The sequence below is a fragment of the Cygnus atratus genome, chromosome 7, assembly GCF_013377495.2.
Source record: "Cygnus atratus isolate AKBS03 ecotype Queensland, Australia chromosome 7, CAtr_DNAZoo_HiC_assembly, whole genome shotgun sequence".
In the NCBI taxonomy this organism is placed as follows: domain Eukaryota; kingdom Metazoa; phylum Chordata; class Aves; order Anseriformes; family Anatidae; genus Cygnus; species Cygnus atratus.
The window spans coordinates 12,600,782-13,751,087 of NC_066368.1; the positions used below are offsets into that span (position 1 = coordinate 12,600,782).

General features: G+C 44.9%; 25 protein-coding genes across 50 annotated transcripts in view; 12 read left to right on the forward strand and 13 right to left on the reverse strand.

The window, feature by feature from the left end:
* Positions 1-53,661: 53,661 nt before the first annotated feature.
* On the reverse strand, positions 53,662-111,539 carry CFAP58 (cilia and flagella associated protein 58). Its single transcript, XM_035547671.1, has 19 exons — positions 111,499-111,539; positions 109,745-109,932; positions 107,874-108,155; positions 103,138-103,286; positions 101,171-101,327; positions 98,894-99,088; positions 96,038-96,175; positions 93,643-93,802; positions 91,890-91,972; positions 90,530-90,721; positions 87,417-87,578; positions 84,746-84,892; positions 81,233-81,373; positions 80,633-80,856; positions 78,490-78,601; positions 76,042-76,146; positions 59,779-59,898; positions 58,124-58,257; positions 53,662-53,853 (listed from the first exon to the last, which is right to left on the reverse strand). Exons 1-19 carry the CDS (start codon positions 111,530-111,532, stop codon positions 53,733-53,735), a joined length of 2,844 nt encoding a protein of 947 aa, XP_035403564.1. The 5' UTR covers positions 111,533-111,539; the 3' UTR covers positions 53,662-53,732.
* Positions 111,540-116,668: 5,129 nt separating this feature from the next.
* ITPRIP (inositol 1,4,5-trisphosphate receptor interacting protein) lies at positions 116,669-139,882 on the forward strand. 5 transcript variants are annotated; one of them, XR_007708544.1, is made up of 4 exons: positions 116,711-116,810; positions 121,111-121,217; positions 122,498-122,753; positions 124,569-124,792. XR_007708544.1 is itself a non-coding variant. In XM_035547673.2 (4 exons), the coding sequence occupies exon 4, from the start codon at positions 133,848-133,850 to the stop codon at positions 135,495-135,497; it is 1,650 nt and encodes a 549-aa protein (XP_035403566.1). In that variant the 5' UTR covers positions 116,711-116,810; positions 121,111-121,217; positions 122,498-122,753; positions 133,835-133,847; the 3' UTR covers positions 135,498-139,876. The 5 variants fall into 5 exon arrangements, 3 of the variants coding, with proteins under 3 accessions (XP_035403565.1, XP_035403566.1, XP_050567838.1); XM_035547673.2 differs by lacking the exon at positions 124,569-124,792 and adding an exon at positions 133,835-139,876; XM_035547672.2 differs by lacking the exons at positions 122,498-122,753; positions 124,569-124,792 and adding an exon at positions 133,835-139,882 and having other exon boundaries at positions 116,669-116,810.
* Positions 139,883-144,567: 4,685 nt separating this feature from the next.
* GSTO1 (glutathione S-transferase omega 1) lies at positions 144,568-153,064 on the reverse strand. The gene is made up of 6 exons (XM_035547675.2): positions 152,915-153,064; positions 152,717-152,825; positions 150,956-151,178; positions 149,582-149,683; positions 147,329-147,435; positions 144,568-145,102 (listed from the first exon to the last, which is right to left on the reverse strand). Exons 1-6 carry the CDS (start codon positions 152,946-152,948, stop codon positions 144,949-144,951), a joined length of 729 nt encoding a protein of 242 aa, XP_035403568.1. The 5' UTR covers positions 152,949-153,064; the 3' UTR covers positions 144,568-144,948.
* A 2,135-nt stretch (positions 153,065-155,199) lies between these two features.
* CFAP43 (cilia and flagella associated protein 43) lies at positions 155,200-200,554 on the forward strand. The gene is made up of 39 exons (XM_035547546.2): positions 155,200-155,273; positions 157,944-158,197; positions 159,003-159,099; positions 161,184-161,351; positions 162,945-163,095; positions 165,661-165,811; positions 167,628-167,690; positions 168,843-168,922; positions 169,636-169,767; positions 170,847-170,963; positions 172,014-172,094; positions 172,821-172,969; positions 174,002-174,105; positions 175,249-175,389; positions 176,662-176,831; positions 177,176-177,328; positions 177,759-177,889; positions 178,692-178,857; positions 179,402-179,512; positions 181,153-181,230; positions 182,613-182,738; positions 183,156-183,260; positions 183,969-184,085; positions 184,909-185,118; positions 186,756-186,962; positions 187,736-187,825; positions 188,612-188,689; positions 189,460-189,585; positions 190,494-190,613; positions 190,695-190,802; positions 192,345-192,431; positions 192,730-192,818; positions 193,208-193,415; positions 194,187-194,299; positions 195,093-195,249; positions 196,055-196,219; positions 197,800-197,880; positions 198,884-199,037; positions 199,569-200,554. Exons 1-39 carry the CDS (start codon positions 155,200-155,202, stop codon positions 199,724-199,726), a joined length of 5,070 nt encoding a protein of 1,689 aa, XP_035403439.1. The 3' UTR covers positions 199,727-200,554.
* A 142-nt stretch (positions 200,555-200,696) lies between these two features.
* SFR1 (SWI5 dependent homologous recombination repair protein 1) lies at positions 200,697-205,037 on the reverse strand. Of its 2 annotated transcripts, none has more exons than XM_035547677.2 (5): positions 204,971-205,037; positions 204,318-204,434; positions 203,088-203,200; positions 201,608-201,988; positions 200,697-201,391 (listed from the first exon to the last, which is right to left on the reverse strand). In XM_035547677.2, exons 3-5 carry the CDS (start codon positions 203,181-203,183, stop codon positions 201,200-201,202), a joined length of 669 nt encoding a protein of 222 aa, XP_035403570.1. In that variant the 5' UTR covers positions 203,184-203,200; positions 204,318-204,434; positions 204,971-205,037; the 3' UTR covers positions 200,697-201,199. The 2 variants fall into 2 exon arrangements, with proteins under 2 accessions (XP_035403570.1, XP_035403569.1); XM_035547676.2 differs by lacking the exon at positions 204,971-205,037 and adding an exon at positions 204,754-204,968.
* Positions 205,038-230,146: 25,109 nt separating this feature from the next.
* On the forward strand, positions 230,147-265,592 carry COL17A1 (collagen type XVII alpha 1 chain). Its single transcript, XM_035547750.1, has 56 exons — positions 230,147-230,201; positions 230,932-230,976; positions 231,724-231,822; positions 233,830-233,964; positions 234,334-234,381; positions 235,340-235,375; positions 237,010-237,057; positions 237,448-237,591; positions 238,593-238,752; positions 239,503-239,573; positions 239,686-239,757; positions 240,125-240,190; positions 241,470-241,634; positions 242,169-242,258; positions 242,398-242,442; positions 243,065-243,214; positions 243,873-244,088; positions 244,676-244,714; positions 245,143-245,169; positions 245,645-245,671; positions 246,137-246,199; positions 246,373-246,477; positions 246,984-247,046; positions 247,715-247,750; positions 247,893-247,946; positions 248,323-248,358; positions 248,557-248,592; positions 248,986-249,048; positions 249,403-249,438; positions 249,817-249,888; positions 250,249-250,275; positions 250,953-250,988; positions 251,562-251,597; positions 251,817-251,897; positions 252,778-252,813; positions 253,537-253,617; positions 254,397-254,450; positions 254,572-254,613; positions 255,437-255,496; positions 255,656-255,715; positions 256,229-256,255; positions 256,342-256,383; positions 256,542-256,598; positions 256,951-256,998; positions 257,429-257,542; positions 257,800-257,955; positions 258,552-258,635; positions 259,648-259,776; positions 260,531-260,620; positions 261,183-261,287; positions 261,535-261,687; positions 262,513-262,932; positions 263,125-263,265; positions 263,844-263,906; positions 264,108-264,179; positions 264,400-265,592. Exons 1-56 carry the CDS (start codon positions 230,147-230,149, stop codon positions 264,447-264,449), a joined length of 4,566 nt encoding a protein of 1,521 aa, XP_035403643.1. The 3' UTR covers positions 264,450-265,592.
* Positions 265,593-265,899: 307 nt separating this feature from the next.
* SLK (STE20 like kinase) lies at positions 265,900-314,572 on the reverse strand. Of its 2 annotated transcripts, none has more exons than XM_035547902.2 (18): positions 314,134-314,572; positions 293,940-294,104; positions 291,594-291,642; positions 290,627-290,776; positions 289,151-289,223; positions 288,722-288,916; positions 287,953-288,034; positions 286,819-286,947; positions 283,516-284,925; positions 282,037-282,167; positions 281,609-281,732; positions 281,222-281,401; positions 275,733-275,862; positions 275,363-275,487; positions 274,608-274,796; positions 273,000-273,125; positions 271,282-271,395; positions 265,900-270,857 (listed from the first exon to the last, which is right to left on the reverse strand). In XM_035547902.2, exons 1-18 carry the CDS (start codon positions 314,281-314,283, stop codon positions 270,711-270,713), a joined length of 3,669 nt encoding a protein of 1,222 aa, XP_035403795.1. In that variant the 5' UTR covers positions 314,284-314,572; the 3' UTR covers positions 265,900-270,710. The 2 variants fall into 2 exon arrangements, with proteins under 2 accessions (XP_035403795.1, XP_035403794.1); XM_035547901.2 differs by having other exon boundaries at positions 283,516-284,928; positions 314,134-314,571.
* A 269-nt stretch (positions 314,573-314,841) lies between these two features.
* Positions 314,842-357,230, forward strand: STN1 (STN1 subunit of CST complex). 3 transcript variants are annotated; one of them, XM_035547903.2, is made up of 11 exons: positions 314,842-314,922; positions 319,768-319,840; positions 330,419-330,558; positions 335,038-335,133; positions 339,518-339,589; positions 341,238-341,399; positions 342,558-342,669; positions 343,427-343,586; positions 350,659-350,781; positions 351,371-351,443; positions 355,547-357,230. In XM_035547903.2, exons 3-11 carry the CDS (start codon positions 330,426-330,428, stop codon positions 355,702-355,704), a joined length of 1,089 nt encoding a protein of 362 aa, XP_035403796.1. In that variant the 5' UTR covers positions 314,842-314,922; positions 319,768-319,840; positions 330,419-330,425; the 3' UTR covers positions 355,705-357,230. The 3 variants fall into 3 exon arrangements, with proteins under 3 accessions (XP_035403796.1, XP_035403798.1, XP_035403797.1); XM_035547905.2 differs by lacking the exon at positions 319,768-319,840 and having other exon boundaries at positions 314,895-314,922; XM_035547904.2 differs by lacking the exons at positions 314,842-314,922; positions 319,768-319,840 and adding an exon at positions 321,947-322,015.
* An 11,273-nt stretch (positions 357,231-368,503) lies between these two features.
* Positions 368,504-621,076, forward strand: SH3PXD2A (SH3 and PX domains 2A). 5 transcript variants are annotated; one of them, XM_035547572.2, is made up of 14 exons: positions 368,504-368,683; positions 408,728-408,808; positions 437,545-437,620; positions 466,897-466,973; positions 474,890-474,981; positions 521,953-521,981; positions 545,839-545,970; positions 581,627-581,740; positions 586,289-586,372; positions 597,636-597,753; positions 603,192-603,526; positions 604,406-604,455; positions 606,949-607,068; positions 607,200-621,076. In XM_035547572.2, the coding sequence occupies exons 1-14, from the start codon at positions 368,612-368,614 to the stop codon at positions 609,093-609,095; spliced, it is 3,276 nt and encodes a 1,091-aa protein (XP_035403465.1). In that variant the 5' UTR covers positions 368,504-368,611; the 3' UTR covers positions 609,096-621,076. The 5 variants fall into 5 exon arrangements, with proteins under 5 accessions (XP_035403465.1, XP_035403468.1, XP_035403470.1 ...); XM_035547575.2 differs by lacking the exon at positions 368,504-368,683 and adding an exon at positions 387,891-388,029; XM_035547577.2 differs by lacking the exons at positions 368,504-368,683; positions 408,728-408,808; positions 437,545-437,620; ... (1 more) ...; positions 474,890-474,981; positions 521,953-521,981 and adding an exon at positions 541,512-541,996.
* A 4,144-nt stretch (positions 621,077-625,220) lies between these two features.
* On the reverse strand, positions 625,221-708,665 carry NEURL1 (neuralized E3 ubiquitin protein ligase 1). The gene is made up of 6 exons (XM_035547772.2): positions 708,517-708,665; positions 684,668-684,909; positions 680,463-680,784; positions 640,966-641,646; positions 627,190-627,336; positions 625,221-625,861 (listed from the first exon to the last, which is right to left on the reverse strand). Exons 1-6 carry the CDS (start codon positions 708,548-708,550, stop codon positions 625,620-625,622), a joined length of 1,668 nt encoding a protein of 555 aa, XP_035403665.2. The 5' UTR covers positions 708,551-708,665; the 3' UTR covers positions 625,221-625,619.
* An 82,468-nt stretch (positions 708,666-791,133) lies between these two features.
* Positions 791,134-793,652, forward strand: CALHM3 (calcium homeostasis modulator 3). The gene is made up of 3 exons (XM_035547547.1): positions 791,134-791,420; positions 792,197-792,452; positions 793,206-793,652. Exons 1-3 carry the CDS (start codon positions 791,134-791,136, stop codon positions 793,650-793,652), a joined length of 990 nt encoding a protein of 329 aa, XP_035403440.1.
* A 5,297-nt stretch (positions 793,653-798,949) lies between these two features.
* CALHM1 (calcium homeostasis modulator 1) lies at positions 798,950-800,925 on the forward strand. The gene is made up of 2 exons (XM_035547894.2): positions 798,950-799,498; positions 800,442-800,925. Exons 1-2 carry the CDS (start codon positions 798,950-798,952, stop codon positions 800,919-800,921), a joined length of 1,029 nt encoding a protein of 342 aa, XP_035403787.1. The 3' UTR covers positions 800,922-800,925.
* A 5,525-nt stretch (positions 800,926-806,450) lies between these two features.
* On the forward strand, positions 806,451-807,508 carry CALHM2 (calcium homeostasis modulator family member 2). The gene is made up of 2 exons (XM_035547896.2): positions 806,451-807,001; positions 807,081-807,508. The coding sequence occupies exons 1-2, from the start codon at positions 806,459-806,461 to the stop codon at positions 807,495-807,497; spliced, it is 960 nt and encodes a 319-aa protein (XP_035403789.1). The 5' UTR covers positions 806,451-806,458; the 3' UTR covers positions 807,498-807,508.
* Positions 807,509-811,048: 3,540 nt separating this feature from the next.
* PDCD11 (programmed cell death 11) lies at positions 811,049-836,018 on the reverse strand. The gene is made up of 36 exons (XM_035547892.2): positions 835,856-836,018; positions 834,648-834,765; positions 833,933-834,064; positions 833,589-833,756; positions 832,543-832,704; positions 831,763-831,886; positions 831,212-831,393; positions 830,562-830,669; positions 829,861-830,067; positions 829,423-829,547; positions 828,761-828,821; positions 828,234-828,380; positions 827,854-828,105; positions 827,422-827,565; positions 826,589-826,789; positions 825,834-826,004; positions 825,235-825,454; positions 823,737-823,889; positions 822,584-822,699; positions 821,556-822,076; positions 821,011-821,073; positions 820,443-820,539; positions 819,841-819,930; positions 819,417-819,519; positions 818,724-818,901; positions 817,911-817,967; positions 817,195-817,317; positions 816,792-816,914; positions 816,391-816,583; positions 815,858-815,980; positions 815,387-815,533; positions 814,028-814,278; positions 813,214-813,382; positions 812,794-812,947; positions 812,091-812,256; positions 811,049-811,473 (listed from the first exon to the last, which is right to left on the reverse strand). The coding sequence occupies exons 2-36, from the start codon at positions 834,753-834,755 to the stop codon at positions 811,302-811,304; spliced, it is 5,511 nt and encodes a 1,836-aa protein (XP_035403785.1). The 5' UTR covers positions 834,756-834,765; positions 835,856-836,018; the 3' UTR covers positions 811,049-811,301.
* ATP5MK (ATP synthase membrane subunit k) lies at positions 835,952-839,013 on the forward strand. Of its 2 annotated transcripts, none has more exons than XM_035547900.2 (4): positions 835,952-836,088; positions 837,745-837,842; positions 837,935-838,030; positions 838,932-839,013. In XM_035547900.2, exons 2-3 carry the CDS (start codon positions 837,756-837,758, stop codon positions 838,025-838,027), a joined length of 180 nt encoding a protein of 59 aa, XP_035403793.1. In that variant the 5' UTR covers positions 835,952-836,088; positions 837,745-837,755; the 3' UTR covers positions 838,028-838,030; positions 838,932-839,013. The 2 variants fall into 2 exon arrangements, with proteins under 2 accessions (XP_035403793.1, XP_035403790.1); XM_035547897.2 differs by having other exon boundaries at positions 836,012-836,107.
* Positions 839,014-840,539: 1,526 nt separating this feature from the next.
* On the reverse strand, positions 840,540-851,387 carry TAF5 (TATA-box binding protein associated factor 5). The gene is made up of 11 exons (XM_035547893.2): positions 850,845-851,387; positions 849,367-849,607; positions 847,952-848,267; positions 847,118-847,281; positions 846,518-846,653; positions 845,832-845,952; positions 844,732-844,861; positions 843,846-844,010; positions 843,255-843,432; positions 842,930-843,107; positions 840,540-842,417 (listed from the first exon to the last, which is right to left on the reverse strand). The coding sequence occupies exons 1-11, from the start codon at positions 851,368-851,370 to the stop codon at positions 842,200-842,202; spliced, it is 2,373 nt and encodes a 790-aa protein (XP_035403786.1). The 5' UTR covers positions 851,371-851,387; the 3' UTR covers positions 840,540-842,199.
* Positions 851,388-851,618: 231 nt separating this feature from the next.
* PCGF6 (polycomb group ring finger 6) lies at positions 851,619-875,154 on the forward strand. 2 transcript variants are annotated; one of them, XR_007708563.1, is made up of 11 exons: positions 851,619-851,933; positions 852,759-852,858; positions 853,416-853,512; positions 854,103-854,158; positions 855,206-855,265; positions 855,860-855,968; positions 860,279-860,306; positions 863,606-863,704; positions 866,854-866,940; positions 870,796-870,979; positions 874,443-875,154. XR_007708563.1 is itself a non-coding variant. In XM_035547818.2 (10 exons), exons 1-10 carry the CDS (start codon positions 851,643-851,645, stop codon positions 870,850-870,852), a joined length of 984 nt encoding a protein of 327 aa, XP_035403711.1. In that variant the 5' UTR covers positions 851,619-851,642; the 3' UTR covers positions 870,853-872,447. The 2 variants fall into 2 exon arrangements, 1 of the variants encoding a protein (XP_035403711.1); XM_035547818.2 differs by lacking the exon at positions 874,443-875,154 and having other exon boundaries at positions 870,796-872,447.
* A 3,527-nt stretch (positions 875,155-878,681) lies between these two features.
* INA (internexin neuronal intermediate filament protein alpha) lies at positions 878,682-883,519 on the reverse strand. Its single transcript, XM_035547548.2, has 3 exons — positions 882,648-883,519; positions 880,552-880,676; positions 878,682-879,967 (listed from the first exon to the last, which is right to left on the reverse strand). The coding sequence occupies exons 1-3, from the start codon at positions 883,464-883,466 to the stop codon at positions 879,694-879,696; spliced, it is 1,218 nt and encodes a 405-aa protein (XP_035403441.2). The 5' UTR covers positions 883,467-883,519; the 3' UTR covers positions 878,682-879,693.
* Positions 883,520-888,779: 5,260 nt separating this feature from the next.
* On the forward strand, positions 888,780-947,470 carry NT5C2 (5'-nucleotidase, cytosolic II). Of its 3 annotated transcripts, XM_050711798.1 has the most exons (19): positions 888,838-888,895; positions 899,391-899,482; positions 907,303-907,423; positions 918,559-918,632; positions 934,022-934,139; positions 935,508-935,603; positions 936,701-936,792; positions 936,970-937,027; positions 938,381-938,474; positions 939,456-939,509; positions 940,686-940,769; positions 941,410-941,451; positions 942,379-942,486; positions 942,816-942,882; positions 943,536-943,706; positions 944,519-944,570; positions 944,819-944,879; positions 945,417-945,593; positions 945,799-947,470. In XM_050711798.1, the coding sequence occupies exons 3-19, from the start codon at positions 907,323-907,325 to the stop codon at positions 946,048-946,050; spliced, it is 1,701 nt and encodes a 566-aa protein (XP_050567755.1). In that variant the 5' UTR covers positions 888,838-888,895; positions 899,391-899,482; positions 907,303-907,322; the 3' UTR covers positions 946,051-947,470. The 3 variants fall into 3 exon arrangements, with proteins under 3 accessions (XP_035403474.1, XP_050567755.1, XP_035403476.1); XM_035547581.2 differs by lacking the exon at positions 899,391-899,482 and having other exon boundaries at positions 888,780-888,895; XM_035547583.2 differs by lacking the exons at positions 888,838-888,895; positions 899,391-899,482; positions 907,303-907,423 and adding an exon at positions 917,060-918,441.
* A 7,995-nt stretch (positions 947,471-955,465) lies between these two features.
* CNNM2 (cyclin and CBS domain divalent metal cation transport mediator 2) lies at positions 955,466-1,068,875 on the reverse strand. Its single transcript, XM_035547588.2, is given in 11 exon segments — positions 955,466-956,535; positions 958,587-958,771; positions 962,534-962,599; positions 965,096-965,189; positions 968,582-968,751; positions 970,846-970,983; positions 976,361-976,504; positions 1,067,226-1,068,440; positions 1,068,476-1,068,698; positions 1,068,700-1,068,860; positions 1,068,863-1,068,875. Coding segments are annotated over 11 exon segments (2,619 nt in total). The 3' UTR covers positions 955,466-956,325.
* Positions 1,068,876-1,071,137: 2,262 nt separating this feature from the next.
* Positions 1,071,138-1,075,225, reverse strand: AS3MT (arsenite methyltransferase). The gene is given in 13 exon segments (XM_035547748.2): positions 1,071,138-1,071,320; positions 1,071,322-1,071,363; positions 1,072,114-1,072,248; positions 1,072,644-1,072,769; positions 1,072,771-1,072,787; positions 1,072,886-1,073,017; positions 1,073,100-1,073,181; positions 1,073,349-1,073,418; positions 1,073,670-1,073,806; positions 1,073,885-1,074,035; positions 1,074,133-1,074,260; positions 1,074,742-1,074,812; positions 1,075,156-1,075,225. Coding segments are annotated over 13 exon segments (1,149 nt in total). The 5' UTR covers positions 1,075,157-1,075,225; the 3' UTR covers positions 1,071,138-1,071,263.
* A 1,338-nt stretch (positions 1,075,226-1,076,563) lies between these two features.
* BORCS7 (BLOC-1 related complex subunit 7) lies at positions 1,076,564-1,078,871 on the reverse strand. The gene is made up of 5 exons (XM_035547885.2): positions 1,078,671-1,078,871; positions 1,078,235-1,078,297; positions 1,078,006-1,078,049; positions 1,077,537-1,077,557; positions 1,076,564-1,077,128 (listed from the first exon to the last, which is right to left on the reverse strand). The coding sequence occupies exons 1-5, from the start codon at positions 1,078,809-1,078,811 to the stop codon at positions 1,077,077-1,077,079; spliced, it is 321 nt and encodes a 106-aa protein (XP_035403778.1). The 5' UTR covers positions 1,078,812-1,078,871; the 3' UTR covers positions 1,076,564-1,077,076.
* Positions 1,078,872-1,079,791: 920 nt separating this feature from the next.
* On the forward strand, positions 1,079,792-1,082,299 carry LOC118248702 (steroid 17-alpha-hydroxylase/17,20 lyase). The gene is made up of 8 exons (XM_035547888.1): positions 1,079,792-1,080,103; positions 1,080,204-1,080,342; positions 1,080,549-1,080,778; positions 1,080,913-1,080,999; positions 1,081,076-1,081,285; positions 1,081,488-1,081,657; positions 1,081,728-1,081,831; positions 1,082,031-1,082,299. The coding sequence occupies exons 1-8, from the start codon at positions 1,079,792-1,079,794 to the stop codon at positions 1,082,297-1,082,299; spliced, it is 1,521 nt and encodes a 506-aa protein (XP_035403781.1).
* A 3,944-nt stretch (positions 1,082,300-1,086,243) lies between these two features.
* WBP1L (WW domain binding protein 1 like) lies at positions 1,086,244-1,143,620 on the reverse strand. 10 transcript variants are annotated; one of them, XM_050711897.1, is made up of 6 exons: positions 1,139,546-1,140,012; positions 1,139,192-1,139,368; positions 1,135,140-1,135,199; positions 1,100,538-1,100,640; positions 1,089,875-1,090,036; positions 1,086,244-1,088,551 (listed from the first exon to the last, which is right to left on the reverse strand). In XM_050711897.1, exons 2-6 carry the CDS (start codon positions 1,139,201-1,139,203, stop codon positions 1,087,812-1,087,814), a joined length of 1,077 nt encoding a protein of 358 aa, XP_050567854.1. In that variant the 5' UTR covers positions 1,139,204-1,139,368; positions 1,139,546-1,140,012; the 3' UTR covers positions 1,086,244-1,087,811. The 10 variants fall into 10 exon arrangements, with proteins under 10 accessions (XP_050567854.1, XP_050567852.1, XP_035403638.1 ...); XM_050711895.1 differs by lacking the exons at positions 1,139,192-1,139,368; positions 1,139,546-1,140,012 and adding an exon at positions 1,143,493-1,143,620; XM_035547745.2 differs by lacking the exon at positions 1,135,140-1,135,199 and having other exon boundaries at positions 1,139,546-1,140,010.
* A 2,420-nt stretch (positions 1,143,621-1,146,040) lies between these two features.
* Positions 1,146,041-1,150,306, reverse strand: part of SFXN2 (sideroflexin 2) — a 4,386-nt gene continuing 120 nt past the window's right edge. The window contains exons 2-12 of the mRNA XM_035547733.2: positions 1,149,285-1,149,457; positions 1,148,907-1,149,077; positions 1,148,686-1,148,784; positions 1,148,444-1,148,519; positions 1,148,171-1,148,256; positions 1,147,729-1,147,789; positions 1,147,570-1,147,636; positions 1,147,371-1,147,420; positions 1,147,250-1,147,299; positions 1,146,955-1,147,002; positions 1,146,041-1,146,791 (exon numbers count right to left, since the gene is read on the reverse strand). Of these exons, the coding sequence (XP_035403626.1) occupies positions 1,146,692-1,146,791; positions 1,146,955-1,147,002; positions 1,147,250-1,147,299; positions 1,147,371-1,147,420; positions 1,147,570-1,147,636; positions 1,147,729-1,147,789; positions 1,148,171-1,148,256; positions 1,148,444-1,148,519; positions 1,148,686-1,148,784; positions 1,148,907-1,149,077; positions 1,149,285-1,149,445 (969 nt within the window). The 5' untranslated portion in view covers positions 1,149,446-1,149,457 and the 3' untranslated portion in view covers positions 1,146,041-1,146,691. The remainder of the gene's footprint in view (positions 1,146,792-1,146,954; positions 1,147,003-1,147,249; positions 1,147,300-1,147,370; positions 1,147,421-1,147,569; positions 1,147,637-1,147,728; positions 1,147,790-1,148,170; positions 1,148,257-1,148,443; positions 1,148,520-1,148,685; positions 1,148,785-1,148,906; positions 1,149,078-1,149,284; positions 1,149,458-1,150,306) is intronic.

The following is a 1,150,306-nucleotide window of genomic DNA, read 5'->3' on the forward strand; positions in this document are numbered from 1 at the left end:
TTGTAAGGAGCTCCATGGAAGCAGAGACTTTTGAAGCCACTGAGACTTGCACTTTCTCAGAGCTTTCCTTGTAATGCAAATCTCACTCTGCTGCAATGTGAAGACGAGCAATCTCCTCTGGCAGCTGGAGCTTTGGGCCTCTGTCAAGTAGCTCTTGATACAGACCTCTTCTGTCCTGTTTGTGCCTCTCTGGAGGTCAGACAGTGAAGGGCCATCCCTGTGAAATGCTGTGTTAGCAAACAGCAGAATGCAAGCACGATGCATTACGTGATCTGCAACTGGTTCCTCAGTCCCCAGCAGAACTATTTGCAGACATGTTCCTTAAGCAAGGCACTGAGTTAGATTGATCTAATACTTTGGAGCTCTCTGCCTGCTTTCCTCATGTAATTTTGTTTTGTTTTTAAGTGAGCCTAGTGTGGACTGACAAGAAGTCATTTCAGTCCTCCAAGAACTTTCATCTTCACCTGTGATCTTTTGCTTACTGCCAGCTCCGAGATTACCAAGGTGAGACTGGAAGGGAAAACAGTTTTAAGGCAAATTAATTATAGCGACTAGAGGCTGAGCTCATATAAGGCTTGCCTGACTGATCCTACAGCTGGATAGATAAAGAAATGACGACTAAAATAATACGGGATTTTTTCCAGTCAAGACAGTGAGCAGAAGAGACCTGAAGACCGTAAAGTGGTGTATGACCAAATCAACAAGATACACTCTGGAAACTAGGCGAGCTGGCTGTGGCACAAAGCTACGTGAGAGAAGACCAAGATGAAACCTTCTCTTCCTCCCACCCTTCATAGTCTGGAGTATACAGGAGGCTGGATGTTTAAAGCCTGGTCCTGCTCTTACTGTTGACGCAAGTATTACTTGGTCTACAAAACAGAGTGTTACCCACAGAAAGCAGAGCCTGCCCCCGTCAATTTCTGGAGTCCTGTTGTTGGCACTTCTGCACTTATAACACTCATTAGTGCCCTGACGTTTGTCTGTCAGCTGTTTGCACTGCCATTCAGAATGCCTGTGGCTACCAAACATTCTTGAAACTGTTCATTCTTGAAACAGGAAGGACATCAGCCTCTTTCTATGCTCTGATTTTGTGATTTTATTCACACCTTCCCCAAAGTCATTCTGAAGTGCATTCTTCTGAGGACAGAGTCCATGCATTACTGAGTGCACACAGGTAACACCAAAACTTGCCCATCCTCTCTTCACTGCCCAGCCAAGTCCTTTAAAAAAAGACAAGGATAAATCAAACTGTATGATTTTCTTAAAAGGAAATCTTTAAGCATGAAGTCTTCTCCATATATATTTCAGAACTGTGCAAAGCCCTTCTCCATAAAGAGACTCAGCAAGCAAATCAATATCACTTTTCCAGTATAATCAAATCTACCAGGAAGAAAGTACTAGCTGCAAGAAAAGATCAAGCTGCCATTAGAAATATAATGAGTTAACCCAGTTACTTTTTAAGATACCTATGAACTTTCATCTCAACCTGTGTAATTAAAAAATAGCATTCAATATCTCTTCAAATCACTTTAAAATTAAGACTCAATAAATCAGTCAAAATAAAATTTAGGCATAAGATCAACAGTTTAATGTCAGTAACATGTCTTCTGTAGTTGTCAACTGATTAACATCTCAATGTACAAAGTTCCAGCAACATGTCTCTTACTACTATCTTCGGCATGGAAAAGATCCAAATAATCCAGTATTTTCCCATCTCAAGATTCAGTATGAAATGAGAGGTAATTAAAGAACTGCAGAAGATGCACCCAGAAAGAGATCTTGTTTAATTTATTTCTATACTCTCAGGAATGCCCACTTTGATCTAAACCAGTCCTAACAGATCTTATTTTGTTTTAAAGGTGTTAAAAATCACGTTCTCAAATGGCTTAGAAATAGATCTTTCGAAGCTCTTCAAACTGATTAGTTAGATCAGAGCCCTTTAAAGAATGAGCCCTCCTTTAAGATTTTCTACATTTTGTACTTCCAATGAAGACTGGTATCTTGAAATAAGAGCTTTCCTCACAGCTAAAAGCCAAAATTTATTGCATTCACTTCTTCACCTTGGAGAATTTCTTTGCTCCACCCTTTTTCTTTTCATACAGAATCACAGAACGGCTGAGGTTGGAAGCGACCTCTGGAGATCATCCAGTCCAACCCCTCTGCCAAGCAGGGTCACCTACAGCACGTTGCACAGGATTACATCCAGGCAAGTTTTGGATATCTCCAGAATAGGAAACAGCACAGCCTCGCTGGGCAACCTGTTCCAGTGCTCTGTCACCCTCACAGGAACAAAATGCCGGAACCTCCTGTACTTCAGTTTGGGCCCATTGCTCTTGTCCTGTCACTGGGCACCACTAAAGAGAGCCCAGCCCCATTCTCCTGACATGGTCCCTTCAGATATTTGTGCACATTGATAAGATCCCCTCTCAATCCTCTCTTCTCCAGGCTAAACAGGCCCAGCTCTCTCAGCCTCTTCTTGTATGACAGATGATCACCTTTGTAGCCCACCTCTGGACTCGGCGCAGTAGCTCCATGTCATGTCCCTCTTGTCCTGGGGAGCCCAGACCTGAACACAGTACTCCAGGTGAGGCCTCACCAGGGCTGAGCAGAGTGGGAGGACAACCTATCTCAACCTGCTGGCAACACTCTTCCTAATGCACGCCAGGAGACCATTGGCCTTCTTGGCCACCAGGGCACACTGCTGGCTCATGGTTAACCTGCTGTCCACCAGGACCCCCAGGTCCTTCTCCACAGAGCTGCTCTCCAGCAGGGCAGCCCCCAGCCGGTACTGGTGCTTGGGGTTATTCCGCCATAGGTGCAGGATCTTGCTTTTGCCTTTGTTGAATAGCTTCAAAGGTTCATAAAGACTCAGAGGTCTGGAAGTTTCATATGAAGGGTGTTAAAGGGAATTATTCCTCTGTTCATTGCAAATATTTCTTCTTGTTTCTTTAACAAAGTTCACTGAGAAACTTCCCTTGTACTATCCCTACCTTTGCCAGATAAACAGAGACATCTGACACTGAATAAATGCCTAAGAGCAGCAACAGACAGGAAAGTAGCAGACTGCTGATTCTCACTGCAGTGCTGTACAAACAAAGTGAACAATGCTATTTTGTACCATCCCAGAACACAACCTTTAATTTGTAAAGTTATTTGGTGCACTACAGCCTTGTTTCTATTCTTCTTACTCTCTGGGAACCAAATGGCTTCTTCCATACTGTAGACTAGCATGGGGGAAAATTAATTTAGCTGCTTTTGAGTAAGACCATGCATTCTCTGCCCTAACTGGGCACAGTTCAAACAGTTACAAAAGGTTTCACAATAAAGCTTTCTTCTATTAAATTCTCCCTGGTCCCGGTAAATTCATCACTCAGATTTCCTCCTTTTATTTTTCTTCATAACAAAAATGAGAAGCAGGAGGAACCCAGACTAAAATTTTGAGGATGGGTCTCTAATCAAACACTACTGTGCCGCATCTCTGAAGGCCTCCAGAATTTAGGACCTGGCACCCTGAGGACAAGGAATGACTACGAACAACCTCATGTTTTGCATACTACAGTTTCCCAGGCAGCCTACTGAGAAGAAAATGATTTTCATTTCCCTTTCTTTTCTGCACTTTAAGGTTTGCCCCTGACGGAGTATGTTGTGCTTCTAACTATGTTGGTATGTACTTTAATCAAATCACATAAGCTAAGCAGAGTCAGAACTAGAGCAGGGCAGATTTTTTTTACTCAAACCCTGTATTTCATCAAGAAATTGTCAATACATCAAAACAAAAACTTTTTTTTTTTCTTTTCAGAAGAAAGCTACCTTGACAAGGCAGAGATTTCATGTCAGTGTCTAGAGTGCATGGAACCTGAAAGACCTCGTAACTTACAACTGGAGGAAAATGTGGGAAATCAATGCTGAAATCTCTTCTGCATCTGATTCAGACCTGTCCTCTTTCTTGCTGGTGCATAGTTCAACTACCAGCCTGTGGAATTAGCACAGGGATTGCTGCATTCTTCTTACAAATAAAAGTCCAAGAAGCAGAGAGATTGAAATAATATCCTTGCAAGTGGATCATATACTGGGGAAACGATCTGAAATCCTTGTGGCAGATGAAGCCTTTGACCTGGAGCCTTGCAGTCTCTGGTCGCACAGACTGCCCATTACACACACCTAACCAGGTTATACTGGTCATTGTGATATAGAAAAGGGCCACAAAAAAGCTCCCAAAGCAGAAACAAAATTCAAATTGATAGAAATGTGGTGGTATGGGGCAACTGTCTAACCAACTCCAACCAGAAACTATCCACCAACTTCAATCTGAGCTGCTTCTAACACCGCTGGAGAGTCTGAAGGAATTTTAATGGCTTCTAAACCAGCTATTTGGTAGGAGAAATGAATTCCACTGGAGACACTGCCCTTTGATTGAGAGCTGAAAGTCAAGGTCATTAATCCTGATAATCAAAAAACAGCACTGCACTGATTGAAAGAAGCAGGGCGTAAGCCTTCCTCTCCCAAACAGGTTTTAGCCCTCCGAACTACATCTCACTTAAGTTTCCTCCTTAGTTTGACTTGTTATTTCATAGCCTTCATTCCCAGAGTTAATCAATGCGATGGAGTCACTCACTGCTCAGCTGCTGCCATAGTCAACATTCTGATTTATGTTAGAGCATGTTGGGTTCGGGTGTATTTCTGCAAAAGATGTTTTCAAACACAACACAGGTTCTCAATCAGAAGTTTTTTAATAGAAAAAATAATGAATTTTTGGTGGAAATATTTTTAATGCAAAGCAGAGAAACAGTAAAATGAAAAACACTGTTTTAGAACAACTGCTTGTGAAAACCAAAAACTTCTATGAAATTCAGCCCTTCTCAGGTTGCATTTTAATGTCTGATTTTTCACTGGCTCTAGTTAGTACATCCATCTGCAAAAAACTGTAGGATTATTTGAGAAGAAAAGCTTATGCATATGAAATCATTTTTATGTACATACTTATTAAGAGGCAAATTCTAAAGCCACTGCCAGCACACATCAATGTTATTTCTTCCAAAGCACAAATTAACTTAATGTTAAGAAAGATCTTTGCTGTTCTATGATCATGAATCACTTTGTGTGTTCAAACTTTAGAAATACATATATACTTCACTTGAAGTGTTATATTTTAGACTTAATTGTAAGCTTCAAAATTCAAAAAAGCTGCTTTAGGAAGAAATGGGTGAATTGATTTGGAAAATATAAGCATCACTACCCACCCTTGTTAGCTGCCATGGTATGTGAAATTAGAGATTTTCCGAAAAAGCATTTAAAGCCACCCATTAAAGAGAAACAAAACAGGCTGCAGCAAAACTTCTGCTCTTTTTCTCATTAACCACGGAACACCCTTTCCGAACTGTTTTCAGCAGCAGGAGACATCTAAAGGCTGAGTAACGTACTGCAAGCAAACTTGTAATTCCATTAAACAGCCCACTCCTTGAACAAAAAGCAATAAACATGCTTCAGATTATTAGGCACAGACTTACATCACTAAACCCGTTGAAGCTTGAAAGCACTGAGGACAATATGTTTCTACCAATGTTCTTTGATTTGAAAATTCCTCAATTATGGAAACAAAACAGATTTTAGTTCCCTGTGTCTATTTATTTCTTTCATTCCTACTTCTGCCAAATCTAGAAACATTGACGTATCTAGAGGGAATTTTTAGAGATTCAGTAATTATGAAAATACAAGAAGCTCATACAGGCATCTAAGTTAGGACACATCTGAACTACTGTAAATGTCCATGGAAACATTTATGTCACAGAAAACGTGAGATTACCCAGCAGTTTGGACTGCAATGAAAATAGATTGAAGTGAATTGCATTATTTTCCTTTTGACCTAGCAGTCAGGGACTGCTACCGTAGCTCAGCTGATGCACAGTGACTTAGCACAGTCACCTGAGCGAGCATTGTACCTCACAGCCACATCCCAGGTGGTGGAAACCAGCACCTTGGAGCAATCTTCACATCATCAGCACTGCGCTGGCACAGGGCAGCCAAAAATGCAGCCTCCATCCTGCAGACATGAATCTGAACTCCAGTCCTGCAAACGTGCCTGGGCTGCTGACTTCAGCTCCCTGGGCAGAGGGAGTGCCATGTAGCTCAGCAGCAGCTCCCCTTTCAGCTCCCTCTGTGCAAGCACAGCCCGTGTGAAATAACTGAAGTTAAACCACCATCAATCCCCAAGCTACATGGATCTCACCGCGGTCCATAAAGCAACCAATACTGGGCCTAGGAGCTAAATGCTGTCTCCCAGTTCAGATAGTCACCATGCTGCCAAATAACCAACTTTTTACTAAAATAAACAATTTACATAGCACTCTTCCCTGCAAGGAGACAGAAGGTGAACAACATCCCTTCACTCTTCTGGCTTTCACTGCTGGATAATTATTCATTTGCAGTTTATCAGCTAATTATACATGTGTCTTGGCATTTGAAGACATAGGATTGTACTTTATTTAACGGCTAGTAATTACACAGGCCTCCTCTGATCCCTGTGCTCTAGCAGGAAGGCTTTTCTGTTTTCATCCTCATGCTGTCAACTCCAGAGGTTAAAGATCCCTGGATGGCGGGTTGTTATCTTGTTGCACACAGAGGCAGGCTTATACTTCACGTGATGATCCAGAGCTCCCTAGTAATTCTCTGTTAATACTACAAATTAGTTCCTTCAGAGCTGAATGCTGACCTCAGTTTGCTCAGAATGCGTGTGAAAGCAGCTTTTGTTTTCAAGTTTAGGTTAAAAATTACCAGGTGTGCAAAAGGCAACATGAAAACCAATTCACCGTTAATTCCTCCCTGGGAACAAGCCCGTGCATACGCCTTGAGTCCGACATCTACACAACCTGCTGCTGTGGTTCTCAGCACCACCAGGATGGGGTGGGACAGGGAGCAAGGCTCAGAATATGGCAGTGTGGGAGACATACAGATTTGGCAAGGTTCAAAGAATCTCCACTTGGCACAGATGGTTGAATAGCACAGCTGGAGGGAATGAAACTTCAAGCAAAAAAGGCTTCCAGAGAGAGGAAATATTGACAGCAGTTACAGTTGAGGAAAAGAGGTTTTGAATTTGTTGCAATCAGTGTTTGCAAAGGAAGCCTAAGCCTTACGATTACGTTCGGATAGTTGAGTAATGAGACTTAACCGTGACCCATATCATCACGGGGAAGAATGCTCAGAAAAGATGAAGTGGATCAGCAAAGAGTGTGGCGGCATCACACAAATTAAGGTGCTTTAAATTCCCAAATGGACATCATTGTTCTGGAAGTTTTTCAAGCCCTGCCACTCATTCCTCTAATCTAAGGCCGCTTTATTTCTGAATGAGGGCATGAGTTTATGCAGCTAATTTATTCCTCTCGTTGATACCAGTACTTCCCCTGAGTTTATTTCTGTAGACAAGCTCTGTCCCAGTTACTTATTACTGAAGAACCTTTAAAGTTTCCAGCCTCAGAACACTGCAAAGAGGTATTTACATACCCCTTTGACAAGCGGTGACTTCACAGACTGTGGTATCCAAATCAAACACTGGCATCTCTAACCCCTCTTCGCAGTTATGCCGCTGAACACCTCTGAACATCTGCTCTGATTTTGGTAATGGATTAACTCCAGAGCAGAGCAGAAACTTGAACCTACCACTCTTAGCCCAGCTGGTAGTCAAACCATTGCACGTTACCCACTCAAGACCTGCACTAGCTGGGTCAATCAACCTGCACGAATAGCAAATGATCTGCTAAATTTCTTACACTGGGAAGTGTCTCTTTCCCACCTGAGGCTAACAATCTTTTAGAGACCATCCTAAGTCAGCATCACTGCAGCAGCATCAAATGTCAGGAGTTAAGACTCACTACATAAGAATTCAAAGAAAATCACAAGAGTAGCTTTCAAAAGTAATGGAATCAAAAATAAATAGGTAATGCACCCCAACCTTTTTATTACTCTGACTTTTGAAGCTATTAAAGTTGCTAATTTCAAGCTTATCTGTGCATCTATGATTTTTTTTCTAAATGAAATAAAAGCCAAAACACTTGTATAACCAGCCCATTCTGGGCGCATTATGACTTGCCATTAGATAGTAAGAAACAGTAGCACAGGACCTATGGAAGAGGTTTCTTCTTGTAATTGTCCAAAATGAACAAAACACTGAATTAAATGTTCTGCTGTTGTAAAGACACTGTAATAAACAACACTGGAATAACATGTGTTTATGGCTTCACTTTGTGATTAAGATTATGAAATATGCAAAATGTTTAAATACCTAGTATTTATATATTTATTACAAACAGGGCAGCTCTATAAATTGTTATTTGTAGCAGAGAACGGAAAAAACATTTTTCCCCTCTTTTTCTGACAAATGACTTACAAGCTGAAGCAACTCTAGAGAGAAAACAGAAAGAAAAGGAAACTCAGAGTATGAAACTTTCAGACCTGAGTCTGAACTGCACTGTGAATCCCTTCCCATCATTAGACACTTTTTAAGGATGCAGCTCACTGAAAAATGAAGTACAACACTTCATTCTGTCCTAACAAAGGGGAATAGGAGGATCCGGGGCCACATTTAAGCACATAATCTCACCTTTCTAATATATTTTCAACTCATTAATAAAGTGTGCATCATGCCATCCTTTGCCAGTGGTCCAGGATAATGACTTATTGTTATTAACAAAGAAGGGAGCTGCAGTTGTTTCTGCTCTAGTGGTAAAAATGCCAGATGTTACACGAACGCTCTTGTGTCCTGCGCACGTAAACGCTTAGCTAACAGGTCACGTGTTGGTGAGACCAGGCTCTCCTCATATGAGACCAGACAAGCATGCATATAAACTTCCCTCGGGAAAGAGAGTGACTCCATTTCCTTAAAAAGCCAGGAGAATCCCGACCGTAGAGAGGCTGTGAGGCAGAGACAAATGAGAAGTGACGAAGTCTGGTGGTTCCCAGAGTTATCTGACCAGGTAGCCCTGCTCTGAAAAAAAAAACAAGCAGTAAGAGAGGCCTCAAACTGCATGGTAAATACATTCCTTGACACAGCATGTTGAGAATGCATGGGAAAAAAACGTGTTCAAAGCAAGGCTATAATAGGACAGCAACAGTTTACTACCTTTTATACTGGTTCATAATAATGAGTAGAGATGTTTCACAGTTGCTCAAAGCTCACTGTGATGACAAAAGCAATTTCTGGAATAAATTACAAGGGATCCTGTTCTGTTTTCACTTTAGGGTCATAAATTTAGGGCCTTCCCATACTTAAAACAGCATTAACAGAATCAAGTCCAAATAGAAAATACATAGGGAAAGCTATATATACATATCCAAAGGAATAACAACACAGAAAAAGGGAAGATATACTACACTTCATGGCAGCAGTGCTTGTTGGAAGCTCAGAAACGGGAGAAAAGACAGTCCCTGTTCCAGGTCCCTTACTCTAGAAAAAGAGGGGAGGGAGGGATGGATCCAGAGAAACAAGAGGATGAGTCTTTTTAATTAAATAGCAGAATTATCAACTATCGTGGAGGAACTTGAAACAATACAACAGGACGTTAACTAAGTTCTTTGTAATAATAACAAATCTTTGATTTGAAAGGTGAATAAAATTAGAAGAACTAGGTGCACACTTTAGATTTCATTCCGAGAAGGTGGAATTGATAAGAACTGAAAGGTGGATGTGATCATGAGACACTAAAGGAAGGGTGAGGAGAGCAAGAGAAGAACAATAGACTTCAAAAAAAGGAAAAAATTACACAGCAGTCTTCAGCACATTCAGAACCATGAGGCATGGTCTGTTGGGAAGATAATCTAAGGCCAAGAGGAACGCAAGAGATCTGGTAGTGCTGGAAGAAACTGCATCGAAAGCACAATAGCAGTCCATCTCAATGCAGAGGAAAGACAGTGAACATAGGTTAAAAACAATATGGTTACACTAGGAACACTTTAAAGGCTGAACAATCAAAAAAGAAGTTGTATAGGAATTGTGAACAAGGACAGGCAGCTACGAAACAATATAAAGGACTAGCATAAGCACACAGGGATAAATCAGAAGGCTAAGCCCTAAACTGAATTACAACTAACGGGGACATAAAGGCAACAAAAGAGAGCTCTATAAATACATTAAAAGTAAGAGGACACTAAAGGAAAACATAAGCCCATCAGTTAATGGAGAAGAACAAATCTGATGATGCTGAGGATGCAATATTATCTCTGCCACAGCCTCCAGGAACAAAAAGGTTAGTTGTGACCCAATACTTAACACAAGTAATTCTAATAAGGAAATGAGAGAGCTGGCCAGAATGGGGAACAAGTCAAAGTCTGTTCAGAAGAGATAGGGCTTGCTTGCCCTGAGATATAAAACGCAATAAATTCAGGCGTGAATTTACCCGTGTCCCTGCAGCAGCCAGCACCCACTTTAAACGTAATGGGTGTCTGTACCCGCAGAGCAAGTGGGCAAGGGGTGTTGTGCTGTTCCAGAAGCTGGCTCGTTGCTGACGTTGATAAGGAGGAGCTGGTGACAGGTCCAGGACATTGCTAGAGACAAGAGAAGGCATATGTTCACATGTCAACACTCTTAAGGAAGATTTTCTTCACAAGTCTTTGAATCTTTCTTCAGCTGAGAAATCTGCAAAGGGCCCAGTTTAGAGCCGCAGAGCTACCAGGTCTGTGCAGAGGGGCAATGCCACCTTTGTTCTGACATATTCCACAGAGGCTGGCCAGGAAAAAAATACAAGCAAGAGTTTCTATGGTCAAAAATCCCATCCTCTTAATGGAATGGGATGTGTTACCCAAGAATTTCCCTTGTCCGGTCAAGGTAAGGGCAACCTCCTCAGCTCCAAGACTCAGTCATCTCCCCGCTGGCTGGCCAGGATGTGTTCCTGCCACCTTCCGTATGTCGCAGACCAGATGCAGTGTCTGCTCCCAGACTTCACATTAGAACTGTCCCCTATTAATAACACGTTCTTCTCTCTGTGACACAAAGTGACTCCACAGCACTTTCTGGTAAGGGAAATTATAGTCTGGCATCTGTTCTTTTCACTGCCAGAACCAGATTGCTCATCTTATTATATCTTACAAAATTGCTCAAGACCTGCAAGGAGAAAATTGATTTTCAATATGGCATTTTTTTGTTTTAATAGACACACTTAAGATCGTGAAAAGCACCATGCCAGGTCCAAACACATCACAGCTCTTTTTTTTTTTTTTTTTTTTTTTGGTCAGGACCAGCTATTGTAAGGGCATTGGGAAAAAACTGAGGAGCTTCAAATCAGAGTATCCCAGCACTGGTGGATACCAAGATCTTGTTTAGGAAGCTCTGTACTGTACTGTCCCTTTTCAGCTCAGCTGCAAACGAGTCTACAACTTAACCCTGGGTGGCGAGTCAGCACAGCAGAGAATACCCTCATACCACAAAAAGAGGAAGGCATTTTGTGCCCATTCCCTTCTGCTCCGATCTCTCCATTTACAGACGGACTAACCCACAAAGCCAGGATTTCCAACTGAGCCAACATGGTACCAGAGACACTAAAGAACAGGCTTCACACTTTTTTTTTTTTTTTTTAAACTCGGCACAGTGGCACAGGTTCAAAAGAAGAAGCACCCTGCCAGCTAGGATTGATATTCCTGTTCACTCTCACCCATGTTAAGGGGTGGTAGGACCGTGGAGCCAGGAAGAGAAATGTATATCTGCATTCAACAGTGCTCTCTGCTAAACAGAAGTTACGTTAAATCAATAGAGAAGATCACTCCTGACCTTTCTCTTGCTGCCAAGATGTGGCAGCAAGATAGAGATGACAACCACCTGCTGGGTTATACATAACTTTCCTAAGCCTCTCACTATGAATTGGCAACAGAAATAAGACTGTAAGAGTAAGGATGCATGGAAAATGGCATTTCCTTGAAGGTGATGTGGTTTCTACAAAAAGTTCATGGACCAAGTAGTCGTCTCCATTCCTAGAAGTCCCTTGAATTTCTTCACAGGGAAGTCCAGCTGTTGTTCTGCCAATTGGAAGGCAGAGAATAGGTAAATTTCACCAGACTTTATTAACAAATAGCCATTATCCATACGGTAATCATACTATTCATCTGCATTTCATGCATCACTACCCCTTTAGCACAAACTCACGTAGCTTGAAGACACCTCCTATATCTGGAAATCCCCCAGAAGCCATTTCCAGGAGGCAGCACCTGCACACAGACCTGGGAGCCACAGACAAGCTCAGAAGAGCCCAGCTCCAGGGTACAATGGTCAGCCTTCAGCCACTGGTGAGAACACCAAAATACAACAGCCAGGAGAAAGAAAGTGATCTGCTTTCTGAGTCGAACCATCTCATTCCTCTTGGGCTTACACCTCTGATTTCATCTCTTTGTGTGTCCCCTTTCCCACTCAGACACCCCTTGCACAGATCTTTGCAGACTCCCAAAGGGAGAGAAAGAAATCTAATAATGAGATTCCTAATAATGAGATTCTAAGACAAACTACTAACCACAAAGATGATATATTCACATCGCTGGGGAATGGGCTGCAATAAATCTGCCCAGAGAGACCCTTTCTGCTACCTCCCTGCACCCCCCAGTTCAGCAGGTACATTCAGATAGGATAAGCCCATGATTAAAAATATTGCATCCTAGTTGTTGTGCAGCAGCTGAGCATAGAAACGTTTCCTCCCTGTGCCGGAGCATCACAACAGCAGCACAGAGGATGCTTTCACCTCCAAGGGCAGCGGGGAGGAAGAGCTGGAATAACCTCAGTAAAGCAGGTGGGTCAGGGCGAGAAGCACTTTAGCCTGCGGAGATGCAGTCTCTATTTAACAGGCACATTGTGCAGCTTAGCTAGTTAATGTTACTGTGCCGGTTTGATGCATAAATCATGCATTAGCACTTTTGTTCTCTGTCCGCAGGGCACACACAACCAACCAACATGGTGCAGAATTTGCTTTGGCTCAATAGCAGAGCTGCTTTTCTAAGGGCATTCATTAAGTGGAAGTGGCCAAGGAAAACAGACGCAGCACCATGGATATTTCTCTTCCGATTGCCAATGAATATCTGTTGAAAGCCTTTCTATTTTTTTCTCAGTTTTAGCAGCTGGAGAAAGGATGGCATGGAAACACAATAGTTGGTGTTCAGAACCTTTCTGGATTTATTAAAGTAGCTTTTTTCACACCTCACCAGGAAGATCCCCATACCTTCTTCCCAATCTCAAGTTCCCTCCCAGTTACATGAAGATATAACTGGTACTCCTGACCACAGCCAAGTCAATGTACCATTCCCCTCCAAGCAGCTCTGGTCCATTTTTTGTTTCCAGCAGATCTTGTTGTGTTATTTTTCTAATCTTCTAACATCTGGTATTAACAGACCACTCATTCACCTGTCTCATCTCCCTCCATCACTGGACTTCGCTGGCTAAAAACCCCAACTACTGCCTCCCTCTGACATCTCCAGACCCTTCACATGCTCAGTCTTTACATGTGCAACCACATCCCTTCCCACATACGCATAAATTCTCAGTCTCGCACTGAACAAGCCAGGGACGCAGTCTGCAGAAATCCCTTCTCAGCATGAAGTTTGTGCTCTGTGTGCCAATGGTCTTAAGGATAGCCTGAAATATAAGACAGAAGATCAGTGGTCCCGCTTCACTGTGTTGTCCTTCTGGGAATTTTACAGCCAGGTAATACCAAACAGAGCACATAAGCACTGAAATATCGAAAGGTAAAACATAAGGGGAGCCACAGGAGCTGCCACGTCAAGTGCCATTTGCCAAGGTTGTGCTGTCCAAGCTAGAAGCAGCAAATGCAACCTGCTAAGAAGCTCCAAGGTAACAGATACCTTTAAGTAGTTTGAGAAGTCACTGAAAGTAAGGTAAGAAATGCAAGACATGGGCTGAATTCAGACACACAGAAGATAGTGAGACCATTCCCAACCAAGGATGAGCCTAAGTAACCCCCCAAGGCTAAAGGGACTAACGATGCTCAGCAGTTGAGAGGAACCAGGTCTGAAGACTCTGAAAAGAAATCACGAAACCTCTACTAAATAAAGAAGCTTTCACTGAAAAGCCCTGGGAACCCCATCATTTAAACCTGAAAATAAATAAATAAATAAAATAAAATTGAAGAGTGATTGAAATTGTTTTTAAAAAGTCACACTCCGATTGCAGGAGGGCAACCTGGAACCTGTCTGTGAGTCTGAATTAGGACAAATCATGCATATTTTATTTCCTCCTTCAAATGCAAATGCATGTCTAATGTATTTAAAGTTTCATCTATTGCCAGGTTGCTTTGCCAGCAGATATACAAAGGGAAAAGGATGACAAGAAAACTACAGCAAGACAGTTTTTTCGGCACTTGAGGCCTTGGGTATAGCAGCACAGTAGATGTAGCAGTGATCCACACATCCTAAATGGTACAGAAAGAAGGGAAGGGAAGGGGAAACAGTCAAGGCAAATAGTAAGAAAAAAGGATGCCCTTCGTCATTATGGGGATGAGGTGAGATAGGTGTGAGAGCCAGCTGCGTTTCTGTCTTGCTGTGGTTACCTCCAACCACCTCGATGTTCTTTCAGTGCAGGGCAGGTTCTGGTCTCTTGAGCATCTTGAAGTTTTCTCCAATGACAGTGTGTGTTTTCCAGGCACCAAGAATAGCAAAAGACAAGCATCGTGACCCTCCTCTTTCCCTGATCATGCCCTTTGTTCCTTCATGGGACATTTGGGAAGCGAGATATCACCAGAAACTCAGAAAATGGAAAGTATGGGGGGACAGGAGAAGGGTGATTGCAAAGCTTTGTCTATTTTGCCTCACCAGATAACCCAAAGCAACAAGATCTGATGTGAGAACAATCTCTGTGCCAATTTGTGCCTTGAAGAAGCCCTGAGGAACATGCAGAAAGTAGTTCAGCACAACCCAGCTAATAGACGTGGAAACGACACCAAATTATGATAGCTTTGTAGGAATAGCTTGCTTTGGGGCAGGTGTCACAAGAATATCCTACCAGGCAGAAACAGAAGCAACTCAAGGCATTACAAGGAAAGCAGAAAACGAATTTCAGTTTGGGACCCTCTAAGCCCCACAACTATTCTATCTTCTAAAGCACCAAAGCTTTTTCATGGACAAGAGGTCTGGAAGAAGACCGGGTCACTGAAAGTAAGCATTTCCAGTAAGACTACTCCTTTAGCCTAGTCTTCTACCTAATAATTAGAAGCTGCTGCTCACAGAACAGTGAGCATGAGAGATGGAAGGAAACCAAAGGACCAACTAGGTCATTAATCCCTCAAGTTGACAGATTAGTCCTTGGAGCATATTTCTTACTGCTTCATCCAGTTTACTTTTTAAACAATCCCCGCAATGGAGAGTCTATCCAGCGTCTATCTTTCCCTTGAGGAAATTACCCACAGCTTGTTAAAGATCTCTCACCAGGACAATTTCAATTCTTTCCAGCCTACAGCTTCCCCTTTTCTTAATTTTATGCTATTGCTCTCAGCATCCTTTTGTGGCCTGCTTTGTAGGCCATTCCCCAGCACGCATTCCACAAGTGCACATGAGAGTCCTTCCTTTTCCTCTATCCACGTAAACCATATTCAGCATTTTCATCCTTTCTAAATGCATCTTCTTCCAGCCCCTTACATTTAGTGAAAAGTGGTAGCTTCTTTGGGGCACCTTCTCCCTGAACTTCTCTCCCACTTGTCTCAGTGTTTTGCCACCCTGCTGTACTTGAAAAGCTCGGACTGGCACACTGATCTGCCGAAAGCTAGAGGACAGAAAGATACAGCAGACCGTGGAATGATATCAGTTGCACCATACTTTCCGTATGGAAGACATTCATTTCTTCTCTGGTGAAGCAAAGGGATGGGAGATTTTCTAGCTGTTTGCTCCTCTGTAAGAGCTGTCCTCTGACTGCACCTTTACAAGCCAGCTACCTGCCTGGTGCAAGGATCAGGCTGACCTCTGGTATAGAGAGGAAAGACAGGCATGAGCACAGAAAAAACACTTCCCATACAATTTTCTAGGCAAACATATTCTATATTGACACAATTACTACACCCAGCCACAGCAGAGGTTTGGATCCCAAAGCACTGCTCCTGTCTAGGTCAAGTCTCAATTTCTCCATGAGCTGAAATGGAGGGGAGCTGCAGCAAGCACTTGTGGGACAGCCGACTGCTGTCAGGGCCTGGGCTGCCGCCTGCCAGGTGCCAAAAAACACAGCCAAAGACTGTCTGCACAATGGAGGGAAGCAATGGAGACAGAGCACCTTCCAATCTGGGGCTGGAAAGAAGAAAGGGACCGAGGATAGGAGAGGGACAGCACATCACAGAGCCCTGGAACTGTGAACAGTTCTTAAAAATATATATATTTATATATATATATATATATATATATTTATATATACATATAGTAATTGGGACATATAGATCTATTTCTTGGCAGGGCATCTAAAGGAGCTGATAACTGAATGGATTGAAGCCGCTGCCTTTAATTACAGGCAGAGGAATGCCAGACAACACAGCACAGCCCTGGACGTCCCCAGGCAGAGGCTCCTAAGGGAGCCAGCTCTACTCAAGGCAATTGCTTGCTGACTTGCCTGACTAGAAACACTGAGAAAACATGCTACGAATGACTCCAGACTCACTGAAGCCAGAAGCCTGTGCAGATTTATACCAGATGAAGGTCTGTCCAGGGCAGCACAATTGCACAGCTCATTCCCCACAGCCCCACTGGCTTCAGAGGGACTGGCATGCACTGGTAAGCATGTCTGGGCAAGGAGGAGCAGGGCTTGTGCTGCTGTGTAATGCACTGCAGGCCAGTTTGTTCAGCTGGAGGTAAAAAGAAAACAGGCAGAAGCATATTTCATGCAACTGGAGAGCCAGAGACTACTAAAAGAGGCAGGAGTCCAGATGTGGCCCAGTCTCAGGTGGTGACTGGGCTTTCCAGAGGGTACAGAACAGCTGCCTCCTCTTAGCTGAACAGATCATGAGCTACAGAGATCTGCTCCTGAGTATACCATCTCCATCTCTTCCTCCAATGGATGGAAGAAACATCATTAATACACTTTTACACCACACCATCTTAATCTCTCTCAACTTTCAACCGCTCTGAGCTACAACCACACACCTTGAAGAGCTGAGCTTTTTGCATGCATGATAAACTCAACTTTGAACTGATTACTGGAATATCCAAGCTGTTAATGTAATGACTGCCAGCTGAAGCCACACTCTCTTCACAGCTTAATCTTCACTTACAATGTCAGAATTCATTTGTTCTTTCCCACTGCACTCCCTGTTCCCAATTGTGCATTCCCTAAGCCCTCTCACATACCCCTCTTCCCACCTCCGCTGAGCACACTGCTTACAGGGTTTCTGGAGATGGATCGTTTAAGGGAGAACTTATTTGTTTCAAGCAATAAACCAAAGCAAGCAAAAGGAACAACTCAATTACTGTTTACTTGAGGACAAAACTAGAGCATCTCAGATACCTTTGTGTGTAGCAGAATACGAATTTCCTATTTAATTCCTCTTCACTTCCTCTTCTGGATTCCTAAGCCATAGTAAGCAGCAATCAGCTCCCCACTCTGCCAGAGGCAATTGCATTTTAGGAGTAAGCTGTCCCAACAAAAGTTTAAGTAGAAAGAATAAACATCAAGATGCAGCTAACACCGCTGTGTGCCCAGCAAGGGGGATGAAGCTCTTTCCCGTCTCATCACTGCCTGTGGTTTCAAGCAACACCTGGGCTTACCTGAGCCATGAGCCCAGCATCCAAGAAATCCCCATACCTCCGCTGTGCCGGACAAGCCCTTCCTCCAAGCTGCTTCCAGCTCTTTTCATTCTCAACCCAACCAGGAGGCAGAGGGAAGAGAAACTCGGAGCTCTCAGCCCAGAAGCATATCCACATTGCTAGACCCTTGCTCCTCCTCTACGGGTCTTTTCCATTGCAGCTGTTCCCACCATCTCCTGAGGGCCGGGGAAGCCAGGGCAGACAGCTGTGGCCTTTCTGCAGAAAAGGGCATTTGCTGCTTGCTTGCCAGCTGAGGGACGATGCCTGGCCCCCTGAGGAAGGCAGATATCATCTCCTCTGCATGGCATTTGCACAGCGCTTTGGAGCACAGCTATGTAAATGTAAGACAATTGGGGGATATACCTCAAGTCCTATAAACCCATCCAAAGCCAAGAGGGTAATGTCAGTTCACACCACCCAAGTAGCTAGCTCTGTGTAATTAACAGCTGGAGATCGAGCCCAGAGCCTGTAAGCAGTAAGGTCAGGGTTACTCAGGGCTATGGCCAGCACTTCAGCAGAAGACCGCAGTTTTGCTGAAAAACAGAATTCTCTCAGAAGAAAAGAAAATTAAATCCAGTTGAAGGTATCATCTGACACTGCATTTTTCATTGCAATGGCTGTGAGCTTATCCAGCCCACTGAACTGCGTGTACACTCTTTGCAGGTGGGTCAGAAAAAGCCTAAGGCACAGAGCAGCAAGTGCAGCAGAGGTCAGACAGCACTATAGCGCGGGCACTGGGGCCAGCAGAAGCTGTGAGCACATGTGGGGCTGAGGATACAGCTTGGCAAAGTGGACTTTTCTGCTTTGCCTCCACTGAAGCCATAAGAACACTGACACTAAAATCCTCACCTCAGTTCAGTCCCAGTTAAAACCCTTGGCAATTGTGATTTACCCAGCCCTCATGTGCAATATGTGGCTAGAAAAACTCCGAGTCCTGAATTCCAGCTATTGTATCTGCTTATGCTATTGCCTGACAGATCAAAGAGCTTCTTTCACACATTTCCTCTTATGCAACGTGATCCACCGGCCTAAGACATCTTCCTTTATTAATAAATACTGCAACAATACCCCAAGAGTCACAAGTAAAAAGTGCTGGTGCTCCACAGGGCAATGCATATGAAATACTCCGGTACTTTTGTCCAGGGCTTTCCACACAGCTCCCTGCTTAATGAGTCCATCACCAGGTTTAATGACCTGCCAGAGCTTTAGAAACACTCTGCCCTCCTCATCAATGATTCACAGGCAGCCTTAAAACTGTGCACAGATTAAAGAGCCCGCTGCTCCCCCATCTCGCTTCAAACCCAAGCGGTTTTAAATATTTCATCTTGCCACAGAGCCCTTCTGTACACATCCCAAAGGCACTCTGAGGAGCTCTCGCTGGGAGTTTGGCTTTACCTGACAGAGGGCCTGCTGGCACCACAAGAAAGCTGTCACTGCCAGGCCTGCCCGCGTCCTTTATTTACATTCTTTAATGAGTTCTGTCTGACCCCAGCTGACAGGAACAAGGATTGGGGTCTCTGAGGTGGTTGGTGACCTCTACAGAAAAGCAGATGGAAGCCCTGACTGCAGGAACAGAACTAAAAACACCCAACCCACAGTCACTGGGCCGAGCAGCAGCCTTCCTTCAGCAACTAGGGAGTCACGGCCCTCTTTTCCTGTCAGCTTCAGTGGGATTTGGAGGGGACAATGAATGCAGAAACACTGGCAGGGCCCTGCATTTACCAAGTGAGCATGTGGAGGACAACCTCCCTGTGCTGGGACACACAGAACACCTCACAGCTCTTGCTGCGGAGCCTCTCTGACGTGAGAGCTCACAGTCCAGGCAGCAGCAGGCTTCCCTGCCCACAAAAAGCAAGTCTGTGCCCTGTGACTCAGTCTGTGTGAACTCATTTTGGTCACCAGGGAAGGAGAGCAAAGCAGCAGTAGAGGGATGAAGACCTAGAGCCACTCCTCAGCTTTGTTACCAACAGCAGGATGCTGCTGAGCAGTCTGAGCCACCACTTCACCACCTCCCAGAGAGGAAACCTGTCAGCACATCTCACCAGCCAAGGCATCTTGGGATTTACAGATCCCCTATATGTTATGAGCTATTAACTTTACTAGCCATATTTACATGATAACACAGCGCACAGGGTTTTATTATAGATCCAAATTCTCCACAGTTGCTTCGGGCAGACTCCTACAGCTGTTTTGATCAGTAAATCATCTATGCCTTTTTTTTTCTTTTTTTTTTTTTTTTAAGTTAGTCCACGAGCTCCGAAAACAGAAAGAACAAACTCAGGGAAACAGACATGCAGAGAGATAAATACAGAGGTACAGAGACACACAGTTTCCTCTGTAACTGCTTCAGCTGCCCTGCATTGCTGCCCTCCTTTCAGTGTCTCTCACCTACAGGCCTTGGAAGAGGCAGGGAGCAGGTTGCAGCCACCTCAACACTTGTGACTGGATCTTTGCTTCCCTTTAAAGGGGCATCATTTTGATTTCACTGTCTGTAGGAAGCGGCAGCCAGCCTGCGTTTTCCCAGCCTTTTACATAGGGAATTGAGTAAAATTCCACAGTGGCAGTGATGGAAATCTATGGAAAACATGAGGAACAAGCCCCTGTCCTTATAACTGGGGTATGGGACAACCTTACCCCATGTTGTCCATCCACCCCGACCATTGGGAACAACCTCAATTTCCATGCCCATTCAACTCCAGCAGTGTTTGGAAAAGAGACATCCATCACAAGGGGTCAAACCAGGACCACAAAGGTTGAGGAAAGGCATTAAACCACAGTGACTTTTTTCCTGGTTGCGTGAGACCCAGCAGCACTGAGCCATAAGGTCTATCTGCTCATCCCAACCAAGCAGTTCATCTTCTCTGCTTTCAGCTAAATAGTGATGGGAACAGGAGAGATCTCAAAAACTTTCTGGTTTTCACACACCTGAATATTAATGAGGGACTTAAAACTTGAGAGCCAAAACTCCCCAGTCCCCATCCCAGTCTGTCTCCCCTGGTTTCTGGATCCACAGCAGAGCAGCCTCTGCCAGCTGGGTGGTCCACAGCTGTCATCCACCCTCAGACTCCACATGCCTGTGGTCATCCACAGCATAAGTAAGGTTCCTCAGCAGATCACCCTGGGACCCTCTGGAGAATTTCTGATCTTTGAATTTTCTTTAAACCAACCTAAACATTTAGGGCCTTCATGGTGGAGAGCAGCCTGTGCCTGCACTGCTCCCTTTACAGCACCCACCCATGGTCAGCACTGCAGGCGAGGGATCAGACGATCCCCGTACAGCATCGGGGACAGTACAGCTGGCAGCACTTAGTCATTGAGAAAACACTTGGTTACTGTGGGGGTAACCCACTGTAGGTGATCCTGCTTGGCAGGGAGGTTGGACTAGATGATTGCCAGAGGTCCCTTCCAGCTTCAACCATTCTGTGACGTCCTGTCATTTCCTTCCCCACATTTCTTCTCACATCCCATAATTGGAAATGAGGCCAAAAATCCCCAACAGGTGAAGGGGGTCACATCAATCCACAATAGATATGGCCAATTTTTTTTTTGTTTTGTTGATGTACTCAGAAAATGAAGCCTTGCCATCCCCCCTTGTGTTTCAGTCTTTTTGAGACGAGGAAAGAGGGATGAGCTTTATGGCATGCAAAGGGTAGCCCCACCTGAGAGAAGAGATGGAGATCCCTTTACTTAGTGCAAAACCAAACAAAAGTGAGCAATAAAGCACCTCAGAAAGTGAGCAGGTAAGCATCTGCTTTTATCTTCAGTCAATACCTTTTCAGCATGGCTGATCTCTGAAATCTGATTTTGTGTTGTACTACTGCAAATCCATGTCCCCTGGGAAGCTTGCATACCTCTTGCTGAGCATTAGCTCTCACTTCATTTGTCCACACAATCTCCACACAGTTGTCCTCCTGACATCCAAGCAAGCTTAAACAAAAACATAATCTCTCCATAAAGCACATCACTATACTCGAATAGCTGTTGCTCCCAGGTGTCCTATTCCATGAAATCCATCACCAGAGCACTTTGCCTTCTTCAGTGAAGGGAGAGTGTTCACAGAAGAAAGCTCTGTAAGACATCACAGGCTAACCTTTAGTGGGGCTCAGCACCCCTCTCTCTGGTTCACTCCTGTCTTTTAGGGGGGACAGGGCCATGGCACATGTCCTCGGCCAAAGCTGCTGCACCAGCCATGAAAGCATTCAATGAACACCCTCACTGCACAACAAAACTATTACACTATGGTGTGGGGAGAAAAAAAAAAAAAAGGTTTTGGTTAAAGGGCTGTGACTTGAACAACTGGACCTTTGTTGGATAAAAGAATGAGATAATGGGGTAATAAAGCATCCATTTCTATAATGTCAATTCACTTCCTCTTTCTTTCATATCTGTTCCTGTCTACTGATTCAAGAAAAGTGAACTGATCAATGCAATTCAGCTGCTGTTCAAGCCTGCATCTAGAAAACATAGCATTTCCCCATTTTCCTCCGTTTGTTTCAACAGTCTTACTAAGATTTGTGCAGGATGAATGACCACATTTCCGTATCACCTCCAGCCACTGCAGTTAACATGTCCAATAACCACATCCCTGCAATTTAACCACAGCAACAAAGTGTCACACCAAAGGAAACGATGCAGGTGCTGAGGCTGTTTCCAAACTGCCTTGCACTTAACTGGGTCCAGTACAGTTCGGCCACAGAGCCACCACCACCAAAATCCTCCCCAGGGGCTCTCACTAGGGCAAGGGTGCTAAGATCTGGGTACCACAGTAAGCTACCAATGGTGTCAGGGCTCCTAAAGCAAAGATATGTCGGGTACCCCACCCTGCTATTAAAAACCTTATGCACTAGGACAGTTTAAATCATACGAAAATCACACTTGAGAAATTTAGCGATTTTAAAGTTTTATTGGGGTTCAGTTTAAGACAACTACACTGACTTTATATAACCTGGAATAAAGTTGTTTAAAAAAAAAAAACACAAGGGAATGAGAATGCAATTACTTTAGTTAATTACACTGAGGAGTTAAAGTTAGTGGAACCAAACCCAAGCTGGTGTGAATCATTGTAGCTCCACTGGAGGGAACAGTTGCATTATTTACTCCAGATGAAAATCTGCTTCAGTAAGTTGAACAGAACAGGAAAAGGCTATAAACAGAATCAGACTTACAAAACAACAAAACACAATTTTCTCTCTCTAAAGTAAATTTCTCTCCCACATTGGATTTCAAATCTGGGGTCCATGTCCTATCTGCCATATCCTGGGAGCTCTGTTTTCTGAGCAAGGAGCATGCTGCAGACATCTTAGTGTGCTGCAAGATGTTATACGGATGAGGCAATGCTATCAGGCAGAGGTTATCTCTGACATTAAATCAGCTGAGATGTAGGGCAGGGGAAACAGACAAGCTTCTGAGCACATTAGCCCTTATCACACCACCCCACCTAGCTCAGACCATTAAAGCCACCAGCTTGGCTGCTACAACAGAGCTGACAGAACTGCAAAATGAGGATGAGCATTTTGACTTTACGGTGCCCTGTAATGTCAACAATTCATGTTGACTTGAAGTGGTGACCCACAACATTCAGCATTCGTCCCAGAGACTAGGTGATGCAGAGCTCCCCTGCAGCCTCCATTCCCCACAACAAGGGCAGGCTTTACACATTAGGGCATTTAATTAATCTTCTATTTCTCTCATGTCACAAGACTCAACTTCTGCTTCCCTGCCACAGGAGTCTGATTCGCAGTGCTGGGCTCTTCAGTTATGGCTGTTGACCTGATCTGCATATTAATCCAATAACTCTTTGCAATTAAACGAGAAGAGGAAAAAACAAAAAGAGAAAGAAAAGATGAAGCCCTCTGCAGATGTTGTCCTCACATATGGTCCCCCATATGGTTGTGTCACTGCTGTTTCATTTTATAAGATCTCTCTCTTCAGACAGTAACTCCAGCCCCTTCCATACTGCAATCAAGAGATTGATTAAGAAGCAGGTAACACGGCAGGCCACTTTGTCATTGCTGATAAAAGTGCTGAACAGCCTCTGCTAAATTGCAGCTATCAATCTCGCAGGCTGTACACGGGTACATTAGTTATTTCTTCCATTCCCCACAGAGACAGATGTTTCCCGTTTTCTTGACATAAGCTGTGTGGATCACTTGCCCATCTGGCTTCTCTACATTGTTCTAATGGTATCTTTCCCTCAGATGTCATCTTTCAATTTCTAATAGCCTCCATGGGGAGGCAATAATATTACTTCGCATTTCTAAAGGATAAGCCTCTAATCCATTGAAATTTGTTAATTCACCCTGAAATTACTGTATTATGTTGGGACGTACTACGAGCCCAGATTTACAGGGTGTGTGTAAGGCCAGGACTCTGGTAGCAATGATGTGACCTGCTGAACATCACAGTGATGACTGGTAACAAAGTAGACACAAAAGCAGAGATTTTAAATTCAGATTGCCCTTGTTCTCAGCTCTGTGTAGATTCCTCATCCAGACTAGCTGATGCCAGTGAGTCTCCTCTTTTATGATCAGAGCCTGTCCCAGGCTAACAAAGCCTCTTTCACAGAGGCATGAGATGAGAGGACAGATTGTGAAGAAAATTCATGTAATAATGCTGTAAACTGTTTTATGGAGACAAAGGGAACACTTAGCGTTAATTTTTAATGCAACAAGCAAAAAGTAAATCCACCTTCTGCTGCCACAGTGGATGTAAACCCAAGTTTAAAAATAAGTAACAGTCCAGACAATTTCAGTCCTTAATTTACAGCTAAGTTAATAAGTCAGAGAAACAAAACAACGTGGCTTGCTTATGAGGTGCATAGGGTATTCCTGGCCAGGCTTCGGGCTGCAAGACACGTGGGTCCCTATAACACACTTCGATTCCCAACTTCGTGTGGGAATCTTCAATTCCCACCTTTCTTGTGCTAAGTCTCTTTTCTGAGTCTTTGCTTACTAATTACAATATCACCAACACCCTGTTGATTATATTTGCATTTCCTCATCATTAGTGGAACCAAGTGAAACCATGCCCTGTCCAGTCCCTATTTCTTTCTGAGAAAGCCCAACACCTGCAGTGCCTGATCTCGTGCAAGTCCCGGGATCAATGTTTTACATGGCCACACATCTTATCATTTACACTACCTCATCCAGTCAGTAAGGTCTGCCTGATTTAATGTTGCTTTACACCAGTATGTAAGAAAAAGGAGAGAGAGCAGTACAGGACCTGCTTGTTTAGAAAAGATACAGTCCACTTGCACAAAATGATGTGGTTCAGCTACATTCAGGCCCAAGGAAGATGCTGTTGCTTTACAACCACGTAGGATGCCAGCAGGAGAGAGGCAGCAGCACCATGTGATGAAGGTAGGAGCCACAACCACACCAGCAGGGCCACCAGGAGCAGCTTGCCAGACTTCATGAGATCCGACAAGTTCCCTGCAGACACAAAGAACTGCAAGATTCCTGCAGGGACAAAGCCCCTCAGCATGAATTTTATCAACCAAAACTGGAGCCCTCTGACTAGGAGGTTAAAAGAAAAGGAGCTGGTTAAGTGGATTTCCATTTCCAGCTGGTCCATGATCCTTAAGGGGAAGACAGCCATAGATGTGATATTAGAGCAATCCTACAAACAATCTCTCCTAAGCATTGGTTTCTCCAGGCAGAGGAACGGGCAGTTTGAAATAGCAGTTCCTTTTTTTATGACTCACTTCCATGCCATTATACCAATAAGATTCTGTCTCTCCAGGGTGTTTTTCTCCAGTGATTAAAGCTGTGAGCCTTCGACCTTGTGCCTTATCAACACTACACAACACACACTATAACCACCTAGAAACTTGCTGCCTTTCATCCCTTATTGCTTAATAAACTTGCCAGCAGACCTACTGCAACAGAATAATGAAGCTAAACGATTGCATTCAGCTCAGTAAATCTGGGAGCAGAGCCTGTTAAAAATAAATAAAATTAAATTAAAAAAAAACTAATTGCAGAAATGTGGAGCGTTATGAAGAGATCCTGTCAGTTCAGCCAGAGTTCACAAACCATTCGCTCTCGTTATTCAGCTGCGAGGAGCAGCAATGCAAGAAGAGGTGAGGGTAGGGAGACGCACACACCTAGCAGAGGAACGAGGAGGTGTTGGGACAGATCCACACACAGTCTGCACCTTAGGGAGCTGCTGCAGGAGCTGCAGTCAGCACGGCCTTTGGCATGAGGTGCTCAGGAGGAGAAGAGAGTGCTCAGAACCAGGTGCTTTGGCACAGCAACGTGGAGAAGGCAGCCCAGCACCTGGCTCCAGCCACAACAAGCCAGCTCCTGAAGTTTCAAATGTGGTAAAATTGCAGCCAGCTGACATTAATAACCTGCAGTTTATGACGTGTTAGTGCTGTAATTTTCTGGGTACTTGCTCCATGAAGCACAAGACAGGTCCTCCTCCAAGAATGGGCATGGGCAGGCCATAACACTAGGGCACGCGGTATGCATCTCATCTGGGGGAACATCCCATGCTCCGCTATACTGAGCGGTCATATGCTGGCTATTCAGGCCCAGATGCCTTGTCAAGGTGCCTAAGATGGAGAAATACGGCCCTCAGGTCACAGGCAGGATGAGCAGCTCCCCATTGCCTATGTTGAGCACATTTCCACCTCTGGGCACCTTGTTTGGATGGTACAGGCAGGCCCGCAGAACATGCGGCCTGCAAAATCACACACACACATCCCACAGGGCCCATGGCACTGCCGGCCACATGCTGGTCAGGCTGAGACTGGTCGGATGCAAGCCTAAAGTCCACAGGAGTACGTTCAGTCAGAAAAAGGTAGAAAGAAAGCAGGAGCTATGCTTACTCCCATACTGACTCCCTCCAACAGCAAGGAGCTCATTAGGCCCATGCTGGGTAATCCCAGGGTGGCCCACTGGTTACCAGCACATATTCCTCTTCTCATCCTTCCTTGGGCAACAGCATCACCCCATAAGGCCCCTTATTGCTTAATTTCTGCATCTGCAAAGGGATTTCAGGGTGGAAAGCACCAACTCCACTATTCATGGAAGGTTCCTCCTGACCAGATGACTTGTCAGGACCACAGTGAAGCACAAATGCTTGACCCCACTTGTTCATGAAAGTCTAGTGACAGCTCCAGAGGGTTGAGCCACCCCATCAAGAAGATGAGTGGTCTGCAGGATCCAGAACCATCACAGGTCCAGTGGTTCCCACCACCACAACCCTGAGGTACTTTTTCCAGCTACCGAGTCTCTTGTAACTGAAGCTAGAGCTGCATCTGGCTGCCTGGAGGAAATTCCTGCTGCAGGTGTAAGCTGCTGGTGGGCCTTTCCACCGAGCTGTGCAATACATCTCCCGGATAGACGGGGAACGAGGAAAGGGAGTCGCATCACCACAGTGCACTTCACAGTAAGCGCTACAATTTATAACACATAAATACTGTATACATACACTGCAGAGTTTTGGAGACAACATTATCATCTCAAAGGGTAGGTAGGAGGCGGGAATAACAGCTTGTAACAACTGTAGCTGAGACAGCTGCTTTGTTTGCTGTATATAATGCTGTTTGGGGAGGCAAAATAGCTGTACCAGCAGTGCCTCTGCCTCTGCTAGCATACACTGCAGCTCCACGTGAGGCTGCTGCTAAGTAATTAGGTTAAAAGAAGACACAAACATGTAAACAATCTTGTGGAGGCTTTCTGGGAGAAGTTTCAAGAAAAAAATCATTCATAAATCCAAGTGCATCCGTTCCCTGGAAACCAGAGGTGTTGTCCTCATGCTGGGCTTTTGCACGGAATGTGACACAGACTATCCAACCTGATCAATGTAGCTGCAAACCTGTGGAGAGGATTAACCTCTTGTAATGCTAGCTGTCACAGCTAATAGCCATCACAAAAGTCAGGCCTAGCCCTCCTTCCTCTCCTCCTCCCTTTCCCCAACCTGATCATCAGCCACGCGGTTCCACTCCCACCCCTTGTCCTTGTACCAGACCCTGCACAGAACCCATTCAGCTCGCTAATCTGACAAAGTGATTCCTTTCCCCATATTGGGGAAAAAAAAAAAAAGAAAAAAACAGGCCAAGTTTATTCTTCTGCCAGATAAGTGAGTTGAATCATCCCAGAAGGAGCTGACTAGCAAAACTGAAATCCAAGCTGACTACAGCTGCCCCAGTGAATACAAGCAAAGGGAACAGAAACTTTCAGGATCAGGAAGACATTGGATCAGCTCACCTGCATTTCTGAACTGCACCCTCCATTAATCATGGAGCATCTCCTGTTAGACTGCCTTGGGTCAGATGAATAGCTAATTTCTCCTCTGTAGCCCACAGGATACAAGGAATGGTATTTTCACTGGTCTAGTTTGTTCTGGTTCCTGGATAGTGTGACTCTACTGGACAGGAGGGGAAAAAAAAAAAAAAAAAAAAAGCTTTTTCTCATTTGTGCTTGGAGTTTGCCCTGAGGACGTTTGGCAGGATGCAGCTTTGACATCTGTAATGGTAGCAGCATGGGAAAGGACTGCCATGGTGATCTTGTTTTAATGAGTGGAATCACACTGGACTTGCACTGCCTTAAAGGAACCATCACCTGGCCCAGGCTTTCAGCAGATAAATAGATGTATGCAGCATTTGCCAAAGCTTTTGCAAACCAGCTCCAGCTGGAATGGGACGCAGTCCGTATTATAGGGCTATTGCACAGATACCACACCCGGTTCTGGAAATGTCTGAGACACCAACCACCAGGAACAAGGAGGTGAGGAGAGCAGATCTTTATTTGCTCACCCTAACCTTGCACAGGCATTTGCTGCTGGTGACAGGGCAGCGTTGCCACAGATCTCTGCTCTGACCCACCAGGACCATCTTCGTGCTCTCTAGCCAGACACGCTGCAGCCACAGCCCAACAGCAGCCAAAAGCCTCTTTCTTGATTCCTCCTCTTCTGCTTAGGAGCTCTCAGAGCAAAGAAGGCTTTGCTTTTCCCTTTCAGGATGGCAGACCAAGAGTCTTCCACATTGATGGTGTGTCTGAGCAGCAAAAGAATTGCCATGGTGACAGCCTCACTCGAGGTCTTGGGGGAAAACAGCGGGACCCATGGATCCAAACTCAAAAGCTCACTTGTGTATCAGACAGCCTTAACTGGAGATAAGTCAATATCAGAAGGAAAAGAGACTGCTTTTCCCACCATCCAAAATTCCAAAAGGGACAGACGGGAAACCAAAGATCGCATCACGGCTTTGAGGAAGATGAGCATAATTACTCTCATTAAAAGGCTTGGGAAAACCACTGGCCATCTGAACAGACAGCTGCAATCCAGTGAACTTTTGCCTTGAGGGCAAAGTCTGATTATTCATTTACACGTGCAATCTCCCTCAAGCAGTTTGGTTTGCACCTTATTTTTTTTTCCAGCTAGACAGCCATGAGGTTATGAAGGCCCCACGTGCCTCCCGGCATCTTTGCTCCCAGCAGCACTGGAGGAGGATTCAGGACAAGCTGAAGGCAGAGCTCAGCCTGGCGCACGCAGCTTATATGCACCAGCCTCCAGCCCACAGGTGTGCGTGGCAGGGCACCACAACAGCCCCGCACATGTTGGTGACAGTGTTTAAGGTACAGACACTGGGAAAGGCAGCCATGTCCTGGCTGCCCCTTTGTGCAGTGCTTCCCTCTCAACAGGGATATATAAAGAGGTATTATGAAGTTCCCAGCCACGGGACACCCTTATTTTTAGCGGTAACTCCCGTTGCAATGCACTTGGCCTGCAAAAGAGCCAAATGTACCCATGCTCCAGCAGCACAGCACTGCCAAAGCTCCTCAGCATCAAGTATCCCAGAAGCAAAGCTTTTCCAGTGACTCCACTGTTGAAAAGCCCATGTGCTTGGGGGCAATACAAAATGCTGGAGTGAGCAGTAGCCATAATCCAGGGCCTCGAATAATGCTCCCTGCCAGGCACAGGCAGCCTGTCCCCATGCCACTGTGGATCTACAGATGTGGCTGGCATTGCCCTGCGCGGCAGTGAGCTGAGCTCAGAAAGCGTTATGCAAGCTCCTACGTTTGCACTGGGACAGAAACCCCCTCCACCACCAGAATGCAAACTGCTTTGGTCAGTCAGAGCCCTTGGAAAGCAGCTGGGAAGGCAACAGGAAACCCCTGCACTCCCTTCTAGGGTGGGCTGTCCCGCCAGACTCCTTTCCCAGGCTTCTTCCAGCACAAGGTGATGAAAAACAGCATCACCCCCTCTCGTTTCGTTGGGCAGCTGAGCAGTCTGAACATGCAGAAGAGCAAGGGAAGACCCTTCCCTGGTGCCACCTGCCTGACCTGTCACAGTGAGGATACAAACAGCAGTCACTTGGAGACCTGCTTGGCCCCCACCGAGACAGCAGCAGCATAACAGCGCACGAGCTCCGAGAGAGCACTTCTGCTAGTGTAAATCCTCCTGCTTCCCGGGAAACCGACGTATTTACAGCCCCAATTTGAACTGCTGCGAGCACCATCTCACCAGAAACGTATCTGTGTTATTATCATTGCACCGCATGGGTAATTGCTATACAAATATTTGCCTTGCCCACATTCATCACCAGGCTGCTGCTGCCTCAGGGTGAACTTGCTCAAAATCTGATGTGTTCTCCCAGCACCGGCAGTCTTAAAGGGAATGTGCCTGTTTCCCACACTGAAAAGCTCTGCACCCTGATCCAAACTCCCAGTGAAGTCCTGCATGAAATCCAGAGCAAGAGGGACCCTTGGCTTCAGAAGAAGGTGTGCAGGGCAAGAAGAAATCCAGATTTCCTGGGCTCTTTTTGGACCAAGATGCAAGGCTTCGTTTACCTTTCCTCTCGTCAGCTTATTGTGATTTGTTTAGATTTATCACTAGCCTTTCCTACTCCACTCTCTTGCTCTTTTTTAATTAGAACATTGAGGCCTCGTTTTCCAGTACTGCGCGGATCCCTATAGAAGCTTTTAAGTCTCTGACTTCAAATGGCAAGCAGTTTACTATAGTTAATTATGGTAATTTTTGCTTAGTAGTAGCTTCCCTCTGAAGAATCAAGACTATTTGGAAAAAGCCCCAGCCTTGGGCATGAATTTCTAAGAACATTTTTTTTTTTTTTTTGCTATTTATCATTTTACAAAGCTAAGTAGCAGCAGAAACTTAAAACCCAGAGGGAAAAAATGACAAAAAGAAAAAGCTTTCATGTACGACGTGACGTCGTAAAGCCCCTGATCGGCCATCAGACACCAGTGCAGTGGAGTGTCTGGGTTGCAGTGGCTGGGTCTCCTACAACAGCCCCTTTCCTGCTACACCATCCCGCAGATCTAGAGACCAGCAGGATCACAGAACAACAGGATGCTACTCCCAAGCACTTCTATAGGAAGAATGCAGAAATGGGGCTTTCAAAATGCCCTGAGCAAGCAGACCCTGCCTCTTCACATGAATTAAGCCATGGACAAGACCATGACACACATTAAGAAAAGCAGGCCTGTGCCAACTTGCACATCCCCTCTTGGTTACTCCCTTACTGGTGAAACAAAAAAAAATCCAAATAAATCTCCCCCACAGCCCGTGCTTTGTGCCCAGCCCCTCAGCAGCAGCACTCTTGCATGTGGCCACACTACCCAAAATTTCAACCCAAGCTGGTTTCCCAGTATTAACCAAACTGATTATTTTTGTGAGTAGCCCCTGTTGTGTTCAATTTCCAGAAGGATGGAGTAGATCTATGACAAGAGGCAAGCTTCTTGCACATGAGGCACAAGCATCCTCCAAAACCAGCAGGCCAGGTGGTGAGGAGTTAAGACTTACTTTCCCAATGTCTGAGCAAACCGTCACCCTGCTGCCTGCACCCCGAATGCTCAGCCTTGCCCAAGTTAAGTAACTTGTCTTTTTCCCCTCACTTCTACTGTTCTAAATCAATGTTATTAACCTCTGTTTCCCAGACTTCCCCTCCAGGTTTCCAAAGGAAAAAAAAAGCCCTTATTTGGAGAGAATAAGGGGAATTTTCTCCCGGAAAGGAGAGAAAAAATTGGGAAAATTGACAGTTTGCCTTTGATTTCCATAGCTATAAAGTCCTCCCAGATAATCTGAGGGCTTTAATATATAGATTCTCTCTTTTACAGAGGGTTTGAAAATTTGACACTTTTATCAATTACAGAAATATGTCATCTTCCAGTCTGCTTTGCTACTGTGGAGTTTGTTTCATCTTCAGGCTCTCCTTTTAGGCAATTTAGTGATTCATCTGGGAATCTAGAAAGCATTTGGAGCAGTTTAAGTCAAACTTTCAAATATTTATCACGAGGTGGGTTTGAGGTAGGCACGAGAATGTAAAATACAAGTTCAAAGCCTCCTGCATTCTTCATCTCAGAGCTAGAGGAAAGGGAGGAGAAAGCAAGTCTGTATTAACTAATTTAATCAAATGCAGACATCTAAGCAATCACTATGGTCCTTTCCAGAAGTTCTCATTCTCTGGATGCTGTAGCTATTTGCCAAGTGGTTTGAACAGCTTAATTGTTCTTTAGCGTAAAAGAAAGTAATTGATTTTTGAAGTTATACTAACCAGGACATTACACAGCATTGAGAAAAGTCACCCACATTTTCCAGAACATCTTTTTAAATACAGTTTGCCTCTTTCAGCAAAGAAAATCTGGGTCTCTGCCTACTTTCAAACAATGAAATTCTGGATGTCAGCAAGCTTCTTCACCTGCAAATGAGACTTGTTTTAAGTTCAGATATAGTTGGTGCATTAGATGAAACTGATCCCGCACAAGAAAACTTAAATGACCCTCATGACCCTTCCCAGCCCTATTTCATATTATCCCAGTGTAAACACTGGTCTTGTTTCTCCTACAAGCACCCCCTGTTTGAATGCTACAGTTGCTCTAGAGAGCTGCCAAGCAGCCCATGAGAATGCAGTATTTAGTACCCACAGACCCATCAAAGCCCTTCAGCACACACGTGGCTTCACACCCTCAGGTCACAGGAAGCCGTGTACCACCTTGGGCATGCACGCCACTCCCTAGAGGCTATGAGACAATGGATGGGCTGGTGTGCTTCGGGGGGCTGGGGCACTGAAGAAAAAAGGAGCAGTGGAAGAGATGCCCACAGGGATAACACCAAAGAGCTCCATTTCCCAGGCCATGAATATCCAGTGCATGAGCTAAGACCTTCTTTACCTCCTGCAGTCATGGGCTGTGCCATCTCCCTGATGACTAGAGAGAGCAGCCAGGCCCTCTAAAAAACACAAGGGCAATTCCTGCAGCAAGGAGGTGGAGGCAAAATATTCATTTCTCCCCACCAGACTGCAAACCCTTTTCACTGCCAGGAGCATTGTCCAAGAATGGCATATCCGGGATCCCTTACGCCTCAGAGACCGCTCTGCTTTTCCCATGTCAAGTCTGCCAACCCCGTGACTGCAGGTTTATGGAGTTTTTTTGGAGTTTTACCTGTCCCCCCACTCTCCCCTTTCCCCTTCAAAAATCACAAGGATGAACAGTGATCAAACCCACAGGAAAAGATGACTCCTCGCTGCATGGCTACCGCAGTGTATGGGGGAGTGGTGGGAAAGCCTCTGAGAGCTTTGAGAAGCCAACAGGGCTCAGCAGTCCAGATCCGCTCTTTTCTGCGCATTGGGACACGTAGAGGCTAATCCCTGCTGCACCACTTCTCTTGTCACAGTACAAATCTTCCTCTTCAGGACTAGATTAGAGAAGGTAAAAGCGAATCATGATAATACCTAGCTCTTAAATAGTGCTTTTTAGCCATAGATCAAGGCAACTTACACAGAATAGCTCAAAGAGAGTTATAGCAAGGTCCAGGATTGTGCTAATAGTCAATGGAGAAACCTCAAAGCACTGCGTAGAGATACTTATGCTATGGGGTCAGCATTCACACCAGGTGGTTTCAGTTCCTTTTCCCAGTTTTCTTTTCCCAAATTCAGCCACATGCACTCAGGAGCAGCTGGTGCGACATCAGAGGGAAAGTCTCCTCGCAGTCCTCCCCACAACCACCTATGGCTTCAATAACCAACGCACAAAAGATGACTGAGCTGGCACTTGCTGCTGGGCTGGCATCAAAAAGCCCTGCTCTCTCATTAGCCGGGCCTCTCCCCCATGCCACCACCAAAGCAGGGCAAAAATAGCACGTTAAAGAGACGCAGAACTTTCTTCTCACAGATCAACCCAGATTAAAAGGACTGCCTCGTGTCCCACGTGGCTGAGACAACACGTTGGGAACTCCTGCCCTGGCTTTTCTGCATCTGTTCAGCAGTGCCATTACACTCTTGCTAGCCAAAATCTGCCCCTTCGGACCACAAAGACTTTCCATGCATCCCAGCACAACACTCACTGTGGCTAGGGACATAAAAATATGCAGGGGAAAACTGCTGCATGGATAGTAAATCAGCAGCTTGGTTGTGTGTATTTTCCTGTCCCCGTGCCCAACAGTTCCACAAGGCCTTGGCAATGGACGTCCAAACTTTCTGGTTTGCATCCAGGTGAAGTCATTTGTCCACAGAGCAAGAACCCTCCACAGAAATTCAAAAAAGGGTTGAACACCTGAAAGAGTGAACTATGTACTTTGGCTTCCCTAATTTTGTTCAGGATTGGGCTCCCCGTCGCACCCCTGGGAAGCAAGCTGTAATAGCTTTGTGTTTATGGCCAGAGCTGAGCGACTGCTGCACACACACCGACCCCAAGGGTACCTCTGTCAATCTACCTGCTGCCGTGCCCTCCCTCAGCTCATTAAGAACCAGAGTTCAGAGGAGTTTCCAGCTGCCAAGAAATCAGTTGTGGTGTTTGCAGGAGGTGGGGAGGGGAAAGATACAGGTGCTCTCTGCAGGTTGATGCGCTGATTAAAGAGGTTCCCACCCCGTGGCTGCCACCTGCCAGCACACAGGGAGCTGCACAGTTTTCCTTAGTCCAGTTCATGGAAAAAATGACCTGAGGATTGGCAAATGCATTTTGTGCCTCTGCTTGCTCAGGCTAGTAGATTTTCCATGAAGGCTATTAGCTCAGGTGGGTCCCCCCCATCGGCAGGGCTGGTGGGGGCAGCCACGACACTCCAGTGGGGAGATGGGGAGGGCAGCATTACTCAAAACTGTAGATTTAAAGGAAGGCATTTCCCTGTCCAAAGCACTCTCTGGACAGGGAACTTTTCAACCTAGGTGGAGCATTGACTGCAACAAAATCCTGACCCAGGTGCATAATTCCCTCCATCACATTCATGCCAGCACTAGCACTGGTGGTACCGAGCCCCCCCATAGCCACGTCCCCTTGCAGACTTAGGCCATCAGGTTGCATTCCCAGCCCTTACACTGCCAATTTTATCTGAGGACACCTCTTGTGTGGCCTGGTGCCATACCCAAGGTCCCAGATACAGCCTGAGGACAGGACTCCCGTACCCTGCCATGCTGTCCTCCCTGCTCTGGTCAGCAGCAGGGCTTTCCCTTTGGGAACGCTGGCTCTGCACCACCCCACTGCACCCAGAGACACCCCCTGCAACGGCCAGGCAGCACAGCAGCCAGTGCCCACTCTCCTCTGAGCTGCCTGCAAGGATGTCCCCACTCCTCCTCAGTTCCTCTTCTGCCACAGCACCACCTGGCCACCAGATTGGGTCCACCTGCAAAAGCTCGGCATTATCATTTCAGGTTTGGTTGGTTTGCCCCAGAAACCCAGAAGGATGCTGTAGGACAGCAGCTGTCTTGGTGTCACACTGCAGCCCTGACCCCAAGTGTGCTGCAAGAGCCTATCAACACCTGTCAAACGACTTGACCTCTCCACATCTCATTTAGCAACCTGCCAAATGAGGCTAATGCTGTTTTGCTAGGTTGCGGTGACAATTAGTGATCCTAATGCACTTGAGAGTTTCTAGACACTTGTTATATGCACACACATAGGCAAAACCTGGCTATTTCTGTCCATGCCAGCCCTGTGAAGAAGCACATCAAGAAGTCTCCAGCAACAGGCAGGTGGTCAGCAAGCAGAGAAGTCTCACAATACCTGAGGACAGGGCAGAGCCCCCCGCCTCACAGGCACGTGGCCCTGGTTTGGAAGCACCCTGCCCGCCCCTCCCCAGCCAGGGACCGTCCAGCCCCCAAGCCACAGCTTCCTCCATCAAGGCAGCGAGGTGATGCTCCTGCATAGAAAGAACTAACCAGAAGCGTTGTGCAGCAGCACATTCCCTCTGATGTGTGTATCAAAATAATTATAGCAGGTGGATGCAAAATGGGCTCTGGGTAAATGGGCTTCCTACTTTGTTTGGTTTTGGCCAGAATGATTGCCTATGAAGGAAAACGGAGAGCTTTAGGCGGTTATTATTGTTAAAGACAGTTTGCAGAGAGGAAAAAAAGTCTCATTTGAATAACAAAACAATTTTTTTGATGTTGTTGTTGTTTATGAGCTATTTAAGCCCTGGGGTAGGTAAAAACGGGGAAAATAAGAGGAATTTATCTGTCAAACATTTTAAAACGGATACTACCCATGATAAAAATCTTATTTTGAGTTTGAGCAATGAGTAGCACACCACACACTTTCTAGGAAGGAAATTAAAATAAAAAGGATTTCATGAGCCATGAGAAGTGTTGTAAAAATCAGCTTATATATTTTTAAAATAAACACAAGTAATACTTCATCCCCCTTTAAGCACCCAAGCCTTTTAGTTTATTCAGCCAAACTCACCACCATCACGGTTGGAAAGGCTTGGAAAACAAGGAGCCATTTAGCTTCTCCCCTTCAAGTCGCAGGGAGCAGCGCTCCCAGTGCGGAGGATGAAGCACAAGATGCCCCTGACCCCACATTCCTCATCCTCCCTCACCCACTGAGGTTGTGGAGTGGGGCTGTGGTGGAGACAGGGACCCCGCAGCCCATCAGCGCCACGAAGAGCCACGACCTGCTGCTACAAGGCGGAGAGGGTCACAGAAAAAGGACACAGCATGGAGCAGCCGTGGACACACAAAACGGTTTTGACACGTGCCCCGTTTCCCCCTTTGGCTCCCTATAAAATATTCACAGTTTAATAGCCCAGCGTTCACTGCAGGGAACAAGCTGGGCACCCAAAGGTCACGGGTGTCGGACCTGAGCAGCTCCAGTACTAAACCCACTTCTTGTAACCAAGCAAGGAAGGGACCAGAGCTGTCTGCATGGCTTGTTTGTGCGGCCAGCCATGGAATTCAACAGTAAAGAAGTAGAGGCAAAAAATCCACAGATATTGTGGTATTTACATGGAAACGTGCACGCATGAGGCCTTCAGATTTCAGAAGTTTGTCACTTTTAGAAAAAAACATCCCTCCTACACTCCAGGGAATTAGCCTTGCTTGCTTTTGCTTTTTCTTTTTTAAGCCTAACAAAAAAGATAGACTTATTGCAGACTTTTCACAGGATATGTTCACAACATTTAAATTACAAAAACCAATCATTCTTGACAGGCATCATTGACATATTTTGATTTAAAAATTAAAAAGGTTCATTCTTTATATAGAAAGAGAAAAACATTTCAGGTAATTGCTTTGCAAGTGGTGACTTGTTATAAATGGATCAGCATTTTCTTCTAAATAAACACCCAAAGACATTCTTCATTAGCTCTAAATTCATTACTACAAAGCCACCTGCACTCTGTGGTGACACATGAAGTCACCCCTGCTGGCAAGTGCTGGAGCTTTGCAAAAGCCACGAGTGGGAAGGAGGAGGAAAGGATTCACCCCCCTGCTTGCCCGGGGACCAGCCGCAGCCCCCACCTAAACCTGGGGAGGTCTCTGTCAGTCCCTTGCCCCGTAACCCCTCCAAGCCAGCTCCATCCCCACATCCTCACCTCCTGTGCTCATCACAGCTCATTTCTCCCATTCTTCCACCGCTGTCTGCTTGTCTTGGCTTGATCCACCATCAGCCTGGGAATTCCTTATTGCCCAGGATCACCAGAGTCTTCCTTTGAAGGATTTTCCAGCCTCGGCGAGCACAAGCTTTCCACAACACACCATCATTGCTTCTCACGCATGGGTATTCATTTCAGCTGTGGGGGGAAAAAAAAAGGTATTTGCCACAGAATAGGCAGACATTCAATTTTTCCAAAAGTGAACAGAAGATCCCAAGGAAGCAAACAAAAAATAAAATCATTTTGTTTCCATGTTCAGAAGTTGCGATATTTCGAGATTTTCTTGAGTCTTCGCCTCCTTTCCTTATACCCTATCCTAATTTCTGTATCCTGAAAAAGAGGAAAGGAGGTGGAGAAAGAGGAGGGAAACAGACCTAAAAATTTTAAGAATTCAGGATGTTGGAATTGTCACAGTTGCAACACAATTTTGTCATTTAAATAGAAACAAACTGTCTTCATTAAAAAAAAGCAGCAGAAGAAATGGAAGTGGTGGAAATGAGAGCTGCACCATGAAAGTTTCCCTTCTCTGCTTCTGGATGGGGTTCGGGATTTCTCCCTCGTGCCTTCGGTCAGTTTTGACCTGCTGAACGCAGGGGAGGCACAAACCCAGGGGCAACAGATTAATTTTGGCACTCCTTGCCCCTAATAGCATGCACATCCTGTGCCCAGGGACACATTTTGGGTCCAAGGATGAGCTCCCAGAGGCAGCAGGGACATGCAGTGCTGCCAGGACAAGGAGCACAGCAGCAAGCTCTGCACCCATGTGGTTTAAAAGCCATGGAAAGTCAGGGCTCACGTGTCTTGCTGTTTTATATAAAGGATCCTGAACTATTATTAAATAAGAGAGGAAGTAAGATAGGGGCAAAAAAAGGTGTCCAGGCTCCAGCTATCAGGTCAGACTTGCGCATCCTGAGCATTTCCTTGCCAGAAAGGAAAAAAACAGGATAGCACCTGGGGCACGGGCTGGAGAGCTGTCTGTGTTCCCATTTCTCCTGACAACCTGCTGAGGGACTCTCTTAGGCTGTTAGCCTTTGTGACTGGGATCTGCACACCCACACTGCCTGCGGGTCAGTCTGTCCCCCTCCTTTCCTTGTATCCTCCTCCATGACTTTTGAAACCTGGCAGCCAATTCTGAACAAAACCGATGAAGGACGTGTGCTGCCTTTACCAGAGCCGGGCTGCCTTTGTGGGGTCCGCCTCACAGCTGCAGATCCAAGCCCAAGGAATGAGGAAAGTGCTAAGTTTCTTTCCTGGGAGCCCTCTCCATCCCTTGAGCCTGCGTGCCCTTTGTCAGGCCACGCTGCTGCACACGACAGGCAGCTGCTGCCACCGTAGGAGTGCCACCACGAGAATTAAACAAACTCCGTCTAGAAGCCGCGCCACACGCTCCACCTCATTACCCGAGAGGATTCTCAGCATCAAATCCTCTTGTTTTTACCAGCTCTGCTACTTGTGAAGCACTGGAAGCATAAAGCAATCAGGAAAAGCGAATGTTTTGCAGATCAGACGCTGCTCATCACAGCACATTACAGCTCCTAAATTATTAACAGTAAAAAATGAGGTGTCCCAGAGCTGCTCGCTTCTGGGTAGGGAGAGTAGGAGGGGGGGTAAGAAGAAAGGATTGTGCTATTACAGGTTATTTTTATCTGACATTTCTATGCTTCTGTCATTAACTAATTGATGACACAGCCTGTTTAATATTATGTCTGCTTGGGTATTTATAGCTCACCAATTACTGTAGTATCTAGGTGCTACTAACAAGCTCTTCTCAGATGAATTTGGTTGCTCACAGACAAATCTTTTGGTGCAAGTAAGCGCAACTCCCTTGCAGTCAGCAGTCCGGAGTTTTATACTGGCCGAGGATTCACTGGAAGCACTTCATCACACGTGGTGAGGCCGGGTCCCAGCTCACCCATCTGGGGATGCAGCAACACGAGCAACAAGGCACCAACAGGCACCTCGCGGCAGCAGCCACCCTGAACACCTCTGACGTTTCTCCTGTGCTTGCTGTCATATCTTAGATCTCTTTGTAGGTGAGTTCACAGCACCCAGCAGCTACAACGCAAGCTGAATGAAGTCTTGCCCCTTGGCACGGACATTTAGACGATTTCAGGCGATGTTGCTCGAAGAGAGGAGCTGCAGTACCCCCAGGCAGCTACCCTCAGCCGCAGGAGGGACCCCGGGCAGCCCCTTGCTGGTGCCAGAGGCCTGCTCCCGGGGGGCCTTCCAGAAGCCTCCCAAGCGCACGAGCAGCAGTGTTTCACCACAGGAGCAGGGCAATTTCCTGCTAATTCTAAACATCGATGCGCGTGCATTTCGTTCCTGCCTTTACTGAGCAAACCTGAGAAGTAATGAAACCTGGGGAGAACATTTGAACTTTTATTGTGCAGGGTAAATGCTCTATAACATTAACAAATCAAAAGGCATTACTTCCTGAATAGCAAAATGCCAGGCCATTTAGATTAGCCATGCTCAGATTCCTGCTGAGATCAGTGTGTAATTGTCCACCAGCAAGGAATAATCTCTCAAAATTAGTGCTTGTCGCCAGGCTCCAGACTGCCTGCAGCAGCACTTAACAGGGCTTACAGCCCAAATGCATTGAAATCTGCTTTTGACCCCGAATCAAAGAGCCGGCTTTCTGGTGGCATTCTCCTTGTAGCTGCCCTCTGCCTCCTTTTTAATCCCTCCTTCACAAGCAGATTTAGTTTGGCCTCAAGGAGCAGCTTTGTTTTATGGACTGGCACATTACAGGGTGGCTGCCCATGGCCCACCTCTTCCTCCCTCCATGAGACCCACCGGGGCTCCAGCAGCTGCTGTTATCCCCACTCACATCGCGTTAGGACAGATCCTGTACAGGAGACAAGTCATGAAACAGGGCTGAGGCTCAGCCAGCACTGCAGGGGACCTGCCGTGCCTCTCCCACCACCGAGCCACCTTCTCAAGGCACCCAGATCAGTGTCTGGTGTGGCCAGAGCATGCCCCGTCGCATGGGAACAGCCCAGCACCAGGGCTTTACTGCCTGCCCCAGCTCCTCTTCTGTTCCCGGCCAGGAATTGTGCCATCCAAAAGTACCTCTCATGGGAAGTTTTATGGACAGAAGTATAGGTATTTGCAGAGTTTCAGTTTCAAATTTTAGCATATTCTGCTAAAGAACATTTACTGAGAAAGTTCCCAGCCAGCCGTAAGACTTCATTCAAACTTTGAACGCTCTTCTTTGTTCATAAAGACCGCCTGGAAAAGTTTGTGCCTCCAAGATCACATTCTTCATTGGCAGAGGGGGAAGACAATAGCCTTAATTTTAAAGGGAAAAGCTGCAGAAACATCAATGGCAAAGATTAGGTGGGCTGGGGAGAACAGCAGCACAATTAACCTCTGTCTGCACCCAAATGCTTTCTGCAGGCTCTTCCAGCTAAACCAGTAATGAAGCACCACAGTTGGGTGGCTCGGCGAAGGAATACTCATCGCTGCAGAGGTTTTGTCCTTCCTCAGATGCCAGCTCACCACGCTGGGGCAGGACCTCCTCCCCCAGAGCTGCCCACACCTGCAGGTTGCTCAGATACATGCTCCATTTTTGGTGGCTGCCATTTCACTTTCAGCTTCCCTGGTCTCTGCAAGCACACAGGCATTTGGGGACCGTCCAGAAGCTTACAAGTCCCACACAGGATAAGCGCTTCATCAGTCACAGGGAAGCGTTCTGCTTCCTTCAGTGGCTTGGGCAGCTGCAGAGGGAAACAGGCAAGTGGCTCTGCCTTCCCTCCGCACTCCTAGCTCAGAAACATCAGGCACAAGAGATCAAAACAATGGTCCAAACAGCTGAATAACCTCTCCCAGACATATTTAGGTGGAGAAAATCAGAGTAAAGAGCAAGCTCCTGTAGAAGCCATGAAATCATTTGCCTCAGCATTTCAGCCACAATCTTGTCAACACCTCCCCTACAACGCACACAAAAGAATAAAGTTTTGGGGCTAAGCATGGTGCCAGTCAGCTCAGAGCACATCCGCTTGGCTCAGAAGCTATTCCCCATTGCTGCCTGACAGAACAGGGAAAAGCAGCCCCTGTGCAGAGCTGAGCAGCTATTTTTCTTTCCCAGCACATCACCTTCCTCAGCCGTTCCTTTCTTGCAAGGCTCGCGGCACCCAGGCTCCCCGTGATGAGTCCTGTCCTACCTTGAACACCAAAAGCTCTGCAGAGGTGCCTACCTGTGAGGGGTTGAGTAAGACCCTTGAGCTGGAGGGGGCATTTGGAAGAGCTGGGCAGTGCTGTGCTAATGCACCTTGGTGTCACTTGGAGGACGAAAGAGAACTTCCCCATGGGCTGCCCCCCCAATTTACCCAAGCCCCTGGGGATTTGGGCAGACCAACAGGGGACATGGGACACGTTACCCACCCCTCATGCCCCTAACTGCATTGTTCCCTGCTCTCTGACCAGCACCCTCCTGCTCTGGGGCTCTGCAGAGCTGCATGGGCACCAACACTGAGCCTCCAGCTCTGCCTACAGCCCCCCTGCCCCACATCTCACACAGCCCAGACAAGTCAACTCAGCTACCAGAGTCCAGCTCTGGAGGTCAGCCCCATCCCTGGGGGGAAGCTGGGCATCTCCATGCAGCCTGCACAGTCTGGAGGTGAGAGCAGGGCCAGAGAGCACCCTGCTCCTCAGAGCTTTCCAGACCACAAGTGTTTGATGTAAGCTTCAAACACACCATCAGCACACCCGCCACCCTGCCTGCATTTCATCCACCTGCAGGAAGAAAAAGTCTTGTCTTAAGAGAGGCTTCCAGCAGCCTCACAAGTAACAGCTTCAGGCTCATCTCCTTCACCATCTCCCCAGCCAGACCACAAGGGCACAGGCAGCACTCCTGCTTGCTGTAACGCATCTCCAGCCCCTTCTCCTCCTCACCACTCCCCCTGCCCTCTTGTTTTCCCCTCCTCCATCTCTCACCGTCTCTTTTCCTCCCCTTAAAACTTTCCTTGTGGCAGCTTCAGCACAGCTGCCTGTATTCTGCCGTACAGCACAGACAGATGAGCCTGAAAGCGAGGACCTGGGTCCTGCTCCAGAAGGGAGGACTGAAGCCGGCCTTCCCTCCTGCACAGGCTGACAGCCACGCTGCCCTCCTGAGCTGCCTCAGCACATGAGAGCAAGGAAGTCGTGTTACTGACTAAAAGCCGGCCAGTGTTTATTATTAGCACAAATGATAACTGCTGCAGGCCACACTGATCTCCCCCCACGTCAGATGTCAACGATGGTGCAGCAGCTCCAAGCATCCCCGGGGGTGGTGGCACTCGGACACGTGGCAGCAAGCGTGGCACAAGCCCAGGGCCTGTCCCTGCTCAGTGACCCCACGTCCTCTGAGCATCACCCAGCAGGAAGGCACCCCCACAGCGGCAGCAACGTTTCTGTCCTTCAGAATAAGGGCACATGGCCAATGGCGCAGGAGAGGAGCACAGCAAAAAGCTTTATCTCACCTCATACCCGAGCATTGCCTTCGACCAGCTCCTCCTGTATCCTCAGACCCAGCCAGGCTTCAAGTCCTTCGGACCTGTGCTCTGGCTGGCAGCAAGAAGGGGCATAAAGCACCACGCACCCAGGCTGCAGAGCACAACTAGCCTCACCATCCTGTCTTTTAAATACGTGCTGCGCATACTCTACCCATACGTCCATCACCAACGCGATGATTAGCTTTTAAGCATTTGCCATTTTCTGCAGTTCTCCAAAATAAATCAGGCTGCAGTATCAACATCAGATCATAAGGGAAGATCGTTTTATATAGTAAAGCAGTGCTTTAAAATTGCTTATGGCTGCTGTATTAACAAAATAATAAAAAAAAATCTACCCACAGTTCCAAAACAGTAATGAGTTTGCCTTTAAAAATGAATTAGATATTAAATAAAAAATATATCCCCAAAGGGGATAATTGTAAAAAAAAGTAACAAAATAAAATAAAATTAGGGATGGAGGGAAACATAACCACAGTTGTATAAGCCAGAGCAGCTTCCCTACCCTGCACACGCAGCAGTGCTGAGGAGCAGCACAGCCCTGCTGTTTGTCTTGCATTCATCACACCACTTCTGGTTAAGATGGAAGCAGTGACATTCAGAGCAAGTGCTGCACCCCAGCCCCCGCAGGCAGAGCCCTGCCAGGGCTAACACAGCACAGTCACGGACACCTCAAAGAGCAGGCAGGGGTCCTGGCTGCTTTGAAGTGCCCCAGGGGCCACCCCGTGAGGGAAGAGCCCGCCTGGGCTCCGAGCAAGGCAGCTCTCATTTGAGAGCATTTTGGACTTACACCACCTTGTTGCACTTACTCCTCTAACTATCCAAAATAATGCTGTTTGTTTCAAGGATCAGCTTTGCTGTTAGCACCCATCCCATAACATTGGGTTACGCATAGGGCCACTCCTGAATGAAACATGGACAGAGGACACCCTAAGAGGGGATTGCAGCATTTGTGTATCAGTAACAAAGACAAGTGGTGTGAGAAGGCCAGCTCGCTCCTACCTGCGGAGGCCTCCAAAGAGATGAATCCCTTTCTACCCCTGCCCCACAATGGGGCCACAGATCCAGGAGGATGCTCCGGCACCCAAAGCCCAGCTGCCCACAAAGCCCCTACATGGCACCAGAGGCCTGCTGGCACAGCAAAGAAGCCTGGACACAACCACAAAGGGCTTCACGGGATGAAGGTATCTAACTCCCACTGAAATCCTTCATGTCACAGTGAGAGAAGCACATTGCTATTGCAGCATTTGGAGGAAGAGTTTCTGAAGTTCCCAGGAAGGAGACTTGAGAGATTTGAGCCAAAGGAAGATGTTAAGATTATGCAAATGTTCCTCCTGGGCCTCCCAGGAGTCTCTGGCTTTGCATCCCAAATTCTTTCTACTCCTCATTAGTCCCTCTCTATCCCCTGCTCACCAAGCAAACTAAAATGTCATCGCAGTGTTGAAAGCAAGTACATATCACACAGGAAACAAGTTTGCTCCCTTTTGCTCACTCTGTTCCAGAGAAGACTGACAGCACCTGTCCTTCTCATTTGTTATTTTAATTTCCCTGATTGACACCAGCTGGATTCAGGGATTGGTTGCTCTCCATCATTGCTTTGCACATACTCCCTCCACCTGGAAATGCATAGGGCCATAAGAAACCTCCCCTCCAAAACCACCCACAGACCTCTCCCACTTGGTAATCAAAATGGTGTGGAAAGACCTTAAATCCACCATGGTGGCATGTACCCAGCCCTCAGCTGGGCTTACAGCTCTGGGAGTCAAGCAGCTGCTGATCACCACTGTTGAACTTGGCTCTGGGAGCAGTTCCCCTGCTTGTACTTCTGGGGTCGCTGCATCTCTACCATTTAGGTTTCTTCCCTCTCTGCCTTTGTGGATTTTGTTAAAAAGAAATATACTCTTATCAAGTCCTAATATTTGCTCAGACTCCCAGCCCTTCACGCTTCCCATGCTCCTGAATGGGGTCTTTAGTCTGTCCTCACTCTAAAAAGCTCAATAGAAGTTACAGAGGAGTCATACTCCATCCATCTCTGGAAACAGTCTTTGTGCTCATATTATTTGCCAGTGACACTCCATCACCACAATTACCGCTGTTATTTTATCTCTCTCTGCCCATGATGCTGACTAGGGAGCAGCAGACAGTGCTGGTGTTTAAGCTGAGCAAGTCACTTAAAAACATTTATACCCCTGGATTGTAATGTACAGCATGAATCCAGCCATCTATCATACACTGAGTAGATGCAAATACTCACCACGCTATCAGGCAAAGCAATCACAAGAAAACACAGTGATTTGAGCTGCAGCTGCCTGCAAACCTTTGACAAGTGTATTAGATGAAAAGATTCAAAAAAAAAAAAAAAATGATGAGGCATCTCACCTAGATGTGGCCTTTGCTGCACTGAATCCACAGAGAAAGCAGACATGAAAAACTTGTTGGTAGGTTTGCAGCTGTGCTTGTAAGATCTGAATCCAGGCAGAAATGGCCTGAGGCTCTGCATTCAAACCGGGTTTGATTTGTGAGCAAGTCAAAGAGGAAAAGCACCTGAGGCCAGGACACTTGGTACAGGACCCAACTCAGGTGCTGGCTGTGAAGCACCTCTCAGCTCTGCACCCCAAGGCAGGGAGGCCTTTCCCTGTGGCTGAAGGTCCAGGAGATGGTCAAAGAATGGGAGAGGCTGGGATCCCTGTGCAGGGATCCCACAGAGCTTAAACATATGTTTGAGTGACCCTGCCACAGGCTGGGAAGAAGTCACCTTGTGCTTCCTGAGATACACTACAGGCCCCTCTCCTGAGCAGGGTTTCGGGGCCTGCGCAGTGGTGCTGGCTCCCTTCCTTGTCTGGCTTTAGAAGGTTCCAGAGCTTTAGAGGCCTCCATGGCTGGAGCCACATGTGCTCTCTAACACCCAAAGGATCGCTCAGCCAAAGGACAGTGGGTGCACAGGTTTCCCCAGGTACCCTGAAGATCAGATAAAACTCAGAGTTTTGAAGATGCACCAGGCCTGATGGGACATTAGGAAAGTCTCCGACCCGTGACTGAACACATTGCCCTGCAGGGCTGCTCAAGTGCTTGGCAGTAGCCCGGTGGACAATTTGGTGGCAGTGGGATGCCGTGGTCCTAGACAACAGCCATCTTCTGAGCTGGTAGTGAGGAGCAGACCATTAACCTGACAGCTCCCTTCTCCTCCAGCCCCAGGGCAAGCCCATCACTAGAGTAGGGAAGTTGCAGCCATGACCTGGAAGCCTGGCATGGCGGCACACCTCTGCCTTTCTCTGCCTCACACATGGTTCAGGAAGGAGAGGGACAAAGATACTGCACACTCACCTTAGGGACACCATTTCAGCCCCTCAGCCACCCTTCCCCATGCTCCATACTTCCCCATGCTCCATTACTTTCATAGGTAATTCAGTCACACCCCACCATGTGCTCAACAAACCTGTCCTCTTCAGAGGAGCGGAGAGGGGCACCCCCCATGCCAGCAGCCCAGGCATGGGACACGGGGTGGCCATGTGGAAATGGAGCTGCCACAGCAATGAAATAAGTGGGTAAAGAAAGCAAGGTCTCAGGTTCAAAACTTGGTCAAAGTCCAGCAGAAATCCACAAGCTGCCAGCAAAGGAAACAGGCAGGGAGATGTGCCGGGCAGCATGTGGCTTCAGTAGCATGCTGCCAGCTTGCAATAAAGCAGATAGGGGAAGAAAAAATCCCTCAGCCTGAAGTAAATTATAAGATGCATCCTCCAGGAGCACAAGGTGAAGCTCTTGATCAGACAAGTGATGCTGGCATGTAATTTCCCTTGATAACACCTGATCTGAATTTTAGTGCTTGTGAAGGGTGTGTGACTGACAGCTCTGAAACCGCAGGCAGCTGGAGCACAGCGCCTGGCCCCAGGCATGAGCATCCCAAATCAGCTCTGCACTGTGGGGACAGGCCACAGGCCCGGGTGGGAGCGCAGAGCTCAGCCCCTGCTGTCCCCAGGCCTCATGCCAGAGGCAGGCACACAGGGGCAGCTGGTGCCTTATGGGGACGGTCACCTTCCCCCTCAGAGAGGGACAGAAGTCAGGCATGCCACCAAAAATACGAGATCTCCTCAGGGGTTACAAGATACAGCATCTTGTCCACAGACCCTGGCATTTTAACCAGCAACCCTGGATCACAAGGGTGGAGTGGGAGCTGTGGAGATGAATAAGTGTTCAAACACTGCCTCACTACCACCAAAATAACCTCTCAGACAACCATCTGCCCTTGGTGCCTGATCAGGATCCACCAGGGGGTCTGCACAGGTAGGCCAACCAGAAACCCCACCACAAGAGCCTCCAGACTCCCATAAGACAGAAACGCCCCATCTGTGAGGACAACCCCAACGTATCCATCCAGAGCATCAGACTGCTTGCCTGTATGACTGACCAGAGGACAGCAATTGGCACGGGAATGGTTTGTTTGCCATCAAGGTTCAATATTAATGCTAAAGGTTCAAGAAAAAAAGAATAAAATCAGACTTAGATCCAGTGAGTACACATCAGATTAAAAGCAAAGGAGGAATTGCACCTGATTAGATGCAAATGGAAATACACTAAATCCTCAGCTAATGTACTCAAGCAGAGATATGTTGACTTGTGTAACTGAAGTTCACTTAATTGCTCACTCCTTGCAGTTAATATGCATGGCTCTAACATGTCCGCTGCTCTGCATACCAATTAAGACACCCATTTCTGCAACAAGAACAACAGGATCCACTCCAAAACCAAACTAAAACAGAGGTTGCTTTAAGCAATTTGGAAGATAACTTTGGCAAGAAAAACTTACTGTTGAAACTGTTCCAAATTCATGACCGGTGCAAGCACCGGGACTTAGCAAATAGCTCACAACTAAGCAAATAAAGCATCGCAGAGCTAATAAAGAATGCTGGTCTGAGACGTTTCAGGTCTTCCTGTCTTCTTCCTCTACAGCTTCCAAATCAGCAAGGGACCTGGTAATTTCTAGAAGACTTTTGTACACTCAGCTAAAATAAAACTCCAGTGATGAGTTTTCCTAACCTGCCAGGAGGGAATACATCCTAATAACACAGAAATCACAAGGGATGAGGCAGCTCAAACAGAGACTCAGAAATGATAAAGTGTATTGCCTGGCCAGCCCCAGCTACGGCTACTCACCCTTTGTGTAAGGGGGCTACAAGGGGGCACAGGTTTGCAGAGTGAAAAAAGCAGTTCTGAGGATGCTCACAGAGTTGCAAGCTACTACCCTTCAGGATAAATGTGGGAATTGAATGTGTGTTTGCTCCTAGCCTGCCCTGATTGCAAGGCAGAGCAGGTCTGTTTAAACTGCTGCTTCGGGCACCTTTTCATTTATTGCGACAAAGGTGGTTTAAGCAAATGTGTTTTACCCTGCAATTGGGGCCAGCTAGGAACGTGCCTGTGGTCAGTTCCTGCTGCTCAGCTGCCACAGGAGAACTTCTGGCATCATCGCTTTTGATCACAAAAGTGTCAGAGTGGTCCCAGAAAGTTGTGGTTTCCCATGGCAGCTGGGCACAGCACTTGGAAAAAAATATAGATTTTTAAAAAGTTAAATAAACCACGCATTTTTCCTCCAGAAATGTTCTGTACTCAAGATAAAGTTTCAGGGTGTTTCTGAGGAGGCAAGATAGCAAATGTTGACCACTTTTTTTTTTTTTTTTAAAGGTGAGAAATTAGATGTAGGTTAATTGCCTACATTTCAGTGCCAATACCAAATACGTCTCTCCCCTACTATTTTTGTAGTTATCACCCTGCAGCCCACAGATCTCAGTGAGGCTGAGCTATCCGAATGTTTTGCCACTACACTAAAATGCCCTGTTTCTACAGGCACACTCAGAAAATTAAGAGGGAGTAACAAAAGTTGCAAACACATACTTAACTTGAAGTGCATTCAAACCCCATGTAGAGATTCTCATTTCAGATTAAAATGGCTTTAAATTACTGCTACTTAGTCTTCTGCCAAGAAAAAGCCCTGAAAAATGGTCCTTGCTGTGAAGAACTGGGAAGTTTAAATAGTCAAGGCTGACTGAAAACACAATTGCTGCATCCACCTCACACCTGGGCAGATTAAAGTGCCCACCAAAAGAAAGGGAGGCTCCTGGCCACCCTGGAGGTGAGCACAGATCTGCCAAGATCCAGCTTGCAGAACTGTGAGCCTTTAAAACCACTCTTTCCCCTTCTTTTCTCTCTGGATGTTAGGCAAGCTGATGATCTCACAAATACCTGTATTTGTGAAATCCCATTAGCCCAGCACCTCTCTCAGCTCCCACCACCCCAACACCTCTAATCCCGTATACAGGAGATAGCCACAGGCAGCTCTCCAGCCTCAGCCACGTACAGCACAGCCTGCAGATCCTGCCCTGAGCCTTCACACCCACACATGCCGTGGGCACAGCTTCACCTTTTTTGGGAAGAGAAGCTCCTCAAGCAAGCCTATGGGATTGTATCGGGACAGCATTCTGCATGCTGAACAGCAGGAGGAGCCAGGCTGATCTGCATGGGGCTGCTTAAAAAGCAGACAAGTGGAGAAGAGAACGAGCATCAGGATCAAAGCTACTGCTTTTAGAAACAAACTAAAAATACACTCTGCTAGTGGGGATAGCACAACAGCTGAACCACCTGCTAGGGAAATAATACTCACCCGCTGAAGTGCCTAAATACAAACACACATGATTTAGAGACTTAAATTTGGATAAAGATAGTTGGGATGAGCCAGCTTTCAAGAAGCACCTGTAATGTTTTCAAAAGGAGTGGCAGATACTGGTTTTGCTGCCCAAATTCTTTTTTTGATTCTCCTACAAACTTTACCCTCTCATAACTTTATCCAGGGGATAAGGAGTAAATCCAGGACCTACATCTCTCTCCTCTTTCCTGCAGCTTACTTGAGGCACAACAGCATCACTTCAACATGAAGATATGAAACAGCAGCCTGAGACGAAGGCACGATGGACTCAAGACAGTTACTGCCAACCCACCTGCAGACAGGGCTCCAGGACACGCAGCCGAGCAGCTCTGTGGTGGCTCCTCAGTTGCAGCAGCCAGGAGGGCAGGCCTGTCCCCTTCCTTGCCTGGGCTCTCAGAACCTGGCGCCCCCCTTCCTGCGCAGCCCGCTCCCCTCCATCTTGCAGCAGCAGCTCATGCTTCTAGAGTACTTAGAAGATAGCACTAAAGCTGTTTTTCTGTCCTGCTGCTGGGTGCACCAGGAAAGCGGCAGGGCTGGGCTCATTAAATGGAGCCCCTAGGTCCTGGTGAGGCTGGTCAGGGCCATTAAGGCCAATTAGTGCCCCAGGGCCTGGCACCTGCTGCTCCACTCACGGCAAACCCTCCGCCCTGCCGTGTTGGTAAAAGCTCCTGTCTGCAGGTGCCAAGTCCTTACCTTCTCCTAGCCTGCCCTAGATCTGGAGTTTGTGGCTCTCAACGTGATGGAGCTGAGCTGTGACCTGTTTTTCACCACTGTTCGCTCAAGGGCTTCCCAGACTTATTGCAGCAGGACTTGTTAGTGGGTGTGTAGCGTGTGCTCTCGCTGCTCTCAGTCCACAACGTGAGGGTAAAGGAAGGCTTCGTGTGCTGTCAGACCTAACAGGCGATCCCAGAAGGGTTGTGAGAACCTTTGAATGGATGGGTCAGTGTACAGCGTATTGTTTTTTGTTGTGCTTAAACAATATGCTGAAAACAGACCTGCTAGACAAGATCAGCACTTAAGTAACATGGGAAGTTACTTAAAATATTGTCTACGTATTGCAAGAGCTCCGCAGATGAATACATAACTTTGCTTACTCAGGATAGATTTACTGTGAAAGCTACTACAGCTTCAATCCAAACCAATTAAAGTCAAGAAAGATTTCTTTTAACTTTACTACGGATCATAGCCCTTTCTCTTCATCTTTTCACATATCTTTGCAGGAACATGAAGTTAAAGATATCCTTGCTACTTCTAGGCTTACATCTTGCCATCTAGATGGGAATTCAATTAATATCATTCTGTAACACAACTTTGAGAAGCACTTCAGAGCTGCTGCTCACAATGCAGAAGTGACTGAATAAATGATACTCTCATTAACACTCTGCCTTTCCCTGCTGTGCAAGCCACATCCTTGAACGCTAAAATCACCGCCGCATCAGCTGGGTTCACAGGCATCCAGAGAGACTTTTCAGGCTCCTGACTTTTATAGACCAGGGGGGTGGATTTGGTGTGCTTTAATCCCTTCTATTACATGAACTCAGAAATATTTTCGACTCTCTGGCACTATAAATCAAGCTGGCTGCAGTTATTCTATTCCTGATTATGCTGAAAGTTACTGGCATTAATTTGATGTCTTAATGTTCTTGCCTTTTTTTTCCCCAAACTAACATGTGAATTTAGTTTCCCTGTAGTAAGTAAACAATGCAATACAAGTGGAGATAGTAGCCAATGCATTCAAATCTGGATGCCTGAAACTGTGGATGTACACAAGAAAAGCTCCCCTACTTTGCAGGTGATATTTCCTGCACTCACTTCTTAGCTCTCCAGGTGGGAAGACGACGTTGCGTAAGAAAAGTACATTTCTTTTCAATCCTCTTTGGTGGTTTTTTGCTTTTGTGTTTGTTTGTTTCTTTGTTTTTAATCTAGAAGATTAAGCACTTTTTCTTATGAAAAATTATTAGTGTTAATTCTTACAAATTAACTTAAATCTATACGTTAATATATCTATATCTTATATCTATAAATTAATTCACCTTTGCAAGTCAGTAGACAAACAATATTCCTCCCATTTTAGAGACTGGAGAACTCAGATCAAGACCCAGTTGGGGATGGAGTGTCTGTCTTACTGTAAAAACAGATCAACCAATGCAACACAAGTTACTATTAAATACATCTAAAGATGGAAAAGAACCTGTTTTATTACTGTACTCACAAAAATTAGTGAACGTATTCCATCTGCTTGGCTCCCCTTCCTTTGTTCTGACCACTGTTAACCACCGTGACAGCTCGTCTTCTAAACCCTGACACCAAACAGAGGGAAAGATGTGCACAGCTGTGAGTTACCTCTGGATAAGTTAGGGGTATGCTGCACATCTCAGTGCGACAAATCGGTTGCTTCTCTGCAGTGTGATGGTGTTCTCAGAGGGTAACTGTCTCTCTCTTATTCACGTGAATTAATTAATGTGAATTTACTGATTTATTTCAGTACAAATTACTCCCCAGTATCAGTAAGCATAGTGGAGTCCAGCTCTAGGCTGAATACCCAGGACCTTAACAAATACTGACTTTTAAAAGCTTCAGTAAAACCTCCTTGGGATCCCATCAAACTCAAGCACCCATGTCAGTTATTCTCAATTATCCTAACTTTATAGTTAGGACATGTCAGGTACCCAAAAGACACGATTCAGACAGCATGACTGCCCTAAAATGATAACTTTCAAATAATGCACTTGACAGGGAAAAAGCAATAATAGTTATTCTGGGAACAAAAGAAAAATACAATGGATCTGATGACTAAGTGTTCTGGTCCCCTGTGTAAAAGGAAAGTAGATCCCTGTCGTATTTAACTTGATTCCTTTGAATTAAACACTTCCATTAAAAGTTTCCCACAGTAGCTTTAATATTTAATTATGTATTCCACCAAAGGAAAGAACAAAATCTTTGCAAAGGGTTTTTTGTGCATGTGAAATATTTATCAGCGTATCTCTTTGGACAAGTATTTTTATCCCCCAGGCTGAGAAAGAGCTTCCATGTACAAACCAGTTTCAAAACATTTTATTTTACAACTTGAAAGTTTTCTATACTTCAGCACCTCATGCCGTGACTTTGTTATTTCACTTGTTAATGAATGGTAATTAAATCTCTTTTGGCTGAAAAGGTTGGAGGGCTCCTGCTGTATTACAAAAACAATTTCTGAAAGTTACAAAAATGCCCAAGTGTCTAGAAATTAAAGAGTAAAGTTTGCCATGTTTTGAGTCCAAGTTTAACTCACTAGGAAGGATTTATGTGGGAGAACAGCATGTCCCAGTCAGTGTGCATAGTCTCCCCAGCCGAACAGACATAATTATGTCACTGCGTCTATCAGAGTAAACAGAATCTCAGTCTTAATAATGCACATTGCAGCCACAAGCTTCCTTGATCTTACAAACAACTGTAGCAAACACTGAATAAACCAAATTATATACTACCTGCACAAAGAACTGCTACATGTGTACATCTAAGTAAAGAGTTGATAATTTTGCATTTGCTCAGTAGGGCTTGGAACATCAGCTTATTAATTTTTCCTTTCTGTTTTCTCATTTCTTTCAGGTGCTTTGACTCAGAGGATAAATGAAGTGACTGCTTACAACAGAGGTAGATAAAGGGGAAACAGCTCTACATATTAAGGCATTTTGTGGTGTTACTGTGCTTAATAAAGAGATACAGTGTTGAAAAAAAAATCAGCATGGTCTCCACTATTCACTTCCACCAGTAGAGATTCTGATGGCACCACATATGGCATATTTGGTCCACCGTTTCTAAACCAAAAGTAGGATAATTATAGCATAAAATGCCTTCTTCTGAAAGCAATAAAGTGATTTCAGAATGAAAGTTGATTCTGAATTTCTTTCTCAATTCTAGTTTGTCAAACAGCCCGGCACAGAGTTTAGCAAGAAACCGGGGAAGGGAATGGGGTAAGTCCATTGCTAAGCTGTGACTCGGGGAAGGGGTCTGCTGAGAGCAAAGCCCCCTCCAGTGAAGCGAGGAACATCAGGTTTGCGGCGTGGAAACTCAGATTCCATGTCAGCCAAGGATCGTTCCTTCTCCCTTGAAATAAAAACAAAGAAAAGGAGAATACATTTTTCATTCTGCTGCCCAGTGATGTTTACAAACGAAGGAAATCTGTGTCCTCCAAAGTTTCTTTGATGCAATCGTGTATCAAGAGATCATTAAAAATTTGTTGATTAAAGCCCGTTAGGCTAAACCGACATGACTAGGTGTCTGTTTGGATCTAATTACAAGACTACTGATGATTTTTGGAATTATTTAAAATCAGAACTAAATGAGCTTAGTGCCACTCCCCAAAATGGTCAGAGCACCTCATTAGAGCAAGTTTGTACATGAGCTCCGTGACTTCAGATTTCTAATCATCAACCCATTCTAGCAAGTATACAATTGTTTTCAAACAAACAGCTGCATTAATCAAAGACTTAACGTGGAGATACTTTTTCTTTGTTGAATTTTAATGAATGAATAGTGTTATCTGTCTTTCTGTTTTAACAAAGTTCTAGTGATAACTACCCTGCCTGTGACATTTGCAGAAAAATTAACACTATGCTGTGGGCGCCCCATGGCCCCAGGAAGTTGCTCTTTCGGAGGATCCAGGAAGGCTTGAATTTGTTGGCCTTAAGAGGAGGGAACAAGGGTTAGCTGGTTCTTCTCTAATGAGGTTTGCGAGGTAAGCACAGCAGAACAAATACAAAGGACAGTATTTCAAGCTCACTGTGATACACCTGGAGGTTTCAGAAACAGGTCCAAAGATATTTAAAATTAACAGAGTGGAGCTTTGTGATGTAGGAGTATATCACAACAGTAGACGTCTCAAGGCTTTACAAAGAAGGCCAGTACCATTACTTTTATTTTACAGTCACCGAGACTGAGACAAAAATGTGAGTGCAACCAGGCTTTTACAAAGTCTATCCTTGTCACATTAGCACCCTTACTCAGTCCCCATTGAGGGAGAAAAAAAACACTCCCTGGAATTAATACTTTTCTCTGTCTCTAAAAATTACTGTCTGTGCAGGGAGAGGAGGAAATTCAGAGAAACCCTGTAGGAGGACTAGTTATGCCTCTTTTTCCAAATTTAACTCATATGGAGGTGGGAGAATAGGCAAAAGATGGCTCAGATGAACATAGCCATGAAAACCATTTGTACGTGTTTTTAATTATATCAATACAGCACTAATGGGCATGCCAGCTGACAGCACTACGAGCTAACATGCTACATTTAGATGGCTCGTCCTATCTCACTATTGAACTTCCAACTTTGGTGAGAGAAAATTATCCAGAGTCTAGGCTCATTCTGACTTCATTGCTCCCATGGAGACACCCAACAGATGTGCTCATCAGAATGGAAAATTCTGTTCAGCAGAACACTGTGATATGTTATGTAGAACTAACGTGCAAGTAGCCATGTGAAAAAGCTCCCAGATACTACTGACATTCTTCAGAGCAGTTATTTACATAGGTAGGATTTCAGGACGAGGTCTCTGGTGCGGCTTTAAGCTTCATCTTTTCTCACCAATCCTTACAAAGATCAAACTGGAACCCTAGTGCTAGAAGCAATTAGAAAAATTAACGAAGCAGAAAGGGTACAAGAAGCAGAAGGAGAAAATGGAAAGGGTGAGGAAAAGAAAGCCTAAGACATCTAGAAAAGATAACATTTGAAATCCAAAAGAATAAAAAGATTTCAAATTTACAACCAAAGTCTGAAACAACGGTTTTTCAGCTTGAACACAGAACAAAGCTAAATTCCTATTGTCACTCATTATATTCCTTTAGCATCCCATGGAAAGCTGCATTAATTCAATATCAAGACTTTAAATCAAAAACCAGAACTGTCTTGTGCAAATCAATAAAAGCTTTAGATGATACCTTTGTATGAGGTTATCTGAGAGTATTAATTCTCTTTCATACCAGTGTAGTCAATAATTCTGCTAATGCTATCGTCCCAACAGGATCCTCTTTTTATTAGCAAAAGCAGACACATTTATTTCAGACATGATGTTAACATTAGCCAGCGTGATGGAGATCAAGTCAGTGGTTTTGTCTCAGCTGGGATTCAGAGCAACCTGAAATTGTAAGAATCAACTGCCCCTGACTCTTTGACTAGCATCTACACGCCCAGCTGTGCCTGTACAGCTCAGTCTGAGGCAGGAATGATGTGCAATGGCTGCATGTCAGGGTCAAAGGACTCCTTGGGGAAGGGTCTGGCTGCAGAACAAGCTCTCTCTATTGCAGAAAGCAAAAGACATGTCATGCACAATTGGCAGTTTGGCGAAGGAAGGCAGCACAACAAGGTTGTTTCCTCTGTACTGCTGTCGGGCAATGCAAAGAGGAGTCTCGAGATGACAGAACCACGGCTGATATGCCCATTTATGCCTTGGGGTGCACACTATCTTTCAAAGCAGGTTGTGGCCCAACAGTTTTCTTCTGGGGAACAAAACAATGAGGGCAGAGGAGAGCACAGACCCGGCACCTAGCGACCTCTCAGCTGCCACAGGCACAAGAAAAGTGCGAGTCAGGCCTGGCAGCACAGAGCTGGTAGCTTCTGAGCCTCGGGTGGGAGCAGTGAGATGCAGCTGTCCTGCAGAAGCACCACCAACAGCATGTGAATGTACTTCCTAAACACAGATGTTAGAGAGACACCGTGCTCATAGGACTACAGCCATGTCCACAGGAGACACAACCTGACAAACTGCACTAACAGCAGATATTGCTATCCTGAACCTATAAACACTGTAAAGAATATGGCATTAATGGACCTACATCACAACTTTCCATTCACTGTGTACAATTAACAGGCCGAGGTTCAGTCACCACCACCTCGCACAATGTTTTTGTTTTCCTTAGAACAGTTATGTCCCTAACAAGCTGTTTTTTCAATCGTTATGACAGGAATTAATTCCAGGTACGATGTAACAACAAAACATGGGTGAATTTCTTCTCATCTGGTGAACAAAAAGAATCATGATGTCAGGGTCCAAAATGGAAACATTAAAACTATTGTGAGGAGGATACTTAGCTGCTGGAAATGGATTATCAGGCATTATGGTAGCCTCACATATTGATCCTAAAGCTCCAGGAAGGCCATTAGCACTGCACAATTGTTGCTAATTCCAAACATGAAGATAACATTATGCAATTTGCAGGGGGATAAAAGTCACTGTTTATCACTGGCTATTTCGCTAATTCAGTCATTGAAACTGTTTGCTGCCTGAAATATGATTAAGAAAGAAATAGATACTGTCAGCTTTGAATATATTCAGCAACACAGAGAATTGTTGGCTTTGGTGTGCTAGGAAGGAACAGGATGGGAAAGAAAGGGATGGAAAGACAAAAGGCATACACAGAAAAACTTGGTAACATCATGTCATCTGATTGCAGAAATCTAAGAAACTTCTTTTTAAGAGGAAAAGTCCCATAACTCCATTTTCATAAGTGACTAATAGTTTTGGTGTCCCAGGCTGGAGATTCATTATCAGAATAGCCTCATCTCCCAGCCTCTGCAAATTAGGTCACTTTAATAGGCCACAAAATGGGCGACTAAGATCCTAGTCATTTTCTTTTAATCAAGAGAAGCGGCTGAATGCTCAGTTGCAGACTGATACTGGCAGGGAGGTACCATCAAGCTGCTACTGGTTAAGAAGAGACAACTACCTACGAGAAAGTTCTTAGGCTCTCCCCTCAAAAGGGTAAGACATCTCATAAACCCATGCTCTGATCATTGCTCACTTTCCTCCATCTGCATGTAGGAAGGAAATGAAGTGGATGGGGAATGCTCTTCTCTACAACCATTGGCAATGATATCTGCTGCCAGAAGGAGATAGTCATCAGGCACAACTGCCACATTTTGGAAACAACAATGACATTGTTTTTACACCAGGATTATTTAATTGCCACCTGAAGAAAGGTCGTCCTCCATATAAGATGCTATTTCATTTAATTTGTAACTCATAAAGCACACTGAGGTCCTCATAATGTTTGAGGATGTCTCATTAGATGTGAGAGACCAGATAGCAATCTGTGTCTTCTGGGCACCTCCTCATTGGCATGAATAATTTAACTGGACTGGAGAACACATCAGCAGTATCACTGCTGGATGTTCTTTACCTGGCCTCAGATCATGGTAAATCTAGACCAGACTGAAGTAATATGAAGGAAAACATCAGGAAAGTTAGGCAACAAAACTATACATCATCTCAGTCAAATTTGGATGTGTTCTGATCAAAAGGGTAAAACAGTTGTTTTTTTTTTTTAAAAAAAAAAGTAGGTTTATGCAGAAAGTTGTATAGACAAAACTGTTATTCTCCCATACTTGGCCTGTTGTTCCTTGCGTTTCTGAGCCAGATATTTCTTTTTCACGTTCAGAAGCTCGTTGGCAAGCCTTTCAATTTCATATTTGTATTCTTGGCTCTGTGACTCATACATATTCAATTCTGAGGACAAAACCTAACAAACAAAAGACAAAAAAAGCAGAAAAAGGAGATGTCAGTTTTACTTAAACATAAATTAGTGCTTTTATAAGCACTTTTGTCTTTCACATTTGACCACGTAGGACATCACCATTTTCTACCACATTTCCATTTTCCATCGTGTTTCACTCAATCACCTCTGCCCACCTAAGGACGGTTTACAAAATTAAGGCTATGCAATTTAACTACAATAAAACATGTAAAATATGCCCCAGGCATTATGGGAATTATATTAATACATACGTTAGCTCTTAATGTTCTGGGACACAGATCTAGGTGAAAACCCAAAATGAAGGGCTTAAAAAAATATACTAACATAGGAGTTTATCTAGTAATAATGGGCTTTATTCATAGGGATCCACTTTGTTACATGAAGTAATTAAATCCACAAGAGCAAAGTAGCACCAGGCAGTGCAAATATGAATAAAATGCTGCTTGCATTTGAATCAGTAAACTTTAAAGAAAGTAGGAGTACACATAGTATGTTTTTCTTCTTTAAGATGGAGAAAAACTTGACCTGGCACCACAAAATGACAAGCACACCAGTACACTACAGCGTACTATGCCTGAAATAAACAGTAGCAATTGAATGCATTATGGACAAACGGTAACCGTATGGAAAACTTCAAATCACATTCAGTTTAGCTAAACTTTGGCTTCTATTTTACATCTTCTACATTGTTTTTCTTCTCCATGGAAAGCTAAGATTTGCATAACAGCCTCTTTGTTTCCTCAGGGCCCATCTGCTCCTGCATTTTTTTCCTCGTGGTTAGTATAGACATGATTATGATGCAGTGAACAGGAGATGATGACTGCAACAGAGAAAGGAGCTGTAGAAGCAGATGAACTCCTGGGGAGACTGATCATTCATGCAGGCAAGAACAAGGGAAGATCAACTCGTGCTATCAAAGAATCACTTTTTAATATCATGCTTTCAAAGTTTTCCTCAAGATTCCTTCTGAATCAGGAAATTTTCACTTTTAGTGGCAAGGGGTTAAGACAGGTTACTTTGGCCATCACTATAAAGTTTGCAAGTCTGATATATATGTACGCATTCCAAGAGAAATAACAATAATTTAAGACTGGATTCTCAATATGTTCCCACTATCTCGTTAAAAAGAAAATGAAATGGTTTTGCTTATTAAAGACTTCAACAGTTTAAGAAAAGGGATGGAGAATAGCTTAATGGAAAACTGACGGTGTCACAGAATGTCTGCACACAAGAAGCATTTACAGCATTATGCTGTGCACACATTCTAATAAGACTTTTCTTCTGTTATAATAAAATAAACAAATGTAATGTGGCAAAAAGATATTCTACTGCTATTGCTTCTCCCTTGGGGAGATGCAGAATTAGCTTTCTTTTCCTAATCTAATATACGAAGGCATGAACATTGATCATTGAAAATCTTCCTGAAGCCTAGGTCTCCAGAATCACTAGTGAAGTCGTTCTGCAAGCCTGGCAGCCCCTCAGCCAGAGAAAGAGGACATTTCTTACTTTCAGCTGTTTAGTCTTCTCTCGAAGAGTATGCCGGTAGAGCTGCAACTGTTCTGCGGCTTCAGGTCCAGGCTGACGGGCCAAGACATGCTTCAGTTCCACATATAGTTTTTCCTTTTCCTACAAAAAGACAGTTGTATAAGAACTTTCCCTTCTACTATAGCAGCAGCACAACCTGCAATGAAATCAACCTCACTGAAAAATGCAACTATATCAAGAAGATATTTGCAGAAACAAATCTGCCTGTGTGTCAGTCTTTCCTTGCTAGCCATAAGGTATTTAAAGTTGTTGTGATAGCAGTGGGAGAGCTCATTAAGAGAAACATCCAGCTAGTTCAAACAACGAATGAAATACTCTTAAACACTGTCATCAGTGAGCACGCTTTACCACAGAGAACATAAAACAGGCTCTGGAAAAGTATCCAGGGGTGGGGAATTAATTACTAGTAACTGTGCTTATTCCAATTTTTCTTCTTATGAGCCACATTGCCTTACATTAAGGATCATAGCTTCATCCAACAGGAAGTGTTTAGCTACAAAAACCTCAAGCAAGGATGGTACAAAAGAAATAACTTCTAGACAAAATCCTGCAAAGCACATATACATACACACAATACATGTATATATATATATATACACACATATATTCATATATATATAAACCTTAACTGAGGGGACCCTGGGATAGGGAAGGAAAAGATGAATAGGAATAACTATGACTACCACAACTACCACCAAGTAATTTTTCTTTGCCTTGTGTCTTCTTCATGTTGGATGAGAAAACTTGTTGGAACGGGATATAACCGTGCCTGAATGGAAACCACACTGTCGACACACTTGCAGCTTTCTGTACTGAAAGGCTGCTTTGAACTGGGTTTTGAGGTTATACTTTTTTCCAGACTGAGGAATAAAGCACTGAAAAAGCCACCCACGTAGCTTTGCAGATTTCAATATTTTTAGTATCTACCGTGTCAGACTAAGATTGTTATTATTTAAGATTATTTAGCAAGATCCGATCATTGTCTGGTACCTGGAGAGCTGAAGTGAAAAGGAGGGGTATTTGACTGGAAGTTGGTCTAGCAGACAAAAGATTTAACAGAAGATGACAAAAATGCCATGTTGGAGGTAGGCTATGTAGTTATTTATACTGGCTTTGACAAAACCCCTTTTTGCTGGCATTTTATAAGTACTGACTGCAACTATTACCACAGATTTCTTCTGTTGGTGTGGGGAATTAAGCCATATCATCACATAGAATAGCTACATTTGACTTTGCTCAGTGAACATATAAAATTCTGGGTATCCCGCATTCAGGAGCATAAGGTGTCCGGAGTTTTCAGACCTTTGCACCTTCTGAAAACCATGCACTAACAGACCTAAAAATGAAAGGACTTCAAATCATAATTTAGTTTTGCAAACATTGCCCTTCAATTCTGCATGTGACTGAGGAAGAGCTCCTTATAAATGAAGTTGTTCACAGCTCATCTCTGGAAAAATCAAAACCTCCTGACCTCCTGAGACTCAGACTGGAGTTTGCATAGTGGCAAAAATTAAATTGGGAATTCACTCTCAGTGGAGAGTAATTGTGTCACTGCAAGTGGCTGCCACTACTACCTCTTCTTCCTCTGGACACAAGATTTTACTGCAAGTTAAAAGCAGCAGCAAAAGAAAAATCTGCCTTGTCAAATCTGGCCAGTCAGTATTAACATTCCACCCCTGAATGTATCACAGATTTGTATTTTGGAACAGTGTAATGGTAATTTGGATAAATATGGAGCAGTTGATGGATTGAAGGTCTTATGTGCAATTGTTTTCCAATTTATTTCTCTCCTAACCCTCTACAAGGGCCAACCAAGCTCTTCAAACATTGTGCAATGGTGTGTATAATAACCCCATTTAGAGACAAAGTGTGCAATTCTATTATAAGGAGAATCTATCTTATGCAACAGAGACTCGTTAGCTTTCCGATGTATATTGTCTCCATAATCCAACAGAGGCAGAACCAGCTGTCTCATAACGCATATCCTGTCCTTCCTTGCTAAGAACTGTCCATCTCTTTTACATCTAGTCAATTAATTTGCTACTGTGTCAGAAGCACCATATGTCAGCCAAACATTGAAAGAAAATCCTAGGTGCTTCCTTTCCTCATCAGCAAAAGTTTGTATGCACGGGTTGGCATTTCCATACTTTGTCATTTTATCCCAGGATGCAGACAAAAATCAATTAATTTCAATTAATTTTAAAATGGTAACCACCAGAGTATATCCGCGTACAAAGTATCAGTTACAAAGTATGTGTGATACTACCACCCGAATGTATTCCTCAAAGCAGGTACTTTTATCTCCACATGTACGAAAGCAGAATGCCCACAGAAAAGAAAAAGCACAAAATAATTTAAAATTTTGGCTTCAATAATATTCTAGCTATATTGGAAAGACAGACAATCTGTGCATTTTGTGTTACATGCAGATAGCTTAAAAATACCCAAATATCAGGTATAGCATAGGATATGTAGAAAGACCTGCAGGGTTGTCCAGTGTAAGTGGGATGTATTCAAAAAAGCTTTCAGTTATAGTGTGCGAATTAATACCCCCAGAAGATATCAGTTATAGTGTGTGAATTAATACTCCCAGAAGATAGATCTATGTTGCTTTTTGGAAACAAAAAAAATGCGCGTGTGTTCCTTAAAGTCTCGGAGAGAGCCCAATGGTTCTCTCCAAGAAAACCGTAAGTCAGCAGTGAAGATGAGTGGGGTGGCAGTAATGCAGTAATTCAAAAACAAGACCACATTTTGTCTAAAGTTGAAGTCAGTAACCTCCATTTATTTCTGTTGGTGGCTATGCAAATGAAGCTGGAGCAAAAGCTACCTGAAATCCTGCACTCATTATGCAGAAATAAATCAATCCATTACAGTTTGTGTAAGATACACTTCTTTGGATTGTCCCAGACTGCCTCCCCTCAAGTTCCCCTCCGTCCTCACACCAGGCTGCACCAACAACATACATCATGCCAGGGTTCCATGTTCTTGAGATGAAAAGTACTTAAGGTCACAAACACACTCTGAGGTGAAGGAAGATCCACCAGATCTTTCCGTAACCCCAGATTCGTGCTTTTCATCCTTCACTGGAAAAAGCAATGTACATTTTGTTAAATGAGATTTAAGCCAACACCAAAGCTCTTTATGTGATCCTTCCTATGGCAAAATTCCCATTGAATTGAGCAGGTGCTTGGCTGTTGGACTGAGCCCTTAATTTCAACCAGCTTCACTGGTTTATGACACAAACAACACCAAGCCTATGGTGCAGAGATGAGGGCACATTCATTTTGTGTATGTAGGGCACACAGGGAGTCTCAGATTAAGGGTTACAGTCAAATTTCAGGCATTCCAAAGAGAATTTCAGCACCTCTGTGAATACCTGCTGAATAAGTTGTGTAAATAAAACTCCACATTATTTTTAGAACAGCCTTTTCTGTCTCAGATTTGTTTTCCAGGGGAGCTCTGAGGAGCCCCCAGATCTGCCTTTAGGCTAGGCCATGACAATATGTTTCTGCATCTCTAAGTCTCCAAAACAGTAATTCTTGGGGGGGAGGCAGAGCTGCTGCTTTCCCCTAAATTTAACTAGTTGCTGTGTCAGCCAGAATGCACAGTTCTCCTGGCCTGCTTTCCCTACAGAGGATTGAGAAAAAGTAGTATTCTTCTGCAGGAGACTGGCTGGTGTTTGGCAAATTTCAATTGATTCTTCGGGACTGTGGTCACAAACTGGTTCAGTCTGCAGCCGGAAGAATCACTTTTGCAAGCACAATCCTGCTTCAAAAGCAGCTATTTCTGCTGACCAGCACAGCCCAGTGCTGTTCCATGCCACAGGGACCGTCAGCCCCATCAGACATTCCCGAAGTGACATCGAGGCATTTCACTGCTTCAACAAGGAGTGGGAAGCACTCAGCAATACTGGGATAGACCGATGCACCAGGTATTAGCTCTAAAAAAAAATGAGACTCCATTTTATGTCATTTTCTCCCTCAGCAAGACACTAGGAAACTCCTGAAATGACCCTTCTTGTTAGTTAGCCCAGGGTATCATTCTGAACCACAGACGATGGATGACCCTACGTTTAATGAAGACGTATTCACAGCAGAAATAGGTCACAAAGCCCCAGCTTTCTCATTTTCACCAGCTTGTCTTCCCAAGCAGATAATTCAACAAATTCATCTGGCATGCTGCACACCAACAGCCTTCTCCACCGGGCCCATAAAAATCATATTACTCATCAAAAGCTTTCTATCACACAAATTATTTAAAAAATAAAAAATAAACAAAACCACAAAAGTCCCAAATCCTTTGCATCACAGTAAATTTCATTTGTGTTAGCTCCTGTCTCCAGTACCTAAAGCCTGGCAGCCTTCAGCTAAAGAAGAAAATAAATAAAATAGCAAGATAAAGATGCAGAGCAAAAATGTGCAGTTTTGTGTATGGTGGCAACCTACCTAAAATCTTTCTTTTAACTAGTAAGGTGGAGAAAGCAACACAGCAACTGTGTAAGCACACTACAGTTCCTCACAGCTTTGCTGAGGAAAACAGGTCAGTCATCGCGCTGGGGGGGGGTTGTTTATTGGCATTACAACCACAACAGCAGAGCTGTGCTCAGCTCCAGAGCCATTTTGTTTAGGACACCATGAAGCAGCAGAGGACCCTTAAGGGGCTGTGATCCCTATCCAGAAGTGTTAAACAGACCCCTGGACTCTGGATTAAATACACCGATAAACACACACATCCAGTCATAGTTATTTTATCTTTATAAGCTGCATACTTATTTGTGTGTATGCATGTAACTAATACAGTAGCTGTTGGCTCAGGACATCTACAATGAAGAGTTTTATGAGGCGTAGAACAAATTAGCATATGGTAACCTTCACTAATTTTGTAACAACAGGAGAAAGTTGCCTCCAGCGCTGGGAGAAATGTGCAGTAAAAACTTTCTCAATAAACACTTTTCAAAAGCTCCTGCTCTTTCTTGTCTATTCCGCATCCATCAGCAAACACCTCTGCATGCAAGCAGTTCCCCAGAAGAGCATGTGTTTTCATCATCTACACTCTCCTTTAACTGTCCAATGTGAGGGTTTTATCGAGTAAATTAATTCGGGTTTGGAACAGGACAATGAAGTCCCTTCACAGAGCAGCAACGCTAATACTGTATGGGGTGCTTGGGGTTTTCTTGTTAAAGTGCTGCCACCAAAGGAAAGGCTGGGATCATTTCCCTGCCTTTGGTGAAATTTGCGCCGCACTAGACGGAGTTAAATTAAACCTGTCTGAGATGACTTATCCCTCCAGTTGATAATAATGCTTCTCGAGAGCAAATCTGTTTCCTTTGGCACAGGAACTGTGCCAAACTGACTGGCATTTTCAAAACAACTTAATGAGAGAGAAAAAATACCTTGGAGCATCTTTTTAGGTCTTCACCCCTGACTCTTTTTTTTTTTTTTTTTTATGACAATAAGAGCTGAATGCTACATTATTACCATTTTCCAGGAACAACTAAGTACAAACATTTCCAGCTAAAGTGCAATTGCAACTTATTATTATTTTTATTGTTATTGCTAGGTACTGGTACTATTGCATCTCTCCTAGGAAGTGTGTGGGAAAGCAGGTTTCTTTGTTTTTTTCCAGTGGACAAACAAATATGTTATATATCCTCCTCTCCTTTCAAGACTTCTGAACTCTGACACGCAAGGATAATAAGCTTTCAGAAGGAGAAAATGGTATGGATGCCTCTTGCAGAAATAATAGCAGCAATTCCCTTTTTACTATTGGCCTTACAACAGAGTTTATAAAATCATTAATCAGAGTAGCTCATTTAAACTCAGCGTTTATCCTTTACACTGCAGAAGATGATCAATTAATTATCTGCTCTTCTTCTGTATGTGTGCACAGGAACACACATGCACTTGTACACACACAAAAGGAGAGCGACGTGGTGAGCTGTTCCTCGAGGCCGAGAATTACTGGTGACACAGCACGGATTGATGTGAATTTTCCAGCAACATCCCCAGTGCCTGCAGCTTAACAGATGGGCTGAAGAGAGCACTAAACAAACCTTTGCTTCACATTCTAGTAGAGGTTTGTCTTAAAGTGTCCTGAGGGAGATTCAGAGGTTGATATAAATCTTATCAACAAGGAATCTAAATATTCTAAATGAATATTTTGCTACAAGGCAAACGGAAATATTTTACTGGCTAATAATTATTACATACAGAGCCAAAAGAGCCTCTTCTGCCAATGTATACCATCTGACTTAAAAACTCTGTATTTTAATGTCAGTGTAACAACATGTATTTTAACAACTCAATAGCCAATTTGATTTTAAAAATAACAGGCTTATCAAAAAAGAATTATCAAGGCTGTGCTGCTAATGATTAGCTGCTCCTGCAGGTGGAGGGTTGGGAAGGGGATTCCCAGCAGACCCAGCTCCTGCTCTCACTTCTGACTGATCTGACAAATGACCTCAAAGGGTGATCAGAGAAACTGACGACCTGCTTCTGCAAATACCTATCTGTAAGTTAGGCACCTACATCTCTTTAATCGCCTGCTTGACTTAGATCCTTAGACTTCCCTGAAAGACGAGAGCACTTAGCTTCAAGTCCTTTGGTGTTCTAGAACTGCTGCCTCCGAGCAGCTGCCTCAAAGTCAAGCCACACTTAAACCTACAAATACCCGCCTAACAAGGCAGCAAAGCCTACATACATCTTTCTGACAGGATAGCAGTGGCTCCCTACATATGCCAAGGACCTCAGGGAAGAAAGATTGGTCTCCTGTTACCCTTTGGAACCTATTAAGAGATAACAGTACATCTAAGAAATACACATGGCAATTCTGAAATCATGAATGTTTTAATATATGGCTTCCTTCAGTCTCACTGTAATTAGAGCTGACCACTTGTATACTTTGAAGAGATCTTTTTCAGCTCCCCATCTGTTATTAAAATTCAGAGAAACAGGACTAATGGAGGGTGAAAGACAGAGAGAATCCTAATGTTCATGTAAAGACAACTGCTGTGCCAATGTATGCCATCCCCTGTTTAAGGTTATAGCTAAGACAGGCATAGGAAGACTTGAGCTCGGAGTCCAGAGGATGTGGATCAGCTGGCAGAGTGAAGCAGCCCAGCTGGCAGAGAGTCTCCCTGTGCATGGGTCGTGAATGGAGAAACAGAGTTCTTTCTATACCCATGTCCCCATCTCTCCCCTGTTAAGCTACTTTTAAAAAAAATAATAATTTTTTTTAAGTGACTCTGCCTGCCTGCTGCTACTTGCCCCCAAACCGCCTTAGTGCTGCTGCATCATCCAGCTAATTTTCCCAACACTACCATTCACACTCCTGAAAGAATGAAAATAAGTGATCTGAAATAAATTAATAAAACCTTGTCTGTCCCTGTTGAGTGTCTTCTTTGTGTGCGTGTGTGTGTGAATATCATACAAAATAATAATCCATCACTGAATGGGATGCTGCATATTGTCCATATCCTGCTGCCGAGGGAGGCGCAGAACACACTTGCCTCAATGGAAGAACGCCTGCCAAAGGGCACATCTGAAAAATTAAGATTTGCAGCTGGCTCTGGGCCACAATATATAATATGGACTTGCGAATGTATTGCTGCACTGCTGTTGCACTCTTCTAGTATTTTTACTTGTTTGGCAGATTCTGGATGACTAACAGTATCGGCTTGCTAACAGCACTGCTAACTCCGTGCATAGCAATGTATTCAGTCAGCACAGCGAGTCATTTACTTTCCCTTAACAAGATAACTGTTTGATTAATACACTTTACCCTGAGGTGCACAGCAGATTTATTTCCTTCCCAGATACACGCTGAATACAGGAATGTGGAGTAAACAAGTTTGTTTTCAGTTATTTGTCATTTACTGGAACAATTCCTGAACTTTTTACTCAAGATTTACTCTAGTGAACTATTATTGAAGCTAATGGCAATTCTGTCTGAGTCAGAACTTTAGGAATAGATCATTTTACAAATTTGTTTGATGACACAGGATGTCCATGCTTCGGATTTCTAGGTGCAAACCAAATGCAAGATATTTGAAGAAAATAATTTTGTGATCACTGTTTTTGCTTTTCTGATGCAGATTACAGATAATAGCAATGTTTTCTACCTCATGGTGTTCACATGGCCTCCTCATTTCATTATCTGAATGCTGTTCAAAATTTAATGTACCATGAGAGCAGCTAAAATGGCACAGATACCCAGAAGTTATTATTTTGACCCCTTTTCTTCTAATTTCTCAATTAAATTTGCACCTTGTTTCTGTCCAAAACCCTTTATCATGGGAAATCTGTTTTGTTTGTGAGGGCAATGCTGTGCCACACAGATTCAATAAGAGTTAAACTCTTCCACTAAGGTAATTCTTCACCAAAATTGTCTTGTTTGAGTGCTAAGAAATCTGCTTGCTTCCCATTTCCAGTGCCAGATACACTTGCACTAGCAGATTTATTGGAAAAATGTTTTCTTACTGGACAGAGCAGCTGATTATCTTCACCTGATGCTGTTAAACTGATTATCACCTTTGCTGCCTTGTTTTCAAAAGTCCTCTTTAAACAACAGACCCTAAACAACAATAACAAAAAATTTCCCTGGGAAGACTTTATTCTCTTCCATTTGAATTGCAACGTATGTAGGAGGAGGGAAAGAATGTAAATGTCAGTATGTTTTGAAGACCAGTTTGTCATGCTGTAAGTTTGTATAGCATAGAACATCTTCTAATTCTAGATGGACTGAGATTAGAAGGGCTAAAATAAACTAATGTGCCAAGGACTATATTCAAAATATTCAGAAATAGAAATCGACTGCCTTCTGAGGAGAGCTAACACAAGAACTGAATACCCCTCAAATCCCTTTTTCATTCTTAAGACTCACACAAAACTGTCAGGTAGATATGCAGACCCTTAAGAGACTTTCACACAGGTGACCCTGTTATCTGTCCTGTTTACAAAATGTGATTATTTATTACATCATTACAGGATTGCATATGAACCCAGGTATGTTGCACAGAGAATTAACACAGTGATCCTACAATTTGCTCAGTGTGAATGGTTCACAGAACCCTGCTGGATACACAATCAGCATCTAGGGCAAACGAGAAAGCAAATAAATAAATAAATGGAAAAAGAGTACCAGTGGCAAAGTAAAAAGCACTAAACAAATTCTAGTTGTATAGAAAAATCACCATCAGAATCACTGAAAGACACTTAATCCTCCAAGATAACACCAACACTAAAATATGAAATATTTCCCCCTACAGGCAAAGTTAAAATCCCCAGTCAAAACTCTAGTTCATCAATAAATGTTTCAAGTACAACAAAAGGAAAATAAAAGGATGGCACAAGGAAAGAACACGAAAATGTAGTCCTGAAGAGCGACTCGACACACGAAGTACCTCCACGTGTCATCTCACACTGCCTTGGTCACTCCGCTTCAAACCAGATTCAAGGCACTGGACTGAAGTTAATTTGAAGGCGCTAACACTGTAGACTGTTGTGCTCAAAATATTGTACTAATAATTAGATATTTGTTGCTGGTCACTAGCTAGAACAGGGTTATAGCCAGAGTTCATGAGAATACTTTATTTTTCATTTGAAAAAAGAACAGATTCTCTTCAGAGTCCAGTTTCTAAATCAAGGCCTTTGACACCCCAGTGTTTAATTCCTACTTGTTAGTGCACAGCGCTGCAGACGTAATTTATTTTTTTCTCTTTGATTCATACCCAGCTGAAAGCCAAAAAGTAAATCTTGGGCCAGAATCCATGCTGTATTTCTCATTTCTACATTCCAGTATAAGTCCCTTGAAATTCTGGCCACCAACTGAAAATGGAATTGTACAATTAAAAGCTACATTCAACGAGGTACTACACTCCCCTCTTCCTTAAGATACATAATGCCCCTTAGATTTTTTTTTTTTAAATAAGGAAAGGACACTTTTTAAATGTTAGGGACTATCTGATCATTGGTTAAAAGTTTTGCCAGCTTACTTTTCTCAGTTAGCGGTGTGACTTCTTTGTGCTGACGTGGCTATGCCAGCTGCTAGCCATGCAATTAGATGCAACTGCACTAGCAAGAAAGTCTTCTGTGATTTGAGAGTTGGTAAAAGCTAAATCAGAAATGTTAACTTTTTTTTTTTTTGACAGTAGGAATGGTATTTCTAAGCATAGAAAGGGTCTAAAGCTCAATATACTTAATATTTTAATTGAGGGCTGAGAGAACTGCTAGCTTCAGCCTCAAGATAGGGTGTTAATCCTGTGCTTCCAGAGGAATTCAAATCCTCCAGGAAATAGAAAAGAGCCAAGTCCTAGTAAAATACAAAAAGCCAAAAAGAAAATTTCCCTTGTCATTTTTACATGGAAAAATCCCTTCAAAAGGCTGACTTTATATACGAATGATAAAGGAGCAGTAAAGAAAGGATTGTGTTTTGGCACTGGATTTTGCAGTTCACCTGTAAGTTCCAGTGCATACAAAGCACTCTCCTAAACTACCTCCACTAAAATCTCTCTAAAGGAATGATGACAGAGAAACAGTAATGGGCAGGTCAAAAGAGACTCTTTGGGATTCTACAGTCGTTAGTTTCCTGAAGTGGATTGCAGTTATTTTTAAGAAAATAGACATTTCTGCCCAAAAAATCCTCAGCTCAGACAATATACCCCACATGTAACATATGGGTAGGTTATGTTCTCAAATCCAAGCAGAATCTCTACTCAGCACCAAAAGTATATAAACACCAATTTTGAGAGGGGAAAGTAAATCTCAGCCATTTTGAAGATGTACAGATAATACCTAAAATAAAACTGAACTGGGCCTTCAGAACACCAAAATAAAGGCAGGTAATAGGAGTGTATTTTCCCATTTTCCCTAGCAGGCTGTCTGATGAGAAAATCTCTTACTCAGCATTTGAGCACACTTTGCTGCGTTACACGCTGTATAAAGAAAGCTACACGAAGCACTAGGAGTCCAATGAAGAACCTAGCAGAAGCGTGCTTTATGAAACTGCCAAGCTAGGGAAAGAAATGATTTTCAAGAGGACTTCTTTTTTTTTTTTTCAAGAGGGTTTTGTGAGCTGGGCTGAGAAAAAAATGATCTAAGATTGAAAAAACAGTATTTTATATAATAAATGGGCAGGAAAGTTTTTTATGACAAATACATGGAAGCAAATCCTAGAGCTTCTCCTTTAGCTGGAAGAAAACTTCTTTGACTCCAGCAGGTGCCAGCCTGCGTAAACTTACATGGCACCACACTGTCCTAACACATATTTCTTTATGACACTACAGTACCAGCTCTGAGAAAAGATGGTTATGTATCTCTTCAGACACTATAGCAACAAGCACCTCAAATTGGATACAACAGGTCTACTACCAAGTTAGCACAAATGAAATAAAACATCTGCCTATTTTGAGTGTTTAGCTAGCTATTGTTACTACCGAGTTGAGTCACGTCTTTAATATATTCATTCACACACCACTACAAGCACAGAAATTATTTTATTCCCGTTTTATTTTACTTGAGGTGAGGCATGCAAAAGCTCAGTAACCTGCCCAAGGTCACAGAGAATATCTCTGTGCTCTCTCTTCCCTGTATGTTACAATACCTGAAATGAAACTCTGCTGATTTATACTGGAGACAGTGGTGCCCCCTCTGCACCTCCCACTCTGTGTCAGTGGGACCATCAGCTCTTTGGAGGCTTTGGAACTTGGCTAAAATTTTGGCTCAGTACAAGGGCATGTGGGTGTTATCTGGCTGTAATCTGAGTCAGATATATGAGCTAATCATGCCTTTTGCCCTTGCACTCTTTGAAACTATGATCTCAAGATGCTAATGGCCTGGAAGCATCACATCCTAACTATTCAGTCCTGATCCCTGATTGTTGACAACTTAAGACAACTTAAAATGACAATGATTAACATATATATATAAGAACAATACTGTCAGTACTACAGGCTTTAATGAAACACAGGTGGCAGGATTTTATATGTATCACTAGAGTGTGTACAGCCATCTTCTTTCCCTCCTTGCCTTTGTCTCCCTCCTCCCTCCACAAATAATATTGGTTGCACATCTCTCTTACATTTATGACCAATCTTCTGAGATGACTGACAACTGAGGTAGCTGACATATAATGCGAATCTTCCCACTGTTATCCATTCTGAGACATGCAGCTGAATAAAATTCCACTCAGTCAGACATAAAATCAAATTAGAGGAGTTCACTCTGAAGAGAAAGAACTAAATGTGAAACAAATAAAGCAATGCATAATTCACTTGCAATGGGATCATTTTCTAAAACCACATAAATCATAATCATAGCGAGGTAATATGGATACACTGTGTACATTGTGTGTTTACCACACATCACTGTTCATTATGCAGCTGTGCTTCAGTCACATAGGGGACTTACCCCACATATAATGTGGGCGAGTATCTTTTTTGTTTGTTTGTGTGTGTGTGTGTTCAGCATTTGTCAACAGAGCCCTTCTGTTTATTAATAATTATACCTTATGGCTACACAGCACATTTTGCTCATACCACACGCGTTCGCAAAGACCTTCACCCATCACTGAAATCCCTGGGTTAACACGCAACATATTTCTCCACGAAGCACTGCAATATTATTCATTGGTTTAGAAAAGAATCAAAAAATGCTGTACCTTTTAACTGCACAAATTCAGGTGGAAGGTAATGACTCAAACATGGAAGCTGGCTAACCCTGAAGTAGTGTTTCCGATGTTTGGCAAAAATGCCGCTGGATATTTATTGGCTGTAAGTATTTAAGACCTCAGTTTTGGATCTGATTTTTAAGACAGCATTTTTCATCTGCACAGCAGCTCACAGCTGTGATAATACCCTGAGATAAAGGAGAAAGTATAACCAACTGCTTTGCATCTACTCTGCAAAGTCTCAGGATGTCCACCCTTATTTGATGTATAAGAGCTGATAAGTTAAAAGCTAATTAAATTAATAATTTCTAAAACATGGGATATATTTCTACACTTTTATTAAAGTGTTCAACTTGGAAAAGTCATTCTAAAATAAACATTTATCGTGCTGCATATTCAATCTCTCTCAGTAAATGTCTGATGAAAGGTTAAGAAAGATATTTTTTATGGGATTTTAGAGTCAAGCTGGCTTCTTCCTGGACTAGAGTACTGTCAGCAATCAAAATTTCCTGACTGAAATGCAGAAAATCATTCTTTTAATCACATAGTATGGATTGTAGCATGATTTTACAGCTACATCATTTTAAAAAGAACTAGCAGGTGAGAAATATTGAAAAAGCTAACTAAAAAGGATATGATCAAATACATATCAGGAGCAGGTAAGATAAGTAGATATTTTTTCTACATGATTCCATATACTGTGAACCTTCCTTAACAAAAATTTCCATTCTTATTTCCAGCTCATCCTAAAAGATTGTTCGCTGTATAAACCTGCTTTTATTTATGAAAAAAAAAAAAGGAACAGTCAGAAGACAGAGGTATAGTGCATACAATACAAATGGAATTATTTTTTCTTATACAAACATCATGGCTCTGCATGAGGATGCAGCAAGGTGAATACCCCACAAATCAAACTGCAAGTTGCTGGCACTGGGCTCAGCCATTTGCAGACGTGGTTATTTCTAGATTCCAAAGGTGTCTTTAACATTCAATATCCAATCCACACAGCTTTTTCCACACCGTTTTATTACTACACTTTGATGTAAGAGAATTTAAGTTTCATAATATGCACATGCAGAAATCAAAGACAGAGACGCTCACAAGCTTCACCTACAACAAATATCCTATTTGCCGGCATGATGGCTGCACACACCTCAACACTGTTAGAGATAGCAAACAGGAGATTGAGATCATTTTAAAGCAGATACACGTAATGGCTATGCCCTTGTACAGGGCAAAATGTGGATGAGGATGACTGGGAGAGAGGAGGTATGACTTACGCAAGCAAAGACAACCTCTTAAGTCTGTATCCCTAAGCTCCTACAGTCTCTGACTCTGAATACAGGGAGGAGTATATTAACTAGGAACAGGTCAAGCCTTCAGCAATTCTTCCACTGCTGCACGTAAGAAGAGACTGAACTGAACTGAGCTGACTACCTGGAAAGACTAATAATAGAAATTCTATTTCATTTTGATGCAAAGATTTGGCCCACAACCATTACAGTTCCAGTGCTGTGGTCATTAGATTATGTCACTTGTATATAGGAAAAGCAGTTCAAAGAGTAATAAAATGACTTGTCTGAGGTTATCCAGCCACTTATCAGAAGAAGCTCAGGCAGTACACCCAACTTCAGAGCCCTGCACTACGGACCTATTAAGTAGGACATACAGCCCTTTGAGGAAATTTGCTGGGGAATGTCCTCCATCTCTGGTTACCTCTCCTCATCCACTCCCTGCTATGAAGGATCTCTATTTCAGTCTTAGTGTTTGATTCAAAAACACTGTGGCAAACCAGAAAAGAACTAAGAAATGTTTATGGTGAACACCCAATCATAACTTGGAGCATGGTATTTTTGGCCTTTTCTTTGCCATCAGTCTCATGGAAGCAGACTATTTCAGCATTCTTGCACAGGAAATTGATGCCTGAATTAAGGACACAAAGGATCTCATTAACAATTCTAGATGTGATACTTAAATATCATATAGCCAAACTCTGACTTAAATCTAGGAAAATAATAAAAAGCAGAGTTGCTGTAGAAGGGACCGCTGCATAGATGGAAAGATTTTGCCAGTGGCTGCTATAGTAACATAGGCTCAAATGCCTATTACTTCAAACATTTTCTTGGGCAGACAACTTAGTAACTCCATACCTCAGTTTTTTACTTTTAACCAGGGATAATAGCTAAATGGGAGCACACTAAGGATAAGGCAGGATAAGCAACAGAGTACATAAAAATCTCACAGAAAGATTTGAGTTTGTGTATGGGTACAGAACAGCAAATTTGAAGCTATTTTTGCTCCATTTTGTTTAAGCTAACAAACTATCTTATGACACCATTTCAGCACTAGATAATAAAGATTACATTTTTCAAGCAAAGGCATAACAATACACCATACATTACCTTAAAATGAAATTGCAGATCTATTTTTCCTACAAAACAATGGAAAAAGAGGGAGGCCAAACCCTGTCTTGATAACATCTGCTGAGCTTCTTCTCAAGACAGAAGGACCTTCAGGTTACATTCTACTAGCCAGTGAGTGATGCCCAATATAGGCATCAAGGCTGTTAGGGTATTTAAAACCAAGATGTTCAAGTCATACGTACAGCTGGCAAAATATAGCTATGCCTAAAGCTGCCAGACAGGAGACAAATTTCCCAGCCTGACATCTACAGTTGAAGCCCAAAGACAGTCCTTTTTTATTATATTTGATTACGTTTTGGCAAGTTCCACACAAAGTCAAACATGGCCCAGAGAAGAACATACCTAAATATGTTCTCTTCCAGAGAAGAGCAATGAAGCTGGAAAAGGGACTAGAAAACAAGGCATATGAGGAGTGGCTGATGCAACCGGGGTTGTTTAGTCTGGAGAAGAGGAGGCTGAGGGGAGACCTTATTGCTCTCTACAACTACCTGAAAGAAGGTTGCAGTGAGGTTGGTGTTGGTCTCTTTTCTCAGGTGACAAGTGATGGAATGCGAGGAAATGGCCTCAAGTTGTGTCAGGGGAGGTTTAGGTTGTTAGAGTTGCCATCCCTGGAGATACTTAAGAGACATGTGGATGTGGCACGTAGGGACATGTTTTAGCGGAGGACTTAGTAGTGTTACTCAATAGTTGGACTTGATAATCCTATTGGTCTTTTTCCAATCTAAATGATTCTATGATTCTAAACCACACAAACTGCAGGATTCCTTCTGCTAAACAAACTTCCTTCACACGTCCTGGTCATAACAGACATGGTTAAAAGGACAAAAAAGCTTTTCAGAAAAACATAACACTGACTTGAAGACTAATGTATGACATGAATAAACTAAAGCAAACCTTTAATTTTATTTTCCAGCATTATCCAGGTATCAGTAACCAGAACATAAAAACTAACTAATCAGATGCTATTTCTTCTCTTTCAGTGAGTCAGTGCTGCCATCTAAAGATATTTAAGGGGCATGCAAAAGAAATTCAAAGCCATGCATATAAGTAACATTCTGGAAACACATCTGAGCAGGCAGATAATGCAGGCTAAGTAAATATGTTAACGAGATACAACAATCTATGTATGTTGCAGTACCTGCAGGAGCAATTCCTTCTCTATCACTTCGCCCGTCTTGCTGATAAGCTGCTTCTGTAGCCTCTGTATTTTCTGGATCAGCTCATAGGTACTTGGGTCACTGGCCTAGATGAGAGCAAAGCAGTATCAAAAATTATACATTATAACAAGTTAGTGTTTCTCTCTTGAAAATGAAAACCCCAATATTTAAGTGTCCAAAAGTGACAAATATAAAATGAGTTGCAGAGGGGAATGAGGGACTGTATTTTTTGTTTTTAAGGGCATGTATTCAAGGAGTCCTGAACCTGGAGTCTCTGCCTCTTGAAAACCTCATGTTTAACAGCATTAACCTCATGAATCCTTCTAAAAACATCCAACATACATAGGAGTCCTTCAAAACTTAACACCCAAAACAATGGATTGGCAGAACCATGTAGCAGGGAAGAAAGAGGTTAGTTTAGGTTTTTAGCAGAAGCTGAAACTGACCCCTAAAATAAATAGAGCAGTGCAAATACTTTCCACTGTTTTAAAAACTTCAAAGTGGGATTTTAGGAGAAGGAGACTTTTCTATTGAACAAAAGAAAAAATAACTGCAATATAGTCTTTTGAAACAGGGTGAAAAGTTAAGAAGAATAAATTATGGGGGTATATTGACAAACTACTATGAGGCTTTAAGGCGTCCGCATTTGTGGCATCTCATTCTTCAATGGAATTAAGCGCTTAAAAAGATGACAGATTGTAGCCAGTACACTGCTGTCTTCTGTCTACATAGCCTGTAAAGACACCGAGCAAGCATACGTCTCTCTATCCTTCTTCCATTTTCATTCTTTTGTCACAGATTGCATCTGGAGGAACCTCTAAGGAGAAAACAATTCTGTGGGGAGCAGCTAGCAAAGCTTACTTTTCCATCTCCCTCTATTTTCTTATTGGATCCTTTACTGTCTATTGAAGAGCAAATTCTGACTGAAGCTTTTCCCCACTTGGGGGATCCACAACACATCTCTCCCACATGGTCCTTCCTTTTTCATGTGGTTTCCCTGGTGGACCATAATGATTAAACACGCTATAGTAAAAGCTCCAATAATTATCCACTCTCTGCATCTTTGCTTGAATTTATAAGGACCTTGATATCTCATGACTCTTTATCCTTTGTCGGATTTTATCTAAATTGACTAATCAATTCAAGTGTAACTGGGACACACACAGGTATGCATGGAGCACTCACAACCCCACATTTCCTGAGAAACCAGGCTAAAAAGCAGCTCAGTCTCCACGGCCCACTCAGTCCTTGATTCTTCTATAGCGCTGACCAAGCATGGTGCCAATTTGTGACAATTGTAGTGATGTGAGGGTGTTTGTTTATTACGAATTGAACCAAAACCCCATCAGGATTATTTCATATGGACTTGGCCATCTGGTGGCCTTTCTGTGTTCCAAATATAAACCAGTGACCTAGAATGGGAAGACGTCATTTCCCATTATCAGTTTCTTCATACATTCTTTCTTCCACCACCAGATGTTTCCACTGGCCTGACTTTCCTTTATTATATGGAGCTACTAGACACTGTACCTAGATGTCTTTAACATCCTGCATTTTGTCTCCCTTCTATGTGAAAAGCTAATCACACTGTTCGGTTTTAAGCTCAGCATGGAAAGAACAGAAATTAACTATTACACTAGTAAGCACAGCCAAAATATTCAGCTCTGTTTCTGTAGGGACTAGCATGTTACCACTCATTATTAGAGCAGCTAAGCAACCCAGGCTGGCATCAGATCAGAGATCCATGCAACAGAGAAATCTCAGCTGGCTCTGACTTACTTTGAAAATATGAAGTAACGCCAACTGATGTTCATATATTTGGTCTATGCTTGACAGATTTATTATATTTCCCCTTCATTTGGCAGGTTCAAACAGTGTGAAAATTTAGATTTGCTGTTTACATAACAGCTGACCTGACATTACCCAGAATGGCTATCTTTGAAACCCCACCACTGTTTATGTGGAGACCTTTTCCTTTTTTCACAGACATGATTTACCTTCTGACTTCATGTCTGTCTGTTCCCAGTCCACCTGTTCTATGATCCTTTCTAATCCTGCCTTTCTACCCACATAAATCTACCTAACTGGTGAGAGTAGGATTATACCTTTCCCCTATCATCCTCTTTCACTTCATCCATGTTAAGGAATCATCTCCTTGTAAATTCACCTTATGCATTCTTATTCCCTTTAGCGTTTTACTGGCTCTTTACAAATCCCTCTGCAATTTTTCATTGAGAAAACAACACAAAAATAACACTGATTGCATTGTGCAAGGAAACCATTCAGCAGTTAACTGTTCCATTGGTACTATGGAAATTTCAGTCTGCCTGCCCTTCCACATAATTTGCATAACAGTAAAGTAAATAGGCTTTGTGCTGTGTCACTGATTTGGAAATACGGGTTTTGGGAACTTGATGCTGAGACATCACCTCTAATTTTCTCCATCTGTGAACATTCAAGGGATTCTCCAGTTCTTCTTCCAGAACTTTGCACCGAGTTTGTTCTCTTAATAGCTCCTTCCGCATGTGATGAACCTCCTGTCTTAAGATCAGAATAAAACAAACAAACAAAAAAATCACACCAAGACCCAAACAATGTGCCTAAGGTATTAATATGAACATTAACAAACCGTTCTTCCATGCACTACAGACTGGCAAAGTGACTCTTGTGATTAACACCAATAACATCATAGAGGTGGTCCCATAGGATAACACAGGTAGACCACTTCATTCATGTTAGTAAGAATGACTCAAAAAAGGGACTTTTCATCAGTTCCTGGGAAATCTAGTTCACAGCCTACTGGATCTCATTGCCCAATTTTTTTCGTGTACATTAAGGCTAGAATGGCAGTTAATTCATAATTCATCTAGAGTAACCTACAAATCACAGTTATGGTGTCATACCCAGTTACCTCTGTACTAAATCTGACAGCTGGTATTTGAAAGACGGTTTTAAAACTACATGGCTCACACAATCCAATAAATAAAGCATAATGTATGGCCTAACTATGATGGACACTGTTCTTTAGAGAACCCAAGTTTGATTTCTTTCTCTTTCTACCTCTCATCAAGGGAATCCAGAGGTGATTTGCTGCTGAATATAAAATTAATTGAGCACTCCAAAGATGCTTTAACAACTAAGGTCCCCATGCTGGGGTCAGGGAGCGAAGGAGCAGGAAAACCAAGGCACATTCTGCAAGGGACCAACCCTTATGACTTTGGTGGGTGTATCCTGTGATTTCCTCAAGGAGGAAGGGAATGGAGGATCACCATGTGCCTACTCCTTCACTGAGTATTTCCCTGCCAACATCAGTGCTGAACGTAGCTCAATAGACAGAAAAAGACCTTTTTTTTAAACTGTGGGGTTGGACAAGGTTATTGAAAAGGAAAAAAAAAAATCTCCAATTGGCAAATCAAGGAAGCTAATTAGCGGCACAAGTGATAAATGGACTCTTTCAACAGGCAGTTTTCATGATAACTTTGGACTTCATTAAAATATGTGATTGATCCACCTCTCCATCCAAGAACTGATCCAACCATCACAGCATGCATTGCACTATACTTCAATACCCTTACGGAGTTTCAATACAGTAATAGGCTTTCAGCTGAACGCATTTGGGCAGCAAATTCAAATCCTATCCCTGTCTGCAGAAAGTCAATGAAAACTGCAGTTGTTAGTGTTTTGTGCTCACTTCTTTTTTTTATCTTACACCAAATCAAACTGGCATAATTAAACTGGAGTCAATGGGACTAACCACAGACTGAAGTTAATTTGCTCCAGTAAAAGCCATGGAGTTATACTGATATAGTTAAGCTAAAGATCTCACCCAAAACTGTGATAGCTACATAGAATAGTATAATGGTTATCTGCTGAAAACATAGCTGTCTCTCCTTACAAACCATGACCAATTCTATAGAAAAATCATAATAGTTTCCTGACAGCAAAGAATACACCTCAAGTTTGGGAGGGTTAAAAAAGGAAGGGAAGCATTAAGCCAGAGTAGGGGGAGATAAATCAGACTGGGGCTATTAAACTTCTGTTTTAAAGAAACACAACCTTCAATGAAAATTTAACTAAATCTTTCTCTCAGAGCAAGTCTACATATAAATCTGGAAGGAAAGAGCTCTGAAAATGTGTAGGGGTTTGTTATAAATATGTCAAGTGTTCCCCATCCACTGTGGATTGCCTAATAAAAAGCAGTTCCACTAATTTGGGCTCTAGGTACCACTAAGTAGCTCACTGAACTATGAACACCTTTTCTGCTGCTGTCTGTCAAGTTTATTCTGTAGGCAGTAATTCACAATACAAGGTGAAATGTGGAAGCTATTTCAACTTTGGGAAAGACGTCTGTTTTCCTCCTTTCCTCCATCTTATGCTTTAATTTTCTTCATCACTGATTATTTGGTTTGACCTCAAACACAGTGGATTAAATTCACAAAGCAACTAATCCCGTTCTCCAAGGTATAACGTTTGTTGAAACAAATCTTTACCATACATAAAAGAAATTTTCTGTCTCGAACACAGAATCATGAATGCAGTCGCTATGGAAACGTATTCAACCAGTTTTTCTACCTGAGCTCCTCCACATTAGCCACACTTTTGCCAAGTATTCCTTTCTCACGCCGAAGTTTTTTGATCTCCAGCTTGAGAAGCCGGATGTCTTCCATTCTCTGTCGGTATTGGGCCTCACCCTTGTTTAAGATGGACTGCTGGATTTTGATCTTCTCATAGAGCAGAGCCACCTCATCATTGCGCCGAACAAGCTGGGACCCTAGGATATCTCTCTCGTTGATAACCTAAGGACTCAGAGCAAAGCAATAATCTCAATTAAAGTTCCTCAGTACAATCCTAAAGCATTGTGACTACATTTTCATCAGCGAAAATCACTTGCATTAAGAGGTTTCACTGTTATTAGTGAAAAAAACAATAGCAAAGCCTAGTAGCTTCTGCTATAAGGGTTCAGACTCCTGAATAATGTAAACTACAATGTATTAATGTAGTATGATGTAAACTACACTCATTTCTGTATCTTAACATTTTTATTTCAGTGGCACTATAAAGCTTTAGTAATACCACTTTTACAGTAGCTGAGGATCTTGATCTTAAAAATGCATTGGACAACTACAGGAACAGAATAAAGTGTGTTTGAAAAGCCAAATGCGAGATTCCTACCCGCTCATATTCCTTCCTCTGCTTCAGCCTCTCAGCATCAGCCTCAGCAATAATTTTTAGGAGTTTTCTCTCTTCTGCCTCCTGATTTTCTATAAAGTGCTTGGTCTCCAGAGCCTGGTTTTTCATCTTAAGAAGTTCAGCCTGGTGGAGTCAAAGAATATAGGTAAACTGTGCTTAGTAACAACTTTCCATTATATACCTGAGATTAAGAGTTAGTATTTGAATAGAATCTCATACATTCATTTCATTTCCTGAGAGGTACATATTTTGTTAGTTTTTGAGAATAAATCACCGAGACAAGCAAGCATGAAGACCTGTAAAGAAAAGCTGTAAACAGTATTTTAATATTGTTATACACAACAGATATTTAGAAGGATTTTTATCTATAATAATGGTTCAAGTTGTAATTCAGAGGAACTTCATTTAATTGTTGCTTTTTGTGGTGTTTTTTTTTTTTAATAGGTAATATTTGGAGATTTTTTTTCCAACTGAATTGTTATTCAGTTATGAAAACCTAGGAAGACATAAGTTCAAAACAAGGCTGGGAAATAAGAAAGGATAGCTCACCCTGCTAGAAAGGGCAACTATCTACATTATCTAATACAAATCAGCATCTACTTGGGACAGGCTTCAGACTGGAATAACAGAACTGGTGCAGAAGATGGCAATCGGGCATGGAAAAGCAAAATTAAAGAGCCTTAGCATTTTTTAGTGGAAGTGTAGATGAGAAATACTGGGAAGAAGAAGGGCTCCCCAAAGCAAAAGAGAAGTAATGCATTTTTACGGTGGCTGTGTACTAACATAAATACTGGAAATTAACCAATATCCTACTATAATGAACTCTGTAATTCGAGACATGTACGTAGAGAAAAAGTAATAAGGTCTTCTTGGATTATTAGAAATTTCTAGGATTACTAGGCAATTACATATACCAAAGTTGGAACCAGCTGACTACAGACCCTTTTCACAGATATGAAAACTTTCAAGCCTTCACTAAAAGACCTTGCAAAAGCTCTGACCCTCATAATGATGACGTTCAAGCTGCCTGTTCAGAAAGAACATCATTGAACATTGAAAGAATGCGACTGTGATGAAGGCTGCACCTGCAAAAACATTGATTTAAGACAGAAACAACAGTTCCATCGTCATAACAAAACAGCTTGTTCAATTCTTATTTTCTTTAATAAAATTCTCATTTTCCCATATGTGCAACACTCACATCTCTCTTACTTAGTGTTGGATGTTCATCAGAATCCATCAACCGAACAAAAATGCAAGCCACTTCATATTGAAATGCAAACAAGAGTGTGCAAAAGCTGTCTACAAATGTAAAACTGCTCATGCATTTCACATTGCTAGATAATATTTTTTTAATATATCAACGTTCTATGTTCTCCTTATGTCACAAAAAATATGAGTTGTAAACAAGGAGTGGCAGTAGATGTTAGCAGCAAACAATTCATATAAACAAATCTCCTCACTGGAATGCACAAAGCTAAAATAAATCTGAACTACCTTGCACAGTAAAGAACATAAATACTTTAAGCCACACACAGGCCCCACAAACTAATAGGACTTTCACTGAGATTAAATATGCTGAAGACTACAGTATCAGGGTCTGTGCACATTAGTTAAAGGAAAAAGAAATGAATAAATACAGTACAAGCAGAAAAAGTGTCAGGTCTGAAACTGCTGTAAATGAGCACAGCTCATTTGAGGTTGGTTCAGAGAGTCTGCAAAAAATGAAGAACAGTCAGCAAGAAAGATGAATTTATATGGGACCTGTGCCAACATCTCAAACCAAATTCAAACTAAATTCCTGTTTAGGTTCTGAAACACTACAGTAAGTGAACAGGTTTTTGTATTTGTTCTAGAGGTGGGAGGAAAATACAGATTTTAGAAAAGGTGTAACTGGGGCTGGACAAAGAATGCTGAAAAAAATAATAATAATAATAACTGTAATTAAAAAGTTTCACGTTCAGATTTCTAGAAAATTATTAAAAAAAAGACAAGCGTGATCATGTAAAAACTATACATAAGCGTCCACCAGCTCAAACCTGGAGGGCCATACTTCCTACAGCTTTCAGATACATATTTGTCAACACTTGTATGTTTTGCCAAAACAGTCTGATCTGCAAGCCTGTAGGAATGCCAACTGAAACCAAAAGATGGCATTGTACAGGCTTTGAGGGAGCTTGGATCAGGTGTCCCACGTTTCATTTACCATGATTACACATTTTTAAGACCTCTATGACAGCTGAGCTAAGCATAAGTCCAATGTCTGTATAATTTTGTTTCTGTGAATCTCACTACTCCATGCTTTAGTGCATTCTTTAAACTGATTTCTGGGGAACAGCTTGCTTCCTTCACATCAGTACAAACAGGACAAATTGAAGCTGGCTTGCTACACAAATAATTGGGTTCTTTTGTGCCTGTGTCAGTCAGAGCCCTCTTTGAATTCTCCTATGCATCAGTATTCAGCAGAGACATGCAGGTAGAAGACCACAATGCCCTGAAGCTATTCACTAATGTGATGTCAGCCCATAGACTTGCTAGTGAATAATTGAGTGGGTAAACCATGTAGCAATTGTGTTTGTCACATGGACAGCAGACAATTCTGAGGTGATGAGACAGAACTGGCGACTAGTTAAAGCAGAAAGCTGAACATAGAAAATGAGATACTATTTGACTTCTCCATCACTGATAGAACAACTCTGAGACAGATCAGGTACAAGAACATAAATTCATCACTTTTTTACAAAGTTCTATTGGCATCTTGTCATAAATATAATGTGCTGAGAGGGTCTGAAAACCTAAGGAATCATTGTAGCACAGCAATAAACTGCCAAAAGAAAACATTGTGGAAAGCGGTGGAGGACAGCTGAGTTTTGGGGGGTGTTGTTTGTTTGCGGTTTTTGTTTTATTACTGCTTAGTGAAGAGAAATATAAGTTACTGTGGACACTAACTCCTTAAATATTTTGAGAGAGCAGCAAATTGTAGTGCAATACCACCACAAATTTAATAGCATATCTAAGAATGGGCTGCAGCCAGGGCTGAGAAGTATCAGAGCTTCAAGCTCAGGAATGTGAAGTGTAATATAATGGGGTCCACACATAAAAATAGCAGGGAGAAAATAGTTTAAAGAAAGGAAAACTTGAATTATAAGGGTCCACTTTTAATAAGTTTACTACAATCAGGCTATCTCCAAAATCCACATTTCTGCAACAAAAATGGAACTTTTTAGTAAAAACATATAGTCACCAAGTGATGTAAGGCTTCCAACAGGCATTCCAGGACCTTTCTAACTATAGTTACTAGCAGAAATGAAATTTGTCAGGTACATGGAATATTTGTATAACTGATACCTCTAAATGGTGCCAAGATCTTGTGCTTCAACTGCAGAATTTTTTTAGTATACAGCAAGACAACTGCCACAGACCAGGAACATGATGCAGTCTCTGAAATCACGGGAGCCATCCTTTGTAATAAGGTTTATGTGTAAGGGTTCTTACCTTCAATGTTTCTTTCTCCCTCTCTGTTTGCTGATGTTCTTGATGAGCTTTCACAAGAGCTGCTTCTTTGTCTGTGATCTCCTCTTTCAGCTGATCCACCTGATGTGTTACGGTTTTTAGTCTATTCTTCATTTCTGCTATCTCATTCTATAAGTACAGAAAGTGTGATCACAAAAAGGGATCAAAAAATAGTAAGTTTCTGCTTGGGTGTTCAGCCTATTTCAGTTTTGAGAAATGTAACCACAATGTTTGAGAGATGTGCTGTACATACCACTAGACATTACTTTTTAATGTGATAGAACAAAAGTTTCATTATATGACAATTTTTTTTTTGTTTATGCTACCATGACATTGCTGTAAAAAGGTCCTTAAAAGGCATGTTGATAACAACAATGATCACTAATGACTCTAAGAAGCCATTTCATTTGAAGTGCTGGACACACAATAAGAACTAGCACTCAATCCAAATTAATAACAAGATTCTGATTCTATCCATCTTTTTTCATGCTTCTAGCAGTGTTTTTCAGTAAGGTTGTGTATAGTTGTGTATAAATGTTTGGGAAAAAGCTGGTTTTATGCAAAGGAATATAGCCATGAGTAGGATACCTGTATGTCTTTAAGGGAGTACAGCAAATGCTTATCTCCATTTTGCTCTTTTGCTAGCTTATACATAGGTGCAAGGAGAAAACAGTGTGCTCAGAAATACGAAAGCCACTGGTATGGGAATATTTAGCATATATTTAGGCTCAAGACACAGAGCAGTAATCCTGGAAGCACTGCAGAGAGGTCAGGGCACTGTATTTCTACTCCCAACACAAAGGTGACTGCCTGTGCAACACAAAGAAACTGTTTCACTGACTGCAGTGATGGCACATGCTGTGACACCAATGGAAGCTAGCAAATTCAATCCATGGACAGACATGCTCTTCTGGATCCAGCAAAAGCAGCTTTAAAAGCTGTTAGTCCTCTGATGGAGACTACTACCTCCCAGAGAAGACATCACAAGCTTTCATGTGAATAAATTCTGTTTCAGTATAAAATCATTTTAAGCTTAGGTTTTCTTTCAGCACCGTCCACCATCGGTGTGGATTTACTTGCTAAATGAGTGACATTGTCTTTCCTAAAATGCTTAATGTAGTTAAGTAAGGTCTTGAATCAAAGCAGTCTTCAAAAACAGTACTGAGAAAGTACCGATTCCTAGTCTGACAGACCTCAAAAACAAAATCCATAGCCTTTAGTTTCATCTAAACAAGCTTGTGCAAATTTGTTTTACTTCAAAAGCAACAATTTAGCATAGTTTTTAATACCATCACCAGCCTTTTTCCTTTCATGGCTAGATGGCCTGTTGCTGAACTACGAATGGCTGTTTTTTCACTGCCACACATAATATTGCCTTGGCCAAAAGATCTTTTGGGCTCAGCCATCTTCTCACACAAGACTTGCTAAAAAAGTTTGATGGTGAGCCAAGTAACCTATCAAAGTCTAAATAACAGCCTCTAACAACTGGAACCATGAACAGCATTACGTATGCCACCATATAAACATTCAAACCCTGAAGAAATTGTTGAGTTCACTGCTTCATTTTGTAACCAAGCATGTAGTTGCCAGTTCTTTATAAGTAAGAGAATCTATGCTGTGTATTAAATAATAATAATAATAAATAATTTTAAAAAAATAATAGCGTTGCATTTTTTCACTCTTATTTCTTCTGAGGAATTGTTTGGGAGCAGCAAGAACCCCAGCACCACTACCCCTGACGAAGCAGACAGAGGACAAGCAAAGCGTTCTACCCATTTGACAAAATAGCTCATTCCTAATCAAATCAAGCATACAGTAGGATAGGAACTTGGACAGTTTATTCCCACCTGCTTCTCAAGCAAAACATCTACCTATGCAAAGCAGAGCATAAATTTGTAATCTACTATACGTGTTTATGGTATAAAATCCTGAAATAACCCAATGCTGTAAATCACAGCTATCCAAGGTCCCAATTGCTGCCAACTGCAATAGGATTTGTGTAGTATTTTAAATCTTTACATCAGAATAACAGGGTATTCTTAAGTGATCTGTTCTCTTCCTCTAGTATCTTAGTGAGATCCCCAAGGCAAAGATAAGAATGGAAAGAATCATTATCTGAGGAAAATGACACTCCCTGAAAGAAACAAGTGAGGTGGAAGCATTTAGTTCTGTCAGAACATTCCCCTCCAGGTGAGAAAGTGTTCCCTCTGCTTTCAAAATCACAACATATACTAACGTGCATATGCATACAGGGTGAAGGAGGCAATCTTATTCCCATTATACCCTATTTTTCATACACACAGACAACTCCTAAAGGGATAGAATCAAGTGCAGCCAAGAGGGAAAGGAAGAAGTTTCTTCTCTGATAGAGTTGTATGAATCCATAGCTCCATTACACCTTGGTTTTATGCATGGCTTTAAGCTGGGGTATTGCCATGTAATGACCATGAATTCCTATTGTCAGTCCAAATACATATGGTCCAGATAAACTCTCAGGAACCAAAAACACTGATTTACCCAAAACACAGAGGAATTTAGAAACCACTTCTGCAAGTGACCACTTAAAGAAGTGAACTTTCCTTTGAACAAATTAAAATTAGATCAGAGAATAAAACAAAGAAGGAAACACAAAGAAAAAAAAGTATTCTTATACCTTAGCTTCAACCAGATTTTTACTGTATAGGTTCCTCTCTGTTCTCACAGTTTCACAGAGGTTTTGTTGCTGCTTTAGTTTAATCTCAGACTCTGCTATTTTCTTCTCATAGTCACAGATCTGAATTTCCCGTATTTCAATATCCTTCAGGTGCTGGAGGACCTGGAGCAGAAAGAAGGAAATGAACACAATTAAGCCATCATCACAAGATTATTAGGATGGGGTTTGTCATTTTTATCTACAGTGACAACTTTAAAAATCTGTGATAAGAAGTTGTAGCTAAAATCACTTCGGTCCAACTCCAAGTTTAACCTTTCTAGATTGCTTATGTGGAAGAACAATTTATTTCAGTCTGATACCGAGTTGGTTGTTTTTTTTTTTTTTTTCAAGACTAAAACTTACAGATATGTACATCTGTTAACCTACTGAAAATATTGCCACTGAGCTGGTTCAATAAAATCAGCATAAGCAGCTTTCACTGAGAATAGGCTTAGGTTGTTTATAAAGCAAGGCTAGATTTTGTACATAGTTTTAGATGTAATCTGTACAATAAAATGGATAAAAACACATAATTTTCCAAGAAGGTCTGCATATACTCCACCAGTGTGAAATCCAGTTAGCTTCTAAGAATTCAACTTTTTTTAAAATGAGCACCTGATCACAAACTATTGATCACAAACTTGATCTAAGTAAGCAGGTAATCACCATTATCTTCTTTTCATGAATGGGGAGACATAATTATTCCCTAAAAAGAATGGAGTAGTGTAGACTATAAACTGTAGAGAGAAGATGATCACATACAGTTTCAATAAATGAAAATACAAAATTTTACAGACACCTTCATTAAACAGTTACCACCATAACAATATATAAGAATTACTACATTAAAGAAAAAATATATAGATAGTTTCTAATCATTATGATGGGCTTCCCAAGATATATATACTTTTTTTTTTTTTCAGAGTAAGAATCTTCCTTCTGCTGTACAAAGTTGAAAGCCAAGGAGCACAAACAAGTATCATTCAAATGGAATCCAGTATTTGTAGTGTTGGGTAAAAAGGAGACAAAAGAAATAAAAAGGAAACTGAGGAGTGAACGTCAGGAACAACATTTTTCAAGTTCATTGCCTGAAGGAGAGAAGAATGCCACACTTAAATCCAGGAAAAAGATCAAAAGATTAAACAAAAAGCTGAGGAATCACATGGACAAAATCCAGGAGAGAAGTCCATTATAACTTCATTTCATAGCCAGTTCTCCAGACTCTTGTTTTTGAAAGTAGCAGTTTGAGCTATGATTTACGTTCATATGTCAAAGCAGAAGAATATAAAAATGTTTACATCAGATAGTCAATAACTGCAAAGTTTGCAGTCGGCAAAGCTGTCCCTTGCTTAGCAGTAAAGCCTTGTGAGGTCCAACTATGGGGCAGGAGCTTAATTAATTGATTATTCTATCAGATACCTCCAAACAACTCTGGAGATAGGGGATAGCTAAATATAGAAAATTTTATTACAGCTGCAGAAATACAATTCTAGCACATTTGAAGCTGACTGCAGAGGTTCCCAGGAACTGCTTACAGTGCAATACAAAAACACAGTCCCAGTTTATAACCTACTCCTGCCTTTTCCTTTCCTGTTAAAACAACCTGCCAATAGTAATAGCAGGGAGAAGAAATCAATAAGTGCAGTTTGCACTATGGTGATCACAGGCTGGAGCAAGACTCAAAAGTAGGTCACTGCATTTGTAAATCTTTTACCTGGTTTTGATGCAATGTAAGTGCAATAAGCTCGTGGACTAAGTTTTTCAACTTCATGCTCATAGACTAGATGCTGACTCTGCTTTTTCAGGAATGATTAAACTCAAATAATTCTCCCTTATAAATACAGAAAAGATACATGCAATGTTTCCCAACAGAGCAGCCCTGTGAGAGACCAAGCATCCTCAAGTATAATTGAGCTGTTAGCACACTACACCTCTCGTGTCTGGTAAAGAGGGTCCAAAGCTAGGCAGAAAGTATTAGATATTCAGTTTTCTTCTGTACCCTCTCACTTTTTCACCTGTATACTTAACTATCAGTTGCTGTTGGTTACCTGCTTAGCTCAATGAACCTACTCAAGAACTCAGTAGCGGTGCCATCCTTACTTGTTTGCCTTGTTCTTAACTCACAGCTATACTGTTAGATATTCACTACAAGGAAAAGATGCAAACTGTGACTTTGCAACAAAGACAAATCTCACTTCTGCAGAATATTATTCCTAGGAAATGACAAATGGCAATCCAGACAAATGAGCATGTATCACTCAAAACACTATTTAAAAGTCCCTGGTCACACTTAGTTGTAAAGGATAATTTTAAGGTGAGAAGATAGCAAATAACTTGTGAGTTGAAACAGCTTGAAAGCTAATCCCAGTAAATCAATGAGCTTCTTCAAGGGCCCTTCAATGTGATCTTCAGCAATTAATGGAACATGTTACAACCATGTTCCTGAATATACCTTCAGAAATAAAGCCATACATAATAATGGACACCAGACAGCACAACTTTTATGCCGTGTTTCTCTGCAGCTATTCCTGGAAAATCTCTGTTTTGTAGATGAGATTGAACACCTTCCAATGTTTTACTCATACGAGGACTAATCCTTCAAAATGCTGGGTCTCTTACAAAGATGTCAAGCACTGTCAGCTCTCACTGGCCTCAACAGAATTTGAGGATACCAGTGGTAGGCAAAATAAGGTCCTTTGCAGATAAAATAGAACAATCGAAGAGTAATTTCCAGCTGCATACAAGAGCTGCAATTGTGGGACTCAGGTGTAAGTCAGAGGCTGGGGTTCAAACTCCTGCCTTGGTTTCATTTCCCAGATGATCGATGAACAAGAGCAATACACAGCTATAATCCAAGTTTCTCACTGAATAAACAGCCATGGCTGAAGTTCCCTCAGAGAGACCTGAAACACAATAGTGGGCAATAGGCACTGACAAAAAGAAATCTTTGTAAACTGCCTGAAGATTATGGATCTGTTTCCTCCCATTGGCATGTAAAGAAATGTAGATATATAATCTTCAAAGTTTCGAGAGTAAGAGAGCAAAGAACCACTTGCACAAAAAGCTGTTCCTACCTTCTGTTTGAGCTCACTGACTTCATTGATGAAATTATCTCTGTCCTTCTCCAACTGGTAAATAATCTTCCTTTGTTTCTGAGCTTCATTTTTATAATTTTGGATTTCTTCTTCTAAATTTCTCTTGGACTGTTCATGGAGCTTCACCAAATTTATCTGCTTCTGAGTGGCATTAGCAGCCTTGATCACCTTCTGAGGGCAAAAACAAAATGACTCGAGCTGTAAAAGGCAACACTGCCATCACTATGGCAAAAATATCCCATTATCTAACTGGTTTATGGACTTGCTAATGTTATTATCCCTTATCTAATTTGCTCAGTAGAAATACTTGAGCCACATATCTGATTTAAAAATAAAAAATAAAAAATTCTAACAGAGCTGCTAAATAGTGCTTTTTCTTATTTGAAGTTAAAACACTAATGTCTGCACTAAAAAAAAAATGGATAGGACTGTTTACAAATTGTATAATTAACAACTGGAAAAACCGTACCAGCTTCAAGGCATTTAGATTGTAAAGCATATCAGTAGCATTTAAAATAAGTAATAAACACAAATACCCTTATTTCTCTTTTTCTGAACAGCAAGTTCAAATTGAATTAACCAAGCTTGGTTTCAAATTATGCATAGGGATTAAACAGAAAACACCAAGATCTCATCTGTACAAAATCAGCCTTATAGTCCCCTTTTAAAATTTCTTTCCCTGCTTCAAAACAAATGTTTGGTATCTGCAAAATCTGTGCCTCTTGAGTCAAGACACAGGACAGTGAATAGATACCAAGAAAAGCACCTCAGCTAAAGCCATCTTTTAGCATTGAATTTACTAGATTACACTTCAGGAATGCCCATAAACGCGAGATGCTGTCTTGCAGTACAAGAACCATGGGCTGATGGAAAATGATCAGCAAGAGAAATGGGCTGAAAAACCAAGGATTAGTATTAACACAGTCTTCCAAGCTGCTACATGGTGCGTCAAAATTTTGGTTTGTTCTTCTACTATCACAGACTTCATTTGTCTATGTTAATATTAAACTTCATATGCTACAGAGTCTAAAAGCACAGATGTAATCAACTCTTCAGATATCAAATAACAGGTTTGCAAGGTGAAAGCATATAGCATTTTTTTTAACTCCCTGACAGTTTATATTTTAAAGCTTAGAAATATTTAATGTGTTTATGGGTACTAGCACTATTTCAATGCACAGAAAAGAAGCAGCATAAGCACCTGCTTAAGGAAATCTGAATGTTTGACTCAACATTATTTATTCTATGACATTTCTGTTTCTCTGTGAGGGTTTAAACTACAGACATTTCATTCTCAAGCCATGAGGTTTGTTTATCAGTATTACCAATGCAAGCTCACCTTATTTAGCATATCCCTTTCCCTCACAAGCTCATTTATAGCTTTCTTGTCAATCTCTGCCTGTTTTTTGGCAGCCTCCAACTCTAGAGAAAAGGAGGAAAGAGTATAAATCCTGGATTCAGACTGAACAGATGTTAAAAATGCAGAAACAACTTAGTGGACTTACTAAACATTACATGAACAGTTCAATTAGCTGTGACCATGTTTTGCAACCTCAGGTATCAGCTAAGGATGTTAATACTTATTTCAGTACTTAGAAGAACTCAGGCACAGTAATTAATGGTATAAGGACTCATTATACTTGTGTGCTCAAACCAAGATATCACAAAGAAGTTGAACTTTCAGAAATCATGGAGCACAGTGAAAATCAAATGCTTTTAGGGAGCTTCAAAGTGAGCAAATTGAAGCACTTTCAAATACCGGGGCATTCAGTCTCACTCTAATCCCTTTATGTGAAATCCAGTTCTCCTTTAAAGCAGTGAGATTCTATTGCCTTCAGTGGAGTTAAAACTACTTGCCATGGGTCAAGATCAACATGTGTGTATACTATTAAAAAGTTATTAACCACTCCATATCTGTTTGCATTTTATTTTAAGAAGTATTATATACAGCTACGCTAACACCGCAGCTCAGGAAATGAAGTACATTGGAGTGCTAAAATGCGTCCAGTATTGCAAGAACACGTTATTAGCAGCCATTCTCAGTCATTCCAGTATGGATCTAATTTATTTTTTTTTTTAAGTTCCCCTCTCCTTTCCAGTACAAAGCACGGCCTCAAGCAGTACAAGCAAAATGTTTGTGGGAAAGCTCTTCCACCCTTGCAGAGACACATGGAAAACAGACATGATTTTCCATAAATACAATCATACAGAGGAATTCGTATCTTATACATTCGATCTCTTCAGGACATAAGATAGAAACAAGGGAGAGTAGGGAGAGACCTTTATGGTAGTATGTATTAACTTGAACTAGATGAGGTGTCTAGTAAAGGGTTTTTTTGCCCAAAAAAAGGTGAGGTCTTATTGCCTCAAATGTTTTGACAACTTCATAACATTACTTTACCCAAAAAAATCTTCATAAAATTTTTTTTTTACTGAAAATCACTTTGAAAATGTGTCTATTTTTATTTCAAAACACATTTTACTTTGTAATTGATTTGCATTAAAAAAAAAAAAATCTGTTACCGTACCCAAGGAATTTTCTTCCAAAATTTCCATTTGACAAAAATGTTGAAAAGTTTTTTCTTAAAATATTCCAGATCTGCTAGCAAGTTGTTATCAGTACCTGTACAGCTTTAGTATACCCGCTGAACAACTGAATCCATGAAGTACCAGAACTAAGTTTATCAGCTCACTTACACATATTCATTTGCATGATGAATAGTTCAGCAGATTCAAAGCAATTAGGAAAAAAGTGTCCTAGCCATGTCTAGTTTCAGTATGGTCTGAGATCGTTTCTCTCACAGGTTAGAGCAGGAGCAATACATGTACATTGGGGACAACACTCTGTGTGACATGGCACAAACTTGCACACCACAAAGTTTGGTTATGTCCTTTTTATTTTCACCCCACCTATTCTACACTGTGAAAAATCTGGAACCCTAAAAGGTTTTAGAAAAGGCTGCAGTACATTCCACTGTTATTTGTACAGTAACATACCAAGCACTAAAGAGAGTGATCCTGAAAGGAAGATGTACCCTGAATGAACAAACCACGAATAAGAAGACAGATCCATTCATTAGTTAGCCACCTACCTTTCTCTAGTCCAGATATTTCACTTTTTAGGGTCTCTCTCTCATGTCCTGCATCAACTTTTTGTTCCTCTGCAACACGCAGCTTACCCTGTAGAACATCTCTTAATTTGTTCAGCTTTGAAATTTCAAGGCGCATTTGATTCACTTCCTCCTCTTTGGCCTATAAAACAGCAACAAGGAAGGGGAAGAGAAAGTGTCCACAGAAAGAAAATAGTTCTGTATTTAGTATATATTTATTCCATGAAATTCAGTGCCCTGGTAAGCAAAGGTATAAGTGTTATGGATCACCTAACAGCAGATGATTAGCTAATTGAACTATATGAAAAATAATTTAAACAAAGGTAGGGCAACGAAGATGATAATCAAACCTTATGCTTTAGGGCTGAAGACGATCAATAAAGAATCTCCAGCTGCAGACCTCATAGAGCACTACACAATTAGTCCTGCAGATTAAACATGGGCAGCTGTGGTCTCCTTTGAAGTATTAGGGACAGTGACTGTGATGAGAATGATATCTGCAGTGTGTGGTTCAATGGCGTGTCCCTAACAGCACGTATCTGTTATCCCCATCCCTTTTATATTCCATGGCTTTAAAGGAAAAACACAATGCAGAGTTCATCTCATTTTCTGTACAATCAGAAGAGAAAATAATCAATCAAAACACTGCATGAAAATTAAGGAACCAGTTACCTGGAACAGCAACCCATTATCACAACAGAAAATTGTTTCTTTTCTTTTAAGAACTAAATATTACTTCCCCATATAATTTCAGTAGCACTGTTAGGTTTTACAGCCATCACAGACTAGTGCTCCATTTAGAGCATCAGATATTGGTCTGTAAGATGATGAATCTTGGTAGGTGAGTATCCCCTGGGAGGATATGAATCTCCTCAGTTCTTCCTGACAACAACCTTCAAAAGTTTAGGAATACTTTCACAGTTCAGCTCGCCCAACACCATGCTAGAGGCTCTCAGTACACTGCAGGATTAAACTGCTAGCACAGTGCCTACAAAAAGAGCATCTTAGATCACAACTGGGGTTCTTAGAAGCTTTAACAACTAGCTTAATTACTAACTGTGCAGGATGCAGGATCTCCTTTTTTTTTTTTTTTCCCCAGAAGCTTGTGTGCATGAGTTTACAAGTTCCATCAACTTTTCCAGAAGTCAGAATTTGATGATAGAATCAAAGTCCTCTTTTTGACATTCTAGAGCCACAAACATGAATCACATTTGAGTTTTGTAAAGTCTTAAACAACGATGCCATTGCTAGAAGTAACGATACAACCAAATAACCTGGGAGACACGGCACTTTGTTTCTTAAATGGGTAAGAAAAATGTCCTCCAGTCTTCCCAGCAAAATACAACAGAAAACAAGCTCCTACCACACAAATCAGGAACTTCTGCATTAGATTAGTTATGAACTGAGCTTTTAATCTGTCACTGGTTAGCTTTTATCAGTCTGACTAACGGTTCCCAGTTAAAAAAAAAAAAAAAATCCCTATTGGCAAATATTCTTGTCAGGTGAATTGGCTAGCCATGACTAAGCCTTGATAAGATAATGATTTTCTACCTGAATCTTCTGATATGTTCAGTGTTTTAACCTCAAAAATGATACAAAAAGCAAGATATGGTAAACAAAGGAATGACATCTAAAACTTATACATAAAACTTACACCCTTTATCACAAATGCTCTCAACATAGCTCAAAAATCATATGCAGGAATCATCTAATCCTTCCCCTACTGAAACTCACCAGCCTCTGAGTGGTATAAAAGAACTGTTTAACAATGTAAAGTCAGGCAAGAAAACAACTTAGATCAGAAAGAAAACACTGTCTTGGTTACTTATATTTCACTTTCCCAATGATTCCCATTGACCCAGTGATTCTGGAGGGCAAGAGGGGGCGGGGGGATTTTAGTGTAGCAAGCAGCTCCCTTCAGTGAAGCTCTCCAGGAAACCATTGTTAAAATTTATTACCATTTATTAATGGGTTTTGACAACATTCAGATTATGTCAATCACTGTAAGAAAGAAAGTCACTGCTCTCACGTGAAGATCTCACGATTTAAAGAATACCTTATGCTTGTGAAAAGTACCAAGTGTCCTTTATGAACCCACTGAGTTGACCTTTTGGTTTGTGCGTTGTACGAAAATGGGTCTCCTCCAGCCAGCTAGGTGTTATGCTTTCAGGTGATACAGTTGCAGACCACTCCACCAGCCACCACAGAAAAAACAGCATCAAGCAACAGATTCTATTCCTATGCATTCCTCAGATTTCCCCCAAAACTACCTGTAGGGAACCATCAGTACAAGAACTGAGATCGCCCCTGTCCCAGGTGGTATGACTACAATCAGAGTGACATGTCAGACTGGATGGATACACCTTCTGGTACTTACTTTCAGTTCTGTTGTCTTCTGATGTACATCCTTCATCACATTTTCAAACATCGTATTATGGTGCATACTCTCTTGAACGAGCTGACTATATTTCATCTGAATTTGCTCAAGTTCCTTACCAGCTCTTTCACTCAAGATCTGTTAGATCAAGGAACAATCCTATTAGTTCCTTTTTAATCTGATTACAACATCCTGCAAATCCATGAAGACAGAACCTTCCACCTCCCCGGGAAATAAAAGCTGCTGCAGATTGTTCTCTGATTAAACCCACTCTTCATTGCTGATGAAATTACTAATGTGAAATATGACAAATGTTCATACTGACTAGGGGAAATGATAATTTCTAATGAATAACACAGCCAGTGTCTTTTTTTTTTTTTTTTTCCCCGTGAGCTTAGCAGGTCTCTCTCGCAAGTGGTAGATAAATATTTTAATTCTTATTAGGCATTTGGCAAGCATCACGTAACACAACCACTTGCTACATATAATTACTGAAAATCAGTATGAGATTCAAATGACTTCAATCAGCAGAGGGCAGGGGAACTCTGTTTCTTAGCGAGCTAATCCTACATTAGTATGCCAATAACACTCCTCTGGGTACATGGCTTGCTGAGACCAGGACACAAACATTTTCTTCACTAATTTGTCTTCAGTCATAAGCACAGAACAGCAGTTTCACAGACTGCATGGGAACACACACTTCAATACTGGAACTGCTGGTGGTTTCTTCTGCTTGATGAGACTTCCTCTAACAACCATTACTCCATAAGCGAGCAAAGAATGATCACCATATTTTTCACTTCAAGCAGTAATGTGTAATAAACTGATGAAGTCAATATGCACGATGCTGTTAGAAAAATTAAAGGAAGAGAAGCAGAATCTCCCTCTTCCAATTGCATGCTGAAGCACAGAATGTAAAAACAAGGAATATTCCTTCTTTCTTGTGTTGTGAATGTCAGGATTATACTGTGGTTCTGGGTATTCTTTATTGCAACTTCGGCATGGGTAGGATGAAGCCTACAGTTGCTGTAACGAACCAACTTCCCTGTTGTGTAAGCAATAATAGATTAGAAATTTGAGCGGAGTAAGAGCAGGCATCACAGGCAACTACAATTCAGTTGATTAGCAATAACCCCATCACATTGTAATAGCGGAGTCACCTTCCCTCGCAGATCTCTACTCTAACTCTTAGACAGTTGAATAGCTTATGTTTTGGACAGACATTTTGTGAAAGACAATGCAGTGCCTTCACAGACAACTCAAAGCCACCACAGGCAACGAAAACAGGGCAGTAGCCTGGTTAATTACCCTTGGCATTGTACTTTATGTAAGCTATTGATTTCCAAGATAATTTGGACAACTGAATGCCCCCAAAATAGGCACTTAGAAAGCTTGAAAGGGACTATGGAAAAGAGGAGGAAGAATACAACAGAACTAGGAATTGCAGATATCCTATTTAAAAACAATGTGATTGTCTTGGTAGATCATGGAGCTGCCCTCAAAAGCTACCTCATATTCAGCGACATTCATAGAATCATAGAATCACTTAGGTTGGAAAAGACCCTTAAGATCATTAAGTCCAACCATCTTCCTGACCTACCAAGTCCACCACTAAAACATGTCCTCTACTGCCACCTCCACAGGTCCCTTAAATACCTCCAGGGATTGTGACTCTACTGCTTTCCTGGGTAGCTTGTTCCAATGCTTGATCACCCTCTCCATGAAAAATTATTCCTAACATCCAATCTAAACCTCCCCTGGCACGACTTCAGAATGTTTCCTTGCATCCTATCGCTTGTCACCTGAGAAAAGAGACAGACACCCTCCTTGCTGCAGCCTCCTTTATGGTAGTCATAGAAAGCAACAAGATCCCCCTCAGTCTCCTTTTCTCCAGACTAAATAACCCCAGCTTCCTCAGCTGTTACATATTACACTTGTTTTCAACTTCCTTCATCAGCTTTGTTGCTCTTCTCTGCACACACTTGAGCAACTCAATATACTTCTTGTAGGGAGGAGAAGTTCAGAAAAATAATCAAGTGTTCTCTTTATCTATTTATGTGAAGTATTTTACTAAGAGTCTATGTTGGGGAAAAAAAAAAAAAGTTCACAAATCTCTACCCTCACCAATTCAGGGACCCGAAGGGAAGATAAAGCCATAAAAGTCATAAATTTACAAGATACACACAACTCCCAAGGAAGTTTCCCTTGAGGTAGGGCTGTTTTACAGTGATGAGATCTCTCCTGCCATTTACTGAAATTGCTTCTCTGAAAGTTTCTCAAAGTCAGGGGAAATGGACTGAAAACCTGAGAATTCAAACACTTGCAGAACACTATGTTAGGACATTTCCAGATAACGTTTTTGGAAACAGAACGGGTAAAATCAATCAAAAAGGTTTATGAAGACAGTTCTCTGCCCTTTGACAGAAACACTTTCACAAGCTTGAGAGGTAGATAAAAATTATTGTGATGGAGAAGAAAAAAACGGATCAGACATAAAATCATTTTACCAATGCCACTATAGTGAATCTGGCAATATACGAAAGAAGTCCAACTTGGAAACTTTTGGTTCATCCATGCTCTTCACAGACTTTGTCTCATTTGCTGTCATCTTTTCAGGATGATCTCTAAGTATACCATTGCAATCCACTACTAATTCCTGTGAGGAATTTTATCTGAAATCTGTCAGATGGCTTTCAATGGTTACTTATTAGTATATATATATGCATATATACATAAATCTTTTTAAATATTGACTTAAAATAATCTCCTTCCCTCTCCATGAAATTTCATCAATTTTCATATTTTGGAATGTGACCCTAATATTAGACATGATGAAAAGTGTGCCATGTATCCTACCTTCTGCTCTTTTAGATGCCGTTCCGTTTTTGCTTGTTCCTCTTTGTTCCTGTGTATAACTTGCTGTAAATTCTTGATCTCAGATTGCTTGTTATCCATTTCAGCTTGAAGATTTTTCAACTCCTTCTCCATTTTTTCCTTCTTTCGAGCTTCTCGTGACGCCTCATTCTGACGCATCTGGATTTCTTGCTGAAGCTGTAATAATTGAGAAGACGAAAGTTTAAAGTTCTGCTGCCTTTTATTTAGGAAAGTGAGGCCTTTCACCTCTTACTCTACTATGTTTGATTTTGAAAACAATGACTTCTATACTACTGTACCCACTACTACACAGAATCTTCTCAGAAGTAAGTACTTTACCTAGTGGCTGAACTAAAAATCTGATATGAGGGAACCTATTTATTGATGACAAGGATTTGTTAAACACCAGTCAGTTCATTCAAGCAGAAGGGTCTGATAGAATTCAGACACAAAGCATTCCTCTGGAGACGCAGCAGCAAACGTATTTTCTGTTGTAAGTTATTTGTAAAGTGGTACTTTCTGAATTCAGGGTTAAAACTAATTTAGACTTGATGTTATATTGCAAGGATTTTTATTTTTATTTTTCTACTTCGCCAGCAGAAACATGTATTACATTGATAATAAAGGAAAGAGAGATATCAGAGCAGTGTTCATTTTCACAAGTGCTCTCAGTCTTTCTGCTCTCAAAGTTCCTCTGCAAGAACTTTGAAAGAGGAACCTTCCCTCATATTTGATAGACTTTTCTGTGACTTGTGCTCTCTCCCTCCCCAGAAATGTGATGGAGCAGAATCAGCAGAGAAAATCCACAGGGGGCTGATCCACAAGGAAATATCCAGTTCAGACAGGGACCAGCAATTTAAAGATGCTTTTCGTTTACAGAATCCTCTCCCTCTCAGCCTACAGATGAAAAGTTGCCAGAACTGCCAGGGCCTTCAGCAGGATCTTCAAAAAACATTGTCATTTAAGCAGTCTGAAGTGCAGAATTTCATACTGAGAGAATGGGAGGTGGTTCCATGAGCTGTAACAATCCTGTAAATTTAAAGGCTGATGAAGTAGGTATCAGAAGATTAAGGTTGGCAAGATTCAGCAAGCATTGATGGGAGTTTCACTCCTCTCTTTTTTCTCCCACAGCCACAATGCTGTCAGAAAAGCCAAGACTTACATTTTCTCGTACTACACTCCCAACTAAGTGCTTTAGAAACAGAAACTAGTACTGTGTATGGAACATGGGCTGATCAACCCTTTCCTATTTGGGATTAATAAAAAAAAAAACGCAAGCTAACTGCTGCTTCCATGTCATCTCTTTTCGTGTTCTTTTCTGCATTTCCCCTCTCTTGGTGTCTTGGTCCAGCTCCTATTTATGTTCTTCTGTATATTCTTCTATTCTTCATTATTGCATTTTTATATTTTGATGTATCAGAGTTTTGTATCCCATCTTCCATCCTTCTCTGCTTTCTCTCCATTTACTGGGTATCCTATTGATCCTCAGTCTTCTGTATCTTCAGCTGCTATATGCATTGAAAGGAAGCTATACATATTGCTCAGTTAAGAGACATGTCTACTCAGAATGTCGGAAAAACGGAGAGCCTAACTTAGCGAGAAAACAATTAGGGCAAAGCAGAGGTGAAATATGACTGTTCTGTACAGAAACTGGTGAAGTGAAACATCATTTAAGCTCAAAAACAGTAGGTAGAAATCACTGTAACAAAGAAAATAGGAAGTCTCTAAACATTAGAAAAGTGGGATTCTGAAAAAGCTTCCCAGAGGCAGTATGGGAGAAAATAGCCTAATTAGCTTTAAGTCAGAATTTTATGCATTCTTAAAAACGATCATATGGCATGATATGACAACCACTGTCAACAGCAAGGGATGTAGGTCCTCCACTCAAGCTCTATGTTCTAAGTGGTCTTTTGGAGGCACGTGGATTTACAATGCAGGAAAGAAAAAACAACAACAACAACAACAACGAAAAGTATCTCCAGTATGAAAGACAACTATGACTTGGGCAGAGGCACCCTGGTTCCATTCAGGGTATTGGGAAGCTGTGGAAGCAGCTGGTACGTGACAATACGCTTTACAAAGGATGTAGCCAAGAAATAGAGAAAAAACATAAAAATAATTCACAGTACGCTTATTTTCTGAGCACTCCTGAAAAGGTTTGAGTTGTGGAAGAACAGGTAGTAGCATACTAGTCAATTGCAGAAGCGGGGAATGGTTCAGGACAAAGCCTAAAATCACCACCCTGTGAGCTGTACAGACCTGCATTACAGCTTGTTCTGCCTCGTTTTTTGCCCTCTCTGTATCCTGCTGCTGCTCTGTGGCTTGAGTTAGATTTTGGCGTAACGTCACGACCTCTGACAAGAGTTGGTCTCGCTCCTTTGTTATCTCTTCTTTAAGTTTTAGCAAATCTCTGATACTGGAAGCAAGGAAACAATAGTCAAACAGTATCACAAGCCCTTTCTGTTCTTCCTCCTATGCCAGAGCAGGATCCTTCCTGTGAAACAGGAGTTTAAAAGCCATTTTGTTTCATTTTAAACTCCTCTTGGATTAAGGGTATTTTGGTCAATCAAATTATATGCTTTACCTACTGCGATCATTAGAGTCGGTGTCAATAAACCACTCTTTCTTCTTATATCCCAGTCCTCATGGGACTGAAGAAACTTTCAGTTGCTCAAAGAGGTAATGGAACAAAATTTCTTCCTCCTGCCCACTGCAAAATCATGTAGGGACCAAAACTCTGTTACATTATCACAACAAGTCTCTGCAACTTACCTGACTGGGCACCTAACAGGGTTATGTCTTGCAGTCACCTAATGTAAGAATAAAACAGAATGCCTCTTTGGACACATCTACAATCTGAAAGAAAGTCCAAACATTGCAATGTGGGTTCAAGCTCAACTTTAAAAAACAACCTGATTGTTCTAAAAGAGTTGGAAACACCCTACAGGGCTGGAAACCTGCAGAGGAGTTGTCTACTCCTATGGCCCTATCACTGGACAGGGTGAGCATGGAACTGGAGATCAATACAAAAGGAACTTTAAGAAGAAATCATGGAGTGCCTGAGCAGCTGGAAACTGCAGGACTGAGGTCTTGGCACAGTCACAGCTCCTGGCCCTTCCAGGAAAATGCAAAAAGGAGCCACAGAGTTGCCTTTAGAGAGACATATTTTAGTGGAAGGCTGAATGACAAAGCCTTCAAATGAAAGGAAATCTGTTACACAGCAACAGAATATTTTAGGGCCAAAATGTGAAAGAGTGAATTTCTCATGCATCCAGATGCTTTACGTGCTGGCACATTTCTTGGAAGGGAAAATCTGAATATACTAAAGGCCTTGCTCACAGACACAAATCTTGTTTGTGTAACCTGGATACACAGTGCATGCAGAGATGAGTATGCCCCATGCATACCCAAAACACACAATATAAATACCTTTACACGGTGTGAATTTTTCAGTCCAGAACCAGCAAGACCGACCATCAGCAATCTCAATAGAAAGTGCACAGGTCTTAGGGGTCAATATACTTTATCTCACCTTTGAGTTTATAGTTCACCTTACAGCACAAGCACAACCTGACAACCTGACTATAAACAGTATTTTTTGGAGGGTATTTAAAATCAGCAGGTCCTCGGGATCATTCGTATTTGTACATCACAGCAGCTGGCGGCTCCACCTTAGACTAGGTCACTCTATACTAGTGGCTGCATAGTTCAATTAAAATAAAATAAATAAATAAATAAATAAAAACTAAATGATTCTATGATTTTGCACATAAATATAAAATACAAACAAGAATACAGACCGTGATAATGCCTTATAACAAAACTGGGAACAGAAAGAAGTGGAGTCTCCTCCTTCCTTGTCTTATGTACTGGACCCTGCTGCCAAGATATGTAAAATTGTTGACAGAATCCTATTCTCAAAGACACAGCACGTTGAAATGCTAGTCAGATAAAACAGTAGGACCGTTACTGAGAAAGTGCATACTATTTAATTTTATTTGATCTCTCAGCTTAATCCAATATTAAATGAACTCTCTCAGAACCTGATTCTGTACTTGTTCGCTGCATAAACACATGGACATATAAATGTGTGCTCATGAGAAAAGTAAAATGGAGAAAAGACCTGTCTCCGATTTCCAGTACCCTTGCACTGTGCAAATGGTTAAACAAGGTATAGAATGACAGAAATTCAGATCAGGCTTTCCCCCTTTCTCTGGAAAACTTACTTGTAGTCCTGACCCAAGGACGGACCAGATTCCCGCTCCGCCAAGTTAGTCAGGCGCGCAATTTCCTCTTGCAGTGAACGAATTGTTTCCTTTGCTTTCTGTTCCTTTTCATAGGCTGCATCCACCATTTTCCAGGCCTTTTCAATCTCCTATGAACAAAATGGAAAACACTTACAGAAATTAAATTGGGTTGAAAATGAACAACAAATTAAAAATTAATTGCCTTGCATTTTTGTTAATTAAGAAAGTAGATTTTCATGTCTTTTCATGGTCAGATTCACAGCAGTTTTCTTCACCAGTTGTCTTTCCATTTGAATGAGGGCATAACAAGTATTTTGAGCCATTCAGACAATGATGTCAATTCACACTCAACAACTCTAACTTATTTTCTCTAACACATAGACCTAAATATTATCAAATCTCACTCTATGAGATTTTGGTCATGTAAGTCCCACTAACATCTAAACATTTACTGAAGCTGCAGTGCCTACAGACGTCCCATATACTCAAACAGTTCACTTGTCTCTAAAAATCTTATTAGCTGTTGCAACAAAGAATATCCAAATTACTATTTTTCAGTGAAGGAAAAAAAATGTTACTCTGGCCTTTGCTCCCTCTTTGTATATTTGCATCTGTGAGGACCTAGTGCATTTTGGTTTTAACTACATATTTAGACAAGCTACAAAAAAAAATTAAAAATCAAAAATACCTCCACAATGAACAATATCAGATAATTTAATAATTAATAATTTAATTTATATCAAATTGTTTACAGCAGTTCTTTATTTGAATTAACATCTCTGGATCTAAAAATAAATCTATTTAATATTAAATTCAAAATGATGACAAGCTATGTTATGGTATATGGTTAATACATTTATTGAGCTCTTTTAAATCAAATAAATGCAGCGCTAACCTGTTTACTGCCTAAATTAAAAGCTCAGAGTCATTGAGCTAACAGAAGTAACAGGCTACCAGAATGTGCTGAAAAGCTAACAGAATATAACATTTGTGGCCTCTTCAAGCTGGAGGGGGAATACATTTTCATTTTATTCATTCAGTTAGTTCAGCAGACACATTTGAGGAACCAGAGCAACCAGCTGGAGCTCAAAGACCAGGAACGTTTGCTCTCCCTCTTCCCCCCACCTCCAGCATATTAATAGTGGGCTTTACTTCTTTTGAAATTCTGACAGAGATTATAAGCAACTACTACAAAGAACAGGGTACAATTCTCTACCTGCAAACAGTATTTTCATTACTTAATAAATTACTTAGTTCAAAATTCAGTTTGAAAAATATGCGTTTCACTTATGTATCAAGAATATTTAAAACAGCTCTAAATACTGTAGTGAATTTTTGTTTTATACATTTTGGGTTCTAATTTCCATTCAAATGCAGCAATGATCACACAAAGTATTAAATATCATACAGTAAATAAGATTTTTTTCATTCATTATTCTCTTACATAAAAATGTTGTAATAAGAAATTTAAATAAATGCATGCTATGCTGAAATAATGGTATAAAGACATAGTGTATCATCTTGGCTGGCAAAAAAGCATAAAATATAGCTGTAAATACACATTTCAGATTTGCTAACCTGTAAGAAGCAACCAATCTTTCTCTAGGAGAAACGCAAATTGAACATAAGATTAAAGCTGATTATTTAAATCAAAGCTTCCTGATGGCTGATTAGACTGTGATTAAAATTGGTGAATTAAATCATTATGATTGGGGCTTGGGGGGATAGAATTGGTGAATAATATCAATATGTCCTGTGAGAGGTCTTACTGGCTTCAGTGAGTCCTCAGGCCCATAATTGTACTTTGGTCTGGTAAGTACTCACAAAAATGATCCCCTGAAGTCCGTGAGGTCATTCAGATAAGCAGTGATTGCAGATAACCATAAGCTGAGCTTCTTGAACTACATCTCGCTTTTGATGTGTGTCAAAACAATTTTTATCAGTAGGGTTAGCACGCATGGATGATGGCCTCATTAACAGGCAAAAAATCTAAATAAAACATTGTTTCAGACTTCAGTGTCAGCAAAAGTGGGCTTCATTGCGATGGCTTTCTTGGTTGTTTCTTTTACTTTGAGTAAAGATTCAATAGACAGGTTCCTTTAAATTCAAAAGTAAAGAGGAGGAAATTTCTGAAGGTGGATGCCTTAATTGTAAAAATAATCACATAATTACTCAGTGGAGAAAGGAACTGAAAGAATGCAGAGCGTGTCGTGTACCCAGGGAGTAATTGCAGTACATAGGTAGGTACATGCATTGCAGTTTGTTGTATAATTAACGATGGAAGTATACTGGATGTTTGCATTTAAAATCATTCCAAAAAATTTTGGAGAAGTACTCTCGAAAATGTGAAGCAGAATTCATAAAATGTGACTGCTTTACTTTTTTTTTTTTTTCATTAAATAGCCCCAAAGATCACATCGGTTTTGCTGCAAAGAGACTGAGAATTAATGAAATACTTTATTAGTATACTGGATTGATTCCCCTGGAAATTGAAAACTTGGTAACTACAAATTCCCGTTCTAGTGTTCTTCCAGTGCAGCTGTATGGATCAGTTTCCCTATCAATGAAAAAGAGAGTTGTATTCCCCTAGTGTTCAGCTTGGCCCTTAGTTCCCCTGACATGACTGTAAACAGCAGACTATTATGTCCAGTTCATTAAAACCACAAAACAGAGCACTGAAGTGCCATCAGACAGTAACAGCTATTGATTACTATTGACTTGGGTCCTACCAGCAATTGATTTGCACGGTTAACCCCTGCCCCTATACAAATACTACTGATAACAACCAGGCTTCACAAGGAGAAAAATATTGCCTCTGCAGCTCAGTTGAAACTTTATTTGTATATGAACCAATGACCCAGAAAAGGAAGGCTGTAAACCTGTTACCCAGATGACCTATCAAGTCACCAGGATTTAGGACCTTAATTTGAAGCAAATATACTGTTTTTCTAGGAACAGCCCCACTGGGATTGTTTAATTTAGCATTGAAGAACATCATATTTGCTATTTGAGCCCTTGAACCTTCCTCAACATTTGCCTTAGGCACCTGTGAACCAAGTTTTTTGAATGTTAGTAAAACTGTAGTCTTCTCTTCAGAAAGGAGAATAACATGAAACATGAAGGGTGTACCAATCAAACCCCCAACACATGACGTGAACATCTTAAATAACAGCCAACTAATTCTTGAACATTTAATGGAAAGACTAATTCCCCCAGCCAAACTGAAAAGTATCAGTGCTGTTTACTTGGCCCACAGCACACAACTGGAATTTAAATGTCACAGGTTGTGTACTGCACATTGCTTCTAATAGGATCGTATTGTCAAGCAGCTTTTTCACTACAAAATCTCTTAGCTGCTTCAATAGTAGGTGATATTGTTAAGCCATACCTCACCTTAGCTTCAATTCAGCTGCTGATGTTGGAAAGGCTCTTATTTTTTCTACTCCTGCACTCCTCAGTTTTATGACATTACTAAGATGATGTTGCCTCAGCTTGGGAACGTCCTGAAGGATTGCCTCTGCTACTGTTCACACTCAGAGTATAGCCATGTAATAGCAGAAAGAAAATGCCAAGGATCATTGTGGTTCCTGACAGCCACCTACCAGGGTTTTTGATTAGTGGCAGTGAAAATCAACACGATTTTATATGTGGTTTTCCACCTTCCTGAGGATGCTTTGAGCAGTACCATGGGTTGGCAAGCTGCAGCCATAGGGTGACAGCACTGCTAGTTATATTTATTCTGAGTTTATTTTCTTTGGAATTCTATGGACAAGAAACTTCATGTTAAAGAACATCAATTTCTGCAGTGCCCATAGAACAATTCCTATTGTTACACTGAATTTATTTTACTGGAACAAAGTAAGTCTATAGCGTGAAAAGTGTAAATCACTATTTTGAAGCATTTAAGAAAAATTGTAGCCTCTTCTACCCTCAGAAATTAACACTTTATTGGAAGGCATGTAGGTTTCTCAACTAAATGCTAAATTAAAGCCTAGCTGGGTAGTACAACCTAAGCATTTAAACCATAAGGAGGAAAAAAGTTCGAAGTACCATCTTCTGATGATTTGTCAGGTTTAGGTTCATGGTAGTAAAACCTCAGTATAAGGCTAAAAGCATTGATTATTCTTTAGCAAGTCAAGCACTTTGACAGAATTCAAATCAATAACGACAAAGAACACACCAGAGTAAATTGATGAAGTAACACTGAAATGCTATATAGGATTCCTTTTCAAAAACACCGTAAAACATTTATTTAAGTGAGCTGATGACACTTCCCTGGTCTACAATCCATATTTCAGCATGTAAGTAGATTTTTCATGGTCTGGCAATAATTAACATCCAAGCAGCAATTCAAAAATATTAATGAATTTAGTCTCAAAAATCGTGCAAGCTGGAAATGCAGATATGCTATTTTACAGATATCGGAAAGCTTAAATGTAAACTATCATTTAGTACTTCAGAACTGATGGAATTGGCTTAGTTTTATCCCTGTGCAAATAAATACACAATTTGACTGGGAGGAGTAACAATACCAGGGTAAGGAAACAAAGCAGTCGGTAGCAAAGCAAAGGTTAAGGAACTGGAGATGCCAGCTCTATGCTTAGTTCTCCAGCTAGATCTCTACATAAAATAAAGTGTTCTTGCAGATAGCTTTCTTATTACCATGTTTTTCATTAACTATATCCTATCATATTTAATTCTATTCAAAACTTTACCGTCTTCATTGATGATATAGTTTCCCGATCATCCTTAGTGAGCTTCGTAAGTGCAGCTACTTTGGATGAATTCACCACAAGCTCAGCGTTCAGCTCCCTGCATTTTTCCATGAGACGCTTCTCATTTTCATGGGACTTCTTCAAAACAGCATGGAGCTTTTCATATTCTATCTGGAATTTTTCCAGAGTTTTATCTCCCTTAAGTAGATTGATGACTTCTTGGAAGTCTTTTTCCAGTGCTTCAAATGCACTTTCTTCTAGATACAGTTTGGCAGACTTTTCCTGAATAAAATTAGATAGATAATCAATTAACAGGAGGAATTAAACATCTCACTTATGACCCCCAAATATAAAAAAAGCAATATACTGGGTATGTAACAGCTCCTAAGATGCCATGACAAAATAATCCTTAATAACCGTAGTCTTACTACGGTATGATATGCACATTTCAGGCTATTCTTCAAATTGATTTCTCCTGATTTTGTGCTTTAACAGTCAGAGCTCCTGCAATTGAGTACCACAACTATTTTAATGATAGGTCTAGAAAATATCGTGACAGTGTTTAAATAATACATCAGCTATTGGTCAGTATATATCAGCATATAAGCCAGTATTTTAGCCTTAATTCTTCTCAGTTCTCTACTCTGTAAAGTCTGATTAGTTTACTCTTTGCATGCAAATAGTGCCAGCAAATCAATTCCAGATAAGCATGTGTGAAAGCATCAGTAATGGCAATGCAAGCAAATCCATCCCCTGCAGAAAGTGCTTCTGTTAAACCTTTCACAGTGGAAATACACGATTTAGCTCAGTTCTGAAGCCAAATTTTGCCAGCTCAGGTTATGGACACCAAATTCCACTAATGTTTTTCAAAACTGCTTAAAATAATTTCCATTATAATGGAATGCAAACACACCAAAGGGAGGTGTACGGCCACTTCTCAATAGTTTGAACTGCTAAGACACAAGACAAATCAGCCCACAGGATGCTTTGTTCTGTCAGATGCGTCACTTCCATTACTCAAGTCCGTTCACAGCTAACTGGAACATCTCTGTGCTGCCATCTGAAGCCTAGGTGTATCCCTAAAATTGCATCTCGGAGGGAGGCTGACGTGGGTAGGAGCACAGGTCTTCCGCCAGCATCTAGAGGCAGTGAGACCGCGCGGCTCCCCGAGGTGCAGCACCCTCACAGACATGCCCTGTTCTCTCTGCCCTCGAAACCAATGGAATCAAAAATGGTTCGGGTCCCTGCTCACCACCTGAACACAAACAGCTTTGACAGAATCTTTAAAAAAAGAGAATCTTTAAAAACAAAAATCTGAGAGAAAAGATTTCAGTTGGTTTTGAGAGTATGCACATTTACACCACCAGGAAAAGAAATTAAAAGCATAAAACTAGCCTCTTACAACATGAACACAAGCTCACACTATGTAATATACTGAGGACAGGGGCACCAGCTCCAAATCCTCCTTGCCAAGGCTCCAATTTCATTATTTTTTTTATATCTGTGTCAGAAACTTCAATGAAAAAACAACAAAGGGAAGTGAAATGTTAAAAACTGCATTGTCGTTAGTGCAGAAGGGCATTCGGTGTGGAAGAGAGAAAGCCTTGGTGCTTCAGTTTTGATCTCATTACGTTTGTGATCATACAGAGAGCTAAAAGAGCAATAACAACATATGAAATACATACATAGCAGGTATTCCTACAGTCTGTGTTACTACTCCCTGCATATAAATAACTTAACAACCGACCCAACTGAACTCTGTTCTCAAAAGCACCTCGACACTTCAACAGGTGTAGGAGCGCAGACAGAGGCGGTGGGGCCGCCATTACGCCGCGGCACCGCACACCGGGCGGGCAATGGCGGGGGCTCACCTCAGCCATGGTGCCGGCGGGGCGGGAGGCGCCGGGACGGGGATCAGGGCCGGGATCGGAGCCGGGGCCGGCCCCGGTGGTGCCGAGGCGGCCGTGCCGTCTCCTAGGAACGGCGGCGGGCGGGTCTGCGCTGTGCCGCCATGGAGATGGCGGGGCTGGAAGGAGGGATTCGCCCCCCGCCGGGTGCCCTGCACAGAATCACAGAATATATCCCAAGTTGGAAGGGACCCACAAGGATCATCGAGTCCAGCTCCTAATAGATCTAATAAAGGACATCATCTAGCCCGACAGAGCCTGATTGTATTCAAAGACCCTAACAGCTGTAACAGACTAGCCATTTTATTTCAGGGGTATCCAAACGATCAACAGGGCCAACTTGCTGTGGGGAAAGGGAGCCTCGAAGAAAGTGCCAAGCACCCTGTTCAATCACATCAGCTCCTTCTTCACAGATACAGCTCAGAGACCGCAGGCTGCTCAGGGAAGCCTGTCGAGGGGCTGTGCCACAGCCCGGGCACCCTGGTCCTGCGGCCCCGGGGGTCTCAGCCAGAGCTGCACCACGGCCTCTGAGCTAAGAGGTTGATCCTTAGCCCACAGCATGGATCACAGAATCATTGAATCATTTAGGTTGGGAAAGACCTCTAAGATTGTCAAGCTCAACCATTAGTCTAGCACTAGATGGGTCAGCAAGATGCAGCTGCTCGGCAGGACAAGTCAAATCAAGGGACGGAGGGAGTAAGGCAGGGTCCTGTGAAAGGAATTAAGTGGGATTTGGGGGGTTTGGGGGCGCTCAGCCATGCTGGGGTGCTTCACTCAGGTTGTGCTGCTCTCCCACTTGGCATCTGCCCGAGGGTCGAGGCCTTGTCCCCAGCAGGAAAGCTGGCAGGCAGGCACAGGTCGCTGCTGCTAAAATTATGTTTTTCCTTTATGTTCATGTGTAAGCAGCAGCGCTGCCCCAGCTGCACCTTTTGGGAGAAGTTATCTTGTCATCTGTGAGCAGACAGCAAGGTGTGAGCAAATCGCCGAGGCCAGCCACACAGCAGCAGGGACTTGGATCATGGGCACAGGGTGGTCCCCTGGAAATAGAGGGGTGGCTCACCGAGCCCCAGGTATGGGCGCACCTGACACCATAGAGGAGCAATCACATCCACAAAAAGCTCTGCACATTCAGAGGGACAGCCCGACTTCGGTCTTTTCATTGCATCTGACTAATCACACTGCTTAGTCTGCTTGTGTGCATTAATGATTTTGTACAAAAGCAGGGTATAGAACGAGGGAACCCCAGACAACGGCTCTGCACTTTAAGAGCTGCACTGAAGTATCAGCTACTGCTGTTTGCTCCACTACTAGCTAACCCTTGAAATAGAAGGTTTACCTCAATGGGGTCACAAATTGGTTCATCTGATAGGGTTTTAGTGCAGAGAATATAATGTTCCATGTGTACGCTCCCCAGCAGAATGGACATGGTGTATGACCTTAAAGTTCCACTTGAAACTAATAATGACAATGGAAAATTTTGCCTGGTTTAATGAAGCCTGAATTGTAGCACTTCATTTTACTGATTACGTGGCAAAATAGGTAATTTCAAAGGGAAGCTTTGAAATGGTCTAATTTTACCATTAGAGCTGGAGAGTAAGACACATTTTATAATATATTCTGTATAAGTATGACTTAATTAAAAAATATCCTGCACACTGAAACATAGTTTCAGTCATTTCAAAGCACACTTCTAATAAATATTAAAAAAAAAAAAGTACCTTTTCTAGGTTTTGCACTCTTTTTTTTCTTCATTTTCCTTTGTACTGATGCTTCCTAATAGAAGTACCATAGAAATTATAATGATAAATTGCTTGATTCTAGAATTTCATATTGTCAAGAAAATAAATTTTTTAGACCTTTAATCAACAAAACAGCTGTACCTGTAAAGAAACAGCATAAGATGAGATTTTTCCTTCATCAGCAAAATCCTGCTGAAGGGAGAGAAGAGATTAAAAAGGGGCAATTATACCTTTAGGGTGACTACACCTTTAACACTGTGTACCCACAATGTTTGTACTTGAGAGTAACAGCAGTAACGTGCCCAAAAATTATATCCATATATTGAGGCATCCCCGTGGTCTTCTGTTTTTCAAACTCATGGTGATTTGTGCCCTGTGAGACCTTCCAATGGTAACTACATAGGCTTCGCTACAAGTTTCTGACCATTGAAAGAACTTCCTATAACTTGGGACCATGTGCTTAAAATTCCCTGTGCTTTATATTCCGATGAATATGAAATGGAGGTAATCACAGCTGCCATCCTGCAATGTGCTGTGACTGCCTTGGCTATAAATGATGTAGTCATGTAGTAAAGTGAACCTCTAGACAAGATGGGGCTCTTGAAGTGGGATGACTTTTTACCTCTCCCTTTTAAGCCAAGCCTACATAAGAACCTTTCTGCTAGTGAGAGCAAAAAAAAACTCTCTCAGCCGCAGAAGAAAAAAATCCAGTTTCTAAATATAGTTTCATTAACAGCAGGGACAAGCTGGATCCAGGAAGTTTCAATTCATTGAAAAGATTGTTACTTAGTTCCCTAAATATCTGACTTTGTTCAGGAGACATCAATATTTTATGGTTTATAAGCAGAATCACCTGTTTCACCAGCTGCATAAAAGAGCAATTCACATCAGTGGCATGTATGTGTTTGTGTGGGTGCAGAAAGGGTTACTAGAGAAGAAATACTGATTTATTTGAGGTCAGAACCCTCGGACAGTTAATTTAATACATGTTTTAAACCATAGTGGCATGAAAATGATAAGCAATCACTTGCTGAGTGTAAAGATTGATGGGTTACTGCAGAGATATAAATAGAGTAAAATATCATCATAACATCACCCAGGAGAACGCACGCAATTTGGGGCAGGGACCATGACAGCACACGTCTTCTGGGAAGTATAAAACGAACCTTTTGGACACTGGAAGGCAACGATAAGAAGAAGTAATAAGGGAAAACCTGCCGGTGGGGGGTTGAAATGTTTCCTTTTACACCATGCTGTAGTAAGGCAGAACATCAGTAGGTGGCACTGCACTACCACGGTGCTTTGATAAACTGCCCCTAACAACAGCTCTTTTCAGCCCTGTCAACCTTTTCTGCTTTCGAAACGTGTTACAAATGTTAATTAATACATGGAGACATAATGGTGGGGTGAACATGTATTCATGGATGAGGTCCAATATTTGCATACGGCTTTTCTTTTTACTCAGATGATGGGAATCAGTGGGAAATCACTAAGGAAAGCAAAATTTGTCTAACCATTTGCTAAACTAAAATACTGCTTTTTACATATGTTAGAAATATTAAAAATGTTATATAAATATTATTTCTCCACGTGCAAGTGTTGTAAGTCCCCCAGCAATGTGGAAATCCATTGCAATCTCATGGTCTCCAACACCAGTGACACTGCAGACACTATCAGTGGGCTGACGGTCTGGGACGTGCCCTAAAATCCATTTTGACTTCTGAGTTAAATCAGTTTTGCAGTATTAAAAGGAATAAGAATGTGCTAAATCATACTGTGACTTCTCCAGTCACAAGGAAATGCTATAAAGTCCTTAATCCAGCTGATACTTTTACTATATTCTTTTTGAAAGTACTTTCCTTCTGTTATTTTAAAACTAAATGATAATGCTGTAATGTGAACACTTGTTCCGAAAAATTGGATTGAGTCTTTCTATGTTGTCCATAAAGATCATGCAACAGATCTCAAATAGCAGCAGCCTTTGATCATGTTTGGCACTGGAGTTGAGCCAAGGATCTCAAGAGGAAGAAACACACCATATCTCATTACCATTTTCGTGAAAAGTCAAATCATGGAAGTGTTTTGATTAATAGAAACACCCTAATAAAGAGCTTGGTTAGCTCTGAGACAGATGTTAAAGCTGACAAGCTGCCTTTGTATAATGTACAATTACATGCTATACATAAAAAATAAAATGGATGAAAATTATGGGAAGTAATTGAAATTAGGTCGATAATCCTAGAACCAAGCTGAATTTGCCATTCCCCAGCATGGTTTGAAACCACAAAACAGTTTCATGTCACAGCTTTTGTTCCCAATTCTTCAACAAGGATTACAATGGTCTGTGACACTTGTTTGAAAAGTTTTCTCTTCTGCCTTTCTCTGAGCCAAGCCCAGGGATCCTCCCAGTGCCCTGGAGGAAAGCAATGCTCTGCTGATCCCATCACCTTCGCTGCCCACTGTGGGCTCTTAGCACCACCAGGATTATGGTTTATGTTACCAATCTGAGCTACAGCTTTAGAGTGACATGGGGGGGATTCTTGCTCCTACATATTCAGAGGAACAGTCTGGTAGAAGTGACCCTCTCCCACTGCCCAGCATCATTAATCCTTAGTGAGGCTATGAAGGAAAGCCTACAAATACATAAGCACACTCAGCCCTACACATGGCTCAGGTTTCTTCAGTGGGTGCTTTCCATTACCAGCTTGCCAGTCCTGATCCATGACTGTCTTCCCAACCATGAACATTTGCTTGTATGTAAAAATGAGTTTTGGATATATCTAGGTTCATAATGTGCTCATTAGCAGAAACAACTTCCCCCCATGCTTTCCAACAGCCTTTCCGTTCCACCAGCAGAATCCATTCCATAATTTCTGATTCCTTTCCCTCATTCATATTTTATTATTAAGCATTTTAAATTTCAAGCACCAAATCCTTTTCTAGCTTTAAATTTGTCTGGCATCTTTCACTGCTCAACACTTGTGTCCACTGGGAGGAAAAGGCTATTGAAAAAAATATCCCTCCCCTCATAATACCTAAGGAAGGCTATGGAAGTCACAGAGAATAAAGATGTTTATAAGGTCAGGTGTAAGGGAGTAGGTGAGGACACTGTGTGGTGAGCTGTGAGCAAGTGACCCTGTCTGCCTGGACTTTTCCTTGAATCTGTCCGGGTGCTCCTGGTTGGCAGCCCATTGTCCTCTGTTCCCTGCAAAGGTGAAGCTGGACTGTACTAAAACCTGTTTCACTGCTGCCTACCCGTGGCCTATCATATCCCTATTCTCTCTTTTCAGATCTTGCAAGATTTTTATTTTTAATTTACTGCTTGTATTTGTTTAAGGAAATATTGTTAGTTTTGTAATAAACTAGAAATACTAATGGAAAGAACAAAATAATCCCTCAATCTTCTAACATGTCTGAAAGCAACTGAGGAAGTTACCTGTAGCTTAACTCAGCCCAAACCTTGCTCTTGTTCTACTCCTGTGGATAGGATCTTAGAGTCCACTTTAGAAATAATATTATTATACCTAATTTCTGCTGCAGTAGCATCCATGTGACAGAGCCACAGGCTATGTCCCAGTGTGCTGCGGTACTGTTACTCCACTGCTCACAGCTTTGGGTCCTGCCCAACATCTGAGTAATGTTAGCAGAGTTTGGCTCATTATCAAATAAATTACTACCTTTAGCAAGATAATGATCTTAAGTCTTCTGCAGTGCAGCAATATTCAAACAATGAATCACGTACCGGAGTTGTCAGGATATGTGTTTCTAGCTTTCTCTCCTCTTTCAAACTGCTGAGCTGCATCAAAAGATATATATATATAAATCAAATGAACGTGTCTCGGTTTGACTTTTCCATTTATATGTATTGTGTTGGTATCATAATTTTATACCATCTTGGGGGCACAAAAAGTGGATCCTGAATGGTACGGTGGATATGAAATATCATCTGTTGGGATGTGAGCCTTCCTTTCTAAAAAATTGTCTGACTTTTCCCCTGTTGCATTGCTCATTTACCTGTATCCCAGGAAGATTTAGCAGGTGAATGGGAATCACAGGCTCTCTAACCTATAGTGATTTGTCTTGTTCAATGGATATATATATACATGTATAGCCAGAATCAGTAATTACTGCCTTGTCAGGCTTTCTGCAGGTGATATTTAATGGATATTTTCCTTTGGTTTAGGTGACGGATACCTGTGATCTTGGAGAAGGATCTGTTTTCACTCCTGCCGGTGCTGCAAAGTTCCCAGGGGAAACGAATAATGCTCCGAGACAGGCCGAGTCCTGCAGCGCGGCGCGGGGAGATTCCAGCGCTGCTCTTGTTGAGATGGTTTTCTTAGATTGTGGCATAATGGGAAAGGAATGTACTAACACCCAGGTTGCCGGTAAACCTGAATAAACTCGATTCAAACACTAAGGAAATAATACCCATACCACACTTTTACGAACACAACCCTTTAAATAACATCAAAACTGTTCCTGATCTCGGTGAGCACTTCAGGAAATTCGAAGAGCGGGCTGCCATGCCAGCCCCACTTGGCACTCCCAACCAGTCGTGCAGAGCTGTGCCCCCATGTTTGCCCGGTGATATTTTGCTATTTTTGATCCTGAGAAGCCTTAGCAGTGCGGGTCCCGCCGCACGCAGCGCATTTACCACCCGAGCCTCGGAAAGCAAAGCCCGTGCGACTTGCCAAGGCGGCGTTAGCGGAGGGTTGCGATGCTGAGGAGGAGGAAGGGTTCAGCGAAGGGCTGGGGCCCCAAACCAGGCAGATGTCACCGTGCTGCTGCTCAAAGCCGGTTCCTTGAGCATCTCGGTGGAAGCGCTGGCTGTGGAGCCAACTTTCCCCTGCCCGATCTGTAAGGAGCCATTTCACCGTGCCGTGAGGCCGCTGCCGGAGCCCCCCCTTCCCGTGCCCCCGGCGGGGTTTAGCGGGGGGCTGGCAGCCCCCTGCCGCCCCCACGGCTCCCCGGCTCGACCCCCAGGAGGTCAGCAAGCATCCGAGGAGCAAAATGGGCGCCTCTCCTCTCCGTCCCCGCTGCAAAACCGTCCGGGAAGCTCACGGGGGAGCCGGCGGCGAGCTGGGGCTGCAAACCGCGGCGTGCCGGCCCCTGGGGCTGGCGGGGGTGGTTTGAAGGAGGGGAGGGAGGGAAAGAAAAAAAAAAAAAAAAGGCAAAAGCAAAAGCAAAAGCAAGCAAAACCCCGCTCCGGACAGGCTGGGCGGGCCCTCCTGCAGCTCACCGAGCCGCCTGCGGGACACGGCGGGGTCGGCCCGGCCCGGCCGCGGAGCCCGGTGAGTGCCGGGGCCCGGAGGGAAGCCAGGGGGTCGGGGGGGGGGGGGGGGAAAGGACGGGCTGCCGGGGGGACACGGGCTGTCTGGCCGGGTATCGCCGGTGGTTTGGGGGAGAAAAGGTGCGGGAGGAGGCGGGCGGCTCGGCCCCGGGGGCTGAGGTGCCGGAAGGGCCGAGTGCCCCCAGCTCGCAGCCTCCCTCCCCGGCAGCCCGGGCCGGAGCAGGGGGCAGCCGGGCACGGGGCGCGGAGCCCGGCAGGGTCGGGCCGTGGGAGCGGGGCCCCCGTGTCCGCCTCAGGGGGTTGGTGCCGGTGGGAAATGGCCGGAGTAGGGGGTCTGTGCGCTGCTGGGCTTCGCTGCCTGGAAGGGGTAACGTGGTTTGGGCGCGGCCTGTTGCAAAACTCTTTGCTTTCTTCTCTGATACCGCATCCCGCTAACGAGCACAAAGAGAGGGAGCCGGGCTCGTGGCTGAGCCGCTGTGCTCGGCTGCGTGTGCCTGGTTTGTAGCTCCGATTGGAGAGAGACAGGGCTGGGTTGCTGGGAGTCCTGGGCTGTAAGACTGACACGAAGAGCCAGAGCTCTGGTGGCCTTTCCATCTTCAACTCAGAGCGAAGTCAGGGAGCAGTCTCCAAGTGAAGCAGCTCTCTTGGGAACTGCCGTGCTAAAGTCCTCCAGGAGGACCAGAGGTGTTGTTATTGGGGTCTGCTACGTGGCCAGGCAAGGTAAGCACCAGCAGTGTCCCTAAGAGAACGTTACTAACAGAAAACATTACTACTGGTGCAGTTTTACTGAGTGCCAGCAGCCTAAACCATGCCCAGGGTCCTGGTGTGGGCTGCCAAGCAAGGCGCCGAGGTGCCGGGCAGGCAGCGCTGGGGTTGGTTTGCTGAGGATCCCAACGCTCTTTTCAGCTCTGACTGAAGTTATGCTGCTTACCTTCACAGACATCTTTTTTTAAACCCTACTGCTCCCAGTTTTCCTTAATGTACTTGAAAGGGGTTTTTCAGTCATTAAGGAAAAGCAGAGCCTGGAAATTAGGAATGGAAACTTAAAGCCTTCTCTTCGGCCTTGTTTTCAGCACAATAGGCACTTCACGCTGCTTGTATGGGAAATACACATATTAAGTGTGATGGCCACTGAAGTGGAAAGAGGTGAATCAATTTGCCAAAGGTCAGAGAGCCGATGTCAGAACTGGTGAAGCCCAGAGGGCTTCTTGGCTCCCTGCTGCTAGATGACATTTTGTTTTTTGCATGACCAGGGCGCACAGAAACCAGTGATCGGTGTGTGCAAGGGAGAGCCGGGTACCTGCGCACACCCGGGGAGCTGTACCTGTTTGTCAGAAGCCCAGCGGCGACCCCTCCCCACCTAACTGTCTTCCTCTCTTTGTTGCTTGGGCACTGCGGTATTTCAAGCACAGCCTTTTATCCCCCCGCTCCGTACAAGCCAGACTGAACAGCCCAGGTCAGGGACTGGAGGATTTTGCACTTCATGAGTGATTGTCCCAGGCCAAGTGACGGCTGGGGCCACCAGAGCTGCGTGTCACGCTCCCATTTCGCGTGTTGTTGGTTCCCTCCCTGACAAGAAGGGCTCCTGCGTGCCTCTGCAGCCCCTGAGGTATGCCTGTGCTTGCAGCCCTCCTTACGTGGCAGTGAGCAACAGAGAGAGGAAACCTGACCCACAGAAATGCGACGCTGGTGTTCAGTGTGCTGATCTAACTAATTTCTGAGTTTGTTTTTTATGCAAAAACCGCATGGCTTTCATAAGGACAATCTTAGTCTGGTGTTAGCAACCGGTTGCTTGCTGATTGTTGATTCAATATCTTGGGGCTTGCCTGCAAATAAATTCATGCAAATAAAGTGATATCAGAAAGCACACTTACTGGGTTACATTGTGGCTTTTTTTCTTCCTTTTTTTTTTTTTTTTTAAAACTTAGTTCCCTGAGTGCAATGAGTACATCAGCAAAAGGGGTGGTTTATTTTCTGTTTCTTTGCTCTCTCTTTACACATCTGCATCTCACCTAAAACAAATTTACTCCTGGCAAAATCAAGCTAAATTCAGCCTCTGTCAACAAGGTGAGTGTTAAGAAGCAGCTCTTCTGGGATACACTGATAGACTGTGTGAACCCCGTAAGGAGTCTGCCCAAGTCTCCCTGCTGTTCTGTGCTGTCCTATCCTTAACTCCTTGCTCTGCAGAATTGCAATTAAAATCCAGAGTAATGGTTCAGTGGAGAAAGGAGCTGGGAAAAAAAAAAAAAAAAAAGCTCCTGGCTTGTTCCCTCAGATCCCCTTTAAAATAGGCTGTTGGGTGGGCCAGCTCTTTCTCTCCCAAGTGTTCTTATAATCCACTTATGCTGATAAAAAGCAGCTTTGCTGCCAGGCAGCGTACTTTCCATCCCGACATGTAATTGCTGGGTGGTGGAGGGAGGCAGAGACTCTGGCTGTCAGGCTGGAGGGAGGGAGGGAGCCAGGCCAGGGTGCGTGCTGGGCAGCATCGCCGTGTGCCCAGACGTGGAGCCCAGGATTCAGGCTCAGCTGCGTGAGCAAAACCTTCTTCCTGCTCACCCCTCAGCACGGGGAGCAGGAAGGGAGGCAGGTAGCCAAGATCTGGGCAAGCGGAGGGATGGAGAGCCAGCCCAGGGGTGCAGCTGCGGCAAGGCTCTTTTTTTAGCTTGTTTTGGTTTCCACACGTGTGGGCCATGCGAGGTTGGCTGAGCCGCCTTGATTCTCTGCTGAACGCGAGCCCGCCTCGGGGCTGGGCTCTTCTGGCCAGGGATTCAGCAAAACAAACAGGTTTTACCGCCGCGTCCTGAAGGCCAGATGAGCTGCTGAGCTTCGCTGGAGCAGGGGCATTTGGGATCTCTGATGTGGAGAGGAAGCTCTCGTGTAGGGCTAACCCAGAGCAAACACTGTGGAGTGAGCACGAGGAGGTCTGTGCCAGCGCGTGAGCATGCAGAGTGGGCAGAGCCACTACTGAGGGACCTTCTTGTGACCTACACCTCAGTCAGAGTTTCTCCAACATCCGTAAGCGTATAGTAGAGGGAGATCCTGACTGCAGTTTTATGACTTAATATTTTTTTAAGAAGTGAGAACGTGCAGGTCCCTTAGCAGCAGTTCCCTGCTCTTCTCCCTGTCTGGCAGCGCAGCGCTCCTCGCTCTCTTCCTCCAGCAGAAGCTCCTGCTGTACCTTGCTGGCCTCGAGCCACCACGGGAGCAGACTTTGCAGGCCCTGAGGGCTAGCAAACATCCACTGGGATATTAGAGCACGGATCCTGCCCTTCTGGGGTTGGAGAGCCTGGCTGCTGTGCTGGCACAATGTGCTGCTGCCGGTAGCGTTGTGCTGGTGGTGCAGAGGCACTGGGACGTCAGGGCTCAATCTGGTTGTCCAATTTGGCCCCAGAGTTGAAGAGGGAATTAGAGAAGTGAGACTACACACGGTCTGCTCAGAGCAGGTAGGTGGGAGGAGGGAGGGTTGATCAACCCCATCCCCAACAGCTGCCGACGTGAAGCAATTCAGGAGAGCAAGGGCGCATCGACTTTACACCGGGCCCTCAAAGGACCCAGCTCCAAAGCTCATCTCAGCCCGGGGAAGGGCTGCTGCAGCTTTCGTCAGGCTTTGGATCAAGGCAGTCAGAGGGTTTGAAGTGGCTGGGAGGGAGGGGGCTGCTGGGTGGCCCTGTGCCTGCTCGTCGCACCGCTCGACTGCTTCTGCTCAGAGGGCTTTGCTTTGTTTCCTGTTTCATCTGAAATTTCATAACCTCTCTCTCCTTCTAAAATATGGTAGTTTATCTTGCGGTTCTGCGTTTCACATCTTCCTGCGTGCTCTCAGACTTGTTTCCTGCCTCTTCTCCTGCGTTTTCTGTTTCTCACATTAGATCTCAAAGCCCAGCTCCCCTAGCAAGTCTTTCCACCTCGCAAGCTGCTTACAGCAGCTAGTGCCTCTTCTGAGACAAACCAATCCCAGGCAAAACCGTCCCAGCCCATACGCAGCTGCTAATTTGACCCTAATCCGTTTGAAAAGGAGAGGGCTGGTGGGTGAGGATGGAGTCGAGGAGGGAAGTCCTGGCTTGCTGGTATGTCAGGACCCACGGCGCGATTCACATCCTTCCTTGTGGGAGCAGCAGAGGTTTAACTCTTCCCTGATCACTTCAAAGCTGATTATTTCAGGTCTCTTGGGCTTCTGTGATCACTGTGCTAGGTAAGGAGGGGGGGAGTTAATCTCTATTTTAATCAATGCCTAATTTAGATAACTGCATTATGGCCCCATCTTCTGCCTGAACTTCCTCATTCATTCTCGTTGTGTTTTGCAGACTTCCTGGTTGTGCTTCAGTGGTGGGTGACTGCAGGGAGTCTGCTCAGCACCGCGGCGATGGGAGTAATGTGAAGTCTAATGAGCACCTGCAAAGCTGTATAGCAGGTAAGTGCTCCAGGGGACATTCTTCCTTCCAGTTTTGGCGTGATTTAATCTTGATCGGCTCTCGCCAGGAGATCTTTAGCCTTGCAGGAGAAGCGCTGGAAGGGAAGTGGTGTGGCTCATGTTTTAGTAACCGGTGCTGTTTCCAGCAGCGAGGGTCAGACAGCGCTTGCAAAGACTACCTGATCTAGCAATAATGAGAAGATTTAATTGGGAAATGTCTTCAGTTTGGAAGTTCAGTATTAAAAGCCTCTTGCTTCCAGCATTCAGTCTAAAATTGCCCTCATCTGGCTGCTTGGTACCTTGGGGTCTAGTCAGAGGGGAAGGCAGATGGGAACCAGAAGGTCCAAGCTTGGCTGACAGCAGCTACTGCCGCATTTGCTGCCATGCAGGAGAACTTGCTGGAGTTCCCTTACCAAGATCCATGGAGCGTTAAATCCCCCTTCTTCCAGCTCTCAGCGGGGAGGCAAAGGCCTGGAAGTGCCTGGACAGCCTCCTGATGATCAGGGGTGATGGCAGAGGCTGCTGAATCGATGTGAAACAGCAGCTTTTACAAGCCAGCGATGTGGAGATTTTAATTGTCCAGATGATGTTTGTATGAGAATCCCTGAGAAACCTGGGGAAACTGTGCGTGTGTGGCTGCAGACAGTGGTGGGAAAGGAAGCAATGTGGCTGGTGGCAGAGGCAGCTGCCAGAGCAGCAATCCTGGCTGCCGCCGTGTCCTGCTGCAGCTCCGAGTACCTGTTCCTTCATGTAGTCCATGTGACTTTACCTTCTTCCTTATTTCTTCTGGAGCTGTGTCTGCGTCGGGTGGTGTCTGTCCCCTTTTTCCCATCCAGGTTCAGATGGCCGCTCTGCTCCGGCAGAGCTCAGCTCGCAGCATTCCCTGGCATGCTCTTCCACCAGCCTGGATCAAAGCTGTGAGAGCTGGCCCGCTGCCATCGCCTGTGTGTAAATGAGGATCTCTCTCTTTTTCCTTTCCCCCCACCACCTTTCATTATTATTCCTCTTCCAGAGGCAGGTTTTTCTGGCTGATCCAGCACATTATTTATATCAGAGATGTTTGCCTCAAGGCAGAGATGCTTTTTCAGCATTTACAAGGCAAACATCTGATGCACCCCACTGCCATGCATGTGGCTTGGAAAAACCGAGTGTGGTATTGGCAAGGACGAGGGCTGTTGAGGCCAAATGTTGCAGAATTTAAGTGCTGTTAGGCACAGTCTGATTCATATGGTTACTTCAGTTGCCTGGCGAAAGAAAATGTACTGTTCCTTCGCTTTCAGAACCAGGGGGAAGAGCACGCAGAGAAGGTTGTTGCACCTGAGCAGAGAAGCGGTGCGTTTAGCTCCGAGGTGTCAGCTGAGCCACCTCCGTGCCTGCATCTTTCTCTGGGTTCCCCAAGGGTCGGTGGGTGCCGTCAGTTGAACAGATGCAGTTTGAAGCCAAGAAAATCAAATAAGAACGACGAAATTCAGCTCGAGTGCCTTGCTTTCAGTTCTGAATCGCAGAGGATTTGGTGATGCTGGAGAGCACCTGATGGTGAGTGGGAGCAAAAGGTTCCCGCGCTGCCTGCAGGGGGGAAGTGTCTCCCTAAGACGAGATAGCATCTGTGTGAGCCAGAATCCCAGTGGGGCTTACATCTTCCTTTGCAGAAAGTACACACAGTGATAAGGGGAAATTCCTACAGGTCAGGGTAGTTAAGCACTAGTCTAGACTGTCTTGTGATGCAGAGATGGAGATTTGCTGGAAGCTTTTCAGAGCAAAGCAGGGATCTGCCAGAAACCATCCAGGCAGCGTAGGCTCTGCATGTAGGCAGGAGAAACTGTATTGCTCTTCCAGGGCTCTTGTATGCCTATTTATAAGCTCTGGGAGAATATTAATATATAATAGAGGTGGAGCTTAGGAGATGTTCTCAAGCCTAAACCGTGACACTTAATGTTCACAGTACTGGCTTGTGTTTGTGTGTGTATCTGGATCCAAGGTGGTTACCCCTAAATCATTTACCCCTGAATGTTCAGGTACCTGACTGCCACTGGTTTCAGATAAGAGTCTGATTTCTACATTTCTTGATTTTCTGTCGTACGGCCACTTCTAAGCTGCAGATGGCAATCCATTGGTGATAAACAGAGAAGACCTTTATCTTTTTCTCCCAGGCTAGGAGGGGCAAGGATGAGATAGGGCTCTGTATTTTGGGCGGCTGGAATCAACCAGCTGGCTCTCCCCTGCTGTACCACGCGGTGACATGAGTTACCTGGCACTTCAGGTGACTTTTGACACAGAGCTCTGCTGCAGTCCTACCTCGAGAGCTAGCTATGCCCAGTCTAATTATCAAGGCCATGCTCCTCTGCAGCCAAAGACAAAAGACGGTCAGAAGGTGCTTGGCTGACATCCATCCCAGCTCCTCGTTGAGTCGAGGCTGCTTCATGCTGTTGGAATGAGTGCGGGTTGTGATCCCAAGCTCTCAAAGAGTTACAGGAGGAAATGCCAGCCGAGAGGGACGTGCCTGCGCTGTAAGTCGCCCACAGCACGTGTTTTAGCTCAGCCTTGCAGTTGTTGCCGGTCCTGGATGCTTTCAGTCTTCCACGCAGAGCTGGGAGCTCTTTTCTCCCAAGCTAAGCTCCTTGACTGCTGCTGCAGAGGGGATTTCTGTGCCACGAGCAGGGGCCCCACAACCATGACTCACAGTTCCCATTACGTCCTAACGCAGCCTGTAAGTGTGCAGAGCCTGCCCCTTGGCTTTCAAACAAAGCCTTCCTTTGTGGTGCTTATGTTATAAAGGAAGCAAGCGTTTGGGTTCACCCCACACATCCCAAATAAGAACCACGTGTCTTCACAGCCCTCACATGCATGTTTGGGACTTTTGCTACAGCACTGCAAGTTGCATCACTCTTATCCCATTAAACACTTACAGAGTTTTGCTTCCCAGCAGTCAGTTTACAAACAATTCAGGGAAAGGAAGAGCGTAAAGATCTCTTCTTTTGTTGGTGAGCAGAGGGGGCTGAGCAAAGAGCACATGAAAATGATTACGGCCGGGTGCGTGGAGCAATAGGCTGCCCTCTGAGTCACTCGCTTGGGTGAAAATGGCCCCGAGCTGGTGACCACTGAAGGATGAGCATCATGGAAATACTGCACAGAAGTGGGACAGTTTGTTTTCTTGTATGGCTTGGCTTCTCTCTTCTGGTTTTTATTAATCCAAGCTAGTTTTGAGAAGCAGGGATAGCCAGCAGTGCTCTGCAGCCAACATATTTGTGTGTGTGCGTGTCTCTTGGCAGCTCATGGGTTTATGAGGAGTGAGCCAAGAACGGGCTTACTGCTTCCCAAAGCATTTGTGTTGTTTCTCCTGTTCACTTCTAGAGCCACTACGCAGTGAAGTAAGAGGGCCTGACCCTTCCTGCCCATGTTGGTGTGCAATGCAGACTGCCCCTGCTGCGAGCAGGGAGTGTCCTAGTGAAAGCAGAGGAAGGCGTTGTGAGAGCAGTGAGTTTTCTTGTGAGAACAGAGGAAGTGTTGCAGTAAAAGCACTCTTTGTTGCTCTCTTCTCCTTCCACGCCCTCCACCCAGCCCTTCAGGGGCTTCCACGGTCTGGTGTTTTTGCCGTATTTAAGGAACTATATTGTATTTTATTAAAAAGCTGGGATTTTAGGCCATGGAATAAAGCATTGCTTTTCATTTCTGTGGTGACGTTTTTGCTACAACAGCCAGCTTTTAAATGCTGTTCCTCCCCAACTGTTTGAATACAAGCAGCTGTAACCAGTTATCAAAACAATGCTCCAATATCACACAGACCACCAGTCTCGCCCAGTGCTTCTGAGCCCTGTCTAAGCAGATATTTGGGGGCCTGCAGGGCTCCTGACATGGCTGCGTTACTTTGTCACTGAGTCAAGACTGGGATGGAGTGGGAGATCTCAGACCACGCAAATTTCCAGCCCACAATGACAATTTTTTTGCTGTTTTTGGTTCAGCTTCTCCATGTGGAAGTGTCTGGCAATTCAAGGCATGTGCTTTCTACCGTCTGTAATATATAAAAGCTCCTTGTTACGTGACTGACACGGGACCTCATATTGTCACATGTAAACCACAATCATTCTGCAAGTCACATCTGAGCTGTGCCAGTATCTACGTGTGCTCTTCTTGGATGAGCTGGAATGGTGTATCCCTGCTGGGAAATCAACTTTCTAGTAATGTTTCCTCCAACCCCTATCATACTGAAGCATCCGTATCAACGTACATACAACATACAGTGACGTTGGGTGCGTAGGGATGCAGGGAATATGCTTAAGGGTGAGGAGAGTCAGAGTAACTGCTGGCTGATTTAACACTGGTTTGATTTTCTTCACCTTGTTGAGAATTAACTGGGAAAAGAAGGGCAGGTGTGAACAAAGATCTTGGCAATTTATCCCTTTTTGTGTTCGCACCACCCTTCCACGAGGTGACTGTCCTGTCCGGACCGATGTGCGACTGAGGGTGACAGCCAGAGCCCCTGGGATGATCCCATTGGGGTCCCATCGTGAGCTCCAGGTGGAGGCCAGACAGCACGTGTGCGGTGACATCGCTCCTCACAGTGTCGTTGACATTGCAGCCTTTCAGTAAAGCAGAGGGGGGTTGTTGTCATTTGTGTCCATCTGTGCTGATGAAAGATTGTGCAAGGGAAGTACCTGGCTCCCATCGCGCTTGGTTTGAGGGGGAGGGAGCTGGCGAGGTTGGTAAGCCAACTTTTGTTTTTTTTTTAGTCTTGGCGTGTTTTTTCTTTTCCTAAAAACATAAAAGTTTGGTCTACTCCAATTGTTCTCCTCTCAATTAACAGATAAAATTTATTCAGCTTAAAAAGCCAAGCTGTTCCTGGCCAGGATCCTACCACAACAGCCCAGTACGTGGGTGGGAGCCACATACACACTTCCTACCTTTCTCCTCCTGCATCCCTCACAGCCAGCAGCATGTTACAATTTGTAATATACCCTTCCTGGCCATACTGGGGGGAACCCGAGGCACTGCACAGGCTGCCACGTGCTGCTTACTGGCAAGAGCTGAGCTGGCTTGCACAGTTAAAAAGCAAAGAGACATTCAGGCAACAGGCAGGATGCTGAGAAACATCCTCCTCATGCTGTTTTATCTCCTGGTCTCCATGGGTATCCCATCTTGTGTCCAGCCTTACACAGACAGTGAGCGCTTTGAGGGCACGACGTGGCTCTGTGTTTATTTAGCAGCTTTTACAGGTGTCCTTTATGGTGGCTGCCAGCTCCTCGTGGCAGGAGGAGAGGGCCAGAGTTACGTTCTTTCTGTGCATACAGGTATGGCATGCCAATGAAATGGTGACTCAGAAATACCCAGCAAAATCCCCCACTCACTGATGAAACTGAAAATCTAGCAAGTCCCATATCTCTGCAGGTTTTGGGAAAGAGCACTAGTAGGTAAATAACTCCGTATGTGCCAGAAAGACAGCTCTTTGTACTATCCAGGTTTTGGGGACGGAGGAAGAGGAGCCATGGGATATTGTGGCAACCTCTCACAAATGCATCTGTGTGCAGAGAAAGATGAAGCAGGAGGGGAGGGGAGAGCCTCTAAATATTTTGAGTGCTTCTGCAAGAAGAAAAGAAATGGTCTGTCCTATTTCTACTCACTGGAAAGTTAGGGACTGCATCAAGGAAGAGTTAATGAAGCATGAGGAAAAGCTTCCTGATGGCAAAGACAGTGAATGACTGGAAGACACCAGAACGAATTCCCATCCTCTCTAGGGCAAGTTGGGCACTCCTCTGCTTAGAGTGGTGCTGGCAGAATCGGAGCTCACCCGGAGCTTCGTGGGCCCTTCCTGAGGAGCCCACGACGTACAGCTCCTGCGGGACCTGGGCTGCACGGCAGCAGCTGCCTCCAGAGCGATGTCGGCGCCACTCACGTGCTTGTCCAGCCGAGTCCACCCGCCGGTGGGAAGGGAGGGCTCCCCAGCCCCGTACACAGGATGAGCATCAGCATTTCCTTGGAAATAGCTGACCTGGTGTCCCGGGAGGAAGGTAGTGCTTCCAAAAGCCCGCAGTAGGCCTGCTGGGCAGGATGTCCGACTGGGGCTGGGCGACTGACCCTGCTGGCACTGCAGCAGGCGCGGGACGGGAGGTTCACGGGAGTTACGAAGGGCTGACGTGTTCTCAAACGGCAAAACAAAGGCCAGCGGGCACGTGGCCTCTCCGACTGCTGTCCTGCAGCCCGGCAGCTAATCTGGGGTGGGGCTTCCTAAGCCTGGTTTGGTTTTTAAACATGGTTGTGGTACCAGCCTTACCGTCCAGGCCTCCGCACCTCGTGTATTCGGTCCTTCCCACTCGTGGCTTTGGTAGAGAGGCGAAGACAGAGCCGGATCCCAGCAGTCCCTGCTGAACCAACCGTGACAGTAACTCATGAGTGTCCTGTGCGCTGCCCATGGGCTTAATCCACAGGGGGTGAAACAACTCCGCAAGTTGGTGCTGCTCAGACTCTGCATCCCTTTTCGTGGTTCCCATTTTTTCTGGCTGGGCTGCGTGTGCTGCTGCAGGCTGCGTGCTGAGGAGAAGGGAAAGCAGGGGCCTCTCCCCGTGCCCTGTGCAGAGGCAGCGCCTGCTGGGTGCTGCCAGGGCAATGCATAGGAGCTGGTGGTGGAGAAGGAAGTGCGGGATACTCCGTACACATCTGGGGACATTTTCTCATTGCAACAGTGAGGTCTGGGTGGTGGAAACCAGCTGCGGATCCTCATCTGAGCCCCTGGGCTCCTGCTGTCTGTGCCAGGAGACATCCCCAGGTGAAAACCAGACGTGGTCATACATGCTAGCACATATGCTGCCAGCTGGAAAGAGCAGACTGGTGCAATAAACCCCCGGTCACCTTGGGGCCTGTCCCAGTACGTGGGCTGTGTGTTTGCCTCAGCTACAAGGGCCCTGCAGCCTCCCCCAGGGTCCAGCGCCTCGGCAGCCCCACCTGGCTGACTCCTGTGAACCTGGAAACTCCTGTCTGGAGATGTAGTGCTTGGGTGCAGTTTCTCCTCTGCTGGCAGCATCCGTCCCACCGCGACACCGGGTAACCCGCAGGCCTCCCAGTTCTGGCCTGGGAGGAAACCTCACTCGATCCTGGGCTGAAATTCTTCACCGAAATAGTACTCGGACCCTGCCCAACCCAGAAAACGCTTCTTCAGTAAAAATAGTCTCAAGAACCAGACAGGTTTGACTGAAGTCTTGCCAATGCCAATTCCTCAATTCCTGTGGAAGCCCAGGTCCAAACAGGAGAGCACAGTATTGACCTGAAGGCAGCCAAGCGATGAGGGCAGCAGCTTCAGGGGCTGGGAAGGAGACCAAAACTTAAATTACTGCCAGCCCCTCCTGAATTTGGAGGAGAGCCTTCAACAGAAGTTTTTGTCATCCCAAGTAAGTGATCAGACTACAAGGGTATAGATGTGTGCTCTGTTGAATGCGTGCATGTAAAATTAAAATCTGCTTTTTTTCTTGTTCTTAGTGTAAACCAGGCAAAATTTGAACAAATGTCCAGCAGCTAATAGCAGAGACCACACTGATGCTTTTTTTTTTTGTATTGCCCTCTCTACCAGTAACCTTGTCTTTTTCCATGAGAATCTATCCAGCACGTCTATTTCTGAAGCTTTATATGTAAACTCAAAGGAAAACCGCCCTCCCTATCCACCCAGCAAAGGCCTTTTGATTGCTCTGTAAACGTTGATGAGATCTTAGAAAACCAGCAGTGTCAGTGGTGTGAGGTTGACTAATTAAAGTGCATCTTTTCAAGTTTTTGCCAGGAACAATAATACTGACATGCACCTTTACAGTTCCCATTTCTCTTCTTCTTCATGTATATGCTTCTTACAGTTCAGAGCTTGAAGTCCCCAGTAGGAGGAAACGTAATTTCTCTCTGCTGCAGCCAGGTATGTACCTGCAGAAGCAGCAGTATTTGCAAACTGGAGAAGGACGTAGTGGGTCAGTATCAGTAAGGGCTTTCAGCAAATTTAAAAGCTGGAATAAATTTTATATTGAAGGTGTTCGTCGTTGTCTTGACTAGGTCTTCATAAATGCAGCATAAGCGTTTTCAGGCCAAAAGGCAACTTGTTTTCTGTTGCAGCAGGAGGAGGAATCGGGGGGCTCCCAGAAGCCCAGCGATGAGGGCATACGGCTGGGCTGGGCCTGACACCCCCGGGTTTGGGATTTGCATCTTCCCAGCAAGAAAGTCCAAGTGCAGGTCAGTGGCTGTTCTGGACGATTCATCTCTCTAGTAAAACAGGCTGCAGAGTCCTTTACAGACCTCAGGGACCTTCTCAAAAATTATATTTGTTCCCCTGAAAGTTCTGGTTTCGAAAACTTGGCAGCTTTCAATGAAAAAAGCTCCCAACCAGCTGTAGTTACTATCATCTCTTCAAATCCCCGCTTTTCTTGCAGCCTACCAAAGTGAAACACAATGTGGCAGTCACCTATGCGCCGCTTTTTTGTCAGCCAAATCGCAGGAAGTAATCAAGCACGTCGTTAATGACGTCTCAGCGCATTTCAGTGCATTACTGGACCACAGTCAGTCCCTTGACTTGGGTTTTTCTAATTTAAGAATCAAAGCTTCAGCTCGCTCTGTCTGGGTTACTGCTGAACACCAGCCAGAGCGGGCTTTGCTTCCCATGGTTCAGAATTTAAGAGGTGGGGGGAAGGAGGAGAAATAGAGCGGTATGAGAATCTCCTGGGGAGGGAAAGGGGCCATTAATGAAAGGGAAATATTCTCCTGTGTCTTCAGAGAAGATGGAGGGTCATCGGGCTCAGGGCACGTGCAGGCTGCAAGTTTCATCTTTCTTTCCTTTGCCCAGACCGAGCAGGAAGCGGCGGGGCCTGAAGCTGCTGCTGCAGTTACTGCAGAGGTGCAGGCATGGGGAGGGCTGCTCTGCAGAGCTCAGCGCCACTTGTTCAGCTTACGGGGCTGGCACACGGCTGGGGCTGCCCACACGTGGCAAAGGAAAAGTCTTCCTATGGCAGTTTTGTGGCAAGCCTCTCCGGGCATAGTCACCCTGGTGTGTTTATGAAAGCAATCTGTGACACCAACCCATGTTGCATGATCGCAGTGTTGTCTTTTCCCTTCCCCTCTCAGGGCTCCCCTCAGCATTCAGGGTTTGCTATGGGGCCGGTCAGGATCCTGTAGCAGGGAGGCTGCTTCAGGCTTGAAAGGATGGGTGTAACTTGCCTGGGAGCTGAGCATGGAGGGCTGCAGGTGCTCCTGGGGAAGCCTTTGAACATACAACCTGCTGTAGGATGCCACTGATGGTTGTTTCTAATTGGGCAGCAGAGTTATCAGCTGCTTTTATCTCCCCAAGCTGGAGCAGGGACGGTGCCTGCCCCCTCACTTCTCAGGCCTGTTCGGAGCCATCGTAACCGTACCATCTGCAAAGCGCCCAGTCCCTGAAGCAGTGAGTGCCACAGGAAAGTCCAGGAGGAAACCAATTCCTCTGGTGTGGAGGCAGGTTTGAACAGCCAGCACCCACCGCTGCTTGGTGGTGACCTGGCACCGAGCTTGGCACAGCCATCTTCATCAGGATGGCGGGGCCATGTACCGCTCACCCCGGCCCTCCTCCTGCCCACGCTGCTTCATTCTCCACCTTGCACACAGGAGGGCAAGAGGCTCTTCAAAATAGGGCGAGATGAAAGCTTATTGCCACGTCTGGGCATTGTCCGTGCTTTGAATGGAAAAAAAAAAAAGAAACTGGCAGGGCCAGAAAAGGCTGAAGATTGCTTTGGGAATTTGCTGCTTAAAACCTCATGAATACACAGATATATATATATTTTTTAAGATTGAAAAGTCACTAAATGTGATGATGTGTAGATGAAACAATAGTGTTTCTTTTTGTTAGTCTCCAGCTGGGAAACATTTGGACTCCCTCCCTCCTCCCCACACCAAAGCTGTCTCAGCCAGAGCAAGCATAAATATTTTTATCAGGCTTAAATGGCTTGGGCTGAAGTTGAAAGCGAGTGGAGAGAGCAGCCTTTGTTACGGGGAGGGCCGGACCGCCCTAGCAGGCAGTGCTACTGGTTTCACCTGTATTATTTGGTCTTTCCATGTTAGCCAGGAGAGCTGTCTCTGATGAGATGTGGGAACGCTCTGCCCCTTCCACCCTTGCAGCTGACCTCGCTCACTGAGCATCAGCGACCTTCAGGGCTTCGTGTGTGCCTTCATTTTCTGCTGGGAATAGCTACAGCAGTGAAAGGGCAGTTTTGACCAGAACTTCCTCTGTTAAGGCTGAAAACAGACGCGCCTCTTGCAAATCCATGCTACCTGAAGATGTTCTCACTTCCAGTTTTCATCCTGAGTTTTCATTCCAGTTTTTCATCCTTTTCATCTCTTCCAGAGGTCGATGCCTGGGCAGCTTGCTGGGGGAAAAGGAGGCGTACACGCTCCCTACCCTACTCCTGCTAAACCAGGGGGGATATCCTGGACTGTCAGTGCAAATGAGAATGAATTCAGCTGAATCAGTGGTGGCGTGGGGATTGCTGGCCTGCCCCCGTCTGCTGGCAGAGCCATGGGGCAGGCAGCCTTTGGAAGCGGAACAGCCACAGGCCTTGGGGCATGGGATATCCTTGAAGGGTACATGAAGGTCCTACGGCAGCTGGCTTCTTTCAGGGCCCAGCAGGGCACAGGAGCGATGTTGTCCTGGTCAGGACTGCAGCAGGACACCCCTGGCCTCTGGCCATGTTATTTTTAAGCTTGGAAAGCGCCCGCAGCCTGAAGGAGCACAGCACGAAGCAACGGAAATCACCAGCGCTTCCTGCCCTGCCCCGGCATGCTGATAAAAGCCCTTTGCAATGAAGAGTGACCCCAGGTTATTTTTCAAGTGTGGCCAGGCACGGAGCTCACAGAGTAACTGGAATGCCCAGCTTTGGGCATTAATTCTGCTTTAATTCATTACTCAATGAATTAAAGAGTTAATGTGAATGCAGAAGGGACAAGAAAGGCCAGCAAACCATCTCCAGAGCACTGTGTGTGTGTGTAAGGGCGAGCATCTGTGCGTGTACACGGGCTCTAAAGAAAGGATTGTTAGTGAATGTTACGCAGGGAGGGGCGCTCAGCATTATCCTGAGCACCGTGTGAATTTTGTTGCTGCTTGGACAATGCATCGCAGGCCTGTTCCCTCCCCTTGTTATTCCAGTCCCAGCCCTCTTATAAGCACAGACAGACGCGTGCCCGAGGATCCAGTTCCCGTGTGCAGTGCTTGCGGCGAGGGAACCCAGGTTCCTGCCACCAAACCCAGCACTCTGTCATGCACCAGTGGTAACACGGCCCGCTGGAATAGGTCTGTCCTTGTTGCATGCTCTGTGAGGACAGGAACGAGACCACCAGAGATTTCTCCTCCTTGCCCAGGTGCTGGGGCAGCAGCACGGCTGTGGCACCGACACGCTGGGTTCGGCCAGGAAGCTGCTGTGGCAGGGGTGGGAAGCGGCAGCCCTCGGCTCCCCGTGTGCTCACGGTGCCTCGGTGAAAGAAACGGCCTCATCCCCGCAGCAGGATGGATTGGTTTGTCAGGAAGGAGATAGCTGTTCCCGGTCTGATCGATGAGGTCTTTTATCGACACACTTTGTAACAGAAACCTCTCTCTCTCAAAGTCTCTCTTCAGGCATTAAAGGGCTTGCATTAAGATGCAGGAAGAAGAAACATCCCTGCTTTTCTGTCCTGTCCGTTTGGTCTCCCCGTGGTAGGACTGAGGGGCGATGGTGCTAGGAGAGGGACTGGTGACCTTGTCACATCTCAGCAGTAACAGCCTCGGGTTATCCTGTCCTGAGCAGGCGCCTGGGACATTGATAGATGCAAGCCCTCGAGGAACCAAAGTGCCACCAGTGTAGAAACAGCCCTGGCCCGAGCCTGAGCACCCTCTGATCCAGACCTCCAGGAGGCTTCATCAGGGCCAGGTGGATGTCCTGGCAATGGGACCGTGTCCCAGCAAGCTGGGAGTTGAATTCTTGTGTAGTGAGCCCCCAGGCCCGGAAAGCTTTTTGAAGTGTGAGGGCCGAGCAGCAGAGGCAGCAACCACGCGAGGCAGCTCCAAAGCACCACAGCAGTCTGGGCCATGCCAGGGGAACGTGGAAGGGGTGACATCAGGGACTGCGGCTGGCACACAGCTGCCTGCACTGAAGACTGCTCTGGTCCAAGCCGGCTGCGGCCAGGATAGCCCTGCCTCTGCCACTGCCACATCTGCCTTACTGCACCTCCAGCCTTATGTTGGGGCAAGTGGTGGTCATCTCCAGCCTTCTCTTTTTATGCCTGGTGAGGTCCCGCCTGCTTCTCTTCCTGTCTGCCCTGTGAACTTTAAAGGAGGGAAGAAGGACGTGCCCTCCCTCACTGCCCCGCAGAACCGCGGTGGGATGAGGGTAGCACACGCTTTCACAGTTCTGTCCTTCGAAGCTAATTCAATGAAAGATCCTTTCATCCTCACCATCCACAGATAAAGTTTTATAAAGTCTCTTTGGGAAGCTTAGTTGGTAACTTGTAGAAACAGGCATTGGCTTAGGAACTCAAGCAGCTTTTTCAGTGTAAGAAAATATGCCAAAGCTTTTATTCAAGCGGGGATTGTTTTGATTTTTCTTCTTGAGGGAATATACTCTGAATCATGGCTCACTCTGCCTTTCTTTCTCTTTCAGGGAAGGAACTGCCATGCCCGTGGGAATCTTCCGAGTGTGCCTAGTGGTGATTACAGCTATCATCAACCGCCCGTTCCTCTTCCCTAAAGAGAATGGCAGTGTCCCTGAGAACACGGAAGAAATCATCCAGAAGATGAAGGAGCGGGAGGAGAACCTTCGGCTGCAGAAGCTGCGCTTGGAGCAGGAAATCGCAGGCCAGGAAGCTGCACAGCAGGCCCTGGAAAAGGCTGCAAAGGTAGTGGAGGAAATCAAAGAGGAAAAGGTCCCGTGGGATATGTGGACAGCTCTCTCCATGGTCATCTTCCTGCTGATCGAGCTCTGGAGGCAGGATTTCCAGGAGGGGAACTGGCAGGACACAGGAGCAGAAGAGGATGACATGGCTGTCCTGGGGAAAGCGTTTAAGGGGGTGGCCTTCCCCGACAAGGCCACCTTGGCCAGCTTCTACGAGAAGCGAATCCTGGGCACCACCGGCGACATGGCCAGGATGCGGGAGATGGTGGAGGGCTTTGCAGATGACCTGCTGGAGGCCTTGAGGAGCGTTTGTAACCGGGACGCTGACATGGAAGTGGAGGACTGCATGGGTGTGGGGAGCATGTACGAGAACTGGAGAGTGCGGAAACCTTTCGTCTGCGACCTGATAGTGCCTTTTGCACCCCCAGAGCCGTATTGTTTCCGGTCCCAGATCTGGTGCTCTGGAGACTCTTTTCCCCCAGATGAACAAGGTTATGGCACTATCAAGGTATGCAGGGCAGATGAGGATGTGACAGGTTGCATCTGCGACAAGACTAAACTAGGGGAAGATATGCTGTGCCTTCTCCATAGCCAAGGCAATACTTCCAGGCCCAGCAGCGAGATGGAAGACCTCCTGTGCTTCAAAAATACTCAGTATCTTGATGCTGACCAAGTCATGAAGTGGTTCCAGATCGCAGTCACCAAGGCCTGGAACAGAATCTCCCACAAGTATGAATTTGACCTGTCTTTTAGCCTCTTGGACTCCCCAGGAGCCCTGAAGATAAAATTCAGGTCAGGGAAATCAGTCGCCTTCAACCTCACTCCTGTGGTGCAGTATGAGAACTCGGACGTTTACTTCATCTCCCATTTCCCTCGCAATGAGCTGGTAGCAGAGCTCCCCTCCAGCACTCGCTGGTTCCTCACCTTCGCAGTGTACGAGAGGAGGTTCATCCAGCTGATCTCCAAAACGCTGCCGGCCGGTGCCTGCCACGTCAGCTGCCTCCAGATCCTCTCCTTCCTGCACGGGAAGCAGTGCAGCCTCACAGGCCCAAGCGGGCTCACCAACTACCACCTGAAGACAGTGATGCTGCATCTGCTGCAGGCGCGTCCCAGTCAGGACTGGGCCCCAGAGAAGCTGGAGGCCCGTCTCCAGGACATGCTGAAATTCCTGGAGAAATGTTTGCACGAAAAGAAGCTCTACCACTTCTTTGTTGGCAATGAGAAGGTACCAGCAGAGCTGGGCTTCCCCATCACATTCCAGAGGGCCGAGCCTCTCAACCTTTTCCGTCCCTTTGTGCTGCACAGGGACGTTTACAGAAAGACAGTTGACACGTTCCACGAGATGCTCAGGAACACGTCTGCACTGATAAATGAGTACACGGTGCACATTCCCCTTGCACACACCAATGGGATCCATAAGGAAGCCATTTAACCAAAGCCAGCAGGAAAACACTTGTTCCTCTAAGCACAAGTCCAGAGGGCAGCTTTTCAAAGCCTCCTGGAGACAACTGACTTTGCCAGTGCAGCTTGTTGTCTGCAGCTGAGCCTGTCCTGGTCGTGGTTTCTGCAGGAAGGGAGAAGGGATGGGGGGAGAATAGGGAGAAACTGGAAGGCATGGTAGAAAAGTAAGTTTCTGCTCCACTGGTGTGCTGGCTGGGTTTTACGCAGCTAAGGATATATTTTTATATTGTGCCTCAGTCACACTACAGCGGTGGTGAGCAACAAATATGACTAATTTATTCACATGCCTGCAATGCAATGGTGGTGGTGGCCAAATACTTCATTTCCTTTGGAAGGGGAAGATAAGAAAAGGGTGGAGGTGTCAAAGACAGGATCCTGGGGCTGCAGGAGCCTGTCTGCTTGCAGGCAGCAGGAGCTCTGTGACCAATGGGAAGTGCAACGTGAGACTCAGTGTTAGTGGGAGAACAAGGCGTCACTGCTGAGGTCACACACAATTCTGGATTGGATGTAGAAATCTCTAAATCCAGCACTGCTCTTTAATTGAAGGGGAACTGCAGTTTTTTAAAAAGGCATTTTGATAGGGCTTGCAGCACTAGTTTAAATGGCTTGTCCTCTCCATCACAAACACTCCTGGACACGACATGTTTATTCTCAGTGGGAAGAATGTAGCAGAGCAGGCAGCAGGACCTGTGTCTTGAGACCATTTCATTTGTGTCTTCCATTTTCTTCATGGTAACACAGCTAGTGGGTTTTCTTCTTAGCCATTTTCCATGGATAAATGACCAGGAACCTTTTTTACATTAGTTAAGAGAGAAATGCTGTTACTGGGTTCTGGCTTTTTGGTTTATTTGTTTGCTCTCCTTATCTCCAGGCAGCAAGTCTGAGAACCAGTAAAGAGAGAAATGACTGCTGCAGGTTTTGCTTTTAATAAAGAGGAAACTCCTCAAAATTACTCTGTAATGAGCCCAATCTCAGGAGCTGGGTACCAGGAGGAAACGATCGCCCTCCAAATGAGAGTGCAGCTTTCCCAGCGTGGTTTTAATGAGCGCAGGATGGCTCCAAGTTAGGAGGAGGGATGCAAGAGGTGCACACACAGCAGAGATTGGCAGTGCAATCTCTGCAGCTGCTTACATGTGTCTTCTTATCCCTTCTGTGCCAGGTAAAAGCTACCTGGTTGACTCCTTATAGGGCCTCCTCGATCCTTCTTAAGACTGCTGCTTTGATGGGGTTTACTCTTGGGAACTGCAGCTAGCAAACCATCATTTTCTGATGGTAGTACGATGGGGAAGTGTCAGCTTCTGCAGGCTTTCAAGCCAGGGGAGAATCTGGAGGCTTGTGTTGAAAGAAACAAAGCAGAAATGGAGGTGCCTGAACTCCTTCAGGAAGCAAGGTGGTATTGCTGTGGCAGTGGGCTGCCAAGCCCCCGTGTGGTGGCCTTGCTGGAGGAAAGGCCTCAGCAGCTCCTCAACCTCCTTCGTGTGCTTCATGCAGGATCCAAGCTAGGGTCTTAGTGCAGATCTGCCTTGTTCAGGTCTCTGGGGCCCAACCTGCAGTGCTAAGGGGCCTTCCCTGCTGTGTTCTTACATCAGGATTTCCTGCCATGTTCCTACACTAAGGCTTTTCTGAATCCTGTTTACAAGAGGAGAGTTGTCCTGGGTAGCGAGGCCCATCAGGGGTGACAACACCATGTGTCATGGCCCCACGCGTTCCTTTTCGTCAGTCCCCTCTATCACATGCATCAGACAGAAGATTTAACCTCGTATCACTACTAGGGACAGTGTACGGCACACGGCTTCTTATCCAGCCTGCTGATAAATCCCAAAGACACGTCCTCTCCTGCCTTCTCCTTGTATGAACCATTTCACCAGCTCCTTCATGTCTGCTCACGTCTGTCCCCTCACCATTGAGGGACATTTCTGCACCAAGACAGAAAAAGCTGCAGCTCCAATTCCACTCCTGGTTCCCCACTGGTGAGGACAGGGAGCTCGTTGCCCAAATTGCTTTCCCCTTGGCTTTTACCGTCACAGCTGTGGGGTGCTTAAGTAATAAGTCTGAGCAGAAAATAAGGGGCAGGAATCAAAACAGGAGAGAAGAGGCTGGTAGCTACTGCCGGTAGGAAAGTCTTGGCTCATCTGTGCCTGGGAGACTGCCGGGGCTGGCACGGCATCAGGACAGGACTAATTGCTAACGCTAACGAGCTGTAAGCCCCTGGCTTTCATGAGCATAACCAAGCAAGCCTTCCCTAGTGGGAAAGAGTGCAGGAGCAATCGTAGGGGACACAACAAACAGGTAGTGACAGGCAGAGGTGCAGGGAGGGTGGGTGAACACTGGACGCTACGTTGGAAGCGTCAGCAGTTGTTTGCAAACCCAAGCAATTCGCTGCTTCTACCTGCTCAGGTTCTCTGTGCCATGCCAGCAGCAGATCCCGCTCTGCACGGGCTGCCTGCAGGCAGGTCATACCGAAGCAGTTGTGGTCTGAGCTGCTTCTAAATGTGTCCCTAGCCCAACCAGAGAGAAATGAAAAATTCTCTGCTGCTTCCTGTCAGGCATCTAAATTTAGCCTGTCCAAAGAACAGAAACAAATTTGTGACCCAGGTCTCTCAGGAAATGACACACGGGGTTGAAAAATAACTTTTATATAAGGTTGAGCAGGGGGAGGATGAGAAGAAAAGGCTGTTTAACAGAATAATCTAACTTCTCTCTTAAAATGGCAGAGTAAAGCTGCGTAACACCAGTCCTACAGTCATGTAAACAGGCCTAAACTTGCCTTTACACACCTCAGTGCACGGCTGCTTAGGCTCAAAGGGAACCTAAACTGATAAGTGCGTCGAATCTTTTGTTCTTCATTTTCTGTATTTGTGTGCACATTTGCTTTTAAACCCAGACTCACCCCAACGTGTTCCCATGGGGTTTAGTTGAACCCAAGCCGGAGCTGAGCCAAGGTATTTATGGATTTGCCTTCCCTGAAAGCAAATTGCTCAGCATAATTTGCCTACATGCATGCCATATGCTCATTTTACCCCGAGCACCTTTTACAAGATTTGGTCTGTGCATTCAGGCTATGAGCAAACCCACTCATACCTGTCCGGGGGCTGAAGTGTTAATCAGCTGTGCCTCAGGACAGAGGTCTCCTTTGTAGGCCTTCCACCAATACATGTACCAGAGGTATTTATGCTTATTCCACCCGGGGTGATGTGGGTACCCAGCAGTGCTGTGGCTGAGAGCTGCCACGTGAAGAATATCGTGCTCTGGCCTGCCTCGTCTCTCCTGTGTTAAATCTGCCCACCAGGTACTGTCCCTTTCAGTAAAATGCCACGCTCACGTTTCATTAAAATGTTTATATGGCAGGTCAGCTCCATCAGCTGTCTGCCAGTAGAAGTGTCCTCAGACTTTTTAGTGCCCCCATGTTTAGTGCTGCCTTGATTGACATCTTGCCGGGCATCCATGGGAAGCAGCTTGACACGAGTAACAAATGCACATCTCTGGTAATGCCCACAAGAGATCCTAAGGAAAGGTAAACTGCTCGTCCCAGCCCCCTTTTGGTGCTGCTCTTGCTATTTGCTAACCAGGAGAATTACCCAGCTGAATTCCTAGTGCCTTCTGATGGTTTCCAGCCACTCCCTCCACCCTCAACTTGTAGTTTTAATACTTTATTATAGGTTTTGTCAAAGCAGTGGAATTAGTGGTGGTGATAACACCCACTGATCTGCGACATAGCCTCAGGAACTATTCACCTTTAGGAAATGCCTTGGTCTAAGTTATTATTGCTGTTCAGGAGCTGAATGTCTTCTAAGGGGAGCTGCTGGGAGTTCACTCTTTACTATGTGCCAACCACAGAATACAGCTTCTCTCTCTGGGTTGCTCTGTATACAGGTCTTACAGGGCTATAAAGATGGATTTCAGTGAAAACAAAACAAAACAAAACAAACAACCTTATCTATCATTCAAGCAGGAGGATTTGGTGTTTGTTCACAATACTTTTTTAATGCCAAGCCTTTGCAACATTTTCTCAGTGGTGAAGAAATAAGAATACACCTTTAACAGCTTAGCTGCTGGTCATCGAGGGGTTAGTTCTTCTCATAGGATTTTATGTGATAAATAGCTTTATTTATTACCTGTCTTTTTTTAGGATTTTTTTCTGGGGGGTAATATGTTAGTTCAGAAGTAAAACTGTAACATGAAGAGCTGTCTTGGCAGTGAGCTGCAACGGGGAATAACATCAAAACCCTCCAAAGTAAGCTCTTCCTTGATTCACGATGCTGTACTCAAACTGCTGCTTTTATAGCAGGACACTGTTGAATTTGTATAGATCTTCTCATGCAGCTTTATTTATAATAAAGTCTTGTACAAAATCTAAAGAAGTGCAGTCTGTTTTATTTCTAGCTTCCCAAGAAATGTTTCTGAGGCAGCAGAAGGATGGAGCTGGAATATGCCTGGTGCAATCCTAGCACATTAAGCCCAATAGCAAGACTCCCTGCAATGTTCTAATTGCAGGTAGAAGTTGTTCCAGAGTAGGATGTAATGTGAACGAGGAAGCCATAAATATTGGTGGTAGATGCTGACCTTACTGGTTGAACCAAAAAGCTCCCGAATTTCCAGCTCAGCTAGAGGAATTCTCTGTACCAGTCAGTTTGCAGAGGTGCTGCCTTTAAGGCACTGAGTTTCTAAATAACTATAAATCTGGCTGAAACTAGACCGTATCCAAAGCACTAGAGAAAAAATGATCAGCGACTTCTGTCTTGAAGGTGGGTGTCACAGCCTTACTGATCTGCTCTGAGGTAGAAGTGTAGAAGGTGCAGAGGTGAAACGTTTAAATACGGCCCTTGCTGTTTAGGCATTTGGGAGCTTGTGAAAATGTCAAATTGACACTGGTTTTAAAAATTGTGCACAGAATTACGATTAAAACCCCAGTGGTGTTTTTAAGAGTGTCTTAGGTGCTTTGCAGGAGAAGGGGCAGATTTCAGATGCAAAGCAATCTAAAATTCACCAATAGGCCCACAGCCGTTAACAGTCTCAACTCAACAAAGACTTAACCACACATACGGAGCCAAGATTAAATTTGTGTATTGTGCTCCTTTGCAGCAGTGCCACGACATTCCAAATGCCGTTGGATTTCTCAGCTGGCACCTTTCTGCAGACAGTAACAGTCAGGATAAAGCGTCACGACACAGGCCCAGCAGGCAGAGTGAGGCAGAAGCAGTACCAGCAAACCGCGCTGTTCACAGCCTGCCTCATCCCTAGGGGCATCAAGGGAGAAATCCATTACATCACTCCTGCCCTTCAGTACTGCCTAGTCCTGTGCTGGGAACCAAACAGCACGGAGGGATTTCCCCAGTCCTCAGGATGGCACTTAGCTTGCTAACATGTTCCAGGTCTCCTCCCTGCCAGTTCGCACCAGGCAGGGCAGGGCAGGCCAGGGCAGCCCCGGGACGGTTCTTGTGCCTGTGAGCACAAGCGATGCACAGCAGCCCTGCCTGGCTGCCACCACGCAGGCACTCCCATGGGCAGAGGTGTTCTGCGCTGTCAGCACCATGCTCCTGACGGTTCAACTCGCCGTCAGGGCTGTGGGTGGGTTATTCTATCACCTCCCTGATACGAAGCTGCTGTAGGCAAAGCCAGAGAAAAGCAAGGCTTGTCCACATGCAGGTTTCTACCCACACTGTCTCCTGCCAGAGCCACACCTGACACGGCTCTGAAGGTGAAAAGTTTGATCCAGAGCATGGACACACAAGCACAACGCAGCCAATGTCCATAAAGCACACAAAAATGAACCGAGAGTCACCTTCTGGGTTTGAAGGCATGGGTTATATAATCTGAGTCGTCTTCCCACAAGGAGAACCGTTTGACTAATCTTCCTGCCTTAGCTATTGTGAGCAGAGATAACCTCTACTTCCAAGCTTAAACAGACATGGAAAAAGGCTGTGTGATGAACGCAGAGGAAAAACCTGCCACACTCCAACTTGTGGCCTGGCCCAGCGCGCGTTCCTGTTGAGAGCTGCCGTCTGATGATTAAGTGACAGGAGAAAAGGCACAAAGGCATCCTTTGGGAAAATAGAAACATACAGAGCTGCATGAAGAACAGCGTTAAGCCATATCATCTCGCTGTTGGTTTCCATTGTTTCTTCAGGTGGTCTGAAGTAGGTAACTTTTTAATCCTTTATTCCCAGCTGTCGTATGCCTTTGCTGCGTGACCACGTAGGTGACTCATGCACATGGCTTGCAGCTTACAGGAAACACGGTCGCCTCCCTATGCAGCTTGAGGCTGTTCAGTGCCCCTTTCTCAGCTCCATTTCCCCTGGAGAGATGGCTTTTTCCACCAGCTTTGCCAAGACTGGTGCTTCTAAGGCATAAACCTGTAGCACATGCTGCCTCAGACCATGGCCTGGGCATCATCAGATGGCTATGATCAGCACAGAGAAGGTTCCGTACATCAGTCCCTTAATGCAAGCTGCATTTTAGCATCCTCCTAGACTCACATACAGCATTACTGCACACTGCTAAACAACATGTACGTTCCACCCCAGGCACAGCTGCATCTCACTGGTGAATTTTATAATCTTAGCAAATCAGCAAAATTTGCTTTAGGAGGGAAAAATCCTAACATCACATGGCATTAATGATTTACTCAGCTAAATAAAAAAAAACTGCTACCTCTGTTGGCTTGGGACTGGCAGTAAAGGAGACTGCTTCCACTATATTACAGAAATTAGGGATAGTTTAGTAAAGCAACATCTGTTCTCATGAGTACAAAGAGACTGCATTTTCATCAACCCTTCCCAAGTGAAACAGATGTCCAAGGAACTGAGGGGTGAAATAATCAGGCTAACAGAGAAAGGAGAGAGGATAAGAAACAGCCAGTTCTCAAATCTTAACAACACAGAGGAACGTTACAGATGCCATGACACTGGAAAACTGGGGAGAGCTGGCCCAGGAAATGTACCTATGTGCCATCACATGCTTAACACATGCCCTCACATACAGCCAGGCACTCCTGATGAGCATGACAGACAGCTCTTACATGAAGCATGGCAAGAAATCGAGATTTACTTTCCCTTTTTCTGTCCTTTTTTTGCCTGGTCCTGTACTTTTTTTTTTTTAACCTGTGTTGTACACATTTGGTGGCACAACAACAGGGAATGACGAAAAATCACCGTGGTTTTGGAAAAGAAAAGCATCAACCACCACCTTCAAAGGCAAACTGTGGAGCAGAAGGTGAGCAAATAAATTCCGTTCCATACAATCTGCTCCACAGAAGATTTTAAGGGCAGATCTGATCAAAGGGCAGAGCTACTAATCCGCTTGATCCTTGTTTATTGACTTCATCATCCTCCTCTGTTCACCAGAACTGAGAGTATGTATTTTCTTCTTGGCCTCTTTGAACTAATATGCTGTATCCTTTACACCCATCCACAGCGAAGGGAGAGAGCCAGTCCACTCCACATTAACTTCTCCTTTCCTTTTAAGGCTGAGCCCAAGTGTTGCATATTCATTACCACATCAAAAACAGTTTGCCTGAGGTCTGTCTGGGTGTGCAGTAATGGGTTCAGGACCCCAGCTGTCTGCCTGAGGATTTAGAGCACTGATATTTAATAGTAAATTATAAGGCAGAATATTTCATTTTACATTTTCTTGCTGAAGTAGCATATTTATAATGGCACACTGTAGAGCCACGAAACAAAGATGGGGAGAGCACAACTTTTCTGTTCACACAATACAGTCTCCTGGTTACTGTGGTCTGGACTCTGCCACTTGAATTTTTGGATGCCAGTCTCTGTTCTTAACCCATTGTTGGATCGTCCTTAAGTCACATCTCCCACTATCTCCCAGTAGTACAGCGGAACAAACTGCAATATATTCCTAGCATGTTTATGGAAGCCAATTTCCAGCCCGCTTTACTAACAGCTTTGACAACCAGAGTAACTAATCAAACCAAAATGCTCTAGTTAGTCATTCTTGGAATTTTGCTGCTGAGATCCTGCTGACACCATTTCAAGGATTGTGGCACAAGCTCAAACCCTTCTTTCATGTACTGAAACAGCCTAGATCTACGTTCTGACACCTTGCAGCTATATGATTCCTCTGGGTTCTCCAATAACAATCTAGTAAACATATGCAGCATCAGATCTGGACTGCGAAACTTTTAAAAGAACATCAGCATTCTGGAAGGAAACAGCAGAGTAATTAGTTTTTCCTCTAAGTAGTGCCAGATGTGTTTAAAAGTCACAGATAAATATGAGTGCAAAACCTGCATAGTTTGAATTAAAACTAGTAAGAGCATAAACAATCCCCTCCAATAGCTGCAGGCTCACAGATTGCCAGGCTCTGTAAGCTGACAGGAAGCATATTTATCAGAGGAGCTCCTGCTAACTCTTTTTACTCACCAAATCCATCATTCATTCCTGCTTTCCTACTTGAAGTTACACAAGCATGCACCTCCTCAGAGTTCCTATGTTGGGGCACTACATACTAAAACAAAGAAAACTTCAATTTTCCTCCAGAAAAGCTCCAAGGCACTTAGAGCCTCAGCTTCCAGGAAAACGGTGAACCACCACCTTCTGCTGTGCTACCTTCCCTCGCTGCAATGAGAGAAATAGGTAGGAACAGTTTCGTTCATCTCATGACAACTGCCTCAGCACCACTGGAATGGCAGCCCTGTGCTTGAACCTGAATAAACCGCTTTGCCTTATTCTTAATGCATGAGTATTTCCTTGAATTCTGGCCAGATTGGGTTGTTAGTGGCCTTTAGAGAAAGACATACTCAGCTGAGCAACATCAGAGTGGGTCATGGTTCTTTTAGTCACCTGTGTTGATGGGGGAAGAGTGATAAATTTCTTTCCTGTGACTACTTTTTATTCAAATAATTTTGTCTCCACACTCAAAGTGCTTTTTCTGCTCTATTAGAACCTAAGATAGTTTCAAAAGGTGTCCAGGTGCAAAGCTATTTCCACATTATCTGTTTATCTTTGACAGTGCCTCACTCCCCTCCACACCACCAGTCCAGTGACTAAGAGATGCCTATAAAGAAGAAAAAATAACCGTGCTTAAAGAAAACATCTTTTGCTTTTATTTTCAAGACATTAGTATTACAATTTTCAAAGCAAGTAATAGGTCAGTTCAGGGACTGACCAACAGCAATGCCTGCGAAGAGGCCAGAGACGACAGATGGTCACCCCTGAGTAAAGGCACCACTTTCCTTTATGCAATCAATACCCATGGTCAGCAATGACTTCCTGCCTCCTGCCTAAAACCAGAGCATCCTCTCCTGAGCAGGAAGGAGGAGAGTACACAGCCATCTCAATCTCTTCAGCACAGATTGATCCCCCTATTAGCAAAGGGAAGAGCCCACACCACATTACACCAGATCCTCAGAGCGCACACTGAAAAGAAGACGACACTTCAGCGAGCTCGTGCCCACTGACACCTCAGAGCCCATAATCACACGCCTCCAGGCTGTTCTTCAAGTAGAGCTGGAGGAAGTTTTTGAATGTCTGCGTGTCAGTCATCGTAGCCTGGACAGCAGGGTCCTCCTTCATGGCCTCCATCCAGCGTTGGAGCTTTGGAGCGTGGCTCAAGGTGCTATGGGAAAAGGAAAGAGTCTGAATAACGCCAGTGGGACATCAGGAGGGCATCAAGGACGCAAAACAGCTTTAGAGGTTCTGTTTAACAGCTTGTTTTGCTTTCTCTCTCTCAGTGTAACATTTGGCTCAGAGCAGGTGACAGAAATACGTATCAAATTGTAGAAGAGAGACTGGCATCTAGAAAGTAAGAGTTCTTACAGAGCACGTGCACTCTGCAAAGCTGAGCTAAACAAACAAAAAAAAGAACACTTATTGTGCAAGACATCAGCATGTTTCTGCTTGCGTTATTCCTGCTGCAAAAGAGACTTTACTCTTATTTCTCATCTGCTCCGAGTTGAAAGTAGAGGCTTGTGCACCACTGCCTCCCTCTGGAGCACTTTGTTAGTAGCGATTCTTTAACAGATTGTGTGCAGCAGTTGAGTCCTTCTCCACAGCTCACAAATCCCTTCTTTCACAAACCAACGTAAGCTCTGCAGCTTCTACTAGCCTACAACCCAGCAGCTCAAAACGCAGACTGTCTATTGAGGAAACCGAGCATTCAACTAACCAACAAAATCCACAGATCCACCCTGATACACCCTTGAGAAAAAAACTGTGTGGCAAATTGAAAGCTTAAGTGTCCATTGTTCTTTTCATTCTCTTCTGGCACACTACCTAGAGTACTTTGCATTCCAGTTTCCAAATCCCAAGGTTTGTTAAAGCATAAATTCTCTAGGTAGCTCCTAACCTTTACCCAGGAAGCATCTTTTCTTCACATACGGTGGCTGAGCTCCTCAATCACTCAAGTACCTCGATATTTCTAGGCCTACAGTTGTGTGTTGTTTGTAATATTTCCCCTTCCCATCAAGGGCCACACAGGAGACAAAGCATGTCAGCAGTCCATCGGTGAAGTCCTCATCTTACAGTGCCAGAAGTCTCAATTCATGCAGGATTCCCTGCATCTTCCTCGTTCTTCAAGAATACTTTAGGCAACAGGGTGCCTCTAACTGTACCACACTCATTGTCCTGGTTTGGGCTGGGATAGAGCTAATTTTCTTCCTAGTAGCTGGTATGGTGCTGTGTTTTGGATTGAGGACGACAATAACGCTGATAACACACCAATGGTTTACCCTAAGCACTGCTCAGCAACAACTGAGTCTTTACAACTTCTCTTACCACCCTGCCAGCGAGGAGGCTGGGGGTGTGCCAGGAGCTGGGAGGGGACACAGCTCGGACAGTTGGCCCAGACTGGCCAAAAGGATGTCCCATACCTTATGGCATCATGCTCAGCAATAACACCGCAGGGAGCTGGCCGGGGGGCTGCTGCTGCTCAGGGAGTGGCTGCACACTGGTCAGCAGGTGGTTAGCAATTGTGTCGTGTCGTATATTTCTTGTTACTTTTTTGTTGTTCTTTCCTTTATTTTTTTCCCCTCCCTCTTCTCTCATTAAACAGTCCTGATCTCAGCCCATGAGTTCTTGCACTTTTCATTTTTCTCTGCCATCCCACTGTAAGGGGCGGATGAGTTAGCAGACGGCTGTGTGGTGTTTAGCTGTCTGCCAGGTTAAACCACAACATTCATCTTCCCATTTTAGCACCCACATCCTCATACAAGCTGACTCTTCAGCCCTGTGTTAAACCAGCTATAAATCAGTTCTCCTTTGACACCATTTCCTTATGTTAACCCAATACCATGGTAACTGGAGCTGTTTAAGGATGTGCCAGACCAAGACATTTATGTATAAAAAAAATCCATTACAACAGGGACAGATGACCTACAGCAAGGCAAGATATGATTTACCTACCTCAAAACAAAATGAGCCTCCTTTATCAGCCCAGAACTTCCAAAGAGGATCAGAAGATTTAATCCCAAGCTTGAGGTTTTAGACCAAGAAATCTGAACCTAGGTGTCCATACCTCTAACCCCTTCAAATAAGGGCCATTTTCATCTGTTATGTGGGAACGGAGAGAAAATCCTGCATTTTGACTGCTACTTCTGGATCTGCCAAAGTTATTTGTTAGGAAAACAAATCTGATGAAAGGTCTGTTCAAAGCCTTTCGTTTGTTTTACAGAAGATTCCTTAACAACACATCTCTGCTTTAGGATGCTTTCCCTCACCCCAAAACTGTAACAATGCACTCACTCTCTTCAGCAGCCCCTAAGTGGCCCATTGCTGCAGCATGTATGTAAAGAATACTTATGCTGATGCACTTCAGTACATGCTAAAAGCCAGGCAAAGTACTCACTCATTCAGCTCAAATGCTTCTAGGCGTTCAAACCAGGGCCAGATCATGTAGTCAATCATGGAGACCGAGTCCCCACCGTAGAACGTAGTGTTGCGTTTGGACAGAATCTGTGAGGGGCAAGAGAGGACAATTACCCTCAGAGGGAAAATTACCACATCAGGACCCTGCAGTAACAAAAAGCCCAGCTCATAGTGGAATGCAGGCATGCTGAAAGAATCAGACGGGAAATAACGCAGATAGAGCACATTTCTCCTACACACGCAATATCTGGGGAGTCAGAGCTGGTCAGTAACACAGTTGTGATATCAAGTTTAACTATTTCATACACTGTCAGTCCAGCTCTTCTCCAGTGCTGGTTCAAAAACTGCCATAAGTTATTAATCACTAGGGATTTGCAACTTGTGTGTAAATAAAAAGGAATTTAGATCTTAGAATCTATCAGTTAGTGATTTGTTATCTGTAAAAAAGCAATAATGGCAGAGACTAATCAACAATGCATACACACTTCTAGAGCAAAGAAGTCAGCCAAATGTAATATCCAGATAAAGTAGAACATGGTTTTGGCAGAGACTCTCTTCCCATGACACTTGAGGGCAGTTGGTGTCAGGACAGCCTTTCTGACATCACATGTGGAACTGGATTTGATTCCAGGTGCAGAGGAACAGGAAGTATGACATTCACATACACCAGAAAGAGACCCCCACAGCTCAACACAAAAAAACAGAGCCACAAGGAATGCATGAGCCTTTGCAGGAAGTTGTTGAAACATGTCAGAAGTCTAAGTGTAACAACTGCCACGGTGATCCAAGCTCAGTACACTTTAGCAAACTTCCAGATCTTGGTCTCTTCTTTTAGGAGTCTGCCCCCACTGTTCCCAGACACTTTGGCATTTTTAAGATCGAACTCCAATGGAACTTACACCGTGCCTGTCAGCCCCCATGATCTAGAGAGCTTTAGAACAGTCCTTCAGGAAACATCTCATGCTGTTTGAATTACCAGAAGTCTGGTAGAAAATAACCTGACAGTTGTGTTATCTGTAGGTTCCACAGTCCCAGGGACAGGAACACAGCTCCCTCTACTGGATAGCAGCAAACTACATACAGCAACGTTTGCAAACACTTCCCTCTTGAATTTATCTTGCAATGGGCTGAGTGACATTTGCATGGCTTTGTCCCTTCATCCCATCCTTAGCCAACCTTTTGCTGCAAAATCCTTCAGAGTACAGTAAAATAGAGACACCGAAAGAGCAGCAAGTATTTCACGGCATTAATAAAGCAGGAAGAAGGTTAATTCTTCCTTAAGGTTTAGTAGATTTGTATTTCACTTCCCCGAAATACTTGAATTCTTGGGGGAAGCTAAGTGGGGAAGCAGCAGCACTGCTCCAGCGTCAGCCTGATCAGACAGGCGAGACTACCCTGAGAACAATTTTAGTTCAGCAATTCAAGGGGGCAAGGAAACAGAAAGCACGAGACTGTTAGGAGAATTAGGTCAAAAGCTATTGGAAGCTTTGCACAGGAAGCAAAACATGCTGGGGGAGGATTGCTTCTTACCTAAGCCAAACAAGCATTAGTTGTGGCTGCTAAAAATGCAGAAGGAATGGGTTTGTGAGAAAGACAAGTCTGGCAGCTGTTCAGGCTAGCCAAGAACCCCTGCTGACACTGAATTAGGATTGTGAAGCTCCTCGTACAGCAAAGCCACCTGGCACTTCCTGGAGCTCTGCTGCAGATGCGCTACACAGCTGAAGCAGAACACAGCCCACAGCTGGATTTCTGGAAGGGACAGATTACACTCTGCTCCCTCAGCCCACTTGTCCCCTGCCACCAGAAGATAAGCAGGCAGAACAAAGATGAACTTTTAAAGGAAGAAGATTCAGTTTCATCACCAGCATATCTTCAGCAGAGCTACAGCACAGATGCTTTTCAGCAGCCAGAACTCCTCAGCCTTTGCTGCTAGAACATGCTGCAAGGCCTCCTTACGTTTAAAGCAGAACAAAGACATCTAAGTGGTCAGCTACAACTCAAAAGTCTCCCCATATGCAACACAGATTTCATCATACAGATGAATTTCAGTATAGCTACTTGGAATTTGTTCTAATGGTGCTGGGCTGGGGGGTGTAAATTGAAAGACCATTCATTGCTATAGCTACCAACCGAACAAGAAGAGATCTAGCTCCAAATACCAAAGCATGGGGGGAGGGATGTAAGGGGAAACTACGTAACTGCCAACTTGCTCACTACTGTGAAATGCTCTTACCTCTTCAAGTTTGCCTAACTTTTCAGTAACCTCTGCTTTCTGAGCTGTGGTATCCTGTCCATCCTTGAGAGCCGCAGCATACTTGAAAAATATAGGTGTTATCTGTACAAATGAAAGGAGAAAGATTTTAGTATCACTATTACAATACAAGCAAGTCACTCAGAGCTTAGGACATTAAGTTAGATGTTAAGATGTTTTTAAAAAGTTAAAGTCCATTAACAAAAATCTCTTACACTTCACAAAAGGTAAAGGCTTAAAGGAAGACAAAATACAAATACTAACAGATTTTAGTCCTGTAGTGACAGAACAACGAAAAGAGGAGCATGTTTCTAGCTTGCATGTACTATGAACAAAGTGGCAAGGTATGAACTGATATTCTTTTCCCAGGTACACACTCCTGAAAACCAAATGCAGCCCAAGACATGCAGGCTTCTAGAGACCTGTACATTTTTTAATTCGGCAATTGCCAGATAAGTTGGTATACAGTACAGAAAGTTGTCCAGCAGTTAAGCTTAACTATATTTTTAGAAGTTCATATCCAAGCATTTTTCTAAGATCTTGTCATTCATACAACCAACATTCACAACCCAATTCATTTCTTGCAAGATGGTTCCCTGTAACTCCTTCACAACAGGCCTTTCTGAATAGAAATAATGAGAAACATTCTTCCCCTGCCCTTTTATCCCCCTTCTTTGTACACATCTTTTTTTCTTTGCATCTTGTATTCCTTCCTCTTCTCTATTGCTTTATATCCAAAACTTCTTTCACTTCCTAGATCCTCCAAAGCTTGCACTATCTACATTTAGGGTACAGAGAGGTTATCTGCAGCCAGCCACAGCACCCGCCTCCACCCCGTACTGAGAGCCGGAACCAGGGTGCTTATAGAGGTCCAGTGTCTCTGGCCACCTGCAATCTCTTGGCCTTAGTTGTAGGCTCTCTCAGGCACTCTTCACATTCCACATTCATACAGTGTGTCCTATAGCAATGCTCAGATTAAAATACAGCAATTGTCACTGCCTATGTCTCAAGCATTCAGCTAGTTTGGCCTCTATTATAGGCCTCTACTCTATATATATATATATATTAATTATAGGATGCTCAAAATCCTGCGTCTGTCATACACACTTTAACTAGCTTAGCTGTCTTCCTGTATCCATGCCTTCACATTAACACTGGAAGCAATTCAGATGCACAGTCATTTGCATAAACTAATAGCAAGAGACTCAAAATTTCTCAGGTTAAATTTAAATGCCATTTATTTGGCTTTCCTATACATGAGACCCCTCAAGAGATGAGAGCAGCATTAGTAATACATCTGGAGATTTGGAAGCTCTAGTAAAGCAAGGAACACAATCTACCCTGATCACACACTACCTTTGAGAAGCGTTCCAGGAGCATCTTCTGAAAGGCTCGCTCATATGGGTCCGAAGGCATTAGCTTCTTCCCTGGAAATGCTTCATCCAAGTAGTCACAAGTGATCGGGGACTCATAGATAAGATGGCCTTTGCGGGTCTCCAGAACAGGAACCAGCCCATAGGGGTTCTTCTCAAAGAACCAGTCAGGTTTGTTCTTCAGATTGATGTTAATTACTTCATAGCTAAAAGAGTAAAGGAAACAAAACCCAAGCATGTTCAGCCCCACTGCAGTCTACTCCATACCATGGTGAAATGCAGTCAACAGCTACAGTAGTTGAGAGGCTGAATCCTCGTTCTCCTGCCCTCCTCGGTCTTCCTTGAAATCCTTTCCAGGACTAACCATTTGACACTCAGAAATACTGCCAGGGAGCACTTCCCTTCACCAGAGAAAACCAGAGCTGACTTACAATGATTTGTTTATTAACTTAATAAGACACACAAACAAACGGTCTGTGAGCACAGAGCAGCAAGCCTTCTAGTCATGCTAAAAACTAAGGTCATGCTTGGCATATAGCACACTTACCACATGTAAGTTCAGAACATTCCGAGAAGGAAGCACTTAATTGTATTTAAGCCACACTGCAATTAAGAGCTGCAGCAGAACTTTAATCTGACTTTGCACAAAAGTGCAAGTCTTCCCTGCCTGTGATAAGCCTTCTACCTTACATAGAAAAGGAATGCAAAGCAAAGGCAAAATAGATATTCATGAAAAAAAAGATGCAGGAAATTTGTCTATTAACAAAGCATAAGTTACGTTCAAGCATGACCCCCAGAAAACCCATACAAGGTTTGCTAAATGCTGCTGAACCTTCAAACAACCAAGAGTTACCAGAAGGTAGCAATAAAAACCCTCCAAACCACTACACTAAAACACACCTCCCAGCCCTCATATCAGTCCAAAGACACTAAATAAAGACAGAATTACACTGACATAGACATTTTAATGCATCTACTTTTATTTTGGGGGGGGGGGGGTTGGGGAAGAGACACATACACCACCAACACACACCACCTTGGCATCAGAGGAGAACTGAGGGGTTAGCAGTTGCTATGCTCCCAGTCCAGCGCTGGTTATTGAACTTGGGACAGTCTTGGGACTTGCTGGGGACCAGCAGGTGAAGAACCCCATTACTCTGATGCTGTGAGCTGAGGGAAGCATTACTCAGCATTTGGAAACATGTAAATGACTTAGCTATCTTGAAATACGAAAACACAACAGTTACTGGCTTCTATAAAACTTATTACAACACAAGAATAAGAGTACTTTATAAGATGGTACTTTTCCTTCGTTAAAAATGTCATTTGCTTACTCCTACGTTTCACTAAGTGGCAGCATAAAGGAACACTGAAGACTTGTATCTCCTTGAATTTTTGCTGCATCTTACACCAAAAACAAACAAACATACACCAAAGCTCTCCTTACACTTACTCAGAGCAGGTTTAAGTGCTATTACTGCAAACTTTTAGGAACAAAACAAATCAACTTCCGGGTTTGTTTGCTTGTTTTCCTTCGGATTTACTTTAGGCCTTCACATTACTGACCTCACACCCAGCGTAAGTACCTCCCACTTCAGAACAGCCTCTCCCTCCCCACCACGCATACATTCACACCAAGAAACGCAAGCTTTATCACAAAACCACCCCCCTTTTCCCTCAGTTACCGCGGGGATATTCAGCCAGGAGTTATTGAGGGCACCCAGGTAGGACGGGGGAGCCTTACCTGATGCCCTTGGCTCTAAGGACGAGGCGAGTCCGCTGGGCGAAGGGGCAGAAGCGCATACTGTACAGCCGGATCAGCCCCTCGGGCACCGCTCCGGGGGCCGTGCTGCCTGAGGAGGAGAGAAGCAGCCCCACCGTTACACCACCGCTCGTCCCCCTCCGGTGGTCACAGCCCCGGCCCCCCGAGGCCGCCGCTTACCCTTGCCCAGGCTCCGGGAGTGCTCGCCCGCCATGCTGAGCGCTCAGCGCCGCCCGGAAACTGAGGGCTGCCTCGCGGGGCGGATCCTGCCTCAGTTCGCTGCCCTCGCCCCCTTTTTATTCTGACTGAATGCTGATTTGTAATCTCTGGCCGCCAATCGCCTGTGGAAATGGAAAATTGCAGCGGTGGGAAGGGCACGGGTATTTCACTCAGCCCTCACGCCCTCCTGCTCCTCAGGGGCCTCCTGCAGGTGCATTGCATATCGCCCTTCAAACCGAATCCCAGACTACCTTGAAAATAATGAGGGTTTCTTTCTCCTGTAGCCATAATACTTCATGATGGAAACCTAAGGGAAGGGGACAGATCGCCTAGCCGATGAGGGGGTATGCTGAAGGCTAGGTTTAATTTGTTACCTTGCAAATGCAAAAAGGATTCGTGCTTGCTTCTGCAAGGATGAACAGTGGTGGCATCAGCACACACAGAGCACACAACAGAATCATAGAGAAGATCCCCCCATTTAGTTGAGGTGAGGGCACCAGGGGCTTCCCCATACCAGCTTTCCTTGGGGGTACAATAGTGGAAATAAAGGAGCTTTCCACTACACATATTTCAGTGTCCAAGTTGACCTGTGGTCCCAACCATGAAATGTCCCTTCCAGGGCTCCCCACATTTCCACCCAGCCTTCAAGTCAGAGCTCTAAGTTGCATGGAAACGGTGCGTTTGTGGGCACATGTCCTGGCTATGGACATGTCTCCGCCAAACCTGTCAGTGCTAATAGAGATCTGGAGCTTTCTGAGGGTCACCAGGGGACCCATGCTTATACAATGGGGGAAGTTTTGCCTGCTGTTGACTTTTAGTTTGGTTTTGTCACTGTAGCTGGGCCTCAGGCATCCTGTCACAAAGACCAGAATTTTTCTGGGGAGATCCTTCCTGCTGGCAAACACTGAGATGGCCACCAGTAAAGTCACCACAAACCTGACACCATAATGCACTCAAATACAACATGAATTTTTGTCAAGTCATTAATTACATAATCAAACAGCAATAAGCAGTTTAACAGTAGAAGGGAGTGGTAATTCATTGCACAAGCCTGCCATGAAACAAACAGAACAAACAGGGGCAAACAGAACCCGTACGTAAGACATTCTTTCCAACAAGATAATTCGTCCCACCCTTAGAAGAACTGTGTCAGAGGACATTCCTTTTTCTGCTGACAGCCTACTGTTAGGACAGTTTCAGCAAAATCTGGGTGAAAAAAAAAATTGAAGTTTATTTTAGTGGTTAAGACCGTGGGCAGTCTGCTACCTCAGAACCCAGAGACAGGCACACACAAACCCAAGGTACAGTTGCAACGTTACAGACCTGCGTGCTTCAATAGCCCCTCAGGGACACAACAGAGCCAGTGCCTGAGAACAGCAAGATCTTCTTACCACAGGGGAAAAAAATTCCTCATCGTGTTTTGGTTTTGTGCAGCATGGATCACAGACAGTGACAAGAAGCATGGTACAGGCTCATGTGGCAGTCAGTAGTGCTGTGAGTGGGTAGCACTGTATAGGAGCTGCACGCTGCTATAGTATGGAGAGGTAAGGACTACAGTGAGAAACTGTGAGCAACACCCCTTTAAGGATGAGAAGAATGAGGTATTACTGTTAGTTCTGCTTTTAAAGTACTTGGGGATTCTTACTGTGCTAATGCCAAAAGCCATGTATGTGCAAACCCTATAATCACTAAGGTTAGAACAGACTTCCGAAGTGATCTGGTCCAACCACCCCCCTACCGCCAATGTCACCCACTAAACCATGCCCCTAAGCACCACGTCCAGCCTTTCCTTGAACCCCCCCAGGGACGGTGACTCCACCACCTCCCTGTGCAACCCGTCCCAGTGCTGACTCCCCCCAGAAGCAGCACCGCAGCCGTACTCCCTCCTCTCCCCAGGGGCCACCTTCTCTTCAGCTGCCTCTGAGGCTTCGCCCCAAGAACTGCCTGGGGTGCAGGGCCTCCAGAATAAAGAAACAGGGTGACAGAGGACAGGCGCGGCCGCACCCCTAAGGAAAAGCCCAAACACCACTGAAACAGGAGGAAAACACAAACACGACCCCCGGGCAGGCTCCGCACTGCCCACCTAACAGCAGCAGCAAGCCCCTCACCCTGCAGGCCCTTTAACTACCAAGCCTGGTGGCCCAGGCAGCCGCCTGCTTTAATCCTGCGGGCAGCCCGCCTCAGCTAACCGCGGCGGCCCTTCTGGTCGCTAGGAGACGGCGTCCCGGGCCGGCGGGGCGGGCGGCATGGCGGCGGGCGAGGAGCGGGCCCCGGGGCACGGCCGCGGCCCCTCGCCCCAGGAGGCGGCGCTGGACGTGAGGTGGGGGCGGCCGAGCCAACCCCCTGCGGGCCCTTGCACGCCCTGCGGGCCGTGCCCCTGCCCCGTGCCCTCTCCCCTCAAGGCGTGACTTGGCTACGGCTTGTTCTTACTTATATTTTTCTTATTTTTCTTAATTTTCTTATTACCTGGCCTCGTGAGCCCCTGCAGTTTGGTGCTGATCGTGGCTGCGTCCCTCTCCTGTTTTACCCTGACCGCCCCAGCCTCTGGGATTTACTTGGTTGTTCGTACCTCTTGCACCCCACTATCATCTCCTGCTATGGCTCTTAATTTTCCTGGAATTTTAAGTCCTGCCTTTCTCTCTCACCATCTTGACCTTGGCTGAGCGTTTCACAGCAGTTTAGACTGTTTAGATATTTTTTCCATGTAATGGAAGAGGTGCTTAAGCTTTCTAATCCAATGCAAGTATTTTAGCTGTTTCATCAACCCCCATGGCTTGTATGGGACAGCTCCCCAGCTAGAGGTGCACAACTCTTTAGTGGACAGAAATCTACTTACTATTTTATTAACTTATTAAAAGGAGATTCAGGCATCAACCTGAAACATTCTCATACTTGCAGAGTAAAAAAAAAGGCACCATCCAAAGCATGTCACTGCTATGCAGAGTGGGTCCCTTGTGTAAACTGGTTTTACGTGGAAGAGCCGTGACCCAGTTTTTTTGCTTTGTGGAAAAAAAAATAGCATTATTAAATGAAAGCATTATGCAATGCAATGGAGAAAAAAAAAGTGCCCTTTTAAATGTTGAAGCACAGTCCATTTCCATAAAACAGAAACGTTTAAAGTTTGCCGTTATGCATTTTAGGTTAGTGTTAGCAGAATTGGTATGTATATCGATATTAGAAGAAAGTGACATTATTTTGCAGTGGGAAGGGGGAATACTATGTTCTGTGTCTTCAGAAAACACAGAACCTTGACAAAACTAACGGTTACATATAAAGCTCTGTTTTGAATGAACTATGAACAAGCATTTTTCAATGACAAAATACACCCTGAATGCTCAGTAACTCCGAGTACTTTGTTCCATTTACGTTTCACCAGCCAGCAAAGTTTGTCACTGAAGTGCTTCTGACACTCTGTGTTTATACGGAGCTGGAGACAAAGCATGGAGAACGTGTGGGGGAGCCACGGCTAGTTCCGTGACCCACAAGTACTGCATCGGTCATAGCTGATGTCAGATCAGTCTGAATCCTTTTCCTTGTAAACCCTTATCGATTGCATAAGGATACATTGTGCAGTCAGCCCATTAATTTATCCCTGCACACACATTTTCTAGAATCTTTTTGCAGAGGTAAAACAAAAGTTGAAACTACTTCATTTCCACGGACTCAGATCTAGTGCTGGAGAGAAGCATCGAGCTGGTCCTGTGACCATGTTTGTAAAGGTCTGCTTGTGTGCCATGGCAGGTCGTATGGTTAGCGCTCATGTGAAAGGGCTGGAAAAGCACTCATCAGCTGACATGTCTGGGCTCTGTTCCCATGACAGTCACTTGATTTGCAAAAATGCATGGTCAGTGCATGCTCACTCCTCTCTGGCTGTGCTTATTCATCTGGTGTGTAGCAGAAGAGGCTGAGTAGAAACTGCTGAGAAAGGATGACAATATTTATTGCTGGGCATAAATACCTTAAGACTAATCATTAAAGAATGTCCCTAATTATGTCAGCCCTGAGGCTATAATATAATTTAATAGAGTACAGAAGATCAGCAGTTGAACTGATCTTAAGACAAGTTCATGAAAGAAGTATAAACATGCTGCTTGCAATTGTTGAGGGCAAAGATCTCTTCCAGCCCACTGCTATGTGGGAGAGGATAAAAGACGGAAAGGGCTTGAATAGAAACTAGAAGGGGCAGTGCTGATGGTAGTGTTGGACACAGGGTGCTGGTACGCTGCCAAAATGGTGTTACCACGGTACTGCCAGGCTCAGCTGCGGCTCAGATATCTTCACTTAGTGGTAAATGCAAGTCGCTTTGATAAGGGGGTGCTGATGTTGGTCCACGCCCTTTCTCCAAGATAAAAACCATCTGCAGGTGGTTATGGTTTTGTTGGTATGTTGCAAGTTCTAAAGGTGACTGAGCTTCACTAATTTATTTCAGTCCCTGAAGTTTTACTGCGTTGAAATACTGGTGTCTTTAAAGCAGAACAGTCCCTTTAGTTAACTCCATACAAAGACAAGACAAGCTGTGCCTTTTTCTTTTTCCTTGCTATTTTACAGCAACCAGATGAACTATGAAGCTTTACAAAAGGTTAAGTAAACGTAATCGAGTCCCTAGTATGGATCGTACTTGTGTAATTATTTCAGAATTAAGGTGTACTCTTTTACTATGACCTATGAGTATGAAAACAAAGCCTGTGAACCGGCTAACTTTATTGTTAATGAAAAGTGAAATATAAGCATCTCTCCAAGTTCTTGTGTCAGTCCTTTGTGCTCCATCATGGTAAGATTACCCCTGTGTTTTTGGAAACATTGATCTAGCGATTCATGGTACTAGAGGCTGAAATTCTTGTGTTTTTGCAAGTTTGGTATGAGGATGAATCTAACAAATCCGAAGCATCAGACCAGCATACGTTTAAGCTGTTACACTCCCCTTTTCACAGTATTTTGAGAAATGTGTGTCTGTGAGTATTGTTTTAACACAGAGTTGTTCTTTCTTAAGTTGGGTTCAGGGATTCTCGAAAAAGAACTTTGGCTTTATCAACAATCAGACCGTCTGCTACCCTTGTGGCAATTACATCCTCTTCCTGGACATTAAAACAAAGAAGACGACAGCGCTGCAGTGTCCGACCGGCCAGGTGGGAGCCTTCGCAGTGAACGCGAGCAGCGAAGTGCTGGCCTTTTCAGACCGGAAGCTGAATCCCCTCATATATATCTACAGCTTTCCAGAACTGAACAAACTGACAGAATTAAAAGGTACCGGTGTGGTAATGTTCCCTGTTGCTATTTCATTAAAACGATCTTTTAAGCAGCCAGTTTCTGAAGGGTGGTTGGTTTTGGTTTTTTTTGAAACACTAGAGAAACGGTGTGACAGGAAACGTTCTAACGACAAGAATCGCCAAAAGGATCATAAAGAACTTGCCACTGCACTACTTTCAGTGAGACTCAAGCTAGAGAGGAATAGGACAATATAAAATTTCCCTGTTAGAAAGGGAAAACAAATGGAATGAAATGGAATTCATTATAGGAAAATATAGTCTGAATAACAAAGCAAGATCATAGTGCAGTAGGTTCCCAAGCAGACTGCTGAGATGGTTTGATGCTGAGACATCTGAGATGTGAGAGGAATTAGGGATCTTTTAGTTCAAGTTTAGAGGCTATGATCTAACAGATATTTCCCCTGTTCCATGATATTTCTCTCTTTAGTTAAGTTGCTTACCCTATCTATGTTTCAGTTTCTTTGCACTTTAAGTAAGGACCATAACAGTTCCTTACCTCATGTAGATGAAGGAAACTGACTGCAAAGGATTGCAGGGCACCTGGGGAAAAAAACACTACAAATTTGAAGTATTAGTGAAACAAATTTAAAAAAAAAAAAGTCCAAACAGTGATACTTAGGGAACATTTTTATGATCAAATTAAAACAATTTGGTGTGAAGCAAAGGAATCACAGCGTCTTTGAAGAGTGGATATAAAGAAACTGACAAGAGCACTTTGTTTGTCATAGTATACAGCAAAGTCTGGGCAATTAGAGTTCACGTTCTTTGTTTTTACGTTTTAGGTAATGTTCAGTTGGACTACACTGTACTTGCGTTTAGCTTCACAGGCCCTTATCTAGCCAGTTACTCTTCAATCCCAGAATTTGTTCTTTCAGTATGGTAAGAGTGAAAAAAAATCTTTAATACCATTTGCATTTAATTAATATTTTTGTATGTGTGCTATTTTAGCATAAACTAATTAACAAATGTGAAAGATAAACTGGTTGCCTTCATCTTTCTTTTTTTTTTTCCGATGGATCATTGTCTGCAAACCTTCTGTGCCAAATTTGCTGTGTTTTTTTTTTTTTTTGCACTAGTCAGAAAGACTGTTACTTTGCCATAGCTATCTTCTAGCTTGTTCAAAATTTTGTTTTCAGTAGTCCTCTTAATTACTTGTGCTTGATCTTAGTTCTGTCTTATAGGTGCGCTCAGTGATTACACTACTATGTGTCACTGGGTTAGATCATCGCTTTAATCGCTGCAGTGAAAGAAATATTATGTGATACGGTGGAGATGCAGAAAGTCAAAATACGTTCTGTAAAAATAAAATTCTGCTCTTGCCTGCATGGCAAAAATTGTAGGAATATACTGTATACTTTCAATGTAATGATGACCTTTATATTTCTTTTACAATGATTAGAGAAGAGTCAGAAAGAGTTCACATACTTATCACTCACAGAAATAATATGCATGGTCTGATATATTTGACGCATGCCCTTAAACAAAAATCCACTGCCTTGAAAGACTATTCTAGGTTATCCGTAAAATGGAAACATCTAGAAATATTTAAATGCTTTAGAATAGTGACACTTTCCAAGGCTGAACAATGGAAACCTATTTGAATCTGCACAAATTCAACTGTCAGCATGTAATTATCATTAGAACAACCCTTGATTCCAGTCAGAAAGAGCTGAATAACAAAACAGAACTACCTTACAATATTAAACTTAGAATTTATAATAACTCGAACAGAGGTAGGTGAATTTACTGTAAGATCAGGATCTTCCTTTTTGCAGTTAAGATTATAATGTGCATTCATTGTAGAAATTTGTAGAAATTTTAAGCACGTAGTTTAGAATAAAAGGTGTAAGAGATGTTTTGAAAGTTAACTCAGCCTCAGAACACAGAAAGCCTATGGATAACTAAAAGCTGCCTTTTGTGTGTGTTATTTTATCCCCAGATCTTTATTCCTTTCTGTTTGAAGGAGAGGCTCAATTTCAGATTCCTGTTTTAGATACACATACCATAGTGTTTCAGATCTTAATAAATTATCTGCTCTAAGATTATTGGCACTGTTAGGTATGAGATGAGAATACTGACATCTTTAGAGAGAGACATCTACGCTGGTACCTTTTAAAGTCAGAATTGCGGCTTATAGCTTTCTGTCATGTTAATGAGAGTTAGTGCTTATGTGTGAATACTTCTCATTTTTTTCACACGCTATCAATATTACATCATTGTCTTGCATCCTGATCAGTTCCTGAGAAGAAATTTCTTACAAGCCAGAACAACACAATTAAATTAAATCCATTTACAGCACTGTATGCATTTTAGTTTTCTTCATCTCAGCAGTAATGACAAATATGAGAGCTATAAACATTATTTAGATTGTCAGATATATTGCCAATGAAATTAAGAAACAGCTATAACCATTTTTTCAAATTATGTTAATCAGTTTTCAGACAGCACCTAAAATGCAAATGCAGTCAAGAATTAATCTGGACAACAGAGAAATATGTGATTTAGAGTATGAGACTATACAATAGGTTACACCAGAAAAATGTATTCATATGTTATGTACAGCTGTACGTAACAGCCCCTCACAAATTCTGTGCTGTTTTCTGCCCAAATTAGTTAAAGCAGCTGTAGCGTGTGCCTGCATTCACAGCGCAATTACTGTACGACCCAAGGAATTCATTGATAATCAAGGGCTGACTGAGTTTTCTCTCTTTCCGAGTTCTCAAAATTATGTTACTATTCATTCTTTTTGTAGCAGTACTAATTGTATGCGTGGCTAATTAACCACATCCTTTTCAGTCTCAGAACCCGTCTTGTTTGACAGCATAGTTTTTAGTCAGTGGCAAAGTATTTGTTTTCCAGTTGTGATCTTGAATGTCAGTTAGAATCACATCCACATATTTGGCTTAAATGTTTTTGATGACTTCAGTGGATTTTATTTTTTTTTTTTACTCTCCTTAATGAAGGAACTGGCAAGAAAATATCCTCCTGTGCAGTGAGTCCCAGCCAGCCATACCAGTGACCTCGTTAAGTTTTAATCCCATGAATTGGCAACAACTGTGTTCTGTTAATGAGAGCTCTGTTACTGTCTGGCATATTGAAAGGAATTATGATGAGCATCACCTTAAGCGAAAGTAAGTAGAACACCTTTCAAGTTAAAAAAAAAAAAACAAAAAACAAAACAAACAAAAAAAAACTAGAAGTATATTTTAATGACTAAGACTAGCAACCTACATCTGTTTGCAAAGAATTTAATCCAATTCAGTTTGCCTAGCAATTACAATCAGTGATTGTTAAATCGCAACCAGTTTGATTCTAGCTAGTTAATCAAGTGAATTGAATTCATGCTTTCATTTCTTAGCACTCTCATATCCCAGTCATGCACACCATTGAAGCTAATACTAATTGGCATTTTTGGTAGCTGTCTCTATCAAAAGTTACCCAATTGTATTAATATAGTGACTGGACTGCTTTCCTGTTCCTGCAAGTGGTTATTCTGAGCACTGAGTGGGAACGTGCATTGCTTTTGTGGCTATGAGACTGCTGGGTATGGATCAATTTGCTTCCTAGTAAGCATTGTTAAACAATATGTAGTTACAATCACTAATTGGACCAAAAGCAGTATCATGTTTCTGTGTGATATCCAGCTTCTGTGGTCAATTTACAGATGTAGAGGGGATGGCTCTGATAATGCAATTCACTGAGCACAGCAAACCTTGAATTTATTTATGCTAGAAACTTTTTTTGAGACTGGTATAAGAATAGGTGGACTAGCATGCATTGTTCAAGACAGAGATCTTCAAGTATAATATACATGCTGTTGCAGTGGCAGCTATTCTACAATCCCCAACAGCGTATTTCATCTCATTAACTATGAATATAACCAGTCTATTACCCCTGACATGGTTATAGTAGTAGAAGTATAGATGACGCCTTAATCTGAGACCTGGAAGTTGAAGGTGTATTGCCTTTTGCAAACATACTTACATATCCTTTTTTTTTTTTCTTTCACTTTTCATTCCATTCAGTGGGCATTAAACCTCCACTGAGAATTATTTATTTTACATAACATTTTATATATATATATATATATATATAATTATATATAGCATAGTTTGTAAACTATAGAATCTAGAATTCCCGCATTATAACAGCCACTTATACACTGATTATCAACTTGTTAACTTTCTCCAAATAAGCATTAAGCTTGAATCCTCACAGCATGTACATACAAGTTAGGTGTGTGGCATTAATAACCCTGGTTAATGAGGAAACAGAAGGATAGAATAGTTGTTTGTCCAAAGTGACAAGAAAAGGCAATGAGCTAGAATGTGGTAGTCCACTTCAGCCAGTTAGGAACATCCCTCCTTTGTAGATAAATTACTATTACTTTTCAGTGAAACAGTACATGCCATGTAGAATGATTCTCTATAGCAATGTTGTAGGAATTGTTCAAGGCCAGGTTAGATGAGGCTTTGAGCAACCTGATCTAGTGGGAGGCGTCCCTGCCCATGGCAGGGGGATTGGAATTAGATGATCTTTAAGGTCCCTTCCAGACCAAACCATTCTATGATTCTATGAACAGTTTTCCATTATTGTTGCCAAAGTAAAGCCCATTAGCTGAATTGGCGTCTCCACATTTTGAAAACATGCTTCCCAGTTTTGTATCAGCATTTACTATTTGTGGTATTCCTTTTCCTCAGACAGTGTCTCTTGCTTTTTCACAGCCCTGTGAAACTCCCTCATGGACAAGGGTCTCTGAATCTTCATGAAGATTTGTTTTTCCCAGATTCTGGTAACGAAGATCCCTACCATGGCCCTGTTATGCCAGTTTCAGCCATTGCCGGATTGGTAGGAGATGAAGCAGAAACATTCATGGTAGCTACTAATTTTATGTTATTATGCACTGGGGGGAATTGCAAACGTGTCTTGTAAGTTAAAGCACTCCCTTCCCAGCCTCCCAACATGAAACATACGGCTTTGGAAAATCAGTTCCTGCACAAGTTGATCTGGATACGCTTGATGTAGAAGATGCTTCTTTGAAATACTGTTTTGTTCAGATTCTTATGTTGAAAAGTATCTAATGCAGCAACTTTCAGTGAGATTGAAATTACCGAGCTTGCAGAGTTCTTCAGATATCCAGACATCTTCAGACTGCAGTTGCTGTAATGAACCAACCTGTACAAAGTATTTAGTGCTGTAACTACCATTCCTCACTGACTATAAATTGACAGGCTGCTGCTGCAGATGTTTAAATAAATGGTTGCTATCACTGATGATTTGTATTCTATTACAAATGTACATGAGCAGTTGACTGACTCTGGACTAAAATCTGCGTGTCAACATTTGTTCATACATTGGAGTTATTTTCCTCTCTAACATTATGGTTTTTTATTTGTTTCCTTTTAATTAATAAGACAATGTGGTGCTCCTGGGGTGGTTAATGAGGTGCTTTCAGCTTAATGCAGTGAAAACAGTATCATAGCCTGATGAAGCTCTCTTAATCCCCACAGAATTCAATAGAAGGATATGTTTTCTTTATCGCTAAGTCCAAGTCAGCTGAGGTCAATGTTTTGTTGATATAAGCATCAAAATCGGAGAACCATTTATTTAGACTAATAAGTAGAGGGGTCAACCTGTAGTCCGTGGTTCCTTGGAGGCAGTAGCCCACTCCTAAGGAATGTGTGATAGGCCAGTAAGAAAAGCAAGCCTGCTGCAAGCGCACTTCTTTGCTTGTTAGGTGTCCACGCTCTAGAACCAGGTACTGAGGCCAGGTATGTACCAGAGTGTAACCACAACGGGGCAGCAGAGTGAAAGGAATCGTAACATCCTAAGGCTATCGATCCTTTTTTTCTTGCATGGTATTGATTTAGTTTTGTTTCAATATTTCTTATAGCTGGGACTTAAGTTTTGTAAATTCTTTGCAATTAACAGCCCATTTGACTCCACTTCATCACCAGTACCAATTTTATTCCATTGACTTTTTATATAACTTTTAATGATAAGGATCCATCCTGGATTTTTTTTTTCTCTGCAGATCTGCTATTCAAAAGGGACAGAAGTTTAAAAAAAAGACTGCATTATTATTATGCATCATTGTACCAATGCACAGTTCAAGAAGCAACCTCATTTTGGATTTACATAATCTCATCCTAAGATTAGCATATTTTATCTAGTTTGTGTAAAGGCAGTAATGACAAAGGAACATTACAAAAGTTGTCTTTACAGAGGAAGCTTCTGATTCACAGTAGTTCATTTGCAACCTTGCCAAAGATTTGTGCTGTTCAAGCCTTGTAGAATCAAGGAAAATGCCTATATTAAATGTTTTTCTGGTGATACAAAGTCCCAACCTGCTATAGATTTAGTAGTTTGTCCTATTTGATTTATAAAGTAGTAAAGTAGTTCTGCTCACATACATTGTTCTTTGAATCTTTTAAATGTTCTCACAAGGTTTTCTCATGTGTTTTTACATTTCTTCACTGAAGCCTCTTCAATCTGGTTCTTTCTATTCTTGGTATTTATATAACCCCCATTACTGTTGTATCTGAGCAGGTCACAGTGTTTAATAATATTTGGTGGAGAGGTACTGTTCTTCCTGTTTTATGGATGACAGATTTATGAGATTTGTTTTATAGAGATGAAATTCAAGGCACATGGGAGGTCTATGGCTGGGATATTTCTAGAACTAATTTATAAATGACAGAAAGTTTGACAGAGCTGTTTTTTTCAGAACAATTTGGTTATATGATAAGAGAAGCTATTCAAACAAAGTGCATTTTAATGCTAACATGTATGCAAGACCACATGATGAAGAAAAAAAATAATTTATGTCTACAAAGTAGAAGACTGTTCTGAAAAGCAGTTTGAAAAACATTTATCAGGGTGATGTCATAGGGGGTAACTATTTCACTTCTGGATCCCAGTGCTATTCTGGTGTAAAAATCCCACGATCTGGGAGCTCATTGTGTTGAATTTTATCATAATTTTATCATTAAAAATTGGGAAATGAAATGGTTATGGTGGGTCAAGATCTTTGTGAGAGTAGGGAAGATTCCAGAGGGATTTCCAAGGTAGAAGACAAAAATGTTGGAGAATAAATCCAGGAAATATATATATATATATATATATATACACATATATATATATATACACACACACACACACACACATATATATATACACATACACACATCATTTTTAATGAAAATATAATACATTGTTTACACAGGCTTCTGGGGAGAGATGCGAGTTCTCCACCTCTGTCTCCAGAGATAGGCTTTTCTGAAAGTGGTTCTTGGTTCCCAAATTCCTAGCCTCGGTGAAAGGATGACTGAATATAATACAATCAGATGAGATAATGATTTTTTTATTGGCCTTAAAATGTATGTAACTATACAGATATTTGCCAGTTGCTAATTTAACTTGTTTATTTTTGTGCTGAAGCCTAGAACTGCTGTTAAGCCTTCAGTGCATCCTACTGCCCACTGCTGGACTGCAACCTCTGACATTTACATGGGCTGTAAAGAAGGATATATTTTGAAAATTGATGCCAAGACACTCAGTGCTTGTGTTCTTCAACAAAAACCTCTACCAGGTAAGAAACAGCTCTGTTGTGTGTTTTATTCGTGTAAGGAGGAAGGCAGGTAGGACAATGAAAGCTTTTTTTTGCTTTCTTTTCTTCTGTTGTGTAACTTACAGAAGATGCAAAGCTATATAGTAGAGCCATATGAAAACTGTTGTTCTTTTATTAGTATGGTAAACATTTTAGAATGTCTGTTGAACTTCTAAGTGGGTTTCTTTAGCACCCTTTAAAAAGCATTCATTTTTCTAAGGCAAGAAAAAGAAAAAGCTCTAGCTACATGAAAACTGTTAGATAAAATGAAAACAGATCCAGGAACCTTTATCTTATTAAAGCCCTAGAAGATTAACATAAAACTATTACTATACCAGCTATACACAGTCCATTTAATGCTGGTTAAATACCAATAATTTATTTGATTTTGCATGAAATATTGGGTTGCCGTCATTTGGAATGTTAGATAATGATAGAACAGATCTTTGAAGACTCAGGTTTAGCATGGTATCAATTAACAACAAAACTGAATTGAATACAACGTTGCTTAATATAATTCCTTAAGGTCAGCTGTTACATAATCAATTTTCTAATGAAAACAAGTCTGTAAAGACTATCAGGCTTTATTGCAGAAAGTATGAAGCACAGAGAGTGAGCAGAAGATGCCTCTGGCTTAAAACAAAGCAATCTGCATTTAAGTTGTTCTAGAATGCTCAGCACGTGTCCCTCAGATTGATTGCAACCTACTAAGGTAATTTGTCTCCCCCATATATATTCCAGTCTGTCTTTTCTCATGGAGACCTCTGGCATGCTGGTGAATGAAGTTTTCTGGCAACAGCAGCACATTCCATGCCTCCTTTTTTTCTGGGAACCCTGAGGTCTCACCCCTGCTCCCCACCTTGTGCTACCCATCTATGCCCATTCTGAGGGCTTCTAAGCTGGAGGACAGTTAGAGGTGGGCAGCATAAACTGTTCTGGCAACGGCAACCTGTACCCTGTCATCCTTTGCAGGGATGGAAGGTGTCAGTCCTAGTGCACACATGAAGTTCACTAGTTCAGCGAACTGGTGGTAAGATGAGTAGTGCAACATGCTTCTCCCCAGCACTAGAAGAGGGTAATACGTTGTTGTAAACCAGTATAGAACTGTTTCACTAATGAAGACTGAGTTAGAGTTAATGGACAGGCTGACGATAATCTTGATTTCTTCTTTTGCTGTTTAAAGTATTATTTTTCAAGCTGCAGCAAGCATCCTTGACTTTCCCAAAGTACTGTATCTCTGTTCAGTTTTGATAGTTAACACAACAATGGAAGGCTGCTCCTTAAAAAAATAAAAAATCCAGCTGTGTTCCTCTGCTTCTGAAATTATCAGATTTGTAAGCTTAGCAAATCAAGAACTGGAACAAGAAAAGCTGAGGTGTGACTAGAAGCGTTTTTGCCTGTTCAGTAGAAAGAAACAAAAATGTTTGCCATCTGGGCTTTTACTTGGCCTGTATATTCTTCTTTGAGTCTTGTCCTAAAGCTGTAGCAGAATTGTCGCTAATCATATTGTATTGAAGCTTCTACTTAATTTAAAATAATTAAATTTAAATCTGTCTTTATTTAGTAGAATACTCAAGTGCCTGTCCAACCTTAAGCATGTGCTGTATTTCCACTTCCTTTTACAGCTGTCAGCTGAACTACAGAAAGATTGTGCCTGCCCAGTTACGTAATGATGGATATTGGGAAAGAACGTAGATTTTTGATTCATTATACTGAACTCAGTCCTTTTTGCAGTAGACTGCCTTTTAGTGCAACACTGACATATAAACAAGGTTGATATTATTTTTCTTTTGTGCAGAATACATGCGTAAAGTATCGGACGTGGTGGCATATGTTCGTAGAGAAGTATGGAAAAAAAAAGGTAATTCCATGTTCAAATCAAGCTAATAGATCTTAGGCAACACCAGTGACAGCTAAGAGTGGTAATACGTGAGTATAGTTGGAAGCCACTGGTTAGAACTCAGATCACGCTGGCCTCTGTAAGACAGATTGATGTCAATCTTTTTCACCTGTACCTAATAAATAACTACTCTAGGTTTTGTGCTGATAGAAAGTCAAATGAATAGCCTCAAGAGAAACAGCAGAAGTGAAATAATATCTGTTAATTCTAATTTAAATCGGAATAAGTGATGTTAGAGTAGGTTCTCTTCTGCTTAGGTTTAGTAACTTTTTTTTAGAACTGCAGTGACTTGTAATTTAGTTAAGTTAGGATTTAGGGGTTGTTTCGAACACTTTGTTTTGGGTTCCAGAGTGCAAAAAAGATATTCACTTCATGGAGGAATTTCAGCACAAGGCCACAAAGATTATTGCAGTTTGAGTACTTGACATAGAAAGATGGGCTGGGCAGAGAGAACCATTTGTTTAGCCTGAATGAAAAGAGGTATCTTACTATTGCTTTAGCTACCTAATGAAAGGTAACAGAGAGGATTGAACCAGACAGGCAAAGGATATAGTTTGCATCAGCAGAAATTCTGGGTAAATAATAAGAAAAAAAATTATAGTGAAGACACTGGGACAGGTTGCCCAAAGAAGCTATGGAATTTTTATCCTTGGCGATATTCAGAGTGGGTATCAGCTGTATATGACCCTGATATAATTCTGCACAACGTGATCCAAGTTTGAAGCTGGGTCTAAATTTGAGTTGGCTCTTCGCTGAGCAGGAAGGAGGGTGGATCAGAGGATTTCTAGGGTCCCTTCCAACCTATATGGCTGTATGATTCTGTTATTGACAAACTTAGTATATTGGTCTTTGTAGCTATTTAGCAGCATTTACACAATCAAACTATTTCTCAGATCAGTTTCTAGTTCATCAGACCACAGCAGTATTGTCACTTCAAATTATGTATACCAGCCTTCTCCTGTATTACCAAAGCAAAAAGTCCAAAGAATATGTCATAGAATCATAGCCCGTAGATCTTCTTGCTCTCAAATAGTAAATTCTCCCAGATTTGAAGTTGAGACACATGTTGAAATAAATTATATTTGATATTTTATGTCGGTCTTGTGCTCTCAGGTGGCAAACCAAGGAATCTGCAAAGAACAGTTGTATTTGCCATGGCATTTTGTAACGAGGGACTGTACACAGCTGGAAGCGTAAGGCATCATTCATGGTCTTAACTTATTCATGTTGCGTGAAAATCAAAGAATATTTAAATTGAATACATTTGTAGAGTTCACTACAAAGACAGGAGCTAGGAAAAAAAAAAGGAGGGTTGCAGAGCTGTAACAGTCCTCTGGCATTGTGTATATTTTCCTTGTTAAGACTTGGGACAAGAAATTGGAAGGGCGCAGGGTGGGAAGAGATTCCATTTTTGTAGTAAAAGAAGTGACAAAAGAGGATAATACTATTTTTAACAGAAGACAGGGAGCATTCTAGAGGAACAGAAAAGAAAGATGAACTTGAAACATGAAAGTAGAGAAGATGGCCAAGAGAATTGCAAAGTTGTTTTGTACAAAATCTGCCTCATTGTTTAACCCAAGTGCATGATGGTAAACTACTGGTTAAGAGTGGCACAAATTACGACACTTTTTAAATATATATATATATAAAATCTTAAATATTAACCGATGAGTCTGTTGTTATCAAACGTACTGTTACTAAGGAACACCTTCATTTTTCAGTAGATTTATTATTCAAGGTAAGAGTCCTCTAGATGTAGACAGAGTAAGGGCATATCAGACTGTTAGTTATGGCATAAAGGTAAAAACTGTTACTTTAGAGGTTTTCAGAAGTTCTTGCTGGTAAGTTTGGCAGAGTGGGCTAGGATGAATGACCTAGACCTGATGATTTGTACTTTTCTGCACAGGAGGGCGTTTTATTCTTTTATCACATCAGAGGTCTTCAGTATGAGATGAAAATCTGCACTGACATCGTAGAACCTATATCCAGCCTCCTGTTCTCTCCTGATTACACAATACTTCTGCTTATTACTGATCAGGTATAGCATTTGAGATAATAGCATCATGTAATGAGATGTTCCTGTGATCCTATATGTGCATGCCGATGCTGCTAATGTGAAATGTCCATAATGTAATTCCGTAAGTCAACAGATGTATACCAGCAATGAACTTAGTCCATGTGGTGTTTTTAACGCAAGATAAGAAACTTGTAGTGAAGCACAGAGAAATCATCTTCTACAGATGGTTGATTATAAAGAATAGTTGTTTCCTAATTTCCCAACAAAAACACCTGTTTGTGTGGAATATGGATTCAGGGTCTCCAGTGTGTCCAGGCCATGCGGGACCTACCGTGCATGAGCTCTAGACTTAATGTATGCCTGTCCAGTAAGGAAAGTGTAACTTGGGTACATCAGACCTACTGTGGCTATGTAGTAGAGTTATTCTGCACATTCATGTTGAATTTGTCCAGCAATCCAGTCCAAGATTCTTCTTTGGCCAGCTTGATGTCCAGATATCTTATGCAAGAGGGCCAAATCCTCAAATTACAGCCTTTTTTCCAGACCTTTGATCATTTAAATTGGCATTCCTAACGTTCTTCGGGGTGGAGGGGAGGTTTCAATGGCAATGCCGTGGTAACTTTGGTCACACTCTGTCTGATTTAATTCTTCTTTTGTAAAATGAGTAGAGCGCTTCTAAGTTATTTCTCAATATTAGTTATGAATTGCTTCTAAGAGGCCCTGAGATCTTTAGATAAAAGCATCTCTTAAAGCATGTTGTTTATGATTTGCATTTTGTGCTGTTTTAGTATATTTATTGATTCTTGGAGTAAGATGAAATAGGATGTTTTTAAATTATTTTATTGAAGTAATTTTGAGAAGACAAAAAATGTGACTAGCTGGATCACTATCAAGTGAACTAACCTGATCTTCAGCTAGTATTGGTTAATATAATCTGCTAAATTCAGCTGAACTCTACTGGGCACTTTCATTTTAGTATCAAATAAAAACCTTTAACGAGTGAAGCTCAGAAAAATGGGTATTTTTTTGCTGAAGTATTTGAAAGCTTTTAATGAAAAGTTTGATAGCCCAGTGATGGATTATTTCTTTTTATTTGTCAGGGGACAATCTATACTTACAAACCTGCCCGCAGTGGAGAAGCTGTCAAACTCCTGGATGCAAGCAGCAGTTGTTTTCTGGCGGCTGATTTTCTTCCTCCAGAGAACAAGTACTGTGTGGTATGAAATGATGTTCTCTTTATATATAATAGTGGCTTTTTTTCAGGTAACTGATATGTTGCGAGGGCACAAAACCAACAGTCTTACTGGGACTCATGATGTTTGTTACGGTAATGTAACTACTCATTAAAGGATGTAAATGGCATTAATTCAGGTATGGCCTACAAAAAGGTCAGAACTTGCTTTAGAATACATGGTGGATAATTCACAGATGGCTAAAATGTCATACTGGTTTTGCTGTTGATTTGTATGACTCACAAGTGTTCATGAACATAATTGTACAGAAGGTGAATAAAGTTCAGAGAATAGATATTGGAACAAGGAGTTCCTACTGATATTTGCAGCCCTCAGCACAAATTGGAAGAGAGATGCCTCTGTCATGGGTCCAGGGAGAAAGAAGGCCTTACTCATGGATCTGTCCATTCTGAGAAACTCCTTGCTTTTGTTCAATGTCTTTGACCTCCTACAAGACATATTTTAGCCAGCAAGTCTGATTTGTCCCCAGGCCATGAATTCTTCAAGTAGGAACCTTGGGATCTTAATTAACTTTGCTGAATCTGTTTCTTTGTTCTTAGCATGGGAATGATAAATTTTACTTCAGAATAAGTAACACGAGGGTTGATTGGTCTCTAGCCATACTTTACTGTGGGATTATAAAATTGTCTGAGTATAAGAAAATGAAGCAAAATTATAATATGCGCCGTTCTTCATGTGAGAAAGCAAAGACCTCTCCTTAAGCACTTTCTTTTGCACAGAAAATTCTAAGCAGTATTTTTATTGTTGGACAAATGCTAATATTGATCAAGCTTATGTTTTACCCTTGTCTCATCTTGTTTAAAGACCATTCTTGTAGTTGCAGCAATTCACAAAAAATATTAAACATTTTCTTTCACCTTGCACTTACAGCAAAAGCGAGATCATTCCAAGCAAAACTAGGAACCCTTGATCTGATACGCTCAGTTGACTTTCTATTCCGTAGAATAGCTATTAGCTACTTCCAGACTATTCGGTTATTCCACCTTCATCTGACTATGTTTTTCTTTGTTCAAGTCTGTAACAATTTCAGGTGAAGTACAAGTTTGGCTCCTGGAAGATGGGACTTCTCTTAGCAAGAGAAACCTTAATATTGAGGTACACGTAACTGGGAGTTTACGTAGTGACTGATACTTAAAATCTTCATCTTTAATATTTTTCAATTCATAACATAATATTTGATAAAATTGGATCAGACAGTTTTGAGGAAAGCTAAGTAGTGTCTTTAAAGAACAAATGAAAGACTTTTAAAAAGACTCTCTTTTGGAATGATTCCTTGACCTAATCACAAATTTAACTCAGAAAGCAAAGTAGGCATTTCATCCTAATGTCCTAGTGATATGTCTTTAAGCATATATTTGTTTAAAAAAATGTATCTAAATCTGTATGATATTACTTTATTGAATTTGTATTTTTAATGAGTATCAGAACTGACAGGAAATGTTTCAAGTGTATAAAAACTGAAAGCCTTGACTGATCTGAAAAACAAGTTTTTGGAATTGAGTTGATAAAGTATTTCCAACTGTTAATGCTTTGTTGTGATTTGAGATGCATTCAAGTCGTGAAAAATCCTGTCTTTTTTTCCAGAGCAACAGAGAATTATCTTTTGATGGGTAGATATGGAGCATAAGAAAAAATGCTTATGATGTCTATTAAAATCCTTTATTTGTAAAAAAGAAAATAGATTTTTAGATAGATCACTTTGGTTTTCTTCTCTGAATTTTAGGGACTTGTAAATGGTAAAAGAAATTGCATACTAACATATAGCATAATGTCATATAAAATGATATGGAGCTGTTGAGTATCTTTTTATTTCTTAACTAGGCAACTGCTATGGCTTGCTGTCCTTCCTCAAACAGTGTTGCTGTAGGGACCAAAAGTGGTCAAATATATTTCATTGATGTTACTGATGTTGAAGCTCCACGGGTTGTTCACAGAATTTTTCTTTCCAAATTTCCAGTACTGTCTTTGCAGTAAGTATGCAGTAACAGGGGCAGGAATAGTATTGATTTGTTGCTTGAATAATGCAGGTAGTTAAACAAAAAAAATGAAGTTTTTATTCTAAAAATGTCAAAGTAAAGTATTTTAACTTTCAGTTTTTTTTCCAATCTTTTTTTTTTTTCCTGTATTGCTTGCAAGAGTAGTACCAGGATTTAGATGAGAAAAATATAAGGTTGTATTATTATGAAAGATTAATGGAACACTAAGGATACTGATGTATAGGATCCTTCTTGACAGATCACCATATGCAGTAATTATGTGCAATTCCATGTATCTGAACTTAGAGAGCTATTTTTCACTGAATATAAATTCAAGGTTTTATGAAGCTAAATTTAAGCCTTTGGGCCATCCCTTCTTATATGGTGGATGTTTTTGTTACAGTTATTAACACTTCATTTGCTAATACTGCTAGAATTTACCAATCCTTCTATAAATAGCTTTTGTGATCCAAAAGGCTTACTTTTTTATTTTTCAATAATAAAAAAATGGAGAGTATTTTACTTCTATCTTAAAAATAAATGGATTTTGAACTGCTAAACATTAATGTAAATCTGCCTGTTACCTGGAGAGTCAGATGGGATCTCTTTTCATAATTACCTAAGATAAAACATTAAAAATAGATATGGAAAGGAACTTATTCAAAGTGAAATCAATGCAAAGACATGCCTATTCAAAAAATATAAAAATATGCTTAGTAGTTTTATTTAAAATAATTTAACTTCAAAGGAAGCTGTTAAAATAGATTGCTATGGTATGACATCAACTCTAGATTGCCAACCCACTCAGTTAGAAATTGCACTTATAGCACTAGGATTTGTATCAGGCTCTGAGACTGTAAACCTAGAAGCTGAAATCTCAGTTGCATTTGTGCAACTCAAGGTAGTCAGCAGAGTTATGAGAGTGAAACTGTGAATAAAATTTGACCTTTTTATTGACTGCACTGAATGGTTTTTAGAATTTAACATTCAAAATCTGTATTTTACTTGGATTTTTATTTTACCTAGTTATGACCAGAGTGGCCAGTTCCTCATCACTAGAGCTACAGAAGAACATATCTTTATTCTAGATGCCCGGCCTTCAAAATTATTCCAGGTTCTTGGATATATAGGTAATATTTGTAACAACATAAATTATGTCATGTTTTCACTATTTGTTATATTTTATATATACTTTTTAAAGTATATTACTTAGTCATTAGACTAAGTCACCCTTCTTCGTTCTATGTAGGTTTTAGGAGGACTAACCGTAAAAATATTTTTCCCATCCATTTCCCAAACAAAATCGTGTCCTGAACAATCTCATCCCCCCATAATTTTAGTTTGCAAATGCACAAATATGACTTTTCTGCCAGGGCATGTATAAGTCCCAGGGAAGAGACTGGATCAGTTGACCAATTGATCAAAACTCCAGCACAAAAGTAATAGTGGTGGCAAAGAACTTAATATCTCCATGGCCCGCCATATGAGGACTTACACTAATGATCTATAGGTCATGACACTTGAATGCAATCTCCTGTTAAATGCCCACCCCAGACATCTTTAATAAGGGTACTGATGGAATTGTCAGGTTTGGTGATTTTTACTGAAGAGTAAAAAATGATGGAATTTTAAGTCACAAAAAAATTGTTCTAAAATATGTAAATCTGCTTGTAGTCTCAATTCCAATAATGTTATAATTCTGTGCATATAGATTGTCATCTTTATATATAAAGTCTAAGTATTTTAAGTACATACATATATAAAGTATAAGTATTAAGTATAAAGGACATTATTTTATCATTTTAATAGGTTTGACTTCCAGGATAATACTTGGATAGTTGATATGTTAAGCCATATACAGAATTACATTTCCTTAGATAATCTTCAGAATTTGCCTGATCATGTTCTCTTTGTCGGGCTGACTTCTTAGAACAGGGCCTTTCTGTGCTTTATCTGGTGGTTATCAGCAGACTGTCTCAGAATTGCTAAAATTCAAGCTAGGTGTCAACTCAGATTTGAATGTTTAATATAACAAAAACACTGTTGGTGCTCAGCATTCTCAGTGCCCATTGCCTGAAGCTGAATTTGTGTGGATTCAACACTTACGGAGTCAGGTTGTGGCTTGTCTGACACTTTAATGCAAATTCAAAATAGTATAGTTGCGCTGAGATGTGTTCTGAACTGAGATCTCCATTTTGTTTCACATAGTATCGTAGTAAAAATGTTACCATAAATCACTAAGAATTTACATTGGTGTTCCTTATCTGCTTTAGTGTTGGCAGATGAAGTGCTGGGTCTCTCTGTAGTTTCTGACTTCAAGAACAACTTTGTTGAAGTAATGGTGGTACTTAATGTAGCAGAGGTCCAGCGAGCAAGGCTGGAAATCTTCTGTCTATCTTCAGCACTCACAGAAGGTAAGAATTGAAATACATACTTCATAAAGTTTTCCTAAAACAAGAACATATTTTTGCCATTCCTTACACAAAATACTAATAATCTTCTTTCTTCATCTCATCTGGACATTTTCCTTGGATACTATTTCTCATATGGCTGCCTGTAGACTTAAAGTCAGCTGAATCATTTCAGCAGAAATATTGTGATACTGTGAAACCCAAGGAAGGAAAAAGAGAAGTAATTCACATGCAGAGTCACAAAGGCTAATTGCAACTGATGTCCTCACCATACAGCCAGTGCAGGACAGACTTGGTTGTGAGTGACACCTGCACTTCCAGTTTTATGTCTCTTCCAGCCAAGAATTTCCAGTCAAGCAATACAGTTTGAGGTTTCAGTGGTATCTTCTGTATGTCACATTACAGAAAAATCATAGAATGGTTCAAGTTGGAAGGGACCTTAAAGATCATCTGGTTCTAACCCCCCAAAAGGTAGCTTATGTTCATTATTAACATCATTCTATTTTTGTATCATTTTACATTATATGCAAATGGTGACTAGCAAAGCCTTTTTTTGGAGAAAAATAAAACTAAGTAAACCAAGTGTCAGATTTGCTTGTTATTTACATATATTTTTTAAAAGGCCTTACAATTTACAAACTTTCTAAAAAGTAATTTTCAATTAAGTTAGTATTTTCTCTAAATATCCAGTAATGTTGGATTACTTTTTGCCCAGTTATAGACAATTAAGTTGAAGCTTGATTTTGAAAGATGCTGAGGATCTAGAGTTCTTGCATAAGTCTTAATTTCAAGTGTCTCTTCTTGAATGCTCAAATTAAACAACCAAAATGAATAAAATGCCCTTTTGAAGATGTGAACATAAGTGCTTTAACCAATACCACCCAGGCTGTGTATACTTCATGGCAGAGATATGAAAACATGATCTAGATGAAAGCAATGATGACATGATCCTCCATGCAAACTAATTAGCACTCCTCGTATAATACCCAAGAAAGTGGGGTACATTAGACAAATTTTCACATGACTCTGGCTATACTGCTTCTAGTACTTATTTAGAGCTAGTAGAGGTCTTTCTGTTTCACTGCAGTGTTGCTATATTGGCACAACCACAGAGTTAGTGTTAGAGCTATGAATCTTAACTCCCATGCTCCTCCTTTAAAACTCAGATCATGCTCACTCTTTGAGATTGTTTGGTTTTAATAACTGATAGGTGGAGCACCTACATTAGTGGTGGTGATTTCTCTTCTTACCTATTTCTTTTTTCATTTTTTTTAGATAATGAAAAGTTTGTTAGTGAACAAGGAATGCTAAATGCTAGTGCCATTAAAAGGGAGCAATATGATCTGGATTACCCTTTGAGCTCGGCGGTCAGACTGAAGGATAACACAGTGTACGGCTACTGTACCTGTGCACCTTTCATCTGTAAATACAATCTCTCTGAACAGGTAATTCCCTGAAGCTGTTTTATTTTGGGTGGTAGTGAAGTACCAGCCAACATTTCTGTAGATAAGTGAATACAGAAGGATATTTTCTAAAAAAAAATCCTCTCTGCACTAAAAATATCTACTCCATCCCCAAATGTCAATTTTCAGTATACTACTACTGCTCAGAAACATGGCAAAAGAAATCTCCTTGTTCTTTTACAGAGATAAGCTAAATACTGGTTCTTAAAACTCATGTAGCTTGTGGGCATGTGATTGACAACCTACAAATTTATTGTTAGTCTCCTTAAAATAGTATAGATATTTCCATCAACTCAATTGCTGCTAACATTTTGTTTGGTTGGCAGAATATTTTGGAAGATCCACCAGTATTGTTATCAGAAAAGAGGACTCCTAGCAACCAGTTTGGATCAGGATTCCTCTGCTTATCACCCAACAGCCGATGGCTGGCATCAGCAGCAAAGGATGGTGTTTTGTTCATCTATCATACTTCTACTATGGTAGGTAGGCATTCAGGCACAGGCTTTGTTTGGTTTACACCAGAAAGAGCTGTAAGAGCTACTTTATTTCACTGTAAGCTTTTATTCGCTTAAATATAAGGTGTTCCAGAAAATTTCTTGTTAAATGTGAATTGACATAGCATTATACAGTACAATTCTTTTTATAATGAATGTGAATGTGATCACATTATACTACTTACTTTCTTTTCCAGTAAATCTTTGGGTAGATAATTTTACTTCTCTATCTCCTACAAAATCTGTGTACTAGAAAATTGCTCCTATCTGTAGTCAAAAACTATGAACTCTAGTCTTTTATATTCTTTATATCGATATTTTGGATAGATCTTTATCTAAAAATAAAGCGGCATAATTTACAGACATCGTCTGTTAGAAAAATATATTTGCTGAACTGTTTCTGTGACTTTTCTAGGAAATACTTGCTCAAAAGCATTGCCACTCATATCAAGGAGGGGGAATCAGATCCGCAGTATTTTCACTGGATGGCAAATTCATCCTCGTTAATGGCGAAACTGATGGTGCCCTGGTGTGTCTGAAATGGAAGTATGTGTAAAGTGGCAGAACAATATTGATGGTGTCACTTTTTGGATCCTGACAGACTAATTTTTGCATCTACTTGTGATTCTAGACTTTCTCTTGATTAGTCTCAAAGTAAGGAGGAGAATTTGATGCAGCTGGGCCATAAAATCACTCCTTTCATCTGTTGAGGTGGTCTCCCTAGCTCATGAAAAGCTTCCCACCAGCCTTGTAGGGAATGAATTGTACTTTGGGTGTGGTTACAGATCAAGATCAGAGTATCTTCTGAGAAGTATTACAGATAATGGGCTTCTTGCTACTTACAAATAAACCACCTGAGATGGACTCTTTGGGTTTATGTGAGTAGGGATTTGAGATATCTGTCAAGATACTATTTCAACTCAGTGAGTAGGAGACATCACAGTTTTTCATGGGAATTTAACTGTGGCTGTAGAGAGCTATTAGATACAAAGAGTAAGAGACACTTGAAACTACAACTTTTCTGTGATATAACAAATGTTCAGGTTGATGCAGAGATTAATATCTCTTCAGAGCAATATTTATAATCTGGGTAATCCATCTTTCAGAATTTCTAATTCTGTGTAAACTTCATTTAATTCTATATATATTCATATCTAGATATATTCAAACAATATGTTCTAGATATATTCAAACAATATGTTCTAGATATATTCAAACAATATTGAATCATATGTAAAATACTGAATAGGCATGTTTAAAAAACTTAATAGAAATGTTATAGAGAATATTTAAAACTTCAATTTTTATAATACACAAAAAATGCATCAGTGTCCTTTCTATTTACTAGGAAAATAAAGGACATTGAAGTTAAGGAAGCTGCTTTTCATTGGCAATCTCTTCTTACTATACTGAACAAGTCTATTTCAAATGAAAATGCTGTGTTAAAATGTATGGCAGAATGGCAGTTCGATCCAGAATCCACATCAGAATCACTTCGAGAAAAGAAATCTAAGGTATTTTCTTTCTTCTTGTGGGGAAAAAAAAGTGATCATTATCCTAAGATTATAGATAAGAGCTGTCTTCAGAAAAAAAATCCTTTTGTGAAAGTAGAAGAATACCCCTCATATGTTGACTACAGTAATTATTCATTTGTGGAATAGCATTATCAAGGAAATTGAATAGTTTATGGGAAGATGACATATCTTTGATTTTTACTTTTTTTTTCTCTCCTCATATGAAGTTATGTCATTCGCAGTTTGATGTTACTGATAAATATTGTGAGTTACTAGTTATATGTTTTTCTGTCGAAATCAAGCAAAGCAGTGATTACAGAGGTTAGTACACTCATCCCATTACAGTCAAAAGTCTTTGCATAACAGCAAAGCTTCGCTGGATCAAACCTGGGGAATCATTAGGGAATAAAAATATTTTAACACTCTCTGGAATTTGGTGGTGGTAATATTGCCCCTAATATGAGTCCATCTTTAACATTTTATTTCGGGTTCTTTTTCATTCCCTCTAAATACTCAAGATTAATGCTTACGTCCTTACCTTCAGGAGGCACCAGTTCAATCGTCTAATGTAGAGGTGACAGAAGATGAAAACTTCACCAGTTTGCCTTCTGACAGTACCAGTGAAATGACCTGGATAGGTCAAAAAATAAAGAAGGTATTTTTGTAGAATAAGTACAAACCAAGGCCAAAGTTCTCAAGAGTCAATAGTCATTAGAGGTGTCAAATTTTATACTGTAAATGAATGAGGTTTTAAGGCATTGTGATGTAGGCTTTTAGAAATGCTAGGTCAAAGTTTTAAATACGACAGGGCAGGAACCTAGCACAACAGGAGCTGTAAAGACCAAAGGAGCACTTCTACACAAGGAATAAACTCAGTAAATTTGCCAGACAAGCTGGCTTCCTGCAGAAACTTAGGAAGACATTTTTCTACTAAATGTGTCAAAAAGTTGCACAGAAGATCAGTACAAGAAACAAGGCAGGTGCTTTCTTCTTCTCAAGGGCCACAGTTAACAAACTACAGCAGTGTTAAATTGATAGTCAACCATATGACATTAATTGCAAAAAAAAACCAACAAACACTTATTGGGGTTTATTTCAGTTTAAGGTCGAGGTGAGTATGTTATGCAACCATATAAATGTGTATAAAAATGCATAAAATATCTAACAGCCCATGGAGAGGGGACTTAGTGCTTTGAGAGCCTGTTATGGTTGGTATAGTGTTTTTTTGTTTTTTGTTTTTTTTTTACCAGAAATGTAAATGTATAGATTCTAGTGAGTTCTTTTTGACATGAGCCAGAGCACTGTATTTTGTCCAGCTTTTGGGGTTGAATGATGGCAAAATAATTGTCTTTTACAAAGTACCATTGCTTTCTGTATCTCAGAAAGTATCTAAGGAATGACCTTCCAAATTACGATACAGTTTCACAAGTAAAGGGAGTGAATCTAAGACAAACTTCCAACAGAAGTGTGGAATCTTTTCCATCCCTCTCCCAGACATATACTCCTGTTTCTTCTTTCATACCAGCACTCATGCTTTGACTGTCTGCATTGGGATTTTTTTTGGCAAATCCATGTGACTGTGCATCCACGTAACTGCCATGTGAATATTAGTGTCATCTTAGGTACAGGTGATAAAAGAGAAGGTCGAAGTGTAGCAATGTGGTTCCAGGTTGAGTTAAACTGCTTATTAACATTTTAAGAGATTTGCATCTGACTTTTAGAGGATGGAGTCCATGCAATGTCAGAATCATACTCCCTTTCCATGCAATCAATAGCTATCATCTTACCTGAAGCTGTAAGCTTATTTTAGAAAGAAGATTCCAGAGGTGGAGAGCAATTGTAAATTTTTACAGCTAGGCTGTAGCAGCAAAGAATAGTATTTCACTCTTTGAAAATCAGTAACAGATTTACTTCATTTTTTAAATATCCCACCAAAAATGCTTAGTGCCAATGAAAAATCTAAGGAAATATATGACACCTAACAAATCCTGTGAGTATGCTTTACCCAGTTCAATGTGTCTGAAATTCATTTCACTTTTGCTTGCTTTTTTCTTTAATATTTTATTTCTTTTAAGCTCTATTGATGTGCAACCAGTTTACAATGTAACCTGGTTGTACAGTTTTTTCTCTTGAACAATTCTGAGAATCATCCTTCTGAATTAGCATTATGTCTGTTTCAGTTATTTTCCTTCGGTGTTTTGTTTTCTGTACACATAATGTTCCTTTGGATTATTTCAGTCTTTTTTCTCTTCCTGTCTATTTTTGTCTTTCAACAATATATTTGTTGTATGTCAGGTCATTAGAGAAGAGACTGAGAGGTTTGCTGACCAGAAGAAAGAACTTCAAAAGGGAATTAAGAAGCTGCGTAAAACTGTGAGTTTCTTTCAAGAATAATGGCTTGACTTGCCAGCTTTTTTTTTTTTTTTTTAGAGGCATTTCCTTTATAGCTACTAGCTCTAGAGCGCTTTTAGAGTTTTGTCATAAACTCTGGGCAGACGGGTAATAAAGAGACATGTTTCTTCAGGTGCTATACTCTGAACTTGTCAAGAACTACTGTCTGGTTCTGTTTCTTTTGTTCCAAAGAAATATTTTGTACCAACTTTATTCCTTGACCAATCCATCTCCTCAGCAGGAAAGTTTTTGCCTAGAATCCTCCTATTACAGAAATTACTGTCCTCTCTTCTTCCTTGTGTTTCCTTCCATAAAAATTGTTGTCTGCAAGAAGCAGTCATGTAGAGCAGGTTGCCCAGGACCATGTCCAGACGTTTTGAATATCTCCAAGGATGGAGACTCCATGACCTCTCTTGGCAACCTGTTCCAGTGCTCAGTCACCCTCATAGTAAAATAAATAAATAAATAAAATTCAGTCCAGAACTTCCTGAGTTTCAGTTCACACCCATTGCCTTGTGTTGTCACTGAGTCCTACAGAAAAGAGCCTGGCTCTGTCATATTTGCACCCTGTTTTCAGGTATTTATATACACTGATGAGATCTACCCCTTCCACATGCCCCTTGAGACTTCTTTTCTCTAGATTCTATGATTGTACAATCCCAGGTCTCAGTTTTTCAACATGAGAGAAATGCTTCAGTCCCTTAATCATCTTCTTAGGCTTTTGTTGGACTATCTCCAGTATGTCTGTATCTCACTTGTACTGGGAGTCCCAGAACAAGACACTGGTACTCCAAATGTGGCCCCACCAGTGCTGAGCAGAGATGAAGTATCACCTCAGCCTGCCAGCAGCACTCCTTTTATTGCAGCCCAGTGTATACTGTTAGCCTTCTTTGCTGCAAGGGCGCATTGTTGGTTCATGTTCAGCTTCGTCTCCGCCAGGACCCTGAGGTGCTTTTCTGGAAAGTTGCTTAGCACCCAGCATGTACTGGTGCATGAAGTTGTTCTTCCCCTGGTGCAGGATTTTGCACTTCCCTTTGTTGAACTGTATGGAGATAGATAACTTAATAAAAGTGATAACAATGTCAGTGCTCAGAACCTGAGAGTAAAGAATTGTTTATTACAGATTCTTAGAAAGTATACAGAACTTCGTATAATACATCCCAATCAACTTTAAGAGAAAGATTAAATACGTTCATGTAGTACTCTGTCACTAGCTGCGTGCAGCCCATTCTACCCAATACCATGAAACAGTTAAAAGTGAAGGCAATTAAAATCATTTTATCTGGTATCGAATTCTACGGTGTTGAAAGTAGCATCTTATCCATTCACATTCGATTAATTTTTGTTTCTCAATTAAAAATAAGATTCAGGAAATGCTGCATGAAAATGAACAGGTGCCAGACATTGAGAAACTGGAGCAACAGGAGTTCAACCTGGATACAGAAGAACAGGAAAGAGTGCAAGCAGAGGCTGAACAAGAAGTGGCCAGGGTATGACAGAATGGCGGTGGGGGGATGTTTTAAAATTGGCAGTGAAAATGAAAAAGAATGATTGAAGAGCAAAGAGGATGGTCTCAAAATCGCTGTTCACTGCTGAGTAGCAGGAAAAAAAATTTAAATCACTCTTTGAAGGAGGTGAAACGGTTTATGCAGATACTGCTAATTGGAATATGAATTATGCCAGAAACTGTAACTCCGACAGTATGCTGAAGTTCTGTGATTCTTTTTCTCTCATATAAAATGATTCCTTTCAATATCATGTGATACAGGGTTTTGGAGAAGGTAGCTCTGAAAGTACAATGTAATTAAATATTAGTAATTCTTTTAATCTGTTAGTTTTATTTCAGTAAATCAATAGAAACTGCCTGTTGTGCACTTCATCTTATTTTATTTTATGTACCTTGAAAGGTGAGGGAAAAGATTGAGATGGAGACTTTAGCCAACTGCTACTTGCAGAATGTCATCAAACATGAGTGCTGGGACTCCATGTCTGTAAAAGGGCGTACAGTTAAGGTAACCTCTGCTTTCTACCACATTTTCTCCAGTAGTTTTTTGATTCCTTTAGGTACAGGGACAAAATAAATAGATGTATAACACATTTCTGATTTACATATAATATGGGAAAGGGCTTACTTCTTCCCAGGGCTCATGCAATTTTTTCATTTTGTTCATTTTCTCTGACCCTGGCTAATTTTACCTTCTAAGCTGAGTAAGAGTGCTGATAAGCAAATATGCAACTCCTTAATTCCTTGATCTCAGAGAATATCCTTATGCATTTTTCCTAAAGTAGTGGTAAATATTATTCTTCTCTGTGCCATCAGTATGACTTCTACTTTACAAAAGATAAAGGCCAAATTTAACATTGATTTTGCCTATATCAAAGAGAGGGACATTAGTCTAACTGGTGCTACTGGATTATCTCAAGGGTGGTGAAAGACCAAGTCTTTTTACAAAAATCTAGTTCTGGTAGAATTCCCTGGACAAAGAGGCTATATCCACAGATTGTTAAAAGGAAGTAAGAAAAAAAATATTAAATCAACCATTTTCACTACCAAAAAGGCAAGTGCTTTTTGTCTTATTTTTTACTATATTGCTATATTATTTGCTCCTCAATTTTATTCTGGATTTTAAGTCACTGTAACTGTTTAACATTCACGTATAGAACAAATTAATTGATAAATGCTTTATGAAGACCTTTTTACTGTTTTTGTTTATGAGCAGTGTTTCCATATAGCTTGTGAAGTGAAGAATTATCCTCTGAAAGAACTTAATGAACAAGAGTTGGCAACTTTGGAGAAAGTTCTCCAATTAAGGAAGATTGAGGCAGCTGATCCTAAGGTACAATCTCTTTGAAGTAATGCAGAAAGGCATTTTAGATCAGGATGTTCTGAATAGGCATCTTAATCCTTCTTTACACAGATACATTTCTGAGCTCAGTTTTCTTGCTGTAGAAATTGTCCAAATAAAAATAAAAAGATAAGCAAAGATGAAATGTGTTTTTACTCAGAACAAATATATCAGTATTACAGAATCACAGAATAGCTGAGGTTGAAAGAACCCTCTGGAAGTCTAGTCCAACCCTCCTGCTCAAAGCAGGGTCAGCTACAGCAGTTTTCTCAGGGCCATATCCATTTAGATTTGGAATATTTCCATGGATGGGTTTCTGTAACCTCTATTGGCACCTTGTTCCAGTATTTGACAACCCTCGCTTTAGAAGTGTTTTCTTATGTTTAAATTGGGTTTTCTGTATTTCGATGTATACACATTTCCTCTCATCCTATCACTGGATACCACTGAGAAGAGTCTGGCTCTGTTGTTTTAACTCCCCACCATCACGTTTTTATACATATCAATAAGATTCCCCCCAAGTCTTCTCTTGTTGAGGCTAAACAATCCTAGATCTCTCAGCTTCTCCTCATATTTTAGAAGCTTCATATTTTTAAGTGTATTAGTAGCTCTTCGCTGAATTTGCTCCAGCATGTCTTTGTGCTGGGGAACCCAAAACTGGACCCAATGTTCCAGATATGATCATGTGTTGACTTGTATTATTTTTATTGCTGGGCAAGACTTAATTGCTGAATAGAACCTCTAGTACTTTTTCATGCATGTGCCACTGGACTGTTTACAAAATTAATACAGTTATCATGTTTATGATATTCAGGTTCAGAAAAAAAATCTTGAGACTGAGTCTGAGACTGTATTATCCACAGAAGAAGGAGAGAAAGTGGAGGAAGTAACGGCTGGTGATAGCCCATCTTGCTGCCTGGTTGGAAGTCTGAGTTCTCAGTATGGTGGAGACACGTCTGTGCTTTACCACCAATTGGACTTGCACACTAGGGAGCAGAAAGTCAATCAAATAGTATTACTGAAGGTGACTACTTCTTAAATTTGTATTACTGCAGTGACACTGTCATGTCTGTTGGTTCTCACAGCAGTCACAGCCACTGTTAGCTTCTGGGCAGACTTCCACTGCACAATGGAGAGTTGCACAGGTCTCTGAGCTACTGCACTGAAAGCTGATAAATGCACATGGTGTTGTAGAACACCACGTGGTCTTGCCAGCTGAAGTCTGTAAGAAAAACATCTATATGAAGATGGATACGCAATTTGAGGATGTTTTTATTTGCCCACTTGTGCTTTAGTTTAAGAGTTTGTATAGACAAAACTAGTTTGCGCATTTCAGCTTGCCCAGTGAAAACATGACCTCTTTCCCTATTATTTGCTGCTGAATGAAAGACAGGCTGGATACCCATACCATTTCCTTTCTTTCCAATCTCACCATCCCTTCATTTAGAGCCATCAGGATTTCTGTTATTTATTATTCAGTACTATCAAACTCTCTTACTTCTCGTACCCTAGCCAGTGTATTAATAAACATGATACAAAAAAGGCTTCCTGTGAAGATGATCTACAAAGGTAGGTAGAAGTGGTTAAATTACTATCAAGCATTGCCTCTTTAGAGCTCTTTAAGGCTGTGTATGGTAGCAGAGATAAATGACTATGCATTGTAATACATGAAATCTAGTAAATGTATTGGTGTTTTAAGTAGATGGGGAAGAAATACAAGGAACACCTTTAAATGCAAGCTTGAATGTAACAAGATCTTTCTGCTGCATGGCTTTAAGGATGCATATTGTCTCTCTCACTGTAGAGGCACTTAGATTTCTTGGCCCAGGCAGTGAGCTTGGTCAGAGCTAGATGGCTAGCTAGACATTGAGAACAGCCTTTTTTCTCCCGGCAATATTGTACCTTGTCTGTCATCCTGCTGTGTTACATCCTACCTTATTACTATATTAGAAATCAATGAAATAATCATGGACAGAAATATTTATTGTAATATAAATCATAAACATCTAAGCAACTCAAAATATGAAGCTTAATGGTAGAACTGAAATTCTTTTCACCTTTTTTTTTTTTTTTTTTTTAGTAAAGTGATGCAGTAGGAGAGACGTAGTTTTCTCTCTTAATATTGTACTTTTCTTTGTTGAGAACAATTATTTAGGCTAAAAAGGAAGAATGTATCCACTAGGGATATATGCTTTTTAAAATCATTTACTTTACATGCCAGACAGAAAATCACCTCAGAGCATATCAGAATCGCAGGCTACATCACTTAAAAATCAGGAAAGTATGTCCTTAACATTACCCTCCTGCACTTGTGTTTTACAGTCTCTACAATCACAGGTCATGTGTTTTTTAATTTGAAGCGCCTTCTTCCTTCAGCCAAAGACTGCAAAAAATAGCAAGTATAAGTAGCCTAATTTTTAATCTAGCTTTGGTAACAGTATGTTTCTTTCAGAATCTTCGCCAAATGGAGAAAGAAAAAAGGTAATTTGCCCACTTAACAAACCTTGAACTCTGCCCTTCTAACAGAGGGGTTTACCAGTTTCTCTGCCTGTCACACATACAAATACACACAACTATGATTCCAAAGAATTGAGGAGTAGTATATGATTATTGATGGATGGGACCTGTGGAGCATTGCTGTTTCCTTTTTTGGTATTTCAGGACATCATTTACAAAGTGAAAACTGCTTTTAATAAGGAATTTGACATAGTTGCACGACAAAAGGAGCAGGAGATAGCAAGAGTGAAAGAAAGAAACCTGAGGATCCAAGAAATCTTGGCTCAACTTGACCTCCAAGCAGAAGTGTGGGAGCCAGGTCTTACAGATGATGAGATACCAGAGCAAGTACTCACTGTTCAGGATTCAGAGGTGTGTGAAAAAGAAATCTTTCTCTTCCACCCACACAAATACAGTTCTCTAATTCTTCTCATTTCTAGCCATTGTGTCAGTATTGAAAAGCCTTAAAACAGGTGTGTCTGTGTACGTAAAATTATCTGTCTGGCTCTTTTGCTTCCCTTCATTTTTTTAGGTAGAAAACTCTTAATAAGTCTCTCTGAAATGAACAAAATACTGTTAAAACGTTTTTATTTGTCCATAAATTACGTTGAATTTACCCCTGTTCCTGATAAGATTCAAAACAGGCTTGCAGGGAATCACTTCAATAGGTGAGGATTTCTCTGTGTTTTTTTTTTCAGTTTCTGAGCACCAGAAACTAAGAATCTAGGCACTTAGGCATAATTAGTACTGTACTTCTAAATCAAATTGATAATATATAAACACTGTACTTTTGATAAAAAATATTAATTTATTTCACCTGCTCTTTAAGTCAGTCTTTTCCCTCTTCTGACTTCTCTCCCACCAGTCTTCTGTCAGAACCCAAAGACATGCTCAAACTACGACTAACATCAGCAAAAAGGATGGTAGTGCATATTTTAGCATTTTTTTTTTCAATATAGTTTTTGGAGCTGTTCTAAAGAACAATTTTTTTTTCTTGAGGTATATCACCATAGAGCAGAGATTAAAAAATAAATAAATTAATTAAAAAAAATTTGTATTACTCCATCTTTCCACATTTTCTTAATCCATGTGTGATCATGTTTGGAGAAACAAATTCTGATAAGAACCTGATTTCCTTCTTTCAGATTAAAGTTGAAAAATACTTGACTCCACAAGAGAGAGAGAAAGCAGAAATGCTGGCTAAGCTTGGAATGGAAAGACGCCTTGCTGCTCTGGTACTTAAAGTAGTATATTTTTTACTGAACAGGCCATTGTTCCTGATCTGGCTATTTAGTTAATACTGCACTAGAATATTCCAGTAAAGTAGTATGGGAGAATAAATGTAAAAATGCTAAGTAATGACAAAGTGTGCCTTTTCCCTCTTATTATCATTTACACTTAGATCTATACAGAGCAGCTGAGGGGGAGAAAAGATTTGGTGTTACACTCCTAGTTATTAAAAATTTGCTTTGTAGCAATTTAAAACACGATATTGGGAGATTGGGGACTACATACATCTGTAAATATATGCTACTGCTCAGTCAAGAGCTTTGGGCTTGATACAAGCTTGTTCGTTGAGTTTCTCTGACCTCTGCTCTTCAGGGATCGGACTAGATCACAGTGCTTTTCTCTGGCTTTTAAATATGTCTGTGAAAAGCCTAAAATAGTTCTGGCCCCAAAAGAGATGCACAGTAAGACATTCAACTTGCATCCATTAGACATACAACTTCATTCATCCTAGCCTGCAAACTGGTCAGGTGTAGTCTATGTACTGTTTCCAAAACTGCCAAAATTGCAGTTTTAGTAAGTTATTTGGTATATGACCATCTGTCTATCATGGAAAAAAAAAAATCTTAGACCTTTAGTGTATCTCACAAGCATCACCAAAAAGCATTAATCTACTAGTGACACAGTAGAATCCTATTGGTGATCTAGAGGTGAACTGCCCTATTACCATTCCCAAAACTTCCAGCTACTACACTTTCTTTTGCATCCTAAAATATTATTTTTGTCATTCCCAGGACAATGAAAGACTACGTGCTCTTAATGACATGATGGGTGGAGTGCTAGAAATCCAAAAGGAAGACATATTAAAAATTGTAAGCTGTGTTTCTGCTTTATCATTTAGGTAGCTTGTTGGTTTTTTATGGAAACGTGAATTGCAATTAGCAAATATTTCCAATCTAAGTAATAAAAGAAGATCACAGAATTGTAGAATTGCATTATGCCTAGTTAAATTCCTTAAAAGATCATATAGTAGACTCAAGACTACAAGATTCTAGTGCCTGCATATGAATTTTCCATCAACACCTGTTCCTATCCCAAAGTCCCTATTCTACAGGAACATAATGCCAGTATAATGACTGTTTTATGGGGGAAAGGGTCTATTGCCCATTGCTGTGATCTTACAGAGAAATAGTGTGTTTCATTTAACTCAGCAAATAAAGTTGTTACGGTAACAGAGGAAGAAAACAATGTGAGTGTCACAGAGAAGGGATAAGGCAGACCAAACTCCCTCTCTGGGATTGATCTGTTTCAGAAAACGAGAACTCCACTTATTCTGTAGCAGAAAATATTACATGTCTTGTACTGACAATAGTATGTTTGAGTACAACGTACTCGTATTTTACAAGATCCAGTAGAAAATTTTGCAATCAAGTGGAAGAGGACAGGACCATATATATATACCAAAACTACTGGTACAAGCAACAGGCCACAGAAATAGAACGTGTATGTTACTTAGACTTAAGGCTTGTACCTTACCTATCACTAATACCTTTCATTAAATTTGATACATATTGTAGTTTATTAGTATTCTGATGGAGACTTAAAATTGCTTTTGAAGCATGTTTGTCTTTAATACTTGCAGGATATTCCTCCACCTCCTTTTATATCCAAGCCTGAACATGAATGGAATGATCAAGAAATGAAAATATTCAGAGAATATGAGGAAAAAGTGAAGGAGCTGAATGAAGAAAAGGAAAAGCATAGAAGGGTAAATTAAAATGAGAAAAGGAGTGACTTTGTTCACAGTGCTCATGACCGAAGCTTTCTAATTTTTCTCAGGATCTACTTCTAAAATGAATACCAACAAACAGAACAAATGAAGAACAAATGAAGAATGAAGATCATGCAGCATATTACATAAGTTGTAGCTTAGGCAGTAAAAAAGGCGGTCTGTACTCCTAACAATTAGTATATGCCAAAACTTGTGATATCTGACAAAAAGTAACTTTCATTCCAAAATAGACCAGTGTTCCTGGAACACTTTTTTCAGATTTCATTCCCAGAGTAGCTGATGTCATACACAAATAATACAATGTCATTTATCCTTCAAAGTGGTATCTGGACAACATAACTTCATAGTCTGGCAGCATTATCCTTCGAAAAATGTAACTTCTGGGACCTTTTGGCTGAGGGATTTTTCTTCTACAAAATCATCGTTAATGCCTTTCAAATACAGTACTTAGTTGATGATGGAAATGAATAGCTTCAGCCCCTGGAACAACCCACAATACTGTTAGGGTGGATTCAAAGAAATGTGAATCATGTCTTCTGTTTTGCCACAGTCGTGCAAATACTGTCTTCCAGAATGTAGCTGTTGTTTTAATTACGCAAAATGTGGAATCTTAGAATTTCTAAAACAGCTGTTCAGAATCATTAACAGGAATACAAACTAGTCTTTTGATAAAAGTGCATAAATAACTTAGACACCTTAGTTGCAAGAAAAGGGAGGAAAAATGCAGGACAGGACTATAAAAATTTAAGGGAAAAAAAAAAGAAAAGCTTTTTGTTGGGGAGATACAGTTCCATACTGTGAATTCTCCAGCATTCTTCAGTATACTGTATCAGAATTTTTTCTGCTGTGTATGTCTGCTCCTCTCTTGTCTTTCCCTTCCCCAGGCACTGGAAAATGAATGGAAGAAACTTGAAGCTTCCATACAGGAAACAACACACAATTTTGATGAGACTGTATGCAAGCTCTTTGAAAGAAAAGTGAATTTAGAGATGGTCATCTATCAGGTATGGCAGAGAACATGAATTGTTCATCTCTCCCTCTGTGCAGAAGGAATGTTAACAATTCTTATTACAATCTTTTCACAGGAAGAACTCAAAATAGTCAATCTTATTTATTCTTTACTGTTGGATGAAGAGATGGACACTAGAGAAGCTGGACTTCAGCATTTCTTTATGAAGAAGCAGAAAGAGAATGTAAATTATTTTAAATGCTGTTCTTAGGAAAAAATGTAGTATTTGAAGTATAGTTTCTAGTGAAAATTGCTCTTTCCAAATCAGCATTTTGCTGTAAATGATTTTTTGACAGTTTACATGGCCATTGACTTTTTCTTGAGGTGTACAGAAGATGTACATTATAAATACGCCTACATATAAACACATGCTTTTGAGTAGAAACTCATCTTGGTTCATCTGGAATTCTTTGGTAAAGCTCCATATATTGAGAAGGCATACAGCTATTTGTTATATACTTTTTTTTTTTTTGAGTATCTAGTATCAATCTGACAGAACCAATAATGACGCTATTTGTGACAGGAAGACGCACAAAAGAACATGTAATGCCATCACATTTTCACTGGGATGTCTAATGTAGTCCAGCGCCACACTGACTTGTGTTTGGCGGTCCAAAGCACAGGCAGAGGTAGCATGTGAGCATCTGCCTGTGGAAGCTGAACGTAATACAATGTGGTTATACACTTATCAACAAATTTAATCTCCTGAAGAGTTTGCCAGTCCCTGCCATACCATGTACAAGTCAACAAAAAGACTGGAGAGCACAAGTAGTAGATCTGTATTTCAATACAAGTGCTTACTGCCAACAGTAATAGTTGTGTCTGACAGTTCTGTTTCCTGTGTCCTGCCAACACCTGTCTCATTCAGGTGATCTAAGTGGTAGTCTGCAGGTTGATTCTGGCTCACGGTACAATATTATTCCATTTGCCCACTTTGTGTAGGTGTTCCTGAGTCCACAGAGAAGGCATTAGTGCCTCCCCATGTCAGACTTCCCACTCAACCTGTAGAGATCTGTTTGGAGCTGCGAGCAGCTGTTTGTATGTGAGCTTCATGGAGAGGTTCCAAAGTAGGCATCGAGCCCGTATCATTGAGGAGGCTGAACTAGTTTTAAAGTTATCTGAGGCCAAGTGTATACCAAGTTACATTTTTCAAGATGCATGTTATTTTTTAAAATTTTCTAAATATTTCCATTGGTATATCTTTCGGTCCACGCAAACTGTCAAATACAACAAGGCAGTCTCCCCAGCAAAGTACAAACATTTAACAGCCTTGATAAAACAGATAAGCTTCATATCCTGACATGTGGCAGGCTAACAGGGAAATTGTATTCTACAGTCAGGAACCTTTCGCAGAACAGCATTTGAGAATCTGTGACTGATATGACGTGATGAAATGGAAGGAAAAGGAAATTTCTATGCAAGTAAAAACAAGTATCAACACAGATCCTCACCTTCAAAATTTAAAAAGAAGACTTAGAAGTATTTGTATAATTTCTTACACAAATTTCTTACTTTCTTAAGCAGTGGAATACTTGAATTTCATACCTGCTCACCTCTAAGCTGCATGTACAAGTAAACCACTGAAGAAGGCTCTGTATTCTTAGAAATGGCTCATAAGGTTTTCTCTAGAACTGAGAAGGTGTCAGCTTCATCAGTGTATATGAATAGCCATTCAGTGCTTCTTCTGGTTGAGTTTCATTCTTGAAATCCTCTGGTTTTGCTACAGGTCAACATTACAAGAACAATCCAGACTACAAAAAGGAAAATTGAGTTTTACAGTGATGCATATGAAAACGCAATTGCTGAAGATGAGGTGAGACTCTAGTGAAACACAAGCAGATTCAGGAATAAAAAAGTTAATGCTGTGTCTTGGTAATAAGAACATACTTCATTTTAAGCATGGGATGAGTTCTGCTCAATTTGCTGAGTGCTGAAGTTAGGTAGTGAAAGAGAGTATATGCAAATAAAAAATTACAAAATGGTCCAGATTTCCTCAATGCTTGTGAGAGCTTGGAAAAGCACAATATTTTGCACTGTTAAGATATGGGTAAGTTGCTGCTTTCTTAAAAATAACATTGTAATGACAAGGAAGCTTTCTGTTTCTGTCCTAGAATCTGGAATGTGGTTTTAGGACGGACTTTGCTGACGTTCCTGCCGATCTTCTTGATGAACTTTTCCAACTTTACAAATGTCGACCAAGGTAAGGTCGCCCTGATTAGAATTGTTTAAATACTAGTATCACCTATGTTTCAAGAATTAGATTGCTATTTCTTTCAATAATCCAAATTATTTTGGTAATCAGTAGACTGCCTGCTTTTATTGGTTGGTTAACAATATTTAATTTCCTATCATATAAACAATTGTTATTTTGAATACTAACATTTCCTTATCTACTCTACAAAATCTATTTTAAATGCAATCTACATAATCATCAGTTCTCAAAAACATATTCTTATTTTGTGTAAGACATTGTCTTTTTTGCTCTTCAAGAGATTGAGAGTATGAAATATTCATAGTTATATGTGTGAGCTTCTTTTATGTAATACAAAATAAAAAGGAAATACTGCATGTACTGTGTATGTACACTAGGACCCCAATGAGAAAAATGCTCCCTGACTCCGCTAACCCATATGGGGATTGTTCAGCCTCAAGTGAAGATTACAAAGATATACTCACCTGTTTAATGGAAGCCATGGATGAGCTGGATAAGCCTGAGCACATGCCTGATGGTTTAGACCCATCTATATGGGAACAGTTTTGTCAAGCAAGACGAAATAAAATGGAGAGTGAGCAGCTGGTATGTAAATCCTTTACTTTTCTACTAAGCTTCTCAATATTTTCAGGTCTTAAAACTTCTGTGGAGTTCAATGTAGGGTTAGACTGGTAGTGAAGTGACAATGCAGCATACGTAAGCTGCATCTGAGCTGATAAATTACCTCTGGCCACCTTCAATTCAGAATAACAGAAATGTCAAGAAGAAAAACCAGCTCTAGTTCTCCTTCAGAGCAAACATTACCATATTAGTGTGGAAGGATTTGATCAAGATAATTATAACCTTGATATAGTTTCTTAAAAAAAAAAAATAAAAAATCACTTCTCTCTATTAAGAAAGCCTATTAAAATATTTGATTTTCATCATCTGTTGGAGTCTTTCTCTCCCATTAGCATGCTACATCTGCACCAATGTATAACCATTTTCTTCTACAACACCAAGAGCAATTCTTAACAGAGGGTATTGCTGGAAAGCTCTAGTGAACTATCTGCTTATTTTAAAAGCATGAAGGTGGAAATCTGAAGTTTCCAGAGACATAGGTACATTTGACCAAGACAAAAGAAAATATGATTTCCCTCAATGTCAATAAATCATGCATAAATGAATAAATGATCTATTGAGCTGAATGTAAAAATTGTAACCTCTGTCATGTGCTCTACTAGGACTCCCAAAATATCAGGCAGCATATTTATATTTACACACACGTCTTCTTAAGATATTATGCTCTCTTCTTGCTTGTCCTGACATGCTTACGAAGTTGGAAAAGTTCAGAATGCCATGATGTTGCTTGTTTAGGTAAAGTGGAAGGCCCTAAAGCTGGCGGAGATGCAGTCGTTTCTCCAGAGAAGAATGGATGACGATCAGAAGATTAAGTCAGACATAGAATACATTTCCCAAGAACTCATTTGGTAATTTTGTCTCTTTTCCTATCTTCAGCTCCATATTAATAATCCACCATCACAGAACCAGAAGTCACATACAGAATTACACAGCTGTGTTCTCCAACAGTCTGTTATCTAGAATTCATCTAAAAGAGCTATGATATTTCAGAGGTGAGGTGTGATTGCAGCATGTGTGAGCAGGCCCAAATCAGTCTTAACCTAGTATTTTAAGTAACAACATGAGTAAAGATGGCACGGTCTTCAATGCAAACTCACTGCCCCAAAAGCTGTTTCTTACAGTGAATGCCAAAAAGCCTTCAATCATAGCTGTACTAGCTGGGTCAGTTAACTTCTGCTCATGTAGGCCTGAGGAAGCTACAGTGATCACTGCTGATTGCAGTTTGCAGCTCAGTCACGCGACACCTGACTTCACTGAGCTGTTTTCATTTTTTTCATGTACATGACATAATTTTCACATTCATTGGAATTCAGGAGCAAACCCCAAGAAAACTTAAATTAAAAAACTAGGTAGGAGTCTCCTTCACTTCCTTTTCAATTGTTGTTGAGGCTTTTGTTTGGTGAAGACATTTTCTTTCAGAACATCTGCTAGAGTTTGTTAAACTGAATCTAGTGGTTGACAACTTTATGTATGGAAATAAGTTGCCAACTCTGTAGTCATTTTTGGAGCAAACAGACGACAGGCTGTCAAAGAGTAAGCCCTACATGAACTTATCAGTAATAAATATTTTGAGAATCACGGGGGGATTTATATAATTAAGCTGAAATCACTGAGCATTGTTTTTGTTTTCTGCCATTTTAGGCTGCAGGAGGAGAAGATAAAATTTCAATTGGATTTGACTTTCCAGTTTTTGTTAAAACAAGGACAGGTGGAATTGGAAAGTACTGAGATCCCAGATTACACTGATGCCATTATCATTAATAGGAGTGTTGTTGAAGAACTGAATTGCAGTATCATGGTAACTTACAAGGAAATTTAAGTTTTTTAAATAAATATATTGGCCTTCAGGGACTCTTTTTTCTCTAGTTTGGTATCTAGTTTCAATTCATTACTACACAACAGGAGGCTCACTTGTAAACTAAAAGCTGTTAAGAATTCTGTAATGTCCCTTATTATGACATAGAAATTGCAATGCAGACTGCTTTCTTGATGTTTGATGAATACAGTTCAGATCAATGAAATGACAACAGTTTTTAGACATGCCATCACTTACAAACATGCTGTAAATAGAAAATCCTAATATCCTGGGTGCCAGTCCTAGAATTCTCTCAAGGCAAACATATAGTCATGTTGAACAGTAGCTTACATTAAGGTTTAACAAACTGATAGACCTTTTTATGTAAGGTGAAATTGATTATCATACTTTAGGCATTCTAGCTGTAAATTTGCTTTTTACTGCTAACACACAAAGCCTTCAGCAACAACTGCAAAATACCTTATACAGAGCAAGCTTGTATTTTGTAGAGATAAGATGCCTTAGCCTTCTTATAAAAGATAGGAAGATGTAGAGAGAGAGGTTAGTTGTAATTTTCTTCATCTCCTTCTATGATCCAAGACTGTGGCACAGAGCATAAAAGGGAACAAAATTCCACAAAAGATAACCATCTTGGGCAAAGTCTGGAAAGAGTCTGCAGTACGGCACATTTTCCTTACTAATATTATAACTTTGGAAGCTTGCCCATGTTGTTGCAAATAATTATTCCATAATCCACAGAGTGTGTTAATTAAGATTAATCTCTTGATTAATCTGTTTTTTTTTTCAGGCTCAAGGAGAAAAAAAAATTGCTAGCATGGTGGAGCGTAAAGACTTCTCTAGAGGGATATTTCTGTTGGAATGGGAACATAAGAAAATGAGAATGCAAATAGAAGATCTGAAACAGAAGGCTCGGGATATTGCAATGCTACCAATTTCAAAAGATCGCCAGCTAGTGAGTTACTTTCTCTAATTTATACTTTATACCACAGAGAATTTTGCTGCCTCTTCTTCTGCGATTGTTCATACATCTTAACTCTCTTACCACTACACAGAAACCTGATTCCTAACATGTCAACAGTTCAGCTTCCAAAGAGAAGTTTTGCTCTTGAGATTGATCAGTGATGAAATTCCGTTTTAAACAAAGGCAAAGTTATCCCTGACTAGTTCCCAAGTGCACCCACCTGGTGTCTCACAGAAATACTGTAACTTTTGCTCAGTATTCAGAGACAGAGTTCCTACAGGAGCCTTGCTGAGCCCCAGTGCCATTTGTTGGCCTTGGTACCAGCAGAAGAATGACAGGTAATTGTTTGCTATGTCTGGCACGCAAGAGACAGCAGCTGGGCAGACCAGTCAGCACCTACATAGCTTTGAAAAAATGCATTTGGCAGGCCAGAAAACAGCAAAAGGTTGTGGGAGAGAGACGGGGATGCCACTGGGAGAAGGGAGGAGAAGTAAGAGAGGTTGTAGAGGAAGTGTGAGGGTATGCAGGATCAGATGTAAAGCTGGTTTCGCGGTGATGAGGTAGGGGAAATAAAGGTTCAAAGTAACGGATGTTGGAGGACAGGGAAGCTGGAGATATTGCAGTGGGGAGAGCTATAACGGGAAAATAAAGAATATTGGAGAGTGGGTAAAGATATTGCAATTCAATCAAAAGATTAGAAGAAAACCCAAACATCTGTTCTGCTTAGGCTTCATTAGTTCTGTCTGTCCAAACTTCTTGTTCATTTCTGAATCACAGCCAGGGGACTTCTGTAATTAACATCAACAAAATAGCTTTCTGAAGAGGTGATGTGACAATACACTGAAAAGTTCTTGCAACAAATTTATCACCAGGGTGTCACTGTTAATGCCAAACTTCATTTAAAGAGATGCACTGCTTGTGAGTTAGACTTGTCCTTGCCCATAGCAATGGCATTTTTGAGTAGAAATGTGGGGCTAGTAGGAAGGGCAACAGAGACCATGACAGGAGCAGAAAGAAAGATGGCTCAGAGAAACACACGGGGGCCAGGACCTGGAAATGACTGGAATGAGGGCTGTTCGTAGAAAAAGCGAATGAAAGCAATTTGGTGCTGTACGCAAGGAGCCTCCTGGGTATTTTCTGTTTCTCTTCTTTTAACTGGAGACAAACCACAGAACTTTTCCCTGTCAGTTTGGTGGAATGTTTTTTCAGAAAGATAAATGTTATATCCACAGAAACCTGTCTTCTACACACCTTTGGCCTCCACCTGTGCTAGCTTTGACTACCTTATAAGTAAAAGTATATCTTTTTATTTTTTTTGACAACCTCACAACAAATTCGTATGGTCTTTGTTTCCATCAAAACGTACAATGCTTTTTAACGGCTGCATGGTCTATTGTATGACAAGACTATCTTTAAAATGTACATTTATGATCACTAGTAAGGTTTTCCACTGTGCCGAATTCTGGTTTTTTTTTGAGTTTCATGTATCATGAGTGTCTTTACAGAAGTGTGGAATTGTTGAGAACAAAAAAGGCTTAACAACCTCATTTCCTTCTGTTTTCAATGCTCAGTTCCTAACCATGCTGAACTATGACAGTCACATTGCCCACCGCATTTCAGTGATGAAGCAGACTCTTGATGTCATGGATAAGGTAATTATTCCTAAGTGAACCACCACATTTGAGAGATGTCGTTAGTTTAAATGCAACCCCTCTCCTTCATTAGCAAAAGGTGTTTGTAAGGAGTAACAGCATCCCATGTAGGCATACCACCTCTTCAGCTAACTCAAGGACTGTTAAAGCACAGCCACAACAGCACACACAGATGAATGTATATATATATATATATATACACCTATGTATTTATTCATCTGACTTTGAACAGTTTTTTCAAGTTGCCTAGAGCTGTTTCTCTGTAGGAGTACCAGTCTGTTCATAATATCACTACCCTCCTATATTCAAAATAACACAGACACAACAATCCGATTTGCTGGCTCCCTTACCTATTTCAACATTTAAATTATGATTATCCTCGTCTGTAAAGGATTCCACTGGATTTTCTCCAGGTTACTGTAGCTGACATCAGCTTCCATTTTCTCTGTGTTCCTTTTCAATCTTCAGTATTTACCCTGGCCCTTTACAGCCCTTCAAGACAGCATCAGCACAACAGCCTATCTTCCACAGTGCCTGGCAGCCAAGGAAGTATTTTCAATGCACTGGTTCCACTGACTTCCTTTCCCTGCTTAGCCTTTCAAGTTCTGTATTTAATCTCTCTCTCTCCTTGACCCATACCTATATGTTCCTTGTCTGCTACTTGTGTTAGAACTCCATAAAGCATACTTGTTGTGGTTTAGCCCGGCTGGCAGCTAAACACCACGCAGCCGTTCGCTCACTCTCCCCCATCCCAGAGAGTGATCCTAATCCAAAACATAGCACCCTACCAGCTACTAGGAGGAAAATTAACTCTGTCCTAACTGAAACCAGGACAATACTGGACTGCAATCTGTGAAAGACGTTATACAAAATAAAGCAAGAAAATCAAAGCACATGAAAATGAACTGAGCTACAACGCAGTTTTGAAGATTGTAGGCTTCCATCAAAAGTTTGTCTTTTGTATTATTTCATGTGTTTGCTTTATTCTTTTGGAAACGGACAGCTGCACAAGAAAAATACGAAGAATCGTCAGAAAAGAATTAGAGAGCTGGCGAAGTGCATCGCTTTAAAAGAGCAAGCAAACTATGAGCTCAGCCTTCTGCTAAAGGAAATGCTTGTGTCTGTTTCAGAAAGGAGGCATATCTCTCGGGCAGCTGGTGAGTCACAGTAACGCGCTTTAAGTCACAAGCAAAGAACATTCAGAAAACAACTCCCAAGCTAGACAGTCCTATTGTCCATCAGCATCAACTAAGGGACAAGAAATTCCTATCTATTACACTACGTGCACAATTAGCTTTTCTACCACAACTTATTTAATGCTATTTACATACGATCATACCTAGAGATTGGTGCTTCTGTAGCCAAAGTTAATTGACTTTCCATACAGTCAAGTGAACAGGGCACCAAGAAGCTGAGAAGGGTATGCATTATAAGGAAAACTGTATAGTTCTTTTCACTAGTAAAATGGTTTTAAAACATTGGGTGTGCAACCAGTGCCTTTTTTGATTTTTTTTTTTTTTTTTTGCTTTATTCACTACTCTAAAGACTCTTAAAGCTAACTATGAGCCTTTTCTTAAAATGCTTGCCTATTTTATACAGAACATGGAATAACTCTGGAGCAGGTCCAGTATAAAGACTATGCATCCACTATATGTACAGGGTGACCCTTAACATTTTGTTTTATGCAGACATACAGCGTATTTCTGAAAGGAATGCAAAGCAGCGTTACCGAGAGATTTTGAAGCAGAAAAACCTGCGGGATCTCATAAAGGAACAGGAAAAACAGTTTGGAATTCTTCAGGCAGAAGCTGAAAGACTGAGATCAAGAACATTCCCTATTCTTTAAAAATCCCAGTCCTGGTAGACGTATAAGAAACTGCTCTTGTCTAAGACCCAGAGTTTGGACATACACCTTTTCTCCCTGAACTCTCAACACTTTCTTCTGTAATTTCTTTTAAAATAATACCAGTCGGAAAGATGCACGTTTATCTGTTTCATACATTTTATACCTAGTATTATCTACAATCTATTTCGGTTCACGTGATATATTTCTGCTGTTTTGGTTATATAAACATATAGTTCATTACAGAAAATAAATGGAAGATGTAATTGTGGAATGCATTTCCTTAGTGTGCAATATGCAACTGGAGGACATTTTGAAATGAAGTACTGCAAGAAAGATGTGATTTTACATCTACTAATTGTTTATCTCTTCCATGCTTTTTCTTCCACTTCCATAAATTCACATAAAATCTGAACTTACCCCTTTCTAAGAACATTAATTAACTTTGATACCTTAGGTCTCAGGGAAAAGAAGTACCCTTATCAGGAAGACCCATCATCATTTCTCAGTAAGCTAGAGAGGCAAAAAGGAACAGTTTCTTAATCCTCAAACTGTGATCAGTAATAAAGGTCACTCTTCAGTAAGTCTCAGCAGGCAGCAACATTCAGTATTCTTAAGAGCAAGAATTCTTGTGACTCCAAACTTAAGTCTAATGAGACCTATCAGTGTTACAATGAACTATTTGATCTGTGACTTTCTTTCCGCTTGAGGTATATAAGAAATTACTCCTTATTAAGGAAAATGGGAAAAATAGTATACATACTAAACAGTTAAGGTACGGCCAATGACAACTGTGATTGCATATAAAAAATTATTCGCAGCAGGGAGCATTGTAGAACAGGTAGAGATTTACATATTGTTACACTAGATAAGTGATGATTTTAAGGAGAATAAAAGCTTAAGAGTCATACCAATATGCCCACAGAAGTGAGAAAATATGCAATTTCAAATTAAAATAATTATAGAAAAACAGTTTGAAGAGACAACGTTTATTGGAGGATAAATGAAATGCTGTTTTATTCAGCGTTACTGCAGAAAGGTAAGCAATGTTGTCGTTGGAAGCACTTCATTAGACAAGGGAGCGCTTTTCTTATACAAAGGAAAAAAAAAAACACTGCAGCTTTCACATAATGTAGTACGGCAGACAGATGTCAATTCCAATTTTCTTGCCTTCCCTTCTACTACCACTGGCTGTGGCTGAAGGGTTAGGAGGAACAGTTCCCCTGAAGGCAAGTGTTTTGACCAGCATCTGCAAACGACTGTGTTTTCCAGAAGTCAGCATGAGTTCAATCTTTTCCCTGAAGTAATGCCTTGTACAGTGCCTGCCGTATCTATGTACACTTTCACCAGTAGCTCATGAGAAAACCTCCTGGCAAAACAAAGTTCACTGTCTGATCGTCACTTCTAAGGTTATCAGGATTTATTCAGTCTTTTCTGCTTATGCATGTGTATAATTGAAAGCTTTGCACCAGTTGATTAGGTGTCTACAAAATCTTCTTCTGTTCTGCTGTAGTGCAGTAACTGGTCTTCTAATCCAAAAGAATCTATCAGTTGACTGAGACTTGCTTTCTTGCCATCTGCAGAAAAAGCTGACTGTAGCTCATAGAGCATCAGCTGGGTACTGCTTCTCCATTTCACTATCAAAGCCTGCAGTTCAGACAGGTTGTTCTGAAATTGGGACAAAAAAAGACATCTCAGCAAATGACAAATCAGTTTCATACTCTGCAACAATCTACTTTTATAATATGCTTAGAACTGAGATAATACACAAATACCACACAAACCAAATGGTTCAGTATTGTAACTTAAATCAGTAAATGAAGATTTGACTCCATTTCACTTCAAAGGGCGATTTAGAAGAGCTTTTTCAGAGGTTCTCCTCACCTTAGATCGGTACATCTTGACCAGTTTTAGTCTTCGAAGCAGTTCTTCCTTCTCTTGCACTTGCTTCACCAGCCTTACTTTTTCTTCCAGGGACTGTTGCGGACTAAGATCAGCCCTAACCCCGTTATCTCCTGATTCACAGAGATTGTTCTCCTGTGAGGGACTTTTGAAACATGCATGCCCAGTGCAGTTGCCTTCCAGGCTTTCAGAACCATCTTGTAACCTGGAACAATCCACACTTTTTTTTGGCAGATGCTCTCTGTCAACATCAGCACAGTCTTTTTCTTCACTGTCTATTTTGAGCCGCTTTGCCACTGTAAAATTAGTATTAAATGAACGTCTTGTTTTCCTTAATCGTTCCCTTAGAGTTGCACTCATTGGCTGAAGAAAATGAAGAACAGCAGAAGAAAGATCACAAAAATCTCATCTTTGATCAAATTTCAAAGAACCAAAACCGAACTCCATGCAGAATATGTCATATACGTAAAGATAATTGTAAAACCAGACTTCTGAATTGTCACTGTAACATTGGTAAACTTAAAGTTAACAAGTTAATTCCTTCCTTTCAGGTGTGTTTGCATACATGGGTGCAATTTACTGGAAAACGTACCTCTATGTTGCCTAGGACCAAATCCCCTTACTAAGGGAAAGCTACTCATCTAGTCTTTGTGCAGAAGACATGGCATTATATCAGCTTTGCTGATTTTATTTCATCTAGTTTGATTTCTCCTCTTTTTACTGGAGATTTGTTGTTGTTGCTGCTGCATCCCACCACACATACTTTCTGTATTAGCACTAGTATAAAACATCTGTTTTCTACTTCAAAGTATCTGAAATGATCTAATTTCAACTTGTTCATGTTTTGAGGTCCTTCACTAATGAACATCTAAAAAGTGTTTTTTTCTTCAAAATAAGGTAACAAATATTTTTATAATATGTGTCTAACATTTTTACCTGTGGGAAAATACTAAAATATGGGCGAGAAGGATTAGTTAAGGAACATTTACAACCTAGCTTTATCCAGCATAGATCCAGTTTTTAGTAACACGCACTATGGTGAGTGTGACAGCATCACAGTACGCATACTAGGAGAAACACCAAAAAGAGTCTGGCATTATGGAGAATATCCCAACTGCAATCAGAGTGTACTATATTCAACTGCAAGTAGAAGTCATGGAAAGACATTTTGCCTATAAAGGAACCCAGAAAACTACAACTTGAGAAAACTAAATAGTATTGAAATTTACTAGTATAGGATTTTTGGTAGACTGCAAATACTGAATACATCACCTTATTCACAGCAAACATATGCATATTCAGAGCAAAGCATGCCAAGAACACTCCTTACACCCCTTACCTGCACAATCTTGTAGCTGTAGGTATAAGCTACCTTATCTTTTGCCTTCCAACTACTTGATGATTTCATAAGCATTTTTCTTACTATGAAGAATTACATTATTGGAAAAACAAGTTTTTATACCTGCTTCCCTGAACCAGTCCCCTGGGGAGCTGCTGTGCCAGAGTCCTTTGGAGTACCGCACAAAGATGTCAATTTATCAGATGCTGGTTCCTCCATCTTGGGATGGATATTTTCTGTTAAAAGACAAAATGAATTACATGTAGTACCATTTTTACCTGATTATGAGTCACATGGTTGCAGAAATAAGTAAAAAACTCTAAGAAGAAATATTAGAGCTTATTTTCTAATTGTTAAGTTCATCAAGACGTGCTAAAGTTACACAATGGTTTTATACACAAAGTAGCATCTTGCTTTATGAATACCTTTTCTTCAAGGTGACAAATGGCACTAGTAACTGGTATAAAGGATCAGGCTATGAGTTTTGCATATTATTTTTCCCTCAGTCATAAAAATCTATGGTATTTGTTCTTTGAAATGAAAAATCCTACAAAAAAAATCTAGGTGTTCTCCATTATTATGTTGTGGTTTTTTTTCCTCCTCCTACTGCTATCTGTAGCAGTATCGTCTTTTTTCAATTGTTACACAGGATCAAGACAACTTATGAAGCACTTTGACATATTATAGTATGCCTGTATATCCAAAGTCACATCCTGCAACACCAAACTCATCAAAAAAAGCTCACTCCAAACAAAATATTTTCTTAATCTGAATGGCCCATACTGCTTGTTTAACTTGAAGTCCTTACAAAGCCAGGTTGTGAAGAACCAGTCCTTTTGTTTAACTGTACCCCAAGTAGCGATAAAAGGATTGCTGGGAGCCACAAGATTTTTATTGTCCATCTGTATAAACAATTAATCTTTTTTATAAAGAAAATAATTGCGTACCCAGGTCTGTGAAAATAATCTACTGTTTCATTTGATCCTTCTGGGGATGCTGCTTGAAAAAGTTAATTACTCATACAAGTGGACTTTTAGATTACAAGTATGCATTCCCAATTTGCTCAGAAAAGCAACTTAATTAAAATGATAAATCATACCACTCAGCATGTATCAACTTTAAATTGATTTGGCAATGTCTGACTTAGTTTAGCACTTGCGAACCACCTGCTAATGACCAAAATGCAGCTGGAAAATCGTCAGCTACGCCCTCTGTTTACCTAAAACTTGCCACTGGGAATTTCAAAACACAGGTCTCTTAAAAATAAAATCCTACAAACAAGACACTGGGCAACGCAGGACTGGCACAAGGCGCTTCCTCTTCCAAGATGAAACATGCCAAAGCTTTACTAACCCAGCAACTCTGCTCTTCCTGGCTCTGTACCAAGGACACCTCCGTTATCTCCTCATCTTCATTTGTCTTGTCAAGTCAGTGCTCCCTCCACTTGTTCCAAATTCAACCTATGGCATTCTATTAGGGGAGGAAAAAAAAGAGAGACACAATTACTAAAGAAAGTCAAATTAATTGGATTTTTTAAACAATCTGTACATTAAAAAGGAAACCCACAGAACCTGTGATATTACTACCGTTTCTTAATCCAAGCAAGACTACAAAACGCAATATCATGCCTATACAGTACTGAGCTTGTCATAAATTTGGCTCTCTTACTACCAAGAAGCAAAATAATTTTGAGCCTAAGGGATAGCTCCAGCAGACTTGTTCAACTCTTTCAAAAACGAAACCAAACCCACAAAACCTGTGGCTTTACATCCCAACGCAGATCACTTGCCTTCAAGCAACCACGAGCACAGCGAAGGCTTTTTCGCAACACTTCACTAACACCGTTATTTAAACACGTTCCTTAAACTTTTTAATAGGACGTTAGCCCACAGGCACACTCTTAAAGCCCTTCCCCGGCACCCCAGAACCCTTTGCCGGACCCGGAGGGACCCGTCCCCAGCAGCACCCCCAAACCGTGCGGGGCCGAGCCCCTCACGGCCCCTCACCGCCTCAGGGTGCCCCGCTCCCCGGGCCGCGGGCGGCGCCTGCGCGCGGGCAGTGAGGGCGGGCAGCGCTGCGCCTGCGCGCTGGGAAAGCGCTGTGGGGTTGCGGGGCGTGCGGGCGGGCGAGTTGTCGGCCTTAATGTGCTCGGCGGGGGTGGGCTTGTGCAGTGATCCCCACACCGCCACCACGCTATGTGGGCGTTGCGTGTGCTTCTGTTGCGGTTGGGCTAGGCTGCCGTGTTCCTAAGGCCAGCGTGGGCACGCTGCTTTCTGGCACAGATGGTGCTCAAGGCTGGGCGCCATCTTGTTGTGTGCCTGCCCGCCTCAGGGAGAGGGGCTCTGGCTGCGCCATGGGGCGCTCGGCGCCATGAGGGGTCGGTGGGGCAAGCCCAGGCCTTTTGGCAGTGCCAAGGGAACCATGACGCTGCCTCACGCGGTGATCACCTCAGGTGCTGTCCCCTCACCGAAAGGGGAGAGCTGTGCCTGATATAGGGGTGTGGGAAGTGCAAATTGAACCATACTGCCTGAGTTGTACAGGAAGGAGAAGTGAAAATGAAGAAACTTGACTGGAAAAGCGGGCAGGTAGATGGTGAAAATGGCAACGAGCAGCCCCAGCGGTAGTGGCCGTCATGCGGTTCGGTGCCAGACTAGATCGCCCTGACGTACAGGTGCTTCTGAAGCAAGTGTAACTTTCCTGTCCTCAGCAAAGATCTCTCCCATGCTGCAGACCTCATTCCCCCAAATGGACTTTCACATTTCTCAAAACCGATCCATGTAAAATGTTTTTCCAATATAACTGTGTAAGGACTGAGCAAATGTTTGGAAGTGGCCATAACAGCAACAGCTCCTGCAAGTATCAGTGGTTCCTTCAGCACTGGCCACAACTGAGCTGCTCCATGCTGCCTTCACACAGCTCTGCTGGTCACTGCACATGGAGAATATACACTTGCAGTCTCCATGTATCATTCATGTAATTTACAAAGCAGAACTGCATGAGTATGGTGCTTGATTCCTCCTTACAACTGTGGATGAGGATGCTGAATTTTCTTTTTGTTTCCTGTAACTTCTCATCTTACTGAAACAAGATAACTGAGAGGTGAGTAAGCACAGAGCATGGTCAATGTTAGCAGTTGCTGTGCTTCTAACCATAAGTATACATAGATTCACTCAAATTCACTGTTTCAAATAGAATCTCAGTGATGACAGCAACCTTTTTCTCTCGTAACATCAACAATAAAAGATATAAAAGCATTCACAGCCCATCTGTAAGAAGTCAGTTTTGGAAATCAGAAATCTGGGCCTTTAGATTATTCTTGGTACAGGAATATTATCTGTGTGTGAAACTGCATATTTGCTAAACTTTATTTCTAAATATTTGAAAATATGCATTTAGCAAATGTGGGAAGTTAAATTATGTGACAAAATTGTATATTTTGTATATGTATCAGTTATAAACATCTAGCAAAAAACACGCCCAATATCTCTACTGTACTTGAGGCAGTTCTGAAGCATTTTTAAGCCCCAATGTGATCTAGACCATTTTTTTAAATACCTGCAGTTAATTTTATGTCACTTTTTTTTTTTTTTTAAGTATCTAAAAAATGGACAATTGCTAATAGAACTTCTGCTGCAAATTCATCAGGTGGGTTGGATTTCAAATGCACTGGAGCTTTGAGACAACATGTCTCTGGGTTCACAACATGTTTCCTTCTGTCTCAAGGCTGGTCCCGTTTTTAAATTACTCATGCTCTGTTGTACAGACACGCTAACAGTTGTGTTGCACAAGAACAACAGAAAGCTTGAGATTTTAGATCATTTGCCAGCTAAGATTCCAGTAAGGTTTTACAAGAACACAACATGAAAAAGTCATCCTGTGCATTATCGTTGCTGCCTTATTAGAGTAACGCCCATGTGCCCCACCCCAGGTGAGGATTCCAGCCAGCCTGAGACTGTGAATGTAGAAAGACGGTTCCACATGGAGGGTTTGGGTGTTTGATGGACTGCACAACAAGGGGAGAAAAGGAAATTTTATCATTAGTGTTCACTGATGGGCAGTCACTCTAAGAGGTCCTGTTTCAGGTTGTTATTAAGTGCTCAGCCATTTGCTAAGCTTACCTAGGGATTCACTGGGTGTTTACACGTGTGAGTAGTCCTGCAATTTACATAACTTGTCCAAAATGTGGCAGGAGGCCCCTGACCAAGGTGGGAACTGGAGAGTAATCTCAGTCACTACCCAGTGACTTCCAGTACTTCTACTGCAGAAACCCAGTAGTGTTTGATATCGCTGTCAACTTAAAGATAGCAAACAGGAGTCAGACTAACACCTTCCTCTCAAAAAGTGTGCCTCTGTTTCCCTTGAAGAAAAAGAGATTGTCCATATGTATTGTGCATATGACTGTCCGTATTCATGCTGGTATGTGTATAGCATGATGTAGAGCGTTTTGTGTGCTTTTCAGTTAAGCTCACCAATGTGTGCACACAGTTAAGCATTATAATGACTATTGTTGGATTATCTTTTATTCCTTTTGTGATCAGAGTAATTTGAGTTAAGCAAAATGAAAGAAAAAAAATATTATAAGAAATGGTGCACTTGGTAATAAAATTGTTGAGATCTGTTTGCTGAACATACTGCTTCCCTGCAGAGAAACTTGTTTCCCTAAAAAACAAGCAGGAAAATATTCTTCCTTCTTTTATTTTCTTTGCTGTTCCTATGGTGATGTTTTAGCGATTGGATTTTTTTCGGTTTTACACCAGGTGAATGGCAGACAATTTCCCTGCACACGTGAAAGATGCTCTCTATGGAAGGTCTCTTTCATTAATCTCATGTTGCCAGACGAGCACTCAGGCTTCGACATCTGCATCGACAGGACAAGAACATGTTGTATTCCCCCATGGCATTATCTCTTGTGGCAAATCCAGAGAGTAGAGTAGTAAAGTAGTAAAGACTCTGTAAAAGTAAAGACTCAGTAAAGACTCTGGGTTTAGAGGCTCCCGTTTGGCCTTGTAAAGTGCCAGGGGCATCACAAAACGTCCATTTAATGGCTTGCTGGGCACCAGAGCTGTGCCTTTTCTCCTTAAACATCACCAGTGGGTAACTGAGATGTTAGTCAACACACCAAGTCTTGAGGCACATATACATTGCCCCCTCTTCTCATTTTTTGGAAATCTGTTGATCTTGTTTAAAGGCAAATGGTGTATCCTGACGCATGAAGTTCGCTGCACTGTCTGCATGTTTTCTCTTGCTGGAGGCAGGAGGGTGGAGTGTTTTTATGTGCCCAACCACTAACTGCTGCAAACATTTTTAAATCCTTACCCATTTCAGCATGGGCCTAGGGCTGTGTTTTCCCTGGCTGCAATTCACTCCTCAGAAAAATGTTCAGACTTGTTTATAGCCATGTAAATGTATCAAAGGAAGGGCTGCATAGGCCAGATTCCCAGAGTAAAACCAGTTTGGACTACAAAAAAACTTGACCTTGGGATACAGATTCTGCTCTTATAATGGTGCAAATGTCCACTAATTACGCTGAAGTTGCTAGGACGACATCAGCGTAAAGCTAAACCAAAAGCAAAATTCTGTCTTTTCTGCTCTGCGCCTGGGGCTTCCTTGGGCTCCACCATATTTTTTGCTTCAGTTTTCAAAGTACCTGTGTTGAAAAGAAAAACTGACACAATTTCTTGTAGCTGAGCGGTACTGCAATTTGCCATTACAAAAGGTAATGTAAAAGCCAGCTGAGATGAACTTCCTAGTTCTTGCTGCTGCTTGCGAGAACAACCGAGTGGGTGAGGCGCAGTGCTAATGAAAGGGAACAACCTAAGAATGTCTTTTATTTTTGTGTCTGCATGTGGGATTTTCTGTGGCATAGTCATGCCAAAAATTACAGTGTTTGAAGTCTTTATGAGACTAGCAGGCAGAGAAGGGAAACAATAAACAGACCTTCAGTGTTTTTGTCTTTGGTGGGGAAGTGATTGATCATTATTTTAAGAGATTTCAAGGCTTTTAAATCTAAGCCCTTGCCCGAACTAGTACTTGTTACAGCTTTTGTCATGTGTGATGGTCTGAGCATATTTTTGTGCTCAAGGTATTTGGGAGATTTTGTTTTTTCGTAAGGAACATGCAGCTCTCTGCCCTGTAATGCTTACTCGAAGTAGATGTTAAATTGGGCTTGCTTTACATCCTCATTTCAAATGTCTGTGTCAATTTTTAAAATCAGGTTAGAAGGGAGAAGTTCTTTGAGAAATTGTGTGTGAAATCTGGCTTAGTCTTGGTGTCTTAACTTCCCTGGTCTTCGAGTATCGTAACAGAGGCTCTTGCACCTCCTCAGCTGTTAGTGGGGACAAGCAGACTCCTTGGTGGTTGGCAGAGCACAGTCTTCTCTGAGGGAGAACAGACAGCATCCCTCAGCTAAGCAGAATCATCAGGAGCTTTGCTGAGGCAAAAAGCCCAAATTCAGAAACTGGTAATGTCTCTCTCTTCCTGTAATAGCCATCGCTGCAGAAGTTCGACTGACTGGATGTGTTTGCATGACACAGGTTGTAGGGGAGTTTGAAGAGTTGTTTTGGTTCCTCTCATCCTTATACAAAAGTCAATTTCTTGCTGTGTCCAGGTAACTCATAGGTTGATCACATTTGTCTGTGCTTCTGGCTGCTAAAGCTGAAAGCGTGGACGTGGTTTATCTGCAAGTGTAGCTGGAGCAAGTTTGAGGGCTGGCACCACAGTCTGTAGGCCTTGGGGCGACCCAGTGGATCAGACTGGGTACCAGGCAAGTCCTGCAGCGAGCAGGTAATCACAGACACAGACACGCACCTTGCGTTCTTCCTGGACTCCTGGGGTCTCGCTGCTGCTCTGAATGTAGACCTAAGTGAGTCTTGTCCCTCATCACTTCAGCAACATCTCTTGTTATTGGTTTTGGTTTAAAACAAACAAAAAAAGCCATCCTGCTGAGCCCACCCCCTGCTTCCTAAACTGCAGCATCAGCAGGCAGGATGTAGAAGTACACTCCCTCCCTGTTATTAAGAAACAAATTAACTCATTAACCTGAGGCTACAGAAAGCCTTGTAAAGTAAAAAAATTAGAGGTCTTTTCCTAAGAATGAAATATGAATGTGGTGTTCTGAGAATTTTCCCTCTCTGGATACTGGTGACAAGGAGGTGCCACATAAAGATCTGAGAGTTCAGCGTGGCAGTGCTGTCAGACGTTTGCCTACACTTCTATTGCAAACCAGGCTCAGAATTCAAAATACTCGTGTGAGAGCTGGCTCAAAGAGCTTTTCTGTTTTCCTGGTCATGCAGTTAGTAACTTACATGGTAATTTAAATGTGCTCATTGTTGTGAGAGGTGGGCTATGTCTGTATAATACTTTTGCAAACAAAATCACACGTCTAAGCACAGCTACCTTAGAAAAAAATCCACCGACAGTAGTGAATAGGCATGAAATACTCGCTTTTAATATAAAGGTTGAAGCAAATTCTTTGAAAGCCAAAAGATTCAAAGTATTTACAGATCATGGGAACTAAATAAGCCCTTGTTTAATCAACCCTCCCTTCAAAACACTCAGCTATAGGGAAGGCACCAAGAATGCTGCTGTCACATCTCTGTCAGCAAGGGATACACGCACTGAGGCTTTTTGACTTCCCGTACTGTCCTGAGTAAAATGTGCTGTTTGTGCCTGTTACAGCTCATCTCAAGGTGGATAAACCAGTGTTTGTGAGCTGTAGTGGTTCTGTTCTAATTATTTCCAGAGTAATTTCAGGGCAAAATTCCTGATCCTGTTCATATCTGAAATAACAGCATGTGGAACCCCTTTCTTCACATAGGCATGCAGAAGGACCTTTACTAACGGGTAATAGACATTGTACCATTTTCATACAGCCTCGATGGGCTTAGAAGAACATTTGTCCTAAATGGAGTCCCGTAATGTTGATCTGATACTAAGAAAATTAAGAAAATTCTTTGGTGAGCCAAGTTAGAAATTGCTACCCACTTTAACTGGGGACATTTCCGCATCAGTTGACCATGTAGCTGCGAGGCTGTGTCCTGGCATCAGTGACCTTCATCCCACGTATCAGTGGTCATGTAAAAAGGGCACTTCTTTGTCACCCTCTTGGACAGTCACGCCGTAAGATAGCACTCCTGCAACTGGAAATCTCCTGATGTATTCACAGCTGAAAGGAGAGTTACTCTGGTTTTGATGTTTTCAAGTTTAGTGCATTTTCCTTGAGTTAATTACAAGCATTTTCTTGGGTAACATATGCCAGAATAAGCTATTTCATCATTGTTAAGTGCTTGGTGGTAACTCAACAAATGGGTATGCATTGACAAGTTTTCTCTTGAAAGACTCCACAGGAGTGAGATCAGCAGATAGATCACCCTGGAGTTTTAACTATCATGTACCCTGCCTCTTCTTGAGTCTGTAAATCCCGGTGTGATTAACCTTAAAACTGCCCGCAGTGATGTCTAGATAGAAAATCCTTTGTGCCATCCCTCATTTTTCTAAGATCATGCGCATGTATAGCTGCACCCTACGTAATCATGTGTGAAACACGGGTACAAAGAATAATCAAGAATATCATTCTGCACCATGCAGTTTGTTTTCTTCTGTGACAACTTTTTTGCATTTCAGAAATAAATTCTGGGTCAGATTTATTTTTTTATTTTATTTTTTTTTTGCCTTAAAGCAGGATTCTCACGTTCTAAAAGCCTACCTTACTTCAGCGTTTTGGCCTGTCAAGGCCATTAGTAGAATGAACGCAACTGAAATCTAAGATTTCCTTTCCATTTATGCCCCACAGATGCAGCCATGTTTGAAGCGATGCTGTAGATGATTAAACTGTGGCTTAATGGTCATCATCTCTGGCAGAGGAATCCCAAGAGATGGCCCCCAATTCCAGAAGATTTTGAATGAAGAGATTGGTATGTGTTAAATCAAAGCATCTTTAGAACATATTTCAAAATTAAATGTTGACTGTGTTTTCCCACTGATGTTTTAAAACTGCAGGTCTTAAGTAAAGCAGTAAACAGTGCGCTGAAAGGACATTGTTAGAATATTCTTTCTAACTCTTTAAAATACTGTTTTCAGTTATCCATAACAGTTCCTTGAATACTTAGTGCAGAAATATTCTGTGAATATTTCAGATACACACAGTACTCAACAAATAATGAATTTGTATTTGAACATGTGCTTGTTTATTGATTAGTTGTTTATACGTTGAGCGTTATACATCCTAATATTTTACTGTACACTTCTATTGCTTCTAAATGCTGTTTTGTTTTTCACCAGTCAGTTATTGTTCAGTTGTCCACAGTGCCCAGTGCATTTGTTTTAGGAAAAGCAGGATTCCACAGACACTGCAAATAACTCCAGTAAAATAAAGAATAAAAGTAGGAGCATGTAATTCTAATAACTCATTTAACACCAACTCAACCATAGTTCACCGCCCTGCCTCATGTAGCTGACTGCTCTTGACTCTTTCTGGCAATTGCTGAGTCTCTGTTTCCATTGCATCTCTTCCATTTGGTCTCTGTCCTCCTAAGGCTTCCTTATATAATATTTCATGTGCATGTGTTGGCTTGTTGATTTCTTTGTTTTGTTTGATTGCATATTCTTGGCATGCATTAGCTTCTACAGATGCTTTTCTCTCTTCCATATTTTGTATACTGAGATGGAGGGGATCAAACCTTGTATTGATGAGGTTGGGGATATGTCAGTAGGTATTGGACATGGCTGTTTATTAGCAAAAACCATTTCTTCTAGGAATATTAAGAACACCAGTTTCCAATGCACACTTTTCACGCATGCACTACTAAGTAAATACCTACTGAAACGAAGTTCAACACTGCCTGCTGGTCACGTATATCAACTTCACTAATTTGGCACTGGTTGTCATCTTCCAGCAAAATATAGTAGTTTTACCTGCAGTTACAGGTTTAAAGATATCTGCAAAACTGCTAAATTGTTATTATCAAAACAGTAATTAACAGAAGTGTCATGGAATTAAGCTAGGCCAGCATGTGTTTGACAGCCTTGGGCGATGTTGGGAATGAAGTCCCCAGCTCAGCACCATACGTAAATACGCGTGTAGCTTTAAGCATGTGGGTGGTCCCCATGAAGGGTAGTGGTGGTTCACCGCGGTCAAAGGACTGGGAAGCCTGAGAAAAAGCTGTGGGAACAGGGAAAGCTGAGTCTGATGTTGAAATCCCTAATGGCATATACGACAACGGTGTTCAAATACATAAAAGTGGTAGTGACAAAAAAGGAGGTAAGTTACACTGAGAATGTAGAAGAGAAAGGGATCCTCAGCTGAAGCAAGAGTTACTTGTTTTGGAACTCCCAAGATATTTTCCAACAGCAAGCACAGTGAGATGTGCACCTGATTGGCTCCGAAATCTCTGGACAATTTTGGTGTCTTTTAAAGAAAAATCTGTTGAGAATAGGTAAGTGGAGCTGGGTCTTGGAACACGGAGATGGATAAGATATCTACTTGATAGCTTTTTCAGCCGTATTTTTCTACAGTTCTACAATTTCATGTGCTTCAATTTACACACATACATCAAAATGAATATATAAAGACTCTCGCAGTGTTCGCCCTTACAGGCTTAGGCAAATACTATTCAGTCAGAAGGGGGAGCAGTGGAACGGAGTTCTCACTGGGCTCCCTGCAAGTACCTACCTAATCTTTACAAGAGAAACTGGATTCAGTGAGCTCAGTGGACTGAACTCCAGCCATACACACACTTGTTAGTGACGGTTCATCACATCAAATCACCACCTATACTGTGCTTGATCCACAATTTTTATCTTCCCCTCATACCTAACACAAGGATTTTCTTAGTACAGCTTTGAATTTTTGAGAGGGGAGAAATATTTTATTCTGAAATCTATGCTGAAAACTAAAACCATCGGAGTTACTGAAGTTACATTATTTGCTGAGGTTACAAAACCTTCAGCTGACAACTTTAATCATGGATGTTAACAAAGTGGGAGTCAAAGCACAGTTCTTTTGAAGGCACTAGGTAAGCAAGGCGGTCACCATAACATGCATCTGGCAACCTGCGGTAACAGTACATTTTCTCAGAAAGATCCATCCCAGCAGGAACATCTGAAATCCATAAAATACAGAGTGAGATGAGCCCAGAGCACCTTGATTTTGATAAGGGAAGGCTGCATGTTATCACGTCTCACAAGCTGAACTTTGGACAGGAGCAAATTAATGGAAATCTGAATCACTTTGAAATGAAAAGGCTGAATAATAACAAATTTCCAGGCAGTGATCATCTTGCTGACAAGAAGTGACACACAAGAGCCCTGGCTTTTGGGAAAGGCAGTACCTGTGTGCTTTGGGTCAGAAAAGGGATTTTTCAAGCAGAGACATGAAAATAGAGATGGGCATAGCCAGAAGGTTCAGAGCCAAATCAGAAAATGTGCCAGAAAGTGGAAGTAGAGTTTACATAAATAGCTTGGCCCTAAGTTTTCAGTGTTCACTCACAACTCTCTTAGTCAGAACTTTTTCAGAAATCGTCTGCTAGCCTGAAGTCAGTGTTCAAGCCCTGGTACAAGCAATGCACTACAAATAAAAGCTTCCTTTTCCCTCAGGGTTTTCCCCTGCCAGCTGAGCTGCTAGAGTGCAGTGTACTGGCCATCATGCTGCCGTTTCTCCTTTTGCTTATGATTAAATACCTTCCTGGCACTGGAGGAAGGCTGGTTTGCAAAATGAGATCCTCCTGCAGGCAGCGTTATGTGAAAGAGTGATAGAACCACTGTGTGGCCATTACTGAGGAGAGCAAGAAACGAAAGCGTAACTCTGAGTTTAGAAGCCAGATTATATAAAGAGGCTTTCCTCTGCTTCTGCTCTTTATCTTCTCTGTGTATTCCTTGTTTACATCCTTGCTGTTTTAGTCATTGTGACTGAAGTTGTAATAATGTGTACAAAAATGGTGAGCTTTTCCAGGAGAAGCCCCATTGTGCAAGGCAGTGTGATCCCAGCCAACTTAGGGTCATCTTTCCCTTGCAACCATCAGGAGAACTATATGAAAGAAGTCCACAGTTAAAAATGAAGAAGAGTTCTTGTCTAGCTCCAGAGCCTTAGGAGCCCTGCAGAAAATAAAACCTTCCCAATCAACTCTGGCACATTGGCGAGCTGCCGTACGGTTGTCCTCTTGACGTTATCATTTCAGTCGTACCAGTGAGTTACAGACCAGTTACACGAGCTGCGTTAGGTGCAGCAACTGGGACATCTGGGTTCTAACTGCATCAACTGCAAGAGGGTCAGGCATGGCAGAGCTACGTGATTTCTGCAGGTGATACTGTCAGTACTGCTACAGCTATGCCAATAACCGTGGGTAGATGTACCACAGGCTGTATTGTACCATTGTGTTCTTTTGAAGCAGAAATAAATAAGGTGGAAGGACCGCAGACCAGCACTGATCTGTTCTGTTATCTGCTGAGCCCTAAATCTTCTCTTTGTTTATCCTTCAACAAACAGATTTTGGTTGGAATTAGCATATCACCTGCGGTTGTGTATGGCAAAGGTGTGTCTGGCTGGAGATTTGCTTGCAGAAGCATGATCTCTAATGAGAGGTGGGAGGCTTGGAGAGGTGTGGGGGAATGGGAGCATACAGAAAATAACCCCGGATGGTGCTGGATATTGCTTTTAACCCACATAAGAAGAAAGCTACAAACCGAAAAGTGTTCTAGATTAAAGAGCAGTGAGGGATCATAAAACAGATTGAAAAACATTTGTTAATGAGCTGCCAGCTATGAATTTCAACTTCTACAATATAGTTCAAATATTTACTCTCATTCTAGCTATTGATAAATGGGGTGACTAACTACTCTGTAGCCTCAGCCATGGTTTCCAGCTTTTACTTCTTTTTATAATTAACACAGAGGCAAGACAAAAAAGGAATGGGTGGAGACTGGCTGATTTTAACCCTAATATCTGTTTTTCAAGTGGTTTCTGAAGAGAAACATCGAGAAGTGTTGTGCCTGTTGAATACTGTGGGTCTGATCTGTAGTTCTGCTTCTGTGGGACCATTTGTATGATCAGGAGTTCTGTGCCAGGCTGTCAGCTATGGATGTGAAACTTGATCTGAAGTGCTAGCCTATAAAAATGGAAGGAAATCCACAAATGCTGTAATTACGTAACAAGATACAGGTTAAAAGGCACTGTGAGATAGATAATGATAAAAATTAATATATATATATATCTTTTTATAATTTTTATTTAAGCACAAAAATATAAAATAAAAATATAAAATGTAAAGTATACTATATATTATTTATACTAACATGTAAAAATATATAAAATCTAAACATAAAATCCTTAAATCCCATAAAATATAAAAATCTTTACGTAACAACAGAAGCTGAGAAAGATAGGCCTTGTACCTCGTGGCCAAGATCTTAAGGAAAATTCTCAGTGTGGCAGGAGGTTGGATCAGTTTCAGTGTGGGCCAGCTTTCCCACAAACAGAGCGGGGACCAGCATTGTCACAGGGATCACCACCACAGAGCAGGCAGCACTCCGCAGTTTCCTGTCTCCAAACCCATGCAGTGACCAGGCTGAACAAAGGGACTACAATGCTCCTTGCAAAGCTAGAAAGACGGAAGGGTGTCTTTTTGAAAGCAATCAATTCACCTTAAAAGTCAGAAGAAAAATATGTTCTAGAGGAAGACACCTATAACATCATCTATGGGAAGAGCTGTTAGGAGACTGACTCACCTGCAGTTCCGCTGAGCACTGTGACTCCTTTAGTGGTTGTTCCTGAGGGGTTCTCGTGGAATCAAGGACTGCTAAACATATAGAGGTCTCTTATTTTTCAAGGTGCAATGAAAAAAGTATTTTTCTTACCTTCTCACATATACTCCCTGACTCCTTGCCACAAGCCCCGTGTGCAGTATAGACTATAGTAGCTTTGGATGGGTTCTTAGGCTTTCATAGCCTTTTTACTCACTTTAAAAAGTAGTTTAGAACTGGTACATCAGTCTTTTATTCCAGGTCCAGCTTTTTATTGGTGCTGTAAACTGCGTATGTCTTATCAGCAGTCATCTGGTTCTTCATTTTATCAGTATGTCTTGAGCCGAAGCAATCACAGAGTAACAGAATGGTTCGGGCTGGAAGGGACCTTAAAGATCACGCAGTTCCCATCCCCTGCCATGTGCAGGGACACCTCCCACCAGACCAGGTTACCCAAAGCCCCATCCAGCCTGGCTGTGAACACTTCCAGGGATGGGGCATCCACAGCTTCTCTGGCAACCTTTTCCACTGATTTACCACCCTCATAGTGAAGAATTTCTTCCCAATATCTAATCTAAATCTACCCTCTTTTAGTTTAAAACTTACTCCTAGTCCTATCACTCCACTCCCTGACAAAGAGTCCCTCCCCAGCTTTCCTGCAGGCTCTCTTTAGGTACTGGAAGGCTGCTCTGAGGTCTCCCTGGAGCCTTCTCTTCCCTAGACTGAACAACCCCAGCTCCCTCAGCCTGTCTTCATAGGAGAGGTGCTCCAGCCCTCTGATCGTCCTTGTGGTCCTCCTCTGGACTTGCTCTAACAGGTCCGTGTCCTTTTTGTGCTGGGGGCCATAGCTGAACACAGTGCTCCAGGTGGGGTCTCACAAGAGTGGAGAGGAGAAAAGTGATGGAGACGTAATTTCCATAACACAGAAGAATGTTTCCAAAGAGGAGGCAGCCCTGAAGAAGTGTTACTGGCTCTGCATGGGACTACCTCATTCTTTACTTCAGTCATTTTTACAGTGGCAGACAGAAGGGTCTCCAACGTCAGTACTGAAAACATGTATGAAGCTTCCAGCTGCCACGGGAGGTGTGTTCCAGAGACTGATTTGACCAAAAGGCTCATGTCCCGTCTTGTGTTCCCAGTCCTGCAGGAGAAGATCTGCAGTCTTCCAGCCATGTGTATTGGATAATAATATTTTATGCCTCTGGAATGTATCTGCTAATAAAGGAGTGCCATTTAAATCAGGGCTTTGCAAGCCTGTACATGGCAGGTGAGGCTGCGTGCCCCAGGAAAAGCAGGTGCAGTAAGACAGAATCGAGCCTTTCTGAGGACCAGCGTGGCAAATCAATAGAAGCAGCAACAGGAATAAAATCAGTTTCACATGACTCCGTGCCTCAGGCAGTTGTAGCAAGTGGGATGATGTTGCCCTTTGTTCTGAAAAAAGATCTATAGTTGCTCCATTATAATATATGGTGTTAATCCAGATCTTAACAAATGCAGCAGAAACAAGCACAATCCAGCCCTATGCTAAGGGAAACCTGTCTCTTACTCATTCAAAACTCATTTGCAATAGTCTGATAAACGTGTGTTTGGAAGTTAGCTGATTTGTGGTTGGGAAGCACCCAGAACAAGAAGCTGATTAAGGCAGAAGTATGGAATCTCTTCTGATCGATGGCAATAAACGTAGCTCACAAGGTGTTCCCTCAGAAGGAGTGCCTCAGCAGCCCATCCAGGACTTATCATTCTGTTTACTTTGGCAGTGAAAAGAGCACCACCCTGAAATGCTTGAGAGCCTAGTCACAGGCAGTACCTTCCTAGCGACGAAGAGGAAGGAGCATGTTGCTGGAGTACTTAACAGAGATCACCTCTGGGACAGAAATCTTGAAGAGCTTTTTTAGTCTTCCATTCAAAGCCTGAGTCAGGACATTTGCTGAATGGCCTCAGTCTTCATTGTGGGTGGGCTCTAGGGGGACAGTCAGAACAGGACAGACTATCTGAGCGGAGGATTAGAGACAATAATGTGGAAATCTCAGCTTTAAGTCACTATAAAGGTGATTCAGAGAAAGGACTTGCACCAGATTTTACATGTTCCAAGTGAATGTATTCACCACTGGGCTGCCCTTCTCTTGCTTCTCCATAGAACATGTAATGCCTTGATTTCAGTTTGACACAGATTTAGGCCAAGGGGAGGCTCTGACCCCTTCAATATTAGTCATCTGTGTTAATTAGCAAATCTTCTGTCATGACTAGACAGACAGGAGCACATCTACGAGCTCAGCATGCAGCAGAACTAGAATTCATGTGCATTTTCCAGCTCGTCTTTATTTTTCATCATCCTCCCATGTCTCCTCCAACGTTTGTGCCTCGGGTAACATTTAACTTCCCTCATTTTTGATACTAGAAAAAATGCACTCAGGAAATAACAGCACAGCAGTGGCCAGCACAGCTCCCTTATATATTGCTGTAGTAGTGCTGGACGGTATCTGTTATCTGAGTTGGTCCCCAGAGACTTCCAACATTCTTCTATGTAAGACAAGTTATTACTCTTGAATCTTAGCTACGTAAACCTAGCAGAACTGAGTGAAAAACCGAGTCTCAGGATTGTACATGACATGTGGGTTTTTAAATGTTTTTATTTCCATGTTAAAGCAGTGAAAATAGACATATAAAAGCTTCGTGCTCTCACCTCCCTCTTATTGTAAAGAATGATCCCAGAAAAATATTCATGGGGAAAAATACCCAACTGTTACCACCAATCACGTCTGAAAAATCCATTGTCTTGTACTTATCATAGCTGGTTTTAGTTATATCTGCCTCATTTAGCAATGATTTTCTTCAAGTTCTGCCTAGAACCAGACTACAGTTTGAGAAAGTTAGCAGATAGTTTACAAAAGGGGTTTATTTAAACAAACATTTTTGGAAGAAGTTCATGGTTTTCTTGATTTGATATTAGTGTGAGGGATTTTCATTTTAAGTGATTAAAAGATATTTTGAAAAGTTGTCTAAAAAGTTTTGATATTTTCTTTGTTAAAAACCATTTACTTTGGGAAAAATTATATGCCCAGTAATTCTCCTTGCTGCCCTGGGGAAAAAAAAAAAAGAAAGAAACAAAAATCTGCACACAGAATCTGCAGTAATGGTGCTGGAGTACAAAACTGGGTTCAGCCCTGTTGTATTTAACATCCTTTTGTTTTCTAATTTAATCTTACTAAAAAGGCAGTTTCATGATCAACATACACATGGGCACAGGCAGGCAGACACACACAGACACGGTGCAGGGACTGTAAAAGAGTCTGCCGTGTGCAAACGTAAAAACTGAAAAGCTTAAAAACTTGTATTGGCTTTTCTTTTATGTGTGGTTTGTTTGTTTGGCTGTTGTTTTTGTTTCATTTGGTTGGGGTTTTTATGTTTTTTGTGTTCCCTAAAGTGACAGACTGGCATGCCACATAAATGGGGCACAGTAAAAAACTATGTTAATAAAATAGGCTGAATTTAAATCATCATTTACTTTCTATCCTGGCTCCAAAATTACTAGGTACTTTCCATGTGCTAGGAATCCTGCAGAAGTATATTTGCAGAAGTATCCTTGCCTAGTATACCTGACAAGCTGTATGTTTTGTGGTTTTGACATGTTTTCTCTGTTCTGGTGCAAGAGTTTTCAGGCTTTTTCAACTCGCAGACTTCTAAAGATTTCCAGAGGAAGGCTTGTGTGACAACAGAACAGATGATAAGGAAATCTACTCTTGGAAACAGAGTTAGATCTTGAAAATATTTCAAAATGGACATTAGGAAAAACTTTACCATGAGTGTGGTCAAACACTGGAACAGTGATGCCCCGTGCCTGTCAGTGTTCAGGAGGCATTTAGGTAATGCCCTTAATGACACGCTTTGACCTGTGGTTAGCCCTGAAGTGGTCAGGCACTTGGACTTGAACTTTGTAGGTCTGTTCCAGCTTAACTTTTGGTTTCCCTTCCCTTCCCTTCCCTTCAGCCACCCTCCCATGTGTTTCCCATCCTGCTAATGAGAATCTCTCCCACCAAGCTGGAGGTGAGTTGTTGCAAGCTGTAGTTGAGCCTGCCTGAGATTTTCCACCAGGACTTTTTGCCAATGGGGGTTTTAAATCTTCTGTCAAGAGGGCAGCTGGAAATCATGCTTATTCACCAGTACTCAACGCTTTTTGAGGAAGATCTCTAAGATAAGTGTCTCAAGCTTTTGTCCTATGTGCATTGTTACCATGCATATTCTTTCCATGTTGCTTTTTGTGATGGTGCTTAAACTTGCAGGCTTTGGACTGGCAGCTGGAAGAAGTGGTTGAACTGTTTGTTTGAAATACCGATTGCTTGAAATTTTGGCCACGGGTATGGCTGGTGAGCAATTCACAAATCAAATCTTGTTTTTCTGGGGGCTGCCAGGTTTCTTTGCATGTTGCCGGTTCTTTGTAAACACTTCGCTTTGTCTTTTCTCCTCTATTTGTATTGGCAGCACCACAGCCAGGTCATCTGGCATTGGTTTTGTCCCTTTGCTGCCTGGCTGGCTGAAACATTTGACATGCAGGGTTAGCAAATAATGTAATGCATTTCCCAAGGAAGAGTTTTGGACCAATTGGCACCAGTGCTGAAACCAGTGCTAAAGTTTGTGGGTGAGCTTGCAAGTAGTCAGAAGTTTTCTGAAAGTTAAGGGATAGGAAATTATTTGATCCTGTGAATTGGACTTTACAGTCTCTTAAAGAAAATACTCAAGGACTGGTTTCCTGTGTCTTTGACCAAGCACATTGGGCAGTGGGCTGACCGTGAGTACCTAGCAGCATCAAACAAGAGGCTCAGTGCAGCTCATGGCTCTGCCGCTGTCTGCAGCATGTGCTGGGGGCAACTCTTACCTGGAGGACAAAGTGAGAGGGATTATTCATCATTGCAGCACTGAGAAGGAGAGGAGTCTCATGGATGAAAGTTACTTAGTTAAACTCCCAGTGACACCCCTCAGAGTGATCAGGTCCTTCTGCTTCACGGCTCTGTTCCCTGGCAGATGCTGCGGTTTGCTGCCCAGCTGCGGTAGCTCCCTGATTGCCTCGGGTGAGGCAGAGCAGGAGACACAGAGGTGACAGCAGGTCACATTTGCAAACAAGTCTGTTGACATCCCAGCCTGGGTGCCATCTGAGATAAGTCTGACGTGTGTGGTAACTCCTGGTTCTGGCAGCCCGTCCCTGCTGTACAGCCCATCCTGTACCAAGATGTAAAACGTGCCCGAGCATCGACGCACACAGAAGGCTGCACGGAGGACAGGGAGACCTTAAGAGGCCAGGAGTGTGTTTTGTTTGGACCTGTCTGTCACCAAAACCTGCAGCATCAGGAGCAGTCCCAGATGCACAGGACGATGCGTATGCCCATTGTTGGCCATGAGGCCGTGCTCCAGCCTAGTACCCAGGGGGCTGCTGTGGTGCAGAGCACCCAGGTGGAGTTACAGCCCTCCTGTCCTGCCTGCGGGCTTGGCTCTGGGCAGAGGGAGATGGCTGCCGGTGAGTCCCACTCCTCCTGTCCACAGGGCAATAGGAAAAGCAGCAAGACCAAGTCTTCAGCCACCTCCCGTTCTCCATCCCCCACCAGAACAACCCAGTCCCTCCTTTCTGGACCAGTACAGTTCAGTTTATCCTGTACTGTTAAGGATCAATGTTTTATAAATCCAGAAGGAAAGGGGAAAGATGGTCCTTAGCTGTACAGCTTTTATATTAATGAGTACAAACAGGCAAGATGTTTTCTCTTGATCACTGAGCTCTCTTGGAACCTGGGAGATTGTGTTAGCAATGGTTGTTGGTTTTTTTTTTTTTTGCATCCTGACATTATTCATCTCCCAGCACCCCAAAGAAATGATCAGATCCCCCCAAGGCTGTTATTCATGCCCGAGGTTACTCACGATGAGTTTCTGAAGGGATGTGCAAGCTGTGGGCTCGGGGCGTTGAGTCAAGGCGTGACTCAGGAAGCTCTGGTTGGTTCAGAGCTGTCTGGCCCAGCGCGCAAAACCCAGGCACAGAGGGAACTGCAGTTGCTACCCAGAAATAGGCGTTATTTCTTCTTCCCTATGTGAAACAGCTTTGTGTGGGCCTGCAATATTCCACCCATATTCATGGCTGATTCACTAGCCGTGTAATTTACGTGTCAATTGACAGCCCAATACGCACCTTATCCTGTGCTGCCCAGATCCCTCTGAGGTTGGAGATAACAAGCCGTCATCACTTGGCTGTTTCTAAACCACGAACGTACCTTAAGCTGCTAGCAGACAGCCATGGCGGGGTTCAGCTTTGAGGCTTTTTATCTTTGGGCTCAGCTTGCAGAAGGCAAAGTGATTCAAATTTGCCGTAGCACAGCCCACTTCCAGGTGCGGTGAATGCACAGTGTGGAGTTCTCCCTCATCTTCCCAGCCTTTGCAGTGTCAGCATCAGCTGCTGTAAGCTTTTGGAGCATCTTCATGGGTCTTTGCTCAAGTCAGTTCTCAGCAAGGGCTTTATAATTCGGCAGTCATCTCCAGATTAGCTCACAGGGCTTCATACTGCCAGTGTTCTAATTTGTCAATTGGTTTAGTTTCATTATAGAAGCAATTCTGCTAAAAAGTCAGATTCCTGGTTATTGTCTCTGTGCTTTGCCTATACCAAGAGTATCTGGAAAAATTGTGGATTCCACCACCCACTGTGCAAGGGGAGCCCTCTGGGAGTGGGGGACTTTCACAGTGGTTCTTGGGTCGGACTTTTGCAGCCTCTCACAGGAACATGCAAGTTCCTGGAGGGGAAAACAAGGCACTGTAATTTAGTGTAGTTAGCAGATTGCTCCAGAGAAAGTAGAGCCATTCGTGATCTGATCTCTGTAGGTGCAAGACTGAGGCACAGATTGAACTCTCAAAGCCTGAGTGACTTCTTGTAGTGCTGCTAACACAGCCAGCAGCAAATTCTGCCTCTGGGAGAACATTGCCAGGTATGCCCAGCAGCAGCGTGACTCCACATCCTCAGATTTCTACCATCTACAAGCTAAATCAAGCAGGACAGATGAGGAAATGGGAGGATGGTGATTGTGATCTCCAAGAGGAGCTCCAGCTGCCTCCCCAGCTCTACGCACCACTCCACACGCTGCCACTGTCACTGCAGAAGTGACAGCTGGCAGCTTGGCCTGAAGATAGGTCTGCTGCGTTTTGTTGCAGTGAGCCAGGTAGCCGCAGCACCTCACTTTCAGTGGCTCTGAATACCTGAGGCAATTGCTGGCCAGTACAAGGTGAGGCTGCTCAGGACCTCTCTAAATTATGTCCTTGACGTTGACACATGCACATTAGGAACCTCAGTGAACTTGAATGTGCTTCACTGGGCAGATTTTACCAGCATCCTCACTTCATTTTCTGCTACATTTCCACTTTTAAATGCAGAGTCAGTGTGCTCAAGATGTGATTTATTTCCAGTTTCCTTTTAAGGCACCTCTATGCCTTCCCCCCAACCCCTTTTTTTTTTCTTTCCAGTAAGAAATTGGCAAAATGACTCATAAAGAGCAGTTCCACAAACACTTTGTTGTCAAGAAACATTAAACCAATATCTTTGTCATTGACCACACTGCATGGGTTAAAATACTGTAATTTTCTTATTTTATCAAAATTGCTCTGACTACTTCTTTTGTTTATGCATGTATAAGGAAACCTGTAGGACAAAGGTAAAAGAGGGAGAGAATTCCTCCAGTGCTGAGGGCGTTACCTTAGAATTTGAGGTCCCACCTCTTGCTCCAGCAAAGTGTGTGTGCCATTCCAGTGAGCCCCTCTCATTCCTGTGGGTCTTACAGACCTACAGTCTACTGCATTCAGTCCTTTCCTTGAACTGCTTCTGTCTGTGAGCAGCCAGGATATGCCTGAAACACAGATCTCTGGCGCTGGAAGCAGATGTAAAACGAGATCGCTGAACTGCAGGGTGGAAGTGGAGTTGATGATAGGAGGGACAGTAATGCAATGTTTTGAAGAGCATGAAGGGTCATAAGCCAAAGCCGCTTCTGTCCTTTCTGTCAAGTCACAAGCCAAAGCAGTCCCAGGCTGGTAAGGTCCCTGACCAAGCTCTACACATCTTAATGGCTTAATTAGCACATGTGGCTGGATTAGACAACCGAATATCCTTTGATTAGTGTACAGAAAGCAGAATTTCCTCTGCGCTTCATATCTGCCTAAATATAAATATAAATACAAGTTCTGGGATTTAAGAGATGCTTTGATGAATTCTGAAGATGTTTTGACACCCGGTAAGAAACCCAGGGCCAAGCCTTTGTGTAGTGCTGTATACCAGCTGTGTCTCCCAACACCTTTGGAAATTTCCAGTTTGAGCAGAGTATGATCTTGGCTGTACACAGCTACAGTTTCTCGAAAGGTCTGTGCAAAAATAGATACGAAGCCTCAAGTTCTCTCCCTTGCAGCAGTATGAGTCTGACAAAGTCTGTGTAGGGTAAGAGAAGCCTTGGTGAATTCTGAAAATGTACAAAGAAACACAGAGCACCAAATGACACTGCTGTGTTCAGGAGGAGATAAAATCTTCACACGAGGCATAGGTAAGCTGTGAAAATCTTTGCTGTACGACACTGGGCATACTAAAATGTTGTACAGATTCAAAAAACTAATTGGACAAATTAATGGAAAAAACACTATCATGGAACGATTGCAAAATTTCTGCCTTTGACTGAAGAAGTCTCCAGCGAACAGCAGGAGCATATCTGCAAGTGCTCGACTCATTCACCCAGTCCTCCCATCGCTGTTGATATGGGCTATGGTGGGACACAGTTGTGAGCTGGATGGAGTTTTTCTTCAACCCACCGTGGCTGCTCTCTGCTTCGGTTCCTATTCAGTGGGAAGTCTGCAGGTGGTAGACATGGAAGAAATCTTGTTCCTTACTCAGTTTGGTGTGTGTCATTTGATTACGGTATTTATTGATAATGCTGGCTCCTGAATAAAGCATAAATATCCGTGGGGTCTGCAAGCAGTTCAGGGCACTGACTTGAGCTGTTTTCAGCCTGTTTGTACCAGCTGGAAGTTCGCTCCAGTGTATGCAAAAAGCGAAATAAGATTCGGTCGCAGCCAGCTTTGCAGAGACGTCGGCAGGTGCTGCGTAATAACGTTCTGCAAGAAAATGCCAAAACAGGTGAGATTCATGTGTTAAAATACTCAGATCATGTATCAGAAAGCCGTGCCGTGACAGTTCATTTCCCCTGACATAAGCCTTCATGTCTTTGTCTGTCTGGGATCTAAACAGTTAATCTACCTGAGAAAATAGGTAGGGACATTCTTGCTTTCAGTGAAGTTTGACTCCTGGAGGCAGATTTTTTTTTCCAGTGAGTTCAGATAATTGGAAGGGTAGGGTGAGGCAGGAAACCACGACACGCCTTTGTCAGGACTTGTTTAGGAGCAAGGGATAGAAAAGCCCAAGAAGGGCAAGAGTAAAACAGGTTAAATAAAGAAGAGGTGAACATTTCTGGGTGATCACTCCGATTCCACACACCTCTGGAGGCACACAATATAAGGTGTAGGTGGCAAATTTTATAGGAAACGGTTGGGGAGAAAAACAGACTTTCAGTTCAGTAACAAAAGCATACCAGGTAAGTTACATTATTTTAAAAAGAAAGAAAAATATCCTGTATTTTCTGTCTTCCAGATTCCTTGCAGAATGCTGTGTTCTCAGACAAAATAGAGGAGGTGTTATGTTTCTTCTGTGGGGGAATACGGTGTAAAATTAGAATTGTATAAGAGCTGGGTCTTCTGGGGTTGTGTTTGTCACTGAATATAGCTCTTTTAAAAAGAGTATTAAGTGCAAGGAGTATATCTTGTGGGAGATAAGAAATGCGAAGCCAAGTTCAAAGTACATTTTTAATACGTTTTGTGAAACCACCGTGCAAATAGATAAAGGTAACTGAGTGCTCTCCATTGCGTAAGGGCATCAGTGTGGTGAAATGTGGATCATCTGCTGGCTGTTTTTAAATCCAAGAGAATCTGAAATGTGCTGGAAGAATAATGACTGTAAATTTAAGCTTCAGGTGGTGGTTGCGGGCTGTAATATAAAGGAATAAGTCCTGAAAATGCCAGGAAATACTTTGGAGTGAAAGTCCGTTTTGCCACAGACGAGCTTTGCTTTGTCTCAGGCAGGTTTATTTATCAGCAGTGAGTCACTGATTACAGATTTTGGGCCACATTTTGTCATAGAAGGTTACAAGGCCCTGTAAAGTGTTTCTGAAGCTTCATCACAATAAGCCAGGGAAGTCTGATTTCAGAAGTGCTTTTAATCCTTTCTGCAGCTGGTCTAGCAGCTTGAACACAGTGACGTGAGGTAAAAGACCTGCCTTCTTTTCCTGTCTTTGGACTGACTTGTGAGGCTTTGGGGCTGTTACTTGTCCTACAGCACATCCACGCTTTGGTCGTGTGTCTAACCTGCTTCCCTGGCATTAGCATCGTTTGAGGGAATCTACTGAGTGAGCAGACGTGGAGACTTGATTTTGTTGATTCGGTCCTGACTATGTTGCTGTTGGTTGAGTAACTGGAAGTGAAAGAAGTAGCTTTAAAGCAGAATGAGAAGGTCAAGTTCCTAGACATGGGACATGGGATGAGGGAGAGCTAAAGGGACATTCTTTTTAACCGGTTCTGTTAGCCCTAGGATAGCAGCACCTGCAATGCACCCGTAGAGGCATTTGGTGTGATGGCAGTCAGGGCATTTGCTTCTAAAGCTGTCAGTGACATGGTTTGGAGGCATCTACCGAGTCTCAGGGTATTTGTGATCAAAGGGTTCCTCTGACATTAAAAAATTTTAATCTCAGCACCTGCTGGTGCCTTTTTCTCCTAAAGGAGTGTCTCCCAGCACGAGCCCTATTAATAGAGGGAGGGGAGTGCTGAAGGGATGTGCTGTGAGAGTAACAGCAGTCAGACAGGAAAAGTGGAAGGCCGTTATGGGGAACAAAAGGATCTGAAACGTATCTGCTTTTATTTTTCCACCAAAATAAGTCTTCATGGCTATAAAATAGTTTTTCCCTTCCCATTTGAAAGGTGCCTGTAGTAATCTTTGTTTCCATTGCACACCACTAATACCTAGCTTCTAAAATAATACGGGGAGTTTGAACCTCCCATCCCAGGCTGCCTTAGCATCCTCACCAGTGTGCTGCGCTGCAGTCAGCTGGAGCAGCAGCGTTGGGCTTACGTGGAAAGCACATATCTAAACAGATCCCTCCTGGTTCCTTGTGCAAATTCCCTGGTTTTGGGAGTGCCATGAGCACGTTTCAGCCCCAAGCTTGTGTTAAACCAACCGTCGTGTTGCCCTGTCTTATGCTGCCTGCACTGTTTGAGAGCGATCCCACATCGCAAGCTCCTGCTTGTCGCTCCGAGATAATTGCACGTGACTCCTCCGATACAACAGCGCCGCTGCTTTACTTCAGACATTGCCCACAGCTACAGCTTCGTGAATCCAGTTAGGAGGAGCTGGTGAAGCGAGTCAGTCCTGGCAGATAGTGGGAGTCAAGCTCGGTCAGCCTGTAGGAGCCTGGGCTGGCTTTCGCATTCACGTGGAAAAGACACACGCAAGATCAAAATTCTGATTGGTATCAGAGCAAGATACCTTTTCTCAAGGAAAGGCGAGGACACAGCAGATGTGTTCGCTCAGGGGTGGCACTGGCCTCCTCCAGCATCCATAGCCAGTGCAGCTTCCCAGTGGCAGAAAGGAATGGAGTTCTGCAGCTACAAGGCAGGAGGGAAGCGGTTTCCAAATGTAAGGCTGTAGTGCTGGCATCCCTACAGCAGCTTTCAGCATCTGCTTTTGGGGGTAGAAGCTGTAGAGGTGCTTCCCCTGTTCATGCGATCAGGGGTAGCAGACATTGCCTTTCCTTGGAGGGAATGGCCAAGAAGCTTCCCTTGCAGGGACCGGCATCCTGCTGGGGGCAGAGCTCTACTAACGCTCGGAGCTCCAGTTCTGTGTATGCCTAGGAATCAGCCCCCCGGCTAGTCCCTTGGAAATCCCCAGTATTTGCAAACACTGCAGGGGTTGGGTAGTGTCCTCCTGCCAAGGCTGTGTTAAGGACCTGGATGTGGCTTCAGGAGCCCCATTTGGGCAAGCTCCTGGGCTGAGGTGCTGGGGTTGAGAGCTGTGGGCACCCCGAGTGTTCTCTGCAAAGTTCAGCTGAGTCGGTGATAGGAGGCTTGAGCTAAAGGGGCTTGACTGATAGCATGCCTTCTGAGCTCAGATTGTTCCTCTCCAGCTCTGGGAATAGCGGGAGCTGCTCAAAGGCAGATCTGAATCCGAGCTTCAGATATTCCTCCATGTTCGCTGCTTCCTGCCTCGTGTCATTGTCTGTGCCTGGGTGGGAAGCATAACATCAAAGGTGGTCCTTGGTAGATGCTTTGCAGGAGGGTACGGTGGAATCATGAGGACCAAACCCAAGTGGCAGCTGAACTGGGGGGGCTTGGGTTCTGCCTCAAGCTGGACTCTGGAAACTTGGAAAGAATTTTGCCCAAAGCATTTTTAGACTCAGCCTGTTCAGTGTATAGTTTTCTGTACAGTTGGGCCTTCAGCTTTAAGGAGTCATCAAATGCAGAGGAGAGTTTTTGCCTATTATCACCTTCTGCGTGAATTAAAATCTCTTCCTTCCCAGCATTTGCAGCTGCATAACATGAAATATTATCTTAGCGAGACTAGGAGTGAGCAACTATATATTGTCTTCTGACAGGAGTGTTTTCTCTTTGAGCTGATGTTTCATTTTCACAACCATAATGTTTCTTTCTGGTATTTCTGCCTTGGCAGACACTCATACCTGTGCCAGAGCTAGTAATTGTGACTAGGGAGGGATCCAAGTCATGAGGAAGAATACACACAGCATTCACAGCAGTGATTTCAGTGCCGTGTAGACTGACCTGACCTGGCCTGAAATTAGCCCTGATTACACAGCCACAGACAGGGGCCTGTAAGGCAAGGTAAACCTCTTCCTACCTTAAGCTCCTTGCTGCTGAAAACAGCCGTTGTAAAGGCACCTCTGGTGTTTTTCTGCTTCCCTGAAGTCAGTGCTAGGACTTGAGCATGAATGTATCCCGAGAATGCCCAGTATTACCATCACAGTGCAACAATATTTCTGCTAGGCTTTTCTGGTAGCCCTGGCATGATGTGGGTAGCAAATGGAGGTAGATCTCCTGCATTTGTCTGCATTTCTGTTCCTGTATTGCTGAATCCTGCACAGAGCAGATGTGTGGGAGTGATGTTTGGATCCCGTGGGTTCGATCAGACCTTTATAGAGGCACAGTCTGGTGCACACAGGTGGCTCTGGAAATGGACTTTAAACTTTTTGGCATGGATGGCTTCCAGGCAGTCCAGTCCCCTGCTGAAGACAGAAGACTTGTGGGACTTGTGGGGATTTGTTGCCATCTTCTGCTATTCACAAAACTCTAAGTACAGTCTTTATGCTTTCCCTGCAGGTGGCAATGGTATGGATTCTGTAACGAAGAAAACGAGGCAAGATGGATCAGAAGTTACAGAAAGACGTAAGGAGAACGTATTTTATTTTCTTGTTACAAGATTAAATTGCACACCAAAGATCCCACAAACAGATTTCCAGTTTTGTAAAGGGTTCAATGCTGACCAGATATCCAGACCTAAGTCTGCACCTGTCCTTGGCATCTCTGCCAAAGTCAGAAAAAAAGAATAGAATGGGTCAAGGTCAGACTTTTAGAGACGTTTAGCATGACCTGATTGTTTAAACAGAAATGATTGCCCTGTGGTAACATTTCTAACCAGTAGTGCAAACATTTTGATTCTCCTTGTGCCTCTGAGACCGTTGCTCTGCATGGTCTAGAAAATGTTCTTTAGTTGTATTTTTTTGGCTGTATGTAAAACAGGATGTTTGCTGCTGGTGTTGTGGGAGTTAGCTAGTAGGAAGCTAGTGAGGGGTCCGACCTTGGGCTTCACAGTTAGAGCAACTGCTGTGTGGTTCAGTAGTGCCCTGAAATAATACTACTTCCATGGCCCAAGGGACTTGTAAAGAAAAAAGTCTTTCATGGCATTGATGCACTTAGTGTAACGTGACAAAAGTGTGCAAACACACAGCCTGCAGCATCCAGGCAATGTGGTCTTAAGGGACTTTGCTTTAAATGAACCAATGTTCTTGAATAAGTCATGCTTTTCCATGGAAATGAAGTAGAACATTGATCTTGTCTGACTAGATTAACATGCAATAACTTCTGCATAATAATAATAATAATTTTCTGTCCTCAGTTATTACAGAGACAGTAACGACAAGGCTGACTTCCTTACCACCCAGTAAGTAATTGTGATCCACTGCATTACTTCTGCTCAGTGACTGCTGCCCCTCCATGCTATCTGGCTGCATTACTTTCATAAATCCCTGGGTGCAACGGGTCTTGGTGCAGAAAGACTAACACCTGAAGAGAAGCTGTTTTCAGAAATGCCCCTCCCAGAACGGTGCTTAGGGGAGAGAAGGAGCAGTATGTGGGGAACCATCGGGCTATTGTCAGAAACAAAGTTCCACAGTCCACCAGACTCTTCAAGGGCATAGGCCCAGATATAATCTGCAGTGGGGCCTGTTTCTTGGGGACAAGAGACAAAAGTGATGGGTCTGCTGCCTCCATCTTACCCAGTCGACAATAGTGGGTGAATCCCTTCGGGTAGTATCAGATGTCACGGGTGATTTCTGTCTCTGTGCAGCAAGGAGGGAAGAATCCTCCGTGCTCTTTATACCACTGTGTTGTCGACTATCTTGCTGAGTTGGAAAGGGATTGGACTGTCTCATTTATGATGAGGGTTAACAGAAGCAACCCCCAGCCCATGTCCAAAACAAAACTTGACTACAAACCTGCTGACTCTGCAGCATGAATGCTTATCTGCCCTGCCAAGGCACATCTCTGCAGTTGTGATATCTTGCCAGACACAAAGCTGTCCTTGTAAAGTGTGAGGACAGCTTTGGGTACCTCCTGCCTTGTCTTGCAGTATCCTTGCTCTTGTCTTTTACCCTGAGAGAATGTCTCATTTTGTGCTCTTCTCTTCCAGAAGGAGGGAGCAGCAGTGGGCTCAAAACATCATCCCACACTGGAGGGAGCGGAGTGGAAAAGAGGTCTTACGCTCACGGCAGCAGCTATGTGACTTCAAGTAAGGAGTAAAGACATTGGAAATTGAAAGCAAAGGCAGCAGAAATGGGCAGAGGAGAGATTCAGGGCAGGGAGGTAGATTGAGGCAGAGGTGAGGAAAACAGAGTTTCTGAAAGTAGAAATGACAAATACTCAAAGCAAAGGTATTCTTTCCCTAAAGCTGGTTGTGAGGATGGGTGAGTAAATGGCAAAACTCCCATTTTCCACAGGGAAAACGATTTCAGGTTACTTTTCTTTAACTTTGGAAAAACTCTTTTTCTTTCAGGAGAACAATAACAAAAAATGTCATTCCTACTGTCCTTAAGTATTTGGAAATCAGATTTCTCTTCTTTCAGGATTTCCAAATCACAATCTTTCTGAGCATTTTTCTTCAAAAGACAGTTTTGATTAATCTGTTTGTTAATCTCGCAAAGGATCGATTACTATTAAAGATTTTCATAGAACATATTTTCTTGTGTATGTATCCATGGCTTTAGCACTTTGAATGGTCTGCCGTATTTCTGGTTGTGTTAAATCAGTATGTCCTGTCTACTCCGTAAAAACAGGGTTGTTCTCTAGCAACCTTCTTTGCTGAGCTTTTTGACTGTCATAGTGAAGGTTTTTGGAAAATGAACTTCCTGGCCAAGTTTCTGGCACGCCCTTCTCTCTGTCCCCAACGGGACAGATTGGATAACTATCCTGACTGAAAACATTCTCCATGCTCCAGAAGAGCTGACAAGTCTAAGGGAGGGAAGTGGGGTATGGAAGCTCAAAGGGTGAATGAGCCATTTCCAGTAGATCTAACAGACACTCAGCCTCTTACCAGTTAAAGGCCAGAGTTCGGAATCCCTTTGCCTCAGGACAGATGTGAAGTAACTCCAGTAAAGATATCAATCATTGTCTAGACTGGCACCAGTCTAACTGAGAACTGAACCCATTCCTGAAAGCTCTTCACTTAAATGACTCTGTGGGATTTCCATCTTACTTGTTCTTTCTTTCCAGTGTGTAGAAGAATGGAAAAGAATTTGAATTTCTGAGATAATGAGCCCTTCAAGATTTACAAAGCATTTTCTAATCTTTGCTTTCCCATTCTGCTTGCAGAATGCCTCCAGCAGAGGCCCACTTGTCACTGTAGTTCTTTCTGCTGAATTAAGTGGAAAAGTCACAGAACAAAACAGGTCCATGTAGAGGGGAAAATGAACTAGAAAATACTTTGAGAACACAAGGGTGTGCTCTTTTTTACAGTGATGGGTAAACAACGTCCAGTCTGATCCTGCTGATCAGCATGCATATGTTGCGCTTTGTCACAGGGCTCCCCTTGTGCTGCACTCTGATCATACTCCAGCAGTAGATTTCAAACAAGAGTCTGGTCCCTTCACAAACCAAATGTTCATTATGGCTGCTCAGTTCTTTTTCCACGGCACTGATGTGAATTAGGAAGGGAAATTCTCTCCTCTGTCTAAATATAACACTAATAACCTCCAGGCTGCCTTGGGCCTGACTCACACCTCTATCACTTCTCCAGGAAATGGACTGAGTAAAGCATGACTAAGTGAGAATGTGGCTGCTTGCTTTGGAAAGGAAGTGCGCTCATGTCTGCTTTCCCTCAGCTCATGAGTTGCATCCTTCAGTGCTAGGAGTTTTGTTCAACCATCTCCCAGTTTTTGTGTCGTATAACACTGGAGTTTACAAGTGTATCTGTATTCAAACCAAAACCCAGCCCCATCCAAAGCCAGATGTCTTCCTGCTCAGCGGAAATGGCTAATTCACCTTCTTAGGCCAAATGCTGCAGTCATGGAGATCGTTGACAAGAGTCATTTTAAAACCAGAAAGACAAATTCCTCTCTGCAGTGAATGTTGAGGACAGTCAGAGTTAGATCTAAATGTGGTTCTTGCCCATCTCTAGTTGTGAGATACCGATGCAAATCTGTCCAGCTCCGAAGACAGGAACATAAAGCACTCAGGACATGTAGAGTGTACACCCAGGGCATATATTCCATTTGCTGAGGGCATTTTGTTTTGTGTATAGGTGGAAGTGGTAGACTGAATTCATCATCGTCATCTGGCTACAGACAAGCACAGTCTCCCAGCTCAACTCTCACCAAGTCACCTGGTTCAACGTTTGAAAGAAAAACATATGTCAGCCGCCATGCAACGTATGAAGGTATCACAGAACATGCCATAGAAAGGAGCCAGTGGGTAGTGCGCTCTGAGGTCAATTGGGACTGCCAGCATATTAATGCATGATTATCCTAATTAGCACAAGAATCCCATTGTGGCTTTGCTAGGAAATAAGCCACCAGGGACACATTTGAATGGCGGGGTCATATTTATAGTAATATTCATTCCTAAGAAGAGTTGTGGCATATTTTTGTTGAAAGACATTAGCAGCTCTTTCACGTAATCCTGAATAGCTCTTTTTGAATGAAATGTTTATTACCCAGTGGGATTAGACCGGTACCAGGAAGACATATTTGGAAAGCGCTTAATGGTCTTCTAAAAAGTATTAATGACATCTTTTTATTCTTTGCAGGGAGCTCCAGTGCTAACTCTTCTCCAGAGTTCCCCAGAAAAGAATTCGGTATGTTCTTTCAGAACTGTCCCTCTGAGTATTATGGCAAGGTCATGTGAGTTGGTGACTACAATGGCTTTTCACACATTAATGTGTCTTGCTCTGCCAGTGCTGCCACTATACTGGGCAGCCAGTGCAGTTCCTGATTTCAAAGAAGTTATTAGAGATTTACATCAATGCAGCAGACAGCAGGGTCAGCCATCAGTATCTCTAGCTGATACTGATTCCACAACAGAGGCTGCATACTTTATACCTACTGTACCTACTGCCTTCAGCTGCTCTTCTAACAGTCCCCGTATGGCATAGGACATGGACAGGAGAACAGACATAGGGCACTTTGTGACATTTGCTGTCCCATAGCTAGGGGAATAACTCCAAGCAAGAAAGTGTAGCCCCTTAAGATTTTGAGCCACTGCTGGATTTCCTCTTCTACTAGCTCTTTTCTAGACTTCAACGTGTTTATGTGACGTAATTGGAAAGATGACTTGGATCTCAAGTGGTATATTTATACTGAATGTTGTCAGCAGGTATGAGCTTGCCCCGTTCAAATTCTGACAGGCCTATTATGTTCAGAGCAGACAGAGAAACGATGCGATCAAGTTGTCTTTCTGGCTCAGGGAAGAGACAGGGTTTCACAGCATCCAGCCTTGGTTGATGGCATAAACAGGGCTATTATCCTCCTATTGGCCTGTAGAAATAGGAGATCATCATCTGTGAACAACATTTATGTGTACAAACAGAAACAGCAGGTGGTCCAGAAATGCTAAGGTGCTATACACTCTTTGAGATGCCTCATGGTCTAAAGGGGGCCTGGCAGAAACTGAGGATTCAATGCCCCCAGCTGTGCCTCAAGTAAAGAAGGTTGCTGCCTGAATTTCAGCACTCTGAGCAGGGTTCATGTATTCATTTTCAGAGGTGTTGTAAGCAGTAAGACCTAATATTGTTTTTCTCTTGTTGGTGTTCACAGCATCTGCTTCCACACGAGGGAGAAGCCAAAGTCGAGGTGAGTGATACTGCTCTTTTAGAAGCCTCCTTTTTTTACTCTTTTTAGTATAATTAAGGGTGTGTTAAACGGACCTATTCCTTAGCTAGAATCAAAGCAGTTTAAGTCTAGAGTCAGATAAGGTATGTGGATTTATACCACTACAGATGTGAACCATTTTATCTGTAAGCAATTGCTTAAAGGCTCAGTGTAAAAATGGACTCCCGTGAAGGTCATGGTGGTTAGGACTTTATCAGAATGGAGGGTCTGCTTGGCGACCTCGACATCTGGGGGTATAGGACATAGTTTTCCATCTTCACTGTTTACTACCATAAACTCAGTCCATCCATGCTCTGTGACCTCCCTCTGACAATTTTACAGTGTTGTATTTATGTTTCTCCTCCTGAGATCTATGTAACAAACCGTAAGGCCATTCCCTGAAATGGTCTCATGCTGGTGGTAAGGAGATGTTGAAGAAATTATGGACTTGTTGTGGTGTGTTTAGCAAGCTTACTGTAAAACTGCATCGTTTAAATCATTCAGCTCTTCTAATAATTTATTAACAGTGTTGGGGAAAGCAGGATTATATCACTGTGTAAGCATTTAATATATGTTCCCTGTTGCTTGAGGAGGAAACTATAATGTCATTTTATCCAAGTTAATTTTAGCAGTGGATATAAATCAACGTATGCTCTTGCATACCCCTCTTGGAGAATGTCACAGTTACCAATTATTCTACCTCAGATCTTCACAGTCTCCTCTAGCACGCTACATACCTCCCAGCAGAACTAGGCCGTACATAATAAAGCAGAGAATCAGCTGCAGTTTCTCATACTACTTCAGAAAATTGCCCCAGTCTATCGGCTTCTCCACCTGAATGCCAAAGTCAGTGTTTCTTTTCTAGTGCACGCATTTTCAGATTTCATCTTGAGGAGCATGTTTCACATGTCCTAGCTGGTCAACTTGCTTGTGGGTAGCAAGCTTAAAGGCTTGCCCCACCAAATCAGATTCATTCTCTTGTGCTGGACAGTAAAAGTCAGTAATAAAATGGAGTACCTCGTGAGAATGTTGGCTTAATAAATGTCTGCTTGTGACCTGATAGTTTTAACTCAATGTAGTTTTTGTCAAGTTGGGGGTTACATTCAAAGAGCCAAAACAAAAGGCAGCAGATTGCAAGAGCCTAAGTCCTACAGCCTATTATATAGATGGCAGTGTGAATTTTACTCAGTAAGTAGTAGGGAACTTGTGTATTTAGTTAGCCTTAAAATCCTGAGGCTTCTTTTGGCTCTGTAGGTTTTTGCCCAGTAGAATAATAGTAATTGTGATGAGTTGGAATATCAGTGTGATTGAGGACTGTATAATCAGGCCTTCCATTTGATTGGCACTGACAATTTGATTGATTTCAATAGAGGCCCTCAAGGAGCAAAATACTGCTCTCTGGAATTAAAAGTAGCAAAATTTGACCCCAAAACAAAAAGTCACTCAAACCAATTTACAACAAACTCCCATAAGCCATGAGTTCTGCTTAGATCAAGTAGCAAGGTAACACAGACATCAGGAAATAAGGAATTCACTTCAGCCTAAAAATTCATTTCCAGCTCAGGGCATAAATACATCTCACTCCATATTCATGATCTGCTTTTTTCCCTTCCCAGAGAGTGAAATACGAGTCCGGCTTCAGAGTGCCTCTCCCTCCGGCAGATGTAAGTGCCATGGCTTATGCTCCAGGGGGAACAGGTATAACAGAGAGAGTGTTGCTGCTCTAGGTATGTCTGCAGTGTCTCTAGGATCCAGTCTTCATGATGACGGATAGCAGCATGTCATCCCATTTTCATGCTGTAAGAATTTTCATTTATCTCCCCTTTCTGAACAAGGAAGCATGCTGTGGGTTAGATGGTGGTCTTACAAGGGTAGAGTTGTACTTAGACCCTGAAATGAGGCCCTTGAAACTTTAAGTCAGTGGCACCCCCAGAAAAGTACAACTTCATAGACTCTCACAGGTAAATTCCACTAAATGGTTTAGCCTGGGCAGGATTACAGATCAATGAAACAATGGCTTTTGGATAAGTCTGTATGCTTCTTTTCCCTGCCAGGGACAGAGTTGGATGATGTAAAACGTTTGCTGAAAGGAAGTCGATCAGCCAGCTGCAGCCCTACTCGATCTCCATCAAGTACTCTCCCGATACCGAAAAAAGCTGTGGTGGAAACAAAGATGGTTACGGAGAGCTCTCAGTCAGGTACACGGCAGAGAACGGTTAGCAATGCTGGAGCCTTCCAAACAATTTTTTCCATGAAAATACCCAGTATACCCAGTTGCTAAGAACATTAGAGTAAGAATACATGGTCTCTGTCCCTGGTGGTGCTGGCAATAAAGAGAAAGGGGCAGAATGCCAAAGGACTGTCCAGATATTGCCCTACTATGAGCCATCCTGGGTGGCTTTCTGGTGACCTGTCTAACTTCCATAAAGTTAAGCCAGTTCCTGCTGACACCAGCTTTAATTCGGATGTGCTGCTGGCAGAGACGAGCTCTAAATAAACATCTCTTACAGCAGCATGATCTCTTGTCTCTGAGCAAGATGAAGATAGCACTGAAGACAACATTTGAATCAGTGTTTGTTTTATTGGCCATACCACCAGTTCAGAGATCAGTAGAATTTGATAATGATAGAAATACTATTTGAAATGTTATAACTAGCTTTTGTTATTCATAAGCCCCAATGCAGTGCTTGAGGCAGTGGTATTCACATTCACTCCACTGTTCTCCACCAGTATATAGGAACAAGGAATGTCTTTTTTCTTTCTGCTGGCTCAAATCCTGTCTCAAACTGGGAATTTTAGTCCAGTGCACTAGTGAACCAGAGCCACACATGTGGGAAGCAAAAAACATAGGTTTCATGCTCCAGGATGATTTATTAATAGGAACATGGAACGAAGTACATTAAGTGTTTTATTGTGGTATCACAGCATCTATAAATAATAAAATCTCCTCAAAGCATTTTGTGAATGGTCATGCTACCAGGTCAGTCTTTATTCCATTGTTTAAAATTCAGGTGGGCTGTAATCCGCTGGCATTTGAGATCAGTTATACCATCTTAACCTGGAGTCGCTGCATGGACTCCACTACGTTAACTGAAATCTAAGGCAGATTAATTTGTCTGCCACATAAACCTGCAGTGCATGCTAAGTCACAAGCCTGGTCCTGTTGAAAACCATTACTGTTGTGTGGTTTTTTTTACAGTGTCGGGAACATATGATACAACCATACTGAATACTGCCCTCCCTTCATACACTTGGTCCTCAACTCTGCCTGCTGGGTCTTCCCTTGGTGGATACCACAACAGCATGGCCCAGAGCTCATCCTTGATCAATGCTATGTCTCACTCTACAGGATCAGGTACGTTCCCGGGACTGCCCAGGCTGGCAGGACAGAACTCCATACTGAAGCCGGGTCAACAGTAGCACTCTTTCTGCAGAGAGAGAACTTAAATGATGGAAGAATCAATGTGGCAGAAGATAGGCTTACATTTTCTCTTCTTTTCTGTAACTTTGCGCTCTCTGCTTCCACACTGACTGTATTTGAAAGTTCTTGTTTGTGGGGATCAATTGTCCTGACTGCCTGATCTGTCTTTGAACTTTCATGATAGCTTTGTTATTGACTTAAATGAGGCTCACATTCTCTATCAAAACTAGTTTTGGACTCTAGTGAACTTCGGATGATTCTGGCCCACTGTAAGAACACCTGGTTCTAATCCTTCAGTCCTCTTACACTAAAGATGTAATCAATAAATCTTGGCTGCGATTATACCTTGTAAGACCTGCCTCTGAGTACCAGGGATGCTGTCATTTCCCAGATGCAGAGAAAGAGTGCAGGAAGCTTCATGATAGCGTACTACTAAAAGCTTTGCTTTCTCACATTATCTCATGATTGCAACTTGTCTGATATGGGATTTTCTCCCCTTTGTGAGTTCTGTAAAAGCATGGTTTGGTGTCACAATTTTCAAGTTTTTTCTTCTGTGCAATTACTGTGTATTTTCACTAACTGCATTTTCAAGTGACCCTTACTCTTAAGTTCTGTAGCTATGCCACTGTCTTGGTGCTGGACTTCTGATTCCATAGAAGTAATAAAATTTGATTTCCTCTTTTTGCAGTTTTGGTGTTCCAAATAACCTGGCTCCCACCAATCATACTCTGAACACAGGCCTGAGCACTTCCTCAACAGGTCAGATTTTTCTGTTCTTCCATTCAGACTTTCACAGCATAACTGTCCTGGCAGACACGTACAATGAACTGCGCTGCAGGACTCCTATAACTCCTATAATTTTTCTTTGCAGTGTTTGGAGTTCAAAACAACCTGTCACCAAACTCTTCAACCCTGACCCAGAATGCCTCTGCAGCCTCCACAGGTCAGCAACAATTTAAGCCTAGAGAAAATATGGGAGTCACTGGTTTGCGCTCCCTTCTCCCACCTTTTCTGCAGTGACCAGAATGTTCATACTGACAGACGTTCCTTCATTGCCCTCTGCTGGTGTTGAGCAGGGTGGTGTGAGGAGATATCGAGGAACATTTATTCTCCTTTGCCTATGCAGGAATGGCTCCCAGTCCCTATGTAAGCACTAGAAACTTGCTTACTAGGGAAGCCCTTGCTCATATGAGTTTTCCTCAGTGCCCTAAGTGAGAAAAGATTCCTGAGATGGTGTGTGGCCAAAGGCTGGTATATGTAGGTACTTTGTTGTCCTCCATCTCTTTCATTCTGGGATTTCTTCATTGCAGCATATGGGATGAAGAACACTTCTCAGAGCAACACCATGGCTAGTACTGGTGTGTCTGCCTCAGCAGGTGAGTGTACCATTTACAGTTGTTTAGGCATGCCTTTGTACAAGCATGTCAGGATAGCAGTGAGAGATTCAGCCGGCTGTGTGGTACTAACATCTGACTACGCAGGAGCGTGACTTGTCACTAGCCAAACCCCTCACCAGTGCCTTTCTGAAAAGAAGGCAAATGAGCCAGGAGCTCAGAATGAGAAACTCAGCTGGCCTGATTGAGATCTCCCCCACTTTGTGATTAACTTGGATAATTTTATTGCAGCTATTTCTGCTCAACAGGCAAGTAACCGGATAGATCACTCAGGTGACATTGTGCTTCATATGAAGCCAAAACATTTTCAAGGCTACAGTTAACCATCATTTTTCAGTAGTATCAGCCTTGACCATTCAAAAATCAAGGATTTGATGACCAGATTGTTATTTGATTAATGAGAGAAGCTGAGGTCTATCTACTGGCCTTTGGTCTCTGAATGGTTGGGATTCAACTTTTCAAGCTTATTATCTGTAACTACAACAGCTATGAATGAGACTTATTTTTTGTTTAAGGGAAGTCAAGTTTCTTTTTGTAATCCATGTACTCTCAAAGGCAAGCCTTAAAAATAGGTGGAAATACAACAGAAGTTATGATAATATTTCTAATGTAGGTTTACTCCAGCTTCGTGCTAGAGTGATGGTATTAATAGTACCAGGCTGTGTATCTTAATTTTCAATGTTGTGTCAATTTCTCTGCAAGCTCAGGTTTGTATACCATTCCAGTTATATTTGATGCTGCCTAATGGCAGAAGCGTGACTACATCAACATTTCTGAGCCTTGTTTGGCCTGAGCCCAATCTCAGTAAGCCACAGTTCAAAGCCTCATAAGCATGCATGGCTCCCAAGGGTATGGAGTGCTTTGTGTTTTACAGTCTCTCTGCTTATCCGCTTAAGATGTGCTGGCTCTGATGAACCTTGGATGTCTCTCTGAGTTTCTATGATTCCGTAGTAGGTGTGTTTGAGAAATGAGATGGTCATTGAGCAAATCATTTTTATATGTGATTGAATTCTATATGCTCTCCGTTTCCTGTAGAAGCTGTTCCCCTGCTAGTGAGATATCCAAAGACACCTCTAATAAAGCTTAACAAAGCACAGCTCTCCTCTTAGCTTCAAGTGATAGATGTGTCTCTTGCTGGCTTGTAACAGTGCCAACCCCAATCACAACAGGACTCCCTGTTCTCATGAACAAAAGTGTTGTAGTTATGGCTCTTTGGCCATTCTCATCTCCTCATCTTTCCCATCCTTCACCAATATTCCAGGGGGAACCGTTTTGAGCTCCCAGGGGGATGACATTCTGCGCAAAGATTGCAAGTTCCTGCTGCTGGAGAAAGACAATGCCCCAGCAAAGAAGGAGATGGAGCTCTTGATCATGACAAAGGATAGTGGCAAAGTCTTTAGTGCCTCGAACACCGGGCTTAATGGAGGTAACTTCTCTTCCTTGGGATGTGTGGGTATGCTGAGGGTAGGGAAATGGAGAGTGATCATAAGGGGAAGGTGAAGCAGAAGCATCTCCACAGGGCACATTCTGGAGATGGTAAATTTTGACAGAGCTTCAGTGAGAACAGTGTGGCTTGGGAATGTATAAGAACAGTCCTACACATGCAGCCAGATCAACTCTGCCAGTGTAGGGTCTTCTCTACCTGTGGAGTTCAGAGTTCAGGACATAGGCCTGACTCAAACCCCTGCAACCCAGCCATGAAGCTTGGGCAGGCATCTAGCCTTTAACCATGCCAGCAGCGTTTAGGTCTAGCCTGTGCATTTAAAGCTCCAGAGCATGCCTTGTGACATTTCACAGAGCTCAGGAGCCTCAAAAACAGAAACTAGATCTGCAGCTGGCTTAAACTAACAGAACTGTTGTGGCTTCCTAGTGAAAAACATGCCTTTTGCCTTTGGAAAAAAAAATAGGCTTGGTTGAACTCCTGTTGTAATGTTTTCAATTACATTTGGTTCCTGTTCAGGATCCTTTGCAGAAGACACATTGAAGAAAGAGAAGCAAGGATTTTCTTCTTCTTACGCTACAGATACAGGCTTCAAATCAGATGCAAATGGTAAGAGTTTGCCCCTATGGCAATGCAAGAGAACTACCTCCTTCTGCCTCCATTACTACCTTCCCCCTGCAAGCCCATGCTCCAAGTTTGATCATGCATGGGAAGACTGTTAAATCTTCTTTTACTGTTGTTACAACAGGAGGACTGAAATCAGTACCAACAAGGGACAAAGCAACATATGCGGGTAAGTGTTGCTATTCAGACTTTGACTGGAGGGAGCACCAAAGCAAAACATATGAAAAAGCAGTCATCGTTGAGTGAGGTGAATGATCTCTGTGTGATGGCATCAGAGGGAGGGCATGTTCAGAAGGCTGCTCTGTCTGTAATGATCAGAAAAAGTGACAGAGAAACTGATACCTGTTATTTTATTGTGGATGAATGGGCAGTTGTGGCACTTTTTTGCTGCTGGAGAAAATTGGCTAGCTGACAGTACAGCTGCATCCTCCTACCAGGGCAGATTTGTGGGGAGGAGAAGGATCAGACCATGCTGGCTATTGCTGGCTATTATTTACAGCTCAAAACTGTAGAACAAATTGACGCCAGAGCAGTCACACTTTTTAAGCATGAAAAAATTCAAAAAGCACTTATTTCAAAAAGCACTGACTGTTATGTCCTGTTGGAATTCCCATTGGGAATGCTGTCCACAGCTTCCACAGGGACTAGAGTAACACCCAACGCATGCAGAGTGAGATGTAAATCTGTGGCCCTTTGTATAATGGATCTGACCTTGGTGTCTTTATTCAAGAGGTTCTTGACTCTGGAGTCAAGGAGCTGTTCACTGTGAGAGTGCCCCTTCCCTCTTTCAGAAATACGAAATGGTGATGCAGGGGGTGCAATTGGATCAGCACCATCTTGGTGTCCCTGTGGTTCCTGCTGTAGCTGGTGGAAATGGCTCCTCGGTTTGCTTCTGGCCTGGTTGCTTCTCCTGGGGTTACTCTTTGGACTCATTGCTCTGGGTAAGAAATGAACACAAGAGCTGGCTGGGTCACAGATCTCCATGTGTAGTTAACACTGGGACTGAACAGAAATCCACCTCTGTGTATCCCTGTCCCTGAGAAAGATTACAGCCATGGTGAGGAGGAGAGAAAGGGAAGCTGCAGAGGTAAGGTCCCCCTTCTGCTTACAGGAGAGAGTTTATATGGATGAATAAAATGTTGAATGGAACAGAAGGAGTAACAGAGGGTTTAGGCTGGCAAAGAGGCCAAGCAAACTGTAACTCACTACTAGAGGTGCCAAGCCAGAGAGCTGAGGAGGAGCGTGTTCAGTGCTCAAAATTGTGACTGCCACCAACATATTACAAATGGACAGAAAGAATAGATATGGAATATAAACTGTCAGTGAGGGTTTATATAGTCTTGGGGTGAGGAGAGTGGGAAAACTTCTGAGGTCTGAGGTCTTTCTTCTCCTCTGAGACTAGCAGATTCCAAAGCTGTCATTTAAACTCCAGATTTCCCTGCTAGGAAAAAAAATAAATAAAAAAGATGCAAAGAATAATCCTGCAAAATTCAGTGTCCATAGCTCTCTGTCACAGTGTTGCCTTGTCACTGCTATTAGAAGTCCCTGGTATAGAACCTCCATCTACATGTTCCCAAGCATTTTACTTTAACCTTCCAGCGGAAGAAGTGAGAAAGCTGAAATCTCGTGTGGACGACCTGGAAAAAATCAATCACAGTTTCCTGGCAGTTAACCAAGGGAGTCCAAACATAGCAAAAGACATTTCAAGAGTAGACTATCTTCAGGGTGTGGCACCCTCTTCAACCTTCCCTCTTGAAAATGAAGAATCAGTTTGGTTGATGGTGAAGAGCAGACTGAACAAGGAAATAGAACGAGGTGAGCAGAGTAAACATCTGTCATGCTGCATGAGACCAGATTATTTAAAGGGGAGTAGGAGAGTTTGGCTTCCTAAGGACCTAAAGACCAGGGCTTCTGGAGTGCAGTGCAGTCTCTCAAATACAGAGTCCTCACCTGTCCTCACAGAGCTTTGCTGGAGCACAGAATGCTGCCAACTGACAGAGGTGGTGCATCCTTCAAAGCTAGCAGGGAGGGGAGAAGAAAGGAAGCTGTAGCAAGTGAGATTTCCATTTTGAAAGAACTGCACAGAAAAAAATGAACCCACAGCTTATTTCTCATGCTACTTTTGGTAGCGAGGGAAAGATTATTTACTTCTCTTTCAATGGAAATGGGCTAAGAGAGGAGCTTGCATTTTCGCAGCTTCAGAGGTTTCATGTAACTCTTAGCAGTTCAAGGGTTTGCGAAGGCAAATTTGTTGAGGAAACTCTACTCCCAAAGCCATATCGTGTTTGATAGTCTGTGCTACCTGCAGCCTCAAAATCTAATTAGAAGGATCTTTGTATGTGAAGCGAGTAGCTATTTTGTTGTGTAATACAGTCTAACAGCACGTTTGCTTCCTGTTGCAGGCTACTTCCGAGGGGAGAGAGGAGAACCTGGTATGAAAGGTATAGCCATATAGTCCTTCTGTTCCCCTGTCCCAGTCCTTGGTTCTGGCAATGCTCAAGGTTGGAGTGGATGTTGTCACAAGAGGCAGTTGGCAGTGAGAAAGGTTGATGCTGGTTTATACTTATACAAAAAGAGCATGAAGCTGGTTTGCCACTTAAACTGTGAAGGGCCTGGTCCCATGCAGAATTAATACAAGAGGCCCAATCACCCAACACATTGTGTGAATGTGAAAGGCCAGATCCTGTATTTTGCTAGTGAGATGGGTCTGGTCCTGCACTGTCCAGGGCTGAATTGTCCATGTTCATCTAAAATTTGTTCATATGTTATTAAAGGCTAAAAAGCAACTAGAAAAACAAAATACATGAGTGATCACTGGAAATTATCTCCAGGATCTCTCCTGATTTTATTTGTCTTCTCTTTCTCTCAGGTGACATGGGAATGCAAGGTCCTAAAGGTGAGTCTGGAGTTATCTGCTGTTTCAGGTTTTTCGACAGCCTTCCATTGGGCCTAGGTAGCATATGAATTTTTATTGCCCCAGAAGTCAGATAGAGAAGCTGATGCACCCTGTGGTTTAGATGTTGTTGTGACAGTCTTTGCTCTTCCTGGCAAAGGCAATTTTAGAGGTCACAGTAGGAGAGAGAACAATTGTTATTTTGAATCTTGGATCTTTTTTCACCTGGATGAAAATTATTCCTGAGGTAAAACTATACCTGGTTTAATCACAAAGTGCTTCAGAGGTTTTCGTGTAGTGTGAACAATTCAATCCATTGCATAAATACAAGGGGCCCAGCATGGCATTGCTGGAGAAGGTAGAACTTATAAACATGCTAGGAACATAAACTCCTTTTTAGGAGGGGGTGAGGATCAGTCAATGTAAAAAACAGGGAAGATGTTTTCCTCACTGACTGTCTATTTCTTTCTCCCTGCAGGAGATCGAGGACTTCCTGGTGTCCCAGGTGAGCAGTAGTACAATTCCCCTTTGAGGGAGGACATTTAGTGACATTACTGTTGACATCACTGTTGACAAGAACAAATTTTGCACTGCAAATCTTGCTCAAGGTGCAGATGGACTAAGTCACTTGATTAATACCTTGATGCTGAGCTACAGAGATTTGGTTATGAGCAAGGCCTCAGCCTGACTTTCCTTTATTTGAACGTTACTAAGTTGGGGGTGTGAAGATCCCAGACTACTTTTGAAAGAGTCCCACAGCTACATGAGTACTTGGCCTGACTTCCTTGTGTTCTTTTATTTGTTGTGCTCTTCTAAAGACATACCTGTTCAAGTACCCAACTTGCAAATAATAAATCCTTTAGCCCAGCTGCTGAATCCCTCCAGGTTCCCAGGTTCCACTAATTTGCATGTTATTCATTCATGGTACACAGACAAGGACTCTGAACGTTTGCTGTGTTTTTCTTTCCAGGCATTCCTGGTCCAATTGGGCACCAAGGGCCAGAAGGACCGAAAGGACAGAAAGGGAGCATGGGTAAGCATCTTCAGCAGTGCTGCAAGTCTCTCACAGCTGTTTGGCACTTGACAAGGGAATACAGACATAGCTTGGTGTGATCATTGCCTTCCCCCATGGAGGCAGACATGGATCTTTCTTGCCCAAGGCTTGTGTAAGGACAGCTTTTCTAACAAGGGATTTGTCTCCTGTAGGTGATCCTGGTATGGAGGGTCCCATGGGACAAAGAGGTCGAGAAGGGTTACCAGGACCTCGAGGAGAGCCTGGACCACCTGGATTTGGAGAAAAAGGAGACAGAGGTAGGAACTAGGTCTCTTGTTCTTGGATAAAGTTGAGATAGACAAAAGCTGGAGTTTGGTCCTGATTTATCAGACACCTCAGGAATAGGATTTGATTTGATTATTCAAATCCGAATTGCATTTTAGATGTTCCCAACACAGACAGATCTGACCTAAGGGGTTTTTGTGCCAAGCTTACAAAGGACAAACAAGTATTTTTGTTTTGCCAGATTTCACAGTCAAGTTTAAGTCTGGCAGAAGCAAAAGCTCTTAGCATCAAGGTTATCTTCCCTGCTATCCAACTCACCTAAGCTGGGGGATTATTCTCTTTCTCATCCTAAAGCTCAGTGAGATGGGATTTTTTTCTTGGACAATGCATGCTTATTTGTGTGTTTTGAACTGACAAGCAGATTACCTAGCAGATTATTCATGACACTTGCCAGAGAAAATAATAATGGAAAATGGGGAACGGGAAAATGGGATCACAATTGTATTCTACATTATCTATTTATGCTCTTTTTCTGCAGGTGCTGTTGGTGAGCCAGGTCCTCCAGGGCCACCTGGTCCCCCAGGTTCTGCTGGCCTTAAAGGTAAATATGGACAGAGAGAACCTGGCAGACTGTCTAGGTGCACTGTGAGGAGAAAATGAACACTTCAGCCTTCCTGTTTCACTTATATTGCACTTCATTAATCAGAAAAATAAATTGGCAGTCCTCATTTTAGCTAAAATTTAGTTTGGTAGGTACATATAACCTTTAGAGCAATAAATTCTTGGGGATTTTTAGTGAGAGTGGGGATCAGCAGAGAGATTTCAAAAAACGTCAATCTTTAATATATGTTATGTTTCTATCTGTTTTTTCTCTGCTTTCAGATATGATAGGATAAATTCCATACCCCTAACAGGTTGTTAATAGAGTTACAGCTCTACAGTTCATGTAACGGGGATCCGAATTGCTCTATAAAGAATTGAATCCTACCTGGAGCACAGATCCCAACATCTCAGCCAAGATGGAAGGCTTTAGTCCCTTTACCTTACCTTAGGGAAAACCGCTTCCTCTATGTTACAAGAACTAAGTTGTGTAGATTCAATGTCCTGATTTTCAAGATGCTGGTGATGCCATCTCTTCTTGGGGCTGGGGAGATTCTGATCTCTTAAACATCTGTTAGGTTGTGGATGCTGTTGGTCAAACTCAAAGATATTTTGTTCATTTTCTGATTGTGGTGATTCTGAAAGAACATTTGTGTTCCTTATTCACAGGTCTGACGGGTTCTCCAGGACCCCAAGGCCCTCCAGGTGAGTGCTGCCTTCCTTTGCTATGGTGCCTTATAGACTAGAGGGAAAAAAAAAAAAGTGACAACTTCTCACAGGTTGTCTTCCTTAGTGGTGTTTGGTCGTAAGCGGGACAAATTAACTCCCTCATCTCATTTTTCTGCAGGTCCTCCTGGCCTACAAGGATTTAGAGGAGAAGCAGGTCTCCCAGGTGCTAAAGGTAAACTTCTCTTCCCCTGTGCAGTTAGAGCAGCACTAGCTGATGTTCCTTTTCCAGCACTGCTCTGAGAAACACACTTGATCTGAGCATAGAGTGTTGAGGTGCTAGGGGCAGAGAAAAGCATAAGAGGGGGGAAAGAGGAGGAGGAACTAGACTCAGTGATTACAAGAAAATACTGAGAAATAGATGAGAGAGATAATAGAGAAATCTGGATGAGGAAACATAGATGGAGCTGTATTGAAGGAAAGGAAGTTCTGGTTTGAGTTTCTCTGATATTGGAGTTTCTGTGTTTCCTCTATGACTTTCTTTGGTGTATGAAATTCCTTTCCTGTCTGATTTGTTATTGCTATTGTTCAATCATCCATTTATCTTTCAGGTGAGAAAGGAGCTGCTGGAGCACCTGGACCCAAAGGTATGTCGATCAATTAAATATCTTTTATGGATATTTTATTTAGGCTCCTTCGGATATGAATACTGTCCATGGGAATTAACCCTACCCTTCTTTGGCTTGCTCCTTTGTGCTTTTGTCAGAAAGCAGACTGTCTTTCTCTGCTGAAAAGATTTCACAATGAAACAGTCTCACAGAATCCTTTCCTTTTTTGTACTGCAGGTGACCAGGGTGAGAAAGGTTCTCGTGGAATGACAGGTCAGTGGATTGTCTTCCTGAAGTAGCAGCCTGTCTAATATACATATGCATTATTTGAATTTTCAAATAGCAGATAGCCCAGTCAATCCTAGTTAGCTTTCTGAAAAAAGTTGCTGGTTATAGGAGTTCTATTTTATGCACCCAAGTTCTAACTAAATAGTTCCCATCCCTGGTAGGAATCTTTGTATTTGTCTTTTGGGGAAATTCTCCCTCATGTGCCCTGTATTCATTTCCCTTGAGCCCTTTCGATGCCCAGAAACAGCCATGAATCATGAGGTCTGAACATCCTGTCAATGCTGGTTTTCAGTTGCAAAGCACCAAATATTGCTAATGGTCATAACTTGCATCTTCACCAAGATCTGTTTGATTCATTTTCATGTCATCTCATTACAGGTGAACAAGGCTCAAGAGGTATACCTGGTCCTCCAGGAGAGCCAGGGGCCAAAGGACCACCAGGTGAGTAACAGAAAAAGCTATGTTTATATGTTGGACGATGTCATTTCCACCTTGAGTCTGTTTTTATGAGCACAGACAAGGGACCAACTTGTGAACGGAATTGTATTGGTTTTGATCACAGGTCTTTTCTCTAGATAGCTAAAATCAGTCTGTACACTCAGAAAAGTTGTCCTACACTTTAGTTTCAAGTGAACTTTTTCTGGATCTTCAGTAACTGCAGCCAAGGTTTTATTCAGATGCAATAAGAAGAAAAGCCACTTCCTAGTGTTTAGGGCTGTGCTCCGCTTAGTAAGAAGACTGGGCAACTGTGGTACTATTTTACCAGTCCCTGAGAGTCTGTTTATTTTTGGACAGGACAAGCTGGCCGTGATGGGAAGCCAGGTGAAAAAGGTAAGAGATTCCTCTGAGGTAGAAGAGCAGGTACTTTCTGATTTTTCAGGCAGTTGATTTGTAAAAAGGGTAGGAGAAGATGGCAGCTGATTCATGTCCCGGGACATGCCTCACTATCCCAGGAAAACTGTAGAGTCAACCTTGTAAGCATGGAACTGAGACATATAATGGAGCCAGCTTGTAAATTTGTGACTGAATTGTTCTCACTGCAATTCTTTTCTGTCATGGGGGCTCACCTCCCAGACCCTGATGCTGAAATTGGCCACTTGGCTATGAAGGTACAATAGATGAGATGGCTGGTGGCCAAGCTTGAATGGATTGGATTGGTAGATTATAAATCAGTGAGATATGGGTTGGTAACGGTGATTATATCCCCAGGTGAACCAGGTCTTATGGGAATGCCAGGAGCCCGAGGCCCTCCAGGACCTTCTGGAGATGCAGGAGAGCCAGGTAAAAGCATACAGAGAACAAAAATACATTTTTTCTTGGTCAGGAACACGTCTTTGTCAATAATTTCCAGTCTTATTTTGACGTTAAGACTGGCAGAGGATCTCTGTAAAGTAAGACAGTGAAAAAAGGAAAACACAAAGGGAATTTAGGCCCTTTGTGATCTCAGGATTGCACACACTGCAGGCCAGAACAGCAGTGCCAACATTCAGTTTACTTACCAGGTGCTAAGCCAACTTGCACCACTTGTGGGCTGTGTGCTATAATTTTAAGCAAACGTAATCTTTTTTTTCCTTGTCTATCCTTCCCCCGCCCAAAATTTGTTTAGATATCTTAGAATTTTTGCCCCTTTTTTTCCCCCAGGTCTCACAGGACCCCAAGGACCTCCAGGTAGGTTTTTTCACCATGTTTAAGTTGATCAATGACACACTTTGATACGGGCAAAAACCCTTTGTAATTATCCCTCTGTACAACTCAGGGCTCCCAAAGTGATATTCCAAGGTTTCTTCTTCTTCCTTGGCTTTTGAGACAGACTTTGTGGTTGGTGCATAAGTTTTGAGGAATGCAGAGCCTTGGAGTGTTTGAGAGTTTGCCTCTGCCCAGAACATAATTTGCAACAAAGAACGTGTTTCAGTTCCCTATGTATCACTGAAAAATCCTTCTAATCAGCAGCAGAAACAGAGGGGAGAGGTGGAAACAGAGGATGTGATGTTCTGCAGGCAGAAGTGGTTTGGGGGGCAAGTCACCAGGGCATTTAGCCAGGAGCCTCCGAACAGGGAGCAGTACCTGGGAGAAGTTACAGGCATATCTCGTGAGCAGTGCCATCGTTCAGAGAGCAGTGGGAGAAGGGAGGCCCAAGGACACTACCAGCTCAATCCGCCATGAAACCCTCCACCTGCTGTCAGGGACCTTGTGAAGTAGGCATAACCTGCTTATAAATGCTGAAAGCCAGGTTCTTGAGTAGGAAGTTCCTTTTATAAATCTACAAGTGAAACACTCGGGTACCTGAATAAAACAGAATAATATTTGTGCTACCTATTTAAAATTGTTTGTCTACCTTATATCAGGACTTCCAGGGAACCCCGGCAGACCAGGGACTAAAGGTGAGTTCTGTTTCTTCCCTGATACTCTTTTTCTCTCTAAGTGCTTCATTTGAAGGAGGATTATCTGCTCTGCTGACCAGTCCCTGAATCAACAGTGGCATCTAGTGGCTTTAGGAAAGGAAGTTTTGTGGAACAGTTGGTAGCCGAAGCCTCCCTGAGCACACATGAATGGCAGGGCACCCACTAAGGCACTCAGCATAGCTAGTTCTCCAGCTGAGAAAACCTTAGCAAACCTGGTTCTGCCCTCAACATGTGAGTGTGATGTCTGGTGACTGCAGTGGAATCTGTGCACCTTCCTCAGATAATTCAAGGCCTGTTGTCTATTCTGGCAGATGTGGTGCTTGGAAAGATCGGAGAGAACCTGGGTTATCTCTGGATTATATCTGTGGATTAGCTGGGCTCTGTTGCTTCCTCCAGAGCACTCCAGTGCTATGATTTCTCACGCAAGAGATCAAGGGCAAAGAGATCAGGAATCACATGTTTAAAAAGACAAATAAGACAATGTCATTGATACAGTGACAGATCTTTCCAAAAAAAAAAAAAAGTTTAACTTTTGTCTCTTTGTTTTCTTAGGGGAACCTGGAGCTCCAGGCAAAGTCATCAGTGCTGGTACGTAGTGCTGTGAGAGTTTCAAGCGCTTCTGCTTTTGGAAGATTTTTTCTGTATTTGTTACGCATTCTAAACTCATCTTGACCGTGTACCAGACCTGTACTGGGGACTCCCAGTGTTGCTATAGATGGTCAAATCATTCCTTAAGGTTAGATTTGTTGCACGTTTGCTGCATGTGTGTGTTATGTATGTGTACAAGTGTATGTGTTTGTTTTTCAGAGGGTTCATCGACTGTTGCTCTCCCAGGACCCCCTGGCCCACCTGGCCCACCTGGCCCCACTGGACCCCCCGGTGTTCCAGGTGAGGAAGCTGCTCCTCTGCAGTGTTTTTTGCAGGCAGCTTGCATTCATTGCTGTGTATCTAGTTCTTAATTTAACATTTCATGTTTATTGTCCCTGCCAGGCGGCCCCATCTGTGAGGCAGGATTGCTCAGGCAGTTTAGATACACATGGTCCTCACCCTTCCCTGCAGAAAGACCAAGATCTCAGGCAGCATTAGGGAGGCAATGGCCCTAAAGAAAGGAGAAATGGGATACAATCACAATGATGCAGGACAGAAGGAAGGGCTGGGAAAACGAAGAAACTGGGAAGACTATTGTTATCTCTTGATGAGTACAAACTAGAGACAGGCCAAATTCAGCAACTCAAATCAAGCTCTTTTGCCTCTCAGTAAAGCATGCGTGTGCCTAATCCCTCTCCTCACACCAGAACCAAAATTATTAAGTGCTTTTTTTTTTTTTTTTTTTAGAGTCTTAACTGTGAACTCAAGACAGCAGAGACCACTCTTAGGTCATGCTCTGCCCTCTAGCACACTGGTGTCAAGCAGCAAAGTTTCTGATTCTCGTGGCACTTCTGTGCCTGTCCCACCTGTGTAGCTGGCACTAATCCTGGAGCTGATTTGGTAGAACTAGCCTTTGCAGCAGGGAATGCAAGAGGAGGGTTAGACCTATTGCATCTCTGTGGTGGTCAGTGCCATTCTGGTTATTTCCCCAGTCTGAGAGGTACCAAGCACTTTAATGAATTCTTACCCCATAGCAATTCCATTTACTTGAGCAGACAAATACATTATTTGATAGCCTCTGTTCTTATAAAGGACCTATTGATTCTCTCCTGCTACTATAAAATAGAACCAGGAAAATCTAACGCAATCTGTTTTTGTTTTTTTTTTCCTTTGAAACCAGGTCCTGTTGGGCCAGCTGGTCTCCCTGGACAGCAAGGTACCATTCTCCATCTGCCCTGGTTCTGCTCCTTAAGAGAACTGAATTCATTAGTTTTCTTTTGCTTCTAGTCTCTCAGCCCTTGGCACAATCTCAGTCACTTTTGTTTGCAGATTTGTTCCTTTCAGTTCGTTTTGCTGCATTATTGAGCTTAATTAATCTTTTAAAGAATTTCCATTCTTCCTTTTTTTTTTTCCTTCCCAAGGGAAGGAGAGGATAGTAAGAGCCAGTGTGATGTGGAAGCTGCAAATGTCTTTTTCTCCTCTTGTTGTTGTTTTTTTTTTTTTTTTTTTTCTGTAAGCTGACATTTTTAAGGCACTTCTCAAATGCAGTTGCCTTTCTATGGTATGGGATATAGCTCAGCTGTATACCTCCTGCTATTCTGAAAGATGCAAGAACAAACTACAGCCAAATTAGTAATAATGTCACTGAAACCACTGCCAATTAGGCAGACATCTGTTTGGAAAGGCCTGAGCAGAGCTGACTCTCCTAAGAACCTTTCTTAGCTGGTTTTCTATGGTCCTTTTAGGGCAAATTGTGCAGTAATTTCCACATTTGAGTCCAGTGTCCCTCAGAGCCAGGGACTGAGTTCAGGCTCCCAGTTCGCATAAGCAAAATCTGAACCCATTGTCAGGGAGATGAGGAGTGGGTACAAAATGTCACCCTCTTTCAGTTAACTAATTTGCTTTCTCGTTTTTTTTTTTTTTTTTTTCCCTGAAAAAGGTCCACGGGGTGAGAAGGGATCCCCAGGTGAAGCTGTGGTAGAAACTATCAGGACAGAAGTCTCATCACTGGCATCTCAGAGTAAGTGGGCCTGGCTTTCCACTCCTTCCTTTGGAGAGCTGCTGGAGGCCCTGAGGCTGCTCACAGCCAACAGGAGGTGCCTCTACCTTCTTCCCCTCAACAGGCCATAGGGCAAGTGTGTGTGCATGTGTTTGGTGGTGGGACAACAATACCAGCCACCTCTTTTGCCCTGCTTATCATCCATGCATCCCAAAGTGCTTTCAAAAGGAGTTAGATGGCACCAGGCCCATGTCATTGAGAGGAAAACTAAGGAGTGGTGGTTAGTGAACAGTCCTCAGCAGGAGAGATGGTCACAGAGCTGTGGGGTCTCAGTCTGGCCTTTCAGACACTGTTGCACAGGGCGGATCCCTGAGTAGTATGAACATGGAGCCATCTGTAAGGGGAGAACTGGTTTAAAAGGGCACATCAATCTGAGCAACAAGGATAGAAGAAAATCAGAATCTCTCAGCAAATTAGAGGACGAATTCACAGGAGGAAAATGCTATTTCAGGATGGGAATAAGTAGAGCAGAACAGAATGGTTTAGCAGTGTCCTGAAGAAAGTACCTGCTTGCTCTGCGCAAAGCTAGATGTGTGATGCACTTACAGTCAGTATTCTCAGGGTCTGGGACCTCTGTAAGCGTGCAGAGGAGGCAAGGCAGAGGACAGCACAGAGTCACACTTGCCTGGGTCCACCATTGACTGCAGGAGCTTCTATCAGCAACATAACAAGTGTTTCCATAGCTGCAGTAGCTTCACAGCAACAAGCTTTTCCTTTTTGTCTGTGTTTCATTTGCACAGTGATGGCAGATTTACAAGGGCGAGCAGGACCACCAGGTCCCCCTGGACCACCAGGTATGTAATACAGCAGAGTTCAGCACGTAAGCAGGGGCACGGAGACACACTCGGCATGCTTCTGGAGTGTGCAGCTGGCCATGTAAACACCCTCTAACACCCCTGTTTCTTTCATCATTAGGTGAATCTGTGCAGGGACCCCCTGGACCTCGTGGCCCACCAGGTAAGAGCTTGTTTCTCTGAAACAACCCTGGAAAGTGAGATATTTTTTTTCTGCCTCTGTCCTGCACTTTGCAGTATGCCAGATAGGATTTTGGACATGCTGGGAGTTGTTAGGACTGACTTCACTGGAAGCAGGATTTCACATAGTGGGTTCCTATTAATACAGTTTCACTGCAATATAGTTTCACAGCAGTGAGATGCTGCCCAAGGGAGCAGATTTGCTTTGGCAAAGGTTTCATAGACAGACTAGTAAGGCATAAGTCATGCTTCTTGGGAAGACGCTCAGTGTTCTCAAATCCCCAACGGAAACAACTGAAAACAATTCCGTATTTAATTCTTGCTTGTCCAGCTTTAACTTCCAGCTGGGGACAGATGTAGCAGCTCTGACCATGAGGAATATGTCCCCACTCCACCTCCTGTAGCAAAGTGGTAGCTTGCCTTCCACAGCCAGAAGAGAGGACATGCAGGAGGGCGTGAGACAGGAGCATAACCCCATTCCTTGCTTTCTGCTCAGTAGCAAAGGGGAGCAGGTCAGGCATGTGACCATATGAACCTTCCCTCTTAATGCAGCAAAGGCCAGCTGGGATAGGCACGCTGCACCACAAAGAGGGGAATTTCTCTGTCCTACATCTGCTATAGCGGCAAATGATAATGAAAAGGAGCAAAAGGGGATAGATATGCACAGAAAATACTGACACTATCTTATACTTGGAAAATTTTGAGTTATCTAGATGGCTGGAGGTGGAGGAGCTCTGACATGCGTTTGCTCACATTACTGAGGCTCACTTTTTCTGAAGCTTGTTTGTGTCCCTTTTCCATAGGAGAGGGATTGCCAGGACCTCCAGGCCCACCAGGGAGACCAGGATCTTCTATGTCCACCTCAGGTAGGCTCTTCCCACTTACTCCCTCACCTGTGCCCTGGGAATGTCCTGCCTGTTGTGGTTCCAGAGAGCATACCCTTGGTTTTGAACAGGTAAAACCAAAGGAAACTTGTATCGTGTTCTGTTAGATGTCATGAAGAAACATTTTTGTTTCAATTACAGAAACATTCCTCTCAGGCCCACCGGGTCCACCAGGTCCACCAGGCCCGAAGGGAGACCAAGGTGAGTCCTCACCAAGATACTGAAGGGATCTCAGCACCATAGACTGAAACGAAAGAAGGAAGGGCTTGAATGCAGAAACTCTCCTGCCTTTCTGTGGCTGTAGGAGAGCTGGCACAGTGGTCGCTATGTAGTACTCCTGCCTGCTTCAGTAAAAACAGTCAGTTGTTGCAGAAATTTATTAGTCTCCAGTACTGAATGTCAAGGCAATTGCTGTGTTCAGAGCCCAGCTTTGCAAGCCCAGGATTCAGGAGCATTCAAAACTTCAGATTTCCCATTAAAGAGGAACAATCTTTGCAAAATAGAACATGGACTTGGTCACTCAGTGCAAGGAGGTGGCCACGTTAAGCATAGCTCAGCTCTCACTTGATAGGAAAAGAAGGGATCTAATCTGGTTCCCCACTCCTGCCCTGCAAATTAAAGACCAGGAGACGGTTCTGCAGTTTGGGATGCGTTGCTGTTGCAGATCAGAGCAAAACAGATGTTAACGATGTTCCTCTGCTCCCCTGTTTGCAGGTGAACCAGGTCCACGAGGATTCACAGGTAAGAAAGCTTCCAGGGGATGTCACTGGGGTGCAGTGTAGCTTGTTTGTGTATATGACTGCTCCTCCATTCTGTGTCCCATGCAGGAGAACCAGGTGAACCTGGCCTTCCAGGATTCTCCTCCCATGGTCAGTCTGTACCCCTTTTCCTCCTTTAAATTCATTGTCCATAAGCAGATGACAGGGGGCAAAATCCTGCTCTATCCTAACTCGGTTTTGGTGGAGCCAGGATTTTGTCCACACATTTTATTCCTTTGAATCTCTAACTGTCCTTTGGCAATTGGCAGGTGGTACAGTCACCATGCAGGGACCTCCAGGCCCACCAGGCCCGCCAGGACCCAAAGGTGAAGTTAAAAATCTTCCTTCTTTCTTTGCTGGTGGCCTTACACAGCTGTGTTGGGTTGGGACTAAAGGATGGAGCAGCCTGCTCATTTGGGAATTGCAGCTGTTCCCACCCCTGCCTTTTCGGGCACAGCAGAACTGGGGCAATTGAGTTCCTCCAAGCACAAGGCATCCGGGTGGCTGCTGTGGCCTCTTCCTTCTGCTTTTCCTCAACAAGCTGCTAATCCAAGATAACCATTGCAAGGGCTAGGTGGTGGCCTCTCTGCCAACATGCAGCTCAGCTGTTTTACAAACCAAGGATGCAGCATGCAGTGAAACCCATTGTAATTGTGTCTCCTTCACTCTGTTTTCCAGGTGATGCAGGTGTCCCAGGCGCTCCTGGCATCCCAGGAGCATCTCGAGGTAAGAAGCTATCATTGCTCTGATGCTACAAGGAAATGTTGACGTTCCTGTCTGGGACTGGGAGCAGCAGGGCAGTGGGGTTAGCCTAATGAGTCTGAGTGCTTTTTGGCTCTCTATCCACATTTCTGCCCAGCATTGTTCTCAGTGCACAAACCGAGCAGGTCTGTCAGTACGAAGCCAGGGAAATCTCTGGATTCAGCCCTGCCCATCTGCAGAGGCTGAATTGTAAGATGCCAAATGAATTAAAGACACACTACCTAATAGCCCATGCTTAGAGTGTGTTTGGAGTCAGAAGGAGAGCCACTGACTGCATAGGTCATTCCCAAAACCCTTCCCAGACCTGTGGGAAGGGCTTAATGCAAGCTCAATGGTTAGATTGCTTGGTCTAATGCAGCCATGCCAAAAACATTCCTTGCAATGATTTCTGTAGGTGGATCCAGACAAATTCAGGGACCCCCAGGTCCTCCTGGCCCACCTGGTCCTCCTGGCCCAGGTGGAAGTTCATCTCAAGAGATCCAGCAGTATGTCACTGACTACCTGAAAAGTGAGTATGACTGGGCTTTGCTGCAGGTCAGCAGATGCATGCCTGTCTTCCTTTTGCTCCCTGAGCCCCTTGTCACTGTTAGAAGCAGCAGCCTTATTTTTGTTGAATATTATGAAGTGCTGTTGCCCACTGTGGCCTCTGCAGAACTGTTCTTCTGTGGCCCTGCTTTTTCCCTAGGGGGAAAGGGTCCAATAATTGTGCATACGGCCATCATCTTCCCTCTAATGATGTAAGCATATCTTGGGCATCCCACCTAGGTGACAACGTAAGGCGTTATTTGACCGGTGCCCAAGGCCCACCAGGCCCTCAAGGCCCACCAGGCCCTCCAGGCCCACCCGGGATCATCACCACTGCAGATGGGAATAGCTTGGATTATGCAGAGCTGGCTACCCGGGTTATGAGCTATATGACAAGTAAGCACCCTGTTCCTGTGCTGGTAAGCTCTGAGTACCAAATCACACTCTGCTGAGCTTGTGCAACACCTAGAAGACCAGAACCTCAGGAGAGACAACAGTCTTTAAGCAGCAGCCCCTTAAAGCCTGACCTTTTGCATGTCTTAGCCTAGGACTCCACACAGCTGAAGTGGCCTCTGAGCCTTCTCTCATTTTAATTCTTAGATTAACTGATAGTTGCTGTTTAAGCAGTCTCACATTAAACATCAGCTGTTAGACCCTGTAACGTCCCCAAGCCCCACCAAGAGGTGGCTGTATTTGGTGTACATGGTCTCAGATATTCTGGGTCTGTCTTGTCTTCTTGGAGCCCTCCTAAAGCAGATGAAATTCCCCAAACTTTTGGAAGCATCTTGGAATCTCAGAGGAGAACAGAGACCACATTGCTGTGGAAATGACCAATCTGTGTGAGACTGCAGCTGACTTGTGGTGCTCTCCATGGGAAGCCCATTCCACCAGTTAAACTGGATTAATTCAGCTTTCCTGTGTCCCTGCCTGACCCCTCTTCACCTGCTACCTCCTCTTAATCTTGCCTGACACAAAACCTTTTTATTCCACAGGCTCTTCAGATCGTTATCAGTCATATGTCAGTTCAGTCTCAACTACATCAGTTTTGTATCAAGAACTTTTGGACATGCTGCAGAGTAAGTGACCCTGAAGAGAAACGTGGGAGATGGGGATGAAGCATCCCAGCAGCCTGGAGGTCTGTCCTTCCCTCTAGTCTCCTGCCTCCAGCTGGAGTTAGCAGCAGCTGCTTTGGAGGGCTAAGGCATGCCATAGGTGCTGCTGAGTGACCTGCAGTGTCTCCTTCCAAGTCCTTTAGAGACAGATTTATGTCTTGTACTAGAGAGATTGCATGCTTTCCAGAAGCTATACTTTCTCACCTGGTTTGCTTTTCACACCCACTGCTATAACTGTGCAGTTTCTGAGTCTCTCCCTTCCCTTTTCCTCTTTGGCTCTCTGGGACATCTGTCTACATCACTTCTCTTCAGGATTTCCCCACAGTTTCTCTGTCTCCCACGAAAGCCTGTGGCTTTACTTTCCAGTTCCCCCACTCTCTTAAAGGTTCCCATTTCTTCTTGCCCACCCCAAAGCCTCACTGTGCCTTTGTTCTTAAGGTGGGCAGGATACCCAGCTCTGTATTCTTTCCTGCACGCACTGCTATTGTGGGCTGATTGATAGATAAATCACTGGGGTGTCGTTTTGCTGTACCTGGAGGTATGGATGATGCTGGCCTACGCTTCATTCTGGTGGGGAGTCAATCCAATTCCACATTCCAGACAGACAAATAGCTGCTGAAATGCCACAACGCTCAGCTTGGTCTTTGCCAGCCGAGTCACCCTTGCTTCCCTTTACCCAAGATGTTGTTCAGGGTGTCCTGAAGACACAGAGCACAAGAAGGTCCCTTTGGCTATCCAAATTGTCATTCTCCTGGGACCACCGGTTCTGGGAGGTTCCCTGTCCTGTCACAAATGTTTCTGACTCCATACAGAGGGCAGATCACACTCAGAAAAGGAGGGGCAGGGGAAAGGAGCTTTGCATCCATAGGTTTGGGTGGTCTCTCTAGTGGTGAGGTCTCAGCTCAGCTGAGAACCCCTCACACCTGGCTTCTTTAAAGCAGCTGGACAGTCTTAAAGAAGTGTCTTTCATTTCCAGGAGAAGAGATTCGTCAGTATCTGATTGGACCCCAGGGCCCACCGGGGCCTCCCGGACCAGGAGGAGATGGAGTGTCTCTGTCACTGGATTATGATGAGTTGACCAGACGGTTTATCAGCTATTTGTCAAGTAATGGTCTTGTCAGTGTGTATTTCCCTCTATTCTCTTGCGAGCTGACCAAAAAGCTCATGCAGTCGATGAAAACTTTTCCGGTGTTGACTGAGTGAATCCCTAAGCACAGAGACGTCCTAACAGAGACTGTGAGAGACTTGGAATAGAACAAAGATACCTTGTGACTGAGGTATTATCCACAAACACTAGGAATGAGTTCTCGCTTTGCTAAGAACTGAGCTGAGGGCCATCACCTCACCTTAGCCATCTTAGGAGTCCCATCAATGTCTTCAATTTCCTTTATCACAGAATCGTCTAGGTTGGAAGAGACCTCCAAGATCACCCAGTCCAACCTCTGACCTAACCCTAACAAGTCCTCCACTAAACCATATCACTAAGCTCAACATCTAAATGTCTCTTAAAGACCTCCAGGGCTGGTGACTCAACCACTTCCCTGGGCAGCCCATTCCAATGCCTAACAACCCTTTCCGTAAAGAAGTTCTTCCTAACATCCAACCTAAACCTCCCCTGGCACAACTTTAGCCCATTCCCCCTTGTCCTGTCACCTCTTTCTTTTCTGTCTGGGTCTGTGGCCAGGATGTATTTCACCGGGGAGGAGTGGATTTATGCCCACTTTGTGTCAAGGCAGCCCAGGCGATGAACTTGCAGCAGCCCTTCAGCACTGCCTGCGAGCGAGCCCGGCAGCCTATCTGCTCCCAATGCACAGCCCCTTTTGGTAACGTGTTATTGTTGGATCTGTTTGATGTTGCAGGTTCTGGGATGAGCATTGGGCTCCCTGGACCACCTGGGCCTCCGGGGACACCTGGCATGTCGTACAGTGACCTAGCAGCATACCTGCGAAGTAAGCCAACTTCATGACTCCCATGCCACAGGTTCCTCCACACCCCCAGCAGCTTTTTACAGGCTCAGTCACACTAACAAAGCTCAGTACGTGAGGGCACTGCCACAGGGGTCCCTACCACCACCCCCTATCTGCAAAGGACTCATTTGTAAGTGCAGAACTTTTCCTTTTGGATGTCACCACAAATAGCCCTCCACAAAACTGCAGTGATCCCCTCTGCTTCAGTTAAAGCCCTGAAGGCCTCCTGGGCAATGCCAGAGTGGCAGCAGCAAAGTGCTGTTCTTGGGCATGGGTCTGGAGGAGGAATTTGTCTCCTCAAACTCTGCAGCATAAAGGAGCTTCTTAGGACACTTTTTAAAAGTCTGTTTAAAAATATGGACCTCTGCACTCTTTGGGTCTCCACTCAGGGAAGTGGGCTGCACCAGGAAGGCTGCACTAGATGGTGCTGGGGAGAAAAAAGTACCTCAGGCTTGGTTTTAGTTGGCATTACCATATCGTCAGGGAAAGTTCATCAGAATTGCAGAGGGTTGGGTAACATCTTATCTTCCCTTGTGTCTTGCAGACTCCGAATTCAGTGGTCTTGTTGGTCCCCCTGGGCCTCCAGGGCCTCCAGGGATCCCTGGATCACCCGGCGCCTCTCTGGAGGACATCTCTGCTTACCTACAAAGTAAAGCACCTGGGTTTCTCACAGCTGGCAGGGAGATTCTGGTTGGAGGTGCTGGGGGGAACTGAGCCTGAGATTTAGCTTACTGGGACCTGTGACTGCCCACTGGGAACCAGGTCACTTGAAAAAATCTCATCACTGTCAGCTGGAAAGGGCTGGAATCTGGGATTGGAACCTTTAAACTTACAGGATTCCTAGATGTGCAATTTTCTTGTCCACTCACTGTAAGTCATTCTTCCTCTCTCTCAAGATGTGGGATACTCTTCCATCTCCGGAGTGCAGGGCCCGCCTGGCCCACCAGGCCCTCCAGGGCCACCAGGCTTCTCGGGAACCGGGCTCCTGTCCTACGCTGACATCACCCACAGCGACGAGTTCAGGAGCGAGCTGATCCAGTACCTGAAGAGTAAGGGGACAGCGTCCATCCCGCACACAGCCCGGGCCCTGCTCTGCCTGTGTGGGCTGCTGGCTCTGTAGCAGCCTTCCTTGAGGAGGCGCTGGAGCAACAACACTTATCCCTGCAGGCTCATCCCAACGCTTCCCTTACAGGCTGTAGGGAAGTCAGCTTCACCCCGTAGGCCTGTCTCCTCTCAGTCCAACTGCAAGGCCAAAGTCCTTGTTGTGAGCCTAAAGGAACAGGCACTGGGCAGTTCCAAATGGCCTGCACTGAACAGTGAGCTGTTAGTAAGGTCACCTGCAGACTCTTGCCATTGGAAAAGTGTTTTCTTTGACAAACCCCTTCCTACAGAGAAAATGATGAGATGTGAGATTTGGAGGGCAACTGAGCCAGCTGTGAGGCAGCACTGGTCTGAGCTGTCACGCTGGCAAGTCATCCAGGGCAGCCTTTTAACGACGAGAGGGTGCCCTCACTTTTGGGAGCCTGGGCACGGAAGGCTCTTTTGGCAGTGGTGCTGTCCTCGGCCTGAGAGGAGTGCACCCATCTGCAAAACCATTGGGCAGGTTTCCGAATGGAGCACCCAAAACCTGTGGGAGAGATGGGGAGGAGGAGGAGGAGGGTGCCACGCCCCCGTGTTCCCATCAGTAGAGATGAGGATTGATGCGTGTGCTGGCTGCCTGAGGCATGGCAGTGGAGGTGGGACACTGCAGTGACCGGCAGGACAGTGTCACACTCCAGTCTTCATTCAGATGGTAGCACTGGGCATCTGTGGAGCTGGGGGGGCAGGTATCCCTGTGTCCCTGAAGTCCCCTCAGTGCCTCTTGTATTTTGCAGGTGACGAAGTTCGAAGCTACATCTCGGGGCCGCCCGGGCCCCCTGGGCCACGGGGACCACCAGGACCCAAAGGAGATAGTGGTTTGGTGGCTGGGTCTCTGGCGTCGGTGTACGGCGAGTCGCTGGCTTCTGAGCACTCGCACGGAGGATCCCTTGGTGCTGAGGGCTCCCACGGAGCGTCACTGGGCACAGGCAGCTCCTACGGCAGCTCCATGAGCAGCATGTCATCGTACAGCGCTTCCATGGGCAGCGAGGGCTCTTACGGTGCCTCCATGGGTAGTGATGGCTCTTTTGATGGCTTGCTGGCAGCTGAGGAGTCCCACAGGAGATCAGCAGGTTCAGGCAGATCTTACAGCAACTCCTTCTCTGGATCCCTGGATTACAACGAGCTGGCACGCCACGTGTCAGAGAACCTGCAGAGTGAGTGGGACGCCTCCTCCTCCTCAGCCTCCCTGTCCCAGCCCAACTCCCAAGGCCCTGTACCTGCTGCCACCCCGTTCCCTCACCCCATTTCCTTCCCTCACCCTTCCTGCTGCCCTCAGCTATCCCTAACATCCTCCCGCCCCAGCATCCAGCCACAGCCCCTTTCAAACAACATCTTTATCTCCTCAGGCCGAGGTATCCTCCAGGACCTGATGTCTTACACTGGACAAGGGCCACCAGGTCCCCCAGGTCCTCCTGGTCCTCCTGGAATCAGCAGGGTCTTTGCAGCCTATGGCAATGTCACTGAGGACCTTATGGACTTCTTCAGAGGTAAGTGACATTGACCTGGTGTTTCTGGCTCACGCATATGAGGTCCCTCCAGCCTCTTGTAGCATTAACAATCCTTTCACCCTTGCATGCTGAAGAAATATAATCAAGATGCAAAGCTGGAGACAGGTGGTCTTTCCATCCCCTTCCTCCCGTGCGGGTCTCATCATTAGGAAGGACATCAGGCTTTTCCACTACTTGTAGGAAACTTATCCCAAACCCTAAAGACCACTGTGCTTGCAAGCCCTGTGGTCCATTTTAAGCTGGTTGGGCTGGCACACGTAGGGCAAAACAAGAGAGCTGCTGCCCACTGCTCTCACATTGCACGGGCCAGCTCCAGCCCTGGTGACAGCCAGGACACTTGGGAGGGTGGCAGAGCAGTGCTGGTGACGTGAGGTCACAGCCTGCCCCTGGGACTTTGTTGGGACCAAAAGCATTTATGAGAATCCTGCTCTGTCTAATCCCATCTAACCTAGAGCAATGGCCGTGCAGTGTGACTCAGCGCTTCTCTAAGTGAACACAGAGTCCTTTGCAGGTGGTTTGTCCTGCTCACTCATGCTCACCTTCATTTTCCTCTCCAGCACATGGAACTGTCCAGGGGCCACCTGGTGAGAAGGGCGAGCGGGGTTACCCCGGACCCAAAGGTAAGGCTTGCCACCCCTTCCCTCTCACGCCCTCTAATGCCAGTGCCTTCCTGCTGCCTGGGAAGCAGCGCCGTGTCCAGCAGGGCGGTTGGCGCTGGGCTGCTCTCGGGGTCACAGCCCCCTGCAGGCCCTCAGCCCAAGACCGGTCTGGTTTGCAGACCGGTCATGCTCAGGGACAAACTCGGTCCTCTCCTCCTTCAGGTGACCCTGGACCGATGGGCCCGCCAGGACGCCATGGGCAAAGGGGACCCAAAGGAGAGAAAGGCGAGAAAGGTAGGACCGTCTGCACCCCCAGCAGAGCGGGGTGGGCTTGTGAGGGACTGGAGGATCCCCCAGACACCAGCCCAGCTCTGGGAACTGCTGGAGAGCTGACACAGCACGTGTTGGGTTGTTGTTGTTGTTTAAGTTTTTTTTTGTTGTTGTTGTTGTTGGTTTTTTTTCTTCCCCATGTGAATGCTTCACATAACCCGCCTTTCAACTTCCTTGTCCCCAGGTGAACAAGTGTACGTTGGCAGAAGAAAAAGAAGAAGTGTTGGGGTTTAAGGAACGAGCCGACTCAGTTCTGCACTGGGCAGCATTCCTAGCAGCCCACAGAGAATCTGTGTGGATCTTCACTGCCTTACTGCTAACATGTCCTTGCCAGTAAGCTAACTACTTAGACTCGATAGTTCGGTGTTGCTGCTGAGGTTTGAATGGCTCTGTTACGTGTCCAGCACGGCCCTGATGTGGGTGTTTGCTCCTGTTGCGAATGTGTGCCTTAGTGCCCCGACTTCCCAGGTGTGTGCGTCTGGGGGCTGACCAGGGCTCCCCGGCCCAGCCAGCCCAGGCTTCTTGTGTTACTCCCGGCTATGTAAAAAAAACTATCATTGTTTTTAATCAACTATCCAAGTATTCAGCAAAAAAGAAAAAAGAAGTCCTTCCCCACCAAACAACTGTTTTTTTCAGAGCTGAGACTCAGACAAAAAGTGCTGTAGGAAGCTCTGGGACAGCTTTCTGAGCGCCCCAGGACTTCTTCTCCACGTGCTCGCTGTGCCGGCCGCAGGCAGGAGGACCTGGTGAAGCCGGCCCAGACAGTGCTGAGTGGGGTCCTGGCTCAGGGGCATCTGGGAAGGGGCGTGGAGCACTGGTCCCCCAAACACTGCCCCCCATCAGGTGCTGAGCCCGGAGGGAGACAGGCCCGGGCTGGCTGGGCGCAGCCTTCCCCACCCAGCCGCACACAGTGCTGGTGCCTGCCCCGCTGCCCCTGTAGCACTTTCAGACCCCTGGCGTCAGCACCTGCTGTCACCCCGGCCTGTGACCTGCTTTAAAAAGTGATTCCCTCCCAGCCCTTCGGTTTTACAATGTGCTGGCACTCCGTGTGCACTAACCCTGCTCCTGGGCCTGCTTCTTTTGACAAATTCCCTACAGGCCAGGCACAGGCAGCACACGGGGCTCTCCCCGTGCCTCACAGGGAGCCTGGTCCTCGTGCTTTGCAGTGCCTCACAGCAGCGTGGCGGGGGGGGGGGGGGGCATGCACAGGGACAGAACCGAAGCACTTTTGTTAAGCAATTTGTTAACTTCTAAAAAATATTTTTGTATTCTGTTTTTTAAACACTAGGAAAAAATAACTTTTTAATGTAAACACCCCAATTAAAGTATATTTTACACCCCGCATGTGCCTATCAGTGTCACGTTGGGCAGGCAATGCCAGAATCAGTGATTGCAGCAGACAGAGTGTGGTTGGAGCGGCTGAGGGCTGCTCTTTTGCTTCTCATCACCCATACATGACAGGAGCAGGCAGCGAGTTCTTTCTTGGTATGGCAGGTTTTCAGTCACGTTATTGGGGGCCTCTGCACATTGCCACCACCATCTCGTTGCTTGCAGCGAGGCACTACGCGTCACGGGATTTCGGTGCTGGGGAAGCAGCCCGAATTTGGAATGTGGAGTGAATTTGGAATTCACTCACAGTTCCCTTGTATTTCAGGTAAGCATTCCAAGAACAAAACAGAGGCCATCTCAGCAAACTGTGATTTTTATTGTATTTACAGCAGAATTATTACAATATTCTACAGAAAGCCATGAAATCAAATTACTTTTAAAAACAAGACCAAAAAAAACACCAAAAAAAAAAACAAAAAAACCTGTTGTATGGCTGCTACTGCAAATTTATTTCCATGAGCTGTACATACAGAGATCCTACCCAACTATTTATCCATCTCCTGATTTTTGGTTGCTTCCTGTAAGGCAAAAAATAACTTGGTTTGTTAACACAAAACATTCAACAAACTGCTGGGACAACGTGAGGCCGGAGCTGCCGTGGCTTTCCAGGCTTTATGACAGAACAAACAGCGCTCTGCCCGTCTTGCTTACAGAGACCGGGGCAGGACAGCGCAACAGCTCGGTTTCAGTGGATGGCTCTAGAATGGCCAGTTTCTGCTCTTTCCACCCTTTCAGCCTGGGTGACTGATGATCAGGGAGAAAGGGGCTTTACCTAGCATGGAAACTGCGGAAGATATTTCATAAGAGCAGAGCAGCTTGGGGCTCAGTAACTCCCTTCTGCTTTCGGCGCAGAGAAGCGCGTGAGCCCTTGCTTAGTTGCTGGTTTAAGCACGTTTTAGCTTAAGAGGGTTTCTGCTTCCCTCTGGACCCGCTGACTGCCCTTGGGCCAGGAGTGCAGTAGTTACAGAAACGAAGGACGAGGACTGAGGCAAGAAAAAGAGGCTGAAAAACAAGTAAAAGCTCTGCAAACACCACCACCTTCCTAGCTAGAGAAATGCTATGAAGTTTTCTTCCTTTCCCTCCCTTTATCTGTTCTGATCCTTTGTAAGACTAAAAAATGTGCCAGGGCATCCTGGCTTGTCTGGGACCGAGGAAGGTTAACTCTCTCTGACCTCATTTCGGATCTGCTATCAATTAGAAGTCAGGGACTGGGAAACACATGTGGACACATCAACACAAGGAAGGTTCTCCAAGATCTTGATCAGATCTTGAAGTAAAATGGCAGGGCTGTAAATGCTAACATGCAAAGCAGAAAGTTATCCAGGTGGTGGCCAGCATCCGGGCTCCTCCTTGCCCTGAGCTCCAATGACTGTGGCACCACTGTCTTCATTTTGCTGCCATAAAAGACATTTTTACATTGTGGCCTGAGGAAAGCAACTACACTACTGTTTTGTTTGGCTCTATCAGACTCTAACTTCATTAAGGTGCTACAGTTCCTATGTATTCATTAAGAAAAAAATCCTGCTCCCTGTAGATATAACAAAGGTCTCTCGGATAGAAGAATCATTTTTTAAATATCTGGCTTGCTGGCTCTTTAGCCACGTTGGATACTGAACAAAGTCCTGTGAAGAATCACCGAGTGAACGCCCGTGGTCAGGACACCACGGGTCAGAGCGGTGGTACCAACAGCTGCAGCGCTGCCCCCTCTCACTTGGAGCTTCTAAAGGAAAACCTTTAACAATAAATTAGCGTAAATCTAGTCGACCATAGAAGTAACCTCCACACCATAGCTTTTCATGCCACACTTGCTTCTTATGCATTCAGCAGAGAACTTGAAAGAAAGAACCGTCGTGTCCTGTGGGAAACAGAGAGCAGCAAACGTGCTGGAATATTCCCTCTTCACCCAAGTAACAGCGAAGTTTAAACTAATTTAAGTTTAAAAGAGCTTGGTCATCCAAAGATCTCCCTGGTCCACCTGCAGGGCTGCACTGGCAGAGAATTACAAGGTGCTGGGAGCAGCTGAGCTCCCGTAACTGTCAGGGTGTGAGAAGAACTGCTGACTCCTCTATTTACAATGCCCCATCCCAAGAAAGCTAACTTAGCAAGTGCTGAAATCTGCTTTCAGCGCTGATTAAAAAACGGTGAGGTCTGAATCCGTCAGAGGCCATGAGCTTGCATGGAGATATTTTTCTTGCCCAAACCAACTGTAAATAGAGGAGCAGAGAACAATGCAGTGCACTGTAGTGCATGTGCTTTAGTGCCTTTGTTCATCTTCCTGCAGCCAGCAGCTATGATGTAAAACGAAGGTGAGCACGAATCAGTATTTGCTCAGCTTCTGAGGGGCACGTAGAGAAAATGAGATCTGCCAGAAACTCAGCAAGCAAGCGCATCGTTTTGACTACAGAAAATACACCTAAATACCTTTGAGACAGAGCTTCCACCATTTATTAAAGGGATTATGTGACACATGATAGGACAGAGATTGGATTTTATATCTCAGAAGATCTCTTCCAGGCCAATGCAAGACTAAATCTATTTGAATCGGATTTTCTGACAGTGCTCTAAGCATACACCTCCTCTCTCATGTTCCGCAATGCTGATAAAATGCTGGTTTTCAATCTAAACGTGTAAGTACCTATGTTAGTTCCTGTTATCCCAGAAAAGTGGATTTTCACACCAGATATAAATTCTCAGCAGTTACAAGACTGCAACTGCATAACAGTGCTCCGCAGCTCCAGACACGGCCAAGGACTCGCTAAGGCTTCGGATTGCTACATTCAGTCCCTCCCTTCACCACACAACTCAGGCATTTGTACAATTTACAGTGAGGTCAGATTGCAGGAGCTTGTGTGAAAAGGATCTTCAAATTAAAGATTTACCAGATGTAGACAGAGGGAACCACTATGCCAATATATATTAGCAAGTTATCACTGAAACTGCCGAAAATGTAAGAAGATTAATGTTTCTCTGAGAATTTAATGTGGATAAAGGCAGAGATAATCCAGAAGAGGAAATCTGCCTGCCATGTTTACTCTCCAAATAAATCACTGAGCCTGCTCCATACAAAATTGCAAACAAATTCTGTTAAATACAGAGATGAAAATTACTTAATGTTATTTTAGTAACGGTCAATTTATGATGGTGGAACTTAAAGGAAAGGCCTTCAGAGTCTTTTTTCACCCTACTGAACAAACAACTTAAAGAACTTTGCATTTAGCAACAGATAACATTCTAGAGATAATGATATGTGAATTTACAATGGTACACAATACACGTTTATATAATAAAATGCCAGAAATTAAGGCTAGCTATTAAAGTAATTATGCTATCAAAAAGTTACAAAATTTAAATTAAAACATGCATTTTCCAACTGCTTTTACTGTGCTGTAAATTTTAAATGTCTTCACTGAGAAGGTATAGTTTCAACATCCAAGGATTTCAGCATCCAAGATTTCAACCACATCTGATTAAAGTCCTATGTTAATTTGAGTTCATTCACATGCATCAATACTGTTCCCATGAAATGAACATCGTGTAAATGTTCACCAGTCTCACATTTAATGCAAGCTAGCAAAACAAAACCAACGGTTGCAGTTGATGCCCAAAGAGACTACAAAGTTAGGCCTCAAATAACAGAAAACAAATACTATTTTACAAATTTAACGCCAGCATACCAAAGTACAGCTTATAATACTGCCTTGATATGACTCGAACCATCAAAAGGAGTGCAGTACAAGTGACCTAATACACCCTTCCTTCCCTACCAGCTATATGAGAAACATTTCAGATTTTTTCCACTGCAGATCAGTCAGGTAAATAACTTATTTTACATCTATGAACTTAAAAAATAAAAACCGTCTATGTTAGTACGTGGCAACACAAAAGCAAAAAACCAGCTTCATTAAGTATTTTGTCTATATATTTAACTTAAATCTTTCTATAAAATAAAATGACTAAAACAAACAAAAAAATCAAGTTAACATTTCCAACCAAATCAGACTTCTGCCGTGGTTATCCATAAATACAACCACCCACCTCCACTTCTCCCATGGAGTTTCAATGAACAGGCTTTGGTAAGAACAGAAGGATGGCTCTACCCATTCCAGGTACAGTTAGAGCGACCACGTGCGTCTCGCACAATGCTTCCTAAAAAATACATTCTACAGCTTTTCAATTTGTAGAACTAACCACCTGTAATAGCTAAGGAAAACAACAAACTGTGCATTTTAAAGTTAGCATTTCTTTCACCTTTACATATTTTAGTGCAAAATATTTTAGGGTGAGGATTTACAACAAAAATGGCAGTAGCAGCAAGAAATCTTCTGTTTTGTACAGTAACAACAATGCAAAGGAGTTTTATTTTGTTTTTGTTTCATAAGTGACAAATACTACCCTGTTGCCAGGATTAGCATACCTAAGTGTTTCAGGCACTGTATTAATTAAACTAGCACCCCATTTCATTATGGAACTAATGGACAAAATATGTAATGGAGATCAGCTCAGTTTAATTTATGCCAGAGGTTTCTTTTTTTAAAGAAGTTGCAAAGGTTTTTACTGTTACCAACCATATTTAAACACAAGGGTTCATTTTTTATGATTATTGGCATGTTCTGAGCGATTAGTTTCAGTCCTCACTATGAAGACACGGCTCAACGCTAACATTTTAAACCTCTTGTGGCAGTTTCAGTTGTGGAATTCTCTTGTGTAGAAATGACACACTTAAAAACACAGTAGCAGAACTTATATTATACAGTTTAAATGTTCACATAAGAAACCTTTTTTTGTGATGAGAAAGATTATAATTCATATTTTAGGCTTACTTAAAAGTCAAAACCATAGATAACATACCTTTTGAGACTGAGATAAAAAAACATTCTTGAAACATCTGAAGGACATCACATTACCATTATACACCAACTCCTTTTCTCTTTTCTTCCATTCAAAGTAGTAAAAAAAAAAAAAAAAAAAAAAGAATGATCGTGACACTGATTGTCTCCACTGAAAACAAAAAGTGCCAGGTCTTTTGATGTACTCCACAGATTAGATCAGGTTAGACGATGAGGATGAAGAACTCCAAATATGAAAAACCTACAGCAGTTCCCAGAGTTACGACCCAGTGGAGTGAAGGCTGGGGATTGGATAGAATTTGGAAATCCGGCTTTGTGTTGAAGGGTTAAGGCATTCAGATTCTCCAGTCATTTTAAAGAAAACTTCCTGCTCTTGCAGTTTTCTGGCAAATTCTTCTTCCAGTGTCTAAAACCAAGATCAGATTGTTATATGAATACAAGGCAAAGGAAGTACAAGAAGCCTGTTCTACTGCTGACATGGTCTGATACAACATCTTAAAAAAATGAACAAACAAAACAAACAGCTACCACCACCACCCTCTCTATTTGTTACTTCGCACTCATTTTTTTTAATATCCTATTGGCTTCTGAAATAGAGTCCTAAAACAGATTTACTTCAGCTAAGAGGTTTTATACACAAATATACACACATGCCCTGCAAGAGGACCACAGGAAGAGGCTGATAACGTGAGCCTTTTTTGTTGCACATATTTTAACTTATTTTAAGTGAACTATAGCAGTTTTGTATAGTAGCTGCAAATTTTTTATATGATCTGTATTTGCTAGGTTTAACACTTCATTGTATTCCAATTCAAACCGCTCCAATTTACCTTTTTTCTTGGTCTCAATTTCTCTCTCCATTCCTTCAGTTCTTGGCTGTGCTCTTCATCCAGCTCTTTTAGCTTCTGAGTCTCATGCTCAACCAGTAGATGGCATTTTTCATTCTTAAAACAAGATAAAGATAATCCTTGTCAAACTAATTCAGATTAGACAACTTAATATTTGTATAGTGACATATGTTGTCCTAATTCTTTTTAATTAGCTTACTAGCCTGTGTAAACAGTGACGCACATAATTACAAGATAAAAGTTTGTTACGGGCCTGCATTATCAAGAGCTGATCTTGCCATCAGAACCAATTGAGATAAGAAATACTTGTAAATCTAAACACACTGCTGAGTACCATTCAGAGAGCAGCCGACAGCGCTGCTCCAAACTGTGGTCACTGATTAATAACGCCACGCAAGGTCATGCAGCATTTCTGCTTTGCTTTCTAAAGCCAGTTTGTGTAATTTATTAAAATAAATTACATTAAAAAGGAGGTAGTTTGTTGGATTTTTTATTGGAAGAATACTTCCAAACCTCTGGAAGAATACTTCCAATACTTCAACTCTTGGTGAGAGTTGAAGGAGTTGAGACTAACAAATGGGGTCTAGCGAGACAGAAATGTGCTTGCACAAAAGCAGCCTCAGAATCGCCCTGTAACAAGAAGGATAATCAAACCACATGTAAGTTTCACATTCCTTTAAGGTATATACACATTTGTTTAGCTTCCAGGGGCCTTTTGAAGCATGGCAAGAATACAGTTTAGCATTTGGCTGCAACAAATCTTTAATATTAAGGAGCAGTTGGCAACTGCAGTTTCTAAAGCACTTTTTGTTTCTAAGACTCCAGTCTCTATACTCTGATGCAGAGTATGAAAGCACAGGAACAAAAACGACAAGCACTTGGCTAGTCCTGAGTGCAGCTAAGGGCCAACTTCTCTTGATGTGGCTCAGAGTAGCCCTAATCTGCTTGATTTTGCTTTAGCTGAAAGTCTCACACACACTCCCACAGTACTTGGGGATTTGCCGGGGTGTATTAGTAGTAGCGCAGCCAGGGACTGTTTTCACCAGATGAAAGAAAACAATCGGCAGAAGTAGCTTCTCTGGCCACTGGAAGACGGAACCTTTCTCTATACAAAGGTGATCAGCAGGTGATCATTTAATGCATTAAAACTGCCTGGTGTCCCTGAAGCAGAGAAAAAGCAGACGTCATGGAAAAGGATGCCTGGCCTTCAGTATGCAGAACCTACTTCTACAAAACACATACGAAAAATGGCAACATTGAATTCCTTACTGCAAGAAGAGCATTCCTTCTAAATAGCTTCCAAAAGCTCAAAAATTGCAGCCTGCACTTTGCAAAGACTACCTTACTCCATGCCACCTGGGTAGGTGCTGCCTACCGCTGTTCCGATTAATGACATTTGAGCAAAAGTGGGTTAAAAGGAGATGGTGCCTACACAGAACAGCACTGGGAACTTGGTAAATATTCTAGGAGTTATCATCTGCTTATGGCTCATGCTCGTCTTACGTGTAAAACGATTTCTTATTAATTGATGTTAGGTTCTGAGTCTGGTTAAACAGTATCTCGCAGGCCTTTGAAAGCAACGTTGAAAAAATCCATGTAAATCAGTAAAAATGCAGGAAAAGATGTTTCTGCTTTGCCTGTGCCTGTTATTAACATGAATTTTCCCACTGCACGTTCATTTAATGTCATCTATTTTTAACCTGTAACTGGTGCAGTTCTCTGATGTTTGCTTCACACTGCAACTGAAGGTCCCGCATTTGATTTTCATGTTTCTGATGCTGAGCCAGTCTCTCATTTTTCTGTCTCTTCTCTTCTTGAACTGCAAACTAAAATTAAAAAGATGATTTGTATTGTGCCTCTATAGACAACAGTTTACATGACTCAAAAATGTTTAAAACAGAACAAGTATAAACACCATACCATATTAGTGAACTGAATGGTTTTAAGATATATGAATATTGACTGTATTTTTATTTTATTTTTGAACTCCTACAAATGGAATGGCCTCACAGTTTTGTCCACCATTTCATTTCTCTGCACTCTAATCTCTCCATAAAGCACAGCACGTTTCACTTTCAGACACCTGAAGTTAACTCCCTCTGAAGCTAAGTGACACAGAAGTGTTGCTACATGTCTTGGTTAAGGTTGATGTTAAGCAGTAAGGGAGCTACTTCCTAGGTTTTACATCCCAGATTTTTCTTTTTATCCTTCCATTGCTCATCATATGAAAACCATGATCTGGGACTTCTGTGCATAAAGCAAGTCTCTAAACCTTCACGTTTCCTTTTAAAAGATGACTGAATACCTACAGTTTTAATTCAAGAGCTCACTAAAATCAAATATTCTTAGAAATACTTACACTTCATGGAGTCACAAAAAGCTGAGGTTCGAAGGGACCTCTGAAGACTGTCTAGTCTAACCCCTCCCCCCACCCCCCCCGCTCAGAGCAGGGTCAGAGCAGGCAGCTCAGGACTGCGTCCAGCTGGGTTCTGTGCATCTCCACAACCTCTCCAGGCAACCTGCTCCATTGTCTGACCACCCTCACAGTGAATTTTTTCCTCATTCTTAAGTTATACACTTACATTGACTTATATAAAACTATTTCAGTTTGTGCCGACTGCCTCTCATCCTGTCACTGGGCTCCACTGAGAAGAATGTGGCTCTCCCTTCCCTCCCATCACACATTTATACATACGACTAAGATCCTCCTGAGCCTTCTCTTCTCCAGACTGAAGCGTCCCACAAGTTCAGCCTCTCCTCTTATACCATGATCCACCCATCCCTTAACCATCACCACAGCCCTTGGCTAGACTTGCTACATTAAGCCCGTGTCTGTCTTGCACTGGGGAGCCCAGGACAGGACCCAAGACACATCCCAAGTGAATAGGGGACGATGACTTCCTCCGACCTGCCAGCAGCACTCTTCCTCACGCAGCCCAGGATGCTGTTGGCCTTCTTTGCCACAAGGGCACACTGTTGGCTCCCATTCAACTCGTTGTCCATCGGGACCCCTGGGGCCTTTTCAGCAAAGCTGCTTTCATGGTGGTCAATGCCCAGCACATGCTGTTGCCCACAATTATTCCTCCTGAGGTGCAGAACTTTGAATTTGCCTTTGCTGAACTTCATGAGGTTCATCTCTGCCCAATTCTCCGTCTTGTACAGGTCATTCTGCATGGATGGGTCTGGTGCCATTCATCAACCTAGTTTTGTACCATCTGCAAGCTTGCTGAGAGTGCATTCTGGCCCGTCACCACACTTAACATTTACATCACAACAAGATTTTACACTACTAAAATAGTTTTTATTACCTGCTTAATTTTTTCACGATCTTGGTCTGGAGAGGCTAATGAATTGATTCTTAAACTTTTCTTAAACATAGCCATTCGAGTCTTCGCTTCGCTTCGTTGGATTTTTGGCAGTCTGGCTCTTTCCTGAGTTTGCTTGTTCTTTAACTCCTCAATAAGGCGTTGATTATATCTCTGCATTTGTTCCGTTTCCTAAAACATTAACCACATGGAAATGTTACAGAATACCTGTTATTTTATAACTTTTACATCATTTCATCAATAAGCATGTTGTTTGAGGGTTTCTTTCAGTAGAAACCAGTGGCCCTGCCCTAGTGGTAGGGCTGGGTTGGATCAAGTCTTCCATTTATTCCAGGGAGCTCTGGATCATGCCCAACCCATACAAAGTTATTTAATGATCTAAGAAATATGGACATGTATTACCAGTTGTAATCGGTACAACTTCTGAATTACGTTTTTTAAATGTCTCTGCTATTTGAAAGGAGAAACTTTAGTGGAACTGAACCTCCACTCCTGCAGTTGTAAAGTTACAGTCTGGTTTAGATTTCCAAGATTTGAACTACTCTGTTTAAGGTTTATTTGTTTTTCAGTACAAAGCACAGAACATATACAGCATGGAAATACGTGCACAGGTGTTGCCTAGGCAAGCGAAGAGCTACGTGAAGAGATCACAAGTCTAAAATTTATTGTAAATCAAGCCAATATGAAATATATTTTTGATTTAATACACAAAGTAAAGTATTAAAGTCAACACTAACTTTTTCATGCCTCTTAAGCAGCTGGTGCCTCTGCATGAAGTACTGATCCTTGAGCTGCTGTTTGAGGAGCTGGTGTTTCTCTTGTAGATGTCGCTCCTCCAGCTCCCAGATTGCAGCTTCACGAGCTGGAAAAAACATAGGCTGGTTTAGGAAGTGCAATACAATAATTCTGAATCCACCTGTAAGTGGATGTTCAGAAGTGGCCTACAGTTGCATTTTAAGAGCAAAGCTTTTCTATAGCACGTGTTTTTATTATGGTTCCGTATTAGTCATGAGGGCATCTGATTTCAGAAGTTTCAGACAGACTATTGATTTATTAAGAATGTAACACAAACAAATGTCTTTAAGGAGAGAGTCTGATGCTGAATACCTCTCATGAGCTGCTGTTTGTTGTTAAGGCAATCACGTTCAATAGTGGCTAGTTCTGTCTTCTGCTGCTGAATTATTTTCTTTAGAGATGCGTCCAGTTCTTGTTGCTGCTTCTGCACAAATTCCTGCTCCTGGTGAAAACCAATAGAAATAAATTAAATTTTGTTCTTCTAGCCACATTACAGTTTAATGAAATTCCCAGTTCTATGTTATATAAACACAAAAAGAAATACAGCTAAGAAAATTTCAGGTAACATGCCTTGTGCTATAGAACTACGCATCTCTGGTATTTTCTATGCAGAGAGTAGAGGATATTTTTAGTATTTAAATACTTTCAGAAATAAGAACAAAGGCAACAGACTAACCAGTCATCTGCAAATCATTCCATCTCATCTCTCCTTAAAACAAACTGCAGGTTCAAAGCTAGTGAAGACAAACATGCTCAATATAAAGTTGATCTCACTATATCAAATGTTACAGTTCATGGATGTCAAAAAAAACATTTATGATTATTTTGCTTTGGGTTATTAGGTAAAGCCTGTTTATTTATATGTTGGGTTTCAGATTTGTATCTCTATCTCAAGTGCTTCATCCTGTCATGAACTCGAGTGGTTTATCTTGTCACGAATGCCAAGTTACTGATGGAGGTTTGGAATCCCGTCAGGCTGCCATGAAGACTCCCAATGGCTTTTGTGGGAATTGTGTCCTGCAGGACTTAGAGACTCGGTGCACCAGAGCTGACCTGGCTCCTTACAAAGTGATACGCCTGCCACCTGTGTGATGCAGTCCCCGTATCACCTGCATCTTCCTCTTATCTAGGGTATCCCAGTATGTGTCATCACGTTACAAAGAGCAGGTACCAGTAGGAAGGCCCCACCACACCCTGAGGACATACTGTTGCATTTCTTCTCTGCCACTATTCAAAAACCAAAACCCAAACATAACTACAAGCACGCAGGCATGCACACACACTTAAAGAATTAAAGCAGATGCTTCTACCGGGATATAAAGGTCAAAAAAGCACAATAGTAGTGTAGGTATCAGAGCCAAGGCGAGCAGCTGCAGAGCTTGCTGCTATACATAACAAAGCAAAAAGATGGCCTGTTGGAACGGAGATGGCATGAGGCAGAAAAACAGTGCTGGGCTACAGGCGATGAGTGGAAGGGCCTCCTGAGCTAAGCATTTTATTTTTACTGAGTGAGCCATCAGCAACATATGGAATTAGGTATTTTTTAAAAATCCTTTGTTATGTCCAGGAGAATCTTGATTTTCATCTCCACAGAGTCATTGAACAGCAGACAAGGCTTTCATTTCTCCCAGGGGGCAGCAGAGTTGCACAAGTAACAGAAAACCAGAGGGAGGCAGCTGGTGAATGCTCACACAGCAGCAGACCTGAGGGTACAAAAAGGACTGGGAGGCCACGTTTGAGAACAACGCCAGGCATTCCTAACTAAATATGTAGACTGAAGAAAAACACTGCTTTGGTTCCCCTTCTAGATGGAAAGGATACAAAACCTAGGAGTTTATTTTGAGCATGCGGGCACATAATTAATACTGTGTATGATCTGCTGGGAGTTTTTTGATTTAGGAAGTGCAAGGGGACAGCTGCTCTAGTGTAGTCATGGTCAAAAACCAATTATGCTTGGGATTTACTGTCAGTAATTTAAATATCATCGCTGCTGCATCTACATTGTAAACCTTAAACACACAAAAAAACAAACACAGAAACCATACTAATTGCTAGTACTAAGATAAACCAGGCAATCGCAGAAAACAATCTGGCCTTTCTACTTCCCACATCTACCCAGGTATCACATAAATAACGAGCAGTGACCTTACTGAAGACCATGCTGGGTGGTGTAAAATGCAGGAAGTACAAGGCAGTCTGCCTTTTTAAAATTACCACTTGGTTTCGCTCAGTATCTTAAACTCCCACCTTAACAATACATAATCTCACTGCACGTGGAGCATACAAGTCACACTGTTCCTCACATGTGCTGAACAAATAACACACAGCATTATATCACGTTTGAGATAAACTTCAGGTGTTTTGCCCAGAGGACAGTAAAAAGATCAAAATTTCAGTAAATAGCGCAGTGAAATAACATTTGTGCTAACTTTCTTGAAGGCAGCTGTGAAACTGATCAGCACATGAGGAGAAGGAGAAGAAAACCACAGATCTGGAAAATTAGGGAAATAAAACTTTTTGGTTTGCATTTTAGGACTTACATCCTGCATTTGTGCGTTGAACAGCGTACACGAAGACAACTGAAAAGACTGAATCATAACCTGAGCAACGCCCTGTGGGACACAACGTACTTCCTGTGTCAGAATACAATCAAATGTAGTGCTGCTCTTCAAAAGAAAGAAGGTAACCTCTGCTGTACGTTAGAAATATACATTTAAAACGTCAAGTCTAATCGCAAAAAAGCGGTTGCTGACAGTAAAAATTCTGGCCATTTAAGATGTTCTATTTGCACCTTGCCTAGTACTTCCTCATTCCAAGTAAGGATCTTCCACCTTTAAAACTGTCCCTTACTTTAACATACTGAAACCAGTGAAGGAAACAAAGTCACCACAACCATTATGAAAATTTAGTTCCTGAATTGTTTCCTTAACAAGCTTAGAGATGCATCCTCGGTATGGGGAGAGCTGTAACTCAATCAAATTCTTGGCTGGGAAATCCCCTCCTGAACCAGACACAATCAGATAGAGCTGCTGTTATTTTCTGCTAGGTCACAAACATTTAATCTTTAAGTTACTCAACCCAAACCTGCTCTGCTGGGGTACAAACTCACTCACGTACAAACTATGGCCATCACAAAAGCATTTTTTCTAAAATATTAGCCTCTTTCCAGCTAACTCATATAAAGGCAGCAAGTTTGAAGGCATGACATTACATATGTCGTCTTATAAAGTTTCCCTACACCTAGATGTTAAATAGTTTTGTTTTACCTAATCTGTTCTGCTACTAGCATAAGATGCCTAATGCTTACAAATTCTATATATGTTCCTCCCCTGTGCTTATAGTGCCCCCAAATAACTCCTGACTGAAACCTCCATCATTTGATGGGCCTGAGGTAAGGGTACTTACCACTCATAAAAGCACTGTAACGAAACTTGTCATAAAAAGAGTTATTTTTTTGGCACAACATAACAAAACATTCCGCTCAACAGCACAAACCTGAAAATCACCGCTCCTACAATTCTACACATTATACTCCATGGGAAGTGACATGGGAATATTTGAAGAAAGAGAGCAATACACAGGGTTAGTTGGAGTTAAGTTTCATGTTCACTCAACAACAACAAGTGAAATTATCAAGCTGTGTGAATACTGCTGCCTTTTGTATTTTAGTAGCTTGAAGCTGCCATTGTTACCTGAGCATGCTGGCTTTGTGCAAGCTCCTCTTTCTTGCGTTTCATGAGCTCTTTTCTCAGCTCTTTTGGTGCTTTCTCCACTTCACATAAAACCTACAGTGTATATAAGCATGCAGAAGGTGGCAAAAAGAACACTTTTTCTCCGTAGCAAGCATTATTGTGAACACAGGACATGCAGGTCAAGCACTAGAGGAACTGGGAAGCGTGCATTACTTCAGTGGCAGGGATGTTAGCTTAGTGAGGAGAGCTTAATGAAAAGAGACGGAACAATGCATGCTTTAGGTGTGCCAGCGCAGAGAGAGGCATATGCCAGCTTCTTTTTGCATGCAAATGCTGCCCAGTGCTCTCAGAAATGGCAGGCCCTTGGCTTGCGTTTTCATGCAGCAGCTAGAACAGTCCATAGATAAGAAAACCGCCACCTGCAGAAGTGGCATTTTCTTAAAGCACTACTGCAAAAGGGCTACAGAGTATGTTTACCTCATGGTAAAGCTGTGAAAAATGGTTGGAAACCTAAAATGAATTCCACTGAAAAAGAGCTGTTCCTGACACTGTCTTGAATATGAATTTAGAAGATGCCATTATCAGTGTTTCAACCATAAATGACATCTACATAGGGTAAGTCTTAAAAATAATCATAGAAGCAAATAAAATATTAATGGTTGTAAATGTTCAGTTCTGAAGAATTTAAAAGCAAAAGCCATCCGTAACTGATTATGTTTTTAAGAAACTTTTCATTATACATATGCTGAAATACAACATGTGTTTCAGTTCAATGTGAATTAGACTAGATGAGTAGAAATATTCTAAATATAACCTGGCTAAATCAGCTGAATATGAATCTGTTACTTTGCTGATTTTTTTTAAACTCACTTTAGAATTACAAAACTTAACATTGCACACACCTCAATATAACATGGGTAGTTTGAGAGCACCAGCTGCATTTTCCTTCAAACTGTAAATCACCTTCTGAAGTTCTAAATACAAAACTATGCACCCAAAAACCAATGCCTATTTGTTTAGTAGTGGAAGCATCATCAGAAAACAGAGTCCAAACCACCACATGCTATTCCTGTTTCCATGAAAGACCTGCTTTTAGCTCAGAGAAATACATAATTCTTCCCGCTTTCCCATGTAGGACCCAATCACCAGTAAGTAGAAAGAGACTCAAAAAATGCAAGAGGTTCCACAAAAGAAGAAAAATGGTTATTTATATATGAGCAGACAGTTCAAATTGAATACATTTTTTTCTATGCATTTTTTTTTAAACTACAGGATGTTTCTATGCAAAAGCATGGACAGTACAGATTCTAAAAGAAATCTCTAGAAATCTATTAACTATTAGAGCAAACACTAGAGACATTTATATACAAACAAGCCCTACATAGCTGATCTGAAACTGAAATAAAACCGCTATCATGATGCAAAATCCATAGAGGTGCACCACTCTTATTCTAATGCAAGCAAATCAAAAGCATAAGGTGTCAGTGTAAAACTGTCACTCACTTTGCCTTAACTGTACAACACACAGGAAATTAATTGTGAAAGATCTTAGGTCATCAGACTTGTCTCTCCTAGCTTGCCTTTTTGAGTTAAAGAACAAAATTCATGTAACTAATACTTAATATAGAGCAATTCTAAACCACATCAGCAGGCACTTTATAAAAATCTAATGAATTAACCAAAACTCAGGAATTTAAATGTTTCTTCTCGTTAATCGAGATCATACTCTTTTCTTTGGAATTCTAATTTGGTAAGTATTTACTAAGCAGTTATACCTGGTTAGTTTAAAGTAGCAATCTCAAATATTTTCAGTCTTTAATAACATACCATATCTTAATGTACTATTTGTAAAAAGAATTATTAAATATTCTGTGAAAAATAAAGTCTCGTAATTTGATGACATTTTCTAGATTAAGTCCATACCCAAACAGTCCTGTTAGCTGTTTGTATTTCACTTTTGGCAGTAAAACAAAAGGAATAACACTGACTACTAGTACTCCCTCCACAACTTATAGCACACGAGGTTGATGTGACTTTTGGGAGACCTAACCTTAACCATTTGCTATGGCCATACTCCTTATTTTCTGTACCATCATCTTTGTCTCTTACCTCCTTCTTTTTGTTCTTCAACATGTTCTGGAATTTGGACAATTCTTTCTCCTGTTCTGCTTTGATGCGTTTTGCTTCATCTCGTAAACGATTTGTGTGTTCCTGTTCCAACCGCTCTATTGTCTGCTTCTGCTGCTTCTCTAGATTTTCTATTTCTTGATCATATTGTCGCTTTTTACTCTGTTAAGAAAAACACTTTCTGTTTACTGGCAGGTGAGTTCTAGCATACAAGCTGGCCATCCCATAACACAAAAATATTGCCATTATTAGCAAGAATGAAACTTAAACTATAGCCATCAGAAAGAAATGCCTGTAACCTTGTTATTATTATTTTGCCTACTCCTTCAGGATGTCACGTTTTAAGAGCACCAAAATCCAAAAACTCACTGTCATTTCCTGTTCAAAACGTCTGTACATCTGTTCTCGCTGTTGCAAGAGCTTGTTACTAAGCTGCTGTTGGGCTCTTTGCTCTTCTTTCTGAAGAAGTCTCAGCTCTCTTAGCTCTTGCCGCCTAATAATGAAAGAGAACTTTTAATATTGATAGAAAAATAAAAGAAAGTTATAAAAAAGCATTTACAGCTTAGGTCCACTAAAGCTATTTTTGAATCATCTCATTAGGAAACACTTTGCATTCCTTTCTATTGACAAAAGAAATGAATGCAATGCCAAACATGACAAAAATAAGACTATTACCCCCCTTACTTTTACTAAAAAAAAATAAACTTTTTACTAAAATAACTAACTTTTTACTAAAAAAATCAGTTGTGTACAAGACAATAAAACCTCCTGTAAAATTTACTTTTACAAAAGCTTACCGTAGAAATCTCATTTCTTCACTTTTTGAGTCATTTTCAGTAACTATTTTTGACGTGGTTACACTCACTTCTACCCCATCAACAACAAACTTCCTAGTTTTCTTTAAAGTTTTCTTCTGTCTTCTAGTTTCCTGAATAAAACATCAGTAAGTTATTCTGTATCTAAGTCATATTCCTTTTTTTTTAAAAAAAAAAATCTTAATATTAAATTACTTCAAATGTTTGTGTGGAGGGCTGCTGCATATAAATCAGGAGTTCTTGGTTACTGGTTATCACTTAAGTGAGAACTTGGAAAAATTCTCATGTACTGAAACATCCTTTATTCAAAGGAAAACTGATTACTGATCATCTAAATTGCCGTTCAGAGAAAAAGCTAGGTAATCCCTGAATGAAAAACTGATGCAGTTTGATTTTCAAGAGCTGAAGAGAGTTGCAAGTACTGTCGGCTTGTGCCCAGTCATGAAAAAAGGTATTTAATTCTGAAAAACAGTACTGAACCTGAATGGCAACTAACTCATCTGCTCAATTCATTTTTCATACACCTTTTAACTAGCAAGGCATTTTGTTGTTCTTTGGTGGTTGTTTTTTTTTGTGTGTGTTTTTGTTTTTAATTCTTATACAATAGTAACCAATGTGACCTTGCTGACAGAACTGGAAAGATTCCCACTTCTCAAAGCTGCTATTGTTTCACGACAGAACAAAAGAGACCCCGGCAGAAACTTTGTCTCCATTTTGTAAGGGTTTACTGCAAATACACTGAAGTCATGCTAGCATAGCCATGTCCTTTTTGTTGTTGTTTTTCTTCAAAGCCACGACTACACCATTACTATCGTGGTATGGCAGTAATCGTATCACTATAAAGATATAAAGTTCATATTCTGGAACGTGCTTTATGTAAATAAGCTCATTCACCCCGGCATAACTGCATCAATATAGTACAAAGGAGTAGTGCAGTGCATCAATATAGTACAAAGGAGTAGTGCAGTGCTTGGCATATGCAGACTTGAGAGGCTGCCTGCCTTAGATCTTTTAAATCTAAACAGAGAAACAGAAGATGGAAGTGACAGGAATTCAACATGAGATTCAATCGTTTTAAGAGATCCGTCCTGGTAAAGCAGGGATTCTGCACAGAGTAAGGCACCGAACCAGTCTTCTCGACTACCAGATGTGAACTACAATTACGCACAAATCTCCTTGTCTATAGTTATTTTTTATATGCTAATCTGCCTTATTAAAATATAATTGTGTAACAAAATAAGAAAACACTTAACAGTTCCATAGCTACTAGCTTGGCTGTACAACATTCAGACATTACTGAGCGCTCAATTCAGAATACTGCAGTTTATACAAACTTTTAATATTCCATGCTGCCATAGCAGTTCCTCACAGTTTTTCTTAGCAAGGTTCAAACTTGGAGATAGTTTTAGGGCTGCACTCACATAGAATTTTATATAAAAATATATTATTGCTTACACTTACCTGTAAAGATATTGATCCTGTCTCTTTGTTCTTACTAAGGAAACTAGAAATTGACAAATTCAAGTCAATGCTGCTGTTATCAGCTGTAGAACCCGTGCCTGAATCTGCATCATTTTCCTTGAGATTTTCAGATTCCAGCTGCTGCAACGTTTCAGTATTGTCTTGATTATCTGTTTTGACCTTTTCATCATTTTCCTCAGTGCTTATACTAATACTGGGTACAGGAGCGACTTTAGAGTCATCAGCTTGTTCTTCAGTAGCATCTTGAAGCTTACTCTTCATTATTTCATCAGAAGTTACTGCTAACTGTTCTTTGTCTCTCTGAATATTGTTTTCCTGGATATTCTCAGGTCTGTGCTCCTCTGATGTTTGGTCCATCTCCGTCAGTTTATCCACCGCCTTATCAGAAACAGCCTCAGGCTTGGCCTGCATTGTCTTCTGACCCATATAATCTTTTCCAGAGTCTTTGCTCTCTGTTTTCTCCATGCTACTTATTTGACAAATATCCTCATTTTCACTTTCTGCCAGCTTCTCATCTGCTTTGATCACTTTATCTTGGCTTTCTGATAGAGTTTCTTCAGAGCTGATTATCTCACGGACCTGCTTAGCCTGACTTTCCACAGGCTTATCCACCATCTCGGGTATTTTATCCCCCTCGATGATCTGTGTTTCAGCAGTACCACCTATCTCCTTAATGTTGTCATTTGCATGCTTTATTAGTTCCTTTTCTTCATCAGACACTTTATCCTCAGCACTAGGTACAGATTCTGTAGTGATGTCTGTCATTGCCTCCTCCTGAGCTTCATCTTCCTTTTGCTCTATAGTATTATCTGCGGTGACCTTTTCATTCTTACTTTCTGAGAGATCTATTCTGTTTTCCTCCTCTTTTTCACCAGTTTCCTCAGAAATGGCTTCTCTGATTTCTACAGTATTATCAGCTGTAGGCATTATTTTAACTTTATTTTCCTCTGCTTGTACATTTCCTATGTCATTTTCTTTCTCTGTTTTTTGGTTCTGTTCATTTACTTCTGGTTTTGTTACTGCATCAAGTTCTTTCCCTCCTTTCTGAGGTTCTGTATTTTCACGTGCTTCTTCCAGACTTTCTGTACTCTTCTCAGCTGGCAATAGTTTGCCTTGCTCAACTTCACCAGTTGGCACAGAACCATTCTGCACTTTTATATCATCAGCAGTAGCATCAGAGATGTTTTCAATCGTGTTCCTGATGTTAATGCCCTCAGATTCATCTCCAATTGTTTTATCATCTGGAAATATTGTGCTGTTTTTCTCCTCAATTGCATTACTTTCTGTTTTTTCAGAAAGAGATTCCAGAACAGAGGCATTCTGTGAAAGCTTATCCTCTTCAGAACTGGCAATACTAAGATCTGATGATGCACGCTTGTCTGCAGGTAACTGCTAAAAAATTAAAGGAAAAATTTAAGGAAGTTTTAAAGGAAATGTTTCATAATTTTCTAATTTAATTAAAGCACAGTTCTATTGAGGAATATCCAAAGAGATGAGTATATTGTATTTACAGGCAGAATTATATGAATATGATACTTTCAGACTACTTCACTGGGTATTATAAGAGGACAAGTACCTTAACTGTAGCTGGTCTCTGAACAGAACATTTTACAAAAACCCTCCTCCATTTCTAAGAATTTAATATAATAAAGTGCAATTGAAAGAAAGGGATTATGATCTGTCCTCTGCCACACACTTCACAGAATCTTCTCGTCTTTTTGCACTCACATCACTCCTTATTTTATTAGTTTAGTTTCCCTGGTAGTCCCATCTACAGCCAGATTCGAAAAACATGTCTTTGTTCTGTTGGCTAGGAAGGAGTCATGTAGCTTTAGTTAGTGCAGTACTGATAAAATTCAATATTCAAACCTCCTTCTGCTTCATCAAAAATAATCTCTCCTTTTGTTCTTTGATAAAAATACCTAGATTTCTTTTTCCAATCAATGTTAAACTCCATTAAAATTGTGAAAACTTCCAGCACAGCTGAATAAGTGGTAATATGGAACTGGAACAGAAACAGTTACCTAACTGTAGAAATTGCCATCGCTGGAATTTAAATGAATGTTATCAGATTACATACAGATATACAAAAGAATATACCAATAAAGTATCACTTTAACCATAATTGCCCTTTAACTCTTCAAAGTGATTATGGTATCTCTCTGTCTGTATTTACTGTTAGAGCCCTGTAATTTGGAGATAGGGCTTCTGATTTGCCATTTGGAGTATACTAGGCTAATTATTGTAACAAGCACGGGTTTGACCACACATTTCCTACCTGAAGGTTTTCCTAAGCACACAGAAAACAGTCTTTTAATTTAAAAGTGATTTAAGAGATTTCTTCAATTGTTCTAGAAGCTTTGTGTTCTCCAGACTTTTTAAAAAACTAAGGCAGTACTGTAACTGCATCTTCCTCACAGCTCCCTAGGCTCAGACAGGAACCACCCTAATAGTACAAGGCACCAATGTACAGCTGCTTTTTTGGAGACACTTTGAGTCACAGGGTGGACTTCACCCCCAGCTCGCCTGGAGATGGATGGCTTAGGAGCTAATCAGCAGATGGAGGTGGTGGGTAATGCCCTAGGAAACAGAAAGTAAGTCCTGGAGGAAACTGGTGGGAATGCACACTTGGAGATCTGCTTGGGGTAGATAAAGAAAGTGGTCTGAAGGCCAGGGAACATGACTAGTTTGGCAAGGTATGAGGAAGGAATGGAGGAGTGCTTCTTGTGCTGCTTCCAGTGGTAGTGGTCACTGTCCACGTTGACAGTGCTTGAACCAGTTATATCAGAGCGCTGCTGAAATGTGCACTGCGCAGCCTACTACCACATAATAGAACTTCAGGGCATTGCTCTTTGACAAACTGAATTCCTGTTGTAAGATTCTTAAGCATCTTTAAAAATACACTCAGTATCCTCTTAGTAAAATATATTTTCTTGATTTGGGGTTTTTGACAGCCACACTAAAATCACAAACTTAGCTTATGTTGTAACAGTCACATATTTTCTTTCATGCTTTAAGCATCATATGAAATACACAAATATGTTCACTTGTCCATCTAGTCATTTAGACTTAAAACCTCATATATAAATCAGCATAATTTTTTAAAGAAGTCTACACTGCATACACGAGTAAAAATAAATGGAGATAATATTCCTTATTAGTAGTTCCTGAGTTCAGGTTGGTAGTTCAAAAGTTAGGTAGAACATCGGAAAATTGAGTTCTCCATAGGAAATTTGTGATTGAAACTAATTGCATATTTAAACAATTAAATTTTAAACTGACCAGAGAATTTTCTGTTTCCTCCTCTTCATCCTCATCTTTACCATCTTCAACTTCTTCTGTAACTTCTGCCTTAGCCTCCGCAATCAGTTCTCGTATCGGTTTATTGGAAGTAACAGTAACAAACGGATGCTTGTGAAAGTAAAACATAACCACAATATTAAGCTCTAATTTCATTGTTCACAGTGGGAAAATCATATCTTAAAAGAAATACTAAACTTCAGAGAAATGTTACTCTGGTTCTTTCAAACTTGAAGACTCACAATGTTAACATTAATCATAATTGTCTTAATGTACTTTTCTCTGTTGAAGTTTTAAAATCAAAACATTTGTAATCACATATACTGTGTAAATAATCTAACAAACACACTAAGAATACAAGGTATTCATTTATACTAACCTGTTTCATAATCCAAAGTATAAAAGTAGATTTGTTTTAAAGGTTATTTTTCCTGGAAATGGTTTTCATTTCTATTCAGTTCCACAGTAAACCTATTTCCTGATAAGTTTTTATCTAGAAACATTCTTTCCAGAGAAAAAAAAAATCTTTTTCCCTTTGGAACATTTTTTCCTATCAAGAACATAGAACTCTATTTCTTTAAGAGAAAACAGATACCTGCTCTTCTCCTACTCCTACTGTCTTAATCTTCTTTCACTTGGCCCTGCTGCTTAATCTATTCAACACGTCAGATGTATTATGGATAAAGTAAATGTGCACTGACGTTAAACAGAATCAAATGTACCTAGTCACATCTACTCCTGTTTAGCCATTCTGCAGTGACAGCATTATAGAAGACAGCTGAGCACTAAAGCTTTTAAAAACACCTGTCAGCAATTGACTACTTACATAAATATCCCCTTCACCCATTACACGTATCAAAGTATAATTTAAATACTTATGCAAATTAATTAGTTATACTATATCAAAATATGTAAGCAAAGACTTTGATCTGCCCTTGGCATTATTTCATTATGTTTTGCCAAATAAAGATCATCCAACAGTATTAAACACAGATTGTGTACGAACACCTAATATTAAATTATTTAAGTAGTCACTCCAATTATGCTCTGCTTTATAAGAGAATATAAAATAGGCTTGCCTTCAAACAATACTTCTGAACAGTTAATTCCTCCTACCTGTAGAAGTTGGGTTGCACTCCACCTTGCATCTACATTCTTTTCCAAACATTTCTTCAGAAAATCTTTAAAATCTGATGACCTACACAAAAAGCAAACAGGTAGTGGCTTTTATGTAGCCTTGACATGAAATGAGTGCAGTGAAACATCTTTTGCTTTCACACCCATCTACACCACAACTCCATGTCCTTCTACTGGGTTAGAAAAACAAAAAGACAATGAGAGAGTGAAAAGACCAGCATGACACTTATTAAAATGTTCTTCCATTTATAAAAGAGTTGACTTCTGGCTGTGAATTTACAATACACCATATCTGCTATATCCCAGACTAAATCACAGAAGGATAGTATAACAACCAAATAGATAACAGCTTTTTTTCGTTTTGTTTTTAATGTTTTCTTAGTATAAAAATATCTAGGTTTCCCTTAACCTACTCTTCTTTTTCAGGTAGTCTTCAGAAGTTTTACTGCATTGGTAAAAGGCTATTTTTCATACATCTTAATGCGAAATCTGCCAAGTCTTTAAATTCTACAAAATATTTTTGCATAAAAGCTTCCATACAGACCTACAGCAAAAATGTCACAGTACATTGTGTAAGGGTACATATGTGTATATATACACACACAGAGTATACGTAGAATACGTACCTGTACCTGACTTAATGCATAAAACTAGTACCATAAAGTTCAGCAAGACTTAAGTCACACATATAGGCCTTATAGTCAAATTCTACAAACTGGGGTGGGAAAGTTGCCATTAAAATACAAACCATTTTGAAGGCTGTGCTAATGTAGGCGGATCAGATTTTGCTATTTTCAGGAGCACTCGCATTGGATTTAATTCATGATGAGGTGGCTCTATTTGAGCCATTTCTATTAAAGTAATGCCAAGAGACCAAATGTCAGCCTTGTAATCGTAAGGCCTGTCTTTAGATGTCTCGCACATTACTACTTCTGGAGCCATCCTGCAAACAGAATAATGAAGTACCAGATTAGAAAATACACTCTTATCTTATGAAAAAGATTATCTTTTTCTTATCTTATGAAAAGGGTTCTCAACGTGAATTTGCTGCAACATTTTAAAAAGCAGATTCTACTCTTAATACATTTACATGATATAAACTTGATTAAATATTACCAACCAAGGTAATATTAGGATATCAGTTCATACTAAAAGGCCAGCAAAATGGTGCACTTACCAATATGGTGTACCAATGAAAGAATCTCTCCTTTGTATTGTTCTTGTGTTTTTAGCTGATACTCCAAAATCCGCTTAAAGCAAACAGCAAAAATAGCATTAAGTTGGAGGAAGAATTTTTATATTTTACAGCTGCTTTTAAAATGCTTTCTGTTCCAAATCAAACATTCAAAAAAATTCAAAGTCAGATAAAATACTTGCATTTTGATAACTGTGTGCCCATGCACTCAGGTTTTATAGTATTTCTAATAAGAGATACTGAAAAAAGTAATGACAACGTAGAGTTGTGTGGGACAAGACAGATGCACGTACCTGTTTTAGGAACAGGCAAGTTAAATTATTTTCATTACAAAATGACTACATTAGCCTATGAAATGTTCCTTGGACATAGCATTAACTCTTATTAATTCAGCAAATCATTCTATTTTTGATTTCAGGATTTAAATTCTCTGAAGTGAGATTTTTGTTTCATTTTTTCCTATCTTATATGCTTCTTTGCACAACTACATTATTTGTCAGTAAAGCACTATTTTTCATTTAGAAAAGATGACATTTAAATATAAACATTATAGACTTATTACAGATATAACTTTCTTAATGAAGATCTAGAGATTAGAGCAAAAGGACAAAATAGCCACATGTTTGTCTTTAATCTGTACAAAGTGACTTGATGGGCTCAACACTTGAGAAGCCTAATTTTGCTCTGTGGGAAAAAAAAAAGAGGATTAAGAGAGCTATTTATTCAAATGTAAAACCTGAAATATTGAGGCACTATAGATAATGAAGTAATAAAGCTCAAATGCAAGGAGGAAATTTGCCACTCACATATTTATAAAATGAGCAATCATCTACATCTTTGCGTACCAGAAATAAAAAGTACAGAGAACTTAAAAGGGATAAAATGCTCTTTTACGGGACACTGTACACTTTTCAAAACTGAAGTAAATTTTTATAGAAATCTTGATTACCGAGCTTGAATACATCACTAAATATATGTATGGAGGAAATCTCCCTCTGGTCTGAGCTGTGACGTAAGCTCTGTGCAAGCTATCAAGATACGTGTGTCAGCCAAGTTTGACAAAAGGTTAAAATAGTTCTAGTCCATATGAGGAGGAGCCAGCTCACGTGAGGTAATTAAAATGAACAGAAAGAAATCAATGCTTCCCTTACCATGAAGCTCTATTACCTATATTTTCTCTTACACAGTATTACTTAGAAACTACAAGAGTAGTTCTATTATGCTTAGAAATATGGCCCATGACAATGAGTTCATTATTAAATCTTCAGCCTTCCAAGAGAAGCCAAAGAAGTAAAAATAATACTTGCAGATGAAGAGAAAAAAACTGAAGAACTTCTCATCCTTAGATTTGTATTTAGATGGCTACATACTGAACTCTGCCCAAGTATAGCCTAAAGAAAAGACAATTACAAGACCACGTAAAGTTCCAGAAAAGAGTTTTATGTGCAACACGCTTACCTAGTTTAATGTCTCCATCTAATGTGAAGAGAATATTGCCAGCTTTTAGATCTCTGTGGATGATCTTATTTTCATGCAAGTAGTTCAATGCTTCCAGTGTCTGCCTGCATACCACTTTGATCTGTGGCTCTGTTAATGGCCTTTCAAGCTCTTGAAGAGAAAGAGACAATGTTTTTGCATTTTTATGTTATTTGCTTATAGCAACCAATATAGAAATATACGTAAAAAAATCAATTAATCTGACCGACTCTAAACACCATATGTCAGAAAAACTATCTTAAAATACTTGTTCCTTTTGGGTTAATAGCAAAATTGCAATATTTTTTAAGTGAAACAAAAATTTCATCCCTTGTATCCCAAACCCTCCTTATTATGAACTTTGTACCCCTACCTATCTGAACTGTGGAAAGGCTACATAGTTTAGAGATTGGGCATCTTTTCTGTGGTACACAGATGTTGCGTACACAGAGATGTTGTTAAAGACAGACCCTTTACTTACTGGCATTAGCATTCACCTAATTTGAGGAATAAGCACAGGAAATCTAACCTTAATGTTGATGTAATATAAGAAGTTATCACAATGTAATTTGGAGGATGACAAAGGAAGGGGGAGAATGAGATCCTAAAAAAGGATCAATATAGATCATGTTAAAACAACAGAGAGCTTCATAAGCATGAAAGAACAGCTCATTACACTCATTTAAGGATCAAGACATTAAAAATGGGTTTTGAAAAGTAAATAAACACTTTAAAAATGAGAGGAGATTAGTCTAACTCAGTAAGTTACCATATCCACAGATACAGTTGTAAATATCATTTAAAGACCCCGACATTCAACACATATGCCACACCTATTACATAAACATTTGCATTTCAAAACAATACACATGTGAAGCAAGTTTTAAAACACATAAATATTATTAATTTAAGATGTTAAAAATGTTATTATTTGAAACAACTTATTTACCCAACATTACTGCATCTACTGCTCCACCTGCACAAAATTCGATCAGGATCTGTATATAAACAAGAGAATACATAAATTACAAGTTAAATAGTTCTGCTGAACTGAGTCATTGATTAAGGGACTACTATTGGGAGACAAGAGTTTCAGACTATTTGACCTTGAATTTATTTTTTTTTTAAACTAACCTCTACAAAATATTGGTACAACTTGGAGCAACTAACAGTATGGCTGTGAAGCTAAAGCAAATGACTTGAAAAAAATGCTCGGAGACCCTCAGATAAAGTTTTAATCCAAATGTAAGATTCCACATTAAAAGTATCAAGGTCAGCTTGAATCTGACTAGTAATGTGATTTACTTATGTTCCACAAACTCTTTTCTGTTATTATATCGTACTTAAATACTATAATCTAGTTGGAATATTCAATCAGAGAGAGGAGCTACATTATTTTCCAGTAGATGTTAAATATCAACAAAAATGAGTTTATATTCATTTTCATGTTTGTATTCATTTTCCTCCATTTTCATTGATGCCTACAATACATAAGTAGTTTTATCCCACAATCTACTCATACTAAAATAACACAATCTCCAGGTCTCAGTTTACATGTGAAACGTAAATAAACTGAACTGCCACTATTTTGGGGCACAAACTATGCTCACATTTAGGACAGAAAAAACATACACAAAGGAGAAAAAGAGTAGACAAAGCGAATGAGGAGAGCAGGGAAGCGAAGAGAAGAGATCATCCAAGATTGCCACCCCATTCTTCCTTAGCTGTTTTAGTTCTTTAATTTGAACTTTGAACATTAAATTATAACTTTCAGTCTGACAGCTGAAGAGCATTTTTTGTCAGAAACCTAAACAGCCCTCTGGGAAATAGTATCTTGATTTTTTATACTTTACAGTACGTTTAAAATCAGAGTATAATTGTTCATAGAAGAAGAAACCTCAAATTATACCCTACAAAATAACACTCATATTTACCCCTCACAGGATAACTTTCTTTAAATTACAATTCAGTTAATACTTGCAACAATGGTAGTAGCACATGTATTTTATAATGCAATTCCTTGTAAATTCTTTAAACCTTTATCCCATATACATGCTTCTGCATACTTACTGTCAAGTAAGTAAAGTATAGGAAATCCTGTATGAAGAGTTCCCTTCTCTAAAATTTTGTGTTTGATCTGACAATCTGACAAAGGTCTCTTTGGTAAAGAAACTGTTTCTAAAACTGGAAAGCAAAAACATGTTCTTCATGTCCAACTCTCGTTTTTCTTCTTTTTTCTCCCTCTCCACTAAGTTCTCTTTACTTAACCACATCATCATAGCCTTCTCTCTCTCTCACTTTCATGGCTCTCCACTTCACTGTAGCTATATATCTACAATTTTATTTTTAAACTATAGTTAGAAGAGACGTAAATAATCTGCCAGTGAAGCCTGTCAACTGTTCCATATTCTATGCATACTTGCTTTCATGTTCACCTTTATGCGTGGAAATTTTTTCACTATTCCACGATACATACAGCATCATTTTACTCAACATTCAGATCACAGAAAGCATTCGCACAGCTCGTCAAAAGAAATCTCCATCGGGAAATACAGTATTACACTTCCACTGTTTCCATGCTTAAAGGATAACTTGGAGGAAGTTTTCTGTTATGTAGTTTAGGTATCTTTTTGAATTATAGTCTCCTTTTAAAGAGACACGTATCCTTTGTATAATTCCAACAGCACTTACAGATACTGCATCAGGCCACCTAAAGGAAAAAACTGTATTTTCACAGCTCAAGTTATTCAGTGCATAGGGCATACCAGCAAACTGAGGTACAGTCACATACACTCCCACAACACTTCTATGTACAAATATCTAGATTTTTAGCAAATTATTGTTCACATCCCGGTAAACTGTCCTTCCTGCAAGTACTAATGAAATCACTTCTACCTAAAATACATACTTCCCAGGCTGACCTTTTCAGCCCATTTTTTTATTTTGCAGCTGTAAATTCTGAACCTCATTCTCAAGTGTGATAATGTAATTAAAATCTGAATCCTGCTGTTACAAATAAGTACCAACAAAGAACTCTCCGCACACAACACAATGAAATGCTAATTTCCAGATTTTATATTCAGACTGCTGACTTGATGACTCAATGCATCTTGATTTTACAGCGACAGCTTCCTATCAGTCATATTTACAATTTACAAATTAGTTTTGAAATTGTGGAGTTATCCCAACAGTGACAACCCAGACGAAATGTAATAATATTTCAATAAAACCATGAAAAATTTTTTTCAATATTCTTTTAAAATAAATAAAAATTTAGAGAAGAAAAAATACCTACCCACAGATTGTTTTCATAGTAGAAAGCATCTAGGAGCTTAACAATATTAGGATGATCACAGGATGCCAAAATATCAATCTCAACCATGTAATCTTCAAGTTCTTCTTCTGATTTAGTATCAATCACCTTTGCAGCAGCTAGTACTTTTGTTTCTTTGTTCTGAGCCTGTTAAAAAAGTTACAGCAATTATTTAGATATTATTTTTTCCAAACAATTGTCACCAGCAAAAAACCCAGATCCTCCCTCTTGATATTTCTGCACCATTTTCCTGCATTTAGCTTGCCTCTCCACAAAAAGAGAATATCTGCATGGTAAAGACTAGATAAATTCCAGCAGAAGAAAGCTGTTTTTCTCAAGGTCAAGAATCAATGAAAGATAAGGACATGGAAATACTCAGTTCCTGCTGCATTCTTTAAACCACGATGCAGCTTAGGGTCATTGCTATTTTGTATGCCTTAGGTGAAGTTCTGCGCTGCTCCTCAAAAAACTATTGACTAACACTTGGCAAGGAGCATAAGGCAGCCTCCACCCTCTCATTTCTTGCCCTTCTGACGCTCCCCACATTGTGGCAGCACAGCTGTTGGCAAAGCCACATAGAAAACCAGATCTGCTACCAGCAATCAGTAGGTTACTCTCTTCTTGAGCCAGGGGCTGCATTCAAGCTCCTGTGCTAGAAAGATGCCAAGCCACCATTAATTCATCTGGGCATTTAACTCTGTTTGCTTCAGAAGTCTAGGAGCACTGGCTACTCATCGAAGCCTGCATTCATCCAGCCTCTACTTTACTGCTCCACACCTTAAGACAAGGCAGCAGAGCTGCTGTAGTGATGCGATCAGCTGCAGAACAGGTGAGATTTGGACTTGGAAAAACAAAATCCTGGGTACCCAAGAATAAAAAGCATTTTTGCTCTGCACTTAAGTATTCCTACTTTATAAAAGCCAAGGAAATCGCAACCAATTAGAGAAGCTGGTTTTTAAATAATAAAAAAATTCAGTCCAAATTATAATTGGTGAAGCAGACTTCAGTCTGACATGCGACACCCATGCAGAACCAGCCTAGATCCCCTCCACCTAGCTCTAGACACTGCAATGGGAAGTTTGGGGCAGAGCAGCAGGAGACAGGACCCTTCTGGGGCCATTCCAACTGCCCGGGGCAGCTGCTGGATGGGCACCTTGGTCCCAAACCTTGCCAAGATGAACCCAGGGCAGCACACAGAAGGAAATCAAGGAGAGCCCCGACCCTCTGTCGCCTAATCTCTTTTTATACTAACGTCACTTGAAAGCTGTAAAAAGAGCAAGTAAGAATTCTTAAGAGTAATTTCTACGGTCTATGTATTATTACTTTGACAACCATAAAGCATTCTCTCACTGTGGCTAATGAAAAAAAAAGAAGATTTAAAACAGATGTTTATGAAAACATTTAGTAAAACAACCGTAACAGCAAAACGCTGTTATAAGATGAATCAGCTATGGCTCGGCTTATGGCAAGGGTAAAGTTTGTATGGCACACCTGTAGTAGTTTTTTTGTCTTGATACTAATTTCACAAACAAAACAAAAAATCAATTCACCTTCCACATTCACCTTAATATTTTCCCTCCTCTTTTTAACAACAGAGATAAGGGATCCGTATGATGTTATTCAAGAACATACTACTGAGAAGTTTTCAAACACATTCTGATAATAAGAAAAAAAGTCTGCTTAATAATGTGAAAAAATATTTGTTTTGGTTTCATGTTTTATAGCAGGAATGAAAGAGCAACTTTCCTGTCCCAGAGCTCCACTGTAAATGAAACCTGAAAGGTTTAGCAGATGTCTCACATCACAACAGAGCTAGACTTACATGTGCAGAAAACAAGTTGTTAGAGCACCTTTAAAAATATTAAAATTTCAACTACTACTTTACTTTTTTGAAACAAGAATGGCCAGGCACTCCCCACAGTACTGTAGAATTTATTATGAGGATACTTCAAAAAAAAGAAAAGAATTATTTTTCACACAAATTTGCACATAAACTGTAGAGTAGTCATAGTATTTTCTTTAATTAAAGTTGCATTTTCAACTTCAACATCAGTTAACGATGACTGATACTACCATTTTCAGATTCAATTTCACCTTTGAGAGAAAGGAAGAAGCAAGGATAAATTAGGATGCACAATTCCACTCTAGGGAGGTTTGTTGTATTTATATTATATATTGTCCCCCCCCCATATTTACAGAGTACTTTGTATTTCGATTTTTCCCAGATCCTTTTGCTTGAAGCAATTAGAAATCTGCTTTGGATAAATTCTTTATTCCCTCCTTGTGGTAGCTCTATTAAAATACCTCGTTTAAAAACAGAAGTGATAATAGAGACAGGGATTATCTTTATAAGCATCTTAACTATAAACTAAAGAAAACATGCTCAAATTCTTACTTCCGATAGTAATACTTTGTATGTCTAGATTCAGACTTCTATCTTCAGAAGACAAATGCTTTAGAATTAGCATATTTCCACCAGATATTTCTGTGGGCAGACAAAATATACAACTCTATAGTAAACATCCGCTTATGTGACTTGCTGTAAGCAGCACAAAAGAAATCCTGTCCTGTGCATTTTGTGGCTAAAAAAAAACCCATATGATTCACCAGTATTTAACATCCTTTAAAAACATAAAAAGATGTTCTTCATTAGTGAAAGTACATTTTTCTCTAAAATTCGCTAATCGAATAAAATGAAGCCTCTGTTCTAAAGACTTGAGTAGCATTGCATTGTCCAGGAAAAAAGCCCACTCGATTCAGAGGAACAATGAGCATTTACAGCTTTGTGGGGGCATGGCTGTTCTTTCTAGAGTTTGGCTGAAATCTTTCTTCTGCTGCATAACATTCCCCAAAGGTCAGAGCAGGAGCAAAAATGTTAGTGTAGCTGCAATCTTGATTTGCATATCCTCATTTTGCATTTGAGCACATTAACACTTAAAGTCAAATAATCATTAATGTTACTCAGAGGTTGTGTACTTGCAAGATGTGCCCTGTATCAGAAGCCCAGCAATTTCTTCCTATATTGTAGATCTCAATTATCACTTCACGTTTCTCCTGTATGCTCTGCTTAAATAATTTTGGTTCCACTTCCACGACAGGTGATTTAAGCTTCAGTCCTAAGACATCCGAACTGCCGTCTTTAATGATTATGGTTCAATCCTGCCTTACGTGGAGACAGGGAAGAAAGGGAAGAGAAAGATTTTCTTTCTTCGTATCAACCTTTCACCTCAAAATGTATATAAACACGTGGTTGAAAGCTGAACTGGAATAACCCATTCCTCCAAAAATTTGACATCGAGAGTATTAACTATTATGTGCAACAATACATAAACATTGCAATCCTTTCACCAAAACTTCTATTTGGATTCATGTTTAAGGTTACTGCAGCAAACAATAACTTCCAGAGAGACAGCATGCACAAGGGAATGGCAAACCGTATGCTACAGCACTGATCTTGCAATAGATGGAACAGCCTCGTTAGCAGAAAATGCACAGAAAAATATCTTTATTCTCCTAATTCTAAGAGTGTTGAGAAAGACAGCCAGCTTGCACATAATAAATATGGTCTTGTAAATTAGAACTTGCAAATTGCTTTCCCTCTAAACCTAAATCCCTCACACTAAAATGGCAATGACATCGACTGTACAAAAATGTTGTGAACAGCTGGAAACGTATCCGTACCAGAAAGAGGAATAACCCTTCTACGTGAAACTAGGATCTGCGAGTACATGAAATTAGCGACCCCTTCCCTATTAATCCCGGATTTTGATACAGTATCATATATCCAAATACAAGTTCCAGATCCAGAAGCTTTGTGAAGAGACTGATAGCAGAATATTAAAAGGCAGGTTTACTGTCTGGGCATTCAGCCAAGCAGTTGCATATTCCCAGCCACACACAACAGGGAGAGCAGAGCCACAGTTCCACAGTAATAGGATTAGAGCTCAGAGATAGCTCAGTCTTTCATCTTGAGATGGCCAATGTGAAGTTCTGGCCCTGGTTGTGAGGAGCTGTTTCAGTTTCCTACCACCAGCAAATGCTTCCTACTCAGCTGCGCAGCTGCCCTCCTGTGACACAGCACGTAGGCATCTACAAATTAAAACACTACTTACGGCCGAAAAAAAGTACGCCCTTCATCTCCTGTTCAGCCAACCAGAATCGCTGCTGAGATGGGAGATGAAATATTATTTGTCACCTTTCTTCCCAACGCCTGCTCGCTGCTGAGAAGTTATATAACCACGCTGAATGTTTTGCAAGCAGCAAAACAAATCATTTGAGCTCTTCCTTTCTGACTCATTCTTCTCAACTACAGTCATAATCATAGTCCATCAAGGTTGCCCAGAAGCGAAAAACACACGTCCCTATTCAGCAAGTGTTTTTGCAGGTAAAATGCTACACTTCTGTGTAAAGCTGGGATCGTCAGACCTAGCTCCGTGTTGCTTTGTGACGATGTCTCATCTGAGTAATCAGAACTGAACAAGTGGCCTTGCACAGCACAAAGCAAGAGCTGTTTCTTAGAGCTACCAGAAAGCAATGGATCTCAGGCTTCCTTTAACATATGGAGGAAGAAAAAAAGTTGCTAGAATTTCAGACTCTAGCAGCCCAATCAAATTAACCTGCAAGTAGCAGCTCGGTCTAACACAAACTACGCTGGACTCCATTTCACATACATTTAGTGTATCATAACTGAAATTGTTCTAAGCATTTTTAAACTAAAATACAGGTCGGTTGTGCAGGTTTAAGTGTTCAAACTTCTTTTAAAAACATAAGGGTTTTTTTTATTAATGAAAGTAGGTTTTTCTCTAAAAATCATTAACTGCATAACATCTAACATCAAATGTTGTGAAATTTAATTAACAGTGTCAGTTTGAATTCAAGAGCAAACCTAGCTGCCTGTGCAGTATTAAACCACTGTTTTTACAATAAACTAGAAGTTAGGCCAAGGAAGGAGATGGCAGCTTCCACACACTTCTGGAAATTAAGAAAGATGAGAATTATTTCAAAGAAGCTATATTATTTTGCACCAGTGTCGAGCACACAATGTTTGAAAACACAATATTAAAAAGAAGTCTTAGAGAGTTTCAATATATATGTTTGGTCCAATGAATTAAGAAGCAGCTAACTTCAGTAACACCTGCTAGAACACGTTGCAGTGACTGTTGCAGAAGAACTGCTCAGAAGCCAACAAAAGGACAGCATCTACCAGGGAAGATGATACACCCTTACACTGCAGCCCATGAGTCACAGCTTTGCCCTGCCTGTACAGCTACCTACCGGAGAGTTTCTTCTACTGAAGAAAGGAAATGTTTCAGGCCAGGGAATGTTTAATGCCACGCTGAAGTAGTAGATGAAAGCACCTCTCCTTCCTACGAGGATGCAGCATTACTAACATCTTGTCCAGGGCTCAGTGCAGACTGCACATGCTTATGGCATGATGGTGTGGTGCTGCCTTTGTGGCTGTACTGGTTTTGGAACTGTTTCCATGACAACTTGACTCTTTACATTCTCCTTGCACTTTGTATTTATTGTGGTTCTTCTGCTTCCTCCGTAGTTGGCATCTGAGGATTCCACAACATATTTTGGGGACTGGTATGCAATATAGTTTTTATATTTAACTTAATGAAAATACATTAGGGAAATCATGAACTCTGTGGTATTTTGCATACTAGCTAAGCAGAGTTTGCATCCAGATTCGTGCGCTGTTTCCCTGAAATTATAGGAATACTTATACACGTATCAATGAGACATCCAGGGCTCAACTGGCCAATAGGTGCACAATAACTGAAAGAGTTCTTTACAGGCAACTTAAAAGAGGCAATTATATCAGATTATAGAATGATTCTTCTTATTTAAGCACACCCATTTAGAAAAAAATCCTAAACATTGGCAAGATGATGTTGTTTTATAACATTAGCTCTCCCCCTTCCCTCGTTGTGTAAGAGCTCACTTAAAAGCAACCCAGAAATCCAGCTGATAATATAGGGAAAACATTTGCAACTGAAACATTAAGTGGTGTCAGAGGTGTAAAAGCAAAGGACTGCTTTTTTTTCCCTAAACTGAGTTATAATAACTGTACGTACTACTTGCAAAAGCAGCATTAAACCACACGATTCTGCATTACAATCAACTCCCCTAAGAGAAGAGGGAGGTGCGACAAGTCAAGATTTACCCCTGCAGTGCTGCTGCTTTGCCAGGTCTTTTGCAGAGGGCACTGAGAGCTGCCAGCAGAGGTTGTCTCCAGTTCACCCAGCATCAGCCAGTGTCAAGCCCAAACGCCTCCAGCTTCCCAGGAAACCTGGCCCAGTGCATCCTCATCCTGCCCTACAGGTAGCCTATAGTTATTTGTTTGGTCTTGTTGCATTAGAAAAAGCAAAATGCTTACACATTTATTTTAATCACTATAGCTTAAAATCAAATCTTTATTCCAGCAATAAACATACTTTATTCCAGATGACAAATTAATAAAGCTTCCAATTAGCGATGATATAAATAATTTTTAATCAACCCACAATTGCCAATTCTAGCTGTTCACTACAACTAGTTTTAAGACATTAGCCAACAACCAGAGTTGAAGCTGTGTCTCAACCACTTTTCAAAGCAACCGTGCTGCCAGGTTGATAGCTGGGAATTGGTTCATTTGCTCTTGATGCTTTTATGGTTTGAGCACAGACCTTAAGAAACCTGACTCCTTTACCTGGGGGCATTCTCTATTGTTATCTTGCTTCTATCCTCTGTTTCATTCACTTAGAAATGTAGTTTGCTTAGATTTCTTTCATTAAGAACATGGCTCAGAGAGCCAACGTTATTCCTGCTAACATCTTCTCCTAGGGAGACATTTGGACATTTAAAAGGTAACTCCACAGCTGCCTGCGAACAAATATATCATGGAGAATTTTGGCTTCATTTAGCACTAAGTCACTTTGTTTACTAGCATTTTACAGACTACGTGTTGTACATTCACAGCTGTACACATATTAGCCTAGAATTTGTTTAAATAAAGCAGTTCCTTTGAGTTAGGTAACAAAACACAAAAATTGGGATTTCTTCTGCCCAGGGCCTTTAGGCAGATCAGAGGTAAGATGGCTAGATCTGTTTTCCAAGCCAGTACAGCTATTCACGTACAACACAAAAACACATCCGATTTGAACATAGAAACATGTTTTTCCCAACTAGAAATGAACAAGTCAACAAAATAATGAAGAACAAATGACAATTTCTTTGGACTTTAAGAACCCTTCAACAAAGACCTTCTGACAGGTTACTAGGGAAACTACATAGTCATAGAAACAAAATGTGGTACAGTCATTAAGTTAAAAAAACTTGCTGTCAAAGTAAAGAATATGATTAAATGCTCTATGTTTCAGATCGAAGAAAACATTTGAGGATCTGTACTAAGAGTTTATTCTCTGTATTTACTGTAGAAGATGATGGGATATAGCAGAATTTACTTAATCATTATGTGAAGTGTATACACCTTACTAGCTCAAGAAAATGGTCAGTTTGGGAACGGGTACTGTATAGCCTGACCCTGCAGTGTGAACCATGTTCAAGACTTGCAGTGTGCGCAGCTAAATGGCCAGAGGGGAAAGATTAAACAAAACAAAATGAAGCCTTACCATCCCATTTCATTCTCTGTCTTATTCATACGAGCAATAAAGAATGCCTCATATATTAGGGAGAAAAATATAAGCTATATAAGCAGTTTAAGATCTTATATTTTACATAAAGACATTTGATGAAAAAGTGAAGTCACAGTAGTAACATAGTGGGAAGTGAAACTACTGCATCAATGCCACATTCATATTGGCAATAGCTCTTGCAAAACTATCAAAGTGTATATTCTCTATATTGCTCCACGCAGGCTCTCGTCTGTTGTGATGAAACTTCCCCTATTTCTGGAGGAAAAAGGAAGTAGAGTAGCTCTTGGCAGTTTTCATTAAAAAAGCTACTTATCATCCTCCTTACGTAAGACTGTTACAGGGACAAATTCATAATTCTTTGGTATTAATGTATTTTAAAAAACAGGAACTTTAGAATTCTAGAGGGAAGTTACTGCTCCTTATGCATGTATCTTTGAAGTCACTTAATAGAAACCAATGGCAAAGACAACAAAAAGTCAATACAGTTAAGTCAGTTTCTTTCAACTCTTCTGTAGCTTTGAAATATGAACAAGTTATTTTCAGCTCAGTTCTACAAAACTTATTCTGATGATGTACGTTACTTAGTGCTTACACAGTCTGACTTCCCCTTAGTTTTATTGAGTCTTTTACATAGTGATGCTAAAGCTACGTATCATCTCATGAAAACAGCAGGAAATCTGCTGACATGCAAGGCAGAAAGGTTCTCTCACACAGAATTCAGTGTTCTAGCTACATCTTTGTGCTGCAAGTATCACATACTGACATGAGAAAACCATCTGAACAAACATTTGGTATTCCTTGCAAACTGGCTATTCAAGTGCCACCAAAATAGCATCCTGGGTTCTGTAAGTAAACTTCATTCACGTTGAGCACAGTAATGGGACAAGTTGCTTCTGATGTTACCTTTCAGATTCAGTTTTTTTTAAACAGCAAATTTCAACAACTTTTGAGCTGATGCTGACACCGTCCTGTCCTTTCTACCTTGCATCAGCACTGTCACTTGTCTGGCCCTCCTGTGAGCTGGCTGGAGGACAGGAACTGACTCTGTGTACAGTCAGCTTCTGGATGGGTTTAGTCCCTTGGCCCAGATCATCACATGGTCAGCGAGCACCAAAGCTGTCACAAGTAGCAGGTGGGAATGGGAATACTGGGCCAGCACTCTGGCTGAGTTGACTTGTGCTGTTGTAACCTGCTGTGGAAGGCAGTCACCGAAGACCCAAACACTTCAACAGTCACTTCTGTACTTACTAGTGCCATTGAAAACCATCTGAGAGAACGTGTTACTGACTGTTTCGCCTAGTACCACAGTTCCGTATTGTTTCAGTGCTTTTCAAAGATTCAAAAGAACCTTAAGGCTAAGAGTTGAATTTGACACTAAAAAGTTTTAAAGTCATCAGCTCTAAAACATCCATTTTCCAAGTGCCAGGAGCCCTGAAGTGCTTTGAGTTAAGCTCTCAGGCTTTTCTCTTGATCAACTGCAGCACTTTGAATTACTTAATATTTTTATTATTTGAACTGTACTAACTTTTAAAGAAATTGGCTCTGTTCATGGCACGGTATTGATTAAGACTAAAATGGGTTTTCTTTGTATTGCACCAGCTCAAAGGTAAAAGTTCCCATGCTGGACAACTAAAGACTAAGAATTTATGACAGCATCAAAACTCACGTCCCTGAAATAGGAGAGTTAATAAGCTTGTACACTAGCTCATTTTTATATTTCACTTTTAAATACTATTGTTTGTTTGAAGCCTAACATGTTAATTTAAACAAACAACTCCTAGGGTCATTAAGCTGACCAGAACATCTAAGTTTGCTACTAAGGGTCAGCTTAAAGCTCTTGCTATAACAAAGGAGGCACTTTCAGGTAACTCAGCTATCCTTGTCCATAGGAAACACTTGACAGAGTTCTTGTTTATGTGATGATCCTTCAGTTTTCACACTCCCCAACCGGAAGAGATGAAAAGTAACAGCAGACTGCTTTCCTCTTCCAGGTTACTTATAAACACAGTTAGCGCATTTCCACTAGCAGTAAAAACTATTCAGAAGGTGACAGAGTAAAAAACAAGCTTGGCTGAACTCTTAAGAGTACCCGTTTCTCTGTGGGTGCCTGTTTGAGTTTGTTTTAGGGTTAATGCCTTTTCAAACCCTTCTGACCACATTTCCCAGAGCTGATCTGAAGTTCCGAACTTGCCCAGGGTGATGCAGTTGCGCAGACCTCTGGATCTGACCCAGGACTGCCCAGCACTGAGCAGCAGGACAGTTCACCTGAATGGTGAATTGAGAGATCCCCAGCAGCCATGGAGGTCACGCGAGTGAGATGAAGGTAGAGAGAAAGATAGTTAAAAACCATTAAAAGGATCAAGCAGTTGGTCTTACAAATATAAAATAAAAAGGTTGGGCCTCTTCAATTCAGACAGGAAAAAAAGCTTAAAGGTGGGGCAGGAACATGACTGAGCTTTCCAAAATTAACAAGGCAGCATACTGAATTGAACACAACCTGACTGACACAAAGGCTCTGAAGGAGATGAGTTTACTGCAACATGCTAATTCTTGCTGAAGCTCTCAACTGAGATTTCTCAATTAAAGTTTTACCTCCTAATTACAAAGCATTAACTCTTTAGCTGGTAAAGTGCTGCTTAGAAATACAAGTGAAAAGTCATCTTCTGTACTGTGAAATCCAGATGACTGTTAGAGAAAAAACTTTGGATTTCCAGCATAAATCTGCATCCAGAGGGCTATGTCCTACAAGATACAGCACGAATTAATTCCAGTGCAACTTCCCTCGGAACACTGTTTTCTCAGTCACAGTTATGACTAAGTATTTCTAGAGACAAGACCTAGTTCCCCAAAGTCCTCCTTAAGCAAGCAAATCCCAGACGTAAAATGCTGTCCTATTCAGTATCAAAAAAGAAAAGGGACAGACTTCTCTAACTCAATATCAAGCTGGATGGATTAAAGAATGATTCTGCCTTAGCACGGGGAATTCGCCATTGCTTTCATACCAGGTAAAACAATTTTGGTGTAGGCACAACTTAAGTTCTCAGGTAATGGCTCCCCTGAAATTGCCGCAGACTACACGGTTGCAATTCCACTCTCAGCTCACCCACTCATTTGGGATTACTGCGTTAAGGAAACTTTAGGAAAATTCTTCACAAAAATACTGACCTCCCTTTCTTTTGTATCGCCTCCTTCAGTTTCACATACTAAGATTTGGAAAACAGCAACCAACAGACGAATTTAAGACTGCCTCTTGAAGGTAACAGTCACTTAGCCCTCTGTAACACAGAGATTGAGCAAATTTTAAATGCTACTCAATTGATTTAGCTCTTATGGAACAATCCTACTTTTTCACTCCTTCACTTTCTTCTCCATAGAAAGTCAATAAAAATTTAAAATCACATCATAGGAGAGCGTACTTCAGGTAGAAACACTTCCTAAAGCCAGATTTTGGGTTAAACTTGATTCCAGCACTAATCTATTCTTGAGCAATTTATTGCTCTTGGCTACAAGTAATTAAACTAAACAGAAAATGGCTCAGAAATATAAACATAGGTATATAAAGGGGAAAAATGCTCGTGTCTTTCTCCTAGCTTCTAAGTCACCGTTCATGCTTAGCTGTTTTAAATTGCCCTCTCTATATAAACATATGCAATCCCACAGAACATTGCAAATCACTCTTCACCCAGAAGAGTGAAAAAGAACAAGAAAAATCTATATGCTATGACTTTAAGATTGTAGCTTGCTTTTATGGACATTTCAAAGTGCTTTAAGAAAAAAATGTCCTCTTGAAACCAAATATGATAGTTTATCTAAGTAGTTGCATTAAATATCCAAAGAATCTTCCATTACTATTTATTATGATTTTTTTTTCTTTAGGTAAATTTTCTGCTGCATGTATTTTACTTGTTTTGCATGCATGAGCATAGTGCACATTCAACAAAATATTAGAAATGTCAATGGAATGTTAACATTTACTGTAATGCCCTGATTTTTAGCTGAAGTACAAATAGCATTGAAGAACAATTTGAGGTAGCCTGCTAGATTTTATCCAACATTACTTAGTAAATTTTTAGTGCCTGTCATCGTTCAAACATTCTGCAAGTACTAGATCTTCTTCATCTATAAAAAGACTCTTCCATTTCTGAGTAGGAAAAAGTGTTTCCACAGAACATATTTGAAAGTTAAAAAAATTCTCTTAAGCAGTCCACACTGTAATCATATTATAAAGTCATTAAAAGTGAATTAGATAGAGGGAGATAACAATATGTATTTTATACAGGTTTGGAGATGAACTATAAACACTCATTTATCCTTTGTTTTGCTGGCTACTCCACCCAAGTTTGTTGTTTTGTCTAACAGCAAATTTCATGCCTTTTCCATCACTGAACACCGAAAGGTGGAACAATCTGGACAGTATCTAATGAAGAGACAGCACAAGCCTCGAAACTGAGTAATTTGGCAGCTACTGTAAAGTAAGAGTACAGGCAGAAGAGTTGAAACAACACGACTGTGGCGATTGAGCTTATAATCTGAATATAATTAAAGGCTATTGGGGGAGCACAAAGAAGCAAAGACCGAAAAAGTATTCATAAATTAGACTTCAGGCACCAGGGTCTCCAGGAATGCATTTAAGATCACAAACCGGAAGATTTAATTACATGCTGCCTCTGCTACAGAAATGCAACTGTCATTAAGGAGCGTGATGGTTATAATCTTGTAAGATTCTCAAAACGTGGGTCATGGTCCATGAAATATGTAAGGCCCATTCACAGCTGGGCTTAGTACTGGCAGTAAGTAGGATGAACTGGTAAACAGCTCTAAAGCTTACCTGTAATACAGAAGAGCCAAGCAAATTTTGTATTTATACCATGCACACATCTCAGATGTATGCTAGGCATCGACATACAACAAGGCAGGACTTTGTACACAGATCTGGGAATCATTAAGCCACAGGTGCCATCGAAGTATGTTTGTAATACACACTCAGTGGGTACCATTCTGCAACCTGAATACTGATGTGAATGGCAGAAATATTTCTACTTCCACCTTGGACAGTGTTAAAAGAGAGTGGTAAGGCAACCTGAAAGTTTATAATGCATAGTAGTCACATCAAAGTCTCCTACTTATTCTGGTTCCTTGAGTTTACTCAAAAAAAAAAAACAGTGCTGCTCTCAGAGAATGTAAAAAGACTTAAATCTAGAGACATCAGAGGCCTAGAGAAAAATAATCAGTTGATGACTGACTGTTTAAGAATTGCTGCATTCTTACATTGCTACTTACATCTCCTTCCAGAGCTCCAGACAATTTACTGGAAAAGCCTTTCTCAAGACTCAATTTTGGAAGGTTGTGGGGGCAACTTGGCAGAAAAAGGGAGGTTCCTTATGTTTCCTATCATTTTCTGTTTGCACTGGGGAAAATTGTCATCTCAGGTCACAGACAACATCAGAAATTAATAAAACTGCAAGAGAAAACTATTGAGAAAGAACCCACTTTGGCATCTCAAGTATTCTCATCACCTACAGTCTGACCCTAAACAAGGGAAATTATGGCAATTTTGTGCCATTTTAAAATTTAAGACAGCCATTTAAAAAATATTACTTCCAGGATGTTTTTCAAATAGTTTAGATTTGTGGTGTTTGGTTTTTTTCTTCCGTTTCTGAATAAGAACCCTAAAGTAGGGACCACAGCAATCACAAATACAAACCTAATAAATTATTCCTTCAGTACTGTTTATGGGGTGGTCAAATCTAGAATTTGGGTGACCACCAAAAGAAACTTGTGAACTACTGCTCTGCAACAATAGCACATACTACTGCCTGGGGGATTGTATTACTGGAGGACTATTTCTCTGCCAAAGATTTAGCTGAAAAGGTTTAACCAATTTGTCTACAAGACCTGTTAAAAAAAACATTACCACTTTTTTTCAGCTCCTATATCAGAATTATTAGACCATGTGTGACTTAAGCATGAGGAATTATTTCTCTAAGTTTTAGCAGCTTAAAAAAAAAGCTTCATTCTGCAATGTATTTGAAAACATGACGCAGTCACATTTCGCTTATGCCTAAAATCCAAAGAGGTTCTTACTCTCCAGACAAGAAACCAAGCATACAAATAGTTAGCTAGGAGATATGAACTATCAGGTTACATGGAAAAAATAACTTCTATAAACAGATTTAAAAAAAAAATCAAATAATTTCCTATTTACTTGGAGTTTTACACAGTTTGTATAGTTGTGCTCACACCTTGGAAAAGATGACTGCCTCACTAAGAAGTGGTCATGAGCAATTTATATTTATCCTCCACAAACTTGTGTGCAGCTTTAATTCCGAATGCAACAGACAGACAATACATTAGTCATAAGTTAAGTATTGTGATGCTGGTTTTCAGCCAAGTCACTAAGACGTCCAAAAAGTGAGGCACTTAAAATGTGCATACTTCTTACTTCTTCAGAGTATTTCCTCGCCACAAACTGAATGAAAAGGAGATGTCACTGCCTGCAAATATCCACTTAAAACAAGAAAATTCCTCTCGCTTTACAACTCACAGACAACTTTCTTGCACTACCCATTTCCTCAGAAAACTCAGCGAAAGTGACAATAGGTGTAAAGAGATCTGTAAAGCTTGGGTTTAAACAGTGATATTGCCTTTTCCTTCTCTGGTATCTTCAACACGCTAGAACTGCAGCAGTGTGACAGTAAAGATAACGCTATAGAGCAGCAGGCAAAATGAAGAAAAGGCTAACTTTGAGCAACTCACCAAGCTGATCAGCCAGACTAAAATCTTTCGTCTTCTGTGGACGGCATGCATCTTTTTTTCCATCTAGAGCATATAAAGCAGCTCTAAAACATCCAGGCTACTCTTACGGAAATGACTGATCTCAACAAGCTTTAAGAAAAGCTTTAGCTCTGTTTTATGTGGATTGAATATTTAAAATTTAACATTATCATCTTATACATTACTCTCTTGAGAGTAAATCAGCTCTCCTCCCCTCTCTCCTTTATCTACTAATGCCTCAATGGCTAAACAAAGCAACGTGGCATTTAAGTGAATATTATTAATTCAGATCTCTTGAGGGCAACTGAACTATTTTACTGCTCTAGTTTAATAAGAGGTCAACTCATATATAGTCAGTTATGAATGAAAATAGATTAGAACAATTAAGTACAGCCAACAACTTTTATCAAGATTGCTGAAAGTTCTGAACCGATTCATTCTTATGTATTAAAGTTTAATTTAAGATATTTTCACCGGCTTAGTCTTTCCATGTCCAGCCTTACTGCAGCCATGCATGAAACTTGAGGTTCCTGAAACACAGTATTTGACTGGAAACACAAGATACAAGATTTCAGATGAACTCAAGCAATGCACTTCTGCATGGACTGCATCTTTAACGTGAAAGGCTTGTGAGTTCCAACAGCTCTAAAATCCTTCTGAACAATTAACTGCTAGTAGAGCTAATGACACTAGGTAAATCAAAAGAAACAGCAGATGAAAAAAACATCAGTGAGTGCTTCAGCTTAGATATTAATTGGTCAAATCTACTCTTGCAAGTGGTAAGTCACAGAAGTGAAAGATAGCCATCCTAGCAAACAGCATGATACATTAGTATCGTAAAGAGAACTTCAAGCTGCAATATCCCACCGTGGCAATGATTTAGACAAATGTGCCTGTAAGGCCACGGAGACTAGGAAATAGAAATTCTCCTCGTTCTGCCCTGATTTTGTTTTCAGGACAGACTACTTCAGGTATTTTTTTAATGTTAGAAAATAAGTTATGATGCAGCATTAGGCAAAAAGTATTTCTAAGCAGCAACCATTTGTCAGTTTTTTTTTTTTTTTTAAGCATTAAAAGGAGTTAAGGCTGGTTAAATGAGGCAGCCAAAATGGTCCAGTCTTATTAAATCGCTATTCAAGAATTGTATGTTTCTGGCTGCTGTAGAAGACATTAAGGCAAAAGCAAGCTCTTCTTAATGTCATACAGTTCCATTAGAGGCAAGTTTTAAATACAGAAACAAAAGCTTAACTTAAATGAAGCTACATCACTAGTTTATTTCATTTAAAGGACATAACATTATCAAAAGTCCTCTTTCATTAGACAGAGCTGAGTTTGTATTGGCTGGTTTTGCAGACAAAGTATAGAGGAATACTTATGCAGCTGTAAATTTTCAGAAGAAAATTCATTTGGTTATGCTGTTCACCCTGACTATAGCTACCAGCTTCTAAAACATTTCTGCTCCTGACTAAAGAGGAAGCAGAGCTGGCTTTTTAACCATGCAGTGGTTAATTGCTGACAGTTGGCAGACTTGTCTTGGTAACTTCAGATGAAATACAAATATTTGACTTTCCAAATTGCCGTAAGAATCTCACATGCACTATGCTTCCAACATCTAATATGCAGGGTAATAAATGTGATACTATAAATGGGCAGAATATGCCAATTCAAACTAAGAAGCATGAATACAATTCAAAATCAGACAAGTACAAAGGGCCCTCTCAAGAAAACTGGAGAATTTCTATCACACTGTGTATATATACACAATATTTTCCCTGTATACCATATATAGGTACCCTGTTATCTTACACAGTATCCTGCCATGCATATTCTGCCAGTATAGAATGTGTTCCCATAGAAGACCTAAAATTAGTATATTTGTACAGATGGTACCCATAATTATCATAACGATGCACTAAAGACCACAAATTTCTTGGAGGAGTATCCTCCAGCGAAGGGCTCAGAGATCACACCAACAAAACACTACAGAAATGTCTTCCTGCAATATAAGGGTCCTTATGTTAGATTAGAGTACAGTATTCATAATACCAAAAAAAAAAAAAAAGGCTGGCAAATTTTACTGAAATACAGTCCCAGCATTTTATTTTCCTTCACATGTTCACTCAGGAAGATATCTGCATTTTAATTAGCTGTGCATCTGTATGATAAAGAGGCTCAGTCAGGAGCTCTAGCAAGAAAGCCCCAGAACACATTAGGCATTTTTAAAGGTCTGTTTTCACACCATCTGAACAGTAACTTCTGTCAATTTAGAAAGCGGCTTAAAGCTGATGAAAGACTTCACACGGTTACTTAAAATGACTATACTTTAACAATTACTTATACTGATTGACCTTAAAGGGATCTGCACTATAGGCACTGAACAGGCATTTGATACAAATAGGGTAATATAACACCCAGGAATGTAACATCATATAATAATGTAACTAAGTTCTAAAGCAAACTGTTTACAATTAACACAAGAAGCCTAAAATTATTCGGGAAACTTCATCATCAAATCAGATGTTTTAATCCTTAAAAAAAAAAAAAAAGGAAAAAGTAGTTGGAGAGCTACCTAACTCCCAGTTGAAGTTGAGATCCCTGCTTCTTCAGTGCCTTTCTGAACCCTGGCAGCCCAACCAGGAGTTCTTGGAAATCCACAAATGGCAATTACAAAAGATGGGAAGAAAGTCCATAACCAGCAACCTCACCATTCTCTTTCCAAGGGCCACCACCTGATACTGAAGAACTGCAAGAGCCTAGAAATTGAAAGAGGATGAAGAACTACCCCATTATTCATCAACCAAGAGCAAAAAAAAGAAAAGAAAACAGCCTAAAAGCGGCCTCTCTGAAGGGGCTGAGAAAGGCAGAAGGAGGAGCCCTGTACAACCACCAACCTTTGCCACGGGCAGCCTGCAGTTACACAGCCCCTCTGATCACAAGAGGGGCTTGCATCAGCAGCTGAAACACTCAGAAGTTTTAAGGACCACTATTTCTAAACATCCAGAAGTTTGTGAACACAAATACATCAATTGTCAGGGCCATGCAAGCTTTAGAACATGACAACAAACAGCATCAGAGGAAATAAGCTCTTCTTGTAATTTAGCTAAATAAGTTATAAAAAATAAGCAAGACCCTTGTACTTGATTGGGAAGAAGGGAAATGAATCACAAGCTTTCAATACCCTTAAGGCTTATCTATCACTAGATGCACCTTTTTTTTTTTTTTAAGGTAAAAAATCTAATCAGCGAGGCTTCATAATACTGCCGGAATCATTTAAAAGTTGCTTTTGAGTTTCTATTTAAATATTTGATACTCTTGTCCAAAAGATGAGTTTACAGCTAAGCCAAATACTTTTCTAGGGAAAATCATAGCATGTAACCTATGTTTTTATTAAAAATCCAAAGTATACAAAGCCTTATTTATCTGGCCATTTATTTTATCCTGCATCTGCCAAGGCTCCAAGAACAAGGACGTTCATACAGCGACTCCTAGGATCTTAATTACAAAGATGTTTTAACCTTTGCAAATCCAGTTTATAGAGTTAAAATATAGTACAACTCTCTGTATCTACTGACAGACTGGCAGTTTCCACTAATTTTCCAGTTCAGGAGTAACTGCAGAAGGGTGTTGTGACATCAGCTTCAGCTAAAAATGCTCTAACCACTTTTTTGGCAGAATTCATCTCTGATTAACTATTTACAGGAACTCAAAATGGAGATGATTAAACTCCTGAAGCATGTTCATGAAGTTTTAATGAATGCTTTGATTATTAATATTAAGCAAAGGGACTTCTTTTTGTCAAATGTAACTGACATTCGGGTTATCTTTTGTTTAAAGAACAAAAACTAACAGTCTCCACAACTTGACAGTTCTGTTCTAATTAACAGTTTTGATTCCAAAATTTGAGTAGGTATTAAAGGGGTTATTATTGCAGTTGCTCAATTGAGGTGTATATCCAAGAAAGAACAATATAACACACCCATGCTTTCGAAACACTTCCTTGCCAAGCATGCTCAGATGCAGGAAAACAAGTACAGTTAGTATCCGAGTGCAATCCTTTTTCCTCAAACTAGATGGAAACAAAATGAATGCTGCTGCATACATGCAGCAAGACTCATTTTTCTAAACAGGATTTTTTTTTCCCAGGAGTACTGGTACCTGTGCTACATTCTTCAATTTTATTTGTGTAACTGCATGTGTAATTCTGACTACCACAATTTTAAGAGGGTTTAATTTCAAAAACTTCCAGATAAACTGTTTACACTTTGCCATTTCACAATCAGATAAAAATGTCCTATCTAACTTGAAAACCCTCTTGTTGTAGACAAATTGCACTGATAAGCAAAATTTATCGGTTCTCTTGCTCAGACACCTTCCTCTGCAGACTGGGACTCAGACAGACATGCTAACAGATAAATATGAATTGAGAGGAGGTTTGCAGATAGGAGGGGAAATGCACATGGGGGCGGGGGAAAACACATTTAGTATTGTTTCTTTAAGGCTCCCCCAGTCATCTCTCTGGGACAGCGCATCATAGTCACAAAAAGGGAAACAAATCTCCACTATGAAGTTCAAAGAAATAACCCCAATTCTCTGCAAATGCTCTTAGAGACAACATGATGCTTTTAAAGTCACCAAGCTTTACGAGACGGCAACTTCAGCCATATTCCCCAATCATTTTAATCAAAAAAATCTATGATCTTCTACACTGATAGGAGGACCATCATCTAGCCCATGTACTACACCAACATCAAAATAAACTAGGTGCTCTTAAACATACAAGATGTAGACCACTTCCTAGGGGGAAAAACACCCAGCATTCTGACTTAACTGTGGCAACACGCTTTTGCTCAAATTTACAAGCAGGTAACACCACAACACAACGAAGTCTAAAGTAGTTTATACTGAAAATAGCACAGGTTTCATGAATGAAAGATCTGTACCCAGATTTCATAAAGTCTCAAATGAGACTAAGTCTAAAAATGAACGTTTCTTGACCAGATCAGCTTTTAGAAACACTGCAAATGCTATTGTTTCTCACGCTATTATTTCTAGTCCCCAAATCTGCTCCAGGGTCCCAATTCACAGCAGTTCCCCGATTCTGTCACGCTTATCCTCCATGACATTTGTTCCAAACTATCCCTAAACCAGATGCAGAGCATTAATGACTCCTCAAAAGGAAAAAACAGCTGAAGATTTGTCTGAAAGCTACCGTCTTGTCAAACACTTGCAGCATATCTATTTTATTAGACTATCTCGCTTGAGAAATTGCAGATAATAACCCTTGGAAATGCCACTTGTGCTCATATACTTAAAAGATAAAGAGATCAAACTGAGAAAAGTTGTGAGAAGACGCAGACATCCTGCCACGTAAAGATGGCCTGGGTGACACGAGCTTCAAGTTGTACTCCACAAGGACCACGACAGAAGGCCCATGAAAACCAACCCCGGGAGCACCGTGCGAGGCACGCCACCGGTCAGCTTGACTTCCACGGGCTTCCTTCTGCAGAAAAACTTCAAAAATAAAGCAGCACAAACTTGACACCTGGCTCAGCCCCTCCGCAGGGCCACGCTCCACACGTGCCCGGCAGCCAGAGCCGAGGCGAGGCGAAGGAGCCAGCACCGGGCAGGGCGGAGCGGGAGGCGGCGGTGACCTCATGGGGCTTTGCTATCTTTAGGCGGGCTTGGAGGCGGCTCGGGGCCGTGCCGGCACCCGGGGCCGCGCCGGTGCCGCCTCAGGGAGCCCCGGCGGGTGGCGGCCGTACCTTGAACACCTTGCCGAAGGCGCCGTCGCCCAGCTCGCCGATGATCTCCCACAGCTCCTCGGGGTTCAGGTCCCTCTTGACGTGCTCGTACTGCTTCTTCTTCTTCTCGCCGCCCAGCTTGAAGATCTTGCGAAAGTTAAAGAAGGACATCGCGGCTCCCCCCCCTCACACACCCTCCCCTCACGGGGCCCGCCGCGGGCTGAGGGGAAGGAAACGGCCGAGAGACCCCCTGAGGGGCTGCGCGCTCCCCGCCTAGGGGCCGGCGGCGGGGCGGGGGGCCATGGCGGCGGCAACAAGTTGCCCGGGCGGCACGGGGAGGGAGGTGAGGCTGCTCCCGCTGAAGGGACGGGGGAAGGCGACGCTCCGCTGCCGGGCTCCGCTCCCCGCCCTGGCGCCGAGCGGGGCCGGGCGGCTCCGTTTCCTGCGGGGCGGGGCGGCCCCGGCGCCTCCCCCCCCCCCCGGTACCGCCCCCCCTCCTGCCCCTCCCTCCTTCTTCTCCTCCTCCTCCCGCCGCCGGCGCGTGCGCGCGCCCCGTGCTCGCTCGCTCGCTCCCCCCCCGCCCCGCCCCGCCCCGCCCGCCCGCTCCGGAACCGCCTCGCGCCCCGACCGCCGCTGCCGCCAGCGCGTGCGCGCCCCCTCCCCTCCTCTTGACGCATGCGCAGACGCCACGCCGCCCCCCTCCCTCCATCTCCCTCCCAACGACCGCTCGCTGGCAAAGGCGGGTTTTCAACCCCCCCCGCCCACGTGACGCGGAGAGGGCCAATAGGAGCGCGCCGAGGCCTCCGGCGGGTAAGTTGGTGTCTGGGCCCAAAATGGAGGAGGGCGCCCCCGCCCTCCCCCTTCCCCCCCCACCTCACCTCAGGGCGCGGCTGGCGGTGCGGGGGGGGCTCGTGTCCTCTGAGGGGCGCCTCCCTCTCCTGCCCCCCGATGTTTTTCCCTACCTGCCCCTCACAGGCCGAGGGGATCCATAAAATCGTTAAGCTTGGAAGAGACCTCCAAGATAATCTAGTCCAACCATCACCCAGCCGCCAATGTCACCCACTAAATCGTGTCCCCAAGCACCGCGTCCAACCTTTATGGAGGCCTCGGGCTTTGCAGAGGTTCCTTGAGGCAGAAAAAGGCTGCCCGGGGAGACCTGCTTTTGGGGGGATAGCCACTCTTTGGGGACACTCGCTTTTGCCAGCACTGCTTCTCCACCTGCCCCTCATCTGCCACAGCAGTCGTGGCTTGGCATAGCGTTACGTGCTGTCCCATGAGATTTGATCAGCGGGACAGACTTGATTTGCCATCCCTGACAACCTTCTCATCCCACAAGTGATTTCTTCATCAGCCCAAAATATGATTGCATTTTAATAGCCACGTTGTCTGTATGCTGCAAAATGTGTGGTGTTCCTTCACACGAAAGCGGGAGGTGTTCCTGTCTCCTGGATAAGATGCAATTAGCAGACATCTTGGAGGCAAAGTTTAGGCTCTGACAGGAGGCAGCAAGCTGATCCTGCAGTTAAGGCAATGATTTGAGACTTAGGAGATCTGGCGATGAGACAAACGCCCTGTGAGAATAATAATGTAACACCATATCCTCTTATGAACCTGAGTGCCTGCAGTTACCATTAATTTAAACCATTCATTAAAAACTTCTAAAGATCAGGCCTCCGGTGTGCACCATTCCTCAGACCATTTTATTAGCATGACAGTAGTTTGCTATCTAGTGAGGGCAGTTTATGTGTAAACTCAGTAACGCCAATGAGAGCTTGAGATAGACTGGTTGTGGGGATCATGGCAGCCGAGGCAGCCTGCTTGAAAGAAGCATGATTTTAAGGAATAGAAAGTGCTGGGATGGATCGAGAAGAGGATTTCAGCAAAGGAGTAGTACAGGTGTTTGTAGTAATAAAGGTTCGAACAGTGGTTCAGAGGGAAATAAGGGCACAGTAGTAGTCTGGAACTGAATTTTCCATCATGTCATAACAGTGACCTTGGTGGGTGAGGTGTGCTGGGGTAGAAGCCTCTTAAGAATATATTGGTGTTGTATGTTAAGTAATTGCTACTGCTAACAGTATTTGTAGTGTACAGAAACACACTGTGCTAGGTACTGCCCCCACAGAACAAGAAGATGGCCCCTGTCAGGAAAATCTTATGAGTGAAGTAACAATGTTGTCATAAGTTAATTTCTTTAATCTGCACAAAATCAGTTTCAAGGGTAGGCCTACTCTATGAATAGAGAGCCTCTCAAATACATTTGCTAACCTAATAGGAGTCCTGATTTGTTGTAGCAATCAGCATTGTTCAAAAATGATCTGGGGCTTTGTGGTTCCTTGGTATTGACAGCTGGGATGCATAACATGAAACCATTGAGGAGGGTGTTAAAGCCCAGACCATTTACGTGTATAAAGCTAATGCCAAGAAACAGCTGCAGTCTAGATGAGCTGTTTTCCTTTCACCTTTATGATCTGACTGGCTGCACCTATGAGCTTCATTTAGAAGTTTCATGTACATAGTTTGGGATTAAATACGATAAGAAAGTAAGTATTTTGATTTTAAATTGGATTTTAAAAGTGCTTTGGGGGCTAATTTGCATCTGGTTGTTTGAACTAATTGATGAGGACAGGGTGGAAAAAAAAAAAAAGGAATCCAAAAGCCTTAGCATGAAATCCTTGTATCTAGGCAGGATCAGCTTTTCTTTAGCCTTGGGGTTAATGTGACAGGGCAGCGGGGGGTGCGTGCGTGTATGTCAGAGTTTGTAACAGTAACTGGGAATAAATGCAAAACTGAGAAAAGTTCCTGAGCTACAAGTGAAGGAATGTAATTGGGTTTGCTCCCATAAGAGCGATGGCAGTTAGGCGACTGAGATACTAGGGCCGTGTTCTTTCTCAGCTCTACTGATGAACAGTGCAAGCAGTTCACATACAGCATCTACATAATGTATCGGTTTGCTTTTAACACGCAAGTGATAAACCAGATTCACTTGGAGCAGAACAGGGACAGTAGCGTCGTCCTAAGAATGACTGTTGCTAGGTACTGCAGACGTGTTGTTTTGGACTTTTATAAAGATAGTCTACATACCGGGGAGCTTTTAATTCATACAAGGTTGAAAATATGCAATGAAAGGCTGGCACAACAAATGAGCAATCAAGCTGATGATAAAGTTTTATTTTAAACTTTTTTTTTTTGCTTTTTAAGTGTAATTTGAGGTTCAAACATAGTATCTGAAAATGAGACTAAGCCACAGTTTTCTATTTTCCTCTTATTCTTCTCCTCTGAGTTACAGCTTGCCACTCAATCCTAAAAATAAACTCTTCCAGGTGAAGGCTAAGTTCTAGTAGCAAATCATTCTTGATTTGCATTGACTTCCTGGTATGGAGGAGGCTGTATAAAGCCTGTTGTGTTTTTTTTTTTTTATTGTTGTTTCTTCTTTTCTCCTGGTAGCAGGAGTTTTTAGCAACTGTAAATATTTTCAGATGGTAGGGATAAAAAGATAAAAGTGGATTATAAGTATATAGAAGTGTTGTCTTTAGGAATTTAATGCAATGCATTTTGAAAATTCAGTGCTTCCTTAAAATGCCTGAGTAGGCTGATAGTGAAGAACTATCTTAGTTGTACATTGAATAAACCAGCTTGGAAATAGCTGTGACTCTTTACTGCAATCCTTTTCTTCTCTAAAGGTTTAAAAGTCTCCTCCCTACTTTCTGTTGCTAAATGTCACTATCCTTTCCAATTGACTTAATTGCTTACACTTGCTACTGTTCCTACCTGCCCCCCTTTAAGTTCTACCTCCATTTTATTTAAACTGCTTTTCTCCAGCTTCTCTTCATTCAAAGTAAATGCATGTTTCAGAAATTTAATTAGAAATGTGTACTTTGCTACGTAAATTGCCTTAAACTGCAGTCCTACTTCCTGTCCTCAGTTCTTTCAAAAATATTTAATGGTATATTTTTATATTGTCTTGACTTTCTGTCCACCCACGCTTTCACTGATCTCCTCCGATCTTCTTTCTGATGTTTGAGTTCATTGAACTGCTATAAGGTCACGGGTGACTTGTTGGTGGCTAAATCTGAGACGTGCTTCTTGTTTCGTATGCCTTGATCTGTCTGTCACCTTTGGCACTCAACGCTCACTCTTCTGTTTTCTTTACTTGATGCATGTGGTATTTTTGTTGATGTTTTCCAGCTATATAGAGGTGAATTTTCCATAGACTATTTCTTCTGCTTTTTTTCTGTCCCTGGAGTTAACGTTGTCTCTTGTGTAGGATTCTTGTTTCAGTTGTAGACTCTACTCTGTCTCTGAAGTCATTCCCAAAATCTGCTGTGCTTCCTGCTGAATCTGACACCTTTTTCTTTGGAGTTCTGGATTCAATGGAACGAAGTTCTGGTACTTTACTTTGTACCACCATAGTTTTACTAATTTTCTGCTTATGAGAGAGTTTTAGTGATTCTCTCATACCTGACCTTTTTCTCTCTTCTCCCATTTCAGCAGACATTTTCCTTTCCTACTGTACCTGACTCCTCTATCCTAATGCTCTAATTGATGGTAGATAAGTACTGGAAAAAGTCTTTTATTCCTTTAGGGTGTTAAGAGGGTAGCCTAAATGGCTGTACGTTTTCCTCCAAAGAGCCTCAAGTCACAGTACCCATGTGCTGGAAGCATTGCAAGTGGTGACTGCATCATATACAGCGCTCCTTAAGCCCTTCTGCTAAAAGGACAGTTGATAGATCTGTAGCTTAGAGATGGGTATTTCTGTTCTGCATTTGAAAATCAGCCTTCTTCATAAAGGAACAGAAAAGGGAGAGGCTTGGTTTTGGACTCAGCGTTTTATGAACTTTTCTGATTTGAGTAACAGCAGTAATTCAGTCATGTTTAGTACAATAGGAAAAATGCATGTAATAGCAGAGGTTAGACACTGAACGAGGAAGTTTTGAGAGTTTGCCCATATGATAAGAGCCACAATCAATCTTGTCAATAACCCGGAAACGATGCATTGCATGGCTTCTTGGTTTTGATGCACTTTCGTAGGAAATATGCACTAGGATGCATCCATGGGAAATCTAAGAATTGCCACAGAAACACATGGCATGTGGAAGCTTCAACGGATATTGGTGCTACTTGATGTTTGTAATAAAAAGATCAAGAGTTAAAATGTTAGGAGTAAGATCTTCGAAAAATCTGGATTTAGTCTAAATTGGCCTAGCTTTTTCAGTAGTCAGTGGGGGAAGGTATCTTCAGAGGGCAATATACCCACTTGACATTCTTATATTTATTACACAGTGTTTAATTGTGTAAGGTGAGTTGTTCTAGAAACGTGTGACGGGGTTTCTACTTCCAACCTTTGGAGATAATGCTCCCAGCAAACCTGATCTTCTGACAGCAGGCAACACCTCTGGACCGATGACAGAGCAAATATGAATGTTCCCAAGTAATGATGTTTTATAGAATAATAGACTTTATTTGAAATCAAATGTTAGATAAAAAGCAATTGTATTAGTCTAGAAATCTTGAATAAGAATCAGATATTTCAATACATATTATAAGAATATTTCATGATGCATCAGATCAAATGTATTCAAGCTTTAATGTGTTAACTTAATTGAAGTTCTTGCCAAAAAAAAGAAAAAAAATAAATATTTGTTTTATTGTTTCCAGCTGGTCTGCTTCAAAACCATCTTCAAGGCTGATACTCTGAAACATAGTCAGGCTTGCATATATAATTGGAGGGGTAAGTTGTGCTTTTACATTTACTTGGGTGACAAGCAAAACTATGCCTTGGATTTAATGGGAAACGTCAACTGCTTTAAAATTATGTAGCTGATTGTTTTTATTGATTAATTGACTAATGTAGTTACAAACTTCAAGTCCTCTTTCATGATAAAATTTTGAAGAAGAAAGTTGAACACTTCTCAGTTTACATTTAATTTGAAAATTCCTATAAAATGAGTTTTGGGTTAGTATTATAACTTATTGTTGCATTGTGGATAGCTGTATTTTTTTAGTACAGTAGCTATTCTAAATTCTTTTACTCCATGTGTTGATGACTATAATAATGTCACAGAACCACGCATGAATAAGTCTACCTAGAGTATTGATTTCTTTTAAAATAATATAAAATCAAAATACTGCTAGCCTTAGCAATATCAGTGTCTTCTTTCTAAGCATTTTTTTCACTTGAGACTATATTTAAAGCAACACTTATTTGATCAAAACTGTACATGAACACGAGGCAAAGTAGTTAAAACTTGTAGAGCCCCCATCTGATGGATAATAGAAGCTTTAGTTAAGTCACATGAAAGCGTGCATTACAAATGCTTCACCATGTTTGTCTTTCCTCCAGATGGTAATTAGACCTTTTCCTCTTGCATAGGAGTCACGAGCTGATTTGTTCTTTTTGTTCGTGGCTTTCAAATTTGCATTAGTTCACATAGCAGCTAGGATTAGAAATTTATTAAGGGATAAAGATAGCTTTGCATCTCAGTCAATACTGGCACAAAATATCTGAATAAAAAACCCACATGTATTACTGCTTTTCTTTCTGCAAATCCCGAATTTCATCCTCCGTTTCCCAGGAACCTTTTTCCAGACTGGACATTATGTTCCCGTGTGATGCTGATCAGCTCTGGAATCTTAGGACTGAATAACTTGTTCTGCAATATGCAAATAAGTTGTTTGTTTGTTTGGTTTGGTTTTTAATTATTATTATGGCCAGCAACCCAGTGCTGGTTATGTAGTAAGCATAAGCAGGGTCATTATTATGCCTACTACACATATTATAAAAACATACCTTACTGAAAAGTAGGGAACATTTTGGAAGGAAAAAAAAAAGGGGGCAATCTGACAAAAGGGTAGGACAGAAAGCCACTGATTGTTTAGTAGTATCGAAGTAAGAGACATTGCAGTGGGATAATGTTGGAAACATATCTGTTATCAAAAAGAGCAAATAACTTTTAAATGTGAGATACCGACTGTTCATTAATGCAAAGCTAGGCTTTAAAATGTAAACTGTTACTGAGAAAAGTGTAGTATTTCACTGAAAAAGTCATTTTTACATTGCATCCACGTTTAACACAGTTTATGCATGTATTATGTTCTGCTATTTTTGTCTAGATTTTTATAAACTGTAGTATAATTCTGTTTTGTGGGGCAAAAAATACTGTAAGTTGTAAAATATGATTTGGTTTTCTGTAGGTTCTCTTCTTGGTGTTACAGCTGCACACACTGCTGCTGTCACGTGTAGATTGTTCAGGCAAACAACAGCTATTGTGTGTTCGACAATAGCATACACAAACTTTGGATGCTGGGACCTACTTATGAGAAAACAGAGCATTGTGATGGGATTCGCTTTGTATCTCAAGTTCCCCCAAATCCCCAAAATTCTTTTTTTTTTTTTTTTTTTTTTTGGACAGAAGAGACCTTTAATCTCACATCCACGGAATTATATTGGATAGTATTCCATGAGATATTTATGAATTAAACCAAAAAAGTCCATTACACTGATTTGAACTGAATTTTCTGTAGCAGAGACATATCATATTACCAATGGAAAAAATAATTCCAGCAGCTTGTGGCTGAGCTATAATCTAGTGTTCTGGATGCAGTATACAGGAGCAACTGACTTTCGGAAGCCTGAGGCAGGGTGTGGCATCTATTGAAATACAATTAAGGAAATACTTTAATCTGTTTATAAAAGGATGTTTTGTCTGTCTTTTTTTTTCCCCACATACCACGAAGTCAGAAATAGTAACGACTTTATCATATGGTAACTGTGACAGTGATTCATGCAAGGAATATAAGGAGTTGCAGCCACAGGATTCAGCAAGGTATTTTCTTTCAGGATTCTTGGTAGTGTTCTGTCCATTTGGTGACCTCCTACTGGATTCAGAAAAAGGTTTTATTGAAGGTAGGCAAAAATCATTTCTAGCAAAGCAGTTTAGCCTTCTTTGCTCTATAGGGAGGTAAGCTACTAAGAAGACATTCGTACTGCAGGCAAGGAGTTCCCGTGCAGTTTTCGGTTTGTTCTGTATGGGACTGTGTCCTGTGTCAGCTCTCAGTGATGAGATACGGAAAGAGCTCAGAGGGAGGACCTGTAAAATACTCATTATTTCAGAACATCCTTTGAGAATTGCAAAAATTGCTAACCCAAAATTTGATAGGGGACAGACAAAGTCTGTGGATTTTTAACAGCTCCGAGTAGAATGTAGCAGCTGAGATAAGGAATAATGAGCCAGATTTCTTAGCTGAGAATAAACTACTCTTCAAATCATTCAGAGTTCATAGAGCAGAGTGTAAGAGATGGTGCAGGACAATTTGTCTTAAGGAATCAAGAAATATCTGCACACCTTTGATATTTCTATCTGTGTCTCCCTAGCGTGAGCATCCAAAGAATCAGAGAAGATCAAATCGGTTTTCTTTACCTAATAAAACTTTTTGTAGTTCTGTTGTGACTCAGAAATCCTGTGCTTGATTTCAGATATAGAAGTTCTACTCCTCAGAAAGGTGGCACAGTTGCAAAAGAAATTCAGAGGCTTGATGACTGGGAATTGCAGCGTCTTTGATGCTGAAAACAACACTTTGGGTACTTTTTCTAGACAATGGCCAAGAGGACAAATAGCCTCTACAAGGAGCATTAGAAAAATATAACCAAACTTTGTTCTTACATGTGTTGATAGTTTGAAATTCTCCCAGTAAGAGAGAATGCTGTAATAATAAATACAGTCTCAATGCTTCTTTTTTTCCATGCTGCCTTTCAGTTGCATGGGGTTATCTTCAGTAGCATCTAAACATTTTTCTGCAAGAAGTTCCTTCAGACCAGGAAGCATCACGAGTTTTTTTTTTTTTGGAGGAGAAAACGAATAATTATGTAGAATTGCATATAAAGGGAGAAAAAACGAAACAAAACCCAAAACTGTAGCCAGTCTAGAAATGAAAGTCAGCGTCAACTTAATTTTATTATCCTTCTAACTATTGTAACAGTCCTAAAGAGCTCCAAATGTAATCTCAGCCTCTAGTTATGCTCGCAGACTATGTGATGATCCTACTTGTGTCTGAAACTTCAAAGTTATTCTGCCTTGAATTATTTTGTGTATATCAATAACAGTCTTAGTTGGAGACCACATTTCAAGCACAGCCTCAGTTTGCAAGGGTTTTTTCTGATATAGTTAAAAGATTTACTTGTACAGCAAAGAAAAACTTTAATTGAATTCAGAACTTTAAACAGGTCTGCCATAATCTAATGCTTTGGTATGCTCTGTGAATATTTTGAAAACTTTTTAACACATCCGTGCACCTCAACTAAACACGAGGTTAATCATTTTTAGGTCTCTGGTTGTAGTGGAATGCTCTGTTGTGCTATGAATGTTCATATAAATCCTGATCTTAATCCAGAGCCTGTGTTAATTTACACCAGATGCGTAAACTCATTTAAAGGGGCAAAAAATAGTCAGGAAAACTTGCTTCTAGAACTTGAATTAACCTTGCCGTGGAGGATACAGGCCTAATAGCTTTAGAAAGCTATTTTACTCTGTTTGCCACTTCTACACAAATTTCTGGAATTTGAAAGTATTCCTTCAACAAGTAGCACTAAATCTATTTTACACTGCTGTACCAAAGTAGGAAAGCTCACTGTGTTGCCTTAAAATGTGGTGAGTTATGTTTTATTCTCTTTGCTTTGTTAGTTAACCTGAATATCCCTTTGCAGTGGATCAGTAAAATACGTGCATCTGTCCCAGAAATGTTCATTTGCCAAGAGACTGCTTGGAGCCCTTTTCTCTCAAAGCTTCCATCCTGCTGTTTTTCCAACCAGCAAACTTATTATTTATTAAGGAAAAAAAAAAAGTAATTTATTTTTAGTTTTTGTTTGTTTTTACTTTACACTAACAACTGGGAACTGTCTTTCCCAGTGGAAGAATGTCTTTTCAGCAGCTCGGCTCATTCTCCCAGCATGGTGGGAGATTAAGAGCTTTTAGAGAGAATTAATCACCTTCATAGACTTCCTCTTGCCCTCACTCCAGACAGGTTAGGAGAATTAGTTGAAGAAGGTACTTCAGCATGATTATCTAATGGCTTTAAAATACAAATAGCAAGTGAAGCTTTATGACTATCAGCAGTGATTACCACTGCTTTATTTGTGTTAAGATTACAGCTGTGACAAATAAACACACAGAGCCAGTGTGTTTGTCTGTTGAGTGGTTTGCTGGTTTCTTGATACATACGAAAATGTCTTGTGACTAACACATGGGATGAGGATCTGAAGGAGCTGCCTCTACTTTTTTTTTTTTTTTTTTTTTATTGCACACTTCCTTGTTAGTTGTCCAGAATCATGCTTTTGGAAAATTGGGTGCTGAAACCTTGTCACCAGGTTTAACTTGCATGTAAAACAATTTGCAATGCCAAAGAAGATGCGTTAGGATTGTAAGTTCCGTCCTTCTTTTTGAGACTGTTGATGTTGGAGAAACCAACCTATTTGGTCTTTTGCAGAAACACCTGTCTGTCCAGAAGGATTTCAAAATCCTTCTGGAAATGAAAAACAGATAAAAATACATGACAGTTTATGTCAGAAGACATTAACTCCCCTGGAAGACTATTCAATGCACTAACTGTGTCAGTTTGACAAAATAAGGCATTTTTTCTCCTACCTAGGCATCGTGGGCAATACCTTTCTATGTTGCTTTCTGGCTAAAGTTCATGGTGATGGGTCTTTTGTCTTGCACCATCTTCCCTTGGCAGGGAAGCATGCTGTAATGTCATCTCATGTAATAAAGAGACAGATGTTTGAAGTTTTGAGCAGTGTCTTTAACAGAAATTCTGTGATTTGTTCACTTTTGGTAAATGAGTTATCTCAGGAGGTTACACTTGCACAAATAATTTCAGGAACTGCTAAACTTCTTGAAATTCAGGAGTTCTAGCTCTCAAGTTTGCTTCAAAAATAGTGTTTAAAAATTGAAACTGTACTTTCCTTGTGTACGAGACATACAGGATGTAGTTCCCTACCGACATTTGTTGCGCCATCTAGTAATGGGAGTTCACACGAGCAGTGGAAGGTAGATTATTAGGAAAGACTGGAAGCGCTTAGCCAACTTTCTCTGAGTGATGTATTCTGATCTCAGTGGCTTTTTTTTGCTTGTTACTAGTGTTGAAAATGTTCTTTTAATTGTGTAGTTTTAAAAACAGTCGATGGATGAACTTCAGTTTTAGAATCCCTATCCCATATTGTCTGTAACCAAAGGCTTTACTTTCCAGCTCACTTACATTTACTTGAATAAAAAAATGTTGGGTTTGTTTGCTTGCTTTTAACTTAAAATGTTGTATGTGGCTTTGGCCATTTAAAACCATTTTTAAATGTATCATGCTGGAATTGCCTGTGCTGCTCGTGAAGAATTGAATAATACTCTTTTGTTGTGTAGGGTGTTGACTCAACCACAGATGAGTTCAATTCAGATGACTGGGGTGGTTACAAGACCCAGCTGTTTGCTCTGCCCCGCTTTCTACAAGTTGCTTTCTCTGCGGTGGGGATGGCTGACCCGTAAAGCAATTCTTTACCAGCCAAAGTTTATAGCCTGGTTCGTTCGAGTAAACCAGGGGTGACTGCAAGTTGCTTTAATGCACTGGGTTGCCAACTGCAGCAGTTCAGGAACTTCTTCTGTGTACGTGGTTGGTGCTGGTACAGTGTGCAGGCTTTGGAGAGGAGCAAATGCCTGGCAGGATGTTTTTACCACGTGTGTTGGTGGGTAAATATCCTCTGCCTCTGACTCAAAGCTAGCTTGAGAGAGTCTTTGCAGCGCTCTGCTGGTAGTTGCAGACCAGTTGCAGACAACCTCTGGCAAACTACTTTTTGCGTGGCTTCATTTGGCTCCAAACAATCATCTTAGTCATCTCAAACTAAGGAAATCTTCTCCAAGAGCTCTGGCTGTAAATCACGGCTGGAGAAAAGGCTCCACAAGAAACATGAACACGGGTTCTTTTCTTTGTGGTTCCCATTTCACTGGGATTGGAAGAAGTCCAGCTCTTAATCTTTTACCATTTTTGAAAAAGGTGAACACAGGATTAGGAGCTGTGATATTTATTGTCTGGAGCTGCTTCTGTTGAACAAATCTCTTGGGTGGTTTAATTGGGAGCTATTCGAGCAAGCCTGGACCATTCTCCCAGGTGGGCCACTTGGGAAGGAAGGTAGAAAATGGGCTTGGTTTTGGGATGTGGCAGCTGTTGAGAAGGCTGTCAAAGTTCTTTGGTTTCTCATCTCCTGTTAGGATAGTGCCTTGCTGAGCTCACAAGAGATGCCTGAGGATTATGGACTTGTTTCAGTTCTCACTAAGGTCAGAAAAGCTAACATTGATAGCAGGAAGTCAAGGAAATGGCCTCGTTTGAACAGGATAGTGTCTAGAATAGTCTCAAATTGGGGTGTTTTTATTTATTTGTACTTAAAGAATTGCCGTATAAACTTTACATTTTTACATTTGGAACAGAACCGTTTCCCAGAGAAGTGGTTCAGTAATAAAATTTAATTCCTGTTTTGTTGTTGTTGTTTGCTGCGTCTTTGTTGCCTTCAGAGATATTTTACGGAGAGGCAAAAAAGGATATTTCATATCTATTAGGCTTGTGGACCTGATGCCTCTTTTGCCTTTTCATCACCTCACAGGACTGAGTTCCTTGCGCTACTACAGTTGTGAAGTCCTTACTTGCTTTCAAAACAAAATGCAGAAAGAGATAACATTTTACTAGGACTCTACTGTTTGTGCTGCTAAACCTCGTCACGTGGTTCAGCAAAAGTCACTTCAGTTCCCAAACATTTGTACGTACAGTATCTGTTCGGGATTGTTTATTGTTGGCTATCTGTGTTGTTACTGATTCCAGGGCCGTGCATCACCACAATGCCGCCTGTTTGCCCCTTGGTTCGTGATTGTGCAGGGCAGCTGTTATCTGCCGGGCTGATAGCGTATCGCCAGCAGTACCAGTGAGGAGCAGAAAGCTCTGCTAGCATAATGGAAAGCCCTGCTTTTGGCAGGATGACTGCGTGATTAATTAACCCCCCGGGATGGAGAGGCTTCCTGTGCCAATTTGAGTGGAAGTTATGGGAAGGCACTGTTACATAGCTAAAGAGAAATTGATTAGAAGCATTTTTATCAGCCTTGTAGGAATTCTGTTTTCTAACACTATCAGTTTGTGTGCATCAAGCCTGTAAACTAACTGAAAAATAGATCCGTTGAAAGGGGTTACTTAACATCTTCTGTTACAGGAGCAAAAAGACGACAGCTGTCAATGCCATCAGCTGGCTGTAAGGGCACAGATCAATACAGAATTATCAGAAAGTTTCCACCCTAGCAGAAGAATGGACTCGTAACGGGTGTGCGGAGGGAAGCGGTACAGGGGACAGTAGGCGTCTCTGCCTCCCAGAGGGCCACAAGCCTTTGGTTTTAAATAGGTGGCTGTTAAAAAGGGGCTACCGCGTGGGTCGCTTGGGAGGGAAGAAAGAAAATGGGCTTGGCTTTGGGTGCTGGCAGTGCTTGGGAAGGTTGATGGGACCATGAAGGGGCAAGAGAAAACTGCTCTGCAGAAGCAGAGCCTGTTGGCCATCGCTGAAAGCAAATTAGTGGCTAGACTGCAGTTTTGCTATCCCAGCCTTGTAGGTACGGATTGTCTAAGGTGTGGTTTCAGAGGATTTGTTCTGTGGACTTCAAAAAACTTGTCCTGCCTTCATTGTGCTGGGGAGGGGATTTGCTTTTTATCGAGGAATCCCCAGGTCTATAAGACAGAACTTTGGCTGTCTGCAGCACACGTCAACCGAGCAGAGAGGTACTGTACATGAAGGGTGAACATTTCTATGGTGAAGAGCTATAACAAGGCTTGTGAGGTAGAGGGAAGCTACAGAATTTGAAACTTAATTCCCAGTAGTTCTGAGATAGAAAGAGCTTTTGCTGCACAACTCCTTTCTTCAGGACAGGGAAGCAGTAAAAGATGCTTCGTTTCCTGTAACGCAGAAATGTTCAGCCTTCTGGCTAGTGCTCAGACTATTACTATGTTTAAAATGCCCAGATGTTAATTGCATAGTGAAATAATAAATTGCAGATATTTTTAATCTCTAGTGGTGCTGCTTCATCAACTTTTCCACTCAGATGTGCACATGTGCGGGGGTGTCTTCTGCGTTTTGCTCCAGTGAGTGGCTGTTCATGCAAAACACGAAGTTAGGCTTTTTACCTGATTCTCTTTTTTTAGCTTGTTTTTGAGGTCTGCTACCTGCCTAGGAGAACAGGCTAATGCTGAGCTATGACGGTTTGCAATAATCCTGCAGAATACACTGGGGGACACGGTGCAGAAAGGAATATTGCTTTGAACGCAAGATAAAGACAGGCAACAAAACTGTGACTGTGTCCACGTTTCTTGTCTGGGAGAAGCCGCTAAAAGTGAATAGCTGGGGGGCTGTAGCCCATAAAAGACAAAATGGTACCCTGAAAGTGCCTGTTTGAGAGCGGGACACTGAGCAGGAGTGCTTCTCTTTGTTCCAACTTACCATGTGCTAACCCTGATTGACCGTAGGATGTAAGTTTTTTGTTTGACGTGTGAACTCTTTGTATGTGCCATAGCCTTTTGTTGCACTAATTGTTTTTTTTTTTTGTATATATTTCTATTTACGGTAATGTAGGGACAATGCAAGCACCAGTGTACTTGAGACTGCAAGCAAACAGGCACTGGGAAGACTTAATTTTGTCATGAAAATGAATGTGCTAAGTAAAATACAGGTTCAAACCATGTGTTTGCTTGGGAAGGTTTGTGGTCTAAATTTGATATAGACTGTATAGCAAGCAACTGGAGAACTGCCATATGGAGGAACAGCAACCTTGCACTATTAAGTTCATGTGGTTAACAGCTTAGTTTAGCAATTTCGACTGAGCAGTGCCTGCAATTCAGCAGCAGAAAAGGTGTTTCCTGTGGAGATTTGAGTGAAAAAAGGGTGGTAAGAAGTTTTTGAGTAGGTATGGCATGTGCAAAAGGGGTAGGTTGGGAAAACCTGCTTGTAGGTGGGAGAGAGACAAAAATCCAAGTGTAAACAAAAATATTCAGGTTCTTACTTAAAGGTGAAGTCATGGTGGAACTGACTGAATCAAGTACTTTCAACATTTCATAAAACAAGTATCTCTGTTTGTGGGGGTTTTTTTTAAGTATTTATTTTGGAAATAAGTATAATTATAATCTGCAGTTCTTTTCACCTTATAGAGGAGATGTCAGCAACACTCTAGCATATTGTGCTACACTGTTTTTCTGCCACAAATTAAACTTTAAGTGTGAAAGCAGAAACGAAGCAGAATCCAAGCTGTGTTGTTTCCCAAAGAAGCAAGATGCTATCCTGATATTCGTGGCATGTTGGCTCTCTATCAGTAGCTATAAGTGTCTCTTGCAGAATACAGAGATCACTGGCAACCTGTAGCAGAGAGCTCTTCCCTCTCAGAAGACTTGAGCTTCCAACTCTCAGTTATAATGCACAATATTCAAAAGCTGTCCACTTATCACCTTTGGTCTACACCTGTAAGTGGCTGATGTCCATTCAGTGGTAACGTGGAAAGCTTTACAGGAACAATTTAGTTACCCATGCAGGAGAAACTAATAAAACATATATCCAGCCTCAAAATTTCTACACAAGGTGTTCAAGACAAACCTTCTTGAATTGAGAGCTATTTTTTCTGAAACTAACTGTGATAAACTGAGAATTAGCCCTGGTAATGACAGAAGATAGGCATGAAACGGGAAACTGAAGAGGTAAAAGGGGAAAGGAACCATTATGTAGTTATTGGAGACTGCATGTCCAAAATAAAGAAGGGCTGGTTGCTCTTGTTTTATTAAAAGAAAAAAAAAAAAAAAAAACCTTTCCTTCCCCTGGTAAAGCACAGGATGAACAATGAGGGGAATGTCTTAGGGAAGGGAAAGAGAATGATGGGGAGGAAAACCAAGTATACAGAAAGTAACTAATTATCCCACTCTTAGAGAAGCATTGCATTTGGTTCTCTCTATGTCCACAGATGAGAAATCCCTAAAATTCTATTTCATTTGAAGGAGCTTGGTAGAACGATGTTACTGTTGAGCTTCAATACTTATGTAAATTGTCAGTATACTTATGTAAATTGTCAATATTTTGACTGTTTCTTATGGGATGCAAAGGTAACACAGTATTAGACAAGTTCTTGTGACTCTTCATCAGCTCTGTTGTGTTGCTGTTTGTAAAATCACAAGGTATTTTTTCATTCAGCTGGAACATAGGAGAACAGCCTCTCCTCACCTGTGTGGACAATAACTACAATTTTTCCTGTGTTCACAGGTTTTGAATGCAGTCTGAGTCCAAGAAGTATGAAGAAGAGATGCCTTCTCTGTTCTGGGGGTTGGATCCCGTATTTTCTGCGTTTGCAAGACTCTATATTAAAGATATAAAAGAAATGAGAGAATCTAAACAAGTGCCAGGTATGTACTTACATGTGCTGGTCATGATGCATGTAGAATTATTATTGATTTGCATTGTGCTTCCTGTCCAGGGATTTAAGAATGCTTCATGAATGCTTGTGCAGTTATTTCTGATGCCCCGAAGCTAAGTGGCAGTAGTACCTGTAACAGTTCTAAGAAGAACAGGTTGTATACTGTGTTCAAAGGATTATAGGTGGAAGAATAAAATGTGTTAGTTCTGGAGGCTTTTCTTCTTGTGTGTATATATATATACACGTATGTGTGCGTATATATATGTATACACACAAGTATGTATATACACACAACCTGTATTACATTAAGGTAACGTTGTGCTTCTGCTGTGTGGTATACTCTGAAAGTTAGTTCTAAAAATGCTGGTCCTTTCTGCCATTTGTTGTACCTTGCCACTGTCTCCACAACAATTGATGAGGATTTTGTTTTTGTTTTTTTTTAATTACGTAGTATTGATTATTTGATGGCATTTATGAGTGCATGTATTTTGCTTTTGCCAATGCGTATTAACATTATATTAAAAAAAGATAAAGGTTTTGTGCTTAATTTCTAGATATGATAGATAAGACATTCTTCATATATTAGAACACTTTACTGTATATTCTGGCATCTGTTCTGAATCTTACACCAAGCCTTTTGTTTCCTAACTGTTGCTGGAAGTTGTATACTTCGCAGTCTGTTTCTGCTGGTGTTTGGCCAATATCACCCACGTGTACATTGTCTAAAGCAATGTGGGTCTGACCTTGAGCTTTTGTTTTCACTGTAAAAAGTGTGTGTGTGTGTGTGTGTATATATATATATATATATATATATAGGTACCTATAAAAGATACCTTTGGCTCTTTAAATAAATTCTGTCTTGTAGGTTTTGTTATTCTCATTTTTCTTTAACAGCAAGGATAACAACAGTGCTATTCTTATTGAAATAAAGAACTGGTGGGTTTTTTGCTTCTTCACAACCAATTTTATGTTCATAGGGACTTCACAAAGTGCAAAAGCCTATATATATATATATATATATATATATATATATATATGCATATATATATATATATATATGAACACACACACACCTACCTCTTTGTTATTTACCATGATGGGAGATTTTTTTCTTAAAGCCATTGCAAGTATGGGACTACAGTCTATTGTTGATGTTTGTGCTAGAGTGAGCAGTATCTAGAAGCTTTTTAAAGTCTGAACTCTTACTGCAGTATTGGTATAGCAAATGCATTTGCTATAGACTGGTCCTGCTTTAATTAAAGACATTTTAATTGTTCTTAAACAAAAAAACAAAACAACTCATACACACACACACAGAAGAATTAAAACTGAATATCAAAAATCATGTTTCAAAAGAGGACTAGCCCTAGAAAGTATAACCCTGTGCTCTTTTGTTCACTTCTAAATCACTTGGGTTTTCCTTCTCACTTCCCTTCCCTTTCTTTTACTTAAGTGAGTTGTCCTGTGCTTCAGGAACTATTTCAGTTCGGCTGTTACGCTTTTTTTCTAAGATGGCCCTAAGGAAGTGGTATCTGTCATGTCAAGATATCAGCCTTTAAAATTGGTGCATGCAAGCTTTCTCCGCTTCCTGTGCATTTGGCGTTCTGTACAACTAAGTTTGCTTGCAGTCCTGTTACATTTTAGAAACCAAACTTTAAAGAATAAAATGAATTTCATAGAACAAACATCCTGAACTCTGTTCACCGTCCTGGCACTCTGTACATACCAAATGAGATATCTTTCAGCATTTCTCATTCATTGGCAACAAATGATGGCACAATGGAAACACTTCTGGGGGAAGGAAGAAGGTAGGTGTTTGCCACCAGTGTTCTCTGCTTTTAATGGGTTTGTTAAAGACCAGATGGCGCTAATTATGATTAACTATAAATCAGTCACTAAGTAAGGGTAATTAAGAATGAACAAGTGCAAAACAGAGTTGTAACTAGGAGGAATGGGAAGAAACACAGGCTGAATGTCAGGAAAAACATCCTTAGAATGATATCTGCTAAATGGTGGAGCAGCCTCCCCAGGAAAAAGGTGGGATCCCATTCACTGGGATTATTTATATCCTGACTGTACAAATTGCCAGGAATTTACTGTACGGAACAATCTTGTATTGGTCCTGAGGAAATGAACTGAATGACCTAATAAGTTTTTTCTTTCCGTTTTTAAGCATTAGGATTTGATGCAACAATGACTAATCCCTTAAAAGAACACAGAGGAAAGCATTAAATCTGTCCAATTACTCTCCTGCTATAAATGGTGACAAGAAGGCTGGAAAACCACTCAGATAAAAACAGCAACAGTGTTGTCTTAGAGGCCTTGAAATGAGAGTGGGTGTCGCACTCGGTTGTAACACATAATCACATCATGAAAATGAGCTTTTCTCAGAGAGATCACGCACCATTGCATTGTGACAGCTTATCAACAAGCAGGGGAAGCTCCAAATAATATAAAAGGAGGTAATAAGAATTAAAGCACTGACAAACACCTCAATGCTGGTAAAGATATGACCAGAAGTTGCTCTAGTGAGCTCTGTATCTATAGCCCCCTAAACCGCTGCTGTGGCTTCCTGTTGTGGTAGCAGCATGTTAATATCCGTGTTATTTACTGGGTTAATCAGAGCTTGATTGAATGCACTCACACATGGCTCGAAATGTTTAGTGTGTTTTTATTGCTACTGATATGAACATAATTTGAACAGATAATCTGGGAGGAGAAAAACTCCTTTACGCTTGACGACTTGATGACTTTTTAAGTCATCAAATTCAACAACTTTTAATTGATAGTGTAAATATAATTTCATCTTTTAAATTAATTCAGGTAGTTTCTCAGAGAGTAAGGGTGGAGTTCTGTCTACGTTTATGGGGATGGAGAGAACCAGTTTTATCTGGTTGCTGTCCTTCGCCAAAACTCAGATTACTAACTGCGAAATGAACATAATAACATGTTGCTTGTTTGCACATGAAGAGCTTAGTCTGCCTCATAGATTTGCCCTGAAACTGACCCAGACCTTCCTTTATAGACATTTTGTAAGGTTTAATTAATGTTTATATATACTGGGAGCATCTTCATTGAGAGTTTCTGTAGTATGTTTATGTGTGTCCTGATAAATGCAATGAGACAAGTGGACAAACCTGCTAAACATTCTCTGTGCCATGCCTGGCCAGTGACTGCATGGTTAGGTTACCAGCGCTGAAATGACAGCGATAGATGCATCCTCAGAGCATGGCAGTGGATTTCTACCAGCAAAACTTCTGTTTGTGACCTGCTCGGCTGATCACCTTTGACTTTTTCTGAGACTTTGCTGTTTTCGTCTCTTATGCGAAGAAAGCTAATTCCAGACCCATTTAAGGTTGCCAGCTATGTAGGACAAGTTATTTTTGGATTTCAGTTTTTATTTTTTTTTAAATGCAGAATGATTTTGTGACTCCCTTGCTGCAGTGTTTCTCTTTCCCTTTGTAAGATGTGCCACAGAGCTAAATGTTCCCTTTGTGTCCCTTGAGTCACCTGGTTTTTAGTAGACACTCACTGAACATCCCGGATGGCATTATATTTCAGTAAAACAACAGTGTTCCAAAACTGCAGAAAACACATTGACTGAAGATTACCCCAGGACATATCTGGAGCTTATTGTCCTGTTATCCTCCTGCTGGTGCACTATGAAGCTTCAGTGTATGCTTACCTCAACGTTCATTAAAGACATTTGTCACTCTCTTTCAAGAGGTTACAGCATGTGGCAACCTCAGTAAGTTAAAGTCCGCTGGGCTCTGATTCCTTCCCGTTTCCTGAATGTAGTTTTGTGTGTTATTCTTATCCAAGAATATCCAAGTCATCTTTATAGATGCACAAAAATAGCTTTGAATGGATGTTTTTAGAACATGTTATTTCAGAAACTGAAGCTCAGGATACTGCCCATGATGACTGCATACTGTACTCTGCAATCTAAGAGGGCTGTTACACTCCCTCCCATCCCCTGCCCCTTGCTGTGGCTCCTGTCCTTTTAGAAATGAAAGACAGAATTGTGTAGAATTGTTGGTTTTCCTTCTTTTGGGTGGCTCTGCCTTAACCAGGAACAGCTGCACTGTGAGAACCTCAAACTGCTTCCATTGTGTTCTATTATTTATTCCAAAGACTGCCGAAAATGTTATAAGAAAAAAAAAAAGCCTAAAGCCTGCAGCAAACAAACTGTTTTGCAGATACAAATGTACAAGAAAACAAGCAGTTAATAAAGTTCTGCAACTACAAAAGCATGATTTTGGTCTCCTACATAGAACTGATACTTCCTTCTGGTGTTCCCAGAACTCCCTGATCAAGGGGATTTTTCACGTGAGGAGGCATTAGTTAAGTTTAAGATACATCAAATATGTAAGAAATGTTTTTTACTGACAAATGTTACTATGTAGGGTAGGCTGTTGAAGGGGAAAATAAGAAGTAGTTATGCTTAACAAGAATGTTTTGTGTCTAGGTATATTCTTCTATAACGGGCACCCAGTAAGACAGGTGGACGTTGTTGGGATAGTGGTTCATACTAAAGAGCGAGATGCCTTTTACAGTTATGGAGGTAAGATAAGTTTCCTTCTCTGTTCTTGCATTTATCAGCCCTCTAATCTTACTGTTAGGCCTTAAAGGTTGCCTTTTTTGATCAGTGTTGGTTCTTGGAACAACTCTACTTTTATCCTTATGTAAGGCATCCCCAGCCCAGATTAGTTGGCAAACTTACGGAAGTTACTGTTTCTCTTCACTTAAAAATAGAGAAATATGTAGTTAAGGCTGAGTAACTGATTTGGGGTCGTCTAGAAAATCTTATTTTTTGTTATTGTTTTGCCACTGGACTCCACCATCTTCCCTTCACATATATATGCAGCTTCTTCGGTCACATATAAATGGATTTAATGGTTCCTGTAAGGGAGAAGTCACTTCTTCCTTTTTTGAACTTCAGAAATCTCTTCTGAATTCTTGTATGTTTTGTCATATTTTGAAGCCAGGTTTTTATAGTAGGCAGGAGTTTGTTTATATTTAGATGCGTAAGTGCCGTAGCAAATCTGACTCAACCATCACAGTACGTACCAGTCCTTACCAACACCAGCTGAGAGTTGACTTCTCCCTGCTGCTTTTCCCCATATTCAGACTATTTCATTAATGTGGAAACATCTGATAGTCATTTTGTTCAGTTGTCTTTTTCATCTGGAGAAAAAGCAGAGTGGAGTAGTGGTGATGTGGCAAGTTTAAAAGGTAGGGGAGGCCATCTCACGATAGGAAGGGGGAGCCAAATGCATGGACGCTATCTGAGCATTTGAAGGACCTGTGTCCAGTGTCTCCACAATCACGGGTTTCCACCTGACCGAGGTAAGTTACCGAGTGCCTCTTTGTACCCAGTTCTGCTACTTATAAAATGGAGGCAGCAGCAATTCCTTGACTAAGAGGAATGTTGTGAAGATACCATCGACAGCTTAGAGCCAGGTCCCAGCTTCTGTAACACCTGCAGTTGCATCATACTGCTGTGGAGCAGCGCTGACAGCTAGTGCATGTAGCATCCCCCACACTGGGCATGGCTGCTTAAAGTTGTCTCTGCTCTGCAGAAGTGTCCCTGCAAGTTTCTCAGAGGGGCTATTTTCTAGTGTTTTTTTTTTTTTTCAATCTGCCTTTTTGCTAAATATCAAGTTTAGGTATTTTAAGGCATGAGTTCCTCTGACACTTGAAGTAGCACAAGCTAAACAAAAGCCTAAGTTAAGAGATGGAGATGTAACTGGTGATGTGATGAAGTGCTGAAACAAATGGAATGCCAACTATTATTCTTTTATTGCACTAGTATGCAAATACAGTTATCACTTCATGAGAACAGACGAAGATCTAAATCACCAAGGCAAGGACAATTCCAGGGGTAATGCTAGCTTCAGCATTAGTTTGGACATAAACTTGTTGGAAACGTTTGATCGGGGGCAGAAAATGGAGAAATAAAAATTAAAAAGAAACTGCAGAGCAGTGGAATTCAGGCCTGAGTGTCAGATCAGCCAACCTTTAAGTGCAGCTCTCAGTGAGCCTGCCTTCCTGCTGTCCTTCCACATCTACCCCTGCTCTTTGTTCCAGCCGTTCCTGGTTTGAACTTTCAGTTACCTGCCAGGGTGCCTCTCCCCAGCCTGTCCTCGCTTTCAGGCAGGTTGACTCCACCAACATAAAATTATAACTTCTTAGACAGTTTCCTGCTTGTAACTTGGGGCATCTCAGTTCAGCAGACTCTGGTTGGTGTCACAGAGCAGGTGTTGCATCGGTCGGAGTGCTGCGTGCTGCTCAGCATTTGCTTGCTTTCCATCTGCTTAAAAGTGACTTACAAAGCAACTTCCCCTTTGTAGTTTTGCTCTGATAGAGATCTGAAATGTCTTGGTATCACTGCCACCATCTCCCCTCCCTCATTTCCTATCCGTTTAATTCAGAATATATATACCTCTTATAGGTATTGGGTCCTCTCTGTGCTGCAAATCCAGACAGCCAGCAGTGGTGGCAAAATAATAATTCTAAGAGAGTGAATTAGCTCTCTTTCCTGACAATAAATAAATAAATAAATAAATATATGCTGTGTAAAACCCTTTTTTGACATATTGATTTTTTTTTATTGTTATTTTATAATCAGTTAGGGAAAGGGTATCTAATTGAAGCCTAAACCAAGGCTCATATTTTTAGTTAGTGCACCTTTCTGACTTTTTTTCCTTTCCTTTTTTAAGAAAACCAATCACGTGATTTTCGTTATACCCCAGAACCATTCTGAAAGGTTTAGCACTTGCCTTAAAAGTAAACAAAAAAATCTCACTGGGATCTCAGCAGGCTCATGTAGGCCCTACAAGAAACGCACACTTTTTGTTGTAAAGAAATAAAAGCAAATACAGTTCCTAATATTCCAGGTAACTTTGAGAAGACTGCTTCTCGAATAGTTAATGTGTAAGTGTCAAGATAGGTACAATAACTAATGTATGAGTCAAAAAAAATAATAATTTAAACCCAAGGGCGTGAGGAAGGGAAGCAGGGAGCACAGGAACTTTTCAAAAGCTTGTAGACCCCCTGAGCGCATTTAAAATAGATTAACATTTTCCCATCTAATTAGAATACAATTGCAGTAGTTCACATTCATCTGTGGTTCAGGAGTTATTTGTCTTTTTTGCTCAAAGCTTTTATTTGTGAACTGAGAAAACTTGGTTTCAGTGCCTGGCTCTGCTACCAGCATTCTCTTTGTGGTCAAGACTAGGTCAATCCCTTTAGGACTCTGTGTTTGACTGTTACATTGAGGAGGAGGAGTCTGGCCTCCTAATCCTTCAGTCTTGTTTGTTCCTAAGCTTCTTAGGAAGCGTATCTGTTGCAGCTGGTCTCTAGCTGGCACATCTAGACGCTGCAGTCCTGTAACAGTGAGATGTCATCTGCCCTCTTATTGCCATCGCTGGCTTGCATCAAGGGCTTGGCATGGTGTTTGGGGGCACTTCCTCCCACTAAAATAGTTGGTTTATATCTTTACCAAGGACAGGAAATCCTACCAGCTAGATTGTTATCTCTACTGGTGCAGAATTAAAGCTGATGAAATGGCTCCAGACACAGGAGCTCAAAAGGGGGATAAGCAATAGAACAACCGTAATTTTAGTGATGGAATTTGGGATTGCTTGAACCTTATAAATGCTGTGTGTTTGCTATTAGGAATGTGCCTGTTCCAGGCTAGGTCAGCAAACCCACTGGGAAACAGGAAGACAAGAAAATGACTTGAAATTGGACCCCCAAGTAGGGAGGTTGTTTCAAAACATATGAGACAATGCAGAGGCATTTTGCTTTGATGCTATGGTTCCCAGAGGAAACGACCGCAGGTACCAATCAGTACCTTCCTGGTAAACAGTAATGATGCTTTTGTAGTCATGGACCTGGTCTGGGGATCAGAAGAAAACGGTGGATTCTAATTTGTGAAGAGTGGAAGCTCAGCGTTGGAGATGGTTGCACTCAAGGAGCAAGGTGCTCGGAGCATTAGCTGGACTGGAAATGGGATCCTTGCCATGGCTTGACAGGCACCCAGTGCCACCTTATTTAGGGGGTGGTTATTGAACACGCTGCCTACATACATATAGTTTCTTGATTCTTCTTTTTTTTAATTTTAATCTTATTTATTTATTTATTTTTCTGCTGTCTTTAACAATATAATGCCTAGGGCAGAAATCACAGTTTATTTTGCCTAGGTGCTAGCAAAACAGGACAAGCTCTATAGCTACCCTGCTCAGGAGGCGTTAGGCTTTTTCTGAAAGGAAGTGGCTCGCATGCCGCTAGTGGTACATTAAGTTGGGAATCCCTGGCCTAGGGCAGAACCACAAGCACGTCCTCTGTCCTCCCTGGCTAGAGGAGCTGCCTTTCTGCTCTATGGATCATCTTCCTATACAGGAAAGGCCAGCAGACTTTGTACACGATATTAATTAGTGTGAAAACTGCAGCTGGAGGGAGGATGCTCTTAGTCTATTAACATTACTGTACCCCCCAAGCTTGAAGTGCTGTTTTCTCATTGCTGCAGTAAAGTTTCTGTGCTTTGTGCCTGGTTTCCTACTTCAATTTGTTCAGCTTTCAGGACTGATCTGTTTTCTGACTTTGTCAATTAAATTAGAAACCTCTTGTACCTAGTATATGTAGTGAATCATCATAATTTAAAATAAAGCTTTATTTTATTTTTTTGAGGAAATGCCTGATTTTGCTGATCATGGACATAGGCATGGTATCTGGTGCTGAGCTACAGCCACAAAAAAGTCTGGCGATTATTTCAAAGGCAAAAGTAGGAGTTGAGCACCCACTTTCCCTTTTAAACTGGTTGGAATGAGATAGTCTAGATAGTTATGTCCTTGCATATCCATGTATTTTCATTTCTTGGAACCTGCTTTCCACTACCTGCTTTTTTGCTCCCTGTAATTCTTGCTTTTTTTTTTTTTTTACAGTGGATGATAGTACTGGAGTTATAAATTGTGTCTGCTGGAAAAATCCCATGGTAGCAGAAAGATCTTTATCAGGTATTTTATCAAATAAATAATTCTTCTTTTGTGTGTACTTTTTTTTTTCCATTTTTTTTGTGTCTTAAATAATTTAGTAAATGATCAAAATTGCAGAAGAGCAAATTGAACTTATTTTTAAAATTATTATTATTATTTTATACCACCACATCCTACAGCCTGGGCCATTTTGGGAGCTTCATGTTAGTTTTTTTGCTGTTGCCAACAGTGATGTAAACATAAACACTACGTTATGACCTGTCATGTCTTCTCCTTTTGAGTAATACGTTTCAATTCCGTGCTGTGAAATTTTCTAGAGAATCCTCTTCCTATGGTTTTCAGAGCAGCTTGGTCTATGTTCCCCACCCTTGTAATACAGTAGTTTCAGGATCCCCCTTCTTTTCTTTTGTTCAAATTCATATTCTCCTCTTGTTCATGCATTATGATATTAGTGATGACATCAAAATTAGCTTTATACACAGTAGGAGCAATACCATTGGACTTTTTATGATTTGAACAGTTCTAAATGTGCAAAAAAAATGTATTTTTGAAGTGAAGTTAATCTTGCATTCGTAACAGAAGAACTCGGTACTGTCTAGCTTTCTGTTTGCCTTTTTTCCAATACTTCTTGTAGATCAAATTATGAGATAATTTCTACTTTGGATGTTCTTGAAAGCCCCTGTAGTAGATTGGAGCTGATAAAACCCTGCTGGAATAAATGCTGCTATACATTTACATATATACTACATAAAATGGGGAGGGAAAAGCTTGATATCAGAGTTAAAAACTGTTTATATCTTTGGAACAAGCCTGTTTATACACACACGATTCATACTAGCTTACATTTAACAATAATATGATAAGTGGTATGAAAGGTTCTTACGGCACTGGAATTTAGGAGACATTTCTCGCTTTTAGAGAATTTTTCCAGAAAAGTAACAGGGACTCCACAATCAAATCAGTTTTTTGCGCGGAACTTAAATTCATGAAAGAAATTGCATGAAATACTGGTTGACACAGAGTGAGGACCCGGAGTGCTTGTTTCAGCCTTGTGTTCTTATTTTACTTGTACATCAATACAGACTGAATGAACACTATTTTATTGTTGGAAATAATTTGTATCTGCTAAAGAAAACAGCTCCCAAAGGCACAGGAAATTTTCTTCTAGCCTTTTGTAATCATGATCAGGGCTTCTTGGATCATTAGTCAGGTTTTCAGTTAGGAAAAAATTACCCTCCTGCAAAGGTGTGTTACGTAAACGTGAAGTTCTGTCAAGTTGCGTTCATCTCAGCGTGGACATCAAACTGCATCACATGAGTCCTTTGGCCTCACCTCGGATGACTCATGCTTCTTTTACATAAAAAGTTCAGCTGACCTTTTTTTCCTCCCCTCTCCCTTTTAGTATGACAAAATCACTCTTGCCAGTTTCAAATTAATATTTCAATTTTCAACCTATCTGTGACATGTTCAATGATAAATCAGTATCTCTTTCCTTATACACCTTCCCTGGGTGAACTATTTAGATAAATATAACACTATAAACTATCTTTGTTATCCAAAAGTTTTGCTGGCCAGAACACGTGATGCCTGGGATCTTGCCCCTTTTTAGCAATATGACTACTGTGATGCTTATGTATTCAATGCCTGATCTGCTCACCTTTTCTTACAGGCTGTCCAAGCACACTCAGCAGTCTTAAAGTGCTTGAACAGATGAAGAAACTCCAGGAAACGGTGAGCCAGAAAACCAAGCTGGCGATTGGGGATGTTGTCAGGGTCAGAGGTTACATCCGAACCTACCGGCAACAAAGAGAAATCCAGGCTTCGTGTTTTTGTGAGTGTTACGGATCTGTGACGTATGTAACTTGGTTGTCTTTATTTAGGAGTCACAAGCTGTGTGTAATTCATTGAACAATTTTCACTTTATTTTCTGGCATCTCATTTTTCTAAAGAGATTTTCATCTGTATGCCTTTATTTTAATTTTAGCAGTGTAAGGTTAGAAAATACGCTACTTAATGTGTGGGATCAGACTGCCCATAAATGAGGCATTCCTAGAAAATCTATAAAGATGACCAGAATGCATACAAGAAGGTTGTCCAGATATTATGATCGGGTATCTGTGATAGTGAATTGCTCTTCATTTTTATTTGTGTTGAAGTAGAACAACCAAGACCCATAGGAAGGGAATTGATGACCTTCTGTGTCACACTTCATCAGGAGTGTTTTCTGCTTTGAAGAAACAGTTGTTTGTTGCAGCCCCTATAATCCATTCCACAGGCAGATAGCAATTTATTGTCACATTTTTACATTAAAGCTCAAGTTTTCCTAAACGATCTGGCTCTGCAGAATGACTGAGAAGCATTCCTCCTTGTCACTCTGGCACATATCCGACAGCTGTTTGGACAGTAGTCCATTATTTGTATCCCAGGAGCTTCCAGTTGCATAACATCTATTCTCCTCAGTGCCTGTGCTATTGTGTAACTGGAGAAGCCTGTCTTTTAAAAGCCTTGTGTAGCTCAGATAGAAAGTTTCTAGTTTTTTTAGCTGTAGCTAAAATCTGAGAGGGTAGTCAACCCTCCTTTCCAAACAGAAGTTTTATGAATATATAACCCATTCAAGGGTGGGTACCAATGCCATTGTTTCATTAAAGGAGAGCCACACAGTTCAAATGGCCTCTAAATTGCTTTCAGATTGGCACAAACAAAACTCCTTACTATATGCTAACTTCGTTTAATGTGTAAAGACTGCTGAAAGGTAAAATATAGGTCACAAATTCCCGTTTAATAAGTTTTCAGATAAAAGCGTAGTCTGCAATACACTGTGGTCATTTACCAGCTTGTAAACCGTAAAAGCGGGAGTGACCTTTGTGGTTTTGTTTTCATAATAACAAACAAAATTTGCCGATTTAATACTGGCATGTGCAACTCCATTGTGCTGCCTCAGGTATGTTTGTTTAAAAGATGAGTCTGTGTGTTCTTTTTTCCGCTCCAGATAAAGTGGATGATCCTGTGTGTGATGTTCAGATTTCAAGAATGTTGGAGCTCCCTTGTCTCTATAGAGAAGTTTACGATAAACCTTTCCAAAGCCCAGGGGAGGGACAGAGGTAAATGTGGTATCCAGACTGGTCTAAAGGCAAAGCATGGGATTTCATTATTGCTTATTTGTTATTTAACTGTGGAGAAAGATGGAACAGGGCCCCACTGTGATTTAGACTCTGCGCAAGCATTTAGTAGCAGTCTTCTTTTCTCCTAAATAATTGATGATCCATACAGATGAGATACTTGTTCATAATCTGAGAAAAGAAGTATAAAGCTGAACTAAAATGAATACTAGGAAGGTAGTAAAATACTGTGCATGGACCTCTTGCATCTCTTAAAGCGAGTGAGTCTGGAACAAGATTTGCAGGTGAGATCAACAAATTAAATGGGTGAGCAACCTTGGCTGATTTTGTTTTACATATAAGGATAAAGAGCTCATCAATCAAAATGTTCCTGAATCTGCTGCCCTTGTCTGCAAATCATGATTGTATAACCTCAAACTAATTCAAACACGTTACTGTATTCAGTTTAAGGGTAGCTGGATACTTATTGGCAGGCCTGATGCATGTAGTGTGCTTTTAGAGACTGCAGATCTTAAAATGCCAACACTGTTACAATCAATGATTGAAAAGGAACAGCTAGATGTTCAATACGTTTTAAAATGGTCTGTTTTAATTAAGGGTTTAGATTCAAATTCTTTAAGGACGATAGCATACCTCCTGACCTTTGAAAACCGGTCTACCAGGCTAACATTAGGCAGTTGATCTAAAAATATCAGTAGTGTATTTCTTGCCTTTTAACCTGTTCTCTGCATCCTTGTAGTGGCCCAGAGGGTGTGGATTTCTCAATTTGTATTCTGCATGAGAAAGTGAAAGACTTCCTACTAGAAAACAAAATTCAGACCTTTTACCAACAGGAGCTGGAAATGATTGATACTCTGGTGTCCCTGGCTGGTGGGCCGCTCTCCGGTCCCAGCTGTCAGGTGAGTGACTGTAACTGTTTGAAGTTTTTGGTAGGGAAAATAATGCCATGAATTCTAAACAGTCAGAGGAGAGACTGATGCATTCAGAGGATTCAAAAACTGTAAGTGCTTTTTCCTCATCGTTAGCTTTATGCATGAATTATTTACACGGCTTGAGAAACCTTTTCACTTGGGATATTTGAAGTTGGACTGAAGAAAGCCACAAGAAAATTCTGTTGTATTAGGGCTGAGTAACCTTACAGCATGCAATGTGCACTGACTTACCTAGATCTGTGAAAAATGTCACTGATCTCTTTAAGGCACTCGAGCTGTTTGGTTCAGATGTTTGAGATTCTGAATTTGCTCGGGAGAAAGGAGGACAATTTTGGGCCTTATTTCTCATTTGAAGTACAATATATTAGTATAGATGTGGCTTTCAATAGGAGATTATAATGAGTGAATGAAAAATGCTCTATCAAACACTTCTGTTCTTGGACATCCCTAGTTGTGAAAGGTCATGATTGAAAGGGTCAGAAGGTGGCATTTAGATGAAATCAGTTTACATGTAACTGCATGTAACCAAATTGTTAAGAAGCTTCCCAGTGAGATAGTATGCTCTTGACCCGCTACAAGAGGATAGAAAAAAAAAAACATTTTGTAAAATGGTTTTACATTACTTTGTTATTTGGATATATTACAAGCTGGGTTCTCAACAGGTGTGAAGTGATAAACTTCTGCAAAATTAAGAGTTACAGATTTTAGCAAGTTACCAACAGCAACTGAAACATGAATCCAGAGCATTATGACTCACTTGTTTACTTTTTGGTTTTCCGTAAAGGAATAAATTCATGGTGGTCATTTTTGGTGCCTGACCCAGACATGCACCATTAGAAGTGCTATGTTATATTAGTAGATAATATTAATTTACTACTTTAAAAAAAGTCCCTTGTGAATGAGGCCAAATAATAATAAAAAAGTAGCTTGATTCTTGTTTGCCTCAGTGAACTGCTTCTGATAACTGCTTCTTGTTTTATTTTTATTAAAGGCATTTTTGTTGTTTGCTTTAAAATGATCACAGACATAAGCAAGGACAAGAACTACTCTGATTTGTAACCGAAAAGTTTGATACTAGAAAATCCAACGTGGAACAGGGTATTTTTCTAAACCAGCTGGAAGAATACTAAAAGTCCTCAGACACTTTACATAAGAGGAAGTAGTGGTCATTGTGACTAATACTGGAAATGTCCGTCTCTGAAGTTTCAGCATTTATAGAAAGATTAAGATGAATGACTTGCAAAGCCATTTAAAGAAGGAACTGGTGCAGAGCAAACATAAAGGCATCTCCATCCCTCCTCCCCTGCTCCCCACAGCATCAGCACTGCTAGTAGTCATGAGGAACTATCTTAATTAGTAGCTGTTGCTCCTGACCCTGATGCAAGGGTGTGAGTATATGTCCCAGGAATCTGGGCACACAGATGCTTATTTAGAAATTGCAGTTCTCTCCATTGCCCTTTGGTATTAATTCCTTGCAAAGAGGATTATATCTCTTTGCATAAGAAAGAACATTCAGTTGTCAAGTGACCTGAATGCCTTGACAGTGCTCCTAGTAGCGCTCTGGAAATGTATTTTGTTGTTCCTCTGCCCTGTCCCTTGAAGACGTCACTTCCCATACGTGGCGAAACATCGAGTACCCAGTTTGATCCACAAAAATAAATAATAGATCTGATTTCTCTACTTCTTCCTGTCTTTTTCCCTATGTAGTCTTCTGTTTTGCATCTCCCTCAAACCAAAAGGATGAAGGGTGCTGCTAGTGTAGAATGATTTTATATCATGCCTATATACCAAGGCATGAGATAGGTGAGTGGAGAAAACTGTAAGCCTTAAGCCACAGTACAATACACATACTTGCTCACTTCTTGCACTTTTCCTGGCTGTGACGGGATATTTTGATGTATAATTGGTCTTTTACATTTTTTCCTGTTTCCAGTGTTGTAGCACAGTTGCTGTTTAAACTCTTTCCTTGACCTTCTCTTCCTTTCTCTGTGCTCCTAGGAGATGTGGTGCACTCCCTTCATCTCTTTCCCGTCTTTTAGAGTATTTGCACAGTGTTTATCAACGTGGGAGGGTATCTTCTCATGGAAAATTTCCTCCAGGGTGGTGAGCTGCTATGGAATCACTGGCAGTGGAGTGGAACAGGGGGGTGAAGATGGAAGGAGGTAGCTGAGGTAGGCAGCATCTTTCTGTTCCTTTTCAGGATTACTGTATCTAAACCCTGTCCATGTCCCACACGTGTTCTAAAAGATGTAGTTCCAGTCCTAATGGTTCCCCAGCAGTGCAGTCATTTGGCCCTCCAGAAGGATAAATTTCCCTCTAGCCGGTGCATATGGCAGAACTTAAGTCATGTCCTCTGCTCAAACTAGGTAACTTTTAGTTTTATAGTTACAGAGGACAGGTGAGAGAACTCGATGTTTTTAAAAATAATTACAAATTAACAAATATGTTTGATTTTTAAAACTAGTAAAGCTTTATTTCACATAACCAGTGTCCCCTCTATTCCTAATTGGTAGCCTTTTCCTTAAAACAAATGTCTTTTGAGTCTGAAGGGGTGGCTACCACAGGGAAAACTACAAGCAAGAAGAAAGGAAAAGTCGTCTTGTGATTAGAGAACCGAAAGAGTGTACTTACTGGACTTAGACAATTAATGGTTTGGGGTTTTTTTTTGTTGTTTGTTTAGAGAAAAAAAATGTTAATGTGAACTTGATCCATCCAGTTTCTGAACTGGAATAAGTTTGACTTGCAACCAGTCGATCTTGATCAGCCCTTTTTGTGTACTACTTCCATGCCTAGGCTATAGCGTGTGCTATTTTCCTACCATTCTAGTTGGTGCATGTCACTAGCTTGGACTTAGTAATGCTTTCCAAACTCTACTGTTTGTACTTCCCTTGATTTGAATATTATCTCAAGGTCAGCAGTGACAAGTAGAAAAAGCAGGGAGTTTTACAGTGTTATACTTACCCCGGCCATGTACATTGTACTGTAGCTATAACAGAGTGCTTTGCACTATACATTCCTGATGTTATTTTCTTGTCTTCCTGCCTCTTCAGGAAGCTTCACTGCTACTTTAAATATGTATATTGCAGTGCTTATTATAGGAGTCCAGGACTGACACATCCAGAATCACTATTACTAAAATTATCACCTGTCTAAACCGAGGCTTAACTGTTGTGTGAGAAATTGCAAAGGGCAATTTCCATGAGTAGTATCACGTGTGTGGTTATACCAGGAAACTTTAACACCGTCAGGGTGTGTTGTGATTTGTAATGAGCCAAAGGTTACATACTTTCAGTGTTCAAACTAATTCCTGTACCACTTCATTCTTTGACCTATTATTGATTGTACAGGGAGTTTATTTTGCTTTAAAGACCTGAGAATAATTGGTTGCACAGCACCAGCCCACTAAACTATGTGAGGCTCGCCAGCTGGAATATGTTGGTTAAAATATTGACTTAATTCTGGAGACATGTATTCTGTTGGCTTTGCTAGAGTCCATGGCTGGACTTAGGAGGGGGGTAGTGATAAATCATTATTCAATAGCCGCTTCTCCAAGCGGAGTGTGGGGGCGTGCGCTTCGCAAAAGTGATGATTGATTTTAGGGTGGTCCTGTGTTTGGATGTCCAGCTTCATTTATTTAAAAAGGATCTAATTTGAGAGGGACAGGGAGAACCCCTGCTGTCAGCACTTCAGGGAACCTGAAACTTAAGGCATGCTTGAAGGGAGACACTTTGAAAAATGACTTATGAATGTTGCGAGAGGGAAATTGAAAATCCAGATTCAAATCTCACTAGTGCTTTGGATCAGCATTTAAACTACCTAATACCGGCAAATGCTTTGAATTTCTTGGATAATAAGCTTTGTAAAAGTAAAGTGATGGTTGATAAGCTGTGATTTGGAAGGAACTATGTTAACAGCTATAAACGCATCTTTGTAACTGTTGAAATGCAAGCATTTCTCCGTCTCCTCCTGAAATAAAAGCAGGAATGTGAAATCAGGTAGGATTTTATAGTCCCAAATTTCTTCTGTCTGTGTTCAGCCTTCTCTAGATCTCTGCTAAGTAGGCAAAATCCCAAGCTTCAGTGTACATTGGCTCTCAGGGGATTGTGCAAGTTCAGAAGAAAAGAGGGTCTGGTTTGGCATAAAAGAAAGGTGAGGTATTAGGGAGACAGGCTATTGACTTTTGGATTTGCAGGATGAGAAATTGGAGATGTTTTGGGTGGACCAAAAGAACAGATCAAATAACTTTAGGTGGTGTTCACAAAGAACTTGTCAATTTGTTGATTTACTCAGAGGGCTAGAGAGGCAGAAGCATGTTCTAGAGCATGCTAGAAAACAAAAACACAAAAACTTTTCCCATTATTTCAGGATAATATTAAAGTCGCTGGATAGGGCAAGAGCCCTCATCTGTTTTTCGGAGGTAATTCTCCCATAGAGCCCATTCCTTCAGACTCTGCAGCACATATGAGAGGGTGCTGATATGTAGCAGCTTCTTCCTTATTTTCTCACTCCCAAGTCTGCCTCTCTGCCTTCTCTCTGTCAATCTCTTGACTTACTTTCTTAGTGATTCTGTTTCACTATCCATCCAGGCAGAGCTGTGTGTCAGTTCACACGGAGTCTGTTTTTAATTATCTCCCTTTTCTGACGGGATCTCAGTGTTAAGCCAAACTGAATAATTATCCTTCTTCTTTGGAGATATTTTTATCTTTTTTTCCCCTCGCCAAATGTTTGCTTTCACATTAAAAATTGATCAGAGTCTTGAGGTGGTTGCTTTGCTAGCAGTTTCTTTGGATTCTTGAGGATTTATTCCTGCATTTGTTAGAGGCAAAGCCTCTTCATTTTAGGTACAGCTATGAGAATGTGCTTTTCACAGAATGGTTGAGGTTGGAAGGGGCCTCTGGAGATGACCTAGTCCAGCTCCCCTGCCAGGCAGCATCACCTAGAGCACGTTGCACAGGATGGCATCCAGGCGGGTTTTGAATATCTCCAGAGTCAGAGACTCCACAGGCAACCTGTTCCAGTGCTCTGTCACCCTCACAGCAAACAAGTGTTTTTTTCATATTCAGCTGGAAATTCTGCATTTCAGTTTGTGCCCGTTGCCTCTTGTCCTGGAGAAAAAAAATAAAAATAAAAAATTAAGAGAAAGCATTCGCTCTTCACTTACAAAGCAAACAAAATCCCTTTCTTCTATATTTTGTTTGTTTCTTCAGTTCATAAGAAGCAGCACTATGAAGAGAAGTATGATAGAGGTATTAATGGTGTGACTGGAATGGTGTCCAGATGGAAGGTCAGGTTTGTAGTTAAAAGTAGTGTCTGTTGTTACACGGATACAGCTGTGGTGGGCAGGGGGACAAGCAAACATTCACACAGTAAAGTCCTTCTGTAACAGGAGAAAACTTGAAGCCAAATAAAGATGAAGAATAATAGCTATTCTTCTGTGGTAATTGTCTTGGACTATAAGGTAATTATTTTTGACTAACGATTTGAGAGGAAGAAGATTGCTGTTGTTGGACAGAAAGAAAGAGTGAGAGAGAGAGCTGTGATTATGGCCTGCTGAAACACTGAGGGGAAGGGCATAGGAAAAGGAGCATGATAATGCCAATATCTCTGTTGGATCTCCTAAACCATTCCTGGTTAGGCCTGTCAATTCCCAGGCTTAGAGCTAGTCCGAGTTGGACTTGAGCCTTAGAAATGGATGGAAGTAATGTCTTGTGAAGGGACGTTCTTCCATTACTAACCTGGTGTCTGTCACCACGTGTCCATGTGAATTCACACTGGTGCACGATGGTTGCTTGTTTCGCTCCCAGCATTTTTGTGAGTTCCCCTGGTGAATGAAGTAGGATACACGAAGCCTGATACTTCTGCTCAGGACAGGATTGGAGCGTTTATGGAGACAGTTGAAGAAATGGCTTGGCAAATCTTGCTTTGGTTGCTCTGGTGTGGTCTGGTTCCATTCATCACGTTTGCTTGTGGGAAGCAGCTTAGCTCTGTTCTCAAAGGAAACCACAGGGAGCACAGTGTGTTCCCAACAGATGTGGAAACAACAATTGGGGAATTGAAGCAGCCTTTGTAGATAAATGGAAGGTTGAAACAGTGGGACAGATAAAGATGGGAAAGAATGTAATGGTCTTGCCCTTATCTGCCCATACGTTCTCCTCTCCACAGCTGATTCTTTATTTCCTTCCACTTCCCCAGCTGTCATTCCACTGTCTTAGCTCTGCTCTATTTCCAAACAAATCCTGCTTTTCCCTGATTCCCCCCCCCCATTTTTTACTTCCTACTCTGCTAGCAGTGTCCTGAACCCTTCACACAAGACTTATTTCCCACCTGCCTTCTAACCTCCATCGTTTGTTTCCTTATCTCATATATCTGTCTTAATTTCTTGCATGCTCTTTCTCCTTACGTTTCATTAGGGCTGTGGAGAGACTTTTAAAAGCATGACTAGAATGTTTGTAAAAATTTGGAAACTAGGGGACAAGAAACAAATATTATTCTTACCAGTTTCCTTCTTTTCTTTGGACCCAGCTTCAGCTTGATATCAGGAGATGGAGATCCAATTCCCAGCGCTTGGATTCCTCTTGAATATCACCTTACCAAGCACTGATCTTTCCATCTTCTTCCCATATACCCTTCATTCCCAGAAAACAACATAGAAAAACCATCAAAGCTGATGAGCTCAACAGTCAAATTCTCTGTAAGCATCACAGGCCTATTCCAAAAGAAGAGGGCTCTCAGTACATAACCAAATAGCTGTGACATGCAAAGAAAGCAGTTAGGAGATTGTACAATTCTGAGGAAACCACAAGCTTCTGGTATTTTTTTTTTTTAAGCCTGAGGTGTTGGTTAGTTCATATGTGACTGATTAAGTTAACAGGTTGGTTTACATGTAACAAATAAGATTTGTGACTTACCAAATAAAGAAAAATGTGGAAAAAAATGACGTGAAGTTCTCTTGCTCTTGAAATTGTCTGGAGCTTTTGCCATCAGCTTTAGTTGGGCTGAGATTTCTCACCATCTGCTTTGTACATTTCTTCCCTTCCAGGTGAATTCAAAAACTGACTCCAGCTCCAAAAGGATTCACAGTGTTTTTAAGGAAGCAATAAGGATGCTACAAGAAGAAGGAATGGTTTTCCAGAAACCTAGTAGCTCCAAGGACTTGTACCATGTAAGGAACTGAGCTGTGATTGCAAATATATTCAATGGTATGACTATTTTATAGTTTCAGAGTAGAAATATTTCAGGAAAGGAATGCTGTCTGTTTATTCCAAAGGCTTATCTACGGCTTTCTTTACTCTTGTTTTTACCAATCTGTCACCCATTGAGCTTATCTTTTTGTAACTCGGTGCCAGTCGTCAGCACTGCTGCTATTCTGGGTGCAGTCTGTTTTCAACCTAGGTTGCTTAACTGTACGCTGATGAGACAGAGCACACTGAAGGCTGGGACAGGTCTCTATCAGGTTTAGGTTAAAACTCAGTGTTCTGTTGAGTTGGATGCCCTCTTTTGGGTTGATTCGGTATCTCATGTTCTTCTCCTAACTCCTGAATGCTGCTAACATTGCTCAAAAAGATAACTGAAGATTTAACATGCGTTATTAATCTTGGAGGCAGCATATCTTGCTGACTGTAGTTATGACAATGTAAGTTTAGAATACATTGTGGCCTTGATGTATGGCCATGATACATCCTTTTTAACATCCATTCCATTTACTGTGAAATAGACTACTGTAAATTGCCAATTTCTTCCGTTACCTCCAGGTGACTGACCATGATAAGGAGCTGCTTAAAGTGACCCTCGATGTGGTTAAAGAGGACTGCCGAAAACCCAGGCGTAAGTACCGGTGTGGTCAGGTTTCTGGTGAGCTATGAGCTGGTGCTGATATGTCGATGACAATCTCTCCTCCTGCTGCTGGATTAGGTACACTTCCTGCCCTTACCCTTGAACTCGAAGCTGAGTTGCTTGTGTAGCTCATCGGTGTAGCTAAAATCAGAAGTGCAGGAGCAGCTTCCTATGAGCAGAGAGAGAGAGAGCACATGTGCCCAGAATGAAGCAACCTCTCAGATCTGAAATGAGCAGCCATTACCTAAGATCAGTATCTTTTGAGTGTACATAGATTTTGGGAGGAACCAAATGCAATGAGGTTAGGTCAGCAACTAATAGCAGTTGCTTTGCACTCCGGGTAGGTAGCAGATCTTGCTAGTTCAGTTTCTACATGGGAGTTGACACAAAAGCGGTAGTACAGAAAAGTGAAATCCTCACCTCCATTAAGCCAACAGTAACATTCACTTATGTCAGTAGGATATTCTCTGTAGGTTTTAAGCAAGTGCAGAGTTCGAGTGGCTGTTCTTTACAGGTAGGGATTTCAGACTAACAAAATCCACTTCTTTTCATGTAATATACCTCGTCTGGCTTCCGAGTTATGCTGTTCCTGAAGCATATTGTGTCTTATTCCCGTTGCAATAGCCAGTGCTTGACTTGAATGGCTGCTAATTACACAGGTACATTGATACAAGGTTTGTCAATTCACTGGGCAGAACATGTTAGCAGGGATCACTTGCTGCTGGAGTGCAGCTATTTGTGGGGTAAAATGTAGTAAAGAATAAATGACTGACTAGAATATAAAGCATATACTCTTAAATGGCTTTTATCCTTATACCATCATAATTACGCTAGAGCTTGTAGGACCTGATCTGTGATGGTTATCCTGCAGAGAAAAAAGGGTGAGTGAAGTGGAATGATTTTTGAGTTTCCAACTGGCTATCTTAAGCAATAGCGCAGCTGTTAACATGGTTTATGTGTGGAAATAAAAGTTTGTCTCTCTGAGGGGTTGGTGGGAGTAGCTGTTACAGGGCAAACAGTTGAAGATGAACTTAGTTACTGGAGGCTGTTTCAGTGCAACAAATTACAGTATATTTTCTGTTGTCTTTTATCCATTAACAAATACAAACACCTTCTCTGTAAAAGGCAAATCAGTCCTCTGTCCATTTTACAGATCAGCAAGTTCTCTTGGAAACACTTTTTTTTTCCTAATTGGGCCACTATAAAAGCCAGAACTTGTATGTATGTAGTTGGTGCAGGACACCAAGCCTGGTGTGCATTGTCACAGTGGTGATACACTCTCCCTGCTCCACCAGAGGTTAAGTTCTTTCTTCCAGTCAACAGCAGCCAGAAACTGGTAGATAGTCACAGAGAAACCTTTGCAGAGCCTGGAGTTCTCAAAGCTATTTTTTTTTTTCATACTGAGCAGGGAAAAAATAGCAATTGCTTTACAGAGCCTCTTGTTCTCCTTGAAACTTCCCATCTGTTTACTTTCCTGTTGTAAAAAGCACATTTTCCAGGTAAGTCTCTCTTCCTCTGATGGTTTTCAGAAGGACCGTTTCAATTTTCTGGTCACTGGTAATAGAAGACTTTGAGAAGGAAAACCAAAAAAGCTTCGATGAAAACCAGCAGGATACTTTTGAATATTTTATCGTCCCTGAATGATGCAATGGCACAGAGCTCAACGTAACTGTCGGGCCCCCTCTGCTGTCCATGGGCGGGTACAGCCACCCTCTTGGCCTTGATGAGAGAGCAGGCTCCCGGTGAGAAAATAGGAACATGGTAGTACCTCAAAGGCTTTTGCTTGGTTATTGCAAGAAATTCGTACCCGTTTTCCTTCAAGAGCAACGTTAATCTTCCATTACAGTAAGACTGTTTTTATGATAAACCAAACTCTTCTATCCAAATCAGCTACTTCTCTGCTAGCTTTCAAGGCAATGCCTCACCCCAATCATTTCTTGTGACACACTCTCAGGCCCAACCCAGCTGCCTGGAACTATTGTACAAACAAAAAAAACCCTCAGCATGACTAGTCTGAGCTCCACAAACCCTCATCTGTAATATGTCAACATTGTAATCCTAGTCCTTGGTTCTAATTGTAATTCCCAACAGCCTGATCTGAAGTGCCTTTACAAGAGTCCACTCTGGGTCTATCTGGAGGCTTAAGACAGCCAGAAATGGGTGACAGGATAGTTTGACTCCAGACTGAACTGCAAAATGGTAGACTTAATCCAGACTTGTTTCTTTTCCTGGTGCATTTGTTCTGGTTTTAGGCTTAGATGAAGCTAGTGGTAGAGAGTATAAAGCCAAAACTACCTAAAGTTAAATTCAATGTGTCCAACTGGACCTCTGTGCCACATGTCCACAATAGGCAAAGAGTAGTTGCTCTCTAACTCTGTCCCCTCTTATATCAGTAGGCAAGGCAGTTTATCACAGCCTGGATTACCTGAGATCATGGACAAAAGCCCATTGTGTCAATGAAAGAAGGACAGCATCACACCACTGCAAAGCGTGTATTCCCTCTAACTTGGGCTGTAGCCTAGGAATGTATCCGGGCTACTTAATTATTGTACACACCTGTGATTACCCCAAAATGCCATTTTCTACCAGCATCTAGAACAAAAGATGTATTGTATTGTTGGGTAATACCTGAGTCACTAATCTAATTCATCAGGGCTTAAGCTAATTTACTGTAGATCAGGGATGGGCACTCTGACCGTCTTATGACAAACCTGTGACTAATCCAAAATGCAGCTACCCACTTTGTTTGCAGCAGCAGTCACTAAGAGCAGGTAGACACCTTGTTCTGTTCTCTGCACTTATCCATCCTAGGGTGGTGAATGTATTTTCTTCTAGCCACAAAGGTCTTTCATCACACCAAGCCACTGACTTCTAAAGAAATATCCTTGCCTGAATTATAGTCTGATAGGAGTTAGGCTGAAGTGTACACCAGTACACAGTGCCACATCCTATCTACCTGTGACTTTTCTCAGCAGCTTCTAAGGCAATTCTGGGACTTAGCTAATTCTAGAGTTAGGGACTTGCTAAAATAAAACCAAAAGCAACAGCAAAATAGGACAGGGATCTTCTTGGCCCCAGAACTTCAAACAAATTTCTCACTAGCTGTATCAAACTTACCTTATGTCATCTGAGCTGAGGTGGAGGAAAGTCACTCGTGTTAATGTGCTTCATTTATGCTAGTTTTCCATTGTTAGCCATGGAGGAGAACAATCTCTGTTGTTGTTTTGAGAACTTGAGGGAAAGACTGGGATCCTGCAGCACTGATGGTTAGTGAGTTTACAGGGTCTGTGGGGGGAATTGTTGGTAGGTACAACTGAGCTTCAATTAATGGCTCCATCAGGCACACAGTAGCTGCTGCATGCTGTACTGCAGTCGTTATGGACATCTGTTTCTGACTTGCTCTCTAGGAAAAGGAATTATTTTTATATTTCTGCTTTCGTGTACATTTTCAGGGTTTGTTACCTTTAAAATGAGATAAAACTTGATACCGAAATTCTGTGACTTTCTACTCCAGTAATTGTTTGAGAAGTTTCAAGTGTAGGAATGGGATTGCATCTCTAGCTGAACAAAAGTTGCACTGTGACAGTTTTTCCACAAGATGACAGTATTGGGCAAGTAGTCACATCTGGCCACGGGCCTGCCTCCTGTTCCAGACGTTTTTAGTGCTGGATACAGGCAAAAGGATTTTCATTTGGTTTCTTCTGTTCACGATGAACTGCAGTTGCAGAAGCTGGATGGCTTGTATAGGTGGACTGTGGAGGTGCCTTAAAGTTGTTATCCTCCTCATCAGGTTGTACCATATGAGCACTGTTTGCAAGACTGATTATCATTCACATTCATGATTAGTGTTACAACCCTGACTTTCCCAGCAAAGTCAGTGGGAGCATTTGGTAAGTGGAGAACTGTAGGCACAGACTGGATCTCCTCCCTCTGAATATGAGCGTCTCTGCTGCAGTACTTAAGGCATTCTTCATCTGATAGCTGTTTATTTTCTTGCGACTGATTTGGATTATAATGGTTAAAAAGAAGCAGTTAGACTGAGTTCTTTCCTCTGTGCCTGGCTACATTTTCCTTTTTTTATCTTTTTCCTACAGATGTTGAAAAAGGCTGCCACTTTCTTCATATCCTGAGTTGTGTTCAGCAGAACTACAACCCCAGCCTGGCTGAAGTGGTGATGCACCGTGTCTTGGAACTGCTGGAGAGTAACAGTGATGTTGTCAGCACTATGGAAGGATACTATATGGCATTTTAAAGAGGGAAGATGAGATAAGTTTGTTCTGGTCCAATCAGGATAAAGTGAGGAATAAGGAACGGTTGGGACAGAACTCTGACACTGAAAAACTGCTATTACCAAGTATGAGCTAGATGGGGGGGGGAAAAAGAGTGTTCTCCTTCTCCAAGTGCTATTTTTGTCCAGCTCCTGAGAAGTTGTCCAAATATTTGTTTTAATATTCTTGCTGACTTCCTCCTTATTACTAGTGAAAGTTGTATCAAACTGATTCTGGACGTCCTAACACAGCAGGGGAGCTGGAAAAGAAGCTGGACTTTTTCTCTGCATGTCCTTCCCTGATAAACAGTAAGATGTGACATGGCCATCTCACATCTATGTCTGGTGAGCCCTAAAGAGAAGTCACTGCTAAAGAGCACTGTTTACAGTAATGATCATGTCAGGACTCATCATTCTGGCTTAAAGACTGATGTTGTGATCTTTCCATATGGTAATAGCTGTTCTTTTTATGTATGCTTTATAATAGCTAGAGAAAGCACGTGAAAGAAAACAATCAAAAGGTTTGCCTGTTCTTCCTGGCAGTGTTGGTGCACCCATGTATGTATATGTATATTCCTGAATGTGCACGGATATGCTACTCCTAAAGCAGTCCCCACCTTCCTCTGAGAAGTAATATTCAGGAATGAGGTCCAGCATCCCTTTCCCATCCTGCAGCCTTCTCCACTGCTTGTAAAGCTTGTCTGGATTCCACTGGCTACTGCATACACTACTGATGCATGTTATTGTGGATTCTATTCAGACAAGAAGTCTCAAAATCAGCCACTGTTTTGCTGTTTATTTTTAAATTGCTTTCTATATCACAAACGATAAACCATAAATCAGGTGCTTTGGAAAAGAAAATATGAAAACCAGCAAGACTCGCTGTGACCTTCTTGCTTCCGGTTGCCTTTTGCATCTTCTTCCTTGTCACCTTCAGGAAAAGTACTATCCATATTCATGCTTGCAGTAGAACACAAGACATTAATGAAATAAGATCAGCCTGGAGAAGGTTACCATGCAAGGCATTTGACCTAGAATAATCAAAATTCTGGTGTGTGCCAAAGTTTTCAAAGCCTGGAGCTGTTCAGTATCTGCTTGGAGGGCTTGCTGCAGCAGGGGCTTGTCTAAGTACTCTGTTTAATTAATGGTGTGGAGGTGATACCTTCAATTTCAAAAGAGTAAAAAGGAAAAATGTATCCTTCCTCGCTGCTCTGCACCTTCCCTGTAACAGCTGAACTAGCAGACTCCCAGGAGGCAGATGTAGTGGTAAAGCCCTATAAGGATTGACATAGCAGGGGAAAAATAAACCACATGCATGAGGAAAGCCAGTGAGTAGCCCCATGTGTGCCAAGTCTCTGGTTTGCTGTTATATTATATGCCTCGTTCCAAGCCGTAGCTGCAGTGAGATATAGGCTAAGAGAAAAGTATGATGAAATATTTGGCATTTGCATTGAGAGGCCTGTGGAAAACTCCAGCCTTAAAGAGATGGTGCATTTGTCCATAGTGGAAAACCATGCGTGAGTCATTATTTCACTGTAATTTCCCTACTTGCTGCAGAGCTTAATAGCTGGCTTCCCTGCAGGCTGCCTCTATTTCTAGCATTACCGCTGTGTTAAGAGTTAGGTACCTTCTAGGCAGATCTTGGTGCGGGCCTGAACAGGTGCCAAAAAGACGTACCTGTGCAGAAGGAAATAGAGGAGAAAGGGATTAAGGAAGAAGTGTAGAAGACTTTCATTTTCTATGGATCTCTCTGGAAAGCAGGGAGGGAAGTCCAGATACTGAGTGAAGTGGTACTGAGGGGAACTGCAAGTTTAATTGATGCCTACAAAAAGGCCTGCATGGTCGTATTGTCAAGGGGGAGCTGAGCTTTTCAGATTCCTGCTTCCTTATACTGATCAGTTGGAAGTGATGCTTCAAAACAAAAGCTGATAATGGGAGAAGTAGGTTGGGATATTAGTTCCCAGCTTAAGGTTCAGACTCACTTCAGGAGTTAACCATATGTTACCGCTTGATTGTGGACAAGTCACCTATGTGGCATGAGTTTGAGGATAGTTTAAAAGAAAGTATGTAGTGTCTTGGACCATATGGAAGAGCATGGCATCTCATTTTAATAAACTGACCCACCCCTTGGAATGCCCTGCTGGATTAGCAGAAGTTGATTTCCCTGGGAAAGGGTTAAGTGAATACTGCTGTCTCGGTGTGAAGGGTGATCATCTCTCTTAGGTTAGAAGAGACCCTGGTTCTCCTGGGGGTCAGCCAAGTGAGTGGGCTGGGTATCTTCTGGGAGAAGCTCTGTGCAGCTGAGTCCTGGAGGAAAAGATAGTCTGGAGATTGTATTGCTCTTTAGGATCTCTTTAAAATAAATTCATACCAAAATAGGATTGTATCTTTGTCCCTTGCAGCCTGTAGAGTCATACATGCAGCATCTAAAGTATTCTGTTGCTTCCCACTTTGATGCTGCAATTCCTGTGGTTTAGATGTATTTCTATGTGTAAAGTCTGCCTAAAATGTCTGGTCTCCTATTTTCTAAGCATCGGTGGTTGATGCAGACAGAAAGTGTCCGCCCTGTTTGTCCTGCTCCTGTTGTGATTTAAAAGCAGTGATAACTGCGAAGTCTTAGAGATGAGGTGGGAGGAACTCTTCTTGGGAAAGACAGGTAAGTCACTCTAGAAAGAACCTGTCCTTGGAAGTTTTTAAGCTGGTCCTTGCTATCAGCGCTGGACTCTTGTGATGAAGGATATATTCTGTTGGAGATTGATCCCCAAGAACAGGAAAAATAGAGTATTTTTTTTTCTCCCTTAAGTTAGGGAAATAATATGAAAGTACACAAGAGAGTCTACAGTTTTTACAAGAGTGAAAGTTCAAGGTAAAAAGTTAATGGAGGAGTCTAGATTTAAGTTATGCTGATTCTAATTCTGAACAACAGCATGGAATAGTTGTGCCTTAAGCTTGCATACTTTCTATTTTCCATGGTAGCCACCTAGCACAGACTAACGCTGACTCTGGTTGAGTGCATTCCTGCTCCTGTACCTACGGGGAATACCGTAAGCATGTGCCTGCACAGAAGAACCCCGGCTAGCTGTGGGAGCACAGAGCTCTCTGTAGGTTGATTTACCCATTTAGTCAGTATCTCTACAGTATGCTTCTGTGACAGCAGTCTAGACATACCCATATTGGTATAAGTCACCTTTATGTAAGTCTAACTACACACACTAGGGCTTTTACTGCTAATAAACTCTCTCTGTTTACAGATCGTATCCTTAACCAAGAGAGCCGTATCACGCACACTTAAAATTCTTAGATTTAGACCACACCTACAAAATATTGTGTGGAACATTCAGTGAAAGCACGCTTTCTTGTTTTGTTTAACTTGAAAACTCTTTAGGCAATGCAGTCGTTACTGGTTTATTAAAGGACTTTGAAGGTGGCACTTTAAGGTAAAACTGACAAGTGAGAATTCATTTTGTAGGACTGCTTCATGGCCAGTTCTAGTTTCCATAGAAACAGTTACGGCAGTAAAAGGCAGGTAAGTAAAATGCAGGTTTTAAAAGCAGTCAGCATTTTTACATTACCTTAAAAAGGTGTGTTGCCATAGAAATGCAGTGTTTTAAATTGCCAAAGAATTTTAATTTTCTATTCTAGCAAAATATAAGCTGATTGTTTTTCTGGAGAGAAAACAAAGGACAGAACAAGGCTACCTTCAGTTCCTGCCATCTGCTTAGGTGAGAGAGAAGATAAGGTTGCTTCATGCCTCAGTTTCCTCTTTTGAAAACTGGGGATAGTGGGTTCCTTGGGTTGTAGCGCATAACCCCAATTTTTGTTAACATTAGTCATTAAAAGTTCTCGAGATCTGTCAGTTGTAGCTGTTAGAGAACTGTTGCTGAGTGGGAGTGAGTGAATGGATAGATGCTGGAGTGGGACTTAGCTCTAATCCAAGCCCTACTTTCACTAACTGCTTTAGCTTTCTCTGCCTCTCTTTCAATGCATATTGCTTTGCCTGTCCTGTCTTTTTAGTCTCCATGTCCTAGGAGGCAATTGTGGTCCCCTGGTTTATATTCATATAGAATATTTTTCCTGGAATCCTAAATGATTTCTGAGTGTTCTTGTCCTCAAATCCTTGGATTGTGAGTTTGTATTCATGAGTGTATGTATTTTACACAAACCACCTGAGAAGTGAAGGTTTTCTTTCAAAGTAATAAGTGTAAAAAAAAAAGAGATTGGCTCTGTGACCCTAAGTTGCTACTTCTGTGGATCTGTCCATACTTGCTTATTTCAGTGATGAGCACCATACACGGAAGAAGTTGCTAATTCATTATCCAGAATAACAATTCATTTATGAACAACCAGTAAGGTGTGGAGCCAGTGGAGCCATGTGAAGAATTAGGAGACAAAGTACTGAAAATCTGCTTGTCAAAGAAATGCTGTTTGGTTTACTTTGGGAGCGAGCCGACCCTGTCGCTTACTGGGGAAAAGATGTGCCTAGCAAAGATCGTATCTTTATACTTACCTCTAAATGGAAGGGGAGCAAGTTCAGACACCACAGGCAACCTGAATTTTGAAACTTCCTTTTTTGGTGTGGTGCTGTGTTCTTTATTGCTCTTTGAGCATAGTCTCCATCCCTCCTGCCCCAACAGTGCAGGCTGGTGAGCAAAAAAAAAAATGTTCACCACAGGAGATAAGAGTAGTTATAATAATTGGACGCCATCCTCTAGGAGCCCCCAGCATTATGAAAACATTTTTGTGGATGTTTGTTGGCAGCAGGGAAATGCTGAGTCAGGAATCTTGGGTTTCGTTCCCAGCAACGTGCCCTGTCAGGCACAGAGGGTTTCCTCCTAACTTCTGTCACCTGTTTCTGCTCTCCACTCTCTCCTCGAATTGTCATTTATTAGGCCTTTCATTGCATTCACAGTCTCAGTTCATCTCTGCACCACACATCATGGTCAAACCTGCTTCCTCCCCACTTCGTTCCCTTTTTCTTTCCTAACTCTATCCTTGTCAGCCTCTGACAGTTGCAAACACCGGTATAATCCCCCTGCCTAACTGACCTGGCGTGGTTCGCAGCCCCGTTCAGATTCCAGCAGGCTGTTCCTTGCTTCTTCCCAAGGCACCAGGAGGGGATCTTTCCTTCACCACGTAGCGTGCAGCAGGAACAAGCTGCAATTTCAGGGAAACAGCCTCCTCCTACCTCCCAGGACCCCCGACCTAGTAGCACCCTCCAAGTTTCTAATTGTGGGTTTCTTGTATCCAAGCATGAAAATAAACATAGTTAAAAATTAAAACTCTTGTCTCTTGCCCAAACTAGAGCAAGTACACACTGTACTTGCAGATGGCAGAAACCATCCGCCTCTCCTTGACACTTTAAAGTGTCAAATCAAGGCAGCTTTCATCACAGACATGATTGGTAAAGTTGAGGCAGACTTTTAGAGACTTTTAGTTTGTGCATCTACTAGTTAGTGTCTCCCCATTTAGCCTTTTTTTTGTTCCCTGAGAAAGTGTCCTTATGCTCTGGTGTGACAGATGTGATTATACTGTGCATTTGGGCATTTGTCAACCTCTTCTGTCCCACCAGCTCAAGTGATTTTGTAAGCTGTTGGCTGGCTAAGAAGAGTGAAGGACCCGATGACATTATGGGCTTGCACATTTCAAGAAAGTGGATGCACAGGTAAAAGGAGGAGGCCCAGATTAGTGCTATTAATAAGGGGGTAGAAAGAAAGTCATATAACACCAGAGAAACCATGCACAAAACAACCTCTAAGAACCCATTTTTTGTAACTTTTGCTGCCACAAGAACCATTTGTTCTTGCACTGCAGTGCTCTTTTAAGAGTTGACTAGACTGTTTTGCCTGAAGCTGGCTAGCAGAGGTCACCCCAAGGCAAACATTCACGATGGGGAACTGCAAATGAACTTAAAATCTGGTAAAGGTGCAGCATCTGTGTCAGGGTAGAGAGTTGAATTTATCATTGTTAGGGATGCCACCAGCCCATTCCCACTAATACCTTTTAAATGTGCGATGGCAACTATACTAATCCAGTCACAGTAATTTACAAGTTGAAACCAGCCCAGATTAACAAGATTGCCCGAACATAACATAACCTGGAATTTGTCAGTGAAAGAAATAACCTAAAGGAACAATTTTCAGCAAGAGTTGAACCATCGAACAGCGTGGTGCCAATTAACCTGGCACAACATCTCCTACACTCTTGTTTTAGCTTGCTTTTTGTTATAGATTGGAAGAGTGAACACTCCTTTCCTACCAGCCAGAACTGGAGCTCTCTGCCAGCTTTGCCTGGGATGAGCAAGCTGTGAATGTGCGAGCATGTATGGGCCTAAACATCTGCTTGTCTTGCTTGAAAACTGGAGGAAGAGCTGCAGCTAAACTATTGCTTTGATAGAAGAACTAGATGTCTCAGCCTTAATCTTAATTCATCTTTTTAATTTCCCCAAATTAGAAGTAAAGCAGAGAGGAAAGTAGTCCCACCTCTGCTGGGAGCATGGTAAGATAAATCACAAGTGTATGTCACTGTGTAAGAGTCGATGGCATTAAATGAAGCATGCACCAAGGCTGTTACCGAGCTGAGAAGTTCCTCCCAGTGGTGGAGACCTCATCCAAACATTGCAGTGGTACCTGGAAATAAGAGGGAGGAATCTGTTCCCACAAATGCCTTCCCCAACAATAGTCATCAGAGCCCTGCAGGCCTACCTGATTTTAAAATGTGCTTTCTTGCCAAAATAGAAGGTGGTAGGGAAATGGAAACGGGTGTTTGGAGTTCGGTTTTTCTCCTATTGCCAAAACTGAAGTCATTCCCAGTGAGAGCGTAGGAGTTGGCCTTGCATGTGTGTAAAACTCTTCTTCGCTGTAATGTCCACAAAGAACTGAGCCACGACAAGCCAGCAGGGGTTCTGAAACTGCTGCCTCCACTGCTGACTAATACTCTCTCATTGATTCCTTCCCTTACCTTGTCTTTTTTTTCCCCTCCAAGAATGTCTCTTGAACTTAATTCCTGGTTCAAAGTAGTTATAGTCTCTCTCTTTGTTCTTCTGGGGGTACAGTGATCCAGGACAAACATAACAGGAGCAAAGTGATACAGAGAGGAGTTTTTGTTGGAACTCCCAATGTAGGAAAGGATGAGAAATGGAGAGGAAGCAGAGAGAGGAGGATTTAGCAAAAAGATGTTTGAAATTAGTCCATTGAAAAAGGCTAAGAAATAATTGCCTAATGATGCTTCAGACATCTGTTTCAGACCAGGCAGCAGGTGCTGCGTGTAATGAAAGCAAGGACTTGTACTATTTTATTTTCTGTAAATAGAAAGCAAGGAAGGAAATGAGGGCATGAAAAAAAATGGAGTAAGAGAATATTTATCATAAACAGCTGGACAAATTTATCCAGAGCAGAGTAATACATGCTCTTTCTATGCCTTCCTTACACTGTCCCTCAACAGTTCCTGTTCTGCAGGGTGCTTCGTCATTTTGAAAAGACTGATCCCTTTGATGCTCAAAGTTAGAGGCTAAAGTAAGAGCTGGCCACCAAAATGCCTCTAAAGATCAAAATGTTCAGGGCAACGTAATTGTCACTCAGATGCTGCTACTGCCTGATGGAGATGGCCCCAAAGGAAGAACCTGCCTGTGCCCCACAGGTGGTCTCTGTGTGTTTGGCTGCCTTTTAGAGACCTGCCTGGAGAGGAAAAGAGCCACTTCACCAGCAGCTTACAAATGCTCTTGATAGTGAAATGTTTTTTAGGGTTTTGTCTCTCATGCTGCATGGACACAGCCTAATACATGCCCAAATCCAAAGAAATGACTGGAATTACCTGGATAGCATGTCGGCCAGTGGTCCTGTGCCACACTCCACAGGTGAAAAGCACACCTAAACCAGGCCTTGCCGGAGAAACCGTAGCTTGTCTTCCACAAGAAGTTCTAAGTAATAAAATCACTGTTGATTCAGGAGGGGTTGCATGCGTAAAAATAGCGAACAAGGAAATTCAAGTTTAAAAAGGACTTGGTAGAAATTTTAAATCTATTAGTACAGAGGACTCAGTGTCCATGTGTATGCTAAGAGGCCACATGGGAAGAAAATGCAAATGAAGAATACTTCTTCCTAGTTCTAATTCGGTCATAACAAGCTTGCCTTTTCAACAACAGATTGCCAAGTTTTTTGCAGACTGAGGCAGAAAATGGCATTGAAATCTCCTTTTGAGAACAGTGAGCACAACTGAAGTCAGGGACAGCACCTGGGAATTAGCCTGGGGAATCACAATCCAAACCTGTGATAAGTTTGAAAAACTTCAGCTGCCACAAATGTAAGCCTGATGTTTATGTAAGGCATAAGAAAAGCACGGTTTGGGCTTGCTTTATTTTATTTGTTTTAACCATGTTATCAGATATCTACAAAACCTTCATAACAATGGAAAAGTACAAAGTGTATGTCAATGAAAAACAGTCTGCTGTTTGCTGCTACTACCCTAAGCAGAGCGTGTGATGCACCTACTGCTGTTGAAGTCTTTCATCCACAGCTCCGGTAAGGGAGGACTGAAAGATAACGTTAGTAATGGACAGGTTAAATTCTAGGAAAAGCGCCTCAGGAAAAGTATATTCTATAATTTAAGTAGAGAGGGTGAAGCAGCTCTTATAGTGTAAGAAAAAGCTGTTAGCCATTGGGAAAGCATGTACACTGCTAGCAGGGGGAATAATTACTTTGTGTTCTCGGTTATACTAGGTTGCACATGGGCTGATAAAGCAGCGTGCTCTGGTGCAGTCTGGGAGGGGAAGGGGCACGCTACCGAGTCTACAGGGCTGCTCGGCCAGGACTGCAGCTGGGATCATCAGCTCCCTCTGCCACATTAGCTGGACATATTTATCTCAAGAGTGAATTTCATTTGAAGAGCAGTAATTTCCCAAGAAAATGAGATGCAGCTCACTTGGAAAAAAAAAAAGAGAGAAAAAAAAGAAAAAGATTGCATCATGCTTTGTGTTTTCAGAGTTTGAGATTTGAATGCCAGACAGGCTCTACTATTCTTGTCACTCGTATCAAAAGGCATGTATGTTGAAAACCTGAAGTGGAAGAACTGCATGGCAAGCAACCCTTTTAAGAAACTGAGGTTTTGTGAGTACAGAAGCTGAGATGGGAGTGTAACAAAGCCTCTGTGTTGTGCTGTTGCATATCAGAGCCAAAAAAACCCTAAGGGGCACATCTCTAGTACCATGTCTAGCAGATTATGCATGCAACTCTGCTTGCCAGTAATGAGTTGTGTGGCTAATCTGTCATGCACAGCACCGAAACACTCCCCTTCCCCCAGGAGGCTGAGCTCATGGGGCATTTTGCTTCCACCCAAGGTGCTGAGCACCGTTAAATCTTCTCATACTTAATAGGACAGGAAAACATTTGATTGTCACAAGGGCAGACCTGGCTGCCCAGCCCTGACAAATAGAAAAGCAGAAGCAGGAAGGAAATGTCTTTGAACAGCGACTCGAGACACTCAGAAAAGGTTGTTAGGCTACAGTGTGCTGGATGATATTTGGGAGGGTGGGGGTGGTTACTTATCTACAGTGATATGCCACGAATTAATAAGAAGCATTAAAAATGGCCTTAATGGAGGTCCCTTAATGGTCTGTCCCTTGTTTGATTTTCTCACTGTTTTTATGATCCAAGTGTTTTCAATTTACAACTCTAATGCTTATTTACAAAAAAATTGCCATCATGACAAAGTTCTCTTGCAATATGAAAACCCAAGTCATGCTCCAGCTCTGAGACCGTCACATGCACGTTCTGTCATGCATCAGCTTTTTCTGTAATTGGAGTGAAATTGAGGTTGCTGGGCTGTAGCTCTATTAGGTCTGTGAGGCTAATATGGTTACCTGTTCAGTCAAAAAAATGCCCCAGCACTCACCTAGCAAATCAGTAGAAAAAATGCTTTTCAAATAGCTCTTTTATCTCAGTCTTCAGAAGTCTGAATTTCCTGGGGAGCTCCTGAGATGGATTTTACTGGAATCATGAGTCTGTAGAGGTGAATTATTAACTCAGCTGTTAATATTGACATTAATATACATATTAAAATTCAAGTGATTGTTAGTAGTGATATTCCCATGCAGTGACAGGACTTCAGGAAGAAAGACTTTAAGAAAGAAATATAAAAACTAGGACATTTAAGATTAAAACACCTAGAGTTAGTAATTTTCCTACAAATTTGCTTGGTCTGTGTTTTCATGGTCCCAGTCAGGTACAAGCTCTTCAGCACGTGGGCCCAGCCATCCAACGAGCCTGCTGTGCTTTTCGCTGCATGCTGTTTTTCTCTCCTTGAGCCCCAGCAGCCTGAGCCTGGCTCTCCAGCACAAGGGCCAGGCAGGCACTGTCAGCTCCATTTTCCCAGCTGCTGCCTAAGAGAGGAGCCGATTTTCTCAAGCCTGAAGCATAATAAGGGGTTTTGGTTACTTTCTGCTAGTCTTGCAATAGCTTGGGATCGGACTCCCACTAGACTGGGTGTTGTACATATTTTAGAAGAACAATCCATGCCCCTAGCAACATACATTTTTTTTTCCTATGCAGATGGATGGATGCAGCAAGCAAACAAGGAGAGCAGAAGGTGACAATGAGAGCAAAATCATTAGACAGCAGGAGGAGGGGAGCCAGATCTGACAAGGGCTGGGCAGGCTTTGCAGCTGGAGAAGGTTGTCTGGAACAGGGGAGAATTAAGTTGCCTTGAACAGAGGAAAGGTGAACAGGGGACTAGATACCGTGAAAGTACAGGGTAGTCGCTAAGGGAGCACAAACCCCAAAGCATCATTAAGGTTTCCCTGAAAATAGCAGCTCCTTCCTCACAAGAACAGATGAGAATACCCATAAAAAGATGCCAATTAGTAAGAATGTCAGGAAGGATGGGGCAAAGTGTTTGGAGAATGATGTATTTTTTTTCTTTTTCCCTCACAATGAAATGTTTTGAAAGCTGATTTTAAACAAAGCCTGAGTGTTTTTAATGATGGGGGAAACCTTTATTCTTTTTTGGATAGGATAATGGGAGAAGGGGATGAAATGTGTAATGTATATAGATAATGGCTCACAGGAAAGAGGTATCCAAGACCCAGAAGACTTATCATGCTGGGCATATTTTTATCAATGCGTTATTTGAATATTTACATTGTCGGGGAAGAATTTTCTTTGTTTGCTCTGCACACCAGGGACTTCTTGGCCAGTCTAAACAGTAAAGGTTCCTAATGTAAATAATTGCTATACTGCCTTGTGTCATGCATGAGGGTTAGAGGTGGGATGTCCCTCAAAGAGGAGAGAAGGGAGTGCACTGGAAGGAGAAAGTGATAATAGAGGTGGACACTTCTCCTCTCCTATCCCAACACCAAGAGTTGGTCTAGCATATGCTCCATGCCTGGAATGGGACATCAGAAATTTAACTTGCTCTGTCTGCTCACTAGTTTTGGTGAACTGGGTGTAGCAGCTGAGGAGAGAGGAGAAGGCTGGGTCCAAGCATCTTCCTCTCCGCAGTCTGGAAGGAAGGCGTTATGCAGCACGTAGCTGTATGCTGGTGGCGTTGCTCCTGTTTTTCCTTGCTTTTTTAAGCTGCTTGTGGAAACCACCTATGGACTTCCTCACTTTGAAACATCAGCCTTCAGGCTTAGGTATCTGTGACTTTGTGATTCCAGTGTGTATCTTATGATCCTTGCTGAAGGGTTAATAACGCAGTACAAAAGTTGTGATTCAAAAAGTGGGCTCATAGAGCATATAGTGAAATCCCACTGAGATTGACTGTTCTGTCACTGTAAATAGGGGACTTTCTTTTGCCAAGAGCTGGGACCTTTCCACACTCCTAGACTTGCAGGTCTGCAGCTGTCAGCAGTGCTTAGGGAGCTTACTGGAAAATCTGTTCAGGCTGCGATCGAAGACACTACAGTCAGTGGAGGAAATAGAGATCTTAGTGACTTCAGTTCATTTGGTGAATAGCTAATGAACTTCATAAAGCGAGCTGCTGGCTGGGAGATCACATGCAAGTTACCTTTTCTGAGGTAACTGCCTCCAGAATAAACATATGCAAAGTAATTACACGTTACTGAATAAGAACACCCTGAAATTTCTTGGGCAAGCTCTTCTTGAAGTGCGACCAGGGGAGGATAAGGGTTGTTTCAGTATCTAATGTATATACAAAGAGATGAAACGGTTATCACTCTAAAAGCCCCCGTGATAGTCTGTGCAACCTCCCTCCAACTTTCATCACTGGGTAGGGGGCCAGGACATTGCCAACCTCCCTCAGCGGCCATAAACCGTGGGCCTTGTGGGCTGAGGGCTGGGCTCGGACCCTTGTGTTTCTGGTGTGACCTTGGCCATATTTGGGGCACATTTTGCAACGATGGAGTGCCCCGAGGGTCCCCACCCTTCCCAAGCCCTCCTCGGCCCCTGGGGACCTCCTGGAGGCCGGGCAGAGGCAGCGGGCTGGGGAGAGATGTGTGAGGGGGACGTGTGAGAATATCCCCGCCGGCAGGCACCGGGCGGCCGCCATCTCAGGGCAGGCCGCGCCCCCCGCTCCCCACCGCCACCAGCACCCGGGGGGCGGCGGCTCCCGCTCCCCTCAGGCCCCGTCCCGCCGGGGGCCGCCCTGAGGCGGGGACGGCGGCCGAGCCCTGCCCCTCCCGCCGGAGCCGCCGCCGAGCCGGAGGCTGCGGGCAGGGCGCGGAGCCGGGCCGGAGGGAGGGGAGGGAAGGGGAGAGAAGGGGAAAGGAGAGGAGCCGCCGCCGCCGCCGCGGCGCGGGGCGGAGCCGGAGCCGGGAGCGGGGCATCCTCCTCCCTCCTGCCTGCCCGCCTGCCTCGCCGGCCGGCATCGCGGCGGCGGGCAGCGCGGCCGGAGGGTGCAGGGAGCCGGCGGGAGCCCCGCCGGGACCGGGAGGAGCGCCGCGATGCTGTCCTACAGCGTGCTGGACGCCAACGTGGTGGACGTGGAGAAGCGGAGGAACCCCTCGAAGCACTACGTGAGTGGCGGGGGGCAGCGCCCCGGGGGGCTCCGGGCTGTGTGTGTCCCCTTCCAGCACACGACGGGACGCTCTCCTCCGCGTTGTGTCCATCCCAGGCACTGCCCGGTGCCTGCTGTAGGGTCACCGAGCCAGAGGTGCTGAACAGGGTTTTGCTCCTTTTCTCCCAGAAAGTTACATCGAGACCTTTATTTTGGGGGGTGGAGGCGGTTTGGATGGTTATCAAGGCACCCTCAGCATGTGGGTTCGCTTTCATCTCGCGTTTGCCTTCCTCCTTTCACACCTTGCCGCTAACAGAGCGGCATCAGGTGAGGTTTAACAACCTCTCAGACCCTGCCGCTGCAGGGTGTCATGTGGAAGGCTCTTTGCCTGCAGGAGTTCACGGTGGAGTAGCTTTTGCCCATCCACATAATGAGAAAAGACACATTTTCTTCATTTCCTGGCTCTGTTTCTGGGTTTTAGTTACACGTAGTCCTTTATTTCTCTTCTCAGAATACGACCTGTGTTTAGATACACAGGTTAGGTTTTGTGTATACAGAAGGTAAATCACCCTGCTTCGGTAAGGAAAAGCCCAAGGGGTGCTGCATCTGGAGTGAAACCCCTCAGAGTACGCTGTTTGCCCTGGCACTGCACATCTGCCAGCTTTCTTTGGAGCTGGTTGCTGTTTGAATGGGTTACCTGAAAGGTAAGACCAAAGATAGGACGTGAAGCTTTGTATTAGCATATCATATCACTGAGCTTGTTCCTCTAAGGCATCAACCGTAACCCAGCTCAAGGCTAGAGGGCACTATGTTGCTGAGAGATGCTGATTTGCAGACGTGAGGCTGAAGCTCTGATCCGCTGTGCAATTAAATGTCTTGTGCCCGATTCGTAGGGGTGGGAGCTCCAGGTCTCGTCCTCTCAGCTTGCCAGCTGGACCTGGGCATTCAGGCTATTACTCATTTACCGCTTCTGCGTGGGAGAGACTACTACTGCTTTTGGAAATTGTTACTGGGTTGTGGCTGACACCACTGCAGGCTGTTATCTCACCTGAAAGGTGGCCGCGATTTGGCAGCAGAGGCTCTGGAGCCTCTGTAGAGAAGTATGTCTGCTAAGCAGCAAGTTATGCAAAGGAACTGGGAACAATAGCTTCCTGATCACCAGGAAAATTGAAGTTAATTTGTTATTTGTTGGAAAATAACCAGAGAAGAGGGATTTAAATCCTGTATTGTCAGGCGTGAAACAAAATATTTCTCTTGTTCTCCTGCAGAAATGCTTCCATGTTTCCTTGATGATTGTTGTTACTGCATTTTACCAACAGTAACCCAAATTGTTACAAGCAGCTTTCCACAAGGCTTCTAGTGGGAAACTATTTCTCCCCCTTCACCCCGCTCTCCATACCCTGTTTCTAATGTTGTCTTCTGCACAACAGCTCCATATCCTTGTGTGTCCAGTTCTTGGTCAAAAAAAATTGCAAATTAAATGGTTTGTTGTGTGAATAGTTTTGTGTCTGCCTTTCGTCCAGCTGACTCTGTCTCTGGCTGAACAGTGTTCAGCACAATGGATTTTGGTTCACAAACAAGCATTGGCGTAATTCAATTAAAAATGATCCATGTCCTTGTGAATCTCTTTCTTTTAGATGAGTGAATTAACCCGCAGGTCCAGAAGTCTTGGCTGCTGCTTTGTTTCCTAGATTACAGTTTGCTGCAGATGTATGTGCTGCAGCCTTTCATCTGGCTCTGGCTGAATAATTCACTCAGGGTGAACCAACGCTGTCAAAGAATTTAACTCCCTGGATCTGATCCACTGGCTGCTAGTATCTGCGCTCTTTTACACCGCGATGCAACTATTTTCTTCCACAATAAGCGTAAAGGTGGCTTGCGATTTAGTTCCTTCCATCGCCCATGTATACTTTGGTCAGTACGAAGCTTGGTGCGCTCTGCCATATATTGCTCTGTAATACCATACAGCCCGCCTGCCTCCAACATCTGTAAACTCCTTCATGCCGTGCCTTAAGGCCACGCGACACATCATGGCATCAGATTAATGATGTATTTCTCTAGAGGATGGTGATGTGGGTTTTTCAGGCATTTTAACTTGAGCCCCTTTCCTTTTTAATTGCCATCTTTCAGGGCCGTGATGGAGGCAGATCTTAGGCAGTGTAGGCACGTGGAGAGGGCTAAATGCGAGTAGCACGTAATCCCCTGTGCTGCTTGGCCTAGATGCCAAGGATCATTCCCTGGAGCAGATGTCTTTGATGATACTAGCATAGCTTTTGTGGCTTTGACTCGAGAAAGAAAAAACAAGGAGATGGCTTTGCATATCATCTGCTGTGAGCCCTGTGCGTGAAACTTCTAAAGAGATTAATACCTCTCTGGAAGGCTTGTAGGGCTCTGCACGTGAGAAGAGATGCAAGTCTTAGATCCAGTGCTATTTGATAGGAACCCAGGCAGCTGTCCTTCCTAGGGGATCACCGCTAGGGAAGGGGTCTGCAGTGCCTCCCGCTGCATCCTGCTTGGCTTGCCTGGACAGCAGCATGTGGAAGAATAAACATGAGGCTGGATTAATAGCCACATACCTCTTTTATGGTGTATCGCTAGTATAAGCTACTACTGTTCCTACAACTTTTGATTTTCTGAATTTATTTCCTATTCTTTCTCCATACAGGTGGTCGTCTTAAAATTAATTTGCACTTGATGATACTATAAAAATGCTAAATCTCATTGCATTCTCCCTTTTTACTAAAAAAGCAAGAACAATGTCAGGAAGGTCAAGTCTGGGTTTGATGGGAAGAGCCTTGGCACAACAGGGGTCCCATACATTGACTGAGCAATGCTGTGGTGAAGCTGGGTGAATTAGGACATTTAATTTAGTGGTTGATGGTGTCAGTTAATGATTCTGGAACAAAAAAGCTGGTAAAAAAAAAAATCCAAATTCCTTTTCTAGCCTCTGCTAAGTTTTAAATGGTCCTAAAGTCTCTCTCTCAGTTGTGTGGAAATTTGGTCAGTTTTGGGGTTGCTTCTCTCGCTTTTAATCTGAAATTGCGATTGGCTGAATTTAAAACCCCAAACCAGAAATGGTTTCCTTACTTAACAAGACCCACTGTTGATGTTTGCCTCCCTTAACCCTTCCTAGAGGAGCTTAAACAAGCCAGGCTCCCCTCCCCTCTCTGCTTCCCAGTTTTCTCCAGACAGATAGCTCAGTTACTGCCTGTCTGCCTCCTTTAGGAGCCCTGCAGGGTGCCTCTGCCTGCCAGATGTGCTTGATCCTGCACTCAGGAAGGTGAGGAGGGGTTAGCACCTTCACCTGTTCGCAGCTTCAAGGCAAGCCGGGTAATGGCAAACATTCATTAGAAGCCAAATTAACAGGCTCCTCCCCAGCCCTTCCTGACCACTTGCTTTTCCACAAAGGGCTGATTAGTGATGTGCGTTATCTCAGCAGACATTTATATGCCTGAGGTCATTTCTGAGGTCTCTAAGTGTGTCTGTGTTATTCCGAGGGCAGGGATATGCACATCAGTACAGATTTCCTCTTCTAGCACTGCTCTGCTCCTCTTGTAGTGGGGCTTTGTGTGGTTTTCAGCTTTGTTCAGCGCAGAGGGAAGGTAAAATGCTCTTGCTTTAGAATTGGCTTCCCTGTCTCTTTCCAGTCAAATGAGCGAGGTGCGTTGCTGATTTTAGTCATAAGATGCCTGCCTGCTGTCCCAGCTCTTCTGCATGGTAATCGTTTCCTAACGCCACCCCTGAATGACTTGTGATGGGCTCTCATAGGAGCCTCTCTGCTGCATGGGTGTAGTCATGGGTTTAGCGGCAAGGATGTTTGATCCTGTGTTGGTTCTTCACAGCACCATGGGAGAAGGATTGGATTTCCCCCTGTTGGGGTCATCTAGCGCAGCCCTGATTCTTGTGCTGGGAGTGTCAGTAGCTCAGGGTAAGAAGAACTCAGCCTGGCTTTTTCTTTCTTTCTTTTTTTTTTTTTTTTTTTTGACTTTTTTAATTAGCAGAGCTAGAGATCATGAGCCACATCTCTTCCAGAGTGAGCTGGACATGAGGATATGATGGGCCTGGAGGTCACACGGCTGGTGGCCTGCAGGTGGACGTTGTGAGGGAATTGATGTGAAGCAGAAGGAGATGTTACGTGAGCAGATGGATTACCTATTTAGGACTTCTGTTCCATTTTCTGCCCTCTCCTTTTCCCCCAACAGGAAACTGTCTGTGGCTTTCTTTCAAGGGCCCACGATCCAGCTTGACTCACTGGTCTGAATTATTATTATTATTATTACTATTATCTTTGCTTCGGGTGCTGGGAGGAAGCCAGAAAATTAGTAGGCTTCTCTGTGACTTCATCATTCCTCAGAACTGAACTTCTGACTACTGGCAAGGGTTACGTCAAAAATGGCTGCGATCCCTGTGCATGGAGCAAAGGAGAGCTCAGGAGAAGGCCAGCCAGGTAGAATTCCCTCTCCCTTGCTCTGCTTTGCTCTGTATCAGGACCACCACCCTGCTGGGGCAGACTTGTGTCTTTCAAGGATGATTTCCACTGCTCTGCCTGTTTGAGATGTAAATCTTACACTGTTTTTAGGTCTGATAGGACGTGATGGGAATATAAAAAGTCAGTATTTCTAAGGCAAATCTGGAAGCTGTGGATACAGTTCTCTGCAGGTTAGTTCAACTCTTTGCCCCTGCTCCCTAATGGCTGGAGGAGCAGAAGGGAGAGATCAAACCTCACTAGTCCAAAGCTGCCTGCACCCACAAGTGCTCAGAGGACTGCTCACTTCCTTAGCACTGTAACCACTTGTTGATGGAAGTGTTGCTCATGGAAGCAAAATTCTTCTCTAACATCAGACGTTGCATGCTGTGGTTTTTTTTTTTGATTTTTCAAGCACCACTGTTTTATAATGCCAGTGTAACATCCATTTTTTTTCTGTTCAGTGCCATGGAAGATTGACTTTCTGCCCTCTCTCAGCATCCTCTTGCTCTCCCAGTGTCATATCTGGAAGCGAATCTGCCTTTGAGGTCTTTGCCATGTTACCTTGCCTTAGGAAGCACCCAAGAGATGCACAGCCCTTTGAGTTTGTTCAAGGCATACTTGCAAAGCAGCTGAGATACTTTAGGCATCTACCTGCTTTTCATCATGCCCTGTCTGGCAGTTATTACCTCTAAAACTGAAAGCCCCTTCAGAGGGCAGCGGGGTGGCCCACCAGGCTAAGGAGCGCTCACAGGCCTTCCTTCCACTGGACCTGTGGGTGGGTAACGTTAAGCCAAGAGGCAGTGATATCTAAATTCACCAGTTTGCCAAGTAAATGGCTGCCCCCAGCCTTAGAAATAGATTAAAAACCAATCGAAACATGAGGTAGTTGTCCTGGTTTGTCGTCTTAGGACAGGATGAGATACTGCAGGAGGCTCTGAGCCCCAGCAGGCCGTCTGCGTTGGCTCTCCCGGAGTTAGGCCGGCGGCACGTTGGGAGGGCGGCCAAAAGGAAAGTCACTGAAAAGCTTTTAGCAAGCCCGTGAGCTGGGGGTAACGGCTCCAAAAGCCTCCAATGTCCATTTTAAAAGTGACTGGGATGCCCCTACTGACTCTTACTGGGACTTGGTTGCCAGGGCAATGTAGGCCTAGGGGACAGCAGAAACGCTTTCAGCTGCTGCGAGCTGCAGGGTGGCCTCTGTGGCTTCTGGAGAGCCCTGAGTATGTGGGTGGGTGGACGGGTGCCAGGGCCCACTTGTGCAACACAACTTGCAGGGCTTGGTGGTCAGAATTAGCCCAGTTTGGCTGCTTTGAGCTAAAAGGGAGAGGAATCGAGGGACCGAAATCGTGCCCTTTTCCCAGAGGAGGAGGCTGAAGAGAGAAACGAGCAGACATCCGAAGGAAGCAAATGATGAAATAGGGAATGGAGCCAAGGCTTCCTGCATCCCACAGCAGCCTGTCTGTTGGTCCCGTGCACTGATCCTGCCCTGTCCATGGGCGTCTCAATGCACTGCCCTCCTTCCGTCCCTGCCAGGTAGGGTGTGTGCCAGTATTGGGCTCGTTTGGGAAGATGTGGCAAAGAAAGGTTAGCTGATTGGGCCCACAGCCACCCATAAAGTGCGTGGAAGCATTTTTTTTTTTTTCCTTTGGCTGTTAAAGCAGTCTTGAACTTTATCTGATAAAAGTGCTCAGCCTGAAAAAATACCCTCATATTCTGCCATTGTCTTCCTCAAAAACCATTTCCCATTTTATATGGATTAAACAGGAAGAGGGATTCAATGTGACCCTACCTGAGGCAGGAGGTGACGTACAAGCTCTCTAATTTAGTCAACTGGGAGGAAACAGCTGGACCTTCTAATGTGAGATGTTGTTTTTTTATTTTCCTTTTTTATGCTGTGTCCTCTTAATCGGAGCCTGCTCGCACAAAGGGAATTGGTTCCCAGATACCATGGAGAAGAGCAGAATTATTAGAGGGGGCTGACAGCACCGTGCCTGGCTTGGCATTGTGAAGCTGAATGCTTTCTTGTAGCTCCAAGTGGCACCTTCTGGCCTGGAGCATGCTGTATAAATATTGCGTGAAAAAGGCAGAGAGCTGCACAGTAGCATACTGTTTGAAATTGGAGGTGTCTGCTGCTTAATCAGGTCGAGTCGAGACCAAAATACAGGCATGTCAACGGAAAAACTCCCGGTAGCTTCCCTGGGCCTTGGCTCACACCTTTATAGAGAGGCTTTATTGAAAGTTTTACTCAGAAGTTTGTAAATACCACGTTTGTTTGTTTGTTTTTTGTTCTCTCTCTCTTTTTTTTTTTAATCATAATGCATCTCCTTTTCTCTTTACTATAAAAGCAAAACTGCTCTCCAGGATTTTTGTTACTCTATTTTGGGCAGGGGCATCATCACTTTTTGGGGGAGTGGGAAGGAGGAAGGCAAAAGAAAACAGAGTGGATTTCTTTACCTGAAAGGATTTTGAAGTGGAAAATCTCACAACCTAATTAGAACCTTCCCACTGCTCACTTTTTCTTTGTACTGCCTTCCATTTGAATACTAACAGCCCAGTCAGTCTTTCCGAGTCACGTTCACTGAATGTCAGTAATACGGTGTACTTACTGTATGTATTTATATATTTTTTGAATGTGTAAAAGCCTTTAGTACAAAGCAGGGATAGTTTGGTTCTAAGAAGCATGCAGACAAACCTGAATGTTAGTCTTGACTCTTGGCTAAGCAGGGAACATTGAATTGCAAAGGTGAAGAAGGATAACGTAAGGAAGGATAATGTAATAAGACATCAAATTGCTCCGGAGTGAAGGCAGAGCAGAGAGATCCTGTTCGTTGTAATACCTGTAAGTGCCTGAACGTGGTGGTGTTACCTGGTGCTGTCATGCTTGGAATGACCTTTGGTGACACTTGTAAAATGTTCTTCTCGTGATTTTGTTTAGCTGCTGATTTTTGCCAAACTAGTCCATGTTCCAGCTGTTGGGAGAGGAGCTCGGTGTGTGGCTAACCAACCAACTGCCGGACTGGGAGCTTTCTACTTGTGTGGCCAGAACATACATCCCCAAATCTGCGTCTTCATCACAGCTTCAGATACTGCTCTATAAAGCTTCAGCGTGTTCTCAGCGGTCTCAGTAGTCACTGACATCGAGCAGAGGGTCAGGGCGTACTGTGGTTTCCCAATAAGGCTGTAATGCTGTGTAGTCACATTTGTTATCATAATGAACTTCTTCAGTTTGTGGTGCCTGACTCGATGGATGGAACAAAATGTTGACAGACTTTAAGTGTCCAGAAATGTGTGTACAGTCCTGGATACACTGTGTTTGAAATGTAACTAGCAATAACTGTTTTGAAATGTTGCTCTCACAGTTTCTCTGACCGATGGGCCGTGTTTCATTTTTCCTATAAACCACAGTAGCCAAACACAGTGCTGCACTAAGTTCCTAGGCTCTCAGTACTCAGTAGAACATTTTTATAGGCTTGATACAAGCTTGTACGTAAGGAAAACATCCCTATCTACGTTCATCAGGAGAAACATGCAAAGCCGTGTTAACCATAGCTGTGTGTAAGCAGGAGCTCCGCGCTGCTGTTCTGTCTCCTTTACAGAAGTCCTCCAAAGCTGCCCCCGAAATACTGCAAGCATGCCTATAAATCAAGCATTCCTGGATGATTTATCAATTTCATACTTTAAAGTTTGCAACTAACAACACCCAGTGTGATACAGACAAGACACCGTGCAGTGTGGTAGGAGAGCTCGCTGGTCGTCTTTACCGGTGTTGTGCCTTGGGCTGTTTGTTTAACCTCTGTATCTCAGCGTGCTCTGCTGCAAGGCAGACAGGGTTTACCTTTTGTGAAGTGTGAGGATGGATGTGGTACCTAGGGACTGACTGATCGCCTAGGCTTTGAAACCCCTGAATCTGGGTCCTCTCCCAGCAGCTCCACCCCTTGGAGCGGTGGCTGCAGACTGGCAGGGTCGTGTCGCTGTGCGGAAAAGGGAGGCAGACCAAGGGAGTCAGACCGCTGCTTCCCTAGCAGCGCTCGGCGGACACGGTAATGAATGAGCTGATACAAAAGCCACGTTCCTCTCTGAGGAAATGCACATTTAGGATGCCGGGCATGCTTCTTGGCTGTCAGCCTGTTCCTCTAGGGCATTCCCTCTCGTCTTGCAGTCCCAGGGTCTGTGGAAGTATTTGGGGTGATGTGACGAAGATGGTCTTTCAGGGGAGCTGGCTTGGCAGGAGACAGGGAGACGCTGCCTGCAGTGTCTGTATTCCCTGTCAGTAAAGCTCAGCAGCCCAGGTGAAATCCTCTGGGCAGGCACCCCTTGCAGCAGAGAGCACCTGAATTACCATTTTCCTTACTCCACGAAGATAAGAATTTCTAACTGCTTCCTCAACATGAGATTTTCCATCTCCTTAGCTCAGGCTGTTCTATTATTGCTTATAACTTCACCTACCTATGTGGTTTTGGTGGGCTGTTCCAGTGGATGGACCTTTAGACCCCTGACACCTCAAGCAAAATACTCTGAGAAACAATTTTGTCATCTTCTATTCCCCTGCCCTGCGAGTGCTTTGTTGCACTGCTGCTGAGCTCAGTGAATTTCCTTTGCCTGGAAGTTTGGCACTCTGACACCTGCTTCCTCTTGAGCAGGGGACCAGCGGTTCGTGGGATGGATGCTGTGAGAGCCAGCGGGGCTCCCAGCCTCCAGCAGGAGCAGGGCAGCTGGCACAGCCCCTGCTACCGCCTCAGTTTGGAGGCCTGCAGTTTCCCAGGGCTGTCACTCCAGCAACTTTCACCGGCATTAAAATCACTTAGAATTTAAAAACAAACAAACAAGGATATGTGAAGTATTTTCCTGGAAGAAAGCCACGGAGGGCCGATTAAGTGCATCTCCCTCCCTCCCATCTCTCGAGCGTGTCACAGGAGGAAAGCCTGGAGTTCAGCGTTTTCCTAAGTGGGATTAAAGCAAGCTCTGGGACTGGCTTGTGGGATTGGAAAGGCCGGAGTAGCAGGGAAACTGTGCATGTGTGTGTGTGTATATATGTATATATATATATGTAGTTGTGTGTGTATGTATATCTCAGGCAAAACTGTCAGAATCCAACATTGAACATTGGTACTAACATCTCTTTTTAGTAATGTAAGGGCTGCTTGTTTTCTGTTAATGGAAGATCAGAGCTCTCGGCTGAAGTAGAGAAGAATAAGAAGTGACTAATACTAGAGGAGCATCCGTGCTGGTTTTCCACATGCTGAAAGGTAGCAATCCTATATCTTCTGAATTGTACAAGCCCTGGACAACCTTTATAAGTTCTTTCCTTTCCCCAAATCCAAATATGTTTTCCTCTAATGCCTCAGCAGGTGATCTTTTATAAAGACAACACAGGTTGTTTTACTCATATCTCAAGCAGTAACCAGCCTCCAACATACTCTCACTTGAGGCATATGGAAGAGTCTTGTCTCTCAGCTGTTACTGCTCTAGAAGAAATTTTCTGTTTAATCTTTTGCTTCTGTCTCTGTGATTGTAACAGTCTGTGTCAAAACTCTGGGCTGGTTTGGGGAAGCAGCTTTCCACCTGCTTCTGTGCTGGGCAGCTGGAGCGTGCATTTCATCCTTGCACGTAGACATCCCTGGTTTGTAAAGGAAGGTAAGTATCCATAGTTTGTTTTTAACTAAAAAATATTTTAAGTGAATTTGTCCTGGGTGACAACCCTTGGAGGCTGCAGGACCCATGTTCAGGGCAAAAAAAAAAAAGAAGTCAATTGTTGTCTTTAAACCTCTTGCTCTTCCCTTTGCCTGAGGATCAGTGGCTGTTTGTATCGCACTGGCAATTTGCTAGTGGCACTGCAGAGCGATGCTGCGTGCGAGAGGTGCTTCCCTCTCACACGAAGCCTCCTTCTTTTTTCAAAGAACTGAGATTCCTGCCCAAGTGAGCGGGATCAGAGGCTGTACCCCTGGGGATGGGAGCAGGGCATTGCAACTCGGAGCCTTTGCCTCTCTGCTGAACATGTCAGCCAGATTGCTTGTCTGGGGCAGCCCTGGTGGTGGTTTCTACTGGTCTGCTCAGCTGTGGGTAACACTGTGCGTGCCCTGGCGTTGGTCACGATAAGCATTGGGATTATTGGTTTACGTAATTCTTCTCTTGTGTTGGGAAGTGTGTAGTTGTTTGGTAGCAACTGGGGTTTTGATGTGAGGTTTTGTGTGCGTGTGTTGTGCTTCTGTTTTAACATTTGCATGGCTCTGCCTTTGTGCAAGAAGAGGGCATGGCCAGAGAAATGGGACAGAAAACAGATGTTTGCAGTGGATCTTTAGGTCCTGTTGGAGCTGAAGCCAGAGTCCTGGACGGACCCTAAGAATACTCTTTTACTCTAATTTTTTTTCTCCTTCTTCCAAGAAGGACCAATCTTGCCATGGTGTTGTTTCCTATTACCTTAATTCTGAAGTTTTAGGTGACCTTCTGGTGTGGTAGAACTGGACTGAAGAGCATCTCGTGAGCAAGCACTGAAGGCTTCCACTGTGTTTGAGGGTCTGTGGAAGGACAGAATATAGCATTGATGTGCTTCCAGCAGCCATTGCACCTGAAGAGAGGTGGCTCAAAGCCTTCCCCGTGTGCTAAGGGCGTTATGGGGCTCTGCCCACCGAGTTGTCGTATGATGATGCTAAGCCATCAGGGCTCTAACTCATCTGGTGAGTAGAGTGTGATCATTTGTCACCAGGCCCTGGCATTTGTGGGAGTTTGGGTGTCTTTGGGTTTGAGTTGGGATCTTGGTGAGGAGCTGAAACTTCTTGGCTTCTGTCTTGCTGCATGTGTAAGAGGTGTTGACTGGGTTATGATGAAGATTTTGACTCAGACCAAGTTAAGGATGCAACTTGCCACATGATTTGGGTCACAGGGGACTTGAAAACATCCTAAGGAGTCAAATGAAGAAATGATGCCCACTGTTTCTGTTCACAGAAGGGCAGAGTTAGTTACTTAGTTAGTACTAACGCAGGACTGACAGTCCAAGCATGATCGAACATGTCATTTATCTGCCAGCGCTCTCTCCTGCCTGGTCCTTTATCAATCATTTACATCTGGTTAACGTGAGCAGTAGCAAATTTGAGTCAAAGCCCTATTGCTGAAAGGCCAGCGCGTTGTTTTTGCTGCGTGTTGTGATAGGAAGGGTTAAACGAGTGGTGATGTTGGCTGATGGCTCGCTTTCGGCAGTAATGCGGTAGTGAGTGCTGAGGTGACATGGGAACGCTCTTTAGCTGATGTCCTTGCGAGCCTCTCAGTGACATCAAACTCCTGGACCTTTTCCAGGCGAGTTTGGCCTTGCCCCAGTGACAATAGATGTTAATCTGTTGGCTTGTCAGAAAACCGTGTTAGTGGTTTTTTCACAGACCTATTTCCAACCCTCAGATTTCCCTGCTAGTAAACACAGCATTATGTCATTGTTGTACCAGAAGCCAAGCACCAAAGCCAACTTCACAGTGCTGTCGTCAGCAAATGTCCATTCACTTTGGGTCGTTAGCTGAATTCCCAGGCTCTTTCTTCCCACTGTTGGCTGTGTTCTGGTCCCTGTGCCCATCAAAAGCCTACAGGAGCTTTATGGGATATGTGTAGGGCCTAGAAATTGCAGCTAACACTTTCCGGCCTATTTGTCTGAGATGGGGCTCCTGTATCTGTTTAGCAGATGCCTGTTTGTAAAGCTTCGTTTTCCAGTAACTTTAGCTGTAACAAATTCTTAAATTCACGAGTTTCCTCGTGCAAGACAAGCTGAGGGGTTTTGCAGCCTAAGTGATAAAATAATAGCCAAGTCATAGCCAGTGGCAATCCTTCTTCTCATGCTAGCTCCCATTTGTTTCAAACACAATAGCAGAGTTCCTGTTAAATAGAGTGGTTGTCAAATTGCTAACGTTATAAATTATCTTCCTTAGTTTTCAGAAACAACACTCACCATAGATGAAATAAGGCCATTCATACCATTCTTGTAACTATTGTTCCTTGTTTTGTTTCTAGACTTATTTCCATTTGTCTCTGCAAAGGGTATGAAAGTAAAGATTTATAAAGTTACCTTCAGTGGTTGGGAGCTAATCTGCTTAAACCAAACAAGTCTTCCATCCCTAGCTCTAGTTTGTTTTTCTGAGGTTGGCAGTGGTCCAGTCCTTCTCATACTAAGATCTGTCCGAAATGATATCCTGAATCAGCTGAAGTACTCTAGAAGCAGAGGAACGGGGAGAGAAAGAGATGCTTGTTTGAATGCAGATCCTAGGTTTTTGTGGTACAGGGACGAATAGATGATGGAGAGAAACAGGTTCAGCCTCTCGGCAAAGGTGCAGGAATTACGGCATTCTTGGGCAGGAGGTGGGATGAAATTAAATGTAGTTTTTCCACACTGTGTAATTAAGCTGTGGAACACCTTGCTGAAAGTTGATATGAAGGCTGAAAGTACACGTTTCCAAATTTCTGGGGACAGGGCTGACACCTCTTAAACCCGAGCTATGTTGAGGTGTGTGGTTGGGTGAGAAAGTCGGTAATCTGCTGACTGCTGAAGGCTAAGTTAACACAGTGTCCTCTCTTTAGCTCTTATGCAGTTAGCATCTAACTTCATTGAAAACAGGGAGCTGAGCTTAGATTCAACTTCCCTTCGGCCAAGCCTGGGTCTTCTGATGCTTTCCCAGATGTCCCTTAACCGTACGGCACCAGCTCGATCTTCTGAGGCTCGCTGCATGTTGCTAATATTAGTGAGAGCTGTTGAGCCGTGGCCAGCTGAAGTTAGGAAGAGCTGTGCACGCATTAAGGAAGCGAGCCTCCCATCATCGCTCTCAGCTCCCTCCTGTGCTCCGCACGCTTTTCTGTGGGTCCCGTCGTGCTTTTCTGGGCTGGTGTCACTCGTCTGGGCCTTGACAGATCGGTTTCTGCTTTCTAGCCCTGGGTCAAGTGGCAATTTATTTCTGTAGAGATATCGTGTCTGGTATTACTGTTAATATATATATGGACTTTGAACTTATCTACTGCCTTTCATCAAAGCATCCCCAAACACTCGATGCATCGGCATTTCTTTGCAAGGTAGGCAGATTAGGCACGGAGAGCAATGTGTGCAGAGTAACATATCTTCTGGCAGAAGTCCCTTTTCAGAGCCCTCATAAGATTGGTGGATAATTTTGGGCTGATGGAGAAAGTTTTCTTTTATGGTTAAAAGTGCTGTGAAGTGGGTCATGGGACTGCAGAACATGGATCTAGGCCGCTGATGGTATGTGAGCGTGTTGCATTCCTGCATGTGACCCTTCAAGGTGGTTGGGTTGGCTTGACTGGAAGCCTCAATTCCAGTGTAGAAGCTTTTTATTCATGACCATCCTGATTCCAGTATTGTCTTTTGCATAAACAGGTCACTTTTAGTTTGCTTTGACCTCCTGTCTCACTTCTCTCCTCTATTTTGTAAAGTGACCGATCCCTTCTTGGCCTTCGTTCCGCTGAGCTGCTCCCGCACCCTCCTGTAGAGGAGGCCGCTCTCAAAGGCATACAGACTTCACCGCCCCACACTTCTCAGGCGTAGCAGGCTGAATACAAGTGAACTGTTGAGCTCGGGCACGGATTAACAGCTCAGTCTGGGCAACTTCAAGCATGTAGAGGGAGAATTCGCACTGCGGAGCACGGCCTTGCCCATGCTGGCGGCAGCCAGATGCAGCCCCTGGAAGAGGTTGACCTCAAGGGGAGGTTTGCCAGCTGTAGGCAGATGTGATGTGGAGGAGACGGGCTCTCAGGACTGTCCTGGCCCTGAGCTGTGCGTTGGGTCAGCATGAAGGAGGGTAATTGTTGGGGAGCACGTTCTCTCATGGTTTCATTTTCTTCCCTTCAGGGAATCTCGGAGAAACTAGTTCCAAAGCCTTGCAAGTGACACTCCACTTGCAAAAGCAGCGAAGAGAAAACACGGCTGATTATGTTCCCACGTTAGCTTTAATGAGGGTAATCTTAAGCAGATGGCGTCTATTTAATGTTCTGAAAACACAGATCAAGTGCTTTTCAGCGAGCCTTGGGAGCAGAGCAGGCGAGATGAAGGACGTTGGGGCAGCAGCTCGCCTGGTGAGGCACTCGGCAGAGCTGGCAGAGCCCTTGGGTGAGTCCTGGCGTTTGGGCACCCTCTGCTCCCGGGGGACACGTCCCCAGGGCGTCCCGCTGGGGTGAGAAGTGAGGTGGCCTGCGGTTTCCGCCTGAGCTTCACCAGCAGTAAATAATTCCAGATTGACGTTGTGGAAGCGTGCTGCTTTTGTGAAGGGAGGACAAGGGGGGAGCCAAACACAACAAGAGCTTCTCGGTGCTTGGGGAAGAGAGCCAGGGTCACGTTTGGAGCTTGTAGCGTTGGCAGGCGTGGGGGTGACGTGCCGTGTCACTGGTGTACTGGCGGAGATAACCGGGCCGAGTATCAGCAAGCTGCTCCCTAGGTTTTGGGATGCTGATGATCCAAAACTGATGCTGGGATGTTTCAGACGAATGCGCTCTCTTTTCAGCTTCCATATCTGCTCTTTTTGAGTGTTTTTGGCATTTGTCATTGGGGTAAGGGAGAGGCCACAGCAACCCCTGGGATGTCAGTCCCATCGAGGCCGAATTTTGCAGTTACAGATCTGCTGCCATTAAAATCAGCATCGCTTGACGTTGTCCCCTTTACAAAGCTGGGTGCTGACTGTACTCCAGAAAAGCTGTATCAAGTTGTCCTCTCCCAGATCTGGCCCTGGCCCTGGCCAGCCTTCTTGCTGGCTGGTTTCTCCATCCTCCTTTGCCGGGGAATGTTCCCAGGACCTGACATGAGCATTTTTCAGTGTCCTCACTGTTGCACTCAGTGCTGGTTTTTACACGTCGTCTTTTCTTACCCTCCAATTTCTTATCAGTGAAATAAGGCAGCTTTATGATGGCTGCAACTTGTTTTTATCAAAGTCCTCTGAGAGACTCAAGTATTCTTCAAATGTTTAACTCTGTCATAGATGCCAAAGTTCATTTCTTTGGGAGAACCAAGAGGGGAACACCGTACCCTATATTTTAAGGCATTAGGCTTTACACTAAGACTTGTAGCCTGTTTCAAAAGCGCTGGTAGAAGTAACAACTGGCAGTAATTTTGCCTTTATTCGGCTTAAATTCACTGTTCTGTTGATCGAAAATGAGCAGAGACCACTTGCTAAAATTATATTTGGTGTCTTCGGTGCATTTGTGCTTCTCCACAAGTGACAATGAAACTGGAGAGAGATTTGTGCTGCGATAGTGATAATTGCTCAGTGGCAGCTTATTTGCGGAGCTTCTTCATAAAAGATACCTACGTGGAGAGGCTGAAAAATGTGTGGTGGGGAACCGGAGCTGGATGCCAGAGAATGCATGGGGATGCTGCTAACGGCTTCTCCAAGGCTTGTGAAAGCCTCCTGCACAGCTGGTTAAACCTCAGGGCACTCTGCAAGGAAAGTGCTCCAGATCAGTCTTAAGGGTTTTTGTCTGCAAGATGGGAGACCTGGCACGACTTGTCTGTTGTCACTGAGCAGGTAGCGGTGAATTTAGGGAACAGTGGCCCTGAGAGAAGGGGTTTGGAGTTGGGGGCTGGTGGTGTTTGGGAAGCCTTTTTGCAGGGGGTGCTGAGTGCCTCCGTGTTGGAAACCCCAACCGATCCTGGGAGTCCTTGAGCTGCCCACCCCCAAATCCCTTCTGCTCATCCCGGCCAGGATCTGGTGACCCCGCTGTCCCTCCCCGCTCCAGCTGCTGGACTGTGCTCTGGGCTGAGGACGAGGATGACCCTTCAGTGCTCTCTTAGCTTATTGCCGAACACGGTAAGGAGCAGCTCACTTAAGCTGCTAGCCTGAGGGACCGGAGATGGAGCTCCCAGCTGAGCAGGGAGGAGGCACGAAATGTTACCTCCTGGGCAGGCACACGGTGGGACCTGGCAGTGTGAAAACGAGCCTCCTGGTATCAGATGCAGTTACAGGCACGCAGGTCAAACAGCTGATGCCCAGCTCCCCCGCCAGCCACCCCAGGGATGTTGTGCCCGCAAAGGCATGAAGCAAAGCAGAAAGCTGGAAGGCGGGACAGCGTTCACGATAACGTGCTGGAGGTACTGGGCCCATTTCCTGAGGCCGTGTTACCTCCTTGGCAGATGGAGATTAGCAGGAGGAGATGGAGGGATTGCCAACAGCTGTCACTTATTTTTGGAAAAAGGGAGGCTAACGTTCAGCAGTGTAACTCTCCCTGTAAAATACTTAGAGGGCTTGTTGTTACTGTACTACTTAAAAATATTCAAAGGGGGGTTAAAATTAAGACCGTGCATTGCAAAACTGTTCCCTCTGCAGCCTTTTCTTCCAGGTGGTTTTTCAGGAATTGGTTAGTTCTCTTGCACTGGGAGCGTGCAGCTGAGGGAAAAAATCAGTCGACTCCTGCCAATGAACTCTGCTGCATCCGGATCCCTGCTCGTGTCCGTGGGGCTTTGTCGGGCAGAGGAATCGAGGTTCCTCGTGCTTGAGCAGTGAGCTGTAGTGGCAAGTAGCAAGCCAAGCTTTATGCACAATTACCGTGAATTAACTAATACGTGTAATAACGTTAATCACAGCGCCTCAGTAATGTGTCTGATCAATCTGTTGCGTGGTTTAGCAAGCAGTCTGAAATGGCTTCGGGGAGCGGGGGCTTTTGGTTGCGTCTCCCCAGTGTGGTTTAGAGTTTGGAAACAAGAAATGATTCATCTGGTGAGCTGAGGGTGAAGCTGAGGTCTCTCTTGCAATTAATTACCGCTGCTTCCCTGAGTTTCCTTGGGAACGTCTCTTAATTTCTGCCCTGGTTTAATTGGTGTTCATAAAGAAACGTGCTAATAATGGTTCTGGCCATGGAGTGCTGTGAATTTGCCAGCAGAAGAGCGTGTTATCACAACTCGGGGTGCCTCCCTCTCTGAAATTACAACTCCTAATTTGATTTAATGTGTTTGTGTTTCAGCAGTCTGTGGCTTTATAAACCTGTGTTTGTTGCTGTCTTCTTAAGCTGTAAGAGCATTCCTTCGTGCTGGAAGAAGGTGGAACAGGATATAAATACCATTGTCATTAGTGCTGCTGAAAATCAGCCAAATTTCAGACACGTGGTGTTTTTTTCTTTGTTTTATTTGGAGATACGGTAGTGTTCCAAAGGATGCCCTAAAACTCTTTTCATTTAGTGAAGTTTATTGTTAGCTTCTCACTAGAACTTTTCTAATAAATAGACATGATTTATTTTTGATCAGAATTGAGCTGCATGTTGAGCGTTCCCTGGGTAGCACGAACCGATGGTGTTAAAAAATGACCCGGGCTCTCCTGGCAAATGTTTCCAGCGCTGGGGGAGACGTGTGTGTATGTGTGCAGGGGACAAGAAACTGAAGTTGCTGTAGCAACTGTTCCCCAAGGTCTGGCAGAAGCCGGCAGCTCGCTTTCACGGGGCTCTCAGCTGGCCCTGCGGCAGTGGCGGCTCCTTCGGCACATCCCGGCTCAGCTGTCGGGGACAGGACGGGGCAGGGCAAAGCCCCGTGCTGCCTCTGCGTGCAAGAGGCAGAGGAGCTAAGCCGGGCTGCCCCAGCGACAAAATGCAGCTTATTTTTATTTTTAGAGGCTGGCTGGGTAGAGCTTTGCTCCATGCAGTGCTAAATTAGAGGCAGGAACTGCACCCAGGGGTGTGAGCACGTGTGTCTTCAGCTCCCCGCGAGGAGGACGACGGGTGGCAGCGGCCTTTGCCTCCCCCCTTCCTAGGAGGGCAGGTGAGTGCTGCTGACAGCCAGGCTGTGCCTTCCCCTGCCTGTGCTAAGGCTGGTCCCAGCCTCTCTCTGCTCTTTGGAGCTCGCTGGAGAAGGGATGAGTAGAGCATGGAGTCACCAGGGAAGGAACCTGGCTCTCGGGCTGCCCCTCGTCTGCGTCCCCCTCTGCAGCATCCTGCTTGGGACGGCACGTTTTTTGGAAGGTGAAAGCAGGCACGTTTTGGAAGCTGCTCAGCAGTGAGGCAAATAGCAGGGCAAGGAAGGTGATGTCAAATGGACGTGGGAAGAAATGGGTCCAAAATTAAGCTAGGAGAGCTAGAGACAGCTACAGTCACAGCCGTCCCTAGGCTTGGCTAAAGCTTGCTGGTTGATAACAGCTTGGGGGGCTGGTGAATAGGGTGCAGGAGGGAGGATCTTGGTCTGAGCCGCAAGGCCACATCTGCCCTGCCTCTGTAGGGCAGCAGTGCACTCGCAGAGGGCCCCTTATGTTGCTGCATCAAAGTGAGGGCTGTGAGGGACCGCTTTGGGATTTGCATGTGTTGGGGGCTGGCTCCCAGAGCCAGTCGGGCTCCTGGTGCGTAGTGGCACTGGTCCTCTTCCCTGCGCACTCTTTGTCTTGGCATCTCTCTGAGACTGTGGTTAGCCAATTCAGGGAGCAAAAAAGTCCCCAATTATTTCCTTTTTTGGAAGAAAAGCTCGTCTGTTGGTCGCTGGTAGCCTGAGGCTGTGGTCAGGGATGCTATCCTGTGCCTGGGGTAAGATGTCATCGCTTCCAGCTACTCCTGGCCAGGGGTCACATCCTCCCACAGCTCCAACCCCTGGCGCCCTCCCTGCTCCCCAGACAGCAGGGATTAACTAGAGCCTTTTTTCCTCATCCGGATCTTTGAGGGACAGCACACCGGGTCCTCCTGGCAGATGCGAGGTGGCAGCCACCGCTGGAGGGGAAGGGGCAGCGAGCAGCGACGGTGAGCTGCGGCCAGCTGCCTCCCACGTCTGCTCAGCTGCAGCCTGAAGCACAGCACTGACCTCAAGCAGGCGGCACTCGCAGCTCCGACTCGCTGGGCTCCGTGACACACACGATGTTCAAAGAGCCTTCGCGTTTAGGAAGTAGTTTAACCACGGTGCTGTTCCCTGTTTCAGCAAATCTGACCAGCGTCTGCGTTGTGAAGTGTAAACGTCACGCACGCAAGTATAACAACATCTGGTTTAAAGCGAAAAGGGTGAGGAAATGGGTGTTATGCTTAGGATGAAGTCTGCATCCTGAAGTGACTCCTCCGCAGCCAGGTTTTGTTTGGATAGATTGAATGTAACCTGCTGGATCGAGGCTCAGCTTGTGCGTGGAGAACTGGAGTAAAGGTGGTGTTTGCAATAGCCCTGGTCAAAAGCATTTTGGAGACGTTTTTCCTGTCTCTGAATGGCCTTTTTAGCAAGTTCTCCTCCAAGATTCACTACCCCTTTTTTTTTTTTATTCTGGTGTGCAGCCCAGTCCTGATTGACTTCGGGTTAGGCTCCGCAGTGGTTTACACCGTTAGGATAAATTGACCCACTGCCCTCCTCGCATGGGGCCTGTTGATCAGGAAAACAGCTCCCGACTGCAGAGAGCTGAACGGAGTTGGCTTTCCAGCACTGGTGGGCAGCTGCCTCTGGAGGAATTTGGTGCCATGTGCGGAGCTGTCCTGCTTTTTCTGTTCCCGTAGGCCAGTGCAAAGGAGCACACAGATACGGTTTCTGCAGATCTCTGCGACTCTCCTGAAACTCCATGCTGTTATCAGCAGCTTCCAAAACTGTGCACTTTCTCCAGATTTTTGGCTGTCTCCGGTGTCTGTGGAAAGCAGAATTTGTGATTTTGTATGTTGTGCAACATTGGAGATGCTGTCGTGCTATGCAAATGTTTAACATCATTTTCATATGGCCTAGAAATTTTAAGTTTTAAAGCTGAAATGGGAAACAAGTCATCTTCCTTCTTGTGCCTTCAGGACAAGAAAGTTTTGGGTGCTTGTGTCTTTCTTATTAGAAACCATTTGATACCACATTAATCAGTGTACGTGTTTAGCATCCTTTACATATTTATCATTCAGATACACGTCTTGCACTGCCCTGCAGGCCTCTTTTCAAGTCAGCGTTAGCTTGAAAACACAATACAGAAAGCCCTATCAATGCGGCCTATCAGGATAACTAAATATTATGCATGGAGCAAAATATTTCCCTTTCATTATGAAAATAAGTGTTCTCTGCAGTGCTAAGCTTCAAGCGTGTTGTTCAAAAGATGTGATCAAGACATCAAAGAGAGGAAAATTAAGATAGCGTGAACTGAACCAGCTGCCTCTCCTTTGGTAATTAAGAGACGATCTCACGCATTTGCCTGCTGAAATTGCAAACTTTCTTCTTTCCCCTGAGAGCTATGTTCTGAAGTAGGAGTCATTTTTACACTTTTAAAAAGAGCTGCTTAATTTTACAGTCATAGTAAGACTTAGCAAGAGGCAGCGGTGAGCCTGAGCACCGTGCCGTAACACGGCTCATTAGTCCCAAGAACACTTTAAAGGATCAGTGGAATTTTCTCCCCTGTTTTGGATTGGAAGAGGTGACAAGCTGATGGGTGTGCTCAGTTTGAGAGCCACTTCTTCATAAATTGGCGTCTTCTGGGTTGCTACTGCTACATGCTGCAGAGCTGAGGTCCAGAGACAAGATAGGAAAGTAAACGCAAACACCACGGGGGCAGCAGTTCTGCATCTCCTAAATTTGGGAGTCCCCGTCTTGGCACACATCTGGGATCACCTGGACTCTCAGATATCTGGCCTCATGAATGCAGAATGTAAAAAAAGTCACTTGGGGGGATATGATGGTGTTTTTCCATTCCTTGCCAGATGCTTTCAGCTTAGCAAATGGAAGGTGCTTTCACAGGTCATCTGAGTGATGTGTATGGTCACAACAAGGCAGTACTTGCAGGTTTAGATTTGATCCCTACCCATTTTTCTGGAGTGGGCATGTAACGGGTGACTCTTGGTTTCTGGAGTCACGTGTTAAAGAAATGCTGGGATTGAGTAGATATAAAGTATGTCCTGGGGTCAGACTGAACCTCCCTGTTGTGGTGTGCTTTCAAATCCTGTGGTCAGACCTGCACTCTTCCTGCTGATAGCAGCTGCAGTTTCAGGTAAGGCAACCACCCCATTAAAACTACTTTTTTTTAATTGTTCCACCAGACAATCTGTAGCTGGAAGTAGTAGAGAAACTGTTGCATATGCTGTTTTTGGCAGGTCGTTAATTTATTCCTGGAAAAGTTCCTCTTTGTGTTTTCTTCCCCAAAGTTACTTTCTGTTTTCGTGTAGATGCATGGTAGAGCTCCCTCTCTCACAGAGACACGTTGCGTCGTATGTGGCATAACAGTGTTTGATGTGCGGCAAGGCTGGTGGGTTGAAAGATGTCAGGAAGGAGAGCAGAAAACACCATTAGCTGTTTAAAATTCTGACTGAGGGAAGAAGATGGATCAAAAGAAAAAATCAGTGGGAGATGAGGCTGCTCAGGGGAGCTAAAAATTTTGCTCCTTTAATCAAAATTACAGCTTGCCAGGGGCAGAATCCGGCAGTGATGCGTGATGCCATCTCGCTGTGTGTTTCGGGGGCCAAGCTGCTGCCTCAAATCCACCGGGCCTTTGTGATGGAGAGAGGAGAGCGGGACCAGAGCACGCTCAGCGCTTTGCAGGGGGCTGCCTTTTTGGTCAGCTCGAGTGAAATCAGGTCAGAGCTCGGAGACGCGAGTGCTGGGCGATGGGCAGCTCTAGCAAGGGGGAACAGGCTCTTTCCTTTTTATTCCCAGTCTCTCTCCCTCACTGCTTTTTTCTGTCTGTGATCGTGCTGTTACGTGGCAGGATGCGGGCAGTTGGGGTACCCACTGGTGCCCCCAGCAGTACCAGTAAGGATCGGTCCCTGGAGGCTGCGGCTTCGTATCGGGCCGTGCTGGTTGCAAAGGCTCAGGGCCCTGTTACAGCTCCATGAGTCACAGCAGCATCTATTCATCCAAAGCCCCTGTTGTGCGTGACGTGGTCCCCAAATTATATATTGCTCCTGTTGTGGGAGAGCTCCTGCCTGTAGTTAAAACCACTGTGGCTGAGAAATGTGCGTTTCTAACTTCAGTTTTGGTGAAATGATGCAAACCAATTAATTGTCATTGCAGATTACATAAAATCAAGTCTATTACCTTAAAAAATGACCACCTTTCATTGGGAAAATCAGGTAAAAAAGAGTTTTTATTTGAAGCACACCCTCTGGAATAAAATCCTGCGTCTTGTGCAGAAACTGAAAAAGGCACTACTGGAAAACCCTGAATGCAACAAATAAGTCATTTTATGTAGTTGAAAAAATATTTTGGAAGGAAATCACTCTGAGTTTTGATCAACCTTGACATACAAAAGAAGAAATTATCTTTATGTGTAACATAAAAGGGAGCTTAACCAAAGGCCAAAATAACCAAGCAAAGGGAACATCCAGTGTTTAAAACAAACAGCCCGAGCTTGAAGCTTCCCTCTGATCTCTTCCATTAAAATTCGCTCTTGGAGACTATTGGGCAGGGAAGCCTCCCGTCCCCTTGGATAAAAGAGAAGTTGAGCTTAAAGTAAAATCTGCCGTGGGTACCCTGGTCGGTGTCTCTGCTGCTGGCAGCCCCAGAGGCAGTTTCCCTTCTCTTTTCCCTGGTGCTCCAGCCTGTGAACGTGGCACTCAGGGGCTGTGCGTAACGCAGGGATGCTCAGAAATACTCTGCTCCTGGGGAAGCAGCCCTGGCAGGGACACCGTTGGCAGCAGGGGACTGAAATAGGGCCGAGGGAAGGGCTGAGCAGCTGGGTCTCGGGTGCTGTGCTCCTCTGGGCGACGTACGTGACTCGAGACAGCTCCAGGCTCTGCTGGCGCTTGGTGCTGGCTTATCGGTTTTGCACAAAGCCCTTCCCACCCTAATGGGCTGAAGGGGGAATCTGGCACACGGGTTTCAGGCGTGACTGCTGTCTGCGGGGAAAAAAAACAAATGTGTTTTAAGGGCCTGTGATCAGAGGATCCTGTTCAGACGTGGTATCACGCTATTCACCTCAGCCTGGTTACTAATCCCAGCACTGAGTTTGACCCTCGAGCTCTTTGTTTTTATCATGTGCTTTGATATGGTCGTAAAAATAGTGACTGGCTGGCAGAGCTCCAGGGCTTTGCTTTATATTCTAGCAACTGTGAAACGAATGTGTTTAAAGTGCTTTTATGCTTCAGGATATTGTCCTCTTTTTTTTTTTTTTTTTTCTCCTCAGGACTATTTTACAGCTCACATTTGCTGTTCTGGGGACATCTCTGTTGTCCTCTGCTTGTCGTGCAGAGCAGGTTCTGCCCAGGTTTGGCTTTGCCCTGGACATCAAACCTGGGTGTATGGAGACAGGGTTTTTGTAGAAATGATGTGTCCAAGCAGTATGGGAGAGGAGAGATCAAGCAGGAGGTAGACTGGGACCTGGAAGCCCTCCTCCTGTGGTAAATCTAATTCTGCACTGCTTGCCCTGTCAGACGTGACTGGCGTTTGAACTTTCTGAAGCATTCGATACTGGGATATCGCATCCCCGCCGGGCTGGGACCGCCTGTGTCTGTGTGCCTGCAAGTGTCTGAGGAGCAAATCCTTGTGCGTGACTGAGCTGCTGTCTCCCCATGCCAGGCGAGTCAACAGGCTTTTTATATCCCCGAGGATTTGCCACGGAGAGGCTCTGGCGAGTGACATTCTGCTGCTCGGAGGGGCGGCTTCTGCTGAGTGGGGCACACTGCTTGCTCTTCTGCTGCACTTTAGCAGCAGGCACTCTCAGTGTTGGTCTGTGTTGGTTTTATTTCAGTGTTACCTGACAAGCTGTTAGTTTAACTATAAATGTGTCCTTGATGCTTGCTTCACAAACCTGTTCATCATTTGCTTTTACGAATAGCTGTCCTGTGGCTCTTGCGTTTTAATCTCTGCTCTGAGGAGTCCCTGGAATTGGTTTTGTCTGGTTTAGCTACACCTGCCCTTCTGGTGCTGCCTCCACATGGGCTGGAGAGCAGTTCGGTTTCATGGGTGCTGCATCCAGATTGTGCCTCCTGTTACTGCTAGAGAAATGCAGGGAACGTACTTCGTGTGCTTTGCGTAGGGAAATACGGCTGCTGTCTTGCCTCGTTCCTGCCAAACCCCTTCCTTACAGAGGGATATTGCAGACCTGAAGAGCGTACTTGCCTGTGTCGAGGTGGATAGACAGGACATGCTGCTCCTTGAAGGCAAGTACCCAAAGAAGGCACCTTTTCTAGGTCAAGGTAAGGTGTAGGACAGTTGAGCTGGACATTGTCAGCCTTGGCTGTGCATCGTGCCCTGCAGCAGGCAGCTCTGCAGCACACTGCCAGTTACCTTCAGCTTGTCCTGCGGCCCAGCCTCAGCACGAGGAGCCCAGCTGGGACCTCAGTCCTGGTCCCTCCCAGGGCGGTGTGTAAACGGCTGCTGGGCAGGGACCAAACCCTGCTGGATTCTGCCTGGGGTGGCTAATTTGTTCCAAACGCTGCTAATAATTAGATGAATGAAATGATTAGTTAGAAAAGGAATTCAGTTTATTGGGAGCATGTTCCAGAGAGGTTTTATAGCTCTGAAATAATACTTTGCCAATCAAATAAGTACTGTGGAGCGAAGAGGAACACAGTAGCCAGTTTGGCAGTTAGTTAGGAGAGCCCTGCCTGCGGCCCAAGGCTCAAATTAAACCTGATATGAAAATGCCCTTTTTTTTAAAAAAAAAAAAAAAAAAAAAAAAAAAGGTTTGGAGTTCAAGTCTAGATGGTGTTTGGGTTGATCCGAGTCCTGCCTGGTTTTGTGGTGAGGAGTTTGGTAAGGTTGTTGGACTCGTGATAGATAGCCAAGCCCATTTCCACAGTTCCTTCTGGGGGAAAGATGGTTTCTTGTCAGTTGTCCAAATCACATGAACACAAAACTGGGGGAAGAATCTCAGCTCATGCCAACCTAAAAACAAGGAAGGGTGCACACATACTTTTTGACAATCCTGTTTGTTGCCCCATAGCACACAACAAAGGAGGGGAGAATAAGAATTGCATTCTTGGTACCATGCAAATGAAGTCAGCATTTCCTTCACCAGAACAGTTTTGAAGTTTTCCTTCAAAAAGGGTCACAAAGGTACGTGCAAGAGCATTGTCGTGGAGGAAGCTCTCCTTGCGTTGGGTTTAGGAGCAGATCTCCAGGCTGTTTCCATAGCTAGAGGTCTCCATCTCTGTTCCTGGAGAGTTTTTGTATGTGAGGTTGTAGAGATGCTTTTACCTTCCTGAAGGAGGTCGTAGGTGCGTTAGTCAGCCACTGTTGGCTGCTGATTTTGGAACAGCAGCAGTGGGAGCGGCATTTCTTTGCTTCTTCAGCTCCAGGCTGGTCGCAGTAACTGAGTTTCTGCAGAGGAGAAGGGAGAAGAGAAGGGGATGGGAATCCAGCTGGTTGGAAAAACGTTTGGAGCCATACATGGACTGACTGCATCCCTTCCCACTCCCTGGTTAAGAAACAGAGATCCTTGGAAAATGTTGCTGCTGGTTTCCATGGGATGAGGGAAAACCCAAGCCTTGCATGCCAGATGCCCTTTCAAGGGGAAAAAAATAAAGTGACACGGTTGGGATATTATTGGGATTGTTTTTTAATGTCACACCTCGATGGAGTCTGAGGTTATTAACTGGGGGATTGACTCTCAATATTGTGGCCAGATGCGGCAGTTGGCTGAGCTCCCTACCTTCAGAGCTCACTTTTAAATCATACTTGGATAATTCACCCTGCCAGGCAGATTTGCAGTTCAGCGGTGTTCTGGAGTAAGTTTGGAGTTCAGAAGGGCTCGGATGTCTGTGAGAGGGTCTCTAAGCGGCCTGGCGGGTGTTTGCAAGGAGGCAGTGGGCTTGCTGAGTGCCAAGCCTGCAGACAGGAATTTGTGCCTCCGTCCATAGACGGGATTTCTCTGACCTCCTGAGAAACCCTTTAGCCTCTTACAAATAGCGTTTTGTCCCATCCTTCTCCTTAAATCTTTGGACAGAAATGAGGCTAGTCAGCTGGAAGAGGTGTGGCGTTTCTTCATTTTCTCTGTTTTTCTTAGTGCAGTTTCTCCCTGTGGTAGTGATTTGCTGACTTGGAGAGCCAGCGGCACGCTCGCTTGCTGCTGCGAGTTAAGATGTGGTGCAGTTGACAGACTGAAGCCACGTGGCAGCCTCTTAAGGACTCCTGGCTGCTGAGCGACTGCAGTCCTGACCCGGCTTTTGCCATCGCGGAGGGGCTGCGTTACTGGAAATGTGGCATCCACAGCGAAGGAGGGGCTGGAAATGTGTGTAGGCTGCTGCAGCTGTGGCAAGGAGTGAGCCAATCTGGAGAAGATTCAGCCACCTCCAGCTGCAAGCTGGTGGGGTGTAAGGGATGTGTGAGGTGAGGGTACCGGAGAAGTTTTGTGCTGGAATTGGGGCGAAGAGGGGCCGGGGGGTACCTGCTCGTCTCTGCGAGGCTGGAGGAGCACCAATGTGCTTGGTCAGGCCATAGGTCAAGCACACGGGCCTGTTTTGGGGAAAGTCCAAAATTATGGTGGAAGGATGACAGTCACCAAGAATTAGGATTTTCAGCAGAGCCCGCAAATCAACAGTTATACGAGTCCAGGGGCTGTAACTGTCACTTCTTTGGATGAAGTGTCAAAGAGGAAGACCTTGGTGGTCAGGGGCTGTAATTCAGCAGTGGAGTGAAGTGCGGGCTTCAATTCCATCGAAATCTCTGGAACTTAGGCCCTTTCTTGAAGCCTGCCCTTGGCAGTCCGAGCCTCCAAAGGGATCGCTGTTGTGGTCTCCACAGACTGCTCAGTCTCTGCCCTGTGCTTTCCAAGAACTCCCTGTCTTGGGGAGACGACATTTATCTGCGGAACCAAAGCAAAGCTCTCATCACCTCAGTGTTTGGAGAAGGGAGGGCTGCTGAGGAGATCTTCTTGTGACCGCAAGGAAATCAAAACGCTAGGTTTTTCTGTAAGACTTGCCCTGTGCTTACAAGCTGAGGGGAACTTTTTAGCTGTGTTTGTATTGCTGGGGAAGAAGCCCCACAGAGAGCACTGGTGGGAGCAGTGGTTTTGCCTTGCGGTCAGCAGTGTTGAGGCAGCACAGACAGGGCGGGTGGTTATCCTCTGCTAAAACTACCGGCCAGTTCTCCAGCTGGCTTCCTTTGCTTACCTTCAGGAGCAATTTGGCTGCTTAACAGGGAGGAGAGGCTATGGGAGCCTGACGGTGTCTCGCTGGCACCCAGGCCTGCGGCTTTCCCTTCAGGAAGAGCTCCTGCCTTCACTTGGTCTGGCTTTGTCTTTTCCCTCAAATGACAACAGCCACGGTGGCTGTGCCAGAGGGGGGTTGGTGTGTCCTGTGGGGAGACTTCCTTGGTGTTTTCTGCTTCCAGTGCAATTTGGTTGACCTACAAGCAGATCCTTGCCTCATTTTTTTTAATATTTATTTTTATTTTTTTGCCTTGGACACCAACCCACTGGCCTCCAGAGGGATGAATCACCCCAGCACTGCACTGGGAGGTGTTCATGCCTTGTCCCTGGGGCAAACCAGAGCAAACCCTGAAGCAAATGGTGGTAGTGCGGAGGGCAGCCTCCCTTTCAGCCATCTACATCTGCTGGTGTGTGAGCAAGGGTTTACATCTACTCAGAGACTCCAGATGGAGAACCAGCTCATGGCAGTGGGCTGCAGGCAGAGATGGGCCTGTGGAAGCTGTGGGGCTGGAACTTGGAGATCTTCCCTTGCAGCTGGATTTCAGGGCAGCCCACCCGCTCCTGATGCACGGCGAGATGTGGAGGCGGATGGGCAGGGAAGAAGTCTTCCAGGGTGCCTGATGCACCCGTCTGGTAGCACCCGGCCTTATGTCTGTCTTAGTGTTGTTCTGAGTGGCTTATATTTGAAGAGTATTCATCTAATGGTATTGAAGCCTTCAGAAAAGGCACTCTGGGCCAAGCCCTGCTAGTTCTACTCACGTTTCACAGGGCTGAGGAGGGTGAGATTTGATCCTCTTTGAACCTATCTCTACTCAAAAGATGGTTGCAGGGGAATTAAAACAGTGAAAAAAAATCCTAGCTCTGCCCTCAGCCATTTTGCAATAAGACTCTTCAGGGCGTGAGTTATGATGCTGTAATTCACACCTCATGCGTTTCATGGCACTCGGCCGACTGCTTCCTGCCCTGCACATGCAGCGCGAGTGATTTCGGCTCAGTTTGGCTCTGCCTGGCTCAGCCCTCAGGTGGAGGTGGCTGCAGGGTTTCACTCTCCATCCATAGCCTTCTACTCCATCTTTCCCTTTGGCAGCCAAAGTTGTGGCTGTTGGGGTCAGGCCTGGTGTCACCCTAATCAACTCCAACTCTGGTGTATCCTTACTTGATGAGCATAGCCCTGGTCCTAGCAAAACTCAAGGATGTGTTCCATAAAATGGAAGTTGTGTGCTGCCCTGTTGTGTCTGCATTGCTCCTGGTACCTGCTGGGGACGTTTAGGGCAATAGGGGTTGGTGCCTAGGAGCAGAAGCGAAGTCTGAAGCCTGAAATGGGTTAAGAGGTTGTTGAGCGTATCTGTCTTTTAGATAGATCTCAAATCTCCTCTGTAAGAGCACAGGCTTGGGGAAAGGATTTTCAGATCGTATCGTTGTTAATGAAATGCTTGGCAGGTGCTGTCTTCGTGCTGCAGCTCACTTCAGGGATGCAGGAACCCATTTGCTGCCATGGGGTGGGACAAAAAGTGTTGCTCGCTTGTGTGTCAGGACACCTGCGGGGTGGCAGAACTATTGTGTGCCCTTTGATGGGAACCCCGGTCCCATCGATGTGCTGGCAAAGCAGCTGCAAATTCAGGAGCTGCTCTGAAGCTGGCAGTCCAGCCAAACTGAAGTGGAAGCATCTACTTTTTTTTTTTTTTTTTTTTTTTTTAAAAAAAAAGAATAAATGTCTATCTTCTTCCCAGCCTCCAGGAGCACAGGTTACAGCCTGTCCAAGGCCACAAAACGCAGGCGCTGGCTTTGGTCCGTGCTGTGCCTGAGCAGGCCGTTGGCACGCTGGCAGTCAGGCCTGGCCTGCTGTCAGGACGCTGTTTCTTATTATTATCTTTGCATATCTGCTTCGTGGTAAATTACAGTGGTGTCTCCAGCTCCTTCCTGTGTTAGCACTTCATAAATTGGAATTTAAAATTGCTCTGAGGACCCACGTTTAAAAACTCTGAATCCTCCGAATGCGGATTGGAGCCGAATCCTCGTTTTGAAAAGGCCTCTGCCACTGGGGAGCGTTACACCAGCAGCGGTCGGACCCCGTGGCCGTGGCTGAGGTGTGTGGTGGGCTGGGTTCCGGGGTCCCACCAGGCAGAACGGCCTCATCTGAGGGGTGCTGTGCTGGGGTACCATGCCCCACAAAGATGGGGGGCTTCTAAGCATCAGTGGGGCCTAGCCGGGGCTGGTGCTGCAGCCCCGGGGAGACACGGCTCAGCTCCCATTTGGGCGTCATCTTCCTGGCCTAGGATCCTTCTTAACCATTTACGTAGAGAAAGATCTGAGACGAGTGCCTCCGACCAGTCTGAGAACCTGAATTTGGGACGCGTACTTTTTTTTCCCCAAATCCTGCCTAGCAAATTCCTGCCGTCTCCAGATGCTGTGTGTGTCGAGTGCAGCTGTATTGGTTCGTGAAAGCCTGCTGTTACAGACAATAATTTTGCTAGGCTTTGGGTGGTCACTTAAGCAGATTTAATAGTTTCTCTCTGAGGAACATTAATAATTCCCTTTAAGTGGCTAGGAGTGGGAGAATATTCATGTTTGGGGATTGAAAGGAAGAGGTTTATTTATTGTTCCAAGGCACTGTAAACCCTGAATTCGACAGAAATGTAAATGTGTGCAGACAGTTTGCTGATTCACATTTTATTACCGGTTTCAGTAGAACATGTAATATAGGCATGGCTCTAAAAGGCTTATTTCTTAAGGTGACACATGCTGACTTGCAGCCGCACACTCTGCTTCCAAAAATGAGTAACTCCCAGGGTATGTGTGGCTTGTGGCCGGGTTGTGATAGGTAAACGAGAAGGAATTCGTGTGGTTGCTGTCACCATCACCCCTGACAGAGAGCGCGTTACCAACCGGCAGCATGCCTCAGAGCAGGAGGGAAGCCGAGCGAGGGGCAAATCCCAGCCCAGGGGCAGACAAATCTGCAGAATCCTTCGTCTGGGAACACGCAGTTAGGCAGCATGACTGTCCTGTCAAGCAGGTATCCCGGTGCCCCTCAGTGAAATGTATTTTCCTGCCATAGGGTTCCTATATCTGCAGGTTTCCAAGGGGTTGTGCCCCGTGGAGCGGTGATGCCTGGAAGCCTTCACGCATCCTCTGCATCCCTGACCTGCTGTGCAAAGTTTACACCCCCACGGACCCCACAGCCTGGAGTGGTGAATCAGCACCACCTGGAAAACCTGTGGGGAAGGCTGGGTGCGTCTGCGTGTGTGTGGCCCAGCTGCAAACTGCAGGCTTGGAGTGGGATGTGCTGGGGCTGTCTGCGATAGTCCTGCCCGTCTGGGGCGGGAGAGGCAGAAGGCAGGAAGCCAAGCGTGGGAAAAGGAGGGAAAATGAGGCTGGTTGTGAGAAGAGGAGGGGGAAAGGAAAGGGCAGAGACAATGGTTCAACTTAGCAAAACGGCAGAAGGGCTGAGGGTGTGAGGATTTGGCAGCGTCTTCCTGACAACCCTCGAGTTCCACAGGAAGAAGGTAGTTTTGTGGTTAATTTGGTGCTGTGCCCCCACTGTTGGGAATCTGTCCTGCACAGGACTCTTGCATCAGTTTTCCTGGCTTGGCCAAAAGTATGGGGGAAAATAAGGATGGCTCTCCACCTTTGCGTTTTCTGTAGTATTTCACAGTGAAATTCAGGTGGTGTTTGCAAAACTAGGACACAAAACCATGTTCTTTCACAGTTCTCTCCGCAAGAAGCTTGGATTTCACCTAAGCCTGAAATCAAAGGGCGCTGCAATGAAAGAAATTCTTCCCAGTGACTTCAGCACTGTGTTTTTCTGTGCTTGTGGAGTTTTATTCCCTTCTTTTAGATTTTGTTGTACATTGTCAGTAGTGTCTTGCAGAGAAGTGCATTCAGTGCTGCACACGTATGGTATGCAGACAGTATAATCAGAGATCCGCATGCATTGCACGCTTGTTGAATGGTGTTTACAATGTGAGGAGAAGTCCATTTTTCACTCTTTTAGCATTTTGCAAATAAAATGCAAATACTCTTCTGTCAGAGCATGGGGCTGACTGCTCAGTGATGCTCTGCTGGTTGGTCCACGTGATTTGACCTCAAGTTTTATCCTCCAGTCATGCACGAAAGCTGTAGTTGTGCAAACTATGGAAATTAGAAGAGGTTTTCAGAGTAGTTTTTTCATGGATAGTAGGTCACACTTCGAGTTCTGTGCCCCTCAGGTCTGGCTTTTTGAGTCCAAGGGTCTCTTGGTTTACATGGACTTGTTTCCCTCTACTCAAAATGAGAAGGAAAAAAAAAAATCCCAGTATTCTATGGCAAAATCCCAGGAGAATTTCCATTATTTGGACTAAGAATGTCCCAGAGCTTTGTCATTGTTCTGGAAGGGCCTGGAGCAGTTTTGCTCCCTTTCCCAGGCCCTTGCTTTGCTTTTCCAGCACTACATCTGGGGGTCATATGTAAGGTTACAAATCAAAGCCGGAAGATTTGCATGCTAATATAAACTACATGCAAGTGTTGGTGCAGTGCAGGAAGCCAAAAGGAAGGTTGGGTTTTAGGAAAGCCTCTTTCCAATTACAAGGCTGACTGCAGGGAGTTTTTGTGATTTGACTAATGAAGGTTGTGTACTTACACTGTGCGAGCCTGCTCTGTGCTGGTACATGAAACAGGGCCAGCAATGTCAAGGGGTGCTCTGTCGTTGGGCAGCCACGAGCTGTGGGTGCTCTAGCACTGCTCCAGAGTTGAGAACAAGCTTCGGTACGGTTCTGCTGGGACAAGGCAAATGGCCCTCCTTCTCAAAGCAGAAGGAAAGGTGTCCGGAGAGGTTTCCCACGGGGATAACTCCGTGCAAAGATGTGTTAGATCTGGGAAACGGTGGTTTCCAGACTGTATGTTCTCTATATGTGTCACCTTGGTTTTGATGCATTTACATCCATAGCAAGCAGGTTCTTGTTAGTTCTCATTTGCCCAAGCTATTCCTGTGTCCCTGGCCCCAGGAAACTCAATGACAATCGTTTTGGCTTCAGTGGGTTAGTCTGTGTTTCTTTTCAGAACAAGTTCAACTACCAATCGGTTTCTCAAACCAATTTAATGAGATGAATGGAAAATCTTTCAGTTAAATTTACTTCAAGGACTTGAAATCCAAATAGAAGTGTCCATTTTGTCTGATTGTTGCTTTTCCCAAATCCTTCTTTTTTTTTAAAAGGAGTTTCTCTTCTTTTACCAGACAACTCTCATGTTTTGGGGTCCTCACGAAGCAGGGATCACCTGCTGGGAAGAAAGACACAAACACTGAATTAAAGTAGTTTATAATTCTCCTGGGATCCAGATCTGAGATGTAATGAAAACTTTTTACCTTCAAATGCAGTTGGATGTATTTTTGTTTGCTTGCCTTAGAGAGCCTCTTTCAGACCCGGGTAGGGTATTTGAGAAGGCCACAAGTGACCCAGGTTTCACAGAGAGCCTGAGTGCTCTTATTTCCGTTTTATGGTTGTCACTCCACTATTCTGTAGGTTTAAGTATTGTGTTTTCTGACGGTCTATCAACTTTTGAATGTCAGAAGCTCAGTTCTGCAGTTACTTTGCTTCACAAATAGCTCCACCGCACATGGAAAGTAAATGGAGGTGGACGGAAATGGGTTGGAGGCAGAAATGAGTCTGCACAGATGCTTTGTCTCCCTCATCCAAGTGTGTAGGTCTAATGGGTGGGTGTTTTCCTCTTCCCTTGTCTGCCGTTTCCTTGCAGAGAAGCTGCTGTTCTGCTTCCTGAAGCTGGGAGGCGATAACCAGGGAAGCAATGGGTCTTACTAGTCCTATTTCTTACTCTCCTTCCATAAGCTCCAGTTACTGGATGTATTATAGAAAAGACAGGAGCCTTGACTAGTCTTATGCAACCCAGGCTATCAGTTAAAAGACAAAGCCCTGCTAAAGCAACACAGATGGTGCATGCCAGTAAGAACTAGGCACATCATATTCTGCTGTAACACACTTGAGGGTGAAGTTAAATGGAGCAATCGGACAAGCCTGGCAAGAGGCTCAGAAGTGGCTTGTCAGTGAGCCGCAGAGCTCTGAGCAGTTCCAGTTCTGCAGCTCCCTGGCCAGGTTCTTCTCACTGGTTGTGAGCACCAATTCCACATTTTACCTTCTTATGCCTCTCATGGCTGTGCAAATGACCAAGCAAAGAAATACAATGGAGAGTTTTACCCCTTTGGCTTAGGGCTCTGATTATGTGGGCTTGTTTAGCATCTTGTTAGCAGGAAGATGCTGTGGAGGCCTGGGGAAGTTGGTGCTTAAGAATCCAAATTGGCAAAAGCCAAAAAAAAAAACAAACCACAAAAAAACCAAGTTGACACCCTGAAATGTAAAGATGAGACTAAAGAGAAGTTTGAACCGTGAACTTTGAAAACTCATCCATTAATGAGAAAAATATGGAAGCTACTAAGTATTGTATTGCTCTGCCTGTGTGTACACAGTGAGCTGGGTTTGTCGTTCAGACACAACCCTGTTACTCTTCTGGTACATACACGTGAAGCTAGGAAAACAAAAAACAACAACAACAAAATAAAAACAACCTGTAGCCAGGTGCCTCCGTACTGAAATGAGCTCCTCTTCCTGCCTTCCCAGGGTTGTCTTCTGGCTGGCTTGAGGCAGTTGTTTGCTGTTCTTGTTTGTGTTTAGGTAGAAGGATTTGGGAAAGAAAACAGGATTTCATCCTGGTTAAATCTCTGCCAGGAGGAAGGTCTGTGCCCATGTACGTGAATGCAGCAGTGGTGGCGTTTTCTGAACTAGAAAGGAGCCAGCTTGATTCTCGGTGTGTGGCTGGGTTCAGAGCTAGCAGTGAGTTTATTTTCCTTGTACATGGAATAGATTTGATGTGTTATGGCTAGAAAGGCAAGCAGCATTAATCCTGTCGTGTTGCCTTTCACAGCTGAAACAAGACCCTCAGGAGAAGATAGTGGATGAAGGAAAATGCTCCTATCCCCCCTTTTTTTTTTTTCTCTCCACATGTTTAATTAGACTGTAAATTAGCTTGCAAATTGTGATTCAAACTGCAATTGTTGTGTCCTGGATAAATTTCCTGTGTGGTGGCTGCCCGCAGACAAGACCTGGTGATCGCCAGGGCTGTCTAATCCCTTCCTTCCAAGTACCCTGCAGCTCTGCTTTGCTTCCAAAACTTAGGTACGTGCAACACTTGTCCGCTAGACCCGTGGGTCGATTTTTGGCTTGTTCTCAGTTACACTTCCCGTGTTGGTAATGGAAACGCGAGCCCTGCAGAGGGATGGCTGTGAAACCACATCTGCTTCGTGAGGCAGCCAGACACCCCGCACCTGCGCCGGCCCCCGTGCTGCACAGCGCCCTGCCACCGGCACAGCCAGCCCGTGACAGGCCTTCCCCTTCGGAGCTGCCTGCGTTTTGTGTTTCTGCTGAGTCCCGTGTCTCTGTTTCTCAGCTCACTCTTCAAATTCCCGGGGTGAGAACAGCACTGGACTGGGTTTGAAAATAGCCCTTCCTCGGCCCTGGCCCGGCTGAGTTGTGGTCCCCCGGAGGACGTTGTGCTGAAAGGTGACATCGCGGCAGGGCCCCGGTAGTGGGCTCGCTGTGGGTGACTTTATCTCTGTGGGAATTGTCCAGGTCTTGTGGGGCTTTTCAGGGCCTCTCGGATGCTGGCGGGGCTGGGCAAGGAGCCTGAGCTGTGCTCGCTGCATCCAGAGTCAAATGTGAACTTTCCAAAGGCCTGAATGCGGCCCAGGCCGAGGTGGCTTGTGCGGGAGGCTGCTGTGATCCGTGTGCATAGCCCTGGGCTTTTTGCTGTCCCTGCTGCCAAACTGGCTTTTGTATAGGGCAGGAACTGGGGACCCCCACCCTGAGCGTCCATGTGGGGAAGCCCTGGTGCCCATGTCCTCTGAGGTGACGGAAGATTCCTAAAATCAGCAGCGATGCTCTGAGGGGCGAGTAGCCTTGCTCCCTCAGCCTCGTGGGTACGGAAAGCTCGCTTGGAGCTGAAGCGGACCGGGGAGTGTTCACATGCTGTGCTCCGCCAGCTGAGCTCTGCCGGTGGGAAGTTTCCAGCTCACAGACAGCAGCAACATCTGAGTACAGGGGAAAAGGAGTCTCTCTTCCAGCTTGGTCATGACTCACTGGAAGACAAACATCCAGTGCTTTAATACAAGGCTTTTGAAGGTGCTGATGTTCTCCAGGATAAAAGGCGCTATCATGGTGATATCTGCATACAAATTGCACCATATTGTTGTTTTTTGCATTCATAAAACTTTCTTAAAAGCTAGTATTTACTGTAATTACTTATTAAAGATTAGCAGTGCCCTCTGTTATGGGTATAGGCATGTTTCTAGTCTCTACTCTGGAATCTTGTCTTTGCCACTAGCTTGTGTATTTGTAGAGATTTTTATCTTGGCCTCATCATACTGCTCATTTCAGGCATTTATCTTCCACTCCAGATCAGCTGTAGGAAACAAAACATTGTCCTCTAAAAAGCCAATTGAAAAACCAGTCACATGAGAGCAACCTGAATTCTGTACCTCTGGGGTTTGTGCCAGCTGGGACTCGTTATTTTCCATTGAAAACGAGACATTCAGTGATAAAATCATGCCCAATGACAGTTGAATTAATGTTTTTTGTAGTAGGAAGTCCTCTCTTCTCATTGCTTTGTGTAGGCAGTAAAGGGAGAGCTATAACTTCAGTTGGCAATAAATTTTCTGCTCTGTGGTGGATCAAATGGAAGTTTCCCAGAGCTAGAATTAAACAATAATTAGCAGTTGATAAAATCCCCTTGACATCCTGCACCTTCTTTCATGCAGCATGAATATTAAGAGCTGCTTATCAAGCACAGTTCCTGATTAATATTCTCTGGTTTGTACAGGCCTGCTGCTTGTTTCCTTGAGGAAGGATTTATTTTAAAACACATAGACTGAAAAAAGACTTGGATGTGTGAAATGAAAATTAGAATTTCTTTGTAGCTGGGGTGTCCAGTGACTGCGTAGTGAGTTGTTTGCTACTGGTACTTCAATTATTTATTGTTAAGGACTTTTTTTTAAGGATTTTGGGGGCAAAACGTGAACATTGGCTGTGTTTTGACCCCTTGAAGGTCATAAATGTGTAAAGCAGATCTTTTTAACTTAAGTAATTATTTATTGTAGTAACTCACAATTTACAACCCTGATTAAAGCGTAGCTCGGTGCACCGTACTTCCTTGGGAGAGCTTGCTCTTGGCTCTCCCATGGGTAGGAGCAAAGTGCCAAGGACCAGGATTACACCCGACAGTGCTGGCGAAGGTCTCTGCTTTGTCACAGGTGCCTCCCATCAGGGAGATCTCGCCTCCGGGCCCTTCTGCAGTGCTCTGCCCTGTGGCTGGGATACGTGCCAAAACAGTGGCTCGGGTGGCTCTGTTTTGGGGAGCCACCAAATGCCACAGAAAGCCCTCTCTTGGCTCTGCAGGCAGCAGCAAGGGTGATGCTGGGCATTCGAGCGTGGGCCGGCTCTCCGTGTTTATCTGGTATTTCCTCTGCCTCCTCGTCCCGCGCATTTGTGTGACCTCGGGCTCCCATGGGACTGCTTTTCTCCTTCTCCCCCGGGATACCGTTAATCACTTTCACAGCGACCCATTTTGAGATCTGAGCAAAAAAATATGATGAGGTAAGCTGATGTAATGTTTGCTGCTCGTGAAAAGGTTATGGGTCTGGGTAAGGCAGCAGAAGCGAATAACCATCAAACTCTGATCTCTGAAGGAGGGAAATATGATATCTAAGGCTTTTGAAACCTTTGGACCTTGCTTTTAAAATCTGGCATTTTAATGATCTCTTCTGAGTCCAAGCAGTTATTTCAAATGGCTTTCCAGAAGCAATTTGATTTATGCAAATAAGGAAGAAAATCAATCGCCATTTCAGATTTTTGCACCTGTGTCTTGTCGCAGATTTTGAGCCCGTGCATTTTTAGCTTAACAGAGCTCCACGTTACCATTAAAGGCTTTCCTTGCTGCTGCTCTGATGAAAGAGAAGTCAATGCATCTGTACACTACCCAGTTCATCTCTTGCTGAGTGTGAAGAGACCTAAGGCTCAAAGAGATTTAATTTTTGTTTTAAACATGCAGCAAAATCCTGGCTTGGCTGAAGGCAGTGGCAGTTTCCTTTCTGCAGAGCCTGGATATCAGAGATGGCACCACGTCTGCCTGTTCCTGCACTGAAGGCATCCAACCTTGTCTGCTGCCTCGGCTGGCCCCGAAATCCCCTTGCACGTGGAGCTTCAGCCCTCTCGCGTGATGGAAGTGTTGTGCCACTTACTGCACCCTGAGCGATGCTGACCTCTTGCAGCAGGATTCACTTCTGTCCAGACAGGATCGGAGTTGAGCAGACTTGCAGGCTATTAGCAAATTTTGGGGACTCATTTTTTTTGGGGGGGTTCCTGAAGAGTAGTGTGGGGAAGCTCGAAGTGCTGGGAAACTCAAAAAGCTTGGATGGCTGTGGCGTATTTTTCTTGCAAAGTTCTGGAGAAAGGACGCGTAATTAAAAAGTTATAAACATTGTTTAGATGTGAAATGTGTTCCTCCTATCCCTGTCTTATCCCCTTTGTGAGAACCCGGGGCCAGAATTACAGCATCTGAAGTTGCTTTTGGATCCCAGTCAGCTCCCATCTGTCATGATCTGTTTTTAATCGAATGGGTTTTCCATCTGAAAGTAGCTGTTGGATAGCGAAGGAGCAGAAATATTTGTGTTGTGAATTAGCCCAGAGTGAAGCTACAAACTTTTTTTTTTTTTTTCACAACAAACACATGGAAAAATATTCTGCAGGGCAGTGCGGCTGGTCTGAAAATTGGCAACAACAGCTTCCGTCCCAGGGCCTGACCCCTGCGGGTTGTCTGTGCGGGTAAGATGTTTAAAGGGGGCCTGAAATGCTCGTGTCACTCGGTCTTATTGCCCCTCGTGAAACCGCGCAGTTGTCACCGTTGTGTCTGTGGGTACTGTGGGAGCAAGGTCACTCGGCTTGGTTTTCCAGGAGAAATGTGAAGCAGAGCGGGTGAATAGCCTGGATTTTCTGAGAGCTGTGCTCTCTTGGGAGCAGCAGATGGGTTGGATACGACAATTCAGTCAGATTCAGGCTCCTTACCATCAGTGCTCTATAAAAGGCCCCAGATCTCCTTAACAGCGTGTCCAGCTCTCAAATACCATGGAAGTGGGCTGTGGGAGACAGGGCCTTGGGGACTGAACATGGTCGTAACAAGCAGAGAGGTCGTAACAAGAAGTGAGGCTGCAGGACCTCTGTGCTTCCAGGGCATCAGATGATACCTCTCTCTTAGCAGGAAAGAAGCGGGGAAAAACCCCTTAGTGGTCCTTGGAAAAGTGTTTTTCAGCCTCGTCTTCAACACCCCTCTGGGGCTTTTCATGCAATACCTCTTATCTTTAAAAGCAATAACCCAGCATCTGCACCTTGGCAGATGGGCTGGTGTCCTGGAGAAGAGGGTGATGCTTGTCCGTCCCCCATCCCTGCAGGCAAAGGGCAGAGCTCCTGCTGCAGGCAGGGGCTGAGGGAGGAGGGATGCTTTCCTGTTTCCTCTGCCAGATCCTTATCTCGCTCCATATGCGAAACCTGGAAAGTGCTTTAAAGACTCAGGAGCTGCCCTAACTGTGATTTCCATTACGTTGGAGTCGTGTGGTCACCTTTAGTGACCTGTGTTAGCTCAGGTCTTGTTGTGTCTCATGTATCCGCCAACAAGGCGGCAGGACCAACATTGGGCTTGAAGGCCGGTGTATCTGAGACCAGAACTTGGCTTGTTTTTTTTCCCCTTTTTAAAAATGTTTTGGAGGCACTAGGGTCAAAAGGAAATATTTGTGTGCGATATGTGTCTGTATGTGCGCGCACTTGTGAATCATTTTTCATCATGTCTTCTGGCAAAACAGTGTTTCTGTAAGGTGATTGTTCAGGATGTGTAATGGGGCTGGGCAAGGGAAACCTTGGGCTTGTTCTGGGCTTGTGTTGTTGCTTCCACAAATGTTAGAAAACCGTCTCGCCCTCACCTACTTCACATCACCTTTGAATCAGTCTGATAGGTACCAGAGGTGCTGGGCTGAGCTGTTGTAGTGCACGTACAGGTGCGCGTCACTGGCTGTGTTTTACAGAGCTGCAATCCCACAGCCCCCAGAGCTGAGTTCCCTTTGAATATCCTTGTTAAACGAGAGCCGTGTGTTGCTTGAAAGGGCCAAGGTCGCATCTCCATGTAGAAGGAAAACCTGGAGCATGGTGCAGGAGACCAGTAGCCCCTTAGGATGTTGCCTAAGGACAGGACGAGCTCTGGTGGCTGCACGTGCAGCAGGTCCTGGGCTCCTCCAGACAGGCAGAGGGCAGGGTGTGCAACCAGAGACCAGAAAACATGCCATCACAAAGCTTTAATCCCAGGGGGAGCAAAATCCATGGGAGCTGGTGATGAGGAGGGGTGGGAAACCACCGTTGGCTCTCCTGAGACCTCTGCTGAAAGCTGCGACAGCGCAACACCTTTAATTTCAGCTAGTCCTGCACCTTGGATTATATTCTTCATTGTGAGCAGGAGGAGCCAGAGAAATGCCGAATTTACCTGTTCTGCCTGTCCAGCCTTTGGACGTACCCTGTGCTTCAGAGCCCGTGCTGACCTGTGCTTTCTTTTCTCTGACCAGGTCTATATAATCAACGTAACATGGTCCGACCTGACTTCCCAGATCATCTACCGGAGATACAGCAAGTTCTTTGATCTGCAGGTAAGTCTGTCTTTTCTTACACAAAACGTTATTTCTGCTCATACTCCCAGTCATGTCTCCAGCTGGGATGATCTACGTTTAAATAAGGCTTTGTGCTTGTTTGGTCTGTTACATGTCACGATCCTGAAACTTTTCAGACTCTGTCCTTGTAGGGTATGAGAGAAGTGGGTGGTATGCTCACAATGAGTAACTTGCACTGCAAAGACATTTGAAGCTGACATTTTCATGAATGGTTCCTATTGAAGAGGGAATCTAATTTTAAATACTTGAGATGCGCTTTGAGAGGGAGCTACATCTTGGGCGCCCAGAAACTACTTCCCTAAATTGCTGAAAAGAACAGAGCTTTTGCACGCTCCCACAGCAATTCAGTAGTGGGGATGGCAGTGGAAACCTTCTGTCCCTCCTTCTAACCACCTCCCCAGCCAGCCAGCGTCCTGGTTCCTGCTGATTGGTTTTAAATACCCGCTCTGGCTCTGTTGCTTTATCCCATGCCTTTGTATTTAGGTTTCATCGAAAGCTTTCTTGCTGGATTGATGCTGGGTAAAGTCTGAAGCCAGGAAACTAGAAAGTCTAAATTACAAAGTTTCAGTGTGGGCATCAGTTGCTTCGTTTCTAGTGCTGCTGCCAAGCACCTGTACAACTTGGGAGAGCTTTCTGGCTGCTGTCCTCTTTAGCCATAATCCAGATCCATTGTGTCTGTACCTTTCCAGGCAGCAGGACTATAATTGCCTGGGGTTATAAAACCTCTGCTTGGGAACGAGTGAAAGCAAAAACTGAGGATTAACAGACTCCTGAACTTTGGGGAAAATGCTGATCTGGGGCTGCAGCTTGTGGTTGGAACTGGGCTGTGTTCAGAATATCAAATGAGTCCTCACAGCCAGCGTTAAGGACATGCACAGCTGGCTGGGCTGTAGCCTGGGAAATAGCAGCCAGCCAATTTGCTGGGATAACTTAGAGAAGAAATGGTTCCTCCCTTGAGTGCCTGGTCGGAGATACCTTAAAGAGTGAGAGTTTCATCATTGCTTCCCCTTTTCACATTGCTTGTTGTACTTGGACATCTGAAGTCTCCAGCCACTTTTGAAAGCCGTACTGGTTACATTCTTCTGGCTTTTGCAGTGGAAGACTGGACAATTTTTATAGCCAGTCTTGATGTCCACGATTGCTGTGTGACTGGAAGACAAAAAAGGGATGTTCTTAAGTCCCTTTCCACTTCTTTCTAGCCTGAAGCACTAGGCCTGTCAGTCCCACTGCTACGAATGATTTGTGCAATGGCTTCTCCGTCTCTGATGTGCTTCCTAAAGATGCTCCGCTCTGTAATCACAAACATTTGTTGTCAGCGTGGCTTGTGCCCCAAACCGTTTCTTTCTCTCTTCTTTTTCTTTTCGCCCCAGTTCTGTTTTCATGCATATGTTCTTCTGGGTCTCCTGGCCTTTCCTGGTAGGTTTGAAAAGTTCCCATCAGGCGTGGAGTTATCAATGGGGTTAGTGTGTTGGACAGGAAATGATGTCTCAATCAGGGAGTGAGCCCTGAAAGGTCCCATTGATAAGTGCAAGGGGGCCTAGCGCCAGTGGAAAACTCCCGCTTGCACAACGCTTCTCCCCCCACGAGAAAATACGACAAGAAAGTAGCAAAATTCCCTCCCTTAACCCTTTTCTCTCCCAGGGATCCCTGTCGGGGCCACCAGTGCCTGAGCAGCACCAGCCCTCTGCAACAGCCTCTTTAGCTCATGCTGTGAGGCGCTGCGAGTTCCCAAGGCCCTCACCTGGGGTTTCCAGCTCTTGTCGTGTCTCTGTAAGCACGTCGCCATGCCTGTCTGTGCCTCAGTTTCCTAGCTGTAATATGGGGACAAGGACCTTTGTGCTCATGCTGCCATAAAGTGCTTTGAAACTCCCAGAGGTGATTCTTCTTTTGTCTTGTTGTTAAATTTTTCTGGGCTCCTGATGCTGCCAGAGCATCTTGTAGGTGAGGCAGGGAAAAAATGGGCTGTGGATCTTGAATTGCAACTCGTATTCATGATTCTAATTTGCAAGTCTGCAGTGGGAGTTAGGAGAATAAATGACAGATCAGGGCACGTTGGGAAACCCTTGCATTTTGAGGAACCCCTGGCTTGATGTGCAGTGATTCTTGCTCAGCGGCGGATGTTGCTTTACCACAGCATGGGGGGAAGCACCGAAAGCCTCAGGTAGGAGCTGGGCAGCCCCTGCTGCAGCCGCTTGCAATTGCCCATGTTTAAGTGTTAAAATCCTCCTGGTGTTGCAGAGCAGCAGTGTCAGGGTGTAGCAGTGGAGGATTCCCCACGTTTGCTGTCTGAACTGCGACTGGCTTGTAGTGGGGATCTGTGCTGGGCCACATCTTGCCTTGCAAACAGCAGTTCCCAGTTGTATTACGGTACCCCGAATAGGAGAGGGATTTTTGCAATGGAAAACCCGGATCAGAGCTTTTCATGATGAAAATTGGAGACCAGCAATGGAAGTACCAGGTCCCATTCCCCAAACTCTTGAGGGGCTGAACCTGGCTCTTGGCCATAGACCACGTCATTGGTGCTGGAGGTGCCACCAGCTTGTTGATGATGAAGGCAGTCTCCTCAGATCCCCCTCCCTTTGCTCCAGGTAAGGGGCTGACCTATGATTTCTAGCTTTTGGGTGGAAGCCTGAGCTTGTGACCTAGCACTGTGGGACTGGCTGGACCTGGTTTTTGCAACCTGCTACCAGGCACGGCAACGTTGCCTTAGCATAACCAATCTACGTGGGTAGTGTCACTCTTCTGACGAGGCCCTTCCAGCACAAAACCCAGGCAAAGACCCAGTGAGTAATGCTCAGCTGGTTCACAAGCACCACTCGTATCTAAAACAGCTGGAGGCTGCAGGTCCTCTCATCCCAGTGTGCTCGCGACAGAGCCGCGTTTCAGGGCTTCCGAAGCCTGCACGTGCCTCCTTTGCTCTCGAGTGAAGTGGAGGAACAAGGGCTGACTTGTAATGGCTTAATCAGGGCTGCGATGCCTGATGTTGACAGTGACACTGGATAGGACCCATGGGGAAGCCCGGGGGGTTGCCAGGGGCAAAGAGAAAGGAATACAAATAATTAATTTCACTACTGTAATTTCAGGTTTCTTTAAAAAAGAGCCCGCCCTTCCCTGAATGGCTGTCTCTGCGACAAATGGCTCAGAGGTTTAAGAGCCCTTGTATCATACTGTTGTATGTTGTTGTGGTGTTGCTGTTCTTATTTTTTTAGTACTTCCTAGCAAATCCTGTTAGGCACCGGAGGCACTTAGAGGCTGCTCTGTCCCAAGGATTCAAACCCTGGAAGTGTTTAGCCGTGCTGTTTCAGCAGTGCATGTGCTTGAATTTTGTCAGGAGGTTTTCGAGATAAGTAATAGGGCGGTGAATCTGGACACATTGCGGGATTTTGAAGCTAGAGTTTGCCCCGTGAAGGTGTGGTAAGTAGAAACCAGATCCAATGCAACGAGCCAAGCGTAAGTTCTGTGCTGCTTCAGTGAGGTCTGGAGGTCTCTAGCTGTGGGCTTAAATGGTGCCGCAACACCCTGATTTAATTGCGCAACCAAGTCACATCTGCTGCTGCATGTGGGTCAAATCACGGCAGCAGACTACGTGTGGATGCCAGTGTTGCAGTAAATAGGATTGTAAGTATTGAATTAGCTCTGCATAGATGAAAGCAGTACGATAAATTGCTTGTCAAGTCCAATTATTTGTTGTCCTTCACCCTAGAGAGGCATTTGCACCCGAGCACCGCGTGGGGTCAGAGCCACCTCTTAATGCAATATTTGAAATGCCACTTTTGGATGCAGCCTGCACCTGGGTCCTTGGCTCCTGCCTGCAGTACAGAACAGGGGAGCCCTTCACGGGGAGAGCGATGTGAGCGTCAGCCTGCAGCAAGTGCTGAGCCTCGTGGCAGGCTGGGGGCTCCTTCAGGCATTTTACCTGGATGCCATCTGAGTTTTCCCAGCATCACTGGTGGGTTTGCTGGTGTTGGCAGCAGAATCCTGGCCTGAGCTGGTAGTCCTGGTAGGCAATGCTCCTGCTGTCCCTGAAGGAACTGAGAAAGGACACTTTTATTGGGATAGCAGGGATCATGCCTGGCATTTCCACTCTGCAGTAAAAGACATCTACAGGTGTAAGGCCCATGATTTTCCTGCTGGAAAGTGCTTTTGCAGGATGGGGATTTGCAGTTGAGCACATGCAGAAATTTCCTAAAGCATAAGGTGAGGAAGGGTGGGGATGCAGCCAGCTCACCCTCCCAGTGGCCACGCTGGGATGGGAAGCAGCAATGGGGTTTGCAACTGGCGTGGGTGTGGAGGGTGGCTCTTTTGCCCCCTGCCAAGCTCACCCTGCCAGTTGCTCAGTGCCACCTGGGGCATTTTATAGATGCTGTGACCCCTGTTGGGTGCTGCCCCTCTCTGCTGAGAAACCCTCTCCCCCAGCAAAGCGGGCAGGGCAGATGTGGCCCTGCTTCAGTGCCTGGTGTCCTAGCTGAAATCACCAGCAGTGCGTCTTCGGCATTTTATCCAGCGACTCCAAATGTTCTAGTCTGCTTTTGTGTCGGTGTTACTTGGTGGCTGGATCAGAGTGTGGACAGGACAAGAGCCTCAGCAGAGGGGCCCAGCTCTGTGTTCAGATACCAGCCTCTCCATCCTTCCCATGAGGATGGTGGGTCTCTGTGTGCGAAGCTGGGAATTGCCTTTCTTGCAGTTGCAAAGTGCAGCTTTCTCCAAGACAAAGCACAGCAGCTGCCTTTAGTGGCATGCGGTAATCCCACGTTGTGTTTCTGATGGTATGAGAGGCGAACGATGTCCCCGCCAGAGCCGCGGCAGGAATGTGAGGTAGGCAGATCGCAGTCTCTGCACACAATGACCCACACAGACGTTTTGGCCACAAGGAGACACATGAAATGTCACAATTTTGAAAAGGCAAATAAACAAGGCGCTGCTTTGTGTATCAGTTAGCAAAAAGTTATCTGGCTGATGCGGTCTGCTGATCTAAGCAGGTTTTCTTCAAAGTGGTGCAGAAAGAGGAACTCACTAGCAGCCAATTAGAACATTAAAAAAAATAAAGAATATCAAGAATTTTATTAGGGAGCGGAAAGAGATGTAAGTTGTTTCCAGTCTGACGATAAAACATCAAGAGCTTCATTTGTTATTGCTAGGGCCATCCTGATTGTTTATAGTGCTGTAATGAAGTAACTGAGCACTGAAGAGCACATTAAACAAAAACGGTACTATAAAAAAGTCCTCGCGGTCTGTAACTCTGCTTGTTCAGACTGGCGTTCATCTGAATGCTGCTGCTATCGATCCTTCTTCTGTACTGTGCTCTTCAGTACCCACGTCCCTTCTTCTGTTACCCCAAGCTGTATCAAATATTGTAACATCCACTCTCATTTCCAGTGTAACTTCACCACGTGTCTGAGCACTCGGTGTCTTACAGGGTTACTGGGATTCAAGACGACCTGGCAGCCTCGGGGTATCGGCTTCCTGGGGCAGAGCGACGGGGGAGTCGGCACGGGGTGCTTGTGGGGCAGATGTCTGATGTAACCCTGGTGAAAATGCTTGCACTCTCAGCATTAGTTAGTTTGGGTTAATTGCCCAAGTGGAGACCCACAGTCACTAAATCTGGTGGTCCAGCACGGTCTAACTCAGTACCGACTGTTTTTGTAGGGCATATGGTATTTTCTGTTATAACGTTCCTGCTTTTAGCTCTGTAGGAGCGGCGGATCAACAAGCTCAAGCATGTGCTGAGTTTATCAGTGACGAAGACTGTAGGTAAGAATGCAATGGGACAGGCACGTTCCTGAGTTTGCAAAAGGCTCCCAGCCACCGCCAGGGCTTCTCAGGCACCCGGAGCAGCAGGCTCACTTCGTGGTGCCTGAGGGCGATCCCTTCCAGAGGTGCCACCCCGCGAGCAGCTCCGGGTGCTGGGGAAGGGAAGGAGGGCTGCTGGCGAGGCCCCGTGCGTGATGCAGCTTGCCCCTTTCGCCGCGTGGGAGGCTCACGTTTGAGAGATTCCCAGCCTCTGACGAGCTCGGGGAGTGTTCCTGCGGGCTACGTGTGTGCGTCTGAGGGTGCATATGGAAGCAGGCAGAGAAGGTGGGGTCGGCAGGGGGGGAGTGGGGAGAAACAGCATGGTAGGGGGGGTGGGTCGAGCTGTGCTGTGAATGCACCGGGGCTTTGCAGTCAAGGCGTGGGCCTCCCTCCACTCTGGGCTATGCTGGCGTTGGCCAGGATGGTCTGTCTGGTCTCAAGGATCGCATTTTTCCTGCTCCCACTCTCTTGGTGTGGGATGCTGGGCCTCAGCATCTTGGCCCCGCTGCAGGCATTGAGAGCTGCCGTGAAATCCTCCTCCGGAGCAGGCGCCTGGCACCATAGCTGACCCGCAGGGTTCAGCCCTAGGGCTTGGCTTCAAGGCCGTCCCTGGCAGTCTTGAGGCCGTAGGGACATAGTTACTCCAGCAGTCGGGATGTACGGGTTGGTTTGACGACAGCTTCCTTAAGAACAGGATCGAAACTGAACCTAGCCTGGGAAAATTCAGAGGAAATCGTAGCGTGGCTCTGTCAACATGTCTGCTCCCAAAGGTCAGCACCGGCTCCCTGGGGACAAATGGCACGTCCTTTCTCCCGAGTAAACACGGGCCATTTGTCTGCCGTCCCAAACAGCGCGTGGAGAGGCCAGCGGTGGTGAGGTCTGCAGGTGATGCAGCAAAGCAGATTTCCAGGAGAAGCCGTGAGCCACCAGTCGGGAGAGCTGGCCGCGCTGCCTGCCTTTTGGCAGCTCTGCTGGAGCTCTCGGAGCGGCTGGGCCTGATTCAGCTCTCAGCAGAGAACCCTGCCTACTCCTCTCAGAAACACAGCCCAGCGGCAAGCCTGCCGGTAACAGGGGACTTGAAATTCCCTTGGAAAAAAAATTAGTAGCTGATGTGGTTATTGAGCTGGGAATGATTGTCTTAGATGATTAAAGGCTATTTAAATGCCATTTTTTTTTTCCTTCTGGGGCTTAGTCAGTGCCTTAGGATACCAGCTGGCTTGGGGCAGTATCTTTGTCTTCAGTGAATAAATGGAATTGTTTATAATTCTTATTTCCATCGTTATTTAAATGTTTGCTTGGCAAAACAATCTCTTCAGTTTCCAGTATTTGTTTCTAAAGAGACGGTACACGTCAGACAGAGATGAGGGCCATGATGGGGAAATGGCAAAGCGCCTGCCCAGCTACAACAGAGGCCACGTTCGAAGAACACGGCAAATAACCTGCAGTTGTGGAAGAGACCTGGCCTACGGGGACCCTCCCCTTGTACTTGTGCACTTGGGTGCTGTTAGGACATAAAGCTGACACTGATATCACCCATACTCTGCAGCATTGGGAATCTTTGCTGCACAAACCCAGGATCCTGGATCCCACCATGGCATCGGTGACTGCTGGCTGCTGCTTGGGGTCATTGCAGCTGGTGGGCATTGCTCCATAAAATGCTGCTAGTCCCCTAGAGTTGACAAGTACTTATTTCCCTGGTGGTTTTATCCTGTGCGTAGGATCAGCGGTATTGAAACATTTCGTTGTGCCATCAAGCAGCTTTTACCTCATCCACCCCAAATTAAATGCTAGTTCACTTCTAAGGCCTTGCAGGAGCATGACATCAAGCGGCAGGCTGCTCTGAAGCTGAGTTTTTCCCTCCATCCTTGTGATCTCCTCACGTGCAGTGCTCTGACAACCTGAGGCCCTCCGAGGGGCTGCACAACCAGCGAGGTGCTCTGGGCGCTGCAGGTGAAGCACTGCCTCGGCTGTGAAAGGCAGGTCGTCATTCGCGTTCAGTTTGGAGCTGTTCTTTAGTCAGGCTCCCAATCCCAGAAGTAAAACAAAGTTTAATTAAGCCACTGGCTCTATATTTAGTTAGAGAAAGGAGTAGGGTTTGTTTTTAGAAAGGTTGGGGGTGTCACAAAGAGGTGGTTGACTTCTTTACCGTGTCCTTCTAAATACACACGGCCTCCTACTGATGTGCCTCCCCTTTCTTAGGGGATATCTTCCAGTTGTCCCGTGTGCAGTGTGTGTTCCTGGCATGGCAGCTAAACACTTCATCAAGCCTGGTGGTCTTTTAAGGGAAAACATGAACTGTAAAAATGCAAGGGGTACAGCATGGGATTGCAGAATGGAGTGTGTGTGCGCGTACACTGACGTGTCACTGATTCCTACTGGAATAAATCAGAATTGCTCAACTGTGTGCTTGTGGTCAGCAGGTCGACTTTGCTTGTCAAGAGAAGAGCCTGTGCCCCTGGGGCCGACGGTGCTGGGGGTTTTCAGCCTGCTGCTGCTCCCACAGGCCGTGCAGCTGCAGTGCGCACACGGACGGCGCGTGCTCTGAGGTGGGAAATGGTTTCGAAATTACTGCCTCTCGTGATGCTAAGGCTTGTGTTTTGCTCCGCATGGTTTCACGAGGCCTGGATCCCACATTTACAGTGCCCTGTAAATGTCGTCAGCCCAGGGAGAGCGTGGAGTCCCTCTCCACGGTGTGTGATCGTGCTGGGGTGGCGACGGCTGCCAGCTCTGCTTCACGGTGGACGGCCTGGGAGCTTCAGAGGGGAGGGTGCATAAGGGTGTGGAGTTACAAATTGGCTCACATTTCAGGTGGAGAGTGAGAGCTCGTAAAGCAGAGCTCCCCCAGGAGCCCCCATCTCTGTAGTAGCCAGCGGCTGTGGGAAGTGCCGGGGTTAGGAGCCCCAGCAAGTGCTGAGGGCTGAGGCAGCTTCCTCTGGCAGCTGTCACGCTTGAGGAAACGTCAGAAACGAGAAGAGTGACGGAGCTCAGCGGTGATGAACTCTCACTTAGTAAGAGTCCAGTGGGATGTGGTTTTTAGAAGGTTTATTGTCTTTATGACTATGAGAGAGAAACCTGCGCCGAAGGCTCTTGGCCCAAAGCTTCGTAAGCATTGGGAAAGATTGGGGAAAACGCAGCTGCGATGCGAGCTCCTGTGTCAGCTTCCCTCTCCAGTTTGGATCTGACAGCTGTGAAGTGATGCCATGTTACCAGATGCTCACACATTCATGGCATAGTATTTCTGGAACTGGGCAAAAACTGAAGAAGTGTCTGTGAATATTATTTGGGAGCTTTAAACAAATTGCTTTACCTGCTTGCTAGACCGTTTTGCCATGTATGTGGTTTTTACCAATTATCTAGAAAAAGTTTAACTTGGGCAGATTTTTCCAAACCAAGAAGCCCAAGGGAGCGCTGCAGAAATGTAATGGATAGCACATTTCCCACTGTATGAATTCTCACTGTCTGGAGTGGGAACCTGCTTTATCAAGGATTAAAGGCACTCTGCCGGGGAACAGAAAGGTTAGCTTGTGCACTAGTGTCAGGCGCTCACTCAGCATCCACCCTTTGGGCTACGCAAGCTTGCTTCCAGCAAAAATCCTTAGGAATACTTGAATAATATCAAACTCCATTTACGGGCCTCCAGCGAGCAAAGAAAGCAGTGAAATTAGTCAAAAGGATTATTTGAATTGTTTTTTTGAGGTTTGGTTTGTGTAAGTTCTCGTTATCAGTACTTCCATCCTATACCTCCTGCTGACACCTGGGGCTGTGAGGATGGGGGGGCTCGTCTGGGTACATCCGCAGGGAGGAGATGCAACAGCTCTCCCAAATCAGCTGAGGAGGATTCAGACCAATTTTCCTAGCTGTTGGTTGCTTTTCATGTTAAAAATTCAGATGCATTAGAAACATGAGTCCCTGCAAGGTACTGGTGCTAAGGGCAATGTAAAAACTTGCCTGAAATTGCCAAAATTTCTGAACGATGCTCTCACAATTTTGGTGTTGGGCCCATGGATGCTGGTTTTGTCCCTGGCCCACATCTCATACAAGGGATTACGCAGAGTGGTGGTAAAACTGGGCTGAATGCCTTGCTTCACCTGAGTGGGTCAAGGCTAAACACACACCTCCTGTGATGTCCCACCTCTGTCTCCGTTACTCCGGTGTTGGCAGGTCCCATCGCAGCCCGTTTGCTCTCCCCAGCAGGATTTAAAGCTCAGCCTTGGGAGGAGCCCCCTTGTTTGTTAACCTTGTTCCAGGTTTTGTTTGCTGGAACAATAAAACACAGGAGAGCAGTGTATTTCCTTTTTTTTTTTTTTTTTAACCAAAGATCAAGATATTTTTTCTGGAATCTCTGTCTGAAAATTACATTCCTTGGCAGGATTTCTCCTTGCCCTTTCTTCCCTGAAGCACCCAAGTCCAAAGAGTTGAGGCAATGACAGTTCCCCCCCTTCTGCTGCTTTGCTGCTCGTGATCGCGGTCGGCTTTCCATTATTTATACTGCGGAAAATCGCGTGGAGTTCACACCCCCGGCCCCCAAACACAATTCCGCTTTTGTGCGGGGAACACAATCCTTCACTTTCATTGAGTGTGCGGGGACCGAGATGAGAAGTGCCTGTTGTGTTCGCATCCCTTGGCTCGCGATGAGAGGAGACGGTTGTTTTCACAAACGTCCGAAATAGCCCTGCAAGGGTTACGGGGAGTTTATTTACATTAATGCATTTAAGTGCAAATAGAAAATCGCCCAGCCAGCATGGAAAGGTTACGCGGGGCTCTGTCAGGGCTCCTTTCCCTGCCACCTCGCCCCTCCTGGCTTTCTGCTCCCGCAGGCTCTGATGTGGGCGGGCTGTGTCTGGAAGGGACCGCAGCTCGTGGTGCTGGCGGGCCGGGCTTTGCTCACAGGACAAACAAACTCATCAGCCGGCGTTTCTTCCACCACGGGCTGCCCACAGTCCTGCCCGCCATAGGAGAGGCTCGCTTCAGCCTGATTTGTGAGCGCTGGGGCCTTTTTGCTTCTTCCCCGGGGTACCTGAATAATTCTGCAGGAGCGGCGTGTGGAGTGGGAGGCTGGGAGTTTGCTTCCCACCTTATTCCCTTCCTGCCTGCAGTCGCGACATGTTTCTCCTTTTCTGCAGCCAGAGCTGTTTCGTTTCTTACGCAAGCACAAGTATTCCCACTGCAGAGCTGTCTCTTGTAATTTCCCCTTTCCCTTCCTCGGGGGAAGCATCAAGGAGTCTTCGGTGGAGCGGTCAGGGCAGCAAAACGTGCGGAGGAGCCACGCTGCTGAGCGGATGAGTGGCAAAGTGTTGCAGAAAGCGAGAATATCGGTGATCTGTGAAACCACAGCTTTTCACACGCTTGCTCCTGGGTACCCCGTTTGAGGAACACCCCGCACGCCGGGGGCTTTGCTCTCCGCCTTTGGCTTTTATTTAAAAGGGGAGAGCTGTTCTGTAGGATCCGTGCATGAAAGGGAGGGCTTGAACTCCTATAGCGTGCCGGATCCTTTGGCAGTGCCTGGGACGGTAACTTGCATCCTGCCCTCCCTTAGCTGAGGCTTCAGCTGTGCACTAAGTGTCTCCAGCCTCAGCTCTCTGAAGCCACCCCACTGAGCTGTTGGGTCAGCCTTTGCTCTTCCCTGCCTGTTCCCAAGAGAAGTGTGACAGGGTCGAGGGTCCCTTGCTGTTTGTGACGGGGGGGACCCTGAGGAGCGCTGGGTTTGGAGAAGGATCTCTCGGGCTCTCGTGTTCCTGTTTGTTTCACATGCAGTTTCCCAAGGAAAGAGGAAGCCGCAGTGCTGGTGTTCGGGGTTGGACGAGGCTTTAAAATGCAGCCGGGCCCAAGAGAGGTGCTTGGAAGGGAAGCACAAACCTGCAGGAGCACGAGTGGGTTTGGTGCAGTTTCTGAAGTGCTTGCTGGTGCTAAATATTACATGGGACGGGTCCTAGATATTTTAAGGACAGGTACTAATCAATTTAGCAGCATTTTTGCAAACTGAGTTAGCACAAGAGCCCCGCACCTGGGTCTTGCTGCATTTGTTTATTTTAAGGGTGTGCTAAGGAAACCAGTGCAACTTGCTGAGCTGCTACCTTCAGCCAGGTGTTTTGAGAGAGGTGTCGGACAAACCACAAAAACCCTGTGAGAGAGGAAAATGCCAAATGAGAGGGAATTAGAAAGTAATACAGAAAAGGACTAAGTAAAATGCTAACAGGAAAAAATGCTTTGGGAGAGCCAAGGTGAGCTTAATGATTGAAGTTTTGTCTTACAGGAAATGTATCTGATTCACCTGGAGCAAATTACTCTACAGGCTGTTCATTTTTTCTGGCTAATCTCTGGCTTCTGACAACCCAGAGAGTTTAGGCCCTTGTGTGGTCTGGGGAGCCTTGAAATCCAAGCCCAGGCTCGTCCTGGTCACTGCCGTGCTGTGCTGCTGCTGCCTGAGCAAAGCCGGTGTGTGGGTATTCCAGGCAAAACTTCCGGGAGGAAAATACGGTGTGGGATGGCACGTGAGGAATACCTCAGTCCCTGTAACAAATGCAGGTCTCCCTGCAGCTTCTGGTGTGTTGGTGACTGCTTGTGCAGCTTTGCCAAAGCTTCTGCAGTTGTATGTGACACTTACTGTGGTGCTGTGCTGAGGGTGCTGGTCTCTGACTCATCTTGTTTGCAGGTGCAGGCGGGATTTGGGATTTGGTGTTTCAGGAGCTGGCAGAGGTTTGGTTACTGTTGGGATCTGGGAATAAGGAAGATGGAACTTTACAGGGTGGTGTGCTCCACGAAGGTAGTCCCTAGGTGTCCTTGTGCAAAGGGAGAAGTTGGCAAAAAGCATTTCTGAGTTGGAGGAAGCCCTACAAAACATCAGGTTCGCCTGGAAACAGCCCTGGAGTACGAGGCTGAGCAGGGGGTGCTGTGGGCTGCGGGAGCATCGGCGCTGTAGGGTCGTGCCTGTTGCAGTTAAGAAACCTCATCTCAAATCCTGTCCCACTCCTAGGTCAAAATAGTTTCATTGCCTTAGTACGGGGATGTTTTTTGTGCAATTACAAGCCGGGAGTCTGCGGTGCGGAACGAGGAACGGGGAACTGCTGGTGTGGCAGGGAGGTTATCTGGAAATATCTACCCATAAAATGGGGGCTATAATCAGCTGCCTGGAGAAAGTTTGTTCATTAATGTTTGTAAAGTGCTTTGAAGTCTTTGGCTGGGAGTCCTTTTAACAGAGCCAAACGTTAGTTGTATTACAGTAGCTAAGCCAGACCTTAATGACCACGTTCCCTCTCCTCCCCCCAAGCCCCCAGCCTTTTCTAACAGGGTTTGGTGAAGAAGTGAAAAGTCAGCAGAGTGACCAAAGAAAAGCGAAGTGCTCAGCAGAAATATAAATAGTGCTTTTCTTTCCTGGGATTTTGTCCTGGTCCCATGGACTTTTGCTGCCAAGAGTAGAATTTGTAGAAGGGACGAAGGGTTTCCTTCCAGGCTTGTTCCATGTTATCCCAATGGGTAACTGATTTAGGATGTCCAGACGCGAAGCCCCTGTGCTGATCCCTCTCAGCCTGGTCCTAGAGCTGCCTCAGAGCAGGGCACTCTGATTTCTTGCAGCTGTTGAGCAGCAGAAATGAGCATGGCCTGATGAGCTGGTCTGATGGGGCGCTCAGCTCTGGCTGCCTGTAAGTGCCCCTCGCTCCGTGCATATCCATCCTACAGAACTGCCTATCCCCTGTCCGGAGCAGAATAGCTTTTGCTGTTGGATATGCCTGATCTCTGGTGCCAGGGGGTGAGGCTTGGTGTTGCTGGCAGCAAGGCCGTTTGCTTTCACGTGAAGGACGCGGGGTGGGTTTGGTCCGTGCCGTATCCCCCGAGAACCTGTATACGGTCGCACAGCGTGGAGGCCAGCAGGTGGCTGGGTGCACCAGCAGCCGTGGTGTGAGGACACGTCCCAGAGCTCCAGCTGCTGTCACAAAACTGCTCTCCAGGCGTGTCCCCATTTGCTCTGGGTGGCAGCTAGGAACGTGTCACTGGCGTGGCCTGATGTGTCACAGACACAGCCGATAACCTTCCCGGCCGGTCCGACACCCGGCTCGCTGTGCATCCTTTTCCTGGCCTCGCCCAGGGCTAGGCTGGGACATCTCCTGCCTCGGCTACGGCACTGCTGGTCACTGCCTGACCATTTCGGTTGTCCTCACTCCCCTTTGTGTTGGGGAGGATGCTCTGCGGTGGGATTATGCAGGGCAGCTACACTGGGTCTGAAGGGGGGTGAGAAGGAGATTGGGGTTCGTCCAGCCCAGATGTCAGGAAAGGGACTTGCAAAAAGAGAGGAGCCAACATCTTCCCCCCAAAAACCATCCGTTTCTAGTGACCCATCCTTCGAAAGTGCCCTCTGACAGTGGAGCTCGCAGCCAAAGGCTGACCCATCCCTCGCCTCTAATCTGCTCTTTCCTCCTCAAGTCCGGTCCCTGGAAGGACGCCGCTCTCCAAGAAGACATTCCAGGGGGGTTTGATCACCGTGCTCGCTGCAGCCGGGCCGAGCTTGTGCTCCAAGCACCTGCTGGTTCATTTAATTAGCAACAAATGAGGGGCGTGGGTTGGGGGAAGAGAGAGCAGCACCCTGGTGAAGTATTTGCTGCGATGTGATGTATTTTATTTTGGGTTCCGGAGGCAGGCCATGAGGAACATTTTCCAAAAGGCTCCATAAACCACCTCCGTTCACAGGGTGATTATTTGAGGAGGGAGGAGGGTGTGGATTTAAATCGGTGCTGCTGATTTCTGCAAACAACCACATTATTTTTAATTCATACTTCAGGCTGCCTCCGCCCGTGGCTTGATGTTAGGAGCTGTGAATTTTCCACGTCATAACAAAGTCCCTCTATAAAAGAGAGCCCTTTCAATATATTCTAAAAAATTGATTTGAGATATGTCAGGCTCTCAAGTAAGTCAGTCTTTAGGGTGGAAAACTCCTTCCTTCCCTCGTGGTGACCCGTTAATTTATTTGTATTGCAGCAGCACAAACCAGCTCTGAGCAGACCTCGGTCTCCTTGGTGTCTGAGGACGGAAAATGCATGAGAGGCCTCAAGCCCCGATGAACACAAATTGAAAGAAATAATCCCTTTGTTCATCGTTATTAGCTGAGCCCAGGCGCTCTCTGTCGAGATAAAAGCATTGTGCGGCTAGCCCCGTCTTGTTGGTGAAGGGAATGGAGATGGGCCAGCTGGGGTAACGCTGCAGGACTGAGCCGTGGGTGCTGGGTGCTCGCTGTGCACCCAGCCTCGTGCAGGAAGGGTCATGCTCAGCTTCTGCGTGCTCCAGCCCACAAGCACTGGGTCAGTTTTTCTCCGTGGGGAGGCAAGTTTAGCAATGATCTCTAGTGCTTCTACACCTGGTGCAAACCATAATTCACAGTCTTATAGACACGTGTCTATAAGGTGTATTGTCCTTCTGCCTTATTTTCTTAGTGTGATGAAAGTGCTACAAGGAAGGACACTGTGTTGTTTTTGTTTTTTTTTGTCCTGACTAAAGCAGAAAAGCTGGGTTTTAGAGATTTGGATTTTGGATTGCCCTTTCTGTAAGAGCTTTCATCTCATGGATTTTGAGAGGATAAATTAACTTGCGACCACGAGGCACGCGGATGCAGTAGGGACTGGGGCCCTGGTGAAAACTCGGATCAGTTTGTTCTCATGCAGCGTTTTAAATTCAGTCCCGGGCATTGGGTTCTGGTCCAAGGACAGTAAAAGCTCACAGAAAATCTCATCTTGTGAGACTGCCGTCATCCTGAATATCAGAAATATTGCAGTAGCTTTCTTATTGCAGGCCTGGAGGATGGACATACGACATTCCTCTAGGACAAGCTAGTTTGTATTTATTTATTACCTACACAATATCTTGTATTCTCTCTTTGTTGTTGTTGTTGTCTGCACATCTCCTGGACCTGGTGGACTCCTGCAGGTCAGCATTATGCTGAGAACCAACACCACAGCAGTATCTTTTCCTCCTGTTAGTCTTACCTCCTTTCTCCATACTCTGATGTTAGAAATGGGTTCTTGCTGCATCGATCTGGAAGCAGCACCTCAAGGGACACATTCAGACTCAGGATATAAAGCTTGAAGTTCTTTTTCCACCTGCTTTGACGTCTGAGAGATGCTTTTCAGTAGATGAGATACTATTGCAGTGACAGCCTGTCTGTCATTGAAAGCCTTGACGCTCGGATCATAATCTTCAGCTCAATTTTAACAGAAAGGCATGAGAAGCCGTCTGGCAGTTTGCCTTGTTACGTGCCTCGATATCGCTAAGAAGGGAAATTAGTTTTCCTTTTCAAGCCTCTGTTGTGTTTGCACAGTTTAATCCTGTTCGGTCCCACGTCGAGGGAAGGGGATCACCTGCCCGGGCTGCTCCTGCTGCCTGTAATGGAGAGCAGCCCCTTTGCTTGCCCCTTCACCTGCTGCTGCTTGCTTTCGAAACATGAGCATCTTCCTCCAGCTTCAAATCCTTCTCCACGCTGATGCTAATCTTCAAGGTTCAAAGCAGGGGTGAGATTTCAAAGCCTCCTTAACCACGTTAGGTCTGCGGTGTGACATTCAGGCTGTGTTGAAAGCTCGTGTGTGGAAGTACGCCGAATCGCGTCTCCGCACCTGTTAGAGCGGGGAACATTTCTTCTGAGTCTCGTTTCTGTTTTGCTTAAGCCTCTCTCAGGTTTTCCTCCATCTGTGGCCAGCGCGATGTTCTCCTGCGCCTGACCTCATGGAGAGAAGTGCAGCAGCCCCAGATGAAGGGCTAGAAACAATCGTCTGCACCTGGCTTAGCAAAATAGGTTATTTGTGTGTACGCGTGTGTGTCTGGTAGCGTAATTTATTTGCGCAGTTACTCGAGCCAAGGTTTCCCCCCAAAGGAAGCCCTAATTAAGCGAGATAACTTTGCATCTGGATTGCTGGCAACGAGCAGCTCACCGGCTCTGCGTGCAGGGCTGCCCACAGGTGTGTAGCTGCTGCCCTCCCATGCTCTTTTCCATCCGTGCTTGATAATGAAGGGAGATGAAGGGAGATCAGCAGTATCAGGGTTCAGTGAGGCTGACGTCTTGCTTTACCGTGGCAAACTGTGAGTCTTACCCTCAGCAGGATCCACACGTGGAACTTTGAAAATTAAGTTTCTTGCGTCCTGGTAGAAAGCAGTTGATGTGACATTCCTCCTTCCACCTCCTCCTCACTTCTCACTTCTTTCTGGGGATCTGTTTTGTTCTTAAACAGAAGTTTTACGGCTGGGTTCTGCAGATGGCTGCAAATTCCCTAGACAGGCTGTACCCTGCTCCCTTACCACTCTGATGCTGAGGTGCTAAAGGCTGATCTAAAATACACTGGAGATAAGAAGAAACTTTGCAAAAGTTTTCCTAAGCCTCAAACCAGGCCTTTAGATTTCAAATAAATAGCCCTACAGATCCCACTGGAGTCAGGGGGGCTCAGAAAAACAGCAGCCAGTTCTAAAAACCACCCTGCCCTCAGACAGCTCGGTGGCTGCTGGCGAGGGAACTGGAGGGCATGGGCATGGCCCTGAGTGTTGAACCTCCTTGATGCAAGTTACCCTGTTCCTGGATGCTTTCTTTAATGAAGCATCATCAAGAAATTTTGGCAGGGGGTCCGTGAAATGCTAATTCCCTGCCCCAGCCGGGTATTTATGTGTGGTACCTGCAGCTTGTCGGTCAGACTTGGGCCTTCCAACACATCTGCAGGGATATTCCCGCGGTCTGGCCATCCTTCTCATGTCTCTTTATCGTGGCTTTGTGTGCTGGGGAGGAGGACAGAACAGAGACATGGGGAAACCCCTGGGGATGATGAGAAATAGCCCCAGATGCCCGCACGGCGCCCAGCGGGGTCAGTGCAAGACGACTGCCGCGCCTGGCAGGCAGGGCTGCTGGCTGCATGGCGCACGTTCACCCGGCTGCCCGCGACACGCGCGGTGCCGGTGGGCAGCCCCCGTGCTTCCGCGGCCACCCTCGGCTGAAAGCTCAGGAAGCCGCTGCCCTGGTTGGGACGGGAGAGGCAGCTCTCCTGCGGGCAGAGCAGCTCCGGCTCTGAAGGCAGCCTTGTTCTCCGCGGGGCAGGGAGCAGCGTGCCGCCACCTCCCAGCCTGAGCCCTCCGGCCACAGCCCAGCCCGCGGCTCTCGCAGACCCCGCCGGGCTGGAAGCGTCCCGCTGCGAGGACGGGGCTGGAAGGAGTCCCTCTCCTCCCGGATGCGGCCGTCAGCCTCCGTGTGCTCGGCATCCCTCACGACTTGCGGCAGTTTTGTCATCTGCAGCTTTGGAAAAGTCACAGCCCCAAGAGCGTTTCCTGACAGCGTGCCTGCGCCGCTTAAAAGCTACTGTGATTAAAACAGACCAAACCAAACAAAAAAAGCAGCCTTGTCAAAGACCTCCACCGCTGCTTTTAATACTCTGCCAAAGGTTACATCTGATTAGTTGGTATAATATACAGAGTATCAGCTGGTCCCCGAGCAGCGTGTCTCGGGATGAAGGATTATCTGAATGAAAGGCCCTGCAGGAACAAAAGCAGCGCGGTGTAACGCGGGGACCCTGTGAGCAGCCGCCGTGCCCACCCTGCTCCACGCCGCACACACGCAGCCCTGATGGCCGTCGTCCAAACCCCTCTACTTTCCCAGGGTTTGCTTTCATTCTCAATTAAATTAACGAAGCTCCTAAGGCGGACTTGTACGTACAAAAATAAGGTTTCAGTCTCAGGCTCCCTTCTCAGGGGGCTGGGTTGGGTTTGTCCTGCGGGACGTGGTGTCCCTCCTTCCAGTGCAGCCTTGGGCACAGTCTGGCCCATCCACGAGGTCCTTTGGCACAGCAGGGTGGCTGCGTGGGTCCCCTGGGGTCCTCTTTCTGGGCACGGACTGTTAGGATTCAGATGTCACCCAAATCCCTCCTTTTTTAAGGGGCACCGATACCCACACAGTGCTTTAGGGCAGCCGCTGGAAGGAGCTGACGTGGGTTTCGGTGCCCAGCTAAGGCATCCACGCTGTGTACTTGTGCTGGCGTTGCTTTGAAAGTGGTTTTGCTGAATGTTGCACATGGATTTCACCAGTACTGGTAAATCTGTAGATAGAAACACACCTGTGAGGTGCCCCTGTGCCCCTGTTCTTATGTTCTGGGGCACAACTCCTCCCTCCCTCCATTGCAAGCCCAGGGGAGGAACCATGGCTTGGAGTCTGTCCTTCCTGGGCACCGGGCAGCTTTGCTGCCCATAGGTGCAGGATGAGGACCCTCAGCAGGTCCCCGCACATGGGACCGGGCGGGATCTGAGCCGCAGGGCACGCGCTGGGTCTGGGAACAGAGAGGCTTGCAGCTGGCTCTGAGCTGTCTGAAAACGCTCGTCCTGCTGGCTGCGTGCTTGCCTCCCTTGGGGCCCGGAGCAAGATATCTGTTACATGCAGCTCCGTCTGCCCGCTCGGCTGATGGGGTTCGTCGTCTGTGCTCCTTTCTAAATTACCCCAGGGACGGGAGACGCATGTGCTTGGAACCAGATCCACAGGCAAAACATCTCGACGGTTGGAGGTAGGGAGAGAGGGAGAAAGAAGACAAAGGAGTCTCCTCGCAGCACATAGTTAAAACCTGTGGTTGTGTTTTGTTTGGCACGGTTTCTTCATTGTGCAGAGCCGAGCGGCCGCTCTCCCCGTCTCCCCAGAGCTACAACCAGCGTCCTACGGAGATGACTAGATACGATTGCAGATGGAGCTGCTGAAGTAAAATGTGCCATTGTGTTCGGAGCTATTGTTTCTGCTTTCAATATTAAAGTTGCTTGTGGTTTCCAGGGGACAATATATCAAGCAGAGCTAACAGGCTGTAGAGAAGATGTAGATTACGAAAACACGGGGATTAAATTTCATACGTTTGGAGCTAAAGCCTCATCTCTCTCGTAGTAGTGGAAGCAGGGGAGTAGCCTTGCAGGTCACGAAACTCTACCAAGTTAACTAAGAGTGTCTGTTTAAGCAGGTTTAGTCGAAGCGGTGCTCATTGCTGTGTGAGCAGCAGAAGTCTTGCTGAGGATGGACTCTGGGTGCGAGGTGAGCTGCCCTCCGGCGTCTAAATGGCGTCTGAGAGCACTCCCACACCAGGCTTTGCACTGCTTCACGTAGATGGGGTCTGTCTGTCGGAGTAGCCCTGGCTTAAAATGCCGATGCCATCAGCTGTTACATCTTTATAAGGGAGGAACAAGGCAGAACAGGGCACTGCTGTGCGGGATAGACGTGATTCTCCAGCCCTTGACACCTCAGCTGCCCTGGAGGATGGGCTGGACGCAGGGGAAGTCACGCTGGCACACGAGCAGACCCTTGAATGATAAATCAGTTCCCTGCCCATGAGACGTTGTCCTTAGCCTGTGACACTGGGGAGCAGGTCAGGAGGCTTGTAGGAATGATTTGACAGAAGGACAGTGCTGGACAAAACAGGCTGGGGCAAAACCAAACCAGCCTGCAGATAGTGCTGACCTTAATACTTGGTGTGTAATTAGTGCTAACAGCAAGTGTTTAATTAAGAGCAGCGCTCTGCTAATGGCTCTGTGCTGCATTTCGCATAGAGCCTGCAGCACCTTGCTTTCAGCTGCAAGGCAGCGTTATCCAAGGGCAGGAAGCTTTGGGACCCTGCAGCCTCCCATTGACCCGTCCGGCCTTTGTGCCGGACCCGCCGCTGGGCTGAGCTGCTCCTGCCGGGACAAAGATCTCTTGGTAGGATTTAGGAACTGGCCGTCTTTGTGCTGTGGGGCTTTTGCCGTGGCTCAGTAAGGTTAATGCACTAATAAACCCCCAAAGGTCCGTGGTGCTGCGCTGTGTGTCAGCGGTTGGCTTGGAAGGGCTGAAATTGAGAGGAGGACAGAAGGTAAATGTTTATGGAGTTCTCAGGCAATGGAGGAAGCAGTGATTAACAGGGGTGACCTTGGTGCTCTGCTCCCTCTGCTTTCAGCGAAGCTCCTGCACTTGCCACCGTACTTAAAAATGGGACTTGTGCTCTGGTGGTGCTGTCAGACGCATTTCTGTTGCTCCACTGTTAAGACAGCTCCTCTCTCCAGCCCAGACTGTCACTGTGCCCTGCAGCGAGCCTCTTAGGACATGCCCGGACTGTGCAGTCTGAATAGCTCGGCCGTCTCTTGATGCTCTAGCTCCAGAAAAAAGGGAAAAAAGGGAAAGTGTTTGCATCCCCTCCTAAAATGATGAGCCTGCCTCTGAAGCTCAGCTAACTGACCCAGCGGGGCATAGCATCAGCACGTCTCCGACATCTCTGCGTGACCTCGCCGTGCCATATAACCGCAGCATTCATCTCTTCTCTCTCTTTCCGCAGGCACTATGGTGGGGCCTCGCTTCCCAGGGATGTTGCTGGGGCAAAAGCACTGCAGATAGCAGAGCAACAAGGGACGTAAAACCACCACGGATGGATGGAAAAGCATGAAGTAGCCTTTGTCCCAGCATCTTCCAGTGCGGTTAAGTCAGATGAGGCCAGCCTAATTTAGCTCTGGGGAAACAAAATGCTTCTGGCAGGACACATCAATAGCTGCTCTGTGAAGGGACAGGGTAGGCTTTCTGAAAAGCTCCTCAGAGATGCACCGAGTGGCTCTGTCATCCCAAACCAGCACCTCTGAATGTTTTGCTAGTCTGTGTTAGCCACAAACGCCGGGCTCATTTTGCGGAGCCCTTAGAGAAAGCTGCGTTTCTCTAAGAAAAACACCAACTGTCAGCTGGGAAGCAGCATTCCCTCTTTTGATGGATTATGTTGGGGAAACACCCCCACTCCCTGCTTCCCCCCCTTCTCCTCTCCTGGCTGTTTGAGTTGGATACTGAAGGGCTTGTAAGATTTCCAAGGTTTCTGGTGGAAATTTTCAGACCTGAGAGAGGCGTTTTCCCTTTGGGGATTACACCATGCTTTAAATGTCTGCTCTCTTTATTTTATATGTGTTTTCCTGCTTTTGTTTGACTTTCTCACGGATTGCACTATATTTAATTCAGAACATATCCTATAATGCTGTAATTGTCAGGCACGTTAGCCGGTTATCCGGACAGTTTTTGCTTTAATTCTTTCTTTTTTTTTGCTTTCAAAATAAAAGGGAAGCCAGTTACTGCTGCTTCCTAGTAATTGAATGAATGCACTTCTCTTGCATGCTGTGGCACCGTGTAACACCAGGGGAGAGCCAGTGTCACTGGCTGCCTGATGGAATTATTCCTGCTGCACTGGGGAACTGGTTACTGCGTTAGGAAGCGATGGAGTTTCACCTCCTTCTGCCCAAGATATCGGTTATCCACGTGAGTGGCGAACAGCTGGGCTCAGTCTGTTTCATGCCCTCACCCAGAGATCTCCAAGTCCTCTGCGAACTTTGGCCAACTGATGCTGTGCTCAGGAGCAGCTCTGTTTCAGCTCTGTCACTTTCTGAAGGGGTGGGAGCTAGCCAGACCTCCTGCGGGTTTGTGTCTGGGGGAGCAAACTGGTTTCTTGTTCCTCGGAGAGAGTAAGGCAGAGGAGGAATAAACACAAGCTCGGTGTGACCCGCATCCAGGAGAAATCCTCCGACGGCTGTGTCCTACGGAGGGATCTGCCCCAAAGATGGTGGCTTTGGTCCCTGTCACACACGTGCTCCTGTCCCTGATCTCAGCAGACGTGCCCTGAGCTGGGGTAGGGTAGGTCTTCCCACTTGTGTCATGGATGCTCCACCGATGAGCTCTAGCAGAAGAGCTGCCCTGAAATCAAAATGTTGAGGAGGCGATCTTCTCTGACCAGGCTGATACAAGGTGAACCTGGGGTGACTGGCTCTCGTGTCATCAACACTCAGGCTTGTTTTCACCTGCTGACAGAGGCAGAAATCCCCTGAAATGTTGCTGTGGTACTGAGCAGGATGAGAGCCATTTGCTGGAACTGGGGGCTAGCCGTCTTCCTTAAGTGAAAGACCACCCTGGATGCTCTGGTTAACCAGGGTTTGCAATATGCTACAGATGGACAAGCCCACAAGTGGGAGGATAAGGATTCCTGAAAGCCACTGATAGTACTTCTTCCATTTGCTTCTGTCCTGCTGATTTTGAAGTGCAATTCCTTTAAATTTGGCCTCTGACTCCTGCTCTGCTGAATAAGGCTCAGAGCATTTGGTGGCTCTTGATTAGATCTCACGTCACCTTCCTGAGATCTCTCCCATTTTGCAGCTGCAAAAGCAGAGGCGGAGCCACGGAGAGGTTTATCCATGGGAAGCTCTGGCAGATGGCAGGATTCAACCTGATTCTGGCTTCGCCCTTCCCTGCAAGTCACACCATGTGTAACTCAGAACGTAGCTGATGATGCTGTAACCGTTGGTCATGTCAGCAAGCAACACAGCTGGTTTTCATCTTCAGAAGGAAAGGAAATTGCTGCTGCTTCTCCGGGTTTAATTAATAACATTTTCTATTCTGATATCTTACCTCCCCTTCTCATCTAAGCTTTCATTAGCCACACTAGGTTCTTTCAAGCTTTTTTGAGTGGCGGATGCTCTAAACCCCTCCTGGTGAGGGTGTGAGTTTCATTATCTCCTATTGTAGATCCCTGGCAGCAGCACTGCTTTTTTATCAGTTTCTTTTGCAGCCTTCTTGCAGAAGGGTGCACACAACACCACGCTTGTACTGATGCCTTCTCTCCTCTGCCCCACGAGCTGGCTTTAGCTCCTCGTTGCTTCTTGGGACTCTGACTGAGCTCAGATGAGCCACACGAGAAGGGATCACCGAGAGCTCGCCCCCTGTGCCTGGTGCCTAGCTCTCCTCGCGTACTTTACCTTTCATCCTCATGTACTTTACTTTTCACGTCCAGCAGTGGCTAGGCTCATGCTATTGTTGGCTTGCCTCTTTTTTAATGAAAAGCACATTTTCTGATGAGCACTTGGGAAGAGAGAAGCTGATCTGCCTCTTTGCATTCAGTCTAGGAAGAGTTGTAGCCTTGGGACCACTCGGGTGACGGAGTGTAAGGTGGCAAACTTGCTGGAGTTTCTGGGGGCACCTTGCCAGAAATATGCTGTTCTCAGTCTCATGGTCATGATTTGCTTTTCTTCAACTGGCTATTTTGCTGGGACAAGAGTAAATCGGACACTGCAGAGAGTGTGTCTCTCTGCAAAAGGTCGGAGTCCTGCATCCGTTTGCAGCTCTGGATGTCGTTTCGCTTGCCGAAGTAATGGGTTTGGATGAAAGTCATTCTCAGGGTTTCTGTTTGTTAAAATAAGTCTCCTGTGATTGCAGCACTGACCTCCTGGGGGACTTTGATTTTATCTGTGCACAAGGCAAACCTACATCCACTTGAAAGGAACCAGCGAGATACGCGCTCTGATAAGAGGTTCCGTGGGTGTCCTAATTTGCTCATTTTAAGAGGTGTGGAGAACTTCACTCTTGTAACTGGGGGAGAGTTAAAACTGCAGGGAAGGAAGGGCAGGAATTAACAGCCCAGCAGGAAACTCCAGCTTCAGTCCATAGAGTAAGGCCTAAACGGTGATCAGGTACCGTCTGTGGGTTAGTTTCAGAGAGTTAGATTTGGTCACACGCTTCCAAAACCTCGAGACCAAATCAGGAACGAGTTTCCACTGCCAAATGCTGCAGGATCAGGCCATTAAGCAGTTTATGTTCGTCTTCCCCTCACTGGGTGGCTTGCAGCAGAGTAAAAGTCTAATCTCTTGCAAAAGACCAGTCACCCCTTCGTCTCAGGTGCTTTTAGTCCTTACGTGTAAAAGAGAAGGAAATGTTGTTTTGTGAAAGTTTAACCATGGTAAATAAAAGGCAGTAAGTAAATAATTACCAGGAAACTGCCTGGCTTCTCTTCTTCAGATGAGAGTCATCTCAAAGGATGCTTGTTTTTCTTTGTTTGATTTTTAATCAGGTGGTACCATCCCAAGGCACGGGGAGCTGAATCTAATTTTCACAGCAGAACTGATGTGATGTGATCACAGATGCCATCAGCAGGTGACTGCTGAGCCAAATCCGACCCTTATTTGCAGGAGCATCTCTCTCTTCGCTGCATATTCACCTTCTTAGGTAGAGGTGGTCTGAAGCAGAAGAGATGAAAAGGAAATAACAGCCTAGCTGGCGGCCTCTCCCTCGTTTCCCATGCAACTTAAATGTGCGAGGCAGCTTCCAGAGCTCCCTACGTTTATACCGAAAGTGTAGAGACTGTGCTATTTGTCTTTCATTTTCGTGGCCTTTAAGGATGAATTTGGATGATGGTTGCAAGTTTATCTTTTGAATTGTAAAAGCGAGAGTGGTTTTTGGTTGTTTTTTAACGGTGGATACTGATTCTCAAACCACTGCCCGCCTCCAGGAGCTGGGACTTCAAAAAAGAGGCCAGTTATTATGAGAGGTGATACCACTGAAATCCTTTTCCTCTTCCATCCTTGCCAGTCCTGTGATCTACGGTTATGTGCAGGTAGTAAGGAGCGGAGTAGGACAGTGCTCTGCGACTGCGCTCATCTTAACGAGCAGCACCTCACACAAGTAATTCCCTTGATTTTTATTTTGATTAATTACATTATCATTTACTGACTACTGTGAGTAAGGAAGTCCTAATGTGGACCACAAGGTTTGTAGCAGGTCTTCTAAAGGAGCTTAGTGCAGAAGCGAGAACAAAGCTGCTCAGAGCCCAGGGCAGGACTCTGTGGAGGACTTACGTAGGAAAGCTGTTGGCGAACCCGGAGTAGTCTGGGGAGACAAAGCCTGGGGAGGTGGTTTTGGTGGCGAATTACTTGTGGACGCACATCTGTTGTGCCAGAAGCAGGAATGGGGTGTGTTTGTTCAGCCTGCCTCCAGACGTGCTGCCTGTCTGGGTCGGAAGCCCGTTTCCCGGTTTCCATATACCCTCCCTGTTCCCAAACGGATCCCCCACCCCATGCCACGGTGACACGCTGACGGATTTCTTTCTGCTCATCCCACTGGTCATGCCATCGGAGCCCGTGGTGGGATTTATGTGTGAGTGTTTATAAGCAGAAAAATTGAGCGTGAGCTCCTGCAGGTTTGCTGAAAATGCATTGCCCACTTGGTTTTCTTGTCTGCCCGAACTCCATCCTTTGGGAAGCCTCCACATCCAGACTGCCCTTATTTCCTTTCCCCCGGGATGGTTTTACTCTAGGCAACAGGAGGTGACTTCTTCATGCAGTGAAGCTTGTCCCTAACTTGAATGTTGTGTCTCAAACAATCTGTGGAGACTGCCATGTCTGAACAGAATAGCCAGGGGCAATAAGTGAAGGATATTTTTTACCAGTTATATGTATATTTGCAAGAAACATAATGATTTCCTTTCACGGAAAACCATTTGTCACACACTAAAGAGTTTTCAACTTTTGGATGTTCTGCAGACATCTAAGCGAACCAAAAATCTCTTTATTGGTCTTCTGCTGTTAATTATCCACAGGGGAAAGTGCCGCGACTACCAGGAGGAGCTTCTGTGGTGCAGCCCGTAGCTCCCTGCATTTTGGGCCGCTCCATTTATCTCCACTGGTAGCATCTCTTCTGACTAGAGATGGGCTTGGGCTTTGGCTTAGGGTGCCCCATCACCTCTGGCAGGTTTGGGATGTTTCATTCAGGCCTGTTGCTGTTTTTTTTTTCCCCCCCTAAGCCCGTCTCTCCTTGTCTTCTGCTTTGTGTCCTTGTCCATGGGTGTAAAGGTACAGGATCCAGCTTGTTTAGGACTTTAGATCTAATTTGCACTGGTTTTGCACAGCAGAACTCATCAGGGAAGTGCCGAGGAAGGGTCTCTGCTTCTTTTTGTTTGGCTTTGACATCCTGAAGGGTTTCCTGCACTGCAGAGCTGATGGGCACTCACTACCTTCCAGTCTGTGTTGCAGGTTTTCCGTGTCATTAATGGTCATTCACACAGACGTAGTCGTGCTGGGAGTGCTTTATCTGGCATTGATGAGAACAGCTGGGTACAGAGGCCGGGGCATTACTGCTGGCCTGCAGTTATGTCCTTGCACAGATCCTTTGTAGGATCTCTGTTGAGTTCCCTATGTCACGCCAGAGATTCAGCTGCTAGTTCCATCCTGACGCTTGTGCCCAGGTGCCCAGCACTGCCCCACTACTCTTGCTCAAATGACTGGTCCAGGGGCTCATCCACAAGCCAGCAGCGGGCATCATCTGGGGCTAGAGGCTTCTAGGGGGACTGTCCCTCTCCTCCATGGGTGCCCAACCTCGCACAGTCTCCTCGAGGAGCAGCAGCTTCACTCCTTGCCTTTAGTTTTGCGCGTTGCCCCTTGGGATATTGCCTGATATATCAAAGAAGATGAGAAATCTGCCACACTTGCAGGGGATTTCACCCTTGGGACGGGCTGTGGCCCCATAAATCGCACCAATGGCCTCCGGAGACCCTGTGCCACCCCCAGCTCTCTGCCATCCAGGCCCTCCCAGTGGAAGCGAGAGCTGGGGCAGTGTCGTCTAGGAAAGTTTAGCCAAACTCTTCCAGCTGTAGCTTGTTGTATCTATTTTGCTGATATCCACCCTTTAGATAAATAGAGCTGTTGTACACATTGCGACGCTCTTGATGTGGTTAACAAGGCTTGTATTAGCCAAGCTAATCTGACTCCAAGAATAACCATGAGAATTTGACTGTATCGGTTCCAGCCTGAATAAGTCACTGTGTAGCAAAGTGACAATCCTGGCTGAAAGTGTAGGAGCAGGGCAGTTTCAAGTGAATCAGTGGGGCTTTTCCCCCTCCCCTTTCCCTTCTTTGAACAAAACTCCTGCCCGTGGCTGTCCTCAGACACCCGGAGCTCCATCTCCAAGAAAACAAAATTTCCCATTTTCAATAAAAATTGTGTCTCTGTAGGTAGAAAAGTGAGTTAGCGAACAGTCCGCAAAGCTACGGTCTATTTATTTACCAGGCTGACTCCCTGATGGGGAAACATGTGGGATCTTTTAAGTTTTTCTCCTGCACAGATGTTCCCTCTACTCCCGAGTTTCCTCTTGATCTTTGCTTTGCCGTTCCATATGGGGAAAATGCCGGGGATGTTGTGTGCGGTGGAAGAGGAGAAGGGCTCTGTGTGCTTAAAACAAAAACAGTAAAAAAAAAAATCTGTTTTTTTTCCATGTTATAGCAAAAAAAAATATTTCTTGAAGGAAATCGATTGAGGTAGCTAAAAGGTGGTTAGCTCAAACGGCCTCGCTGTTGGACACACCGCGCTGCTTCAGTTCGGTGCTGGCTGAAGAGCCCCCCCAGTTAGATTTCGCTGCCAGCTTAGGTGTTTGTTTTGGGTGGTGTGTGGGTGGAGCTCAGGTGAGAAGACAGGGGTCTTGCGAGGCCAGGTAGCGGGAGGGCTTGGCTTCCTTCCTCAGGGGCTGCAGGGCCTGCAAGCTGTGGGCTAAAGACGTCTCTCCCGGTCTGCTGGGAATGGGTGACTGGGCTGGTGGGATCGCTGGAAGGTAGCTTTTTGAGGTTTTAAGAAAACGCTGGCTCAGGTGCTCCATAACCACGTGCTCAAGGGTGCTTGGCACCCTTCTGTTTCTCCCTGGGAAAAGAGGAATGCTCCTAATGGGCCAGGGCAGTGGGCAGCGCCTTGCCAGCAAGAAGACACGTAGGGGAGTTTGTTAAATAGCCTTTCATCTGGTTGCTTGAGCAGCACTTCTAGCTAGGCAGGTGGTCTGTCATAGGGACAGGTAAAAACTGTCTCTACCAACCCGGGCAGACTGTGCAGTAGAGACAAGGCACATTTGTGATGAAGGATGAGAGCCTAATTTTAGAAGTGTGGCAGGGCCGGGCTCAGATGTCTGCCCGGGCCCCATCCCAGCTCCTGTGCGCTGCCAGAAACTTGCCCTCCCTTTCTTGGAGTGAGCAGTATCGTATCTTCATGTACAGTCTCCTCTGCAACTGGGCAGAGGGATTCCTGCAGTTGCTTTGCTTTGCTAATCCTCTTTCAAACCATACGCAGGCCAAGAAATCCTCTGTCCCTAAGCAGCCAGTCTCTGCTTTCCCCCTAAGACGTTTCTTCTGTTTCCTTTGCAGATGCAGCTTCTGGACAAGTTCCCTATCGAAGGAGGCCAGAAAGACCCCAAGCAAAGAATCATCCCTTTTCTACCAGGTAATGCTATGGCAAAAGGCCTAAACAAGATGGGTGAGAGCACCTGGGGCTGCACAGCCGCTGTCTCTAGTGCTTTTTGTGGCTGGTCTTACACGTGCCTTTTCCCTGGGAGCCCGGACATGCTGCCTGTGATATCAGGTCTCCACTTCCTCCTACAATACCTGGTATGGTCTTTAGGGCTCCCAGGGGATCTTACATCAGCTGTTCAGGTTCAGGCTGGCTCATGCACTGCTGCACAACGGGATTCAATAGCATCCGGGGGGCTGTCCCCACGGGTTGCAACTACATGGCCTGAGCCTGGGCTGGGAAGCCTCTGGAGACCAGAGACACCATTGTGTTCGTTTCTGGGTGCCGTGCCTCTGCAGACACATTGCATAGTAAGGGATGAACAGTTAGTGTTGCTACTGAGATATAAAGGGAACTGGGAGAAGATTAAATGCAAACAGGGATTTCTGCAATACTGTCCACAAAGTTAAATAAATGTCTCTTTGGCCTGAGCTGCTGTCCCTCTGACAGCTTTCAGAGAGGGGCTAGACATGATAGATATCCTCTCCTCGGGGTAACTGCGCACACTTCCAGCAGCGATTGCAGGGATGGCACAGAGTGTTGAGCCAGACCGCAGCGTGCTCTTGGAAATGCTGGCTCAGGCCAGCTCCCTGTTGTCTGACTGCACGATTCTGGCTGTTGGCTTCAAGTTTGGCTCACTGCACTGAGTGTTAAGATAAATGGAGTATTTTCAGCCTATTAAAAGGTCTATTCTGCCTTTAACCATAAAAAGGAGATCCCAACTCTTCCCCAAAGGTCTGTAAAGACAAGCTGGGATGGGAAGGCTTAGTCCTCTCCAGGAGTGTGCCGCGGTCCCTGACACTGTTTGCAGGCAGAACATCTGCTCCAGATGTGTGGCGAGCACAGCTCCGGGGCTAGCAGGGAGCAGGGACTTGGAAACCAGCAGCACAAATACGTGACGCAAGCATTGGAGCCACAGTAGGGCAGCACGGCAGCCTGGCAGCCTCCACGGGCCTTCTGGAAAGCAGCCCCGGGGATCAGGGATTGCTCTCTGCAGCTCTCCTGCAGATCCTTTGCAGCCAGGGGGAGGTGGTGTTGCCCTCAATTTCCAACCTGGAATGAGAGGAGCCCAAGGTCAGGCTCTATTTTCAGCTGTGCCACCAGCAAACTTGTAGATGAGTCACTTTGTGAAATGTCTGTACAGTGCAGATGGGTACTGCTTGCCTGCTTTTCTTGCTGCTAAACATTTTGAGATCCCTAAAAAGCGCTGTACAGGTGTTGAAATGACTTTAGGTGAGGTGCTGTAGGAAAATCTCTTTCTGCAGGTAACGGTTGTTCCTCCTCTATTGACTGCCACTGGCCAATTTCTTTTACTTTGTCTTAAAAAAAAATGTTGGCTGACTGCAGGTCGCTGATGCTCGGTCTGCCTGCAGTTCTTAGTGATGGATATCCCGGTACAAGGGTGGGTGATATTTGCGGGGGATGAGATACATCCCATATGCCCATTATAACACTTCCCACCCTCCGAGAACACGAGGGAGATGGTATTGCTGTGTGTCCTTGAGGGAAGAGTTATATCTGGAAAACATTTGGGTTGACTGAGTGTCTGAAAGAGAGGAGCTGCCACAAGGGAATAGACCTCATCTGTATTTAATTTAAAATATCTGTGATATACGTTCTACTTTTGATACCGAATCTCTGCCTCTTTCTTGTCGAATTGCTGAAAAGCCCTTGCTGCTTTATCCAGCAACAAGGTGACTCAGCTAAATGTCAAACAATGTCAAACTCTGTTAAATAAACTAGCTGCCGTAATTAGAATATGCGTGGCATTGCTGCTGCCGGAGCTGTGGATCGCTGAAACAAATACCTAGCTATAAACTGTCTTAATTAAAAAACAGCAGGGCAGATGTTTGTGCTTAAATCTTACTGTTGTGAAGATGTTATGATCTTGCTTGCTTGTTGTTGGCCTGATTCAGCCAAGTTGGAGCGACTGCCAGGTGCTGAGTGCCCTGGGCTCGCCCGTGCAGCTTGCAAGCTTTGGTGGCTTCCCTCCATCGGGTCTGTTTTAGAAAGCTGACACGCAGCAGCCCGTGGCTGCTGGGTACCAGCACTCCAGCATGTCAGCAATGCCGTGGTGCTGTCCTGAAATAAAGGTGTGCTCCGAGCTTGGAGAATTAAGGTCGCTTTGCCGAAGCACAGGGCGTGCGTGGGTCTGGCTGACAGCTCACTCGTAGGGCGGCGGAGCCGCAGCAGCCCGTGCGGATGTGGTGGGTGTTCAGAAGTGTGGTGGCCAAACCCGAATCTCCTGCTGCAGCAACGGGCTGGAAAGGAAGAGGGGAGGAATGGTCGTGGGCCCCAAAGTAGGAGCGCAGTCCCTCCCTCCCTATACCCTGACTCTGTCCAGCAGTCAGAGTAGGGGCTGGGGGATGCAGGACGCTGATTCTAGCGTGGAGTTGGAGAAGGGAAGATGTCTAAACTGGGAGATGGACGGCCTCACAGACACCCTCCTGGTCTATCCGTGGTGATCTAGGTGGCAGACAGGGCATGCAGATGGTCTCCTCGGGCGAAAGAGAGCTCCCGTTTCTCCTTCCCACAGGAAAGGGCTAGTGCTCAGCCATCACCCCAGCACAGACAGGAGCACTGATCAGCCGTGCAGCTGCAGCAAGTGCCTGGGGAGTCCTCGAGGTACTTTACCTTGGGCACAGCGATAGCTGTGTCTCACCTTACCTCGTGTGGAACGGGGCTGATGCTGCCTGATCCTTATTTGTGTGGAAAGCAAAAGGTGAAACATCGCCCTGTTCAGCTCCCTGCTGCAGGTCTCTCCCTCCCACTGTCCGCACAGCCTTCGAATCCCCTCAGTCCTGGGAAGCGTTTTGCTGCGGGTTTCGTCCCCACCTGGGCGTGACAGAGTGCTGGCAGCTGCCCGCTGCTTCGCTGACCTGGTGCGTTTTGGCTGTGGTTTTTGCTTTACGCACAGATGATAGCCCCCTTTGCGCTCACTGCTGCTGTTTTGCTGCGGCTATGTTGCTGCAAATTACTAGGCAAGGCTGCCTCCCTGTTGGGGTAATCAAGCTTTATTATTCGACTGTGCTGGAACTCTTTTACCTGGAGGAACAAGAAGAGTGTAACAGAGTTCAGAGCCTTGCCCTCCACGGAGAGGCCGCAGCAGGAAAGGGCAGTTTTCCGTTCCTTCAGACACCTTTTTTGTATTGTCTTTCTATACGTTTATTTCTTCAAATATTTTCCCCCTCTTCCCTCCTACACAAATAAGGACTCTACAGCCTCATTGCCATGAAGGAAAGGAAAAAAAAGTCCTGTGGGCTATTTTGTAGTTTTATTTTACTTCTTGAGACTCACCCTGCTACCCTCAGTTTTTCATGATCTTTTTTTTTTTTATCATACTGAGAGGGAAAAATTTACATTTTTATTCCCTTCTCCCTGTTATATCTTCTTATCAGTTCTTCCTTTCTTCTCTCTGATTTCCCTTTTACTGTTGGAAAAGTCTCCATCAGGGCAGAGGAGGCAGAAAAAAAAACCACATAAGAAGATCTTTGTGGAGAGGCCAGAGAGCATGACGTGTTTTCTAAGATGGCGATATGAGATTTTTGTTAGGGAGGAAGAAAGGAGTTTGTGGAAGAGTTGGAATAAAATTTGCCACAAAAACCCATTTTAGACCAAAGACAATTTGTAAAAAGGCAGAGATGAAAAGCACTGTCTGGCTGTAACAGTGGGACTGTTGGCTGAGCCCACACGAAAGGCACTGATTTCTCCCTCACCTCTTCTGCTGCCATATCTGAAGGGCAACCTTTGGAGGGTGGGCTTGGAGCTTTGCTCCCTCCCCATCACATGCTTTTGTGTCTGCATCAGCAGGGAGTAGAGGTTATGGATTTGTCCTCCCTTCTTTCAGGGATCTTGAGGTAATTAATGAAGGAACTTCAGCTGACAAGACTGGTCTGTTGTGCTTCTGCAGAGTACAGTGGCAAACACAAATGACAGAGCCCGGGCAACACAACCCCAGGATTAACACTTCTGCAATGGCTGACCCTGAGACTACGTGGCTTGCATTATTTTATTTCTTTTGGCACTAAATAGAAGAGGCATCTGGAGACAAATCCGAAGCTAGAGGGATGTCAGCTCCTCTTGTCCCACAGTGTCTTCCAAAGCACGGCCTTGGGGAAAACACTGCCTGGCATGAAATCGTCCCCTTGCGCTGGCTGCAGGGCTGCGGATCCCTGTGAGGGAGAGGGGCTTGGGCTTTCCGCTTGACTCGCCTGATTTTCCTTACCCCTGGGAAGCTGGGTCCTGTCCCTGGTGTCCCAGCCGGGTGGGAGCAGGCTGCCCTCCCACGCTGGTCAGGAGCTGCAGGAGCATCACCCGGCCTGCCTCCACTCCCTGCCTCTGGCCCCCGGGAGCCTCTGCCAGAAAGGCACCTTCTCACTTCCCTTCTTTCCCACTCGGATTTGCCTCTTCCCCTGGTTAGGGTGAGGAAAGAGGACAGGCTTTTTGGGGTGCGTGCTGCGAGAGGAGCTTGGTGGCCGCATCTTGGGGCACCGGGCAGGATGCCAGTGTGCTGGATGGGGTGGCACCGGCCCGATGACCTGATGGGGTTCCCTGGGGACACATGGGGGGAAGACGAAGGGAGCTGGTGGGCCGGAGCAGGCAAGGTCTGCTCCTCTCCGCTGCTTCATTTTGGCCTCGTTGCTATTTTCTCCTCCTGATTTTGCACCTGAGCTGTTACGAGGGAGGAAACCAAGGCGCTGCTGCACCTCTCCTTGGCGGAGGCGAAGCTCCAGACGGTGCTGTTGAGGAAGAGCCGTGCTTTCTCCCCGAGAGAAGAAACGCCCCGGCACCATCTGGAAGGGGTTCCTGGGGCTTCCTCCTGCCCGGGCCCTGAGGCAGCGGGAGCACGTTGGGGCTTTGCCCCCCGGCCCAGCAAGGAGCAAAGCAGGTTTTGGGGGCGCGAGCCCCGGCCGAGGGCGGCTGCGGCCTCGCGTGCGCCAGGAGGGCGGTGGGAAGGGCGCGGCGGCGGCCTCGGGCACGGGAGGCGATGGCAGCGCCGCCCAGGCACCTGGGGCCGGCCGGGGAGCGCGGGCGGGAGCCTCCCTCGCCGTGCTGCACAATGCAGGAGGACGGGGAGTAACCTCCAGCGAACGCCGGCCGGGACCGTCCTCGCCCCCGTTCCTGGCCGCTCGCAGGCTGCAGCGGGGAGGTAGAGCTCCTGCCGATGAACTGCATCCCAGGTGGCTATGTCTGCTTCTCCGGTTCGGTTCGGTGTTGTGGTGTTTGGTTTTTTTTTTTTTTTTTGGCTTTTTTTTCCCTTTCAAACGCTGTCGTTTCTCTGGGGAAGAGGAAGCTGAGGAGAAAGGCTTGAGCAGGTTTGCAGCAGGATTTTGTCGGTGGTGCTGAGTAGCTGCTTTTCTGCTCGGCTGTGTGCGCTCCAGCTTGGCTCCGTCTGGTTTTCCCCAGGCTGCAGGAGAAGCAGCGTTTGTTCGGAGATCTTGGGAGGTTGCTCTTGTGCTGAAGCAGAGCGGACGGGCTTACCCCAGTAACTGAGGCTGTGGTGACCTTTGGATCCTGCGGTCCCCATTCCACCTGTGTAAATCAAGACCAAGATCAGCAAAATTAGGATGTGGCTGCGTATAATTCTGTCAAAGGGACTGAATTTCAGCCGTGGTTAGTGCATGCAGGGCATTTTCTGCATTTACTCTCCCCACCTCGTGGAGGCAGAACACACGGGGATTTCAAAGGGTGCTCCTTCCCGGTGGTAAGGAGGACCCGTAGAAATCACAGGGATATTCCAATTATTGGCTCCTTTTTCCTCTGAAGAGGTTGTTGCTAGGTGGCATTTAAAAGGAAATACATTCCTCGTCCTAATTCTTAAAGGGATTTTATGAGCAGAAATATATTTATTTAATTTCAGGCTTGTTTTTCGCTTTTGATTATCCTCTCCTGCAGCTCTCTGAGCCTGAGCAGCAAGATATTATTAAGCTATTTTAACTTTTCTTTAGCATCATTTTGAATCCCTGACCCACATGCAAAGGATCAGTATTGCAGCAGTTCAGAGCCAGTCAAAAACAGCTTAAAGGTTAAACAACAAAAAAAATAATAGAGAGAGAGAGATCAGATAAAGTTTTCTTAGACCAATCATATCTGACTTTTTGGATTAAAGTATGGATTAAATCATCCTAAACAGTGTGCCTTTTGTACGCAGGTGTAGTCTCTGCAGGTTTGATAGGCACGCACCCAGACACGTCTCAGCTGACTGGTTTGCTGAGTAATACCGGAGTGCTACAAATAACAAGCAGCCTGCGCAGGTAACCAGAGGCGCTCTGCCACGGTCTCCTGAATACGAGGCAGCATGCATTTCCCCCAGAAAAGAAGATCTGCGATGCAGGAACGGGTTCACCGAGCAAACAGGTTCTGGACACAGCCTGCTGCATGGATCCAGCCCCTCGCAGCCCATGGGGCCATGGGACAGGGGCTCCTCGCAGGCTGCGAGCAGGTTGGAAGGTGAAGGGGGGGCTTTTGTCACTCCATCCCCTTCTACCCACCTGCAGTAAATCAGCGTCATGAGCCCCTGTCCCCACCTCAGAGGATCTGCGGGGGGGTGGGGAGGTGGCCCATGGCGTAGGATGGCTTGAACTCGGTGGGAGAGCCTTTTGGAGGCCGTGCCGTAATGCAATATAATTTCCTTTTGATATAGATTTTGTCAATTTTCATTCCTGTTCTTTGAAAAGGGAGGATGCCTCCAGCTCTAAAACGAACTTCTATTTGGGCCGAGGCAGTGTGTTAGCGAGACAGCTAACAGGTCCTTGGCTGGTTCCCACTCAGGCTTGTTTAGGACTGGCTGATAAATGGGTGATGCTGTGCCTCTGGTGAGTTACTCTTCAGAAGCTCCTATTGTTCGAGAAAGCAGTTGCTATTGTTTCTTTCTATTTTCTGCTTTGCTAGGAGAGCTATTGCGGAAAATTCATCTCCTGTCTCTTACAAGAGGAGAATGTATTTCCTGTCGGCTCCAAGCTTGAAGGGAAAGCGAGAAGTGCCGGGAGGAAGTGGCTGTTCCTGGGCCGAGCGGCGGGAGGATTGATGATTTTCAGGGGGGCAAGCAGGAGGATTATTTTCTTCAGATCCCACGGAGATATTTTTAGGGTTTAAGTCTTTACGGTTGTCAAGCATGAGGTCATAGGATGCCCTTAGGCTGCTTCGGATTGAAGAACCTGCAAAAAAAAAGAGTCAGCTGCCAACAACCGCCGGCTTTCAGAGCGCTTGCTTCCCTCCGAGGAAGGAGCTGCCGGAGTTGTAATGAGCCCCGCGTAATCGGGTGCGGGGGGCCTTGGGCTTTGTGTACCGAGCCTGTTTCAAAGGCACCGTCAGGCCTCCTGGAGGCCTTTGGGCATTAACAGGGCTTGAGCCAAAGGCCCAATTTTGTTACAAAAGGAATGAAAAAAATGGTGGTGTGGGTGAGTGGGGTTCTTCTATTTTATTTTTGAATAAAGCCGGGCGCTGACCCTGCTGCTTGCTGCAGTTATTTGCTGTCAGTACTCTTCCACCCGAGGTCCTCTGTAGGTTCAGCTATCCGCTCATGTGGAGGCAGAGTGTGAGCAGAGCCTAGCATGCATGTTTGAAGGATTTGGGTTTGATTTCTGTAGGCCGTCCCACTTTCTGAAAGATACCTGCCCTTCCAGATTTAGCAGGGAAATGATGGTGACTTCTGCCCAAGTACATGGTCCTTTTCTGTCTCTTTCAACCCTTTCAGAGTTCTTTTTCAGTGTATAGATCCCAAATCTACAATACAGCAACTGAAACGAACAATACCCATTCCAGGGCAGCAAAAACCTACAGAATATTTTTCTCCTCCCTTACACGTTAAGAGTGCAAACAGAAACCACCTTTGGGCAGAAATCAGCATACGCAGAACATGATGTGCCTCTCTTAGACCATCAGAGTCTCCTGATGAGAGTTCTGTAATTACCAAGCCACAGTTTCAAGGGAAAACAAAGAATGGAAAAGTTTTTGTTTTGGGTTTGCTTGAAGCCAGAGCTAATGAGTTTTTGGTGTTTGTTTTTTTTTTTTTTTTTTCCAATGTGTGATGCTCAACCAAAAAGGTTTTCAGTGCAGTATAGCTGCCTGCAACCAGGGCAGCTTTTCAGTGCAGTAGAGCTGCCTGGATTCCTTGGGGAAATATACAGACGTTTTTACCCAGAAATTAGTTGGATTTCGATTCTTGTTTTTAAAGGCAATAAATAAACACGATTATAGACTTGAAAAGCAGTTTGAGCTGCACTGGGCTCGTCGTTTCCTCAGGCAGCCGTTCCAGATGAGTGTGCCCTCTACTACTATAATTACTTTTTAAAAATAACTCTGCAAGTCTGTAATCTAAAGTGGCTGGTATGTAGCAAGTCTGAGAGCATTCTGCCTTCAGCCCACAGGCTGGGGAAAAGGTGGCTTTACATAAGGGTTTGCTTGTCTTCATCTCTCGGTTGAAATCTGACTTTTTCCCACAATCCATCAACAAATGACCCATATAATGAAAGTGCTTTTTAACACAGGAGTCAGGCTTGCCAGGGACTATGATGGCTTTGCAGTCCCACAGGCTCTAGAGATTCCCTCTGGATGTTTCTTCTCTGCCAGATCTTGTCTCTGTTGTATTCGTATTTAAGCTTCCTAGGCAATATAGGAGAGCAGAGCCCTGCTGAGATTCACAGCTAAGTAATAGCCCAGAACTCTGTTTGCATCTGTTTTCATCCCACTTTGCCTTTTGGCTGGGCCAGCTGATTTATTTATACACTCACATGCTTAAAATAAGTTGCGATTATTTTTTTCCTGAGGATTTGGAAACAATGAACCTGGGAATTTGCTGCCTGATCACAAGTGATTTCTCCTACTCTATTTTCTCTATTTATGAAGCTTTTTGGACGCTGATGTTCTTAAGTGTGTGGTTTGCAGACCTTCCTGCTCCACAATGTGGCTATTTTAAGGCTCTCATGAACACGTTTGTTCTAACACATAAGGGGATCTTTACACTTAGGAGCAGAGCGAGGGGATACTGCAGGCAGGGATTTGCCAGACTGAATGTACTTCCATTCGAGTGAAATAACCTATGGCGGTGTCTAAGCCCTATGACTTTTTTGGAGTTGTAGTCCTGTTTAAAGGGAAAACTGAAGCGGAGAGAGGGAATAACAGGGGAATTACAAAGAGGAAAGCGAAGGTAGGTAGATGAGGAAAAGAAAGTGAGTCCTAGAAGTGGGAAACTCAATCCTCTTGAGCTTCTCCCATTCACAGAGGTGCTAATACAGGCTCCAGGCTTGTGCTCAGGATGGAGATAATTAATGTTTGCTCTCAGATTTCCTTGGGTCTGAAGCTAAGCACTTTCACCATGTCATTTTCTATCAGGGTGTTGCCACCTCTAAATAAAGGGCAGAAGATGACATTCCTTCTGATTTTACATCCTAACCACTGGCAGGTTCCGACTCGCAGGTTCCTTCTCCTGTTCAGGGCTGTGAGCGGCACGGGGCTGACCTGGAATAAGCAAAACATCGGCAGCCTGCTTTGGCACTCGATGGGTTTTTAGCACAGGTGCTGGGGCTGGCAGGCAAGCTTCACTTCTTCACTGCGTGCACTGTCAGGGTGAAAGATGCAATTGGACGTCACTCTTCCCACCAAATGCAGAGTAGCTTGGTATCCTCTCGGGCAAGCGGTAAAACCACCGGATCAGAGTACAGGGAAAAGGCATTTGCTGCCTGTTCCCACCAGGCAGTGTCGTCACCGCTGGTCTATTTAAGTCATTAGCTTCCAAGATGCGGAGAGGAGAAAGGAGAATATTTCTAGCCTAGTCCCAGCTCCTGCAAAACACAGAAAATGCCAAATTGTGTTTAACACATTTCCTCTTGGGAGGAGAAGTCTCCTATAGATAATAATAATCCTTTCAGCAACATCTCCAGCGAACAAGGCTTTGTCCAAAGAACAAAGAAAAAGTCGCAAGCTTGAAATATGCCTGAATTTCCTGAGTGCACTCGCTGCTGCATACAGGCAGGAAGCTGTGTTATTCTGGTTTGGATGTTTGCTCTGAAGTGACATAAACAGAGCACTGGGTCTCCCGGGATCCTGAGCTGACCCTTGGACCAGGGGATGAGGTTTCACAGTAGTACAAGGACTGCTGAGTAGTTGTGCTGCTCCATGCCTGCTTCCTTCTCCTTCCTAGCCAAATCCATCCCCTGAAGATGCCGGGTGGATGTGGGGGCAGGCAGCAGAGGCAGATGTTGGAGCCATGGTGCACGAGGGTGTTAAGCTGCCAGCCAGCAGGGAACTCATTTCCTGCCCAATTATGAAAACAGCTGATCTGTGACATTTTAAGAAGGGGGAGAAAATACAGGGCAGGGGAAGGAAGGCCCCGGCTATGTAAATATTTACTTTTGCACAATGTCCTAGCCACCCCCTTCTCCCAGGGGCTCGGAGAAGAAGGGGTTGCTTGCCGCTGGGTCTGGTAGGTGGTGACAGGGGACAGGAGAGCCACCAGCGGGCAGCCAGCAGCTGGAGTGAGCACGCAAGCTGCCAAGCAAAAGCTTCCCAGCTGGAGCTGGGATGCTGCCCCGCGTGGCACCCCTTCTTGCGGCATCCCATGGCCGGGGATGTGCTGCAGCACCACCAGAGCTGCTTGGAGCACCTGCCTGGGCTTCTTCCCACTCCACAGTCTTAGATGGTGCAGGACCACACCGTCTAAGCCATGTTTCTGCAGTGCAGCAGGCTGTGATGGTTGTGTCAACGTGGGGTGAGCTGCACCTGAGGAGATGTGCCCGTAACGATGACACCGACCCACTGGCTGGTCTCGGCATATTCTGCTTCCCCGGTGGTGTCTGTGGCACCAGAAGGGTTAAAGTAGACAGGATTTAGAGATTTGTTTCATACAAGTGGTTGATCAGAGATACCTCGAGCCTGTTTGTCCCCACCTGTTTCATCAAGGAAATATTGGCTAAGCTGGCTCCCCAGGATATGCTCCATCACTCAGTGAATAAACATCAGGGATTTTGTGTTGCGGGTTAATTCTGCTGCTGGAAATTGTACCCCATCTGTGGTCAGATGACATCTTTTTTTTCTTGGAATGGGACCAAGGTTAAGAAGACAAGGAAGGCAGGTTAGTTAAAATATGTCAAAGTCTCTTGGGTGTAAGTAAAGACTGTAAATAAAAGCTTTTTAACTTGGAAGGGAACTTTAGAGTGATCTGATTGGGTTCAATTTAGTCCAAATATTGCTTTATGCCATTAAGCTGTTATCAAGTTTTGGTTCAATTGCAATAGTTTTATGGCTTTAGCATAGTGGGAACAGTTGTAGCCTTTATGCAACTATAACATTTTCCCCTGAAATGTTTGCTGTGAAGACTGCTGCATTGTGCAGGAACCCGATGGTGAAACGGCATGGAAATGAATAACAGTGGAAATGACCTTTCCTGCCCCTTTTTATTGTCCGTTCCAAAGTAACTACAAAATCTAAGGGTTTGCATTGTGAACAACGAGGGGATTTAAATAAGATTATTTTTACATTCTCATTAACGAGTCCTCAAAGTCAGTAATAAAAGTTAAACATTTTTACTTATTTCCTCTTGAGCTGCAGGCATGCCTGATTCAGCAACATCTTAAGATGATTTGTCAGGATGAGAAAATAAGTCACATCCTTCTTCCTCTTTGGGATTAGGGAACTAGAGTAATCCTGTACCCATAATATTATTTCAGTTGGGTTTGCATAATAGCCTGGAAATGCTTATACTCGATGCAACGCTTTGTAATTGCGACGTTGGATCCTTTGAAGTTAGATTAATTCATGTCACAGAGTCAGATCTGCACAAATATAATAAAATACATTTTTTTTCCGGTGTTTTTTTTTTACTAGCCCTCATTTCCTTATCTGACTTCCACTGTGGTCAATCAGAAGCGAGTGGATTTTAGTGCTGTTTCTCCAGGTAGCCAGCACCATCACAGCCAGAAGAGTCCAGTCTCACGGTTGGTGCCCTTACATGTCAGTGTGACCGTGGGTTTAGGAAGATCCTGGTGCACCAAAAGACTCTTGCCGCCTGCATGCATGTGTTTGAAAGCTCTGCAGACCTCGAGCACTTCCACCAAATCGCTGTAGTTGATTCTCTATGAGCCAAGGTTTTTCACAAGCATCTGGACTCTTATTCCTGGTTTACATTAGAGAAAGTGAGAGAAATCAGCCCCCCATAATTACTGTCAAGCTGTGAGCTAGGCACATATGTCAATATTTTCAGGGTCACAACTCAGCTCTTTATTTTTAATATACTTTGTTATTAGTAATCACTTTTGAAGCGATTGAAAATCCCACCCATAAGTTTCTGTAGCGTTGAGCCTACTCAGCCTTGACCTCTGCTCCCAGTAGTATCCTTGGATTTACTGTTGATTTCAGCAGGAGCAGTTATAGCAGGTCCGAGGGCTTTTGAAAACCCTTTCCCTGTGTTTTTCTATATAAAGCCCATCACTGTGGCTGCCAGATTGTATGACACTAGGTTTTAAAAAGACTTAAGAATGAAATCGAACTGATAAGGAGGCTAAGATGCAGTAAAGCTCAGCAAAGTCAATTTGCTTTCTTTCCAAGGAAAAAAATGACCTTCACGAGGTTTTAATTTTCTCTCACCCAAGTGGAAAAACAATCCATTTGGGTTCACTCTGTGCGTGCACGTTGGGTGTGTGTGGATGCTGCTCCCACGAAGCCCCAGAGACAGCTTCGTCGTGTGCGGGCGTGGGAGCGAGGGGAAGGCTGCCTGGGGCTGGTGCCCACGCCGGGGGCTCGCGTTTAACTTCTCTCCTTCCCTCAGCCCTAGGGTGTGATCGGGGAAATCATCGGGTAAGGCCGTGTGTAGTCATTAATCCTGCCCAGGACTCATCCCCAGTTTTTTCCTCTGCTGCAGGTGTTTTAGAAAGGGTGAACGGAAGATCTGGGGACGCAGGTGGGATAGAGGAGGCTCGGCTCTACCCCTGGTCTCGTTGCGCTTCTTTATTGGGCAAAAAATAGAGACAAATGAGATTTGCCACATCTCCCTATGGCGTTAAAAGAATAAATCCATACAACACTGTGTAGCACTCAAGTACTGGAGCAGGAAAGACCTGTGATTACCTAGGACAGAGCGGTGCCTGCACTGCTCCGTGTTCCCCTCTGCCTGCAGATGTCCCCCGGAGCAGGGTGGTCTCTTGCTGTAGCAGCACCGATAAATACTGTGCTCTTATGGATTAGATTATTCCTCATCAAGTCGCTCTCCGTTTCGCTGGAGGTCAGCTATACTCATCATCTGGCAGGCTTTTCTCCCCCCGGGCCCCTTTCTTTCGCAATTAGCCCAGATCCTTTGTTCTGCGGTGTCAGCTGGAGGGACGATACTTGGGGCAGCCGCGAAGAAAAGCTGTGCCGGCGAGGGCGATGTCTCCGAGCTCTGCTCCTCTCTCTCTTCTCCTCTGCTCCTGCCACCAGCTCCCTGCACGCGATGCTCGCCCCGTGCGGCGCCTTTGTCCTGTTCAGTGTCGTCCCTTCCCTGGTTCACTTCCCCTTGAAAAGAGAGGCCAGATGTTGTAATCCTCTGGTAAGCCCTAAAATTGGCAGGATTTTCGTGTTTGTTTCCCTCCTCCTGTTTTATTTTCCTAAGCCTATAGATTGACTTTATTTCTCTGAAAAGTTTCTAGGCTGCTATTCATCCGCTTTTAATTAAGGCAATATAGGGAATTAGGACTTTCACAGGGGTGGTTCTGGTGATGGCTACGAGTGTTTTTGTTGGTTTTCCTCCCTTCTGAGTAACTGTGTGGAAGTGAGAGTTTGAGCTTAGGCTTTTTAATTACTGGAGAGTTAAATTACTGCGTTATGGTGAGTTGATTCCTTTGCAAGGGAAAAAAAAATGTTCTTGGCTGCTGCTGTGTGCAATGGCACAAGTAAGAGAGGAGGGTGTGCTGCTTCATCCTCCGGGGGACAGGAGGGTGGCCAGGACAAGGAGGGAATGTGAGGGTGGGCATCGAAGGGCTGAGGGTTGGCATGGGGACGCAGTGGGATCTGTGGCTTTCACAGGACGGCATGGGAGGAGACCGGGGGAACCCAGCCCCAGCCTTTTTCCCACAAGAGCTTGCTTTCCAGGAGGCTGCACGAGGCACGGTTTCGTGTGACGTTGGGACCACAATAAAAGCGCGTGGGTACGGGGCAGCACGGATGCGTGGCAGAGCAAACTGCTCACTTTTCGTCTTTCTCCATAAAACACAGCCTCATGCAAGCAGAGGCTGTGACAGGCAGGGTGTAGGAACCTCCCTTCGGCGTTCAGGGATCCCAAACTGGGCTTTTTCTGGGCTACAGCTGCTGGGGCAGCCAGTGAAAACCTCCATCCCAAGGCGCGATTCTTTTGGGTGGGCAAGTGAGCGATCTCAAGAGCAGGTCTCAGGCTGACCTAGGGAAGCAGCTGGCTTTTCCGCCCGGAGTGTTTGAATTATTTCAGGATAGTTTTACAGAGCGACAGACTCCAGCAGGAAATTTTCCGAAGAGCCCAAGTGTCATCTGACCCCGGCTCCTGTTTTCTGAAGTGTCAGTGTGTTCCCGGTGCGTGTTTGTGTGCTTGAAATTCTGACTTTTGTTTCAAATTGGTTCGCTATTTTAATACAGTGGAAGGAAAGCTATTATCCTGAGCATCAAGAGCATCAGAATGCTTGCAGGAAAACCTGTCTTTACAAGTGGCTCCTTGGGAAGGGTGGATAATCGTTTTCAGTCTCATTAACTTCTGTATCTTGCTTCTGTTGTTCTTCAGTGTGTTGTTTTCCTGCACAGGGACACAGCTTCTCTTGGCTTCCTCACCCCATAAGCCACATGTAGGGCCTCGTGGTGCTGCAAAGCAGCCGGTGTGTGTGCTTGTGTCCCTTTTTGAAGTCCTTTGGGTCCATCTCGGTGCCAGCACTTGAACAGGGGGCCGTCCCCTCCAGGCTCCTCTCTGTTTTCTCTCCTCTGTAGCCTGAAGCTGGCTGGCATTCCCCAGAGGACCACGGATGCTGCATATGTTTCTAATCTCCGTGTGGCGTATCCAAGCTATGTTCTCACTCCCAGCAATGAGACACCATCTCTGATGTCAGCCAGTTTGCTTTTCATTCGTGCTGGTGCTGGGGCCAGACTCAGCCCTCATTAATGCCTTTTTCTTTTGGAAACGTGCACTTCCCTTTCTGCAGTGTTCCTCTATTGCAATACCGTGAAGGGCCAGGAAGGAGTTTTTCTGTGCAGCTTTTGTGATGCCTGTGATTCCTCGGGGAATTTCAGGTGCTGTGGGCGTAGTCTGTGATGTGTTGAGAAGGTTTCCTGGGGACTAGGAGATGATCTAAAGCAAATCTGACTTGTTGGGCTGACTCAGGAGTGACCCTCCTCAACCACTCCCAGGCAGCTGAGCTGCCTGAAGAGTTACGTGCAGGGGATCAGCCTGCATGTCCTTAAAGATAATGTTCTGTGCGCCTTCAAAATATCAGAAATCGATTAGATTCTTTGCATTGTGTATATTTTCAAAGTGGTCATTTTGGTGCCCTCTTTTTCAAGTAACAGATACATAACGAAAATCCAATGCAATGACTGAAATGCACCTATCTTGTCCTGCTGGCACTTGAACACAAGTTAATAAACGGTGAGTTAAAATTAATGATGTGGAAAATAGCAAACTTTTTTTATTTTTCTTTGGATGACACTGAAGTACAAAAGATATATCTGTGGAAAAGAGTAGTCTAGCACTTCTTCTGGGTAAATAAGATGAAAAAGAAGGTACGTGAAAGAAGATTGCTATATTAACTCAGAGTGATTTGAGGATCTGCTTGGGATTCGAACAGTTCTCCTTGAAGAGAATATAAAATAAGGGGAGTATGCTGGAAAGTGCATACTTAGGAAACGCTCAAGATATGTGCATAAGCTAAGGCTTGACCAGCATCAGTGACTGAGTGGAATGGGCAGCCTTTTATGTTGGGTATTTCCTGTATTTCTTGCAATCGGGTAGTTTCGGTCTATGGCCTGGGTTTTGTTTTTGCCAGGTGCCAAGTGGTAATCAGGTGCTGTCCTGTGTTTGTACAGTGGGATGGTGGGTTTCTGCTTTGGGAATAAATATTTTGGAAAGTACCTTCAGGTTCCTTGCAGAAGACCTGCTCCTCTCCACCCCGTTCCTTCTGCCCTCACACCCCTGGTTGGGAAGTGACATTTCCCCTCTGCCTTTCCGCTGTGCTGATCCCAAGAAGGGACCCGCTCTCACCCTGCCCAGGGAAAAAAAGTGTGGGCTTTTTCTGCTCAGATCTCCATGGAAAAATGTTACATGGGGTGAGGCTGAATTCCGTTCAAACATAAATAGGGTAGCATACCCCAGAATATCTTTTGAGTCTAAATCCTGCTCAGCAGTTGGAAGTCCCAAGTACCAATAAAGTCCCTGACTAATGAACATTACTCAGTTCCTTTGGGTGCTTGGCTAGGGGCACTCATAGTTTCCAGTCATACGTTTACTCCTTACTTTAAGCCATCCTGTTTTCCTTCAGTCTTTCAGCCTTAAAGGAACATTGAGTAACTTTGTGTTCTGCTTCTTACCGGCAAAGGCAAGGGATCCCAGAGACACCGATCTCGTTGGCTTCCATTCCTGCGACCTGCAAACACCTTCATCTCTGGTGCCAGTCGAGGCATTAGTTTTCTGGCTTATTTTCCATCACCCTTTCTGACTCTTTCTCTTGCCCCTTTTCCACTGGAACTGAAAAGAGAATTGGCGTTTTCCAAGCAGAAGTGTTTCTCTGAGTAGAGATTTCTTGTAACTTCTTGTGATTTCTACACAGTAGAGGTGAATCAGCACCAAGACATTTGCTCTGCACCCTGCATTTGATGGGCAGAGAGGAAGGGATTAAACTTCAAACCTGAACTGACGTTTTGCAAATGATCTCAGTAAAGGGAAGGTCAGCCACTACTTCTGGCTCGTTCAGTCTTGAGTCCCCATGGAAAAATAAAGAACAACCAGCCCCTAGATTTGTCATTAGCCTGGCACATGGGGGACCCTATACTATATTCAGTTCCTTGTGCTGCCTTGCAGGAGCTTGCCTGCAGGAATAAGCACCTGCCTTACGGATGTGAATGAGACCTGTGAGTCTTTGATCTGTCATTCATACCTTGTCACGTATCATCCAGAATCGCAGCCTGGCCCCAGCGTTTAGTGACGTTCAGCATTCAGTCACATCCCCAGGGACCTTGTGCCCAGCCGGAGCACGTTCAGGCGGGCAGTGGTTTTGCTGAGAGGTCTGCACTTGTGGACCAACTGGAGCTGCCAGAGTTGTGATTTCAAGTATGCGACCCACTGCCCTAGCTGAGTCTGCTCCTGTTGTGCCACCGGGATAGATGCACGTCAGAGGGAAGACCATGAATGGTTTAGGTGGTTGTGTGACCCAGGAACTAGTTTTGCACCTTCAGATCAGAACGTGGGGCTGTGAAATGGTGGCTTGAGCTTTGTCACTGAGTGCAGGCCCAAGCAAACCTGCGCTCAGCTGGTCCGTCCTGGCCTGGCTTCAGGTGTTCTGTGTAGGTCTGCTGGTGGGGGGAAGTACTCTGAAATATCTATCTACAAATCCTGATGTACGCTACAATCCAGTTTTTAGGCTGTGCTGTGTTGGTATATTTGACCTGTTTCATTTTTGCCAGGTGGGCACTGTATAAAAGTATCACCAGGCAGTGAAGTATCTCCATCTTCGGAGGCTAACGCAGTGAATTTTGAACGGCAACACTACACCTCAGATTATCACTAGGGATAAAGAAGAATCCTACGTCCAATTGACCATGGCAAATCCAATTCAAACTGCAAAGGGATATTTTTCCTCTCATTAGGCAGAATGTGATTAATTTCCCATGTGGAAAATTGTTCAAGACAGACATGCTCGTAAATTATGGCATAAGAGATCCTATTACTGCAAGCTCCATCAAAACCTACTGTGCCTCCAGAAATAGCAATAAGAAGATAATTATATTAACAGCCTTTGTTGTTATTTGATGTATGGCTGACATAGGCTGTAAGCTTATTTTCTGCCAGATTGGAGCCTCCATTTGAGGATGGATGCTTTGATGTTTGTGGACATGAACAATAATCCTTGGTTTCTGACACTTGAAATTAAAATTATTACAGGAAAGTTTTTAAATGGGTGATTGAAAGCCAATAGGTGCAAATGAGCCCAGAGTTTAAAATGATGTCTCCTCTGGGGATAAAGACTTAAAAACTTCATACCTAAAAGGAAACTCAATTTTACCAGCCAGGTTTCTTGAAGGAGCTGTTCTAGGTTCTGTGCTGTTCAACCCAGGATCTGCAAAAGAGGGTGTGTGATCTAACTAACTTAGCTGGTCACACAGTTACGTAGGATATTCAAATTTGGAGCTGACTGCAAAAAGCTGGAGGAGGATCTCATGATGTCAATGGCAGAAAGGCAGTTCAGTGTTAGTAACCACAAAGCAATGCTGTGAAGGAAAAAAAAAGTTGTTGCAATCCAGGGATGAGATTTCAGTAGGTCTGAGGATGTTTCCACAAAAACTCCGTCTCAATAGTCAGCAGCAGTCAGAAAGCCAAATGTGGTGTTGTAAAGAATTAGGCAAAGAATGGAGAACAAAACACAGAGCTTCAGCTGCGGAAATCCACGATTTCCCCACATGGTGAATACCATGTGCAGTTCTGGTCATTGCCTCTCAAGGAAGGTGTAATAAACTAAGGTGCTGAGAAGGATGACAGAGGTGAATCAGCTTCTGTATGAGGAGAGTAAATAGATGAGAAATCTTCAGTCTGGAACAGAGGTGATGGGTGGGTTAGTGTAGAAGTTTGTGAAATCATGAAGGATTTGAGAGAGTGATGGAGACATGATATATATATTATTTTTATTTCTCAGAATGCAAAAACCAGGTGCAGCCTGTGAAATTTGGAAAGCAAGCTTAAAGTGAACGAAAAGGAGTATGTAATCACATGCCATGTGATTAAATTAGGAAATTCATTTCCAGACATCTCCATAGGGACCACAATATCCGTGGGCTCAGAAAAGTACTAGAACGATTTTTGTAGGATATTTTCAAAAAATATTTTCTAATTCAGAAGAAGTCTAACAACTGATGTGCAGTAATGGGGAGTATATATCAAGAGACGGATCCCATTACACCTGTCTTGTTCCTTGAATTTCTTCATCTTTCACTGGCCACTCTTGTAGACAGGTAGCTGTACTGCAGCTAGACCTTCACCCCAACCAAATGTGACACTGACATCACTGCAACAAAGTGGACTAAATCTTCTGTCACTTGTCAGTGTGCTATAACAACGAGTGAAACTGCTTTCTTGAACTGCAGCAGCTAGACACATGGATGGTTATTCCCATCTAGAAATGGAGGAGATGGCATCTGTGCATTCTCAACCTTGTACTTGGAGACCACAAGTCTGCAGGCTGGACCACCCCAGAGGGGTTATCTGAGGTACCCAATAGTGGGACTTTATATCTCTGGCCAGACCTGCATAGCACTGCACACCAGGACACAAAGGCAAACAGCATTTGGGGAGCTGCCATTCCAGTGCGGTGGCACAGAGGGAGAAAGACCAGTTTGTTTGGTGGTGTGTATTTTGTTAGCAGTCGGTCCCGTTTGGCTGCTCCATGTCTCCGTGGCTTCAAATGCAATTAATCAGGGCCCGAAAGGGTAATTATCAGCTCACATTCCTAATTCAGATTTCTGTGCCTATTCATTTTACTGTTTTTTCTTTAATTTAGTAATAAAGTTGGGGTTATTTTTATGTTTTTATGCTTCTGGCCCAGTGATCCTTATTAAAAATAAAAAAATAACAAAACATTAGTTTCCAGTCTGCCTTTTTTTCTTCTTCCTGGGCAGTAAAAAGGACAGAGTAACCATGAAAGGGAAACGAGAGCGTGCATAGGCCTAGGGTCCTGCTGTCACCTTGGCTGACGGCACTTTTCCTTTCAAGGGGCGAGTAATTGGTTAGAATGTTAATCCCTGAAAGAGGCTTTTGATTCTGCAGCTTTCGATGGGAAAAGCTGCCGATACCTGACAGGGCTGCTTTCTCCTGTGTTCAGACGTAGGCTCCTCGCTGAACCCAGGAGAAGCTCTGGGGCAGCAGCTCTGTCTCCCACCAGTGCTCTCGCACCCATAAGCAGTGAATTTACTGACATGTGGCGGAGCCCAGAAGAATGGCCTGATTTTTCAGGGAGATGAATCTCAGCTCTCATATGGCCTTAGTAGGCATTGCAGGTGCCGAGTTGCACATGACCATATTTTGGGTTAGATGGCCTGAGCTGGAAATGCCTGAAGTGCTTGTGCGTGGGCGAGCTGGCTGTGAAGGAGGCTGCTTATCTGACAAATAATTACAAAATTATTTCCCTATTCCTGTGCGGCAGCTGAGCCACGGTAGCTGTGCGAGTGCTCTCAGTCAGGCAGCCGATATGGAGCAACAGGGGGGAGCTTTGCTGTCCCTGGGAGGCCGAGTGAGCGCAGGCTGGCTCCTGTCGGTGCAGGCCACACACGTCCACGTGGGTCACCATGGCCACTGCCTAACATGGGGCTTGCGCAGGCCCTGAGCAGTTGGCTAGCCGTGCATCTGGCACCCAGGGAGGTGGCTTCATGGTCAAGAGTTAAAGAGGAGGTGCTGCTGGGTGGACTGGCCGTGGGCCTGACCCAGAAGCTGTTTTGTAAGGCATATTAAAAAGGTGTGTCTGGAACCAGAGAATGATGCCCTCGGTTTGAGATGGTGTCGTGGGCTGCAGATGAGCTTCCCGTCTCAGAGGCTGCCTTTGGTCCGGTTGTTGTTTGATGGCTTGCCTCCATGTCTTAGCCTGCTGAAAATTCAGCATAAAACTAGTCCGAGGTTTAGCTTGGAGGGCTCTGGGAGAGCACTTCTCTTTGGAAAGAAAGAATAGTGCTCTGTTTTGCAAAGCACAGGGGATTTTGTTTCTGAATACTGCTCTCTGAAACCCTGGCTGTTGATTTCCAGTCTCTGACAAGCACAGACACCTAGTTATGTTTGCCGCCGAGTTGTTTGTTTGTTTAATTTCTGTGTTAATTGGTGCCTTCCAAATACCACAACTGCTCCAAGGAGCAGTGTCCCTGCCAACCTGAGTGCTGAATTTCACCTCCTGTAATGTGGTACATGTGTACCTGGCAGCTGACTTAATCAAGGTCTACCATAGGAGAGAATTTTGCCTCTTTTATGGCAGAGATTGAGGATTTGTTTTTGATTAGAATAAATGTTTAAAAAGGATTTTCTGTCCCTGAATGTTAACTTAGATGTATTTTTACTCTACATCTCTACATCTTATGGTTTCATTCTACATCCCTCTAAAGCAGAGGGATCTATGGACTGACTTTATTGCTGTCATTAGCGTGTGCTCATTTTGTGATCTTGTGAAGTCACCTTCATTTCCCTACCACTCAATTTCTACCTGCCACATTCCTATGCCATATATGCCGTAGCACCGAGTTATTGCAAGACCTACCTCCTAATAATAATAATGAAAGACTTTGATCTACATGGTGTGAGTGCAAATATTATTTTATTAACAGCTCCGGTTCTCAACCAGCACAAGGGTGGAGTCTCCCAGGCGGTGTTACTGCCAGTCACGCCAAAGGATGTGGCTAGGACCTTACTGTGCTTTTCCAGTGTAGTTTGGCAAGGGTGCGGTGCAAATCCACCTCCCTCCAGCGACCTCGCTACAAGGTCTTTGACCTTGCACGAGAATGTGAGAGGTGGATGTAGCTCAGAAGCTCCCTGTTGGTGAGGCTGGCGCTGGCCCAGTGTCTGTGAGGTTGTGGCTCAGGCTTAGTGTCACACCAGTGTTTGCATTAGTGACAAGTCTTATAGGAGCTTATAAGATAGTGGAAATATTTTAATAGGCTGAACTCATTAAGGCCTGTGATTTAAAAGATTGAGCTGGGACCACATGGTCCTCTTCTGATTGTCCATCCCACCAGTGTCAGCAGAAAGACTCCTGTTGGCTTCAATAGATCCCAGTGAGCCAGATGGTACAGAGTGTGGTTTTTGAAAGAGCAGAGGAAGAGTTTAGTTAATGCAGCGACAGGGACATGGTCTAGCCATTCAGGAAGAGCATTTTGGTGAAAAACATGTACAGAATCATGTGAGAGACTCTTGCCTTTTTCCACTCTGTAGGACAGGAGATGGAGTAGCTCAGATGATATGGGCATGTTGACCAGCAAATGCGTAATACAAACAGGGGCTGCTGGTTCCCAAACCTGTTGGACCTACGAACAATGATCCACATCATTCCCACACTGTCCAGGGAGAAAAGTAACTCTTGAAAATAGCCATGCAGACTGTCTGTGGACCACTGATGAGTTGGAGATCAAGGTTAAGAACCACTGACTACCTGCGTGAAAGCAGGATGCTGATACAGAAGGTAAATCAAGTGTTTCAGCACAAGCGATAAGATGTAGTGGTTGGTATATTTCTCATCAGTTTGTTATAAGGTCTTGAAAGTAAGTTACTTAAGCCCTGATGCTTCCATACGTTAGATGATTTGGTCCTGAAGATTTGTAAATAGATCTTTTTAGAGGATGTTCAAAGAAACTCAGGGTGCAGTGGATGTGTAAATGTTCAGATTCTTATCTTAGGGAAGAAGTATGCATATAGGCAAGGGAGATGCTCTGGATCTGCATAAGCTTTCCTGTTTTTCTGTGCCTCTTTTTTGTGGTGTAGCAAAGCCTGTATGCAAAGAGGGGGATACTCCCGCATTCTCTGTGCGAGGAAACCCTGCTGTTTCCTAAGGCAGTGTTTCTCAGATGTTTTGAAAATGTGACCCTCTTTTGGCTCCTTGTCTTTGTGGGACTCTGAATTATCATCAGGTTGGTTCCTCCGGGTGAAGGAGTTGCTGATGTTTGCTGGCTGCAGGTGTAAACACCATTCTCCTTCTCCCTTCTGACAAACTGACTGCTTTCTGCAATTAAAAGCACTTAGCTCTTTGCATTCTCTTTGCATTGTACATGCATGCTCTTTGCATTGTAACGCTGACAGCCGGTAATTACAGAAGAGTTCACTTTCCATGTTGGAGAGGCTGAGCTGTGCAGTTCGAGGAGGCACCAATTGCACTGCAGAAACTGAAGACTTCACTCCCTGAATGAACAGCCCAGCACTTTGCAACCATTCCCAGACTGGGAAGTTCAGTTTTAAGGAATCTGGGGACTAGTGCTCAAGTTGAGATCCTCTTGTGTGAGGCAGATGCTTTGCTTGGTTGTACTCTGGCAGTGAAGTTGCTTTAAGCATGCAGTGGGTCTTTGTGGGTTTGCTGGTGTGTGCAGACCAATAATGTACAGGAAGCCATCCCACAGTATGAAAAATGAAAGGACAACTTCACAGCACTTTCGCCTGCCCATACCAGACCAAATGATGGACAATTTGCCTGCATCATGATTTCTGCCTTGCTTTAGAGAGGTGGGAGATGTGCAGCTGGGGCAGCTGAAGAGATTACAGGAGCAGCGGGTTGTTTGGGTGATAGCAGCAGGACACAGAGCAACATGAAGTAGCTCTTGGCTTATGCAGAACGCTGTACAAACAGTAACAGAGCTGTTAGCTTGAGATTTGCACCCTGTGGCCCCCATCTGTCACTCCTGAATTTCAGCATCAGTGCTCACAGCTTTTTTCCTTCTTCCAGCTGTGCCTGGTGCTTGAGCTCTCATAGGCTGTAGTAGCTGAGTTGCTCCAGAGCTGGTGCTGTTATCCTAGGGGATAAGTAGCCAACTGTGCAGACAGCTGAAAGCAGTCAGGTTCAGAGGTAGGAACTCTTTGCTGGTGGGCAGTCCAGCCTCATCGCTTGCCTGTCTTTAGTTTCTCCTATTATTCGTGTAGGAGCATATTCTGCTGTATCAGTTCTAATGGAAGAAAATTTCTCTCCCTGGTGATATTCTTTTATAATCAAGCCATGCTATTTTCCATCCTATATTGCTTCTCAGTCATTTTCTTATACGTTGCAGCTTTTGCACATTAAAAACAGGATCCAAGTACAGAAGGAAACCCTCTGTCCCCCCCATATCTCAGAGCTATATTATTATTGCTTATGTTGGCTTTCCTGGTTGCTCCATCTGTCTCCATCACCTCTTGTCACCTTCCATAGTAATTCCTGCTGATTAGCAAAGGCTGTTATCAACTGAGGCTCTTTGGCAGCCAAGTTCAGCCAACAGTTCTGACTCTGTCATGAGTTTCTGCTTGTTAAGAAAGTCCTTCCCCTTCCCACCGGTGGAAACAGTATGAATCATTTCCCTCCCCTTTCTTTGTCAGGAGTAAATGCCATCAATGTTCGGCACTGGTTCCCTGACTCCAGGAAATCATGGATGAAACAATCCATGGAAACTGGGATCCCCATGTGAAATTATTTTGTAAGGAACACACCTCGTTTTTGGCCATTGTCAGATTGCCATCTGGATGATAATCACACCTACGTCCATGAAAAATGTCAGATTGTTCTTCTATCCCATAGTCTTGTACTGTTGGGTTACGTATTTTACACTGCAAGGTGGCAGTGCATATTTACGTGCTCCATTTGGCAATTACATTGCATGACAGGTACCTGAGAGCTTACTTGCAGGACTCTGGGATGGATTTCACAGTGTAAATGGGTTGAGGAATCATATCTGATTGCACATTTATGCTTCTTCGGTGAGTAAAAATAGTAAGAGCAGCTATGTGTAAGGAGTAAAAGCGTTCATAAAAATACTTTAGCCATGAAATGGTGTTAGTCACAGTGGAGGAAGCTGCTTAGCCCAAAAGGAGAAGCTATAACTGCACTAGGACTAAATTCTTTTCTCTCTCTCTGGTGCAACCCCAGTGTAACTGCAAAAAGAGTCTGACCTCATCTTGTAAGCAGACTGTCTTTGAGAATTTGATCTTAAGTTGAACACATTGCTTGGCAGTACTCATACAGGCCTGGTATCACTCAGGTTCTCGGGTAAAACGAGGAGAGAATTAAGAGCACAATAGCAGTAACAACATAAATGCACAAAAGCAAGAGCTCTTTCCTGCTTTTAGGAGACAGCTGACTGACTGATGGAGCTCCCACAGCTGTAGCTTCTATAGTTGGAGGCAGCACATGTCTTTTTAAACATGCATCAGATGAGACATTACAGTATTTTTAGCATACCCATTAGTATTCAGGCTGTCCATTGGATATTTATCATATGGTTTGCTTCACGTAGAGCCCTCTGAAGTGGATTGTCTGTACTTGAGGTAGAAGATTAAATGTGAATATGCATTTGTTCATCGTCCCTTTTGCAGTGTGTTTGGGTTCTTCCTAACCTCCAACAGAGAGGCTGTCCTTGCATGGAACAACCTTTGGTCAATCCATCACCCAGACATCCCTTGAGAGGAGAATCAAGCTCAGCAATCAGAGAGTAAGAGGTGGATTCATTCCCTGGTAGATTTGGAAAGGAGCTGAACATCAACTTTCCTGCCTCTCTGCTGCCCCTGCTGAAGCGTCCCCCCACCTGCCTGGCTGCAAAAAGCAGCGATGCTGGCAGCTCGGGGCTGAGCCACTGATGCAGTGCTGGGAAGATCATGAAGGACATCTACAGAATGTCTCAAGGCCAGCACCTTTCCTTTGCAGTGAAAGGTGTAATTAGGAGATTTGTTTTCATGGCTATTTCAGAGCTTACGAACCACCAGTCTTGAGCAGTGGCTGCTATGACAGCGGACCTCTGCTGTGACTGTAGGAGCCGCATGGCATTTGTCCCCCTTCCTTGGAGAGGAAAACCTGGACTCCCCTGCTAGGCATCCCTATGGAGACCTCTGGTGCTTCTCTGTCTAGGCCTGCCTGGTGCTGTCCTGCAGAAATAAAGTGATGTTCAGAGGATACCTTTAAGCTTGCAGAATTAGCAGCTGCCAGATAGATGGTCTCCTGGACAGCTTTATCCTTTCCACTTTGTACACAGGATGAAACTGGGGTCCTGTGGGAGAAGAGGTGTGTGGCCATGGAATTAAAGGCTACATCTATATACACACAGAGAGATGAAGGGATGACTTAAGATGTCCCCTGCAATGCTAAACCTGATACTTTGCCTCTTATCCACATTAATTTCCTAGGAATAATATTTTCTTTAAAGAAAAAAGGATAAAAATAAATATTGTCATCCTGCATTAGCAGCAGGACTGGAGCCCTGTTTCTTCCCCGTGTCTCTCATTCCCAGTGCTGCTCTCCTTGGAGTCCTTTCCAATGTACGTGCAGACCTCTTTTGGCCTGGTCCAAGCCCGGCACCTCAGTAAGTGAAATACATGCATGAGGCCGTGCCATCCCACACGGCCTGTAGCTTCCCATCTGAGACTGAGACTTCCCATTCACTTCCTCACCGGGCTACAGCCTGGTGAACAAGCCGCCCGGCCTTCTGTAAAACGGGGGCGTGGTGCCTGAGGAGGTTTAAAAGAGCTGCAGTAAAATTCACTTTGTCACTGAGAAAGGAAGCAGCGCTGTATGTACTCGCACAGAATCAGGTCCCTTCCTTAGAGATGTGGAAACTGCCCAGAGGAAAAGCCAAGCGGTGCGTAAACCAGCACTCCACCCTCACGAGGAAGTTGCCCGGGCCGGCCTCCATTTACCAGCCGCCCCAGGACTTCCCGCTTCACCTCAGTGCTGCGTGAGGTGAACCCTTCCCCTGCCCCCTGAGGTTTCCTTGCTCGGGGCTTTCATGTGCCCCGCTCTGCTGTCTGCCTCCCATTTTTCTGTTTATCTCGTTAACAGGATGATCCTAATTACCTTGGATGTGCATGGTCAGGGTCCCTCCTCACTGTCCACCAGCAGGATGTGCTGCTGACTGTCCTCGTTTTTCTTCTTGCCTCGTGTGGCAACACAGATCTGAACTATTTGGCCTTCTCCAGATCTCAGTTCTTAATACTATGGACTGGGCAGATCTACCCCACAGCACTCATCTACCCTTTTCTAGCTTCCAATAGCGGAGTGAAGGTCTCCTTTTTTTTGGCGAAGGGATAAAAATGGAAGCACCTCCTGGGCTTTGCTCCGTATGAACACCACAGTCATCCTGATATTTTCCATCTCCATTTAAGGACTGAAGGAGAACTCATCATATCCTGGGGTCTTTTTTGTACTCTGTGTTTAATATAACGTTCTTTATTATATTTATCTTGTTTCTTATGTCTGACTCTTTCATTTATTATGTTACTTTGAAGACTGGGCCTCCCTGTAAACTGTCGTTTTAGGAAAGCTGAATTGCATTTGCAGGGGATCTTTAATGTGTTTAAGTCTTTGGTTCCTTTATGTTTTTATATGGTCACCGGTTCTACTTTTGACTCGTGGCTTGAACGAACTGAAAACAGGAAAGCCAGACAGTGAGAACATTTCCAAAATGTCCCTTTTTCTTTGCAGTGTATTTATAAAAGTTGCAAAGAAATGCAAGGATTTCCCACAGCAGCATTTGTGGAGCACCGAGAAGGGAAGCAGTCTGTTCTCTACAGATACCCCATGCTCCCTCCCAGAAAAAAAAAAAAAAAAGAGGCTTACTGCAGTTATGCATTACAAATACAGTGTGATCCTGGAGAAACAGTAAGAAATGTTTTGGAAGTACAGATAATTCCCCCCCACTTACTGGGGCTAGAAGCAAGAAAGCAGCAAGGTTTTGATGTGTCCGTGGACAGGCAGTGCAGGGTGATGGACATGTCACAGCCGTTGTTAAATCACTCGAGCACGGATGAATGTCTTGGACACCTATTGCAGATTTCCCACATCCTCTGTGCTCTGTTACCACCATGCATCACATCCTGCAGGCGTGGCTCAGCACCAGCTTTGTAGTGAGATAACCACGTGGAACCAGAGAGAGAAATTTATGGCACCTTTGAAATGATGACCTTACTTCACAGAACAAACCACTTGACCAGTTTTGCTCCTGAAATCTCAGGGACTGTGATAAACTACTTTCTCCTGTCTGAAACAAAAGGCTTTAACGCTTTACAGATTATCTGTTGTGAAGAGAAAAGGCAACCAAAAGGGCCAGAGTTTGGGAGGGTTTAGAGCCTCTGCTACTGGACTGTTAAAGGCTATGGTTTCATTAACCTCTCAACTACTGTAATCACGACAAAATCAAAGCCACATATTCGGATTTTGGGTCTGATTTCATCTCCTAGTCCATTTTCTTATCCCATGATCTCTGGATTAGTATTTCATTTGCCTGTTGGCAGAATAAGTTTGAAGCAGGAGGTGGTATATATGTCAGCATTTTTTTTACATAGACATTTCATGGATTAAATAATGCTGGCAGATACTGTTTTCTTCCACCACAAGGAGAACGTATAATTTATTCTTGTCTCAATACATTAAAAGAAATACAGCACAAAAGAAAAAGGGAAGAAAACCACCAAAAAAGGACACGAAGATAAAATCCCTTCAAGCCAAAAAAATACTAGCTCTATGACATCCTTGTGTGTGTGGAAACTCAGCTCCTAGATTATTTTGATAAACTTTGTTACAATCAGTTTAACACAAAACCCAGCTATTTATTTAGTCTTAGCTGACTTGCAGAAATGTCATCCATTAAGGACACTGAGGTTATTATTTTTTCACATAAAAAAAAAGTTTATTTTTCTTCTATTATTTGGTTTCCCTCTGTAGATTTATAAGGTCTGCGTCACCAACAGCCTAATATTTCCTTGTGTACTGGCTGTGTGGCTCCCCTGTGTGCAGGGGCAGGAGCATCTGCGGTGGGAGGAGGCTGGGTGGGCAGGGACGGGGCATAGATGGAGCTCCAGCACCAGCATGCCAAAGCGGCACCAAAGTGGAAGTGAGTCACAGCTTAGTGTTGGTCTGCTCCAGGGTAATGTCAGTACTGAATGAGAGCCTTTTTTTTTTTTTACTTTACCTACAGGATAAAATTAGAAAAAGTCCCTTTGCCGTAACGGCTATTGTCCCCTGCCCCTCTGTGACCTGCCCCTGCAGTGTCTCCGCAGTTTGCTTCCATGACCAGAAGTGGATCTGCTGCTCACACCGAGTGTGCTGTGATGTTTTGTATGATTGGGGCTGCAGCCACGTGAAGCTGCTGCTGTACAAACCACTCCAGAGCTGACATTTCTCCTTCAAGGGGTGCAAGGGGGTTGCAAAGCCTGGCCACCAGCACTGCAGATGGCTGAAGCTGGAGCTGGGGATGAGACCCCATCTCCCAACTGCACGCCCAGGGCACTGATGGCTACGGCCAGTGTCTGCTCTCTGCTATTGCGCTATCCCCAGTGGTCAGTAATGCTCCTAAACCTCCCCTGTCCTCTGTTCTCTCTGCAGGGAAGATCCTGTTCCGGAGGAGCCACGTCCGAGATGTAGCTGTGAAGAGGCTGAAGCCCATCGATGAATACTGCAGGGTAAGAGCAGGGGGACAGCTGGCAGCCCTGCTGGAGGGGCTCACAGGCACCAGCTGTGTGGCACCGTCCTCAATGGATACTACTAAGAGCTTCATCTGTGCTGAGCCCATCACAAGGAGGGTCTTCTGTAAGCAAGGATGGTCCAGCCCAAGCACCACCGAGACTGACGGGGCAGGTGAAAACAGAGGCCGCTCTTTGCTCCCTTAGCCAGCACTGCTGTGGTGGCTGTTGTGCCAATCCTCAGCTGAGCGTAATGTATACACTGCGTCAGTGCCTCGTTTAATCAGAAAAGGCCATAAGCATAGTCTGCCCTGCTAGGGCTCTTCACATAAATGCGGATTTTATTTCTACCTCAGTCTTCATGAATGCGAGAGTTCAGCAGGCAGAGAGGCACAACAAAGATGGCATTTTCTTCTTTTCCCTGCCCGTCTGGGCTGCAGGAGGGAAAATTTGGGTTTGTGTAGAACTGGAGATGGGCTGGCGGCTTTCAGGGGTGTTTCTCATAATGAATGAAAGTCTGGAAATTTATGGCAGGACAGAAAAGCATGCTGTGTGGAGAAGAGGGTTAAGTGACCTAATCTTTCCTTTCCAGCTTAGACTTTATGTTTTGATGATAATTAATCCTCTGACAGTAGATTAAAAGTCATTTCTACACAAGACCAATACCCAGCTTTTGCAGAGGTATTGAGCACATCAGTGTGTAATTTAAACCCCAGACTTCCTCTTTTCTTTCCCGTGGGGTTTTCTTTCCGTTTTTAGAAAGCCAGAGGAGCAGGTGGAAGGGAAAACCACCATTCCTGAGAACTGCTCCAGTCAGACATTTGCTCATCCACAACTGAGAAGAGGTCACAGAAGTGCCTGAGGCATGCGGGGGGCAGTGGTGACAGGGCCCAGCGAAACCCCTGCCATCTGCATCACCCGGGCAAGGAAGCTGTGGTTAAAGTCTTATCTCATGAGATCAGGCTCTCTGTGTGACAATTACCATGCTGTCTTCCTGCCGACGGCCAAAAGTCTCGCTTTAAAATATGCACGGTCCCGCTGCACCCCCAGCCTCCCTCCCTCAGACAGGAACTGCCCACGACGTGAGCGGCGAGAACGAATGTCAGGGTTCACCCAGCAGATGCATGGCAGAGAAAGCAGCGATTTACTTGGGGGGGAGCCCCTGCCCCGGGCTGCCCGTGCTGGAAGCTGCTTATCTGGGACCCCATTGTCTGCGCCCAGACAGCCCCGGCCCGGCCGGCCTAGAGGTGCCCTGCCGCTCACCTCTGAGGAGTATGTCTTGGCGTCAGCTGCCGACATGATCGCTGATACTGCAGCACTTCCAGTGCTGCTTTCCTCCTTGCTGGGTTTTTCCCTCCTCAAGATGTCTGGCTCCCCAGCCCCAAGCTGGTGCATGGCCTGCAAGTAGGATCATGCCCACCTCTTTGGCAGCATTAGCTGTTTTCTGCCTTTTTTCCCCATTCCAGCAGATGTTTGGACTCTTGAAAAATTGTACGGAACTGTGGAGCAAGAACATCATTCTGAGAGATTCATTCCTGCTCATATAAGGGTGCAAAACTTACATCCTATGCTAGTCCTACAATGAGTAGGCGGACTACATGTTCAATTTTGAAAAATGTGGAGAATGATGCTGGAATGATGTAGGTGAAGTTGGTGGAGAAAATCTGATGTGGGATAGTAAAATGAATAAAGGAGACAATAGAGCTTAGTCCACTGCAGTCTGTGAGGAAGCAGAGGAGGGAGGCAGATTCAGATGCAAAGTTTGTGGTGATTTTTTTGCCAGATGAGGACTCTCTATCCAGCCTGCCCTGCAAAAGTGAAGCACAGATGGGCCCTGCCAAATGAGTGGTGCAAATGCTTGACCATTTGTTGTTTTGTTGTTGCAGACTGTCTCTGACAGAGCATGGTGATTTGCATGGCTGAGAAGCAGCTCTGACTTGGGCTGTTTTGATGTTTTGTTCCTTCACTGGGCATGGAAGCAGTGACAGGCAGGCAAAGGCCGTCCGAGAGTTTGAGGGGAGACTGGGCAGAATGGGGAGTTCTGCGGAAAGCGTCGGTCATCAAGGGCTTGAGACCTCTGCTCCCTGCAGCATGAGCCTCCCGACCCCTCGGGCCTGTCTGGTTCTTCACGGCTGTGTACCAGCTTAGAGAAATGGCTTCACAGGGATAATTAGGCCAGTGTCTGTGCTAAGGCCACAAGAAGCTTTGAAGTTGCAATGAAAAACAGACTGGGACATACAGGGGAAGATTTCCAGGGCTTTTCTCATCCATAAACATGAAAGTGCGGGGTCTGGATGTCCTTTGTGGTAACCTGAGCAAGTTAGCAAACAAACTGAATTTTGCTTGTAAACGTGTGCTGCCCACTGGACTTGATATCTCTGGATGATTTCCTTCTTAACTCTAGGCTTGGATTTAGTTTAGTGAGATTTAAGGTCTTCTGGGCTCCTTTGGCCTGGTTTTCTTAAATTTTTAATAAGTTGTCACCAATATGAAAGAAAGAACAACTTCATAGGCTCACCTTGCTAGGGGCATTTTATTTAATAAGCTTTTCATCTCCCACACACACCTCTGTTGTGTGCATGTCCAGTATGCATCATCCTGTGTTCAAGAAAGACCTCTCAGGTCAGTGGGTCACCAAACCACCACGCTCTCCTTCTTCAGCCCTCGAGGAAGACTCAGGCCAGCATTTGCGGACTTGCATCGTTGTGTTTGTTGGTCCTAACTGAGGGAAGCATCTTTGTGCAGGGGAGCTTTCAAGATGTGAAGTCCCATTGTCATAAATATTTGAATTTGTCACACGCTTTTATGCTGTCCTGACAGAAGGTGTACTTATGTAGAAGCTTATGGGCTTTTCCAAAGGGAGGTTTAAGTACCCATATGAACGCCATCTAAATAAAAATTATATGAGCAAGTTGCGTCAGTGCCAGGAAATATTGGTCATTCTTTTACTAAAGCTCACAGTTTGAGAGACCACACTTCAAAAAGGAAAAAACATAATTACCTCCCTCTTGGTCTCTCAGTCCAGCCTCTTTTTCAAGGTTTAATCCTTGAACTTGTCAAGACAGATGCACAGACGTTTCTGTCTCTCTCCGTCATACAACTAAGCTAGTGCGGAATTAAAATGGAATAGTAGTTAGTCCTATTCAAGAATGAAGGGGTTTAAGTGAAAAACTTTTGAACTTCATTTCTCATTTTTATCTACATTTCAGAATGCCGGTGTGTTTAGACCAGCTGCAGTCATGAGAGTTAATCATTTGCAGTGCCCCTCTCGGTACCTGGTATAGTGCCTTGCTTTCTGGTGCCTTACAGCCCTTTTATGTCAGAGGCTCTTCTATGTCCCAGTTACTTCCAAAATTACACCCTCTCTTCTTCCTCAGCTCTTTATTTATTCTTGCATCTCCCCACTTCTCTTGTCTGAGCCACCAGCACGCACTAGTCTCTGACCGTCACTGTTTGCCATCCAACCTCCACACTTCATTTCTTGGGGTTCAAGCTTGGGCTTACTTGAAGCTCTCAACAAAACAAATACAGAAAGGTGAAAGAACTTATTTCTCTGTTCTGAGAAGTGAACTATTGTAATTGCATCTTCCCTCTTGCTGAACTCGTGGCCATTCCCAAGCATCTGCCACAAATAATTATCGTTAATTAGAATGATAAGCAATTGAGAACGGGATCCTTAATACGAAAAGTCAGGGAGTCATAAGCATTCAGTAGTCAGCTGTCTCCGTGTATCTGTGAGCTGGGCTTAACCCCGCAGAACATTAGGGAAGCTACGTGTCTGAACTCCCTCAGCAGGCTGTGTGTGGGGAGAGATCACCCCACCCAAAGCTAGATGTCTACGATGGGGCAGATAAATCACCCCCTGAAGGTGCTGGTCTTCCACTAACGATTATACCAGTTACACCAGTCCCCAGTTTTAGATACGTAAAGTTCAGTGGGGTGAATATCTTTGTATGCATACACACACACACCTACACGTGCGCTGTATATCTCTATAGAGTCATGTCTGTGCATCTGGTTTCTTTATAAATGTATATGCATAAATGCAACATGCAGCATTCAAGGCACATTTACATACTGTGTGTTTTCTCACCTGTGCTCATGCATTTCGTGAAGCCGTCCACCTGTAATGTATTCCCTCCGAGCTGTTTGCTATCCGCGTAACCTTAAGCAGCCAACCCTGCCTGCAGCCGGTGCTGTGCTGTGCTTTGCATGCTGTGTGTGCGTGGCATGCAGCAGCCTGCCAGCAGCTGAGCAGGGTGAATTGGTCGTGCCTGATGCAGAGGGCTGATTGCTAACGCCCTGCCTGACGTGGAAGCTTTTCTAATAGCTTTTTGAATCATCCACTGCTCTGCGAGACTGTCTGAAACCTGTAATATAGAGAGACAGACATCATTACAGGCTGAAATAACACATAAAAGCCTATCTCCTAAAGAGTATTTGAGGTCTAGGCAGTGCACGTCCGCCTTCGCCTGCCGAACAAGGAAACTTGCTGTTACTGATAATCCTTAGCAGTGCTGCAAGGATGAATTCTTCTCACTAGCACTTTTTATCTTTCACCTTTCCTGTGCAAATTCCTTGCTGTTTCTGGAAGCTTGCTGTATGTAGCTGTGTGCATTTACCTCTGTTTTCCACGTCCCAGGAAGAATGTCACATCCCTATCCTTTTCCTCTTTTCGCTATCTGTTTTCCTCTTTCTCTTTTTCCTTCTTCCCTTGACCCCACAGTCTTGCCTTCAGCTTGCTGCAGCTCTGTCCTGAAGCCAGTTTGCTGGAACTGCCCAAACTTGTATTTTCCCCTTGCAGAGGAACAGTGGTGTTGCTCATCTCTTCAACTTTTTGTTCACTCTCTGAAATGGCTTTGCGCTTGGCTTGATCACAGGTGGATGTTGTGTGTTTGCTGAAGAGGTTTGTTTCTCAAAACAATATTGCTTCTCCCTGCCACTGTCCAAAACAGACCAACTCTAGTTGGTTTTACACTCTCATTTGCACTTTCTCGGCATTTCTTACTCTTTCTTAGGGTTTTGCTCTTTAAAAACAAATAAAAATTGATTGGCTGCAGACTTTACACCTGAGATCTCCCAAAAGCATGCAATGGCAAGTTATGATCAGGTGGTTTTCATTTCACCTCAGTGCACTGGGCTGAAAATTGCAGCACTCTGGGAGGTGATTCAGCAGTGGGAGGGCCAGCCCTGCCCTAGGGCCACCGTGTTGCTGGGGTGGGTGAGCAGGATGGCTGGGTTTGGAAACGGCCTCAGCTGTTTGATTTTTGACCTCTGCTACCTCCCTGGGAAAGCCAGGAGTCATGGAGGGGCTTTCCAGTTACCCCCCTCTGGCCTAGCAGGACCACAGTGCTCCCCTTAGTGCTCCTGGAGATTTCCAAACAGGGGACCACCAGTTCAAGGGGGGGCAGATTTCCTAAAGCTTCTGTTGATTTAGAAACCCAAATCTACACGGCAGCTTACCAAGCTCCTACGTCACTGAAAACCCACTAACCCACTGTGCTCCAATTCAGTATTGACATCTGCAGCCTGTTTTTTGGGACGGGCAAACACCTGCAACATGTAGGGAAGTGACAACTATTTGAGAAGGTGTCTGATGTGCAGGACCCCCTGCGATAGGTATAACTTGGGTATTTATGTTTCCCTAGTAATGATACGTATCATTTGCAGTGCTTGCTGTTGCCCCAATGACTGCACAAGATCAAGCCCTTAGAGATTTCAAAACACACTGTAGATATTAAATGTCTGAGCCTCATAACCTTTCAGCAGATTAGGTAAGTGTTATTGCTCAGCATTGTAAATGGGTAACAGAAGATAAATCCCCGCTGAATTTCATGGAAGGAGGTTAAGTAACCTGCCCAAACCGAGAAGGGTGTTAGTAATAGAGCCATCGCTAAATCTCAGCCCCCTTACACCGTTTGTTAGTGGCATTATTCCTCTATAAGTCTCTCCTGCTTGGGGTGCAGCTGAATAAAACACACTTTAATGTTTGTGTCCTTGTTGTGTCTTTGCTGGTGAGGCGTTTCTCTTTCTCTTTCAACATGCCATAATTGTTACTATTCCCGGGCAGCTACTGACTTCCAGTGTTAGTCTTCCTTTGCCAGCAGGATGCCTGTGTTTATACACACTGGGAATAAGGGCAGAGAGCTCACACCTTTGTTATGTTTTTAGGCAAGACAGCAAGACTGAGTGGATAGCAGTGCGAACTAAGGCGCCCTTCATTCAAAATAAACGACTTTAGTTTTCCATCTGTTATATTTCATCATGCATTAGTGCAGGAACCAGCAGTGCTCTGTAAGCATGCCACAGCACTTGGACCCTCCAGGTAGTGCCAAGCTTCTGCAGCTGATTCTGCTTCCTCGTTACAGGGTATTTTTTTTTCTGCTCAATAGCACAATTGCACATGACCAAAGGCCAGTGTCTCGTTCTTCACCGGCTTGCTGATACTAGATGAATTTTCCCTGCATTTTCATAACATCCCTCAGCCAAGAAAGGTGAGCTGGAGGTCTGGAAGCACTTGGCTTGCAATTTCAGACCATGTAAAAACAGGACCAGGTCACCTAATACCGGAGACCCACAGTTTCAGAGCAGGATTATATTTTTTTAAGCTATTTTCCTTGATGTCTCTAAGCAGGAGTGGTCTTGGGAACAGATTTCTTCGCTTCTTAAGCTTGGTTAAAATCGGACATGAGGTTGGTTAACAGACTGTCCTGTCCTGCCTTCATGCTTTGGCTGGGCCTTCTTGAGTGTCTGACCAAGATAAATCAGATATCTCATGGGTTAGTATAACCAGTTTGCCCTAATGCACCTTCATTTAGCTCTGGTGTAGTTTTTCATCCATCTTCCAAGATTGTTTGTCCTACTTTCACGTAGCAGATGAGCCAGACAATCTCATTTTGTCAAACAGGTTTACAGGACCTCTAAGAAGCTCGGTCTATATTTAACCCATGGCCTATTTTCAACGTAACTCAGCACAGGAGGAGGTTAACTCCAGCCTCTTCTCTCCTGCTGGCCACTTCTGGAATAAATCTGAGAATCATGACACCTAGAGCTGCTCTCCTGTCTCTTTGTGAGCAGCTATGTGGCTTCTTTTGGCACTGGCAGGCTCTAGAGCCTGAGCAACAAATTCATAGCATGTTTCTGCCTCGTGTGCTTGGCTCGCTTGTTTCCAACACACTGATACATAATGTGGTTCCCTCCCAGATTGCACTCAGTATTGCTGAGTGTGACAAACGCTGCATATCTGTACCTTGCAGAGCGTATGGGCATTGTTAGCCAGGATGCACTGCAGTGAAACCTTCTTTGTGCAGAAGTAGCCTTCATGCTTTATTTATTTATTATTTTTTTCAGACAATCAAATTCCTTTCCTCTCAAGTTTGGAGCAAATCATTGTGTTTTATTTGATGATTTTTTTTTAAGCAAACTCTGCCTTTTCTGTTGACAGAAAGCTTTATGGGGATCATTAATCCCTTGTATTAGTGGATGTTGAGTCTGCAGATTTTCACTGCTTGAATTTGTGTGCATTGACATAGAGCCTGTAAGCCCCAGCCTCGTTGTCTGAGGTTCTATGCAAACCTGTCACAGAACAGCCCTGCCACAGAGCACTTATCTTTTGAGTATAATGGTTTTGCGGATGTGGAACAAGTTCTGTTCTTGTACACATGGCAAAAAATAACATCGGCCAACTCTAGGTGCCATCACTTATGTAAATTCATCACGCCCTACTTGACATTTACATTCAAGACATGCTCTTGCCTTTCTTCTAAGTGAAGTAGCTGGGCACGATGCTTTCCTTTTCTATTTCCTTCCTCCTGCCAAGAATGTTTTGCCTCCTCTTGCTTAGTAGTTTAGATGTTTGAGAACATGTTTTTAACTTGATTTTTCTGAGTGTTTCTCCCTCTTGTTTTCCTTTGCAGGCACTGGTTCGGCTTCCTCCTCACATTTCACAGTGCGATGAAGTCTTCAGGTTCTTTGAGGCTCGCCCAGAAGACCTTAACCCTCCAAAAGAGTAAGTGCCTCAGGGATTTCCAATGGTGCTCAGTTCTTTTTGATTAGCTAGAGAGAAGCTGAAGGTCATTTGCTTTTATTGCTGCTGTAGGTGTGGGAACAGCTTCCAAGCACTGCCTTAGAAAATGACTGTCAATTACAGCAATCACATACAACCACATCAGGTGTGTGGAGGACAGAGGAGTCAAGCAACCCTCAGACACATTGTTCAGCCGTCCTCTGCCCACTTTTGCATTGTTTCTTGTTGATAGTTCTAATGAGGGAACCTCCCCTGGCTTGCGGGTTTTGCCTGATAATTATCACCAAAGACTCATTCAGTTCCCAAAAGCATTGGCTCAGCAGCAGGGGGAAATCCTGCCAGTAAGCACACCGCTAATAATTACCAGCTGCTTCTTTAAATGTACTCCTGCCCAGAGATACTTAGTTATCTGAAGGGAGCAAGATTGTGGTCCAGATCCAAAATCGTCTCTGGAGAGCCTATTCTTTCTAAGCAGGAAACTAAGAAAAGGCTGGGAAAAGAGTTTCCATTGAACACAAAACAGAATCTTAGCCTTTACCTTGAAATGGACAGGCTGATTCATGCTGATACTGTCAGGGTTTGGAGGACTAATTAATTGAGGGAAAGCGTTGGCAAGAGGGTATTTACAAGCAACTGTACTGCCTTCCCTAATATTTCCTTTTCTCCTGTATATGGATTAGGATATATTTTGTTGTGCTCCTCTAATATTTTGACTCGGTCCCATTGTGTTTTGTGCTGCTTTGTTGCATAATTTGAAACTTAATTGCAGGCTGTGTTTCCATACATTGGTTTCACCAATGTTAGCACAGCCCCTTGCTAATGAGAAATGGGTATAAAGCTTTTTGGAGGTTTTGGCCACTTCAGTGCATGCAGAACCTGTAGTTAGCAGAATTTGTATTGAATTCTGCTGTCTTTGGGTTAGACCTGTAACTCCAGTGCTCATGTGGAGGAGAGGACATTTACAGTTTGATTTCCCAAACTTTGTCTCATGCACGTATGTGGTTTTGTTTAATGCCACATGTTGGCATTTGTACTGAAGAAAGTACTGCCAGCACAGCTGAGAGCATTCTTTTTGTTTGTGAATGATAAAAGGAACAGCTTTAAAATCAAAGGTCTGAAAAAAGAGCTGTTCTTTTTAATTTTTTTCTAGCTAGGCTTACTTTAGAGAAATTTCTGGGGCGAGCAGATAAAGTGAAGTTGTATGTTCATTGCTAAACACCTACTGCAAACTTAGAAAGTATTGCAGCAGGATATGCCTACACTCTGGGACCTACTGACTGTCAGAGCTTCCATTTAAGGTTTGTAAGGTTTGCAAAGGTTGCTTGATCCCACAACACCCATCTCATGCAAGGAGACATCCGTATGTCCTGGGCAGCAACAGACCCCCAGAAGAAGAGTAAGATCTCCAGGGTTACAGTAGAGGTCACCTAGAGGAACCCAAATAGACCTCAGAAATCTGTATTAAATTCTTTTTAACACTCCTGCCTGCTTTCTGTGCTGATATAGGGCTTACAGAGTTAGGCCTGAGTAAAACGGTGTCAGGATTGGATCTCTGCAAGGCAGGGAATGGGGATCAAGGCCAACCCCCAGACTAGCTCTAGCCATGATGGCTTTCTTTCTTTTTTTCTTCCTATATGTTGTTGAGAGCCTTTTGCTGAGCACCCTGTTCAATAGCCTTGCAGCAATTTTCAAGTTACCCATTTGCTCCCCCCAGGAAAAACAAAATAGACTAAATTTTCTCAGCCCGAGCCTTGCATCTGATTCCAACCTAGTAATAAGTGTGATTTATTTCCCTGGAAAATGTAGAGCAATAACCTGATTAAATCTCACTTCACTAATGTCTGCAAGACATTAATCTAGCTGGGTTTAAACAAATCCTACCTCGTCTTCTGTAAGCAAACAGATCTTAGGGAAGGTGTCTAAGGTTTCTGTTGGGAGTGCTTCACAAAAGATGTATTGTTGAAACTGAAGATTAGTCTCTACAAAAAGATGATGTAAAAGCCAATGGAAACATCTTAGTGTTTTTCTTCTGTGAACTGAGAGGGGAGGGAAGAGGTATGGGGCTTGCTGGACCTCTGTGTAGGGTCCGGGAGAGGGACACCTCCAGGGAGATTCTCAGCCCAGCAGCCACTGCATGAAGGAGTGCGGTCAACCAAGAGAAATCCCTGCTTCATTCCTTCGGTTTCTCCTCTACCAAGCCCCTCCAGCTCTGCCTGAGCCCTGTGAAATCAGTCTGCCCTGGACCTCGTTCGCTGCCCCATTCATCTCACTGCGGGGAGCAAGGTAGCCTGGAGGCAGCATCTAGACTACTGTGATTATTTTATCTTTCTTCAGCTGCTTCTTTTAGCCCTCAGTGCAGCGATTGTTCGCGTAGTGATGAGTCAGCAGACACATGGCATTCAGCTGCCTGCGTTAAAGGAGAATAAATACCGTCAACTGAGGGACTCGGCCACCAAGGGATGTTTGTGCCGTCTTCACGTCTTCCCCTGGCTCACCATGAAATGGTCTTTAGTTTTGTGATCACCTGCTCTGGTTTTCTGCAGAACCTCAGCCTCCTAAAACAAAGCCTGACATGCAGTTCCGTTAGCTAATTTTCAGGAGTGTGACCTTAATCCCGTGGGCATTGGGGTTGATGAGCCTCGAGAGTCAATTGGGATATTGCATGTCAGCAGGTCAGGGATTGAGCATGTGCTTCCAGTCAGAAGAACATGGAAGCTTAAACTTCAAGGGAGGAGGCAAAACCCCCCTGGTTTACCTCACAGCTGGGATTGCTGAGAGGTCTCCATGCCCTTAGTTGCTGAGCCACGACTCACGATGATGCACGTACAATAACTTACGTGTTCCTGCAGTAATTCAGTCGTGAATTTGTGCCCTTCACTTCTGTTCCTGCTGTCCTGAAAGAAACTGTCATTTCCCTGTAGCGTCTGCAGCACTTTTACAAATGAGTTCCTAAGTTGTTCCTTATAACTCCTCGCCAGCCCTGCTGGTCCTCGCTGCTTCTGCGTTCGGTGCTGTCCGCGTTGCGCCTCGTTTGGCTTGCAGGCTGCTCCCTGCAGGGTCATTTCCTACTACTGCTGTGCTCCGACTTCCCACAGCGCTGAGCAGCAATCCAGCTATAATAAAAGATGGGGTTTCCCAACACTGTTAGGATGTAGCCAGTTTGTTCGGTTGGCTTTGCTGCTTAGGTTATCTCTTTCCTGTTCTGGTGATGATCCAGGCTTTCGAGCCCTGTGACAACAGGCAGAAGGTATGCCGTTCAACACCATTAAACCTCTTCCTTGTACAGCAGCTCGCAGGCAGATAGCCGGAGAGATGTCACAAGAGATCACAACGTATGACCCAGTTGATGGTCTGCTGAGTCTGCTCCTGCTGGTGAAGCTGGGCTGTGTCTACAGCGGTGCTACAGCTGGGTCAGGTAGCTCACACCAGCAGGTTCCCTTCATGCAGCATGGGGGAGACCATCGGAGGACACTAAATCCCTCTGGGAGATAGTCTGGGAGCTCTCTCAGACCATTTTCATGTGGTGAAAACCTGTCTTTTGTAAGGGAGCTGGCATGTGTTGGGAGCATGGATGTGCACAGCAGGGCTTGGAACTCAGGGCACCTGAAGGGTTTGCTGCTGCTGCTGCTCTTGCTCTGCTCCATGGATTAGGTGAAAACCTTGAACCATGATCTCTGGTACAGGAGGAGAAGTTTTCAAGTGCTTAGATTTGTGACATGGAAATTTAACATTTGAGCAAATGGCTGGGCTTGTGTCTTTTACCACGCTCATGTAAAGACCAGATCCTGTATTGCTACAGGAAAAGTTATCGTAAAGTAAGAAGAAAGTGGAAAGTGTTTTTTATTTTTTATTTTTCCAGTATTCTACATTAAAACACCATGTCACTGAAAGCCATTCATTTACTGGACACTTCTGTTAATAATTATAATTACTAATAACTAAGCCAGAGGTGGATTAATTTCAGACTTCTACTGGGGATTTGGATTCAAGGCTGAGGTCAGGCCAGGGCTCACAGTCAACAAACAAAATCTCAGAAACCATTTTTTAAATTATTCTTTTTTACTAAAAATAACATAAATACCCGAAGAGTAGTATTAATCAAATAGACATAGCATATGGTTTACTGCTCTTAGGGTATTTTTGCTGTTTGGTTCAAAATATCAGAGCCCGGCTGTCCGTATGAGAGTTCACTTTTCCTTTCTGGGTCTTCATCCAGTATCAAAAGCAGACCAAGATCCAAAGGCTTAGTTCCCCAGTACTCCCTCTGCAGAAATTCATGCAGGCTCAAAAGAGTTTTTTTTAAAACCACCAATAGTAATATTAACAACTGAATTTAAAGCAGTGTTTATTATCTGAGAATATTTTCCTGTAAGAATCATAAAGTGATTTTCAAACAATATGCAAACCCAGGCAAACTAGGGAACTTCTTAAGTATACAACATATTATTATGAGGGTTGATGCAGAGAATGCATGTAATGATGATGGTCCCTTTACTGAAGTACAGAAATGCTTTATTGTGGTCTGTAGCCATGGGCCTTACTGTTTGATGTCCATCATATAAATAAATACTGGTATAACATTCAGATACCCAGATGCTAGGCAGTAACTTGGAAATGCAAGCTGGATTCTCCTTTTATTCTTCACATATTACAAACTTCTGGTAAGGACTCTGGAAGGAAATTGCCAGGGTAATACATTTACCAAGTTTTAGTTTGTAAGGCTACTAGTGCTAAAGCACAGTTCCCTGACAGACTATTTTCTACCCATTATTTCATTATTTTGATTGTGTTTATGGACGACTATTCCTGTTTCGTAAATGTCCTCTGATCTGCCCTGTAATAACTATTGATAGAGGAGGCAGGTTTTTCACCTGGGGAATATCTATTCTGATTTCTTTGCAATTGATCATTCTTACAGGGCTCACAGTAAAGATAATTTTCACATCAGTTAGGAATGTAGTCAGCACCGCTTTATGACAGTCAGTATTACAGTGCGCACTTGGCGATGGTACTGTGACTGCTCATTGAACGCATTTTGTTAGGAAAATTCATTCCACTTGAGAGATGCAGAATGGAAATTAATTTTCCTAAGAAATGCAAAATCAGAACATGATGGAAGTAGTACTTTGATATGATTTATCATCTGGGAAGTAAATCATATTACACAGAACAGGAAAAAAGATTTAAAAAAATATCTGATATTTTTCTGAGAACGGTTTACGTGAAGATAAGGCAGTTAAGACCCATTGTTCTGAAGGGAAGAAAAGTTTCGCATTTTCAAAAACGACTTAATCACCTTCACTGAGATTTAAGTAGCTAAGGATGTAATAACCTGTTTGGCTGAGTTTGCCAAGAGCCTTGCTGGCTACTCCCAATCAGTCGTCCGGCTCTCACTGATTTCAGTAGGAACGAGGTGCCAGAGCTCTTTGAGTATCATTTTAGTAGAGCACCTGTGTTTACTTTTTCAAAGGTGCTTGTTTTAGAGTTGTGTTTATCTCAAAATATTTGGCCTCAGCCCCTAAATTTGTTGTGAAAATGTTTCTTGGGTTTCTAAGTCACAGAAGTGCTCTACAATATGCTGCCCATAGCGTGGGATTGTAAAAGTCTGGGGTTGAGAGGGGAGGCAGTCTGGTGCCCCAGAAACGCCGGAGTGAAGTGTGGCTGATTCCTGGCATGTCTCTCTGTCCTGGGGAGCAGGAGCTCCTGCTCTGCGACCCAGTTATTGTCAGATGCCCAGAGAGTGCACACTGCCTTTCATGCTGCCTGCTTCCAGGGTCTTAGAGAAGGTCCCACTTGGAGATTGCTGTCTCAAATAAACTACGCCAACGCAGGGATGGAGTAGTCTCTAGGTACGGAAGACGAAACAAAACAAAACAAAAATCAAAAAACTAACAGATGCATTACACATCCTCTTTCACATGGGAAATTCCCCTTTTGTTGACAACATATGAGTGATTTAGGCTGGAATTTCAAATGGAGGGTATTGAAATTTGCTACTGGCAGCAGTGTCAATGATACCAGCAAATAATGCAGCCTCTCTGAGACGTGATTTGAATCTTTTTGCTACCTGGCCAAAAAATGAAAAGAGAGGTTACATGTAGATAAATATCAAACAATAAACCTGGGGGAAAGCATAATGCATGTTAAATGAAATAGATTCAGCAACCACAAAAAAAAAAAGATGTAGAAGAATGGTAGTTGGAATAGCATACGTTATTGCTGTTACTGTACAGCAAGAATTTTATTCCTTGCCATGAATATCACACTTGGATTTGCTCATGCTTTGTAGATCTGACTGTGAAAGGACACAGGGCTGAGAGGAGCAAAGACAGATTAATGCACTAACACTTGGCAGTGGTGGCCAAGCGGACATAAATAGCTTTTGCCTGGATTGGTTATGACCACGCTGCAGGGTTTAAAAGTGGCGTGCTGTCATGGGCACGGGATGGATTTAGAATAACCAGACTTACTCTGGATGCTTCAGAATGCGACTGAGGTGGGAGTGTTGCCACCAGGCTCCTACTTGACTGGTGGTACCGGGAACTGGCTTGCTGGGATCAAGAACAGCAGTAGTGTCAGGATTAGCAAAGGTTTACAGGTTATCAACACAAAATAGAGACTTTTTTTTCCTTTCTCTATAAAATTGTTGGGACTGAGGAGGTATTTCGGAAAGCAGACATTGCCTTTAGAAAAACTAAATGCCAGGCCTGTTGGCTCGAGTGCCTTTTTCCTGTCCGGTAATTTTTCCTCATATCCTAAAGGAACAATCACTGCTGACAATTTGCCAATGCCTATTTTGTAGATTAGAAAGTAGTAGTTTACTTATTAACTTAACCCATTAAATTCCTTCTGTCCAGAGAAATGAAGTTCAGTGGTTAATTACGGGGGTTTGGAAGTCTGCTCCTTTTTGTCTCATTTATTTATTTGGTGACATTGGAAAGGCCTCTTACGTCTCCTGGCTGTATCTACAGCATGATTGCAGATGTACACTTTCAGAGAATTTGCTAAGAGGATTTGATTCTGGTAAATAAACCCTGTTCCTCCTGCAGTATAATTCTAGACATGATCAGTTACAAAAATATTTTGATTTTAGACCATTTGGAAGAAACATTACTTCCAAAACCTGTCAGGAAAGCCTGTTCTGCTGGTGCTTCTATGTTCAAAACCAGTTAGGGAGGCAAAAGAAGAAATTTATTCATCTGGCAATGAAGAATGAAGCAGGATTGGAGCAGAAGCAAAGTAAGTGGTTTCAGAGGTTATCAAGCTCATTGTGAGGAAATTTGGACTCCCGTTATCCTTGGGCCCTCACTTCTGGAAATGTTTGACTCAGTGAAACAAGATCTTCTGAAAGCATTTGTTTGAAGGCTGGCGACGCTTGGTTTGACACCCCAGAATAGGGGCAGCCCCTAGGCCTGAATTGTCAATGTTGATAAGCCCATGAGAGATGTTTAGGTCCATGCAGGAGAGAAGCATCTGGTGCTGCTGTGCTTTGGGGATGGGCCTAGAACTGAGGAGAGGAAGAGGGATGGGTACTTCCTTGTCTTATCTCCGTTTATTGTTCCTCAGGGAGCCCCTGCTAGCAGGTTAATTGCACACACTGGGGTATCTGTCACCGTTGACTCATGACCTGCCAGGCAGGAGGAGATGGGGTGGGGATTTCTTTCCACTAACATAACAGAATTGAATATAGCTGATCTTGTTCTCTGTGTGTCACGTCTCTAAAATACGAGAATAGACAGCTTGTGTTATAAATGTAATTATAGAATGGAGAAGAATCCAGCTTGTCATTGCCCTGTCTATATTTAATATCGTTGGACTATTGTTTAATGAAGATCTTTTTCCACTCCGAGGAGGAGAGCAGTAGGGACAGACGTGCTCAATGGGGTGTTTGCTGCCAGGGTGATGAATTATCCCCCAGTGGCGCCTGGGGTCGGATGAGACTTTTCACTGCTTTGCGCTTCCTATTGTTGATTGCTGTGTAATTTTGACACTGCTTATCTGGAGACTCCCTTTATTTTCAACACTGTTGCAAATGAGTAGCCTCACAGGTTATAAAAAGTGTTTTTCTCTTGCACACGTGCCTAGTGTAACCATATATGCAATTCTGAACTGGCTGGGGGCGATGTAAGACATTTCACTAAATTTGATAGGGCTTTATCAGGCCGTGCACTCTGTGCTATATATAACAAGGGAAGGTGTTGCTTAAAATGTTTCATAATGCTGTGTAATACAGGGCGGATGGATGTGACATTTCAAATTTATTTAAGGTGGAGCATATCAAGTAGAGGTGACGTTCCTTGGTAAGCAGGACTTTAAACTCTGAGAGTCTCTGGTACTGCCCTTAGCATCCAGCAGTTGCCATTGAAGAGAGAGGAAGAAACATTAGGAATCAGAGTGCGCAGAGAGAGAGGTAAAGCCAGGCAGGTCTCTCTGGAGAGCCCCTTCCTCGTGCTTTGAGGTAGCAGTAGACCTAGGCTTGCTTTCTGGCTTAGCCGTATCATAACAGCTTGTTAGACAGTTCTTGTGCACCGTGCTTCACCCATTCACCCCTTGCCACCAGAAGAATCTGAGCTGGAAGTCCGTTTAGTTGCATAGACAGGTGCTGGCGTATCACGTCCACAGAGTTTTGCATTCGGCTGTCAATGCTGTTGCTGTTTAAAATCTTGTTTGTAGCAAGCCTGGAAAGCAAAGACATTTCTGGCAGTAGGGAACCCTGCCCTGGAGAGCTGCATGCATCCCAGATGATCTGATTTGCCCTGTCCTTCTGTCTCTTGAGGTGATGGAGTTCCTTCATTAGGCCTGAGTTTGCGTAAAAAATACCAGACCTCAAGTGGCTGTGGCTGGAGGAGACACGATGATCTATCGGTAGATTCATTTCCACCCTTTCCATCTTCTTGACTTGTCTGCAGCTGACTGTCTTTCAGGCGTGCTGTTCCCAGAAACACAAGCAGAGGATCAAATAACAACATGTTTTGACTCCAAACTCCGGAGTGACTTATCATGTTATCAAAGCCTTTGATTTAATTGAAATTTCACAGATAACCCTGTACTTGCTTTTAAGTGTAGACTCGAGAGCCAGTGGGAATTCAATTAAAAGCCTCCCCCCACCCCTTTTAATGCTTGCATTTTTGTTTAGGAGGTTTATGGAAGGGATTTGCTACTGCTTATCTCCAGCGAGAGCAGCGTATCTGGGTTCAAAGATGCCCTTTGTGTTTGAGCAACCTTCTTTTTCCAGTTACACCCGAGTTTGATTGGAACGACCCTGCTGACAGTAATGGGCTATTTGAGATTTACACTGATGTAAGGATTGCAGATTTTTTTTTGTGTGTGTTAAAAGTAGAATTCTTCCCGTCTTCCCATTCACAGCTCTTAAAACAATTGGCCTAAGCTAGGAAAGATGTTCGTTTAAACAGCCCTCAGATATATTCTGAATAGAGGATTGACTGTGGCTTTGCAATACTTTAGCCTAATCTAATAAATGCTGGTTATTTGCTGGATTCTTGCAAGCTGTATTTGCTTCCCAGCTCCAAGAAGTTTTAATAGCCACTCCAGTAATGCTGACTGCAATGCACTGTGGTGAACCTCAGAACATTGTATATGTCTGATTACATTTGCTTTCAATTACAGTCTTGTGGGCTTGAAAAATCAGAGCAGTTCAGGCTCATTTGGGAACCACCGCAAAAAATCACTAGTAACCTGAGATACCTAGTGCTTGAGAATATAAAAGAAGATGTTGGATGCTGGGGGCCAAAATATCTGTATTTCACTTTATGAGAGGAGACCCAGTGCAACAACTGCGGGGTCAGGGCGGCAGGGCTGAAGGGGCACCGTATCTAACAGATAAACCTTTTCCTTTCCCATCCAAGTGTGCTGGGAATGAAGTGTGAATGACTTTTACCAGAGACAGAGTTTGCTGGAGACTTGAATCTGTTGAGGTTCACTGGTGAATTAGCAGTGTTGCCATCTCTGTTGCTCCCCATTGGTTAGGTTGCTCGGTCATTTTTCTACGAGCAGATCCTCACCAGCGTTGTCCTCTCTTGCTAGGGTACTTGATTCAAGTTTGTGAGGAAGTTAAGATGAAATTAGTCTCATTTTCATCAGGATGCAGGATTTATGGAGATGTTGATTATTCTCTAAATCTGGCTGAAAGTGGAGTTTTCATTAAAGTGCTTTACTAAAAATGATTCTCCGGGTTCCTGTTGAAATGCGGTCCCAAAATTCGGATAATTTTCATCAGCTCTGCTGAGCAGCAGGATGGCTGGAGAGTGGACAGACGTGTACGGAGGCGTGTGCCAGCAGGCTTTGCAGGTGACCCCTTCTGCAGCAGCGTTCAGGTCGCTGGGTGGGGTCCCAGCATGGCTGGGGCCGGACCTGCTGCACATGGTGCTGCGGTGTCCCCCCTGCCTGCTCTTCCATTGAGCAGCTCTGGGACAGCATCCGTCACGTGGCAGATCCCTTCCTCCCCTCCCCACATCTGGCGAGCAACAAAGGGCTCGTGGGTGCATTAATGAGCAACCCCGGGTGCAAAGCTCACGTAGGGCATTGTGAATATTTGCTTAATAGAAGGGCAGGGAGGATTTCACAGTGAAAAAGACCGGGCACAGCACTGGCACCAGGGATGGCACAGTGAAATTTTCACCCCAGGTGTGAATGATTTCAGATATTCTGAATTTAGGAACAGAAAGCGGGCTGTAGGGCTGTCACCAACCCCCTGAAGACAGGGGTAGCCACAAGGTAGGTATCCATCTACAGCAACAGGGGGAGCTTTTACTCTGTATCGGGGATCAGTACACAGCACCAGTGGTTTGCATTGCTTTTTATGGGACAGACTTTTTAGCAACATATCTCCCAAATTTGGGGAGGCATGTGGGTAGCGAAACCGAGGGCTTTCCTTTCTGCTGTCCCAATAATAAGGTTCTTCTTGTACCTAACCTCTGCTGTCCCCCTAGCCAGTAACGTGGGTGCTGGGCATCCTGCTGTGCCTGGGTTAATTCCTCACCTCAACACACATCTTTATAAAGAAGCAAGGGGCCGGGGGCAGCTAGGGAAAGCTGCAAGAGTCGTTCACATCCCTGCGAGCAGCTTTAAACTCTTCCAGCGAGAGGTCAGTAGAAAAGTATCTTATTGTTTCCCAGGCCGCCTCAATGCACAAAGCCCGGCTCTGTTGGACGTGCGCTAACAACGTTAGTCATGTTCGTGATGCATCAGTGTCATCCCCTGGGGGGAGGAGGAACCCCCGGCGGCTGAACTGCACAGGCCACACCAGCTAATGAGCTGCTCTTCTTGCCAGGCCTGACAAATAAGCTTCTGTTGATCGTCACTGCTATCGTTTTGGTGCTCATCTGTATCTGCCGTGCGTGTGCTGGGGAGGGGGGTGTTCCGCAGCTGCTCGGCTGAAGGCTGGCAGGCTGCCCCGCTCTGGAGCGGGCTCTCGAGGTGAGCTGGGGCTTGAAGCAGAGGCAGGCGTTCAGCAGCCGAGGAGAAAGCCTTGAAGCCCTTCAATAAAGCAGTATGTCGGAGCGAGCGGTTGCAAGAAGTAGGAGTTCTGCAGAGGACGGGAGATAAAAGGAGGCTTTCAGGCAGGAGAGAGGATTCCTGCCTCTTCCAGATGTAGCATTTGCATTTGGAGAAGGAGAACTGCCAAAAGGCCAGGCTGATGAAGGATGCTTTGTGATGCTTCCAGCATATGAAACATGCAATACTTGGAAATGTAGGTGCTTTCGGATTATTCGGCACAGGATGGAACAAGCATTGTAAAATGAATCCTTGCCCCCTCTCCTTTTGGAAAGCTGCTCTCCAGTGCATTATGTCATTGCTACCTTTTTTCTTCCTTTTTTATCTGCTTTCTCTTAAGGCTTTTGTTACACACCCTTGCCTCGATCACTCAGCATCCTCATAAATTAGGAATTTTTGGCTGTGCAGATTAATGACAAGTGTTTTTTATTTATTTTTTTTGTTGACAGGCATATAAACTACTGAGCCCTGGTTTACTGCCCAATAAGTCCTGGTCCCTGGCAGGATAAATAATGTTTGTGAGAGAAGATTGAATTAATATCAGTGAGCAGAGAATTTCGGGCTTTAGCAAACAAATGTTGCTTTCTAACATGATCTTATCTGTCCTAATATGCGCTCAGAAAATCTCCAGTCTTATTTCCATTTCAGACATCCCAAAATAAATAATTTAACAGCTTGGGGCTGTAAGGGTCCTTTGCAAGTTCCCTGAAGAAGTTTAGCCAGTGATGTCTACTGCTTCTTTTAAGGCTTTATTCTTGAAACACCAAAGCAAATTCCAGATTTTGAAAGAAGTAGGACACAGCCCTACAGAGACACATGTCAAAAACATTTCACCTCCAGAGTAACGCAGCTAGATAACATTAAACTTGCTGTCATCCTCATCCAGAGAGCAGCCCTGCTCCTCCAAACATTTATCCACGTGCATAGTTTTGTACACAGTGAAAAACTGTGTTGAATTCAACAGGAGTACACGTGCACCCGAAGTTATTTGTGTGTTTGTGTATTCATCTGTATGTTTGTTTGATGGGAGTGAGAAATTCTGGAGAGGGCTGGGATATAAAGGAGGTTCATTCTTCAGTACCCCCCTCTGCAAATAACGGTAACTCTTCTCTCCTCTCTTGCCTGGGGATTGATGTGTGTGAGTACACACACATGGGCTTGGGAGCCATCACAACAAATTTAACTTGAATTAAGTCACCACTTTCCAAGGGATGAGGGTAGGTAACACCTATTCTTGGAAGCACCAAAACACAGAAAAAACAGCACAGAAGCTCAACTGTCCCAAACATTTGTAGGTTTTGTGTAGCAGACAACTGGTGTGCACAATAAATGCTCTCTTTATAAGAATCTCTTTTTACTAATATTTCATAAAGAAAACCAAAAAGGTCTTGAAAGCAATTAGGTATGTATTTGTATCTGTATCTTTGAAATGACCTTTTAATTGTGTAGCTGTAAAATCAAGGGAGCACCAATACAGTCTCTTTGTGACCTTTTCCCGTAAGAAGGCTCTGCAGAGTACCTTTCTGTGGCGGTATTTGCTGCTAGATGCCATCGGGTGCTATTTTCACTGTGGTTCATTTGCTTCAGCCTGTGCTTGCTCCATGTTCAGGGGGAATTCAGCAGTCAGACAGGTCTGTGCTTTAGAGGCTGCAGAAGGAAAGATGAAGCAGCCCCTGCTGGGTGAAAGAGTTTCTAGAGGTTCTGAGATGAAGGGAAACCAGAATTATCTTCACTTTATGTATGCTTACCTCTTTTATGTATATATATATATACACACACGCACACACTTATCCCTGTCTCAGCCACCAGTATTCACTTACTGGCATGGGGAAAAATCCCTGGGCTGCCCACTCATGTCTATAGGGCTTGGCAGTTCTCTATCTGGTATAAAGGACTTTAGTCCTAAGGTGTCTAGTTTGTGTTGTAGGCAAATGATTTATTCTCTCCTATTTTACATACATAGTTAAGTCTTACTTTACCAGACTTTTAAAAAATTGTACTTTGTTCCTATTTCTTGCTTTCTTTTTGCTTTCTTACCATCCCTGACTGCATCAGCTTCTCCGTCTCATACTGACATATCTTTTTTTTATGCTGTTTTTAACTATCCCTGTTGGTTTTTTTTTTCATTCTCCTTACATCCCTTGGATATTGTTTTCTTCCCTCTCAATGCATTCTGCCCTGCTTCTGTCAGAATTTTTATACTCATTTCTGGTTCTCTATATGCTGGTTGTATTTGCTGCCTAATGTATTTCTTCCATTGCTTTCTCTCTACCATATCTTTTCATACCCAAACCTGTATAATATATAGTAGAGGAAAGAAAGGAGTGTCCTGGACACAGAAAAGATCCTGAGGCTGAGGGTAAGTGTGTCCTTGCTGATTTGCAGAAGTCACCTGAATGCTGAATTTACTGCTAACATAGACTACAGCCACACCAAGCCAGCCTGGGGTCATACCAGAAACTGGGGGTAAACCCTGTGCCAGCCATGCATCGCAGTCAGGACGTGGGTCTACCTCGTCTGTGCTAGTGGCTCCGGTAACTGCCCCCAGCAATACGGGGAGACTTGCGCTTTCATCCCACTGCAGGCAGCTTCTTTTGGGAGAAGTGATGGAGACCTAATTTGGGGGAAATAAAATCATCAAGGTCCCACACCGGTTTGTAGCCTGTAATTTTTGCAGAAGTTGTCTCTGCGGTCTGCCAAACAGAAATTCGTCATATCTGGCCTGAAGTTACTGGGTAATTAATCATCCACGGTGGATAAGGCGGGCTGGATTTTCAGTCTGCAGGCATGGACTGCTATGAGCTAACCCGCAGCACCACTGAACCTTTTCTCTCTCCCCTACTTCTTCATTTTCCCATGACCTTAGGAAAAAAAAAAATCTGCACTTCATAGGTCTTTTTTTTTTTTTTTAAATCACACTTTATGGAACACAGTTTTAATACTGTACGGTGCGTATTTAATGATGTCCATATGGGTTTGTGGGTACAGGAATTAAATACATAACGGTTCACGATGACATAACACGGAAATGCAACTCCCGCAGTGCTGGTGTGTAGGCTGTAAAGGGTTATTAATAAAAATGAAGGTTTTAAATAGAAAACAAGCTTAGCAGCACCGTTTTGGCCTCGGGCCCATCTCTGAATGATGGAAAAAAAAAGAGGCTGGAATATGTGGTCTTTCCTCAATACATGAAAATAAATACATTTTACCACCGTCCCCTGTTAAAAGTTTCAGAAAGAAAGCTGCAGGCCCGATGCGGGGCATCTCTCTTCAATCAGAGCACGAGCTCAGGGAGGTCTGGAGGGGATATTTCAGCAGGGTGCAGAGCACATCAAACAAATACTAAGGGGGAGATTGATGCCTCAGATTATTAAAATGGGGTAAGGCCACAATGTTTTGATTGGCAAATGCTTTCAACAGTCGGACATTCGTGTTTCAGAAGAGCAAACCGCTCTGTTTGTGAGTGAGCCAGGAAAATAACAACTCACACAGTTTGGGGGAATGACCTCAAGGAAATCCCATCCCATCTTGTAACCAGAGTTGCTGCATCAGTAAGCCAAGGAAATTACATAATGCGCCTATTAATATTATAGACAAACAAAAGCAAGCTTACTCCTCTGTGTTCGGCTTTGTCCTGTCTGCAGTTGTCCCCAAGCCTTTCATTTAGGTCTTTAGAATAAATGAGGCAGCAGTGGATGACTTGCTCAGCATCTCCCTCTGAGGATGCTGCGTGTGAGTACCTCTCACTGGCGCCCGCCCTGGTCTCTCTGTACTTTCTTTGTACCCAGCTGCTTTCTCCTGCTCCTCCTGCAGTCCCTGCCCTCTCTGCTCACGTCCTTTCACCCCAGCACTCACTCTCGCCCCATCCTTGCACCTCTGCATCCCAGCAGACGGCCGTGGAGGACGCGGTGGGGCTGCAGGAGGAAGACCTTCCCGCTTTATCGTGTGCTGTCTGGGGCAAATTCCCACCAGCTGCTGGTTCCTTGGTGCCTCAAGTTGCTGTTCGTTGTGAAACACAAACCTCCTTAGCTCTGTGGCCTCTGTCCCACCACTTCATAGAGGAGAACTCAGTCTATTGTGTGGAACTGCAATTCACGCCGAATACATGGCATCAGTTTTCTTCCCACCTGACCATAGCCAGGACAGTAAACAGAAAACAGGATTTGGGACAAAATACTGTCCCTGTGCAGCCAGCACTGTGCTGCTGTGCTCACCCTTCAACCCCATGGCACGAAACCAAGATCCTTCTCTACAAAACAGTTAGAAAAACTACTCACTGCTCGTGCTCTGCCGGAGCCATCGCTGTGCTCTGTCACACAGGATTTGCTTCCAACTCCTGCTCCCATACTTTGGCTCACTTCAGGCACACCTAAAGCTTTTGGAAAATTTTATTATGTCTATTTTTTCCAAATTTCTGTGTTCTGACAGATGTCAGTTGTTTGTCTTCTGAAACTGGAGAGAGATGGTGTCTTTTTAAAAATAGGTATCGTGTCCCTTTAAATAGCACAAAACCCATGGGAATGGGATTATTTTTGTCCCTGGCTGCCTGTAATGTGTCTTTTTTCTTATTTTAGTCGAACCAAAACCTTCCCAGAGATTGCTCCTAAAAGTAATACTGAAAAGAAAGCATCTTGTGAACCATGCAGTAGTAACAACAACTTCACTACTGCACTGCCCTGCTCTACTAGAGCTACTCACATTGACCTCGAGGTACAGCCCAAACACAAACCAGCTCTCTCAGTCAGACTGTAAAACACTGGTTTTATTTTAGAACTGGGGAAGCAAAAGCACTGAATTGGTTTGTAAAGGTCACCAAGGCTGGAACAGGAGCCAGGAGGTCTGACTTTTAGTTTGGCACTGTGACTGTCAGGATACTTGCTGTTCCTCGCCTTTGCTCGCACCGCCAGCACGCCGGCTGGTTGATACACAGCTCCTAAGCTCTGTACGAGTGGGCCAACTTCCTTCTGAATTTTGTGAAAAGGCTGTATTTGAGGAAAATGGGCTGAAGAGACATTGAAGTAGTTTGCCCTAGGTTACAAGGGGACCAGCAGTCAGGATGCCATGAACTGCAGCTCCCGGCTGCAGGTCAGTGCGTTCGGTGCTGCAGACCCAGCTCCCTGTGGCTCCCGAGGAGCTCCTGTGCTTGCTGTGAGGACATCAGGTGTTACCCAGACAGAAAGCTGTGCTCCTTGGCCCCAGATTCCTGCCTTTGGGGCAGATTATTCCATCTGCAGATCCTTGTCCAGAGTCAGTCCTAGGTGCCTCCTGTTGCCCTCTGCTCACCGTGTTGGCTGCCCCTTCCACCGTTTGCCCCGTGTCCCTTAGTGCTGTCTCTGCTCGGTGTGTTGGCGATGCCACAGGCATTTCCCAGCCGCGGGGCTGTTTGCAGCAGCAGGTTTCGCTGTGGCCATTCGAGCAGTCGGGAGTTTGGACTGAGTTTGGACTCCTGGTCTGAGTCTGTCCCAAGCAGGTGGAAGAGGGACGTGCCAAACGTGCATTGCCCTTCCTGCTGGTGTTGTTCTGTCCCTGCCTGTCCCTCTGTCCTGCTTTTCCCAGCCTTAATTCTTGTGATGGCTGTTGACTGGTGAGCTAGCAAGAGCACATCTGCCTCGGCTAGATCTTTAACTGCCTGACCTCCCCCTCAGGGAGCTACTACGGCTTTCCATTGGCGTGTGCTACATTACCCACGCAGTCCTGGCCCTCGCTTCAACGCATCTTTTCCTCCCGCAGGACCCTTTGCTGCTCTATGGCTCCTCACTAGATTTTGCGGTCACCGAGTGTGTGGTCTTTGCAGCAGTTCATGCCGTGCAGCGGCTTGACCAGAGCCCCCAGCTCTGTTCTCCGCTGGTGCAGACGATGGACCTTGTCCTACGCAAAGCCGTCCCTGAGCGTGCCCGTGCCAGTGGGTGAGAGAATGCGCCCTTGCATGTAGCCTTTGTTCTCGGCTGCGACGCGCAGCCCACCTCCCCGCGCGGCAGATAAGCACAAACAGCCTCGTTGTGTGCTTCAGTAAGCACGGCACAGCAGTGCTTCTGAGCCGGTTCTTCAACAGCACGGGCATCTTCGCGTCCTGAGCCTCATGTAAGTAAATCTGTCGTCACGCTTCGCTCTTGCTTTTGTATGACTTTATGTAGCAGCTCGTCTTCAACTTGTAAAACCATTTTCTGGGAAGTTACGCGTGGGAGGTGGGCAACTCCTTCCATGTATTGCCAACTAATCCTTAATGCTCTCCTTTATCATAACAAACGAGTCAGGTTTCTCAATAGCAGCATCTTGTGCTCTTCTTTTATCTCTTTCCTTTTGCTGTAAGGCTGGAGATGAGGTTCTGCCCTGGATGTGTTTTACAGCGCAAAACACAGGACTCCTGGCTTCTGTCTTCAGCACTGGATGCTCGCCTTTGTACCGACTCCTGCGTGTGTAATGTCTTTGTGAGCTGGAAGGGACTGTAGGTGTGCCAAAGGCTGGGTTTAGCCATAAATGTTATTAAACATAGAAGAGGAAAAAAAAAAAAAAAGAGTCACAAAATGCTCAGGAAATAAGGAAACTGAAATTCTTTCAAACTGTTCTTCACCTTCAGAGTTAGGGGAGCTTTTATGTCCCACCAGTGCATCTCCCGCTAGCCCCAACTGTTTTGTACAAATGGATGTTCAAGGTTTGGGGAGATTCTTGGGACAAAAAGTTCCTGGTTTGCTCTTGCTGGGATCCATCATCTCTTCACACCTCGTCCCTTCTGTCGAGCCATCACCCCCCCTCCTCCAGCCTGGTAGGTGGCACAGGAGGTATCACATCATCCTGCTGGAGGAAAATTAGCATGGAAGTGTCTTGGAGTTTGGCAAAGCACAGCTCTCTTTCTGCAGCAGGGCTCATCTTCCCTTTAATGGAAATTAAGTGTCTAAATCTCTTTGTCTTTCCCTCTTTCTCAGTTTTACTGTGTGCTTTGGGATGAAGTTTTGTCATGCTACATTAATTCCTCCTTGCCAAGACCTTTTTTATGGCCTCGATTTAAACCAATTCCAATCAGAAACAGTGGAAGGCTGTCATATTCCAGTGCTGGGGATGGGCTTTGGGGGCTGTTTATCTTTCTTTCAGGGATAACAACACATTCATGTGTGCATGTGTGCGTTGTGTGTACATCTTGTGCTTACAGAAAACTTAAGGATCTGATTCTGGTGGGTCATGCTGGCAGGTGTCCAAGCCCCGTAAATCTGGTCACTGTGCTTTTCCAAATGTTTATTGTGCTGTTTAAGCTTTTATGGGCTCTTGTGTGTATTACATATGGTCTGAATAAATGTAACGCAGTATTACTGTGCTTAGCTGAGATGCAGAAGAGCCTCCGAGGGGATCATTAGAGCTGAGGCAGCCATTGCCAGCATTTGGAGATGAGTTTCTTGGTTCATCTTTTCAGGGCTGGTGGCTTCAGCCCTGTTCTGTTGGCTTTTAAATGCCACTTGATCTGAGGTCGCAGGGGTGGAATTGAGGAGCCAAGAGTTGCAACTTCTTGGATTCAGTCCAGGATTCTGGCAGCAAGCCTCCCCTTTCTGAAACTCTAGTAAAAAGGGACGGATTTTGCATGGGCTCTATTTCCTCTGCGCTGCTGCTGTGGCAAGATCTGCTCCGATGCCCATGGCATTCAGGAATCCGTTAAGGAGTCATGAGATGTATAGCGGGGCAGAAGTCCCCCGCGTTGCCGCGAGGGAGGAAATACCTACGGGCTCCAGCCAAGAGCCAAGGCTCTGCTGCTCTTTCAGACAAATGGCAAAAAGGATCCTCCCTGCCCCTCCAAGCCTCCGGCTCCGCTTTGATCTCGGAGATCAAACATGAGCCAGCCCGACTGAGCCAGCCCGACTCCAGCTGCTGGGAGCCGAGGCAGAAACAGGCACGTGCGGGACTCCTGTTTGAGGGGTGGCTGTGTGAGAGCGGTGCCCAGCCTGGGCCTCCTCTCCCTCTCTTCTCATTCGTAGCCCTGGCAGCGTGCAGGGAGCGTGCGTGCGGCTGGCAGAGTGCCACGGACCTGCTGCTCGGTGTCCTTGCTCTCTTCTGTCGCAGCCGGCCTGAGGAAAGAAACTGCAGAGAGTCCCGGGCAGGCTCTAGCCAGCGCTAACAGCTGGAAAAGCAGCCAGGCCAAGACCTTGAGACCTTCAGAGAACTTCCTGCAGTTCAGCCCTTGGCTTTCCTTTGCTTGGCCAGACGTCCTTTTCCTCCAGTGTCTCCTAGCATGGTCGCTTCATTTTCCCCACCAACCCCTCTCACCCTGGCGAGAACACGGACTCGCCGTTGCACTTACTGTCCGGGCACTCTGCTCCCTCTCCCCTGCCATGTCTGGCTGCTCAGATTGGGAGCTTTAGGGCAGAAACGCACAGTTTTGTGTTTCTGCAGCGGACGTAGAGGACCCTGTGGGGTTGGCCATTAGGGCTGGTGTAACATACACCGTCGATAACTGCTCTCTGCTGGGGGACATGCTCAAATGGTGGAGGCTTCACAGAGGCACGGGGGAAGGAAGGAGGCAGCAGATGGAGATGGGACTGGGAGGGAGGGAGGCAAGCACCAGAAGCACTGGGAATCTGGCGGTCCTTTGCCTCTGGAGAGCTGCATCTAACACTGCAAAGTCTGTGCTGATCGGTGTTTATTTCTTAGTTTGCTGCACACTTCTGTAACTGCTGAGAGGGAGCTTGTTTTTTATCGAGACTAGAATTCAGATATGCTCTCTGTATCAGCTCAAACATTGCACCAGTGGGAAAACAGCTAAAAAAAGAAAGAAGGGAAGAAAACATGCATTTGCAATCAGAGTTGGCATGCTCGTGGCTGTAAAAATGGGTGCTTTTCTCTTCCTTCCCCATTGCTTCAGGCTTAGGATTAAAATGTGGGTTACCACTGGCTCTGTTAAGATAGGAGTCAAACCTCAGATAACTGCTGTTGCTGTGGCAGAGAAGTCATCTTGCTGGGTACCCAATGCTGGGTGTTGCACGTGGGAGGAAGGACTGACAGCGCATATTGCGACTCGCTTGGATGTGGAAGCGTTAAATTTTCACACCCCGATCCTCAGGAGCATGGGGACATTGAATGACATGGCAGTGTTTTGGCACCTGAAAGAAGCAGGGGAAGGAAAGAGGGCATCTGTTGGGCTGACTGCACCTTTTGACCGGATTTTCTCCGGTTATTATCCGGTTTTCTCCAGATGGAGGTTTTTTCTGCAGCCTCTAAAACATGAATGCATTTGGTGCAAGGTCATGTACGCAAGAAATCCCTTCTTCTGTGCTCTTCTCTCTTCAACCTTGAGGTTATTGACATCTCTTGGGTCAACCAGAGACAGGGGAAGAGCAAATGTAAACAATGGGTAGCACAGCTGCTCAGGTCGAGACGGGCTGCAGCTTGCATGATACCAACAGGTTCGCTTTGCCCTGCCTGGTTGAATAGAAGAAATAATAACAGGAAATAATAGGAAAATAATAATTCTGGCATGCTAGTCCTGCTGGCAAATGGCCTGCCAAACCCAGTGTGCACCTAAAATTCTTCCCATGCCATGCCGCGAGGGCTGACCTAGGGCTGCTGTAACGGGCAGGCTGTGACCTGCCTCACCGGGGGACGATCCCGCAACAAGCTCTTGGCTCTTGCTCCAAGTGTGTCTGGGCGATGTTTGGCACAGTGAGCAGCTTCTTAGGTGTTGTATAACGTTACAGGGTAGGCAACACATGCAGTAACGCCGCTGATGTCAGCTGAGTTACCCTGGGGATACGCTTGTCCTGACGTTTTTTGGAGGTATGAGGTGGGGCTGGTTTATTACTCAACTTTGCGCCACACCGTGGCGTGTGTCCTGTTTTCTGCCGCTGCGCTTTGGTTGTTGTTGTTGTTGCTTTGACCCACAGAAATAGTTTGAACCTGCCTGTGCAGAGCTCACAGGAACAGCAAAGTGCTGACATTGCAGCTCAGAAACCTTCTCCTTCCCCTTGCTCAGCCTGGTGACTCCTCGGTGCGTTGGTCCCACCAAAAGCCATGATACTACTTCACTTCTGTCTGCAGCTGCTCCCAAACCCATGGGTGACCCTTCTTTTTCTTCTTTTGGAGGGGAAACAATAATGGTGACCAAAGGCAGAGAGACTGACGATGAATTATCTGAGATGGGCTGTCAGCTATCTGAGTTATCTGATGGGCTGTGAGTTATCTAAGATGGGCTCAGGCCTTGGGATTGCAGCACATTTGGCCACTGGAGCTGATAACTTGAAAACAGGTTTTAGGGCACGGTACTTATGTCTTGACATGTCTGGGAGCAGGGTACTAGGCGGAGAAGTGGCACAGAGAGGGCTTTTTGTTGGAGTAACCCAACAGCTTCCCTGTGCCTGTCCCTCTGTGGAGCGGAGTGGAGAGGAGCTGGTTTTGCCAGCACGTTCAGTGTTGAGTGCAGGTAGTGCTGGGGCTCCCAGTCCTCGTGCTGGGAGTTGCACCAGCTGTCTGGGGTGCCCCGCACAGCGGAGGAGACAGCCTCTCAGAAGGAAGGGTAGGGAACAAGAACAAATACAGGATTTACGATGGGGTTGGTTGGTTTGTTCTCCAACAGCCCGCTGCAGAGTGGTGCTCACAAAGCAAACCAAACAAGCTCTTTGGCTTTCCTCTCTGCAGAAGCTGCGCTGGTGGATCCAGCCACAGGCATTGGGGGCTGCTAGCAAGAAAGAGGCAGGGGCAGCGAGCTTCTCGGTGCCTCCTTCCTGTGCGTGTCCCAGGCTGTGACCTCCCCAACCTGCAGGGAGAGGGGAGGAAGGTGGGAAATGAGGCGATGGGAACAAACTTCCTGCGCTGGAGCTGAGCGTTGGGGCTGGTTCTTATCACAAGAAAACAGCCCTGGTGGGGGCAGCCGGAGAGGAGCCGATCCCGCTTTTCCTGCCCTGCTCACCCCGCAGCCTGCCCCGGCGCAGGGGCCTCACCGAGCGTGGCTTGAGCCGGACTCGTCCCCCTGCCAGCTGTGCCTGCAGACACCTGAGCACCCAGCCCATGGGCTGGCAGCGCTGAGGGAAACACCGTCCAAGCCACATGAGAGGAGAGAGGCAAGTTAGCACCTGGCTGCCTTTCCCATGGAGCAGGCCCCAGGGTTGCACGCATTGGGCTGGGAAAGCCGAGCCATGGCCTGGGCGCAGGGCAGCGCGTCAGGCTGCATACGCTGAGGTGATCGGCTGCACCTCCGGCCTGGGCTTGGGCACCATCCGCCATGCACCGGCTAGGCTTTGGCAGAGCTGGCAGCGGGTGAGAGCCTCTGCTGCGCTCCGTAGTTCTGGAGATGCCCCTGCTCTGAGCCTGGCTCATGGCGGTTTCATGGGCAGGAACCCACCCTCCTCCAAAGACCAGAGGCCAAGGAGCAGATCTCACAGCAGATCCCGTGCGGAGCCGCCCCAGGGCATATCTTCCCAGCCTGAGGTGTCCTCCAGGAGCAGCGTCAGAGGAGGACTCATGAGGAGGGCAGCATGACGTTTAAAAGGACAAAGTCTGGTTTTACAAAGAGCTTCCCCCTGGAGAGGCCGTCTCGCTCCAACATCCCGCTCTGCGCTAGCAGTGGCTGGGGCAGCAGGCCGAGCTCCCAGCGGGACCTGCCGGGCTTCACCTGCCTGCGTCCTCCCTTCCCAGAAGGCCGGGAGAGGGACCTCTCAGCGCACCTCACGGGGCTGGAGGGCCGCCAGGGAAGTGAGCAGGCACGTCCGCTGCCTGGCCACGAAAAGCTCCGTCCAGAGAGCTGAGATTTGTGGCTGATTTTCCTACAAAGCTTATCTGAAAGTCCGTGTCAAAAGGTACTTGTTGCAGGGAATAGTGTTTTGGTCTCCTTCGTGCACATATAGGTGTACTGTAAATGTGTACAGGCTTGCTACCGCAGCCGTAGTTCACCACCCTTATGTCCGACTTTCTAGTTAGAAATGAGTCACAGAGCTAGAATTTCACGGGTGATCTCCACATCAGTCTAGCCAAAAAAAAAAAAAAACCACCTCAGAAACGAGACATACAAACTCGTGATTTTTGAGGGTTGCACTCGGTGACTCTTGCAGAGCTCTGGTACCCTTTTGCAAAGCCGTGCTGGCTGCACAGCTTGTCGCAGGCTGGACAAACAGCTCCGCGCAGGGCTGGGATGGCCCTGCTCTGCGGGCTCTGCAGGCAGCTGCTGCCACGGTGTGGGGAGATGGTGCCTTACAGGCACTGGCTGCAGCAGGAGGCACACGCTGAGCTGGAAATAATGCCTTTGGGCTGTGCAGATGTTGGGCACGGTGGCGTTGTGCCCAGCCTCACCCCCTCGCCATGCTCGTCTGGGGAAGCTGGCTTGTTCTGAGCTCCCTGTCTCAGGGAGCAGGAATTCCTCTAGGCAGCAGTGGGAAAGCTGTGGCATGTTGCTATGAACAGATATAAAACAGCCTTTCCACCTGGCTTCCTATTAGGTGTTACAGCCCTATCTTTTTCCATTTGTCTTATTTTGTTTTATTTTTATTTTTTGTATTTACTAACTTTGCATCTCAGAGTTGATGAGGCAGCAGGAAAGGAGCAGGCTCGCAGTCTTGGACATTAACGCTAATGACTCCAGAACCACACCTGGATTAGACATTTGTAAGCATGTGGAAGAGACTGAAGGTTATCTAATTGTCTCATTAGTAGTCAGTGCTGGACCGAATCACCTCCCCAAGCCTGGGAAGCTGTGCTGAGCACCAGGCTCTCCTTGCTCCAGGTCCACTAAGCTAGAGACCTGGCTTGGAAGAGGAAACCTTTCTCGTCCCCAGCACTGGCTGGGCTGTGGCACTCGGCTGAGTTTCAGGGTGGAAGGTGTCACTGGCTCACTTGTGGTTTTGGCTGTGAAAACAGAGCGACAGCTCTTCCTACATCCAGATTTCATGCGCGATCCTGTTAGGGGAGTTGTCAGCACCTAATCTGGATGTTTGCTGTCATCCAGATAGTATTGCCAGTGCATTGCCTGTGCAGCCTGACACACTATTATTAATCCAGGTTTTGGCCTGCTTGCTTGACCCAGGAAGGATGTAACCCCCGCCACATCTGCTGGGGCTCTCTTGTGCTGCTGCTCATTCACACCGATGCTCCTTAGCAAGTCTCAGAGAAGGCATTTCTCTCCAGAGCTTCCCAGGCACAGCTCTTCCCTAGGAGGCAGGGACTGCACCCGCTTGTCCTGTATGATTGCCATCCATCCACCCACCCACCCTCAGCACTGTGGTGTTTGCAGACCCCATAAAGTCCCTACAGGAATCAGGCAGCCAGCAGCTGATCAGTTCCTAGCCAGGCTGAGCTGTTCCCTGCCAGACCTTGCTCCTTGCCTTGGAGTAAGATGAACAGCTGTCCAAGTCGCTCTCTTTAACCCAGAGTGGGGAATAGATTGGAACTGCAAAGCCCTTGAAAAATGATGGAACAAGGACAAATTTCCAATCAAAGCCCTCCAAATGCTGCTCTGAAGGAAAATTGCTCTTTGTCTGCGGGTGAAATGAAAGGCTCGGTGCAAGAGTTACAGAATAAAGATTTAAGCACTGAAGAAAAGGAAAGAATGGGAGCTCCCAGGGGAAGGGGAGTGGGGCCTGGGACCTCTTTAACCTGATTGAATCAAGAGACTTCAGAGGTCCTGCAATTGCATGAGGCCATCTGACCAGCCCAGAGCCGGGCAATTCACAAGCCACAGAGGTTGAACTGCTGGTAAAAAAGCTGTAAGAGGAAAATACGTTTGCAGTTAGGAACTGAAAACCTGAAGAACAACAGCTCTTGCGGTTTTAGAGCCACATCCAGCTGCTGTTGGGAGCTTGGGGTCTGTGCCCTTCCTGCAGCCTCCCACCGCTCAGCAGCTCCAGAGCAGATCCCACTGATCCCCCTCGGGCGGCAGCTGCATGTGCCCCTCGTGGCTCCTCGTAGGGCAGGAGCTGGGGCTGGGTGTCCTGGGCAAGGTGCCTCCTTCCCATGCCTGCACCTCGGGACCTGGGAAGGGAAAGATGCTGGGAACAGCCTCTGGCGATGGAAGCGCTGACCCAGCCTGAGGTGCTGTGGCCTGACCGGGCTCTGGTTTGAGCCAGCTGCCTTTGGTCTCCTGGGCCTGGAAAGAGAAATTTCTTTGAAACTTCTGAGAAGAGGCACCAGTCTCAGTCCAGTTACTTGAATCCGTTAAATCTGTGTCCACTGGTTTGTTCCCAGAAGTGCTGAGCATTCCCAGCTCCGCCGCCGCTGGTGGCATGGGCTCTCCTTGTTGCAGTGCCAGCTTTGACTGGGATGTGCCTGGCCTAATTGTTTCTGGGTTTGGCCAAGTGGGCTTTTCCCTCTCTTCTGGGAAACTGTGCTTTTTTTGTGCCCGTGGTATTTGCAGAGTGGTGACAAACCCGTTTCCTTTGCAATAACGGCCGTCTGCTTAAGGTGCTGCTCCCTGGAGGTTGGCTTTTGCCCAAGGAGTTTGATCCTTCATCCCCGGGCCAACTTTGCCTCAAGTTACCCTACATGAAATCCGACCCTCAGTGCTTTCTGAGGAATTCTCTTAGTCTGTTTTTCTGTATAAACATCAGTTTTCTTTATCTGGGGTTCTGTGCCGATATCTGACCTATTTACTTGGAAGCCTGTGAGGAGGGCTGGGGTTGGAAAAGGGCTGGGTTTGTGATCCAAGTGTGAGTCTTTCACTGTTAATTGTATTAGCATTAATAATTGTATGCACATTTCTAAACCGTCATGATTGCCACATCCTTTCAGAACACGAGGCGAGACATCAAAAGGGTTATGCCTAGTTAGAGATCAGCAGAGAAGCAAGAAATTAAATTGCCTGATACTTAAAAAGATATGTGGGCTGCTTTGCCCCCATTATATCAAAAGTGACATAGGGAAAATAAGCCTGGAATCAGACTTTCGGAGCTCATTAGCCTTCAGGATTTAATTAGCAGGAAGCAGGCCGTTTAACAGAGGTGTGAGCTGCCCCGTGCCTGCTGTTGCCATCGGTGGGCAGGGGCTCGGTGCGGGCAGCTCAGCGGGAGCCTCGCCGGATGGGGCCACACAGGCACTGGGGTGAGGTGGAGGAAAGGGGTTCAGAGCGACATTACTGTTTTTTCTGAGCTGCTTCGTCTTTGTGCATGGCTAACCCTGTGCTTCGGCTCTCAGCCCAGCTCCCGTGGAGGATGCCTGTGGCTGATGGGCAGCACAGCGAGTCTGGGCTCTCTCCTTCAGACTTTCCACAGTATTACTGGTGATGGGGTAACGGCATCAAGACTACGCTTTGGAAATGCCTGTTTTACAAACATGAAACGCATGGACATACGTACATGCTTCTCCATCGCTGGATCTGCCTGCCGGATGTATTCATAGAGGTTCGCATTTGCATGCATTGCCACTTTTGCTGTGGCACCATCAGGCATATTGAGCTGAATACATCACCAGCAGCCCTTTTGGGTGGCTTTGTGCAGTTACAGAGCTCTGCATGCCCAGATGCTGGCACAAGAGGTCAGAGCAAGGGAAATGAAAGTGTTGCGTGTACCAGAATTGCAACCCCTTTTGTTCCTGGCGTGCTTCCCATCCCCACAGCACAGTGAGGAGAGCCACATCTCAGAGGCGGCAGCAGGGTCGTCTCCGTCCCAGCTGGAGGCTGTTTCCTCACAGCTCTGTGCCGTGCCACGTAGACCTCATCTCTCACTTCGGGCTGCCTCCTTGAGTCTTTATCCGCGTAAATCCCGGCAGAGCGGGTCTCGCTTCGCAGGCGGTGCCCGCACAGCTGTTGCAGCGCAGCAGAGCACGGGAATTACTCGCGCCTGGCCCCCAGCAGAGCGAGCAGCATCGCCTCCAGCAGCACCCGGACGGCGCTGGGCGCAGCGGGTGCAGCCGGCAGAGGGAGCAGAGGCAGCAGACCATCGCAGGCTGCCTGCTCCTCGGGGCTTCTCGGATGCAGCGCCCCGCAACCCGGCCTCTTTCTTCCCTTCTCCCAGCAGCCCGCTAAGTGGGAACAGAGCGACGCGATAACGGGTTGCTTATTATGGAAACAGGCCACTTTCAGTCGATTTACAAGCAGCTTTGCGGAGCTCCTGATCGCTCGGTGGTTTTGTTTGTAGCCCGTTACTCGTCCTGATGCGTTGTTGGGGTGCGGCTGAGCGCGGCAGTAAAAGGCTCTAGCGGGGACATGATGGGGCCGACACATCGGAGACAGAAAGCAGCTGCCGGGAGGCATTTCTTCCAGGGGTTTGAGGCGTACCAGCAGGCTGTGTCAGGCGGCAGGTACTGTTCCTCAGTGACTGCCTTTACAGTCAGACTCTTCTGTAGCTCCTTCAAGGCCCCGTGGTGCAGAGGCTGCACAGATGGTTGTGCTGCATTTAGAGCAAAGTGAAATAACACCGGTTCCTTCCATTCGTTGCCGCATCACCCTGAGAAATTACCAGCCTCTTTTGGGAGCTACTAGTCAAAATCCCAGATCTGAACACCTCCAGACTTTCAGCAAAGTTTGAAGCCAGTTCAGGATCTGAATTTCAAGCCTGCTTTTCCTGTGCCAAAATCCCCAGAGCTGAATACCTGGGAACTATGGAGGTGGGGTAACTCGCAGACCAAATAACCTCTGAGCTTTTCATTGTCTACCTCTAATGCATCGGCTCTCCCAAAATAATACATCTGGCATGGTTCATACCACAGTCTCTGCTGCAATCACCACTGAAACCTGGAGAGGTTAGAAATCCATATGTGGATCTGCGTCTGGGTGAATTTGGCAGGCACAAAGCAGTCCCCAAAAAGCATTTTCTTCCTATCAAATCATCTGCCAATTTTAACAGTCTTGATTTATGTTTTTTAAGGTTATCGAGCTCTTTGCTGGAAAAGTTGCAGGCCATCTTCCGCGGCGTTACCATTGAATGGCTTGCAGACCACAGTGTGGCTGGGAGCTTATATCTTTTACATAGGAGATTCCTCTGCCTGTCTTGTTGGTCTCCTGCACTTCCTTAGCTAAGACAAGCGCTTTCAATTACAGAAAAGTAATTGACATGCAAACATCATTCCTGGTCAGGTTTTGTGCACTGTAGTTTTAAGCAGGGGAGGATTCCCCCTCAGTTGCACTTGTACCTGCACCTTTTACTTGCTGCTGCACCCTCCAGTAGGGAAGAAATGTGCTGTGTGTGTTCGTAACCCTCCTGGTTTCTCTAACAAAACTTTGCTCTTGTTGTTTTTCTTCCCTTTTTATTTTATTTATTTGCACCTGATATAGAAAATAGATTAAGCCAGTTGGAAGTACGCGAGGGCTGTTTTGTGCAGGGAAAACCCGAGGTGGTGAGCAGGTCTTGGAGCTGTTTGGTTGGAAGAGGAGATCACGGAGTAAGAGACCTGCGAGGAGGTTGTTAGATCACTTAGAGAGACTGGCTGACCAGAGCGTAAGCTGAGCGTAGCAGTCTGGAAAGAAGATCACCTTTCTGAAAGGCAGAAAGCAGAAAAATAATGGCTCCGTATTCATCCCTTGTGTAATTCTTTTGAAGTCAGTGATTTGCATGAGGATGATTTAACCCCATTAATTTTAATGGGTCACTGCAGTATCCCAAGGGTTTCTTTTCGCTGTGCTCCATTCTGAGATGGAGACAAAGCAGAGCCTCGGTGTCTGGGCTTGAACCCAAGCTCGGTGTCCCCACGGGTCTGGCTTGGGTCCATCCGCGTTGTGGCTGACTCCAGTTGGAGAGGGAGAAGGATGCGAGAGGTGATGACGTGTCTGAGCCCCCATCCTGTGACGGCTGGGTGCCGCCAGGACTTGGTAGCAAGCCATAACCTGCCTGAAAAGCGATCCCTGCTCTGAAAACCAAGGCCAGCAGGGCTACGAGGGCTCACTGGAGTTAACAGCAGCCCTTGTCCTGCTGTGGGTCTGGCGGTCCAAAGTGATTAACACAGGGAGAGATGAAGAGATGTACGGCAGCGTGTGAAGGAAGGGAGCCTTAAATGGAGCAGGAACCAGCACCAGACGAGCCCTGGTGGGACTCAGTGGGCAGAGAGCGAAGGTCAGTGCCCTGGACACACAACAGGGACTCGGGGCTTTTGCCGGGACCAGGAATAAAGAGCATTCCCCACACCTATTGATCAAAGCCAGCTGATCATAGCAGGAGCCGGCCGCGCATTGCTGAGAAGTCCGTGTATCACAGCGGGGAAAACTCCATGGATTGCCAGGAGGGGGATGCGTGTTTGTCACCGGTTGTCAAACAGCTGAAAATGTGGGGGCAGGCACAGCTGGGGCGCTCGGGTGGAAGCGGCGATCATGCCTCACCTCGTGGTTGCGGTAGGAAAGCAGGATTACCGTCACTGAGGGTTTCACGGCTTCCACCTGACTCCCTGTCCTCTCGTTCTGCAGTCGTTTCCACGCCGTGGTGCGGCATTGACCGGGCGAAGGGAAATGAGCTACGGGGAGCAGATGGGCTATAATGAAATGAAGCACGACATCTTCCCGTAAATGATTTCAGTAAGACTGAGGGGAGGGGAGCCCTTTGGTGAAGGCTGGGTGTAAAATCAGCCAGAAGCAGCCTGCTGTTGTCAGGGTATCTGCTGCTCTTTAGCATGTTGCAGAAGGAAGGGGAGACTGGCATCGCTGGGTTTCTGGGCACGTACCTCTAGACAGACTTGACACAGTGGGTCCAGGGAGAGGGTGCGGACGTGGGTCCCAGGGGGAAGGCTGTACCACGTGCTGGCACAGAAGTTGCTCAGTAATCGTGGTTTAGCTTCCTCTGATACCTCCATTTAGTCTCATCGGTCTTTTCCTAATCGCATATCGTACAGCAAAACTCTGTTAATCACTTCATGGCTAAAGCAGATCAGAAAATCCATCTGGCAGGCAAAGTGATGTGTAAAATGATTTATGAAATAAAGGTGCATCTGGCCTCAAATTGTATCTTCTACAAAAGCAGAGGGGGCTCAGCTCTGGACACAGAAGATTGTTCTTGCACTCATGTGGGCCTTGGTAAGGCCATGTCTGCCCGGCACTTCAATGGAGCTGGCACCCAACACCTTACAGTGCAATATTCACATGCCAGTGCACCCTGTACATGTCTCTATCTGTCTTTAGGGGGGAGAAGTGTCAGACATAAAGGGCAAAACTCTGCTAAAGCCCAAGATAAGGCTGCAATTTGTTCCAGAGGCTGGAACAAGTGCTGCTACTGCTCTGCAATGCTCAGGGGAGAATTTCTACCATGCTTCTGCAATGACAGGTGGAAGAGTCCCAGCACACCTCGTTTATCTCTCTGGTTATTTTAAGTAACTGCAGCAGGTCCCTCCCCATCACACAGAGTTGCCTGCACCGTTCCCTGTGCAGGCTCCTCACGGGTAGCACGGGTTGGCAGCGTGAGGGAAGACGGATGCCACTGTTCTCAGAGAAATGAAGCCTTTCCTGGAGCGAATGAAGTGACTGAAAAGTGCAGGTGCTGCTGAAATCCTGCCCGCGTGTCCTCATCCGTAAGCAGGGTCGCCTGCCCTGTTGCAGTGGGTTGGTGCAATTCACTGCTGCGCCTCCGAGCTCCTGAGATGGCATCTTCAGAGCATCTATCTGTCAGTAATCCAGCCGCATTTCCCCAGATTACATAGCTAATAACTTTAAATTACGGGGAACGCTGAAAAAAATGGCAAACTTTACAGAGCAAAGGAGACACTAAATACACTGAGCGAAGTCTTTGTGACTGCTCACATGCTCCGCTCAGCGTTAAATGGGAACAGACCGCAGCAGGTGTGAAGGGATGTGATACAGGCCTGGAAATCCTGGAGCGGGCCGAGGGAAGGCCTCTGAGAAGAAGAGAAAAATGCAACATGATGATGAAACGCAAATATTTTTGCGAGTGTGTTTAAGTGCAGAATCCGGGGCAGTCCAGCTGTCCGTGGGCCGCCTTCAGCCAAAAGACAACAGAAGGCAGTAGATGATCTCACCTCGCTCCTCTTAAATTGACAAATCTCCTCCACAGTTGCTTAAGGATCAGTTTCTCTAGAGCTATGCTTCACCAGCTGTTTGGCAAGCCCTGATGCGGGCTGAAGGTTTTCTTCCCTTCCCTTGCTGCTTCCTTGCGAAGCAGGAAACCGCTCGGGTGTTGGGGATGACCGTGGATGGGAGGTAGGACAGCCCGAACGCATTTCGGAGCATTCAAAGTGTGTCGGCAGAAAACCCGCAGCGTGAGGCCAGCTTTTGGGAGGATAGTGCTGACGCACGGCTTGCGGGGATCAAAGCCCAGGAGAAGCTCAAACAGGGCTGCCTTTGAAACGCTGGATCCTGCCGATATAATGTGGTCGTTTTATCTGACCTGTGAACATCTCTGACAAGGCATCAGGTCATTAGTCTTGTGCTTGTTATTGTAACATTTGCTGGAATGAAGCACTGCCATTTTTAAATCACAGCTATCAAAGCGTATCATAAATTGTAAGCAGTTTCTTTTCCTTTGTTTGAGTATATCCCCACGCCGAGTCATTTGATGCTCATATCTTCTAAATTGAGCGTGACATTACCAGTGAAAAGCTGCAATTGAGCGTAAAATAATTACTTGAAAAAAAATCCGGAAAAAAAAAAAACCCTTGCCCTAAAAAATGAATTGAAAATGACCCCTATCTCACAAAGTGGTTCTGCTTCGAGCCTGTGATAATAATTGCGTGCTCAGTATCTGAAGTGCTAAAGAGTCTACTTTTCATAGAGTGGAATTTAAAAGACTGTCACTCAGAGTTTTATATATATATATATCTACTGTGCAGTCACTCCCACCCACAACCTGGTTTTCTTATTTCTGAGAGCTGTGACACATTTTTAAGAGGAGCGGTGTATTTTTAAGCTCCCGCTGTGGCATGCGATGAAGGTCGCCCAGCTGAGCTGGGATCTCTGAGAGACCGAGAAACGAAACCCCGGTCTCCGCTCTTCCTCTGCGACTTCGGGCCAGGTACTCGTTGCTCAGCTGGCCTTTGTGAAATGCCATGGCAGCTCATCCCTGCTCTTCTGGTGGCTGAGGAGTGAGATTCACCCAAATTTCTGGGTGCTCAGCTCTGAAGGTAACGTGGCCATGGCCATATGGCCCTGGCTGCATTGAGATGCTCAGAAATCTTTACAGTGGGGTCTGTTCCCAGTGCTTCCCAGCCTGAACTGCGGTTTTGCTGCTGAGATGTTCCTGACTTTAAGCGTTGAGCAAAACTATACCTGGAGACATATTTTCAGCTTTCTTACCACTTCTTCTGTCAGTTTTCAAGTTTTCCCAGATTTTCTCCAGGGATGGTCTTGAGCCACAGCCCCAGGGCCTGCGCATGGGGTCCCCTGTGTGCAGGCATCCTCTTGTGTGCCCCGGGATTTTAGCTGCTTGCTTGGCTTCCTCGATGTGCTTTGAAACCCCTCCAAAGCAGAGGCAGGTGACAGAGGGGTCAGGGACAAAGTAATGTTTGCAGTTTGAACAGTTTCTCCGCTGGTTAGAGTGGTTCTGGAACCTGCTTGGCATGAGTTGGCCTTCAGACGCTGGGGGCAAAGAGGTAGCCAAAACTCACCGACCTTCCTTCTCCATCACCATCCCAGGTTTGTTTTGGTACACGCAGGGCTCTGCACTAATATTTTTACAGCTTTGTTGTAAAGGTGTTTCTTGGGTAAAACCGGAGCATTTTCCCTTTCCTTCACGTTTACTGAGCAAAGGGTCTTGGCATCATTATCATTACAAAGAAATGAAGCAACTTATTCCCTACCACAAAACCTCGCATTCTGCAGTGTAAAACAAAGACACATAAATAACCAGCATAGGGGCCGTGCCTGACCTCTAATATATGTGGAGTTCACTGTTCCAGACCCTTGGTTTTTATTCTGGACAGTGATTTAGAAGGAAAAGCTTTTATCTAATCATGAGCTAGGCCTCAGCACAGCTCCCCAGGCGCTGCTAATGGATGGGATGCACAGTGGAGCTTGAAGGATTTTATCCTAGCTGCATAAAATGGAGAGCTGAGTTTCTGGTGTTGCACGCGGTATTGCTAGTTAGATACGGATTGCTTTTTGTGCAGGGCCTGTGATGGTTGTGCAGCGATGGGAGCAGTTTCCAGTTTGGTAGATCCCCGTGTCTTGCTGTAAGCATATTTATTGCTCATGCTCTGGCACCGCTGCAAGGTGCTGGGTGTCTGCACCGCATGCTGGTCATGGAGCTGGGGGCACTAAGCTGGGATATGGGGCCACGGAGGGCCAGGAGCCTGGGTGTCTGTCTAATCCCCTCTTTTCTGGTAGAGAGCAGCTGTAGAAGTATCTCCAGGCCTTTCTTCATCTCTGCAGGGGGATTCGTTCAGCAGTGACGTGCACCAGAGGGGCCCTGGGAGCTCCCTTCAAACCTCTGCAGTGCAGGGCAAGCAGGGTTTGGCCGTTTGCTCCGGTACCAACGCTGGGAGCCAAGGACGGGCTGGTAGCTGCTGCCGGAGAGCCAGCGGATGCAACGCAGAGAGGCCCCGTTCCAGGAATTAGCTTCGGTCCCAGAGGATGACTGGGGAAGAAATCATTAATAAGTAGGTTATTGGCAGCAGGACACAATTTCCCTTTCTGATTCATAATCCCTGCTGCTGCCTCTCATGGCTGATATGCCCGCATTCTAGTTTTTGACCTCGTAGTATTTTACAGCAATGAGGGGTTATTCAAAATAGTATGAATAGTCTGAATTCAGATTCAGTACTGGGAGCTAAGAGCACCACAGGTCTTTGCATTTCACATTTACAGTTGTGTTTATGCATTGCGGTTGCAGCCTAGTGTGATATGCAGAGTGTCTGTGCTGGCTTTGATCTTGCTTGGCTGGACACTGCGGCAGAGACCTCAGCTCAGGATACACAGACCTCCAGGGACCACGGGGCTGCTCTCGTTCCCCATCCCAGCCTGTAGGTGCTGCTCCACGTGGAGGAGCTCACAGCAAGGCATGGCAAGGCATGCCACTGATAGGAAAGGCAATGTTCCTCCTGACCATGAATTCTTATTACCCAGCTCCTCGCATTTTAAGTAACAAAGGGAGAAAACAGTGCATGCAAACGGACTGCAGGACATGAGCTTTGCAGAACCTGGTCAATATTCTGAGCTTGTGAGCTCCTGAAAAAGGCGGAGCAGCAGCCTAAAAGAAGGGGGTGTAATTCCTGAGAAGGGATGACATTTTCCCTCCACCCACATCTGCTAAGACAGACACAGTGTGAACAGTTACAGCAGTAATAAGCTGCCAGTGGCCATTTACCTTAAAAAACACAGAGATCCTTCATGTTGCAGGCCAGCAGTACCTGTGAATCAGTGTACTTTTTGAAGGAGCGAGTAATTTCTCTTTTAGCCAAATTAAAAGGTCGTCTTCTATAACCAGCAGACTGGATGGAAATAATTAAATTCATTCATTACTTCTCTTCACTTTTATGGACTGAGAACACGGAAAAAGATATTGGAAATACCACACACACCCTCTTTGGAGAAGTACAAGGTGAATTAAAAGTTAATGTCTGGATTGAGAATTGTCAGGAGTTACATAAAAGGAACAAGGAGAAATTCACTGTTTTCTCTGTGAGTGAGTCTGAACAACATCTAATTTTGTACCTAAACTGGGCTGTAAAATTTAAGCTCTATTCAGACTTTGCCCTGTTTCATAGTGTGTGATGGTACTTCTGTACTCAACATGCCTTGCTGCTTTTACATTCAGCGCAATGCACTTTTGAATGTCTATAAAAGGATGTTCTTCTGTTGTTTTTTCCAGAGGTAGTTGATTTTTAATGCTGGTCACCTTAGGGAGTCAGTTGGCATGATTTGGGGACTTTTTGTGCAAGTAAACAGGCAGGTATTTGAGGTCAATATGATTTTTTGATTTGCCTTTTAATAGCGGTGCTGTTAAGCTTTGTTTCCTTCCCCAGATGAACCAGGCACTGACACAAACAATCTCTTACACCATCTTGAAGTAAGAGGCTTTTTTAACGATGATGTCATATCCACAGTACAAACATTGCATTGCTGTTCAGTGGGGTACTGCTCACGGGGTGCTCACAATGCGCCTTTGTTCAGCGGGTCTGATGCTTCCAAGGACGGAGCACTCAGGAAATGCTCTTGCTGCTTCTTTGCAAATGCCACATCATTTAGCACTCTAATCTCTTGGGGAGCAGAGAAGAGTGGGACCTGTTACCAGATTTGGGTATATAAGAGGGGTTATGGTCATTACCTTGAAAACCCTAGTGTTTGAAAGGTTTTGACTTTGGGAAGCTGTCTCTATATTTCTGGCTTAATTCGTGCCTTTGAATGATAATTTAAAAGCCTTTCATGAATTCCAGCAGTTATATTGGATGAGACAAACGCAAGACAACTTTTTTCTTTGATGGTTTTGTGTTATAACCCCATTGTGTATGCTTTAAGATTGCCTAATGCTGGTAGGTAATCAGGGAAGACAAGTCTGGTTTTAGTAGTTGCCAACTGAGCAAAATTTACAAGATGCATTTACTAGATATGTTTTGGAGTCTTACAGTTTCTAAAAAAGTTCAGTTCAAAGGACAGTGATTAGAAAAAATTCCTCAAGTTCATGAACTCGTAGATCTTATATGCAGTGATTTATGTCTCTGACAAGTACATTAAGAAAGCCAGTGACGTGAAAGATCTCTCCATGTGCCACTTCGTAGAAACAAGCAGAAAACAATTCCAAGATATATAAATTTGGTGTCTTACAGGGAACTACATTGCTTTTTAGTACACTGGAAAGATATTTGATGTTGCAAGGCAGTTAACTGAGGACATGCTGCTGAGGCAGCTTTGGGAAATGGCTGTGTTTTAATCTCCCTGTTTAACTGAAAGAAGTGTAATGAGGGGAGGAAAGACTACAGTCACCAGATGAACAAGTTGGAGTTTATACTTTGGGCTTGATCTTGTCTTCCCACGTGTGTAGTAATTTTTTGCCTCTCCTGGAAAAAATATTTTACCATTCTTAGGGCCATATGTACAGCAGATGATTTTAAAAAGTCAGGAGAGAGATGTACCACTAAACAGGGATGTAAAACTAGCTAGGGCAATGGGGTATTTAGCAGTGCAAGGTAAGTACAGATGCAACAGCCATCTGCTGTCTATGCACACTACTGTCTTAATCATTCAGGTCCCACTCCCCTTGGACACATAGCAGGAGCAGCAAGGCTGAGAGGTCCAAGCAGCATGTTACTAAAAAGCCAGATGAGTAAGCAGAAGGGCTAGACACCAGAAGAGCAGTACCAGATAAGAACTCGAAATTGTTTAATATCAAGCGTCTGGCAGGCTCTCCTTTGTACTGGGAGCTTGGAGGTCTCACAGGGTCCGGGCCATGTCTGGAAAAGCCTGCGACTCATTTCTTACTTTACTAATTTAGAGCCTTTAAAATTTCAAAAATGCCAGTGGCAGCCTGGGAATTCCCTGCGAGAGGCTCCGGCACGTGAGCTGGTGCCAGCCCCGCGCCGGGACGGGCTGCGGGGAATCCCTGGGAGCGGCGCCGAGACGCGGGGCCTGCTGTGGGGACGGAGGAGCGGGGTGGCCTGGGTGCTGCTACGGCCTGGGGGCAAAGGAGGGCTTCTGGGGGGAGTTGTGTGACCGGATATCCTCGTGGCTTGGGCAACCAGAAGGGTATGGGTAGGCAGGAGGCTCTTCTGCTTTGCCTCCTGGTGGCTCCCCAAGGCTTGGTGTCACCAGCCCCTGCAGATTTGTTGTGGGGACGGCGCTCAGGGTCAGGCGCAGCCAACAAGTGGGACGAGGGCAATTGCTTGTGCGGAGGGCTTTCAGGACAGCAGGAGCGGAGAGCAGGAGGCCCAAACCTGGATTGCTCCAAGGTGAGGAGCAAGGAGAAATGGGAGAAAAAGTATTTGGGTCGTTTTGTTGTCTTTCTGCTACTTGTCTGGCAGAGGGGAGGTAAAGTGGTGATCCAGTGGCAATCTACAGCTTCTTGAAGGGGAATTACATAGACATTGGAGTTAAACTCTTGCTAGTAGTGGCAAACATGCAAACAGGAGCAGAGGCCACAAACTGGTGTGGGAGATTCAAAGTGGAAATTGAAGAAACCTCACAGAAAATAGATCCTCATCTCCCTAGTAGTTATTGTCGTGTTCTCTCTGGCAAATGGAAATGTAGAAGAGCTCTCTCGTTGTTTGAGATCCTTTACTTCAGGGATTCATCACTTCTGGGGTGTTTCTTTGCTTGCCAACACCATAAGCAAGCAGCAGCAGCAGCAGCAGCAGCAGCACTACCACCGCCAGCAATACACCTCCTGGCCACAGGCTGTCCCGTCTGCACGCTGCCATGGCTCCTGTCCTGCTGGCATCTGTCCCCTGGTGTGAACCTATGCCTCGGGCTGGCTGGATGCCACCGGCAGGCCAAGTCAGGTCATACAAACTTTGGAGTTCCTGTTGCTCCTCTGCTTACTGTGTGAGCTCGTGTAGTCACCAGTTGTACATCCCTCTCGCCTCTAAACTTGTGATGAGGTGACTCACTGTCATTGAATGCGTGCTCGGTTTTATTAGACAATCATCTCATTTGCTCTCTGTTAAAGAGCCGCATGTTTCTTTCCTTGAGCATCTTCTGGAAACAATGGGAACAGCTTAAACGGGGGAAGCTCAGCACCACTTAAAAAAAAGAAGTCCTATAGGATGTGTCTGGTCAAGTGCTGGATGTGGCATATGGGAGAATTGAGAATGATGAAGTATTTACTCAAATTGCTGCTTTCCGCTGCATTGAAGTCAGAGCCGCTGAAGGCACTGCAGCGTTTATGACTGATTTCCTAAGCAGTGTAACAAATTGAGATGAGGGCCCTTTTCTTGTAACTCACATGTGCAGCAGAAAGCACTTAGCTAACATAAATCAGGATTAAATTGCTTTTAAAGGCTCACAAAACATTTCTGAAAGAGACAGGATGAGGAAACCACTTTGCCACTGCAGAGTGTGTCCCCACCATGAGTCACATTAAGGCTTGATCAAAGAGCCTTGCTGGCTTTTCATTATGGCCTGGTTGGGTACAGGTGAAACTCAGCAGTGGTTTTGACAGAGTAGGCACAGAAATATGCACAGGAGGTAAATTTAAGCAGGAATCTAGACCATCAAAGAATGTGATTAAGGACAATTTAATGTGCTGAGTAATGCAGCATGATTTGGATGTAATTTATCCTAATCCGGTCTGATCTTTTACAGGAGAATATATTACCAGGCCACAGGGAGGTGAGACCAGGGTCCCATCTGGCCTCCCGTCTCCAGCAGTGGCTTATAGCCAATACAAAAACAAAGCAAATACAGAGTGAGCTTCCCGTGTGTATCCTCTCTGCTTCTGGCATTCAGCAGTTATGGGACTTCTTGGGTCAGAGCATCCAGAGTGGGGAGTACAATAGCCACCATTTATCCTTTCTTCCTGAATTTATCTCGTTGCTCTTTGAACCCCTGCCTGGTTTTGGTGATTACAGCACATAACACTAGTGAGCACCGTGATTAAGCTGTGTCGTATGCAGAAGCTCTTCACTTTGCTTTAAACTGGTGGTTTGTTAATTCTGCAGGTTTTTGGTTGTGAGAATTAGAGAATATTTTCTCTCTCTCTGGGTCAATCATGGTTTTGTAGGTTTCTAGTGTTATTCCTGCTCACTTCTGTCTTTTCTAGTCTGGAGGTTCTTCTGTTTATTCTTTCCCTCTAAGGAGGCTAATCCAATTTGAGGGAAGATCATACTTTTTCAAGCAGATCAAGAAGCCCCAGACGGTGCCTTGGGGAAACCCTTTTTTCCCTGTTTCTACTCCTCCATCACCAGCTGTGCTCCCAGTATTCCTCCTTGTGCGGTAATTCAGCGTCAAAAGCCTTTTTGGACAAGTTATGTCTGGGCCTCAGCTTGAGGCCTGGAGATCTGTAACTTTACACGTTTTCTTCTCTTCCTTCCCTCTCTCCTTTTCCAAGGACTGTCTTGAACAACAGCTTTGAAGAAGATGCTGTTGGATCCCATACCTGCCCCAGCAGAGGCGGTGGCATCCGGCATCCTGTGGGCAGGCACAGCTTGGTGGGCCGTGGGTGACGTCCCTTTTGGGGAGGTTACCTGCAGAAGGGAGGCTGTCCATTGCAGGACAGAGTGGCCATGGAGGGAGCGTGTAGCTCCAAGCAAATTTGGCCCGGAACAGCAGAAGGAGCTGTGTCCCCAGAGGGGTACAGCACAGGATCTCTGCCTCTTCTTAAATTCAGCCTTAGGACTGCAGTTTAGAAACCTGCATGGATCGTGTGGTTGCCAACCAGAGGTGAGACCCAACTCTCCTATGGGAACATGAGGGGCCCACCCTCAGATCAGGAATTGCTCAGAAGAGACGGAATAAAAACTCAAAGCCTGTGCTGCATTCTTAAGCTCTTAGCCAGATCGCTGTGATATATGTGAGAGCTCGTTAGCCTGACTGGTTTGTAAGGTACACGAGAATTTATGGTTCTGATGTTCAGTACTTAATTGGAAACTGTGATTAGATGCATCTTTTAAACATATCCATACATAACGTATGGGCATGTAGATGTCTGTAACGAAATCCCAAAGTGAAGAGCACAACTGGAAGAGCTGCACATGAAAGTCGTTTATTTTTATGACCTCATTTTTATCACTCAGCATTTATGTTGCAAATACTATAACAAAGTGACACAAGCTTGGTCATTGGAAGACAGAGATAAATTTGGCCTCTCCGTAAGGGACGACCAAGGTCAGTTTATAAGAGGTGAAGAGCACCTCCACCCAGAGGTCTTGCTAAGGTAAATACATTTTTCAGTCCTGTGGAGAAATTCGCAATCTGAAGGAATAAACAGGGTAAAGCAAAACCAGATGAAGATGTGACTGTTAGGCAAGATCTTGTTTTTATACTTCTTTCCAGGAAAAAGCCTGCCATAAACACTCGTGTTGTCTTTTTCAAGGCTACCGAAGCCTTGCAGTGGAGGATCACATGGCGTTAGCTCATTGCCCCAGTGTCCTGCAGCCTCCTGGTCGTGCTGAGCCATCGCTCCCCGGTACTGGCGAGGCTGGGCTTTGCTGTCAGATCACCGGGCTCTCTATCTCACAGCCTGCTTGCTGAACTACTGAATGTGCAGTTCCAAAGCCTCGTCTTCCACTAGGAGGATAATTTCATCATAATAAAATGTAATTGTAAAAAATTCAAGAGGCTAATTCTGCGTTTCATCAGCCCGAGCCAAATACTGAAGCTGCGCTCTGGAGCCAGATGGACAACTTCACCGCTGAGGAATCTTGGGACAGAAATCTGTGACATTTCCCAATCGTTCGGGGAAGCGGTGGGATGCCTTGAACCCATCTCTTGTCCTTCGATACCCTTTCTACACACAAAAGAAAAGCAAGCAGCCCCTTGAACACTGGGTCTGAGGGAGGCTGAGAAGGTCCATGCAGGTGTCATTTGTCTCTGAGCACCTCAAACCTGGTGGCAGAACTCGACAGCTCGAGCTGTCCCCTGTGGGGCTAATTTCCAGTCCCCGCTGAGTGCAGGGCAGAGGACACTGGTTTTCCTTGTCCTGCACTTCCCCTTTGTGATACAAATCCATGGGTAGGAGCATTGCTGGAGAGGAAGCAGTGTCCATCTCCTTCCAACCTGGGCTTTTCTGCGCGAGCTAAGGTTACCCAGGTAGGGAAGATGTCTTCTGCACATAGGGAAGAGCTTCCAGTGTAGTGCTTGGAGATTCTCGGGGAGAACTTGGGTTGATTTTTACTTCGATGGCTTGAAAGAAGCTGGTGGAAGTCAGCACTAAATGAGGACCACCAGCTGGGTCTTGGCGAGCCAAACTGGGCCACTGTTGTTCTATGATGCTGAGAAAATCACTGCAGCCTAACCAGAAATATATAACATTTAAATATATGCACATTTATATTAATACATATAAATTGTGCTGGTTCTCAGTGCCAGAGCATAGCCACGCTGTGAAAACAACTGAAAGGTGGCAGGAAGGCAAATTTTTCTCTTCTGCAGTGTCTCCTTTCTCTTAAGGAGCTGATTGCACAACATTGCCTTATCCTTCTCAGCAGCAAGCAGAGACTGCTACCAGCCAGCAAGAAATGCCTGTGTTTGAAGTCAGGTCACCAGTTTTGCTTCTTGCCCCTTCAAGTCCCTTCTGCTCGCGGCAAGGAATTCTGGAGTCTCGGGACTGCCACAATGGGAGCCTTTCTGACACGGCTGAAAAGCTCGACCTCTGCTCAGAAAGGAGAGATTCATGTTCGAGAGGGTTCCACAATGCAACGATTTATGTCAGGAAATGAACAGAATATTTTGTAAAAAAAAAAAAGGCCTCCATCTGTTTATTTGGCTTGGGGAAGAGATCAGCTGTGCTTCTATGATTTCTGAGGATGGAGTGCTGGAGGGGGAAATGTATAGCTGTATGCATCTACATTTCTGAGTTTGCCTTCCTGATGCATAACATATAGAGCTACTGTGTGTCACGTGGGGCTCAGAGCTCAGGGAACAGAGATACCTTAATGCACATGGCTAAACTTTTGCACTTCTAGCATCGTGAGTCTGAGTTTTAACCCTGCACTCTCCATCTAGCTCCTGTATGTTTTTAAAGTATTAAAGAGTTCAGTTGCTCCTCCAGCAGAGTGGGAGCTGACCACCTAATGCTAGTTCTTGGTCGTGTTTGATTTTGTGCTTTGTGAAGTCAGTTAGGAGAATCTCAAAATGCAAGATTATTCTCAAGGCTCAGATTTCTGTATGCATAAGGAGCAGTAGCAAGGTATTTTTGTATTGGTGTACTTTAAAAACACTGCCCCAGAGTCTGATAGCGATGTTAAGAAAAATAGTTCCTGAGAAAGCCAGCAGTCTTCATTACTGACTGCAAACCATATGGGTGCTGGGAGGGAGAGCGTGGACTTTCTAGTTAAAACATTTCTGTGTTTTTAATCTGCCTGGCAAATCATTGGTGATTAAATGATAATCGGCGTTGTTTGTTTGAAATGTCATACATCTCCACCGCAGCCTCTCCACACCACTAAAGAGTTTTAGGAATTAAGGAGCATGGGAACATAAACGCCTCCAATGTATTTAAACGTGAATTAGCTAAAGCCAACAAATACAGAACAATTTCAATTTATGTATTAAAATACTCTGGAGGATACAGATTAACCTCCATTACTCAGAGTTTGTCACCGTCTCATCTCCTTTGGACAGCTAACCCTGGGAAATGGACAGAAAGAAGATTTATTTTTCCTTTAGCTTCTGTCTCGCCTGATGAAATGTCTGCTGTGCAGCTCCCCCAGCCACGCTCCTCCGTCGGCTCTTCCGGCTCCCCACGCTGTGCAGGCACTGTTTTCTCTCACGGCCAAAACTCATGCTTGTCTGAAATCTCTGTTCAAGGAATTGAAGCCAAGCCTTGCTTTACTGGCACACAGAGGCCTTGGGCTTCGAGGTGATGTGTCTGAGATAGGAGGAATCCCACCGAGTAAGTTTGCTTGGGTCTGCTGCCCCGTGGCGAAGGGGAGAAGCCTTTAAACGAGCCTTTGCATCCCGCCTGCAGCACAGATGATGTTTCCTGACCGAGCACATCGCCTCCAAGGGGCCGTGCAGGAGCAAAGCTGCAGCCTTGCAGCCCCGCCGTTGTAGCTCTGTTCCTCTGCGGACCTCCCTGGTCCTGCACGAGGCTTCTGCTGACTTGTCAAAGCCCCGTGGAGCATGCAGGAGAAACCCCCCAGACCAAATACAAATCCACAGAATTAGAGAGATGGCTGAAAGATGGACCCAGCATTACGGACATGCCTGTTCACCTCCAGTCTTCTCCTCCGCTTGGAACACATCAGTGGGCTTTTATAGAGCAAATACTGAGATACTCATTTGTTAAGCAACTTTCCAGTTGTCACCACTTTTTTGTAGGTCTCTCTCTATATTTAGATAGATTAAAACACAAACATGCTTCAATGTTTATATCATTAACTCTCACTGAATACAGCGGCAAAGTTAGTCCCTAAAGAAAAGATGTGCCATAAAACTTTTCAAAAACATTATTAATATAACCGTCTAAATTAAAGTAGATTCCAAGTGACATATAAATTCAGTGACGTAATATAAGATTATTTGGTCTTTCACAAAATTCTTGACCAACTAACTGTGTGTAGCTTAATGGGATAACAAGGCAATGATATCTGAGGTAATACTCATGGTCTTCCTTCCGTGTTTGTTGATAGGAGTCAGAGAAGTGACATTATCCGGGTGTCATACTGGTGAGAAAGGAGACCCAGCCTCTGTCTCCTTTGCCATTAAACCAAGAAAAGTGTGTTCAGCCTTTGTGATGAACTTGGCACCAGCAATATTTTAATATCATTAGCAGCGAGAACTATTTCCCTTGCCAGTAACAAGGCTCAGTGTCAACTAAGGGTGGTGCCCCATGGGAAGACTTTAGAGAAAAATTGCTATATTATAATTAAAAAAAAAAAAAAGCTGGAAATATGCTATTTTTTTGGGAAAGAGATTTGTTCAAGTATGGAGTGATCCTGGCTGATGGGGAAGGGACCTGCCAGTGCTATTCTTAGTTCCACCCGCTGGTTTCACTGCTTCTCTTGCAGATATAGCTGAAAGCAAAATTAGGATGGCCGTGTCTGTTCTCACATAGAAATGAAAGAAGTCAGAATGGAAATATGTGTGTGTATAGAGATAAAAAGATAAAAAGAGCCAGAGCTTAAGGGAAAGTGAGCTTCCATGTGTAGCTGCAGACATGACTACACCTTTCCTTGGAAGGGTTTTACTTCTGCAAGGGCAGGTTTCTTGTCTGGTTGAAGGGCTAGCAGTGTGCCAGGCGCAGTCCATGCTGCAGGAGATCAGAGTTTCTGCTTGGAAGTTGTTACAGTTAAGAGAAACCACTAAAGAATTTCCTTTATTGTGTTGGACATGATCTGATACTTTGGTTTCACAACAATGCTCCTCTGAAAGCAGTGAGGCTAAGAGGTATTCACCATCTAGGCCGTCACTTGTGAGAGAGGAAAGACATCAATGAATCACATCCCGAATAATAGGACATAACAAATAAATATGGGGTCAGGCAGGGCTCCTTGCTGCTGTTAGCACAAACCTTTCTACGCTAGGAGAAGAGAGGAGAAGAGTAGGTATACAAGGAGTGCTTTACCCGGCCAGAGAAATTGTTTGCTATGCCATCCTTGCTTTCTATTTCAGCAGCGATATTTTTCTCATCTTTGCTGGGAGGAACAAGTTTTGGCTTTCAGAGTTTCATTAGGGAAATGAGGATTTTATTTCTAGGTCCATTTTAGTGCTTTGTCCTGATTTTATGAGGGAAATGTGGGTGTATGAAAAATGTATGAGACAGGGAGACAGGGGGTCCGTGTCCGAACTCCCAAATCAGAACATGATAAAACTAGAGCAGGAGCAAAGATAAGCGTGAAAAAGTTCTTCATGGAAAAATATCTCTTGTCCTCCCATGATCTGCATGGAGGAAGAGGAAAACAGTTTCAAAATTCTGCGTTTTTTAATCTCTGCCTTCTTTAAATTGCATGGATGAGTCATTTATGATTCCTTTATAATTAAAAGAAAAAGCCTCATTTAAAAGCTTACTGCAGTCACTCACGCAGGCCCTGAAAAACAGCTCAAGACTGGGGACTGATGCGGAAGGGCAGCGGGACGGAGGTCTGAGTTCCGAGCATTTTGGGGAATCTACGCTGGTGCAGAGCGAGGGCACAGGCAAGCCATCTTCTTCCACTGTGCTTTCCAAACCTGAGCACTGACCTTGGCCTGATCTGGTGGGCAAAGACGTTCAGCACCATCCTTATCCATTTTTGCTTGCTCACTAACCATAGCAATCCATCAATAGCCCCTTTCCAGTTCAAGGCTGTGCTGCTGGGATGCTCCAGGAGCTCGGCTGCAGACAGCCGGGACAGGTGGCAGGGACTGAAGTGATCACCAAGCTTGTGCACAATGGGGATATTAGGTCAAAGCAAACGGTGGGGGCGGGATCCCAGCAGCATTTCACCTCCTCGCCATTTAGCACTGTCAAATGTGAGGCAGCTGAGGGCAGGACGAAGCACAGGCTTCCACGTGCTGGGGGCACTGGACTGACAGCAACCGCAGAGCTCCACGCTGGCGTGGGAGCGGAGCTGGGGCTGCTGCTTAGATTTTGGGGGTCGTGCCTTCCCCAGCTCATTCTGAGGGGTCTCTGTTTTGGGCACCATATAGTAAGCATTATATTTGAATATGATATCACTTCTGTAGAAGAAGCAGCCTATTCATCAGCAGTAGCATCTTCACAACAAATACAACAGCAGGCATGACTGCGGAAACAACCATTTAATTGAAATAGAAATGACACTGGAAAATTCAGAGAGGGTGCAAAAAATTCCCGGGTAGTTATTACTCACGGGAAGCAAATCCTAGACACGCAAGGCACGGGATGCGTGCAGAGTTTATTGAGTTGTAGCTCTGCCCTTAAGACGCATGTTGTTTCTTCAGATGATCCCCTGAGCTCTCTTGAAATTCAATACATGAATTAAATACACGGTTTGGGGTAGCCGGGGGCTCCTTTTTTCTCCGTCCCCTTGGAGCACACAGCATGCTGCAAGGGACAGCCCCACTCCTGGCAGCCCAGGGCATTCAGAGGCTGCTGCCGCCCCTCCGGTGGGATTCCTGCAGCACAGCCTGCCCCTGCTGCGGGCTCCTCAGGCGATCTTCCCACCGTTATCGCTGCTGGGTGTGCGGTGTGTGACCGTGCTGCGGGCACCGTGCCTGACATTGATGCCATCGCTGCCTGCTCTGCCCCTGCCCTGGCTCCCGGCTGTGCGGACCCTTTCAGAGCCGGGGCTGAGAGGCTCCTGAGAGCGCCAGGAGGAATCACAGCCATAGCGAAGTGTTTCTGTCATTGCTTCTCCTTATCTGAATCAGTTCTCACGGCTCTGTTCTGTAAGTTCTTCCCACTTCTGTAGCAGCTTTTTGAGCTTTCAGCTGTTCTGTCAAAAGCAAAGGTGCCGACACCCTTGAAATCCCCATAGAAAAGTAAGGGGTCGTTCCCCATCCTGGAAAAAAGAAGGAGGGACAAAGTTTGGGGTTTTTTTTTCCTCACAGAAGACAAGTGCGTGTCAGAGATAGCTAGGAGGGGTCTGGAGGTTATGCACAAATTAAGCAGCCTCTGAAGGGAGGGGACTGCGAGCAACGCCAGATAAGCCCGTAGCAGCCGCACCCCTGCAGCAAGCAGTTAACGTTCCCTTCCCTCTCCAGGGGAACATCAGGGGTTAATTCAGTAGCCACGCGTTTAGTAGCTCGATTTAAAGGGGAAAAAATGACACCCTTCTCCCCTGCCTTGCTGCTCGTGGATGGTTTGCTCTGTCTAGTTGATCACATGCTCCCCGAGCCCCTGGTGCTGCAGAAGCCCCAGCTGCTGCTGCTGATGAGCCGGTGCTGCTCAGGATCAGTCCCAGCCCTTGCCTGTCAATGCCTTGCAGCCCTGACCTCCTCTTTAAAGGAGGGAGTGGGCAGGATGAGCCCTTGAGCATATGGGTGGAAATTTGGGACGCGCCCCTTCTCTCACCACCGTTTCCAGCTCTAACCATGTCTATTTGTTGTTGTCTTTTTTTCAGGGACTATGGATCTTCAAAGCGAAAATCAGGTAAGATACCAGGCTTTCTATGCGCTGCATGATTACAGAGGACTTTTTTTTTTTTTCTTTCCCATTCTCCTTTTTAAACCTTCCCTTTAGCTTGTGCTGCATGAAATTGTGTAGCAGTTTAACTTTGGATTGCTGAAGCCTGCTACAGACAGGCATCAGATTATTTCTTCCCTGCTAGAAAGGAGGAGAAACCCGCCTTATACAGTATTGCAATTGAAATGACTGCTTTCCTCTAACTGTATTCATACAGCTCTTTCTCTAATCCCAGAGGGTAATTGTGTTCAATTTCTTTCTTTAAATTTTTTTTTTCCTTAAGTATTTCTTTACCTGAGCGCAGTCAAAATGCAGCCTGAGAGTTGGGGATCTCTTTCGTGGGGGTGGAAGAGGGAGGAAATGCTTTTCTGTTCTGATCTGAATTTTATTTTTGCCTTTCTGAAAGGATGTGGTAAGGGTTCTGATGCAAAATGTTCTCTGTGCCTGTGTCAGGGTTTGGGCTGAATCAATGGCTCAAGCTCAGTATTTTGTCTTCAACTCCTGGATTCAAAGGTCCTATAAAACCCTGATCTGAAACTACGTAAAACCAAATTTTCTCCTCCCCTTGTAATTCTCAGTGACTTTTACAGATGTGCTTTCAATAGGGAATAGGGACATATAATTATGGGCCTTTGCATTTGGCTGCTCTGAGCTGGACGTGGTCGGCTTTTCCCCTCCCTTCTCCTAAGCAGCGCTGCGCACCTGCAACTCTCATTGACTTTGTTTGGAGTCCTGGGTGCTCCAAATCGCAATCAGGGCATCCAAAGGGGCCTTTCGGACCATTAGCAACTCCTGGAAAACGTGGGCCTGCGTGGACAGGAGGGGAGGGTTTTATTTTTTATTTTTATCTTTTTTTCCCCTCTTTAAGATGATGATGAAGAAACACTGCAATGGCTGAGTCTCTGGGCAAGATGAATGTGAAGTACTGATCTCAATGAATGTCACTACCTAGATTGATTTGCTAATTACGAGAGCTTTCATGCTGCAGCCCTGTAATAAGCTAAGTGATACAGTAATGCAGAGCTGTTCCCTGACCCTGCCATCCTGTGCATTAAATGGCTGTTGCCTTTGCAGGCCAATGCTTGTGGTGCTCTTCCCCTGAATTCCTTTAGCAGTTACTGCAAATGCAGGTGGGAGTAGTAACAAAGGGGCAATGTGGCACGAGGTGCTGGCCTGACACTAGAAACTGGAGGAGATTTAATCTTCCTAACATCCTACAAAGCTTCTATCTGTGTTGCAATTAAAACAGGTCCTTTTACAGAGATGCAGTTGCACTTCTAGCATGTAATATTAAGTGAACTTTGTACCGCTTGTGCGAAATGGGCAGTGAATTAAATGGGCAGCAACGCTCTACAGAAGGGCAGGCTGCAGAGCTGCAAGAGCTCCTGGCTCACTGTGCCCTATCCAGAGCACTGAGGGCTTTGGGGCCCCGTAAAATGTGCTGAAAAATGTTGCTGAAGTCCCTGGGGCGACCTGATTTAGCCGTGACCTAGAACAGCCCTAGAAAACCAGGAGAGCTCTGGGGCCAGTGCACCAGTTGTCATACACAGGAGCTACAACATTGCTTTTGCAAAGGGATGTGAGAAATTGCTCTGGGAGCATGAGGAAAATGTTCCTGCTCCATTCCAGCAGCTCTGGAGAGAAGCTGGAACTGATCTACCATGACACTGAGGGAATAAGGATTAAGTTGAGCCTGTGGAGCTGAGGCACCGACTGTGCCTGGTGCTCCCCACTGGCCTCCTGCCCTGAGGCATCCCCAGTGACACGCTCATCCATCCAGGAGGCCAGAGCTCAGGCTGGGCTCCCCCTCCTCACCTCTCCCACCTCTATGTGCTGCTGGGGCTCCTTTTGGGACAATTTCTTCTCTGCTTCTTGGTGGCTGACTGCTTGCACTGCTTGGAAGCAGTGGGGTTTTAGGGATGCTCTTTCTTCCTGTACTGACAGGAATGCGAAGCAGCTCTCTGACCAAAGGGAGTTAGATAAAGGGACTCTGTTCTCAGCCATCTTCTCGCCTGAATTTAGGGTGGCGGGGGAATGCTTGGTTCTGCTTGGAGCTGGATGTTGTGGGAGTACGTGCACAACGAGCCAAGGAACATGCCAAGGGAGTTGGTGGTTACAGCCTCTAACAAAGAGCAGCTTTATGGCGCTTGATCTAGCGAGGGGGTAAATAAGCACAGCTTCCCAGCCTGCATTGTAAAGAGCCTTTTAAGATAACAAATAACTTTGAAATGCAGCTTCCTCTGTAGGTGCAAGCATGACCCCATCTTTAAATGGGACAAATCAGCACTCTTAAGTGCAAATGCCTCCCAACAAATCGGACCTGAGAACACGCCTTTTGCCTTGACCAAGGACGAGCTGGGAGGAAACTCCTGCACGTGAGCACAGCTATCCCCTGCTGTCGAGCAGGAATCTCGCAGCTGCTGCATCTCCTGCATGGCAGGCAGGGCACGAGCGTGGCTGATGGCAGAAACATTTGGGGAATGCCTCCGACAGCCAGCGTCACCTCTGTGCTGACCTCTGCCTTGCCAGCGAGTGCATTTCTAGCTGGTCTCGTGCTCAGCCCTTAAAGCAGGGGGAAATTGGAGAAGTTCAGAGTTGAATAGGAGTTATGGAAACATTTGTCACTGCAGCTGATAGTGGTTGTAAACATTTGGAGACCTTCTGAACCACACACAGCAGCGTGGCCCTAGCTTAGCTAAACAGAAGGGTCTTGCACTAATCTGGGGCATCTCTGCATGCCAGCCCTGAGCCAGGCTTCCTCTTCTGCAAAGAGCTCTATAAACATGCAGCCTTTCGCCGGGCTATGATCTAATTATAAATGCTTTAACCTGCAGCCAGCTCAGAGCTGGAGCTTTGCTGAAGCAGCTGAGGCTCTGCGTAGGCATGGGCATTTGCTGTGGCCTAAAGTGCCGTGTGTGCTGTTACCTTGGATTTCTGGGGCTTTGCTTGATGTGCTGCAGAGCTGCTTTGGAAAGCTGCCTTCATATTTCCAGTCAATTGAATTGTTGCTCTACAACCATCTGTCAGGGCCGACGAGGCCTCAGTACAACTGTGAGGAGCGGTTATGGTGGGCGTATTCTGCGTGCTCGCAACAAGTGCTCTCATCCAGGTCTCTCTGCAGACCCTCTGTAGCAAAAAGGGAAGGAATTACCCTTCAGACTTTGATTTGTCAGTCACCTTAACCAAGGGAGCAGCAGCTTATTTGTCACTCCAAATAGGTGTTAGTTCTGTGCAGGCATCCACTATGACTTATTCTGCTCTTATTTTGATTTGAGGAGAAATACTTGGAGTCTGGTAATGGATATTTGCATGGTACATTACAAACCACAAATTAGGTTAATCCACTCTCCAAACCCTACCAGCTACCATCTGTGCATGGTGAACTAATTAACCCTTGAGACATCTGCTAATCCTGATGTGGCTCTTAAAAAGCAGTTGGAGGATGTTTCTCCCCCAAAGATATCCCCCCACATACATGCTATGCTGTTGCTGGCTAGAACAAGTTTCAAACTCCCAGACTATGATGATTCTTCCCTTGCTGAGAATCTTTCTTTGTTTGCTTTGTGCCAAAGTTATCGTCAGATCCTTGCTCGTGATGCTGGAGCAGGCATCTGAGATGTGGTATTTGGTGGCAACAGGGAGGTGACATGGGCTCCATGGCTTTTCCATACTGAGTCTTCATGCTCCTCGATTACTGAGAGTTCCCCTTTCTAGCAATGGGGCTAGATGGCAGAAGATGCTGTTTCACCTTTGCTCTCAAAGGTGAGGAATCAGTTTCTGCCACCTGCCCCGCAGGCAGCCAAGCTCTTGTGCACGCTCCTTCGGTGCCTGCTAGCAAAAGCACTGCTGGACCCCCCCCCCCCCCCCCCCCCTTCTGGAATCATAACAAAAACCCCACTGCTTGCTCGCTCTCGCTGCCCTGCCTGCTGCTGGGGCGCAGCTGGTTTTGAGCCGCTGCTTAGCGGCTTTCTCCTGCCCCTTGTTGCTGTGCGGTAGGATGTCCCCCCTCTGAGGGGAAATAAACCTGAGGTTTACGGCTCCGCCAGCACCGCAGTGTCTCCCTTCTCTAATTGATCAGATCCTGCCTGCATCAAGCTGGCTGGGCTCTGGCGGAGGCTGCCAGCTGAAGGCTGTTTAAATAGCCCCTGGAATTGAGCACTTAGAGAATTAGCTTAGCAGCTCGGTCCAAGCCAGTGGTGCTTTGGTGAGGACGTTGACGAGGCTTGGCTTCCTCAGCACAGAGAAGCATCCCCCAGCTCGGTTCCCACGTCCAGGGTTTGGACTCGCAGAGCGCTGCAGCACCCAGATGACAATCTCTGGTTCCTTTCCATCCTGCAGCCTAAAATGAGGAAGGATGTTTCTGCTGGCTGAGTAAATAAAAACTTCAGAGTCCGTTTGAAGCCACTTCTCAAATTCTGTCTTTTTATAGATGTCTCTGTAATACTCTTATCCCTCAATGGGGAAATTAAGTGGAGTAGAGAGAGTTATGGCAATTCTGGAATGAGGGCCTCCGAGTGAAGGACAGGCAGGGTGCTTTGCATGTGTTGTGCCACCTTTAGGGAGATGCCTTAATTGCTGTTTGAGTTATCAGGGATAGGTTTTTCCCCTCCCTTCATAATTACGAAGGGGAATGGCTTAACTCTTGGTTCTTTTCTGGGTTTATTGCGGAGCTATGCTCATCGTTTCAGAGCTTAATCTCTTTGGTCCTGTCACACCATGCGTTTAGCCTGCACTTACAGCTCTATGGCTTGTCTTGCAAGTTTCTTTTATTTTCATAAATGAGCTTTATTTTCTTAACTTCAGTTTGAACTGCCTCCTTTGAGGTAATATGGAGAAAATGAGTGGTGTGTGCTAGCCCTTCTGTGCTTAATCATTCAACGGGGTCACAGATGTGTGAGCCATTAGCTGGACCTGCATGGCTGGGGCTGTTTCTACCTGTCCCAGGATCTAGGATTTGACCCCAGGGATAAAGTCTTGCTGGCACGACTGTGAACATGGAGTCCCCTGCTAGCTCATAGCTCTCCGGCAGGCGTTTAGCTGTGCATGGGTATGGGGAGAGGAGAGGATGCAGAGTTTCCAGCCTTGGCAGGTATTTTATGATACTTATGAGAGATCTGTAGTGGAGGGAGAGGGGAAGGTACCTCCAAGAGAAGCACAGCCGTGCCTTTCCTTTGTCTTAAGGCTGTTGTAGTACTGATAGGATTCCACCTGGAGCGATGCCCTTCTGGTATCAGAAGAGCTGTGAACACAACTCTTGGTGTGCTGTGGGCATGCTTTAACTCATTCAGCTGGCTGTTAAATGTCTCAACTTCCACCTGCCCTTCCTTTCCCTCTGCATCCAACAAGAGGAAGCCTGAACCTTTTAAATGGGCCTTCAGAGGGGCCAAACCTGAGAGCAAGCTTATGAAAATGTTGGAAAAATCCAATTAACTGACGTGGTGAATCCCACTGCGAGGCTGTGCATCTTCTTCTGTCAGGCTGGTAACTGCAGCAGGTGTCTTGGGGCTACCTGTGTTGAGTGCATGAGTAACGAAGCAGGCAGCTGGTAATCGCTTAATGAACCTGAGCTGAGGTGAGAGCAGTAACAAAGCTAAAATGTGGTTTTCAACCCAAATGTTAGTTTGAGTCATTCTGCTCTCATTGTTCATTTCTCTCTGAATTCTGTCTCCCTGTGCTCCATCTGAAAGGAGAACTTTGGCCAAGAAGGTTTGTTTTTGTTTTTTAAGGCAGTGAATGGGGATCTAAGTTTGTCCAAGCCCATGGCAAGGCCCCAGGAACATCTTAAACCACATAGCTTGGGCTTGGTGTCTTAGTCCTTGCAAGAACTCTGTGGTGCGACATGATTCCTGCAAACTGAGGCACGTGCTCTTGTTTGTGCCCTGATGAATCACATGTGCGTGCCGTGTTCCTCGTGTTGTTGTCTGCAATTAGTGCAGGAGCAGTGATGGGAGCTGCCTTGCTGGTGTCCTTGGGCCAGGTGCTGAGGCTGGCTGGCCTGGGGTGTTTGCCAGCCGCTGCTCCACAGCTTCACAAACATGTGCTGACAGGAGTGCTCCTGATCAGAAATCAGGATCTCTTCTCCCACTTACAATTAACCTTCCTGGCTCCATGTACTAATTACCACATGGAATTTAAACACAAGAGCAGATTCTGGCAGAACATCTTGATTCTCACAGTGTTTTTTTTCCTTTTTTTTTTTTTTTTTAAACAGGAGGATAAAGGGATTTAGTAACACAAAAAAAAAGTAAGCAGAAGCGTAGCAACCAAGGCCCAAACAAAATTTAACATGTGGTTACTGGGGGTGCACATCCTGGGCCTGGGTCTGGAGGGAGCCAGTAGTTCTTGACCCTGATGTGCATCCTCGGTTCAGTTCCTGATGGCAGAGCTCCCTCTCCTCTTGATGGAGAATTAATCCCTCTACTAGTGAATTTGCTCAGCTCTAACTGCTGTTTAGTTTACTGGCTCTTGCCTGATGTAATAATTCCCCAAGCAGCTCACTTTATTTCCTGATTTATTTTAATCAAGTCTGTGAATTACCATGTAGCTGAAGCAGCATCCACTCTGCCAAAGCAGGGCTGTGGCTCCGTGCTCAGCTGCACTGGCACCGAGAGGGGTCTGAGGAAGAGCTCTGGCTATGCCAGGCTGTCTTCATCCTCTTCATCCCCTTGCAGCATCTGCAGGTGTGTGTGACACCATTCTGCATCTCTGGTCCTGATGTAAATCTGTCCAGTCCACCCTCCAAGCCCAGCCTGTGGGATTCTGGCAGGAGGAAGCCGATCTCGCCATTCTCCTTGCACACCACATTTTTAATGTCGCTGTTTAAACTGAGACGCTTTGGACTTCTGCCTGAGGCTACTGAAGAGAAGAGCAGATAGAAGAGTTTATTCTTTCCGCACTGCTTCGCTTCCCTGCTGACGAGATGTGTAGCCTGCTGGATGTATGGGCTCGCTGGCCTCTTCTGGGTGGCCCACATGCTGGGGGGAGGAAGACGGGACAGGAGAAGAACAGTTGTTTGTGCGTTGTGTGGGCTTTCTGCTTTGCCGCCTGGTTTTTAAGCTGAAGTGTGGGGACAGGGTACGGGATTAGGGAAAGGAATGTGTTTGTGCTCCCTGCGCTTCCCAGCTCGGAGCTAACGCTGCGCAGAGCCCCGCGTCGGGGGGGAGAGGGCCGGGTGGGCAGGGAAGGGCTGCAAGAATGAGGTGTGGCTTGAGCACGGCGATGGAAAGCAGGACAGCGTGCACCCTGGCGAACACCTCAGTGCTTTTGTATCTTAAGGAGTGTGATGGCTCTTCTTGCTGTTCTGCTGATTTTTGGGAGTCCTCTGTTCTCCATCTGCTCCTGCTCTGCCTTCCTGCTCTGCCTGTCAAGTGGCAGATGGTGCTAACACTGCTTGCGTGGGTTTTTCCTCTCCTGCACACAGAGAGCTGTGGTATCAGGCTTTCGTTTTGGCGTGTTAGATAAGGCAGGTGAGAAATGCACTTAGGGGCTGGAGTGGATGGTGATGGTCCTCAGAGCTCTGCAAGAATCTGTGCGTGGCACCGGCGGGGTCTGGCTGCCTGGGAGGAGCAGAGCTTTCACCTGGGGGTTTTGGATAAGTCTCAGGCTGCTGAGCACCTGAAACTTGAATCTCTCTTGAGAAGGAAACCTGGATGGCAGGGTGTGTGGCCTTAGGCTATTGAGAGCACTCAGCCCTCAAATAGTGTTCCCTAAGGGCCTGAAGCTCAATGCATGATTCTTCACCATCACATTTGGGTTAGCCTGTGTCTGGCCATGTGACAGACAAAACCCTCGCCAGTCTGACCTGGCTGGAGTGGCTCCTCTAATCAGAGATGGCTGAAAACATTACTTCTAGGCGCTCAGCGGGAGTTATCACGTAAGCATCAATGGGCCAGCTCAGCCTGCTGCTGGTTAAACCAGGCTGCCTGGACATGCTGCTGCTGCACTACGCTCCCTGTGCTTGGCAGTGGGACTTCTTGCAGTGGGGATTTGATTCTGGCTCTTTTTTTTTTTTTTTTCCTTTTTGAGTGTTTGAGCCATGCACGACTCCTAGCATTCCTACGTACCTGTGACTTTCCAAGTGCAATGGCTGGGGGCTCTCTGCCCTCCTCCTTGGCAGTGTCAAGGGCTCTTTTTTTTTTTTTTACCCCCCTCAGATGAGTGATGCTCTCAGTTTGTACAGCTGTAGGTGTGGACTGGTGTTCAGATATTCTAGGCGCTTTCCAGCAAATCTGGGAACTTCTGCAAAGCTGTATGTGCAGGGACCATAGCAATCATGTGGGAAGCAGTCCTCCTCTGCCATGTGGAAAGAGTTAACGTGAACGATGGCTGCCAGAACAAGACCTAAACAGCCCTGTGTACTTCTAGGCTCGCAAATGGGATTAGGACGGGCTTTTGCAGAAGTAAACAGAGTAGAAAATTGGGACTCCGTTTCTTTCCAAGCTGTTTCTCCTGTAAAGGACAAAGCTGTATGAAGCCGCTGGCATGCAGCGGGTAAGCGGGGAGCTGTGCTGTGTGTCTCGCATGCTGTCCTCTCGCACTGCAGCTCCGTCCCGACTCGGGCAAGGGCTTCTCAGCTGTGGGTTTCTCCCCGGCAGGAGTGAGTTATCCAGATGATGGATTTCTGAGTCACGTGAAAGCCAGATGCGAACATTTTCCAAGAAGCGTGTGTGGGTCCGGTGTACTCCAGGCAGCCCTGCTTACGTGGCAAGTGGAAGTGGGCTGAGATTGGCGTGCAGCGTGGTGCCAGGAAGGTGAGGAGCCCTGGCAGCTCCGGGGCGGCTGCTCCTGCCTGGGAGGGGATGGAGCTGCCCGGGCTCAGCCCCTCTGCTCCCACCCTGCACACACACCGCCCCTCCAAGCCCTGCACAGGCTGCTTGTCAGGAGGCTGAACCCAGTGAATAGGACTAAAATTAAAGGTTTTATTTAATGCCTGCTGTCAAATCCTCTTACTCCTGCGTTTTAGCTGGATTTGCATATTGGAAAACGCTGAGGATTATCAACTAGTCAAATATTTGCCAAGATGTAGCTCTTTAAGGTACTGCCTGTCGAGCAGATGGCGTGTGGAGTGGAGGTGATGTTGTTCTGCTTTAGGTGTGTGGGAGAGGAGACATCTCTGCAAAGATGAGAGACTTTAAAACACACACAGTCTCTGTTTGGGGAAAAAAAAAAAACAGGCTTGAACAAATCTCTGTATTCCTTCAAAGGCCATCCTAAAGCACTTGCTTTAAACATGCCACACCAATGTCCCACAGACCTAAGAACAAGGGAAGATTATTTAGGCAGCTGTGGGGAGGGCCGGGGTGGTTAGCGGGCCCACCCTGGGTCAGGCACTGGGCACAAATGTTGGTTTTGTTTTGGGTCCCTCTGGGGCCTGGGGGGAGAAACATCAATGGCACAGTTAAACAGGATGCCTTGGGCAGTAGGGATTGAAGCAATCGACCAAAACACTCACAGCCTTTCTGTGCCATCCTCCTGTTTCTCCTGCTCTCTGTTGTTTTCTGCCTAATTGAATGAGTTAATTGTGTGAGCCAGGGATGTGTGAAAATGGTTCTCATTCAGGCTGAGGCTCATCTGCTTTTTTTCTTTGCAATTTGCTCTACACCCTTGTTGTAGAGCTACAGGTGGACTCTGATACAGAATAACTGCTAGAAGCAGGTACTTATGTTCCTCAGGTTAGTAACACCCAGTATTTTGCCCCCCTCCCCGGTCTAGCTCTATCGTATCTCCTTACCTTCTCATTTAACCAGTCAAGCCCCAGCTGGAGGTGAAGAGGCTGGAAGAGAAAAATCCAACAGCCAGCTGACAGGGGATGGTCAGTGGCTGTGGGGGATCAAGGCTTCGGAGGTGGCTCACAGGTGTATGGGGAAAACACCGAGCATGGTGCTCTGACTGTGGATGGGAGCAGGAACATGTCCCACAGTTTTGGGGATCTTCACTGAGCTTCCTGCTCACGGGGTGGGGATGGTCAGCCTTGCCTTGCAGGAAGGAGGAGATTGTCTCTCCTTGAGAGGAGAGACAGGAAGTGATGAGTTGGGGCTTACCTGTTCTGGGCAGTCCAGGGTCCTACCTGAGCACGCAGGGCAATAACTGGCACTTCATTAATACCAGCACCTTGGCATGTTTGACCTCTGAAATCAGGATCGAAATAAAGGCTTAGCTTCTATTTTCAGTTATGCCCTAGGCGAGGCGCATTACAGTGAGCAAGACTCTAGCCTTTTCTAAGAATTGGACAGCTTCTAAAAAACATCCCACTCCAATTTTTTCTTGCTGATTTATCAAATACTGCTGATGGGATGAGAACACCCCCGTTCATCTCTTAATGCCTTTAATGGTGACGGAGGAGAAAAAGCATTTACCTCCCCCAGCTCCAGCCTGAGAAATCACTGGACCACCAGTAAGTTCTCTGGAGTGGAGCACTGATTTCTGACTTCCCAGGAAGTCAATATAGTTTCAGTTCACTCTAAAATTATATTGCTTACTATTTTCACCCTTCTGGGTAAGTTAGGAAGGGTGAATGGCTGGGAAATGAATCCGCAAAAAGCGAAGCTGCACACACCACTGCAGCCCTTGGCTATCTGAGCCAGTAGTATTTGATTATGGAGAGGACTAACGCCCTACAGAGCTGATCCCTGTTGGAGAAGGGCAGCCCCTTTCAGATATCAGCACCTCTGCAGCGTGGCCACCTGTTCTTATACTCCTTTTCTCAGTATTTTTTGCTGTACCCTGTATCTGCACAGCTTTATGGAGATTTCAGGATTCCCAGGTGATGTTTGAAGTAGGGCATCTAGAGAACAAAAGAGCCTGTTAGTTAAATGTTTCTATTGCTGTTATCTGTGTGGAAGGCAGCTTCCATAGAAAGGTCATGTCTGTATAATTAAACTTCTTTTACAGTCCTAAGAAAGATAGTCCCATCCAGTCTCCTCGTGAGGAATGTCTCTGGCCCAGGTTAGCTTCTCAGCTGTGCACAGCAATAACTTGGGGCAAGGGCCACATGGCCAGAAGTAAAACCATGCTGAGGCTCGGGACCAGGATGATCCAGTTCACCTCTGGGAATTACCCCAGCAGCGTTGCTGGGCAATACATACCTTAATCTAGACAGCTATACAGGTACCAGTTTTTTAAAACAAAACCCAAAACCAAACACAACAAACCCAGCAATATGCAACCCGTGAATCTTTAGATGTGTATTGCTTCTAGCCTATTTAGCGGCATTAAATAATGGGTGCTGTAGTCAGCATTGAACTGAGCGTTTAACAATGTTATTGACAAAAGGGAAGCTGTAGCAGGAGCTGCTGCTGGGAGGGCTGTGGATGAGGAGCTGCTTTGCACCTGCTGGACCAGGACCTGGCTGGATGTGCAGGGCTGGAGTGGATCGTGAACGCGGCTGTGGTAGCATTGCGCTTGTGCATTCAACTCTAGATGTTTTCAGGCATTTTCCCCTGAAGCTTTCTCTGCTCTAGCTGCATACAAGACAAACAGTCTGCTACTCAAATGAGATGAGTGGGGCTGTATCAGAGTGTAAAGCATTAGTCCCCAGCAGTCTGGCGCCTCTTCTCTTGCCAGCAGTGGGAGGAGCGGCAAACAAATGGCTCTCAGTGGCGGCAGAAAAGCTTCTGGTGAAATCTAAATAAAATCATGTTTCATGTGTTTTAGTTCACCATGACAACTGGCTTAATTAAGCCTTCAAAGCCTTTGTCCCTCTCCTTCCTTCCCTTCCCTTCCCCACCTGAGGACTCGGGCTGGCCCATCCTCGGGTCCCCCACCTCCCTCGCAGCAGCTCCGGCGGGACGGGCTCCAGCAACGCGCCTGCTCCGCGGCTATTTCTGGGCGATGTGGCTCTGAAGGGAGCCTCCTCAGGGCTCTGCACAACTGCCTTGGCTCCGAGGCTTCGCTGTAATTTATGGACCTGCGTTTCTTTGGAGCTTTTAAAAATAATTCTGATCAGAGGGGTTTGTTCTGGCTCCAGCTGAAGCAGGCAGCGAGGACCGGGGGGGGTTGGCGTTAGGAGCAGAGTCAGGATGCCGTTGACTTAGGAGTGGCTTGCTTTGAGCAGGCAGCTTTAATTTCCCTTCCAAATACTGAGATTCCCCCCCCTGCTCCAAGTCATCTGAGACCAGCCGGCTCTTGGCTGTGCAGCGGAGGGGGAGAGGAGAGGCAGGAAGCGAGGGTTTGTTCGTTTACCGTTACCAATCTCATTGGAAAGCGGCTCCAAGCCCTGTGCAGAATTCCAGTAAAATTCTGTCCTGAAGGGGAAACCCAGGACCGTTGAAAACTTGTGTTTTGTTGGCATGGGCACAGCGTGCTTCTGGGGCCCTTGACCTCCTCCCCGTACCCTGGATTCCTCCACAGCTCTCCGTTTGAGCTCTTTGCGGAGTAGAATCCATCACTAATGTCTGATATTTTTATTATTTGTAGGGGGAACTCTTAGAAGCTGGTAGCAATCAGCTTAAATGTCTTGGAATAAAAAAAAAAAATTCCCAAGAAGGAAGTTTAATGCTAAGCAGATGTGCAGGAGCAGCTGAAATATGCTAGCTGTCTTCTGCTTCAGAAGCAACCTCATCTACATCTCGCTGCTGTCAGGCTGGGGCAGCCAGGAAGTGCTGCTGCTGCTGTCTAGATGCTGGGGAGCCTGCATTCAGGACCTGGGGGGTTGTTTACCAGCTACTATTTAGGTTGCCTTTTTATTCTGATTTAGGTGGATCAATGACTTTGACAAGGAGAGAAAAATGTGTTGTTTAAAAGCTAGGAACTGTTTGCCTTCCCCCTTTATGGTGAGCGTGGTTCCCCCCTCAGTTGTGAGATGTCACGGGGTGTTTGTCGGTGAGGCTGCTGTAGATGTGGGGCTGAGCTCCCTCCTTCCCTTCTTGGGCAGGCACATCCAGGGGAGCCCCAAGCTTGTCTGAAGCACAGCTTATTCCCTCTCTTCTTAATTGTTGGTTGTCTCAGCCTCTTGCTGCCAGCTTGGACTGGGCCAAACCAAAATCTTCCTGCTTGTTTCTACATCTTCCTCATTTATTGCTGCCATATTCAGGTTCTTCTGTCTGGAAAAAGATCTGACAGCTGACTGACGTTCATAATCCTCTTCCTGAAGGCAGTGGAAGTGTATTAAAAAGCTAATAGACAAGTTGCTGACAACAACTCCTTCACACCCTTTCCCGTTTGTGCCCCAAGCCTGTAATAGAAACATGCTGTATATTCCCTCTGTAAGCTGAAGCACGGTTACCCTGCCAAATGATTTCCTATTGCACTCTACCAATGCAGAGCCCTCTTTTAACAGCAACCCAAAGCAAATCATTGCAACTTATCGTGGTGTATTCTGTACTGTATGTGACAGTGCAGTGCATGGCTTTGGGGACTAGATGCTTGGAAGTTCTCAGTTTCTTTTTCCAGTGGCCGCTGTAGAGAACTTACTGAAAAGCACAAGGCCAAATCCATCTGAATTCCAGTCTTGTTCTAATGCAATTAAAATTGTGGGCCTGATATAAAGGAAGAATTTCAAAACCTCACCATTCCTTTAGTGCTGAGGAAATGCAGCAAAGTGTTTCTTGGAGCCTGGGTTTCCAGTGGGAATGTTTGAAAGCTGTTTCTCAGGCTTCGTATTGTGCTAGAAATTTCTCAGTTACATACGTACTACGGATATCTTACTGATTGCTTTTCTTTTTTTTTTTTTTTGCTGTCTTGGTGATTATTGCGTGGATCAAAATACAGTAACAACTCAAGTAGACACGGCCACCAGTACAGATCAACCCTCTCTCCCAGTACCTGAAGGGTTCATCCTACTTGCTGTTACCTGATAGGTCCAGAACTGGGTTCCACACTGCAACTGGGTTTTAAAAATTGTTTTGGAGCTGCTTGTCAATATTCAGGAAGCTCTTAGCCTATTATATGAACGCCTCTCTCTCTCTTCTCCCAGGCTATGTGGGGGTAACAGCTCTCCTTATGCTCCTTCATCTCTCAGAACTGGAGTGTTCACTGGTTCTTATTTTGAAATGAGGGCAAACCTGTTAACTTCTGAAATGTGCTTCCAGTGTATTCAAACAAAAATAGTATTTAATATTTGAAGATTATTCCCAGAAACCCAAGTCAAGTATTTACACCTCATTTCATGGAGGGGGAGGGAAAACTTTTGACCTTGTTGATAGTAACTGTATTAGCTTTGTCTTTAACCAGGTTTCTGCCTTGTATTTTTGGCTAAAAGAGGGTATTTCTATTTGTGCTTTGAATATACCTTCACTGGAGCTCTGTACTCTTTTCCATGAAACATTATTTGTCTATTGTTACTTTCCTTACTGCAGTGCCAGGGTAACGAAATGCTTGTAGAAACGTGAATATATTTGCTAAGCTCGATCTCTGTGAGTTGCCTGTTGGTCTTACGGGGATCATTAACAGCTGCAAAGCTAAGTACTTCTGCAGGTCTGAGGCTTAATGAGTCAAGCTGTCTCTTGGTATGCGTTTCCTGTCCTTTTGGGAATAAGCTCAGAGCATATCTCATTCCCTGATCTCAAATTTGGATCACTACAGATCAGTCTCGTAAGTTCTGCAAGTCACCTAACTTTTGTTTTAACTGGGTAGTTCATGTGACTTGGCCTTTAACTGAGAACCCATCATGCCGATGCAACTCTGAAAGAAATGTTAAGCTTTTCTTTAATCTATTTTAACCAACTCTCAAACTTGCTGCTATGACTGTTCTCTTGTTTCTCTAATTACTTTCTCTTTTCATTGCTGCCCTTTTCTTGGATTTCAAGTGTGGATGTCCAGTTTGTCTGAGACTCCCAAAAAGAGTGTTGCTGCAGGTAACTTCTCGTGTTTTGGTGTTCTGCATGCTATTGAAAAGTCTGTTGTTTAAATTGTATGGTTTTGGAGTTGTCTTGAATATGGGTCTCTCCTGGTGAATATCCAGGATCTGTTGTCTGCCTGTGCATTGTTTTTTTTTTTTTTACGATGCATGAGTTATGACAAGGACACTACTTTTCTGACTCCTGTCTCACCCTGATGCTATCACTAGCACTAGATGGTAGTTTTCCTGTGTGACATCTTCCTTGTTCAGCTCCAGACCCACAACCTGAAGCAGCTTCCCCTCTTGTGGTGTGCTGACCCTGGCCTGCAGCCAAGCACCTGCACAGCTGCTTGCTCACTATCCCCATGGGACAGGGAGAGAAGAAGAAGAAGAAAAGTGAGAACTTGTGGATTGAGATAAGGGAAATGAACATGACAGCATGCTCGTTGTTGTTCTGAAATGCTCCTTTGCTTTTGCACAGTAGGTAGAAACGGTGTTTTATGGAACATATGGGACTGAGGAAGTTGCAAAACTTTCATGGGGCATCAGACTCCTTGTCACAAGGAGTCAGAAAGGAGGACGGATCAGGAAGACAACTTGTAGGAGAGGTGTTAAGGCCTGGGGAAAAGTAGCCCAATACAAGGCAAAAGCTAAGCTTTATAGTATAAGGAACTAGGTTCTCTCCTGAGTAATCAGTGGATTTCTCTGCAAATATTTGTCACTTGATGTGGGATACCAGAGGAGATTCTTTTATTCTCTTCAAACTTAGTCTGTAGCTCATGATAGTTCTCTGTGAAGGATGCTGGCTTGGTCACCCAGTCAGTTAAGGCCACCCATAGGTTTCAAGGCAAGGATGGATGGAAAAACCCCTGTTGCTTTCCACACCTGATTTAGTAAATATCCAAGCTCATGCCCTGTTCAAAGCATGTAAGCAAAAACCCACCATCCTTGATGGATGAGTGCTTGCTTGTCAGAGGCTTTTAGTAAGTAATACTGCTGTGATTTCAGAAATGCTATCTTTGACAGAAGTTTAATACCCCCTGGGGGATGTTTTCTTCAGTCTGAGCAGAACAGGTCTGATTTCAGGGTGGTAGTTGGACATAACAGTGCAGAAATATCTGAAGTATTCAGTCACAGGAGCCTGGTGGTTAATAGGTCATGAGGGAGTTCAAACAGAAACAGAACAAGACTGAGCAGGAGGGCAACGTGTTGAGAAGGAGACAGAAGAGGTGGTGTTCTTTGGGAATAGTGACAAGAAGCCCTTGAGTTGTGGTTTGGGGGAGTTGAGGTTGGCTTTCTGACTTTCTTGCATCTCTTGGGACTGTTTCATGTTGTTATCTGTAATATGGTAAATGAAATACTAGGGCGTTTAAGCTCTCTGAAGAGAAAGAAGCTGAAATCTTATTAGATAAAATTCCTTCATTTCCATTGACTGCTTTTAGCTAAATGCATGTTGCTAGTTTGGCTTCAAAAGCCCGTGCATGGTGATAGGGCAAATAAGTGATTGATTGCACTGCATAGTACTCAAAAAGGGAAATGTTGATGCACAGTCCCACTGTGAAGTCGCACTGCCCAGGTCTCTTGCTCCCTAAGCTGTTACAGGTCATGTGATGTTTTTTTCGTTTCTCGCCCAAACGAATCCACATTTCCAGCAGAGCTACAGTTCAGTTCAGACCCACCATGGGCCGTATTGTGATGTGGCAGATCGACAGAGTAGACTTCAATTTGAATGTGGTCTTTGCTCTCACAGTGTGTACTTGGGTCTTAGTCTGGCTGTTGGAGACTCGAACAGAAGCCAGTTGGGTGCTGCTGGAGCAGCAACCTAGGACACGAACCTGTTCCACAAAGTGGAGACCCCAACCAGGGCTTACAAGTGGTTTAATTTCCTACTTTGGGAAAAGATGGGTGCCATACAGACAGATCGTGAGGAGTGCTGTGGTGGGACACTAGTGGGTGTCTCTCCATCTGCTCTGCAGCCCATATACCAGTAGGGTAGTTGGGGGCACCCCAACTGCTGTTAAATTCCTTGGCTTGTTTGCTTGTTGGGTTGTGGAGTAATGTGAACGTGTTTCCACGCTGAGCATGACTAGGGTGAATGCCAAAGTATATAGGTGACTTCAGCTTGGTGGAGGACCCAGTCTAGCAGCTGTGTGAAAAATCTCCAAATGGTTTAACAGATCTGTGTGCAAAATACTTCAGTTTTCTTAACCGTTGCTACCTGTAACCTAGTTGGTTGGGATTGCTGTTCAGAAAGCCAACTTTCCAAGAAGGAGTGGAAAGAGGACTCAACTTTTTTTGTTTCCTTTCACCCTCCTGCCTCTAATTTTTCTTGGCGCTCTCTTTAAACCTAGCAGATCAAAAATAAAAAATAAAAATCCTAACAAGCTCCAATTGGCAAAGGTCAGCGTTGAATTTCTCCGTTTGTCAGGATTTTATTGGAAATGCTGCTGAGGGCTGTGAAGAAGGAAGAAACAGTAGTGGTGTGCTCACTTGAGAGAGTGCCTGCCATTTACCGTGGGCCAAGCTCGTTCCCAATGAGCTCCCCGTGGGGCTGTGTTTTGCTGCTGGTTTTAGCTGTGCGTCGGACACGTACTCCGGTGCTGGAAGCCAGTCTGCCTTCAGGCTGCCACTTGTCCCAGGCCCTTGAAGGCTTACCCAGATCTCGCTCCTTAGAAATACTAGGGAAAAGTACGCACCCCATATGCTGGGGAATAAATCCAGGAGTAACATTAGTTTTCTGCTGGCCGTATTTCCTTCTTGGGGACTGTGCATGCATCTGGCTTGAGCTCCCTGTAGCTGTTGGTAGCAGCAGCCCATGGGGCCTGGAGGGAGTTGGTGAAGCTCATGGAGTTGCCATCTGCCTGGTTTCTGCGTGTGCAGCCAGAAGGATAACGAAAACTTGAGGCTTAGCTGCTCTGGGCGGAACCTATTGCCCCGTGCACAGAAAGGCTTGCAGAGCTCATAAGTGCTGTGGAGTGGAGGAAGGTGCATGTGTGGATGCTCACTTATGGAGAAACTTCTTGTGCGTTAATTATGGCTGCTAACTTAGGATGAGAGGTTTTGTGTAGTGACTTGGCCATCACTGGGTGCATGGTGCTCAACCTCGTGTCACTCTCATGTTCTGACACTGTGAGCGTTGGACGAGGTTTTAGGCCAAACTTCTCTGGCTTGGAGTCCTATAAGTTACTTAAAAAGGACGGGTCAGAACCCATCCCTTTCTGCTCTTAATCCTGCCTTTGTCTAATAGCAGAACATCACCACCTGAAACTCTTCAGAAAGCTCCATGGAATTGCTTTGTCCTTAGTAAAAGAGCTACCAAGCTGAGCTCAGAAAAGGAGCCATGGAAATAAGTGTATTAATAACCCATTTGGTAGCCTTTTGCAAATACTTATTTTCATCTATAATGGGACAAAAGGGGTTTTGTCATTATTGTTTTATTGCTACAAGCCGGAGACTGGGCTGGACTTGTACTGAATTCTTTTCATTATTATAGGTGGTGCTGAAATTCTGTCTCTGCCCCTAAAGCTTCATGGCTCAGAGCTGCTACAGCAGGAGCTGCTGATCTGTAAAGCTGGATGTTGCTAGAACTGGGGGGATTCATGCCTGGCAGACAGGATGGAGATGGCTCCCCTTTTCTAATGACGCAAGCTGCATGTGACCTTTTACCACCATGAATAATTGACATGCAATTATAGCCTGGATTTTGAAAGGGAAGGGGGGCTGGGGATGGCCAGGCTGGCGTACTCAGGAGATGAGTTGAAGGCCTGATTGCTTCAAACATATAAAGAAACTGAATAGGAGTAGAACCTACTTTTCTCTGAATCCGTGTTGTCCCCAAGGAGATTTGTGGGAAGCTCCGCTAGTCTCATCCCACTGCTTACTCCAGGAACTGGTTAGCTTGGGAACTGCTTTTGAGTCTACCCTGAGACTTTGAGCTCTTGTGTAATCTCATGTGCTTTTCATGGTAAAGTCGCTTTTATCCTCTGTGCAGTACGTGGTTAGCCCAATTTTTAGGCAGAACCAAGCTCTGTATCTTGAAATACTTTGGGACAGATCACTGGCAGAAGGCTCAAAGAAAACATGCAGCTATAACGTGTTTATTTGCCACAGAGGCATGGACCTCCTGATAAGAAAGGAAAGAGGTAAAAACTTTAGGCGAAGAAAATGTGTGTGTTTAAAGCTGAGGGTGTGATTGTTGTGAGGGGATAGTCTGATCTGAGGATTTTAAGTAGGCTTGGTGCTGTTCTGGGCACTCTTATTCTTCACTCCTCGCCCTCCTCTTTCTCCAAAGGCATTTTCCCGAGATGTGCAAAGGGTTACCCTTGAGGAACTGGCTCTAACAAGAAATCACAGCGCTAGATGTAAGCTCGCGCAGCTGTCCCTCACTGCATGCCGGAAAGCGTGAGGCTCTGACTGTGCTGTGTGGCATGTCGTGACACTGGGATGCTTTCTGCCAAGTGCCCCGTGCGAACCCTGCGCGTGTCCTCAGCAGTTGTGCCCGCTGCAGCCCGTGGCTGAGAAGCCCGACTACCTGCCAGCTGCTTAGTCAGCTGTGATTCATGCTCGTGGCGTTTACTGACCGTTTCTGTGGTTTTGGCTTTTTTCAAACCTTCCACTGACCGGCCCAGTACGAAGTCATTTAGTCTGAATCTGTAAACACTTGATTGATAATCATAAAAGGGCGATATAAAAGCCTGCCTGCTGTATAGATTAAAAGAGCAGACATGTTTATAGCCTGATAACAACAGAGTACTCTGGCAAAGATCAGGAGTCTCAGATTTCCATATCCAGATGATTTTATTTTTGGAGTCCAGTTGGTGGTTTTAATTTTTTGGCTATTGCAAAACCATCATAGGTTTTAGCTGTTGCAACACAGGAGGAGGAGGAGGAAGAAGCTGCTTGGAACAGGCGCTCTGTGCTCTTATTTAGGAGGCTTTCACGGTAGTTGCTGGTCTCTGAGTACCGCAGGAGGAACGATGCTCCCTCCTCGCTGCCCGGTGAGGGGGACGGGGTGCGACTGTGTCACTTCATAGCACCAGCTCTGGGGGGCACGGACGAGCTCCGATGACATTTCTGCCCAGTCCCGGGAAAGTAATCGCAGAGGTGAGGAGCGGGAGGATTGTAAAGTGGAGCCCTATGGAGAGGAGGAGGGCTATCCTCAAGACTTTAACCAGGAAACGGACTCGAGGCAAAAATAAACGGAGAGGCAAGCAAACTCTTATTTCAGCCAGCGATCTATCGTGCGCTCTGCTCGGGGGAGGGCTTGCAAGTTGGAGCTGAACCCAAGCACTAATGCTGCTTTTGGGGGGGGGGGAAATGAGCAGGGGGGGCTTTACTTGGCACATCAGCCTTACCCTATCCTCTGCTCTGTGTTTCTCCTGCCTATACTGAAGAAGCTTTAAAAAAACAAGTGGGTCTGTAATATCCACGGGGCATTGCAGAGTGCATGTGAACTTGCTGGGGAACCTGTGCAGCTCCGCATCCCTCTTCTCCGGCATGGCTCAGGCTGAGCAGGCTGTGGCTGCCCAGTGCGGTGCCGTGTCCTGTGTTACAGACCAGAGCCCCGCTAACTGGCAGGGGTGCGGAAGCGCCCGCGGCAGCCGGCGTAATTGGTGCTGTGCTCTCTGCAGTGTTGCCTGCCTTGTTCTTTTGCATCCCCCTTTGGGGGGGGGAGGGAGTCTGTGGTCTGACAGAGCAGACCAGCGATGTTTTGGGGATCCTGAGGGTCACCGAGAAGTCGCTTATCTAAAGGTGCGCCCTGGGGATGGAGCTGAGGAGGGCTGAAGTTCTTACCCTGCTTGGCTGTGTCTGGAGGGAATGTGGTAACAGCCTAAACCAGGCTACCTAGAAAACATTTCAGGCTTCTAATTACTGGGAGAAGCTGTTTGCTTTTCTATTCTCTTCCCTCCCTTCTTTCCCTCCTTTGCTGTTGGTGAAGTCCTCCCCACAGAGCTGTGCCTAATCCTGGGAGAGCATCACCCTGGGAACTACAGGGACACTGACATGTCCCACCCCCCAAAAAAAGGGCACGATCTGCTGTAGCTGTAAGTGAACAGGTTTATTTGACCTTGGTTACTTCCTAGACCAAGGAATTTATCACCCTATTTTTTTTGTCCTAATAGGAGGAGCCCTGTAACACTTAAACAAGCTTCTATTAAAACGTTCTCCTAACTGTATGTGTTGTACAAGCCACTGTAGTGACAAAAGTCCTCCTGCAGGGAATACCTCATCCAAGGCAGGACAGGGTAAACAATATTGTAAAGTCCTGCTGAGTTTCAGATATATGAATGCAGGTATAATACATCTTGCATTTTTTTTCTTATTTTATTTTTGGAGCTGTGGAAGTGGATGGGAAATGCTGCTTCTCCGGGTTTGCTGGGCACGGCGCTCCCCTGGCACATGGTCCCTGGGCCAGCATGGGTGGCTGGTGGCAGGGTGTTTGCCAGCCTGTGCTCGAGCCTTGTCCTCTCTTTGCTCCCAGCAGGGATGCACGCACCTCATGAACACCAAGCCAGTGCTGTGTGGTGTTTTTTCCTTATCCTATTCCTGAGAAGCCTCTAGGAGATTAGAGGAGAGAGATGTGGAGTGACTATTTACTAAGTAGCTTCCTGCATGTCCCTTTCTCCCTTTGCAGCTGTTCAATCTCTCCTTTGCCTTTCCATACACACTGAATTCTTTGCTGATGCACAAACATATTGCCATGATGGGTTTTGGTTTTGGTTAGAGAACTGGTATTTATCTCAGGAAAAAAACAAATGAAGTGGGAGTTATAGGTGCTACTTGCTTATATAGGTTGAAGAAAGATGCTGCTGCTGCCCCATTCTAGGCTGTCTGGGAAGCAGCGTGAAATGGGGGAAGGCATCACATTGCACTCCAGATACCTGAATTAGCACCGTTTTAAACGAGAACAATTGAGTTAAGTTGGTTGATTGTGAAAAGAAACTATACTTATTTAGAATGAACATCTATGGTGAAAATTTTTATTATAAATCTTAAGGTTGTCAGTTCTTTGTTGTGGTCTTTTCCCCCCTGTTCTTGCTACTGGCTGTGGTTCAGCCATCCACAGAAGAGCTAAATCTCTTAAACACAAGCTTCTAGAGGAGATGACTCCTCTTTAAAGAAAATTAACCTATGGAACATGAGAAGAGTCAGAGGCACGCTTAGGGAGCAAGGAAGCTGTCTAATTTTCTGGACTTCTTAAGACTGGTCCAAAGGGAGGCATTGTTATAGTGCTTCCTTACAGGAAAATGTTGAATTAATTACTTTTTGTTTAAGGATCTTCATTTCACAGGATGCTGTTCTAATGGCTGATGCACTCTTTACCTCTCTGTTGGCAGGGATGCTAATTATTTGCCTGCAGAATCACTTTGCATCTTCAGCCCGAACACATCCGACCGTGCAGCTTTTGGAAAGGCAGCGCTGAGCATCCTGTGCTTGGCTTTTAGTCCCCCGACTTGTCCGGTGGACAGCTTCAAACCATGCTGCTTCCTTCCTGTCTCTTGGAGCTAATTTGTCTTCAGAGATTCAGGAGACCTGGAGCCTGCTCCTGGCTCTGCCCCCGTCACGTGAAATGGGACTCTCAGAAAGCCATACATCTGCTTCTGTCTCCCCTTTCCATCTGTGTCTTAATCTAGAGAGACAGGAACTGCCTCTTACTATGTAAAATGTATAATACGCTGTTGGCCCAAACTGCTCTGCCTTAATAGACAATGCTGCAATTCAGGAAACCTGTAAAATAATTTTGCAGGAAGGCATGTGGCTGGGGGCTCTTAGTGCAGAAATGGTAGGTGCTTTTTGTTCTGGTCGGACACTTTGCAGGACGTGAAAGAGTTTATGGGCAAACTAATAAACCCTGACGTCCTAAAGGGTTTCAGGACTTTGAGAGGCAGTTTCCAGGCAGAAGCAGGCAGCCTGTCCTTGCCTGTGCTGGAGGTGCAGGCGTCTCTGTCGCGCTGTGTGTGTTGCATCAGAGCCGAGGCGCATTGTACGCGGTGAGCAGCACTGCGTGACCATCTCCCTTCGTGCCCGCCTCGCGGCTCCTCCCCAGAATGCACGATTTCCATTTGGGGGTGGATAAAATCAAAAATAAGCAAACAAACAGAAAACCCACCCGAGGACTGTGGGGGAAGGGAGCAGAACGGTTATTTTGTGCCTTTTTTCACCCCTGGTTGCATGAGAGCCGACACTCATTCATAAACGGCTCGGACAGCCAAAAGCCTTCGGTATGAAACAAAACTGAACAATTGGCAAGAGTGGCTCAAAGAGCTCCAAAAAGGCACCGAAGGGCGATGGCGAGGGAAGCGGGACAGCCGGGACACTGCGCTCAGCCCCGCGCAGGGGCTGTTTCTGCAGCAGGGAATGCGGAACTGTGGCGCAGGCGGGGGGTGGCTGTGTTTTAGCAAGAATCTGGTGCTATAACTTTTTTTCTTCTGTTTCAAGTAAACACTCTTCCCCGCCCTCCCTCTCTCCCTCCACCCCACCTCCCTCTCTTTCAATCCTGCTCATGTGTTTCTATTTAAGGGCTGCAGTGCAGACGAATATGATTGGCATCTACAGCCCCCTCTTGACTTTCAGCTCAAGCCTTTAGAGTGGAGAAGGAGCTGAGACGCCAAGGGGAGAGCTGTTTTTTCTTTTGGTTTACTGGGGGGATGGCTCAGCTGTGGATTTATGCTGCTTCTGCCCAGGATTTTTCTCTCTGAATGGGAGCAAGGATTGTGGAAACCATGTTGGGAAGAGGTTTATTTTCAGAATCCATCATGAAACTTTGCAACTAATTCACTGTATTTTCAGCTCCTCTTCAAAAAAAATTTTTTTCTTCCCCTTTTTCTTCTTCTTCTCTCCAATGTCCCTCTGTGCTGCTGGGTTGTGGGCCAGAGGAGGCTATTTCTATATGGCCAGCCATTTGGGGATATGCTGCGAGCCAAGGTTGTTTGCTGATTTGCTTGGCTCTGGTGACAACTTGGCCTGTCGTGAATCGGATGGACGGAGGTCGCTCTCGAGGAGCCATGGCTGGAAGCTGGCTTACGGCTTGCTTTTTCCCTTCCCCAGGTGCTGATGCTAGCTCTGAACCCATGATCCTGGAGCAATATGTGGTGGTGTCCAACTATGAGAAGCAGGAGAACTCTGAGATCAGCCTCCAGGCTGGAGAGGTCGTGGATGTCATAGAGAAAAACGAAAGTGGTAAGACAAGTTTGCTGCTTTTCCTTCTTTCAATGGTCAGACTTTTGCATGTGTTCCTCTCCTTTCGGTTTCTTCATCACGACTTGTAGCCGTACATTAGCTCCATCTGGTACAGTTACTATGTCTGGCTGAGGATGTTGAAGTTTCTCGATGTTGATTTGGGCTGGAGGCCAAATGTTGCCTTCTACTGTAAGAATGTTTCATAGGTTTTGTGCGTTAATTAGCCAAAGTACACTAATGGAAAACGAAGGTGAGGGAGAGAAGGATCTGCAGCTAATGAAGCTGATGTATAGTAGATGATATAGTTGCCATGCTGTCTCTTCAAGTCTCTGTCAGCATTTCCATTACTAACTCCCTTTTTGGAGGATTTATAGGACGAGTGTTTAAAAATTGCTTAGGATGAAACTTGGCTTGACAGCATAGCCTGTGGCCCAGAGCTCAGTAGGGAGGGGAGAGAATGTGCGTAGACAAATACGTGGCCATGCACGGCTTCAGAACTTCTTGCAGAAGTGTTAATTGGGGAATTTTGAGGCGAGGAGGCAGAGTCTGTCATGTAAAAGCGAGATGAAATCCCTCCTGCCATCCACTGAATAACCAGCTTGCACTTGGAAAATGAGATTTTTGGCAAGTGTTGGTGTAGATGTCCTTTGTGTATTTTAACTCTTGGATGCCTGCTGGCTTTGAGTCTGCCCGAACAAATGCATGAGGCTGTGTACATGTGAGAGGCTGGAGTGGGTTAGCAGCTGGTTTAAATAACTGCCTGTCTTCAGCGGCTCCCCCTCCACCCTCCAGCACTCCTTGTGTATTAATCCAGAGCAGTTGTCCAGGACTGTTTTCCAGCCCACTCGTGACTTGTGTGTCCTCATCCAGAGGAGCTGCTGGCATTTGGAGCCACTCGAGCAAAGGCTCATGGTGTGCAGCTCCACGGCCGGCTGGCCCTGGAGCGCACTGGCGGGGGAACCAGGACGCCCTGGTCCCAGCTCAAGTCTGTTTCCCAGAGCTCTGAGTCAGGTTATCCACAATGATGACCACGCGTTGTATTTATACTTTTTTTTTCTTTTACTGAAGCGGTAATTTCTCTGCTCTATGAAAGCCTAATGCTTGCTTGGCTCAGTGATGCAGGCAGTTGCTGGCCGGTGACTTGGCTTGGTGTCCAAAAGGAGTGTGTGTGGAAATGCACTGGCTAGCAGGAACAGAAATGCTTGTCTTCTAGGTATTGATTGTATTGCTTGCAAAACTAGTAGAAGCCAGAATGCTCATCTGCCCTGCTTTAAAGCTATCCCTGTGATTGAAAGGGGGGGGGGGGAGGGGACATATCTCAATTCCTCGTGGACTAGTGGACAAGCTGCCTCCCTTCCAAGCCTGAGGGCTCCCCATTGTCAATAATGGGTGTTACTGCTGTCAGAACAAGCCTGGTTATTGTGGCAACTTATATTCATATCCACGATATCCCTGGCTTTGGTAATGGCTTATGGAGCCAAGGGAATTGGGTTGTTAAATAATGCAAGAAGTGTCTGAATTTTCAAATTACAGCTCCCTTGTGTTTTCTTTTAATGTGGCCTCTCTGCCTTGCGCAGTTCGCAGCATATTGTATTGAACCACATGACGTGGAGATACAGAAGGATTTGAATGTAAGTAGTGGTCCAGAAATGTGCCTCTTCTAAGGAAACGTCCTTGAATTTGGATTACAGTCCTTGAGACCATATTCTGATGCTTAGCAGCTAGATCTCTTAATTTCCATGCAAACAAGAAGAGGGAATATGAAGCACTGAATTCCATGTTATGGTTCTGCCCTTATGAAAAAACGTCACCAATTGGTGATGTACATCAAGCATCACTTGCTTTGGATGCTTCTCTAAACCATTCTGGCAAGGAAACCGTGTTTTACTTTTTCCAAGAACAGTACTCTAAACATACACTCCAACTCTCTCCTAGGTTAGGGATACCACAGGAACGACTTCAATGCTTTGAATTCTTGTCTCTTCAGCTGAAGCTGTGAATGACATGTAATGGAACTAGCTAAAGTTTTCTGAAGTCTAAGCTTTTTAAACTTGTAACTTATTGTTTGAATTTGGGTATCTGTTTAGTGTAGGCAAGCATGTCTAGAAGATGTGGTTATGAGTTCTAAGAATATGGGAATTCACTTCTTAAGAAAATAATGTTATTGTACTATGCGTGTGGCAATTCATTTTACTGTACAATTATATTGATAAGTGTGAAACTACAGCTGTGATTGTATAAACTGGGCTTTCTCCTGGTTTTGGCACGCAGCGATGAAGTAAGGTGTTAAGTATGTCACTGCAGCAGGGACGGTTTCTGCAATGAACCTCTGCCATGTACAGTCAGTCAGGACAGGAGGGAATTATGACTAGATAGCTTGTTAGCTGCATGGCTGAAGTCCTGTTGGACTGGACAGTGTGCTTTGAATGTGGTGTTTGTTCTGCTGGGCCAATATCACAAGCTTCCCTGTATGTATACCTGCATATAACATAGCATATGTCTGGTTTGGTTCCTGTTTTTTTTAACTGTACCTTGGGAAAGCTAAATAGGAAAAGGCACAGCTGACTGCTTGATTTTTAAAAGCTTTGCCTGAATAGGGTTGCATGTCGATGCCTAGGGATGCTTTAATGGCTCTTTTGTTTCCCAGAGTGGGAGTTGCACAGCTTTGTAGGGAAGAAACAGCTTGGCTTTACTGGCCAGATGGCCCTCATACAGGGAAGTTCAAAAGTTGTTTCCAAGCAATGGTGCCTGTTTCGTGTCCTACTGGATGTTTTCTTCTCAATGTTTCCAGGGCATGAGCTAGTTACCATCTCCTCTGTTTGTGTGCCTCCAAATTGTGTCCCCCCTCCCAGGAAGGAAGCACTCAGTGCTTTCAGAGGCCAGTGTACGGGGCAGAAGTAGAGAGGAATAAAAACCTTGTAGTGTTTGATTTATTGAAGTTGTACCTAGTTATTATCAATTAGGTTAACTTCATCTTAGGTGCGTTGCATTTACTGCACAGTACTATTTAGTGTTGTTTTTGCCACGTAAGTGGTGGGGTTTGAGGCATGTTGCAGTTGGACATGTGCAAACCTATTTGGTAGGGCCTTGCCTCATACTTTTCTCTGTCACTGAAGCAGAATTGTATAAGGGTGTCTTCATTATTGAGCCGGTGAGAGTTATGACTTGGACGTCATTTGAAGTTGAAACTTCTGTTCAGTATTATGACTTTAAAAGCAAGGTCAGTGTAACATGTGCGGTGAATAAATTCTGAAACCTTTCATCTTGGTTGTGGAGACCATGGGTCACTGTAGCCTGACTGTTGCTGCAGTCGCTGTGGAAGCAAATCTCACTGGACTGGAAGAAGTCTGTAGGATTTCTGTACTTCAGAACAAATGATTCAGTAATGTACCAGCTCTCAGCCTTTTAAGATAGGCTTTTGCAGTAAATACCTACTTTGACTCAACAGAAGTTGTCCTTCAGACCTTCCTCTGAATTCTGGTTATACAAGTGGAAGGCCCACACGGTGCCTGATGTGTCTGAGGGATCTTTTTCTTTTTTCTCCCCTCAGCTGAGGAGAGAAAAACTGCATATAGCAATGGTCACAAATGCATCAAGAGAAAAATGGACGTTTACATTCTTTCCAGATAGCATCCGGGAACAGGCTGCAGTTACAGGGTCTGTGTTTCTGCCTGAAGCGACTCATTTGTTTAAATGCACTGTGCAGGCAACCTGCACTGGCCAATGCTATCTAAACATCTCCGAGCAGTTTCAGAAGAATAATGTGAATAGCTGACTTGAGTCTCGTCTGTCCAGCAAATTTGCTTCTCTAAAACCTGAACTGAAAAAGCCTTGTGGAATGATTTGAAGATACATGTTTGTGCTGCAGCGTTGAAATGTGACTTTAAAGCAGGAATCCAAAGCAGATTTCTTTAAGGTAGAAGGGGGAGGGACTGGGCCCGAGCAACTCCTTCTCTGCCAAGTTTTGCATGGATGTGGCTTGAAACGGTCAAGTTATGAACTGTGGCAGCAGTGTTTGCAATGGAAAACCTGACGGACGGGGAAGTATCAGCACACTCCCGAGCACCTCGGCCTCCACCGTTGCTCTTCCCTCACAGCCCCCGCGAGCTGCCTCTGTGGTGGGGGAATCGAGGGGTGGTGTTTTCAACAGGGCTGAGCAGGGCCGTAGCCATTTCTTTTGCAATTACATAACTGCAAACCAATTTCCGATGATATATCACACACGATGCTTAAAACAAAGCTAGTAGAGCTAGTGTAACGTTCTCAGGACCCAGAGGGATCTGTGAGAAGGGAGGCCTCCTCGTCCTGTTTCGTGCTGGTGTGTGGGGCACAGCACTATAGTGTCACCATAGGGAAGGTCTCTTCTTGTTAGGGTGTCCTGGCTTCGGAGTTTTGGGACTTCCTGGTTGTCCCCAGTGTCAGGAGATCAGTGCCCACCTGGGAATGTGTTGTGTTACCCTGTGGTTTCACTTGTGCCACTCGCTGGCTGCAGTGGTGACTGGGGAAGGGGATGGAGAGAGGCCATAGCTCTCTTGTGACCGGTTCCTGGGGGTGTGCTGGCCTCCTGATTGCCAGCTCCATTTTATTAATTTGAGGGCTTTCAGCTAGACTTCATCCTACTCATGGGGAGCACTGCACCCTTTATTCAGAGGTGTTGCTTTCTGGGCGTTAGTAACTGGTCTCATTTGGTACCAAGTAAAGCCAGGATTACTTTCATGATGAAATTCTGCATCTTGGCTAAAGATACATCTTTAAAGTTGTCTAAATAGAATCAGGAACATGTTTTTGGCTTTTTTTTTTTTTTTTTACATCTTATGGATCAACCTTTCCTCTCTGCCCTGCTTGCTTTCATAATTAGCATTATTTTTGTCTCATTCTTTAGGGTGTGTTTTTTAATTCTGTGAAGATGATTGTTCCTGTCTCACATCTGCTTTCTGCTGCCTCCCCCCTCTCTCTAGGATGTTACCATCTGCGTGCTCCCTCTTTAGTACTTGGGGAAGCATGTCATTATGTGCAATGGTAGCAAATCTGTGTTACCTTGCAAGTTGGCCAAAACTCAGTGCACTTCTGTTTATTCTAACAGATAAGTGATAAGCTAGCAGTTTCCTAGGCTTCAAGCACGGGTACAGCTCTACACCAAATTGTAAATGCCATTACCTTGTTTACTTATGAAATATCAATAGTTGTGCATCCATTGCTTGGATGTGTTACCACACACAGTATGCCTAATTGCCAACATCATGCTTTATTTCAGGTGCAATTGTGCGTGCTGGCTTTCCCTGGAAAGCTGTTTTATTTTTTTCTTACAGGGCGTTTCAAGAGAGCATGGTCCAGCAGATGTGACTCAGGACTTAATTTCTGTTTGTATATCTAGCCCTGACCTGCCGTTTGATCTGAGAAAACTACTTCAGTTCTTTGCATTTCCACTTCTTCCCAGCATGGCTGTGTATTTGAATTGCAAACTTTGTAAGAGACCACAGTTGTGATATAAAAAGTAAATACTCCCTAGAATGACAGGCCATCCTCGAGTTGTGCCTGGTCCCTAGAATGACAGGCCATCCTCGAGTTGTGCCTGGAATTTTAGGAGGAGAAATCAAACACTTAGGTAGGTCAAATACCTTTCCTAGCACTGGTGGCTTCGCCCAAGAGGACAGGTTTAGGTGAGCAGCCAACACTAAATACCTAGGACAGCTTGTGCAACTAATCTTGAGTGCACTGATATTCATAGTTCTCTAATGAACAGAGCTGACTGTAAGGAAGGATCACCCCAAATCCTTTTTTCAGAAAGTGAGGGCTGTACTAAGGCTGCGACAGTGAAGTCCAGCATCCTATTCTGAACTCACTGCTGCCTTGCTGTGCTCCCTGCCTCTCTGGGCCTGTCACCAGCCCCGCAGCAAAGGATACTTGATCTACTTATGAATCAGTTCCTGTCCTGCCGTGGTTTTCTGCCCAGTGTGTATGTACGAAGGCAGACAACACAGGCCATCTAAGGAGGCAGGGTGGGTGAAGAGGAATGCTTGGCTAGAAGTTACTGGAAAGTTGTTTAAAATCCTAAAAAACAGCTTTTGTAGAAGTTTTCCCTCCAAACAGGGACAATGCTGGCAAAGCATAGATGCTTTTTTCCTTCAGACACTTGCAGCTCCATGGCTGGAGAAGGATTTCTCCATGCTGGCAGAGTTTCAGAGCTGTCTGTGTTGGGTAAGGATGCTCAGTGGCACTCACCTGTCTCCTTGTAGCAGTGTCTTCGACTCTGTCTTCAGGCTCCTTGGAGCTGGTGATCAAGGCTGGTTGTTCTCCTGTTTTGTTTTGCAGCAGCGTAAGCAAAACAAATTCTGTCAGTGCATTTGGTGGGATTTATTTTAAGCTTTAGCTGTCTGGAAGGTGGTGTCTGTGGAGGGAGCCTGGATGCCTTGTTTTAAAGTCCTCAGTGGAAATGAGGTCAATGGAGTATTGGTAGGATGGGCAGGAACACACAGACTGATCCAGGCTCTCTGACTCCAGAGGGAGCCTGAGCTTGGAGCAGAGAGGTAGAACTGGATGGGTTGACTTGGCTCTAGCCAAGTTCTCACTGGAGATCCGCTCCTTTCTGGGAACAGTGTGGCCGACCAACCCTGCAAAACAGGCACTCCCTCTTCCAGTGGCCTGTTTGCAAAATGTTGAATGGATGGTGAGAGACTTTACGCTCTCACCAGAAACTGCCAGGTCAGCAGGAGATGAGGAGGAGCCCTCCTTCCTCTGCTTTTGCCCCTGGGAGCCTGAGGGTGGGGTGACACTATCTAATGACTTTAGCAGCTGTACTACGCTGGAAGCAGCCCTTGACAGCCTACCCTGACCTCTCTGGTGATTCTGTTTTGTAAGCTATTTTCTAACCCCTTCTCTCTTGCTGTTTTTTTCCCCCTTTTTTCCCCTAGACTGACTAGATTTTTAAATGTCTCTGCAAGGATAAGAAGGTGGTAGCTGCTTTCCTTTTCTGACTGTTCAACGTTCAGCAGTCAAAGGGATCTTGGTATGGCTCAAGCCTTAATTCAAGCTTTGTGGGCACAGTAAATCCAGGTTAAATTCTCAAAGGCAAAATGCTGCAATGTTTCTGAAGCTGTTACTGCTGAGCTCTGTGGTTCAAGGATGCTGCGTACATGTGCTTAAAACAATAGGCTATTTGGGGCTGATGTTTCTAAACCTGCCTATTGCTTGAGCACCAAACCACTCTGAAGTCTGTATTTTGGGTGTGTGCAGGGGGAAGGCTGTGAACTGACTCACAGGAGAGAAGGTGAAGCTTGCTTGTCTGCCTGAAAACAGGATCAGAAACGTGAGAGGCATTTCACTGAGGTCTTGTTCTTAGTCGTGTCTAAAATTCCTTGCCCTTACCAAGAAGGAAACTCTGCAGAGCATGAACACCAACATCTCAGCTGAGGTTGGGAGGTTGCTGTATAAAATGTTTGAATTACGAATATGTTGTAATATTCATGCTGCTGTCTTGTGGTGTCTAAATATCTTTCTTCTGCTCTACTTAGAAACTTACATGGCAAGTGTTGTGTGTTTCTGAGTTTAAGAGTTTGGAAGGGAATTAGCTATGCTGGAACCAAAGCAGGGCTGTTAATGCTCTGGTTTTCATAGTTGCATTCTGTCGCTGTGGGAAATGAAGCTGTTCTCCATCACTGCATCTGAGATACCTGTGTTTCTGGGACTCTGCAGAGGGATCTTAATCCTGGGCTCCTGCTTTTCTGCTGGGAATACTTGTTCAGCCCTGTGACAAGGAGTTGTCCCTTTTAATTGTACTGTGATGTTTCCATCTCTACTGGGAAGCCATTCTGCATTTTGTGGACACCGTTGCTTCATTTGTGCAGCTGTGACTTGCAGTGTGTCCTTGCTCTTCCAAGCACACTTTAAAATGACAAACTCATCTTTAACACTTGAAATATGGCTGCCTGGTACTTCTACGCCTTCTGCAACACCTAACTCTGCTGGAGCTTTCAAGGGACACCTCCACACTGCTCTGGATCACTGCTAGCAGGGATGTTCTGTTTGATAGGATGGAAGAATTGATTCATGGCTTGCTATTGGGGCCCCACTTGAGTTGGGAACAGCTCAGTGTCAAACTGAAGTCAGCTTCAGCACATTTGTAAAGCCTCACAAATGTAGGCTAGTAGTGCTGCTTCCTCACATTTATCATGGAGGCTTTCAGTGTAGTAAGGAGTTAATGACTATTTTCCAAGTTATGCTGCCTCATTTAATTTTCCTATAGAAGGAAAAGTATGATTAATAAGTAATAGGGACGCAAGATGTCATGAGGTCATACTACTACAAAGCATCTCCTCTTTAATTGTATTTCAGATCCTATCTATGTAGAGTTGGCTTTTAAGTTGTTTTTTTTAAGGAACCTCTCTCCAGATAGAGACGCAATAAAAATGAACTTTCAATTTGAAATCATTCTTATAGAGTATATTTTCTTCAAATGCCTTGGGCGGTAGTACGTGGTTTATTTGCACGTTTTTGTCCAGCTTCCATTATATTTCCATTGTTTCTCTTAATCTTGGGCAACTGGTATTCTGGCAGAGCAAGCTTAGTTAGGCATTTTTTTTCCTTTTTATGTAGCCATCTGAAGTCCAACCACTTTAACTTTTGCGTTCATTTGCATTTTCTTTAGCCGATGTCATGTCTCTGTGGGACAGTTCTCCCACCCCCAAAATTTCTCTAAGGTGGGGGGGAAGTGTTATTGCTGTGAGTAAGAAGTATTTAAATATTAGAATATGCATCTACAGAGCTGACTTTTTAGCCTCTGCTGTCTTCTAAGCATCCTGTTGAAGTATGTGGATTCCCTTTTAAACTTCCCTCCACCTGGCTTGATGTAGAACAAAATACTACCCGTCTCGGGTTCTACATTTCTCTAATCTCTCAAGAAATTGGAATTGAAGTCTAGAGAGAGGATTTCCTCTGCCTTGAAACACCCAGCAGAGAAAGCCCGCTTGCAAGGGCACACAGGCAGCCTTGAAAGAGGTCCTGCAAGGTTACCAGGTCAGCGAGTAGGGACACTTCTTGTTTGCAAACAAGGAGTGTAGTTCAAAGCAGGGGAAAAGTCAATGTCAGCCTTTGGAAAGATTGTTTCCTGTCTGCAGCTGCTCTCACTTCCCCATATTCAAGGGAGTGAAACCCTTAAGGAGCTATCTAGGAGCAGAGAGGGAACGAGCCTGTCTGGGCTTTGTTTAGTAGGTGTGGGCACGAAATCTGTTCTGGCGCTTCTGAGACTGCCCTGCTAGTCTGGCTGCCTTGGGAGAGGATGGGAATTCACTACCGAAACCACGGACTCCGTACCTTATTTCTCTATAAAGGCAATTTAGCCTTGGAGGAACAGGGCGTGTCTAAGCGTGGAAAAACCATGACAAAAAGCAATGCTGCCTTTAAGTTTGTTGTACGGCACAGCCAGGTACTCCTGAGCAGTGCTCTCTCTCCCAGACCTCTGAAAACTTCAATTCTGAAGTTTCCAGCTGCCTGCGAGTTCCCTCCTCTTTCCCTTCCCCTCTAATCCTGCCGTGCTGAGCCTTTATACTCAGGCAGATAGTTAAAGTCGTTCTGTTTCCACTGTATACCCTCTTTGGAGCCCAGGATGGCAGGCTGAAAAGGAAAAATTTTACACAGCATCCCTGATTGGAGCCTTCGCTCATTACCGCCTCTGTTTATGCAGTCACTGCCAGTTTGGGGACCCTGAAAGCTGCCCCAAGAAAATGTTTCCAAGGAAAATCTGCTTTTCATATTAGAATACATAAACTTTCTAATGATTGGGTTTCCTATATCAGCCAAATAGGTCACCAGCTCAGCACTGCTGCAAGAAACTACCTGGGGCCAAGAAGATACAAGGCTCTTATGGAAACCTTCCCATCGGTCACACAGTTGCCTTCTGGGCTACCTTCCTTGGGATGTGACTGCATTAAAAAACTTCAGAATTGGTTTTGTAGGTCTGTTACATCAAAGTTTCTTTTCAGAAAGCAAGTCACTGAAATAACTTTAAATAAGCCCCTAAAACAGTAAACTTAATACATAGTGACTGACGTCTTCTGCCCTTTGTTCTACTTAATCAAGAGAGCAATTATACACAAGAGCCAAAGCCTTTGTGTATGACTTTCAAGCCTGGTTTTTCAAAGTAAGCAAAAGACTGATGGTGCGTTTTTGTTGTGTCAGATGAGGACAAGATTAATAAAGGATGGAAGAGAGTTTTTTTCCCCAAGCTGCACAGCAAATAAGCAGTTCTAATAATACTTTGGCAGTAAAATGGAAGCTGTAATCATTAGCAGACGCCTTTCAGTTACAACCAGCAGCATAGCTCCTTACTTCTGGTTTTCATGTTAAAAAGAGTTCAGTTTCCCCTCAAACCAATGTTTTTGTCCATCTTCAGATTAAGCAAAACCTATAAAAGTAATCGTCTTGCTTAGGAGTTTCATAATACAGTCAGATATGGGGGGTATGGTGGGGGGTGGCTTTAGAGAGGGGTGTGTATCTTCCCTTCTGCCCCTCAGGCACGAACATCAGACTTTCCAGCGTTCTTGATGGAGGCTATTTTTTGGTAGAAAGATGTTGGCTCATGGCTGGATTAACTGAAGTAGTTCTGGAAGACGCAGGGGATGAGAGGGGCTCTGCTGGATCTCTGTTTTACTGGCTGGCTTCTCTTTACTATTTTTATTGGCAGGTTTGGTTTTTTGTATCTTGATACTGTGTGACTTCATCTGAAAGTTTCACATGCAATGGGACATCACTTTATTATTTCAAATGAAACTGGACTGTAGTTATATTGGCAGCATAGTTGAACTTCAACTTGGTGATAATGCCAAGTATTTCCCAGACCTTGCTTGAATCCGTATCTTCTATTTCTCCCCGCAATGCAAATGTGTGCTGGAGAGCCCCCAGCTTGTTGCTTTTGAAAGTTGTTTTAATTCTGCTTGCAGAATCGCCTCCCGCTGCTCTTTGCCCCTCTCACGTTGCACACACACACACCCTTTCTGCGAAGTGTGCTGGTAGGATGGGCTTCAATGAGAGCATATCTTGCAGCAGTTGGAGGGGCAGTGCTGGATACACTCGTGCTGCAGACCTAGCCTCAGTGAGCTATGCTTTGCTCCCATGTGATACAGCTGGCGTATGTTTGCTTAAGAATCCCAGGCTGGTTTAGCGCTTGGATAAAAGAAAATAAGCTGTTGCATTTGTGTCATTTGCAGCAGCTTGATGAGCTAGACTAACACTGGCAGGCACACGTCTGCACTGCCTGACAAGTGTAAGATAACACCTTTTGTGATTTGATTTCAGGCACTGCGCTGACTTTCAAACAGTGAACATGTGTGCAGGTGAAATCTGTCCTTAGAGGACAGTAGCTCTTAAGGACTCTGCATACAAAACAAAATGCAAATTTGGAACAGCAAACTTCACTATACTGAAACAAAGTTAAGGAAGTCCTGGCCACAGTCCTTACTCAAATTGTGTGGGTCACAATGAGGGTGACAGCAGGGCTCATGGCAAGTCTCTGTGCAGAGGTGACCCTAGGATTGGAAGAGCAACATCTGATATAAAACCTGAATCATTGTCTTGAACTTTGGTAAGTTCATAAATAGCATTTTAGTCTCCCGCGTGGGCTTTTGTAGCATTTGGATGTTACTGGAGGTCTCCCTGCATGGGGAGAACCTGAGTTGTTTGGAGAGACTTGACACATTTGTCTTAGCTGAGTATACATAGAGATTTGGGATGGGTGACATGAACCTGTGGAGATCTGTCACTGAACACTTGAAACCCTAGGATTAAACTCATAGCCAATTTCTTCAGTGCCCTGGAAACCACTCTGAAGTCTGTATTTTGGGTGTGTGCAGGGGGAAGGCTGTGAACTGACTCACAGGAGGGAAGGTGAAGCTTGCTTGTCTGCCTGAAAACAGGATCAGAAATGTGAGAGGCATTTCTTTGAGGTCTTGTCCTTAGTCGTGTCTAAAATTCCTTGCCCTTACCAAGAAGGAAACTCTGCAGAGTATGAAGAACCAAAATTACAGGATGGCTGTATTTTTGGGATGATCTTGCAAGTGATTCTCCTGTTTCAATTAGAACTTCTGTAACCAAAATGTCCTTGAATAAAAGTAGAATGACCAGAAGTGGGATGCTATTTCTGTCACCTGGCAAATGGGACAACTGAGCCCTATAGAAAGTGCCTCTTTTTCCTCCCGAGTTACAGCAAGCAGAGCCGGTTCCTGAAACAGCTAAAAGTTAAATTATACACTTGGTCATTCCAGACATCTTTGGTGTATTTTTGGAGCAGACTGTGCACTTCCTGGGCTTTTAGCCTGTTAATTTTAAAATAGGAAATGAGCCTCTAGGGGTTGGTATGTGAACCCTTCACTCAACTGAGGAATGGGAAGTTAAGTATCTCTCAAAAGCACCCAGGTTTGAGAACCAACCACATGAAAGGGCATTGCCCTTCCTACTCTGCTCCAAGGAGTGTCCCTTGCAAACGATCCTAAACAGAAACCACTATCCGCTAACGAGGATGCTCCCTGCAGAATGTGCATGTGGGAGTTGGGAGACCGGGTGGTTCTGGGGATGGTTTGTGAGATACTTGCTGACACTGGTTTAAATTTGGCTTGGGTTAACAGGAATTGTTCAGTGGCATTTGAGGGAAACTGGTTTTGGTTTCAGGGAAACTACCATTATAGATGAGATGTAGCCGCCCTGTGCAGTGCTGTGACAGGCCAGCATTGAGGCCTCCTTGTGTGTCGCATTAGAGTTGCACAAGGTCTATTTTATACACCCGTTACATGTGGACTAGATGGAGGCCAAGTGCCTGAGCATGCACGTGTGTGTTCTAGGGGCAGTCAGCATCAAGAATAAATGTAGTACCTGTGCTAGACTCATTTGAACCTTTAGGGAAGGCTGTGGGATGCCAGGTTAAACAAGAGCGCCAGGTCCTTGGTGAATCAGGAACACCGTCTGCTTCAGCTGCAACTTGCCTGAACTCTTAATTCCTTTCTGGTATCCCCAGATCATATAATCCTTCCTCCTCGATTTCTTCTTTGGCTCTTGTTTAATCAGACTCCTGAGTAGACTATCTGACTGGCCCCAGGTAAATTTGGTAGAAACTTAACGAGCACAGGAGGGGAGGCCTGAGGTGAGCATAACCGGAGTGTGTGTGGGGTTACTGACTTCCTGGTGTCATTTATTCTGTGGCTTTTCTTGTTCCTTTCCACTGATCTCCTGCATGTTTTACAGAGAGTTTCTTATGATAAATGCTTTTTGATCATTTTTGATAGCTAAAGCCTCTGTTAATTTTTGCCTGTCAGGAGTACATTTTGATCTGAGGAAACATAATGCAGCACATTCCTCAGTCAAGGAAACCAAAATGCTGTGTTTCTGCAGGACTGAAGCTTTGCCTTAATCAACCTTGACAGCATGATGCTGAGGCATTTTTCTGTAGCTGCCTCTGAGCTGTGCATTCATCACGTCCTGGTGGATGGACCAGAGCTGCACTTATAAGGTAGAGCTCTGGAGTCAGACCATCCACTGGTACTGGTGTTTTTCTTGCAAGTGAGTTGGCAAGAAAGAGCCTCGATTGCTGTAGTTGAGCACTGACCTAGATTGGTAAAAACAGTCATTGTTTATGAAAGCAGACTTCACAACTGCAGTCTCCCCGATTCAACTGGAGCCATGACAGAAGTCAGAACTGCTCATCTTTGACTTCTGAAGCTGATCAGTAACTCTTCTGGGGAGAAAGTGGACTTGTAAGGGCCATTTTGTGGAAATAGCAAAGTTCCACCAAATTCTTACCTATGGGCAATGCTTATACTCCAGACAGACCCCTTGCATTGATGATGCAACAAATAGTCAGAGAAAGAATGGCTGAAGAGCCCCAGAGGTGGTACAGCTAATGGTGTGAGGCAACTTGGCTGCTTTTACTTCTGTGGTGCGTGCTCCCCTGCGGAGTATCGGTAGTCTGAGCAGTATACCATTTCATAGCGAGTCCTTTACTTGTCTTTGGGGAGTAGGGGGAGAACATCTCTGTGAACAATCCCCTGCTTTCCCCCTCTGAGATTTTTAAAGTGGAATAAAATAACATACAAGAGTGATTCATCCCATAGGCTGTGCGGATAATCCCATGAAGCTGATGGGAGCAGTATGTGGCCAATGTCTGAAAACATTCCGCGTACATTAGTTGCAGGAGTTTTTTTTACAAAAACTTAAACTGGTTTCTTTCTTGATGTCTTCTCAAATGTATCACTCCTATGCACCCCTTTCTGTGCTAATTAACTTGTATCCTTTGGTCTGCATTGTCTGTCTTTTTATTGAGAAGGTGGCAGATCAGTTATGTAGCTGGTTATGTTTTTCATATCCTTCTCTGCTCTTTTGGTGCTTGGCATTCAGGGAAGCCAATGCTTAGGAGTAGTTGACCGAGACTTGTAGAGATTTGTTAGTGAATGGATATGAAAAAGAGCTTTGCTCAAGTCAGCAGATGGTTCCTGATCATCCCAGTTCCCGTAACTGGGTGCCCAACAGAGCTTTGTGTGCTCCTCTCCATCTCTTGATTATACAATCACAGAATGGTTTGGGTTTGAAGGGACCTTAAAGACCATCTTGTTCCAACCCCTTTGCCATGAGCAGGGACACCCTCCACTAGAGCAAGCTGCTCAAAGCCCCATCCAGCCTGGCCTTGAACACTTCCATGGTCACGTCAGGCTTTTGTGCTTTGCTGGATGTGTACAGCATTATAATCTTCCTCAAAACAGCAGAGCTGTGCTTCCTGTCACTGAGTTGTGACAAGACATTGCCTTGGGATGGCACGTAGGGCCACAGGCTTTGTGATACAAAACCAGTGGGCACATGACTGGACCTAGCTCCATTCACTGACAGCTCATGAAATTTGTGATGCAGTAGTAGCCAGGAAGCTCTTGAGTGCGTAGGAGGCTGACTGCCGTTACGCAGTCATTCTGTTTTGTTTCTCTCTTATCCGGGGCTGGAGAACTTGGAAGTGGATGCTGGCAGAAACGAAACCTTCTCACAAGACTCTTACTTTGTGCTTGGAGAACTGAAGTCACATTGTGAAGTCTAAATCCGTAGTGGAATTTGATGGTGTTGATTTAAGGGGCCCCAAAACTATGCCAGAAGTACTTTTTTTAAAAATAAAAATGCAAGGTGTTGACTAGTCAAGAAATGTTGAGACATTAGTGGAGTCTTTTGAGCAAGTGCTTTCAATTTGTATTTGGATGTTTGTCTGTCCTCTTCTGCTTCAAAGCCAGTTGCATCTTGTAGGTGGAATTTTGCCCCTAAGTGTTCAGAATTCACCATCTGAAGGGTGGTAGAAGGCAATAAGAGGCAGAGGACTTTATGGTGTGATCAAGTAGGGGCTGCAGAACAGGCGGCAGTGAGAACTTGCTGTTTCTGCTCAAAACTGGTTTCTGAGTAGGTGGCAGAGACTCTGGAAAATCCAAGTGGAGTTTCTCATGGAAATCAGGAGCAGGCCTGGGGTGAAATGTGAGCTGAGTGCTCAGCCTCCCTTTATACAAACAGCATTTTTTGGAACTTGTCACGAAGTTACTTCTTCCCAACACATCCCTTCTCTGCAGTAGGAGATCCTTGGTAGTAGGAATATGATCAGTGTTTGCTCCAGTTTATTTGTGTTGTATTTTGTAGTACGTTTTGCTGAAGATTCTTGCTCTTTTATTAGCTTTCTGTAGCATTCACAGGAATAAGCTGTTAATGTCATATGGCTCCTGAGCTACACTTAAACAGCTACACATGGGTTCAAGATGAGAAATTAGGTTTCCAATCCAGACTTTCCCAAAATAGGAGGAATGTAAGTTGTTCTGTCTGGCGTTCTTGTTTTGGATAGGAGGCTTTTGGTTAATGTCAGTCTTGGAGGAGGGGCAAGCTGTCAGATGTCACAGAATCCCAAATGCTCTTTGTATAGGGGCTATGGCCAAAGACACTTGAGTGTCAGATTTCTGCCGAAGTTAGTGTGCGACTTCTTAATCATGTGACAGCAGCAGAAGCATTTCCTGGCCAAAAAAATGGAGAGTAAGCAAAAACTAGTGAGTCCTGATAGGAATGTGCAGAAACGAGTAACACTTCTAAGGTGTACGCAAATATCAGAAAGCTGACTTGTGACTGCCTTTCCGCTTCCAGCCTCCAAATTCCTATGAAAACCTGACTTTCCCATAGAGTTTTAGGAATACAGCCATGTGTTTTCCCATCAAGTCTGTCTCCCTTCTGCTTTTGAAGGGTTTCTACTACTTTAGCCCATAGTAATCAACCCTCAATATACCACTACGAATTTGATGTCTCCCTGTGGAATATGACAACTGATTTTCCTTGTGTACTTAGTCCTCGAGGCTGACAGAATAGCCTGATGGCTCTTTTGTGTAGGAGCAGTTCACTTGCAGATGTGGTCTCCCTGTAGGGAAGGGAAGTAGCCTCTTCTCCATGAAGCTGAGTGACCTGAAGTGTGATTCTGCTCATGGACAGGAGCTTACTATTAAGTGGCTTCTCTTCCTGAGGCACATATCCAAGCCATTGTAGAAAATCCGGGCATTTTTACCAATAGCTTTGGCATGCTAAGAGTGAAATTCTTGGAGTTCATGACTTTCCTCTTCATCCTTCTCCCCTTCAAAGCCCACAAAACTTAAAAAAAAAATATATATATATATATATTAATATATAAATATAATATATATAATATATATATAATATATATAATATATATAATATATAAATATAATATATATATATATATATAGATGGCTTGTTTCCTGTAACTCAGAGATGCAGTATTCTGAAACAAAAAGAGCCATTTACCCTACTGCCTGTACGATACCTCTCTATGCCTCAAAAGCCTGAATGTTTGGCATGGTGGATTCTGGCTGAAGTTTCCCTTGTAAGACAAGCTGGGATCAAGGTTTTCTTCCACAAAGCACTTTTCAAAGCCCTCCAGAAAAGGGTGAGTATGTGTGCGCTGGTGGCCTCCTTGCAGCAGTGCGTCTGGACGTGGGCAGCAAATGGGCAGTACTTCAGCTGGATGACCTGCTCTTGGCAAGCCTTGCTCGAGCAGCAGCCTTCCCTCTCCAGCCTCAAGGAGCCATGGTTATGCTTTTGGACTACACAGCCAGAGAAAATCAAGATCCTAATGGAAAACTTTTTGGAAGACTGAAACTGCTCCTGCACATCTGTCCTCCTTTGGAAAAGGTATTATGTGTTGAAGTCATGAAATATTGTCGGAGGGGAAAGTGCTCTCAGCTCTCCAAAGATCCAAGAGCATCTAAATGAACGTACATGGGTCAGCAGTGAATTGCATGGTTTGAAGAGCCAAATACCGTACTCTCCATTTACAGAGAGAACAGAAGTACGACTGTGCCAAAGACAGTTAAGTTGATACCCACTGGCCAGGAGTTGATAGCGCTGCCCAACCTCATCTAATTTCACATTAATGTGAAAAACAAAGATCTGCTCAGACTCCGTGCGACTGGCCTCACATAGTGAAGCGACCCATGAAGATGTTTGATTTAGCATATAGCTTTCTGTAGTCCAGGTTTTTGTGCAGTTCCAATTAATTTATTATTATAGATGTTATGCACCCACTTGGAAGCCTGCTCTGTTCATATTTAAAATGTGATTGTATTGTTGAAGCAATGAGAACGTCTTCGTGGTGAGGGTTTTTGTACTGACTAGCCTTGCTTTGATGTACTTGCCAAACATCTGTGTGCTTTCTATATATTTTCCCCTTGCCTTCAGAAAAAGGATGGTTGCGTTTATTTGTGGATGAAATACTTTGCTAGGAATGGCTGTAAATCTGAAGGGCTGAAAATTGTCAAGTGAACTCATAGACAATAGTAACAGAATAAGGAATTAAGCCTGGTATGCAGTCTGGAAAAGAATTAAAATTCTTCAGAATATTTTTTTCTTGCTGGCATAAGGATATCTAGAAATTGGAAATCCAGCAAAGCTTCTGATTTGGAAACTTGAAACCGTCGCAAAGTGTGAACACTGTGGCAAGACTCACGCAAGGGGGACTAGAAGGTGCTGGAGTCCTTGTTGGCCCAGGCTGTGCTGCATGGGCAAGAGGTGACTGCGGATAGAGGTGTCTGCTGTCCTCCTAAATCTTCTGGAGCACCATCAAATTACCTCTGATTTATATGAGCAGTAATGTTACTAGTACTTGTTGATGTTAGCTGGACATTCATGTAGTACTGTTGAAAGTTTTACTGCTAAATCCATGAAAAAAACATGGCGTGCAAGCCCAAGAGAGAGCCTGGTACACTTGGTTTCAGTTTTTGGCTCTTAAACTGATTCATTGTAGGTTTTTTGTACTTTCTTGATGGCCAGGTTATAAAGTAGCTAAAAGAGTGCTGTTGTTTAATGAAAAGGATAATAAGGGAACTCTGTGCTCTGTTTTTCTTACTTCTTCATTAGCTGACACCATCACAGTAAGGAATGGTGTCTAATATTTCTATTCCTTTGAAAAAGAGAGAAAAAATGAGAAAAGGGGCAATTTGCAGCTCTGTGTTTCTGGAAGATACAGACTCTCTAGAGAGCTAGTATGTTTGGAATGGCAATGGTTTGATTTCAGAGGTACTAAATGATTAAGCATTTAGCTTTGCAAGTAGAGCTCCTACCTCACGTACTGCAGATCTGAGTAGGCTTCTTAAGATGCTGGTGATGCTGATGACCAAGGGCTGCCTTTGCTTGCAGCTGGCTTTCTGTAAATCCAGCCTTTTACTGGACACTTCACTGTGATTCAAAGTAAGGATGTTTTTGGCATGTTTTTCATGTTGGAATTTTTATAATCTGAGTGAGAATATAAACCCTTTTAGGGCTTCTCAGGACTGTCATTCCCAAGCATCCCCATCTGCCAGCTCGGGGAGCTGCTGGAAGTGCCATATCAGTGCTGCGGAGATGAGCATCCCTGGTGCCTGCAGCAGTGCTCAGCCAAGAAACGTGCCCTTGATATAGCCGGGGTGCCCCAGATGTATTTCATGTATCAGGACAGAAGAGCCGTCTAATCTGCTGTGAGTCTCTCCAGCCACGCGTGTGTTTGGCTTGGCCACCATCATCCCCATGCTCAGAGCTGGAGTGTGTGTTGGCAGCAGGGAATCATCCTCACTGAGGGATTCTGAGCACAGAGGAATCAAACCCAAGTTCATTTTGTTCTCTCTTTAAACTTGCAACTCGCTTGAGTGGGCAGGGGGTGCTTCAGCTGCTTTTCTGTCTTCTTGGAGTTGTTTTAATCAATGCTTCATCTCTGTAGTAAGAAGTCTCTTGCTATATGTGAACAAAGTTTTGTGCTCCTGAGACTTCTGGCTCCAGTTACAGACAGGCATCTTGCTTACAAAGTAAGGCTCTCTATCAATCTCATTTTAAATGGTATAGCTGCAGGCACAAAAACAGCTATATGGAATCACACTTAGCTCTCTGCTACGCATATGTCTTTTATAAACAAAAACCTTAAAAGAAATAAAATAGAAATCGCTGAAGTAGTGAAGTAGCAATGCTTTTTTTACAAGCTAAGGACCAAAAATAGTCCAAAGACTCAGTGCAGTTTAACTGTGTAGCTATGAGACGCGTACCCAGAGGTATGCTAGCAGCTCTTGAAGGCAGTGCTGTTCGTATCCTTTATTCTTGACTTCTATTGCTGCTTGCTAACCTTGCTTAGGCGAAATGGTGATAATCATATCCAGTTGCAACGGTGGTTTTAAGCAGCAGATGAGAAATCCCCTGAGCTCCAACTTGAAACCAGTCCCTGACCTTAGCCCAATGTTTGGGGTAGGTAGATAAGCTAAACGTTAGATTTCTTTAACAATAAATTTTGGGGCTAGAAATGTTTTTGTTGTTGTTAGGCAATACCTGTGTCTGTTGCAAGCCCTTGTTTAGTTCAGAGAGCGAGCAAATGCAGGTTCTTCCTTCACTGAACTGAAATCTTCGTAGCTAACTTCCAGGACCTCATCTGGAGAAATTGCTCCATTTTCTTGGCTCTGTCGCAGAATTTGAAAACTGAACTGCGAATAAATAAGCGTGGGCTCATCCAAAGGCCTGAGACGTAGCTGGAAGGAAAACGCAAGCCAGGCTGGAAGTGACAGCACAAAGCTGTGATGAGTTAGAGGCCTAATGGCACTGCGGTACAGGCATGGCCTGTGGTGGGGTACGAAGGGGCTCCTCACAGATGGGGGTTTTATTTCTTTAAAATGTTACTCAGGCATTGGCTCTGCTCCTCAGCTGAGCAAAGTGCTTAAGCCTGCACTTGACTAGAACATGAGGTCTGGGGGCATTTTGCATCCTACTTTTATAAATAAACTGCAGCATGAACCTTGTTATAGCTCTAAAAATAGAGGTGGGAATGGCATGAAATGTGAGTAACTCCATTCCTTTGTGGTGATGGGGAGTGGGTTCTGGCACGTGCCAGAGCTGCCTCTGGTGGAGAGAAGACAGGCCAGAAGTGGGGAGACTGCCTCTGCTCTGCTTCAAGATAGTCAACCTCCTCTGACTCCCATTGTAGGGGGGCTGCCCTGAAGACAGAAAGGCAAAACTGATAGGAAGGTGTGAAGTCAGACGGTTAATAGTCTCGTTTATCCTAATTTCTATGGAAAAGATGTATCAGGAAGAAAAGAGGGGGATGTCTGCATCTCCTGGTGGAAAAGATGGGGGAGAGAGCGTTCCTGGAAGTAAATTGTAGCCATGCTGACGTCTTTAAGTCACAACAGAAAATGTAAAATATCATACCGAGCTCTGAATTTTATCTTCTCCTTAGAGCTTGGGATTTAAAAGAGGCAAATGTGGGCAAAATTGACTAATTGCCTCTTGCAGTAAGGGGGTAGAAATATGCTCTCGAGATCCCCTCCTTCTGTCACACCTCATTCGTCGCATACAGGTAGAAGCAGATCACATCCTCTGATAGGGTTAGATATTCTCAGGCTGTAGGAGGTTCAACATGAAAGTACTGATTTGCATTTTGCTCAAACTAGAAAACATGTCATGAAGTGAAAACCATGCTCTGAAGTGTCAATAGCTGTGGTACTGAAGGCTGTGATTTAGTCCCTATGAAGACAGTTGCTGATGTGATAGGCTTAGAGAAATGTCTTTTTCTTGGATCATCCTTGTGTTTTTCCTGGGACTCTTGGAAGCTGTTGCCAAGGTAACTGCTCAAGCCAAAGTGGCAGGGGGGAAAAAAATGGAGAAAAACTAAAATCTAGATGGACAAATGTTGCAAGTTAGGCTGAATCTTTCCACCTTCCTGTCAGCTAAATCTTCAGCAAGCATTTTGGGAAGCAGGTTAGATGTCTGGGTGATACTTCCTCAGATTGTGGTTGCTGGTGCCTGTGTTTCTGGAATATCCCCAGTACTGTACCTTCAGCTATTTAAAAAAAAAAAAAAAAAAAAAGCCATGTTCCTCAGAGTGAGTAACCTGGGCAAGGTTAGTAGGCACAGCACTGGCGAGCCAGGTGACATGGCATTAATGGCTTGTGAGATGCAGGAGGACAGACGAGATGTTGAATCCCTTTTGGATCTTCATTTTCCTTCAGCTTCAAGTGTGGACTAGCAAGTAGAGAGAGACATAGCTTAGTGCTGAGATAGTATGTGCTGGCAGATAACCAACAAATACAGGCTTTTGTAGGATAGAGAATTAAGCTCTTAATTCTAGCTCAGTGTAAAGTTGGCTTTCAAATCTTATTAAACCAAATTCTGGTTCTTGTTTGGGATGTAGATGAACTTGTTCACTAGCAGAGCAGATTGGGAAGATTGTTTATAGAAATAAAATTAACAACTTAATACCACTAATTAATACTAACTAATGACTGACATGAACTACTGCAAATACAGTGTGTGACCTTTCCCAAAATAAGCATATAAAAAGCTTGCTTTGTGCTCCCAGCCCATACTGTGTGTGCTGGTAGTAGGCAACCCCATGGGCTTAATAGCAGCTGGTGACAAATATGTTAGTCAAAGCAAACGTGATCTTCATGAAAACGGATTGTAAGCACAGAACAGCTGTGATGCATCTTGTCGTGGGACTGAGGAACTTCAGGAGGCAGTTCTGAGCCTCCAGAAGGTGTCTGTTACTAGCCAGGAGCTTGACCAAGAAAACCATCGCGGACTGGTGTGCCTTGGTGGTGGCTATGCTGACTCCTGCTGTTGAGGGTCTATGCGTAAGTTAGAAGAACTGAAAGTAATGTCCATCCTTTCCAGAGAACATATGGTTTCTTCGGCCTTCTGCAGGCTGCGCTACAGTGTTTTGCTGAGCACTGAAGAGCCTGTGCAAACAAGGGGAGGGGAGATCTCATAAGTGCAATGGCAAATCTCCCTCCACGGTGGGAATTTAGCAGCTGCAGAAGGATGACCTTTTCTGTCTGCCCAGGTTGGATTCTTTTCACTCCATAATCCTTTCCCGCAACCCTTGAGAGGAAAGCAAGCTGATGAACTTCATTAGTCATCCAAAAATGTGCTAATAGTCCAGTTGGTCTCGCTGAAGGTGTGTATTGTATAAACTTCATACTTGTGCTGCAGTGAACTCCAGCTTAACCTTCCAAATGTGCACATAGGTACTAAATGGGGTGTTTCAGAATAAATTTTCTGGGCTTAAAAGTTTTTGTTAAACCGTGGTGTTCCAACATTGTGATCACTGATCAGTGTGGCAGCTAACAGACCTATCCCAAGACTTATTTACTGTGCAGACTGTTTTACACTGAGAGCCATGCTTCTGTGATCTGTGGTTTTTTTATGGCAGTGCCTAAGGCCCGGCTGAGATCAGGGTCCTGTTGTGCTAGCCATTTAGGCCCTGTCTCCAGAGAATGGCTGTCTACAGAAGCCTTAAACAAAGGAAACACTGTTCAGATCTGGATGGTGGGGGAAGGGAAGGGAAGTAACCAAGACTTGGAAATCTGGAAGGGAAAATCTCCCACCAACTGTAAGAATTGGTTTGATTCTCAGCTCTCCTGCAGAGAACTCCCCAAAGCTAGACCAGCTCCCCAGCAGCAGGACAATCCTCTTTGTCCTCGTGGGATACGTGCTTCCAGAGGGCTTTCCAGGGGACATCAGGTGCCACATTGCTTTGAGCTTTGGTGGGGTCGAACAAACCAAAACCAGCTGAACCTGGGCTTGTTTTGCTGCATCTGTATTTGGATGTGCCTGTTGTGTCCTTGCCCTCCAGCCAAGCTGTTACTCAGAACACCTGAGGCTGGAGGGTTGCTGCTTTGCCTGCCAATGCGTTGTACCAGCTGTGTGATACTCAGCTTGAGGTGAACATGCAACCTCTCTGATCCATCACTGACCTTTCCCAAGGTAAAAAGTGGAATGCATTTTGGGGGAAGGAGGGGAAAAAAAAAAGTCAATCTGCAAAGAGAGATCCTGAAAAGTAGAGGGCTGCAGCTTGCCAGAACTCAAGGTTTTCTATGATGTTGGCATCAAAGTGATTTCTCATCTACCTGAGCAAAGAAAGTGGGATGCACTTGCAGTAGGGTGTCCAGGCAGTCCAATCTATCTTCTTTAGGTAGCATTGCATTGAAGGCTGGGAAGGGTTTGATGTTGCAGGCACCCATGGGGTAAGTTTAAATGACTGCACACTGAAAGGATAAACACTACGCCTCTACATCATCTGTCTTACAGGTTTAGGTAATCCCTTACTGCACTGCTTATTTATTTTAAAGGGTGCTGTATTGTGTAATGCCTGTGCATTTGTAATGGAGGGTCTGCAAATCTTAGCTTTTCACCCAAGAACAGCATTACTCCTACCCTTGTTTCATGGTTGAATTATTCCTAATGGAAAGGAATAAGCTTCACAATGTTATTTGTTTTGTTTCAGCTTTGTGAAACACAGAGATTGATGGGTTTTCTGTATCTCACTTCATTAATTTGCCTGGTTGACCCTTATTTAGTATCAGAAGTTCAGCCTCAGTGATTATTTCCAGCAAATCTGTGCTTAGTACCAGCTCTGGCTTTGTTTGATTAAGATTGAATAGAGAGGAAGGAGAGTCAGAGGATGAAACTGTTTAAATATTGGGCCTTTGACTTAGTGCACACTTAACTGTGCCTTTCTGGAGGCAGACTGGCAACTGAGGCAGGCGGTAACCCAGCCTTTTTCTATGCAGAAGGTGTTAATAGGCAAGTTGTCATTCCCATAGTGCAAGCCTTAGTGAGGTGTTTCTGGTCTCTGAAGGCAAAGCAGTTCTCTGCTCTGGATCTAGGTTTCCTCTTAGGTCTGAGCATCAAAGGCTAACCTGGCTTTAAAGTCAGCATCCCTGGTGACACAGCTAGGCGAGCTGTGGGGAAATCACAAAAACCCTTTGAAGGTGCTTGAGCAGCCTTCCTATCCAGGGGCCAAGGCAGAATTAATAGAAACAAGTGCTAAGTTATCTGCCTGCGTGCACAGTATTTCCTGCAACATAGGAGGAGTGGCTTTCTTTTGAGGGGGAAAGATAAGCATCTTACCAGGGGTTTTTGCCTCAGCAGCTTCTATGTATTTGCCTTCTCTTCTTACGCTACTGATGCACCTTTTTGTTGGAGCTCAGGGAACCGGATACCCCAGTAATTTCTGTCTGCTTCTTGAATCCTACCTGGATGAGCTCAGGTTTCCCCTTCCCAAAGGTGAATGTCCTTTTGTTTCTACCTGCATAGGCTGCTCCCATAGTCTGTGTCTCCATGAGAAATAAAAGTAAAAGGAAAGGATTTCTCCTATTTTTTTCCTCTTCTTTTTTTCCTTCTAGTTTACCTCAAGTAACTATATTTCCTCAAAATGGGGCTGGTTCAGCTTCGTGCTGATCTAAACATAGCAATGTGTCTGTAAGTTTCTAAATTTTAGAGAAGCCTGGAAAAACCCTTCCGAAAATACTGAACTGGGTTTGTAATCTCTTCTGGGGAGTGTCGGTGATACTGCCTGCCCATGTATGTCCTTGCTCAATACAGTGCAGTTCATTAACTGGCAGCCTGCTAGCTCCCCGGCTGCTCTTGTAGCCTGCTATTCATCACTCGGGTGCTCATTTCCGAAGCTGTCATTTCCTGCTGCCTTGTGCAGGCAGCTCTTTGAGGCGCAGCTCCTGGGGTCACTGCAGAAACATGGCTTGAATGGAGCTCAGGAGAAAAGCAACGAAGCAGTGTCAGAGGGAGAGCAGAGCATTCAGTTGGGCTTACATCAGTATTCACGATAACGTACCATCTGGGCTGCAGTCTTGCCAGAGCTAGCTAATGAATAGAGCTGGACAGGAGTTGTATTTGGAAAGCAGAGCCTCAAGGAATGGCCAGGATACGGAAATGGCCATTTTTGAGCTGGTTGTCTGAGCGCCGCAGAGCAGTGCTGCTCCGCACACTGAGCTGGGCACCAGGAGGCTGAAGTGTCTCATTTCTCTAGCAGGAGGAGCTTTGCGGCTCAAAAGCATCCAACAGAAGCTGTTTGTGAAAGGCCGGGTCTTTAATCTGGTGACTCAGCTGTGCTTCAGGCTGAGCTCGTGTCATTGTTCGCCTGCTCTGTCCCCTGACTTCTGCTGGTTATAGTACAGCCTTTGTTTCTTGCTTCGAGCTCTTGTCCAGTACTGCTCTGTTCTGTCCTGAGGTTACTCGAGTCCCTCTCAGAGGCGGCTGCTGTATTTTTGACTGAAATATGGGATTCCTGTGTGATTTTTGACTCTAGCACCTGGAGTGCTGCTTTATACTGTTAGGATCGCTCCTAGTCCACGGAGTCTCTTTTTTTTCCTCAATCTGTGTGGTTTTGAGGATTTCCCAGTAAGCAACTGACACCACATTCTCTGTGGACTTCAGAGAGAGAAATTAAAACAAAAGCGACTTTTGTCAGTCTGTGTAGGATGTAAATATTGGCTATTCTCTGCTGCCTATGAAGGCTGTTTCCTATCAGCTGGGTTTGGGGGTCTGTAGCTTTTTTAACTGCTAGGAAGTAATTTGTAATCTTTGGACAAGATTACTCTGAGGCCCATTTGAAAGCTTATTCATGTTTTCCTAGAGGAAAGCTTGGACACAAGATGTGTTTGCTCTAAGATTAAGTCCTGTGAATGTAAAGGAAATTACTTGTGAGTTTGACTGTTGCACCCTGTTGGCTGACCCCAGCAAACACGCAACCCCACAGCTCGTAACGACCAAGGGAGTCTCCGTTGGCTCCTGGGGCTGAGATGCTCCTGCCCCCCGGGGCGGAAGGCCATCTGTTTGCATACCTTTCCTGTAAGCAGTTGTTTGTGGCTTTGGAAAATGTGCTGCAGGAGGTGGCGGCGCTGGCGTAGCCTCTCTGAAGCCAGTGGGTTGCTTGTCTGCTGCCCCGGGCTGGGTTTGGTCACTGGGTTCTTGTCCTACGCTGTGCTGCAGTCTTCCTCTATTCATACCCCAGCAAACCGGCTTGTAGTTGGGGTCTTTTGTAAGTCACTGAAGTCACTGATTTCTATAAACATTGAGTCTATGGTATCACTTTGGCAGGTTCATTGAACCCCCCACTCAGATCTATAAAGTAGACATCCGCCTTAAGTGGTGGGCTGCTGAAGAGGAGATGGGAGACCAGGCTTTAAGGAGGGTGAGGGGGGACTTATTGCTTAGCTTTCCTACTTTAGCTAGATTTTCCTAACGGTAAAAACCCTAAAGGAGATGAAGGACAAAAGTCCTTTTGGAAGTAGAAGATGAAGTTCTCTGGGCTGTACTCAATGAGCAGCAAGGAAAGTGCCCCACGAACTTGAATGATCAGGGAAGCTGTACTGAAGGCCATAGGCAGCAGTTGGTATCCTCACTGGTCAAGTTTGGGGACCTGAGGAAGTGTAAGAACTAAAGATTGGTGTCTAGGGAAGAAGAGAGGAGGGCACTACCCAGTACCATTTGATGCCTGTACAAACTTAATGCACGGCTTTTTATACTGGCTGTTAAGTCTGTGTGCCCTCTAGCAATCTTACCTGGCCTTGTGGTTACTAAAATCACGATTTCATTGTTGAGGGGCACATTTCTCTCAATTTCCAAGACAAAAGAAGATTGGGGGAGAAGGAATAAGAGAAAACTAATATGTAGTGCAACCAGAACTGGAGGTCAGGCAGGAAATCTTGTTTTCAGGCAGATCAGATGGCAAAAGGAACACCTGTGTTAAGTAAATAAGTATTTTCTGGAATACCTGGGCTGGTTCTGCGGGTCGCATGGCAAGAGCAGGCTGGCCGGTACTCCAGTACAAGCTGGTAGCCTTTTGAAAGCCATTTGCTTATGGTGGATCTTGTTCTATTCAATTCCTGTACAGCACTCAGCTTTCACAGGCTAACAGCTGCAGCCAGGCTGCTTGTACAATACAGTATGCCCACCAAAAGATAGCTTTGTTCCTTGTCATGATTGATGAGATATTTCCTCTGAGTAAAACGCTCCTCTCTTAGTTCCTTTTGTTCCTGTAACAAACCAAGTCTGTGAGCCACAAACTCATTGGATTATGTGGAATGCAGCTCGAGTTGCAGTTTCACCATTAGGTGTTTGTGAAACTAAGTAAAGCAGGAAGAGAGAGATTACGTTAAATTTATTTTCAGAAGGCGTTAGTGTGTCTGAAGATGCTGACTGCCTGTACAACCTGCTGGCTGCTTCACTGCTCTGTGCGTCTACTGGTCTCGGTGGGCTGGGATTCTGGCCAACAGCATGGGCATACTGGTTGTGTGCTGCTTTGCAGTAGGCCGTGGGCAGGTTTAGGAAGTGGTGTTTTTTTTCTCCTTTTGTGTTGGAGAGCCCAGTGTGCTTGATGCTTTAGGGGAAGCTGGTGACATGAAGCTTGATGGGACCTTGTCTGGGATTTACAGGTAACGTCTAAGACTTTTCCATAGCTGTTAATGTAATAGGTAGCGCATTTATTTCCTTGCTTTAAGGACACAACTGGTGTAGTTCGTACTGGATTATACGATGGCCTTGTGGATGTATGTGCCAATTCCTGAGAACGTGTTTGGCAGATTCCTTCATTCCAGCTGTGTCAATATACACAAGCTTGAGGTCGTCTTTAAAAAAAAAAAAAAAAAAAAAAAAAAAACAGGGAGGGGAAGCCCCTGGGTAACTATTGGGCCATAACAAATAGCTGCAGATCCAGGACATGGGGAGTTTATAACATTATCAGAACACAAAGATAAACTGTGCGCTTTACACATCTGTGCGCACATAAATTCACAAATATAATCAGAGATGAGTAAGTGTTTTTCCAAATGTGCCCCTCTGAAAGACATGTCATCTACCAACTTAGAAGATTTGAGCAAATACAATAATGTGGTATTTCCTAGTTGTCTAATACTCTAAATATCCATCGTCTCTACTAGTGATGTAACCCATAAAGTATTAGAGCTGAATTGTGTATTATCCAGTTCTTGCTTTTCCCATGAACTTTTCCCATGTTCTAAACACTTCTGTTTTTCCAGAAGTATGAGGAAAAGCAGTTTCAATCCCAACAGAAGAGTAGGGTGATAAGTATTTGAATGCAGAGGTCAGGATGTGAGTTTCCACATCTATACGTGTATTTGTGCATATAATGTGATGTGAAAGCAATCCAGGCAAGCTAGATGTTTAAGCCAAAATCTGAGACATGCTTTGGGACTCTGTATTGAGCACTTATGTACACACCTAGTCAGCTCAGCTACTCTTGGTCCAGGAAAAAAACTTATGTGGCAATAATAACTGGGATATGCAGTTCACACATGGTGTGCCCTCCATGCCAGCCAGCTCTGCAGCCAAAGGAGCTGGAGTACAACAGCAAAACGGGAGAGATGCTAAAGGCACAGCTGGGAAGCCTCCATCCACCAACCCCACGTGGTTAGTATTAGAGGTGGAGGAAGGTGACGGTGGAAGGATAGGACAGCAAATCCATAACCACACAGACCTGAAGCAACAAGTCGCCTTAATAGCCAGGCATTGCAGGGAAAAACTTTCATTGTAGCAGCACCCAAACTTCAGGATTCACTTTTTTTTTCTCCTTGAGCTTGCCTGCAAACACATAAAGCAATGCTTCTATTCCCTGTGCTGCTGCTGAGCCCTAAGCATTAGCTGTTACTATCAACTCTTGGTGGAGAACATCAAACCCTGGTCCCAGCTCATGGCCTTTTGTTCCAACTTTTAGCTCCACAAGGCAACGTGCTGTTCTGCTAATGGCCAAAAAGTGATATCAGCAGAGTCCAGCCTTCCAGGAGTCCCCACCTTCTGCTCCACATATCCTCCCTCACCTCAGGAAGCTCTCTTAAATATTGTTTCCATCACCAAATTAAGCAAAAACTTCTGCAGCCTTTACTCTGAAAACAAAACTGCTCTTTTAGACCCTCCCAAAGAGGGAGAAGACAGAGGTGTTCCCAGTGGTGCTCCACATGTGCTCTGGGCTGACAGTGTTCTGAAGCGACGCTCTTAAGCTGGGGTTCCTGTTATGTTCTTGCAGGGTCTCCTGTAAAAGCTAGCTGAATGCTGAAGCAGGCCACAGGGGTGTGCAGCTTCTTTCTTTAGTCCTGGGTGTGCTGACTCTTTGCGAAATCATAGAAATATTATTCCGCTTAATCTCTAAGCGTGGCTTGTAGGGCAGAACGTAGGCTGTGACCTGACTTCTATACCCGTCACTGTGGGCAGCAGTTGGGTGTGTGGTTTCTAATCCATGAACCGTCAGATGTTGTGGCGTATTCAGTACCAGGAGCAAGATGTTTGCTTGGTACATTTCAAATCCCAGTTGGATTCTTTTCTTTGAGAATTTTCTTTGAGAAGAGAGGAAGGAAGCTTTAAAAGTAATAGCAACTCTAGTATTACTATTTTTATTACTATGTTTGTAGTTTATCATTCATCTTTCAGTGGTATGATAGAAAATCTATTTCATGACCCGTATAGATGTAGCAATTCCCCCAGCAGCTGGCATGTTTCCTCCCATGCTGGGCTACCAGGAAAGGAATGACAGGCTCTTTTCTCCTTTCTCTCACATAAGAAATCTAGCAGCTCTGCTGCCCCACTGCAGTGCTGTGGGGCTCTTAAGATATTTCATCAGCAAACTTGAAAATTTCTTGGAGATGAGCTGGTGAGGTTTTCTGTCTTTGTTTCCTCCTAAAGCTATACCTAGAGTGCAACCACAGTAGTTGCAAGCAAGGTTACAACCTTTGTACACTTGACTCATTTCACAGCCATTGAGGGTTGCAACGCTTAGCAGAATGAAGCTCCCGATAGGAAGTGTGATCGCCCCTAGGAACGTGCGGGCACCGTGCAGCTAGCAGGTAGCTCTAGGGTAGCCCTAGGACTTGAAGGAAGGATCACGACATGTGGTTGAGCTGAAATCCTAACATGTGGCCCAGTCTGGTCTGGGTATGGCACACAAAAAGGCTGTGAATCTGTGCTGTGAATCTTCATTGTGTTCAAGTGGGATGTCTGGCACAAACACTTTCTTCCTCTAGCACATGGTTGTTGGAGCCCTGTTTCCATCTTTAAAGCGAGACAAGCATTGCTTCATGGCTGAGTGGTGGCTGCAGCACAGCCTACAGCGCACGCAGGCTGGGAAATGTGTTTAAAGATAAAAGCTGCCTTTAATATTTCACCAACTTTAATAATTCATCCAGAGATGATGGCCTCAGTCCGCCGTGCGTTGACTCATGCACAGGCCTCTGTACCCCAAACTGTGGTCAGGTCTGTGCTAGGAAGACCTCTTGCATGTTATCTCCATGTTTAAGACAAAGATGCCTTTTTCTGTGAATTGTGAGGATAACATGCTCAGAAATCAGACACTGGCCTTCATACAAGTTCAATGCTATCAATCCAGCACCTTTGCCAAGTACGAGACCGAAGCAGCCTTGTACAGAGCAGAGCCAGCACGTACGCTGGTAGCGTCTAACAGTGTACGGACACTGCTGTAAAATTTTAGGCAGTGGATGTGAGAACTTTCCTACTGCAAAAAATCTCTTGCTATATGCTGCTTCTGCTACCTTTGCCTTTCTGCTTCTACATATTCTTCGGAGGTCTGTCCAAGGTGATTATGACCGACTTCCCTGTGTGCATCAAATATACGTGTACTGTGTGGGAAGTAAGAGCTCCGGAGGGGAGGAAAAAGCAAGTACCTTCACCTGCACTGCAATGCTCTCACGCTTGAGCTGTTCTTTAAAGAAGCAGATAGCATCTCTGAAAGAAAATGGTCAACTGTCGGCACAAAAATGTCTGTGGGCCATGTTTTGAGGAGACCTGATAGTATCTAATACTCTTCTGCAGGACAGCTCAAGTTGTAGGCACTATATTTTGAAATTTCTTATTGGAAGTCAGAAGGACTTAAAACGGAACAGCTCTCTGAAGTGCAAGGAGTACACATCAAATGTACCAGACTACTGCTCGAGTGGGGTTTTTCCAAGGCTCTTGAGAGGTGGAGTGTTTGTTTAAGTATTTGTTTAGAAGAATGTGTAGTCCACTCATGCAGGAGAGATTCCCATTCCCTTTTTACAGCATTTCTGTCCTTGTTTACTTTGGTTAAGCTGAAAGTTGGCAATAAAAATCTACAAAGAACTTAATGGCTGAGGGGAGAGCTAGAGATCAATGCTCAGCATGTTTGTGCTGTTAACAACAAAAACAAGGGATTTGTAGCACCTTCTAAGCTACTTTTGTTCAAGTCGCTAACTTTCCTGTATGTGTGGAGAAACGGGCAATGCTGAAGCTTAGATGAGTGAGGGTCAGCACAAACAAAACTTGTACAAAATGCAGCCCTCTGATTGTTTAGTAGTTTCCCAGGGGGTGGGTTGGAGCCTTTTTTAAAACCTTTTTGGAAGGAGGACTGGCAATACAGTTAAATGCAGAAATATGATTTATAGAACCAATTTTTTGGTCACATTCTGAAACGTGATCAGTCTGTTCCACAATCATTAGCTAACCATGAGCGTGCATTTGTGTGGCATGTGGAACCTTCCATCTCTCGCTAACCGATGTAGGTCCATGCCAAAAATTCTGAGTCTAGATGGACCCTGTGAGCGTAGAAACATCTTGTCTGTTGCAGCTAAAGATGCTGACATGCCAGCCAAACAGTCAATGCATGTGGGGAGAACGTTGCATGCCTACAAATCCATATTCCTGGATTAGTATTAAGGCAGGATTTGGCGTAATGCAGCAAAGCCTGAGCTGAGCTTGGTCTGGGTGCAGCAGCTACAATTCCCCCTATGTCTTCTGAGGCTGAAACTCCCTTTAAATCCTCCTCAGGCATGAGGGCCGGGTAACGCTTTCAGTCTAGACATCTGTGCCACATCAGCTTTAGAGTTGCATTTTGGTGTCTGAGAGCTAGGGGCATCTGTAAGAGTTAACTTGAGCTGCAAGTCACTGCCTAATTTTTACAGATGGTGTGAGTGCAAGAGCGAACCTCAGACTGGCTTGGCAGCGTACAGAGATAACTTTACATAATTCCATGCAGATGTTGCTGCAGAATGGTTTTAATAATGAATTGTGAAGTCAAGCTAAAATCCAGCGTAGAGGGAGAACTCAAAATAAATGTGATGTTTTGTTCTGTTTCAAAAGCAAGTTTTCTAACAATGTTCCTGTGAGGCTGCAATGGTTTGGGAGAGATGGCAGGGGAGGGACAAACAGTAGTTTGCTCCGTTACAGCCCTGACTTTCTGCAAACAAAGGCTGATCTGGCTAATTTGTCTGCATGAGCTCTTTGAGCTCACTAAATGAATAAATAGAATAAACGAATAAATAGAAAAATAGAAAGGTGGCATTGGTGGGGCCAAATGACAGCTGTCCTAATATTTCCAGTGAGGTGGTAGTGCAGAGCAACTACTTCGTTATCAGCTGCCAGACAGTAACTTTCTGCAGATTGCTGCTGTCATGCACAACCTGCCCTGCGGCACTTACCTGCATGTCAGCCGCTTTCTGTCAAGTCTCAGTTCTTGTAATTTCCTTTCTGTAGGGTTATGGCTTAGATGTGCCATCATAATTTGGATTTTATGCCTCATAAGGAGTAAGTTGCCTTGGCATTGCCTGCTTGGCCACTCCAAGACCTTGCGTGTCTTGCCTGTGAGCATCAATTTGGACTATTTCTGTTGGGAGTGCTGCTGGAAGTTCCTCACTCTTCTCAATTGTTCAGCCTATTTAAGTAAAACGTTGGCTTTGTTTTGCTTTTGTTCTGTTTTTCCTGTGAATGGGAATTTGTATTCCTGCATTAAAAACTTTTCTTCTCCCCTTTCAAGCTTCTTGACGGAGTTTCAATGTGGAGCTTTTCTCTGAACCTGGGTGCACGTTGCTGATTTCTCATTAGCTGTATGGGTTTCTTGTCTGTGCTTTACCCTTGTATATAGTATATAAAGGAAATATTTAGAAAGAAAGAACTTTCACGAGTTCAGTGGCAAACAGCTTTCCCCTTAGAGACGCTTTGAAGAATCAAAGCTTCTTAAAACCTTACTTAGTGCTGAGCACTGTCTGCACCCTGCAAAGGACTTGGTTGAGTTACTTGACAGTATAACCTAAAATCATGACTTGACCTCTGACTGGCATGTGGCAGCATGTTCATGAGGTCAGCCAAGTCACTGGGTTTCCCTGCCGAGGCCTTCCAGGGGCTGGGAATGGCAGCAGGGAGGCACAGCGGTGGGGAGGCAGGCATATGCATGCCCAGGTGTGGGGGCTAAGGCTCGCTTTTTAACAGGGAGCCCTGTTTGGTTGGATGAGGGCTCAGCTACGCTGTGGGCCCAAATGCAGAGCCTTCAGCTCAGCTCTGAGGCAACAGAGCATCTCCGTCAGCCCAGCCAGAGGAGCTGTATTGCGAAATGGTCTAGCACTGGGCTGGCGTCAAGGCTGTGAGCTCCAGCCTTCCAACGACTGTTTTACCATGGCTTGAGTTTGGCCCAAGTGCACATTTTAAGTGTAGGCAAGACCTTTTTGTGCAATTGTATTTAATTTCTTTCTGAGGAAGAGTTTATATAAACAATTCCAGTCTAATTGGTATCAGCTGAAAGCCAGCTTCTGACATTTTGTGCTTAATTATAAGTGTATGTTAAGCTGTGTTTGCTACCCACGTTGATATGTTACTGGTAAAATGAGGAACAACCGTGAAGATGCATTTTTGAATCAGTCTGGCAGATTCCAGTGTTCGCTGCTGTGGGCTTCGTGGCAGGAGAATCCACCTCCTGCTGAGGAGGAATAACTAAATTTAAACTTTCCAACCATGAGCCTTGTGAAGCAAAGTTTCCAACCCTCTGCTGGGCCAGAAAATGGCAAGCCATGTCTGAGCTTGGAGAGTAAATAAATAGAGCTACCTAGCAGCTGTGCTGCTCAGGAGTGAGGGGGTTTGTTCCTTGGGGCACATTGTCTCCCTGCTGCAGGCTCCTGCAAGGAAAATGAGGATTTATAACTCCTGTCCTCCGGTAGAATCTTCTGTGACAAGTTTTGGAACAAACATGGGTGATTTTTAACGCAGGCATTGTTTCAGATGGTTTCTTTTTTTTCTTTGAAGTTGCACATTGCATGGCCATGGAGCCCAGCAGAGTCTCCCTTCCCCTTACTGGACCCAGGGCTGTGGCTCCTCGCTGCAGGAGGGCTGCGTGGCCATCACACAAGTCTGTGCTTCGTCACAAACGAAATAAGTCTTTGTGCCCCATCTATTTGCAAACCAAGCTGGCTTGTCTCTGCCTTAGCTCATCACAGGCGGGTTCAGGTTCCTGTGAAATTTCTTGGTTTTATGATCGCCATTAAAGTCTGTAAACTGTTCTGAAGCGCTTGTACAGAAATAACTGTTTTCTCAGCTCCCTTTGGGCAGGCTCTAAAACTAGTGTTGAACAATAGCTTGCGCTCTCCTGACGAATCAACTTGCATTTTGGGGGGAAAGACTGGGAGATGATATAAAACAATGGGAATGTTTTAACTGCTTAGCTTTTTATGGTCCTGTATCTTAACCCTGACCTTACCTGACTGGAGCAGAATCTAGATGTGCTCAGAACCTAGAGCTGCAGGCTCCTGGACGAGCAACTGTGTCAAACTCAGGGGAAGATTCAATAAATCAATGCAGCCAAGCAAAAAAAAGGGATGAGGCTAGTTGTGACTAGGATGCATTTAATCAAAAGATGGCTCACCTAAAACCTTATTCATCCATCCATATATGTGACCTAAATGTTGTCTCAGCAGAGTTGGTGATCACTTCATGTTTTTTTAGACAATAATAGAAACATGGAGGTTCAGGTGGGAAGGTAAATAACTGGTCCTTATAGCCTGAAGTCATGTTTCGGTTGCCTTTTTCTGTTATTTCTGTTATGTGCAGAACTTTCTAGGGCACTGAATGCTGGTCATAATCGTTGAACACTGGCCATGGAGATAAGTGTGCTAGGAGTGTTTGTGTCCTATTCTGAAATTTGTGCTCTTCTACTGAAGTCTTTCCTACTCCCATCGTTTGACTTCTGAGACCTCAAACGTGGATTTGTGCTAGCAAAGTATTTCAATTCTGTAGATGTACGTGCTGTGAGACTTGCTTTCAGAAACTCAGTTGGAGAACTCAAATCAGAGTTGTTACGGATAGATTTCAGATTTTAAAATAAACTGTTTGCTCCATTACAACCTTTTTTTACATGTGGCCTGCCTGTGTACTCATCAGGCACTTCGAGAATATCTGATAGAAACGGCCTCTTTCTAGGAGACTGCAGAGTAACTCAAACCTGCACCAAAGCTTCTGACTCTGTGCTTGCTTCTCAGTAGCATCCCACTATTCTTGTTCCTCCTACTGTTTACTGAGCAACTTCTCTTGCTTCTTTTTGTAGGCTGGTGGTTTGTGAGCACTGCAGAGGAGCAGGGCTGGGTCCCTGCTACATACCTGGAATCTCAAAATGGAACCAGAGATGACTCTGACATCAACACATCCAAGACTGGGGAAGGTATGGAAAGCTTTTTGTTGTCAAGGGGAAACTGATATTCACTTGCTGTATGCTTTTCCACCAGTAGGAAAAGAGCAACTTTGAAAACTTACTGACACTCATGGCTGCTAATCCACTGTAGTAATCTCTTATGCTTTTTTGAATCAGTAAAAAACTGTCGAAGATGAAATTAGAATGAAGTGCCATGCCTGCAGTTCTTTTGTGACTGTCTTGGACTGTCATTGTGTTTAAAAAAAAATAAAATAAAATAATAAAAAAAACAATGAAATGATGCCCATCTTAATACCCTTAGACGATATAAAAAAAAAAACTCGTGCAAGTCCATGCAGCATGTTTTGGTAGAGGTTGTAGACTATTGGGGTCTGTCAAAGGAAAGACTTCGCATGGCTTGTCTGCAGAAATTATATAAGTGAGAGCTTTTAATTGGAAGAATATGCTTTTTGGAGCCACAGGTGATTAAAAGGAGTGAGATTTAACTTCAATGGTGGCTTCTCAGTACATTTTTTTTTTTTTTTTTAAATTAATCCTTAAAACTAGTTTAAGTGCTGCTTGCTGTGGTCTGTGATTGTGTGGAAAGGCAACTTTATTTGGTGTGGTCTTACTCTGTTACAACTCAAGTGCCATTTGTCATGTATATGTATCCAGCTGTGCTGTTTTTTGGCTAAAGATGCTTAATTTGGGTTCCAGAAATGGAATAGTGCAACCTCACATGTTCCCCTGTTCCATTATGAAAGACTAACCACATCTTAATGGACTTCTCATGTAGCAACTGTGTACAAAGGACACTTTTATTATCATTTGCTTCATTCTAATGAATCTCTAGCTAAATTTGTAGGTGCTTTTGACATGACACTTACGTAAAACGTATGCGGAAACTCAACTGACGTTTCCTTAGCATAGAGGAAGGAGGTTTAGAGATGTCAGGATGACAGTCTGCCCATTAAGATAGCAAACAGGCAAAATGTTACTTTGCTGGGCCTCAAGGGTGACATCTGTGGCTTATTAAAATCTTTGGCTCTAACTCATTTTTCCCTGCTCAAAGCTACCCATATCCTGGTTCACTTAAGGTTTAGAGAGTGTAGACTGGTAGGCAGGGAACCAATCTGGTATGATGCAACATCCTAGCAGACGCAGTAAAGTTTCCCTGTTAGTATAGAACAAAAAACTTGCTGCTCTTTTCTGAAAGAGTTGAAGAATGCTTTGTCTGTTGATCTGTAGCTGCCTCCCTCTTCCTGACTCTTAAATATGAAGCATGCTTGACAGCCTTATTGCTTAAACTGCTTTCATTTCAAGCTCTCCTCCTCCTTTCATGTTGCCCTCTGGAGTGTACTCTGCAGAGGATTGTTGCTCCATGGCAATCTGTCCTGGGTAATGGAAAATCCATCAAATGCTCCTTATCTTCTTCCTCTTGGTCCTCTTTAATCCACTACATTGCTCTCCTCAGCTATGGTCAGCAGTCACATTCCCTGCCTTACTGCAAATCCAGATATGCTGAAACCTGACACTGTTCTTCCCTTCTTGTTCAGATCCATCCCAGTGACAAATCTAATTGCATTACCTCTGCAGCTGCTTTGATGTGCCCCAGCTTTCCCTTGCTTTTCAGTAACTTTGTTCTATGTTATTAACCACATAAGCTGAGGCTCCTTTTGTTCTTTTTCTCCCTCTTTCCCAAGTAAAGATGTTTAACTTGAGCTATTCTCCTCGCCATATAGTGGAATGGCCTCACAATAGTTATTAGTAGGAAAGAAATACTTCCATAAGAGAGAAAGGAAAAACTCAGTTCACTCTCAATGAAGATAAGTGTGTAAAACCAAACATTTACACAGACAATTTGCCCACTCTCTCTCGGTAGGCAGGAGAAGGGGACTCTAATGTAACTGAGGAGGATGGCACTTTGACTGGATTAAGTGCCCTAGCCCCTGCATGTAGAGTACATACTATTTTCAAAATTAATTCTGTAGATGTAGACTTCCTGCATCTATGGCATCTGTACTGTCTGTTTGAAGGGTAGACACTACTGTAGGGAACTTCCTGTATCGGCCTCTTGGCCTTCTCCATTTTCAGAGGGCCTAGAACAAGTCCACAAGCCAGGCAGACTCAGAGGTCCTCTCTGTGGTGGCAGACCCTTGTAGAGATAAGGAGGTGCTGAGTGTAAGGTATTAATAATACTGCCCCTACATAGTACTAATAATTCTGTGCGTCTCTAGTTTCTTCACTGAGACACAAACGTGTTTCCTCCCTGTGTTTGAGCCTGCACAACATCTTTGGTCAGGATGAGGGTAGATGGTCAGCTGCTACCTGGGCCTGTGTTTGGAGTAACACCCTCTTAAGGAGCTTGGAAAACACTCCAGAAAGCAATCTACAGAAACTTGTGTAGCCACAGGAGCTGTTAAAGTAAACATCTTTAAATGATCCCTTAAAAGGTTTAGACACTTCTTGATAAATAACCTTTCTGGTGACTAACTAAGGGATGGCCACCAAAGCCCAAGTCTGGGATCGAATGGCAAAATTCAGTATTGCTGAAGATGAAAGACTGACTCATAAAAATGTGGTTGAAGTATAAAAGGCTTATTGCTAGGGATAGCCTACAACTGTTGTGTAAAGAACACAGTGGTGGATCTGTGTGACCCTCTGTGGGAGACCGGGAGATCCCAGATGGCTGAATCCTCAACTCAGCTCCACTCTGTGAGCAAGGAGCTGTGGGTGACTGACCTCTGACACGAGTTTCTCCCCTTTCCACAGCCCTTCCCTTTCACAAACCTGTTAGATCAATGTCCTTAATCTCCTCGCTTCTTGGACAGAAACCTCCTAACACAGTCAGGTTCTGTATCAGCGTTACTGTGAATTCAGCTATAGCTTCTCTCTCTGCTATAATCTGTATGTCTCCTAAAATGTCTTGTGTTGCCTCTCATGTAGCGTGTGTCTAACTGGCAGTCTAACATCATGTGGATTTGGAGAAAGCTACCAGGTTAAGCCAATGTGAAAGAAAAACACTACCAGGAAGGACTGAAGACAGCTACTCATTTGTGCCACTGTGGGCTTCCAAGAGGATTACTAAGTCCCTTTAGCCAAAACCACAGTGATCTATGTACTTAAAATCCATCTCCCGAGAAACTTCATGGTTCTTCTCTGCTTTGATCCACATGGGATCAAAGCAGAGAAGTACAGAATATCACTAGCTAGACACTGCTAAACACCACTCACAGCACCTCTACTTAGGGTGGCTAGGGAAGGTTTAGGCCTTACAGCAAAGGAGAAATTTGTGGAGAGAGTTGAGTGCAGGAATTTGCGCTAAGCCTCAATAGCTGTGAAGGGGGGGGAAAAAAAAGGCATCAGCTGCTTTTTGGGGGAAGTTATTAACGCTTGTTCAACTAATCCTTCCCCTGATCAAAACATTTTGCTGTTCCTAGTTGTCTCTAGAGCATAGTTCTAGAAGACCATGAGTATGAGGGCATATTCCCAAAATGACCGCAGAGTCAAGCGATTATTAATGAGATAATGAGTTCATGAACAGCTTTCTCAGCATCACTAGGAAAATGGTTGTGGTTGTGCCCTAGAGATAGCTGAAGTGTAATATTTTGCATTACTCTTGTCAGCACCAAGCATACTTGTAGTTGCCAAACTAGAGTGGAAGCCCTTACATGGGAAAACGAAAGTGTTTGTGTGTTTGTGCCAGTCCAATGGTTCCTGTGTTGTTCACATCTCCACAACCAGAAGAAGGAGCTGAAGTATAGTTCCATGTATGCAATCTGGAAAACAAGTGGTGTCCTCTGTGCACAGCTGTTCTCACAACGCCATTTCCATAAGTGTTTTGTCTTTGTTTATATTTTAAGCATAAATTATTGTGTGAGTGTGGAACTAATTCTCAGTTCTGTCTTGTTAGCTTCTTGAGCTTGCTCAATAACAGCAAGGTTAGATTTTTTTATTTTTTCTTAATCACTACGTTATAAGTTTATGTCTAGATCATGAGTATTATCTGTGGTAGTGCTTGAGTTGCATGTTGCAAGCAAGGAGACATCAGACACTTTCCAGCTGGGTGCAGTTCCTGAGTGCTGTTACAAATGAACTCACATATCGGAAGCTACCTTTTTTTCCTTTTTTTTTTTTTTTGTAATAATTTATTTAGAGAAGCTTAGAGCCCTGTTGGGTTTGATTATTGTATGCAATGGAGTGAATTCTCCAAAGACCCTGTAGCCTAACAAGGAGATACGACTGCAGTGATGTTGATCTGTCCTGACACTGCAGCCACCTTGGACACACTTTCCTTTGTTGTGTAGCTTGCTTTGTGTCTGTGTGTGTTTTTTTATTTTTTAAAGAAAACTAATATCAAGGGTGGCAATTTGTGACGGTTCTAGGTGGCTTATGTTGCTCAGGCTCAAGAAGCTAACTTGTTTAACTGTACTATATAAACTAAACCAAAGTTTCTGCATCCCATCTAACCTGTTCTGCTAACAAGACCAGTGCTTGTAAATGCCATATTTTGTTTTTATTCCTCACCCTCCCATCATTTTTTTTTTCTTTTATGTTTCCATCCATGTTCCAAACTAGTTTCTAAGCGACGCAAGGCTCACCTGAGGCGCCTGGACCGGCGATGGACGCTGGGCGGGATAGTCAACAGGCAGCAGAGTCGAGGTGAATGAATAGCTTCCTATGGCACTGGCCCCTAAGGGCACACCAAAAAACATGCTGCTGTGCATTGGGGTGGTGCAGCTGGTGTCCTTGGTCTGCGTATTTGGTACTCTGCTAGAGAGAGGCCAGAGCTCCAGAGTTCAGATGTGGATTTCATATGCGATGGCTTGAGGGTGTCTTGGATCCGTGGTTAGGCACCCCAAGAGCTGGAGGCTAATAACCAAGTGTAATTCTGCAGTCTGACTGTTTGTGCAGCTTGGGGAAGCTCACATCTGTTGTGTTTTAACTTTGGACACATCTGTACTCGTACTTACTGAGGTAGGAAAGACTAAGTGATACTTTCAGGGCTATTAAAATAAGAAGAATGCCAAAGAGTCACGGTCAGAGATGTGCTGAGATGGAAAAGCGCTTGATGTGGAAAGATGAGAATCATTCCACTTGGTCTCCTTTCTTCCCTGCAATAAGTGCTTGGTACTAAAGGCAGACTTCTCTAGAAGTTTTGGGAGCTTTTGATGTCAGTCCTAGTTGTTTAAAATATCACTACTAGCAACATCTCTTTAGCTTTGCTGGTCTTCCAGTGAACATAGGAGGGGAAAAAAACAACCCCACCACCTTATGTTTTGAAGCGGCCTTTGGGTAAAATCTGAGTAATCTTCCAAACAAAATGTTTCTCTAGTGCATGCAACTCATTTTTCCCAGAGTAAAAGTATCCCTTTGTTCTCTTTCCCCCTTCCTTGCGGGATCATCCAGGTGTGGTATCCTTTGTACTTTATAAAGGGGGAAAAAAATCACTCGTACCTTTTGTGTAAGCTTTACATAATCTTAGTGAGGGGGGTGGATCCAGATACAAGCAAAAGAGAAACTTACCAGTTGAGGGAAAAGGTTCCTTTCCTAGTAAGGAGAGAATGTATTTTTAAAGTTTCAAATTTATCTTATCCTGGGTTTGGTGGCAGGTGTGTGTGCAGACCCATGCAGGTGTCAAGCAAGGTATGAATTGGGTAACATTTTGCCTATACTTCAAAGTATCATTGAGGGATTCAAACTAACAAGAGGGGTGTAGCTATTGTACCTTCAACCTGTAGCAGCCAATACTATCTTCAGAAGACACGGTCTTGCTTCTTAGTCACCAAATATACCCTGAAGGCACCAAAAACAAACAAACAAAAAAATAAGCACACATGCTATCTTGTGAGGAAAAACAACTTATATTTATTTCTGTTCCTAAAGAATTTGGCAGCTACTTTTTTTTTTGCATGTCAAAATCTGGCAAATACTTCCTGACAATTTAACTGGGAGAATTTGGGGGAATCAGTTTCCTAAACTCTTTGTTTACCAGTTTAAATAAATACATTCTCTCCTATTCATACCATATTACAAAAAAAAAAAAATCCATAAAATATCAAGACTACAGGGTCGGTCCTGTCACATAGTGGATTGGTATGACTTGAGGATCTAAGTTCCAGTCCCAACTTTTCCCTCTTATGCCCATCATCTGCATGTGTGTCTTCTCCAGACCTGCCCTCTGGTTGGTGTCAGTGTCTTCCCTGGCAGCCTTCCACACCACAGGCTCACACAGTCTCTTCCATCCCTGCCTTTGTCTTGCTTGGTAAAAGTTTTTCCTTTTAGGCCAAGCAGTGCTGGGTTTCTGAGTGTGGGAGTGTGTGCTTTATCTCCAGCTAGAACTTGGCACAACCTGCAGCATTTCAAGGGTTGGGGCATCCTCCAAGGAGGAGCTGTTGCTATGAGCTCTTTCCAAGGCATTTCAGCCCCAGCTAGCCAGGTTAGAGAGAGCTAAGGTGTTCAGTGTCATCTGAAATAGTAGGTTAGGGAGCTCTTACAGGAGCAGGTTGGGAAGTAAGTGATTTGAGCTTGAGGGCAGGTTGGAGGCAGTATGCATCTGGCATAGCTGCAGCCTGTACAGACATTACTCCTTCCAAACTGCTATTGTAGAAAGTATGAGTCTCTTTGGGTGTTCAGCCCACTGCTCTCTAACAGATCACAGTTTATACGAGGTCAGGAGAGACTCGTTTTTCGCTTCTTTCCCTCCCATCCCAGCCCAAAAGGCATAAAACAAGGCCAAATTTGGGTGGGTTTGTGCAGGAGTGACAGAATGCCTGAACTCTACACATGCTGCTGCCAGCCTTCAGGCTCTTGCTCCAGAGCACAGAAGAACTAGTGCTGCTCAAACAGGAGGCTGCCAAAACTTCAACAGAGGGTAAACAGCTTCCCTTCCCCCACTTGACCTCTTTCTTGGAAATAAATTCAATTAAACATTTTGGCTGAAACTCATCCCACCCAGTGATATTCTGCTTGTGATAGTCCCAGCTTTTGGAAGGGTTAGCTCCAGAAGTTCACTGCAGTTTAAAAGCAACCTGTAAAGGATGCTTCCTTTTATATTTATGCTTGGGTACCATTGATAAGCATTTTTATCAGCTGGGTTTGTGGTCAAACTACTTAAAAGACAAAATTAAAGATGGGTCTGAAGGCAAGGATTTTCCAAGTGACTCGAGTGTTTCAAGTCCCACTTACCAACCTGGGAATGCTCCCCGTGCTTTGCAAAAGCAGGCACTTTTCTTCTAAAAAGCAGGATCTTAGTGGTCTAGCATGTCATCTGCAGTCAGCCTGGCTGTGCCTCTGCCGTGCCCTGGTTATGTGCTGGGAGCATACTCTCTCTAGCTGAAAATGCCAGTCTTGTGCCATTCAGGACTGCTCAGAAGTATCTATTGCCCTGAGACTGTAGGGATTCTTGGGCACCGGATTTGCATCCCCTAGTATTAAAAATATGGAGAAAGCCTGAGTGCAGAAGAGAGGGCTGTTTGCCTCCCTGGAAAAGACTACTTAATGGGGGAAGTATCAAGGGTAACATATGGCTAATTTATTTCCACCATTTTCAAGGCCATTTAAAGAAGCTAAGCAACCCTGAAATTTAGAAGTTTGGGAACAACGTTACTGGGTCTGCGAATAAGAAAGATGAAAGACAAATTATTGAATATCATGGTAGTGCTCCTTTATTAAAGCTGAAAAAAAATCTGCAAAGAGAACAGCTGTAGTCTGTTTTTACAAAGAGAAACAGATGACATTTGTTGCTGAAGTTTTCCCTTTAAAACGTCTGGTGTGCCCAGATCTAAGAGATTACATTGGTTTATGTTTCTTGTGTAGCTGTAGAGCTTGTTTTTTTTAAATGTTAAGTGTTTTTAAATGTGGGAAGTTTTCTAAACTTTTGTCTGTACATCATGAAATTCAACTAGTACAAATACCAGTTGTGAGGAGAAGCCTGAACATTTGTAGTTTTCCTTAGTACCAACCCTTGTTGGACCTTGCGAGCTATGGCGTTGGTGCTCTCTTGCACCAGGTGAAATGCCATTTCTACAAAGGCATTTACTTAGAACTTCCCCTAGGAGAGGGCTTAGGATTGTTTACAGGCTGATTTCATGAGAAGTCATTTGTGTTATTAGTGTTTGGTTGGGAAAAATGGGGGTTTGCATGCTGTTTTATGTACACCAGATATTTGACATAAGTTATTGCTTTTCTGGTTTTGTGCCCAGTGCTCAATTAGAGCTGGTACGATGCGGGAATAACTTTATTCATACCCACAGTGCAGTGACATATGGGCTGAATTTCTGCCAAATGAGCCTATTGCTTAAGAGTAGCTGCTAGCACGAGAAACAAGCTATTCAATGAAAGAGTTAAAGCTATGATTTGGAAACTGGAGGTCTTCTGACTGCTTGCCTAACTTACGGGGAGGGGGAGAGGGGGCAGAGGGAGGGAAGGCAGCTGTGTAACCACTGAATTGCTCTTGATGCTCGAACCCCATCTCCCTGCCCAGGCAGGTCGTTCTGCAGCCAACTTTCCAGCTGTGCAAAGAGACCTTGTTCAATAGCAGTAACCCAGCCTGGCCGCTGCGCTCGTGTGCTGTTACCCTTTTCTGCATCTTACCGGATCTTCTCTGCCTGCTTCGGCAGCCCCTGCATCGCTCAGCCCGCAGGACTTCTCCCTTTGTTTTCACTCCTTCCCTGCTTGTCCATCCGTTGACACCATTTGTCACTGGTGGCTTTGCAGCCCTAAATCAGATGGGCACAGCAGCACTTTTGGGTTGTTCTTTCTCCATCCCCCCCAGCTCCAAGGAAAGTAGTAAATGTTTATCATCCCTTGCTGGTTGAAGAAAGAGCATGTGCAATACAAAGCTGTTTAGAAGAAACGTCATCATTGTTCTTTGTGTTGGCGCGATGTTTTCTGGTATTTAAAAAAAAAAAAGAGGGGGGGGGGGGACAAGAGAGGGAGAGACAAAAGCCGAGGAGCTCCTGTCTGCAGATGAATGCAGTTGATAACTGTGGATAGCTATTCTCTCTGCTGAATATTTAGACAAGTAAAACCAAGTCGGTGCTGAATTACTGCCCAGCTTTCTGGAACGGAGAGGTTTTTTCCAGAAGCAGGTCTGACAAAGGGGGGGTGGAGCGGAGGGGTGGGGGAGGGCGAGCACAGACTGCTGACTGAGGGGAAAGTATTTTGTAAGAAAATTCTTCTGCGGTTTGGAAGACGTAGGCTTGGGGCTGTTGCGTTTTGCTAAGAAATTGTTAATTGGCTAATTTCTAGCCTGGCTCCCCTCTATCCCCCCAGCACTTCAAACAAGGCCGGGGTCACAGAAAGTTGGGGGCATGTACAAACACCAGCTGGGCAAAGGAAATTGCTCCTGTGCTTGGTTGGCTCCCAAAGTGCCACACGTAACTCATGTGCTTATTTGTGGACACCGAAAAGAGCAAACTTCTAAAATATAGGTGAAGGAGAGGTACCCAAAGCAGGGCGTTGGGATCTTGGAGGCAGAAATGTCTGAGCACTGGCCATTTGCCTGGGAGAGATGAGGCTGATTGTGCAGGGCTGGGAACGTGCACGGTATTTTAGCTGCTTAAACGCAAGGTTCCTGTCCCAAATACTTCACAGCCTAAACAAAGAGAGAGTTCGTGCATCAAAGGAGCCTGGGCAAGTGGCAATTTGGCGTGCATCTTATTACAACCAAGAGGTTTTTCACAGTGGAAAGCGATACTTGTTTGGTATTTTTAAAAGCTTTTAGAGAAGGGCTAAAACTAAGCTTGCTTAGCAAAGCAGGAAGCTGGGGTAGGTAAAGCTTATTTTAGGAAGGATTTGAGAGTTTCAGGTTATTTGATATGACAGAGGAGGGAGCCTACTCAGGTTGAGGAGGCGGCATAGGAAAAGCATGGAGCTGAGTGGGAAAAAATGAAAGGATGTGGAGGAGTGGGAAATGTAAAGGGAGCAGAACACTTGAATGTGTAGTAGGATATTAAAGCAGGATGGTAGCACTAGGGCTTGGAAATTCAATGTGGGACTACTCAATTTGGTGTAACACTTGGTAGAAATCTGGTTGAAGAACCAGAGTGATGCTGGGCACGAGCACTTTGCTGAAAGGCTGGGAGGGGAGCAAAAGAGAGGATGTGGCTGTGCAAAAGAGATTGAAAGGCCAGATCTGAGCTCTAGCAGAGAGGAGCAGCAGTGATAGAAGATTTTGAAGATGTTGGGGAAAGGAACTGTTACCTTGGTGATAGACTAGGAGGAATCTGAAATAATCAGTGCCAAGGGAATTGGGAAGATTGAATAAGGAAGATTTGGAAAGCACTACTGAAGCTCTACGTTACAACTCCAGCAGTAAAACTGCAGGTCTGCTTTCCTTGACCTGACAGTAAGTATAAATCCAGACAGCCAGAGGAGGGACCAAGTTGCTTTCTCAAGACACCTCGTAATTTTAATGGTGTGTGTGTGTGTGTGAGCACACATGTAAAATCTGAAGCCCTGGTTTGACAGATGGGATTGGAAGGAACTTCATGGGCTGTTAAGTTTGGTGTCTTGCTCTGTCAGACTATTAAGTACGGCTTCTTCAGGAACTGATGGGGCTTCATCTTAGCTGTTTCAAGGTTTTTACTGTGGGAGAGGGCTTTTTCCTTTGTCTTAGTGGGTCACCTGATACAGAAAGTGCCAAGTCCAAGGCCTAAAAATTCTTTTAGATTTTGTTTTCACCAGTAGACAAAAATACAGCAGATGAAACAACCCATCTGGGTATACACTGATTAAAGGGATGGTGATGGAATGGACATGCTTGCTGGCTCTGTAACTACATGCTCTAATCCTACACACAAAAAGAAACATGAAGCGTTATTGTCCTGGTCTGCCATCATACAAGAATAAATGTCAGTGACATTAAGTCCTCCTAAATTATAAGAAATTAAATGTTAGCATCACTAGCTTTTCTGCAGCCAGTATGTCTTATCAGAGCCAAGGAACGGGCTGGGTAAGATAGAAGAAATATTTCAGCTCCTGCTACACCATGGCTGCAAAAATGCCCTTTTGCTGCTTGGTGAGTATTGCCAAGGTGCCTGTAGGTCATCTTGCTCTGCTGTAAATCATGTGATGATAGTAAAAGCAGCTTTATAAATACTATTTATGCAAAAAGTTGTGCTTTATTAATGTTTATCTGAAAATAAGTGGGAGAAGACATGTAGGCACTCTTGAATTGTCCTAGCGTGGTTTTGGATTGCTTAATATGAGTTGCTTTCACACTGCTTTCAGCAGCCTTAGAAGCAACTTCTATTCTCAAAACCAAGAGAAGCTGCACTGAAACCTGCCTGACTTAGTACAGAGAAAGGAGTTTTACACAGGTTTTGTGGTGCCAACACTTCAACATTTTTTTCCCTTCTTTCTTTCCACGAGCCATTGAGAAACATTGTACGTCTTTGGCTTACGAAGGAATGACCCACAACACTCAAATACCGTTGTTTTCCTTGTACCAGGTCTGCTGAAAATAGCATGGCTGCATACGTCTGGGACCACGCTGTATAAACCACACGCTATACATAGCAGCAATGCAGGGCAATGTACAGCTCAAATGCTTTGTACTGTGTATGGGCACATGCCCTAGCTGGGCTTTAGCAGCCTGTGTTACACTTGCTGGTGGGAAATCTCCGTTGCTAGACAAAGCCTTTCTCTAGTTTTGTGGTCTGACACATGGCTGCTACAACCGTCTTTTACTATCCACACAATTTTCCTAGTGATCCACCAGGATTTGCATCTCAGTTTTGGTCCCAAGCCTCTACTGTCTTTCTTGAGGAGCTTTTAGGTAAAAACCCAAGTAAAATAGAAGCTTACCTTTCTGTGGGGTGGAAAAAAAAAAGGAAGGAGAAAGGAAGGAGAAAGGTTGATAGGGAAGTGGGTTTTGCACTAAGTAGTGGGTTCAGGGCTGGGCTAAGCACTTGTACAAGGGAGTGGCGTGGGTCTGGTAGTCCAAACAGCACAGAGATCCTTGTTGTGCATGTTTTAAGTAGTCTGTGTCTGGGGGGGAAGGATGACATGCTATTTCCTTCCTTCCAAGCTATGTGGGTTGCAGTTGGATAATGCATGATGTGACAGACTTGTATCACAGCTCTTTGCCAAACAGGCTTTGCTTCTTCGTGCTTGCCTTGTTTGGGCTTACTATTTCCAATAGAGCTATCTCCTTCTGTTCAGCTGGGGAAGGTATCTTTGACCTGCAAATTAGAGGTAAGGAAATACAAGTAAAGTTGGCTGATTGAGTTAACAACAGATCTCTGGGTGTCACAAGCTAAAAACAGCGGTATCTTTGTGCCATTTTCATCTGGTCCCGAAGGGGGTAGGACTCTCATCCCATTATATCCAAAGTGCAGCCTTTTAGCTGGTGTATCTGTTTCGTAGCATGTACTAAAGTTTATTCTGCCCACTTGACCTCAACGGTGAAGTTGATGTAATGGAAGCTGCAGCTGGGGAATACAAGTTATACTCTCGTTTGCATTTTTTTCTGCTAATTAAGTCAAAACTTGATGAATCGGAATTAAACAGTTGTGAATTCTTTGCGGATCTGGGCATACAGCTTTGTTGGTAGGTCTAGGATGGTTCACTGACGTGTGTTTTGTACCATTGCCTGTCACAGTGTCTGAACAAAACCAGCATATTTCAGAAGTGTCTGTGTAACTCCACATAGTGTCTTTTCCCTGGCTGATGCTCTGCTGATTCTCTCATGAAGCCATTTATCTGCATTAAGTCTTTCCAGTAACTTCATGTATCTATCATGAAGTGTCAAATAGCTTCTCTTAAAGACTTGTGAATAGTTGTAATCTGATCTGTCGAATGCTACATCAATCCTCTGAAGTGACACATCCATTGAAAGCTCCACAGCTCCCTCCAGCAAACAGTGGTTTAGGCATAACATCCTCTGGCTAGAGGATGTCTTTGAGAAGCAAACCAGAATTACACTTGGGTTGTGAGGGGGCCCATATCTTCAGAATATGGTTTAAGTTACAAACCTCATGTGTGTTTGTGGTATCCCCTGCACCACTGAAAGAAACCAACCGCGTGTAATCTTGGAAATGGCCATAATTTTTGCTGTGAAAGCACTTTGCAAGGGGAAATTTTAACGGTGCCTTCCTGTTTTTGATCTGTAGGCTTAAAAATAGAACTCCTAGGCACAAACATTGTAGGACCCTCTCTCTGAGTGGATTTTAACCCAGTTTTGATTGTCTTGCTTCATGGGAGAACTTTGGAAAGCTGCAGCTCAGAAAGGCCCTCAAGTCTCACCTGTGCATCCCAGTGTCATGACACTTGGATGGGGCTGCACCTTCCTTAGCAATTTGGTGTTTGTTTGTAGAGGTGGCCTCTGTCTCCAGTCACTCAGTACCACTGACAAGCAGTGTTGTGTGGTGTATGCAAGGCAGCAAGGTGAGAGCAATAGGCCAAGCAGTAATGTCATACGTCTGTTATCCTTTTCCCTGGTAGCCTCTCACCGGGAGAGGGTGACTTGTGTGAAGGACGAAAGGATTTAATGTTCAGAAGGTGGTGATTGCATCCTAGTTTGCAGAGGACCTTTGCCCCAAACTTTTATTTCCCTTGAATGATCAGACCCAGAAATGCTGTGAGGTTGATGGGTGACCATTGTGTCCGTTCCTCAGCTACAAGAAGTTGTGCTGGAGCAGGAGTTTACAAAGCTGTGTTGCAAATCCAGGCGTGAATGCTGAAGTTGTGACCTTCCCTGTCCTCTGCAGCAGTAGGGAGGTCACATCCCTGGAGAGAGAGTGGGACTGCTCTGCCCAGCGAGAGGAGCTGGAGCTCGCTAAGTAGCTGGCTTTAGCTGCAGCAGGGCCTGCTGTTTATGTGAAGGAGAAATAAGATAAACAGAGAAACTTCTGCTGTAGCTGTAGTGGCAAGGGTGAACTCCGATAAAGCAGCTTTGGTATGGGGGAGAGACAAAGCAGAGCCTTCTTCCAACGCTAAACAAACGCGTGGCTTAGCTCTGTATTGCTGGCCTAGAAATGGAAGTGTCTGAAGCAATGTGTAGCTGGGCAGTGCTGCAGCTCTGTGCGCACAAACTTCTCATCCCTCTCCTGCTGGGGACAAGCTCTGGGTGCCTGGGGACCTTCCACAGTTCAGTTTAGTGCTTGGGTTTTGCAGGTGGTAAAAACCAGACTCTCAGCTCCTTTAGCAGAAGTCACTTTAAAAAGAGGAAAAATAAGTCTGCCTCTACCGTGCAAAGCAGAAACCCAGCACACAGAATTGTCCTGTGACTTTGAAGTTAGGTTTTGTGTCTGTGGGGAAGGTGCGGTATCTTGATGGTGCTAATTACAAACTAGCTGAAATTCCTTAGCAGTAATAAAGTGGCTGCATTAACAGGGAGCAGGAGAGAATATTTTCCTCTTGGGGGCAAAGATTTTGACAGATTTTATTCCATCGGAATTAGAAAGATCTACTGTGACCCATCAAAGGAAGTTGGCTTATGAGATGCAGTTTTGCTGAATTTTCTGCTACCAGATGCTCTGCCAATGTTTTTTCCCCATTTCAGAGGTATTATTTCTTACTCTGTCTCAGCAAGGCTTTTTTAAGTTTCCATGCTTCTCCCAGCAACAAAATGCATTTGAGCCGCAAGACCAGACAGATGGTTGGGTCTGCTTCAGTCTTTCCAAAAGAGCGTTTGCGTCAAGCCGCTGCAACCTTTTCGTAGCTCCTTTGTTCTGCAGTGATCAGGAACTCTGCATTCGCTTAATTTCCTGCCAGTTCCTGTGCATTGACAGCCCCCTGTTTGTTTGTGGCCGTGCCTCGTTGTGACTGCCAGTAGAAAGGGCTAGGAAGGCCGGTTGAGGTGTGCTTTATTGCTTGCCTCCCCTGCCTTTGATCTAGCCACAAACTCATGCTGTTACATGCACTGTAGGCTGGGTTCAGGAGAGGGGTTTGGTAACTTTTTCCACGTCTGCTGCTGCAAAGCGAAGCTGGCAGTCCATGTTTTCAATGCCAGTTGTAATTTTTCAAGCTAACGGAGGAAAAGGTTGACCTCGAGCGTGATGGAGGTGTTGCAGTAAATGACTCCCGGTGGGCGGAGGAAGATGCTAAGAAAGTGTCTGTCTGCCCTGTTCATTGGCTTGTGCTCAGCAAGTCAGCTCAGCTCTGCCCAGCCTGGAAAGAAGATAGCTGCTGGAGGTGGATGGGGATGCTAAGTTTTTGGCTCAAACCTCCCTGCTTGAAATCTAGCCTGTGCTTTTGAAGTACGTGTCTCGGTTCTGGCCCTCCTTTACCACTGCCACCTGTGTACTTCTCTGGAGTGAGGTCTAGCAGAAGCATGTTTGCAAACATTTCACAACCCATGAATGCAAGATGATGTATGGTCTCCTGTTAAATGCAACCCCCTTATATTCATGTCACTTCTTTTAATGGTGTTTCAAGCTCATTCCTGTAGCCCCACGCTGCTCTGGAGCTGCAGGGAGAGCAGCGAGCATGCTGGGCCGGCCCCTCGGAGCTGGGGAGCATCAGTCCCTCTCAGGATCCAGGGCTCGGGTTTCAGTAACACAATGCTTCGTGCAACCATGTGCGTGTTCAAAAGAGCCAACTGGCTGGAGCTCCCGCGGTGACGCTCGGCTGATTTGGCAGCCGGGTTGATTCTGTCAAGTTACAGTATGGGAGTTAAGTCCAGCTTCAAATCCTCTTTCTTACCCGCTCGAGGAACTTGGGGGGGGGGGGGAACTCTCAGGGGACTTTGTGTCATTATTGGCATGGAAATGTTTGGTGATTATCAGCAGCAGGGCAGTGGCAAGGGGCTGATTATCTATCATGTCGTCAGCATAAATAATCAGTGGGCCTCTGAGCTGGGCTCCGCCTTTTGTAATGGCTCCACGTAATCACTGCATAAGTTTAAAAGCAAGCAGAACAGAAAAACAGCTGGACTAATCCTGACCCTGACTGATGTTGCCTTTTCTCCCTTCACTAGAAGAGAAATATGTCACCATCCAGCCGTACGCCAGCCAGGGGAAGGATGAGATTGGGTTCGAAAAAGGGGTCACCGTGGAGGTCATCCAAAAGAACCTGGAAGGATGGTGGTACATCAGGTAAAGAAGCTGCACAGCCACACTGCTACAGAACCTGTGGCAATGAGCTTTTCTGAGCATTCGCTTAATGTTAGTACGTAAGTAATTCTTGTTGGGTGAGGACGCCCCTATTGCATCTTGAAGGAATGTAAAGAAAAGGCTAAGACCATGTTGATTAAAGAAATATTAGTAGTGTATGCAAAATCTGTAGACTGTTCCAGTGGGGAAATTCCTTAACTTCTAGATGTTTTCTTCTTCCTTCAAGTTAAAAGCCCATCTCTGAGTTGAAACGAGAGTCCTAACAGTGATTTCTGTTGTGTGTGATTTTAATGTGCTTCTGGTATAGGAGGTTTTCTGCAGCCCATTTAAAATCTATTTATAGCAACAGTGAAAGGCTGATTGTAGTCTGAGCTGTTTGGGCAGGTGGTGTTATTCCCCAGGACAGAAAAGATAACTTTGGCTGTAGCCCTTTTCCAAACTTATTGATGGATTCAACTTAACTAATTTGCCTGACTTCTGCCTATCCAGATCAGGCATTCAGGCAAGTAGAGGGACTGTGGTTCAAGGGCAGGCGAAGTTATCATTGTGTATCTATGTTTGTTATGTATTTGAAATAGCAGTCGTAGGGGAGAGACTTGTGACTTAAAGGGATTTTTACGGGAAAATGTAGGTTAGGTGTGTCTAAGAGTGATATAAGGTGTAAGGAGAAGTACTTAATGAGATCTTTCTCCATTTGGTCCATGCAGCACTTAGGTTTTAGTGCTCTGTTGTGATTCTGCCCCTTTGTAATATATACATTGCTTATGTGTGTGGATCTGGCAGTACTGTGACACCCCATGTCTTTTTAAGCAAGACGTGATACCACAGGTAGCTTAAAAATGCAGGTTAATATCAGGCAGTGCAAGACATCTCAGCTAGTCATATTTCTAGTCAGCCTGTAATTATGATTTTTCTCCTTTCCCTTCCCCAAGTCGTAACTTGCTTTTGTTTAAATTCTGCTTGATTCATCAGCTATGAATGAGGGCTATGAAAGTGCTGACTGCTGCAATATTTTTGTTTTTCTTGATGTCCTGTACTCAGAAAAGGGATTTTTTTTTCTTCATCTAATGCTCCCATAGAGGGAAGAGGCTAATAAAGATAGCAGTGGAGTCAGGAAGGCACTCCAGATAGGAGGAACACAAAATGCCTGGGTTTGGTCAGGTCACATTTTTTTCTCCTTTAATCATTCACAGAAGTGAAATCCAAAGTTGCAGATAAAGGAATCAACAGCACATAGGTTTTCAGGGGGAGGAGCAATGTAAGACATCTTTAGTTTATTCTGGTTGTTTTTCTGAAATGCAGCTGTATTACTACTGTAGGTTTCCCCCTTTGCCTTACCAACAGCTGTACAATAAGTAGAAGTCCTTTTTTTCCCCTTTGCCTTGCACTCTCCTTTGGACCAACCACATTTTTCTAGAAACATTTTGCTTATCCACGTGAAGGACAGCAGATGCCCCAGCCTCCCCACGTCAGTCAGGGAACACAACATGCCCTTGGCTTTGTTTAAAGAGAGATTTTGAGTTGAGCAGCCCATTTTTGTTGAAAAATGTGTTAGTTCACCATAGGAGCGTGATGACTGCATTGGGTGTCAATCGTCATCTTCTCTGCCACTCCAGGCACTGCTCTGCTGTCTGGCTGGAGAATAAGCAGCTCTTAGAAACTTTCTATTTTTTGTTTTTGTTGTGTTTTTTTTTTTCCCCCCATCAGCAACAAAAAAGGGAAATGTTGATGCAGCGATCTGTCCATGACAAGCTGGTCCTTTGCAGCCCAAGTAGCTATCTCAAACTTATTGTGCTGTTTATTAAGTTTAAGCCCCCATCTGTACTCTTCCATACCGCTCAGAAAAAGATTCCCCTTCCTCGGGAATTCCATTTTCTGAGTAGTGAGTGCCTTAAAAGTAGCAGCTCTTTCTCCTGTAGTGAGTGTGAGGGGAGGCAGGAAGATACCTCAGCCGAATCCTGCTGCCTTGTCTGCTAAGCTGGATAACAGGGGCTGGACACACACATCAATGCTGAGAAATAAAAACAAACCCAGCAGCTTGCAAATGGAATCCACCTTAAAGACATTAGCTTGTTCCACCTTAAATATGTAATTTCCCCAAATTCCTCGCCATGTGCTGATCCTCATTTCCTGTTCTTCTTTTTCTTTTTTTGCTTTTTTCTTTCTATTTTTTTTCTCCCCCAGTTTGCTTCCCTCTGGAGTAATTCCAGTGCTCTGGAGCTGGAAAGCAGATGTGACTCTCGGACTCACAGAGGCACTTCAGACTTTTTTTTAACATTCCTATGGTTTGAATCCATTTTTTCCTTCATGTAATATAAACAGGGAGGGTTTTGGAATCACTGTGGAACCAAGTCACTGCACCTAATTCTGTAGCCTTCCCATTTCATTGCTGTAGAAGCTAGAGGCAAGATTGGTGTCTTCCTTTATTTTGCCCCTTGTGCATTATGGCTTTTTTTTTAACGATTTCAAATCTGGAGAAATTAAAGCTCTGACCTGGGACCCCTCTTATTTTTCCACTGGGCTCAGTGGATCTGTGCACTTTTTTGTTATGATGAGAGCTGACGTGCCCCTGATTTAAATCTTGCTTTCTAGCACTACCCTCACCTGGAGACGATCTTATTGCAGGCCAGATAAGTAGCAACATGCTAAGCAAATCTTTTGTTATTTGCCTGCTTCTTCAGTTTTGTTGGTTGTTCTGAGCCTGAGACCGATGAGGTGCAGTTGGGGTGGTAGTAGCTGCACTAGAATTAGGAGCAATCTAGGATGGGGTTTGAAATGTCTCCAGTAGGCTGTGATTACAAATGAAGGAAGGATATTTGTGATTCAACTCTTGGACATGAAAGGAAGGTCATTACTAGTTCAAGGCTTCTCCAAAGCTGGTCAGCCTTCACCTTAGCTCTTGATCTCCCTGTTTCATAGGTGAAAGTAGCCTTCTGAGGTGATGTTTGCAAAGAGCTTTGCAGTTGCTGAGTTCAAGGACTAAGGTGAAAAAACATGAGCCTATTTGACTTACATAAGAATCTTTTATTTGTGGAGTAACACAAATAAGCTGGCAGTTGCTGGCAGCTCCTGCTCAGCATTAACTTCAAGTTGAATTTACAAACTCAGAGGAAGAAATAACTCACAACAGCCTCTCTACTGAGGGTATGTTGCCCAGAGTTATTAACTGCCCAGCTAATGCTGCTACTATTCATTGCAAGGAACTGTGTGAGATCAGAGGTGTGTGAAGCAGCGGGGTTATATGGGCTGATCCAAACACATACAGTTGGCAGGAGAACTAACGAGCCAGTACAGAACCTGCCTGTTGCAGATTTTCTGATCTTAAACATGTTAAGTCTCCCACAAACTGAGATGGATGTAAAATGTTTTTTTCTTGCTGATTTTGCACAATCAAGCTCTGTTGAAAGTAACCTTTGGAGTTGGAGCGCTTGGTGCATTGGCCGATGTGGCTTTCTCACTGACTGAAATCTTAACATCTCCAGATCACGTAAAGCTATAAAGTCCTTCAGAAAAAAACTTCCCTGATGCACATGCAGCAGAAAGCTCTGGGCAGTAGCACTGCGAAAGGACCATCTACTGCAAAACCAGGTGGTATGAAAAGTCTTCAGGACTTGAAAACAGTACTGAGAGATGCCTCCCCCCAAGGGAGGATATGGCATGTATGGAAGTCTTTCTTTTTTTTTTTTTTTTGAGACTTGATTTGAGGTTTATCCAAAAATCCTCAAAGGGGACCGAATTGCATAGATTCAAATTGCATCCTGATGCACAGCATCTAGCTGCTGATACTGTATCTGTTGGAAGCCACATCAAGTCATTACCACTTCATTACTTTTTGTTAGTCTCCCTGCTGCAAACGAAGCTCAGAGCTATTGAGATGTATTTTTTTTTAACACCAGAATCCTTGGAAAACCTTATTACTAAACTCTCTGAACAGAGGAAATCCCCTATCTTTGCCTTCATGTGTTGCAGAGGGAAGCTGCTGTAGGGAACAGCAGCATTTCTGTGTAGTGTTCTTGATCTAGATGGGAGGGAACGAAAAGGCAAGCCTTCAAACACAAAGACCGTTGTGCTACTTGCTGCAACTACAGCAACTGTACTTTTGTACAGCCAGACACTAATGAAGAAGTCTAAAGAAGCAAACATACACTACATTTTCCTGTTCCCTCCATAAAGTCCCAGTGCCATTCTTGAGTGTTTAGATGTGGAAAATGAGCCCAGGGTATGCCCTGGTGCAGAAATAGCACAGTGAATCCCAGAATCCATGCTTTGCATGACAAATGTACATCCAATAGAGAATGATTTGCTGATATTTTTTCCTCTTCTCTAGCTCCTCCTTCTGCTGTTGGGGTCTCCATTTTCACTGAAGAGCCTTAGAGTCCTACTGTTTTAACCTTTGTGTTTCCTGCAGATTTCCTGAGCACCAGGAATTTAATGGTGCCTGCTTTCCTACTTACAGTTCAAGCACCTGCCTTGGGTGTCTTGAGAGATTAAAGAGAGAAGGGTTTCAGTGACTCGCTCTGTAGCAAGTTACGGTTTCACTAGGGAAAGCAGAGTTCATCCACGTGGTCCTCCCTGGAGTCTGATTGTAATCTGAAATCCCTGCTGAGGTGTTAGGAATGGCAGGAGTTAGAAAAACCATCTTCCCAAAAGCCCAGTTGTGGAAGAATGACTTGAGTTTGAAGTGTAGCATAAGCAGCTCAGCCTGGTGCTCTGGGAGCACGTACTGGATTCAGGTGCCTGTTCATATTTCCCAGTTTATTTCTTCAAATAGCCCCTAGCTTGCTCAGGAAAATGAGTCTCCATCAAAGCTGTTTTTTCTAGTCAAATTGTTTCTTGACCTTGCAGTGATAGAGGAAGCTACAGTGGTTTAAGAATCCCATTTTCTTCATAAAAGCTGATCAGACTGGACTGGGAGTTATGGGAGGAGGGGAAGCGTTCATTATAATAATTATAAGGAGATAGGATTTCACAAGGGCCTTTTATAGAGCAGACGTAGGGTCTCTGTACTGGGATGAATTTTACTCTTATTTTTAGCCCTCTTTCATTTTGAGTTGCTGCTTGGAAGGATTAAAATATTTTTCTCACTGGCTTGCATTTTTGCTGCGTGGAAGAATACCGAGTTTATCCAGTAGTGTCTAGGTGTGGCATAAAACAAAATGGTGGTGCCATTTGTCTTGTGAGTAACTGTGTGCCTTAGCCAGAGACTCCTTCCTTTATGATAAACGACGTAACAGCAGTCTGCAGTTCACTACTAACTGAGCTGACTCTAAGATGTCAATAGGTAATACATGAATACAGACCGTAGAAGCTAGTCTGAGTACTGCAAGTTCAGTTTTGGATGTTATCATCCATCGTTTTGCCTTTGTTGCACCTGAAATGCATGAGAAGGCTGTGTTTGATATTTCCTTTTGCATCTTCAGGTATCTCGGCAAAGAGGGCTGGGCCCCAGCTTCCTATCTGAAGAAGGCTAAAGATGATCTTCCGTCTAGGAAAAAGAACTTAACTGGGCCAGTGGAAATCATAGGAAACATCATGGAGATCAGTAACCTGCTGAACAAGAAATCATCCACTGACAAAGAAACTCAAGCAGAAAATGAGACTTCAGAATCACATATCACCAAGAAAGAAATCAGTTTGCCCATTCTCTGCAATGACTCTAATGGTAATGCCATGATGACCCCAGACAAGCAGGCTTCCAAACTGGCACAAGGATCCCCAGCTGTCGCAAGGATAGCACCACAAAGAGCTCAAATAAGTAAGGCAGTAAAGTAGTTTGGATTACCACTGGCTTGCAATGAATTCTTGTTTTGTCTTTCAGGGCTGGCATTGCTTAAGGTCAACTGAGGTCCTGTGTGTCCTGGCCTTACAGCTGTGCCTGCCTGAGCAAATCTTTGCACTTGTCTGCAGATCTGCAGGGACACCAAGATATGGTCTTTTGTTAACAGTGATAAATTTGACTGCGCTTTTTACAAGGGCTAGCTTATACTTGTTTATCTTAGCCCATATGCAGTCACTTAACAACTTTTCCTGAAACAATGTTGTTTTTTTCCCCCCTTTTGAACACCCTAAAATGTGGCACCCACCCTCTGTAATGTGGATAATGTGATGGTCTGTTCAAGTCAAGACCACCTATGTCTTTTCTTGCATTCGTTTTTCTGTTTTCCTGGGGTTGAGAAAGTCAAGTTGCTATAATGTTTTTACTACTTCATCTGCAAAATGCAGATGCTAATACTATTCTGTTCAGGGAATGGCAAAATAGTACGATACAGGACAGTATGAATGTTATTAATTTAGTGGATTATTTTTACTGCTGGGGGGAAAGCTAGATACTAGGCCAATTCTTTGCTGGCCAATCTCCAGTGGAGCTGGTCAGTTCCAGCAGAAAATACAATCCACTACTTTCTGGCAGTGAATTCCTCTTAAATTTGGTAGCTTAGCTGAGATGAACAGCAAAATTACCTTAGTATTTCTAATATATCCTCATAGTTACCTCTGTGAAACAAGATAGGAAGCTTAAATATTGCACGTATTGATTTCTAATATTCTCACTGTGTCCCAGAGGAGAGCTGCTGAGGAATGTGTTTAGCAGTAGTTAAAAAGTTAAGTAAACTTTCCCTTCCTTTTTCCTACTCAGGTTCTCCAAACTTAAGAACAAGACCGCCCCCACGAAGAGAATCTAGTCTGGTTTGTATTGTTTTATGGTATATAGTGGCAGTGGGGAAGGTGTGTGGGTGCTTTATGAGACTTCCTACGTCTGCACTGGGGTGGTGGTTGTAGTATCTGAGACATCTTTTATTTTCATGGTTATTCATTTTATTTTTTAAGTATTGAACAGACCTAGACATCCTAATGTTAACTGGAGGACTTGTTTTTCAAATCATTGTCCTAACTCAGCAAGTATAGAACGGTTCTTAAATTGCTGCCACCTCCCAGCTGAGAATGTCTTAGGGCTTTGCTGTGTCTGAACCTAGAAAAAAGTCACTGACAGTACGTATTTCAGTAGGACTGTGAGAAGAAGCTCATGTTGGACATCAGGCATTTGTACAGATCTAGATATCAGAAGCCTTCACATGTGAGGATGTAGAACTCAAACTGATGTGACCCTGTAGCTTCATGCCAATCAAGCCAATCATTCATGCCAATCCCTCAGCTGGATGGCATGAATATTTTCAGATGGCGTGAATATTTTCACAGGAAAAAAGGATGAATTTTAAGAAGGGAGGGTGTCGTAAAGCTATTATGTCCTGTGCATGCACATTAAAGCCTGTTTGGCCAACACAGAAGGTTTAAAGTTTCTCTAGGTGTCTTTTGCAAGAACTGTGTCTTGACTTTAAGTGATGACTTGTCTTAACAACTGGGAGTGTCTCCCCTCCTTCCATTGTTCCCATCTTTAAGATGGCTAGGCATCACTGTTACATATGTTTAATTGACTTCGGATCTTATGGAAGGGTGTGTTTTACAGGAATGAAACATCTCCTATGATCCTTTATCCTCAAAGCTGCAAGTCTGGACTAATTTATGTGATTTGGTCTGTCATCTTCAGATGGGCACTACTCTGTAATCCATTTGCACAAAATTCATGCTAATAACTTATTTATAGATAAGCAATACATAGTATTGAATCTTTGCTGTACCCTTTACAAAGAGTATGTGCCTTGTAGTTCTGTCACCTGAGATGCCTCTTAACAAGCTAGATGAATATCATACTAGCATTTTCTAGACTTTGGCATTACATTTGGTTTTAACAAGACTACCACACTTAATCCCATACTAAAAATAACAATGATAATACATGTGAAACCCTGAACACGTCTGCTGTTTCCAATTATCTTCATTTAATCCAAACCATCCTATTATCTGAAGACATTTTATTATACTGTACTTCTGCTGTGTTTCAGCATTTATAGTGCTGAAACATCCAATTATAACATTGTTAGATGCGGTTTCTAAGGTACAGCGTTGCATTATCTGCAAAATGCCACGTGCTGTGTGAGATGAAACATGGATTGGTAGTCATGGGGATTATCTTAGAAATGGGGGAGCACATGAATAAATGCAGTATGTAAATTGTCTTTCTCCCTTTAATTGTTTAGGATTGTTTAGTCTTCTGCTATCCTGTGTTTTGCTATCCTGTGTCAGTGGCAGGTTTAGCCTGTGTTCAAGAGATTCTGGCATATTGGAGTTCTTGTGTTAAGACCCGAAGGAGTGAAGTGCAGAAGCTGTGAAGCTACACCATCCTCTAGTCTATCTGTAGATAAGCAATATACTAATCTGAAAAGCTTCTGATACTTAAATTCTTGAAGGGACTTTTATCCCATCTACCCTATTTATCACCTTAAAAATAATTGAAATGAGCTCTAAAATGTGACAGTTTAATGTAAAGGCACTTAGCTTTTAGAGGAGTCTGGTATGCTGCCAGAATGGCTGTAAATAGCAGTGTCCTGTTTCTGGTGGAGTCTCCATGCAGTCTAAATTCAGGTTGTGTTGGCATTCAGGTGCTGGGGTTGAATAGAAATCCCGGGTCTGTTATAGGGAGGAACTGGAATCTTGTGATCCTAAAGTCCTTTCCCGTTCCCCTATCACTCTAGCTGAGCAAAGCTTCCCAGGGTCTATATTATCCTTGTTTCTTGCTGTGACAGATGCCTGTTAGGTTGTATCACTGAAGAATTCAGATTATTTAAAATCTAGCAGCATATTAAGAGCAGTAATTCATTAGGATTAAGTTTTAATAAAGCAGTATATTTGGCAATAGGCCAATCCTGGGCCTATCCTGGGCCTGTTGCAATGCAGTTTTCTGCAGTTGTGACAAGCCATCCAGAACTGAGTGTTTCTGGACAAAATCTTGGAGTAAATAGGCTGTTGTTACAGTGACTGGAATGGCAGCTTACACTTTATGGCCCGTCAGTTAAATGTTTTACTGTTCAGGTAAAGATTATCACAGTTTTAATAGCTAGTGAAGGTGTCATGAACAGTGCACATTTTGAAAGCTTTCTCTCTTGTGGCCAATCTCAATACTTCAGCTTCCACTCCAGAGAATCAGGAAGTTGTCGTTAGGAAGTAGCACAGGAAGAAGGAAGAGTTTTAGTGAATAGCACATCTAAGGAGGCAAATACTTATACTACCGTTCAGCCCACTGTTTCTAAGGCTTAATTGAACAAAACTTCCTATTTGTCATAGGGTTTTCAGTTGCCCAAACCACCAGAGCCACCCTCTGTGGAAGTGGAATACTACACGATTGCAGAGTTCCAGTCCTGCATCTCTGATGGGATAAGCTTTCGTGGAGGACAAAAGGCAGAGGTGAGCCTTAACAGTACAACTGAAAAAAATAATAATGCTTGGCTATTGTAGGGGACTGGGTTGAAAGGGAAAAGCGGAAAGCGATTTGTTGAGATTTTTGTGTAAGTAACATGCTCCTTGTCATCTTATAGGTTATAGAAAAGAATTCTGGTGGCTGGTGGTATGTGCAGATTGGAGAGAAGGAAGGATGGGCTCCAGCATCTTACATTGACAAGAGGAAGAAGCCAAATTTAAACAGAAGAACCAGTACTTTAACCCGTCCAAAAGTTCCTCCCCCAGCACCTCCCAGTAAACCAAAAGATTCTGAAGAAGGAACAACAACTGGAATGATTTCTTCAGGGGATACCCAGGACTCTCCCCACAAGCTCAAATATGAAGAACCTGAGTATGATGTGCCTGCCTTTGGCTTTGAGTCAGAGTGTGAAGTAAATGAAAGTCATCATGAAGAGGGTACTCCTGAAAAACGACTGTTTCAACCCCTCAAGCCCTCTCCTGTGTCATCACTTCAGAAGGCAAAGTTCAAAGTAGGAGAGTCTTCAGAGGATGTTGCTCATGAAGAAGAGACCATTTATGAGAATGAGGGATTCAGGCGTTATGCGGAAGATACTTTGTCCAATAAGGAATCTAGTGGAGACTCGGATTCTCAGAAAAGCTCCTCTCTCTCCTTGATCCGAAGGAACTCTCCATGTTCCAACTCCCCAAAATCATCACTTGTGAAGCCCAAGATGGACAAAAACATCCAGCCCGATCTTGGAAAATGTCACTATTCCAGGAATGAGGAGACGAAACCAAGGTCAGCTTCAGATGTTGGTTTACGTAGCATGCCAAGAACGGGTGTGAAGAAAGAGCCTGGGCAGAGTCCTTCCATTAGAGCAAAGCCAATCGTTAGGCCCAAACCATTCCTGAACAAGGCAGATTCTCAGAGCCAAGAAAAGATGGATATCAGCACTTTAAGGCGTCAGCTGAGGCCAACTGGGCAACTCAGAGGTGGACTTAAAGGTTCAAGAAGTGAAGAGTCTGAGAGCCCCCCACACACAGCTTCTGAGAACCAAGATGATCCTGTTAGGAGGAGCTCAGCTGACCTCATTACAGCTCCTTCCCGTGCCATTTTCTGCTCTAGCCATCCAGCCAAAACTGAGCAAGAAAATGACTCCAGGTGTTTCTATGTGACCACTGACTCGTACCAAAAGGTACAGGATTCTGAAATTTGCTTCCCAGCGGGTGTAGAAGTAGAAGTGCTAGAAAAGCAACCCAGTGGGTGGTGGTACCTGAAATACGGAGATATGGAAGGCTGGGCTCCTTCCCATTATTTGGCTCTCCCGGATAACCAGCGAGAAACCACATCAGCAGAGACTGACGCCTCATTTGCCAGGAACAGGAAAAATGAAAACAAGTCAAACAGTTTAGAGAAGATAGAGAAGAGAGTTCAAGCTTTGAACACCATCAATCAGAGCAAACGTGCAACGCCACCCATCCCAAGCAAACCTCCTGGTGGTTTTTCAAAAATGTCAGGGCCAGTCAAAATGCGGAATGGTGTGAGGCAACTTGCTGTCCGGCCTCAGTCAGTGTTCGTGTCTCCCCCTCCAAAGGAAAACAACCTGTCATGCTCCTTGCGCAGAAACGAGTCTTTAACATCTACTGATCATCTTAGAAATGTCCGTCGGAATTCCTCCTTCAGTAACACACGGTTGCAGCAGGGTGATGCGAAGGGAAAGCAGCCTGAGCGGTCAGGCACGGACGGCTCAGAGACCACCTCCAACCTCCCCACCCAGAGGAATGGGATCCCTGTGTCCACTGTCAGGCCAAAGCCCATTGAAAAGTCCCAGTTCATCCACAACAATCTCAAGGACATCTATGTTTCAATTGCAGACTATGAAGGGGATGAGGAGACTGCAGGGTTTCAAGAAGGTGTCTGCATGGAGGTCCTTGAAAGGAACCCAAACGGCTGGTGGTACTGCCAGATCATGAATGGTGTGAAGCCATTCAAAGGCTGGGTACCCTCAAATTATTTGGAGAAAAAGAACTAATATTGCAATATCTTTAACGTCCCTAATTTATACTGTTCCTGCTGTGTAAATGTGGAAAAAAAACAATTACTACACAAAAAGACGTTTCCCTGTGCCCCAGTTTGTACAAAGGGACAAAGGAGTCTATGCTGAGGACAAATCTGCTATGTTCTGGAGAGGTTTGTGGGGTTAACATGTTGTAAGCAACTATGAGGAAGATGCAGCATAGTCAAATGCCTTTTTGTGAAGTTGTTAATAATCTTGTATGTGTAACAGGGTATGACATCCCATCTTTCCAGTTATTGACAGGAAACCAAATGTGTGCCTTTCGTGAGAGAAATACACATGCATCTACTTGGGGAGTTTTGTGCCAAACTCTTTTACAATCTTGGCTCCCTTTCTCCTCGTTCGTGTCCATACATGGAATACCCAAGAGTTTTGGATGCATTTCCACAACTTGCGATGAGAAGCAAATGGAAGTTTCTGAAACACAGAGGGACTCTAATCCTTTGGAGAAGCTCACTTTTTTTTAAACTCTTCTCAACAGTTGGTTGGTCCAGAGTTGGAGCCTTTTCATTGTGGAGAGATTTGGTCTCTGACTTCAGCTGTATTTTGTTGATACTGATAGCTCACCGGCAATGGCGATCAGGTGGTGATGGTTGGGGGCTCTTTGTTTCCTTTCTTTCTGTCTTGTTCTTTGAGTTGATTTCAGGTGTTCTAGGGCAGCAATGCCTACTGGTGCTTGTAAAAACAAACCTACAAACCCCATGCTTAAGCACGTTGATTAATTTGCAGGCTCCATATTGAGTTCTGTGCTTGACTTCTGCCAGGAGATCCTGGCTGAATTTCTTTACAGAGCTGGGTTTCTCAAAACTTATCATAATATCAAAATGTACAAAAGTCCCTTAAGACACTGAAGACAAAGCTGTCAAATGTGTTGCTTCTGTTTTTTGTGATCTGGTCCAAATTCAAGCGTGCTGACTGCTGGCAGGGCCCACAAAGGTATTAGTTAGAAATAGCCGTAACCTTCTGCAACAGCAGTGTTTACAATGAGGGGGAAAAAAGCCATCAAACTCAGTCTGCACATCCTTAATTTGTATATTTTTGGGGAATTGTTTTTCTGTGTTTTTGTCTTTTCTGTGCATTCTGAGTTTACTTTTTTTTTTGTCTTGGTTTACCAGAAGAGACTTAAAACTGAAGTAGGAGCCAAATGTGTTTCTGTTCCCACTTGAATCCAGAAAGTACGTTTGTAATGGACAGTGTGCCTGGGCTTTTAATGCTCAGAGATTTAATATTGAAACAATTATGTCTAAAATTCATCTAACCAGGAAGCTGCCTCTTCTAGTTCCGTTTCTGTTTGCCTTTCTTAACTCATGCTTTCAAACATGGCACATGGTGGGGGTAGTGTGGTTGGAAATAGATGAGGCATCCATTGGAAAAGGCTTGGAATATGGAGTTATTCCTGAGGTAGCCAACTCTTGTACTGTAAACATCATTGGCCAAATCCCTACTGTACTTGAGAAAGTCTTGCTTTTTTTTTTTTAAATGGCCTTGTTAATCACTAAAGGTGAATATCTGGTTCCTTTAAATAATAGGCAGTATTGTATGTCCATTTTAAGGGGGAAGGGGCAGGCTATTTCACTACTGGTTTACACAAAATGATACGTGCCCTTTTTTCCCACCAGAGCTTCATACTGATTTGGCTTGGAAGGTAAAGGTTATAAAGACTTCAAAATAGCTGGGATCAAGGGACTGAGTAAAACAGCACAACAATATTGTGTGTTACCAGGGATGTTTCTCTGCCAAAAAAAAATTACACAATTTATATGTTGTTCTTGTCTTTATTGTTAATTTTCTTGGGGGGGGGGGGGGTAGTGTTTAATTGCCATGGTAATATCAAGAGAGTTGCCTACAGCTAACCTGGCTGATGTCCTTTTGGTAACTGAAACAACATCCAGGTGCCACAACTGGCTACGAACAGTGCTGTGGCCCGAGCAGCTCTCTGCATCCAAATAGGGATGGGAGGGTGTTTGGTTGGGATCCCTTTATATTGTGGTGGCAGGAGAAGGAGGTGTATCTGCACAACAGCTCGTATCACAGTGTGCAGGGTCCTCTTAGTACCTTATGTCTTGCTATATAATATATATGTATATATCCAGTTAGCTACATCTTACTGGATGTCTATCTGAGGCATTGTGGCCCTGTCTCTCATACTTCTCCCCATTTTTAGTTGTACTAATATGGTAGCAGCCATAAAAGACTGCTGGAGCTGTTGTGAGATTATAATAGAAGTATTATATTCTTCTGCTGGACAGTATTAAATAGAGCAATACATAGAGTTATCTGCTAGATTGCAGTACTAATAGTAGTGACTTAGTGACTCGTATTAATGTTGTTATGATTTATTTTAACAATAATGATGCGGAAGTGGTTCATTATTTTTGAATTAATGCACTTTAACAATAAAAGAAACCAAAATGAAAGCCAATGCAGAGAACTAAGTGCATTATTTAAAGGTGCAGTATATAATTATCATTTTCTTGAAGCACATATTTATTAAGAATTAACTTATTATTTAAAATATTCTAAAGTTTTGTTTAGAGACATTCCCACCAGGTCATCTCTTTGGGGGGATGTAGAAGCACAGCTCCCAAATCTTCTGCATTGAGCCACTGAATTTTCCAAGTACGGTGCAACACGCTGTGAGCCCCTGCCCAGTGGGAGGAAAGCAGCACGTGATTCAGACAGGAGAGCCTGGACTACTATAAATGTTCATGCTTGCATCCAGCAAAGCCGAGCCCAAAGCACCTCTGAACTGCAGGAGTCCTCATAGGGTTTGAGAAGGCTAAGCTGCTTTTGGTGGCCCTTTGTGACACTCGGCTGCCACGTGCCTTGCACGATGCTGGTTCCCAGTGGACATGAACTTGCTGCAAGGCTCAGGTTAGTGTGAGGGCTTTTGGATCTGCCTGTGAAACACAAGGCACCCGTGTAACAGAAGTTGCTCTGTCCCACAGCTCCTTTTCCACCTTGCTGGCTTGCTCTTCCACCCCTGGTTTTTGCAGGGAGTTGGTTTGGCAAGCAGTGCTGGGGGTGACACTGTTGGTGCTTGCAGCACCACCGGGCTTTTCTTGAGCATCAGCCCAAGGCATGTTCTTGCCCAAGTGCTCCTTTATTCTGTCTAGAAGGCTTCATGGCCCTGAGGAGAGCCAGAGCCTGTAGACGGGCTACAAAACCAAGCACATGGCCTCCTTCCTCCTTCTGCCCCAACCTGCATCAGCAGAAGGGAGGGCTGCAATTAAACTACTTGATGCTAGAAATGAATGTGGGCTGCTGCCTGGCATGTTGTGCTTCCCACCAAGTGGCAATGCTTTGGTTTGGGCTTCCCTTTATTTGATGTTTGGTGCTTTAAAAGGGCATTTGTAAAATAAATACCACCCCCTTGCACACACCCCAGAATTGCAGGTATTTTCTTCCTCTTCTCTTACTGTTGTCACAGCATCTCTGATTGTTTTTTCATTTTATTCTTTCAACTGAAAGGACAAGAATTATTTTCTTGATTGGCAAGCAGCTACTTGTAGTCAGCTCCGCTGATATCCAAAAGTACAAGCGATTTTTCCCTATTAGCTGTGAAACAGAGCGAAAAGCCTTAGACCAAATCATAAAGGCTGACTGTAAAGGCAAGGAAACCTGGTAGGGTTTCAGAGGACAGTGTAGTGCTAGAAGCATTTTAGCTCTTCTCTAAAATGTTCATGTTGCCTTAAGCTTTATTTACTAAATTTGTCAGAACTGACACTGGATCAAGAGCAATATTTAAATGCAACGTACACCTCAGTGAGCACTCAATGCAGAAATCAATAGTACTGTTTAAATGTCTCTCTTTCTGGTCTCTTCTTGAACCAGACTGAAGAGGAAGAGCTCTGCAGAGCTTCGGCAAGGCTGTTTGCAGCTGAAGGGGGCCCTCCTCCGGGGGAAGAGGCGGCTGCTGTCACCGCGGGGCTGGCGCCTTGCTCGCACCGCTGCCCGTGCTTTCCAAAAAGTCTTGAATTTGGACCAGCAGAAAATCCAAAACCCGATGCCGTAGAACAAAATTTGAGAATGTGAAAATTGTCTTGCTGTATACTGCAACTTTAATAATAATGAGCACTTCTGAGTTCGTTATTGAGGTTTATATAATGCCTGAAAAGTTTAGTTGCTGTTTTCCTTTGTCTCCCCATTCAAAACACTCTCTCGTAACAGCAGCAGTAATAAGTTTTTGTTAGCTGCCCTTCCCCGTGGGAGGCAATTCCTGTTAATTGTCTTAGCTCTCATGCCTTGCGGTGGGTGGGTGTAGTCATACCTACCAGCTGTTTGCAAGCCGAACTTTTCAAGATAAAAGATATGATGGGCGCGTGCCAAGATGTGTCAGCTGGACGCGTGTGCCATGTCGTCTCAACAGGAAGTTTTTGAATCAGTGTACATTAATAGCAAGTGCACAATAATGAAGGACTGAAATTGGCTGAAGGTTAGACTCCAGAAAAAATATATTAAATTTCACATCTGCGCTGGTACAGCTAAAAAAACAAAAATGGATTTGGCCCTTGTGGATGCGCACCCCAAAGTCTCTTTCCATTATGATGCTATAAAGTTTGACGAAGGCATTATATAATTGTTTTCATCACTTTCAGATCTTAATGAATCGTATTTTATTGTAATATATATTCATTGCTTTCCTCAGTTAAAAAGAAAGTTACTGCTTTTATCTTATATGAAAAACAAGGGAATTTGATAAAGCATTCATTATTTTCATATTACTAGTATTAACAGAATAGAACTAGTACTATTTAATTTTAGATCTTCATAGCTAGCTTGTTAATAACTCATATTTTCCTGTGTTGTATCCTAATTTTTGTCTATTTTTTCCCAAATACTCTGCATTCTTAAGAAAAACAAATCCAATGAGAGGATAAGTGCAATATTCATAGAATAAACAGGCCCCTCATCCAGGACTTGGAGTGGAACGTGCAGTGTGAAATGTTTGCAATTCTCTATTCATGCACTCTTAGGGGAAGGGAGAATGCAGGAGAGGGTGCAGCTGGATGAAAACAGGACCCTTGGGTAGGCAGGGACTGATAGCTGGGATTGTTTGGGGTGGGAACAGTTGCTTTTTGTAAAAAGCATCACCTGTTACTAAAAGTGTAAAGATTATGCAGCATGTTGCCAGGTTTATGTACAGAATGTACATTAACATCCTTATCAATACAGGACTTCTGAGCTATGCTTTAAATACTTTGTATGTCATCTATGCATGATACTGCTTTCTGTTATGTCTCTGCTGGTGGTTGTCCTCTCTTATGCTTCAGAATCGACTTCAAAAGGGAAAATGCTGCTGGTGCAGTCCCAAGTTTTGATGGTGTGTTGTTACTAGTATTTATTGAAAAAGCTATGGAAGTATTTTTACATGTCCTCATTTCTTTTTCATTTTTTTTTCACCTTAGGTTAACGATAAGGAAGAAAGTCCCTGTTTTAACTAGGTTATTTCTCACCTGCAGAATTTCACAGCCAATTTGGGTTTTGATACCATATTTCTTGGCTTGCAAAGGATGATCTCTCAGGTCCAAAATAAAGTTGAGCAGAAACTCTGCTCTTTGAAAGTACTTTTATTGTAAGTCCTATTTGAACGAAAGGAGAACTTCCATCTGTCCAAAACAATGTGATTTCCATGTAGCAGCAAAATTTTCTCTTTGAAAAACTGGACTGTTTTCATGAGAGTCAAAAGAAATGTGAAAGCCAGAGCATTTGGTTCTCTGAGCTCTGGGGAGCACATCTCCTGTAGCTCTGCTTCTTGTCCCTGGAGGGCAGTTGTACCTCAGCTTCCTGCTTAAGTTTTGTCCTGCTGTTCTTCAGATTGTGAAAGTATGAATATTACCAGAGACCTTTGCATTCAAATAGAAAAACTGAATTCTGCAGCTGTACTGAAATGTTATCAATGACATGATTTTGGCAAACATCGGATACTTTACAGATAAATCTGGTTTTGAGGAGCCAACCTAGTTCTTTCAAGTGCTCTTGTCTAAACCAGCAACAAGTCCATGAGCATCAGTAGAGTTGGCACTCACTGTGGACCATTCTCAGCAAAAGCAAGCACCCCTGCTCAGTCCCCATGCCTCCGAAGGGAGCACAGGATCACTGAGCCCCGGGGCTGCCATGCCACGACCCGCTTCCCTGCAGGTTGTGCAGCTTTTTAAAACCAGAGCTTTGCTGCTATTTTGCCGGTGTCTTCCCGACACCAGCGGTTCCTTCTCTGGCAACTTCAGATGCTATTTACCATAGCAAAGTGCTATGCTTTTGCATAGCAAAGTGCTGTGCGTAAATTCAGTGTTCAATAGCTGCCAACAATACCAATACGATGGTCTGAGAGCAAACGTTTAAGTTATTTTTTTCCCCCAGTTGCTTTTATTTGCTCGATAGAAGCAGGGATCACCAATGTGGCGATGTGTGGGGAATGTGTCTGCACACTTTACCTCTTCAATGGCCTCTGCTAGCCATGTTCAGTGCTTATTATTTCTCTTCCTCTCCCTCTGTGCTGCTCAGTGGCCACATCTATTGTTTGTCTGTAACTCTCAAATAATGTACTGTATGTAGGGCCCCTGCACTCGGTTGACTTTGGGCTGCAGTGTTGTTGCTTTTCCTCCTCTCTCTTAGCCCCCAACTCTGAGCAAAGCAAAGATTTCTGTCTTAAGTCACCTGTAGCTCTTCCTAGTTAGATACCTCTAGGTGTCAGCTTTGTGGGGTGTGCATGCACTGCCGAGGTGGGGAGCGAGGGTGTCCTTTTACTTGGGTGTCTTCACATCAGGGCCGGGGCTCTGCAGCGAAGCCGTGCTGCGTGTGGACCTGACTGGCGTAGGCAGAACAAGTTAGCTTCTCCCATTTTATAATGTCAGGGTGGGCTGGTCCCATAAACAATGTTCTTCATTTGTTCTTGCATCGAGGTAACATTGACTCTAGCTGGAGAGTGCAATTTTTTTTTGTTTTCTTTGTTTTTAATAAATAAATTTTGGTTTAAAGCTTCACACTGGCGTTTTACAGACCTGTTCTTGTCAGCATAAGCCACTGCTGTCCTGAGTTGAGACTCCTGTTTGTTACTGAATCAAAATAATGGGAATTATATTAACAATTGGGAAAGAAATGAGAGGTAACTATGTTGGCAGGGGAGGGGTAGATAAAGATAAAATATGAGGAAAAAAATGTTTCTAATAAGGCCGTAAATTATTGGGTCTGACACTGCGGGTGCTTTCTCTGTATAGATGGTTTTAACGCATCACTGCTCTGTGTTAGGGTTTTCTATTACTGAGAAACGTTGAGTTTTACACTCCATGACAGACTATGGCAATCTGTGTCTTGAAGCCAATGACCCACCAAAGTCAGACAAACTTGTGCTACGTGGTTCTTGTAGCAGAGGCAGTTCGTGTGGCTGGGAGGTTGCGTTCACTGGGGTCTGGCTGCTGCTCCACACCTGCCTGCTGGCCCTCCAAAAGAGCCGGGTGCTGGTGACACTGTTGGGAAGTGTTTTCTGTCCGTATCTGATGGTGATCTGCCCCTGATGCTCAGGGTTATTTGGGTGCAATGGTACCTTTCTGTCTTGGTCCCTGCGTGGTGGAGGAAAGAAGCAGAGGGGAGGGAGAATCGCTTGGCACTGCAGGAGAATTTCTGAAACGTAACTCTTGATATGAAAGTAAATATTTCAGGCTTTTCCAGATACTCTCCTCTCAAAGCTATGCTAGCGACTCTGTGTTTGATGTCTGAAATTGAAGCGATACAGCAGGCCTTCACTGTGCAAACAGCTCTGGTGTCGTTTGAGAGCTTGTTCTCAAACTGTGTCTGGGTCACCAGGGAAGGAGTAATAAATAAACAAAATCCTATCATCACCCTTGGGGTTTAGGTGGGGGGCGATCAAATTTGTTTCTGAGTCTGGGTCCCCCTGAGCATGCAGACTGGTTTTGTACCTGTACCCAAAAAGCAGGACAGAAGAGAATGCTGCAGTCACTGGACTTAGCCTGTAACAATTTAGTGGACTGGAGCAAATAAAAGGGGAATTAAAAACAAACCTTTTTAAAAAATGAAATATTTCTGTGAATAGCCGACTTAACTATTTCCTGTCTTAGACTTTCATGAGGGAGGAAAAAAACAGTTGTAATTGTTTCCAGTCTCTAGGAGAATTTTTTTTGCCCCGTGCTGAATAGGCTTGCTGAAAAGACTTGCTCATTACTCACAGTGGGTTCAAACCTGGAGTATTGTGAAAGCAGTGTGTGTGCAGTGTTACAATGACTTTCTTGTACTAAGGGCCCAAACTAACTGTTGTGGGGTCAATAGCGTACAGAGTAGGTGCACTTCTGTTGTCTGGCAAGGCTCATGTTATGTCAGTGCCGTTCCTTTATTATAGGTTTAATCACAGACAGCAGCGTTGGTTACTCTGCTCCCAATGTTTGGGCATAATCAAGCAGATGAGACTCTTCAGTTAAGACTCGATATCACATTCCACATAGGAGAATTCTTGCCAGCAGTTTGCTGCTTTGGTCAAAGTTCAGATGTAGATAACTCAAGGAGGGTGTTGAAAGCAACTCCGTTGGGCTTGTACATCTGTGGCTGTTTCCAGAGCTGTTAATTAGCCCAAAGAATTTCTGGAAACAGTAGATAATCAGTTACTGGGAGCCTAAACCTGTCACTGAGTGAAAGCTGAAATCTGTTTGAGTGGTTGTGCTCTCCTCCATTAGGAGAGCGCTTGCACATGGCTCGTTTGGGAAGTCCAATGGGTTTTACTCTAGCAAATTTGTATTTGATGACAAAATCGGTCAAGGCCTGGTCCAAATGAGGCTTTGCAATGGGTTTCCTGGGTCATTGATGTTCCTGTTGTGACCTTGAATATTAAATACTGTTGTCATTGTTGTGTTGGTGTAGCACTCCATTTTCTAGCGGATAGGTGGTGGGAATGTACCTGTGGGGGTTTGGGAGAGTATGTTGGTGACCAGAGATAGAGAAATGTGTGGTTGGTCTTAGTGTGTGTGGCCAAGTTGGTGATGCTATTTGTTTGTTTTTTATTGTTTTTTGTTTTGTTTAACATGGGAACCATTTTGTCTGTTCTGCTTGGGAAAAAGTCTAGAAGTTGGTGTGGTTTCTGTCACTGTGTACATGGAGAAGGAATAACTGAGAGATTTTTTTGATTTTGTTTTTATTTGGAGAGAGGTTATAGGCGGGAGTCCGTTCAGTTTGTTTTGGGATGCGAGTTAAGAGTTGAGCCAAGAGTTGAAGAAAATGAGTTTGGGGAAACCTTGTGGTTTTTTGTTTGGTTTGTTTGTTGTTTTTTGGGTTGTTGTGTTTTTTTTTTATAACATCTTTGGACCATATTTGCTTGTGGCCTCTAATCTAGTTTCATTGAAGGCAGTGGAGTGAATATTGGTCATAGTGCAGATGTTTGAGGTTTTGGCCAAGTATCATTTCTTTCAGAGCTGGCAGGTATTTTGACATTTATGGCATCAACCATTAATGTACCTATAGCAAATGTAGAGCTAGAAGCAGAACTAAGTACTGCAGCCCCATGGATTGTCCAATTTTTGTTTAATGAACTTGAGGTGACTGTTTGTACAGTGAAGAGCTCCTGCTAGGGCCCAAATGTATTTGGGTCTCTGAGATGCTTTCCTGGAAAAGCAAATCAGGTGCATGATAGAAAAATACTGTTTTTCTCAATCATTCCAGTCAAAACTGAAAACCAGAAAAATGGCACTTAAAACAAGCAACGGTACCTTTTGCCACCGGTGGTATGAGTTATATCATTAACGAGGGACAAAATGCACCCATCAGTCTGAACTGGCACAAAGCAGAAGACCTTCTTGTGACCAGTCCCCGAGTCTGCATGTAAACTTGGTAGATTCAATGCAGATTAGATTTCTAGCTAGCAAAGATGAATGACTTCTTTACAGGCCAACACAAGAGTTACATCCTCAGTGCAGAAAATACAGCTCTCCTTTGTGCCAAGTGATCCATAGAAAAGTCTCTCAAGCTTTTAGATCATTTGGGGACCTGTAGCTGATACATATGGTACTGTGGGCCTGCTTCTGGGACTGGGACAATAGAAGTGCATCTCCGTCCTAGTCTAGATTAATGAAATGACCATAGCACAATTTTTTTTTTGTTGCTCTAGATTTGTCGGGGGGGGGGGGGAGGGCAATAGTTGTGCAAACCATTACCTTCCCCCTAGACTTCCCAGACTTGCAGACTTGACTTGATTTTAGTGCCCGGTCCAGGGCTGGTTTCAGAGCTGTCCTTGTGGTCATGTCGTAGGCCAAGTGCAGTAAATGAGTGTTTGATCACCAGATCCAGCCTGTGTCTGCTCACGTCACAGGCAGGGGGGAGTTGGAAGATGGCTCTGCTGCCCTGATTGGGACAGGGGCTGCATTCAGGGTGCTGCCCTCATTTCTATGACTGCCTAATGGCCATATGCCGTGGCCATTGTGTTTGCTTGCTCAGAGAACCACAATACAATGTAAAGCAATGGAATTTGTGTGTGGTTTATTTGTTTCTTTTTTTGTTCGTTTTGTGGTTGTTTTGTTTTTTTTCTTTTTTTCCCTAGAGCAGCATGTGCTGAAGCCATGAAGTAAAAACAAATGTTTGGGGGTGGGATTTTAATCACGTCTGTGTCTGTAGAGGTGAGAACTCTGTATGGGTCACTCAATGGAGAATGAGAAAACTTCTCAGGCAATTGTGCTTGTGAAGATGCAAAGCAAGAACTTGAGATTTTTGTCTCTGAAGGTAGATCTCAGCATCCCTCTTCAGGCATTTGTTACAGCTTGGAGGTGAACAGTGTCTAATAATGGTTATTCAGGACCGTTCAGAAAGTTCTGGAGGAAAAGAAGAGACAATTTGAGGTTCTGTACACTTGTAGAGCAGGGAGTTACAATAAACTTAAAATACTGTCAGGTGCTTTATGGATTTGATTTTTTTTTTCCTAGGATTGTTACAGGTCCTCATGAGTGTATCCTGGCTGATGCTAGTGGTGTGGCACAGCAGCTGAGTGTAGACACCTGCAAAAATGCATAGCTATACATCTGTGGTGTACGTGTGTATATTGGCAAAAATCAGCCTAAAAAGGGCCTGGAGTAAATTATGCTTGATAAGCGCTCCCTATCCGTGTGTTCCACACACACCACAATAACATGTGTTTAGGCAGCTTTAGCTCCTCTCAAGGCATCTGCCATCACACACCTGACAGCACGCAGGTGCTGGCCTGGGCTTTGGAGGGTGGTAAATGCTAGTGGAAAGGGCAAGTGGGTGCACACCATCACCCTGCCCTTCCTGCTCTTCAGCTGTGCCCAAAGCCAGTGCTCTGCCATGCCAGTGCAGGATCAGGCCATTGGCACATTTGCCCCATCCAACAGAGCCAAGCTCAGCTCTGCTGAGTGCTTTGAGGGGTGTTTGCAGCAGTGAGCGCTGCTCCACAGCGGTGATGCGATGCTCACCTCCCATGTGTGCAGGACCAGCGGAGGTTGCGAGGGACGGCCAGAGTTTGAGGGCTGTTTTCTCAGCGTTATTACAAGTTCTTACAATGTGAACCTCTGTTTTCAAAGACTCAGGCAGAAAGGACTTGCTAAACAGACTGTACCTGTCATCTCCCAGTTCATTGATTGCTTGGACCAAAGGTGGTGCTAAATCTGATCTTCATCTGTAATATTTATATTTTGTTGGACTTTTTTTTTTGAAGTGTTTGATAAAAACAGATGCAGTGTCCTTCTTACATGAGAAGCTTACTCCCTGCTTGGGATTTGGCAAAATTCACTGGACCTTCAGGGTCCAGAATTGTTGCTTGATAACATTTGAGCAGGCTTGCAGTGTTCTGGGGGGAGGTGGGGAAAGGGTACTCTATCTTCAAATGCTTGCAGACTGTAAGAATTGACTTGTGATTTTTTTGTATTTTGTTTACATTGCCTCTTATGCCCTAAGGAAAAATAAATTTTTGACCTTTTTAATTGTGATCCAGTTGGTTTATTTCATTTTTTTCAACTTTTTCAATACTGTTTTTAATTCTGCTCGGTTTGTCAAACCACTAAATTTAACTTTCCCAAAATAACTTGTGACTTACGTGTATGTGCAATTGCAAATTTCAGCTCAGGCTTAAATGGATAAAGGATCTTCTCTTGTCCCCTGGCTCTGAGTTGTTACTGTACCTGTATTTTTGTCTCCTAATCCACAAAGTTTTATGGACTGCTGCCCTCAAACACAAAGACCCTTTGTATGTGTTGAGCAAGGTCTTAAGATACACTTCAGTGTGGCTTTTGGATCTGCTGGCATCAGATCCAAAATAAGAAGGGAAGCATTCTTTTGCTTGGGTGGCCCTTCTGTGATAAAAGGGTTGCTGAGCAAGTTGGGATGAGTTCTTAAACACCTCTGCGTGCAGGCTGCAGAGCAGGCTGTGGTTGAACGTGAGATTTTAAGATTTGATCCTGCAAGGTTGCTGGGTCCTGTGCTGGGCCCTGCTGGCTCCTTGCTGGGTTTGGAGGCCCAAATAATAGGTAGAAATTTCCTGCTATGGGAAGCAGATGAGTAAGGGAGACTAAAGAGCTTCTACTAATGGATCCCTGCTCCTTATGAGGGATGTCCCTGAAGGAAGCAGGGGGCAGTGGGATGAGGGAATGCAGAGTGGGGCGAGTTGTAATAAGGGATGTAATTCTAAACAAGACTGTTTGCGAGCACGTCAATCCCCAGCTCAGCTATGGGACACCTCTATGAAATATTGTCCACAATTGTCTGCTTCCTTGTCTGTTAGCAGTTTGCAAACCTGTAGGTAAAAAGGGTCATTCCTAGTGCCTGGCTTCCACATTGCAAATCAGAGCTGCAGAGGGGGTTGGCTCTCACTAACTGCTTGTTGCTGCAGTAGGGGATGGCTGAGCTTGCCTGCATGTGTCCTTCATTTTAGCAGGGGGACATGCCTTTGCTCCCTGCTGCAGCACTTCACAAACATCTTGCAGAGAAATGATGTCCCTGGAGATGGGCCAGCTGTCATCAGAGGCACAGCATTTGCTAACGGCACTTGTGAGATGCTCCTCTATGCTGGCACATAGGTGGGTGGTGCACAAGGAGCCCTGCTTGGGCACCCCAGCTCTCTGAAGGTTGCAAGGAATTACCAAGGCAGAACCCAGTCCTGGGTGCTTTAAAGTACAAACATATGCGTGAGGAGCATGCCTAGGAACTGTGCCTTCCCTTCCGTGTGTGTGTAGCATGATCCTTAGGGTTGGAAGGGTTTTTCTAGGCCAATGCAATCAACATATTACTCTAATGTACACCCTTGTATATTGTAACCCACCATTAATTGTTCCCTTCATTCCCCATTTTTCTCTGAGATCCACCATCAGAGCTATGTTGTACCCAGACTAATTCCTCTGGTCCCACGTATGTGTAGTTGTGAAAAGGAGCAAAATCAATCCTTAAAAAAATTAATGATAAAGCCTACCAAGTGCAGTGCTGGGCGCGGAACACCAGGTGGCGATGGTGCACCAGTTCTGCCACTCCTGCACGACTTTAGGAGCATCTTTCCCCTCTTCCTCATCCTTCCTCCTCCTCATCCTCCCCTAGCACAGTCCCTGGGCTCAGGCCCAACAAGCCACCGGCCAGGGAAGCCCTGGGGATGGATGGCCCTACCTGAAGTATGGGGAGGGCTGTGGTGGGGTCCCTCCTCACTGCAGAGGGTCACAAGGAAGCAGCTTTCTTGCCACCATTGCTCTTACCTCAGCCTCTTGTTCTTGCCTGCCTGTCATGTTTTGCCACGCTTACGGAAGTGGCAAATACTCAGTCACTCATGCTGCTGCAGGATGCCTAAATCAACTTTATTCACAATCACAGTTATCCAATTTTTCACAATTAGTTATTCTTCTCTTTAAACAGAACACAAAACATTTTAAAGTAAAGCGATGAAATGCAAATGACACAAGAACACAGAGGTACGTGGGAACCTACACAATTCAAACAAAACAAAAGGTTAGGACTGTTGTTCTTACTGTTACTGCTTTCGCTGTTTTTTTTCTCCCTGGAGAGAGCCTTGCTCTCCTACCTGCTCACAACTGAAGGCCAGCTGATACTGGAGCAGGACTGAACCCCAATTTTTGAGCTTGGATGCTGGGGGAGCTTTCAGCTTCTGCTAACTCCTAGAGTTTGGTCCACAGTAAAACAAACACAGTTATATATTAAAACACTCTGAATTCAAAAGGTGAAAAGGGAATTCACACCACTGCACTGATACCCATGGATGGAGTTTCTTGAAAAATAAAATGTACCCGTTGGCTTGCCCTGCACGGGAGGAAACTGGTCCCACTGACATGGTGAAGGCCTGGGAGGCTGCTTATTGCACATTTCCCTACATCCACTATTCCAAAGACACGTTCCTACCCCTTGGGTTCTCCCTCTCTGAAATTTTTGCACTGGTGTTTGCATAACTACTGACACAGGCTCCCCATGCCTGCCAGTCACTGTGCTGTCCTGGAGGCTGGCTCCATGCCTGCAAACTGGCTGTGCTCCTGGCATGGCAGCTGTCACCCTTTCCTCCAACCTCTCACTGACGGGTCCAAATGCAGGAGCCAGGGTGCTCCAGGGCTTTTGACAGCCAGCCCAGAGCACAGGGCTGAGCCCCTGGGTTAGGGGTGGACATGAGAAGTGTGCAAAGAAATAACGTAAATCCCTGTAACCAGGGTATCAGCGTTCAAGTCACGGACTGCCCGCCAGGCGGGCAGGGAGTGGCTGCAGGTCCCTGCAGTAGGCTGCAGTGATGGCGGTGCCTTTCGAGAAAGGCTCTAAGATGCGCCCTCCAGCTCTCAGCATCTTCATTGACTTCTTCGAGGGGACAGAGCAAGGCCATGTTTTCCAGGTGCTCTCAGGAGCAGCTCCTGTGGGCAGGTGCTCCTTCACCTGCTCCACTACACGCAGGGCTGTGGGTAGCCATGCCAGGAGAAGGCTCAGCAGGATGGGTAAAACCCCATGCCCTTCCCCAGCCCGGGCTGGTGGGCAACATGGCAGGGCAAATGCGTCTGCTGCACCCCGGCCCTGACCACCCTCCTGGGCCCAGGTGCCACCTCTTCCTCCCACACAGCCCTGGAGGCACCAGGATGGGGCCAGAGGGGAGACAGGGTGCACCAGCTACAGCAGAGCTGCCCTGGCTGGGCCCAAGGTCCAGCAGCTCTGGGCCAGGCTGGCGGCCATGATGGTGCAGTGGTTGTCATGGCAGCCATGGGGGCAGCCATTACAGGCACCCACAGTGGGGACTGCGGGGTTCCCGGCTGGGCCGGGGCGGGGCGGGGGGGGTGTTAAATAAACCGAAGCAAACTAAACCCCTCAAGCTATAATTTTCTTTTTCCCCTTCTAACATCTAAGGACAGCTATGTCCTGCTGGCGGGCTGGCTGTTGAAGGGCTGGCTAAGTACCACCTGGCTGTTTTTGTCTTAAAGCACAGTGATAAAGTTACCAGTAAATGAGACCCGCAGACATGTAGTTTATACATTCTCCCCCAGCGGGGTTGGTTTTTTTTTTTTTTTTTTTTTTTTTGTATGTGTTTTTGGGCTTGTTTGTTTGTTTGTTTGTTCTTTTTTTTAGAAGTGTTGTCTCGATGGTAAGGGGAGGAAAGGCGAGGGAGGTGTATCTCCCTCTCCTGCAGGCCATGGGGGCAGAGATTCTGTTGGATCCCTTGAGCTTCATGGAGACCATCTGGGACAAGCCACAGCAACTCGGTGGTGATGGGGTGTGAGAGATGCTTGTCATGCAACAGGATGGCGACAGGAGGTGGTGGGATGCTGCTGGGAGGGAGGGTGGCCAGTGTTGGCTGCCAAACCCACCGTGAACGCCTCTGCTGGGGAACAGCAGGACAGCCCTCAAGGTACTGCCATGGTGCTGTTCTCCTCCCCATGTCCACAGGGAGAATTTTGCTTCAAAAGTTCCAGGTCTTTTTCTGCACTGGCTCCAGGCCTTCCACTGCAAATGTGCTCACTGCATCTCCCTTGCTGGGTCAATATTTACCTCACTCCACACTTTCTAATGGGCTTCCTATGGTCAGGCTAGTTGTACACAGAAACACATTGCTTATTTCTCCTCTTCTGCCAAGGTGTCCTCTGCACACACCGTGTCTTCAGAAGGAGAGGTGCAGCACTGAACCTTTTACCACTTGCTCTCCCTGCTAAACATCGGACATTCCCCTCCGCTGTGCATGGTGTAGAAAAGGGATGATTGCTCCAGCTATTGGTTTTTTTTGTTTGTTTGTTTGTTTTGGTTTGGTTTTGAGATAAAATTTAAAATCTGTAGGAGACAGTAGTCCACTGTGATTTCTCTGATGCACTGGAGTTCAGTCCCAGGGCTTGCTTGGAGGGTAGAAGAGCAGCATCTAAGCTGGTGTCATTGGTTGTCCATGGAAGTGGGGATCAGGGTGGTGGGGGGGCGATGGTTTTTGAATCTCCCAGGTGATGAATAGAAACCGAGACCTGCGTTACTTCACAGCCTCCTCTCCACCTCCCTAGTCCCACCACAGCATCTGCTGCTGCTCTAAGTGCTGCGGTATGTTTTGATGATATCTTTGATGGCTCGTCTGCAAATGGGACAGCAAGCATTGGCCATCTTCTTGAGCTTCAGCCCACATGAATAGCAGAGACACATGTGTCCACAGGAGTAAATGACCGTGTCTACCATGTTCTCATAGCAGATGGTGCATTCGTCTCCCCAGGGCCCTGAGATGGATGGGGAGATGGGTGACTCAGGCAAGCTGACAGGAGAGTTGGGAGCTGTGCCTGAAACACAAAGAACAGGGTCACTCGTACTGCTTGAAAGGTTTATTGACACCCTGAAGCCAGCTACAGAGGGAGGAACCATGGCCTAGAAGCAATAGATGCTCCAGGTTCAGGGGTCCTTCCTGTGATCTGCTGGCCCTGTCGCTGAGACCTGGTTCACATGCCAAGGCTCAGGGCAGCAGAGAGGCAGCATCTGCTGGGATCTGCCGCCCACATAAAACAAACCAGGAGACAGCTGTTTCCAAGCAGCAGGGACAAAGAGTAGTTTCGCATTTTCAAACCTCTGTCTAAATATTAACAAAGGAGGAAAAATTAGAAAGGGTGGATCAAGCCATCTGCTTTGAAAAAGGAGAGGCTAGGTGGCACATGGTGGCAGCAGCTCCCAAGACAAGCAGTTCTTCATCTTTAAGTCTGATATAGGGATCTGGGTTTACAGTGCCTGGCTACAAATCACCCCATCCACGTGGTGGATCCTCCAACAGAGGGGTGAGGTGGTGCTGACATGGACTGCATTTAGCTCATATAGGGCACACTGCTACAAGAGCTGCAAGAGGCTGCAGTAATTATGCTTATAGTACACACCTGTGACAAAGCCTCCCCATGAAGCCAGATGAGGTAGCAAGATAATGAGAGAATTTCTTTTTCTATTCCCCCCAAAACCATTAAAAATCTTAATATTTGCTCTCACAAGTTATTAGACCTGACACTGAAAGTACCTGTTTACCTTCAAAGAAGAACAGCCTCGGTTAGGACAACAGTGATAAGGATTTGGTAAATTATACAGCCCTGGGATCATGCAGGTCCCTGAGGTTTTAGAAATGCTGCAAAACATCCTATCATTTGTACCGCATGTATATTTTATCTAAGTCCTACTGGAATTCATTGGCATGTTAGAAATATCTGCCTTTTTCTGAAAGGGGTAGTGTCGGTGTGTGGAGAGGGAAAGGGGGGGATTAGGCATATTCAGAGCTCCAATCAAGTTAGCATGCAACGTGTCACTGTAACACAGTGCTCCAGGAGGAGCTGTGCGTCACAGGGCCATGAACATAACAGAAACTTTGCTGCCTCCCCTGGGACCTTTCATGATGAAAAGGGTTGGAGAAATATTGCTGGCTAGGCATCTAAGCAGCTTTCACGTAAGACCGACTGAAAATAGACTTTGCAGAGGCTCTCCCTTCCTCCCTAAGGGAGCTGACAAGAGCCTCTGTTGATCACTGTGTTTTTAGAGCCCTTCTGGGAGACAAGTCTGAGACCATGAAGGGAGGCAGAGCAAGACCAGGCAAGGGGAGGCAGAGGAAAGGAGGACAAAGAAATCTTACCACACTTACCACTGATAGAGCTGCAGAGTGGGCCAGAGCCACATGTCGACAGTACGGGGTCAGAGACACCACTGCAGAGGATGGTCGGGGAATTGGGTGTTGACGTGGGTGAGCTTGGTGTGGATGGCCCCAGACGCTCGGCTAATATAGTGGAACCTGCACCGTGAGAAAAGAAACCAACAATTACTTTTAAAGACCGGGTCTGACAAGGCCTGAGGATGTGTGGCTGGGGGTGCAGCTCTCGATGCTTATCAGGACTCACGTCTTATCAGCTTGAAATCTAGGGAAGAGATAAAGAAGAAAAAAATTCACACACCTTTTCAAATGCTAGCAGCTGGCCCAGAAGTCCCACAGCCCCTGAAATTAGCTGCTGTTCCTTTAGCCATCGTAACCCTTTGTTTCTGCCCTTTAATGTGTCTCAGATCATTAAGTGCAGTTATTTTCTGTATGGTCTCATGCTCATATGCGCCCTCAGCACTATATCCAGTGATGGGCTTGTAGCCAGTAGAGGACAAAGCCTGCACCAGGGTGGGCTAGGCTCCAGCACAAGAACGTATCACCTTGTCAAAGCACTTTATGCTAACCCAGAGTAAAATACATCCCAGGCTCTGATAAATTCATGCTAAGTCACCCAAGGACTTCCTAGACACAAACGTGAGGGTTTACTGATCAGGAAAACAGATCTGTTAACTGCCCTGCCTCTTTTCTAGGGTGTCAGAAGAGGGGATAGCAGGTGAGGACAGAAATGTGGGTAGAAATCGCTTCGGGCCAGCCAAGAGAGAAGCAACCCAAATGCATTTGAATCTGGGATGAGCAAGGACATCCCCCTCAGATCAGCAATGTTTTATCCCTGTACATCTGAATGTGATGGCTCAAGTATGCAGAGCTCCTTGACATCTTTTCTATGTGTCCCCAGCTCTGCTGCCTCCTGCTCTCAGTGCTCACCATCAGCTCTGGGTTAGTGTGCTGTTTGCCAGAGAAGCCAGCTCTGCCCCCCAGTCTGCTCTGCATCCTCCCTTCTGCTGTTAGAATAACAAGCATCTTAAAAATCCTTTCCAGAAGGAAAAAAAGAAATGGGAATGCTTAAAATTCTGGCTGCTGCAAAGGTTTTTGTAAGAGATTCATTGTTAACGATACAGCCTGGGCTTCAATAACACAGTGGTGAGACAGCAGCACACACGTGCACGAACCGAGATATGGTTTCTTGGTGGCAAGAACAAGTTTTATCTGCAGTTTTAAAGTTTCTCCCTGGCAGCTGAGAAGCTGGGGTAACTCCAAATCAGCACTAAAACACCACGGCTTCTCCGTGTGGCCTTATAAGGAGCCCAGAGACACGGAGGGCTTGGAGCCGCAGTGTCCTTGATGGGTCGGGAGTTACTCTCCAGAGAAAAAGCAGCAGTTGGAGGCCAGAAAAACCCTGTTTTTCCTTCTGTAGAATGGGTCCTTCTGTTCCTATTTGCAGGGTGACTAGCGAGCCAGTGAGGACCAAATCCAGGAAGCGGGGACTCCAAGTGTCAACTCCGGATTGTGCAAAAAAGCAAAAGCACAGCAGCAGCAGATGCCAGATCCTCCTGCCCTTTGCAGCACACCAAGACCGAGTAGTTCAAGTGTGGCACAGGGACCAGGAGGTCAGCAGGGAGCACGTTTGGGTTAAAATCTGTTCTGAGGTCTGCATACAGGAGAATAAACAACGTGCTTCAGCCTTCAGTCCCTCAGTTTCACTGTTCTTCAAATCAGGAGCACTTTGCTCACAGGCACAATCTGAAGGAGAATTAACCTTTGTAAAAGGCTTTGCGACTCTCACACTTGAGATGCTGCAGCTAAGCACCTCCTTTTTCGCAGGGATGGGAACTGAGGCTGAAGCTTGGCTCAGTAAATATGCAAAATGATGCAGCCTCTAATGACAGCCACTAGCAATGTCTCCTCTCCTCCAATCTGACAGATGACCGTAGCAGAAAACTTGCCCTGTGGGTAACACATGCTGTAAACAGGCCCAGCAGGGGCACGGATTTCAGCTCAGTCACTGCACACAGAACAAACGCGAAGGCTGAACAGCTGAACAAGTTTTTCAAGCCTTCCCTCTTCTCCCTGCAGCCCAGAGACATTTCTTCCATTCAGCTGACACACAGCATGTTGCATCTCCAACACCAACCTGGTCATTTCATTAAATGCAAAATAAAGCCTATTAAGAGCACTTTTTCCTGGGCTGATAGGGGAATTTGGAGGTGCCCCAAGTTTCACAGACATGAACTGATGAAGCCTGCTGGCACCAGTGCAAACGGCCTTTCTGCAGTGCAAGGAGAGTTCGTCAGTGCAGGATCTGCAGTCTGCTCCGGCTGAGTGGCAGGGCTGCATCCCAGCATGGCCCTGCCCAAGGCCCAAGGGCCAGCACACCCCTTCCCAGCTCTTTCTTCTAATGCAAGGCACAGTTTTTGACTTTTCTCCAGCGTAAGTATAGAGCTTTGTTTAGAACAATCTGAGTTCCCTACCAGACAAGACGCTTCTCCCTTGGTGACAGGATAATCAACATAAGACAAGTTACTCACGCTGCTAATATATTGCTGGATGGTGTGCAGACACCATGACAAGGAGCACGGAATGAGATCATGTGCGGGGTGGAATGAGTGTGGCCAGCCTGGCTTAACTAAAACCAGATACATGTGCTCAAGGCCAAACACGCTCACTGTGTGCACAGAGCTCCTACCAAAAGCTAGCTTTCAATCCATGATTTAAAAAAAAAAATATATATATATATATATAAATCTTTTTAGGTATTTATTTAAAAGCATTCTACCTCTCTGTAAAGCTCCCAGATAACTTGCCTATGCTGCTAACTTGCCTCATGCTTGATCTCAAACGTGCTGAACACACCAGAATCACCTTTAAGCAGATTTTGAATCGATTCCATTTGGTGCTTTATTTTTGCAGCACTAACATTAGGAAAATTCAATGTAGTTTGACTCTTTCTCTGCAATTCTGTGTCATCACTGTGGGAGAGGTGTAAATAAGTGAACCTGTATGTCCACCCACAAAAGGAAAGAGAGTATTATATTTTCAGTAGAAGAGCGTATGAACATGGAGTGTACAGACAGCCTCATGTGGGGAAAGGCTGCTAGTATGCTAGTGGTTTTTAACTCAAAATGGTCTTGCCAAACCAGAATTAGAGTCAGAAAGAAAAGGGAAGGCATTTGATAGGATGAAAAGAGAACTATAACACTTAAGCAGAGATAATCAGCTACGAAAATACAGGCCAGGGCATTGGACCATTCAATGAGAAATACGGCTGTCTTAAAGAAAAAGGCCTGGGGATTGCTGGAGGTCACCAGATAACCATAAATCAGCAATGCCATCCTGTTATGGAAAGGTTACACCAATCCAGGGTTATACGAGGGTGGTTAAGCTCTGGAGCAGGGACCTGAAGGCACTGTGGTATCTCTGACCCTGGGAACACTCAAAAAACTCAACTGGTCATGGTCTTGTGCTCACTTGGCACTTAGCCCTGCTTATGAGCAGGAGGTTGGAGAAGATAATTCCCAGGGGTCCCATGCGACCTAAAATGTTGTATGATTCTATGATTTCAAGATGGTAACAGCTTTCACAGGCTGCTAAAAAGAGGGAAGAAACAATCTGTTCTCCGTGAAAATTCTGCTTAAGACAAGAAATCCTGGCATTCCTAAGGCATAAGCTGAATGTTAAGGCATTTGGGTTGGACATTATATAGACAGTGAAGCACTGTAAAGCAGTCAGACTTCCTAGAGAGATTACGGCATCTCCAGCATTGGAGTGCTTAAAGAAAAGTAAGGTGAGGTAGGTCAACCCTTGGGATACCATCCAGCATTTACAATTTTTGTGAGAGTGGTTATCTGTATCCGTAACTGCCCTTTTATAGAAGATCTTAAAAGTGACTAAAATGCAGCAGCTGTGGCCCTCGGAGATGCTGTTGGCTGTCTTTGTCTGTTGTGGTGAACAGGGTGGTTTCCCAGAACATTGCATTCTGCTCTCTGGGGATACCCCCTGGGGCTGTCCTGGCTTTTAAAAATACATCTTTTTGCTCATCTCTTAATGGCAGCTGTCTATGGAAAGCTGTGCCACTGAAGTTTTTAAGTCGGCAAACAGGACAGATACAATGGCAATATTCCCTAAAAATACATGAAATTTGCCAATTAACATTCCCCCCTTAACTCTCTCATTTATAACAATATTATTTGTACATTTCTTTCTCATAACAAAGTTCTAAGAATAGTACTTATTACTGTGTAGGCCCCAGAGAGAATATCAGAAAACAACCACAACAGCAAAACCAGGTGGGTAGTAGCAATGTGCTGTCTGTATTCTCCTTCTGAACGCACTCAGGGACATTTGCTACGCTGCAAGTAAATACCCAGGGCATTTCTGTGACCTGGAGCAGGCAGTAGCTGCCACAAATCTGTTCAGCAGCTCTCCCAACCCACTGCTAGCAAGCAGCACATGCAGACTCCCAGACTCCAACTCCAGCTGAGATGGTGAGAACAGAACAGTAATACCAAAGCGTAGGTTGCTTCCTTATTACTGCTGTCTTCGGAAGAATGAATGAGTGCCATTTCAAGGTGTTCATAACGTATTTCTTCATCTGGTATCTGTTCCTGAGGGAAGAGATAGAAGGGCAAGGCCATTCATGGGACTCATATAATGACAACGGGCTGAACTCCATCCTATTATGAAAAACATCTATCAGTCAGTGAAAGGTGCCCAGCAATTTTGGGGGATTTGAACACAGTATTTCTTGTGCTGTCTCAGATGGGGAGAAGTGTTCATGATCATAAGGAGACAAAAGACTACCCATTTTACTAAATCTCTGTCTTCCTCTCTTATTCCTTTCCCCCTCATAATTAAATTCAACATTATATGGTCCCACTGCACTTTTTCAGATCCTAACCCAGAAGGCCTGCAAGCACAATGTTTCTTTTGGAGCACTGGGACTGTACTCATGGAATTCTTGCAGACACCAGGCTCCACAGGCTGAAAATCTCTGCTGCTTTGAAGTGGAAATGCAGTATTGCATAGCCTGGAGATTTTGCTTTCAAGGAAGAAAGAAGCAAACCAACTAGCGAAACCCAGGCTTTGCTGGCTACCAACAGGAATGAATAGTATGACTTCTGCCCCCAGAAGGGTTTCTGGCAATACCAGAAGCCTATGGCAAGCACCATCTCAGGTGGTTCATTCACTTCCTGCTAATTGCATTACTTGTCTAGGCTGTTAATGACTATTTCACAAATATTATAAAAATAACGTATACCCACTGCCTGCACTCCAGGGCTAGCCTTTGAACTCACCCAACTTAAACTTCGTTTTTCCTGGCTCACAGGATGCTATCAGTAAATGACCACTGCTGTCCAACTTTAACGGGCCTTCCCCACCCATACCCATCACAAGGACTATGCCAGGATCTTAAGTAAACATTGTACCTGAAAGAAAAAATAGGGGAGCATCCTGCCATAGCTTCTAAGAAAGATAAAGTCTTACACAACATACTTACTTGCACATATGTTGATCTCCCTTTCTTGTTTTAACACATCTGTTGCATAAATACAACAGCTAATAAAGACCAGATAATTACCAATAGTAATCACAGATTTTCAATGTTGTTCCATGCGTCCGCAGGTTCCAGAGCTTCCAGCACGCAGTGTAAATGACTAGATCAGATGCTGAAATCTGGCTGCAGCTTTCAATTGGCACTTTTAAAGGTGCACGAGAGAACCATGCACTTCTCATACATTTTAGTCCAGTGAGCACCTGACAGTCCCATTCATTTAGCTGTCTTACAAAACTCTCAATTTGATTTCTGTTTGTTGGGAACCAGATTTTTAAGCCTGTCAGCTAAAATAATTTTCCTATCTCAAAATCTATTCAATATATGTTCTCACGTTTAACACTGTGCATGTATCAGGGCCATTGATTTTGTTATCTCGATGGAATTAAGGCTCTTTGAAAAATCTGGCACAAAAATCTGTGGGTACTGAGCTCATGTAAACAGCTGACTGTGGAGGTCTGTCCCATAACACACGTGCTCCTACGCTGTGAGCGAGCTGAGAGGTTACAGAGACTGGATACTACAGCAACGTAACCCTGTAAAGTGTCATATCTTCACTTAATCTTACCTGCTACAGATCTTTGCCCTTATAGTGACCCCTAGTACATGACAACCTGTGGTAAATAACCATATGCAAGACTCTTGTAGGACCTCAGTTTCAGTCCTTACTATTTTTTAATGAAAAGTCTCATAGTTTTCTGCTCCTGGATGTAGCCTGCGTGGAACTTTACCACTTCATTTTTTTTCCTCTGTTCACCCTTCCATTACAGAAAAAAAAAGAGTAGATACATACCTATATTTATTACAGAATGCAGACTTTGGTGGAATTACACAGCTGTTTTGCATATTACAAGAGCAAAAGCCAATACTGAAGATGCAGTCAGAGACCTAGAACTGTACACTAATGTGCCTTCCCTTGACCTTGCAATCGCGTGGCGGGACACAGTGTACTGAGATCTCCTGGGTTCTTTCCCCCGTCTTCTCAGAAAGTGAGACAAGGTTTCTCTTGATATTCACCAGACAGATCTCTCACTTGACACCGATACCGGAAATCTTGGTATTCCTTCAGTGGTACATCCACAAAAAGGTGGGCCTTATAAAGACAAGCTTTGCAAGGCCTAAATTCTTCTACATTATATTTCAGTAACTGGCTTTCACTAATGCAAATGCTCCATCAGCTGTAGAGAGAGCTGCAAACACCAACCACGGTTTTAGCGAGCTTGTCTCAGTGCTAAAATAACAGCTGTTCCCTCAGCACGCTCTCTGTTCCAAAGGGTAGCCATGTAAATTTATGCATATTATCACATTTTCTTGCCTCCAGTCAAGGCTGCAGGAGAACTATTCTGTCCCATGGGGCCACCCAGGTCTTGCACAAGAGGGACTTTTGAATACATCATGGTAAAACAAAGGAACAAAGCACCTGTAGCTGCATGGGCACATGGTAGTTAAAGATCAACAATAATGCTAGGGAAGGATGTAATCATATCCATCACTTCTGAATGCTATAAAACACATGTATTTACACAGCCAGTTGTTATGTTCCCACGGTGATGGGAACAATACAGCATTGACCAGAAGCCAGAGCTTCCTTCCCCTTGGGCTCACTGTTTGTGGCCAACCATGCTCTCAGAGCCCGGGCTCTGTACTGCAGTTCATCTCTACCTCTCAGGTGACTGACATCAGTTGATGATCCACGGGGAGTTTTGCATTCAACATTTCCTGGGCGATTTTAATTCTGAACAGAACAATACTGCATTTCTGAGCAGACCAATGCTACATTTTGTCCTTTGTGAGGCCGTGAAAACACAAGGAATTTTGCATTGTGCTACAGAAATGTCCAGAAAAAGGTCAAAAAGCAGCCTGGCAGATTCTGCATGCAAAACCAGAAGGCTTATGTTTGCAGATGGGTGTCAGACTTAACCACAGTTTCGGGAAGCAAAAGTTAGATAACAAATCACACGTAGAACAGTTCAGACTTTCTTGTGGCTCAGAGAAGGAGTGTGCTTTACAGTTTCTCTAGAGTATTGCTGTCTGCTGTGTCCAGAATGGCAGCAGGGCACCAGCACATCCATTATTTGCTGTGCAGTTAAGCAGGAGAAATGAAAGCTCCAGACGCTACAGCCCAAAATGCTGTCTGAAGCCAAAGAGCACCTGGCAAACTTACAGGCCAGCTGGTGTCCCTCCTGACCCAAAGGGTGAAGTTCAGTGGTTAATCAGCACTTCATCCTGAAAAGTCCTGCGGGCATGGACACCATGTGATGAGCATCTAGCTGAACCGAAGTGGAAGAGCCTTGAAGGGGGCTCCATCTCACTTTCTAGACCAACAAAGCACCCAGACAGATGCTTGGATCAACAAGAGGTCAAAACTGAGCCTGGATTAAGTAGCTGAAATGTATGAAGAATGAGAATTGGAGCTTTCATCTTGTTTAAGAAAATAAAAAGCCCTCTAAAAGAGCACAGGTATTAATTACTCTGACCAAAAAGGGTCCTGTTCATAAACCATGCCTTTTCCGGCTCCATCTCAAAAAGGCCCTTGGACTCAGGATAATTGGGAGACTACAGCAAAAGTGGTTCTGTGAGCACAAGGAAAACTGCTGCCTAACCCAGCTGCTCCAGCGCTATGCTCTGCCTGGAGGGACGTGTATAAATAGGGTGGCAGATACATACAGGAGATAAATACTTCCACTTTTCTTGGCCAGCACTGCTCTGATTTCTATGGGACACGCTGCTGGATGAAAAGGGGTTTGACAAAGAAGGAAAAGCTAGAGTTTAGTCTGCTATGTCACTCTCTCAGTAGCCACAATAACTAACATTTGCCAGTGCTGGTTCACAGAATAGGCAGATTTTATCTCCTGACAGATGAGCTGTAATTCAAAGAGACCTGTACATGATCCTGTATATTCACTGTAGGCAGGCAAAGACGTTATGAGATAAGGGATATCTATACATCACTTTTTATGAACATCTCATTGCATCCAGGGATAGTTTATTATCCTAGTCACGATAATCACTTTTACTCTCACGGAGGGAAGTGTAGAGAGGGCGAGATATTCGCATGCCCCGGGGCTGTCACTTGGAGGAGGTCTGTTTGCTTTACCCAGCCTCTGCCCAGATGCTGGCTGATAGCTCAGCACACGGGTTAATGCTCGCTGACTTACCCATGGCAGGAGTGGGTCCGTGAGTCACATGTGACAAGATCTTTAGCTGGATGGCACAAGCCACAAGCAGGTACTAATTCTGACACTGCTGACGCTGACCCCAAGAGACAAGCATCTGACTGCATCCAACTCTCCATGACCATGCTGTTTTCCAAGAGACAAGTTGTAAGCACTTTGTCCACTCTCACAATACAGTTTCCCTTTGTGCTAATTCTCCTTCAAAGCATTAAATGGAAAACAGGACATGAATGGAGAGATCTACGCAGGGCTAGAATCAAGCTCAGAAGTTCTGGGCAATGTAATGCTACTGTGTAGGTCTTACAACTTAACATTAGCAATATGTACTTCACTTGCAAAGATAAAACCACATACAAGAGGAAGGTTTATAAAGAGGCATCTATTAATACAAGAGGACTTCTTCTGAAGAGGAACCGATTATTAACTCTCTTCCCTCATTTTTCATGGGCTTTCACAGTGTCCTTCTTAAGCCCCTTATTCCCATTTTGCTGACTGCTGCTGCAGGAAATCCCAAGGACCCAGGGATTCACAGTTGTTCTGTCCTGGTCAGCTCTTGCCCCCTGCCCCTTCCCTGCTCTGAGCCCATTGACAAAGTTCAGCGAAGTCTGAAAGGAGGATGGAAACCTCAGCAACAATTGATTTCTAAATATCTTGCAGTGGGTGCCTAAGAAGGCTCTCCAGCTCAATGCACACTGTAAAGGAGGCAGGAGAGCTTAGCCCATGCACGCTCTGCATTTACACAGCATGGATGTGAATACACGTACCCACACCAAATGTAGGCTCTTGGTCAGCATGAGGACGCATCCAGGGAGCTGCAAAATTGAGCAGCTGTTGCAGAGGAGCTGGAGATATTGAAGTGCATATGCGGACAGGACACAGATAAGCTGGCAACTCAGCTTCATCAGTACAACTGCTGATGGAACATATCATGTCATTGCTCAAAAGAAGACTTCAATATTACTGGAAAGGATGAAATTCACAAAGGAAACCACACACACAGACACATGCAAAAATATAAAGGAGAAGAAGAATGATGTTTTACGTTCTGGTGATTCACTCTGAGACACAAGAAAATGAAAGAATCTCCCCAACCATTTGGCTCCCCAAATACTAAATATATAAACTTGTTGCTGTGATAGCTCCTGCAGACATGAGTCATACATTTTAAACCCTTATGGGGTTGATCAATTTAACTTCATAAATGAATTACACCACCAAAACCAGACCAATGTATCCAGACTGGCTCATTTCAGTCTTTCAAAGCTGTTGCTAAAACTGTGTGAGAGTCCAAACGCTTACCAGCAAAAGCTGAAAACAGTAAATAAACTTTAATAGGCTGTTTTTGTCTACTGTACAGGAACAATGCCTGAAAACAAAACAAAACAAAACAAACAAACAAAAAAAACAACCCAAACCAGAACTAACAGAATTCCTGAAGGATGTGCAAACTGTTTCATTTCTACATGCCTGATGATCTGGGTTTCAGTTTGGCTGTCCTACATACATAACCCACAGAATTTCTGAATCAAGACCAGCACTTTACATATAAAATATTTAGAAATGCTTCCAATACTGACAAAAAGATCTATTGCCTCCCTCAATAGCTCGTTCCTGTAGCTAATTACCCTCACTTATGTCTAATTTAAATGTGTCCCTTCATTTGCCAGCAGCTTGATATTCTTATGCTAGTATCTGCTACATTAATGCACTTTCCTCTTTCATTTATCTTCCCTCCATGTAGTAAAGTCGCCTTTTAACCTTTTGTTTGCAATAACATTGACATCCTCCCACCTCCCTTTGAAGATGGCTGTGGTCTCTCATCATGCTATAGTGGTGCTTGGGTTTCACTTATTTTCCTTGTGGTAGGGAGGCAAAAAAAAAAAAAGTTTCCAACATCATCTTCATTTTCTGCTTTTTTTTTCTCCTGAAGCAAACACATTGCCAGCATAAGATGCCAGGCTGATAAGACTGGAACAAAAGTCAGAATTCTTTACTATCAAACCAACCTCACAACCTCACACTGCCCTGCTCTCCTATAGAGTGCTGTAAGACCATCAGCCTGGGTAGAGATGGTCTCCCCTGATATTTAGATTAGGAAATGCTGTACCAATACCATGGAACAGCTGCTGGCAGCAAACAACAGCTTCCACGGTAAAGCCACTAGCCAGGAGAGCCCTGAGCTTGGTCCTTCTCTGGATCAGGATCAAATAACTAATCTCAGGTTGTGAACTGTATTACTCAGTGAAATACCATGAGCCTTCCTTGATTTGGTTCCCCAAATCAAAAATAAACCTTCTCTAGATTCAAGGGTGGTGTTGTTGCTTTCCACATTCTCCATCCTCCCAGAAAAGCAGAAAAGATGGAGAAGAAGCAGAAACAGCAACTTTCATTTGCTGTGTTTTATGGTTCACTGTGTGTGTGATGTTCTTTTAATACTGCATAACAGTGCTTTGATTATTCCAATAATGACATGCCCCCAGAAGAAGAATGACATCTGCTATATAAGATAGGTTTGGTACAATTATGCCTCTTGCAGTATTTCTGTCTCATTTCTTTCAAGGACATGGAACTTCACGTTTTCCATTAAAGCTAGAAAAGATGACTATAAACATGTCTTTTCCTGTGATATAAAGCTCAAACTACAAAAGATAGATCACACAAAATTATTCCTGCTTGCATTCTGAAGACGGAGCTTGTCATTAGAAAGATGAACACTTTATATTCTTCTTACATTTTCTAATATTATAATGACAGATATTATGGCAAGTGCCATAATCTGTTCCACTGCTGTGCAAACATTGCACATCACCTCCCTAATAGCACTGCAAAAGCTAGAGATGGAAGTTCATTATTTTCTTTGCCTTCTATCAGGATATTGATGATCTATATAATTACTGCAGGTGCAGAGATGCGCAGTGGTGAGACAGCACCAGCAGTTTTCTGGGCAGCAGCACTGTGCTGATACTGGGAATGTAGTGCTTCCAGCATTATTATACTGGAAAAATAGGTCTGAAAAGCTTGGTTTGTATTTGAACACTTGTTAAAGATTACAGGCAAGCTCCTATTTCATAGCTTTTAACTGGGACACAGCAGCCTGCTGCCCAAGCTGACGTAGCTAAAGCTGTATGCCCCGCAAGGTCCTACCCTTACCTTGAGCAAGGCAAGGTCAGCAGGTTCAGTTATCTTCATTTGCATCTCATGTAAGAACAATAACCCATTTTCAGCTTCTCCTCCAGCGACAGAGGCCAGGAGACGTCTGTTATGTGCATACAAATACAGGTAGTGTGGAGTTTTCCAGCTCAGCAGATTTCCATCGGAAAACATGGATTTATCTAAAACATTTACTGGGAGCGTACCAGTTTGGGCAGAACTTGTGAGCAGGTAGGGAGGACACCCATGGGGACTGGGAGATAACTTGCTCAACAGGAGGTTTGCCCAGGATGCAGGAGGCCCACTTGGGCACCACCCAAGTCAGTGCTCTGTTGAATTCTGTATGAGGACATGAATCTGATCTTCTGGTGAGACACATCCTCTCTGACCGGTTTCAGGACCTATTACATACAAACAGGCTATTCACTCTGTGCAAAAGTGCCAGAATTAGTGATCTCATATGAAAGGGAGTACTGGTCGATGACTTAGTTTTACCAGAAGCCCATTGACCCGAGGATGTTTTCCTTCTTACGTATAAAGAAGCATTTAATCTTCCTGCTTGGACTGGGATCTGTTTGACTTCACCTACCATTATCAAAATTATGTGTTGGTGGACAGCAGAGCTAGCCATGGATTACATACAGTACCCTCCGCAAATGTAATCAGGTTGAATTATCAGGGATTGAGTCCTGTGCTCCTAGAAATAAATCGTAGTATTACATTTGTCATCTGTGATCCCTTAATAGCCACAAAACACTGACAGCAAAGGCCTATGGTCAACTTTAAGCAAATCGTTTAGGGCACTTTGGACTGTGGTTAATGTGAACTGGACCCTGCAGACAGATACGTGTGTTCATAACAATTTATCTTCAAAGACTCTCCAAAAATCCTAAGAAAAGAGGTGTTTGTTTGGGTTTTAGTTGGTTGAGTTTTTCTTATTGGGTAAAAAGGGTATTTTAATAGTTAGGATTTGAAGCAAAAAGGAGCATATGTGTACTTAAATGTCTGTGAGTATAACAGTGTAAACAAGAAAGGAACTCTTTCAAATAATCTCCAGTTAGCACAGGGCCAGGAATTACATCATGTTGTCAGAAGCCATCAATTACTTTCTGACAGCAGAACCATGATAAGGTCCAAATTCAAGGTCAACTACATCCTACACTTGTGGCCTTGTGAAGATGCTTGCCCAATATCCACACACAAAGTGGATCAGTCACTTTTATCTTTCTTTTTTTTTTTTTTTTTCTTCTGATTCTCTCCCCCATCCCACAGGGGTGGCGGGTGAGCAAACGGCTGTGTGGTGCTTGGCTGCCTGCTGGGTTAAACCACAACAAGAAGGAAACCCCTCTCCTGTTGTGCTGGTCAGTGCCACACTCTGTGCACATCTGGCATTATGAAGCATGGGGCTTCCTCTCCGCCTTCCAGCCTGCCTCTCACGTATGAGCCTAGGGGAAGCAATGGGACTGCTTCTGGGGACTTAGACTTGCCAGAGAGCTAATGCACAGAAAAGGGAATCAGATCTCATTTTTCTTGCTGGCTATGCCCTAGATTAGCTCGTCCCAAAGCACCTCTCCTCCCCCTTCCTTGCTTCTCCCAGGTCAATGGTGACTCATCGGTACTCAGTGGAGGTCTCTGCAGCTTAATTCATTATCAGAAAAAAAGATTTGAGACTGTCAGATGAAAGATACTACAGAAGTGGAAAGAGGTATGTCTTGTAACTCTGCAGCCATGCACTACGTACATTATTTTATTTTCCCTTAAAAAAAAAATTATACCTGATCCTAGAGTAGGGAGGGAGCTTTTTCATTCATTCCCACTACCCCTCCCCACAGCACGTCCCACCTTGCTGTTTGTGCACGAGGCTTTGGGAAGGGCAGGGGTCGGACATACCCAACAAACGGATCTGCATGACGGCACCGTGTAAACCAAAGAACATCCAGAGGGGCTGGGAAGAGTCCACGCAGACCTGCATGCCGGTGCTGGCACCGTTGTGACTCAGGTGCAGCTCGCCGTCCAAATTCACCATAAATCCCAAGATGTCTCCACTCTGGAGGGACACCAGGACCCGGCAGACAGCCCAGAACTCCTTCCGATCGACCAGGGACTCAGGGTTATAGGGGAGGTCGCTGGGGCGCAGGGTGCTGGGGTCGCAGGACGTCACCCCGTAGGACAGCGTCCCCGTGCGTGCGGCATTGGACTTGTTAATCTTGACGAAAATGGTCTCGTTGATCCGAAGGGGTCTGCTGGTGAAAACCAAAGTCCTCTCCTCCCGGGCGTGTTCCAGGCGGGCCACGGTTTGGTCATCGAGGATTTTGACGTGGGCTCCCCGGAGGTGGTGGAAGCGGAGGTCGCTCTCGAGCTGGGAGGGGAGGAGGTGGGAGTGCTGGGAGTTGAGGGAGTTCTGCGGGATGGGGCACGTGGTGGCCGTCACGTGGAAGCTCTCCTCCTGCAGGTTGAGGTCGCACAGGCTGACCGAGAGGCGCGCGTCCTCCGTCTCCTGCCGCAGCGAGGGCCGGCGGATGGCGGTGAAGGAGCGGGGCCGCAGGCAGTCGGGAGGAATGATTTCGCTGTCTGCAGGGAAGGGCAGGAGAAAACAAAAGAGGTGTCACTGCAGAGAGAATGGAAAGTGCCCGGGAGTTTGCAAATCGCTACTGGTTTGATTCAGATGTTTAAAAGGGAAAATCAGAGACCTGCTGCCATTAATACATTTTCCCCTTTAAAATATGGGAGCAGAGTGCCTTAAAAAGTATTTGCAATTGATTGCTGTTCTTGTGCTGTCCACACCAGCACCACCATTTTCAGCTTCTGAGTAGGCGGACTCAAAATCGATGGAAAGAATTGACCAAGGGAGGGTCTCCTTGGAGAGGGGAAGCAGAGTGTAAATATATGAAATACACCTCGAATGTGCCAATCAATATCCATGCAGGCTCTGAGTTTTCATGCCCTGGTCGTTGTCTACAGCAATTCTCATAGATCTAGGAAATGAATTTCTAACTAGATATTTTTTGCTTTGAAACAAATGCTATGTTCAGTTCTAATTTATTTATCATCATATGAAATTTAATTTGTATTCCTGCATATAATTAATCATTAGTGGTCTGGTCCTCACTGCAAACCAGTACAGATATGGATTTCACAGTGTAGAACTTGGGCATATGCTGTTTTCTATAAATAACATACAATCATTTATTATGTCCAAGACAAATAATCAAAAATCAAACCCATAGATATATAACAAAGAAAGATGGTGCTTACGTATTCGTACCCATTAGTGGAAACAGAATTGAACCTTATCCTCTTTGTTAGTCTCACCTGCTGTTTCAAGAGCTAATCATCAATTTATTCACTTCTTTTTTTTTCAATTTATTTCACTTCTTTTTCCAGGGAACATAAGCACCTGCCTTTTATGCTTAAATTACTTTTATTTAACATATTCTTAGCTACACTGTTACCATAGAAATTTCAAAGAGCAATATGCTGGGGAGAAAAAAAAAAAAACACATTACTTGAACAGATTATAAAAGTAAGCTGAGATAATGCAAAGATTTGTACATATGCTTAACTTTCTGTGCTACACGAAGCCTATCAGCGTCAAGAGACCATTCTCCGTAAGAAAGCTGAGCATGCGGAGAATTCTCTACAAAAATTACAATAAGCTATGACCCATATTGACTATTTGTCCACAGGAGCTATGCCTGCACCAGGCCTGAAGACTGCGTTGTGGCTTCAAGCCAGGCTCCAAATGACATGAGGTGGGACCACCCCATATAACACAATCCCCTGACAGCAGCACGAAGCAACACTGCCTGATCCCAGCCTGGGACCTGCTGCAAACATGGCACAAGGTGGAAAAACAAGAAGAGGAAGAGGAGCAGAGACTCATTCCTAACCCGTGGGTGAGACCCTTGCAGGGCACACCTCTTCCAGCCATGTCTCCTTGGGATTTTCTTTTATGACAACAAAAGAGCAGGAACCCAGGTTATTTCAGGATTTTCCCCATGGGATGAGCCCTCTCCTGGTACACCAGAGTAGTGGTTCTACCCTGGTGCGCCAAAGAAAAATGCCAGCTTCTGAATAACCAACATCTCCCGCAATGGGTGAGGTCTGACTAACAGCCGTTCCTGCCCATCTCTTCTGGGAGACCTGACAAGAGCACACCCACACACAGTTTGGCTTCAGTAGGGATCTTTGCTTTGCTTAAACTGGGTTATTCCAGGCTTCTCTTTAAATAAGCTGCTATTACAAGGGAAGCACAGTCTCAAAATAAAACAGGGCTTTGTTTCTCATATTTGATTTTCCCCAAACTGATATTTCATCTTCTCTTCCCAGAGGTTAATTAAAGAAAAAGAGGGAAAAATAAAATCAAAAATTACCCCAAGTAATTTAGAAGCAGGTTGCATTAATGCTTTGTAATATATGGGCTAGCATTTGCATTGCAAGTGCCTCTACTGGATAGAATTAGATTTATTTTGCCTTCTTTTGGCTGGAAATCCACAGAGGAGAACAAATTAATACTGGCAGCTGATGACGATCCTTTGGTGTAGGTGAATGGGTAGAGACCTTTCTGAATAGGAACAGAAGGTCCTTTCTATTTTATTCCCTGTAACTATGCATGTGCAGCCTGGCTGACAACTGTGATGTGTGGGTAGCTTGCAGCCAGGGTTTTGAAACAGCTTGTTTTCCACCAGGATGCTTGCATTTCCCTTTGGCTGCTGGACAAAATATCTCTTTCTATCTGAAAAGAGGTTAAGAGAGATGAAGTTCTTCCGCAGCCAAGACACATGGCAGTGATAGCAAACCAGGGTTACGCTTCCAACTGTTTTACTTAAACCCATCAGTAGCTCAGATGCCTAGCCACATAAGGGATAAGATGTCTCAAGCATATGGGATTGACTGTGAGACTTAGTTCATTAATGTTTGCAAATATCCATGGAAAAAAAAGGATTGCAGTTTACTGGCATTTGAAATAAATTTGTGAAAATTTTGAGATGAGTGTCTAAGAGATGCTGGTATGCTCCAGGGCTCTGTTTCTTCACAAATCACAAGATAGCCAGCCAAAGAAGAAAAACAATCCCATCGCATATAAAGTAAAACGAAGTGGGATTCATCTTTTGGGGTGGCAGATAAGTTGGAAGAGATGTGGAATGCCATTTATCCAGAATAACTGATAACAGCCAAGGGCTATGAAAGAACAATTCTGGTGAAATGTGAAACAAATGGGGTGACTTTGAGCAGATTCTTTCCCCAAAGGAACCCAGAAACAAGTTGTTTTCTTCCCCCAAAGCTTCATTTACCACTTTGCTAACACAGACCCAGCTGCTCAACTGACTTTTAATGCCTACAAAGGAAGGACTCTCCATGTAAGTGTGTTCAGGAACATTTCTATTTGCAGAGACAAACTGAGAGCACACATCAAAAAGACAGAATGACTTTACGTGATGAGACTGTATAATACGAAAGGGGTCCCAGGGCCGCCACCACGCGCAGCTTGGCACAGGCTGGCTGCCCAGGTAGCTTTCCAGAGAGGTTTTGTTGACTTCTGCATCAGTACAGTTCTGATGCCGATGTTGTATTCATAAACTTTCCAGTAGTGATATACCCTTAGCCAAAGCAGAAAAGATTTCCACTAAATACAAATTTTCTGCTCCTCAGTTCAAGAACCTGAGGCACACTGAATTTTTGCAAAGGAGGCCTGACTTCACAAATTGCTTTGTATCTTTTTCTGGCTTTGTTTAGTAAAAAAAAAAAAAAAAGGAAAAAAAAAAAAGTGAGCAGGAGTGATTTATTTAGCAAAGTAGAGATGAAGGGCACTTAAGCAGTTCAGCAGTCTTCTGTTTTCTCCCCCTCTTTAGCGATGTATATCTACAAAATTTATATTCTCAGCAGCTGGTTCCTTGCATACTAAATTAACTTGAGGTATCTTCCTCAGACAAGAGGCTTCAAAGCTCTCCGTTTTCCTGCTCTGAGGGCATGGAGGAGCCTCCTGCTTTCTGCAGGCTCACAGTGACTGCAGTAACACTTTAAAACAGCGGTTACGAGGTGCCGTTGAGCAGCCAGATACAGTTGGAATCGCTGCATCCAGATCAGAAGTGTGTCACTACCGCCTTTTATTTGAACCGCTGCCAAGTGTTGACTTCCTAAGACCATCTATTTCCTTAAACATGTGTAATAAAAATAATATATATTTATTACAGATATCACATGCATGCATGCTTACTGTATCTATGTGCACATTCAAACACAAATGCATTTCTAGTCACCAGCATGCACACATCATCTCAGCCCTATACAAACCCAAAGGGGATGTACTGCCATCAGGCTGTCAAATCATTATTTCCTTCTTTTCCTTTTCAGTATTGTTTGTTACTGCCTAAAGAGTTGACTTTCCAAGGTCATGAGCAGCAGGGATTCACACACCTGTAGAGGATTTGAGAAGGCAGAGTGAACTTGGCACCCACACAGATGCACGCACGTACTGGAAACTCCAGATTTAACTGCTAGCTCTAGGGAAGCTGACCTCCTCCTCTCCATGAGTTTTCTGAGACTGGAGCAAACCTCCAGCCTCACATAAATTGAGTGGGCTGCAACCACTCCCCAGAATGAGCTACAGAAGACCTAACATAAATAAATCAAACTTGAGACTTATGACTAAAACAAAACAAAATAAAAAAAAAAAAAGGAAAAAGAAAAACAAGAAACCAACAACCAAAGCTTTAAGATTTCAGGAATCAGGCTGATAACCTGATAACATAAGAACCTATCCCGTTTCTAATGATCTTTCCTCCCAGGAGAGAGATGCTGAGAAGACAAGGAACAACCTAGGGATTCCTTGTGTCTGGAGAAAATTTCTGTCCTCTGCTACTAAGTAGAATAAAAAATTGGTAAGGTCAGAACATTGCTGGCATGTTCCTCTCCTTCCAATGCACAGCCCCATGTTCTTTCCTTTCTTCTGTTCTTTGGTTTACTTCTTCACAAGTGCATTTCTCTTCTTTCGATGCCCCATTTCACCAGGTAATATTACTTTTAACGTGTACTGGTGCTCACTATGTAATTTCCGTGACCAAAGAACCTCAGAGGTGCTAAGCTACCAAAAGACATCCTACAGTCAGTGGCATCTACAGGATTGTACTGTGTAAATGTACAACTGCAGAAGGAGTTATACCGTATCACTCCCACCATGCTGGAGCAGCTCCATTCCTACTCAGGAGCTCAAAGGCAGGCTGCTTTTCCCACTGTCAGTGCTACCTGTCACATGGGGTTACGCAGGGAGGATAACGGGGCTTCCAGCACCTGGGCTCTTGCACCATATCCTCCATGGTCCACAGCAGACTTGGGCAGCTAACAGTGCATTTGGCAACACTTTGCCATTGAAGGGGATGTCTCTGAAATGTGAGGCAGATGTACTGGGCTGTAAAATAACATCACCCTCAGAGGCAATCGGGAAAAGCAACCAGTCATAAGACAAAAAGCAAACCTATGCTCCTGGAAACCCTTCCTCACACACAGCCCTGTGCTCCCCATCGTGGGAGTGCGGGTATTAATCCTGACCGCAGTCTTTGCTGCCTTGCTGAGCCAGTCATTTCAAGCTGATGCATGCTGCTGGGAACCACCACACTTCAGCCCAGAAGTAGCCAGAGGAATTTCTATACATTGTTTATAGCTCCATTTATTATGAGCTCTAAGGCAGCTGAGGACTGAAAACTCAGCAAAATGGAAACAAATCATATTCACACTAATCCCTCAGAAATGAAGGATGAAGATCATTGTGACCTGGGGGCAAGCAGCAATACTGGCTCCCAAATACTCTTGGCTGCCAGCTTCTCCAGCGTGTGTACAGCACCCACTCCACAGCACCACCTCTACTGGAAAGAAGAAGAGCAGCCCTGACTGGATCTGGGAAGAGGAGTATTGCTGTGTGGCCCTGGGTTCAAAATTCACCCAAATTAAGGGGCAAATGGAAGCCTATCTGCTGCAGCCTGCTGCACTCACAGTGTTTGAGATGTCCTCACTACCAGAGGATGCTCTTGCTCTAGGCTATCTCGGGCTCTGCCATGTGTATCTTAACTGTTTTACTGCACCAGGACAGGCTAAGCAAACAGGAGAGTGAAAATCACCCTTACTTAAAATAAACATGGAAAAAAAATTGAGAAGTGAAGAAAGCCGAGGCCACGCTCATGGTCATTAAGAGACAACGCTCCACTCACAGAGCACGTCCAAAGTGCTCTTGCCTGCTGGCATCGTGTCAGAGCAGACACTTGTAAAACTATTTGTTTTTCTGCAAGTTTGTACGCTCCATGTGAGGTCTGGAGAGGAGGCTGGGCTCTGCTGCACTCAGCGTAACGCTGCCGAGACCCACACTTCTGAGTGGATGCTGCTGCTGGGATGCTGCACACTGGTCTCCCCCTCCCGTCCCTGCTTGTTACTGTTAAATCCTGAATTTATATGATCCGAGACCACTCCATTGTGTTTACTTCTCATAAACCATCAGGCGCCAGAATGCAGCTTCTCGGATCATGCAGTGAAGCCACTTTCAAGAATTATTGTAGCATGTGGGAGGCAAATGTTTAAAATCTCTCAAAGGAATGATTCAGACTAAAAACCTCCTTTGCCATATACTTAGGAATTCACTTCTACAAAGTACATTTCCCTTTATGAACAACCGAGAAATCAAACGACCCAAGTTATTGCCTCAGATCAACTATTCCTTCTCCTTGCAAAACACCCACATAGAATCAAGGACAACGGTTAAACAAACACCTACTTATACAATACCTGCACATGTGCATGTCTCTATTTGTTGATAGTATAAATAGCCCGTTTCAAATAAAGCTGCTTCCTTCTGCTCTCGTTGCTCTGGCTCCTCTCTTTTTTGCATGATTACAGGAATACATGCAAAGCTACAGCCAACAGATGATTTCACTTGTAGCAGCTATATGTGTAAGATGCCCGGGCTGCTCTTTAAGAGACAGCAAAATCTTTTCTGGGGCAAACAGCACCTAAGATCAGGACCCAGGTGCTGGGCTCTGCAGCAGAAGATGCTCCTCACCACATGAACAGAAGGGAGAGATAAATGGTTAGAGGGAGGCAGAAAGAATTAATGTTCTTATTTTATAGACTGGAAACTGTGGGATGGGGTAAGTTGTCCAAGGGGACAGTCAATTTCTCCAGCAGAGGTCTTAATTGAAAACTCTTGGGGTTCAGCCCAAGGCACAACAAACCGCCCCATTTCCCACGTAGCACCCTCTCATTTCCTACCTCTCCATTCAGTGCTTTATTCTCTACCTGCTGCTCCTCTGCTTCCATCTGCAGGTTCCTCTCTCCACCTCAAAACTCAACCTCCTTGGGACCCTTGTCCATTACGGGATCCCATATGGTCTGTATGAAAACTGTTGTTCAAGAATTCCTTTCTTCAACACACCAGCTTGGCGTCACTGCATGGTCAGTGGATGGCAAACATGTTTTTTATGTGCATTCCCATGGTTAACGTAGGAGTTAATGGCTACATGCAAATTTTGGCTTCCTGCTCGTTGCAATTTGGAAGCTGAGCTAACTGATACAGCAGCCATTTTCATTGCAGGAATGAGAGCCATGTAAATCAGCTGAGCCCATTTATTTGCTTACAACCAACACAGTCCAAACTAGCTTTCTTAAAAGACACTCAGGTGTCTTGCCACTATAGCTGAAAACATCAGAGAGAATTACTGCTGTAACCAAGGGGCAGACATCAAAGTCCACTCCAAGGGTTACAAAGAGACCAAAGCTGGAGTTCATCTGGGGGAGAAGTCGTTCACGTTTACACAAAAATTGTCACCAGATTTTAAAACTGGTCTGCAAAAGAAGCCAGACCACTGGCTCTGTGGAGCCAACTGCAAGGCTATGAACATCATCCGCTTTCACAGAAATTAGTGGAAATCAACAGTGCTTAATTAGCACCTCACTGGACTGGCCTTTGCTTTGTGTTCCTGTTTGTTTGGATCGAAATCAACATTTCTTTCCAGGCGTTTTGGGAGAGATTGAGCACTAAAGCTGTTTGGTTTGCATGATTCGGTTTTGGAGATGTGATAAAAATGGGATGAAAGAGAAAAACTTAGCCATTTCATTGTTACCAGCTGCTAGATGTTCGATAAAATCATTGTGCAAATCTGGTAGCTTCCTACGGCTGTTAGCACCAAATCCTGATTTTGAGGAGTGGTGCCTTTGTACCATTAGGTACATCAGGTGTCCTGCCTAAGGACGTGTCCTAAGGATACAGATATTCTCCCTTGTCTTACCAGGATTGTCACAGATTTCTTGTCATGAATGGTCAGTGCTGTACTCAGAGTACAGATGAAATATCACAGCAAAACAAATCAGAGACAAACAAACAAAACAAGCAAGCAAACAAAGAAAGAGAAAACAGATTTTAAAAGAAGTAAAGGAATGTGTGCTTACGTACTGCAAGTCTCTGAGTTGGAATATTCAGAAAGAAAAAAAATACAAAACCCTGACTTTAAGAGAATTGCAGATGTTTTTAAGCCAGAGTGAACAACTGTGGCTTCCAGGCCAGCTTAGTAATTGAATTGATCATCTGCATATTTTTTAATAACATCTAAGGAATGAAAGCATACAATTTTGTACATGGATAGACTATAGTTTAAGGTACAAAGGTTGAGTACTGACTTATAAATCATAGTTTTGGGACATGTGCTATGTAACAAAGTGCTCTGAACCAGTCTGGTTCATAACAAACATTCATGCAATTCTGCATAACATCTGTAAGCATGTCAAATTGATTTGAACATATGAAATGGCACAAAGAACATAGCTAGCCTCATAGAATTAAAATAAATTACTGTTTTCCTTAGCAAATATGAATGTTTTGAAAGAGCCTGACAGTAGATTATGAAGAACAAACTTCCATACGCGTGTTATGGCTGTGGATTTGTTTTCTTTTCCACAAAAGCTGATGCTCAGAGTCTGCAGGGTGCTGGCAGCCTCTGTGTTACAAACAACACATTTTGTTTTTTGTCCAGGAAGGCTTTTCACTCTGGGTAAACTCATCTTCTCCAGCCAGCAGTCATGCAGACTGGCAGATGTCCTTCAGGTTAAGGACATGCTTAATCACTGCTACCTCTGGAGGTTGGCACCTCCTCGTCTGGTTCCCTTAAATGTGCTCATGGGTTTCCATTTGATGTTTCCTAATTCCCCATGAAGTCATAGAAATACGGTTTCAACAGAAATCAAGTGACTTGGTTTTGTGGAGACTAGTTAATCCCCATCACTCCCTCCTTAATCTATCTCCCACTAACACGCTCTCTGAATTTTACTCCTACCCCTGATGGAGTCCAGCAGGTCTGGGGGAATGGAGGTGGAAATCATCCCATGATCAGCTATTATTATTATTATTCCTGTTAGAAACCACAGAAAAGCAATCAGCACTTTTAGGATCATGCCTACACTATTTTTAATTTCAGTCCTGCCCCCCTCTGTACAGTGTCTCACCTTTTCTTTACATGTCCTCTTATTCTGTCTACCACTGTCAAATCTTTTACTACTTGTTTTAATTACCTGTGCAAGAACTAATTCTCCATGGAGTCTGACAATTGTCACTTTATCTGAAGCTTCCCGATCTTTAAATGTAAATTCCTCTTTTTTTGAAAGTTCTTTTTTTTTTTTTCTTCTTTATTTTCTTTCTCCATGGGGAAATTAAAGCAATAATTGCAATTCCTGGTTGTCAAATAACTTTACAGGGCCCTCTTTTCATACCCAGCGGCTCCACCAGTTATTCCTGGCACTATCATCCCTTTTACTCTCCTCATCCCCCAAAAACGTTGACCCTCTTTTATCTTTCCTATTGACGTAAGACAGTAGCTCAGAACTACATGCAGTGCTAACCCCACAGCTCTACCTTTTACCATTTACTGTCTCAGACTGCTATGGGCCCTCCAACAACTCTATTTCTAACGCTCTTTGCATTACTGTGAGAATGTTTCCATAGCATCTCAGTGCTCACAGCCAATTTCCAAGCTACATCAGACACATCCCTTTACCCCCTGAATCATCTGACAGCAATTTTCTTCAAAACAAGTGCTTTCTCCCTCCTTCCCATCCATCATCCTCCCTCCTGTGGTATTTATGTACCCTGCATTTATCCTTTTTCACCTGCTTTCATTTCCCCCTGTGTTTTCCTGCCAGGAGTAGAGATGATGAGTACTTCCCTAACTCCTCACCACATGTCCCAGCGAGAGGCTCCTACCATTGCTGACAGCTTTACAGACTGCTGAGCAGTCAACATACCAACAACCCCCTTGTCCCTGCCACAGCCTCCTCAAGGTCCAGCATCTCAACCAGCATCACTGCTCATTGACCTGAAATACACCACTAGGTCTTCCCCACTCCCTTAGGAAGCACAGAAATGCTGCCGGAGATCGCCTGAGCCCATATAGTACTGGGCCTCTTCTGGGGCTTGCTGCAGTCCCTTTTGGTCTGCTAAAGGCACGGATAAATGATGAATGGTCTGGGCATCACAGGGATTTTGCCTCCTCGCAGTTACCTAACTAACAGAACCTAAGATTACAACATTTTCTAGTGAAGACACAACCTGTGAAGGCAGTGATAACACCTAATATTTCAGTCCACTGCCTGAAGAAAAAATAGATTGAAAAGATACAGCAAGTCAGGATAACCTGAAACAAAGCACTCAGTTTATCTCACTTCCTTTTATTAAAGCAAATGACTATTGAACCAACAGCTACCACAGTTGATTTCTGGGGCTTATTTAGAAATTGCTCTGGCAATTTTCAAGATTAAAATGTCATTTCAAGACTCAAAATTGAAATATATCATTTTGAAAATAATGAAAGAAAGCAGCTACAGTTTGCCAAAATTGTTTCAATTTTTCAGCAATGACTAATTAAGTTTACAGAACATCTCTCCTCCTCCATGCTGGTTCCTCACCTAAAGATCCAAAAATTATATTTCTGAAAGAATGCACATAATGCTATTTGTCCATAATATTTTCTTTGTCTTAATTCCCAATATCCACTTCTTGGAGAATTTCCACCCCAGAATCTCATATGAAGAAGCTCTCAAAAAAATTTCTGACTCATTTTCCACATGTACAAAACGGCTTTGCAGCTATTACATCCCATCTACTCCACTCCTATTCCAGAGCTTCTATGGTCTGCAAGAGCCATTCTCCCAGTGATGCACAGGAACAGTAAATCAAGGCTTACTTTGATGAGCTTGTTCTGAAATAGCACAACTACTGCAGTCTGCACCATCAGAAAAGTTCAGCACATGTTTGGGTCTATTCCATTTCACAACAGCATTTAAACATCCACTTCATCTAAACAAATATTTATATCCCACTGAACACAACAGGACATATACGCGAGTTCATTAGTAGTCTCAAATCAACATAATTTTCTGCACCAGAGCTACACAGGGAAAGATTTAAAAACTAAGTTCCATGACAAAAAAAAAATAAAGTTCTTACAGCAAACTCCAGTCTCCACCATTGTCCCATTGCATGCCGCCAGAGGAGTAAGCAGCAAAGGAGATTTCCTAAAATAGTAGCCCTGAATCAGTCATTTTAGCTGTCACAGATGGATGAAATTAGGAGGGAAGCAAAGAGGGAGAGCTGATGCTCGATTCTGCCAAGGTATGTAATTGGAAAGTTCATCTCTTCCATAAATTCTTTATATATTCAGTCATGACAAATGCCCATTAGGCTTTTGATTTCTTTACAAATTATTTTGATGCCCTGAACTAAAGAAACTATGCATCTTGTTACCAAAGTCTCACCTAACTCCTGAACAAGCAGAGGTGAATTCTGCTCTCACTTACCCCAGGGAAAGCTTCAACACCTTGGCTATCAGTAAAGCTGATTTAAGTGCACAGATGATAGGACGTGGCCTCAGAAGGCTCAGACAGAATAACAGGAGGCTTTTCTGAAGCTGCAAGTTGAAAGTATAAATAAGACTAAGCCAGAGGGCCGCTGTCTGGCTGTCAATCAGGGCAGTGTGACCTTGCTGAAGCCAAGGGATTCGCGTGGAGAACAGAGTCCATCTGACGTGCGCTGCCTGATGCTGAATTCAGCTGCAGCCCCAGCAGACAAACCCTCCTCAGCCCCTTGAGGAAGGGGGCTTGAGGACTCGGGTGCCAAAGGTTTCTGCTCTCTCCACATCCCAACTTCCTACAGCACTGCTTTTCTTCCTCTTCCTCCTCCCTTCCCCAGCTGGTGCTATAAGCTTAAAAACCCCTGGCCCTGCTGGAATCCTGGGGTTGGAGCCAGCCTGGGATGACTCCAACAGTCCTGTGCTGGACTGTCAGATTTGAGTCATGCATAGACGTAGGGAATAAAACCCTCCTGGGGCCATCTCACAGCACCAGCTATAAACATAGCACTGGAGAGACACCTGACTTTACAACTGGTTTGTGTGATAACTAATCCCTGGGACCTGTCAAGGAGGGGCCAGGGGTAGTTAAGACACAGGCACCTAAAAATGCAGTGATTTTTTTTTTTTTTGGCTCTCTTCCATTTCTACAGGGTGCTTTTCCTTTCCTTTCTGACCTCTCATTAAATGACCATGGCAGGTATCTTCCTCTGTCATTTCTCAGCAGCTGCCTTTTGCCACATGATGCCCCATTGTGCTGTCAATGCATTTTCACTAGGATTTAACATTTCAGCTGATGCCGAAGGTCACCCTCTCTGACTGACGTATGCTCTAAGCCTCTTCCTTACCTGCTGCTAATGCATTGTTTTTGCAGCTGTTTGCCTAGGACTGGGCACCAGTGCTCATTCGTGCACTTTCAGGTTTCAAACTGTTATACATCTTTATTGTTACCCTTTGTTATTCCATGATGCTGTACGTCTCTAATTTGGGAAATTGTTAATCAACCCTCTATTTTTCGATGGTTTATAAAGGGTGATATTTAGCTCCAGAATGTCATGAACGAGCCTTGTTTTGGAGATTAGACTGAACTGAGTATAGTCAGCAACGAAAGAGTCAATACAGCAATACCACAGACAAGTACCCAGCTGAGATCTATATGGGCTAAGGAGATGGTAACCAGTACAGGGATGCAAGGATTTTTCATCCCATTAGTAGACTAAATTTCTCTACAGCTTCTGCGGCAAACTTTAAAGCAGTATTTGGTGACAATGTTATTGTGAACTTCTCTGCATGTACTCTGAACTGTTGTAGAGGACTATCAAATCCCTGCTACATAATAATAAAAATTGCTGGGCTTGACTGAAATGTCTTCGCCAGCGCCAGTGGTGTCTTGTTCAGTCTGAGGAATCTGGGATGGATCCCAGAGCCAGTTATCAGAGAAAAATGGTTCCTCTCACCACTCTGCTCAGTGCACTCCAACCATTCCAGGTGCTATAATAGCGCTGACTTTTAAAATGTGTGCTTGTTTTTTTTCCATTTTCAACTGGGAAAATGTTCTTTGTTACCCAGCACTGACACAGTTTGGTCATCAGAGCAAAAGTCTGGATAATTCATGTTTGCATCCATTCTTGACTGCCAAAGGATGGCAGAGGGAATGCACATAGCTAAAATCCACACATTTCTAAAAGCTGGAAGAGAGGAAAAACAGATGATGTGCTTAAATCTAGCACTACCTTAACATCTAAATCAAAGAAAAAAGGGTTACTACAGGCTGGATTTCTATTCTATGACTCTTTTTCCTATCAAAATAAGCATTAAAAAAGAGGAGTGCCACGAATTTCTCTCAGGAGAAGGCCCAGGATGCGTGCAGGCCAGGCCCACCACGCCATGCGTGCTCTGCTCCGCTTAGGCTGGAGCCTTGCTACCAGCCCCGCTTTGCTCTTTACAGGAGAGACAAAACACACGGACAGCCGTTGCCATAGCTACCCCTTTACGTCCTCGTGTCAAGTTTCCCTGAGCACAGAAATATTATTTATAAGGTGGCTTAGGTGTGCTTTGTGCCTGGCAGTTAAAAATGGCAGGTCCCATCCCAGGGGAGCTTGCGGCCTGAATTAGACATAACACAGCGAGAGGGCACGATAAACACAGCACAGGGAAAAGAGGGTCTGGGAGGGACGGCGAGCTGCCGCGCATGCACCCTGTCGGGCCTTTATTCTCCCCATTAACCCCCATAACAGTTCTGCATCCCCCCCGCGGTTTTACCGCAGTGTCCTGTCAGCCACCTGCGACTGCCCAGCCATGGCAGGGCCCGACCCGCGGCCTCCCCAGGCAAGGCCACGGCCTCCATCCCGGAGCTGAGCAGGCGTCCTCCCCGCGCTCCGCTAGGGCGCAGTGGTGCACAGGCACCGACCTTGGTGCCGGCCTGGGGAGGGGGCTTAGAAACCTATGGCTTGAGTAGACTCCAAGTTCCTGCAGCCTTCCCTTCCTTTCTTCCTACATGCTATAAAGGCGTTACTAGGGGTGGGCCAGATTGCCAGCGCCAGAGAACAGAAATTGCCTCCACCTGCCGGCTTGTCGGTGGCCACCATGGGGCATCCCAAGCCCCTCCATCCCACCCAGAGAGGCGAGGTTCACCCAGCCTGCTCCTCCATGCTCTCTGACACATCATACCTTGCAGTTCAGAGAGCTGTGGCTTGTGCTTGCTTCACGCTGTCTACGTGTATGCTAACCTGGTGAGAGGACCTCCAAAAGCTGCCGATTAGAAGGCACCATCCTCCAGCTCTGTCTCGAGGAGGTCACCTCTACACCCCCAACTCCTGCTGACTGCTGGTCATGCCCCAGTGCCCAGGTTTGGAAGATGAGTTCCAGCTGCAGCAGGGTGTCAGTGTGGCCCTTCCCAGAGGCACCAGTGCTACAACATGCTTCACAGTCCATTTGAAATCAGCCATCCCAAGTAACCTTCACAGTCTATTTTCTCCACCTCTCAGCCCTCTGGGAAACCCTCTTCTCTCCAGAAATCTGACATTTCTTCATCCTGGCTTGTTTTCCAGGTCAGCAGCCTCATTTCCCAGCACTCCCAGTCATTCAGCATGGGTGTTTTCAATGCCGTCACTGTCTCTGTGCCTTTGCCATCCTGCTGAGTGCTCCTGCTCCATGGGTGGCTGGATGCAGAGCCCCTGGAGATGAATCCTTCGACAGCAGCTCCGTGCTTGCTCAGAGGATGCCCTGCCACTGCTGTCTGTACCTGCTATGTGTCCCAAAGCCATCACAAACACACGTATTGCCAGCCTCAGAAATCAGCAGGATGAGAATGATTCAAAGGACAGATACAAGTGAGCTGTGCAGCTAAATTCAAAGCTTGGGCAGTCCAGAGGATTGGCTCAGCAGCACTGAATTTCTCCCATGCACGTGGAGTGAAGGTGCTCACAACTGTTCAGCTGTTTCTGATATTTTCCACTGAAAATATGTTGCTATGGGGCAGGAACGTGCAGCTACTATAACGCATGCTGGCAGAAGCAGCCCACAACTTCTGCTGATATTTGCAGGCCTTCTGCTGCCATCCCCATCAAGGCTGAAAATAGACCTAGCACTCAAATGAAGCATCCGTAATCCTTCATTTCTTCCCATTCCTCCCTGAAGCACAGAGACTTTTCACAAAAAAAAACATACCGAGCGTCCCACGTGCACCCTGACATCACATCGCCGGTTTCTAATTCCTCACTGCACACGTGCCTTGAAAAAGAAATTCCTCCAGCTCCATTTTAATTCCGTGTCCTGTTTGTGTCTGGAAAGCAGGTTTCCCTCCTGAGTCACCCCCCTGCTAGTAGCCACAGGTGCTGCTCAGTCCTCATTACCTTTAGCCAGAACATAAAGCCCATTCCTTGTGCTTGCCCACCTTGTTGCCCTGCTGGCTCCAATGCACCTGATCTCCCTCATTTAAACCTGACCTTAGCAAAGGTCACTCAGCTGCAGGAAGTGATCTGCAAATACACATTTAGCACAAGGGAAACCTCTCTGCACTACTAAGTTTCAGCCTTCACAGCCTCCAAAGTGCTTGGGTGGGGTCCTGAATGATGCTGAACATTTCTGATCTCCCTGACTTAATAAGACTTGAGAGAGCTCAGCAAAATCAGCGCAGACCTGAGCCCCCGGCACTGTGAATGAAGAACACCTTTGGGGTTTTTCTTTCCTATGAATTTTTAAATATCTGATATCCTGTTTGTTTTCTTTCTCATATACTGAGGAACTGATAAATCCTCAACCACACCATAAACGGCCAGCCATCAGCCCTTGATTTCTAAAAATGTATTTGTATTAAGCTAAGAAATTATTTACAGTGGTCATAAACATCCTCCCAACATCTGGCAGCTGGGAGAGAGACTTGGAACTCACTAATTTACTTACATTGTAAACCACTTTCTAATAAATAAATAAGCTCTTAATATCTCACCCACAAGAAGAGGCACATGGTGTACAGCACTATATTTGGGGTCCTTCAGAGGTGAAGGATTCAGCAGATGAATTTCTCTGAGGATCCTTCGTTAGACAGAGCATGTTTATGCCCAAATGAATCGTGAGCTGAAAATCTTTATTTTGACATCAGCTTCAAATTCTCACATTGGTTTGGATGCTGGGAAGGGGGCTGCTTGGTTCGTGTTTTGCCTGAACCAGGGCCAAGTTCTGATCAAAGGGGCAGAAGTGAGCACTTAAAAAAAAGCCAAGTAAATGCATGCTGATCCTTTAGTAGTCACCCTCATGGAACGGACTGCTGAGCTTATGAGCTGGCTGCTGGGGTGAGGATGCCATCAGCTGCCATGCCAGGGATGAGCTGTGGTCGCGTTAGGGCCCATGAGGGGTGGAGAGAGCATTTAAGGTGATGCAGATGCAGTTTTCAACTTCTGTAAAATCCAGCTCAGTGCCCACGAGGATAAGTGGCTGGCTCAAAGCAATCCTGGACTAAAACCAATGTTGCCAGATCAAGCCTGATCCAAAATTTATGCTTTGGAAAAAAAATAACAATAGCCTTGTACAAAATCTGAGGCAAAGGTTGACTGTTTCCACATCCTTCACTTATATAAAAATAAAAAACAAACTCTCCCGTAATTTTAACCGTTGCCGGTTCACTGCAAAGTTTAACTAGCAAACAGGAGGAAAAATGTTCCACTCATCCTCCCTGCTGCAGAGATGGAAGAGAGGAAGGAATCAATCAATTATTAAAGTCAGTTTTGTTTTAATTGTGTGAAATTATACTCACAGACAGCTAGAGATCTGAGTGAAGAATTGTAAAATAGGAGCACCAGTGTAACCAGGTGCTACTGTATCACCGGTGCTCTGTGGCCAAGCTTCCTACGAGGGTTTTCACCATTTATCTACAATTAGAAATACCCTCGGAGATCTTTGACTAATTGCAGAGAAAAAAGAAACAAGCGAGAAAAAAAAAAAAATCCCTTTCCTATCCCCTGCATCCCCCATCTGCCCCACTAGGAAAGATGAAACTGGACCCAAATTCCCCCCTCCCCGCTGAGTCCCCCACCACGGGCCCTTGGCACCCTCCCTGTTGGTGGCATGGCCAAGCCTGAGCTCAGCCATGATGCTCTTTGAGGGGCCGAGGCAGAAGGGAGTGGGTGGTGAAGGTGCTGGTATTGACCCCAGCTGGCAATAAAACCATAACCAGAAGCAAAATAGCCTCTCCAATGCCCCCGGTTCCTGTGAGTTGTCTCCCCCGCGTGTTCCCTGTGTGGTCAGTGCAGAGGCTGTGTAGAAACCTTTCTCAAACACAGTGAGCTACATCCTGCTACATATTTTTGTATAGCTAGTATTTTCCATCCAGCAAGGGACTATTCCAGTAAAATTAGGCAGAATCTCTTTGTTTTCTTAAGAAAGATAAATGAAAGGCAAATACTCGCTGTTGTTCTTCAACAGAAAAGCATGTGATTTTGCGTGTAGTTACTGAAATCCTTGAGGCAGCACAGACTGCTTGCTGTTGATCAGACAGATCTGGGGTGGGGTTGAATGAAAGAGCAGCTCTGTGCTTTCAGGAGTGATGGTCTAAATTCACCCCTGTTGTAACACTGCTCCACTCACCCCAAACATGAATTCAGCCCTACAATTTTGAAAGCGTGCATGGACGGCATGAATAAATCTCATCACCGAGACTTTCCTACCACTCCTGCTGAATATCCAGTCCTATTAGTCAATGTCAGGCCCTGGGCAACATGAAAAATTGCAGAAATCCATCCTGGCTGTCACTGGAAATCAAAGGTCAGTCTCAAAAACCAAAAGGCTCCTTCGAGCTTTGGAAGGCATTCATGTTTCCAGAGTACACAGTGCAATTGTCAAAGCTCTGCACATTCACATGAAACAGGAAGGAAAAATCAGATCCCGACACCAGTAGGGGACAATGGGACCCTGGGGAAGCACTGGAGGAATGGGGCTTTTCCTGGGAAGCTGTTTGACAAAACGTTAAAATACAATCTATTTACAGAATAGATTGGAAAGTGCTAACAGCCAGCACCATGTTAGAGGACAGGATTTCAGATTAGAAACACTGGCCTGGTTAAATCGTGAGCGTGTTCTAAAGTAATTTATGGATTCTCCAAACACAGCAAAAACACTATTTTCTGTACTGACCTGTTTTGGTGGGGTTTCCACCTCTGTTTTCACCATTAAGGTTCCCTCCCCTCCACACCCACGTCCATCTGCCCCTTCTTCCACCTCTCACTGTTCATGCTGCCAGCCCTGCCCAAAGCCTCCCTACCTCCACTCTCCCACTGCAGTCCCCACTTGTCACTGCAGCTGTGAACAGGCTGTGCTGTAATGAGCTCGAGAACAAGACACAAAGTCAGGCTCCCTAGCTTCTACTCCTGTCCCGTCTGCCCCACAGAGGGATGCCATTCCACCTCCGTGACCTGTGACTCAAGTCCTCCTCCTGCAAGCAGCTCGTGATGCTCTGAATGTCCCCAGCAGGTCTGCAGGGAGGGAGGTCCCAGGGCCTGCGATTACAGGTCCAGCACTGCCTTGTTAAATGTTGAAACTTCTTAGGTGTTAAAAGGGAGAAAGGGCCCTTTTAAATGTTTCTTTGGTGAGCAGATGGCCAGCAGCTGAACTTCTCTTGGAAATCTGTGCAGTTTTAAGTGGGAAACACAGCCCGAGAGACTTTAAATAAATCTGTTGTAGACTGGTGTGAGAGAAGTACACAATCCCTCCTGTCCTTGCTGTTACCACCACGTGGCTCAGCAGCCTTCTGTGCGGCTGAGCCTTCCCTGTCAGCTGCAGGAGGCTTTCTGCCATGCTCCTGCTCCTTGGAGGACACCTGGGATCAGGTCTCCCTCCCCAGCCCTCTGCTTTGGTCATATTTGTCACCTCTATCCAGTATCTAAGGAAAATCATCAGAGATTTCATGTCTGACGACTCACTTTTTCAGATCTGAGTCTCTGCTTTTGGTCTGCACACACAGAGGTATCTCCTGAGAGAAGCACAAAGCGCAGCTTAGACAGAGCACTGGCTTAAATACATTTCAGATCAGTTAAGATGATGCTGACAGACAGAGACACTTGGGCTTCTGATTACTCATCTGCTACCAAGATCAGAGGAAGGAACTGTCTTTGGTTTTGTTGTGCACCATGCCATAAGCTCTTTTCAGGCTTCACATGCAGTAAGATGGGGCAGTTTTTCCAAATCGCCATGCCCATGCTTCAGCCCATATAGAAAAATACAGAAACATTTCAGTATACTTGGAGCATTGCTTTCTGAAACATAGCTGTGCCATACCTTAATAAAAGCGTATCTGAGGAAATTGTCCTGGTAACAAGGACAAAGAAGAAAGCTCTTTTGTATCTGTCAAGACTGTTAGTCTGGGCATGGGAGTCTCCTAAATTTAGATTGAAATTCAGCTCAGCTCCATAAAGCAGTCAGTATCTGCTCTGTGCTGGAGACCAAGCATGGAGGAGCAAACCCTGAATAACTGTTGTGGGAACAAGCCAATACAAAGTAGCTCTGCATTCTGTAATTCCACCAAAATAACTGAACACATCAAGAAGTATTCTGGTTTTCAAGGGAATTGCCACACTTTCCCCTACACAGAAGCTGCATCCTGGGCTTGTTGTGCAATGCAGAGAAGCGCAGGGCCAGAGGAACACTCCCATGACAACAGAAACAACAACAAATTCATTCTTCTCCTTTACTCAGACCTGTCAAGTACTGTGAATACATAACCTGTAAGAGCTAAATTCCTTCCTTTGCAGTTTTACTCAACTTTCAGTATGTGTAACGCTCTATTTTTCAGAAGGACGCTTCTGAGCCACTTCAAGCTGCAGCCCTTCTTCCAAGATGCAATGCCCAGGTGGACAGCTTGCTGTCACTGCTCCCCTAAGCTTTTCAACAATTTCTCCCTGCTGTCTGCACGTGATCTGCGGTCCTAAGTGAATTTCCTTTTTCAGCGAGACACATTCTGTTATTTCAGTATAGCACTGTCTAGACAACTGAAAAAGTGAGAACAATTTAATGGATTACTCTCCCCCTGCTTTTCATGAAAACGTTGGAAGTCTGGAAGATTTCTGGTCTCCGTGCAGTCTGTTTTGTTTTCTGTCGTTTGGTTGTGTGATTATTGGGGGGTGGGGGGGAGGGAAAAGGAGGGAGGTTTGTTGGTTCTTTTATACCCAGAGCTCTAAATACTTATAAAGAGAAGGTCAAAAAAAAAAGTTATCATTTCCAGTTAGTGAGAAGGCTGTCCCACCATCAAGATTTCTGCAAGATTCTGTAATTTATCTTTATTCAGACAGTTCTGTGAATAAAATGGTTACTGTCCTAGCAGATAGAAAGCAGACACCATCCTGCCTCCCCTTGTAAAGCAACCGGCACTCCTTGGGAACAAGCAGTCGTGGTTATTAAACACAAGAGAACCGTCCCCTTCACCCCTCTGAATTCCATCCAGCCTCATCATTTCCTAAAAACCAAGAAAAAAGATGACACTGCAAAATGTCTTACATAAATTTTCCTGTCCCAGGAGCCTCCACAGCCAATCCAAAGGGTCAAAGTACTTAGGGAAACCAGATTCTTATGGGATTTCCAGCTCCCACTTTCAGATCTCAGTGATTAAACTGAAGGCAGCCAGCATCACCCTTGACCCGTTCCCACCTCTGCAGCAAGCCTGTTGGGGTGACTGACCCTTTCTCAGGAGCTCTCCAACATTTTCCAGAGAAACATGGATAGGGAAAAACCCACCAGCAGCAACAGCATGGCAGCAACTGTAATCTACTCCATTTCTATTATTTTTTTTCTCTTGTTTTTGAAGAACATAAATTTTCTAACTTTTTCCCAGTGCAAACTGGACAATGCAAGTAAAACTTCTCTATGTCTGCATGAAGATATGACAAGGGAGGAAACCCATGTGCATCACCAGGCCTTGAAGCCACTGGCAAACCAGTGTCTGAAACCTGGCTCAGCGCTGGCAGGGGGCCCGGCCTGGGCCCTCCACCTCAGCAGGGGCCATCCCAAGAAACATTTATGGTGGAATAAAGGACTTCTCCCTGTTTCTACCAGAAATGCAGAGCTGCTGAAAAAAAGATTTTAGGTGCCTCTGGACATTCCCAGTTAGGCTCATTAGGGCCCACATTGCACTTAGCTTGTATGTTATCCAAACGAGTGCAGCAGGGCCTAATCCTGATAAATAACTGGGCAGCTATTAAAATTGTTTGCCTTCAACAACAAAATGGAAATGCGAGGGCTTGACGCTTGAGCTAGCATTTAAAATGGGCTCGGGTAATCAAAACACCAGATCAGAGAGTGCTGGGGGCTGTGGAGGAGCTGAAACTCATTTCAACTGCGTACTTCTAGTTTATTACAGCAAACAATTCCCACCAACAATAAATGAAACTAGCCCCAGCTCCTTGTGGAGACTGGGTGTACCTGATCGCACAGGTCCACACCAGCTGCTTAACTCTTTCTGGCCAGCAGTGCTTCTTGTGCAAGCCGACGCCGTCTGTCAGTCATTCAGTCATGTCACCTCAGGATGCCACTTGGGAATGGCCACATCACCGGTCATCTCTTGCTGAAGAATCTCTTGCTGAAGACACCTGAGATGCTGGCATCCTAGATACAGATTTCTCTCTGCCCAGGTAGCAAACATCCAGCACAAATTTAGAGCAACAAACAGCGTGAAAGCAACTCAGGTACCTGGAGGGGCCATGGGTCCTCCATGCTGTTCTCGTCCCCATCCCCAGCTGCTCTGGCACCTGGGTGGGTGGGGACAGGCTTATGATGATGGAGCCTGTGACCACACAAAGCATGAGGATGGGCAGAGGGAAGGTGGCAGAGCCTCCTGAGTGCAGCTGCCCCATAGATCTGCTCCCCGAGCACACCGTGTGGGGCCGGCCATGGGACGGGCAGTTCGGGCAAGCTGAGCGGGCGCCTGAGCCACGCACCTCCGCATGCTTCTGTCCAGAAACACCCTGCCAGGAAAAACAGGCCTAATGCACGCCAGCTGATGAATGCTTCATGGGGAACGAAAACACAGTCTGGGCATTTCAAGCAAGTAAACTGGACACTGGTGTGCACAGAGGCAGGCTTGCTGCATGAAGAAAGCTGAGCCCAACTGGGCTGGTTTCCTGAGCGGGCTGAGAGCAAGCTACAACGGACTCCTTTCCAAGCCACATCCCTACAAGGAAGCCTGCATTAAAAAAAAGAAAAGGGAAGAAGAAACCATATTCTGAGCTTAACCAATGCTGTGCACGCTTCACCAATTATACGTAGTCTGAAAAATGCAGTAGTGGGCTAAACCAGGCCGCAGAGGCGGAAGATCAGCAGTGCTCCTTTGTGGCAGCCCCGGGTAGCTGTGGAGGGGACACACATGGTAGCTGCCACCAAAACTGAATGGGGAAAACCTTGCTTCCATAATCGCATCCATGTAAAATGATTTGGTACCAAATCCAGCCCATGCTAACAGTACAGCTTTCACACATTCTATAAAAACTAAAAATAACAGCAATTTTAAATGCCCAGAACACCTACATTTCAAACAACCTGTTGTTGTGTGATACGAGGAAAGCAGCAGCGCTGCAGGGGCCCAGACCACAGGTAATCCAGGTGTTAACTGAGAGCAAAGGGATAACTGCCTTATGCAGCCAAGTCACTGCAGGTAGAACTGTCAACACTTGCAGAGATCTGATATGTTTTGGCTCGTGGCATGTGAGCTGTTACTCAGATTTCACCTAGGGATGAAAGATGATGCAAAGATGCAGTAAATACTTTTGTTTCGCCTTATTTAACCTTCTCTGGCTGCATCAGGGCAGTGCACACCAGCTAAGGGTGCCCAAGAGAAACAAAGGCAGAGCACTGGGTGGGACTCCAAGGGATGCATTAGGAAATCTGGGGGCTCGCAGCATAACCCACCAGGCTGCAGAGCATCAGTACATGTGGTTTGGTACCTAATTTCAGTTTTGGGGATGAAGCTCCTCTCCTTCCAGGTACAAGTAGCATGTGACACTCCACACCTTGGGCAGAGCCCCCATAGTCACAGAGACTCCCCCTCAGGAGACACAGGCCAGGCATAAAGAGGAGAGGAGGACTTTCCCAGCTCTGATTACCCACAGAGCAGCAGCGAGGATGCCTGCAAGCCCCAAAGGCAGCCCCACACCACAGCCCCGCACGGGTTGAGCACGCTGTTGCTGCTGGGAGCACACACAGCAGGAGCCAAGTGTGAGCCTCACGTTCAATGAGACCTGACACATCCCACCAAGCTCTGCGGGCAGAGAAAGCGCCCGGGGCCACCAAGCCGGCGACAGCCTTGGCTGTGCCCAGCCCCAGCACGCTGAGGGCACGTGGGATTCAGCATTTGGATCATCTCACAGCAGGCTGGCAGGGACCCAGCAGTGCAAGCATCATCCCATTTGCACGAGCGCAGCGCTGGCTTGCCGTGCACTGTTACCCTTCACATGGGGGCGGGCAGAGGGGGGCTGCGTGCGCAGGGACATTCTTCACTTGTCACCCCCAGGCTTAGGCTGTTTCTGTCTTCACCATTACCCAAAGGTGAGGAGGAGTTGAAAAACATTACACTGACGGCGCTGGAGGAGTTGCGGATGTAGGGCTTTCCGCTACGCGCCAAGCAAGCCCACTGGAATGGTTTGGACGCGATAGGTAAACAGTGTCGGGCTCGCTCAGCGGGGAGACATTTGTATTTAGATGTTATAGATAAGTGGTGCATATTTGAGACATCTGAAAGTTATTATTCCAGGCAGTTTCTAAACAGAGAATCGCAGTTGCGTAGCCCCTTAACTCCGAGCTGACAGGCAGGATAATGATTTAAATTATTGTTAAACATAGGCTCTGTTTTAAGTGGATGGAATTCAACAGCATGGTAGGTTTGGGGGAAGAGGGGTGTATTGCAAAACATAACATTTCCAGTTGCTGCAATGCTGAGCCACGGGAGCTTCTCTGCCAACACCAAGCATCACTTTTCACACTAAGAAAATGGTGTGAAGATCCTCAAAAGGCAACACCATCCAGCTATCTTCTGGATCATTACTGCTCCCTCTAATTGCAACAACTTTGATTAAGAAAAATGCCATTTTCAAAGAAAAACAAAACATAAAAAACTTTCACAGGCTGTGATACAGAGTTCAACAGTGAACTGTAATCATTTTTTATAATGCTTTTGAATTACAAGCGATTTATGCTTCCTTGAGCTTAATAAGGTTCTGTTTATTATGCTATCACTTTTTTTTTAATGAAGAGTATACTGACTTGCTCTTCATTAGAAGCACAATTACTGTATTGTATTAAATCAGAGTATAACATTTGTTTCATCCATAAAGAGTTGTTTTCCAACATTTTAATGTATTGCTGATATCTCAGCCCCGCACTCCTCCCATACCGCATTCAAGCTGTGAGCCAGCCCAGCAGACACTGCAACCAGGGCAGGCTTTTTGCCCCCACCATGGGCTGCTTTCTGCCATACCAAAGGTTAAGTGTGACAGCACACGCTGGTTCCATATTGCAGCCCGTATGCCTGCAAAGGTCCCGCAAAAACAAACTGGTCACTTACATGGGAAGGAGAAAGGGAAGGAAGAATTAATTTCTTGCTTATTCAGCATCTGCTTGTCTCTCTGTGTCACAACCATGCTCCCAGGCAGTATCTCCAACCACAGCGCTCTCATTTCCCAAGTGGGTAATTCACAATAATGCAGGCTAGAGGGTCTCATCTCTGCTTCTAGCCTAAAGATGCAATTGGGCCTTAAAAAAGCAATCACACCTTGTCACTTAAGGAAAATTACATGGATGATTAATAATAGATGAGCCTCAGAAAGGCCACCCTTTCTGTGCATACCAGCATCTTATCCTAATTATCCTCATCAATAATGCCCAGAATTGTTTGGAAATTTTAGGGGAAATAGAGTTCATTCAGCTAAGTGTTAATAACTGCTGTGCCTCGCAGGGTAGGAGCACCACAGCAGTGCCTTTGACACATGAAGGGACCAGTAATTCAGAGGAGTGGAAACCCACAGTCCCCTGCAAGGAACAAAAGCATCATTGCCGCTCTGCAGCAAGTAGACACATACAAAGTTTGTCCCAGGAAGGTTAGAAACCTGAACCTGAACTGAGAGCTGAATCCTTTAGCACTAAAATTAAGGATGGCTTTTTGTCCCTTACTGTTAATATTAGTTATCAATCTGATATACTTACACCAGAGTGTAAAGGCTTTCCTCTGTTGCTTGGTTGCTGAACAATTAAATCCTAAAAAACATTCTTCCCTCATGAAAATAATTATCCTGACTTTGTGCATTTTTCTCACCTCTTTTAATGTGGGAAAACAAAACAAAACAGAACAATAACTAGAGCTTGGTAGGAAACAAGCAAAACACCCAACTGGGTATTAAAGCTACTACTACCCCATTTGAAGAACCCAAGAGAATCACAAAATGGAACTGTAGCGATCAATGGAGAACGTGGAAACAGTTCCTCAGTCTTCAAGCCAGGCACTGAATTTACACCATGACAAACCCACTGGGCAGGCTCAGGGGTTTCGCCTCCTGTGAGTGGCGAGAAGCGAGGCCTGCCCCTTCCTGCTGCCCTTTGGCTGCTGCTCAATGGTCAGCAAGCACCAGGAGAGCTACAAAGGCAAGTGGAAGCAGGATTTCCTCACATTTGCCTCCAGAGGCAGCAACTCTGTGCAGGGAAAGGGAAGTCTCCCACCTCCAAACACCTCCTGGCCACAGCACAGCCCGACGCGGAGCAGACTGACAGCTGTCCACACCGCCAGTGGGCAGCCAACATGGTCCTGGGCTCAAGGATTAATATTTGAGAGACATACATGCATTGGAGAGAATAAATTGTAAAAACACCAAAGATAAAGGGAGTATTTCCCACATATTTTCTGTTCTGGCCTACTTTTAGTAACTCCGGATAAGCTACTCGTTTAAAGAGCTGAACCCAAAAGGATTCAAAACCAATCTGAGGTGTTTCAGAACAGCACATTTCAGCAGATGATCCCAGCATGATACAGCTGCTTTGAAAACCCATCATTACTAAATTTGCATGTCCTTGCAAAAGCTGACAAAGACATGCTTGCATCCCAGTTGCGACCCAAGATTTCTAAGTCTCCAGAGAAATAAATCCTACTAGTTTCTGTACTCATCATCATGCTGGAGAGCAAATGCGGACACAGCTACCTGATGGTGGGAAGCTGCAACACTAAAACTGGTCTGGGATATTCGTTTTTCTTACCTTGTTTTCCACCTGTGACATTAAATAACAAAACAACAGGCAGATCTCAAAAACAAAATTGCTGCACCCTTGATGGCTTGGCTCTGCAGGAGTCAGAAAAAAGGATATTAAATATGGAGACAGGCTTGCAATCAGCCTTTCTGAGGAAATAATAACCTGGGAAATTCTGACTCATGCTGATTTGTGATCAAGGACTGTGACTGAGATACCAAAAAAAGGAATTGAATCAGATTTTCATGGCTGTGTCAGAATGAATTAATTCTCATCATATAACTGGAAAAGATTTAACATCGTTGAAGGATTTTTAGAATGACAGCAGGATATGGAGGCTGTGGCAAAGAAGAAAACATGATTACTGGGCTGGAGAGACTGACAGTGAGAAAAGATAAAAAGAAACTACATATACCATAAAATAATAGCTTGGTCAAGTAGCCGCCAACAGGAATATCCTCAGGAGGGGAGAGCAGTTGTGAGCTACTGGCACTGGTGGCTGCAAATATGTCTCAGATAATGCTTATGCCTGAATAGTGGAAGTTTTCAGGGGTGAAGAAGTTGTCTTCCTGGGACACTTTGAGAAGCTGCTGTCATTCACCACTGGTTTTCATCCTTCTGTTAAAGCCAGGCAGAAATTGCTACCATGGTTTGTCCAGTGGTGTCATTTACGCTCGTGCCAGTCTCAAAGATGGGCCAGGATTTTTTTTCCTTGCTTCTGTGGTTGCCACAAAACTTTTAAAGTTAATCAAATATCAGCTGAGCTCACTCTGAATCTAACTATGTCAAATCAGGCTATTTGAACTCCAACCACTTGCCTATAGAAATGATGCAGGTAGGCATAACTAGTTCTTTCTAAAGCCATGCTTGCAATTGATTTGCATTAATTTTCCAGTGTTCCCATTTGTAACTAAACCATCTGCAGAAAAGCACTGAACTCAGTACATGTATCTTAGAGGTTTTTGTTGTTGTTGTTTTTCTTCTTGACTGATTGCTGTAGAGATGCTACTAAGTAGAAGATTAGGCTCTAAAGTGCAGCTTGATAGACGGGAGTTCATCTGGCAGCAAATTCCACAGACAAAGCCTGAGGAGCGTGAAATCCCCATTGCAAACTACTGACCAATAAAAGATTCTACTCTCTCCTCACAGAGACTACTCACCTTCATTTAAAACACCCCCTTGATAGATCTGTCAATGTTCACTAGCAGAAGACTTCTATAATAAATTAACTAGATGATAAAGAGGGTTTTTGCACAAAGAGGAATAGGTGCTATCAAGAGCAGAACAGAAAGCCACAAATCTAATTTGGGATGTAAGAAACATCTGACTCAGATATTTCCCCATGGGTTGTTTTAATCCTGTCTCTTAATGATCCCTTTTATAGGGAGTGTGTCAGTAGTATGTACTTGACTCGATAAAAGAGCTGAGTTATCTGCAAGGAACATGCCAGGCATCCAAAGTGACCCATGCAAAATGGCTGAAACACTCCTAACACCCCAGAGCAAATGGCATCAAATATGCTGTTGAGAAAAAGGAGGAAAAAAGATAAAATAAAAAAAAAAGAAGAAGAAAAAAGCCTTTGGGTTATAAATTGCCGTCACAAAGTCAAAGCAAGACAGTGATTTACACATGTAACTTCACACCAGTGAGGAAACCAGGCAAGACAGGGATGGTATCCTGGTCATGGAGCTGTTCTTCCCTTCCTTGCCAATATATCCTGATCCTGCTTTGCCAAGCCTGCCCTTCCTCCCCTGCTTTCAGCCAGCAGTTCACCATTTCCATGCTTTTATCTTCTTGCCCTCCTCTTGCTTCTGGACCCCGTCTAAACCTTCCTGCACAGAAGCTAGCCATGTTTTCCAAGAACAGCAAGCATTGCTGGGAGGCAACCTCTCTACCTTTTCTCAAGCTGCTGCAGTACTTCCCAGCCTCAACCACTCATGCTCACCTCTCTCCTCCTGAAAGAGTCTTTACTTCTCAGGCCAGAAAAACCATTAAGCACAGAGCCTGATCCCTGTATAACCATTGATTACTGATTAACCACAGATCACTGGTTTTAACCTAGCAAACCCTGCACAGAACCTGGTAACAAGCAGATGGTGAAGAAAAAGATCCAGCAGGGCTCTTAAGCACATAGCTATCTTTAGGAATGTGAATTAACAGACTTACTCAAGCATATACTTAATTTCTGGCACACTGGACACAGACACATATGTGTAAAAGGTGGGAAAGTATTCAACGATCCTGTTGAACTCAGGTCCTGCAGCCTATGCAGTCTTCTGAGAAAATGAGAATGGGTTGGGAACTGTACACGTTTAAAACCTGCTATTTTACTTCCTTCTTGAATTTCTCCTCCATCAGCTTTCATCCATTAGCCTGCCAACACAGAGCACTCTGCCTTGCCATTTGATTGTTATTTAGGCTCTTTGGAGCTCATCCGTTTCACATGGAGCATTTATCTTTTCAGTCGCACATTCAAAACTGAAGCACTAGAAATTATAATACGAATAGTCATAATAGTGATTATGGCCTATGAACAAATTATTTATGTATTTCTCTTGAGTAAGCCAATTAGGCTGAGCTGAAAATGCCAGTCCCTGCAGCTCCACAGTGATATTCTCCATCAGTTCAGTTTTCTTTCCAACTGTTTCTAGCACCGACCTTCAGCATGAGGCCAATTTCCTTCCACCTGGCCAAGCAGTGTTACAGTCAAGACCTACAGCCTCTACCGTGTTAGGAATGGAGCGATAAAAAGTGTTTTGACAAATGCAGCACCAAGGCTCATCTCAGGCAGGAGCACACTCCAGTGTATGGAGTCATTGAATAAAATCTAGTTAGAACCAACCAGGCTAGAAATAGGAACAGAAAGCAACAGGACTGGTGTTCTTGTCAAAAAGATGCTTTCACTCAAATCATGCTGGGATAACAGAGCAGTCTGACGACGCCTGCGAAAGGCTCAGGAGGATGATTGGTTGCTACCTACAAATGCTGAGGAGATCAAAGAAAAACAACCAGGTAAATGCCACTACAGAATGAGGAGGAAACGTAAAAGTCTATACAAATACGTTGATCAAATCATCATCAGAATCCCAGATCAGGTAAGCTGAGATCATGGTGCTGAGGTCCTCCAGACCAGGGTGTGCAGAAAAAGGCAGGACGCTCTGCATTGAAGATTTCAGGGGCTTCAGTTCTCTCCATGCAAGATGCACAGTGTTTATTGGCATGGTACCAGCATGGCAATAGGATTACTGGATTCTAAAGACTTCTTCCCTAGAGCGGTCTTTATCCTCTTAAAAGAAGATGGAGCAATTAAACATTTTTTTTTCCCTGAAGAGAATTAATTGTCTGTGAAGGGTCACACCAGTGGCCAGATGCATCACAAGAGATTTTCATCTTCTTAAACTCACCAGCAACAGCTTGATTCAAGTACAAGGCTTGATTCAGTGGCCAACAATCTGATTTATCAGACTTAACTCTAGCTACAGACTAAAAAATTACCAGTTCCAAGTAAGTTTAATTTCAAACTCTAATAGGAGCAGATGGAAAGGGAATTTCTTTTGAAATATTATAGCAAAGCCCTTTAAGATCAAAATGATACTGATGCAACAGAATCAAAACCTGTAAGTGACTGGACATACTGTTCTAGCCTGTGTGTACGGAAATGCTTTTTATAAATTTTGCATAGTTCTGCCAACAACCTGCTATAATACCCATGGCAGTACAAGGAAGCACTTACCAAGCACACCTTAGTAAAGAGATATTATTTTCATCAAATGACACAACATACTGAAAACATACAATAGTGCCAGAAGAACATATTATGATAATTTGATAAAAACAGCGTGGTAGAAGAATGCAAGGTGCAGATTACCCTAAATGTCTGAGCAGGACAAAGGAGCCCAGCATCTCTCTGAGAACAGCACCTTGCAGGATCACCTGCAGCCTAGGCAGGACTAATGTAACCTCTGCATTGAAATCAGAAGTAGGTTCGATGCAGGTAAAGAATCTTAGAGAAAGCTCGACATTAGACTAAACATGGAAGGCAGGAGAAAATATCACCTGTACCTGCAAAATTTTCTTTCCAAGAGGACCTGGAGAGCTGGAGATACTGTTCCTTGCGAGAGACAGGACACTGGATTCAATGGACCTTCAGCGGCCCAGCGTGTGTCCCAAGCTAAAGCCAGGAGTAGGAACAAGACCACAGCAAGCTCCAGACACATGAATGGTACAAAACCAAGGACCAGCTAAGCCCCAGGCTCTGTCTTCAGCACAGAGCAAAGGAGATTTGCAGTGAGAACACACACGCTTGGGGCAGCACAGGGATCTGTCCTCCATGCACACTCCCAGACCTCCCAGGCCCTGCCCCAGAGCACTGGCACTGCCTTTGCATTTGCCTGCCCTGGAAGCACCACTGAAAATTTCACTGTTAAGAAATTCTTTCATCTGACTCAATACATCTTTCATCTAGAAAACTCCAAAAGTTGCACTTTATTGTTTGTACAGACACAGCCACATGAATTGCATTTCATACACATGAGGATAGGGTCACATCCAGCTGCTGAAGAGAGAGGCTCTTTTTGGTTCATACCTATGAAATCCCAATTAATTTCTTTGGAATAAGTGAACAAATGGGTCATTCTAGCCCATCTAGCCTTATTAGCCTGCTGATTTAATGTGAACTTGGTGTCTAAGGCCAGTTACTTGCAATGCGTATCAGGCACGCTTAACAGATAACTTTTTGGTGGAAGAAAGCACCATAATTTAGCAAGGGTTTCTTTGAGAGCATGGTTTACCGAGTTTAATGCTGTGGCACCAGGCACTGTGTACTCAGCTGGGCATTGCTGCATCAGCCCTTTGGTGCTGGAAGGGCAGCTTGCTGCTCAATGCTTCCTCCTGCCATCAGGGCAGATTACCCGTGACATGAGGGTGCAGAACCAAGTTGTTAATGAAAGAGTTGGGTCTACACAAGCAGATGACACCACGTTTTTGCCATCTTTCAGACACCTGTGAACAGTTACACTGGCACAGACCCCTGGAGGCTCATTTCTCCTGACAAGGGTACTTGGAAGGAGAAGCCCTGGCTTGAATCAGCACAGGTTCCCTTAGTCCAAAACTCCTTTGTTTTCTTTGGGACAGGCCAGGCAAGGTCTGGAGGAGCTTCTGTTGCTTGGTGTTTGGCCAAAGAGAAATGATGAATAAGTAAAACCCAGAGGTGAGGTTCTGCTCACAGCATAGACCCAGAGCAACTCCACAAAGTGGCTGCAAGCTGGTAAAACTGGTCAAAATGGCTGGTAAAACAGAGCAGATTAGACTAAGGGTAAGCATTTCCAGACTGAGCCCAATAACAACAGTTCTGCTTAAACAGCCTGGGAAAACAAATGGAAACTTTGGATTATAATGCAAGCTCATTTTTAGCTCTGTTGCTGATACAGATGGAAAAGGAGATTTAATTTTATTAAAGGTGTCAAACTTTTTTTTTAATAACCCAGACACCTAGAGGGATAATAAAATCACATCCTCTGTACGGTGAATTGCATGTTCAGCAGCTGTGATACCAATTAGATGCTGAAATGATGAAGTACTTTCTCATGCCAGTGGAGACATACAGTACAGAGCCAGTGTTTAGTTTTATCATATAAGCAATGTTTAGCCATCATCTGTCATACAGACTTAGGGGAAAGGGCCTCCTCAGCTGGAACAGCTGGAATTGCAAGATTAGCTCAATAAATTGTTTTTCTTCTACCAGATCATCTATCAGTTTATATACATAACTCACCTCTAGTTTCAACTGCCTTCACTGGAGAAAATGCACACTTTCTGTCAAGCTATAGCTTTATGAACAAAGAGGAGCTAGCTTTCAGCTTTTAAAGACAGGGTTTATGAGGTTTAAACTATTTTGCTGAATATTTTTGAGGAAGGTATTAAGAAAGATGCAAAGATTAATTCCCTGTACTAGTACGTTCTCTCTACCTTTCTTTTTAAAGACTCCTCTCACTTCCACAATTACAATAGAAACCACATCAGACCAACCAAGGAAAATGCAATCATATGCCACATAAGTAACAGTTAGGAGAATATATTTTCTTTAAAAAAAAATAAATAAATAAAATATTTTAACCTAATGGTTTAAATCAAAATACTAAAACCTCTGCTAATGTAAGTAATTCTTCGAAATCTTTCCCAAGAGTACACACTGCTCCATTCACAGCGTGTTCTTATTCTCTAAGGCCCTGCCTATTCTGGAAACTTCTACAACGAACAAGAGCTGTGTAATAAATTCTGCATATATTCAATTATTCCAGTAGTTTATACCTCTAGTGGATGTAAAATAAGGTCAAAGCACTTCTAATTGGAATCACTGTTTCCAGACTACAGCTTCCATACTTCTGCTAAAAAATAACAACACTTAGCAAAGGCAAGATGAACTTCTCAGTGAAAACCAGATTATTTACCTCCTTAAAGCAATAGCCAAATCAATTATGAAAACAGATATTTAATGTGAAGATATCTTTTTTTTTAAAAAAAAAGGGGGGGGGGGAACAAAAAAAACACACAAGAGCTTATCTTTGCAGTGTCATTATCTGACTACAGCACCCACATACCCATGGTGTAAACACCACTTAAAATTGTCAGTTTTCCGTGCGCTTTTATGGGTACAATGGAAAATATTATTATATAGCCTTTCTTGCGAACGTTAGGAACAATATTTCAGCTTAGCAGAACTAAAGGAACTTGACAAAGCACAGAATTTATTTTCCACTGATCCTGCTGTCTTGTTAGAGTCTTCATTTTTCTCAGTCTGGACAGTAATAGCCAGGCTAATCCCTCTCCCATTTATTTCTACCCAGGTTCACTTGCAGGTTCTCCTTACACCAATGTGAATACAATTTCTGGTGGTGTACATATCACCAATAGACCGTTATGTGCCAGGTTTTGTCCTTTCTGTTCCCATTTAGTAACGTTTTAGCTCCCTGAGCAGTCCCGCTAAGGAAGAGGCAGTTTGGGCCAAAACAACAGGTACACCTGTGAGCAATGGCGATAAAACAGATGTAATTCACCACTTTGAGGCCGAGGCAAGTCCGAAGTGCTGATCCCTCGGAGGCTGTGTTTGCCTTGGCGCCTGGCTGTCCCAGCTCGCTCGGAGGTTGCCGTCCAAGCACAGAGCCTGAGCTCCCCAGGGCTGCCAAGGCACGTGGCAGGAGCGCGGCACGCAGGGGCCATGTCACACGGGACCCTGGGGGGATGCCAGCACAGGCTGATGTGCCCAAATTCTCTGCTGTTTACCATCAAAAGCAAGGAGAAGGAAAAAAGTCACTGTATTCACACAGCCATGATGAGCTCGGGCTTGTTTGAAAGGGCCATCCCCAGCAGCCTCATCGTTGTAAGCAAGACAGACAGACCTGGAGGACAGACAAACCTCCAGATACCTTTGGGTTAGCTGTAACTTTCGGGTACCTATCGCATCTGGAAAAATATATCCCTCCAGAGATGCCAAGGCAAAGCAGGGATTGATTAAAACAGCAAGAGATGAGTTATTTATTAAGCTGTTTTCACATTTTTAGCAATGTTAGAGAGCTTCCTGCAGCTGCCATAGAGACAACAGCTACAGACAATAAAACTTTATGAGCAATTTAAATTCTCTCTCCCCTTAGGAGATGCGGAAAAACAATGACAACTGACTGTTTGCAGGTTGCATATATCTTGCCTTCATTAAGTAGGACTCTGTTTAAACACATATTATTCTTTTCCATCAGATTGTCACAGACTTCCACAGAGAGGGTAAATAGTTTATAGCTTCCACTTTCAACAATGCACTGTAAAAATACACTGCAGTCAGATTTGATTATCCAATTTCATTTAGTGCAAGCCACTCTCAGCACATCAGCGTGCTTATTTGCATGTTTCAGAATAGCAACAGAAATGGATTACCATGGGCAATGGAAAATAAGTTTTTGCACATGGAAAATAAAATAGTAATAACCACATTGTAAAATTACAGATGCGTGTGATAAATCAGTTTTAGCCTCAGTCTTATACCATTCACACCTGAAATTTGTGCATAAATCCACCTCATTTGAGACTTATTTAATGTTTCTTCTAAAGGTACCCTGGAGCTCAAGATTCAATTTACCTAAGAACTGACATGGGTAAAAAAAGAAAAACATGTTCCCTTCCTTCCCTACAAAATGTGCAATTTCCTTGTCAACTGTGCACTAGCTTGAGTCTCAAGATGGGTAAATTTCCATGCATGATTGGTTCACATTTTGACTTTTGTTACTTTGCAAGCAGTAAGTGATAAGAAGCTAGGAAGGAAATCTGGAGAAAGAAAAGATTTCTTAAATATCTAATGTAAAATACAGCACTGCCAGTTAATTCTAACAGAATCTGTATACATATTTGTGATTGAAGTATATATTTATACTCTCTACTTCAGGAGAATTTAATTATTACATTAAAATTTTCCTGGTTTACAAGGTCTTACTAGATTATCACTTATTTTATATTTACAAGAGATGGTGAATCTTTGCTTTTAACAGGTGCCTTTCAGTGTGCCAACCTAAACAAAATTACCCATGATTTTCCAAGTCATTGCTGGTAAAAGACCAAGATGACTTTGAAATACTGCCTGAAAGAAAATACAGATGGATGGGAGAAGAGCATGAACAAAAAAATAAACAGGAAAGGTGTTTGTTTACTGACCACACTGGTAACAAATGGGATGAAGAGGAAAACCAATAGGTTGTTCCTCATGTTACAACACGGAAATATGGGAAAAGTAGGGCATGTACTGAAATTATAATTTCTTTGCAGTCCTGTTTCTGTATTTTTAGTGCACATCTGTTGTGCTTTGAAAGAAGAGACACTGCTTGTACTAGAAGATTTCCACAGGTGCCTTCCAATCTCAACTGTTCTGCGGTCCTGCACCACAATGTTACCATCAATGAAATGGGGCAATTTTCATAAAGGCAGAACATAGTGAGTAAAGCTGAAACTCCCCACTAATAGGTACAGAAAAATGCTGAAAACACACGTTATTAACTTGTGCATCACTGAGGAAAGTTGCTACCTTTGTTGTCCTGCACTGAATCTGTAGAAAGAGCACATGAACATTAGTTAGCCTATGCCAGGCTCACTAGCCAAGTGCTGGAAAGAAGCAGGCTAATGTGAGACACCACCATTTGGTTCCCATGATCTGCCATACTTCTTCCAAGGCTCTGAAGACCCCAGGAGTTAACAGCAGGCCCCTTCCTTCTCTTTTTTAATGCTTTATTATAGCAGTGAGGCAGCAGACTGCTTATATCCCATCTTTCTCGGACTCTTTTTAAAGTGTGAATGAGCATGTGTGTATGTTGGAGTGATAACATAAGGCTAAGGCACATTTCTAGTAAATATTACTTTAAATTATCCTGGAATGTAAAAGTGCACTTGTGCAAAACTAGCTGCCCAAAAAGGGAAGCAAAGCTGTAAACTATCCTGCCTGCAAGCTGGGCATGTCAGCAGGAGAGTGTCACTGTATAAGGGTATGTTTACAGGTCACTTAAGCCTGCATCGAGGCTAAAACTCATGAGCCCTATAGCACTGAACCTCCATGCACTTGACTGCAACCACTTCTCCTGTGTGGGCCCTTACATAGTGGCAGGAAAGCAGCCGAGACCTTGTGGTCATAGGAGCACCAGCCTTCCGGGTGAATTTAAAACTTTTCTTCTATATAATGTGGGTAGAGGTGAGAAGAACAAGGAGCAGCCTCCCACATGACTGACCGTATGAATGGTGAACCTCATCACCAAAGCCACCTTCAAAGTAGATTTAAGCTGGTCTCTCATTTAGACTTGTTCCAGCAGTGACAGCCAAGACATGGTCCAAATTCAGTTCCTTGATCTCCCTTTGGCTGAAATTCAGTGAACCATGCAAACCATTTTTACCTGTTTCAAAACAAAATCAAGCAGGCAAAGAAGCTGTTTAAAGGACTCTGCTTCTGAACCTACAGTGGGGGCATTCAGACCCAGGGACACCTGTGACAGTCACATATACTTACACATTGACTGCAGCAATTAAGTGTGTAATTAGCAGTAGGGAAGAAGCTGTGGGTAAAGCCATAAGCACAACAAAACTAAACATTAAGATACAAAACAGCTGCTTCTCCTTCATCCACTGGCACAATTTAGTGATGCCAAATGCTGTGCAATACCCATGATGCTGATAGGGAGGTGAAGAAGAACTGAGCTGGGCAGCACAACAAGGCTGATGGCATCCCTGAAGTGGATGACACTGCTGTATAACCTCCAGCAAAACTTTTACCTCTCACAGCCTTTGGTCCCCCTTTTGCCCAGGTTTGTCTGTATTAAATCTGTAAGACAAGAGCAGTCTCACTGGACTTGGTCATTGCCACGCTTTGCTGCATCCCTAATTTTGGCTGGGACTATTATTGTAATGCAGATAAGAGAAATAGTAAGTTTTGGAAGTTGACTTTTGGGGATGTAAATGAATTTCCCTGCAGAGTGGGATCTTGCAGTGACTGCTGTACATCTTTCCCTGGGACAAGTCTGATTTTGGAAGTAAAGTTCCGTATTGGGAGTGGGGAGGGAATAATTCTGCAATAAACAGAAGGACAACCACCACAAATGGTAAAGCTTTTGGTCAGATTCCTGGGTGAAGCACACATAAAATCAAATGGAGGCAGTGCAGAGGTGCAGTGTGACACTGCAACCCTACAGTCTTTAGGAAAACAATGAGGCTCAAGAACAAGGAACACGTCAAGGGGGACAGAAGGCAATAAATCATTGAACTGGAATCTGAAATGCTGGGCTGTTCTGTTCAGCATACCACTCCAGCATCTCCAGCCTCTATCACATGCCCGGCATGCCATAACGGTCTGAATTTGACCATATGTTTGTAGCTAAGCTATGAAATTCATTTGTCAAGTCCCGGGAGTTTTTGGCAAGTTGTCCCATACTATATGTGTGGTCTATTACACTAACACACGCGTGCAAAGCTTTGCAGTGGGTATGTCTATATGATCCAGAGGCAACGGAGCTGATGATTTCAGTGCTCTGATTTTTAGTGCTGTGTAACAATGAATGAAGATAGAGAGAACTCAAGCCTAAGATGTTTCAGCACAGTTGCTAGGACTAAAGCCTGCTGAAGGCTGCTGGAACATGCTATAAATATGTATCTGAGCTCCACGCCAACTGTGTAAACTCAGAAGCTGCTTGCTTCATTCAGAGAGTTTATACCCACCAGAGCTGCAGTGAGAGTTCAGAGCCTGTTAAAATAGAGGCAAAACAGTGGCTGGCAAGAGTCACATTTTCCTTGTGAAAAGGGATGTAGAAGATGCTAGGACAATGCAGGGGTGGATGACAGATAGGAAATCATTTCTCGGGTGTTTTGAAAGGAAACACATAATCCAGAGTTATGGGCCCTCATTAATCAGGCAGAGGAGTCCTGAGGTGCCAAATCTCGCAAGAGCAGCCCAGAGAACTTTGAGTCATTCGTAAGCTCTTCCTAACTGAATCCTTAATGTGACATTTGCCCAAATTCTAGATCCCAGTTCAAATATCACCTTCTTGGCCTAAGAATGGTTGCCTAGTGGCTCTGACTCAAGCTGATTCACAACAAAAGATAAATCTTTCTACTCCTAAAAGGAAGCAAAAAGCTGTCGAGAAATCCCGACATTCCTCTGCCTTGTGCAATCTGGGGCCAGTAGTTTTTGCAACAAGACGACAGTCCCATTTCTTCATGTCCTCAACCAACATGCCTCTTCCAGGCTGTGTAGGTTGCTACGGGCAGCCCTACCACCATATTTCTTAGTACCAGTGCAGAAAGGATGCAGAACTGTCAACGTGAGGCTTCATTAAAGTCCAATATATAGCATAAAGGTGAGAGGGCTTGTTGTTTTAAAAGAGATTAGCAGGCTGCATGAAAGAAAGAAACCAGGATCTCCCTCAATCTAGCAGTATCATCTAACTAACTTCAGCTCATGCTGGATAGCAGCTACCATCTAATGTTTTTCTGAAGTCAAAACCACACCCATGAAGCTGCTGTTACATGGTGAAGTGCTGTGATTTGCCTCCCAGCAACACCTCAAAGCCAACTAGGAGGCTGCATGCTGACACTTCTGGTCCCCACCAGCCTAGCAGACCATTAAGTTGGGTCCTTGGAGACTCTTTCCAGTTTAAGATGTATAAACTCAAATACCCCAAACCTTGCCAAGACTGCATGCCTGGGGTTAGACCGAGTCCTCAGGAGTGCCAACAGCCTCCATTTTAGGTGAGGATGGCAAAGGACACAGATACTCAGCACTCCCCATCCTCCAACCCCAACTGCATTTCTAATCCTCTGGCTCCAGATCATGAACGTAACTCCTCTGTTAAAGCAACCTCCTGGCAAAACCAGCCACAGCTTCTCCCAGGTAACCTGGATGATATCCATGTTTTAAATCTGTCCACTAACCCAGCCAGAAAACCACAATAGCGCCATCCAGGCAGGAATTACCCATAAAACATAAAATGCATTTCCCCACTTCGGCACGGGGAAAGCATGTCAGACAAAAAGAAAGTTTTGCAAGGTATGTGCCACACTCCAGAAGATGCTCGGATAGAGCGTAGTTGGCACAACATCTCTGAGGAGGAATCCACTTACAGATGGCTGCTAGTGATGCACTGTCACAGTTGTTTCTCCCCTCCCACTGGTGAGGTATCTATGTGCTAAGCTTCAAACACCCACTGGGGTGGTGAGATACTGGAGGGAGAATAGAGACATCTCCATGTTGCCCCTGGGCACGAGCCCAGCTCACGCAGTACTCACCTAGGAGCTGCACCCCGCGGGTCAGCCCATAGACGTCGATCAAAGCCCAGAGGGGCTCTGCTGTCCTCACCCCACTGAAGAACAGCATCGCGGCAGAGTCGTTCACCCGATAGAAAACCCGTCCCTTCTTGTCCACCCAGAAGGCGATGATGTTCCCCTCGTTGGCAAACTCTTCTGGCAGAGCCTTGGCCCAGAAACCGCTTTGGGAAACCAAGTCGGGGCACGCGTACTTCGGCAGGGTGTCAGGGTTAATCCTTGATGGATCCTTGGAAGTAAACCCGATTCGAAGAGCCCCACTCCAGCAACACTGTTTTTTAGTGATCTGCAAAAACAACAGCAGCAATAACAGCATTTGGCACTCAGACTTCTATTTACACACTCCAGGCTCCATGCCATCAAGTATCAAAGGCCACTGTGCAGATAAACCCACCAGATTTAGGAAACTTCTTACCCAAACATCGCTGCGGATATCTCATCTGCAAGTAGCAATACTGAACACTTAGGATACAATGCACATATTTTAAAAAAATATTGCATCACATCTATGGGGAGAGATGAAATGTAATTACAGCTGCATGATGACTCACTTTTATTTCTAGGATAATTCCTTTTGGCCTAAGAAATGTCCTCTTGCAAAATGTGTCAAAAAAATGGCCATAAGATCTTTTATCTCAGCTGAGGCAGCACCTGCAGCAGCAGAGCTGTTCCCCCGTGGTGCTTGGATGATGGGGTTTCTCAGGACCTGAGGGAAAAGCACTGGCTCCAGAATAACAGTCACTACCATAGGGTTTTCTGGGTTTTCCAGCCAAGCTAAAGACAATCTCACCCCTCTTTAGCTTGTCAGATTGGATGAAATCACAGCTTTGCACCAGAGAACTTGTGTGTGGAAAAGCACAATTTACAGTATTTAGCAATATTTAATAAACAGTTTGGGGACAATGATAGATGTTGTCTTACAAGGGAGGAAAACCTATTCACTTAAGCTGTGAGCAGTGGTTTTCAAGATATGTGGCGCTCACCTATACCCACCCTCCAGCTCCCCATCATTTTGTGGTTACTTAGTGTGTCTGAAAAACACACTAGAAACATTTGCTAATAAATTTTGGGTTACTGCATGCGTCATACCCACCCTTCTGCACCTCAGAGAGAGCGGAACAAAGGCTCAGAGATGCCTCCAGAGCCACCAACTGCTTCTCACCTGAACTGGGCCCTGGGCTGAAGAGGACAAGAAGGGAATAGGCAGTGGGTCCTAAGCATGTGCAGCACACCCAGAACACCACCCAGGCACAAGATGTCCTTCTCCCTGCAGAAGGGGGTGATCTCCAGGGTGTCAGCAGGGTCCCCACATGGACACAATGCTTGCAGAGAATTTTCTCTCTCATATGGTTGTTCATTACGACCTTGCTGGGAACTGCTCCTCTCAAAAGCATACAGCCCATCAGCATCCAGACTATGAAATGAAGACCTGAGGATGCTGAATCCAATCCTTCTGCAGGGCCAGGATAGTCACTGCCTGTCAGTTGATGCATAATTAGTGTGTTTATTCGTGCATCAAACCTGCAGCAAACAGGACAGCACTTGACATAGCCCTCTTCCATCAAAGCCCAGGCAGCCTCAAGCAGTTTTACTCTTTGCTGCAGGACAAGAGCAGAAACATGAATAGGTACCACAGAGCAGATGTCTCACACAACTTGCTGCCTTACTGTAATTTCTCCCTGTGCCCAAGTGCTGATGGCTCAGGTTATTGGCAATGCCAGAGGCTAAACTGCCCAGGACTGCTGGATTTTGTCCTCAAAAGCCTGGCAGCAGCTCCTCATATGCCAGTGTTGGAGCCAGCAGCACAGGATTTTCACCAAGGGATTCTCTGAGACATTTTCTTTGGACTTCTGAATACTTTTGTAATAACATTTGTAAATATTGCATTTTTTCTTTCGCATGTTCCTCTCCAAGGCAAATCTGGAACATATGCCCTTGCGAGCACAACAGTCTCACCACAAGGTCATTGCTGAAAGCCTACATATTTCTGCTTTATTAAAGTGTCAGAGAAAACACCTCAGGACTTCAGGAAAAAAAAGTTACCAACCAACAGACAGTTCCTCAGTTGGGTGAGTGCTGCTCTTTACCCCTCCTCAACCCAGCCAAGCACCTAAACTGTTTACACAAAACAGCATCAGATACTCAGAGCTGCCCTCTGCCCTGGGAATGACACTCCTGCTTGTGGGACAGACACTGGGGTGGCACTACAAAGGACCGAAGCAGATTTGCTCTTTTATATCCCTGGTTGGGCTGGGATGGGATCACACATGTCCCCAGGGGAAAGGGGGTGGGTGGGGGCATGCATGTGCCAAAACAGGGAATATGCACGCACTCCAAGAAGCAGCCAGGATTATTTATTGTAGCAAATTTACTGCAAGCCCTAAAAGCTTTTGGGACTGAGATAAATATGGCCTCATTGTTATTCGTACAATTTACTCTTTCACAGTCTCTTGCCAATACTTTACAGCAATCACAGGCTGCATGAAGTAAATATTCATATGGTAATCTAGGCTGCACATGTTCCATGTATTAATCAGCACCTATAAACAGTTCTCAATACAGTCTGACCGCAGGCAAACTAATATCCAAATTAAAATCTAGTATAAAGCCTGCCAAGAATTAGACACAGCTGGACAAAGGATACACAGTTTTGCTAAAAAAGGCAATGGTTAATGATGGACCAGTTTCTCTCTTCAGCAGCCACTGCTAGTAGAAAAGCTTGGGAGGTCCCCTGAGTACCAGAAAGGGAGGAAAAGATGCACTCCACATCCAAACTGCTAAGCTATAGCTGCTTCTACAGACTCAGGCTCCCACTGAAGTGTTGGAAGGGACCCCACTCCCTATCAGTACCCTGAATTACATGGAAGAAACCAAACTGGGGCATGCATCTCAGAGGCAGAGAAAGAGGAAATCTTCCTGAACCCCATATAGTTCTGGCTGCTCGATGGGATTCCCAAAGCTGCAAAGAAATCTCAGAATAAAACCCAATAAACAGAATGAAATCTCCTGACCCCTTTCCTCTAGTTTTCCAAAGGGAGTTTTGATTTTGTAGGACCTGAACGACTAGGTTCGTGGCTAGTCTTTAGCTGGTAAGAAACACGAAATGTTTAAGACCACATATTCCACAGGCACACATAACAACAAGGCTTATGGACTTATCAGAAAAACAAAGGCATTTTCACATTTCCATCCATCCCTAGGGTACAAGTTCTGCTGAAGCCTGCTGATCACTCCCAGGAGGCCTTCCCAGTAGATTCAGCAGGAGCCCTGTTCATAAACCCGTCATGCAGAGATGAAACATTTGCATGCATATTCTTCACATATGTTATGCAAACTAAAATCCTAAAATATACAGTAATAAACAACTGAATTTCCTGAGATAGTTACATTGTTTCAGAATGAGAAAGAAATAATCCAGAACCTTTGCCTAAACCACTAAGCCCACTCAAACCTTTGATAGTGTTTTCAAAAAGGAAATGTAGCTTTCATCTCCTCCCAAATCATTTCTTGCAGTTGTTTGTCCAAACTGCTAGCCAACATGGAAGAAATCCCATTAGGCAATGTGAGGGAGTCCTGCTGTGTTTCCAGCCCGAATGGAACCAGTAAGAACTCCACAGGAGACGAAGCAAACCTGCTTCGGGATTTTCTGCCTATGGGCGTGAGCCTGAAATCGCTCTACATTTTTAAAAGAAAGCACCTTCCTCCTTTCTTGCTCCTTTGCTGGCTATAAGGGAAGAGGTGGGGAAGCCTAGCATGCTGCCATAGGTCCCAGCACATTGGGATCTCTAGCGATGGACAACAGCAGGATCATTCAGACTAGAGATAACTAGAGATACACCGAAGCTGCTGCCTCTTGGGATGAGCAATATGACCTTTTTTTCCTTGCTGTTTTCCAAGCAATCTCAACTTAATCTGCTATTCCTCATCTAACATCCAGACAAGCTCTCTTGGAGCATGGATTTCCCTTTTCTTCAGTTTCTATAGGGGTCTGTACTAATGGGTTTGAGAACTATGGTGACAAAAGCAGAAAGATTACAGACCTTTAAGGCCAAGATCTGACTACTGTGCTTTGTGTGGAGGGGATAAATATCTGCTATGAGCACCTGGTACACCCCAACAGTCATTCACAGTATCTACCATGCTAATAAGAGAAGGTATCAACCACTCACCTTAAGCCTGACTTGTTCGTAAATAACGATGGGCCTGTTGCTGAAGGTAATGGCGTTGCAGAAGCTAGCCTGGCGTTTCACTGCCTTCTGTGTTGTGTCCATGATGATCTGGGATCCCTTCGTGTGCGGATGGAAAAGCAGAGGGCTGATGGTCAGAGTTCCACACTGCGGGATGGGAAGGCAGTGCTTCTGCTTGTGGTGGCATCGGTGGGAGGAAGCTGGAAATGAGCCACCTATGGAATCTGAAAGCAGAATGAGGAAAAATAAAGTTTAAAATCCACTGTAATAAGTAAAACAAAAACTCTCAATGAAAAAAAAAAAAAGGGGGCGGGACTGTAGAGCAAAATGAAAGTCAGTCAACTCCCTTCTCTGTAAACTACTAGAGGTTTCTAGAACATCTTGAACAACAAAAGGCTACAGGAATACTGAAGGTTCCCATCCGGGCAATCTGATAGTACAGAGCATGACATGGAGAACACAGCTCAGCTGCTGAAATCAGAGGCCATTTTGAGGCCACACGTCAGAACACAAGACAAGAATCAGCTCCAAAACTGGACCAAAGCATGTGTGATATTTGCGTATCAAAGTTGTCCCAGTTAGGTGAAATCTTCCCTTTCTGGAGGACTCCCACCCACACCTTGACCATTTCTCCCACTCCTCCTTTGCAACAGTAGCTCCATCAATCCTTGTGCCCATTTGCCTTTGCGTGCTGTCCTATCCACCCTCACTAAGAGCCAGCTCAGGCACATACATGCCTAATTCATACCTGAGCACCACTCAATGATAACCCACCTGGATTTCTCCACCCACCTACACTCCTCTCTCCTCCACTGATGGGAACCTCAGCTGAGATCCCACTCGTCATGCACACTGTGCACACTTGCCAGCACACTATGACATGGCGAGGAAAGTGGAGAGGGAGCGAGGGTGTAAAGCAGGGAGGAAATTACATCTTTAACCAGGAGAGTCAGTGCACAACCAACACATTCACGACAGCAGCTTTGTTCATGAATGACAGGATTCATGAGTTTCTTTTCAATGGGGAGCCTGAAGCAGTTCAAACACAAAACAATCATTATACTGAACAAAAGTCATCTGCTTCCTTTTCCTTGTGTGCACAAACAAACTGCATTATGCACGTATGTTTGGGAGGAGATACTCATAGATTTGGAAACAGAGTACCAACAGAATAATGAATTATTCCATGATAGACTCAGGGATGCAATGAAAGCAATGTGACCTTAACGATGTGTCACTTTGCTTGTGCATGACTATACACTGGTTTAAAACTCTATTCCTCTAATGCACAAACTACATAAACTAATTATAAACATTCTTCATGCAAATTCATTGCTGACAGTTATGTCTTTATATAGCTACTATAAAATAATGCTTACACCTCTAACGTAACTCTTAGGAGGTAGAAATATAGCGCCTGAACCTTATTCCTCCCAGCCTTTAGGGCAGGCTGTAGCTACATGACATTGCAATGGTTCATCATCACAGCAAGCCTAAATAAGTAACAACAAAACTTAAAACGCTGATTTCTGATGAGAACATTTTGATGCAACTTCAACATCAGCCACTCCAGCTTTCTGCTCTCATTCTCTTGCGGTTCTGTTTCCCAATGCTATCCCTTCAGAACAGAGCAAAGAGGCCAGACAAGTGGTTTTACCTTGAAAAACTCTCATTAATACTTTAAGGGAGAGATGAACCAGCTGGAAGTGATTTGATGCTAAAAATTATGTGGAATATAAGACATCTTTCTGTTTCTCACAAGAGAAGAAGCAAACACCAAATATACATTCAATTCGAGCTAAATTTGCATCCAGACCTGAATTTTGTAGCTCCAACTTTTTGCTATCAGCCACTTACCAAAACAAACTTGTGAAGCACAAAGGCACAGACATTTTAACTTGTTTGCGTATCTCTGTGCTCTAATCTTACTGGATAATGTGGCTGTGATTACAACAACTGCTGCATCTCTCCCTAGGATGTGGCACCCTTTTAAAACATGGTAATGAAGTGACAAAAACTGCTCACAGCTTTCAAAACACACTCTGATAACAACACTACATATGTCCAGAGCATCTGCTGGAGCTGTGTTATGGAGCCTTAGGGTCCTGTCTGCCCCCACGGGAAAGATGTTAGAGGAATGCTTATTTTTTGTGACAGTCTGGCACTGCTGAGTGAGAATGGGTCAAACTCACCCTAGGCCAATGCCCGCAGGAGAAGTGCCCCTGTGCATACAGCTGAAACTCAGGACAACTACATCCTATGGGAAGGAAAGAAAACACCCAGGGAAGAGCTTCCTCAGGTGGAAAATGTGAATGGGGAGGAGACCCTTTCCTGCTCCCACATGCTCTCACTCAGCAATGACTCCCACTTGAGGAACACAGTTGGATAAGGACAGGAAACTATCTTAATTAAAAAAAAAAAAAGTCTTAATTTAAAACCAAAAATATTTGGGTTTTACTTTCACCTTACAAATGCTTGGAGAAGTTACAAAGCAATGGGCCAAATATGATAGATGCCTTTGCTCAGTTCTTCAGGACAGTATGCCCACTCCAAAAGGAGGATACACCATGCAAGTTCAGATGGATGGTAACACAAACACCAAAGACTGGACTTAGGAAAGGAAAGGGACACTTCTGAAACACAGTATGGTGATACATCACTGTCCTTGCTTGGCTAGCTAAAAATAAGTCATCTGCTTAAAGTTTTTTTCAAACTGAGCTTGACATGGACTCCAGTCTTCTCCCATTCACTTATTTAAATTACTACACATTTCAACATCCTTAGTTTTTGCTGCTAGCAATATTGGTACAACACATCTGAGGCCTTTGCAGCAGGTTTCAACTTATTTTCTTCATCTTCGTAGAAAAGAATTGAGTGAAGCTCACAAATCTGGAGTCTCAGCTGGCAAAACAGGCAAAAGTCCTTCTGGCATCAGAGAAATCATGTGAGGTTCCATTAACCGGAAGTCTGTCCCTAATCCTCCTCCTCCACAGCTTATCAGTCACTTACAAAGGAGAAGCGAAGTAATGGCTTCTAAGAAAGTTTGCAAACAAACAAGAAGGCTCGAATCCAAAAGCGTGTTCAAGGGCACCACAGGTTTCCCATACCACAACACAGCTGTAAAATAGCCAGGCAAAAAAACTTCCTCCTGACAAGTGGGAGTTGTAACAACGTGCCATGATCATGCAAAGAACTGGCATCTTGTGACAACAGTCACAAGAGCCAAGTCATGTCTGAAAACAGCCCCGGTGTCAAACTGCTGCAAATCTAGAGAAGTCCCATGGGTCCCCATACAGGTTTCCAGGTTTCATGCTGTGGGTCACAGATATCAGCATCTGCTCACTCTCATGGTTTTAAAGATCAGATAGGCTTTAATTTTCAATTCATGCTCAACAACAGATGCTGGTTGTACCATTTCTTTCGGTACTGGAAACCACGTGAAGCACTCCGAACTGTTTTGCCTTCAGAGGCCTAAGTATATCCTTTCTGGAGCCCAGGCTGTTTGAGGAAGCAGAATATTGCCCCACAGGTGGCACGCTTCTCCCTCCATGTGTGCTAGCTGTCCCTGGGCTCCGGGATCTCAAGGTCTGAGCAAAATCTGCAAGCCCTATAAAAGGCAGCATTGGATGTTCTCAGATTAGAAAATGCATCCCGAAGCCTGTTAGGGGCTTTCACCAGAAGCATTCATGCTCTGCAAAAATGAGACAATCTTAAAGGCTTGGATTTCTTAAATGCTGCAAAAAAATGAGTGGAGTTCATTTTTAACAAATACATCTTTTCCAGTTGAAAAAAAATCTTGACAGGCACATATCAGAATATTGTTAAAACTCATTTCAGACTGAAAACTAACTTCAAGGTGTTTAAGATTAACTTCTTTAAGCGTGTAATATGATTGGCATTCAGAGCTGAGTGAAAGAGAAAAGAACTTGAAACCAGAGCCCTGGGACTGACATGCAATACAAGTGGGAATGACAAATCCCTGTGTACCTGGGGAAGAGGAAAAGAGAAGCATGGGGTCGGTGACAGAGGCATGCCTGTCTTGCAGGCCAGTGACAGTGAAAAGAGTGGACAGGACAAAACACCACGTCATGAATCATAGACTCCTTTAGGTTGGAAAAGAACTAAAGATCATCAAGTCCAACCGTAAACCTGACCTACCAAGTCCCATCACTAAATCATGCCCATTAGGGCCACATCCACATCTCTTAAACACCTTCAGGAATGGGGACACCCCCACTTCCCTGGACAGCCCCCTCCAAAGCTTGACCACCCTCTCCATGAAGAAATTCTTAAAGAGAGAAAAGTGTTTCAATACTGTGACTTTATCAAAGGAAGACGACAAAGTTAGTTTTATTGCCAGGTGGCTGTACCATATATGTATTTTGAAGGATGGATTTTGAGAAGGAAGAAAAGGAACCACTGTGGGGAATGCAAGGGACAGAATTCTCTGGGGACACGAACAAGGTGCAGCAGGAAAGCCCTAGCCCTGAAAGTATCTGCACAGTCTCTCCAAAGGCATATTAATAAAGTTCAAAAGGAGAAAAACCACAATGAACTCCTTGTGCTAGGCTTTGCAAATGTATTCTTAAAAGCACTCTTCAAGATACGGTTTACTAAAAATAAACATTAGCTCAACACCATGGGAAACTGAAAAGGGTTGCAAGCCCTGTTTATCTCGTGTGCAGCCTGACCCTGTGCATGCGCACAGGAGAGAAGGAACTGTAAATAAGTGCAAACGAAAACAGCTTTTTTTTTTTCCCATTACATTTTCTTGAAGGAATAAGTAATCACGCATCTCCAGGCTATAACCAACTCTCCCTATGCCTGCTATGATGATAATGGCCCTATTAGATTACTGTCACCAGGTCAGCTACTGATCTTGGCATTACAAGATGACCAAGATAAACAACTTTGCTCTTCCACAAAGACAGACCACAGCTTTGCAGGAGTTGAGGCATGCAATGATAAAAATGCAAAGGGTTAATTCTTTAAGAGGAGTATTAAAATGCTTAAAAGGGGAGCATTGAAGCCAGACAACCTGAAATTGTACAGCATCTTCGGTTAAACTTTAGTAAATTAGGGACTTATCTACATGGTGGATTTGAGCCAGCAGGTCAGATCTAGCACTCCCATCCAAGACTACAAAACTAGTCAAAGCCAAAACATAACTTATTTTCATCTGTGCTATTTTAGCAGTGATGAGATGCATCAAGAGAGTAGGTCCGCACATAGTGTAAGATTTTCCACTTAAACTGCAAACTGTGAGACAAGAGACAGGTGCGGACAGACATGTACATGAAAGGAAATAATACCAGCCAGGGTGGGGCTTGGAGATGTACTATTTTTTTAATTATTTTTTCTTTTAAGCAACCTCAGTGAAACCCATTGAGCAACAAGTCCATGGCTACAACCTGAATCCTGGATGCAAGACTTTATGAGGGCTTGCTTCAAGGTTATAAGTTTTAGCAAGAGTCAGGAGAGTGGCAATTTTTATGGAGATTGAAAAAGGTCAAAGAGCCTAAGAGAGATAAAAGAGCTCTGTTTCAGTTCTATTAAGCCCATATTGTTTGTAATATTTTATTCAAAAAGCAAAAATAAAAATTAAAAAAAAGTCCTAGGGCAAAAATTTAGGTTGGCCAAAGGAGACTTAAGTACTACAGAGGAGCAGTAAATCTGTTAATTGTCTGTAGGAAAGTTACATCCGAACTAATGTTTGTGGTTGAAATTACCCAGAGAAAGATGAAGATGCTCCTGGGCGGAGCCTAGTGGAACCTCTCCTGGATGTGCAAAGAAAGGTGAGGAAGACCCTCAAAATGCAGGAGAGGCAGGAAGAGAGGAGGCAGGACGGAGCTGGGGAGCGATCCCAGAAGGAACAACCCAGTTGACAGCACCACGAGTGCTTAGCAATGCCAAGTACCATGAGGATGGTTCATTATACTCTTTTTTTTGTGTGTGAAGAAAATATGATATCAGAAGAGAGCTGTGAGAATACAGAAGTATTTCTATATGCATATAAGGCTGCTTAGAAGAAAACCCTTACCAGGAGAATTAATTTTTAAACTTGCCACCTTCAGCAATGGTACATGTAATCATTAACAATTTCTTGGCACCTAATAAGGCACTCTTTACTCAACATCTCCCACAGTCACTTGGAGCAATTCAGCCACCCCCATCACCAAGAGCTCCAGCGCCGTGCTGCTTTCTGTGGGCACAGCTGCCTTTGCAGGCCCCCTTCTTGCCCTCTCCCCATGCAACCCCCAAGCCCCCACAGAGCAGAAGTGCGCTGAGCACATAAGACAAGCAGGCACTAAGTCAGCAGCATGTGCTCCTGTTGGCTGTGTGAGGAAAGAAAAGGGCTGAGCAGCCCCCTGGAAAGAAGGTGGGAAAGGAGACAGAAAGGAGCCAGCGAGTGCGATGGTGCAAGTCCCTCCGTCAGCAGCAACCACACTATTTCCCAGAAGCTCCTCTGATTCTCGCAGGCAGGAGCAACTTGGGTGTGTTACCTGATTATTTATTCTGGGGAGACTATGGACTTCTGACTTCATCCTCCTTGTCCCAAAGATAAGTACATACACTGTTGGCCATAAGATTATAAGATTACATATGCTTTATGAAATAATCTCAGTTACCTTTGCTCCGCTGTTCCAACATATTAATGAAGTAACTACCTGTCAAAGCTGCTTTTCTAGGAAACGTTAACACATCATGGTCCACCTAGGACAATCCAGTATAATTTCCCATCTAACATAATTCCATTTACTCATTTTCTTAGTATAGAGCAGAGCTATGCATAGAGCACTTTACACCTGTATTAACATTGGAGATCCTCCTAATTTATAATAATATAAACTAAGCCTAAGTAGATTTTATAAACATTTAACTAAGAGTGATGCTGCAAGATTAGGGCCACCAGCATCTCTGCCCATCTCTCTAACCTCACAGGAGTGCACATCCTCTGATGACAAAGACAAGTTCAGCTTCTACTTTCATCCATGCCCTCCCATTGGACTGCCAGGAAGCAATACAGTGGCTCCTTACATGCTGTCCCCAGGCAGCAGGTCTGCTCACCCCTGGGCTAGAGAGGCTCCAGAGATGGTTTCCCTGTTGTTCTGGTTGAGAAAACAGCGTTTTGCCCTGCTGGCAGCAGCAGTGCCAGCTCCTCGGGGAGCAACTGGGCAGCTAGTTGCTCAGCTTTTCCCCCAGAAAAGTTGTGGGGTCAGAAGACTTTTTGTGTCCCACATGGAGGTGGCCAGCATGCTGCTGCCCAGGAAACTGCCAAATGCAGTCTGCTGCCATAACAAATTTCAGCCAAGGTTCTAACCCACTCACTGTTTCTCTTAGATGGAGCTTCTAAGGGTTCCAGACACACATCTGACCATCGCTGATATCCTGGCAGTCCCCGAGATACTGTTCAAATTCCCTGGAGTCACGTTACACTGCAGGCATAGCCAGAAGACACTCATCCCAAAAAAAACACATTGCATTGGTTTTGAACCAAAGCATCTTTCCCGGTCTAGTATTTCCATCCTAGCATAAGGTGCTTTTTCCCTTTCCCTCCTGCAATGCCGGGCACAGCTGCAATGAATGGCGAAGCTGCTGCCCAGAGGTAGCTGTGCTTCGCTGCACAGCCCACAGCACGGCCATGCCTGGAGGGTTAATGACAGTTCACGCTGGAAAGAAGTAGCTGCATAAAAGCAGAGCCCAACTGCAAATATTTTATGGCCATGTAGTATTTCCACGGACTACAAATCAATGTAAAAGATGTTTTCTTCAAGGGGCCTCATATAGACTGTGTTTTTAAAATGCATTCCCTCTGCTAAATATAAATCAGTAAGAGTTTTTGTTCTTCCAAAAGATTAACTAGCCTCAGTATTTTGGGATCTAATTCTGGAATACTTGTAGATGTGCCAGCATTCTCTTCCAATTTAAATACTTTAATGGAAAGTCTATCCTGGGCACACTTTCCATGTACGGTGTAACAGCTTGGAAATCCGAATATTGAGAGTTCACCACAAAATGAAGTGACCTGTCAAGGTTAAACTTAGATATTTCTCAGGACAAGAAAGAAGGTGAGGACAATAGAGACCAGGGAAAAAAAAAAAAAAAGCAAACCTAAAAGTATTAGAGACAAGATAACGGGTATGCAAAACCAAAATCCAAAAGAGAGTAGAAAGTGGTGTAACCTCCCAAACAGTGCAAAGAAAATGCAAGTTGGAGAAGCTGTTTTTCTAAACTCAGCTCCTTGAATTAGCTTTGAATCACACCTGTATAAAATCAAGAATGTTCCTCTAGACTAAAGATGCTGAATTAGGCCCACAGAAGGCCACTCACACCCCATATTTACAATATAATGAGCTGTATTAGGTTGCTTTTCTTTATATACTCCCTCTGTCACCAGTAAAAAGAGATAGGGTCTCAAGTTGGTAATGAAGAGCATCTCTGAATTATCTTCTTGTCTGGATCATCAACTGGAGGATTCTCTCCCACTGCTCTACCTCATCCCAGCATATAATAAAGATGCACAAGGCGCTGGCCAAAACCTCCAGCTGTTTCTGACCTCTCATGTCTTAAGTGTTCTGTTTAGCAAAGCTCCCTAATCACAGACCACTTTGCACTAAGACAAAAATCACAGACACCCTCCTACCTTGCTCTCTACAAAAACTGTGGCTCTGCCGTGTGTCCCTGGAATAAAGCAAGTGAAAAATAAGACACTGGAATATCACAGGCTCCCCAAAATAGGACAAAAGTACAAGAATATTTTTGCAGACACAGCATTTGCAGGATGGTGGTATGGGTGCTGGGCATTTAAAGCTTGTATTCACAGCTGCAGGGCAGAGAACAAAGGCTTCTGGAGGGATGGATGCCTCTAGAAAGAGCCTGGATAACACTCCAAGACGTGGATAGCACCGTTCACCTCAGAGCAAACTCTACACTTGCACTAATTGAAATATCCCCAAGATTATAGTGATTTAAGCCTCAAATACCATCAGCTCCTTAAAGCCACAAAATGTTCAAACACCAATGTGCTAGATGAGCTTAGATCAGTGATCAGCAAAGAGCTCTTCCTCAAGAGCTCACAGGCTCAACCACATTGGGGATTCAGAATCTTAACATACTTTGTGCCAACCCAAATACCCATCTCTGGGCACAGCAAGGGTATGCCCAGCACCAGCCTGATATGCTCCTACCTTACAGCAGCATATGTGAGTAAGGCATAACATTTATTTCAATCTAGAAACGTTGACGACAACTTTGGACTGAAGTTGTGAAATCTCCAGTGGCTTTGTTGCCTCTTATGTATTTTGCTGCTTGAATTTATTGCAAATGTCCCATGTGAATGTCCTCACCTTAATTTAGTATCTGGTTGGTCAGGATATATAATCCAGAGACTGTTTTTTACTTCTCTTCTTACCCAGGTGGACAGCATAGATTATGTTTATCATTCAGTACCACATACCATGAAGCTTTAAGCCATAATGCCATTTCTAAAGAATCTCAGGAAGCAGTTTTTCTTCTCTCATACATGACATTTACATTTGGAGTGTGCCTTCTTTTCCAACATAAACCACCAATTTAGATCCACTTTGAGGTAAAGTTGGGTCATTTTGTGTTAGTCTTCTTTAAAAATGCAGCATGCTCGGGTCATGCTTATTTCATATTCTTCCTCCTAAAGTTCACTGCCGTAATTTGCAAGGTCTCTTGAGAGCATGCCTGCTGGAAGCAGCTCCTTACACCCTCCGTATTTAAAACTTTACAAGCACTTTTAAAATGCTGTGATTATTTTTCCAAGCCCAAGAAGTACTTCACACAAAATACTTCCCTTCTGCTGCTTTCAGAGCACATCTCCTTTGCTGGTGGCTGCCAACAAGCATGTGTGAAACAGCTCAGGTCCAAACCCAAGAGCCAGCGCTCCCCTTCCCATGGAGGGGACACCGCGAGGTGATGGCACAGCCAAAGGACAGTGCCCAGCTCCATGATGGAGATCTTCCACCCCTCAATGGAAACACCAGGAATTTCCTGACTACCATCACGTCTGTCCGAGGACAACGATGACTTGCTGTGTGACACAGAGCATTTGAATCTTTTGCAAAACCCTGCTGGTGGTGATGTTGTAATACTCAAACCATTGCTTTTTCCTTCCTGTGGCTTGGTACTGGTAGATGTGCCGTCACCCAGTACATCTTCTGTCTTTTTTGGTATGTTTTCGTTCCTCTCTGATCAACTGAAAATTCACTTTTTCAGTGCAAGAAGATTGCACTGCTTACTTTGCCATCTGTTGCTACAGTCTTAAAACTATTTACATCTACACCAGCTAACCAAATATCAAAGATTTTCATTCACTATATAGCGCAAAAACAATCCTACAGGGAAACCCTTTAAGTATATGATTATTGAGGATCTTCTGGTTTCTTCATTCACAAAGAAAAATTGCACTAGGATTTTTGTTTTTGACTTGCTGTCTGGTTAATCCCAGAAGATATTGATCCCAATGGCTTTATTCCTGATTACATTTGGCAGTACGTAAACCCTTAAAGTGTAGAGTTATTAAGAGCTAACGACTTAGCAGGTACATGAAAATGTGACTTTACTATTTGGCCATGTTTAACAACCTCATAAATGTTTCAGGATTACAGGAACAACGTACTTCCTTGAATTCCTCCTCCACCATTTCTGTATTGAAATCCTCCTGCCTTCTCCTTTCCACCTCTCCCTCTCCCATTCCTCTGCAAGAACTCACAGACCAGATGACCTTCACCTCTGCTTTGCCATCCCTTCTTCTCCAAAAGATCTTCCTCCTCCTCCTTTCTGATAAGTACTCAGCCACTTCCATTACAGACCTCACCTTACCCAGCACATTTCTCTCGCACTTTTACTCTTTTTCACCTCTTATGCTCTCCTGTCTTGTTCTCCTCTAAATAGAAATGCTTCATTTCTTCTCATTTTAAAAACAAAATGAAAACAAACAAAAAAACACAATTGCCCCTCTCCTAAAACAAAACAGATCCTAGTGAATAGCCTAGGCTCCTCAACCTCACAAAGTTAGAACCCAATGGTCTTCTTTTGGTGGCACCCACTATTTATTCCACAAGGTATTCATGCAAAATAACTTGCAGTGGGCAGTAAGTGAGGTTATGAAGTTTGTCATCAGCAGGGGACTTTTGACACAATTCACTTCAAGTGCATTGCTGGGATTAAAACACAGGAACTCCACGCTTGACTTCCACAGTCAAGCTAAAAAATTTGCAGCCCACCCAGCAGAGGTGGAAGGAGAGCACAGAAACAAAGGTGCCAGCCCAAGGCAGGACGCCGGCAGCCTCCTGCCTCACAAATAGATATTATTACTGAGTACACTTGCCCAGACCAGAAAGGTCTCCAGTAGCACTAGAAGTGCTAGCCACCACACACAATTAAAATATTATTTTTCCAGGCAAGTAATTTAAGTACTGCTGCAGCAAAAACAGAAGAAAGGGCAACATTTCTCCCTTTACGCAAGAATTTGGCCATCCACTGGCGCATTCCTTCATTAATCTGCACTTTCTGTGCAGAATTATTGACTTTCCCACTCTCATCTGGCTCTGCAGCACATTGCTTGGACTAGTTTAAACACCCTCTACCAGTAATTAACCCTGTTTTTTTATTATTATTATTTTGTTTTTGTTTTTTTTCAAATCAACATCTGAATCCAATCCTTTGAATTCAAACATGAAACTTCAACGGCCAGCCTAGGAATAAAGTTACCGTTTATTTTAGCAAAGACAAACAGCATCCCTGGCGCTGATTCCAAAGAAAAAGCATGAATACTATTCCATCATCCTTCCTACCAATTCCCATGCCAGACCCATGAAGTTATTACTTAACGCTTTGCTATAAATAACTGCTGGAGTAGTCCATACAGGAACTTGGTTTCCTTAGTGTCTGCTGCAACAGGTCACCCAGTCTTGCATCCATATCGCCTGAGGAAGAGCATGCAGAGATGCTTTATGTCTTTCAAAGTGATCCTACCTGCTATCCAACCCTTCTTGCTGAATATCACAAACTGAAAGAAGAGGTGGGTCTTGCCACACACAGTTTACAGTCTGGACATATGAAAAGAAACCAGTAAATTGGAGTAAAAGAGCACAGAGACAGTAATTTGGGGAAAAAGGAAGACAACTTTGTAATCTATCAGGACAAGTTCTGTTCAATACCCATGGCCAATGTGATTCCTCACACCAGAAGACAGCAGGGAGGTAATTCCACCCCTCTTCTGTCACCCTAACAGCACAAGAAAGAGCTCCAGTTCTCTCTGATTTGTACAGGCAAAAATGTACTTCAGACTAGAAACTCAACGCCTGCATATTAAAAGCCCTCACGGAGCTCCCATAAACATTAATGACTATTTTCTTATGACTTGTGTAGCAGAGTCAACTTCTCAAGTTTTTTTGTAGAGAAGGTTACCCCAAAATTTCTTGTGAGAGGGTGCCAAGGAAGTTCTACCACCTCTAGCTTGAAATTGTGTTAACATCAATGCATGCAAGCTATGCAGAAGAAAACCTTTCAACAATGCAATCTTCAGCAGTTTCATACTGCTGCAGACTTGCTCACATGGCCATGTCTTATTCAGATAACCAGTTATCATTTACAAAAGTTGGGTACCTTACAGTAAGAGACTTGGGAGGAACATCATGAAGATGACTGCATTTCTAAATAGCTGAAGGAAGAGAAAAGTGAGAGTGTTGAAAAGGCAAGCCAGCTTGGTAAAAAGGAAGGTGTTTTTTTTAAATTTGTGCAAAAGGGCATTTTTGCATACTGGGATACAGGTAAGAATGGAAGGAGGAAGAAATGCAATGTCACGCGATTCAGTGCATTGTTCCTGATGTAGCCACATTTGTGGCATGACTGCCTTGAAGGTCTGCATGAACAAGAAACAAGCCTAGAGGACTCAAGGGACTGTATTCTCTTGGTGGAAAGACACCTACACTATTTCAGAAGAGCAAGGAGCAATTAAGTGCAGAGGCAAATTCATTCATCCATTTTCTTTGCTCTTTGTAGCTTGAAAATTTGTGGAAAATACTTTAAGTCCTTGTCCTGCTAAGGGGCATTTTTTCTGACAACAAAGACCATTGAATTTTTTTTCTAGTATATAATTGTACCTGATTTTGTAAATTCTGATTTAATAAGGAGCATACTGCACCCCTGACGGATATTCCTTCCTGCTAGCATGCAGAGACATGCAGAGCTGTTGAACTGAAGTCTACAAATCTGGACCCCTGGGCCATGAAGCATTTCTCTGCTGAGTTTTTCTGCACCCAAAAGTACATCTCAATGCATGCTGTAAATACTGTATATAGAGTAAAACCACAATATTTTTCATCAAATTGAAGTTGCACAAATCTAAAACTGCTACCAATCTCTATTTTTTCCCCAGATTGTGCACTTCAAAAGTACTTCTCTGGAGTGCTGAAGCTATTCAAGGTAACTTGCCTGTATTTACACTTCATTACAGCTTCCCACACGATACTATACACCTCCCCCTGCAACAACTGAGCAGCAGAACCAGGCGTGCATGTGTCACAAAAGTACTGTTTCTGGCATGTACAAAGGACCTAATGGATAACTTGTCCAAGCACAGATTTCCCAAAGTGCAGGATTGGAAGAAGATGGACATATAGCCAAGGAAATGCAAAATATACCAGTTATTATATACTAACTTCTCAAACTACTACAAGAAATTACCTGCACACTGTGTGCTGAGCACAGCTTCAGACTTGTGGATGAGGCATGACCTTTGGAGTCCCCAAAGAGCAGCTTTGCTGTATGAGGGTTCAGAGAGGGAAGGTCTCTGAAACTGTGGGATAACTGATAAATGGGTAAAGAGAGCTCAGATAGTCACTTTACAGATAAAGGGATAGAAACATCTTCCAGGAAATGGCTGGGGTTACCTGACCTTTTGCGAAGAGCCTTTTAAAAAATGCAGTCATCTCTGGCAGATATACCGAATGGTTTTCGCACCCTTTCAAATCCATTTGGAGAACATTCAGACAATATTCCTCTGCATTTTATCCTTTTTACCATGGGAACAGATAGCCTGAAAGCTTTATCCTTTGCATCATAAATGCCAATGCACATCTGCCTAGGAAAGATACAGGAAGCTGGGATCAATGCATCTCCATACCCTCTTTCAGCAGAGACTTGGAATTGTCCTTAACATCAGTTTATATAAGTATAAATCCACCTGAAGTAGGGCCATGGGGATCTGCAATTACAGCTTGCAGATCTTTGTGTTCACCATATTAATTACTAAATTTAGCAGGAATTGCACCTTTTTCTGTGTCAAGTGGGAAACTCATGAGAGCCTCTAAGCCCAGTCTCACAGCAGGATCAGATCTTTTGCAAGCAGCAACACCCCAGGTGTAAGATATAGTAGTGGGGAATAAAAATGTCTGACCCCTGCTGCTCCAGCGGGTGGACCTGACAAACTAAGAGGTGGTCTTTCTGTCTTCTTTCCCCAAAACAGAAGATTTCAGGAATTAATTTCTAAAATAGGACAAGATTTTCTATTGCATCCCAAAGACAGTCTTACTCACTTTCCCACCTAAGCCTGACTGCTATAAGCCATGGTCAAAGTAGCAGAGGTCAAGGAGAATTAGGTCATTTTCTAATCAATAACCATGAAAATTACAAGCCATAAAATACTGAGACATGATATCTAGATACTGAATCAACTACCTTTGCTCAAGCACTGGACAGGAAGGAGCCAGGTTGTCCAGAAATCTCATCACAGTCATGCCACTTGATCAAGATCTCTTCAGGCAATTTTGCAAAGCCTCTGAGGGACAGAGGGATTGAAAGCTGGACAGCAACTCTTACCATGTTGCAGCTCTTACAATGTGAGATGGACCAGCACCCATCAGGGCTCCTGAACTTGCATTTCCTCTAAATACTTAGCTTTACTCAGAACTGGAATACAAAAAGACAGCCCTAGTGATGGTCTCTTTCCCTTTGGAGATTAAAAAAAAAATCAGAGGGCAGCATTGAAGTAATTTGTGATAAGCAGAAAATAAATTAAGCAATTTTCGTTCCTTTTCCACGTTATATGAAATTTACAGCATCAGTAATGCCTTTGTAAAAGTAATTAGATACTTCAGACTCTCTTTTATATTTGATAATCTGATTCTGTTTGGTGTGCAAAGACAGAAGTCATTTTGATCCCAGATGTTTCAGCACAATATGGGCGCCCCTAAATTTCCATCTTCCAGGGAGATTTTTTTTTTTAATCTCAGTCTCTTTGTAAGATGCTATTTTTAACCTTTGAAAATAGCAGTTCTTAACAATCTTTATGTCTCCAGTCCTTCATCCAACAGGCCTAGAGAAAAGTACGGTTTTATTTAAAGTACTTTTAGTTGAGTCAGTGAATATTAGATATAGACAGATCAAAGCCGAACCTGTAGCTTCCAAAAATCTCCCACCAAAAGCCTTTTCCCTTCTGTCTCTTACTCCACAAAAGCCAAAGCCAAAAACATTTGTCTGCCTGTCTTCTGACCAAAAGCATGATCTGTGCAGCAGAATCTGAAGTCCAGAATTTATTTCATTCCAAAACCGCTTCTCCAATGCCCTTGCCTCCAAGGTGCCATTTGAATGGTTCTCTAACATTTGGCTTTTCCAAATAAGAGAAAGTAAAATTATGAAGACATTCTCCTTAAGCAAAAGATGTTTACCAGAAGAAATCTTCTTTACTTTAAAGCAGCAACCAACCCACAGCGTGTACCACGTTTACACCAGAGCTGTGACGAATGCCTGTTGAGCTGCAGCACTTAAACCACTTGCATTTTAAACAGCAGTTTGTCAAGTGATGTTAATTATTTGGGAGGTCTATGCTCCTAGAAACATAAACATTTCTTTTTATACTGATCACATTTTTTTTTTCCATGAGGTGCTTCCAGCAGAGACTGAAATTAAAATGGCTTCTTTGTGAGCCATGGTGTGGTTTATGGCTCAATTCTCCCTCTGTGCTTGCAAGCAAAGGGTAGCATCACACTGGGGCTCTGCACAGTCCCTTCCTCATCCTCGCTTTGGTGTTGGAAACCTCTCAGCAGGTGGGAGAGTTCTTCCAACCCCACCCACTCCCCTTGAGGCTATGCAGTTTCCTCCTGGCTGATAACACAGGCCTGGGACTTGCAATAGCCTGAGGATCACTTGAACTTCGCAAAGCAGGCCAAGGGCTCAGTTGCTAGGAAGCACCGCAGAGAACAGAAGAGGAATAGGCTCTTGCAGGAGCCTGAGTCAAAGCAAACCTCCAGTCCTGGCAAGGTGCAGCTCAAACATGAGCACCTGCTGCTCCCAAACCACCTGCTGGTTCAACCAGTGCCGCTTTTGAGGTCACAGCCGCAGTGTCTAAGCTCTGCTTAAGCCAAGCTCCAAGCCTCTCAGTTTCTTGAAAACCAAATTTTTAGTCCTGCCCTGGTATCTCACAGCAGGTCCTGCTTTTGCTGACAAGCCTACCAGACAAAATGTTCCAATGCTGTACCCACACAGTGCCACTTGGCTGCACAGTCAAGGTGAATCACCAAGAAGATATGCAGCTGCTGTCCCTGCTTCTCAGATGGAAACCCCTTGGCTGAGAAGGGAGTTTGTTTGCTGAAGATGGCCTGGTGAAGCGCAGCCAAGCAGCCTGACTCCAAGGGCCAGGCCGGCCCATACACCACATTGCCTATGGCTCATTCCTGAGACCAGCAGAGAAAAGGGAGCAGCAGCATCCTCTTTGGTTGCACAGAAACTGCTGCCTCCCAGCTAAAGTCAAAGCTGAACTCTGCTTCCCCAAATCCACACCAAGACTGACCTGCTTTGAGTGGTATCCACTGGCTATGTCAGCCAGAGAAGACTTCATGCAATCGCAAGCAGCGCACCAGAGCAAAACCTGCAGTGAGACTAGAAGTGGTGTTTTCAGAAGCCACACTGAGCAATCTGCATGTTGGCTCTGGGCACTTTCTCTCTCGGGCCCTGTGTGCTTTGATTCAGAAAAATTTCTCTTCAAAGGTAGTCAAAGATGGGAACAGCCTCTGCTACCTAGGCAAATTTTATGAAGAGGCCACCGAACATCTTTCCTGTTTGGTCAAGTGTTGGGTCCTTTTCTCATCTCCAGACTTCATCAACAAAGTCTGCTGTGAGCAACTTTAGTTCCCCAGGGGCTAAAGCAGTATGCCCATGTGGGTCCCCATGCTTAGACCAGCCTCTGGGCAGGACTGCTGTGCTAGGTACACCATGATCCATAAGGTGGGACAGCTCAGACCCGAGGGACTCTGCAGTACTTGACCCCTGATGTGTCCCCTCTGTATTAGCATTCATTTACTATACTAGTGTAGGCAGAAAAGGATGTAAACCAAATCATGAAAGAGGAGCTGGTTTTTATAGCAAGGGGCCTTGGTTTATCTCTACGGCTTCTATTAATAAAGGTTTTATCTTGAGGAAAAGGGCAAGAATTCCAGATTTTTGCCAACATGGGCTGTTGCAGGGGAGGCAAGCAGGAGCACACCATTTATGTTCTACATTACGTTCATTAATGTATATAGCTTTTATTATGTCCCCTTTTTACTACAATCCCTTTTTCTTTAAAATAAAATTGCTATCAGCCTTTACAAGGGGAAAATATATTCATGCATCTGGTCAATTATTGTGGCTCTCTCTGAGCCCCCCACTTTTGCTGTGCTGTCAGACCCACCATAAATCTCAGACAAACCAAAGGACTCATCTCCCCAGCCCCATCAACTGCAGTCATCTTGAATATTATTTTTAATGCCAATGAAGTACAGCATCCCTTCAAGAGAAAATCAAGGACAGAGTCAAGGAACAGAAATACCACTGAGACCAACTTGACAAGAGCTACAGAGTAGAAGGCTCTGACTCATCTCAGACCAGCTTCACTCAGATAAATATGTCTTCAAAGCAAAATGGTGTGATTTAGAGGGGGGATAGATGGGAAAGAAAAAAAAAAACAGACAGCAACACTAATAGGGATCAGCCCTACAGCAAGATACTGTCATACAGAGGGCTGCAGCATATGCTCTGATCACGGGCGCATGGACCACAGGGCTTGCAGCTGGCAGGCACGCTCCTGGTTTAGCCTCTGGGAGACAAGATCTCTCCTGACCTCCACCTCCACTCCCCACTGTGCCTTCAGTAATCCCTGCTGATTCTCTAGGGCAATCCATCAGGATCAATTCTTTGCTTTGCCTTCACTTTTCAAGAAGCTCCCTTTCCTCTATGATTAATCTTTTTTAGACTGACCTCAATTCTATCCTCAGCATGTATGGACATCATTAACGTAAATTTTTTTTTAATAAAAAGTAAGCCTATCAATTTTGAGATTATATGGCTAGAGACCACCTCTTCTTAATTCCTTCTTGATGTCAGCAATGGTAATTGTATTTGTTTCATAAATTTATTTTATACCATTAACAGTATGAATCTTCTGGCACTGGGAGTACTTGTTTTGATTAGGCATGCAGATGATTCCCTGGGACTTGTCAGGGGATCTGACAAACCTTCCTGAAGAGACACCTGCTACTTCTAGATTAATTGAATGATAGCTAAATATATCATCCATAATTCTCAACAAAAGAGGAATTAAGTGAGGAACAAGTGAAAACAGATCAGAGGTAAGAATGGTTCCCTGCAGAGGAGGGAGAGGACCTGTCAAAGAGGAGACAAATAAGACAACCAAACCTGAAAAATAACACAAAAGATGCAGTCCCTAGGTCCTACCACAGTAGAGCATCAAGAGGACATGGAGAAATGAACAGGGAAAATGCCAGGAAAGCAAAGGACAAAATTAGAATGGGGATGCTCTTTGCTCTCACCACTTATACCAAGACCCCTATGGTCAAATATAGCCACAACTAATGAAAAACTCATTTGCCTTTCACAATAAATAGCACAGTTTTGAAGCGTAAGTGTGGTTACCCATAAAATCTCTCTATATGGAGGTAGTCCACACTTCATTTTCAGAAGTGTTGTCAGCAGTCTATACTATCAGCCACCTAAGGACGCTCGAAGGTGACCTGCAGGTCAGAGGCACAAACTGAAATAATCTCTGGGAGCCCCACTTTTAGCAAATGCCAGCACTGCTTTGGCACCCTGCCCAGGGTCTTCTGCACCAGTTAATCCAACCCTGAGCAGGATTAACTTCTCATACACACACACACACATTTGCTTTCAGAGCTATACAGCAATCTTGCTGAAAGCAGGGCGAGTTTAGAAAGAGCCTCTTCTCCTCGGTCCCATTTTGGTTATCAACGAGTGACTGCCTGCAGGTTTTAGGAAATGTTAACCCCCTAGTGAGGGGAACCATTTTTCAATCATTCCCTCACATTTGGGAGCTCGATAAGATGCCCCAAAATCTAGACAGTAAGTTAAAGATAAGAATACAAAGTAACATTAGTATGCAAAGAAATCTCACTAAATTGGTGTTGTCGGATCTTCATTTTTCACTCATTTCTTATTTCTTCTGGGACATTTGCAGTTTTAATTAGGTGAAAGCAGCTGGAAATTATTAAACTTGAAGGTGTGTACAATAGTGTGCACCAGGGTACGATTCTGTTTAGCGATACTAACTGCAAGGGTGAAATGTGGTATTGGGAAAGGTTGTTGCAGTATAGGTACTGAACATACAGAGTGGGAAACAAAGCATGGGGCTGGGTCCAGCACTTGCCTATGGATATACCATTCACTACACTACAAGGAATTAAGAGAAAACTAAAAATAGAGCTCCATTGTGCACAGAAAGAATAAATGAAGTTACACACAGTAGCTATTTTGCATTAGGGAAACAGCCTCCACCCTCTGCCGTTCTCCAAAGCCTTACAGCAGCAGCTCAGCCGTACTCGCTGGGGCTGGCAGCTTCCAGCAAACCCCAAATATCCCAAACCTCCTGGTGAGGCAAGAGAGCGAGACCCGTGGATTGTTCTTCACTGGAACAAAACATGGACGAAGGACAATACCAGTGCTTCACACCTATTTTGCACAGGAATAAATGAACAGCCAGGTGCAGGAAGGACCATGGCAAATAAGATCCCAGTGAAATTTCCCAATGGGAAATGAGTCCAGATAGCTACCCAAATGTCCTTATCACCATGCAGTACAGATGGAGTGCTGCTACACCACAGCTCCCACTTCCTTCTCCTGCATGAAAAATAGAGCACACAGCTGTGGCTGTATTGCACACTAATTAGCACCTATATACTGAAATGGGTGAGGGCAAAATTTGGCCGTACATAATACTTACACCTGTGTATGCATCAGACGGAGGCACACGAGCCATTTCTTGTATTGTATCTGCAAGTTATAGAGCATCATCTGCTTAAGAAACTTAAAAACTTACCTGTTCAAGCCAAAAATTACATCTGTCAGTCACTGCTCTTTCCCAGGCAAAAAGCTGATGCATTCTCACTAGAGACTTCATTGTAATTACGCTGATGCCATATAATTACAGTTTGGGAAATGTGACAAGATACTTTTTTTCCCTGCCCCATGTAAAAATTATTCCACTGTAGAACACTGATGAATGCATGTGACATGTGAGTAATTAAAACAAAAATAAAACAAAGCCCTGCAATGAGGGACTTATTAGTGACAATGTCTTGTAGGAAGGAAGGTTATTGAGTAAATGTGCATGCATGCACAGACACACATCCCCTGCACATGAATTAATCCACTGTGTACCCTCTAGCTTGTCAAAAGCCTTCTGAAGGGATGCGTACTTGTTAATCGCTAACCCCTGCACGTATACACACACTGAATTCCTCTCCCAGTACAGTGCAGCAGCTTCCTTGGCTAAAGCACAACTTTTTGTCAGTTTGGTTCTGAGTGAATGAGGGGGAAAAAAAACATAAAAAGCTCAGAGCATTTTTCCCAGACAAGATCTCCTGGATCTGGCCCCCTAAAATTAAGAACTGGATCTTCAGCAAATGGCGTCTCACTCATAAGGCGGAATTAAAAGCTAATGCAGCAGGTAACGGTTAAATCAAACGGATAACAAGAACATACTTATGAGTTATGCATCTATTGGAGATGCTTTATGCATGATTAGTTAGCAAGTACTGTTTAACATAAATATTTAGTTAAGTCTGCCTATGCTGTAGGAACACTATAGCACACAGTCATTCTTGAAGAAACTAGCCTCAGATGAACCACAAGCAATCATATTAACATTTCCTGTTTAAAATATTGCTAAAGTAAACACCACATGTATAGATGTTCTTTTCTACATACCCTGTAAACATCCTGTCCATCAAGACTGCGTTACCACTGAACTTCCTATTTTGACTTTTTGCATGGAGAGCACTGGAAATCCCCCCAGGGACTTCTGCACATGGGGTAGGAAGGGGAAAGAGGAGCAGACACCATCACGGTGCCAGTGAGAACATGGGCACACAGACGGAAATTGCATGAGGATGCTTGAGCAATGCACTTCATTTCATGGAGAAGGAGGAGTGGCAGTTCCCAACACATGTAGCCATGGGATGTCCCCTTTCAAAACAAACGGTGCTGCCTTTCAAGCACGCTGGGGTTGGTTTGTTCACAAGGAAGGGAGTCAGAGGCAGGTTTCTCCTGGGAAAGCAGCTACTGCTGCTCCAGTGCCCCTTGGTTAAAGCTCATTTCCCACCCCAGTCCATTTGGAAACTTCCCTTTGGGTGACTCAGGACCTGTTCAGCACCCACCAACTCTGTTACTGGGACACAGTAGCAGGGCTCTCCTCCGCTCTCAATGTACCCATGGGAGAGCAGCACTTCCACCCAAAGCCCCCTGCAGCCAGGCAGAAGCCACCTGCCCACACAAGTGTGCGTGTACCCCCCGGGCGGCTCAGACAGGACCACTCACAAAAGCCCCTCGCAGCAGAGCAAATCCCAGGATATCCAGCATCACCTGCTACTGACCGCACGTCCCACAGCTTTTAAACATCACCACCCTGCTTTGGTGTTTTTTTGAGAGGGTGCCACCCTCACGAGCCAATATCTCAATTCGCTTTTCCATCTCCACCACAGTCAGGGTGGGCAGCCCCAGGGCAGGCAGGGACCCTGTGCTCCAGCCCAGGCAAGCTGCTCAGGAGCTGGTGGCTGCCCCGCCAGTGACAGAGCCCCACACAGCTCAGCAACATGGTTTCGTCCTGCCCCAGCCAATTTGCAGCAAGGTGGAGTTACTGAGGTGCTTGTGAAAATCCCAGCCCATCCTTCCAACACAGAGAGGTAACTAGAAATACCTGGAAGAGGCAAATTTGGGCTTTACCCATGGTTTCTAAAACCAAGGGATGTTAACCCCCAGGGCTGTCAATACAGCTCCTTTCGGTATCATTACATTCAGTTTCAATTATCTTTCAGAGAAATGGATAAGGTTTTGGTTCTCTTTCCCAGCTATTTTGGGACACATCTGAAATAGAAATATTCAACAGAAAGGAGGAACTGGAGGAACAGTAGCCACAGACAAACCACAAGTCCAGATGCAATCTATTTTCATCAAATGTGCTTTGCTGCGTGACTTTTTATTATTTTAAAATATACTACACATCCATTTTTTAAAAGCATCATTGTGCTTAACACCGCAGTGTCTCACCTCTGATTGTAACACAGCCTGTAGCCCCTCTGTGCGGAGAGGAAAATTTGACAGAGTTGATTACCCATGTCTCCTCATCATTTTCCATCTCCCAACAAAATAAAAGAGAACCACACTCATTGGAGTAGCATAGCTGAAAGGCAGAATTTGCAGGATTAGCGTGCAGTGGGCTGCTGGCTGCAGACAGGAGAAAGCCCCAGCAGGAATACCAGGTCCCTGGCACGCGCAGGAAACACATATTGCTATTATTCTTTCCCAGACAGGTTTTTCATTCTCATTCAAATAATGTTTCAAAGGGGAAAAGGAACCTGTAAAGACAGCCAAAGATGTGCCTTTTTTTTCCTTAAACGTTGACCCAACAGTACTCTTATTCTGCATGTAATGCTTGTATTGTGACATTACAGGAGAAATAAGGAGGTCAGACTATAGATGAAATTTCAAGACATGGATAATGAACAAATTAAAGTCTCTGTAAGGATGTGCTTGCTAAATACCATTAGAGAAAAATCATCTACCTCCTAACTACGTCCATGCTCCTTGAACTGCAGAGTTTGGACTTGGTGGAAAATCCAACAAAAACTAGGACCATAACCTGAATAGTCACAGCCTCAGCATGCACCTCCTGAACCTCTTTTCAAAGAAAGCACGTGAGATAGTCCAAGCTTACATGATACTTTTATCTGTTTCCTATCTGTGTTTACTATAGCAATAAGGAAGTTTGCCTGAAAACGCATCCAAACTGCATGGAACACGCAGCACATCTTTAAGCAGAACATTTCAGTGCGATCGGCACGTTCAACGAGCACAACATTCCCACCACACGCTTAGGGCATGAGATTTGTGCAGACACGGACACAGCTAGCATCACACACTGCCTAAAGATCCCAATTTTGCTGCAACATCGGCCTGGGCAGGATACTCGGGTCCTTGCGCAGCCCTCCCACACATCACTCTGCATTACCCAGCAGACAGCAAGCGGTGCTTGATAACTTCAGCTTAGCCTAAAACCAGCCAGCTCAGCCCCGCGTCCATCCCAAACCGTACCGGCTTGACACCAGAGAGCGGAAAACCGCTGCTAGGATGCAGCCACGGATGGAGAGGAGAACCGAGGTGACAGCTCCACCAGCCTCCCCCCGCCGGATGCGGCCACCCCACGCCCCCGCTCCCCACCCGTGCCGCGACCCCTCGCCCTCCACCCTTGCCCCCCACCCGGCCATTTCGGGCTCCTGTCCCCCCTAGCCCCTTACCGTGCAGCGCCCCGCGGGTCACCTTGCCCCCCATATGGCCTCAGGCAGCAGCGGGGCAGGGACTCATGGCACCCCCCCAGCTCCGCACCGCCAGCCCCCGGCCCGCCCGGCAGTCGCCTGCCCCTCGCCGCCTGCCTCCACCCGCTGCCGGCCCTAGGAGCCAGGAGCTGTCCTTTTTATTTACATAAGGAGGAGGAGACTTCGCGTCTTCCTGAAATAGCTGCCGACGCTGGGGAGATCGGGTGCGGCCCCCCCACCGCCTACGGCCCCCAGCATCCCCCCCGGGGCTCTCAGCATCCCATGGGGGCTCTCAGCATCCCCCGGCCGGGGGCTCTCAGCATCCCATGGAGGCTTTCAGCATTCCACGGGGGCTCTTCGCATCCCCGCCGGGGGGGCTCTCAGCACCCCCCTGCCCTGCTCCAGCCCCCTTTTCACCCGGCCGAGGCGGGGGGGAAGAAGGTGCGGGGCCGGCGGCCGCCGCGGTACCCGGCTCCCAGGCAACGCGCAGAACAAAGCCCGAGGCGCTGCCAACTTCGCTCACGACGTTAAGGACTTCATTTAGAAATATCAAACGGCTCCGGCCATTTGAAACTTGCTTTGGTATCCTAGAGCAGAAAGCGGAAAGGCAAAAAAAAATAATAAAATCAAAATAAAAAAATAAGAGGAAAAGAATTATTACCAGACATCACTGCACCAGAGTCTTCAAACGGCCTCTGCTGGTTAATTATTAGTTATTCAAAAGCAAAGAAGAAGTGCTTGAAATGCAGGCTGGTACACCACGGACTGTAATAATAAAAACATTACCCCCCGTCAACTCTTTTGTGCGAGGCTTGCATGCTCCATCCAGATGCAGTGCTTCCTGCTCTCCAGCCCATTGCCTCTGCTGCCGGATAAGGGCCAGCAGCACTAAAAGCAGGGGGATGCCGAGGGTGGTCGGGGAGGTGCGTGGGGAACCGCAGCCAGGCTTGGCCCCTCGCTTGCTCTCTTTACGCCACGGTTCATGCAGGAGCCAGCTCCCTCCTGTCCGTCTCCAGCACCGCATGCCCCTGCCCGCATGCATCTCTCTGCATCTCTCCTGTCCACAAGCCTAAGGGTGAATTAACACAGCAGGCATCATGCTGCCACAGCCGGCCATGGTATGTCCAAGCTGGCTTGTTGAAAAACTAGTTCATGCATCTTTACGGCACGCCGCAGTCGCTCTTTGCTCTGCAAAGGAGTGAGACCCAAAGTTATGCAGCCACAAGCACAGCTCTGCCTCCCAACTCTTACCATGGTGCTGGGCAAATCCTGCCATCCCACTGCCTCAACTCTCCCACCGGGAAACTGGGAAATAAGATTTCTCTCACCCGTGTTGTAAGGTTATTGCTTAGGATGGCTGAGTGCTGAGGGACTCAGCCCTTCTGAAGAGAGGAGGAAAAAAAATAAGCAATGCAGAAAAGCTCAAGCCAAAGAAGCATAGTCAGGGTGTTTGCACTGACACTGCGTGCATGAGGAAGGCTGTGCCCAGCATTTCAAACCTGCCAGAGGAGCATCTCCAAGCCCCTGAGCAGCAGCCAGGCACCACCACCAGCACCCAGCTCCCTCCTGCCCCGCCGAGACTCACACCGGGACCCCAGAGCCAAGCAGCAGCTTTCTCCAGGATGAGCGGCGTGCAGGCAGCGCTCAGCTCCTCCCTGCCCAAACTCACACTCTGCAGAGCTTACGGCAGCTTCTTGGCAGAAGACTTTTTTTCCTTTTAATTCCTCCCCTCCCGGACGATGCTGCATTTACAGCAGCAGCAAGAGCACCGCAGCACGGCCCGCACACCCCGAGCGATGCAGGGCATCTCTCACGTCGCACCAACCCAGGGCACCCCGCTCTGCTCCCACGCCTCTGGGGACCTGCAGCCACCACAAGGACATCACTGGTCTCATCCCCTGGCGGGCAGCCCACCTGCTCGCCCTGACAGCAAAGGGACCGCTGGGTGTTGACACCACAACCAAGGCATTTCACCCCAAGGAATGAAGATTTACTCCGATAGCCAGCCCCAATTTTTCTCCCTTGCTCTCTCAGCTCTGCTTTCCATCCTTACCTTAATCTTCCTGCGGCTCTGTGAATAATTGACTTTTTGGTTCACTGCCTCAACCAAGATTGCTAGAAAAAAATATCATTTCGTGTTGGCCCAAAACTGAGTGCTTTGTATGTCTTGCTGAACAAAATGTTTCTTTAACCCAAAACGAAGCACTTTATTTTGGGAGTTATTTTTACCTCATTTTTTTCAAGTTACGGTCATTGAATCCAGCTCTGAAATGATGTCTTGAAAAAAAACATTAAGCACTTTGTTCTGAGTATACCAAAAGGAAAAGTTTGAACTGTTATCTTTTCAGATTATTTTACTGTTTGCGAGTTATTGGCTTTGTTTGTTTGTCTGAGGGGGAGGGTGGGGAGGGCAAGATGCCAGAATGAGTCATCCAGTTTGGCAGAAAATTATAAACGGTTTCAGTTGATTGAAAAATTGCCTTTTTTTTATTATTTTTTTTTTGAAAAAACAGTACCCCCTTTCCCCAACTTCCCCCAGCGCTGTGGAACAGCTCCTGTGGGATGCAGCCCCCAGAGCCACAGCAGTGCAAGTCTGCCCCGTTCTAGCTCCTCAAGGATTACTTGCTATATGGCAGAGCTTTCCCACGTAGCCACATCACGCTGGAACTTATCTTTGATTCAGGCTTATCAGCTCCAAATCCCTTTCAGACCTTGCCCTTTCCCAAATTTCTGTCTTTCATGCTTCTGTTTTTTCTCCGGACAAAGAAAATCTATCTACAACCCCGTTCCCATTTACAATTCTCCATGCTGATACCCTCTAGGTCCCCTTGGGTTATTTCTCTGCCCTTGCCAATACCGGCAAGGCCTCCCACTGTGGCATCAACTATATAAAAAAAATAATCAATATCTCCATTTGTGCTCCCTTCTAAATTATTGACAAAGGTATTAAGGCTGGACCCAACAGAAACCCAGCCCCTAAATCCAGCCCCGTTCATGAACAGCATCCAGCAAATTGGGGCCAAACAGCACTACTGCTATCCAAGCAGGGATCTGCTGCAGGAGCGCTTTGAGGCAGCATCCAAACTTGCTAAATATATTTATTAACCAGAAGATCAGAATGCTGAGGCTGCAGAGGGCTTCTGTAGACAGATATGCAGTCATCAAGCTCCCTTGTTAGACTGAAGCCTTGGATTTCTCTGAGCCAGCCTTGAGCAGACAACAGGGCACCTCTCCCACAGCTCCAGGAAAAATACCCAGGCCTGGGCAGCAGCTTTGGGTAGGAAAAACAAGGGGTGATGAGCAGCTGCTTTGCTTCCCTGTGCCTTGGTCAGCAAGGCAGGAGCAGACTGGCAGTCAGCATGGAGGACACCAGGGAACAACCAAGGTCTGGGAAAGGACGTCTCAAAATAGCTGTGATGTCTGATGACCTTTTGTTGTGGGGACCAAAACCACCTCACTTTTCCTTTGTGCTCGTTGCATTGCTCAGCCTGCCCCTCTCCTGATGGGGGTTTTGCCCACTTTAATGGTGATGGCACCAAGATTTCTCCAAGAAATGGCCCAAAGAGTTTCCCTGAAAATCAGTATGGAGGAAAGCAGGCAACTATGGAAATCAGTCTGATATTTGCCGGGGACAAGGAACCTTCTCTTAATGACTTCAGCGTTTAAGAAGTTACCATCAATTTCTCTATTACCGCTTGCACTCAGTGTTATGGTAACAAACCGATTGACTAAAAGTTGTCCTTTTTCACTCAACACAGTAGGTCTCTGCAAACACCTGGAGATGATGTAGGAAGATGAGAATTCAGGGTTCAGAAGAACATTCTCAGGGCTTTTTTCCAGCATAAGCTTCTGACTGATGTTACAGGAGGGACTTCACCTGTACAGAAAGCAGACTTCATTCGGGAACCTCTGCCACTGTAACTCCAGAGGAAAAACGATGTTCTCAGCAGGAAAGCATCCAAGAGAAAGTGTTTCACCAGCATGTGCTAGCACACAAAAAACAGTGACCAGAGCTGGGAAATCTTATTCTAAGCCTCCTCTTAATATGAATTTATTGCCCATAATGGAGAGGGCTTAGACCAAAGATGCATCTCTGCTTTCCATTCTTTATCTGTAATGCAAAATACACAGATCCTGACCTAGCAAAAGATTTGCTGACTAGCTGAGGCTTATTTGAAAATGCAGTGAGTTATGTAATTAAGTATTGCCCTGGATTAAAGTCTAATCTCAATGTTTAAGTCACAGGAAATTCAAAATCCTGGCTGAAATTCTCAAAACTGAAACCAGGATTCACACCTACAACCTACGACACAGTGACCATTAACCCAGGCACTCGATTACCCCAGGACAATTCACTGCAGACACAGCAGGGTAGAGGATGTAGGGACAGGGAAGTCTTTAGGCTGAACATTCACCTCACACTTACACTCAGCGTAAAAGAGACATCAACGCCATTTGCTTTGGTGACAGGAACCGCACAGGCACAGCGGTAAAGGCTGCTGCTCGGTAGGGCGATGAAGACATCAGCGAGGTATTTGAATGGATGTCCATGATGTAGGTTGGTTCAATGAAAGAGCTATGGTGACAGGAGAGCCCAGCCAACCCCTGCCTGCTCGGCATTTTGTCATAACCCCTGTGCCACCATCTGCAGGAGTGGTAGAAGGGAAAAGTGCTAGAAGGAGGCATGAGGCTGAGCAGTGAAAAGGATTTCCAAGGCAAGGAATTGAGCAAACCCCAGGCTGGGTTGTATAGTATCTCACCATCATGCAAATGCTCATAAACCCCCACTGGATGCAGCTTTTATCTTCAAAGCCAAAATCATCTCCCTCCTCACATATTTTTGCACTTTCAAGAGATAATGTAGTTTAGAAATCTGCACAGAATATTGTAAGGTAGTGTAGTTTGGAAACAATAAAATTCAATGTAAGATGCACCTTGCATTAAAGCATTGTGTTGAGCTCAACGGCACTTCTGAAAAGCAACTTTTAGATAATACAGAAAAGCTGTGCACGCTCTGGGGCAATATCATCTGGAATTTGCCAGAAGTCTATCCCCTGAGGGAAAACATGCTGTACATGACACCTACTGCATTTTTGAATGCTTCTAGTCCTCACATCTATTTATATACCCAATTAATAAAATAGTCTCTCTCTCTCATTGCAGATTAACTCTTCATCCACAACACTTTCAAAAAGAGTTTTAGACCTATCTAGGTGTAATGAAATATGAAGATAAAAGCAACCACCTCACCAGAAGAAACATTAATCTAAAAAAGGCACAAAGAAATAACGGTCTATACCTTTCGCCTAATGAAGCTGTCTTTTGCTTTGAGAGCAAGTTTAAGTGTATGAAACTTTAGTTTTCTTTCTAGGTCTACCATCAAGCAAAGATTTTCTTAATTCCCCCTTGAATACCTTCATTTTGACTCCACCCATAGACACAGCATAATGGCAGCAAGGCAGTACTGAGAAATCGTATTTCAGTCCCAGCTCTACGTCTATCAAATGTTTGGAAACTTAGAACAACATTGTTCCACATGACATGGCACTATGATAAGCTTTTAGCAACAAAAGCGGAGCATTGTTCCACACAGTTCTACAGAGAATACTTGTGCAGTACACGTACATTTACATCACAAAGTAGCTCATTCGCACTTTATCACAGGCAATATCCAAACTCCACACTGAAAGACGGAATTACCTGCAGAAGTCATAGCATTTTTACGGTGCATGTTGAGCAAACACCATATTTGTTTTCACAACATTCCTGTAAGAGGTGCTGCCTCTGCCTGAGCTAGAGAAGTGTATTCTGATTTTTTGAGGAAAAAAAACACATGGGGATCTGTGAGCAACAGGTTAGTTTGTTCTCACCACCTTAATTCCTTGCCCTCTGGTTGGTGCTCTGGAAAGAGCACAGGCAGGAGCTCTGCGAAGCAAACAGCTACAAGAGGTAAGTAAGGTAATCAGAAAGCACTGGCACCAGGGTGAAAGTGAAGGTTAGACAGACTGCTTCCATCCAGCACGTGCTCGCTTTTGAGAGCTTGACTTTGTAACCTTGATAATGTTCCCTTGGCATCAAGGTGTAATTCCCAAGATTTTTCTTAGGAAATACGTGTTACAGGAGAGAACAACCTCGGTGTTTTATGCCCCACCCTTTCTGAAAAATGCCTCTCACACACGCAGATGTTTGTGACCAAACCAAAGCACTGTATGTTTGTGATGTAAATATTAACGCAGCAGAGAAACACCTTTTTATTACCTGAACTCCCTACCCTGCTAAAAGTCCTTCAGAGAGGACAGGAAAGTACAGCAGAGTCCAAAAAAACAAACTCCTGCTTATCTCTTCTTCTCCTTCACCTGATGCTGCTGACCTACACCCCTCCAACCCATTCTCATTGTGGCTTTTCAAGTTGTATTTGAAGTTTACCCTTCCTCCCTTATTGTACCTTTCTAACTCCTTTCTCCTATTATTTAAATAAAATCATGTTTTGCATGTAACTCAATCTCTCAAAAGCACCACAAATGACCATAAGCCAGATGCAGTGGGTAGCTATTATTGAAATAAAAAAAAAAAAAGTGTTGGTTCTTCAGCTCAGGAAAAAAGGATTCTATCAGGACAAAATCAGAGCTTTTCCTTTATCAAATGACATTTCTTTAGGGCCTAATTCAAAGCACACAGCGGATGTACAGAAATTGTAAATACACTACCGAGTAGAGCAATGGTCATGTTCCCCTCCAGCCGCTCCATCCAACATCCCCATTTCCACCAGTAGGACACAAGATTCATAAAATTACCAAACGCAGAAAAACATCTGTATGCTTCAGACCTAAAACATGTTAATATATTCATCACTACAGCATCTAGACTGAGTGTCTCTGACCTACCACAGCTTCTTCTGATCTGCTGCAAACTTTTGCAAACCAAAACAACTCTGACTGCCATTACTTTCTCTCCCTCCCATGCACTATGCCTTCAGTCCAAAGGTCTTTTTCACTTCTTCCCTCCCTCCCTCCCCCATTCTTTGCCTCAGCATCCTCATCTGTGCCGCCCACACACTTGGAGAGCAGAGAGCAGACCAATCTGGCAGGCTCAAATAACAAAAAAAAAAAAAAAAAAAGGAAAGAAAAAATAATAGTAAGATGTTTTCTGGCCTACAAGTCTCCTCTTCTCTGTATTTTTTATCTGGAGGGAGCAGTCAAATCTCTTTTCCTTTCACCAGGAACCAAGCGGAACAGCAATGGCTCCCAAGGTCTCAAGTTCTTGCAAATCAGCCCAGAGAAAAACAAGGAGGGGGGGGAGAAGGCTGGCATTTCTCCCCAACACACAGGCACCTTTGAACAATAACATTAAGCTTATTTTTAATTATGTCTCCTTCCAGCACCAGGCACCAGTTAAAAATATCCATTTTTTTTTTTTTACAACATGGGGTTTGATTAGCCAATATTCTTGTCTGCTTTTCTTGAAAAGGGGCTGAGGACAAACTCTGCTGCCTGGAGGCTCGTTACCCAGCCAGGCATTTACTGGCACCGTGAGGACCGCTGAGCTGGCCGGGCACACACGTGCCCACACACGTAGCACACGGAGGGGTCCAGAAGGACACACACCTCTGAGTGAAGCTCTGCAACCACATTGGCAGCACAGACCCAGTACGGCCCCAATCTTGCAATCTCATCAGCATATGCAAAAATCCGCTCCGACAAAGCATCTAATGACACTAATGGCACACAGCACGGCGATACAGTCCAGGCATGTGGAAATAATCACAGGCCCAGAACCCAGAATGACTGATTTTTTCCCATTCAACATATGTTTTACTTAGATGTCTGCATCTTCCCACCCTTCTCTGTCTCCCGAGCTTATTTGTTTTTGGTGGAACACAGGCAGACATCTTTAATACGAGAATGTTATGTTATTTAACACCTGAGAAAGAAAAAATGGATAGCCTGGAATATAAACTGGAATATAAAATATAAAATCTCTTATTTTATGAAATTCACACATTCCTAACGATAGCCAGAATCTGACCCCAGTACAGTTGGTCACTGAACAGACAAAATACATCTGAACTCTGTTCAGCCCAAGGCTCTAAAAATAATATTTGGGATTTCTACACAAAATTAGAACAGAAGAAGTTGAGTTTCAGTTGAGACAAATATTGTTTATTAGGACCACAGTGTACGTTCCACAAGATTCAAAAACTCTATAGCTACTCTGCGTAGTTATTAGTTTTCTTAAGGTGACCTGTGAGCCATACCCCAGGCTAGTAAAATCAACAATGACCTCAGCACTTGCCACATCACTCCAAACAGAGCATCTCTCCCATCCCATCAAGTCAACTTAACTGAGCTGTTTTTATGTCCCAGAGATGTTAATCTGAAAAAAAAAAAAAAAAAAAAAAAGGCATTTTACCTGCACGGTTATGTGTCAGCTACCATGATCTTTGTTGCTTTAGCTTTTTGTAGCCACAAAGACCAAATGTCCATTTTCAAAGTCTTTATCAACACAGTTAAAGCAACAGAGCCACGATAATGCAGATAGAGTCTTTCACTAGCTAGACTGCTCTGTTGAAAGCAAATGTTCACAGGTCTCTTTGCAAATGTAAAAACAGCCACTCTTTTTGCCATGTTTCTGACCTGTCAAGGCAGAAGTAGATGTTTTCATATATCACCTCCCGCCTTGTAACTCCAAGAGCCAATACCAAAGTTTTGCTGGCAATTGTATGCCCTTGCCCATAGGAGACTATTGCTCCTTCCCGGGGAATCCCCACTTGACTCACACCCAACCTTCACCTCCAAGGAAGAAAAAAGAAAACAGGGAGGGTTGGTGCTCAGTGCTCCCCTCCTTCCACCAGATCCTTATCAAATTACACCATGACTCATTGCTGATCCACAAATTTACTGGCATTTCCAAGACCTCATTTGAGGTCTGACCGTGGTCTCACTCACACTTTAGGAATATTTCCCCTGCAGCAGCAGTGTGTTTGGAGGATGGGAGAGAGCATCTACCGTTACTATAGAGCATCTTAGAAATACAAATCTTTCTGTCCTAGATTAAGACAGGAACACTAGACGTGGGGCATGGAAAGATTTAGCATCTCCTCGCATCCAGTGTTACCAAGACACGTCTATACGTTACATGGCTGTTATATCAGATGATGGTCCTTTTAACAGTTAGAAGTCTATTTGAGATCCATGTATTATGAGGTTTATCATCATCTCCCCAGATAGAAGTCTTTGCTTCAAGACAAACCCCGGTACCACCTGTCAAGGCAGAGGATTATTTAACAGAATAGGTGTGAGATTTGGGCAACCCATACCACAGCGATTTCCCCATGAACCAGCTGCTCTTGGCAGGGTGGGTAGAAAGCAACCTAGCCCAGAGCAGGGGGGTTGAAACTAGATGATCTTTAAGGTCATTTTCAACCTAGGTCATTCTATGATTCTATACCCCTGGCTGCTCAGACCACAGGGCCTACTTTCTGGTCACTCCTTTTGGATATTTTTCAACCAAAGATCAGTAACTTGTACTTCCTTCCCCACAGCCCCTACTTCATATTCCTGCTTTGTAAATCTCTGAAACACCGGACAGTCTGACCTCAAAACTCAGGCAACGCAGGAAAGCACATTTATTTGATAGCTTGTCTGACCTTCTAGCAAACAGCAGCAGGGCCGCCTACTGCAGCTGGGATAGGCCCTTCTCTGGGTAAGGCCACAGTCTGAGCTAATGCTTGCTTGTCTGGATTGAGACAACTTGAGTCAAGGAAGGACACCTGGAAGACATTGCAATTTGAGTGGGAGAGTTGTGCAAAGATGCACAAAAATATTTAAAGGAGATGGGCACAATAAAGAGGAAAGACATTTTTGCTGGCTCATGAAAATGAAACATATGCAAGGCTTAATCTGCCACCAGTGAAATCAATGAGGATTTTGCCAGTGAAGCAAAACAAAAGCAGAAATGGAAACAACATCTGACAATTGCTATGTTAGACCCATACAAATTGCTGCAGTTAATAGCCTATGAGCTGGGTAAATAATATACCATAGGCAGTGGATGATTTTAAACCTCCATTTTCCAGTACGAGAGTGTCATGATCTGGAGAGCTTTGAAGCTTGTAAAGGCTGCTTATGCTGAGTCATATTTGGAAAGATTTTCCACTTGGATAATCATGCTAAGTCTATAGAGACATCAAACAAATAACATGTGAGAGGGGAAAAAAAAAAGATAAAAATACAACGGAGATTAAGGTTTAAGCTCAAGAGCAGAAGAGAATTTGTATAAAATTGTTTGTAAATAATTTATTGTTCAAGTAACCCTCAAACTTCTTTGAACGTAAAGGAAAGTATTTCTGCTAATCATTACTATTTGGGAATTGATTACATTAACCTTAGTTGCCAATTCTTTATCTAGTAATAAATAAAAAGCATCTGATCTTGTACCTTTAAGGTTATAATGACATGGCTGCTGAGGGGTCAATACGGAGAAAATGGCATTGAGGAATTAATCTCTCTCTGGGCACAAAATATGTAATGAAGATAAGGCAGGACAGAAAAAGGGGACTTGGGTTACCACATCAAAACCCAGGGATTCTCAGCAGATTATTCACACAGGCAGCAGAATCACACCAGAAGGAAGAAGAATGGCAGGAGGAACCATGCAGAAAGAAACAATGCAGCAGCACAAAAGCAGGAAGGGAAACAAGAAATAAAAATGAAAGTGGTGTGGCACACTTCAGAAAGCTCTCATCTCCCACCTAGCTAGCAAATGAGGTGGTCATTTTTTCTAAAGCTCAGCATGCTGAGTACCAACCAGAGCAGCAAATACCAAAAGTACAGCAGATACTTGGAAACATTGCCCTGCATGTCCCACTCCTACCTCTAAAAAGCAAAGCTTTGGTCCAACATGTTTTGGGCACACAGATTCCTACTGAGCAAAGCTCTGTGCATTTCCATCTTAACCTGAGTGTGAACTAGCCTGCATCTCACATGGGTCCTTCTGGCCTTTCACATCTCATGGCTGACAGTGACGGCTCTGTCTGTTACATGCACAGACCCAGCTCTGGGACGCAGTGTCAAAGACCTCACCCGAAGGACTACAGTTTTGTAGGTACAAAACCACCAGGAGTGCAGCTCCTCTCCCAGGCTCCTGCAGGAGGGAGGCAGCTGCCAACCCCTCTCTGCTGATAGCAGGGACAACAGCTGATGCAGAGGTTGCCCAGCCAAGAGGAGGAAGATGAGCTTTAAAACACAGAAAATATTTTCTGAGATTCTCACAGTAAACATATATTGAAGGAAACGAGTAGTAGGAACAATGTGCCATCTCCCCCACCTCCCAGAGCACTTGCTCAGATGCTGCCATTGACATGCCACCTGATGGCCTTTACCCACACAGCAGTTACACACCATCACCACTTGCATCTCCATCACAGAGAAATCCCTCCAGAGTCAAAGACTGAATGGGCTGTGAAATCCCAATTATGTAATTACATTGCTAATTTCTCCACAACTGAACAATTTACACTCCCAACTGTTTGACAGACCTGTACTGCCACTCACTCACTTTCATAACATACAGACTGAGGTATTCTTCAAGGCTTCATGTTCTTCAGCTGGATTGTCTTCCACTAACCCCAAACAATCAGTATTTGGGTGTGTAACAGAGCAGTATAAAGCCACTACAGCCGGATCCAAGACTAGCAGTTCAGGGCAGTCAAATCCAGGTTTAGGTCCCTTTCTGGGAATCATGTGTCTTAAGGTTGTTTCCACAGTTTATAGCCCTTGGGAAGCAACAGGCTCTAATACCATCGTTACCTAAGTATTATCTGCACAGCAGACGTTGTGTGCGCACTATCCCTCAAGCGTCTGCCGTCTGTTTCTTACCTAATAAGTCAGGTGTTCAGTTTTTTTATTCAAAGGAATAAAATGTGGGGGTTTCTACTTCAAAATTACAAAATATGGTGGTTTCTTCTTCAGCTATTTGCACTTACTTTCTCAGTACAAAACATAGTCAGAAGTTTCTGAAAACACTCCTGAAACATTAAGTGTAATGATTTCCCCTTAGCCATGTATGAAAAAAATCACACAGGGCATGTGTTTTTTCAAGAGGGTAAATTGGCAGCATGCACAATGCAGCCTGACACCACCTGGCTCTTTCTCCCTTTTTAAATAAGCAAAAAGTAATATGAAGAGGCACCACAGAGGCAGAGAGCCCTGACACCAGGCAAGGTGTGTAGGAGGAACAGTAATGCTGGATGAGTGCTGACATCTAAACAGGGCCAGCAAAAGCCAGGGACGTGACAGACAGGCTGGACCCTGAGTCCTTTGCCATCCCCAGCCAGCTGTGGGTCAGAGCCCATATGAGATGGGAGAAGGTACCAGTGCCAGACCCACAGAACCAGGACACCACGGTGCTGAAGAACTGCCTGCTGCTCTGCCCCTCTTCCCACTGGGGGAAGGAGGTGCTGCCAAGCAGCAGTTTAATAGACCACTGCTGGTGATGGACCAGCTCTGACATTTGGCAAGTTCCTCGTTACCAGCCCCAGAGAAATGGCAACCACTGCAAATCTTGTGCAGTTCAAGTTCAGCGTGTTTTCTGATTTTTTTTGTTTACAGGAAGCTTTGCTGATGGAGCAAATTCTTTTGCTATTTCTTCACATTCAGATAATATTTATAGGATTTTTTTTTTAATATTATTTTAAATCTACTTCAAAGCTAAAAGATGCAAAATCAAAGAGTGCTAATTCCTCTCCTCATTGTCCAAGCCTTACAATATGGGAATATCACAGTTCTCTCTCAATTAGACCTCAGCAAATAGCTTTGGAGTGTTCCGACAAACACCAGTTGTAAATATAAACCCACCATATGTGGAAATAAGTTTTATTCACCACTGATAAATGCTCAGACAAGCAAGACTACACTAATAGGAATGTTTGGAGAAAGTATATTATTCATCCCAAGACAGAGAGCTGCAATCACCCAACCAGTAAGTAGAAATACTACCACGAAGAGATGTCATGCTGGGGAGGTGAGCAGTGAATGAACACTCTTGATTAATAGGTCAGAAGCAATTAATTGGTTAACCAAGAGCAGCCATCAAATTTCAGATAACAAACACACAAACATCGCAGATTCACCACGTGCAATTAAGGAACAGGACAACTCCACCTGTTGCCTGCACACAAGGCACCCTGCTGCAGCACATAGGGACCCCACGTGGGTGACATCCTGCGTGGCCACCACCCTGCTGGCCTTCGCCCCTGTCAGTGGAACTGCAGTTTCATCAGTGAGTTGTCACCTGTGTTGTGAAAGTGGAACCGGATCAAAAGCAAAAGCAAAAGCTTTTGACCTTTCACATGGGTGACTCAGATACCAACACACTATCTTCAGCATCCAGAAGGACCCTGGAGAATGACTCAACACCAATAAAAGTCTTATAAAAACAGCTGGAACCCTTTGTTAAGGGTTATAGGATTTTCTCCACACCCAGTCCGCGGAAGATAACACATCCACCACAACACCAGTTCAAACAGCACCTCACTGATTTCACTGTTTGTACTATCATGTTGACAAAATATGACTAATGCACTTCCTTGCCTGGAGGCTTCAAACGGAAGGTCTCTTAGAGGACAGAGCCTGCTCTGGTGGTTGCCAGAGCCAGGCCAAGGCTGTGGATGGTGACCAGGACCTCACAGGTCCTCCATCACTCCTCTCCCCACACGGGGCAGAATTCCCTCATGTGCACACCTTCCTCCCATCCCCAAACCAGCCTCTGCTCACCTACTGCGACTCTGAGGATGGGACAGAGATGCACAAGGACATTCCTAGCACTGCCCTATCCACATGGGAGCTGAAGAAAAGCCCTGGAGGTAAAGGCTTTGTCCTCCAAAGGCAAGGACAGGTGGCAGTGGGGTGTCAACCACTGCCACAACGCTTGCTGCTCCTTTCACATTCCCTCTTCTCTCTTTTCTGAGAGAACAGCCTTGTTCCATTGCCAAGTCATTAAAAAAAAAAAAAACAATGCCACAAGCAAGCTATAAACTCACCACTAAACTTGTATCATCCAGAGTGGGTGCAAGTTGCATTGGCCTGCTCCGTGCTTATAGGCAGCACTCTGCCGCAGCTCGATAAATAAGAGGAATAGATCCCTCGGTCAGCTGCTGATCGATAGAGGGAGATTGCTGTAAACTGCACCAGAACTACTCCCAAGAACCCATGCCTGTCTGGGATGCCTGAGTGGACAACACATGGAAAAGTTTTCCTGGCTCAAAACACACGTTATCCTGCTCAAATCACAAGCAATTGGTTTGCTGTCTTTAAGCACAACAGCCTTGTAACACCCCACTGGACCCATTGCCAAATGATCTCCCAGGTGTCAGGAAGCAGATAGCTATCTACTTCTGAGGGGACGATCAGGGAAAAGAAAAAAATTCTAAGGAGAAAACACGAGGCACACGGCTGTTCTGCACCCAACTGCTGCTGCTTTTGTAATCACCTGCAGATGAAAGGAACAGGTAATGGTGGTCATGACTACTCTTCATCTCACTTCTGTCACTCCCAGCCCTAGAAAGTTTATTAAAAAATCACAAGTTACGTGATTTGTCACAGAAGAGCGGCCACAGAGACTGCTGACCAGTGGGAAACGGGGCATGGGATACGGAGAGCCCAGAGCAAGGAAAGGAAAATGTTGTTCAGAAGTCCCCATAACCCTTACGTGAGGCCATGTATGCAGGGAGCTTCCAAAACAGAGGACAAAAAGGTGGGATCTTCATGGGAGATAGAGGGACGTAACCACTGTACATGCAATGCACTTGGTCTACAGAGGCAAAAATGTGCAACCCTAGTATGTAAACATAAAGATCAAGTGGGTATTAGGTTTATTGACACCCTTCCTTTCACTGTTAACATATCGGCAATCTGACACCTCAGACTTTTGGAAAGAGCCTGAGACAGCAAGCTTTCATTGCGCAGCCTGCCAAGCAGAGGGTAGCATCTGCAAGCAGACTGCAGGAAGTATCCCATTGCCTAAGTGGAGGATGCAGAAAGGCCACCCTCAGCACTGCCCAGCCTAGCAATATTTTAATCTCTCAAATATCTCTCACATGGTTTAGTTCAGGTTTCTCAAATACACACTAGCATAAAACCACATGAGCAGTTTTCATTTTGAACAGCCCCTGGATGACACTGCAAGACAGCATAGTGAGCCTGCTTGCAGATGTACATCCCTGGCTTGCATCCTTATTATTTCTTCCTGCAAACAAGTTAGGGAGTTTAGTGATACTTTTCATAAACTGATCTGTCTGGAGGTGATGCAATCACAAGCTCAGCAGAGTCTTTCCTTTGCTATATTGCCTGTAAGAGGTGGCTGTGCTGCCAACAGCAGTAATATGGGGGAACCTAAGTGCCTACAGAGACAGCACAGGAAGACTTGGGGTTGAGGACAGGCTGCAGGGTGATGCCCTGGTGTGCCCAGGAGACCAGCCTTCTGCTCCAAATCCTGGGAATGCTGAATCCTGCTGAGCTGGGCTCTTAGATGAGATTTAAAAGCTCGTGGCAGGAAAAAGAAAAACACAATCAAACCAACAAAAAAGAGTATTTTCACTTCACTTTTAGAGTGAGTGAGTTTTGTGGCTGATCTCTGGGATCTTGTTCCCTGTACCTCTGGGGTCAGTACCTCTGTCATAGACAGTCTCTAGCCCAGGAGCTTCATTTGGAAAATGAGCAGTAAGTTAGAGGGGCAGAACAGGGAAATACAGCACCTACAAAAAACACCTGCCTTATTTCTACAATCAGAATAGACCCCAAGCCATCCTCTGAACTGAGTTATTTCACACATTTTCATAGAAAAGAAAAGAACATGTGCCAGAGAGAAAAACAGTTGTGCTTTGTTAGATCCCACAGGTGCTAAATGTTTCACAGCTTAAGAGACCAAGGTACTCAGTACCTTACAAATACACACGCACTTCTGGAGTTGGAAGTTAATCAGTACAAAAATCCAGTTATAGCACTGCACATAACTTTGTCCTAATTTTGTTCAATATTGCTTGCAACATCCACTTTGAGATGAGCAAGGCTGCAGAATTAAAATCAGCCATAAATATATAGAAGAGACTGTCTGATCCAGCCCCAGCAGAATCCAAGGGAAGGGACTGTCAGTGCTGTTACTGCAGCCTTCGTCACCTTCCCCATCTGCCAAAAACCTCTGCTACATCTTGCATCTACATGACTTCTAGTGTGTGATATCAGTCCTTCAAAGCTTTCAAGATCCCTGCACATCAGGTGAGCAGAGCCCTTCAGCAGGACATGAACAATAAAGTTTTTCAAAGAGATGCTACTGGTAAATTGTAAAATACTCACTAAAGGAGGGACAGTGAACATCATCCTTGATGATCCTAAAGGCTTTCAACACTCTGGATGATACAGAATGGTTTTGTTTGGTTTCCAGACAGCTTTTAATCTTAAAAATATGAGTATGAAATCTGGTCATGGTTGGTTGCACTGCTGTAACAACCCTAGCAATCTTCAGGCCTGCTCATAATGAGGATAATCAAAGGGAATTTGAGCGATGTTTAACCCTTAAGGAAGCATCTGAACTGCCCATTGGATTTTGGAGTTTAGTGGTTATTAATCAAAGAGTTTCAAAGCATTCTACTTTAAAATCCCTTCTCCCATCAGATCATCCAGATCTCATTTTGACTCTGTGGCCTGTATCAGCAACCTTTCCTTCGTATGCAAAACTGAAAAAAGAACCTAAGAAACTAACAGAACCTGAAAGACAGACTTTTAGGGTGTGTGCTGTAAAACAGAAAAGACTATCCCAACACAACAAGATGACCAGCCCTTCTGCAAGCAGTCTAACACAAGCCCACTTGGGCATCTCACAACAAAACACAGCAGACATTTCCCCTTTGCTTTAGGTTAACTGACCTTTCAGGATTTTTTTTTTTTTTTAATCACTGCATTTCAGCAGCAGCTTGCCCAAATGGTCTTCAGCACTCATTTACTTCTCATTTCAGAATTAGAAAAAGACTTCCAGTGCTGCCACAGACAAAAAGCAAGAGGTAGGCTCTCTCTCAGCTGCTCTTAGCAGTGCTGGGTGCACCGGTCACTGGACATACACTAATCCAGGGATTTCTAAAGTTGCCTGCTGTGTCGACATGACACAGAACTGTTTTCTTGTATTATTCCACAAAACCAGAAAAGACCATCTCGAATCAAATCAGGGCACCTTCCATTTCAGAGGTGACTTGCCCATTTTAACAAAAGGATCCCATTACGTTGCTGTCCCAGGCTACATGCTGGGGTGAATGTGGAGGGGGAGACAGGGAACGGTATTTCTTTGTGCCATTATATAAATGTCTGCTAACAACAATGGCTAAAAAAGGCTGAGAATTTAAATGACTTGGCATCTTAGTGAATTCACTGGAAATACTTTCAAATTTTTTTTCTTAATAGATAGCCTGAAGATATGCAGAGACTGGAAAGTGCATTCAAGATGCTGAATCTGATGTTGCTGTCTATTTATGTCAGTGCAATTTCCAAATCAAAATACTGAAGCAAATGGTCTTCCCCGGGGAACAGATGTTTGAATGCAGTGATGGGGATCAATTTAAGAACATAGATACAACTGAAACATTTTCGCTATTTTGAGGCCTCGGCCACCTCTAGCATAGATGGATTGTGATTCACAGAAAGGAGATGACTTCACCAGAGATAAGGATGAAAATTTCCCTTTTCTCCGTCAGTAGACTTGTGGAATTTAGGAGACTGTCTTTCCCAGGAAGACACTGCCTTGCACAACAAGTCAGCAGCTGCTATTTTTAAAAGAAGCAGTAGTGCTCTCCAAGCCAGTTGCATACAGAGAACAAAGTCCCTCCAACTCTTCTGCTTCTTCAAAAAATATTTTCCCTCTTATATTTAGTTCCAGTATAGGTTTGCATGTGCTTCCTTACTTCCCAGTGATACAGCTTGTGTAAAAGACTTGAGAAAGCAAGAAAACAGCAGGTTCACTGGTTGCTGCAACATGAGGATTTTCTACATGCTTCTTACAAGTTCACTGCCTTTGCACCTAAATATGTTATTTACCATTTACATTTCAGCAACATCTTGGAGATCAAAGCTGGACGAAGGCATCATCTTGCCAGACTCTGCACAGTTACTGGTAGGCAATCCCCATCCCTTGGGGCACATCGCCATAGCTAACACAGCATTACAGGATAATGCTGACCCAGGCAACCCAACCCCTCCCAGAGCACGCACTTGAATTCCTAAGCTATGTGATGGTTTACTGCCACTGTGTGTAAAGCAATGTTTTAGTTTACACCGTACAAACAACTTTATTTACCCATGCAAAAGAATGACAGACTATGGCAGCCTAGAAATTTCAACAGAAGATAGCTTCAGAAGTAAATTAATAATTGTGGTTTTAAGAACGGTTTTCCTTTCCACATTTGTGATCTAGCTCTTAGCAAGATCAGAAAATACAACTCAAAAGAGTTGAGCTCTATTTCCAGCTCTGGCAATGGTTTTCTGACCTTGAATGCCTGTTTCTAGTTGCTAAATTTACAAAATAGAGATGATAAATTTCCTCCACTTTGGATAGATTTGGAGATCTTCAAATGACAAGTGCTATATAAAAGAGTATAAGTTTCTGCCAGCATACTACTTAATAGATGGCCTCTTAGACAGCAAAGCAGCAGCCAGAGTAAGCAATGCCTGAGCAAGTCATAAGCCCTCTTCAACCAAGAACAAAGAACTTATCTTTTAGATGAGTCAAAGAGCCCAGGGCTTTTAGGGAAGGACTTCTTTATCTACTCCAGCCTTTATTTTTTTTAAACCCGAAAGTCTTGGGTAGTGGGGGTCCATCAGTAAATACTTTGTTGAGAGATATTGATGGCTACTGTTGTCACTGATGCTCTGGCTCAGCACAGCCCTCGTATTTTCTCCATTGTCATTTCTGAAATTAAGGCAGAGACCAGTTTGCCAGTAAGCTGTCTCTGTAACCAAGTCCTCACAGCTTTTCCAACAATACTGATTTAATTGCTGTGTCTACAGCAGAACAAAGTCTGTTCTTGTACCATAAATGAAAGCGGACTGTAAACTGAAACTGGACACAAGGCTTTAAATTACATGTAAATTCTCACTGAGGTTATAAAAGGGCCACTTGAATATGAAACAGATAGTGAACAAATCCTGGAATAAGCTTTTAAAGAGAAAGGAATCCAGGCCAAATGGAAACACACTAAGTATAATTTATAATGAGCAATGTGTAAAAAGCTATCCAAATCATGGACCTCAAAATGAGAATAAACAGTGATCTTCCAATAGGGACAAGTACAGATAAGCTAAGTATCTGCTAAAAGGCTGAACTTTGAGTAACCCTTATAGGATCAGCTAGTAACACCCAAAGTCACCACCACGTTTCAGTACTGGCTGAAAAGGACTGTAGCAAAAATAGTGCACACTTCTGTATGGCTAACCTGGAATTCAGTACCTGTCATCACGTACAACAGAAAGCAACCACTGCAGTGCAATATGTTATGTAAAAAGACACACAAACCAATTGTCTTGTCCACAACAAGCACAGCTGATCTTGCAAGAACCAATCTGCCCCAAAAGATGGAATATTGCCTGCAGCCACTTAACTGCTGCAATAAAGAACATAATGAACAAAAAAGCTGAGACTCACGTTGAGCACGCATCATGTATTCATCCCCATCATGATCTGCACAGGCAGAGAAGGTCAGCACGATCACTTTGAAATGTGGGATGCATCAGTTGTAAGTATCTTAGAGTGCTGCACAGAGCAGAAAACCAGAGAGAATGAATGCCTCTTACATATTTCTATACACCTGAAAGTGCTTTCACAGTTGTTAAGGCTCTTTGACAGGTTTCTTCACCACTAGCTGGTGGAAATCAAGAGTAGAGCCAAACTATGCAAGTGGCACAACAAATAGTGTAAGGAGACTCTCAGGGCACTGACAGACACCAGTGAAGCAAGCAGTCTGGGTGGCTAGAGAAATGCAACCCCCAGGTGGAGCTGGGAGACCCCAGGTAAGGTGTGAGTTGTTCGACCATCGTGGTTATCTTCAGAGTGATGATTGCTGTTCAGTAGCTATTACTTGGTCTCTGACTACAATCAGCCTAGGAGAGAGGTTTAGTTCTTGAGTAGGGAGTGCCTTAAAATACAGCCATGAAGTGACAACTTTAATATGGAAGCCTTCCTCTCCAAAGCTCTGGGAACAAGAACCATCATCCAGCATTTTATACCTCCAGTGAGGCGAGTCAAGCATTCCCTGAGCATTGGTGACAATGTCTGACCAGCAAGCAGTCATTATCCACACCCCAGGAATGAGGAAATGTACAAACAAACTAGAAATTTGACCAAGCGTCATGCTGGAATCAATCACCTCTCACCAAAGAGAACAGTCAGCACCCCAGAGAAACTATCTAAGGCAACCATGCTCTTGCTGTGGTCCATCACTCCAAGCCACTTTTTCACTAGCTTTCTATCAGAAAACAAAAAGGTGAACCCTAGGCAGCTGAAAAAACATGTCACATGATTGCCCATTGCTATCACTAAGCTCAGCAGCAGAACTTGGCCAGCTCAACAAGTATCTTGCCAGGTACTTGAGTTTCCAACAGAGATGCTGCAGTTTCTTCCAAAAATGTTGCCTTCTTAAACAAAGTGGACAGATTGTTGTGGAGATGCTAAGAGAATGTCAATCTGCTAAATGTCAGAAAGATTTTGACTAAACTAGGAAGAAAAATAGTCAGGAATTGCAGCTACATAATTAGTAACAAATCTTTAATTCTGCATGTTTGGATAGAAAGGCTGATTTAGAATCAATTGCTGAAGTGGAGCAGCCAAGAGAACAGATTCAGATCTTCTTTACACCAGTAGAAATGCAGAGTAGCACCACTGAAGCCAAGAAAAAAAAAAAAAGTATGTAATGCTGCAGCAGTCCTGTGCCTTATAGTTTGTTAAAAGCTAATTCAAAGCAAGCACTGCCTTATTATTTTTTCTTCCGTACTTAACCTTTTACCTATTCATGAAATGGACCCAAGCCCAGAAAGACTGACATTCCTCAAAGGCAGGGGCTGAGCCAGGAGCAGGTCCAAAGGTGGGCAACCTTCCTAAGTCAAATGCTTGCTTCAATACCTGAAAGCTCGGACCCCAGACTCCTTTCCCTCATGCAGTTTCTTTTCGTAAAGACCAGTTTCACTGGTGAACAATACCGATCAGAGACAAATACCCTCGAGGGCACCTTGTTCTTGCTGGAATGATTGAATCACGGAGCCACAATTCCATGGCAGACCCTGGCCTTCCAACAGGTTGCTAGGACACAGTTAAGAAGAAGGCTCATCCAAAATGCGTACAATTCTTCAAACTCACAAAAGAGCAAACAAATCACAACCTGTATCTGTAATTTGCTTTGTGAACTGACATCTTCCTTCTTACATGCTATTCGTATAATCTGTAGAAGTTGACTGATCCTGCAGTGTCAAACGTCTTTTGAGCTAAAAATGCCTCCAGTGTCCCAGCTGCTTTATCAATTGAACCTTGAGTCACAAGGACTGAGTGAGGGTGGCACACATCACTGCAGAAAAGCCACTGTTTAATTGGACTAAAAAAAAATTATTTTTCTTCCTGATGTTGTTACTACCAGCAACTTTAGAACCTGCTATCACCATCTCATACAAAGGAAGCAAGGCCAGAAATTTTTGCCTTTTTCCTGATGTCAGGAAGGGTCTTTTTACAACATTTGAACTAAAATGGTGAAATAAAAAATAAACCAGAAAACAATGAAATAGAGCTAATATCAGCCATTTTAGACACACAAAAATGTGTTACAGAGACATATAGTTTCAGACCTTTCCGTAATCTCCTTGTGAGGACTTCAACACGATAGTCTTGAATGAGTCGGTGGGATATTTGCCCAAGCGAAAACCTCAGGACTGTACCCTCCAAAATTATTTTCACCAAAATCCAGAGAACTTGGCAGCTTTGATGTGCTCCCACAACGTATTTTGTGTCATTCCAAAGATGAATTTTGGCTTACCAAAATTCTTTGGCCAATTAAAACAAGGACAGAAATAGTGGTGTCTACCAAACTGAAAGGAAAACAACAATCTCAAAGCCATTTTTCCTCACAGTAATCTCAGTGTTATGCTACAAATATGAAGGTGCCATATGGCATTCATACATGGCCTTCACCACTCCTCATAGCAACTAATGAGATGGGTTTGGGAGGAATGTTCAAAATACAGATTTTGGTGGTTGAATATGGTACAAGGAGATGGGGGAGGGAAGAGGGTGGCAGGCACTGGAGAAGTAAAGCAATGGGATGGAGCTTGGGTTTGGGGCACAGAGTTGGGGTACTTTGCATGTTCCAGTACAAAATATTTTGTCCAAGGTCACAAAGTTTATGGCAGGGAAGTGATTGCAGGCATCTGACCGCCAGCCCAACCCCAGCCATTCATTTTATTTCACCATGCTATTTTCAGTCCAGCCATAGGGAAATACTTTTCTTTGCAACTGCGCAGCTTAAGTGAGAGGAGCAATTGTCCCTGGAGAAAGACAGAGGGAGCTGCAAAGTATTCCTTGTGCTAGGTCAGTTCACAACACATCCACCACTAGGCTTTTCCTGTACCATCTCACTCATCCCTCACCCCGTACTGCCATCCTTTTTTATTTTTTCATGTTATTTTACAATTTTTTAATATACATAACTGCTAGAAATGGCACTCAGCATCTCTACCACCCACAGTCTCTGAGGACCTGGAAGCAAACAGGACCTCCAAGCGGTACTCCAAGGTCTTGCTGTATGAGGTTTGTTGTCATCCCAGCCCTTACAGCACACCCGGCAGCTTGGCTGTTTTTATGGTGGCTTTTCACAGCAGCATTTTCTCAGAGCAAAGCAGCTCACAGAGCCAGTGACAGAAGCTGAGGCCACCTGGCCCGAAGCTGTGCCTAATGTCACAAAGGGGATTTTACTGAGACTGTCCTTAAGAGGATTAGGGAATCATCTACTTGCAGAGAAGTCGCATCTGCCGCTCCCGCACAAGTCGCTCTTATCTGCTCTCACAAAGCTCATTTCTGCCCAGTCCTGACTTGTTCCCATATTGCAACACAGCACAGATGCTCACAAAGAACAGGGGCTGGATACAGGTGGAGGGTGAGCAACAAATCAGGTGTATTCAGATAGCTCAGTAATTGGCTTCATCCATTGCACTACACTTGCACCACTCAGTAAACAAACAAGTAGGCCTAATTTTTGGGGCTGGATATTCACAGCAGGCTGGATATCACTGAGTAGTCAAACTCCTGGGGCTTCAGAGGGGATTTAAGAGGACTGTGGCGTGTTCAAAACCTGTGAACATTTGACTAATTATTTAGCAGCTTAAATGAGTTAAACAAACCTTAAAGCTCAGCTCTGAAGTGGTTTTCCGAATATAAATCCTGTCTCAGAGACAGAGAAATAATTATGTCACACAGAGGTATGAAATTGTACCGACCCCGTACATCTAAAATGAAGAGGAAAGGAAAACAAATCCACTAAGACAGGACCTAAAGCCTGATGAGTTTTCTCAGCTACTTGAACACTACAATATATGCAGCCCAGTCAACTTCATTTTTCCTCTTTTCTGTTAGCAAGAGGTAACATCAACAAGGTGTCTATAAGTTGCTTTTATAACTTTTACAGATAGGGGCTTTTTCACTGTTTAGGTTTTATTGCTGGAGTTACAATTTAGATGTCAGCTATGGCTTCTTGAAAGAAGTCCGGGATTGCCCACTTAGCCCCTACACAAACCAATCCTAATCCTGTAATACAATATTCCTCCACAGGAATAAATGCCCTTTCACCCCCAAGGTGGTCCCACGAAGTCAGGATGAAACCACTGCATGCTTGCTTGTGCCACTGGCACCATTGCAGTGTACCTGGCGCGTGGATTAGTGAAGGGCTCTGTCCATCAGGACTCAGTCTGTCCTCACCAGGAGGACTGACCTGGATGTACAGCGGGTGGGGGGACAGAGGCGAGGAAGCGGGGACAGATGGATGCCCAAGGCACAGGGAGCTGAGCCTGGTGGATGTTGTCTGACTTGTCACTAAAACCTGCCTTGAAACAGATTTCTCCTGCAGTAACAACTCCTAGCATTACCTGTGCTAATCTGTAGAAGTTTCTCCCAAATATTTGACTGAAATGCTCCAAAGGTGATTGCCCCTCTCCTACTCTTGAAGAAAGGCAGGGGATTGCTTTGCTCTGCCACAGCCTTCTCAAAGGAAGCCTTCACCTCCCTTCACCTCCCCAAGGAAATTAAGCCACTTCCTTCAAATATTCTCATTGGAAACTGCTCCCACATCCTCATTGTTCTTGTTTGTCTCCTCTGGGCTCTGTTAAGTTTCTACATCTTTCCCAAAGCATGCGGGACAAAACCGGACACGCTGTCATAGCCTGTCCCAGTCCAACAAGGGGGCTTCCGTCACTTCCCTTGGGAAAAAGGCTTCCTTCTCCTGCAGCAGGACCACGCCACTTCTCGCTGAGCTTGCCTACCAGATCCGCGTCACACTAATTTATCTGCACCCACAAATTCTTCTTTTCAAGAACAGTATCATCCTACTGTCTTTACTGAGCCACATCTGCCAGTTCTGAACTATTTCTCAAGTTTTACGATCAAGATGGTTTTGAGTTCCTAGTGAGTAAAAGTGCTTTCAGATCTGGTCTACTGGTAAAACATACTGCAGTCACCCATCTGCAGATTTCATTCAGAAATTGCTTCCTTTAAATAACTATATGAACTTACCCTCCCTCGGACATGAAGCCACTACAAAACCACAGCTAGGCATTTTTCGGATTATCTTCTTTTCAAATATAGCTATTGATAGAGTTGTTAATTATCAGGTTTTAAGTGCATTCAAAAAATCAGTTTCCTGAAAATCATCTCTTCTATGTCTCTAGCAGTCACACCTTGTATCTTTGCTTTAGAGCTTAGCTGTTCAGGGTGAGATCAATATCGTAGGCAGAGGGCTGCTGCATGCACCTGATCGATTGAGAGATTTTTCTTTGGCCAGTTCATTGCTTTTAAAAAGATTTATCACACCTCAAATAAGAACAAATATTCCTTTAACGTCACTCTTGACACTAATTCTAAAGGCTGCTCTTAGTGGCTTTCTTAGATAGCCACTAATGAAAAGCAGCAGCTTCTTGAACTGGATGGAGTCCAGCTTCTGCACAAGGTTTCATAAAGGAATTAGGAATTGCTGTGCTAGGTTAGGTCATTGATCCAGTTAAAGGTTTGAAGGCATGGGCACATAACCAGTTACTTAACTAATTATCCCTCCCTCCCCCCAGCAAGTGAGCCACACTAATTGGTAATGTCCAAGCTCTCAGTCCGCTGAAACGTGCAGTAAAACGCTATAGCTTCCCTCATTATAGAGGTAAATCTATTCCTGGGGAAGGTTTGTTAGCAGCATCCATTTCTGAAGCATCACAGCACGAACAGCCTGCCTTAAGTGGCAACTTAATTACCACGCAAAGGATAATCAATACAGAGAGTTCAAGACAAGTAGGTTACTTCACCAAATAACTTGAGTATTTGAAGACTCTCCAGGACAAGAGGCAAAGCATAAGGAAGGTTATTCCTGACTAGCTATTTCAGAGCTACCCCAATGCCATCAGATGCAGCACTGTTTTGTGCACTCCTGGTGCAGCAGTGAGGAAACACAAGCCACATGCTTGGCTCCTCACATCTGCAGCAGGGATCTCAGATGCTATCAGGTTGCAAAGTCATCTGGGGAGAGGGGAGAGCAAGTGCTGGTGCAGCAGAGTCCAGTAAGGACAAGGGAGGTCCCCATGGGGGACAGATGCCTGGCTGGCAGCTGCTTTGGGAAGACAGGAGCTGCAGCAGTGAGCACCTGACCCTGCAGTGCCATCAGCAAGAAGCTCCCACACAACATTTCATAAGGCTCAAATGTTTAACTGAAGCTAAGGCACAATTTGAACATTCTCCTTCTGAGATCTTCAGTAAGGGGAGAAATGCCACAGCAGATCTCATCTTTGCATGGAATGAGGAGTTAAAGAATAAAAATAGTAGCAGCCAGGTGCTCTCCTTCACCAGCTTGATTGCATTCAGCATGTGAAACATAGTAAGTTCAAAACAGTAATTACAGGATAATACAGATGATACAAGACCCAACTCCCCAAAATGAAAGCAATTACAAGCAAAATTAGCTGGGAAAGAATTATTGGAAAAGTATGACTGATGGAGATATTTTGCCAGATGTCAGAAAAGTGACAATTAAAAAAGGCTGCTTTAGAAAAAGTCTTGATTTGGAAAAGTGAAATCAGTTAAAGCCTCAAATTACACAAAAAAAGTGGGCGAGATGAATTTGATAGAATTAAGTAATTTACAAGCCAGGAATTGTCTTAAAAGCTGATGAGAATAACGCACATCCCGTCAGTCAAGTCTATTAGCAGGTGGAAGCAGCTGAACCACCGGGAAGAATGCAGCAGCAGCAAGGGCACAGTAATTACATTCTACTGAGGAAACACCTCTATTTGGGAGAAAGCCCAGGTAGCCATATCATCTCTTGGTGGAAAGGTGCATACCCAGGCACATCACGCTAAAAGTCCACAGCGCTTTAAGTGAAATAGGAGAAGATGCTAATTAGAAAATCTAATCAGCGGGAAGAATAAATAAATAAGGAAGAGGTGCTGGCAGAAGACATCAGAAGGAGAGCAGACTCCAAGGATATGAGCTTGGTACATCCCGAAGAAAATACCCCCTAATAAATAAATTTCATGGGGAAGAGAAACCTGCCCATTTGAAAAATATTGTCAAGCAATAATGAAAAGTAAATTTGATATGGTGTGAAAGAGGCAGCATGAACAACTGAGTCATTGCAGAAGACTGGGATTATTACAGTCAGATTATGCGTGATACACGATGATTACTCCTGAAATGCTGTATGCTCAACACAGCAATTTCCAGTCCATTTTAGTGGAAGATAATTATTTAATAAGTAGAATTGTTGCTGAAGTAAACTGAGGCAGGCTGAATCTACACCATCCAGCCAATCATCTCCCAACTGAGATTAAGTCCTGATGGGTCACACGTGATATTTCAGATTCCACAGTCCTGGGATTAAATACAGACATTTTACAGCATTGTGAATATTTTAGCTTTCCACTGGTCTTTGCTCTTGAAAATTAGAGAAACACTTGTTAGAGAATAGTATCATTGCAATTTGAGTTCACAAGCCATTAAACTGAAGCACCATTCTCTGGCTGCACTCTAATTGCTACGCAGAAAACATTTCAGGGTGCAGATTGAAATATTAAGAGCCTTTTAAAGTGTGTTCAAACAGTAAAATATTTACAAGCAAGCAATGATTTTAGCATGTGTTAAACAACATTAAAAGACAATTCAGAGCCCCATTGCAGAGGGAAACCCAGCTTTAGCTAGTAACAGCAATTTTGCCTTATGCCACAACTGCTATTCACAGAAGTGCTCAGAATTCCTTTGGCTTAAATACAGATAAACTCAAATATCCAGAAGAAGCTTTTTCCACAATTTCTCATGATGATACAAGCTTACCACTATTCACCTATCCTGCATAACCCATCCTTGATTGAAACAGAAGAGCTCTGGGACAAAGCAGATAGCTTCTCTGCCCTTTAAACCAATGCCTGCCATCCTGAACCTACAACATGAATTGAGGTCACTTGGGTAAACTCTGGAGATGCATCTACTAGGAAGTCACTGAGGACACAAACTCATCATTCTCCACTTGGCTACAATGGAGTTTTGTGTTAAACCCTGACTGTATCTGAGCATCACCCATTATTCAGAAGAATGAGCAGCAAATGAGAACAAGTGACGATGGCTATTCGTATGTCTAATTTTCAGTGACAATGACAGCAATTACTGTATGTTAGCTCAAAAGGATAAAAATATCTGCAAGAATGGGAACAAACTGCAGATAGGTCATTGCCTGCTGCAGCCATCAGATAATCACAGAAGTAGGAAACAAGCAGAATATAAAAAATATAGCAAATCCACACACGTCACTGAAGAGAGAAAAGTGCTACAAGACACCTTAATTAGAAAAGAATCAACAAAAATAATTCCTGTTTGATAAAGGCCCATATGTACATCAACATCCCATTTCTGTAGGGAAGCAAGGACACGGGGCTTAAATTGGCAACACGTGATTTAAGAAAAAGTTATCTTTCCCAACCAAAAATTAGCGCGGAAGAAACCAGAGGAGCTTATGTCCCAGATGTCCACTAACTACACAATCAAAAAATGAAGCCAGGCAGCACACACCCACATTACCTAGAAGTATCCAGAATTAATTAGGACAGAACCCATTTTCCTTGTTTTTAGTGGAATGCACAAATAAAACATTTGGTTGTGATTACAAAAATTAGTGGTGCCTACTCAAATTCCTTCTTTCCTGCAAGAAAAGAACTTTACAGCTGAGCTCTGCCCTGGCTGAAAAGGTTGTTCTGTCTTCTTACCTTCTGCCCTTCCCATGCCTTCAGCCCAGACGTCTTGTGGCTAGATGTGATCCCAAACAAACATCATAACAACTGCTCAAGTGTGCATTGGCAGCACTGCAGAGAATGCACTGCCCATGCTGCATCTCACCGCACTGCTCCCCTGCCACATCTCAGGTTTGTCAGGTAAGTGTAAAACACAGGAGTACACAATTCTTCTGCTGCTTTATTAACTTCAAACAGCTTAAATACAATCACAGTGACTCTGATTGCTCTTCTGTTTATACTGTGTTGGCCTGTCCCAGGGTAGGAATTAAACAATTAATGACAAAACAAATTAAGGCACTCCTAGCCAGGGAATAAATACCTTCTGGGTGCCAGTCAAAAACACAGCATCTGTGCACTTAAAACACATTCCCTGACAGATACATGTGCTGGGGCTGTGCAGCTCTCATTCCTTTACAGCAGAAGACCAACAGATGGAAGTCACATCAGCAGTCACCCTCTTGGCTGCCCAGCTTCATTACCTACAACATTTAAGGTTTCTGGACAGAGTGAACAATGTACTTTATTGCTATCTCAAAATCCATGCACTGTGGCCCAGTTTCAAATTTGTTTACACAAAAACAAATCAGGATTTGCTTCAGAGAAGTCAGCAGCGTTTTAGGCAGGCATCAGAATCGGACACTAAGGGAGCGAGTATGTTTCAATAAAGGGAAACAACCCCAAGAGGACAGGTACACAGGCACCTGAGGGATGTTCAGAGCAGAAGGCATAACGGTAGGGCAGGTGCTTGATAATTTCAGTAATGATAATACTGAAAAGTTTATTGTGGGAAGCAAGTGGTTCTTTTTGTGAGGCTTCACCAGTCCCAGTCTCACAATAGTGTCAAAGTGATTCAGGAAACGTTCTTCCTTTTGGCAGAAGAGATACAGAGCCAGAGACACTCCAGCAGGACAGGTCCTGTAGGAGAGCTGAAGACAATGCAGAAACCTGGGCAGCCTGCCCACCTGCGTGCAATTTACCCAGGGGATGCTGCCCACCCCTGCCCACGGTGCTGCTGCTGCGGCGCTCTGCTTCAGAAGTGCTGTGCTTCTGAGCAACAAGGGGTGAAATACTTTTTGCCAAAGTGAGGTCTACTGAGATTTCTAATGAAGAAGGATCTGGTAAAAATCTCTTAAAAATGATCAAAATGATGAAGTATTTAATAATGCCTCATTATCTTCTCCCAGAAATTATGGTTTGTTTCTTTACTGTGGAAGAAGAAAATCGATTGTGTTAGCACCGCCATAAGCAGCCTTACAGATAACACCACTGCACTCAAGAAGTCACCCAGCTGTAGGCTTTACAATGAAAACATGCCCTGAAGGATAATAGCAATTGCTCTTGCTAGAATCATAAAATCTGCCAGCTAAAACATCAGATGATAAACTAGACTTGAAAGCATTATCGAGGCAACACTGGGTGCAGTCACAGCACCGTGCGTGCAGTGCCGCTTCCCCTTTGCTCGCCAGAAGAGCAACTGTCCAGCCAGAGCTCCTCTCCAAAACCTTTGGTCATGATATTCACAAGGCTCGGTTAGCCTGGTGGGGACAGCTTGCTGGGCACACACAGCACCCCAGCTCATGAGCTGGGCAGAATCCAGCCCTCATGCTGATGTGTGATATCACAAGCATTTAATTCTTCCCACCATGAACTTAAGGCCTGTGCCACAGAAAGTGTTCTCCACCTGAGGACTGCCTACACACTCCACACCCCAGCAATGCCATTTTTAATAGATCTAACGAACGTCCTCAAGGTGCTTAATATCGATCCAGTGACTAACCACACTGCCTCTTCAGCCTCTCAGCCAGAGACACATCTGGCTCTCCTGAACCTGAGTGGAGCACTCGGTCCTGGGTCCGGCCAAGCAGGGAACACACAACGCAGCTGTCAGACACGAAACCAGCCCTCTGCAGATGAGACCTTGCACACCAAAGAGACTGAAATTACAGACAGCAACGTGCAAAGCCATGTCCCAACCCAAGCAGCTGCAGAACGCTATCTGATCCATTTCACGTTCGCCTCCCGACAGCCCCAGGGCTCCCAGCAGATAACATGTCTCACGCAAGGGCAGCACGCAAGAGCTCAGCTCCGCACATCTGCGCTTCCAGCTCCCCGAACACCGTATGCATGGTAGATCTCACACTCGATATCATGCTCTGAGAATGTATCCTCTCTGCAGCGCTGGCTGTTTTCAAGTCATAATTGCTTTTCTAAAGTCACTTTTACATACCAAAAACATTTTTTTGCGTATGATTCAGAAACATGCTATAGTAATAGAGGGGAGACAGGGAGTCTGCCCAGCTCTGCTCAGTTTTATCTCTACCAGCTGCTGCACAAAGCACAAGCAATTCAGGAATCATGGCAAAAACATTTTTCTAAACAGTCCTATGGTCTATGGAGAGGGACGGAAGTTTATTACCATCCATGACTCACTCCCTGTTGAAGCTTTTTCCTGGATGAACTGCGTTCTGCACTATTATGTTCCAGTAACAATAAATTAATAATAGGCAAGGGAATTCATAGTTCGCCTCACAAAAATGTAACCAAAGCAAGGAAAATATGGAATATGCTATAGAGATTAAGGGAAATGCTTCATTCCTTCCCCCTCCAGTGTGTAAGAATAACAGCCCTTCATAACAAATTTCAGTCTTTGTCACAAGACTTGTATAGACATGAAGCATGGAAAATGAACCGTGTTTACACCAAATGTAAAACATTTTTTCCACCATCGGTTCCCATAGTAAGCACAGAAAATTTGCTTTCCCCAGTACAGCCTAAAAGTCAAAAGAGATCTCAGGATATCTGGGTCAGCTCCTGATCCTTCTAACCTTCCTCTGCGATCCCTGACCAATCACTTCATCTCCCCCTGCCTGGAAGTTAGCAATAAATCTTCCACCTCAGCAGCAAGTGGTGAGCATATCCTCTTTTAATGATTTTATATCCACATTTGGCTATAGGGAGAAGGAAAATGCCAGCTTAAAGCCATTGACATTAACTAACCAGGTTCCTATTTCAAGTTGACTTCACATTTGCATTCAAAGCCAGGTTCATTCATCTGGCCCTCCTGTCATTAGCTTTGAATTTCATGCTATACATTATAACTTCTTCTCCATTAGGCTATAAGCTTTTTGTTTTCTTTTAAGCTATACAGCAGGGTGGGGAACTCCACAGAGTATCTCCCAGTTTGCAAAAATACAACCTATTTAGCACCTGGCTCGTACTGAGCCAACATGGAAACCATAGAGCTTCCTACTGCACTAAGAAAGAACTTCTGTTCACAGAAAAAGTTTTCAAATCTGGAAAAGATACTGTAAGTTTCAAGCCCATCCATATCTGAGAACCAAAAACAAGGCTTCCCTCAAAACTGACTTGATTTTGTCTCTACCATCCACATTGTTTATCCATTTTATGATCTTTTCCTACCAGGATACTAACAGTACGCCAACATAGTCATGAGCATGCCCTCCCACTCTTCTTGAAAGAGTCCTTATTTCACAGGTTCAGCCCCAGGGGCATCCATCCTCCAGATTCTGCCAACCACGGAGTGACCCAGGAGAGCATCTCCCATTCAGTCTGTGCAGGCAGAGACATCTATTTACTGGCACTGAGGTATGACACACACGCAGCCTATTTACAGGAATGATCGAGATTCAATCAAAACTTCAAAATATGCCAGATGTCAGGCAATGTGTTTACAGAGAGAGCAAAGTGATTCAAAGGCATCTGTAATTACTGTTCTCTCTGCAAGTGGGAGTTTTAAAGGGAAAGGTGGGTGTAAAGGGGGAATAAACTCATGGTTCTGACTGTCAATTAAGAGCCTTAGTAAGGAAAGCTTAAAAAAGGAGCAAATTTACAAAAGCTCATCCCACACGTCTGAGTAAGCAGGCAGAAGTGAAGAGCTTGGCTGCTCCAGAATGGTGTGGGAGTGTGCAGTCTGACCAGGACCAGGGTACTCCTGCTCCACCTGTAGCACCTTCTTTCACTCAAGAAGAAATCCCAGAGTGGAAAAAGGGCTGAAATCCCAGACCAGCAGCTACGGCACTCACAGCAATACTCAGAGATCCCATAACTAACTCAAGAGAGAGGGAGCTGGTTCCTCTGGGCCTTCTCCAGTTCCTGCCACGTGAACTTGGACTAATTCTCTTGTAGTAGGTGGAATTCAAATATGCACTTAAACACTTTGTTAAAGAAGGATGGATTGCTGAACGAGATCCAGAATTTATAAAGCACCTTGAGCAGGAATACAAGTTATTACAGTGACTCCTTGGAAAAAAATGCTGCGTGAAAAGGAAGTATTTCTTCATGATAATGCAGATTTCCATCATCTTAGAATCATCATTAGGACCTGAGAAGTATCTGTGAAAAAATTCAGATGGCATGAAAGTAATTTAGACAGTATTTAACCCTCCATTTATGGAAATTTGGTTAGATGACTATGAAATGATAAGTATCTACCTATAAAAGCAGATTTATGTTCCAACTTTATGAACAAATTCAATAGAGACAGCTGCACCAAAACCAAGCGCATTGATACTGCAAGCACTCTTGGGAGGACAGCACAGAATTTGGGATCTGGGCTCAGCAGTGCTTTTGCAAACTAAAAAAAAAAAAAAATTGGCTCTTTCAGTGATGAATGCATATCCAAGTATCATCATGTCTTAGCATCTGTCATACCAAATATTAGCTTGCAATGCAGTTCCAGCAAACAGAACCAATAAAGGTGTTTTAGGGGTGGAAGACATTGGATAAAGAGCACTGCCTCCAGCAGCAACGGCGCAAAAAAGGCTCTCATACCAGCAGGGAAGGGAGCACGACAGCGTTACAGAAAAGCGTAAAGAAATAGCTCAGGGACAATATTTAACTTAAAAGTCAGAGGTAGAAATGAAATATACATTTAATTTTCTTTCTGCTCTTGTCAAAGGTAAATAGTAACCAGCCCTCTGAAATCACATGTCAGTTGAACATGTCACGGTTCGAGCTGAGCTCACCAAAACCAAATTCCCAGCAGGATCTCAAAAAAAAAAAAAAAAAAAATCACTTCCCCTGTTTGCTGAGGACCGGGGAAGTCATTTCAGACCACAAAAAAACTGTTAGTTTAAGAGGCTTACAAGTGTGCACCACCAACAAGCTACTGAAAATCTGATGTGAGTAGAGAAAGCGCAAAATAAGGAAAATATAATGCACAAATGGGTCATTTTGTGTCCCTTTCTGCACATCCAGCCACAGCAGCATAGCGGTGAGGTGAGGATCCCACATCACAGGTGCCCCCAAAAGGGACAAGTACCCCCAAAGCGGGGCAAAAGCCCATCTGGGAAAGAACACACAGAGGATTTTTGCCCTGTAGAAGGACAGCAGAAAATCACATCCATGGAAGTGACATGGAAAATTTGCCTCCGCACAGATTTTACTTTCTTTTGCACGTCATCCTCGTACATCCTATACACAGCCGACATAGGCAGCGCAGGAGAGGACCCGTCCCGGTGTCCGTGTCTGCTCCAGGTGCCCTTGGCCAGCCCCATGAGGAAGCGTGAGAGCGGCCCGGCACCCCGAGGGTCCCCGGCAGCCCCGTGAATGCAACGCCTGCAAGTCCAAATAAGGGAACTTGTTGCAAACTCCCCTCGAGCTGCCTGGTTCTGGCTGGTTTATGTTAGGGAGACAAGACTAAACAGACCTTCATATTTGCAGAATTAACCACTAAAAATGAAAAATTGGTTGTTTGTTTCCAGAGTGCAGATGAAGGAGAGCCCTGCGGCCTCTTCTGGAAACCGCGCCACGGCAAACCCGGCGCTGGGTTATCTCGTTTTTCTTAAGAGGCTTTGGGACAGTTTCAGAAGGGCTAACCACAAGTGAATCCCAAGGAAGGACCAGCTCCTGTACCTCCTCGGTGTAACTGCACCAACTCACTTTTTGATGGGCACCAATGCTAACATTTGGCCCCACTGTTTCTATTTCCCCACTATTGTTGCAGTGCAGAAGTCAGATTTTTTTTAAACTTATCTATTAATTGTCAGATCAGGGGAAGTTTCAGTGCTTTGCAGCAAAACTTACACCACACATCCTGTTTCTTTTAATTGCTGCTGTGAATTTAAATAGAAGCAGGCTACTTCCTTTCCCCCTTGTTTAAATTGCCTTTCTACTTAGCGCAACAAGGCTTGAATTGGGTAATTTCATGCCATCCCTCATGGGCAGATGCAACCTCGCTCTGCCCTCTGAGCCACCTGGATGTTGTATGAGCTCAGCTTAAGGTTACCTGCCTCTCAGCAGAGCTTTATTTGCTCAGGTACGGAGTAGACAAACTGAACCCCCTCAGCCTGCGTGCGGACATCTGCTCACATCCCAGCTGGCAGGCGCTGGGTGCCACGTGGTTAACCCTTCTTTTGCTTTCCCCATCTCTGAAGAGCCACGACCTGTTTACTCAAACCTGGTAAACAAGATAAGCCTCGACGTGGCAAGAAATATGGAAAACAGAGACATGCTGCCAGGGCCGTGACATTTATTTAGGAGCAGAATTTCCATACGGTGCTTGTGGTTAAACAAAAAGAGAGAGATAGGGGAGAAACAAGGAAAGGTCCACCAGTGCTAAACCCCTTTGTTCACCAATGCCCAGAGAAACTCCATCCCCAGCTGCTCCTGCATAAATCACATCTAAGTCCCATCAATCCCATTAATTTTGTATTCCACCAAAATTAGGGTACTGAGAAGCTTCATGCTTCCCAAACAGAGCAGGGGGGCTGCCAGCTCCCCCCCAGCCCCACACGGGGAATGCTGGGGGGCTACACCAGGCAGAGGACCCCCGTAACCAACAAGCAAGGACACAGCCAGGAGGCAGCCCAGCTAGGGACTGATTTTCCTGTTAGTGCTGTGCACTGCCAGCTCCCCGGCGATCCATACAGAAACCACCACATCAGTATAAAGCAATTAAAAATAGACCGGATGAGTGCTGAGCGGCAGCAGGCAGCTGCAGGCAAGAGTGACAGCAAGATGCTTGGAAAGGCCTAAGCTGCTGATCAGCCTCCTTCCAGGAGCCCAGCTTGATGGTTTCAAAGCACACACCAGCACACCCCCATTTCTGGTGGTGTTTAGCTGAACTGCACATCTAAGTGTCTCAGTACAGAAACAAATGGACTCTTTGATTGCAACATGCCTATTTTGCATTGGAAAGCCTCTGGTACGAACACACAGTGACGTTAACAGTGCAGGCAGGGCTGTGAGCGCAGCTACTTACCTGGCTGCGAACCAGGCTCCTGCACTGCCAAATTAGAAGCAGAAATGTAGATGGGAAAGAGGCCTTTTCCCCTACTAGTCACACATGCACCTTGCACAGTCATTGTCTAACTGACATGGGAGCACGGACCCCCCCAAAAAAGCCATTTTAAACGCAACCAAACTCTTCCCAGGAGGCTTCCCATGCAGTTCCCACTGCACACAGGCACAAGGTCCCACAAATTATTCACCTTTATAATCAGTGCTGCTAATCTGGTCAGGAGCTGAGAAAACTATTGAAAACTATCAATTTGCTGTTCTGAATGCTTAGCTTCATGAGAGACAACTGACAAGAAAACACAGGTTTGAAAGGAGTCAAGTGAAAGTACATGAACACAAAGCAGGGGCTGGGATCACCCATCTGTCTCTGCCAGGAGCTCGCTTTCTCCTCTGAATTACATCTGTATGAGACAGAACCTAATCTCAGTGCAGAAATTTGTCTAGATTTGTGCTTGCTTTTACTGTAATTTAATTTTAAAGGTCAAATGCTGGTCTTTGCTGCAAATCTAGAGCAGCACCACTGATGGATGGCATGACTTCCAGCTGCATCTGCATCTCAGCAGAATCTGGTCCAATAGGTATGGGGACCTCAAGTCCAATATAAGGTGACATGTGAAACATGGGGTAGAGGCAGTTTGCTGCATAATCTCCATGGAGTACATGAATAGTTAATGCAAGTAACACTATGACTCAGTCTATTCAAGTATCAGGTTCTGGGTTACCCGAATGCAAGCAAAACATGACGACAATATACACGCATTGTCTCCCAAAACAGGGCAAATGCCAGGCTGATTTCAGCCTCCTCTCGTCTTAGGTTGATCAGTACCCACTGAATTTTGTTTGCCAGCTGAGGCAGTTAAAGTACAATTTCTCAAGGGGATGCAAACTGCTCCTACAGGTAGCTGCAGAGTATCACCTTGCGAGCATGCAGAGAACACCTCCATCTCTGAGCTGCTTCCCACCAGGCAGGCAAAGCTCCAGCTCCTCCACTTTACAACCATATACAGTTCTCATTTATTCAACCACACCAGGAAAATTCACACAGAACACAAGGTGGAAGAAGCTGAGTGCATATGTATAGAGATTGGTACATGAATATCTATCTACATGTGTGCACAGCTTGATTTTAGTAGGAAACTTTCCCTCTACACACTGATGTGGTTTTCAAGTCTGCAGTACCACCTGGCTGTGATATACCAAGCTCAGGGCACACCTGGCCCTGCTCTGCAGGCAGCTGGGGCTCACTCTGCTCATGTCTGGGGCAAGGCTGGAGAAGGAGGACTGGAAGAGGATTGTCACCACCAGATCCTGCCTGCCAGATCCTGCTGTGACCACTACTTTTGACTTACTGACTACTTTCTTCCCCTCAGTTTTACAAGCCATTGTTTAACCAGAAGTAATTTGAAGGAGCTTGAGTTCTGTAACAAGAAAAAAAAACTCTGAAATTGTTACACCCAAAAGAAGGAAATGTGTATGTGCTAAAATTCTCTTATTGCCCTACAGAACCATTTAATAGGCAAGAAAGTGGTGACTTTAGGAACACGTTCTTAAGACTGCTAAATGCTCTGAGTGTGAACCAAGCCTCCTTGGCTGTTTGGGGCGAAAATCATCTTAAGCATTTTGCAGCATCTCTCACAAGAGGCCCAGTTCAGCCTGGGGCCAACTGGGAGGGGTGTCAGCGCTCAAAGGACCAGCTGCAGATCCCAGCCAGACAAAATGCACCTGCTGCCCCCTGTGTGTGCGGCAACAGTGACAGCTGGCGGACGCGGGGAGAAAGCCCCACGCATCAGCAGCCCACTGGTGCACGTCCTCCACCTCTGGTTAGTCTCAGCTGAACCAAAGAGCCTTGGAGTGAGGAGCCACAACAGACACCGTGTCCACAAGTTGCTGCTCCTTTAGTGGAAAGCACCCAGGACTGAGCCCTCCCTGCTGGCTCAGGCAGAACCTTTCACCCTTGTGCATTAATCAGCAGGGCTGTACACCCTCCCTCTTATGAGACCTTGGACAGTTATCCTCTTCTTATGCAGCACAGAGCAGGAATTGGAAAGAGTTATTAGCACAATCAGTGTGTTATTCACTGCCTCTGTTTACTTTCCACCCCTCCTGCTGCCTGCAAGACTTGTCTGCATTTGCACATTCTCTTTGTGGGCATGAATGGGATGCTTAAGGCACAAAGTCTGGCTTAGTAAAGTTCAAATTGCCAGCTCTGGACTCATATTGTAGGGGGAACATGTGCAAGGTGACACCAAAGAAGTCACCAGCAGTGCTGGACACAAGTCCCTGAGGTCTGGAAAAAATCCAGAGACAACAAGCACCTTTGGGTGCAGCCAGCCCCAGACCAGCAGGGCCACAGTGCTCAGGGGGTGGCACTCGCTCACCCCAAGATGCTGAGGCAGAGTCTAAAACCTACTTCTTCCGGGGAGAAGATTTCATTTTGATGTTGTCCATTATTTTCTCTCATACCAAGAAGGAAACAGGCTGTACTTTTTGCTTCTGATTCACAAATACTATATCCCCTCTTCCCACTATTGGTGACTCAGAAAAGTGACTCATTCACCTCTAGATAGTTTTATTTCCCCCACATCTGATATGAAAAAAAAAATCTCCTAAGTTGGCCCCTTGGGGGGAGGGGGGGAAAAAAAAGTAGCCTTTTCTTCTATTCATCAGCCTTTACTTACAATACAGAGATTAAAACAGTTCATTTCCAACTCCAGACACCAACTCACTGCTCTGGCTGCAGTAAGGGAGGAGCCATGCCCTGGCCTCAGCTGCGTTGATCTCCCCACTAGAGGCTGCTGAAGCAAAAGCAACAACGGTTCTGCTCCATGCAGGGTGGCCCTGAGCTTCCCAACACACCTGCAAGCAAAGGCAGAGCCCTAGAAGTAAGCGCAGAAAGATGGTGGGAAAGAAGGCTTGTTATGTAGGGATGTCTTGTTTTAATTACAAAGAGGCTTTGCAGGAAGTTGCAGATCCAGAGGAGCTGTAGCCCAGCCAGGCTGTTGGGTGATGGAGGGTGAGAGAAGAAGGCACCGACACTCTCACACACATGCTGCCATCTGGGAGGAGAGGGGAGGAGGAAGATCAAGCCATCCCTCAGGGCATTTTCAGCTGCACAAAGCACATTCATTGTCCTATTGACAAGGACGGAGAAATGTGATTAATTTGAAAGCACTGAAAGCAAAACAAGATGGCTGAGCAGGAGTTCAGGGAGGAGAACAGCATTAAACCCTTGTGAAGAGCCCAAGAGTATCAAAATCAAAGGATCTGGATTTCTTGGCTATTGTTTTGTGAGGATTGCAAGATCCACAGCTCCCCCCTGCTCTCAAATCAAGGACAAGGAGATCTACAGACTGAATTGATCTCAGGAACAGAGGATCACAGTTGGAGGCAGAGACCTCCAACCTACCCAGGAACATCCTTGCCCATGCAAGAAGCCCACAGCACACTGTCAGCAAGGCCTAAACACAGATTTTCCATACTGCACCAAAGATCTTTGAGGCAGACAGTAATAACTGTTCCGTAAATCTTGAGCCACCTGTGTCAAGAAACGGAGGAGCAAGGTGTCCCACAATCGCTCATCCTTTTTTCTGTAACTGCTGGCTATATCCCAGAACAGCAAAGAGACCAAATCTGAGCCCGGTCAACTCAGAAAGGCTTTTGCCACTAAATTTATGGAAAGCAATATCACATCCTGCAAATCCTTGGCCTGTTCATCAGCAGCAGCCCCTTGAATCACCAATGCTTTCTGGGTGCTAAAGCAAAGCACAAGCTGTTAGATGGACCTTAGAAGAAACTGGAGAAGAAAGAGGACAAGGGATGTTTGTAACCAAGTAACAGGGAGACACACTAAAGGCAGGGCAGCGCACAGCCTCCTTGGATAATTGTACAGTGATTTTCTGCCACAGACCTCAGTTTTTCACCACATTAGCCAGGAAAACTCTAACCCCTGCAAGGTTAGCATTGGTCCCTTGCCTTCACTCCATCACTGAGACCTCAGCGTGGAGAAACCTTACTGTACCATTTACTCCAGACAGGGACCGGACTACAGGATCAGAGTAATTCCTTCACACTCAAAACTATTAATTTTTGTACTAGACAAGGATTCTCTCTAGACTGAACTTATTACACAAAAGCTAAATCAATAAGTTGGATGTTACAAGGCCTGTGACTTCTCTAGCAGTGATGTCTCAAGGTTTACCTGCTAATCATATCAAGTCTTCCCCTTTCATTTCATCCTTGCTACATCCCAGTGAACATGTTAAAAGCCTTCCTCTCTTGTGCTTACACCCATCAAATACAATACAAGCATATCTATTTATTTAGTCTTTGCTTTGCAAAACTACTCCAATTCAGCTCTTTTAATCTTTGTTCTTACATCAATCTGCTCAGTCCCATTGATAACCATATACTTTTTTTTTCCTTGGAATTTATCAGTCTTTCTAGTAAACAGGTGCCCAGAATTAACTGCAAGAGAGAAAGTGCAACCAATTGTGAAAGAGCAGAAAATCATTGTACAATAAAAGATGTACCAAGGACTTTAGCCATGTGCCACATGGCTGGAAGTGACAGGGAGCTGAAGTGGTTGTGGGATAATGAACATGAGAAAGCTAGGTGCATGCAACTATACCACTGCATTTATGACCTTGTCAGGTCATCCTTCATGCCTTCCTCCTCCTCTCCACAGTCACACACACAGCTCTCCTTACCTGCAAGCACTTGTGCAAAGGGAGAAAATGCTCTATTGCTTGACATACAGCATGCCCTCAGAGGATGCTTCTGTTGAACATTGTCATTTAAGATAACAAATTGTTCAAAAAAAAAAAAAACCACCTATTACTCTGCCTTCAACTGAGAAGTGGAGTATCTGTTTCCTGTGGGAGGAGACCAATCTTCAGGGAATCAGAGTAATGCCTCATGGCTAAGACAGATGTGAAGTCACCATTTCTGAATGTTCTTAGCAAAGCAGTTCTTTGGAACACACATAGCTGAAGATGAACGGTACCCACAGCCCCAGATGCAAAGCTGCAGAGCAATTATATAGTTTTAACTTAAGGATCCCATTTCACTGCTAACTGATAGAAACCGGCACCCTCAGGGCCAACATCATCCATTGCTATTTCCCAAGGATAGGTTATACTGTGGCTTTCATTATTCCAACCCCCTTTTAAGTTGTAGATCTCCCCTCAAGTCCAGCATCAGAATGCCAAATATCAACAAGCTTGTGTTTACTAGTACTCTTACACCGTGGTAAGTGTTGAATGGATAAGTCTTTATGCAATAAAAAAAGGAAAAAGAGGTACAAGAAACAGAGATGGTGTTTCCAACAACATCTGATTAGTTACAACTCAGAGGAAAAAAATACACTTCCCCACTGAATAACAGCTACCATTTTCTTTGCCATCCTAAATTTAGAAACTGATTTTTATCACCCAAGACTGCAAGATTTATTAGCAGAGTCAGTACAGTTGGTACCCAACAGCAGGCCAGTTGGCACTCCAGGAAAACTCAGAGCTGGGTCCAAACTCAGAGGGGCCGAGCCTCGTGTCTGCTTGCAAACTTGGATGAAATCCCAGCCAAAGAGACAATACAGCAGCAGGCATCAACAGAGAAGCTCCAAGCAAACTTAAACACAAGAATTGGCCATCAGAGAGACTCTGTGAGGTTCATCCTCTGTTATCATATGAAAACATAAACCCCATTCCAGGGCTTGGGGAAAGAAAGAACAATGTAACACTGAAAAGTCATTAAAATTAAGTGTGCCCAGTGGCTTTGCTCTCCAGGAGATTGAGTCACAAGCCTGAGACTTTCGTGATTTCAGATTTCATGAAGACATAAGAAGTCTGTGATACAGAGTTTGTTCCTACCTTTTAACTTCCAGGCTCCAAAAGAGCTGCCAGAGAGCATTACTTTTAATGTACTCTCACACAGGGAATAAAGTTTCCAAGAAAGCTGCCAAACATAGCAAAGGTTTGCCCTTTCTTTTTCCAACACTTTCTTAGAAAGCTACAAATAACATTACCTTACTTAAGTTGCTATTCTAAATAATTTTGTTTTAAAAGCAATAACCAAAAAGAAAGAACAAGCCTGAACTTCTGGGCACTTAAAGCTGTTGCTTTTGACACAGAACTAAATAAAGCTTGATAGACAAACCACAAAACAAGATAGAAGACCTTTTCAAGAAGGATGCACATTCTCCAAGGCAGAGCTTGCCCTCCCCAAGTCCTCCTTACTGCACCAAACCACATAGGCCATAATCCTAAACGGGGCCTCTAGTTTACTGTGAGATCAACCCCAACAACGCTGGTTATTACCACTTGGAAAGCCAGAGCCTGGTCCTGTTCAAGGAAATGAGAGCAGAGGAACCTTTATGCTCCCTTCTTTGTCCCAAGGAGCATTATTTGAGTAAAAATACAGCTGATCTGGGCTACACATAAGGACTACACGCTTGCAATTAAAGGCAGAGCTCCCAACATCTGCCTGCTGCTTGATGCAGACCTCTCTTGAGCTACTCATACAAGAACATCAGTGTCTACCTGGGAAAGAACAATGCACGCTACCTTGGCTGCAACAAGAAGCAGCAAACACAGAACAAATATTTGAGTGGAAGGCAGCATTTCCCACTGGTTGCTGCACAGCAAGGGCAGCCAGGTCTCACAGCTTCAGCTCTCACCTCTGGCACCCAGACACTGCCAGGGAATCTCCTCATCCCCCTACTTTCAGATTGGGTGGGAAGGGATGAAGGCTCTAGGGGTGGCATTAATATGCAGATGGGAGGAGATGACTCAGCAGCCCCTTCCAATCAATTTCAATGATTTCCACCCAAAGCAAATTAATTCCGAGCTTTTAATGCTGCAGAAGAGCAAGAAAACACAGCAATGAAGCCCCCATTTCCCACCTGAGCAGATGCAAACCCTTTCATTCAGTACTCTGTGCTTAGCCAAGTTTATCACCTATCTCTGGCTTCTCTTGGTCATTAAGTAAGAAAAACACACAATCCATAATGCTGCCCAGGGCAGCAGAGGTCTCAGCACTAGCAAATGCTATTAATGTAGCAAAGGAGAAACAGATTGCCTGGGTTGCTATTTCAGTCTTTCCTGACTGTTAGAGAGAAACAATCCCCACACTAAATGAGGGAAGGAGGCTGCTGTTTTTCAAATGAAATGCATCAGGAACAAAGGTTTGGGACACAGAAATAGGGGATTTTAAGAAGGCTTAAAACATACCCAAAGGTGTGTAGATGGGTGCTGGTCTCTGGGCCTGAATGTCACCCAATGACAGCCTCTGAAACCCTGACAAATGGCAGAAAGGAGCCTTCTCTGCTATTACATTTTTCTCTTCAAGACAGATACTATCGCTACATTAGTCAAGCTAGGGCTGGACTGTCAGAGCTTTTTTATTATTATTTACCAGAAGGGTTATCAGCCAGATTTGTACTATTAAATTCCTGCTTCATGGAATTACTTTAATACCCAGGAAGAGCACTATTAAGGAATGCTGTTGTTCGCCAGCTTGCCTTTGCTTATCTCTTTGACAAGGCTCCTTCTGCGCTTGCTGCCCTGCAGGAGGCTACAGAAGTCAAATTGTACCCTGGGTCTCATCCTGCAGGCTGCCACGGCCCTGCTCTCCTGAGCCAGGCTCTAGCCTTTTAAATGACTTTTTTTTTTTTTTTAACCTAAACAATTCAATGCAGAACATAAGTTTAAAAAAAGAAAAGCTTAATTTTTCCAGCAACCATTTTGTTCCCTACAATAGCTCACACACAAGTCCTTTGAGCTGACTTCATGAAAGCACTTCAATTTTCTTTGCAGAATACTAATATGGCCATTGGAAACAATTGATTGAAGCTTACAGAGGCGGCACAATCAGGCCTCTGTAGCGAGGCCCACAGATGATGAAGAAGCAAATGCACTGAGCCTTGCAACCGGCCCATTCCTCCCCAAACTGAGCTGCCTTGCTCGGCCTCGCGTGCCAGGCAGGACATCAGGTCCTGAGATGGAGATATGTGGATGGAAGCAGTACGGCAAGGCTGCCTCGTTGACTTCATCTGCTGAATTCATGACAGACAGCCTCTTGGTTCAGAAAACTGTGAAAATCACAGCCCTGGGAGACCGGCCCTCAGGTGATTCTGTGAACTTGGAAGGGACAGCACTGCAAATCAGTACGGTCATACCTGCTGGCACAGGGCTGCCACTGAGAGCAAAAGAGGTGTCAGCAGGAGAAGAATCTCCCCTAAGTCACAAAAGAACTCATCAGGTCAAGCCGACAAGCTGGTCGAATGACAAACCACACACTGAGTTTAAAGACACCTCCAGTTTTCTGTAGAATCCTTCCAGTGAAGTTAAATTTTCAGCAAAGGCACATGGATTGATCCTTCCAAAAGGAAGGAAGTGGGAGAGGAGGAAATGGTGGCCTGCAGCAGGCCTCACATTGATCAGCTCAACCTGCCTTGGATCTCACAGTGAGTCGCAAATTTGGGTCTAAATGCTGGCAGCAGGAATCGGGAGCTGCCTGCTCTTTCCTGCCACTCAGTTCTGGTTAGAATTAGTCCCCAATAACAATAATGTTACTCCACATCTCTGCTTCCTTTATCTTTGTACGTAGGCACCGTGAGGCACAGAGAGGTGAATGCCTCGGTGTCTGCGTGGGAGAGCTGGGAACATCAAGTAGAGGGATTTATCTCCAGTAAGCCCTGCTGTAGCTAGCAGACCATGCCGTCCTCCATTAACAAGCAGATTTCTGCAGTGCTAAAATTATATTTTCCTACAGAGACTGCTGCAAAGGAGACGATGGGGAGAGAAAGTGTCTGGTGCTCCTCAGGACTGCCCCAGCATCACAACCATCTCAGCTCAGTGTATGAAGCAGCGAACCACTTCCCACTCCCCCCACTTCACCCGCATGTGGGGTGTCTGGCTGCCCCCAAAAAACAGCAAGAAAACTACCTGGAACCCCACGTTGCTGGCTGTAGAGGCACAGCCATTAGCCAAAAGGATTTCTTAATTTAATATTTGTTTCCAGTCACCAGGGATTTCTTGAGGTTGGATGCTGTTTAATGAAGCCAGAGGGCAGCCAGTCAGCACCTGCCCCACAAAGTTTAAAACCATCTTAAAATAATTAATAATAATAATAATCATAGCAAAGTAATACTGCAAACTATGTTTCCAACACATTTTCCGACATTCCTCTTTTTTCCCTCTTTCTGGGACATCATCACTCGTACAAACACCAAGACCAGCACATGACCATGCTTCCCAGCCACACAGGGGCAGCCCTTTGCAGTAGCAATTCCAAAACTTGTTCCACAATCCAGTGAATTTTTTATTCCAGAGGTCATTATTAGATTGACTGACATATCTACCCACCCCAAAGGCCCTCCATCTACTACAAGAAACATCATGAAGTGCATCCAGAAGAGCTTTGCTGTCATGTGTCCCCAATGCAGTTACAACACCCACCTGCACAGCAGAAAAGCTACAGGAAGCAATTTCATAGGGTCCTGTTAGGTTTGGGCAGGTCTTTTTACTCTCAAGAGTACAGTGAGGAATAGCTTTGAGCAATAACTTGAGTACACTGCTACAAATGTTATCTAAACTGTATTTTCCTATTTACAGGCTTCCACCCATCTGTCAGCAGCCCACGCTAGCATTTTGGGGGACTGGTATTTAAAGCGTGCTAGTACTGGCAGCAACGCCTTTCTGGGTTCATGTGGGAGCTTTAGGCAGCACAGGGACATGGGGATCATTCCCACTATTTCACTGCTTTCTGAATAATCCCTGGAAGCTGCCACCAGGCTGGGGAAGGACTCAGAGAACAGCTTCTGCTGGAAAATCAGCCCTGTTTCGCCTGGTGCTTTGCAGTTTATTTCCTATGTATGTACCAGCCCACCCTGGCCCAGCAAGGAAGCTAAAATATCACAGCACAGGCTCCCTGGCTGCAGAAGCCCATGCCGTTGATTCAGAGTAACCCTGTACAGGGAATGGCACAAGTCTAATGACCCACTGCAAGAGATTTTGATTTTTTAAGAGGATAATTCACTGTATCTGTTCAGCTAAACAGAGAGCCCTGCATCATAATAAAGCTGTCATGATGTTCTGGAAATATGGTCTCACTGGAGAAACACATTGTAATTTTATATCCAGCTATTTAAGAAGACGATGCCAAGCCCTGAGTGGCAGACACTTTGATGAAACAACACATGAATTAAACATAATTATACCAGAAAAACAGTAAAACAACTAATCATCAAGACCCCCGTGCTGTGCTGCGAGCGGTGACATTTGCATTGGCACAGGGCGTTCCCATCCAGAGAGCTCCAGGTCCCCTGTGACTACCAGCAATTAAATTGTCCCCCGTGCAGCCGGTGGGGTCGGCATCCCACCATGGCCCATGGGAACCCTGGCTCCCTCCTGCATACGTGGGCAGAGGTCTTCTCCACCTCATCTCCCCCTGCTAAGGATGCTGCATGTGCCAGCTAGGTTCCTCCTGCAGGTCACACCTCAGATCTGCAGTCACCATGCCAGTGGGAAAGACTCAGCCTATTTCCCCTCATAAAATTAAGATGTAATTTTACGTAGGCCTGTCTGCTGTAAACCTGTCTCCATATGTAATGGTCTCCCCATGCATATTAAATCTAGAGAAGAGAACCCAACTACATTTAGGAAACCTGCTTTTTTCTAGGTTTCCGTACAAGCTGGATCTCAAAACCATTCTTTATGTCAACAGCAGGCAACTGTTTCATAGACTTCATCAAACAGGGTTGGTAAATAACTTTAAAATGGCAGATGGAAGCATTAAATATTTATTGGACTGGAGTGCATTGATTTTGGAAATTAACACTTTGCAAATTACTTCTGTGTAAACAGTAATTAAACAGTCGGGTTTTGGTCCAGTCCAGGTTCTGAGTAAGCTGCAACTCTTTTTGTAAAACATATGTATACATAAAAAAAAAAGCTAAAGTGAGATGAACTAACACTTCTCTACCGCTTTCCATCTGCACGCACCAAATTGCTCTGCAACCATGAATTAAAATTAATTAAAACTTTTGAACGATTTTCTGCATAAAATTGGAACGGTGGGAGCCCTTGTGGCTGGTGTGCACGTTAAACTTGTGCTGAGCAAGGGTCAGTGATACGCTGATTTAAAAGACCAAGGACTTTGGTTACCTGATGTTCCCAGTGCTGCTAACACTGGGACTGAACTGGTGATAACGGTGGGACTGAGCTGGTGCTTCTAACAGGAGGAGACCATAAAAAAAAAAAAAAAAAAAAAAAGGACAATTGATGCAGACAGGTCCCTTGCAGGCTCCACACTTGCTCCACCTGTAAATGGCAAAGCTGCTGTTTGCTGATAAAGTCTCCAGGTCTTCAGTTTCTCCAGTGGGAATAGGTTTGCTCAAGAGATATTGCAGTTTTATTCCCTTATGCAGAATATTAATCTCCCACTTGTGCTATTGCACTATCTGTAACGAGATTCACGCTGTCTTTTCCTTAATAAACCTTTTTAAAAACAAAATATTTTAACTCTGCTTTAAAAGTCGCTGCACTTCCAGAACTACAGGCCTTCCTCCCAAACACTGCCCACTATCCTTTCCAGGACTCTTTCCACACTCCCTGCACCTACACGCTCAGGACCTCAGGAAGGCAAGCACTTCCTATTCATGAAAGCACTCACAACACACACGTGCCTCAAAACCCTGCAGAAAGGGGCACCCCCTGCATGGAGACAGGAAGCGTGTGGCACCCGCAACACCCACAGCACCACCAAACCAAGGTGCTGGGAGAAGAGGAGACACCAGAGGCTCCTCCATCACCTCACAGCCTGGCAAGGACAGGGTGATGCCAAGAGCACGGGAGAGGTGCCCTAGGTACAGGACAACAGTGATGCTCTGTCAGGGGTCTGGATGGGACGTGGATGTGCCGGCAGGGCTGTGCTCATTTTATTGCCTGCACGTGCACACAGGCTTGTTCTGTTTGTTTTTCCCCCTCTTTCTGCCATTACAAGGCACAGATTGGATTCATGTCCCCAAGAGCTCCTATAGCTTGTGAGTTTGCAGAAGAAGATGAAGAGAACAAGGCTGCCAGGGGACTTTAATGAGGACTGCTTCTGTTCTCATGGTGCACTTAAGAGTCATATAATGAAACAGAGGCTGGTTGGTTTGTTTTTTAATGAGCTCTATTTATATTTGACTTTAACTATCCTCATTCATTTTCTCTGAATCAAACCTCTACTGCTGAAGTCTTGTGCATCAGGGTTAATAAAGGGCGGCTATAATCTGATTTACTGCCTACTTCCAAACACTAACGTACTCACAGGAGGTGCTGATAGTTTACAGCAGCAATGCTCAAAACTGAAGAATTGATAGCAAAATTGAACATAACGTCTCAGCTGTCTCACAGAAAGCTGAAATAATCCCACAGACTTGTCTGGAGGCATTTTTCTTCCATGTCTTTATAACACTAAGGCTGAGGCTGCTGCTAAAGCTAGCTTTGTGGTTTGCAAACTGGAAGTGGGTGAGGGGCAGGTGCCTTACCCTACAGACTTTGTCTGGCTGGTAGGGACACCTGAGTTTCAAGACATCAGAGAGAGAAGAAAACCACAGGAATCACACATGAACCAAGGGATGTAAGATCCTCATGCTTTTTACCTTCAGCAGCTCAGAAGTGACAATCAATCGGCCAACGGTGTTTGTGCCTTGCTCCCTGTGTAGAGGATTAAAACAAAAACCAGCAGTACCATTCCTTCTACTTCTTCCCCTCCTTAAAACAAACAAAACACTGTTGACAAAATAGCTAGAAATCCAAAACTGAGGTTGCCTTATCAGAGGAAGGAATTTAGCCCCTATCTCCATATTTAAGCTTTTAAACAAACACGGCCTCCTTCAAGAGGAGCAGCTGTGTAATTAAGCCAATTTTGGGATGAACAGCGTGAATCAAGAGGCAAATACTATCCTAATTATATACATTAATATTCCGTTAAGAAGATGCTTATCGAAGAGATAATTCCTGTTATTGCACGAGGAAGGCCACTAAAAATATAAAAATAACAGGCAGGGGTGCCAGCGAGAGAAGAGACACTGCGGATGCCTGCACGGCCGTGAAAGCAGCTCCAGCTGCAGAGGAAGCACACAGCAAGCGCTAATAAACCCATCCGAGCAAGCAGAGAGTTGCCAAAAGTCATCTGTTGTCAGAGGTGAATGCTGAATGAGAGACTTCTGTGTCCATGCCAGAGTCGCCCCGGGAGGGAGTTTTGGCTGCAATCACTTCTGTTTGTTTTTCGGTGAAAAAGGGAGAAAGGAGCGTATTCACAGGAATGGAGAAGTCAGGGCTGGGGGTCATGAGGGGGCTGGTGGAGAGGAGGCTCGTGTGCTGGGTTGGGTGCCTTGATATATCCAGTTCCTATCCTAAGACCACCCCGACTGCCGGCAGGAGGGCAAGGCGCAGCGTCTGGCCCAGGGGCTGTGATGGGGAGGGAGCGGTGCAGGACAGGAGACGTCCGTCAGGCCCCAGCAGGGACACGGGGATGGAGCAGCCTCTGTCACAGCTGCAGCACAGCCCTGCACTGCGCTCCTGCCTCTAACTGATGCTGCCCTGCAAAACCACAGCATCAGCTGATGAAGTGAGAAAAGAAGGGGAGATCCCAAAGCACCGGGAGAGAGCATGCAGAGAGAACCCACTTAGCCCTCGTGCCCTCTGATTCTCCCCAGAAAGCACAAGCTTTGCAGGGCTGGCCAGGAATATCAGGGGAAAGAAAAGATCATTTTCTTATCCCCATCTGTTTTAAAAAATTGTGCCTACAAACCACAGGTGGCAAAAACACAGCAGCATGGCTGTCCTGGAGGGAAACACTGCTGTGCACACAGCAGCTGGAGGGGCAGTTTGAGGGCTGAGCTCCCATTTAGCAGTCATTTGTCCAGGCTCCCCTGTCCTACTGAGCCACAGGCCACAGTGGTGAGGAGCAGCTACTCCTCTACTGCAGAACGATTTTCACACAGAGACAAATTTCACCTCCAAAGCAGTCCCAAACCTCGCTGCAGAAAACCATTGTGCTGCACTGGGGCAGGAGCAACGTCCCATTTTAGGGATGGAACAGTTGGTATCCAACAAATCTTGGTATCCAAAAAACTCACCGGTGCTGCTCTAACCTCTAGAAGGCTTAGGAAACACATCTCCCACCCTACTCAGGAGAACATCACCTGCTTGGGTTTGACAGCATGGGGTAAAGTGGTGTGTCAGACTTTGCCTCTTGTCACGCACAAGGCCAACAGCCCAGCACCTTCCCCCGGGAGGTGGAGGAGACCTGAGGGCCCCCCTCTCACGAACAAACGTTTGATTGTTCATCATCAGAACGGCAGATTGTTAATCATCTGAACACAGAGGGCCAAGGTCCCGTTAATTAGCACTGACATTTAGAGTGGAGGCCACGAGATAAGAGCGATATGAAGATGGATGAATTCCAAGAGGATTTGTGAGTAAAAAAAGGGCTATGGGGGATGGTTTGTGTTTGGTTTTCTTTTTTTTTTTTTTTTTAAATTCTCCTTGTAAAGAGAGGCTATTGACATTTCAATTCCCTTTACTTCAGAAGAGGAGAAATTGCAGTCAGCCTGTTGCCATGAGTCTAAATCGCAAGGTGCTGTACACTGCTGAAATGAATCCCCTCAGACTGGCCAGCCCCAAGTCCCTGGGACCTGTAATTACGTACGAACCTGATGGTCACAGTTCAGGAGGTGTTTGGCTGCAAGGGTCTGGCTTAACTTTGGTTCTGAGGGTCTCCCCAAAAGTGCAGAAGTCCACCAGATATCTCCCTCTACTGAAGCAGGGTTAAGATCATGATAAAATAAAACCGTCTGCTCTCAGACTTTCAGCCCAAACCCGAATAAACCTCTTGAAATGCCATTGTAGACTTGGCTCCTTCCACCACTGTCTTTCATGTGCTGACATTACCAAGCATTCAGATTCCTTGGATAAGATCCTCAGACATCAACGAGTGGGATTAAAATAAAGATCAGTGTAAAACAAAAGCATTGGCAGAACTTTTGTCTGGTTTCTGAGTTTTGAGCCATCAGGTCATATTGGTTATGTACCTTTCAGCTCTTCTGTGTAAAAGAGAAGTATACAGAAGGGAAGGATGGGGAAGGGAAGCATTGTCAAGCGAAAGCTAGGATTCTTGTGTAATCCCTGCAGTTTCCCCTCATGAAAAAAAAATTATATATATATATTGCATGAGAGCTGCCGCCACTCACAACTCTTTCTATATAGAAAAGTTTCCTCTGCCAACAGCAGAGCAACTGCCCTGTTTCTGAGCACTAAGTAACCCCATTACTCACGTTCATCCCTACTGCACTGCTGCTTCCCAGGAAAGGATCTTCAAAATTCAACACGAAAACCCAAATCTGGTTTTGGAGATGCAATGCACTGACAATGATAGTGGGGCAGGGAAAGGGACTCGGCAGAAGGGGAGCAGCTCCTGTGCTTGCTCCCAGCCCAGAAGCAGATCCCCTGCCACCACCCAGAGTGAAGACACAGGCTCACCCCCACACTGAGTGCTGGGGTCTCCTTCCCTCTCCCCTTCCTAACCTTTAGGTTCAAAACTCTCCAAGACATGGTAATATCATTAAGGTAGATGGCAGCAGGGTTAATACCTGCAACCTGCATCCCTTGGAGAGCAAGGAGAACAGTTTGTGCCTGTCCCTGACAGGTGCCATCAGTGGCAGGGACAGCACCCTCCCTTTATTTAAAACATTATTTAAAACAATTCAGATAACCCAGTCGCCACCGGTGTGCTTTTCCAAAGAACAAAATGTAAAATGCTAACAAGAGCTCCTACCCTCCAAACTGCTTTCCTCTCCCCTTATGCCTTCCTGCTAATCGTGATGTCTGGGGCTATAAAAAGGCACAGGACAAGAGCAGGACTCTCGTTCTGATCTGCTTCCGTGTTTGTAACCATCGCTTATCTAATGCCACTTAGGAAGTGTTACCAAGGAGACTATTTGCATCCTGCATGATGTTGCTAAAGCAACACTGCTAAATTAGATGCAGAGCTCTTAGCCTTCACCTAATGTATTTGCATTGCTATGAAAATTAAATAGTCACAGGCTTAAACTATATTTGGGTTATTCACTCATCCAAGCACCTGAAAATAATCCCATGGAAGCAGCTACGGAGTTCCCCCTTAAATCTAGCACATCTAGGTCTCCATCTCGTACATGTATTTCTAGCTTGCGTGTCAATGTGACCTGCAGACAAAGCAAGCCTTTTTTTTTTTTTTCATACTGTAACCTTCCTACACAGGGCCTGTCTTCCTTATATGTTTGGCTTTTATTCGAATACTCCAAGAGATTTTAACTGCCAAAAATTATTTCAGCACCATATTATTTGGTGGAGCACAGTAAAAGGCAATTTGTAAGTAGCAGTTACTAATATTAATTTCTGAGGCACAAGATGGCTCAGAGGCACTGGAAATGCAACAACTTCTCTGAAGTTTATGGGTCACCTTGTTCAGCCTCACCCTGCATCTTGGTTCAGCCGTAAATTGTCACCATTCAGGGGCTTCAAGATTGCCTATGGAAAGTTGAAAAGGCTAAATAATGGCTAAAAAGGGTAAAATGCTCTTTAAGGAGGTGATAAGATAATAAAATTAAAAAAAAAACTATAAAGAATTATATACAAGCTATAAACAAAAATTAAAGGTCAGAGTCTATTTTAGGTGAAGTTACAGAATAAATCAAGCAAAACAACACTACTGGCAATGCTACAGAATAAATTAAATGGAGAAAGACTACTGGTAGGAGGAGAGTGAGCAAAGAACCAGGAGGTGTGTTTGCAATGGTTTCCAAGGCAAGTAACAGCTTCTCTAGAGTTTGGACATTTATCAACATCCAAAAAAAAACGTAATTAAGATAATCCCCTCTCCTTGTTAATGTAGAAATATGGACAACTGGCAGGAGCTTTACAGCAAAAATTACAACTGCATAGTACTATATTATATTCAATTGTGCTTATACAATAAATATAATTTAATCATATTGTTTTTGATACCACACAATGTCACAAAAAAACATACTGGGTGCTCTGAACTCAACTCAAGTATTCTGGTGTAAACCTAGAGCAGTGTATTATCCCTGCAGCTTTCTATTCTGATGCTCTGAGTAATATACCTTGGGCAAGCATACATAAAAATAAAATACCACCCCACCAATACCTAGCTGGCACTCTCCATCACTACTTAATATGTTTATTCCAAAAATAGCTCCTGCTTTTAGCACTTTCTAATTTAACAGATAAACTCGGGCAAGGACATAAATACTTGGCATCTGTCACCGAATTTAATCAGATCCCTGAATCAGAGCACAAGCACCCTGCTCCAGCTCTGCTTTACCACCTAATGTGGTTTGGGTGCCTCTTATTAATCAATCCTTACTTCAGCCCAGAAGCGCTACTAAAAAGCACACCTGGGAGCATTTTACTATATATATAAAACCTGTGTTCCAACAGCTGATTTGATCTGCCTGTAGAATCTAATTACTAGGAAGGTAACTCTGCTTCCTGGTGAATAGGCTACAGTTCAAGAGTGCCCGTGCCCAGAAAGTATTGCAGATGCCAGTGTTTCCGATTGCTTCTGCCTATGAATTTAGCTGAAATACCAGAATCTGGGGTGGGTGGAACAACCCAAAGAATTTGCTAGCAATATTGGGCCTCAGTTCAGGCAGGTCATCCTTTGGCTTGTTTGCCTTTAGCAATATTTAAGGACGATTTTCAGAGGGCTGCAAGAGGCAGAAGTGCCCACCTCAGTGAGTCAGCTGAAGACGATCTTCTCTCAGAGAAGCCTTCTCTCAGAAGGATGCTGTGAGTGCTGTGCTGACCAGGGAGTGGAGTGGGTGATGTAGGTACGTGGAGGTGAATGCCTGTTTGGCTGCATCAATAGGCTGGGAGTACAGGTGAAAGCTCTCGAGTCCCAGCACTTCCCTGGGAGGCAAAACTGGATCCTGACCCTAGATTTCATGAACTCTACAGGAATTGATGGATGTAGGACTGCTGTGTCCTACACAGCTGATTAATTGAGTCTTCCTGCCACTGAATTGTTGTGCAAAATAAAAATAAATCATGTTACCTCCCTAAAAATCAGCTTGGGAATCATCCCTTGTCCTATTTTTGGACAAGGGGATGGCACAAGCTCTCTTTCCTCCTCCCAACAACAGCTGCAGGGAGGCCCAGTTCCTCAAGTGTCATCATTGTTTTAGCTCCTTCATGAGAAGGCGTTGATAGAGGCATAGAAGAGGACTTCTGTAGTTGGCCATGGCTGGACAGCACACGTGTGCCAGCCACCACGCTCCACCGAGCTGCCTGGATGTGCTCCATCGGCCCCAGCCTGGTCCGGCTGGGTGCTGGAGGCTGAGAACCTTCTCCAGGCTGCGTGGTGTGGCAGCACTGGGGTTTGAACAAGCACTCCAAGTCTTCCTGGCTCCCCTCATACAGCAAAAAGTGGATAGTCTGAGTCTTGTGGGGCTACAGATTTAAAACAGCCATACTCCCTCCTGCCTCTTCCATGGCCACTATAAGGTTGTGTTACCTGATGAAGGCTGAGGAAGTGATCCACACTCCCCTGTGGAAAAGGATTTTTTGTGTCCACACTCAAAGGCTACAGAAGGTTGTTTTCAGCTGCCTCTGCCCAGGGGAAGCATTCCAAGGACTCAGCTCCCCTCATTGCCTTCAGGTGCCCCACGTGAGATGGGCTGGGGAGGGCTCCAAGGAAGGGTCAGAAATGGGCATCTGCATCCCCAGCAGGGCAGGCAGAGGGGAAGAAGGGAGCTATCATCCCTCCTCCAGCCACCTCCTTCTCCCATGGGAAAAAAAGTTCAAAAGGAACAGGAGGTTTTCTCTGCACTAGCTATGCCCCTGTGAAATTTTCTAGCATCGTCCTGTTGGTTTTGAATCAGGTCCTAAACCTGTATGGACAGAGTCCATGCCATGTGAGTGTCTGGGTTATTCATTAGGGAAGGGTTTTCTCTGCAGCCCACCACGTGGAGCACCTTCTTATAAAATGCTCGCTCTGTGTTGAGCCAGTGGAGCTGGCAAGAAGTTCTCACCGCACCCTGAGAAATGCCTCCGGACTTCAAATTATTGCTTCCCTCGTCTCAGTTCCTACGTGGCCTTATCTAAACTATGTCATAAATCTTTGGGGTTTTATCTGAACTCTCCTCCTGCTTGTGACATGCTGTACTTGTGAATAATGTTGTCTCCGTAAGAATTACAAGGGGCAGAGCAATAATGCTCCAGCAGAAGCAAGTGAAGCAGTGGGAAAATAGCTAAAAGCTACACTGCACTGTTTCCCTATTTGTAATCTTCTGTCATATTCTGAGTTGGAAGATTAGATAACAAGACTATTTATAGTGGCATTGCTGGGTGTGTATCACAAAACCTTTATTGTAAGACCGTGGCAAGAATGAAATTTTAATTTTGCCTGCCACTTCCCTGTGTCACAGCTTCATTTGCAGCAAAACATTAGGTTTTTTTCTTTCTTTCACAGCAGGGTTATTAATAATAGATGTCACATTAACATTTCCAAATTGGGAGTTTACCCTCATCTCTGCTCCCACCCATCACTCGGCAATTTTTCCTCCTGGGCTTCACATTGGGATGACAACTGGGGACTGACTCTATCTGCTCAGCCACCAAACACAGAGCGTGGGCGAGAGCACCAGAGCTCGCTCCATTCATCACGACATGTCCCACCTGCAGGAGCTCTCTGCTTGAAACCTTCAGCTGATTTTTAATCTCTCTGCTAAATCCACCAGTGTATGACAATCCAGTCTGAGAACAACCGTCCAAAGCAAACGCACTGCGCACCAGACCATCTGTACAGGCTGTTAAGCATCCAGCTAAGGTTAGGCATCCAGCTAAACTTTCTGCCACAAGGAATGTAGGACAGATTGCAAGTGGAGGAGTAAAGCTCTTGATGCCTGTCCTTATTGCTTGGCATCTCTACTCCAAACAAAAGGTTTTCGTAGATTTAAATAGTGAGAGCTTTTAGCATTTTTTTTATGCCTATTAAGGGATGCAATCATTGAAGAGCTGTACCATTAAAACAAGTACAATAAATGATAAACCAAGATAGCAATGGGAATGTAGAAATCCTGTACTAACATCAGAGCATTACCCAAGCCCTTCATAATGTATTTGCAGAGTATTTTATAAATAAATTATTTCAACTACTTCTCCCATTTTTGTATTTGCTGAAATACTGCAACATAACTGATTGGTGGGGCACAATTTTTCTTTTCCATTTTCTATCATGTGCTCAGGTGACTCACTCACATAATACACAGATTCTGTTTGAATTTTTCCAGTTGCATCCTGTCTTCTAAAGGGAGTCAATATTTCTGTGGGAAACGATCTCTTCCCTTCCTACCTAGTAAATACTTGCTAAATACAAAGTAAACATTTACCGTGGACAAAAATGATCCAGTGAGATATATATAGATATTTTAAAATGTAATTCCACCAATTGCTCAAATAAAAGAAATCATCCATAGTAATACCAATACAATTAAATGGTAAATTAAGCAGCTATCATGTAAGGAGGAGATTTGAACTGACCTTCTGATGAACAGTTGAAATCTGGATAGCAAATAAGCTCTGGATCTACTTCTGCTCAGCTTATCTGGCAAAAGCCTGTCCAGGAGCAAGTTAAGAGTCTAATACTAATCTTTACATTAGATGGTGTTGATGAGCAGCAGAGCACAAAATATAGTCACGGCTCCATCCAAGTAGCAGTTAAAGGGAAATCAAGCAGAGCTTATGCCTAACAGAGGATAAAAGATGATCAGTGGGGTTTTTAAATCATATGTTGGCACATGGGAAGTCAACATAAATTAGAATGAATCAAGCATAACATGATTATATTTCTTCTAAACAAGGGTCAGGGTGTGAGCTCCAGCTTTCAGGTAGGGTGAAGCCAGAAGGATGTCCAGACAGATGCTGCTCACAAAGACTTTCATGCTCCCATTCAGCTCCATAAATAACACCCCAAAAGTGCCCCTGATTAATTCCTCTGGGACAAAGGATCCCACATTTCTACCTCTGCTCAGCATCCCACAGACCCTTGTCTCTTCGAAAGCCAGACTTCTTCCTTCATACCCCAGTAGTCTGAGACTTCTCAAAGCATAAAATGCCTGTGCTGGCACATTAGAAATTTCTGTTCCTACAGTGCTTTGATTTATTTGGCTTTTAGCAAATTCAAATACAATATTTTCAATGACTGTAAACATGTTTTTCAGATAAGAATTCTTCTCGCCTGAGAAAATGTTATAAAACAACGAATTTAAGCACTGAGACCTCTCTTTCACAGAGAAACTCAATTTACCAAACCCAATTCCATTACTATTAAAAAACCACCCTTTCAGGAAAGGTGTGACTGTTGCTGAGAAGAAAGGCCCTTGTTGGCAGCACCCTTCACTCAGTTTTGGGAAACAGACCTATAACCCCTTCTGAATCACCTATTTGAAAATGAATGGAAATGGTCAAAACCTGCCAAATCTGACCCATTTGTTGGTCCCATCTAACAGACTTTCAAAGCATTTTGTTTAAAAGCAAATTCAACCTTTTCATTTACCCAAAATGAACAGGTTTTTAAAGACACTCCCAAGAGTCGAAACATTTCCACTGGGTGAATGGAATTTTTCATCAACTTTCTTCCCCTTCGATTATTCACACAACTGCTTCCCAGAATATTCTCCTGGCCTGGCTGGGAAAATAGGCAGCAGTGGTTTCTGAAGTCACACATGAAGTTTTAATTATACATGATGGGTTGCCTCTTGTACCCCTCCATGAGACAAGCCAAAGGGAGCACAAAGGGGAAAGCATAAAGGCAAAGGCAGACTTAGGTTGGATAGCAGACACTTGCACCCATAGCTCGTGGCCAACCCACAGACCTCCTTCTCACCAGGAGTAGTTGGCAATGGCCAGCTACAGAGCTCCCCAGCCACTGCTTTGCTGAAAGGGCTGTAATGCATTTAGAAAATAATGTGGGAGCTGCCAGTCTTCTCACGTCCCAGTGCTAGACAGTGTGTGTGTTCTGGCCATACCATAAAAATGATGAGCTCAACAGTCAATAGGGAATCCCTGCATATGCCCATGCACATGTGTAAGCCCACACATGCAGGAACATCTGGAAGTGTCAGTGTTACCAGCATGAAACCCAAATACTGAATATGAAGGAACAAAGAGAGGAGAGAGACTCCACAAGCAATGCCAGTACTTTAGAATTTATTTTGGCTAAAATTTTAGTATTAGTTTTCCAAAAATGTTTACACAATACATGAAGCACATTTAAAAAAATAAAATAAAATAAAAAATCTGCATGGTATTTTATCTTTCAGGCTGGCTGAGAACTATTAACATTTACTTTCTAGAATTTTGCATAAAAATAGCCCTGAGGTTTGACCTGATCATTTTCTGAGAGCCAAGAATCCTTCCCCACGCTTCAGCAAAGAGATGAACCGAGTTGGACGAACAGAATTGTATACATATAATACTACCATGGCATCTTCTGCTCTATAATTTTAGAATGCAACTCTATTTTAATCATGTTACTGGAAGGCCAAATAACCAGTAATATAAACATGAACTAGAATCTTATATACAACTTGCTTTTACCAGCTAGAGATGCCCAACAATGATTGGAGATGAAAAGCTGCCCTGGCTTAGTTTTAACTACATAGTTGCATCAACCTAAGACCTTCATATGGAGAATTATCCATGTGCCTACCCTCCTCCCCAGCTGCACAGCTAGCAGTACCCTACCCAGTTAGGTTACAAGGCAGCTCAGGTTCATGTACATGTGTTTCAGTCACAGCAGAAGCTTTAACATTGCCAGGCTCTACGTTTCAGTTAAAATTCAGCTCGTCTCCAAAACTACTTTGCGATTTGTCAATTTGCGGCGCAGAACCAAGCACCTCCACAGTGCTGTGATTAAAGTCAGAAACAACTTTGGGATTTGTCAGTTTGCAACCCGGCACTGAGCACCTGCGTTGTGCAGTGATCCACATTAATCTCAGATCAACCATGGATGGACACTGGAGGATGGAGACGCTACCGAAACACAAGTGTTGCAGACCCCGCTCTTCAGGGCAGTTCAGAACTGACCTAAAATTTCAAGAGAGCCTAAGCCAGAGCACATGTGGATCCCCATCCTGAAATAAGTAGCCACCGTGAAGTTACGCACCGTAAGTAAAACAACGTGTACTTGTGTACTTGCCACAGGCAACAATTTGAGCGATGCAGAAGTAGCTGGTTCCTGCAATTATCCTAGCAGCAGTAGGTAAGAACAGCTGCCAAATCTGAAATCTTCCAAGCCTCTGTATTAGAACCTTCCCCAGATACAGGGATATCCACAAAAGCTGATATTTCAGTAGTCTAGGAAACAACAAAAAGCGGGGGCTACTTATACTCTTTGTCACTCGGTGGGGGTCAAAGTAAGCAAAGAGAACCTGTTTTCTCTTACTCACAAAAGCCCTCAAATGCAAAAGCACCTTTATTTGTCCAAACCCCGGGGTGCAGGAGACACAGCCTCATCCATGAAAGATGTGGTGGGAGTTTGCACAGGGACCTCGTCACAGTCCCTGCTGTCTCCCAAATAAAGCCTGGATGTTCTGTTCTGTGCATGACTGCCGTGGTGATGAACCACTCTGTAAACACCCAGACAGGAATATTCACAAAAAAAAAAAAAGAAAAAAAAGAGGATGGATCCAGCTAGAGACCAGCCAACATCAGAGAAGGCTCTGTCCCTCCAGCCATCAATACAATCACTGAACATCCCAGCTCCATCTGTCACTGGTGTGGAGAAATTTTGAGCTCTCCTCTCAGCATTATCATTATCAGCTGACTATGGGTAGCCTTAGGAAGACCCCCTTGGAAAGCCCACATGAGCAGGGCAAATGTGTGGTCTTTTTATGCAAGAAACTTCCTCTTTCTTGACCTCTTCCAATCTCCCGTAAAATTGGACCCATTTTTGCACTCATAACATCCACTATTAATGAGCTCTGAGAGCTACCAGCCACTGCAGATGGCTACAGGCTCCATCTGCTCAAAGGGACCTGGGATCTACCAACTTCACCTGATGTCCTCCTAGTTCCTGTACTGGAAGAGACAGCAGAGTGTGGAGCTCTGCCCCTTCTCTGCGTGCCAGCCAGGACTTTCAAATCTCTATCATTTACCACCCCAGCAGCTGTCCCTTTTTCCAGAGGTAAGAGTCCCAGTTTATTTGATCATTCCTTACATTAAATTATTTCAGACCTTTGATCGCCACCCTTGTTGCCCTCCTCCGAACCTTTTCCAGATCTCTTGTATCTTTTAAGAAGGGGAAGAAGCAGAACTACAGACATCAAGATTTATACAATTTAATCATAGCCTCTATTTTCTTCACGTTGGCTTCCCTTATGATTTCTACTATTTCATTTGCCTTTTTTTTTTTTTTTGACTACTACTGAGCCTTGGACTAACATTTTCAGCTCAGTCACCTCACTGCTGTTTTGCTTCCTAGTGGTTTTCAGAAGTGGCCTTTCTTGCCCTTGTGAAATACAGAGAGTCCCTGTTGGCAAAGCACCACACCGTTTCCTGGGAAATTTCCAATGAGCTGCACCATTACCTGCTTCACCAACAGACCCCTGTACCTTATGAAAGGGACAATTGGAAAGAAAATGTAAAGTCAATAAATTGCTGTGTTTGGAGCACTGGGCGATTTTAGGCAGCTTAAATTCAATACGTCAAAGTTCAGTAACTTGGGGAAAAAAATCCAGTGCTTGGGAGAAGGTCACATAAACCTGGGAACCTCAGGCAGGACAAGCTTTACACCTATGACCCGGACAGACTGACAGGTCAGAGGGAACGCAGACCCCAGGGCAGAACAAAAGCAGAAGAGCCAGAGGCAACATTCAAAGCCTATGATGGTGAAACTTCTGACTCCCTAAGGCTGGAAGAAAACAAAATGATAGTTCAAAGAACCAATTATGACAGCAGTGGGAGCTGAGGCTATCCCACAGCACCATGGTTGGCATTCTCCCTGATGCCCTGCTTGCACCCCGATTTCTAATCCCCTCGTTCACCAGCTGCTGATGTCTTTTTCCTCCTCACTTAGTTTTATCTAGCAAGTACAAGAAATGGAGCTGGCAGCACGATATTCTTTCCTGTCAACAACATAAAATTACTGAAATGCCTCCACCATCCAGATTCCTATCTCCTGCATTCATTTCAGAGGCTCATAAAATACCAGTGAAAGGAGAAAAATGTCCGACACATTTATGAGTCAATGGCACATGTAAAATTTGGAACGGCAACTGCAAAAATGCCGACAAAGACTACAGAATCATGTAAGACGTAGTGATGACTGGTATCCCCAGGGGCTAAGGGAAGGAGGGAAGCCCCCATCTCCATGGTGCTGTGCTGCACAACAGTTGTGTTTCTGGAGGCTTACAGCCAGAAGGGCAGGGTCCCAGCTTTCAGCAAACCACTGCTGTAGACTGACTTCAGCCTTCCAAGCAAAAGAAGAGACTCAGAAGAACTGTCCTGCCAAGGTACCAGCCTGCTTCTCATGGTACTTTAGAGATATAAGCCCCAAATTGTCCCAGAGATCACACAGACACATGAGCAAGAGTTATCTGTCTGAACGAGCAGCAAGTACAGCACGCTCTTTCGGCATGGGCTGTAGAAGCACCCAGCCCAGCGTGAGTCAGATCTCTGCAGGAGCCTCCAGATGCCACTGCAACACAAACAATAACGAATAACCCATGAGTAATCAGCCACTGCTGAGAAGAGGATCCCTGACTACCTTGGGCTGTCTCTAACGTAGTGCATGCATTCTTTTGCATAAATATCATAACCCATGAGAAACACGATGGGAAGAAATCCTGCTCGCTGTCACTCTCCATGGAAAACAACCTTCCAAGGCAAGAGGAAGTTCAATAAAGAGCAGCAAACCTGCCTAGGATGCTGGAGGAAAGGGTTTAAGAGAGGAGACAGTAAGACTTCTTAGCTTTTACAATCTAATATTGATCAGTGGTCCACAGAAACAGCTAAGCCTTCTTGCAGCTGAGGACATGGAGACAAGTGAGGATAAAGAGCAGCTTGCCCACATAGCCGAGGAGATGGAATTTGGGTCCCATGCCTCACCTCTTGTCCAAGGGCCAGCAAAAACCACATTCCTAGCATCCTGGGCCAGCAAATCTGGGAACTGCACAACAGCCCTGATGGGGTGCACAGCCCACAAATCACAGAAGGAAGAGTTAAACAGATCTAGCAAGGCTGAGCAATAGCTAAGGAAGCAATGCAACAGCTCCAGACGTGTGGAAGTGGTAACACTAGGCAAGGAGGGCAGCTTACAGCTACAGCAGGATTACAAAGGAGAATTAAGAGACACCTTGCTTGACAGCAATCCCAAACCATATTTCAGAGAGGGTGGACAGCAAAAATTTCCTGGAGTTTATCTGGCTGCAACGTAAGGAGATTGTTACCAGATAATCGCAATCTTTTGCTCATTAGGAAAGTACACAATGGATCACCTTCTGTCACCCCAGGGGAACAGCCACGTCTGGATTATGGGAAGTGAAGAACTCTCAGGAATGCTGAAAATTATCTCACCTCAACCTCCCCATCATTATACCATCAAATGACGAACTCCTTCCAGCTACTGGCCATGGCTTCAAGATTAACAGCCACATCAAGACTGTGGCATCTGAGCAGCTGAGGTCCCAAATGTCTTCTGTTTTCACTGATTTTAGTTTTCACCATCTCCAACCCAGCCAAAGCCTGCAGGCACAACTGTGACACCAATATCAGGGGTGACACAGTGCTTTGGAATAGGTAACTCCAAAGTCCTTGCATCCAGCAGTTCCTAATGAACAGAAACAGAGGTTTCTAGGGCTGGACAGATCACATTTTAAAGTGTTGTCCAGCTCTGAAAGCAGCAGTAAAATCATCAGCCTGGGGTACCACATTTACTCTCACCAGCATCTTCAGTGGAGACCTGCCTATTCCAGCTACCTGGTCTTAAAACTGAAGCTGAAATCCAAGAATTCAGCTGGGTGATCTCCTTCTTATGCACAGCCACCAAAAGCACAGCAAGTACTCTGCCAGCCATGCCAGTCTTCAATGATACTTCTGTGTTATGCCTTCAGTGCCACCCAAAGTATCTTAGGGTCTTCAGAAGATGTGCTTAACGAATGGTGAACATTTTTAGCAGGACTAGCAAGAAAAGAAAGGTATAAAAACTTTCAGTATGTGTGGGAAGCAGATCTACAGGGGTCTTACACAGCAGAGAAGAATCTGTAAGGTTCAGGGACTGACGTCAGAGTCCCCAGACCACCACAAGCAGTCACAGCTTCTTCTTGAGCACGAATGAATCTAAATCACCCCTGGCACCAGGCTAGGAGAGTACTCAATGGTGGCCAAATTATCAAAGCTCAGTGTCCTTCTCACCGAGCAAGGCACAGAGGGAAGAAGAACTGGGGACCTTCAATTAAAATACACTTTACAAAATGTTAAATGACAGATTTGTAACAAAACTGTGTGACATTCATACTTTGCTGTGCCTCCAGAGCATTTTACAGGAACCTGTCAGATCCAATCAGACTTGTTTATTCTGCATTTAAATGTAGGACCTGAAGCAGTTTGGTTTCAAAAAAGACAGAAAAGGCACATATTGTCCCTGGCAGTCGCTTGGTTTTTACAACAAAGACCATGTCTTGTTAACTCTTTACTCCAAATCAAAATTATGTCAGTGCTACGGTCTGAGAACATTTCTGCTTGCTGCCTTGGCACAGGTAGGAATTTCATTAAAATGGAAATTAAAGGAAGAACAAAACAAACAGAAGTGCCATCAGGCTCCCTCCCCCCAAATCAGGTGATTCATACAGAGCATCCTGGAAATCTCACGTAAGCCACTGGTAATAGATTAAGTGGCAGTGTCCCTTCTGGCTCCAGTTTATAAATTCTTATCTGCTTAAGGTTGCTCCAGAAAGATTTCTAGCTGACAGCATGATTCTCAGAGATAAATCCTCCCTGGCAGTTTACAATCATACACCAGCTACTACAGCATCTCGCGCACCTTCTTGTTTGCATTGACAGAGGTGATGGTTCACCATTTAGGGCTCAGCACCCTCCTCCTCGCAAGTCTGATTTTAAGCAGGGCCGTTATCTGGGCCGAGTTTCCGACTGACTTTGTCCATGGCAGAGCAGCAAGCATCCGTAATGCCTCCTTGCATGGCCATTAACAGCCGTGGTACAATCACCCTCAGTTCATGCAACTGTTCCAAATCATCCAAGCACAGAGGTGGAAGGGAAGTATAATGCAAGCATTGGAAAATCCTTCAGACACACAGACACAGATTTCTAGGTTGGAAGAGACCTCAAGATCATCGAGTCCAACCTCCGACCTAACACTAAGTACTCCACTAAACCATATCAGAAGAACATCATTAAACCATTAAACCATCATTAAACCATCACTAAACCATATCATTCAGAAGAACAACCAGTTGCCCAGCTCCTTATTAACCCTTTCCACTCCCCGATACTATGGTTAAAAGCTCAGTAAAAGCGAGGGTGAATACCAGCATCCCTATCTCCCATGCTGCCAGCTGCAAATTCTGCAACACTGGTGAAGCTGCAACAAGTTTTGATCGCCTGAAATGCCTGCGGGGACGGCACCTGCCCTCGATCCCTGCACACGGAGGGATGGCTGACATCCTCTGCCCCCACCATTCACATTTGGCTGTGAAAACGTGCTTAACAAAGAGGTACCCAGGTAGCACTGAACACATACGGCGTGTGCTGCTGCCCAAGGAAATCCCTTTCCAGAATGATGGGTTATTTTCTGCTACCAGCCTCCCAGCCCAGAGGGGCAAAAGAGGGCAGGGACAGAGGAGACTTTGGCAGTCACTCCTGCTCGCCTTACAGAAGCCATCCCTATCTGATTTGGTCCTGCAAGTGCCCAGGGATTTCAGAAAAGGTTTTCATCCTCACAAGGAGCAGAATAACCATGTAAGCTGTCCAGGGTGCCCCAGACACCCCCTGCCCTCCTCCAGACGGGGCTGTCAGCCCCACGCACACAGGCACATTCCCGTGGCACCCAGAAAAGATGCCAAAGCGAAGCATTCCCTGACAGAGAAGCACCTGGGGGGAAGACTTCAGCTCTCCGACTCCTCCGACGGGCTGTCCCCTCGCTCCCCCGGGGTGCCGGCACGGGGCCGTCCCACCCCGCAGCACCCAGGGAACCCAACGCGTCCCAAAGAGGAGCCCGGGGTGCCCGTCCCAGCCCGGGGTCCCCGGGGTGCCCACCCCACGTCGGGGCGCTCCGGGAGCCCTACCTTTCAGGTGATGGTGGCGGGCGCGGTGTAGCCGGCCCTGGCCGCCGCGGGGCAGCGCGGGGATGCTGGAGAAGCGGCTGCCCATGGCGGCATCCGAGCCGAGCCGAGCCGAGCCGAGCCGGGCCGGGCCGGGCCGGGCCGGGCCGGGAGGGCACCGCGAGGGGTCTCTCCCGGGGAGCAGCGGCGGCGGAGCGGGCTGGGATGGGATGGGGTCGGATGGGATGGGGTCGGATGGGAGGTTTAGGGGGGCTTAGGGGGGTGGCAGCTCTCCGCCCGCCCTCCCAGCCCCGCTCCCAGCCGGCCCCATAGCCCCGCGCTGCCGCCGCCCTCCGCGGGGCCGCGCCGGCTCCGCTCGGCTCCGCGGCGGCTCGGTACGGCGGGGCGGGGCGGCGGCACCGAGACCCCCCCCCGCCGCGCCCCGTCGCTATGGAGACAGATGTTCCGGCCCCCCCCTTCTTCTTGACCCCCCCCCAACGGCGGGCAAGGGGTGGGGGGCACCGCTGGAGCGACAGGTGGGGGGTACGCGGGGACCCCCACGACTCAGCCGCGGTGCAGGGAATGGGGTGGCTGGGGTCTCGGCAGCGAGCCGGCATCCCCCCGGCATCCCCTGGCATCCCTTCACATCCCCCCCGGCATCCCATCACATCCCCCCCTTGCACCCAGCAGCACCAGTCTCCCCTTGGAGCAGGACGCTTGAGCTGATGTATGAGGAATGGACATCTCAGGGCCAGTGCCATTATTTCCCTCCCCAGCCGCCCAAAAAGCCACCTTGTGCAGCCGTGCACCACCACCTCCCTCACGTCTGCAAGGTGGGGAGACGCTCCACAAAAGCAGCCAGGATCATATGGGGCAGGGAGGTTCCCCTCATCCTCACCCAGCACCATCTAGGTCATACATGGATTTTTACTGCGAGGAGCACCACCCAGGACCTGGAGGAGTTCAGGAGGTACCACGTTAAAATAAATCCCCACAGGATGCTGGTCTACTGTGTATTTGCATTAACTTTTCTTCTTGAGACGCCTGGTTCTGGAGATGCACACACCTGCAAGCTTCATCTGGGGTTTCAGTGAATGCTGAAGACTGAGAACAGCTTCAGTTCAGCTATGTCAGGGCTCCAAAATGTCATCTTCCTTCCTTCTGTTGAATGAAATTTCTAATGCTCAGTTTCTTTCTAAAAGGTGGTTTTGTCCGTCTGTCCATCTATTTACCTCCACTCTGCCACTTCCTTGGAAATACAAGAAAAGCCCTTCCTGGTCAGGGACCACATGTGAACATTTTCAACATTGAAAACAGCTGTTGCCATGATTTCCCAACCCAAAAAGCCAAAAGATCCCCTGTTCTCTGAAAACACTTGAACTGCTGCTCAGACACAAGCTTATCAATGGTGGGTGTTGCTGGTGTGTTGGGTCCACCAGCAGGCAGCTCGTGAGCAGAGGTGGGACAGAGACTGCAAGACTGAGTCACATCTTTATTTATATCCTTTGTGAACACTACTTCGAGACAGCTCATCACAGCGAGCTCACAAAGAAACACAAGACTGGACTGGGCATTAGACGGCCAACTCCAGCTCCTGCCCCCTCGCCACATGTCTTCCATCCTGCTGAATCAAACCATCTGCAACCAACAACAAAAAAATCCCCATTCTTTCTCATTTCCTTTTTTCTATTCTCTGTGCCTCTCCTTGAATTGTAAGAGGTCTTGAGTAAGGACTTACACTTTTCTGGAAATCATGTTCTATATGGTAGAAAGAAGCATCATTGTAAGGCAAATTATAATGGAAAGATGCCTCTTCTCATTGGATAAAAGAGATCATGAAAAATGATATTTTTTTTCCCGAGTTCTTAACTGTAGGCATGGTGGGCATCCAAACAGCAGCACAGGGAATATCTCTGTGCAGCCACCCATTAAACCACAGGCACTCACGCATGCATCATGCCCGCTAACTGCGCTGTGTGATACCTCGCTGTGTGCTGGGCTCGCTCCCAGAAGGACCAAGAGCCTTTCACTTCCACCAAATCCAATCTGAGTTGTAGGCATCAGGCACCAATTTAATCCTGGGACCATAGCACAAATATTAAATTATACCACACATGGCTTGTAGATTACGTCCTCAGCCAGGTCCCTGCTGCCCCTGGGGAGCCGAGGTAAAACACAATTCCATCAGTGGAAGCAGGAAGCCGTATAGATCTGCCCTAGCAACGTGCTCAGCTTCTCTGAGGGATGGGCTTCGCCTCGCCTCACACCACAGGCTGTCATTAACACTATAGGGAGGAATGCAAAACAGCACCAGGGTTTTGCTGTGATCACATCTTGGTTCACTTTATCAAAGAGTATTTGAATTTGCTCATGGTACTGCTTGGGTAAGGAGTGGGAAGGAGGGGCTGGTGCTGTCCTTGCCAACTTGTGTCAGTTCTTCCCGCAGCAAATGTTGAGCAGGGTGAGAAATATGCTCTGTGATCACAGGGGCCCTTGACAGACAAAACAGGATCATACTGATTCTGGGTTTTTGCTTTTTTCTTGTGCTTCAGCAACAGGGAACGCTGAAACAGCTTGCCAGAACTGCAGGACTTCCATGCCCGTAAGTCAGGATACTGATTGTTTCTTAGTACCAGTAGTATCAATTGAACTGACTAATTAGGGATGTGCAATTTCTTGGTACCAGTCCTGTCAAGGAGTGGGGAGGGTTTGGTGGAGAGACAATGCTGTGTGATAGAGCAGAGTGAGCTTGCACTACGTTATAATTCCCTTCCACCTTCCGTACCTGTGCATAGGCAGCTGAGCACTGATCTGCAATCCGTGCTGAGAAGTCAATCAGGACAATGCAGTCAATCCATGAACTTCACCTGAAATGAGCATCAGCTCTGGGAGAGGTGTTAGCATTGTGATTGTCATCGTGAACGAACACGAGGAGAAAGCCACAGCACAGTCACATCTGCGCATGAAACAGCATCTGTTGCCTTTAGTCACGACAACACCCATGAGCTCTCTACCCAAAAGCCGAGTGCAAGGATGAGCTCCAGCTGTTCAGCTCGGGCGTACGTCAAAGAGGAGAGAGACTGGATGTGGAGGAGGATTAGTGAGACGGCTCGAGGGTAGCATCTACTGTCACATGCAGAGAGAGCTTGCTGGAGAAGGATGGCCAGGCTGTCAGATTTGGTACCCAGGCACAATTTCAGACTATGAAAAAGGCAAGATCAGATGAAAGCACTTGCATATAAGGACTCTGGGTGTTTTGAAGAGATTTCTAACTCCGTAGCACTGTGCAGCAATGAAGAAAATGTAGTTTAAAATTCCCTTTGCAAAGCCTGTGTTTGTGCCTTCTAGGCTCATCACCCCTCGAGGGATTACACACAAAACCAGGCAACCACAAACAAGGAGTAATTATGAATTATCACATGAGCAGGAGTACACACGAAGCCGTAGCCAGAAAACAACAAATTACACAGCAGCATCCAGCACTGTCTTGGAAGATATATCTAGAAATATTACCTTAAAGTGGAGAGGCTGATGGTGCAAATCCCCATCAGCATTTATAAAATGCTCAGTTTAAGACAGCAATCAGCAAAAGGACATCATGACAGGTGATCTTCCAATTTGGCATTCCTTCCCTGAGACAGCTAAATCTGAGGTCACCTTTCTCACAAGAAATGTAGATATTTTTTTTTATGAGTGAAATAGGGAAAAAGTTTCAATCTTTCATGACACACTGGCTCTGCAGTGTGCAGACTAGGAAAACATGTTTTGCACAGCCAGCTTAATGTTTCAGATTAGTTCTGTTTGTTTTCTGACCTCTACATTAGCAGTTCTCCCATTCGTCAGCACAGGACCTGCACGAGAGCAGAAGCTGCTGTCTGACCTTGAAGACAAGATGCAGAAACACGAGTAGTACTTACACAAGTGCCTCATATATACACAGACATCCATCCTGGAAGCCACAGGAAAAATCATTCTCCTGAGCTGATGCTTGCGCAGCCCTGCAGGATCTGCTTCGTGACAGCATCAGACTTCTGGAGTTGCTTTTCAAGGCTTTTCAGAGTCCCAGCTCCATCCTGCAGGACCACATGCCTTTAGTTAACCCTGACTGCCAGCATCCCCCAGCATGTCAGAGTGCCCCCTTTTCCTTTTCTGTAGAAATCAGCCCACTTGCATACCCCGAGCCTCTGGCCTCTTTCCAGCCCTGCACCCCACACTGTGCAGTCCTTCCTGTCTCTTGCCCCACAAGCTCTGGCAAAGTCTGCCCTAACCCTGCTTGGCTCTCATCCCCATCTCATCCCCAAAGCCAAATGGTACTTCACGTTTGCCAGAAAGGGAGAACTTTCAGAAGAGGTAGAGAAGCACAGAGAGACCACATGAACTTTTCTTATTTACTTTTCTGTTACCCCAGCCCTCCTACATTCCTCCCCTCATGCCTCCTCTGTAGCTGCTAGGTTCAGATTAACCACCTAATAAATTTTTCATCAAGCAGCTTCATGGAGTATTTTCACAGCAGTGTCTATTTAGAAGGCATTTTCCATAAAAGTAAGCAAAGCTCTTTCATTTCCCATATTAAAAAGTAATGCAATCCCCTGCTGCAATGCCCTATAAACCTTCCCCAACAGTCAGTGTGCGTCTGTGTGGGGACCGCTGCTGACCAAAATATCCAGCATCATCTTGCTCCAGTGTGACAGAGGGCATGAAACTCCACTCCTGCACTGCAGGAGCAACTCAGGGCTCTCCCACAGCACAATTTTCAAGATCTACGCTCTGACCTGAAAGCACAGAGTGACAGCAGAGAACTCACGCTCAAGAGAAGTTACTGCTACAACAGTTGGTCTCCCAGTTAAAAACAAGTGCCTGCTTTCCAGCTCTAAGTTTGCAAACTTGAACCTCCACGCCTTGCCCCACGTAGTGTCTTCGTGTGACAGATGAAGGAGCCCCATCCTCTCACAAATCTCCCCATGCAGGTTTTTATGGACCCAGATCAAGTCAGCTGCAGAGATGCCTTTATCTTATCATCTTTTGATTTTCCATTTCTTTCACTTGGTGACTTCATTCTCTCTGAAGCTGCTTGTGTGAAAAGCTTCATACAAATCCAATAACTGCACTATAAGAGAAAGCAAGGAAAAGAGCAAAAGTAAGCGAACCACTTCCATTGGACAATTTCTTCATTTGGGAAGTTCCATTTTAATGAAGAAAGTCAGTTTGGATATGGGATGGAAGTCATGGTGAGGGTCTGGTCCCTGTATTGACAAGCAGAACCCAAAAACTTTTGCATTTTTATCAGCCATTTGCAAAGCATTGCTTATGTTTTCTATGAACTAGGCTCAAAATTAATGCGATGAAGATAATTATTGATCAAGTAGAATAAATAGGGTGGTTAGAAAATATGGATTTCTCCCACACTTACCGGTCATATTTTTTTGAGCTCTGGCATGCACATCTCACCTATAGCCTTGTAAGACTTACCTGAGGAGGGTTTAGCTCACCTTTCATTCAAACTTCTTGTGCTCCCCACACCGGGGAGTTTGGCGGGGCCTGCTGAACCCCACATGTGTATTAGAGCAAGCCCAAGGCTGCTTCCTCCCACAGAGGAAAGCTCCCAGAAGCAGAGAATAACCATACTGCAACACATCTGTGCCATATCCCAGAAGCCCAGATCTTACCACTAAGCTGGGGCTTACATGAAAGCCCTGTGCTGAGCAGAAGTTATTTCCAGGGGAATCAGCTCCTCCCTCTTTAAAGGGTCCTTTGATCTACAAGAGAAATCTAACAGGATTTTAGCATAGTTAATAATCAGGTCTTTGATCTTCCCTTTGGAGTTTCACTGTCAGCCAGACCGAACCCCCACTTCTAGCAGCACGAAGCAGAGATCCCTCCTGGCACATTAAGGTGAATTTACCAGCTCCACAGATTTACCAGCATTGCAGGGTGCTTTTTTTTTTTTTTTTTTTTTTTTTTTGTGCCCATTCACTTCACTTTTGGGTAACTTCTCCCTCAACATTTTTCTTTGGTCAATAGACCTTCCCTTCAATCTCTCTTTGATGTCATGGTCAAGACGGTGGATATTTCTGATATGGCAAACAAACTGTTGTGGAAGAACAGAGTATGAGGGATATTTCTCTATATCTCTATATCCCACATTCTTTGCAGATCTAAATGGGCTTCTGTTAGAACAGGAACAAATCGAGACTTTGATGACAGATGCCGGTGCCAACCTCATACTTCCTTCCTATTTCTGCATCTAAATATTTGCTTTTAATTAGATTTACTGCCCAGATTAACAGCGGAGGTGCTCAGATTTCTAATTGGGTCATTGCTAGCCAGCTTTACATCATGCTGAGAAATCATCCTCCTCAGGGAATACTCGAAAAAACAAACCTTTACTAAATATGGTCAGTTAGAAAAAGGGCAAGTGCATTAAGGGTTATGTCTTAATATGCTTGATGTCTTCAATGCCTAAAAATGTGGTTTGGATTATCAAAGGAAGAACTCTGACATACTACTCAATATTCAGCTGCCAAGGTATTAAGGTCTTGACCCCACATGTTGTTTTGCCTACAGGTAGAGTTATTTTATGGTAGTATTTCCCAGCCATACTGCACATGAGGACTGGTGATGGTTTTACATCTTTTTGGTCCAGCTCCTTCCCCTCACAGCACATTCCTCACTGGATGGGCTGCAGACAGTCCCTGGCCCCGCTCCCAGCATAGTGATGGACGATGGACCAACCTAATCCTATTCCTAACCAGACCCCTCAGCCTTTCCCCATTGGGTTCTTGGACAGCAGTACAGTTTCACAGCCTCCAAGGGTTACAAGCTCCAAATAAACTTCAAGCAATGTGAAAAATCTGGATTTTTACTTCCAATTCCTCTACAGTCTGCAGAGCCCCATGCAGCAAACAGCCCCACAAAACCACCATGCACCATGTCAAAAGCTGTACTGAACGGCCAGACAAGTTAGACTCACCCTTAGACTGATCATAGAAGCAGGATGCATCCAGTACTTGTCCTCCTGACGAGCTTCCATCCAAGCTGTCCAGCCCCTGTGTAGTTCCTGAAGCTGAGCACCACCTTCAGAGGCCCCCAGACAGGGCCGACCATGCTGCTTATTAATTCCCTAATAGCCTCTATGGGGATTCCTAAGCCAACTTCACTGAGTTTGGCTGGATCTGAAAAAGGTGACCTGGAAATAACAGCAGTCACCTTCTCGTCCCCATCTACAGAGGCTGTAGTGCTGGTGGCACTGGATGTGCAGCTTGCTGGTAGCATCTAAAGTCAGTTTTTCTTCTTTGCTCTGACTCAAATGGTAGGAACCAGCCAGAAACTCAGAAATGTCAAGTTTAGTATCATATAGCCCCTTTGATTCTCAAAGACAATTCGTAGCGCATTCATGATGGAAGCACTTTTCACCAGGAGGCTACTATTGGGGACTGCTGAATTCAGCAAAACAGGTGCAACTATTTTTTTTTTTCCAAGGGTACAACCCTGTCCCAGCAGCGAAGACTAACCCCACAGGCAAACGTCAGCCTTAATTTTGGCTTGACAGCCAGGAAGAGCTAGCATGCATTTCAAAACTACTCTCAAAATGCACATCTAAACCAAGGAAGAACAGAGGAGAAGCACAAGTCCCCAGCAGGGCTTATTTGAATAATCTTGCTGACAGATCTGTTCTTTTCTCAAAATTTCCAGTCTGCACAAAGGATCACAATATGAAATCAGATACTGTCACTGGGTTCTGATAAACGTGAACATAAGGACTAAACACTGCCTTCCTATATGAATAAACACTTCTAACTGCACCACTCACATTGTTCACACTGTCACTAAAATCCTGCAGGCGGCATTCTAGCCTTGTGACTGAGCATTATCCATCATTATTCACTTCACGAACAGGTATAGATTTGCAGTTCTCACTTACTGATGAACATATTCCTGACATTATTATCTCTTCTAAAAGTCTCTGTATGAGTTATGCCTCCTAGATTCAAAAGGCAATTTTGCTTCTCTGCCTAAGAATTAATGCCAAGATTTTCACTGTCTCGAACATATTTAGAAAACAAATCCCCCTTTAATTTTAAAGTTGCAAGTAAAGGAGAAGCTGTGGCACTATTAGACTAAATTTTACAATGTTTAAATGACTGTCTGTTAAAAACTTGCAACTCTCTTCCAATCTGAATTTGCTGAGTTGCAAGTTCTATGCCAGTGGAGCTCATTAGATGTTCTTCAGTTTGATCCAGCAGCCAAAGAAGACACTTACAAGTTATCATTCCTTCATTCAACCTTCTTCTCCACAAACTGAACAGGTCAAGGTCCTAGTTACAGTCTTGCTAGCTGTTAAGGCGAACTGCCAAGATAGGGGCCTTGCTTCTATGTAATTCTTACAGTTCTTACCTTTACTTTCTCCATCTTTGCAATAGTCAAAACCCTTTAGATTGGAATCTAGCCTCATTTGGGGAAGGAATTTGAGAGCAAGAGCTGGGGTTGCAATGCTTCTATCTGCTTCCAGAGTGCACTTTTAGCTAACAGAGGAAGCAGGCAATGAAACGGTGATTATGCCAGATGCAGAGATTGAGAGTTTGATAATCTGAATAATCCAAAATACAGCCCCTGCCTTGCACTTATATGGCTAATCGTTCTGCTCTGTTGCTCAGGTCAGAAAGCCATGGTTCAGAGCCAGCAAACATGAGAGCGAAGTCAGCTCAGGGCGCTGCTTGCAACCAGCAGCAGCAACGCCGGTTTGTGGTTGTTTCATGGCCACCTTTTGCTGGCTTGGTTCCCCCAAAATCAGTTTAAACCACACAGAGATGACTTACTCGCAACGAGCAAGGGTAGCTCTTGGCAACAAATGCAGGAGACCAGATGGGAGGAAGAAGCTGGAAAAGCGAAGGTAAATACCAGAAAGCGTGCGGGGGCACCGAGCGGGCTGAGCTGAAGGTGCTGCTGCAAGGCTGGGAAATCAGCTGCAAGAAAAGTGCTTGTCCATGAGCTGCTGAGGGACCCCGGCTGAGACCTCAGATATTTTCTGTGGGGTCACTACAGCATGGTATTCTGCAGAGCAGGGCTGCCATCAGCCAAAGAAAAAGGCAAATTTCATGAGGTTTAAAGACAAGAAGTGGCACAAAGGGACAAGTGGCACTACAGAGAAGGAAGGGGAAGAGGCAGGGGGTGTTTGCCCATACAAGGTCCTGATGAACGGAGAATACATTAAAAACAACATATTTAATGCTGAATGTGGTACCAAAGTCAAGACACCAAGCTCCTTGGGAGGTTTAACACAAGACAGCTCAGGGGCATTCAGAGCTCTTGGAAAAGGCCCATGCTCAGAGCATTGTTACTGCAGATGGAGCCTGATGGAGCAGAGGGTGGCAATTAAGAAGCCACAGGATCCTATCATCATTGACGGCGTGATGCTAGATATTTGCTTCAAAAAGGCAGGAGTTGTTGGACAGAGATAGGAGGTTACTAAAGGGAGAGTGAGGAGATTATTACCCTCTGCAGAATACCAGGCACAGCACGTAATTATTGCCTGTGGAATCACAAGGATCTAGCTTGAGGCAGAGGATACGGGAAATTGCAATGTGCCCTAAAAGACCATTACTCTGCTAAGTCCATGACTGTCTGTATTCAGCAGGGTTATGAACTGCAGCCCATAGTTTTGTCTTCCAAAGGTATTCTGTGCTCTGCACTGAGGATCAGGACTGAAGGGGGCAGAGTTTGTTTCGTGAAGAACCAGCTGTCTCTGGGGACTGGGACGGTTGTTTGATTTTCCCCACACAGTTTCTATGAGACTACCTGGTGCTTTGGATGAAGTTTGTTTTCCTGGGATTTCTTTTTCTAGAAACATGCATGAATTATTCCTCACAATTGTATACATAGGGACAGTGAGCAGGGAGATGCCAGAGGCCAGTCGGGCAGCAGTGAACCCACAGCAACCTGCAGCCACCTCTTCCTCCCATCTTACCTCTGATAAGCTATCAGAGCTTGAGCTCTGAAGCTTTTAAGCCCAGAAGCAGGGTCCAAAGTCAGAGCCTGACAGAGAGAAGAAATAAGAATTGGGCAGAGAAAGAAAAACTGTACCTTTGAGTCTGAACACACTGATCTCCCCAGGATTTGTTAGTTTCTTGTTTATCATGGCCAAGTGTAGATGAGATCTGCCCCAAGGATCATTCATGAGTCACTTGTAATCACAGATGATCTGCTGTTGGTGAAGGGGGGAGAGCCCTCTGAGAAGTTGAGGCAGGCTGTTATTTTCCTGGGAGAGAGAAAAAATTGCTATTATCAGATAACAGCACTTGTGTTCACCACATTCTGGAGACACCCAGCACTCTATAAATAACATAAATATACACAGGGAAGAAGATTAATGATGTGAGAAGGTGGCTTATGTACACAGAGAAAGTCAAGACAAGACAGCCTCGTGAAACAAGACTCTAATTTCGCCAGCAGATGAATTGCAGCTACTCTGAAGCAGCAGTTTTACATGCTCCGGGGTGTGTGTTTTAGTTCCAGTGCCCTAGCTTCTGTAGGTGAATGGAACAGCATTTTTATATTGAAGTGAGGATTTTACTTAGGATCAGAAACCCACTACTACTCTGCAGAGGAACTGAAGCCCAGACAACCTAACATCTGACCTGTTACCTGAGCCCCAGATCCTTGGAAAAAGCCTTTTTTTTTTTTTTTTTTTTTGAGCAGATAAGGAGAAGAGCTATGAGAGAAATTTCTGATATTTGCCTGGATGATTAAGATGTCCTCTTCACAGCTTCTAAACCATCCTACTCTTGCTAATCCTGAACAAAATGCCTGAAAAGATAGCTCTTCTCCAGCAGTCGGAGCTAGGCTGAGCCAAAGGAACCTGTAAGACAAGAGAGATTTCTTATCTGGAAGAAAAGGCTTTTAGGAACACAGCAGCAGCTCGGGGCAGGGTATGCCTGTGCCGGCAGTGCCCCAGCCCGGCTGACAGCACTGCAGCCGCTCGGTGAGGGCCAGGGTGGTTGGCAAAGGCTGGGACTAAGGGCTCCTGATGAGAAACAGCTGCTGTGTTTCTCTGTGGAGAAATGCCATAATGAGCTGAGCTTTCTGTTCATGGCTTGCTCTGAGGCCAGGCTGGAGCTAACACTGGAGCCTGAAGGAAATCTGAGGCAGGGAGAGAACCCAAACCCAGACCCCAAACAGACTACTACCCTTCTGTGTGATGGCTCACCCCTTAGAAAGGCACATATCATGCCTCACCACCTGCACAGCCTCCTCACGTAGAGGTGGGTTATTGTAACTATCACTGCAGGCAAGAGCGGGTAACTACACAGGGCACTGGAAGAGCACATCTCCCTGCTCACCCCACCACGAACCATAGACACAGGATGAACTTTTACCCCTGGGGAGAGGGATCAGATTTTCCCGCAGCAAGCAGCAGTCTTTAGTGTTTTGGTTCTGATGTCTCGATGCATATCCCATTTTTCTCAGGAAACTCCACATCCTGTTCTGTGGTTCACAGTGCAGAGGAGTGGAGACCATCACCTTTAGCAGCACCCAGCCCTGCCAGTGGGATCGCTTCCCTTCCAGCTACCAGAACAACCTCTGCAGTTTATTCACAGTGCATAAGAAGTATTTAACGCTGCTCTACCACGCTTTAAGCCCAGAAAAGATTTACAAATCTTTTAAGATTTTTAGCTTCATAAAGATTTGTACTTGAGATGCACGTATAAAATGAGCTCAAGTGTACCTAGTGACAACCACGCTTATGCTTCAATCTCTAACACCATACTGATGGCACCAAAGTTCAGGCAGTTGTATCACTGAGCGACAGCACAGCGGGGACAGAGTTGATGTGCCCGACCCTGCTGCTGAGTGCTGACCCCATCCTGGGATGCTCAGTGCTCCCAAAACATCCCCCTCTTGCCTCTGAGTACGGTCGGACAGATCGATGGATGGCCAGGAGGAGCGTAGGATCCCTGCTGCACGCTGAGCTCAGGCCGCACAGCACTCACTCCTTTTCAACATGCTGTTACTGATTGGTGCTGCCTGCCCCATAAGCCCAGGCATTGCTTTATGTTGAATAAAAAAAAGTATTTCCACAGCTCTTAGAGCCTTTGCTCTAATCCCTTCCATCCTCCCTGCTCTTTTTGCTGTGGGTGCAAACAGCCACAGCTCCCCGTGTATAAAGCCCCTCCTTCAGAGCCCGAAACCTGACTCAAAACCACAGTCAACTTTTTTTTTAAGGCCATGGTTAAGTATTTTTTCTTGTGGAAAAGAATTGTGAAATTTCCTGATAAAACTTTTTTTCTGCCTTTACAAACGCCTTCCATTCCTGACATATAGGTGATAGAAATATTGTATCACTCCTAACAAAAGGTCTGTCACGTTATTCAGTTTCTCATGAACTCTTACGTCATTATTTGTGGATCTTGGAAATATTGGAGTCAAGCCTGATCACAGCCAGTACAGGTGGAGTCATGTTATAGCAACTTATCCATAGCCACAGTAGAGTTTTAAGAAATCTGTGCTGTGGCTCACATTTTTTAAATACAAGGGGCTTATGTGGTAATACAGCTGGTTGTCACCCAAGCTGCTGGTAACCGACAACAGAAAGTAGTTCTTTCTTTTCTTTGATCTCTCTTCTTCGTTGCCAGCATGGAAGAATTTGTATGGAGATACCAAAACACAATTTGGAGGTTATTTTATAAAACCATACTCTCTATGGTTAAATCAAGCAAGATTTTATTATTTTACTGTCATTTTAATGTAGCAGTCAGGAGAAGAATGAAAACAAACCAGCCTGGGCACGGGATGTGAGCACTGCCAGCCAAAGCCCACACCTCCAGAGCTCTCACACCCACTAACCAAGAGATCCTCCAGACAGCGGCAAGAAATACAGCTGCAGAATCAGCTTTTAGCCATGACTTACCAGAGGATCCTTGGTGAATTAACACTGTAGAGACAGAATTGGTGGCTTAGAAGACACAAATCTAGCTACTGAAGGTCTTGCCTGAAGCAGTGACACCAGTGCAGGACCACGTCAGCCCTGAGAGCTGCCCAAACTTGAGGTTACCACACTGAGCTGGGCTACCTCACCCAAGCCCCTTTTCCTCCTGAACACCTCAGTGGTTTCTGTGACACCTCTGCACACCGAAGACAAACTGCTCTATCAAGAAAAGTTTGTTATCAGTGGTTTTCAGCCTGCAAACTGCAGGTTCCCCAGGGCCAGAGCCTAATTTTAAGAGTCTGAGAAAAATAACAAGGAAAGCTAGTTAAATGTCAGCAGCCTTAAATCTGCTATCTGGAGTTTGCACCTCCCTTAGAAAATGTGCGAGCATTATCAGATCAGAGAAGTCTGAAAATCACTGAGCCAGGATATTGAGCGATCAGCCTGATTCCCTAATTCTCTACCTTATTCCCTAATTCACTCCCAAGATGAGAAGAGACTCCATCTAAAATGATCTCGCCACAGCATCGGTTCGAAGCCAAGCAGATAAATGAACCTGCAAAATGCTCTTTCAGTCAGAAATTGTGTGAATTAGGTCAAGGTTGGGATAATGCAGAGATCAGGAAACAGGGCTTTCACATAAGCCAGAGAGCTAAGCTTTAATGGCCAGGAGAGCAATATATAATGAGCTCCTAAGAAGAAAAGCACAAAACTAATCCATATATTTCCTCACTGGCACTCAGCTGCATGTTGGTGCTTTAACGAAGTTACAAGGCAGAGCACAGGAGCATCCAATCTCCAGAGAATGTTATTAGTGAAGACAAACTACATTTCACAATGCTGCCATTATTTTTGCTAGCATCTCTTTAATCATTTAATGGTCATTACTCGTTATTTGCTTAACCTGGGGAGAGTACTCAGGTCTGCAGAAATACTCAGATGTGGATGCTCTCTGCCCCATGGAGCTAACAGTGCTCTAGTTTGTCTCTGCTGTGAGCTTGCACATTATTTGGGGGGAGAAAACACTGCCTATGTCCCTCTTCATGTGCAGCTGCAATGGAAGGTGGTTTCTTCCATGATAAATCCAAGATGCTGAAAGATTTCCAGGCAGCGAGGGGTAAAGTCCTCTGCCAGCTTTGCATTTGTTCTGTTCGCCTGGAGGAAGAAGGCAGCGATGCTGCTCTGCTGCCCCCAGAGACAGGACCAGAGGCCTCCTGCAGCAACTGGGAGCACCCAGGTGCTCTTGCACCCCAGAGGTGCGGCAGGTTGCACGTGCACATGGGTGCAGGAACACAGGCTGAGGAGAGGAGCAGTCGCTGGGTGCCTGCTGCTCCTGGCTGCACAGCGCTCGCTGTAACGCAGCACTGGCTGGAGGTGGCATCCCTGCCTGGCAAGTAATGAGCCAAGAAATTAGGAAGGAAGAGACATTCGGAGCTAAATTGATTTCACAGCCATCTCCTGCGGGCTGGTTCTTTGCTCCTGGTTTGCCCCAGGGTAACTACAGGGCTGGCAGCAGTAACACAAAAAGGAGCAGGGTGATAATTTGGGCTCCTGGTACACTGGTGGGGAGGGACCCCTGCTCCTATTGGGAACAGTCACCACTGTGCCCCCCGGGTGGGTGGCAGGGTTGCCATGCATTTGCAGATCAATTGCACAACCCCCCTTTATTAAGGGAGGAAAAGGGGTCCATTTTTTTTGCCCTTACATCAGCCCTGGAGCAGCTGACCGTTCCATGCAGCAGTTTTCTAAAAACATTTTGCCTGAGGCAGACATTCAGGACAGAAAAAAAATCAGCATCCATGTAATTAAATAATTTGACAGTTATAAACAACTGCCAGTGGCTCCTAACGAGGTAACTCAGCACCTCCCACACCATGGGTGCTGGTGGCAAAGGCCTTTTTCCAGCAGAGCAAGCCTTGGGTGAAATGTCTGCTCCCCAGGTAGCAGCTCAGTCCTGGGGCAGAACAGGCACCCCAAAGCATGCACAAAGCTGACTGTATCATCCTGCTGAGTTCGCCCTACTTGAAATGAACAACATGAATTTTGGTGAAGTTATCCTCTTCCCTAACGCGAGAAGGCTGTGATGGACTAAAAGAGCTTTCATCTATACAATGAGGATTTCCCATGCCTGTACCCTCCACCCTCTCTATCATCTCCAGTAAAAAGCCCATGCCTGCTATTTAATAACCACAAAGGAATAGGGAAATGTGTCCTTATCCCTTCCCCAGTGCTCTGATGTGCTGTGCTGCTGGGTCAAAACCAAAGGGCTGTCCCATGTGGGCACACAAAGGGTGCACTGAGCAACAGCAGCTCCCAGTGTGGTCTTGGAGATCAGCTGCCAAGGAGCAGCTGCCTAACTCAGAGGACCGTGCCTGAGTCAAATGAGCAAGATGGATAATCAGATGTACTTGGTTTTGGAAATCATTTTGAGCATTTGTCCATGTTCAGCAACTTACCTCCAGGGTTCTTTCTCTCTCACCCCAGGAAGCTCCTTTTGCAACAAATGGAGGAATATTCCCTCCTGTGATTCAGTGACCCCATGTCTCAGCTCAGAGTTACTGGCAAGACCCCAGCTCACAGCAGAGGCATCTTTTATGGACCTCTGACATCCAGGCCAGGAGACTATTCTGGAAAAGTAAAATTTCCTTGTTGCTTGCAGTGCCCAGAGAATGCTTCCTACTCTTCTTATATCTTGTTGTCCAGAGTTGTAGGGACCTATTTAGTCTTTCCTTGGTTTTTGCCAGGAGAGCTGGAAAGACAAAATAATTTCTTTAAAGCAATTGTTCTACAGAAAGGGCACAGAGCTTTCCCAACCCGTCAGCACATAAATGCAAGCCATTAAATGAGAAACCCAACAAACATTAAAGCACTTTGGAAGCTGGACAGGCTGCTTCCTGGCTAAAAAAATCACCTGCAGAGTTCAGCAAGGGGTCCTGATGCCGTATGATGGCAAAATGCAAACAGTGGCTGATTAGCCACGGGTTTTTACTGCTGATGGATGCACTTTAACAATCAATTCCATTCGCTAGTCAAGGACAACACAAATATGATGGCTGGTGCAACTGTATTTCATTACACTAATTGTGCAAGTTGCTGTTTAGATTGGAGGAGACGACACGATGACCCTGTGAGTCAGCAGGCATTGCACACCGCTCTGCGTGCCCACGAGCATCTACATACATGTACCCATCCCTCCCTATAGGCGTGATCCCACTGAGGCAGCCTGCCCCACAACAGGAGCAGGCATGGGCAGGAACCTCAGTGCTGGAGGCGAGTGTCCTGTGGCGGAGACAGGTCCTCTCACTCTCACCTCTGGAAATCTGCGCTGGGAAGAAACCTGAAAGGTGTTCAGATGAGAGCCAGAAAGAAAAGTGGTGTGGGATACAGCAGAATAGAACTGAGATAGCTCGTGGGATAGTGAGCTGTATTTATCCATAAAATAAACTTTTGAGAGGAAAGGAGGAATGGTCTTGGGGCTAATTAAAATGGCCCATGACCAGAACATGATAACACAGTCCTGTGGGATAAATGAGCTCACTTGGAGTTTTCTCATGCTTTTTCCATGATAGCTGCTGTGATTGCACCGTGCTCTCTGATAGGGAATGAGAAGGAGCCCCTCCACATACAACCTGCCCTGTGCAGCTCGTGCTGGCTGCAGGATTTCCAGTGCACACTGAGCCAAAATGCACATCCAGTGCCAACAATGCCTTTTCACTGGCAGGCAGAGCCACACAACCCACAGCAGCACAAGCAGAGGCTTTAGAAGCAAACACATGAATTTTCCCTCCATAAAACCCTCTCTTACACAAAATGGCGTCTTTTGTCATTCACCAGCTTTGTGACAAGCATCTTATATGGGAAATAAGAGCTGCCACAATGCAAGGGTCTCAGATGTGGAGGTAGGTGTGCCACAAATGCCTCCATGGTACAAAACCTTTGCCATGAGGTGCCATTCCAGGCTTGGAAAACTGTTAATCCTCACAGCCTCTAGACTGCAGGGATGGTCCTTTCAGCCCATTTTCATTTAGGGAAATCTGAGCTAGAGGTGATAGTGTGGGCTGAAAGCCAAGCGTGCACTCCCTGCCTCCTTCCTGCCCGCTCGGGGCTGGGGATCTGCTCAGCCAAAAAGAAACAGGGAGGCAGAGGTTGCACAGATGAGCAAATTGGACTCTCCTGGTTTCTCCCAGATGATTAATTTCTTGATGGGGAAAGGACAGCTCCCAGGCACCTGCTGACAGCTCACCGCTGTGAGTGAGCAGCCCTGGGAAAGGAGGGAGGGACCAGTGCTACCGGAGGCTGTCACTGGCTGGCACATGGGACAGCCATGAAAATGAAAAACAGGGCAGAAAAAACAACCCCCAGAGGCCGTATCCATCTGCCCACCTAGAAAAGCTACCAACCCAACAGTGAGAGACAGACCTGTGGAAACTGCGTGCCCTCTTCCATCCTCATCATCCCCCAAGGCAGCAGAAAGGGGGAGGAAAGGAGACAGACTGTGCTGGGCAGCCCAGGGACTTCCCAGGAGGAGAATTGGCCAAAAGAGCACGATGGATCGCTTCCGGATGATCTTCCAGTACTTCCAGTCCAACTCGGAGTCTGTAATGAATGGAATCTGTGGGCTGCTAGCCCTGGCCAGTATAAAGATTTATACCTGCTTTGACTTCAGCTGCCCCTGTCTGCCCCGGTACAACATGGCCTACGGCTTGGGGATCCTGTTCGTGCCACCCATTGCCTTCTTCCTCTGTGGCCTCATCCTCAACAGACAGTCTCTGGTGATGCTGGACGAGTGGAGGCGGCCGCAGGGGCGCAGGAGGAAGGACCTGGCTGTCATCAGGTGGGGTTTGCAGCGGGAAAGGCTTCCCCCCTCCCACCTCTCATTTATCCTGTCTCTCTCTGTATCTTTGATCCTCTCAGTCACTTTTTTTCCTCTGAACTCAGTTCCCAACACCTTACCCCACAAGCCCAGGCTCTGGGGCACTGTCAGCGCTTCCCAGGTGGCCACAGCAGGCAGAAAGGCAGCACCACGGCCCCATCCCCAGCAAAGGGGAGCAGGAACATCTTGAAACGAGCAGCTACATTGATGCTGCCACCCTGGGAAACTGCGGTGCTGCCTGCCCGTTTTGTGCACACATGGGTTTTCTCATGGGGCTTAAATGTGCAAAAAGATGAGGTGTTTAAATGTGCAGAAAGTGTGGCATTTCCATCACAGCTTTCCTTACCAACAGCACTGTGATTTCCCTCCCCTCACCTAAGTTATTACAGACTTACACTGGTAAAAGGGTGAGGAGAATCAGCTTCACCCTGTTGCAGGCAAACCTTTACCCAGAGCACAGGTTGGCACAGAGCAGGGTGAGAAAGGTCTCTCAGAAAAGGATTTTCGAAGTAGGAAACAAAAAAAGCCCTGTTGTGCACTGGACCAGACCTCACTGGTGATCAGCCCCAGCAAAGAGACCCCAGAGCAGAAGAGACGGTAGCTGGAGTGGTGTGGGGGAAAGTTGTGCATCTGCTCTGGGAGAGCTGCAGAGCCCAGACAGCCTGTGTCCATCAAGGCTCTGGGCAAGGAGAAGGCTCCCCACATACCTCCCCTCCCGTGTCTCCCTCCTGCTCCAGGTACATGTGCTCCTCCATCATGCAGCGAGCTATGGTCGCCCCAGCCGTCTGGATCGTGGTCGCCCTCCTGGATGGCAAGTGCCTGATCTGTGCCTTCAGCAGCTCCGTGGATCCTGAGAAGTTCCCGGGCTTCACCAATGTCACCATAGAGCAGGCACAGGAGCTGCTTGCCAAGGTGCCCTGCAAGGAGGACGAGCTGGTGGGGAACAGCATGTCCCGACGAGCCGTGTCCAGGTACCTGCGCTGCTGGTCCCAGGTGGGTCGCTGCCAGCACAGCCCCATGTCCTTGAAATGCTCAGGGCAGGCGTCCGCTGATCCCACTCTCCTTTGATTCAGCATAGCCTCACCACAGTCCTGCTGCCTTGTGCCCCCAAATGTTGCTGCCCTCGGTGATGATCTTAGAGTCACCCAGATAAGGGAGAGCAAGGAAGGAAAGGACTTCTTAGTTAACTGAATTTTGTTTCTAGAAGAGCCAGCAACTTCTAAACCCAGGTAGTAAAAAGCAGGTTGTAAGGAATATTGGGGTCTCCTAAGGCCCTGTCTGTTCAGGGTCAGAAGACCTTTCTAACCTTGCAGGCAGGACCTGCTGCTTCAAGGACAGCGAAAGCCAAGAGAGATGAAAGTAGTTTGCTCAGGAACAATGAGAGAAAGACACCTGAAGCTGGTGTAGGTGGCAGGTGAATGTCCTGGAGATTAGTAGGTGCCATCAGGGGAGCACCAAAGTCCCCTTCATATGGGGCACTCCCATGTTCAAAGCAAACACTCCAGACCCACTTTGCAAAGAGTTGTTCTGCTGAGCTGCTGATGCACAGATAAATGTCATAAATCCACCTCCCCAGTACTCCCACCCTGAGTGCAGTTTGGGGTTCTGGATTGCTGGATTGAAGGGACGGATTGGGGACAGTAGTCCAGATCTGCAGCCACACAGACTCCCTGTCTCCGTGATACAGCCTGTGCTGCTTTCATGCTGTTGCTGATCCTGTTCCTCTGCTTATTTCTAATCATACAGGCCCTCGGCTGGAGCATTTTGTTGATGCTCATCATAGCAGCTTTCCTCGCCCGCTGGCTCAGGCCTTGCTTCAACCAGGCTGCCCTCCTGCAGACCCGTCACTGGAGCAACTACCTTGACATTGAGCAGAAGATTTTTGAGGAAACCTGCTGTGAGCACAGCCAGCTCTTTGCTCACAAATGCATCCTCCACTTCTTTGAAAGCATGCAGGAAGAGGTCAGACAGCACAGCTTCGACTTGCCTAAGGAGGAAGAGGAAGATCTTCTACGAGGCATCACACACCAGGATCAGGTGAACAAACTTCTGAAAACGTGGTATTATGAGAAACCTCCCTTGGATGTGAGCCAGGCAACCCAGAGACATCCCCTGGGCAGAGAGAGATCTCCTCCACCCTGGGCAGGCAGCCCCCGTGTCCAGTCCAAATTCCCCCAACACACCAATGTGTAAAGGGGGTTTTGTCCCAAAGACACCAAAGCCTTATCTCTACCCAGAGCAGTGCCTAGAAGATGGAAGACATGGGCACCACTGTCATCCTCCAGAACCCCACACCCAAAGGCTGGGCTCTGGGGCATCCAGCAAAACTGCCCAGCTGAACTAGTGAGGCTCAGCTCTGACAATCCCAAGGTCCCAGACTCAGTCACCATTCATGACATTTCTTATCCAAGGGCTCTGCATAGCACTTGTGTCATCTCCAAGTTTGCAGCTCCTTACAGCTGTGATAAAACCCTTCTGGCTCAAGGAAGGATTTAACCGAGGCAGCAACATGTGGATGCACACATGAACTGGCTGGAACAACAGCTTCAGAGAGGTGTGAGCAGCTCCTGCCCCTTTCAGTGAAATCTGGCTGGGAGAGCCAGCATTGCTGACACTGAAATGAAACTGGCAACTTTTTTAGTGCCACACCAACAGGTTTACTCAAAAGGCAAACCACCTCCTACATCTTCCCATCTGCTGAGAGCTCTAGCTGCCCCCAGCCCAGCTGCCAAGTTATTCAGCCTCACTCTAACAACCCCTTGATACTTCCAAGCATTTTCAAAACAAAATATGGCAACATGCTGAAATTAAAGGAGCTGTAAAGAATTACCTGTGAATATTTTCAATTAAGTGTCCCTGGACTGAGCTGGGTTTGCAGAAGGAAAGGAGACGGAGGCTTTGATTCACATATCTGAAGCCATGGGAATGTGCTGGGGTTCAGGTGGCTGCTGCAAGCACCAGCACTGTGCCATGGGCAGGATGCAGCAACTCTGCCTGAGAAGCCTGAATCTGGATTTTAAACACTCCCCTGCTAGATTTTAGTACAAACTGACCTACCCAAAGGATAATTTCACTGAAAACAGACAAGGTGAAGGAAGTACTCAAACCCCTCAACATTAAACAACTGCAGAACCCAGGAACACTTACTTGCTAGCTTCTGAACTTGAGTCACTTCCAAACTACTTCACAGTGAAGTCATATCACCAAGGTTTTACTGTACTGAGAAGGCACCACCAACAAAGTTAGCTCATAGAGCCACTAAAACTATTTCACAGAGATGGTAGAAAACATGAAGAAAAAGCAGCCTACTGGGGAACACTGAGTCCATTTCACCACAGTAGAAAAGCACCCCAGATAACCTGAGCCTCAAACTCCCCTAGGGAAGCAATTCCCCACAACTCCTCATGCTTCCTATATAGCAAAGGTCAAATGATCCACACCTGGCAGATTTCACTTAACAAGGATGGAGCCAAGAGACCTTGTGGAATAGGCTCATCTACCTGGCTTCAATGTTTTAAGGTCAATTTTTCCTTATCAGTAGTAGAAATAACCTGACAAGGGGTTTAGTGGTTAGAGTTGACCTAATTAATTAATACAAAAGGTGCACAAGGGTCATATTTCTGTTAGTCATTCTGAGAGGAAAATTGGTACAGAGCCTGTTAAAAATAAATAAATAATAATAATAAATAAAAGAAAAAAAATTATCTTAAAGGCAAAATTGCTATCATAGATTTTCATCTGTCTAGTCATGACAGATAAAGAATATAGCAATCAGAACTACTTTTCTTGACATTAATGTTATTTACATTTGCTTTTCTGAGATCTCTTCTTTACGCAGGACTTTTCAAAATCTAGCCCCATGACCTCTGACTACAGTATTTACTTCGGCTGCATAGAAACTATCACGTATAGATGCCAGGATCTGGATCCTCACTCATTATTCAGGTCAAGGACTGGGCTGAAAGTTTTGGCTTTAATTTGGTTACATGCCTACATTGCTGTTTTCTGGCAGGTCATGGGAAGAAGATTGGCTGGCTTGGGGGAGCTTATCTACACATGGCTTCTAGGCTGCAGCCAAAGTGTTCCTCTAGATCTGGAAGTTTGAAGCTGGTTGCAGTCTTCAAGCTCAGATACAACCACATATTAGTCTGGTGCAAGTGATTTTGCAGCAGTGTGCCCTGGCAGCCAGGAGGGCCAACCGTATCCTGGGGTGCATCAAGCACGGCATCACTAGTCAGTCAAAGGAAGGGATTGTCCCACTCTACTCTGTGCTGGTGCGGCCTCACCTCGGGTACTGTGTGCGGTTCTGGGCGCCACAGTACAAGAAGGACATTAAACTGTTGGAGAGTGTCCAGAGAAGGGCTACAAAGATGGTGAAGGGCCTAGAGGGGAAGAGGTATGAGGAGCGGCTGAGGTCACTGGGCCTGTTCAGCCTGGAGAAGAGGAGGCTGAGGGGAGACCTCATCGCGGCCTACAGCTTCCTCGCAAGGGGGAGTGGAGGGGCAGGCACCGACCTACTCTCCTTAATATCCAGTGATAGGACCCGTGGGAATTGTGTCAAGCTGAGGCAGGGGAGGTTTAGGCTGGACATCAGGAAGAGGTTCTTCACTGAGAGGGTGGTCGCACACTGGAACAGGCTCCCCAGGAAGTAGTCACTGCACCAAGCCTGTTGGAGTTTAAGAAGCGTTTGGACTGTGCACTTAGTCACATGGTCAAAATTTTTGGGTAGATCAATCACTTCCTTATCTGCCTCTATCCAGAGTGTGTTGTAGATATTTAGTCTCAGCTGTGGAACAAGTTTGGCTGATATTGTTGCTTGGGTGCATTAAACTTCTTACTGCAAACCCCGTGATACATTGCTCTCACTTCCCTCCACTGCATTCCCCATCTCTCTACCCCATCAGAGCTTTTCTTATTTTCATAACAAAACTAGCTCTGGCTGGATCCCTGAGCTGCCCTGGATGAGCTCAGAGAGCACAAAGCTCTCTCCACAAAACCTGTCCTCAGCCCCGCTCCTCGATGTCTGTTCCAGGAGTGATCCTGGGTGCCTCCACAATGCCCTTTCCTGAATGTGCTCACTCACACCAGCTTGTTGCAGGGTCCTTTTCTCCAGACCACCCCAGAAACACCCTAAGTTATGTGTGCAGCACCCACTGGGACTAGCACAAAAGTCTTCACATGCTCTTTACCTCCAGGGAGCTTTTTTTTTGTGTGTGTGTGTGTGTGCGCTTTCCAATCAGCATTGCACTTTGATTTTTAACTCTGGTTTACTATTACCAGACATGACCCTACAAATCTCAGCCTGAGATTTGGTTCAGACTCACCACTCCACACTAGTCAAATCAGCTATTTTCCTAACCCAGCTCAGACCAGAGGTCTGCAGCTCCTCTTTGCATGCTGCTTTCCATGTTCTCAGGTTTTAAATCATCCCAGAGTGGCTGCAAAATACAAAATGCAAAAAAAAAAAAAGGGCGTGAGGAACAGTTTGTTAGCTGTATCAGGAAGGAGAAAGGGAGAGGGTCGTTCACAGGCTTCAGCAGCTCTTTATCTCTCAGGGCTGCCCTGAAGCCTAGCACACAGATACATCTGTCAGGGTCCCTCACCTATCAGGAGCCCATGAAACACCAGGGCTGACTGCAAGGACAACTTTCCCAGTCTTTCACGGACTCTGTTTTGAATCCCACCGACTTGTTTGCTTCTGTGAGGACTGCCATCATTGTACACCAGACAGTCTCAGACCCTCATTCATCCTTAATGAAAGGCAGAGTTTTCCTGGAGATCAAAAACCTCTCTGCTTTTTAGAAGGTTGATTCATGCAGGCTTTGATGTGAACTGCCCTTCAAAAAGCCACTCAACAGGTGAACAGAGAAGCCAGCTTGAGCTCTTAGCTAGCGATACAATAAGCCTCATCTATTTTCATACAGCCAAATCTCTTTCCATTTGATGAGATCATGCAATTAACCTCTTCGCAGCAGGCAGAGCTAAGACCGACCAGGTGTTTTCAGCATGCTTTGTGCTCACCTCTGTGGTGGCCTCTCAGGGAGGATTTAGCATCATCTACCCTATCCCTGGCAAGGGGACACATCAGAAACTGCACTGACTAATGGTCAAAACACCTGGCTTGGCTTCCTGCCTCTGCTACTGACACCGTACAAAGCTGTGGGGAAAAGCATGGCTACTCAGAGTCTGAATATTTCCCCATTTTTTGGCCATCTTGAGAGAACAACCTAGTGCTTCAAGCTTCAAACTGCTTTGTGAGATGGGAATAGAGATTCAGGACAGCAGCAGCAACAAAATCCACTTCTTTCTGGGTTGTGCTGTGGGAGCTAAGCCTGACCCAACCACAGCTATCACATCTCATCAGTGCACTCAAGCCCTTCAGAAATGCTCATTGAAAGTTAGTGTAAAGAAGAAATTTAATGGAAAAAAAATGAATTTCAGAGCTCTGCTAGGCAGGGAGCACTTTCTGAGAAAGCAGGGGCAGCCTGGGTTTGGATGTCTTCACAGGACCAACCTGTGGAGCAGGGAATATCCTCTGTGCCCTGTCCCCGCAGCCCTCGTTCCTTTCTCTGCCTGTTTTTCTGCAGCCCCAGAGCCAGGAAACACACCGTGTGCCTCTGGATGACACCAGACCATGTGAGCCAGGGCTTGAAGGATACTTTACCCAGCCCTGAGGGCAGAGGGTTGTGTAAACCAAGGAGCTATAAGTGTCAGCTTGCAAGTCTGGCTGAAATGTGCAGGCCTGCAGGAGGGAGGGGAGCTGCTAAGAGTCTTTGACAGCACACACACTGCATCCCACAGCACCAAGAGCTTTATTCCTCCTTCCTCTGCCTTTCCTTTTCTCTTCCCTTCCCACTGCAAAATAAAACAGACAAAAGTAGTTTCCCAGTGAAGCAGTGCAGGCACAGAGCAGGGCCTGGCAGACACAAGACACTTGCATTAGACAGCTCCTGGGGAGATGCAGACGTGGAGGGGGGAAGCTGTGGAGCCCCATTTTCGATACGTGCCAGCAGAGCAGAGGTGGGGCATCCTGCCTGCTGCAGGGAGGAGCACCCAGATGCCCCGCTACATTTGCAAACAGGATCACGGAGCCCTGCCAGCAACTCCCCTTCCTGCCAGGCCACAGATTGCTCAGGGCAGAGCACAGCTATGGCGGCACCTGCATCTCACAGCCAAGGAGACGGGTGACAAGGAGACAGCAGAAATGAGGATGTGGAGAACAGAGAGAGGTTTAGCAAACCAGAAACAACGCAGGCCCTATGGGCACAAAGAAGAGCAGGAGAAAGCAAACCCTGAAGTTGGGCAAGCAGCAAAATGAGCAGGAAAAGAAAAAAAAGGTTGAGTTTTCTGCTTTAAATATTGGGGTTGTCAGAGCATGTAGGTGAATAACTGAGACTTGCTGGCACCGAGTCTTTGCAGAGGGGGGCTGAAAGAATGAAGTAAAGCGAAGACGTGGCTTGGACCCTGGTGGGGGGAGGAATCACTTCAAGATGGACAAGTTTCGGATGATCTTCCAGTTCCTCCAGTCCAACCAGGAGTCCTTCATGAACGGCATCTGTGGGATCATGGCCCTCGCCAGCGCCCAACTGTACTCAGCCTTCGACTTCAACTGCCCCTGCCTGCCACGCTACAACCTGGCCTATGGGCTGGGCGTCCTCCTGGTGCCCCCCCTCATCCTGTTCCTGCTGGGCTTCGTGCTGAACAACAACGTGTCCATGCTGGCGGAGGAGTGGAGGCGGCCCCGGGGCCGGCGGGGGAAGGATGCGGCCGTGCTGCGCTACATGTTCTGCTCCATGGCGCAGCGCGCCATGATTGCCCCGGCTGTCTGGGTGTCGGTGACGCTGCTGGATGGGAAGTGCATCACGTGCGCCTTCTGCACCGCGCTGCCCGTGGGGGCCCTGGGCAACGCCAGCCACCCCGGGCTCTCCCAGGGGGAGGTGAAGCGGGTCCTGGCCCGCATCCCCTGCAAGGAGATCTACGATGGGCAGGAGCTCGTCGCCAACGAAGTGGCCGTCAGGTACCTGCGGTGCATCTCGCAGGTAAGAGGCGTTGTGACCGTGCCCTCGCTGGTGGCTTAGGGTTAGGCACTGCCAACCTTAGCTTTTCCCTCGAGGGAGTCTCTCTGCTGAAATAAAGCTGCAGGAGGAGAGATGGGCAGTTTTGTGGGGGTATGACTTGTTCAGACTCAGCCCCATTCACACTGATAATTCGGTCCCTTCCCTGTGCCAAGCTTATGGGTGCTCACAGCAGCCAGAGCTGCTTAGGGCAAGTTCAGAAGGGGTTGACATGGTCATTAATCCATGGCTGTCACCCGCTCTCGTAACCCACCAGTCACCCGTGGTTGCTCTGGCTGCTTGTTATAACTTGTGCAGGCGACGGGCTGATAACCATCTATGCCGCTTGCTGCTTACTGTGAAACAGCTGGCATGTGTTTATTAACCACACCAGGCAGCAACAAATGAAGAAGTGCCACTAACTGCTTGTCCTGTGCTTAATTTTTCTCAAGCCCTGCCTCTGGCCACAGTTGGAGACAGGATGGTCCAACCCACTCTGACCACTCATCTTGCTTAAAAGCTCCTTTCCCTGCCCCCCTTAGGGAATATAGGAATTAATTACCCCCATTTTCAGAACAGAAATGGAGTCATGGGGTCTTCTTCCAGACACAAGATTTCCCTGGGCAGACCCCAATTCCCAGCTGCCAGGAAGCTCTGGGTGCTGCGGCACAGGGGGTGCTGCCTGGACAGACCCCAGCCAGCTGGATGTTCAGGGCTGCACCTACAGCGGGGTCACCTCGTGAGCTGTGAGCACACACTGGGGCTGGCTCTGCCCTCTTCTGTCCCTTTCTGTCACATCCCATTATCAGGGCAGCCCATTGCCACTGATCCCAGTGAGCACAAATGTCACAGAAGTCCAACAGCTTGGGAAAACGATGTCTTTATGGTCTGCCCATGATGGGTCTGGTCTCACCCCTCACCCCTGCAGGCCCTGGGCTGGTGCTTCATGCTGCTGATGACCACACTGGCTTTCTTGGTCAGATCCCTCCGGCCCTGCTTCACCCAAGCCGCCTTCCTGAAGAGCAGGTACTGGTCCCACTACATCGACATCGAGCGCAAGCTGTTCGACGAGACCTGCACCGAGCATGCCAGGAGCTTTGCCAAGGTCTGCATCCAGCAGTTCTTCCAGGGCATGAGCACGGACATGGAGACTGCTCACTGCCACCTGCCCAAAAAAAAACCCACAGATGATGGGGAAGCTTCCGAGAAGCTCTTGGGCATCACTGACCAGGGTACCATGAACACGGCCCTGAAAAGCTGGCACAGGTGTAAGCCCCCGTTGCACCTCCACCCAGATGCCCCCCCCCGTGGCAACGGCTGGGCTGGGGAAGGGCAGCCCCCACTGCGGCCCCCCCCACAGCCCCCGGCACCTCGGAAGGAAATGGCTGCCTACTACAGCCGGGTGTGAGCAGAGGCAGAGCCGCGCTTTCGGGAGAGGGGCTGCAAGGGGATGTGCACCCAAAGGGCAGTGCTGGCACCCAGGTGATCCCATCTGCTCCCCGCATGCAGCTCTATAGCCTGGGTAACAGGGGCAAGGAGCTTTGGGCTGCCCGAGGCTGTGATGGATAAGCCCTGGGGGTGCCAGTGGGCACGACGTGTTGTGTGTCCCATGTCACAGGTTTGTGTGGTGGCAGTTGCTGAGGTGGATGATGCCAGATGTGCAAAACTTCCCTACTTTTACCACGTGCACCTCCAACCCTGTGACAGAGCTGGAGCAGGGACAGCTCCTTGTGATGCTGGGCAGCATTCATGGGTTTGGGCACTATTAAAAATTCTCCCCTAGGGAATCAAGCTGGGGATGGCCCTCTCACGCTGAGACATGAAACCCCAAAAGTCTTCCCATTACCATCTCTATCTTACTACCCCCCCCCAGACACACACACAGTTTCAATGCCATGAGAAACTTAAATAAATTTGATCCCAAAAATGAACTAGCAAAGGGGTGTCCCACACTGCATTACCCATGACAAGAACTGTGCAGTCAGGTGTCACGGGTACAATTCAAGCAGGGGGCTGCCAAGACAAGGAGAGCAGCTATCGCTCAGCAGCACAGAGGGTAGCTGCCAGGCTGACCCCATGCCATGGATTTTTGGCAGGACGGTCAGCCCATCCTTGTAGCTTTACCTGGATTCCCCCCCGGCACACAGACCGATGTTACAAACAGCCCGGATGTTTGTTTAAGGAGCTAGCAACAAATAAATAATTCAGGCTTGCCGTTCGTTCCAGCTCTGCGCTTAGGCACGAGGAGTCATAAAGGCTGTTTACAAAAGCTGTTGGGGTTTCTTTATTTGAATACAATGACAAGGACCTGAGGTGGCACGCGGAGGCTGGCAGCGAGCTGGCCGCGGCCTGTGGTGGAGCTGGGGTGGCCGCGTCAGCTGTGGGGAGGCAACACCGTCCCTGTGCAACACCGGGTGGGCGCTCATTTCCCTAAAACCTGGAGGTCATGGGGCACAGACCCTCAAGGTGACTATGGAAATCTCCACTTTCCCTGACGGCCATGATTTCGTTAGCAACGTGTAGGAAAAACCCTTTGCAAATACGAATTTCACCCCTGCCGCGTCCCTTTCTAAATGCTCAGCTCATCCCCTTGAAATTTTTCCTACTGCGTTCTTGTTCAAACCGACCCATTATGGCTCACCAGTTACTGAGGTGACAGTCTTGCACATAAACCTTAATTACTGGCGTGTTACTCCACAGAGGCTGTGGGGAGAGGAGAACAAAGGACAAAAATGACAATGAAATTCTCCGAGCCGCTCTGCGAGAGCAAGAACAAGCCCATAGTCAAGGCCAGGCTGAATCTGGCTGACTCCCAGGAGAAAGGAGCATGACACAGATTTATCATTAATCTTCACACCCCAAACTTTAATTAAGGCACCTGCCCAGAAATTAATAGGCACAAAACCTGATTTACAAAGCAAAGGAGATTAAAAGATAAAGGTGGTTTCCACTCCTATTATTTGCAGCTCAGCCCTGTTAATGGCTCACCCCGAAAGCCACATCCCACCACAGCAGTGATTAGAATATAGGGCTGGCAGGCTCCACAGCAGATCCATCGAGATACCAAGGAACTGGTGTGCGTTTGCAAAGAGAAGCTTTTGGAGTTTTAATCTAGATTTTGAAATCATAGCCCTGCCCCACACAGCAATTGGCAGAGTCCCCACAGAGCAGGCAGCACATCCCAGCACCACCGAGCTGCAAAAAACCCTCCTGGGGCTGGGCAGGCGTCGAGGGGGCAGGTCTGGAGCCAAACCCATGTCTGGGGTAAGGAAGAGGACTCAGGCCAAAGATCACAGCTGGACTGCAGACATCAGGCTTGGCTCGGGTTTGCTCTAGGCAGAGGGGAACATGGGTGTTGCTGAAGGTTTTCCTGGGCTGAATACGTCCTCTGGGGAGGGCTGAGCTTAACCCTGAGGACATGGTGACAAGGACGCTGGGGAAAGAGAGTGGAGCCTCTGGCCTCTGCGACAGGCTGGAGCTGGAGGACAGACACCAAAGAGGAGGAAGAGATGCAAGGAGAAAGGGTGGCGTCCTCCACTGCCTTGCAGGCATCAGAATGCAGAGGAAGTGGAAAGCGGAAAAGCAGAGGGGGCAGGAATGCGCTGTGCTTGCCAAATTGTGGGCTGCACCCAGCCCCCCATCCCGTCCCGGCTTGCCCCGGACCCAAACCACAGTGCTGCATGGCAGCCATCACTCCCCTCTGCTCGCCCCACGAGAGCGGGTCCGTCCCGAGCAGCAGGAAACGAAACCCGATGGAGCTCGTGATGCCAGTTTCCTGCTTCTACCGAAAACCCAGTCGGACTGGCATCTTCCCCGCTGGCTGAGCCGGCTCTCAGGCACGAAAGCAGCAGTTCCTGTCCCTTCGCCTGGGACCAAGGGCTTCTTCTCCCGTGCTGCCCCTGACTGCTTAGCTCGAGTCCTTCCATTGGTACCGGTGGGTCCCTCCAGCATCCCCTGGGGAGCATGAGGGTCGCATCCAGCCCCCAGGCTGGGGGCTTTGGTGTTTCCCCTTCATGCTCCAGCAAGGCGTCCGTTGCTCCCGTCCTCCAGACAGAGCCGGTTCCCTCCATGGCCAGCCTCTGCACAGCTGTATGGTAGATCTGGAAAAGGACGATGTGATTTTTCCAGTGACTCATTCTCAGTCTTTCCTTTCCATTTTTTTTTCTTTTTAAAGGCACATCCTCAGCCTTGCACCCAGCAGAAGGCAAGTGCCTGCTCATTGCCCCACCCAAGCACAGGGCCCGAGAACAACCCCCGCCCTCCTCCCAAAAGCTGACAGCCGAGGGCACATTGCAGACTCAAAAAGGAAGCTGCCGAACTCAAACGCTGTTTTTACCCACTTTCACTTTGTCCATCAGCCTGGCCAAAGCTGGACACCCCCGCTGCACAGCCCCCCTCTCTGCTAGGAAAGCCCTGCACCCGGAGCCCGCGCGAAAACCACATGAGTTGCTGAGAAAGCTCCAGAACTGATTTCAACAGCTCTCCAAGTAAGTGACTTCATTTTCTACTTGCTTTCATGGATGCTTCAGAAAGACTAACACAGACTTCTAAAAAATGATCTGCTGAAAACAACTTTTCCCTTCCAATCCTACCCCACCCTCTCCTAGCCAGGTAGCTTAAGCCAAAATCAAAGGAAGGAAGCCCCCACACCCCCCCAAAAAACAACATAACTTTGCCAGCTCCTCTTATTTTTGCTTTGCCTGATGCCAGACTCTGGCAGGGAGGTTGCAAGGCCTTGTTTATCAGCAGTGGTTGCTTCTCTCCCTAATAACAGGGCTTTGAACCCTATGCACCAGTGCAAGCTTGTAGGTTCGGTGCCCTGCTGCAAAGGCTGCACGCCATGAAGCATGGCAGCCCGAGCTGGCAGCCAGAGCTGCAGGCCTGATGTGCCGCCACGTGGCTGCAGTTTTTGGCTGGTCTGGCTCCTTTAACGTGGGAGTTTTGCATATGGAAAGCTGGGAAGATGCAGGAAGAAATTAAGGGCCTTGGCTGCTTATGTTTGAGCTGTGTGATAGCATGGCTTTAAGGGGATTGCTGGGGGTTAGACAGAGCAGGGAAACCAGGCCAAATTTCTGGCTCACTTCCCCTTTGCTTCCCTGTGGAGGAACCAAGCAAAACAGGCTTTGTGGGGGGGGGCAGAAGACGCACTAGAGCACAAGATGGATTTAAAGCACAATGCCTGTGCAAGCACTGTAAAAGAGACTATGGCAAACCTTTGTCTTGTCTGCACCAATGCCCCCATAACCTTTTCTCTGCGGGTGGGGTTGGCCCAGGGCCGCCTTGCCCTGTGCACGTTGTGGGGGAGATGCTTCATCAGGGGAGATTTCAGTGTAGCTGCGCTGTGCGTGGGTCAGGGCTCTCCAGGAGCTCTCTGCAAGGATGTGCACTGATGCTGCCACTGGAGGCTGTTAAGCACCCAGGTCCTTCCTGCCTCCAGCAAGCCACGGTGGCAGCAGTTCCACTTAAGTCCAAGGGTTTCGTCACAGGGGTGAGGGCTTTCCCAGCAAGCGAGGTGCTTGAGGCTTCCTGAGATAAAACCACACAAGGGTGCAGCGTAGATACAAAGTAAACCAAGAAATTAAAACACAGGTTGCAAGGCTTGGTTACCCCAGGACAGGAGGAGTGGGCATCACTACACACAGCTCAGATGCGCTCCCCACTTATTTTCCTGTCCTTCAAAAAATAAATAAATAAAAATCAGGGCATGTACTTTCCCAGACTTGATCCTCACTCAGCACCAGTCCTACCCTGTATAACCAGTGTTGTACTGAGAGAAATGCTGGAGGAAGACACACAGCACAGTGCATTGCTGGCACCAAGGTGCCAAGGGACAACTGAAGGCTGGTGGAAAGAGGCAGAGCCAGGCCTGTAGGCCAGAAGGACACGTACAGTTATGTCAGCCAACTGTGGGAGAGAAATATCATCCTACCACACCCAGTACTAGCAACAACTCCTAGGTAATTGTAGGCCAAGCTCTATCTGCATGTGATGTTTGCATCTTGGATCATCATGATAAGATTCGCTTTCCCAGAAAGTAACGTCCTTTGCTGGCACCAGCAGTGCCCTCAGCACCCCCTTGCCCCGTTGTTGAGTCTCACACTAGGGGAATAGGGCTGCAGTAGCTTGGGGCTGCCACTCACACACACCCTGTCATTCACAGGGCAGCAGGACACCATCCTCCAGTGGGGTCTCAGTCCCAAGCTGCTTCCTCCCCCCCCTTCTCCTGCCTCATCCTCCCACACCCCATCTCCCTGCACCCAAACCTGCCAGACAAACTAACAGCACCCAGAGGGCCCACCTCCTGTTGCCTCCCTGACGTACCTTAGGCTATTACTAACTACTAACTCATCACATCTAAGGAGGGGGGGCAAATCCCACAGTGCTCACAAGGCATGCTGTGTGCGCGCCTGGGCTAGATTGTGAGTCAGGGGCAGTGCTGGTGCCACATCCCAGCCCCAGTGGTCTGGTCCAGTTTCCCCAGTAACACAGCATCCTCCTTCGTTGCAGGCTTGGGAGATCAAGCGTCCAGTGCCAACACCACTGGTAAATCACTTCCGTGGGAGGTGACTAAAGCCAAAGAAGGAAAGACAACAAGTGTGCAAACAGCAGGGGAAGAAACAACTGTCCCCTTGCTAAGTCTTTGCTGCAGAAACATTTTTAGAGAATTTAGTGGGAAAGAGTCTGAGTTTTCCCTTGTTTCTTAGGCTGAATCCCTCTTCAACCCATTTTGAAGTATCCCTGATATCAGCAGCCAGCTCCAGGGGTTGGGACACCAGCTGGAAGGAACAGCAGTGAAGGTGTTGTGCTCCCAGAACGCTCCTTGCATGTCAGCAGGCCCAAGGCCACTTCACCCCGCATCATCGTGCCCCTTGGTGCTGGGACGTGGGCCAGGACAACCCCCCGCTGCAGCAGGCACCTCCTCTCATCCCCCAGCCCCAGGCCGAGATGGCCGCCCTCGTTGCTGAAAACTTCCGCTTCCTCTCCTTGTTCTTCAAGAGCAAAGATGTGATGATCTTCAACGGCCTGGTGGCCCTGGGCACAGTGGGTAGCGAGGAGCTCTTCTCAGTCGTTGCCTTCAACTGCCCCTGCTCCCCAGCCCGTAACTACATCTACGGGCTGGCTGCCATCGGTGTCCCAGCTCTGGCACTCTTCCTCATCGGTGTCATCTGGAACAACCACACCTGGAACCTAGTGGCTGAGTGCCACAAACGTGGCACCAAGAATTTCTCCACTGCTGCTACTTTTCTCCTCTTTGGCTCCATCATGGGCCGGGCAGCCGTGGCACCCGTCACCTGGTCAGTCATCTCGCTGCTGCGTGGGGAGGCTTACATCTGTGCCCTCAGCGAGTTTGTCAGGCCATCCTCCCTGGACAAGTTCCCAGCTGAGTACGGAGCTGAGGTGCTAGCAAGGTTCCCCTGTAAAGACATACCATCGAACCTCACCAAGTTCAGGGACGAGGTGACACGGAGGCTGAGATACGAGTCCCAGGTAGGCATGCTGGGGAGAGAGCTGCATGGAGCAGGTAAGACTGCCTTGATACATCCTAACACAGCTTCTCTATTCTCAGCTCTTTGGCTGGCTGCTCATCGGGATCGTCGCGGTCCTGGTTTTCCTCACCAAGTGCCTGAAGCACTGCTGTTCACCACTGAGCTACCGGCAGGAGGCCTACTGGGCCCAGTACCGTGCCAACGAGGACAAGCTCTTCCGCCGCACAGCTGAAGTCCACTCCAGGATCCTGGCAGCCAATAACGTGAAGCATTTCTTTGGTTTTGTGGCGCTGGACAAGGAGGAGAAGGAGTTGGTGCAGGAGTTCCCAGTGGAGGGTGTCCAGCCAAGCCCCCAGTGGAACGCCATCACGGGTGTCTACATCTACCGGGAGAACAAGGGCTTCCCCCTCTACAGCCGGCTCCACAAATGGGCCAAAGGGGTGGAAGGGAACGGGCCAACCCCAGAGGGCCATGAAATGCTCTTTTTGGCTTCTTAAGACAGACAGGCACTGGGAGCAGTTCCCCAGACTGCCTGGCAGGCCTATCAGTATCGGTGTGCAGCTGATGGATTCACTGGGAATATTGCTCCCAGCAGGATTACTTTTCTCAGAAGGTAAAAAGGGATCAACAGCCTCAAGGTAGAGGCCGATACGCAATAGAGAAAACTCAGGAACCCCTCCCTCGGAGACAACCATCTTGCCAATGATCCCAGAGATACAAGGGGAGCAAACAGCAGGTGCACCACCTTACCTCCAGGCTGGTGGTGAGTCCTGCTGTCTAATCACCAGCAGAAACGTCAGGGAGCAAGAGGTGGGACCATTTCTAACTGTGACTACTGCAGTCCCACCCATCTTACCCCCAACCCCAGCAGGGCTAGCCCTAGCCTTCCCACACACGCACCTTCTTACGCCATTCTGCAGTGCCTGTTATACAGGAAGGTCATGGAGTACTTTACAGACTGCACAGAGCAGGGCAAGAGGGAAGCAGTGGGTAAATACCTGTGGCAGCAGAGATGCAATAACAGCTGGGAAGGAGTGGGTCAGTAATACAGCAGCACACCAAATAATCAAGAGACTAAGGCAGGAGGAATCACCAATATTCCTGGTATTCAGAAAGACACTCTGTAATTACATAGCTGAAATTTGGGTAGGACTCCAAACTCTTTGTCCTTATTGAAGTGCCTAGCAATCTCTAATGAGCCCAAAGGGTCGGAGCCACGAGTTTATAACTCTGGAAGATGGCACCATCAGCAGAATAGCTTTCAGGTAAGCTGGCTGGGTAGAGGAGCAGTACTCACAGTGAATCACAGCACTGTCTGCAGTTCATCGCATTGCTCATCCATCACTGGATGAGAGTCCTGCTTGTTTGTGTTGATGAGTTGCAGCAAGACCCCAGCCAGAATTAGTTATATACATATAATTATATATATACACACACATACACGCACACTGAGTAATTATACTTAGCTGTATTAAATCAAGCATCTTTCCTCCAAGGAAAAGGGGCAAGAAACTTGCCAGACGAAATACATTACATGCACTCACCTGCCGCATTGACAACGCAGCCCTGCGGTGACAGGAGACAGTGGGAATGGGATGAAGGGGGCACGGCCTTCTCCCTACTCTTCCACCACTGAACTTCCTCTTAAACTCCTTTCACCGCTTTAAATGGTCCCTGCAGCAGACTCTCTTTTAGGGACTCAGCTCTACTGAGAGAGAGGTACCAAAGAGGTATAAAATTACTGCCATTGCTGCTGTGATGTAGTGCTGACTTCGGCCTACAGGCTATTCTTATGGTACTGCTGTCCCTTTTCACCCCGTACACCTAACACTTAAGAAGCGGCAGGACAATGGAGTTTGGTTCTCCTACTTGGACTGTTCCATTATAGATACAACTTCCATTTACACTATGCCTTTTACTGAAAAGCCTTGAACTGTTCAAAAACACAACTCAAACCCACTGAACTCAGAGGGGCTTACGCGCAAAGAGATTTGAAATAAACTATTAAATTCTTTTTCATTGCCTTCTGATTTTTTTTTCCTCAGAGGGGCACAAAAGGCATATTTTAATATTCTCTTTGAACCCAAAGACTGGGTATTTTTTCTTTCTGTTAAACATTCACATCTCTTCTAGTTTCTAGATAGAAACACCGCTTTTTAGTTTTTCCTGTATTAAGTAGTGCAGATTTTGTATGTCAGAACACACAATTGCAGCAAGGAAAACATATTTAGAAACATGTTTACAAATATGTCCCCTTGCAAGAAATAGCTGGGAGGTATTCCCTCACTGAAAGGGAGGGCTATGCCTCTTAATGGATGATGCGTCCCAGGACCCCTGCTCAGCTTCTCCACATTTGCCTTGCATTTGTGGGAAGACCCAGCTCCCAACTGCACCATCAACTAATCTGCAGGAACGATCATATGCAAGTTAAACAAAACTGCATTAACTTGAGATGAAAGAGTTAATTTGCATTGCTCCTCATTGGCCCTCAGGTGTAAACATGCATACACGCATGCCACCCCCACACACAGGTCAGGAGATGCAAGGTAACTTGCTGAAACAGTAGCATATGTCTATTCCTCTTCATTTACTTCTACTTCCCTTTATGATAGTCCTAGTTGTTCCTTTGAACCATCTCCACTGCCACTTCCTCCTCCTCCCTCCTCCCTCCTTTGAAGGAAAGGGACAAGACATATAATGCTTGCAAAATAATTTGTTTATCCTAAGAACACAGCATAAGCACAGCCCAGCCTTTGCTCTGCTTGCTTTTCTCTCCTCACCATTAACTCCAGCTGCTTTCCATGTGTTGGGATGGGCCAGAGCCTTATCCATTTTCCCTCCCTCTTCTTGGTGAGGCTGGGCAGCTGACAGTGAGGAGTAGAACAAGTCCCTGCAGTCAGAAATACTTGTTTGCAATTGTAAGGATTTTTTCCTCCCTTCTTCTACAATCCTGAGCAGTTCCTGATAACACAATCCTGGGCTTCTGGCCCACCAGCACCCTCATGAATATCCCTGCCAAGGCAGTCACTCATTCTCCCCCAGTGACAACACTAAGGTGAGGTCAGCACAAGGAAGAAAGTACTGAAGGAGGAAAGGAATCAGGGCAAGAGCTACCAATTTGTGGGAAAGACTGAGAGCAAAGGAAGGGACGGGGAGCATAGACTTGATTAGCTTCCACAAAAATATTCCAAGTAGGATATTAAACCTGCACAGCTTTTTACCACAGTGCAAGCAACCAGAATACCAAGAGGGAAGTTGAGCTGCCTGTCTTCCTGCATGCCATATCACACAACCTGTGAGCTTGCACACTCTCCGCTCTTCTTGCACAGGCTGACAGCCATGCCTACAGGTTGTCAGCTAGGGCATACTTCCCGACAGCAAGCTGTGTTTAAACTCGGCTCCTCCAGTACACAGAATTACACAAAGGTCTTTCATTTATCCTGCTGACAACTGTAGAGACAATAATAGCCCCAGTAATCATAAAGTAATAATACCTCAAAGGGATCTCGGTTTCTATTGCAACGCTTATTTATGTGTTCTGTTATGTAACTAATCCATGTACACACAGAAAAAATACCAGCACTGCAGCTGTGCTGTTAATAAAAGAAAAGCAGCAGCTGCTAACTAGATGTTGCAAGCAAGCAGCCTCCTCCTCCAGAAGGGCATTGAGCACGAGAATATATACAGTACCCTGCTCTCCCTGGAGGTGAGCAGTAAAATAACTTGTTTCTAGATCCCAGTGGATTTGGGAATGAAATAAATGCATAATCATTCAGCCTTGCCAACAATGGGCATTCAGAGATGTAGAAGGGTTTGATCCTGGATAACTCTGGTTTTGAGTTCAGAGTACCTACAATGAGTAAGACTTTTCAAGTTTGGTCTTTTGAATTTGGGCACCCGCTTGCTAGCATTTGCATTGGATAATCACCTTCTTGCATACCCTGCTTTTCCCCTCACCTTCAGTTCTCCATCTATAAATTATGTGGAGAATCACATACCCATCTTACCGGAGAGTTACAAGATCAAGGATAAAGGCACCAACACTATTGATTATAAAACAGTCTCTACTTAAAAAACTGTCTTCAAAGTCATCAACAGATAAGGATTTGTAACATCCAGACAAAGCTGCAAACATTTATCACATCTTTTCCTTAGATTGTTTGATCTTTCAGTTTGGTTTGGTCATAGACCAGTACTCTCCAGAAATCCACTGTCCATGGACACCCACAATGGAACTCCATGCCTCTCAGTTCCCACTTTGCATGGAGAGCTGAGTCTCTCTGCTTTTACTTGTACTGTATTTAGGTGTCAGCGAGGGAACTCTTTGCCTCTACATACTCTAGCGCAGCTGTTTTAACAGCCAAGATAGTTTCTTCTGTACCATATTTCTTCTCATAATCCAGGTAGCGCTTAAAGAAGAATTTCATCTTCTTTGGTGCCAAGTTCAGGTGTATGACCCTCTCAAAGATGTCCCTGCAAGAAATCAAAGTGATTCAGATCACTATGTTGGTGACAGCACTCAACACAAGCCCCATACCTGCATTTGAACAAAGTGCAGATACTCAGGGGAGACATTCAATCGGCTGCTTGAAGAAAGAAATTCATGAGAACTGGTGAAAACCTGAAGGTAGAAGCCTTCTATTTGCTTGCAGAACTCTAATGTCACTGGTCAGCTTAAGGTATGATCCAGTCACTGTATTTGACCCTACATTCGTATAGTGGCCACAGCTGGATCTATAGTGTGGGAAATTGAACTTCCTTCTGTCAACTTGTCAAAAAGTGACCATTCTCCTCAGTTTTATGTTACAAGATATGGAAGGGATGAACCTCAGTGCAAGTCCTCCAGTTTTTGTCATGCACCCCTTACAAATCAATCTTTCTCTGCCTTGTAGATCTCCTTGCAGTCTCCCCAGTCCTGGGGAAGGCAAGCCTTTCCACACACCCCCGTTTTCTTTCTCTAGGTGATACAAATCCACCTTTGCTCTGGGAGGCCCTCAGCATCATCATGCTGCAAAGCACCTCTGCTCTCTTCAGATATTACTCCAAACACCATACTTTGTCCCTTCCCAGCCTGCTGTAGCACAACTCACCGCACTTCTTTCTGGCTGCCATGTTTGATCATGATGTCCATGTAGATAGACCAGATGTCTGTCCGCTTGGGGTAGCTGTTGAGGGTGCTATCAAAGAGGGCTTTGGCGTGTTCTGTGTCCCCAAAACGGAACTCCAGCTGTGCAAACCTTGAAATAACATCCACATCTGGAACAAGTAATGACATGTTAGAGGATCAGAGCAGCCCTCTTCCCTATGAACAGGCACAAATGAGTTATATTTTCACAGAATAGGCAAACACAGAGACAGCACCAATCGCTACCCAGAGACAAAAGACTGTTGTAAAGCAGTTCTGGTCCAAGGTGGAAGATCACAGCAGAGGAAAGCAGGGTCACAGTTCACTTCCCATTTCAGCTCTCCGTGGATGACAAGTTTATACGTACATTCAAAATTAATCTTCATGTCTGAAAGACTCAAAAGTCCTCTTGGCTTTGGTTGCTTTGCTTTTGTTCATCACAGCAAGTACTTTTACAGGAGTGTTTAGCATTGATATCCAGGCTGACATTTCCCGTCCCATTACAGTCAAGGGCACCACGTTCAGCACCCACTGTCTGCAGTTTTCACTTATCAGAGTATCACAGAGATATCGCAAAGCAGTATTGCAAATATTGCACAGCAAAATTGCAAAAATACTAGAGACCCATCAATGCATAGTCCAAATCATGGATATGGAAGGGTGCTTACGTTCTTTAGTGGGTAGAGCCTTGAGAGCACGCTCCAAAAGCCTGTGTGTAGCCTCAGTCTGGCCTTGCTTCAGGAGGAAAGAGGCATATTTCAGCCACACTGATTTCTCCTGACGGAAACGCCTCAGCATTGTGTGGTACAATTCTTCTGCTTGCTGGAAGGGCAAAGTTGGATTAAATCACACAGATTCATAATAAAGCCCTGCAGCTCAAACTCTTGCTCCTAACCCAGGCATCTCTGAACATCTGTGAGAGGCAAGTACCAGTAGTTCCTTTTCTGCCATCAACCATAACTGTTAATCCCTGTTAGGTATAGGATAGGCCTAATGCCTGGCAGCTGGAAGCTTACACAGCCAGGATTGGTGGCTTACTGGCATGACTGAATCGGATACTTGCCTGGGACCTGCTTGCACTATCTTACCTTGTACTTCTCAGAATTGGCATAGATGCCACACAAATGCTGGAAGACTTTCAGGGGCTCATTGTATTGAACAGCTCTCTCAAAGACCTTCATCAGCGTCTCCTCAGTACCGTACATGTTCTCCAAGTTCAGCAGAGCAACCCAGACATTCAGCTTCTCTTGCTCTTCCCTTGAAGCAGACATAAACAAGAACATTTAGGCTTTTACCAGCCATCGTCAGCTTTTTGCAAACCACCTAAAGGCTTGCTGACTTGTACCCTGTTACTGAGACAAGGGAGGGGAGCATACCCCTTCACTGAAACAGCACTCCTGGAATAGAGCACAGTAGTTGTTTGACACTAGAACTTTTGATCACTGTTGTTTGTAATTAAAAACCACAAAGATGATTCAAAAAAGCACAATATACTTAATCATGCTGTGGAGATGCTTTAATACCCAAGGGTGTAGCCCTATGAAAAGGGCAATGAGAGCTTCACAGTTTATTTCATGTTTTCATTTAAGGACATTACTGACAGCACTTTGCTCTTCCAAACCCTTCCAACTGCTCAGAGGTAAGCCCATGTGCTCAGTGATACCCTGGGGAGTTACTGTGCCCACAAGCTGCAACAAGCCAGCTGCAGGCCAAGCGTGGTGACTCAAGCCAGACCTTCAAAGGGCCAGCTCACAATTGCCACCATTTAATCCTTCTGAGCTCACTGAAACAGACTTCCACTTTGCATGCACACACACCAACGGTGCTACCAAGACTCTTCTCCCATCACCACGAACCCACCATTATTCTGTGGGGCAAAGAAAGGCAGAGCCCCTTTCTTACCTGAAGCAAATTGTTTTAAGCGCTCTCTCTGCCACAGCTCTGGCCTTCTCAATCTCAGTAGCCTGGAGGTGGAAAGCCATGTACTGCAGCCAGAGGATGGAGCTGTCGGGACTGCTCAGCACCAGGCGGTCAAAATCATCTGCTGACTGGGGCTGACGACTAGGATCCATCAGAGCTGCCTCTAATTTGCAAAGCTCCTTCTCCTTCTTCTGCTTCTCCAGCTCCTTCTCCTTCTTTGTTTGTTTCTTCGGCTAAAAGAGTGAAAACGGAGGATTGGGGAAGAGCAGACGCTTCATGTGAGAATAGGCAGAGCCAGCTAAAGCACAGTCAGACCCCAGTATGTCTAAGGCTAGGCAGCTTTCACACAAAGAGAGGGGGGTCAATTATTTCAGGGAGGAGGAAAATGACACCCTCTCCCCTCTGCACATGTACAGTTCATACCTCCAAAAGGAAGAGCACTACAGGAAATCTGGTTTCATTAACGAAATACACTGAGGGTCAAAAGTACTTTGTTAGTCTTGCATCCCAACTGCAGTATTCACACTTCACACCCACCCCCGCTTTTATTCTTCCATCTCAACCCTTTAGGCCAGTGTTCACCACCCCCTTCCACTCTAGAGAACCACAATACATAGGGAGAAACTGTGCAAGACTAGGGTATGTTGCTGGATCACTAGGGTGACTGATGTCTAGAGTGAGAACAGACAATGGTAGAGTTCTCTGCACAAGGCAGCTATCCCTTGGGCAAAGTATTGGCCATACACAGCCTCTGTAGAGTTGAGTTTTGAGGGAGAGGGGAAATCCTGAAAAGCAAACAGAGCATTTCACGAGCTCATTTCCAGTTTTGCTGGATTGCTCACACTAGGAAAATTCTAAAAAAAAAAAAAAAAAAAAAAAAAAAAAAAAAAAAAAGTTAAAAATCACAGTATAGAAGAATATTTTTTGGTGCTTTTTCTAGGAAAGCTGTAATTTGAAAATGTTTTCCATCTCCATGCTTTCCTTTAAATTTAGGATATATTCAGAAAAGTAAAAAACAGATTAAATCAAATACAAATATTTTAATTTCGTGGAAGTGTTTGACCCCACATATTTATTTTTATTTTGTAGTATGCCAACATGAGAAACCCTATTTTCATGCAGCCATACTAAAATAGGGCCTTTTCTCTTCTGCTTCAGAGATTATCTGCTGCTAAACCCCGTGGTCAGAGTAGTTAAGGAAGTTCTGTATTAGCTGTCAGAGACAGTCCCTTGGGTTAAGAGGCTTTGCTATGGGGCAGACAGACATGCAAATATCAAGACAACACATTATGGCCACCATGTGGCGACTTCTATGCAGGCAGTACTACTAGTACACAGCACCTTAGACTGTAGATTCTCCTCCTCCTCCTCGCTCTCTGAGCTTTCTTCCTTCTGATTCAGTACAGCCATATCCACTGCTTTCATGTCCTCATCCCAGGTGAAGCCTGTGGAAACCTGCAGCCTGGGAGCTTCACTGCGTTTCCTTATCTGCTTGGAGGAAAGGTTTTTAATATGAATTTTTTTTTTTTCTCGAGACCAGCCACAGATGCTGTGATGCTGTTTGCTTGAGGCTTCTCTTCAGCCAGCACTACTGACTTATGCTTGCAAACAGCCCATCAGAAAAACATCAACTCCGGTCACCTTTGCTGTACTCAAACCCAATCCCCCTTGTACCATTCACAGCTGACAAACACCAGTCTGCATCACTCCTATCTGGGACAATGATGCTTACTATCATCCCAGTCAGAACTGATACATCTCAGTAGGACTGTGAAGTTATGTCCAACTCATGCTCTCCTCCAAGCTTCTCACCTTAGATTTTTTTTCAGCTGCCTCTTCCTCCTGGTCACCATCCTCCTCTTCCCGGTAATATACCTCAATTCCACTGTCATTTTCATCTGTTGGACAGACCTTCCTTTTTTTTCGCTTTGCCTCCTGCAACAAGAGGAAATGAGTCCAGAGTGGAGGGCAGTCTTTAAAAGTAGAGTGGAGGATAAGCCTTTAAAACAATTCTGAATGCACAGTAATAAGGCTGAAAGCAGAGAAAGGGCAGAGCACCCCCCACTATGCTCTCATAAAATGGAGACAACAGAATAAACTCACGCTTACCTACATATGCTGGCAAGACCAACAGGACAGGTCACACAGGCAACACAGTCAGGCTGCTTATTCAGTTAATTCCAACCCAAAAGGGTCAGTTTCTGAACTTGATGATCTCCAATGTAACTTAATCTTTTTTTTCCTATTTGAATTCCCCTGCCTGATCCCAGGGGCTAGTTCCAGTCACATTACATTATTTAGACCAATCAAAACCTCTAGCAAGTCCTGAGCAATCACATCCGTACCTGCTCAATTTCAGAGCTCCCTCTCCTCTGTTTTGTCTTCCGTTTAAGCTCTTCTCTCTTTTCCTTGTCATCTTCTCTTTTCTCCTCCTCTACACCATAGCGTGGTAAGCCTAGGGATTCGGGCAAGACACTTGGCATCCCAGTGTCTTCAGGCAGGAGAGACAGCTCAACGTGATTTTCTTTTTTATTTACACTTTAGTTCATTGCCAGGAGCAGTGGGAAAAAAAGAGAACCAAAAAAAATAAGTAAATAGATAAATAAAGAGCCTTTACAATGACTCCAAGTACCCAAACTTGTTCTGAAAATCCTCTTACCATTTATCATCCCTCTTTCCAACCCCACCTCCCCCCTCATCTCCCTTCTACTAACTGATTGCCCCTTTTAAAGAACCTTGGACTTACCCAAGGACCTTGGCAGTGAGAAACTTTCCTTCAGGCAGGTATTTCTCATATAAGGAGTGTTTCTGTACATAGTAAGTGGAAACATTCTGGAACAGGATTCGGCCCTGAAGAGATGCAGACAAGCTGAGAAGAGGAAAAAAAATAAGTAGTCCATAGCAGAGGAAGAGAAAAAAATCACGATGACTGTATCTGTGGCACCATCAGTTCTACACAGACACACAAGTTTTCCATGCTTTAGTTTCACAGGCTCAAGAAAGAAGCAATGACATTTTGATTCCCAGGATGAAATCCATTTTGCAACACAGAACTACACTAGACACTCCCCTAAACAAGATCCCAGAATTCTATATCCAAAGTTTGCCAAGATCCCTTATTTCCCAGGGATCAATTTTTTGTTACTCACCCAAAGAATACACCTGATGGAGTGACTGATTTGACATAGCCTCTTACTAGCTGGCCTTTTTTAACATCCTTAATAGATGTTATTTCAGCATCCTCCACTTTGCTGCTGTTCCTTGGATTTAGCCTAAAGGAAAAGAGAGGTTAGAAAGTAAAGCACTCATTCATCTAGGGATACAACATTCTGCTCTGGATATTTAAAAAAAAAAGAAAATCAGTATTAACAACAGCCCCCATTTGTTTCTAAGACACTTCATTCCAACACTGTTTATGTATTTTTGTTGTACAGAGAAGACAGTACAAGAGGCTGTTTTAAAAGGACATTTAAGACAGTCTGCTCTTTACTCAAAATGGTCCAAACTCAGCTGAACACTGAAAATAAAGTGTTTGAAATGCAAACTCAATGCAGGAACTTTTCCTCTCTTCACAAACAACCACAAAAAAAAAGTTGTCAGATCAAGTTGAGAAATGATGCCAAACAAAAATGCTATCTGAAAACTCCTGATCAGCTCTACATTAAGTGTCAGGCTTTCCAGACTTGTTGATGCACTAGAAAAATGATTCCTGTAGGAACAAGTCTTATCGTTTAATGATAAAAATAAAATAAAATTTAGTCCTTGTCTGTTGAACACTTTACAATAAACAGTGAAATCCAGTAGCGGTTGGACAATCTTTTTCATCGCTGACAGGAAATGGACAGTCTGGAGGGAAGACACCTACCTGGATTGCCGAAGAGATAACTGGATTTTGCCATTCTCGTTGGCGAGGATGTAACACCTGCATAACGGAGTAAGGGGATTAAACAGAAAGCTTTTATACCTATTGAATAAAGCCACAGGTGGGAAACAGATATTCTCACCAGCAGAACAAAGCTCTAGAGGAAACAATCCACTCTGTCCCTTAGATTATTCATTGTCTAACACAAAGCAGCTTGACAGAAAGGTTCATGACACCAGGTGAAGGGCTTTTTGGAACAAGTCTACTTGCTGTACCTCTATTACCAGTACAAAAGAACTGGAGATTGCTACAACTGAACCACTTGGTCTGTCGCACCCTCCAGCATTCCCAACAAGTCTGTGTAGTAGGGAAATGCAATTACTTGTACATTACAAATGTAAAGACAACTGACTTGCCAAACAGAACCACAGCGGAGCTGGGATAACTGACCTCTCTCAGTCCCAACAGCACCTTAGCTAAGAGAGCATTTTCTCTCAAAAGGCAGCCCAAGAAGGCAGCCAAAATAGGCATTCATACATGGAAAGTACAAGGCTGTTTCAGCCAAACACTTGAAAAGGTTATAGCCTTCTCTTCTACAGAGGCAAAACAACAGTGTGCACTAGCATTCATAAACCTCAGTTTCTTCCAAAGCACCAATAAAAAAAGCTTAGATTGAAATACATTTGACCCAAAAAGTCAGCGTTACTTCATAGCCACAGGCTGAACCTTACAGGTCTGACATCAGTGAAAAGACTGCCACCAGAGAGGGATCTATTTCTAAGCCCTGCTGCTTGAAGAAACAAGAAAGTTACTGACCTGACAACCTTGCCAATTTTGAAGTCACTCAGAGGATTCTCTGTGTACTTATCACTCAGCTGAAAAATACTGACTTTGCCAGTCTTCCCACCTGGCAGCGTGATGGTCAAACCAATGTGAGGAATCACCTTTGCTATCACACCTACAGTGATGGTACCCTGCTGCAGCGACGGAATTCCTGGAAAAAAAAAAAAATCAAAGGAGGGAGAAGGCTTCGTAACACCCCAAAAGCATGCAACCAAAGCAACAGAGATACTGAGCCGGTGAAGCTGATTTTAGTTACCTAGTCACATATCAAACCCAGAAGCTTTTGGCAAAGTACAGTCTTTGTGCTGTTTACAGCAACATTTGCCTTGATAGCACAGAAGAGGTCCCTTAATGGCACAGTTCTAAGATCCAGATTAACTGATAAATGTTCCATCTTATGTTTGAGATCAGGAAGTAATACATTCATACAGGCTCAAAGCCAGACTTCAGTCTGAGACAGTAGGTAAGCAATTCTTTAGACTAAAGGTTTTATTATTGCCTTACACACTGCTACATCTGGGTGGGTGTCCCAGGCATTAGTTCTGTCCTACAAGAGGTACAGCTTGGCTCTGGAGTGCAACAGCTTCCCTGGAGAGGTCAGTGCAGACTCTCCTCTAAGAAAAGCATCGTATGCAGGCAGCTCCTGCTGTTAGGGCTCCACTATACCTGTGAGTGACAAGAAGAGGTTTGTTTCGGTGACACCTGTTCCAGTCACTGTAGCAGACAGTGCTTGTCCATTTTTGAAGTTCTTTTCTGGATGTTTTAAGACCTGAAAGGAAAGACAGACTTCAGCTTATTACTAGAAAAGGAGCATTGCACAATGCTGACTGGTATACTTCCTATGAAGCTTTATGCTTTCTAAATGTATCTTAAATGTGTATCCTTGATAGATGGCTCAGCATTCCTACAATGGCTCTGTTATCCTGGACTGAACTAGCTCCAGGCACAGTATTTGCTTATCAGTGAGGGGCATGATGCCGAGAGGAAGAGCACTAGACTTGAGTTCACATGGATGTCAGAAGTGTCTATGGCCATTACTTGCAGCCACATGCATAGAAAGACGTGTAGTCTACCTATAATCACCTCTTACCTTGGTGCTCAGAGACAGCATCAGATGAGGGACTCTTCCTCGAATATCAGGGGTGACTTCTACCTCCAGCCAATTTTTGAGGATGTTGTACTGAGAAGACACAAAACAGACAAAAAGAAAAACAGTGTAAGACCTTGTGGAAAAAACTCTTCCCCAGTGGACTCACTAATTTAAGGCTAGAAATGATCACTCCAGCCTTTGCTCTCACACCAAGCAGAAATAGTGATTTCAGTTCTATTCTTGTGCATATAACGGTTCTGTGATTCACAGGCAAGCACACAGAGGGGATCAACAGTGAGCATACTTGGTGCAGGTGGCATACATGATATCTCAAAGGCATTTTGTTACAGCACAGGGTGGGAAGCCTGTTTGTTGCCAGCAGATGCACGTCTGAGAGGGTCAAGCTGATGGAAACTCTTAAGAATAGAAAACGTGCCTTTCCACTATTCTCCCTATAAGAGGCTGTGCTTTGAATGGGCTGCTCTCACGGTTAATGAAGAGCTGGTAGTGTCAGTTTGTTTATATGTTTAAGCTAAAGCCTGTGGGGTCACCTCCAATTGCTGTCTCCCCCAGCACACATTTTAGGAATCCTCTGACCTCACCTTCTTCACAAAACAGGTGACTGTCTGTCCAACATTGTAGAGTCCAGGTTTCTTGAGGGTGCCATCTTTCATTGTTTCAGCTTTCCCTTGTATTTCACTGTTTGCAATAGAAAGAAAGAGGACATCGATAAGAATATTTGGTCCTAGCAATACAGACAGGAATTAGAAACCCAGGAGACTGTGATAAGTCAATGTTACCGTGACAATGTGTTTGGAACTTGCATCCCAATCCCCATCCCCTTCCCGGCTGCATCCTTCCACAGGGAATTAATCCTTCCCTGGGCTTAAGAGGGAATCCTGCCAACGTGAAGGGACATTCCAGGGTCCAGACTGGCAGCACCTCAAGCCAAAAGGACATTCAAAGGAAGTCATGTGCTAGGAGAGCACTGTGATCTGTAACAGTATCCAGATCCAAGTTTACATTAAAAAAAGGAGCATGAGGCCTTGCTACACCTGCAACTCCTTACTTATGGTCAGCTCCTTCATAAATGGGAGTAACAAGGCAGGGAAGCTACACAGATACAAGGTCTGTGAAACGTTTGCAAACAGCTCAGAAGCCAACACTCACCTTGGTCGAATGCTGAGCTCCGGAATAGACCGTGTGAAGTGTGGATGGGTGATGGGCAGATACCTAAAGAACAGGAAAAGGATCAAAGTTTACTACTACCTCACCAGCCCCCAGCCACGTGTAATCCCTCTGCACTGACAAAAAACAGCGTAAGTTCCCTAAAACTACCAAAGCCTTCCTGTTTCAGCCCTTCCTAGCATTATTTCAGTGGCAATTTAGGTATCCAAAGTACTTCAGCAAATTTACTGTCTGGAGACAGATTCTGCTTGCATTTGAGGTTTCCAATGAACCGTAAAAGATTAGACATCTTTCTTGCAATCTACACTCATGCTAAATATACTGACATAGGTAGAGAGAGCTAATTCACTGAAAAATGGATCTGGGATACAACATAGGAGCAGATTTCCTCAGGGTCTCAACTACTCCAGCAATGGTAGCTGCAACAGCATCTGGTGAACGACAGAACAGCCTAGACCATTTGAATTAAGTGACCGTGCAACTTCTCACATTCCCCAAAAAGCAATATTATATGCTTATATTCCCACCTGTGAGTATTCACATCTCTGCCTCCAATGACCCGGGCAGTCACCTTCTGTCCAGCTTTCAGAGTGTATGTTGGAAAAGAGCCTATGGGCACTTCATCCAGAATTCGGGATGCATGGATTGAACCTGTCAGCTTGTCATCAACAGCAACTGTGACATGGGTTGGTTTGACGGATTTAACAGTACCAGTAACGATATCCCCCACAGAAAGAGAGTGTGTGACAGCAGCAGCAAGTGTCTCTTCTAATGTTGTCTCAGATTCTTTCCGGACCCTTACAAAAACGTTTTTCTTTGCTGGGTCTTGTACTGCTAACAGGACTCCATGGTCATTCACCTTCACCATTTTCAGGGTTGCATAGATTGTTTGTCCCACCTTCAGTTTTTCTGAGTCGAAGCGGAAGGTATCATTGAAGTGAGAGGCTATGGGGATAGCTGCCAGTTGGCCTGTTTCCAGAGACACGATGGCAAACTCTTCTGCTATGTGCTGCACAATGGCAGAGTGCTGGGAGTTCTCTGTGAGTTGCTAGACAGAAAAGGAGATAGTGACTTCCCTCTGCTGAGACACTGATTCCCTTTCACTTTACCTCATAGAATGGCTTGGGTTGGAAGGAACTTTTAAAGAAGATCTAGTTCCAACCCCCCTGCCACAGACAGAGATGACACCCACTAGATCAGGTTGCTCAAGGCCTCATCTAACCTGGTCTTGAACACCACCTCCAGGGATGGGTCATCTACAACCTCTCTGGGCAACCTGTTCAAGTTTCTCACCACCCTCTGAGTGAAGAATTTCTTCCTAATCTCTAACGTAAATCTCCCCTCTTTTAGTTTAAAACCATTCCTCCTTGTCCCATCATTATCTGACAGAGCAAAGAGTGGCTCTCCAACTTTTTTGTAAGACAACTTTAAGTACTGAGGCGCCATAATGAGGTCTAAAGCTCTAAAGGAGGAAACAGCCTACCCCTTCAAAATTCACCCCCCTGGAGTTTGATACGTGAACAGAAACACACAAGTCTTAGAACTGAACACATACTTGCTTGGGTCTTTGCTTTAACAGTTCTTCTCGAAGAGAAATATACACCTTGGATGTGAGGGCATCCACATGAAGAACCAATCCCTTTGTCTTCTCACCAGGAGCAATACTTTTATCTACAAATGAGAACAAAGATTACATCATGATGACAGTGAAGAGTTTTGAGCTACTGAGCTAGTGGCACAGGAGAGAGAAGAAGTGGTTCAGGTTTAATTCCTAAGGACTGCAGTGGTAAAAAGACTGCTTAGTTGCTAATTGTAACTAAGTTACTTGAGCTAACTTAGATTTATTATATATCTGGTACTATGTTAAGAAGAGAACAGATTCCTCAAACATTAATGGTAAGGAGGAAAAAAACGTCTTTTTTATTTGGACAAAAGAGTCCAGTACTTTTACTGGAGAACTAAATTGGCTTTTACAAAACGTGCAGCTCTGAATAACACTGACAAGAGATTGACTAAACACAAATTCAGAGTAATACAGGTTTTGCAAGAGATTACAACTTTTGCATAAAAAAGTCTATTTGCTGCTGATGAAGCAAAAACTCTTCTGAACATAGAAATGCTGGGTTACCACTCCTGTTGAACTTAACACTTTAGATTGGTTTAATTGATTTATTCATTATCTCTGCATGTGCTTGTTGGGTTCTGCATAATAGGCCACTTCTCTGCTTTAATCACTGAATCACAAAATACTGAATTTGCAGCCCTATTTTAAATTCACACTGATTTAGAAGAAAAATTAACAGCAATTTCATATAGAGAATAGTCCAAAGAACACGCTTCTAGAGAAAGTAAAAAAAGACAGTAAACTGGGGCTTGTATTAGTATTTGTCTCTATACTTTGTCTATGTATATAGACAAAGAATTCAAGGCACTAACTAAACCTAAGAAGATGCTTGAGATAGGAGGCAGGATTAGGTCTGTCTTACAGACTGGTTAACAGAGGCACAGAGAGGCTTAAGCAATGCATTCCAAATCATGCAAATGGATCAGCAAGATATCAGAAAACTAAACTACCTCTTTGAGCATGTCCCTACTCTGAGCAGAGTCCTCCCATGTTGATTCCTCATCAGAAGAATTCATTTCATGATGGAGGTTTCACACTACAAGAGTGAAAGTCAAAGCACGTAGTCAAAGAAAAGACGCCCTACCTCCCAAATGATAGCGAGTGGCTGTTACAGTCAAGCCTTTGACACAGCTGCCATTGAACAGTGCTGAGCCATCCTCCTTCACATCCTGCACAACCAGCTGCAGCTCCTTCCCAGGCATCAATTCACAAAGGCTTCGGGCTATGCCAGACTCTCCTAGAAAAAGGGAAGAGGTTTGACAAGTTAGTTTTACCCGTGCCATTTCTTAGCATAATAAAGAAAGTTTCCACATTTGCCCAAGAGAGAATGAACAAGCATTTACATCCACATCTATCAAGGAAAACACAGTTTAGGCTCCTGAATCTGTAAAGATACAAATAAGTAAGTTCTATGATTTAATCTAAGTAGAAACATTTATGACATTAAGGACCTGATAACTGTTAGACTGGAAAACGTTATCTCTAGAAAGAGCGGCACACAGCACTGGATATGGTAAAAGGTGAAAGCAAAGAGGGATTAATACTAGAAAACACAAAACAGATCCATCACTTCACAGTTACAGGAAACAAAACATGAAACATTGCTGCATATGAAGAGACCCTAAAAAGGCAGTTAGAATTTGATAAAAATAAACCGGGAGATATCCAGTATTCCTAATAGCAGTAAAACACCCTATTAAAAAACCTTTGCTGAAGGACTTCTTCAGCAAACCTGTAATACGAGTAGGCAAATCCATTTACACAAACTCCTATGAATACTAGGTTTGGGCCATCACAAAATTTGAGTGCCAGCATAGTTATCCTAGTGCTGAAGCTAGCTGAGGCACCACTATAGCTTCCAGTTGAGCAGATCCTAGCTAAGACTCAAAGCAGTTTAAAAAACCCCTCCGTGAAAAATCAGGCATCCCACGCACCACTATTAGTAATAAAAAACAACTTGATGATTACAGCATGCACAAACATGGATTTCTGTATCATAAGAATAGTAGGAACAGTTCTTAATTACACATTAAAAAGAATCCTAGGGTCCTTCACTGCCAGTTAAAACGTTAGATGAAGTTATAAACGTTACTGCCTCAGTTTCTTAACTTTTAGACCAGTTCATAAAGCAATTACAAATATTCACACTAAAAAAAGGTCTCCTGCAGAAAGGCTTTGGTCCACAGATCATTTAATCTCACCCCAGCCTCTCTCATTTTTAACTTCACCGATATTTTGAGGCACCCATCTACTGGTTTCATTGCATCTCCCCCACACTTCATCTATTTATCCCCTTACTTTTAATTCTTTAAGTTTCAACCTCAAACCAATGCCAGAAACCTAGCAGACTTCAGTGAAAAGAGCAGATGCTTTGGCTTGTTCCAGCTGTAGTTCCAAAAAACCTTCTTGTCAATAGCAGACACTGCACATATATCCTTTTTCTAATAAACTTCTTGAAAGCCAAGTCTCTGCTTGAAATGAGCTCTCTTTCATTTAAAAGAAAATAGTTTTCCCTTTTTGTACCTCTGGAAACCCGTTTTTGGGATATGATCCCTTTTGGCAGAACACGTGCAATCTTTTACCTCTTCTTTTCAATAAGTTCCTGATTTCCTTCACCTCCTTGAAATATTGATTCAGTAGGGAAAAGCTCTCTGCAGCCGGATTGCCTGAGCTGCACTCTGACACCTTCAGATTAAGGAGCACACGCTGCTTCTCCTCATCAATGCTCATCACCTTCGCAATCACGGTCTGTCCCACCACAAAGTGGTCCTTGGTGTCTGTCACAAACTTGTCACTCATGCTCTGTACAGAGGAAACAAAGGGGTAAGGATTATTGAGCACAGCTGCTAATTATCAGTCACCTGCAGTGCTGTTGAGAAGGTTTGAGTTGAAAAGGGTTTTCATGAAAACACAAGAAAAATTAACCAAATTAACAGAAAGCTGTCAATTACAATGAATTACTGAAGTCACATGAAAGCCCTGATTAAATGAAGACTTTCTTCATTTTGGAAGCGAATTAAAACATAAGATTAAAAGCGGTTTTTATCCCGCTGGGGGAAGTCGTATAAAAGCAGGACCCCCAACACTACTGTTCCCTCCAACCTTGCTTAGAAAACACGTTTCAACCTTTTCTGCTGATTCTACATGCTGTTTTCTGAAGTCAAGTGAATACATGACTTACCACTTTGGGTGCCAGTCCTGTCACACCAAAAGGGAACTCCACAAACACTCCAAAGTGCATAACATTCCTCACGTAACCAGTCAACAGCATTCCAGGCTGGATTTCAGAGAAATTTCTCACAACTTGCTCCTCCTGTACAGCAGAAATCACAGCAGATTTCCTGCACAAGATCTGAACAAACAGTTAGGAAAACTCGGAAAAGATGAATGAAAGGAGCCTGATGCCAATCAGATCTCTTGGTGCTGCTAGCCATTGAGTTACAGCACTTTTGGAAGGCTAGGCAGTACAGGAGCCAAAATCCTGCAATTTCATTTACAAATTTGATCTCTCTACACTAAAAATTAGCAATCAGCGTCTCTTAAGCTACTCAGCATTAAAGATGTATGTTTCACACCAGCTGAAGTGAAAATTTCTTAATATTTCAGTTCTGCCTTTTTGGTATAAGAACAGCAAAATTTTTTGCTGTGGTTGTAATATGATCAATACCGATGCCTAGACGATGGTTGTGAAATCACTGAGCTTCCCAACCAAGTGTTGGACTTAGTGGAATGCTAAGCAGCTGAGCCTCACTTAACACAAGCAAATTACAATGACTCTTTGAAACATAGATAACTTGACAGGCACTTCCACTCCAACACATTAACTAGTTTGTAGCAGATGCTCTGGATTCCTTACACACACACTTCTTTCCTTTCCCCCACCCCTTTCTTCTCTTCCACCTCCCACATTTGACTGGTTGAGATGACAAAGGATACAATACGGTCCCCCTTGTCACTTAGGCACATAACTCTGGGCAAGACGTCTCCTTCTTGAAGACAATGCCACAGGAGCTTGCAGTTAGCAACAAAGTCAGAGAGGTACACTGTGGGAAGCGAGGCTATCACATTGCCTTCATCTTCTAAGATAGAAACCTCTAGCCCATTCTCTTTCTTCTTCAAGACTTTCACATCAACCATCTGGAAAGAAAAAAAAAGAATAAAATTATATAAAACCCAAAGTGCCTTTAAAGAATGCACAGGTTACCAAATGCTGTGCTCCAGGGGCTCTGACACAGCCTCCCAGCTATATAAGGAAAATCTCACATCAACAGGGCTGAGCCTGAGAAGCATGCCAACACTGACAGTAAAATAAGAATAATCCTCAGCTCCCAGAGAAGCCAAATGCTAGAAACATTCTCTTGGTTATAGCTTTCAATTTGAAGGCTGAAGGGTGCAGGGTGTTGGAAACTCTTCATTCCAAAGACAAGAAGGAAATTTCAAAACATTTCACTAAAAAATTATCTTTTTCCAAAGAGCATAAGCAGCTGCTTTTGGAGTGAGCATCAGCAGCATCCAGAAGAAACAGGACTTCAACTTGGAGCAGAAGCATTAATTGGTACCTCCTATAAGACTGTCCTAGGACTCCTTTATCCTGACCACCACAACATAGATCTTGTTTTTAATCTGGCCACACAATAAGAAATGTACATTTAGAACTAGTTCCTGATCTCCAATAGCTTTTTTTGAAGCAGAGATGCTCAAAGCAATACCAATTTTTTGGTAAAACAATTAGAAAGAAGCAAAAAGAAGAACAGTCATTGAATCAATACCTCTCCTATTTGATATTTCACTTCCTGTTTCTTCTTTGGAGTATGTTCACTTTTGCCCTCAGGCACAGACCTGCTTGATAACTTGAAGGACAGCAAGAGCCTTTCCTGTTCGGGCTCACATTTTAAAACCATTACTTTAACAACCTGAAAAAAAAGGTAAAACAAGTGTAAATAGGCCTCCTCAGTGTACTATCACCTACAAAATGAGATGGGGAAACGCACAAACAAAAAAACACTGCTCTGAAATACTCAAAGAGCTGTCCCTTTCACATGCTCCATTTAAACAGATGAAACTAACTATTCCTTGAAGTGAAAGGTGAATATCTCTTGATGCAGTTGACTCCTCCAGAGAAAATTCACATCAAAGCTGACTCAACTGCAGATTTCTCTTTTACATCCATTTACAAGGCATGGCATAGATACGTTAATTACCTGGCCTTCATGGAAGACTTTATCAGGACAAGATATGGGCTCTGTGCTCAACTCATTCTTTGGTACCAGACCTTTGACATCATTGTAGAACTTCACAATGCAGCCAAATTCCCTTGCACACACCACAAAGCCATGTGTGATCAGACCTGGTTCTGCATCTTCGTAATTGGAGAGGATTGGAAGTTTTGACTGAATAAGAGTTTTCTTTAGAGTAAGGAATAGCTTCTTTTCTGCAGGATTGCACTCTAGCACCTACAAGAGCAGAGGACAAAAAGGTTCAAAAATCATATTTGCCATTGTCTAATCTATACAGCTGCTAAATACTCAGAATGAAACATAGCAATTTAAAGCAGCTGAAGACCCTTTCTGGCAGCTCTCACCCGACACCTGACTTCATCTCCTATCTTGTACTTCTTCTCAGGCTGCTTCAGGATCACATCTGCAAGATGCATGGATGGCACAAGCCCTTTAATTCCATCAGTCACTTTCACCTGCATCCCAATAGGTTTCAGAGCCAACACTCTGCCCTAGAACCCAAAAGGGAGAAAAGGATCAGTACATTCCACAAGAAAAGCAGACTGTGCATAGATGGGAAGCAGCCAAGACACTGTACCACATCCTATCATGAAATTTGACAGTGCTCCATAAAATCTTAGTCTAACCCACACTACACCTAATTAATCCGACCCATTAACCATTACATATTGTATAAGCTTATTTTACAACCTATCTTCCCTAAACGTAGGCTAATTCCGCAAATCCTACAAGGAAAGGTCTTCCTTCTAGCTTTCCTATCACTAATCTGAATCAAAAGTTGAATACACATATAAAGCAGAAGAAATGCATATTAACTAGATCAGTTCTTTAACTACAACTGCATTACAGTGTCAGTCCTCCAGGAGCTCACCTGCACCACATCCCCTGTGTGAACATCCCGGTACTGCAGAAAACGAGCTCCAATAACCTGACTAGGAAAGAGACACAGTAAGAGACAACCAGTCAGTCAACTTGAAGAGAACCCAGGATAAGAGGAACAATCCCCTTTACACCGTGTCCCAAATATCCATTATCCCATTCATACTCGGCACTTTACAAAAGCAGAGTTTTGTGTTTTACTCCAGCTGACCCACCTCCCAGCACAGCTCTCTGGACAAAGTTCAGGGAGGTTTACCAGGTTCCATTCCAGGTGACAACCACCACACATGGCCCCAGGAAAGGGGAACCCACTGTCTTCACTACTTAAAGCCACAGATAGAAACACTAAGATAGAGGAGCAAAATTGACTGGGACCTGGAAGAATAAGGTTCAGTTTCCTGTTCAGTCACAATCTTCTGACATGATCTCAGTAGAATTCTTTTAACCTCAGCCCACCAACCACATAGGTGGTGACCCTATGGCTAGGGTAGGATACATGAGATACCTAGACAACCTGACATGAGACAACATAGATAGAGGCCAAAAAAACCCGAATGGCAAGTTCCAGTTCAGCAAAGCAATGTAGTATCTTCCACGCTGACCAAACCCTTCTAATTCTTCGATCAATTTCTTAGAAGAGTCTATGGCACTTACTACTTCAGAGATAAAATACACATCTCGTCCATCAGGCTGTAGTCAATGATACGACTTTTATGCTTACATCCTGCCTTAAAGGCTGCAGGTTTAAAGGATTTTCTGTTTTTTGACAGATGTTTCAACTAGAAAAAAAACAAATAGCTATTTAGCGTTTGGAAAATAGAAGCACTTACAAATAAACTTAAGGAAGACCTTACATTGAAGTAGTAGCAGCTGACGGAAATCATTCTTCTAACATACTCTTTGTGCAACAGTCCTTGAACAACTCAGCTACATTCCAACCCAAACAAGAGAGGCTGGATTCAGTCAACATCTTATACATTTTGTTGTTTTTGTCTCACAAAGAACGTAAGAGTAGGAAGTAAAACCTTGTTTTCTTCCCCAAGAGGCTGCTTGGTATCTATTAAGGAGTTCCCTCCCTGCCCTGGTACTTACCCGTGCAAATGCATGAGTGCCATCATCAAGCTCAAAGATGGCACCAAACTGCTTGTAGAAAGCCTTCACTGTTGACTCCTCCACCACTGCCCCTATGCGATCATTGGAAAGTTGGTTTGGGGATCCTCCAGGGTTGAGGAATGCCTGCCGCAGAGTAAGCCGCACCACTTTGGAGGTGGGGTGAACAGAGAGGATACAGGCTTTCACCTAGGAGAAGGTAATGTTTGTTAAATGCCAGTTTACATACAAAAGAGCAGAATGTCATATAATTCATGTTTTTTTAGACCTGCTTGATGCCTAAACTCTGCTCACACATGAGCACTTTCCCATATTGCTACCAAAACAATCATCTCGGTTATTATAGTTTACAGATCCAATCCAAGGGTTTTTTGCTTCCATCTGTTGTTTATGGGCTAGTTTGGTATCAATGCAATGAGGTAAACACAACTGCACAAGTCATTTGCCATCATCCACAAGTCTCTCATGCTTCCCAAACAAATCTTCCATTACCCGAGGAATGGCTTTCCTTTTAGAGCTCTAAAGTAGCCATGATGGTAATTCAAATAAAAAAGACAGCTATCATCACTAAGATTTCAGAGATGATTCCACTGAAAAATATCCAGTATCTTCCCCAGCAGCATCTTGGGGCAGGATGTTGTAAGCAACATACCAATTCTATTTATGTTTCACTTTCTCCTTACCACTTGATTTGGAGAATAGTTGATGGATTTATCTGGGTCCACGTGCATGAAATCCACAATGCCAGTGAAGGAAGACAGAAAGGTCAGACTGATCCCCAGTGGATCTACCTAGAAAGGGGAAAGAAATTACACACAAAGATGTCAAGAAAAAAGAAAAATAAGTTGATTGGTTTTCACGTAGCTCAGAAAGTGAGTGCAGTTCACATATTTCACAAAAAGCCACCAGAAGTGCTAAACAACAAGCACATCAAAAGAGACGGGAAAACTGCTAATAATTCTGTTTTCTACATTGCTTTGTAAAAGCAATCCTTTAGTTTTTCACTAATGTCACGTTTATTCTGAAGACTACTGCTACAGTGTTGAATACTAGGCAAAGGCCATAGAAGCATAAAATGGAATCTGTTCTGCGCTAAGGTTCATCGCCATCTCCAGGCTGTAGCCTTTACACTCGCAGCATTAGAACCAGAGTAAAGATCAGACCTTAGGTGAACCCAGTGGGAGTGCCTAGCTGAAAAAAGTTTGCGTTTCTCATGGAATTGAGCCCAAACAAAGTTTTCCAGGGTACAAAACCTCCATCTCCATTTTACCTGTATACCTATCTTCAGGAAGGCTCAAAAACTAAAGAGAAAACCAACAAAAACAGAGCTTACCTTCTGCACTTTAGCTTTCACCACCAGCCCAGGCAGTAAATTACAGAGCGTCCAGTTCTGTTGCTCTGTTGCAAGGGATGCAGCAACGTCTGATCGATCAACAGACAAACGGACAATTCTTCCCTCATTCTTTACTTCCTCGATGACACAGTTCAGGTTCTGACCTATTTTCAAGTCAGGCCCTACAAACACAAGCCACAGCATAAAAACCCCTCCAGGAACACTAAGGGATCGTCTTTCACCTATAGTTTTCTCCAAAGCTTTTTCAGAGTTGCTTCTGTTGTTAAGAGTTTTGAACTCCTTTCAGCCAAAGTCTATTGCCAGCAAAGATCGGTGGGCTTGGAGCAGAAACATGGTCTGGCAGAAAACAGGTCGAAACCTAATAGTTGCTGCCCACCAGCCAAAAAAATGCTGTTTTCAACAACTCAAGAACTCCACCATGACCCGATCCTCACCGAGGTGCACAAACACAACGGCTGTAACGAGCTTTAACCCCTGGAATTCTCTACATCCATTTTAACCCCAGAAGCTCCTCTTGTACTACTACTTACCTCTCTTGACTGCTTTGATGTAATTTTGGGCTTTCTGACGAGGCAGAAAAGCATGAGTCCCATTGACTCCAATATCAATGAGGTAGCCATGGTCTTCTGCACTAGACACAAAGCCAGAGAGCAGCTGTTGGGAGGAAAGCACAGCAGTTCAGTAATGTGAATAAACAGCTGAGTCTGCACAGAATACACAACTAGCAAGAGATTTACCACCCATGTACTCACTTGTTACATGAGCACAGAGAACAGAATTTTGGAGAGCAGAAGGAACACAATGTTCCTTCTTACTTGAGAGCTCATCTGGCAGCAAGGTCTCAACTGTACCCTTGTCTAGCTATGCATGCACAGAGTTAATGAACCCATTGGTTTAAAAAAAAAAAAGTGGGATAAAAAATAACAGGTGCTCTAATTGCAGGCACATGCCTGCAACCATAAAGCTGGAAACAAAAAATAAACAAAGCACCTCTGCGAGACAGGTTGATAAACACTACTCTCCGCATAAATAATAAATAAACCTAAGTAGAAAGAAGTAATTAAATAATTTGCCCAAATTCAAACAGAATCAGGTGAATGGATTTCATTGGTGCCACCCTTCAGGCCAGTAGCCAAGAACCAATAATGCCCTCTCCTCCCAGGTCTATTCTGCTGGTAGCAGCAGCTCCATGTTCTGCTCCGATACCATGCAAGGACAAACTGAAGCATTACCCCCCCCCCCCCCGCCATGCACTGTTCAAGAAGCAACTCCAAAGCCCAGAGCAGCTGTGGCAGACCCAGAACACTTACCATGCCTGATGTTAGTGCTGAAGCATTCAGACCCTTATTGACATTTTTGGGGTTGATTGATAATTTGATACTCCGACGTCCATCAGCACTTTTCTCAACACTGGTCACAATGCATCTGACCAGCATCCCTGGAGAATACATGTCCAAGAGAGAATGCAAGTCCTGCAAGATAATCGAAAGAGTAAGAACGCATACAAATCCGACAATATTACATAATACAAGAAGGCCAGAATTTGTTAATGAAGTAGCTTTAGAAACCAAAATCCTATAGGAAAACACTTGCTCTCCACCAACACTACAATAAAAGGCAGGAAATACCACAAACATGAAAATCTCAATATAGAGGCAGGGATGAACCCTCATATTAGCAAGTCTGGTAAGCTTTGCTTATAAAAGGAATTCTATGCAGGATGGAGTCAGAGGTTGCAGCTCAGGACCAAGCTAGAGACCCTCACCTCAACACCCTCTTTAGCACAGGAAAACATCACCACTGAAAGGCTAGCACCTTGCATATCTTACATGCCACAACTTTGGAAAATTTATGGAGCGCTGACAGCAGAGACATGGTAACACTTTACCCCATCCTCTTTTTTTTCAGCAATCAGCAATATCAGGCAAATGCAAAGGCTGTTTGGAAAAGCTGGGTCTAGAGTCAGCCTATATTAGCATTATGCAGCAACACATTGCATGCAGAAACACAATGAAATTGTAAGGACCACACTATTCACCAAGTCCTCTGAGAGGCAATTGCATCCTCAGATCGTCTTCTGACCACTTTGATAACTTCCTCCCTTAACCACATACAGCCAAGGGTCAGTATTTAGCTACAGCAGCAAAAAGCACAAATCTCTCCAACTTCAACATGCTGTCTGTGAAGTTCATGCATTATTTAGCCAAGACTAAACCATCGTAGGCAATCAAACTAAAGTCAGCTGGTGAGACACCAGGAACCAAGATCCTAAGCAAGGTCTCAGGGTTGATTCTGAGGTATTATTAGTAATTCCTGGCTCCCAGACACAAATCACAGCCCTGACCCAAAGTCTCACCTCCAGGAGTTCCCCTTGGGCCACCTGCTTGCTCAGCATTTTGCTGTAAGCATCGCTGATCTGTGTGACTGGCACAAATCCTGAAAGTCCATTGGGCAAGCTGATGACAAGCTCAAAGTCACTGACCTCTTTTATACAACCAAGGAGCAGCATTCCCTCACAAAGGTGCTGGGAAAACAAAAATAGTACAGAGTGGGTATCTTGGCAAGTCAGTGAACAGCAGTGCGGTAGACATTTCTGTCCTGAACTGCTGCTGTATTTTACAGGTTTAATGAGCGAGAACATGCTTTTTTAACAAGACTAAGAGAAGAGATACACACAAAATAAAACATTTATCCACAAACCTCAATTGTGAGTGGTTCAATATTCGTAGTATTGTCTCTAGCATCAGCTTTTCTGTCTGCCTTGAACTTTTTCCGCTTTCCTAGATCCCCCTGATTCCTTTTTCTTTTCTGGGATTGTTCTTCATGGCGAACCTAATTTAGATTATAAGCAGAAATGAAAACAACAAAAGTAGAGAAAATGAACACTGTGGTAAGGCAGAACTCCACTGCCAGGAATAATGTTAGAGGAAAACACTAGATCAGAGAAAAAGGGAATGAGCTTGCTGATATGTCTAAATGCAAGTCCTCCAAAATATCTCCTTTTGGGCTGACACGGACCATTCAAAAAACTGTGAATTTTGGGAGCAGAAAGAAGTGGCAAAAGTAAGCTCCACCACACTTCATTGAACAGAAGGAGAAAGACCAAACTTACTCTATGTCCACCATCCCTTCCAATCCAAACTATTATGTGATTCTTAGTACCTCAGGGTCAGATGCTTGTGGAATATTTAAAAGCTAAATTCTGACCAATAATTTTGACTGAACTTTCTGTCATCCCATTCAACAAGTATCACACAACAAGGACCTTTAAAATACAAGGTGCAACAGGAATGCAGCAGTTATCTCTTTCTGGAAGTCCCTTCTTTAGTCTACTACAGAAGTAAGGGGTAAGAAGGATCATAAGTCATTTTCTGAGCTCTGAGGAGAGTTAATCAAGAACATGGAAACAACATACGTCAAACAAGTTGTCCTGTTCTATTGTTGGTTTGGGTGTTTTTCCCGTTTTCTCTGTGGGTTTTTTCTGGATGCCCCCTCGGGGAAAGTTTTCTTCTATGGATGCCATGCTTGCGCTTCTATAGGACAAAAGACAAAACAGAAGTTAAACACACAGCTGTTAGATTTGTTCCTCACAAGCATGCTGAGGAGGGCATAACTGTGAATTACCCAGAAACTAAGAAAAAAAAAATCAGATAGCTGCTTTCGAGTTAGCCAGTGAGGAGAAAAAAAAAAAATACTCAGGTGCAAATGTATTTAATATCTGACTATCATAGAAACCTAGAATATCTCAAGTTGGAAGGGAACTAAGAGGATCATCGAGTCCAACTCCTGGGTCCACACAGGACCACCCAAAAATCAGACCATATGTCTGCAAGTGTTGTCCAAACACTTCTTGAACTCTGCCAGGCTTGGTGCCATGACCACTGCCCTGGGGAGCCTGTCCCAGTGCCCGACCACCCTCTGGGTGCAGAACCTTCCCCTAACGCCCAGCCTGACCCTCCCCTGTCCCAACTCCATGCTGGTCCCTCGTGTCCTGTCACTGGTCACCAGACAGAAACCACAGAGACTACACTAAAGTATTGTAAGGGGCCACCCAAACACGTGCATCCCTAACACTTCGTACTTACTTCCCAATTCCATAAAACTAGAGCATCAAGTGTTTAAGACACTTAGAAGCATCATTTTCAGAAGAACATTCTTAGAAGAATGCTTAAAAGCATAATAAGAAAAAACGCTCTAACCATGTAAGTTTCCCAAAAGATCTTTGCCACGTTCAGCAGGCAAGATACAATTATCAGAACAAGTCATAATGTAAAAAGTTTGGATTTAAGCGGTAAGTTTGGACTTAAGCAGTAAATTTGGATTTAAGTGGTAAGCTTGGATTGCATTTTTATTTTTGGATACCATCCTTAACGGTTAATATAATTTTAAGCACCTTAGGGTGAACTATAACTCTATACACATTTAATTAACATATTTAACCTTACTGCAACTCAAGCAATAAATATCACCTTACTTACCACCAGGACTCACATTTTATTACTTTACCCAACACTACCCTTACAGAAACAACCATTATAGCACCAATTAACCAAGCTTCAAGCGGTCTGCGAGACACATAAACCCCCTTTAACCACGAAATCGCGTAATAAAACCACAACTCACCAAACCACGCTCACTCAGAGCACGCACCAGGCGACGCAGACCCCCGCGGCCGGCGGCACAGAGCGGTGCCCGCACCTCTCCCTCACCTCCCGGTACCGGCCGCCGCCGCCATGCCCGGCCCCACCACACGCGTGCAGCACGGCGCCGCGCCCCGGAAGCAGGCAAAGGGGAAGGAAGCGGCCGCCATTTTGTGGGAGGGCGCTGAGGAAGGGCAGAGCGCGGCGGCGGCAGAGGTAACGGGACGGCCGTGGGGTGAGGAGAGGGGCTCGGGGGTTCGGTGGGCGGGGTTCGGCGCCTCCTTCTGTGGGCCCGCGATACTAAGAGGGAGAGCGGCTGGTTGAGGTGCTGAGCCACGGCTCGCCCATGAGGTGCCCGCGACCTTCGGCCGCCGTGGTGTTGTCTTCCCCCGGTCGGCCACGCACTGGGGCGGGTGGGCTTCTGCCACGCCGGGGCCGCGCTCCTCTGAGGCTGCCAAGCGGGGCCGGCACCGTGAGGGGCCGTTGGGGGCCGGGCCGCCCCCGTCAAGGGCACCGGGTTCTTCGGAAAGGCCGAGCTGTGTGGTGGCCTCGCTCTGAGCCGTCCTCGGAAGGGCACGGTGGTTTCTGCAGGCTTCGGCGTCGATCTGGCTTAAAAAATAGATGGCTTTGGCTTTCCGAGTCATCCACTGCAAATATTTGGAGGGGAAGGGGCTGTTTCTTTGAGTTTTCTTTGCTGTTGCATAATTAACCGAGCTGCAGGCAAGCATACCTGATTATACCCCGGGGATGTTGGATCAGGTTGGCATAAGGAGTGTGTTAATGAACGTAGAGCCAGCTGCAGCAATTTCTTGTACCCCTCTTTTACTGGGGTACTGGTGGCTACAGCATCTCTGCCTAGTTTGGTAGGTAACCGTGGGGTACGTGTGCTTCCTTTGAGCTGAGTTATAAAGTAAACAATAAACATTTGTCCTAAATGTAAATCTTTCTTAAACATACAAAAAGCATACCCTTAAGGAAAAAAAAAAACTCTAAACATTAAAAAGAAAAACTTTTTTTGTCATAAGGATGATCAAATGCTGGAACAGATTCCCCAGAGTACTTGTGGAGGCTCTGTCTCTGGAGATGCTCAAAACCTAACTGGGCAAGTTCACGAGTGACCTGCTGTAGCTGACCCTTTGAGCAGGTTGGGGTTGGGTTTTGTCATTTCCAGAGGTGCCAGCCTCAACCATTCACTGATTCTGCAAGTATGCTACTATATGCATGCCAGGCTTGTGCGTTGATTGACGTCTTAAAGTAGGTTTGAAATTTTCATCTAGATGCAGACAAAATGCAAAGGCATGGCCTCACGTACTTAGTGGTTTTGTTGTATCTGTGAAAGTACTTCCAAGGTTTTGTAGTTGGCTCAATTGGCTTGCAGATAAAGCAGAAAGCTGATAGGAAAATATATGTATTTTTTAGCCAGCTCTATGAATACTTGAGTAGGCAAGTAAGACGCAATAGAAATGTGCAGCTGGGAGTAGGGCAAGTTTTACTGTCGAAACACTTATAGTCTAATATCGCATGAAAGTTGCAACACTGCATTTTGAATCACGAAATGGAGTAGTGGTCTAGTGTGAATCACATCACCAGGTTTTTGGGTATGAATGAACTCTGAAAATCTGAAGTGTTCTCCCATTCAGAGCCCTGCATTTCCTTGTCTGCTTTTGTGCCACCTGCATTATACTTTAAGGTACAGTGTTCAGAATGTGCCTGCTCCTTGTCTATATCCAGTGTGTTTGAAAAGCACATTGAAAGCAGATTCAGTAGCTGCCAATGGAAGTGTTAAGCACAGTGTAGAGATCTGTTTGATTTTTCTATTGATCCTGTCCAACTAACCGTAAAACTTGCTAACTTTCCTGTATCGCTTGTTAGGACGAGCAACCATGGCTGGCCATGACTCGGGATCTCAACACCAGTTCACTGGATTTCAGAAGTACTTCAATTCCTATACCATGGTGGGCAGGAGGAATGTACGTATTACATAAATTAACTTCTGTAGGCTAGTCTAATGGTGTTTTCTGAGTTTTAGATTGAAAGTAACCTTAACTGTTATGTTTTTCAGTATGTTATAGCAACGTACACAGGCATTGCAATGCTCATCTTATATTTCAAGCTTAGATCTAAAAAGAAGACTCCTGCTGTGGCAGATAAGTAAATGGTAAGTGGCAGATGTTCTTCCAGAGCCAAAATGATTCAATGCCAGCCCAGGAAGAAAGACTTACAAAGGAGAAGTTGCTAGTAACAAAACATAATTAGAGGGAGAAAACACGGGCATGTGAACTTTTGTATTTACAGTTTTAAACCTCAACTAAACTATAGAATCATTTTATTTTGGGGCATTCTGAATGAAGTAGGTTGTTATAGGGGTATACAGAAATTAAGGGTTACCAGTATTCTTTCTGTTCTTCTAATGTGGCAAACAGGGTTAGGGACCTCATGCAGGGAGGAAGGGTAAGCAAGGAAGGAGGAATGGACAGATGTTGCATCTAGGTGTATCAGGCTTCGCCTGCAAGTAGTAGGTGCCTCAGATTTATACTTTTATGGTAAAAATGGGGGTAACTGATGCTTTGTTGGATATTGAAATAATAAAGTAATACTTAAGGACTTATTTGTATTAGAGAATTCCAGGAAGAGACCAATGCATTCTGTTAAAACCTTTCTTTGAACGGAGTAAAGGAGCACTATACAATGAAACTATATATACCTTGCATACCTGATTGGGCAAGGACCATATGAAGGTGATTGAGCTTGTTCTTACATAGCAACAACCAAGTGTTTCAGAAGTCTGTAGTCTACTTTCTAATACTTATTCACTGAAATGGCATTTGGGGAAAAAAATCAATGTGTTTGTCCTCACAGTCTGCAAAAGGGGTAGAAAACAATAAGCTTCTGGTTATTCTCACTGCTGTATGTAAAAGGGGCATCAGCCATTTCTTCCTGTGTGTGTTGAAATTTGCCTGCTCTTATGTGAAAGTGTATGGGCTTGGGAAAGGGGTGATGCTCAGTTAGCAAGCCTTGCACAGCGGTACTAATATGTCTGACGTCTCTTCTCTTGGCAGGTTGCTGGCATGTCTGAACCTGCATTGTTTCAACGTAATGGAAGCTGATGTCCTATTCTGGCTAATAAAATATAAACAATTACTTGCTTTATTGAAAATATGAAATGGTAAAACGAAGCAGACATACTTTTTTTTCCTCTATCAGAAATTATTTGTGGTGGAGATGGAGTACCTGATTCTTTTTGTGACTATTTTAACTCTTTTGCTGTTATAACACATCCTAAAATGACCTGGGCACCTGGTAGTAATTTAGGAAAGACCTCAGCATCATGACCATAACACCAAGCACACAGCTTACAGATGAGCAAAGCATCTCTGCGCTTCCAAGTGTTATGGTAGGTGGAACGCATGGCCTGCAGATACTTGCTTGTCCTGGTTGCTTCCATTTTTTATGTTCCCAGCTAGTGGCTTACCTGAAAACCATTACTTTTTCAATAATGTTAATGCAGTGCAGAATAGCAGACTGGCTTCTGCCTCTGTTGCCCGTGTTTTACGTAGAGCCTTTTTGAGTGAAAACCTCTCAACGTAGACTGATCCAATCCTAGTATACGTTTTTTTTTCCTTAAAGTGTATAAATGGGATTTGATGGTATGGAGGTGTTACATCTTTTTAGATCATGAGATCGAATTTAGCGCAGTACTTCCTGAGCACTCATTTGAGAGTATTTTGTCTTGTTCTTGTGAGCCATCTTAGTCAAGGGGTAAGGAGGGGGAGTAAGAGGAATTGGGGGACCAGAACAGTGAAATATAGGGGTTGTTTACTAATTACAGTATTTGAGCTTTTTCTGTTACTGGCCTCTCTTAAAGAGGTAACTGCAGCATGAAAATAGCTTGCTTTTTGCTGATACCAAACTGTTACAACCCTACTTGTTCACAAATAGTAACTTAAGTAGTTCAATACTACTGCTTTTCTGGGCACAGTATCTTAATGAGCTTTTCCTACCAGTTAGGTATATACAGCCCCTCTGTGCCCACCACTAAAGCTGCTCTGTCATGTTCTCTACCCACTGTCTTTCTATCCCTCAATATTCAGTAAAATTCAGCTCCTTAGTTTTCACGCTAGTGCTGACATGAATGTGATTATGCAGCACCGTGGCTCTTGGAAGGCTGCCAGCAGCAGGAGTTTTGCCTAGGACTTTTGATTCTCAAGCATGCTGCAAATACAATTCCTAAACTTAGAGCATCAGGAGATGGGCGCAGTTGCTTGGAAAAAAGAGAATGTAATTCAGAGAAATTACACAAGGTTCTTGTGCTCTCCCACTCTCATTGGTGTATTCTTAGTCATTTTTACATGCTGGCCCACCCTTCTGAATAAAATCTAGTGTCCTAATAATAGGAATAAATCTGTCTTATGTTTACACCAACTGCCTCTGCTCTATACAGCTTTCCTGATTGGTGGTGGTAACTGTAATACACGTAATTAGCTAGAATGTATCATCTGCCACTTGAACTAAATTTACATTAAACAGTTGGGTCATCAACTACAGCACTTCTGAACTACTTTGTTTCTCTCAGGAGAGTACTAACATTTATAAGCAGCATTCTTGCTTCCATTGCAGCCATCAAGGGAAGTATCTTCTCATAACATATAGTCTACGGACACAAGCTATGTGGTTTTAGTATTTATTATACTATCAAAAGTATAAAACTGTACAAAATACAAAGGCAGAATGTGGCAGTGTTTTCTTTAAGCTGTCAAATCTGTACATGCTTTCAGGTAACTTGCTTGATTCACTGTAATTAAATCCAACAGGTTGTATTGGGTGCTAGGAAATTTTGAGGTACCATTCCGTGCAAAAAAAAAAAAAAAAAAAAAAAACAAAAACCACCACACCTCAATAATTTAGTTAAAGAAAATACTTTGTCTTTAAAGAAAACTTCCAGGTGAATTTCCTAATGAATTTTCCACCCTTTATCTTGACGTTTAATGCCTCTAATGCACCTTTACTCCAAGGGTTAGAGTCAGAGAAAGGATGATAAGAGGTAGTTCTCCATTTATGTTACCTTAGAAATGTCAAATCTTGTTTTTCACATTTTCACTAGAGACTCAGCCATACAAGGGTCCATGCCCTTATTGTAAGTAAAAGGGAACACAAAACAGATTTCCCTGTGTAGAGCTTGTAAGATTAACAAAAAAAAAAAAAAAGGAGGGGAAGGGCTTTCTTTTGGTAGTGATGTTCCTGTTCAAAGACCCAAAAAGTTCTGTCTCCCAGTGCTTTGGCGTGTTTTACTTTTCCTTAGAAACGAAGCTCTCAGCTTTACTAGTTGTCCAGCAAGACTTACTGGGGTGGTTTTCTAGGTGGAAAGTATCTCATCAGCCGATGAGCTGTCCCTTCAAAGCTGATAATCACACTTAGGACTGGTTAAGCTGCTTGCTCTGCAATAATGTTTTGATGTCTTGTCCACTAGTTTTACAGTTTGATATACTAAACCATATGGAGAAGGGATGCAGGTTTTTGAAGCTCTTTTAGATCTAATAAGACAGGATTAATTCCCCTCTTTAAGAGTGGGTGAACCATTTCGGCTGTGCCTCAATCCCTTCTCCCCAACCCCCCTCCAACGTGTTCACACTGTATTTCTGGTTGCTTATCACGCAGCAGAAGCTACCTGTGAAAACAGAATAACAAGATCTGCATTTCTGATACCTCAAAAAAGCACAGGAGTTTGAAATCTTTTCAGGACTTGGTGCTTGGATGCATAAAATCCATATGTAACTTCTCCACAGTTCCCCACAAGCTTCTGCCTGTTGGGCCTATTTTTTCAATGCCCTATTTGTTGCTGTGATACTCTCACTATACCTGTTGCCCAGCCCAGGCTATAGTGAATTAAACTACATTCTTTTTCTTAATAGTTTTTACCTGTGCTTGAGACTGATAAAACATTTGCCAACCGTAAGTTAAGTGCTTTAAAAAAATCATTTGAGAACACATGCCAAGGCTGTTAACTTCCCAAAAGTTTCAGCAGAGCTCAACACCATCTCTGAGACAGCCATTTTCATATCCATACATACATATATTTTTTATCAAAAGCACCATGAAACAATTCCTTCCTTTAAAGCCACGATGATGTCCTGTCAATCTCCAGCATTTTCAAACTGTGGATAAATATGAAAGCAGAACTCAGAAGACGCTGCTTGAGTTAGTTTACATAGTTTTGTTTTTCCTGCAACAGACTGGTGAGGTCCACCTGTACAAGACATTCCTCCTTGTCTCACATCCTGAGGTCGCTACTGCAACAACTTGGCACAGCCAGTCTTACAGCTTCTCCGTTTACTGTGAACTGTAGGCTCCTGCAGCTAGTAGCAAGTTTCTGCGGGTAAAATGAAGGTGTACAACTGGGGTTGATTTGGTCATGTATGTACCTAGTAATAAGTCCTGAGAGTTTTCAGGCAAGTTTATATGTCCAGTGGCTGTAGTAAAGTCATCAGTTTCTAAATCTTCAAATGCTTTCACAGCATCCCACAGCCGAACTGTGTTATCCATTGAACCTTAAAAAAAAAAAAAAAGCAACAATTTAAAGTCTTTTGTGTACATAGAAAAAAGTTACATAAAAAGTTACAAAAGAGCAAGTCAGTACAACAGGAAAACAAGCAGCTCAAAAAGCAGGTTTACTCAAAACTGAATACTTAATGCCCTCAACCAAGGAAAACATGCTCTCAATCCAAGGGAACAGTTTTAACAAGCCTTGATCATAGTGAATGCACGTTACAGTTCTCACAATTGCAGCCGTGGGCCAGCCACTTCATGTCTGCCTTAGAGTTATTTCTGACTCCAGTCTCCTCCCCCTACACTACACACAGACCCAACCTTCACTCTCATCTAACTTGGTAACACCTTTCCATCAGTCCCTGGAATACTTTCTACCAGCAGTTTTAACTTGCTGCTTTTGCTTAAGCAAGTGATTTTCATTTGCCTTACTCGATTTAAGGAATCCAATATATTGTTCCACTTCATACTGATGGAACGCAACGGAAGCTTCATCGCTTCTAGTGAATTTTACCTGATGCTAAGATTTCCCCATCTCTACTGAATCGAAGCGCATAGATAGTGTCAGTGTGCCCTTTCAATTCTCCAACCATCAAGCCATGTCCAATATCCCACAGCAGAACTCTGCCATCTGTTGCTCCAGTAGCCAGGAATCGTCCATTAGGAGAAAATGCCAACGAATGAATTGGTCCCTGAAACAGACATTAGGGGGGAGGAAAGCCAAACTAGTTAAGTCTCGTCATTTTCAGCCAGTCAAGCTGTATTCATTCCAAATGCTACTCTTCAGAATCCCACCACAGAAATAAAGTCACTTTGACACAATGAGTGATGTGCCTTACCTTATGTCCAGTGAATATTCTTACACAATTCCCATTTAGAACATCCCAGAGCCGTACAGTCCTGTCTGCTGAGCCAGTGGCAATATAGTTAGAGTTGGGATGAAATCGGGTACATGTGACATCAGCAAGATGGCCAGCAAATATCCGTAAAGGCTGGTAGTGATCTGTTGCCCACAGTCTGAAAAAGACAAGCTTTATTAATATAAAGTGCCATAATAACGTTTAGAATCTGTTGCACAATGATGAACAAAAGGATGTAAGTAAGCAGCGGTTTCTTACTGAGCAGTTTACTGAATTAGCAGGATCTCTTCTGGAAAAGTACATTTTTCAGAAGGGAGAAATAAAGAATATTCTGTCATGGTTAGTAAACAATGAGAGAATACTTGTAACAGCCAAATAAGAGGACATTATTTCTGACGTGTGTTGAATAGGAAAAAAATACATTAAAACATTAATTTAGCCTTTTAATTCACATGAAATAAATGTTATTTCTTTTTATAGGTTAAGCTAGAGTATATGAGCTAATCACTTTCAGGGTTAATTCACCACAAAACTGACCTTGACAAGTAAAGAACTCATCTAGTTTCTTACCGAGCCACTCTGTCATGTCCCCCTGACACAAAGTAATATCCGTAAGGCGAGAACTGTGTATCCCATACTGGATAATTGTGTCCTTTATATCCCACCAAACATGTGAATGTTTGGAGACTCCACAATCTGACTGTGCCATCTTCAGAACAGGACAACAGATAGTTCCTGTAACAGGAGAAAGTATAGAATGTTGCATGTAAAACTTACAGACTGTATAACCATTGCATAAACTCTGTAAGAATTCTATGATAAGAAAAACTGTGCACTGGGCAGCTGCTCTTTAGCATGTCCCACATAAATGAGCATTTTGGTGAGGTAAGCCACAGTAAACAATTCAAGAAGAATCCAGTCCTAGACCCTTATGCCCAAAAGAGAGACATTTTGAATGTTGATGTCTAATTCTGATGATAAGGCAATAAAGGGCGGGGAAAGCTAGTCTTTGCTCAGGAACTCCATTTATGTGGAGGGAGAAAAAAAAAAAAAAAGACACCAGTAAACTGCTACACTATGTTATTTCAAAAAAATCTTAATGCAACTCTAAACTAAATGACAAGATTCCCTGAAAGAAAATTCATACCATGTTCACCTTCCCAATTCATAACTACAGATTCTATATTCACATTCACACAAAGTTTTCTTCTCAACTGTGTTTCTGTGATGGCAGTCTCGTGTAGCCACTTGCACATGAGCTATATTTTGGACGTTTAAACCTCCCTTATACTGCCCAGACTCTCATAATTACATAATGTTTTTTAATCTCTTATTTTAAAGAATATACGAGAATTGCTTTAACCTGGAGAAAGCTGGATTAAGAAGCGATTGCACCTCAGAGCATAGAATTAAGACTCAAGCCAAGTAAGCTAGTTAGCTTGTAAACTTATTTTACCTATCAGGACTGAAGCTGGTGCCATAGACAGGTCCACTGTGACCATACAAAATCTTCAACTCACTGGCTGTTTTCTCATCCATGATCCTCTCCAGGACATCGTCTGATTCTTTGTCGATTAGACTGAGGTCTGCAATATTTCAAAGTTCACATATCATAACTGCCAGAAGTTCAAAGACAAATGCCAGGAAAACATAATATTTTCTCTAAAAGAGGCAAGTACATCGTGAACAGGACAAAGCACCTTGGATTTGCTAATTTTGGAACATACAATGGCATTTACAACACCTTTACTGTTGTAAAAGGTGAAAATAATGTTTTACATAGTAATCACTCTCTCAAGTCTTCACTAAGGGATAAATTCGTCCTAATGTGTGCTGTTTTTCATACATATAGTGTTCAGCCTTGAGACACACTTCACGAGATGCCATATTTTCGTGTCTTTTCCCAGAAAGTTAATATACTACAAACATGCTTTTCAGGCAGTTTTGACAGCTGCACACGACGCAAAACTTAAAACAACTTTCAGTCTGTAGGCTGCTTTTTGCTGAACATCGCAAACACATTTCAGTTAAATACCAAGACTAAGAACCATTCACTTGGTATCTAGCTTCAAACGCAACACACTGCTACATACAGAGCAGAATTAAAGCAGCCTGGTTTTCATGAATTTACATAGGTGTTGCGGTACAGGATATTTTCCTTCATCTTTCTCAAAGTCCCACCCTTTAACTTCCTCCAGGGTACCTCTATTTTCTTCCCTAGATCCCCTAAACCCGACTGTCTCCTACACCCTATAGCGCCACCCAGTGAAGAAGCAAGATGGCTATTTCCACACTATTTACGGCTAGTTCAAACTGTGCTGACTACCTAGCAGCAGGTGTACACAACCAGATTTCTCATACCTTTAAAAAATATGTATATTTCTAATGGTAATGCATAAGATGCAATCACACATCTGTGCATGTATTGTCTCTTCAAAGTGACAACATCCAACTGCTGAAAACAACTCTCCTGACATAGATATCTCTCTCTGTTCGCAGAAAACACAGGCATCACAAACAGTACACGCTCATTTCGAGTGTTATAGTCTTAATTACCTGCTGCAGCTTTCACACTACGTAGCTTTTTCGGAGTCACAGACCACACTCTTACTGTAGAGTCAGCAAAGCCTCCTACAATCATGCTAGAGTCATCTGTAATATCCACTGCAGTTAGACCCTATACACAAAATAGCCATTTATGTTGTTTGTATCCTTCACAATGCATTTCAAATATTAATAAACCCTAAATGCTAATAAGAAAATTAACTAGAGTTATTTCCAAAAATTAAAGAAAGAGATTACTCTGGGATAGATTGAACAAAAGTATACATATATTTGAAATAAACAGATAAAAATTCTTGCACCATTAAAAATAAAGGTATATAAGTGAAGCACAGTTAATGTTGACAAAGCCGTACTTCTTCCCAGTATTTTGGTGCAAAATATCTACTGTATTCTGTGGAATACACTTAGGGCCACATAGGAAAAGTGAAAAAAAAAGAATTATGGCACTATCAGAGCAAATCCAAGGAATGTGGAAATGAAACTGCAATGAAACTGTGGAAATGTGTGTGGAAAAATGTGTGGAAATGAAACTGTGGAAATGAACTACATTAAATTTTCAATGCTTATTCCAAATATTCTGATAACCCTTGTCAACTCCATTAAGTCTTCTTTCTTAATAAAGGTGTTTATCATTTTGATTCCCTCTTTCATTTTACCCAAAGTCTTCTTTTACCAACCTGGTAAGCATTAAGGAATGTGTAGAAGCAGATGGAGGGCAGGCACTCTGGGCCAAGACGCACACGTCTGGCAGCTTCCTTCACATTCATTACTTTATCCAGTTTGTCAGAGTCTTTCAGTTCAGGCAGAGGAATTCTACAAGCACACATTTTTACGAACTAAAAGCACCTTCCAGATTGTCAGTTTAAACAGAGAAAGAAGAACCTTCCCATGCAACCCTATACTTCAATACTCAAATAGGAAAAAAAAAGAATTTGGAAAAATCAAATACTATGTAAAAGATTATCTGATGAGAAAAAGAGGTAATAACTTTAAGAATTCCAGACAGGCAGTGGAACAAGGTAAGTAATGAGTATGACCTGAAAAGATTAGCAGGCAATCAAATAAAATTTTATCAAGGAAAATCTAGATCAACTTGAAGGGCAAAGGCAGAGGGTTTTATGCTAAGCTTTCCATAACTTCCCTTAGAAGTCTTATGGCTAAAGCTGGCTACAGCTGAAATGGCCAAAGAGCTAAAAATGTCATGTAACCAGTCATGCAAATTTGGCATGACAAGACTGGATTTAACAAGACTTCTCTACAAATCGTTCCCTTGGTACCTGTTTTGGGGAGGAGCATTAGGGTCTTGTTTTTTACTTTTTGATCCTACACTATCTTTTTTAGGTTTTTTCTTCTTTGGTTTTCCTTCTTCATTTTCTCCTTCTTCATCTTCATCATCCAAAGGCACATCAAACTCTGGTTCTTTCAATAAGCCAAAGAACACCTGCAAGCCAATAAGATAGGTATGATGCAAAACTGTAACTGCTGCTCTTACTGAAAACTGATTTTTGAAATGGAAACTCTTTAATGCTATAGTCAAACAATAAAGCTGCCCTTTTAAAACTGGTACGTTTAACATTACTGCATACACTACTGTTAGCCTGTAACAAGTGTAGTACACGTTCTGCTGTTTTACCCAACAACTAATCTGGACAATTCTAAGTTCTCCCCTTACTTCTTAGCACTCCCCTAAAGCAAAATCCCTACAGCTCATATATTTGGTCAAGTACTGTGACACTACACTATCAAGATCTACACGAACAGTCCTTGCAGTAACAACTGGCGGTAAGAATTACTGCTGTTGTACAAGAGGAAGCCAAAGACACAGGTGTCCACGTTAAAACTACAGAGTGATTCCGGAGTTTAAGTCTAGGTCAGTGAACAGAATACAAAGTTGTCTCTCACAGGGATTCAACAGTTTCTTCTACGTGACACATTTTGATCTCTCTACTGGGGCCAACAGCTATTTGTACAGTTCTTTTCCTTTTTTCTGTTCATGTTGTCTTTTAAGATCTCAAATGACAATAGTCAGTCTACACTAAGTAAGGTGTCTTCCTGAAAAACTACTCCAGAACTGTTCCGATAATAAAAGCACAACAATCTTTCCCTCCTACCTTTGCTTTATTTGCCTCTCGTTTTGCCTCCCCAGCCAAGCTTCCAACCATGGCATCTATCTGTTGTTTACTTCGAGGCATTCCATCAAAGATATCAATGTAGAGATGTTCCTGAACAATGTTCCAGATCTGATTGTTCTGCTTTTCCTGCAGATGCCTCTTCAAGAGTTGGTAAGAGTCCCGGGAAATACGCAGCACAAACTTGCTCGTTCGGAAATCCAGCATGGTCTCGTTACCTTTCATATGTTCTTTTTTGGTTAAACTAGATAATACACGGAGGTCATCCTGGTAATAACACTCCTGATCCCCATGAAATCTACAGAAAAAAAAATAATACATGATAGGAGATGACGTTCTTGTAATAAATCTTGTAAGTGCACATTTATTTACATCACTTTAACATAAAACATATATAAGTACCTCTTGGAAGCTACTAACTATATATGGAATTATTTTTCTAATAAAATAAATTTAATCCTGGGGGGAATAGATCAGTGACTTAACTGTATACAGCTAAAGTATTCAATGGGAGAATCTCAGCGAAATTTATACGCACAAAGGGTTGCGTGAAGTAAATAGTTACACTGACACGTTTATTTACGTAAATGAAACCCAAATTTGTGGTATCACAAAGTACAAGGCATTTCTTATGTAAGACTACCTGGATGCACTTACAGTTGATTCATTATATAAATATGCACATTTACCACTGAGTATGTTTCTCACTCTCCACTCACATTATCTAACAGCTGACGTTTATCTAGAGAAAACAAGCCTTCCATTTTTATTCAAACCATGTTATAAAATACTCGCTGCAGGAAACGTCTTAGCTACTTACAGAACTTTTTTTGCTGACTGTATTTGGGGGAAAAAAAGTTACCCTTTTGAGCTGAAGTATTTCATAACCAGTCTAAACCCAGAAAGCAGACTGAATTTAAGATTCTCCTCAAGCGATAAAGAAATGAAATATTGTAAAAGCATAGAAAATGGAAGATTAGCTATAAATTAATTCCTTTAATCCTATTAGAAGGATTTCAATATAGATACTATGACATCGGCAAACACTTATGGCATACATTGCTTTGTCATCTCAGTGCAATTTTATACTGCTAGAAAATGAGCCCACCATCTTTCCCTACAGCAGCATCATCTCCTCGTTGACACCTTGAAACAAGGTGCCATAAAGACAGCTCAAAATCTGCATGGGTATAGTTCAAATGTAGTTTGCAGAACTTTCTAACACAGGAGGTTGGAAAAGGATTAAGAACAATTACAGTAATCCACAGTACCATTAGTTCAGATTCCAAATCCCTTCAGCATTAAAGAATAATGCGTGCATACACACCCCTTAAGCTCAAACTTAATAAAAGAAGCGAACGCCAAATAACGCAAATAAACAAATGAAAATAACTTACCTTTCAAAGAAAGACTTTGCCTCACTCTCGTGCTGATTGTAGACCAACTCCAAGTACATGTGCACAAAGAGAGGATAAAACAGTTGAGACAATTCAGCTCGATGACAGTCCAGCGAGCACTCAATGAAGTTTTTTAATCCACTGTAGTATTCCTCATACAGGGTGGGGTCCCCCTGCTGATTGTAGGCGGACAATACTGCGCTCACATCTGGCTGATCTTCCACAACAACACCTCCTCCAACTGCAAAAGCATTTAACAACAGCTTGTAAGGCTGCCTGACAGAGCTAGCAAATATACAGAGGCTGACAACAACTCTGCTAAGGTGAGGCACTCGAGCAAAACTGAATATTAAGTCTTGTGCTTGTTCAGCCTTACGTTGAAATGCTACAATTGAGATGACAGCAGTATGTTAACTACAGTCCATCAGCCTATTCTCCAAGCACCCTTTGCCATTTTTCGTGTTTTCCCTGTCAACAGTTGCCTATAAGGTATCTAACATAGTGCCTAATTCATCTAAGATAAGTGGAAAGAAGCCACCGTCATCACCAGAATCAGCTATCTTTACAGCAAAGACTAGAAACTGTCAAATGAGAAGCTGAATCTTTCTAAGCCTGTAAAATATATCCACTATAATTATTTTATTTCTAGTAACCAAACAAATGGAGTTCATCAAGTGAACAAGAACACTACAGAACCATTACACGGCAATGACTTTTTGTCACTTGCTAATGCTCCATAGCAGTCATCAAAGACCTTCCTTGCTTTGTTTTCTGTATTAAAAAAAAAAAAAAAAGACTTCACACTATACACTTACTTGAACTCAGATACATCAGTTCCCAAAACACTTTCAATATTATACAAAGCTGCCCTACAAAACACCTTGAGTAAAAGTACTTAGACTTCAATTATCTGTAGGACATTTCAAGCAGCTGGCAACCCCATAGATGAGAAACGTTTAAAGCCTCCTCTATAATTATCTTATGGCTCTTTCTTCAATATGCAGCCTGTACATCAGGACTGTGGTCTTATCCCTGCAGCCACATCCTGGACCATCACCTCGAACTACAAAGGAAACATTTATCCTCTTGCAATGCAGTTGGCTAAGACAGGATGCACAGACAACGGGAAGCACCCTTCCCTTTGACAGTGCTCCCTTTAAGTATGAGGTCCCCTACCCTTGATCCCTTCCTCCAGGAGGAGCACCCTGAGAGATCCCAGTCTCTTCCCAAGTTGTGTGGGGGACTGATGGACCCGGGGGACCCAGGGTTTCCCACCGACGATGAAGCCTAACCCCCGGGGAGCGCCACCCCAGGGGAGGCACAGCCTGACCCCTCTCCTCATGCCCTAGCATCAAGGAGAGCCCTCGAGGCTGCGGGAGGCGAGGGCACCCCAAATCCCCAGGGGGCCCCGCTGGACTGGGGCAGCCTCCAGCTCCCGCCCGGGACAGCACCGCCCGCAGCTCCCGCTCGGGCCCCACCTTTCCCCGGCGGCACGGCGGCGGCTGCCGCTACCCCGGGGCTGGCAGAGGCGACGGTGGCGACGCTGCCTCCTATCGAGATGGCGGCGGCGGCGGTGACCCGGTTGAGCAGCGCCTCGCTGCCGCCGGCATCCCCCTCGCCGCCGGCTGCTCCCAAAAGGCCGGCTCCGGTGGGGCTGAGGGCAGCGGCTCCCAGGTCGTCGCCGAGCAGCCGTGCTTCCCGGCGGAGGATCTCCTCGGACTCGCGGAGGTTGCTCCGCCGCAGGAACTGCAGCACGGCCACGAGCGTCTGCCGGTCCAGCGCCGCCGGGGAGGCGGCCGGGCCCGGTGCCGCAGCCTTAGCGGCGGCCGCCGCATCCCCGCCGTTCCCCGCCGCTTCCCCCTCAGCCGCCGGGGCCGGAGGAGCGGCGGGGGCTGTGGCGGCGGCGGCCGGGGGAGCGGCGGCGGGGGGCTGCGGCGGCGTCCCCGCCTCAGGGTCGGACTTCACCGCCGCCACCTCCGGCGGCTCCTCAGCTACCGCCGCCATCTTGCATCGCCCCCCATTCGCCGCCGGCGGGCGGCCGCCGCAAGGCGCGGACGCTTTTTGCGACAGTCAGGGCAGAGGCCGGGCGCTCGCGGCTTCGTTTTGCGGCGGTGCCAGGGTGGTTTACGGCAGCGGGGTGAAGGGCTGGGGGAGCGCTTTGCGGGGCGGGTGCCGCGCCGCGGGTGTCCTGGCGGACTACAACTCCCAGCACCCCCCGCGGGCAGCCAGCCGCCGGCCCCGCGTTTGCCCCCGGTGCCCGCCCCCCACCCCGAGCGATGGAGGCGGAGGTGGACGCCGGCTCCGTGCTCTCGGGGCTGTCGGGCGGCGACGGGGCGGCCGCGGGACCCGCCGAGGAGGACCGGGAGATGGAGGGGGCCCCCAGCTGCTCGGGGTCGCGCTCCGTCCCGTTCGAGTTCGAGCGGAGCCGCTCCGAGTCCAGCGGCGACGACGAGGAGGACGAGGAGGACGAGGAGGAGGAGGAGATGGAGGAAGAGGAGCTCGAGGGGGATCCCGGGGCCCGCTTCGGGACGGACGACGGGGAGCTCGACTCGGACGACGACCGGGAGGTAGCGGAGCGGGAGTGGTGGGGGGGGGGGGGGGGGGGCGGCCGTGAGGCGCCCAACGGCCGTAACGGCCGCGTCGCGCGGCAGGGCCCCGCTCCCGGCGTGCCCCGCGCCGCCGGCGGGCGCGTGCGGCTCGAGGCGGGGGCGCGCGCTGCCGCCGCCATGGCGGGGCTCTGAGGGGAGCGGGGGTGGGGGGGGGGAGGGTGTAAAAAGACGTCTGGCTTCCTCAGGCACAGCTCCCAGAGCTAAACCATTGCTAAAGCTGGCCTTTGGGGAAGCGACAGGCTTCTGGCAGGGAAACTCCATGTGTACAGTCCTCATAAATGCACCTCCTAACCAGAACCTGGAGCCCCCAAAACTTCGTTCCACACTTCCATACGTAGCTGTATAAAATCTAACTGCGTACAGAAACACGAGGCAGCCCTAGTTATGCATTCACTGAACGCTTTCCAAATAATGATTTTATTTGCCACCAGCATTCACTTCAAGCTTGCTGAGTGTTTGATATTTTCTTACAGAGTTTATTCAGAGTCATTTTTCCCAAAGATTTGTTTGTGGCTTGCTTTTAAGCAGCTCATGAAATAAATTGGATTCATGAAATACACTGGATCACCATTCACAAAAAAAGGTCAATTCTGAAAACTAGGCAGAAGTCTTTAGAAAAGAGCTTTGTACAACAAATGATTGACTTCCTAGGAAAACCCATTTCTGTAATTTTTTCTGTAACTTTTTCATGGTTTAAGGATGTGATATTTCGGAAGCTGCAAACGCATAACTTCACGTCTTAGCCTCTATATTTAAACTCTTATCAACTCTCTTTGTTTGTAGCGGATGATCAACCTGGCAGAGTTGACCCCTTACATCCTCTGTTCTATCTGCAAAGGTTACTTTATTGATGCTACAACTATTACAGAGTGTCTGCACACCTGTGAGTACCGGTACTTCCATTCTAAGAATCTAGATGCAAATTCAAACAAGAATCAGGTGTTCAGGTGTTCTGGCTTCACAAAGGTAATTTGCTATTTATTGTGAGCATGTGTTGTGTTTATTCTTGTTGGGTATTTCCTTGAGGAAAATGCATTTGTGGATATGTCAAGCATCATAAAATCATTAAGTCAGCTTAGTTACCCAAGCTGAGAGGGAAGAAAGGAATATTATATAGAGAAAGAGGAAGCCCAAGTAAAACAAAAACAGAGCTACTACATACATTATGTTTTTAAGCAGACTCTAAGAATTTGCAATATGTATCAGATTTTTAAAATATATATATATAAAAGTAGGATTATAATGTACAAATATTTAGGAGTACTGTATGCCATACGGGCAGGTAGCTGCTGTTTACTTAAGTTTGATAGAGTCACTGGAAGACTTCATTTTGTCTATGACAAACCTTATTTGACAAGACTAGATGTAATTGTTTCTCTTGCTTAAACAGATGCCGTTGTATAATGCACATGTGTCTTAATGGCTTTCTTTTCTTTACAGTTTGTAAAAGCTGCATAGTGAGACACTTCTACTATAGCAACAGATGTCCAAAATGCAATATAGTTGTACATCAGACACAGCCCCTTTATAATATCAGGTAATAAGTTTGTGCCACTTTTGTAGGTATAACTTCAGTTGAGTTTTGCTGTTTTGCTTTTAAATGTTTCATTTTCCGTGCCTGTATAGTGCTTTCCTATTTCAAATGAAGAAACAGTTACAAGAGAGATAGTGTTCTTTGTTTATGTAAGTTTAATAGCAAAAGTAAAATTACTCAGTTTCTTGTTTTCTGAAATTCTTCTCCCTTTCTAGGGAATGTTTACCCTTCCACGCTGGGTGTTTTTATGCATTTGCACAGCGTTACAGATGATATGAGATCTTAGCTATTTGCTTTGATTTTCTTTTAGACCAAGCTTTTGTTGGCATGGTTTAGTTTTTAACTATAAAAATGGAGTTTTGGTTTTGTAAGCAATTCTTGAAGGGTGATGTTTTTTCTGTTGTTTTTTTTAAACTTTATGGCTTCTATTGGAGCTCTGTTGTGAGGACATGAATTAAGGCAGGTAGAGTTGCTGCTCTGTCACTTTTATGTATGTAATATTTCAACAGTATGTTTGGCGGTTTTCTCCCAATTTGGGATAATACAGAATGTTTTGCATTAAATACGCTTTTGTTTTTATTCTCTTTTGATAGGCTGGACCGGCAGCTACAAGACATAGTCTATAAATTAGTTGTCAATTTAGAGGAAAGTAAGTCCATTTCTTTATTGCCATCTAGAGTTTCAAAACGTGAGCAGAAAGGACGGTTATTTGAAGTCTCATTTTTAACTCTTAGCTCCTTAAAATAATTCCATAACATTTGGTTATAAATCTTAATGAATTATCTGTGCAAACTGGCATCTTTTTGGCCGTAAACTACTGTCATGCATAGCCGTATGTACCCTGGACAGGTGAATATGTGTAGAGTGAAACATAATATGCAACAGTGGTCTGGAAGTTTTATTTTTAATTACTACAATGAAAGAGCAGTGATGCTGCAGTTAACTTTGTTATTAAATTCCTATTCCAGGTTTAGTTGTCTATATAATACACGTTTTATTTTTAAAACGACAACTCTATTTTTTGTGTTTTTCCCTGAAAAACACCAAAACAGGAAAAAGCATCCATTCTGATGATGGACCCAGCAGTCACTGTGCTGAAGATGTTTTGTTTTGCTCTCTAATGCAACACAGGCATTATTGTATACAAATACACATCCAGATAATATTTTGTGGTCATGCCTTGTATTTTTATTTAAAGAAAATGGCATTCCATCTAATCAATAGTTCATTTGTCTCAGTTGGGAAAAAAAAAAGTTGCTGGGACTGACTGATTCTCTCAAGTGCTTTTTTTTGTCCCCACTTCTGTGTTTTTTTCTGATTTATTAGGCGTGTTCACTGTCACATGTCCATTACGCTAGGGTGGACTGAGTGAAACATACATGTCTAGTGGACTATGTACGTGGACTATAGATGATATGAAAGGAAGAGTAATGACAGCCAGAAGGATACTTCTTTGTGCAGTTATTTCAGTATGGTTTTTGTCCCACTTCTCCATTTTTTTTTTCCAGTTTTTACTAACAAAATCTGAGTCCAGGTATTTTAAGTGGCCCAACTTTGTATGGAATACTAGTGATAATGGAGGTCTGTAGGCACTTGAAAAGCATTTCAGCTCTGATGAATGGAAACTGTATGAATGTTCTCAGCATCTGAAATAACGTTCTAATCTTTTCTGTATTGTTTTGGTTTCTTTTCTCAGGAGAAAAAAAGCAAATGCATGACTTCTACAAAGAAAGAGGTTTAGAAGTGCCCAAACCAGGTGAGTTTTAATCATTTAGAGAACACTGTTAAGGAAATACTTACTATCCCAGTTATTTTAGCTTTCCTTGAAATATTAGCTCACAACTAAAGAAAATAGGTAGTAATGAAAGTATGAGATTTCTGGTTTTCATAGTTCTCAAATTACACAAATAGAAGATGAAATGAGCAACACTTAAACCCAGATTGTGGTTGGGTATTTTTACAGATTATATTTCACCTCCACCCAGGAAAATATATATAAAGTATGTGCAGATTGTATTTTCTAGCCCTTAATAAACATTAGAAGTGAAGAAGGTGTAAAAATAAGAACTTGAACATCCATAGACAGATGAGGGATTATCTTAGTTATTTTTGTCTTACTGTCAAATAAACCTCTGTTTGGAGAGATGCTGAGCTGAAAGCTAATACAACGCTGGTTCAAATAGCCAGGATGAAAAATATAAACAGCTGATTTGGAAAAAAAAAAAATTTAGGATGAATTTCATTGGCACTTTCTCCCCGTGAGCTCATCAGTTTTGGTTGGCGCACATTAGTGTCTTATGCTGTTTTTATTTCAAGTTGTGTTTGCATTTTGGCTATTTGAATATTTTAGCTGTCCCACAGCCAGTTCCAGCGAGCAGAGGAAGACCTCGAAAAGTTCTGGGCTCTGTGTTCCGGATCCCACCAGAACTTGACATCTCAATACTTCTGGAATTCATCGGGTGAGTTGGGGGCAAACGTAAGAGCAAGTGGCTGATGTGAGGGCTCTTAGTTTTCTATGAGTGTGTACTTCTTCCATCTTGAGTAGCAGGTGCGGGGCTGGTTTTAGCTTATTGTGCAATAGTGACAGCCAACTAAAAATACCTTAGATGAGGCAAATAAGGTTAAATATTTAAGGTATCTTCCTATGAAAATAGATTTCTAAAAGGTGTAGAGATTTAAAATTTATGAGAATTCCTTTTATTTTCAACAAAATAGTGTAGTCTCAGTAAACTGAATAACAAAATACCTGTCTCTTGTGCTTCCTAAATCCCTGTAGGTGGCAGTACCGTTAATGATGACTATACTAGGACTTGCTCATGGAACTAGGGGGCTACAACTGTACATGATGACATGCTTTTATTAGCCAGAAAAATCACGTATTCTAATGACACCTCACCAGAAAGGGTTGTAGCCCTCCTGAACTGGGGAAAAGGAAGCAAAGAAACATTTCTGAAATTGGCATAGTATTAATGTTTTGGGCACTACAGTACAGTTCCTTCAAGATACAGCAACAAGACACAAGTGACTAAAATACCCTACTCCTAGTTACAAAATATAGTGTCTGCCTGATGCTCTGTGCCTAGGAGAGTCTTTTTTTCTGCTTTGCTGAGCAATATAGGTCACTTATTGCAGTCAGGTTTTTACCACTTCAGTACTTGTAAACAGTATGCACGTAGCCATTGTGCTACTTCAGTAGAAATACGTTCCTGATGTACTTACTATCTTCCAACATTTAGGGCTAAGGAACTTCTCTGACAAGGTGCTAGGAACTTGAGACCTACAAGGAATCTGTAAAATGCAATCGGTGGTTTGATAATTCATAAGAAGCAAGTTTTATTGTAAATTTATCTGACCAAAAACAAGCTAGGAAACCCGAGCAGCAAGAGCATTAATTCCCTAAATGGTATAAATGAGACTAACAGTGCTGTCTGTTATTAAGTTTGCCTGATAGTTTCCAAGGCTTTAATGACTTACACTGAAGCTTTTGTATTGGGCATCGCGTTTCACCTATAGCTTGAGGGGTGGGGGGTAGAAATTCCAGGCCAAACATATGGGCTGTTTTCAGGAACACAGGAAGCAGAAATTGTATTGCTTTGCCCATATGCAGACTTACATGGCAGTGATTGAGAAGTAATGTGGATTAAAAGCTTTAACTGTGCACGGAGGAAGTGGCTTGACTCTTGTGCAGCACATACCCCTCTATGCAGATTGCCTCTGCCTTTGGCCTGACTGTCTGTACAAAATTTTCAGAGAGTTTGATACATAATTATTGCAAACTAATTTACACAAATGATGGAAAATGAAGGGATCACAAACTGGGAAACTATGAGCAAAGCACATCAACTTGATTTGACTTCATGTCCTAGCTTTTTTGCATCTTACATCCAATGTTTCTGCTGCCTCGCTTTATTCAGAGCATAAAAAAATTCTTGTATGGATAGATTTTTATCATGTAGGTGGGGTGGCTTATTTGTTTTAAGTGTGGTTAACCATCATGTGGCTTTCTTACTTCTTTAAATGGATGAGACAGGAGATTGTAGAAAGAAGGGCTTACAGCTAAACATCTAGGGAAGAATTCCTGCCTGTGCCATGAAAAACGCTTGTGACTCCACATAATTGACTTCTGTGTTAGTTTCCTATATGCGTGACTTGCAGGGGTGCCTCATGCTCACAAATACAGCTTAAAGCAGTGGGAGTCGTGACTAAAACAGTAGTATGAAGTGTTCTGCAGTCATATCCAGTTTTAGTTGTCTCAAACTGAGCACGTGCCATCCTTGGTTACTTTTTGATGCAGTCTGTCTCAGGTTCCTCTTTTTAAACAAGGTATTATATTGCTGCTCTGCTGTGTAGGATGGTGTGGGAATACATTCAGACGTCGGAATAAGTGAGACTAGGAGGAAATTAATGCTTTCACATGACGAGCAGGATTGTTGTAAGTAAAGCAAAATCACACATTGAACAAGGAGAGGAAAGCAAAGACACAGCTATTCAATGTGTATTGTCTAGCGAGCATTAAAAGATAGTTTTTAATCGTATTTATAACGGCTTTTCTTCTTTAATGAATGTTGTATAAGCCTCATGATATAATTAATGCAGGGTCCCAGTGGTCTTGGTGCTCAGGCATGATTTGTTACCTTGTTGGTTAAAATGTGATTACATGGATGCATACAGACATAAATTAAAATGTCTTGACTGAAATTTCAGTAGAAAATAGTAAATCTGATGCCATTTACCCTACATTTGTGTTGGGCTAGGAATATACATGTGGTTATTTTATTGCCTCAGCTGTGACTGTATCTCAGGTTAGCATCTAGACATGAGTAGGAGGGTTGCTCATTCTGAGACCTGTGAGGGGTGCTGCAGGGCTGGCCCGCCAGGTGGCAGAAGGAGCATGCTTACACCAACACTTCGGTGTCTGAGTGATTCCTTGCCAGTTACAATGTAAAAATGACTTTAATAACTGAAATTAAATTTTATTCCAAGTATGTCCCTTTCAGGTTGGAACACTGTTTCTTGATCTCTCTATAGAAAGCTTCCTTAGATTATCTTGACTGCAGGATTAGATACAGTTTGAATTCATTGTGGCAAAAGTGCTTCCATTTAGATCTCTGCTCTGAAAGGCTACCGGTTACTCCCCCTGTGGCCCCGGGTGATTCTCAGCAGGTACATTTTTCTTTTGTTTTTTTTTCAGAGCAAGAGAAGTAGTCAGACACTTCAGATCTCAAAACTAATTAAACATGTACGTGCCTGTGTGTGGAACAAGATGGCTTTTGAATCTGTGTTGTATTTGTTTTTTCTGGTAGTTTTATTTCAAGCTTCCATTCTAGTGCTAGCAGCAAAGCAAGCATGAATGTGCAAATAACATCTATAGCATGTGAAACCGTCCACTGTGTTTTCATTATTTGTATGGAAGGAAGCACAGAAGGATTGGAACAAAAAAGGATGATGGCTTAACATCTGTGGCAATTTATTTTTGAAACATTTTTTAGCCTTTGATCTTATCTTATACCTTATGTTTAAGGGTTAATCTGTTTTCTTCAAAGGTCAAAATCAAACAGTTTATCTTGGCAATGGGATGTTAAGAAGGCTCTTTGTATAAAGAAAACTCAGAATAGATTGGGCAATCCAGCAGGAATTCTTACTTTGAAAGTTTTAGATCGTCTATGTTATGTCTTTAGAGTATAGTAAGTAGTCTCCTGTGGCAGGGGAACTATATCAAAGAAAATGACAGCAGGAGTGGAAAAGCTTGTATGTTTGCTTCTTAGTAATTTTAAATTTCACTTCAGTGGCAGAAATTGGTGATAGTTTTTAAGTCTGTCTGATGGTTTGTAAGTATTTAGAGGTGGAGTTATCTAATTACAGTAATTTGAAGTGCCATGCTAACGTGTGGTCTGCACAAGCATTACAAATGCTTGCTATGCAAGCAAATAGTCAGTAGAAATATAGTTATAGTCCTATTTGATTTTTGTCTTTTCCAATGCAGTGAAATACCACAATTTAACCTTGCTATACATATGTACTTGCTAAAATAATACAAGAGTAAGGGAATGTCATGAGCTGTGCTTAATTCCTTGAGAAATTGATATGCTGCCCTACAGGATGGGGATGTGGAGCCTAGATAACTGAGTCACGTGCTCAGGCTGTGTAAATCAATGAACCTCTATTGAAGGCAGGTAGGAATTTGGTCATTTGCTACCCTCTGCGTGTTTTACCTTCCAGAGAGGCACCTGCTGCTTTTCTGAGTTCCTAGATAGTAATACCATTAATCCTGTGATTATAAATACTCTGGAAGGCCAACCACAGGCCCAGAAAGCCTCTTTAGTGGTTGGGCATGTTCTGTCAGCAGCTTTTAGGTACTGTCTGTTAAAGTTCCAAGCATCAAGGATAATGAATTGTGGATGTTTAAACAGCATTAATATTACAGCCTGTTCCCATGAAAACTAATGTTATTGTGTGTAAAATATGGCTTTAGGCTGTGTTGATTTATTTTCCATTTCATGTAGACAAACTTTAAAGTCATAAATAGCTGAATTCACAAAAAAAGAAATGGGGAACCAAATGAAGGCTTGGTGGGAAAGATATATAACTTCAGTGTAATATTGTTTTATATATTAGAATTTAATGAAAGGAAGAGTCTGATTCAAAAATAAGCTTGGTGCGTCAGACTATTAAATCAGCAAGTCATTATTGTAAGAAAAAGAGCTTGAGGGTGTTACTAACTGTTAACCTTAGCAATATTGATTGTGTTTACTCTTCTCTTGTTTTTCAGAGCTAACGAAGGCACAGGGAATTTTAAGGTGCAGATGTGATTTGAATCTTTCTCTTATGGTTTACTTGAGAAATATGTGTAACCTGAATGTACCTAATTTAGTTTCTTTGTTTTTCTTACATTGAATGCAGCCTGAACTTTCACCAGCATAGCATAAATGAATAATCCTGCATTAGAATGTATGGTCAAGCCTATCGATGTGTAGCATTGCAGAGTAGGAGAATGCTTCCAAGGCTAGGAAACTAAAATTTTGTTGGGAGAATGGGAATTATGTTGATGAAACTTCCCCTGGCTGATTCTAGGTTGTTGTTCTTGCATCTCCTCCTAAAAGGTGCATTAGTATATCTTTTCTTAGAATCCTAAACAACGGTGTAGTCATTCTCTTAAAAACCTGTTTTTGAAGATGATTGCCTAATGGCAGTGAAAAGCTCACCTAGGTTATTCAGAGGAAGCATCACCCAAAGCACAAAAATAGTCTATTTTGATATATGATTGAAATTAAAACAAGAAAAATGATGCAAGTTTTCTGGACAGTACAAAGCACTTCCTTAGTCTGCAGCAAATTTATTCTTTTCTATGTTCCTTCACTAACAAAATTAGTTGTCTGAATGGTGGTCATTCTACTAAACAACAAATAGCATTTCCAATCCCCGCTAAAGAATGTCTCTTCTTCCAGTATAGATCATTTGACTGAGTTGAATTGATGTTTAAAAAAAAAAAAAAAAAAGCTGTAGATTGACTGCACATTGTGTACTGCGATAATTATTTCATAGGCTGTAATTAGAGATGTGCAGAGTATGTCATTCCACTATTTTGGCTAAACATTTAGAAAAAGATTCTATTTAGGAACAAGAAGGAGATATAATTATAAATTATACAGTGTATGTTGCATTTTATCTTTCATTGTATCAACTGTAGGAATCGAAAGATAGAATGGCACAGAATATAAGAGCATTTTACTGGTATTGTTAGCAACAAAACTCCAATTTTACTGTTGAAGAATTTGATCAAAAAGTGTGTTACTAATGGAAATATGGATTGTCCTAGTTCCATTTTTTAACCAATTTCCTTTGTTTTCAGCTGAGTTGATCTTTAAATAAGCATATTTTCAGGCACAAATCTGAAATACTGGGTATGACTGCAGTTACTCCTGCTCTTTTTAATACTAACCACATTTGTTATTATCAGAGCTTAGCAAGCAATTTCAAACTCTCAAATAAAGAAGTAACATTTCATATTCACAGAGTTGAAATGTAAGTTCAGTTTCATAAATAGAAGTTAATCTATAGAAGGGGAGCAATGTTCCTGAAAATGTACATGGATAATTTTCTTCAGCTGTTATACCCCTGCACCTACACAGCATTTTGTTACTCTTTTTTCTCATTACCTGTCACACTATTGTTTGTTTTTGTTTTTTAATCTTCTAACCTCTATATCACCTGCTATCCTTCCTGGATCTTATTTGCCCTTCTTTCTGGTTTGTTTTTCGTCCTGTTCGTTTTGGACCCAACAAGAATAACTGAAGGGCAGTTCAACCATTTTATTAACTTACGTTTTCTGATATTAATGGTTGTCTCAGACACTTATTTTATCTGATACCCTTTTAGGTGCATGCCATCCCAACAGGAATAGTTTTGCCTTTTAAAAAAATACTTGCTCTAACATCATTAAGGAGCGTTTGTGACTCAGAAAAGTGATTTTGTGTGTCTTTCTCTTTTAAGCCATAGTGTACCTCCACTCACTTTAACTCTAGTGTTCTGAAGATGTAGAAGGTGAAGGGCTGCCCACCTTTACTCACAGTGAATAGTTCTGTACTGCTTATAATCCTACCATCCATAGACTAAGTGCCATTCTGTATTTGTGCATATTTAGATTCCTGTATGATTTTTAAGACATACTACATCTCTTAACTGATATTTATTCTACAGCATTTTCGATTTCTTTGTTGCATATTAACTTCCTGCTTCACTGTATTTCTTCCCTACCTTTTGTCTGCATTTTCATGCCTTTTTTTTCTGTTTTATGATCAAGAGGTTTACTCATCAGCCTTCCAAATCCCTCTTATGCATTTATCACAAAACATACCCTGATCCTTTTTTAGCATTATTCATTCTTATCTGCTGTATCTTTCTGAACTATGTATTGAACTTCATATATGAAGGGTTTCCTTTTTGTCTTTCTTTATATTTTTTCTGGGGGTGGAAGGAGAGAACAGGTTAAAAGGCAAGGCTTTTGGCCATAAGCCATCATTTATATATGCAGCAAGCATAAACCCAGCATAATCAAGTTTGCATCAGCCTAGATCAGGTCTGACTGGCATTTCTAGCTCTTATATGTGAATAAATCAAACTATTGTTCCAAAAACACAGTTATCACAGATATGTATCTTAATTTGTGATTGAATTCGAGGGTAGTCTTTGACCCCCTCCACCTTTTTTTCAAATGGAAAGAATATAATGAACCCGGATAGTAAATCACAGCTGTTCAGAAGTTAACATAAAAATCCAATTAATTGACACAAAAGGGAATCCATTTATCACTCTGAATGCGGTCATCTGCTCTGCCTTTGTGCCTATTTGCTTTGCTGCCTGCATCGCCAGTCAGCTGTTTTAAAATTTTATCCACAGAGAAGAAACCCATTAAAATTGTGGAGGTCGACATAATAAATGTCATCTTGTTGCAGTCCTTGCTATGAAAGTATTTAGAAATTATGCAAAAAGGTTTCAGACCAGTCTTGCCCTTGTGTTCTGCATAGTAGTTTATTTTAATTGATTTTAGAATGTCATGGACTGTTAAGTCGATTCCAGCCTGAGTCATAATACTTCTAGCATGCCAAGGAACTTAAGGTCCTTTGCTTACAAAATGATACGGTTTACCTATATGAATTCATGCTTGATGCACAAGCCTGATTTGTGGAAAAGAAACAAATTTTTTGAAGTCTCTTGTGCTTCTGAGTAATGACGTTCGGGGACTGAAGGGGAGCAGAGTTCTTAAAATGCTGCGTAATACCAGTTTTTGTGCTGATTTTAAAGGAAATTTCATTCTCCACTACTTCAATAGTAAAATAGGACTGAAGTCAATAGGTGGTTATTTTTTGTTTAAAACAGCAGGAAGCTTGAACATGGAGTCTGTTAATACACATTTAGTCTCATCTGTATGAGGTAATCTGGAAGTATATCAAAGAAAGGTCCAAAACTTAAGCTGTCTTCAGCTGTTAGTGGGCCTTCAGTCAGGTTTGGAGTTTGTCAGGGATGATGGCTGAAAACGTACAGGGTCATAAGATTTATTTTTCTTTAAAAAGTTTTATTTTTCATTTATTCTTTACAGCCTTTGGAAAAGAAGTTTGTGCGTGTTTCAGGGGAGGCAACAATTGGACATGTGGAGAAGTTCCTCAGAAGAAAAATGGATCTGGACCCTGCTTGCCAGGTATGCCACTTGTAATGGCACATATTAGTTTGCTGTGATCAATGTCATGCCTATGTTTCTGTTGCTCATAAGAGTATAGAAGTAACATTAGGGTTTTTTAATAGAGTAAGTATTCTGTTGAAGTGTTGTGATCCTCAAGGAATAGCTCTCCCACCTAATTCGCAACATGTTTAAGTTCTCATTGTTATTTGCATAGAGTTTCTAGAGTGCCATGTAAGATTTCAGCAGATGAAATTCAAAAGCAATCTTTCAAAATCAAGCTAGACCTGTGGTCTGGGTGTCTTTCAGACTTTGTGATCTTGAGATCATCTACTAGAGGTAACTTGAAAATTTTTTTCCCTGTTAGTTACTTTCTGCTTGGACTTCACCACTTTGCAATCCACTGTTAGTGGATAAAGGTTACTGTGTCTTAGCTGATAATTTCATAGACTTCCTTTCCAAAAATGTATTTTTTGGGTAATTTTTAGACCCTGAAACAGATGGTTTCTGGTACCTTTTGAAAAGAAAATCACAGATAAGGGAAACGAAAAGCCTTGCCAGCTTTTGAATAACTAGCCCAGATACTCATGCTGACCTCCAAAATGTTTTTTTCTTGTCCTTCCCTGGATAATATGGGTTGCCATAGAAACTATTGATTTGAGATCTAATGCTTTCTAGGCCAAATTTCCCCTTGGGATTAATCTTATGAGGAATATCCCGTATGTGACAGCTTTCCATTTTAACTTCAGCTTACTTGGTAAGCATTAACTTACAGTTGCCTGTTATCGTGTTTGTTACATAAATAGCTCTTGAGTGCACTAAACGTGTCACTTAATGAAAATAATTGCCGTAATGGAAAGGCTACTTTATTTTAATAAGAATTTTAAAAGCTGTGACCGAGTTATTAAGGAGATACACCTTCAATTTTCCTTTCAACAAAAGGTGAAGTTATATTTCCCTCTGTCTCACTAGGAGTCAGTACTACTAGTTGGCTTTGATTTTCCCAGCTAGTCAAGACTGTAGTAGATCTATACCACTTCTGTTGCTGGTGCATCCTTCATAACAGAATATATTATTTTTTTTAAGGCACAAGGATTGCTCCGAGACATACATTTTGCAACTGCTTTCCATGCTGAACTAGGATTTTTTTCATTGTATATTTTATTTTTTTTGTCCTAGCAGAATGAATTCTAGCATAACAATTAGCTAGCAGAAATTCTGCTTTTGGTGCTAGAATTTGATGATTAGGCATTTGGCATTCTGAGCACTATGAGGACATGAATGAGAAAAAATTCTAAATATATTAGAAGACACTGATGTTTAATGACTGCTACTTGAAAGTGGAACAGCAGGAGGATGAACAGTGGGATATTTTGAAACAAGAATTCTCATTCTGTTTGGAAAGCTCATCAGCAGTTGCCCCTATGTCTGTTTATATCGTATATTGGGTAAATAGATTATTTTTTCTATTTTTATAGAAAATATAAAGTGTGTCTGTATGCATATTATGTACCAGTGAGAACAAAATTGAGTTTTCAGTACTTTATGGTGCAAAAATTATGTAAGTAGCCTTATGAAACAGAAGTAATTGAACTCATCACTGGAAAGCAAAGCAGATATGTCTGTCCTTCTAGAGTAATAAATCTAGAGGCTAGAATGCAAGGGAAACAGGAGAAATAACTATAACTAGCTTTCAAAAACAAAAAGATATGTTTCTTAAAAAGGCCAAATGTTGATGTTAAATATATATATATATGCATGTGTATGTATGCGGATCAATATCTAATCAATTTTTAATGTTATATCCAGGCTTTTTCTTGCTGCCTCCTCCTAGAATCTAAAAGGAGAAGTAATATTATACAATTTACATCTTCTGCACGTTTTGGAACTATTATTTAAGATTAAGTCTAGCATGAATGGAGTATTCTGCATTATTCTCACACTATATAGATGAAGTAAATAAGCGTGTTCCGAGTCTCTAAGGATTAGAATTCTTGTGTTCCAGTTTCTGAGAATAATAGGCTGCCAGCGTGAGCAGACCTGCATTCTGACCCACTATCTCTCTTGTGTTCTTCATGAAAAGATTTAGAAGAGCATAAATACAGACAAATTGCACTGAAGCACAAAGCACATCCTATTGTGGAAGACTATATAAGAGAAACCATGTAAGAGTACATGTAATGATACTGCAGTCTGTTTCCTGACTAGTGCAGTGGCAAACTGTAATCTTGCTCGCTGCTGAAAGCTGTGGAACAGCATGTTGTCAGTGCTCTTAATTTTGAGGTTTGGTCATTGTAATTCAGGTGACGGCCCTCTGGTTTCCACGTCTAGGAATTGCTGATGAGGAGGATATAACCAAGCTGCAGTTGTGAGAGAGACAGTGCTGTGTTAGCTGCTCTAATAAAGAAGCTTATTTTTCGTAATAGTCGAGGCATTCAGAATACCTCAGTCTTAATCTATTTTTTCCCAAAGTAACAGTCTTTGTGGGCAGTTACTTAACAAAAGTGCCACCTCCAGAATTGCAGACATCACTGACATAGTTTAGCTGCAGTAGAGGACGTTACTTAGAATTGCAGAGTACGCCCTTCACTTGCATCGCAGAAGTATTGATTGCATTTTGAAGAAGGACTGTGTGAAAAGTATTTGCTGACAGAGGCATACAGTGAGCTTATTCTTTTTTATTCAGACCCTTCTTCCAAGCAGTCTTGTTAAGCAGACTTACTCATACATTTTCTCACTCACGGTAAGAGTGAGGGAAGTGCTGGTTCATTTCTTGCTAGTAGCAGTGACAACTTGCCCTTTTTTTGCAGCTGATGAATGACTCAGGATGTTTGTGGGATCATTTTAATGTGTGATCTAAATTCCCATTGAATCCATCACAGCTATTCCTAAACAGTTTTTTAGTGGACATGCCCAACTGGGAGCGAACCAAACTGTCTTGTCTGATCCAGAAGTGAGCCCTAATTTGGGGTGAGCATTAGGGCTGTGCATGCTTAAATGCGTTTGAATAGCAAAGGTAAAGATGCCTGTGGCATTAAACACGCTAGAATTCAACTCTTTCAAACAATGTTGGATTTACTTTATGAAATATCAAATGTAAAGGGCTTAACTGTATTTTTTTGCTAGTTTAAGGGTAGGTTGAACTTGACTGTTTTTGTGGTCTTTCACAGGTAGACATAATATGTGGTGATCACCTACTAGAACACTACCAGACGCTGAGGGAAATCCGGCAAGTCATAGGAGAGAGTGCTGTACAGGTATGTCTGGCAGCTGGGGCTTTGTGCTAAGTTTTCTGGTTTAAATTAGAATATTATTTAAACTATTAGGTAACGCTAACTTATCTGAAGAAGTCACTTAGAAAATCTTTTCAGCTTATGCAAACTGTTCTTTGTTTTGTTTTGGTTTTTGAGTACAGTCACTGTTAGAGGAGAAAATTACCTGTTTTGAGTTGCTTTTTTTCCACTTGCAAGTTCATTCATGTCAGCAGTTACTCTTTTTGCTGAGGAAAAGTGGGTTCAGAAAGGCAGATAAGTTTCAGTTTGTCAAAGAATGTGTGTTCAAATTTATGCCTTTGGCAGTATTTACATTGGAAGAGTTTCTCAGAATTCAGTGCAACATAACATACGTTGTGATTTATTTTTCTGGGCCATGATCACTGTAATGTTTTAGGGGGTTTTACTCCTCCTAAATAGTTATTAAATGCTCACAGTTGTTTTGTGTTTTGATTTTTGGGTTTGTCTTTTTTCCATACTGAGCAGCAATGTGTAATGCTGTCTCAGAGCATGATTAAATTAAAATAGAATCATAGAATGGTTTGTTTGGAAGGGACCCTATAGGTCATTTAATTCCACCCCCCCTGCAATGGGCAGGGACAACTAGACCAGTTTGCTCAAAGCCCTAACCAATCTGGCCTAGTATAATACAGCTGCAAGATAGTGGGATTTAGCTGTTCAGAATTACTACGTTCCTTTCTAACGAGTGTTGGAAGATTAAATGTTCAACCTTCTTCAGGGTTTTCTTGTTTTTTTCCCAGCTTTGGGACTACAATCTGATGGTAGAATAAGTATTCCTAATACAGACCCCATACTAACTTATTTATGTTGCTGTAATTGGAGTAAATAGGTAACTATTAGTGGTTGAATGTAAATGACTAACATGTTAATTTTTGAGTACTTGATAGAAGGCTTTAAAAAAAAAAATCTTTTTACTTCACACACCTGTTTTTAATCGTGTTAAGTGCACTTATGTGCAGTAAGTACAGTTTTACAGTAGATTTGTTACAGCCTCGTAGATTTAAAGACAATTGAAGGTTTATGAAATGGGGTTGTTGGTTGAACCTTTCTAATTAGCTTGAAATGTGATTTTTAACTCTATTTAGGGAAGAAAAATACAAATGTTACTGCAGAGAATTAATATGAAAAGAAGTAACTGCTTAATTTTTAAAACTAAAACTTCTGAAGTTTACTGCAAGGAGTAAATTTCCTGCAAAGACTGACAGAAGTTTTTGAAAGGCTCAATTTTGCTACCAAGCATTGAGATCTGCCTTGATTAAGAGTTTGATCAAGTAGCTGAGAAAGGAAGCTTGTTATCAATTACATAGGCATATAATTTCTTCTCTGCATTACCTTCGTCCCCTCTGCTGCACAAATGCAACGTGAGCCAAGCTGCTGGTTATTTTCTCCTGTCTGAAATTGTCCTTCTCAAAGCTCTGCGTCACTGATGGATATAATGAGCTCACACATGGGAAAAGCTAAAGAGAGTAGTTTCTTTTATGTCCCTGGCCCTTGGCACAGAGGTCTTGCAGATTACACTGCTCTCTTTGTAACTCTCACCTTTTTGTAACCCAATCTCATTGTATTTTTTTAGTGTCTCCTGAGCTAGGCAGTAAGAGCAGTGATCTGATTTAATTAGTGTGACCCTCTAGCGCGCATCTGGTATGGAAGTGTTTTACTCTTTGCTGTGGGGATATTGAATTTGGAAAGTGGGGTGCTTCTTGTCACTGCTGCTCTTAAAACATCAAGAAGTGCATATGCTACGATGTTTCTGTCATTCAGCTCCACTTTAAAGTTTATATTAGGGTTTAACGGGCAGGATCTTTTCCGTTTTAGGCCAGGTCTACAAGCTTGTGGCAAAAAACCCTGGGGGTGGGGGGTTGCTGTAAGAAGGGTTTGTACTTCGTTTTGCTGTTCTTTGGGCACATATGAGTTATTCTGACTTGAGATCTATAATAAGCAGTGAGATCTCATTTTCTTTTTAGATTTCCTTTTCAGAATAGTATCTAGAGAAAGCAGCTGAACATAAAACATATAAAGACATAAAAACGTATAATATCTGAAAAGAGACCAATTACAGAGTAAGCAACACCAGTACTGGATTAAGTCTCAGCTTCTCTTTGTACAGAAGTAATTACATTTGGCTTGGCCTTTGGTTTAAGAAGGATATTTCCTGCGTAAATAGCTAACTTCTGTAAATGTCCTATTGCCAAATAGGACTCGTTAATCAAAGAATACATTGTAGCATTTTTTCTTGCAAATATTTCTTTTCTTTAAGCAACTTTTTCATAGAGAAGAATTGTTTTGATCACAGTTGTCTTAAAGGAATTTTGAATGTGCTTTATTTTTTTCTATGGAAGTAGCCAGCAGGCACAATGAGTATAAATATGGCTTTGTGAAGGTGTAGCAACATACTGCGTGCCAAGAGGTTGGTAAGGAACTTCGAAGGACTTGTTCCACCTAACAAGAAGTGAAAACAAGCTCTCATCTCCACCTTGCAATGCAGTCACCCCACTTTGTTAGGCATGGAGTAAATGTCGTTCTTGACAGTTCATACAAAAGAATACTTTGACCCACTTTTCTCAGTGCCTGCATTTTAATCCATTTGAATCATTGGACACAACGATATCAGACATATGATCAAGATTGGAGATCAGAAACAAAGCGTTTAGATTTTATTTCCCTTGGATTTGACTTGCAGATGCCAAAGTTTATGGATTTGAAATTGACTGAGCAAGTCACTATAAAGTTTGTGTTGTTTTGTTTTTTTTTAAATGCGCCCCTTCACACAGAACTGTAACTTCTGTGGAACATATCTCAGGTCCTAATGTTAATGGATAAAAACATCAACAACAAAATACAGTAGAAATTCTAACATGTCAGCTGCGATTAATGCATTTCTCTCTTCAAAAGAAAACATTTATTAAAGCCTGTCCATATAAATAGGTCTAACGTGACAAGTCAGATTCCCAGGGGATCAGTAGCAGGAACAGGTTTCAGAGGTGGAAGCAGACTAACTGCTAGACCTTTCACCAGCTGTGCGTGTGAATTAAGTGACATAAGTAAGACATTAATGAGTCAGGAAGTATCCCAACTCACAGGTGAAAGGTTCTTTTGTTAACTTCAGTAGAAGCACGGGGATTTAAGAAGTGTTTAGTTGTGCATCTAGAATTAGGAAGAAATGGTAAGCTGGCACCGTAAGTTTCTCTTAACTATTTCTGCATAAGGAAAAAACTGACAGAATTATATTAAACATGTTACTGACATATTCAAGACTCTGGCTCACTTGTAGAGATGTAAACAATGCTTTCCTATTTAAAAATAAATAAAAAGTTTTACTTTTTATATGATCTGTTATGGTGTCTTTCTATCTTAGTTATCCCAGTTGTTAAAGGTAATAGATCTGCAAAAAGTAAGGTAGAGCCACCAGTGAATTTAATAAAATTAACATTAGAAGTTGAATCTGAGTTGCATGCTCAGGCAACTATGTGTTTCCTCTCTCTTTTCCTGCATTCTCTTTCTGTGTCTTTTTGACTTTTGGTGTCCTGAGTTAATGGCCAGATTTTGGCAGCTCATTCTAGAGCAATTTAAGTGATTTATTCTGCCTTGTAGTATCATGTGGAAAGCAATATAAGTTGTAAAGGGAGCCTATTATATGAAAATGAGACAATTCCATTATAATACTTAAAAAAAAAATTGCATTCCTCTTATGGAAGGGGAATGCTCTGAAATGAGTGATGTTGAAGGTGCAGTTCTGCCACACAAGTGTCATATCGGGCTGTGATGGAAATGCCTCATGGAGAAGGTGATATGATAACACAGTTTATCTCTTCTCTCTAGGATGGCTTACTTGTACTGCACTATGGCCTCGTGGTGTCTCCGCTAAACATAACTTAGGTTGCTAATACATCAGAAGGTGAAAGAATCCAAAGTCATCAAGCTTCTTCACTGCTGTTTCTCACCAAAGAAGGCCATCGTATTTTCTGTGACAGGAAGCAAGTAAAAGGAACCACTGCTAACTGCTGTATGCTTGTAATTTAACATCTGACTTTATCACTGAAAAAAAAAAAAAAAAAAAAGGCTTCTGTAGGTACAGCTATGGATGTTGCTATGCTATGCTTTGTGTTAAAAATGACTGTCTTAAAATTTCACTCAGCTCAGGGACTTTAAACGCTCAGAGTTGCTGCATTTCTTTAAATACTTCCCAAACCACAAGATCTCACAGGGTGAGCAGCCCTTTTCCTCTAAGCTATGGGATTTTGCTTACTTTCTAAGTGTCTAGCTAGAACAGTGCTCTCAGGGATGATCTTCAGTGGGCAGTATGATGTATTCTGGGGAGGAGATGGTCATTTGGTGGAAAAAAGTGAATGGTGATCACTTGTCTTCAGATGTGATTTAGGGAGAAGGGAACTCTTGAAATGCAGACCAAAATAGGTAGAAAATAATGTATCACAAACATTTTTTCCAGAAGTAGCATTAAATTTACTTGTTTTTCTTCAAGAAAAACAATTTTGTTTGCACTGGAGATAGATTTGCTGGTAGCTTGACTTATACCAAATGGTGGATCGTGCATCTCTACTCTTAATGGAGATGAGCTGGCTGTAAGCTGTTTAAACTATGCATGGAAAAAAAACATAGCACCTCTTTCTACCTGCTTGCTGTATTTACGATAATTACTGTCAGCTTGATTCTGCTGTCACGTAAAATCTGTCAAATGACTTGACTAGCAGGAATACAGGTTCTTTAATCTTAGCACACATCTTTCTAGCAGCAGTGAAAAAATAGTAGCTTTTTCCACTCTTTCTAATTCGTATTAGTGCAGACCAGGTTTGAGGATGTTAAATAACATAATACGTGCCTGTTACTACTATCAGATTCCCAGAAGACAATAGATATCTTTTTTTTTTTTTAATTAACATAAAAATGCTAGGGTTTTGTGATAATTATGATATCTCAAGTTCTGTTTAAGATTTCCACTGTTTCTTGTGCAGCATTAAGGATCAGAGCTTTGTATGTTACGGTCTTGCGCTCTCAGTCATACATGTGGGAGAGATCTGTGAAAGCTGCTGTAAGGTACCAGGCTCCCTTGATGGTCCATGTAGTAAAGGGGGTGGAGATTCCTTTGTAAGGCATTTCAGGGTGCCTAAGTTAGCTCAAATGCATTTGCTCCCTGTCACATTCACTGCTATGCTGTCAACCTAGGAATACTGGTATCTTTTGTCTAAAGAAAGCTTTCATGAATCCTTCCTCAGGTCTTTACAATAAATGTTCAGTTTGCCTGTGAAGATGACACCATAAGATAAAGTCTTAGTTGAAGTAATTCCTGTGATGCTCCTAAAAAAAAAAAAAAAAAAAAAAAAAAAATTTATAACTACGGTTTCCTATTTTACTTTCAAAGTTTGTACAAAATTAGTGTTTAAAATGCAGCAGAAAATGGGATTATTTTGTAAACACTTTGTGAGTTGTGTTGATAAGAGATTATATATTGTAACAGTAAAATAAAGTTTATTTTAGCCAATTTTAAATTGAGCTCTCATATTTCCATTCCATGCTACCTCTGTCAACCCCAAAATCGTAGCAATTTAATATTGAAACTACTGGATGTGCTCTGGGGTTGTTAGAATCACAAACTTCAGTTATAAGGTTTAATGGTGAAAGGTGGCTACAGAATCTCCAGTTGATTTTTCAACACAGATACAGGGCCTATGTAGTTACAAGACTTTTTTTTGTGCTTAATGCAGACATCTCTTTGTCAAAGCCACTGAATTATTTTTGTTCATGTTTCTGGTGGTTGTTAAGTCCCCTGTGAACCAGGTCTTTCTGTGCCATTCTGATCATCCTGGCAGACTATCTGTCCTGACAATACTGTCTCTTCTTGTTTCATCACTACTTACGGTTTTGTTTATATATAGCTCTATGCTTAAAAAAAATAGCAGTATAGTTACATTTTATGTTGCAAATTCTCCTAGTCCTGGCTTGAACTTCACGCCTACCAAAGGGCTTGTTTTCGGAACTAAACAGCTATATAGAAGCTGATAGCATTATTGTAGAAGGACATAAATTTGAATTAACTTCTGCATAGCTTCAAGATGACAACATAGCCACTGCCTCTGAGGTGAATGTCAGTCTCTGTCTTAATAAATAAAAATTAATGACTGATCAATCTAGGTAAACTGTCTACTAAATTGGTAGCTACTGTTTCTGAAATATCTTTGCACTTTACCTGTGGGGTAAATCAAATGCTAGTAAAAATGTAGATGATCAAGATTTTTTTTTTCACTCTTTCAGTGGCTTAATGAGAGGTCAATTAAAGCTTCAGTGCAATTTTGTTACCTAGGATGTTTTATTATGAGCCCTTAGTGACCTCTTTTATTTCATATTTGTTCACTTCTTCCTTTTTCTTCCTCAGTTGCCTTCAGAAAGCATATTCTTAGCTTAGCTTTCTGGCTGAACATCCTGCTTTCTTCTACGTTAAAGCACACCCTCAAGGTGCTGATGCTTTATCTGCTCTCCAGCTCCTGCTGCACCCCCTGGGGCTCTACTTGGCACATCAGCGTGCAGCGGGGGTGACCTTTGGCAACTGCCAAGGCTGAAATGTGGGCTGTGCAGTTTCCTGCATAAAGATAATCAGCCTGCTTGCTTTAAAATGTGCCAATCTTCCTTCAGCTCTCCCGCTGCTGTTTATTTCTGCTGGTCTCCTTTTAACCTTGGCTTTCCTCCAGTCACTTCTGGTTCTGATGATAGAAGAGCTGTAACAGCAGACCGTCTATGGGATGGCATCTCTGTCCTCATGGGAGATGAGCCAGCTTCACGCTCAGGAAACGAGAGGAAGGTGTGCTTGGACTTGTTAGTTCACAGACGCTATATCATTTCCTCACTTAATGAAATAACTGGTTTCATTTTCTGGTTACCTACTTACAAATGGCATGGCTAAGAAAGAACCTAATTAAATACTATTTGTACTGCAGCATAATTCTGAGTTGCTTTATGGATCTACTAACTCCCAGCAAGAGGAGACCATGAGCCCTAGTGTCAGGAGTTCTCAGAAATGCAGAATCAAGCTACCATCAAGCCATGAGTCATGTTGGTTATGTTCTGGTTTTTGTTTTATCTAGATTTAGTGTAACGAGATACGGTTCAAGAGGCTAGTGAAATGTGCAGCTGAGCTGTTTTTAAAATGGAGGGGCACTGTGATAGCAACGTATAAAATAATATTTTCTGAATGCTGCTCTTGCACCCAGCCTTGATCTGTGTTACCACCAGACAGAGGCACACAAGCCAGGAGAACCCTTAACACTTACTTCCATAAATGTGAAACAACCGATGAGCTTCACTGAAAAATCCCTCAAGCTGTCTGATGCTATTCTGTTGAATTTCTTTTCAAGGAATCATCAAGCTCTTATGTGCAGTGATTTATGTTAACGTGTGATATCAATTGCTAGCAAATCAAAATTACACCCCAGGCTTTTTTTTTGGCTTTTCTTCAGTGTGGTGCGCCATTATGCAATCTGTGCTCCATCCAGACGCTGAGCGGGGATTCACTCCAGCAGTTAAGAGAGGAACTATTAACAGAGGCACAGGAGGTTTTTGTGCATTATCTTTTGTTTTAAAGGGAAGATAAGTTGTCCACATGAATCTTCTAATGTGCTGCACGCTTGATAGAGAGAGGGCACCAGGTGCCAGACTAAATATTTAAGTACTTTAAAATATACTTGTTCTGCTGCAATAGATACTTGCTGAAAGATGGAGAGAATGTTGCAAACAGCATGTTCTCATCACTTATGCTTCTATTTGTTTTTCTACCTCCTTTTATGTAACGCTAACCAATTCAGCACAAAGAGAAGCAAGGTGATGGTAAGTTGAATTTTGCCCATGTCATTTTTGAGACCACTGCTGAATGAGCTAACAGATACTTATGCTTGCTGAGGTTTCAGAAAGTTGCCATAGATGCAAATTTAATCACTGAACAGGTCCAATTTTGGTTTTGAGAGATGAATGGTAATCCTATCTAAGGTGAAATGTGATAGTGGTTGGTTGCCCTGCAGCCGCAAAACTCTTGCTGAAGCTGTATCACCATTTTTACTGGATTTTGATGTAATATAATGATATATTTGTGTTAAAGCAACAGTGATCTATCTAAAAAAAAAAAAGTGGAAGAGAGCTTATATTTTCTTTTTGCTTGATAAAATAATCTATTTCAAAATGAAATTGTAAGATGTCTGTTTTCTTCCAAGGGAAACATTAACAGTAGAAAAGTGGGTGGTGGGGATTTGGCAGAAATTATGGCAGAAAATAGTGTGTTTCTGGGGTAGGTGCTTTGGAACCCTTCTCGTACGGTGCCGGGAGGCAACCAGTCGTTCCAAGATGCCACGGTGTGCTCAGAGCTGGCTGCTTGCAGTATGCTTTTCTGTAGGTGGTGATGATGGAAGATGCTATGTTATATAAAGGACCGGTGTGTCCTTTCTTGTCTACAGCTGGGACCGAAAGGTAAGAACTCCCTGAGTGAGAAGCCTAATGTCCTTGTCAAGAACCTGCGACCTACAGCATCCTCCTGGGACATGGGAGAACATTTCACCTGCTGGTGGCAATAACAGATGCTTCATGTGCCATGACCTACAGACCAAAAATGGTGCTGGTTGAACCTGCATGAGGAAGCTTGTGAGTGGGTAAGCTGAGCTCTGGGTTGCCAGCATTCTCTATTCATTTCTCTCCCTGACTTACTGTATGACCTTGAACAGAATTCCTCACTTCTCAGCTGTGTCCATCTAGTGCAGTAACTTCTGTAAAGCACACAGAGTGCTATGAATGGAAAAAAAACTCCATCCTACTACTGGGTATGGAAGGGCGGGTAATTAGCAGGGTACTACTGAGGTCCCCTTCATTAATGTGGCTATAACAGGACTGGTAACAGTATCTATTACCAAAGCATGAGGACTGCTCCTTCTTTGTGTTATGGTGGACACAGCTGAGCTGTCAGTTCTGAGGAGCAGTCTCTTCGTGGTGAATACTGCTTTAACAAGGGTATAAATGTTTGCTGCAAAATTGCAGGGCCCTCTCTGTTTTAGCTGGGTGAATTGCAGGGTTTGGGATGAAGACCCCTGCACAGGCTGTAGGAGTGCATTCCCTCCCATCCCCATAATCACAGACCTTACATCTGCAGCCCTTTTTGCTCAGCTGGAGTCTCCTGGGATGGAATAAGATAAATAGGCATTAAAGCACCCATACTGACAGCTGGCCCCTCTCACAGCTACTGCTGTTGGAACACATCCCTGAAGTGCAGTGTACCACAGCATGCTGATTGTTGGGGCTGCTGGCTATTCTGCTGTGGCAAGAGGGTTTTTTTCCACCTCTTCCCCTTCTATCCTAATCCTACTTGGACTGGGTCTCTGAGGGTCAGATTCTCTCACCACCCCAAGCAGTGCCCTGTCTGCTTGTTATGCTACGTTTGCCAAGCGATCCTTATTCCCATATGCCTGCAAAGAGTCGCATGAATGAGAAGGGTTGCATGAATGAGTTTGCAGTGCTCATACTATTTCAGTATAAACTTTAATGTGAAGTGTCAGTTCCCACTGATGTGGACATTTAATTGCTCAGGTGCATCGGTTTGACCGCTGGCTTTAGGGCTGTGCGTGGGTCACTCGCTCAAGGATGAAGCTCTTCCTGCAGAGGTCTCTCTGCGAAGAGCTGGGAAGAAGAGAGCTGGACGGATCCAGCCTAAGGAGCGGGAAGAGGCTTTGCCCTGAATTGCCTATTGATTCCTTCTCCCTGAATAACAGGGTTCGTCCCAAGTCTGGAAATGGAGATGTTTTCCTTTGGCAGGAATGCAAATGTTTGGGGGGTGTTTCTTTGGCTGCTTTTTCTTTGGCTTACTTCTTAATGAGTTCCAGCATCCAGACAAGTGTCAATAGCAAAATTGTGTGCAGCGACTCCCAGCTTTTAAGGAACTGTGTATCTCAGCACAGTTACTGCAGGAACCTCCAGTGGTGCCAAAGGACTGTTGGAACCAGGACCATGAAGGAAACCATCTCTTCCGTTACTGGAGCAGCAGGAATGTGACCCAGGCCCATCCCAGGCTGCACGGGCTGTCCCATCTCATCCTCGTGGCAATGAAACAAGCAGAGTCAGGCAGCCACAGGGCACAGTTGCATGGGCCAGCTGGATTTTTTTTCCATGCATTTTTCCTGCATTTTTTTCCATGCAGGAAAAAAATGGTGGGAGCTCACACCCCTGCATGGGGGCTGGCTTTCTCCCCACCGTAAAGCTGAAGGCAAGGCAGTGTGATGGAGGAATGGCCGCTCTCTGCTTCTTCCGGGGTTGGTGGTGCAGTGTCTGCAGCTGCCTTTTAGCTGGGAGGTCGCAGCTCTGCAGAGGTATAAATCTTTAAGCAGCTCAAGCGTGACTCGCTCCTTTCCTCTGACAGCCTCGGCGTTTAACCCGGTAAGAAAGACGAGGCCACAACAGAGGACACACTGCCCTGTCCAGCCTGGTGCAGCACCAAACCCCGCGGCCTTCCCAGAGCTATGGAAATGCAGGAAATCTCTGGAGAGGTCCCTGACAAAGAGCTGCATCTTGTACCAAAAAAACACATCCTCTGCCAGCTCCTTTGTTCTCCTGTGTGAATGCAGCCCCTCCAGATCGTTACTGCTGAAGTAAAATCCCAGCTTCGTTAGGAGCATCCAACCAGCTGAGCAGGCAGGAAGCGTGACCAAGGCTTGCGCTGGGAATAAAGGACACGTCAGGCTGTTTATACTCAAGGGACAGAAACAAAGCAGTGCTGGAGGGTATCTGAGGTTCGCAATGTATTACGTCAGCTGCACAGTCCCATCTGCCTTATCTTCCCCAAATGCCTGCTCTGGGAGAAACTCTGCAGGTTTGCCTCAGTGACGGGGAGCGGCCACACTGCAGTGGGCCGCAGACAGGGCAGGGAGGCTGGTGACTGTCACACCATGACCCTGGGGCAGGCTGTGGTGAGGTGGCAGGGAGAGGAAGGCCGTAGGACATCGTGCTGGGGCAGGCCACCAGCACAGGGGATGTGCGCCCTCCTGTGCTGCCAGCTGCAGGGCTCTGCTGATGGCCCCATCGCTGCTCTCACGGGGACGTGCCACCAGTGTCACCTCACGCCACCTGGCTGCTCCTGGGGCACGCAGGGACTCCTGCACTAAAGGCACGCCTCAGGCAGAGCATGGGCATGTTCTGAGGATAAGCCAGCTCCACAGCCATTGCTGCCTGCTGGATTTACTTGGGAGGGAGGTGCCCCCAGGTGTAGATTACTTCACCTTCACTGGGCGGTGCCAACACAGCCCAGTTTTAACCCCTGATCATGTGGAGGAGGTACGGCAGCCATCTTGGGATGCCCCTCACAGCCTTGCAGTTCATTTTGTGGGCAAATGAGAGCAATCCTGGCCGCGGGAGGCCTTGCTCCCTGACTGGGCAGCCATGATCCCTCCCACAAGGCAGGGGCACCACCATGGGCACCTTGGGGGTGAGGCCTAAACGTGCCCCACTGCCCCCAGCAGGGCCAGCCCTGCCTGCACCCCCAGGAGCAGTGTGGCAGCTGTCCCCAGCTCTCTGGGGTTTTTTCCCTGCCAAAAAGTTCATTCTTGTCTCCAGGCCCTTGTGAAAGCCAGGCTGACCCAGTCCATGGGAATCATCATGGACAGGACGCAGGTGAAGGGAGGGTGCAGGACACAGCGTGGAGCCGCAGGAAAAAAGAAAGAAGAGCTCGGTTTGGTTCACGTAACTATTTCTTTCTTTTTAATTATTAACTTGTGCCTTACAATAGAAGAGGAAAGAGTGTGAGCAAATGATTTGCTGGTTCCAGGAACTATTCTGGCACCACCGAGAGGACAGTAAGGTCTCGTGATGGCAACCTCACCAGGGCACCGACACACAGCACGCGCAGTCTCCGGCTCTTGCAAAAGCGATCGCTGGCAATTTTAAGGCATTGAAGGAAACCTACAGTTGTAAATCCTACATCAGATTTGGCACACGTTGGAAGGCTGGAGCGGAGGCGTGGATGTGATGTTTGGCAGAGTGAGCGGTGGGGCGGGCGCTGCCTCACCAGAGCCGCCGTGGTGCCCAGCTCTCCCCGCCTCTCGTGGGGCTTTTCGGGGGCTGGCACCAGGGGCTCAGCAGCACTGGTGCTGTGCCCGATGTGCTGGCTCCTGACCAACAAACCCTGCGCATGTGGCTGGACTAACACTACTGAGAAACAGACAGTCATCAGGACACACACACACAAAAAATGTTCCTTATTGTTTAAAATGTTAAGTGGCTCCTAGACCAGAAGCGAGGTGTGTTTATGGCTATTTCTGTGCTTCTGGGATTAAAAGTGTACAGCTACAGCTTAAGGAAGAGGAAACACTTTAGCTATATATGGATTTGGATAGTAAGTGAAGGTCTGTAGCCTTAACCCTAGTTGTAGTTGAGTTTCATTGCCCTTGCCACCCCCTCCCCAAATTGCAGCTCGGGCAGCGGGATCCCCTTGCCCCCCACCATAAGTCCCCGTGCACAAAACCCACCAGCATGCACCCAGCGACCTGTAGAGCACGGCCGCACCTGATTTGAGAGGGAGCAATGTGTCAAGCTCGGCCTTCACCTTTCCAGGAGCATAGGGGGCTGCCGAGCCCCATCACTGTGGGGCGCAGGTCTTTGGTGCAGCCTGGTTCCCCAGGGGAAATTAAAAGGCCAAGTGGAGACTGCTCCCCCTCAAATACAAAAGGGACAGGGTCCCCACCATTACATTTTTGCATTTGCAACGATTCCTCCATGCAGGTTTAATCTCTCTGCTTTCTTGGCAGCAGATGTGGTCCTGTCAAGCATTCCAGCCCGACCAGATGATATCTTGGAGGTCACTTTAACAACCTCGCCTTGCTCCTCTTTCTTGAAGGATGGAGTGGAGGAACGAAAGCCTTGGGGCTGGAAAGAGTAAGTGGCGTTGGGGAAAGGGTTTAGTGCTGAAAGGCCCACGCCTCCTGTGCTGAAGAGGGTCTCCTCTCCCTCCAGCAGCTTCCTGCAATCACAACAGAAGGGAAGGGGTTAGGCTGGGGACACCTCATGAGAGACACCTTCATGGTACTGGGATGCAACTGGTTTGGATGGAAACAGATACAGGTCTGATTTCAACACGTGCCAGGCTTGGCTGGACCTGAGGCTTGGGCATAAAGCATCAGCCCCACCTGAGGGTATGACAAACCTGAGCATTTCCCACCGTCACCCAAGCCTGTGGTGGAAACTGGCTCTGACCATGCTGTGAGCTACCCATCAGCCATGCTCCTCCTCTGTATTTCTGCAGTACCAGGGAGGGGCAGGAAAAGGCCCCTTCTCCCAGTATTTGTCCCTTGGGTGCAGTACAGAGCTGAGCACCATGGAGCTGGTCCAAAATAATATGCTTCTGCCAATCATTTTTGGAGCACTCGTGCGACCAGCTCCCTCCTCTCCCTTCAGAAACCCCAGGAAAATAAAACTCTGAAGCACACAGGGACTCGGCCTTCTGCACTGAGCTGGACTTTGCAGTGGAGACATGTAATGGTCCCCATTAAACACTACTGCCTGGCGGGGCAGTGGCTTGGAGGAGCGGGGCCAGGGCAGCCCTACCTGTAGGCAGCTATCTCGATATCCAGGGCCATCTTGACGTTCAGCAGGTCTTGGTACTCCCTCAGGTGCCGGGCCATCTCAGTTTTGGTGTTGCGCAGGTCGTCCTCCAGCTGCCCGATAGTGTCCTGCAGGGAGGCAAAGGCAAGGGTGCTTGGGGCTGAGTTTTGTTGTGCTTTTTTTTTTTCCTATGGGTTTTCCGCTCTGCACATCCCAACCAGGTGCTTATGATCACAAAATCTCACACTAACAGGGATGGAAAAGCAGGCAGAGCACCAGGTGGAGCTTGTGAGTGTGAGCAGTTGAGGGGGCTTTAAACATTGATGGTTTTCTGTATTTTCCTGTGTACTGCAGGGTCTGTGAGATGGGAGGTCAGTGGGGGAGCCCAGTCTGGCAGGGACAAGGCAGGCACTGCAGAGGGATGGGATGTTTTGGGTTTAGACACCATCAAAGCAGGTGTTGGGGTTCATGGGACCAGACAGGTTGCTGGGGGTGCAGCGGGTGGCCTGGGGAAGGGCTGCAGTTGGTGACCAGGGCTGGGACACTGGGCTGGGGCGGTGCCCAAGGGCCTCAGCCCCTGTTTTTTATTTTATTTTTATTTTTTTTTTACCCCAAATGCACTCAAATATCTAAGCCTCAGGCTGCTGGCCTGAAAGCAGTAAAACCCACTCCCACGGGGGATCTTCCCAGACCAAATAGTTCCCTGTCACAGCCGCCGGGGCGTGGGCAATGAGTAAGCAGTTTGTAGCGAGTGCCGTGCAGCCCTGCCTGCAAAGCCCTGCAGTGGCCACTGTGAACATCAGCTCCCCGGCCCCCACTCCCTTTCCCTCGCCTCCTGCTCCGCCACTGCAGCGACCGAGCATCGTCCTGCCACACCATCCCCACCCTGTCCCTGTCCTCATCCCTGCTTGTCCCCTCCTTGGTGTCCTGCTTCACCTCCGTCGTATCCTCTTAGGATAGCCTAAGAATACAATAAGGAGATACGTCCCTGCTTAAACAGTTGATAGAAAAATTTTAAAGGCTCATACAACAGGAATTTTCACTTTTAAGATAGACTTCCATCCTTCTCCATCAGTTTCAGGGGAATTATTTAGCTCCTATTCAGGCACATTGTTCAGCAGACTCCCAAGTATTACCACACACAGCAGATCCTGAGGGTCACGTAGTGGGAAGCTGATGTTCTGTAGCTACATCAATCTGAATTATGGTGCTGTTTAATCCAGCTGCATTATTTTTTTTTCCAATTGATTCGTTCCTGGAATCCCTCTTTTCACACGGCATCAAGGCTATTTAAGAAGATTATGTGTAATCCTGTCATCCACTACATGAAACATTGCCTACTTCCACAATATTTATTGAGGATCCCAACTACTCATCAAGATTGCAAGCGGCTTGGATCTACAGCCCTAGCTTCCTAGACAGCCTGGCAAAATCTGGCCTCCATGACAAGGCATTACTTGGCTGTGAAACAGCAGCAGCCTTCAGGTATGACGTAAGGCAGTTGTTTCATTATTTAGAAGGAAATGGCTTGATTTAGAAAAGATCGCTTAGTAGCCATGTAGTAGGGCACTCTTGGTGTTTATTTTATTTTAAATCATGGATGTTCTCCCTGTAGCAAGAAAATGTGGTAGTATTGTGCTAATGGAGTAAGAGAGATGGAGGGCTTGGTGTCTGCCACACATCTTTCCAAAGGCATAAGAGATGCTGGGATCTGGCTGCAAATTCAGCCTTCGTGTTTGCAGAGCTCCAATTTCTGCAGCGCTGGTGCCAAGGGCCAGGCCACAAGGCGAGGGGCCAAGCCTGAGCAGACGGCTTCGAGGAATTACCCACGGCGCTGGGCAACGCGTGGGCAACTCCAGGGCTGATTTTAGGGATGGGGCGGGAAAGGGGCCATGCCCCAAGCTGTGCTAGGGTGAGACCTGCGGGGAAGGGGTCGTGCAGGGGTGTCCCAGCCCTGCCTGTCCCCCTCCCAAGGCTCTCCCTGCTCCCTGGGGTGGTGAACAAGGGGTGGATGCAGCGAGCTGGTGCAGCTGCCGGGGCGGGGGGGGGGATGAAGGCTGCAGGATGCTGCCGGGGGAGGAGGGCGGCACCCGTCTCACCTGCAGCCCGGCGGCCTCGGCGCTGTGGCGCTCCTCCAGCTCCTGCAGCTGCCTCTCGAGGGACTCGTGGGCTCCCCGCAGGCTCTCCATCTCCACGGCGCGGGCTTGCAGCTGCCTCCGGCACTCGCCCACCTCCCTGCGGCTGGCCCGGACGGCCTCCTGGCTGCGAGCCGCCCTCTCGTGGAGCCCGGCGCAGCGGGCCCGGTACCAGTCCTCGGCCGCCTGCAGGTTGCGGGCCGGCAGCGCCTCGTACTGGGCTCGCAGCTCCCGCAGAGCCGCCGCCAGCTCGGGCCGGGCGGCCGGGCCGGGAGCCGAGGGGTGAGGAGCGGCGGCCCGGAGCTCGGCCCCGAGCTGCTCCAGCTGCTCGCCGTGAGCCCTCCGCAGCGCCTCCAGCTCCTCCCGCAGCGCCTCGGCTCTCCGCTCCAGGTCGGAGCGGGCCCGGGCAGCCCCCTCGGCCGCCCGCTGCCGGGCTCGCAGCGCCTGCTCCGCCTCGGCACGGCCCCGGGCTTCCTCCTCGCAGCGAGCCCGCAAGCGCTGCGTCTCCTCGGCCAGCCGGGCCCGCTCCAGCGCCGCCTGAGCCCGTTCGCCGTGAGCCTCCTCCAGGCGGGCTCGCAGGGCCCGCAGCTCCCCGCCCAGCGCCTGCCCCAGCCGCCGGGGCTCCGGGGGTCGCCGGCGCAGCTCCGCCAGCTCGGCGGCCAGCGCCCGGTTGCGCTCCTCCAGAGCCCGCACCCGCTCGATGTAGCCGGCGAAGCGCTCGTTGAGGTCCCGCAGCTGCTCCTTCTCGCTGGGGCGAGGCGGGGCCGGGACCGGGACCGGCATCGGGAGCGGGGTCTGGGGGAGGAGGAGGCGGCGGGAGGAGGAGGCCAGAGCCGGCGGCTCGGCGCTGCCCGAGCTCATGGCGGGGAGCGGAGGGAGCTGTCCGCGGCCGGCCGTGCTGAACGGGGCGGCGGCGGGAGGGGAGAGACGAGGGGAGAGGGGGAGGGAGGGAGAGGGGGAGGGAGGGAGAGAGGGAGGGGCAAAGGAGGGCGGGGGGGAGGGAGAACAGGAGGGAGCGGGGGAGGGAGGGGGGGAGGGAGGGAGGGATGGGGAAAAGGATGGAGGGAGGGATGGAAGGATGGAGGAAAGGATGGAGGGACAGATGGAGGGATAGAGAAAAGGATGGAGGGATGGGGAAAAGGATGGGGAAAAGGATGAAGAAAAGGATGGAGGGACGGGGAGGGATAGAGGGAGGGGTGGAGAGACGGAGAAAAGGATGGAGGGAAGGATGGAGGGATGGGGGAGGGATACAGGTAGGGATGGAGAAAAGGGTGGAGGGAGGGATACAGGGAGGAATGGAGGGATGGAGAAAGAATGGGGAAAAGGATGAAGAAAAGGATGGAGGGATGGGGAGGGATAGAGGGAGGGGTGGAGGGATGCAGAAAAGGATGGAGAAGAGGATGGAGGGAGGGAGAAAAGGAAGGAAGGATGGAGAAAAGGGTGGAAGGAGGGATAAGGAAAAGGATGGAGGGAAGGATGGAGAAAAGGATGGAGAAAAGGATGGCGGGAGGGATCAAGGGATGGAGGGATGGGGGAAGCGATACAGGGAGAGATGGAGAAAAGGATGGAGGGAGGAAGGGCTACAGGGAGGGATGGAGGGATGGAGAAAAGGATGGGGGGAGGGATGGAAGGATGGAGGGATGGGGGAAGGGCTACAGGGAGGGATGGAGGGATGGAGAAAAGGATGGGGGGAGGGATGGAGAAAAGGATGGCAGGAAGGATACAGGGAGGGATGGAGGAACGGAGAAAAGGATGGGGAAAACGATGAAGAAAAGGAGGGATGGAGAAGAGGATGGAGGGAGAGAGGGAGGGATAGAGGGAGGGATGGAGGGACAAAGTCACACACAAAGAGGCAGGTGGACACGCCAAAGGGACAGGCCTGTTCACACACAAACACGTACACAAGCCAGAAAAAAAAGATGAGCAGATGTGTGGAGAGGTGCGCACAGATGCGCATGTGAGGAGAGGCAGAAACGCAGAGGGAAGCAGGCAGAGACGGGCAGGTGGAGAGACAGGATCAGGCGGGCACGCAGGTAGAAAAAGAGGCAGGCACACACGCCGGGACACCGCACACACGCAGAGCTGCTGCACACACACACACACATGGACAAAGCGCTCATCCCTGCCAATGCTCAAGGGAACCCACACCGTGCTGTGCCTGGTGAAGGTGCCCCAGGAGCTGGTCCCAGCTCCTCTCCACCAGTGGGGACTGGGGTCCCCCCAGCAGCTTGGGGTCTTGGTGGGATGGGGCTGTGGGCAGTTGGAGCGCAGCGGGGTGCAAGGATAGGGACATGCCTGGAAGGGCCCCGTGACAGGAGCTGCCAAGAGATCAAGGGAAGTGGCTGGTCGCTGGGAGCAACATCACAAAACATGGCCATGAGAGGGGAAAACAGCTTAAAATAACTGTGATCTATATGTGAGGAACACGATGAAATGTGCCACCAGATCTCCTGCTGCACACACACACACACACACGTGTATAAATCCCTCCTTACTCCTGGACATCTGTCCTATAGGGCGTAGGAGGATTAAGAAGCATCAGCAAGCCCATTTTAGGTCAGTGACTGCATGGATCATCCCTGCCCTACCCCATCCCTGGAAGAGTTTGAGGCTGGATGAGGCTTTGAGCAACTTGTTCTAGTGGAAGGAGGCCCTGCCTGTGGCAGTGGGTTGGATCTAGGTGTTCTTTAAGGTCCCTTCCAGCCCAGCCTGTGATTCTGCCCCCTTGTGATTCTGTGATCCAAGTGTTCACGCCATGGGTCTGCAGCCCACCTGGTCCCTCAGCATCAGCCTGGCCCAGGCTGCCAGGCTCGCACTGCTGCTGCAGAAATCCTCCCTGCACTCTGGGTTGTTTCTTTTCAGGTCTCTCACATAATTCTCACACACGAAGTCTGTTTAACCACTTCCTCAACACCTGTTGCTTTGCATTACTATATCCTACAGGAGGTTTCTGCTATCAGCAGTAACTGATCGAGGAACTGGGAAGTCACCAGCTCTGCTTAGTTATGTGGCATCATTTTGATGACTTTCCTACGGTGATTACTATTGATGATGAAGGTTGCTTTGGTTCTGTCTTGTCTGCAAAAGCAGAGAGGCCTTCCCACTTGTGCTGACATATGGATGTGATCTAAAAGCAGACGTAGGATTGGTAGGATTGTCACACTGTCCTGCAGGAAAAAAATATATATATATGATACATATGCAAGGGTTTCTGCAGGGACAGCTGACACACAGAGTAAAGACCATGGGGCTGGAACCCTTTGCCTCTGAATGGATGAGGTTTTCTGGAGCTGGAAGGAGCCAGACTTCTTGAAACAGGTGGGACCTGAGCCAGCTGCCAGCGTGACTGCTGGCTCAGGAGTGCTGACTGTGTAGCTGAATTTATTGACTCAAAGGAATTTGAGTAAATAAATGATAGTAACTGCTACTCGTGTGCAGAACAGGGGTGCAGCTGCAGCCCGTTGGAGCACTGCTTCTTTCAGAGTAAAAGGGTGGCCGAGACTTTGGGATCCACCTCGGCATGAGCTGTCAATTGAACCTAAACCCATCCTAGGTGGTTGGCTCCCAAACACAACCCCCTTGTGAGCTCCTTTAGCACCTGGCACAGGTCTCAGGGGCTGACTTGGCAAACAAACCTGGGAGCTGCATATCCTCAACGAGGGGAGAGCAGCAGCATGGCCACGGCTTCGAGAAGGAGCTGTGTCCTGGCAGACTGGGAGGATGTCCTTAAATGACACAGACCCAATCCCCAAAACTTGACAAAAGAAAGAGGAGGGGAGAGGGGCATCATTGCAATGTTTTGTGTGGTTCTGTACATCACATTGTGTTGCCTAATGCACAGAGAAAAGCCTTGAGAATCCAATCCTTTGGCAAAAGGGGTGTGTATGCACTTTGGACTCCAGCAAGTGCAAGTGCAAACCTATGGCAAGCTGTAGACAGCAGGAGGATACCTTAAAACTTTGTGACTTTGCACAGCACCCACCTGCTGATGGGGCTCATTCAACAGTTTATCTCAGGAGCTGCATTTAGCCTGGGTTTGTGATTAAAAGGCAAGAGCTGTCCTTTCAGCTGTGCACACGCAGCAAATGGGATACACATCTTCTGTCCAGTCTACAGCACAGTCCATTAAACTCATGCTCTGTGTACGTGTTTTACCACCTGGCTTCACAGCAGCAGTGGCCTGGGAGGGAAATGCTTCCCAGCTGCTGAACTGAGGGAAACTGAGGGAAAACAGCAGATCCAAAGCGTTTGTCAGGAGTCTGCTGCCAGACCTGCCAGCACGGGCAGGTCTGGCCCCCTTTGGGAGAGAGAAACAAGGATTTATTTGCTGAATCATGCAGACATAAAACCACTAATACAGATGTAAAAATAGCTGTACTGTCTCCTTCTGATTCAGGAGCAACTCAGGAGTTTGTCTGGGGCAGTAGGAGATTTTTAGGGAAAGAGCAGAGAACCAGCACAGAAGCTTCCTTGGTTCAGCTTCTCCAATTCTGGCCCTCTGTGGCTTTGGAGCTCCCCAAGCAGTGGTCACGTCCCTGTGTTTGCCATCCCTTATCTAATCAGCATAAGGTCATGTCCTGGATGCCACCATGCTTTGTAATCTGCAGTTGGATAATATGCCTTGTGAAAAAACATCATCTTTGCACTTCAAAGTTGCTGCCAACTGATTTCATTTAATGCCCCTTGTTTTGAGACAGTGACACTGCTGCGAAAGTTTGTTCCTGCCACCTTCCCCACCCCATCTATGATTTTGCAGATCTCTGCCTTATCCTCCTTGGTCTCTTTCCTAGGCTGAAAGATTTTAATCTATTTAATTTCCCTTCATAGGGAAATAATTTAATGCTTTTTATCATCCTTGCTGGCTTCAGCATGTCCTCTGCGGGTATGTGTTGGAAAGACACACAGCCCTACACACTGCAGGATGGCACAGCCACAAGGATGTGTGGAAATGAGCTCCCAAATTGAGGAGGACACATCTCCAGGTAAAGCCACTCACTTTGGTGCCCAGATGAGGCACCCCAAGACAAACCCAGGGCACACGGAGGTGCAAGGCTGTGGCTTGGCGTGTGCGGTGCCCACAGGCAGAGCTTCCCACCCGTGTGACACCCCCGCTGCTGTGGCCGTGTGACAACTGAACTTTTTGATTTAGCCAAAATTAATGGTGAATGTTCCAGGCCTGTGCTGTCAGGAGCATCCCCTCCAGCCCCTCTTGAACAGGGTGATGGAGTCTGGGGGCCGTGAGGGCCACAAGGCCTGCATCCAGCCCCACAGCACGGTTGCGTGGCATGACGGTGGCTCGGTGCTGCTGTGGCCCTGAGCGGAGCAGAGGGCAGACCAAGGGGAAGCATCCTAAGGGGGGACAAGGGGAGCAGGGCTGGAAAAGCCGTGCTGGAGGAGAGAGGTGTGCAGGAGCTGAATGGTGGGAGGGGAGAGCGACATGAGCATGGGGTTTGGGAGCCAACAGGGCCCTGAACCCTGTGACCCTGTGGGGACACCCCGGTGCCATTTTGGTGGCACCAAGGTGGCCAGGACCCTGCTGGGGCTGAAGGAGAACAGCTGGAAAGGAGGGCTGTCCTTCCTTTCATTTCCTTTTCCTCCTTTCTTGGAGGTCTTTTCCAGCCTTAACGATTCTCTATTTCGGGCCGTGCTTTAGTGGGTGACATTGGTGGTAGGGGGACGGTTGGACCAGATGATCTTGGAGGTCTCTTCCAACCTTAATGTGAGTCTGTGATTCTGCGAAAATGGGGGCTCATGGTGTCAGCCCCCACATCTCCCACACGCCCCCTCAGCTCGCCCCAGCCCGCCCTGCAACCACACTCAGCCACAATTAGCCCTTAATTGCTTTATTTTAATGAAAGCTCGGGTTCCTTCAGCCAGCTGAAGGGAAACGCGGACAGCCGCGGTTGCAGGGCCGGGTCGCAGCCCCACGGCTTTCTGCGGGGACAACGCCAGGCCTGAGGGGGGGCGGGGGGGGGGGGTACAAGGGGAGCCCCCGTGCGCCCGTTCCGCGGCTCGGCACTTTGCCGCCGCTCCCTTGCGGCCAGCCGCCGGCCTCGCACATTCTCCCCGCTCCCTGGCGCCGGCCAGGGGGAGGGAGGGGGGAGAGGAGGAGGAGGAGGAGGAGGGGCGGGGCGCGGGCCGCGCCTGCGCAGTGCCGCCGCCGGGGCGCTGCGGCAGTCGTGCGGGGCACTTCTTCCGAGCGCGGCAAGGAGGTGAGAGCGGCCCGGGCGCGCGGGGGCAGTGCGCGCGCGCGCGCGGGCGCGGGCGGGCGTTGCGCGTGCGCGCGCCGGGCGCGTGGCGGCGACCGTTGGAGGGGACCGTTGGGGAATGGGGATTGGGGGGGGGGAGGGAGCGGGGCGCTCCCCTCAGCCGGGGCGGGGGGCTATGGCCGCGGCCCGGCGTGAGGCGAGGGGGGGAGCGGGGGGCGTGTGGAGCTCCCGGTGCTCGCCCCCGGCCTTTCCCCGTCAGGCGGGGCGGGGAGGACCCCGGCAGCCCCTGCTGCTGCCTCCCGGTCCCCTCCCCAGCAGGGCGCCCCCCGCTCCCAAGTTCCCTTCCCTGTCACCGCTGTGGTGTTTCGGGTGCTCTTAGTCTGTCTGTATCCGGCTCGAGCTAGAAGCCAGGCACCAAATAACAGTTAAAAAAAAATAAAGCAACACTTTCCTCTCATTTGCTTATGCCTTTTTTTAAAAAAAAAAAATCCCTTTTGTGCCAAAAATACTGTTGCAAAATACATGACGGAAACAATCCAACACGGGTTTCTGACAGACTGCGTGACTTCGCAGGGCAGTGTAGTTTCTTGTAGCACAGGCTGTTTTTAAAAATTCCTGGAACCAGCGAGATGATGAAATCCGCAAGTTTACTCCAGCACTAGTTTTCAGAAGGCTGCCAGGCTGGATGCTGAGGATTCTCTCAGACGTGGTCTTGGGGACGTTCCTCCCAAGGCACGATTATTACTTACTTTTTAAAGAAGTTTCATTATTTATTTATTTATTTATAGTTCTGGAAGATTTACCGTTTGAACCTCAAAGATCGCAATATGCTTTCTAAGTGACTGCATAAAAACGTCTCCTTCTTACCTGTGTCGGTTTAGTATAACATCTTGTCACCAGCCGAAACATGGTGTTGATCCGTACACCTCTTTGCTTTGAGAACAAGGAAATATGTAATGATCAGTGAATGGATTGAAAATAGGAAGGGTTGCGGGTCTTTGCAGGTGCTGCACGGCTTTACTGAAAACCAGAATCAAAACTCAAAACTGCATTTTGATCTCCGGTTCGCGAGCTGAGTTTGTGGTTCCAGCAATGAGGAAAAACCGTAACGATTTACTTGCAAGCTTTACTCATCCGCTTCGCTGCGGAAGTCTGTCACAGCCCTTGTCAACCTAAACATATTTTAGAGTCGAACTGCTATTTAAAATAATCTATTGCCATTAGTCCTGACTCCAAAAGATCATTCAGGAACTTGCTGGTTTGATTAACAGCAGTTGGAGTTTGTTCAAGCATGGACGTCGTTTCATTATATAGTACAATACAACCTTTACTCTGTATAGCTTCATTCAACCAAATTGTATTGCAAAATGCACCACCGAATTACATTTAAAACGCTCCATTGAATGAAGTACAATTGCAGAGATAAATGGGAGAAAAATTGTAAGAATAGGAGAAATGTTTTCAGCTGAGGTTTGAAATTTAGAGCCCGCTAGTATGTTTGCTTTGGTAGCGTTAGCGTTATATACACTGTTTCTAGGATATACACTAGCAAAAATCAGATGCAAGCTGAAATTTTCGCAGGCAAATTTCCAGTTTATAGGCAATTTTTAACAACAAAAATACCTTCATTTGTTACTCTTTGTCATGTTTGATTCCTGATATAGCTGTGAAATGAAAGTTTATAAAACCTTCTTAAAAACATGATTTATCCCAGGCTTTTCGTATTTAACTTCAAGGGGAATGTTTATGAAAAAACAGAAACCTTAGTTTGGTGTTTACTGGTAAGCACCATGGTATTGTACTCTTCAGGGAAACACAGAAAGGAATGTTGTATTTCCTTCAGAAAACTACAGGTATGTTATTTTTGCATATAAAGTAAAAGGGAAACAAGCTATTAAAATATGGGGTTTTGCTGATGTTCATTGAAAAAGCAGATAGGTTTATATGCTCACCTCATACCTGTTATTTGCGGGTCAGCTTAATAAATTGCTTCACTTAAAAAATGACACGTGGGTTGTTAGTTTGTAGGGAGCTGTTATCTGGCGATGGCCCAGGGCTGGCCGCGGTTCCCTGGGGCAAATGGAGCCGATCCGCAGCGTTTGAGTCCCCCGTGCTCTGTGGGCACCGAGAGCCCCTTCTGTTGTATAAATTTGAAATGGGGGAGCGCTGTGGGATCCGGGTGATCCAGAACAGTGCAACCAGTCGCTCGCCAGGGATGGGCTCAGTCCTACAGAGCCCATAGGACCCACGGCAGCATTGCCACGCAGAAGCTGCTTGGCCTGGGGAAGGTGCATTAATGGGCTCCAGCCAGGCTGCAGTGGAAAGTTGTCATAGGAACTGGCTTGCTGTTTGGCAGGGCCATGCCTTGTCTTCGCTCGTTTGAAAGCACACCTCCGTAACTAATCACCTCGGGATAAGAACCGCTCGTATGCTGTCCAGCACAAACCCATGAAGAGGGCCAGGCACTTCGGCTCTGCCCCAAGGGAAGCTGAGGACAGCGCTGTACGTCAGCAGAGGACAGCCTGGGTGATGTACCTTGGGATGAGTTCACAGCGCCTGCTCTGCGCCGTGCCCTTGCCTCGGGGTGGCTCACGAACGCTGGCTGTCCTGATATAAACCAGCTGTGGCTTTTTTAGCGGTGAGAATAATAGGACAGAAAACCGAACGGAGTGTGCCCGGGAGTGGAAGCCTTGTCTTGCTCTTCGGGATGCGTTCGGGATGAGACATGTTACTAAGTCAGTGCATGGGAATTCTTCACTTACTCTCTGTATGGCATCTATTTTATAAATTTTATTTATTGCGTCAGCAGCACAAACATCATTTGAAAATGATGCTTGATATGGCCGTGGTCTCAGTCTCTAAATGTTGGCTATTCTGTGCTTAAGGATATCTTATTGTTTGAGTATTTGCAAAGTGCACATTCATATAAATATTTCTTGCTGTAAAACGTCTGGTTTATGCTACTAAAGAAGTTATTATTATGTGTCATGACTATGATGCATGTAGCAGTCATCTGTATTTTGCTTTTTAATCATGACTCGTTAACTGGAATGGTTCCTAAAACCTTGGACTGTGTACTCTGCATAGGCAGCATGTATAACATGACTCTGCTTTCTTAACACAACTGCAGAGACAATCCAGTGTGCACAATAAATAGAACTTAATGTACAGTAAATAGATGTTAAGCAACATCTGGAAAATATTGCGTAGGTATTTAAGGTAGCCACTGTAAGCAATTGGTAATCCAAACCTGGCTGCGTAAGGGTAGTTATTAAGTCTCATTCACGTGTTTGCAGGGCTAAAAAGGTGCTTGGGAGAGCTGGCTGTGCAAAGCTACGGTAGGGAAAATAATTTTTTTTATATGACAGCGTGAGATCGAGAAGGGAGCCTGAATGATTCAGCCTGAAAACCCACAGCAGTCTGTGTCTGCTGCTGACTGCTGCATCTGCCCGCTCCCTCGCTGTGTAACGGCAGCGGGTGCACCTTGCTGTAAGGTCAGGAGCACGTTTGCCCCGACTTCCTGGCCGCCTGGGTCCCCACGTGGAGGAGCAGTGAGTGGCTGCGTGCCAGCCCTCGCAGGCCTGTCACTTTTTTTCAAGTCTGCTACACAGCGGTGGAGGCTGAGCTTGTTGCTTGCTGCTGACCTTAGCTTATCATCCTCCGGGCACGAATACCTGCTGCCGGATTTACCGGCACCGCCAGCCCTCTTTTGGTAGTTTCATCAGAGGGAGAGTTCTGACCGAGCTGGGGAGGTTGGAAACCCCGCTGTGCTTATCTGTAGGCTGCCTTCTGTTAACATGTAAGCAAAGGGAGCAAGCTGGTTCTTACCTTGTGCCTCTCACCGGCTAAAACTGCTTTAAATTCTGCAAAGGCGTGAGTGCATTAAATGTGGAGAGCAGGAGTTGCAGTGGTGTTGGTACACGAGCGATCTGTTGGTTTCTTTTTGGAAAATAAAGGAGGTGTGGGCACAGCTTCTGTAGGTAGATGGAAGGAGAAGGGGAGGCCCAAGCAGATGTGATTCTTCTGGGATTTGAAGGTGGCACCAAGGTGTGAAGTGAGTTAGTAGAAACAGATGCGTGGGGACAACGTGCCCTAGCACTGCTTGTTTTGTACCCAAACTGTAAATAAGAAAACTGTTTTGGTGTCCAAAATTCCCATTCTGGTTCGTCCTACCACTTCTGATTTATTTAAAAACAAAGGTTCCTTGAAGTCATTACGCAGTCCAAACTTAGCTTAATTAAGTTAGAGAATATTCACCGCTCCCAGCTGTGTTCCAGCTCTTTTCAAACAAAGGCGTACTATTTTGCATATATGCTTACTACCAGATTATCATTAAACCTTACTTGGCACAAGTGGTTCCGCGGAAAGGAGAAAACAGAGGCTTCCTGTACGGGTTTCTGCGGGAGGCTCCCAAGTAGAATGGTTTTCCACTGTTTACTTAAGAACAGCCCTTTGGATTAACTGGCTTTGTCCCAGGCCTTGTACTTCTCCGTGTTATCATTGGCATAACACATGAAACACTTGAGATGCATTATTGCTGCAGTTTCAGGAAGCAAATCCTCGCCGAACCCTCCGTGAAGGTACACTTCCAAAAAATACTTTCCAGCCCGGGTGGTCCAGCTCTGCAGTTGCGGAGGGCGGCTGTTGAGGCACCTTCAGGGCGGGTTGCCCCTTTTTTGGGGTGAGCTGCTGCCTTTCTCCAGGCAGCAGCTGCTGCCGGCGCTGCTGCGGTAGCCCCGGCTGCATCCCAGCTGCGTGTGTTGGATTTGGGAGGGAGGGGGTCTGCTGCTCAAACGGGTGTTCCTTAGAGCCTTCGGAGAACGGGAGCTGTGGGTGGCAATCAGCTCGTGTGTTACTGCTTGGACCGGGTGCCTCTTGGCTTTTGCATCAAACATAGCACATACGGCCGTGGAATTTGACAAGAGAAACTTTCTAATCGGCTTCTAAAATAACCTAGAACAGCAGGTAAATTCGAAGGAGAGAAGACGGATGGTTTAGTACAAAGCATACCAAAATCTCTAGACCATCTGGATTCAGCTGGTGTTTGGGTCAGTTCAGTTGGTGATGAGTTGTACGTAGGCATGCACAGAAATAATTAGGAACATGGGGTCAGGGAAGAGCATGTGAATGTTCTGCCCTCAAGAAACCCAAAGAAGCACTGAGTGAGATGTATGCCAGTGCTTTGTAAACATAACGCAGTGATTACCACTAATAACATCAAAGGGTAAGTGCCAGTAAACTAAACTGCAGGTAATTTTGGAAGTTGGTAAGTGAAACCAGTTGCAATTAAAAAATAATAATAATCTTTTTAGATGTTGGTTTCCTTTCTTTTTTCCACCTCCCTCTGAGATGGTTTTTATCCTGTTTTTTTTCTCCAGTGGAAGATCTGTATGCATTGGCAAAGGTACTTCAAATGTTGCTTTCTGAATTTTCCAGTTCACCGTTTTGGATATTGCAGAGCAATTCAGCTCAATTCTGTGCAAAGACATATGTGCCTATAGAAGTCACAGGAAATGGCTGCAAGAGGTGGTCCTGAGCGTTCTGGATAAATCCTGTCCTTTCTGACATCCCATGCAGTGTTCACTGAGACCCCTTAGGAACAGATACCCATAGCAGCTGCATAATTGCTTCTTTTCCATTTCTTGTTCATTTCCACTTTTTTCTTCATTCTCTGTATGTGCTTTTAGATCAGGATGAGTTCAGTCCGTGAAGAAATCTGATGAGGTGAACGTGAATTTCAGGTGCTCTGAGCACCTGTTAGCTCGAGGCTGACCCCGGAGACTGCTCCTCCAGTTCAGTTCTGGTAGCTTTGCCGGCGTTGTAATCCAAGCAGCTGAGTGAAGCCGGAAGGAGGAATTTAACATAGAAGCAAGCCAGGCTGGTAAATCACCCGTTCCTTTTGCTGTCTGGAAACTGAGGCAGGAGTCAGATTTCGCTTGCCACATTACATTACAAGCATCAGTCAGTTGGTGCACCAGTGATCTGAATTCTGGGGAAAAATGATAAGAATGAGCATTTGCTAACAAAATCTGTAAGTGGTTCGAGTAAGTAGACATAAAATCCCTCTGCTCTATTCTTCAAAATGCCCTCTCTACCCGAGCAGTGACTGGCGTACCAGAAGATCTTCTGCTAAGTCCTTTTTAGTCAATAATGTGAATTTAACTTACCTGTACCATTAATCACTTGGTGACTGCAGGCATGCTGGGCAGAACGAGTGGCTCACGTGTTCTGGTGTGTTTCTTAATATCCTCCGCAGAGTAGTGTTGAAATGGAATGGTTTTACAGAGCGTGAGGACGTTAAAAAATTGCTAGTGCTGGAATCATGAGCAGATGTGTGTGATATTTTTGAGCAAATTGTATACAAATCGGCAAGAGCTTTCCTTGCTGTGATCTGACATGAAATATCCGTATGTAGCTTTCAACAATTTGGGGATTTCTGTTCGTTCTGATGCAGGGAAGTAACACTGTGGCCTTTCTAAGAGTTTATTAAAAGCACATGATCTAACCATTCCTATTTTTCTTTCACCTTGAATAATACATTAGGTAGGTTCTTAACTCTTCTTTTACATGTATTGTAACTTCTCTTGCAGAATTGTACTTGGCAGTTTTACAAGCCAAGGCCAAAAAAATCTGCTTGCTAGGCTTGAGCAATCAGGAGGGAAAGGATGATGAAAAACCAACAAAGTTTTACTCATCTACCACTCGTTTTTCTTCACAGCCATGTAGCGGGTAGATATTAACAAAGACAGTAATAAAAAGCACTTTCAGTCCTCATAAATCGATGTGTTCTGGTGGGGTCAAGAACAAATATTGGCAAGGTTAGGGCAAAATACCAGTGTTGTGGTGCTCAGGGCCGGGCTGAGGTTTTTCCAAGCGCTGTTAGGAAAGCAGTTAGGAGGACGCATTTCTGTGGCCACACTGGAGGCTCGGTGCTGGCTAAGCATGTGGTCGGCTTGTTTTTAGCATCTACAGTAGGTCAGGTAATGTGCTGCTGTTCTCAGCGAGTGGGGGCTGTCACGCTGCCCTGCCTGGGACTGACTTCTTTAAAGGTGTCTCAGGGTGCAGGGGATTCTGGCTGTTTGCTCATCTGCAGCAGGAGCACACGGCTGTGCTGTTGAGTGAGTCTTCAACTCTACACTAATGAGACACTTCAGGTTCCCCGAAGAGAGAAGCCATGGCCAAAGGCAAGGTTTGATGTCGGGAACTCTCGGTTCTGATTTTGGGATAATGGGGACCTGCTGACAGTGCTGCCTTAGTTCTTTTTTAATGCTCTCTCACCCTTCAGGCTGGAAGGCTTCTTCCAGGTCACGGCTGCAGCAGTGGATCTGTCACTTCATCTGTGCCCTCCCCGAGCACAGTCCGTGTTGGGACAAGTACAGGGAGAACATCTTGTGTGCCCTCCTCAGCTCCTGCCAGGGCACAACCTCCTGTGTCAGCAGGATTGATTTAAAATATTAAAAAACAGTGAACCGAAGGGTCCGTGGAAAGCTGACGGTTTTCCCCAAACGAGCTTCGTGCTTTGTGTTGTGCTTGGATAGGGTTGCAAAAAGTTTCTGAAGAAAAGAGGTTGATACTGTTGGAAACGGTATAATGTAGGCCTTTGGTATCAGTTGATAAAGCCAAGACAGTTAGGTTATCAAAGGGAAGCCAGAGTCAGCAAAAGCTCCAAGGCATCAGAGGTCGATGTTCTTAGTTTATTCAGTTCTTTTACTGATGAATTGAGTCACGTAGGCTGCATAAGAAATGCTGGAGGAATAAGCCGTCTTTTGGAAGAGCGTGGGGTACTGCAGAGAAGGTGTTCATCAAATTAATTTACTCGAAGAGTTTCCTGCAACGGTGCCTCAGTACTACACAGCTGTCAAGATTAAATGAGATCTGGGGGCTGATAAGATGTAGGTGGGGACACTATTGTGCCCTAAGGACAGGTTTGTAATTTCATTTGTAATCAGGCAGACTATAATTACTGTGTTTGCCTCTGATTAAAAAAACAGGTCAGGAAAGGAACGAGTTGCGCTGTCTGTATGCAGAAGGGAAGTTCGCGCTGCTCCGAGCGCTTTGAAACACCCACAGGCTCCACGTTCCCTGGGTTTCATCCCCGTGCCCGCTCGGTCGGCACGTCTGTCTGCGGGGCTTTCTTCTCGTAGGCAGAGGGCTGCTGCGTGGGACTGCTCGCCGAGAGCAGAGGGCAGGAAAGGTTTTGGGTGAGCTCCTCTCTGATCCGCGCGGTGAGCGGTGAGCGCGTGTCCAGCCGCTGGTGTGGGGAGACAGAGGGTGAAGGGTGGCTGCTAACTGGGAGCAACATAGGGAAGGTGAGCGTTGTCCTTCTGGCCTGGGTGAGCATTTCAGGAGTGTTAGGGCCAGCCCAGGAGTGACGTGGGTGAGCTGAGCCTGGGAGCACAAGGTTCTTGCCTTTCCTACCTGGAAGGCTAGACCAGCCTCAGGGAAGGCTTTGTGGAAGAGAGGTGGGTAACCATTATTTAAGGGCAAAAGTAGGAACCCCATGGAATCTGTCATAGGCTGGTATGCCTCTAGAGCATGATATGCTAGGAGAACTGAGAATCAAGACCTTCTTTACTAAATTATTTCTGTATTTATCTTCACAGTGCCCTTTGTAGCCAAGGAGTGTCATTATTTTGCATTGTTTGTGTTTTGTGAACAACGAACAAGTTGAAAACTGTCTCAGTGTTGTATATGAAGTCTTTGGCCATGCTGGGTATTAAGGCTTTCTCTCCTTTGTCCAGTTCCGTTCCATAGTCCTCCACTCACCCTTCTTTTGGAAAAACAGGCTCATTTGTCAATGATGTGATTGTTCTGCCCTTTATTGATAGGTAAGATCTCAAAAAGAAGAGAGACCAAGTTAATACATGAATATTTGGTAAGCTTTTCCTTAAAGAAAGTGGGGAGGCAGGGGATGATGCTGCAAAAGAAAACTCCTAGCAGGGGAAAAAAAAAAAAAAAAAAAGAGTTCTCACTGGTTTTGACCGAGCAGCTCTCAGAATCACCAGATCATCTTCAGCTGTTGATCTCAGTGTTTATTTTCAGCAACTTTCTTAGGAAGGAGGAGTCGGTGTTCCCTCGTTAAAGTATGCTGGCAGCTTTACTCAGCAGCACGTCCCTCGGCTAGCGCTGCATCCAGATGCCCGTGGGACTGGTGCGGACTGGCCAGCTGGCTGCACCTGGGCTGAGCAGGGACAGCTTTCAGCCAGGGGAGGTGGGAACTCGCCTCTCCAGCCTGCGGAGATGGCTCAGCTGCAGATTCTGCTGTCACATCTCTTTGCGCAGCCTGCAAGCATGTAGAGAGGTCCCATCCACCATCGAATAGGTTTCAAGTGTCTTTTAAAAAATCATCCTTATTTTTCCTTTAACTTCCCTTTAACTTTCAGGGACCGCGATCTTCAGAGAAAATAATTTTATTTTATTTTTTTTTTTACCGGTAAGCACTGACAGTAAGGAAAGCCAATAAAATGTTGTCCTCCCTACCTTCCGTGTTTAGAAGATAAAGAGGGCTTTGGGCTGTTTGCGTTATCCAAGCTGACCTACTTGCATGCTTCCTGGATGACTGCGTGCCAGCTCGGAGTTGCGCATCTCAAATACTTTGTCGGTTACCACCACGCTTCTGGAAGGGCCCGTTAAGTCTGCATTTGCGTCCTGTAGCACAGCGGAATCCAATGAAAGGCGTCATTGTTTTGAAATACCGTGGATCCGCTGCCAAAGGAGCTACTGTTGTATAATCCCTAATAGCAGGTTAGAGTGGCAGCAGTTCCTTGGTTGGAAATCAGTATGCAGAGGGATGGCTTTCCAGTTTGCTCTCCGGGGATGACACGTTTCATCTTGTTCACTCTGCGAGTTACAAACTCGCACAGAGGTGCGCAGCCGTCGTGAGCTGGTAGCAGGTCCTCACGCAGGTCTGAACACCGAGGGTGTTACTTAGAGGTAATGCTTGCTAAAAAAAAGCATTGCTAACAAATACAAAGATTAACGCATAAAGAGGTTTTAGTTTGTTCTGAAGCAAAGCAGCAGGGGTGGAATAGGAAAGTTTATGCTGGCTTTCCTTTCTGATTTGCAGAATTCGGTGTGTTCATTTCCATGCTGACATTTCTGCCTTTTGTGCCGTTTGTGTTAACCTGAAGCTCAGCCAGCACTGTTGTGCCTCATCTTCGTACCAATGGCATTAGTATCTGCAGATATCAAACATCAAATTCCAATTCTAGTGAGCATTTGCATCAAAGTTTACCCCCTGGTTTTCAGCTAAAGCAAATACATGTGAATTCTTAAATATTTTCTTTAGGGTGGACTGTATCACAGCAGAGAGATCAAATTCACCCCTACTTCTTAATCTTTTAAGACCTTGTGTAAGTAGAGCAATTGTTTACGGGAAAAACAGGGTGAGCAAAGTATTTGAAGTATCTTATGGGTTTCTTACTGGAATTTAACAGCTGGAAACAAGAAGCAGTGAGAACATTATGTTACTAGCCAGGTCCATGCTTGCTTTTGGCAGGTGGTCAATTGGACAACAGTTGGGGAATCCTGCAGCAGAGGTTGCTGCAGGCTGCTGTGCTCTTTTCCTGCAGAAAACCTTTCCTAAAGGAGGTGAGTTTCTTCCATTCTTCTCTCCAAGACTGCTTGTGCTTCAGCCTGTTATTCACTGATAACGTCATTTGTAAGGTGAGGAAGAGTCACCCGAGGCACAATACTCTGCTTGACTGACCTACTGTGACTTTCTTTTTGGCATTAATTCTTGCCTCTGTGAAAAAAGACTGATTTGAACATCCTCTCCCCTTCATTTAGAGCCCAACAGTGATGGAAAAAAAAAACTCAAAATTTTGTTTTGTAATTAATTATCCTCCCTGTTAATACTTTGTGTGGATTTATTTAATTTCCAGTCACAGGCTCATGTCCTGTCATCGCTGGACTGAAGAGCCCTTCCTGTGTGCAAATGCTTCCAGGCTATTTCAGATCACCTGCAGAGCAGCTCTCTGCAAACTGGCAAGCTTCCACTCCAGGCTGACTCTCTCTCATGGCTTTATTCCTTCCTCAGTATAGTCACTATCGCTCTTGAATGGGGACAGGTGACTGAAGAGAGTTCTCCAGCAGCATTCGGAGCAGCGGCAGACAGGCACATAGAGTCCTGCTTGGTAGCCTTGTACACGCAAGGATCAGATTTGACCTGCAGTCACAGCATTTCTGTGAGAGCTCATGTTTGCTGATTATTCTCTGTGGCATGGCTCTTGCTCTTCTGGATCGAGTCTCACATTCCTTAAGGATGGTCTGCCTTCTTTTTTCTAGCGGTGGGATGGTACTGGCCACGTTGGGCTTAGAGAAATGGGGTATGAGCACTACCCCTGACAAACTGCTTGTGTAACAGGCAGCATTTTGGAAGTGACTTAACTAAAATGGCAGTTCTGCGGGAGATATTGAGAAGCACGAGCTCTGTGGAAGCTGGAAAATATTCTCATTAGCTTACTGGAGAATTTGTGGTTTCTATTTTAAGGCAGTAAACTCAATTACAGATGACTGAGGAGAAGAGATGGTCTCTTGGTACTCAGAGAGGGTCAGATTTGAGGTTTGCTCCTTGCAGAGTTGCACCGCGGATTTCAGAGTGTTTTTCCGAACTCCTTTTTAACCATCCATGAAATTGATGATAATTAAGTCGTATTTAATATTTTAAATAACTAGTGCTCCTTGGAGTTTCTACCTGAACAGAACTCCTTGGATAGAAATGGAGGATCACCCTAAAAAACTCCCCGTTTATCTGTTCTGTGTTTTTTTTAGGGCATCTAATGCATTTTCAGGTCCAGGATTATTGCTACAGCTCTAGGCATCGTACAGCCACTCTGTGGATATGATTGTCAGTAGAAATGATAAAAACACCCATAAGCAGAGTTTTGTTAAACATATTTTATGTCTTTGTTACATAGCCATTTCTTTAACATCTGGCTTCATCACACACATAAAATTCAGCCTGAAATTAAATCAAACCCTATAATAAGCCACCCGAGTAGCATTCTGCCTTCTTGTACCTTACCCATCCAGAAATAACCCATGAGATACTGTCATCTCTCAGTCAGACTATCCTCAGATAAGTGTATGCCTGGAAATACTTTACCAATTTGACTAAAAGCTCCCTCTTGGAAACGCAGCTTTGCTGAGGCCAGCGCTGTGGTGGGGCCCAAGGGAAGCAGATACCCCTGCCAGAGCCAGCGTCTGAAAGGGCAAGCTGGGGGTGGAAGGACCAGCACAATCCTCCGAGCAAGGACTGTGGTATGAGTCTGATGTGATATAATAGATCTTCGTACGAACCACAGGTGGGACCTGCTGTGAATTCAGTACATGCATCTGTAGGTATCGTTAACAGGTCCTTAACAGCAGGTCTCTACCTCTTTAATATCCTGTCCTGGCCTTATCCTGCTTAAAGCCAACCTCAAGGATAATTATCAGGAGCTGAGGGTACACTTTGATGTTTCTTTTGGAAATAATTAATATTACATATTACATATAAATAAGAGAATATTTTGTCCTTTCTTGCCATCACGAACCTGAAGTCACCACGTCAGAGAGGTGGCCACCCAGAAGTGGAAGTTCTTTGAATGAAGAACTTACCTTTAGGCTCAAAGAGGAAAAAAAGGGGAATTTTCTGGCTTAGATCATTTACAAACATCGCTACTTATATTTGGAAACCGAGGGCTTTCCAGCATTGCCAGACATTTCAAGTCAAGGACATACTAATTTTCCAAAAGCATCACTAATTGAAAACACCTTTTGGAAACAATTTGCCACTGGCTGCTAAGCAGCAGTGCTGGCAGTAACACAGAGGGGTTTGAACTGTCATCCTGGAGCTGGGGGGAGACGAAGGAGCTGTGTGTGTGAGCTCCCAGCTAGGGCTGGCACGTGGGGCTGCGGATCAGAGGCAGACCGGAGCATCATTCGGCATCCGTGCCATCCCTGCAGCTTGGAGCGCATCAGAAGTCTACTGTTTTGGGACCCTTGCTATGTGCAGGTACCCGTAATTCCCCAAAATTTGTAGATGTGAACTAGATGCGTAGTGTTATCGGTACTTTGACCGAGATCGATTTGTTTTTGTCTTCTAATTCTTCGCTAATTGAATCCAGCATTGCCATTTTCACTGCATTTCCCATTTCCAAGGTTTGGCATCAGGTAAAGCTGACGTAGCCTGAAATACATTCAGTTAATTATTTTAGGGTTCCTGGGGAGATTTTATCAGACTGGCTCGTTAAAAATGTTCATGTCTGTTGTGTATTGTTTAATGTTCCCTTTGTTTGCAAAATGAATGGGAAGCACTTTGTCTCATTAGGGGTTTAATGCCTGCCTGGCATTATCATCCTTTTTATTAAATGCAAACTAGAAATATCTCGTGAAGAATTCTGTCCCTTCTATAATATTCCTCATCCCTGGTCTATAATGCTTCTGCTCCACTGGTAGGATTTTTCTTGTTCCTGTTAAACTTTTAAAAACCACCTTTACGTTGTCCTTAGCTCTCCAAAAGCTCTCCACCAAATTTTGCAAATTGCTTTGTCACAAGACTTTTTTTTTTTTTCCTTTTTTTACGCTGTACTGGCAGGAGCTAAAGGAGCAGTTTATCCTGTTGTCCAGAGCTTGGTTTGTTGGCTCTCCCTGACTCTGTGATCACCCTGACTTCTGTGCATCTGGGACCTGGTGGCTCTGGGTTATCGGAAACATTAAAATACATACTGGGGAGTCCTCCACCCATTTCTCTGTATTGTTCTTCCTAAGCAGAGCGTGAGTCGAGATTTCGGTATGCGGCTCGCATGAATAGCTCCCCTGGGTTTCAGAACCGCCACCTACTGGATTTTTTTCTTCTCCTGAGTTGGCATCTTTAGTTCTGGAAGTTCTTTGTTACCTTGCCTCCTAGCAGCCCTGGAACGCCTTGGTAGTTTGCCACGTGCTTCAGCGTGTTTGTGACGCCCTGAGCTGGAGCTCGGGGAGCGTTTGACGTTGTTCACTCTCCTGTGCTGCCAGCTGGGCCTCCGAGTGCTCTACACATCCCTGGGTGCCCCGAGTCCCTTGGAGGAGATGCAGGAAGGGCCCCTCAGCCAGGCAAGGCTCAGGGTGGGTGCAATAGACCGATTCATCACCTCTGGGGAGAGCTCCTGCATAGCACAGTGGTGAGCGTACACAGAGCAGGTAGAGTGAAACAAGCTCACGGCAAACACAGTTCATTCACTCCCCCCTTGCTGAGACCCCCCCCAAGCCACCTGGGCTGGAGCAGCTTCGCAGCAGGGGGCGAGGAACGGCTGAGAGCTTGGCAAAGGCACCAGGAGGTCTGGGCATCACTGCCTCGGGCTGGACGCAAAGCCTTTAGGTACCAAACCTTAGGCGTGATCATTTCTGTCTCCGTTCGCTGTGCCCACGGGCGTGTACGTCTGTGGGTCGTGCTGGCAAGGATTCCTGAAGCAGAATGTGTGAGGAGAGGGTAGATCGGTGCCTTGGGACTGATTATAGCCATGGGTTTGTTTTCTGCTGTACGAGCTCTTGGACAGTATCCTGGAAAAAGTGGGATTGTCACTGCTGTGTTGTTTATCCCTACGTTTTAGCGTGTATGCCTCTGATTTGGCATTGCATCACCAAAGTATTAAAAACAGACTCAGAAAAAAATACGGGCAGCGCATTTTACCTGAACACGAGGTGTTAGCAGATACAGAAATTTCTAACCATCTATTGGCCAAGAAAAGATAAGAAAAATAACTAATAAAACTCTTGAAGGGGAATGCTTCTGGGCATGTTATCTCACATGTATGAGTGTATGAAGAATATACACTATGGATAAATACCTTATCCATGTGATAAGCGAATGAACTTATTACAAAATGTATGTTAAAAATGTCATGTTCTTTTGGACAGAAGCATGCGTGCTGCATTGTAGCTCGGAGTTTTTAAATACTTCTTCAAAATGAGCCCTGTACCCTAAGTGCTATCAGATGTTTAATTAAGATGGCACTAGCAAGGCGCGTGTTTGCAATAAATTACGGGGAGGTGTTCTGACATGCTTCATCTATGTAAAGATTTCTATTTTTACGTGAAGCTATTTACAGATTATTGATATCAAAAATAGATTTGTAACTACAGAAAGATGCATCGTATTTCAGTTGCTCGGAGTTGAGAATCTTGCCTGGCTGGCTGCCTGCTCTCTTAGATGTTTATTCCAGCGGCTTACAAGTGTATGTAGTGAATCAGCCCTTCTTATTTTGCTCTGTGTTTGGCACCCCGGTGAAGAGGAATATTTGCGTTCAGGGATCAGGTCCCATGTCTCATACCCGCTCAGGTAGGCTCGTTGTACCTCTGAAGCACCGGAAGAATTTCATTCAAGTCAGTGAGACTTCTTGCGTGAGTAAGGTTTCTGGGTGGGGAAGAGGCCTCACAATATCTTTTGTAAGTTGTTAGTGTTTTATTTCAGAGCAGGAAGCTGTTGTTGGAGTGCCAGTGGAGCCTGCTAAGCTGCGAGAGTGCCTTTGAGTTTACGTAACACAAAACTTCAGCATTAGACTCTTTTATTTTAGGCTATGTGGACATTAAAACAACAGTTTTAATAAATAAATCCGCAAAGCTTGAAGGCAGAGGTAATATCTTTTAATAGAGCAACTGATAGAGTTTGAAAATTTAGGCAAGCTCGTATGCCCAAGAGCTTGTCTATTTTTTCCAGCCATACCAGTTGGTCTAATAAAAGACATTGCCTCTGTCTACAAACCTTGTCCTCCCTTTGAACCCTCTTCATCACAGCGACAGCAAAATACTGCTGGAACATTAAAATAATTCGGGCCTTTCTTGCTTAACTATGGAAACTCAGATTTTTGTGGTTTCCTCAAGGCTCCGATTTTTGATTCCAAGCACACGCAGCATGCTGTCTGATTTCTCCTGTGGTAGAAAAGGGTTTCTTCACACGAGGCTCAGACTGCTTCACCGACTCCTCATTTTAGAAACGATGCTATTATCAAAGGTAACCTGCTACGGTTCTGCCATCTGGATTTTAGGATGCTTTGCAAGGTGCTGATGGGGAACTCTCAGATGTCTGGCACGGATGGACGTTGGATGCAGTCCTGTCCCGGTGTCTGTGTGACAGTCTCTGCCTAAGGTGTTGTGATGGGAAGCAGACGGAGTGGGAAGCAGCTAGCATGACGGAAAGGCTCTGCCTTTGGCTGTGGGTGTAAATCTTCAAATCTTGAGATGTGTGTGACTGGGTGAGGAGTGTAGTGGAGCCCTGCTACGTGGTGTGTAGCTGTGCTCAGGCTTCTTTCAGCGAGCAGACCGAGATCCAGACCTGTCTAAGGGTCTCATGACCAACCATGCTACATTTTTTTCAGAGCTGTTTAGCTTTCCCCTTGAACGTGTGTGTCTTTTGGATGTGAATCCCCAGCTCAAAGTCGGTAGCTTTACAACGGCTCCGGGTAAGACCAGGGTGGTGATGATCGGGACCATCTTGAAACGTGGTTCATGGGTTAGCCGATTTTCCACCCCTGCAGACACAAACCCTTTCTGAGGCTGCAGTCTTGGGGTCACGGTAGACCCCTGCTTTGCCTCATGTGCTGCCCTGGAGCCTGCCCTCATGCACAACGTTGCTGCCCGAGTCCTCTCCTCCAGCAGGGCCACTGCAGCCCATTGTGCCCCTGCTGGGCTGTGCCGCAGGCGCAGTGCCCGGCCTTTCCAGTGGAACAGGTTGGCGCTTGCAGCCTGCCTTCCATCTGCCTTTGGGCATGGCTTGCATAGCTGGTAATTACTTGGAAGCCCTTAGTGGCCTGCGCCCGGGCTATTTTAAAAGCCGCTTCTCCCTGCATGCCCTGTTGTGGAAGTCGCCCCACGGCCCTCCGGCTGCGGTGACCTCCTCTCCCGGGGTGCCGCAGGGAACCAGCCGCAGAGAGCTCTCAGCTCAGGAATGCAGCCCCTTCGGCTGCCTGCCAGGGCCTAAATTTGGTGACCTTTAGGATGTGGCATCAGATGGGTTTGTAAACGTTGGTTCTAGTAACTGGGAGACGAGCAGAGAATGCAGGGGGAGGGAGGAACATATTCTTTACAGCCAAGCTATTTGCCTTCTGTTTGATTTTTATGACCAACAAATAGTAGGCAAGTGCACTAGCAGATGCTCTAGCAATCACTACTGTTGGTCTTTAATCAAATTTAAAACTAAAAAATGATACAGATTTCCTCTAGGAGAGCAAGCACGCCTGTGACCGCCGCAAGCGTGGTGACTACCGACAATAATTTGGACACACACTGTGCTCTCCTCTCTGCTGAAATCACCTCGTTCCCCTTCTGTAGGACAAGGGCAGTCATCTTTAAAGGTGTCTAGAAATGGTATCATTACCCGTGTAGCCTGTGGGTGGCTTTGTTTCTTCTAAGGAAGAGCAAACAAGGCAAGCCCTGCGGTCTGGCAGTTGTGTGGGTTGCGCAGGACCGCAGTTCTTCATGCTGTACCTAATTCGGGGTAACCGTGGGATGTGTCTCCCACCCCGTTCTCTGCCCTGGCTCTGATGGTCTTGTGGCAGGCTGAGCGACTGTTTGCTTTGGTCATGTAGTGTTGGTAGCTGAGGATTTGGGCTGCTCGGTCTCACCGTGGGGCTGCTTAATCACAAGACCCCATGCCAGGGGCACAGCAGGACACGTGTCTGGATGGAGGGGAAGAGCAGGACTTCCCAGTGCGCCAGTGGGAGAGGAACCCCACCGAATGTTGCCTCACTGCAGGGCCTTCCTGCAGCAAAAGCCTGCCTGCTGGTTTAGTTTTCACAACTGGTTCTTGTGAAGGGGTGCGGGCGTTGGTGAAGATCTGCTGGTGAACGCAGCTTTGCAGCAGGTTCTTGCTCTGCCTGAATGGGGTTGATCTGCAGAGGCTGAAAGATAATCTACTTCCTTTCCGATTGCTTCTGTTAATTTGGCATCAGTCCGAAGCATTGTCTTTGCCGAGAGATCAGATGAGAAACAAAGCCAGAGACAAGGCTCTTTGTTTTTACCGTGGTACATGTGGCAAGGTCGGTCGCAGTGGGGTTTGTAGGGTTTACCTTGCCTGATTTATCTCATGTGTAAAGGGTAGGTTGTCCACCAGCTATCCCTCCTGGATACTTAGAGTAACTCTAAGGTAAAGAAAATGCCTTTTCAGCAATGTAAACAAGGGCTCTGTTTCAAAATGCATTTTCACCATGATGGATAGGAATGTCTTAGCAGTTCCAGCCATGTGGAAAAGCCCTCCCTGCTCTGGTTTGACTCCCTATCTCATCTAATATCTCAGAGGAAGGCATCTTGCTTGACCTGCAAACAAAGCTCATCCCACTGGGCACTTTGCAAGACTTCCTGAGTAGCATTGCGTCTCAGCACCAGGAAACAGACAAGTTGCTGGTGAAACAGATCTTGAACTTGAGCAAGCTTTTCTCTTCTGACTCTTTCAGAAATAAATAAGTGTTTAAAGATGACAACCTCCTGGAGCGACCGACTCCAGAATGCAGCAGATCTCCCTGCAAACATGGATGGGCATGCTCTGAAAAAGTACCGCCGGGAAGCCTATCACCGGTAAGTCTTGCGTGTAACTCCACAGCTAAACTGCTGAGAGAGAGGGAAATAAACTACACATAAAAAACACATTTCTTGTTGTTTCTTACTTGCTGGTAGAAACAGAAAGGTCATTCCCACCTTCCTTGCAAAAGCGTTAGAAAATATTTTAAAAGATAGTACAGTATTTGCCTGCAGGAATGAAAAACAGGAGAGTTGAGGTACGTGTGCCAGAGCAAGTGAGGGTGTGCTTTCTTAATGCAGTTGAAAGCTTCTATCCCAAAAATTAACTTGAGATTAAACTTTGAAGTCAAGAAAGACTAGGTGGCAGACGCATTATGGTAATTATTGCACTACAAACTGAGAGAGCATGAGCCTAGACACTGGAATGCACACCAAAAAAAAAAAGACGTAAGAAATTAAATGGGAGCAGCAATTAAGTGTTTGAGGGTTATATCTATCATGGTTAATTGTGTGCACCACAGTAGCACATATGTAGCACATAAGATCTCAGCCTCCTTTTCTCTGGTAGGTGTGCCTAAAACCACCTTTGCTGTGAAAAAAAAATAAATTACAGTCTAAATAAACAAGATTGCAGAATAAAAGAAATGTTACTGCTGTCATTTTATCATTTTGGAATCAAAATACAGAGACGAGATTGTTTTCACAAGCTTACGTTGGATGTTTGGTTGAGCCAAGAATTCAGCCCACATCTCCCAAGGCCTGTGGCCTCAAGCATAAGATGGATGCCATCTGTGTTCTCATCACATGTCTGGGCCATTGTGGCATTAAAAACAACAGGACCTAGTAATTGTCAGTGTTCTGTTTGTGGGAGGTGTATCTTCAAAGTTTGGCTTGTTTAAATTGAGAAGTCGTGCATTATGATAATCAAAGTATAGTCATCAGGAGATGGGGAGATGCAAGTCTGATACAGAAATAGAAAAAGTCAACTTTCCGAACCTCTTGCTTTAAATGCCGTGTTGCATTTGTGATTCATACATGGTGGTATTTCTGAGGAAGTGTTTTGGAAGTGTTAGATATCTCTGATTCTCCAAATGGGTTCTAATTAGAGAAAAACGCCTTAGCATCATATGATAGGCCAGGTTGTGCAAGTTGCAACGTCTAAGGCTAAGTAATGGATCCTGTGATACATTTCTGAAGCTTTCCAGTTTTCAGTGAATAATGTTTGGGCGCATGTCTTAAGTGGTGACATTATTTGAGTCTCTCTGTGTCAGCTGGTTTGTCAAGATATGAAAACTCCTAATGAATGCAGCTATAAATAGCATGTAAAGAGAGATTATACCATTCCCTGGCAAAAATCTTAACCTTGTTGCAGTCATTGACGGGTTTCCCTTTGTGTCATAATTTTACCTAGGACTTTAGTAGTGTTACTCCTGATTTGGACTGAAGTGAATTAAGTCAGAGTAAGGCCTTTTTATTTATTTCCTAAATATTTTCTCAACATTTATTATAGTTAGGTGCTGACAGTCTGCTAAATGTAGTACAAAGTCCAAGGGAAGCAGTACTTGTCCTTAAGAACTCACACATTGAAGTCCTCATCATGTTAACCCTTACTCGTGTAAGAAATCTTTACTTTCCCCATGGTAAATGACAATGCATTCATATAAAGGAGGGTTTATCAAGACGAGCTGAGATCTGATAGTCTGAAATCAGCCTCTTTCACAGTTTAAATATACTGTCATAGCATATAGAAATGTCTTATTCGAAACAGATTGAGCAGAAATGTTGCTAGCTCTTCAAATTCTAATGGAAAGCACAACATTTGAAATACATTAAGGGGAGGCACATTTTCATTTTGAAATTGCTATCCTCTTTAAAAGAGGGAGGGAGGGAGGGATCAAGAGAGAGAGAATGAGAGAACCTGATGCCAAGACTGTAGTATAAATCTGGGCTATTAATGGCTTTGGTGTACCAGTTTCATGGGAGTTATTTTGATAATCCAGTATCGTAAGAATCTGAAACAACCTCATTCCAGAGGCAGTGTTGTCAGATTTCTATTTCTGGTATTTTTTTGTGATCTTAGTGTTAACAGATGTATTGTTACTTAAAAAACAAATTCCGACTTAACATGACAGAGTAGGAACGAAGTTATTTCTCTTGTTTTATATTTTATTTTTAGTGTTTTATTAATTGTTCACATGGAGAATGTATATGCTTGTCACAGCCATCACTTCTAGGGCATAAAGTTGTTTCAGTAAGATCCCAGTTTGCTCTGATTCTTGGATATTGTTGAAAAACTGTCAATTTTATTAAAAAGATAAAAGGTGTTGTGTCAAGATTCATAAGACGTTTTGTGTACTACTAGTAAATCTTTCAATTTTGTTGTCAGACCTGCATTAGTTTGTTAGATGTTGTAAAGCACTGGTGGCTGGAATCATGTGAATGTTTGAATCCTTCCTTTCTCTTCCTCTTTCTTTCTCTCTGTTTCTCTTTCAGTCTCTGTTTGTCTTTCTCTCTCTTTTTCTTCTTATCCTAGCAGCTAAAAAAAAACTTGAAAGCATGAATCCATAGTGACTTAGGAACACAAACAAACAGAAGAGATAATTGAATTTAAAGCTATTAATTTATTTATTTTTTAACTTTTAAGCTGGTTTCAGTGATTTTGGAAGGCTGGAAGGGCTCGGCAGCGGTGCCACATTTACGGATAAGCATAACTGGGGCTAGCTTTTGGTACCAATGACGGAGGCCCACTTGGGCTCAAAGTCATTCATTGGGATTTTCTAACTGCTGCTAGTAATGCTTGGTTTTCTGAAGTGTGAAATTGTAAAAAATTGTGTCGTCGTTTGTTTACTTCATGCTTACTTAAATACCAGTGGAGATACTTCAACCAAATCGATTCCACTTTCTGGTTCTCATGAAGTAGAGCAGATATGATATGCTTGAGTTGTAAGTGTTGAAGCAGCATAAGATACAGGGAAAAGTTTCCAATGAAAGCAAAATAATTTACCTTAAAGAAAATGTTCTCATGGGCATTAAACTTTTGAAAAACTTTAAAAAAAAAATGAGCTCTGAAGATGCCATTCTAGTTCTCATATTTTATTGTGGTTGCTCAAACCGGGAATCTGTTTTTTTCACGTGCTGCACTTCTTACTATATCACACCCGATGGATGGATGTTCAACACTGTTGGCAGAAATCCCAGTTGAGACTGGTTCAACTGGTGTAGTGACTCAGAGGATAGTGACTATATCAGAATCATGTCTGAATGCCATAGGCATGAATGTTCAAAATCAATATTTAGAGCTGCTTTCCTCCCCAGGTTTTTCCTTGGTGTTTGGATCAATTTCTATAGCTGCTTAAGAAATGAGAGCGTTGAGGTTGTCGAGGAAGTAAAGAGCTTGAGAACACGAAATGTGCCTGCTGTGCTGTGGAGTTCAAGGACTACATAAGCAAAATCAAGAATTAGAAGAATCTTTAGGGGAGGAGAAGTGGTGGTTTAGTCTTGCCAGGGTATTTCTGATCACTTAACTAAGACTTTAAGTTGGCTGGTGTTACTCTTATCCACAAACCTAGTTATACAACACTGCTGGCGCCTGCAGGAGGTGAGGTCTAAAGATGAATTAATATACAAGCTAAATGTTATTCATTCTCTAGAAGAGGTCATTGGTAAGAGGATACCGCATCGCTGCACTATTGGCAACATACATTTTAATTCGGAAATAAAAGGGATGCGTGGCTGGTAGGTGGCTTTTCCTGCGTGTGTGTGGTTGTGAGGCCACCTCCCTCGTGCAGTGCTTGTTGACTTTTCCGGGTAGAGGATAATCAGTAGGTCATTTGTTCTGGAGGAGTACTGTCATTTAACGTGATTGTAATTAGGCAAGAACTAGGTTGACTCTGAGCCACCAAATTGCCCTAGTGTCTATTTTTTAACTCGGAGTGAGCACTTCTAGGCACCCTCTGGATTATCTCACATAGCTCTTTAGGGTTTAAATAGCAACCACATCTAGTTAAAGCAAATAATGGAAAAAGTTGGTGTGCCATCCACTCTTGTTACTGACAGTTACCAAGATCCAGGAAACAGGTATTTGCATTTACTTTTATTTGATGGTTTTGGCTTAACAGGGCAGCAAGGCTGAGATGGCCTTTTTGTTAAACATGCAGACTTGGGGATGCTTTTGCCATTTTGCATCAAAGTAATTTGAGACTTCTCATCCTGAATGTGGGGTTTCTGCTGTTGTTTTAGTTTTGTTTTCTCAGTGTTGTTTACTTGCTCGCTCAGGGGATGTGGCATCATCATTTCTAATCCTAATTCCGCTGCAGACTGCTCGTAGACTCTCAAATATGTTGCTTCATATTTACATGCTTCAGTTTGCTTTTAAAGCATCTTCTGGTGGTAATATGAGTTAAGCGATTTAAGCTGTTAATGGACTCTGAGACCCTGGGTAAAAAACAGTGGTATATACTTTAGTAACAACAAAGCAAAAGGATTAGCAATCGGTTGGTTTGATTTCTAGGCTTAAATACGTATTTAAGGTACATTTTAGTTTGTTGGAATTTGTAAACTCTGGGATATTCACTGCTAATCTTGTTTCTTCATTTTACTGATGCTGGATTGTCGGTGATTGCAAACAGCTGGAAATGTTATCTAGACTAGGGTAAGAGGCTTGAAACTTTATCTGTTTGGGTAGCTATATATAAAGTCTCTTCATAATACCAGTTGATTCAGCTGGCAAATGAGAAAAAAACGTGGTTACTAGTCTGAAAATGCTGTGTACCTCTCTGATCAGATGCATTCCGGTAGGTGATGTATTTCCATCCGACTTTAAATGACGCAGCTCTGTAGGCAGTGCTGGCTGCGGTCTGTCCTCATATGTCTTTGTGCAGCCTCTGTGGGCTCGTGCAGGGCATGTGCGGAGCTGTGGGCAGCATGTGCCTCTATTTATTTTGCTTTAGTGCTTTGGACATCGGAGGGAGGAGGGAGAGGGGGTGTTAAGGCGGCAGAATGGGCGAGCTTAAGAGAAAGCAGAACACTTGCCAAATTAATAATAAAGAAATTACATTGAAAATGTCCCGTGATCCCCAGCTTTAATAGCTTCACGGAGCAGACGGGTGTTATTTTGGGATGGAATCCATATGTGAGCTTCTTGGCACTTTGCTGTTGCCTGGGAAGAAAACCCAAACAATGGAAATAGAAATGGCCAAGGCTATCTCCTTCCATCTGATTCCTGCTGAATTTCAGAGGGAAGTGGTCATAGTCGTGTTTCTGGATACAGCCTCATCAGACTCTTCAGTTCCAATCGTAACCTGATTTTCCACTTTTATGTCACTAAAATTGTGCAAGGACGGTTAGTCTGGAGAAATTGCCAGGCAGTATGTTGGAAATGTTACTAGAAGTGGCCATGAAACTTTGATGTCCTTTTTCTCTGTCCCTTATCTGATACTGTTTCATCTGCCTAAATAAATCTCAGGCCCAAACACTACTTCTTAATCCAATTACTGACCTGTCAGAATATTCCTCTTCGGTTGAAGAAGGAGTAAAGGAGAACTCTGAAGATCTAACATAAATAAAAAACCCCAAATGCTATGATAAATAATAATATATGGAACAGTCAGTACCTGCCTAAAGAGGCAAGGCTCAGCAAAAGAATGATTACATCGTTTTTAGTAGTTTAAACCATTTTGTTTTTTTATCCCTCTAAGACAGGCCCCAAAGAATCCAGCACCCAAAGTTTTGATATATCCTAGTATCTTCCTCAAGGTAACTCATATAGTTTACACCAGATGGGTTAAGTCAGTGAGGAGTTCATCCGAGTTGCCTGCCGCTGGAGGAGGACACCTGCGATCAGAACCACAGTGTCACGCAGTGGGACGTCTCCTCTAACCACACGTCTGGGGACTAACTGGTAACAGAGAACATCCAGTTGTCTTAACAGTGGTGTGACAATTACTTTTTTTTTTTTTTTTTTACATTACTAGTCTTTTTAAAGAGGCTGTGGGGAACGTGGCTATGGGAGGCTATTAAAAGCTAATCCATTTTAGTTCCCTCTTGTTTCTTTTTAACTCTCCTTGCTTATTAAAACACGGAAGTTGTCCATAAAGTGAAGATTAACCAAAGTGCCTAAACTTTGAGGAAGCAGGAATCGGAACCTTCTGGTTAGTCCCCGTTTCATGGCTGGCTTGAGGCCAACTGTCCACCACAATCTTTATTTTTATTTTAAGCACAAATGTAAATCAAGCGTAGCCAGCTCCCATTGCATTTGCTCTTCCCCTCAGCACTGCTGCGAGTTTCTTTTGTATTTATTTAATTTCCAGTGAAACGCACTCCCTTGACAAAGAATGCTTTTTGCTGCGAGGTCTCTCTGGACACGTTTTGAAAATCCCTGTAAAGTGCTCTGTTCCAGAAACCTTGCCCATGAGGAGCTGCGAGCCATGTGCCAAAGGTCCTCCGTAGTTGTATAATTTTGGTGCATTTTGTTTATTTTGTCGGTCACGTTACCGCCTATTATACATGGAAATTGCATTCGGGGCACAGCACGCCTTTGAGATTTTGCACCAACAAAATAAAAACATTTCTCCCTCTCCGCATGTGCTCCTCTCCTGTGTTACTTGAGAAGGGCTGGGATTTAGGTTCCTGCCTCGGAATTGATTGACAAGAACAGTAACAAAACCGAGATCAGTTCACTTGGAAAAATATAAAGGACTGTGAATTGCAGTGCTGAGGAGATCAGGGCTCTGTGACTCCCTTTATGCGTGCTCAGCAGTTCCTTCTTCTTTGCCATACAACGCATTTTTCTCTTATTCAGCACAATTCTTAGAGCTTAAAAGAAAATAAATACTGTCATCACTGAGAGCCTTCTGCTGTGGCCAAGCTGCAGGGTTTAATATTTGAGAAAGAGCTCAGGGAGCAAATTAGCCTCACGGTTTCCCTTAGACAGCTCCTGAAGTTCCTTTTTTCTAAAGGTGCAGGTCTGTGCTGGGCTCAGCCACCCTGACCCAAGGTTCTGTCTCCTGCCACGTTAAAACTTGCTTTTTAATTGGGGAAGGGTAGGTGATGGCAAGAGAAGAGCAATGCCCTGGCGGAGGAGATGCTCTGCATGCACGCAGGTGTGGAGCTGAGGAGCTGGGCCCGCCACCAACTGCTGCAGGGGCTGCAGGGGCTGCAGGAGGCATTTCCGTGCCGTGCCCCCGGTTGCTTTGTCGTGTTGCCTGGTGCTGTTAAGCGGTCAGATCAGCTTAATTTTTAACTCCGGTGCTCCTACTTAAAATGATTGTTTTCTGAATGGAAAAGAACAAAACCAAGGGAAGCGAAAGTGTGATTTCTGACTGTGACGACTGGGAAAATGATTCCTTAAAACTTCCGTGCCTAATTTTAGTTTTAGTTTTTAGTTTTCTTCTTATTCTGACTCTTTCCCTAGACCTTTTGTTAATACGCAGGTTTTAGGAGCTCCTGTCACTTCTCTCTATACCGAGTCTTCTGTGGAAACATGACATTTTTTAGCCCATGGACACGTCAGGGCGGTGTTCCCGAAATCAGGCCGAGCCTCCCTTCGGGTGGGATCCAAGCCCAGCCCTGAAGCAGAGGGGGGCCAGGCTACGGCTGCAGCTTCTGAGAAGCACCTTTCCCTTCTCAGAAACTTTCCTGGTGATTTAATTTCAACTTTTATCTTTAGTTTCTAGGATTCTGCAGATACTTATTACTTTGAGTAAGCCCCCAGAATTAAGTTAAGCCGGTCAGCTTCTGGGAGTAAATATTTGTAAGTATCTACTCAGCCTCTTGTTTCTGGAGGGCTCCGTGCATGGGAGATGTCTTCCTTTATCAAGATTTAAAACTGAGGTCCTGAGCACCTACAAGTAACCAAATACCTGGTTGGGCCCACACAAGATAAGTGACATTGCTTCCAATTGCCATGCCCCTGTTTAGTCTGCCATTTAATCTGCCTTTGCATATCCAAGTTTAAATCGATTCAAGTGTTCTCATTTCCTGTCCTGAACATGTTATGCAATAGCCCTGTTTAGTTTTTTGTTGTTTTTTTTTTTTTAAATATTTGCTCAGTTTCACTCTAGCACTGGTGGGTGAAGTAATTGCCCTGTCAAATCACTCGGTGGATGCCTTGAGGTCTGCCAGGCCCTGCGGACTGCCGGGGCATGATGAGACCTTGCCACATACGGTTTCTAGGTCACAGGCAATATTTACAAGTTGATGGAGAAAGAGCAATCTTCCCTAGCTGTTACCAAGACAGGGCTGGTATAGTAATTTTCATGTTTTAGTCATAAGACCTGTCCTGGAATAAAAACATGCTAATGGATGTTGTTTGTTTCATTGCCTTCAGGAAACTTTTCCAGATCTTCAGTATCAACATGTGTGGGTTTTTATTTTTTTTTTTACTCCCAGGGTTCAGCTTGTAAATATGCTGAGAGTAAAGTGATGAAAAAATGTCAGAGGCTTAGAGATCTTTTCATGGTTTTGGTCAGTTTGGTGTCGTCATCATCTAAACATAGGCACACTGGACTGGAAGCGATCTCTTGGGTCACAGCTCCCTTGTTTTCGCCTTTCCCAGGCACCGCCGTATTACCCTTTTTATAAGCGCATTCAGCTCCGTCTTAGCAGTGCTTGTTTTTTGTCCTCATTTGGGAAACCGTTCCCAAATGTTGCAATTCTGAGTCGCTCTCCAGGCTTCTGAGCTTCTTGAAATTTCCCTTCCTATTCCTGTCCTGTTCAGAGGGGGACAGGCAGCCTGGGCGTTTTGCTTTGACGGAAAACTATGCTCCAGGGGCTGAACCTAAAGGAAAGAACAAAATTGGACTCCCCAGGTTGGACAAAAAATGTTGCTAGCGTTTCCCAGAGGTACGTTATTCCTTCTTCAGTTTCTCTTTTCGAAACAAACTGCACAAGCATTAGGTCAGAAATGATATGCTAGAATTAGATAATAAATAGTGCTTCCTGGCATCAGCAGCAATAGAGTGTAATCATCTTCATTAGACAAAGTACAGGACTGGGTTTAGTGCTAAATAAGATTTTGTGTTTGCTGCTTCTAAATCAGAGCTATCGAGATGTTAAGACAAACAATCACTAATTCAAACCGCAGATTCAGATAATTTGCTCCACCTACTCAAAACCCAGCGATTTCAAGAGCGAATTTTAGTGACTTATGAGCCCATCTCTCATTTCCAAAAGACTTTTCTTTACTGGTTTGCAGTTTGCTTGTTGTGTTTTTTTTTTTGTTTTTTTTTTCCCCCCATAATTTTGTCTTGTTTAGGTAATCCATAAATCTATCAGAAAAGATAGTCATCGCTAACCTCCCTGGCCCCTCGGTGACAAGCCCCATTGTCGGAGGCAGGCAGTTTGCCAGGAAACTGTGACTCCCAGAGAGAGTGTGCAAGGTTAGGGGTAAAGCAGACTATTGCCAGAGAAGCTATTCCAAGTGGATTTGTGTGGAACAACAACGATATCCAGTGACTAGTTAAATTAGCCACAGATGTGTTTTCTATAGCACTGTCCAAGAAGATATACAGTGCTTTAAGGCTCGGTTCAGGCACGATGATCATCTGAAGTCAAATCAGATCCAAGCAAAACTGCATCTGTACTAGGCAAGCTTTTAAGGAATTGTGTAACATGATTCAGACTGGTAGATGAATCAGACTGCTGCAAACTAAACAAGGAGCACATCGGTGAGAGATGAGGTAAGACGGCTCGCATAGGAGCGTGAGAGTTAGATGGGAGCAGTTTGCTGCTAAAACGCGAGCTTCAGCAGACTGGCACAGGCGGTGGAAGGGGCACAACATGCCGGCCACCTGCCCCCGAGCACGGCCGGGGCTTTCTGCGGGCTTTGCAGAATATCTGAGGACTTGTTTTTGCATTTACTATCTCCATTGCTCGTGCCCCTCCGTGTCACTCCTACAAAGAAGCCTCGCTGATTTGGGTTTCTAATTACCCTGCTGAGAGCAATGGAGATACTCAATATTTGCAGAATTTCCGCGTGCTGAAATCAGGGTACAGGTGGAGGCTCTGGGACTCCTGCCTTTTCGCATACAGGGGATTTTTGCCTCGGTGTCACGGCTCGAGCAGTACGAGGGATTTCTGGCCGAGCTCAGCGTTGAGAAGCTCAGCTCCTGTCCCGCAGCTGAGCTCGTGGCTGTGCCGGTGGGACTCGGATTCGCAGGGTTCAGATAGGACAGCTGGTGGGAGAAGTCCCGCAGAATTACAGACCTGCTGCAGGGTTTAAAGTTCTGGGGAAACATAAGCAGCTTAGTTCCTGCAGTAGTTGGAGCAGGCTTTTGTTGGATTCCCTGACCTATTTCTTTGCCGTGTTATTTACTTGAACTAAATTGAATATAGCGTATTAAAATGTTGTAATCAAAAAGGGCCTGGCAGCATGCGGCTTACATTCTCATTGCAATAAGCATTAACAGTAAAAATGGAATTAAAAGAACAGTGGTTTTTTTTTTCATTTTTTTTCTGACGTTTAGATGTTGAACTTAGTGATCTGGTTTAGTGGAGGACTTGTTAGTGTTAGGTCAGAGGTTGGACTGGGTGATCTTGGAGGTCTCTTCCAACCTAGACAATCCTGTGATTCTGTGATTTTTTCTGTGGGGGGGTTGCAGTTTTTAGTATAAATAAAAATAGCATTTCTCATAATAGAAATAATGTATTTCTATGGGTGAAAATTTGTTTTTCAGAGCTATATTAAATGTTTGTTCATTATATTGATATAAATGTGGTAACGGGTCTTTGCTTTGAGTTTCTAGATGTAATTCCAAAGAGTGTTGAAAAGCTGAGATTATTCACAGAAATATGCTTTTTTTTTTCCTTTCCTCGTTTTCTCTTTGTAATATTTTGTTTTAATCAGGCAAATTGTATTGCTTTCCATCCTCTGCTTCCACTTGAACTCTGAATTCTGCTTCAGGAGCTTTTACACTTCTATTCTTAGGAATTTTTGCAGGTCACATGCAAAGCCATGTGTGTGCATGCATGCGTGGATGTCTTTAGACAGCATACCAATAATTAGAATAACCCTGCAAAGTGATGGCTTTGCTTCAGGAGAACCCAGTGCAAAAACAGAAACTTTCCTCTGTTTTCAGGTATATTCTGATTTTGAGCTAAAAGGCATCCTGATACAAAGCAGAATACCTTTGTTCTAAAATATGATTATGTTGAAAATGCTCATACCTATGGCTTTGTTTCTTCTTTCTTTACAGGGTCTTTGTAAACAGAAGTTTAGCCATGGAAAAGATAAAGTGCTTTGGGTTTGATATGGATTATACGCTTGCCGGTGAGTATCTCCTTGATTTCTTTGTCACTGACTTAGTTTGGAATATTGCCTCTTGTTGAGAGAAAACCGGTAACTGGTTGGGCTATTCCAGTTAGCAGGTGCTTCCTCTGTTAGCAGATATGTTACTCACTGTTCATTGCACTTTCATGTCAGGTGTTTCTCTTTATTTTTGTTATCTGGAAGTTGTATTCGGTCATAAACCACATTGCTCTAGTACAGTTTCAAGGAAACTGAAGCTTAAAAAGTATGATTACTTCCTTAAATTCCACTGTGCTTTGATATTGCCCCAATGAAAGCTCGGCTTTGAATAACAAGGTGTTTTTTTTTTTTTTTCCTTGGTGCATATGGTGGGCTACACCTTTAGCCAACAGGTCTTCTTGTGTCCTGGGAGGGTCATTTTTGAATAGGTTTTCCTCTTCCCAACTCCTCACTTGGCCACATCAGTGACTCCTTTGTGAGAAGCAGCGAGGCAGGGGAGCATTGTGAGTCAGCTGAACAAGTTATTCAGAAAGCTCTGCCCATTCTTTATGGCAGATAGTCTTTGGGAGGTTGCATAAGACCTTTTAGTTTCATAAAATTTTCTGCATGACTTCTCCATTTTTCAAATACTCGACAGGCAAGTTCTCTGAGACTTCGGCTGGAGGAGGGGTAAAGTTACGGTTTTCTCTGTAATCAAACTTACATGATGCTGTGTATTTTAAGGAAGGAAAAGATTAAAAGTCCACTTCCACTTTCCGAGGCTATAGTGCCAGGCAGGCTTTAACTAAAGGTGTCACATACAATTCTACCTTCCTTCTCACTGCCACTTCCAAGGTTGTGGATAGAAAATTTCTATTGCTCTTGATATTTCAACTTAGAGTTGTGAATATAAACTAAGAAACGTGAGGTAGAGCACCAGGGTCACTTAACAATAGGTTAATGCAGTGTATCAAGTACGGTCATCTGCTCATTGTGACCACTGAGAAGAAATGAGAGATGCTATGGACAGCCGGAGGGGTCGGGGGCTAAGCAAAGGTCAGGAAAGACTCCGTGTGTTCACGGTTCAACACAACTCTACAAAAAGCAATTTTGGAGTTTGTGGCAGGTAATTGCAGTTTATGTTTCCATCACTTTCTTTTCTTCTTTTATGTAGTTATGAATGAGGTGCCAGTTATCTATACAAAAGGGTTGGTTATTCACCACCTTATTTACAAATCTGTTTCAAGTTCCTGATGCTTTTTAAGTCATAAAATGTACCATAGTTAATCTGCGCTGGATCTGACTGCAGGCACATGCTTTAGGCGTTTGCATTTCCCAGCTTTGACAGCCTTGTGGCTGGGCTTTTCGGGCTTTTAAGGAGTGCAAAACAGTTTGAGAACAATTGCTTAAAAAAAAAAAAAAAAGTTGTGGGTTTCTCTTTTGTAATGGAAGAACAACTTCCTTGCCTTTCCCAACTGACGGCATTTCCAAGGACTCGGGTGATCCCAGTCAGGCTGGCATGGAACAAGAAGTGTGTTGCTAACTGACAGAAGGAGAATTTCAGCACTATCCTCACTCCTCCGACTGTTCATTTAACTCAAGTGTTGCATGTTCCTGTAAACACAGAGCGAACGTGGTGTTATCAACAAAATGACGCTTAGTTTGGTGAGAGGAAAAATGTGAGTGTTTCAAGCATGTTTATACAGTTCCCTGGGATATAGAAATGTGGGGCTCCCAAGGCTGCAAGGTCGTGGTGATATAGTTAAGCAGGCAAAGTTGGTGCATTCAGGGGGATTGAGTGACAGGGTGTGGTGCAGGAAAAGAAATGAGATGGGGTCTGAGCAGAAGGCTGGAAATCTGCACTGCTCTTGGCTAAGCTGCTGGCCTGTGACTTCTCCCTTGGTACAACAGGATAATAGTTGCAGATCATTTTACAGAGAATTGTAAGAATGTAATTAGGCTGGAAAGCCTTTTGCAGATGAAAAGTGTTATGCCTGGTAAGTACTATTTCTGTTTTTTTGAATCATCTGGGAATTAACAATTACCTGTTCGTCATCTTACTGTCTCACAGTCATCCTTTCTTCTCCATGCGGGCTTTTGTTATTTGACCATTATTTGCTATATATATAACTGTGGCACTCAAGAAAAAATATTTATTCATTGCAGGAGCTTTAAAGAACACATTGTTAAAATATTGCTATAATTATTTGGGAAATGATAAGAAATAGGGCTAGTGACGTATTACATTAATGTGTTGTAGTGTATTCTTAAGACCCTGCCATGTTTTCTGTCTGGGCAAGTTATCCCTTAGTTATCCCTTACACACTCTTTCACATGGACATGCTTTCTGTCTAGATTTGAAAAATTATCTATCTATCTATCTATGTGATACATATAGATATATGTATCTATATCTGTATCTATATACATAGATGTATGAAGATAGTTTATCTGCAATTCAACATCTGGAAATGGTGTCTGCATACCAGATGATGTATGATGAGCAGATGCCTTTTGGAGGCTGCTCACGACTTGTGTAAATAGACCAAGGAGGAAGAATGGAAGCACCTCCAGTGTCATCAGTTCCTCATCTAGTTTTCTGCATTTGTACTTTCAGATGTTGCTTTTCTGTGAAGTTGTTTGAAAGTATGCCACAATCTTCATATTCAGTGGTTGAAGGCAGTCGGAGCCATTAGCCCTGCCTAAAATTGTGCCACATCCTTTCCCCACTCTCTGTCATGATCCTTCACATCGTCTATAAATTGATAACATTCATCCTATGGCTGACAGTCAAATGTTTTAACAGTGAAGGAGCAGACTGATTTTTGTTTAACACCCTGAATTGCCCATCTCGTGAAGAGGAAGCAGTGGTGTCAGTGATAGAAAATACACAGTCCCTCTGCTCTCTTTCTTCTTCCCAAATCTCTGGCCACTTGTAGCACCAAAAGACTTATTTAGGAGGTGGTTCAGTAACAGAGAAGTCACAATCGCTTGACTCATCTTGAAGTGCAGAAGCTTGAGACAATTGTTCTTGTACTTTCTGAGTTTAAGGGGATAAACCTGCTCACAATAGCACTGTTTTCTGTGTAGAATAAACTAATTTTGGCACATGGCATTTCCATTTGCAAGCGTATCCTAACACCTACTTACACACATGCTGCAGTGACCATGCATTCCACGACTTGCATGAGAACATCAGCTTGCCAACTGACAGCAGGTTTGATATCATCATGTTACATTGCACATAAAATATGATTCCGGACGTTTGTTTTATAGGGTAGTATTTCTTAACCTTGTTATTAAATCAAAGGACTACTTATCTTGAAAATAAAAATTGCAAGGCTGCCTTGATACAGCACTGCCACAATGATTTGGTTTGCTCCCAAGTCAAAATTAGGCTAAGCTTTGGATTCTTGTTAATAACTTTTATGTTCTCTCATTGTGTTTGTCTCTTTCCTTGCATAGGGTTGAGAAATACTGTTAATAGAGGCGGATTAGGCAAACAATCTCTTTCTTGAAGAAAAGAGCCTGAAGGTTTTAGCCTTCTCTTCTGAGAAATTATGGACATTAAATTGCTGATTTTTTACCCTCTGTGGTTACAGCTAGAATTAATTTGGCTGCTAAGAGCTCAAAATAAAATGAAGGCAAGTTGAGATGACTCTTTCAGGTTTTAGATTCCTCCTTCTACCTTCAAGGGTTGCTGTTGAGTTCTCATGGAGTGAATGAGGTGTCCTACAAGTATGGAAACTCCCAAGACCCCCTGAGTTGTTGTGCTATGTTGGACATGGAGCTGTCTGTCACCCTCCTATTCAGTCTGCTTGTTTTGCTTGTGGTAGTGAATCACAATCAATACGCAATGTTTGTTTTAAGCTAGGTGTTACTGAGAGGGGAGTGGAAGGAGCGAGAAGAACAGCAGGGTTTTCCTGGGGCATGTGCGCATTGCCAAATAGCTGCTGCTTTGGATCTTGGAGGGCCTGATGCAAGCGAGACTCATCAGCTGAGCAGAGGGTGGGACGGGTTTCTGAGATGTGAGCCAGCAGCCCCTTGTTCTCTGCTGCTGACCTTTCTGGCCCCCGGGCAGGCAGCGAGGCCGGTGCCCTGGTCCAGCAGAGTTCCCGTCTTCCACAGGAGACTGCAGTACGACAGCACCAGCTGTGCGAATAGCTGGGAAGGGCTGCCTTCCACTGCCAGGGCAAGAGGAAAAGTTTGGGAAAGCTTCATTTAAACCCTTCAATGTGAGGGTCCTTTTGTAGCACATTTTTGTTTGTTAAATAGTAGTTTCTTTTATTATCTGTATGATTCACCTTTGCTTATTCATCCTGACGGACTAGAAGACCAGTAGTCAGTAATACTTCCCGTCTGCTTTCTTGTTTTGCTAGTAGTGTCAAAATTACCCATGCTTTGGTAAAGGAGAATGCTGCACGTACTCCAAAAGATTCACAGCCCTCTCTTTTGTGTTTACTGAGAACTGCAGGGATAAAGATAAAGGTATGCCTGCGGAGTCTTCAGCACAACACTCACCTGAGACTAGGGGTTGGTGTGGCCCTTTGGAAAAACAACTGAGAGGGTTAGCTTTCAGAGAGGATTTTATTTGGCTGCTTCCTTCTCAGGGTGAGCTACAACTGTAATTATTAGGTCTGGCTCCAGTAATGCATGAGGCATTGGCATTACTAAGTCTTACATGGGACGGGTTGTACAATGAGGTTATGGACAGATAGATGTCCCTTGACAGGCACAGGACTACAGCAGCGAGGCTTTCAAACGGGCTGTAATTTCACGCCAGGCCATGGGCAGATGGAGAGGGAGTTAGTAAGAATTGCAAGCTGGACTGTGCTTGAAAACATTCTGCTGTGACTACTGTCCTTCTCCAAAAGTTACAGCCAGGCTGCAAGTTTTGTCTTCCATCTCTGAGGTAGGTAAGATCTGAGATCAGTAAGCAGGATGCTTTCCTTTGGAAGGCCTTCTCTGTGCTTAAGTCACTGCTGCTTCCATGTTCTCCAGATACCAGTAATAAAATCATCACTAGCGGCTGCAAACTGTTTCAATAAAAAAGAAGGGGAAATGAAGCTTGAAAAATACTGGGTTTATTGTGTGCAAATGTGATTAATACAACATAATCTGATTGGAATATAGCTTGTGTCCTAGAAACACTGCCAACGTAATGCCAAGATTTGGTGCACTGCAAACATTTTACGGCCAAATTGCTTATGCTTTCAGCTGCAGCATGTCCCTTCTGAGCACATGGGGAAAGACAAGGGAAAGGCAGCTTCAGTCAGTGTTTGTGGCTGCCTCTCCAACTCACTCCAAAATACAACATGCATAAACAGGTTTTGCCCCTTCCTCAGGTAGGCGTTTGTGTCTAAGCCATCCATGCAGTTTGGGGGAGAGGGAAGCTTTAAACACCCACGTGTTATTTTTGAAACATTTGCCTTTACCTGCTGGCTCTGGGAAAGACGTACTCAAACAGGCGGCAGCATTGGCTTGTTGCTGCTTGTGAGCTGGGAGACAAGGTGGCAGCTGGGCTGAGAACTGGTTCTTCAGTGTATCTGCTATTTGTACGTCAGTCAAGGTGTATCACTTCTGTCTGGTTCAGCTTCCAAAAGTGAGCAATGGGATTAAAGAATTTGTACTGTGGATAAGATTTTCCGGATTATGCAGATGAAAAGCAAAGTAGAAACGTGGGAGTTTTGTACTTGAAAGGTTGAAACGAACACTTACCAAAGCTGCTGAGCTCGCAGCGTAAGCAACTACAAAGAAATGTTTGTCCTTCTGTTCAGATGTTGTTAGGGTATGTTTATTGGTGACTCAAACACAAATGTTCTAACGGGGCTCTTAGCTTAGGTTAAAGGTTTGTCTTCGGTTTCATCACAGTGTAAGGACTCCAAGCTTTGAGGTTCTTTTGAGGTGACGCTGAGCAGTTCTGCTTTTATCCCGTGTCTCTGGATAATGCAGCTCTTTGTGCCGCGTAGAAGTAGTTCGGTGGCTAGAGAGAGGAACTGGTAGGTTTGACAGCAGCAGCACTCAAGCTGTCCCAGCAGAACTTGAGAGATGCTTTGACTCGTGCACATCTGCTGTCTACATTTTCGCATTTGCACGTTTCAAGTTTAACAGGTGCAGATTTTGCAAATTTCTGAGGCTGTTTTGGCCATTAGCGTTTTAAAGCTGAAGGCAGATGGAGAAGCTGAGCTGTTCCTAGTATGCTTTGAGCTGGATGGTTTTTCACATACCAACGCAGTGCTGGAGTGGCTGCTGTCCCTGCTCCGTTTGGGTGGCTCAAACTCAGGAGTTTGGCCATTCAAAGCTGTGTGCTGCAGCAAACCAAAGTCTGGAGCTGTGGTTTTTCAATGTGCTGGCAGTGGGAATGAGGAGAGGAAGAAGCACGTGTTGTTCGCTCTGTCCCAGTAAATCACCAGCTGACAAACTGTTAATCTGCTGTCCATGAATTCTGGAAGAATTGGAGCGTTAAACAGAAGCTGTGGGAAGAACAAGTCCTCGCAGCGTCAGGAGGGTTTTAAAAGCTGCCATACTCTGCTCTCTGGCTGTCAGGAACACAGGAATAACACTAGCTGGGTCAACAGTTCATGTTTTTGCCAGGCGGATAGAGATGTGGAGGTATTTTCAATCTGATAGATGCCCTTATCTAGTAACCTTAATGCCACAATACAAGTGCTATTAAGTTGCAAATGCCCCTGTGATGAAGGGGATAGCTTGCTCTGTAGGAGGAAGGAAAGCAGAGAGGACAGCAGGATTTAACTCTGAGATGCATGTGTGCTGTTGCTTTGTGGATGCCTTCTTTTAGTGGACTGCAGAAAAGCTCATGTATGTGGCTTATTAACAGCATGGGCATTTGCACTGCATATATGCCCAGGTGCATGCTGTTAAACAAATCGGACGTGTAGCTTTTGAGGACCCCTCTCTAAAGTGCATGTGGTGAGACAGTGAACCTGGCAGAGCTGGGAGAGGATGGAAGACTTCTGACTTCATCACTCCTTCATCAACCACAAGTTTTCTTTCCTTCTGCTTTAAAAATCAAAAGTCCAAAGGGAAGTGACCAAGGTCATTAACAGAAACAATACGGAGAGAAATAACAAGCAAGATCTGTTTGGATGCTGATACACCTGAATAATGCCTTAGATAGAGAGTATGAATGGCTGCTGTGCCTTTAAGTCGTTTTATTTCTAGATGCTACCAAATTATGTTTCAATGCGAAGCCCAGACAACTATTTCTTCCCCGTTCAGGAAGTCTTTATTGAAGAAGTAAGCCCGTATTTTGGCACAGTGGTTTGTTTCCATGGAAATGGAGGGCGATTTCCATTACGGGATTATGACTCCCAGCGGCTGCATCTGAGAGAGGTAAATTCTGAAGGCCACTTGTTAAGCACAAAAAAGATTCTCTTGTGTCAGGGAAACTGTAAAACATCCCCATAAAAGAACAGGTGACTGTGTAGTCATCTTTAAAATATTATTCCAGAGCAAAGGAATGTTATGCCAACTATTAAAAGAGACAAACTGAACTTTCCTTGAAATGCAGAGTCCGTCTGAAATGCTTCTCTCAACATGCAAAATGTCACCTCAGTGCTGCTGTTGTTACCTCAAGCCATGCATTTTTATTCTGTACGAGAAATCTTTCCAACGTTAAGCTGTTTTGCCAGCCTCTGAGGCATATCCAAACAGCCCAAATCTTCATTACATCGAAGGCAAACAAAATGCAGCAGCATGGAGCTAAAAATATCTGGCATTTACCAATGAGAGCACTAATAAGCCTGCTTTGAAAAGAGTTAAAGCTGATGATACTTGGCAACACTTTTTTTTTTTAATATTAAACAAGTAGAAAGGCAGCACTAAAAACAACCTGAAGTGTACACATCCAGCAGTCCAGAGCCAAGCTGAGCATACAGTGCTGTGTCAGTCCTCAGAACAACACCACATCCAGCCTTTGCAGATCCTTTGGGCACGCAGAGTGGGAGCAGAGGAGCTGATACAGCTCCAGGTCCGAGGTTTTAGAGCCGAAGGCTGTGTGCACATGGGGATGTTTGCAGCAGCGTTAGAGGGAAGGAATTTTCCAGCGCTCCTAGGCTGCAGAGTGGGTGCTCGGCTGCTTTTTTGGGCACTGCTGCAGCTGGGGACTGCAGTCTTTGTTCTTCCATATAGGTGTGTGCTGGTTCCCTCCCAGAAACCAGTACCGGGCACTGTCAGGGAAGGGTGCTGGGGAGCCGCTGAAGCTCGAATGCACAGGATCCAAAATTTTCAGCCCTCTGATGATCGGTGATTCTTGCCTTGCTTCCTGTTATCGGATTCACTGTCAAAAACATCTGTGGCTGCAAGAGGCTCAGTGCAGAACTTGGCTGTTCATGCACGGCAGAGCAGCTCGTGTGTTAGCCGTATGAAAATACCCCAGGACACACCTGGAGGTTTTGTCAAGGCCTTGTTTGCTGATTGCCTCACATACAGAATTTCTAGTGAAATAGAAAAGGTGCATTAAGTAGTGAAGTGTGCTTAAAGCTCAGCTTTGTCCTGCTGACAGAACAGTTCTGCATTTGAAAAGGTTTCACTGGAAAAATGAAAATTATTGATCGGTGTGGCAGCAGTTTCCTCTCGGTTCAGACTGAAAAATTGACTGAACCCAAAGGAGCAAAACATACCGTTGCCACCCATTTTGTTTGTTCGGTGCTATGAAAACTCAAACAGAGGCTGAAATACTACAATTTTGTTTTGCATATTACAATGTGGTTTTATGTATGGTCTAGCAGTTAAAATCAAAAGTGAAGGTTGAAGAAGACCGGCGTCTATTCCTGGCTGTTTTTCAACTTGTTTTGACTTTAGACAGATCCCTTATGGTCACAGTTCAGCCAAGTCCATAAACAAAAGTGATTCACCATGTTCCTAACTTAAAACGTCTGAGTAGTCCCTTGGGGTTTCTCGCAGTTACAACCAGGCACGTTTACCGCTTTGTCAGTCTGTTTGCAGGCTCCGAGCTCCCAGGTCAGCCCAGCACAAACGTGAGCGACTCCACTGCCCCCAGCACAGCGAGACACAGAGCAGGCACATCTTCACACGCTGTGCTGGCAGAGGTGACCCGAAACCAGTGCTCTACACAGCCAAGGCTTTCTGCAGCAGTGTCTGTGCTTCCCTCTGCATTTGGTGAGGATGCTGTGAGGCGAAATGCCTGCATTTGCTGTGGCAGGAGTAATGCCGTGCGCTCAGACTTGGTGTTTCAGTGACAGCACCTGAGAACATCTACCCTGGTTAGAAGAGACCCCACAACACAGAAACTGATGAGCATAAATCCTGTTCTTTTCTAATTACGTATGAAAAATGGCATTGCTCTGTGATGGAGTATGAAGGTAATAGGTTCCCTGAAAGGGGTTTGGTATATAAATTAAGATCATTACCCGGTTACTTCTGGGGAGCCTCAGACCTCTGGGCCTACGTCCGGGACAGGCTTTCCTCCAACTGTGGCAGTACGTGAAATGTCTGCCCAACACTCATTAATCTGTTTAATTGGGATTGTTGCTTCAGTGGGGTTTACTTTCTAATGAAATCCCCTGTCCCAAACGCCCTTGGGACTGGTCGCTCACTGTTCCCTCAGGATTCGTGATCAGAAGCAGCAGGATGTCTGGTGCTTTGGTGAAGTAATCAGAGGTCTGGTGGTAGTGGCGAGGTGACTGTGCTGCAGACGTCCTGGCGGTCGCTGGCAGTAAGTGCCCAGCTTCAGGGCTGCATGCAGAGAAAAAGCTCACAGAGTGGAGAACTGTGGGAATAGATCTGTCCCGGTCCGGGACACCCATCCAAGATCCCCTTTGATAGACGTGGTGGGGCAGGATACGTAGATATTTGTACTGTTACAGGGGATGAGGGTATGGAAGGGGATCTCAATTTTCAAGGCTTTCACTAAGCACTTTTTGTCAGCACGACATTGATATAAATGTATTTCTAATGTGTACTTGCATTATTTATTTGTGATGCAATTCAGAATACGGATCAGCATTTCAAATCAGCAGCACTTTTTCAAATCAGCGGCTCTTTAAGCGAGGTGTGTGGAATTTCAGAAATGTGTTTGTACAAGCCTAATCACACACGTTGTCCCTGAGAAGTGCAGAAACCTGGCTGCTGCTGCCCACCTGGCCATGTAGGTCCTAACTGCCAGATTTGCATGCCTCGGTCCCTGGGGAATAAGCAGCAACTGAAACAACCTGTTTCTAGTTATTTCACTTTCAGTTCTTCAAGACTTAACACAAAGTAATTGGGCTGCGTTTCCTGTGCTTTGGAGACGAGGCTAAACCCTTCACGTTATCTGTCCACCTTTTGGCTTATCTATCTATCTTTGTGTGATCTCTGGATAACCCAGATAGCAGGTAAAATTTTTGAAGATTTGGCTGAAACAGCACAGAAGTGCAGGGGTTTCATACCTTTAGCACCTGCTTCTCTCCCATGATCCATGAGCAGCTTGTAAGAAGGGTCGAGGAGCCCTGGAAGAAACCATGTTACATCTTCAATGAGGAGCTGCCCTGCCTGAATTGGAAACCTGTGTGTGGGGAGGAGGAACAAGGAAAGAAATGGGCAGCCCTTGAAGGGCTTCCTCCTCCCCACAGCTTGAACAGAGCCATCAAACCCACTACAACCTTCCCCAGCTATGCATTTTAAAACAAATAGTCTTTAAATGCTTATTTTCAGAGAAGCCTTCCAGGAGGTCTGCATACTTCTGGGGGTCATTTTGTAACAGCTTTCCAACTCACTCAGCTTGCATTTAGCACAAATGTGATCTCAAAGGTATTTGCCGTGACTCTGTGCATCCCTGGAAGTTGCAGAATAGGTATTTTCTCCTTGCTGTGTGTGCTTGCAAACCAGTGCACTGCGATATGATGCAGCACCGTGTGCAGGATTGGTTCTGGTTCATCCCTCAGTGCTTTGCACACGAAAGCCCAGACTTTAGCTTAAGTGTTGAGGGACACGGTGGAAGTTAGATGTGCTGCACCAGACGGGCTCCGTGTTTGAGGCTTTTGCTGGAAGCGCCCTCAGATGTAGGGCAAAATCCTCTTCTCAAGTTCCCGGAGTAGCTCCTGACTCAGTCTCCTGAGTCTCCTGCGCTGACACGTGCAGGCATTGCGTGCCCTGAAACCAAGTGCAGGAGTAATCTGTCACCAACAGAGGGATGGACAATAATGGCAGAGCGCCAGGAAGAGCACAAGACCCTTTCTTGAGTCTTGATCTGTGTCTGAGAGAAACTCGAAGGGTTTGTGTCGCTTGGGCAATGCACGTGTAGCCTCTTCCTCCTAATTACCACTGAGCTGATGATCTAAGGCTGCTTTGTGGGTATGAGGACAGAATTTTGCCTGCAGGACGCATGATTACCAACTGTGCCTCCTCTATAAATCAGCTGTAAGTATATTTGGAATCGCTGCCAGGCCGACTTCCGAGCTTACCAGAGGACAGAGCTCCAGCAGATACCGTCCCGCATGGCACAGAGCTGTTGCAGTTTTAAAATCAGTCTGATTTTTTTCTTTAACAGGGGAGCCCAGTGTAACTCCGTCAAGACTGGAGTGACACTCTGAATCTGCATCTGCCTCATGTGAGTTCAAATCCTGGCAGCAGCATTTTGCATAAGCTGGAGCCTCTGTAGAGATTTTTGTTTTTTTTTTTTTTTCTCCTTTTCAGGAAGGCTATAAAATTGTTACTGTGTGTGTGTTGGCAGCACAGGTAAAACCAACCACAGAAGTGCATGAGAATTGCATACCTTACTGCACAACCCCTGCTCCTTCCAGCTCGGCTCCCCACCTAGCACGTACCGTGTCAGGGATGCCTGCACTCCTCACAGACTGAAGGCTTGCGACGCTCACTCCTGGGGTACTGCTTTTTAACTTTCAGTAGTGTAATTTAAAGGCAAGTGACAGTGGTAAGGGGAAGCTGAAGTGCTGTCAGCTGGCTTCTGGTTTTTAAAGACTCGGTTGTTTTCTTTCGAGCCTGGTTACGTAATCCACAAGCACGGGGTGCTGATTGCCCTGAGCCACTGAAGCATCTGTCTGTGCTGAAACACAGATTATTAAAATAACTTTTCCTTTGGAGCCAGGGACTTGGCACGGTGGCAGAGACACGGCTGTCAAGCAGTAGGAAAGCGAAAAAAAATTGGAGTGAGTTGCACCATGCGCTTCGATTTTGGTCTCTTCCCGTGTGCGCTGGGCCGAGGGAAGAGGCGAGGGCACGGTGCAGGGGGTGGCTGTGGGCTCGTGGCTCTGCCTGGTCCCCTTGTCCCAGAGGTGGGGGAGCTCAAAGCTGGGCTCTTCTCAGCTGGGGGGAAGAGCAGAGCACAGGAGGCACTGCACGGCACGTCTGAATCCATGCAGCACCACGTCCTACAGATATCTCCAGCTGTGGGCTCAGCAACCAGGGCTGGGGACGGGGTCTTCCAGGAAGCTTTGAACTACTTTTTTTTCATCATCCAACTGCAGAAGAAAACATTGCCCTGCCCTCTCTACTCTTTTTCTCCAACGATGCCTGAAAATGAGAGTGACCAGCCCCGAGCACAATATTAAAATACACTTTTCATCCAGGATAAACGATCTATTAATACATACAGCCGGGGCATCTTCCCCGACTGTGCTGCTGTCATTACAGCGGTGTTAGCCTGTTCCTGCTTGGTCTCGGGGAGGCAGATCGTTTGTTTGCCTGGAAGCTCATGTTACTGAAACAGGCCTTCGCAAAGCTGACGAGAAATGTCAGTGGGCTGTGGCTCGAACCAGCTGGGGCAGCATGTGCTGCGGGGTAGGTGCTGGCAAGGTGGGCTTGGTGAGCTCTCAGCCTGTTCCCAGCCGCGTGTCTAATTAAAGGAAAGTTTGTCTTGGGCAGTGAGTATCGTGGTAACTGGAGAACGTTTATTGCCCCTTTCCAGTCTCCAGGAGCCAGTGTCTCTGTTTAGTTTGTGCGACGAGGAGAAAGCTTTCGTTTTCCAGGTATTGTGGTGTGTGATAGGAAAACAGGGAGGGGACTGGAGGTATGAATGAGCTGGTGGCTTGGTTTTGTTCAAAGAGGAGTCGGGGAAACAGAATTTACAACTTGAGCGGCAAAGGAGAATAACTGCCTCCCCCAGACAGAAAAAATTCAGATTAACCATGCTGCAGTGCTGCCTCAACAGAGACCTGGGGTGATGAGGGCTGGGACGCATACCTGCTCAGCCTTTTCCCTACTGGTGTTTCGCCTTGTTTCTTTAGGCTCAGGAGAGTTGAAAAGAGGTTTGTAGTGATAAATCTAACACTGAGAGCGAAATACAGAAGGGAAGAAGTTGAGTGAGGGCGTTCTGTGAGCGTCCCCCACAGCTGTTCCTGGTGGAGCATTACCAGTGTGCCCAGGCTGGTTAACAGAAAGCCCCGTGGTTTCCCTGGAAAGGCGCTGCTGGAGCTGTTCACAAACCACTTCTGTTTGCCCAGAGGAGGTGCCAGCAGTGCACCCGGACGTTCTTTATGTCTGACAGCATCACCGTGGCTGGTGAGTTGAGAAAGGACAGGGTTTTTGGCAGAGATGCTTTGTTTGGGAGGGATGTTTTGTGGACAAATGGGTCAAAGTCTCAGGAAGCTGATGAGGAGTGCAGCGGCTGCATGGACAGGATGGAGAACCGGAGGCTGCTTCACATCTTGGGGAGCTTTGCAGTGCTCTCCCACCCTGAGAGCACGTGTGGATGGATGTGTTTATTACTGTTCTCCCTGGGAAGTGCCGTTACTGTCCTGCATCAAAGGAACTCATTTTTCCAGATGGTGCTCCAGTGTCACTCTCACAATGTTCATCACCTAACTGCCTTTTGCTCCCTCCAACTCCAGCTCACTCCCCAGGATTGCCTTGTCAGTCACTGCTTTCTTCTTTAGCTGTAGTTTTTGATTGCTTCTTCCTATCTATAGCTCAATCAACCCTTCCTTTCCTAAAGGACAGACAGGGCTACGTGCGCTGAATGTTGTATCATGTTATCGATGTTTGCCACTGGTATAATAATGCCTGAAGACCTTCATAACTGTTTGATTGCTTTTAGTTATCTGTTCAAGAAGATTACAGGTTTGCTTTTTACATTTTAACGGTGTTTCATTTAATGGGAAAAATTAGCTCTTAGAATTCTGGTGCTTTTTCGATTGTTAGAGCCCTCTCACGTGGTTACTGTGAACTGAGTCTTTTGACAGTCCCATTTCTTCTACAGTCCTTCCCTTTTTAGTATTTTTGTAGTATTTTACAGATCTGTTTTCTCCTCTCAGACTGAACTTCTGTATTCCACAGTATTTATACAGCGGTGGTTATCTGGGCAGTACAGACAATGAGTGTTATATATATATATATATATATATATATATATATCGTGATGCCCCCAGATGTGCTAGCTGTCCCGTGTCTTCTAAAGAGCTTTCTTACACAGTTCTGGATTTTACTCAGCTAAGTTTGAAACGCTCAAGTGTTGAGACAGCCGGGCCCATTGAACCCCCAGTAACCTTCCCTGAAGTCAAGGGCTGCATTTGACTTCGTTACATCTTAGGACCAAGTTAAGACAGCGGCATGCAGCAAATGTCAACACAGCCAGAGAAACACACTGATTTCCATCTGTCATAGAGACACTGATTTCCTTCTAAATGTTCATTTAATGATCCAATTAAGTAGTAATATTTCCAGTGCATGGGAAGGCCATTTGCAGGAGGAAGACGGCCCCGAAGACAGGAATGGCTTATTTGAACAAGTCCATTTGTTTTGCATTGTGTCACAGATGCAGCTCCTCTGAAATGTGGCAACAGTAAGCCTGCTTAAAAGAGTAGCATTTTGATGCACAAGGGTAATAGCTAACAGATTTTTACAGTACCATATGGTATTATTAACAAACAAATCGTATGTTAACTTGACAGCTCTACCTTCGAGCTGACTCGGTCTGCAGCAAACATAAATTCCCCCGAGATGAAATCTGGAGACAATACTAATCTTTGGGATCGTATCCAGAGCAGTAACAGTAGCACAGCAGCAATGAATTTCAGGCTTTCTCACCATGAATACGTGCGCTCCCAGGATTTATTGGTTTCTTCGCCAGCTTTGAGAAAGCACAGCAAAACAAAACCCGGGCCGAGCAGGTGGAAGAGGGAGGGAGCCTTTGTGCATCTGCATAACAGCACTGCAGGGAGAAGGGCTGCAGTGTGAGACCACTTCTCCTGATGCAGAGAGCTGCCACAGGCCGATGGGGGCTTCATCTGGTGCTCTGTGGGGCTGGTACCCCGCTGTGGCCCCGTTCAGCTGCAGTCCTGGAGCAGAGCGAATGCCTCTGCGGCTCCGGGCCCGACCAAGGCGGCCAAGGGCAGGAGCACCGAAGGGATGTGGAGGAGGGAGGAGGGCGAATGGGGACATTACTTATAACTGCCTTCTTGTTTAACCCCCTAGCTGTTTTCAAATTTTCTAACTGGAATCTCATCTTGGTACAGTGTATAAATCCCCTGAATACGAATCTCTTGGATTTGACCTGACCGTAGAAAGATTAGTTTCCATTGGATACCCTCATGAGCTGCTCAATTTTGTGTATGATCCTGCATTCCCTACCAGGTAAATGACTAACAGATACCAACCCAGCCTGCTCGAGGCCTTGAATATTTGTTCTGTAAAGTTCCTAGGTGACACGTGAGGCCAGGTTTTCCGAATTTTGCCTTTGGAGTCCTTGCCACTAAGGAGGACGAGGGCAGGGAACGAGGCCTGCTGAAGTCATGGTCCAAAAATAACCTTTCAAAGCAAAAACAGGGGAGACACAATGGGACCGGGAGCTAAGTCAAAGTCAAGGCCCGGGGAGAAAGAGCCGCTAATGTCCACGGGGCCGCTAGGAAGTCTCAGAACATTTTTTGTTAATGCTTTTAATTAATATGGTTTCCTCCGGTGTCGTCAAACCAGACACACCAGTGTCCCGGTGCATAAGACATCCTGAAAATTAAGCTGACTGTAAGCAGCAATAAAAGCGGGGCCAATCCAGTTCACGTGTCTAGATAATCAAATGCCGAAAGCAAAGTTAATGGTGCAAAGTTTTTGAGTTCTTGCATTTTGTCTTTTCATAGCAGAAGTAAAAAGGACATTGCTTGTTTTAAACAAGGCTTTTGATCTAAGCCTGTACCTTTAAGTCATTTCCACATGTGCCTTTGCTGGATTTTGCTTTCTTGGCTCCTTTGGAGCTTCCTTACAAAGGACTGGACCAGAGGCTTTGTGCCCCAGTTTGCAGCCTGGCAGCCTCCTTCCTTCCCTGCTCTCAGCCTAATTTACCCTGAGACTTGCTGTGTGCTCCCATGCCTGTAAGAACGTGATAGCCCTTCACAATCCTGGGATGAAGACACCGTTAAATCCACCCTCTTCATCCCAGGGAGGAGACAGAAGGGATGTCTCTGGGGGAAGGCCGCTTTCTCCAGGTGCAAACTACTAGCTAAGTGAGACAGAGTTTTGCTGGACTTGAAAAAATACCTGAAGCATTTTGTGCAGTATTTACATGCCCCATCTGGCTCTCTGTGTGACAGAGAGATGAAAAGGAGGGGAGAAATTCCCTTATCCCAGTTTTTTCTTCCTTGCAGCCCGGCAGGGCTGTCAGTGACCACAAACACAGGTGTCAGATTCGTGACCCTGCAGAAGAGGTCCGTGTCTTCCCTGGTAAATGCACAGCTAAGCCTCTGCTGGGTTAAATGTCTCCACTTTCAAGTCCACGGAGAGCAGATCAGCTCTACCTTTTAACCTGTCAGTGCAGGTCTGTGTTGTCGCGTACCTGCAGCAGGTAAAAGGTACAGCAAGCACCCCAGCTGCACAAAAACAGCAACTCTGGTCTGGTGCCCCACGCTAAGTAAGCAAGCTGCTCTAGAGCTGATTTGGGAAGAACTGCTATTGAAATGGTCACCGCTTAAAATGCTCGCTCCTTCATGTCTTTAATCACTTTCTTAACAGAGGCCTGGTGTTTGATACCCACTATGGAAACCTGCTGAAAGTTGATGCCTATGGAAACCTCCTGGTGTGTGCACATGGCTTTAATTTCCTCAGAGGGTGAGTGCTGACTCTTGGCTGTTCTTTTAGACTTCCTCTGCTCTTTTGTGTCACTGGTCCTCAGGGAACCCATTGTGTAAGGAGTTGAGAAGACTTTGGATGCTGTGCTGGTGTCTTACAGATCCGGGATTTACTGGGGTTGTGTTGGGGGTCCCAGACATTGAGGCCATTCAGCTCCACAGCCATTGCTAAGAAAGCTCGAGGGCCTGAGCTTGCTTAAGGAAGGAACGAGCTTACTCTACCCCTTTTTGTTTCTGACCTCAGTTAGTCACAAGTAAGGCACTGCGTGCCATTTCCTGCAACCTTCCCTGGCTGCCTGCATTCCTTGTGCCCCGGAGAAGGTGCTTTAGGAGGCAGAGGGGACCGCAGTGCTGCGTGCCTGATGTGTCCCAGCAAATCCCCTCCGATCCCTGCTGTGAGGGGGATGGATGCAAGGCAAGCACAGGCCAGCCCAGCTCAGGGGCCCCAAGGTGACAAGCCTTGTCATTGCAGCCCTGTCAGTCCCTGCAGCAGGAAGCCAAAATTTAGAAAAAAGCTCTTACATACACTCTCGAGTTCCTCCTTGAGTCATAGGAGATCTTCAGAAGCTCCAGAAATGAAGGAAACAAGAATAACTGAGTGACTTTAGTCATCGCCACCCTGCTGATTAATTGCAGAGGGCCCCAGGCAAGCCTCCCGCAGCGCAGCCCTGCGTTCCCCTGCGGAAAGCTGCTTGGGGGGTGCTAAACAACGCATAGAAAGTGGGAGAAAGTTTAAGATAAGCAAACTATGAAAGTGCAGATGATGTAAGGCATACCCATAGCCAGCAGCACGGGGCTTAAGGTCGAGTCGTGGACTCCCGACCACTCTGTTTCCCTGTGTGGGCTTGGCTCGTTTGCTGACTCAGCAGTGAGGGCTTTGTGCCCGGCTCTGCTGGAGCCAGCAACGCACGGTGGGTGCAGTTTTGTTCTCACACCACTAAGCACACATGGGAAAGCAGGGTGTTGATCAAAGCACAGCAGACTCCAGTTAATGGACCCTGCTATACACACATTGTAAAGGACAGCACATCATATCCTCTGTATTTTTTCATTCTTCTCCACCTTATCTATTCTCAGGCCTGAAACGCGGGAACAATACCCAAACAAATTTATCCAGAGGGATGACACAGACAGGTTTTACATTCTGAACACGTTGTTCAATCTACCAGGTGAGTCCCATGTGACTGTTTCTGTATCCTTGAAGCCAGCAAAGCTTTGCTAATGTCTTACTCAACTGTTTGGATTTTTTTTTTTTCAATATTTTTTTTCGTTCAGGCACAGGGCCCAGAGTTAGCTGGATACATGGTGTTACCCTTGTTTTAAAGTCTTGCTTTGTTTCTTTGCAGAGACCTACCTTTTGGCTTGCCTAGTGGATTTCTTTACTAACTGTGACCGGTACACTAGGTATGTGTCCCCTCTGCTTAGATGTGCTGAAAATACAGTAAGGTAGTTATTATAAAATGCAATACAGCACAACACAGATGCAACTGCTGTTAATATCAGTGGAGTCCTTTCAAGTAGTTTCAGTGGGGTTCAGGCCTCTTACTCTTTTGATATTAAGAGAATTTAGTGCCGATGAGATGCTCTGTGTGTACAGCAGAGACTGGTTACGAGGGTCTCCTTCACAGGGCATACCTGTGTCACTCTACTGCCAGACACCGGTATTTGGGGCAGCTCATAAGACCACATATCTATGTGATTACAGCCACCAGACAGCTCATTTTCAACCTGTGTCCTTTGGATCCATGTTTGAGCAGGTAACTGAAAGGCCAAATGTCATAATCGAGGATTTTGTTCAATCCAAAGCGAAATACTCAAACACAGTGTAGTTTAAAAGGCTGTTTGTACAACACAAGTATTTTCCTAGCTTTCAAATAAGTATGAGTGTAAACAAGCTGCAGTTTGAAGTGGCAAGTCTGAGTGCTGCTGTGCTTCTGACTCGTGGTAGGTGATCTTTGCATTTGGGTGACCGGAAGGTAAAGGTTGAATGCGATTTTACCTGGGAGCAGAAGAATTGCTTATACCAGCTGTCCATCAGGTGAAGTGTCCTATCTCAGGATAGGTATTGATTATATGTATATATATTATATTAATCATACAGTATATGACTGCTCTCATAATAAATACAACTGTTTAATCCTCCTTGATTCCTTCTGATGGAAACTCGCAGCCTCCATGGTGTCTTGTAGAGGAAATTTCTCATGTTAAACTCGGACTGTTTAACAAGCCAGCAGCTCCTCCACTCAGCACTATTACATTTAGTTGACTTCTGTGGCACACCCTTTTTTGCTGTTGGAAAGTGGGAGAAAAAGCAGCACTCTGCTTACTTTCTCTGTACCATTTGTCTTTTGTTAAACGCTGCAAACTGCACACTCCCAGTCTTTCAGTCTGTCAAAATGGAAATGGTTCGTGCACTTAATTATTCTTTTTTCTTCTTGTAATACTGTGGGAGTTGCTGTTGTAGAAAGCTGTAGTACTGCTGTGAAGTCGCAGGCCAGTACTTAGAAGCTCACATCCAAAAATTTTAAACAAGCATTATTGGGTAACATGCAGATCCTGTTAAAAACTCTGGTCGTACCCTCTTTCAAGTCTGAGCTGCAGTAAAGGAGTCGATAAGAAACCATTATGGTAAGATGAAAATGCAAGCTTCAAACAGCATTTTGAATCCTCTCTCTCCTTGGCATGTTCCTGGCTCTCACACCGCTTGTTTCTCACCTGCTCCAACTGGCAACTACAACCTCTCCTTTCTCCCCACAGCTGTGAAACAGGGTTTAAAGATGGAGACCTCTTCATGTCCTTCAGGAGTATGTTCCAAGATGTCAGAGATGCTGTTGACTGGGTTCATTACAAGGTGATTGCAAGAACCTGAGACATCTGTAGTCTTAAATGAGTCAGAGGAACTGGTTTGTAACTCTTCAGTTAAGATGTGTTAATCCAATTTTGGGCAAGAGCCCTGCTTTGCCACCTAGTGAGCAAATAATAAATAGCAGTTTTATGTGAGTAAGTCAAGATCCCTGGCACTGGAGGATATCTGTGCTGCCTTCCTATTCCTTTCATTGTGCCCAGATTCTGTTTCCTTGCTGTAATTTGTGGGTTTTAGAACGTGGTGCCATTAAGATTCTTGAACTTACAGCCCACAACTTGTATGTTGTAATTTTTCAAAATAGCAATTTTCCTGTAACTAGATTACATTGGTACTATCGTATGTTGTCTGAAAGGCACCTGCATTAAACAGAATTCATCAGAGTGGAATTCACCTTTTCAGCACACTTGTGCAGAAATTTAGAATATAGATTTTGGGAGCATTATCACCTCATTAAAGACCCGGTTTTGTTGTTCTTGCTCATTCAAGAGGTCTGTTGGGGTGGGATGGAGAGCCGTCACAGGAGAATTGTGCTCACAGTTGTACTTGTGGGGGTTGTTTTGAGTCATGCAGACGTCGGGAATCTATTCTTCTTTCCTTATGCAGTGTTGTGTGATACATGTTGGAGTTGGCCTTTGAGTAAAGCATTATGGTCAGTGGTGGAGACAGGTCGTTGACTGTCTTGTTTGGTATGGCAAATCTATTTTTTGTTTGTTTCTATTGTATTCCCTTCTGAAAGGGTTAAAATGCTGTTGAAGTGGATTATTTACCATGGTGAGGGAATCGATGGATCACAGAGTTTGTGATGGTCCCTGCTACTCAAAGCCTCTCATCTCTAGAGTCACTGGTTCAGATTCGCCCTGGTTTGTACTTTCACAGCATTTTGAAGTGTGAAAGTTGGCATTGCTTTGATGTCTCTTACATCATATGTTTCCGTCACCTCACTGGGCTCTGTTGTTTCTATTTCAGGGATCGCTCAAGGAAAAGACCCTTGAGAATCTGGAAAAGTACGTGGTGAAAGATGTAAGTGCGAAGTTCTTTTACTTGTGCTACGTGACACTCTGTACTGAGCGAGCAGGCAAGAAATAAATACGCTGATTTGCTTTACTAAGTCACAAAACAGATAACGTGGTGACTTCTATTGTAATAACCAACGACAAAGTGGAAAGTTCGGACGCAGCCTTTATTCTGAGCCAGTGATCCACGTGATTTCGTACTCACGCGCGCATTTTTACGTAAAATATAAAAGGCAGAGGAAACGTTATCTGGGACACAGGTGAATGTGCTGGCAAGGCTGCTGTTGTTTCTTTTGACGGTGAAAGCAGCTGTGTTCCCTGTCTGTGTTTTCTCTGCCTAGGCAATCCTCTGCTGCAGACCTCTTTTTAAAAAGTAACAGAGGAGCGTCTTTTAGACAGAAGGACTCCTTAGCCATCCAGCAAAAGCGTCACACACGTTTTATAATGAAGCTTTGAGGGAAAGATCCTGAAAGTCTCACCAGTGCCCAGTCTCTTGAAATTCCAAAACGTGTGCTCAGCACATCTAACTGAATGAGCTCCTGCGGTTCCCTTACTCTTGCCCTCTCTGCAGTGTGCAGGGCCCCTCTGGACCAGTTATGTTATAATTATTCTTTAGTTTAAATGATCTCTGTGGGCTCCTCCTGTGGTGGTAGAATACCACTTTGAAGCAGTTAACCTTGTTCCCAGTTACATGCCTGCAAAATTCTTACAAAACCGTCCTGTGAGGTAATCAGCCGCTCTGGAAACAGTCTGAGATTTATGATTCAATAAAAATAGCTCCAGGAATAAATTCTCCCTAATTTGAGGTCAGAATTACAATATACTTGTGGCTCGTGGGAGCTCAGATTTCACCTGCCTCTGGGCCCGTTTCAGGACAGGACTTGGAGCTGGAGGGGCGGCTGCAGAGTGCTGGCAGCAGCAGCAGCACGGGGTGCCTGGCACTGGCATGGCAAAGGCACCACAGCCCTGCCGAGCCATTTCCCCTTCCCTCCCTCCCCTGGGCTGTGCTCTGGAGGCATTATGTGGACCAGCAGCTTTCCTGGCTCTCTGGCCAGCGCAAAACATGTGGGCTTCAGTGCTTGTTGATTTGATTTGCCTTGTTTCGTCTGGTGGGATCGTAGCTGGGCGGTGTTTTGCCTGTGATGTATCTCTGTGTCTGACTGCTCTGCCCCCTGCCTTGCAGGGGAAGCTGCCTCTGCTGCTCAGCCGCATGAATGAAGTCGGAAAGGTGTTCCTGGTCACAAACAGCGACTACAAATATACAGATGTAAGTGCTACTTGAATTGGGGTACTGGGATATAATGGAAGAAACTAAAGCCAGCTATTCATTGTGTGGGTTTTGGGAGGACATCTTCTGGCGGGGAATTGGGTGCTTTCTGAGCTAGGATGGTCTGGTGGTGAATGCAGATTAGGTCTTGAGACTTGTCTTCTATAGCCCTGCTTCCGTTACTGACCTAGCATGGGCTTTAAAATGCAAGACTTCTTTTTCAAGCGAGACAGTTGTGAGTGCAGAGAGGTCACCTAACCCATGATCCTGGAGAGGTCCAAAGCCACTAAGGGAAGTCTGGTGTGCTGCTGGCATCAAGGGTGTTCCTTAGACTCCTGGCAAATGTCAGGATGCTGCAATGCTGCTAAACCAAAGAATTATGCCATTATAAAGTACTGCAAGATGCATCTGAAGCAATGTGCAGATTCCTGAGGCAAATACATTCCTTGAGTATAAAAACGTCTGTTTTAATTCCCTTCACTGTAAGGTCCATCCGCTCATTTTGTCACCAAACCTTATGCTGGCTTTCCTGCAAATCCTGAAAACAAAGTTCTGTAGCCTGAAAAGCTAAAAACAGAGAAGCGTGTTTTTATAAACTGCATAAAACCACATCTTTGAATATTTTCTTTCTGTCTTTCAGAAAATTATGACCTACTTGTTTGACTTTCCACATGGACCAAAGGTATGTGATTTCTGGACCGCTGTTCCAATAGGAATTGATGTGCCTAATTATCTGTGTAGCTGGAAAGCTTTTTAATCCTGCTTCATCAGCTGCATGGGATTAGTTGCTTTAATCTGGTTAAAATACGCTTGCTGTTTAGTGTCCTATCTGAATAGGATCAAAGCAAATACAATATGACAGAGAAAAGAGGCATCATCGGGTCTCAAACAATAATCTGCGTTAATGATAACATTATTTTAGTGTTAACACATTTTAACTGTGGCATTTTACAGCCAGATTTCTTACTGACCTTGCACAATGTTTTAGAGGTTGTTAAAAAAAATCGTGATGGAAAGGAGTTTTATGAAACAGCAGAAACATTTCAGGCCTAATTGTGCCTCAGCTATAGTAGTTCCAAAAGTACGTCTTGCTTTACCTGGTTTTCTAAGGTAATACTCAGCCCTGCAACTTTTGGAGAGAGGCTTATGAGCTGAAGTTCTACTGCTTTCTCAACATCTCACTGGGACAACATCTCATACTCAAAAGATGTATTTCTGCACTGTGCTTTGAAGATAGAAGACTAAGGGAAAAATTTTCAGAACATGGAAAATCACAACTGATAGCTGCAAAAGCTCCTTGCTGTGGTCTTGATATCAGAAGGAGAGGAAGCATGGAGCAAAAAAGGCTCATGAATGCCCAGTGTCATTTCTCACACCATGGCCTCAGTCTTCACTGCTAGCTGGGCTGCGCTGGGTTTGCTACAAAAGGGGAGTGCTTTAGGGGATGGCAGCCCAGTGTCCTGCCACAGAGGCACAAATGAGGGGAATCAGAGCATTTGATGGACCAGCAGTGTAATAAGATTGTGGCTGGGGGCAGTGATGCTCCAGTTAAATTCCCTGTGGTTGTTTATGTTGTGCATGATTCTGAGTTTTGTTTTTGCCTTTGCAGCCTGGGAGTGCCCACCGGCCGTGGCAGTCCTACTTTGACCTGATCCTGGTGGATGCCCGAAAACCCCTCTTCTTTGGGGAGGGCACCGTGTTGCGGCAGGTGGACACGGTGAGCACCACACGGAGGGTACCTCTGTGGCTGGAAGGGCTCGTGTGGGGTCTCTGTGGGAACGGGCTGGACTTGCCCTAGAAATGCTGGGCCAGCATCTTTTCTTCGTAATTCCCAAGCAACCCCATCACCTAGGACAGAGCAGGGCTTGAGGCTTTGCTGCTTTCCCTAATGTACTGCAGGTGTCAGTAGGGAACAAACGTGGAAAACCACCACTGGGCTGCCTGGGAGTGAGAAAGAGAGGGAGAAACAGAGAGTGAAGAAATGGTAGGACACAAAAGATCCAGAGCACCAGCTGTTCCTTACTAAGGCAGTATCTCCTTCCCCAGGTGACCGGGAAGCTGAAGATTGGTACCTACACTGGCCCACTGCAGCATGGCATCGTGTACTCTGGAGGTGAGGCAAAAACACTTCTTGCCCTGTGAAATGGCTCTGATGTGCCCTAGTGGCCTTCATCCACTCACGCTGGGTGCTGTGCCAGGCATTAAGCAAGGCTGTGCTTCCCAAAACACATTGTGCCGTGTGCCTTTTGTGCACTGCACCAGAAACTCTCTATCACCACTGCTCCACAAAGCAGAGAAGAAGTGGACCCGTTCCTCTAATGTCCTTTTCTTCCTTGCCTGGGAGGGTCTGGGAAATGCCACTGCAGGGCTTGTAGTGGGGAGAGCTGCAGCTGGCCCAGTGCAGCATACCCAGCTGTCCTTACTGTGCTGCCATCAGGCAGCTCCTGGAGCCAGAGAAGGGCAGCAGATGGATGCTCAGGGCTGTCCGTGATGCCCAGGGCTCCATCGCTGTCACACAGGGTGGGAGGCAGCATGTGTATCTGCTGCTGTATATCCCTGCAAGGGCAAAACTGCCCTGGGTGAACTCCCGTGTGGGTGGGCAGGGTGCCCTGTGCTGCCAGGGCCAAGCAGGGTGTTACAGTTACAGCAGTGGAGGTTTCTGGAAGGAAAATGGACTGGGTGCATCCCTAACCCTGGCCCTCTGAAATGAGCCACGCATCTTTGTCTGGCTCCCTGTTCTGAGTCACCCTGTTTTTCATCTCTCAGGCTCCTCAGACACAGTCTGTGACCTGCTGGGGGCCAAAGGGAAGGATATCTTGTACATCGGAGACCACATCTTTGGGGACATCCTCAAATCCAAGAAGCGCCAGGGCTGGAGGACCTTCCTGGTGATCCCCGAGCTGGCACAGGAGCTGCACGTCTGGACTGACAAAAGCGGTCAGCAGCCGGGCAGGGGAGCGCAGGGGAGAGATCACCCCAGCTCGCCGCCTCTCTCCCTCACCCGTCTGTCCCCTCGGCCTTCTCCCGGGGGTGGGGTGTTGGTGGCAGGAGCTGGGCAGCTCCCTGTGAGCTGCCGGCAGGGTCCCAGGCCTTTCCCATGCTCCATCCCAGGCCTCTTGCCCATCAGCAGCCAAGCCTTGGCTGGGGGAGAAGCTGCTGCTGGGCGGGGTTGAGCTTTCCTCATCCATAACCCAGCTCCCAAACCTCCACTCCCTGTGTCCATGCTGAGCTGTGGCTTCTCCCGTTAAACATATCTGACAAGACACCCAGGTTATTGTCCCTGCAATGCCTGAGCCGTGACTGCTCCCCCATCTGCAGGGAATCCCTGCTCACCAGCTGCTTCCTTCTCCTTCCTCCTGCTTTCTTTGCTGCCAAAGCACCCTGTGCTTCCCATCCTCCAGCACTGCTGCTTTTCTCCCGGGTTTGCCCGTTGGTGTGTAAGTAGGTCTGGGGGTTGTGCAGGTTGCCCTGTGGCTAGTTGGAAGGTTTCTGTGAGGGCTGTGAATGTTCAACCTCAGAAACGAAAGCAGCAACCAGAATCCAAGCTCAAAGCTCTGCCGGTGGCACAGAGCACGACTGAACCCTCTCCCTGCACGGTGGCTCTGACATGCCACGGTCCTTGATGGAGCACCCGCCACAGCCGTGCCAGGGGAGCGGGCAGGATGGTGGGTGTGCTTGCAGCCCTTCAAATAATTCAATTTCAGCGATTTAAACTTACCTTTTTCCCCTTTCTTTTCCGGATTATCCAGCCCTTTTTGAAGAGCTGCAGAGCCTGGACATTTTCTTGGCCGAGTTATACAAGTGAGTGCTCGAACACTGGCAACTTTCCTGCTGCCTCTCCCAGCCTAGCGACAGCTAAGGAGCGGCTGTGACAAACCCTTGGGGTTGGGTTGGCGGCGCTGCTGCCGGGGCTTTGGCTCAGGCCTGGGTTCCTCCGTGAGACCAACCTTCCCCTCCAGACCAGCCTCCCTCCCCCGAGCCCCCATCCCACAACATCTGGTTCTGAAAGGCTTTTCACACCGTGTATTTACCTTCTCGCCTGTAACTAGGCATCTGGACAGTAGCAGCAATGAACGCCCTGACATCAGCTCCATCCAGAGACGCATTAAGGTACCAACCATAAAAATCCCTTTTCATCCTTTTGGATCCTAAAAGGGCTTGACAACACGACCCACTGCTCAGCCCTGAAATGCTTTGCTCTGCCTTCGGGTGGGCACGGCAGGCTTGGCAAAGCCATTCTGTCTGTGGACGCAAACGGAGGAGCTTCCCAGCTCACTGGTGTCACTGGCACTCCTGAAAGGCAGCCTGGTCTGGAACATGGTCTCCTTCCTCATGTACGTAGCACCAGCTGACGGTGCTCGGTGCCACAGAGCAGGGTGAAGAGAAAAACAGGCTTGGAGGGGCCGTAGCCTCTGGTCCAGCCAGCCCTGCGTACGGGGTCACAGCCGGGGGCCGGGGCTGGTTCTGATTCCGCATCTGCCTCCCCCTCTGTTAGCTGGGGCCGTGCTCTTAGGCCTCGGGATGAGAGCACAGAAAGCCTCGCTGGAGATCCTTGCAGATCTCACCTAGGCCTCAGTGTTGCTGTGGCTGGGTCGGCTCTGCGCTGCTGCGTGCCCGCCCGGGATCTAACCTGCCCTTTGCTCGTAGAAAGTGACCCACGACATGGACATGTGCTACGGGATGATGGGCAGCCTCTTCCGCAGCGGCTCCCGGCAGACGTTGTTTGCCAGCCAGGTGATGCGCTACGCCGACCTCTACGCAGCCTCCTTCATCAACCTCCTCTACTACCCCTTCAGCTACCTCTTCAGAGCCGCGCACGTCCTGGTGAGTGGCAGAGCCGGGGCATCCCCGCGGTGCCTGCATCGTGTGCGTGGCTTCCACGAGCCAGCGGCAGCAGGAAGGCTCCTGGAGGGCTGGGTGGCGTTTGATGGGCCAGCGGGGCATGTCCTGGGGTTTGCTCTCTGCCTGTCTTCAGGGAGATGCCCTGGGACAGGGACGCCCCTTACCATCTCCTCTCCTACGTGTTTAGATGCCACACGAGTCCACGGTAGAGCACACGCACGTTGACATCAACGAGAAGGAGTCGCCGATGGCCACGCGCAATCGCACCTCAGTGGATTTTAAAGATTCCGACTACAAGCGGCATCAACTGACCCGCTCCATCAGTGAGATCAAACCGCCCAACCTCTTCCCCCAGGCACCTCAGGAAATCACACACTGCCACGATGAAGATGACGACGAGGAAGAGGAGGAGGAGGAGGAAGAGGAGGAAGAGGAATAAGAAGGAAAAAGCAAAGCATCTCTGAAGACAAACCATGACTCTAGCAGTGATCAGGAGCAGAGTCCTATGTGGGGGCCCTTGGGGTGATGGGTTTGGGGGGGTGTGATTCTTGCAAAAGGCACATTTTGAAAGTGTCCGGAAACTTTTAACAAATTAACACTAATCAGGAGGAGACCCTTGTTTTCAGTTTTGCAGACGGTTCAAAAAGCCGAAGGATTCTGCCCGGGTGGTGCATTCAGATCGGACTGCCTGCCCGTGCTGTAATGCTGCTCCCATTACCTTTGGGGATGCTGCATGTTTTTCCCTTTCCCATGACGTGTTCCATTTGATTTTCATTTGAACGGTGTCCTGTAAACGGTTTTCGCCATTTGTTACATTCACTGTGAAGGAGGAAGGGATGTGCTGGGCCCTGCAGGAGGCAAAACGATCCAAATCCTCCTGCCCGTGGGGTTGCTGCCCTTACCTCTCTTCTTCTGTGTTACAACCACCACCCTCCTGCTGGCCACGGCGCTGCTGTGGCTTCCAGCTCTGCGTTCACCCTCTGCTTGGTGTGAGTTTCTCCATGTAAGTGGTTCGATTCCTCCGTCCGTCACAGCGGTGGGATTCCGGCTCTTACTTGCACAGCTGCAGCTGTACACATTTTGGCTTGTAGGCGCCTGTTATCCCCTCCCCGTGTTTCAGAGCTTTCTTTCATCATTGGCATGTGATGCATGACTTCCAGCGCGTTTCTCCAGCAGCTGAGCCGCACGCCGTGTTCTCAACTCGTTCTGTAGTTTCACCAGTAAATATTAACCCAGCAGCTCGAAGCTCCCGCTTTAGCGTTACGTTAGCTTGTTTTCCTCACTGCCTGTTACTGACCTTCCTGTCTGCTCAGCTTTAAGAAAGCGAAGCATCCCAAAGACAAAACCAGCCACCATCTGGAGCGAAAGGGCCTGTTTTCCAGGGTGCTGCGGGCCGCGCGTGCCTGCCCTAAACCAGGAGCGAGCACACGCCGCAGGGCCAGCCCCGCGGTGCGAGCCGGGACGCTCCCGTCCTGCAGGCAGCTGCCTTTGCCTTTGACCTGGCACGGAGCACGCAGAAGCTCACCGCAGGGAGCCGTGAGCCAGCCCGGGGACGGTGCGGGGACAGGGCACGGCCGGGCAGCAGCGCCCGGTGGCTTCCCTCCGTGTCCTGGGTGCAGCCTCCCTTGCTCCAGCCTGTGTCGTTCGCGTCTGAAGGGATTACAGCGGGGGCCCTCTTGTAACGAATTCGACTGTTGTTTCAGTACCATAAATGCATTTAATCTTTTTCTTTTTTCTTTTTTTTTTTTTTTCCATTTTAAAGTACCTTAGGAGAAAATAAACAAAATACACACCGCCATCTGAGCAGGAAATGCTGCTGCTGAAGTGGCAGTTTTCAAGTCAATAAATCTTGATGTTTCTAAGAAGCGTTGGGCGCTTTGTGGCGCGCCGAGGGCTGTGCGGGAGGTGGCAGGGAGAGCCAGGAGGGGCTGCGGGGAGGGGAGGAAAAAAAAAAAAAAAAAAAACTCCCCGGGAAGTGGCAGCGGGTCTGGCTGCAAGGGTTGGTTTGGTCCCCAGCTTGCAGGCAGGCAGGAAGGAAGGGGGGGGGGATGAGGTTAGTGTTACCCCCATCAGCTGCGCAGGGGTGGGTGGGAGGTCCTGCAGACCTGATTAAACACAGAGAAAAACCTGGGGAAAATCAGTGCTGGCACAGCAGGGGCACCAGCTGGGCACCAGCACAGAGCCAAGGGCTGCTGGTACCCCCTATGGGGACAGCGCTGGGGTCTGCACGCCGCTGCCCTCAGCCCGCTCCTGTAACCCAGGCATCGGGGCCATGAGAAGGGAATGCGGTACCCAGGGCCCAACCAGAAAAGCAGCGACGTGGCCACAGAGAATGGCCAACAGTTAAGAGCCAGTAATACTTCGGTGATTGCTAAAAGCCCCAAACCTGGCACTGGATGCCCGGCCCCTTGCTTTTGGGGGCTGAATTGTAGTGACCAGCCTCAGCTGGGCCAACTCAGCCACCTGGCCCGGCTGCAGGAGGGGTCTGCAGGAGCCATTCCCCAGCCCTTTGGCTAAAGGCCATGCTGGGATTTGCTAAGTTTAACCGTCCTTTCGCCAAGTATAGCCGCCTGAATTTTTCAAGCTCTAGCTCAGCAGCTGGGAAGCTGCGGGAAGGGCGGTGCGGGGAGCTCCGCGCATTCCTCCTGCCTCCACGGTCCCACAAATAGCTCGCTGCCCGGCTCCCAGAGAGGACTCTGCGAGGTGGCAGCAATGGAAAAATATTTGACCCGCGCTCTCTGGTGGGAAAGCAGCGGGCAGAGCCCAACAGATGCCAGGGCACCGCTCCCTGCCCAGCCTTACACCGCTCTGCTCGTCCTGCGATGGCCACAGCAAGAAAACACCAAGAGAGGTGCAGGACGGCCGCGCTGCTCAGCACAACACCCAGCTCACTGCTCCAGTGGCTGCCATCCCATGGCACAGACACTGTCCCCAGCCACGTCCCTCACCGCTGACCCCGGGGTCCATGCAGTGCCCGGCCAGAACGCGCTCTGCGGACAGACGGACAGCACTCACGCGTCCCGAGAAACAAATGTGATGTGTGGCGAGCAGGGTGTAAAGAAGGGCTGTTTATTAGTGGAAGAAGAAGGCCATTGCCCTCAAGGGAGCACTTCAGGAAGGACGTCAGCTCCTGGCCAGCACCGAGGCCCCCCCCCCCCCCCGCCCCAGCTGCAGGAGTCACAGGCCCAGCCCCACCGGCGCAAGGAGCAAGACCTGGCTCTGCGGGGAACGGGATCCGGCCTCGCCGTGGCTCTCGACATCTGCAGAGGAGGTTAAAGGCTGCCCAAGTGCCAACAGCGGCTCGTGGTCTGCGGAGAGCTGGGTCCAGGACCATCGGCATCAGCCCCACCACCCGCGTGCTGAAAGCCGTCCCTTTGAAAGGAGGGGGGAAGCGTGGAGGAGGGAAAAATGCATAAACCGGAATGTCCAACAGAAAAAAAAAAATCATTTATCTAAAAAGAATAGAAATAAACAAAATGCTTTTAAACAAAAATCACAAAATATACAAATAAATCTGGTACAAAATAAATAGGAAAGCTTGGAAATCTACAACAAAATTTGAATAATTATAAAATCCGTTTGTATGACAATCAGCATATGAAACGTACACACGTCATTCATGATCTCAGGTGTGCTTACTCAGGTTTATGTACACAGAAGGAAATACTGCAGTCGGAACACTACAACTCCGGAAACCCGACGTCATGTACAATATGATACAATTGGCAGAGACCAGTGGTGATGGGCGACGGACACGGGGCAGAGACCTCGGGAAGGACAGCGGGGGGGGCCAGACAGCCACGAGAACGCAGCGCCGCGGGTGAGCGCAAAGCTGTGAGCAGAGGGAGAAACAACGGGCGAGCAAATGGAGCCAGGAGGAGCTGCACAGCCCAGCCTCAGGTTTTTGGGAAGGCCCTGATGCAGGAGAGAGGTTTGGTTTCGGAGCCCACCGGGTGCAGAGAACCAGCTGTTCACAGCTTCCCGGTGACCCAGGGACGTGCTCTTGAGTATCTGGGGTTTTCAGATTCAGTGGATTTGGCATCCAGGTGTCTGCCCGGTGATTCGGTTTCTGAGCTTTGATCTCCAGCTGTGCGTGCTGCAAAAAACACGCGCGAGAGGCTCCGAGGACCCCAGCAGGGCTGGTAACCCACGCTGTGCTTGGGAGCTCTGCGAACACAAAGGGGTCAGACCTCTGCGGCTGCTGGGGTCCCGGTGGGTTTCCACTCTCCCAGTTTCACCCAGTCTGCAAGGGAGGCGAATCCTTGAGCAGTGCCTCCTACCCTCCTTGGTAGCTTCACTAGGCTGGGGAACGAAGGCAGGGCTGCCGCAGCATCGCCAGCTCCTGACCGGCTGCGCCTCCTCCTCTCGCCCTCCTGCAAACTCACCCACAGCACAGCGGCCCAGGTGAGAGCAGCGGTGCAGAAAGCTGCTTTGCCCAATGCAAGGCAGCAGGCTGCAGGAGGACAGAAGGTCAAAACCCACCGGCTGAACCGGGGCTTGAGAGCGGGAATTGCGCCAGGGCTGACCCAGGCACGGCCGGCCTGACGCTGCTGCGCACAGAGATGCTCACTGAGAGCCCCACCACGTGCCCACGCTGATCTTTGGGAGAAACCAGAAGGTTTCCTTCAGTATTGGCACTTCCAACTAAAGGCCTATGGTCCAGGCTACTCATCTGACACCTAGAAGTTTCTCACTTGAATTTGGAAGGATTTGGTACAGCGGTGATTCCCAGAGGTTAACGTCTTCCTTTCATAAAGCTCTGTGGCCTCCAGACAGCCAAAATGTGACGCTGGACTGCTCCACCAAGCCCTAACGCTGGGACAAGCCCTTCCTCCCCAACAAACCTTGTTCCTCAGCCAACTCCCATCCTGCCTCCAGGAGGAGAAAAGACAAAAAAGCCGAGCCACCTCTTGAGCATGGAGCCGCCTGCAGCCTTTGCCCATCTCAGGCACTTGCCTGGCTCCGAGAGCGAAACCTGAAGCCAGGCTCTACAACGAGCAGTGTCTGCACCTCTCGATCAGATGCAGCCAGAAGCCTTTGGTACCTTATTTCTGAGGTGCAGAACCATTTTGGTCTGACCTGAGGATAACGAGAACGCCGTCACTTTGACAGTTTGGCACTACCGACCTGTGAAACCTCCTCCACCACCTGTACTGTGCCACGGGATGGAGGCAGCTTTCCAGCACCCCCTTCCCTTCCCTTCTCTTCCCTTCCCTCAGCTCGGCGCTGGGACAACCTGGCAGCTCAGGCTTTCTCCTGGGGAATGCAGCAGCCTCCCCAGGTCAGCATCCAGCCCCTAACAGAACAGCAAGAAGGCAAAACCAGACTGAAAAGCTACACCGTACCGCTTGGCACCTGCATCAACAGCATCCCCTCGCTCAGACGCAGCCTCGAGGACGTGGCTGTGAAACTACAGGCAGAGGAACACAACCAGCGTGAAGCCAGGCTCCGGGACTACAGCAAGACACCGAGCAGGACTGTGTGGGGCTCTGTGGGAAACCATGGACGCGTCCAATTCCCCTGTGCCGTGGAGCCATGGGAACGAGGCCACAGAGACCTCAGCAATGAGACCTGCACCCATCAGACCAGCTGTAAGAGAGGAGGGCAGGGGTGGGGGCACCTTCCCAGCCCAGCCCGCAGTGCAGAGCTCCTCCCCGCTGCTGGCCAGGGCAGGATGAAGGCCGTTCTCTCCTCTGTGCCGTGAAAAGATGCCTGGTTTCGGTCACGCTCGTTCAGCTTGTCATTCCAGTGCTGAGACAGAACAACCCTCGGTATCCAGGGGCCGGGCACTTCTTTGGGTCTATTTAGAGCCCCCCGGTGTGAAGCCAGGGCAGCGGGACGTGCAGCAAGCCCGGGTCCGTACCACACCGAGCCTTTCAGCGCTCGCTGGGCTCCTGCTCCGCATACGGCCGCTTACAGAGCAAAGGCAGGAACGCATCGACGCCGGTCGGGCGCCTTTGGGACGAAGCCTCGAGTTGGCATCACAACAAGAGGGACTCCCTATGGCATCGCTCCCCTCCCGCCAGCCCCCGTTTTCTCCTGGCAATCCAGACACTGGATAACTCGACAACTGGTACACAGGTGCTGGTTTTAAAACCACAGACGTGTGTATTAGACAAGCATACAAAATACGGTACATCTTTCACGTGGGAACCGTTTCTATAGATAGTCTAGTTCAGCACAAGGGAGATGCGTGTCCCAGCTGGTCCCGGAGAACGTGGCCGTGCTCCCCACGGTGCAGGGTACTTACGCGGGATGCTCGCGAGGAGACAGCGCTGCTCCTTGCCATCCGCACCCCACAGCCCTCGGCTGGGCTCCGCAGAGATCACAGGAAGCAGCCCCGCTGCCCAAGCAGCCCCTCGCACGCAGCTACCTCTTTGGTTTTCTTCCCTCGGAGCTGAACTGAGCCAGAGCCCGACACTGGCAGTGCCAAAACGGCGTCCCAGCCTGAGCTGGGCCCTGAAGGCTGAGGAGCAGCAAGGGGCGACGTCCACAGGTCATCACGGGCAGCTCGCCCCGCTCCCCCCGGGCTGACTCCAGGTCTGGGGTGAGCGCACAGGGCCGTGTCCTGAGACCCCTACTCTTGCCAGCTCCACCTGCACAAAAAGGCACTTAAAGAAAAGAAGAAAAAAAAAAATACAATAATAACCCTGCGGTGAGGAAAAGGGGGAATAAGTCTGGAAGGAAGGAGGAACGGACCATGGAGCACAAGGAGCGGCTGACCCCTCTTCAAACGAGCCCAGGACCTGCAAGCCTCGCCCCGGCCACGTCCCCAAGCATGGACAGTTCCCAGCTCCTGCTGCCCTGTGCAGGTCCCGGTGTCAGACGGGGCCTGGAGCAGGACGTGTGTGTGTGTCGGGGGGCAAAAAGGGTGTGAGAGGAGCACGGCTACAGCTGGGAGCAGGAGAGGAAAGCACGGGGAAGACCCACACCATGGGTCGCAGCGTGTCCTGCCCTGCCCTGCACCCTGCTCCTCACCCCGCTGGGACACCCGGTCCCGAGCTCCTGTGCTGGGCTTTGAGGGAGGAGACAGAAGGGACGGACAGCTAGCACTCTGTAAACTCCGGGCTCTGCAGAGGGGACGAGGCTGGTTTGCTAAGCCCACCCGAGCCCCTCTCCACTCAGAGCTACCGTGCTTCGTATGATCTCCACGTCACCAGAGCCAGTCTCGTTTGGAGAAAGATTCTCATTGGAAAGCAAGAACATTCCTTCACTCTTTACAAAGATTTGGCAATACACAGAATTAAAAAAAAAAAATAAATCATAGTTACAACAGATTCAGGTTCATTTCATTTAAAGGAAATTCAACCAACAGGAGTGTAAAAGTTATAATTCACAGTTGTGCATTTAAGATATTAGTGTTTAAAACGTCACTTCAAAGAACTCTTGTGCAAAATTGTATTGACAGTAGAAACCATGGCTAGGTGCCCTCCCCAGGCCGTCGGGCCGCCGGCCGCCCATCTGCCCGCGCCGGGAGGCGGAGGGACCAGGTGAACACGGCGGGCAGCGGGAGCCGACACAGGAAGATGCAGTATCCTTTCTACGAGCCAAAGCCTTGCCAAGGTCTGAGGTCAAGTCCACCGGCTCCCAAAGCCACCAGCTGGTGCCCCGTGCCACCCTGATGATGCGTGCACGTGGCACGGATCTGAGCCCACCTGAAGGCAGGGGGGGGCCGCCGGCGAGCCCAGGGAAGCAGCCCCGCGCTGGCAGGATGCCCCCCGCACGGGCACGGCCTCAGAGCCCGGGGCATTTCCACCGCCGCGGGGCCAGCCCAGCCTCTGCCTCTGCAAACACCGTCCAGAGCCTCGGCAGCCATCCTGAGCTGGGCGCGGGACTCCTCTGTTTGTGTTGGCTCCCAGCACGAGGGCAGGGAGCCCCTCGCATTTGTTAAACAGTAAAACTGCAAATACCCTGAGAACAGGGAGACGGGATGTTTTCCCCTCCGCGGAGAGGACCATGCCTTGCTCTTCAAGCTAATTAGTAGTAGCAGCTCCTAACCCCTCCGGGTCAGGTACGTATTTTCCATCTGAAACACATCTATAAACAACTATTTTTCTGGAAATTGTTTCGCTTTCCATTACTGGATCTGTACAAATGATGAAAAACAGTCATGCAAAAAAATCGCCTGGAAATTTTGGAACAGTGCAGCATGGGCAGAAGCAGGAGGTATTTGCTTTGGGATCACATGGCTTTGGTTGGAAAATTTGGCTTTTTTTTTTTTATTATTATTTAATGGAAACAGACACTAAAACAAATCCACAACCTGCCATAAGAAGCAAAGTCAGATCTAGTGAGCAGCCTCATCCCCGAGGGGGAGCTGCCTTGACTCGAGCCTTCCCTCCTGCAGCAGGTTTGACAACACAGATACTGCATCTCACGTTCACCACCGTGCCAGACGCTTCCGACAAACTGTTACATTCATCAACGCTAGATAAACAGCGTTCAAACGAGGACAAACGCCGCGACATCTCGCCGCTTTGCTTTGTGAGAAAGGTGCAATACCGGCGGCTCGCTGGGAAGGAGCCGGGCTGCAGCCGGCCGGGGCTGAGCCATGAGCTCTGGGCGCAGGCAGGGGCACAGTAGAGGGCGACTGGAGTCTAAGGAGATGCTTTTAGATGGGAAAAGTTAATAAAATTTAATGTAGGAGTCGAGTTTGGGGGCCCTGTTTTGTCCTCCCTCGGCGCACAGGTTGGATACCGTGCCATTTCTGTGCCCCCTTGTGGGGATGTCACCTCCACGGGCTGCTGCCCTTCCAAGGGGACAGCGCCGCTTTCCTCTGCTCGCCCTCCCGGCCTGCTGGACCCCTGGGGGAGGGCAGCACAACTGAGGGCTGCTCAAAGCCGAGAGGGAGAAGAGGAGAGAGGCACCCCCAGAGCTGCCGGCCCCGATCTCCTGCGGGAGCTCCCGCAGCGAATATTGCACCTTTCCAGCCAGCGCGCAGCGAGCCAGACCGCGGGCACCGAGGGTGGGGAAGTGCCTTCCCTAACCAGAGCGGGGCAGGCACGCAGGCACAGAGCTCTGGCAGTTGCTTTTGGGGCTGGGGGCTTCTCGGGGGGTCGGCTGAGGTTACCTGGGCGTACAGAAGGGAAGGGAAATGCTGCGTAACCCACGACGCCCGATTTATCGCTCTCTCCTTGTATCACATTTTGTTTGAGACGGCACTGGAAGGGGAGAGGGTCGGGAGGGGGGACCGGTTTTGTTTTTTTCATTTGAGGACTTAAATTGCGTTTGTGGGAGCGGGGAATGTGTGACGCACAACTGCCACGGGGTGCCTCTCACTTCCACCCCATCCGCATGGCAGGTTTTTGGGGCGGAGGAACTGGTGTCTGGTGCCCGGCACGAGAGGCAGCTTGGGTGGGAGGCTCCCTGCTCTGCTACCACGGTAATGCCTAAAATGGCTGTTAAAAGGGACAAGAGAAAAGGAAATGCACTGAATCCGCTCCAAGGAAGGAGTGTGGCTGGGAAGAGCCTGGAAACAAACCTCTCCGAATCCCTGAAGTGCAATACACTCGCGTCTGGAAAGTTTTGTCAGTTCTTGGAGAGGGCAGGATGGTCCCAGCTCCTCGGCAGAGCCCATCCTTGCACTGGCAGAGGTTTGCCGTCACCTGGAGGATGTACTTTGGGCATAACTGTAGCAGCATCTTTTGCGTTAATACTAGAGATCTCACGGGGGGGATAGGGGCCGTTCCGTGTTATTTAACAAAGACTGCACATCTGCTCTGGCCAGGGTAATGGTGCACAGACCACTACGGCATGCAAGTGCTTAAAAGCTCGTTGTTTTCAGGTGCACACAGGACTTCACAATGCAACCGTCAGGAACTCCAAGGAAAAATCACCCACTTAGGTCAGCATGGAAAATTACACCTGACTTTCATTTCACCAGACTGCAGTTTTGCTAATTAACTCCTGCCCCCCAGAATCATCTTCAACGCCCACAAAGGTTTTGGAGGTTACAAAACTGCAAGTGTAACAATGCTTTTGTCCGTTTTACAAAGAAACCTTCCGAAATTTGAGAGATCATTAAATACCAAAATAACCACTCCTCCTTCCCTGAAACTTAACTGGGAGAATGTAATAATACTCATCCCGTGACCCTCCAGGTGGCTGAAACCAGAGTTTCCTAGAAGCTTGCTCATTCTTAGGACACAAATACATACAAGTACCAGTTACTAACTTCTTCAACAGGGCAACAAAAAGGACCAGAGAGGGGTGAAAAGAGGCCTACGGACTTTGGAGCCAATTCACAAAATCACAACAGAGCCTATCTGAGGCTGGGGAGGGACAGAAACAATTTAAAACTCTGCAAAATACTTTTTAAAAACATGATCTCTCTTGAAAAAATAACCGGAGCAGCTTTTAAACTTCTCCATATGTGTTTGAGGAGGAAAAAACCCAACAAGGATCAAAAATACAGATAAAAAATAAACATGATTCTGCTTTGCAGGAAGTATTTTCATTGTTCTCAAGGGTGGCTCACCATTCCCAAAGTACACTTGGGGCTTTAGTCTCTCTGTCTTGCTCTTTGCTCCTTTCTTCCCGTTTCTTCCTCTTCTGCTCCCAGAACGGACGCACAAGTCTTTGGTCTCAGAACACTGGATGCAGCACAGTGTCGCAAGCACATACTAACGGTGTTCACACTCGGGGAGGAGGCAGGAAGGAGCGAGGGCTGGTCCCGCTGAGGAGATGGGATGGGTGGGTTGTGGGAAGTCAGCTCCTAGATGGCTCCTTCACTGTGCATACTGTGGTTGGGCTTGTTGTGAGTCACACAGTTCTGTTCGTTCAGCAGGTTTGCTGTCTCGTCCGGCAAACCGTCATGCAGCTCCGTAAGAGTCAGTTCGATTTTAGTGTTTTCACTGTCCGAGGACTGAGGTGTTTTGTCCATCCGGGATGCCATCAGGGCATTTTGGTACTGCTGTCTTGAGATCTGCTCCAAGCACGGAAGGAAGGAACGAAAAGAGCCAGTCACATTTTGTGTCTCCGCTGGACACAAAAGGAAAATGAGGTACCTTTCACATTTCAACCCCTGTTTACCTGGCATCAACTCCACTGCTATAAAACATCCCTGTGCTTTGCAAGACTACAACACCCCTGCGCAGATTTATTCCTCTGCAGAGATTTTTTAAACCAGACCTCCATCTCCTTCTAACCATGCATATTTCTAGGGCCCAAACCAGAGTTCAGTGTTTTCCCCAGCTTCAGTGAGCTCTGGGAGAGGCTCTAAAAGTCCCCACAGCAGCAGAGGGCAAGAGCATTGCTGCTCTTGTCTAGGGCAGCAAATGCAGCAGGAGCTAGTTCCTTATTCTGATACATAATGGCATTTGATTCTAGAAAAGACTGGGGTCTCCAGAGTCGAGACCAAATTAGCAACCCATAAAGTCTTCCTCTTCCTGCACTTAGCTGGACAGTCATGACAGGAGCTTGCCTAGAGCACAGAGCATTTTGATGCTGCCCGCGGGGCATCAGGTGTGAGGAGGTCATAGTCCTGTACTGCTGAATATGGTGGTACAGGGGAGAATTCCTCCTGGAGCCATGAACTATCAGCCCCGAACTCCTCCGAGTCAGGCAGCAGGACGTACATGCACTGGCAGCCCCACGTGCTACAACAGCAGTGGATTATCTCAGCAGATGGAAGAAGTTGAGCAAGACTTTTAGAAAATCAAGTTTTTGTAGCAACAGAGCAGAGGGACTGGAAATAGAGAGACTCAGACGGACCAAATCACTACTCTGACAGCAAAATCCAAACACGCTCAAGCAGGTCGCAGCCCTGGCTTACAAGGTATTACTTGAAAAATGCCTGCGTGGCACAATGAAAACATGATTGTTGGGTACTCTGTCCTGCGTACAAAGCAGAGTGATACAAAAGGAGGGGTACAAGTCTGATTGCAGAGACACCAGGCAGTTTAGCATTCAACACAGTGAGAGTTGGAAGGAGTCCGTATAAACCAGCATAAGATGAGCAGCTGCTCTGTATGGCAGATCGGCCGTGGAAATCTGTAGCAAGAATCACTTGCCCAGTAATAATAACTCAGCAACCTGAACCATTGCATTTGTCAAGTTTTGAGTGAAAGACTGTACTCTCCTTTTAAAATTTGGCTACCCGTAGGTGTGGAACAATTGATTTAGCATTCTAGTATTTCTATTCTATTCCACGATTTCAATATTGAATTAACTTTGACAGGAGTTGAGTTCATGAATCATTTGAGTTGCACACAAAGAAAATGTGAGTGTGCACTTAATTTAAGAAAAGCATCAAGGTCAATTGCTGGCCATGGGACATCAGCTTCCCTGGGCTCCCAGCTGGGCTGGAACTGCTGCCAGCATTTGCTGCTCCTCAGCTCAGCTACATTTCCTTATCCCACAGGACTTGCGCACATTTCAGCGTGGGATGCACCATGCTGGGGGACAGAGCTGTATTCGTGCAGCCACTCACTGGTAGTGTGAGACATGAGCCTAACGTGAAGTTAAGATAAAGACAAATGTCCAAGACACCCAAGACACCAAGAAGGATGACAGGTTAGAAAGTAAGATCAAGAACCCCAAACAAAAACCAAAACCAAAAGTAAATAAAAACTGCAATGAACACAAAATGTCTCGTCCTCTAGAAAAGGATGCTGTCAGCTGCTGTAAGATCTCCATTCAGAGGGCTCCAAAGGCTTCACAAGCTACGTCTTTCAGGACTAAAAGCAGAGAGGGTATTTTCTATTCTCTCTCCTCAAGGGACCTGAAATCCAGAAACTTGTGTGACCAACCTACTTACAGGCCTAAATAAGAGCAACACTGAAGACAAATCATCGGACAGCAGATACTGAGAAAAAGTACTTGAAAGTGATTTTCTAGTGGCTGTTTTCATAAACCTATTTACTCATAGTGCTACAGAGCAATCTAGAGGGACCTCTCTTCCCCAGGCTCTCCATCCCATCAGCCCAGCCCAGCCCCCCAGATTTTTTCCTGGGGCTTTATCAGGTTTTTTCCTACCTTGACAAACTGAATGTCTGTGAGTGCTTTCACTGAGTAGTCCGGAACATACACTTGGAGGAAAGACGCATTGAGCTGGTTGTTGCTGCTCCCTAACGTCGGTGTCACTGCATCGATGCGATCACTTCGGTTTAAAGAGTCTGAGTGATTCAAGCCACAGGGCCGAGGTGGAGACTTGTTTTCGGCTGAGAAATGGGCAAGAGCAAAAGACATCTTAAATCAAGTAGAAAACATTTAAAGCCACCAGTTTCAAAGGGACATAATAAATCTCAAAGTAACACAGAACATCTGCAAATACTTAACCTACTCATACGTAGACATGCAGCTAAACAACAAAACGACCCAGAAAAAGAGCATATTTTGAATCCAGAGCTGGTAGCCAACATCACGAGTAGGATTTAAACAAACCTGGTTTGGTTTGTGCTACAGTGGATGTGCCCTGTGCACACTTGGTCACAGTGCTCCTGCCGATGAGTGGTGACCACCAGAGAAAGGCAACTTCCCAAGGCTCCCTTACAGGAGCTCTTGATAGTCAGACCATGCTTAATAGATTTTTTTTTTCTTAATGGTTTATAGTTGTAAATCCGTACCAGACCTTTCATCCACAGTCAGTCCCAGCTAACAGTTAGCCCATTTTATTACACCTGGTACCTGCAAATACCGCCTTGTTTCCTGGGTTAGAACAGACATTTTTAAAAGTATCAGAGCGATAAGAGTCTTCAGTGGACCGGAGGACAGTCCACGTGATGATTGCTTCAGCAATGTTCCCCCTTGTACCCCCTGATGCTTGAAGGGAGAAAAACTCCATGAAGGGGAGCAAGCTCCACATGGTGCACACCAGCCAGCAAAGCAGGGAAAACAGTCCATGCTACACAGAAAAATCTGCATCCAGGAGAGACGTGGACAGGAAAGGCGTAAACTAGAGATATTTTCCATCACTGGCCTTTAAGCACTGTAGGGTTTCACTTGAAAATCTTGCAGCTACCCTTAAGAATGTGATGGGCCACAGTTCCTCCCATGTAAACGTGCTTTCAGCAAGCCACAGGCATTTTGCACCCCTAGCTTCCACCCACACAGTGACTCAGATGACAGGAGGACATGCAGAAATGCATCCTAAAAGAGATCCCAAGCATGTCTGCAGATGGGCTTCTCCCTGGGTGCACACATACAAAGATCAAAGAACTCTTTGGGACTGGTGAATTTTTGGATCTTCCTGCAGTTCCATTTTGTCCATCCAGACCAAACTGTAACTTCATGTCATCTGTGCTACTCCCCACATGATCTCCGTTCTCAGCTGAGGCATCATTTTCACATAATCTTAAGGTACAAAGCCTCTTTGAGCAAATCAACAACATCCTTGTAAGTTTTTCAAATTTTATGATTTTTTAATGTATAAAATTGTCTTTAAAAAAAGCTCACTAAAATTCAATCCTACCTTTGCCACTTAATCACTGTGAACATAATCTCTCTTGCCAAAATGACATAGCCTGTTCCACATCTCTACATCTAGTCTTCCCTAAACCTAATTCTTTAGATGCTTCTAGATACGTGACTGTGGATTATCAGCCCTGTTTTTTTTTATTTCCCACTTGCAATGCCACTGACGTCTTCTGTCCTACAATTTTAGAAAAGGGAATGGAAAAATACAGGTTCTGAGAGCTTGGCAAATTTTCTGCCACTTCTGCACTATGAGGAATTAGTGCAGGTCCCTATGGTAACACCAAGCAGAGGCTTAGAGGGAAGCACTCGGAGCCCTGCAAGGTTTTCCTCAGTAGCCACTTGCCATCTTGAAAGCCACAGCGGGCTGCAGGAACTGCTGCCAGGAACCAAACCTCTGTCTGCACACAGGGCTTGGTGCTCTAAGCCTTTCTGGAGAACAAGCGTGAAGACTGAATGAATTTGGCCTGTCTTTCCCACCTGCGTACACAAAATATGGCTGTGTGTGACAGGAACAGCATCACTGCTGTTTGGGATAAAGGTTTCCACCTGGAACAGCTTTACATTGGCCTGACTCCGATTTGCCCTCTGTTTTCACCAGGTGTCTCACAGTACGTTACTAATAAAAAGCTAAGGACAGAGAGCTACATGACAAAGCATATTAAAATAATTGGACAAAAGGACAGAACAAAGAAATATGACTGCTAAAAATAAGAGGGAAAGGACATTGCTTCTGGACCCACGTACAAGTCAGTGGGGAGAAGTTACTCAAGAAGGGAGGACACAAAGGGCAGATGACAGACGGAGCAGCAGGCAGGTCCGTGTTGGCAGAGCAGCGCCCTGCCAGTCCCCAGCCCAGACAGATCTTTTCTACCCCGGTTTTCCTCACCTTTATATACTGGGGATTAAGAGCACAAACCACATGACAAATATCAAGGCAACCATGTTACCAATTTGGGATCTAACAAGAGGATCCTTTTTAGAAGGACCCAGCAGAAGGCCTGGGTTTCATCAGAACTGGCACGACATTGTCATAGTGACCAGGCTCACCATATCAGTTCCTTTTGAAGGAGATTCTTCCCATTTTTATTTTCCATTACTGATTTTTTTTTTTTGGTTGGGACAAAAAGCTAGGAAAATATGCTTGGCATTTATATTGCAAACAACCTGCATGTGCAAGGTATACACTTATTTCGAAACAGAAAAAAAAAAAAGAAAAAAGAAAAAAAAAAAGAAGACCTGGCAAAACAAAAGAACCAAGCTAAAAAAGATAATCAAAGCCACCGAGCTTAAAAGAAAGCTATCAGGTACTTTAATTAAAGAAAGATTATATTTCTCCCCCTTCTTTTAAGTTTAGCAGCAGGAAACTTTAAAAGGGCAGGAAAAAATCCCCTGCAGGGCAACAACCTGTAGTTTGTTTGGAAAGTGCATGAGACTAATTTAAGGACTGATGGTGAAATACATTTTCAAAACTGAAAAAAAGAAGACAGAAAAAATACAGGAAGCAGATGGTGAAAGTTTATGAATTGCATGATATGTACTGACGTTTAGATGTTTCACTTAAATATGCATATCATTATCTTGTTTGCTTTTAGGTCCAGGGAAAGACACATTTCATCTGAAAAAGAAAACTTCAAAGGGAAGAAACATGTTCAGGGTGGCCCAGATTATTTTAGGATTCTGCTGTTCCTACGCACTCTCCTGGTGGGTTTCCATCTTTCTCAACTGCTCTGTGCATGCAGCGTCTGCAAAGCTCGGTTCTTGGCCTTTCCCAATTTCTAACTTTTCAGCCACATCTCAGAGCTCATTTTGGCCCAATTTGCTGTCTCCTTGGTCTCTGCTCTCCAAAGGGATTTCTACGTCAATCAACTTGGTCATTCAGCAAGGAAAGGTCTTGAGCAAAATGGAAACCAAAACCCACAGGAGCTCCCTCAGCCTTACTGCACATTCCATTGCAAATCCATCCACTCAGTAAATCTCTGTACCGATTCACAGCATTAACCTCATTGAAAGAAAATATAAAGCTTCTGAGCACTTGAAATGGCCAGACTGCATTCAAACCATAGAGCTAGCCCGTATGAGAATATCAGAATTCTTTCATTAAAGGACTTCTCCTTTTAAGGCAGTTTAGCAGCAGACATTCTCCTCTGCCAAATGCATTTTCTTCAGGAAATTTTTAAGTTCTTAAATCTCAGCTTGGGAGAGAACACCTTCTTTAAAAATCTCCCTTTCTACTTTTCCACCAGTTGACATACAAGAAACAAGAACAAGTGCACATTACCAAATACATTTTTCTTAAATGTGTTTTCAGCTCTTCCCATCTGGATGACTCCTTCATGTTGCTACCAGTTATCACAAACGAAAGTTCAGGATACCTACCTGCGAGGCATAATTCTGTGCTGGACTTCTCCCTAACGAGCAAAGGGGTCAGATAAATACAGACTGCAGCTGACTTTTTATGGCATCAGGGCAGTCACAAGAATGGTGAAAATAGAAGCATGCGGATTTACCTGGAGAACCTGCTGCTAACAACTCTGTTCTGCTGACAACAAAGGTACGAGACAGGGACAAGGGAACTAGAAGAGGGAGAGAAAAAGGATGAGATCACGACCAGAAAGGCGGCAGCTATCCACACTTGACAGGGGAGGGAGCCAGTTCACACACTGAAGAACTAAAACCAAAAGTGCAAATCAACTGTGGAAAAGTAAAGGGTTAAAATAAACAACAACAACAACAACAAAAAAGACAATTAAACAGTTTTAGGAATGAACCAAAGAACAAGCCTGTGGAATTATAGTGAAGTGAACAACTTTCACTTGATAGTTTGAATGGTCATCCAGCACCGAATGGTCCAACAAGGTACACTCATTTTTAAAATAGTTCAAAAGGAGCGGTGGTGCCCACTCCAGCCTGGAAGGCAAAGAGTTAAAACAAGCCAGAGAGCTTTCATGGGTGCAGTTCCTTATTGGAATACAATAAAAATTGAAATAAAACCAAAGGACACTCCAAGTTTTCGGTAGCAAGTCAAGCAAGCTTGTGATTCTCCAAGCTCATCCCTACCAGAATGGGAAAAGTACTGCTCATCATCACTGCAACCCCTCCCCAGCCGTAGTTAATGAAAGCTTCGCTGATTTGTTGTTCGATTTTTTGAAAACATGCCTTAATCTCCTGTTATTGGCTTTATATTCCAGGTGGGGAAAACAGGCACATGACATCTCATCAGGAGATGGGGAAGAACAGTTTTCTCTTGTTCTGTAAGGGTTTGTACTCTAAATGAGCTTTCATGTCTACTTAGAGCAACAAGAACTACTTTTATTTTTATGAGCTCATCCTAACAGAAGTCTCTTGATTCTTCAAGACATCATAAAGCAAATTCTCTAAAATCTGGGGGAAAAGTCAGCAAAAGGACGGGTTTGCTACTGGTAAAAGCCAATCAACCACACGTAAACAAATCCAAGGTCAGCCAAGTTTAATTTAAAATAATGTACATGCTTTAGTTCGACAAAACAAATCCAAGATGGATTTCAGGGCAGAGGCATGAAAGGGGGGGCCATTTGATCTCACAGGACTTGGGGCAAGTGGCATGGTTGCAGGGAGGGTTAGCAACACGAGAAAAACAGAAACACAAGAACATTCAAACTGAACAATGCTGGCAAAAAAAAAAAAGATGCCACGAATGATTTCCAAGCGTAGGTCTGGGAGGAGAGAATTGTTCGTGCCTAAGCCAGCTCTGTTCGGCCCATATTGTAAAACCTGAGCTTCGATGTCAAAGAAACAGCAAGGGTATGACTCAGTTGTACACACATACACATTACATATGATTCATCGTGAAGACTGCTGCTACTGTACAGTTAAAATCCACCCAATGGTCTGCACACTTCTGTCAAGCCTCAGAAGGTATAAGCGGGATTGATTAAAGTGCACATAATTAAAGAAGAATTACTCTTTCTTTAGCTCCTAACAGAGAGCCAGTAGAGGATTGGTAAAATGGCAACACAGAGCTATCAGCTGCACCTCAAACTTCCATGGGAACTGCTGATGTTTGTAGAGTTTAATATGGCTAAATTCATAACTTACAAAGCAAGTTTCATTCCAAAGCCCATTCACTGGTGTACATATACAAATGTACACATACATACAGAGAGTTCCCATTAACCTACTAGCATAATTAGCTGCCTCTCAAGTGGAACACGAATCTGCTGGGCCTCTACACAGGAGGAAGTGATTTCTGCATGAGAACATCTCCCTGAAGTGACAGGGTGAGCAGATGGCCAATGCCAGCACTAAGGCCCCAGTTCTTCTACCAGGGCTGGGGATGCCAAATCAAGACCAAGATCTCTGTGATCTAAAAGGTGATGCTGCTGGCACTGAACCGCATGACCAGGTACGGCAGCGAGTGCAAAGGGACAGCAGGATGTTACTCACTGGAGCACTGAAGCATGCTCCTGGATAAGGCAACTCCCTGACTTGTGTCTGTGAGATGCTGGGCTCTGCAGCTACTGTTTATGCACTGGGAATTCACTCACATCTCAGCCTCAGCTGCCAGCTCTCCCCCTTGCTGATCTCTCAGCTATATCTCTGCACAAGCTACAGGAACAATCTCTTTTCCTTGTCCCACTGCCCTCATTTCCCTCAAAATGCCTTTAGAAACAACAGTTGGTAAAGCAACCATATCAAAACCAGCAGGCTGTTTGTATGCTGCACCACTAGATGTCCCTCTGCTACTAATTATTTATTCTCATTAATTCAATCCCTGCTATGCTACAGTGAGAATACAAAGCTCCCAGCCATCACCAAACAGCTCCCTCGCTAAGGCCACTGTGTGCATCCTCTGGGAGCCTGCAGGCCGCTGCCAGCTGCTTGGCTTTCAGAGTTAGCACTGCCACGAGTGTCGGTGCCCCCCAGAGATGCTGTGCCAGGCAGGTAGTTTCGCTAGCAAGGAGTTTATTGTTTGCATCAGCCCCGCAGGACGCAGCGGGGGATGCCCTGCGCAGCCCCCTCCCGCCACACACGCGGCAGCAGGCAGGCTTGTGCGCGAGTGCATTCCAGAAGCAGAAGGTAAGAGGACATACCTGGCGATGCTGTGAGGGCCATCACCCCATAGTAGGAAAAAGCACCAGCTTCAAACTTCATCCCCTCCTTCCCAGCCTCCACTTCCACCTTCCCCTGTTAAGGAAAAGGAGAGAGAGCTGCAATTAAAAGGGACCACGGGTCTTGAGGCACAAGACCAGACTTGAGCCCCAACAGCTAGTTTTCCCTGACGTCACTAAGTCGTGTCATGGTCCCTGCAGTTTGTAAGGATGCCTGAAAAGAGATAGACCCCGGGGGCAAAACAGTCTCGTTCCCTGGGTGGTTCTGGTCTTTGGTTCCCTGTGGCCATGTGAGTCCCTGCAGAGGAGCAGGGTCCCCACAGCAGCTCGGGTGGTACACTGACATGCTCCAAGGGCTGCCAGGCTGCTTGTCCCCAGTGCGGGGGGGAAAAAAAAAAAAAAAAAAAAAACCCTCCCTCAATATCACAACAGGCTTATATGGGGGACCCCAGTCATCTGGGGTCCTGAGACACCTACGCATTTGGGGCCGTGGCTCCCATTCACATGAAGCCCCCTCTAACACAAACACAGGAAATGGAGACGGGAGACAACACACGAGGAGGCCGTCTACTTTCACCGCTGAGATTCCCACAGAAACAAAGCCCTTATTCCTGAAGCAGCAGTCTTGGGGTTATTTTAGTTTTGTCGGTTGCTGGCAGTTTTACACATTCTGGTGCCCTTACATTGTGATCCTGTTCTTTTGCAGAGTTTTGTCTAGAAGGACCCTCAGTGCTTCCCAAGCTATACACCACCATCCTACCATGCTATGCACCCGTTTCTGATGTGGTCTGAACCAAACGTTTAACATCGCATGCTAGTATCATACAAAGGAGAACAGAAGCTACACTATCAAACGTAGCTGGAAACATCCCAATTACTTGGGATGTAAGTAGGAAGAAATAATCGCCTTCTTAGTGGGACCTGCCTTTCACCTCCATCTTTACTGATACTGTACTGAGAGTTGCAGTACGTAACTGCAGAAAAAAGAGATCTCAAGCACCTTTCAGGCTGAACTACACCAAGGTTGGGATTTTAGGCAAACAGCCTAATTACCTGCAATGCTTTCCCTCTGGCGAGGCTGGAAAGGGCAGACTTGATACTTGTACTAAGTGAATCGAGCATCAGATCTACACAATCAGATGAAAGTAAGTCCAAAAGATTTTATTTCTGTGTGTTTATTGCCTTAAATGTTATTTAAACTATATAAACATGCCTTTAATTTTATAGCACTGTACTGACGCAGAAAAACATGCAAATGAAATCAGCCTGCGTAAGACCTGATACTGTCAGTTTTCCTAACTGTCCCAGATCAGAAAAACCATAAAATTGATCTAACAGGAAGAGAGAGCCTAGCTCACAAATCCACTTTCCTGCTATCACAAATAACCTCTTCATATAATCCCTTTGAAAATCAATTTCACTCCACAACACCAATAAGTAGCTTATTTGTTCATTATAAGCTTTCCAGTAGGTACAACTTGGTCACCCAGGCCAAGACTGGTTATAAACGGGGCTCTCAACCTACTTGTCGCTACTAGTTGTTTACCAGCCAAGGCCAGGTCTTCAAAACACATACGCAAGAAACGCAAGTGGGCTTTGATCTTCACATACAGTCAGTCTGGGTTAGCAGCTAAACAAATACAAGCTAGTAGCTAGCAGCAAGTGTAGCTTCATCTCCAGCGCTGTTGCTCTGTCAGCACACACGGCACTTCCCGGAGGTGGCCGTAAGAAGGTAAGGCATGCTTGGCATAGTCACAGCAGCTGAAAAGCCAAGAACTCCCCACACGTGCCATCAGATGTGTGCTGCCCTGATTAAACACTTGCATCTACGGTTTCTGTTTTTCCCCTGCTTAATGCTCTGACATGAATTTTGAAAGAACAGAATGACAAAACCAAATCTCAAACTGCTACAGAAGGACTTCTCATTAGCTAAAGAAAAACTTGCATACAAGTGACTTTCCAACAAAAGCAGTAACTCTACAGAGATTAAATTGGTAAATTTAATGCACAGAATACATATTTGTTTGCATTCTGGTATGCTTTTAATGTGAAAGGTATTCTTGGTATCTCCGGGTGAGAGAATATGCCCAAGACCAGATATTTTAAGTAACAAAAGCAGAGTATTGATCCTCTTCATCCCTGCAGAACCAACGTCACCATTTTTTATAGTATGCATCTACTGCAAAACTCACTTTTCCAAATGCATTATAGACTTAGCACACTGTTTTTACTAAATATTTATTGACTGAAGAGTCGCTCAGAAAGAACCAATTGTTCTTTTAGATTGCACATGTCCTCCACTTACAGCTTTGCAGCATTACCTCATCCAGAAGCATTATCTTGCCTCTGGAGTATTTTAGATTGCAACAATTCAGCACATAAGAAAAAGCAGTTAAAGAGCTACCAGTGGCTCCTCAAACACTTAAAAAAGAAAAACAAAAAACAACCTAATTCTTTTTTAAAAGAGAGGTATGTTGAATCCCCAATATCATATTCCAGTGCTTTCTTCATTGTTTATCACTAATGATGTTTAATCCCCCTGACACCCACTCTTTTTTTTTTTTTTTTTTAAGGCAAAGGTAAGGAAGATTTCTAGCCCTGCGTTACCACTTCAGCTACAATGCCTATGTTTGTAAACCAAAACTCATTTCAGTTATCCAGGGTAGAAACATAAGTACCTCTCCAGCAAAATGTTCCTGCTCAAACAGTGCTAGAATGTTCCTGCCAACTAACAGACCCTAGGAGATAATCAGCACTGAAAACGACCCTGTAGCGAACAAACAGAAAGTAGTCCTTCCACACCCCCTAGGGTTGCAATCTGAAAATCACCCAAATGCAACTTTCTCAGGGTAGGGCAAGAGCTGAGGTGGCAGGGTGCCCAGGGAACTGCAGGGGCTGTGGCAGGAGGTGGCAGGGGTTCAGTAGATGGCGCAACAGCCCCACTAAAACCTGTATTTAGCACACCACTAAAGATACAGACTTCACAATTGCATGGAAAAAACGCCATCTTTCCGAACTGTCAGACTCCCCATGCCTCCTTTTGCAAACCGAAGAATGCATTTGTGAAGCATCCTGGCCAAGCTCAAACCAAAAAATACATTTGTAAAGCATCCTGGCCGAGCTCCTACTGACATGACATGTTTTGTACCCCTGTTTTCCAAGCAATGCTAGCTGTACACAGGGATTCTTTTGCACTGCTGATCCTAGTAATATCTAAAGCATAAATAACTTTAAACAGATGATTGGAAGTGGGAAGCACTGTCTACCCATCAAAGCAGGTTTAACTGAGGCTGAAAGCAGCTGAGCTCTTCAAGTTGGTAAGCTCATAAAGGAGACAGAAGCAGTTACCACAAACCATAGCTCCAAACCTGTGCTTGAAAGAAGATAAAATTCAGCAAGAGAGGTAGCAAAAGCAGTATGTCAGGAGATGCATGATACTGCATATAGCAACATAATCACATGTCTGACCTGTAAAATGAGAATGAAGTAGTCGACAGGCTTGTTTCGCTGGTAGAGGTAGTGTTCTGGGGCTTTCTTGTTCTTCTCGTCGTATTTCAGCTCCTGGATAACGTTGGGATGTTTTAGCAGCCTGAGAAGGATCTTCTCTGACATCTGGGATGGACCAAAGGCTTCTACTTCTATAACAAAAGATACAACCTGGCATTACACTTCATATGCCTGGCAAGAAGTTAGCAATACTCGTTAATAAGCATTTGCCTATAAAAGACACACGGATGCAGAGAGATCCATTATGGAATTGCAGGCTTCCTGTCTTTTGAGACTGTTAGATTTGTAAGGGGAAAAAAACAGGAACGCCTCAACCTTCATTACTGCAGTATTTTTCAAAACAACCAAAAACCATGTCCATCTGAAATGGAAAAGAAAAAAGAAAGGCAGTCTTGCCCACTTGAGAGTGAAATCACAGTCGAACAGGCTCATTGGAGAGTTGTAAATGGGAAGAGCTTTACAACTGGGGCACAGAGAACCTTTGAATGCACTTTTTCCTTCCTCAGAAGGTATTAAGTTACTGCATTTTTTGCACTCTATAAAAAAAATCAGAGTTTGGGGCCTACAAAGTTGCTCTAGATAGATGCTCTACATAAATCAAAGACAATTTGAGCTGCCACGGTTCACATGGGAAGAGTTACTCAAAGTGAGACACAGTGCAGGTCAGTTCAAACCACGTGGGATTAATACCTGACACACAGAACACATTCCCTATCCACTTGCTCTTCAGTCATCAGTGTTCCCAACAGCAGCTGCTTGAAGTGAAAAAGCTTATCCTTGTGTGAGAGAGTTAGGCCAGGGATGTCGAGATAGACACATGCAAATTGATAAGCTTTCCTAACACCTTTCAGAACAGGACCGTTAATGACCCAGCACCTTTCATCTGCTCCAGGTACTATTCTCAAATTAGAACAGAGAAACCAAAATTGTAGCTTTCATCTTATTTAGCAGTGGCTTCACTGCCAGATTTAAGCTACAAAATCCTTTCATCCACAAAACAAGCAGAGACGCAGCACTGTAAGACTATGTCTGTTGAGAAGGTGTTTAGGGAACTCCACCAAGTCTTGTACAACTAGGTGAACAACGCTTTGCTTGCTGTTAAATCCGCGTCTTCCCGTTGAACTGTTTCCTTTCACCAAGGACATGCTCACATGCACATGAGCCGCAGGAGTCCAAGCCTTTTAAGGATTTACTGTCCCTCAGCTGAGGAGTGATAACCGATCACGCACGTGTTTCTTTTAAGTCGCAGAGGCAAAATAAAGCACGAAGGCAGACTGGGAGCATCTAGGCAGGCAGTTACTGTACCTCAAGAGGAGGGGAAGTACTGCTTTCCAGCTTGAGCTGGCCAGCTTGAGACAGAATGAATTTCAATCCATGAATATATGTCGAATATAGCAGTGAAAGACGCCCGTCTGAAAGGCCTGCACATGAGAAGTCTTTATATGTCAAAGAGAGACAACATGAGCAATAGGAAGGTATGTTTTCCACAAGCTCTCCTGTTAACAGGTCTCATCTCTGAGGTGAAGGGACCAACTTTACGACGGAAGGCAATGTCAGCTGCAAGAAACCATTCAAGCCCCTGGCCTCTCTGCCAGACTGCCCACCCAAGGGCTAAAACATCAAGGTGATCTGGGATGGAGACAACTGTCCTCTGAAACCTGGAGCCATCAACGGAGGTCACACAAGTCAGCAAGAAAATCCACTTTTATAAGTACAGTTCAACTGCCTGTGCAGTCTGCATTAAGTGTGTCGGGATTGTTTTTCACTTCGAGTCAAAAAGTCTCATGGAACAGGTTTACACCTTCCTGCAAAAAGTCCAGCATCTCTTTCTGGATGAAGTGCCAGAGTGCAATTACAGTCAGCTGGCCAGTGGTATCGAGTCGTCTGTGGTTTGTTCCCTGAGCTCTTCCTAATGGGGTGCACTTGCTAGTCGTTAATCTGACGGACTCTAGACATGCAGTGCGGCACTTGGCATTCATCCTTACCTTTCAGACCAATTTAAAGTTACTGGTCCACCCCTGGTAAATGTCTCAGAGGGTTCATGCCGACACTGAACACAGGAGAGGAGAGAATTTAAAAAGAAAAACACAACAGTGGCATTATTTGTCACCCCACCATCCAGCCTCCCTTCCCGCCTGCACTGTCCCACCCACCTCACCGGCCTTTGCTGACAAACTGCCTCCGAGGCTCTGGCATGATCGTGAAAACAGATAATCCACACTTGCCTGTTGCCAGGAAGCGGTGCATTGCCAGGAGGAGCTGCGGTGATATTTTAACCTTCATCTCGCTGTCTGTCTGCTTGAAGGCAGAGAAGTCCTGCTTCCTGTCCCGATGAGCTACTTTCTTTTTCGTCTTGTTATCAGCTGGGGAAGGGAGGGTGAGAGAAGAAAGGAAGGAAGCGATTTCTGTTAGAATGGGGTCCAACAAGAACTGCGCTGGATGGAGTCAGCCAGGACAGCCACCCAGAGCAAACTGTGCAGACAGACCCCTCTGCAGCACCCATGCAAAGCCTTGCTCATTGATACACCTTAAAAAACAGAAATAATCAGTGACCTGTGCTGCAGGCTGACATCCAGGAACCCACAATCTCTGTCACTTCAATGTGAGGGAAGTGTCTGCTTGCAAGCATCTAATTGCAGAGCAGCTCTGCATGTTGTGCACGGTGTGGGGGCAATTCTAGGTGGGCAGGAGGGGTCCTGCTCAGTGTTACTAACAATAGAAAGGTGTTCAACTAGAGTATCTGTGATAAATACCTTCTTTTTTATTTTTTATTTTTATATACACTCCTTAGAAAATCCCCAGCAAATACAGAGATTAAATAAGCAATTACTTATTTCTTATGCTTTACCATGGGGTGACTGACTCTTCACAGCTTGAGCAAAATCTGCACATCTTTGGTCCAAGTAACTCACAATGTCTAACGTATGCAGAAACGTATTCACAGAATGTGAGTGGGAAACTAGTCCACCAGAAGCTCTCACTAGGTCCTACCTCTTCTAAGAGGTAAGAAGAAAAGAATCCATGCTTTTTCTGAAAAGCTCGGAGAATGATATTTTTTACAATGCCGCATCTGAGATGCTGTCTCACAAGGAGCTGTGTCATTGCCCTCTTCAATGACTTCACCAGAAGTACAAGCAGGGAAATGTCTCTTCAGCAGGGCAGTACTCCTGTATTCCTTTATTTCTTTTGTCAATGAGCCCTACCACAGCAAGCTTCCCGCTGCACTTGTGGTACCTGAATACAGCACCAGCATCGCATCACGGGAGGATGCCTTAAATCTTTCTGTCTTTCAGTCATCAGGGTAAGAGACCCAGGCTCTTCGTCAATTGATGGGGGATTTCAATTCCTCCCATGGTTTCCTTGGCAGCCTGTCCAAAAACCTTCTCCCAAGAAAAATACTACATAGTGAGAGCAAAGGCACTATCTCTGCATATTTTTGTGAGGAATAGTCTTAAATGTTCTTTGCTATTCAGATGATTACCAAGCTTCTTGTAAGAAACAGAAAGCAAGGACTGGATGGTGACAGAAATAATTAAATCTGTAACCAGGTATTTCCTGTCCTTTCTACAGTGAGATGGAGACCTGGGCACTTAAATTATCTTGGCAGACTTAAGCTATCTCTGCTTTCAAAGTGATGTGATGCCGTTTGGTTCTGCAACATGAGCAACATGCCACGTGAGGGATACCCTCAGTGAAACTTTAGGTGAGGTATCAACAAGTACTGTAGCTATCTGCAGTAGGTCCTGGAAATATTTAGATTTTCCTGTAAATCCAAAGCAGCAAGGCTGACTGTGAGTTCCTGGGCTGCAGGAGAGAACTCAAGAAGAGGATAGGTCCAAATGCAAGCAATGTTGTCATCCCTCTTGCCATATTCCTAAACTTCAGGCCTGATGCAGGACAACAATTGCATTTATTTCTTTGAAGGAGCCAGCCCAGTATGGAAGACAGCTACAGAACAGGGAGTTCAAACCTCAGATCACCCGTTCAGCCGGGCAGGAAGGCAGTAAGCTGACGGGCACTGCAAATGCACCTGGACAACTTGCAGGGAAGAGTTATTCCTGTCTTTTTGTGCTCCTTTTTGTCCTTTTCTCTTTAGGATCTGTATTAACCAGCGTAGACATCTGCAGTGAGCTCCAGACAAGAGAATGAGGACAAAAATCTATCTTCAAATGGACGCGTGGTTCTGTTGGCACATAAGGACTGTACAATAACCAAACAGCAAGGACAGGGACAAGCAACTGCTTGATATTTGCAGCTCTCCGGTACTCCAGGAACAGTACAAATCCCAGAGGCCCAGACTCACTGACCATGTGCCCACAGTCAGCAGTGGGATGCCTGGCCCAAGGCAGTGGGAGGTGGATGCCAGAGCCCTGCTCAGCACCCCCCAAGTCCCCTTCTCCCTCCTCCCCCAGGTGATGCACACACCCAGGCTGACAGCCTGTGCCCCACATGCTGCACAGTGCTAAGCCTGTGGGTTTGTTTAATTTTAAAAGACAGGCTTAGGAATTATCTAAGCTAGTTTTGCTAGTTCTTTTGGTCTTGAGCTGGGAAAACTAGGTTGCCCGGTGTCTCATGCATGTTTTGGCAACCGTCAGAAACCCAGCATGACTAAACCTGAAGCTCTAAAACAACCTAAAGTAGCTTCTTGTAAGGATGCTGCTCCTGCAGCCTACCAGTGCTAGACCACAGGTTAGCAAGTCCACAAGCCTTACGGCCAACAGCATAAAAGCACCACTTTCTGGAAGGTGGTAACAGCTTGGGTGTGTCGAAAGATTAGATTCCAGCTGCAGAAAGCTCTGCTCTCCTGGCGCAGGACACTGCCAATATCTGCAGGTCCTGCCAGGCAAATCAGGGTTGCATAACCTTCTGTGTTGCTACGGTTTCACTGGATGACAGTGGAAATACTTAAGAGGGCAAACAGTTTTTTAGTCCTGTAGCTCTGTGGTTTACACGGGAGAGAGATACAGGGTTTACTAGCACGTATATTTAACATACCTGTTTTGAGAGCTGTTTGGAAATGGGAATGTTAGGGTAAGATGTGGTCTTCCCCTCAGGGAAGTGACTGGCCAAGGCTAACTCATTTGTAGAAAAGCCCTGGATTTTAGATAGGGTCCTCTCAGCCTGTGAGAAGCTTGGGAAATGCGCCCCTACGATAGCTGGGGCCACAGGAGCGCAGCACATGTTCCTGTAGTGCATCAAATGCTCCAACTTTCCAGTACTAAGAGCAAAACATGCTGACAGCTCTTATCTGTGACACTGGTTGAGATATTTCCAGAGCCCACCTGTATCATAACTGAAACCCCTTCTCTGCACCCCATCAGCATCCCCACCACAGAGTCACACACTCTAAAGCACTCAACCCAAGCAGGTGTTGATAGATCAAATATATTTAACATTTTCTCTTGATCCCAACATCTCTGCACGCCATAAGGCATAGCAGACTAGAGCAATGTGAAGTAATGCCATGTGTCTACAGGGTACACAGCCCTTGAGAAATTCAGCTGCAGAGCTTCAGCAGCTTTTAGCAAAAACTGTAAATTTACAATTGCTTCTACCCTAACACAGTTGAAATGCATTTTCACAGAAACAGCAGAAAGGCACAGCTCCAACACCAAGGTCAGCCATTTCATCACATCTCCAGTTTCCATCAAAGCACAACAAAACATGCTTAAAACTTCAGAACAAAGGCATAATAACACTGCCAAAACTTGTCATAACGTCTACTTTTAGGTAAACCTTACTTTTTAGCATAGAGCAAATCCTAAGGTTTTAAGTTCTGAGCGAGCTGTCTTGGTCTTACAATGAACAGCACCAGAGACCTCAGATACTAGAGGGGGTTACTAGCACTGACACACTGATATCAACATCAAAAAGAAGCTACCTTAACATATCATGGGCAATAAGCTACCTTCAGCAAGCCAAAAGCATGTTCCAATCACTATACCAATTGGAAGTGGCTGCAGCATACCAATCTGCTCAAATCCAAAACCGATATCACATTTTCTCCTAGCTTCTCTGCATTTCTGTTCTCTCCCTTACTGTCCCAGTTTCCTTTGATCTAAATAGCAGAATGAATTCCAGTGCTTCATAATGAAACCAGAAGGTCATCTTAATGGTACACAGCAGGAGCCACCCCTCAAAATTTCCTGCATCCTCCAGGAAGCCTAGGAAGTTAAGTTTCCCTCCTATTCTGAACTAGGGATTTTCTATACTAAAACCTTCCCAGGAAGGACAGTTTCCAATGAACCAGCTCTATTTTGTTAATCTAGGAAGTCTCCAGATAGTAAAATTAAATTATCATTTCCTTGCCCTCCAACATGCTATTAATGGCCAACGCTTTTTTTCTGTTCCCGAAGAACAACACAGCATGATCTATACAGTTCCTCTTAACAAACAAGAATAAAAACCACACCACTATTTTAGATTACAAAAGGAAGTCTGAATTCACCCTGTAAAAGCATTATGTTGTAACTGATTAGCCCAGCAATTAAGTTGTGGCAGTATGAAGAAGATCAATGCTAACTGGACTTCTGTGATTTGCATAGTAATTAGACCATTTAGTGCAGTGTAAAACAAAACTGTGATTTACACGAACCTTTGGGCACATAAATTCCGATAAAATACTGAGCAGCTACGGAAAGTAGTTCAGGCAAAACCAATCTATTAGGAAAAGCAGAAGTATGTCTATCCTACAGTGCAAAGTGCTCATTTGGCTTTTGGCTTGGAAGGAAGATAGAAGACTGCTTGCATTGGCCTGAAAAAGATGCTGTAGAAACATTCAGAGCCCTTTCATGAGAAAAGAAAAAGAAAGCAAAGGTCAGCTGAACAGTGTGAAAGATATTTAAAATGACCATTCCTATTATTTCTATCACAATAGAATCTAGAGACATCCTTCTGCTACGCTTGAACACGAAGTAAAAAATAGCATCTGCCAGCAAGCGATCGAAGTACAGATAAGACAGATGAAGAATGACAGAAAGGAAGTTCAATGTGCACAGGCCAGATTGTGCAGATGGGAACAGAAGCAAAGACAGTTTAGGTAACTGGTCAAAGACCAGAAAAACTGAAGTGAGGGAAAAAAAAGTCCCAGGTAGTGCTCAACCTGTACCATCGTTTCCCTTAACTTATGTTAACACTAAGGAAGGAAGGAGCTGTACCGTGTGATTAAAAAAAAGAAGTCATTTAGGACTTGCTGATTTTTAGCCCTGAAGAAGCTTTTCCATTCTTAGGATCCCTCTGAACGAGTGACAGAGATTGACTTTATAAAGAGATTCCATTCCTCTTCCCTGAGGTATGGTTATCTGCCTGCTTTCTTTCTAAAATGCAGTGAGTACATAGACTACAGGCCCTTGAGGTGGAGAGAGGTTGGGGGAAAATGTGGGAGGTCACAAGTGCTGGAACAAAGAGGTTTAAACTAGGCCACTGTGGTGGAGAACAGCTAACAGGAGAGACCAGGATGTTGCACATGGAAATCTTCTAGATGGAATGCTCAAATAAAGAAAGCTGTCCTATTTCTGAACTAATACAGCTTAAAGGGGTGAGGTGCCCATGCTGTGAAAACAAAAATCACTTTGACTATCTAAGGGATTTGCAGGTTATTTGTCCACTGATATATTAAATCAGCAACTTACATTTCTACAACATCTTACATCGCATCAACAAAGCTATAAGACACAGCTGCTGCTGGATGGTGTCTTCCCTCTCCTCTGTAAAAATTAAAAAATAAACATTTCTACTCACTGTATAGGTCTGTTTCATCCAGAATCTCAGACTTGATGATCTCTTCAATCACATCTTCTAAAGTGACAATTCCCAGGACTTCATAAAAAGGATCCCCTTCTCCTTCATTGTTTACTCTTTGTACTATAGCCAGGTGAGACTTGCCTGCAAGGAGACAGATCAGCAATTTAGACATTTAGAAATTCCTTAAAGATCAGAAATTACAGCAGAATTACATACAACAGGTATAAATAAAAAGACAGAAAGGCTGGTGTCGCACTTCATAAAAAAGCTAAAAAATTTAAGAGACCCTTAAAATCATGATCTGATTTCCCTCTAAGAAATATGTTCCTGGATCACATAAATCCACCTAGCACACTAAAGAACAGTCAAAAATATCAGTGTTCTCTTACTAATTTCTTTCCCCAGTGAAACCATCGCCCTGGATTTGCATTCATTATACTATTTTGTTGATGGCTTTTTCTCTTCTTTTGTCCTGCACTGGCAGAGGAAGGTCTGGCTGGAATCCTCCTTTGCAGGGAGCTCCCATGGATGCTCCTCAAGCTTACAAACAACAGCAACAATGGCCACATCACAGAAGCATGTGGACAGGGTAGAGCTGGGGAGAAGAGCTCAGCCCAACCCATAAATTCCTCTTTTCTTCCTCCCCCCTGCAAAAAATAATTTATTTAGACATGCTCCAGGCAGTAGGGGACTTATTTAGGAATGAATGGATTAATTAAAATATCCAAAGTGTCAGGGTCTGATTAACAAAGAGAAAAGCTAAGATAAGATATACTGGTGCCTCTCAAGATCCCTAAGCTGTGCATCATTCACAGTGCATTTCCTAACTCCTGAAGTCCTTTCTGCCACGGGGATAATCAAGTACCATCACCCTTCGAATTCGCATTGACCCTGGGGTTGCCAGTATCCCTAGCTGCCACTGAAAGTCGGTCCTTTGTAAAGGTGCCCAAAACGGCACCTTGATCTCTGCATTCAAAGGGTTCCCCAAATGCATGTAGCATTTTGAAGCACAAATACACAGATCTCAAGGTGCTTTGTGAGCTGTTGAGAAATAAGCGACATTGTCTCACATTCTTCTTTGTTGATCTCAAAACTGATACTTATCCCCATCTGGGGAAGACAACCAAAATAGTTCAACTTTGCTTAGACCCCTTTATAGGCAATAATGTCTGCATGTTTTAAGATTCAGATTATTAGACTAACAAGCATTCAAACTATTCCAAGCCAGACTTACTCATGCTTGAAGAATGAAAATATCCTGAACAAATTAGACGAGGGAGGAAAACTTATCAACTACTGATATAAACATTGCATCAGGTCAAGTCAATTCACTTTGGTAAGTTTTTCACATCTGCTTTCCCAGGGACCCAACATAAGCAGTTAAAAACAAATTCTTGGTGAATGCTGTCTGTCGAAAGTTAAATTCTTTTGCTATTCCCAGCTTGTGATCATTTAAAAGGAATTTTCCAAAGCAGGGTCTAATATTAGACTCAAAATGAAGTTTCCATTCCACTTAGGCGATATTCTCACCAAAGTAACTACTGCATAATCTGATTGTCTTGGAGCTACTCGTTTAGATGCAGATGGACATACTTTAAATACCAACTCCACAGCACTGCTGAGTCTTATCTTGAAGAGACCTTATTCTACAGTGAATTAATAGAAAGATGATTTGTGATTTTAAAGGATCAACAATCGTATTGTACTGAAAGTCTTTCGCTGTGCCAGTTTTTATTTCTTTGCATTCCTTGTAAGACTTCCAGCTCTTTTTACTGCTCAATGAACAGCATTAAATAAAAGTGACTTCATAAAAGGATGAAAGATTTACGTATTATTATCGTTGCTCTTCCCCTGTAATATATTACTCCAATTATATCTGTTCAATCTCATGATGTTCAAGAAGTGTGGAACAGAAATGCCAACATGGACAAAACAGAAGATTGTAATTTGTTTCCCAGTGCCTGCTCAGGTATCAGCACATTTGCTTTCAAGCCAAAAGATACAACTCCTTCAAGAACTATATCCATCACAGACCAGAACAGCTCATTTGCACCCGCTCATTCAGGTGCTGTTCACCGTTCTCCTCCATCAGTGAGCGGTAAGAGTGCTCAAATCCATTTGAGTGGATAAAATAAAAAAGAAGCCTTCCTCGAACAACAAAACAACGCTATTAACTCAGTGTTTCAGCTTTGATCAAAATCACCAAATTACAGCCTTTTCTTCCACTTCTGTACTTCCTGGGATAAACCTGAATGTAGTTCATAAAATTTTACATTTTGAGAAGAAGTCTTACTAATAGTGGAGTCCTGGACACACCTACAAGCAATGGGGTAAATTTACAGCAACAGGAGGGGGAAGGTACTGAAATGAAAAAGAAGGCTAGAAATGTTTTTTTTTTCTGGCTCTGCCATAATCTCTGACTTTTGTTTTTGATTTATCACCCAAAGTATGCAACCTGCTCTAGTGGACGGTGTCCCTGCCCAAGGCAGGAGGGTCGGAATTAGAGGATCTTTAAGGTCCCTTCCAACCCAAACCATTCTATGATTCTATGACTGAAACTTTTAATAGTTTCAGAAGTCAATGAAATCTCTGGTGCGTAGCATTGATCTTCAGCTAGATCCTCACTATTAAAAATATATTCTGCAGAGTTTATCTGTCAAAAATACATAACTTATCCAAATGCAGATTGATGCTAACCTTCTTTCCCTCTTGACTATCAAGTTTTCCTCTTTCTGACTCTCAAGAATTCATCACTTTGCCGGGGTCAGATGAATTTCAACCAATCTAACTGGGCTACCTTTTGTTCTCAAACTCTCTCTGCATTTGCTCCAGTACCCCTGCAGTCACTTGATGAAGCAGACCAGACCTGAAAATTACATTTCTTGGGTCTCTGTAAGTTAATTTTGATCCAGATATTTGCCAGAAATAATCAGAGAGTGGAATAAGCTGGTGCTGGTGATAGAGGTGGCAGGAAGATGCATTCCCATACTGGCTACTATCCAGCTTCAGGTTGCTGTGTGGCTGACTGCAAAATACCCTGCAAGTATGGGAGCAATCAAGGTGGAAAAGGCTCAAGGAAAAGCCAAAGGAGCGCAAAGACTTCTTTAAAAATCATTTAAAAAGCACAACTCAGCATGTGCCCAACTTTAAAAGTGGTCTGTGAGTAAAATAATGACTCCTCTGAGTATTTTAAATAGAAATTGGCTACAGCTTTATTCAGAGACTGTATTAGGCCACTGGTATTTGTCATACCATTTTATTCAATTGAAAAAGCAAGGTTTCAGCTGTATTTTCCACTGCTAAGGACTTCTGATACATATCCAACAAGGAGCTGAGCAAAGTATACATCCAGGTAAGGAAACCTGGACTGTCTATATTATTAATAGGGCTTTAAGCACAGACCGTATTAAACAGAGAGAGCAAGCGTGCATGGAAAATAAACAATTATTTTCTATACTTCACTGATTTTCTGGCCACAGTCTCTAATCACACTGTATCTGTGACATTAATCTTTCTTTAACCACTCATTTTAAGTGTTGATATAGTGGGAGTCAGCAGGCAGGCAGCTGTGCAGCACTGCCAGCTCCGATGAAAAAGGCAGAAATGACCCAAGTGACACGTAACAAGCAGCACAAGGAGACAACTGCAGGCAATGCTCTGACCCAGAACTCCTCTGTGGCCACAGGCAGGCAGCATTTGCTTCAGCCTCAGCTTCCCCCACCTACCACAGCAGCTGGTAACGTAAGCAAGAGCTTATGGAGCTTGTACACGTGCACAGTGCCAGATATAAATGGTGACAAATGCTCATCTCTCAGTTACCTTCATGGGTAACTACAACACCAAGGAGTTTTGTTAAAAGCAAATGCATTCTTATCCCGTTGCTCAAAATCTTACCACTCAACTTGGATTTTGCTCTTTACCATAACTTCTGATTAATTTATTAAGCTAATCAAGAAGCATGAAGATGCTTAGTAGAATCTGCATGGGTCAGTGAACCTAGCATGAGCTCAAGGGAGTCTATGTGACTGACTGGCCACACAGACCACCACGGGAAGAAATGCTTGAAAAAATGATCCTCTCACAATACCTTGACCATTCCTTGAAAGAGAAATAGGAAGAAAAAAAAAAGAAAAGAAAAAGATTCTGTGATGCTGAGGTATTTATATGTTTAAAGAAAGGACCTTAAGAATATTGTTCATGCTGGAACATGAAGAGTTTTGCCGTATGAATAGAGCTGTATGTACCACTTCCCCATGGACACACAAGCTGAAGAAATGCTCTGACAGGAAACCTCTGAAGTTTAACACATGGAAATGCAAAGTTATGAGCCTGGGACAAAACAAGTCTTAAGTGGCACTGGAAACTGACTGGATGGGTCTGCAGAAAAGGACTCAGTGGTGTCATGGACAAGCTGCACGACACCAAAACCAACCAAAGCCGGATGCATAATGCCCGTGTAAGCACACTTCTGGCTAGCAGGTCAAGGGAAGGGATTATTCCTTTCTATTTGGCATTTGTGAGACCATACCTGGATTACTGGATCCTGTTTGGTACTTTCCAGTACAGAAAAGACTTTGGCAAATGGAAGCAATTCCAGTGGATGGACACCGAGCTGGTCAGGGGCTGGGGCACACAGTGCACAAGGAAGGGCAAGGAGAGCTGTGCTGGTTTCATCTTGCAAAGAGAACGCTAAAAGGGGGATCTTAAAAGTCTTCACATACTTCACAGTACACTACAGAAAAGACAAAACTAGATTATTCTTGGAGCTAGATACCAATGGGACAAGAGACAATGGACACGTTGCAAAAACGGAAACTCATTGTTCACTATGAGGATGGTCAAACAGAGGCCCAGAGGCACTGTGAGATCTCTGTCTTTGGAGGAATTCAAAACTCAGTGACCTGATCCAACTTCAAAAATGGCCTGCTCTAAACAGGGGATTGTACCAGATGACGTCCAGAAGACCTTTCCTAAATTATCCTGTGATCCTAAGAGACATACGCTGAAGGTAGGCATAATTGAAATCTCAGCTTGATTCATTTCTGACTTTTAATTCCTGTATTTCTGCTTAGGAACCCAAATGACACCAAATCTTCCATACATAAGGGTGATATGTAAAGACAGCAAGTATGCTTTACTGATCTGGAATGATACAATATGGTCTTGTATGTGATACAAGTAATAGGAAAATGACGCTACTAGCCAGACTATGCTGCAGAAATTTAATACTGCTGCCATAGCTTTAAATTGAAAGAGTAATCTCTCTAACCTATGGTAGGTCTTTATAAAACAGAAGATTCCTGCAAGTCCTGTTGTGGTAAAGCTAGTATCAGACTAGTAAATTTGTGTTAAAAGCTGTAATCTGAGTCCATTTGTTGTTGGTGAGTCCTCTGGAACATTAAGCTATAACTTCTGTAATACATCTGCAATTACAAGGAGAAAAAAGTCCCAGGAGGTGTTTAGTTGCCCTTGAATTTGCTAACTAACAATCTGTGCTTCTAAAAAACCTCACAGTTTATTCTCATGCAACTGTCTTGCTTTCAACTGATTTCAACAAAGGTAAACAATGTGGTCTGTCGGTGAGATTCACAGGTTCAACAACACATTATGCAAAACAATCAATTTTAAAATGTGTTGTATAATTTAACCATTAAAAACAACTCCCTCTAGAATAGCATTGGCTTGCAAGCAATTATACCCAAGTAACAAGTGTTCTCCTAAATCTCTTTTCTGCAGCACAGTTCAAGGGCATTAAATCTCTTTTCTATTAGCTGAAATTTGCATTCATGCTGTTTGCTTTTGCACTTTGATTATTTTCAACAGGGAAACGGGATTGCTGCTTTCCCCCCCCCGTCCTCTTTTACGTCCCGGTGCACATTGTCTTTAGGTTCGCAACGCAGAGTCAGGAGAAAAACAAAACTTCTGCACAAACATAATCTAGATTTAAAATGGGCTTTTCAGATCCAGCCTTTTTCAGCAACAAAACACATTTTTTTAATATACATTTGGGAAGGGAAGCCAGTAACTAACATTCATTTAATGTAGCCACATGAAACTCATCCAGACCCTCCAGGAAATGAGTGAAAGTACTAGCGGTACCACAGGGAATATGGTGATTCTTCGCCTTTAAACTGGAGAGCTTACAGTCTCACACAAACATTAACTAGAAACCACAGAAGCCTTCACAGGAAAATCAAAAAGTAGCACTTTAAATGGATTCTTTGTGTTAAAAGCCTGAATGCCCATTTTAGTGGGAGGACACCAAAAAAAAGGCAAAATTAAGGAGAGTTTCAGAATGACTTCCTGACAGTGAATTGTATTTGTAAAGAACACTTTCCCAAGGGAAACAGCAGAAGCTCGGTTACTTGCAACTCTGAAAACTAGACTGGACAATGCTCCTAGAAAGGACTCGGTAATTCGCTGCCCCGTGGCAGATGGAAGAGGAGATGAGCTAACATTTTCCATCTCTAGCAGCCTATCACCCAGTATACGCTAACTCAAGTGCTGCTGCCTACCCCTCAATTTGTTTTGGTCAGACCTCAGTGAGAAGTGCATTGCCCAACTTGATTTACTTGGCAGCTTTTACAGGAAAAGCATGGCTCTAGAAAGCTGCTACCTGTTGCAGCTTTAAATGCAACTCAAATGCACCAGGCAATAAACTCGGATTAGAAGCAGAGAAGTCACCTACTAACCATAGGTCCATGAGTAAAAGAAATCAGCATGCAACCAGAAATAACTTGAGAGTAAGGAGAAAAGTCATTTAAATTCAGGGCTCTGCTATCGAAGTGGAAATCTTAGGGAAGAATCTAGAGAAGTGAGGACGTTTAGGGGAAACTATTACCAGGCACAGGCAGGCAGCAAGACTGAAACTAAAGTGTGAAGAGGAATAGTTTCAAGCACCCTGAACATGAGTACTGATCCCCTGGTCAAGGACAGCGTGCCAGTGCTTCCCAGTCATGCAGTCCTCATCCAGCAGGGAATTTTGGCTGAATATGGCTGGGATTGGCAATAACACCTGATTTCAGTCCAGCAAATGGACAAATACAAGTTGCCTCCTAACACTGGAAGCTAATGCCCTACAGAAGTATCTGCTAGACCTTAAGTGGGAAAGGAAGAGATTGAAAGCATAAGGGTTGAGAGAGGAAACTCTCTCAAAACAAAGCCTTTTTGACATCCTTCTGAGGTTCTTAGCAGAGAGGGTAGTATCAGGACACAGGTGGGCTGAGAAGAGAAACAGGCTGGAAGTTTAAAAAACAAGTCAATGGAGTGCAGCATTCCAAGGGAGTGCAGCAAACAATGTTGAGAAAAGAGGTGGCAACACTGAGAAGGGAATATATTGAGTCTGAAGAGAGACCTATCTATCTCTATTTGGGCTAACGCAGAAGAAAAATAATGCAGATAAAACGTAAGGCAAGCAAACAGAACACTTGAGTCATTCTTGGTCATGGTTCAAGTCTGCCACAATAGATTCAGAAGATACTGAAGTGTGACATACTGATGTGATTGCCCCCATGCTTCCACTTCCCAAGGCAAGTAATGACCTTTCGGAAAGAAGCGTACGAAATGCATCTCTTTACTGACTTGCATCTTCACAGCATGGCGAACAAGGATTTTTCTTAGTGTTCAAGGACCCATGAAAAAGATCCGTGCTAATTTTATTGCTTCCCTGTTCGTTCAAGATTGTCCCCACCAATTTCAGCATTCCTTCATGGCTGAAGAGCGGGCACCAGCCAGCAAAAATGCAGCCAGCAGAGGGAGCGCAAAACCTTGGGTTTGCTCAATTCAGAGCTGCAGGTCCTCCTGAGAACTGAGTCCAGCAGAGAGCAGGTGGAGAGGAGGGGTCCTCGACTCTGGCCGCGGTGGGGCCTGGGTGCTGGCCTGCTGCTGGGTCTGGGCAGATCTTCTCTGGGAGATACATACTTCAGGCTGGGACTCCACAGCAAAAACCAATATCTGCTATGGTCTGTCCAGTGTCTCCCTCTGGAGCTTTGCGTTGTGGCTACGAGCCCACCCTGCCTTCCCAACTGTCCCCTACCCGAGGGGGGACAACTTGTTGAGCCCTGGGATCACCCTTGGCGAGGGCGCAGGAAAGAAATTGTCGCCTTGTTAGTGTCCTCCATCACTCCAACCTGTTCAACAGGCTGCTTCTGCTAACCAACCTTTAATCCATGGAATAAAAACAAGAATGTCAAGAGATGTTTTATGTGCAACAAAAATAGCCGTTGGCCCAGAGCGGCGATGAACTCGAATGTTCAGGTAACCAAAACATGACACCAACAGAAACAATAGCCTGTTCTGTATCATCCCAGCCAAAAATCCTAGTACAAAAATCCTCCCTCTAATCCTGCCTCCCTCGATTCCTAGAACAAACAAAGCTTAATTTGGGATTTTGGCATCTACACCATGGGATTTTAAATCCTGCAAAGGTAAAGTACTAGAAGGCACAACAGAAACATGCTTGGACATTAGGAGGAGGTTAGCTGAGGCCAGCGTGCTTACATAAGGACCCAAACAGTGCTGAGAGCAAAGCGTATGAGCCGACAAGGAAGAGCAGCATCTTGGGACTGTGGGTCATGGTAGGAACCAGAGGCTGGATATATTTATATATATTTATTACCATCATCAGCTTCTGTGGTTTACTTTTAGCTCACTATTTAGGACATAAATTAAAACGGGTTCTTGGGTTACCAACGACTTAATCATTAATATTCTATTTTAATGACCTGTTTTACTTTAGGCCATTTATACCACATGCAGTTTGCAATTCCAGCAGCTCGAAACCCCATCTGGTCGATGGCACTGTCAGATTTTTCAAGCTCAGTGCAGGGCTTTCTAATTTATATTGAGGCATCAGCCAGAGGAAGCTTAACGATAAGCTACCCTGTTAACTTTCTGAATCGGTGACAGCATCATTGCCCAGCGGGATTCACACAACCTCAGAACCACGTACGTGCCTGTGCTTTCACGGTGAGCGAAGCTGCGGCATAAACATGCCTGTAAACACAACCGGCGGCAGTGACCTTGACTTCGCACGGGTGCAAAACCAGGGCCACGTGAGCTCCTGCTCTCTGACACTGCACATTTATTTCTCTGAAATTTAACGCAGGACGCCTTGAGTCCACCTACTGTGCTGTGGCAACCGCCATTAAAGAAAGATTTCGAATTGCTTCACAGCAGAAAATGAGGGGTACGCCAGCAACCTGAAGGCACAAGAAACAAAAGCTCCCACAAGATTTCTGTTTGGGTCAGATCCAGGTTCAGATACCACGAGATGAAACGACGCAAGAAAGGCTGGGCAGAACGAGGTCTCATGCTGTGAGATGGGTGGAATGTCTTCTGGCTGAAAAGCGGCTGTTAGGTTTTTTTAAAGACTTTGCACATCTAAGCATAGCCAAGTGTCAAGACAGACCCAAAGCCTCAGAGAACCTCAACTGAGAGAACATTTCCAACCCCAACCTCCTGAACCCACCAACAGCATCTTTATTTGGCTTTGGTGCAATTTTAACTAACAGCATGGAGCAGAGCACTGCTGACTCCTGGATCCACGCCTCCTTATTGGCAGCTTGTATAGATCAACAGTTACAGACACTGGGAAAAGAAATCAGTTAAAGCACCCAAAGACATGCTGAAGCTGTCTGACACCACAGCAAACAGACAGAATAAGAGCACCTGTCATTTCAGAGCTGGGCATCGACAGCAATGTACAGAGGGAGGGGAAACTGATTTTGAATTTTGCTAAGAATTAAATATATTTTATCTTGATGACGTATTATTTCAAAAGTCTATCATGTAAAGTAGCCAAATGAAGTAGGATGTGTAGTTCAACTGCTGACTCACTCTCTCCAGGAAAAAGAAAGATTCCAGCAAACCACCTTGTTTGAAAGAGTGACAATACTGATGGTATGTTTAAATGCATTATTAATATTTTTGAAGAACAAATGTAGAATAACTGGCTTTGTTCCTAGGTAGAGGATTTTCAAATGAACTAGTAATACACCATCTTTCCATCAAGATATGGCAATGTTATTTGTTTCAAAAATGGTATTACTGGGTCAGATTTTAGATACAGGAAAAGAGAGACCTCAAAGATCAGTCTGTGGCAATTACACTATGAATATTTCTAATTATTGAATTTATAAAGCAATTTTTTTAAGTTTGCATTTGTGAACAATGAAGTAATTAGTATTTTTGTGGGCCAGCCTTTGGTAGGTTGAGTTTTCCCAGAGCTCTTAAGTAGGAAGAAAACCTCACAGACAAGACAGCAAAGCCTTGCCCCTTGAGCAACAGCCACTGGAGAGAACTGGAGATAAGGTGAAGAGGTAGCCTGTCCCTTGGGCAACAAGATGCTGGAATCAAAATGAAGAGGAGAAGAGGAGTCCAGAGCAGCAGGTGGTGAACTTGTGAACCTGCCACAACTTGTTTTGCTGTGATGAAGAGCTCCTTTATTCCAAAAAATTAAGGTTCAACAGGATGTACCTAAATAGTGAAGAAAATCGATCTGGAACAGCGACAACAATCTATAATTAGCAACCAACAGTAGCTGTCTTTTGTACATTTACTTTACAATTCTTTTAAGCAACTCTTAGATACATTCCAGGTGAACCTGTGTCCAAATTCTACTGAAATATTTTGCTACAATATTTATCACAATTTTCCTAGCCTAATGACAGAGACAGTAAGCATGACATTTGAGAAAGCAAGAAGACAATAAAAAGAATTAGTGGGAAGGCTGTTCGTTGTTTTATTTTAAAATTCAGGCCAAAATGACTTCAAAGATGGCACATAAATCAGGATAGCTCAACCACTTTCCAAATGCTGGGTGTGGATGACAGGGGATAACATGCAGTTCACACCTCCATTACAGCATCGTTCAAATTCTTGTCTAACATTTAACATAAAGTGAAGAGACATGATGACCTATTTTGTTTTCTGTGGCAGGATGATGTTCTAGTGACGTAACAGGAATACTGCCAGGATGGTATTTCTTTCATGATCTGCCTGATTAGCTTAGGGAAGTGGCAGTGCAACTAATCCTATGTTTTCTTTGGTATTCTGCAGAGGTCTACATCATTATTTTATTCCCATCCAAAACGAATCTGAACATATTTGGTCCCAAATCACCTAAGCATTTAGCTTTAATATCACTCATTTCTAGGACTTCATTTATTTTGACAATTTTACTCCAGAACAAGCTACAGCTAAGTCCATGATCCTAGGGTCTCAGCTGGGAAACACTGACCTGATGCACCCAGCTCCTTTTACAGAGCTCTGATGAGAGCTACAGTAAAGCACAACTCCACTAGCTGGGGAAACAACCTCAGTTATCACGGTTGAAGCCACTGGCACAGGTCAGATTGGTTAACAGACTTATGCTTTACAGTTCTCTTGCTTCCTTGGGCAGAGGGGGGATTGAAACTCAATCAGCCCATACAGCTTTGCCCACAAATCTGTGCCCATGCTATGAGCACCCAGAAGCATGCAATACCAGCATCCCCACATCCCTAAAATGTTCTGACCATGGAAAGGGCCTCAGAGCAATGGTGTCCTGTTGTCGTGACTTCTGCCTTGGATTTGTTTGTTTTTGGCTAGGATTAGGCTGAATTCTTCTACATCCCAATAAACACTGAAGTAAAGCAGCTCTAACTTCTGCTAGAAGAGATATGGGCAATTAGGTCACGCAACATACATACACACACTTCACTGCTATTTTCCATGACCGCTTGTAAATCCAAACATTTTGGGTATGCCCATACAAAAACATCAACATAAACCCCAACCAGAAAACCAGTCTACTATACTCCAAGGACTTGCCCTTAAATCTACAGTATAAACAACAGTATTTATCTAGCATATTAACAATAGCAGAACGGATGTGTGTTGCTGTATGTGCCTCACAGAAGACGAGCCAAGTACTGGGGCACGACAGATGGAAAAGCTAAAATTTAGAGCTTTTTTTTTTTTTTTTTTTTTTGAAAGACATGGGTCTAACTTTTCATATTCCCACTGTAATACTGTCACCTTCTTCCTGCAATAGCAATACATCCCCACCCGTCCTCCCGCATCCCCTCCTTGGGCCTGCAGTATCCTGACTCCTTCCTGCATCCTCTGCCTCTTTAGGACGGGTCCCTCCACAAAGGCAGCTACAGGCCAGGTGACATGGCCTTCATCATGGGCTGAGCTCTCCTCATCTTACCTCAAAGGGAGCAACGGGAGAAGTTTCCTCTCCTATCCCTACACCACATTTTTATGAACCTTACGGAAACACAGCATTTCCAACTTTTCTAAATCCATGACTTCCAGAGTTATGGAAGACTAGGCCAGGTACGGCAAAAATAAAGAACAAAATGACTGACAGAGTGCAGTCACAAGGTTTGTTTCACAAAGACTCAGTCTTAAAAACGAACCAAAACAAACGTACAAAACTAAAGAATCAGAAGACCCTACGCCAGCCCCCCAGAAGAAAAACAAACTTCAAAATATCGCTGTAATTTCCACCTACAGGAAAGAGATCATCATTTCTTCACGACCCGTGGCGCTGCAGGTGCTGCCGAGGTCCCCCCTTTCCTCACAGGCCGCGCGGGCTCCCGGCCCCGGCGAGCGCCCGCCGCGCTGCTGTCCTTACAAGGGTTAGGCAAACAGGCCGGCGGACCCCAGCGAAAAGGAAATGCATTTGGAGTTCACGGCACGGCTATCGCTTGGCTATTTCTGTAGCGCCTGCATCTAAAAAAAGACTCCGTTCACACAAGTAGCTATTTTACCTTACTGTCCCACAAGAACTAAATGCATTTTTTCCGATTACACTTTCCCACCATAAAATACACGACAAAATGTGACAAATATTTTGAAATATTCCTATGAAAGCATTTTGCTTATATATAGAAACATGAGTATATATGGAAACATACAAAATGATGTGGTTATATATAGATGTCTCCTCACTGTATAACTAATATTAGTTCATGGAATTGGAAGTCACACACGACAAAAAAATGAATTAGAGTTCCAGTGAGCTTTGCCATAAAGCAGACAAAGCAGCAAAACCCGCTTAGATTTATGATAATCTTAGTACAAATTGCTGAATGGTGAATTCCCTTGAGAACTTCTCTGACACAAGAAATACTCAAAAAATAAACAAAGTAGGAGATGAGTCCAAGAGGCTCGCTGAAGAGACATTTATTCCACATCTTTTTTGCTCCTCCACTCCAGCAAAATCTCTGAAAGGAACCACAAGTCAGAGGCCCAGAGGTCTTCTTGGGCCCTAAAGCTTGTTTTGTGGTTAACAAAAGACCATCAACTTCACTAAGGTCCTTAGCAATTAAACTGTTTAGGAGGAAACATTTCAAGTGACTACTACCACTACTACCCTTGTGAGAGTATTCCACGCTATAATGCCTCTTTTAATATAAAGAAATACACTTTGGTAGTCACACAAAGGTCCTAAAAGTTCTTCGTAAGACTTATTTCCATGAGTCTGAAGGGTTTTAATTTTACTTCCTAATTTCTCCTCCACAGTTTGGTGTCCCAAACACCACATTTTTGCATTAGACCAGAATATTAAGGTTAAATTGATTTAACTGTTTCAGTGTTTAAGCTGAGGGAAATAAAACAAGTGAAAATATACGAGAGAATTTTGTTTTAAAGGACAAAATTTAAATACGTTTTCCATGCCCTCAGAGGATCAGTAAAATGGATGCAGAATACACTCCCTCCCCTATTTTTATTAAGCAAACAACTCTCCAATCCCATATCATCACTTCTGTTCAAGCACTATTCTAAATCATGAGTCTCAATTCACAGTATCTATACTATAGTCCTTAAAACTGTCACAGAAGCCTATTTTAACATCTAGCCAAACAGCTCTGCTTGTCTGCTTTCATTGATGAGTACAGAATCTTGGTTTTGATAAAATGGATTTTTCAGCAACAAAGGTCTGGTACCTTTGTAGCAGTTTCACAGTAATTACCATCAACAAAAATAATCCTTGGATGATATGGACAATAAACTTTTTTTTTTTTTTTTAACAATAAAGCTACTGGAATAATGGCTTGCCCAGCCCTGTGTCCCAGTAACATAACTTTGAGTAGCATAATAGCATCTACTAAACAAAGCAAGCAAAAATAATATCCAGAAAGTGGTCTATGTGGGGGAAATACACAGTGGCACTGTTCATAGAGCTTTAGTGGACACCCTCACGTGATAGGGGTGTGTAGCAAAAGTGGCAGATAGTTCTGGAAATTAAGATGTACTGTTACTCTCGGTAACAAAATTTGCCTCCTCTCAATCTTCAAAGGCTGGTGACATCTCACCTGCTTACCTCCATGGCAAGTGGATTCTCTTCTCATCAAAAAGCTACTGATATTATGCTCTTGTCTTCTCTCCCTCACTGAACTGTGCAACTCTTGCTGCATCAAATATCCAGAAACGCAAACAGGACCAAGGATGAATGAATTCAATTGCACAATTGAAGAGGTGAAATCTCAAAGACTTGTTACAAAAGCTTTACAGATTTCTGTCCCACTTCACAACCTTCTTGCTGGCTGAAAATTAACAACTCTTGAATAGGTTCAGTTGCATAATACAAGAGAAGTTTGCCACAATGTGATCTAGAACACAACTAGATCTTGTTCTAGATCCTAGGACAAGGAACTCCAAACCCACCCAGCCTCAAAGAAACTCCCAGTTCTTTCATGACAACAAGTGATCAGGAGCTCAGATCTATTATTCATGTAGATGATGACATGTCTGGCAGAACAACAGCTCTTGGCAGAACAGCAAAATATTTATTCAGTGTAATAACTCAAAGGAAATGATTTGCCAAATTGACTGCAACAATAGGCTTCAACCTTTTTCAATTTGTGGACTGCTAAAAATGCTCAGTGGGAATGCAGAACGCTGCACAGACAAGCAGTCTACTGACAACAGACTTATTGTTTTTAAGATACCTTTTACTGAGATGTCAGAAATAGTCCTTGGACACAAGCTAAAAAAACATCCAGACCACGCTATTTTCTGGAAGTGTTTCATCCAAATATTAAGCAATCTTCCTTACCGTATAAAATACCAAGACTTAAAAGCCTGAAATCAAACCGTTACAGCTCTTTGCAAAATAAAGATCTTCTTACCAGTGACATCAGCAAGAGCAATCTGTTTACATGACACATATGGAGACCAACCACCACGTAAAGTGGTCAAATGGCAGAACTCAACAGCACCACTAAATCTTCTCTCAATCCTGGTGTGTCGCTGGGAGCACCTTTCCCAGACAAACATCAGGGAGGCTGGAAGCCCCTAAATGCTGTTCTGAAAAAATTCTGTGCATTAAAACAGGCTCCTGCAAAAATTCTTGTTTTGCCTGCAGATTGACGGTCCAGTTAACCTTACAAGACAGCTGGTGAGAGCTGCATTCCCAGAGAGGCTTAGCGCATGTGCACCCAGCTACCCTACCATCAGCATAGCTGCTGATTCAAACATCAAAATTATCTGGGATGGTTTTGTTGCCACAGTCACGTATTCCCTTTGCACAGGAGTCCTCAAGCCTGGGACCGCTCGTGATGGGTATAATATGGAGCAGAATGCCCTGGGGTTCCTCTGGGCAGAAAGCGAGAGTGGATGCAACCCTGGGACAGACCCTGAGCGCCGAATCCCACACCGTTGTATTGCTAAGGAAGAGCTGAAGCTGCAATCAGTGGTTGGCGACAGTGGTTTTTTTAAAGGCAGCATTTAGAGACTTATCAACAGAAGCAAAATACAGGGAGGGGGGAAGAGAAGGAAAGGGAGGAACTCTGGGAACTGCAAATGGGATTCATGTTATTTCCACTGTGGTAGCAGTTGAATCAGTGCTCAAACCACCAGCCTGCCCCAGCACATTGGACTACCCAGCAATTTGCCTGGTCCTTTAAGGTAATCCACAGTAAGAGCCACAGCAATGTGGGGACGAGAGAGGCCTGTGCACCCCAGCCTCGCTGGGGGCAAGAGAGAGATCGCAGGTCCACGAGGGGGGCAGGAGGTGGGAATGATGGCAGGATCTGGCCTGTGGCAGTATAACCACCTCAGGCACTGGAGTGTTTCATCACATTCACTATTTCAGTAAATAAAATATCAGCAAGCTGGCCTGGTCTTCGGGCCCTTATGAAATGGCTGTTTGTCACAGCTGAGGTGATCTGAGGGGAACGCTCTGCAGATAAAGCTAGGGAAGATTTCAAGTGCGAAAGGAGCAGTGTGACACAGCTCATGGCAGAAAGTGCAGCTGAGGTTGACATTGCTCTAGATGTGCAGGGAAGAGGCATTTAAAAACATACAAGAACAAAAAGGCAGCTCCTGCCCGCCCTGCCTCTCTCTGCATTGGTGAGACCACAGTTTCTCCCCTCAGTATCGTGCCTTAAGTTCCTCGCTGAATTTCAAAGCAGCATCACCCTCTGCCCTCACTCCTCCTGCTTCAACGCCATGCTATGAAACACCCTTTCAGAAAACAAACCTGAGAACAGCTCCTTGTCCCCTTGGTAGCAGACAGGTTTTCCAGCCACGAGGGCTAGTGAAACTTGATCAGCAGAGGGGGTCTGAGAGAAGATGGTGGTGTTTCTGGAGCTAGGTTGAAAATAACAGAGGGAAGCACAAACAGTATGAAAGTAACTTAAGAAAGAGATTTCATTGACCTGACAGGAGAAAAAGACATCTTAGAGCAGTCTACTGTTCTCAGAGGACCTAGGCAATATCTTGAAATGTTTAAGGGCTGGTGACTGAACAAAAATGCTCAGACCTAAGGGAGAAAGAAGAGCAGAATAACACGAATACAAGTGAAATGATCAGAAGTGCTGACAACAGTGTACGAGTTACACCAGGGGATGAGCACAGAAAGCACCAAGGAGGAAGGCAAGAGCATGCTAAGACAAGAAGGTACAGCTGCTGAGAGGGGCGACTTCTGCTACCCCTCTGCTTGCCTCAAGAAGCAGAAGAATTACTCCAGAAACAAGAAGGGGTTGTGTACAGAAATGTCATACAAGTGAGTTGCCCAGTGGGTTACACCAAGCAGTTCGTGAGAAAGTCTCCCGAACCCTGTGAACAATGAAAGCAGCCCTTTTTCCATCCATCTCTCCCAGAGTATTTAAAGATTTGAATTTTCCCATATCATTTTTGGTTCGTCTCTTCTCTATAAATAGAGAAGCAGCAGTGCATCCATCTCTTCTTCATCTTTTTTGGTGGTCTAGCTTTGCACACAGGCTGGAATGTTTTTCTAGTAAACGATAAGCGATGGGAAACAAGTTGAAGACAAAGGATGAGAGACCTTGAGCTCAGACAAATAGGAGAGATGGGAGCCTTCTTGTCTTTCCCAAGAGGCAGGTATCTTTTCTCTGGACCAAAGGGTTTTGTTTTGGAAACAAACGTATCTATTTCTGTCACTTCCTTTAGACATGCAGTCTTCATGGGGCTGATAGCAAGACTGACTACAGTGTCTGAGAATGACAGTTTGGCCCCCAAAAGAAAGCATTTCTAACCTAAATATGAAACCCGAAGGAAACACACCCCTGCTGCTAAGCGCACGTCTCAGTGGACTAACGCTGTGATCTATGCTCTGCTCCCAGAGCCTTTACTTTAGGCCAAAGTCTAATAATCGAGTTAGCGCTTTGCGAGGAGAGCTAAAGCCCCTGGGGTTTGTGCTGAGCAGCCGGCCGGTGGAGAGGCTGAACTGGACATCAGCAGGTGGCCTGGCTGCCATGGGAAAAAACAAGAGTGGTGTGGGCAGTCGGGGAGCCGAGTGAGGAGCTGCAGGAACGCCTGAGCTCTCCCCCGACCCATGGGAGGTCAACCACATCACTCGAGAAAAACAAAAACATGAGCAGAAGAGAAAGGGTGAGCCATGGCAGAGCCATGGCAGAGGGAGAAAATGCCAAGACCGGGCAGCACGGGCTTAGAAACTGCTTCACGAGTCAACGAGGGTTGAATGCAGCTCAGATACCTCAAGCTGTGGCCCTGATGTATCACTGCAGCCATGAACAGGACTGGCAATGGGACTGCACCAACACGGCGACATCTCCGTTAATTGGGGAAGGAGCTGGGGTGAGCGGCAGGGAAACTAATGAATTCCAGAAGATCATGGCCCTCCATCTCTGCTTAAAAATAGGAACTGCGGTCAGGGGTTTTAGACAGAGAGAGTCAAACCTCAGCATTTGGATCCAGATTTTGAAACCACGAAAGGTCAGAGTTAATTGAGTGTTGGTCATTCAGAGGTCCTGGGACAACTTAAAAATCAACAGAGTGCTGTAAAGTCTTATTCAAGTCAGGCTCCTCTCTCGCATCCAAAAGAAGCAACAATATCCTTGAAAACAACAGCCCAGACCAGCTTTGTTCATGGCTTACCTACTCGATACTGCCCGTAGGGGACATGAACAAAATGCCAGCTAGCAGCAGGCTCATGCAGAGCCTGGGTGCAAGGGCCACAGGAGAAACAGCTTTCAAAATAGGCCGCACTGGGCATGTTCTTACAGAGCTGGCAGGGCCACTGACTCTGGGATAGCCTAATCCACTAACAGGTAAATCCCCTCCACGAAACATTCCTTCCTGTCTGAAAAGACTTATTTGGCAACCAAAGCCCCCTGCTTTAGAGTGAGAGCTGGAGAGGAATGTGACCTGTGGCTCCCGATGGGAGAACGCCCCAGCACATGGAGTACCGAGACCGAAAGCCGCCCAAGCCTCAGCACGTGGACCTTTCCATTCAACTGTCCTGACTCCACGTATGAGATCATGGCTTGGCAGGCGGGACATCAGGCGCTGAAATCTGGGGCCTGAAGCACTCTTTAGATGCATAAGGGACCATCTCTCCAGACAGCTGGATCCCCAGAGAGGAAGAACTCTGTCTGGTGGTTTTGGCAAACGTCATGCCAAGCGTAACGGCTCAGCCTGCTAACTCTGGTGAGGACAAAGCAGAAGGGAACTCAATGGCCTAAAATGAAAGGCAAGTGAGAGAATTCTGCTTTGGACCCTACTTCAGCATGCCCCTAGACATTGCTCATGCATGGAGCAAACGCCCATGCTGGTTTTTCAGGGAAAGAGAGGGCATTACAGCTGTGTTACTAAGAGCTGGCCTACCCTGAGATCTGGATCCTCCTAGCTTATCAATCCCTTCTGTTCAGATTTTGCTCTACGAACTGCAAGTCCTAGATACCACCACTAGGATAGCAAACCAAACAACCTGAATTGCACTAACTGAAATTGCTGAGCAAGAGGAACAGATCCTCTCTCTTCTTCCATGTCAGAGCAGCCAAAGTTTGGCACATATACTAAAAAAAAAAAAAAAAAAAACTAGAAAATGCTAGAAAATCCCACGAGGGCAAGTCATTTTTTGCCACAGTTTACCCCAGATGATGCACAGAGAAGCCTCATTTTACGTTTTCAACATTCCTCTCATTTCTCCTAGCTGGGGAAGGTTTTGAATGCAGGCATAAGACACAGTGCACTTTAACCATGTTACTGTTCTTGTACAGAGAGGCCTTACTCCCTGCCCAGATAAAGATTCACAGTGGTAAAGTGACTGTAGACTGGTATGGCATGCGCTTTGTGCGGTCATTCATTCATCACCCCCACTCATAGCAGAATGGCATCAACTCAAAAGGCAGCTGCGTACACATCCATCTCACCAGAGGCGTTGGCCAGTTATGGTGGTTTTGTTTACGTGGAGTGATGGAACAGCCTCTTACCAATGCAAATGCATGCTAAAAGTAGTCACTGGACCTGCTGCAGCTTCTCAAGTGTGCAGAGATAAGCTTCGTTATCAGTCAGTGTAAGAGTCAACTGTTTTTCTAAAAGAATCGTCAGTCACCCAATTCCACATCTCATTTCTTAGTAGGTGGCAACACGTTTTTCCCCACCCCAACAAACAACATTTCTCAAGTGCTGAAGAAGCCAAAGCATAAGAAGTTTTAGGTTCTGCATCATCTAGGAAAAAAGATCACTGCTTTGACCCACCACTAAAATAGGTATGGAAATGTTGGGGGAGAAGGGAGACATGACAAAAAAGGAATTTGATAGTTAAATCATAAAAATGCGAGAACGACCCATGGGTAGGAATACACACAAATACTTACAAATCAGCCATATTTCAAATTGATGACTTCTCTTTACACATACCAGAATTAGATGCTATTTTTGCATCACTGTTCCTCCAAAGAAGGACATGTGGTAAGCATGCAGTTAACCATTACCAATAATTTCCTGTATTATTTTAGTATCTGGGAGCACCAGACACGTACCAGTACCCCAAGCTACCAGATGCTTGGGCACTACTCCAAGGAGTTTCTAATCTAACACTGGAAAGACATGACACATTCAGATGCATAAAGAATTACCAAGGGACAACACTGTCAGCAAGGCAGGTGGGGGCTCGACGCAACTTATGCAGTCTTGTGGCAAAGGCGAGATTTTGGTAAGAAGCTGAAGGAAAGCAATGAAACATTCTCATATACTGAAGGAATGATTAAAAGATGGCAAAATTTCAAGAAGGTGAACGTTTCTGAAAGGTAGATGATGATGAGAACCAGCTCTGGGAAGCAGCCCATCTTTCTTTCACCCACAAAGTCCCTTCATCACAATCTGAAGGATGAAGAAGACAACTGGCTACTCTCACCTGCTTGCAACTGCTGTGGTCACTTGCTGAATGAAAATGTGGTGCTCACCCATCCCTGCAGAAGGCACAGCAAGCAGTAAGATGCAGTTTGCAGACAGCAGAACGTGCAACTGCTCCTTCCACAGGAGGCTGGAATAACCAGACCCTGACAGGATAAATCACAAGTCCTTACGTCTGTACAAAAACAGAGGTGGCTAGAATTTGCTCTGCTCTTTGCAGTAAGATGCAAATCCTTGTTCTCTCACAGGCAGAAGAAACAACTAGGGCACATTTAGGACTCTCTAGCTTATGGGTACCTGCAACTGTCAGAACCAGTGATTTAGAGCAAGGCCGTCAGAGGGAAAGCCCAAGCTATTGAGACAGCTAGACCCCTTGGAGATTCAATTCAATCCACTGTCGCTGGATTTGGTTTGGTTTTCCTGCTAAATTTTCAGGGGGAAGAAATCCACATTTTGGGTTCTAAGCACATTCAACGGCTGATGAGAAATCAGCTCACCGTGGCTCACTTGTTTCTAATAGGATTGCGTGTACCGCTCCTGTCTTTTCCTCCCCACTTTGGGGAGTTGGGGCTGCACAGGAATTTCCTCTTCTTATAATCCCTCACTGGAAATGATCAGTACTGCTTGTCACAAGCCTATCATGTGGGGAGAAACAAGGCACAGAGGAGGTACAACAACCCCCCCACACACACACGGCAAAAAAAACACAACAGTACTCTCTGAAGAGGGGTGAAGGGAGATGATGGTTAAGTGGGCTCTATTTGAAGGCTTGAAGGTTGTTTCTTTGCTTTTATTGTTGGCAATAGCCAGGCTAAATCCTAGATCTGTTCACGGTAAGGAACACATCTGAAGCGACAAAAATAGCCATGCTGTACTAAAGGGAAAGAGGAAGAAAGAGAAATTAAACAAAAGAGAGAAATATCAAGCGAACAAAATCAGGAACTCCTTCAGCTAGCTCCTCCACCAAAAATAAGGCATTACCTGTTAAATTGAGCTGGTGAAAGGAAGCCTCTAGTCTGTGTGAGACAGCACAACAGACCAACACAAACACGCATTCCCTTTAGGAGAATTAGAGAGTAACAGAGATTTTAAGCAAGAGTACGTGTGCGTGTAAATTTGCTTTCCAAATCCAATTTCCCTTCCAATCCTCTCATAGCTTCTCATCAGCAATTTTCTATTTCTACTATGAAGGGCTCTAGCGTAATTATGCTCAGTTACTGAAAGCCTCTTTACTCTAATCCTCTTCTTAGCCTCAAAGTAACAGCATCAACTGATACCTGTGAGCTTAGCTTCCACCATGGGACACACACCAGAGTTCACAGCACAGAAAAAAACTCCTCATGATGTACCTACCTACTCCAGCTCCCTCTGTTCACCTTTCCAGTGCTAAGTACCAGATCTTGTAGCGGAGCCAAACAAAATTGTCAAGGTCAAAATTTGTAATTTTGGTATTTTAAAGTTCCAAGGAGAAAATGAATGCAAAATCGCTACTTATCATGAGAACACGTACTGCTCAGGGGGCTTGTTTGTTTGTTTTTAAAACTGTTTTAAAAATCCAGAGGAAACGACTTGTCATGAGACTGGTGGGAAGGGGGTGCAGAAGAGGGGGCACTGTGCACTCTGTTAGTCTGGGCACGGACGTTGAAACCAGGCCTTAACACAGATAATTATGGGGTAGACTGAACTCTTTCCCAATGAGTTTTCATCAACCATAAAGCTAAAAGCAAACTTGAAGAGAAGTATAAACGATTCTGATTCAAGCAATGAAACAGAGGCCAGCAAAAGTTATAAGCTTCTTGGAACTCCTTTTGAGAGGTATTAGAGCTTTTGAATGAATGCAGTTTTCCCTTTAATTCAGAGCGCTGCAGGTTTTTCAGTCCAGCTGTTTAACCCTTGCAATGCACGGTGACCTTTTTATTTTCCATTGCTCTTGCAGTTTTCCAGCAGTTTGAGCTCATTTGGGCTAATCACCTCAACATGGAGCTGCAAATGGAAAATGTTGCCGGTAAGTTGTTCCATTCACAGCCATTTAGTCTTGCACTGCTTGCGTCAGGGTGCACTACCTGTTTTCCCCGTCTCCTTAGGCGGCGAGGCTCCGGACCTCGGGGCCGTTCTGCTCCCAGCGGTCACGCAGGCTCCGAAAAGAAGTCGGTGACCTTTCAGCAGAGGACTCCACCCTGTGCGTGTGCACCTTCCCCTTGCAGCCTGTCCCATGCTGATACCCTGGTGAGACACACTGTGCCACAAGGCACATGAAGCAGCCCCGAGCAGGAGAACGCACTCCCTGACCCACCAGGAACCGACACGCCTTGAATCCCATTACGGAGAAACGGCGGTCGCTCCAGAACGGCGACTGACACCGAGTTTCCATTGTAAACCCAAGCTGACCCATTCCTGACCCTGCCTTCTAAAAAGCACTAATTTATAAAACATCCCATCAACAAGGAAATTGGTAGGTCTGATTTGGTGAAGGAGAAGAAAAAGCACTTTCCCATGCAGATCCCAAGTCAACTTGAAAGCTGGCTTAAAAAAAAACACAGAATACATACAATCAAGTATCTAATTGTGGGTTTGGCCCCAACTTTGTGAGATACGTCATGAAAAAACAGAATCACTGATGTTCCAAACTAGCATTTCTAAGCCCTTTATTTTAACTAAGACAAAAAACAAAGCCACCACAGCAAGGCTTGCCTACCCATGACTGCTCAATACCAAGATTTCAGTAATGCACGGTTTTGAGTTAACAGTATTACAGGAACCTATGCCAGAGAAGTAACTTCTGGGTAATCTCAAGTATCAAGAGAGTAACTGGAAATTTTATTTATTTTTTTCCCCTGGAAGTTTACAGTCTTCCTCCTTCCCCAATGAAACCATATTAAAGCATAACTTCCATCAACGGGAAGAGCCCTCCATTCCTACTCAAAGAGCTCCCACCTACTGTCTGGTCACCTTTACTGAGGGAGTAGAGGATTGCCCACAGTTGTCTCTGCTCCTCCTTCCAGAAGAGTTTTCTGATGTCCATGAACTCAGTCCTTCAGAACATGACTCTGCAAGGGCCAACACTGCTACACAAGGTGTAAAACTCCTCCCTGGGAAGCATCCACTATCAGAGACTTTAGGAGAGCCAAAAGGGAAGAGCAGGGGGTCCAGAGCTACCACCTTCAACTGGTCCAGCAGAGCTCTGGAAAAACAGATGCTCTATTACTTCACAGGGTCCAGGGGAAAGTCCTTAAGAGCTCTGAAAGGAACTTGTCTGAAGTCATCTCTAATTATCTGGGAATGTCAAGCACAACAACATCTTATGACAACAAAACGTGCCAGCTCGGTACAGGTCTGGTGGGCAAAGGGCAGGAATCAAGTGTGCCTCTGTATCAAAGCTTCACGTGCCCTGGTCAGGAGTTTGAAGGGCTTCCCTGAAAAGTACTTCTTGTTAACAGCAAATCTGTGAGATACAGGTGATATAAGATGTGTGTTTTTACAACCTAATATGCAAAGACAATAAACTACAAAAGTTAAAAAATATATACGACACCTTCTCTGGGAAGTACTGTCTTAACCTTCCTTGCTATCTACACACTTAAGGAGACAGGGACAGAGAAGTTCTTAAGATGGTTGATATTGTCAAAAGAGAAACTCTCTATGAAAAGACAATCTTTTATTTCCTGTGTTGCAGATGATCTCAGCTTACATTCTTCTTTATTTAGCATCTTCTATATTTGTCCCAGCAGCACCAGGTGGAAACTTTCTTCCCTGCATTATTACAGACCTCAAACACTTCCCAGTGGCCCTCAGATGCCCACTCAGCACAATCCTGCAAGGTGACTCCAAGCAACGAGCGGGCTGCGTTCAGGCTCAGCAATAGTAGCACTACCACAGCCGGTACCACGAGCACAGCATGGCCACTTGGGGGACATTTGGTACATAACCCTGTTTGCTAATCTGTGACTAGTGGATACAGAGGGTTTCCCGGAGGAGTTATATTCCTTTGCTAGTTCACACCGGCACCCAGGCAGCACAGTTATCTCCCTGCTACTACAGCGTTTCATTTATATCATCCATGCAAATCATTTGTTAGCAAAATCGTAAGTATTCAGAACATTCGGTCTCATTTATCAACTCTTCAGCTCCTGGCCTCTTTTTGTTTTAGCTCAGGTTGGTGTTGGACTTTTATGTAAAGGGTATCCTGGGGCTAATGAGCAACACTGAGCACTAATTGAGGATAGGAGTGGGGTTTATTCCCACTAAAACCCAAGTGTGGATGTGGTATAATGGCTGAGTGGGAAGCAGTGGAACGTACTCTTTACCATCCCATATACCTACACAGCCACTCCAGTTTATGCCTTTCTGTGCTCCTTTAACTAGTTCCCTACAGATGGCACTGTACCACCATCCAAAATACCCCTTCAAGAAAGAACAAACTTAAAACAATTTAAAAGAGTTCATGCTGAGCCACCAAGAGGAGCCAGGTGATCAGCAATGTTCCTGCCTTCTCATCCAGATGGTTTCTTGAGTATCAAACAGGGAGAGAGCACAAGGGTTTGTACATCCAGCCTTCTCTGCCACAGACCAGGATGGGAGCTACTGGGAAGATGGGTCCTAATACATACAAATCCTCGCTCCGTATTTTCCTGAAGCATTTGGTCTTTGTCAGTTCTGAAGATGGGACACAGATTGAACAGACCTTGGGTATGACCTTGTCTGGCAATTCCTATGGGAGGCAACTGAGAAACCTCTCAAGAAGCCAGCATGCGTCCAAAGATTTACACACGGGGCTGCGATGTCAGTAATTGGATGAATGCAATAAAAATCTGCAGATTCCTTTTCCTCAGTCATGTGTGGTATTTCTATTACTTTCTCTTTGACTGTTTTACATCCAATAAAAACACACTGAACAGAAAATACAGTAGTAGAAGTTACCCTTTGCTCTTGGTAAGAAGAATAATTCATTGGTTTGGCACTTCCCAAGGCATGCGTGAAGGGGAAAAGCACTTGGCTCAAACAGGCTCATAATTATTAGCAGCAAATTCAATCTATGGTGTGTTTCACCAGCTGCTTCTTAATTTCATTGCTGTCAGCTGCACAGACTTGTGATGAGCACTTCATCATAGCATCCCATGATTACTGAAATCTTTTTGCTCTTGATTGGTGAAACTTTGTCCTTAGATGCACGTACAGACTGCCCAAACAGAATAATTATGGCCAAGGCTTTTAAAGTGTTGAGCTTAAGACCTTTAGAGAAAATGAATTTCAGAAAGTAGTAGAGGAAAACCCTTTGAAGTTTCTCTACCTGGTTAAATATCAGAGGATCACAGGCACTTAAGTACTCTTGAAAATCTCATCTTACGTCCTCCTATTAGTATTGCTCTCAATATTTGCATAAAAAGAAGCAGATCCCTGAACAGTGCCTGACTAGGTTGTACAACAGGTTATTATAGGGTGGAAATAAGAACGTTATCTACTGAAACTACAGAAGAAAATGAGGATCAAAATGAGATTAGCACGTGGTTAGGATTAACAGAAATGCCTCAAAATTACAATCAGGATTTCAGTTTCAATAGCAGGAAAGAATATCTCTATCAGCATTGTGCCTGCAACGTCAACACTGGCTAAAGTTCTGATCCTGTACTCAGAGGAAAATGAGATAAAAAATGCCCACTCTACCCCCACAGCTCTGAGATTATCCTTGATCAGAAATAACCCTGCTCAGTTTTAAAGATCTAAAAACATCACAACCTAGTACGGTATAAAACTAGATTTACATCCCCTGGTATTCTGGTAGTAACATTACAGCCTACCACTGCCTTCAAAAGGTTTTAGCAACACAGGTCAGGGTAGAAGGAAGTAAAGGCAGATAAATAACCCTGCTGGACTTAAGAGCTGATATTAATAGGATAGTAATTTCTGTGGTTTCATTCACCAGTAAGAGCTATGCAACTACAGAGCTCAGCACAGCTTTCTCTGTGTCACAAGCAGTTTCAATCAGAAAAAATATTTTTTTTCTTTTTAATTGAGAAGAATTAAAGAAACTCTTTCCTTTGAGCCACTGCACTTAAGTAAGCAATACGGTGCTTATAAAATACAAAAATCCATTCAATTTAAATTCCCAAAATATGTTGTAATTGAATGTTTTGCAGCACCTGGATTCTCTGCCCACCTCTGTCTTACCTCATTTTGTTTGCCCAAATTTTATCCCAGTTCTTACAGATCAACAGAACTGGGATATTATGTGGCTTTATGCCTATGCTGTAATTTAAGTCAACCCCTTTAAAAACAAAACAAAAGTAACATAAACAAAGGAAAATAACACAATGCATTAATCCCAATGAAAGAATACACCTTTCTAGCCCAAAAGAAATTTAGTCAATTTTCAGATTATTTAGCCATTTTTTCAGAGTACTACACAGATAGTACTATTTTCCTTTCTTAATATGATCCATTCCAGATCTGCTAAACCTAATGAAACATGACTCTGTGGAAAACCAGGCATGTTTCCATACAACACCTTCCCACACTTCTTGCCTCTGGTATTTTCTATTTCATTTCCCCTCCCGCTCCCTTACAGTGCTTTCCGATGTATATTCCCAATCAATATTCTCAGGTCCTTCTTAAATCCTTCAACGACGGGCAAGGAACAGCACATGCCGCGGCTGGCTCGGAAATGTATGCACTGATCTGACAGCCGATAAGATGAGCTCCCAGGCCATGGAGCAAAACAAATTGACTGGATGCATAATGAGGTTGATGGTGCTGCTTTCATTCCAAGGGAACACTAAGTTTTTGTGTGTGGGTGCTTTTTTTCCCCGACACGTTCCTCACCTCAAATTTCCCCAAACTCGTACAAATTTTACGTTTTGTAGCCCTTTTTCATCTGCCAAATTTGATAAAACAGTTTCACAAGTTATTGGACAGAAGCTGATAAAGGAGGGGAAAGGGATGAGATCAGCAGAGTGCCTTTCTACAGGAAATTGGACTAAAAGCACTGAGAAAGATATCAGGTAAATTCAAAGCCTATGAAAACAAAAAAGCAACACTTTTTTCAGACAATAAGAATCATATCATGACACCCACTGCCACATACCTCTCTAAGAAGAAAGCTTTATTAAGAGTCACAAGATAGGATGGATGCTCACATGCCCAGGCAGAATGCCCAAAGTTAGACAGAGGCAACACAAACAGTAATTCAAGAACCCCCTACTTCAGAGTTGTATTTATCACATATTGTGATCAGCACAGTGGCAGGAGCAGGTAGTTGCACCTCTGCCTCTTAAAAGGCTCTTGTACCTGTCTTAGAAGGGTTTTTAGGATTAATTGCAGATGACAGTATACTCACCTAGGCAGGATGCTGGCTAAAAATGCAAGGCTGTTCCTACCTAGGAATTTATGGGCAGGAGTGAGAGTATTTCCCAGCTTCTCCTTGGTAGGAGCGGTAGGACCTTACCCTGTTCCTCCACTCTGCTCTTAACCACTGCTTGTGATCAGCTTTTCCTTCTCCAGTGTATCCAAATTCAGTGTCGGTCAATAGCTGCTTTTCAACCAAAATCCGTAATGCCTGAACCAAATGCCCACCAGGGAATACTAAAAGAACCTTGTCTTCCTAAGCATTTAATCACACTTGTCACAAGCGAATAAGCAGCCAAGCATAGCTCTAATGATGCTGTGTTTGTCTGGGAGGTTTAACTGGGTATGCAGCTCACCCCTTAACTAAAAGGAATTAATTTCCACTCCCTGTTTTCTAAGGTAATAACACCACTGTAAAGACTGATTTATTTACATCTTATAATTTCTCACATAGTAGCAGGGTTGCAAAAGCTATTTTGTGGCATTCACAACGGACTAATTGTTTTACAATCCCTTTTATAAGCACCATCAAGCACCATCTTGCTGTGTTCTTGTTCCTGTGACTAGCTGGCATGCCGGTCCAGACCTGACAGCTATAATGGTGAAGAAACCTTCCTCCCACTTCCAGTATAAGTCCATTCATAGCCAGTTCACACCAACTTGTTCTAGTACTGTCCTTCACCTTAGGTGGTTCTTCTCCCTTTCTCACGCTTACCCTTCTTATTCATTACACAGAACAAATACATTGGCTCTTAGCCTTTGTTTAGCTGGACTAAACAAGGCAAGTTCCTTTAGACCAGATCATCTCTCCATCTCAGTAATCTAACAGAGACAGGTCGGATCACCAGCTAGAGCTGCCTGCAATAGGCAAAGTTCACAGGCAGATAATAGCTCCCCTAATGACAGAGCTGGGCAGCACTATAGATTCCCCACCAGATCCTGGAAGTTGCTTCCCAGAACTGCCAAATTCTAAATGTAAGGGGGATTTTTGTTTATTTTTTTCAAAAACTGAAAAAAGTCGCTCTTAAACAGAAAGCACATTTTCCTGGCACTTCCCTGAGTATAGGCCAAACTCTGTGCAATTACCCACCAGGTGTAAATCTGGTAAATGCTTGCTTTTTGAACAAACTATTGGGAAGATACAATACCTGTAGACCAGCTCACCGCACAGGACAGCATGCTTTCCCCATGTTGCTTATCAGTGTCTCTGCACTGACCACAGCCTAAAGATGTGCCCTCCCAGATGAAGTCGCAGTTGGCACTGGGATTTGCCGAGCAGCAGCACCATCACAGGTTAAGCCTGAACTCTCCTCTGAAACTGGGCTGCTTCCAAGTTTCTCTAAGTATGTACCACGTCGCAATCCTAATTCTCTACCATACCTCTCTTTCTAGTAACTCCAGAGTTCAACTCTCTCAACTCCGACATACCACTGCACTGAGATCCATGTTTGTTTGGTTTCTGACTGCTCTGCCATGGCCTGGTGAAACGGGAGCTGTACGCTCTAGGGGACATCCCCACATTCCTGCATGGTTGGAGCCCATCACCTCGGGATACTCTCGATCTTTCCTCAATTGATTTAATCTGACAGCTTGTAACATACTACCACAAAGATTGGCACCTCTGTCAAGATTCTGGTTTTTCCTGCTCTTGATTAGAGATAAGGAAACTTCGCTTACAACCTCCCTTCATTGAGAAAACTGACTGCTTAGTCTTTAGCTCTGAATCTTACATAGCCGCATTAGGATTCCCTTTCATCCCACTGCAATTTGCTGCTTGTGAGATGTGGCTTTCCCTCACAGAAGCTCTGTGAAATCCCCCTGACGCACACTGCCCAGCAATGGGCCTAGCTAGTGCAGGCTGCCAGGGGCAGACCTCAGATGCAGCAAGAGGAATCACACTTACCACCTTTTAACCTTCTGGTACCAAGGGAACTTTCAGTGAGAGATTATACATTGGTGTTTAGATATTTTGGCCATGAATCCCTATAAAATTCCTCAGTGAAAAGCATAAGGCCAGTGCCATTCACTACTGCTCACACTGTCCATTTGTTCTAGACCTTCTTCAATCAGCATCGGCTCCTCTGTGTCCCCCATGAAGGAAAAATATGGTGTGAACATCTCCACTCTCTTTCAGAGAAACACAAGATCTTATTTACATTTCCCCATGCTCTTATTATTCTCTCTGAATGTTCCTTTTATATATCCTGATCATCTACCAACCAAACATACTTACACTCAGGTTTCTCCACTGAGACACGGAATTTCCATGACAGGGATGCCAGGTGACGCACTTATGCATCAAGTCCAACTCAGGAGCTGGACTCAATGGTCCTTGTGGGTCCCTTCCAACTCCATATAGCCTATGATTTTATATTGTGATTCTATCCTGTCACCACAGTCACTTCATGTGAGTCTAATTTTTATTGAAGAAAAAGCAATTCAGCTTTAGGTGAAGTTATCCAAGGAAAAGGTGTGATAGGGGGCAGAAGTCATTTCCAGAAATCTGGGCCAGCGAACAACATACGCGCATGACCCATCACCATCTAATACACCAGCTCAGCTCTTCCAAGATGTTCAAGAGTGACATGTCCCACTGCTGAAGACACAGCATAACACGTACTGACACTTTGATCGTCTCCCACAGGGCTGTATCATTTCTGAAGCTGCAAGAGTTTGCGCCTATCTTTGATCCAACAGCCCTCATCCTTTAGCTCTGACGGCCAGGATTTGTGTTTTAAAATTCAGAAGGATCATGCAGTGACAGGTGTCAATAAAGGCAATGCCATTTAACGAGAAACAAGAATGCTGCGCGTTAGCTTTCCTGGCAAGAGGAGCTGAGACTGGCTGCAGGGACACTCCTCCACATGGCTTCCACCCACCCAGGCCCTTGCCACAGGCTCCTGCTGTACTGGCACTGAGGGCTGGCGGGTGACATGGAGAACTGATCGTGCTTTAAAATAATCATTAGAGAGGGAGATCTTTTTAATCTAGTTCTGCTCACTGTAAAGCTCCACAGATTATAATATTGGCACAAAAGAGCACAACAAGTTAGTGGGGCAGGCTTCCTATGTCACTCATCATCAAGACAGGCATCCTGGTAAAAGGTAGGAGCTCTAGAGTCTAAGCGTGAGACTTGGGTCATTGTCTCTTACCCCAAAAATAGGTGAAGTAGATTCAAAACAGCATCTTTATTCCTTCAAGCGGTCTAGACACAGAGGTCTGGGTAGGGTGACAATTGCATGCCCTCCAGACAATTATTCAGAGTCACAGGATGGTTAAGGTCGGTTATCTGCATGTTGACTACACAGTGGCCTTCAGCCCCCACCTCTTGTGCCAAAAGCTGACAGCACCATTACAGAATATATCCTTGTACGGATATTTGAAATGTACTTGCCTGAACCTATAAAAAAAAAATACTAACTTTCAGCACACCTTCCCTGCACCCCATAAATAGAAACCCGTGCAATCCATTTCATACCTTGGAAAGTAAAGCATTAGGTGGTTTAAAGGGAGCCTGAGGAACATAACGAACACATCTCAGGAAGACAGCACTTTCTGGAATAATTTTAATTAACCTTGCATTACACTTTTCCCTTCCAGAATGCCTTAAAGATTCAAACAGCTCATGAAGTCCAATAATGCATTTGGCATTGATCTTCTTACTCAAAAAAGCTTTCACAGAATGCTTTCTGCTCTGCTAAAGCTGAGTTAAGACCTTAATTTTAGCAGTGAGGGCCCTACTGCAGCTCTGAAAGATATTTTTACTTCACTGAGGTTTCTTTAAAAAGAATTTATCACTACTTACCTCAGGCTTTTTATTTTTTTGTAAGAACTCTTAATAATATTGAGAGGAGAAATAAATTAACAACATTGTCCACTAAAAGGATTTTAAAGGTGAGTACACTCTAACTCCAGTTGCAGTAGGTTTATGAAAATACATTTATTGAAGGTTGCTTACATCTCATGGTTTTTCTTTCTCCCTTTGATATCCTTCCAACTCCATCCAGAGAATGGACAATAGCCTAACACTCCTTCCCAACCGACAGAGGCCTTGCTCGCAGAGTTGTCTCCTCGGATCCAAAGGGGAACCTCAAACTACAAAAGCACTGCTCTTTACCCCCCTTCCACCCCTAAAGGGGAAGGAGTTTCAAGCAGGGCCCATACAACAGGTGGTCAACAGAAGAGTGCCAAGCAGAACAAGAACAGGCACCAATGGTCCAAAATATTTATCTTTACGGACTGCCTTTTATAGATGTAATTTGTTGAGCTGTCAGAAAAACAAGTGCTTTAGTGAAGCTTAACAACTTTAAATTCTGTCCCAGCAGGGCTGTCAAACCACGCATGTAGCCTGAAGATGTTACGATGACAAGTTCATGCAACTTTGCAGGAATTTCCTAATTACGGGGTCCTGTTTTAAATTAACTTTAATCCCATTTTATTGGCTAATGTTTGCATACTGCTGACGGGATCTGTCATTTTCATACATCTGGGGAATATTACAGATTTTCTGGAAAGCTATGCTAGCAGTTGCCTTCTACTTCCCTCCCCATTTATACTAGAAAAATATATAATTTCAATAGAGTAGCAAGGGTTTGGAGTTGCAGATTTTTCAGTGAAATTGAAAACGGAGTTTTCATCACTGAATTAGAGTTATTAGTTGTGCAACATTTCCAAAACACCTAAACAAGGATATCAGTGAGACTGTAATCCAGTGTTACAATCCAGGCTTTCAGCAGTAAGCATGGTTTTCAGTGCCATCTTCAGTCATGAATGATGTTCCAAAATCTTTCAAGTTTTTGTTTCACTGAAAATAAGATATAAACATGGGACCATTTTTGCACATAAGCTACACTGACTCACTGCACAGGTATACGCTTGAAAGAAATCAAGCACTCCCCAGGAGCCCATCAGTGTTTTGGATACAGCCATCTCAGTAGAAAAAAAACAGGCATGGAATCAGTAAAATTCTCCTCAAGTTGGAATGGAGAGAAAGCCCTGACACTGTTTCAATAATATGAATGTAATTTTTTTCCCGCTAATAGAATATTCTTTGCCTAGTTAAATATATACAACTGGCCACAAGAATTCATAGGAATTGGTGCTTATTTGTCCATTTTGTTACGTCAGTCTTACATGTCAAAATTCCACTGTGTACTTGCTTCCACTGAGTTTAATTAGATGATTACAAAGGACTGCACTACAGTGGTTAAAGAAGCTATGTTCCCAGCACTGGAAGTCCCCTGCTCCTCAGCTGGGACACAGTAACTGACCCCTACGCATTCCTCCTCCGTTACAAAGCAGAGCAGAATGGGTCTGAAAGCGCACAGAAAAAAGAATAGGAGAAGAACTTGAGCCTGCAGGCATGTTGCTTTGGGTCGCACCAGGAAAGAAAAGAAAATAAGAGCACTTGTGCTTTTGTCTCTGGGTATTTTAAACTTTTTTTATTTTTTTTCCTGAATGTAAACTGAACAGTTTTGAATGGAGAGGCAGCAGATAAAGAGCAAAGAAAAGAGCTTACAGGTTCCTTAAAGGTGAGGAGAGAACTGCATGTATGACAGAAGAACTGCAGTCCTTATGGGCCTCCTACTGAACAGTGTTATTTATTCAATACCTAGTGAGGAGAAACGGGGTTCTACCCTAACATCAACTTCTGTGGAATAACCAAGCCACCAGAGGCTGTTATAACACATCATTCTAACCTCAAGCATCCCAAATTTACAAGCTGAGACTCCTAAAGATAAAACAGGTGGAAAGGATCCCTAAGAACATCAGCATGGCTTTTTGCTTTGAGGTCATCTGGGTGTCATATTCTCAGTATCACATCTGGATGTCTACAGTTAAGAAGACTAAAATCTCTCTTAGGCAAGATGTACGTGTGCGTTGAGCACAAATATTCCTCAAAGTCCCACACATTACAATCACATGCTCTACAATCACTATCCAACATTCCTCTCTAGCTAGCTGAAAACCAAAACACGCAGAAAGTAGGCACAGCAGTACGAAACAGCAGTTTCCATGTGCATCCTCCCACAGGAGCCCTTGGGACAGCAAAGGGGTAAAGTTAACAGAAAAGGCTGTCTAGAAAGGTCTCCTCAGAGAGCTAGGACAAACACTTCGAAAAGTAAATGAGCCTGAAAAGCATTCCCCTAAAATTTTTCAGGTCATGACAAAGACCTTAGAATAAGGACTTCTTACAAAGCATCTTGTTCACCTTCTGCTCTCCAGTTCGAGCAGAACTGGATTTTAGCAGACACCTCGTGAATTGTGACAATTTGAGATTAATACTTCATACTGTTTGAAAGCTGGGATTTCAGAACTTCTCTCAGAGACTATAAAGCATGGGTATCTGGCTTCAGCGGTTCACAAGGCATCAGCCACTATAATCAGACTGGAGTTCAGATGGGAGAAATGAAGATATGCAACTTTAAATTCCTGTTAAGAGCTCCAGGAATTGAAACTCCATCTTCCTCAAACTAAAGAAGCACAGATAAAACTCTTCAATAGAAAACAAGTTGCTCTGCCACAGATACATAATATTTGCTTCCAGGCAGGGTGGCATAAAAACCCCTTGATCTTTAAAACCACTGGCAGCCCCTCTGGCTGTGGTTTCAAATTTAGCTGGAAGGACAGCCACACTTAAGCAGCCCTGCCCCGTCCCAGTCTCATGGGTTGGTTCCTTCTCTGACACCACTGTTTGGGCATGCTGGTTCAATGATAACACCATCCACATTTGTTTAAGGAGTAAGGTAACCATACGTTATTCCTCCCGTTTTTTCCTTGTGTTATGAAACGGTTTTTATTTAAACATAGGTACAATTTGTATCAAACTATTTAGAGAGAAAGTGAACCCAAATCTACAAGCAAAAGATGACAGCATTTAAGGTTATTTTAATAATCTGTTTTAACTATATTGAATACAGTTTTTAAATGAGTAAATTCATCTGAACATGATTTGCATTTCAAAACAACTCAATCAAGGAGGAGGTATTGTCTGCAGTGAAGGAAGTGAACTTGTCTGAAGCATATGATAATCAGCTCTTAGAACTAGCTGATATCATCATCTCACTCCTGCTCTTTTATTCATGGATAGAGTTATCTTACTTTTTTACCCTGCTTTTTCAATTCACAATTTATTTCATTTGGCCATTAAAATTCAGAAACTGAGATACACAGCCTCTCTGTATTCCTCTGCATACCCACTTATAACGTTATGGTCATCAGAAGTTACTTTACCACTTCAAACAAATTCTGTTTTTGAGCACAGAGCCACTCACCTCCGCAAATTCAGTGGATGATTTAAATCTTCAGCAGGAGGTATAGACTACTTAATGACTTTAGGTCTCTAAGATAGCTACCGCTACTTGAACATGTGAATATGTATCACAAACACAAATCCTACTTAAGAACAACATCAAAGACTTCTTTTTTTTTTTTAAATAATATATTTAAGCAGCCTGCTCTGAAGGCAACACAAATATTCTTTAATGAAAAAATTGCTTCATATAGAAAAGTTCATCAGAACAATACTACAGGCAGCCAGCCAGCCACAGACTTTGCATATATCTTGGCAGAGGTCAGCAACCCTGACACTACTGCGTGTTGGTAAAGCTCCTTAATCCCTCCACTCTAGAAAATCTGCCAGGTTCTTGCATAATTCCCCCTTCTCTCCCAAGCACGTTGCCCTCATTCTCACTTCCTTGGTTAATTTTATGTCAGCCTCTGGGAGAAACAATGGTGAAACACCAGTGGGCCACAGCTCACTGCCATCACTACTCCAAAGTGCCCACCAATTAGCATTTGGCAAAAAGTTTAGACCTGGATCAAGTCCTTTGATTAATGCAATCTTCTAAGGTACAAAGGAAGTAGTAAAGTTGTCCATGATGCTTCTCTAAGGCTTGAAAAAGAAATAAAAGTGCTTGTCTTCTACAGGTCTCTCATTGGAACTGAGAACTCCAAGTTCAAACACAACATATGCTGTTCATATAGGAAGGGTCACTTCTGAGCTTAGCATTTCAGCTGCACTGCTCTAACGTGTTCTTTACCAGAAGCATCTCCATAACGCTATCACTGCACAGAACAAGTTAGTTACTACAGCAAGGCAACTATATCAAAGAGCCAGAAGAATACTTGCACCATGCTGTTCCTCAAAGCCTTGGTGTGTTAGCCTGTGTAAGGTGGAAGAGAGCGATAACTTACATCGAATTGATTTTTAACATGCTAAATAAACCTTTAATTCTTCATGCAGACATAGTCAGTGTACATGCAAGATCATGTACTATGTGTACATACACAAAAAAAAGATGGATACAAGTGCTGGGCAGACGCAGTGACCAATGCAATTCAGTGTCCATCTGGACTGAGACAAGGGAAAAAACCAGGCCCCACTATATGCTGCTGCAGAGGGCATAGTATGCATGGTACTAGCAGACTTACAGGCATCCATAGCCCGCTTCCAAAAGAGAATAGAGGTAATGCATAATGGTGATGCGAAGAAGGTGGTAATGATTTACAACACTGCTGAAAACATCTGAGTTTGAGAGAGATGAGAAGATAGCATTCAACACTTCTGATCACTCTTCAGCAGAGGGTTTGGTGAATGAGGCAGACATTTGTCTAACTCCTCAAAGAAGGCTATGTTCCTCTGGGTGAAAAGGAAGGACAGAAAAGGTTTCATTTCAGCTTTGTCTACCTTGAAAGCATGCTTAATGCCTGCCTTTTTGTTAATCTCTGCTCTTAAGACTGAAATGAAGAGTCTTGGTAGGGCCAAAAGGTGGCAGAGCACTGCAGAAACATAACAGAAATGGAGTAATACCCAGTACTGATATACAGTACTGACTCTTGGGATATTTTCAGTTTTGTTTTGTTAAAAAATGTATTTTTTTTTTCCCCTTGCATCAACAGAGATGGTCATACCTCACAGTTCAACTTTTCCATAATCCCAGAGAAGCTCTGAGTCAAGGAATAAGCCTTCCCTGTTCCCAGAGGGCCGGGGACAAGCAGCGCAGTGCTCCCCACAGCCAGGCAGCTCGCAGGAAGCACGGCTCTGGCTACAAAGACTGGAATGTGCAATTCCATGAGCTTTTTGGGAAATGAAGCGGGGGGGTGGATGTCAGTCATAGTTAAAATTCCCAAACAGATGAGCTCTACAGGATTACAGTGACTCAAAGCTGGGTTCCTACTTGCAATCATTGTAAAAAATGAAGAGGGACAGTCCGTCAATTAGATCAAAGGGCAGGAATCTAGGGATTCCTCCTTTACAACTGGTTTATCATCATCCTTGGCAACTGTCCTGTACTCTAGACCCATGCTTTTCCTCCTATTCCATGCAGTGATACCAATTTATCTTAGCACACAGTGAGCAGCATTCACCAAGCTTTTGTGAGAAGTTCCAGGAAACAGAAAAGGCTTTCGTCTATCTTCAGAGTACCTAAGTGATTGCAAGCTGATAGCCTATCCAAGTGATATTTGTACTTGGCCAATGAACGTTGTCACACCTAACGTTAAAAAGTTGTCACCTCCATTGCCACTGCATTATTGACTGCTGGGACTCTCCTGAGATAAAGGGTTCTCTTGATGTGGCACAGAAACTAGTCAGAAAAGTTATGTCTGAGGGTCATTAGTAATAGAAGAGGAGAGCAAGCACAACCAGCGTTCCTTTTGCTACTTAAATACGCTAATCTTCTAGATGTATTGATTTCAGGAGAGCCAGCAAGCTCCCCCTCCACGACAAACACACTCATTCCCCTTCTCTCTTTATAAGGGTTTTAAACATACAAGACGAAACACAGGAACATATTCCAATTAACAAAGATATTACTATAGGAAAGGAGTAAGATTAAATCCAAGCAGTATGCCAGACAAATACTATTATTAGCAATGCTCACACACCAAGTCCTTGAAAGGTTCAACTACATAAGACACAGAGCAAAGGAGTGAATCACTCAGCACCTCACAGGAGCATAGGGCAGCTTACAACATGGTGCCCACGAAGACCTGCAAACAGGTTAGGGAAAGCTGTATTCCCACCAGAATCACCATTCCTTTTAATTAGCTGAGCACTGTAATAAAATTAGAGATGATTGGGTTGAGTAGTAGGATTAAACCCATCCAATAATCCCCAGAATTTACTATTCACAGCTCAAATGCATTAGCCCTTCAGAGCAGAACGGGCTTCATCCTCCTCCTAAAAGATGCAGCAGTCAGAAGAGGTATGAGATATTTGGTAAAGGAAAGTGATCTCTAACACTGTTAAATGCACACCATTGATTCCTGCCTTCAGAGCATGTCTCAGCTTCACAGCCCAGCTGGGCTGTTTATTAGCAAGCAGCCCCATCCTACCAGGACTCTGCACAGAAAAACAGTGCATTTCTGCCTCAGACCTATCAAAACTAACCAGACAAGGCTGTTATTGAGAGGGGAAGCTGTCCATACAGGAAAGTAAGGCTATCAGGAACAGGTCACATATTTATTGTGCAATTTTTTTGGCCCACACATGTTTAAAGATTCCTTAAAGGATGAGGGTAAAAAACAGAAAAAAAACAGGCTGGGCATACAGAAAAAACTTGTTGCAGTCTCTGGAAAGGGGTGATGAGGTACCACCTGAAGTAGCAAGCTGTCCAAAATAATTCTGTGTAACAGCGGGGCAGTAGGTGGGTAAGACAAATACCAAAGCTTGGAAGCTTGGAGCAGCAGTAGGAAGCAACTGTGTAGATACGTAGAAATATTTTATAAATACAAAAACTTGTTTGTGAACTGGGGAATAACTGAGTAGTTACATGGCCAGTGAACCAGCAAAATGTGATGAACCAAAACAGCTATCAAGAACACCTTCGGGCTTTTCTTCTAGCCCTTATAAAATCCCTTCCAGTTACTTCACTAGACTATTTATCCTGAATAGGAGAAGGTTGAGCATCTTTTTGGGATGCCATCCAAGCACATATTTCCTGCAGGCAATAACCTGCTCTCTATCCCTCTCTTACCAGCCACTTATCAGACTGTGGACTCACTTGCACAGTAAACTGAATTTTTTTCAATACTCTCATTTCAAAAATCCACTGTATTTTCAAAATATCAGAGAGCCTCACACTACCTGGAGCAGAAGAGACATGCAGGATCCCTCAATATAGCTATTTTAGCTATTTTTATTTTTGTAACTAGATTGGCAGAGGAAAAAAAAAGACAATTAAGGCTTCAGATGTACAAAGCTGATTGAAAAATCCTACCCCTTTAATACGATCAAAAAGATATCCAGAGAGAGTTCCATGTACCAGCATTCACCATTGCCCAATTTCCTTAATTTTCTCAGAACACCACGCTACGTTTTAGGGCTGAAGAGCCCTGAGAAGGCAGGCTACTAACAGAACAGTTTAAAACACATTTCCAAGAAACCCTCCTGGTCTGCTGTTAGCCCTTTAATAACAGAGCCTTCCCTTAATGCAATCAGCTTTTATTTGGCTGGTGTATTGAGTGGGTGACCACTGACCTAAGGGTCTTTCTAAGGACATCAACAGAGTATGAAATTTCAGAAACTGGCAGAGCACTTTCCTCTGCTTGAGTCCCTGAGGCTGAACTGAGGCAGTCTGGGGCCATTTTGTGTTCTGAAGATGGAGAAAGCAGAGCCTCTAACATAGTTATTGCTGAGATATATCAGTAAATGCAATTAGCGTGCAGGCTTTTTCCCTTAAGTTAAGGACTTGTCTAAGTGTTAAAGGTGCCTCCGACACTGCTCTTACTGAAAGCTCAGACAAAGAGCTCAGAGCAGCAGGAGAATTGCTTCCCGGGCTGGGTCAGTGGGCAGGCTCAGCTCCACTCCAGCACCACTCACCAGCCTCAGGCATTCAGATCTACCAACATTCTTTTTAGAGCTGCTTTACGTAAAGCACTTCGAGCCCTACGAAACACTCAGTGGAAATTCTACTTCCGTGTTTTCTCTTTCCTCTTGAAAACTCGAGGATGAGCAACTTCCCCAAAGCCTCGGCAGGTGGGATCGCAACCCAGATAGCCTCCAGCTTGGACAAGTTTCTACCGTACCAGTGCCTTAACTTCAGCCTGTAAGGCGCAGACCCAGGGCGAAATGATTACATAGCCTTTTCACATTATGGGCATAATTAGGGACATCGGGGCATAATTAGGGACAACGTCTACAGAGAATGAGGTAACTGCCAGGCTGAAGAGTTCAAGTGTCTGCATTAGCACGTCCTCCTGTGGCACCGCTACTACTCTCCTAACAGGGCAGTAGGCCCATGGTTGTGCTATTCCTCCAGAGGCCAGCCAAGTGCAGCCCTGGGCATAATCACAGAGCCCATCACATCCTGAGAAGGGCACGAAAGCATTCAAACATACATTCTTGCACAAAGCAAGCCCAAGCACCTCTAATGAGGGAGGAATTCAAAACATGACACGTTATCACACTGTACGGTTACAGAGACTGTCACAGGACAGCTACACAACACCACAGAGAAATGGAAACTGCTAACCCTGAAGTATAAGGTGCTGTTCCTATCAATTATGCATTCCAGGGAGGTTGACAATGGCAGTTGCACTCAGATATTCACCAGATTAAGCCTTAAACACAATGCTCTCCTCTTGACATCCCACACAGCTGCCATTACATTGACGGCCCTCCAAGCCTTTTCAAGACAATTCTGAACTCACATACCCAAACAAAGGTAAAATATCAGCAGAACACAAGTCCTGGCCTGTCTTTCCAGGCTGTCTTTCCCTGCATGCAAAATCTCAACACCAGGGACCTGTCACTCCAGAGAGCGCAACATCTCCCCTACCAGGAAAGGGGCCAAGACGTGGCACCCAGCATACCTGAGCACAGGAGGATCACGAGCCTGCCAGCCTGGATCTCACAGCTTCAGTAACCCCTCCTGGCCCCTGCATCTGCACTCTGATCAGCAGTATTTGGTCAGACACACTAAGACAACCAGGAGTGAGATTAAAAGAAAGACTTCTCAAATTGTATCTCAGTAACATTTAAAAGTTTTCTTTAAACCTAGTCTAAGACCTCACTTATGTTGCTATCTGTGTTGTTTATCTCCTTTATTTCATTCAGACAAAAGTGATTTGCTGTTTGCGTGAAAAAAACAAATGGCCCCAGATAAAATAGAGGGCCTTTGACAGCAAGGATAATTCGTATTTTGCAACTTGGAAACTGCAGCACAGAATCCATGCAACTAATTCCAAGGCCATGAAGCTTCAAGCAGAGGTTGGAATGGGCTCCTGACTCTCAGCTAACCACCATCACAATACACAGGAAGTAATTAGTTGGAAACTAAGGCACAGTAGATATTTAAAAAAAAAAAAAAAAAAAAAAAAAAATCAACACTCCTTTTCAATCCAGGGGCCCACCTGCACCCAGGCCTTCATCCCCACAGGTTGCAGGCTGGCTCCAGCAGGTGGGTGCTGCTGCAGTCCCTCTGGGACACTGCAGAGCTCCCAAAACAGGGCACCAGTCACCCTGGAAAGAAGCTGGCTGCTGGCTCATTTTCTGCTCCCCTCCAGAGGGACTCAGCAGATGCAGAACATTCATCTTCGGAGGCTTACAGGACGAGGCCACAAGCCTTAAGGCAACAGGAAGCTGAGGAATTTCTATCCACCCCTTTCCCTCTGTAACAGTGTTTTTATTTCTCTTTGAGCTCTCCCTCCCTGAAAACTGCAAACTATTCAAACAGAGAAGGGGCTGTGGCTGCAAGCCACGACTTACAGCTGATTAATACAGGAGTAAGGGAAAACATTTTGGCCACCAGGTCTCTGTCAGCACGTCTCATGGCAAACTGCAAACTGTCACCAATGGAGCCGGGAAGAAAAGCAAGCAGCCTTCCAAGACAGCACTGCTGTTCTCTCCATTGCTGAAGAGAAGACCATCTGTAGGGAGGACAGGGAGGTATGGAGCTGTGCTGCTCTTCTTCCCAGCAAAATCCAACAAGTGCTGTTGCAGCTCCTGCACGCAGGTTTCTACTTAAGAGTTTGTTACTTATCCTGAGCTTACTCGGCAGAAGGGATGCAGAGCCACAACCCCAGCACAGTTCTAGACAGTAAAGCAAAACTGAATTTCCTCCAGAGGGCCACTACATTTACTGGAGAGATTTTTTTCCAAGATGAGCTAGCAATGAGGTCAGATCCTCCCCCCAGAAAGTTAACAAGCTCCAGCAATCCCATAGCCTCCCCCTCAAACAGAGTTCCTCTCTGCAGAGGAGGGGAAGAACTGGACAAGGGACACATTCATCCCAGCCTACTTCTAACCTACTTCTCCAGGAAATGGAATGACCAGAATGAGGAGTTTGGTCACAATCCAATCTATATATATTTTTGTAAAGCTAGTCACCGAAACCAATCTGTTCCAGACATCTTTGAAGCTTGGTATTCTCACTAAAACATCCTGCGTGCAAGACTTGAGGCACAGCGAGGCCACGTTCAGAGGTTAGCTTGGTTATGTGTGTATGACCCTGCATGCATAATGAGGAGAGCACAGATGCATGCCAACACTGAAAGGTAAGCTGTGGTGAGCTGTGAACTGCATGAAAGACGGTCCCATGGTCCAACGCTGACTCAGGAACAGCTCAAGAGATAACAGAACTTATCTGGTCCAAAGCAAGTTTTCCCACTGAAACACGACCTAGCTTGTGCAGAGGCCAAGCATCTTCTTTCATTTACATGCATCTGAGACCTCAGTTCTGCTTTCAGTGCCCATGTTGCTCTGACACTAGGAGAAGCTTACATAATGCTTGCAGGCACTGCCAGAGGATGAAATAACATCCTGACTGCAGAATTACTATAAAGAACACATTCAAAATCCACAGGTAAGGCAAAATCTGCTCAACAGAGGTCAAAGTACCCTGAGATCATCCATACCATTCAGTGACGATGTTAGAGAAGGTAAGCAGTAACAGCACAAAGAGCACAGTATACAGGAATTACATTGTGCACAGACATCCAGACAGAAATAGGCTACTGTTTCTTCAGAATACCCAGATAAAACAGTCAGTGTCAACTTTCACCAGAACAGTATTTCCAGATAGAAGAGGAGATGCAATTTGGGCTGCCCTGACTATATTTACCCTGGAAAAAGAACACACAGCAGAAGAGAAGAGCAAGAGCTTTCTTGGTTTTAAAGCTACCAGCCATCACCCTGGAAATACACAGACGGTGCCAAGAGACAAATACACCTGGTAACACGCACAAGATGGGTCGCTCCCTCAAGATGGGAAGCAGAAGATGGTCCTTTTGAGACCCAAAACGACAGCCGAATATTGAACTTGTCAGAATGTAACCCTCACTCTGAAGTGCATCCAAAAAACAATGTAAAAACACAGAATCTTGGGGAAAAGAGGCAGCAAGCCCTAAGACAAGGGGAAATCATAGAACAGCTTAGGCAGGGATATCTCCCACCCTGGTTGCCCAGGGCCTTGTCCGACCCGGAATCACTAGCATCCCCTGCCTGCAGCCAAGAGACAACCCCTTCAACGCTATTTCAGTCAATCTGATATGCTGCAGGAAGAATCAATTGGGCACATGCGAAGAGCACGTCTAAAGCAGAACACAGGCTATAGCACAGAGACAATGCAACGTAGGACAGATCTACAAGACCCTGCAGCTTACTTGCCCAAGTACGGAAGTAGAATAACACAAGAAGATTGGATGCGCTAGCTTCAGGCCCAAGGCAGTCATGAAAATATCTGCACTGGGCTCGCCTATATTTTGAGGTTTTAAGATTAGCCCAAGGAAAGTCTGCTCAGCTCTGTCTGTAACTGCTGGTATAAAAATAGCCCATCTTCTGTCAAACAATACATAGCTAAACCTTGTGTTTTACTGCCCTCAACTACTGTCTTACGTCCATGATTTGTGTGCTTTAAGGCACAGTAAGTAATGAAGTCCTCCAGGAAGACACTGAAAAGAAATCATGGCTTCACTGAAAAGAAATCGTGGCTTATCAGAATGAAGAATTTTTAAATTAAGGCATACGATTAACTAAGACTGATAGTAAAAAGTCTAAAAAAAAAAAAAAAAAAAGAGGCAGGAGAGAAGAGAGAGAAGAAAACAAGCAAAAAGGAAGATAAATACTATCATCTTATCAGAAAAGAAGTGTTAATTTAATAAGTGGGGGAGGCAAGGAACAATTCTGCCAGACATGGCAGAGTAGTCATGTAACTATAGGTGGGCTGAATCAATACGGCAATGGGCGCTGCTTGATGAAGATATTGAAGCTACTCAAGTTCAGATATTTGTTTAAAGCACAACTTGAATTCATTTCTAAAAATCATCTCCAAATTCCGAGGTAATATAATAGATTAACAAGGCAGTCAAGCTGTCCAGTACGGAAGCGTAAAACCGCAAATACTACGTAAGCTGCAGGCTAAGATAGCTCTGTCACTTTGTATTACATCTGAATCCTGCCTTCCTAAATGCTTTCCTAAAGTAGCCCTATTTTTCTGGTGTTTTTAAACAAACTGTTTCGTAATTATGGCTATAGAAACATTTGCAATGCAAAGAATTAAGCTGATCTAACTACAGCATCATCAGGTAAACTGTGCTCTTGCTCTTTAAACAATGTAACAGCCTTCCTACACTCTGAGTTTAGTCTCAGAGACAAAACAAACAATGTTTGTTAAACATCTTAAAGACTTATCATTTTCAGGGGAAATTCCTCACAGGGGGAAAATATGCATCACTAGAAAATAGAAGGGACTAGTTTATTATAAAAATAATCAACAACAACAAAAAAACCCACCCCTTTAATGCCTGCCCCTGCCTGAGGTTAGCAATGACAGAGAGAAAATGATCTAAGTAGGCAAACACAATTTCAGTCTTCTCACTGAACTCATCCTTTGAGCATCCTCACCTCCCAGCGCTGTCCAGAATTTCCCTAATTAACTTATTCGATTGCTCTATCATCGCTTTTTCCTAATACGTAGCTTGAATCTTCGTGAGTGGCATTTTAAGCCTTTTACTGCTTGCCTAAGGAAGATAAATATAGGGACACCCCGTTCCTCTGGCACAGCTATTTCAAGGTGCAGTCTGCCATTTAGAACTTCCTCTGCAGCTTCAGGCTTCCATTATACGCTGTTCCTTATTCTGTCCTGGACAGCGTGTCGCTGTTCTGCACTGTCAAACAACCTTCACGGTACAGCCTATATCAGTGAGAACAAAAAAAAAAAAAAAAAAAAAAAAAAGATTCAAACATGGTAAGAACAAGGAACAAGAACCTGACACAAACAGCCTTTTCCTACGGTCAGCTGGTGACTCAGCTTTGCTGGTTCGGTTTCTCCCCGATCATATTCTTTGCTTACACTGTACCATCACAATGAGCAGTTCAAATGAATAACCACTTCCAGATTCATTATGGCTTCTGCAGGTCTATAAAAGTCAGCGACGTGGAAAAAGAAACAAAGAAAGCATTGCTCAGGCTCTTTTCCAGCAGAAAAGGTAAGGAACATGAACTGATAGCAAGGTCAAAAGCATCAAGGGGGAAGTAGCCACGTGCACTGGTGGTGTGGACGAGACTGTCTTGGCATAGTATACTGCCAGTGATAAAGGTAAATACAAGTTAAAAGAGAAGAGGAGGGACTCAAGGAAGAGAAATCAACTGAAGGCTACTAAATACAAGGTTGCTGCTTCTGTTTCAGAAAGGCCCGGAGCCACAGGTACCTGGAGGCATGAAGGGTGTACTGGGGGTGTACAGAGCCCTGCACGTGCATGCGTACAGGCCTTCAGCATATTCTTAGGAAGAAAAACAGAAATGCAGAGGTAATTACAGTCACACCTAACCAGGCCTGAGAAACAATCTGAATCATGAAAACAATGAGCACATGTTCTTAAATCAGGCAGGTATTAGACATATGTTTCAAACAGCACCCTTCCTAGAAACAGGTGTGTAAAGCTTGGGAGACAGAACAGTTACTTAAAAGAGGGGAAAAAAACAACTTTGAATTAGTTGAGGGCTCAAAAACCTCTAAACATTAATAGGATACAAACTTACTTGTTGACAGAAGACAAATGTAGACTTCCATCTTAAAAATAACTTTTTAAACAAAAATAATCACAGTTGCAACAGAACAGTTGGACAGAGAGATTACACAATTACAGCCATTGGAAGCTCAAGGCGAAGAAGCAGCAGGAGCAGTTTCACACCAGCAGAGGGTTTTTATCTCACTCACAGCGAGACAACTCTTGGTGCTCCAAGCCCATCAGATGCACCAACAGCTCCTGATGCAGGGCGCAGCCGTCCCTATTAAAGCAACGACAGCAAGGCTACTTCTGCCCAAGCCACCAGGTTTTCTGCCAGCTGCATTTAATTAACAAGTTGAAAGTGTCTGAAGGCAGGTTTTATTTTCAATGGCAGATGAAGAAGAGGAGAGAGAGGAGGAGGAGATATCAATGATTGAAGAACACAGCCAGAAGCCTGGCATCACTAATTACAACCAGCATGGGACACAACACATCAGGGTGCTCCCACATCATCCAGAGCACAGCGTAAAGAGCAACAACAGGTCCCCTGAGAGACCATACCCAGCTCAACTTCAGAATTAGAAGCTGTGGCAGCTTCCTCTTGTACAACAGGTGTGACAGCACACTTGCTAACACAATGGTTTGAAGCCCCCAGTAGTAAGGCACACCAAGAATGGTATTAGCTGAAGATGTGCAACACATCTGGCTGGAGCAGTTTGAAAAAACAGCTAACAAAACACTGTGCAGGGGTTGAACAGGTTGATAGGGAAATAGAACTGTAATAGAGGCTGCATCCTGCTTCTGAGACCTATGGCTTTTCCTCCGACCTCATTTCCCATGTAGCATTTATGATGCAAAGGTGTCGAGCCGTTACAAAAGCTAAAATCACAGAGGTCTTTCGTGATCAAATACCAAGCAAGCTGGCCAGCAGAACTAAGAGCAAATTCTTCCGTTGCAGTACCCGGACCTCTGCAGGGATGCTGGGAACTTGCAAGGAGTCTGGCAGCAGTTCAGACTTGATATAAGCTACATAAAACAATGCTAGTAAGTATATTTAAAAGGCTAACATACACATTGACAGAATGGCTGTGGGCTATTGCACACAATAGCAGCACTGGCTTTTCCCGTGCTGCGAGACTTGACACTAAGTCACTAGCACCCATTCTTAAGTTGCCCTCACACCCTGGTTCTTCTCCAGCCCCTCTCCCAGCTCAGGACAGTAGATTTGCAGAAAGTTAACCCAGAAGAGACAGTGAGTAGCTCACTTCAGGTTTAATATCCCAAACTTAGTCATGGAGGGATCACCTGCACAGAAGAGAAAGTGGGACCCCGCAGGGGGAGGGTGGGGCTCTGGCAGGACCATCTCACCTTGCCTTACAACTTTGATTTGGTGGGAAACCACGGCCCAAGTCACGGGTTTGGCCTGGCACTGCTCTAGGAGCTCTCAAATGGAACAGCCACACAAGGTCAAAGCAAGAAGCCCAGCACGCTCTTTGCAGCAATGGTCAAGAGCCCAGGGTGTAGGTCTAACCTCTTACTGACACTCCCCAGAATGTATCTGAAATTTAGGGACTTTCCTAGGAAAAGGTGGCATCCTGGCAAAGTGGGTACCATGCAGGACTTCTGTGTCTACAGAAGTCTGACTAGAGCTCTCCTCTAACTCCAGATCTTGCCCCAGCCTTCCTTGTGGCAGCCCTTAGCCTGCTGGCTCTTCAGCCCTCCCTCATCACAGCTTCCCCACCCTGGCGTAGTCCACTTGGAACAGCATTCCCTGAGGCAGTGGGCCTGAACCTCTCACAAAACACTTTGTACATTTGGTCACCGCCTTGAACACTATGTCCAGATTGAAGTATTTTATACGAGCGTTAACACTTATTGCCTTTTAATACTGAGCAGAGTAGGCTACGCATACAAAGCAAGCAGAACTAGTAAATCAAATCTGCCTGCAAGTTTAAAGATTGAGTAAACAGAGCCATATATTTCCACTCACGATTATAGCCCCCAGGTTGACCCACTCTGCCTGGACTACTTGCAGCACTAGCACAAGATCTCCAACATCAAGTTATCCAAAAGGAGCATGTGCTGCTTGTTTTGCTTTTAATTTGAAGCAGATTCGGAATAAATTTTGAAAGAACAGAAGTCACTTGCCTTGATCCTACACAAAACAACAGTTTCTTGACAAAGAAATAGGAATGGGTACAAGTTCTACTGGAAGAGACTCCACTGGAATTTGAAGGTGCCATAGACCAACAAGCAGGTACTGACTGCCATGGGAACTCTGAACCCTGAGGAGTTTGCCACAGCTTTCTGAGAAAGAAGGAAGAAAAATGTCGTAGGAAAGTTATCCTATAATTGAACAAGGAACACGCTGCTGCTTAGAACGGTTGTGAATCGTATATAAGCTCCACTTTTGCATCAGATTTATTATGCTAGCCAATACATCAAAACGTCCATTTATTTTTAATTATCCAGCTATCCTTAATGAGATTTTTCTACTCTGCTTTTCATCATCTGCCCTTGGTATCTGGGCCAGTATATGTGTAAGTATGCAACAGAGTTTTAAGCATCTCGCTTGCCCTGGGATTCTGATTAGTTTTGCAAAACAGACTTCCCTGCTGTGCAAGAAAAGCCTATAGTCTGTGCGAAGTAATGTGGTCCCCAATTCAAAGTTACTGAGTTCAGATGAGGGTTGTTGCAATGCAGACATAAAAATCCAAGTCACCTACATTAGAGACTACTCAAACTGGTGGTTTAATGGAGTACTTGCATCATTATTCACATCATGCATGTGGATTGCTTCAGAACAAGCTCATTTTAAACACTAGAAAAACAATTTTCATCTAAAATATTCAAAAAGGGAAACTGTGCTTAAATGTATTTAGTATTTTGTTTTTCATAGCAGGCAATAACAAAAAACTACAGCATGACTTATTGGTTGAACAAGTTTCTTCTGTTAGGAAGGAATAATCAAGACCATCCTAGTTAACAGCATCCTAAACAGCAGTCCACACCCATGCATCGTACTATATCTTCCTCTTATTTGGAAACATAATTTCTCATTAGCCTGATGGATAAAGGCCTCTCTCTAAATACTACAGAGAAAAAAAGTTGCACAACAAAAATATAACAAAAGCCCAAACTCCTGCCTGCTGAAGGTTTTCAAACATGTTAATACTGAATGTAGTACTGTAAAAAAAATTTGTGCAAACATGCATTCTGACTTGTATTGATATTAATGGCAGTTACAACACAGCATCTAACATAGAAAACATATCTTGGCAATTTACGTCCTAGAATTCTTTAGTCTTCCGCAAAAGAAAACAGAATCAGTGTTCAATAAAGCGAAGTAAAAATATTTTGAAGTATTTTTCAAATTAAAAAAGACAATGCTTTTCTCCATTCAAACAGGCAGTCGGATGCCTTCAGCAGGTGAATACTGAGCCATGTCACATTTAGGCAACTGTAATAGTTACTTCAGAGGGGACAAAGTTTAAAGATTAAATTACTCTGAATTCACTTAAGGACAACTGACTTCCATACATCTGCATTCTATGTTCAATTCTTAAACCAATGGGTATGTTCTGTTTAATGATGTATGAGCAGAAGGCTCCAGGAGTCCTGCAGTTCACCTAAATGCACTCTAGGTTTCACATAAAAAGAGTTTTTAGTTCTGAGCTCAAGAATATTGTGACTGGGAAAGAAAACTCAATGTTCATTAGTTTAATGACATTCTGGAGCCAAATATACTGTCAGCTGTTACGTAATCTTCCCTTTTGATTTCCCAAGGCAAGATGACATGTGCAGCCTGCCAAAGACAAACTTTCATATTACTTAACAGCTGGAATAATGCATATGACATGGATTGAAGGCAAAAGAGTAAATTAGCTTTCAAACGAAAAATAATAATGGAATAAAAGTTAACAATGGTCTCTGCCCAGCAGGGAAGTGTTGAGTTCTCCATGCTGAGTCACCACAGAAAAGGTCAACAAGCAGAGCCCCCTCTCAACCAACTGAGCACCGAGGCATTCTTGCCTTAATTACATGTGAACCGAATGAAGTCGAACAAATCTTTATAAATGAGACCTCAACTCTTCTACAAAAAAAGGAAACTGCGAACTTGGTGCAAAACCAGCCTCTAGCAGTTTAACATTATGCGTCTTCATCTAGAAACATCCAGGACTGTTGGGGCATGTTTGTGGCGTTCATTCACAGTGATGTCTGGTTGCACGTATGGGGACTTTCAAACCCCTGGCAGATCAGTGTGATACTTCGAAAGCCCTCTTGTCTAGCTCTGCAGACTGTTCCTGCGTGCTGTTTTGTTGGGGGATGTGTCCTATGACACATTCACACTGAAAAACATTAACATTGCCTCAAGCCATCAAATCAAGTATATGCCTCAAGCCATCAAATCAAGTATATCCGAATTTATTGCAAAACAAATTAGAGAATGACAGGATGCAAAACTCTGTCAGCACATAAAAAATTAACTTTTGAAATCAATTAGAAGCTGTCAGGCTCACTCGGCCAAGCTAGACAATACTACGAAAGATTATGAATGTTGACAAGAGGTACATTTCCAGGGATTTCAGTTCTTAACTTTTAAATATTTTGCTGTTCTTAACCAAGTCATCCTCATAAAGTTGCAGACCTCCAAAGAACACTTGAGAAGGACCTGTGCACTTACCATGGTAGTGATGTACTACCACTTCTATGGGTTTTTGTGGTTACTCTGTCGTTACTGAATTCGGGTACCACTATTAACAGGAAACATTGTGCAGATTGGTCTCCCAGGTTGTTGGTGACTTCAGATTAAAGTGAATAAACCCACTTAATTCTGGATGTAATTTTTTCAGAACACTGGAAACTCATTAACCAGTAGTGCAGTAATGAACATTTGTGCCGTAACTTGTCGCCTAGGCAACAAGGGACCGTATTTATCAAGCGTGAAATTAGCATTAGAAAGTAGCTCCTATGGAAATTAAGCAGAAGCTATTGTAGCACTGTAGCTTCTCACCAAAATTTGAACTGTTGTGAGCCCTCCCCTCGAAAAAGGCAATTACTGGGGTGAGGGGGGAAATCTTTCCTCCATTGCAGAGGTGAGTCAGCAGTAGTTCCCATTAAAGTCCTTACAGTCAGTCATGTAAATTCAGCAGGAGAAATTAATTACTAATTCTGTAACAACTCACCGTAATTTAAACAGTAAGAGTGGGTCAAACTGAAGGCCTGGAGTGGAAGGGCAGGAAGGGACTCAGCTTCTGTATATTAGGACAATATTTTATTCATTTTATCTTCTTAATTTTTCTCAGACACCTATTCCTACCTGAAGTACAACATCTACCTTGCTTGAAGGTTTATCTGCAGCTATTCTAGCAAACAGATTGTTTCAGCTAAAGAGATGGCAACTCTCTTAGCTCTTTTCCAACAGCAAAGGCCTGCACACAACAGCCATTTCTCCATTAAAATACAAGAAATAGCTGAACTTGCCCTACTGACAAATTTCATGGCCCATCTGTGGCCCATCTCCAAAAGACTCAGTGAAAGCCTAAAGCCACATCACCTGTAAAGTGACAGACCCCACATTCTCTCAACTTCATCCCATTATTTTCATTGTCCCTTCACAGTCAATGCCATAATACAAGACACAGAGAGCTCCATCTCCTTGTGAGCACTGCACAGACTGCCCCAGCTTCTAACTTTTCCCCCGTTTTGCCCCTTCAACTTCTCCTAAGCACACTTGGTTTCAACAAACACTCAGTGCCTTCCACAATCCTGGATGACTGGGTCCTGTCCAAACGGCTGAACTACTTGTCTGTTTGGATTTGTACTGCTGCTTGCCCAACGTGAAAAGCAGACTTCAGAAAATGTAATGGGGTTACTTAAAAGTTAAAAAAAAAAAAAAAAGTCAGTAGCATCTAAACCCAATTGGCAGAAGAGTTAATTTTGCTAAGCCAGAGCTGCTAATTAGGCCTGATGAGATTAAAGAGCAAGATTCATCAGAACATAGCAGCCCCAGTGGGAAAGCTATGCCCCATAAGCATCTTCTCATTTTTAACCTGCTTGCAAAAAAAATAAAATTAAAAAGAAATCAAAAGCCCCATGCACCCAAAGATACAAAACCCCCAAGAAGACAGCACACAGGATCAGTCTACAGAGCTAGACAAGATGGCTTTCAAAAGATCACACTGATCTGCCAGGGATTTGAAAACCCCATACATACAACCAGACATCATTGTTAATGAACGCCACACACACCCCAACAGTCCTAGATGTTTCTAGATGAAGACACCTAACATTAAATTGCAACCCCTCCCCTTCTCCTTTCCTAGGACATATATCATGGCTATGTCTCTCTCCCTACAGCTAGAAATCAGAATGATATGAACTGGTAGGAGGAAGAATCTCACTTTTCTCTACGAGGTCTGAATTGCAGTAGCAGATAAATATCTGGATTAAATGTCCTTAGGAATGCTATTTTAGGTTTCAGGAAGACTTACTATCCTAAGGTGAACAAAACAAAATGCAACCTACAAAGGTGCTGAAGTTCAGGTAAAAGGGCTTGCTTGTTTTACAAACAGGCAAGAAGTCTCTAAGAGAGACTCCTTGTATATAGGCCAAAAGTAAGACTGGCTTTAAGTCACACTAAACATTCGTAGAACCACAGAATGGCTCGGGTTGGAAGAGACCTTAAAGGTCATCTAGTTCCAACCCCCCTGCCACAGGCAGGGAATTTGTGTTTCTTGCAAAAAAAAAAAGTATGATCATATAGATAGCCACGCAAATGAAATACTGTCACAGACGTGGCCCCAAGGGTCAGAGAGGTGAGAAAGTTATGATGCACGTCACACAGAAAGATTTATGGTATCCTCAGGAACGGTGACACAAGCAATAAGCTACAAGCAAGGCAGGTGCACGTTCATAGCTCATTAACTATGCCGCGGTAGCTGCCTGCATGGAAACTCTTAGCTAGGAGTACACGAGGCAGCTAGCTCCACTTGTACCGAGGGGTCAAGCCCTGCTGCAATGAGCATGTTATTTATGCACGGCATTAGCTGCCTGTGTAGGCCTGCCACGTACAAAACAAAAGCCATCATTGCTTTTAGTGAAGCAGCTCCGGGTAGCAAATATCGTAACATAAGCAAGATCAAAGTTTTCATCCGGTTCCGCAACCATTTGGCATCAGTGAGAGATGTGCCAGATATTCCTTTCGAAAGGAGGCGGCAGCAAAATGAACACTTTTCCTACAGACTTCCTTGTTTAAGGAAATGCCAAGAAATGCAGCAGTCACAGGCAAGATAATTGTCCACAGATGGCAAGCACAGAGGAGGACACAAGAAACAACACGGTAGACTTCAGTCAGAAAGGAGAATGATGATTATGGCAGGTTAAAGATGCATCTGAGAGGACAGGAGTAGCTTTTACTGCTCCAACCAGTGGTAAGAGCAAATGCAGGTTCAAATGCGTGTTGTAGGCTAGCCACTGGCTAGAGGATGAAACCAAGGTTTTGACTTCAAGACTTACAGGGCTTTAAACCATCGTCCTGGAGATCATTTCTATTGGGATACCACTCATTTCCACCTTGCTGTTAGGGAACAAGCTGAGCTGAAACCTGCCACTGAATTCACCCTTCAGCACCATCATTTTCATTTCCAGTCTGTAGCCATTGAAAGTCCTGCTGCCTGTCACAGCCTTAATGCTGAATTCATGTCAGACACGAAATATTTTCCAAGTGAAGCAATCCCTTATAACCACATTCCAACATCATGTATGCAATATAGCAATTAGAGCTATACATGGCAAAGTTTGACCTCGTTCACATTGTGGGGGGAGAAAAAAAATTTAAAACACTTTGAAATTCTAACTGTACTTCCCTTCCAGTAAGTACTGGAAGCCTGAGTACAACCTCCCTGACAGCTAACTGAAGGAGGATCAGCCTTACAACGAACACAGCAGTGCCACAGACATACCATGTACCAATTTACAAGCCAAGAAAGTAAAGACAGGATGCGTGGGACTAGGTGGTCTCTTCAGCACAATGCTCATCAGTTCTAGACACCCAGGTCTAAGTTTGTCAGCAACATTAGAAGCAAGCAAAGACCTTTTCAATCTTTTGATAGCCAAGACTAATACCTGGTCAGCAGCCCAAGGAAATAAAAACATGTAAACCAGGACACTGCTACTTTTTATAAGCCTAAGAGAGCTCAAGAACTGGACAAGTGATGCTATGCATAAATTTTACAGTACAAAGTCAAGGTCACCCATGAGGGTATTACGGTTTCATCTCACTGAGCAAATTCTCTATCTAAAAAGAAACAGATTAGTCCAGATGGGTACCAGAGGGGCAAACAGCTGACAGAGAAATAAGTTGTCTCTTTGTTGTAATACTTTGAGGAGCTTTAAAAGCTCTAATTCACAATCTCGTCTTTAAATATCACATTGAGAGCTTGGTTTAACCAGACATACGTACATACTCCTTCGCAAGTTCATAGGTCAAATACTTTTTGGATAGGTGCTGTATGCTTTTGTCCAGAAGGCTACTGGAAAGGCAGCCACCGGCCAACACAAGTCAGACGTCACCTCCATACAGATGGCAATGGTTGAACAAGGTTACAGAACTTCAGAAAAAACAGAAGTGAAGCTTATAATTTCATTCAGTTACAGCAACAACCATGCCCATGAGGACCACCAAGAATAAGAACAAAGGAAGACAAGGAGCACTCCAAGAACATTCTGCCAAGATTTGCTCCACAGGGCTGACATCTTAATTTTTCTTTCTTTTTAATGGCAGTAGTGTTTTACAACCTATTTTCACGTGACCCAGCCAGAGTAGTTATACACAAGCTTCACAACAGAAATACTTCTTAGCTACTGTACTGAAATGGCTCGATTTGATTCTGAGGTCTAAACCAGAATCTCGGTAACTGACAAAAAGACACTGGTAAAACCCAACAAGTATTAAAACAGATTTCGATTTTGATGCATTTCTTCCTCTTCAACAGTGTCACACTGAAATCAATACACTCATTACAGAAAACAATAAAAATCAGCTTGGGCTCCATCACACTGGGAAGAACCATTAATCTAACCGCCTGTGATCAAGAATGGCAGCAGTAAGCTTATCTTTATTTTCAGGAAACATTAACTTAAGCCGAGATTTGTTTCATAATTAACTTAAAATCCTAGTTGGCTATCTATACCTAGATGAGATAGGGCAGATACCTTTCATCATCAACAACTCTCCAACAGTTTCCTTCCGGGTCCATGCACCCCGTCACACTATTTATAAAAAAAAATCAGACCCATTTCAAACAGCCATTCCCAAAAAAATTGCATGTGCTTCAGTTATGAGATATCTGAAGCAGCAATGCTGCTGGAAAGAGCGTGTTGAGGGACAGGAAGAAGTGCTAGAAGCACAGCCACGTTCCCAATATCAGGTAATCACTCTCCTTATTTAGGTCAGGGGAATCATCTCAGTCACACATTGTCAGCTTGCTATTTTTGTCTAGACTAGCTTTCACACTGAGCAAAGAGACTATGCTTCTGTGCTTCCTGGTTATTTGTTATTTTTTTATCCAAATAATCTTTACAAAGACACTGATGCCAATTCCAACACTTAAAACCTTACACTGGTCAGACCATCTGTTTCTTAACTTGGAAGGGGAGGAGAGAAAACTATGGATAAAAGCACCTTCCCCCATCCTTTTATATAAATCCAAAGCAGACAAAAATGCTGAGGCCTTAACCTTGCAATGAAAAAAAATGTATTTATTTTGCTGCATGTATCATACAGCTTCTGTTTCCTCCTACGTGCTACTATAAAGCACATTTAAAGCAAGGAAATTAGCGATAATGAAAATACCTCAAGAATTTACCCAAGAAAATTACTTTTCAAAAGCCAACTTATCACTTCTATGAAATTATTTTTTTTGTTTGTTTGTTTTGTGGTTAAACAGGTATTGGGAAAGCTCTTAGTAAAAAATCGGAGAAGAGCAAGCGGAGGGGAGGAAGGAACCTGCTGGGAAAAACAAGCAAGCCTAACGACAGGGGAAGGTTTGGAGGGACACAAGACAACCGCTGCCTGGCACAAACTGAGTTTCTGATGGCCTGCACACAAAGCAGGGTCTAAGAGGAAGATGCCCCTCTTCTCGTTGTCAAAGGACAGCTAGCAAAGCGTAGCAGCACTTTCCCAAAACAGCAGCTCCTTCTGCCACAGACATCAACAATCCGACACACATTAAACAGGTTTTGCTTTCTCACAGCTCGTGACCAGAGAATTACGAAGTTACCCGTTTCAGGCTGGGGCCCCACCTTGTCCAGTGGTCAAGAGCTATCCATCCCACAGGGTCACAGCCCATTTCTGCAGCAGAAATCCAAACTTCCCACCACCTCCACCAGGCCTCTAGCTACTGTACTGTACTGTACCTCCACCAGGCCTCTAACCTGAGGCCGTACTATCCATCTTGCTGAATTTCGACAGCCACAAGAGGCTGTTAGGAGCCTCCCAAAATTGCTGGTAATATTGAGGATCCTGTTTCTTTGAGTGGGCAGCAAGCTCTTCCCACACAGAAGAGCAAAAACTAAGCTCAACTGAGTTAAAAGGAAGATTTGCTATCAACTATGATAGGAAGAGAATTTCATTTTGTTTCTTAGTCTGGTACTGCTGCTCTCAAAAAAGAAATATAATCAGGAAAAACTGTTCTCTCTAAACTGCCTCTCCCCATCCCTGAAAATGGGAACCAAATAAATTCAAAGCATGTTTATAAGAAGATCTTAAAAGGGCGGCCTTTTGAAAATTGGGCTCTGAAGCCTTGCTTCCACCTGTTCAAACACCCTATTTAAAGCAGACCGCCTACAAAGCGAACGACTGGACCCGTTTTCCTCCAGTTTCACAGACTGCAATGCAGGAACTCAATAGCATCTAGGAGGTTAAAAACATGTTTTCCATACACTTCTCTGCAACAACAATGAGGGCAGTGCAGAGCTAACCCAGAGCTGAACAGCAAAACAGTCATATCTGCAAACGTGCACATTCTTGGCTATAGCTGTTTACAGGTTTGTGATTCATAATTAATACCCCCAGTGAAAACAACTACTCGTGTCCGAAAGCCCTAAAGCCACACCGAGCTAATTACTAATAAAAGCCCTACAGTCTCCGTTAAGCTGTGGGAATGTAACCGGGCACAGCAAATAGTGCCACAGTGAGTAAAGTTTCAGCACTCTGGGAACTCTGATAAAAACCATCTAGTTTCCCTCTTCCCCTTTCCTTCCTCCACAAAAATAAAATACCTTGTTCCCTAACATGACACACGAGAAGGAATATGAAGAGACAACCCAAGCAGGAATAACAAAAACTAAAAACACCCAGCAAAAAATTCAAGGCAGAACTAGAGAGCTTCAGTGCAATCACAACCTGTACTCAGGCTCAGGAAGGAAGGATGAAGGACTGTGTGCAGTTGACGTATTTTTTTTTGGTAGCAAAGAGGCCTTCCTGGTAGCAAAGAAGCATAACACAGTCCTCCAGACATGCTTTTCCTCAGCTTCTCTTGCACTCTCCAAGTTTCTCACAGTGCAAACAAATAGCACAGTAAGTTACCTAACTGGACCCCCTGTATAAAAAAAAAGGTAGCAATGTGGCTCTTAAATCAATAGCAAGGAAGCTAGAACTTAGTTTCATTACTTAAGACTTTTTGTTACAGATCTCAAAGCTAGAAATCATATTTACCAGGTAGATGGAGCAGGTTTACCTGCTGCCTGCACACCAGGGAAACGTAACCCTCCCCAGCTTTGATTGGGATTGAATAGTCAGCCAAACAGCTCTTTTCTTGCTGGAAGCTCAACACTTTTAACTGAAAATGCAGTTTGGTTTCTAAGAATCAGTGTGGACAAGAGTTTCAACTCAATGTTTGCAGAGATTAATATCTTTATGTGACTGGGCAGTCAATCTACATAGAGAAAGATACAACAACGTCAGGCTCATCTCCTGCTCGGACTCCCTTTTTAAAAGCAGCTCTGGTACCAAGACGAGTGAATGGCAGCATGCATGTGGGTACAGAGACAGCAAAGTGCTCTTATCTTCCACAAACAGCTGTCGGTGCCAGGACACACTGCGCTAAGCACACGTCCCAGTTAGCAATTAGCAGGGATGTTCCAACCATCACAAGATGATATTATTGCTAGATCATACCTACAGCAATCCTGACAGTTAACGGTGGGGCTGACTAGAGGTATTTGTTGTGAAACTGGGAATTACAGTGCCTGGACAATGCACTGCTACCATCAGATCTTAAAGATTACCTTCACTTTCCTGCGGGCTTGTGTGCGGCCACTGCCAAGCAGCAAATGCCATGCTGGGAAGCAGCACTGCTCCCGAGGGCTCAGAGGGGATCCAGTACCACTACACAGAGTTTCTTGGGTGGGTGAAGAAAAGGAGGCAGGAAATAAAGCCAGCAGCCTTAATTCCTTGAAAAAAAAAAAAATCAAGTGATTCACAACAGTGAGTGTTTGGACATGCGACAGGAAGAACAGACCAGATGTGATTAATGAGTATTCACGGAGCTGTTTCTGTTTAAACAACAGGTCCTTAAGCATAACGTAGGTTGAGTGACTTTCAGAAATCCTCTCATTTATAGAAAAATAACTTATTTTTGACATTTAAGAAGCTAATCTTGTCCGCTGTAGCATTAGGACTTTTTAATTTTCTCTTAATCAGTAACCACTGCTTCACGAAGACAAGCTGTTCTGAAACGTAAAGCATGCACATGCAAGTGTTTTGTGAACTGGGTCGTCAAAACTGCTACGCTTAGACAAATCACGGCCACTGTAGTTATGACTAAAAGGTATCCTAGTGTAATAGCCTATGTCTGCAACCAGATCTGACTCTCTACAGAAGGAAGAACTCATGGGAACGCAGAACAAAGAGAAGGTAGGACTCTCTTGTCTAGGATATCTTGTTGCTACATTCCCTCCTGCTTAATATTTAAGTATCCACACAAGCCTGTTGCTCATTAACCACTGAGAAACAAAAAAGAAAGTGTTGCTCATTTCTCAAGAACGAAAGAATATCCAGCTTCACAAGCGTAAAGTCCCCAACCCTTCTCAGCAAACAAGGATGCCCGCAGCAGAAGGCAACAAAGCATTTTGACGCAGCTCCCACACCAACTGCATTTAGACGCCACGTGTGGGAAGTGAAACTGGTCCGAAAGCATCAGGGTGGAGATTCATCACCTCCTTTCTCCTGTGCACAATCTTGAAATAAGATCAATATTGATTTTGCTTTCAAGTCAGACAAAAATTCAGACCATCTCCGGGCTCCTAAGCAACCGTGGCCACAACAGCCAGCCTGCTAGCTGCCAGGAACACAGGCCGCTCCTGTGCACAGGCTTTTGTCACAGCAGCTCTTCAGCCTGGCTGGAAAAGAAGGTGAGGAGTTCTTGCTGTACTTAAGTGGCCAGAAAGGCAGATAAGAAGGCGTGTTTTGTGATGTGGGATGTCAAAGCAGGTTTAATTTACAAGTTACCACAGCAGAATATGATCCAGGTCACAACCCCAGCCCACTCCAAAACATGTGCACAACTGACATAAATTCTCTCCAAGAGGTTTGAAAGAGCTGAAGTCTGGAACCAGTAAGAATCTTCCAAAATCCCCACTCCAGAGTGTTGCCAATAGATCGAGTCTTAACACATTCCTCAGCACTGACCTTCCCACTGAAGCATCACAGCAATTCTGAAGAGCTGCTGCAGAGAAGCTGCAAAATCACCCAGAGAGCATCCTACCGAGAAGCACACCAGGTTTCACCCTCCCTCACCTTCCTACCCAATGCAAGTTTGCAGGCAGTGCTTCCCTCTGCAGGAGTGAGGCCACAAAGAAACCTTATAGGGTAAAGAAAAGGAATAAATAGTTAAAGAGGGTCAGTTTCCCCTACTCATCCCTTACCAATAGTCAAGCTGTAAGTTAAGGAGAGGCATCCTTAACCTGCAGGGTTAACTGCTAGGCCTCTTCCATCCTGAACTCTAGTAATTATCACGTGAACTCATTCCTTCACATCCCAGATACCAAGCAGCCGTCATTGCTCAAATTAAGACTGCTTTGCTTTCTAGTGGCCAAATCATCATCTTGCTCTGCTTCAGGGGTTTCACCTCAAGTAGATGTACGAGTCTGACAAATTGGTGACACTGCTACAGACAAAACACAGAGGATACAAATCAACAAAAAATCCTTATTATCCTTTAGTACATTCAGTTGTAGTTAGGCTATTTTTCCTCAGATTAGCTTCACTACTTAGCATATTTTATAATAGGAATAGTTATTGGTTGATGAGGATCTTGAAGGCTATCTATCAGGTTCAATGTATTTGGCAGAAAAAAATGTGGACTCTACTTAAGAAGCCTGATTTTTTCAGCAGCACCCACCAAAAATTAAGGCATACGTTGCATGCTGTACTTTATTCTCAGACTGAAGAACAGAAGTGGGAGTCACTTCACATTATTTTGGGGATGAAGTTTGCAGAGCAAGAGCATCTTTTTCACTCCTTACAGGAGGTCTGAGTGGCTGTGCGAGTGTGGGGGCAGAACTTAGCCCTATCGTATCCATGGGTAGGCTGGCTGTTTGCACATACAATTCCATGAAAATCCTTGAGCATGAGTGGCCCCCTCCTACCACACCCCAAATTCAGTGCCAATAACTGAATTCATGCAAGCTGTTTTACAGCACAGAAACTATACATTCTCCATCCTTTCCTGCCTTCAATTCGCAGGTTTCTTCCAAGTAATCACCCAGCTCCTGCAACCTACGTTTTCACTCGCTATTCCATCCTTTACTCAGGATTAAAGGTGAATTCAAACCTGCAATATCTATTAATGTTTCTAATTAGGCCTATCTTGGAGTTTTGCCAGTAGTTTATGGAGTTTTTTGCTTATTTCTTTATTTTGCTTATCAGGTAAGCAACCTGATTCAAACTCTGAATTCCCCTGTTTTAAGTGGAATATTTTTTTTTATTTATAGCCACTACATCAATTTTATCTGATGATTTACAGAAATCATGTTTGAGTCATCTCTGTGGAACTCAAACTCAGCATCTATGTTATCAGCTTTGATGTTGCAAAATAAGGAGAGTTGAATTAGTGGGGTCAGCACTAGCAAAGGAGACTGCAAAGATGCTTGCTTTCTAGCATGGGAACAATTTCATAGGTGCATTTATACCTAACAAAGTATAATGTTGCATCATTTTACAGCCACTGAAGAATTTCTAGCAATGATGAGTCAAAGAACGGTTGCCCTGAAGGAACAGGATTCCAAGTATTTGCCATTACAGAACAAGTGCTTTTTTCCTCATCAGCAGCCTTTCACTCAAGTTCGAGGTAGTTTCTCAACATTTCTCACCTGCATTAACAGCAGTGAAAAAGGCAAGTTGTTTTTTAAGCTTTCACATTGCCACGCAGTTAAGTCATATCAGAAACTACTTGCACTGTGCAGGATGCAGACATGCAAAATGCACTTCATCCTCACTTAGAAACTGACCTCTGTGGCGTCTAAGGAAACAGTGTTGACTTGCACCGTTATCACTGATTATACACTGAATACAGTAACCTGGAACACTGGTGTTTGGATTTTCTCCAAGAGAGTTTTGCAAATTGGAAAAAACCAAAACCAGTGTCCCCTCACAGCAACAGATGGTACAGTACCACGGCCATTTCAATGGGCAGCTGCACGCAGTTTAAACAAAGCATGCTTGTCTTGACACCAGTATTTTGCCATCCATGCCAACCAAATCTTGAGGTTTGACCTCCCACCATTTTGACCAGACACACAAAGAACTCATTTATTTTAGAATCAAATATATTTCCTTCAGACAACTGAAGATGGTAGCACGCATCTCCTGTGATGTAGGAGAACATCACAGGAGGAGGAACATCACCTTTTTCACTAAGTGAAGGTCCAAGTGCACTGGCAAGCCTTCCAACCACAGTTTTAAAAGCCATATGAAAGTAAGACTGTCTGTTTCTGCCTTCGAGCATACTAGATGGTTAGGTTTCTGTTGTCCTAGATCAGAAGTCTACACTTCTCAGCCACCACTTGAGAGCTGTGGAGGCATCTCAGGTGCATCATTCATGCTGCCATACACACTGCCTGCATCTGAGCCCAAAGGTCCACGTTCCTTTCCCAGCAGCATCTCTGCACAGCTCTGATTACCACACAAAGTAGTAGTAACTAACTAACTTTCATCTTCTCTACACAGAAATCTTACTCGATCTGTTTCCAAATGAGGCACATTCCAACACGGGACAGGAGACACATGCTCCGCAGGGTAATTTCAGCTAGGGAGCCCTAGATGGCCAGCTAGCCCCAGTTAACCAAGGAACACCTCGCATCTAACACAAAAGCAGCTTTTAACAGAGTTTAAGAGGAATGAATTTTAGAGCACATCTGTTCAAAGTAGAGGAGAAGGAGCCATTTGTTGGGAGGTCTAGGTTACGCACCTCTTTCAATTTCAGGTATGACCAAGTGATGGCAAAGGCATCGGGCAGTCTCAGCCTGTGCGTACCACCACAGAGAACGAAGCCATGCAAGGCCAGGGCTGCTTAGATCTCTCCAGCAGAGGAGAGTTGTGTCAACAAAACTCCACAGCCACAGGGATAGCTCACAAGGACAAGCAGTGCAAGAATGGACACTAGATCTCCATGGACTGTCAGGAGAAGATAGTCAGATCTAGACAAACAGCCTCCAGACTACACCCAGGTCAGTGCTATCCAGCGGGAGCCAAGGAAGGTTGAGACATCGAGATAATCTCACCCCTGCCTTAAAAGGAATGGAATTAATGACCACCAGCATGAAGACCATAGCTTTGTGAGAGGTCAAACACATGCTTCCTGCCAAGCAACGGACCCTGCCCTCTAAGCGACATCAACATCATCACATGCAGCTTCCCAATAGTCTCTCTCTGCTGTAAAAAGCCCCAGTTCCCACGGGGTTCTCGACTCAAATAAAAGCTATACACAGAATGACATCTCCTATCTACTCTGGAAGGTCAGCTAAACTGGCCGCCAACATGAAGAAAGGAGAGGACGCTCTCCTCAGTGTCGCTACTTGGCCCAGCAACCCTAGAAGGACCTAGTTCCTTCTCAGCAACACAAGAAGGAGCCATTTCTCTAACCCCCGTGATAGCCTTCAGCACTGCTGAGACCACACAGACAGAACAACAGCACAGACTAAAATAAAGGAGGGGAAAATGCAACTTCTAATTTCACCTTAAATCATGTTGCTCTCCAAAAAAAAAAAAAAAAAAAAAAAAAAAAACAACTTGTTTGGGTTTTGCGCTTATTTTTCCTGCCAGGTTATGGTAACTATCTGAACTCAGAGCGGCTGCTGAACCTGCAGGCTTGAGAGCTGAGAACGCGCCCACCTGAAGGACATCCTTGACTTCCAGGGCTGTTTGCCACCGTACTGTGTCCTTTGCAGCATGACTTATGACGCTTTCTGGATATGTGCCTATTCAGAAAAATGTTTTGCTTACCCAACAAAGCACCTTTATAAAAATAACCTGAAGGACAACAAATGAGTTGGATTCCTTTGAACCAGCAAATGCTGGTTCCGCACGCAGTGCATGATCCCTACAGATCTCCATGCTAAGAGCAACAGCAGAGAGCACACACTAAAGGTGGAGATACCGTGCCAGTTTCTGTGCTCCCTTCTTGCACAGTCTTAGAAACAGGCAGGGAAGTGAACTAGACGGGAATCTTATTCTTAGAACCTCTTAACGGTGCTTTAAAAAAAATTACGAAGCAGTGTAAGTAGAGACCATTTCAGACATCCTGAGAAACCCCCATTTGACTCAAGCTTTTCTAGCACGAGCTGCCCAACTGACTGACAAAACTCAGATTTTGATAAGGTTTAGCAGAATTGTGAGAGACCACATCTCCTAGCTTAAACGCAGTGTTCAATTTGGCATTGCAATCCACAATAGCATTTTCAGACAATTAAACTATTAACTATTTAGAAAAGAACAGCACAACATGCATAAGCCTTTTTTCATGTATTTCCATCGACCTTCTCAAAAATGTGACATTTGTGGTAAGTCATAGCAAGCTACAAATGCAAATACTCCTTTGGCAATGCTGGGTAGCCCCATGAAGCTTTGCACAACTGGACATGGAGCTCTCTCAAAACCGATATGAAGAAATTAAAACACTTTTCCCATTTGATAATACATGTATCACGTGGCAGGTGGAAGTCACGAAGTCCTGTTGAAGCAGGCATTGTGCAAGCGTGTATTGAGAGCTCAGACATGCAGAGCGTTGTGCAGGTGGCATACTAAAGCAGCACAGACAAATACTTGCTTCTGAGGGGTTGGGGCCTAGGTGGGGGGCAGGACAGGGATGACGACTATCCTCGGTTTAAAAGAAACTGGGGAATTCCTGCCTCTGCTTTTGTATTTTTCATAGACAAGAAGAACTTAAAGTCAGAAATTACTATAAATTTCTATTACGTACCAGAACTGGAAGAAGCACTAGGTTGAGAATATCTCTGAAGAAACTATAATAGAGCCAATACATAACCCAAGTATCAAGTCCAGTTATTTATCTTTAAAACCCACATTTTCAGTAGCTGCATGTATTCTCTAGCCTGTAAAAAACAACAAGTTCCTCAGGATAACGGGTTCTGTCTATTTTAGATAAAGGTTTATCAAACTAGATTGTGTCTGCATCCTCATATGGTATCTCCTGACCTCTCCCAATCTACCTTCTTCAGAACTTTGACACCCGAAGTAAAAAGCATGCTTCCTTTCTGGTTGAATTCAGAAGTCCAGAGGACCCACTCTGACAAGTACCTGAAGAAAAATGCCTCTTCAGACCAGAGAGACTGCAGGGAGGGAATACAGCTCCCAAGCTCAGTGGTAGTATGGGATGCAGAGGGTAATTCCACCCCAAGTCTTTCTGTCAGCTAAATTCAGACTGCAAAAACGACACACAGTGAGAGAAGTCAGAGCTGAAAGGAGACATACCACAGAGGAAAACCCTAGAAGTAGATGGTCTTTAAGGTCCCTTCCTACCCAAACCACTCTATGATACTGTGATTCATCCCCCACTGACAGGATTTAAGATTATTTTCATTTCAGAAGTGCCATTTGTTACAAGTAGTAGAAGTCACCTAGAAATCCCCAAGGCTCTAACTACACAATTGCAATACAAGCCATTTGGAGGATTAAGGCATGCAAATACAGAAAGGGATTTTTAGAGCTCATACTGTAAGAGCCTCCTTTTGCAAGCACCCAGAAGCACAGCACCTAAATAACTCGTATAAAGCCTCCATCGCTGTGTGAACAAACCCGGCTTATCTTAGTTTCGGCCATGAGCTCTACTTGGCTATGAATTACCATGCTTCAGTATGCAGACTGCCTGAATTAAAAAGAACCAAAGTCTGTTTCTTTCATCAGTTTCTAATTAACGACTACAGATAAAACAGATGGAGAGCAGATTTTATCTTCATGCTGTGTTGGTCCCCCTCTGGTGAAGGCAACATAAGAAAATTACTTTGACAAGCTAATTGAACAGACGGGGTGCCAGGAGTTGCACTACGATCTCTTTCCACCAGGGCATCTTCAACTGGAAGAGAAGGACCAAGCACCACCGAAGGTGGCCAGAACACCAGCCTAACGCACACCGTGGTCTTCTGCTCATGGACTAGTGAGCCCACATCCCATTTTAGCAACTGTGCTGGCTTTCAAATGCCTCAGAACAGACATCTGGTAAGAATCTGGCAAACTGGAAGCTCTTTTAATTAGACTTCATGTTGAGCAGTCACTTCACTGATGTCTCCGTTTTCAATTTAGTGGAGGTAGCAGACCTTGGCCTTGCTGCACTGCTGGCTATTGCTCTTCTGGCTGCGAAGGGATCACTAAAAAGATGTCAGTCTTTAACACCTTTCTACCTCGCTGTAGGCATGCATTCATTTTCACCTGAAAAAGAGTCTATACAAAACTGATGCATCAAAAAAAAAAAAAAAAACAACAAACACACCAACAGATAATGCCTACCACCTCACCCCCACCCCAAGTGCTTTATAAGTATATAGATTGTCCCTTTCCAGACAGGGAAAGCGAGCCCCACTATCCAACTGAGGTTAATAACATAGTGTGGCACTGAACAAGGCAGCTTGCTCCAGGATGGAGTATTTTGTAGGTCGCAGAAGTTCTGCCCAAATAAAAGACATCCTTAAGAGATCTTAAGAGATCACTGATGGGCTTTTTCAAGCTATATATTCCGTGGTTCCCTTTATTTCTGCATGCTGGGAGAACTTTTTTCTTCTAAAATTTGTAAAAGTACTTTATAGAGCACTCAAACCAGAGGACAACAGGTCTGCTGAGCTGGCTAACAACAAATGGGGACAGGTTACACATGGCTTAACCACGAGTACCTTTTGTGCTTGCAGGGCACTAGAGGGTCTGCTTCAGCTGGAGACCTCACAAACACCTATTGAGTCAAGAGTGATCAGCTGACTCATCAAAAAAGAAGCCTTTGCACATCATTTCTTCTACAACATTTTCAGTTTCATAAATTATCCTCTGTGCTGTGCAAAACATCTTCTTGAGAAACCCAGTACAGCGTAAATCAACATTTTCATGACTCAGCTGTAGTTTCAGTATTACAAATTAGACACCTGCAGGCATAAACAGCAGCACTCTTGCCATCTACAGAAGTTACTGCTAATTAGGAGTTTTTATGAGTAGTTATTCAAGGCGGTTACTCCAACTGTCTGCTTTTAGCTCCTACCTTCTTGTAACCCAAAGTTTTATGTAGTAATATCCTAGATCTTGCCTTTCTTTGAGACCTTCAGGACATTTCAGTAACTTCATGATGCAACTGAACTACCGTCCACCGTAAGTAAAACAAAAAGTTGTCTGTGAAGAACATTTCTTATTTTATCCTTCTTACATAGCAGTAGCCGAGCTTTTCCTGAAAATGTGGTGCCTTTATCGGCACATTAGACTACCAGAGACAACCAAAAAACTCACTTGTTGAAACCCTGCTCTTACACATCTCTACCACGCTAAGTTTCCTAAGTTTCTTTCCTAAATGTGCACGGATTGCTTCCGTACTGTTTAAAATTCCATACTGCTTCCATTATCCCTATTTAAAATTCATAGCGAGTCTTCTTAGATTGCATTACTCTTTCTACAACACAACATTTGATAGATTAAAATGATTGCTATCTCATTTCCCTCTCCTTGAGGGATGGTGCATATGCCAGTTTCACACAACAGTTTTAATAATTCATCTAACAGTACAATGTTGTACTTTTCATGTTAGAAAACACGAGAAAACACTTGTGTTGATAGAGGAAAAAAGCACTTTTCCAGAAGAGATCCTCTGTAAGCAGAACACACATAGCTGAGCCAAATCATCTTCTCAAGCACCTTAAAGCTTAAGACAGCTACATTTCTCGTCTGCCTGCAGAATTCTAAAAAGCATCTGAGATCACGAGAGTAAAAAGCAACTAGCAATCTTTTAGTGAAGCAGTAAACTCACAACATACTCTTAGGACATCTGAATTCCTGTGCTAGGACTTCCGAAGGCAGAATTATTTAAGCCATTAGTGTGGGGGGGAAAAAAAAGAACTAACCTCACTGTGCCATTTGTCTAATCCTGAACCTTCAGAGTACAGGGTACTGACTGTTTTGGCATGTTATCTCCCAAGAGGAAAAGCAATGGGAGGAAAATTGACTTGCTCTGCCATGCACAATGAAGCAACTGCTCATCTCAGGCAGTCGCATTCTATTATCCTCTTTCTATCAAAGTGTAATGCTGCATTTGCAGGACGAAGACAACCCTCATTCACTACTTTAAGGAGCCCAGAGACTCAGAGTCTTTGGCCATATGTTTAAGCGTCCAATTTAAGCCATGAAAAGACAATACAGAAGGCAATTAAAGCATTTTGGAAATCGAAAAGCATCTTCTCTCTGATCAAAGGCAGATTAAAGTGACGTTTCAGGGTCAGACTATAATGTCTAACAAAGTTCGACTTTGAAGAGGACAAAGTAAGGACAATCCAGAGCTCTGAAGGAATGCAGGGGTCAGACTACACCGTTCCAGCCTGACATCTGCATCTTCACCAGCCACCACTGACTCAAGATGACTTTGGAAGATGCAAAGGTTTTGCCAAGTACATTCACTGTTGATTCAGCCCATGGCTTTCCTGAGCCTCCTGGGACATGACTGCCATCCACCCCAGCGATGCATGCCCTTGGAGCTGCAGGGACAGGGCCCTAGCTCTAGCACCTAAAGCCTTTGCTGCTGAAAAGTGACACACAGATGACCTTCACAAGCCACAGACTAGCCTAGCAGTTGCAGCACATGGATTGCCAGATCAGATCGGTTTGTTTCTAGCATGGCCACACACACTGCTTCCAACCAGCCTCTGACCAGATAAGTGACATTTCTCTTAATTTTAAGCAAAGTGATACAAAATATTTGGGTTCCTACATGCACAAATACAGTCCATGCAGCACTAACAATAGCACATGTGGCCTCCTGAGAGGATGAAACCACAGAAACACAAGGGAATACACGGAAACCTTCTCACAAACACAATCTTTACCAACAGCTTGCTGACACAGGCACATGCTGCCCTCCACAACCTCAACGAGGCAACAGGACTCTGGGAACACCCTCAGCATCCCACAAGCACCCATGTATGAAGGAGCCCAGAGCTTTGCAGAGAGCTGAAACAAGCTTTGGGAACAGCAAGGACAGGAGAGGATGGTGAAATGATTGCAAAGAAAGCATCAATTCTCCTGCAATTTGGGGCATCCTTAAAAATGTAAGGCCTTGAATGACCGAAAGTCCTCCCCCCACTGAAGTATCCATCTGTCGGCAAGGAAAAACCCTAATGAATTTGCCACATTGCTGTCACGAAGAGGAAATTTGGTGCAAGGAGTGCTCTGATACGCTCACCTGGCTTTAGCGCTTCCAAGGCCTTCAGCACGCCTCTGCTCTGCCTAAGCCCTTGACCTACAAGCCCTCAGTTCCCTAAATTGGGACAGCCAGCCTGGAGTTAACAATGCCTTTGGCCACAACGGAGACAGCCTTGGCTGCTACATCTCCCCATTCTAAAATATCTCCATGACATTATTCAGTTATTTCTGCTCCTAGCCATGAAAATAAATACGAGGCTGATCTCATTAAAATCTCCCCAAGCCTTTGATGTAATTTTAATATATTACCACACTGCTGTTCCCACAGCTCTCTTGGGCTGAAGTGACACAGTTTTCCGACCGCTCTACCCAAAGCGGGCTGTAACGCAGGTTGACGTGAGTCAGCTTCTCCCTCCGTGCAGCTTGGCTGGGAGGGGAAACAAAGCAGGGGGATTTTCTGGGATGTTGTAATTCCCGATGCAGGCAGCCTTCCCTGCTTAACGTTCACTACTACGTCGTCTACTGGGGAATAGGAGCTGCAGGTGCCTTCCTGAAGAGGTGCGAGCTGGTGATGCAAGAGCTGAAGTCCTGCTGCTGAGCTGCTCTTTGCCAGCTCCTCACAGTGCCCCCCTGCCACCAGCCTTCTCACACCCCCTGCAGCTCTCAAAAGCATCACAGTCGCCCTCCTCCCTCAGAGGAGAGGCATGGGACCGCAGCAAGGTATGAATAGCAATGCTACTTGCCATTTAAAGGTAACACAGTTGGAACTAACCGTCCCCTATCACTTCAGCTGAAGTCAAACACGATGCTGAATGAACACAGTGGCGCTCAGCCTTTCAAATTCAGTCAGCTTTTGCTTTCTGCTTTGTGTGCTCTAAAGCACAACATGTCCACAGTTGATTTTTCAGAAAATTTCCATCATAAAAAAACAATTAAAAACACTGCTGGGATTTAATTGCTCTTAAGTTGCAGTTCTCACCTGTCTCTTGCAAAACATCTATCTTAAAATTACCATCTCTCTTCAAAATGAAGGCACGCTACCGATGACGCCTAGGCCACCCTATATCCCAAAAGGAAGTCCAGGTGAAAACCACGCTAAAGTACAAAATACAGTTGTGGGATGTCAAAGAATAATAAAATTCACAGGAAAATACCATTAGTGAAGCAACAACTTTCAGAGAAGGAAAAAAAGTCAGAAAAAGCTGACTAGCATGCTAGCTTGCAAAGTCACACATTGCAGTGCCACCCAGAAAGTGTGAGTTTTGGCAAAAAAAGTACATTTACAGAACTGGTTTGACAGACTAAACAGCATCACAATGCACATTTTCTTCTCCAGTTACAAGTGAGAAATGCTGTGTCTGTTCAGTTCACTTGATGTCCCATCTTGCCTGGCAGTTCAGTGGTTGTCACCATGGGACACTGCATCCCTCTAATCCTACCCCGTAGCTTGACAGTGGCCTGCTCTTCAGTTACGCTGCAGCAGCACGACATTGCTTCAGCTTCTTTTTCTGCAAGGAAAGTAATTAATATTGCATGACCAGAACTCCTGGCTCCCCATCTTGCAGCTTTGTACAGTCAATCTTTGCAGCAGTTCAATATTGATGCTGCTTCTGATCACCAGTCCATATGAAGGGCAGCTTAGTTGGTTATCTGTTCCACATTTTTCAAAGAATTTGGGATTATTTCCTTAGGCTTCCGTTCTGTGATTGGAAGCAGTAAAGCCTCCAAATCATCAAGATAGAAAAAGATTCTAGCCCTGAGAAGCAGTAACCACATCCTTTTTGGTCTCTGAATAAATACTCAGCAGAAAGTTGAGTTCAGGTAGAAGAGTTTTATACAACGCCTCCTCCACACAGCCCAGTAATGCAAATTTTAGCCCTGACACAAGATCTCAGAAAGGTTTTGTTTAGACATGGGCTTCTTCAAGCAGTGATCACAGAATCTGAAGGAAATTATGAGCCAGTAGAGGGTCTTCAGACTCAAGACACTGTTCACCCTCACTTCTGAATCAAGTACTCCGGACAAATACCCAGGCCCTTACAAATTTATTCTTCTACTTAGAATTGTGGCAGTGATTCCCTCACAATATTTTTTTCTTAAATAAAAAACTATAGAAAATAACTCTGTACAAATAGTATGAATCAGAACAACGTACTCACTTACACTTCTCAGCCTTCTGAGTCTGCTCAAAAGCATTCAGCAGGCTTTCCCTGGAGCCACGCTCCCAAGGCTTTCTCAGGCTTTAGCCTCTTGTTATTTCTCCTGCCATCCCCTCCACCTTACCCCTCCCCTGCTTTTCTGCTCCAACTGGGAGACAAATACTCACAAAAATAACCAATGAAATCTATATTCTGCATGTTGTAAGCAGAGACGTGATATTGTGGCGAGGAATCTGTTTGCCATTTCTTTTGGATTTAAAAAAAGTCTTTCCTCTCATCACCCCACCCCAACCCCCAAATGATCCTACAAGGCTGTACAGAAAATTTTGCAAGCAAGAAGTTTCATCCAGCAGCACCGAGGTGAAAAAGCTGCAAACAAGTCACATTTTGCAAACCTAGGCTCTCTGCTCTCGGTAGGCAGAGAAGCAGGGAAGGAGCATCTTCCACACACCAGTGAAACTGGGCCACAGAACCTAAAGTGAGGAGAAACAGCCGAGCAGCGTCCCTAGGATGGGAGGACAAGAGCTCATTAACAGCTCCGAAGACGACCCTCTGAGATGCAGGATGGGAACAACTCATTAGTTCCTACCTGCCCTATTCCACATCTCCCCACCCAAGGAGCTGATTAACTCTCCCTCGGAAAGGCAGAAATCCCCGCAAGGCAGGGAACGAGCTGGGGGAGGGACAAGTGAGGAAAAACCAGGTGGGTAGAGCCAAGCGGCCTACATGCGGCTGAGATGAAGGTACAAGTTTTAATTTTGCTTCCATGGATTTTAACAGCAGTGAGAGCCAGGGCTTACTCAATTGGGATTCCTAAAAATAGCACTTGCCTAAGTAACCACACAGGACCACATGGGGCTCTATTTTCCTTAACTAGCTTTTGATCTAATGGAATTCTTCAGTTAAGTAAAAGAAGAAACAGGGTCTTTGTGGTGAAAGCACATGATCAGGCATTAGGAGAACTTGCTTCTGCTCTAAACTGCTACAGATCTGGTATTTAGTTTTCCACGCAGCACAGTGTAGCCCGAATTATGCTTCCACCTGAGTCCAAAACCTGTGACTACACATCAAAGCAGATGCGCCCATGCCAGCTTCGCTCCTTCCAGCGAGCGAGCCAGCTGCAGCTTGCATGGAGCTCTGGCTAAGTAATATCTATCCAACAGGCAGACAGGCACCCAACCAATTACGCTGGTCGCACTCTGCACCGCCATAGCTATGCTGGTTGCAGCAGAGCCAATGTAAAAGCCTTGTGTGCATCTGAGCATACTGCATTTATCCTTCTACAATCTGTCGTAGCACTGAGCTTCGTACTTGCCTCAAAGTGCATATAAGTCTCCTTACAGAGGTACAGCACAGGTCACGAAGTACCGATAAGATGTTCCTCCATCATCTAAAGGTGTTATTTTGCTGCAGTATTTGAGCAAAGTTATTGCACTCAGCATGAGAAAGCAGAGCAGCCGTTCGCTAAGGTTGGAAAGTGCAAGAGCGGAGCGGAAGCTACATGCTGGTATTTCAAACAGTCAACAAACAAGTAACCTGGTAAGACCTCTGAGACCTTGACCAGGATAGACAGGCTCTGCCCTGCCCGAACCGGCTGCTCTCCAGGGTTTGCAGGACCCTACCACTTTCCCACACCAGGGAGAGGCTGAGCCTCTTCCTTCCGCCCTGCGACCTGCTGGCTGAGCCTGGCGTGCTCCCCAAAAGCTGCCACAGCCCTGCAGCAGGGGCTGGGACTCTCCACCCGAGCAGTTTACGCAGAAGAGACTGGACAACAAGACAGGAGGAGACCGCAGCACCAAGTTAACCCCATCTGTGGCTGAAGGGAAAGCGATCCAAGGCTAGCACAAAAGCAGGAACACTTCAGCAGCCACGCTGCAAAGACGGGGCATAACACACCTGACAATACACTTAAACAATGCAAAACATCCTTTCCAACGCCTGCAGCAAATCAGCTCATATCCTAAAGATCTAACACACATGGGCCCACAAGCGCTTGCCAAGTTGTCAACATGGCCTTTGATATTGAAAAGCTTTGAAAGCCCTGCCTTAAAGACCAACACTTGTTTCTCCACCCATATTTGAAATGCAAGATGCCTGAAAGCTATAGAACTATTTTAACATTGAACATGCAGGAGTCCACACCACAGAGCAGACACGTTCACTGGGAACTGCAGTTGGAAAACTAACAAGTCCCCTACTGCTACAATAACCGTAGCTGCGTAACGCAAGACTTGCCAGCGATCGCAGGAAACTCAAGTATTTCTAGCGCTTTCTGTGATCTCCGTTAAGTGACCAGCCCGAGGAGCACCTTATTTACGCTTACATTAAGTGCTAGAATACCAAGGGATGCAGGGCAGGAAGAATAAATTACCTTCTTTTTTTTTATATGAGAAAAAACTCTTTACTCAGGTTGTACACCAAATTGAGGCCTTAAGAGTTTGTTTTCTTCAGAAGGACAGAAGGGAAAAAAAAGTCAGTAGAAAGTTGTTTCCCTGTATGTCAACCAAAAACCTGAGCATCCCACCTTGCAACTCAAGCGTGACGGCTAGCAGAGGGGCACTTCACTCATTTTTCATCTTGATGTAATCCATTCTCTATTTTATTCCCTTATATTTCTTTTCCAGGGTGATGTTGACAAAATAGTGATTTTCCAAAGTCAGAGGACACCATCTCTAACCCCATGCTTTTCATGCTCTCAGCTGCTCGCGCTGTGCCCCAGCTCCTCCTCGGCACATCCCAGGAGGATCCCACTGCACCTGAGATGCTGGGACCCCACGAAGTGCCACAACCCACCGGCTCCTACCAGTATGGGGCCCTGGGGTGCCAGCCATCAAATTTACAGCCCCAGACCAGCACGATGATTTCACTCCACACACAGCAGAACTATTCACCGACTGCTCACAACACCCTTCTCCACCGACACGCACAAAACAGTCCCAGCACGTGTGCCAGTAGGAGCCTAGGCTTCCCCCTTCGGCACAGCAATTTGGGAGCTGTAAGACATGCATTAAGGCTGGTCTGATCCAGACTTTTACAAGCTTTACATTTCACACTGATGTTATCAGCTAGTAAATCACACACACTGCAAGCAGAAGAATTCTTTATATGCTTTCCCTGTAAGAGTTCCTCAGAACTGAGCGTTCTGTGTACCTTAATCGTTTTCTGTCAGTCATCTTTCCAATTAAGATCTGCTCCTTCCTTCCTCCCTAATTTTTCCAGTATGTTACACAGAATTTAGTTGCTGACATGTTCCAACAGGGACAAGAGGAATGATCAGTAGAGATTAGAGCATGCCATGCAGCAGCCAACTTCTCAAACAACTGACAAAGGAAACGCCAAGCATCTTCAAAAGGAAAGGATTACAGAGACGGCAGCTCTCTTATGATAGTTGGTCCTACTTGTCAGTTGTCAGAAGTGTTTTAGGGTTGCATTTAAAAGAAAAGGCAATGAAATCCCCAAACACAAGAGAACCACCCCTATACACCACTTCCACGTTTTGCTAATTCAAATCTAAGCAAGACCTATCGCTTCTTGGAGGGTCATCTTTAAAGTCTACACGGTACTACGTGAGCTCTATTTCTGGTTAAGCAGGGGCAGGATCATGAACAAAGCTAACACAAAGACAAAGCAAACAGTGCCCTATGAATTACTTTTGTAGGAATATTCACTACCATTAGCATCCCAGCTATTTTTGCAGTCCTTAGGCACAGGAGTTTGTCAAAGGCTTCAGATCAAGAGCCTGTCTATCATACGTATCTTTACGTGGAGTGTGCTATTTTAGGAGAGCAGCACCTACCAAACAACTCCAGATGAACAGTAAATGAACCATCTACTTGAACCACAGAGTAGCTAGTGGTAGGTTTTGTTTTTAAAGAAAGATGCTACTGATTATACATCAGCAAGAAGTCAAGTTGCAAGGCATTAACTAGTATGCTCTCATCTCATTTTCCCACCAGCAACAGGATTCACAGATCCAAGTTTTATTGCTCAATAGCCACAGTTTCTGCCAAAAATCACAAGGGAGCCAGGGGGAGGGGATGGCAAATATGAAATGGGACAACAGCTGTCAAGGTAATTTGATAGCAGTGATGGCTTCTTGAACCAGTGGACACTCTTGAGAATGTGAGCCAAGGCCTCCAGGCATCCACAGAAAAGCCAAGTAAGATAAAGAGCTCGGTGAGAGAGCTGATACAGATGTCTGAGACGGAAGAAAGAACAAAGAAAGCCAAGGCCATCTAACTTCTAAGAACTTCAGTTTTCCAAAAAAAACAAAACAAAAAAAAAAATCAGAGCAAGTGTCCAAATCAGCCCTTCCAGCCATGAAGACAAACCATCTTTTGTTTGAAAAAAGTTTGCAAGTTTTCCCAGTGCCCTTTCCAAAAACATCCCAAAACTAGTAATATCCATACAGAAAACAGGAGTGACAAATGAACTGACAGATTAAAGGATCAATTTAATATTCTTCTGTAGGTTTGAATCTAGCTGGGCTTCTACTACCAAGCAGCTACCTGTGTTGAGGCTCACATAAATTAAACTTATGTCCTGCAAATCAATTCTTAAAAGACCAGTGTCCACACTCAAAATTTTCCTTGCTGCATGCATAACACGAGAAATATCCAAAGGAAATAGTTATCACTGGAAACCCTGACAAGTTCCACACTTTTAGTTTAACCGCTCTGCTAAATGAACCATCACTTCAGCAATGAGTCACATCCTTCGTTGGAACAGTAAGAAGAAAGCTGATTTGCCCGTGTCTGTGGCACCTGTTTTAGTGACATTAAATGGATCACTGAGACACACCAAAAGCACAAACAGCAAATCAGGAGCACGTTAGCTGTGGCAAGAGCAAGAGAGCAAGATCAGATACTTCAGTCATTATTCAAATCAGTAGGTTTTATTTGTTTTCCCTGATTTTCTATCAGAGCTTTTATTTTCTGTATTTATGCTTTAACCTTCTCCCGTGCATTGAACAACTCAGTTCTCTCACTTTCCCTCCCTCCTTTCAGTTTCTAGATTCCCCCTACCTACCCCTGTGCTCAGCCTTGTCTCAGCCTTGTAGGAAGTTGCAATAGCTGGAAAATAAAATAGGTGCAAACAGAAGTGTTCATCGCTTCGTTCAGTATTACTATTAGCAGTCACCTGCTAAAGATGTCCAATATACCAAGACATTATCACTGTCAAGGCACATCTATGTGTACATGATACAGATAAACCCGTTCTTCACAATGAACTCGGCATTTTGATGGACATTAATGCAGTCAGCTACCTATGTTAAAACCAGTTTATTCTGACAGAGAAAAGCAGCACATGGCTATTGGCTTCAAGAATTGCAAAGCTTTTTTTTAAAAAAAAAAAAAAAAAAAAAGAACACAAACAGCAGTAATCTTAGTATCTAGTTTTAAATCAAACTAGAAACCTAATTTAATGTTCAATTTCTTCCCTAATAAGATCTTCAAACATCGTTCCCAAGCATTGCAGCGTCCTTATCTGACCCTGGAGGGACATCTACCACTATTTTTGTGAGCAGTTACTGAACTCAACCAACTTCACCACCACAGGAGCTTCTGCTTTAAGTGCTGGTCCTGCAGAGGGGACGTCAGACACGGGAACAAGCGGGTGGCTTCTGCAGGCTCCAGACCCTCACCCGAGCAGACGAAGAGAATGCCCAGAATGACTGACTCGAAGTCAAACAGGTTTAACAGCCCTTCCCCACCTGAGGCAGCAGGCGATTTGCTTGGTATGTCACAGGTAAAAATGTGCCTGAGTGGGGGCAAGGGCAATGACACATCGACCACGTGCCACTTCAAAAGGTTAGCAGCTCAGAGGTTGCGACACTCCCATCTCGACCTTGGGCGTCCTTCAGAGGCTGTTCGACCTACTCCACTTCATGCCCTTCATCTCCCTGTTCCAACACAGGGTTAGGAATTAAGAAAAAGCAAGTTCTCCTAAATCATAAATATATTCCCGTCACTTCTGATAGCAACTTCTCCAATGGGATTTCTGAATTTACAGCTTCACTGGAGGACACTATTCATTCACCCCCCTCTTTCAGTTAGCCGAGGGGAGAAGGATGACCCAGTCCCTGTCCATCCCTTGCCTGCACAAGCCTAATACCTGGAAAACAAAGAGAAAATAGATCAGGCCTTGACCAAGCAGCAAAATTCTCAGCTCCTCCATCCCGTTCCTACCTTCCACATCAAAGGAAACAAAGACACAGGATGGAGCTAGATGGAGCAATACAATCCCAGCCACAGCAAAACTTCTCGCTAGCACAACACAATGGTGCCCTTGATTACGAGTCCAACACTGAGCTTCTGTTCTAACAGACACTTTAATCAGGCATGGAAGTCATTAACGGAAGCACGGAGAGACGCAGCGATAGCGATATCAACAGGACACAGACTCTTTAGCTGTGTCGTGTACACGAGGCCAGCCTCGACCCTGGGGTACGCGTTGGCCCAGCACAACCACCGCAGAAGTGGCAGAACCCAGTCTCTGTAACGTACTCAAGAAAAAGCAGGAGTGTGCCATGTAGCAGTGTTAACATGCACAACCCTAGAGCACGGCTGCCCTATCAAGAGGACAGACCTCACCTACCCCGTAACAGCTGACAAACAGCAGGTTGGTGGGCTGCTGCTTCCCCACATCCCGACAGCATACACAGAACGAGGGGAAAAGCCCAGCCCCGCCACCCCTGTCATCCCAAATTTCACCAGCAGCAAGACCAGACTTGGATCTACATCGCAGCTCCCCTCTTACCCAGACTGCTCAAGACTCCTTCGAAAGGATGGCAATTAAGAGCGCTAATTGCATTAGCCACAAGAGTAACCAACCTGGCCATGATGCAAAACCATCTTTTCAGCTGGAACAGGCAAAGCTCGAGATTTCCTTTCTCCTGGGAGAGCCAAGGTTTTTAGTTTTACTTTGGTTATCACCTTGTCACTTCTAAGAAGGGAGAACTACTTGCACATCCCTCAGGAGTGGAAAATTAAGCAATAACAACAGGCTTGACACTTAAACACTTGCCTACTAAGGTTTTCAGCCCAGCAAAACAGAAAAACATTTAGCGCATAATCAATCATAAACTGGATGTTACTTCAAAGCTGTCTGAAAAAAAAAGCCAAGACACATGGGATAAAAAAGGATAAATGGTGCCTCTGACACAGCAAGAAAACAAACAGACTAAAAACTTCTGGGTCAGTAAGGGGTTAGAAATCACTCGACAATGAACTTTACAGCAGTAATTTTAGTACCCATAAAGCTACACAGAATAAACCATTAACTACTAGGACATTCACCTTAACTCTATCTCCACTCCTTGTCTAGTGGATGGCCTCATGTCACCTGTAGCTAGTGTCTCCTTGTCTCTCGTTGATTTTCTCCACCTTCTGCCAAGCAGTGCCAGGAGTACTGAGCATTGATTTTCAGAAAGGAGAATGAAAATACTAAAGATATTGACAGACAAAGACCTCAGAGCGAGAGAAACAAAAATCTGAGTCATTACAGGGACTGTGTCTACAGAAAGTTGCAATCATCATGGAAGAGAGCTATTACATGAAGATTAAACGCAACTCCTATTATGTATCTAAAATTACCGCGGAAAAGCAGAAACATACTGGCTCCCACTAAGCCATTCCGAAGACACAAGGGAACAAAAATTAGTCCTCGCTCTAGAGCAAAATAACTGAAGCACAAAGGGAAGGCATCACAGTCTATTTACACTTTTCATCTTCTGAATTTCCTTGTGCTGTCCAACCACTTCCCCTTCAAGGGCAAGGCACTCTTGGCTGCACTCCTCTAACACGCTACCAAAGAGGGTAACATGAATGTAAAACACATGCTGGTGGCAAACACCATGCATCTTGGCAAAATGGAGAGGTCTGCTTCTTATCCCAGGTGAAGCCAGCACAAAGTCTTGCTCTGTAAAGGGACTCCTCCCCATCAACCCCACCACCTGCTCCCTCATGCATTGAGCACTATCTAAAAAGCTAGTTTGGCCTTTATCCGCTCACGTAGCTTAAGGACTTACGGTCTCTCCACATTATCCCTGCCAACTCTCTCTCAATTCACTTGGAGCATAGTTATGCCCTTGGTTTCCTTGGGTCATCTTCTGCTTTGGAGGAAAGAGGAATAGGAAAAACAAAGCTAATGCATGCACTTGCTTAAGTCATTACGAGGTTTAAACAAAAAAATGTTTCTATCTGTAAGAACTCTTTTAGGTAATCATATCTTTAGGTTTTTCATGTCCTGACTACCTCCAAACCCACAGAAAACACTGAGAGATGAGAATTTCCCTCGTTAGAATTGCTCATGAGCATTACGACAACAAGAGCTCCCCCTGCTCCAAGAACGCCATGCTGCCTCTAGCTGTGGAAACACTTGTTTAAGCACAGTACACACTCACTCCTTGCTTCAAGTAGTAGCTGCAGTGCTGGAGAGCACAGTTAAGATCGACCACGTTTGTTAAATGAATCTCTTCAGTTTAGAGCATTTATTTCCCTCCTGAAAGAATGCTCACATCGAGGCTTCCTCCACAAACTGGCCAGACACTTGTTTTAGTACTGCTCAGACGAAACACACATAGGCCCATGCTCAGTATAAATGCCGCCCATGTGCCCAGGCCCACCAGCTGCCTCACATTGGCCCTGTGCTCAGTATCCTCCACCTGAAGCACTTCTCAGAGCACCCAGCTCTTTCCACTACTCAGGAGGTAGATGCAAGTAGAAGGCAGGGTACCTGGATGCAGCCTCCAGTATCTCTAAGTGATTTTTCAGGATTGCTCGGACAGAGGAAAAAGGGGCAAACTACAGAGCACTGTCAATACAAACTTGGAAAATAAAAGATTTTGTTCACGTCTCTGTTTTAAGTTTAGATTAAGCATTCAGAAACAGTTATTAGTTCCAGGATGGCTGCATATCTATCTTTAAAATATATATATATTTATGTATACACTGATCTGTCTTCAAAATCCCATTGTGTTCACTGCAAAATGGTCAGGGATACAGCCAGACAAGTTCCCCCTTTCTGAATATTTTCCTTGGAACTTTTGGGTTGGAGCCTGCGCATTGCATGGGGCTGCAAGGGCTATTACTCTTGGAAGCTATTCTCCCAAATTCTTTCCTTTACTGGAAGATGTGAGGTTGATGATTTACAAAGAAGAAACATATTAAGGCCTCTTACCACTGGACCATGTTCAAACAGCATGCAAGTAACAAATCCAAACCCAGCTTTCAGGCCAGGAGTCAGAAAAGCGCCTTCGACACTCACACGTATGTGCATCTTCCCCCTCCCCACCCCTTTACCCAGCCTCTCTCACACACATAAAAGAGAAAGCTTGTTCAAAGTTTATAGCAAAAAATGGAAAATTCAGAACAGCTGTTCTGGAAAGCAAGAAAAACATTAGCAGAACAGAGCCACTGACATCAGAGCTCTCCTGGTAGACATCTCATCCTATACACAGCAGGTGTGCTCCTGCAGAGAGGAGGAGAGATCGGGATTCCCATCTGTGATGCATCACAGAGCACAGGGAATCCTTCAGCCCCACCTTTAACCTCAGGGGCATTGGGGAAAGCAGGGAAAAAGCTACTGTATTCGCTCCACATTGGCTGCGCACCCTACAACTGCACTGACAGGTTCAACCCTATGATTGGCATTAAGCAACAGATCGTTGTAGATCTTGGAGACTGCATCCATTAGGAAGGTAATTAAGTCTTTTCACTGCCCCAGCTGCCTTCCTCAAACTCTAACCTCGGGGGATTCCCACGATGGGAAGCCTCAGCCTGCCTTCACCCCCCAGCAGGGCTGCCTACAGGGCAAACTGTGCAACTCCTCGGTTTCCAGGTTCTCTTCGGAGCCTGCTGTCAGTACAACACAAGATGGATTAAACCAGTAAGCTACTGGCAAAGCAATTCCACATTGGCAATCATAAGGTGTCCCCCCACCTCGGTCCTTCGTAAAATGAACGGAAAGACCTACAAAACTGTCAGTCCTAAATTACGACAGAGAAGACGACTCTATCACTTGATCATATGGAAAAGGAATAAAACGGGATCTTGTGATCTATGTAACGGTCACATGAAAACATGTGATACAAGAAAGTTTTTAACCTTGTCATTGCTCCTGCGAATGAGCACTCAAACATCCAGTAACTGATGGAGAGTCTAAAGTACTGCACAGGATTTTCAATAAGAGAAACAGAATGATATTGATAGGGATCTTGATTTCTCTGGGAGAAACCCCATCCATGTAGTTTTGGGGGAATGCTTGCAATAAGAAGGAAAAACACTCCCAGCAGTGTGAAGTCCTAGAATTCAGCTGTGCAGTTATCAGTGTTTTCAACCCTAACCACCCCAAAAGACTCCGGGCAAACTAGAATACCAAGAAGAAGATAAAAGTTATTTTCCACAAGGGCACGGAACCAACATGCAGCAACGGTCAACTCATGCTTGTAGAGCTGCATAAATCCCATACAGCTACAGCAGTGCAGCCCATACTACGAGCTACTCAAACAAGAACTACCCTGCCCCCCAGTGAGGGATCCCTTATTCCTCCCCTCTGCCGGAGGAAAGCAAGACCTAGTCAGAAAGTCTTCATAAACCCGCTGCCTTCAGAGAGGCTCTTCCACCCACCCTCACCTCATCACACTACATCAACACAAACACACCAAATTAAAAGCTGAAAGCCAAAGTTTTATCTGCACACATACCTCAGTTACAATGGGAAAACAAAACAACACAAATTCACACAGCAAAACATATCATACTAATTTACCCATCTTAAAGCAAAAACAACTTGGTGACGTCCCTTGGAGTTCAAGCCAGAGGTACTGAATAACTCACAACTCAGGCCTATTCAGCTAGCACAAATTTAACCGAGGGCTCTTACTGGATGCCCTAATACTAAATTAAGGCCCGTCTGCACTTGCTGTGTACAGGAATTGTAACTAAGCGCTGTACTTGCTTCAAATGGAAAGATGTCCCAGGCTAGATAGGAAGAAGTAAGCCTGCAGCTTGCCTAAACCCCACAGCCACACCTACTCTCGGTGCCAGATTATAAATTTTTATCAAGAACAAGTTCACACCGGCAGAAGATTGTCTTCCCTTTTTTGTAGGAGACTGGAAATCGCTGACAAGCGATTCACAAGCAATAAAAGTGAGCAACCCGATCATCCCTGTCCTCACGTAACCGCTGCATGGGAAGGGGGCCTGCAGGCTCTTTTTCAGGGCTGCACTTTGAACCCCCCCCCAGAGCAAAGGGCAGGCGGGACAACCTTCTGAAAGCAGGAGGTGGAGTACTGGACGGAAACCAGACATGGCAAGATCATTCTTAAAATTGTTTGCTGGCAGCAGAGTATCCAACTGAGAGGCACAGTCAGCATTTCATTGCTCTGATGACCCACGGACTAGTAGGGGGGGGGGAAAAAAAAAAAAAAAAAGCTTTTGTTCACCTCCATAAAGATCAACAGTCGTGGATGGCTCCGTCATATCGCTGCAAGAGATTACACCACCATAAAAGCTCACTATAAAAGAACAACTTTCATTCACGCTTCTTGTGGGAGAGAACCTCAAGCAAGGAAGAGCCCAGCCTTGATGACACGGCTCACCCTGCGGAGAGCAGCGTTACGACACCACTCTCGTTTGAAGAGCGGATCCCTTTAGGACTGCCAGCGAAGGAATGGTGCAATCCCAACGGAAAGCATCACAGAACAAAAATATACCGATCTTTTGTATTAAATGTATGTGCTCATCTTCTGGCCCCAGCTCCTTTGGCTGGAGCAAAGCTCCTGCTTGGTTAATCAGTAACTGCAGGAGAAGCGCGTTAGCTTACAACCCGAGGCCTCGGTAACCACCAGGTTTCAGTTCCCAGGTTGACAGGCATCACACTCTTCCCTTCAAATTACAATTCCTCCATGAGAAGGGCTGCTGTTTCACGTTTAAACACTGAAATTCCTGTACCCAACCACATTTACAAGCAAAATGCTTCAACACAAAGGGACAACAAAGTCCCATTCACACAAGCTTTCCTAGCTCTGAGGTTTCTGCTCAATCTAGGCCTTGGGTATTTGAAGACAACTCCGTTACAAGACAAGTTGCTTTTCTTGTATACATTTACTAGACCTCTCAAGCTGATACCATCACTGGTAGGTAGAGAGCAAGATTGACTCATGTCTTTAAACCACAAAGATAGCCACAAACGCCCATGTAAGAATCCTAATTTCCAACACGCCAGCCAAGCCAACCAAAGAAATCTCTCTTGCATTTACAGGTTGTGTGCTAAAACACAGTCACCAAAGGCAGACGATCCTCGTGATGTCCCACAGACAACGCAGAAGTGTGGCAAATCCTGAAAAATCACTCTTCTGTTCAGTGAAAACTGGCTGCCTACCAGAAGTCTGCAAGGCTCCCAGGCAGCTTTAACACAAAGCATGAGAACAATGGCTCGAAGGTCTCCAAGGGCCCCTACTCATGGCTCTCCAGAACAGAAAGCTAGCACAGACAGGATCGTAAACAGCAGAGAGTACTTTTGAGTAGAGGAGGACAAAAAATAAAAATAAAATGGGAGAGTTTGTAGAGACAAGCTTGGAAATAATCAAAGCCTCTACGTTACTGGGGACCAGGAATGGAAAGATGAGCTGCCCAAGCCATTGTGTTAATGCAGCTCTACTGGCAAGATGAAGCACCAGCCAGATCCTCTCCAAGCACAATGGCCTTTGGTCTGAGAGAGGGATTTCTACCTTCTCTGCTGTGATCTTGCAACCTTGTGTTTCCAGCTGAACTGCTCAGCGGGGACCTGATTCTTCCAAGTTCACTTTGTGAAAGATGCTGTACAGTTGAGAGCCCTTGAGTCATCACATTACTGATTTTCTTTCAGATGCTATAGGAAATCTTTTAGTTTCTCTGTCTAAACCCATAATAATATGCTTTGAGGATTCAGATCTTCATTACTACATGCTGTACAAGACGACATTTAGAACCCGAAGGAACTTCTCAACTTACCTGTCCCAGGCCATCTGTTTCTCTTCCCTACACCCACCTCTCTATAAGAAGACCTATACTAAGGTGACCAGGTCATCTCCACCCCTTAGAGTTCCTTAACAGCTTCCCTCCATGCCCTTCTCACAGATGTCTTGTATACCATCACGCTTGGCCCTAGCTTATTCCCAGCATGGCTCCTCCCGCCAGCAGCTACTGGGCCATGCTGATTCCTAGGCCAAGGGAAAAGGCAGATTCCACCTGAAGAAAGCTACTGACAGATTTACACATCTCACTTCAACTATAGGTAATCATAGAAAAAGTAAAACAAAAAGCATCACTAGATGGTCCTGAAATGACTCAGTGACCTTGGCAGGAGCCAGGCTGGATCAACTGGCTGGATCTGAGATTTTTTGCCATGTGCTGTTCACCGTAGCTTGTTAGCACCAAGTGTTTGTACTCCCATTTGTAGCTGGTAGGCTGTATTTGAGGATCTTGTCAAATTAACAGGAGTGCCAGGTCACGCTCACCAGGGTATGGTTCAGAGTACTGCAGAACCTTGTGTTGAGGACTAGCTTTTCGAGCTCCATTAATGAAACTGAGAGACTCCACATTAGAAGTGCAATTGGTAGAGGCACGTAAGCAAATGAAAAAGAGTTCTTTTTAAATATTAACGGAAAAAGAAATGTGGGACGAGATATAGACTCATTCAACACACCGCTCAGCCTCTCCGTTCATTCTAGACCCATTTTATGGTGCCCAGGCAGCTGTAAAACTGACTTACAGCTCTTAATATTAAGCATACTTTGCAAAGCGTTTAAAAGAGGTGAGGTGACTAACTCCCTCCTTTATTGCCAGCTAGAGCGATGCTACAGCCTGCAAAAAATAAACCTATCGTTGGATCGCTTTGCTGCTGAGCTCCCCTGCAATCGCACATGCTAATGGCTCAATATTTAGGCATCAGAACAGATTTCATATGTGAAATAAAAAAGAACGATGGGTCTAATACATTAGGTTAACAAAAGGATGATTTTGTCCCAAATATTTGCTTTGGCACAGAGCACTGAAGAGGCTGATAAGAGTATCTCAAGTTCACTTATTCAATTACAGGGCTACCCAGAGGTCTTGAACAGACAGTCTGTGATCACATAATTAGAAACTGCATTATAATGCTTCCATACTAGTGTCAAATAATAGTTGTACAGGCAGCTTCCGCTGCAGTATTTACTAGCTTTGACTGAACAGCAAAATAGCAATAGCATTTCCACAGTTCCCAGCATTTTCCAGAGATGACGATCAGAATCGCAACCTTTAGATCCATCTCCTTCTGCCACTCACATTACAAAGCAACCGATGGGAGATACCACGCTATTGCTGCTCGCCCACACACAAGAGCTGACAAAGCTTCAGCGTTGATTAGACACGCTCACAGAAAGAAACAAACATCTAAGACGATTTATTAAAGACAATATCTTTAGTTTCAGAAGCTCTTGAATTGCAGCTTGATGAGATCACCAAGCTTCCAGGGGGAACAAAACACATTTCCTCTTTTCTAGCACTCTTTGTCACTGATTTTACACCCTTGTAGTTGACTGATGTTCACAGAGTGTTCTGCTCCTCAGTACCTCACGTTGGCAGAGAAATACTGAAACTCAAAAAAATCTCAGCCCTGGAAGAAAACTGCAATGGTTACACTACCTGACCACTTTACTGTACTATTGAATTTGCTCAGAAGTCAACATTTTTCCTCTTCTCTCCGTTCTGCTTCAAAACTGGCCAGGAAATGCGGCTGACAGCACAGACTGACCTGAAATTTGTAGCTGTGCCTATTACAGGTAACCTTTATAGACAGAGAGAAAGCAGATAGGAACCTGGCTCACTTGTGGAATCCACCCCAGCCAGTGCAGTAAAGAGTTTGCTAACTTGGCGAACACTGGGGGAAAAATGGCAACTGTTTGTCTCTGTTGACTAATGAGACTCTAATGATCAGTTAAAAAGCAACCAAAGAATCACACCAAGCACAAGCGTCAAATTCAGACCTGTACTGCTCTGAACCTCTAAGCCATTGAATTTGCTTACTCCTCTCCATGAACCATGTTTCATTCTGCCCTCAGCAGCAGAACAGAGCCTCCAGCTGGGCTCCTCACCAAGGCCAGGCTGAAAAAGCACTGCTGCTCTCCAGCATCATCTCTCCTTCTCCTAGGCCCACAAAAGCATCCCAGCAGGGAGCCCCAGGAGAGCTGGAGCTGACCTTGAATGCAACCCCCAGGAACAAACCTGCAGGCACATCGTGCTAAGTCTTCTGTATCTTGGTGGCAAATTCCCTAATCGTTGCCCTATTCTCTTCACACAAGAAGTCACCGTGCTGGACCTCAACACCTTTATGTGAATTCTCCTAAAAGGATCAGAGGAGACGCCTTTTTTTAGCTAAGCGGCCTTGAAAACAATATCGTTTTCCAAGAAGGAGTTTTACATGCCTTTGATAATTCCAGAAGGGATTTATGTAGTTTCTTCCAGTTCCTCGTAATGCTGCAGTCACAGCCTAAACAGAAAAACAGCTTCAGAGACAAACAACCTGTTAGATGAACCAGAAAACAAGCACTCGGATACGTTAAATAAAGTTTACTTATGGGAAGCCTGGACTCAGATTCAGCAGGATGGGAACCCATAAAACCTGAAAGAGACCAGGGAAGAAGCGAGCTGCAAGCATGGGTTGGAGTTGCAGCAGAAAGGTGAGCAACCTAATAATAAAGAGAGCTCAGACCACAATAACAGCAATGCAGAGCTTTGGATTTGTGGGCTACCAATCACTCGCTGTCCCTCCCCTCAAAAGTAAGGGTTTGGTTTCAGGTTCCTGGGCCATGGTTTTCTTGGGAGTGGGAGGAAGAACTGGAAAAGAAATGGACCAATTTTTTTCTCAGCGTCCTATGCCCTCACTAAACAGACACACTCTTAATGACAGACAATAAAAATCAACAGAGCATGAATAAAAGACCATCAAGTTAAATCTGACAAGGTTTTTAGGGGAGAAAAATCTTTTAAGGTTCAGTTGGCAATAATTTTAATAAGGAATCTAGGAATTTTCTTAAGGCTGCCATGTGATTCAGAGAATAAGAGCTCGGGACTGCTGCACGCAGTTACCATGACTTCTCTGTACTAGGTTATTAACTCTGATCTTCAGTATAACGTAATACCAGAGACAGATACAAATAAGATCAGAACATACAACTCAAAGATCTCCAAGTACGGATAAGGAAGACTCTGACTGAGAAACTGCCGTGCTACAAAGCTGTCCAGGCCACCAGGAAAACAGCCGTACAATGGCTGGTAGAAAGAGGGCCTATCTTAGAATATTAATATTAGAAAACAAGGCTTGGCAAGGTGAATTCTTGTAACTCTGGCATTCAGAGAGCTAGAAATGGAACACTTTAGATTTAGGATCACACATGAGAAGATCCACCAGTGAAAAATACTACAAGCAAGTGCCAGAGACTTAGGAAAACTGTCAAGATAACAACAACAACAAAAACAACGCTTATCATCAAGGGAAGAGACACCAGATGAGACGGTCCATAGCTTCTTTCCAGAAATGACTTTGATGCTCATTCACTCCCTGCTGCACCTTAGGAGCCAGGATACTAATTGATCCTGGAAGAGATGATGCCTTGCTCCCCTTTACAGCAACAGCCAGCAAGAGGTTATTTCAAACAAGATGCATCTTTGTGCTGAGCAAAGTCAGGCAGGTCCCTTCCTTGACCAATGGAAAGGGTACCTTGTACCTCCTTGCACTGAGGTGGAGTTGAACAGATTGAATTCAAGTAAGCTGAACGCCCAGCCTGCACAACTAGCTGGCAAATGGATTTGAGGTCTGTTGACAGGAATAAAAAAGTTACTCCACTTTCAAAAGCTTATTTATTTATTTTAAAATAAACAATGCTTTTTAGAAGAGAAGCTTTTTAGCAGGCTGCTTCAGAAGTCATGTTTATTCATACATCAAGAGATTAGAGTAACAAGGGAATGGGAATGTGCTGCAGCTCTCTTAAAACTAAGTTTCTTGCCTGGCAGCATAGAGGTGAAACATATATTCATTTTGCAACTGTGGGCAAAGAACATTAATAATGCGCTCACCACCAAATCCTCCAGCTGCTCAACCTAAGCAAGTACAAAACTACCAGTTTCATCTGCCACAACACCACAAGGACACGTATCCTGCCGTGCTTGGCTTTTCATCTCTTCCCTGTAAGGCTCCAATTGATGTTTGGGGTAAGTATATTTTGTTCCTTCCCCAAAAAGTGAGCTTCAAAACCCCATCCTCTTGGCTAATTCCTAAACTTCTTAAAAAAAAAAAAAAAAGCCTCTTTCCTTGAACAGATTAAAGCCTTTAACTGATGGCAGCAATATCACACGAGCTGCTTGCTGCACCGAACAGGGTTGTAGCCACCTGGGTGGGAGAAAGACACGAGAGAGCTTTGGAGCAAGCCTACTGCGGTGGAAGGTCAATGTGGTGGGAAAGGGGCGATTAAAAGCCGTAAGCTTATTTATTTTCAACACTTTACCGGAAAACAACATGCAATTTGATTCTCACCCTTAATTTGTACATTCTCACGGGAATTTGGCAAGGTTGCCGTGCAGAAAGGAGTTTGAAGAACTCTTGCAAAAGACACCGCGCTATGCCAGATCAAGCAAGCTATCAGTTATTTACATTCATTTCAAAGGACAAAGGAAGCTATTTATTTCCACCATATCTGCATGTTTAAAGAAAAACCAGTTAAGACGGAACTAGTCCTAACACCAGGGCTTGTCAATACACACCAACCAGCATAGCTGTCCTGGAGTAAATATGAGGCACGATCCAACTATCCCAAATTAATCCACTACTACAGGGATTGCTCCAGAATGCAGTAGTCGCAGGAGGGTATTAAGAAGTCATCCTAAACTTGTGCTACTGGGAATTTACCTGGTGCAGGCAAGGGAGGTCCTCTGGCTATCAGCAAAAGCAACCTCTGGTCTGTACCTTCCAAGCAACCCAGGAGAATTAAGGAGCCTATTTTAAGCACAAATTTCAGAAACTGCAACGAGGCCTATTTGGCTTTGCCACACTTGCAGGATTAAAATGCCTGATTCTCCCAGCTATTAAATAAAAGGGCTCCTATTTTTAAACACACAGGAGTGTTTCACCTCCTTCAGACAGGGAAATAAAGCATGCAACATTCATTTCTTCAGATACGTTGCTACAAACAAAGCTAGAAAAAAAAAAAAAAAACAGAGGTCCGGCTGCAGGTTAAGAACCCTGTTGTGCTACCTGGAGTCAGAGTAACGGAGGGAAAAGAACTCCAGGCCTGCACACACAGCAGAACCCACCTTAACCAGCCAGCAGTTAAGTGACATAATTGAGCTTCCCAGATCTGAGCTGCAGATTCTGCAGCACAGAAACCACAGGCGAGGCTCTCCCACATCTCCTGTTCAACAGCTCCGAACCAGCGTAAGATTTCCCCATCACCACACCGAGACAGAAAGAACCACACAGAACAACTGCTGTTCTGGTCAGCAAAAAGCAGGAGTACCTTCACCTTCCATCCGTGAAAGAAAAGTGAGGATGCCAAAGGAATAACCCTCTGAATCCCCTAAATTGGGTTAAGCAGGTAGAAACAGATCAAATACCATAGTATGTGGACCAAACGGTACCTGGAAATCTAAACAGAAAATTAAATTTGATACCTAGAAAAAACATTCATCAATTTACCAAGATATCTTCAAGAGAATTCTGCATTTGATAAAAGGCTAATTTAACTTTTCCCCGTCAGCCTAACTGTGGTACCAATGCAGCTATGAAGATCTCTTTCAGTCAGATCATCTCTCAGAGACAGAACCGCTCGACGGCACGTTGCTCTGAGCTCCCGTGGGTATGATTGCTCCATGGCACTCACTTTACCTTCAGTTACCCAGCATGACGGTCTGCAAGTACCTAACTGATTTGAAATTTCACTTACTATTTCCTTTAAAGCACTTTCTTGCACAGGGCATAGGACCTGCATTATTATTTGGCTCGCAGAGAGGAACAGATTCAAAAAGGGAAAAAAAGTTGTGTTTTTTTTTTTTCCTCATAAGCAAAGGCTTATAATAAGAATTAACGCACATCTGTCAGGAGAACACCTCCCGCAATTAAGACGGAAAGCCCCCATCCAGTTCTGAAGCAATGAATACACACACTAGACCAGAGATGTAGAAGGGCTCACGTGTTTGCACAGCTGAGCCTGTGGTCCTTGGGGTAGAGGAGAGCCTAGGTAAGGAGGCCTGTAACCCCGACGTGTCACCCGGACAGGTGCATTCAAACATATTTTAAGACCCTGGAACTATTTATGAGTTCCCAGATCAAAGCATCAATCAGAATAACTGTAACACGAGCACAGGGCTGAAGTCAGCAAGCCGAGCCGATGAATGGAGCGAAAACGCCGTGTTTATCTCAGCACGTGTGTGCACACTAAGCCGGAAAGACAGGAGTGACCTACACGAGCAGCCCACCCGCTCCTCACCGTCAGGCCAGCTGAAAAAGCACAGAGAGGACTGAGCCAAGCAACGGGCGCGCATTCGCGTCAACAGTTCCCACTATAATGTGCAGATGAGTGGAAAAAGGAAAAAAAAAAGAAAAAAAAAAAAACAGCCTTGCTTGGCACGATGCCCACCCACACAGCCCAGTAGTGGGGAAAAGAGGCAGGGGGCACAGACCATCAACCAGCCGTGGGTCAGCTTTCTGGGTCAGGGAGCTGGCAGACGCCTAAATTCAGGCCCCTCTGTCCCAAGCACACTTTCCCCAAGCCTCTGCGAGGTGAAGCAGCGAGGGCTCCCCGCAGAGCCCCCTTGTCGGGGGTGCTCCCCGCCACCGAGCTGCGCCTGCCACCCCCAGGGCCCTGCCATCATCCCACCTTTCTTGAACTCCTCCAGCATGGCGTCGAGCTTGGTGTCGTTGAAGACAAAGTGCAGCGGGTGGTTGTAGAACCGGGTGATGGTCTTGAGCGGCGTGCAGTCGTCAGGGTCCACAAAAGCCAGGTCCTTAACGAAGAGCAGGTCCACGATGTTGGAGCGGTCACCCTCGAAAACGGGGATGCGGGTGTAGCCGCTCTCCATGATCTCGGACATGGTGTTGAAGTCGAGCACGGCCTCGGCAGCGATCATGAAGCAGTCCCGGAGCGGAGTCATCACGTCTTCCACCGTCTTGGTGCGCAGCTCCAGGGCTCCTTGGATGATGTTGAGCTCCTCCTTGACCAGATCGTTGTAAGGGTCGGTGACCCGCAGCATCTCCAGCAGCTTCTCCCGGTTATAGACGGTGCCGATCTCCTGGCCCAGGACGCAGTCCAGCAGCTTGCTTACAGGGTAGGAGGCCGGGAAGGTCATCATCATGAAAAACTTGGTGAGGAAGATGGTGTTGGCGCCCACGGCCAGGCCGTGCCGGGAGCAGATGGCCTGCGGCACGATCTCGCCGAAGATGACGATGCCGATGGTGGAGACCACCACGGCCACCAGCCCGGAGCCGGCGATGTCGTCCAGCAGGATGGTCAGCGTGGTGTTGACCAGGACGTTGCCCAGCAGGAGGGAGCACAGCAGGTAGTTGCCCTGGCGGCGCACGGGCTCTATGCGCTTGGCGTAGTTCTTCTCCTTGTCCGTGCCGCAGTTCTGCACGATGCGCAGCTCCATGGGGTCCAGCGCCATGAGGCCCAGGTTGAGGCCGCTGAACATGCCCGAGAGGCAGAGCAGGAGCGAGATGAAGATCACCTGCAGCCAGAAGGGCAGCAGGAACTTCTTCTCCTCCCCGACGATCATCTTGGTGTCCTCTCCATCGTGGTAGATCCAGGTGGTCTCCCCCCAGGGCGGGGGTCCCGCGGGTCCCTCGGCACCCACCAACCCGCCGGCGGCCCCGGGCCCCAGGGCGGCGGCGGCGGGGGCCGAGACGGAGGTGCACAGGTAGTAGGACTTGCTCTTCTCCGTCTTGCGCAGGGGCTTGATCTCGATCTCGATGATGCCCGACGTGCGGCGGTTGAGCACGATGTGCGGCAGGATGATGATGTCCGACGTGCGGATGCCGCAGCGCTGCGGGGCTCCGCCGCCCCCTCCTCCTCCTCCTCCTCCTCCACCTCCTCCTCCTCCTCCTCCGCCGCCGAGGAGCCGATTCCGCCGCCTCTCCCCGCCGCCGCCGCCGCCCCCCCGTCGGCCGCCGCCGCCCGGCCGCCGCCCCGCCGCCGCTCGTGCTCGGTGAAGGCGATGCGCGACCAGGTCTCGTTGTTGATGTTCTGCCCGTACACCCGCAGCTTGACCCGCGTCCGCTCGCTCACCCGCAGCGCGCCCCCCTCCATGAAGGAGACGTCGTCCGTGTCCTCCAGCCGCAGCCCGATGATCACCGTCCTCCTCCGCCGACGGCGACGAGGCGGCGGCGGGCGGAGCGGCGGCGGAGGCGGCGGGCGGCCGGCGGCCCAGGCAGCAGCAGCCGAGCAGCAGCAGCAGCAGCAGCGGCGGCGGCGGCAGCGGTCCCCGCGCCCCCCGGCCGCCCCCCGCCATGTTCCCCCGGGCAGCGCGGCCATCTTTAGTCAGGGCTCGGCGGCGGCGCCGCCGCCGCCCCGCATCGCCCGCGGCGTGCCCCGGCTGCCACCGGCGGCGGTGCTGGCGGTGGCGGTGGCGGGCGGGCACGGCTGCCCGCGGGACCCGACGGGCGGCGACTGCCGGGCCGGGCCGAGCCGAGCGCCGCCTGGAGCCGCGGCCCTCCCCGCCCCCGCCCCGCCCCGCTCCGCCTCGCCCGGGCGGGGCCTCGGCCAACGGCCGCCACCGGCGACCGACAGCCGCCGCGGGGGCGGGGCCGCCCGCGCGCCCCTCCGCCAATCGCCGCCCGCCGCCCGCCCCGCCGGCGGCCGCCGCGGCCCCCCCCGGGGCGCGTGACTCCGGTGTGGGCGCCGCGGCCGAGGGGGCGGGGGCCGGCCCGAGGGAGACGGCCAATAGCGGCGGGGGGTGGGGGGGGCGGGGGGGCGGGGATGCCGAGGGGCGCGACCAATGGCGGGGCGGCACCGGCAGCGGGGGGCCGGGGTGCGCGGAGCTCGGCGGGGGACGGGGACGGGGACGGGGACGGGGACGGGGACGGGGACGGGGGACGGGGACGGGGACGGGGACGGGACCGGCCCGCTCCGTTCCGTTCTTCCCCGGCCCCCCGCTGCCGCAGCCCGGGGCCCCGCCGCCCCCGGTGAGCGGTGTCGCAGCTCCCCCTGGCGGCCGTGTGGGGCGAGGGGACGGGGATGGGGGGGGGCACACATAGTGGGAAGGGCCGGCCCCGGGAGCCGGGGAATTATGAAGGGAAAAGCAAAGAAAATTGAAAAAAAAAAAACACAAAAATAAATAAAACAAAATGAAATTAAATGAAATAAAATAAAATAATAAAACAAGATAAAATATTCAAATAAAAATTAATAAAATAATGAAATAAAGTAATAAAATAAAACAAAAATAATAACAAAGTAAAATAATAAGATAAATACAAAATGAAAAATGAAAGGAAACAAAATAATATTTTTTTTAAAAGAAACAAAATAAAATAATAAAATAAAACAATGTTATATGGTTTTTCTAGTCAAAAAAAAGTCAAAAATAAATGAAACAAAATAAAGTAATAAAATAAAATATTAAAATAAAATATTAAAATAAAATATTAAAATAAAATAAAACAAATACCAAAATGGAAAAAATGAAAAAAAAATAAAAGAAACAGAAAATATTTTTTTTAAGAAACAAAATAATAAAATATTTTTTAAAAAGAAACAAAACAATAAAATAAAAACACAAACAAGGAGTTATGGTTTTTCCAAGCACGCCGCTCTGCGGCCCTAAACCCGACCATTTGCAAGTTCCTGCGCACCGAACCGTGCGGATTCATGGTCCTATCCGAACCCAAAAGGTCGGGCCGGCGAGGCGACTTTCCAGGAAACCATATTTACGGGCATTATTTATGGGTTTAGTCCCCAAACTGGGGATTAATCGCTCCCCTATTTCGCTCCTGGCAGAGATCAGGGTAAGCAGTGCGGGGCGCTTAGGAAATCCTTTCTGTGACTGGGAACTGCTCTTACAGGCCTCGTAACTTTGTAAAATCCCACAAGGATCTCCTTCCACACACACAGCCTGATGGGGCCAAGACGCTGTTCAAATGGCAGAGAGGGGATTTTGGTCCCTCCTGGGTGATCGGGGCACAAGGAGGGCTGGAAACGTTCCCTCGTGGCTCAGCTCATCCAGGGACATGGACGACATTGGGACATCGGTGCCGCTCAGCAGCCTCGTATTGGGGCAGGTGGGACGTGGGGCATGTGTCGGACGTGGGACCTGGGCAGCCACGGTGCGGGATTTCCAGAACGGCCGCATTTCCCTGCACGACTCTGCAGGTGCAAGGCTTGCACCGCGCGCAGGGCTTCCCACTAGATGGAGTCCGGGGAAAAAAATAAACCTCAGCAGCGCTGCACGGGGAAAGGGAGAAGAAATCCCGTCTCCGGGGACAGGCTGTGGGGCTGCCCTCTGCCTGAGGGACGGTTTCAGAAAAAGCAACGGGATGGGGTGTGCGTGCAGGGGGCTTCGGGGGGCTCAAAGCAGAGCTGGACTGGTACATGGAGGTACATGGTGCAGGGTGCTGAGAAATCCCACACGAGGGGAGAAATCCCACAGCTCCCTTCCCGCAGAGAACATCCCTCTCCATGTGTCCCACAGGGAGCGAGGGGACCTACAGGGCGCTGCCCGCCCCCACCGCAGCACAACCTGCCCCGCCAGCCCCACTGTGTTCATACCGAGACTCAAAAACACAGCACCCCGCAGGCTCCAACCCCACAGTGTTTCATCTCGGCCATTTATTTCTATTTTTTCTCTGGTGAAAACCACACGCCCTGTGGGCTGCGGCCCCCTGCCCCGCTGGCACCCAGCGGCACGGGGACATCGCTCGCCGCTCAGCAGCAGCCCCGGGGCCCGCAGGTGCCAGCGGGACCGCAGGCGGGAGCCGGGGCCCGCCAGCTTCTCCAGCAGCAGGAAGGGGTCGCAGATCTTCTCCTGGAGGGCAGAGAAGAAGCCAGAACAGGATCAGGCCACAGGGAAACAAGAGGCCCCCCATGGAAGCAGCATTTCCCCACCACTTGTTCCCTGCCACCGTCGGGATCATCCTGGTGGCTTTTCCCTGCCCTAAGGAGGATGCTGAGAGTTTCTGTGGGGACTTTCACTCTGCTTTTATCTGAGAAATGCCTTCTGCTTGGACAGGGACCCAAGACTCCAGTACAAGGCTGTGCTCCAGGGACACGCAGCTGCAGGGCTTTATCTCCCTTGCCTACTGATGACCCCTGCTGGCCCGCCTGAAAGGACGGCCGTGGGGATGAGGAAGGAGGCTTCCAGCAGATAAAGGTGCTTTGGGCTGTGGGGTCAGGGCCGGCAGCCAGGGCCCAGAGCTCGCAGCAGCAGCGAGGAGCAGCTGGGGTGGTCACTGCACCCCGGGGCAGGAAGGACCTGTCCCCATGGAGACCTCAGGCCTGCCAGCCATCAGCCCCAGCACCCCCGGTGGGCATGAGGGGCAAAGGGCCCCCACGCCTCGCACAGCAGACCTCTTTGGAGGGCTCCATCCTGCACTGGAGGACCGTTGCAGGGCACTGGGCACCATCCACGGTGTCCCGTGGGCTCCTGCTTGGCCCCAAAACCACAAGTCTCCTGTTACCATGTCACTGCCCCTCTGGTGCCTCAGAGGACCCCTGTCCCTGCAAGGGACAGCAGCGTCCCCTGCCCCAAACCCAGCACGGAGCTGCTGCTACCAACCTTCACCCTCCCGCCACAGCAGCCCTGGGGTGCGGCGGCATCGGCCCCGCCAGCTCGGATGAGGAACTCCTCCGCAAACCTGGAGCTGCGCAGTACCGCGGCCGTCTCGGCATCCACATCCACCGCCTCTCCTTCCTGGGGACAGGGCGACAGTCACGGGGCTGGGGCCTGGGGTGCACGGACCAGGGTCCCCCGGCCACCCAGCCAGATGATGGGGGGACTGAAAGCAGGGCCCAGCCTGGCCCAAAGACTGGAGAAATGCCCACAGGGAGCAAGCAGCGGGCTCCAAACCGCCTGGTGAAGCCACCAGGGATGTCCTGCTCCCATCTTCACCCCCAACACAATGCATATCTCTGGCTCCCTCTCCCTGCCCTATATGCAACTCTCCTGACTTATATGGCCCCCAACCACCACCCCCTCCACCAGACCTAATCCTCCAAACCACACACTGCATCAGTGCTGCCCCATCCCCAGTCCTTCAGGCCAGGTCTGCTCGCCATCCCCAGAAGCCCAAACGCACCTCCCCATACCTTGAAGGTGAAGTTGGCGTCAAACACCAGCTCTCGCTCATGTCCCACGATCCCACCATTGTAGATGACCTGGCCCGGCCCAGCACGGCTGCTCCCCGGCACCTTGAAGAGCCGAAATGTGGCGGAAAACAAAGCGGCAGTCCCCTGCAAGGGAGAGGCCGGTGGGTCAGATGCTGAGCACAAGGTCCCAGCACCTCTCCCCATGGCCAAAAAGAGTCAGCACTCCCTGGCAGGACCCTCACCGACGATGCCCTCCAGCTCCTTGTCCCCGATGGTGATGGGGCTGGCGGTGACCAGGCGCGGGGGGCTGAAGCCCACCTCCTCAGCGATGCTGTACAGGTCTCCCCAAAACAGGGCTCCCGCCAGGCACTCCCCTGGCACAACAGCACGCACACGGGTGACACAAGGCAAAAGCTCCCCGTCCCATGCTGCCCCACATCCTGGAGCCCTACGCACCCCACAGCACCCTGTGCTTCCTCACGGCCTCGCTCAGGCGCTGGCTGGCGTAGACATCGCTGAAGTACATCTCTCCGCCGGGCTGGAAGGCAGCGAGGAGTGAGCAGGATGCGATGGGGCAAAATGGGCTGGGAAAGGGGTGTGCTGAAGCGATGGCCCCCAGAACCCCCCCAGCCTGCTGCACCCCAACTTGCTGCATCCCGGTGGCACCCCACAACATGGCAGCCCCAGCCCCACTCTGCTCCCCACCTTCAGCACGCGATAGGCCTCCCGCAGCACGGCCCTCTTGTCGGGGGCGAGGTTGATCACGCAGTTAGAGCTGGGGAGGAGGAGACCAAAGCTCATTTGCACCATCATCTCGTACACTCAGCGCCGCCGGCTGCTGCACAGCCTGTCGCTCAGTGCAGGATTCAACCACAAAAAGGGCAGTTCCCATACTCCCAGGCCCTAGCCCAGATCCTCCTTGGATTCTTCCCTTTCCTCACACGTGGCTGAAGCAAGCAACTCAGCGGGATGTGGGTGCAGACCCCACACAGCCCTGGATGGCGCAGTCCCCTGCAGGGTACCTACATGACAATATCGTAGCTCTCATCAGCCAGCCCGGCATCACCCAGCTTCTCCATGTAGCCCTGGAGGAAGTCCACGTTCGGCTTTTGGTAGCCAAACTTCTCCATGTGATACGCAATGTGCTTCTTTGCCACCTCAACCTAGGAGGAGGAAGGGAATGAACATGGGGGGACACGGAGAGGGGACAAAGCAAGCCCACGGGTGTCCCCATGCCGTACCTGGCCCTCGGTCATGTCAATGCCAGTGACGTGGCCCCGCTCCCCAACCAGCTGGCTCAGCAGGTAGCAGTCCCTGCCGCTGCCGCTGCCCAGGTCCAGGATCCGGCATGCCGTCAGGCACTCGGGGACGATGAGACCACAGCCATAGTACCTGGGGGAGCCGGGCTGAGCCAGGGTGTGGGTGCTCCTACCACCCGGGGGCTGCAGCCAACGGGGAGGTGGCAGCAGGGGGAAGCCCCAGGTCTCACCTGGCCACCACCTCCTCATGGACACGCTCCAGAGCATCTCTGATCGCCTTGGGGACCGGCCTGGCCGAGGTGACGCAAGCGTTGGTTTTCAGGTCCTCCGACTTCTGCAGCTCTTTGCCATAGTAATCCTGAGGTGGGAAGGACAGAGGCCACCCTACTACAGCAAGCTGGGCCACGGTGACTCCGTGGGGTCACAAAACATGGGATCATGCTTGTACTCAGCTTACACGTGCCCCCAGGGCCCTCTGGCACTGCACCCAGCTGAAAATCAGGCTAGCATACCCACCCTCCCTGGTTTCCCCTGCTTGCATGCACGGGAGGGGATTTCATTGCTGTTTGCGATAATTTTGCAGGCCACGGATGCTGTTTCCCTGACTTGATGGGGGTGCACGCAACAAGGGCAGAGAAACACAGGTTTGCTCAGCTCCCTCCTCATCCCCACAGGGAAATGAACAAAGTGCCTGCTCCAAAACCCCGCTGGCAGCAGCCAAATGCCCTTGGCACTCTCACTTAGGTCCCCAAATGAGCTTTGTCCTCTGACTGTGGCAGGCGTCCTGGCACTGCCTGGGCTCGGCACTCCCTCCCCAGCTGCCCCGCTCGCCCCCTCACCTGCACCTCGCGGTGGATCTGCTCCTGGGGGATCTGCTCGCGGGGGATCTGCTCCCCACACGGCGCAGCCACTGCAGCAACAGGAGCACAGGGTTGGTGCCGACACCACCACCGCGGGCACCACGCCAGGCCCTTCCCCAAGGCCCTCACCCACCCCCCCTCCCCAAAATACGGGAACGCTTTTTTGCCCCCCCAAGCAACCCCCGGGGAGACCCCAACCCGAATCCTAGTGGGAAGAGCACCCCCCGCCAACATCCCCCCCACCAAAACACCCTGACCCTGGCTGCCCTGGAGGGACTACCCCAAGGACGTCCCTGTAGGGCGAATCCCAACCCTCCTCAGCACCCCATGGGGTCCCCCCCACAGGGCCCCAGCACCCTGGAACCGGAGCCCCGGGGAGCCTCGGTGCCTTACTGCCTCCGGCTGCAGCGCCTCGGCCACGCTCCGCCCCGGCGCCCTGCGCCGCCCCGGGCCTGGCTTCCGCCCGACACCAGCTCCTGCCAGGCCTGAGACATGGGTAAAAAACCCGGGTACACGGCCACGCTCGCTACCAGCACCCACGGTGTCACCTCACACCCACGGCCTCAGCCCTTGGATACCCCCACCCTGCTGTGTCCTGTCCCCCGCTCCACCTCCTGCTCACCCCAAACACAGGGAGACCCCTGTGTGATGCCCCAGCCCCTGCAGAGGATGGGAGCTCGCAGGGAAAAAGGCTGCCTGCTTCTCCAGAAGCTGGGGGAAAAGCTTCTCTCCCAAAACGCAGCTGTGAGGCCACGGATCAGGAACCCCCAGGGCACAAACACGCCCCAGTGCCCCCATCCTTTAGGCATCACCTCACGGCAGCCCCTGCAGCACAGCCCCTGCTATCAAGGTAAGCAGGCACAGGAGGTGAAAAGATTAGACTTAAAAGAATGGAAGCTGAAATCCAAGCCTTTATAACAAAGCAAATCATTTCAGCTCTTTATGCCCTCCGCAGCTGCATCCTTGCCAGGGCAGAGGCGCAGCGCAGAGGAGAAGCTAACAGCACCGCTGGGCACCTCCACGGGGCTGCAGATTTGGTGCCACAAGGTGAGGCCAAGCAGGGAATGGCCCTGGAGGGGTGGTGAGGGTAAAACCAGGCAAAGAGGTTGTGCCACACGGAACCGCACCCCAGCAGCACCTCGCTGCAGGAACACACCAGGCTGATCCCCACTCCCAACCTGCCTTGTTGTATCAGCTGATGAAAAGCACACGGGCAAACAAGTGCTTCCAGCGTGCTCCAAGTGCTCTGGGTAAGTGACTCAATGAAAAACAAGACACAGTATTTATAGTCCGGACCCCATCTCACTGCCCAGGAAGCAAACGGGAGCCCAGTCACTCAGCCATCGACACAGAGCCGTGCAGAACTGAATACACCGGCTCCTGATTTTCTTTTACATCTCACTGCCTGCTTCCCAGCTGTGTCTCTGGACACCTTCCCAATCAGATACACATACACAACACTTCCAAGGCCGCTTAATCAAAAGCTGGAGCAGCAACCCAGAACAGGAATGTGGTTGAAGGCCGAAGGCAGTACAGATGGGTTGGCAAAGGGATGACGTTCCAAGCTCTGGCTTAGTGGAAAATAAGATAACCTCAGTGCAGGATGCTCGCCAAGGCATGTCCAGCTGGACCAGAGACTGAGGTGTCTGCCCAGATCCACGCTTTCCAAAATTCTGGTCTTGGACAGGCACCTCAGTCCACACTGAAGCACCTCTCACTCACCCAGCCACTTACAGCTCCCACTGATTAACGTGCCCTAAATAAATTGCACCGACCATCTGTGTCTAAATAAGGACCCGTGTCAAACTCCAGGCACCTGTATTTAAAACCCACATCTCTAATTTGTACATTTATTGGGAGGGGGGGGAGCTACTTTGTATGAAAACTCTTGCTCTGTGATTGCTGGTTGTTGACAGGCACGAGCAGCACTATTCCGTCATCTTACAGGAGATGAATGCTAACGGAGCAGAGCTTAGATGGGAAATAAAACCATCCCACTCTGGCTGTGAAAAACATTGGACAGACGACCATCTCATGTGACACACGGGAAGTAAGCGAACACAGGGATTGTTGGGGGAAGTGAACTTTCTGCTAAGTTTGTTTCAGTAACAGGTGGGGAAGCAGGAGAGCGTTCTGGAGACAGAGACGTGGATGGGACCGCGTGAGAGGGGCCCACACGTTCAGGAATGTGCGCTCTGCACGTATCCCAGCTGGCACCCAGCACCGTCCAGACACAGGTCTGAGCCCCGGAGGGGAAAGGATGCCTGGCTGCCCTCAGTGCCAGTCGAGAAGTCCTCGTGCCTTCAGCCACGCTTCATTTTAGCAAGTGACTCAGCTGGTCCCGCAGGTTCGATGACTGCTCAACACTGGGGACAAAACAAGAAGAGGTTCACAGTGAGATTTGCTGCCCAGGGAGCACCCAAGGGACCAGAACAGCTCTGTCACGGACACTACAGAAAAGAGAAATGCCGGGGTTCCCCACACCACCTCCATGTGCCCACAAGGCAAACCTCATTTTGTGTACTCGTGCATGTTAATGGAAGAATCAGAAGTCTTAAATAAAAACATCCCTTCACCCAAGTTCTCGTCTCTTCACAGTACTGACCTTCACAGCAGTGAAATGCTATCTTGCTGGGCCAGCATGTTTCAAAAGCAGCTGCAAAAACCTTCCAGCTGCATTCTCTCCCTCCCCTCCATATTACTCTTTCCTTCCCCATCAACCTCTACGTGCTGTTTCCCATGTCCTCTTGGCATTCCCTCAGCTAGGTACTCACTTCTTCTGAATTGCTTCCTGCCTAGATGAGAAAAAGAGAGAAAAGAGCATTAGAAAAGCACAAATTTCAGCAACTGGGTTCACTTGATGTTGATGAACAGGGACTCAAACAAGGGCTCAGGAGGCCAAAACCCTCATGTGTGTCTGGATTAAGCCCAGAGCGGAAAGCAGAGGCACTAATTTCTCCCCCTTAGTCCTAGATGCATTGCACATTCTCACCGGAGACCTAGCGCATAGCAAACAGGCGGCAAAAATCTCAGCTCCCACCCCAAAACAGCCTCATCCATATCACTGGACGTTGGAGGGAGTACAAGATCCCATTTCCAGGGTCTGCCCAGCTTTGGGGAGCCAGGCAAATGGGATCAGTCAGAGCGGCCTCCATGCAAAGCCTACGCAGTCCTTATGAAGGAGGGGAAGGGATGAGGGGAACAGCTCAGCTCCCCGCAGAGCAGGTGGTGCCCCCTACTTACTGGTACTGTAGGTGAGTGGTTATTATGGCCATTTTCCTTAGACTCTGTGGAAAACAAGACAAAGAACGAATGTTTTGTTCATCAGCAGCTTTGCTCCGCCCGTCAGCCCCACACCACGCGCACATGTTTCATTTCGGGGCTCCGGTAGCGTGTTTAGCCCCCGTTCTCCCAACCCTTCTCCCCCCTTTGCTAGTAGAAAGGCTATTTTGCAGTGCCAGGCACAGCTTACATCCTCCGAGTGCAGGATGGCGTCCTCCTGCAGCACCATGTTCCTCGCAGCCTGCCCCAGGAGCTACAAGACAAAAGGACAGAGCTGCCAGACCCAAACCAGCCGCCCCAAGGGGCCGCGAGCTGCCCTCGGGACTACACCTCCCAGCATGCCCCGCGCCCCGCCTACACCTCCCAGCGCGCCCCGCGCGCGCCGCACACCCCCCCCCCGCTGCCTACATCTCCCAGCATGCACCGCGCCCCGCACCGCCCGCAACTCCCGGTGTTCCCGCCGAGCAGCCGGCGGCCTGCAGCTCCCCGGAAGGGCCGCCCCGGGGGGGGACACGGAGCCGGGCCGGGCCGGCCCCTCCGCCGCCCCTCCGCCCTTCCCCGAGGGCCCCGCTGCCGCGTTGCATGCCGGGCCTTGTAGTCCGCCGGCGGCGGCGCCCGCCGCTCACCTCGGCGCTGCGGGAGCCCTTCAGCACCTGCTTGGTGAGGGCGATGACGTCGGTGCCGCAGCTCGTCACCTTCTCGGTCAGCAGCCCCTTCACCGAGTGCCCGAACCGCGCCTGGGCCTCCGCCGCGCCGCCCGCCGCCATCTTGCCCGCGGCACGCCCCGCCACCGCCGCGGCGCTACGGGGAGCGCTGAGGGACAGAAGAGGCGGGAAGGCGAAGGGCGGGGGGGGGGGGGGGGGGCCAGTGCTGACCAGTGGCTACCAGTACTGCCCAGTGCTGCGCAGTGACGCTCAGGGCAGAGCAGTGCTGCCCAGGCATCCCAGTGCTGCCCAGTACTAACCAGTTCTGCACCATATTGCCCAGTGCTGCCCAGTATTGCCCAGTACTAACCACTTCTAACCAGTCCTACACCATATTGCCCAGTGCTGCCCAGTACTAACCAGTTCTAACCAGTCCTGCACCATATCACCCGGTGGTCCCCAGTACTAACCAGTACTAACCAGTTGTGCACCACATTGCACAGTGATGTCCAGTATTGCCCAGTACTAGCCAGTACTGACCAGTCCTGCACCATATTGCCCAGTGCTGCCCAGTACTCACCAGTCCTGCACCGTATTGCCCAATGTTGCCCAGGACTGTCCAGTGCTGCCCAGTGCTGCCCGGGCATCCCAGTGCTGCCCAGTGCTGCCCAGTACTAACCAGTTCAAACCACTCCTGCACCATATTGCCCAGTGCTGCCCAGTATTGCTCAGTGCTGCCCAGTACTAACCAATTCAAACCAGTCCTGCACCATATTGCCCAATTCTTCCCAGTATTGCCCAGGCATCCCGGTGCTGCCCAGTGCCCCAGCCCCTCTCGGGCACCAGGAGGGTCTCACAGCGTGTCAGCAGCCCCCAGCCCTCCCCTGTCCCCAGCCCTGGTCACTGCACCCAGAGGAGCCCCCAGGGACTCCCCCTGTGCTCCCAGCCCCTCCGCCCTCTCCCCAGCTGCCGAGCTGGCCCAGCGCCCGTCACGGCCCGCCGCCATCCCCCCGATAAGCAGCCGAGCCCGTCCCAGGGTCAAGGGGACGCTGCCGGGCGGGTATAAAGGAGCGGGGGCCGCTCAGCCCCGCAGCCGCCCCACCATGCTGCCGCTGGCCGCCCTGCTGCTGTGCCTGGCCCTGCTGTGCGCCTGGGGGCTGGCACGCCGGCGGGGTCCCACGGGGACGGGGACGGGGCGGCTGCGGAGCCTGCCAGCCCTGCCGCTGGTGGGGAGCTTGCTGCAGCTGGCCGGGCACCCCCAGCTCCACCTGCGGCTCTGGCGCCTGCAGGGCCGCTACGGCAGCCTCTACGGGCTCTGGATGGGCTCCCACTACGTGGTGGTGGTCAACAGCTACCAGCACGCCAGGGAGGTGCTGCTGAAGAAGGGGAAGGCTTTCGCCGGACGGCCCCGCACCGTGAGTCGGGGGGATGGCTTCGGGGGATCCCCCGGTGCAGGGCGAGGATGCTGCGGGGCTGCCTGGCAGCGGGGTGACCCCATGGCCGTGTGCCCCGCAGGTGACCACGGACCTGCTGTCCCGGGGGGGCAAGGACATCGCCTTCGCCAGCTACGGCCCCCTCTGGAAGTTCCAGCGCAAGCTGGTGCACGCCGCCCTCTCCATGTTCGGGGAGGGCTCGCTCGCCCTCGAGAAGATCAGTAAGTGTCCCCCGCCACCCCGCTATCACGTGTGTGTGTTTTCTGTCCTTATTGCACCTCCCGGCCTCTCTGCTTCATCCTGCCCCAAACATCCTCCCTGCTGCCCAGCCCCTTGGACTCAGCCCCTGCTGGAGGTGCCTCCTGCCACCCCCTCGGCCACCCCCAGGGCTCAGCGTCCCCTCTCCTGCCTCTCCTTCCCCAAAAAGTCTGCCAGGAGGCCGCGTCCCTATGCGAGACGCTCAGCGCCGCGCAGGATGCAGCCTTGGACATGGCCCCGGAGCTCACGCGGGCCGTCACCAACGTGGTCTGCTCCCTCTGCTTCAACTCCTCCTACCGGCGCGGGGACCCCGAGTTCGAGGCCATGCTGGAGTACAGCCAGGGCATCGTGGACACCGTGGCCAAGGAGAGCTTGGTGGACATCTTCCCCTGGCTCCAGGTGAGCGGGGACTCAGGCACTGCATGGTCTTCTCATGAGGGAAGAGAGGAAGGAGCTGGGGTGTGCCCTGCAGGAGGGAGCTAACGCTGGGCTGAGCTGGAGCCCTTTGCTGTAACGGGGCTTTTCTCCCCCAGATCTTCCCCAACAAGGACTTGGCCCTGCTGAAGAAGTGCCTCAAGGTCAGGGACGAGCTGCTCCAGCAGAAGTTCACCGAACACAAGGTGCCGAAGGGGCTGGGACAGGGGGCTGCGGGGTGCTGGAGCTGAGGTGGGGGGGCTCACCTGTATCCCCTGGCAGGAAGCCTTCTGCGGGGACAGCGTGAGGGACCTCATGGATGCCCTCCTGCAAGTGAGGCTCAGCGCCGAGAACAACAGCCTGCCGGCACCGGGGCTGGAGCTGACAGACGACCACCTCCTCATGACGGTGGGGGACATCTTTGGGGCTGGCGTGGAGACCACCACGACCGTGCTCAAGTGGACTGTGCTCTACCTCCTCCACTACCCTGAGGTAAGGTCTGTGTCCCATGGGTCTCCCTCCTGCACCAGGGGCATCGGAGGGGGCTTTGGGGAAGGATAATGCCAAGAGAGATGTCAGGCTCTTGGAATAAGTGCTATCAAGCTGTGAGGAGCACTTCGCTTCTGCCCTCATCACCTGCTAGGACGTGCTGGTGGCGCTGGGTGCTCACGCCCAGCCCTTGCTCCCCTCCCAGGTCCAGAGGAAGATCCAGGAGGAGATGGACCAGAAAATCGGCCTGGCCCGTCACCCCCACCTCAGCGACCGCCCGCTGCTGCCCTACCTGGAGGCCACCATCAGCGAAGTGCTGCGCATCCGGCCCGTGTCCCCCCTGCTCATCCCACACGTGTCCCTCACCGACACCAGGTGAGACCACCGGGGCGTGGGCAGAGGCGGCGGGCGGGAGCGGCCACCTCACGCCGTGTTCTCCCCGCAGCATCGGGGAGTACGCCATCCCCAAGGGCGCCAGGGTCGTCATCAACCTCTGGTCCGTGCACCACGACGAGAAGGAGTGGGACAAGCCCGAGGAGTTCAACCCTGGTGGGTTGCGTGCCCTGGGGTGTGGGGGGCACAGCAGGAGAGGGGCCAGGAGGTCAGGTCCTGCTTCTCACCAGACGGGGAGCTTGTGCCCGGCTTGCCCTGCTCCTGCTGCTGGCAGGAGGGACACGCAGGGGCTGAATTTGGGCAGGTGCCACGCAGAAAGGGACCGATCCCCTTAGGGTGCCCCTTCCCCTTGCAGGCCGCTTCCTGGACGAGCAGGGCCAGCACATCCACTCGCCCTCGCCCAGCTACCTGCCCTTCGGGGCCGGGATCCGCGTGTGCCTGGGCGAAGTCCTGGCCAAGATGGAGCTGTTTCTCTTCCTGGCCTGGGTGCTGCAGAGGTTCACGCTCGAGTGCCCCCAGGACCAGCCCCTGCCCTCGCTGGAGGGCAAGTTCGGCGTCGTGCTGCAGGTGCAGAAGTTTCGGGTGAAGGCCAGGCTGCGGGAGGCCTGGAGGGCGGCCTCGTGACGGGGACACCCCACATCCCGTGCGATGGTGGGGTGGGGTGGGGTGGGTGGATGCCACAGAGCCTTCACCCTGCCTGCCTGGTGGATGTGAGGCTGCCTGAATAAAGCTGTTCCCAACCCAGCACGGCTCCGGCTGCTTTTTGGGCAGGTGACAGTGGGCAGGAGCAGGTGGGAAGGTGCCTGAGACGTGTGGCGGCCCCAAAACCTCATGTGTGTGCTGGGCTGAGATGCCACGGCCCCTCTGCGTGGCTGCTGGGGGGAGAAGGTCCCCCCCACCCCATCCCTGAGCTGGGGACAGCGTGCTCCCTCTGGCTGGGACCTGCTTCTCGTGGGGAAAAGAAGGAAACAGCTTAAATATTCCTGCTGCTTTAGCTCCCGCCTGGCTCCCTCTGTGCACAGACACACACCGCTGCATGCACCTGCACACATACGGGGGTGTGTGCCCGTGCCTGCACACCCGCGTACTCACCGGCATGTGCAGGCACACGAAAGCACAGGGCTGTGTTTATGTATGCCCACACACACACATACATGTTTGTATGCACACACACATGTATGTGCACGCAGAGCCCCTCCCAGATGGGACGTCAGCTGCCATAAAACGCCCTGCCAGGGAGGGCAGTGTGCAATTAGGTTTCTGCTTCTCTGTTGCTTGACCTTTTAATATTTAACTAAGCAGCAACACGGCTGCGCGACCCCTCCTCAGCCCTGCACACCTCCACACTTCCTCCCTGCCTATTTCCCCCTGCGCTTTAACTCTCGCTAGAAGGCAGGAAAACCAGCATAAAACCAGTCCCTCCCCACCGCTAGCTCTGTGCTCTGTTTCACAGCTGATGTTTGCACTTAGCCTTTGCGCAGCCCCCTTGCTGCTCAGCTGGTGATGCCAAATGGGTGCCTGCGGATGGTCCTGAGCCAGAGGACGGCACCACCCACAGCGATTTGCACAAATCTTGTGCTCCAGCTGGGTTTCCCTCTTCGGCAGGGCAGGCACATGCCGTCCCCGGGCTGGGCGAGCAGCCTCATGCCACGAATGCTGGGTGCCTGGCCCCAATCCCAACCGCAGCCCACCTCTTCCCCACCGTCTGGTTGGGATTTGAAGCCACTGCAGGGTATTTAGTGCCCAGTGCTGTCTGCCTGGCATCCAGGCACTTGGTGAGCAGCTGCCGGTAACCCCGGCAGGACAGGCAGGGAGAGATGCTGCTGAATCACGGGGCTGGTATTCACAGCTGGGCAGCTGCACGGGGCCGTGCTGCTGTCTGAACACGCAGGTCCAAGCCCCCAAACCTCACCAGGCAGCTTCAGCTGGGCCGGTGGCAGCTGGGCTTCCCCATCCATCCTCCTGCCGTGAGAAATGGAGGTCCCCGAAACCCAAAACGTGCAGATCCTTGGTGCCTTGGTGCCCAGGACGAGCCCTCCAACTGGATCAGGATCCAGTGACCCAAAACCAGGGGCTGGCTGTGGCCGTGCTGCAGGAGAGCCGGGGGTGACCTCGGCAGCAGCCGCCGGGTTTCGGCTGGCCCATTGCAAGCAGCCGCCGCTTTCCCTGCCAAAATAACCCTGCTGATGTAACCGCCCGGGTCGCATTGCGTCTCTGCCCTCCGTCTGGGGCCACCCGGGACATTTGCACAGGGGAAAAACAGGATATGAGTGTGCTCTGCATCCAAGGGGCTTGGGAGGCAGCTACGCGGGGCTACCGGGAAGCAGCGTGCCCCGTCTCCTCCTGCTCCTTACAGCTTGCGAGGGAGGAAGCGACGGCAGGAAGGCGGCTTTCCCATAGCTTGCCCTGAGCACCATGAAGAGGTAGCTGTCCCTGGCCAAAAACAAACCAAGAAATGAAAACAAACCGAGAACCAACCCCGCAGCCCCCCTGGCAGAGCACAGGGCGCTTGCACCACGGACCAGGCAGGCCCCGGTGCGGGGCACGATTCCCATCTGATAACAACAGATCCGGGCTGCGAGGGAGTGGGGGAAACAGCTCTGAGGAAGAAAAGGGAACGGTCCCGGCCTTCCCAGGCCTGCCGGGAGCAGGTCACAGCGGGACATCCCAGCCGGGACGTGAGGAGGAGGAGGACGGGATCCTTCACAGAGGCTGGGAGGCAGGAAGCTCCGCGGGCCAGGCGCCGGCCTCTGACGCACATCCCAGGGTGCCGGGGAGGAGGCAGAGCCCGGCTGGCGTCACCGGCACCCTCTTAGGGAACCCACACGTTCTCGTTCTGCCACCGAGGAGGCTCGCCCCGGCCTCCTGCCCTGTGGCCATGTGCAAGGCAGAAGCTCGGCTGCACCACGGCTTTCCTGGGCCCTGCACTGGGCAGGTGAGCCTGCCTCCTCTTCTGGTCGTAGGGTTACGCAAACACAGGCATTTCCCACCTCTGGCTAGCAGGGGGCAAGGCTCGGAAGAAATAATGCACATAAACAGAAGGAAAAATACAAAGCCTCATGCTCGTTGAGGGGACGCCGGATTTTTGCTTTTTTTCCACCGTTCTTGAGCTTCAAGTGCAGGAGCACTTGCCAAAGCAGCTTTGTTGATTTAACACGTGCAGATGTACAAATAAGCCACAGGATACACTGAAGGAAAATTGCACGTCTGTTTCCAGGGGGATTTTGTGCCGTTGGAGCAGAAAAGTCCCTTGTGAAGACAGAGGGATGCTCCGCTGTCCCCACCAGGAGCACAGCTTGTGCCCGACAAACCCTGCCCTTGTAAGCTCCATCAAAAACAGCCTTCTTTTAAGGCATTATCGCCAACACCACTTAGAGCACCCTGTAAAGAAAATGCTGGTGCGCTCTTTGATTTTCATTTTACACCCAGAGCATGGGACTTTCTACAAAGGCACACACATGTGAGGATCCCACATGAGGTGAAACTTTTCTAAAGCTTCAGAGCCATGGCTTTTTGCAGTCCTCTGCCCGTACTTTTTCCCCAAGGAGGCACCAGCCAGGACATCTGCTGTGCCAGGATCCTGCCCTGTACCCGTGCCACCTGCCTGACACCTGGTCTAAAAGCTTGCAGCACTGAGAGCACCACACTCACAGTCCTGCACGTGCCAGCTTTCTGCCACAAGAGCAAGAAGGGCATAGGAAAAAAAAATAAAAAATATAAAATAGACATGGCTTGTGGGCTGTTTGCTTCTTTCTGGTCTTTAAAAGCCTGAAGAAAATGGAGGAGTCACAGAACAGTCACACCACTGCTTGTTCCTGACAGCTGAGGATTAGAAACATCCGCAGGGCCGACTGTCCCACGGGCACTCACCTCGGTGTCCAGAGGACTTCGGGTTCTCCTGCTCTCAGTGAAAAGGCAGGAAAGCAAACACGGAGATTTTTGTCTTCTAATAACAGGAACGTTGGCAGAAGTTCTCCCACCAGCACAGGGCCATTCCCAGGATTTACAGCAGGGAAATCCCACACTGTAAGGACCGATGTGTTTTTTTCTAGCTTCCTTCATGATGTGAGGAACAAACCTCAGTGCCAGTACATGGAGAATTTCTACGGGTGGCAGCGAGGATCTTTAATTCTCTTCTCAAAAGCGTGAACAGAGCTGCAAGCGGCCAGTCCCTACGTGGCTGTACAGTGAGCCAGCCCACCGCAGGGGTATCACTCCATCACTCTCACAGGAGGCATCCTGAAACAAAGTTCCCTGAATCCAGACCAGAGCCTTTAATTCTTAAGAGCACCCTAATACACCTACTGAAGTGCTGTTTTGATCAGCTGGAAGGAAAAGGCTGCAAGGAGCAAAGTTCTCCTACAAGTTGCCCTTTTTTAAGTTAGAAGTGTTTTTTAGGTTAGAAGTGTGAGTTTTACCTTCAAGCATGTAAAACACTGAAATAAGCACCACTTGCTCCATCATCTGTATTCAGGACAGTGCCACGTACCTTCAGTTAAAAAAAAAAAAAAACAACTAAAGAGATCTTTTTCTTAACTCAAAAAATGATACACATACACGCAGGCAAGTTATCAGAAAAGACATTATATTTTGGTTTCCACCTCATTTGAAACTGATTTTGGTTTTCAATCAATCAAATCTGAGTATGACTGAGTTCAGTTTTCAATTTTTTTTCCCCATAACAGTAATGATCTGGACGACCATAATTATAAAAGGGACGGGGAGAAAACCCAAGAACAAGATACATAGTCTGAATTGTGCTCTCTTCCACACGAGCACTCCAGGGAATGTTAGTTTCAGCTCTTACTTTTTTTTTTTTTTCCCTTCGGGTTGTTACTAACAAAATCTCTACCGTTTATTAAAGCAAAGCTACAGTAAATTTTCTTGCAGTCTTACAGCAGGTTTTCATATTACCAGTAGGACTCGCATGCATGGATTGCAGTCACACACACACGCTCACAGACATTATACAGTAGCCAGTTGCCACCATAAAAAAAAAAGAAAACAGACATTCATTTCCTGTAAGTGGTCAACATCAGAATCGCACCAAACTTTTGGATTAAAAAAAAAAAAAATACTGCACAGGTCTTCCACATCGACATGGTAAAGTCATCCCTTCGCAATGGACGGAGCTCTCGTCTCCATTTGTTCAACATGCATCGCTGAAGCTTGAAGGCACGCTGGCCAAAGAGAGCCCTGTTCTTTTTTTGTCATCTTAACTCAAGTGTGCTGCTCTCGGGGTGCAAAATAAGGAAAAAATAAAGCCAAGCCCTTTTGCAGCACACTGGGAAAAGGTCATTCGGAGACCACAGTACTTGGAAGGCAGCCCAGCTGCCCTGATTCTACTTCTAACTGTGCTCTTGGAGGCATTGAACAGATACACTTGTCTTTGAAAATTACATATAAAGGCAAATTTCTGCAAACCCTTTCTTTTCAGACTGCTTATGGTAGACTAACACTCCTGGAAGAAACTGGTCCTTCAGTTACCAGCTTCAAGTGGGAAATTTCCTACCTGCTGTCTTAAACACTGAAGCACCAGAGATTATAGGGCTGATGTGTTGAGGCGTTCATCAGCTTTGGGAAAGTTTAACACACACACAAAAAAAAAAATGTTAAAATGAAAAGAAATCCACAATGCCTCAAGAGCACGATATCAAACCAGAACTCTTGGGCTACTGACTGCCGGCACTGTCAGAAGCTGCTTGCTTCTGGGAAGACACCTGGAGGTTGAAGCCTTATGGTGATTTCGTATCCTCCCAGGGTGAGATTTGCTGAGCTTTACTGATTGCGAGACAAAGCAGTGTTCTGGAAAACTAAAACCAACAAACTCATAATAACCATCACCAAAATCACCATTGGGAAAGTTCAATTTGTTAGAAGGTCTCATTGAGAAACATCACTCCCTGCCTCACAGAGCAGGATGGACATGATTAACAAAACCCAGAGCAACCCGTCCCCCACAAGCTGGGCCTTCGGGACTAGCCCCCGAATTACACCGGAGGGGAGGAAAACAAAAAACAACAAAAAAAAAAGGTTGTATATCACCTTTTCCTCCTCTTAAAGTTTTAATCTGCTTATTTTACTTTTATTTCTTTGTGTTCTTTTTTCCCCCGATTCTCCCTTCCACTATTCCACCTTAGCTGGGGGAGTTATTGGTACGAGAGTTTGGAGAGTCCTGCTCATTTATTGTGTTCAAGAGTACACACACCGGCTGCCGGGGCAGGTGGTGGTGGCTGTGTTCACGGTGCTGCTCTTCCGCGGCATTAAAAAGCCCTTCCTCCTCATCCCCGTGCGGGCGGCCGCTGCAGCTGTCGCAGAAGTCCAGGGGCCCGTCCAGAGCATCATCGATGAGCCCGTCGAACTCCTTGAGGTCGTCGTCGTGATGGCCCCGGTTGCATACACAGACTTCGATGCCCGAGTCGCCCGTGAAGCGGCGCTGCCTGCCCGGCGTCTTGTCCTTCGCGTCGGGAATCGCGCTGCTCTGCTCTAAGCTCTCAGAGCTGTAACCTTTTAGCAGTTCCTCCTTGCACTCCGCATCCTTTTCGGGACTGGCCCTCTCCACTAGCTCAGCTCCCGTGCTGGTACCACCGGGCTCCACGCTCTGCATTTTGGCAACTGCTCGCTCGACCAGCGCGGCGGTGGAAGGCTCGGGGTCCCCGAGGCCGGGCAACCCGGTGTTGTCAGTACTGCTGTTATTGCCGCTGGGTGCTGCCGAGCTGCTCTGTGCTGGCTGCAGGTTTCTTGGCGTGTCTGGGATTGTGCTACTGCTGCCTGCTGGGACGCACTGCTGATGTAAGGCACTGTATGGCGGTGGTGGGGTTGGCGGTCGGTTCACCACTTCCTCGTAGGGAGGTAGTAAATAATTTGGCAGAAACCCTGAAAGCGGGAGGCAAGGAGGAGAAGTTATTTCGCGAACAGCTTATCTCAGGAAACTTGTTATTAGCGTAGGTCACAATGTCGTTTGTCACCTACCAGCACCTTGCCACCAAACAGCCCAACGGGCTTTACGAGCGGTGCCAAAAATTAAACCAAAAGAGATGTTCCGTGTTTTGGAGAAGCAGCGATCACAGCACAGGAGGGCACAGTTACAGGAAGAGATGGACACAGTTGGAAACAGCAGCCAGACCTTACGGCTCTCAGGCCTACACTTAGGGCTACCAGGCAAACCTAACCATACCCCAAATGGCCTCATAAACCACACCAAGGCGTGGCCTGTGTTGGCTGGAGGGAACAACCTAGGAGATAACCTGCCAGCCCTCTCCAACACTGGCTTCTCAGCTGAGTTTTCACTTTCAAGAGCAAAGATTTCATCTCACAAAGCTTTGTGTGAATAGGAAGAGACATCAACCGTTACAAGAAACTCAGCATCTGGGCTCACGGTTGTTGTTTCAGTGGTCTTCTGGTCTGGTCAGAATAAACTGGCAGTACCAGCAAGAGAAGTGAGTTTGTTGTACTTACAGACCCTCAAATCTAAGAAAGATTTTATTTATTTCATAACAGGCAACAAAACAGCCTATATAGACAGAATGGACTTAAATAACGGAAACCTTTAGAGATACCACTGTAGTTTTCCATGCGTAATTGCGTATCCCTGGGGCTGGGGAGGAAAGAGCTGCTGGGGCGAGAGCTGAATGAGAAAAGCAGGTCTGCACATGCAATTTGACAACCTATTATAGGAAACTCGGCTGTGGCACCTCCAGTCAAAGGCTGAGGGTCACCACTCCAGCATACCGTAGCAGGGCACTATGATCACGAATCAGTCGTGCTTTCCCTGAGCCACGGACAACTGCTTCACGGAGTTCATGCTCACCAGCAGCACTGTGGCCTGGGAGCTGCAGCGCGGGGTGGAAGCCAGCACGGTCCCAGCTGAGGCGCCACTTCCACCCAGCCCGCGCGACCAAATTTCGTGAAACCACCCCCTCACGTCTCACTCCCACCAGCTGTGTTTGCAGGCTGGGAAGGAGAAGGAGCATCCCGAAGGAAATATTTTTAAAACCTTTCCAGGAAGGCACCCAGGTGATCACTGCACACATAGCCAAGTCAACAGTACGTGTGAAGGGGGCTGACGCATCCAGCAGCTGCAATACGTCACCTCCATTCTCCACAAGCCCCGGTGAGGCAGCAGAGCTGTCCCCACCTCTCGCTGAGCCCAACCGCTGCTCCCCACGGCCTCTGGGAAAAGCGACGTGAGGTACGTACGTAAATAGAAGGGCAGGGCTGAGTAGTTGTGGGCTTCCCGGTAAGCGATCAGGTTGATCTCATGTTGCCGCTGCTGGGCCTGCAGACGGTGCTTGGTGCGTCGGTGATGGCAAACACAACAGCAGCTGAGAATGATGATGATGGTCCACACCAGCCAAAACCCTGCAGGGGCGAGAGCGAGACGTTAGCCAGGGCGCAAGAGCCACATCCAACCCAGGGAACTCTACAAACGCGATGGGGGAAGATCCCTAGGAAGTCTAGATCCGAACCCCGTGCTGCTCTAAAGGCAGGAATACACAGGGCATCGGGAGGCTTCTGCACGTGCCCACCTGCATAAGGGACTGCTGCTCGGGGAGCCTTCGCTGATTTGGGTAATTTTGTACATGCTTTGGTACGACATGGAGCGTGCTTGCTAGCCACGGCTCTGGAGGAGAACAAAATATGGGGCTCTGGCTCCCCCCCCCCCCCCCCCCCCAAAAAATCCATCCTACCCCTTGGAAATCACTTCTTTTGGCAAAAAATATAAACAGATCTGCGAATAGCATTGAATTTGACTCCCACAGCCACTTCGGTTTGAAAATAATAATCAAGACACAAAAGACACTCTGCAGATTGACCACAGAAGAAGAGAAAAACCCCAAGCACTATGTTTTGCTTTTGTTTGCGCTGCTCTTTAATTTCTAGCCCAAATCCTTCATTGTTATGTTTAACAAAAACACACTCTTTTTACATAGACGTCTCAAAATATTTTTAAAACTTATTTTTGTATTCAATGTCTTAAATTATCCAAAATTAAATTAATCCAGCCCCCCACACCGAATCCTCAAGAAACCGAACTTCTGCTCCGTTTGTGGCCGCGGCTGGTTTCTGTGCACTGCCACAGGACACGCAGTGCTCTTTAAGAGGGAATTTAACATGAGCGCTTCCTGAATTTTCTCCAGCCCTGCTAACATGCCAAGTAACTCCCCCCCATGCTCTTTAAAGCTCCCTTCCCACTTGCATACATTAGAAATATGGTTCAGAGAGAGATCAAAGAGCTACACCACTTACACCAGGTTAGGATTTGGCCTCCCGCAACTGCAGCCCACAGCCCTGTCTGGCTCAGAGGCCTCTGTAATCTTTATCATTTTTAAGCTTAATTTTCGCAGCTAAAAATACCAGGAGAGTTCCTCCTTTATAAACACGAGGCCTGGCAACCGCTCCTCGGCAGAGATCACAGCACGGTTTTTCTCTTGGTAAGACTTCTGCCATTCTTTATTATTCCCAAACATACAAAATTAGTGCAAAAAACCATTTTCAACAGGGCCGTTCTGCCCTGGGGTATCAACCTGCTTTTTTCTCCCTAATAAAACCCTCTGTCCTGGCTTTACAACACCTTGTTTTCAGCATCCCCTTCTGAGTTAGAAGTGTTTTCTCTGCTAAGAGCTGGGTGGGGAAAGGTGAACAGTTTAGGAATCTCAAGAATGAGAGGAACATTGCTCTGTCTCAGGACAAAGTGCAATCGAGCCGTATCGCTGCTCTCAGGGAGCTGTTTGCAGGTGAGCTGGATGTGCTGCATCGTGCCTTCCAGCGTTTTGAGCAGGGACTTGCACCTCCCTGTGTCGTAACCCGAATTCTCCCTGTGTTTTGGCACAGCAAATCGAAATCTCCCTCTCGCCTTGCACAACCTGTTTCCCTAATGAGCTAGATTCTGCCTTGTACCCAAATTTATCAAAACTCGCTATCAAATTATGGTCTTGCACGCTCCTTTTTTTTTTTTTTTTTTGTCTACTGCCCTCTAAGCACCCTCTTGTTCCTAAAAAAGCCTTTTTATTTGAGTTACAGGGATCAGTCTTGCCCACCCTTCCCTCCAAAGCCAGGTGTTTGCAGTCACCATCTCGCAGTTTGAAAACTCCCACCAGTACATTTTATTTTTTGCTAAGGGAAGGTTCCTTGGCCCGTGCTTGCTGAGGAAGCAAGAACAACTCCTCAAAACCAGGTCACTCGCACAGCACGCCACCGTGCGCTGAGGCAGGCCTGCAGTTCATCTTTCAGTGCTCCTTATTTTCAGAGAGCGATCCGTGATCGTCCGTTCAAAAACAATGGAAAATTACACCCGGCTATCCAGGGATTTTAGCTAGTTATGAAAACAGATGCTTTTTAACACATTTTTTCATGTCCTTTCCCAAGGACTCTGGAGGCAGTGGTAGCAGGCAGCACTTCGTTAGTTAAGATGTCCTGGAGAAGTGCCACTGTTAAGCAATCTCAGCTGTAGCAGCCGAATTTTTCTGCAGGGAATAACTGCTCCCACCCAAGCCTGCATCCAGTGGATTAAAAAACTGTTTCTTTAGAAATCTCCTCTACCCATTCCAAAGAAATCCCGAAGTGCTTTGCAGACAAACTGATGGACAAGCTCAGAGTAGGGGTCAAAGTAAGCTCAGCCATCGCCGGGAAGACACGCAGCAGCTCTGTAAACAACAGGCAGTAACAGCACACAGCAGTTTGGGCTAATAAATTAATGCTGGACCCTACTGAAACCGCAGGTGGCATTTTTAAGTAAACAGCCCGTAATTTACTGGGCTGCAGTTTGGTCACAGTGCCAGGAACAACACCTCCATGCTGGTGCCAAGGGTCTCCGTGCATGCTTGCGGCCACAAATGGACAGGACCTGGTGTTCCTCATGCGAATTTCCAGAAAAAGAACCCACTAATACCACGCTATTGCCTGGTTTCATTAACCACGGACGCTTCCTGGAGCTTCTAGGAATTACTCAACTCCTGACTCAGCACGAGCCCCAGGCCTTGCCTGGGTGATCGCAGGGGATCAGCGCCGCGTGCCCACCACAGCTGCTTGCTCCACCTGGCTTCTTCTTTGAGGGCTTTGTCCCCACCTCGCCACGCAGCAGCACATCTGTGTTCCCCAGCACGTAGGAAGCATCAGCGTGGGACATCCGTAGGCGCTGAGGCACGCGGGGAGCTGCTCACCTGCTTGAAGGTCTGGTTGCAAGCCCAGCACGGTGCTGGGAGCCCGCAGAAGGCCCCATAACGTGCCCTAGCCAGGAGGCTGGGCACAGCTGCAGTTCTGGCTGCAGAACCGAAAACCTGCAGAAGCCTAGCAAATATATAGTACAGTCATTTATTTGAACTGAAGCTCCACGTAAAGGCCAAGTGTAAATATTATGTCTAAAAGTATGGAGAGAACAGTGAAGATGTCCTGGGCCGAGCTGTGCATTTGTACACCTGGCGATGCTCGGCTTCCAACTAGCAGCAGGGAGGGAAACGGAGCAGAGCGCTGGCCCACGCACCCAGCGGCTCGTTTGGCAAGAGGGGAAGGAGGGGAATTTCAAATTCATCCAAAGACAACACGACACGAGCAGGAAACGTGGAGGCTGAGCGCTGTAACGGTACAAGCTAACACCTGGCCCGTGGCAAAAGCAGGCACCAGCTCTGCTTCGTGCTGAAAACGGGTGAGATGTGCAAAGGCAACAGAAGTCTGGCATTAAAAGGCCTCCAAAAGCCAAGCAAGACCGGGCTTCCAGTTGCTTTCGTTGTCCCCAAAAGCCTTCCCTGTGCTCTTCGGCACGCGTCTCCTGCCCATATGGACATGAGCTGGTTTCAGCTGTACCGTGCTGAGCTGTCGCTGCAGCCACTGGAAAAGGAGAAAATGTCGGGAGGCGCTGGGCGTGCAGAACTAGGTCTGTCAGTAATAGTCCGATTCGAGAGAGAAGCTCCAGGGGGCATTTCCCACTGCCAACCCGGCTGTGACCACGGGGAGTAAAAGCTCGCTGCAATCGGAGGGGGAGACTGACAGGCAGAGAGAAACAGGGTCTTTGGAGAAATAGTTGCTGCTGATGAACACCACGGACAGAAGCGATGCACCAGTTTGGAGCTAAACATGCAGTGGGGGACCGTGAGATTTAAAGGCAATTTCAGGCTCGCTCTTGGTTTATGGAAGAGTCAGAGGTTGAAATGCTCTGCCGTCCAAAAAAGGCTGAGAAGTGCGGAGTTCTGAGAAGTGCTGCTGTATTTTCTGTCAAGTTCACTGGTGATGCCAATGGGTTGATAATGATGCAAGCAGAGAGTGAAGCAGACACAGCCAAGGAGTTGAGTTTTGCCAAGAGATTTCCCTGCCAGAGCATCAAAAGCTTTCATAAAAATAAAACAGAAGTACCACGCTCTTACCAGCATCACACAGGCTCAGGGAAAAGCTGCAAGCTCTACGTGAGCGCCAAGCTCAGAGGATCAAAACAGGAGCTGCAGGAAGACCTGCAAACAGAATTACCTCCCAGGGAAGTCATCTCTCACAAGCACAGAAAACACCTAGGAACGAGGAGGCTGCTGTGTTCACAGCTTCCTTGGGAAAGGGAGCTCCATCAGAGGTCACGCACTGGAGATGTCTTCTACCAGCCATGACAGAACGTGCCAGGCTTAGAGCTTCAAGAAAACCTGAGGCACTGACCACAGTTTTGCCCAAATTTAAGAATAATTAGGAATAAACCATCTTAAGGGTAAGAAACAGAGCATTCTCTCCCTATGAAAAGTGGGGAGCAGCGTTCAGTCTGATGCCGAGGAGGACATGTACTGTGCTTGCTGCCTGGGATGCTGCCATCAGCAGCCCCGTCGAGGGAAGCTCCTTTTATCCTGTGCAAAATGGAAAACATGTTTTCTGGAGCGTTCCAAGGGCAGGAACAGAGAAATCTGCCCTCAAGTTCACGGTAAACTTGGGCAAATGCCATTGCTCTATTGGCAGGAAGTCCCCTAAAAGGGAGCCAAAATATACTGCAAAGTGTTTTTGTGTCTGCCTGACAAGCATCTGGGTAATAGCTTTGGCTTCACGAGAGCTGGTTCTAAACAGAAGAAGAAGTGGGACAATTTCATTGACTAAAATGCGATCTCCCAAATAGCGGCCTCACAGTTGGCCATGCCTGGAAAAAAAAAATTGTCTTTCCCAGGGCCAACGCTATCATCAAAAACAGGAGAGAGATTTAATTGGTACCACAACTCGGATGCACTTGGGTTTTATAGTGTCCTTGGCACAGGGACCGTGTCGTCTCCTGCCTCTTCGACACCAGCCCGCGTGAGTCAATGCTGCTGCTCAGGAATGCGAGACAAGGATCCAGGCCATAGGCCTAGGAACATTTTAAAGAAAAAGAAGGCTGCTGAATGACGAGGTCCCTCCAGCCTGTCTCTTCCATACCTCGTGCCAGCACAAAGTTGCGTGCAACTGTGCTTTGAACTGGTTTTAGGGAACCAGTGCAGGTTGAAACTCATCTGGCCCAACCAAACAGCAGCAAGAGAACGACTGTAACTTTCAGTGACAGCTTTATGTCAATTTAAGTCAGCAAAACTGCAGCCCCAGCCCGATCACACTGCAGGAAAGAGTTATTGAATTGCAGTGGTACAAGGAAAAAGCTGAAGGCGACATCTCCAACTCCTGGTCACTGCCTCCCAGCTTGGTGACTCGTGACAGAAGATGGACATTAACTGCAGCTGGTTTTTTCTAGCTTTCAGAATAGTGGCCAGAATACACAGTACATCCACTGCCATGAGATGAGATGGAAAAAGACATGTTTCAGAAAAATCCTTTGCAATGACAGCCGAGGCAGTAAATCTGCAAACTGTTGTTATGCCTCTTCTCCTGGGGAGAGCGCCTTTGAAGAACAATTGTTCCTGTGCTCCAGAAGGCACTAAGTCCAGTCAATTCTGGCATAAGAGTTGTACCCCATCAAGACCTTTATGTTGGTAAAATGCACGTTAAACGCTGGTCTAACATATACCAGAGAGAAGCATCCAGTTGAGGCCATGCCCAGTTAACCTGGGACCAAGATGTGGATAAGTGATGGAGCTGGGGATTTGGTGAGGAGCTGGGTTGCAGGTGCAGAAGGCAGGGGGTGAAGCAGCAGGGTTTGGCTGTCTTGCCTCTTCTTACTTTTTAGCAGGTGGAAGTAGCCCACATGGGGTGAAGGTCAGGATCTGCACAGTAAGACTATGCAAGAGAGATTGCCTTCTTTGTATAGGTGAACATCACCACACCAAAACCAGCCTAAGTTGATTTTGCTGTGCGAATTAGGCTACAGAAGTACAAGAAAGTAACTCCTCACTAACCCCATTTATCTGTTTCCACATAGTTGTGACATTTGTTTTGTTTGCTAGGCTTCGTAACAGCAGAGTCATCGCTGAAGCACCAGTTGAGGAGTAACAGCAGCCCGAGTTCAGTTTCATACACCTGAGAAAGAGAAAGCAAGTACAGCCATGCAGGAGGCTGCAAGAAAGGCAAGGAACAGGGCAAATCCCTCTCCAAAAAAAGGACTTGGTTAAACTGAAGGATAAGATAACGCGGGGTGAGAAAGAAAACATGGGACTGACGTGTTATTTGACTGAGGGCTTTGGAGACTGCAGCAAAGTCTTTGGAAATGAATTCCTGCTATAAAGCTGACCTGGAACATGTACGTGTTACAGCAGTTGCTAGAGCTTTAGCAACTAACCGGATTCCTGCCAAAATTTTCTGGCAGCACGTTTTTTGGGGAAAAGAACTGTCTAGAGATTCCAAAGGGAAGCGTGCAGAGATGAGCAAAACGTTCAAAATCAGCAAAAACATCTACTGTGCTGCCTGCAAACAGATTTTTTCCCGTACAACCCTTCCATTAAGGCCCAAATATTCAAGACTTTTTTTTTTCTTTCAGAAACAGAGGGGCTCAGTGTCAATGCTTAAGCAGCCAAAATGAAGCAAAATCTGGTACATCTAACATCTGAATCGCCACTCATCACCCGTGCTGGTTTGCTGTGCAGTACCTTAAAGCTCTGACTTTGAGGGGCTGCAGCTGAGATCGTCTGCGTGCTGTGACCAGCTGCCTGTCTCCATGCTCTGCGATTCCTGAAGCACCGCACACTATTCTTCCAACCGCACCATATAAAATACTTTCTGCAGCTTAGCTGGCTGTGTTCGGTGCCTCAGGAACTGTCTAATTTCATGCTGCTCCTCATCATGGCAAGGGGGAGACAAGGATGGATGTCAGGAGATCTGAACTTGGTTCTCAAAACACATTATAGGCTTAAACTTTGGAAAATCCAGAACTTCTGAGCCTTAATTCTTAACCGACAAAATGCAGGTAACTGCCTTCCTTGATTACTTTCTTTCTTCTAGTTTGAAAAGTGGCATCTGGGAACATTTAAGCAATAAAACACCCATCAAGCCTGGACCAAGGTCAACACCAGAAAACTCCAGCAAATCACAAGCACATCATAACAGACGTGAATCAAAACTGTTACCAAGCAAAACCCAGTGGCTGCTGCTGTTCTCTCACAACCTCCCCCTTGAGTACTGTGACCTCTCTGGGGAGCCCAAGGAAATTGTTAGGCTAAAACATGCAACCAGCTCAGCCACCATCCATCCAGACAGCTTCCCCTACGTGGGGAGATGCAACAGTGAAGCTCCTTCTCCCCTTCTGCTTTTCAAAATCCTACTCCATAAAAATTAAGAGACATACTGCAATATTCCCCCTTCTCCCCCCATGTTAACAGCTAGCAACCTTCAGCTAAGAACTAATTGAACCTTTATATAGCTATGAGACCTATATATATAAACCTGGATATAGTTTTATTATTTGGCAACATGGCACTATATTTTTTTTAATAAGAGATGGGTGGGGAATCTGAACCAAGCTGTTATCTAATTTTAAACACAGGCTGTCCACCTGCTTGGCATATCATGTTCTCCATTCCTCCACTCCACCCCTTAACAAAATAATACCTTGATTTTGCATCCCATTCCATTACCCTCAAGGTCTGGTTTATAATTACTGTAACCTTACTTGCTGTCTAGAAATGTTGAGGTCAGCCATTTTCAAAGACAAACTTCCCTCAAATTCTTAAATGGGGGAAAACGATCCTTTTTATGGGAAATCCTCCAAGCGGCTACAAGACAGGCTCACATTTCAAAAGGCATATCCAACAAAGACAGACCAGCTTTCTTTTCCATTTCAAATGCCACCCTCCTCTGCTTCTTGTCCCCACTAAGCTGTGGTGGTAAAAAAAAAAAAAAACATCCAGCATTTAATTCAACAGGACAAGGAGGAAGGCCAGTTTTCAGGCACACAGTAGTCCTGGTGGTCAGAGAAGTTTCTGGGAAGAGTAGAAACTTCTGAAAAGTTACTCCAGTACATGCATACATTGGTTAAAGTCAAATCATAAGAGAAGCATGAAGCCATACTGAAAAGTTCCAATTTAACTGTTCATTAACAAAAATTTATTATTAACCTTTAAAAAGCTAATCTATTCCCTAGCGTGTAAAGCTGTTGCTCGCCACATCATCAGTTCACTACTGTTAGTAAGCCTATTTACATAAATTATCGCCTCTGTTCACCTTAAAGGTCTTACGGGTGCCTCAGCACACATACATACCGAAGATATTCAACAATCCGTGGAGCAGCAGAGCAGTTCTGCAGCTGTGGTCGCACGCTCTAGAACATGAGTTTTCATTTAAAAGGACATGCTCCCACCCGCACCTCCACCCCCCATCCCAGAAACCTCATTCTAGCACACATAATGGCAAAGCAAGCTTTGAAAACATTAACCAACTGTAAATCAATGTTGGGCATTTGCCCAAATTTGCAGAAAGCCTGCAAGAATAGGTCTCGAGTTTGCACTGTTCCCTTCATCTCAGTGCGGTATAGATGCTCTTCACTACGCAGGAGGAATGTGAATCTCAACACAGAAACCCACTTCCCCCGAGGAACCATTCATCAGTGTGTGCCATTAATATGTTTACTCCATGCTCTCAAAGCGACTCGTGTGCTTGCCCTAGAGAGCAGCTCGAAATGTTCCCCTTCCCTGTAATAAAATCTGTTTTTATCTTCCAAGACCTTCCATGATGCAGCCAGGCACTGCCAAATCTAGAAGTCCGTGCCATGCAGTTACAGTTAAAAGCAAAATCATTTCATTAAAATGGCAGGGGGCTATTGTTCTGACTCTATTGTTTGCGTGCAATTCAATTAAGCCTCCTTCAAGGCGTCCATGGGAGAAACATGGTGACTGCAGCAAGCATTAGTGTGCAGCTGTACTCCACGCTGTTGCTCAATTTAGATCCTGTTTGCCACAGAGCATATAAGCCCCTGGATACATGCCTCTTCCTCTGCATTCCCACCCACACAACTCCAAAGCAGGGCCTGACCTTCCCCACTCTGTTTTCTCCATGCATCCCCATTTGGTCCGAACAAATTCCAGCCGTCCGCCCTGCCGGCTGCTCTGAGCCTGATGCTCCGAGGAGGCCGCACGTTTGGGCCTGCACCTCGGCCTGCTTGTGTCCCCGGAGCTACCCACCCCGTCCTGAATAGTTTCTGCTGCTGTTTGGAGACTTCTGAAGTCTCCAAAAGGCCCACAACATGTTCAACTCGTACCACTTGCACTGACACAGCCAGGCACTACAGGCCTGATGCCTAACGCCTTCTCAAGAAGTCCCTTAGAGTCCTGTTTAATTTACAACCATGTCCTCCATGCTTCACTGGTTACTCTGGAAAGTAAAAGTGTATTTCCAGACTAAAGGATGAAGCGTCAGCTATTCCTGTCCTTGGATCCAGGTAAAGTGACGCTCTTCGTATGTATAATACATTTCCACACAGATGTTTCTTTGAGAAAGTGAAACTGTCGGCACCACAGAGGGATTAAGTAGATAGCACAGTTACGTAAAACTACAAGATACCGTGGGGTGTGGTAGGAAAATGTCACCAGTCTCTAACGTGAGGGTGCAATGTTCAGAGTTCCACATTTCCAAATTTCTGGAGCACAGATGCCTTCTTAGCTTTGGTTCCTGGCAGTACCACAGCATGTCAAGATCAATGTTCAACCCTTTATGGTTCCTACTCGGGAAAGGAAGACACTGTCAGCCCAGGCGCAACTCAAAGTCCGCCTCTGAACTTCAGCATTTCTTATTTTCCTATCCCTTCAGCTGCTTTATCAGTCTTTCTGACCTGCTTTGACCTGTCTGTTGCCCTCTAAAGAAACTTGGAAGGTACAATCACTTAACCATTCACTAGAAACATGGGTAATTTTAATCCCAGATTTCACAAAATTTCCCAGGAGATAAGAAAGCCAATGGGCAATGAATGTTCCTCACAGCCCACGGTATTCAGCTCCCGGCAGCCCCCAAAATATGCCCAAGACCTCCTCTACCCAAGGAGCTGTACTCCCAACACAGTGCTTCCTTAAGAGAATAGACATCCCAGCCCTGCTCCTCAAGAGGACAGCTTTAAAAAGATAAATCAGATATAAGCTGTCATTCTTGCAAAGAACTAAAACAATAAGATGAAAGACACTGAATTAATTCCGCTTGAGTGTGTCAAACTCAAGAGTTGTGCATGTTGGCATTGTCCCTCAAGTGTGGTTTCTCACTCACATACAATGCTATTTTGAGTGCCCTCAGTACTGCCCAAACCAGAAACAAGACCAAACAACAGATTTCCAGTCATGAATGTGGTAAGACAGCCCATTACTCCTCAAAAAGCAGGCAGTGCCCATTGTAACAATATTTCCCTCACTGTACCAGGTCAACTCCGGTTTGCGTTGCAGCTAAATGCAATGGCAATGCATGACAAGGGCTGAATACAACACCCCACGAGACACAAGCCAGACCTCTAGTATGACAGCCATGCAGATTAGGAAGGGAAACCATACAAAACAGAAGGACTTACACCAGAGTTCATAGTAGTAGTTGCAACACTGGGATTGTCCACAACAGTGGCCCGTTTCACATATGTAACTTTGATTGTTGACACCCATGCAGGTTTCCTTGTCCTAAAATTAAACAGACACACTTTTAAGATGTTTTGTCAGTATCTTCTGTAAATGTAGTCTTTTTTTTTACCCAACAATCTGCAAGCAATTTAAGATTCACAAGTTATGGTCTTGGGAAATTTTAAAATACATAAAGAGATTAAAATACAACTAGGGACCACCAAAGAATATATTCCATAAATGACAGTTTTGAGGAAATCCCCATATCTCCAAACTCATGAGTTACATTGCTTTAGCACCTAGACAGCGCTGCTTTCTTATCATCCCTTTCCTTTTCCATTAAAAGTTATCATGTTTTGGGAGCCAGGCATTCTCTTAAAGACGAGTTATCATTGGTTTCACATTTTACACAATATCACTGCATTACTGGGGCTGCACGCCAAGTGAAAAAAATGCATTCATAAACAGAACATTATAACTTGAGAAAAGACTGCTTGGATTCATTTAGATCTCAGTGATAATTACAGTATGTTCCTGCAAGATTCCAATCTAAAATGATTCCTTCATAATTAGCCACGTGCTTCATATAAGATCAGCATTCCTGTAAAACTTCTTCCTGGAACAGTGAAGTAGTCCAGGAGCAGAGCCAAATCAGCTGTACTGTATCACCCAGCAGGTCCTCAGGACACTTAAGATGGAAAAGGCGGCTGGTGTGAAGTCTCAGTCCCCCCCAGGAGTCCATGGTTTCCTGCTAGTCTGAAAACGTGGGTGGGACAATGTACAGAACATGAGAAAACAGAAGTCTTTTACAGGCTGTGGTGTGTACATCTCTAAGAGGTGTTGGGGCAACCTGGAAGTTAGAAGGCAGTGCACCAGCTCTTAGAAAACAAACAGACCTTAATAAAATACACTGATGATGCAAGCAAACCTGTAAAAAAGTCTAAAATTATCACTTTCTTTCACTTAAAATGTCTTATTAATAATGCAAAGAAAGCATGGGAAAGTTTATACTAAAGATGTGTTGAAATAAATCATTTAAGTACCACCCTTCAAATAAAAGAGAAAAAAAACAACCAGCTAGGATGAGCAGCAAACCCAAGGAGCAGGCTCTAGGACTGTGCATCTGTGGGTCCCAACGCTTGCTGAACTGCACTGTTTCTGTCTTGTAAGTGCAACACAGCCCCACTTCGCATAAACCTCTACAATAGTCACCACATGTGCAAAACATGAAGTCGCTTTCAAACTATGGATCAGCCCACTGAACAAGTGGTGAAAGGCAGCAGTTTCAACGCAGAAGAGTCCCACACTAAGTTCAGGCAAAATTAATCTACAAAGATGAGCCAGAAGTGCAGGTTGAGTCTAAAACCAGAATTTGTTCAAATTTCATAACCAAAACGACTACAGCTTTATGACCTCTGTGACAAAATGACTTTTGGAAAGGCTTTGATATTGTGTGGACACAGTTTAGCAAACATGACTCTGCCTAAGATAAACCACTTCCCCTTCCGCTACAGGCACCACGAGGTTCCCAAAAGCCTCTAAAAATCATCAATGGGCTATCCTACAACTCACCGCAGACACACCAAGGTGGTACCTGCTTCCCATTTCCAGGAGAACACCACTTTGCTGGACAAAACGGCCAAATTGCTTTGCTGCACGTAGCTAAAGCAAACATTTCATATTCTCACCTTAAAACACTGCACATCAACAGTAGAAACAACATTTTCCTATAGACCAAGGAGCAGTTTTCCATCTGTAATTACAGTGTCTGATAGCAACTTTTAGCAGACGCTGCTGAGCTAGCACAGCATTTTCTGCTTCAGGAACACTGCTCATTCCAAAAACTGTAATTTGCGTCAGGAAAAGAGCTAGAAACAGGACACATCTTTTCTCTCATCTGTTCTTATTAGTTTATTTACACTTTTCCTCACTTTTGTTGGCTTTGCAGAGTTAAAGCAACTGATGAACAGGATAGATTTTGGCTCCCACATCAACAGAATTGAGAAATTAAGATCCCATTGCAAAATTGCAATCCTGTTGATAATGCACAAGCCAGAAAGTCACCAGCTGAGGTCTGCGGTTGTGACATAAGATGATCAATGTGACATGTTGAACTAGCAAACGAGTCACGTGGAGCTGGTGAAACAGAGTCCCACAGTGCCATTTCAGGATCTCCTCCGCATCACAACACTGATCTGTCCTTGACCACCTGTGTTTATTCCTCCCCAAAATTTGTTCCATTCAGCATTGCCTGCTCCAAAAGGAAAGCAATAAGGAACACATTGGTCTTTTGGCAGCAGCAACCTATATCAGCTTCAACATTGCTATATTCTTCCTGCTTCAGAACTTGCAGCAGTCCTGGTTTCATAGGCTCTCCTCTGCTTTTGGAGATCCAGTCTCAAGCAACATCCTGCTTTCCCATCTGAATTAAAATTCAAGACTGTGGCATAAACTTACTGTCTGGAGCTTCTCTAATGCGCAAGCACCTGTACCTTTGAACAGGCTCGCAGTTTCCTCTCAGCACGTGCAGTTCAGAAAGCCCAAGTTGTCAAAGCCTTTGTGGTGCGGGGCCACCAGCTGTGCTCCTCAAAGCCCAGGCAGGACGCAGGACTGGATGTCCTCTGCCAAGCATAGCAGTTGGGATGGGAAGCTCCTCTTGGTGCAGCCCTCTGCCAGCCCAGCCACCGACGGGTTCTGGGAATGTGGAGCCGTCAGAACCCGTTCCACGTGTCAGACCCAGAGCTGTCACCCTTGTTTCCAAATAGTTTCACAGAATCAAGGAATAATTTAGTTTGGAAAAAATCCCAGCAGATCACGTGGTCCAAGCCCTGGCTCAGAGCACAGCTACCTCCAATGTTAGGTTACTCAGCTCAGCATGGGGAAAAAGATAAAAGGTAAAGGCACCCAAACTCCAGGAAAAGTCTACCAGACAAAAATTCCAACACGAGGAGAGCACTGCCTTGGGTTGCATTACAGGTGTCTCCTTTCCTCTTCCCCTCCGAGGTCAAGAAGCATTTCTGCAAAAAACTGAGCCACTGTACATTTTTGTCCACTGTTTCACAAGCCAAGGAAGAGGTTATGCACGGCTATCAGCCCAGGCCATGATACAGGATGCACCATTTTTTGTTAGGAAACTTCTACTTTCTGCCGAGCACTTTGATTAGGCTTCAATTTCTAATTAAATCCTATCCTGCATACTTCTTATCAGTGTAAGATTATTTTTACTTCCTTCTTCCATTCATTCTTTGTATCATATGCTGCCAAACTAACTACTTAAGACATATCAGCAGTGTACTTATCTACAGTCTAAATGTCTCCTGGAAACAATATCACAAAGGTTTGTGCTTCCTCTTTCACACCAACAGCCACAGACAAGGCACAAGATTGAAACAGTAGTATTATAGATAAGAAATATATATACGGGAAAGAAAAATAGAAGCTAAGTTGGAACATTTGCATTTTATTGACCTGCCTTCATCTCTAGTTCCCACCTAACAGCACTTTTAATGATCATTTTAAATCACTCTTAGCAGCACGGAGTCTGTATTGAAGTACCACAAAGAGGTTTTGTTGTTGTTGTTTTTTTAGGGTAATCTTAGGAAAACAACAGAGGGGGAGGGTTTCTTCCCGAAAGTGTTTTCTTCCCCAATAGCCAGTGGCTATTGCATTCCGACGCAGGCTTCCCTGCTGAAGGACAGCCTTGTTTTCTGGCTGTCCAGGCAAGCACATCCCTCCCCGCCAGCCTTTGTTGGGCTAACTGCAGACGCCTCCAGACAGGATTACTAAGCAGCTCTACCCGGGTCTGTTCTCAGAGAGTGTTCAGCTCTATTAGAGCAGAGTATTCCTGTTTCACAACTAAGAGGCCCGAACACGCCATCCGTTATCTCCCTCCTGCAAAGCCTTGGAGATTTCCAGCTAATTTCAAGGAGCTGGCTTTGTCCTGTAAAGCAGCACGTACTCTGGGCTCCGTGTACATCGCTGCCTCCTTGGCATTAACGCAAGAGCTGACACAGATCTGGGAAACTGGAATCACTGGATCCCCCATGCACACTCAAAGGCAAGAGCTATCATGAGATGGCTCTGCAGTCCCAGAGGCTGTTTCACCTCCCCCTCCAATCTAACAGAGGCCACTTGTTAAATCTAGAGCAGGCTCACTCTAAAGAAACTCATTGAGATGTGAAGACCTCATCTTGCTGTGTTTAGAGAGTCTTAGTACTCTGGATGTGTTTTCCCTCCTCTAGATTAGTTTTCCCTTGTCATATACAAATTTTGTAAAGCAGCTTCATTTGAATACCAAAAAAAAAAAGGTGTTTTTGCTTGTTTTTTGTTGTTGATACATTGGCATTTGTGATAAACCCACAACCATGCTGGCAACTCTGCCAGCAGCACACTTTTGCTGTCAAGTGCTTTTACAAATAATCCTTAAAATATCCAGCAGTGGTGGGTATAAGAGAACTCAAGGCAGTGGCATATGTTGTCAAGCCTAAAGCTACAGCTAATGCTAACGTCAGTGCCAGGGAAAAAAGCCAGTTACTTTCTCCACCCTCCAGTTTAGTATTGGACCTCTGCTGGAAGTCTACGTGACAAACTAAAGGTCAAAATGTGGGGCACCATCATGACAGGAGGCATTCGTGGAAGCCTGTATGTTGGCTGAACTGCCCCTCAACGCATGGAAGGACGTCATCAGACCTCCTTATCCTACTTTTGTACAGGTTTTCAGAACTAAGTGGTTGGGTTTAATGGCCATAGCTGTTAGGATTTATTGCCTCTGAAGCCAATACAGGAAATGGAGGGAAAGAAGAACTGATTGACAATGGAGTATTATTACAATAAAAGGATCGAGAAACTTCAAAATGCACTTTTCTACTTTCAAAAACCAGCAGTTAACCTGGTAATGCTGTTGCTATGTCAAAAAGGAGAAAGATGAAGATGAGCAGATTCCAGACCAGCGTGGCTATTTTCCAAGCTGAAAATTAATACGTGCAACTGCAGCAACAAACACCGCAGCCCACGCTCACAAGTGCATAGTTGGCAGTGAACCACCTACAAAAGATGACTCCTCAGCTGGCACTAACCAGGTAACTCAAACCAGTAGTGGCTGATACTGCTGAGATCTAATAACCTTTTTAGCTTTTTGCTCTGTCTCTTCTTTCCAGAGAAATCCGGCCTCCATTACCTTAAATATGAGCACCTTGCATGTGCATGGCCTGCGTGTGTCACTCAGCCTGGCAGAGCATCCATCCATCCCAGCCTTGGTAACATCCAGACACCGTAGAAAATACTTTGAAAAGCGACTTGCATTTGCTGGCAGCAGGCTGCATGCTATTGCTCTCTTCAATAGGATAGCCAGATTTTTAGACCTACTCTAATACCCTGCTCTCTCCAAGCTTCAATACAGCGTTTGTACAGCACTACACAGCAAATTACTGTTTGGACTGAAAGAGGTGAGGATTAATAATGGAGTGCCACGGGTGAGTAAAGGACAGAGAGTAGCAGGCCTACAAACGCTGGGACATGGTGAAAAGACCAGCAGCGGGAAGGAGACAGACCGCCAGGCTGGCATCTGCCCGAGGGCAAGGTGCTGCTGGATTTAACAGGATTCAGGCTCAACCTCTGACCGCTCTGGTTTCATGGCTCCCACAGGGGACTTTGGTAGTAAGCATCTATTTAAAAACAAAATCCTGACCTAGTTATGTCACTAATCTCACTACTCACAGGCAGCAGACCCTTGCTTTCAGTACCTAACTGCACCCACAACAACCAAGCGGGATGGATTCAAACACGTGACACCATCTTAGCACGTAAAACCTAGGTATTTTTTAGTAACTCGCAATCACTATTTGAACCATATAAATTCTTTAAGCACACAGAGTAACAAGATGGAAGCGACTACCAGTATCTTAAATACGTGTGTTAGAAACAGCAGGAAAAACAATTTGATACAGCTGAGGTGCCACCTGGCTTTTTACTCAAGTTCACATATCAGACTACCACTAGTGTTTGTTAGCCAAGCCCATCGGTGACAGCTCACAAGAAGGCAAACACAGACCTACTTGAGAAGATGAGCATCTCTGTCAGATAAGAGACAGAAGTGGTTAGGTTAAAGTCGCTGCTGAAAATATTAGGCCAGAATGCCAAATCTTGTCGTAGGGTATACTACAATTCATGGCCAACAGTTACTAACCCATATTTATCTTGGGGAAAAATAAATAAATAAATAAATCTCCAGGTGCTCTCAAGGAAGGACAGCAGGAGGGATGACAGCAAGGAGTGGTATGGTCTCACTTGAGGCCACACCAGCAGCCCCCCGGCCTCCCCCCGGCACCGTGGTCATCACACAGCATCCAAACCCCCTACGTTTGTTAGTTCCGTGGAACATAAACCAGCAGCTATCTATCCAAGTGCTGTGCCTTTGGTGGGAGCGATTGAACGAAAGCACCGAAGTCTGGTGAGGATGAAATTGGCTTCGATCGCCATGCTTTGCAGGAACCTGGGGGCTCGGCCCCCCAGCACCACGGCAGATAAATTCCTGCCAGCCTGCCTTACAACAGACACCTGGGGCCAGGAAATAAATGAAGCCAGGACACTTATTCCTAAGACACCTTACTCAAACTTTGTCTTCCTGAAGGTGAAAAAGAAACATGTTAAATACAAACATCCAAATACCCCAAGTAAAATAAAAGGGGAAGGAGTTATGCCTCTGAGCTGTCCTGGGCACAATAAAATCTCCAAAACAGGAATTCTAATCCACAGCATTTATTACTTTGCTAATGCTAGCATCAGGAGAATTATATTTAAATTGCCATGATTAATCAGCCACAGCAGGCCCATCTTCACCTCCTTTACAGAGGATGCAGAACCTCTGAGGTTTTATTAACCCTTACCTAAGGAACAATCGGTTATCTGCATCCATTTATCTTGGAGAAATCACCAGCCATCTTCAAAGGAGCGCTGCTTCCCCATATATAACAGGCACACCGGGATACTTCAAAAAGAGCCGGTTTCATTTTTGTTTGTAGCAAGTTTCACTTTCAGACGGCACGAACTGCCGTATTTGCGCTGTACTGGCCACGTGAAAGTGTTTACTTCCTCAACACCTTGCTAGAAGCTTCCCAGCGGCAGCCCCGGCCCTCTCGCATTAAAGACCCGCTTCCAGGAAATGACGGCCGTGAAGAGGCTGCGCTGCGCTCGGTTGTTTTAAAAACCAAACAGCTGACAACACCAGAAACCTCGACCAGTTAGAATTAAGAAATAAAAAATGGAAGAGTTAAGAACCCAACATTTCAACCTTCCTTCCCTTTTTCTTTAAGGTTTCTGCAACGAAGCACAGATGGACATCTCCAAGCTTCCACCTGAGCAAACTCTCGAAAATGAAAGCCAGGATCCTCCACGGCCACAGTTCCTGGGCCAGGAGCCTTACAGGCACCCCCACATCATGCTGTGGTCAGATGCTGCCAGCAGGCGAGGGCTGGATGTGGTGGGCAGTCGCGGATCCCACCACACCATGCAGCTCCCAGGAGGACGCCCGCTCGGCTCCGTGCGCGTGGACGGGCGTCGGGGAGCAGCACCCCTAGTGCTGAGCAGGGAAGTGGGAAGAAAGGCAGCCCGGACACCCAAGTGTTTACAGTCCGAGGGCAAACACAAGAGACAATAGAGGCGGATGCGTGACGAGATGTTCCTGAATTCCTCCCACGCTTTTAATTAAATAGCGCTGTTCGCTAACAACTCTTTTGTTCCCCCTTTTACAAGTGGGAAATTTCTTAATACTATCTGCACGCAGGACACAATCCCAAATACCTACTTTTTTTTTTTTTTAAGTCTAAAAATGATTAAAACTAACATTCAAGCAGCTTGTTTCCACCGTATCCTCCATCAGTGGATAAAAATAGTCGAGAGCTTTGCTCAGCTGCTCTTGAGGCAACACCTTTTTCTGCTTCCTGTAAATGCCTCTGTATCTATGCTGAAAAGTCACAAGCAGAGAAAAAAGCACCGTCCAGCCCACCGAGATAAACAGACGGTCTCAGTCTGAGCAAGTGAAACAGAAGCACACCTCGCTGCTGGTTTTACATCTCATGCAGTCCCTCAGTTGTGCCAAACCCCTTTCTAAAACAAAAAGATCCATTCAGAAAAAGAAACTTTAGAGAAAAACATGCCCGTGCAACTCGAACATTAAGCCAGCTGTGCCTCATCACAAGTTGAGTTACCTGAAGTTGTTTAGCTTTTGTGCCCAAATCTCCCTCCTCGGCTCAGTTCCTATGTTTTTAGGGAAAGTCTCTGTGCCCTGAGTGCTAACAAGTGAACTATTATTACAGCTATTGCGTTCAATTACAGAAGGTCATTGTGCTAGAGGTAGTTTCTTACGTAAAAGTGTTTTCAAATCAGCAGGGTGGGGGGAGCTGCATTTCACCAAAACCTGAACTGATAAGGAAAGAGACAGAACTGTTTACTCAGCAGTGTTAAGTCATTTTCCCTTCATTTCTACATGACACAAAGTAGGTAGTTTAAACATGCCACAGCCAGATCTTGAAAGTTTAATGCCACGTTAGAAACTGCAGGCAGCACTCTGATATCATGCAGTATCTATTTATTGTGGATTACAGATCCCAGCAGCACTGGAGAGAGTTTACAGTTAAGATTCCCCTACAGACGTGCCTCCCAGACCAAAAAAAGGTTTTGCTCTCCCCGAGCCTTAGAACAAATAGTTGGCACTCTCCTCCAGCAGGGAGCAGCTGGGCAGTTGCTACCGTTTCTCACTCCACTCCCCGTGGCCAGCCATTACATTACCCCAAGTTTCTTGTTCGAGCTGAAATCTCCCAGAAAAAATAAAAAGTCACCAAACTGGGGGGGCACGGCAAGTTGCCATTTTCTGTTCGGTGACCTTTGTCAGGGAAGAGAGACAAAAAGAGAACGAGATACGTGCCTATTTTTTTTCTTTTAAATAGAGTTTAATGCTCAAAACACTGCTCCCGCAAGAAAATGGTTCAAAGTTTGGCACGAGTTTTTAGGCACGGTATATATATGAATTCCATTTTAAGGACTGTGGAAAGTACCCCTAAAAACCAACCAAACAACACCAGCACAGGAGCACGACACAAAGAGGAACCCTGCCGGCAGTCCTACCCCACCACAGCCAAAACAAGAGTTTCTTTCCCCAAACGGCAGCTTTGCTCCTTCCTCGCTAACCAGAAAGCAGCCCTCACGCAACCGCGCTCCCCAGTCAAATGCCACGGGTGGGGAAGTGCCGTGTGTAGGGTTCTGCTCTGGGACAACTGGAAATCATTTCCTTATGCGAGGAGGGGGGATAAAATAAAAGCGAGTCACGTCCTCGAGCAAGCAGCACCCACCGCACCGAAGCCGGTTACCTGTCTGAGACCCAAGAGGAAAGGCATTCTGCAGGCTCATCCTCTGCACCCGCGCACGGGAACGCAGGAATTTAAAGCCCCGCAGCAAGCATTTCCTCATCTGCTGCGGGAACCCGCGCCTCCGATCCTATTTAAACCAGGGCTTCCTCGGCTGGGAATGCTATGTAAACAGGGTCCTGGGACACGGCACGCACTCTGGCTCCCCCTCCTCCTCCTCCCACTCCCCGTGACATATCTCAGACGCAGCCGAGCCGGGGTGTTTGCAAGAGGGAAATGACATCAGGTCGGGCACTTCTGAAAAAAAAAAAAAAAAACCAGCAGAAATGAAAAAAAAAAAAGCCGAAACCTTAAGGCAGCTGCCAGTTACCACCAGGCAGCTCGCCGCGCACAGAAGCGGCGCTGCCGGTGAGGGACGCTGGCAGCGAGCCGTGGCCGAGCAGGGGCCGCTGCTCCCCGCTAGCTGGATGCTGCGAGCGGAGGAGAAGCTATTAAAATCGTCGGCGAGAGCCCACAGGTCCTCGGCGATGATTAAATCTCCCGAAGCAAAAATAGCTTTCTCCTCAAAAATAGATTAAATGCCCAAATTTGCTGCTGCTTGCTGCACGGCGAGGCGAGCAGGCAGCGGGTTTTTATCTCAGCATCTCCAGATGCCGGGGACCTGGATGGAGGTTCACGGACCCAAAGCACTGCCCTGCACGCTGCTGCCACCGCGTCTGTGCTTTTTCCTGAGCAACTCTTGCAGCACTGCTCAACTCGGCCCCTCCAGGTAACAGCCAAAGGCTGCTAAAAGCACGGGCAGCAGTTCCCTTGCTTTCAGCAGGGCCAGGATTGGGCTCCTACAAAAAGTCCTACAGTGTAAGACAGGTGATGGGAAGACATCTTAATCCCCCTCTCCCCAGGGAAAACACGACCGGCCCCGATGGATGGTTTCTAATTCTACTTGAGCTCATTTCACATTTTCGTGCCAAGGGGCAATTAAGCCTTATAAACAAATTCATCATCTGGTGCACAGGATGGCATTTCTTGTTTGTCCTCTCCCAAGCAAGGAGTACAGCAAGTTCCACACCGGGGTAGGAGATGACACTGCAGAAGGTAATCTAAATTTAACTCCTTTTCCTACCTACACTTTGAAAGTTCAGCAACCTCTTTTTTTCGTGCTTCTCTTTAATCAGCAGCTGTTCTCGTCTGTCCTGTAGGGACCGGGGCACTGCCACCACTCCCATGTGCTGTAGCAGCAACGCCGTGGATGTTTAGCAGAGGGGAAACTCCCCTTGCCGTTGGCTGCCTCAACTTTTGGAGCTCAACACATTAAAATATTTGACAAGGACACGGAGTGTATTTTTTTTTCATAGAGAGTTCGCTGAATCCCTTTTTTAGTAGAAGTTTTAACAATAACTTCAGAGAGAGAGCAAGACAGCAAGAGGCACAAACCACATACGATTCTTACAAATGCTAATTTGCAACAGCAAAAAAAGAAGGAAAAAAACAGAACAGAAAATCCCTGAACAACCAGTTTGCAGCAGTGTCAGAGACAGCACCCATTTTCCACACCAAAACTCAGTGACCACTGTCACTGCCACCACCTCCCAGCCCAGCCCTGGGTTGTTTCCCAAATGCGGACCCCATGGTGGGGGACCCCTACAAAATCAGGCTGCAAGGCTGTAATAATTATTACCTATTTTTACACCAGTTTAAAGCTACCATATAAACTTGCTGTCGAAGGCGAGCACGTCTCTGTTTTTCCTAAGAGAAAATAGGCACATAAGTAATTTCCTGAAGGACACAAAACATCAGCATTAACTATCACCAGGCAATGGGATTTTCCAGCTTTTGTGCTTTTGAATCAAACAAACGCTCAACCTTTGCTTTTCCAATTCTATGGACAAACACCGATGATATAAAAGGGCAGCTTTCTGTTTTAGTAATCTGTTCTGTGGCCTCACGCTGTCCTTTGAAATATCCGATTTTGGCTGCTGCTATGCAGAGCCCTGGACTAGACAGATCTCAGGGCTGAGCCAGTGCAGCAATTTGTGAATCCCGACTGTCAGAAGGGATCTAACTTTAACAACCTGCCTCTCCTCCAGCACGTACTCAAAAAGCAAAGCTTCGTTCCAGATCTAAGACAGGTAGTGAGGGACTATCAAAGGCAGTAACTTAGTGGAAAAGCCAAAACATCCTGATTTGTGTGTGAATTCAGTGATTCTGAAAAAAACTGACACAAAAAATGCGGTTTGCAAATAGGCATTGCCACATCTGACTGCAGCAGCCAACCTCCCTAGAAGTCCCTGATTGACAGTAGCCAGCAATGTGCTTCACAAAATCTGCGGTAGGTGACTATGGAAAAAGCCCTGGAGAGAAATAAAAAGCAAAACAAAACAAATCCTCCCCAGCCCCAATAGCTGCACAAGTTAGCTCATACCCTTTTGATATCCTAATCAACCCAGTCTTTTCAAAACACTCAGGTTCTTCTAATCTTTGCAATTGTTTTGGATATTTTCAAATGGTATCATTTTAACCCCCACCTTTTTTTTTTTTTTTTAAATCCATGAGTCCTAACTCCAATGGCAATGAGTTTCATAGACAGTGGTTATAAACAAATAGTTCCTTTCATCAGTAGTGAATTCACCACCTTCTAATTTGACTTTCATATTATTACCAGGTGGGAACAGAAGTCCCCATCCATCTCCTCACCCATTCATTAGTCTGTACCTGTTAGCTATCTTCTTGTAAGAGATATCCATCTTCCTAGTCCTCTTAGTGTAAAATCTTTTCCCAAAGCCTTCAGCTGTTCATTGCCTGTTTCCAAAACCCTTCTAATTTTCTATTGCCCTCTGCTTAGGAGCAAGCAGAGCTGAAATAATTGTTAATTTAATGAGAGCAGCAGCAGCTTTAAATCAGGCTCAGCATGGGTTTCACTTCCTTTACGTGAAACTGGAGTTTAACATCTGCAGGGCCGTATCTATGATGTCTTGTGTAACTATCCAAGACGTGAGGAACAGAGCAAACAAGTTCTTCTCTGTAAATAAATCACTTGAGAGCTCTGAAAAATCAGGGCTAAAGTCAGGGTAGATTATGGGATCAACATTATTTTGAATATCTGCTTGTTTAGGCAGCCCCCAACCCTCCTTTTTCAGCCTGATCCCACTGCAGGTTAGAGGTGAGCAAGTTCTTGTTTTTGTGGTTTTTTTTTTTTGAAGCAGAGAGAATAAAGACCCCTTGCTTTATCTGACAGTAGTTCTGCTCTCCTGAATATGCCACCTGCTCCAGACACAATGTGCAAAGGACGCTGCTCGACAATTTCACAAGCCCAGCACAGCCTGTGCCTTGTGATCTCAGATATTAGCATGCTACTGAAGCAGACGATGGAATTTGTTTGGCCCATTTTAGAGCTGCTCTGATGTTTGATGGGACAGGCTCATAAGTGGGTTTAGTAACCCAGCAAGATCCATTCCCCATTTTGATACCCCCGAGGAGACAGCTTGACCTTTAGATGATCCAGATACGACAACATGATTGGAACAAAAATGAAGCTGTGCAGCTCAAATCTGTCAGGCCTGAAGCACAATACTAGTCTCAGTGGCTCCATTATTGGAGTCCTAGGCAGGAACAAGTTTTGAACAGTAAATATGGGTGGTCTGTAATATCCCCATAAACTGCAATACCATTGTTCCGGAAAAAAGAATAGTGCAGCTATATATATATACAGGTTAACCATAAAGTCGGAACAACTGTTATCTAAGAAGTCCTCCATTTACCCCAGGACACTGTTACTTTCATGTTGGTAACAGGAGCATCCCTTGAGCATCAGCTATCCATTTTCATTAGTCAGTCCATAGCCTTGGGTGCTAGAACCGAGACTACACAGATCTGTCAGGCACAAACAAAATGTGAAAGGAGTAACCTGAAGGGGGGTGACTTTATCTTTGCCTGTCCTGAAGATGGCTTTGCAAGTAAAGAAAAAAGATAAAAATATAGGAAGGCATAAAAGCAGATCCCTGCTTCTCTTACGGTAAGACATCATCCAGGAACAACCAAGCTCCATCTGCCCTGACAGAACATACTCTAATGGGGTTTGTTTGCTAGCAAAAATGGCATAAGATGTTTGGAAACCATCCATGCTGGATCCGCAGTGCAATGCCTGCACACCATTTCTGGTTGACCACCTGCCTGCCAAACCTGCCTACTTGTTGCCGACTCCTGAAAAGCAGAGGGCCCCTTACCCACCCTGACAGCACCAGAACAAGAACACAACTTTCCAGCACCAGGAGCGGATGCAGTGGGTTCTTGTAACGTGCAGCATTGGTGCTGCCTACACACATCATCATCAAGAAATTCCAGGGGAACAGGCCAGTCTGATAATTCCCCAGTACCTGGAGGATCTTCTGTATTGCTTAAGGAATACTAATAAACCTTTCAGACCCTTTGTGTCTAGTACCACTGGACTATTTCAGAGGTGGTTAAAGCAGGTCCCCCTTTTAGTATGCAGTCAACTACAAAACAAGGACACTGAAGTCACTTGTGTTTAATGTTTCTCAGACCAAAATTCCTTCCTCGTTGCTGGAGAGAACAAAGAGTAACTCCAGCAAAAGACATCTTACATGTGGAAAAATGACTTGTGAGCCAGTGCTACAGCCAATCTGCTGTATCAATGAATTTTAATGTGCAATGAAGCACAAGGGCTTGCAGTGGTCCCAGCCTGTCCTTGGGCAGGTCCCCCTTCCCTGCAGCCTGCTGCTGCTTCTGTCAGCTCAGTGGTTTTGAAGCACAAGATGCTTTTGCAGCCAACTCAGTAGATAAGCAAATGGGGACTGCATTTCAACCTCACTGCTGTCACCTGTGCTTTGTCTCCAAGTAACTGGTTAACCAGGGAGGTAGAGACTGAGCACTTCAAAACATGCTCAGTGCTGCGGGGAACCCCAGTGCCTACAATTCATGCTCGACTCTGGTTGAATTTTGCACAGCAATTGTCAGCCGAGCAGACAAGTGAAAATACACACCACGTCCTCCACCCGAAAGCCATGAGCGAGCCCTGAACCAAAGGAGGAGGCATTGCATAGGAAACCACCACCCACAGTCACCTTGTATTTTTGCCTGTCCTCCTCTTCAATTTTTGTACGTGGGTGAAGAAATACCAACAGTAAAGCACCTTCTTTTGCACTTTTGTAAAGCAAGCAATCGCTCCTCTGAGGCTGCTTTCTGCAGTAAGCTATCATAAGGAGGACAGTTAAGAAAGGGCAAGAGAAGCCCCCTCCAACACCCACCTGACAGAAGAAGGCCGCATCCAGGCTGCTCCAGACTCTCCTACCAGCTCTGCCATTCAGCTGATCACAGAATCATTAAGGTTGGAAAAGCCCTCCAAGAGCACCTGGTCCAACCATTCCCCTACCACCAATGTCACCCACTAAACCATGTCCCTAAGCACCACGTCCAACCTTTCCTTAAACACCCCCAGGGACAGTGCCTCCACCACCTCCCTAGGCAACCCCTCCCAATGCCTAACCACTATTTCTGAGAAGAAATGTCTACTCATTTCCAACCTGAGCCTCCCCTGCTGCAACTTGAGGCCATTCCCTCTCATCCTATCGCTAGTTACCTGCGAGAAGAGGCTAACTCCCAGCTTCTATATTCCATATCTATTTTCACCATTTTTTTTTCTAAATTACACTGAATAATTTGGTATTTTGGAAATAACATGCTGGTGTTCTGTAATGTCACATCATTTCGAGGAATCATATAGTATGGTAATGGCACTATTGAAAACAGTTATACACAAAATCCCAGGCCCCTTCTCCAAGACCAAAATAAATTTTGTTAACCGTAGCTTGAAATTTTCAGCACTCGGCGGTGTTGTTTCCCACTGCTTTTTGCTCAAGGAGGAGAAAACGACAGCCACAGGTCCGGCATGCTTTTCTGCACAGCAGCAGAGAGGTGGCCAAGCCAGCGCAGTGTCTTTTGTAATACAAAAGGCTATTTGCATGGTTTTGTGCCACCAGTTTCACCACCCAGGCCTGCTAAAACCCAGAGGCCTTAAAAAGCTTTAAAGGCCTCAGCCCCTGAGGCAGGGGGGGCTGGAGAGCTGGAACGGCCCTGTTCAGAGATGACGCCACCTGCGCCAGCGGAGACAGGGCCAGTTCTGTCCCTTCGGCTTTCCCAGCTTTCGGGCACCGATGTCAGGCTTCGGTTTTAGTCTGGAGTGGGTAATGAAGTCACGGGAAAGCCGACTCTCCTTTCTCAGGGAGGGAGAAGGGGAGGGGTGGGGGGAGATCAGCTGTTAAACATTTGACGAGACTGTCTCAGCAGGGCCAGCGTGCCCGGGGTGGCACGGGGACACTCGGCAGGCTCCTTGCTTGTTGGCAGCGCAGCTCTTGTTTTCCTTCTGCCCGTGTGTGCAAACAGGACCTTTGGTAACGGATCAAGGGGAGACGATCCGCTCCAGACGGGGCTGAAGGCAAAGTGTGCAGACGGTAACAGGATCCCCCCAAACGTGGGATCAAGACAGTGAGCGTCTGTTCTCGTTTTAGTCTTGTACCATGCGGGTACCAAAAATACAGCCTGTGTGTGGCCTTTGGTCACATCGTCACAGCAGACAGCATTGTCCAAAGCTGTCAATACATTTGCTTACCAGCACAACCTTGGAGATGGAGATCTGAAGATGCCCTGCTCTTCGAAAAGCTATTAGTTTTTTTCCTCCAAATGACAGCAACTTGCTATTTTTAGTGCTCATCTCATATGCCTGCTTGGCATTTCCCTTGGGCCTTACCCTCGTTTCACACCACTGATGCCAGCTCCCACGAAGCATGTTTTTGGTGCCAGAGGGGCTGGTGCCAAGTCTGCCTGTCTTGATGCCAAAATGGCAGCTGGCTTTATTGTTGAGATAGGATTTGCCAAAACTAACGGCACTAGGGCTAGGGTGACTGACATTGATTTCAAGGTTATTTTCTTCTTTGCTCTTCTATTGCCTCTAGACTTCATGGGATAATACTGCTCCAAATGACCCTCTGGGGGCCTAGGATATGAATTTTTCATCAGAGTCTAAGGCAATTATGCCAGCAGACAGTCTTAATGCATGAGACTTCAATAAGGAGGATACATACATGCACAGAGTGATTATCTGGGATGCAGCGCTGCCACTGCTAGGTCCAGTTACAACAGACACAAGCCCCCTTTCTCCACCTGCAAACACGTTTAAAATAACCTAGCACAAAAACTGAAGATAAGGAAGGTTACGTGGCATTTCACCACCACAATACACCCAAGACAGAAGTCTGGAGCAGGAGAAGAGAGTCAGGGATCAGCCAAATTGTATTACATCCACATGGGCAGGAAGACAAAACACACAAAGGTCACGGCTTTCTGCCCCTCCTGCTTCTCACAAGTGCCACTCTGCAAAACGCTCAGATAAAATCCAGTCTCACATGAGGGATAGGTGCATTGACATGGGAAACACCCACATGGATGCAACTACATAATTACATGCTGCATCTATTATAAGTGCACAGACGCATGTAATTTGACATGATGGCATCCCTTCAAATTAGGAAGTATTTGCATGTTAATCTATGCTATTTTTCTTATTAATATTAAAAAAATTGTTCATAAATGTTGATGTCAAATGGGCACCTGATTGCATAAAGATGCTCAGGTATTTCTTCAGGCACGGTGCAGTTAGTTAGCTTGACAAAAAGCACAGAAGTGGTTAAATGGCTTTGTCATGCGAGACTTTGCTGGGATATCTGACATTTCATCCAGCCTGGTCAGACCTTTCTGAAGTTCGTTGGTCTTTTCTGAGCTCAAGTTTGCATCTTGAACAAATTTAGAAAAGCCCCCAAAATCCCAGCAGTCTTGTTTTCCTCAGCTGGTTTTACAAGAAAGAGGTTCTTTTATTGAGTTCTGAGAATTAAGTTTCTGTTTCCAGCAGAGCACCATTTCTACATGGCTTGCATCCTTCTGTGAAAGGAATGGATTTTCTGGGAAATCCTTTAGGAAAAAGAGGCATCAGCAGCTGCCTCGTTCCCAGCAGGCTGCTGGATATTACGGTTCAATAATGTTACACTGCAGAGCAATATTGTATAGGTTATGCTGAGGCAAAGAAATGTCCTCAAACTGCCCTACATATGTGCAGCTAGAGCACTTTCCACTGTTATCCCTGGACTTTACCCCACAAACTCTGCCGTGGCACCTACATCCCCATTGATCGGTGGGTTCTGGGTCACACACAAGTCTGGTTTTGTGGTACACAGCACTTGGTTAAACCAGTTTTTTGGGACTTCTTCCTCTTAGAAAATATACGTAGATCCCAATAGGGTACTCCTGATTAGGAGCCTGCCAATTAATCCCATGGGTTACGCAGTACTGAAGAGTTTTGCATGCTTTCTGTTACCTAGCAGAAAACTAAATTCATCTGAACTGCTCCATGCTGGCAGAGGCTCAGAGCTTGTGGTTAAACCTCAGCACAAAGAGCAAGAGAAGTCTTTCCACTTGGTGTGGCCTGACTAGCGAAAAGACAGGAGGGCCAGGTCTCCTCTTCCAAAACAAAGAGCACTAAAGATTGCGTATGTGTATCTTCATACGACCAAAGCAAAGAATGGAAGGAAACCACAAGTTTAACTATTAAGAAAGCTCAATACCACAAGCATCTGAAAGATCACAACACAACAGTGTTAAAGGCATCGCTTTTAAATCACTAGACAAAACACGGAGTGCTATCAGATCTTAACCTCTTCTGTTAGAAACTTTTTTAAACGTGCAACTTCAGGGAAAAACCACTTCAGAAAGCCTCATCTTAAATACAAGCTCATCTCCTCCAGCTTGAATTCCTGTGTTGTTAGGAACTCTCTGAGTGCCTGAAGAGAAACATGAATTCTCATCTCTTTTCTAAAAGGAGGAATAAACAAAAATTGAGGAATAAACTAACCAACACTATATATTTAAGTACAGATTCCAGCTGTCGGTGAAACAGCAGGAAATATCAACACCTTCGAGCCTAATCTCTCCCCTGCTGTAGTACTGGTTCTGCTTTGGCTCACATCATTACAAGGAAGACAAGAAAAGCTCCCCAAAAGCCCACATACTTAGTTGCTCTGCCAGCCGGAGAGGAGAGGTTTTGGGATCCCCTCACACAGGAAAGCCTTCAGAAAGCATGATCTACACAAAGCAGTGAGCTCGCAGATGTAGGTTTCCAGGTACAAGCTTGGTTCATTCAAACACACAAGGAAAAAAAAAAAAAATCAATGCCTCCCATCACCAGCTCCTCACTCAGCCATTTTCCTGGCTGTAAAACGGGGAGTGCGCCAGAAAATTGTTTGAGATTACAACAACAGGACTCTAAGCACAACTAATTGTTGTGCTTTGGGTGCCTAGCAGTACCGCCACCGGTTACCCACATATTTCCTGCAGCCGCCCCAGGACAGCCCCATTACACAAGGATCAGCGGCTCGGAGGAAGCGATGCCCACGTGTCGCGTTTCAGCATCGGCCGCGGCATTATGCAGTTTGCACTTCGCTCAAGCATTAAAAGCACTGGTGGCACCCAGAACCGCTGCCAATTTCTAAATTTCAGCGACATACCTGCAAGCCAGGCAGCTCTGCCATTCCAAGGGCAGATACCTCGCTGCCTTGCTCCCCACCTTCACGGTATCTACAGCATTTCTCCTTCGGTATATGGACAACGCATGTTCCCCTTGCATGCATAAGCATGCTTTATTTAATAAAGCTCAATGCCCAATAATTACAAACTCATTTCAGCCTTATCTCAGGAAGAAACGCCGATCAGCATAACCTGCCTTTATGGGTATTATCTTATCCCAATTGCTGTAATTTCCATTAGTGGTTGTTATTCCGCTGGCAGATAACGCGAGCGCTCCCCTGGCTGCAGCGGAGCTGGAGGAGGACAGGGTGACCCGCGCTGCCGTACCTCTTTCACACATTTCCCTGCAGCAAGGTTGCAGGCTGGGGGAAAAGCAAAGGGCAAGTGGATTTGCCTCGCTGAAGTCTGGCTGCCAGGCACACATTTGCTCTAGATCAAAATACCAGTGGCCTCTTACTCTTGCAACCATTGTTTTCTTTCGAATTCTCACATAGCACAAACTAAACAATCCAGATGTATCTGTGCAAAAAAAAAAATCACAAAAACAGCCAAACAAAAAAACTAATGGAGATTTTTCTTTTGTAGAAGAACTACAATTACTAATTGGTACTAATTAGCAGGAGTAGAGTAATGCAGAAAATCTTGAAACAAAACCAACATAAGTGTCAGAAGACAGTTAATTTCTTCTTCAAAGGCATGTCACCCTCATCACCCAGAAAGCTCGAAGACCTGTGGGTGACTGTAGAGCTAAGAAACTAAGGCAAGTGAATCTTTTCAGTTTTTAGAATTATTCACTCCCAGCACAGTATCCCTACGACAGTGTTTTTTTTTTTTCCCCTGAAGCAGGTAATGCGGGGAGCAGGAATTCTGAACATCTCTTTTGGAAAACCAGGACCAACCTTCCTTTCCTGGAAGTGAATGAGAAAGTTCTCCAACCTATTTCACTGCAGAGACCAGACCTGCAGTGTGTAAAATCATCCGATCACTGAAAGAAACATCTTCCAGGCAACAATACAACCCAAAGAGGCATAAAAACAACTCAGGGAGGGACAGCAACATTTGTGAGCAGGATTTAATTACAATCTGGCCATCAAACTGTCCTCCTTTCAGCACTTGTTCCTTAACACAGGCATCACACGTCAGGGCTGTTCAGAAAGAAAAGATGCAATCCCAGAGGCATCGGGCTGGAAAGGCTTCTCAATAAGTCACCCAGTCAATCAAATCACTCTGGGAAGGGCTCACTGCACCTAAAGCACCAACATTTGCTAATCCACAACTCAGGCGGCTGCAGTCAGCTGTGGTACCGCTGCCTCAAAAGGCAATGCCATCTCGTGCTGCACACTCTTTAAAAGTTAGGATGTTCTCCCCATTAACATCCAGGCCTTTGTGCAAGACAAGGCAGCAGATCTTCTCTGCTAAAGCCATTTCTTCTTCTCCACTGAGAAGAGGACACCTGATTGCAGTCATCTTCTTAGCCTAGCTCACCTGGAAAATTGCTCCAATCCTCTCTAAGCTGCTTTCAGAAGACAAAAGCAGCCTTTTTTTCAAAGGCCACAGGGATTAAATCTTAGTTTTACTCTTTTCAGTCTCCAACTTAACCACTTCTCAAAATGTAGGATCCAAAACTGCATACAGCACTTATTAGTACAGAGTACTACAACAGCCCTACGTAGGACACCTCTATTAATACATCATAAAATATTTGTTTTTTTTTTGTTTTTTTTTTGTTTTTTTCAGCAGCTCTGCTCCATTTCTGATGCATCCTCCCTCTATTTGCCTTTCTCTTCACATTTCCTTACCGACTTTGGTGCCAGGCTTCACATCATTTCTCCAAGTTCTTCTCCCACCATCAAAAATACATGCAAGCCTCCAGCTTCATCTCAAGCACTTTGCGTCCCAAACTGTCGGCACAGAGGTGGAACAGAACTCTCCAGGACCCTGTCACCTTTACAGACTATTCGTTAGCATGCGTTCCAGTTGCTTAATGAACCCACTGTACTGTAACTTAATTCTGAAGATGGATCTCTACACAGCATCCCATAAGCGACAGTCCCTCAGTCAGGCTGGATTGTGAAAAATCCATTGAATCAAACAAATTAGATTTATTTTTCCCCCCATGAGGTCATTCCTGATAAAGTCCCACTGCTTGTATCTCCTGTTGCCTTACAGATGCTTATAAAGTCTTCATCAATTTATTCGAATACTTACTGGAACCTGGAAGAAAGCTACTAAGTTCAGAAATGGCTGTGTCTACATCTGTAAGTGCTCAGCAGTAAATTTCACGAGGCCCTAATGATTTCACATTTTTCTAGCTTTTTCTTCTGTATTTTCTTCCTTTGCTTTTGGCCCCTTTATACTTCATACTCATTTTAATTTGTGTAGGATTACATCTTGGAGTTTGTGTGTTTTCTGGATTTCCCCACACAACCAAAGGACCAAAAGAGCAAAACCTCTCAGTCTGTACATCAGTTACTGAGTTACTGTTTGAGTTACTGTTTATCCACCTTCCTCATTAAACTCTAGATTAATACTTTCCTTTTTTTTTTTCACCTTCAACTTTTAACACCGTATTTGCAGAACATTTTCTTAAGCCTTTGAGTGTTCCTCCCTAGCTGCAATACAATTGTTAGACCAAAGGTGAACTATATGATAAGTAAACTCTTCATTGTCCCTTCTGTTTTGGAAGACTGATTTTATTAGATGGCTCTAACATCAGCAAAAAATAATGCCTATAACAGTAAATATCAAGATCCCTTTGAAAAATCAGATGTTAGACTGCTTAAAATGTATACCTCATTCGTGCAATTAATTCAGCATAAACCAAGAGCATGACTACCTTTTAAAGTGTCAGCACCCAGCAGGCTATTTCCTGAAGTCTGACCTCACGCTGAGTTGAAGTCGCCATAAAGAAAAATAAACGACTGTCAAAAACGTCCCCAAATTGTGAGGAAATTCGAGCAAAGTTCCACTCAAAAAAATATAAAGCAATCTTTTGTAAATGCAGAAGCTCATTAGTGAAAGGGGACTTGTATCTGCCAAAGTGAGCCAGCAGCACCAGTGGTTCAGTGTGTCTACCAAGCACCAAAAGAGGCCCTTACAGATGCTTAAATGGACTCAATTTGGAACCCAGATCAATAACAGAGGTAAATCAAGCAGCTTTGCTATCGACCAAGCACGCTGGACCGGGTTTAGCTCTCTACATGCAGTTATTGCACCGCTGAAGCGTGCACTAGGAGGCTTTGGGCTATTATTGTGCCTTACAGTCACACAGCTCTGAACGATGAGCCCCTCTGCACTTCTTCTTTCAAGGCAGGCTGGAGGAAGTGCAACCCTGCTGCTTCCTCATTAGTGTAAAGCACTGCTGCCAAATTGTCTGCAACGAGCTCTCAAACTGCCCTGAGGGATAAGAACCTCTGAAAACTCAGCAAATGCACGGAAAATGCTCCTTCCTCAACTCCCGAGGAACAGAAAGATGCATCAGTAGCTCCTGCAGCCTATAAATTGCATCTACTTTGCAAGTCCTGGGGCTGCTTCCAGCAGCTCTCACCAGATTCTCATGCAGGTCCTCCGCTTCTTGTCTCTCTCATCTGGCTCAGCTGGAAGAAAACTGGATGCAAACAGACGTCCCTTGTGAGTCGCATCCTCAGGTATGAGGTATGCCAACTTAAGTCAAGGGTTTGACAGACAGCCCAGATCTCTGAAGCGTGGTAACTCTGCCGAGCCATCCTGCCAGCTCCATAAATCCCGGTATTTTGCAAATTAACAGGGCAATCTGAAATAAGATTCCTTTCTGAAGGACAAGCTGGTGTTTTATAGGTTTTGTTTTATTTCAGGGCATTGTCCTAGATAGATTAACTGCACAAGCACACAAACTGTTGATGGGCCACTACAGATGCCAAGCATTTGGGGAAGGCAGGAGATGCTAATGCCAGCTAATGACAGGACCACTTTCACAAGACAATCCCCACCAGTCCTAGTTTTTATATGGATTTTTTATATGGATTGTGCCTAGCACAAATCAGCCACTTTTGCACAGAAGATTTATTCTCAGGAAAAAAATTACACAGTGGGTCACCTCTCTTAGAGACCCTAGCCTCTTCAAGAAGGGTCAATATTTATTACATCCCTCCTTAAAAGAAGTCTTACCAAGAAACAGAAATGAAAGGACACCTTTCAATGGCACAAATTCAGACATTCTGTCAAGATCTGAATGCTTTTGACATGTCTTTCACCAACGCAGCACAAGACTCAAAAGCATTACTGAAAACAAAGGTGAATGTAAATTTACCAAATTTGAGTCAGAAAGATTTTCCGAATCTTAATTGACATTTATAGCCAGCCAGCAAAATATGAAAATCTGACAACTAAAGGAAAGAGCATTACCCAATGTATTTCCCCCCACGCACGCACTTATACGCTGAGAACTGCATCAAAACTTGTTTTTGTAATAATTTCTTCATGAGACAGTTGGGCTTTAGTGATCTAGGAAGTGGTGGATAAGCCTCGAGAACTGAAAATGTTTTTGGTACGCTTTCTCATTTCTCCCCAGGGAATCTTAAGCTTCAGAGGAATATTAACATGAAGTATTTAAAATATTTTGTGGACTGTTTATAACCTAATGACTCCAAATGTAGCCTTAAATGCCGTTCCACCACGAGTTAGCTATGTTCAGCAATTTGAGCAGAGCACCACAGCCTCTCAGGCAGCCCACTGCCACCACTCTCCCATTTGTTTTGTTCAAGCAGTTTCACATAACACAGTTATCTCACACTGGTATCAGTAAAACACTGCCCAGAATCAAGCCGATATAAAACAAGGTTGCATTGTTAACTAGTAGAGTTATTCCAAGGACTAGTATTTGGAAACGCCTGTTCACGGGTACAGCCAAAGCTGAAAAAAATGCAGCTTCAGGTCTTACTTAAACGTTCCTTAACCACTAAACCCAGCATTTGCCTGGAAAACAAATTTTGAAAGAAACACTTCGATCCTTCATAAAAAGACAAAAGCAAAAATTCATATGGTTCCCACTGGGTACACTTACTATAAATCAAGGCACCTTTCTGGAAGCTCAATATGTATATGCTAAATGAAAATAAAACATCTCTTATGGCTTCACAACCAGAATTTAAAAAGCAAGGAGCTGCAGGAGTTAAGGCTTTCATCTCAATGTTAGTTTAGCCAGTTATACATCCCAACAGCTTAAAAAAAATATATATTTAAGAAGGAAAGTGTTACAATCTATGAAGTCAATACTTGTGTTAAAAATACTCACGGAAAAATCAAGCTGTTTGCTTTCCAGAAGCCACTATTTGGTCTTTTCTACTTTTTCAAATTAGAAGAGGCCTTTGCAGAATTATAAATAAAGCACAAAGTTCCACGTGACTTTCCCATATGTAGTTTTTCAACAGCCAAGTGATTTCCCTTCTCCCATCCCCACTGTTTGCATACCACGGCGGTGTTTGCCAAGTCTCAACTTGAGAATTTTGAAGCCAAATTTGTAAAACCAAGAAAATAAAGATTTTGTTAATATCGTTTGATCAGAGAGGCGCTTCATAAGAAAGGTTAAACCGTGGAGAGAAGCAAGACCAAAAAAAGAAAAGTCATATGTTTTGCCATCAATTTACAAGAGATGTCACCGTAGCAGTACAGAAGATGTGGGAAATGGTGAGAATGCCAATATTAGCTTCTCTGAGCTTTTAAGAGCAGTATATTTAGCCTTCCCACTTCTCCACGTGTTCAGGGAGCACAAAATGCTCTTCACCCATTGAACAAACAAGCAGACCTAAGCCAAAAAGTGGAAAAGCTGGGTTAAGAGAGCATCTCAGTTTTATCCCACTAGGTCTGCTGGCAGACACAGTGTACAGAAGGGATTTTCCAGTCTGCTGCCTTTCTGGTTGCCTTCGTTCCCACCACAATGTCTGAATATTTGAAAGCCCAATTTCCAAACGGCTCCCATGCTTTGCATCACATCCAGAAAACTTGTGGAGGTGACCTGAAACCGAGCCTCCAGCTTTCTGAAGGGTAAAACATCCGGCCACATCTACAAGGAGCAACGTGACAGGGAATTCCGAGCTGGGAGGAGGCAGCAGGCAAGGCTGAAGAGCACAAAGTGGGGCAACAGAAAGGATCATGTCCCAGAGGAATAAGCAGGGGACAAAGCACAGAACTGGCCTTCACTTGAACAAGTAGGGCAGTCTAACAAGGAAGACAAGAAAGTCACCTGCCACCTAACATTAAGACTACCATGTTAGACAATGCCCCAAAGCAGAAGTTGGAGACACATTCTTCCCAGGACACCAAAGTATCTCTTTTCCAGTCTGAGCTGCAGCACAACATTCATTCCTACTGACCTCACTTTTCCCCTTGGATGAGGAACACACCCAGGAGACTATCTTGATCAATGCAATCTCAGAAAGTCCTTCACCTCATGGACGAGAGCAAATCTCACAGCATGACAGAAACCGACTCCGGGACAGCTTGAAATTCTCATGTTTTATTTAACCTATATCAAGTCTTACTAATATCTAAATACTGCTTTGACACCAGGAGTGAAAAAACATGGTGGTGGGCTGGTGACAACCTGCAGCTTTGCTTGACATGACCCCCAGTCTGCGTCATGAAAGCCTAGCACCGAGACTCGTATTAAGATGCTGCACTCACACCAAAGGGTGTCGAAAAGGCTGCTCAACCCTAATGAGAGAAGGTGTTCTCTGGTCCTACATACGGCCTGAAAAGCGAGAGGAAAGAGGTTCTTTGTTCTTTGCAGCCTCGTTCAGTTGTGCTTGACGCCTGCGTGCCTCCTAAGTTACGGTCACTTCCTGTTGACAGATATGTCCTTCTGCAATCTATTTCATCTGTTTTCAAAAAGACAGATAACATTTTTTAACATTAGCCATTTTTTCCTGTAAGACAAATTATGGCCTTTATGTAACACATGATCAGGACTCCAAATGACTTGTGGTCCATCTCCAAATTACACTGAACTTTGTTTGGCAGTCTCACTATTTTCTGTTCCTTTTGTTTTCCATCAGCGGATTAAGAATAGCATTTATCATATCAGACGGGGAGGCAGTCATTAACATTTGAAGATAATATCTATTATTTTACACTGTGCAAAAGACTGGACATGTTTTTTCATGTTAGTTCAGCGTCTGCATATGTATTAAGAAGTACCAGGATTCATACCTAAGTAAAAGATCACAGGTTTCAGAATTGGACATTGCATGACTGAATGACTGGTCCATAATGAGAGAAAACAGATAAAGTCATCATCCCATTTGTGAAAACTAGCAATTGTAGATGACAACTGTATTTTTAGGGCCAATCTTCAGACAATTAGCAGAGAAAATTGGGCAACTTCCTCTAATTTATTCCCATCCTAGGCCAAGGATCAGAAAAAAAATCCTAATTAAAAAAAATCAAAATAACTTTTTTTTTTTTTTTTTTTACTCCACAACAGCAAGGAGACTGAAAGCATAACTCACCCTAATAACTTTCTGTAAAGGGAGGATTTCATTGTTAACTATAGTAAACACCAGATTTATATTTTCCCTTGCAACTTGCCAATCTTGCCATGACTCAGAAAAAAAGTTTCCTTTGTACTTCAGTAGCTCTCCATTTTCAGTCTCCAGCAAAAAGACGGATAATAATTTATGAAGATTTCTAGCTATGCACTGTTTCGGGTTGCAATCACAGCTACAGGCCAAAAACCAGAGACTTAAGACACAGACCAAAGTTGTTTAGTGGTATTCCTTTGCTAAGCCAGAACCTTAACACTGCCTTTATTAAGCAAATCAGCATTTAAAAGAGGCAGAAAGCTCAATGCTTCTGAGATACTTGATGGTAACAGAATATCTTAAGTAGGAAATAATAAGTATAGTCCCAATTGTCTCTGAGATAACCAGGGAGATGGTAGCAGTAAGCGGCATCAGGAATGAAAATGAATGACCTCGTAATGTCTCCCAAATTGCCAGGAAATCAGAACTACATGAACAAAGACTGGTAGCTCCCTCCCCACCCCTTGCAGAGTACACACGTATAAAAACTTATGAATAAGACAGACAGCACTGAAATCTCAGTCAAAAAATGCCACAGTGAAAACTCAGGTTCTATGGGTGGTATTCTTTTCTGTCATTAAAAATATATTTTTTAATTTTTTTTTTCTTCCTGTCTCCATACCTCATAAACACTTTTTGTACCTCAAAACACTGAGGAAAGTCACCAGTGATTTCCCATGGCAGCAGATGCACAGGAAGCCAACTCAGATCCTAATTTCTCAACTTAGGAGCACAAAGAAAGAGAACACTTGTACCGGCTTTAACATCTCTTTTCTTCGCATCTTCAAGTCTCTGCTAACAGACTCTAACAACCAGGACACCAGAATTCATACTTCAGCATCTTCAACTTCTTTCCTGAAGGACTCCAGCTACTGACTCCTGATATGCTGCCAACCTGGTCCCTGAAACAAGCCAGAGAGCGTTCAGGAAACATTCGGGAAAAGGTTGGGAAGTAAGAAGTAGTTGCAAGCAGGTCCCAGCGTACAAAAGGTCAGGGCCCTGACCGTAGGGATTCATGAGGCTTTCTATATCCCAATTATCCCAACAAAATTGCAAGGATTTAGCCAACCTTTGAAAAATGAATCAACAAAGATGAACTGCAAAGCTGTGAGGGCCCACGCGACTGAACTATCTCAGGCCCTGCGCAGTCCGGAGAGTTATCCTAAGTATTACATTTCACCCTAAACAGAAGTCTGTATCTCCTATCTAGAAACCTGACATTCAAGGCAAGATTTAGATATGAAATTTCATACAAAGATTTTGATGTGAATTCTGGAAGAAACAAGGAAAAACCCAAGCAACCAACCAACCTTTTGGGTGAGGAGCAGCTGCCTTAAAGAATTTGAAAAGTACTTTGTCCAGAACTATTTGTTACCATCCCAGGCGCTCTCCCTGCATTTCAACATCAAAACATCTCTCTCTCCAAAATCTATTTCTTCCTGTTTTCTTCAAAGGCTGTCGCAATTCAAAAGTCATAGGAAGGCACACCAATAATACCAGACTTGACTAACGCATACTTTTTTCTACCAAATGAAGACTCCTTTCTGCTTTGCATCCTATGCACTGAGCCACCCACTCCTCTGGGAAGATGCTACTTTTATTTCTGCTAAAGCACTGGGAACCACACACAGATTTACAACCACATACAACCATACATAAAAATCAAACAGGAATTTTTGCTATAGAAAAATCTGCTTCTAGTCTTAGCTTTCCACTTGAACTCTTAATTCTGAGTAGCAAACATTGTTTTTAGTTTAAGCAACTACACATAAATCTTGATGAAAGGTGTCAGGGGTATAAAAATATCCATTACCACTCTGGACTAGATTTGAACCGGTGACCTAATGATGTGACACTCGATAGTTCTTTAACAGTCCTGTGATCACAGAGATTTGCATCAGCAAATACTTAAATCCCAGGAGATGATACTTCCTGGGGATAAAAATGTTAGATAAATGAAATCTTCAGAAATAAGAGCTTCTAGATTTGTGCAACTCCACAAAACAATAAAATGCAAAGAGTGGTCACCAGATTCCCATGAGTTTCTGCAAAATCCTTATATTGCGTGTCTACAAGCAGACAACTTTGTGCCAAAAGTCACAACTCACAAAGCTCAGCTTTCATTACTAGACAGAGGTAGACAGAAAAAGCCCAAGAAAGGCATCCCTCACGTCCTTAGAAATGCACCAAAAAATCAAGGCACGTTTTAGATCAAAATGCACAAACAACTCCACTTGGAGTCAATGATACAAAACTAATATTGGCACCATCTGTCCATCAACTACATCGTACCAGATACGCAGAGCCTGGCATCTAACATCTATCCTACCAGAACCATTCGGGCTCTTTATTTATTATTTTGAATCCACGAACCTCGCACCAGCATCCCGGAGCTGTGCCAGCAGAGGTAGGTGCAGCTCCCGGCGAGGCACGCACGTGTTTCTCACCTGGTTTCGCAGACGCATTGGCTGAAAGCAGCAATCAAGTTTCCTCTCGAGGTGAAGCATCCTGTAATATTTTATTAGGTTGCAAAAATTTCGCCGCGGTACATCTGCTGGAGAGGCAGACCGACCGAAAGCACAATCAACGATTCCCATCAGAGGGAACATCCTGTTTAACGTTTTTAAAGTGCTGCATGGGCACAGGTGCTCCATTTCATTGGAGAGTCTCCACATAAAGAAGTTTCCCGATCAACAGCAGTATCTTCAATCTCCCTGATGAAAAATAATACTCCCCTGAATAGCCACCCGCCCCCCTCCCTGCACACGTGAGTAAACTCAGCCACAAGTGCGACCATTACTACAAAAGGCCTCTCGAGAAAAAGCATCTGTACGGCTCTCTGCCTGCCTGGGGGATGCGAATCCTTCTGCTGGCTTTGTTTATAAGCTACAGATGCATTTCAGATGCCCTACACTCGCTCATTCAACCACCCCAGCCACCCCAGCCAAAAGCCTTTTGCCATCCATGTGAAGACGGTCACGTTCTCGGTTTGTACCCAAGAGGCATGCAATTTAGGGTTTGCCCAGAAAAGCTGCTTATTGTTGTTAATTTTAACAATATCATACATATAATCAAAAGTTTCAAAAAACAAGGAAAGAAAAACGTAACATAAATTACAAAGACAGAAGCGATAAATCTTCCAAAAGCATCAAAAAAGATCACAGTAAAGCTTTTAAGGGTAAGGAACCTGGTTTCATAAACACAATCTCGATTAACCCTTTTGCAGCTTCAGGAAAGATACGATCTCTGCTGTTGCTGAGCACGTCTGCCAGAGCTTGCCAAGGAAAGCATGAGCAAGCAGCTTCAAAGGCAGAATGACGTACCTATGGCAGTAAACCCTAATCCTCGCTGTGGAAACCACGCAATTGAAGTTAGTCATAGAAAATGGGATTAGAAACTCTAAAACAAAACAAGGGGCCGGAGGAACTAGCAGTCATCCCAAGATCATGTTGAAAATCTTGAGCAACTTTTAAACAGCTACTCTCAGGGACGATGAAGAGAATAAGACAGACTAACATCTCTCACAGGAAACCTTCAGTGGATGGGGATAAGGACCAGGTCGGCCTAAAACCTTACACATCAGCCCTGCGTGGATGCTTGGCAAGGAGCGTAGCTGCCAGCGAACAACCCTACCGCCTCCTCCAGGAATTCAAGGGCATGGACCCCTAGCAAAAAGCCTATGTGACTTGCCCATACAAAACATGGCAAGGATCAAAGCAGCTGGTGCTTTGTAGATCAGAGCGGTGGCCCACACACCGCGTGCAGGGACAGAGGATCAGCTTTGGAAGCTATCTGGGAAGTACAGCAATCTTCTTTCCACGGTTCATAATGTTGTGCAGATACACATGTCCGAAAATGCTGCAATTGCTCAAGTGACCATCTTGGTAGCACCTTACAGAGCACAAGGCAGTAATGCAGAAGTTGGGATTTCTGAGGCAATCCTCCACGGAAACACAGTCAACGTGACTTTCAGAAGCTCCCCAAGTTTCTCGCACGCTAACATCCTGGACAACAATGCTGGATATTTTCCAAAGACCAGACCTAACTCAAATTACAAGTTTACACAGCCCACGTGAAATTCAGGTTTTGAAGAACGTGTGTTTTCATTTTAGGATAAGCTGATTTTCTAACTCAAGACAATCTTTGAAAAATAAACTGCGTCTGCACATGGAGTCAGGATGAGATCCTAAAACAACTGTTTGAAGGAGCTTCCCTGGCCCTCGCACTGTCAGAGAAGCTTCATTTGCAAGTACCAAGTATTCAATTCCTGACCATTTCAGTAGAGAAAATTAAGAGAACACAAAGACTTGCATCAGGAAAAGGAAGGCAGGGGAAGGAACAAAGACAACCAAGGAGAGAAAATAATACCGTGAGAAAAAAAAAAAGAAAAAAAGGCAGACTGTCATGATCGAAGTGTTGATGAAATCTGCTCCTGGTCGATATGGAATGTGGCCATAAGGTACCGGTCGATAGTCTGATGACAGAGGGCATATTCTCCCTTTGATCATTCTCCAGTGTCACTGGAAACCCACCGGGGCTTGAAGAGGCATCAGGTCTTTGAGAGATGAGTATCTAACCTAGCATGCAGACCATGAATGGAAGTACAAGTGTTTCTTCCCCTCCTCCCAAGACTATCACTTGCATTTAATGGAGTCTGAGTGGTCAGATTTCAGCGAGCTCCCCCACTTTCTGCCCAGACATCAGGCTCCTTTTTCCTTTAGAAAGGCCTCAGTGAGATCCCTCTCACCAAAATGGAAAGGAAACAGGAAAATATCCTAGGTGCCACAGCTTACACGCAGGTCCTCATGCTGTACAAATTCACGGCGAGAGCAGAATGGCTGCGTTATCTTCCATTTATCGTTGACATTTCCATGCAAGTCTTTTCTCCTTTGCAGCCTAGCAGATTCCAGCAGAGCCCTGCAGAAGAGTGACCTTGCAGCAACGAGGAACTGTATAACAATACCAGGTAGTACCCAAATCCAAGGTCATAGCAGTTTCAAGTAAGGCATATACGAGCTTCTGGAGAAGACTGGGAGCTGCTTATCTGGAGTCCCTGCAGGGAAAGGGCAAAGGCACTTGAGGACCACCCTACAGAAACCTCAAAGGTAACCAGACCTGCACACGGACCCAGAGAAACTACAGGAATTCTGCTTCCACCAGCTGCAGGATCCTGATCAAAGGGCAGAGACTCTTCCCTATACTTGGTCAAAAAATTGAAAGAAAATGAAGTTAGGGCATTTCACACTCAGTCTCCTGAAAGATAAAAGCAAAGAGGGGATTTTTTTGTTTAAGTACTTGCTTAGAAGTTCAAAAAAAAAAAGTCCTCTTAGCTTTCTTTCTGTGTTTAGGCAAAGACTTTTGTATTTCCAGTGTTGCGAAATAGAAGAAAACAAATCTACTTTGCCTATACAGCGGTGCCAACCAGGAAAAAAAAGCCACAAAAGCTTGTATAAATATATGCATGTCCCTAAAACAGATGCACCTATCAAAGCACTGTTTAAAGTTGTTTCAAGTTGAGAGCCTACCTGAACTTTATGTTTGCTGTTAAGAACAATTTTACTCAAAGTAATAACCAGAATTGAAACCAAGTAAGAAATAATGAACTTGGTTTTAATTGGTTTCAAGAAAGGCAATTTGCAAACGCTCCCCATAGCCAGCTATTGAATACACGAGTTGACAGAACCCAGAAGGCACTGTGATGAGTGACTTAAGTGGAGGCACCCTACACCCACCAGCATTCCTGCTGAATGAATGTGAAATCTGCAAGAATTGCTTTTATTTATCTTACTAGAAGCGTTTCTTGGAAGGTCTGGAAAAATTTATTTCAGATGGATTTTTCAGCTGAGAACAAAGTTGCATTTATTATAATTACGCACTCTCCGATGTGGCCGGCCTTGCTGAGAAAGAACATTAAATTCAGCTGCACACAAACTCACGGAAGCGACCTTTTGAATGAAAATGCTGCAACAAGAGACTTGTAGAGCATTCTCACTAAATAATACCCTACTGTCTGCAGCTTGCAGATTAGTGCTCAGACCACTGATTTCAGCTGCTACTTACACAGGCACAAGTCCACACGAGGTCAATCAGCTGAGAATAAATCATGTTTGCTGTAGACTACAATATGGAGAACTGTACTTGGGAAACTTACTCAGTCTCTGGTCCAGTTTGGTTTTCTGAACTTTTATTAAGCATCATGCAACAGCATAACCTTGCAAGGCACTTGAAAGAGGTCTCTTCTGCAGGACACCCACTATCTAATTTAAATAAGAGGATCAAAGGTGTTATTGACACACACGGCACCACCTCTCACTTTGATGAGAACAATGAATGCAAGGAGGAACACCCACCATCCAGGCAGAATTACCCTGCTCGCTCTTTTCAGAAGGACAGGAGGGTTATCTGAAAGCCCAAGCACATGAGGATGGAGGCACGTTATCCCTAAAGAACTAGGAAGTCAACCTAGCAGGTTCATTTCATCACCTAAGTGAAAAGAGAAATGTGAAATGGCAAGCAGTGCTTGTTTGGACACGGAGAATGTCTTTCTGGTGTGCAAATATAAAGCATCCTCCTTAAATACAGCAGATCATCTTACTCTTCAAAGAAAGGTTGGGCATTATGAAACGTAACCCATCCTCTGAAGAACGTGAAGCAGATGTCTGAGCCTTCCCAGCAGCTGGGTTGCTGGGCAGTCAAATTCCCTGCTGCCAAAGAAAGCAAGGCAAGCCTGCGTGCTGACATCCACATCTCAGGGGCATTTGGAAGCCGCTCTGCCTGCCTGGCCCAAAACCATCATACAAGGACAGGACCAGCTGGCAGCCGGCTCTGGGCTCCCTTTCCCCTTCCCTCTCCACGGTACGTACAGCAGGCTCTCGTGGTTCGTGGCCATCGGAAGATTGTTGGTTCGTGGTTCACGGGGCTAGAAAAGAAGCTGTCCTGTTCCAAGCATCTGTGAATTTTTCAAGCCAAAATGCACCATCAAAACAGTCTGTGTTAGTCTTGCAGCAAGCTCTCGTTTCACAGCTCTGCTCACTGAACCTGCTGATTTAGTCTCGAGTTTGCGTTTCTCTGTGCTGTTGCCTCTAAGGGGGAATACAATACGTCAAATTCAACTTCCTGACTACAGAACCAATTAACCAAGAATTGCAAAGCAAGAAAAGCTTTTGCTTGGAATATTCGTTCTCTGTGCTGCAGCAAACACAGCACGTGCCATTTGTGAGGTGCACAAAAGCTTGACCCTCGTGTGTCTTCGCATGTTGATTATTTACAGTAATGCCTTCCAGACAAATGGAAGAACAGGCCCCACTCAAGCACAGCAGAAGCCAAGAACCATAAAACCGTGTCTGAACAATTAGGTAAAGTTTGACCATACTACTTGAGGCTATTGAAAACCTCTAGACCGAAACCTTGCAGAAGAAAACTAGGAGTTTCTTCGTTAACAATTAATAATTTAAACCTGAAAACTCCCCATCTAGGCCTCCAGCTGAAGAAGAAAACTATGCACTATTTATACACCAGGTAACACACAATTTCCTTGTATTTTGACACACAAAAAAACCCCCACAGCTCATAGTATATTCACCATCTAAAATGATGACATTAAGACGAAAAATATGAAATTGTTTGCTTAATATTAAATGATAAGCCAGGATCAGAGTTGAAGAATTCTTGCAAAAAGCAGCAGCGTACCAAAAAAAGGACACAGAAGCACACCGTGGCTTTTAAAAATCATTATTTTTTGATAATATTTCAAAATTCACCATCAAAAAAAACCCTGCCAGCAGCTAAACCCAAGGCATTTTCTTAAAAAAAAAATAAATCAATTTTTCCCCTCATCTTCCCCCTTCCTACTAAACCACTGAGACACTTCATTGTCAAGAGCTCTCACCACCAGCGAACATGCAAAAATGCCTGCTGTTGGGGCAGGAGGAAGATGACAAGCACAGCGTAAGACCCATAAGTGAACAAGTTAATGGGTTGAACTTGGAAAAAGCGGTATTATTAAAGCCTATTTCTTTCATTAAGGATGTTAGTTAAAAGTATAAACAAGCTTTACCTTGCACCCTGTCCCGCAGGAAAGGGAAGTGCCTTCAGAAGAACTGTTGGCAGGCAGTGCCTGTGTGAGAGAAGAGCTAGTGATAAGAAGAGCTCTCACAGCGAGGGTACAAACAAACAAAATTTAGGGTCATTCATTCAAGAGTCTGTCCCAACTTTTAAAATGCCTTAGAGCTTACAGTTTCCTACGAAGAGCAATGAAACTATGAGGAGCAAAATCATTCCAGACTTCCCTGAATTCATCTTTTAATGCAAGGATGGTCCTCGGACTTGGTCAAGGGACAGGCCTAGGGGCACGGAACAGGTCAGAGGAGAAGAAAACTCCCTACTCGTTTCCACAGCCTAACCATTCTCCATTCTCCGGTGGTTTAGTACGATCACATACTCTGGGAAGACCTGGGAAGGACAGGGATACAAGGACAGAGCACAACAGCAAGAAAATCTGAAAAATAACAAGCCACAAACATGAGAGATTTAATAATCAAGCAGATGAGATATAAAAGATTCCTAGCGGATGCTCCTTTTCCCTACAAAAGAGGAACAGAACAATGAGACAGAAAAAAAAAAAACAAACAATACAGCCAAAAAAGGAGAAATAAATTAGGAGATAACTCCTGTTTTTGACACTGCAATTTAAGACAGGCTTTGTCTGAGTCCAAGTGCTAAGTGTCAGTAAACGGAGACAATCAGCAGTGACAGATGTCTGCAAGCCTGTTTTATCTAAGCTTCAGATCACAGGAGACTGGAGAGTGGAATGAAAGCTGTTTGTGAAGTTTGCTTCTTCTACAGAGACAGAAGTCAAAATGACAAGGTAATTTGAAGACAACACAATGCACACGCAACCCTCCTCCTCCTCTTCAGCCTTGGCTGTTTGAAAAGCGGTCTGCGACCCAACAAACGAGACAACCGGTGACAAAAGGACCAATTCATCACACAGAGACCCAGACATGAGTCATAACCTTCACACAGTCAGGTAGCTGCATTAAATGTTTTCCAAGCACAGAGCAAAGGTCCTTCTGATCGTATCTGAAGAAAAGACTTTCCTCCCCACAAGAAGAGGGGGGACACTTTTGGGAGCTTTCCCCATGCGATTACAGCGATTGATCGATAGGAAGGGATGAAAGCAGCTCAGTGCCACGGCCTTGAAGATACTGCAGCCTTAAAAGTTTTGCCCAGTCTCTACAATATCCCTGCATAATGCCCACTGCCCCTTCCAGCCCTTCCCCTGGGGATGACGCCAGCCAGTGTTTAACCCTCTCACTCCACACTGGTCGCTCCCAATTCCTATTTCAGCCAGCTGGGACTGATTTGCTGCCCCCAGCCAGTGCAAATACTGTCCCCAAGACCCTTTTCGAGACCCTTTTATGCAAGGTAACAGCCTGAACTTCCACTGGAGGAAGAAGACATGCGGCTCCTGTGGCTGCCTGTTGGCCATCACTGGCCACCTGGGATTTAAAGAGGATCCCACATAGGGAAAAAGTTTATTTTTAAAACATGCAACTACCAAAGTGGCATTAACAAGTAAGAACTTACTACAAAGAGTCAGGACACAAGTGAAAAGCACTAATCGGTTCTGCTTATTAAAAAGCCTCTGCAATGTCTGTTGGCATGCCATTAACGTGTGAGTTTCCTCCAGCTTCCAACAGGCAATGCTTGACACCTCTCATACAGGGAAAGCTCAAGATGGCTGGCGAGATTCCTGGCAAAACACGCTCTTCATAACTGTCTCTACAGCTTATCAGCCTCTTCCCCTTCAATTTGTTGTTCAGCCAGCAGGAGACAAAAAAGAAAAATTAAAGCAGCTCTGTAACCACTGGAGCTCCATAAAGCCGACCTCCCATCAGTTTGTTCCACAAGGTTGATTGACTTTGCAGCCTATCCAACCGTGAGCACTGACTGAAGCTTTTCCAGAAGCTAGAGCATATATCAAGCCAGTCAATCACCATTTCCCAAATTTCCTAGTGCTTAATAAGCTAGCAAAGGTAGCTTCTCACTCCGTGATGACTCCCAGTTTTCTTAAGATCTCTTTGGGTCTACCTGTTTTCAGAAGTTCTGTTGAAATCTTAGACATCTTTGAGGTCTCTTTGTATCAGATTCAGTTGGACAATGGCTTCAAAATTAATTAATAGGGAGGCAGATACTGATGACTGCATGACCTCCTTCTGTGAACTTGTCTTTGCATCAACAGAATCCACTGTCTTCCTGGGTAAAGTCACTCGCCACCCCACAACAGGACTTTGGCAAATTGGTATTTTGACAGGTGCCCCTAGCCTTGAGTAAAGCCAAGACTCAGTTTTTGCTTTTGATCATGATCCCTCCCAGACTGCAAAAAAATAAAATTGACCTCTGCTCTTGAGTTGCCTCTGAAATTCCTATCAATGTCTTGTGCACACCAGAACTAGAGATGAAATAAAAACACATCACCACTAGGAGCAATGAACTTCCACCTCATAGTAACGCAGAAGATTAAAGAGGAAAGAAGAAGGGAGAATCCTTTCCTTTTCTGCTAGCAGCTCTTTCATCTCTTTAAGCAAACTCCTTCCTCTGCTTGTCCTAAGGACTGCACTCAGGATCCTGAGGTCTTGAGCCCCATGAGGAAACAGTTTCTTCTGTTCTTGTTCCCTAAACCCACCACCCTATGGCTTGTATGTACTGGTAGCTGCTCACCATACCCACCGACTCCTTTGCAGCCCATTATCAGCAAGAGGGCAGCAGTATTTTAAATGGCAGAAGCTCTTTTCCCCAACACACCGGTGGTTTCTTCTACGCTTACGTGGTTACTTGCTAGCACGCTGCCAGCGCACCGTCAATGGCTGGCTTTGCTGTATAATGTGCTGGCACAGAAGTGGTTGGGAAGAAGGAAGAGTCAGGAAACTGCATCTAAATCTCCTACCTCAAAAAAAAAACAGGACAGAAGGGTGACGTTAAGTGAAAGGAAACAGCAGCACGCCCCTTTGTGCACACCACCATCGTTGAAAGGACAAGGGCATGTCAGACATCCTATTTTCTCTTGCTGGTTTGGAGTCAACTCAGGTGATGACGTTAAGTTTGCGGACCTTCTCCTGCAAACAAGCAAAACCCCAAGCTGCCTCTACACAAAATAAAGTCTCCCCTCTCTCTGTGCAGGTGGCATTAAACTGTTTGGCCTGCTGCATCAGCCTGTGAGCTGCATGCATCGCCCCACCTTGCACCCAGCAAGCTCCCTCCTGCACAGTGCTCTGTGACAGCTTCACAAGGCATTGCAGGGACTACGGGGTCACCTAAAAATAATACTGGGGGCAGTGGTCCCGCTGGTAATCACGTTGTCAGAAGAGAATCAAGTTCCTCCTTATCCTAGCAGGTAAATGGCAAATCACTGCAGCACCTTGAGCCTTCCTTTGCAGTCAAACAAAATTACGCAAAAGCACGGAAAAGCATCATTTGTGACAGCCACACCAATCGCTCCTTGGCACAGGCAAAGCACGGGTCTGCAATTCCTGCTCAGCAAGCCTGTTCTCCCCAAGCCAGCGGTTACTTCAGGCGTGTGCTACACGTACTGTTCACAGGCCACGCGAGAATTCAACTCTCAGAGCTCCACTGCCGCAGCACCCTAGTGTCGGCATCTCAAAACCCATCTTGTCAGCCATGGGTTTTGTAATCACACAAAAGGGGGATGGAGGGACCTGTGTCCCCCACCAGCATCTCTCCGTGAAGTCATCCAGAGGCACCGTCCAACGCTCCGTGCTCAATTCCTTCCAGCTCAGAAGCAAGGACCAAAACCTTGCAAGCAGGACGCCTGCAACGAGCATCTCTGCCCTGCCATGACTAACGGTCCTGCTGAGATCGTCTGTCACCGGCCCTGACTCAAAGACTGCTTTTGGGACATCCTTTCCCCTGTGTTGCAAAAACAGGAACACAACCCTGTCAGGAGCAGTTCGCCCAGACGCCTTGGATTAGCGAGCCCACTGAGACAAACGCAGGACAGGAACGCGTCCAGCCATAAGGTCACCAGCTAAATGCATTAAAAAATTGAGAAGATTCTCATGCAGCTAACCAGAAATGGCAAATTCTTACCTTGTGCCCCATAAAACAGGGCAGTGCAGATTAGAGGGACACCCCCAAACTTGCACGTTGTCAGGAGGCAGAACAAAAGGCCACCGTAGCTCTGCGTTAGCGAGGCTCCGGGATGCGCTCGGCAAGGACAGGTTTGCACAGGCACAGCCACGACCAAAGGGCACAGCACAGACACCGCTGGGTGGAGAACGAGGCCAGAAGATCAGCCCATCACTAGCTTTTTGCTATAAGCTAAGGACTACTCAATCCTGCCAGCCCTCCAGATATGACTTAAAAAAAGGCAAAAAGAAAAAGTGGGCATTCTGCATTTACTAAATACAGATTGCAAAGAAACACGGACTGTTACCCACGTACCTGTTAATTCCCTTCTAACGCCACAGAGAGACAAAAGCCAGCTTCAACATCGCGGTGGTTTAATACAGAAGAGCAGTTTCCAGCTTTACCAGCAGAAGAGCAGCGACCGCTGAGGACAGCATCCCTTGGAACCCAAGGGGATGCCATCTGCTGGACGCTGCTGCTAACCAGGCGGGGTGACCCGGCCCGACCCTGCCTCTCCGGGAGGGTGGAAAAATCCCCTGGCAGACGAAACTTTCCGAGTTCCCCCACAGCGCAGCACAGCTCCACAGAAGCTGCCCGAGTTTATTCTGCAGGGGTTGTTAGGTTTTTGCTAATTAGCGTTTGGAGGGTGGCGAGGAAATTCTCAGAGTGGCGATTACAGGACCCAGGCGCGGAGTCGCTTCAGCCACCCCAAAGAAAATTGCCACGCTCGTACCCAGGAGGCACCGGACACTTTCAGACCAGGCTTTTTTCCCATCTGCTGCACAGCTGCAAGGAGAAATTCCTACAGCGTTGTGTGCGATTGTGAGGGCAATTCACCAGTGGAAGAATTTTAATCAGTGGGAAAGCGTGCTCTGCAGATGAGACACTGGAGTTCACGGTGGTATAATCATCGTGGTATGAGCAGTCCTTAATCCAATCTGCACAGTTATCCCGAGGTTCTGCTCCGAACAAGTACAGGACGTACTTTGATCTCTGCTGCCTCCTGCCAAAATCGTGGAAATCGGCAAGCCAAAACCCAAGAATCCCAATGATACCATGGGAGACCAAATACAAGCAGCTCTCCTCCTGAAGGACCCACGGCGTTTCAGGAAGCATGGGAGTGCAGCTGCAACTACCTACCTATACCTTAATCAGAAAAAAAAGGCTTGTATTTAGAGATGAGTCTAAGATGTGGGTGACTGTAACTCCACTGCTCGCGGACTCCCTGAAGTGATGCTCTCAAGGGCAGCCATGCTCTCGGGAAGTGATGCTCCCAAACGGCCCAAAGGCAGCCGCGCTCTCGGACGAAGCGGCATGATAACCCCGTGTCGGTGCCATCGGAGGTGTGGTGACAGCGAGAGCACAGCCCTGAGCAGGAACACTGCTACAGCCACGCCAAGTCCTTCCTCAAAGCACGGATCCGTCCCCTCTGTTGCTCTGAATCATCCCTCAAGTCGCAGCACTTGGAGCAAACTCTTTAATTTGGGATGAAATGGGCCTTTAAGAAGAGCTTGCTTCCATCAGCTTTTGGCTCAAAACCACCTTATTAGAGAACCACGAATTCCTCGGACTTGTCACATAGTTAGCATTCACTTAAATCTCTTGTTTTTAAAGAAAACAACAGTAGAGAAAACTATGTGATAATTAAGCTGCTTGCAGTGGGAAGCAGGCAGACAGTTAAGGCAGGCAAATAACCTTTGGTCTGCCCTGTAGAGACATACTACAATAGAATTATGATTAATGTTAAAAGTTTTTCATTACAAAAATTAATCAAGCTCGTTTTTAAAAGATATTCGTTTCTTCTTTCCCCTCTTCCTCAAGCTGAGAGGACAGCACACAGCTCAGGTGTGCAGTTAAGGCAACAAGAGTAGAGTCGTAAATGAACACGGAGAGGTTTCTTCTTCCTGCGACATTTACCCTGACTTTATTTTTGTTATATAATTGCAGGATATCTTCCTTAATCTACATAGAGGTGCTTCAACGTCTGTTAACAGAGTTTTGTGCTCTCATTACAAATGCAATTGCACTGAACAGTCACAGACACAGTTACAGCTTTAACTTGGACTCGGGACGGTGCTGAGCTAATTATTTTCATTCTCCTCCATCCGCCACCCAAAACAAGTCTTAATTAAAAGAAAGGCCTTTTAAGATCCGAGGCAGCCTGGACTTATTTTAACCTGCAAAATCAGACCCTCTTGCACAGTACAGCATGTTCTCGGGAATGTTTGTTCAGTGCGGCTAGGCAGCACAGCTCCACCTCCCGAATTATTTAGAGGACACATTTCCTGCAGCACCTCCCAGCCTCAGACCACCAGGTCTGCAGGACAGGATTTAGAGGTGAGGCACAGACCCCGAACAACACGCCCTCCCCAGAAGAAGCAAGCAGGGCATGGCGAGTGTCTGAAATGTGCGTGGAAGCAGGCAGCAATCACGAGAGGCAGCACGGGCAGAGGACGAGAGCCAAACACTGCCAGGGGTTCAGCTAAAAACGCAGAAACCCTTGGCGCAGAGACCTTCCAAGTCCAGCACCACCCCATCTCCCCAAGCCCATCAGCTCCAAGGAAATCATACTCCGAGGCAACATGAAAGCAGACCAAGTTTTCCTACGTGCTCATTTTCAAGATGCTACATTACCGCTGTCTTTTTTGAGTGGGTTGCTGTCAATCTGTAGCACGCTGCGAGATAATATCAGCCTTTTGACAGACAGAGTCTACATTAAGATCTAAAATAAACCGCGTGAGTTTTATATAGACAAACTACGAAAAGAAAATGAGTAAAAGACGCATCCGCATCTAAGTGCTCTAAAGAAAACACAGGCTGCCAAAGCTCTTCTCCCCCACCATCATGTACTGTACCACCCAAGACTTGCTATTTTAGGATTATTTTCCGGTGCACTGATTGGAGAGGGTATCTACAAGTCATCCATGCAACTATTCCACAAGCAAGCTTACTGTATGAATGCTTCTCATTCCTCCTGCTTTTTCTCATCCTCCTTCTCTACTTCCTATTCCTTTCCTCCACCTGGTCCTTGACTAATGTATATAGGCTGTACAGGCCAAGGAGCTTCTTTCATTCAGTCTTCAAAGCAGGTATAGTATTTTTATTGGCATGTATAGGGTTGAACTTTCACAGCTTTTGTACAGGCGATCCTACCACTAGACCACCGCTCACAGCTGGAATGCCACAACACCACGCGCTCCATTCATTTAATTTATGTACCTCAGCTTGATGATGAAATGAAGCAAGCACTAAGACTTCCATCAGTCTGAGGCAGTGGAGACAACATGAAAAACACAGTCTTGCACCTGGCTCCCTAGGGCAGCAATGGCTAAATCACAGCCTCATTGCAACCAACGGGAATTTGGGATGGCACTACCAACACTACCAAGCTGTTGAAGTCCATCTGTTGCTTTCAGTACGCTGAAAAGAAGAAGGAAACTTAAAGGGGTGGTGACATCTGTAGTCATCAACAAACTCCTCACCTCCACCTGCTGCAGGAGCATCAGGAAGCTTCTCTACGGATGCCTTCCAGAAGGGATGCTCCATACCTGCGTCCCCATGACATTAAACACCGTACAACCCACAGCACCCGTGACCTACGGCCACGGATCAGCATCCCATGGCTCAGACCTTCAACAAACGCAAAATTCAGTTCGTACCCCCTAAGTAAGCCACCGCATCGGATCAGAAGCCATCATACCCAATCTATGATGTACAGGGGGTACAAAAGACACCGGGACTGCACAGAAAACAAGCTCCTGGCCACGCACGGGACACTTGGCCTGGAAGAGCCATCTCCAAGTGACACCGGGCGCACGCAGCCAGGCGAGGAAGGACGGCAGGCTTCTGCACGGGGTGCTCGGGGTGCAGCCAGGGCACGGGGCAGGGATGACAGGGAGCAAGTTAACGTCATGGGACCCTTCCCAGGCACAAATTAACTCCGTGGGACCCTTCCCAGGCACAAATTGACTCCGTGGGACCCTCCCCGGGCACCAAGGAACCGGGCTGGCTGCTCCCCCGGCTCACTCACGCTCCCGCCGCAGCAGCCCCGGCCCCCTGCCCCAGGACCCCCCCCAGCCCACCCCAGCCCCCCCTCGGGCCCCCTGCCTCCCCAGCACACCCGGGCACTGCCGCCCGCGGCTCCCGAACCCCTCCCGGTGCTCCCAGCCCCCGGCCCCTCACCGGGGGGCACCGTGCGGGGAACAGCAGCCCCCAGCCCGCCCCCCCCGGTCACGACGTGCCCCCCCGGGGCTGCCCCCTACCTGTGGGGGCTCCACGCTGGCCGGCAGCCCCCGGGGCAGGGCCTGGAAGAGCAGCAGGGCCATGGCGGCGCGGAGCCTCCCCGCCATCCCCCCCACCCCCCGCCTCCCCCGGCCCGACTGCGGCCCGGGACGGCAGCGCAGGGGGCACCCCCCTCCCCGGCCCCGGCCCCGCCCCGCCCAAGCCGGTCGCTGATTGGGTGGGAGGAGAGAGGCGCGGGAGGGTATTGGGGAAGGGAGGTGTCACTCAGAGGGGGAACGGGAGGGGAGGGGTCTGAGAGCTGGGAGCTGCCATCTTGAGTGTGGCGGGGAGGGGAGGGAATGGGGGGGGTGGTGCCGTGGGCGCCATGTTGTGAGTGGCGGAACTGAAGGGAGAGGGGTGTGGGGGCTGCGCCTTGGCCCTGCGCCCTAAGGTGGCACCCTGAGGTGCTCCGTGGCACCCCGGGGCGCTCGTCCCCATCCACCGGCGCTGTCCTGCCGTGCCCAGTCCTTGTCTGGCCTCCTCCACGTAACACACACACACAGCCCCAAAGCCAAGCAGCCCATTAGAGCCTGGGGCTCACCAGGCGATGTGTGTGGGGACGGGGCTAAAATGGCCCCAGCAGCACTGGGGTGGAGGTGAAGCACCCCAAAGGCAGGGCGTGTGCTGCTACAACCCACAGGCAGTAGCAAACGAACCTCGGGCCAGGGCCTGAGGATGAGGCAGTGAAGCGCGGGGCAGTTTGTTCACCATTGTGCCACCTCAGTGGGGAAGCCACGGCCGTCCCCCAGCCCTACAAGCCACCTTCCAGCAGTGCCCAAGCGTTGTGCATGGGACTGAGCCAGCCAGGGCCGGGCAGAAATCCCTTATCCCCCAAAATCCAGCAGCAGGGGTGAGAGCTATTGGCAATTACCAACCCCTGGAAGAGGCGGCTGCAGGGAGCCACCCTGGGAGAAGAGAGGCGTGAGGAGATGTCCTGCCACAGTCGTGTCCCAGCACAGCCCCGAGTCCTCCTGGGGCAGCCGGGGAGGCGGGGGCGTCACTGTTTGGGGATCATTCACAGCTCTTGGGCAGTGATGGAGGCTTTCTACACCACCACTCCCTGCGTGCCAGGCAGCCGCCACAGGGGATTGGCATGATTGATGTTTATCAGATGCTCAGATAACACGCTCAGAAAAGCCAGGAAAAAAAAAATCAATTTAGCAGCTTATCTCCTACCCCTGGGATCTTTCAATCAGGGCGATACTTGGGGCACACCTTACCCTGCTCACCCAGCTGGCGTGGGCTGGCAGGAGCTAACCCAGTGCACATGCACCCTGTTTGCTCCTCTCTCCTCCAGCAGCTGCCTCCACCAGCACTTGGGCAAGGATCTGGGACCGATGGTTCATCAAGGGAGAGCCCAGGCTCTCGGGACTCCCCAGACATCTTTGGTCTGGTTGTTAATTGAAGCTGGAGCACTGATGTTTCGGCCACGTACAGTTGTTAAAGGAGCTTTATTCCTGTTCCCATCCAGCCCTGAAATTACAGGCAGGGAGACGGAGGCGAGAGCGGGGAGCATGGGACAAGCCCGGGTTGGGTGTGACTCACTGCTGGAGCCTAATTAACGCCCGCAGCTCTTCACAAACAAGGATGAACCTAGCCCTGACTCCTGGCAGTGAGGTTTCTTTCCTGTTGCAGCAGTGGAACACAGAGGCAGAGCTGGCCAGAGCCTCACCGGGCAGCAGCAGCTCTTCAGAGGGTGCCTGCTGCGGCACTTTGCTTTACAAGCACTGCTGTGTTCCTGAGTGTGCCAGAGGCACCTCGAACCCAACTCCATCCCAAGCTGCTGTATGTACCTTTCCAAAAGTGCTCACAGACATTTTGGGTGTAGGGCAAGCGCAATCTGAATTAAGGAGCTTAGGCAGACAGCAGAGATGTCTCCTTGTGGCTTCTTCCCTCTCCCAAGAGGAGTGACCTGTTTTGTTTCACGTGCTTATCTATTTTTTTAATTGTGCAATAACAAGAGATCTAATAATGACCAGGGAACAGACAAGCAACTGTGAACACATCTCCCCGCCTTTTGCTGACCTATTATTTTAGGGCTTTTGTGCAGTCATCTAGCTGTAGCTACATGTGTTTAGACATTATCCTCCATTGCAGACTGAGCAGAATAAAAACCTGCTTTGGATACAGCTTGGCCCTTCAAGAAGCGTATTTTGGGTTCCACTCTCTGCACTCTCTGCAGGAGCAGGGTGGCTAATGCCAGATCCTGTGTCCCCTTGGGGATCGGGCACATGTACTCAGCTGGAGGGACGAGGGCAGACCATCCACTGGGCCTTGGGGCTCTCTGAGCTGCCACATGCAAAGGATTGGTTATAAACATGCTGGTCTCACCCAGGGATGTTCATCATCAAGCAGGAAGCCCAGACACGGCTCACCAAGAGCAGGACCACAACCCAGCTCAGCCCAGTCCCTGGTGCCTGGCCAGACACTGAGCCCACACCTTTCCCTGTTGAGGCAAGCACAACCCACGTACCAGCCCCATTGAGGTAACCACGCACCCAAAGACCACCCGAAATCAGAACCTGCAGCTGTTTTAAAAATCACCATGTTTTATTTGCCAACCCTCCTCTCTGTCAGTTGCAGCATTGCCTGTTCAGAGCCTGAGCTCACACCCTGATGGCTTCGTGACCCCCGTGTCTCCTTCCCCCTGTGCAAGGGGGACAGGAATTGAGTGTCCCCCAGGTCCTTGGTCCCACCGTGGGGACAGGGAGACACAGGACAACAGCTGGCTTTTGTGCTCAGAGGAATGGGTAATTTCAAAAAAATTAGAGCTTTAAAAGAATTAGCTATTTCTCTTTGGGATTGTGACAATCGCAAAGTGAATAAAATCTGAACCTGAGAGTGAGGAAGGCATGGTCCAAGCACTGGTCCCGGGACTTGGTCCACTCCCCGTGCAGAGGGGACAGGTCCCTTCCAGCCTGCCGAGGGGGATCCAGTTCTTGGGAAGAGGCCCCTGCAGTGGTTTAAGGCAGCAATGTGGTTTGGGAGGGAGGAGGGATGCCCCCGATGGGGACACGGCTGGCAGCAGATGGGGGGAGGCTCTGGACCAGCCGACCCCAGCTCCATCCCCCAGGCCGGGCTGACGGGGTCAGACCATGCCTCTGAGCCCTGCTCAGGGAATGTGGGGCTGGCGGCGGCAGGGGTCCAGAGGATTGTGATGGCTCCCGAAGCAGCCTCCGTTCACAGTCCCTTGTTAAAGTAGACGTATGGAACTTTGTCCTCGTGCTTGGCCACAATGCTGTCCCGCAGCTCCGGCTCGAGGCTAGCCAGCGCGAGGGAGCTGCGAGGGAAGGGGACAGAGAGTGAGACCCGCCATCCTGCCCCCGGCCAGGACACCCCCATGGGGTGCCCATCGCGGCCCTCTCGGGACGGGGAGAGGAGAGCGAGGGGAGGAGGAAGGCTCCCGATCTCGCATGCAGGAGGGGAAGCAGCGGGGCAGGTACCATCTCTGCGGGAACAGGGCGCAGGCGGCTGGCACCATGAACAGGAGGCTGTGGGGAGAGAAGAGTGGGGGTTAGTGCTGGGGGCTGCAGCCCCCCGGACGGGGTTTCAGCCCGGGAGGTGCTGCTCACACCCCGTTACTCCCAAAACCTGGAGACTCCCAAAAACTGGAGAAAGCCCAGGTTGCAAGGAAAGCAGCTTTGCCACCCCCCAGCGGGGTTAACTCTTTTTCCAGGGTGCCTTTGGGCATCTCTCGGTGCCACACACCGGGCAATAGCGGGTTTTTGAGGTACTTACAACCCCCCGCAGAGCAGCACCTGCAGCGGCGCGTGGAGAACCCGGATGCGCTGCAAGGGAAGAGCGGGGTCAGGCCCCAACCGGCTGCTGCGGCCCCGACCCAGGAGCAGCACGGGCTCACCTGCATGAAGGGGAACTTCTCCAGCCGCTCCATGATGATGGGCAGAATAACTAGGTGCCGAGAGAAGAGGGGAGGGGAAGAGGTGAGGGACCCCGGCCAGCCCGCAGAGCCCCAGCAGCGCTGGCCGTGCTGGGAGCCGCTGGGTTTTGGGTCACAGCGTGGATCCGGCCCCCAGCCCAGTGCCCCATCCCGCACTCACTCATGCCCGGAGCTGCCATGGTGATCCTGGAGACCACGACCTGCGCGATGCCCTTCACCGCCGCCCTCTGTGAGCAAAAGCGGCCAGCTCAGCCCCGCCGCAGTGCCTGCGCCCCCAAACCTGCCCCATCCACCCCCCCCCGCTGCCCCCAGCGCTCACCCTGGAGCGTCCCAGCTCGTTGTTGTCCTCGTCCGTCACCGTGACCCCGTTGATGATCTCCCTGAGGGGACAGCGAGCGCGGTGGCCCTGGGGCTCTGCCACCCCCGGGCCCTGCTCTGTCCCCAGCCCAGCCGATGCTGCCACCTTCAGGGCACAGCCGCGCAGGGGCTGGCTGCCACCGGGACCCCACGCCCCAGGGAACACCCCCCCAAAATCCCACAGAACACCAGGACATCACGCACCCACCGCCACCTGCGGAAGGGCTTTGGGTCCGAGACATCTGCCAGCAGACCCCCAAATGGCCACCCTCACCCCGAGACCGCCCTCCTGCTTTGGTCACAGCTGCGCCACCCCCCCGGGGTGCTCAGCAGAGACCTGGGGGTGCCGAACACGGGGACGGGGAGCGGTGGCAGGGCGACGCACCGGGGATGGATTCACTTACTGCTGCCTCATCATCGGGATGTTCACGCAGTTGGCGGCGGCCACGGCTGCAAACGGGACCCAGCGGGCAAGCAAAGGGGGGGCTCGCTGCGGGAGAGGGGACGGCATCAGCACCGGGGGCAGGATGAGGCCGGGTGCTGCCACGGGGAGCAGCTGCTCTGCACCTCCTGGGGCTGGGGGCGAGGGAAATCGCCCGGTGCTGGAGAGAGCGCTGGGACGGGGGTCTCGCTGGCAAGGGGCCTTGGAGGAGGGCCCCTTCCCCGTCCCCACGTACCTTGGTGTAGAGGTTGAGCCCCACCGCGGTGGCCAGGGCCGTACCAGTGGCCGTGACGTAAGCCACTCCGATTTGCCTGGATGGAGATTTGCAAAGAAGGGAGAGGGAAATAATAATAATAATAATAATAATAATAAAAATAAAAAAGCCACCAGCTTTGACACCTTGATCCTGCTCCTTCGGTGCCCAAGGGTCTTCTTGGGGCATCCCACTGGGGGTCCCTGTCCCAGGGGCACACTTACGCCAGCGAGATGGGGGAGGCGGCGTTGCGGTTGGTGTAGTTGACGATGGCATTAAAGGACTGGTTCACCCACTGCCAGAAAACCACGGCCGGCACCGTCCTGCGGAGGGAAAGGGCCAGGAGGAACTGAGGCACCGCAGCCCGACCGAGGGCAGGGAAAGGGCGGAGGGGTCCCTGGGGGGGGCTGCCAGGGCCGCGTCCCCAGCCGGGGCAGGGCCTCACCGGTAGAACTGGAGCATGCAGCCGGTGAGGGCCATGCCCCCCGGCACCTGGAAGGACATCCTGCCGATGAGGTTCATCTTCTCGCCGCTGTCGGGGTGGAAGGCCGAGTCGTACAGCTTCTTGGCGTACAGCAGCTGCTCCCGGCTGCTGCCCGGCGGCACCAGCCCGGCCCTGCCAAACCCGGAGCCGCGGGGAGCTCAGCCGGGGACCCCCGGGGCACCGCGGCAAGAACCTGTCCCCGCTCGAGGCTCCCCAAAAGCCGGGCATCTCCGACGGATGCCGCATCCCAGCACGCTGGCCTGGGTTGCCTCCGGCATCCCCATGGGGTTTTTGGGTCTGGCAAAGGACGGGGCGTCCCCAGCACCGCGGTGCCCTCACCTGCAGCCTGCCACCACCTCCCGCGCCCGGTCCAGCTCCCGCTCGGGCACCAGGGCCGTGCGCGGGTCGGTGATGTTGAGGAAGTGCCGGAGGCGCCCGGCGAACGTGCTCTGGTCCCAGCGCGGGGCGTCGATGTCGAAGCCGGGGGGGACGGCGGCCATTTCGGCGCGGAGCTGGGGAAGGGGGACAGGCGGCTGGGGAAGGTGCCACCGCACCGCGGAGCGCCGGGCAGGGCGAGAGCCACCGCTGGGTTTATGTTTAACGGTGGAGACGGACTTTCAGCGGCCCCGAGCCCCGGCTGCGCCCTCCTGCAGCGCTGCGGCCGTGCCACCGCCATGCCCTCCATACAGGGGTCCCCTCCCCAATCATGGGGTCCCTCCCTAACCATGGGGTCCCCCCAATCATGGGGTCCCTCCCTAATCATGGGGTCCTCCCCTAACCATGGGGTCCCCCCCAATCTTGGGGTCCCTCCCTAATCATGGGGTCCCCCCCAATCATGGGGTCCCTCCCTAATTATAGGGTACCCCCCCAATCATGGGGTCCCTCCCTAACCATGGGATCCCCCCCCAATCTTGGGGTCCCCCCCCAGTCTTGGGGTCCCCCCCCCCAATCTTGGGGTCCCCCTCCTTTCTGCCACCCCCCAGCAGAGCCCCCCAGACCCCAAAAGACCCCGACCCCCCCCCCCGTGCTTTGCCCCCTGCGCGCCCCCGACCCCATAACACAGCACACCGCCCCCCGCCACGCCGACACACACACCGTGCAACACCCCCCCCCCCCCCAAAACGCTGCCAGCCCCCCTGCAGCCCCCCCAGCCTCCAGGGTGCGCGCTGCGCGCCCCCGCGCTGACCGGGTGCGCGCTGCGCGGCCCCGCAATGCACCCTTCCCTCTGCGCGCCCCCCCCCCAGCAGGGCTGCGGGGCTCCCCCCTAAGCCTGCCCGGCTCCCCCCTTTATTGCTGCGCGCCCCCGTTAGCGCTGCGCGCCCCCGTTAGCGCTGCGCGGCACCGCGATGCGCGCACCCCCC

Coding starts and splice junctions, on each gene's coding strand:
- CFAP58 (XM_035547671.1), bottom strand. CDS start 111,532: ATGAAGAAAAAAAAGAGTGCAAAACCTAGAAAAG. Junction 96,176..98,893: donor GGCATCTAAAAGAGCAGAAG/GTAGGATACATG, acceptor TTGATCTAACAG/ATCTTGAGTGAAAGAGCTGG. Junction 81,374..84,745: donor GGGAGAAAGAAACATTGAAG/GTAAGAACCCTT, acceptor TGACTCCACCAG/GCTGAACTTCTTAAGATGAA.
- ITPRIP (XM_035547672.2), top strand. CDS start 133,848: ATGCCCGTGGGAATCTTCCGAGTGTGCCTAGTGGTGATTACAGCTATC.
- GSTO1 (XM_035547675.2), bottom strand. CDS start 152,948: ATGGCGGGCGAGCACTCCCGGAGCCTGGGCAAGG. Junction 152,826..152,914: donor CTCCCGGAGCCTGGGCAAGG/GTAAGCGGCGGC, acceptor TCTCCTCCTCAG/GCAGCACGGCCCCCGGAGCG. Junction 145,103..147,328: donor GAAGCATTTGAGCTGAATGA/GTGAGTACTTTG, acceptor CTTTTCCCATAG/CACCTTGAGCCACGCTCCAA.
- CFAP43 (XM_035547546.2), top strand. CDS start 155,200: ATGGCGGCGGGCGAGGAGCGGGCCCCGGGGCACGGCCGCGGCCCCTCG. Junction 169,768..170,846: donor TTCTGCTTATTACTGATCAG/GTATAGCATTTG, acceptor TTTATTTGTCAG/GGGACAATCTATACTTACAA. Junction 174,106..175,248: donor CCAGGTTCTTGGATATATAG/GTAATATTTGTA, acceptor TATCTGCTTTAG/TGTTGGCAGATGAAGTGCTG.
- SFR1 (XM_035547677.2), bottom strand. CDS start 203,183: ATGGAGGAACCAGCATCTGATAAATTGACATCTTTGTGCGGTACTCCA. Junction 201,989..203,087: donor GGACTGGTTCAGGGAAGCAG/GTATAAAAACTT, acceptor CATTTTCTTCAG/CCAATGAGTGCAACTCTAAG. Junction 201,392..201,607: donor TCAAGATGTACCGATCTAAG/GTGAGGAGAACC, acceptor TCCCAATTTCAG/AACAACCTGTCTGAACTGCA.
- COL17A1 (XM_035547750.1), top strand. CDS start 230,147: ATGGATTCTGTAACGAAGAAAACGAGGCAAGATGGATCAGAAGTTACA. Junction 248,593..248,985: donor AGGTTCTCGTGGAATGACAG/GTCAGTGGATTG, acceptor ATCTCATTACAG/GTGAACAAGGCTCAAGAGGT. Junction 251,598..251,816: donor AGGCAAAGTCATCAGTGCTG/GTACGTAGTGCT, acceptor TTTGTTTTTCAG/AGGGTTCATCGACTGTTGCT.
- SLK (XM_035547901.2), bottom strand. CDS start 314,283: ATGTCCTTCTTTAACTTTCGCAAGATCTTCAAGCTGGGCGGCGAGAAG. Junction 289,224..290,626: donor AGATGGAGACATTAAACTAG/GTAAGCGTGTTG, acceptor GTTTGCTTTAAG/CGGATTTTGGAGTATCAGCT. Junction 281,402..281,608: donor GTTTTGAACAGGAAATGACA/GTGAGTTTTTGG, acceptor TTTTCTTAACAG/AGTAAAAAGCGACAATATGA.
- STN1 (XM_035547903.2), top strand. CDS start 330,426: ATGCAGTCTGAGTCCAAGAAGTATGAAGAAGAGATGCCTTCTCTGTTC. Junction 341,400..342,557: donor AATCCAGGCTTCGTGTTTTT/GTGAGTGTTACG, acceptor TTTCCGCTCCAG/ATAAAGTGGATGATCCTGTG. Junction 343,587..350,658: donor TCTCCGGTCCCAGCTGTCAG/GTGAGTGACTGT, acceptor CTTCCCTTCCAG/GTGAATTCAAAAACTGACTC.
- SH3PXD2A (XM_035547572.2), top strand. CDS start 368,612: ATGCTGTCCTACAGCGTGCTGGACGCCAACGTGGTGGACGTGGAGAAG. Junction 368,684..408,727: donor GGAACCCCTCGAAGCACTAC/GTGAGTGGCGGG, acceptor TTCTCTGACCAG/GTCTATATAATCAACGTAAC. Junction 437,621..466,896: donor AATCATCCCTTTTCTACCAG/GTAATGCTATGG, acceptor TTCTCTCTGCAG/GGAAGATCCTGTTCCGGAGG.
- NEURL1 (XM_035547772.2), bottom strand. CDS start 708,550: ATGGGGGGCAAGGTGACCCGCGGGGCGCTGCACG. Junction 627,337..640,965: donor CATGCAGATCCGTTTGTTGG/GTATGTCCGACC, acceptor CTCACGGTGCAG/GTTCCACTATATTAGCCGAG. Junction 625,862..627,189: donor ACTCTGCAGCTCTATCAGTG/GTAAGTGTGGTA, acceptor TTTGTGTTTCAG/GCACAGCTCCCAACTCTCCT.
- CALHM3 (XM_035547547.1), top strand. CDS start 791,134: ATGGATCGCTTCCGGATGATCTTCCAGTACTTCCAGTCCAACTCGGAG. Junction 791,421..792,196: donor AAGGACCTGGCTGTCATCAG/GTGGGGTTTGCA, acceptor CTCCTGCTCCAG/GTACATGTGCTCCTCCATCA. Junction 792,453..793,205: donor ACCTGCGCTGCTGGTCCCAG/GTGGGTCGCTGC, acceptor CTAATCATACAG/GCCCTCGGCTGGAGCATTTT.
- CALHM1 (XM_035547894.2), top strand. CDS start 798,950: ATGGACAAGTTTCGGATGATCTTCCAGTTCCTCCAGTCCAACCAGGAG. Junction 799,499..800,441: donor ACCTGCGGTGCATCTCGCAG/GTAAGAGGCGTT, acceptor TCACCCCTGCAG/GCCCTGGGCTGGTGCTTCAT.
- CALHM2 (XM_035547896.2), top strand. CDS start 806,459: ATGGCCGCCCTCGTTGCTGAAAACTTCCGCTTCCTCTCCTTGTTCTTC. Junction 807,002..807,080: donor GGCTGAGATACGAGTCCCAG/GTAGGCATGCTG, acceptor CTCTATTCTCAG/CTCTTTGGCTGGCTGCTCAT.
- PDCD11 (XM_035547892.2), bottom strand. CDS start 834,755: ATGGCATCCATAGAAGAAAACTTTCCCCGAGGGGGCATCCAGAAAAAA. Junction 830,068..830,561: donor ACTATTCTCCAAATCAAGTG/GTAAGGAGAAAG, acceptor ACCTTCTCCTAG/GTGAAAGCCTGTATCCTCTC. Junction 829,548..829,860: donor GCACTCATGCATTTGCACGG/GTAAGTACCAGG, acceptor TTTTTTTTCTAG/TTGAAACATCTGTCAAAAAA.
- ATP5MK (XM_035547900.2), top strand. CDS start 837,756: ATGGCTGGCCATGACTCGGGATCTCAACACCAGTTCACTGGATTTCAG. Junction 837,843..837,934: donor CCATGGTGGGCAGGAGGAAT/GTACGTATTACA, acceptor TATGTTTTTCAG/TATGTTATAGCAACGTACAC.
- TAF5 (XM_035547893.2), bottom strand. CDS start 851,370: ATGGCGGCGGTAGCTGAGGAGCCGCCGGAGGTGGCGGCGGTGAAGTCC. Junction 846,654..847,117: donor AATGCTCCTCCCCAAAACAG/GTACCAAGGGAA, acceptor GTGTGCTTGTAG/AATTCCTCTGCCTGAACTGA. Junction 844,862..845,831: donor TAGTGTGAAAGCTGCAGCAG/GTAATTAAGACT, acceptor GAAATATTGCAG/ACCTCAGTCTAATCGACAAA.
- PCGF6 (XM_035547818.2), top strand. CDS start 851,643: ATGGAGGCGGAGGTGGACGCCGGCTCCGTGCTCTCGGGGCTGTCGGGC. Junction 853,513..854,102: donor CAGCCCCTTTATAATATCAG/GTAATAAGTTTG, acceptor CTCTTTTGATAG/GCTGGACCGGCAGCTACAAG. Junction 855,266..855,859: donor TTTAGAAGTGCCCAAACCAG/GTGAGTTTTAAT, acceptor TGAATATTTTAG/CTGTCCCACAGCCAGTTCCA.
- INA (XM_035547548.2), bottom strand. CDS start 883,466: ATGCCGGTCCCGGTCCCGGCCCCGCCTCGCCCCAGCGAGAAGGAGCAG. Junction 880,677..882,647: donor CCGAGGCCGCCGGGCTGCAG/GTGAGACGGGTG, acceptor GCCTCCCTGCAG/GACACTATCGGGCAGCTGGA. Junction 879,968..880,551: donor ATCGAGATAGCTGCCTACAG/GTAGGGCTGCCC, acceptor TTGTGATTGCAG/GAAGCTGCTGGAGGGAGAGG.
- NT5C2 (XM_035547581.2), top strand. CDS start 907,323: ATGACAACCTCCTGGAGCGACCGACTCCAGAATGCAGCAGATCTCCCT. Junction 940,770..941,409: donor GCGACTACAAATATACAGAT/GTAAGTGCTACT, acceptor TCTGTCTTTCAG/AAAATTATGACCTACTTGTT. Junction 942,883..943,535: donor TGGCATCGTGTACTCTGGAG/GTGAGGCAAAAA, acceptor TTCATCTCTCAG/GCTCCTCAGACACAGTCTGT.
- BORCS7 (XM_035547885.2), bottom strand. CDS start 1,078,811: ATGGCGGCGGGCGGCGCGGCGGAGGCCCAGGCGCGGTTCGGGCACTCG. Junction 1,078,050..1,078,234: donor CCATCCTGCACTCGGAGGAT/GTAAGCTGTGCC, acceptor TGTTTTCCACAG/AGTCTAAGGAAAATGGCCAT. Junction 1,077,558..1,078,005: donor ACCACTCACCTACAGTACCA/GTAAGTAGGGGG, acceptor TTTCTCATCTAG/GCAGGAAGCAATTCAGAAGA.
- LOC118248702 (XM_035547888.1), top strand. CDS start 1,079,792: ATGCTGCCGCTGGCCGCCCTGCTGCTGTGCCTGGCCCTGCTGTGCGCC. Junction 1,080,104..1,080,203: donor TCGCCGGACGGCCCCGCACC/GTGAGTCGGGGG, acceptor TGTGCCCCGCAG/GTGACCACGGACCTGCTGTC. Junction 1,080,343..1,080,548: donor GCTCGCCCTCGAGAAGATCA/GTAAGTGTCCCC, acceptor TTCCCCAAAAAG/TCTGCCAGGAGGCCGCGTCC.
- WBP1L (XM_050711900.1), bottom strand. CDS start 1,129,758: ATGTGGAGACTCTCCAATGAAATGGAGCACCTGTGCCCATGCAGCACT. Junction 1,100,641..1,129,530: donor CAATGCGTCTGCGAAACCAG/GTGAGAAACACG, acceptor GTTTAATTTTAG/GACAAGGAAACCTGCATGGG. Junction 1,090,037..1,100,537: donor CTACTACTATGAACTCTGGT/GTAAGTCCTTCT, acceptor TCGCCCCTGCAG/GGTTTTGGCTGGTGTGGACC.